This window comes from Gorilla gorilla, chromosome 1 (genome assembly GCF_029281585.2).
Source record: "Gorilla gorilla gorilla isolate KB3781 chromosome 1, NHGRI_mGorGor1-v2.1_pri, whole genome shotgun sequence".
NCBI lineage: Eukaryota > Metazoa > Chordata > Mammalia > Primates > Hominidae > Gorilla > Gorilla gorilla.
The window spans coordinates 205,685,790-206,525,109 of NC_073224.2; the positions used below are offsets into that span (position 1 = coordinate 205,685,790).

The window sequence follows — 839,320 nt, forward strand, 5'->3', positions numbered from 1 at the left end:
CTTCCAGGAGTCCTGTGCTCTGCCTGGAGTGTGGATGGCCATCTATCTGGAGTACAGAGCACTGATTGCCTGGAGTTCAGAGCACTTCAATCCTGAGCACTTGCTGACTGGGGAACTGAGCAGGGCCTGTGAGTGCCGACTGCTATATGCCTGGACTATAGGGTTGAGTGTGCTGAGGGTTTTGAGCACTCTCTTGGAGTTGTGATTCTATACCTGGCTGACAGAGAAGGATACCCCTTCACTACCACCAGCACCACTTCCTCATGAACCACTTGTTGTTGAATACTGTCTGAAGCCAGGATTATATTTTTCTTCCTGCCTATCTGACCTCCTGTTCGGCATCTTCCCCGGAATAAATCTACCCTACAACAATAGTAACATATTTATTGAATATCTATTTTATGCTGGACATGGTGGTAACCTTGACACCTACGTGTGCTGGGCATGCTGGCACCTCAATACCTACTGTGTGTTGTGTATAGTGGTAGCCTTGACATCTACTGTATGCTGGGCATGTTGGTATCTTGATACCTACTGGGTGCTGGGCATGCTGATACCTTGATACCTACTGTGTGCTGGGTATAGTGGTAGCCTTGACACCTACTGTGTGCTGGGCAGGTTGGTACCTTGATACCTACTATGTGTTGTGTATAGTGGTAACCTTGACATCTACTGTATGCTGGGCATGTTTGTACCTTGATACCTACTGGGTGCTGGGTATGCTCGTACCTTGATACCTACTGTGTGCCGGGTATAGTGGTAGTCTCATAGGATTGGCAGTAATAGAGAAGGACAGGACCTGCTTCCTTGCTCCATGTCTTGCTTAGACATACACAGGGTGGTCTGGCAGTTTTCTGAGCTGCTCAGAGTGAGTTTAGCAGTCAGCATATAGATCGTGGTTGGCCAAGCTCCCAGAAAGCCAAGGGCTAGAAAGATGGATTGACTTCATTTGAGGAAAGGCCAGAAGATCTGAGATTGGTTGTGAATGCTGATAACCCCACATGTGTGTCCCATGGGTCAGAGCCTAGACTAGGGGAGCCAAGGCTATGCCACAGTACCCAAGACTCCATCTACATTCTTCTGTCTTGGGCCCTGCACTCCTTCCACCAACATCAATTTAGGCCACAGTTATAATTAAACCTCTCCAGGTCTCGATATCAGATTCATTCTCCCCAGGTGCTCACTAGGAAAGGTATCAGCAGCTGTTTTGCCTCTGGGCTGCAAGCATGGGCGCGTGGTCAGTGGTTAGTGCCTGGTAAATTTAGCAGTCTCTCTCTGCCAGGGGTTACTTTCTCTCTCACTCTTTCTCCATGCTGTTCTATATCTCCAGTGCTGGCTCAGTCTTTCTGAAGAAAGATGGCTCCAGGCAGTCTCATACCTGCTTGAAATACATCACAAATTCTAATACCAATCCAAAAGATTCTGCAGCCACTGCTATTATGTGTGACAATCCCACTGCTATTGTGTGTGACAATCCCACTGCTATTGTGTGTGACAATCCGACGGTGCTGGATGTGAATAAGTGTGTGAGCATCAGGCTGCAAACCTTAATCACAGACAAGTTGCTCAACTTCTCCAAGCCTTAGTTTTTTTCTCTGACAACAGAGGATAAAACTTGAATCTATTTCATAGGGTTATTGTGAAGATTAAGTGAATTAATATATTTAAAAGCACTTGAAACTGTGCCTGGCACACACTGAGTGCTAAATAAATATAAACTAACATCACTACTAACAATGATATACTGAACATCAAACATTGTCCCTTATAAGTGTTATTTAATTTTCACGCAGTGCCCAGGGCAGGTACTATCATCCCTCCTTTGCTCATAAAGAAACTGAGTCAAAGAAAGACAAGGTAACTTTACATCTAGAAAGTGGTGGAGCTGAGATGGGAACCTAGGGGATCAGGCTCAGAGCCCATTTTGACTCTAACCACTATGCTACACTGCCCAGCACTAGAAGCCTCCTCAGATGGGTTTGTTAGAAGCATCATAGGACACTAGGTGTCTTCAGAAACAGGGAATCCTGCTGAGCTCTGCTTCACATACGGCAGGTACAATGTCTTGTAGCACAGAAGGTTACCTGGGCTAGGGCTGCCCCAGGGGTGGTTGTTGGTCCAGGTAAGCCAGCTCCAGCCAGTGTAGGGAAATCAGGATGGAAGCCAGCAGTCACAAGAGCTAAGACTTAGCTAGCTTTGAGTTAAACACTTTGCCTTCATTTGTGCCTCAAGCAGCCCTATGATTTAAATATTATTTTATCTCATTTTATAAATTATGAAGCTGAGGCACAGACAAGAAATCTGCCCAAGATCACACAGCTAGGAAGTGGCAGAACCAGGATTTGAACCCTAGACAGCCTGGCTCCAGGGGCCATGCTCTTAAACACTACCCCAAACTACATGAGGAATTGGCACACCTGACAAACTGCCAACCCAAATCCCACACACTGAGGGGTCAGGGTTGACCTCCAGGTCCTTCTACACTTCAGCAAAGCAGGGAGGACCCCAAGCCACTGTCAGAAAATCTGATGCTCCAAAGGGACACATACGTGGAGCCTATCAGGAGGTGCAGGACTTTGGTCACCCCCGAGTGTCATGCTGAGAACTGCAGGAAGGAGGCCACAGAGCACAGCGAGAGGGGCACCCAGCTGGGAGCCAGAGGAGTTGGGCTCCAGTTCCAGACACATGACCTGCAGAGCACCTTTTCCCTCTCTGGGCCTCAGTCTTCTCGTCCGTAAATTAAGGGGATCTGTTTATATCAGCTGTAAGGCTCTTTTGTTCTGTTACTCTTTGTTCTGTCAAGAGAATTATGGTCCACTCTGGGAACAGAAACTTGTAACGAGTTGATCTGTCTAAGGATGATGCTTCCCAGAGGGTGGGGGCTACTCCCCAACTTGTCTTGGGTGTATCTGACTGGAGACAGCAATGGCATTTGTGTTGGCAGATGCTGAGAAGGCGATGCCTGAACCTCTGATGTGGGTGGCCCTTTGAAGGGCCCAAGAGGTGCAGTGAATCCCAGGCAGCCTCCCAGGCCAAAGCTTGAGCCAGAGGGTAGAAGTTGAAGAAGGGCAGAACTCAGCTGTATATAGAAAAAACAGTGTAATAAGTTGTCTTACAAACAAAGGACCTTCCTGTTACTGGCAATGTCTGTGCAAAGGTGCATGTTTGTCTTCCAGGGGCCTTGGAGAGGAAGTTCTTTCCTTCCCCACTAGATTCAGGATGTACCATCTCTTAGTCCATTCATTCATTGATCATTTATTCACGCAATGAATATTTAATGAGTGCCTATGATGTGTCAGACACTGGGCTAAGAACAACTGATACAAAGGTGAACAAGACACGGGCCTGCCTTTGACCATAAAGGTGAATGTACAATCACCAGTATTGAGGACTGTCATCCGCAGGATTGTAACATTCTTGTAGGTCAAGGACCACTTGAAGACAGCGTTGGACATGCACACCTATACAATATTTTATATCCAAATCTAAAGTGTGCAGGGGAATGAGAGATGATATCCTAAAGTTCATGCTTCCAAACTATTAGCTCCCATGCCTGCACAGCTGAGCAGAGACTGGCTAGCTGCCAGCCCTTCTGGGAGATGGCAGACACATACAGGGACATGAGGATGGAGCTAGCAGGGATGCAGGGCAACTGCAAACAGAACAAGTGTCAAGGGAAGCCAGCCATGGTGACAGATTCCAAGCTCTAAGAGGGCAGAGGCAGACCTACTCCATCAGTTCATGGTCCGAGAGGAATCAGTGCTGCTGGCAGGTTGAGCAGAGAAGGATATTTCTAAAGTGCAGAGTAATGACTGGGGGAAGAGTTAGACCGAGAGCCAGGTCTTTTCTGGCATTCCAGGAGGGAGACAAAACTGAGCCCACTTAGGGGTGAGAAGAGTGGCCAAGCTGAGGACCCAGGCAGAAAACAGGGTACCCTGAGCACCTTGGAGGATTAGATGTGGGAAGCTGTGGGTAGAAAACATGACATGGACAAGGGATCTGGTGAGGAAAATGCCAGGCAGCCACCCCCGTCTCCAACAAGGATTTCTCTGCTTCTGTTCTGCAAAGAGCAGTCAAGACTATTCTAACCCGTTGCTGTTTCCAGGACAAAAACCTCTTGCTATTAAGCTCTGAGGGAGGTTAGGGCTGGCCACAGACCAGGAGTGCCCAGGGGATGGAACTTTGAATGGGTGAGCACTGCCAAGAACCCTCAAAAAGACAACTAGAATCCAAGCCCCACGGCCAATCCAGGTCATCTAGGGAGTGGGAATAGGGCCTCAGAGCAAGCCTCTCTCTGGGTTAATCCGGGAAAACAAAGGGGCTGGGACCTCCATGAGGAGGCCTTGGAGATGCTGAAAATGAGAGGAAAAGTCGGGATTAGAGGACTTGCCTCATTTCAGAAATGAAGCTGACCATTGATTCATCTTCCATCAAGGAGAGGTTCAAAGAGCTTCTCCCAGGGTGACATTTTTCCCAACTCTGGTCTTTCATCCCCAAAGCCTTGGGTACCTGCTCTGGTTGGCAGGAAGGCCCATAGGACAGAGGCAGCCTGTCTCTATCCACTTTTCCATTAACTTAAAAAAGATAGCGCTCACAATCTCCCTGCTACCGTGCATCAGACACTTCTGGTCACTTTGCATACACATTTCCTGTTATCCTCAAGGATCATCATTGTCTTCAGGAGTAAAGTACAGAGAGAGAGAGAGAGAGAGAGAGAGAGTGAGAAATCTGAAGAATTTCAGTAATTGTCCAAGATCACCAGTTAGTAATGGTAGAGATGGAATTTAGACCCAGGTCAGTTTGGAAGCTGCGTCATTGAACATCCCTGCCCCCTTGTCACCCGTCCTGACTTGGCTCCTCCAGTGACATCACAGGAGCATCTCATTTTATGGCCTTTCATGTGACATTTCGATAACCACACCAACCACACTCCTTGAGGAGGACCTGGACTCAGCTCTGGTTGGCCGTCTCTCTGGCTTTCTTCCTCAGATGGCTGCATTAACTCCATGCAGCAGGTACACATTTCCACCTTCACTCTGGCATAATCCATGTGGCAGCTGGTACCTTGATTTCTAATGCCCTTGATTTCTAATGCCAATGCTTCTCCTTGGTTGATATATTCCCCAAACTCTGCAATGGTGTTATCTCTCTGCCCACTTCTCACTGAAATGTCAGCCCACTCATAGCTCTGCCCAGTGAGACACTGTAGGCAGGCTGGCTGAACCTGATACCATGTGCTTTGCTTCTCCCTTACGATGATATCTCCCTTAGTATCTTCTGATGATGTCACAGGCTTTAAGCCTGAGTCTCATCCACGTTTAGTCCAGCTTTCCCCAGCCACAGAAAATAATCTTTCTCCAAAACAGGTCCTGCCAGCTGAGATTTTTTTATCCTCAAATGGTCTAACCCAAGAGGTCCAAAAGCCTGTCTCTAAGGTAACTGGTATCTGTTGTATTTCAGTCCAGGGTAGATCTGTAAGTTCAGCAAATTGGCCATCATGATTGACAGGAGAAGCCCCATCTGGTCATCTCTGAATAAACCCAGGCATTTGGCCCTTAAACAAATGCCATGGTGAGTCACGACTTAACTGTTTCTTGTCTTCTCTCTCCAACTAGGTTGTAGAGTCTTAAGGTTCCTCTTGTTCTACATGTCCAAATAACAAACTGAATCAATAATTGTAGGAAGAGAGGGGAACTTTCATTTACTGAACATCTACTTTGAAAAAGGCACTTAGAGTTTGCTATGACCAAATTGTGACCCTCTCCCAAATTCATATGTGGAAGCCCTAACCCCTAATGTGATAGTATTTGGAGATGGGGCCCTTGGGAGGTACTTAGGGTTAGATAAGGTCATCAGGGTGAAGGCCCTATGATAGCATTGGTATCCTTATAAGAAGAGACACCAGAGAGTGTCTCTTTCCCTCTCTCCTCCCCACACAAAGAAGTGGTCATGTGATCCCATTGCTAGATGCTGCCCATCTACCGGCCAAAAGAAGAGGTCTTTGAATGAAACCTACCCTGATAACATCTTGATCTTGGACTTCCCAGCCCTTAATAAATTAATTTCTGTTGTGTAAGCCACTCAATCTTTGGTATTTTTTCATGCAACCTAAACAGATGAAGATGGATATTCTGTCTTTTCACCCTCTAGCAATGTGGGAAGTAGCGGGGTAGACAACTCTGGTTTCTACCCCAAACCATTCCCCCTTCTGCCTCAGTTTATAGACCCCCAATTGATTTTCTTATTAGCTAAGTCTAATGTGCTCGGGAAAGTAGGTCACTTCGCCAGCCCTGGGGTCTCATCTTTTACCAGTCATGCTCTAAGGCTGAACAAGTGAACATACAACTGTCATTTAAATTCCAGTTACAGAACCTGAGCTTTATAGCCAAGCTTTCTGGGTCCAAATCTCAGCTCTGACAGTTACCTGTTGAGTAGCTTTGGGCAAGTTGTTTTAACCTCTCTCCATCTTAGAAATGGCACCTCTTTCTTGGGATTGCTGTATTAAGTTAATGCATGGAAAGTATATAAAAAGGCGCCTGTCATGTAGTAAGTACTCAATAAATGCTACTGTTGTTATTTCTACGAGCTATAAAGGGGAAGTCTCCTTGTTGTTTCTATGCAAAATTATGCTCTTTGATAAAAAGGGAGATGACATAGAAAGCTGCCTCCTTTTTCCTTCCTTGAATTTGATTGCAATATGATTTGATGCCTGAAGCTTCCATTTTGGGATTTTGAAGCCATAACCCAAGGACAAAAATATATATATAATATATATATTATATATATATATGACAAGATAGAAACTTGGAGGAGCCTATGTCAGAACTTTATGTGAGATAACAGTGAGCTATTATTAGCCCCGTTGTAGCAATGGGGAAACGGAGGCAGGGGAAGGGATAGGGAGTGGTTAAGTAATTTGCTTAGGATCACACAGCTAGATGGCAGATCTGGGATTCAAACCCATGCCTAAGCTCTTTTCTTGGAACCAACAAGGCTGGAGGCTTGGAGAGAAGAGAGCATCTCTTGGAGAGGGGTGAGGGAGGGGTGCACTCTCCCTGACTCCACGCTTCCTCTGGAAGAGGTGTACTGGAGCAGGTGCCTGCCTGCCTCCAGTGCCTCAGCTGTCAATAAAACCCCCAGCCTGGCTGTGGCAAGCTGCAGATTCATGCAAATTCAGGGCCTATATTTAGCAGTAATTTAGCTGTCATCAGTCAGAGGGAGAAGAAAAAGCCCTCCCCAATGTAATGGTTATTCATATCGACTACCTACTCCTGTGGTGCCTCATAAATCCAATGGAATCTGACTCTGATTGGCAGTGGCATGCAGGGGTCTGGCTGGCTTGGATTATTTGACCCCCCAGGGCAGAGATGATGGGGCAATGGCCTGAATACAAAGGGAAGGAGGGTGCATTTTTCATGGAGGGTGATGATAAGGAGAGAGATGGAGAAAGATGAGTCAGTCGTAGAAATCTAATAAAAAACCTGAAACAAGAAGGATGCCAATGAGTCAGAGGATGCTGGAGCTGGGAGGGCCCTCGGAAATCAAGCAGTCCAACCCCCAAGGAAACTGAGTCAGAGAGGAGAGCAATCATAATAACATCTATCCTAATTACCATTAATTGAATTCTTGTACTCTGTGCCAGATATTGTGCTGAGCATTTTCCTGGCTTGTAGTCATTTGGTTCTCTCAGTAACCTACTGGATCAGAATGATTTTCCCCATTTACACATAAGGGAACAGATACAGTCACTTGCCTTATTTCCAAAAATGGCAGTGCTAGGATTTGAGCCCAAGTCTGCCTGATGCCATAGATCATTGCTCATAACCACTAACAATACTGCGGGATTTGTGGACAATTTCATAGTTAGTAAATGTCAGAGTTGGACCAAACTTTGGCTTGACCAACTCTTGGTCCACTTGTTTTTTTTCGTGTATCCCCCAGGTGATGATTAGTGAGAAGACAGAAGGAAAGAGTGATGAGCAGAAGGGAGAATGAGTTTGTGCTTGAGACGGTTGGATGTTTGGGGAAACTGCAACCACAATGTACCGTTTTCTCCCTTTAGTGATATGTCCATTAGATTTATTTGAGGGTGGCCATGGGATACCTCCTGTAGGACTGGAAAGGAGGGAGAGAGGCATGTATAGATAGACATAGTGATGGGGGAGCTTAGGGCATCATGAGGGCATCCAGAGGGTGGAGAGACTGGACTCAAAAAGGGAGGATCGTGAAGTTAACTCTGCCTTCTTGTGCAGAAGGTCTGCTCTCCTGCCTAAAGTGGACCAGGAATCACTTTGGATGAGGAGACTTCAGTGAGAGAAACAACCCTAGAGAGACTGATATTCAGGCAACACCCTTGTCCTCATAATGACTGGACTGGGAAGCAGCCATGCCCCTGCTCCCAGCCCACAGAACCTAACCACAGATGTGGAATGAACTCAGGTTCCATGCCGGTGCCAGAATCTCTCACAATCAGCCCCTCCAGGACTAAAAACATGGCCTCTGGTACCAAAGTGACTGAGTTCAAATCCTTATTAGCTGTGTGACCTTGAGTAAGTCACTGAACTACTCTAAGCCTCGCTTTACTCGACTATACAATGGGAATAATAATATCCCTACCTCATAGGGTTGATGTGAGGATGAAATGAGTTAATGTAAATGATGCGCTTCGCACAGTGCCTGGCACCGAGTCAGTGCTACATCGTGTTAGCTATTACTATTGCTTTTGTTGTTGTTAATTCTGAGAAGCTTTTATCTGCCAAAGCAGAAGGTCTGTAGGACTGAGCGTTTTCCCTCTGTAAACTCAGGATGATTAAATTATCCGCTTTCCATGCCACAGAATGTACACGCCAGTCATTCAGATGATATGCAAAAATATTATATTTCTATCCCTATCCTTTCCCCGCAGTTCCCCACCCCCTACACACACCACCTCCTCATAACCACATTTATCCGGATAATAATAGAGAAAAAAATTCCTGCTTTGTCCTCAAATTGCTCAGGTATCTTAAGGCCAGTTGGCTTCATTTGGATATTTTGGTCCGGAGTGACTCTGGCCAGCCTCCTCTTCTACCCACAGCCTCCCCCTCCCCAGCTGCTACTACATCATGGTCCCCCACTCCTGCCTGGTGCTGCTCTGGTCACCTGAGTCAGAGACCATCAGATCCCTCCTTCTGTCCTGGAAGTTTCAGACATCATGTGTAGCTTCGCAGTCAGCACTTTGTATCCCAAGCAGCCAGTAAGAGGAATTGCCACAAATAACCGTGCTAATGGAGGTAATGGAAGGAGGGAGACTGATGTCTGCAGTTCACAGGAGGGCTGGTGGCACAGGCTCGCTGAGCCGATCCGAGCCGAGCCCCATCTGAGTGCTTCAGCTGGCTGCCAGCTTCTTAAAAAAAGGAGCTATGGAGCAAGCTGTACTTCTGAGACTCTGCCGACAGTGACAGCATCTCAGGAAAGAGCTCCGCAGTTCTCAGGTCTGAGGATGATCCTGAGAGGACATTCTATCCATCCTCCTGCCTCCACAAGGCTTGCTCCTATTTCCCCCTTGCAAAACCCTTCCCGGGAGGCAGGATGCACAAAGAGTGAATGGTGCCAGAGTGAATGGTGCCATCCGTCAGTGGCTCTCAGCATGTGGATCCTGCACTAGTGACAGTAGCACCACCAGGGAACTTGTCAGGAATGCAATTTGCTAGCAGGCTCCACCCCACAACTACTGAACACTGATTCAGAAACTCTGGAGGTGGGTTCCAGCATGCTGGGTTTTAACAAGCCCTCCAGGGAATTCTGCAACACTCTCAGGTTTGAGAACCACCGGTTTAGTCAACATTTCTCAAACTTTGCTGAATATTAGAATCACCTGGGGAGCTTTTAAAAATCCCAATGGCCAGGCTACACTCCAGCCCAATTAAAGCAGAATCCTCAGGGTGGGATTCAGACTTCAGTGTTTTTAAGTTCCCCTGGGTGACTCTGATACACATTGAGAGATGTGAACCACTGATCTAAATATTTAATAGACAAATCCACAAACATTCTCTTTCCAATATGACTGTGCTTAGCAAAAGCCATAAGGATATTTTGCCTCTGTGCAAGAGAAGAGATAACAAGTTTGTGTTATACCTATTGGATGCCAAGATATTACTGTATCTATTTTATCAAAGAATAAATGAAGACATGAAACTTAAGTACCCTGTCCAAAGCCAGAAGCAAAGCTATTGGAGGGAAAACTACACAAGTTCTAACCTGGGGCCTCAGGCTAGACTCTGGGTCTGAATCTAGACCATGACACCACATGCTGTATCAAATGTGCACACCATTACTGTCATAACAAATGTAGTTACTCCAACTCCGCTTCAGCTCTTGTGAATGACAGCACCAGGTGACACACCTGAAGTGCATTCAACCAATGAGAATTCAGCAGGGCCAAGATTGCACACCAGTCGGACACAGAGTAATGCCTACACTAGTGTCCCAAAGCTGAAATTGAACTGTATTTGTAGGTGGTGTAGCCTGATATAAAAAAGTAAAAATTCATTATCTCTGCTTAGCACCTAAAAATATAAACTAGAAATTTTTAACCACGGCAAGTACAACTTCTGGCCTTGGTTCCTCATTCAGTAAATTTGTTTTTTCTGTTAAGTAAGAATTGGAGTCTTCCTCTTCCTGACCCCAAAGCTTAGGCACTTAATAGTACTCGTGAGGATTCATCCTTAGGAAACAATTCAAAAGAAGCAAAAAACAAAAACATCTGCATGAGGATGTTCGTCAAGGTGCTACCTATAATAGGAAAAAGTTGAAAAAGCACAGTAACGAAAATAATAGTAATGATGCTAGTGTCTGCCCTTTACTGAGTGTTCCCTATATTCCTGGGAAGCCGAGCTAAGAAATTTACATGTATTATTTCATTTTGCTTATATGTTGTAGAAATAATTATAATAGCTTATAGTTCCACACTTCTTTGCTGTGGAAATTATCAAATAGTTCTAGTTTTCCCTTTCCAGAACACAAGGTAAAATTGTACTTCTGGTCCCCCTTGCTGGTGGGTGGGGCCATGTAATTCTGTCAAGTGAGTTATAAACAGAAGTGACCCATGTTTGCTTTGTCAGCCAGAGTCCCTAAGCAACTACAATGAGTAGAATCACACCACTCTCTCCCCATTCCCACCCTTTCCCCACTGCCACCCTCTCCCTACTCCCACCCTCTCCCCACCACCAGTCAACCCAAGATGTGCGTGTAACCAAAGGAAGGAAAAACCTTGTTTTTTTTAAGCCAATGAGACTTGCGGGTTGTTTGTTACCACAGCATAACGGCCTATCTTGGCTGATACACAATTGATACATACACTGATACACAGACTTACATACTGTTGACCCTTAAACAATGCAGAGGTTAGTGCATTGAATCCCCACGAAATAAAAAAATCCGAGTATTACTTTTGATTCCCCCAAAACTTAACTACTAACAGCTTACTGTTGACCAGAAGCCTTGCCAATAACATAAACAGTTGATACATATTTTATATGTTATACATATTATTACTGTGTTCTTACAATAAAGTAAGCTAGAGAAAAGAAAACGTTATTAGGACAATCACAAGGAAGAGAAAGTGTATTTACTATTCATTAAGTGGAAGTGGATTATCACAAAGGTCTTTGTGCTCATTGTCTTCACACTGAGTAGGCTGACGAAGAAGAGGAAGAGGAGGAAGAGGAAGAAAAAGAAGGGGTTGTCTTGCTGTCTCAGGGGTGGCTAGGCGGAAGAAAACCTGAGTCTAAGTAGATCTCCATAGTTGAAACCTGTGCTGTTCAAGGGTCAACCGTGTAATATCTCATTTTAACCCTGACATCTCTGTGAATTATTACTATTAATTCCATTTTATAGATGTAGACACTAAGACTCAGAGAGATTAAATTATTAACTTGCCCAAGTTCCCAGGGCTATTAGGTTTTGAATGAGGCTGGCTAACCCTAAGACCATGTTCTTAATCACTACATTAAGGAAATGGTATATCCCTTCCCAAGGCCTACTAGGAAGTCATTAAGATCAATAATTTTAAAGATAACGAGGGAGGGTACCTATGATGAAAGAAGCCAGTTACCAAGTGATGGCAATATTTTGTTTGCAATTATATTTCTATGTATCTAAGATGAACAAAACAAGAAAAAAAATATGCAAAAGTGGAAATGATTGTTGTATTAGAAGAGTGGGATTACTTGTGACTCATCAAGTTTCTCCAGTGTTATTTCATCACTTGCTCATTAATAAAACAAATCAGTCTTCCTTTCCACATGCCTACATCTGCACAATGTCAAACACATGTGTGGAAGGTAAAAATGTGCCATCCGTCAGCGGCATGCATCTCTTGCCCAACATCAGACATCTGGAAAGTCTGAATAAGCCAAATGACTGAATTTTTCATGCCTCACTCAGGATTTTGGGGAGTGGGGAGGACAGATCTCTCTGAATAACTTGTGAACTTCGTGGAGAAGCCAAGTTAGGTAAAGATGCTGCAGAGAGCAATGCCCTATGGAGGAAAAGTATGGGAGGGAGAGAACACAGTCTCCCCAGCAAATCGGGTGCAAGATACTTCCCTAATCAGCCACCTCTACCTCAGTTCCTGGTAAGAAACGTGGTCACTGGGGACCACGTGAGGTCATTTAGCTGAGGACAGATGCTGGGGCTTACAGGGCAGGTACTGTCTAGCCAGGACTCACCGACCTCCACCTCTGAATATGAGAAGAACTGAGGACTGTTTCAACCTGCCTGAAGGAGACAATACCCAGGTCAGTGCAGCTACCCCCATTGTGACCCCAGCTGAGGGACCACAGCAGAACACCTAAGACAACCGGCAGGAAGCTACAGGCTTGCCAGTGGCCTCTGACGTGGTCTAGCCAGGAAGCTCTACTCAAAGTGACAATATTATCTCACAAGACGACCACCAAACTCTCTCTAGTGGGGGTATTAACATGAGGCAGAGATTGTGCACTAGGTAGCAAGAACAGAAGCAGAAAGACACAGAGGAAGAAACTGAGATGAGAATGTGTCCTGGTCACCATCACGGCAGAGGACTGGACACTGTCTTTATTCCTGGGGTCAAGGATTAGTACTGAAATGACTTAGCAGTTAAGCAGTGTTAAACTCTGGATGGTCTTTCAGTTCCTAAGCTATCTTCCGGGCTCAAGGTCACCTGGCTGTGGGGCTGTTCTGAGGATGCCTTGTTTGGGGTTGTTTCCTTAGGGTCGTTCCTATAACCCAGAGTGTGCTAGAAGGACAAGAAGCTTTGCCCAGGGAGTAGGTCTATGACATGGATGCAAAACAGCAATGAAGGGAAGTGACAAGCCCTCTAGGCACACTTCTAGGTCTAACTGGGTGGACCAGAAGTTGGCAAACTTTTTTCCTGCCACATAACCCCTTTTCAGCTTTGAGGGCCAAACAGTTCCTACCATAATGACTCCACCCTCATGTTGTGGCTTGAAAGCAGTCACAGGCGAAGTGTAAATGAATGGGCATGGTTGCGGACTAGACACTTCACTTACAAAAACACGCGGCTTCGGTCCTCAGGCTGTGGTGTGCTGCTCCCTGAGGTGGGTCTGATGGTGAGTGTCCACATGCATCTCAGGGGCGATGTTCCTAGAGCTCACTGGATGCTCCTCCTACACATGAGCAGCTGATAATGGTAGCAGAGGGATGGAGCATAGGGAAGACATGGCGTAATTGCTAGCTAATGTCCCTTTCTCCCACTATGTGGCCTAGAGGTCTTACAGTTCCTGGATTTTGGGGACAGCCTGAAAATGAGGAGAGAGGATCCAGAGCCCTGCCTCCCATAATTCCTCCGCCTTCTGGGGGAAAACAACTTCCAAAGGTGTGGGAAGATGTCAATTATTTCAAGAAAAGACACCATCTGCCAAAAAATAAGAAACTTCTTTCTTGACTCCGCCCATCCCTAAACAAGTGTCCTTGCTTGGATTCTTAACAACACCCAGCCACTTTGGTGTCTATCGTTTCTCCCAGACATGCCACACTGCCTGATTGTGAAGCCTCTACTCTGAGCTCCAGGTACAGATAGACAACTGTCTCCACTTTGGTGTCCAGTCGACGTTTCTTGATTGATATTTCTTAATTTCCACTCCTCATGGAGCTTAGATCTGTTGTTGCCCTAGCTATTCCATGTCACCAAAATATCACCTTCAAATAGTCAACTGCTCAGAAGTTCAAGAAATCCTTGTCTCTTCTACCTCACACGTCTAATCCATTGCCTAGTCTGATCAGTTTCACCTCCCAAATGTATCTCAAATCTTTTCTCCTGCCTTCACCCCCACTGCCACTTCTGTAGCACAAGCCTGATCATCATCTCTCACAATAGCTTCCAAAGTCCTTTTTTTGTTTTTTTGTTCTTCTCCTGCGCTCTGCATTCTATTCTCCATTGATCATTGATCAGCCGGAGTGATCATTTTTAAAGCAGAAAGACTGGGTAGGCTCATGTTTCATGTTTCATCCTTCAACCTCCTGCTTAAAATCCTTCATTAGCTTCCCATAGCTCTTAGAATAAAGCCCAAGATGCTTATGTGGCATTCAAGGCCTGGAATAACCTGACTGCTGCTCACTTCTCCAACCCTTTGCTAGAACACTCTCCTTATTCGTAACACTTCCATGCATGTTTCCTTTCTCCTCTTCAAATACAACAAAGTCTCCAGGCCTTTGTGCTTGCTGTTCTCTCTGCCTGGGGTGGTCCCCCAAGTCCTCTGCAGGGTTGGCTTATTCTGATCCCTCAAGTCTCAGTTCAGATGCAATCATCTCATAGAGGTCACAATATCTACAGCCTGGCCCCAAGGTACTATCACAATACCCATCTGTTTGCTTCAGAGCCCTTGGCTTAGTCTAAACTAATTTTTTGAAGAGAGAGAGGGGAATTCTTGTTTACTTGTGTATAGTTGTCCCTTCTACTGGGATCTAATAACTATGAGGGCTTAAATCTTGTCTGCCTAATCTGCTTTTGCTTCCCAATGCCTAGAAGAGTGCCTGGCACAGAGTCTGTGTTCAGTAAATACTTGTTGATTGAGTGAGTGTGTAACCTCATCCTGCAACATATCAGGAAAAAATCCAGTGGCCCTCCCTCCTTCCTTTCTCCTTCTCCTTTTTCTTCTTCTCCCCAGTCACTCAGGATACTTGGTCCACATTTCCAGCCCACAGGAGAAAAGAAGGAACCCTTTTATTATTATTCTTATTGTAAGAACAGATCACATGACATCTACCCTCTTCACAAATTTTTAAGAGCAAAGTGCAGTAGCGTTAACTATGAGCGCAATGTTTTATGGGAGAACTCTAGAACTTACTCATCTTCTATACCTGAAACTAGACCAGTTGAACAGCAACTCCCCATTCCCCTCTTCCTCCAGCTCCTACCAACCAACCACCATTCTACTTTCCTTCTATGAATTTGACTATTTTAAATATCTCAAATAAATGGAATCATGTGGCATTTGTCCTTCTGTGATCAGTTTATTTCACTAACATAATGTTCTCAGAGTTCATGTTGTCTCATATGGCAGGATTTAAGAAGGGATCTTGAAGCGTGCTGGAAGCCCTATAGGCTTCCCTCCCAGCCCAGAGCAGAAGGAGTTAGACAAGCAAGGACGTGTACAGCCCAGGGGTCCAGGGCGGTACTGGTCCCTCACTGTTTCTTACCCCCTTACTCCAAGGAAATCCCTTGCCCCTGAGTTTCAGTGTCCTTTCTGAGATGAGACCAACAATAGCTACCTCATAGGGTTATTGTCAGGATCAAATGAGAGGACATGTATGAAGCTAATTTGGCAAAAGGAATTTGGCCCCAGAAGCCTGGGGCAGGAGTAAGGTTTTGAGACACTGCCTTGGTGGGCAGGTTGGCCAGTGCCTCTTCAGAGGAGGACATGCAAAGACTCTTTAGAAGAAGGTAGGCTTCATGAGGTAGAAACTGCTTCATCACTGTTGTCTCCCCATTGCCTAGAACAGTGCCTGGTAGACTGCAGATACTCAAAAGTCAAGAGAGTTAATTAGTGGAAGCCAAGTGTTCTTACTCATTGTTAGTCACGTATGAGAGAGGCAGGATTCAGATAAATGAGTCTGGGTTAACCCAGCAGCTCTTAGTTATAACTTTAAAAATAAAAATAAAGGCCAGGCGTGGTGGGGAGGCCAAGGAGGGTGGATGACTTGAGGTCAGGAGTTCGAGACCAGCCTGGCCAACATGGCAAAACCCCATTTCTACTAAAAACACAAAAAATTATCCAGGCGTGGTGGTGCGCACCTGTAATCACAGCTATTTGGAAGGCTGAGGCTCAAAAATTGCTTGAACCTGGGAGGTGGAGGTTGCAGTGAGCTGAGATCGCACCACTGCATTCCAGCCTGGGCAACAGAGCAAGACACTGTCTCAAAATTAAATAAATAAATAAATAAAATAAAAAGAAAGAGTAACTGGGTATGGTCAAGACTGTAATTAAATATCTCAAACCTGTTTGGGAGTTAAATACTGGATTTAGCACCGGGGAACCTTGTTATTCGGGGCTGTTATTTTATCCATTTCTCATCTCTTTTCTGTTTGGACTCAATATATTTCCCAGCAGCCAGCCTTCCGTATTACTTTTCTACCATGCTTCACTTACCCCAGACAGACTCTGGGATTAACTCGGGCAATCCATTCTGTTCAGTTGAGGGAATTCTTCGTTTGGTCTGATGGATGTGGAAACACAAGTAAATTATTCACTCAGAATCGGTCATTCTTTGTCAGATGTGGGGAGGATGTAGCGGCCTAGGCTTGAGCCTCTCTATGTCCTGGCCCTGGTGCCTGGGACTGATGCTAGCAGGGCCCGTCCAAAATTGTTTTGTCTCAAAAGCGCGAAAGCTGCCAATTCCCTGCTAGGCCAGTTCCCAAGGCAAAACAATTCACAGTCATTTGTGTGTGACTACTACCCACTTAGGATGTGAGTCTGAGCTTCTTGGCTAGGTTCAGAGTATGGATGGAATTGAGGAGAGAGGAAGCAGCATCTCACAGGCTATCTTGTCCCAGCCCTGTCCTAAGCAGCCCTCAGTTTGGATGTCATCTGAGCTTCCGCTCTTGCTATTTCCTATGCAAGAAAAATGTTCCCCCTTGTTTTTTTCCCCTGGCTTGTCCCTCAAGATTTAGCATGGATATTTCCTGGAAGTACCCATGCTAACGACTTCTAGGAAATCTTCGCTGATCTCGCTGACTGAATCAAGAGTCCTTCTTTCTGACCCTGCACTGGCTCCTAACACAGCCCTTAACTCACTATCTCTCCAACTGCACTATGCCGAGAGCTCCCCCAGGGCAGGAATCTGTCTTATTCCTCTTTGATCACCACTGTCTAAACAGAACTTATCACATAGTAAGCATCAGTGAATGCTGGAATTAAATAAATGAAGCAATTTTCTGACTATCACACAGCCCAGGAGCGACAAATCCAGTATATTAGTCAGCTTTGAAGTATAATAAACAACTCCCAAATCTCAAAGCTTAAAGCAACATGCCTTTACTTTGTCCTCATGTGGCATGTGGCTCTACACCATGTAACTTCTCATTCTAGGACCCAGGTAGAAGAAGCATCCGCTATGTAGAATATGTCCATTCTCAGAGAAGAGGGGAAGAACTAGAGGCAGACACAGAACATGCATTTAAAGCTTCTGCTCAGACACGGTGTATATCAAGTCCACTCACGTTCCATTGGCCAAAGGTAGTAACGTAGCAAAGCAAAAAGTCAGTGGAGTGGGGACATACACTCCTCCTTCATGGATCATTTAAGAAGAATTAAGCCGTCTACCACAGCAGTTGGTGTGACTCCAAAGTTGCCCATCTTTCCTTTGCACCTGGCTTCTAGCTTAGAAGCTCCCTCCCTGCAGTGCACGGTAGCTCATGCCTGTAATCCCAGCACTTTGGGAGGACGAGGTGGGCAGATCACCTAAGATCAGGAGTTCGAGACCAGCCTGGCCAACATGGTGAAACCCCGTCTCTACTAAAAATACAAAAATTAACCGGGTCTGGTGGCAGGCACCTGTAATCTCAGCTACTCGGGAGGCTGAGGCAGGAGAAATGCTTGAACCCAGGAGGTGGAGGTTGCAGTGAGCTGAGATCGAGATCGCACCACTGTACTCTAGCTTGGGCGACAGAGCCAGACTCTGTCCCAAAAAAATAAATAAATAAATAAAAGATAAAAAAGAGAAGCTCCTTCCCTTGGGCTTGAATAGGGCTTGAACCACAGGAGATAAGAGAGGGAGAAGGATCCAGATGTAGAGAGTGAGGCTGATGGTTAAGAATCACTGGGCCGCTTTCCTAAAAATTTTGCATTTATTTTCCATCTTGATGAAAAATTTGCAATGTTTACACCATCACAGCACAAGTAGATCCATGACTTAAGTTTTGAAACTTCCATAACTGATTCCATGCAGTTTTGGCAGTCTTATCGTGTTTCAAGGAATCATAAATTTTCTTTTTTGTCTGAGAATCGTGTCCTCAAAATACAATGCTTATAGAAATAACCATAGGAAACACATACAACATAAGGTAAATCCTCTTCCCAAGTCTACATGTGTGAGCCGCAAAATATTAGGTAATGTAAGAAAGCACTGTACCGAGCCAGCACCTGCAACTCAAGCCCAGATTACGACAATGACCCCAATTGAGAAATGACATGTCCCCTCAGGAACATGGGCCTGGCTTTCCCTCCTTCCTTAATGCTCTGCCTGTTGGTGGCCCATGTTTGACTCCCTTAGGAGCTGGAGAGGAGAAGATAGAGTAGGACTAATGCCTATTTGCAAACTAGATAGGAAACATGAAAACAATCTTGAGATATTACTCAAAAATTCAGATTTCCAGGCCCTAGAAAATTTGGAAGATGAAGCAAGGTTAGTCTGCCTTTCCACATGGCAAAAGTTGGCTAGAGCTGAGTGTGGAGCTGCGTGAGGACTGCCCCTGCTAACTGGGACACAGGCTCTGGTCTCTGGATGAACCCAACCACCCACTAGGGTCTGAATGTGCACCTACATCTAGCCTGCTTCACTCATTTATGGCATCATCTGGCTCCATAGGGTATCTGCTGTTTTCAACTCTTTATTTTTTATTTTTTATTTTTTTGAGAGCATTTTGTGCACAGAGAGCATGATCTCATTTATTATTAATTTTTTTAATTATTATACTTTAAGTTTTAGGGTACATGTGCACATTGTGCAGGTTAGTTACATATGTATACATGTGACATGCTGGTGCGCTGCACCCACTAACTCGTCATCTAGCATTAGGTATATCTCCTAATGCTATCCCTCCCCCCTCCCCCCACCCCACAACAGTCCCCAGAGTGTGATGTTCACCTTCCTGTGTCCATGTGATCTCACTGTTCAATTCCCACCTATGAGTGAGAATATGCGGTGTTTGGTTTTTTGTTCTTGCGATAGTTTACTGAGAATGATGATTTCCAATTTCATCCATGTCCCTACAAAGGACATGAACTCATCATTTTTTATGGCTGCATAGTATTACATGGTGTATATGTGCCACATTTTCTTAATCCAGTCTATCATTGTTGGACATTTGGGTTGGTTCCAAGTCTTTGCTATTGTGAATAATGCCGCAATAAACATACGTGTGCATGTGTCTTTATAGCAGCATGATTTATAGTCCTTTGGGTATATACCCAGTAATGGGATGGCTGGGTCAAATGGTATTTCTAGTTCTAGATCCCTGAGGAATTGCCACACTGACTTCCACAATGGTTGAACTAGTTTACAGTCCCACCAACAGTGTAAAAGTGTTCCTATTTCTCCACATCCTCTCCAGCACCTGTTGTTTCTTGACTTTTTAATGATTGCCATTCTAACTGGTGTGAGATGGTATCTCACTGTGGTTTTGATTCGCATTTCTCTGATGGCCAGTGATGATGAGCATTTTTTCATGTGTTTTTTGGCTGCATAAATGTCTTCTTTTGAGAAGTGTCTGTTCATGTCCTTTGCCCACTTTTTGATGGGGTTGTTTGTTTTTTTCTTGTAAATTTGTTTGAGTTCATTGTAGATTCTGGATATTAGCCCTTTGTCAGATGAGTAGGTTGTAAAAATTTTCTCCCATTTTGTAGGTTGCCTGTTCACTCTGATGTTCGTTTCTTTTGCTGTGCAGAAGCTCTTTAGTTTAATTAGATCCCATTTGTCAATTTTGGCTTTTGTTGCCATTGCTTTTGGTGTTTTAGACATGAAGTCCTTGCCCATGCCTATGTCCTGAATGGTAATGCCTAGGTTTTCTTCTAGGGCTTTTATGGTTTTAGGTCTAACGTTTAAGTCTTTAATCCATCTTGAATTGATTTTTGTATAAGGTGTAAGGAAGGGATCCAGTTTCTGCTTTCTACATATGGCTAGCCAGTTTTCCCAGCACCATTTATTAAATAGGGAATCCTTTCCCCATTGCTTGTTTTTCTCAGGTTTGTCAAAGATCAGATAGTTGTAGATATGCGGCGTTATTTCTGAGGGCTGTGTTCTGTTCCATTGATCTATATCTCTGTTTTGGTACCAGTACCATGCTGTTTTGGTTACTGTAGCCTTGTAGTATAGTTTGAAGTCAGATAGCGTGATGCCTCCAGCTTTGTTCTTTTGGCTTAGGATTGACTTGGCAATGCGGGCTCTTTTTTGGTTCCATATGAACTTTAAAGTAGTTTTTTCCAATTCTGTGAAGAAAGGCATTGGTAGCTTGATGGGGATGGCATTGAATCTGTAAATTACCTTGGGCAGTATGGCCATTTTCACGATATTCATTCTTCCTACCCATGAGCATGGAATGTTCTTCCATTTGTTTGTATCCTCTTTTATTTCCGTGAGCAGTGGTTTGTAGTTCTCCTTGAAGAGTTCCTTCACATCCCTCGTAAGTTGGATTCCTAGGTATTTTATTCTCTTTGAAGCAATTGTGAATGGGAGTTCACTCATGATTTGGCTCTCTGTTTGTCTGTTGTTGGTGTATAAGAATGCTTGTGATTTTTGTACATTGATTTTGTATCCTGAGACTTTGCTGAAGTTGCTTATCAGCTTAAGGAGATTTTGGGTTGAGACAATGGGGTTTTCTAGATATACAATCATGTCGTCTGCAAACAGGGACAATTTGACTTCCTCTTTTCCTAATTGAATACCCTTTATTTCCTTCTCCTGCCTAATTGCTGTGGCCAGAACTTCCAACACTATGTTGAATAGGAGTGGTGAGAGAGGGCATCCCTGTCTTGTGCCAGTTTTCAAAGGGAATGCTTCCAGTTTTTGCCCATTCAGTATGATATTGGCTGTGAGTTTGTCATAGATAGCTCTTATTATTTTGAAATACGTCCCATCAATACCTAATTTATTGAGAGTTTTTAGCATGAAGGGTTGTTGAATTTTGTCAAAGGCCTTTTCTGCATCTATTGAGATAATCATCTGGTTTTTGTCTTTGGTTCTGTTTATATGCTGGATTACATTTATTGATTTGCATATATTGAACCAGCCTTGCATCCCAGGGATGAAGCCCACTTGATCATGGTGGATAAGCTTTTTGATGTGCTGCTGGATTCGGTTTGCCAGTATTTTATTGTGGATTTTTGCATCAATGCTCATCAAGGATATTGGTCTAAAATTCTCTTTTTTGGTTGTGTCTCTGCCTGGCTTTGGTATCAGAATGATGTTGGCCTCATAAAATGAGTTAGGGAGGATTCCCTCTTTTTCTATTGATTAGAATAGTTTCAGAAGGAATGGTACCAGTTCCTCCTTGTACCTCTGGCAGAATTCGGCTGTGAATCCACCTGGTCCTGGACTCTTTTTGGTTGGTAAGCTATTGATTATTGCCACAATTTCAGATCCTGTTATTGGTCTATTCAGAGATTCAACTTCTTCCTGGTTTAGTCTTGGGAGAATGTATGTGTCGAGGAATTTATCCATTTCTTCTAGATTTTCCAGTTTATTTGCGTAGAGGTGTTTGTAGTATTCTCTGATGGTAGTTTGTATTTCTGTGGGATCGGTGGTGATATCCCCTTTATCATCTTTTATTGCGTCTATTTGATTCTTCTCTCTTTTTTTCTTTATTAGTCTTGCTAGCAGTCTATCTATTTTGTTGATCCTTTCAAAAAACCAGCTCCTGGATTCATTGATTTTTTGAAGGGTTTTTTGTGTCTCTATTTCCTACAGTTCTGCTCTGATTTTAGTTATTTCTTGCCTTCTGCTAGCTTTTGAATGTGTTTGCTCTTGCTTTTCTAGTTCTTTTAATTGTGATGTTAGGGTGTCAATTTTGGATCTTTCCTGCTTTCTCTTGTGGGCATTTAGTGCTATAAATTTCCCTCTACACACTGCTTTGAATGCGTCCCAGAGATTCTGGTATGTTGTGTTTTTGTTCTCGTTGGTTTCAAAGAACATCTTTATTTCTGCCTTCATTTCATTATGTACCCAGTAGTCATTCAGGAGCAGGTTGTTCAGTTTCCATGTAGTTGAGCGGTTTTGAGTGAGATTCTTAATCCTGAGTTCTAGTTTGATTGCACTGTGGTCTGAGAGATAGTTTGTTATAATTTCTGTTCTTTTACATTTGCTGAGGAGAGCTTTACTTCCAACTATGTGGTCAATAGGTGTGGTGTGGTGCTGAAAAAAATGTATATTCTGTTGATATGGGGTGGAGAGTTCTGTAGATGTCTATTAGGTCCACTTGGTGCAGAGCTGAGTTGAATTCCTGGGTATCCTTGTTGACTTTCTGTCTCGTTGATCTGTCTAATGTTGACAGTGGGGTGTTAAAGTCTCCCATTATTATTGTGTGGGAGTCTAAGTCTCTTTGTAGGTCACTCAGGACTTGCTTTATGAATCTGGGTGCTCCTGTATTGGGCGCATATATATTTAGGATAGTTAGCTCTTCTTGTTGAATTGATCCCTTTACCATTATGTAATGGCCTTCTTTGTCTCTTTTGATCTTTGTTGGTTTAAAGTCTGTATTATCAGAGACTAGGATTGCAACCCCTGCCTTTTTTTGTTTTCCATTTTCTTGGTAGATCTTCCTCCATCCTTTTATTTTGAGTCTATGTGTGTCTCTGCACGCGAGATGGGTTTCCTGAATACAGCACACTGATGGGTCTTGACTCTTTATCCAATTTGCCAGTCTGTGTCTTTTAATTGGAGCATTTAGTCCATTTACATTTAAAGTTAATATTGTTATGTGTGAATTTGATCCTGTCATGATGATGTTAGCTGGTTATTTTGCTCGTTAGTTGATGCAGTTTCTTCCTAGTCTCGATGGTCTTTACATTTTGGCATGATTTTGCAGCGGCTGGTACCGGTTGTTCCTTTCCATGTTTAGCACTTCCTTCAGGAGCTCTTTTAGGGCAGGCCTGGTGGTGACAAAATCTCTCAGCATTTGCTTCTCTGTAAAGTATTTTATTTCTCCTTCACTTATGAAGCTTAGTTTGGCTGGATATGAAATTCTGGGTTGAAAATTCTTTTCTTTAAGAATGTTGAATATTGGCCCTCACTCTCTTCTGGCTTGTAGGGTTTCTGCCGAGAGATCCACTGTTAGTCTGATGGGCTTCCCTTTGAGGGTAACCCGACCTTTCTCTCTGGCTGCCCTTAACATATTTTCCTTCATTTCAACTTTGGTGAATCTGACAATTATGTGTCTTGGAGTTGCTCTTCTCGAGGAGTATCTTTGTGGCGTTCTCTGTATTTCCTGAATCTGAACGTTGGCCTGCCTTGCTAGATTGCAGAAGTTCTCCTGGATAATATCCTGCAGAGTGTTTTCCAACTTGGTTCCATTCTCCCCATCACTTTCAGGTACACCAATTGGACGTAGATTTGGTCTTTTCACATAGTCCCATATTTCTTGGAGGCTTTGCTCATTTCTTTTTATTCTTTTTTCTCTAAACTTCCCTTCTCACTTCATTTCATTCATTTCATCTTCCATTGCTGATACCCTTTCTTCCAGTTGATCGCATCAGCTCCTGAGGCTTCTGCATTCTTCACGTAGTTCTCGAGCCTTGGTTTTCAGCTCCATCAGCTCCTTTAAACACTTCTCTGTATTGATTATTCTAGTTATACATTCTTCTAAATTTTTTTCAAAGTTTTCAACTTCTTTGCCTTTGGTTTGAATGTCCTCCCCTAGCTTGGAGTAATTTGATCGTCTGAAGCCTTCTTCTCTCAGCTCGTCAAAGTCATTCTCCATCCAGCTTTGTTCCGTTGCTGGTGAGGAACTGCATTCCTTTGGAGGAGGAGAGTCGCTCTGCTTTTTAGAGTTTCCAGTTTTTCTGTTCTGTTTTTTCCCCATCTTTGTGGTTTTATCTACTTTTGGTCTTTGATGATGATGATGTACAGATGGGTTTTTGGTGTGGGTGTCCTTTCTGTTTGTTAGTTTTCCTTCTAACAGACAGGACCCTCAGCTGCAGGTCTGTTGAAGTACCCTGCCGTGTGAGGTGTCAGTGTGCCCCTGCTGGAGGGTGCCTCCCAGTTAGGCTGCTCAGGGGTCAGAGGTCAGGGACCCACTTGAGAAGGCAGTCTGCCCGTTCTCAGATCTCCAGCTACGTACTGGGAGAACCACTGCTCTCTTCAAAGCTGTCAGACAGGGACATTTAAGTCTGCAGAGGTTACTGCTGTCTTTTTGTTTGTCTGTGCCCTGCCCCCAGAGGTGGAGCCTACAGAGGCAGGCAGGCCTCCTTGAGCTGTGGTGGGCTCCACCCAGTTCGAGCTTCCCGGCTGCTTTGTTTACCTAAGCAAGCCTGGGCAATGGTGGGCGCCCCTCCCCCAGCCTCGCTGCCGCCTTGCAGTTTGATCTCAGACTGCTGTGCTAGCAATCAGCGAGACTCCGTGGGCGCAGGACCCTCCGAGCCAGGTGCGGGATATAATCTCGTGGTGCTCCGTTTTTTAAGCCCGTCGGAAAAGCGCAGTATTCGGGTGGGAGTGACTCGATTTTCCAGGTGCCGTCCATCACCCCTTTCTTTGACTAGGAAAGGGAACTCCCTGACCCCTTGCGCTTCCCGAGTGAGGCAATGCCTCGCCCTGCTTCAGCGGGCGCACGGTGCGTGCACCCACTGACCTGTGCCCACTGTCTGGCACTCCCTAGTGAGATGAACCCGGTACCTCAGATGGAAATGCAGAAATCACCCCTCTTCTGCGTCGCTCATGCTGGGAGCCGCAGACAGGAGCTGTTCCTACTCGGCCATCTTGGCTCCTCCCCCTCAACTCTTTATTTATTAAGTGCTTACTGTATTCCGAAGCTGCTGTTCTCCTTATTCAGATACCTTATCCAAGATCAGTGTAAAAGACTGTCCTTTCCTTTCCAAACCTCCTACTTGATTCAGTGTTCTGCTGAGGGAGTCCCATAATGACTTTGGGCCCAGGGTTACAGGTAGCCCCTAAGGCCTAGTGAGTGGTATTGTTTAGGCCATTGACATCATCCCTTCTGGAGCATTCCCTAATGATGTGTTCATGTTAGCTCTCATTGTTCACATCTACGATGGTGATAAGATTGAAAGAAGATGAGTTTTTGGTCAAATTGGCGTGGGCTCAAATTCCAGCTTCAGTTCAACTCATTCATATCAGTTCTCTGAGCCTGAGTTAATTCCATATTGTATTGTAATGTGGATAGAGTAAGTGAGGACATGTATATAAAAAGCAGACCACACATTGTAAGATATTCAATATGTGTTAGCTCTCTTTCAAAATCCCATTTGCTTACAGTCTCACAAAATATGAATACTTGATACAGGCAATAATTACACAGAGAGAAAGTTAGCTAACATATAGGAGTGGGAGAGGAGATGAAAATTCTCTCAAAGGGACAATGGAAGGCTAGAAAGCTCCCTTTGTTTTAGAAAAGAAATATGCTATTGCCCATTAATGCCATGTCCTATGACAAGACTTCCTGTGGACAGGCTATCTCTGTTTGGGGCTAGGAAGGTGTTTTCTTACTTACTATTTGTACTTTTGTTTCTTACCATTGCATTTTGCTTTATGAATTTGGTTAGGCAGATGGCCCATCTTACAGATACAGAGAGTAAGTCCCAGGTATTCTAGTCAGGATTCTTGGTTGCAAAAGTTGAAAGCCACTCAGGCTATCTTTGGTTGGGCAATCTAGTGAACATGCAAGGCCTGGAGCACGAGGGCAGCTGAGCCTTGCAGGGACAGAAATTGGTGAGTCGGAGCCCAGGCTGCTTTTTCTCTCAACACCCTCACAGTCTCTCATCTCTTCTTCTCTCTGATTACTAGGCTTTCCATTGGCCTAATATGGCCACCAGCCTGACTCTATCCCCTGTCCTTTGAACTTAGAGCTAACCATTAACTATCGTTTTTCCATACCCTAAGGTTGAGATTCTCTCCTGGAGTCAGAAGTTCTTGTCCTGCTGCTGGGAATAAGATGCCAGGTGGAGGACCCTATATTAGATACTGCACCTATTTCCAGGGAAATTTTCCTGCCCTCTGGCCAGTCTTCATAATAGATAGAGTGGAGGAATGGTAATATTCAAAGAGAGAGTAACTTGGAATTTTCCAGAATTGATAAAGGATCATATTAATATGTGCGCAAGTCCAAATAAATATTGGCTGTACAAATGATAATAATAATAATGTCTAATTTGCGATATTAAAAAATACTGAACAACAACAGCCTTTAGTCAAAAAGAGGATAATTGTAGTTAAAGTTCTAAATTCCTTCAATTGTCTGGGTGGAAGGCATAACCATTTTATTTATTCTTTTAAATATATATAATGCAATTTCTAAGGTAATGCTAAAAGGACAAAAACATGATGTGTAATTTCCATATTATTTGATGGATAATGAATAAGTTTAGGAGCAAAATTAAACAATCCAAAAGAAAACAAAAAAAGTAGAACAGGGTGGGAAAAAATAAAAGGGCAAGACCAATAGAAAGCACAAAATAAAATGGTAGAATACAGTGCCAATCCACCAGTGATCTCAATAAATATAAAGTGACTAAATTCTCCAGTTAATATTAAAAGGTTACAAGAATTTTAAAAAGCCAATTCACTTCTATACTATATATAAGACAGAAAGTAATCAAAAGTAAACAAAAATATTATAGTGTAAAAGGTGGGAAAAGATGTGTCAGTTAGATACCAAACAAAAGAAAGCTGATACCTCTGTGTCATTATTGTCTGATTAAATAGATTTTGAAGCAAAAATCATTACCAGAGATAAGAAGAGTTAGTACATATTGATAAAAGTTCAATTCACTAGGAAAATTTAACGATTCTAAGCTTGCATGCACATAATGATATTGCTTCAAAATAAATAAAACAAGAATGCAGAGAGCCACAAAAGAAACTGATAAATCTGCCTCCATAAAGGGAGATTTTAAAACATTTTCACAGTGCAATAATAAATACATAAGCAAGAAAAAAGTCAGTAGAGATACAGAAGATCTGAATACAAAATTAAAATCTTGATTTAATTGAATTCTGTAGCAGCAGTTGGAGAATAACAATTTTTCCCATGTAAATAAGAAACATTAAACAAAGGCTAAACAAATTCCACGTAGTTTGTATTACACAGACTATGTTTAATGACCATAATGCAAAAATGTCAGATGATAGTAACAAATAAATAACTTAAAACTTTATTTGAAAATTAAAAATCTCGCATCTAAGTAACTCTTATGTTAAAAAGGAGAATATAATGGAAATTAGAAAATACTTAGAACTAAACAATATTGAAATACATAAAATTGTGGGATGAAGCTAAGATGATTCTTATAGGGAAATTTATAGAGAGAAATCCTTATTTTATAAAGCAAATTGCAAATTAATGAACTAAGCTTATTCCAACTTTAATTAGAAATGGATAACAATGGAATAAGGAATAAAAGGAAAAAATAACAGGAGCAAAGTTATTAAAATTAGGAATATGTATGATAAAGAGAATCTGCAAAGTCAAAAGTAAATACGTTTAAAAAGATCAAAATAATTGCCATATCATAGATAGGCACAGTTCATGACACCCAAAATAATTACAATAGCAACATCGAAGATCAATGACTACAGATTACTATAGAGATATAATAATAACAATAATAATAAAAGTTTAAAATATCAGCCAGGCACAGTGACTTACACCTATAATCCCAGCACTTTGGGATTGCTTGAGCTCAGGAGTTTGAGATCAGCCTGAAAAACATGGCAAAACCCCATCTCTACAAAAAATACAAAAATTAGCCGGGCATGGTGGTGTGCACTTGTAGTCCCAGCTACTTGGGAGGCTGAGGTGGGAGGACTGCTTGACCCTAGGAGGTCAAGGCTGCAGTGAGTCATGATCACACCACTGCAGCCTGGGTGACACAGTGAGATTCTCTCTCTCTCTCTCTGTTTCTCTCTCTCTCTCTCTGTTTCTCTCTCCCTCTCTCTGTTTCTCTCTGTCTCTCTGTTTCTCTCTCTCTATCTTTCTGTCTCTCTGTTTCTCTCTCCCTGTTTCTCTCTCTCCGTTTCTCTCTCTCTCTCTCTCTCTCTCTCTCTCTCTCTCACACACACACACACACACACACACACAGTTTAAAACATTGCAAGAGGCTGGGTGTGGTGGCTCATGTCCATAATCCCAGCACTTTGGGAGGCTGAGGCGGGCAGATTACCTGAGGTGTCAGGAGTTCTAGATCAGCCTGGCCAACAGGGTGAAACCCCATCACTACTAAAAATACAAAAATTACCTGGGCGTGGTGGTGAGAGCCTGTAATCCCAGCTACTCGGGAGGCTGAGGCAGGAGAATCACTTGAACCCGGGAGGTGGAGGTTGCAGTGAGCCAAGATCATGCTACTGTACTCCAGCCTGGGTGACAAGAGTATAATTCTGCCCCTCCCCTCCCGCCAAAAAAAGGCAAGAATTACCAAAATGTGGCTTAGAGACATGAAATAAGCACATGCTATTGGAAAAACGGCACCAATGGACTTGTTTTGACGCAGGGTTGCCACAAACCTTCAATTTGTAAAAAGTGTAATATCTGCAAAGCACAATAAAGCAAAGAGCAATGAAACAAGGTATGAGCCCGCAGTGTCCTGGATAACCACATCTCTCTGACTTCTGCTGAGGTGGTTGATTGGATACTTGAGTCACACACCTAATCTCTTTTGCAAATGGTTGTCCAGTCACACCCTTGTCCAGACCACACTATTTAGATAGGATGAGAATTCTCTAAATCACTAATTGCTGATTTCTTCTGGCTTAGCAATTCCTGCCTCAATTTATTTTTCTCCCCTCCCAGCAAGGAGACACCGGGCTCAACACTTTGCTTAGAAATCTTTTCAGTTAAACATCTAGGTTCAGCACTTACAAGTTCTACTTCCCATCCAACAGAACACAATTCAGCCAAATCCTTTGCCACATTATAACAAGTCTGCTCCAGTTTCCAATAACATGTCTCTCATTTCTGTCTGAAACCTCACTAGAAGCACCTTTAATATTTATATTTCTAGCAGCATTCTGTTCATGATGATTCATGTATTCTCTAAGACGACAGAAGCTTTCTCTACAGCTCTCCTCTTTTCTTTCAGAGACATCACCAGAATGTCCTTTCATATCCATATTCTGACTGTTAACTTCAAAATCACACAATTTATACATTTAGAAGGGAGACTTCCTTTCTTATACAGAGTTGTAGCCTGCAAGGTGGCCATCCTCAGGCTGGGAAGCATAGTCTTCAGCAGAAGCTAGAAACAGGCATTTCCAAGGAGGCGAAGGTGGAGCAGGGGCTTTATGATGAACCGGCTGGCTAAACATACATATTCAACAGGCTATAGGAAGAGCTATGAATATTCATGAAGGTGGTCCTAACACATGGGTACTGAATAAACATGCATGTTACATATGACCCCGTGTTCACCTTGGGGTGGAGAGTTAACAGTTCAGTGTATTACAGTTAGGCCCTGGACATCAAAAGGTGAAGCAGGGACACAAAGGCACTCAAGTGCAGCCTCTGTAAACCCACCAGAACTAGTCCCTGCTTGGTGGTCTTTTATCAGGAGAAAGCTACTGAAATCAGTCTCTTGTCCAATCAAAGATGTAGTCGTGGCTCATGGAACAGGGGACTGGGGGTGAAAGTCTGGTGGTAGATGAGCAGCAAACTGTTTTAACATTCCTAATTCGAATCCAGTGCTTTTTTAACTACTGCAGAAGAAGAAAAATCTTATGGCAATTAGAACATAGTTTATACTTTAAGTAGGGGCGGGGGGGGGGGGGGGTGTGTGATTTAACCCTTGCCTTGCATGCCTTAGGTCCCATTTATAATTCAGTATCTTATTGCCACCGAATCTGTTCTGTCAGTCTTATGATCTCTATTTTAACATTAATACCGGTCCGTTGTTGTGTCTACATCACAAAAGGGAGGGAATATAACAAGGTGTGTCTGACCTTCTTTCCCACCATAGCCAGGAACTCAGTTTTTAAGGTTTCTCTGGGGTCCCCTTGAACAAGAGAAGGTCCTTTCCGTGGTTGGGAGGCTTATGATTTTATTTCTAGTTTACACCACCAACAGCCCCTTCAAGGCATAGGCTCCAATTCAGTCTACAACACTACTGGGAGAGTCATACACTAAACATTATTTGAAACACCCTTAATAAATTTAAAAAACAGTGGGGGCTGGAAGGAGGGAGACCATCAGGAAGAATAGCTAATGGATGCTGGGCTTAATACCTGGGTGATGGGATGATCTGTGCAGCAAATGACCATGGCACACATTTACCTCTGTAACAAACCTGCACATCCTGCACATGTACCCCAGAACTTAAAATAAAAGTTGGAAATTTTAAAAAATATATGAAAAGCATATTGTAAATCCCAAGGCATACACTAAAAAAAATTTAAATATAGATGTATAGTTAATAAGATAACATGGAAATAAAAATTGAATTCTTAAAAAAAGAAGGCAAGGAAAGAAGAAAAAGAAATAAAGAACAGATGGGACAAACAGAAAACAAATTACAAGGTCGTAAATTTAAACCCTACCATATTGATAATTACATTAAGTGTAAATAAAAAAATCTAAGCACTCCAATTAAAAGGGATTATCATATTGGATTTATAAAGCAAGGCCCAACTATGTGTTGCCTGTAAGAAACACATTTTAAATATAAAGACACAGGTAAGTTAAAGAAAAATGACAGAAGAAGGTATACCATGCAAACACTAATTATAGAAATCCTGGTGTAATTATACAGATATCAAAGTAGGCCTCAATGCAAAAACATTACCAGGAAAAAAAACAGATTCCTTTTACAACAATAAACGGTTCATTCTTCAAAGAGATATCTCAATCTTAAATGCGTACACACAACGGAATTTCAAAATATGTGAAATAAAAACTGATAGAGCAGAGAAGAGAAATAGACAAATGTATGATTAGAGTTGGAGATTGCAGTGATTCTAAGTAATTGATGCAACAAGTAGAAAGTCAGTAAGGTTATAGAGTACTTGATCCATCAAAAAACTGGAAATAATTGACATTTATAGAACCCTCCTCTAACAACAACAGACTACACATTCTTTTCAAGTGAACGTGTAAGATAAACCATATACTGGATCATGAAACAAATGTTCACAAATTTAAAAGAACTGAGATCATATAGAGTATGTTCTCTGAATATAAGGGAATTAAATTAGATATAACAAAAATCTACCTGGAAAGTCTCTAGAGATTTAGAAACTGAACCAAACACTTCTAACTCATATCAAAGAAATAAATCACAAGGTAAATGAGAAAATATTTTGAATTGAATAAAAACAAAAGCAAGACATATTCAGATCTCTGGGTTGAAGCTAAAGGAATGCTTTGAGGAAAACGTAGAGCTTTATATGCTTATGTTAAGAAAGAAGAAAGGTCTAAAGTCAGTTATCTAAGATTCTACCTTAAGAAGACAGAAAAAGAAGAACATTTAAGACCAAAATAAGTGGAAAGAAAAATGTAATGAAGAGCAGGAATTAATTTAAAAAAAGAAATGGATAAAAGTGGGAAAGTTAATAAAATAAAAAAACCATTTTTGAAAAAAAAAAACACAACTTAATTGATAAACCTACAGTGAGTGAGCTTGATCAAGAAATAAAGAGAGAAGACACCAATTACCAATATCAGGAACGAAAGAGGGAACATCATGACATATTTTGTAGGGTATATTATGAACAACTTTATGCAATAAATGGGCAAATTTCTTGAAAGACAAAATCTACTACAGCTTACTTAAAAAGAAACAAGGAATCTGAATAGTCCATATCAATTAATAAATGTGAATTTTTAATTAAACACCTTCCCATGAAGAAAACATATGGTGTGGACGGCTTTGCTGATGAGTTCTAGAAGACATTTAAGGAAAAATAATACTACTACGGTTTTATACAAAATCTTTCAGAAATAGACATGGAGAAAACACTTCCCAAATGATAATATGAGACCAGAATTAGCATGATAACAAAACTACACAAAGATTGGGAAGACAACATTGGTTTAAAATATAAAATTAATCAACAAAATTTAGCATATTAGTAGAATAAAAAGATTTTTTAAAAACTGTGATTACCTTAGTAGACAGAGAAAAAGCATTTGAAAATTTTCAGACCTATTCATGACACAATCTCTCAGCAAACTAGGAAGAAAAAGAAACTTTCTTAATATGATAACAGATGTTTACAAATATATCTGCCGACAGCATCATACTTAGTGGTGAAAGACTAAATGCTTTGCACCATAAATTCGGAACAGGATAAAGATGTCTGTTCTCACCACTTTCAATCAGCTTTGTACTGAAGGTCCTAGGCAGTATAAAATGACAGGAAAAAGTGATAAAAAACCGAAATTGATATGATCTCTAAACAGAAAATCCTATGCAGTGTACAAAAGAGCCACTTTTACTAAGAAGTGAGTTTAGTAAGGTCAGTATACAAAATAGATTGTAGTTGTAAAAACTATCAACATTCAATGGGGATAAGAAAATCATGCCATTTATAGTAGCATCACAAAACATGAAATACTTAGGGATAAATTTAATGACATGTTACAGGTCTGCACACTAAAAACTACAAAAATAAAAAGTGAAGAACTAAAAAATGGAGTGATATATCATGTTCATGGATCAGAACACAATATTGTTATGACGTCTGTCAATTTTTCCCAAAACAATCCATAGATTCAATGTAATCCCAATGAAAAATAGAAGTTGGAAAAGTGATTCAAAAATTAATATGGAACTGCAAGGGGACTGGAACAACAAATACTGTTTTTAAAAAGAACAAAATAGGGGACTTACATTGTCTGATTTAAGGATTTATAATGAAGCTCCTTTTAAAGGTACAGTAACAAGACAACGCGGCATTGGCACACAGGCAAATAGGTAGATCAATGGAACAGTATGAAAATAGATCCACGTAGGTATGGTCAATTGATTTTTTAACAAAGGTGCTGTATTATTTTTCTATTGCTGCTGTAACAAATTACTACCAACTTAGTGGTTTAAAACAATACAAATGTTTTATTTTATAGTTACGTAAGGTAGAAGTCCAATACAGGTCTCACAGGACTCAAAGTCAATGTGTCAGCAAGGCTGTGTTCCTCCTAGGGGAGTATCTGTTTCTTTGCCTTTCCCAGCTTCTAGAGGTTGCCCACAGTCCTTGGCTCATGGCCCCTTCCTCTATTTCAGTTCAGTGACAGTGGGTCAAGTCCTTTTCACACTGCATTACACCCTTCTGCTTCCCTCTTCCTTTTTTTAAGGACCTTTATGATTCCCTTGGGTTGATGCAGACCTTCCAGGATAAACTCCCTATTTTAAGGTCAGGATATCAGCAACACGTTTCATTTGTAACCTTAGTTCCACTTTGTTATGTCATTTAACTTATTCATGTGTTAGGTTTGGACACGGACAACATTGGGCAAACAGGGACACTATGCTGCCTGGAACAGGCATCAAAGTCATTCCATAGGAAAAGGGTAGTCTTTTCAATAAATGATGCCAGCAACATTGGATATCCATATGGAAAAAATAAAGGGATCTTGACTGTTACTTTATCCCACCCACAAAATTATCTTGAAAAGGATCCTATACCTAAACATAAAACCATAAAACTTCTCAAAGAAAATCTTCATGACCTGAAAGAGGTATTAGGAGACAAGATATCTTAGGACACAAAAAGCATGATCTATAAAGAAAAAATCTGGTAAATTGGTCTACATCAACATTAAAAACTTTGATATTTGAAAGATTCTATTTAAGGAATAAAAAGGTGAGTCTCAGAGAAAATAGTCACATGCGTGTATCTGACAAGGAATCTGTATCCACAATATATAAAGAATTTTTGTCTCTCAATAATGGGAAGACAAAAATTCAATTAAAAATAAGCAAAAGAGGCCAGGTGTGGTGACTCACACCTGTAATCCCAGGACTTTGGGAGGCCAAGGCAGGCAGATCACTTGAGGTAAAGAGTTGAAGATCAGCCTGGGCAACATGACAAAACCCCATCGCTACTAAAAATACAAAAATTAGCAGGATGTGGTGGTGCACACCTGTAGTCCCAGCTACTCAGTAGACTGAGGCATGAGAATCACTTGAAACTGGGAGGCAGAGGTTGCAGTGAGTTGAGATTGTGCCACTGCACTCCAGCCTGGGCAATAGAGTGAGACTCTGTCTCCAACAAAAACAAAAACTTGTACTTAAATGTTCATAGCAGCATTATTCATATTAGCCATTAGTTAGAAACAACCCAAATATTCAACTTCAGGAAAATTGCAGCATATACATATAATGGGATATTATACAGTAGTGAAAATGGATGAATAACTATTGAACACATCAAAATGAATGAATCTCATACATGTAATGTTGATTGAAAAAGCAAGTCACAGAAGAACACACACAGGTTGAAGCCCATATATAAAGTTCATAAACATATTTTGTTTATGTGTTTATATATAAGAGAACTATAAAGAAAAGCAAAAGCATGACAAACATAAAATACAGGATAGCGGTTACCTCTGGGAGGATGGAGTATGGTTTGCCATGGGGCACACAGGAGGAGTACATGTTGTTGGCAATATTCCATCTCTTACGTTGAATCATGGTAACATAGGTTTCCATTCTTCTTGATGAGCACACATTCTAACCACTCTTTTGTACAAATGTTATATTTATATGTAAACATTTTAAATCACATAGCATTTCAATGGTTGAGCTGGAACTTGAACTCAACTTTCTTGACCTCCAAGACTCCTGAGTCTACAAACTCTGAGCACAGGGGGAGAAGCAAACTTTATGATGGTGCCTCCAGGTAGAAGTTGAATGTTTGGGGACACAGGCAGTGCGGCAGCTGGCTGGGGAGATAGCATTCATTCTGGGGGCTCTCTCATCCGTGGATCTAGTGGACCTCAGCTGCCTCTTCTCTCCATCAAATATCTCCTCTTAGTACTAGGACATTGGACAGCAGATGAGACCCTACACAGGTTAGATCTCCACCACAAAAGGGAGATTTTCTCCTTCCTAGTGAGAATCATAGACAGTGAGGGTGCTGGCTACCCGCACGTGTTCATTCTATCCTGAAGCAGTTGGGAGCACAAGATTAAGCACTCCATTAGCGGAGGAGCCATCTGCTGGGCTTCCTTCCCTAATCACAAGCAGAGTGGAAATCCACCTCTGATAGTCTCCCTGGAAAAGACTGTCTCCATGCCACCCACCCTCCTGGTGGGCATGAAGGACCCACCATTTGTTACTCCCCCAAGATGATATTAAAGTAAATACACATTCTTTACTTTGGACAGTCAGTTGGCCCTCTCCCATTAGCACATCTATACTGGCGAGATCAAATCTCTCTAGGGGTTGTTCCTTCATCTTCTCATTAGACTCAACATTTATTAAGCAACTACTAATGAGAATTAAGCAGAAGCTCTCATAGTGGGTGGGGCACAACGATGATGAAGCGGTCAATGTATCATTCCAGAAGGAGATTTTAAAGGGAGAAAAAATATAGACATATAATTGCAACACATTAATTTTGGTGCTAGTTGAGTTTTGTTACAGATGAAAAAGTGGCAAACTGTTGGGTTTATCAGAAAAAGTATTAAACTGCTGGGTTCATCAGAGGAGGTGACATTTGAGATGAGGCTCAAAAAAGGGGTAGGAATTCACCAGAGAGAAAGATGGGGGCAGAGACCCTCTGAAGGTGTGGAAGCTTCTGGTGCTCTCCGGAGAAACAAAAAAGATATCTCCACAGCTGGAGCTTGAATATATGTGGGAGGGTAGTGTTCACAGAGGCTCTTTACAAGTGCTGGGAGGAATAAGAAGCTTAGAGTTTAAGTTCTAGGCCAATTATTTCCAACTTGTAAGCCCCCAAAGACCTTCATAGGGCCATGAAGTTACTTGCAAGGATTCCTCAAATTCTTATGTGCACTGAGCCTTTTCCACTGAATGAATAAATGCTGCAAATATATATATATATACCATTTTAAAATGTAAATAAATATTGCAATAATTTTTAAAATTCAAATATATTTAAAAGTCAGAGCATTTGTTGGCATTATGCGTTTTCCCCACTGACAGTTACTAAAAGTACAGCTACTGTCATGGGTTGAGGTTTGAGGAAGTGTCTAGGAACATTTTCGATGTTAAAGATGGGGGTGTTAGTCATCTTAAGTGAAGTCTGGGCATTCTCTAGGGCTATGAGAAAACATGGAACAGTATTAAGAAGGGGCAGAACATTGTCAGGTTTCTCTTTTGGGAAGGTCCTATTGGCTGCCAGTGGGGCAGGATGGGTCACAGAAGTGATACCCCAATGGAGAAACAGCCAGCAGTCCGGGGACTTGGGCAGTGAGGGAAATGAGAGATAAGGGTGTCCTGAATCAGAAGTGGAGAGAGAGTCATGTTCAGGAAGTAGCAGAAAGGAAGAATTGGTGGAACTTGGTGATCATACAGATGTAGGAGGTGAAGGAGATGAAGGATTCAGGACATCAAGTTTCTTGTTTTGATGGTAGCTGAGACCATTTGTATTAGTCAGTTCTCACATTGCTAATAAAGACATACCCAAGACTGGGTAATTTATAAAGGAAAGCAGTTTACTGCACTCACAGTTCCACATGGCTGGGGAGGCCTCACAATCACAGCTGAAGACAAAGGAAGAGCAAAGGCATGTCTTACATGGCAGCAGGCAAAAGAGCTTGTGCAGGGGAACTCCCATTCATAAAACCATCAGATCTCATGAAACTTATTCGCTACCATGAAACTGTACAGGAAAGACCTGTCCCCATGATTCAATTGCTTCCCACAGGGTCCCTCCCACAACACCTAGGAATTATGGGAACTACAATTCAAGATAAGATTTGAGTGGGGACACAACCAAACCCTATCACTGCTCATCAAGGCTGTCTACATTACCCTCTGTCTTCCCCACAGCCATCCTGTGTGTTGTGTCCTGCAATTAGCTCCTTTCTGGAGATGGCCTGAGCCTTTATATTCAGAAGTCAGTAAGCTCTGCATTTAAAGAGAAAAGTCTTGAAACCTCCGTGTTTGAGGGATAAGGAGGCAGAAGGAATGAAGTAAAAAGGTGCAGCCATGGATGAATCCCCAAGGAAGAGAGGTGACTGAATGGCACAGGTTACTAAATGCAGGTGCATAGTCATTATCTGGGTTATGCCCAAAAAAAGAGAAAACACTCTGAGCCTATAGATCACAAAGCTTCTCTGCTAAGCATTCCTATTTGCTCATGGGAATGGATATGCTACTGCAGGGGGACTAGGAGGGTAGTTTTGAAGCTCCAGCTTAGATTAAGTCACTCACACAGTTTCACAGCTGGTAAATGGTAGGGAAAGGGTTCTAATAATAATAATATCTAACACTTATGGAGCACTTACTAGGTGTCACAAGCTGCTCTCAGTTCATAATATGTATGAATTTATTTAATAAACCTCCTAGCTCTGTGAGGCAAGTAGTATTATCATCCCCATTTTGCAGGTGAGAAAACTGAGGCTGACAGAGATTAAACAACCAATGTAAGATAGTACACATAGTAAGTAGGGAAGCCAGAAATTAGCCAGCAACCTTGCACCAAAGTCTGCTCCTTTAGCCACTACTCAATACCCGAGGTCTGGCTGTTCAGCCTGAGAATGATTGTGCTTAATTACTGAGCCATGCTACCCTGACATGGGAGGGAGTCCAGGTACAAAGGGAGGTGGTAAAGCCAGTCCAAGCTCAGGGCAGTGACAGGCCAGGAACAGTGGGTGTCACCCAGGAGGTGCATTTGCACAGTACAGTGGGTCTGGGTGAGCCTCTGGATCCGGAAAGCCTAGGAAAGAGTGGGGGCAGCAGGAGGATTGACAGCTATACCCTGCTCTGGACAGAGATAGGTGAGAGATTGAGGGACTGCAAAAATCCATTGAGGCTGGAGCAAAGGCACGGTGGTGGGAGGGCATAGAAGACGGGGGTGCTGAAGCTTGTTGAGATTCTACAGGGACACTTTACACGAAGAATCAGCCTTTCTGGGTCTTGTGAAATTGATTTTATTTTTATGTCTTAAGTTTGTGCCAGGATGTTATTTCTCAGTTGAATTCCTTAGACTACTTCTATCTCCAAATTACACTCTCATCTTCCTCCTGTAGCTGTGCATTCATTCCCACGTGCAAAGAGGGACGGTAAGCAGACGAACCTTGTTTCCTGCAGGCTAAACGTGTTGTCTGCCCATTGGCCATGACCCAGAAAAAGAGTGCTCTTCTGACTCTAGCAATCCGTATTAATTCAGACCTTCTCCCTTAACACTGGTTTTGCTTATTTATTTATTTTTAAATTCCATTTGCCTCATTAAATGTTCACTCCAGAGTCTGCTTTTTTTTAACTGTAGAAATTCAGTGATACCAAAGTTTAAAAGTTCCAAGAGCACTAATATTTGCTTCCTGCCTTTGTCCTTAGCTGGCAGGCTCCAGCTAAACTTCAGTGCCCTTGGGCAAGGCAACATCCTACTTAAGACTACTTTCCCAGAGGCTCTGAGAGGCTCCTTCTGATAGAAGCAACCTCAGGAACAAGCAGAAGAGAAGGGGGATGTGGATGCACATTTACTGAGCCCCAATTATGTATCCTGCCGACACTGGACATTCTCCAATTTAATACATTTACTAGGTGCTGGACTCCATGCTAAGTGCTTTATATACCACGGTGGTCTTTAAAAATAAGAATCTAGGCCTACCATCTTCCTGCTGACAAACCATTTAAAGGCTTCCCATTGCTGTTGGGATAGAGTTCCAAGTGGAGTTCTTACCACGGTCTACAAGGTCCTATTTTTACCAGTAGAGGGTCTTTCTTGACTGCAAGTTGTCCAGGTTCTTAGTGTTTTAAACAAAGAATTGGACAAAATGTACAGTAAAGCAAGGAAAGAATGAAGCAACAAAAAATGAAAGCAGGGATTTATTGAAAATGGTAGTACACTCCACAGTGTGGGAGCCAGCCAGAGCAGCGGCTCAAGGGCCCGGATACAGAATCTTCTCCCGTCCAAATGCCCCCTAGAGGTTTCCCATTGGCCACTTGGTGCTCACCTCATGTAAATGAACTGGTGGCCCCCAATCAGAGGCTGAAGTGAAGTTACAAAGGTGCAAACATCTGAATGTGAAGCTACAAAGTTGCACTTCTATGCAAACGAAGACTTGGCCCACAATCTATCTGAGTGGAGTGAAGTTACAAAGTTACACTCCTGTGCAACCAATCAGAGATACCTTCAATTTCCCATCTGCCGGGCAGAAAAGGTGGGGGTTTGCTAAGGGAGTAGCCTCTGGTCCATTTGTTACTTAGATGTGGAAAGTTAGGGTTTTCCTTTCAATTTAGTTCTAGGAAGTCAGCGTGAAATGGCCTTAGGTTCCCTGCCTCCAGACCCTATTCTCCTGCCTCACTATGTGGTCGGGGCCCTGACTACACCAGCAGCCTCATGGCATCATCATCTACTAATTTAATTCTGATATTCACCCTTCAGATCTCACCTCAAAGGACATAGCATACAGGAGGCAGGGGAACACAGTGGTTTGATATGGCCTCTAAAGCCAACTGCCTGGGCTGAAATCCAAGCTGCACTTGATTGGCCTAATTTGGGTCAGGTGCCCATGGATAAGCCAATCACTGGCTGGTGTGATGGCGTATGCTGATTAGCTTAGCCAAGCTTCCAGTGCTATGTCCTAGGGCCCCAGAGGAAAATCAGCTTTATTGGGAACCTATGGGCTGAGAGTTGGAGAGAGATGATTCACCGAAGCAGATTAGGAAATTTTGCCCCAAGAAGGAAGAGTGGATGCATGAATAACAAATGACCACTTCAGTGTCGTGCTATATTTTCCAGACTTTGACCGTATGACCTCCTCCATCATACTTGCCATATTCCTGTGCCAAGTGTACTATTATTTAAATAGTGTTTTTCACAACTCTCTTTTTGTACTTGGAGCTTCATTTTAAAATAGATTTATTTATTTATTTCACTGCTGTAAATGAAAAACCAATATCACTTGCCACGAATAGGAGGTAATGTTAAATTTTTTTTTACATTGAAAACAAAACCATATTATTAAATTCCAGCTAGAGACTGTGGCCTGCTAAAAATGCTCTGAGACTGTGGCCTTGTTCTTTCTTTGTTAAGAAGAGAGATTATCAAGTGTTACAGAGGTGTTAAGACATACTAACACCAAACTGAGCCTTTCTCCCTGATGTAATCAGAAGGCCCAAGAAAGAATTGAAAAGGAAATTACTTTCTCACTGTGTGATTCAATGTGATGTGATGCCATATCCATATAGCATCGAGAAGTCTTTTTCTATGCCACTTGCAATCATCTGGTAGACCACTAGTGCTACCTGCCCAACACTTTAAAGAACACTGTCTTGGAGTGTTTGAACTTGGTCAGAATTGTTCAATGCATGGCCAAAGACAGTGAGACTGAGGACTAGCTGGTTATTAGAGAGGATGAAAGCAAAATAGCCAGTACATTTTATAAATAGAAAATTACCACTTTGTCTAACTGTTCGTCACCTCTGGTGAGAGGTGAAAGGCAGTAGCTCAAGTCATCTTGTTTCTCACCCTGCCTTCCTGTGCAACTGCCAGTCCCCTACGTCATACCCTGTCCTTCTAAGCTGGTGCCTGCACAGTCTTCCCAATGAATGACCCGTCCTTCCACCCAGCTGTAAACCTGAGCTCCATCCTTGACACCTCCTTTTCGCTCATCCCCTTCACTGTGATAATTTTCCTGGTGTATTCAATCATTCCCATCTCCTATTTTCTCTAGTCTGTCTGTTTCTGTTCCTCTCCACTGCGATCATCGTAGTTCACACCACCATTTGGTCTATTCCAGACTACTACAACTGCCTCCTAACTATCACTCGGCTTCCCCTTTTGCTCCAATTCCCCAATCCACTTTCCAACTTCCATCCAGAGTGATCTGCCTAGAAAATGAATTGGAACACTCACTCCCCTCTATGAAGACTTCAATGTTTTATTGAGGTTAGAATAAAAGCTATAGCTAGGTCTACCTGATTGTCATCTGGACTTATCTCAATCTCACTCCTAACCTCATACCACCCACCTCCTGCATTCCTGTATTGGAGAGAGACCTCTCATTACTCTTTTTGGGGTCCTGGAATGGGTGACTCCCTGTCCCTGGAGCCCTCTTCCCTGAGGGCTCTGCACCTACTCCTCCTCTGGCTCAGTCCTTCTCATTCTTCATTTCAAATGTAACTCTTTCAGTAATGCCTTCCCTGGCTCCCAGTACATCCCCTCATCATAGGACTCCCATTCCTTGCCTTTATCATGCTTTTCATCATTCTAACTTTATATTTGTGTGTGTGTTTGCTTAATGTCATTCTCCCCAATCAGATAAAAAGCTCTTTGAAAGGAGGGGCTCTGTCTTTCTTTCTTATTCCTGATCTATCCCCCACCATTAGCCCAGAATGGACACTCATTCATCTTTGTTAAAAAGCATAAAGCAAATAAAGTCCTTAAGGTCTAAAACTGGCTTAGAGGGAAATGCTTTGCATTAGAAGGAGAGAATTTGTAAGTTAAGCATTAAGTGTATTTGGTAAGAGGTTTGATAGTGGATAAGGTATAATTATGTGGCTTAAATATGTTTAAGAGTGATTTGTGTTTATGCGTAGTTGGTGGAAATAAAAATCAGTTAAGTTGGGGAATTCAAGAAAACATAAAGAGTTCATTGCGTCATCGGAAGAAACAGACAAAATAACTGAGATGGTGTGAGTGTTCAGCTCCATGAGATCAAAGGAGGTGAGGTGAGGTGAGCAATGGATATGGCTGGATTCCATGTCCATAAAAGAGAACCCTGCAAAGGCTAACCTATGTGGCCACCACTCCACTTGTCTCTCCTCCCGTTAAATATACCAGAAATGGAAAAACCCCCTGCAAATGGGGCTAGTACAAAATGGAGTCAAGCTAGCTCCAACTCAGAGAGAAGTTGGGTGTAAATAGGAGGGGTTTGAGAAAAGGCTAAAATGTGACATAACATGGGGATGACACTGAGGGGCGATTGATTTTAGAAGAATACACTGAGACTGTGTGCTTGAGAATGTCTTGAGCAAGTTACCTTACTGCCTGTTTCTCCTGCAAGCATGTCGCAGCCAGTGTAAATCAATTAAAGGTTTCTGAATCCATATTTCCTCCCCTGTCCTGCTCACCACTACTGCTCCTTGAAAGAAAAATGGAGCAGGGTAAGGAAAAGTCAACAGTCTCCACCAGATGGTAAAAATCAGGTGCCTTCATCCAATAATACTACTAAGGCCAGTTGGGTGGGAGACACGCTGCATAGACAGGACAAACTCTCAGGGGATCAATGCATACACACTTTGTGTGTGTAGTTCATATACAATTCCCAGAACTCCAAAATAAGACAACTCCTTGAGAGCGAATTTGTCCAAATTGTCAACTAGAGAGTACGTTTGACCATCAGCACAAAGCCTCACTGCATAAACCAGTGATGTGTTAGAACCAGCTCATACTGGCTTGCAGGAGTTCATGGTTAAATTTGCAGAATTTTGTGAACCAGTTGTAAAGCACAAACATTATTGAAAGTTAAATTTTCTAAATCTGTAATTAAATGAATTGTATTAAAAACAAAGGTAATAAATACTCAGAATTCATCATTTCCAAATTATTGTACATCATTTTACTACTATCTACGCTCTGGGGATTATTTGCATCTATTATCTCCGTATGGTGGAAATATTACATCATGGTGTGTTACTGCACAGCTCTGCCCAACTCGGTGTTCAGTAACATCATGTTGGTAGCTTGAAGTCAGCCAAGGTGGGTGTATTTATACCATGGAAATGAAAAAAATGCTACAAATCAGGGCTTGCTTTATTGTTTTGTTGATTGTCTAGACTTAAGACAGTGATGGAGAAAATGGTAATAATGCAGATTAAACTTAAAAGCCTGTCATGTCTGGAAATGTTACATGGCAAATGGCATAAAAATTGAGAAAATATTCTTCCAGTATTTGAAAACTGTTATCTGGTTCAGCAAAGCAGTCGCTCATCTCATTCATGAACGAATGGAGTTCTGGCATGCCCTTGTTGCTTCACTTTCATCTTACTCGTTAATATAAAAGAAAATATCAGCCGACATTCATGTCAGAACTACACTCATTTCCCAGTTGCTTCCCTAGATTGGCTATAGATACAAGAGCTCAGCAAAAGTCAATTAAAGTGTTCTGTGAGAACCGATTGGCTATATGGAATTTAAAATAAAGTGTTGTTTATTTTATGATTTTATGAAATGGTATGCTACACATCCTTTGTATCAGTTAAATTTTAACAAACTTACATACATAAGTTCAATAGATGCATAATTTTTCAAAAGCTGGTTATTAAATACTGACCCACACACTGCCTGGTATCGCCCACACCAAAGCAGGGGACTGATCACAAGAGGATACTGGGTTCTAATGAATGACAGTAATAGTTTTGCAGGAAGAATGCCAGTGAAAGAGAGCTGGATTTCATGAAGCCCTAAGAGGATCTGACAAAGGGGAATTTCATTGCTTATGCGGCCCTAACCAGATGGGAGACACAGGGAGACTGGGAGTAATAGGCATTAAAGAGCTGTTTTTATGGTTGTTTTGGGGAGAACAAAGGTTTCACTGGGTTTCACTATTGCCTAGATCATGGTTTCTCAATCTTGGCACTATTTGGAACCAAATAATTCTTTGTAGTGAGGCTCTCCCCTGCGCATTGCAGGATGTTTAGCAGCATGCCTTACCTCCACCTACCACATGCTGCTATCTCCTTCCCAGTTGTCTGAAGACAGTCCCAAAATGTCTGAAGACATTGCCCCAGGGTGACAATATTGCCCCTGGTTGAAAATCACTGACCCAGATAAAATATCACTTATATTTATTCAACTCAAGAAATATTGTCATCTGCTATAGGCAAGACACTGTTCTAGGCACTTGGGATATAGATGAAGAAAGCAAAGAGGACTTCCCTCATGGAGCTGCAATTGTGATATTCTAATTCCATTGAGTTTTTTTTCCATCAGAATGTGAGCCCTTTGAGAGCAGAAATTGGGTCTTATTTATCTCTGGGACTCCAGCCTGTCAGGGCACAAGGCCTGGCACCAAGGTCCTCACTAAATGTCTGTTGAACTGCATCAGTCTGAACCCCCTTGCTGGTTGGACACCCTGCCTACCCCTACGCTCTAGTTTCTCATACTCTCACTCCTTGACCCACCCCTGTGCTTCAGCCATGCTGAATGTTCTCATGCTTTCTTTCGCTTGAAGATCTTTCTTAATGTTTTTCCCCGGGAGCGGCGGGGTTTTGTCTTCTATTGATGTGTTACAAACTGCTACAAACACAGCAGCTTAAAACAACATCTGTTTATTATCTCATGATTTCTGTAGGTCAGAAGTCTAGGCACAGTGTGGCTGGGTTCTCTGCTCAAGGTCTTGCAAGTCTGAAATCAAGGTGTCAGCTGACTCCATTCTCATCTGCAGCTCAGGGTCCTCTTCCAAGCTCATCCAGGTTGTTGGCAGAATTCGGTTTCTTGCTGGCTGTATTCTGGGGTTGCACACAGCTCTGAGAGGCTGTTCTCTTGTCTTTGTCACACGGGCAACTCCATGTTCAAAGACTAAAGTGGAGAATTTCTCATACATCAAATCCTCCTCATGCTTCAAATCTCTTTCTCCAGGGAGGAACTTGTCCCTTTCAAGGACTCATGTGATTAGGTCGTGTAATATGCCAGATAACATAACCTAACCATGGAAGTGATATCCTGTTATATTCACAGACTCCTTCACCTCATGATGCAGGGAATTAACAAGGGTGTGGATCCTTAGGGATCATCTTAGCATTTTGCCTCTGGCACTTGGACTCCCCCACTCCTCTTAAACTTCATTACCCCATTCTTCTTGCCTTTTATAATAGATCTTGGCTTTTACGTCACTATTTAATAGCAATAGTAGTTTACTTTCATTGAGTTATTTTTAAAAGCTGTGCCCCATGCTTTGCATGTAGTATTGTATTTACTTTTCATGGCAGCCATATGAAGTAAATATTATTTTTATTTTTGCACTTAGAGTTCCCTCTGCCTACCACTCTTCCCCTACATAATCTTCCCTGATGATTCTATCTAAAAATAGCTTTTAGTAGAATGCCAACTAATACATGCAGAAGGAATGATGATGGAATTAGAAAATCACCTCTTGGCAACCATTGTGCTAGTAATTGATTCAGGCAAGAATCATTAATGGATGTTAAAACCAGTGGGTAAAAGTTTGATGGGGAACAGGATAATTATATAAGCTCAAAGTATCTCCCTAAAATATTTTTAGATAATTTTAAAGGAAAAAGTAGTGTCTTTATGTTGGAGAAAGCTGGCAAACATCTCTTTAACTAAATTACCAGAGTTAATATCACCAGTAATGGGATAAAGCTATCCCAAATGCTCCCTAAGGTGAAGTGCTGAGAAGGACATCTCACTTCCAGGGTTTTCCCACCTATCAGATATGCCCAAATTGAGGGGTTACTCTGCAAAATAACTAGTCAGTACTTTCCAAAAATTTCAAGGTTATAAAAGGCAAAGAAAAGCTGAGCAACCATCCCAGATTAATGGAAATTAAAGAGACATGACAATTAAATGGGACGTGTGATCCTGGATTGAATCCTAGACCAGACAAAAAAAGGACCAGTGTTAAAATTTTAACAAGGTCTGTAGATGAGATAATAGTATCAGTGTTAATTTCTCAAGTTTTGTAATTATATTATGGCTATGTAAAGAAAACGTCTTTGCTCTTAGAAAATATACATTAAAGTATTTACAGGTAAAGGGATATCATATCAGTAACTTACTGTCAAATAGTTCAGAAAATAACAACATAAAAGAAAGAATGACAAAGCAAACATGGCAAAACGATAATAGGGAATCTGAGTGAACGGTATATAGGAGATCTTTGTATTATTTTTGCAACTTTTCTGTATGTGTATTTGAAATTATTTAAAAATAAAATTTACCAAAAGAAAATATAATAAGAGTAGCATCCAACTCTGCATCCCTTAACCTGCTTTACTTTTCTGCAGGGCCCTTCTCACCGCTGGCTATAGCATATGTTTTATTTAACTTTCACAGCAACCATACAAAGTAGGTACTATTATTGTTCTTTGCCTTTACAACTCTTTTTGCCTGAAAGGCTCTCCTCCCCAGGTATGTGATATAATTCCCTACGGTCTTTCTGGACTCCACTGAAATACCATTGATAATAGCGGCAACGTTAATTTCTTCCTTGACTAGGCTGCAAACTTCATGGGAGCAGACTTTGTTTCGTTCACTTCTGATTCCTCAGTGGCTTCAACAGTACCTGGCACAAAGTAGGCACTCAATAAATATGTGTTGAATGAAATATCTAGATGTTAGAGAAGGGTAAGCTTAAGAAGAACAGCAGGTGGTAGAATCAGACTTTGCATACAAGAAGAATGATTCTAGAACTACTAACTACTGTGCTCTTCTCGGGCTGCTTTTCCAGGCAACCCCCAGGGTTTTCCCAATTCAAGACAAGACCACTGTGGTAGTCAGCTTCCGATGTGGCTCCCAATAACTCTCACCTCCTGGATTCATGCCTTTGTGTGTTCCCCTCTCCTGGGGCTGGACCTTGTAACTCACTTACAGCAAATAAAATATGACAAAAATGGTGGGGTGCCACTTCCATGATTAGGTTATCTACAAAAAAGATTGTGCCTTCCATCTTGCTAGCAGACTCTTGCTGGCACGTTTTCTTGCCTTCTTGCTGCTATGTTGGGAGATGCTCCCTGGAGAGCAACAAGGAACCAGGTGAAGCCTGTAGCCAATAGCGTGAAAAGAACTGAATCCTGCCAACAAACACAAGAGTACTCACTTTAGAAGCAGATCCTCCCCAGTCAAGCCTTCTAATAAGACTGCAGCCCTAGAAGACCCTTGGACTGCATCCTGTGAGAGACCCTAAAGGAAAGAAGCCAGATAAGCAATGCCCAAGAAACTGTGAGATCATAAGTGTTATTGTTTTACACTGATATGTCTTGGAGTAATTTGGGACACCAAGCAGTAGATAATTAACACTACAACCCTCTGCATCTCCATGGCACCTGGAGAACTATGATAGTAGAAACATTTCATAGTATATTTGTATCTCTCACCCTCCCCATCACCCACACTGTAAACTTTTTGGGCACAGTCTATGATGTGTTTACCATTTAATCTATGGTTAATGCCTATCTCATAGTTAGAGTTCAACAAATGCTTGTTAAAAATTATTGAGGACCAGGCACAGTGGCTCACGCCTGTAATCCCAGCACTTTGGGAGACCGAGGTGGGTGGATAACGAGGTCAAGAGTTAGAGACCAGCCTGGCCAATATGGTCAAACCCTGTCTCTAATAAAAATACAAAAATTAGCCTGGTGTGGTGGTGTGTGCCTGTAGTCTCAGCTACTCAGGAGGCTGAGGCAGGAGAATTGCTTGAACCTGGGAGGCGGAGATTGCAGTGAGCCAAGATCATGCCACTCCACTCCAGCCTGGGCAACAGAGCGAGACTCCATCTCAAAAAAAAAAAAAATTATTGAGGAGTCTCTCATTAGAAATAAATTACAGTTGGGTTTATGCACTAACCTGTGAATTAGGTCAGTTCTGAGGATCTGATAAAGTTTTCAAATTTGCAAAACTCAGATGCAGAACCTGAACTGAGGGTACTTTACTGTGGCTCTGATCCTCTCAAGGCCCCATTTGGGTGGCCAGCTAGTCTCTACACAGTATCTCTATCTCACCTACTTCAACATCATAATTCTTGAAAATAGTATTTGTAACACTAAACCACGTGAGAGGACAAAGTGGCCTGCCCATCCACCTGTTCTAATTAATATACTTTTAAACCTTTCAAGGAAAACCATTTCTCCTCCTTTCTTTACACCACACAAAGATTTAGCCATAAAATTTCGGCTTAGAGTAATCACATCCTGAATCAATGGCTTCTTTTTTGAGTTAAAAAAATTCCTCTAACATGTTCATTTTAATTTTAAAAATGCTATTTTAAATGGTAGGGAGCCTTTTAATTCTCCACTCTGGATTATAAAAAAATAATAGATAGGGAGAAATGTGTTATTAAAGCTATTTTTCTTGGCGTTCTGGTAATTTAATAAACTGCTGAAGCTAAGCCTTAAGACTTCATGATGCAGCAAGAAGAGGACTTGTCTGTTGATTAATAGTTTTTGATCGTCCCCCACCCAACCTCCCTGCTTCCTGGGGTGATTCCTGAAGGACAACAGGCAATTTCTGAAGAATGAAGAGGATTTGGAGAAACATTGTACAAAAATGTTTTGTCTAGGGAATGTTAATATCCAGGAACATACACACACTCTTCTCTAAGGCTTGGTATGCTTGTGAACTGGTGGAGAGGAGTCTCAGAAGATAACTCTTGGAGAGAATTCACTTCCACATTTGATAACTTCAGAGCATTCCACAAACCTTCAAAAGTTCCCATGTCAAGGTTATTGGAGAATATCTTAGTCACAAAATAGTATAGACTGGGTGGCTTAAACGACGAGAATTTATTTCTCACAGTTCTGAAGGCTGGAAAGACCAAGATCAAGGTGCCAGCAAGTAGGTTTTATCCTGAGGCCTCTTTTCTTGGCATGTAGGTGGCTTGATCTCGCTCTGTGCTCACATGACCTCTTCTTTGGGAGAGAGAGTAAGCTTTCTGTTGGCTCTTCCTATAAGGACACTAAACCCATCTAATCTAATAGGACTTAACAGGACTTCGTCCAATCCTAATTACCTCCATGGGTCCCATCTCTAGATACCATCACACTATGGATGAAGACTTCAACTTGTGAGTTTTGGGAGGACACAAACCTTCAGTCTATAACTGAAGGTTTTCTAGTTATTAGGCCAGTTACTTGGCTTCAGACACATTCCCAATGCTCCTGAAACTCTGTAAGACATATTTTTGCTTTGCCTTCTGGTTCCCTGTCAGGCTCTGCCAATAAGGGGCACTAGAGGCTAGAGGAGGAAGAAGGGATTATTTGGTCCCATTTGGCTCCTATGCTGGTCAACATCAACCTAGCAATAGCAATTTTTTCCAATAGCAATAGTTACACCCAGTTTACCATTTTCCCAACACTTGCAAACTTGCAAAACCAGCCTCAATGTGCCTTCTCCTCAGAGAATGGGTCCCTACTCCGTAAAGCCCTCCTGTGTGCCCAGAGACACTAACATCAGCCAAAGAGCCCCTGCTTCCCAGATCCAGACATCAGCTCCTCGAGGCTCCTCCTCCAGCCTTTTAAGTTTTAATCATTACACCCTCTTCTCTTTGGGCAGCAGCTGCTTCCTGCAGTTGCTACTTCTGCAATACCCTTGGAATTCTTTTTATGCCTTTTCAGTTTTTCAATACAGACCTAACCATTATATATATTAAATTATTTCTATTGAAATAATTGAAGTCACTTCTGTCTCATGCCTGGGCCCTGACTGATAGTGGGGACTTGGCCCCATTTATTGGACAAAAAGATGCAATGCTGGAAAATATAGATAGGCCACCTTTGCATTCTCTAGGACTGTTTATCTCCTTGTAGAGTGAAGCAAATGACAAATATGTTTCATTTATGAGCTTGACCCCACCAAGTCAACATTATCTCTTTCTCCTTTTGGTAATGTCTGGACAATGTGTTTGTGGCAAGGAAAGCTTTCTTTGTTGAAGTCTTTCTTCTTTCTTGCAAGATGGTTAGCTCTGTGAGGGCAGAGCATATGACTGTTTACCTATGTAACTCAGCACCTAGACCAATGCCGGGTACAAGGGAGGCATTCAATAATTATCTACTAAATAATTGGATGAATAAATACAAAGATGGGTGAATGGAAGAATGGATGGATAAATGGATGGATGAACATTGCCTAATCTGAAGAACATCTGGTAGCAAAAAGAGGAAGGTCTTCTTGAAGGAATAGTGTTACTTCATTTTAAAATGTCAATTAGGGGTGGGACCCTGTGGCTCATGCCTATAATCCCAGCATTTTGGGAGGCCAAGGTGGGTGGGTCACAAGGTCAGGCAATCGAGACGATCCTGGCCAACATGGTGAAACCCCATCTCGACTAAAAATACAAAAATTAGCTGGGTGTGTGCCTGTAATCTCAGCTACTTGGGATGCTGAGGCAGGAGAATCGCTTGAACCAAGGAGTCGGAGGTTGCAGTGAGCGGTGAGCCGAGATTGTGCCACTGCACTCCAGCGTGGTGACAGAGACTCCATCTCAAAAAAAAAAAAAAAAGAAAGAAACCCAAAATTACAGTAGCTTTTAAAAAGCATTCACTTTCCTCTCATGTAAACAAAACCTAGGGATAGGCACTCCCTTGTGGGAGGGTTGGTTTGGCCATTCCACAGTCTCAAAGGTACTAAGAGGCCCAGTTCCTTCTTGAGGTTGGTTGCTCTACCAACCTCATCATGAGGCCTCCACCTCCAGAAACCACACAGAACACTTCTGCTTACATCCCATTTGGCCGTAAGTAAGTCACATATTCTGGAAGGCCATGTGTCACTCTGAAAGTGGGGTTCCTTTACTAAGGAGAAAGAGGAAATGCATATTTGGTACCAATTGACAATCTCTGTAGTATGGAGGAACGTATAACACAGGACTGAGGAAGTCCTCCCAAAGGAGGGAGGCTGGGAGAAGGATTTGAAGCCCTGGAGGAGGAGTTTGAAGGCTGAGAGCTGATTTCTCTGCTTCAGGTGACCTCTCCCTTTCTTATGGAGAATCCACCGCTGCTTCCCTGACCTCCTTGGCCCCTGCCTCCTACTTTCTTATGACACCGGCTCATACTGGAAAATGACTCAGAAGTCTTAGTTGTCTGAAAATTTAATAGCCATGAACCATATGGTATGAGTTCCAACAAAGTTCATTCACTGCGCGCTGTGTTACGAGAAACAGGGAAGGACCAGGAAAAGTGGGTAAGAATGTTGGCTCACTGTGTGACCTGAAACAAGATACTCACTGTGGACCTTAGTTTCTGCATCTGTAATAAATATATATCTCACAGGGTTATTATGAACATTAGATAATAAAGGTGATGTATATAGCACTGTGCCTGTTCCATTGTAAGTGCTTGATGATTAGTAGCTGGTATTGTTTTATGAAGTATTTCTAGAACTCCCACAAAATGCTACTCCTCAACTTGCTTAAACTATATAAAGACCACTGTTAGTGCTAAGGTTCACAAATAGGCTGGGCTCGGTGGCTCACACCTGTAATCCCAGCACTTTAGGAGGCCGAGATGGGTGGATCACCTGAGGTCAGGAGTTTGAGACCAGTCTGACCAATATGGGGAAACCCCATCTCTACTGAAAATACAAAAATTAACCAGGTGTGGTGGTGTGTGCTTATAGTCCTAGCTACTTGGCTGAGACAGGAGAATGGCTTGAACAAGAGAGGTGAAGGTTGCAGTGAGCTGAGATCATGCCACTGCACTCCAGCCTGGCGGACACAGCAAGACTCCTTCTAAAATAAAAAAGAGAGAGAGAAATTCACAAATAGAGTGTGTCCAGGAAGAAAACTGGAGGCTTACAACTTGAAAACATGTCACATGGGAATTCACTGCAAGGACCAGGAATGTTAAAAGAGCAGACATCACTTGGCCTGGCACAGTGGCTCACGCCTGTAATCCCAGCACTTTGGGAGGCTGAGGCGGGCAGATCACGAGGTCAAGAGATCGAGACCATCCTGGCCACCATGGTGAAAACCTGTCTGTACTAAAATTACAAAAATTAGCTGGGTGTGGTGGCACACGCCTGTAGTCCCAGCTACTCGAAAGGCTGAGGCAGGAGAATCACCTGAACCCGAACCCGGGAGGCAGAGGTTGCAGTGAGCTGAGATTGCACCACTGCACTCCAGCCCGGCAACAGAGCGAGACTCCATCTCAAAAAAAAAAAAAAAGAAGCAGACATCACTTATCTGACCCTCTGAACTGGATTGGGTGATCCTGATATGTGCTCTTATAGCTCCCAGTGTGTGCCTTTGGTAACCTCATCACCTTTCACGGTGACTATGATTGAGTATCTGTGCTTAAAAATTCACAGGGCCAGGCACTGTGTCTGTCTTGCCCACTGCTGTATCCCTAAGGATACGTTTTCAGTGACTGTGCGCTGAATGCATCGGGTGGGGGAAGGTGGGTTTGAAGGAACCCAGAGAAGAGCTGGGAAGAGCTGGGAGTTTTCAGTCCCATCCAGACTTCATGATGCTGGATCAGGAAAAGCACTGAGGGTCCCTGTTCCCATTATTCTTCAATTATAACTATTTCTGGAATTCCCTGAGAGGTGAGCAGAGTCAGGGGTGCAATGTGTTGGAAAAGCATTGGCCATTGGCTCCAGGCCCCCCCTTCAACTAAATTTTCTCCATAAGAATTTATTGAGAAAAAAGTTTCTAAGGACTTCTGAGAATCTGATTCTCAAACATCCTGGGATGAGAGCTGGGGCAGTGGGCTCTATCTGTGTCAGAAGGCAGTTTGAGGCCGGGCGCGGTGGCTCACACCTGTAATCCCAGCACTTTGGGAGGCCAAGGCGGGCAGATCACAAGGTCAGGAGATGGAGACCCTCCTGGCTAATATGGTGAAACCCCGTCTCTACTAAAAATACAAAAAAATTAGCCAGGCGTGGTGGCGTGCGCCTGTAGTCCCAGCTGCTGGGGAGGCTGAGGCAGGAGAATGGCGTGAACTCAGGAGGCAGAGCTTGCAGTGAGCCGAGATCGCGCCACTGCACTCCAGCCAGGGCAACAGAGCAAGGCTCTGTCTCAAAAAAAAAAAAAAGAAGGTAGCTTGATACAATTCAACAAGCATTTTTGATACCTACCATGTGCCAAGCATCATATTAGTGTTCTACATGCAACTTCTCTCTCTTTTAAATAAATCTTTATTTTTATTAAAATAATGCATACACATAGTTTAAAAGCCAAACAGTGCTAAAAAGACTTACAAACAAGGCAGTGATTCCTGCACCGTCTTCCCCCACAAATCAATCCCCCTAAATCTCTTGGCTGTTTATCTTGGTGTTTATCTCCAGATTTCTAGATAATTATATGAATTCCACTATCTCTGGTATCATCCATTTTAGATATCACCTCCTGCCTTTCTATTATGATAAATGAGGATTTTAGCTGTATTCACACCCTCTCTCCACCTTCATCCTCCCACCGTGGTTATAAGTTATCACCATTTTTTGTTAAATCTATATTTGAACTTTTTATTGTTGTGACCAGGTCAATACTGTTCACTGCTGAGTTAATAACAGTTGTTCCTTTTTTAATTTGAATTTATAGTTAAAGCTTCCCACCCCCACCAACTGCTATAAAACAACTCTTAATACAATTTTCCACAGAATCAACTCTGTCAGAATAATCTATCATTTTTTTTCTCCAGCCCTTCCCCAGCCCCCACTGATATGCCTCTCTTCTGGAGCTCACCAACTTCCTACTCACATCTGGACTGGTGGTGGTGGCTCTCAGAGGCTCTGTTTCATGGCTCCTGAGTGAAGGCATTCCTTTTCCGTCACCCCAGGAATCTCCTTAGCCTCCCTCCACATTGAATACCTGATTCCTGGATTCCATGTTTTCTTTCTTTCTTTACACCCTTGTCTTAGTGGAGTACATCTTCCCTTAGCTTCCTGACAGATGTGCAGGGTGGTCAATTTTTTGAGACTTTTCATATCTGAAAACATCTTATTCTACCTTCACAGGGCAGAGTTTGGATTTAGAATTCTCGGTCAAAAATTATTTCCACTCGAAGTTCTGTTGCCTTTGTTTCAGGATGTTCTAGGTGCCAATGTTACTGTTGAGAACTCTGATGCCATTCTGGTTCTTGAGCATTTGTATGTTGGTTTTTTGGGAAATTTTAGAATCTTGTATTTATCTTTGCTCTTCTGAAATTTTATAAGGATAGTCTTCAATGTACATCTTCTTCTTTCACTTTGCTGAGCACTTGTTTGGGCCTTTCAATCTGGGGGATTTTCTTTTATTTTTTTCGTTAGTATTTCCATCCCCTTGATTTTCACTCTGTTGCCTAGAATGTCCCTTAGCCAGATATTGGTTCTCCTGGGCTGGTCCTCTCATTTGCTTATCTTTTATCTCCTATAACCCACCCTTATGTCTTTATTCTCCATTCATGAGATCTCTCTGATGTTAACTTCCAGCCCTTTCACTTAAAAAATTACATCAGCTATCATTGTTTTAATTTCCAAAAACACTTTCTTGTTCTGATTTTTAAAAATAAGCATATGGCATATTGTCCTTATTTTTAAAATGTACTACCTTATCTCCCTTAGACTATTATGGTCTGTCTCTCCTTAGTTCCTTCTTATCTTTGCTTTGATTTATTTCCTTCTTGGTGGAGACTGTTCTAAAAAGTTTATTGGAAGCTCTTTGTAAAAGGACATTAATCATAGGGTAATTTTCACTGGTACCTCCAAATGCCTTGAGGAAATTCAGCTTCCCTAGAGGACCTTCCAAACCTCTGCTTCTTGGTTAAAGCCTAGCTGCTGGCATTGAGGAGTGTATGTGTATTTCACTTGATTCCGATTTTCCATCTGGGGCCTCATCTCCACAGTCCTTATGCATGGTCTGTACCTTTCTCCTGAGAAAATGCCTCCTGTCTCCTACAGAATTAGCCATGGCCTTTGGCTTTGTGGGGCCAGGTTGCTTTCACCTCTTCCTAGCCCCACCTTCCATGGAGTCTAGCACCTGGCACCTCCAATTCCAGGACCATCAGGGCTCTGCAGGAGAAATGGCTAGCTTCTTGTTGATATTTCCTTTAGCAGGCATTTCCATGTGATCTTCCTCTGTTCTGCTAAGTAATTTACCTTTCCTCCATCCCATTTCTGCCTTTGTATATGGGATGGGATTGCCAACTTCTCCGAGTTTTATTGAGGATAGAGTTCATACAGGTTTACTTGTTCTCCTTGTTATTTGGGGGTAAGTTTCAAGAGAAGAGGAAAAGAAACATCTTTACTCCACCATCTTAAAGCCACAAGTCTATGTTAAATAGACGAAGTTTATATTAAGTCTACATTATCTTTTAATCCTCAAAATTCAAAGTTTATATTAAGTCTGCATTATCTTTTAATCCTCACAACTCTTAATATGGCCAATCATGGAAAAGAGGTTCAGAGAAGTTAAGTTCTGTGCCCTAAGTCATAGTTGGAAAGCAGCTAAGAAGCCAAGTCTGGCCAAAGGCAAACCCATAATTTTTCTTTTACTGTCTCCTGTTTCCCAACATGCTGAGATCAAGGGAGGGTGGCAAATTATAGTCTAGCCTGGATCAATACCTAGAAGTACAATATAAGAAAGACCTTTGGGACAGACTGTTAACCAAGGCTATCAAGAAGAAACAAGAAATGCCCAAAGTAGGGTCCAGCATTGGGGAAGGGAGTTGAAGGACTTCCAGGGAATCCTAGACTTAGGCCATGAAGAATGTAAGAAGGGATAAGTCTTGAGGGAACTTGGGAGAGAAATTGGTTTCCAGGGACCCAGAAAGAAAGACCAGTGAGGCCGATGGGGTTACACTGTGAGAGCAAAAGAAATGCTCCTGTGGGCACTGGACTTAGGCCCACCCTGAGACACTGGTGACTTCCAGACCCCCAGTCTCTCATTGCTATCTTGATTAGGACTCCTAATGTTCCCCAGACTGTCTCTTGCTGACCTCAGCCAGGGTGGGGTTCAAATTCCAGGTGAATAACCAACCAGGTTGGTAATAGAGCAGGTCAGAACTGAGAATGCTGGTCCAACCTGGATGTGCATAGAGTATCTTTACATTGTGCATAGTGCAAACAGTATCCTTACATTAATTCCTGTTTACACATGCCACATGGGTTTCATTTCATAGACCAACTCTGATCAGCGACAGCTGCCTGGGGCACCACAGGAAGAATGACTCTGTGGCTTTGTCCAAGCTCAGGGGGATAGAATGACAGAGCTGATTAGCGATGTCTGCCAAGGGGGTGCAACAGAAGAGTTAAAGAATGTGTGCTGTCACAGATCCAGGCTGTCTCCTCTTCCCAGACTCATGTCCTCCATCAATGTGATCAAGTTGCTCTCAATGTCCTTATTCGAGTCATTGGTAAGAGTTGAACAAGACAGGTCTAAGGACGCCACCATTAGGTGCAGTTTTGACATTGACCTCTATCTTGGTACTGATGTACAATCATTGGATATAGTCTGCCACATTTAGCATCAATTTTGAAATTGTTTTCCAGGCTACATTTTCCAATCGTTTGTCCAAAAGAGACTTTTTATGGAAAACTTCCACTTGGGATAGGACAGAGTGCATTCCGTTTATGATGTCCCTTCCTGAGATGCATACACTGGGATGTTGAGAGGCGAGTGGATCACAGGGGAAAAGAGATAAGCCCTCTCACTTATGATCCCTGAGGTCCAATATTTAGATAGCAGCACTCTGAGGACTCCAGCCTGTGGTCTCCTTTCATGCCCTGAGTAAACGCTGAGTCTCGTGGGGAAAATGAGGGGTAAAGATTACGCAGAACACCACAAAAATAAACAGGCACACTCCATTTCAAGCAGCTCATACTTTTATCATAAAATACAAACTTTCTAAAATTAAGTGTCTTACTTCTAATTTACCAACAAAAACAAAAACAAAAATCACTCATGTTAGCTAAATACAGATGCATAAGTGGTTGAGCAAGCAAGTATGAATATGAGGGTCATGTGTGTGTGTGTGTGTGTGTGTGTGTAGCTTGTGCCATGTGTGAGGAGGGCTATTTTTGTGTCAGTGTTGGCCAATAGATGAATCTGGTCTTGCTGTTTTGTCTGTGACCTGGTCAGAACCTTGCTTTTCCAAACTTCATACCAAGCTTTTGCAGAATCCAAAAATCAGAGCCCCTAGTCCTGATCCAAGGGCTAAGGGAGGAGAAGGGAGAAGAGGAGATCTAAAAGTTTATGCCATTCCCACTGGAGGAAAAATAGGGGCTGTGCATCAAGGGCCCTCCGGATGTCGAGCCGAACCTGGAAGAGAGGGAGGGTGGATGCCATGATGAGATTCCTAATGTTATCGGAGAGAATTAGAAAAATATATATATTAATTTTATGGTTGTCAGAAACAGTGAAGACCATGACAGGCTTGGAGGGCAAAGGCTTTGGCATAAGAAAGGCTTTGGCCCTGGGAAAGTAAAATATTAAAATAATACAATTAGAGGACAATCAAGCGCTTCTCCTTATGCTTACTTGGATCAGGAAGTCCCTGGGAGCCTGTAAAGATTGTTTCAATGGAGCCTACACTCTCTCCCTGCCTGAGACCCATAGAACAGGGACCCTCTCTGGACCTAAGCATCTTACCTGTATTCCTGTGACCACTCTACCTGCCTTAGAGGACCAGACATGTCCCTCAGGAAAATCTACAACATCAGAGAACTTAGAGGCAAGTCCAGCATAAGGTCTTCGGGGCTGGACAATCCCAGAGTCCCTCCTCCCCTTCCAGCACTAAGCTAAATCAGGCCCTTCACTCCATCCCTGACTCAGAAATAAGCATTGAGACATCACTGAGTGCCTAGGGCTTTGCTAGACCCTCAGGGAAGGAAGAGTTAAGACGTGAGCCTCACCGTCTAAGAGCAGAAATGCACACGCCTCTCCTTTTCTCCCTGGCACACTCCTATCCATACTTCAAAATAGAGTTCAAAAGCCATCCCCTCTGTGAAGACTTCCCTGACCTCTCCAGATGGAATCATTTACTCATACTTCTGGAATCCTACTGTAATTTCTTCACCCATCTGCTCAGATACTTTGAATGAATGGGAACAGAACTCAATACAAATTACAGTAGAGCAAATGGCTAGATTTAATCTAATCCTGAGATTCTCAATCACTTTTCAGCTGGCCAGATGCATATTATAGAAGAGATTCACATTCATGGTACCCTTCTATGAATTGATGAAACAAAAAGCGGGGGCAGAGGAGGGAAGAAGCAATGGAAATAGACCACGGCATTCATTTGTAGTGCCTCAGCAGCTAACTCTGTCTCTTGCTCACTGAGTCTCCATGGGCAAGTTAGGCTGGGTTGTCTCACTAGCTTCTCACTAAAATAAGTGTCAAGAGAGCAGAGACTTTACCTATTTCATATCATGTGCCCAGGACCTGACACAATGTGGGTGCCTCATAAGCAATCCATGCCAGCGGTAACCCCACCTCTGTTTCTCTCTTTCAGAAATCATATTGGAAGATCATTCAGAAATTGTAATGATGTTATTATAGGGATACCCTGCATTCCACTCTGACTTACAAAATAAAGGCTGTAACCCATACTTCAGTATTTAACAATTATCAGTAATCAACAATGATCATGACACAGCTCATATCTGATTGGCACACATGCAGCTAGGTCCTCCAGGTTGAGAACTTCTGATCAGATCAACGGCCACCGGCATGATCTAGACAGTATGTAGGCTAGAGGGCCAGGAAGAGGAGCAATCTGTGTGGACGAGAGTTAACAAGTAATGCTTCCTGGAGGATGAGGAGCTTGAGTTGCCTGTTAAGTAGGATGAACATATGTCCTGGTTTGCCTGGGCCGGCCTCTATGTTGGTATTTCTGGTATAATTATTTTATAGTTTCATTTATTTGAAACAGAGTCTTACTCTGTCACCCAGGCTGGAGTGCAGTGGCATGATCTTGACTCACCACAATCTCTGCTTCCCAGGTCCAAGCGATTCCTGTGCCTCATTCTCCCCAGTAGTTGGGACTACATGTGTGCACCATCACACCCGGCTAATTTTTTGTATTTTTGGTAGAGATGGGGTTTCACTGTGTTGGCCAGGCTGGTCTCAAACTCCTGACCTCAGGTGATCCACCTGCCTTGGCCTCCCAAAGTGCTGGGAATACAGTTGTGAGCCACCGAGTCTGGCCTGATATAATTATTATCTGTACTCCTTTTAACTCTCAAATTTATTATTGCTTGGAAGATAAATTGTATGGTTATCCCACCCTGATGAATGTGTGCAAATTGACTTGGCAGAGGGGAGGGCTCTACTTCTCCTTCCCTGAGGACATGGAAGCCTCTCACTCCTTCCTCTCCCCTTCACACAGTTTTGTCTCTTGATTCCAACTTTTCTGCTGACCTTCCTTGTCTTCCACGCTGAACTCTCTGCTTAGGCCCATGCATCCTCCCCAGCCAGGTGCAGCCTCACCTTGATCTTGTTCCATCAGCACCTCGCGTCACCACCCCAACACCAGCACTTTGTTCAGGAAACACTTTCTTCACTTGGCTTCCTGCACTCCACTTTCCCATTTTTTTCCCCACCTCACTAGATAGTCCTACTTATTAACAGAATCTTTGCTGGTTCCTCCACATCTCCGCAGCCTCTACATGCTGGAAGTCTCAAGGCTCAGCCCTTGGATCTCTTCTCTTCTCTATACTTGTGTATTTTGGGCCATCTCATCCCATCCCATCCCATGCCTTGAAATATCATGTATATGCAAATGGATCCCAAATGTATTACCAGCCCCAACCTCTCCCCTGAGTTCCAGACTCCTATATGCACCTACCTATCCATAGCTCCACCCATCTGTATAATGACATTCTCAATTTTCACATGTCTAAGACTGACTCTTGGTAAACAGATCCTTGCTGTAGTCATCATGACCTTAGTCGTTTTTTGTTTTTTGTTTGTTTGTTTGTTTTGTTTTGTTTTTGAGATGGAGTCTTGCTCTGTCACCCAGGCTGGAGTACAAAGGCATGATCTCGGCTCACTGCAACCTCTGCCTCCCTGGCTCAAGCAATTCTCCTGCCTCAGCCTCGCGAGTAGCTGGGATTATAGGCACCCACGATTATGCCCAGCTAATTTGTGTATTTTTAGTAGAGATGGGGTTTTACCATCTTGGCCAGGCTGGTCTCGAACTCCTGACCTCAAGTGATCCACCCACCTCGGTCTCCCAAAGTGCTGGGATTACAGGCGTGAGCCACTGTGCCTGGCCCAATGACCTTAGTGTTTTGGCATTGCTGCTGCTCCAGTTGCACAAGTCAAAAACCAAGGAATTTGTTTGACTTTTCCCTTTCCCTCATCACACATTCAAACATCATCACATCCCACCAATTCTACCAAGAAAATAACACATCACAGATCTTTTCACCTGCCCCCTTTCCCAGGGTCACTGCCTTTATCCATCCCACCAATGCCTCTTGCTCAACTATAAAGCTCTAGCCTACTCCCCTGCCTCAGCTCTTACCCTTGTAGTCCATTCTTCAGACATTGACCAATGTGATCTGTTTTATATAGAAGATTAGAACATGTCCTCATCAATTTAAAAGCCTACATGGTTTTCCACTGCTCCTGAAACAAGACTTCTAGCCATGCCTACCAGGCCCTGTCTAGTCTGGCCCTGGCTACCTCTTATTTTAATTCCATGCACTCCCTCCCTCACTGTTTGTGCTGCAGCCACAGGTTCCCACCTCGGAGCCCTTGCACTTTCTATTATTTCTGCCCAGAGGCTCATCCCCGAAATGTATGTGTGGTTCATTCTCTCATCTCATTTAGATCTTGGCTCAAGAGGCTGCCCTTGATTCTTCTCCCCACCCCAACCCATATCCTGAGGACCTGGCCTTGCATACTTGCCTGTTTATCTCCTTATTGTCCATTTCTCCTAGAATGAAAGCTCCTTAAGAGAAGGAAAACCTTTTTCTCATTCACTTCATTATCCCTGGTGTCTACAACAGTGCCAGGCACATACAAGGTGCTGGATCAATATTTTTTGAATGAACAGATCATCCCCTCTGGGTACTCAGGCTTGCACCCCTTACATTATTTTTCTGACCTCATGGTCCTGGTCTCCCCAGCCTCTCAGAACGCCAATCCACCCTGCTCCTTCTCACCTTCCTCTTTGCCTCCACTGTCTCTGGCTTTCCCCAGGCTGTCTCTCACTTCTCAGGCTGCTCCTTCCTTGGGCTGCCTTCCCACTCCTCCAACCTCTGCAGACGTGTGGAGACCAGGTCTCAACCTTCTGGTCTCACAGCTCCCGGTCGGTGGTTCCGGAAAGCTGACTGAGGAGACATTGAGACCACCCTCCCTCCCAGACACAGCCAGGGCTATCTCCTACAGCAAGTCTATCTTCCCAGAGCCCAGAGTCACAGCACAGAATGTGGGAAGTTGGCCAACCTGTAGGGGGCTTGTCTGGGTCTCTATTCTCAACTCCAGGGGTTGATAATCTGTCCCATAGGCCCCTAGAGCCACCTCTAGACCACACCCTATCCTGCTTCCTCTTTCTCTTACTTCCAGCCCATCAATTCACTCTGATGTGCATAAATCTTCCCTGGATCCCCAGGCCTAGCAGCCCAAAGCCTTTCATAATCCAGTCTCAACCTCCCTTTTCCAATCCTATTTTCCACCTTTTTCAGACACAAATCTAATGCTTCAGCCAGACTCCTTTATTCCCCAGGCCTCAGCTTGCCACTTGCTTTCCCATCTGAGGGCGTTGCTCCTCCTGCCTGGAATGCCCTCCTCCCAGTGCTGCCCACTGGAACCTCCCCCGCTGCAGGGATTGTGCCTCTGTCCTCGGGCCACTTTGATGGTTTTCACTTTGCCAGGGCGCTAATATTGTTGTGCCCACATTTCATCTGCTCTCAGTTCTCTGAAGGGAAGAAGCATGTCCTATTCATCTATAGGTCCCCTGCAGGCTAAATTCAAATTAACCACCTGTGTTAACACAGCGTTTCCCAGGGTGTGTTAGGTAGAACACACCATGATATACTCTACAAGAGAAAGGAAGAGAAAGGGAGGGAGAGAGGAAAAGAGGGAGGGAGAGAGGAAAAGAGGGAAGGAGGGAGGAAAGAAGGAAGGAAGGAAGGAAGGATGGAAGGAAGGAAATATTTTTTTTAAAAGGATGTGGATGCTGGGCACGGTGGCTCATGGCTGTAATCCCAGCACTTTGGGAGGCCAAGGCAGGCACATGACCTGAGGTCAGGAGTTTAAGACCAGCCTGGCCAACATGGTGAAACCCCGTCTCTACTAAAAATACAAAAATTAGCTGGGTGTGGTGGTGGACGCCTGTAATCCCAGCTACTCGGAAGGCTGAGGTGAGATAATCGCTTGAACCTGGGAGGCGGAGATTGCAGTGAGCTGAGATCACGCCATTGCACTCCAGCCTGGGCAACAAGGGTGAAACTCCATCTCAAAAAAATAATATTAATAAAATAAAAAAATAAAAGGGTGTGGATTTCATGTTTAAATAATACTATCGACCACCTTCTTGAACATTCTCCATGCACCCTAGGAAATTAAATGATCTGAGAATTCCAACAGTTAAGAAATCTGTTTATCTCTGTTTCCCACAGCTTTTCCCAAACAGATCTGACTACTGAAACCACTTGCTGCATTTATCCCTTCCAACAAGCTATTTGGAGAAAATACTGATTGAAAGGATGAGAGTTTGGGGACATGGGTTGGCACTGCAGGGAAGGTTCTGTGATGGGGAGGTGGAAGGATGGGAATCACTGTCAGGCTGGGAAGGTTGGCCTTAATCCTATAAAGTGAGTTTCTCAAACCCAGGCACCCATTCCCCAGGGTGTGCCCGGGAGACCGGGATTCCCAGGAATGACAGGGCACCACCTGCCCCTTGGAGCATCCATATTAGTGGAAGATTTGGTGGGTGGGAATGAATGGCTATGTATTATTATATTAAAACAAACACAAATTTATGACTCAACAGCATGCACAATTTGAGTAGAATTTTCAGCCAGAATGTTGAGTTTGTGCTGGCTGTTTGCTGTTAAGCCTTCAGACTGTCCCAGGAAGTAGGAGCTCTTTGCCTCTGCAGTTTGGGGAACTTGGTGGAAAAGTGTGGGCAGCCCTGATAAGCAGTCGAAGGCTCTTCTGCAGGGCCCATCACAAAGTCAATGGGATGTTCGGGAGATTAGCCTGGCAAGGAGATCAGGGTGCGGACAGTGAGAGGTGAGAGCTCTAAGGAGATTAGCTGGCCATGTCCTGTTGTAACCAAGCACATGGGCAAAGGCAAATGCATCATTGCACCAACTGCCCCTGCCTATGGAGTAGGGTATCCATATGTTATGGACCGTGCAGTTGCATTTCTGCAACCAGACCTGAAATGCACCTACAAAAGGGGCCCACCAGGCCCCAGACCCTCTTCATCTCTGCACCAGGTCCCTCCAGGACCCACACAACCACCAGCCACAGGTACAGGGCCCATCCCACCCCACAGCCATGGAACACACATACCAAGAAAGTGCTGGTAAGCCCACCCAACTTGCCCCCATTCCCACCAGCTTTCTGGATACCCTTAGGCTCCCAGTGTGGGCTGACTCACCCATATCCTTGGGGAAAGAGGTACTGCGGTCCATCTCCTGCCATTGGGGGAGGGTCTCGGGGGTTGGCAGACATCTTTGGAGGTGTCCTCTGAGGGTAGGGATAATTGGGCTGGACAAAAGGGATGTAGCTCAGCAGTGGGGTGTAGGAAGAGTGGAAGATCTGCTGTCCCATCTGCTGTGGGTTGTATGGCGTCACCTGCACGTCACAGAGAAGAGAGGGGTGAGGTCACCATTTCCCAGCCCAACTCTAACCCCAGCCACCTGCCCCCAGTCTCAGCCCCTGTGCCCCTCAGTCACTGTTGGGTACACAGAAGGCAACATGTTGGAATGGAGAAAGCCTAGGGCTCAACTTATGTAGTGAGCCTGGCAAGTTACCTAATTTATCTGAGCCTCAGTTTCCCCATCTGCAAAATGGGAAAACACTATCTACGTTGTTAGTGGGGATAGAGTCAGGTGATACAAGTAGAGAGACAGGCATATAGTAAATAGCAAATCAATATTATTTCCATTCTCTTCCCTGTTTGCCTAGCTTTTCCCTCTGTCAATAACCATCTCAAAAGCTCCTTGTTTATTTTTAAGGCTTTCATTATCCCCAAAAAGCTGTTGTGATTTACACAGCTCTGGCTTCTATCTCTCTTGAGATCCTTTCAACAGATTCCAAGTCCGAGACAGCCCTACCCAGTGGAAAGTCCTGAGATGGCAGCAGTGTCCTACATCTGTGCCGTGTGACATGGAAGCCACCGGCCACACACAACAATTGAGCATTTGAAATGTGGCTCATGGGCATGAGGAACTGAGTTTTGAATTATACTTAATTTTAGCTAATTTAAATAGCTACACATAGCTGGTGGCTGCCATAGTAGACAGTGTGAGTCTAGGAGGAAGGGCAAAAAAAGGCAATGGAGTTGAGCACAAACTCTAGGGAAATACAGGAATTCAGTGGTGCTTCTGAGATTGCCCATGATGAACTCCGACCTAGAACTGGGGCTCCCACCATCTTGCTGTGACAAGGCAGAGACCTCATCCATCTTGTTGACCACTATCTCCCCAGCCCTAAGACAGTGCCTGGGACACAGTCACTGCTTAACAAATATATGTTAAATGAATGAATGCAAGAAAGGAAGAGAGAGGAAAGCAAAGACGGGCAGAAGGAAGGAGGGAGGAAAGAAAAGACCACTAAGGCATCTGCTTGAATACCTAAATGATGGGGGCTCGTTACCTTATGAGCACTACATTCCACTACTGACAGCTCCAAATATCAGAAAACCTTTTCTCATACGGAGCTGATGTCTATCCTCTTGTGTACTGAGGGGAGTATCAGTTAGAATTTGAAGAAACTTCTGGATTTCCACTTTAATAGCAAGTCTGGGGTCCAAGTGCTCAGGAATCAGGCACTCTGACAGCCATCTCTCACCCCATACACCCTTATCTAAAAAAAAATCCACAAAGGGGGCTGGGTGCATTGGCTCACGCCTGTAACCGAGCACTTTGGGAGGATGAGGTGGGCGGATCACAAGGTCAGGAGTTTGAGACCAGCCTGGCCAATATGGTGAAACCCTGTCTCTACCAAAAATACAACCATTAGTCAGGCGTGGTGGTACATGCCTGTAGTCCCAGCTACTCGGGAGGCTGAGGCAGGAGAATTGCTTGAACCTAGGAGGTGGAGGTTGCAGTGAGCCAAGATTGTGCCACTGCACTCCAGCCTGGGCAACAGAGCGAGACTCCATCAAAAAAAAAAAAAAAAAAATCCACAAAGGCTAGCACTCATTGACTGCTTAAAATGTGCCCGGCCCTTCATATGGATGCTGTCGTTAAAACTCCAGAAAGCCCTGTGAGGTAGGGCCATTATTATTTCCAGTTTGGAAGCAGGAAATCTGAGGTTCAGAGAAGTGAAGCAACTTTCTCAGTGTTTCCAGCGTCTGAGCTGTGGTCAGAACCCCAGCAGGGTAAGCCCGGAGCCCATACCTTGTTTCTCACTAGCCTCTCTATGCTGTGTCCTCTTTGGAAACCTGAGTCCTCCCTCCCGGTCCTCCCCAACGTTCTCCAGTGGAGATGTGGGGCCTGGTGATGCTGGGTGCAGGCACCAAATCCCAAGGTGATGAGCTAAAGGTCAGAACATGCCAAGAGCACCTCGCAGGTCAGATGGGAGTCATGACCCTATGGGTCAGCATGGCAGAAAGTACCCCTGTCCTCATGGGGGAGGAAGTGCCTGGACCTGGGAGGGGATTGAAGTGGAGGAGGCAGGTCCTAGAGTTCATACAGTGTTATAAAAAATGTGCCCCTGATTCCATGTATCTGATGAAACTATAAAGTAGAGCTTTGTATCCTGCTCTGGACCCATCTCCAAATATAATCCTCACTGACAAAAGCAATGGAACAGTGTGCCCAGAATGCCGCATTTATATAAAAATGTTTATATAAATAGATATCACCGGGAAAATATGTAAAAAACCATTAAACAGTGATTGCCTCCAAGTTTTAAAATTTTTTACCATGTTTTTATATTACTTTTTTCAAATACATGCACATGCATGCATGCATACACATACACATAATTATCTAAAAATATTCTCTCTGGAGCCAGGTGGACGATATTCCTGTTCAAGGGGTGGAGGCAATAGGGCTGAGGTTCCCTGACCCAGATCATCTCTCATCCCAGCTTCATCTCAGGATGCAAGGGTTCCTGCTGCTGAGAAATCAGTGCTGGCCCAGGTAACAAGGCTCCCTACCCCTGCAGGCTCTTCCCTACCCTCCTGAACATTCTAACACATTTCAGGCCAGAGGTGCAGTTTGCACGGAGGGTGGGGCTCCCTGGGGAGACAGGAGAGGCAGAGGCTGTATGAGTTGGAGTGTGGGGGTGTCCACATTTGTGTGGAGGAGCAAGGCCAGCCTGGGGCTATGGCAGGCTGGGTGTTGGTGCCCTCTGCTCCTCCATTCTAAGCTCCTTTCCTCACACCCCCATCCCTGCCCCAAGACTCAATACCCCTCAATGTGCTTCTGTATCTATTTGTGTCCCTGTGCCTGCACACAGGCTCCTGCAGCTTGGTGGCATGTGTACAACTATACCTGTGTTTGTATCTGCGTGTGTGTGTGTGTGTGTGTGTGTGTGTGTGTGTGTGTGTGTGTGTGTGTTTGCATTTCTCTTTCTGCTGCTTTATTTTCAGGCAGTATTATTGTGCATCTAGGTACAAGATGTAGTAAAGCGTGGTCATTGGAGCGCCAGCCTGCCAAAGGTCAAACCTCAATTATTGTCCCACAGATATTTATCCTGACCTACCCATGAAAGTAGTGTTGCCAGATTTAGCAAATAAAAATACAGGACACCCAGTTACATTCAAATTTCAGATAACTAATACATACTTTTAGCATAAGTATATCCTGTGCAATATTTGGGACATACTTACACTACACATTTTTTCCTTGTTTATCTGAAATTCAAATTTAACCAGGTGTCCTGGACTTTAACTGGCAACCCTACATGAGAAGAATATGACTCCTCAGTCTCACTGATGCTGAGCAAAGCCATGTCGTTTGCGTTGGCCAGTGGAAGGTGGGTGGAAGTTCCCACGGACAGGTCTGAGTTGAGGATTTCAGAGGCATCACGTGTTTCTGCTTGCCCTGTTGGGCTCTTGCCATCCACCGTGGAAAGAGCAAGAGGTACTGAATCTTCAGCAGAGGCCCAGGAGAGGCACGTGGAACCCACCTATACCTGATCCACAGCCCAGCTCAGCCAGCCCACAGACCCGAGCAAGAAATTAATATTCATTGTTGAAAGTCCCCGAGATGTGGAGGTTATGTATTGCTACAGCAACACCTAATTTGTATGTTCCCAAGTAACTTTATTACTTTGGGCAAGTTACTTACTTAATCTCTCTGTGCTTGGATTTCCTCATCTATAACCTACCTCACAGGGTAATTTTGAAGGCTAAATTAGTTAGTGCAGACACAGTCCTTACGGACAGGCCCAGCACACAGGAAGGGCTCCATTAAGTGCCCAGTGTTGTCACATACGGACATCGATTTGTGTTTTCCACACACATGCCGGTATGTGAGTCTGTACTCCAGAGCCAATGGTGGGCCAGGTGTCTGGTCACCAGCTGGAAAAGGAGGAGGGAGCAGATGCACCCTCTGACCCAAAGGCCTTCATGGACCCAGGACAGAGGAGGAGAGATCGTCTACTCACCTGTTGGGAGTAACAACCCAGCTGGGGGTGCAAAGCCTGCTGATAGGGCATCCTCGCTGCCTGCTGTGGGTACAGGCCCTGGGGAGAAACAGAGGCTCAGTATGGCCAGGCAAGGGGTTTCCTGCCAGAAGGCAGCAGCTACCCAGCTCAGTCCCCAGACAGGACTGAGTTTGTCCCATCACATTGCTGACCAGACCCATGGGCTGTCTGAGGCCAGCTGGAACCAGGCCAGGAGAAGCAGGACTCACACCACACAGGAAGCCCCTCTTAGGCAGCCTTCACGGCCTTTCTGATGAGTGTGGGAGACAGGAGCTTCAGGAGCCTGACTGCCTCCTGAGTCCCAGATCTGTGTTTTAGTGGCTGTGTGACCTTGGGCAAATCACATCTCTGAGCCTCTTTTTCCTTCTCTAAAAAATTGCATGTGCTCAGGCCTGCAAAGCCTATGAAGGTAGCCACATTATCTTTGTTGCTGTCCACACAGCTTTTCTAAATGCCTTCCCCTAATCCCATATCTGCCCCCTGAAGACACAAGGTGTCTATGCACATCTCTACGTGTGTGTGTTGGTTTGCATCCATGTTAAATACACCTGCATGTGTGTTTACATTTGTGTCTATGCAGCTGTGTATTTCTGTGTACAAATATACAACTGTGAACCCAGGTGTGTTAGTGTTGCTGTGTATCTATGTGCCCATCCATATACCTGTGTCTGTAGCTTACGGAGAGGGGCACTGTGAGGGTGAATGTGTTAATACATCTAAAGAGCTTAGAACAGTGCCCAGCACATAGTAAGGACTCAATGTTCAGTGTGTTTGTCATCCATGACTGCCTCCTCCCTTAAACAGCTTTCTGGCAGTTCAGCCAGATGGGAAATTGACATTTTACTCACAATTCTGTCTTGGGGTGCTCATGTGTCCACACACAGACGTAAGACACACACACACACACACACGCACACACCCCCCGCAGAACTGCTGCTGTGGCAGTGGTCGGTTCTAGTCTCAGACTCTGCCTCCACCTGTCAATCCCGAGTTTTCCCTTAAGATGAGGCTCAAAACCGAAAGTACCCCTCAGCCCAGGACATCTTCTCAGAAGATTTGCTGCCCGAGAGGCTGCCTCCATTCTCGGCTCAGCTTGTGCCAATGACCAAAGTGTTGATGATGGCTGACCCTACACCCTTGAGGGTTCCCTCATGGCCTGTGGACTTTCTGATATGGAGTCTGCAAGTAGGTCTCCCTGCTCTCCTCCTGCTCCATCTTCCAGGTCCCCAAGAGTGTACCTCCTCTCAGAGCCCCTCCTTGCTCTCTGCTCCCACGCAGGGGACACTCCTGACATTCCCGTGCTCAGGCCCCTCCCTCTTTTGTCCACTCCTTCACCTGAAACCACTCACCTGCTCCCCTTTACTCCAAGCCCTACAGCCCAGGGCAGCCTCTCTCTCCTGTTATGACCACTGCCTGGTCCCTGCAACCCCAGCCTCTGCCTGAACCTGGACAGAGCAGTCAGACTGATGGGGTTGCCTTACCTGTTCTTAGCCCCCCGTGAGCTCCAAGGCCACTAGGCAGGTTGCTAAGTGTCCCTCCTCTGTTTCGCCCCCTCCTCTGATCCCTGTTAGCACTCATCTCTGCTTTCTACAGGCAGTCGTGCGCCTGCCTGTTTCTGTTTCTATGTGTGTGCATCAAACATGCATGTATATCGTTTGTGTGCAACTGTGTGTGTGCACGGCATCATACACAAAGATCTCTGCTGGGAGCATTCCATGTCACCATTTTTGAGACTCATCGTGCCCTCTTAGAGGGTGACCAGAGCTATGCCCCCAGACTGCAGAGCCTAAGTTGCAGCAGCTGAGCTTCCCTATGGGAATCTTTCATCTTCCCTCTGCCTCTTTTTCATCATCTTCTCCCTCAGGTACAGCACTGAGCAGTCTCCAGAATGCCCAGCATGGGCCATGCCATCCACCCCTCACAGGAGCCCATACAGTAGGGACAGCAGAGGGCTTAAGCTGGTGGCTCTGGTCCTCCTGGGAGCACCAGGGAGGAAGGTGCCCCTTGCTTTCTACAGCCAACTTCCCCAGCCTCCACCATCCCACACCTGCTTGTGCCAGGCTGCCCTAGGCTCTGTGGATGGCAAACAGCTGCCCACCACTGCTCAGTCCCAGGGCGGATTCTCAGAAGATGGTGCCACACTCATGAGTTAGAAAACACTGCATGACTTCAACAACATTCCTAGTTGTTAGAATTGCAAGTTTGTAACATCACAGGCAAGGGTAAATAAACATTCACTGTTGTTTGCTTAAGCCATGGCCCCTTCCCACACACCCTCCCTCCTTAATTGGGAGCAGAGTTCCTTTATGCCAAGTAGCCCAGGAGCCTCTGAAGCTCCTCGGTGTTGGGGACTTTGTCTTCCACATCTCTGAGTCCTCCCACCACAGAGCTCTGAGTAAATTGGATTTGGGACCTTATCTTTATTCCCAATGCTAAGCAGGGAAAAGACCAGGCTAGACTGTTCCCCATTTCTCCTCTCTGTCCCCTCAAGGTCTGTGGAGCTCTCTGACCCCATTTCCTTGGAAGATTGAGGCTGAATAATAATAAAAACCAACATCTGTGTCACAGCTTAAATTTTACAGAGTCTTTACCCTTCCATGGACTCAATTAATCCTTACAACCATATCAGTAGCTGCTGCTGCTGCTGCTGCTGCAATTATTATGAACCCATTTCACAAATGAGGAACCATGGCTCTGAGCAGCTAACCAGCCTAAGGCCTAACTTGGAAGCAGCAGAACCTTTAAAGTCAAGTCTACTGATTTCAAAACCTGCCTGCTATTATCTCAGGCCCCTTGATCAGCTATTTTGAAGCTGGACAGCATTGTGAGATCACAGAAGCTGGGAGAAGGTAAATTATGCTGTCATTCCTTATTACCTGGGAGGACCAATGCCTTCCACAGCCAACTTCAGCTGGGCCCATTCAGTGCTTAAACTGTCTCAAAGAACCCAGCAGGCCTTACCAGCCAGGGTCCTTCTGCTGCTTCTGCTCAGAAGCCCAGGAACCTCATAGTCAGCCCTATGATGCTAAAGACAGAGGACTGTCATGCTCAGAAAATGATATGTCCAAATCTCACCCACTCCAAAAAGTCAGAAGAAATTAACATAGCAAAGAGATGCTATCTCCACTTAATAAAGCAAACCATTGCAAATTAGTTTTACATGGTGAGCTCTGTGAGGGCATTTTAGAGTGAATCGGCTTGTACTAAATGAATTATGCAGTTGTTTCCCCTTTAGAGGTGGAGATGCATAGAGCTGATCTCTGGTTTATTACTGAACTTGCATTAGACTCCAAGCTTTTCTTAGTCATCATTTTTTTTTTTTTAGAGACAGGGTTTCACTATATTGTTCAGGCTAGTCTTGAACTCCTGAGCTCAAGCAATTCTCCTATCTCAGCCTCTGGTGTAGGCTGGGACTCCAGGCACATGCCACCACACCTGACTTTAGTCATCTTTGAATCCCTCCACCTAGAACAATGCTCAGCCTCTAGTAGGCTTGTAGGGAGAAACGGTTTTCAAAATTACTTAAATTAATGAGTAAATAAATACATAGAAATGAGTAAATCGTGAGTAGGTGAGTAAATGAATAGTGAATAGGCACACAAAAATGAAAGGGTAGAATCATATTGGTAAAGGAGTCAGCAAATCAATGAACAGGACATTTCAAGACCTGTGTAAGGACAATAGACTACTGATATGAACAGGTCCGCGACAATAGACTACTAATATGAAACTGGTCCACTTCAGCTTCCTTCTTAGGTCACCTTTCATCACAACCTCTCACCTCCACAGTGGGGTGTGAGCTTTCCCTCCCTGGGGAGGGGACGGGTACTTGTTCTCTTTAGCAAACACACACACAAACAAAAAGCTTGAAAACAAAACAGAGAGAGACTTTGCTAAGTTCCTTTAAGATTCAGAAACTAAGCCTGGTGGACCAGCTTGAAGAGTCTTTATATGCAGAAGAGCCAATCCCCTTTCCCCATAGGACATAAGGTTTGTGCTGTTTTGAAAGGGAAAGAATGACATAGGGTTCCTAGGGGTGGAGAGGGGGGAAGGGACGTAGCAACAGGACAAGCCGAGTTGGAAGTATTTCCTTCTCTGCTTTCTCACTTCAGGCTGTGCTGGGCCAGGCTGGGGCAGCAAATTGCCAAGGTCCTGGGTGCACAAATTTGAGTTCCTGCCCTTCCGCATACAATGACATACAATTCTGGAGAGAAGCCAGTACGAGGAACAGAAGACAGAAATCTTAGGCATGGAGAATCTTTCCTGAAAAAATTGAGTTCTACCTAAAGGGACTATTTAAGTTATTGGATTGGGCTAAGGCTTAAACCAGAGTGGACATTTATTTAATTTTTCCCTCCTTCTACCCAGTGGGCGGCAGCTCTTAAGGGATATTAAGTTAAATCGACAAAATAAAGAAACTACATTTTCCCTGCATAAATAAGTTCTGTGAGTAGAATTTCCAGCCCTGCTACAGGTGCTTCACTGTCCCTTTGTGTCTGGCCATTGATTTTCTCCTTTAGCTATGAGCCCAAGAACAAGAATGTGTGCCAAGCCACCTTGGTTGGTACAAAGCTAAGACTGCTTGGTGTAGTTTAAGTAAGGTGGCCATATACACAAATTCCACGGTATCCTCAGAGGATTGGTTCCAAGGCCACCCCTGCCCTGTGGATACCAAAATCTGAGGATGCTCAAGTCCCTGATATAAAATGACATACAAAGATGCTCAAGTCTCTGATATAAAATGGCATTTGAGGGCCGGGTGCGGTGGCTCACCCCTGTACTCCCAGCTCTTTGGGAGGTGGAAGCAGGTGGATCACATGAGGCGGGGAGTTCAAGACCAGCCTGGCCAACATGGTGAAACCCAGTCTCTACTAAAAATACAAAAATTAGCCAGGTGTGGTGGCGCACATACCAGTAATCCCAGCTACTTGGGAGGCTGAGGTAGGAGAATCGCTTGAACCTGGGAGGCAGAAGTTGCAGTGAGCCAAGGTCGTGCCACTGCACTCCAGCCTGGGCGATAGAGTGAGACTCCGTCTCAAATAAAATAAAATGGCATATGAGGATGCTCTAGTCCCTGATATACAATGACATATAAAGATGTTCAAGTCCCTGATATAAAATGGCATATGAGGATGCTCAAGTCCCTAATATAAAATGGCATAGTATTTGCATGTAGCTTATGCACATGCTCCTGTATCCTTTAATCTCTAGATTACTAACAATGCCTAATAATGTACTATGTAAATAGTTATTATACTGTATTATCTTTTACTCGCATTATTTTTTGTTGTTGTATTTTGTTGTTGTTGTTGTTGTTGCTGTTTTCTTCTTCAAGTAGTTTCCATCCAAGATTGGTTGAATCTGTGGATTTGGAACCCATGGATACAGAGGGCTGACTGTAATTTGTTGTCCAAACCAGGACACTTGAGAGTGAAAAGGGATGCCATTCATATTATTCTGGAACAGAAGACCTAAATTGGGACTGTCCCAAATAATCTGGGATATATGTCATCCAACTTCAAAGGAAGTCACAGGAGAGAGGTGGGAAACAGGGACTGTGACATCATCTTCTCCTGGGAGCCCAAGCACTTAACCAGCCACAACTAGCAAAGAGACTCTGCAATAAAGAGCACAGTGTGAACTGGAATTCGGACAATGGAAAGTTAGGACTAAATATACATATGTGTGTGTGTGTGGAGGTGTGTGCACGCATGCACATGAACCAACGGGTAGATCTGATGTGACTACAGTGAAAAAAATAACCAACAAGCTGACAAGTTGACAGCGCCCTTCCATAGCCCCAGCGAAGCCTCTTGCATGTAGGGAAGGGATTCAGAGGAGTCTAAAGACTCTTTGTGAAATAGACCCCCTGCCAGCCACTCCTTCTCTGTGGCCAAAACCCCCATGGATGTCCACAGGAGAGCCAGGCCAGCTCACTGACCTGATACTGCAAGAAGGTAGAGTGATTCGTGAACACTGGTGGAGGTGGATAGTTCAGGTTGAGCCAGAGTGGCTGGTTCAGGGTTGCTGAGGTCATGGCTGTAGGAAAGTGTGGAGTGAAAACATTCCCTGTGTACTTCGGGTTGTTCTTGTCAGCAACCGTCACAGGTGCGTTAACTGCAAGTCACAGGAGAGGCAAAGCGGGTCAGTGATGGAGGCAGGGAGAGGCCAGGACACCTTCAGCATCGCAACTTCCCTAGGGATTCACAGTCTCACAAGTCAGGTCCTTTAAGCTCCAAGAGGGTTCTTCAAAGTTCTAGTACATTTCCAACTATAGGTAAACATCATTAGTTCACACCTTGCCAGTTTGGAAGGGATGAAAATCCCAGAAGGTCTGGCTTGGAGCTCTTCTTTCCATCATTCACTAGTAAAGAAGGCAGTTTAGCAAGGGAATACAATAAGCCAGATTGCTAGGCCTATATTTCACCTACTTACAAAATGAAATTCTTTCAACTGCTTTGGAAAAATCCAACTTTATGTGAACCATTGCTATGCCATTGGAATTCATCCTTATCAAATGATTAAAGCAGCCCCTCCCTAAGGACGTATATTTGGCAACACTAAGAAACTTTCACAGGTTGTTGTATCTATATGGGAATTTTAAAAAATATATTTTAAAACATTAAATAATTCAGCATGCAGTGACTCAAAATTGGTCTAAACAAATGAAGTTAGGTTGAGTTGTTTCAAGATAAGAGTCCTGGATTCTTCCTTTCTACAAGATGTTGTGGGGGCTTATAAAATCAGAAATGGGTCCTCAGTTTCCCCCTTACTGGCATCCTTTTGGGAAAAGAGGTTTGACTAGAACTCTTGTAGGAAAAGAAAGCGGGAACATAATCTCGATATAGAAATAATCTAAAGCAAGGATTTTTTGTTTTGGCTTGGGCAATTTGAGAGGATATAATACATGCTGGGTCAGGGCTATATTCAGAAGTGACCATTAATAATGCTGACATGACCCTTGAAAGCCAACTACACTTCTCTAGCAACTGTATTCCCAACAAGGGATATGGGGAGAAAGTCATTGCCCCCATTTTATGGGTTTAAAAACTGACACCTCTAGAAAGGCAGTAGATAAGACAGCCACTTGGTGACAGAGCCACCCTGAAGCCTGTGAGGGTCACTGCAACCCCCTCCCCTCCAATCCCTCCCTGGGTAGGTCAGCTCACATTTCAGCTCCGGCCCATCCACTTCCACTTTGTTTCGAAGTCTCGGCTGCCTGCTTGGGTTCTTGGTGGCCCCAAGGAACTCATAGAGCAAGTTCTTCTCGGCTGGACATGTAGGTTTCTTGGGCGGCAGGGTCAGTGATGCGGTGCCCACTGCGTCCCAGCAACCCTCCTCACCACAGGCGTCCTTCTGGCTCTGGGGCCACTGGCTGAGAAAGAGGCTCCCTTGACCCTTTTTTGGCTCCTTGGTGCCAGGGCTCCATTCTATAGCAGGAAAGAAACTGAGTCAATGCCTCTGGAAGGCCAACTGCTGGATGCTGGAAGCACCTTTTTGTGGACTAAATGATGAATCCTCTGTAGCACACACCTGAGGCTTGGACCACTTTGGGGGACTCTCTTTCAGCCAAATACAATCCCAATCTCTCCCTGAAACCCTCCCTGGCCCCTGCCCCCCGATCTCATGCATCCATCAATCCATCCATCTGTCCATCATCTTTGCCTTTCTTCCTTCTATCCGTCTACTTATCCATCCATCCATCTGTCCATCCATTTGTCTGACTATCCATCTTTATCTTCCTGCCTTCCTTCCATCCATCCACCCCTTCATCCTTCCTTCCATCATTCCTTTATTCGAATTACCTTTCTTTTCTTTCCTCTCCTTCCTTACTTTTCCTGATTCCTTCCACTATTCCTTCTCTCCAACCATCCATAGTGCCAGGCTGTGAAAACAAGGATGTTGTGGACACAGTTCCTGCCTTCAGTGAGCACGTGGCTTAGTGAAGGAGTCACACATTCTTACAGAACATGTGGTCTGAGCCACACACTTTGGTCTCTCATCCTGGATTCTACTTTCATTTTATTACTCACAGGTGATTCAGCTCACTTGTCAGTGCCAGGCCTTGACCTGAGTGCTGGGGACACAGTTGTGAGTCAGAGCTAGACTGTGCCCTGCAGGAGCTCATAACAAGAAAAAAAGAGAGACATGCCCAGAAATAGCCCCAGGACAAGGTAGATGAACACCATGAGGTGGCAGAGGGAAGAAATGGAGAACAGGGTGACTGAGACTGCTTCTGTCTGAGAAGGTTCCTCCCAGAAGGAAGTAGGGTTGCAGCGAGGCCTTACATCCAGGGGTATTGGGGAGGAAGGCATGGTAGGCAGGGATAACTGTGGGCAAAGGCCTGGAAGCATCAAGGAGACATTGTGAGTCACTGGATATGGCTAGAGTGTGGAGCAGGGACAAGATTGGTGGCAGACACAGGTCTTTCACTAAAGAGACTGAGCATTTATTCTCCCAATGCAGACATACTTTGGGGACCATCACAGGATCCTCCACAGCAGTGGTGGGAAACATGGCCACCCACCAGATGGCTGTGCACTGTGCTGCCCAATAGCAGGCACCGGGATCTGTCTGGATGCAGCCAAAAAGGACCTGTGCCTCAGTGTTACCTGTTGATAACAATAGACCAGATCCCACCAGCTTTTGGCCCCCTAGCCCAGCGGCTTGGGGGCTGAGCTTCGGGGCTAAGGCTGTCTTCCTAGCACTATTCCAGCAAAGGAAAGAGCTGCTCTAGCCTGAGCCAATTTAGAAGGAAACAACATTTTTAGCAAAACATCCCTAGAGTCTTTTCCAGGAGTTCCTCCGGTTGCCGAATTCAGCCCCTAGCCAGTGAGCTGAAATAACAGTACCCACTAATAATAGCCCTTTCCCCAGAGACACACACACCTGCAGCTTCCTACTCATATTTACAGATGCCTTAAACATCTACGAAGCTCCCTCGTCCCAGGTCTGGGCACACAGACATAGACACACTCCTATCTGTTGTTCCTTTGACTTAGTTACACGTACACAAGTACATACATGACAGACATATGCACAAATGTGTACACAGACATGCTTAGACGCACCACTCTTGCATTTTCTCTAACAAATACACTAAAACCTTCAAAACTCCTTTTGGCACACTTTTGCTCACACATTCGTACACACAGACATGCACCAATGGTGGGTGGGATGGGTGGGACCAGAACTGCCTCCAGTCCAGCAGCCCCATCCAACAGGGAAGTATCTATGGGTCCCTCCTGGAGAAGAGGTAGGAGGAAGGTCTCCTCTCTGGGAAGAGCTCAACCATCTCTCTCCTACAGCTCCCCATCCTAAAGCCCTCTGGCTCCTAGAAGCCTGTCCAGGACCCAGAGTTCAGCTTGCTATCCACAGCTCTGATTCCTTGGCCTTCCTGCAATGCTCCAGGACACAGAATGTTCAGGATGACTTTGCTCTTATTTTCTCAGGTAGATTAATTTGGACCCTCCCAATACGGGTGTCTCTCAGTTATCCATTCATGCTCATAGCCCAGAGGAAATTGTTCTTTCGGCTAACATGAGTATGATCACTCTCTTAGTGACTGCTGACTCTAGGCAATGGCCATGGCCATCAGCCTACCTTCTTGGAACCATATAGTCCGACTGGTTAGTTCAGAACAACACACAGAATCCTGGGCATAAAGTAGGAGAAGCTTGGGAGGTGGCTGGCTTTCCTGGGAAGAATGTGAGCTCCTCAATAAAGTAAGTCCCAGGAAACAGATCCCAGAGTCAACAGTCTGCACTATGCCTGGATAATTTACACATCTACCCAATACCCCAGAGAGGGAGGACCAGGCCTCGTGTCTAGAAAAGGTACCTCCATGAGATAGATGCCAAATGACCCCAGCTACCAACCAAATTTCTCTTCTATACATCTTGGCATCTCCATGCTGTAGTTTCACCCTGAACCCAGCTAGGGTAAACACTTCCTTCAATGTACTGTGGACACCCGTTTGATTCCAAAGTTAAGCCAATTACTACATGGCGCCTATTTCTCTTCTCAAAGTATGTTGAGATCAGGGCCTCTGGGTTTGCTTACAAAAGCTGTGCCCTGCACAGGGGCACCCAGCAAAATAAGCCTGTGGGGGCTGGAAACAGCCCGTCCCTCGGGGCTGTGCCCACCAGAGAGGCTGCTTTGTCTTGCTTTGCACGAAGATGCTTTATGTACATGCTGCAGCCCTGATTGGCTTCCTGGGAAGGACCTCCTCCTTGCAGGCCCACTCTACCCTGGTTCCAACCCCACTCACCCATCAAGTGGTGCCTCTCCACAGCAGGGTCAGCCTTGGGCTTGGAACAGATCTTGGAAAACACTGGGAGCTGCCTCTTCTGAGCAGGGAGCTCAGGGAGCTTGTCAGGACGTGCAGGAGGAGGTGGGGGAGGCAGCAGCAGAAATGGGCTCAGCCCTGTGGGCTCCTTGGGTCCAGGGCCACTGAACAGGTTGTCCTGTAGGAAGTCCTTGGTGACCCTTGTCTTGTCCAGCACATTCTTGTTGTCAGGGACCTTGGATGTCTCAGTGGACTTCAGTGGGAACTGGGACAGAAGCTTGCTGACTTCCAAGTTGGAGTCACCTAGGATGCGGCCCCTGTCCTCTGTCCCCTTGCAGCTCTTGACCTCGGCGGCACACAGAATGTCTGTGACAGTAGACATGGCAGAATCGCAGTCCTGCCTGCTGCTGATAACGGGCATGGCCACCTTCTGCTTCAGAAGCTTGTCTCCGACAATGATGGAGGCTCTGGGGCGCTCATTACTGCCTGCCACTAGAGGAGGGGCAAGAATGCAGGGAGCCAGCTCTCTGGTCCCCTCGGGAGAGCTGCCGGGTACCTCCAGCTCCCCAGAACTCTCTTCGACCAGGATCGAGTGCTCTTTGGTGAGGCTTAGGAACTCCTGTTCCACCAACAAGGAGATCTCATCTTTGCCACTGCTGAGCTCCAGAGCTCTGGAAATGGGTCAGAGAGACAGACGGTGTTAGTGCCAGCTCACCAAGGCGTGGCTTTGCAGAAGGACGTAGGCCCCAGAAAAGGGAGATGGATGCATAACATGACAAAAACACACTTCCAGGCAAGATAACCCAGCAGACACACTGGACCCGCAGAGGGTCCTATACCACAGCAGTAGGATGCAGCACCGAGAGCATGGTTTTGAAAAATGGGGAAACCTGGATCCTCCCCCAACAACCTTGCTGAGTGAGCTGGAGCAAGTCACAGCCTCACTGAGCCTTAATTCTAGTCCATTCCTCCTTGTTCTTCATGCTCAGAACCTGAAGCAATGAAAGACCAGAGAAGGGGTTCACTGGGGAATTTTGCCCAGCAGCAAAGGGGTCAGGAGCAAGCCAACAGCTCTAAGTGCAGAGTCTAGGGTGCTGGGGCTGAGCCCTGGGAAGCCCCCAGGAGCATAGCGCAGCCCCCATCACCTCACTGCAGAATGGTGGAGTGGACAGCCTCAGCTTACACCCTGCCCCAGTCAACTCCCATCGGTGTGACCCTGGGCAGGTTGTTCAGCATCTTGGTATTCTGTCTCCTCCTCTCATTACTAGGAGTATCATAGAGGTGCAAAGCACTTTGAATGGTGTCTGGCATAGAGTAAGGGTGATTCAAAGGTCAGCTCTCATGTTTACACCACTGTCAGCCTTGATTGGTCCCCGCCCCTGGATCTCATACAGTAGCCTCTTGGATACTCGTGTTCACTCTGGAATGGCCTCTGACCTGATCACAGCCTCTGGACTGGGCCTCACTTCATGTACAGCACCAGCAGTGGGGAGATCCCTGCACTGATTCACCGGGATCTTCCTGAACCTAAATAATGGCCTCAACCTGCACCTTGGACCCTGGGTCCTCCGCTGCACCCTTGCTGGTCTGCACCTGTCTGATAGCACCTGATGGTCTCCTGGCTTCTAGGCTCCTCGTTGCCACTTCTCTCCAGGTGTAGAGAGGATTGCAATCCTACTGGCCTGGCTGGTGGCCCCGCCCACCTCGCCAGCATTCTTGGCAAGCAGGCACCCAGGAGGACAAGAGCCACCAGCCTAGAACCATCTGCTGTGCCTACTCAAGGGGCTCCTATGAGAGGTGGAGGAGGTGGCCCACACCAAGCATTCTGGAAACTGCTCAGCCTTCTATCATGGGAGCGCTGAAGGAGAAGATGATGAAGAAGAACCAAGGGGAAAAATCAAGGAGTCCCGTAGGGGAGCTCAGCTGCTGTGGCTTAGGCTTTGCAGTCTGGAGGACCAGCACATGTTCCAGCTCTGGCCAGCCTCTCAGAGGGCATGATGAGTCTCCAAAACGGTGACCATGGAATGCTTCCAGCAGGGTCCATGCCTTCCTGGTAATGCTCATTGTGTACAAATGCACACACACACACACACACACACACACACACACACGAACAGAGACAGGCAGGCACACAATTCACATGTCACCATACACAGACCCAGGGGAGTAGTCACTGCATTTAACAGTCAATCAGAATGGACACAGTCTACAGTCTTAGAGGCTTCCTACTGTGCCAGACAGGAAACCTTTAGTTGCTGGGTTCCTGAGGCAAAGACTTGGTAGCCCAGGGTACTTGGGGACCCTGGGGAAGAGCTATGTACTAAAGACATGGGAATGTACCAATAGCCCAGCAGCCAAGACAGCCGTACGTCTTGAACATGAGCCTCTCTACCCCCACATGGAACATCACCAGGCTTGGAGGCAGAGAGTAAAGCCTGCAAAAAGCAGACTCCAGACAAACAGACCTGGGTTTGAATCCAGGCACCACTGCTCTTTTCATGTCGGACCCTGGAACCTCAGTGTCCTCCCCTGTAAAATGGGTGTGACACCTAACATCACCTGCCTCATGGGATGGTTGGGAGCATTGGGCGAGGTCACTGGTACGTGAGCTCAGCACAGTGCCCTGTGCACAGGAAACATTCAGTCAGTGTCAGCTGTGAGCATTAGCTAGTGTGGGCTGGTCCCAGCCAACTCCTGAAGGGCCATTGTGTGCAGCAAGATCACTTGCTGTTATTTTCTCTTTCCCTCCACTCTCTCTTCTGTCCCCTTTCCCTGACTTGTCACCTATTCCCTTCCTTTGCCTCCTTCCCATGTCTAGACTTAGGCCTATAAATAGGCCTCACTTTCCCAGCTGAGTCCCCTGAGAACAATCAGAATAAAGGGGCTGCCAATCTGCGGTCTCAAGTTTTAGATGCCCCTCCTCTTCTTCCTCTTCATCCACCTCAAAAGGAACAGGTGAGTCTCAAGTCACAGGAGTCAGACTAGTTTTTGCCTCCCCTCCCCAAATACTTTGCAAAGCAAGCCATACACCAATAGCTTCACTGAATTAGAAAGACACAGTACAATTAGGTCAATTTTTAAAAATTGTGATAATGGTATTGTGGTTATGCCTAACAACAACAAAGAGTCCTTATCTCTTAGCGATACATACTATTTACAGAGAAAATTATGCCGGGGAATGCCTTTAAAATTAATCCAGCAGGAGGAGGGAAAAGAAGAGAGAGGGAGTAATAGATGAAACAAGATTGGCCATATGTTAATCATTGCTAAAGCCAGGTAATGGTTACATAGGGTCATCACATACTAGTCATTCTATTTGTCTGTATTTGCTTTCTGCTTTATTTTATACAAATATTACATGCACATACTCAAAGTAGCTTCTAGAAGCCCCACAGGGCCCTGAGATCCCTGTACCAAAAATCACCCCATGATGGTCCCTTCTCAGCACCTGGGAGGTCACTCCTGCCCTCCCCAACCTGAAGCCAGGCTAGCAGACAGGAACTACCAGGGGCTGAGTGTGAATCCCTGCGCTGCCCCTCAAGAGCTGCCTTCTACACCTTGTATTCCTCATCTGTCAAGGTCAGACTGTGAGCATTCTATAAGTTGTACAAAACACTTAGCACAAGCTGGGTGCATAGTGGGCCCTCGAGAAATGCTCACAGCATAATTATTATAATGTAATTATCAATGTTTAGATCTTAGTTACGATGCACCCATATGTGCCTCTGCACAACTTCTCCTCACAGGCATCCAGACCAATGAAGAAAGCATCTTCCCCATTCATTCCCATACTGCAGCCTTTGTGGTGTTTAAGGAAACACTCATGTCCCCCCCAGCTGCAACCACCTCCTTGTCTCCATTCTGAACTCACGGTGGGTTTCAGGGGATATGGCCTCCAGAACCAACCCCTCCAGGCCATTCTCCTCTACATACCACAGGAATCAATGAGGCCCTTAGAAAGCTGGCATTGGTGTGCCAAGAACATAGGGGCCCGCCCCGGCTGTGAGCCCTGCCACGTGCCCTTGAAAGGTTGCCGCAGGATATCCATGCTTCTCTTGCCAGCCTCTACAATTAATATTTCCCTTGCATTTGCCGTGAGCCTACTATGGGCCACACAGGAAGCCAGTCATCCATATATGTGTTCATATTTAATCCTCCCCATATGCCTGGGCAGTAGCCTGGATCATCCCCACTTTACATATGGGAAGAATGACCCTGAAAGGCTAAGAGCCTTGCCACAGAGGGAAGAAGCTGATGTAGGGACTTGGCTGGGTCCAGCTGCCTCCACTAATTCCTCCCCACCCCCAGCCTGGGCTTCCTTTCAGGAGATTGTTATCCAGCAAGGTCTCCCTGATCCCTGGCCAGGCGTTGTTCCCCAATCTGAATGCAATCAGGAATATTGCTGGTTTCGTCCCATCACTCCAGCCTGTGGAGGATCATCACAGTGAATCTTGAGCCTGTCATCCGTGGCATTAGCTGTCCCCGACAGCTCCATGTCAGTTGCATGTCTGATGAGCACATCTTCTGAGTCTTCCGCCAATTTACAAATAGAAATGTTGAACAGGAGAGAGTCTGGGGCAGAGCCTCAGGGACACTACCGGAGACTCTCCTCCCAGCCTGACAGTAGTCCTGGATCAACATTTTGGGGGAATAAATCAACCCCATCACTGTCATCCCATCTCCATTCCCTCCCAAGAGCCTTTATCAAACACTTCGCTGCCATCGAGATTCGCCATATAGTTAAAAGTCCCTGATTCAGGGTCTCCTTCCACCATGCCCCTCCACTTCAAGAAAACAAGATCTGCTTGTTCTTATTTATTCTAGAAAACTACGTGCCTGCAGAGCTAGGACATTCTCAGAACTCAGATCAAACCGTTCCCCTGCTGAAAATCCTCCTGTGGATTCTGACTACACACAGGATAAAATCCAAACTCCTTTATGATGCCCGGAGCACTACACAAATTGGGCCCATCTCCTCCCTCTTCCAGTCATGTTGGGCTTTTATCTACCCCTTGAAATGCTAAGTTCATTCCAGCCCGAGGGCCTTTGCACTTCCTATGGAATGCTTCTCCCTGCAACCCCCCAGTGTCCCTTGACTGGCTCCTCCTCATCATTCAGGCCTCGGTTCCAGTGTCACAGTCTCAAAGTAGCCTTTCCTGCCTATTTTTAAAAGTGTCCCTCCCCCACCTTACTCTGTCAATCTGTTTATTTTCTTCACAGCGTTGATACCATCACCTAATTTAATAGTATCCTTTTTGTGTCCTTACTCCACAAGGGCAGGGACTTTATCTTGTTCACCACAGAGGCCTCCAAACCTAGAACAGTGTTTGGCACATAACTCCAGCTCAGTCGGGATGTATTGAATAAAGGACTGAACAAGTTCACTTGCCTTTACCCATGCCAAGACCTCTAAGAGCTGGTTGCAACCCGTCTGGCTTTGGTTCCATTTTCTGGCCTTTCATCTCACATCCCATCTCTGGCCTGGCATCCCTGTGAGCCGATCAGACGGCACTAATCATCCTGCTTGACCCAGTCCTAAGACTTCCCAAATTCTGCAAGGCGGTCCCATGGCAGACCCCACACAGAACCCGCATTGACCTTGAGTAATCACCTTGGGGCTCACAGAAAGATTTTGTGGGCACCCCACCACTTTGCTGGGTTCACGGTTAGGCCTGCTCACCCCCATTTCCTGTAATCTACCTTTTTCCCCCAAGTTTTGCCAGTCCTGGCATCTCTCCCGTGCTATTCGCTTTCTCTTTGGGGTTGGGAAAAACCACCTAATCTATCACAGACTCTATCACAGCGAATCATTCAGGGAGGTTAACCCAGCTCCTGGGCTCCTGACAAAAGAAGCAAGTCAGAATCAGTTCTGCGGCTCCAGCTCCACGCGGTGCCACCTCTGCTTTGCCCATCTCCAGAAATGATAGTTGTCCAATAGTAGCGCCATACTCGGATGCTGTGCATTATTTCTGCATTTGTGGTATACAGAGTCATACAAAAATAAAGGCTATTGACTGGTTGGCACCCCTTCTCAGAATAATGACTAAGCAAGCATGCTGTTAGCTCCCCAACAGCAGTTCTGTGTACATGATAACACAGAGCAAAGATGAAAACTGCTATTCATCTGAGCCAAACAACAGAAAAATGCAAGCAGAAAATTGTTAGTGCTGGAGGAGGATACCAAAACAAATATTTTCTTCCAGCTATGAAATTTTAGACCAATGACAAACACAATACCCAAGGCAACCTGGCAGATTAGAGTGAAGTGGAGGGCTCTGGGGTCAGGCACAGACCTGGGCTTGAATTGTGGTCCATCTGCAGACTGACCTCATGGCTCTGGGTGAGTTTCTGCCATTATGTGTCTATGTGGGTAGAGCAGCACAGCATACTAGTTAAGAGGTCAGTCCCTGGAGGGAGATGGAAACTAGATTCAAATCCCCACCGTTTAATGGGGGTGGGGGATGTCAGGGGGAGGGCTGTCCTAAAGGAAGCTACCTAATATGTCAAAGCCTCAGGTCCTTTTCACAAAATAATAAGAAGGGTTCATTATTTATTTAGTGCTAATTAACAAGCCAGGCACTGTGCTAAGCACTTTACAAGCAAAACTCTCATTTTAATCCCCCCAACAGCCCCAGTGGGGTAGTGTGTTAGACTAATTATAATAATGGCCCCCATTTTATCACAACCTCCTGTATCCATACTCTTTGGTAGTTCCCTCTCATCCTAATTTGTAACACGTGGAGACTTGAAAAGTGTTTGGGAATTAGGGCTTAGTTTCTTATTTCTCTTGGGATTTGCAACCTCCATGTGAGCAAGCCCAGGGTAACATGTCACACAGAGGAAAACTCCAAGTTGTGTCAGCCAACCCAGACCTAGCTAAGCGCAGATGCTTGGGTGAGCATGAGCCAAGTTCAGCCAAGCCCAGCCCACAGCGGAAGAACCCCCCAGCTGAACCCAACCCCAATTGCCAAACTATAGAAATGAGAGCTAAATAAGTCACAGTTTTCAGCCACTAAGCTTTGGGGTGGTTTGTTATATATCAAAAGCTTCCTGTCACAGATAGGTACAGTCACCCCAATTTTCAAAATGAAGAAGCCAAGGGACAGAGAAGTTAAGTAATTTTCCTGTGGTCACAGACTTACTAAGGGACAAAGCCAGTGATCTGAGGCAATCTTGTTCCAATGCCTCTCTCTTAACCACTAGCTATGTTGCTCTAAAAAACCAACAGTGAAATGCTGTGTGTGAGAATACTAGTGATGGATACCTAAGTTAGGAGAGCAGAAGAGGCTTCTTTGCACATTTGTCTTTTAAGCTGGGGCCTAAAGGAGAATAAGGACTTAGCCAGGTAATGAATGCAAGGAAGACCTTGTCAGACACAGGGAACAGCATGTGCAAAGACCATGAGGAGGGAAAGAGCTTGGTGCATCATTGGGAATAATGTTCAAGTGGATGGGGCACATGAATGGAGGTGGAGGGGAGAAGTTAGAGGTAAAGTAGGAGTCAGAATCTGCCAGGCCTTGGAGGCGATGCTAAGGAATTTTGTTCTAAAGGCACAGGGAAACCACTGGAGAGATTTAGGCAGGGAGGTGTCAGGCTCTGGTTTCCATGGGTGAGGGTTATTTCTCCCAGGATAATCTAGAGGAGTGACAGGAGGGGACTGGGGCCTGAACCAGTGTTTTTGAGGAGTTTGCTAGGTGCTGGGTTTTACAGGTGGCACTTGTCCCCACCACAACCATGAGGGATACAGAGCATCTTCCTTTCCAATTGAGAAAGAGGAAATTGAGGCTCAGGGAGGTTAAAAGATGTACTCAAATTGACCCTAGAGAATAAGTGTTGGGGTGGAATTGGGCCCCAGGCCCATGTGACTTCCAAATCTCCCCTCTTACCCCCTCCCTGTCCTCCACTTCCCCTAACAGTGGAAGAAGGAGAAAGAGCAAGGGCTTTGCAGTCAGGAGACCTGGATTCAAAGCCCAGCTCTGTCCTTTCTGACGGGTGACCTTCTACAATTCACTTCCCTTCTCTGAGCCTCAGTTTCAGGCAGGGCCAGAGGCCAGGAGCCAGCCAAGAGCCAGGAGGATGAGGCAGCAGAAGGCAGAACCCAGTGGACAGGCAGCTGTCCAGCATGGGGACTTGCAGGAGCTGTGGCAGTGAGTGGAAAGGGAGGTCACCAAAGGCCCCAGGCTAGGAGAGGCCCCTTATCATGTAAGCAGTGGCTCTGGCGTCCAACCTAGCATCTTCCCCAGTGGAGCCCCACCCTGGCTCAGGCCAAGGCCGGTGGGCACTTCTGAGTCTACCTGTCTGCATAGGGATCAGAGACCCATGTTCTCTGACAGATACCTATTTCTCTGGTGCATGTCACAGCATCCAGTGTGGCCCCTGCCCAGTGTGGAAGCAAGGGAGGTGGCCACCTCTGCCAAGCTGCCTGTGTCTTCCTCCATCTTCCTTCTCCTCCAGATCCAAGATTCACTGAATTGCCCAGGTACCTTCTCCCCACATACACACCATAGCCCCTCCCCTGCCACACACACACACACACACACTTGGGCACATATACACCCATGCACCATACACCACAGTCATGCACACACACTATGCACACATACACACATTCACACATGCACACACGTACCACAACCATGCCCACATACCACAGCCATGCACACAAATATACCACAGCCATGTACAAACACCCATGTGCACACACATACGTACACATGTACACACAAACAGCCGTGCACACACATCCATACACACACATCCTGCACACATGAACATACATCCATGCATACACATGCACACCTATGCACACACCCATGCACACATACACACCACACCCATGCACACACACACACAAACACACAAACCACTGTAGCCTTCCTGCTTGGAAAACCAGCAGGAAGGAAAGAAAACAGGGAAGGAAGGTGGATTCTACCTCTCTCACTATCTGGGGGGCCTAGGCTGACTTCCTTCAGCTTAGGGATAAGGGACAATTGAGAGAAATTGCAGATTCATTCAGTTGCGGTACCAGGGCTTGTGAACCCATGTCCCAAAGGTACCTGGAAAACCCTTAAGCTCTGTCTCCTGGGACTTTCCTGATAGGAGGCAGGGGACTGAGCTTAGGGCTGGAGAAAGCTTTGGCCTCCCCACCCCCAGCCCTCCTCCACCCTCCGGGCCGCAGTGAGGATTAAGTGAGATGATGAATGTGAAAGCACTCGGTAAATTGTAACGAGCGCTATGCAAATGTTAGCAGCTCTGACTGAGACAGCGTGGTGTGGGAGAGCCAAGCCTGGCTGCAGGCTTTGGAGTCCTGCTGGCCCAGATTCACAGCCATGAGCCTGGTTTACTAAAGCTATACAATTAGGGAAATCACGGAGACCTCGGTCTCTTCATCTGCAAAGTGGGGATGGTGATGCTCAGACTTAAAGAAGGCAACACCGTGAAATCTCTCAGCTCCCTGAATGCCAAGCCTGGACTTTATGTTCATCTAATTTCTTACCAAAGGTCTTCACACATAGTAGATTCAAATTTTTTTAATTATCCCTGGCATACACTTAGAACTCAATAAAGGTCAGTCTCCTTCCTTCCTTCCACACTTTTCTTTGAAACACCTCCTTCTCAAAGATGTGCCAGACAGTTATCTTTTAAGCCTAAGGTTTTGTCATCTTTGACCCCCTTCCAAAGTATCAGAGACCCTTTCACACACATGCATGAGTCACCTGTAGTGCTGGTTTCAAATACAGATTCCTGAGCACCCTTGGAGAAATAGCAATTCAGCTGATCTAGAATGGGGCCCAGGTGTCTGCATTTTGAGCAGCTATTCTTTCTCCACTTGTGGCATCCCCGTTTTCCCCAGAATCTCGCATCCCATTTCTTCACCCTGGTTTTGATGCAATGGTGCACTTGCAGACACCCAGCCAGGTGAGAATGTCCCTCTAGATGCTTTGCAATAATTTCCTGCTCATTAGGGCAGGTGAGACAGCCTTAGACGGCATATTGTCAGGTGGAAGTGAGATACCCTGCTCCCCACAATGTCCTCCACCTGATTCTCCCTCCAGGGAACAGGTGAGTTGGGCAAGAACTAGAAGTGTTGGGTGGTGGGGGGCGGGCGGGTGGGTGGATTCAGTGAGCTGGGGAATGAGACAGGAAATACCAGGGAATAAATACAGCAATAAAGAGTCTTCAGCTGGGAGCTACAGAGTGATTCTTATTGTTCAAATTATCTTTAAAACTTTTCATTTGAATCTGTTTAATAAGGGAAGGCTTACCCTAAGGAAGAGGTGTTTTTTTTTTTTTAATGTGACTTGGGAGCTGAATTGGAAATAACGTTGCAACAAAGATATTAAAAAGGGGATTAAACCAAACCACTGGTGGCCCATCTCTGCAGGCTCCCACAACCTGCGACACAGCTCCCGAAACCATAAAATTAAATTACAAAGGGGGACACGGGAAGTGGGACGTTAATCATGATTCATCTTTCTTCACCACTCATGGCTCCTGGTGCTAAGCAGACGTGGAAGGGCTATTCGGAAGGGCCCATGGTTCCGGGTAGAACTCAAGCCTTGAAGCCACATCAAACTCTTATCCGTGCTCTGCTTCCTCTGAGCTGGATGACCTTGGGCAAGTTGCTTAACCTCTCTGAGCCTCACCTTTCTCATCTATAAAATGGGAGTAATATTGACCATTTACTGGGAAGGGTTGCTAAGAAAGTGAAATAAAGCAGAAAATGAAAATATAGAGCCTGGCACCTAAAAAGTGCTCAAGAAAATGTTAGTTCTGTTTTCTGCAGCCTAAGACAGAAGGAGGAAAAAAACCTGCAATGTCTTGAGCTATTGATATTCTGTGCTTCCTCTGATGACCGTGACCCCTTGCTTCGACCCTGGCTACCTCTGGGTGGTGGCAGTTTTATGGCTCATTCACCATTCACTTCCTTATTTATTCATACCCACTGCATAGCCACCAAGTGCCAGGAACTCAGCTGGGCACTGGGGAGACAAAGATGAGTAAGACACAGACCTTGCCCTTAAGAAGCCCATAGTGCAGTAGCGGAAGAGGAATTGTTGCCACAAGGCAGCACACGATATGTGCCAGGTGCCCACCACCTCATCAGAATCCCACACTGGAACTGGGCTGATAGCCCCGATTAAGGGGCTGTGTCCTTCCATCTGGCCAATGGTCAAGAAGAGAGCTGATTTTAAACAGATTCTTCCATTCTATCGTCCTCAAAATATCTATCCCATGTAGCTCTCAGAGCTGGGGAAGCGTTTGTCTCTTATGATGACCCCTTCTGCTTTCTCTTAGAAGACAATATGAGTTATGAAAACCGAATGCTATGATCTCCCTTTATGCCCTGGCTGCCAAGAATCTCAAACCAGATGCTGTTATCAGTTGAGTAGTTTCCCTTCAGCCTAAGTTTCCTGGCATATAAATCTCCTTGTCCCATATCAATCATGTCCTGTTATTTTATGCATGATAATGACAATGATGATGGTGGAATGGTGATGATGATGATGAACATCGAGTCCTTCTCTTATTCCCAGTGCTGTGTGAGCTCTACATATATCATTTCATTTGCTTCCATAGTAATCCCTTGAAATAGTCGCTGTGACTTTTCCCATTTTTTCAGATGAGGAAAATAGGGCACAGAAAGTTTGGGGAACTTGCTTACAGCTAGAAAGTGTGCTGGAACTCTAATCCACCTGTCTCCTTATTTTTTGTTATCTGGGCCACCTTAAAACACTTAGGAAAGAGGTGGAACATAGTTGTTTATTTCAATTAAAAAGAGGAATGTGGGAAAAAGAGAAAGAAAAATGTTGAATGATGTGAGCAACAAAGAATTCAGAGGACAACACACTTATTCTAGGTCCTTAAGGATGGATAAGATTTAGATAGACAGAGATATGGGAGAAGGGCATTCCTGGTAGTGGAATAACATGAGCAAAGGCAAGGTGACATGCACCTGCTGGTAGCTCTTGTTGGTTTATAGAGCATGTGCAGGAGACCAGCAAGACGTGCATCTAGAGATGGAGGCAGGGCCACAACAGAGACCCCTGAAAACCAGGCCCAAGGGGCCAGAGGACAAGGGGAGCCATGAGATGTCTGAGCAGTGCTGTTAACCTGCTTCAGAAGATGAAATTGGTGAAGGGTGGAGGGCATCCTGGAGGGAAAGGCACCCAATGCAGTGAGAAGAGATGTGGTGAGGGTGGCAGAGGAGAGACAAGCAGGGAGGCAAGGCACCAAAGGTCACCATGAAGGGGGACTGCCAGGACGTGTGGCAGGCTGGAGGAGGGAAGAGCCAGTGTCTGCCAGCACTAGCTCACTTGACAAACAAGAACGGGGGTGCATCAGTGTCAATGGGACTGGGGTGCTGAGACCCAGCATTGGGAAGCTCAAGAGAGGGAAAAGCTGGGTGCAATGGCTCACGCCTATAATCCCAGCACTTTGAGAGGCCAAGCCAGGTGGATCACCTGAGATCAGGAGTCCGAGACCAGACTGACTAATATGGTGAAACCCTGTCTCTACTAAAAATACAAAAATTAGCCAGGCGTGGAGGTGCATGCCTGTAATCTCAGCTACTTGGGAGGCTGAGGCAGGAGAATTGCTTGAACCCGGGAGGTGGAGGTTGCAGTGAGCCAAGATCGCGCCACTGCACTCCAGCCTGGGTGACAGAGCGAGACTCCATCTAAAAAATAAAAATAAATTAAAAAATAAAGTAAAATAAAGAGAGAGGGAGACACTCGCTTAAGGGTTGTGTCTCAGAGCAAAGGGTTCCAGCTTGTGACCCACGGGGTCTCTGAAATCATTCCCAAATACTGAGAGATGTGAAGATGTGTTTCAGACAAAAGGCTGCACAGAAGCTTTTTTTCAGATTTTCAAAGAGGTATTGACCCCTCCAAGAGGAGAAAACACTAGCTGAGATTAGACTCCAAAGATCTTCAGAGCTGGCTTCTAGTCTGAGACATCAGCCTGAGTTTCCGTATCTGAGTCTTGTCTTTATCACTCCCATCACCAGGTTTCAAGCTTTTTAAAGAATAATGCTAAAAAAAAAAAACAAAAAAAAAAACACAAAAAAACAAAAGAGGCTATGTATTCCAAGCAACTTTTCCAGAGAAGTCGGGTTCACCTAATTGTTTAAATAACAGTAACACAAAGAGATGTTTGTTGGGAGAGCCATTCAAGCAAGGAAGCCGAGTGGATTCCCAAATATCACTTGCTCACCAGTGTGGAGAACTGGCCAATGGAAGCCAACAGTGAAAGTTTACCAAAATAAGTGCAAAAAAGCCTTCTTCCTTCTTGCAACAAATAGCCTCAGAAAGCTGCCAATCAATAAACCACTTCGGTTTTTCAAAAAATGCTTAAACAGATTTCTTTTATTTCAGTAGATTTATCTCCCTACCTGAGTCTGGCTTGGAATAATGCTTACTAAAGCCTTTCCACTCTGCAGACCAAGTTTGTTATGACAGGTAAATGGGAAAGTCTTGGGTGCTGACAGAGGGCCTGGAAGCATCCAGGGAAGCCAACCACACCGAGCAAGCTCGAGCCACCTTCTCCCGGTCACTAACACATGCTACACTTCACTCCCTTGGAACTTCTCATCTTTCCCTGCGCCTGCTGCTGGGCTCTTTCCATAGGCTGTTCTTTCTCTCTTCTCAAGACCTAGCTGGGGGACATAACTATGGAAACCTTTGCAGTTATTAATCATGACATCCCTGCTACCTGCGGACTACACCCGCATCTTTCATCACACAGTGCAGGGGTCTCATCTGTTGCTGCTTCAGATTGCTTCCCTCAGAGGAAGACTTCCCTAAGTACCAAGCCCAGTCCAGTAGTCAAGTACCATGTTCAGTCATGTGTCCCCTCAGTGCGCTTCCATGGCACTGGCACTTCATCACCAGAACACTTACTATAGTGTGTTGCGATCTGCCTTTTGCAAGATGTTGAAAGTTCATGAAGGAGGTCAGAGACTGTCCCCAGCTTTTCCACCATTGTATTTTTTTCAGACATTTCAGTAATAGGTGCATACTAATTTTTGTTGTTGTTGTTGAGACGGAGTTTTGCTCTTGTTACCCAGACTGGAGTGCAATGGCACAATCTCGGCTCACTGCAACCTCTGCCTCCTGGGTTCAATCAATTCTTCTGCCTCAGCCTCCTGAGTAGCTGGGATTATAGGCACCTGCCACCACGCCCAGCTGATTTTTGTATTTTTAGTAGAGACGGGGTTTTACCATGTTAGCCAGGCTGATCTCAAAACTCCTGACCTCAAGTGATCCACCCACCTTGGCCTCCCAAAGTGCTGGGATTACAGGCATGAGCCACCGCACCTGGCAATATTTGTTGAATGTCATTGTTGTCAGATGTATCTGTGTTCATGCCACCCACTAGACTGGGAGCTCTTTGAGGAAAGGCTTCTGTTCTGCTTATCTCTGTGTCCCTGGGACCCATCATATGGCCTGGTGCTGAGAAGGCAATTGTGTTTGTTGAATGAATTCATGAATGAAGAAATGAACAAATGTCATTCTGTAGTTAGGGCAACGGAGTCAACAGCAAATCCAAAGACCTCATTCTGAGGCTTTGAAGTTTTAGAGATTAGGGGAATGAATGAATAAGTAATCCTTGAATAAGTGGCTTGCCACAATTCTCTAAGCCCAAACTTAAGACTAATTAAAAGATAACTGAACCAGATTTTGGAGTTAAATCAGCACTAGACAGAACTATTGATTTCTCCCCCAAAACCCATTGCTCCCCATTTCTTCCCCACCTTTGTAAATGGCACACTGTCCAACCAGGGGCTCAAGCTTGGAATACATAGCCTCTCTTATTATCATTATTATTTTAAAAGCTTGAAACTTGGTGATGGGAGTGATAAAGACAAGACTCAGACATGGAACTCAGGCTGATGTCTTAGACTAGAAACCAGCTCTGGAGATCTTTGGAGTCTAATGCTCTTGGCTAGTGTTTTCTCCTCTTGGAGGGGTCAACACCTCTTTGAAAATCTGAGGAAAGCTTCTCTACACCCTTTTGCCTGAAAGACATCCTCACAGCTCTCAGCATTTGGGGAATTACTTCAGAGACCCCGTGGGCCACAGGTTGGAATCCTTTGCTCTGAGGCCCTACACTCCCCACCTTGAGTTTGCCAGTGTTCGGTCTCAACACCCCAGTCACGTTGATAGTGATGCATGCCCCCGTCCTTGTTTGTCAAGTGAACTCGTGCGTGAAGCAGAGCATGAGCCTCAATGTGTCTGTTTGTGTACCCAAATCATCAGTAGGTCCATTGGCTCATCTTAAAACACACAATTGAATCCTCCACTTTTTCCATCCCTACTGCAGTCACTCCTACCCAGCCACAGCCACCATTAGGCCTCCCCTAGACTCTGACGGTATCTTCCCAGAGGCCTCCCACTTCCTCTCCCACACACTTACAAACCGTCTCCACACAGAAGCTGGACGGAGATTCAAACATTAGTGAATCTGTTCATGTTACACCCCTTCCTAAAAACCTGCAAAAGTGTTCCATAACATGTGGAATAAAATCTGAACTCCCGGCAGTGATCCTCCAGGCCTCCTGAGGCCTTGCCTGCGTGTCTCTGTTATACTTATACCATGGCCGTGTCCCCATCCCTCCTGACTCTCCCGTCTCGCTGTCCCTCTCAAAGCTCACTCCCACCTCACAGTCTTTGCATTTGCTCTTCCTTTTGTTTTTGTTTTGAGACAGGGTCTCACTCTGTCGCCCAGGCTGGAGTGCAGTAGTGCAATCTTGGCTCATTGCAGCCCCGACTTTGCTGAGCTCAAGTGTTCCTTCCGCTTCACCCTCCCGAGTAGCTAGAACTACAGGTGTGTGCCACCATGCCCAGCTAAATTTTTGTATTTTTTGCAGAGATGAGGTCTTGCCATGTTGCCCAGGCTGGTCTCGAACTCCTGGGCTCAAGCATTCTGCCCGCCTCAGCCTCCCAAAGTGTTGGGATTGCAGGCCTTAGCCACCGTGCCTGGTCCTTGCTCTCCATTTTGCCCAAATGTTCTTTCCAGAACTTCCCTTGACTGGCTCCTTCTTAGAACCCAGGTCTCAGCCCAGATAATCACATCTCCTCAGAGAAGCCTTCCTTGACACCCAGACTAAAGAAGCTCTTCCTATCACTTCCCTCTGCTCTATTTCCATTATCACACTCGTCACCAAAATTATCTTGTTTATTTTTGTGTGTTTCTTATGGGTCTCCTCCACTGGGAATACCATTCTTTTCACATTCCGAAGATATCATAGTTTTTGTATTTACTTGCTTCTTTTTTCTCCTATACTAGAATGTGAGCTCTAGGAAGGCAGGGATTAATGGAGTTCACAGCTCCATCCCCCTAGTTTCTCACACAGTTCTAGCATATAGTAGATGTTTAATAAATATTTGTTGAATGAATAATTGAGTGAATGAATTAAGAAATTGAAAATGTGTCCACAGAGTGAAAGTCGACTTGGGGAAAAAAGTGAGTGTAGTATTGGTTGTTATTAACAGGAAACAGAATGCAGACAGGGAGGATCAAATCTGCATGGATTGGATCACCCCTGGATTATTGTACTTGGCTTTCAAAGTTACACTGCCACAAGGACCAACAGTGTGGACAGGAAACTAACCAAACTGGCACATGGGGAGAAACTTAGAAAACCAGAGGTGGTTAGCTTATAGACACAAAAACATTCTGGGAGGAATATTGTTGCTGTCTTGCTGTCTTTCACTATCTAAAGGGGTATCGAAAGAAAAAAGACATAGATTTGGCTTGGAGTACTAAGGGCAGAATCCAGATCAATGGGAATTAGTTTGATAGAGACATATTTCAGTGATAGAAAGCAAAAGGTCTTTTGAGGGGGTTCATAGCAAGGGAAGGGGCAGCAAAGGGAAGTGGTAAGCTCCCCATCTGAGAAACTGTACAAGTGGTACAAGTGCACCACTTGGCAGGGACACTAAGGAGGGGATTCAAGCAGTGGAAGGTGGCTTTAAAAATCTCTTTCAAATTTGAAATGTCTGGGTTCCTATGATAAATAGGTGTAGAGTCAAGAAAAACAAATTCTGGCCAAAAAGAATTGTAGAATGCACTTACCTCTCTACCGCAATACAAGAAAACACCACCAAAACCAGGTCTACAAATTAAGCAGCAGAAAGACCAGCTGAGAGATATCTTGTGCATCTGAAGGCATTCTAGAAACAGTAAGAACAGCTCCCTGGCTTTTCACTCTGTGTGTGATCATTCAGTATATGGGACTCCCAACTATTTTGACTGTTCAAAGATGCCCCAGATTCTAAGACAGGACAGCCGACATTATTGCCTCAGGGCCAAGGCGGTCTTGGGTTTCATTTCTGAAACTCTACTACTTCCTAACTACAGGAGCTTGGGCAAAGAAATTAACCCCTCCAAACCTCAGCCACGTCATCTGTAAAAGTAATTTCACTTATAAATGGAGGGGTGGGGGTAGCAATTGAAACCAGAATGGCACAATGTGATAATTATTGAAACTCAGTGATAGACACATAGCTATTCACCATATTATTATTCTATGTGTTTGAAAATTTGCATAATAAAAAGTAAAAAGAGATGGAAAGTTTAAAAGAGTACCTACCTCATGCAATAATTGTAGAGCTTAAAGAAATGATCACATCTGAATTGCAAGGAATTTTTACAAATCTGAATTATTACCATAAATGTTTAAATATCCCATTTAATAATTCCAACAACCCTACAAAATGTATAGTATTAATCTCCATTTGGCAGATGAGGAAACCAAAGTTTAGATAAATTAAACAGCAACAAATTCTTCAAATGGTATGGGGCTGAAATGGAATCTGAAACCAGAGTTATCTGACTCCACCAGCATGCTGCCTTTATTTTAAGAATAGCTCATTGTATTCTATTTGGTTGACAATTAGGATATCGTTTATTCATCTAAGTCATTGGTTTCCTATCTCTTTTCTCAATAGCAGAAACATGTTTTTCAAATTCAGCCCTACTCAGAACTCCAGTAAGTAAAACTGATAAAAGCTAAACAGCTCTGGCTGAAATGGATTTTGGGGCCCAGCAACCAGCCCGCTTGACTCCACAGTGACCCCTGAAGCACCTTGAGGTATATGGAGCATAGTGTGAACCCCAGATTGAAGCCAACAACAACAACAAAAACAACAACAACAACAACAAATCCCAACCTGAAGAAGGACATGTTAAGAGCAGCCTGATTTGTATAATGCATCTTTCATTTCCCTGTCTCCCATCACATTGGATCCTCATTATCAACTCTGAGGTGGACAAGGCAGCGCATATCACCCTCAATTTGCAAATGAGGAAGTAAAGGCCAAATGGAGTTAAGCAGCTGGCCAAAGGTGCACCAGTTCAATTTTCAGCCAAGTGCAGACTGGAAGTCGAGTCTGTCTCCATTAACTCTGTGTGACCTGGCAAAGAGGATGCCATCTACTGGAAATTGCTACTGACCCTTGGTCCACAAAGTGGACAATCAGCTGCTTGGCCATTGAGAGCAGAGCACAGCCCCATGGGCCCTCCTGCCAGGGCCCTGTCCCAGAGCAGATGGCAATGAGCAGGGGAGAAGGGCTCAGTGCCACTGAAGGGCCTGACAGCAGAATTTTAGCTGTAGATGGGCCATTCCTGTCTGAGCCCTGTCATGCTGAGCACAGGGCAGGGAGGCAGGACTAGCCAAAGTGCCTTCCACCTTCATCTGCAGTAAGTAAATGAGCCCACAGAGGGACAGCAGGTAGTGCAGAGCTGGGTGTCAGTTACACTTTGCTTTTCTTCTTAGCTCTTGCTTAGGCATCCCTGAAACCCGAGGCAGCTGATAAATGCCTGAATGGCTCCCCAACTCCAGAGCATCTCTGAACTGAGCTGTAGCATGTGTTGGAGCAGGCAACACTTAATTATCGGTTAGTCTTTAATTAGCTCTTAATTATTAACACTTAATCCATCTGTAAAATGGGGACACTAATACCTGCCTCATAGGGACTCTGGGAACATTAATTAAGTTTACAGTCCACTTTGAAGATGCAAAACGTGAAATAAGTGCTCAACGGTGGTATTAATAACCACAGCAGATTTACTTTCTTTTCCTAATTTCCCTCTTTCCTCTCTGCTCCTTCCTTTCCTTTCGAATAACCATCCTCAACAATATCTGCCCAACTTTGCCCTGATGGAGAAACACTTAGCTCTGTGTTTCCCAGACACAGGATTTCCCATCCCGGAAACGGGCTATTTACAGCCATCTTCCCGCACTTTAATTTTCTATTATGTCCTCTGAATATGTCAGTGCCTTCCCAGTAAATATTTTGATGTGTGCTCTTGCAGCAGCTTCTGTGGAGCCTGAATGGGACAGCTGCTCCCTGTATTAGGGAATTCCAGATGTGATTTAAAACCATCAGACTCATCCATGTGAATGCCTAGCCTTTAGGTGGGAGAGGGGAAGGATCTTCTAGTTGCTTCTGGGGAAAGCCACAAGCCATATAACCCTTAGCCTTAGCTAGGGTGGTTTTTCAAGGACCTCAGATTCACATGCGTTTAGGATGAGAAATGTCTGCTTAAAGGGCTGGTGAAGAGGCAGCCTGGAATATAGCCCTAATCTGACTCTTCACCCACGAAACTTCAGAACTTTGGTCAGCTCTTCCACAAAGCTTAGACAAAGGACCATGGAGGGGGCAATATACAGCCTTTAGGGTTTCACCAGCCTCAACGGTGGGCCAGAACATTCCCCCAGAAGGTCAGACTTCATCTCCTCCCTCCTCCCTTGCTGCCAATGGAGTAGGGGGGTACTTACTCTTCTTGAAAGCTGAGCTCATTGCCTCTTAGAGTTCCATCCACAGGGACAGAGAGCTGCTCCATGGAGGTCCAGGGCTGTGAGGCCTCAGGCAGGCCTTGAACTCTCTTCCAGATTTCATGGCAAGTCTTGTCTAGGCTGTCTTGGGGTGTGTCCTGGTGGATCCAGATGTATCTGGGGAATGGGCCCAGGGCGCAGGGGCCCTTGGCCACCAGGGCCGAGGATGAAGGAAGCCCATTCCCACTGGCCATCCTCCTCCTCTCTTTCTGGAAGCCCCTCTGTCCACCCAGGGCTAGAACACATCCACCACCACCCCTCATTCACCAGAAAGGGAGAGGAGGATGGGGCTTGGCAGAAGTGGGTCAGTTCTGTCTGGCTTTCGCTCCAGCAAGGTGGTTAGGTTCAGAGGCCTTCTATTTGTGTGGGAGGGGTGGGTGGAGGACAGCTTTCTTTTGGGGAGGGGAGGGCTTATTTTGATTTGTTTTTATTTGCTCTTTCCTGACTTTTGCCTCCCTCCCCCTCTCCCTTAGAAGAAAATATTTAAAAGTCAACAAAAACCAGTAGCTTAGGAACAGTGGAATGCTGCGGAGCTCAGGAACCAGGCGCCTGGACGGGCAGAATGACATCTGGGAACAGCTGGAAGGGGAGGGCTGGCTCTCCCCACAGTCCCTGGCACTGCCCCCTTGCGACGCCGCCGTGACAACTTTCGGCGCCTGGGCTCAGCCCATGCTGTCCCGCTAAGCCACGCGGAGGACTGGGTGCGGGCCTGGCACCATTGTAGGCACTCGGGGGGCGGGGCCCCGCAGGAGACGCTCGCCTGGGCGTTCCCAGGGAGCCCCTCGCAGAGCGAGCGTCAACGGCCCGACTCCCACCCCCGGCCCAGTTCCTGCTTTTCTCTCGCCCTACCCTTCCTGCTCCCGGTCTCCTGCTGCTGCTCTGCCGCCCCCGGAAAGAAGGGATGAGACGTGTGTGTATGGGCCCACAGCCCTTAGTCCCCGGCCCCCAGCAGACACCTGCCCCAGCCGCGCCGCGCTGCCAGGCGGGCACCGGGAAGGGCCCAGCGGCTCAAGAGCGCGCTGACTCGGCAAGGCAGGCTGGGCCGGGCGGCTCCCACCAGTTTGCCTGCCAGTAGCTCCCACACCCTCGCCGTCGTCGAGCGGGGGAATTCTTTCTGTGGGTTTCAAACGCAACGGCTCGGTGCGCGGGGCGCCCTGGGTTCGGAGCCCAAGACCCGCCGGTGGGGTGGGTGGGGGTGGGGTCCAAAGGACCCCAGAGCGCTTCGGGGGATCAGAAGTCAAAGCCAAACGCGCCGCCGCCCCACTTCGCCGCTCCACACAAATCTCAGCTCCTGCCTGGGGGCCCCCCCGGCAACCTCGATTTTAATCCTAACTGCCATTTTATGGGGCGCTTGCCCTGTGCCAAGCACTGGGCTCACATTCAATCCTATTAAAGCTCGTGAAATTAGTACCACTGTTTATTATCGTTCTACACGGGAGGAAAGCGAATCTCAAAGTCATAAGGGATTGCGTCCGAGGCCCACTGAGAAAAGGGAAGCTGAGACTCAGACCCCAGCACTCTAGGCCTGATCTAGCCCTTGACCACTGAGACAGCTTCAGTAGGTGGGTAGGAGCAGGAGTAGGAGGTCCGAGGTGCAGGGAGAAGGGCTAAGTTAGCTGTTTGCTGATCAACAGGCCCCTACCCTCACTGAAGCGGCTTCATTCAATTGGGCACTGACACAGTACCTCTGCTGAGGGAGACTTTCTGGTTCCGAGAGTCAGGGGGTTGCTTCTCTAGTAATTCCCCTGAAAAGGAAAAGCAAGAGGGTGGAGAAGGAAGAAAGAAGAATGGACACAAATAGACGAAGATGGCAGTCTATAAATGCAGGGCTGGGTTGAATCCTGACACTCATTTCCGAGCTGTGTGACCTTAAGAACTTTCTGAACTTCTCCCATCCCCATTCATAATTCCCCCAGTACTGATGCAACCCCTCCTCTGTGCCCGATGAGTTGCTGGGCACCGAAGAAGCATAAGGGTGGGCAAAAATGGCATGGTCCCTGCTCTCCTGGAGCCTGTATACTAGCGAGGAGAGATCGATGCAAACCAGCCAAGCGAGTAAAGCAGCAATAATTACAGATGCAATGGGACTCTGATGGAAAATAACTATTAGGTTGGTGCAAAAGTAAGTGCGGTTTTTGCCATCACTTGCAATGGCAAAAACCACAATTACTTTTGTACCAACCTAATAACAAAGTGAGGCATTGGGGAGAAGAGGGGAGGCAATATTCCATGGTGGTCCAGGCCGACTTCTTTGAGGAGAAAAATTTGAGAAGGATGAGAGGAATTCCTTTTCTGTAAAATGGTGTTAATAAATTATGAGGATCACATTTCTGGCACATAGTAGGCACTCAAAAAATATGTGTTGGATGAATTAATGGTATACTGTATGTAAAGTGCCTGGTATACAGTAGGTGCCCAATACGCAACCTTGCTCTTTACAGAGGGGCTGAGTTCCTGGAAATGTTTACTCTAAATTTTGAAATCTGAGCTTCATTCTCCTTTGATTTTCATTACAAAATTGAAGATGTGTTCCTTTGGGGAAAATTCCGAGGGCCTAGACTGAATAAAATTATAGTTAAGAATGTAGAAAACCTTTTAAAATAGTGTATTTAAAGGAAAAGTGATCATTTCTGATGAAATATTAATAGTTCTGAAAATGTCACTCAGTGTTTGTGCTGCTTGGCATTTGGTTGGCTAACACCTAAGCTTAGAGCAGAACGCCAACGACCCTGCACTGCCCAGGCCCCAGGATTCTGGAAAGTTAGCCAGCTCACTCACTCTTCCTGTTCCCTCTCCCCCTCAGCAGGAGACCAGGCAACGGGGGCTAAATCAGAAAGGACTGAAGAAAAAAAAAAAAAAATCAAATACAGCAGGGATAGGGAACAAAGATAGAGCATGTTTTTAGAGTGCACAGACGAGATTTCTAGAAAATTCTGCAAAAATCTTAAGTGATGTACTTAGAAATAGCATAAAGCTATGTCCATATGGTAGCCACTAGCCACATGGGGTTGTTTTAATTTTAACTTTATTTTTATATAAATTAAATGAAAAATTCAGCTCCTCATTTGCATTGGCCACATATTATGTGCTCAGTAGCCACATATGGCTAGTGGCTACCATATTGGACAGCACAGAGATTGGAAATTTAATGATTTCCTATCATTAAATACATATTCTCGGGAACCAGAGTCCCTGGGTTCAGATTCTGAGTTCACGTTTTCTGGCAACGTAAGCTTAGGCAATTTACTCTGTGCCTTGGTGTATTAGTTTGGTAGGGCTACCATAATGAAGTCCACAGACTGTGTGGCTTAAACAACAGAATTTTATTTCCTTGCCATTCTAGAGGTTAGAAGGCCAAGACCAAGATGTTGGCATTGTTAGTTTTACTCTGAGGTCTCTCTCACTGGCTTGCACTTGGCTGTGTTCTCCCTATGTCCTCACATGGTCTTCCCTGTATATGTGTCCCTGTCCTAATCACTCCTTTAAAGGACACCAGTCATATTAGATTAGGACACACCCTAATGGCTTTTTTCTTTTTTTTAATCTTAGCTACCTCTTTAAAGGACTCATCTCCAAATACAGTCACATCTGAGGTATTTGGTTTAGGATTGCAGCATATAATTCAGCCCACAACATTTGATTTCTTAGTCTGTAAAATGGGATGATAATAAAGAATACTTGCTTTGTAGAATTACTACAGATGTTCTATTACTAACCAATTGCTTAACACATGGAAAGTCCCTCGAACAACAACTGGCAGATAAACATGTTATACAGTCGTTTGCTTGTTGATTACACTGAAATGCATGCCTTTGGAGTTTCTGAATAGCAGCTTTTGTGTTTTGTGTAGAGGGGGAGAATTTTGTTGTACTGGGGAAGTTGTTCTGTGATGGAGAAACGAATTCACATAATCACTTACGCCTTTCCAGGCTTTGTTCATTTTCGAGCATCCATCATGGGTCAAAAATTGTGAAAGACACAGGGATTAGAGATGATGAAAAAGATGTCTACCCTAGACAGAATCACCTAGTGACAGAGGCGGGGCAAAGCATTCCATAAGTGCCTGGTGCAGAGCAGTGTGATATAAACTGACTTATTCCAGTTTCCATCCAACATGGAGTTATGTTCCTTCAACACATGTATCTATGCCCAGCACTGTTTGAGGTGCTGAAGATAGAGTAGTGAAGAAGACGAGTTTGGTCTCTGTCTTTTTTAGAGTTTAAAGTGAAGCATTTAATGGTCATGGACACCATTTAATCTGTAAATTATTTTTAGCTTGGAAAACTTCTTGAATTCCCCCTGACTACCTACATTACCCTGGGCAGGTTGGTTTAACCTCAATGTCTCCATTTGCTCATCTATGAAACAGAGACAATAAAATACTGGCCTCATAGACTTGTTTTATGATAATGAAATAATACATGTAAAGTGCTTATAATAGCTTGGCTAATGTATGTATCCAATGAATGTTGGCTATCATTATTTAGAATTCTGGGATTCTTAGCTTTTCTCTGTGGAACCACGAAGGCCTAAGAAGGAGGCAATTCTCCTTACCTCCCATCCAGTCAATGCCTCTTCTCATCTGGCTTTCATCTCTGACACGAACATGGCTAGGCTGGAAAACTCAGAAACGTGGGAATGGCCTGGGCTCTTTCACAATCATCATATAGCCCCCAAGGCTGCTTACTCTTGTAGGTCCTTTTAGGTTCCTCATCTAACATATTTTAAACACACCCACCTCTCACCATAAAAATAACTTTTTGGTTATAGAGGAAAATTGAAAGGATTTTTGCCATTTTGCTTTTGAAAGTTTTTGGCCATGAGTAATTTATTTAATTTGTGATGGGCTGTGATTTCTCACCAATCTTAGTGCCTACTCGAGAAATCTTGTGCAGTGAGAAAACTCCAACCTACAAATTGTTACCAAATGCAATGAAATTTTTATGACTACTAAATCCAACAGCTAATGAAGTTGACATAATGTTATACTCTGCATTTAATTAAATATTTACTGATTTCCATGTGGCAGTTTTCTTCTTTGTATTGTGGGACTAATCATAAAATATTCAGGACTCAAACACTTTTGTAGGTCCCTAAAACCCAGAGGGACCCCCATTCCCATGCGAATAATGCTCAATGGGTCAAACTGTCCAGAGGCAGGATCCATGCATAGGAGTATCCCAGGCAAATATCTTGGGGAATTAACCATCACAGCTAAAGGAAGAGGAGGTTGCAGCCATGTTTCATGGGAATGGGCCTCCCCCTCATGTTGTCTCAGCAACAGGACAGGGCTGCAGAGCAGCCAGCCATTTCTAGGACTTTGAAAAGGAACCTTGAATATTCTGCAAGCAAAGCTGTGACTCTGTGGCTTCTCTCTCCTGGGAACACCATCGGTGATCTCTGCCATTTCCTGGGGGTTTTTCCCTTACTATTGCCTTGTTCCTTGCCCACATGAGAGGAGGCAGTTAAGAGCTCGGGTGGTGGCAGCTGACATACTTGAATTGGAATTCCTACTCTACTACTTGATAAAGGTGGCTTTGTATATACTTAACTTCTCTGACATTTCTTCATCTGCAAAGTTGCAAAAACAATAGGTTTGGGGTAGGAAAAAGGTTTAAATATGGAAATGCACGTGAACTTCTCAACACAGTGCCTGGCTTATGGTAAACTCTCAATAAAAAGAAATGTGTAATTATGATTATCACTAGCTATTGTTATTGAGAGCCTAGCAATGTAAAAATGGCAGCCTATGAGATCTCCACTTAATGTTACGGAAAAGGAAGGTCCTAGATGACAGAAGAAAAGAATATGGTGGTGGCAGTAGTGGTCCAGTGAGGTAGCAACAAAGTCAGAATTCAGCTGGCTTTCCTCCTGCTTTGGTTTTTCTGCCAGACCCCAGTAGTGATAGGTATGCCAAGGATTCCTGGCGAGGCCCTTTATGGGAAACCCTTCAGCTAGAAGCTTTATATTTTGCCCTTCCTTCCATGGCTTCCATGCCGGAACATTGGTCACTAAAATGCATTCACTTAAGACTTCTTCTACCTTACTGCTGAGATGATTTGAGGCAGCTTTCAGATTAAAAAGTACAAACTACAGCATCAAAGAATAAAGGAAGAACTGACTCTAAGGAAAACAGAAACAGTTGCTACTTTCCAGCACCCGAACTGGTCAGGCCGCATGGAGGTAATAAGGCAATAAAACTGGGTATTCTTATTTGTCAGCTAAAGCAAAAATGGAAACACGTCGGGTGGCAGAGTTTTTGTTTTCTGACAGCAGAAAATACACATCTTCATCTGCAGAGACAAAATGTTTCCAGGAAATAACCCCAAGCATGAATTTATCATGAGTCCTTGTATAAAGGACACTAAGTGACATAGTGGGCAATATATGCAATTCTGTTTTCATAAAAGACAGAGATGCTGTTAGGTTCGTCAGTTTCTCGCATCAGGGTTCTCTGAAGACAGCATAACATTAAATCATAACTCAGTGAAGGCATTTCTTTAAGGAACTCAAATAATGAAGTCTAGAAGAGATACCTTTAGGTCCATTCCACAAACATTACTGAGCACCTACTTAACCATCCATCCATCCATCCATCCATCCATCCATCTATCCATCCGTTTATTCATTCATCCAGCAAAAAATCCCTGAATGTTCACCATGTACCAGGCACTCTGAATGGCACTGACAAATACTGCTTGTAAGAACTGTCACCTGGACTGAATTTTGAAGGGCAAATAAGAGAAGGCTAGTCACAGAAGGAGAAGGGAAGCTTTCTAGGCAGAGAGAACAAAACACAGAAGGATCCAGGGGAAAGGGGAGAGAAAGCATGGCTCATTGCAAGAGTGCAAGGGTGTCAGAATGGCTTACAGCTTAGGGATTTGGGAATAGGGAGATCTGAGGCTAGAGGGGCTGGCAGGGACAGATGATGGGGGCTCTTGTAGGGAGGGTCTAGCAGGGAGCTTGGATTTTACTCTGTAGGCCATAGGGGAAAGTCTGGGGAAGACAGAGGAGCTGTGAAATCAGGTGAGTGTTTTAAAAAGATAGCTGGTGGCAGAGAGGAAGATGCATTGAATAGGGCAAGAGCAGAGATGGGCACTTGTTACTCAGTTGTTGTAAGTAACCTGAAACATAGCCATTGCGGACTCTGGTTAGAATCTGGGAGGTGTCTAGGAGGCAGAATCTGGAGGGCTCAGTGATGGCTTGATGTGGGGACTGGGCAAGACGGGAGTCCAGGATAAATAGGTTTCTGGCTCAGGATCTGGGTGGATGTGGAAACTGTTCCCTGAATTGGGGAGCTGAGCAGAGAGGCAGGCTGGGGTGGAGAACTAGAAGTGGGTAAGCCCAGGTCTGAGCAGGCTGTGGTGGAAGGGGTGGGGTGGGGCTCCTATGAGACATCTGAGGAGAGAGAATGCCAGATACAATACAGACCCTGGGACTTGGGAGAAAAGAGGTTTCCATCCTAGAGTTGCCCATCCACCAGCAGGGACAAATAAGAAAGCCAGCAATTATGGAGAGACTGTTGAGTCAGAAGAGAGGTCTATTTCCACCCCACACCCTTCCTTGGTACCCTGTGAGTGCTGCAGATTTACACACTGTGTCCTCCCTCCCTGAGCTGGCCCACTCTGTGCTTTCTTCCTAGAAAGTGCTGGTTCTCACCTGCCCTTTCCCGTAGGCTGAGCTAGGAGCCCTTCTTATTTCCATCACATGCTATATCTCTTCTGGAGTAATCAATCATGCTTTGCTGTTCAATGCTCTTCTCAATAAACTCTCAACCCCCTGAGGACAGGGGCCATGGGAATGTCTTATTCTTCTTTATATTTATTTCCTCAGCACCTAGCACAGACTCTGACATGCAGCTCAGTGTGGCATGAACAAATGAATGAAAGAGTAAGTGAAGAGTAAGTGAATGACTACACAAGATACTATGCAAAAAATGAGCAAGCCTGCATAAAAGTATTGCTAGCTGCTGTAACAAACTCCAATATTTCAATGGCTTAACACCCTGTTTTGTCACTGGCATGAACTCTTTTTCCTTATACACAAATGAAGAATTTTCACCAAGAATGTCAGAATGTGGTGACCACAGCATGTGGTAGCACTAGACGAATGGCCTAGGCTGTGGGCCCCTTCTCACTTCTCTCTCCTGGTTTCAGAAGCCCACAGCCTCACCTTGGTGTGGTCTGGGCTTTTTCCTCATGAAGCCCCTCTGTCCCCACTCCTTGGGCAGCAGATCACTGCCACCTCTATGGTGACAGCCTCGCCCTTGGGAGATACTCGCTTTGGCCTGATCATGCTCATGATTTTAAAATCGTACCCCATTTGGGATGCTAAGCTTTTCCTCTGAGCCCATCTTTGTCCTGTAGCCCTTCTCTGCAGCCCTGCCTGCCCCTTGGCCTCTATTTCTGCCCTCGCATTGCTAGAATCTCCCATTTGCTCACTCTCTCTCTCTCTCTCTCTCTCTCTCGGCTTCAGAAGGCTTTTTGATCTTTTCCTGGGTCAGAATGAAAATTTCAGGGCATCAGGTCTACAGCTCCTCCTTGAATGAGGCAGAGTTCTCCAGAGCATCAGGCCTTGTATTCTTTCTAAATCAAACTCTGATTTTATCTGGATATTAGGCTTATCTTGGCTAGTCACTAGACTGCATTGGGCTTTTTTGCAATGTGATATTGTAAAGACACCTCAACCCACGGCTGCCTGTTGCTCATAGGGAGAATGGGAGGGGCAGGCAGGGAGCCAGCACTGGGGGCTGGGCTGAGACCCACACTCTCCTAGGCTAGATGGGGGTAGGCTGTTATGTCTTTGACTCCTGCCTCTCCATTGCCCTGCAGATGTTTCCAGGGTCCCCATCTCTGCCTTTGCCCCCATGTTTCCTGGCTCAGACTATTGCAGTAGTCTTCTAAGTGGTACCCTTTCCTCACAGAGCAGTTAGAGTATATGTCAGGCCACAACACTTGGCGTCTGTTTCCCAGAAATGAAAACCTACCTTTCATATTCAGAGCTGTCTACTTTTCACTAAAGGAGTCATGCTATACGCAGAAAATAAATGTAAACAGATATCTCTTTACATATATTTTCTGACTGTCAGCATCTCTCTCCTCCCTCCATCTGAAAAGTCATCTCCTCCTGTTATGGAATGAATTGTGTGCCCCCCCACCCAAATTCATAGGTTGAAGTCCGAACCCCTAGTACTTCAGGATGTGACCTCATTTGGAGGTAGAGTCTTTAAAAAGTCAGTTAAGTCAAAATGAGGTCATTGGGTTGGGCCTTAATCCAATATGACTGGTGTCCTGATTAGAAGAAGTTTGGACACAGATATGTACCGTGGGAACACATGTGAGGACACAGGGAGAAGAAGGCAGCCATCTACAAGCCAGAGAGAGAAGCCTCAGAGGGAACCAACTGTGTCGACATCTTGATCTTGGACTTCCAGCCTCCAGAATTGTGAGGCAATACAATTCTGTTGTTTAAGCCACAGGGTCTATGGTACTTTGTTGTGGCAGCAGCCCTAGCAAATTAATACACCTTCTATTTCTCACTGGCAAAGAATAAAATGCAAACTCCTCGCCATCCCCTAATAGACCCTATGTGATCTGCCCCACTCCCCATCTCCCATTGCTTACCTCGATCCAGCCCCATCCTCCTCCTCCTGGCCCCCTTTCCTTTTTACAGCCTTGCCTGTGCTCACTATACCAAAAGCTCTTTCCCCAACTTTGCATGGCTGCCTTGCTGAATTCTATTATTATATTAATTAATTAATTAATTCATAGACAGATAGTCTGGCTCTGTCACCCAGGCTGGAGTGCAGTGGTGTGATCATGGCTCACTGCAGCCTTGAACAGCTGGGCTCAAATGATCCTCTGGCTTTAGCCTCCTGAGCATCTTGCTTAATTTTAGATCCCATCTTCTACCGTTGCCATCTCAGAGAGGCCTTCTCAGACCATCTCCTTAAAGCACATCCCCATATTGTTTCTCCTAGCACCATAAACTTTCCTTTCGTAGCATCCTTAATTAGCAACTTTATGTGTATTTGTATACATATTTTCTGCCTTCATCAAGTCAGGGACTGTTCACTAGGTGTATATTCATTGTCTAGCACAGCACCCAGGCACATAATGATGCTCAATAAGTATTTGTTGAGTAAATGAATCTTCACCTTTTTAAGGTCTTTAGCCATGTCTCAGGTTCCAGACCAAATCCTACTTTCCTTCTTAAATTAGCCTTCTGGTCCCCCAAGTCCAAGAAAAGCTCACTGACTTGACATGCCTCTCGGTAGCATGCCGGTTCTTCAGTCATGGTGATTATCGCTGTCTGACGGTATCAGTTACGTGTGGGTTTCCACCTCTGGCCTGCATCCTCCCAAAGCAGGACCACACACTGTGCATCTCTGCAGGGCCCACAGCACAGCCTCGCTCAGGGCCCCCGAGCACAGGAGGCGCTCAGTGAACGCATGTGGACCCAAATAGATCAGAGAGCAGGAATGGTGGAGGATGTGAGTAACTGGGCCTTTTGCAGGGATAAAATAGGTGCCCCGCCCTCCACAGCCCCCAGGGAGAAGGATGACAAACGCTCCTTTTGCCCGGGAAAGTTCTGGGGGCAAATCTCATCTGCCCGTTGCAGCCACAGAGCAAAGTTCTGGAGCTGAGAAGAGGGTATGAGAAAGCCCATTGGCCTGCAGCCCCAGAATTACAGAGCAGCCCAGACTCTCTTCTGCCCAGCTGTGGGCTGCACAGGAGGCCTGGGCATCTCTGCCAGTTCCTTTCTCTGGAGGAGAACCCCGCCTCCAAGAGAGGGGTAAAGTCGGAGCTTAGAAGCCAGGAGCCCACCCCCAGGCAAGCCCAGCTAACAGCCCCCAAGGCCACCACCACCACTCACTCCCGGCGTAGTCAGTCCCTTCCTCCTCTCCAGGGCTGGTGGGAAGGCTGAGCCCTCTCTTTCGGGGGCTGAGTCTAGACAATGGGAAGGGAGAAGCCCCCTCCTCGCTGCCCCGGGGACATAAAGCAGGCCTTTCACTGAGGAGTTCTGGCTGCTTCGGTTGGTTCTTGGCACCCAGCAAGGCGGCGTCGGGAGGGGCGGGCATACAAGCGTGTTGGGGGTGGGGACCGGGCCCGCGATTCTGAGGAGGTTCGCCCGCCCAGGGCCACCGGGCTGGCTCCCCAGCTGTGGGATGAGCTCATGCAGGGAAACCGGAACAACTTGGGGTAGGGGGGAGGGAGGAAGAGTGGCATCTAGGAGGCTGCGAAAGCGTGGCTCTGGGGAGGAAGTTTTTCATGGGGAGTAGGGACAAGCCTCCACTCCTCCAGCCCTGCCCCCGCCCCCCAATTCATATCGTCAACTCCACAGCCCCTCTTCACACCCTTCCTTGGATGGAAATTCCTGGCCACGCTGACAGCCGGCCAACCTGGGTCGCCAGCCACCCCCAGCCTGGCTCGCCATCCCTACAGTCCCTCTCCACACCCTTCCCCGGAAATTCTCAGGCCCCACCGCCCGCCGGCCACTGCCCCCTTGGCCACACAGATGCCAACGCTCCGTTTTGGCCAAACCAGGCTGCCCTAAGCCCGGAGCACAGCTTCTCTGGGGTGTGTCGGCAAAGGGGGCGGGGGTGCCCATCGCAGGTGCCTTTCCACTGCACGCGCCAGCAGGAGCCTCCTCTCTGGACCTTGCCCCTCCCAGTTTCCTCCAGCCTCCCCCCATGAAGCGTCTCTTCCCTCTCGCCGAGAGTTTGGCGTAGACAGCGAAGGAGCCATCGTGACTGGCGGAGAAGCCTGGAGTAGACGAGACAGAGACGGCGACCGAGTCGGGTGGGGGATGGAGTGGGGACCGACACTAAGCCCTTGGGGCCTAGAGGCAGCCGCTACTGGGGAGAGGTGGGGAGCAGCTCACGCCCTTGGGAAGAACTCTCTTGGTTTGGGGCCTTGGCTGGGAGGAGGAAGGGGAGAGGAAGAAGTAGGATCCGATTATTTAAATTTGGGGATAAATTGTACTAGTAACTCTTGCACCGTCCTTCCACCAACCTCACTCCCCACCCCCAACTCGCGTGCACACAGGGACCGCCTCTGCCACCCTGAGATTTTTGTCTTAGGGTAGGAGTGGGACCGCACCGGGTCAAATGAACCGGTTCCCCCCGCTCCCCGCCCCACACAAAAACCCCCTCCACCGCCCTCCAATTCTTAACCCTGCCTCTGTCTACGCACACACGCCCCTCTCCTGGGATGGGGTAGGAGGCTACTGTGAATGAGGCCCATAAGCATCGCCCCCGGCCCCAGATGGCAAGTTCAAAGCCACCACCCAAGATCAGCTGGTAAGAGCCAAGACTTGGGGAACCGCGTCCTTCTTTGGTTACCTTTTCCCAGACAGGATTCCAATTTCCAAACGTGGAAGAGGCGTGCGTGTATGTGCCTGTGTGTGTGAGTGCGTGTGTCTCTGTCACTGTGTGTGTGTGTGTGGAGAGGGGGGTTTATTAATGGGTGATGTTATAAATGAAAACAGGAGGACTGAACTTAAAAGAAACTGGTCAATTGCAAAACAAACACGGATAAACAACCCTTTAGATGTAATTTGTGGTTTATCTGGAGGTGGAGGTGGCGCTGAAGAGGAACCCCCGCCCCCCAATATTTTTTCCTTAGCTGCGCCTCCACCCCCAGCATTTGGAGCGGCGGAGAAGCGGCTCCGGAGTGATTAATCCGGGGATAATTCACCCCCTCCCGCCCCCCGGCGCGAACCCCGCGAAGCGGGATTGGAGCGAGTCATTTCCGAGAGCGCAGCGCGCCTCTCCCCGGCCGGGCGGACACTTGGTTCATTCCAGCCGCAGAAGCTCAGGGCTCCCGCGTACCGGGATTTTTTCCGAGCAGAAAAAAGCTCCAGAGCTCTCCTGACCTCCTTTCTCCTCGGCGGCGAGCGGAGCCTCTCCCTCGGCGCTGCCGGCCGCGCCATGCCGCGCTCGCGGGGACGGGAGCTGGGGCGCTGCGGCTGCCCCGCGGGGAGGGCTCGCGGCGAAACCGGGATTTCGGCGCTTGTGCCGGGCGCCGGGAGCCGCTGGGGCCGCCCGCCGCCGCCAACGCCGCCGCCTCTGCTGCTGCTGCTGGGCTGGGGGCTTCTCAGCGTCTCGGCCGCCGCGGGTGAGTCCAGCCGCGCCGAGGAGCCAGCGGCCGCCGCGCGCCCCACCCGAGCCCCGAGCCCACCCATCCTCGACCCGGTCCCAGTCCCTCCCCCCGCCTCTATCCCTGCCTGAATCTCCCACCCTCCCAGTTGCCTACTCTCATTCTCATTCCTGCCTCCGTCTCCCACCCCACCCTCAGCTACGTCCTCACCTCCACCCTCACCCTCATTGCTGCCCCAACCCCAGCCGCAACTTGGCCGGATGTGGCCGGTGTGGGGGCCTGGGAGACAGACATCCCCGCCCGGGGTTGCGGGGCACCTGGTCTGTGGCTTCAGTTTCTCCAACCTCCCAGCCCCCAAGGTGCTAGGCTTTTTCCCGATAAACTTTCCGGGAGCCCTACTCCCCCGGCTCCTGATTCTGCCAGGCACGCTGGTCCTGGGGGCTGGAGAGGAACCGTGCGCCCCCTCCCCATTTCTGCGTCTGCAAGGTCTGCCCTTCCCTGCCCCCGCCCATTTTCTCCAATTGAAACCGGTGCCCCCTCTGGAGCCGACTGGAGACTGCGGCCGCCATCCCCCTCCCCAAATGCTACCCCTCCCTCGCCGCTCGGAGCTAGGAGGGGGTTCAGGTGGACGCGTGCCCACGGTGGGGGTCCCGCGCATTCCTTGCAGGAGGGTGCAGGTGGGGGCTGGAGGGTGTTGAGGGACGGGAAGGAGGGGGTGGGGGTTGTAGCCCGGGGCGGGGGAGGGAGTGCCGCCGCCAGGCTTCGCGCTGCCACATTCCCCTCGGTGCTCACTCCGCGCCAAAGTGCCCTTTCCCGCGCCCTGCTGCAGCCGAGCGCCTCGGCTGCGGTAGCGGCAGCGGCGGCGCGGGCGGCGGGACCAGCTCCCGACGACCGAGTCCGGGAAGGGGCAGACCTAGCGGGTGCGGAGAGTCCCGGAACTTCGCGGGTGTCTGGCTGCAGCTTGCAGCGCGCGGGGGAGGTACGCGAACCTTCGAGGGAACCCGGTCCCCTGTGGAGGCTACTGGCCGCGACTGGTGCCCTCCCGCTTTACCCACAGCACCCCTCCGAAGCTCAGTTCTAGCTACAAGCTAGAAAGTTCCGTGTGCCCGGGTGGAGACGGGTCCAAACCGGGATGCCTGGAACCGCATTTTCATTTAGCCCGCGAGGCTGACACCCACTGGGGGAGAAACCGAAACACCTGCTGCCCAGGCCTAGACCTAGGGCACCTTCGACCTGGAGCCGTGTTTTCTTTTTTGTTTTTGTTTTTGTTTTGTTTTGTTTTGTTTTGAAACCACCGATTGAACCTCTGAAGGCTTGGCCTGGACCACCCCAGTTCCCTTTCTTGGGAAAGTGCGCCTGTCCTCTGGCAGGTCAGTGAGTGGCGAGCTCTCTGGCCCACTCTGGCCTTCAGCGTCTTGTGAGTCTGACCTCGCAGACCGTGTCGCCCACCGCTTAACCGCGGCATGTTGGGGTTCTTGGTCAGGGAGGGCGCCCCGAGTCAGCTCTGGCTCTCTCATTCCTAGCTGACGGGACTTTCTTAGGTTCTGCTAAGAGTCATAGCCACCGACACCCAGAGAGGGGCGCCCGCGGTGCGCGCGCCTGGGAGCTCTGGCCTCTCGCACACCCACACCCACTGGGAGGCTGTGCATACCGACGCTGCTGGTCACCCAGACTTGCCACATGGGCGGTGGGGGAATCGCTGCTACCTCCCGCCAGGCCTCCCGGACGTAGGTTGAGGCGAGGCCGGTCTCTGGCTTAGCTGATTGGAGAATGTCTCGGCATCGGACTGAATTGTTTTTCTGGCTAGATTTGTCCCTGCCCCTTGGGCATATCCTGCCCCTAGGGGAGAGAAAAAGGCCGACTCACCGGCGCTTGCACCGCTCAGCGGTGCTGGAATCCTGCCCTGTAGAGATCCATTTGCTCGCAGCTCCTCGCTCAGTAGAGAAGTTGGGGGGAGGGGGCCTTGTGTTCATGGCTTGGGGTAGTTCCTCTCCGACAGGCCCTGCTCTGGCTTGCAAGCTTCCAGTACATTTCTTTTCTTTTCTTTTCTTCTCTTTCTTTTTAAATTTTTTTTAAGACGGAGTTTTGCTCTTGTCGCCCAGGCTGGTGTGCAATGGCGCGGTCTCAGCTCACTGCAACCTCCGCCTCCTGGGTTCAAGCGATTCTCCTGCCTCAGTCTTCCGAGTAGCTGGGATTACAGGCGACCGTCACCACGCCCGGTTAATTTTTGTATTTTTAGGAGAGACGGGGTTTCACCATGTTGGCCAGGCTGGTCTCGAACTCCTGACTTCAGGTGATCCGCCTGCCTCTGCCTCCCAAAGTGCTGGGATTACAGATGTGAGCCACCGCGCCCAGCCCAGTACATTTCTTTTTAAGCCTTTCCTGCATTTAGATGGGCTGTTTGGCCTTGCAGGCAGCAGAGATTTGGAAATGGACTTGGTGACAGAAGATCGGCAGGATTTGGTACATTAGAAGGGGAAACACATTCATTTTGTGTTCAGTTCACACTGTTGAATTTAAAAGATGCTCAGGACTGAACCGTCTCCCTTCCTCGGCTCACTGATCACTGGATAAATGAATAAAATGATTTGAAAAAGGGGAGTCTCCTCACCCACCCATACCTTCTCCCCTCAACCCCTTTAGTCCTTGTCCTGCCTTGCACTCCCCCTCCCCCTCCCCACCCCAGCCTCCCTGGAGACTTCCCACCAATTACCTGCTGTCCCTATCAATCATCCTCCTTTTTTTTTTTTTTTGAGAGGGAGTTTCACTCTTTTGTTGTCCAGGCTGAAGTGCAATGGCGCAATCTTGGCTTGCTGCAACCTCTCCCTCCCGGGTTCAAGTGATTCTCCTGCCTCAGCCTCCTGAGTAGCTGTGATTACAGGTGCATGCCACCATGCCCAGCTAATTTTGTATTTTTAATAGAGAAGGGGGTTTCTCCATGTTGGTCAGGCTGGTCTCGAACTCCTGACCTCATGATCTGCCCACCTTGCCCTCCCAAAGTGCTGGGATTACAGGCGTGATCCACCGCATCTGGCCACCCTCCCTTCTTAAAACACATTTCCCTTTGACCTGTAAACAGGCTCATCTTTAACACAAAACAAGCCAAGAAGCCTTCTTGGCCCTGTTGACCTATCTAAGCCACTGCTCCATCTCTCTTTGTCTTTTACAGTCACTTCTCTTCAAAGGGGTCTTCATGTCAGTTTTCTCTACTACCCGTCACTCCTTACTTCAGCCTCTGTCTCCAGGATGACACTGGAACACTCTAGAAGAGAGCACCAATGACCACCTCAATTGCCAAATACATTGTACTTTGTCTTTATTTTCTTTTATCTCTCTGTGGCCACTTTGGATGAATTTCTCTTCCTTGGGCTTCTGGGACACTATGTTTTACTGATTTTTCTCTTATCTCTTGCGTGTTCCTTCTCAGTCTCTAATACTAACACTTATTCCCCTCCCTGAAGTATGGTGTCCTGCAGCATTTAATTCTTTGTACTTTTTCCCATTCCTTTTCACCACTCCCTGGGTGAGCTCATCCTTGCCCAACCCTTTCACTACCACACTCTGAAGCTTCCAGACAGATCTCTTCTGCCAAGACGTCTCTCCTGAAATTCATCTATTGGCTTCCTGGTCCATGGGAACTCTGGGTCTAGGTAACCCATATATCCAGCTGATTCTTGGACATCTTCACTTAGATATTTCCCTTCCAAAGCAATCTTATTAGCTTCTTTCTTAAGCCTCCCGTATTTCCTATGTGAGCTGGTGGTTCCTGTAGCCTCCCAGTTATGGAGCCCAGAAACCTTTGGATTATCCTCAACTCCTTCCTTATCATATGGTCATCAAATTCTGTCAGTTTCATATCCTCAATTATTCTCAAACCTAGCTACTTTCCTTGAGGAGCTCTGAGCATTGAAAAAGCTATCATGCCTTCCACTCCCTTACTAACTAATTTTAAAAAAGCAATATTAAATTATAAGTAGATGGAATTCTGACAAAGTTCTGATTTTTCCCATGCCAATTACATCATGGCTTTAAAAAAATCAAATGCCAAATTAAAAAAATTTCCCCTGCTTTGTATGTTGTCTGAGTGCTTGCTTTTAGTCAGCCTCTTGTAGACTAGAGCACTGACTGTACTCAATGTTCTACTATAGTATAAACTGAATTGTATTAAAAAGCATTTATTTGTCTGCCTTACATATTAAAATGTGAGCTTACTGAAGGCAAGGATGGTGCTTTATTTCTCTTGGTATCCCCATATCCAGCTCAGGTTCTGGCATAGAATTGGTGCTTGATGTATGGCTGTTTGATCAGATAATTTTTACAGTTTTCTTTTTCTTGGAGAGTTTTCCAGGGACCGATAAGACTAAATCAGGGGTCAAGGAAGCCAGCTGGTTTGCAGAGGTAATAAGATGACAAGACATCTGGTCCCCTGTTCCTTTCCCCACAACTAAGTATCACCATTTGGTTACAGTTCCCTAGGTTCTAGAACCAATGCAACAATAAGCCCTTGGCATACCACTCTCCTTCAACCCTAAGCCAAGGAAAGGCATTTCACTACTCAGTCACCAGTGTGTGTATGAATTTGAATTTCCATTTGCAATCAAGCTGAGGGTTTATGGTTTTTAAAAAATGAGCTGACTGCAGCGGAGAGCACCTACCATATCTAGGGCTGGTGAGTGTGTGGCTTTGTTGAAGGTGAGATTAGAATCATGCACCAGGGACTGGAGGACCAAACTGCAGGGTCTTGGACACTGCCTGGTTTGGGTTTCTCCAGCAGAGCCCAGCAGGCAGCTTCAGCAGCACCCCCTTCACCCTCATTCATGTGCCTGACCTGCCTGTTTCACCCTCATCATCACGCCAGCAGGATTAAGGGAACCTGATTGCTCCGCAGAGCCTTGCTGGAGACCCAGCTGATCTTCAGGCCTCTCTAGGGCTCAGGCTCCCTGCTGTAAAAAGGACAAGTAATTCCTGAGTTTTTGGAAGGATTAGAAACCAGAGATGCAACAAGTCCAGTGCCATACCTCATCGAATGTGCCTATTAAGTAGAAGCTGGGGCCAAAGGAATGAGCCAGGAAGTCTGTGTGCCCTCACCATGTCCTTCCCCACCTACCATGCTCAGAGAGCTGTTCTGGACACCCAGGGGAGTTATAATAACAGCTCATATTCACTGAGTACTCACCGGCACTGTCTTAAGCACTTGCATGTATTAACTCAATCCTCTCAGCAACCCAGTGAAGCCTGCAGTATTATTATTCCCATGTCATAGATGAAGAAACAGGTTCAGAGAGGACACATAACTTATCCACGCACTAAGTAAATAGCCGAGCCACAGTTTGGATGCAGGCCTGGCTGACGCCATATCTTTTACTCATAACCTTATTGCCATTCAACTTCTTGGGGACCCAGCTGGTACCACGTCCCTGGAAGCGTCTGCCCAGGCTGCCTTCTTTGGCCTTACTCTTCCCACTGGGCTGTCCTCATCAGTTATACTGTGCTGCTTTTGAGGCCTGAATCCCACACTTCTAATCCTCAAGCAGCTGTTGTCCATTCCTTTCCACCACAAGCTCCTGGGGGGGCAGGCTGTAAAGTCATTCTTGGTTTCTGGCCCCAAACACCCATCTAGATGGAACTCTACTGTGGGTTCTTAACAACTCCTCACGTTTCCCTTGTTGTCAGAGTCATCAGGACATATTGGAATTTCTTGCTTAGTGAGGTGGTTATCTGTCTCATTTCCCTAAAGGACTGTGAACTGAGGCAGGGCAGTGTAGAGCACATAGTGGACACTCAGTAAGTGTGCTGATGAGACAGTCAGAGCTGATGAGACAATCAGAGGCAGGTTGTTTGGAGCCCAGGGCTCCCTTTCCTTTAGACCACCCTCTTGGGCATTCCCAAGGGCAGCTGGGGGCTGGGAAGACTGGAAACGGGTTAAGGGGCACCTTCAAGTGGGAGGCAGCCCCAGGCCCATCTGCACAATAATAATAGCTCTCCTTTACTGAGTGCTGGTTAAATGCTTTATAGACATTACCATTTAATTATCACTGTAATATTGTATTTGAAGATACTGAGGCTCAGAAAGTAAGCAGCTGGGCCAAGACTGTAGAGCAGGTAGGTAAAGAAGGCAGGATTAAACCTCAAGTCTACCTGACCCTAGGGCCCATCTTTTTGGAAAGCCCTTGTTACAGTGCTGGGCCCATTGTTAGCATTCAATACATGTTAGATACTATTACTATTACTACAACTACGGTCTACTTGCTTTCTGCACCAGCCTCTTAGAAATATAAGAGAAACAATTCATACACTCTGCCACTCTCTGGCACCACTCTATGCAGTAGGGGGAGTCTTTTCTCTTTGCTCCTCTGGCTGAAAGCACACACCTTAGAACCTGGTCCCCTCACTCAACCCATCAACCCAGCTCAATGCCCTTCATCCAGGAGGGTAGGGAGGGAGAACCCTCTACCTCGAGAATGCACTGCATTGCCCTCCCTGGATTTATCTCCTTGGGTGGCATATGGCCTCACACCCCTCTTCTCCGTCTGCTGCAGTGTCGTGAGAGCTTCCCCAACAACAGGGGAACATCAGGGTGAACCTGCAAATAGAGGATTATTTCAGAGTCTTTATCCTTACAAAGACTCTGTCTCAGGGTTCACTCGCTTTGAGAAGGGCTTGGTTTTCCCTTGGACCAACAGAAAGCAAAGAGTGGGCTATGCAACGTGGGAGTTTCTCAACTTGAAAATGATGGCGTGGCTCTCAGAGCTCTTTTCTTACTCTTGTAAGTTAAGAGAAACAAAGGAAACTCATATTTATTTTTCCCCTGGACTCTAGAGAGCTCAATCTCCTGGACTGTCTTTTCATACTCCTCTTCTAAAAATGAGATTCTTTATCTTCTTTTCTTCTCTCCCACCCAAACACACACTTAGTTCTTAGAGCTTTGGGAGAAGGTGAGACCCCTTTGGCCTTCTCAGGTAGCTTAATGTCACATGAAAGATAGTCATGACCCACTATACATCCACGAATGTGAACTTTAGCCAAACAGCAGATGAGAGGGAAAGAGATGGAGTGGAACATGATGGGGTGGGATTGGAGAAACAGCCTAATTTGAGGTAGACTGAGCTCAAGTAGGAAGGTGTAAGTTGGGTAGGATCAAAGGTGGGTTGGGATGTGTTGGCACAGGATAGATAGAGTGAGACAGGTGATGGAATGGAATGGGATAGGATTGAGTGAGATGTGATGTCGGGGATGGGATCGAGAGGGTGGGGTGTGCAGTATTCAGGGGATTGACTGGGATGGGGGGTGAGGTGGGGAGGGAATGTGTTAGAAGACACTGGGGTGGGATGGGATAAGATGGGGTGGGTGGAGCTGGGGTCGAGTAGAATGGAACAATTGGGATATGATGGAGGGGAGGTGAGATGTATTGTGGTAGAATGGCATGAGATAGAGGTGAGTCAGATTTATTGGGATGGTTTGGGTTGGTTGAGTTGGAACAAGAGACTGGGAGATAAGATAGGGTTATTATATAACCAATTGAATAGGCACCAATTGAGTGGACATGAGGAAATGGGAAGTGAGGGAGGGCACTGGAAATAGCTTGACTCGCCTCACATTGTTGTAGCATCTTCATCTTCCTGACCAGGACTTCGTGAACGTTGGTCAGTTTCTTTCTCACCTGAATTGTGAAATTTCCAGCAGACATAAAGTCTCCATTAGCCTTTGGTCCCATAAAGCATGAATCCTAAAATGCTGGAGGCTCCCTTTTCCTGCCATAAGGGATCATTCTTCAGGGAGACCCTGGGAGTCCCATGTGGCCACCACCAGGAAACCATCCGAAAAATATGCCTGGCACAAACCAGGAACACCAGGGCAGCTCCTATCAAGTCCACCATCAGAGAAAGACATTGTGCCTACCCTAGAGCTAGCACAGTGGCTCCACTCACAGAAAGGAAAGCCGAGGATGGAGTAGGGGTTTACCTCCATGGCCCCCTCTGCTGGGCGAGTCTCTCTCCTAGAGACTCTCTTACTTTCCACCTGTTTGTGTTTGTATTGTTGGAAAATTTTAAACTGAATTTGTCTTTCAAGGGATGTCAGTCCCACCCTTGAAAAATCATTATTATAGGGAACTTTTATGATGCTAAAAATAATGTATGTATAGTTAAATTACTGAGAGCACCAAATTACTCTGAGAAATTTACTTGAGAATCTCCTGTGCCATCTAGAACAGAAAATAAGGGCTTATATTGCAACACAAATAGCCTTCCTACCTGCCAATGTCTAATTTATACCAATTAAGTGCAATTATAATCCATAAACCTCAAAAAATTATGTGTCCATCTTCAAGGTTTTCAAATAGAAAACAGAATAAGTTCTATTATTAAGTAGGTACATCTATTTATTGATTGAAAGTAAGTGAGTGTGACAGATGTAACTGTAAAGGGAAAAAGCAGAGACTTTGAAATTTGAGATACAAGTATATTATGAGAGAATGTGCAGACATTTTGTGCAGAATGATTGATGGCCCTTTCTGAGATGAGCAAGTGTGGTAGAGTCGACTCAGGCCTCGGGAGGTTTGTCTTCAGGTTGCTGCCTGACCCCAACCCTTTCCCTACCCCAGCCTCAATCTGTCTACCTACCAACCTTCATTGCTTCCTCCATTGCCATTTCAGGAATGGAGAGAGTTCAGTGATGGGGTGGGACTTGGTGATGGTGTGTGGACTTGGCAGTAAGAAGGAGATGACAGTTTAATGGTTTATTTTCAATTAATGCTAAAATGTTCCTAGCATGAAAACAGACATCTCAATGTTGGCATCGCCTCCTGCCAGGGACCTATGTGGCCCTATCCTCTTGGCCTTATCATATGTACATTCCTAGAAGGGCTGACCCATAGCAGATCCTCAGCCAGGAGAAAGGCCTTGTTTGGCCTAGGAGTCAGGAATTCAGCCTTCCAGGCTTGGCTATGCCCCTAACCACCTATGTGACCAGAAGCCAATCGTTTCATCTTCCTAGGCCTCTATTTTCACACCTATAAAATGGGGATAATAATACACAGCGTGTCTATGCAATGATGGACTTGGAAGCTCTTTAAAAAAGAAGCGTCCAAAGAGAAGCCAGAGCTATTAGAATAAGACCAAAAAAGTTTCTAGTTTAAGCCCATCCAGTGGGAGATCCTGCCCAGGGCTCGGGCTGCTTGGCTTTCCAGGGATGGGGAGCTCACGACCTCTGCAGACAGCTTGCCAGGCTATTTTTCAGGTATCAGGGGTGAGAAGGAGGGTGGGCTTGCTGAGCTTCTTGGCCTTGATCCATTCTTACCCTCCAGTGGCCTGTGGGACTGCTCCTGAAAACTCAAAAGGGAAGAAACAAGCCATCTCCATCCAGAGCCCATCAGACATCCTGGTCACAGCCTTTTCCCCAACCACCACCCACCCCTGGGCAGCAGCACTGTGAGTTCAGTCTCGGAGAGTTGACTGCTTGGGCTTCACTCTCACTAACACATTCGTCCAGGGTACCAGATCTGAATGAGGCCTTTAACTATAGCAAGAGGAAAATTCCCTGCATTCGAGAACCTCTGGGACTCACATCTCCTATGATATTTTGTTCTAAGGAACATGGAAAGAAGACAATGTTACAGGGACAGTTTTCCTGAGTTACGTGGAAGGCACAGTTGACGTTTTCTGTTTTCTGCACCCCACCAAGTCTCAGGTGCATAACATTTGAATTAATCCTACCCTCAGTCCATTAGCACTTTATGATCACCTCTCTGTGCAAAACTTCTCTCTTATTTACAAAGTTTGCCTCCCTTCATCCCCAATCCTGAAGCTAAGCTATCCCAATCCCAATAAGTACTCATTCTGATGTGTTTGATATATGTCTTCAAATATGCATGGATCCAGGCAGGGCGCGGTGGCTCACGCCTGTAATCCCAGCACTTTGGGAGGCTGAGGCAGGCAGATCACGAGGTCAGGAGTTTGAGACCAGCCTGATCAAAATGGTGAAACCCCGTCTCTACTAAAAATACAAAAATTAGACAGGCGTGGTGGTGTGCACCTGTAATCCCAGCTTCTTAGGAGGCTGAGGCAGGAGAATCGCTTGAACCCAGGAGGTGGAGGTTACAGTGAGCTGAGATTGCATCACTACACTCCAGCCTGGGTGATAGAACAAGACTTCATCTCAAAAAAAAAAAAAAAGCCTGGATCCTTATAAAATATGTAGGGTTGTTTGTATGTATATGTATTTTTTATTTCTATAAATGATATTGAAGTCTAAATCTCATCTGGTTTCTTACTTTATTTACTCAACTCCATATTTTGCATATCTCACCATGCTCATTGAGTGTACCTAGTCAGTGGTTTCTAACTGCTTCATTGCATTATGAGTTATACATCCATCACATTTTATGTATCTGTTCCCCTGAGGATAGCCATCTAGCTTATCAGCAACTCCCCCTTACTCCACCACTAAAAGTTCTGAAGAACATCCTTGTACATTCCCATTTGGGACCCTGTGTGAGAATAGTTCTGGACTATATGATGGAAGATTTGGCCCCTGGGTTAGTGTGTTAATTTTTCATGTTCTGCCATGATGTTTTCCAGAGCACCATGGAAATGGTGTGCCAGGTCACATTTCCACTAAGAGTGCCCAAGAGTTTCTATCTTCCCACGTCCTCATGAGTACCTAATATTAGCCACCTGTCCAATTTTGCCATTTTTAGGAGTGTAAAGTGCCATCTCATTGTATTAATTTACACTTCTCTGATTACTAGCAAGTCTGTTAAGTCTAGTAAGCTTGTTAGCTGTTTGAACTTCTTTTCTTCTGAATTACCTATTTATATTCTTTGCCCATTTAAAAATTGGATCTCTTGCCTTAGAAGTCTTCTGGTTGATTTGTAGAAGTTTTGTTTATAGTCTAGGTGTTGCCCTTTGTTAATTTTAGAAGTTACAAATAGCTTCTTCTAGTCTTTAATCCATCTATTTGGCATATGGCAGCTTTCGTTGGACAGAAATGCTTCCTTTTGATACAGTCAGATCCATCAGTGTTTTTGGGGAGGTAGAAATTGAGATAGGAGGGCACTGATGAGCTAGAGAGCATGGTGGGGTCCCATGGGCCCACTCCCTTGCAGGGCTGGCTCTCTGTATAGAGGGCTCTGAGGAGTTCTAGAACCTTCCTGTCCATCCATCCTGGGCCCCCACATCCTACAGGAGGTTTCTGGCTCAAGGCCCTGTGTTTCCCGAAGGCCCCAGTTAAAGTACAATTTAATGGATGGATGCTATACCTAGAGAATGGGCAGGATTACTCCTTCAGCAGGCATTTATTGAGTGCCTCTGTGTGCCTGAGCTCTCAGCTGCATTGGGGACATGGGCAAGTTTCAGTGCTGAGTGTACATAAGAGAGGCAGCTACACACAGGCTCAGAGCAGCATTATTCACAACAGCCAAATGGCGGAAGCAACCCATGTGTCCATGTGCAGATGAGTGGATAAACAAAATGTGGTATATCCATATGATAATCTTTCAGCTTTAAAAAGCAAGGAAGTTCTGACACCTGCTACAGCATGGCTGAACCTTGAGGACATCATGCTAAGTGAAAGAAACCAGTTACAGGCCAGGTGCGCTGGCTCACACCTATAATCCCAGCACTTTGGGAGGCCTAGGCAGGTGGATTGCCTCAGGCCAGGAGTTCAAGACCAGCCTGGCCAACATGGTGTAACCCTGTCTCTACTAAAAATACAAAAATCAGCCGGGCATGTTGGTGCGCGCCTGTAGTCCCAGCTACTCAGGAGGCTGGGTCACAAGAATCGCTTGAACCCGGGAGGTGGAGGCTGCAGTGAGCCGAGATCGCGCCACTGCATTCCAGCCTGGGTGACAGAGCGAGAGTCTGTCTCCAAAAAAAATAAAAAAGAAAGGAGCCAGTTACAAAAGGGCAAATAAATACCTACCATTTGCTTTCACTGATGTGTGAGGTATTTAGCACAGGCAAATTCATAGAGACAGAAAATAGAATGGTGGTTGCCAGGGGGTGGGGAGGGAGAGATGGGGAGTTAATCATTTAATGGGCACTGACTTTCAGTTTTGCAAGATGGAGAGAGATCTGTGGATGGATGGTGGGTGATGTTAGCACAACAGTGTGAATGGACTTAATGCCACTACATTATATACTTCTAAGTGGTTCAGATAGCACACTTATATGTATTTTACCACAATTTTTATAAAAGAAGAGGGACAACTCTTTAGACACAAGGGATCAAGGAAAGCTCCCAGAGAAGGATGTTCAAGCTGAGACCTGCAGGATCAACAGGAGTGAGCAGGTGAAGAGGGGAGCAGGAAATGGCTTGCGACAGTGCAGGTTCATCTGCATGGGCTCCTGGTTGAGTGAGAGTGGGTTGTTCCAGGTCTGGAAGAAGATCTGCTCACCAAAGAAGGGCACTGAGGGGTCTGGAGGGTTTGGAGAAGGGGGGTGGCTGGCTGGCTTGGCTGGCAGCCACAGGTCTCTGAAAAAACACAATGAGGGTAGGGTGCTACTGGCGAAGGCAGGCCTTGGTGAGGGTGCCTGGAGCCCCACATCAGCAAGTTGGGGCTGAGGGGATCCTTTTTCTTCCACAAGTCCTCTACCTGGTGCCCTGGCCTCCCAGGGAGGGTAAACAGCTGAGTGAACAGTCAAAAGTACATGAAACCCATTCCATGAATCATGGATCATAAGTTATGGTTCTGTTCATCGTGCCTCCATGAGAACATCACAAAACTTCCATCTAGAAAGAAAATAGGCCAAGTGTGGTGGCTTGTGCCTCTCATCCCAGCAGTTTGGAAGGCCGAGGTGGGAGGATTGCTTGAGGCCAGGAGTTTGAGACCAGCCTAAGTGACAAAAAGTGAGGCCTCTTCTGTATAAAAATAAATAAATAAATAATTAGCTGGGTATAGTGGCATGTGCCTGTAGGCCTAGCTACTCGAGAGGCTGAGGCCGGGGGATGGCTTGAGCCCAGGACTTGGAGGCTGCAGTGAGCTATGATTGTGCCACTACACTCCAGCCTGGGTGACAGAATTAGAAGACCCTGTCTCTCTTAAAAATGTGACTGAAAGAAAGGAAGAGAGAAAGGTGGGGGGAGGGAGGGAGGGAGGAAGGAAGCAAGGGAGTGAGGGAGGGAAGAAGAAATAAAAGAAAAATAGAAAGTCTACCTACTTGGGCTGACTCAGCAAGTCCTTTCCAGGTGCTGTCTGTGGGGAGACCTGCTATCTTCTCCCTTGTCCAGGCCATGTGTGCCTGTCAACCTTTTGTTCCTTCCGCCTCTCTCCTTTCCTCTCCCTTCTCTGCCAGTCTCCTCCACTTATGTCTTTTCCTTTCTTTTCCTGTCCATCCTCTTCCCTAGTCCTGCTACTTCCCAAGAAACCAGGATTCTCCCTCATTGTAAGTCATCCTCCTCCCCATCCTCAGCCTTGCCATCTGTGAGAGCCTCTTCCTGACCTTTGACCTTGCTGCCTCCACCCTCACCCAGCCAGGACCCTTGCCTCCATGGCCTTTTCTTTAACCAGGCTTCAACCCCGTACCTCTGTCATCAAGGTGGCTTTTTAAGGCCTTTAGCTGCTCCCGTCTGCCTAGGAGCATTGGGACTGGCTCATGGAACACTCACTGAGTACCTAGTGCAGTGGCCCTGGGTTGGGGGTCATGGACACAAATACCTTTTAAAACCAAGTTCCTTCCCCCAAGGACAGTTATAAGCTACTAAAGGCCAAAGGAGCTCCAAGCACAGCAGAGGGGGAGAGGGGAAGAAGGAAGACTTCATTCAGAAGATGCCAGCAGGCTCTTCAAAAGTGAGCAGGGCTTCAGTTGAAGGAGAGCAATTTGCAGGTAGAATATCTTAGAGGGAGCAGCTAGACAAAGACTTAAAGCAGCAGGCTGTGCTTGGGAGATGTTAAGTTTGCATCCCCCGCCCTCCCTTTATCAGCATCATAGTCTTCCTTGTGGAAGCTGTCCCTTAATTTTTATTTTTATCTTTTTTATAGGCAGAGTCTTGATCTGTCACTCAGGCTGGAGTGCAGTGGTATGATCATGGCTCAATGTAACCTCGACCTCATGGGCTCAAGTGATCCTCCTGCTTCAGCCTCCTGAGTAGCTGGGGCTATAGGCACATGTCACCACCCTTGGCTATTTTTTTTTCTAAACTTTTTTGTAGAAATGGGGGTCTTGCTATGTTGCCCGGGCTAGTCTTGCACTCCTGACCTCAAGTAATCTTCCCCCTTCAGCCTCCCAAAGGGCCAGGATTACAAGCGTGAGCTGCAGTCCCTGGCTGGCTGTCCCTTGTTGAACACTCAGGCCCTATGCTTAGTGAGAGCTGCTCATTCCTCCCTTACCCCTTACAAAACTCCTAAGAATTCTGTCATTTTGCAGTTGAGGGAACTGAGGTTTAAGGAAATTAAATTACTTGCTAAGACCACACAAGTAGGGAGGGGGAGAGCCTGGATTTAAACCTAGTCTGATTCTAGAGCCCATAGGCTTAACCACTGTACAGGTTTCCCAGTTAAAAATGTAGATTCTGGCCAGGTGCAGTGGCTCACGTCTGTAATCCCAGCACTCTGAGAGACTAAGGTGGGAGACTTGCTTGAGGCCAGTAGTTCAAGACCAACCTGGGCAGCATAGTAATACCCTGTCTCTACAAAAAATAAAAATATTAGCTGGGTGTGGTGGCGGCACACTCCTGTAGTCCCAGCAAGTCAGGAGGCTGAGGCAAGAGGATTGCTTGAGCCCAGGAGGTCAAGGCTGCAGTGAGCCATGATTGCACCACTGCACTCTAGCCTGGGTCACAGAGCAAGACCCTGTCTCAAAAAAAAAAAAAAGAAAGAAAAAAGAAAAATGTAGATTTCCAGGTCTTCCTCTGATTTTCTGAATCAGAGGATCTGAGAGCAGGGTGCAGGGATCTGCGTCTTTAATGAGTTCTTCCTGCTCATCTTCTGATGACCCTGGTCTTAACCCCACTCAGGAATGACTAGAAGAAGGTCTCAGGTCCTGGGTGTCTTTGAGCAAAAGCTCTGCCTCCACAAGTCAGCCCACACCTGGGCTACCTTTGCAGCACCGCCTTCCCCTCCCTCTGTCCCTCCTTTACAATTAGCCCTGGCACTGGTGCCATCAGGACATGTTCCCAGGGAGTGCAGCAGCCCAGAGGTGGTCACCAGGGTGACCAGATTTGTGTTGATGAGATTAGGCAGCCCCCTGGAAGAGCCCGGGAAGGCACCAGCCCCAAAGGCAAGCATTAGCATTCCTAAACTGCTTAATACACTTCACAAAAGGGCTGTTGGTGAGGGTTGGCCTGACAGCTTGGAGCTCCTGAATCACTAAGTCTTTCCTCAGCCCTGGATTTGTTAGGTGAGAAATCAGGACACTCAGGGGAGTCTTATCCTCAACTTCTTCCGTGTACTAATTCCCATTATTCTAGATTTAATACTCTCTGAAGGGCAGACACACAGCACTGAAATGCCATTTTCTTTGGGCCTGTTGGTGGGGGGCAGCTGGCATTTCAGGATGAGGCATTGCAGGCAGGCTGAGGTGAGGCCAGCCAGCCGGGAGATGAGGAAGCTACAGAGGGTGGGGCTGAGGAGGCTAGGGTCCAGCCTTCGCTTTCTCCCTGGCTGGAACAGGACCTCGGACCCAGGGAGGGGAGCAGGCAGGGTAGAAGGACCCTAGCTCAGTGAAGGGGTATTTAGAGAGTCTGTGGTCCCAGTGAGGACCCAAGGGGCTCAGCAGGGAAACTGAGGCAAATGGCCAGTTATGCAAATAGGGCTGTGAAGGTGGGAAGCACAGTAACACTGGGAGGCCCAGAGATGGCATTCATTCATTTATTCAGCCATTCCTGGGGTTTCATTCATTCCTTGGGTTTGAGGAAGTGAAGTAGGGACTAGTAAATAAATGCTCGGGGAGGGCAAAGGTTTCATGACCAGATGAGTGTGGGAAACACTAGACCCTTGGCTTCTGAGGTATGGTTCAAGGCCTTGCCAGGAAGCTTTTTAGAAATGGAGCCTCTTGGACCCCATCCGCCACCTACTGAACCTAAATTTTAACAAGATCCCCAGGTCAATTCCTGTGCCTATGAGAGTCTGAGAAGCACTAGGTGGTGCATTCTCTGAGCACAAACTTTAGAATAAGGCCGACCCCGGGCAAACCCTCGTCCTAGTTCATTCTTGGCCTCAGTTTTCACATTAGTAAAATGGGGCAAAAATCCTGACTTCAAAGTCATGCTTGTAAAGGTCCATGCTTGCAGAGTGCCTGGCTCAGAGCATGCAGCTCTCCTGCCCCTTTGTCCTGATGAGTCTGTGCCCCACTGAAGGAGGGGTTTGGCCCTTTTTGTTCACTGCTGTGTCCGCAGATGTAGCACAGTACCTGCAGCATGGTGGATGCTCAGTAAATATTGTGAATGAATGAATGAATGAATGAATGAATGAATACTCATCAAGTGGTTGTCAGATCAAACTGAACATCCTGGAGACTGCTTCCGGGAGCAGCAAAGATGCAATTTTCCTTTTGTTTTCTGTTGCTGCACCAAATTACGGCAGATTTTTGAGTGAAGGATTTCTGAGAGACTGAACAAGGGGCCGGTGGAGGTTTTTGATGCAGAGCAATGAGATAGTTGCTCTGTGTCTGCCTGTGTTTCAGGAAAATTCTGTTATTACTGAAATCTTTGGTTTGAAAGCCACTGTTAAAACTAAATATTTTGGGAAATGTTAGCCATTAACACCTTAGTAAGAATGAGCTGATTAGTCCAGAAAGTAGGATCAGGTAGGTGGTAAGGGGGTAGACTTCTATGGATCTGGACCCTCCCAGTGTCCCTGGGCCTCAATGAGATTTTGAACCTAGAAGTTCATCTTACCCAATGCTGTGCCTCTCTTTACTCTTGCTCCAGCCCTTGTGGGCCCCTCCCTCTCAACTCAGTCCCTAGAGTGTCCTGCCTCTGGCTCTGGACCACTCTGGACCACAGGCTCTGTCCTGGGGCCATTCTCATCTCTGTGGCAGCCTCACCCGCTCACTCTCTTGAACAACCTTGTGTCCTACTTCACAGAAAAGTTGACACTAAAGGAAACAGCTGCGTGAGCCTTGCTGCTGAATTTGTGCAGGGAAGCGCTGAGGACACCATACCCTGTGTTACGCAGGGACGTCACTGCCATAATTGGCATCCCTGTGCCCCATTTCTCTAACTCCTCCCTCCCCTCTGTTTCCCTCCCATTAGCCCATGCACACACTTTCTTTGTGTCTTAATAATACACTAAAAAACAGCCCCTCCCTGACTCTGCACCCACTTTTGGCTGTCACCCCATCTCTCTCCTTTCCTCCCCAGCCATGCTTCCTGAGATGGTGTCTGCCAATTCATTTCTCAGCGCCTGTTACCTGGCTTACACCCTCCTCACTCCAGGGGAAGTGCTCCAGCCTAGGGCACCACATGACTTCCTGTTTACTAAATCCAAGCATCTCTCCTGGCTCCTAGACCTTCCACAGTCTGGCCACAGCCAAGCTTCTTGACCTTCTGACCATCTTCCTCCCTCCCCTCCCCCTCTTCAGCGTCTGACACTGCCCATCACTCCTTCCCACTTAACATTTGCTTTAATATTGGAGCTTCCAGTATTTGCCTTGACTTTCTCTTTTTATCCTTTATTTCTTTATTTTTTTATTTTTTTATTTTTTTATTTTTTTGAGATGGAGTGTTGCTCTGTCGCCCAGGCTGGAGTGCAGTGGCACGATCTCGGCTCACTGCAAGCTCTGCCTCCCGGGTTCATGCCATTCTCCTGCCTCAGCCTCCCGAGTAGCTGGGACTACAGGCGCCTGCCACCATGCCCAGCTAATTTTTTTGTATTTTTAGTAGAGATGGGGTTTCACCATGTTAGCCAGGATGGTCTTGATCTCTTTATCTCATGATCCGCCCGCCTCGGCCTCCCAAAGTGCTGGGATTACAGGCATGAGCCACCGCACCAGGCCTTGTCCTTTATTTCATTCGCTCCTGTGGCTTTCATGCCACTGTCCAAATGCTGAGACTCTCCATACTTAGGTCTCTAATGAAGACCTTGCTCCTGAACTCCGGACCCGCATAACTCCCCACTCCACACACTGAATTCTTCATTCCTGCTGTCACCTATATGACTCTCTCCCACCCCCAGAAACTTTACTATCCCAAACTTTTGTGGCCCACCTGTATGAATTGCTTCATGCATCTTCACAGTCATGCATCTTCCTAAGCCAGAAACCTGGGACTCATCCTGGAATTCCACCCCTCTCTGCTCCCTTTCACTAACCACATCTTATGGATTTTACTTCTCAAATAATTCTCAGGCATTTTTCTGCATCTTTGCTTGGCTTGGAACTCACCCCTTTTCTCCTGAACAGTAGAAACATAGCACTCTTACAACTGCAGTGGCAGGGCTATGGCCTCCCACATCTGTCCTAGCTTCTTCCAGTAGGTGGTTCCTGCTTCAGTCAGACAAAGGGAGTGACTTTACTCTTTAGAATGGAAGAGGAGGGACAAGACAAAGGTCAATGAGAAGTTGGTACCTCTTGAAGAACCGGCAAAGAGTTTGAAGCTTTTGGGTTAAGAGTGGCTTTGGAAGGTGCTTAAACTGATATGCCACTAACACCTGCTCCCTGCTGGGGCTCTGATGAGTAGGGTAAAGACCTAGAATAATGGTCAAAGGGAAAAGTACTGATTCATTTATTAATAGCCAGGTGTGTGCCTGATACCCCTCAGGACACAGGTCCTGAGCTGGGCTCTGGTGGTACATTCCTGTAATCCTGGTGACTCGGGAGGCTGAGGTGGGAGATTCACTTGAGCCCAGGAGTGATCATGCCATCGCACTCCAGCCTGGGTGACAGAGTGAGACCCTGACTCTAAACAAACACAAATTACTGGTCTTTGGTGTATCATGTTGAAGAACATGGCTTGGCCTGTTGAGGCTGAATGGAGCTTTCCACCTCCTTTCACCATGAATCTAACTCTTGAGAATGGAGCACTCAGGACATCTGCAGAGTTAGGGCTAGGATTGTGCCTCTCGAGAAGCCTCAGTGTCCACTTTCCCAGCCAGCTCTTGGCACGAGAATGATGGGGGGCTTGTTCTACTCATCAGTTTCAGGTAGAACAGGCGTCTGGTCCCTTGGAAGCCCTCCCTAGCCTGGGCAGAAAGGAGGTCCCCCCTCCTCTGTGTGCTGAGACTGCCATGGGGAGGGGAAAAGACTCCTAAATGCCTCCCCGTTCCTCGACACAACCTAACTTTGTTATGGCGCGGGATGTTCTCCCGTTCTCTGAGTTCCTCCCAAGAGTCTTGTGTTTCAAGGCATTATTTCTACCAGGCTGCACTCATTAAGAAGGACATGGATTCATTTCCCCATTTCTATTCCTGTGTTTTCAGGTCTGCTGGCACAGATCAGCTCTCCCCAGATCCCACCTACCCTACAAAAATTACACTGGGAGATGCTGCCAAGGGGCAGGGAGGAGGTTCATTAGCAGTCTCAGCTGCATTCAGAGCCACCCCTCCAGGCAGCAAGAGGGCAAAGCCATGGCCGAGTGAGGAGGTGCCACTCAAAGAAGCACGCATGCAGCCCTCCTGCCTTTCTGCTGTCCTGGTACAGAACCTCAGCCCCTCCCAACTTCTTATGGCCTCGACTTTCCTTTATCCCCCATATGTGGTCTGAGTTGAGGCCATGAGCTATACACTTTCCTAACTTGGGTGGTTCTGTTCTTTGGCCCTGGGAAAAGGCATCTTCTTAGGACCTCATTCTTATTCACTTTATCTAAGATTGAGGCTACCCTCATTCATCCCCCAAATGCACCTCATTTCAATTTCCTCTTTCAAAGAAGCAGGCAGCCTTGCCAAGGGGCTGAAGTTTCTCATGCAGTCAAGCGGAGGGGTTGGGGAACCACCATCCCTTAATTGGCAAGCCTCTGGTGTCCCCCAAGGGCCACAGCTCAGTCTCACCGATCAGAGTGGACAAAGGGCAGTGTGACCTCACTGATTGGGAATAGTTCCAGCCCAAAGCAGACACTTGGCATTTATTTGGCCTGTGCATTTTGATCGCGGTTAAATGCAGTTTCTGTTAGGCTCTTTGAAATATTGAAAATAGCTCACAAACTCTCATTACTGCCTTTGAAGACCCACAGGGGTCTGGGAACCCCAGGCAGGGAATGCCGTTCTTGTCCAATTTCTCCTCTACACCCTCAACACCCCCTCCCTTACTTCCCCTCTCAAGTTTGGAATGAACTGCCTAAAAAACACAAGAGGAGTCACATGGAGAGATCAAAATGTCAGCTTCATTACCTTACCGATAACGCTGATTGGAAGACGTGGCTTTGGATATGTGGCAAAATTGTCTTGTTAATACATCACTCTTGAATCGAAGAAGTTACCCACTCATTCACCAGCAAAGGAAACAGCCTCAGGCTTCCCTCACAGGAGCAAGGCTTGCTGGATAAGTTAAGGGGGTGCAAGGTGGGTTGGGGCTGAGCTAAGTATGCCAGGTTATTTCCCCACAAATGCCCTTTGGACAAGTCACTCTTCCTCCAAGATAGGGAGAGAGTTAAGGGTCAGAGAGAGACTGGAAAAATGTGTGCCACTGGTACTTGGTCCTCTGGAGCATGAACTGGGAATTCATTCCCCTCTGTGGAGACAAGAGTAGGATGAACATGTTCTCTCCTAACACTGCATGGTGAATCTGGACCTGAGCTGGTTGGCACCGCCTGCAGCTGGGGGTAACTGGGACAGGCAGGACCTGTCCCACCAAATCAAGAGGAATGGTAGGAGCCCCACCCACCTTGGACTCAGCTGTAGATACCAGACAGCCTTGGAGGTTTCTCAAAGCTGTTATCCAGACTGAGAGGAGATGTTGACTAAGACATTGATCATCTGGCCCGCTTATCTCTGTGGCATATTTAAATAAGAAAATAAATTGTTAATTTTTCTCTACCCTTCATTGTCCCCTGGAAGAGTAAATGGAGAATATATTTCAACTAGTTGGATTGTTAGGAAATGGGACAATGGTTTAAAATGCATCAGCTCTGGAGTCAGACCTGATTCTCCTTGGTTAACTCCTTGATAGAAACTGATGTCAGATTAGGGCCGGGCATCACACATTTGCTTTGCAGACAAGGGGCCAAAATTGACTGGAATAATAGGCCCAAGGCAAGAGGAGCAGGCTGGAGATGACAGAGACAGTTACTAGTATAAAGCAGTAGCAACGCCAAGACTTTTCCCCTCCTTCCTTCCTTCTTTTTTTCTTCCATCCGTGTATATGTTTAACCAAGTTGTATTGAGCTACCACCTTGTGCCAGATACCATGCTGGGTTCTGGGATATAGAGTTTGATGACATGCATGGGATCTGTCCTTTGGCCCGCATCCCCCTAAGCTTTCAGTCTTTCTAATATATCACCTGCGGAGTGGACAGATAATTACACAGATGATTTAAATGCAATGTGGTGAGCATCACAATCAAGTTTAACATGGGGCAAGGAGAGGGGTTATGGGAGCACACAGGAAGGTCAGGAGTCTAGCCAGCGGCTATCAGGGATGACTTCCTGAAGGAGGCAATGTTAAACTGAGACCTGGAGGTCTAGGGGGCAGTTAGTGTAGAAAAGACTGAGAAGAGTCAGTCGCAAGTTTTTCACCTGGTAAAGCTATTATTGTTAATGGCCTGGGAGGCTGCCGCTCTGGGTGGACAGGCACTGGGACCCGTGAGGTGTCAGTCTCATTCTGACTCTGATTATGTTGAACACGTTGCTGTACCCAGGCACTGTGCTAGATTTTTATATGATTATCATATTCAGTGGGCTCCAGACCCCACTGAAGGTAGGTAGTATAATGATGCTCATTTTATAGACATAGTCTGAGATTTGGTGGAATAAGATGACTTGCCCAAAGATCACACAGCAGGTAAAGGATGGAGCTGGGACTGTTGTTACCACGTAACAGCATCCACATGCAGTTTCTTAATCATGTTTTTACTGCTGTTTCCACACAGCACACAATGTGGCAGCCCTAGATAGAGTCCAGCAGTGGCACAAATCACAAACCATTTCAATAATAATAGCACTGATAATATCATCTTCATGTGTGGAGTCCCTACCATGAGCCTCTGTGCCAAGCATTTTATATACACCATCTAATATAAACCTTAAAACAGGTCCGTAAGAGAGATGGCATTATTATCCCCATCTTGCAGAGGGGCAGACCGAGGTTCAATCATGTTAAGTAATGTCACAAAAAGTCACACATGGTTGGTAAATGTTGGAGTTACATCCAGGGCTGCATGACTCCAAAGCCCATGCTGCTGAGTGGAACACTATTTCATTCCTGATACAATTTCATGCAAGAAGATGGAGAGAGGGGGCCGTTCTCTTCTTCCATCACCGCCTGCCACTTTCCAGGCCTTCGTTTTCTCATCTCTATAAAGGAGACAGCCTTCTGCCTGCCTTGAACAGAGATGGTGACGGGATCACCAGGGCTTTGCAAAGGCCAATTCCGCTGGGCTTGTAAGGTACTTGCAGCTGAATTTCAGGACTTGTGTCTCCTGGGGCACCAGGTGGCTTCTGAAAGGAGACTGAGGGGGCAGAGAAGAGCCGATCTTGGGCCTTGGCTCCAAGGACAAGTTGTCTGATTTGATCCTGCAGACCGTTCATCTCTGGATGAGTGTACCCCCATTTGCTCGTAGTTATTAGATGTGTAAAGATAACCTATTTGGAGACTGAGGGGGCCGCCAGGACAGGATGACCCATCTCTTCCCCAAAGGCCGTGGCAGCAAAAGAATGGCTCAGAGAAGCTGCTTAGGGACACTTCATGACTCACACACACAGCAAACATGTATGGGGTGGGCCCTGTACAGTGTCACAAAGAGGGAAGACAGCAGCCCTGCCTTAAGGAGCTCACATTTCTATGAGGGAGGCACATCAGAGCAGTCACCGTGCAACATGGTGCCCAGAAACCTGGTGGTCACCCTTGATACCTCTTTCTCGCTTTCCTTCTCTCCCCACATCAAGCCATGAGCAAATCCTGTTGGTTCCACCTTCAAAATAAATCCAGGATCCCAGCCCCTGGTGCCACCCACATCACACCCCAGGGTCTGAGCCATCTTCTTCTTTTGCCTGGACCCTTCCCTGGTTTCCCTCCTTGCATTCTCGCCTGTTTCCATTTTCCTCCAACCTGGCAGCTGGAGAGCTTTGAACATGGTTAGGCAGATCATTCATTCCCCTGGCATCATTCAGAAATAAGTCAAGGTCCTTTCCATGTGCCCACCCCTCATTTTCTTCCTGACCTCATCCCCCTAAGACTTGCTCCTGCTTACTCTGCTCCGGCCAGTGGCCAGTCTAAATCATTCTCATAGAATTGTGTGTCTTGCCCTTGGATAACTTATCTCAGTTGATCATGATACATTGATCAAAGCCATTAATTTATTATTATCAAGCTTGCTGTCTAGACTGGAAGCTTCAGGAGGTCAGGGACTTTGCCTGGCTTTGCTTATTATCCTACCTCTGGACCATGGATAGTCCCTGGCAAATAGTAGACCATTAGTTAATATGAAGAATGATTTAGGGACCATGGAAATGACATGCACAACTCTAGTAAAACATTGCCTTTGCCTGTTCCTTCCCACACAAGACTGGCAGGACAGGGGAGCCACTTTACCCATGAATCTCACAGCTTTAGGAGGGATGCCAGTTTGTCTTTTTAATTTATAACAACAACAACAATGAATAAGATGTACTCAGTGCTCCAGCCGCTGTGCTAAGTACTCTGTAGACATTGTTCCTTCACTTAATGGAAACATCATTATTACTGAGAGAAAAGAAAGATGCTGAGAAGTGTGTATAATGTGGTACAATTTTAAGGAAACAAACAATGGCAAACCCCTACTGTATATGTAAATGTGTATATGTGGGTATGTCAGTTTATGTTTGTGACTCTGTCTGCTTTCTGTAGCTTATAACAGAATTACCACAAAAATCTGAAGCCTATAACAAAATTGCCACAAACTTTCTGTTGCTTATAATAGAATAACCACAAAATTCTAAAGAACAAAATTACCTGAAGATGGATAATTTATAAAGCAAAGGAATTTATCTCTTACAATTCTGGAGCCTGAGAAGTCCAAGGTTGAGGGGCTGCATCTGGTGAGGGCCTTCTTGCTAGTGGGGACTCTCTGCAGAGTCCCACGGTGGCACAGGGCATCACATGGTGAGGGGGGCTGAGTGTGCCAGTCCAGGAGGTCTCTCTTCTTCTTCTTACAAAGCCACCACTTCCACTCCCATGATAACCCATTAATCCATTAACCCATTACCCCGTTAATCTATGAATGGATTAATCACTCCTGAGAGCAGAGGCCCTCACCTTTTAAAGGCCCTGCCTCTCAATACTGCCACTTTGGGGATTAAGTTTCAGCACAAGTTTTGGATGGGACAAACATTCAAATGGTAGTAGTATGCATGTGGTTTTATAAGAAGACATAGAGATTTGGGAAAATAAAAACTAGACTTCAATATGGGTTGCCTAGGAGTGAGTGTTGGTTAGTGGGTCATGGGGTTAGGTGAGGATGGGGGGGTGACGGAGAGGAAGTCGAATGTGAAAAGGAAAAATAAAAATAAAATTTCACTGAAATCCCGATATGATACACAAGAAGATCATATTTATGCATTCATGCAAGGTTATATATGAATGTGTATGTAAAAATATATAAAAATTGTTTCAAAAAAAGGAGTATATGCTGGCAAGGGTGCAGTGTGATGGGCACTTTAATAAACTGCCTGTAGGGGTGTAAATTGTTACAAACTTACTGGAAAGCAACTTGGCACTATATTATCAACAGCCTTTAAGATATTCATATATTTGGACTCGATATTTCATTTCAAAGAATTTACCCTAAAGAAATAATCAGACAGGTAGTCAACCATTTATGTAGAAGATGCATAGCATTACTTACAAAAGAGGGAAAAAATGAAAATGAAATAAGTGGCCAACCGTAAGAGAGAAGTTAAGCTGTTACATCAAAATCTTAATTGAAGTCTCTTGACAGTCCTGTAGATATGGTTACTCTTACCACCTCCGTTTTACAGATGGAGAAAACAGAGGCTCAGGGAGGTGAAGGAGGTTGGCTGCAGTAACACAGCAAGTGGTGTAGCAGGATTTGAACTTCTACATATTTGCAAACACATGAGATTCCTTACCTTAGTGACAAGCTTGTGATCAAGGTAAACATCTGTCATTCAAATCCCTCTCCTGGAGGAAATCGTACAGTTCCAAAATACAATGTACATGCCTCAAACCCTTAAAACCTTGATCTGGGACCTGCTTAACCATAGTATGTGGAGGGACCCCCCCCACCAGAAGGATCATAAAAGGGACTTCACTTTCTTTTAAATAAATTGAAAGCTTGTTTAGCCAGCACCTGACATAGACTTACCACTTAGTAAATACTACAACTTATGATTCACATGATTTTGTTTTCTTGGTTAGAGAATCAGTTCAGAAAATGGGATGTTTTCTTGCTTATCATTCTGGTTTCCCCTACTTGGTTTAGCTTGGAGATTGTCCTTTTAATAGCAGCTTGTTGGAGTGGCAAGGCTGAAGCTTTAGAGTCAGACTGGGGTTTGAATTCTGATACTGCTTCTCAGCAGCTGTGTGATTTTAGACAAATTACTTAACCTGCGTGAACGCAGTTTCTCCTCTGAGCCCCTTTACCTAACTCAGAGAATTGCAGGGAAGATGAAATTAGGTGTCAAATAGAAAGCACCTGACAAGTCCCTGTCTTGTATTAGGTGTCTATTACATGTTAGGTTCCTTGCCTTCCCAATTGGAAAGCACAGTCTTCAGTCGAAGCACTGGATTGTGAGTTGCTTTAGCCAGGTTGGGCCAGGTTGGGCCAGGCTGGAACAGGCTATACACTGGGCCAGGAGCACTGGTGTCATGGCTAGGGCTTCACCCCAGGCTAGAGTTCAAAGGCAGGAGGGTGAAGGAGGGAAGGGAGCATAGTTAGCTGGGCCCAGAATGGACACTGGAGGTTACAGGGTAGTTTTGAGCCTGATGTGTTTACTCTTACTGGTAGCTAGAAGTCCCAGCTGGTCAGAGACCAGAGGGGGAATCTGGGCATGAGAGGAAGAGGAGGGATATAAGTGTGGAAAAAGACTTGCTGCTAAGAGTGCTCAAAGATGTTCTGGAAAAGAGCTTAGTGGGCCTTGTCGAAAAAGTAATAAGGTTTCAGTCACTTTTTTTTTTCTTATACTCACTGGGCCTTGCTTGCCGCAGTCTCTTCGCCTCCAGAGATATAAGTAAGTCTAGGCTATGGGGTGGGATGAAGAGGTGCAATTGCTGAATGGGTGGGTGGATGGATGGATGGGATGGATAGAGATAGTGGGTGATGGATAGGTGGATGGGATGGATTGCTAGAGAGCATTGATGGGTATTTGGGATCAATGAATAAGTGGATGGGGTATTAGATGGGGGGATGGATAAATGCATGGATGACTAGGATGGAAGGATGTGTTTGATGAGTGGGTAAAGTGGAAGAATAGATGGGCTAGATGGGATCAATGGATGGAATGGATGAGTAAATGGAAAGATGAGTGGAAGGGTGAATGCATGGATGGCAGGATTGGCTTGATAGAGATTATAGCAATGAAATGAGATGGCTGAATGAAACAAATGATGGAATGGACAGCAAGTAGATTCATGGGATGAGTAGACATATAGACAGATGAATGTACAAGAGGAAAGACCCATGGTTGGTAGATGGAAGGATGATTGAATAATGGATGGATCAGAGTTTTCATAATTTATTGTTTAAGCAAACTCATTTGGGGATTGGCTGGACAAAAATGGTAATAAAAGCTGAACTGGATAATTTTATTAAAGGCATCATGGGAATTGACAAGCAAATGATGCAGAGAGGAGTCCAGAGTCCTATCCCAAGGAAGTTTCTCTAACAAGTGCCCTTAATGAAAAATCATGATATATCAGGCCTGTAACCCCAGCACAGACCATGTTCACATAGCTCTGTGAAAGACTGTGTCTGTTCTCATGCACAAACACTGTCTTCATGATCTCTGATCTGCAAATATGGGATATGTCCACACTGGCGTTCACACTCACATGTAATATTTAATAGATACCACTTGTTCACACTTTTTTTGGAACCAAAAGAAACTCAATGGCTAACATCCACAGCACATTCAACTGAGTGGGCTGAACCCACAGGAAGGAAAATCAAGTGGCTTAGGGGTTGCCTTGTTTAATGGATGTGAGGTTTTTTCGTAGTTAAATAAGTAATTTATTTTGAAAGTCACCAGTTCAGTGAAATAGTTTTTAAGTTTTCTTTACTAGAGCAACCTGTGTGACTGAAGATAAAGTATAGACCAGATCTCTGAGTTTCTCAGGCAGGGCCTGGATAGTCTCCAGGATGCAGTTACCCAAATGACCTAATTTTTCTCCCCTTCCAGCCATGCCTCTCTCTCCTGCTTGCTCTTTCTCTTCCCTTTAAGTTTAATTAGTTATAACTACTTTTTAATTACTATAGAAGTAATACATGCTCAGGGCAAAAATTCGAATGGCACAGAGGAGCATACGGTGAAAAAAGCCCTTCTCCCCACGGCAGAGCCCAGTCCCACTTATCAACAGTTTCTTCTGAATTACTTCAGAAATTTTCAAAACATGTAAGAAAATGTAAATGGAACACAAATTATATTTCACAAAAATGGGATCATTGTAGATATATCATATACATTACTCTGTAACATGCTTTTTTCTCTTAGAAATGTCTCTTATACCTCTTTCTGGGTAGGTGTACATAGATTTATCCCATTCCTCTTAGTGGCTACATGATATTTCATAAGTTACTGTAAATTAGTCAATCAGTTCTTTTTTTTTGTTTGTTTTTGAGATGGAGTCTTGCTTTGTTGCCAGGCTGGAGTGCAGTGGCTGATCTCTGCTCATGGCAACCTCCGCCTCCCGGGTTTAAGCGATTCTCCTGCCTTAGCCTCCCGAGTAGCTGGGACTACAGGCACGTGCCACCACACCAGCTAATTTTTGTATTTTTAGTAGAGATGGGGTTTCACCATGTTGGTCAGGATGGTCTCGATCTCTTGACCTCGTGATCCACCCGCCTCGGCCTCCCAAAGTGCTGGGATTACAGGAGTCAATCAGTTCTTTATTATTTAGGCTTTTTCTAGTTTTGGGCTACCCCAAACAATATCACAACAAAATAATTGTTTGTGTGTGTGTGTGTGTGTGTGTGTGTGTGTGTGTGTGTGAGAGTTCAACATGAGGGAAGATGTCTATAGAATGGATTTGTTGCCTCAAAGGATATATGCATTTGATAAACTTGCCAATTTGCATTAATTTAAATACTGCCAATAGTATTTGAAAGTTCTTTGTAACTCTACATTTTCGAGTACATCAGAATCACCTGGAGATCTTGTTAAACTACAGATTGCTTGGCCCAGGAGTTTCTGATTCAGTGAATCTGTGATCAAATAGGTCTGCAGTAGAGTAGATTTGGGATGAGATCTGAGTATTTGCATTTCTAATAAGTTCTCCGGTGATGCTGATGTGCTGGTCAAGGAACCACTGCTCCATCCTTTACCAACAACTTTTTAAAAACTTGCGAATCTGATGGAAATCAGAAAAGTAGCTCATTATTGCGTTCCTTTACTTATAACTGAAACTAAGCATCTTTTCATGTTTATCTCAGTCATCTGTATCTCTTCTCCTGAAAACTGTTTATGTACCTTGCTTGTTTTCTGTGGCATTGTTTCTATTTTTCTTACTGATTTATAAGAACTCTTTGCATATAAAAGACACTGGCTCTTTAATCTGTAGTAGCATGGCAAATCTTTTTTGCAATTTGGACCTGTGTTTACACTCTGTGGTATCTTTATTTTATTTTTTACATAGAGAGATTCTACATATTTATGCACTTAAATTTGTCAGTGTTTTGGCTTCTGGTTTTGTGTCATACTTAGAGAAAGACCTTTTTCCCTTTAAGATTATATACAATTTAACAATGAATGTGTCTTGATGCTTTCTTTTATAATAATTTCTAATCTAAAATAGGGCAGCAAATGTTACTATGGTAATGTAGTGACTACTTATTTGGAAATGAAAATATGAAGTTTTCACATTTCTGAATTAACCTAAAGGGATATTTGCGGCCTCTTTATCCCCTAGGCCTGTCAGAGAGAAAAGAAACTCCCATTTCATGGCTTTCCCTTCTCCAGGCTATTACTGTAATGGGTTGAGATTTAAAGAAGAGTTTGAAGATCGAGGGCAAAGAGTGGTGGCTGTTGTCAGGCAAACAGATGTTTCTAATGTGATGGAGGCACCAAGAGAACCATGGAGACCACAAGCATGAGGCAGCACAGCACACAAATGCTCCCTCCTCTTTCTGCCTGTTTGGCTGCCAGAGCTGCTCAGTATTTTTTTTTTTTTTTTTTTTTTGAGACAGAGTCTCACTCTGTCACCCAGGCTGGAGTGTAGTGGTGCAATCTCTGCCTCCCCGGTTCAAGCGATTCTCCTGCCTCAGCCTCCTGAGTAGCTGGGACTATTGGCACACACTACCACACCCGGCTAATTTTTGTATTTTTAGTAGAGACGGGATTTCACCATGTTGGCCAGGATGGTCTCGATCTCCTGACCTCGTGATCCGCCCACCTCGGCCTCCCAAAGTGCTGGGATTACAGGTGTGAGTCACCATACCCAGCCTGCCCGAGTTTTATATTCACACTCCCTACCCTTGGGCATGCTCTCTTTGACTAAGTAGCAAGATGTACCATGGGAAAGGAACACAAGGGATGGGAAAGTGTGAAACGTAGCCTTTTGCACAACCTGTAACTATGGGCTAACTGATTTTTTTTTTTCTTTTGGACAGAGTCTTGCTCTATCACCCAAGCTGGAGTGCAGTGGTGCAATATTGGCTCACTGCAACCTCCACCTCCTGGGTTCAAATGATTCTCCTGCCTCAGATTCCAGAGTAGCAGGGATTACAGGCACCCACCACCACGCCTGGCTAATTTTTGTATTTTTAGTAGAGACAGGGTTTTGCCATGTTGACCAGGCTGGTCTCGAACTCCTGACCTCAGGTGACCCACCCACCTGAGCCTCCCAGAGTGCTGGGATTACAGGCGTGAGCCACTAAACCCAGCCTGGGCTGACTGAATTAATGGAACCATCATTATTTTGCAAGGCTTGCTTTTCTATTATTCAGACAACTTCAAGTGCAGAGTTCAGTGCTAGATACTGGGACGATATAATTCACAAGCCACTGTACTGGCTTGGGAGGAACTGGCAGTCTAGTGGACAACTAGATACAGAAACAACTGGTATTGCAAAAGAGGGAGAGAGGTGGTAATAGAAGGTGCTAGACTTTACAAGGACAGAACTATGCCTTATCTGTCATTCTGTCCTAGGACGAAGAATGAGGCCTGACACTGAGGTGCCCAACCAATGTTTGGTGATTGAATGAATTAATTTGAAAGCTGTATTAGTAAAGGTTCATCAGAGAAATAGAACCAAAAAAAAAAAAAGGTGTGTGTGTGTGTTTGTGTGTGTGTGTGTATAAAATTTATTATGAGAATTGGCTCATGCAATTATGAAGGCTGAAAAGCCCCACAATCTGCCACCTGTAAGCTGCAGACCCAGGAAAACTGATGATGTAATTCAGTCTGAATCTGAAGGCCTGAAGAAAGGGATGTGGGATAGTGGGGGTGAACCCTGGTGTAAGTCCCAGAGTGTGAAAGCCCTAAAATTAGGAGCTCTGATGTCTTATGGCAGGGGAATATCTCAGCTCAAGGAGAGAGAATTTGCCTCTCCTCTGTCTATTTCTTCTTTCAGGGACCTCAATGAATTGGATGAGGCCCACCCACATTGGTGAGGGTTGATCTGTTTTATTTAGTCTACTGATTCCAATGCTAATATTTTCCTGAACACCTTCAGGAAACACCTTCACAAACACATCCAGAAATAATGTTTTCCCAGCTATCTGGGCATCCTTTAGCCCAGTCAAGTTGACACATAAAGTTAACTATCACAGGAACAGAGGGGAGGGAGCAAGTAACTACACCTGGGGGAGGTCCCAGAGGAGGGGATATTTGGGTCTTAATCAGAAGAAGAGGGGTGATAGAGAAGTGGGTAACAAGCAAGATGGTTCTCGGTGGGTGCCACCTGTTACCCACCAGGGCCTGGGATGAATTCCACAATATCACATGGTAAGAGTGAATCGGGGCTTTATTAGGGGAAGGGAAAGCTGACTAAGGGTCAGCAGGACGAGGTGCCACAGGTCTCCCATTCTCCCTTATGTCCATGGAGGGGTGTGCTGGGGCCATGATATTCTGCCTGACATCCATCCCGAGTCTGTTCCAGAGGTGAGTCCTCCCTCTCTCTTGCTCTTCCTCCTTACAGGTCAAGTGTGTGAGTCACCTCATCAGTGAAGGGACATGCAAGCTGCTTGGGTGTGTGCTGTTTTTAGGAATTGTCTATAAGGTTAGCTGTCCCATACTTGGGGGAATTTGTGGCCCATGAGAGGTTGGAGTCCCTCTTGTCTCTTGGGAAGCTGAATTTGGATGCCCCTGGCCCCAGCTAGCTCATGATTTAGGCAACCCCGAGTGAGCACTCAGAGGTATTTTCAGGGGATCCTGACCCTTGCATTGCAGTGGGAAAGGGTGTGTGGGCTGGGAGGTGAGCTTGTGCAAAGACAGAGCTGTGCCGCTGGATGGGAGGCAGAAGAACCCCCTGACTGGAGACTCTGGCCTGGGCTCATTTGAAAACAAGAAGGAAATTTTATGCCTGATCAGGAATGAGTAACTTGGTGATGGTGGCCTCAGGGATCCCCACTCTGTGCTGCCTCAGAGAGAGGCCTGGGCCTGGAGGCTGTGGATGGGTGTCAGCATGAGTCTGTGGCTTCAACCTGATCTCCACTTCCTGCAGTTCCTGAAGGTGAGTAAGCCCCCCTCAAGCTAGGTCCCTGGAGTGGAGTTGGGGAAGAAGGTGCAGGATGCCAAGATTGATATGATACCAGGGCCAAGTCAGTGGGCAGAGTCTGGTCTACACACTCTCCTAGAGAGTGTAAGACAGAGACATCCCCAGGCAGGCTGGCCTGTGTAAATAACTTGCAAGATATATTTCCCTGTTTGCTTATTGAAAAGAAAAATTAAGAACCCCCTCTCCTGCAGCTCCCAATAGAGCAGACAGAACTTTGACTTTGGGTCAAGTATAATTCATTCTTGTCTAGTACTTTCACTATTGGCTGGCTCTGCCAACCTCTCTTCACCTCAGTGTCCTCATCTGTAAAGTGGGGTTATAATAGCCCCTGCCTCATGGGATAGTCAGGAAGGAGAAATGAGAGCCTGCACTTGCAGGGACCTAGTGCATGGCAGGTACTTAATAATGTTTAACAAAAACGAAGCACTGCTTGGTGAGGTGGGAGCTGGAGAAACAGGAGCAGGGAAGGGTACGGAATGCTAGGCAGAAAGGAACAGGTACCACATTGAATGCAAGCATTTATTGAACACCTACTGTATGCTCTATCTGGTGGGGAGATACATAAAGGAGAATCAGATGCCATATTTTTTTCTTGATTCCTGGATAGGATGGTCTCGGTTTGTCCTTTAAACCAGGAACCAAGCTGTGGATGTGCGGAGATGGGGACCTGGGAGGGGTTTCTAGGAAGGAGGCCCTTGAAAACAGGCTCCAAGAGTTGGAAAATGGATGCTGTAGTCAGGAGTCATCAGAGAAGAAAGACATCCTGAGAGAGGAGCCTAAGGATGGGTGGAGGGCAGGGAAGGCATTGAGTGCAGGGCTGAGCAGGGTGAGTCTTTAAAGCCTTCTCTGTCTCTCCCTGGGACAATCAATCCCTGGCTGGTCCACCTGCTTCCCCTGTTCTCACCTGTGGTTCCTTCTTCACACAGCAGCTGGAGAAATCCTAAAACATGCAGATCTGATTCGGTCACCCCTCCCACTGCATACACACAGTTGAAACCATCCCGATTTGATCTGGCCTTGACTGCCAGTCTACCCACGTTTCCCCTCCCACCACTCCTGCACGCTTCTCCACACCCCAGGTGTACTTGCCTTTGTGCTTTTACTGGAAAACAACAAACTTTTTTTTTTTTGCCTCCAGACATTTCTTCCTGCTGTTTTTTTCTGCCTGGAATGCTCTCTCTCCCATCTTCAAACAGTTTGCTCTTACCCTGCAGATACCTGCTCAGGGATGGCACTGTCAGAGGTGACCACTGTAGATGAAGGACTACATCACCTTCTTCATAGCTCTGATCATGCTCATTATATGATCTGCTGTTGTTTACTTGTTTACTGTCTGTCTCCCCCACTAGACAACAAGCTGCATGAGGATGACTACAGGGACTCTGTACCCCCAGTGCCACACACAGCACTTGATAAATATTTATCAGTTGCATGAATGAAAGGCACAGGGTGGAGTGGAAGGGAGAGAATGAGTGGTAATTAATGTTTCTTGAGCTCCCCAGGGCCTGGAGTCTCATGTTCATAATCTTATTTAATTTTCCCAGCATGCCTGTGAGGGAGGTATTATTAATATTATGCTTTCCTTATAGATGAGGGAGCTGAGACTCAGAGAGGGTGAGCAGGGCACCCCAGGTCACACAGCCAGCAAGTGGCAGAAGGGACTGTGAATTCAGTTTTGTCTGACTCTGCAGGCCAGGCTTGTTCCTTCCTGCAGTGCTGCCGGATGCTGTGTGTGTGCAGGGAGCACTGAGCCAGTCAGAGCGGCGGAGGCCCTGGCACATGTGCATGTCTGCAGTAGAGGGCAGTGGTAAGGATTCAATCCCAGCTATCGTGGGCTATTTTATTTTATTTTATTTTATTTATTTTTTTGAGACAGAGTCTTGCTCTATCGCCTAGGCTGGAGTACAGTGGCGCAATCTCGGCTCACTGCAAGCTCCGCCTCCCGGGTTCATGCCATTCTCCTGCCTCAGCCTCCTGAGTAGCTGGGACTACAGGCGCCCGCCACCACGCCCGGCTAATTTTTTTGTATTTTTAGTAGAGATGGGGTTTCACCGTGTTAGCCAGGATGGTCTCGATCTCCTGACCTCGTGATCTGCCTGCCTCAGCCTCCCAAAGTGCTGGGATTACAGGCGTGAGCCACCGCGCCCAGCCTATCATGGACTCTTTTAAATTCCTCCCTATTTACACATATCCTTCCATGTATTGTAACTGATACATGTAAGCACATGTGCACACACACACGCTTCTACACACAGCATGTGTTCACATACACAGTTTCACAAGACAGGTACACTGCTTTACCACTCACAAACACAACATCAGGTGGAAGGGACACCCAGACCTTTACATAGATTCTTCCAGAAGGGCACTGATACCCTAGTGGAGGGAGGGGGTGGCAGCAGGACCCATGGAGCCTCCATCCAGGATGGGAGGGTGGGCATGCAGCCACGTACTAAAGAGCTGTATGCATGAGAACCGTGTGTGCAAAATGTATATGTGTGTGTGTGGGGGGGTACACATGTATGTAGTGGACGTGGACGTCTCTTTCTGTAGCTGTTGATGTGTGTGTGCACAGGTGTGAATTCTGCATGCCAGGACTTGGGCAGTTGTGAGCATCTTGCTTAGCCTGGGTTCCAGCTCCCAGCTCTCCAGCCCCAAGGGTGGGTCAGGCTTTGACCTTGAACCTCCCCCATCCCTAGTCACTGTCCTTCTGAGCTGGCAGAGTTTAGGGACGACGCCCCTCCTGACTACACTTCAGGCTCTGTGTGGAGTGGCTTTCCTGGGAACAAAAGCCTGTCTACTCACTCCCCGATGACCCAGGATATGAGTCTGCACTTGACAACCATGCCTGGCAACAGCCAGGGCTCAACAAGGCCAGCAGCTGCACAGAGCCTGCCAGGCTGTGTGGGTCCTTCAGGGAGGCGGGGGCCTGGTGCTCTGTGCTCAGCAAGACAGGTCTATGCCTCTGCCTGAACTTCAGGCTTCTTTGAACACCCAGGTCTTCTCTTTTGGTGGAGCTGCCACCACTTCGACAACGTGCTGGCTTGGAGCCCTCACTGTCTGTCTGTGCTTTCTCAGGGAGGAGGAAGGTTAGGAGACACACCCTCAGACCCGAGCGCAGCATCCCTTCCTGCGGGTACAGTCTTTGAAGGACATGGGATTCCGACAAATTTCTACCAAGAGTCACCACTGAGTTGAGCCGGAGAGGTTTTCCGCCTCAGTCTCTGCACTCAGTCCTTCAAGTGCTCTGGGGAGGAGCCTCAGAAGCTTCCAGTGCTGGGGGCTAAGTGGAGCAGGCAGGGGTCAGCTGCCTGGGTTTTGCTTGGAGAGAAGCCCTCAAAAAGGTCCAGATTGAGCTCAGAGTCCAGAGGGAATGTGGGAGGAAGGACACCCCTGGTCTTGGGTGTGGAGCAGAAGTGAGGTCAGGGAGTCGGTGAGGCTGATTGCTGAGAAGGTGGAGGAAGAGGCCACTTCCCACAAGGAAGAAATCAAGAACTGCAGCCAAGGGGCAAATGGAGGTCTTGCTGGCCTGAGAAGAGGGTGGGACGATGGGTGTGGTGGTGCCCAGCCATGCAAGGTCCCTTCAAAAGCTGGAGACCCTGAGACTCTCAACAACTCCTCTCAGAGCAGCCCCTTTCCTTGGTTACCAAGGCCGGCCAGTCTCCACTATGCATCCCTTGAACCACTGTCCCACTAGGACCCTCAGTCTCTACACGCTCCAGCCCTGGGTCAGTCCTGCAACTCAGCTCTGGGCCTGCCACCTGGACTATGAATCCTGCTGCCACTGCGAACTCACATCTCTAACCTACGCCCAGCACCCCTTAACTATCTTTCTATCGGCCACCTGGGCAGCTTCCTGTCCTAATCCTAAGAGTGGCCATTCCAAGGCACAAATCCCTGGTTCCATCACAGGATGACTACCCTGATACCTCCCTGAGAACAGGCAGACCATCAGAATGGACTTCCATATCCTCCTCCTACCTGTGGTTACCTGCTTCTGCAGCCACTCCTCCTCCCCTCACTCCTGGAGGAAGAGGTGGGGTCTCTCCCACAGTCCCCAGTTCCCAGAGCCCAGGACCCCTTTCTTCCATCTCTCTTCTTTGTGATATGCCCCTTCTCTCCCCTGTACCCTCCCATTTTATTTTTCGTCTCCACTGACTTCACTCCTTGAGTTTAAAACAGGTTCAAAATAGAAGGTAGAAGCTTTTTGGGCCCTGAACTCCTCTCTGGCTGCCGCCCTGTTCTTTGCCATTTAAAGCTAAGTTCCTCAAATAGTCCATACTCAGTCTCTGGTTTTTCCACTTAGCTCCCGTGGGGACCTGGGGGGTCGGATGCCGCTGACGGAGCCTTTGTTGTGAAGCTGTGCGTGGCTTCTTGGTGTCTCACTCTGGGTCATGCCCTGGTTGCCTTCCGCTATCCCTATCTGGTCTCTCTGTTCGTGTCTGCCTCTTTCCTGTGTCTCTGTCACTTTTCTGTCTCTCTGTTTCTTTTTCTGTCCTCTTGCATCTCCCTGGCTTGCGGTCTCACTCTCTATCTGCCGTTGTGTCTCTTTTTCTATCTGCCCATCTCTCTTACTGCCTGTTCTTTTCTTTGAGTCCCTGATTTTCTCTGCTCTGTCTTTCTTTCTACCTGGCTGTCTCTGTGGGTCCTGTCTCTGTGTCCCTATTCCCTCCCCTGCCCATCTCTCTCCCCATCTATGTCTCTCTCTCTCCCCGAGTCTCTCCTTGCCTCCGTTTCCTTCCTCCTGGCCACAAGGACAGCCTGCCTTGCTGGCTGTGATGCCCCTGACAGCGAGAATCAGCGTTCTTTCCCACTCCACTCCCTCCTGCAGTGTCTCCCAGCCCTCCCCGTCTCCCTCGTCTGGGTGTCTAACTGCTGCTACAAGGGAGCGAGGGCACAGGACTCTTAGAAACCCCAAAGGGTGAAGATTTTGAAGCAAAATGGGAGCACAGCACCTTTTGTGTCCCACACATAATACTTGGGGGATGGGCAGTGGCTGCAGGCTGGGCCCCCCATGAAATGCTACAGCTGTGCCACCTCCCATAACCGTGGCCTTAGAGGATCACAGAGCCTGTGCTCATGGGCAAGGATCCTTGGGTTCTGCCTAGCCCCATTACAGGGAGGTAGTTTAGTTCAGATCTCAACCAGCAGCAGGAGGTATGTGCTAGGTGGGCTCAGCCAGAGTCCAGGGCTGTGGGGAAGAGCTCGGCTTTATTTTCTAGGGAATGGATTGGGAGCTGCCGGAAGTGCCTTAGGTTGAGCTCCCTGGAGGCAGACCTGAGACAAGGATTAAGTGTAAGTAGTTTAAATTGGAGGTGGTCCAAGAAATACCAGTTGAGGAATGGTAAGGGAGAGTCATCAGTAAAGGGTTTGTCTCCAACCCACAGTGGGTCTGGATGAGGGCATGGGTGGAACGGACTCTTGGCCTTCCCATGCCCTCCAGTGATGTCTGTTGGATTTTATTTGGAGTTGAAGAAGTGAGGCTGGGGCTTCACAACCCTCTCCCTTCTGAATATCACTAGGATGTCAGGTCATGGATGGTGTCACTGAACAGACCCCCATTGGGTCCTGGAGATCTCCCCCTCAAAAGCCCTCCTGGGGCCTGGACTGGAGCAGCATGTCTGGCTCTTCTGGGGCCTGGCATGATGGCCTCACTTAAAGAAATTCCTTCCAGAAGACAGTGGGGCTGGGGGAGAGTCCACCTCTGTGTGGATCCGTGGAGCGCCTCCAGTTAGTGTAATTACATTCTTCCTGCTGACAGTTCCCACCATGGTCTCAATTGGATGTGACATTCTTATTAAATAACTTCAGTAACTAGTAATAATAACACAGTCCTTACTTCCTGACCTAAATTGCTCGATGCTATTTTGGTGAGCAACCACGGTGCTGCAGGGCTTCTGCAGAACGGCCTGCCAAATTGCTGCCAACACACACACACACACACACACACACACACACACACAGCCAAGGTTGATGGGAAGTGTGCTTGCACCATCTGTGCACGGCCTACCTGTGTGTGCCCTGGAGCACATGTGAGCGCCATACCTGCCGTCCAAATGAAGGAGCCCCAAATGCCCGATGGCAGGGCAAGTTTCCCTGGCAAGGGCTAACCTTCCCAGCCTGGTTGTTGCACAGAATGGAGATTTGACTTCCAAAGTACCTCTTATGCCATGTCCTTCCCTCTCTACCTGCCTCAGCTTCTATGCATTGATATCTGTCTTCCCCTGCTTCTGAAGTTTCCTTCCCTTCCTTTTCCACCTGTGAAATTTTATTCATCTTTTAAGACCCAATGCAGATGTTACCTCTGCCAGGAAGCCATCCCTGATTCCACTATAGAGGGATTTGTCACTCCCTGAGTTGGCCTCCTTTATTTGGTCTGGCCTGGCTCTATTCTAATTACGTTAGCTGGATATATGATGGTCAAGGGCAGGGACTGGGTCATAATCATTTCTGATGATTGACACACTCATTCCCATTGTAAGACTCCCTGAGTGTTTACTGAATTGAAGTCATGGAAGTAGATATAGATTTATGGGGAGGGGGCATTGATGGAAACTGAGATTTTCTGGTGGTGGGTTTCTCCACAGAGATGAAATGCTTGCAATGCCCCTAGTTGGTCTTTGTTTTTATTTTCCATCTTTACAAAAAAATGTGAGATGTTCACTCTTGCAGAACAAATAGAACTGTGACTTTTGTTTCACAATTTATGTGGCTGATTTTGTCTGCTTTTGACAGTTCTGTCGTGTTCCTGACAGTTACAATTTGGTTTCTTTCTAGGACCTTGGGATGATAAGTTGGGATGCCAACCTCGCATTGATCCACTGGGGGAGCACAGACCCCTTCTTGTTTCTCCCCATGCTGTGCTTATGAATGGGAAGTTCTGAGCAAGCCAGTGAGAAGACAAATGGGGAGAAAATAAGGCAACATGAAAGTGTGCAAGTGTGCACCAGGAGGCAGGGTGTCACCTGGATCATCTGACCCAGGTGACTAGCTGATGGCATGAGCAGTGGACACTTGGGTTTCTCCAGACCCTATCCCCATATCTGTCCAGTCTCCCAGAAGACAAGTGTAAATGGACTCCTCTGCACTCCTATGCCCTTCCCTTTCTCCTAGTCCACCCACCAGCCTGTGGCATGTCCCCCAAATTTTATGTATGTTCCAAGCAGACATAAATTCAAAATGGTTGAATTTTCTCTGGATCCTCAGCACACAGAACAAGCCTCACTGGCAGGAAGCATCAATATATGTGTGCTGAGTGCATGATGGATGGATGAATGAATGAATGAATGAATGAATGAATGGATAAATGGTGCCATCTTCTAAAGCTTATAATTTCCTTCCTTGGCCTAAGCATGGAATTTCCGTTTTGGATTTGAATCCCAGGACCATGAGTTACTAGCTGAGTGATTTTGGAAGATTGTTTTGCCTTTGAGAAACTGGATTCCGTCTTCAAAACCAAGGGCAGAATCCAAGCCTGCCTGGGTTATTGTCAATGTCAAGCACATAAGGGACTGTACAGTGTAGTGGTTAAACCCATGGGTTCTGGACCTAAGCTGCCTGTGTTCACAACCTTACTCTACTACTTCCTAGTTGTATGACCTTGGACAACTTACTTGGTCTCTTACTGTTTAGGGAAAAGCTCTCTTAAGCCATGTTTTTTTTTTTTTTTTCTGCTCTCACACCACCACCACCACCAACACAACAACAATCATCAATACAGAGGAAGACTTCTGTGACCAAAAGTGTGGGGTTTTTTTCTCCACACATTAAGCAGTGGACACCAGCCAGGCATCCTCCAATTCAACTCCTACCCTATCTACCTAATGATAGAGTCACATCCCATGGGTTGGGGGCTCAGTTCCCGAGACTCCCCCCCGCTTCAGACACCAGTCACATGTCCAAACCTCCAGAACTTCTGACCAATTGGCTTCAAGTTGGGGTTCCCACAACCCCCCCCTCCTTTAAGTTTGATTAATTTGCTGGAGTAGCTCACAGAAGTCAGGGAAACACATACGTTTACCAGTTTGTTATAAAGGATATACAAAGGATACAGATGAACGTTAGATGAAGAGGTGTGTAGGGCAAGGTGTAGGGGGAAGGGCTTGGAGCTTCCATGCCCTCCGTGGGCACACAAACCTCCAGGAATCTCCACGTGTTCCGCTCTCTGGACCCTGTCCTCTTGGGTTTTTAGGGAAGCTTCATTACGTAGGCATGATTAATTAAACCACTGGCCATTGGTGATCAGCTTAACCTTCAGCCCCTGTCCCTTTCCCGGAGGTTCAGGAGTGGAGCTGTTAAGTCCCAACCCCCTAATCCTGCCTTATTCTTTCCAGTGATCAGCCCCACTTTGAACCTATCACACAAAAGAAAGACAGCACTTGGGAGATCCCAAGGATTTTAGGAGTTAGGAACTACAGGAACTATAGATAAAAATAGCACCACTTAACCTCAGTCTGCTCATTACATATGGGGATGACCTTAGTACCTACCTGCCAGGACTCTTGGGAGAATTTCATGAGGCAAAGCACTTAAAGCAGGGCCTTCACCTAGCAAGTGCCCAGGACATATATGACAGGGTGTCCTGCCCGAGTTGCCATTGAGATGGGATTAGGAAGGCATTTGGGGATCAGGCTATCCTCCCTCTAGTGGGCCTCTCTGTTCCCTGGTAAGATGCCCTTCACCTCTCAAAGAACTTTCAGGATGACTGGCCCCAGCCCTGATTTGCATGGGTGTAGGAATTTCATGAGAAAGAACTTGAATCCTGAGCACAGATGGGGTATGGAAATAGGTCGACCTGTATAATAGGTGGGAGGAGGCTCTATGAAAATTAAAACTCTGGGGGAGATAAAGTAACACCAGAGAGGAAATAGGTAGACCTTTATAATGGGTGGGAGGAGGCGCTATGAAAATTAAAACACTGAGGGAGATAAATTAGCACCAGAGAGGAAATTCACCCACTTTGCATGAGGAAGAGGATTAGTGGAGTGGGCTGGATAGGGAGGGCCCTGCTGCTTGAGGGTAAGAAAAGACAGAGGTTCTGGATACAGCAGGAGGCTACTCTTGAACCCAGCCCATCCCATTTTGTCCCCTGCAGATCCTGGACCTCGGTGCCTGGAGGAGAGGGTAGCTTGGTAAAGATGAAAAAGGTGCCCCAAAGGCTCAGCTGTGGGTCTCCCTTCTCCTGCACGGTTTCTCAGCCTTGGGCATTTTGGGCTGGACACTGTTCTGGAGCACTGTCCTGTGCATCATGGGAAGTTTAGCAGCCTCTTCAGAATCCACCCACCAGCTGCCAGTAGCAGCCCCCTACTCTGAGTTGTGATAATTAGAAATGTCTCCAGACGTTGCCAGATATCCCCTGGGAACAAAATCGCCCCCAAATTTAGAACCGTTGTTCTGCTAGACTGGAAGAGGATATTTTCCTACCAGCTGGAAAGAGAGATGAAAAGTGGAAGTCAGGAGGTAGAAAAAAAAAAAACAGAAAAATTCCTTGCAGCTGCCTGAGAGTGTTAACTAACCCTATTGTATATCCAAGATCAAGGCGTGCCTGTGTTCACCTATGGCTCTCAGCACACGCTCAGCAGCAATAGTGAAGTCTCAGCAGTCCTGAGGTTGTGGAGAAAGGGGACAACAGCTGGAAAGAAGGCCTACAGGGTCCAAAACAATGGCTTCCATTAGAGTTAGCGCCCTTGGAAGAGCCCCTGGAGTGCTGGTTCTCAACCTCGGCCATACCATAGCCAGGGTCCCACTCCCAGAGGGCTAATTTTAATTAATTTAATTTAATTGGGACACTGTGATTTTACAAAGCTTCCCAGGTGCCACATGGTTGAGAACCAGACACTATAAGCAAGAATTTATATCAGTATCACCTGGAAGCTTATTAGAAATGCAGGTTTTCAAGCCCCACCCAGACCTACTGAATGCCAAGGTGATTTGTATGCACATTAAAGTTTGAGAAACACTGACCCACTGACCTAGGATATAAAAAGTGGGAACAATGAAGACTTTTTATTCTAACAGGTAGAGTCTCTTGATTCAGTAACAGCTACACCAAACTGGCAAGACCTAGTGGTCATAGCCTCCATCTTTTGCTTAAGCAGAAGAGACCCGGGACAGGGACTGTATAGTAGATGGATCTTCCTCATCCTTCGTACTTCTCAAGCTGATCTGGCTGCCCCCACAAGCCCAATGAAAAGACATCTGTCCTTCCTAGTCTGTTACGTGTCTTCCTCCCTCTCCTCTTTTCTATCTTCCCCAAGTAGATGGAAGAACATAGGAGAAAACCCCAGACTTCAGCTGCCCTTTGGCTCTCCTAACCTCCACATTCACTCATTCATTCAACAGCTATTCATTGTGCACCTCATGTAGGCACACACTCTTCTTGATTCTGAGGATTCAGTAATACACAAGAAAGAAAGAAATTCCTGTCTTCTGGGAGTCTGCATGTCTGGTTATTCAAAGATAATAAACAAATACGTTAGTAAATATGTAATATGTTGGGTGGTAAGAGCTCCTAAAAAAAATAAAGCAGAGAATGGGTGGTTGGAAATGCCTCGCTGGGCATATGGCAGGAGGCGGACCATGTTTTATTTTCTTCTAATGGAAAGATATGAAACTAAAGTTACCAGGCCAGGTGTGGTGCCTCACGCCTGTAATCCCAGCACTTTGGGAGGCTGAGGCGGGCAGATCACCTGAGATCAGGAGTTTGAAACCAGCCTGGCCAACATGGTGAAACACCGTCTCTTCTAAAAATACAAAAATTAGCTGGGCATGGTGGCAGGCACCTGTAATCCCAGCTACTTGGGAGGCTGAGGCAGGAGAATCGCTTGAACCTGGGAGGCGGAGGGTGCAGTGAGCCGAGATCGCGCCATTGTGCTCCAGCCTGGGCAACAAGAGCAAAACTCCATCTCAAAAAAAGAAATTACAGTTACCAATTAATTGTTGTCCTACTATACACCTCATATTGCTCTGTATAAATCTTACACACACTCCCATGCCCCTCGTTTCTTCACTGTAGTAAGGAACACATAATATAAAATTTACTGTCTTAACCACTAACTATACAGCACAGTAGTGTTAACTATATGTGCCTTATTGTGCACATAGAACTCTAGAACTTTTTCATTCTGCAAAACTGTAACAACACTACACCCATTGAGCAACAACTCTCCTTTCCCCCAGCCCATGACAATCACCATCTTAATTTCTGTTTCTGAGAGTCTATTTTAAATATCTCATATAAATGGAATCATGCAGTAATATCTTTTTGTGACTTATTTATAGGTTTAATGACTTATTTATTGTTGGTTTATTGCACTTCATATAATGTCTTCAAGGTTCATTCATGTTGTAGCATATGAAAAGATTTCCTTCTTTTTTTAAAGGCGGAGTAATATTCAATTGTATGTATGTACCACATACTCTTTATCCATTCATCCATGTAGGTACATTTAGGTTGTTTCTACCTCTTGTCCATTGTGAATAATTGCTGCAATGAACATTGGTGTACAAATATCTCTTAGAGATCCTGTTTTCAATTTCTTTTGGATATAGACCCAGAAATAGGTTGTTGAATCAGATGGTAATTCTATTTTTATATTTTTCAGGATCTTCCATGCTGTTTTTTTATAGCAGCTGTACCATTTTACACTCCCACCAACAATGCACAAGGATTCCAGTTTCTGCACATCCTCACCAACACTTGCCATTTTCTGTTTTGTGGATGGTGGCTATTGTAACAAGTGTGAGGTGATATCTCATGGTGGCTTAAATTTCATTTCCCTAATGGTTAGTAATGTTGAACATAATTTCATATGTTTGTCAGCCATTTGTCTATCTTCTTTGGGGAAATGTCTATTAAATTCCTTTGCTCATTTTAAAATCAGATTATTCATTCAGTTATTGTTGAGTTAGAGGAGTTCTGTATATATTCCGTATAGCCACTCACCAGATAATATGGTTTGCAAATATTTTCTCCCATTTCTTAGGTTGCCTTTCCATTCTGTTGACTATTTCCTTTGCTGCACAGAAGTTCTTAAGTTTGATGTAGTTTCGTTTGTCTATTTTTGCTTTTGTTGCCTGTGCTTGTGTTGTCATATCCAAGAAATCTTTGCCAAATCCAATGTCATAAAGCTTTCCTTTTATGTTTTCTTCTAGGAATTTTATAGTTTCAGGTCTTGCTTTTAGATCTTATTCCATTTTGAGTTAATTTTTATATATGGTATATGGTAAGGGTCCAACTTTATTCTTCTGCATGTAGATATCCAGTTTTCCCAACAACATTTGTTAAAGAGACCATTCTTTCCCCATTTTGTAGGTTTGACACCCTTGTCAAAGACCATTTGACAATATATTTATTTCTGAGGTTTCTATTCTGTTTCACTGGTCTATTTGTCTTTCTTTAGTCCAGTGCTATACTGTTTTGATTACTGTAGCTTTGCAATGTGTTTTGAAATTAGGAAGTGTGGGGCCTTCAGCTTTGTTTTTCTTTCTCAGATTTGTTTTGGCTATTTGGGGTCCTTTGATATTCCATATAAATATTAGAATGGCTTTTTCTATTTCTGCAAAATGTGCCATTGGGGTTTTGATAGGGATTGCATCGAATCTGAAGATCACTTTGGGAAAATATGAGCATTTTAACAACATTAAGTCTTCCAACTCACGGACATGGAATGTCTTTCCATTTATTTGTGTTTTCTTTAATATCTGTAAGCAATGTTCTATAGTTTTCAGTGTACAAGTCTTTTGCCTTCTCAGTAAAGCTTATTTCTAAGTATTTTATTCCTTTTGATGCCATTGTAAATGAAAGACGAGATGAGGAGAAAGATAAAAAACAAAACAAATCTCCTTTTTAGATTGTTCATTGTTCATGTTTAGAAATGCAACTTATTTTTGTGTGTTGATTTTATATCCAGCAACTTTGCTGAAATTGTTTATTAGTTCTAACAGTTTTGTATGTATGTGTGGAATCCTTAGGGTTTTCCACATACAAGATCAGGTTGTCTGCAAACAGAAATAATGTTAGTTTGGATGACTTTTGTTTCTTTCCCTTGTCCTCTGGCAAGGACTTCCAGTATTGTACTGAATAGACTGGTGAGAGAGAGCATGCATACCTTGTTCCTGATCTTAGAGGGAAAGCTTTCAGTTTTTCACCATTCAGCATAATGTTAGCTATGGGCCTTTTATATATGGTCTTTACTATATTGAGGTAATTTCTTTCTATTCCTAGTTTGTCGAGTGTTTCTTCTTTTTTATTTTGAGACAGTCTCACTCTGTCGACTGGGCTGAAGTGCAATGACATGATCTTGGCTCACTGCAACCTTCGCCTCCTGGGTTCAAGTGATTCTCTTGCCTCAGCCTCCCAAGTAGCTGGGATTACAGGTGCCTGCCACCATGCCCAGCTAATTTCTTTTTGTTTTTAGTAGAGATGGGGTTTCACCAAGTTGATTAGGCTGGTCTTGAACTCCTGACCTCAGGTGATCCACCTGCCTCAGCTTCCCAAAGTGCTGGAATTACAGGCATGAGCCACCACCACGCCTGGCCGAGTGTTTTTTCTTTTAATCATGAAAGGGTGCTGAATTTTTCAAATGCTTTTTCTGCATTGAGATGATCATGTGGTTAACATGGGATATTATATTGATGGATTTTCATATGCTGAATAAAATTTTTGCATTTCAAACATAAATTCCATTTGGTCATGCTGTACAATCCTTTTAATATATTGTTGAATTTCATTTGCTAGTATTTTGTTGAGGATTTTTGCACCTGTATTCATCAGGTATATATTGGTCTGCAGTTTTTGTTTGTTTTTCTTTTTTTTTTTTTTTGTAGTATCTTTGATTTTGGTATTAGGGTAATGCTAGGCTCATAAAATTATTTTGGAAGTGTTCTGTCCTCTTCAATTTTGGGGGAAAGTTTAAAAAGCATTGATGTTAGTTCTCCTTTAAATGTTTAGTAGAATTATCCAGTGAATCCATGTGGTCCTGGGCTTTTCTTTGTAGATAGGTTTTTTATTACTGATTCAATCTCCTCACTAGCTCTAATTCTGTTTAGAGTTTTTATTTCTTCATGATTCAGTCTTGGTAGGTTATATGTTTCTAGAAATGTATCAGTTTCTTCTAGGTTATCCAATTTGTTGGCATACAATTGTTCATTGTAATCTTTTATAATCCTTTTTACTTATGTGTCATCAATTGTAGGTCTTGTCTTTCATTTCTGATTTTTATTTGAGCTTCTCTATTTTTCTAAGCTAGTCTAACTAAGAAAAAAATTAGCTCTTAATATTATTTTTCCACATTTTAAAAATTATTTATTTCCTTTGTTTTTGCTCTAATCTTTATGATTTTGTTCCTTTTGATAACTCTAGGTTTAGTTTGTTCTTTCTCTAGTTCTTTTACATGTAAAGTTAGGTTATTGATTTGAGATCATTCTTTTTTTTAATGCATGTGCAATGTGCTGCTGTAAACTTCTGTCTTAGTAACACTTGCTGCATCCTGTAAGTTTTTGGCATGCTTTATCTTTATTTTCATTCGTCTCAAGATATTTTCTAATTCCCCTGTGATTTTTTCTTTGACCCATTGGTTCTTCAAGGGTATGGTGTTTAATTTTCATATATTTATGAATTTCCAGTTTTCCTTTTGCTGCTGCTTTTTAGTTCTATTCCTTTATAGTTGGAAAATGTAATTGGTATGATTTTAATCTTTTTGAATTTGTTAAGACTTGTTTTATGGCCTAGCATGTGATCTGTCTTGAAGAATGTTTCATACGCACTTGAGAAGAATGTATATTCTGTTGTTGGGTAGGGTATTCTAGATATGTCTATTTGGTCCAATTGGTCTATAGTCTTGTTCAGGTTTTCTGTTTCCTTACTGATTTTCTGTTTGATTAATTATCCATTATTGAAAGTGGGGTATGGAAATCTCTCCTCCTTATCATGTTACTGTCTATTTTTCTCTTTAATTCTGTCAATGTTTGCTTCATATATCTGGGTGCTCTTCTGTTAGGTATATATATGTTTATAATTGTTATATCTTCCTTGTTGAATTGACCCTTTTTTCATTATACAATGTCTTTCTTTGTCTCTTGTGACAGTTTTTGATTTAATGTATATTTTTTCTAATATAATTATATAATCACCTTGCTCTCTTTGGTTACCATTTGCATGAAAAATCTTTTTCTATTCTATCACTTTTAGCCTATTGCATGGAATATCTTTGTCCATTCTTTTACTTTTCATTTATGTATGTCCTTATGTCTAAAACGAGTCTCTTGTAGACAGCATATAGTTAGATCTTGTTTTTATAAGTCAGTTTAACTTCTTTATGTCTTTTGATTGCTGAGTTTAATCCATTTACATTGAAAGTAATTACTGATAGAGGACTTACTATTACCATTTTCTTATTGTTTTCTGTGTGCCTTATAGTTACTTTGTTCCTTTTTTCCTCTCTTGCTACATTCCTTTGTGTTTTGTTGATTGTTTTTGTAGTGACATTCTTTGATTTCTTATTTTCTTTGGTGCATCTTCTATAGGTATTTTCTTTGTGGCTACAATGGGGATTACATAAAACATTTTATAATTATAATACTATGTCTTAGACTGATAATAAGCCTCAGTTGCATATAAAAACTTCAGGCTATTACACCTTCTTTCTCCCTACACACTTTGTATTAGCAATATCACGAATTTCACCTTTTACAATTTTGTATTCATTATACTTATATTTTTATACTTTCATCTTTTAAGTTTTATACTAGAATTAAAATGATTTAGGCATCACTATTATAGTATTACAAGATTCTATTTGTCTATATATTTATTTTTACTAGAGAGTTATATATTTTTGTATGCTTTCATGTTGCTGTCTGGTGTGTCCTTTAATTATAATTTTCATAAGGCAGATCTAATGGCGATGAACTCCCTCACCCTGTTTACCTGGGAAGGTCTTTATTTCTCCTTTATTTTGAAGGACAATCTTGCTAGATAAAGGATTCTTGGTTGGCATGGTTTCTTTTTCCTTTCAGTACTTTGAATATATCACCTCTTTGGCCTCGGGGCTTGTAATGTTTATGCTGAGAAATCTGCTGATAATCTTATGAGAGCTCTTTTGTAGGTGATGAGTCATGTTTCCTTGCTGCTTTCAAGATTCTTTCCTTCCTTGTCTTTAACTTTTTCTTGTCTCAATATTGACTTTTTTCAGGTCATTGTAGTTGGAGTCTTTTAAGCTTCTTTACTTTGGATTTTGATTTTCTTCTTTAGATTTAGGAAGTTTTCAGCCGTTATTTTTTCAAATAAGCTTTCTGTTCCTTTTTTTCTCTTTTTTCCTTCTAAGACTTTCATAACACACATATTGGTCTATTTTATGGGGTACTGTAAGTCCCTTAGGCTTTATTCACTTTTGTTCATTCTTTTTTCTATTTGTTCCTCTGACTTAATAATTTCAAATGACCTGTTTTTGAGTTCACTGATTCTTTTTTCTGCTTAAGTCTGTTATTGAACCCCTCCAGTAAAATTTTAAATTCAGTTATTATAGTCTTCAGCTCTAGAATTTCTGTTTGATCTTGTATTATAGTTTCTTTTTGTTGATATTGTCATTTTGTTCATGCATCATTTTCCTGATTTTATTTAGTTTGTCTATTTGTGTCCTCTTGTAGCACATTGAGCTTCTTAAAGACAATGATTTTGAATTCTTTGTCAAATAATTAATAGATCTCCATTTCTTTAGAATTGGTTTCTGAAGATTTATTGTGTACACCACCCTTCCTTTTTTTTTGAGACAGGGTCTCATCCTGTTTCCCAGGCTGGAATGGAGTGATGTGATAATAGCTCATTGTAACCTCAACTTGTGGGCCTAAGTGATCCTCCTGCTTCAGCCTCCTGAGTAGCTAGGACTATAGGTGTACCACTATGCCCAGCTAATTAAAAAAAACTGTTTTTAGAGCTGGGGGTCTTGCTATCTTGCCCAGGCTGGTCTGGAACACCTGGCCTCAAATTATCCTTCAGCTTCGGCCTCCCAAAGCACTGGGATGACAGGTATGAACCACTGTGCTCAGCCTATTTTCTTCCTTTAATTGAGCCATGTTGCCTTGTTTTTCGTTTTTTTTTTTTTTTTTAAAGTGTGCTTTGTTATTTTTTGAGTGATTTCTGCATTTGAAAAACAACAACAACAACAAAGGAGTTCTCCCAGTCTTTACAGAGTAGTTTTACACAAGGGAAAGTCTTCAGCAGCTAGAGGTTCTGGGGGCTTTCCTTGGGATATATATTCTCTGAGCTTGCATGTGTACTTTCTTAATTAAAGAGGTTTACTGGGTCTTGTTTGTTTTTCCTTCAAGGGCTTGTAATTTCTTGCTCCCTCTGGTGTCTGATTATGGTACTCAGGTTCTCTGGTGTTGCAAAAAGCCAGTGAACTGTCTTTTGTTCTCCATGGCCCCCAGGCATTGAAAGTATGCTGGTTCCCCATCAGCACTCTGGTTTCTGTCGGGTGAGACAGAAACCGGTCCCTCTGCAGCCCACTGAAAAGTGGGAACACTGAATGTATGCTATGCTCTTCTCTTTCCTTTCCAAGGGGGAAGCTGCAAGTTGAACTTTTTCCTTCAGTCTCACTGAACTGTGACAGTTGGGAAAAGGGTTTTTATGGTTGACATGAAACAATTTTTCTTATGCATTTCAATATGGTGGTTTTTCACTTTGAGCTTGCCTGGGGTACTGTAACTTCTTAACTGGTTTCTAGAGTTCTCATAAAGGCTTTTTTGGACTGTGTATTGTTGTTAAGTCAGTGTTTCTGTGGGGCATAATGTCTGGGGCTTCCTATTCTGCCATCTACCTGATGTCACTCCCAAGCCCCTGGCACCTCCTCCAGGCACCTTTCCCCCACTGCCCCTCAGCAGAAGCCACAGGACTGTAAGGGCCATGAGGGGGCGCCAGGGATTTACACTTGTAAAGGTCTTGTTGGGCCATAATAAAGTCCCTCTCAGCTAACAGGTGACCATGGGGCATGTGATGGTCACATTTAAGTGTGTTCTTGCTTTGTTCACCCATGTGCGTCTTGCATATTATTCATGGTATGGATGAACATGTGCTCCTAGCCATTTCAAGGTTAGACATGTTTTGAGAGGATGTTGCATCTGTGACAACTGTCAGGAGTCACAGGTCCTGGGTCGCTGCTCTGCCACCCCTGTGTGACACCTCTGGCTCTCTCAACTCATGCGTTATAAGACCCACACTTTCTCTTGGAGGGCATGGGGAGATAAATACCTCTTGATCCTAAGAATTGAGTTGGGAAGTGTCACAAGGAGGGTATGAGGAAGCTCAGAGACACAACCATTTCCAAACCCAAGTTAAGAAGTCTGAGCCATGAGTGACTCAGCCAGGAGTAGAGCTTAGCTCACAATGGTGGGGTTGAAGCTGGGTCCTACCTTCCCATCCATGTCCCTCTTTTTCTCCTTTCTCCCGTCCAAGTACTAACAAGGCCTGAACCTGCTTAGCTTCCGAGATCAGACAAGATCAGGCGCGTTCAGGGTGGTATGGCCGTAGATCTCCTTTTCTCCTTTCTATAAATTCCTTGCTTTCCTATGTTACACACCCACACACCAGCTGCCCCTCAGCCATGAGCATTGTCAGGGAAGGGTCAGACTGTCTTTTAGGAGGCCCTAGTAAAAATCCATTGAATTGGCTTGAATCCTTTTCTTTCTATATCCCCATGCTACTCCCAAGCCTGTGAATTTCTTGCCAGAAATCTCTAGCATTGGACTAACTAGATTCTAGAGGCCTATATAGATTTTACTCTTTATAGATTATCTTATTGGAAGGCACATTCATTCATTCATTCAACATATACTTTTGATTTTTCTCAAGGCCGCCCATATGACCCAGAAATTCGTGCCCCAGTCTCTGGCATGGTGACAAAGCATAGTATGCCCACAGGAGAAGAAGGCTAGTATTGGAAGTATTTCTGGAGGCTTTGAAGGGTCTCCAGGACATTCATTCATATAACTCTGCAGAGCAGTCCACTGGGAAACCCTTTGAATTACCTCATGGCTGGAGTGCCTATAGATACAGCTGTCTGCTGCAGTGTGGAGGCGGTTGGACAGCAGGTAGTTATATAGGCTGGGGCTGCAGCTGACAAGACTGGGGAAGCCCAGGGTGAGCAAAGGCCATTAAGGGCAGAACTGGGCATCTGGGGAAATGGCCATGGCAATGTCTTCTAAACAGAAGTCTGAGGTCACTGGGCTGGGTTCTGAACACAGTGTCTCCACATGCCCAGCCTGATCATGTTTTTCACCTTGGTTTGCATGTGTATGGGCAAGGGTCAACAATAAGCTTGTTAGGGTTTCCTTTTATAGAGACTGTAAGAGGAAGTACATTTCTCTACTACTCCCTGACACAATTTTTAGATTATCTGTCCACCCACTCAGATATATTTTTCCCTCAGTTCATTCAAACTGTGAGAGAGAAAGAGAGAGAGAGAGAATTTGAAAGAATTTATTGAAATAAGGTCCCTTTCAGCCAAGACTGCCACCTCTGTCCTTCCTCTGGGGGCAGGGAGACAGAGACAGGGCTGTAATGGAGTCATGTCTAGTTGAGAAAAGCTTCTTAGCTCTGGTCAGCTCTTTTAGGCCTCCATGCTGTGTCTGGCATATGACCAGCCCAAATCTTTTTCTCTCTCCCTCCCTTCGTGTTTCATACCAGTGAGGTGGTAGAGCCTATATTTTAAGATCTCGGTCTCAGGAGTCAGAGAATCCTGTGTTTGAACCCCAGCTTTGCCAGATGTTATTGTATGTGTGAGCCTGGGCAAGCTACTTATTACCCTGATCCCCATTTGTTAAATGGGATGAAGAATAATACCTGCTTCTTTGGGATATTGGAAGGTTTAACAGAAATAACGCAAGGACCGAAGTCATGATTGTGTGGGGCACACACAGTCGGTGCCTGATAAATGATGGCTGAAATTCCTTCAACTTCCTGCTTACTGACACATGCATCCTGTGGCAGCCCTGTGCTGGATCCTCAATGATATAGTGGTAAAAAAGTCAGACCATGCTCTGTGTCCCCAAGGAACTCAGTCTGGTGGGGAGATGGTTATGGAAGTCATGGGCAAGTGGCATTCAGGATCCTTCCTTCCCAGATTTTCATTGTGGGCTGGGTTTCTGGGTCTGTGTGCTACGAGACAGAGCCACACCAACTGGTTTGGTTTCCTAGGCCTTTAGGGAGTTGGGTCCATATGAACTGTACTTTTGTAAAAGCACTGGATTGTAGTTTGTTCGTTCATTCAACCAATATTAACTGAGTGCTGACTATGTGCCAGTCACTGTTCTAGGCACTTGGGACGCATCAGTGAGTAAAACAAAGGCCTTTCTCTTGTGAAGTAAATATTCTAGCAGGAGGAAATAAACAATAAACAGTAAGTACAATATGTAAGTAAATTACATAGGGTGCTACAGAGTGATACATGCTATTGAAATAAGAAAACCTAGAGCAGGTAAGGGAGATTGGAGGTGCCAGCAATGGAAGTAGGGGGTTAGTTAATATTTTATTTCATTTTATTTTATTTTTTAACTTTTATTTTAGATTCAGGGGTACATGTGCAAGTTTGTTATATAGTCAACCCATGTCATGGGGGTTTGTTGTACAGATTATTTTGTCACCTAGATATTAAGCCTAGTACCTAATAGTTATTTTTTGGATCCTCTCCCTCCTCCTGTTCTCCACCCTCAGGTAGTCCCTCATGTATGTTGCTCGCCTCTTTGTGTCCATGTGTTCTTATCACTTAGCTCCCACTTATAAGTAAGAATATGTGGTATTTGGTTTTCTATTCCTGTGTTGGTTTGCTAAGGATAATGACTTCTAGCTTAAGATGGAGATCTTAATATATATGCTTCATTCATGTTCCTGCAAGAGACATGATCTTGGCTTTTTTTTTATGGCTGGATAGTATTCTATGGTGTTTATGTACCATATTTTCTTTATCCAGCCTACTATCGATGGACATTTAGGTTAATTCCATGTTTTTGCTCTTGTGAATAGTGCTTCAATGAACATAAACGTGTGTCTTTATGGTAGAATGATTTATGTTCCTTTGTGTATATACCCAGTAATGGGATTGCTGGGTTGAATGATAGTTCTGTTTCTAGGTCTTTGAGGAATCACCAAACTGCTTTCTACAATGGTTGAACTAATTTACACTCTCACCAACAGTGTATAAGCATTCTCTTTTCTCCATCACCTTGCCAGCATCTGTTATTTTTTGACTTTTTAATAGTAGCGATTCTGGGTGCTGTAAGATGGTATCTCATTGTGATATTGATTTGCATTTCTCTAATGATCAATGATATTGAGCTTTTTTTATATGCTTGTTAGTCTCATATATGTCTTTTTTTTTTTTTTTTTTTTTTTTTTGAGACAGAGTCTCGTTCTGTCACCTAGGCTGGAGTGCAGTGGTGCCATCTCGGTTCACTGCAACCTCCACCTCCTGGGTTCACCCGATTCTCCTGCCTCAGCCTTCCGAGTAGCTGGGATTACAGGCGGACACCACCACGCCCGGCTAATTTTTTGTGTATTTTTAGTAGAGATGGGGTTTCACTATGTTGGCCAGACTGTTGAACTCCTGACCTCGTGATCCGCCCGCCTTGGCCTCCCAAAGTGCTGAGATTATAGGCATGAGCCACCGTGCCTGGCTCATATATGTCTTCTTTTGGAAAGTGTCTGTTCATGTCCTTTGCCCGCTTTTTAATGGAGTTGTTTATTTTTTTCTTGTAAATTTGTTTAAGTTCCTTATAGACGCTGAATATTAGACCTTTGTCAGATGCATAGTTTGCAGATATTTTCTCCCCTTCTTTAGGTTGTCTGTTTACTCTGTTGATAGTTTCTTTTGCTGTGCAGAAGCTCTAAAAGACTTAAATGTAAAACCAAAAACTGTAAAAACTCTGGGGGACAACGTAGGCAATACCATTCTGGATTGGCAAAAGTTTCATGATGAAGATGCCAAATGTCCATTGAATGATGAGCCCCTGCTGGCATCTAGACTGGTCTGAGCTGAGCCAGGGCCATACTGACCCCATCACTAATTTGCTTGAGCAGAGGGAGCTGATTTGAGCTCTCCCTTTTGATAGGAACAACTTTCAAATCACCATCAGTGCTCATACAATTCAAACGTGCAGTTGGGGGCATCAAAACACAAAACCCTTTCCTTTGTATGTAAAATGAGCAACACGTCTGCTGAAGATTGGGAAAGCAAAGTGAAATTGCAGATGACCTTGGAATGCCTTAATTTAAAGAATGATCTGGATTGATCTTGCCCTGGATCTGCTGCCACTGTCTTCATGAGTGAACCTTCTGGATTCCCAGTAGATGTCCAGTCTGAAGCTGTCAGAGGAATGAGGGGATTGAGCTGCTATGGAGAAACAAGAGGATGCATCCAACAGCTGGTGACCACATGTCATGCCCTCCTTGATGCTGGCCCTCATGCTTTCTGATTTCAAGTCTTACCACCTCTCATCTCTAGAGAGTTAGCCTCCCACCTGTCCTCCTCTGTGTCATTGGCTACTGAAGAATAAGTGCCAGGAACATCTCGGGAGTACACCTTGCAAGGATTGCCCTCCCTATCCCAGGACTCCTGTGTCAAATCACCTCTACTGTGATTCCGTCTGGCCCAAGCAGGAAGACAGAGTCTCGGGCACTCAGGATTCTGAATGGAGCTGCAGTGCTCTCTCTTCTACCTTCACCCCTTTCTCTCTTCAGTCTCTTTCCCTCTTTCTATCCCTTCATTCCTTTATCTCACCAATTCTCTTTGTTACTTTCTTATCATTGTAGTTCCTTTTTCTTCTGGTGCAGAAATTATGGGAGAGGTTGGACAGGCATCCCCATTGGCTTAGGAGGAGAAGAAACAGCCTCCCCTGAGGACATTCACGGTTCCGGACCATGGACAGGGCTACTCTTGCTCCAGTCAGGCACCAACAACTCACTTGGGCTAGCTGCATCAGAGCATCTCTGTGAATGTGGTCTTGAGAACCTCATTCCATAGATAGAGGGGCAGGGGCCTTAAGTGACTAAGGGACTTGACCATACCCCTTGCTAGCAAGTGGCAAGGCTGAGTTAAGAACCCAGGCTTTCTGATTCCATGGCACTATGTTAGGTTTTTGGTTTCTTTTTTCTCTCTCTCTCTCATTAGGGTTTTGTTTTCTTTTTCTCTCTCTCATTTTTAAAATTAATTTTCAGATATGTCTCACATAAGGGCACAGGGCTTGAAGTTGCCTATTTTCTTTAGGGATGAGGCCAGTTCCACCAGATAAAACAGGAGCCATGTGTTTTTAATGGATAAAGAAACAAATGAAAAGAAAAAAGAAAGACACCATTGACAAGCAGACAAATTAATCCATTTACTTGACAAATATTAATGGAGTGTCTATGAAATGCCAAGCCTTGTGTTGGGATTTAACAGTGAGTCAGGCGCGGTCCTGCCCTCATGAGGTTCTCATGGTGAGAGAAACAGCAGCATAGGCTTGGTTTCACATATTTTGACAATTCACTCCTATTTCCCAAGTTATTATGATTCTTTTTCTTCTGGGAAGTTCAATGTGCTCAGGTGTCCCCATGTGGTCCCCTTTCTGCCGCTGTGCTGAACCTCACCATAGTGGACTCATTTCCCAAATGTCAGGCAATGGGACAGAAGCCTAGGAGTTCTAACTGACATGACTGACACTTGAGGAAAGGGCTACCTAAGGCGAAGTTCTTTGCTGTATGAGAGTGCTGTAGAAAGGGGTTTAGCTTACTACATTGGCCACCCTTCATCCATCCACCCACCCATCTATCCATCCATCATCTATGATAGAGTAGTGGTTAAGAAGACAGGATATGGCACCAGATTGCCTGGGGTTGATTCCTATTTCCATTTTTATCAGCTGTCTGACCTTGGGCAGATTACTTAACCTTCCTAGACCTCAGTTTCCTTACCTATGAAATGGGGAGAGTAATAGTACCTATCTCATATGGTTGTGAGGATGGAATGAATTATGATATGTACAGTGCGTAAGATAGTACTTGGCACAGAAAAAATGTTTAATAATATATTATTATTATTATACCGTAAGCTCCATGAGGGCAGGAAGCACTCACTGGGACACAGTGGGTGCTTAATACTATTTTCAAAATAAGTAAATGAATGAATCAAGCATTTGCTAAGCCCTCAACTTTATGAGTCTGTTCCTGTGCTTAGCCATTGTCCCGTGGACCAAAGCCATAGCTCAGGCATCTTCTCAGCTGGTGAGAACTCAATGGTAGTTCCTTGTTTTCACTCTGAAACACCCAGACAGGAGTAGAATCAGCCTGGCAGAGGCCCCTGGCCCCAGAGATACCTGGCCCTTTCTCTTGCTGCTGATCCAGGGCTGTGGCATAATGAGAATCAGTAAAGCAGAGATGCTTCTGCTAGTCCAGGATTCCCTGTCAAAATAATAAACAACCCTTGACTAGTGTTGGCTTAGGATGCTGGAAAATGAACTGCATCTGTATCACCATGCAGGGAAAATCATGTTTGGTCCGCAGTGGTGGCTTCTGTGTTAAACATCTCCAGGAGAATCAGAAAGCCTGGAGTTAGAATTAGGAAGCTGAGTGGCATGGGATTATTCCCACAGAGCAATTGGAGATGGTACAGGGACAGGCTTGCTGCTTCATCCCACCTGCCATGCATTGTTTTGTGCCTTTGTTGCATGCATCCCCAGCTTGAGAGGAAAAAGGAGACCCTGTTTTGTGTCCAGGTCCCTGAGGCACAGCAACTGTGCTAAGCTCTTTTCAATAAATCCCAGGCTCTGACCCCTGGTGCTGGGTGCAGAGTGGAACTAGGACTATAGCTTTGGGAGTATGTCCTGAGATGATGTGTGTGAAATATTTGCAGCCTGGCAGAGGGAAGGGTGGTAGGGTTGAGAGCCTGGGTTTTGCTTTTGTACAGATCTGAGTTTGAATCTCAGCTTTTCCATTGCTACTTGTTTGACCTTGAACATGTTTTAAACCTTGAAGAGCCTTAGTTTCTTCACCTGTAATATGATGGGGGTGGGGCTGTAACGGCCATTTCAAAAGGGTCATTGCAAATGTTAGAGAGATAATGTTAGTGAACCACAGAAATGTTGGCCCCTTCTCAGACTTGCATGAAAGCACCAGTCCTTCTAGGTTTGTCTGTGCTCCTTTCTGTTCCCCTAAGATTGAACAATGTGGTTTCCCTGAACCACTTGTCACGTGGAGATGGCTAGTAAGATGGGCCATGTCTGTCTCCTACAATCCACTGTGAACTCCTTGAGGGCATGGACCATATTATATGCAATCTGCCCCTCCCATCTCCCCCAACTCCCTACTGCCCATTAACACCCCCACCTATACACCCTGGAACTAAGCCAACCATTCCCCAGATTTGCTGAATGAAAGACTGAATTTGGTTTGGACCTCTGGGGTTCTTGATAGAATCCATGGGGTCCCTAACTTGGATGAGGACAGTTGCATTATTTTCACTAATCTCCTACTGAAACAACATTTCTACCAATCATGAAGATAGGCAACAAACACGGAAGTGGTATTAGCAGTACCTGTGAATTTGTCACTGGTAAGATCACAGATCTTTCCATAGAACATTACAGTTGTTACAATTATCTTGAAGTAGCATTTATGCTTCAAACTACAATATGGATCAGGCCCACTGCTAGATCTTATTAATAATGCATTAATAAAGGAGCACTTATTAGTATATGATCGATTTTCAGTATATTTTAAAAACTATATTTCAATCTAGCTGATTTCCTTTGCAATTCTATGTATTTTGTTTTACATATTTTAAGACACCATTTGAGATGGTGTCACGAGGCTCCAAGGAGGGCATGGCACGACAAAGATGAAGGACTTCAGGTCATGGGGGTCCAGGGATAGGCTTCTTTGGCCTGCTAATCCCCTGAAATGAATGAAAATGGCAGAAGGTTAGCTTCCTATGTATGTGATTCTAGAAAAAGTATTTCTAACTTTCGTTAGGAACTCCAATATGGCTAAGAATTAGACCAGTCGTTCTCAACTAGAGGTGATTTTCCCCCTAGGGGACATTTGGCAATGTCTGGAGAGATTTTGGTTGTCACATTGGGAGGTGCTACTGGCATTCAGTGGGTAGAGGTCAGGGATGCTGCTAAACATCCTATATGTACAGGACAGCCTCCCACGATGAAGAATTATCCCACCCAAAATGTTGATAGTGTTGAGGTTGAGAAACCCTGGATTAGACTACTGCACATTGACAGAAATCTCTCTGATTGTTAAGATCTGTAGTAAAAAAAAATAGTGCACATCTTCATTAAAAACATCTGTGAAATTGTGTCACCCAGCACTTAATGCACGAAATAGGAAGATGGGGGTAGCGGAGAGAGAAGAGTAACTGCCTGCAGACTAGAGGAGGCTCCTTAGAGGAGATGAACTGAGCCTGGGACCGTGAGTTAGATTCACTAGGTTGAGAAGGTTGCAGTGGAAGGGCATATGAGGCAAAGGGCCAAGCACTGCAGGTGACAAATTAGTGGTGTGACTGAGGCACATGCTGTGCAGGGGAGAGGGGCTAAAATGAGGCTCAGTGCCAGCATCCCTAATGACCTAGTTCTTGGTCCCTTCCTAAAGGATCATTGTAGAGAGCCAAAGATACTGTTTGACCCCTGCCTCTCTCATCAACAGACAAGGTGCCCCTGCCAGAAGGCATGCATAGTGATGGGCCAGAGGCTGATTGTAGACTTGAGGTGTCCAGCTGGCGTTCCGTGTGGCAGGTGAGACACCTTCAGCAGGCATGATGATTTATCCAGCATCTGCAGCTCCCCGCTGTGTTTCCTCTTAGGGCAGTTTCATTAATTGCATGGCTTCAACAAATCCATATCTCCAGTCCAGATTGCACTCCCAAACACCAGTCTACAGCCCTAATTGCCTTCTGGCCATCTCCATCTGGATGTCCCACTGGCATCTCCAACTAAATTTGTCCAAAATTGACCTTATCAGTCAATAAATATTTGCAGAATTGAATTGAATTTTCCTGCCAAACTTCTCAAAAGAGTTATCTCCTTAAAATTATCATTATTTGTAGACAACATGATTGTGTACCTAAAACACCCAAGGGAACCAACTGAGAAATTTTTAGAATTAATAAGTGTTCAGAAACCTAGCTGGATGTGAGATGAATGTATAAAAATCAATAGGTTTTCTGTATATCATAAAAACCTGTTAGAAAAAAATAGTGAGAAAAATGACATTCACTAGTGCGGCAAAAAGTGCATAAAATGTCTGTGAATAACCTTAACAAGATGTGACTGGGACTTACATAAAGAAAAGCATCTAATCTTTACTGAAAGATTAGGTGGTGTTTGCTGTGCCAGGTTCTGTACTGAACATTTAGCAACTCAGCAGATATCACATTAATCTGTACAACCATCCTAGAAGTGGGTGTTAATTTTAAAGATGTCAAAACTAAGGCTTAAAGAGTTTAAATAAGTTGCCCACACACAATATTAAGTGGCAAATCTGAAATTTGAACCCAAAGCTTTTGTTTCCAAAACCCATGCTTTTAACCTTTCCACTAAGCCACTTCCAAAATAAACCATAAATACACAGATAAATGAAGTTGGTGAGTATTTTCTGAATATTAGATTAGTGCAAAAGTAATTGTGTGTGTGTGTTTGCCATTACTGTTAATGGCAATAACTGCAATTACCTTTGCACCAACCTAATACAAAAGATTAATTCATTTCACTCACTCATTCATTTAAAAATGTGTACTGAGTGTCTACTATGGGCAAGTACTGGGCTAGGTGATGGAAATAAAATTGAAGAAAAGCTCAAGGAGGGTCGGACGCAGTGGCTCACACCTGTAATCCCAGCACTTTGGGAGGCCGAGGTGGGCGAATCACAAGGTCAGATCGAGACCATCCTGGCTAACACAGTGAAACCCCGTCTCTACTAAAAACACGAAAAATTAGCTGCGCGTGGTGGCGGGTGCCGGTAGTCCCAGCTACTCGGGAGGCTGAGGCAGGAGAATGGCGTGAACCCGGGAGGCGGAGATAGCAGTGAGCCGAGATCGCACCACTGCACTCCAGCCTGGGCAACAGAGCGAGAATCTGGCTCCAAAAAAAAAAAAAAAAAAAAAAAAAAAAGCTCAAGGAGTTTGCTGGTAGAGACAGCCACATAATAAACATATCATTATATCACCATTGATGAAGGCAATGACATTCATCATGAATGATGAACAAGGAGTGGACGAATACTTGATGGTGTCTTGAGGGTTCCCAGAAGGCTTTCTGGAGAAGGTAATGAGTTTGAAAATGCCTGGAGTTAGCCGAGTGAAGGAACAATCCAAGCACAGAATGCTAGGTGGGCAATTAATATTCATTTATTCATTCATTCAACCAACAACTATTCTGTGAGCATCTATTATGTGCCAGGTTCAGGTCTGCGAGCTGGAGATAGAGCAGAGAAAAAAATGGTGCCCCACTCTCATGGAGATTGTATTTTACTGGGGAGGGTGCATCAGAAAATTAACAAGAGGAAAATATATGGCAGAGGTGCTAAGTGCTATCGACAGAAATAAAGCAGGCACCTGGAACACCTGGCTTGAGAGGCAGGTGTGAATTGTACTTAGGGTAGTCTCCAAGGAGGTGATATTTGACTAGACACCGGAAATAAGTAAGGGTCCCATGGCTACTGGGGAAACATTTTCTGGGCTGAAGTCTTGGCAAATGCAAAGGTCCAGCATGGCCGGATTACAGGGATATGGCTGGATCACAGGGATATGGTTGGATCACAGGGATGAGGGGACAAGAGATAGGAGAAGAGGTGGACAGGCATCTGGGTACCAATTCGCTTAAAGCTTTGAGGACTATGGTGAGGACTTTGGCTTTTATGTTGAGTGAGATGAGAAGCCAACCAATCTTTAGTTGAGAGAAGTCTTTCTCAGTGTGAACAAGGGAAAAATATTACCAAGAAAAAAGAGATAAATGTGACTGCCTATAAAAAGTGAACATTTTGGCCAGGTGCGGTGGCTCACGCCTGTAATCCCAGCACTTTGGGAGGCCAAGGCAGGTGGATCATGAGGTCAGGAGATCGAGACCATCTTGGCTAACACAGTGAAACCCCATCTCTACAAAAAATACAAAAAATTAGCCAGGCGTGGTGGCAGGCGCCTGTAGTCCCAGCTAATTGGGAGGCTGAGGCAGGAGAATGGCATTAACCTGGGAAGCGGAGCTTGCAGTGAGCTGAGATGGGGCCACTGCACTCCAGTCTGGGTGACAGAGCAAGACTCTGTCTCAAAAAAAAAAGTGAACATTTTAATCTACATGGGAAATCTAAACAAAACAAAAAGCACACAACCAGGTAGAAAACAATATTTGCAACAAACATGACAAAAGATTAAAATTCTGACTCTATAAAGAGTTAGTACAAATTAACAAGAAAAATAGTAAGACCTAATAGAAGATTTAAGTATATAACATTTAGAAACTTCAGTATGTCAAACATGATAAAATTAAAAGGCCAAACAACTACAAAACACGTATTTAGCACATGCGATGCATAAAGGATTAATATATTACACATATATAAAATAGATAAGTAGGTAAGAAATCAGGGAAAAAAATACCACAGTGAAAAACGAGCTGAGGATTTCATCAGCTAGTTCCAAAAAGAAATTAAAATTATTAGAAAAAGTGAAAAAGATGTTGAATCTGAGTCATAAAACATCACTAAGTAAAATGAGATCACATTTTTTGCACCTATTAAGCAGGCAAAAAGTTTCCAAATAAGACAATACACAAGGTTGGCAAAGGTGCTGTGAGATAGCTATTCCTAGACATAACTATTGAGAGTTTAATGGGTGCACATTTCCTAGAAAGGATATTGTTAACCTAGAGTCAAAGCCTCAGAAATGTTCATACCATTTGACCCAGTCATCTGCTATTTGGAAGTCTGTCCTGGGGAAATCATCCAAAACAAATGAATGAGCAATGACTTGAGAAGTCTAGTTCTCTGGGATTGTTCTGGAGCCTGATGGGGGTAGCTGCATTGACCAGAGCCTCAAAGCACGGGTGGAAGAAGGCAGACCATCCTGGCTAGAGAGAAATGCAAGGTGCCATCAAAATGGAGGTCAGTAGCAGCATTCCCATCTACAGGGCAGAACATCAGTCACTAGAAGTGAAGAACGGGTAGCCTTTTTCTTGAAAGAAATTCAACGTTTCATGGGCATGAAAGGACAAAGCCATTTTGGCATGAGCTCCCATTCCATTCACATTTCAATCTGGAGTGGCTGCTCTGGGTTATAACTTCTTCAACTTACTAACATACATTGGTTTCGGGGAGGTTTCCAAATGAGTCAGGCTTCTAACCCTTTCTAGCCATCCCTGAGAGAGGTCAGCCAGCCTGATGTGGACAGTACCTTACCCGACCCCACCTGAAACCAAAGCTGGAGGCAGTTACTGTATAGGGGAACATTTATTCTGGGACTCTGGCTGTGGAAAGGCATTTTCCACTGCATTGACCAGCATTCTATCACCAGATCTAACTAAGGGTCCAGGTCTTATTTACAATGGAACAAAAAATCCAGAAGCAATTTAAATGTTTGACAATAGGAGAATGGCTAACTAAATTCTAGTATAACCATACATTGAAACATTGTGCATCCATTTAAAATGCTGTTTATGAACAGATTCAGTATCTTAGGGAATGCTCATGTTATAATGTTTACTGAATTGTTACAAAAGAAAACCAAGAAATGACCTGAATGGCCATCAACAGGGGAGTGGTTGAATAAATTGAGATACGTCCATGGCATGGAATATTACACATTCATATAAAAAATAAGTTAGATCTGTATCTACTGACCTGGAAGGTGTCCCCGGTGTATTGTTAAGTGAGAAAGCAAGTTGCAGAAAAATGAGCTAAACTACAGTTTTATTTTTTAAATGAAATAATCAAAATTCTCCCAGAATGTGTCTATATGGTTTGCATGAGAGAGAAGAGGGCGAGGGAGGGACACATACCTGGCTGTTAACTTCGGTAATTTTGGATTGGGTGGGGAGGAGGGAGACTGCATATTTATTTTTTATTCTTGCTTTGCGTATGTGCATATCTATGCATATTACAAGTCCACATTGCCTTTTTAAATTGAAGATTGAAGAATAACTTACTGAAAAAGTAGCACACAAAATTATACATATGGTGTTATCTCACCAATGTGAAATATGCATGGAAAAAATCTCAGAAAAATGAAAATATTGACAGCAGTTGCCTCTGGAAGGAAGAGATTATAATCAGTTTTCTCTTTTTAAATCTTGCCTGTATTTTTCAAAGTTTCTACAATGTAGAAGTTATTCTTTAGAATACAATGGCCTTCCACCTTCTCATCAGCCAATCTTGCCTATTACAATCTGCCCTCTTTCCACCTTGCCATCCTCCCACCTGCCTTTGCTGAAATTGATCTATCCATTCAGCAAATACTTATTGAATTCTAGGCACTAGGGATGCAGCAGGGACCAGGTCAAGGCTCCAGCTCTCGGCATTGCTTCCAGAGGGACTATTTAGGCACCAGACAGAGTGACCTCATTCAAGACCCTCATCTTAGTCTTTCTGTGCCGTTCACCACATTGAGTCACCCTCTCCCGCATGGAACTACCCTCTGGATCCTCTCCGACTATTCTACCTATTCCCTACTCTGTCACCTTTTCTGTCCCCTTACATGGGAGATGTTCCCAGAGGCTCTGTTCTGAACTCCTTCACTTCTTTCTCTATAGCAGAAGATGCAATTCACACACAGATTCTTAATCAGAATCTCCTGTCCTTGGCAGTTCTGAGCCAAGGCAGAGGTCTGGGATGCTGGAGATGGTGGTGAATGTTGATATTTCACTGGTTGTCCACCATACGAATGGGGGAGGCCCTTAAGATGTGGCCCCTGTGGCATCTATACTTCAGAACCACTCTGTGTACCCCTCTAGCATGGTATTGTCCAATGACATACTTTGATTTACTTGTTTCTAGTCTATGATCCAGGTCCCCATGGCTTATCACAGGGTCTATCCTAGAGGAATGAATGAATGAAGGAAGGAATTAATGGCATGATGCAGTGACATTACCAGGCAGGTTTTAGGGACATGAGCAAAGTAAATCTGGTACCTGTACCAGTGAGGGAAAGTTCAAGGAAGTGTACTCAGGGCTTCTCTGAAAGTTGTGGAGTTAGAGGCTTTATTTCATTATCACTGTGGTTGGCTATTTTTCTGGCTTCTGGGCCATTTATGTCTTCTTTTGTGAACTAATTTGTTCAGATCCTGTCCAATTATTACTAATAGTACTTTTCCCCCTAAGTATTAGTAATAGTTCTTTCTATATTCACCATATTACTTTTCTCCTAACATTTTGGTATGCTTTCTGATACTGTTTCTGTTGTTGAAAAATGCATACTTTTAATATCAATCTTGTAGTATCCTCCACAGCCATTATGCTACAAAATCACAGTCAGATAATTACCTAGGTTTTCTTCTAATTATTTTATGACTTTATTTTTTTACCATGTAACTCTTTGCTCCATCTGGAAGTTATTTTTGTATATGGTGAGATTCCAGGAGATAACTTAATTCTTTTCCCAAACAGTTTATTAGTTGATCCAGCAAAAGTCTTTTTCTTTTCTCAATTTTTTTAATACTGCCTGATACATATTTCCATTTTTATGTGCATTAAAGATATTCATGCAATACCATTTCATGTCCTACCTGTTTACTCCTGGACCACCCCCACACAATTTTCATAAGTGTCATTTATGATGCTGTTTAGTATCTTGTGGAATGAGACTGCTAAATTTACTATCTTCCCTAAAAAATGCATTGTGACAATCTATTTTTCCAGTTAAACTTAGGTATCATTTTGCCAAACTTAAAACAGGTCATTGGGCTTTTCATCCGAATTGCATTAAACTTATAAATTAACTTTTCTGTAACTTGTCAAGAGGTTAATATCATAAATTAACCTTTCTGTATCCACTCAAGATTATGCTACGTCTCTCCAGTTATTCAAATTTTTTATCCCTCTGTAAAAGTCATTTTCATATGGTGCCTGAACATTTCTTGTTAAGTTTATATGTACTATATGCATTTTGTAGTTACCATAAACAAGATCTTTTTTCTTTATATTTTTATCTGTCATTGACATATAGAAATGTTACTGATTTTTGTATATTATTTTGCATTTGGCTAGTTTATTAAAATTTCATATTATCTGTAATAGCTTTATAATGAATTCTCCTGGGTTTTCTAGGTATATTAATGTATCATCTACAAACCATAATTTTGCTTCCTCTTTTCTCATTTCTTTTTCTTGCGTCACATGGGTTAACTCTTCCAATAAGCCGTGAAATCCCAGAGGTGATGGTGGCACCTCTGTCTTGTTCCCAATCTTAATCAGGTGTTTCACCTTAAGTACAATGTAGAGTATTGTTCTAAAATTGAAGCTTTATCATAGTAAGGAAATATTCTTTTTCCTAGTTTTGAATGCTTATTTTAATCAGGGTTACATGCCTAATTTTATGAAATGCCTGTTTAGGATTTATTCAGAAGACCTTAACATTTTTTTTTCTCATTTAATGGGATACTTCGTGTTAAGAGATTTCTTAATATTAAAGTCCTTTAGAGATTAACTGTCCTTTGTCAGTTAATCCCTAAAATGGGCTTTAAAAAAATCAGTGTCGAGTCAATTTATCAGCATCATGGTGAAGAAAATGGATTCGAAGTGGAATGCTTATGTTTGAATCCACCTTTGTGTAACAGTGACTTGGGCCCCATTCCTTAATTTCTTTCTGCCTTAGTTCTTCTTCTGTAAAATGGAGATGATAGTAATAGTATCTACCATATAGGGCTGTTGTGAGGATTAGACAAATCAATATAGGTAAAGTTTTCAGGAGAGTGTCTAGCCAAACACTAAGTAAATACAAACAAAATATTAAATTATTGAGAATTTGCCATGTACCTGATACTGAGCTTGGGACACGGATTCAAAGATGGGCAAACTCACATGTGGTGTCTGCTCTCATGAAGCATTCCGCCTGGCGAGAAGACAGATACTTGTGAAACAATCACATGGAAGCATGGAGATTTACTTTTATAATAAGTACCACCAAGGAGAAGTTACGGTGTCATGACACTGTGTAGTAGTGGGCTTGACCTGACCAAGGAAGGACACTAGGCTGAGATCTGAAAGATGGATATGCTAAGAGTGTTGTAGGTAGAGAGAACCGCACACGCAAAGGTCCTGTGGCTCTGCAGTACGAGAGTGTGGCAGATACAAAGGACAGAAACAGGCAGGATTTGGCTGGAAAGCTGGTGGATATGAAGCTGGGAGGTCACTAAGGGCCAGGCCATGTGGAAACCCTTGTATACTTTAATTTTCCTTATTGAAGAGCAAGGAGGAGCCATTGAATGTTTGGGGCAGATGGGAGGTTGGCATGACCTCACCACCTTCTGCGTGCAGTGTGAAGAACAGATTGGCAAGGACCAGAGCAAATGTGGCTGACCAGTTAGGAGTTAATACGGCAGTTTAGGAATGAGCTTGGTGTGGGGTGGGGACAGATGGAGATAGAGATAGAGTGGTAGATTAGCCATGGGGTTGTGAAGAAGAGGAAGCTTCTAGGTGAGCCTTACTTAGATAAAGAGATGGAGGCATGATTCCATTCACTGAGTTGGGGGGTAGGCAACAGAAGAGGAGAGAGTGGGTGGGGGGACATCAAGAGCATCCCAAAGGGGTGATGGGCCTGGCGCACAGAGGGATGGCTGGCCTGGATCACCACGTTGTGAGTAACCAGTGCACAAGTGGGAAGTCCCCCAAATCGGAGAGAAGAGCAGAGGCCTTGGCACGGAGACTGAAAGGAGGCAGAGAAAGAGCAGGAGCAGGAAAGGAGTATGGTATTGTGGGAGGAAGCTCAGGGCATTGCTGCTCAAAGTGTGGTCCCATAGAGGGCATCATCACATCACCAGGGAGCAAGGTGGAAAGGCAGTCTCTCCAGCCCCACCCTGGTGTCGATCTGAATCTCCATTTGAGACAGATCCCCAGGTGATGCGTGTGCACAGTGAGGTCTGAGATGCTCTGGCTCAGAGGAGTGTTTCTGAAAGGAGGGTGAACAACAGCAGTCAGAGGCACTGAGCAGTAAATTAACAAGAAAACGGAAAAATAGCCACTGAGCCCATGGGTAGTAGATCTGTTTGGGTGGATCAATGGGACCAGAAGGCAGAATTGACAGGGTTGGAGAGTGAGTGGGAAGTAAGGAAATGGAGACAGAAAGTATAGACAGATTGTGTTTTCTATAAATTTAGCTGTGAAGGAGAGAGAGACAAGGCTGGAGGGAGACGAGGAGTGGGGTAGGGAATTGTTTTCTTAACGATAGAGTCTTGAGCACATTTAAAATGAGAAGATACTAGTGGAGAGGAAATGACTGAACACACGTTAGAGAGAAACAGGATCGTATACTGTTCTTGAAGAGTAGGGAAGAGTCGAGACTCTTGGCAAGAGTCCATTTCGATGGAGGAAGAGGTGGCTCCTCTGTAGCAGGAAAGAAGACAGCATGGGATAGGCTAGAAGGGTTTGGAATTGGGAAGACAAGGGAATCCTTAGGAATGGCTTTTATTTTCTGTGGAGAGTGAGGGAGAGGAATTAGCTGAGAGCCAGGAGGTTGCAGACAATGGAGAAGGTTTGAAATTGTGGTTCTGACATTCCATGTTGTAGAGGGGAAGTCTGAGTTCAGCCTGGTATTGGTGGCTATGTAGTTCAGATTCTCAAAGCCTTAATTTTCTACTGCATAGAGTTGTTGTAAGCCTTGATTAAATGATACACAATGTATCACCTGGTCAGTACACAGTACAGCACACAGCAAGCCGACAGTCAACGTTAGTCACCCTTTGTACCTCCCTCGGTGCCAAGCACAGGGCTGGCTCATGGGAAGCACTTGGAAAAGTGGGTTCATGATTTGCTAACACATTGCTCCTGACTCTCTAGAAGCTTCTAGGAGTTATTCTGGCTATTCTGAACTGCTCTGTTTCTCTTTCCCAGGCCAGAACTGCACGTTCCAACTGCACGGTCCCAATGGGACAGTTGAGAGCCCAGGGTTCCCATATGGCTACCCCAATTATGCCAACTGCACATGGACTATCACCGCGGAAGAGCAGCACAGAATCCAGCTTGTGTTCCAGTCCTTTGCCCTGGAAGAGGACTTTGATGTCCTGTCGGTGTTTGATGGTCCACCCCAGCCAGAGAATCTGCGTACGAGGTACCATGCTGCCCACCTTCCCTGTAGCAAACAGCTGGGCTCTGAGCCAAGCTCACTAGGAGGAAGATCTTTCTTGAGTGAAAAGTTTATGGTCATCAACAAAGACCACTGTTTTCATGATGCCCTCCCTCAACCCCTCTGGTTTTCCAATTCATGTCTCTTGCTTAGAGGTTTCCGGTTGGGAGGATTGATGAGTAGGACATTTGGGAAGACTAGAGAGAAAACACAAGAGGGTTCTAGACAAATTCAGCTCTTTCTTTTGAAACTGATTTTTCATGCACAGGGTGTATTATTTGTACACACAGAAATATAAGTTGGAACCAACAGATATGGGTGTTGAAGACTGATAGTGATGCAGTGAATACGTCTTGCATCACAGTATTTGAAACCATCAATACTTTTCTGGACTTTGCTTTGCATTTCCAAGGCCTTGGTTGTGGATGTAGACTCTGGAATTTGGGGGAGTTCTCACCCTCTTAACCCCCATCCCTGTGATGGAAGAGATCCCCATGGAGAGAGTAAGATGGCTTCCTGTACCCCTGAGCTGACTCCCAAGGGGAAGAGCTTACAGGAGGGAGATGGGAGGAAGGCTTCCAACCTCTGCAGAAAGGGCAGACTTTTCTGGGGCAAAGGTGAAGACCCCAGGGTCAAAACTCTCTAGGTGACCCAGAGGCCAGCCAGGGTCTGTCACAAGCCTTGTCCAGGTCAGGTCAGCGTGGCTTCCCGGCTCTACAGGAAGCCAAAGGGTTAATGGCTTACAAGCCAAGCCCTGGGGAGCCGGAGGTGCTAATTGCTTCTAATGACATGATGCACTAATGAGTGGTTCCCAGCCAAATGCTTAACCTCAAAGCTTTGTTTAAGATGCATCTCAGCCCTTGGCTTCCAAGCTCCTGCAGCAGGGTCACACACACATTTACTGCACAGTTTTCAGCCCTCTTCTCTTTCCCCTCTGGGCAGAAGTGAGTCTGGGAAGCCTGCAGCAGAGGCGGGGGGGCATCTGGGGCCCCCTGCACCCCTTCTGCAGCTTCTCCCAGAAAAGACTGGGCTAATCATCTTCCCTTGAGGTTCAGCAGGGTTGTGTGAAACATTGGTAAAGGGCTAGAGTCCTCTTCAATCATTCATTCCACAAATATTTCATGGGTACCTATTATGTCTTGACACTGGCCTGGATGCTGGGGAATAGCAGTGAGAAAAACAAAGCCACTGCCTTCATGGAGGTTACATGCTAATGGGGAGGCAGGCATGGAAATATCTAACATGTCTGGTCCTATGAAGACAAAGCACACAGGGTAAGAAAGTGATGGCAGCAGTGCTGGCTGCTTTATTATTATTATTATTATTATTATTATTATTATTATTATACTTTAAGTTCTGGAATACTTGTGCAGAACATGCAGGTTTGTTACATAGGTATACATGTGCCGTGGTGGTTTTCTGCACTCATCAACCAGTCATCTACATTACGTATTTCTCCTAATATCCCTCCCCTAGCCCACAACCCCCTGACAGGCCCCGGTGTGTGATGTTCCCCTCCCTTTGTCCATGTGTTCTCGTTGTTCAACTCCCACTTATGAGTGAGAACGTGCAGTGTTTGGTTTTCTGTTCCTGTGTTAGTTTGCTGAGAATGATGGTTTCCAGCTTCATCCATGTCCCTGCAAAGGACATTAACTCATCCTTTTTTATGGCTGTGATTGCTGGTTTTCATAGGGTGGTCAGGGATGGTCTTTCTGAGGGGAAAGAGAGCTATAAGCAGAGAGCTGAATCATGGAATATCATGTATGGTGTGGTATCCCTTGTAGGTATCTAGGGAAAGCTTCTAGGCTAAGGGCACAGGAAATGTAAAGGGTACAGGGCCACCGTTTGGAAGATGGTCTTGCTGTGGCACAGCCCACTCTGGCCAAGCCAGCCATGTTGACTAGGAAGACCTGCAGTTTTGGAATCCTCATTCTAGATCATCCCAGGTGTTGTCTTTATGCTCTGCTAGTTTGAATTCCTCTCACAAGCAAAGGAGGGTATGCAGGAGGTCAGTGGTTAGAGGCTAGAGCAGAGCCAGTGGGTAGGGGTTCTGGAAGGGAAAAAGTGAGGCTGGGAGGTGGCAGAAGGTGGTAGATCCGGCAGGGCCTCATAGGCCATGCAGGGACTTTGGCCTTGATCCTGAGGCACAGGAAACCCTTGGAGGGTTCTGAGCAGAACAGGGACCTGCTGTGACAGGCCTTTGCCATCATGGGGAAAATGGAGTGAAAGGGGTGAGGCTGGAGGCTGCTGTTCAGGGCAGAGAAGAAGGAGGCTTGGGTCTCCTGGAAGTGGGGACATGATGAGAAATGGCCAGCTCTGTGCTGTATTCCAAACACAGAGTGGACAGGATTTGTTGTTGCATTGGGTGTGGGTATGGGAGAAAGGAGATGAGGATGATTCCAGTCTCCTTGGCCTTAATGATTATAGAAAGAAGTAGCTGTTTCCTGAGATGGGGACAGCAACAGGAGGAGCTGGAAGTTAAGATTCAGTTTGGCCATATAAAATTTTAGATGTCTATTAGATATCCAGGTGGAGAAGGCATTTAACGTGCACTTGAATATGTGGTTTTTGAGTTCAAGGCCGTCAGGGCTAGAGATACAAAATTGGGAGACTAGGACTGGATAGTGCCTAAAACGTAAGACTGGATGTGGTCACAAGGGAGCCAGTCTTCTCCATCAGATTTTGAGCTCATGTGACACCATCTATGGGGCACCTGTGTAGACTTTTGATGAATGTTGAATGCATGTTTGAAAGATAGAAAGTCAGATCAAACCAATGGGGCACTGATTGAGGTGTGGACAGCTAGAGGCAAATTCTCCAATTCTGCCTGCTGGAGTTATTTAAGCTTGTCCTGCTCTTAAGGCAGAGTCCCCACATGTGTGGTCGAGTCTTTGTTTTCTGACACTTGGGTTTTCTTTCTTTCTTTTTTTTTTCCAGGAAACTTAGGATTTTATTTGCATAAGCCACAGTAATTAAGAAATTCACTTTGGTTTTGAAATGGAGATTGACATACAGAAAAACAACCCCATACACACATTCTCACACAGTCTGTGGGAAGTGTTTCCAGAGCAGTCTTGTTTGTGGTATTGTGTGGTCCTAGTGGGGAAGAAGTAAAGAGTCTTTGTTCACCTCAGACAAATTTATAAACTAACTGAATAGATGGCTGACCAAGAGATGGACTTTGTTTACAAGTCTGTTTATAAATAAAATGACATTCTAATTTTTATTAAATAATAGGCAGTTAAGCAGCAGTAAAAATAAGTATACCAGAATTAAACAAAGAAAGGGGTTCATATCTCACCTTAAAATGGTCAGCTCTTTTCCCCCTAAACCTCAAAAAATCTTCTGTCTCCTCTCACCATCTTGTTTTAGAACTGATACCAACTATTGCAGGAAATTGAACTGTTTTTGACCTACATTTGTGATGAGTCTGCCATAATGTAATTCTGATTGTGCTGTCAAAGAAAACCACATATTCCCCCCACCAAAAGAAAATAATTATGTATGATGCAAACGTGATTATCATTGTTAGTGTGGAAGGGTACAATTTATTTATTTATTTATTTATTTATTTATTTTTATTATTGTACTTTTAAGTTTTAGGGTACACGTGCACAACGTGCAGGTTTGTTACATATGTATGCATGTGCCATGTTGGTGTGCTGCACCCATTAACTCCTCATTTAGCATTAGGTGTATCTCCCAGTGCTATCCCTCCCCCCTCCCCCCACCCCACAACAGGCCCTGGTGTGTGATATTCCCCTTCCTGTGTCCAAGTGTTGTCATTGTTCAATTCCCACCTATGAGTGAGAACATGCGGTGTTTGGTTTTTTGTCCTTGTGATAGTTTGCTGAGAATGATGGTTTCCAGCTTCATCCATGTCCCTACAAAGGACATGAACTCATCATTTTTTATGGCTGCATAGTATTCCATGGTGTATATGTGCCACATTTTCTTAATCCAGTCTATCATTGTTGGACATTTGGGTTGGTTCCAAGTCCTTGCTATTATGAATAGTGCTGCAATAAACATATGTGTGCATGTGTCTTTACAGCAGCATGATTTATAATCCTTTGGGCATATACCCAGTAATGGGATGGCTGGGTCAAATGGTATTTCTAGTTCTAGATCCCTGAGGAATCGCCACCCTGACTTCCACAATGGTTGAACTAGTTTACAGTCCCACCAACAGTGTAAAAGTGTTTCTATTTCTCCACATCTTCTCCAGCACCTGTTGTTTCCTGACTTTTTAATGATTGCCATTCTAACTGGTGTGAGATGGTATCTCATTGTGGTTTTGATTTGCATTTCTCTGATGGCCAGTGATGATGAGCATTTTTTCATGTGTCTTTTGGCTGCATAAATGTCTTCTTTTGAGAAGTGTCTGTTCATATCCTTCACCCACTTTTTGATGGGGTTGTTTGTTTTTTTCTTGTAAATTTGTTTGAGTTCATTGTAGATTCTGGATATTAGCCCTTTGTCAGATGAGTAGGTTGCAAAAATTTTCTCCCATTCTGTAGGTTGCTGTTCACTCTGATGGTGGTTTCTTTTGCTGTGCAGAAGCTCTTTAGTTTAATTAGATCCCATTTGTCAATTTTTTCTTTTGTTGCCATTGCTTTTGGTGTTAGACACTTGGGTTTTCTGACTCTGAGAGGAAGTATGGAAGACTCAGCAGAGACTGGTCTGGCCTGTGTTCTAGCATGGAAGGGTGGGAGTTTCCATGACCTGGAGAAGTGGTTCTGGCAGGGAAGGCTTCCTCTTGTCCTTAGGATGCAGAAGAATCAGATGTGTCCCCAGCCACGGCACAGCATTCCTGGCCAACCAGCCATGAGGATGAGGCTCTGGGGTTGAAACTTCATTGGGTTTTCCCTGCTTGTGCTCCTGATCTCTGTCATCTTTATGATCTGCTTATTCTAATTCATTTCACACGGGCTTAGCAAAGGGGAAGGGCTAGAAGGAGACCACTGCCTTTTTTTTTTTGATTGATGATGACAACAATAGCCACAGCAACAGCTAATATTTATTGAGTCTTTAATGTGTGTCAGGCATTGTTCTACGTGCTTTACTAGTGAGGCTGGAGAGCAGTGGTGCAATCTCGGCTCACTGTAGTCTCTGTCTCCTGGACTCAAGCACTCCCCCCACTTCAGCCCCCAAAGTAGCTGGGACTACAGGCATGAGCCCCCACACCTGGCTAATTTTTGCACTCTTTCTGTAGAGACAGGGTTTCACCATGTTGCCCAGGCCAGTCTCAAACTCCTGAGCTTAAGTGATCCACTTTTCCTCCATCTCCCAAAGTGCTAGGATTACAGATATGAGCCACCATGCCCGGCCTACCAGTGTGTCATTTAAGTCTTAAAACAGTTTATGGTTAGGTGTTACTATTAAGCCTATTTTAATGAAACTGTAGCAAACTTAGTTATGTCACTTGCCCAAGCTCAGATCATTTTTAAGTAGGGCCAGAACTTTATCCCAGGGATAAATAATATTTCAGTGGACTGAGAAGTTGAATTAGGAAAAATGAACCTAATTTTGATTTTGAGAAATCTATTGAATGTTCCACTCATAATTAATTTACAACAATGAACAAAATAAGGGAAAAAATCATCACTTAAAAGACAGATATATAGGGTTGAACAGAGAGTGACAAAGAGCGAGAGCTAGAAGATTCTTTGGGGGCCCCTCTTTCCTACATCTCAGCCTCTCTGGTTCTATCAGATGAGTCCTAGCAGCATTTTCCATGCTGCACTTTTGTGTGTGTGTGATTTAACCACACATTCTTCATCAAATACCACCTCACTTCTCTGCTTCCTTTGCCAGACAATTCTCCAAAGAGCTACCTATGTTTTCTATATCTGCTTCCTTGATTTCTTTTTTTTTTAAATTTTTTTAGTATTTATTGATCATTCTTGGGTGTTTCTCGGAGAGGAGGATTTGACAGGGTCATAGGACAATAGTGAAGAGAAGGTCAGCAGATAAACAAGTGAACAAAGGTCTCTGGTTTTCCTAGGCAGAGGACCCTGCGGCCTTCCGCAGTGTTTGGGTCCCTGGGTACTTGAGATTAGGGAGTGGTGGTGACTCTTAACAAGCATGCTGCCTTCAAGCATCTGTTTAACAAAGCACATCTTGCACCGCCCTTAATCCATTTAACCCTGAGTGGACACAGCACATGTTTCAGAGAGCACGGGGTTGGGGGTAAGGTTATAGATTAACAGCATCCCAAGGCAGAAGAATTTTTGTTAGTACAGAACAAAATGGAGTCTCCTATGTCTACTTCTTTCTACACAGACACACTAACAATCTGATCTCTCTTTCTTTTCCCCACATTTCCCCCTTTTCTATTTGACAAAACTGCCATCGTCATCATGGCCCATTCTCAATGAGCTGTTGGGTACACCTCCCAGACGGGGTGGCCGCCGGGCAGAGGGGCTCCTCACTTCCCAGACGGGGCGGCTGGGCAGAGGCGCCCCCCACCCCCCAGACGTGGCAGCGAGGCAGAGGTGCCCCCCACCTCCCAGACGGGGCGGCTGCCGGGCGGGGGCGCTCCCCACCTCGCAGACTGGGTGGCGGGACGGAGACGCTCCTCACTTCCCAGACGGGGCAGCCGGGCGGAGGGGCTCCTCACTTCTCAGATGGGGCGGCTGGGCAGAGGCGCTCCTCAGTTCCCAGACGGGGTCGCTGCCGGGCAGAGGCGCTCGCCACATCCCAGATGATGGGCCGCCAGGCAGAAATGCTCATCACTTCCTAGACGGGATGACGGCCGGGAAGAGGCGCTCCTCACTTCCCAGACTGGGCGTCTGCGCAGAGGGGCTCCTCACATCCCAGATGATGGGCAGCCAGTTAGAGACGCTCCTCACTTCCTAGACAGGGTGGCGGCCGGGCAGAGGCTGAAATCTCAGCACTCTGGGAGGCCAAGGCAGGCAGCTGGGAGGTGGAGGTTGTAGCGAGCGGAGATCACGCTACTGCACTCCAGCCTGGGCAACATTGAGCACTGAGTGAGCGAGACTCCCTCTGCAATCCCGGCACCTCGGGAGGCCGAAGCGGGCAGATCACTCGAGGTCAGGAGCTGGAGACCAGCCCGGCCAACACGGCGAAACCCTGTCTCCACCAAAAAATACAAAAACCAGTCAGGCGTGGCGGCGCGCGCCTGCAATCCCAGGCACTTGGCAGGCCAAGGCAGGAGAATCAGGCAGGGAGGTTGCAGTGAGCCGAGATCGCAGCAGTACAGTCCAGCCTCGGCAACAGAGGGAGACCATGGAAAGCGGGAGAGGGAGACGAGGGGGAGGGAGGGGGAGGGGGAGGGGGAGGGACGACCACTGCCTTTTATTGACCTGGAACCAGAGGAGCTCACACCTGGGAGGATGATAGGAGGGGAAATGACCTTAGAGGACAGTCCAAGTAACATTGGAAGATGCTGTCCTTGATACTGGAATGGTGCTATTCTGGGGTTGTGGAGAGGCAGCAGCAAGCATGCTTGGTGGGGACCCTTGGGTCTTTGTGAATTTTTTTTTAATGTTCTTGCATGATTTTTAATCTACTCAGATTTTCTTCTTATTCATGAATCAGTTTTTGTGTGTGTGTTAGTCCAGGGAATCACCAATAAAATCACCTATTTTATTGAGAGTGTCAAGTCTATTATCCTAAGGTTGTACACAGTTTTCCCACTGAACCTTTCTTTCTCCATGGTGTCTGGGTCACACCCCTTTCTCACATCTGCTCCTGTGCATTTCTTTCTTTCTTTCTTTCCACTCAGTCTTGCCAGAAGTTTGCCTATTTTATTGGTCTTTTTAAAGTTCCAATGCTAGGGTGATCCATTTTATTCTCTTTTGTCTAAATTATTGATTTCTGCTTTTATCTTTATCTATTCTTTTCTCTCACTTTCCTTAGGCTAATATTGCTCTTTTGCCAATATTGTAAATTAAATTAGTTTTATTATTTCTTGTTTGATAATAAAAACATTAAGAGACATTTTCCCCTAAGTATAGCTTTGACCATATTTCATAAATTTTTATGGCTAGTTGTTATTTTAGAAAGAGTTTCTAATTGCAATTTTGTTCTTTCTTTGACTCTAGGGTTTTCCCCTTAAATTTTCTTTTTTTTTTTTTTTTTTTTTTTTTTTTTGAGACGGAGTCTCGCTCTGTCGCCCAGGCTGGAGTGCAGTGGCGTGATCTCAGCTCACTGCAAGCTCCGCCTCCTGGGTTCACGCCATTCTCCTGCCTCAGCCTCCCGAGTAGCTGGGACTACAGGCGCCCGCCACCACGCCCGGCTAATTTTTAGTATTTTTAGTAGAGACGGGGTTTCACCGTGTTAGCCAGGATGGTCTCGATCTCCTGACCTCGTGATCCACCCGCCTCGGCCTCCCAAAGTGCTGGGATTACAGGCGTGAGCCACCGCGCCCGGCCTCCCCTTAAATTTTCAAGTAATATTTGTTTATACTTTAGAAATTATTATCTAGCTTTATTTCATTATGACTAGATTATGATTTCTACTTTGGAGAATTTGTTGACTTGTTTCCCTCTGTATAAGATCATTTTTTGTCAGTATTCTATGAAGAAAGATATTCTGTGTATGAAAGGTGAAAAAATTATGTTATTAATATCATTCAGTTTTTCTAATTTCATATCTATTGCCTAACTGATATTTGCCGATAGGCAATATATTGCTCTCACATTCTTACTATAGTTTATATCAGCTCCTCCTTTTATTCCTAAGTTTTTATTTTATATACTGTGATCCTATACTCTTCAGCACATTCATATTTTCAAACATTAGATCTTCAGAGTGAATTATATATATATATATATATTTCCAATATGAAAATTGTAGTTATTCCCTATTCTCTCCTTTTTTTTTTTTTTTTGCTTTACATTCTACTTTGTACCAATATTACACACTTTTTTTCTTTCAGATATGCATTGATTGGGTCCATTTTTGCCAATTTCTCTATTTTTAATATATCTATATTATTGTTTTAGGAATAGTTCTTAGCACAATATACACAGTAGTTAAATTTTTTAAAAATCCTGGCTAAGAGTCACTATCCTTTAACAGGAAAATTTAGTTCACTCATATTTTTTGGTAACAACTGATATGTTTGCTCTTCTATTATACTTAATGCTTTCTATTACTTTTAAGCTTCCTTACTGTTACTTCCTTTTATCTGTCTTCTAGTGCAAGTTTTCTTTGTTTTTTCTGTGATTTTTATTCTATTAGTGCTTAAAGTTGCTTCTTTAGAACATGTTTTAAGCTGTATTTTTCTGTCAACATCCTGCCTAGCTAGCTTTTGTCTTAGGTAGGTCTTACTGACTCTATCTTGTAGAATTTTCTTCGTGTTTGTAGCATGTAGGTATCTATCTCTTTTCCTTGGTTTCCAAAGTTAATGTAGATATTCCATCTCTTTATATACTTTAGATCATTTTCATGAGAATTTAGGGGGTCAGGCAAGGCAGAGTTTAACATGTTATCGTTCCTTTTCATCTTGACATGGAAATTTTTTAAATAAAAGTTTTATTCTTTTTGATGCTATTGTGAATGGGTTTTTAAAAAAATTTGTTTTTGGACTAGCCATTGTTAGTATATAGAAATACAATTGATTTTTGTAAATTGATCTTGTATCTTGTGACCTTGCTGAATTTGTTGTTAGTTCAGTTCGTTTATCTCTGTGAATAAAAGTTTTAATTCTTCCTTTCCAATCGGGATACCCCTTATTTCTTTTTTTCCCTGATTGTGCTGTCTAGAACCTCCAGTATAATATTGAATAGAAGTGGTCGGAGTGGCTAGCCTTGACTTATTCCTGATGTTAGGGGAAAAACATTTCATCTTTTAGCATTAAGTATGATGTTATCTGTAGGTTTTTTGTGGATACCCTTCTAATAAAAATTTTTAAGCAGAGGATTTTGGCATGATTTGGTGGCAGTGTGGAAAATGCACTGGGGTGGAGGGCAGACTGGCGACTGTGGGGCAAGGAAAGAGACAGCAGTAGTCTGGACTAAAGCAATGAAGGGTAAAGATGGCATGGATGTGTATGATGCTATGGGAAAGAGTTATCCCCAGAGTTAGTAGTGGATGTATAGGGACAGTGGACTGGGAGTAAGAAAAAGAAAGGAATGGAAGATGACTCCGCAGTGTCTGCCTTGGAAACAGAAAACAAACCAAATTAGTCTGCAGTGAATTTCAGTCTCCAGTAAAATGTGTTCTTGGGGCCTACCAGGATATTTGCTGCACTGACATTTTTCTTCGCTTGTCTGGTAGATAGAGCAGGTAGGTCACCTCCTCTCTCAGTGTTTTCCTGTGAGACAGAAGGGTGCAGTGGGGACAGACCTAGATTTATACCTAGCCAGGCTCTACATTTATTAATGCTATGACCTCATGCAAGGTTTGGTTTCTCTGAGCCTCATCTATAAAATGGGGGTGACATTTACCCGCCTTACAGGGTTATTGTATGTGAGCCACCAGCTATAGATGCTTACGTGGTCCGGAAACATTGTTTACGTCCTTTCCTGCCCTTCTGTTCTTAGGACTCAGTAACTCAGACCTTTCCAGAGAGTTCTAGTGCCTGTGATGACACTTCATCTGTGGCCAACTCATCAGACATTTTAGACTGGGAATTTCAGGTGTGGTAGAAAGACACTGAGTCACTGAGCTCAGGAACAGTCATTAATTGTGCATGTATGTATCATGTGTGTGTATGTAATGTGTACGTATCATGGCATTACTGATCCCATGATAGCCTCCTCTCCTCTCCCTTCCCACACAGATAGTGGGGCCAGACCACCAAGAGGCCTGCAGCAGATTTTTCTCTGCCTGCATCACCTGGGGGATTTCCATGTTTATTGTCTAAAACTTAATGAGCTGGGCACAGTGGCATCCACCTGTAGTCCCAGCTACTACTCGGGAGGCTGAGGCAAGAGGATTGTTTGAACCTGGGAATTCAAGACTAGCACGGGCAACACAGTAAAACCTAGTCTCTGAAAAATAAAAAAAATTAAAACTTCATGAGCACAAGTTTTGCAATTACTGCTTTCACTACATTTTAAAAAATTATTTTATTTTAGATTAGGAGGTTACATGTGCTGGTTCTTTACATGGATACATTGCACAATGGAGGGGTTTGGGCTTCTAGTTGTATCCATCACCCAAATAGTGATCACTGTACACAATAGGCAGTTTTTCAACCCTCACTGCCTCCCAAACTCCTCCCTTTTGGAGTCTCCTCACAGCATTTTTTTTTTTTTTTTTTGAGATGGAGTCTTGTTCTGTTGCCCAGGCTGGAGTGCAGTGGCGCAATCTCAGCTCACTGCAAGCTCCGCCTCCTGGGTTCACACCATTCTCTTGCCTCAGCCTCCCAAGTAGCTGGGACTACAGGCACCCGCCACCACGCCCAACTAATTTTTTGTATTTTTTAATAGAGACGGGGTTTCACTGTGTTAGCCAGGATGGTCTCGATCTCTTGACCTCATGATTCGCCCGCCTCGGCCTCCCAAAGTGTCCTCACTGCATTTTTAAGGCATCTCTCTTTTCTCCTCTTCTCTCCAACACTCTGGTCTTCTTTCTTTATGGATGCATTCCAACAAAAGGCTGAAACGTTACCTCCCTACCCCAATCCTAGCCCCCTTTAACCTCACCTTTCTCCAGCTGCTTGCTCCTGGATTATGTTGTGAGAAATGAACTTTCCTCCTATTAGATTCTAAGCTCCTTAAGGCTGGGAGTCATGGGAGTCAAGCCTTCTATATATATATATATATATATATATATATATTTTTTTTTTTTTTTTTTTTTTTTTTTTTGCTTTGCTGTAACAGAGCCATACAGTGGAATATACACCAGTCTTGCCAGTAGATGACGTGAGTTTGAGCTCTAGCTCCTCCCTAGCTGCATAGCATTGGCAAGTCACTTTCACTGATATCCACAGTATGCTAACTGATAAACGGGGTGTATCAAGATCTACCTTATAGGTTAGTTGATCAAGATTAAATTAAAACAGTATGTAAACTGCTTTAATTATGATGAGATAGAAACAAAAGGAATACTCCTACATTTATAGGAAAAATTAGAAAGCACTATTTAGCAAAAAGACAAAATAATTAATTTGTGCATCATGAGGTAGAGCAGTGGTTCTCAACTGAAGACAGTTTTGTCCCCCAGGGGACATTTGGCCACATCTGGAGAAATTTGTGGTTGTCCCAACTGCAAGTGGAGAGGTGCTGATGACATCTTCTAGGTTGAGGCCAGGGATTCTGCTAAACATCATCCCACAATGCACAGCACAGCTGTCTACAGTAAATAATTATCTGTCCCCAAATGCCAGTAAAGCTGAGGTTGAAAAACCGTGAGGTGGATTGATTTGAGAGGTTCATACCTTTAGCATAAGACATACCTGGGTTTTACTCCTCTTTCTATGTCTGTGAACTTGGGCAAGTGAGTCAACCCATTCAAGCCTCAGTTTCCTTCTCAGCAAAATGGGAACTTCTCACTGATGCTATGTACTGGCAGCTGCACCTGGCATCATTGATGAGAAGGTGCCAATAGACACACTGCACACAGCTTGTTCTATATGCAGATGCTATTCATCTCCCAATGACTCCCTTTCTCTACCAGGAGTTCATAGCCATCTCCTTGAAAGCATCTCACATTTCATCTGGAGCTATTCACAAGCAACCACATCCCAGGGTGCCAGAAGGCAGCGTCTGGCTGCTTCAAATTAAATTTACAATAGAAGCTGATCAGATTCTTCTCATAATGGATCAGGGTGGGGAACGGGAGTAGGAGCTGGTCCTGAAGGCCGGGAGCCTATAGGAGTTTGGAAATTAGCAAGAAAAGAACAAAGAGCCTTCCAGATAATGCAGTGTCAGCCCTGCCTGGATGAATTACTGAAACAATCCCCACGTCTCTGCTTTTGCACAATTAGATGGCCTCTCCGTGCTGGCAGACATCCTATTGCATTGCAGTTTAATGTGGAATGAAGTTTTCTAATGGGACACGAGCAAACATAATCTATGAAGATGCTGCTAATAAACTGCATCCCATATATTGGAGGGTTTATACGGTGCTGGTGATGACTGCACCAGTTAAGCACAGCTAAGCATCTCTTAATTTAGACATTTGGGCTCAAGTTATGGGAAACACTACAACTCGTTCCCTCAATTATTGGCAATACACATTCTGTCATCAGCCTAAGGTGCAATGTAGTTTTAGTCATTTGGAGCTAGTTGCAGATTTCACTCAACTGGCGTCAGACACCTGTTTTGGAAGTTGTAAAAATCCACAAATTTGCCAGATTTACTGTCTTCTTATGAATATGTATCACAGCAGAGGCCCCCAAAGGACCTGTTTTTTGGATTCCTTAAAAGGTGTGCCTTGCACATCAATAGGGACGTCCTTGAAGGGTCTGCTCTCCAGAATGCCTCTGGGAATGTGCTCTTGTGGGCAGGAGGAGGCTGGGAGGACCCATGGGGATGAGGGAAAAGCCTTTGTTTAGGATTGAAACAGAGAGGGGACACTGGAAAAGAGAACAAAGGAATGAGGACACTGAACGGCTATTATGTTCCAGCCACCATGCTGGACACTTGTGTTCATGCTCTCATGGTAATTTATTCTACATTTATTGAATGCCTAACAGGAATGCCAGGTATCGGAGACACAACAGTTAACAAGACAGCTTCTGCCTTCAAGGAACTTAACGATATCTTTAGGGAGACAGTTAAATAATCAGGCTATAAGTGCTATGACTGGGGAACCTGACCTCGCCTTGGGGGAGATCTTTGTGGATGCTCATCTGGAGGCTTGGGATGAACCCCCTCCATCTGCCCCTTTGCTTAGTTGTCCCTTACTCATTCCTCAAGTAACTCAGATGTCCCTTCCTTGCCCAGGGACACCCTTTCCTCACAACCTGGTCAAACCCTCCTGTGATACCTGCTCAGATTACCATGCATTCACCCTTTGTGGTTTTACACACGTGTGTGTGTGTGTGTGTGTGTGTGTCTTCTTCATTTATGCCCATCTACCCCACAAGGCTGTAAGCTCCTTGATGACAAGAACTCTTTCTCTTTTACTTTTCATTGTAGCTCTCCAGGGCCTAACAGAGAGTCTGGCATATAGCAGATGCTAAACAAATACTTATGGAGTGAATGAATCAATGCTCTCTGGAGGAAGAGATCCCTATTAGAGTGTGGAAGGAGGGATGAGAGTGTTTCGAGCCAAGAAATAGTATGTGCATAGGTCTAGGCAAAAGTGAGAGAAAGGTGAGGTGCAGAATGACAATGGGTAGGTTCATTTTGGCTGGTGTATAGTGGGAAGGTGGAGCAGTGGCCCGGGCCAGCTCCACCGGGGACCCTGTATGCCCTGCTGAGAAGCTCGATACATTTCTAAAAAAGATGGTTCACACTGAAAGGTTTTAAATAGACATTGTTCACATTATCTAATAATTCAACAACACCCTTAGGAGGTGGGTAGTATTAATTCTCTTTGCAGAAGTTAAGCAAGCATGTAAGGCCTCTAAGCTGCCAAATAGCTGATATAGTTTGGCTCTGTATCCCTGCCCAAATCTCATGTTGAATTTCCAATGTGGGAGGTGGGGCCTGGTGGGTAGTAATTGGATCATAGGGCAGATTTCTCATGAATGGTTATCACCATCCTCTTGGTGCTGTCCTGACGTTAGTGAGTGAGTTCTCATGAGATCTGGTTATTTAAGTGTGGGGCACCTGCCCCATCTCTCTTGCTCCTGCTTTTGCCATGTGATGTGCTTATTCCCCCTTTGCCTTATGCCGTGATTGTAAGTTTCCTGAGGCCTCCCCAGGAGCCGGGCAAATGCCAGCATCATGCTTTCTGTACAGCCAGTGGGACTGTGAGCCAATTAAACCTCTTTCCTTTATAAATTGTCCCATCTCAGGTATTTCTTTACAGCAATGCAAGAATGGACTAACATAGTGGCTAAAGAGGGGTGGGCCAGGGGTCTCCTAGAGCCAGAAACAAGGCTTTCCCCCACTATACCAAAATGCCTTTTCATTGCTTTGGATTTATTTGCATTCATTCATTCAATTTCCTTTTAAAAATCCATTCCTTTTTCCTTTTTAAGCAGTTTCTCTAAAATAGTAAATGTAATAGGTATTTTCTGCTTTAAGAAGGTCAGCAGTGTATAGAGTGAGAAAAATGCAGCTGCCTCCTTTCCCAGGCCCTTGTCCCAGCCTCACTCCCTAGAGGTAACCGCTGTTAACAGTTTGGTGTGTGTCCAATTTCTTTTTAAATAAGGATTCATTAAACTGCCCATGAGGCTTATTGGGACATCCATCAGACCTTTAAAAATTGTTCTGATGAATTAAGTGTAAACTAATTAGAAACATGGATTCAATTACCCTTGAAACACACAAGGGTTTAATAATTAATAGGAAGTGGGTTTGAGGCCAAAGGCATTATGGATTTTATCAAACCCCTAACATCAGAAAAGTAAATATGTTTGATTCACCCTAAATGCTGGCAAATTTGCCATCCGGAGGCAAACCTGTTGGTAGGAGCTGTGTAGTTAATCAGGAATGTTAGCTCTGGTTAATAAGGAGGCAGAGGAAGAGGGGTGCAGAAGACAAAACCTGCTGGTCATTGCTGGGCAGGGCTTCTTGGGACAGGGAAGTGGCCTGTTTTGTGGGGTTACTGCAGTCTGCTTCCTTCACGATCCAAAGCAGGCTTTGGAGTGGGAGGCTGGATACCTGGGACCCTGGTGTCTGCTTGATATCCAAGTTCACACAGGTCAGCACCACCTGACCAGCACCGAAGGGGGTTATGGAAGGGGAGGAGTGGGGTCTGCCAGGGATGAGGCTCTGGAAACCAACTGCAGTGACCTCATGGGATAGCCATGTGCTCCATCCCTAATGCCAAAGGGAGGGTCTGGGCCGACGTGGTGGGGGAGGGGTTGGCAGCAGGTGATACACAAAGCCAGGTGGGCAGCAGTGTCGGGGTCCTGAGCAGTCTCTCCACTCACAGTAGGACCCTGTGGTTCAAGGTCAAAATCAATATTTGTGGCAAAGCCTCACCTTGCTCATTCACCAAGTCTGCTGTTTAATAGCAGCCAAAATTTAACACCCCCTGGAGCCAGAGGCTAAGTCCAAAAGGCTGTGCTGCCTGCATCACTTCTCACAATTGGTCCTGCCTGCAGTATCATGAGATATTGGTCAAAGATGCAACATTCCCCTAGAGCAGAGTTGGCCACCTCTAGATCCTCGTCGGCCCCTCTCTTCCAAGTGGCTGCTGACAGCACTGTTGCTGAGATAGGAAGTTTCCCCCTTCTGTATCCTCAGCTCTTATTCCCTGAACTTCTGGGGCCACAGAATTTGCTCTTCAAGGGACCCCGGTGTCTGCAGGGTGGAGGCAGGTTTGGACTTGTCATTCTAGTCTTCCCTCTGTTTCTTTTTCAGCAGACATGGTACCCAAATAAACACCTCCCAAGTATTCAGTCCCTCATTCTCTTGGAATTAAAGTAAATCTAAAACTAAATCAATTCTCGACTTTTAAGTGACAAAAGAGCCAAATTATTGTACCCTTAAGTGGGTCTACTGCCACAACTACCCATGAACAGTGAGGCCAGCCTTTTGCCACTGCGTCAATTTCTACTCTGTCACAAGATGTGGTGCCAAGAGCCAGACCAGGGGCATGGAGAGCTGGGTTCTGTCCCAGCTTGGCCACTGGTTTGCTTGTGATCTTCACTAAGTCCTATTCCTTCTCAGGGCCATCTGCGTTTTCCTGACTTACAATATGAGGATTTAAATCTAGAGGAACTCCAAAGCTTCTTCCAGCTCTGAAATTGTGTGATTGAATGATGCTGGAGATGCATATAGAAGGGCTATAAAATATCCCTGAGCTTCTGGGATTCTTTCTACTCTACGTAGGTACTGCTCTTGGCTGTTTCAGCAATTCCAGCAGTTGTCTTTGGCGAACAGTTTATTTTCCAATGGCACGTTAAGCAGTGTGGCAGAGAAGGCTAATTGCCCACCATCAATCTTGCTCCTTTTCCACCGTGTAGGTGTTAGTGGGAAGCAGCTGCCTAGCTAGGGACAATATTTTCCTAGGCCCCCTTGCATCTAGATGGAGCCATATGACTTAGTGGAAGGTAGATGGAAATGATGTGTGCCTCTTCCAGGTCTGGGCAGAAAGCGTCCTCTGCAATCCTCTCTTTCTGTCTTTCCCTGGGACAGGAGATGAGAGAAGCCTAGATGCCTGGATGACTGCATGGAGCAGAGCCCACCTCCTTCCCTATCTGCTGCTGATTGATTGAATTTTACATAAGTGAGAAATAAACTTTTATGTAAACTTAGACCTCACGTATTACTGCACCAGTTGCCCCAGGAGCTGCAGCTGACTGGGTTTGCCTAGATGACATGGTAAAGACACTGTAGACAGTATAGACTACTAGCCTGGCTGTTGAATTCATGGAAGCAGTTTCTGACCACGTGATGCCCCTAGCATCTTGCAGACTGGCAATGCAGCGTCTTCAATCCTGCCTGGAGGAGCAGATGTTTTCACGAAGTTTATAGTGGCTAGCTCCTCTGCACCTGGCAGTCTTTCACTGTGCCAGTTCAGTCTCTCCCATCATCACTGCCACCTTTGTCCCTCCATAAGCAATGGCTGCCTTATCAAGTCTCATAAGGAAGGAAGCCTGAACAATTGACTCCACCTTCCAATTTGATTATTTTAACCCAAAGGGCTCTTAACTAGGGATCTAGGGGCTTTTGTGATGCGCTGGCAAGCTGGTAGAGCTGCATACAACTTCTCCCTCCTCCAAAGTTCCACAGCTACATATCAAAGACAAGGCAAATCTTAAACTTACGTAAACCCTACAAAGTAAAGAGGAACGGGGACGGATCTTGGCTCTGATAGTTTAGCTGGATTTCAGTTATAAGAGGAATTCCTCACTATCCAGAGATAAAGAAATCTGGACAATAAAGAAGCTTTCTAGTTCTGCAAGAAGCCTTGCAGTAGTGGATATTTTCAAACCTGCCTTGGTCTGCAAGGGTGGGGGTGGGGGAATGCAGACACAAAGAGTTCTTGCAGACAGAGGCAGATTTGTATCCACTACCGCAAAGCTCCACCCTTGTAAGTGCCCAGTGTTACTCCTCTCGATTCCGTTTGATTGTTGTGGCTTCTCAGGCGCATTATGTTATTGACTTCTCCCAACAATCCAATTGAAGTGTCATATTCATCCCATTTTGCAGAGGAGAAAGCTGAGCTTCAGAATGGCTCATAAGCCCTATGCTAAGAAGATGTGGCTGAGTTCTTAGCATTTTCTCCCTGCTCTGAGCCAGTGCCCTCCAGCCACAGGGGCCTGTGGAGGGCGGGAGAAAGGGCTTGGGCAACAGTCAGCCAGAATAAGGACCCATCTACCCTAAAGGACAGTGATAGATGAGAGGAAACCTACCAGAGACACGATTCTACAGTCCTGTCTCCTTCCATGTTTGGAATTTGCCTGCACTTAGGCAAGAAGTAAAGGAAGAGGGAATGGCTGTCTTTTCTCTACTGCATTCTTCCTCCAGTGTAAGTTAGGTGAAGGCCTCAAAGTGGCAAATTATTTGTAGAACCCCAAAGGAGTGGGCTTCTTCTATTTTGGAGTATGTAGAAGAGTAAAGATTTTCTTTAATTAGATAGTGCCGGATAGATTTAATTAAAGCTTCAAACCTGCAATTTTCTTTGTTTGATTGATCAGTTGGTGCTGATTGCCTGGAGTAATTATGAAGGGGGAGGTGGAGTTTTCAAAGTCTGATGGTGATAAGAAGCAGACTGAGTCAATCCGTGGATACTTGGTTGTCAGAGTCATTCTGAAAAGATTTAAATTGCACAAATGTTTGTTGGCTGGTCAAACGAAAAATAAGGTATCTAAATCACACTTTTGTCTAAATCATGCTCCTGGTGGATGTGCTTCTGCAGAAAAGGTCCCTTTTCCCCTCCTTTCTCCAAATCTAATCACACCTCTGAGACCAGGCAGTATTCTGTTATTTTTGTCTTTCTTTTATGAAATAATTGAAGCACATTGTTGGGAGTGTCTCATAATGGCCTTCTAAAATTTCTAGAGCTTACTGGAGGGTCAGGAGAGAAACAGCATCTTATAGTCTCCATGTGAATTTAGGGAATTCAGAAAGAGCTTTAAAGTCAGGCACTCCTGGGGTTGAATCCTGCCTTTACCATTTACTACCTCTTTGACTTTGGACAAGTACCCTTGAACTGCTTTTTCCTCATCTGCAATGCAAAAGAGTTGTGAGGATTCTGTGAGCTGATGTATGCAAGCCAAGCACCCACGGTTAGCCTGTGATGGGTTCTTACTGGATTTCTGTCTCTTCCCCTTCCTGTGCTCTGTTGCTTTGCTGAGGTCACCACCATAAAAGTTCCGTGAACTCATGGGACCAGAGCTGTCTTGTTCACCACTGCAGACAGAGACCCCAGCACACTGCTTTGTACATGGGGGGTCTCAGCAAATTGTTGTCCAATGAATGAATAAATAGTTGAATACCCTGTATATTTAGGCCTCCCTAAAAGTAGATGACACCAGTACAGAGTAAAAGAAGGGGCTCCAAAGAGTTGCCACATTTATGAGGTCCTTGGGGGTGCAAGATGAACAATGTCATGCAGGCTGCCATGTGAAAGCATTGGTGGAGAAACTGTTCTCTTTTTCCTCTGAACTGGTCAAACCATCTTTATTAGTCCATTTTTCATGCTGCTGATAAAGACATACCTAAGACTGGGCAATTTACAAAAGAAAGAGGTTTAATGGACTTACAGATCCACATGGCTGAGGAGGCCTCACAATAATGGCAGACAGCAAGGAGGAGCAAGTCACATCTTACATGGATGGCAGCAGGCAAAGAGCAAGCTTGTGCAAGGGAACTCCCCTTTTAACTATCAGATCTCACAAGACTCATTCACTATTATGAGAACAACAGGGGAAAGACCTGCCCCCATGATTCAATTACCTCCCACTGGGTTCCTCCCACAACACGTGGGAATTCAAGATGAGATTTTGGTGGGGACACAGCCAAACCATTATTAACATCTTGGGGAACTGAGTTCAGTTCTCAGTTACACACTGGAATGGGAAGCTAATGATTGTCAAGACTGCTGCAGCATAAAAAATGTTTAAGTTAAAAAATAACAAAACAGGCTACAGAATTATCTGTTTATTATGTACATTACCATGTAAGCATGTATACACAGGTGAATAAGACTAGAAGGAAATATAGCAACATGCTAATAATAACATGGGTATGAGGATGGCTTGATTATGAATAATTTTTTAATCTTTTGTATTGAAAAGTTTTTTGCAACATAGTTACATTGTTTTTATAATAAGAATGCATGTTTTGATTAATGTAAGATTAAATGTAAAAGAAAAGAGAAAAGGTTAAGTATATCCCTTGCTACCCATACCCAAAGAGGGACATTGACAAACTCAAGTGGGACCACAGGAGAATGACCAGGATGAGGAAGGACTTTATGTTGCAAGATGGATCTTGAGGACTTCAGCCTGTTCACTTGAAGGAAGGAGACTCTTAGGGGAAATGACGACTGTTGTCAAAAGCTGACATAAGATGGTGGCACTCAGGCTGTGAAATGTACATTCCAGGGGAACAAACTTCAAGTCATTTCTAACACTTGCGTCTATCTAGAACTGAGGGTCCCTGTCTCAGGAAGCACCAGTGCAGAAGTTGGGGCTTCTAGGGAAGCACCTCTCTGGGCTACAGACATGCCATCTGCACAGTGGGGCTGTAGCTCTCTGTCAGTCATTCTTTACCTGGGGATGTGCCTCCCCAATCCTGACTTCCTGGAGTCATGGAGAGTGGTTCTTGCATCACATATTGTAAGTGGGAGCCAGAAGGGAGGTACATGTGCAGTTTGGAAAAGCATCTACAGAATGACCTTTACTTTGACTTGTTTTTATTCATTTTATTTTGAATTTTAAACCACATTGAAGAAGGAGGCAGTCATTTTATGTGAATCTTCATACGGGGTCCCTGATTTTAAAAGGTTGACAAACTGCTCTGGAAAGGTGCTTCTCAAACTTTCACACACATGCAAATCAGCTGGGAATTTGTGAATGTGCACAATCAGATTCAGTCTGAGATGCATTTCCAAGGAGCTCACAGGTGATGCTGGTGCTACTGGCTCATGGACTAGTCAGGATAATCCCTGAGGCTCTTCCTGGCAGCCCCTGGGGCTCCTGGCTCCCTAGAATGGCAGAATATTGGTTTCTTATGTACAAGCCGTTGGCCCATCCTTTGTAGAGTTTGTTGAATGGAGAGTAACCATGTAAGAATGCACCCCCCACCTAATCCAGGCAGCACATAAGAACTGCCTTCAGTACCAACAGAACTAAGCATTCCTTGCTCAGATTTACATCTTTTGTACATGTTTAAATCTGTGCCCATGTCTGTTTATCATTTGCAAATAATGCTCTGTTGTCTTAATCCTACTTTTATGGCTAATGATGTGTGTTTCATTCTCAAGTGTAGAACTGGAGTAAATATATATTTCTCAATAGTTTTCCCTCTAATCACTACCCAGAGCTGTGAGTCATTGGGATAACTCATGTATGAGGGAGCTTGTATCTGGAGTCCATCCCTCAGTGCCAGCCTTCTCTGGCTGCCTGTTACAGCCCTGGTGCGGGCATTCATCCTCGCCTGTGCCTTCCCTGCAGGCTGAGGGAGGCACCACAACTTTCTCCATGAATCTGCGAGGGCATGACAGGCTTGCCAATACCATCGAACCTGTCCCCTTCCAAGCAGAATTGCTTCACTATCATTTCCAGGAATTTGTGATGTTTCTAATTTGATGATTGAGTGTCGCTCTCCACCATTCCTGCTCAGCTGCAGATAGTGCTGTCTGTCCTGCAGACCCCAAGCCCATCCTGACTGTGGAGAAGCCCCATCTTTCCCAGAGAGCGGCACAGGACTGAGCATTCTAGGACCAGGACACTTAGATGCCTACTGTGCTGCAGTGTACCCAACCCCCTGGCTGGTCCACATCCTGCTGTGTCCAAGCCCACCAGACCCCTGCCTCCTTAGGCTAGGGCCAGACTCCACCTGCCTCTGTTGAGCCCACTTGTCTCTGCAGCTGGACTCAGACCCTGACTTATAACTCCACGTCAGAGCCAGCCCCCAGGGCCTTAGCAGCTCCCAAGACTTGCACCTCGAGCTTCATGGCATCCCCCCTCTACTAGGCTGGTTTCTGAGCCCCAAACTTTGATTATTTCCCCTCTTCCTTTCTCTGTCCATTATTTCTGCTGACTTTGTTGGTGTTTCAAGATGCAAAGGATCAGGGAACACTGAGAGAGAGGAAATTCCGAGGGAAAGGAAATTCCAAGGCAGAGAGGGGGATGCAGGAGGGAATGAGCAAGGAGTAGGGTGGGATGAATCAACTGCAGGCTTTGGAACAGCGCTTCCTGATCATAAAAATTAGCAGTTATACAGTATTTGTATATGCAGTGTATATATTAGTATGTGTGCTGTGTGTATGTGTCTGCATAAAAAACACTCGTACATATAACACATCCTTGCACCCAGCACTCTTCTCAGCTTGAAATGCTACATCTCACTGAGTGTTCTCAGCAGCCCTATGGGGAATGTATTATCATTAGCCCCATATTACAAATAGAAACTGAACTGAAGGAAGGGGAGGGATGAAGTGACTTCCTGTGGTCACACAGCTGGCTGATCCAGGTGGTCACACTTCAGAGTTGACCATTATGTCTTGACCATTCTGTAATACTGTCTCAAGTTCCTAATTGGGCAGGGTGGAGATATGGATCCCTCTGAACTTCTGATGACAGCCAGGGACTCTCTCCCATAATATACACACATTGAACTAAAATTTTGCATTTAATTTCTATGGGTGGACTCACAAACTACTTGAAACTCATCTTTGAGCCGCAGGGTAACAACTCATGATTTAGAGGTTGTGCATATAGATGGCAATAATGATAATAGGAATTTAAACTATTTTTGAGCATTTACTGTGTCCTGGGTACAGTGCTAAAGGCTTTCCATGAATTACCTTGCTTACAACATTTCCATAACATTTCCATTCACCCGCATTGCACAGATAAGAAAATTGAGGTTTATAGAGGTCAAGTCATTGTCTCAAGCTCAAGCAGCTAGTAAGCACCAGAGATGAACTAAAACCCAGCTCTGCTGGTTCCAAAGTCAGTGCTCTGTGCACTGTGCAGCCGGCCCTGCTTAGGGCTGGTGGTACCCTTGTAGACATAGGCCTGAGGGAGAGAAGGGGCAGTTTTGGGGATGGTTTAGAATGTGTGCTTCTGGACTGTTTTACTGCCTGAACCTTTGGAGATTTGGACCCCAGCCCATGCCTGATGGAGTCTGCAGTTTGGCATAATGAATTCTGTGCATACCCAACAATTCAGCCCTATCTTTGAGAGCAAAAAGGCAGAGTGGGGCGAAGAAGGAAAGTGTTGGTGCACCCAAAGGCAGAGCTGGACATGGGAGAGAAGAAGAAGTCTGTTTCAAGCTGTCTGTAAGACACTCTCAGAGTTAAGAGACCATCATGAGGTGGGGTTGGGGGAGGGGAGCAAAGAAAGGCCTAGGGGAAAGAAGAGCTTTCAGGAAGCCTCCTTGATATGGTTTGGCTCTGTGTCTCCACCCAAATTTCATCTTGAATTATACTCCCATAATTCCCACATATTGTGGGAGAAACCTGGTGGGAGGTAATTTGAATCATAGGGATGGTTTCCCTTATATCATTCTTGTGGTAGTGAATAAGTCTCATGAGATCTGATGGTTTTATCCGAGTTTTCCGCTTTTGCATCTTCCTCATTTTTCTCTTGTTGCCACCATGTAAGAAGTGCCTTTCGCCTCCTGCCATGATTCTGAGGCCTCCCCAGCCATGTGGAACTGTAAGTCCAATTAAACCTCTTTTTCTTCCCAATCTCGGGTATGTCTTTATCAGCAGCATGAAAATGGACTAATACAGTAAATTGGTACCAGTAGACTGAAGTGTTGCTGAAAAGATACCCGAAAATGTGGAAGCAACTTTGGAACAGTCAGAGGTTGAAATAATTTGGAGGGCTCAGAAGAAGACAAGAAAATCTGTGGAAGTTTGAAACTTTGGAACCTCCTAGAGGTTTGTTGAACGGCTTTGAAATGCTGACAGTGATATGAACAGTAGGGTCCAGACTGAGATGGTCTTGGATGGAGAGGAGGAACTTGTTGGAAACTGGAGGAGAGGTGACTCTTGTTGTGTTTCAGTAAAGAGACTGGTGACATTTTGCCCCCGCCCTAGAGATTTGTGGAACTTTGAACTTGAGAGAGATGATTTAGGGTATCTGGCAGAAGAAATTTCCAAGCAGCAAAGCATTCAAGAGGTGACTTGGGTGCTGTTAAAAACATTCCATTTCAAAAGGGAAACAGAGTATAAAAGTTCAGAAAATTTGCAGCCTGATGATGCAGTAGAAAAGAAAAACCCATTTTTCGAGGAGAAATTCAAACTGGCTGCAAAAATTTGCATAAGTAACAAGGAACCAAATGTTAATCCCAAAGACAATGGAAAAATGTCTCTAGGCCATGTCAGAGACCTTCACAGCCGCACCTCCCATTACAGCCCCAGAGGCCCGGGAGGAATAAGTGGTTTTGTGGGCTGGGCCCAGGATCCCCATGCTGTGTGCAGCCTAGGGACTTGGTGCCCTGTGTCCCAGCCACTCCAGCCATGGCTGAAAGGGGCCAACATAGGGCTCATGCTGTGGCTTCAGAGGGTGGAAGCCCCAAGCCTTGGCAGCTTCCATGTGGTGTTGAGTCTGCTGGTGTGCAGAAGTCAAGAATTGAGGTTTGGTAACCTCATTTCAGATGTATCCAAATGCCTGGATGCCCAGGCAAAAGTTTGCTCTAGGGGCAGGGCCCTCATGGAGAACCTCTGCTAGGGCAGTGCAGAAAGGAAATGTGGGATCGGAGCACCCATCGGAGCTCCATCTAGTGGAGCTGTGAGAAGAGGGCCACCATCTTCCAGACCCCAGAATGGTAGATCCACCAACAGCTTGCAGTGTGTGCCTGGAAAAGCAGCACTCAATGCCAGCCCATGAAAGCAGCCCAGAGTGGGGCTATACCCTGCAAAGCCACAGGCTGGAGCTGCCCAAGACTATGGGAATCTACCTCTTGCATCAGCATGACCTGGATGTGAGACATGGAGTCAAAGGAGATGATTTTGGAGCTTTAAAATTTGACTGCCCCATCTGGATTTCAGACTTGCATGGGCCCTGTAACCCCTTTGTTTTGGCCAGTTTCTCCCATTTGGAATGGCTGTATTTACCCAATACCTGTACCGCCATGTAGCTAGGAAATAACTAGCTTGCTTTTGATGTTACAGGCTCATAGGCAGAAAGGACTTGCCTTGTCTCAGATGAGACTTTGGACTGTGGACTTTCGTGTTAATGCTGAACTGAGTTAAGACTTTGGGGGACTGTTGGGAAGGCATGATTGGTTTTGAAATATGAGGACATGAGATTTGGAGGGGCCAGGGTCGGAATGATATGGTTTGGCTGTGTCCCCACCCAAATCTCAACTTGAATTGTACTCCCATAATTCCTACATGTTGTGGGAAGGATCCGGTGGGAGGTAATTTGAATCACGGGGGCGGTTTCCCCCATACTGTTCTTGTGGTAGTGAATAAGTCTCATGAGATCTGATGGTTTTATCAGGGGGTTCCGCTTTTGCATCTTCCTCACTTTTATCTTGTTGCCGCCATGTAAGAAGTGCCTTTCACCTCCCACCATGATTCTGAGGCCTCCCCAGACATGTGGAACTGTAAGTCCAATTAAACCTCTTTTTCTTCCCAGTCTCAGGTATGTCTTTATCAGCAGTGTGAAAATGGACTAGTACACTCCTCTTGCCCATAAGGGTTTGGCCATAGGTTTCTATAGCCAGTTTTGTTGCTTTGCTTCTCCAGGGACTGTCAGTTGTGGCATCAGAGAACAGAGTCTCAAACACCAGCAGAAGCAAGGGTGTGGCTGGAGGCCTTTCAGCAGAACAGGCCAAAGAAGAGCCAGGTTCAGCCACAGATGTTGGAGGCTCCCCCTGGCCGTCCTGTCCTCCCTTGCCTGGCCGTCCCACCCTCGGGATGGACCCTCACCTTGGGATCTCTTGCTCATGGTCTTGCCACCGGAGCCCCTCCCTCTGCCCTCTTCACCACCTTCCCTGTCCTCCATGTCCTTCCTGTGCCCCCTGTCTTCACTGCCAGCTCGAATGCATGTCCTGAAACATGGCCACAGTGGGACTTCCTGGCTTGTCCATTTTAAGGCATCCACATTAAAGTGACTGTCAGAATGTATAAGCTACTCTTTTGCTACCAGTCGTGTGTACCATGGACACCCCTGATGGATGTCAATGACATGTGTTACTTGGTAATAAAAATAGTTGAAGGCTTAAGGGTTTATTTTTAGGCTGGGTCCAAATGCTACCTCTGAATGCCTCTGCAGAGTCTCAGAGGGCCTGGTGGGTGCTTGCCTGGTTTTGCTTTGAGCTATTGCCAGCACCTGGGTCCCAGCAAGGTCAAGGGCTATGGTAAAATGTGCTCTTGCTGATTTTATATTCACCAAGTTCATAAAGAACTTAAGAGTCCAAAGAGCCACATGTATCCTGCTGGACTCCCCATCAGAGGGGAAGCCAGCACACTCATGACATTGGGGTCTTAGCCCATCCTGATGACCTGATCTGGGGATCCCATACACAGATCCCATACACAGATATGGAGAGGCTTGAAGCAATTACCCTAGCTGAGCTGACCCAACCATTGCCTCATTTGGAAAAGGAAGATAATGCTTTCAACCTCTAGGGCCATGTGCATAGATGGCAATAATGGTGTCAGGTTATAAGGCCTCCAGGAGGTTTTGTAGGAGCCAGCACGGAAGCCTGTGCCTTTGTGTGTGATGATGGGGATGCATTGCAGTCACGATGAGCTATGGTGCCCAGCAATCTCTTTCACTCATCTGAGTAATAATATTAATAATATTAATGGCTACTATTATTGAGCACTTACTATGTACCAGGCACTGCTGTAAGCACTTTGCATATATTAACCCTTTTAAGTCTTACAAGAACTCTATGAAATAGGTGTTGCCATTCTGCAGATGAGGAGCTGAGGCTCAGGGAGATTGAGTAACTCGTAAGTGGTGGTGCTGGGATTTGAGGCCCATGAGTCAGGTAGTTGAGCCCCTGAGCCCCACTCAGAACACAGATAGCAGAGAAGCAGTGAGTGGTGGCCCTGGGTGCTAGAGAGGAGCCAGGGGCATGGTCTTCCATGGTGAGGCAGCCTTGGTGCCCTGTGTCCCAGCCGCTCCAGCCGTTGCTAAACGGGGCCAATCCAAAGTCTGGATCAGCCAAGGATGGACAGCCATCAGAGTACAGTCTGCCTTATGGTCAGAGTGAGATGTGGCACACAAGGGCCTGGCACAGAGCCTGGCACACTGTCCAGCAGGCTTCTCACCATGGCACCCTCGATATTCAGGACTATGGAGTTTCTTCGTTGTAAGGAGAGGTCCTCCACCTTGTAGGATATTTAGCAGCAACCGTGGCCTGCCAGTAGCCCCCCTCTCCCCATTGCAGAGAAGAAAAATGTCCTCAGACATTGGCCAATGTCCCAGGCAGGGTTGGGGTGGAGCAAGCTTGCTGCAGGGGTTGGGAAGTGTGAGCTTCCCTTTGTGCCAAAGACTCTTCCATGGCTATGGATTATGGTCTCTTATGCAATAGCTGTCTCCAGTCGTGACAGAAAGCCAACTTTTCTGACCCGGGGGATACAGGTGGGTGGGGCCTTTGTGCATCTCAACCACCAGGCAGAAGCATGACTTGGGGAGGAACAGGGACCACGAAGATGAGGCCTGGCTGAGAGGGGACTGGACAGTGACTGCTTTCCAAGCCTTCACAGCCTTTTTATCCTTTTCCATTAAAGGGATTCATGACACTTTGGTTACTCCATTTCTGCAAAGAATCAATTGAAAAGATCAAAAATATGGCATCTGGAGAATTTAAAATTAGATTCTTACAAAATACAAAGTAGAAGAGAGAAGAAAAAAAAAAAAGGAAACAGGGAACCCCATGACTTGCACAAATCCTGCATTTGTTGCCTGGGAGCTGAGCAATCCTGGCTCTAGATGAGAAGGAATTCCAGGATGCCTGGGGGCGAGGTACGCTGGGGAGGGCAAGGCAGCCTCAGAGCTCCCCCCCAGGCTGCCGCAGTTGCCTGTCCTTCCCCAGGGGCCCTGCATCCTCCGCCTCCCGGTCTTTCTCCGTCCCATCCTTTGATATATATGTTTTCAGTATATAAATACATTCTAATTATAGAAAACTTGGAAAATGAAGACTGTCATAAAGAAGAATTTTTAAAAGTCAGCTGTCATGTTGGCACCCAGAAAGAACCACTGATAACACACCCTCACACACTTATGCATTGATTTTACCCAAACTGAATCCTACTGTCTGTTCCTTAGCTGCCTGCAGTCATGTTTCAGAGCCTCCTTTGCCTGCAGATCCTCTTCTTAGGATGTTCATTCCCCTGACCCAGGGGCCTGTTCTTGGCTGGTCCTCCTTTTCCTCTGTGGCATCCACTCCTGTTGACCTTTCCCGTTCCTGGTCCTCATCCTCAGCTCCTGGCACCCTGTGCCTTCCTGGCATTCTTCTTTCCCTCTCTTCTAGAGCTCACAAATGTGATGAAATCCAAGGAGCCAATCGCAGCCATGGCTGTGGCTTCTGTCAGGCCAGAGGTGACCCTATGATGACCTGATGGTCCAGCAGGGTGGGGGTGAAAGGGACATTTGAATGAACACAGATGAGATGGGACCAGCCAGGCAAGAGTCCAAGGGAGTGGTGGTTGACAGGGATTCAGCCCAGAGGGATCTGGGCAGGGGAATTAGGAAAGCAAGAGTTACCCACCAGGATCCAGGGTGTGCTACAGTACTGACAATGTCGACTTTTACTGCTTGTGTTCATTCATTCATTCATTCATTCATTCATTCATTCATTCACGTGTTCATTCCCCACATAGTTACTGAGCACCTGTTAGGGGCCAGCCACTGAAGGAGACCATATAATATGTTAATTATACTGGGCCATGTGGTCACTCTGCAGGGTTGAACAGGCATTGCAGAAACAGTGGGGGAACAAAATACACAGATTCCCATCTCTCCCAAACTTAGCCTCTAGTAAGGGAGATTAGTAAATAAACTAGGAAACAGACAGAATGATTACAGATTTGATAAGCTTCTGAAGGAAAGAAATAGGGTGCTAGAATTGTCATGGCCTGGGGGACCTACTTGGGTGGCTTGAGTATTCAGGAAGGACCCAGTTAGAATGAGGGGGCTGAGGGAAGAGGGTGTCAGATGAAGGCACATCTAGCAAAAAGCTGTGAGCCAGGAAGGTGGTGGCCTTTTGAGGCACAGAAGAAGGGCCCATGGGTCTCGCTCCACCCATCTCAGCCCTTGGGGTGTAGCTTTTGTTGGTCACTGGAAGCACCTTGACTTCTGATGATACTGATAGCTCCATCCTTTTGCATGTGTAGCAGTGACCTTAGGGTCATAATGTCACCAAATACTTGAGCTGTGACTTGGGGAACCCTTGAGCCTAGCAGGACCTTAGGGATATTACTGTCATTGCTCACTTACTTGTGTCCTGCCATGACCCCTCATGCTTCTGTCCTATGAGACATAGCAAGTGGCCCAGTCTCTAGATTTGCAAATAGGGACCAGGGCTGGGTTTCTTTGCCTAGGACATTCACTGACCGCCACCTAAGAAGCAGCGGGTCCTAAAGTTTGGTTTAGACAAGGGCCCCACCCAAGGTTCAAGGCTAGTTGAGATCTAAAAATATAGCATCCATGGCTTCCAGCTTGTAAAACGGCTTCATGTCTGGCAGGTGGTAGAGCAATCATGTAATTCAGGGCTGGGGTGTGGGGAGCAGGGTCCAGGCTTCTGGGGACCAGGGCTGACCAGCCCTAATAAAGTAGGGCGAACAGTGCTGAAGGCCAGGTGTGCAGTTTCAACCAGGGTGGGCAGCCCAGTGGGCACTCAGACCCTCAGAGCTGACACTCACTCCAAACCCAGATCCCCAGACAACAGGCATAGGTGGTGATTCCAGCTCTAAACCCTGCCTTCTCCCTGTCTCGTCTGCCTTGGTAGATATAGACTTCCTCTGCTACTGTGGGCCCTTCACATATTCCATTCTGATGCCACAGCCTTGCACGCTGTAGCTCAACAACTTCCCTCTCCTTGGGGTAGGTCTTGGTTTATTTATCTTCATAAATTTTGTTTGATAGCTATAGGAATGTAGAGGATTTGTTTTTATATCATCATCATCATCATCATCATTTCAAGCCCTTGCTCTAGGTCAGGCATCATGCTAAGTGCCTTCCCTATAGCACCCCATTGAATCATCACAAAGATCATCTGGGGTAGGTACTGTCATCTCCATTTTGCAGGTGCAGAAACAAGGATGAGAGAGGGGAAGTGACCTGCCCGGGGTGACACAGCAAGTAAATGGCACAGCTGGAGTCTGAAGTGCACCCGTGCTCTACCCAGCTCCTATGTGATGCAGGAGCCTGGGACCCTGTTTCTTCCAGCTCAGAAGCCATCCTTGGCAAATGGAGTTGTCACTCCCACTACAGCTGTGCTCATCCCTGTCCCAACTAGGTGACTATGACTGGCTTTCCCTCCTCCCACGCCCCTACTCCCAGGCTAGTTCTCTCTGCTTTCAGGCCAGGAGAAGCCAAGCCTGCCAGAAACAGCTCTGGCCAGTGTCACTGCCAGCCCAGAGCGTGCCTCACCTCCTCACCCCAACCCCCAGCTTGCCTGCCAGTGCTCAGATGTGTGGTGCTATAAAAAGCCAAGTAGTAATATGCAAATTGCCCTGATTATTTATGGCCAAGTTAGTAAATAAGCCAGAGAGACAAGGTGGGTAGTTGTTTTTATGATCTCTGCAGTCCTTGCAGGAAAATCTACAGTAGGCAGAGTCTGGGTGAGCAGAGCTGGAGCCCATGGTTTAACAAACACAGCCTAATTATCAGGCACTGGGGACAAACAAGCGAGGGGGCTTGTGGAAGGGAGTAATGGGAAGTGGTGGCCAAGAGGCGGAGGCAAGGGGCTGGAGGACTGAGTCTGGCAGCTGGACCCTCTCTGCCCACCTCTCTCTGGCTCAGCCTTTGAGCTGCCTGCCGGGAGGGGACGGGGACTGAGACACCAATCAGTGTAAGGTGCTGTAGTGTTGCTAGGAGGGGAGGGGTCCTGACAGTTTGCCAGGGCATCGCCTCCACCAGGAGCCTCCCACTCTAAAGCTGCAGGAAACAGCATAGAAACAGCGAGAGGCTCAGGGCTTAGGGGTCTAGGAGAAGGGAGAAGGGAGAAGGGAGAAGGGAGAAGGGAGAAGGGAAGCTTCCTGCCAGCCATCAGCCTATGCTGAGTTTGGCGTGGCATCCTGGGTGGGCACCTGAATTAGTTTTCAGCGCTGTTGCATATCTGTGATTCCAGCGCTTGGAAGGTTGTGGTCAGGATGGAATCAAGCAGAGAGACCAGGGCAGAGGCTGTGGTGCTCAAGGGACTTGAGGAGATCAAGACTCCAAGCAGCCACAGGGCACAGTCAGCAGTGCTGCTAGGCTTTCGCTCCCACTCTCTGCTCAGGTGTCACTGGGAGTGGAGGGGAGACGCAGCAGATCCAGTAGATGCCACATCCATAGTTCATTGGTTGAAGCTAACGACCCCAGGAGCAACCAGCAACCCAAAAGGAGGGAGTTAGTGGATTGATATCCCAGCCTCTTCTTCCCGTAATAGGATGACTTTGAGTTGCGTATTCTATGCTCACTCCCGGTGTTCCCCAGTGGGATTTAGCTCTATTGACTCCCAGTGGCACCTTATAGGACTAGGTCCACTTTCTCAGCTGCGTTCTCTTTCCTGTTTCATATCCCCTCCCCTCACTGTGCTCTTAGGGTCAACTCCCAAATAAGCTCACTTGTAGCCAAATCCTTAACACAGGTCCTGTTTTAGTGGAAATCCAACCCAGGTGATATAGCTAACAGGTGCTGAACATTTTGATAGAAATAATTGTAATAGCTGTGAGCGCTTATTCTGTGCTAAGCACCATTCAAAACATTTTGCCTGTATTAAGTTATTGAAACCTCTCAACACTCTGTAAGGTAGATACCATTGTTAACCGTACATTTGATGATGGGGAAAATGGAGCACAGACATGCTAAAGAACTTACCCAAGGTCACACAGCTGAGCCAGGATGCAAAACAAAGCACTACTAGCTTTAGAGACTATTTTCCTAATGATTATACTAAATTGCAGGCCTTTCAAATATTCCCCAAAGACCTCTTCATTCCAGGCCTTATGCTTAGCATTGGGATCCAGAGATGAAGCAGATATAGGCCTGACCTTGGAGAACTCAAAGTCTTGAGGCAGAAACATGAAGGAAATAGACAAGCCAGTGCAGCATGGAGGGATGTGTCCAGAGCTGGGAGAGATTAGAGGCAGAGCACCAGGAATCAGGGAAGGTGTTCCTGAGGAGATATCACTTGAACACAAGTCTTAAAGAAGAAATGGGAGTTGGGAGATAGCAGGGGATAAATGGGGTAGGAAGAATAGTCCAGGCAGGGGAACAGTGGTGTAAAGGAGCTGAAGCGAGTGTACCATGGTGATATTCAGGGAATTGCATGCCTTTCTATATGGCTGGTGTGGTATTGTGAAATATACATTGGGTCTTTGTCTATTGTCCTGACATACGGCTGCTGAAATCCTTGGAATCTCCAAAGTGATACACATCTTATGAATGCTAATGGGTTGACTGTTGGCTTGCCATCCCTAAATATCTTCAAGACGGGGTTGGTTACTGGGAAGACCAAGCCATGATTAAAGAGTTGGGATTTTCAGTGTCAACCCGCAAACTCTGGAGGAGAGAGGGGCTGAAGGTTGAGTTGATCACCACTGGCCTATGATTTAATTAATCATGCCTATGTAATGAAGATTCTATAAAAACTCAGAAAGACTGGGCTCAAGGAGCTTCCAGATAGCAGAACACATGGAGGTTCCTGGAGACTGATATGCTCAAAGAGGATGTGGAAACTCCATGCCTCTTCCTCCATACCTTGGCCTCTCCATCTCTTCATCTGGTGTTCATTGGTATCCTTTGTAATATTCTTTATAATAAACCAGTAAATGTAAGTAAGTATTTCCCTGAGTCCTATGAGCCACATTAACAAATTAATCAAATCTGGGGAGGGGGTCCTGGGAATCTTGCTTTACAGCCAATTGGTCAGAAGTAAAGGTAAAACAACCAGGGTCTTGTGATTGGCATCTGCGGTGGGAGGCAGTCTTGAGAGACTGAGCCCTCAACCTACGGGACCTGATGCTAACTCCAGGTAGATAATCAGAGTTGAATTGCACTGGAGGACATCCAGCCTGCATCCACTGCAGAAATGATTGCTTGTTTGGTTTGTGGGGAACCCCATCCCACCTCCATTTGGTTACAGAAGTATTCTGTGTTGATTGTCGTAGAGTGAGAGCAGAGGAAAAACAGTTTGTTTTTCTACAGCTGAAAAGTTGGGAGTAGACTGGCTATTTGCTTGTTTATTGTTATTGTTGTTTGGGGAGAGAGCGGATGACTGCTGGGAGAAGCAGCAGAGGCCAGATTACAAAGGGTCTTGTCACCATGCCAGGGGGAGGCAGAGCTACCCAGGGGCTCCAACTATGTTTACAATGTTTTATTTCCTTTGTGGGTGTTGTATATACAGGTGCTTATTATATTATTCTTCATCCTTGTGTCTCTAAAAGATTCTTATTTTTGAAAATGACTTAGAAAAAATAAAAGCATTTAGGAGGTAAACAAACCCAAAGAATAGACTGGAATCATCACCTCTCCTTACAGAGAGGTAGTTCTGGGAAGGTGCCCTAAAGTCTCAAGCTTTTTTCACACCAGCTCACACGATAAGAGACAATCACCAACTCCAATAATGTTTGACAGTGGCCTGGTTGGAAACCACTTTTTTTTAAAGAGACAGAGTCTCGCTCTGTCGCCCAGCCTAGAGTGCAGTGGCGGGATCTCGGCTCACTGCAAGCTCCGCCTCCCGGGTTCACACCATTCTCCTTCCTCAGCCTCCCGAGTAGCTGGGACTACAGGCGCCTGCCACCACGCCCAGCTAATTATTATTATTATTTTTATTTTTTGGTATTTTTAGTAGAGACAGGATTTCACCGTGTTAGCCAGGATGGTCTCGATCTCCTGACCTCGTGATCTGCCCACCTCGGCCTCCCAAAGTTCAGGGATTACAGGCATGAGCCACCGCGCCCGGCCAGAAACCACTTTTATAGTTTGGATCTCAGACCCAAGGACAAAAGTTCACTCATGCCTGTCTTTAGTGCAAGTTCTCTAGATTAAGCCTGAAGAAACTTTTTGGATTCTGGTCTTAATTATTATCTAGGACATTCCTGCTGGCTTTGTACTAGTCACAAATTGATCAGTATGCCATCTCTGTTCCCAGAGAAGATATTAAAAATTACAGGGCAAATGCAATGTAGTATCCTGGATTGGATCTCGGAAGAGAAGAAGGACATTTGTGGAAAAACAGGCAAAATCCAGATAAAGTCTACAGCTTAGTTAGTAGTAAAATACCTATGTTATCTCTTAGTCTTGACAAATGCGCCATGGTTATGTAAGCAGTTGACATTTAGGAATAGTTGGATAAAGAGTATATAGGAAGTTTCTGTGCCATTTTTGCAGCTTTTACATAAATCTGAAATTATTTCAAAATTGGGAGTCTATTTACAAATTCAGGTGGGCTGGGCAGGGCTAAGGATTTAGCTCTGCCGCAGGCCGCTAGAGCCCTATTCCCAGTTGACAACTGTGTACAGTTGTTGAGCCAGTAATCAATGAGTCTTATTGTGATAAAGTCTAGCTCATCTTTCCCTTTCTTGTGCATTTATAAGTGCCTTGTTGAAGCTAGTGCATTCCATATCTGTTGTATTTTCCCGCTTTCCCACCCGGTAACTCTTTTCAAAAGGAAATAAAGATGATAATAGCGCACTTTGCAGAGAAACTCAACTTGATCAAAAGATTTTCCGGAGGATGCCTGGAAATAGCATGGTTTCTTACTACATTTTAAGAAATTCATCACTAAAGTTGCATGTTCGTATGCCTTTTCAGACGCTGAAGCAATGCGGACTTGTTTTCCAGAGGAAACAAAGGGAGAAAGAGGGATTCTAGGGTAGTAGAGCACCGCAATCCTAATGGACCTGTATCGAAACTACACGCACCATTACATATTAACCTTCCTTGGAGCTTTCTTGTGTCCGCTTTGCTAGGAGGGACCCAAGAAGGTGGACTACAGAAGAGCCAGTCACCCATGGAAGCATCCCATTCTGACTTCGAGATCTGGTGACCTTTCAGTCTTTCCCAGACAGGCTACACAGCAAACTGTCCTCCACTTACATCATTCTAATTGTCCCTGCTGATTAATGAGGTCACTTATGGTATCAATTATTATCCTATCAAGAGAATGAATATGAGACTGAAACAAATGCCCATGAACTTGCTTATTCTATTAAAAAATAAAGTAATGAGAGATGATTGATGGTGTGTGCCCCAAGAGAAGGTGTGGGAAGGGATGGACAGGAGAGAGAGGTAGAAATGAGCATGTTCTGATTAGGGGTTAAAAGAGGCTTTTGTTTAAAAGTAGTTCGCCATTGACCCTCTTCTTTCCAAAGCCACTTATTGAGAGAGCTGTCCAAACTCCTTGTCTCACATGCTTCCTTCCCATCACCAGCTTGCCCTTTGTCCCCCAGTTTCAGCCTTGCCACTGACACTGCTTTCGAGCAGGTCACCACCACTGTCCTCATTGCCAAATCCACGGACCTTCTTAGTCGTCTCTTACCAAGCCCCTCAAAAGCGCTTGCTGCCAATGACCTAATTCTTCTCGAAACACTTATACCACCAATTCCTCATTCATTCATTCAATCTCGTGTATATTTACTGAGCATCCACTGTGTACCAGGCACTGAGCCAGGGACTGAGCATACTAGAGTAAGCATGATGGACACAGTCCTTCTTGTTCTAAATGGAGTTTGCATTCAGATAGAGGAAGATAGCCAATTAACAAGTACACACATATAAATGAGCTGTGTTAGTCTGGGTTCTCCAGAGAAATAGAACCTATAGGATACTCAATAGATCCTATAGGATACTCTCTCTCCTCTTTCTCTTTCTTACACACACACACACACAGACACACACACACAGTTGTCCCATAGGGGATTGATTTCTTGACCCCCCCATGGATATAAAAATCTGCAGATGCTTAAGTCCCTTATTTAAAATGGTGTAGTAATTGCATATAACCTCCCATATCCTCCCATATCCTTTAAATCGTCTCTAGATTACTGACAATACCTAACACAATGCAAACACTATGTAGTAATTGTACTGCATTGTTTTAAAATTTTTATTATTTTTATTAATATTATTTATTATTTAATATTTTCAATGCATGCTTGGTTGACTCTGCAGATGGGGAATGCTAGTGTGTGTATGTGTGATGTGTGTGTGTGTGTGTGTGTGTGTATACATATGCTTTATTATAAGGAATTGGCTCACATGGTTATGAAGACTGAGATCTGCAATTGGCAAGCTGGAGACCCAGGAAAGCTGATAATGTAAGTTTCAGTCTGAGTTCCCAGCAGAAGACAAGAGAGAAGACCAATACCCCCGGTTGAAGACAGTCAGAGAGAGTACCTTCTCCCTTACTCAGATTTTTGTACTATTTAGGCCCTTAATGGATTGGATGACCCCCACCACCATTAGTGAGGGCAGTCTACTGATTCAAATGTTAATCTCACCCAGAACCTCCCTCACAGACACACCCAGAATAATGTTTAACCAAATATCTGGGCATCCTGTGCCCTGTAAAGTTGGCACCTGATATTAACCATCACAAATCCACCCCTTGTCAACTCTGCACTATATACATCTTAAAACACACTTAACTGCCAAATAAAGACAAGAACAAACTTACAATTTTGCCTAATGTGACATTACTATCCTGCATTAACCCCTCACCCAGAGGAGGAGACAAAATCTTGGAATGGTGTTTACTCTTCCTGATATCCTGCAACTTAAATACTATGGTGTAAAAGTAACAATACTTAAATACCATAACATAAAGTTATTATATCTTATGCTATATGAAAAAGGAAAAAGAAAACAAATACATATTACTTAATATATATGTATGTGTGTATATTTATATATTTATATTTATGTATATTTATATACACACATATGAATAGATATATCCTTATATACACATGCAAACACTCAAAATAAAGAGGGATACTCATAACAATGACAGTCTTTATTTCTGTAACTGGCTATGTGGTCACAGCTGGTATTTATAACTAACTCTTTCACTACCCATTCTGTATTCCCTTTGTCTTCAGCAAGCATCACAGCTGATCATGGTTCTTTACCACGTGGGGTGACCTAAACTTAAAGTGCCTGAGCCATTAATAGTCCTGCCTGGATTGAGTTGTTCTGGTTTTTGATTGATCTTAATCATAGGCCATGATAATACTAAGAGATAACCTAAGGGATCTTCTTTATTCCAGACATAATCTTCCTTACCTCCATTGTGTAGTAGCAGTCCCATTTCTGTTTGGTAGTGAGAATCAATCACCCTGGCTAGCATAGTTACTCTTTTCTTTGCCTGTTGATTCAGAGGTATGAGGAGTGCAAAGTGCCCGGGTAGCAGTCTTAACTTTCAGCACAGTAGGATCATTGTTGTGACACCTGGAACTAAGACCTCTGGGCTAGCATAGCGTTAATTTTCAGCTCAGTAGGATCATTGTTGTGACACCTGGTGGGAGCATTCCTCCCTTTGGAACTAAGACCTCTGGGCTAGCATAGCATAAGGTCATAGAACAGGAAGGAAACACTTTGTCAGTTGGTCACTAGAGGTAATAGTAAGAGGAGCTACTCCTATTTCCATCCCTTGATTTCTAGACTTGTGAATCCTGGCTATGGGAGAAAGAGCACTATATATGGATGCTGATTCAGAGCATATACAGCCTTCTGGAGAACCTTGTCCCAGCCCTGCAAGGTATTGCCACCTAGCTGGCATTGTACTTGAGTCTTGAAAAGGCCATTTCATTGTTCTACCCAGCCAGCTGCTTCAGGTTGGAGGGTTCACATGGTAGGACCAGTGAATCCCATGAGCATGAGCCCACTGCCACACTTCTTTGGCTATAATGTGAGTTTATTGGTCAGAAGCAGCACATTGTGGAATACCATGACAGTGGATTAGGCATTATGTAAGTCCAAGGATGGTAGTTTTGGCAGAAGCACTGCATACAGGGAAAGCAAATCCATATCCAAAATAAGTGTCTGTTTCAGTAAGAACAAAACACTTCCCCTTCTACAATGGAAGCAGTCCAGTGTTATCTAACTGCCACCAGGGTAGTTGGCTTATCATGCCAGGGAAGGGTACCATTTTGGGAACCCCACTTTTGGTACCAAAATCTGTTTTGGTCTCTTTGGGCTGCCATCAGAAAATACTCATACACTGGGTGGCTTAAACAGTAGAAATTTATTTTCTAACTGTCCTGAAGGCTAAAATGCAAGATCAGGGTGCCAGAATGGCCTGATTCTGGTGAGAGGTTTCATCCTGGCTTGCAGATAGCTGCATTCTCACTGCATCTTCACATTGCAGACAGAGTCGGCAAGAGAGACAGAGAAAGGGGTCTTTTCTTATAAGGGCACTAATCTCATGATGGAAGTCCCATCCTTATGACCTCATCTAATCCTAATTACCTCCCAAAGATCCCACCTCCAAATACCAATTCAACATATAAACTTTGGGAGTTCACACTCAGTCCATTACCTAAGCCATCCAGGTAGTGGTAATTGTTATGAGAAAAATAAAGCAGAGCAACTGGCAGAGTATGACAAGGCGCAGTCAATGGAACCTTTTTGGGAAGTGATACCTCACTTGTTTTCACATGTCAGTCCCTTAAAGCTTGCCACTGTCTTCAGGGTTTCATGTTTTCTTTTGTGGCACCTCACTCTATACACTTGGATTGGAACTTAGGGGTGAGCAAGTCCCTGTTTTACAGTATGTCACTAAAAATGATTCAAAAGATGGCATCTGGGGTTGGGGGGCAAAACCCAGTTCCAAATTCCAGCTGACAATTATCCTAAGGGTCCAGGCAGAAAAGCAGAATTCAGGGATAAGGCAGCAGTTCAGAATCCAGGGTCATCTACCATAATATGAACGGTGCTCCTGAAAGATGTGCAACATAGTGGCCCTGAAAAATCCTAGAAGCTGGAGCAGAGTTACAGGTTCACAACAGCCACTGGGAAGTAAGGCCAGAGAAAGTCCCTGAACCACCTGCAAAAACTCTCCAGTGACCAAACTCTCTTACTGCCTCTGTGGCTCCTCCTCTCTTGTCTACAGATGAGGCCCACAGGTAAAGCCTCTTTACTATTAACTGCAAATATCGATGGTTTGGATGTAATTCAGGTTGACCCTCCACTGTTCACAACCTGTGACTTGGGCTTGGGGTAATCACGTTTCACACTTCACAGCTGTGGGCTCAGCATACCCTGCAGTGTCAGCCTGAGCAAAAACCCTGGAGCCCCTCTTACTGAGAAGGGTCTCTCCACATTTCCTTCTGGAGAAGGAACCATGGTTCTGGAGACCATGGTTCTGGAAGCTCCTGTTTCTCCTGGTTCCCTGGAGTATGGGAAACAGTAGGCATAGTGTCCTGGTGCCTGACCCTCACCTCCAAGTGGGCCAACAAGCATTTCTGTCCAGTTCACAAAGACAGGGCCTGATATTCTCCCACTTCATGGCCAACACCTTCTGGTGGTGGCTGTGCAGCAGCTGATAATAATGATGATGTTTAGTATGAACCTGTGCACAGGTGCTGCCTGTAGCACACTGTAAAGTGCTGTCTTTAAATGGAGACCTAATCTTTCAAACCAGGTGCAGTGCTCAAAACCAGCTCTGGCGGCCAACAGGAAGGGCATTGTGGTACAGAGCAGGTAAGGAGAAGACCCTCATTCTTTCTGTCCATCTTCTCCATCCTCTTGCAGGCATGTTCAGCATCTTTTGCCTTCTTAGAATTCTCAGAGGCTCCACCTGCTCCTTCCCCAGGTTGGCTTCAGCAGCTGTCCGAGGGGGTAGGTGAGTACAAAGCCTTCAGGATGCAGAGTCTGCTGACCATTCACTGATATTTTTATAATTGTTGTTTGTGTCTCTCTGGCACACAAGGAACAAATCCTAGCCTGGCACCATCTGAGGGCCTGGGTAAATCTCAGCTGTTCCGTCAAACCCCCTTGGGTGGTCCAAACTTTAAGGGCTGCCTTGACAGAGAGCAGTTTCCATTCCTAAATGGGTGATGTCACTAAGCCTGATTTAGGGGAGGTAGATATGGAAGGCGGCACCTGTGCACGGGTTAATAACAAACTTCATCATTATTATCAGCTGCTGCATAGCCACTGCCAGAAGGCATTGGCCATGAAGTGGGAGGCAGGCTTCTGGAACATGACGACCTCTCTTCCTCAAAGCTTCCTTCCCCATTTCCATCCTTGCCAACCTCCTGACACATGGTGCTGGATACTTCAGTCTCTGTCATGGAAGACCAAGTTGGCTCAGGGGTTTTCAGGCTTCTGTGGAAGTAAATGAAGTCTGCATCTGCTAGAAGGCTGAGCAGCCTCCAGAAAAATCCCCTCTCTTGAGGAGACTGGTAATTAAGCAGTCATGGCAAACAAGTGGAGGAGGAACATCTGGTTGTATCCATTTGTTCTCCTGTCATTAGTTGGGGAACAATTTTATAAATTACACGTAAAGTTGGGTTTTGTCTTTCCTCTGCTTGTGCCATCCTCTTTGAGATGACCTCCGTATCCTACCACAGCCCGCCATGCCCTTTGGATGATTGGCTAACAATTTATCTTTTTAGATCAGCTCAGGCTGCTGCATCAAGTTCCCTGGATGCGTCCTTATCACTGCACTTACTATATTGCATTATAATTGTGTCTTCAGTAATTACCTCCTATGGTGTATCTGGTGCTGTTCTCAATACTGGGGTTAGATAAGTGAACTAAATGGATAGAAATCCCTGCCCTCGTGGAATTCACACACTGGTGGGAAAAGGTAGACTTAATAAATAAGGAGTGATCAAATATATAGGAAATCAGATTATGATAAGTGTTAGGAGAAAATGCAGGACAAGGGGAATCAGGAAATGGGACAGGAGGAGTGGAGGGTTGCAATTTTAAGTAGAATAGTTATCAAAGCCTCGGTGTAAAGGGTGTGCGAACAAAGACCTGCAGAAGATGAAGGAACAAGCCATACATATCTGGGGGAAGAGATGAGGTAGCTGGAGGAAACTGAGAGAAGAGCAGGTGCAAAGGCCCTGAGGCAGAACTTGCCAGGTGTGTTTTAGGAACAGCAAGCGCCGTCATGGTTAGAGTGAGTGAGCAGGGGGAGGTAGTTGGTGATAAGGATGGTGGTGATGGAGTGGGAGTGGGTAGTGGCAGCAGAGGATTCCCTAGGGCCTTTAGACCATTATGAAGACTTTGGCTTTTATCCCAAATCGAGTGGGATGCTTTTGGAAGGGTTTCAAGCAGAGAAGTGACATGATCTGACTTAAGATGATCACAGAAGCTGCTGTGTTACAGAGAATCTGTAGGTGGACTAGGGGGAAAGTAGGAAGACTGGTTAGGAGGTTACTGCAGTAATTGAGGCAAGAGATGGAGGTGTCCTGTTCCAGGATGGTAGTAATGAAGGTGATGAGAACTGGCTGGATTTCTAGATAAATTAATGTAAATGCCTCCATTTGAGGGTAAATCCCTCGAGAGTGAGTCCACGTCTTAGGAATTTTTATCCTGAGAACCAAGCATAGTACATAGCGTTTAATAGGGCATACAATTAATATTTGTTGAATGAATGATTGATGAGAAAAATTTGTAATTGTTACCGGTGGGAATAAGCCAGCCTTAATCTCTTTTGTGAACCTATCAGATCATAGAGACAAATCATGGGTAACATCTATTTAGTTTCTCAAATGATGTCGTAAATAAAGCTATTCATGCATGTACTGAACCAAGAAGTGTGGGGTATGCTGGATCCAACTGTATTTGTCTATTATTCAGGACTTTCCAAAGCTTTTCATACAGTAATGCAAAGGTTCCCAAAGTTTCTTAGGTGCCATTAGTGTCTCAATAATGTTTCCACGGTGCTCCATGGGTAAAAGAAATACCTATTAGCTCCACTTATTAAGTAGTTAGGTCCAAATAACTGAATAAGTATTTATACCCCAACAACTCTGTATCTGTTTGAAAAGATAATATAAATTGAAAGAAAAATATTTTTATTTCATCCTTAAATAATTGTTAAATAACAATTGATTGCTAATGGTATGTGTTTCCTTGTTGGTCATTGCAAAGATTCTCAAACCTTGGACTCAGATTGGACACTACCACCTGCATATCCTGTTCCACACTGATTCACACATGGTCCCTAATTCCCATCACACCAACTACCAAAGCTTTGCAAAGATATGATGTCATCTAACAGAAGGTAGCTTTACACTGAAATTGTGAACCACCTTGAGCTAATAGTTTGTGTGTCCAGCAGATATTAAGTGCCACTATTTCCTTTGAAAGTTTAAAATAGTCCTTGGTTACCCTTGTAAACTCACTGCAATGCCCTGGGGCACCTTGGTGCACCGTTTGGGAACCATGGTGCATTTCCCAAAATTACTTATTTTTTTCAGGCAAACCTACTAACATCATATTGGATAGTATTCTGTGCAACATGATTTGGGAACTGTTGGGGTAGAGCACATCAAGAGGGCTCCCTGCTGCAGAAGGAGACGCTGCAGTCCAATGGGAAACACCCCTGAGTTTTGACGGAGCGAGTGTGCTTAGAGGATTTGCATTCTGAACATAGTGCTTCTCCCCTATTTTTAGACCTCAGCAGGTGGGTCTGCTGTGACTCCAGATCTTGCTTCTAAAGAGAGTCCACATCCTAGAAAGTGTACTGTATATGGGGATTTGGAGGTCTAGCTTTGCTCCCATCCAGTCATACTTAAGACAGGTATCCCGGCCTCCAAAAATAAACGCACATGTGCAGCTGAAAACAGAGGTTTGCAGAGCCAGTAGATGTTTTCTGGAGAGGCAGGGACATTCTAGACAAGATCCTTTGGACATAAGTTGGGTTTTTTCAGCAGATATCTAGCTAATACAAGATTGCCCTCTTAAATGGGAGTTTATTACAAGGATCTCCAGATCTTGAGACAGCACAAGAATAATCTCTTTAGACTTCCTCTCATTCTGGGTTTCAGGGTGTTGAAGACTGAGAGTGTCAGTGATCTCATAGCTAATGTAGCTATAGCCTCAGCTCCATGATCTACCTTCTCTGGGCATATCCTTTCCCAGAGAGATTTCCACAGAACCCCAGCCCACAAGATGCTTTAAGAATAAAGGAGTCTATGATGTATATATAGAAAGGCACAAAAAGCCTAGATTTTCCACATTTCCCAGTTTTAGAAGCTCTTGATGAAATGCAAAGGGGAATTACCAGTGAAAACCTGTGTTTGTAGGGGTGTGTGTGTGTGTGTGTGTATGGTGTGTGATTATGACTAATGTCCATCAATTACCTGCAAATTACTAGATGATGCCTGTAATGATAGTTCTGTTTTTAGCTTAATGGTTTATGTATCTAACTAGTGGCTGCTGTCTGGAGTAGGGCTGCTGGCAAATCAAAACACTATTTGCCAAGGCTGTCAGTGTGACAAATGTTGCTTACCTTTACTCTTTTATTCCCAAGGTCAATTGGTATGTCTTTTTTCATATCACTGTTTGATGTGCTAACGGCCTTAAATGAGAACCATTCAATAATAAAGGCCTAATTTGCTATATTACTATTTATTCCTGGGTAATTCTATATTAGTTTGGCTCTTTAAGATTGCAAAGAAGAGACATGCATAGATCACCCTTGGAAGTGGAGGCCTATCACATGGTTCTCCAGATCTTGGGGCAGCACAGAACCACATCTCAGACCTTTGGTCACTCTGGGTTTCAGAACTTTCAAGATAGGGAGTGTCAGCAGCCTCATGGCTGACATAGCAACAGCCTCATGATTGTTGTAGCAACAGCCTCAGCTTCATAATAACCTGCATTCTCTGGGCCTATTGTTTCCCAGAGAGGGTTCCACAGAACCCCAGCCCACAGGATGCTTTAAGAATAAAAGGGGCTATAATATAATGGGTTTGGGATCTGTTACCTAATCTATTCCAGCCTTGAAGGTTTATGTTAACTTAGCTTGTTAAAAGTCCTCCTACGCATTTTATTTTTTATTTGTTTTCTCAAAAATCCTTGCTTTGTTTAACCCAGCATTTCCCAATTCTGTTTAACCGGTGAACACTCTAGAAACATGCTTTGAAAAATAACCTAGTTTTGGTACTTTCCAGAAAAATCTGGTTGTATTAATTTGTCAGTCTCTGTGTTGGGGGGTCTGCATCACCACCCCCATGATTTATTAGGACTCATAGGATTCAGTATAAATTTGTACCCATGGCTATGATTTATTATAGTGAAAGGATACAGAGCAAAGTCAGCAAGGGGAAAAGGTGCATCCTGGGGCGATGGCTGGGAGAAGCCAGGCACAAGCTTCCAAGAGTTTTCTTCTGGCAAAGTCACACAGGTCGTGCTTCAAACCCCTGGCAACTAATTGTGACAACACATATGAAATATTGCCAACCAGGAAAGCTCAGCAGAGACTCATTGCCCAGGGTTTTCCCACAGAGATGATTACCTAGACCCCTCTTCCTGACACATACCAAAATTCTAGGCTCCCAGGTGGAAAGCAGGTGTTCAGCATAAACCATAATGTTTGTACAAATTGTTTAGACCTCTCTTGAAAGTACTAGAAATGGAGGGAACCCTCCTGAAATCCCGGTTCCCAGATGCCAGACAGGGATTATACTTGTAAGCTGGCCTTTCAAAGGATAGCAGTCAGGCCTTTTCTGCCTGCTTTCTTATAGTGAAACCTTCATTTATTGACTCTATATTGCATCTAATATGTGCTGTGCACTAGTGATATAGTGAAAAGGTTATAGATAGTCTTTGCCTCCAAGAGACTTACCATCAAGAAGGAAAGACAGATACATAACAATTCAGTAAGAAAATCAATTCATGATCATTGGGATGAATGTTACAAAGTAGAAGTACTCTATTCTCTGAGGACATTTATCAAGGATCCCTAAACTCTTTCCCAGAGGAACTGATGCTGAAAGTGAGCCCTGAAAAGCTAATGCAGGGTTGGGGGGAAGGTAAGGTGGAGGCCGCCTGGGTGGCAAAGGGAGACATCTGGGCACAGAGTCCTAGGGACAGCATCTGCAAAGGCCCTGAGTTGGGAAGAGATGTGGCACCTTCAAGGACAGTATAAGAAGCCAGCTTATGCCTGTAATCCCAGCACTTAGGGAGGCTGGGGCAGGTGGATCACGAGGTCAGGAGATCGAGACCATCCTGGCTAATACTGTGAAACCCTGTCTCTACTAAAAATACAAAAAAATTAGCTGGGCGTGGTGGCGGGCACCTGTAATCCCAGCACTTTGGGAGGCCAAGGCAGGCAGATCACGAGTTCAGAAGATCGAGACCATCCTGACTAACATGGTCAAACTCCATCTCTACTGAAAATACAAAAAAAATTAGCCGGGCGTGGTGGTGGCCTGTAATCCTAGCTACTCGGGAGGCTGAGGAAGGAGAATGGTGTGAAACCCCGGAGGCAGAGCTTGGAGAGAGCCGAGTTCACGCCACTGCACTCCAGCCTGGGCCACAAAGCGAGACTCCTTCTCAAAAAAAAGAAGCCAGTGTGGGTAGAGGGGGAAAGACCAAAGGGGAGAGAGCCATGAGCTGAGGTAGAAAGAAAGGCAGGCCAGGTCTTGCAAGGCAAAGCCTCGGGCCATGTCACCCAGAGAGCCATCCATCTCTGTCATTCCTGATCATTATGTCCTTCTAGCTGATCCAGATCTCTTACTTCACTTGAGGCCTAGGGAACCAGTCCCAGCAACACTCACTCAGGGACGACTCAGGGCTCTGCCTCCATCCTCAGAAAGTTGTGAAAAGTGGGGGTTTATCACATGGTTCTCCAGATCTTGGGGCAGCACAGAGACAATCTTAAAGAGCCCAACTAATATAGAATTATTCAGGAATAAGTGGTGATATAGCAAACTGGGCTTTTATTGAATGGTTCTCATTTAAGGCTGTTAGCACATCAAAGTGATATGAAAAATGACATGCCAATTTGACCTTGGGAATAAAAGAGTAAGTGTAAGCAACACTCGTCACACTGACAGTCTTGGCAGATAGTGTTTTGATTTGCCAGCCGCCCTACTCCAGACAGTTCCAGAAAGTTCCATGTGCCTGGAAGACATTTGGACAAAGCCTAATTCTTCCGTCTTTTCCTGTCTTCTATGTTTTTCTATCAAGCAGGAATCAAGACTTACATTTACTCCAGTAATGGGGTCAACCCGATGTACTAATAGACTCCATAATTCCAGGTTGGAGTTTGTTGAGATCAGAGTTTCATTATGGCCTTTCTCACTGGTTCTCTGACTGGCAAAAGCAAAGCTATGTCTCTGATGAGCTTGGCCCAAGATTCAACCTGGTATGTTCCTCCTCCTCTCTGAGGATCAGCATCTGAGACCTGTGGCCACTCAGTAAATATTTGAGGGATTAAAATTGGATTGAACTTGAGAGGTGGCACGCTCATACCTTTGGCAGATGTGAATGCCAGTGTTCTTCTGTGCGTGGAGCCCAAGTGTGTCTCTCTGGAGCCTCTGTCCTGTGGTCCTTCTTCCTTGCCAAGCATTTCATGAGGACATTGTTGTGTCAAGCATGGCCCTAAGGATGTGGAGACAGTTCTTATCCTTTGCCTTGCCAACTCTGTTGGACCCCAGACTATATGTGCCCACTTTCTTCAACTGTTCCTCACCCCACAGGGTGAGGGGTCTTTTAGGGTCTCTTTGCTTCAAGCCTGGCACGTCAAAGCCAAGAGACCCCAGCCTGAGGAAGTGAGTAGTTGGTCAACTTGAGAGCCTTGAAGTTCTCAAACATGGGCACAAACTCCTGGAGTAAGAAAATGAGCTTTCATTTCCATGGGTAGGAATTTGCAGACACTTCACTTGGGTGGAAGAAATGTCATATTCCTGCATTAAAAACAATTTGACTTTGAGTCCCATGCATAAAGGGGAAGAATTTAACTTCAGCCACTGTTGGGATTCTCCCAAGCAAGGTCTTACATAGACCTGGCATTCCAGGAAGACCCTCAGGTCTCAGTCCACACTGGGCATTGTTGATGTGCTCAAGGCCTCAGTGACACCTGAAGGCAGGAAGCTCAGTTGTATCCGAGCCAAATTCTGGTGGGGGAGTTCAAGTCCTTCTGCTTAGAATGGGAGTCCTTTTGTGTACAGTCCGGCACTTTCTTCTGTCCCCTCTTCCTTATTTAAATAAATAAATAAATGGCCCATTTATTTATTTTTGAGACAGGGTCTCATTCTGTCACCCAGGCTGGAATGCAGTGACATGATCATAGCTCACTGCAGCCTCAAACTCCTGGGCTCAAGCAATCCTTCTGCCTCAGACTCCTGAGTAGCTGGGACTACAGGCATGCACCACCATGCACAACTATTCTTGAAAGTTTTTGGAAAAACAGGATCTCACTGTATTGACCAGGGTGATCTCGAACTCCTGGCCTCAAGCGATCCTCCTGCCTCGGCCTCTCAAAATGTTGGGATTACAGGCACAAGCTACTGCACACAGCCTAATACCCTCTTTAAAATAAAAGCTCCCACCCTTTTATTTTTCCTGGAATGATTAGGAAGAAGTGGAGGTGTTTGAAGCAGTCTGCTTTTTCCTTATATCTCGCCTCATTTCATGGGTGTGAGGGGGATTTGCCATGTCGCTAAGTGTTACTTAGCCCAAGTCTGGATGTCTCTCCCTCCTGTTGTCTATACTGCCAGCATCAGAGTCACCTAAGACTCTGTGTGGCTGCTCCTCGAAACACCAAATAGTCTGCCATTCATTCATTTATCCATTCATTTAGAAATACACATGCAAGGTGAGCAACACAAACTCAGCCATGGCTCTTGTGGTGCTTTCATCTAGTCAGGGAGACCTTAATGAAAACTACTTACCCCAATAAACATCTAATTAGGAATTATGGTTAGTGCTAGTAAAGAAAAGAAAAGAAAAGGGATGTCAGTCAGGATAGGTCAGGTTATACTCTGTGTACTAATCATGGTTTTTTAATTGTCTGTATTTTCTGATACTTTGACATCTTGGGGCTTTGTTGACCTAAAATAGCAAACAGCTCTCCCGGAAGTATGCCTTTCATATGCAAACTGATGATCCCAATTGGGTAGAGCACAACTAAGCCTTTTATTATTTTTTTTTTAATTTAATTTTTTTTTTGAGTCAGGATCTCACTTTTTTGCCCAGGCTGGAGCACAGTGGTACGATCGTGGGTCACTGCAGCTTCGAACTCCTAGGCTCAAGTGATCCTCCCACTTCAGCCTCCTGAATAGCTGGGACCACTTAAGCCCCGTGAGTAGCTGGGACCACAAGTTTAGCTGAGTAACCACCACACTTAGACAAATTTTTAAAAACATTTTTATAGAGATGGGATTTCACCATGTTGCTCAGGCTGGTCTTGAACTCCTGAGCTCAAGTGATCCTCCCACCTTGGCCTCCCAAAGTGCTGGGATTACAGGTGTGAGCCACTATGCCTGGCCTCTACCTCTTTTATTGAGATCTCATTGTTTATCTACTATCCCCCTGCCCTAATTACCCAGGGCCAGACATCAGACAGCTAAGGGTGGTCCACATACCCTGGTGCCCTCTGAAATTATTCAAACTAGGCAATCCTAAACCTGCTCAGCTGCTTACGTGATCTTGCCCATTCCTTCTTGGGAAAACCACAATAAAGGCTCTTGCCCACATTTTCCCAGGCTCCTTCTGCCTTGTCACTGACGCTGGAGCTTCTGACATGCTTGTGGCCCTGCATGGCATAGTATGCCCCTTCCTCTAGGAAACTGTGTTATCTTTCCAGCGGCAGTGTCTTCTGATCTGTTGGCCTCACCATACCTGAGTGGTAGTAACAAAACCTACAATTGAAAACGTGGTGGTAGCAAACAACCCTCAAATTGAAATGGCTTAACTCACCAAAAGTTTATTTCTTGCTCATGCTGCAGATTCAAAAGAGGTTTGCAGGGGCTCTCTGCTTAGGGGAGTTGCTCAGAGACCGTGGCTGCGGAGGCCAAGGATCACTGACCTTGGATAAGGGGAAGGGAATTCAGCAAAAGGTACACAGGCTGTTCAAGCCTCCCTCCTGGCAACAGCGACCTTCACTGCTACCCAAATCTCCCTGGCCAAGCTGGTGTCATGGCCAGGCCTGACCTCCACAGGGATGGGAGGTGCTGCTCCACTCTGTCTAGAAGGAAAGCTGGAAATGCAAGGTGAACCATACCAGTGACTTCACTGGGACCTCTGAGCATGCAGAATAGGCTGGTCTGGGATGTCAGGAATGCACCTTTCTAGAAGTAACGTTGAGACACTCGTGATAAGATTTGAATGATGAGAAAGAGTTAATTAGACAAATCCCAAGGGTTAGAAAGTGTTCTAAATGGGAGACAGTGTGTGCAAAGACCCTGAAGATGGGGCATGGCAAATTGAAGGCACTGAAACCAGAGGTGTACGAAGGAAGGGAGTGGGAGAAAAGCAGGGGAAGAGTATTTAATCACTGACATTATTTAGAACATGGATGCGTGGTGATAAGAAGTGAACTTTTAAAGTCCATTTTATTATTGATTTCAAATTCCCTACAGGAAATTCATGCCCTTATTGCCTGCACTTTGGGCTGACCACTTCCTTTGCCCTTGGGATGGCCTTGACCAAAGAAGACTGGGGGGCTGTAGCCAGGCAGGAGACAGAGCAGAGACTCTGTCAGGACCAAGCCATGCAGGATTTGTGAACCTCGTTAGGGATTCTGGCTTTAATCCTAAGAACAGTGGGAGGCTGTGGATAGATTCTGAGCTGAGAAATGAGGAGTATATGGTGTCCTGGCCGTCCCATTTTCCAGACTCTGGGTTACTTTTGGCAGGAAGGCAAAAACAAAGAAAAGACACTGGAGAAAATGAGAAGACAACAAGGCTGATGGAAAGCAGAAGATGGGTATTGTTTTACACGTTTGGCTATGCCACCTGTTTGCAAAATGCTGTTCTCTGTGCATTTTAGAGTCTGCAAGGAGGATAACTCATAGCAACAGGGGACTCTCACCTGCCTTGCCATCATTTTACTGCATTTCTCTGCTAAGTCTGGATTTCACTATTGAAGGATACCTCACTCCTTTCAATATGGTATTTAATCTTGTCAGATAAAAGATGGGAAAGTCTGAAAGTTTTATTTGCTCATTCTGTCATGCAACACCATAGCTCCTCCTAACTGCGGGGTCTTCAGCGTGTCTAAAATCGATCTCAAAGATAAGTGGGTGGGTGAGCAATGATTCAGGTATCCAGCTGGGGAGATTCAATTTCCCATCCCCTCCCCCAGCCTTAGCTAGCGCCTTTGAGGAATCCTCCCTGCTGGAATTTATCTACCAACCCTGGGAAAGAGCAGAGCAGTGGTAAATATCTGATTAGAGAAAATGCCTAGCAAGCTGCAATTCCATATATTGTAAGTGATAAAACTGTAATTGTTTGTTGACAGTGTACATTAGCTATTCACAGCTTGCGTCAATATAGTACCGAGAAACTAGGGTCTAGGAATCTTTAATGGCAGTGCAAAAATATCCTGGAACTAAGTTGGGGAATAAAATCAACAATTTCTGCTTAGTGAGAGGAATGCCATTCTCAGAGAGGACTTCATAGGAGAAGCCCTGGTGAGGTTTGAGCTTCCTCCATGAGGCTGTATGTAGTTGAAGGAAAGGATGGTCCCTAGGCTGAGTGTCTGGGAGGGCACCCAAGGGCATAATTCTGGTAGACATGGGTGAGAGACAAGTTGCAGCTGCTGTGAATTGGGCCCACCTGGAGATAGAGACAACCAGAGCTTGCTAGGATGGGGCCTGGGGAACCAGATATAGGTCTGGCCTTGCTGGGGACAATTTACTATTTTAATCCATAGGGTCCAATGGGATGATGTCAGTCTGTCACTGAAGATATGAATATTTTGGGGGAGGGAAAGGGCAACTGGTGCATGGGCAAGTCAACAGGAAGCCAAGGAATAGGCTAACGGGGGCCCTATGGCCTTAGTTCTGGTACTGGTAGTCAGCAAGGCTGCAGTCAATGCTGCCGGTGGGGGCGGGGAGGGTGCAATACAGGCTGGAGTGGATAGGAGGCGGCTGGAGTGAGGGGCCTGGAAAAGACAAAGCTCAAAGCCCAATCCAGGGAGACTGAGTGTAAGTCTGATCTAATGGAGGACTAGAGTACTGTCCAATAGCAATATAATATGAGCCATAGATATAATTTTTTAAAACTTATTAAATTTAATTTTTTGTTGGTAAAGGGTATTTTATTGGGGAAATTCACAGACAGAAGCATGGTCTTGGGTAGACACAAGGCAGGTAGATCTCTGCAATGTTACTCCCCAGACCCAGGGTGTATGTACCATAGGGAAAGGGTGTATGTGTCCAGCAAGACAATGAAAAGCAGCCTCTAGAACAGGCAAGGGTACTGTATGTGTCATAGCCTGTAACTTGTATGATAAACATCAAGATTGACATATTCTTATGCTAGGAACAGTAAATAAAATAGGAATCAGGAGGCATTCTCAAGACTGGAGCTAATCAGAAGTCAATATGGTAGATTTGTATTCATGAAACTTTTTATTTTGAAATAATAATAGATTCACAGGAGAGGTTCCATGTACCCTTCTCCCAGTTTCCTCCAATAGTTACATCTTATGTAACTATAGCACACTCTCAAAACCAGGAAACTGCCTTTGGTGCAGTGTGTGTATACTTCTATGTCATTTTATCACATGCAGATTCCCATAACCATCACTGCAATCAAGACACAGAATGATTCCATCACCCAAAGATCTCCTCATACTACCTCTTTGTGGTCATATCCATTTCCCTTCCTCTTACCATTCCTAATCTCTAGCAAGCACTAATCTGTTTTCCATCTCTTTAATTTTATCATCTCTAGAATGTTATATAAATTGAATCGCATGGCATGTGATCTTTTGAGATTAGCTTTTTTTCCCTACTTGACTTAATGACCTTGAGGTCCACCCACGTTGCTACATGTATTCATAGTCCATTCCTTTTTATTGCTGAGTAGTATTCTATGGTATGGATGTACTCCAGTTTGTTTAGTCATTCACCTATTATTGTAGGACATTTTGGTTGTTTCCAGTTTGGGCTATTAGGAATAAAGCTGCTATGAACAATTATGCATAGGTTTTGGGGCATAATGGATATAAGTTTCCACTTCTCTGGAGTAAATTGCTGAGTTGTATAGTTATGTGGTTTTTTTTTTCTCTTAAAGAAACTGCGAAACTATTTACCAGAGTGGCTGCATGTTTTTGCATTTCTACCAGCATTGTATGAGGAATCCAGTTTTCCTGTATCATCACCAGCATTGGGTATCGTGACTATAGTGTTTTATTTTAGCTGTTCCAATGGGTATGTAGTAATATTTCTTCATGGTCTTAATTTGTATTTCCTTAAAGGCTAGTGATGTTGAACATCTTTTCATGTGCTTATTTGCCATGCATATGTCTTATTTGGTGAAATGTCTATTCCATGTCTTTTGCGGATTTTCTAACTGAGTTGTTGAATCCTTGCCTTTTTCTCAATCTTAAGGGAAAAGCATTCAGTCTTTCACCATGAAGTGTGATGTCAGCTACTGTTTTTTTTTTTTGTAGATGTTCTTTATCAAGTTCAGAAACTTACCCTCTATTTGTAGGTTTCTGAATTTTTTTTTTTCGTTTAACTACAAACGGGTGTTGAAATGTGTCAAATACTTTTTCTGCATTAGTTGATGTGGTCATGTGATTTTTCTACCTTTAACCTGTTAATATGGTAGATTACACTGATTGATTTTTCAAATGTTGAACCAGCCTTGCATCTTTAGACACAACCCCACTTGGTTATGGTGTAAAAATATTTTTATATATTGCTGAATTCTCCTTGCCAATATTTTGTTAAGGTTTTTGTGTTTGTATTCATGTGAAATATTGATCTTCATTTTTCTTTATTTGTATTGTCTTTGGCTTGGTACCAGGGTAATATTGGCCTCATAATATGAGTTTGGAAATGTTTGTTCTTCTTTTCTGGAAGAGATTAGAGTAGAATTCGTGTTAATTCTTCTTTATATGTTTGGTAGAATTCTCTAGTGAAATCATCCAGGCCTAGATATTTCTTTTTTGGGAGTTTTAAAATTACTAATTCAATTTCCTTAATAGTTATAGGGCTATTCAAGTGATCTGTTTCATATTGGGAAACTTACGGTAGTTTGTGCTTTTCAAGTTTGTGCCCATTTCATTTAATGTGTCAAATGCGTGTGTGTAATTTGTAGTATTTCCTTATTATCGTGTTGTTAAGTGCAGGATCTGTTTTCCTTAGCCCTTGCCAACTCTAGATAGGTGAAAAATGAGTCTTGGGGTTTCAGTTTTTCACATTTTTATATTAATTAGGTGGATCATTAATTTGTATTGTATATTTTGCTCTTTTCCTCCTGTTTACCGTTTTCTTACTGATTTGTAAGAACTTTTTCTAGGTTATAAATACGAATCCTCCTCCTGTCACATATTCGTAACCTTTCAGTTTGCACTTTTCTCATTATCTTTTACAGTTTTTTGTCACACATACATGCTTTTAATTTTCATGTAGTTATTAATCAATATTGTCCTTTAAGGCCTCTGGGGTTTTATGTTGTATCCATTAGCACTCAATTTCAAGAGATAGAAAACCAAGTCAAGCTAGTTTAAGAAAAAAAGAAAGTAAAGAAAGAATGTTAGCTTATGTAACTGGGCATTGAAGAGATGAATCTCGCTGCATGGATTAAGGATCTGAAAAATACATCATCAGGGTTCTGTTTCTCTTCTCTTGCCACTGCTCAGCTTTTATTTATATCTATCTGGCGATATCATTTTCTCTAAAGCAGATAGTCTCTGTGTGATGATGAAAAGGCTGCTGGGAGTCTCAAGCTTATATTGTAGTAGTTTAAGCTCCAAAAATAAAAGGCTTTCAGAGTCTGTATATTATATCCCATAGAAGGACTCAGAATGACTCTGCTTGGGTGGTATGGTCTCTTCCCTCTTCCCCATACCCTGAATCAGTCCATAAAAATGAGGGCTAGTATGTTGTGATTGATCATTTACCTAGCTCTGTGGCTAGTGGGTAGGTGGAGTACCATCAGAACTCCATGCCATGGACAGCTCCCATGGAAGACTGACAGGGCAAATAGGTGCAAAGAGAGTCCTCTGCATGTCTTGCTTAGGAGGCCTTTCCCCAGCATAAGATGATTAAACAAAGTTTGTTTCCTTATAATATGTATGATTTCATTATTTTATGTATACATTTTTGATGAGAGAGAGTATATGAATATGGGGTGAGGTAGGGATCTTTTGCTGGATGTGTTTATATTTGAAGAGAAGATGCCCTTGAAACTTATTTGGTTGCCTGCTGCATAATTTGATCATTTTTTTCTTTGCTTTTTCTTGAGTCTATTCTGAGTTAACATGAATCCCACAAGGTTAGGATGGTGGGAAGGACAAGGGCTTCATCTAGCATAAGGGTTTTCACAGTGTCTGTTAACAAATATCTGGTTTAACTCATCTGAGCCCAATACTCATGCCCTTCAGTGGATATCCTGGGCATCAAGATATTGTATAGCAGTAGGAGGTATACAGTGGCACCCAGGAGAACCACGGATATTTCAAATTACCTAAAAATGGGGACAAAGTTAAACCTTGAAATTCCTCCTAGATTCCTACCTGGGTGTGGTAAGGCAGGCTGAGGCTTAGAGGGGGTTAAGGACAAAGGTGTGTAGGAGACTGGCCACCTCACTATGACCTGTGTGCACAATCAGGTCCCTGTGAGGGTCACCAGGCATGGATGCCCAGCAGTGGACAAGGTCTTTCCTCAATGTATTTCCAAGTGTTCAGCGGTATCTTTTTCCCTTAGAGGAATCTTTAAAAATGATTATCTTGTGCTAACAGCGTATTATTTCAGGTTCAACAATTCCTTTAGCTTCACACCTGTTTCCTTTTATTCAGTTAAATTCCAGAAAGAAAATTTAAACATTTTCATTTTAATAGCACGCACAGTTTGATCCCATTTGTATGAAATTATTTCATTGAATATGATTCCATCTATTGATCCCACCATCTCTTTGTACGTCAACTGTCAGGAATAATTATTTCTAGATTGTGTTGGTTTTTTATTTTTTGCTTTCTTTAAAAACTAATAGGCACTTATTTCTATAAAAGCAGTAGACATTCCTTTGAAAGAATAAAGTCTATGATAAGAAGCATCCTCATTCTTCTACTTGGAGTTGGCTCTATTTCCCTTACTATGTGAATAAATATTGTCTACTGGCAATTGTTAGTTGTAAACTCATGGGGAATTATACCCAGAGCCTCACAGGACCTCAGCCAGAAAGAGAGGAGACAGGAAAAGAAATCAGAAAAGGAGAAGAGAGGAAACACAAAGGAAGCAGGCAAGCCTCTAGGTTGGGGATTAGACCATGGCTTTGGGGGAGTCACTTCCTCATGTTTCTGGGGCAGAAGCCTGCTGGTTTTCATCACCTCTGCTGAGAATCACTTTGTCTTTGAACACCCTCTGTGTGCCTAAATCAGCACTGTGTATCCAGCAGGCACTCAATAAATGCTTCGTGGATGTGTAGTTTCCCAAGGGGGTCATTCTCCCTAATCCACTTCTTTGTCTTTCAGGCTCACAGGCTTTCAGCTGCCAGCCACCATTGTTAGTGCAGCCACCACCCTCTCTCTGCGCCTCATCAGCGACTATGCAGTCAGTGCCCAAGGCTTCCACGCCACCTATGAAGGTAAGTGCCTCCCTCATCGGCCACAGGAGCCGGAGATGTGATGTCCTAATAGCCACAAGCAGGACTGCATTGCTCACAGATGCAGGGAAGTATTCTTCATACCCAGAGCTTGCGCCTGTCCTAACAAGGCTGGTTACTAACCAGTAACTCAGTTACTTAAATTGTCCCTCTTGGTTCCCAGGAAACTGAGAATTGAAATCAAAGCTCATGTGCGGTAGTTTATCCTGAGGGCCTGGTAACATCTACTTCTCTGTCCCCTTTAACTAGGTTTTGTTGTGTTTTTATTTTTTTAATTCTGTTTTATATTGGGCTTCATTGTATAAGGTACCTCAGGTTGTTTTTGAAAATAAAAGACATATAAACCCTAAGTAAAAGAAATAAAATAAGCAGCTGAAAACACCATACAGTGACTGCCAAGAGTCAGTTTTATATCATTCAGAGAAGAACAATCGATTTTTCCTTAATAGCATGGATTAGGGGCTTTTGGTTTGCGCTATGCAAATAATTTGTACTTCTCTCAGTCTGTTTAAATATGGTGTTAGAATTCAACTAACACTAATATCTTCAGATTATACACTATTATTATTATTAACTTTATTATGTTCAGAAGGTGGTACTTCTAGATCTCTGTCATTTCCCTGGGAAATTTACATCTCATTAATAGGTAATTATGCCACTCTTGGCTAAGACCTGCACTGTTATTTTGTGTTAAGATCATTAATAGGCATATTTTAAGACTGTTAATGATAATTAATAACAGTAATGACATAATACCCTAGTAAAGCATGCCAGATATCCAAAAGCTTTTTTTTTTTTTTTGCCTTTGCCTTTGTTTAAGAACTTAAAGAGTAAGCGATGCTTTCTTGAATGAAGCTATAGCAATACAGAAACAGATACTCCCTGTCTTGGCCAGGGGTGTAATGCATAAAGAGGACAAGTTCTGCCTCCTTAGCAAAAAACCACCCCTGGTGGCAGGGGGTATAGGGGAGATGGTTTGATGCTTTAACCTGAGCAACTGGGGGCTCCTGGGAAGGCTTCAATTATTTTTAACTAAAGGTTGCTGAGAAGGCTCCTGAGAAAGTTCCACCTGTCTTTTGCTGAGGGCTTCTGACATAACTCTATTTTACCTTAACTGAGGGCTCCTGACAAAGACTGACCTGTCCTTAAAGTGAGGATTCCTGAAATAGCCTAATTTCTTTTTAAAAAATGATCAGATCTCGGCCGGGTGTGGTGGCTAACACTTGTAATCCCAGCACTTTCGGAGGACGAGGCGAGTGAATCACTTGAGGCCAGGAGTTTGAGACCATCCTGGGCAACATGACAAAATCCCATCTCTACTGAAAATACAAAAATTAGCCGGGCATGGTGTTACACACCTGTAATCCCAGCTACTTGGGAGGCTGAGGCACGAAAACTGCTTGAACCTGGGAGATGGCACTGCACTCCAGCCTGGGTGACAGAATGAGACTCTGTCTCAAAAAAAAAAAAAAAGTTCCTACTAATATCAAGCCTGTGATTTTTGTCATCCTGTTTATTCCTTCAACCTGGCCCTGAATCCAAAGTAATTCTCTCCAAGTTTGAGCAACAAGCTCCTCACTAGGAGAAGCCTCTTCAGAAGCTTCCTAAAGTCTGTCTGGCCATTAGCTCCTTCCACAATAGGTTGGCCTTGGGGACATTGACTGCACTTGGGACCTGGGGCCAGGAAAAGGGAGACTGGGTCAGGGACACTAGAAGAGGTGCCAGCAAAGATGCTGGGAGTGACTGACACATGGGGGAACTGGCCGGGCCCTAGGCTCTCATGGTGCCCTCATTTCTCAGTCCTGGTCGATCTTTGAGGCCCTGGCTTCCCTGAGACTTGAGGAAAAAGGTGTCCCTGCCCACACTGCCCTGTTAGGGGCACAAGCACTTCTCATTAAGCAGAGCAGATCTGAGGGCACATTCAGAGTCCCGTGAAAACAGACACTGTCACCTGGAAATCATGAGCAGGGTCTGTAGTTGGGCAACAGGAGGTCTGTAAACTCCATGACATTAGAGACAAAAATTCTGAGGATGGGTGTATCTTTTTCTAGGGAGAATATACAGCAGGCATTAGAAAACTCAGATCCCCCTGGCCAAATCTAGCCAGAAGCTTGTTTTTGTAAATAAAGTTTTATTGGAACACAGCCATGCCCATTCGTTGACATGTGTTTGGTGGCTGTCTTCATGCACTACAACTGCAGAGTTGAGCTATTGTGACAGAGACCCTATGCAAAGCCAATGAGATCCTTACTTTTTGACCCTTTGCAGAAAAAATTTACTTACCCCTGGTCTACAGCTGTATTGTCCAATACAGTAGCCATTAGCCACATACGGCTATTTACATTTAAATTAACTAAAATTGAATAGAATTTAAAATTCAGTTTCTTAGTCACACTAGCCTTGTGTCAAATGTTCAGCAACCACATGTGGCTTGTCTGCCATGTAGAACAGCCCAGATACAGAATATTTCCACCACTGCAGAAAATTTTACTGGACAGAGCTGAGCTGGAGCTTTCATCGGATTCACAAAGAGGCCGGTGATTCAAAAGAGATTGCAAAACATTAGGGATACATTAGAGGCCAGTGGATCCCTCCTCTCACCTGCCTGGCACAGGTGAGGCAGTCCAGGCATGAGAATGCTCAACATTCCACAGCAAGACTCACAGGGCAGAAGGAACAGCCTATTTCACCTTAGCCACATAATGATGTCAGGTCTCTAAGTCATTGGCACTAAGGAAATAAAGCCTTGTAAGCAAGGCCCCTGCAAAGGCTAGACCAATGCTAACAGATTGCTGTAGCCAAGCGAGTCTCTATGCAGTCACCTGTTGCAGGGTTTCTGCAAACTTCGCAGGATGTGTGGCTGGCTGTTTTGTACTGCATGGTAAAGTGGGTCACAGGTGTCCGTGCTAACAAAGGAGTCAGACACCCATAAGCCAAGGCTGTGGCTATCACTGAAGCTCATTAATTTGATTTGGGACTGGGCTATGTGGCAATTCATGCATCTGGACAAATGTGAGTTGCACTTACTTTTGGAACACCCACAGTGGATGGACAAGGATGGAAGGTGGGAGGCATGAGTAGGGGCAGCCACTGCTGTGAGCATACCCACCTGATATATGCCCTGGGATCTCTATCGTTGAGCTTACTCAACAGGCAACTGAATCGTGTTGAACCTGTACCTGACTCACTAGGTGACCTTGGGCAGATTTTTAAGCTCTCTGAGCCTCATTGTGGGGTGGAGGAGGGGAGATTCACTAGTCAAAAGGAATTTATGAAGATTTGGCTCTCAGGGAAGGAGCTCAGCCCCCTTCCTCCATTGCAGAGTCCCCTTGGACATTTGTGCTGGGTGGCAAGCAGGGAGAATGACAGACAGGCTTCAAAGGAGAGGCCCCCACTTCCAGCCTAGGCTGCCTCCAGTCAGGATGGTTTCCTTATATTCGCTATTCATGATGTTGTTGTGTCCGTTTCAAAATGGCATCAGGGCCCTGCTCTTGGTAGCTCCTCTTGGCTGACATCCCCAAATGTCTGCTATCAAAGCGAGTTTGATTCTCCTCCACCCTCATCCAGAATGTGAAAAGTATAGATAAGGAACTGAACTGCTGCTAGGGATTTTGGAGAAAGGTGAAGTCAGGTGATGAGTGTCAGCCCACGGCTGCTGCCGCTGCAAGGAAGAGATCAAAAAGGCCGGTAGTCAAACCCTGAGATGACAGAAGGTGCTTGGTTTGTAATCCCTGGGGGCAAGAGCGTGGGCTGCAGCAGCTGGACGGGAGGGAAGGGGATCAACCTGTATTAAGCACTGACTGTATGCCAGGCACTTTACATACATTATCTCATTTAATCCCCCACCACAACCCTGTGGACAGACATTGCTATCCATCTTACAGAAGTACATGCTGAGCCTCAGGGAAGTTTTGTGTGCAGCTTAGGGCTTGATGGCCAGGAATTTTAACGTGGCTTTTCTGCAAAACTCTTTGAGTAAGGCAGAGGCTAGTGACTCCATTTCACAGGCAGGTAAACTGGAGATAAGCCAGAGGCAGGGGAGGATGTGGGAACTTCCAGGCTGGTGTGGGTCATCCATGGAGGCAACAAGAGATGTGTTCCTGAGCTTCTCAGCTAGGGTCGCCAGATAAAATACAGGGCACTCAGTTAATTTGAATTTTAAATTATTCAAATTTTTGAAGTGGGAATAATGTTTAGTGTAAGTATACCCCAAATATACTTATTTTATTTTATTTATTTATTTTTTTGAGATAGGGCCTCACGTTTTCCTCCAGGCTTCAGTCCAGTGGCACGATCTCAGCTCACTGCAGCCTCGACCTCCTGGGTTCAGCCTCCTGCCTCAGCCCCTGAAGGAGCTGGGACTGTAGACACGCGCCACCACAGCCGGCTAATTTCTTTGTATTTTTGGTAAAGATAGGGTTTCACCATGTTTCCCAGGCTGGTCTCGAATTCCAGAGCTGGAGCGATCTGCCTGCCTCGACCTCCCAAAGTGCTAGGATTACAAGCATGAGCCACCACACTGGGCCTGAAATTTAAATATAACTGAGCATCCTGCATTTTCAGTTGCTAGATCTGACAATCCCATTTTCAGCACAGAGTCTGAAAATAGGCCCCAGGAACCCTCGCCCCACTTACCTCCTCCTCCTCCTCCTGACTCCCACGTCTGCCCATGTTCTGCTCTACCCAGGTAGGGCTGTCTGCCCAGGTGTAGCCTCAGTTCTGCCATTCCAATGAATATACATTTAGACATCTCTCTGCGCACACACATATGCACACAGGTGTGGATCCGTGTGCACTTGGGATTATGCTATCTGTGCAATTCTGTAATCTGGTTAATGAAGCCAACGTTTTTCTGTGTTAATGAAAGTAGCCCTGATTTGTCTTTCTAATGAACATCACTGAGGAAGCCATTGTGGTTTGCATATACCATAGTTATCTAACCAGTCATCTTCTGTGGACATTTAGGTGAAGAACATCCTTGTACATACAATTTAAGCCCTCATCTATTTATCTTCTTAGAATAAATTCTTGGAAGTGCAATTGCTGGGTCAAAGAGTATGTAGATTTTCCATTTTATACATAATTCCATCGTGTCTTCAGAAAGGTTATACGAACGCACTCTTCTACCAACAGTACACAAGCAGGCCTGAGCCCATTCCTCCCACCTTGCCAGTGTTACATGTTGTTGAGTTTTAAGTCTGTTTCATGGATTAAAATGGGTGGAAAATGACATCCCATTTGTTGTGATAATTGGCATCTCTTTGATTGTAGGTAAGGTGAAGCACCTGTCATCACTTACTGGCCATGTACTGATAATTGTATAAATCCTCTCTCTTGGTCTCTGCCTACTCTTCCATGGGGGTGTTAGAATTTTTCTTATCTTCTTTGTAAGTGTTTTTGCATATTAAGGATATTAATGTAATGGGTTTCCTTTAGAGGTACAGCAGTTTTCATTTTTATGCCACTCATTTTACATTTTAATTTTTTAATATTTCCTTTATGCTATCTATTTTTGGTGCCATGCTTGGAGAGGCTTTTTGTGTGTGAAGATTAGATAAATGTTCATTTAAAGGCTCACCTTATTCTTTTAGCTTTATTTTACTGTTTATTTTTAAATCCTCCTGGAACCCAGATGTGTTGATCTTGGTTTCTGTGACTCCCTTTCTGTCTTTGGCTCTCTGATGCTCGCCATGTGTCACTCCGAGTTCATGGAAGCCTGCATCTTCCCCACTCTACCCCCAGTGTGTCCCTATCTGATGTTTCCAGTCTTCCTGCCATTTGGTCATTTTTTCTCACCCTAGCCCCAGACTTCCCACCTTCCCCACACACAACTCCCAACTCTTGCATGGGATTGTTTCCGATTATTCCAGACTGATCGCCAGGTAAGCGAGCGTGATGGGCAGATCAGAAATGCCAGTGAGGGAAGAGTCTCTGCAGGTTTTTAGTGCTTAATCCTGGTTGCACCTCTGCATTTTAGCAGCATGGATCTCGTGCACTCTGACACTTTTGTGAAGGAGAGCCCATCTCTGAGTGTCGGGTCTCAGTCTATTAGATCTACTTAATATTCTAGCTCTCAAAACAGGTATTTCTTTGTTTAGCTAAGTCTAACTGTGATCTGGACATCTCACTATCAAACTATAGGCTTCCTTAAAAATCAGACCAGTTCTATTCCACTAATTGTCTCTATGAAGAATCTTAGAAGGATGATGTACCCTTATTTTCCCTTATTTTTTGTGGACTCCTTGGTAACCATAAGGGGAAAGGTGGCATAGTACAAGAATTAAGATCTCAGGTTCTGAATTCAGACACCTGGAATCAAATCCTATCTTGCCACTCACTTGCTGGTTGACCTTGGGCAAGTTATGTCATTTCATTGAGCTCCAGCCTCTGTGCCTGTAAAATCGGGATAAGAATAATACCTTACTTCTTAGAGCTGTTGTGAGGATTAAGGAAGAGAATACACAAGTCACAAGATGTGCTCAGTATGGGACCTGGCAAATTGTCAGTGCTTGATAAATGTCAGCTAATTAATTAAGTCACTCTCATCCTAACCTTACTTGACTGGGATTATTTCAGGGGAGGGAAGGAATATGTCAGCTTCATAGCTCACAATCCCAGCCCCACCCCAGTACCCTGGCTCCAGAGTTTGCATAAAATCCTTAATCCAGCTGTTCGTGGTGTGTCTAGCTTTACAGCCAGACCGTGGCTTTTGGAGGGAAGAAGCAGAGTGTTCTTCATATTCATGAGCCTCTGGCACTGCTTGAGCCTGTGTCCATTGGATAGGGATGAAGTCTCAGGCTTTGTCACTTGGTGGATGGGAGCTAATGAGGCCAAACCAGGAACTTAGTCTGTTCATGGCCTCTTCTCTTTGTATCAGAGATGTTGGCTTTAGAGCTAAGGGTCCTAGTAAGAAGTCAAATAGGCCCTAGGCTTTTGAGGTCATGGATTTGAAAACTGTGACACACACGTACATGCGTGTACACGTACTCACACAAATACAACTCTTCCATAAGATTCACAGGGAGTTTACAGATGCCCTGTGGCCACCCCGATCCCCTAGTTCACCTAAAAAAACAGCCCAGAGAGGTTGACCTCACACATTAAGTTGATGGTAGAGATTTCTTCGTTCATTGAGCTAATATTTACTGGGCGCATATTGTGTGCAGTCCTTGACTTTCATCCAAGCTTCATTTTCATTGTCACGATTTGTGCTCTCTCCCTAGTCTATCTCCCCTCCCAAAGGGGAGCAGGGAGAAAGAAGACATGCTCCACTTAGTGTCACTTCTGGAAAAAAAAAAAAAAACAAAACCCTGGTATGCTTTTGCTACCAATGGAAGATCAGTAATATCGTCTCTGTATAAGGACCACAGCGTGTTGCAACAGGGTAGACAGACTCATTTGTGAGGGATGGGCAGATGGAGCCAGAGCTGCCCGTTTTGCTGTTCCAGGAGATGTAGAAGGTTAGGAGCAAGCCTCAGAACACAGTGTGCTTCTGTGATGTTTGGAGGTGGGAGTAGGGTTGGAGGTGATCATGCCACTGTGCATGCAGATAAATTGGGGTCCAGAGATGGAATTGGAAGCAAGTACATGGGAGAAATGGGCCTTTCCTGGTTTTGTTTTTTCCTGTAATTAGACCTGCTGATTCTCTCTCTCGGCCTCAGCCTCTCAGACAATTTCCTCATTCCAAAAGAGTTCCCCAATTCTGGGACATTATGCAGACATCTCAAAATTGGGCTAATGGAAGCCATTTGATCACATATATATAGATAGACATACACTGAATATGCAATTTGCAGCATTTAAGCCACTCCAGGCCAGAACAGCAGAACAGCAGGCCAATGCCCTCCTCCAGGGAGGGAGGTGATAGATGTCCATTTCCTCCGCTCAGGAGGGATGGTGTGTGCTTCCTGAGTGAACCTGTTCCATTTCCGATGGCTCTGCCTTGGGAGTTGGAGAACATTCATTTTAATCAGTACTGTGGAGTAGCAAATTAATACATAGAGATGTGACATTTGAGACAAATTGGGCAGCACTTCTCAATAAGTGGAGAATCAGGATGATTTTCATATCACGTCCTCAATAATCCCACAAATAGTTCATCATGCATAGTAATATTTTACCCCTTTGGGGAAGAGTATTAACATAGCTTTAAGATGATATTATGCCAAACTCTAGTGCCGTGACCCTCTTCCTGTCAGGGTGTCAGGAGAAACAGTGATGAGGAGGAAGGAGCATTCTCACGCAGCTGCCTGCTTGCAGATACGGTGTACCTCTGCTTCACTTCTCTGTCCCCATTCATTCATTCTTCATTCATTCAACAAATATTTACTGAAGGCCTGCTATATATCAGTCCCAAAGTAGGCTTTGAGGATACAAGAAAGAATAAGAAGTGGCCCCTACATTCAAGGAGCTCTGAAACCTAAAAATGTTGGGAGAGAAGTAAGGGCATAAGCCCAGGAGACAGGAGATGTGGATCCAAACCCTAGCTTTCCCTCAGGCTGGCTGTGAGACGTTGGGCAAGTCTCCCAACCTCCCTGAAATGATTTTTTTGCAAAACAGAAACTATAATGCCCGCTTTAATAGGTTGTAATGAGGATTAAAGGAGTCAGTGCGTGACAAGTGCCTGGCACAGAGATGCTATTCAAAAACAACCAATTTGTCTACCACGTGGAGAAAATCGCTCTCATGCCCGGTTAGGTTTCTGGAGATCAAGTTTGAGCTCTGCCATATCCCCAGTGTATGCGCTTAGATAAGGAACTACACCTCTCAGACTCCTCCTATGAAAAATGGGGTAATTTTCTCTCCATTTCAAGAGGACTGTGAGCATGAATGACAAGGTCTAGAAAGAATCTAGGGTGACATTTGGCACATAGTAGGCACTCAGTAAAAGGAAGCTAATATAACAAGCCATGGTGGGTTTTATGGGAGTGAAAAAAAAAACAGTTCTTTCCCCTGACAAAACCTTTGGTCAAATCTTGTGGCTCTCCGAGGGCAAGAACTATCACTTACTTTTTTGTTTTCTCTGCCACCATGATACCTTAGTCTAGGGCCTGCCACACAGTAGGAGTCCTGCAGTGGTAGCTATTGCTTGCATCTCCTGACCTGGATCCCTACTAGTCTATATAAGGCTTTTGTGCAACATGAAAGTGGCTACTCTGAGAAGACACTGTCCTGTGAGCATATGGCTCAGTGGATAGCGTATAGGCTGGGTTCTAATCCTGATCACCCCTCTGCCTGGGCATACTTTCGCAGTACTCAACTTGAACAACTTGAAGGTTCTGGAGCTTTACTTCAGAACCGTCCTCTTGGGAGTCTGTGGTCATTCACTATCCAACAAAAGATTCAGAGATTCATTGGATGCTTGGGAGCAAAGATCTCAGAGAGCTTTTACTTGAAACCCTTTAATTGGGTTAAAGGGTTTAGCCCTTTAAATCCTTCAAGTGTGGTGGCTTACACCTGTAATCCTAGCACTTTGGGAGGCCAAGGCCAGAGGATCATTTGAGGACAGGAGTTTGAGACCAGCCTGGGTAACATAGCAAAATTCCATCTCTACAAAATATTAAAAAGAAAATTAGCTAGGCATGGTGGTATGCACCCGTAGCCCTACCTGTTCAGGAGGCTCAGGCAGGAGGATCACTAGAGCCCAGGGGGTTGAGGCTGGAGTGAGCTGTGATTGCGCCACTGCACTCCAGCCTGGGCAACAGAACAAGATTCTGTCTCAAACAAACAAACCAAACCAACAACAACAACGGAAATCCCCGACCATTTAATTGCTTCCAGGATGGAGTCCAGACTCCTTACCTGGCCATCAAAACCTCTGGCATCAGCCCTACATCCATCCCCTTCCAGTTCTCAGATGCACCATACTCTGTCTTCCCACTTGTCTTTCAAACACACTGAGTCCCCTCTCCTGAGCCACCTCACCACTACCACCCAACTCTTCTCTTCTGTTCTCTGCCTAAACTAAATCCAAGAGGCTGCCCCTGTGCACAACAGCCCTATTCTATTACCTCTTGGCTCCCTGCACTTCTCCTTCTATCACGTGCATCACTCATGTATTTTCTGTTCCTTGTTTACCTTCTCTACTCTTGTGTGTGCTTCTGGACAGGAAGAACACTCAATAGAGCACCGAAGTCAGAGCTCAGGGTCTAAAGGAAGACTTGACTCCCAACTCGTCCAGGTAGTAGCCAGCTTGTGACTTTGAGCAAGTCACTTAACCTCCTCTGACCCCTTATCATAGGAGGACAATAAGAATAATAAACCCTACTCCATGGGATTGTTGTAGGGAAGAAATGGGGTAACACATCAAGTGCTCCTAATAATGCCTGGCATAGAATAAACACTCACTAAGTGGTTGTGTAAGCTATTAGGATCACTCTTCACAGTTGTGCCTAGCCCAGGGTCAGACACATAGTAGGTGCTCAACAAATACCGATTAAACAAGTGAATGGATAAATGATCGTCTTGCCCCATGTGAAAGGCCCAGGCAAGAAAAGAGATTTAGGCTCAAGGTACCTGATACCATATTTCTTTGACTCTAAGATGCCCCCAGTCGTAAGATCCAGCTTTAGTTGATGTACCATTAAGAAAGAAAAAAATGCTGCCAATTAAAGTGTGATATGCCATTGACTATAAGACACATCCTAATTTCAGAGATATTAAAATATGGAAAAGCTTGCACCCTAGAACCGATGAAATATGGTAACTGCTTAATTGCTCCTAACCACCCCTTAGCCTCAGTTGAGGTGTACTTATCATTCCGACCTGTTCTCTGACCCAGAGCTCTCTGATGGTCAGGACTCCTCCTTTTCAGCATTCAGGTGGAGACTCTTAACCATGTGATCACCTGTTAATTTATTCTCTCGGCTCCAAGTCTCATTACTTCTCAATTTTCTGCATTGAACTCTATTTAACACTTATTAGCACAGGTCTTTAGCTGATAAACGCCCTTTTCACGGGAAGCAGCAGGGTGCCCCAGGCTTGACCCTGCCTCCCATAACCGTGCTCAAGGCAGGGGGGCCCAGAGACCCCCAAACATGGCTAGCTCAGGACCACTGCCAGCCCACTCCCAGCCCCTCCCAGGATGGATCCCTTGGTACCGAAGAACCACTGGGTGGGGACCTGGATGTGATTTCTCCCGTGTAGATAGAAGGGGAGAGGGTTGTCCTTCAACTGCTGCTCTGGTAGGGACCGTAGCTGGACATGCATATCTGTCTCCTGCCTGTGCCCTTGGGTCAGGTGACCCTGTTGGAGCTTCCTCCACTGACCCCAGCCCTAGAGGTTTAGGGGATGCATGCCTTTCTGCCACCTCTTCCTTGGGGTGACTTATTTCCTAACCCATGAGTCCAGCATCAGTGGGGAGAGAACACTTCCAAACAGAAGTGTCAAATTGAATATTTCAGTCCCACCTCTTGCCATTAATGAATAACTCAGGAGTGATTAACCACTGTTTTGGATTATTCTTTCTACCTTTTCCTTCATTAATGTGAATAATTGAGAGTTGAACCCACTGATATTTCATTTTAACAGCAGGAGAGAAAAGCACTTACCGCATTAGGTAGGAGATTCTGATTTGGAGATTTGGCGGTGGACAGATGGCATCCCTGTCCTTCCCCTGTGGATGCCATTACATGATAGGAGTTGTTTCACAGTCCTTTATCCTCATACAAGCCGCAGGGTCCGTAGCCCAGGGCCTCTGAGATGAAGACAACGAAGGAACTGGCACTTGTCGAGCACCTTCAACATGCTCAGCAATGCAGGGGTGGGGGCTTTATAGACAACAACTGACACATAACCACCTCGTGAGCAAGGCCTTAGGATCCCCATTTTACAGATAAGGAAGTTGAGGCCTAGAGAGGTGAGTTACCTTGCCTGCGGTGAACCAGGACCTAAGGGTCATGCACAATTTAAAAATCAGTCTGGTTCCAAAGCCCACACTCTCTCCACTATGTTCCCGCTGAAAATAAGCCCTGCACAGTTCTCCAGGCCTGCCCCACTCGCCTATCCCTACCCCACAGCAGGAGAGGCCTGGGAGAGTCGGGTGGGCCAGCAGCATGATGCTGGGGCATCTCCTTGAGCCTGTGGTCCCCAGCCCTGGCCTTGCTTAGGGCGTTGTTGCTGCCTGAGACCCGTCTCATGGACAGTGGCTTTGCTTCCCAGCTCTGTCATCCTTCCTTCCAGCTCTCCGCTTCCTGTTATCCCTCAAGACCTTTATCCAGCTATATTTGCAGAGTAAACAGACTGGGCTTGGTAATGAATTACTTGACCAGGAGCTAATCTTGGGAAGTGGAGGGGACAGGGCAGGTGAAACACATTTGAGCCTCAGGGCCTCCATACATTCTGTTCCCCTTGCCTGTATCCAGTGGCCCCAAAGCCCTCTCCCTGGTTCCATTCAGCTCTGTGCTCATGTGTCTTCTTATTGAGAAGCTTTTTCTGACCACACTGTATATAATACAGCACCTGTTACCCATCACTCCCTATCACCTCCTGACATATGCTATGACTGTTTATTTATTTGCTTATTGTCCTTCTCTGCAAGAATGTGAACTTCCTGGGGTCAGGAGCTTTGTGTTGTTTTGCATTACTATTGTTCTGTGCTGATTCCTCAGCTCCTAGGACAGGTCTTGTCACATGTTAGGTACTCAGTAAATATTTGGTGAATGAATGGAATCAAAGACCAGAAGAAAGAGCAAAGGCATTTGAGCAACTGCAAGAAGGGCAGTTGTGGAGTATGAGGGCAGGGGTGTGGCTGGAGCTGAACTGGCTTGAGGGACAGGGAATAGCTCATGTAGGACCTAGGAGGCCACAGGAAGGAGTTCGGGCCTTACTCACAAGAAGGGGACAATCGCTGAAGGGTCTTAGGCAGGGAAGTGGCTCAGTGAGATTTATGCTTTAGAGACATTGGGGAGAGCAGGGGCAGACTGCGGGGAAGGAAACCAGTCACAGGAGGCAAAGCAGGGACCACTGTCGAGCATAGAATGTTTCTGAACCTTCACCAGCACTGAGGATGGTGCCAGGACAAGGGGAGACCAAGCCCAGGGCTCACTCCCCACATTGCCTTTATGGATGGACATTTACACTGCTGGAACAGAAGGAATGCCCTCTATATGGAGCAGCTTAGCCTTCACAATTGCTTACACAGAATGTTTGTGATATTTCTGTCTGTTCTGCTGACATTCAGATGTGACTGTAACTGATTGAACAAGCTCACCTGAAGAGTCTTGCTGAATAGATGAATGTTCAAGTGCTGGGGTCTCCAGTTGTGAGTGATGTGGGTGGAGCCCTAGAGATCATACTGGGAAATTATGCAGAGGAGTCAGGGCAGGGAGACATAGCAAATGCATTGGGTGATGATGATTGTCAGGATGATAATGAAAGTTAGCATTGCTGGGGCTCTTACCAGGTGCCAGGCACTCTTCTAAGTGCCTTACATTTTAACATTTAATTCTTAGGCAGTCCTTTGAGGTAGGCCCTATTATTATCTCCATTTTACAGATGAGGCACTGAAAGTTAAGTAACTTGCTTGAGGTCACACAGCTAGTAAGAGGTAAAGTGTGGGTTTGAATACAGACAGTTTGACTTCAGTCTACAAAAAGGAATAAAATAATTTCACATAGTTGCGACTATTGGATCCAAATTAAATATTCCACTATAATAGGGAGCAGTGTCAAGCTTTGTACTTTAAAAAATCTAACAAAAGGAAAAGATTAGTGATCAGACTATATTCAAATGTAAAAGTTCTGCACAATAAAAATCATGTAAAATGGGAAGAGAAACAACTGACTTGAATAATATTCTACCAAATGTGGCAGCAAAGGGTTAACCTCTGCGTTGTATAATGAACCCATACAAAGTGGTAAGAAAGGTATCAAGAAGTTCACACCAGAGGAAATAGAGTCAGCAAATAAATACACAGCAGCACTACCTGGTCCTGATAGTTATCAATGTAATGTCAATTAAGACAATGAAATGGCACTTTATCCCTATTAAGTTAGGCTGAAGAACTTCGGTGGGTATGATGCAGTGCTGGAGTGGTGGCATAGACACAGACACACTCGCACATGGCTGGTGCTGATGTAAATTAGTCCTTTGGAAATCCAGCTTGACAATATGTATCAAGAGTCATAAAATGCTCATGTCATTTGACCCAGTAATTCCCCTCCTGGGAATATATCCTAAGGAAATAATTCAACAGAAGAAGAAAGTTATATGCATGAAAGTGTTGATTTCAGCATTATTTATAGTGATGAAAAATTGGAAACTGTAAAAATGTCCAACAATAGGGGCATGGCCAGGCAAATTATGGTAGGTCTACCTAATAGATTTATGCAGCCATTTAAAAGTATAATAGCATTATTTAGCAATACAGAAAGATGTTTATGATATTATTTTCCATGAAAAAACCAGAATGCAAAATGGATTCTTCATATTTATTACAAACATGTAAAGTAGGTCTTATATGAACAGGGACTGGATGGAAATAAAAAAAGAAACAGTTGACATGGGCAGGCAGTGAGATGTGGGTGAATTTTTTTTTAAGTTCCTCTTTACGGCTACTCAAGTGTTGTTTGTGTGATAAATAGCAAATGGGAGAAAAACCAAAATCAGAGTAAACTAAAACTCAAACCAACATCAGTGAAGTCCTGGCTTGTGTGAAAGCTATGTGGAGGTGTCATTTGGCTATGAACATAACATGAATCAAATGTCACATGGCTCTATTAATGGAAATATAGACTGGATCTTGGAGGGTGGATGCATTCAGAAGAAGGAAATTCATGTAATAAAGCATTGATCAGTAGCAAGGTGTTTTGTTTTGTTTTACGGAGATAAGGCCTTACTCTGTCACCCAGGCTGGAGTGCTATAGTGTGATCATGGCTCACTGTAGCCTTGACCTCCTGGGTTTAAGTAATCCTCCTGCCTCAGCCTACTGAGTAGCTGGAACTACAGGTGAGCACCACTACACTTGGCTAAATATCTGTAGAGATGGTATCTTGCTATGTTGCTCAGGCTGGTCTCAAACTCCTGGGCTCAAATGATCCTTCCATCTCAGCCTCCCAAAATGCTGGGATTACAGGCATGAGCCACTGTGCCTGGCCACAAGATGTTTTTGAGGGTCATGGATTGTATCTCTAGCACAAGACCCAAAACTAAGTAGGTATTTGGGAGAAATTAATGAGACAAGTAACTATGAAACAAAGAATAGTTAAAGAGAAGATCTGGAAGTGACAGAGAGTTTCTCTCACAGAAGACAAATAACGATTCATTCTGCATTGCTGCAGGGAGTAGAACAATGTCCAATGGAAAGATGTTAAAAGTAGGTGAATTTCAGCCAAGAATCAAGAAGTTGTTTTATATAGCTTTAATTACCCTAAATTGGAGTAGGCTGCCTTGTGATGTAATGAGTTCCTCATTTCTGGAGGTGATCAAGCAAGGCTTTGATTGATCAAGCTCTGCCAAGGATTCTGTTAACATACTTTCCAAACTGGTATATATACTGGATTTTATCAAAGTTGACATTCTATTGACTGTAAGATGTACCATTATTTTATGCACCACTAAGAAAGAAAAAAGTGCCAATTAAACGATCACATACCCTTGGTTGTAATACTCATTCTAATTTCTGAATTGTTTATATGTGAAAAAAAACTGTGAAATACTATAGAGCTCTGAGGGTTGCATGATGGGAGCACCCAAGCCTACAAGCTAAATGTGGCACATTTTCTAATCTTATCGTAAAGCAAATATACATACAATCATTCTATCTGTCTATCTATCTATCTATCTATATCAAATAGTAAACTAAATACATATATTTCAACCAAATATATATTTTAAAAATATGTTTCTTTATGCAGTCTATCACTGATGGGCATTTGGGTTGGTTCCAAGTCTTTGCTATTGTAAATAGTGCTGCAATAAGCATACATGTCCATGTATCTTTATAGCAGAATGATTTATAATCCTTTGGGTATATACCCAGTAATGGGATTGCTGGGTCAAATGGTGTTTCTGGTTCTAGATCCTTGAGGAATCACCACACTGTCTTCCACATATACGTCATGGAATACTATGCAGCCATGAAAAAGAATGAGTTCATGTCCTTAGCAGGGACATGGATGAAGCTGGAATCCATCATCCTCAGCAAACTAACAGAGGAACAGAAAACCAACACCACATGTTCTCACTCATAAGTGGGAGTTGAACAGTGAGAATACATGGACACAGGGAGGCGAACATCACACTCTGGGGCCTATTGGGGATGGGGGGAAAGGGAAGGGAGAGCATTAGGACAAATACCTAATGCATGAGGGGCTTAAAACCTAGATGACGGGTTGATAGGTGCAGCAAACCACCATGGCACATGTATACCTGTGTAACAAACCTGCACATTCAGAACATGTATCCCAGAACTTAAAGTAAAATTTAAAAACATATATGTTTCTCTATAAATAAAATGATAAACTATAAATCTTAACTAAATATATGTATATAAATAAAATATTCATGCACATAAACTAAATACACACATACATACACACACACACACACACACAGAGCGAGGAGTCCAGTGTAAATGGGCATCTTTCAAAAGATAGAGGAGGAGATTTCGGAGATATCCTTCTGGTGGCTGGCCATTACTTTCTTGAGCCCCATGTCCCAGGTGCATGCACCCGCATTCTTTTCCTGCTGAAGATTTATTCGTGTGAGAAGCTTGGCTGAACTGCATAGGGGCTTGCTCTAGATGCTTTCTAAAATCCATGACAAATCTAGGAGTTGCTAATCCAATGGATCTATAATACTTTAAATCAGCAACTCCTTATCCACTCATTCCATTGACTTTGATTCCACAGTGCTTTCTAATCCCTAGTATTGGTCTAGGCCCTGTCTCTCAGGTGCCATCAACAATAAGACTGCAGGGATCCAGGCCTGTGGCCCTCCTGTTGTCCCAGAGCCCCAGCATCTCTGGAACCCCTACAGCCCTTTGTGATCCAGGAATCTGCAGAGCGCCTGGGAAGGGATGGGTGCTTTACCCAGGCATTAGCTTTCCCCAGGCCCAAGTAAGCCTAGACCCAGTGCCATGGTGGCTCCTCACGCCTCTCACCTAGCTAGTCTCCCACCCACTTCTGGAGGCAGGGAGGAGAAAGGACACTGCTGGGACAATAGGATAAGCCTACACTTTGGAATCATAGAGTTCTTGGGTTAATCTACCACTCACTGTGGAATGCTCTGTAATATCTCTGAGGCTCAGTTTTCTCAACTGTAAAATAGGGGTATGAGCATAATGAGATAACAGCAGAGCTCACATACAGCCATGCCCAGTGAGGTCGAGTGTGCTTCCCCTCCAAAATCCCATTTTGCCCTGGGAAGGAAAAGAATTTTCAGCAGGAAAAGAATGTGGGTACATGCACCTGGGTTCTGGGGGCTCCAGCTAGTATGGTCATGGGACACTTCTCCTAAAGCTTCTGTGTCCATCTCAAATGAGGGGTAAGATGCAGGAGGACTTCCTTCTTTTCTTGAGAAATACGTCTGGAAGACTGTAGTTTTAGCAGCTCCACCCTTCATAAGCCAGGGAGAATACATATTTTCTTTCCTGTGCTGCACACCCAGCTGTCTTGGGGAAAAGCACAGACCCTGCTTAGAGGCACACATGGACTGGTTGGCTTCTGGCTGAGGCTTCTTGGTATGGAGAGTATCTTTGTTTCTCATTATCCAACCAAGAACAAACAGGAGGAAATGCCCTCAAACACTATAAAGGTTATGCAAACCTAGGTGTTTTGTTGTTGCTGTTGTTCATCTATCCATCCATCCATTCATATGCCTTGAATACCTCTTCTGAACAAGGCCTGGAAAAACCCACATGGGTAGCACCAGCCCTTGCCCTTGGGCAATCATGGTCTAGTGGAGGAGACAGATAAAAAATCAGACAACTGTGAAAACTGCTGGAGAGCTGAGCGCTTAGGGCACAGTGGTCGCTTGCCTAGGCCCCAGGAAAAGATCACACTAGAGCGACTGTGGATTCCACACCGTGGCCTACTGGGGAATTCCCAGGCTCTGAGCCAGCAGCACTTCCGACCTCTCAAGGTGAGAGTTCCCCTGGCATATCTGGAGAACAGAGATGCAACCAGTGCTCCTGGAGCAGAGTGAGGGAGACGAGTGGTAGGAAGAGATAAAGTTGGAGACAAGGGACCAGGTCACACACAGCCTTTACATTATGGGAAGAACTTGGTTTCTACTGAGTTTATCAGGGCCCATGGGCAGGTTCTGAGCAGAAGCTGACCTGGTCTCACCTAGCTTTAACCAGCTGCTGTGCTGAGAATATGCTGAAGGAGTGCAGAGTGGGAACAGGGAGACTGGCCCGGAGTCTAATGCAGCAATGCAGGTGAGATGCCAGGGGGAGCTCTGGGTGAGAGCCGTAATGGTGAAGGCAGAGAGAAGTGGGCATCTTCCAGACAGAGTTTGAAGGTGGAGCTTAATAGAACTGGCTGGCAGATTAGAAGTGGGTGCTGGAGAGGAGGCAAGGTTAGCTCCCAGGGTTTGGGGGGATCAACGGGCAGTATGGAGCTGCCCCTAACTGAGGTGGCAAAGCCCATAGAAGAGCAGGTTTGGGGTGTGGAGATCAGGAGCTCAGTTCAGACTGTTAGGTGTGAGATGCCTGCCAGGAATATGGGAGGAACTGGTGGGTAGGCAGCTGGATGGAGAGAGCCTATCTGCCCATGTAAGTTGGAGCATCCTTAGCATGTAGATTGTATTGAAAGCCATGAGGTCAGATGAGATGACCTCGCAAGGGAGTAGAGATAGAAAAGAGGGATTCTCTTTACTCCCCAAGGCTGCCTTTGCCTGTGGTATTCAGAGAGTACCCTTTGCCCCTTTACTTCCCCAGGTGTGGACCTGGAAAACAGTTATGTCTGTTTCTGGTTCTTGCAGCAGTTGTAGTGTCAGCTCCTTCCAGAGGTCTAAGAAGGGGCAGATCAGGCTGCAGAGAGCTGGGAACCAAGAACAGTACCACCCCTGGCAAAGGAGACCTAGCCCCTGCCCCGAAGGGCTTCCCAGCTCCCTACTTATCTCCCTGAAGCAGGTGCCCAGCTCCCAGCAGGAGCTCAGCACACGTTGGCTGAGTGGAGGGATGTGGGGTCTCAGGAGAGCTGGTGGGTTCTACCCCACGGTCCTGAGAGAAGCAAGAAGGACTGTGTTGTCGAGAGGATGCCCCTCTGAGGGAGAGAGGCAGGTCGTGTGTGTGCATGGGTGCCAGGGAGCAGATGGCAGCGCAGACAAAGGCTCGCCCATGGCACAGGGCACAGAAGCTCATCTCTGCCTGGCAGGCACCTATTGCCCAGGGAACGATGGATTGAAAACTCCATAACAGCACGATGATGACTGATAATACTTGAAAGGAAACCGCAACGTCTGCTTTCAAAGCAGCCCTCCCCGGAAGGCTGAACTGCCCTCAGCTCCCATCTCAGTGCCTTTGTCGATGGCCATAACGCTCAGCCAGCTTGCTACCATTCACACCTAGAGAACAATTAATCAATCTGTGGCTTGGGCTTAGTGTTGGGCTTCTTCCTAAAGGCTAATCGTTGGTTCACAAAAAGGAAGCTTTGCTGGCCCATTGCAGATGGGAACCCCAGGAAAACAAAATGCAGACAAGCCTGGAGAGGCAAATGTATCCCCTTTGTGCCCAGGCCCTGGCAGCTATGTTGAAGGAAGCTGTATGGGACTTGGTTATATTTCACTGGCTTTGTTTATGTGACTGTGTGTGTTTGAAGGATAATCTTTTATTCATTCAACATATATTTATTGTGTACTTACTACTGTGTGCCAGGCATAATTTGAAATTCTAGGCTCAGAGCAGTGAATAAAACAGATAAAAATTCTCTGTCCTTATGGAGCTTACATTCTAGTATATGGAGCAGATAATAGACAAGCTACATGATGAAATCCTGTCTTTAATAAAATTGTAAACATTAGCCGGGCGTGGTGGTGCATGCCTGTAGTCACAGCTACTCAGGAGGTTGAGGCAGGAGAATCACTTGAACCTGGGAGGCAGAGGTCGCAGCGAGCCAAGATCACGCCATTGCACTCCAGCCTGGGTGACAAAGCAAGACTCTCAAAAAAGAAAAAAAAATAGACAAGTTAAATGAGAAAATTGTGTAGTATATACATGTTGATGTGCAAAGCAAATTAAGAAACAGAGGAGGATAAGATGGATCTGGGGTGGAGGGATGACCATTTTAGATGGGTAGTTGGGGAAGACCTTGAGAAGCTGGTATTTGTGTGAAGAGGTGAAAGAGATGAAGGACTAAAGCCTGGGAGAAGAGTGTCCCGGCAGTGGGAAGAGCAAGGGCAAGGCTCTGAGGTGGGCCTGATCTGCTGGAGGAGCAAGGAGTCCCGGGTGGCTCGTGGGGGGATGGGTGGGGAGAGAGGCATAGGTGGTGGAATCAGAGAGGCTGTGGGGCCACAAGACAGTTCATGATAGACTGTTTTAAAACTGGAAGAAAACTGTGAACCATTCAGCCCAAATTCCCAGTTTTTCAGATGAGGAGACTGCTTCTAGCCACGCAAAGCGATGTCTATAATCTCACTGTCAGTAGCAGACCTGGTTCTATCACTCAGGTGCCTTGATGTCCAAATTACTCCTTTTCATTTAACTCATCTCGTCACTCAGAACGTGCTTATGGGTTACCAGAGGCTGGGAAGGGTTGTGAGTGGGGAGGGAGGAGGGGAGGATGATTAATGGGTAGAAAAAATCATTATCATGAATAAGACCTACTATTTGATACCCCAACAGGGTAACTATAGTCAATAATCATTTAATTTATGCTTTAAAATAACTGAAACAGTATAATTGGATTGTTTGTAACACAAAGGATACATGCCTGAGGGGATGGATACCCCATTCTTCATGATGTGATTATCACCCATTGCATGCCAATATCAAAACATCTCATGTACCCTATGAATATATACACCTATGTACTCAACAAAAATTAAAAATTAAAAAAAAGAATACACTTATAGGCTTTTCACTCACTATTGGACATGAGCTATAAACAAAACTGGTGGAGAGGCCCCGGGAACTAGGGTGGGGAAAGAATGGACTCTCATAGGCACGTGCTCATAGCCTCTCTTCGTTTCTGTTTCCCATCTTGATGGAAACACTGCAACGTTTACCTCACCTCAGAGCAAATGGAAATGGGACTCCTTTGCCAGTTTACCAAACTGATTTCTGGACTTTTGACAGTTTTGATAACAGTCCACCCCAACCCACCTTTATATGTAGAAGTCATTAGAAAGAGTTATTAGACTGGGGCTCAGCCTCTGGTGGGAAAAAGAAGGGAAGCATGTAGTAATCTGATCAGGAATTACTAGCACAGTGCCAGGCAGTGGGGATTCACTCATGAGCACAGGCAGCCTCTCCCTGAGACCTCCTGGAGCCCCCAGCCCAGCTTGGGGCTAGACCAGTAGTCAAAACACAGTGACCAAGGCTGTGAAGGGGTTGACACGGGACCATGGGAGTGAAATGGAAGGGCATCCCAGCCAGACTTAAGGTGAATGGGTTAGGGAAGGCCTCCTAGAGGAAGTAAAGACCTAAAGGATGAAAAGAAGGTGGCTAGGCCTTCCCAAGGCAGAAGGAAGCTCAAAAACAAATCACTGGCCAGGCACGGTGGCTCATGCCTCTAATCCCAGCACTCTGGGAGGCTGAGGCGGGCAGATCACGAGGTCAGGAGATCGAGACCATCCTTCACCGAGGCTAACACGGTGAAACCTCGTCTCTACTAAAAATACAAAAAATTAGCCTAGCGTGGTGGCAGGCGCCTGTAGTCCCAGCTACTCAGGAGGCTGAGGCAGGAGAATGGCGTGAACCTGGGAGGCGGAGCTTGCAGTGAGCCGAGGTCATGCCACTGCACTCCAACCTGGGTTACAGAGCGAGACTCCGCCACAAAAAAAAAGAAAAAAAAGAAAAAAAAAATCAAGAGAGTCAGTGTGGCAGGCCCTGCTGACGATAAACCTGGATTCGGGTCCAGCTCCATTGGTTATACCCTTTGTGACCTCGGGCCAGTCACTGAACCTCTCTAAGCCTCAGCTTCCATGTTTATAAAATGAGACTAACAATAGAACTTACCTTACAGAGTTACTGTTAAAAGGAGATAACAGGAGAATGCAGGTAAACTATGTGGCACATTTTAAATGCTCGTAGATGATGGATTATCCTTATAATCCAGTATGGTAGAGGGTTGTGGATGATAACTCCCTTACAGGCCCTGCTTCCTGGAGGTGGCACCACTGTGGCTGAGTCTTACAGGAAGAGGGTCAGTGAACTAAGGGAAGGATGAAGAAGTGGAGAGGAAGGGATTCCAGACAGAAAGAGGAAAGACTGAGCAAAGACTGGAGGCCAAGGCCCACATGGAGTGGTGGAAAGCTGCATGTGATTCAGTCTCTGGGAATAATATCAGAAGGCAAGGAAGGCTCTACAGCAGACAGACCTGTATGAATATTAAGGATCTGAACATTGTCCTGTAGACAATGGAGAGCCACTGAAGGGCTCTTAGAAGCAAGGAGGTGACACAATTAGACATTTCAAAAGATCACTCTGGCTGCTGAAGGGAGAATGGATTGCAAGGATGCAAGACTGGAGGCTGGGAGCCCACTTAGGAAAACATTGCCTTGGTCCAGATAAGAGATGATGAGACGTGAGCTAGGATAATGGCCATGGGAATGGGATGTAGAGGAGAGACTAGGGTTGAGTCACATAGGAGTGAAATCAGCAGGAGTTAATATTTTATTAAATGTGGGGGAGTAGGGGTAGGAGGAAGCAATAAGGCAAAGGAATGTGCAGAATGTCCAAGAAATCAGCAGTTTTTGGAAAGAAACTCCTGATGGATTTAGGAGTTAAGCACTACTATATGCTAGTTAACCCTCCAGGAGGGTGTGAGATCACTCAGGGAGAGGCAGTTTCAGTGGGGAGGGCAGTGGTTAGCGAGGGAGTCTTGGGAGAGACCCAGGGCAGGCAGAGGAAGAGGCTTACATGGAGGGACCATCACTGAGGTCCCAGGAGAGCTGGGAGTAGATTGAGCAGATATTGGGGTCAGAGGCTCCAGGAGTGGTGTCAGCAGGGTAAAGGCCCAGAAAGATCGGGGCTGCACGGTGTCTCCTGGCTTCAGCTCTCAGATGCTACCCTGGAGTATGCAGAGTTCACTGTGGAAGGCCCTTCCACCTCTCCCCACCCCCGACCCTCAATTCAGGGGGCTGAGGCAAGAATTGGAGGTGAGCAAGTAGAGAAGGGTGTCTGGTCACCTCTTATGAGACATTAAAATGATAAGGGGAGATGTGGGGCCAGCTGGGGTTCTGGGTTTGTTTGGCTTTGTTTTTCTCATGGGAGAGACAAGGGTGAGTTTAAAAACCAACGGAGCTTGCTGGAAAAAAGAGAAAAGGATCACTAAGTCCTGAGAGAGAGAGGGTCCTGAGAAGGAGGAAGAGCCCCTTATTCTCTGCAGCTGGCTCCAAGTGGTTAAGGATGGGGAAGGATACCAATGAGTTTGTGTGGTATGTTGTGTGTTGTGTTGTGTGTGTGTCAGAGGGTGGATTGGGTAGGCAAAGTGGATGGGGTAGGCAAAGAAAGCTGGGGAGCTCACACCCAAATATCCTCAATTTCTTCCATAACAGGCTGAGGTGAGAAGGGTTGTGAAGATGTCAAATCACCATTCATTCATTCATTCAGCAAATAGTTATGGTGCACCCACTGTATGCAAAGCACTTGAGAGGCACTGGGAATATAGTCATGAACAACACACACCGTGTCCTCATGGAACTTACAGCCTAGTAGGGGAAGAGATGTTAAACAAACAACCACACAAATACATACAAAGATATTAATGAATAAATGAATATCGTAAGACTTCACTTATATTCCTACAAAGCTCCAACTTTATTAGAAGCTGCCCATCTGTGTGTTTAGGTGAGAAAGAGTTTTTGAACCTGAACCTATTGTTCTCCTTAGTTCTGTTGAACAGAACAGCATCATGATAGAGCCCTGAGGCAGAACACTAGAGACCACCTTCAGATGGGCGCAAGTCTACTGACTTAACCTACATCTTTTTATTAGTACTCAGACCTAGCAGTTCTTTGTATTGACTCACAGAAGCTTCTGCCCATCCATGGTACTTTGTATGAGAAGAAACAACATGGTACAACTAAAAGAGTTGGGATTTGGGGTTAGAAAACCCGATGTTAAAGTCCCAGCCATGCTGCTCACTAGGGGGACAAGATGAATGAGACATTTAACCTTTCAGGACCTTCATTTCTTCCTGCATTAAAATAGGCTGAATCCTGACACCTGCTCTGCCTTCTTCACAGGGTACTTTGGAAGGTGAAATGAAGGAACCTGTGGGGAGATGGGTGGTAAACATAAAGTATGGAGCACGTCTGTGGTTTTATTTTTCACCTGTGCCCACTTGGAGTTGGAGCCAGTGACAGATGAGTGCAGAGAATTGACAGCAAATTTCAGAATTCTGATTTGGTTTTGCACACTCCATAAAGCATAATCATTTGTTGGTTTAAGTGGGATCTCCAGGCTTTTTCAAAGAGTCAAACAATTTATACTCAAACTGCATTTTGACAGCCAGCCTTGGATATGCTCATCTTTTTTCAAGACCACATGTCTTGCTTTTACAGATTGTGTTACATGTTCATGGAAGAAAATGGGAGACATTCACAAGAGCACAAAGAAGAAAATTAAAATCAACTATTATCAGACCCCCTAGATATAACCACAATTAATATGTAATTTATTCTTCCAGGCATGTATGTGCATATTAGTGCATAAAATTCGAAATATATATATTTATGCTATTTATATTGCTATAATTATTCAGCCAATCCCCTGTGTTTAAATTTAGATTGTTTCTACTCTTCCCCTATGACAGATAATGCTGTCGTGAAACATTCCTATACATAAATCATTGGGATGCATCTGATTATTTCTTTAGAATAAATCTATAAGGGCATGGCCATTTCAAAGAGTTTTGGTATGTGGCTTCAAATTGCTTTCCAGGGCGGTTTATGTTCTTATCAGTAATGCATACCCGTTTCTTCACTCCCTCCCCAACACTGAATATTAACACTTTTAAACCAATTAGTTTAAAATTGGATGGGTAAAAGGTGGTTCAACAACAGGGGTCAGAGGAGGCCAATCTTGAGGGATTGCCCATATCCCAACAGCTGTAGGACTCTTAGCAGAACTCCTGTTTCTCAGAAGCTTGTTGTTCCATGGCCAGGGTCTGGCCTGCTTCCCATCCACAGAGGACCAAGTAAGTGCTCCCTGTATGCTTGCCCCAGAGTGGGCACTTCCATGAGGCTGAGGTCAGGCGTGATGCTCAGGGGTGTCTGAGTCCTGGAGAGAGAGAGGGAGCTTCAGGTCGTGGCGGGCCAGTCCTCTGCTTATCATCTTGGATGCAATTCTGGACTTCGACTTAAATAAAGGTCCTTTTTTAGGTTCCACCAGAACTGGGCACCAGGATGCTCTGGTCATTCACAGGGCATGCCTCTTTCCAGACTAGATGCAGAATCTCCAGAGGCAGTGAGCTAGCATTCTGCCCTGGGAGAGAACATTTTTTATGGCTAGATGGGAGCGTGTCAGAGTTTCCATGCCTGAGAGAGTCTGGCAGTGGACTCCCTGGGGGACACTCACCTTCCTCACCAGCACTTGCATACTCCTTGGGGGCTTTTACTGTCTTGGACCTGGGGAACCTTGGGGTAGTTACGACTCCACACTGGACATGGCTGGTGGCTTATAGGTGATGAGAAGGCAGAGAGCATGAACTTCCTGAGCCTAGTACCCAAGAATGAACTGTGGCTCATTTGCTTATTCATCCCACCTTGCATTGTGCTAGTTATTAGGTGGAAAAAAAATGAAGATAAACAGGACCAAGTCTTTTGGTGACTTGTAGGAGCTCACAAGTAAGACAGACAAACCTGTCAACCAGCAATTGCAAAACAATGAAGTGTTTGATAAGCCTTAGAATAATTTCTTTCTGAGGCTCTGGAAACCCAGGCTACTCACCTATCTTTATCTGTTATTTATACTCTAGAAAAGTTCCTCTGGAAACAGTGTGGAGGTGAACTGGTGGTGAGAGGGTCAGGTAATGAGATCTGGGGTGGGATGGGGTGGAATAGGAGCAGTTGATTTATTGGTGGCTCTAGGTTGAAGCTCCTGGAATAATAGAAGCAGGTGTAGGTGGGGTCTTGGGGCCACAGAATTCTCCAGGTGCAACGTACAGCATCCCCATCCTCTAGGCAAGATATTAATCTCTGAGTTAAGGACTAAGGGACTCTGGTGAGGTCTGGGAGGACTGTCTCAAAGGTTCTCTAGACTGAGGCACCTTGGCTTTGTATTTGGCTGGGATTCAGGATGGAGTGAGTGATGAACAAAGATGGGCTGGAGTTCTAAGAGGGCCAAGTATATACTGATAGAAGGATATGGTAGTGAGGGCAAATGGACTTTGTCTTGTATTGCCAATATCAGTCAATTGGTTGTGGTTGACAAAAACCATGTGTTCAGGCCACATCTAGGTTCACTGAGAAGAGGGCAGAGATCAATTAGTGATGTCTGCATGGGGGTGGATGAGCAAAATAGTGGCACATGTGCTATTTGTGTCATTTCTGACCTCAGGCATCACAGAGCATATTGCTGGATGGCAGAGAGGATAGCATCATGACAGTATGCATGATTGATGTTTATACCTGGGAAGCGGGCGGCATAGGCTCTGCTAGAATACAAATCTGAGGTATCAGAGGATTAGGAGCCATCCATGGAAGAAAGACTCTTGGGCTCAGCAGGGTCCCAAACCTTGGTGACCAGAATCTGACAAGGTTCCAGTGCTAGGAGAGCTATAGCGTGAGTCAAGGAAACTGAGGCAGAAACTCAGTCATAGACACTATACCAAACCGGTGAGTGCAAGGAAGGTTCAAGTTTGATGGGCTCCTCTTGACTCATAATATTGGGCCTGTGGCCACATGGCTAATTTGGACTCCACCTTCTAATGATGTCCTTGCCCTAGTCAGGACCACATTCAAGGCCTGGGTGTGGTAGAGCCTGCAGTAGCCATATGGGTTACACCTAATCATAAATAAATCACAGATTGGTTCTACAAAGGGGAAGTGGAGGATTCCTGGCAAGTGAGATATTAGGAGCATTTAAAAGTTCTCTTTTCTCTCCCCACCTAATCCTCTCCCATAGCCTAAGCACTGTCTGTATTTTCATTATCACAGATGCACCCATAAAATGCCTAAGCCAGAAATGAGCACATGACCCGTCATTGCCCAGGAAGTGGGTCTTTCACTCTCCCTCTGCCTCTTGGCCAAGGCAGAGAGGGTCTCCCCAGCTGAATGTGCTTGGGTTTGGGAGCCCTTCCTATTACTCTGGGAAGATTTCTCTCTCTCGTATCTAATTAGCTTTCTTATTGAGAGGTCACTTGCTTTAAATGGGAACTCTGTTCATGGGTTTCCCATGTCAGCATGAAGAGCCACTGATGGAAAGTGGTGGGGGATTCTACAGCTGCTGAGCCATCCATGCCCATTGTCTTCAGGGGTAATTGACGAATGACCCACAGGTCAGGGCTCAGCCCAGCCCAGAAAGGATTGAGAAGAGGTAATTGCTGAGGAAGAAGGAGAGCGAGTGAGGATTGGCAAGTCCAGAGCCAGATGGGGAACACTCTCAGAACAACATCAAGCTCCTACATGTAGGAGAGAGTTGGAAATAATAGATCAGGTGGAATTAAGATGCTATTTGACCAGGCCATAGGAATACTTGGACCCTACTTCAGGCCATCTCTTTCTAAAAAGCCCCCTAGGGAGATTTCATATATCCTCAATTGCAAGATGTACTCCCTCCCCTCCTGCACCCTAACCAATAGTTTAACCTTTTGGAAATCAAAACAAATCTTACTATCAACAAATGCAGTTTATGCTGTGTTTTTCTTTCTCTCTTTTTCCCAAAAAGCCCTAATTAAATTGACGGCACATGTTATTATTGATGGCGTGCTTGAATCAAGAAAATATAGTATACGTACAAAGAATGGTGCTGGCAAAAAACAAAAACAAACAAAAAAAAAAACCTTGATTACTAGGTAAAGCTGTGGCTCCAAATGCTCTAGCAAGCTGGCTGGATTCCAATGAGAATGTCTTTAGCCTACTTCCATGATTTTTCTGTATGAGAGAAGGCCTACTCAAATAAATTTTAACACAAAAGGGAATCTATTGGCTTAAGTTCCAGGGAAATCCAAAGGGTGGTGGGTGTGGCCTCAGGAACAGCTGGATCCAGTGTCACTGGGACCTCATTCATCTCTCAGTCCTGTTTTTTCTCTTTTATGTGGCAACAAGATGGCTTCTGGGAGCTTTGGATTCACATGATCCTAGAGAAAGAGAGAGATTATATTTCCCCCGACATCTGCAGATCTAAAGTCATGGAAGAAGTGTTTTTGGCCGTACTCAGGTTGTGTGCCACACCTCAAGAGAAATCCCAGCGGACTAAGGGATGGGGTGTCATATTGGCTGGTCTCCTGGGGCTAGAGGGCAGGTAGGCATTGTGATTTGATTGAGAGTCTGCACAGAGCCACATGGGATGGGGGCAGGGCGGTTCTCCAATGGGAAGAGAAATGCTGGACAAATAAAAGCAACAGCTGTCCACTCTTGGATCAGCCTGAAAGGCCTCGGACCAAGACTTCTTCCATCTAAAGCTCAATCTGAGACTTGACTTTTACCACTTCTGTTTGAGGAAAGGCCAGTCGAGACTAGACCATTGGAATGACAGAGGACAAGGAGAGGAAGAGGCAGGGTGTGGTGCCTGGATGGTGCAGTAGAGTCCCTCCAGGGTGTTGGCCTCCGGACATGTCCCCACCAAGGGGATATGAGAAGAAGCAAAACAGCCAGAGAGGCTTAGAGCAACCTAATCCATGCCAGCAAAGAAGGAAGAAGCCAGAGAGAGACTGCATCCTCCTGTGAAGATAATGCATGGGAATGCTTAGCCCATTGCCTGGCACCCAGCGTCCAATCAATAAATGGTAGCTATTATTATTACCCATTAGGGATCATCCCTCAGCGCCTGCAGTCTGGGCATGATGGATGCAGGCTGTGCTTGTGTAATGGGGATTATTTATTAGTCACCTTGTAAAAAGCAATGACAGAAAGGCGCAAAACTATGTTACCACAGAGGGATCTTATCTCATGGAAATCAAAAGCTTCTCCGTTTTTCCACTAAGAAACAAGAGCACTTGTTCTCAGAGATTAATCCAATTCCACTGTAAAGACCTCAAGGGGAAGGAGGAGATGTAATTCAAACAGATTTCAGCACTGCTTTTGGGATAATACTCCTCCAGCTCCTAAGTACCTGGGACTTGGGCATGGATGGGAGGGAGGGACGGGAATGGGAGTTGGAGAAGGAAGGAGGGAGTTGGTGTGAAGAGGCAGGAGAGTACCCTTGGAGCTCGCTTAGACCTTGCCTGGCCTTCTCTACTGGCTCAGGGCAAAGCCCCAGAGGTACTGTTTATGCAAATCGGTTGCTATCCAATGAGGGAGCCTGACCCACTTTGACCACTCCCTGCAGCTGCACCTGCTTTCGGCTTCCTCTCCTGGCCCACTGCAGATCCAGGGCTCATTTTACAAAACTTGGGCCCATTACCCATTGCCATTTAATTACAAATACTGTTTGCAAACCACTTTAAATTTTTTTTTAATTTATCTTTTCCATTAACAGATGTAGCAAGAGTATATTTATGTGGCAATGCTTATACAACAATTCAGAGTGGCCACTAAATCCCCATGTGTGGGCTTAGGCCTTTTGTTAATTATTTGTTTCACAACAGCTCTGCCTGACAACAATCAGCAATGGCTCCCCAAAGAACATGGGAAAATTTAAAATTTATGTGGTTAATAGGAGGCAGCATACAAATCACTTCTAATTAGCATGCAACGAGACTTTGTGGCCACCCTGAATATTAATATTGATTAAGCACTTAAGTCGCCCCAACCCCTCATAATAATTTTTTTGCATATATCCCACAACTATCCTCAGAGGTAGCTGTTATTAACTATTATGTGCCCATTTTACAGGTGAGAAACTGAGGCACCAGGAGAGTAATAGTCTGGGGGAGTGTTGAACCCAGAACTTCAGAACTAGGCCCTGCCATTACCACAAGACAAGGCCTCCTGGTAGAAGCCATCTAGTTAGTTTGTAAACAGGAATTATGATTTAATTTTTTAAAATGACCCATGTCTATTTTAAGCATTCAAGCAATACAGTAAGAATATAAATATGAGCTATTTTATAATCACTACTCACAATTCAACATTCCAGAAGTAGAGCATTGTTAAGGTTTTCAGGGCATCACCCTTGACATCTAGCTATCTAGAGGGATAACAAACTGATGCTAATGCTGGAAAGACAGATTTTTCAAGAAAACAAAGTGAGATTGCTACATACCCACCATTTTATTTTTACTTTTCAAAATTTTACTTAAATTCGACAGATGGAAAAAAAAACAAAGGTTGAAGGAATCATTAAACATTAACTTAACATTAAGGATTAACATTAAGGATTAACATTAACATTAAGGATCATTAGACATTAACTCCTCAAATATACCTCTGAAGCTAAGACCAAGTTCAAACAGCATGTTAAGAAGTTGCGGTCATTATTATCCTTTTTATTATTATTATTTTTGCAGCATTTATTAACCACCCCTGCATTGAAGAGGAGGAGGTTAGCGCATGTTTATTTGTTCTTATTTCCATAAACTCCCTTTCCTGGTTTAAATTCTTTTTAATTTGGCAAGATCTATAACATTTATATTCCATTCTGTACAATCCTCAGGGTTGTGCAATCTTAGTTCCATATTTAATAGGATTTAACACTCACCACCAATTTTCTTGCCGTACATTTTACATTCCAAGTGTTGTATTTTGATTGATTTCTTCATTTGCTGGAGTCCACTGTTAGATACTTCTTACAAGAAAGGTTCATGGGTGTTGTATTCCCTGAATTCATGCTCTTGAATGTCCACCTGTTGTCTAAATATGTAAATGACAACTTCAATGAGTATACACCTCTTAAGCTGCAGTTCTCCTCGGAGCTCGAATGGCTTCATTGGAGGGCAACCGGACTTATTTCTCTCTTGTTTAGCTTGGTGTTTCTGCCTAGATGTCCATATGATTCATTCTTTTCCCTTGAAATGTAGTATCTTCACCAGAATACATCTTTAAGGTGATTGCTATATATAAAATTTTTGGAGACCTCATGTACTCTTTTGATCTTGAAATTCAACTTTCACTATTTCAGGGATGTTTTTGTCGATTATATCTTTGTATGTTTTTCTCTATGGATATGTTGAATTTCTTTTGTCGATATTCCCTATCTATGATCTTCCAAATAATCATGTTTATATATTTGATCTTTTCCATGTATTTATTTAATTTTCCCAAGTTTGCTTGCCAAGTTCATGAGTTGGGTTTTCAGATATGTTTAATTCATTCCTCCTTCTCCTTTTCCTCCTCTTTTCTCTCCCTCCTCTTCCTCCTCCTCCTCTCCCTCCTCTTTTTCCTCCTCCCCTTCTTCCTCCTTTCCCTTTCTCCTTCTCCCCTCCTTCCTCCTCCTCTTTCTACTCGCTTTCCTCCTCCACCTCCCCTTCTACCTCCTCTCTCTTCTCTTCCTGTTTCAGCTGTTTTCAGTGTGGTACTTCTTTTTCTTTCCCAGCTCATCTTTCATGGTTTTCACTTATCTTACAATTTTTCTTTTAGGTCCTTGAAACTTTTCTTTGAATTCCTTTTTAAAAACTCTGTAATTTCTTTGAGATTAGACAACAGTGGTTTTCTGAATTCATCTTGCTTCCTTTGACAATTCCCTCTGAGGTCTATGTTTTCCATAGCCTTTTACTTTATTCATTTCTTCCTTTCTTATTTTGTTTGTTTATTTTGTAATTTCTATGACACTTCTCTGGCTAGTTCCCTACTAATTATCTCTCCCTTTTTTTGAGTTGGACCAAATATTTGCCAAAGAATAGTGTGCAGAACTCTGGGGCCTGGGAAAGGGGATTATGAACTGAGCAGTTCTGCATTGCCAGTATGGTTTTGTGGTCCATTTGTCCTCTCTCACCAGATCCGGCATTTCTCTTTGCTCTGTGCCAAAGCTGCTGTGTGTGGTGGTTTGGGGATGGATGTCTCATTTGTCCACTGCCTTACTCTGCAGCCTCTCTAGACAGAGACAGGGCCGTCCATCATTCGGGTGAAAAGGCACATGGTCTCTCCTTCAGTCTCCTCACATTCCTTCCTGCTTGAAATGCTGAAGAGGTTTCTGCGGGACACTCCCATGGCTGGTCCACATTCCCGCATCTTGTCACTTTCATCAAAAAGTTTATTGAAGTCCTTTTGAGGACTGAGATACTTTGTTTTAAGAAAATTTCGCTGAAGGTCTGAGGATTACTGTGTAGACTGTCAACACTTCTTGTTTAGATTCACATTTCTCAGTATTTGGCAAATATGCCTAATGGTTTGTGGTCAAGACCCATTTCCTTGTTTCCCTAAAGATACGGTTTCTACTCCTCTATATTTTTGGTCTTGTTGTCAGTGGATTTCAAGAGAGATTTAAAAATGTAAATACCTTCACTGGACATCTTTAAAAAGAAATCTCCCTTTTCAGTGTTGTTTAATAGTTATACAGAATTCCACTATGCAAATATAGTAACATTTACTAAAATTCTCTCATGAAGGACATTAATGCTATTTCCTTTTCTTCTTCTTTTTTTTGAGTATAAACAAGGCTATGATGAATATCTTGGAGTGTATGTCCAGTTATCCTCATCATATTTTAAAGAACTGGGGAAAAGCCTTAGAGAAGTTCAAGGATTTGCCCAGGGCCAAGAATCTAGTTTCTGGTTAGGCATGGCAGCTTATGTTTCTATAATCCTAGCACTTTGAATGACTAAGGCAAGAGGATCACTTGGGCCCAGGAGTTTGAGACCAGACTGGGCAATATAATGAGACCCCGTCTACCAAAAAAAAAATTAGCTGGGTGAGGTGGTGCGTGCATGCGGTCCCAACTACTCAGGAGGCTGAGGCAAGAGGATCCCTTGAGCCTAGGAGTTAAAGGGTGCAGTGAGTGAGCTATGATCTCGCTACTGCACTTCAGCCTGGGTGGCAGAATGAGACCCTATCTCAAAAAAATAGCAAAATAAAAAAAAATTTTAAAAACTATCTAGTTACAATACACCTGGATGCAAGCTCAACCTTGAGACACCCGTTTCAAAGCTGTCCAGCCTGCCACAGCCCTGCCTCTCTGTTCATCTCAGGGAAGACCCTTCCCACTGCCCGTCCTCTCCAATTTTATTGCCTCCTCCTCTGGCATTGCAGTCTTGTAGATTTAGCCCCTATTCTCAAAGGGATTAACTGTTAAGAGGATTTCTATGCAGCTTTTCTCCTGGATTCACACAAAAGGACTTAGATAAGTCTTGGCTTATGGGACCTTAATGGGCTGTTAGGGAAAAGTGGAACATCTGGGACCACTCAAACCAGAGGGAGGCATCAGAGAGGCTGGCCATACCTGGGGAGGACCTTCCAAAGCCTCTTCTTCAATGTCCTTATTAAGGACAGAATCCGGGAGCCTGGGCTGTTTATGCAACCCAGATATTTAGACTTCCTAAGTTGAGGATCAACTCTCTGGGGGCATCCACACATCAACTACAAATAATTAAGTGTCTAACAGGTAGCCAGAGCCAGCTTCATAGATATCTGACCTATGCAGTCATACAGGGCCCTGCTCAGGGAAGAACCCTGAGCTTGGTTTAATGCTCTTCTGTTGACCTCTTGAAATTAATAATCATATTTTAACCAGGGGCCCTGCCTTTTCATTGTGTACTAGATGCTGATTACGTAGCTGGTCCTCCATGTACCAGACACAACACCAGGCTCTTTCACCTGTGCCAGCTGAGGCTGCCACAGGGAGAAGCAGAGAACTGGATCTGAGGGCTGCCAGGCTAGGAGTCTACAGATCTGCAGGCTGCAGTCTGAGCAGCGTTGTGTGAGAAAAGCAGCAAAGTTAAGGAAGCTGGGCAGACAGAAGGACACCTGGACAAGGTGACTGTCCTCTGGGCCTATAGCCACAACTGGTCCTACTACAGACTGGTCATTTTGCATGTACGTGAGCTGGAGATCTTAGTCTGTTTTCTGTTGTTTACAACAGAGTACCTGAAACTGGGAAATTTATTTAAAAAGGAATGGAGGCTGAGTTATGGAGGCTGAGAAATCCAAGGACTAGGGGCCACATCTGATGAGGACTTTTTTGCTGGTGGCGACTCTGCAGAGTCCAGAGGAGATGCAGGGCACCATCCAGCACAGAGCAAGAGACCTGAGCATTCTAATGTGCTAGCTGAGGTCTCTCTTAATTTTCTTATAAAGCCACCAGTTCCTTTCCCATGCTTGCTTATTAATCCATTAACCCATTAGCCCATTAATCCATGAATGGATTAATCCATTCATGAGGACAGAGCCTTGTGACCTAATCGCCTTTTGAAGGCCACACCTCTCAATACTGCCACATTGGGGATTAAATTTCAACGTGAATTGTAAAGGGAACAAATATTCAAAATCATAACAGGGTCCTTGGTCTGCACCTCAGGGGCAGAGGAGATGCCTGTCCTATCTTGCTAGACTGCACCCTGATGACAGAGGCTTCGAGAAAAGAAGGCATTCCTTAGATTGCCACTACATTTTTCTCCCATCACTAGTCACATCACTGAAGCAAAGGAGCCCAGTTCCAACAAATATGCAGACAGATCCTCGCATTTCACCCTAGCTAACTGTGGTGGGAAGATGGCCTCCTTCTTTCTCCCCTCCAACTCTCTTTCTCTCTTTTCTTTCTTCTGTTTTATTAGCTGCACACACAAAAAAGATTTTTATTACTCAAATGAGCTCTCAGCACATTTGTTAATATACTCCTAATGGGTTTTAAGACCTAAAAGCAACAGCATGGATCACCATTTGCCTGCTCAGCAAGAATTTGCCTGGTGGGAGGGCGGGACTGAGAGAGGGGAGGAAGACAGGGAACAGGAGCTACCTCTGTTGGCCAGGCCCACCATGCAAATGAGCTGGGATGCGGTCCCAACATATTAAATGGATCAGAGCAGCTTCTCATTCACATGTGCAAATTAGATTAATCAGACCAGACACAGAAAGAGGAGAATAATAATGCCGTTACTAAGGACATGCAGGCACCCGCAGGGACCCGCAGGAGCCATACCTGGACTGAGAATCATATTTGGACACCGAGTCATGACCTGGCTTCTCTCACTGAGCCATTCCACTGGGGCCAAATCTGCCACATGATCCCAGCCTCTGCAGCTCTCCAAGTCCTTCCTGTTGGGCCCAGCCTGCCCAGGCAGCTTCCAAGGCATCGATGAGCAGGGAAACCGACTCTCGTTTCTTCACAGCCCCTTTGGTGCCTAGGTCTGAGCCCTGCAGAGAGGCTGGGTGTCAGAGTGATTCAGTGTGGCCTGAGGGTTGAGAACACAAAACCCAGTATGTGATGAACTGACATGGTCCTTACCCATTGTATGACCTTGAGAAAGTGACTTGAACTTCAGTTTCTGCATGTGCAGAATAATTCTCTCAAGGGATTATTCTGCAGGTTAAATGAGATAATATGTGCAAAGAACTGTGCCAGATGCAATAAATATTATCTATTATTGTCTTTCTCCTTCCGGTCCCTTTTTTCTCCTTTCTGCTTACCTTCCTGCCTTTCTCTCTGCTTTCCCCTCTCCCTCCCTCCCCTTCCTCTTCCTCCCGCCCTTTTCTCCTTCCTTTCCTCCCTTCCTTCCTTTTTCTTTTCTGCTTCGTAGAATCGGTTCCAGTTTTCTATAAGTTGATTCATAGAACTGATTCCATGATTTATCTAATTTGATCTTCCAGGAGAGGCACACAAGTCCAGAGATGGTGGTGTCCTTTGGATGCCCCAGCTGCCTGCCTAGAGGGGTGGCCCCTTGAGTGAGCAACCCTTTCCTTCCAGTCCATGCAAGCTCCTGGGTCTCCTTCCTCAGGGCTTGGCTCAGTCCTCTTGTCTGCCCAGCTTTCAGTAGCTCCAGGATGAGTAGGACTTGCTGCCAAGACATTCTGTTTGTTCCCTGCATGTTGTGCCCTGACAGCTGATATATGCAGACTCCACACACCTGTGCCAAGGCTGGTAGGCAAAGAGGTTTTCGTGGAAAAGCCAGGGCGGAGGGATTCAAAGCTTGACCGAGTGTGGCTTGTCATCATCCTCTGACACTTTTTCATCCCTCTCTGAGTTTTATTTTGGTGGACACTGTGTGTCCAGGATTGGGGCAGAAGAAAAGGGTGGCAGATCCAGCCAGAGGGCATGGTGATTGCATATTGCTCTGATTACCAGTGAGGTTGAGCATCTTTTCATGTTTACTGGCCATTTGTATTTCCTTTGCTGTGAATTTTCTGTCCATATCCTTTGCCCATTTTCTTAGGTCATTTGAATTTCTTTTCCTTTTTTCAGTAATTTGCAGGAGGTCTGAATAATATTAGGACATTTGTTCTTTGTTTGTTATGTCTATTGTGCAAATTTTCTTTTAGTTGGCTGCTTGTCCCTACCTTGTCAATTGTATTTCCCACAAACTGACCTCAACGAGGGATGCATCAGCACCAGGGTGTGCACATCAGTAAAGATAGTTGGAGTCATACCTGGGAATAATATCCATCAGGTGCATATCAACAGAAAAATCTAGATGAACCACTGCTCCCGGTTACTGAATATGAACACAACTGGACTTTGGAATTTTAAAAGCATTGCTTTTCCTATTCGCGATAAGTCCATTTCTTTCCTGGGTGAAAAGAGAGCAGAGATATGGTAAACTCTCATAGCTCTGCTGTAGCTGGAAGCTGAATTTGAACAAACTCATGAGGGGGTGGTTCAGAAGTGGGGACTGGTGAGATAGCTGCCATGTTTTTCTGTCTCCTGAGAGCTGAGCAGGATCTCAGACCTTTGGAGGAATTGAAGTTTTGCACAAGCCCTGGGTCTTGACCCAGAGGCCGATTGCAGAGACCATATCCCACAAGCAGGAGGCCAGACTGGCTTTTGATCCTAGATTGCTGGGCTGGTAACAAGTGGAGTCCAAAAAGACAAGGTCCGATGTCCCAGAGCATAGCCCTGAAGCCACTAGGCCCTGTTGAATCATCTACTTGGCAGCCTCTGATGGTGACAGTGTAGTAGTCCTGCAGCTGAGGGCTTAACTTGGGTGAGTCCAACTTTGGTAAAGCCAAAGACCCCACGTGCATATACAACTTGGACTTGTCATTTTGTGAGAAGCGAAGACAGCAGAGTCGTCCAAGTGTGGACTTTGTTGGGTCTTGCTGGATCCACTTGTGGAGAATTTACACTCTTGGAGAACCTTTCTTCTCTTTCTCTTCATCACTGGAAATATTTGCAAAGAACCCATTGGGTTCAGGACTGATGAGAGCTCATGAAAACACTTCTTTTTTTTTTTCTTTTTTTTTTTTTTTTTTGAGACGGAGTCTTGCTCTGTCGCCAGGCTGGAGTGCAGTGGGGCAATCTTGGCTCACTGCAACATCTGACTTCCTGGTTCAAGCGATTCTTCTGCCTCAGTCTCCTGCGTAGCTGAGATTACAGGCATGCACCACCACACCCAGCTAATTTTTGTATTTTTAGTAGAGATGGGGTTTCACTGTGTTGGCCAGGCTGGTATCGATCTCCTGACCTCGTGATCCACCCACCTCGGCCTCCCAAAGTGCTGGGATTACAGGCGTGAGCCACCGTGCCTGGTGGAAATACTGCTTAGCTACGTAAACCAACTGATCTATGAATGAGGCCAATGAGATTAGATTCCTGGGCCCATCAGTGTTTGAGAAGTAGAAGTGGGTTTAGGGAAGTGGTTCTAGGGTGAAGGGCATTTTAACTAAGAACTAACTAAATTCCTTTTTTTTAAGATGAATATTTATGGAATATCTACCATGTGCTGGGTACTGAGTTGGGCTCTGGAAATATAATGAAAAACAAAAATAAGTGCAATCCTTCCTTTCATGGATCTTAAAGGAGAGAGTAGGAGACAGACATTAATCAAGGAGCCCCTAAACATATGTAAAAGACAACTGTGAAAACGGCCATCCATGGTGCTGTGAGCATGGGATTGGGAGAGCTGGCCTAGTGGGAGGCAGTGGTCACTCAGCTAGCTCTGGAGGAAGAGGGGACTCATCAGGGGGAAGACAGACCTTCCCAGCTCAATGAAGTTTGCCTGCCTGTCACTCATTCTCCCTTCTTCCTCTCGCTCACCTACCCCACTCCCATAACCCAAAGCATACCCCCCTGGATCCAATGGATTATTATGTCCTATTTATTCTACCTCTGAAAAATCCCTCAAATTTAACCCCCCTTTTCAGATCCCCCTACTGGCTCTGCCTCAATTATCTTTTTATCTCTCCCCTAGATTCTTTTAAGGGTATCCTCACTGTTATATTGCCCTCCAGTGTCTCCCTTCACTAATTCACACATCCTGGAGTCAAACAATTGTCTCCACCCATGGGCAAAAGCCTTCTTAACAGAACATGACCTTTTTCATTTAACCCATTCACATTGAGAAGTGGTTATAAGCTAGACACATTGGACTTACTAGAAAGAAAGGGCTAGATTTATTGGAAGCGGTAGCCTTTGAGCCGTACAAAGAAGAATGGATATGGATATAAGGTGCGGGCAGGGGAGGCCACTGCAAACAAGCAAAAGAGTGGTGGTAAATATTTCCAAGGGGGTCTAGGAGTGTGAGTTTTGAGAGAAAGCAACTGGGTGGGGCAGCCAGGAGGGGGACTTCCAAGGAAGTGTTTCCTTAATGTGATAGGAATAGATAGAAACTAGATAGTATAGAGTTATGAATTATGAGAGACATAGACAAAGGAATGCATTTCTCTTTCAATATTATTGGTCATAAGAGCAAAGCAAGATGGTGGCTGGAGGTAGAAGTAGCAAAGGAAAAAAGAAGTGACGAGAGAGAGAGGGAGAGGCTGGCTGAGGGTGTAGAAGTGTGGACTTGCTGATAGAGAAGGGCCCAGGAGACACAGAGTGGGCAGAGGTGGCTGAGATGGGGTCGAGAACACAAGTCCGAGGACTCCCAAAGAGAGAAGCCCTTCTTGAGAGAAGAGGCAAGTGGAAATCAGTGGCATTAGTGGAATGAGATGGACAGAAGCAAGGTGAGGGAGGGAGCCAGTGTGACCTGTTGTGGTTCTGTAAACCAAGTTTTTAAATAATAAAAATAAATGTTAATAGTATATTTTGCTATAACATTTTCAGACAATGCAAACTACAAACTGAGGGTCCCCCTTCACCAGCCCTCTCCTGCCTTCTCCTCTCAGAGGTTTATAGGGTTCATGGATTGATGCGTAACCTTCCAGGTTCTTTTCTGTACATTCACAGCACTGTAAATATATCTAGATAGAGATATATACGTAGACACAGACATATACATATATAGAGACACATACATGTGCACACAATACACATATACATATGCAGACATAGTCATACTTTTTTACATAAGTGGGACAATACAAGATGTACTATTCTGAAACTTGCTTTTTTTCATGTCATATGTCTTTAGAGCTCTTTCTCTTCATATTCATTCTTCCTGGTGGATCTATGGATCTCTGTGCCATGAATTATCTAACTTTTTTTTTTTTTTTTTTGAGACGGAGTCTCACTCTGTCGCCCAGGCTGGAGTGCAGTGGCACGATCACGGCTCACTGCAAGCTCTGCCTCCCAGGTTCACACCATTCTCCTGCCTCAGCCTCCTCAGCAGCCGGAACCACAGGTGCCCGCCACCAAGCCTGGCTGATTTTTTTTTTTTTTTTTGTATTTTTAGTAGAGACAGGGTTTCACCATGCTAGCCAGGATGGTCTCGATCTCCTGACCTCGTGATCTGCCCGCCTCAGCCTCCCAAAGTGCTGGCATTACAGGCGTGAGTCACCACACCCGGCCGAGTTATCTAACATTTTATTGATGGACATTGAAGTTGCTTCCAGTGATCTCTGTTAAAAAAGCCAGCTAGGGCTGGGTGCAGTGACTCACGCCTGTAATCCCAACACTTTGGGAGGCTGAGGTGCTGAAGTGGGTGCATTGCTTGAGCCCAGGAGTTCAAGAACAGCCTGGGCAACATGGCAAAACCTCATCTCTACTAAAAATACAAAAAAGTAGCGGGGCATGGTGAGCCTGGTGAACGTGGTGGCGCACGCCTATAGTCCCAGCTACCCGGGAGGCTGAGGTGGGAGGTCGAGGCTTCAGTGAGCCATACTGTCATGAGTACCATCATCAATGCACTTTTATGAGCTTATATACGAATGTCTGTCAGATGGAAAGTGAGGAGTGGAATTTTTGCGTCAAAGACTATGTGGGCTGTAATTTTGTTATTGTGAGACTGTCCTCTCCAAAGCTTGTTTACACTCCCACTAACCACCTGGGTTGATTCCCCTACCCTCTCCCAACATTAGATTTTATCGGGCTTTTTCATTTCTGCCAATCTGATTGTCAAATAATGCTATCTCATTGTTTTGATTTGCATTTTCCTGATTAGCAACACGGTGCCTCTTTTCATATACTTATCCTCCATTTGTGTTTGTGATTTTTTTTTCAAGTGGATTACCTGTTCATATCTCCTGCCCATTTTTTTTTCTGTTGGGTATTTGCTTTCTTTTTATTGACTTGGACCACTTAATATATTCTTGGTATCACTGTGTTGTCCATTATATATGTTATGGCTGTCTTTTCCTACTCTGTAATTTGTATTTTAAGTTTGTTTTGAGGCCTATTTTATTGAGTCAGAGACAGATAGCTTAAATGACTTGCCCAAGGTCCCTCTGCCTAGAGCTGTTTTCTGACTCCCCATGGTGTTTCACCAGATCCAGTATTCCTCTGCAGAACAGCAAGACCGTGTCTTCCTTTGGCTCCCTTTCGGGGGGATTTTTTAATTGCATGCACTCCTGGAGTAAGCTGACTTTGATCCTGTTGCAAAGCTGGCTGAGGCAGGGAAACCTATGACTATGGCTGTTGCTGGGTTCTACTCCACCTGTTCCATTTCTCTTCTCAATTTCGATGGAAGAATTTCCAAGATTTTCTAGCCCACACTTTCAAGTTCATGTAGGATGTACAGTGGTAAACTAAAAGGTTTCAGTGTTCTCTGGCACCCTAAGGATTCAAGGACTGTGTATCAGGAACCACCTGGAATCAGGTTGCCAGATGTTCCAATTAGAAATACAGGACACAGCCAGGGGAGGTGGCTGATGCCTGTAATCCCAGTACTTTGGGAGGCTGAGGCAGGAGGATTGCTTGAGGCCAGGAGTTCCATGCCAGCTGGGAAAACATAGCAAGACCCTGTCTCTACAAAAAATGAAAAATATCAGCCAGACATGGTGGGGAGTGCCTGTAGTCCTAGCTACTTGGGAGGATCGCTTAAGCCCAGGAGTTCTAGGCTGCAGTGATCTAAGATTATGCCTCTGTACTCCAGTCTGGGCAACAGACAGAGGCCCTGTCTCTAAAAAAGAGAGAAAAAAAAAAACCCAAAACACCCAGTTAAGTTTGATTTTCACATAAATAACAAATATTATTTTACCATAAATATGTCCCATACAATATTCTAGTATAAGTATGACCCATGCAATATTTACTTACACTAAAACATTATTCATTTTTATCCAAAATCAGGTTTAGCTGGGATTGTATATTTTATTTGGCAACCCTAATCTGGAGGAGATAGGAAAGGGTAGGAGGCAACTGGGTGAGCTCAGTAGGCTCACCCCTGGCCTCAACCTAAGGCTGGCGCTGTTAAATGTCTTAGATTTTTAGATTTAAGAATGTAAGGTACGAAGAGATCAAGTGACTTGGCAGAGCTGAAGTTTGGATCAAGATAGGTCTGATAGAAGAGCCCATTGTTTTTCCCAAGTCCCTTGAGTTTGGAGTGACTGATTCTCCTCTTCATAGCCTCTCCCCAGGATGTAGAAGAGACAGCCCCAGAGCAGCAAAGAGTGTGAGGAGATAGGCCTATCAGAACCGGGCTTTCCATGTGCAGAAAGTGTGGGGTGAGGGGAGAGTAATGTGTTTCCTGCAACACTGTCATCACCTTAAATGGGGTGAATCCTCATTAATTCCAATTAAATAACTGTTTAATTGGTTCTAACTCCATTTCCAGGAGTGAGCTCACAGCCCATGAATAGATCTTTGGACTTCTGACTACTACATATCTTACATTACTACTACATCCTATCACTTTTTTTGATACCTAGTCTAAATTTTTTTTTGAAATGGAATTTCACTCTTGTCGTCCAGGCTGGAGTGCAGTGGCACAATCTCAGCTCACTGCAACATCCGCCTCCCAGGTTCAAGTGATTCTCCTGCCTCAGCCTCCTGAGTAGTTGAGATTACAGGCGCACACCACCATGCCAGGCTAATTTTTTGTATTTGTAGTAGAGATGGGGTTTCGCCACGTTGGCCAGGCTGGTCTCGAACGCCGGACCTCAGGTGATCCGCCAGCCTCAGCCTCCCAAAGTCTTTTTTAAATCACTCTTATTGATATGTAATTAATATACAATAAAATACACCATTTTGGAGTGTACAGTTTGGTGCGTTTTCACAAGTTCATGCATCCATCTAGCTACCACCACAATCAAGACATAAACATCTCCATCGCCCCCAAAAGTTTCTTTGTGCCGGTTCTTAGTCATTCTCCTCCCATCCCTGACCACAGGTAACTGATCTACTTTCTGTCACGTCAGATTAGATTTGTCTTTCCTAGAGTTTCACATAGCAAAATCGTACAGTGTAATCATACAATATATACTCTTGTGTCTGACTTTTTTCAGTATCACAGTGATGAGATTTGTTCATGTGTTGTTGTGTGTATCAGGAGTTCATTCATTTTTTTTTACTGCTGAAAACTATTCAGTTTTATTAATATACCATAATTTCTTTATCCATCCGAATATCCTTTTGGTGAAAATTTGGGTCATTGGTTTGGGGTCATTATAAGTAAACCTGCTGTGAATGAACATTCGAATATAAGTCTTTGTGTGATTATATGTTTCATTTCCTCTGGGTAAATTCTTAGGAATGAAATTACCAGGTTGTGTGGTAAGTGTATGTTTACATAAAATACTGCTCAACTGTTTTCCAAAGTAGTTATACCATTTTGCATTCCCATCAGCCATGTATGGTGGACATGCCCTTGCTGAAACTTGGTATCTTTATTCTTTTACGTTGTAACCATTCTAATGGGTGTGTGGTGGTATCTCATTGTGGTTTTAATTTTCATTTCCCTGATGGCTAATGAGGATAAACATTTTTTCACCTGTTTATTGACCATTTGGAAATCATCTATTCAAGTTTCTGCCCATTTTTAAATTGAATTATTTGTCTTATTAGTGAGTTATAAGATTACATATATGTGTGTGTTTTATTTCTATATAATTCATATATATTAATATACTATAATTTGTTTATGCATATATATATATATATATATATGGAGAGAGAGAGAGATTTTTACCTGTCCCAAAGCCATGAAGGTTTTCTCTTGTTTTCTTCTGGAAGTGTTATAGTTTTAGCTTGTATATACACTCAGTTGTATGATTCCTTTTGTGTTAATATTTGTGTATGGCGTGAAGTGAGAGTTGAGGTTCATTTTTTCCCCGTGTGAATATTCAGTTGTTCTAGCATCATTGGTTAAAAAGGCTATTAGCAGATCGTATTTTGAATAAGATGCCGATACAACATGATTGATTCCCTGTCAGCATCCCCTCCTTGTTTTAGTATTTTTTTTTTCCATCAACAAGTATTGTTGATTTTCTGTGACATGTCAGGTATTGTTTTAATTGCTGGGCATCAGTCCTGAATAAAGTGGAACAAGTCCCTGCTCTCATGGAGACCATGGCTTAGCCACAGGAGACAACAACTTAACCCAAAATAATAATAGCAGACCTGGCCCTAGAAAGATAACTAAAATAGGGTTAGGAAACAGAGAGTGGCAGGACATTCCAGAGTGAAACAGAGAGGGCAACATTTCTAAGAACACAGCATTTGAACAGAGACCTGCAGGATGGGGGATATGAGGGCCTGGCTCTCTGCAGATGGGCTGTTGAGGGGAAAGACTGATTGCCAGAGCCTCTCATTCCCAGCCCAGCTTCTCAGACACTCCCTTAGGGGTCTACAGTTGTGACAAGGGCCCTCTGCAGAGCTCTTGTGCCATCACATGTCACTCGGGTCTCCTCCATGTCCTGGCTACTCCAGCCACTGCTCACAAAGCTGCATCTGACAGCAGGGAGTGACTTTAGCAGATTTCACTCCTTCATTCATTTCTTTAATTAAAAGGTATGTATTAAGCCCAGTAAGTGTGCTTGGCACTGCGCTAGACTCTGGGGAGACAGAGATGAACAAATGAATGGACCTGAGTTACGGCTTCAGCAGGAGCCAGCTCAAGAAAAGTCTTAAATGCACTTGGTACATGAAGTGTTTGCTCTGCAGACAGGAGAGCTCCATGAATGGCTAAAGCTACTGGATTTGGGGGAGTGAGGAATGGGAGACAAGGAGAGTTTATCCTAGGAGACTGTTGCAATAGGTTCAGGTAAGTTATGATGCAGGTGTGAATTAAAGCAGTGGAGATGTGGGGGCTGGGAGAAAGAATGTTGGATAATCCACGTTTCTAACTTGAACACAGGGGCATGGTGGTGCTACTGATTTTAGGGGACACAGGAGGAAGACCAGGTCTGGAATAGGTGAGTGCATGGGTAAAGTGATGAGGAGTCCGTCTGGAGGCACGGCAAGGGTGAGGTGCTCCTGGTAGAAATGTCTAGGACTTAACTGCACTTGAAGGTCTGAAGCTCATGAAGGAGATCTGGGTGGGAGGTCAAGCCTTGCAGTTTATCCACAGAGGAATTATAATTGACAACAGAGATGGAAGAGATGCTCCTGGGAGGTATCTAAACAAATACTTGCTCTGTGTCAGACTTTTGCCTGGAGTGCTACTAAATGTTTAATATACTGGTTAGGACATTGAGTTCTGATGCCCAACTCCCTGGGTTAAAACTTTAGCAGTAGCACTTACGAGCAGGGTGACCTTGGGCAAGTCAACTCAACTCTATATTCCTCTGCTAAATGTTGATAGTAATAAATTTACCTTCTGGGGTATTATGAGGATTAAATTATCTGGTATGTGTATAGCACATAGAATAGTGTAATACCATGTGATTGGTAAATGTTAGTTGATCCTAATATCCTTTAACACACCTATAGCATAGGGGGTATCATTACTTGTTTTATAGATAAGGGAATTGTCCAAGGTTATGGAATTAGGTAGTGGAAGAACAAGGACTTGAATGCAGGCCTGTGTGTCTCCAGAGTCTACCATTCAAGGCTGTCTTCTATTGGGGGATAAAGGTCTGTGCATTCATTGGCTACTTGATGAACTTAGCCCCTCTGGGCAGAGGGGTTCCAATGCCTGGCTAAGCCCCCATCCCTGCTGCGCCATCGGCCATGGCTAGTATCTTCTACCTGCAACCTGGAGCCAGCAGACCCTGCAGCCCCTCCTGCAAGCCTTACACACACACACGAGAAGGATGCTGCCTTTCTCACCTCCTCCAGATGCTTGCACCTACTGTGCCACATTGCAATCAGGGGCTGCATGTCTGTGCCTTGGTCCCAGAACAGAGGAGGAAAGGAGCCCTGGAGTCCATGCTGACAGAGGTCTGTTTACCGTCATGCCCAGTGCCCTGAGTTACGCTCCAGGTGTCCCATTTGGAGAAGAGAGCTAGTCAGGAGCCCTGTCTGAGATACTGTGGCAGCTTGGGGTTGAAGCCAGGAGAGCAGACTTGGAAGGACTTTACACTATTAGCAAATACAGCACAGAGAGAGGCCAGAAGTTCTGAGAGGAACTGGGATTAGGGAACAGTCTGAGTCATGGCCCGGCAGGGAAGCAGGAAGGCAGCCAGCTCTGGGGAGGGCACTGAGAACAAGCAGGCCCAGGCTGGATGCCTGGCTCTACCTACCCGCTCTGTCACAAGATGTCATGCTTCTCTGAGCCTCAGTTTCTTCAGCTGTAAAATGGGCATGGCAAGGATACATCCCTTCTAGGGGCAATGTGAGGACTCCTTGCTATGCCAAGGATGTTACGTGTTAGCTTCCCTTCCCTTGCCCCTGCCTACCCAAGGAGGGAGGATTTCCTGCAGAAGGCAAGCTTTCAGCAGCGTTGGGGAGGTACAGAAAGACATGGATTGAGAGAGTAGAGGTAGGAGGGTGTTGCTGCAAGGGCATGAGCCTTGTATTCCCGGAAGCCGGAGCTGAGTGGAGAGCTTCAAGGTGAAGGGATTATTGGGCATAAATATGTAAAGAGGAAAGGAACTGGCTGCTGTCATTCTAGTAATCCTGGCTGCTGCCAGCTCTGTAGCAGGCATTGGGCTGGACTGGGGTGGTGCCAAGGTGAATGAGGTGCCACCTCTGCCCTCAAGGAGCTCCCTGGGTTGGGGCAGTCAGACTTATTAATGGAGCATCTCCATCCAGGGTGCTAACTGATGCTCAGGGGTTGGACAAGGGAAACAGTTCAGAGCAGAGAGTGACTGCTCCTTCCACCAGAACATGAGTCGCTGTGCCCTGGCAGCCTGCGAGTGGACTGAGGCCCCATGCATTCCTCTAAGGGTGGGGTGATCAAAGAGATTCCAGGCCTCCGCTCTATAGACTGGAGGCTTGAAAGGGAGCACAGGTTTGTACCAGCAGGACTAAGCTTGGCAGTGCACCAAGGACCTTGACCTCCAGCCAGGGAAAACAAAGGCACAAGATCTACTGGGGAGCAGGGACTTTCACATACATTATCCTACTTAACCTCCTTAAAGTATTGAGTGTCCCTTTTTTATCCAAAGCCAAGAGAGGTTAAACAACTTACCTAGAGACACACAGTGAGCAAGTAGCAGCACCAGGATTCACACTTGGGTACGTTTCGACTCCACTGGCTTGATCTTTCCTGCAAGCACCCTCCAGCCAGCCCCATGCCTTCCCAACAGATGGACCGCTTCCACCTCTCTGCCAAGCCCTGCAGACGTGGCTACGTCCTGCCTTCCTCCAGAGGAGCCTGGGCAGCCTCAGGGCCTGGCCCACCGCAGTCCCTCCTGTCCTCCCCAGCTGCCAAACCACTAATTAGTGTGCCTGGCATTGTTCCTCACAGTTTCCCTCTCACTCTCGCCTCCCCTAGAAAGCCTAGCTCCCAGCTAAATTTAGCTGTGACTACTTCCCAGGGAGGGGTGGGATGGATGGGGAAGGAAGGCTAAGTCCTGAGTTTTGAGTCTCCATAGTGAAAGGGAGACAGCCCAGGGCTCCATCCCTCCAGGACAGCTTCCCCTCCATCGACCTGCTGGTGAAGCCTTGAAGCTGTGGCGTTGCGTTACTGCACACACTTGGCTTGAATATGATGGATTCTGAGGTCCATGTACGATAGCAATGGGAACCTTTAACACCACGCTTCTGCCTTCATCAAAGCTGCCTTGTTTTCATTGAGAGGTTTTATAATAAGCAATCATTACCCATTTGTGCAATACTTTTATATTAACATCACCTCTCTTATACATTGGGGTTCTGGGGTTCTATGTGAGATTTCCTTCCTTCCTTCCTTGCTCCTTCCCTCCCTCCTTCCCTCCCTTCTCCCTTTCCCTTCCTTTCCTTTTTCTTTTGACAGCGTCTCACTCTGTCACCCAAGCTTGAATGCAGTGGAAAAATCTCAGCTCACTGAAGCCTTCAACTTCTGGACCCAAGGGATCCTCTCACCTCAACCTCCCGAGTAGTTGGGACTAAAGATGCATGCCACCATATCTGGGTAATGTTTTTACTTTTTGTAAAGACAGAGTCTCGCTCTGTTGCCCAGGCTGGTCTGGAACTCCTGCAATCCTTCTTCCTCCACCTCCCAAAGCGCAGGTGTGAGCCACTGCACCCAGACCAAGATTTCTTTTGGGAGGGATTTGATTTCTTAAAAAGCAAGTTTGGAAACCAGAGCTTCACACTTGAGTGTCTTGCTGCTTTGAGTGTGATCTGAGAAGCAGCTGCATGGGCACCCCCTGAGAGCTTGTTAGAAATGCAGAACTCAGCCGCCACCCCACACCGAGTGAAATAGAACCTGTTGCACTTTCAAGATCCACAGGTGATCTCTACACTGTTGAAGAAGCACTGCCTTAGTCTAAATCAGGATCACTGAGGAGCTTGTCAAAATGCAGATTCCCTGGCTTCCTCCATGAGATTCTGACTCAGGAGTAAGGGAAGGCCCAAGCTATGTCCATTTTGTCCTTTTTTTTTGGTGGGGGGAGACAGAGTCTCGCTCTGTCACCCAGGCTGGAGTGCAGTGGCGCGATCTCGGCTCACTGCAAGCTCCGCCTCCAGGGTTCACGCCATTCTCCTGCCTCAGCCTCCTGAGTAGCTGGGACTACAGGCACGCGACACCGCGCCCAGCTAATTTTTTGTATTTTTAGTAGAGACAGGGTTTCACCATGTTGGTCAGGCTGGTCTTGAACTCCTGACCTTAGGTGATCCACCTGCCTTGGCCTCCCTTGGTGCTGGGATTACAGGCATGAGCCACTGCACCCGGCCTATGTCCATTTTTCATAACACCCCTGGTTATGGTGCAAGTCTTTCGTCTGCCCTGAGATGTTAATGTTCACTCTCTGCTAACAGCTTCAGGGAGGCAGGCTACCCAATAAATGCACAGAAACAAGCTTCCTCAAAACGTCTTTCTCTCCTTTACAGAGATCCTGTCCTCTGATGTCCCTGACCTCAGAGGTAGTAGGATGGGTGATGGGCTGGGGAGAAAGCATGCCTGTGACCTGCAGCTTCACAAGTTCTCACTTTAGCCTTGACCACCGAGACATCCTTCTGCTACAGGGAGAGATAGACTAAGACAGCAGACGTTCTGTGAGAACCAGGTCTGTCCCCAAGAAGAGGAAGTCTTGCAGATTACAGACCAAATCTGCAAATATTCCTGCAGACTCCTTGAAATTACTTGCTACATAACCAGTCTCCAAGGATTTGATGTCAGTTCTTTCCTCCCTTCTTGCCTGCTAGAACTTCCCACAGGGAAAAATGTTCCCAAGTAGAGAGATTTCCCAAGATAGGTGGCAAGGAGGGGAGAGGCAGGTGATTAGACCTGCTGCATTGCCCACATCCTTGAGCATGAGGCCATAAATAAGTTCTTGGCATCTGCTAAGTGCTCAAAAAATAATCATTGGGTATTTTTTTAAAGAGCCATCTCCCACCTGGATTGTTGCACTGCCTTCTAAGCAGCTCCCTGCCTCCAGTCTCCCTCTGCAGAGGGCCCTTGTCATAACTGTAGACCCCTAAGGGGGTGTCTGAGAAGCTGGGCTGGCAATGGGAGGCTCTGGCAATCAGGCTGTTCCTGTAACAGCCCATCTGTAGACAGCTGGGTCCCCACTCTCCCGATCCTGCAGGTCTCTGCTCACACCCTGCCTTCTTAGAAGTGTTGCCCTCCTCATCTCACTCCCCTTTAATTCATCCCTCTTGGGCTCCTAGCCCTGCCATCCCTTGTTCTGAGTCCCTCAAGACTCCCTTGGACTCCCAGGGTCTGGTCCAAATGTCTTGGATGTACAAAGCCTTCATGAGCTGGGTTCTGCCTACCCCTTCACCCACATCTTTGCCAGCCCTCCCTGTGCCCTATGCTCCACCAAGGCCGCAGTAGGTCCAGTGCCTTGAGGGTGCCACGCCCTTGCGGGCATCTCTGCCTGTGCACCTGCTGCTCCCTCTGCCAGGGATATCCTTTCCTGCACCCACTGGCAGGTCTCCTATAACCTATCCCAGGAGTCTCTTCACAGGTCCGTCATTCATTCAGTCATTCAACATGAACTGAGTGAGTTCCTACCATGCGCCACATACTAAGCTAGAGTCTGGGGACGTACAGTGCCTGTGATAGATTCATCAACGCATTTAAAATACTCCCAGACCAAGAAGCTTCAGGATAACCTCTCTCCTCCCTTCCACAGTTTGCTAATGAGGAAACTGAAGCACGGTGTGGTTAAATGGCTTTCTCAAGGACAAACTACTAGAAGGTAGAGGGTCAGGACTGGAGCACAGAGTCTGGCTTCAGAGCCCAGGGCTTTGGCACTGTGGCAATGTGCCACTGTGCAGCCCCTTTGCAAAGGTCTGTTTCTCAATGTCTCCTGTGATCTTGCTCCTCCTTCCTCCCGCCCTGGTTCTCCTCTGTTGCTCCCAGCTCAGAGGATGGAACGTCTGTTCATCCAGTAGCCTCCCAAGAAAACTGGTAGTCATTTTGGCCACTGATCTCTCCATCACCCAGTTCTGTTTGCCTTCTGAATGTCTCTGACATCTGTCCACTTTCCACTTTTCTTCACCGTCCCGTCACCCACTAGCCTGAGGTTCCATCTTGTCTCACCTGGACAGCTGTGGTAACTCTAAATTGCCTTCTCTACCTTCACCCATGCCCTCGGCACAAATCAGCAGACTTACAGCCACTCTGATCAGGGCACCCAGCCTGATTTCCACAGGCCTCCCATACTGCCCTCTCTGCCCTTTCTCAGCCCTCCCTCTGAAGCATCTGCACAGGGGACCCCCTCCGCCTGGGGGTGCTTCTTATCCTGCAGCCCCATCCCAGCAGAACCTCACTGTGCCCATTCCTCAGCTCTCAGCTCCAGACTCATTGTCGCAGGGGTTCTCCTCTGATGGCCTGTCCAGCCCAAATGCCTTTGCTTCCCTCATGGGCCAGTCTGGCTCTATGATTACATACTTGGCAGTGTCATTGCTGTATGAGCACCTGTCTCCTTCATGAGACTGAAAGCTCCAGGAGAGTGGCAACATATCTAGTTCTGGTCTCTACTGTATACTCAGTTCGTGGCCCAGGGCCAGATATAGAGTAGGACGGAAATACGTGATGAACAAATGAAGGGGTTGTTATGACGATCAAATGAGAAAGTATAGGTAAAAGTACTCAAAACAACCCCTAGCACAAGTCAGATACTCAATTATAAGCTACTAGTAATGAGTCTTGTTGTTAGAACCAATCTTGAGCAAGCCTTACCTGATGCCCAAAGGGGGATGAAAATTGCAAATAACGAGAATGGCAACTGCACACAGCTGGAAGGGACTATACAGAGCTGAGGGTGGAAGCTGCAAACAGCTGAGAAGGTGCTTATGAACAGCTGGGGTTGTGACTGCACACTCCTGAGGATAAGGCCTGCAAATAAGTGGGAAGTGAGTGCAAATAGCTGGAATGTTGAACTGCAAACAACCGGGAGTAAGGATTGCAAAACAACCAGAGCAGAGGCTGCATCTGGGGAGCAGAAGAGCCTCGGAGCACTCACATCACCCACTGCCTCTGCAATACTGGGTCCCTGCACTTTCTCCTCTCTCCCAACAGAAGTGTGCCCAAGAGACCCCAGGGGTATCTCTCACGGGCCCACAAATAAGACTGGTTCGCCTGGTCTATTCTGATCACCTAAGTAACTTTTTCCCTCCCCTCCCATGCTCCACCATGTTACTTTCTCTCAGTTCTTCAGATAGGCTTGTATCCTCCCACTACCTGACCTTTGCACATGCCAGGCCCTCCTTCTGGAAGTTCCGCACCCCATCCTTCAGATCTGAGTTCCAATACCGCTTTATCAGAGAGACAAGATCAGATTATCCTTCTCCATTTTCCTTCGTTTCATCATCTTCAGTGAGAACAATGATTAGCATTTGCATATACTTGTTGGGCTTTCTGATGACTGCCTACCACCCCTACTAGACTATAATCTTCTAGAGAGCAGGGACTTAGCACCTAGTCCACGGTCTGACACGTAGTAGGTGCTCATAAATATGAGATGGGTGGAAGGATGAATGGAGGAACTGGAGCAATGGTTGAGTGAACAGAGAGTTCCTCAAAGGCACAAGCGAAGAAAATAAAACGACTGTCTTAATTGAGTGGCTACTGTGTACCTGGCCCTGGAACAAGTCATCTCTTTCTTGTTAGTGCTTGGGATGTATATGAATGAATCATTCTTTGTCTCTCCAGGGAGTCAGAAGATCTTGATTCTTTCCTTCGTTCAGCCAGTGTTTCACTGTGAGACCTGACCTACTAGGAAACCTGTTAGGAAAAGACAAAATATTCCTGCCAGTGCTTTGCACTGACAGCTACCCTTCCTGCAACCTACCTCAGATAACAGCAAGGAAGGAGCCAGTGGTCCTGAGGCTCCAGTTTACCCATTTATGAGAGAGGGATTTGGGTTCTAAGATGATCCCTAAGGACCATGCCAGGTGGGATAGTCTGAGTCTGTGAAACTTCTCAGGAGGTTCCTTATATCTTTATTTTGTAACTGGCCAGGTTCCAGAGTCCCAGCCCCAGATAAGAGTCGAGGGTTCTGGCCACTGGTGCCCACTGCCTTGGCCAGGAAAGGGTCCACAGTGAAGGCTCTCCCCTGGTTCCAGGACACTTGTTCTATCTACCAAGTTGCCTACAAGAATCTCACAGATCTCTAAAGCGGGCACAGAACCCAGACTCACACAGACACAGAAACCCACTAAAACCCCCAAAAATGACAATAGTCAATCTTTATAAAGCACTGGCTAGATGCCTGGCATTGCTCTAAACTGAAGCTCAGAGAGGTTAAAGAACTTGCCCAAGGTCACAAAGCTAGTAAGTCAGAGCTGGGCTTTGGACCCAGGCAGCTGGGCTCTGGGGTCCCTGCTCTTAACCCCTGCATCATAGTCTGAGACATCCAGTCACACTCACCACCAGACACACAGGCTCACAAAAGTACACACACACATAAAACACACACAAGCTTTTCCCGTGAAGGCAACAAAATGGCTGCTGTCTCCCTTCTCTTTCCTTTCTTGTAGTGATTTAGGCTCTGTGGGCTAAGAACTCTGCACAAAGCCAGAAAGGGTCTCTTGTTACCAGTCCATTTCTCAAATGGATTGGCATTCACAGTCGCTCTGCCAGCCAGTCTGGAAAAGAGGCTTGGGAAGCACTGAGCCTGTAGTGCCCTTGGATACTGGTACCCACAGTAGGAGGAAGGGGCAGGGCTATTTCTCAGCAGGTTGATGACGCTTTGGATGGTAGCCGAAATGCCTCCTTTATCTCTGTCCCATTAATTCAAAGATGCCACAGGAAACCTGCTAGGAAAACACAAAATAGGCTTGTCTGGCTCTCTGCACTGACAACCACCCCTACTCCACCCTGCTTCAGACACAACGAGGAAGGGAACCTGGGCAGCTGTGACGGGGCCAGGTCCTACTGGGCACAGCCACCCTGGGCATCTCACTGGCAGGGGATCTGGCATGGGGTGGGCAAGGAGAACCTCAGAAAGACAGAGAAGGGCAAAGTAAACCAGCAGGTGAGACAGGAGCATGTCAGATGGGCACACAAAGCAACAGAAACGTGGATTTCAAGTCCAGGAGCTTCCAGAAAGGTATATGTACCTGCAATGATGGGAGGGTGGAGATGGCTGTGGTTGATCCTGACTCTGATTCTTATTGACTATGTGATGTGGCTTTGGGCAAGTTACTTAACTCTCTGTGCGTCAGTTTCCTCTTCTGTAAAATGAGGTGGCAATAGTACTCACTTCTGAGGGTTGTTAAGAGGATTTAATGAGATAATTTTGCAAAGAGCTTAGTATGATGCCTGGAATATCATAGACATGCAATAAATGTTAGCTCTCATTCCTGGAAACAATGAGGATGATGAAGATGCAGCGGGATCAGGAGAGACAGAAGGGTCTTTGCCAGGGCTAGGTGGCTCATAAGCATCCTTGCATCATCCCAGCCACTCTGAGTTTCTAGGGTTCTTAGGTACGGTGTCCTCTCCTGGCCTTTGCATCTGCTGTTCTCTCCACCTAGAGCACTCTTCCCTCTCTTCTCTGGATTAACTCTTGCGTATCCTTCAGGTGTCAAACTTAGACCTCACTCTGCCCGGGAAGCCCTTCCTGACACTGACCCTGTAGGTCTGGCTGAAAAGCCTCCTCTCAGAGTTCCCACGGCTGTCTATACAGCTCATCATGATCGTTCTCGCCCTGGAGTGGGTTGCGGGTCTACCTGTCTGCCCTCTGTGATGTGTCATGCTCAGCACCGAATCCCCAGAGATTCACAGAGCCTGGAACACGGTGCTAAATAATAAGTTGGGAATGAATGAAATAACGACTTGTATGTTGAATAATAGAATATTGTCCCATTACACCCAGCTGCTTCTCAAAGACAAAATTTGAAGCACCAGACATAATGAGATGCTCAATGTGATGGGGCCAAGAGTACAGGCTCTGGAGTCAGACTTCCTGTGTTGTAATCTCATCTCCTTCCCCAGTACCTGCATGACCTTGGGAAAATTGCTTAACCTTTTTCTTCCTCAAGTTCCTCATCCATGTAATGGGAATAATAAAGTCTCCACCTTGCTGAGTTGCTGCAAGGATAAACAACACACTTAAAGTTTTTAGACGGGGCTGGCCCAGATGAGCTCTCAGCAAGCCTTAGTCCTCCTTAGAGGTGATGCTCCACCTCACACCTGCCCTTCCCACATTGTGAATCTTGTCAGCCCCTACCGGGACCCCTGCCCGCTTCTGTTGCCTCTTTCAGTAGTTTATAGAAGCTGTTGCGATTTTTTTCTAATTTAATGTTTATATCCTTTTATGTCCTGACCAAAAAACAAATGGCCCGAGAGGAAGGCTGGGGAGAGGGGACATCTGAGTTGAGGCTTCCAGTCCCACCACTGTAGATTCTGTTTCTTGGTCTCTTATTCCACAGGGTCAGCATGTGGAAGGGTTGGGTCGGGGAAGGACATCTCAGGCAGAGGCAGCAGCAGGAGCACTGAGCTGGCAAGAGCACAGCTCAGTGCTTCTGCTGCAGCAAAGGATGGGGAGGTGCAGTGAGTGGTTGGCAGGGGATTGGTCATGGGGTGTCCTGAGGGTCCCTGGAAGTTGCTTGGAATCTAGGCTGCAGGCAACAGAGCACCACTGAGGGCTTTGAGCAGGTGAGACCTAAGAGAGAGTGCCCTGATGGAAGGATGGACAGAGATTTGTTGGGTAATAGGGAGGGTGTCTAAACATTGATGGGGTTGAATCTCCTGCTCCCACAGGGTCCTGTTCTGCCCTGATGGAGGGATGGACCGAGGAGAGTTTGCTGGGTAATAGGGAGGGTATCTGAACATTCATGTGGTTGAATCTCCTGTTCCCACAGGGTCCTATTCTTGCCCACTCACCTCCCTCACTACCAACATTCACTGGGCCTGTTTGCCCATCTGCCCACTCCCCATCCAGCCCTACTGCCAGGCTGGGAGTTCTATGGGAAGGTAGTCATTCCCAGCCAGCTGTTTACCTCCAGCACCCTGGACAGGATCTGGCTCAGAGTAGGTGGAATTGTTTCCCTCCATCCTTTCTTGCTAACTTCCTACCCCTCTCCTCCTAACTTGAACTTTCTTACCTACTTTTGTCCCTCTCTGCCTCTTTGCTTGAATAACAGCCTGTGCTGTGAATTAATTTCTGTCCTCTGTTTCCCCTACACCCTCCCCCATATCCCATAAACTGCCACTTCTTTTCTGGAAAAGCTCTGAACTCCACGACACTTGAAGAACCTAAAGGGAAGGGGTAAAGAACCAATACCAGTCAAACACCTTTCATATGCCAAGAACGATGCTGGGAACTCTATATGGATTCCTTCATTTAACTTTTCAAACAGCCCAAAGAGGAATGTATTAGTGTCCCACCTTATAAATGAGGGTCAGAGCAGTTCAAAGTTGCCCAGTGTCACATTGTGGCAGAGCCAGAGGCCTCATCAAAAGAGTGGTTCCCTAATGGTGGAACCTCAGGCATTTTGAGGGGACAGTGGGAAAGATTTGGAATAAGGAGACTCCTGGACCACTCGCATCATGCCCTGGTGATGTTGCCTCCATTTCTTCTGCCTTGGGTCAGGGATTCCTGATCCACAGCCCTGCTCTGAGCTGGAGTAGATTCCGTGAACCTCCCTGGGTCAGATGGTGCTCTAGGAAGGCAGAGAGGGCATCCCACATCCTGCTGAGATAGTGCTGTAATGGTGGGTTGGAGCCAGCGGAGAAATGAAGCCAGAGGCCAGATCCCCAGGGCTAAAGTTACACCCTAGGCTGGGAATCCCCAGGTGGGTTCTGAGATTTTGTTTCGTTATCCCCGACCACCCCCTTTTGGATCCATCAGCCTTTGTTTAAACCCATTTTACCAAGTCCTCAATCATCTGCTGCCCCTGATCCTGTGCATGACTCTGGCCCTGGTCACAGCCCTTGGGCAAGACAGATGAGCTCCCCTTCTGTGTCTCACCGTGGCAATGGAAACCTGCAGCCATCCACATCCTGAGCTAGCTCTGAAAGTCAAACCAGCACATTCTACTCAGGTGAGACAGCAACCCGGGTCCCTTGGCTCAGCATCAAAGGGTTGGGAATGATCAGCAAGTTGCTGTTGAGAATAGAGAAATGAAATATGTGAGGATATAACTTTTAACTTAAAATGCGGTGCCCCCTGCATTTGGATGTCAGGAGGGATCTTGAGTGACGTTTGTGGAGCTGCTGGGGTGAGCATGTGAGGTCAAATATATTCATTAGCCATGCTTAGAGGCAATGGTGGAGGGAGCGAGGAATACACTGGTTCCACCTGCTGGGTTTCTCCCTATCAAGAGGGAAGCAGAGCTCAGATTCAGTTCGACATCCCCAAAGCAGGCCCACAGCCATGCACACAGAGAGCATCCGCAGAGGCCACTGGAGCGTCAGTGGAGTCCAACCAGGCTGCACCAGCTTCCAGATGCCCTTCACCTGCTACAGAGGGGAGGCCCTCCCCTCCCCGCTGGTGGTTCCTTTCGATGGCACCTGTGTAGCGTCATCTCTGCTTGGAATAAACCAGGTTTTGGCTGTCAGGAATCTTATTACAGAAGGAATCTGGGTGGATGGCCAGACTTTGTGTGAGATTCCCTAATCGGTGGACTTGGGAAATTTATGCACTCGTGTGTGTGTGTGTTTGTGTGTGTGTGTGTGTGTGTATACACTTGGGAGAGGGAGGATCTGTGGATCTACTGAATGTCTTCTAAAAGGGATCTATTCATTTAGTTAAATAATACCATGTATTATGTCCCTGATACTGTTCCAGGCACTGGGGATATAGCAGTGAACAAGACAAAGTCTGTTTGTACTCTAACCCAGGAGACAGAAAATAAATACATGACTCTAAAACTGTCAGGAGCCCTTGTGACTACAGTAAGTGGACTCCAGTCTAAGTGAGGGGTACCCCTGGATCCACTGCACCTTGCAGAGGGAGGTCTGAGTGTAGGCTGGATGCCCTCAGAAGCCAGGCCCTCTGGTGCTGGGCATGTACCCTGGAGAGTGACACAGTGATTCTTCCCAGCCTTCCTTCCTACACCTAGCCTGGGACCAGCCTCCCGAAGGAAAGGGTGGGAGCTTGCCCAGCCAGGGGCAGTCTGAGCAGAGCTTTGTGCAGTGGAAAGTGCCTGGCTTCAGAGTGTTGTGAGGTGAACTGGGTGGAGGCATTAAGCATCTGGCATCATGGCTGACTCAGGGTGGCTGTTCCGTCCATAGAGTACCCTCTTCATTTGCCTTATTAGGGACACTCAAAGATGAAAAGTGTGCAGTCATCTGAGTTTGCTCTTGTAGAAGGTGCCAGGAAGCTCCAGTCCTAAGAAGGTCATTCCTTGGAGATACTCCTTCCATTCTGTGGGACTTGGAGGCTTTAATGTGCAATGTAGGAATTGGATCCTGAGATGGGCCTTATCTGACTTTCAAGCTCATGCTCAAACACTTGCCAGTATTCTCCTGCGGTGTGCTTTGTGTCGAGCCCTGTGCTGAGATGAGTAACTCTCAGCCTCTGACTTTGGGACACTCACAGTTCCATGCAAGCAAAGCACCTCTGCCACTGACTAGCCCCGGGACATCAAGCAAGTTACTTAAATTTCTCTAGGTCTCTGTTTGTTTCCTCATCTGTAAAATGGGGATTGTTGGAGTACCTTCTGGGACTTTTGCAATATATAAAGCACTTAACACAGCATTCAGTAAAACTTGCTCCTTGGGGACAGACAGCCTGACTGGCTCATGTCTGTGTCCCTAGTGCTTGGCCCCATGCCTGGCTCAGAGGAGCATTTCCAGAAGAAAGGCAGAATGAGCACGCAGTGGGAGGAATCTCCTCTGTATGCTGCTGGGTTATCAGCTTCTGGAACCGTGTGAGATTTGTGTGAGCCCATGTGACCAACAGACAGTTCTTCAGGCTGCTATAAAGCTATCGCCAACACCTGTCCCTGTGAGCCGCTGCATTGTGTATTTGAGCCTTTGATATACCGGGGATGTTTGCCAAGGGAGAGAAATGTTATTGGACATTTTTCGTGGTTGTAAAGATTACTTCTTGATGAAAACACACACAAAGAAAGACTTACAAGCTGCCCTTAAGGTAGGCAAATGAATGATGTGTGTTTACAGCATCCAAGCCATTGCTCAGGGCTGTCAGCTCTGCAGACTCCTTGCAGGGGCTGCAGCAGAAGAAGGGAAGTGGCCAGCACATCCATGTGGCTGAGCAGAGGGCAGTTCTGCTCAAACTGCAGCAGCCCATTATTCTGATTCATCCGTTGACTCTTTCTACCCCTCTCAGTGTGTTGACGTCTTTCCTATAAAGACTGAGGCTTTTACCTGAGCTCTGCCCTGGTCACTCCCCATTCCCCAAACTAGAAGGCACCTTCTCCTGAGTGCATCTGCCTAGAGAGCCTGTCCCTGCTCAGGCACCCTGGGGGCTCTTCCTTCTCGTGTAGGAGTCCTGTCTCCCCAGCCAGCTCTTACGTGCTAAAGGGCAGGGTGCATGGCCATTCCTGTTAGGCTCCTTCTACCCTCAAGTGCATTTTCCTGCACTAACAGGCAGGCAAGAAAGAGAAGAGAAGAATCATCTCACCAGGTGCACTTCACCTTCTCAATGCAGTTATCACACCCAGCTACCTTGTACCCTGACCTGGGAGGCCCCTGGGGCAGGAAGCTTTTCTGATTCAACCCAGGACCCCCTCAGGGTCTGCAAAGCCTGGGGCAATTCATGGGGTCAATGAATACCTGAATGAATGAGTGAATAATGAAACCCAGCTTTACCTTCTATGCTGACCCTTCTCCCATTCCATTTCAGACCCCATCTCTTGTGCAGGAAGCCCCTTGGCCTCCCCAGTGGGTAGCAGTGTCCCCTCTCAGCTGTCTGTACTGCCTCCTCCGAGTCTGCTTACTGGCATTGAGTGTTCTTCCTGCTGTCAACACAGCTTGGGGACATGCCAGCATGCTGGGCCTATTGCCCAGCACATCCTAAGGCAGATAGTGTGGGCAGGGGAGGATCCTAGCAGGGCTGGATTCTGGCACGGCTAGGCCTGGGATCTGGTTGAGGAGAGGGTTAAAGAAAGACAGGGCCTGGGTCTGGAGGGGTGGCTGGGAGCTGAGTCTTGGGGTCAGAGGCTGAGGCCTACTTGCAACTGGGCAACCTTGGATGGATGGCTTACCCTCTCTGAACCTCAGCTGTCTCTCAGTCTGCAAGGGAGAAGCCTGAATGGAGACTCATAGTCTTTTAGCTGTGAGGCTCATCCTGCTGCTTTGGGTCCTGTGCAGAGTCTTGGAGAAACATCAGTAGATGAGTCACTTGCGCTCGTGCAGGTCGTGGTCTGTGTGTTGGTTTCCTATGGCCTTTGTAACAAATCTCTACAAGCGTGATGGTTTAAGACAGCACAGATTTATTCTATTACAGTTCCGGAGGCCAGAAGTCCACAATCAGACTCACTGAGCTACAGTCAAGGTGTTGGCAGGGCCGATTCCTTCTGGAGGCTCTAGGGGAGTATATGTTTCCTTCCTTTTCCCAGCTTCGGAGAAGCCACCTGCTTGGCTTATGGCCCCGTCCTCCCATCACTCTGATCTCCTACTTCCACGGTCACAGCTCCTATTACTGACTCCAATCCTCCTGCCCCCCTCTTATAAGGATACTTGTGATTACATTGGATACATCAGGATAATCCAGGATGACCTCCCCATCTCATCCTTAACTTAATGACGTCTGTAGTCTCTTTTGCCATGTAAGGCAGCATATTTCCATGTTCTGGAAATCAGGGCATGGACATCTTTGGGTGGGGGTGAGGAGTATTATTAAGCCTGCCACAGTGTGGTTGAATCTAAAACTATGAATCAATTAATCATCAAATAAATGAATTACTATGAACTCTAATGGCACTAGCCACAAAGCAGCACTGTGCTGTCAAAGTATCACAGGGACCTGGCTTAGCCTCGAGGACAGCAAGGGCTGGGCCACATTCCCCTTTTTCTTTTTTCTGTTCTCTCAAGCCCTGTTCATCCCACTGCCCCCTCTGCTGTCCAGAAGTCCCCAGGGAATCCGTTTCTGCAGTCGCCCACCACCCACTCCCGCGGTCCCTGCCCCAGCCTGGGACATCCTTAAGGGGTGGCTGTCGTGAATGTTAGCAATGTTTTCACCTCCTACACAACAGTCCTTTGAGGACTAGCTTCCCTAGGGAGTACCAGTGATGGAAATATCAATATTATAAGTATTTGTCTCCTGGGCTGGAAGAAGTATCGAGCTGTGATTTAGTCAGTTGTGCTGCCTCTCTCTAACCACCCAAATTCTCCTTTGCCTCTTTGGAAGACTTACAGGAATAGATCTCATCAACTCTCCATGGCTCCCAGGGCACTCTGAGGAACCAAGCTGGGAGGGTGAAGTCAGGTAGAATTTGGGTTCCTTGGAGGCACCCCCTCTCACCCACCTCCCAAAACAGGCACCCTCCCAACCTGCCGAAGGCACTTGAACCAATCCCACATGACCCTCCCAAGCTTGCAGAGAAGGCAAAGAAGTAATCAGCTGCTTGCCACTGGGCTCCATGGGGAAAACCCAGCTCTGTCCTTTCACGAGGATGTGACTCCAAGAGCTGCTCGGAAGCTGCTGGCTCTGCTCTCACCCACGCACAGCACAGAAAAGACATTGGAATGTGCCTGGCTTTGCACAAAAGCTGAAGCAACCAGGTTCAGGGGAAAGACCTGAGCCAGGCATGATGTTTCCCGAGGCCCTGCAGATCTCCCAGCCTGTGAGCAGTGTCAGGGCTGGACCCAATGGCTGCCCCACCATAAGGCCGGAGGAAGATTGGTCGCGGGCATGCATTTCCATGAAGCCGCCACACTGGCTCACCCATGCACATGAGACACTTTTGCCGGCCTCAGGGAGTCTAGAGGTCACAGCTAATGTGGCCCAGGTGGGGCCTCAAGGGAGGACAAAGGCTGGTGTTCATCTGCAGCATGTTAATGGTGAGTCCTGCTCTCTGGGAAGGTGTCCTTGGCCGTGCCAGAAGCGTTGAAGGAGATCCTGTTAACTGCTAGTGACTTCCCACCAGTCCCAGCAGACACCGCAAGGGCTGCCATAATGATAATGATAATGGTTCTAGTAATGATCATTGCTCTCATTTGCTGAGTGTTTATGTTGTGCCAGGCACTGTGCTAAGCTCTTTATATGCATTACCCCAATTAATCCTCCCAGCAACCTGATTGTTATCATCCTGATTTTACTGATGAGGAAACTGAGGCAGAGGGAATTAAGCAACAATGCAGATGGTTGGTTGAGGAGAGAGGCAGCATGGGTTACGGTAAACAGAGCACACATTCAGGGGTTACACAGAATTGGATTCAAATCCAGAGTTTGCCACTTACCAGTTAAGTGACCTGGAAAATCACCTGCCTGCTCTGAGGCTCAGGGAAGCAGGAGGGAGCAAGTGGACACATATGGACATAGGGGCCCCTCCCCAGGGGTCCAGCCCTGTCCCTGCACACACCTGGACTCAGGTAGGCCCTGAAGGCTGGGGATGAGCCTCAGAGGAAGCCATCTCCCTTCTGGGGAAGGCCCGGGCTGGGAAGGAGAGCTGCCCTGTTGAGTGGGCATCTGATCTTTCCTGCCAGGAAGGGCGGGGGGCAGGAATGTGCCAGGAGAGCACCTGTAGTATCATCTGCTCCTGGGTGCCCAGGCCTGAGCTCAGGCTTGGGTGCCATTGGATGTCACTTTGAGATCCCACAAGCTGGCCTCACTTTACGGGAGCAGAGAAAATGGGCAAGATCTGGAATGAGGGTGGGATTAGCGATTGCGGACACAGGGATTCCTGAGGGAGGGAGAAAAAGAGGGAGGGGATTGCGTCTTGGGCACCATCACCACATGGGGCCTGCTATTGCCTAGAGGTCTGGTGTGTAAGAGCTGAAACTGTTCCACCTTTCTTCACCATCTGAAGCATACACACTCACTCACTCATTCATTCGTTCATTCATCTAAGGAGCCAGCCAGCACAGTGGCTTTGGAGTCAGATGGGACTGCCTTTGAATTTCTGCCTTTTCTTTTCTTTTTTTTTTTTTTTTGAGATGGAGTTTTGCTCTTGTTGCCCAGGCTGGAGTGCAATGGCGTGATCTCGGCTTACTGCAACCTCCGCCTCCCAGGTTCAAGCAATTGTCCTGCCTCAGCCTCCCGAGTAGCTGGGATTACAGGCAGGCACCACCACGCCCGGTTGAATCTTTTTTTAGTAGAGATGGGGTTTCTCCATGTTGAGGCTGATCTCGAACTCCTGACCTCAGGTGATCCGCCCGCCTGGCCTCCCAAAGTGCTGGGATTACAGGCGTGAGCCACCACGCCCGGCTGAATTTCTGCCTTTTCATGGATTCTTAGTGTGATCTGAGGAAAGCCACTTACAATCTGAAGCATACACACTCACTCACTCATTCATTCATTCATCTAAGGAGCCAGCCAGCACAGTGGCTAAGAGCACAGTCTTTGCAGTCAGATGGGACTGACTGAATTTCTGCCTTTTCATTAATTCTTAGTGTGATCTCAGGAAAGTCACTTAACTCTCAAAACCTTAACTTTCACATGTGTAAAATGGAAATAATAATACCTAATTCACAAGGCTGCAGGTAGGGTCCAATGAGATAGTATTATAAATCACTTAGCATAGTGCATGGCATCTGTAACTACTCAATAAATAATTTCAAAATCTCTATATCTATCTATCTGTCTATCTATCCATCCATCCATCGCACTGTCTAGTAGAAATGTGATCTAAACCTCAAATGTGAGCCATGCGTATAATTTTAAATTTCTAGTAGCCATGTTAAAAGACTGAAAAAGAAACAGGTGAATCAAATCCAGTAGTATACTTTAACCCCATCTGTTCAATATATTACTATTTAAAAATGTAACCAATGTAAAATGCAATATTTTACATTGTTCCTTTCACACTGTCTTTGAAATTGGTTGTGTATGTTATGCTTAAAGCACATTTCAATTCAGAGCAGCTGCCTTGAACAGTGTGGCCATTCCCCAGGATTTGGTCCTTGTTTTGTTCTTCTCTGACCATGTTCTTTCTCCTATGATCTCACTGACTCCCACCGTTTCAATGATCACCTCTAAGTGAACAACGCTGGGAGTGACTTACAGGACCTACTCCTGGGAGCTAGAGAACAGACAGGATGTATCCAGAACATGCCAAGGGGGACATGTGACTGACAAGGTTGAAGGCTAGCAGAGGCCTGAAAAAGTAGCATCAAGGTGGTAAAGTCCCAGAACAAGCTGGGTGTATGAGTTTCCTATTGTTCCCGATAAATTATCAAAATTACCAACGATCACAGTTATAGTTAATCACAATTATAAAATTGTCACCAACTCAGTAGGCTAAAATAACACATGTACTTTCTCAGTTTCTCTGGGTCAGGATTCTGGGTATGGCCTTGTGGGTCCTCAGTGCAGGGTTTCCAAAGGCTGCTGTCAAGTGATGGTGGGGCTGCATTTTCTTCTAGAGGAGGAGTTCAATTCCAAGCTCATTCAGGTGTCTGACAGGTGGATGTCAGGTGGAGGCCACTCTGAGGTTCTAGAGGCAGCCCTTTCATCCCAGAGGCCAACTTCAATTCCTTGCCATATGGCATCTCCAACATGGACCCTTCCTTCATCAAGCCTGCAAGCAGATCTTATCTCTAATCTGCTAAGACAGAGTCTTACACAATGTAGCATAATCATGGGGGTGACATCCCATCCCCTTTTTCATGTTCTGTTGGCAAGAGGCAAATCACAGGCCTCACTCATACCAAAGGGGATGGGAATACATGAAGGCATGAATACCAGATGCTAGAGGATTGTTGGGAGTCACCTTGGGGGCCATCTGCCACCTGGAATTTGTAAAACACTCTAAAGATGGACAGCAAGAGGTTAGCGGGCTTAAGACTCACCCCAGCTCCCATGTGAGTTCTAAGTTAAGGAAGCATGAGATGCAAAGATAACTCACCTAACATGACTCAAAGAACCAGCTTGATTCATTTCTAGACAGGCTCCCCGAAGTGTGGGACTATGACAGGGCCAGGCTGGAAAATGGGTGGGGCTTCTCATCTTCCTCCCAAAGAGGAGACCACTAGGCTCATGGCGCAAGGCTGACCAGATTGAGCCAGCTGGCCACACAGGGAAAAGGTGGGCCACCCCTAGAAGGCAGATTCAGTCAGAACAAAATGCAAGAGTCAGCCCCTTTTACTGTTGCTGTAGTGACCCTGTTCCTAATAAGAAGCACTTGATAGATAGCAGGTTCTTGATAACCAGTTACTACTCTTTTCTTGAGGAACAAATCAGGGCAGGGACAGGGAGGAGAGAAAGAAGCCAGAAGTGTCCTCTCTCTCGTGGATGGATGGGAGATAAGGACTTCTCTCAATGCGCATAAAGGGAATTTTCAATTATGTTGGAGTAGGAAGAAGTGCCAGGCCCACTGCTAGGCAATAAATAACCCCTCACCCATGCACTGGAATTTATAGGCTGCTGAATGCTTTTGTGTCTACTGACCCATTGGGTCTGCATACCAGCAGCAGTCGCAGCAGGAGTTTAGAAGTGAGAAAGCTGAAGCTCAGGCTGTCACGTGGCCTTGCTGTCAGGTCGTGGGTCTGGACCTTGAATCCAAGTCTCCCAGTTCCCCAGCTAGTTCTCCTCCTACTCTATATTTTGCTGGTCATAGAATAAAGAGAGAACCCAACCTCTCTCTCACTTACATCTGCTCTTATTTTTTATGTCAGCATCGGGGAAAGTTTAGCAAAGACCTTTAAATTAGTAGCTGGAAAGCATCTAGGGTCAGCTCAACATAGACACACTAAGACCATGACCCATCAAATTTTCCTTGCTTGTGATAGTTAGCCAGGGGTTGAAAATAGTCGCAGAGATGGGCAGCTTCCATGCTTTAGCATCTAAGAATACTCCTGCAGTGATGGGATCTCATCTGTGGTTTCTGACCACCTTGCAGAAAACCATGTAAGGAAGACATGGCATCCTTCTGACTCTCTGTTACCCTAGAGGATGGGGCTCTTCAGACAAGCCCTCCTTCCTTCATCTCAAGGTTTATCCTGCCCCGTGGAGGTTCTTCTTCACAGACTGGAGGTCAGAAAGTGCAAATAAAACTGAAGCAAAGAATGTGATCTGGGCTCTTCTCAGAGACCCATTGCCCCGAGTGAGGCATTGACACTGGGGCACCCCAAACCTATTGGCCCTACTCTCATCGGGAAGGCCCCATGAGGCATTCCCTCCCAGATGGAAGCCCTGACTTCCTGGTTACAAAGAGTTAATGTATTGTTTTTCATGATACCTCTAGAACACCTGTTGGGTGACCATCATGGACATTTGGCTGGGATTTGATGTGGGGAGTGCAGAAGGGGAAGTGGATCACTACGGAGAGAAAGAAATCAATAGAGATACCTTTATGGTGTAGGGAAAGAGGGTGTGCACACTTGTGCCTGGGTTCACTTGTGGGTGCAGGTGTGCTGGGCGATTAAACAGGAGTATACATGCATTTGTTCACGCTGGGGTGTGGATGTCTACCTGTGTGTGTAGAGCCTTGAAATTCAAGCCAGGCATATCCTGAGAACCTGACATTCCCAGATCCTCAAATATCTTTATAGACTAGCCCCCCCTCCTTTTAAAAAAAACAGTCTGTGAAGTGTGTACTTAAGAAAAAATGTTTTGGTGACCTCTTCAGACCTTTAATGATTCCATAAATATGAGATCAAAGCCATTTATAAAATATTAAAATCAATTCTCCACTAAAATATACTCTCCTCTACCTCGCCCCACATCATTATGACCAACACATTCACATGGAGTTTAACTAAAGCTTCTAAGATGAAATAGAATCGTGATGAATAATAATGCCACGCCCCTATTAACTTCTCCCGTGGCAAGGGAAAATGTTTGCGAAATGTTTAAACCTTTTCTCGTACTTAAAGGTCAGCTCAGCAGCCACAAGACTGCCTCCACCACCTGGTGCTTTATGGAAATGTTGACGTGGCTCCCAGCTGTTGTCTAAGCGCATTTCCACAGAGAGTCATGGGTTTCCTGGGCATATACTCACAACATTCTCAACTGCCTTTTTAGCTGTCACAAAAGTATTCATTCCCACTCAATAAGCAATTTTTGCCCTGGCTGAAGCACTTGCTGAAATGATTTCATAAATCATCTTTTTCTTGTTTTCAAACACTCGCAAATCAGAGCCACCATCAAACTCAACATCCACTCCTTAATTCACCCGCAGCTTCTATTTTCTTGCTAAAAACCATTACTTCCTTAGACTCCCTCGCTTACTTTTCAGTTTCATCACCACCTGGGCAGTTGGCTCTATTTTGGGAAATGATTTTTCACAATAAAATGAAGATTCTTATCACTTTACAGGAGTTGCCACGTAAGCCCCAACAACAAACCCCCTAGAACCCAAGATCCTGAGAGGTCAACAAGGTTTCTTCACTAGCTGAGTGTCTCCCTCACATGCCAGCTTCCTGGCTCATGTGATTCCCATTTAAGCCTCAGCATAATTGGGAATTACGTCCTGGATCAAAGATCTACTTTATGTAGACCAGGCCTTCAAGGATTTGCAACCATCAGGGCAGAAAATTTCCATGGTTGCTTCTAGGGATGGGCAGGTGAGATCAAGGTTGGTCTAGAATTGCAGTCAAGAAGGCCTCACTGCTGGTGGGCTGGCAGAATCTGGAGTCAAGACCAGAGGCTCAAGGCTGGACTCCTTGGATTAGGAAACTCCCTGGAAGTTCAGGGAGCCATGTAGGTTTCCTGTCCTGTAAGATTTGGGTCTTGCATCATTTCTTACGGAAAGTGATCTCTGACCTCTCCCTTGTCTCCCCAGAGCAGGTGAGCTACTTCCACTAAGCTCATGCCATTCCACCTCGTTCCTTGGCCACTGGACTTATTCCCTGTGCTGTGCTTACTGCTGGTTTTTCCCCTCTCTGCATCCTGCATTAGACTGTGATTCCCTGAGAAGGGACTCTTTGCCTGCTCATTCATTCTGTTGCCAGTCATATGGCTTATGGAAAGGATGTGCTTCTAATGTGGCTATCCGCATTCAGGGCCAGCTTCATGGGTTCACAAACAGTGAGGTCACACAGGCCACCGAGGAACCTATCCATGGCATTATGCTCTGCTATGACCATCTTGAAATCCTGAACCATTTTTTGAACAAGAGGCCCTGCATTTTTATCCAGCACTGTGCCCTGAAAATTAGGTAGCCATTCTTACCTGTATTTAATAAACTGGTAGACAGGAAGTATTTTTAGAGGGTTGTTGTGCCTAGATGTCTAATATCAATGTAGCATTAGATGAGAATCCCAGAAGGCAAGGACCCCAGTTATGGAGCACTTCCTGATAGCACCCAGCATCAAGCCGAGGCACAAGGGCATCCTTCACCATCACACTTACCCCGTGGTCTTGGCTGGAGCAACTTGAAAGTATGGAGAGGGTCACCAGCACCCAAGAGGACTCTTCAACAAGAACCTGGAGATTGTGTGTTTATGGCACTAAGTGTGGCATGCATTTGTTCTCTTGCATAATTTCAGAGCCAGACAGTGAAATTATAAAGCTAGGAATGACAAGAATGATGAGGCCCTGCAAATCAGGGAAGACACATCACCATAAGCTCTTTATCAGGCCTTCACCCAAGAGGCCCTCTGTGGAAAGTGGGAAGCAGGAGGGCCTTCTTCACTCCACGGTCGAGGGGAAGAGGATGAATGGAGAGAAGAATTCTAACCCCATCCTGGGTGACTTTGATTCAAGCTCCATAAGGTTTACCAAGGGGAAGCTTGATGATTTGAGGCAACCTAGAAGGACAGAGTCAGTCCAGGTGCCTGGGCCAAGCAGCCCTCTGCCTCTGCACCTTTGAGGTGTGAAGAAGAATAGTAAATTCCTGAGTTTCCTGAGTGCTTTCCATGTGCTACTTGTCACAGTGCTAAATGCAGGTTCTCATCTGATCCTCCACAGTCTTGCTAGAGAGGTGTTGTGAGCACTACCATTTTATAAACGAGGACACAGAGCACAGACAGGTCCAGTGATGTGTCCCCAGTCACTCAGCTGATAGTTAAGGGGAGAGCCAGGATATAAAGCCAGATATATCTGGTGCTGAAACCTGAACTCCCAGTGCTGCAGCGCCCTACCCCTCAACCATCTAGGGCCAGGAAGGCCTCGCTTCTGGGGTCTGGGAGCAGGGGCTTTCATATGATGGGAGGGGTTGTGCATCCATCTGCCTGGACAGATCAGAAGGAGAGAAGAGGCTTGGGGTCCCCATCCTCAGAAATAAAAACAAAAAAGCAGAAGTCTTGGTGGGAGTGGGAGGATGAGTCCTAAAATTATCTCAAAACAAGCCAGAAACCTGGAATATACAAAACTTAAGGCTTCTAGAACCTCTGCCCTTGTCCTATTTCAGTTGCTTATTTCTTCATTCATCCAGCAATTACCTCCAAAGAGCCTAACATGTGCCAAGCACATTTTACTGGGGACTAGGAGTGCAGAGATTCAAAGAGAATTACAGATATGGATGAGATGCTGATCATGTGCCAGGCACTGGTTTAAGTACATTCTGTGTACTTCTTTCTTCACAATAGCCCTGTGAGGCAGGCACTGTTATTATCAACTCCGTGTTATAGCTGAACACATTGAGACATAGAGAGGGTAAGTCCCACATCTGGGAAGTGGTAGAGCCAGGATTTGAAACCGGACAGTCTTGCTGCAGAGCCTTCTCTCCACCACTCCATGGCACCACTTCAATCTCAAAGATCTTACTGTTTAGAGCAGTTGTTCTAATCCCCAACCCCACATTAGAACCACCCAAGGATCTTTTAAAAATCTGCACCCTCAGGGAGACTCTCGTACACTGTAGGTGAGAAGACAAAATGGCACAACCACTTTGGACAAACACCTTGGCAGCTTGGCAATTTCTTGAAAAGTTAAAGACACATCTGTCATCTGACACAGCCATTCTACTTCCAGGCTTTACCGCAAGGAAAATTAACACATATGTCCACACAAAGACTTGTACCCAAATGTTTATAGCGGTTTTATTTGTAAGAACAGAAAACTAGAAATAATGCAAATGTCCATCAACAGATGAATGAATAAATAAATAGTAGTATATCCCTTCAGTGGAATACTATGCAGCAATAAACAAGAAGGAACTGATACAAGCAACAGCATGGATGGATATCAAGTGAACTATCCTGAGTGAAAGAAGTCAGACCAAAATGAGTCCTGTATGATTACATTTATATGAAATTCTGGACATTTTAAACTAGTTGAGAGTGAGGGAAAGCAGATCAGTTGTTGCCTGGGGAGAGAGGATAGAGAGGAGAGGAGAAAGGGACTGCAGGGGGTGGGTCCAGAGGAAAATCTCGGGAATGATTGATACCTTCATTATCCTGATTGTGGTGATGGTTTAAGAGGAGTATGCATACTTTAAAATGTAACAAAGTGTACATTTTAAATATTTGTTGTTAAAATAAAGTGTGTACACTTTAAATATATGCCAATTATAACCTCAACAAGGCTGTAAGAGAGCCCATGCTGAGACCTCATCCAAGACCAAATAAATCGGAATCTTTGGGAGTAGAACCCAGACATCTGTATTTTAAAGTTCCTCAGAGATTCCAATGGGCTGTCAAGGTGCAGAAGAGCAGATGCAGTGAGGAGACTGTTGCATAAGCCAGGGGTAGGTATTCAGGTTAGGTGAGGGGCCCCATAAGGGGCTTTGAGAGGAGAATGGTGTGGCTGGGGTTGCATTTAAGACACTGTTGTTGGATCCGGGTGAGGAAGACAGGCTTTAGACTCTCAATCTTTTGACAGCAAGATCTGCACTCTCAGGCAGGTGACACCTGCTCTTCATTCTTCCTTTCCCTTATTCATTCATTCACAGATATTTACTGAGGGCCAACTACATACCAGACATTGCTCTAAGCTCTAAGGACAAGAATGAAGGAAACAGAAATCTCTTCCTTCATGAGTTTGCATTCCAGAGAAAATAAACAGTGTGGTTACAGGTTCTGCATGATATGTTAGATGCTATGAATAAAAAGGAAGCAGGGAATAGAGGTGGGGAGAGATGGGTCTGGATGCAATTTTAAAGAGGATCTCACCGAGCAGCAGACATTTGCGGAAACACCTGAAGGAAATGAGGGAGTGAATCTTGCTGATTTTGGGGGAGGAAGATTATTCCAGGCAGAGGGAGCTGCAAGTACAAAGGTCCAGAGGCTGGAGCAAGGGAGGGAGTAGAGAGGAAGGCAGAGAAGAAGCAACTCACCTGGGGCCCTGCAGGCCACTGGAAGGACCTGGCATTTCCTCTGAGTAAGAGGGGAAGCTGTTGGGGCATTGGAGTAGAGAAGCAGTAATAAATTTTTTCCCTCAAGGTTCCTTGTAAATCAGATGTTTGTCAAGTGAATCCTGCTTCAAATCCCCTATGAGAACCTGGGCTGACCTTGCTTGAAAGTGGCTGGATTCCACAGAGCATGTGTGTTTGCACAGATGCTGCACATGCTTTACTCAAATGAAGTCTTTCTGTGGCCCCCTAAACCCCAAACTCTTTTGGGTAAGAGCAAGCCCCCTAAGTAGCAACACTGCCCACGTATAGAACTCACTCCCCCTCCCCAGGGACCGCTTTCAGGCAGACCTGCTCCTCATCATTAAAAGTGGATGAAGCCTGAACAGAGGGAGGGAAGCATGCAAGGAAGATGTCAACTGTGAGTGAGGCTGCTGGCCCTGCAGTATGAGTCCTGAGCAAAGGAGCCTGAGCATCCTCTCTCTTGCCCAGACCGCATGAATTTGCTGGAATGTTTTCCACTCCATCCATCCCAAACAGCTAGTGTACCATTTATTGAGTCCTTACTAGGTGCCAGTGTCTGTGACATGTGTTTTTCACATGATCTATCTCATTTAATCTTCTGAACATCCCTGAGTCTTAATAACTCCCTGTATTCTTCCATTTGTGTTGCTATAAAGGAATATGTGAGGCTGGGCAATTTATAAGGAAAAGAGGTTGATTTGATTCATGGTTCTGCAGGCTGTACATGAAGCATAGTGCCAGCATCTGCTTCCGGTGAGGCCTCAGGAAGCTTACAGTCATGGGGGAAGGTGAAGGGAAGCCAGCGTGTCCCATGGCAAGAGAGGGAGAAAGAGAGAAAAGGAGGGGATTTCAGGCTCCTTTAAACGATCAACTATGTGAACTCATGGAGTGAGAACTCACTCATTACTGCCAGGACAGCACCAAAGCCTTCATGAGCGATCCACTCCCATGACCCAAACACCTCTCACTAGGCTCGCATTCAAACCATCTCACTCTCATCTCACTGATGAGGCCCCTGAAGATCAGATAGGTACAGTGTAGTTCTCACAGTCACACAGCTAAGGTAGATGCCCAGGCCTATCTGATTCCAGAACCGTGCTTGGAACCACACCATGACATTGCCACTCCCTCCCAGATGTCACTGAGACACTGGCGTCCTTTGCCTTCCAAGCAGGACAGGGCATGCAAGGCCAGAAGACTCCTGTCCCAGTGAGCACAGCTCCTCAGTCTTACACATGCCTAATGGGATTTTAGAGGCAGAGGCAGGCTGTGAGAAAGAGGTGGGGTTTGGGATCAGGCTGGTCTTGAACTGGGGGAAGCACAGGCCCTTGTTAGGATGCCCAGTGACATCAGCTGCAAAGCCTTCGACACCCGCTGATGCACCTGCAGGGGGCTCTGGGGCAATGGTGAGACCAGGCAGGGAGGCTGCCAAGCCGTGAGTTGTGGGTGCTCCTCCTTGGAAAGTGTGATTACAGCTGGCGAGTAGGGGATTGGCAGGGGAGGGGGCTGATGCGCTGTAGCGCATTGATGGCCTGGATTTCATATAAGGCCCAGTAAACCGGAAACAATAGAGAAGGGTAGGAGATGGAGTCAGAAATTGTGGCCTGGGGTTGTCTGTGCCCACACAGGGATCAGGAAAAGGATGGGAGATGTGGCCCACTTCAGACCCCACCTGCCATGGACATGCTTCCTGAATTACTGCCTCCCAATAACTCACTAATTCCAGAGTCGCCCTCAAACCAGATAAGTCCCTAGTCAGTGGGCGCTTTCTAAAGACATCTCATACATAGACTTCTGCTAAGTACTGAGACTGAAATGCAAAACTCTCATCCCCCAGAGAGATCCTGTTAGCTGGGAGAGGAGGCGTCTGATTCCTGAGCTCAGAAAGGTTGGCAAATGAGAGTCTCTGTTTCCATGGGAAATGCGTGCGATGCCCCTGGGCTTCCATGGTGCCTGGCACAGGCTTCCACTGCAGCACCCCCTTATCTCTCTGTAATTGTTTGGCTACACATCTGTCTCCCCCACAACACCATGAGCCCCTTGAAGGCAGGACCTATGTCTGATCAATGTCCCTGTCCCCGATGGCTGGCCCAGACTGCTCCACAGAGTTATAAAATAAATTATTGAATAATTAGGAAGAAACTGCTTCCAGAGAGCATCAGGGTTCCAAGTCAGTGGTCTGATAATGTCTGTGTGAGCGAATCTACCTCCCGTGGATTTTGTGTGTTGAATAATTGAGTGAGGTATGCCAGAGGCACAGCAGATGTGAGATTGCTCAAACCTCTGACAAATGAAAGACAGTTTCCAGCACAGAGGAGGTGGTCTGAGGCCGAGACCCATCCCAGGGGGGTGTGCCTCTGGGGATTCCCAGGAGGTCCACCTGAGGAAGAATATAGGGTGGGGCAAGAGGCCAGCTTGAGTTGGAAGATGACAGTCAGCACAGCCCTGGAGACACCAGGGATGGTAAGAGTGGGCTGGGAGCAGGAGCAGGGTAGGGTCCTCACTGTGGACCATTGTGACCCCCTGAGACCCAGAGGGCTTCTGTCACGTGGGGATCAGGATTTGGAAAGGGGCCGAAAGTCAAGTTGCCAGACAAAGCTTTATTCATTCATTCATTTGACCTATGCCCACGCTGCTAGGATCCAGCAGGAATGCAACAAAGCCGCTGCCCTTGTAGAGGTTGACTTCTGGTGTGGAGACAGCCAGGGGGCAAGCCAATCAAAAAATAATTTCAGATTGGGATAAATGGCATGCAGAACAAAAGCAGCGTCAGGGAAAGAGAGTGGTGAGCTGCATTACATGGGACAGGGCAGTCTGGGAGGGCTTCCTGGAGGAGCTGACCCTTGAAAAGAGACCTGAAAGATGTGAAGCCAGGAGTTTTTGCAAACACCGCAAAGGGCTTTGAGTTTGGCAGGTGTGAGGAGCCACCTGAAGGCCCCTATGGAAGGAGTCAAGGGCAGCAGGAGGGAGAGGGGGCAGGGTGAGCAACTGTGCTGCTTTGCTTTGACAGAGGATTTTCCGGGACACGGGACTTTCAGTACTAAACCTGGATATGTCCCAGGCAAACTGGGACTAAATTGGTCACCTAGAGGTAGGGCCTGAGGACAGAGAGGCTGCTGGGGCGAGAACACGCAGGCCCACCTCTGAGGTCACGGGGAAGACTTTGGGTTTTATTCTACATTGAATGGAAATGGAAGGCAAAAACTCGTTTCTGACTTAAATATCTGTGTGTGTCTGGCACTGTGCTGGGCAATTGATAAGGATGAGGCATACACGATCCCTGCCTTTGCAGAGTTTCAGGCTTTTGTGTTTTCTCACATTGGCAATTAAGCCAGCGGTGACACACGTGTCACCACACGCCTTCTCTGTGGCATTTTTTATCTAGGCTCAGAATAAACAAAGAGAAGCATCCATAGTGTTCAGAGCAGGCGCTTTTCCTCTCCACCTAGATCAGCAGGTCGCTATTTCCAGACATCATCTCATTGTGACCATGAGGGAAGCACATGTTATCTGATCTGGAAAATTGAGCAGGGGCTCACCTTTACTGGGCACCTGTGTGGGAAGGTCACAGGTCAGCAGGGAGTCGAGATAAATAGGCAGCTACAACACAGCATGGCGAGGGCCTTGTGTGGGCAGAGGGGTATCATATCCACAAGCATGAACATCTCTTAAACACTAACTGTTTCAGCTTTCTTTCTGCTGCATAAAAAAATCACCACACACATAGCAGCTTAAACCACATTTACTACTGCACAGTTTCCATGGGTCAGAAGTCCAGGCATGGCTGAGCTAAGTTCTCTCCTAAGGGTCTCACAAAGCTGTCATCCAGGGGCAGCTAAGGCTGAGGTTTTATCAGAGACCTGAGGGCCTCTCTCAGGTTCACATGATTGGTGGCAGAATGGTTTCCTTACAGCTGTAAAATCAGGATGGCTTCCTTCTTCAAGGTCAGCAGAAAAGTCTCTACTGCTTCAAGTCTCTAACCTCCAAACCCTCAGGGCTTACCTGATTTGACCAGGCTCACCCAGGAGAATTTCTTTTTGGATTAACTCAAAGTCAACTCATCAGGGACCTCAGTTATGTCTGCAAAAAAAAAAATCCCTTCACCTTTGCCATATAACTTTACCTAGTCATGGGTGTGACAGCCCATCATCTCTATGGGTCCTATTCACACCCAAAGGGAGGGGATTGTGGAGATGGGACCAAGGGGTGGGATGCTGAGGGGCATTTCAGAATTCTGCTTATCACACTAACCATGGAAGAGGTGCTTTACACTTACAAACTCATTTCATTCTCAGAACAATCCTATGTGATAGATACTATCATTGTCCTCATTTACAAGTGAGGAAAGTGAGGCAGAGAGGGGGTAAGTAATCAAGTCAAGGTCCCACAGCCAAGAGGACCCAGTGCTTTGGAAAAACACAGCCTCATGGAACGAGGATCCCTGTGGCAGTCAGGGAAAGGCGTGGGGGTGGGGGCGAGCCTACCAAAGTTCGCCTTGCTGTTTCATAAAGCGTTGCCATGGAAACCCTGCATGAAGCATCCCTTAAAGAGCTGTTTGATTATTTTTTCAGGGTGGCATCTGCAGTCACCTAGCAGCAGCACCAACACACACACACACACACACACACACACACAGTGACTTGAGTTAATGGGTCTAGTACAGGCACATGGCAGGAGATCTGGAAGGTCTATTGATAAAAGAATTGCTTATTGGCAGGATCAGGGTTCTGGTCGGTGTCTCTACTGCAGGGAATCCAGATCTGGGAACCTTTCAGGTCCTGATGGTCATGGTGCTGTCGGTCTTCAGTCACTGTGGGTCCAGAGAGACTCTCTCAGCTGCCCCTTCTGTCTCCTCCCACTTATCCTTCCAGCTCCAGCCCTGCCTGCCCTTCCTAGACCTTCTCATGTCAGCAATCTTAGTGTCTTTGGCCAACCTGGGAGTGGGATAGGATTGTGTAGAACTCATTGACATTAAGCCTTAACACACAGACCTATAAGGCATAAAACTTGTTCACTCACAGCCCCTTTGATGAATTCCAGCTCCTTTGATGACACAGAAAGTCCTGGACACTTATTGATCTTGTCCCAAATCTTAAAGTGAGGTCTAGCCTTGCAGATCGATGAGGCAGGAGGCCCAGGGTAATCATTATGATGACAATGATGATAATAATAATGACTGCCATCTAGTACAACGTCTTGCCAGGCAGCATGCAAAGTGCTCTGTATACATTGTTTCATTGCTCATTTGTCAGTTCATTCAACAAGTATTTATTGAGCAACGGCTGTCTGCCAGGTTCTGGGTCTATACTAATGAATGGGTCAGAGAGGCTCCCTGCTTGCATGGAGCATACCTTCTAGTAGGGAAGATAGACAGTAAACAAAGGGGGGAAAGACAGCCAGTTGTGATAAGTGTCATGCAAAGACTTAAAATAAGACAGCCTTGGAGAGAGGACCTGTGGGCTTCTGCCTCTTTGATTTGTGTGGTGAGGGGAGGCCTCTCGGAGGAGGTGACAGGTGAATGCAAGAGCCCTGAGGTAGGAACTTGGTAAGCCTGAGGACCAGAAAGTTGGGCCACAGTGGCTGGAGCATGGTGAGGAAGGAATCAAGGGCACCAGCAGAGATTGGCCACGGAGACTCTGCAGGTCCAGGACAGGAGGGTGAGTCTTATTTAAAGGGAGATGAGAAGATTTTGGGGGGTGTTAAGCAGGGGAGAGACATGCTCTAATTTATATTTTAACAGATCCCTCTAGCTGCTGTGTGAAGAATGGCTGTGGGGGCAAGAGTGGAATCAGGGAGCTCAGTTAGACCTTTGGAGACACCGGGTGAAGGAGACTGGGGCTTGGGCCATGGAGGTAGCACAGGAGCCAAAGAGGAGTGTTTGGATTAAGGTGTGCTCAGCAGGGCTGACTGATGGTGTGGATGTGGGGGTGGAAAATAGAGAGGATTCTGGAATATTCCTAAGATTTTGGTCAGAGCAAGAGGGTAGATAGAGATTCCATCTTCAGAGCAACTCTAAGCTGTGATGTTTTCTGCACTGCATAACTTAAAAAGCAGACACACAATGGCCTGACACCTGCTACAGCATGGATGACTCTCAAGGACATTATGCGAAGTGAAGGATGCCAGTCACAAAAGGATAAAAATGATATGATTCCACTTATATGCAGTGCTTGGACTAGTCAAACTCATAGAGACAGAAAGTAGAATGGTGGTTGCCAGGGCCTGGGAGGAGGGGGAAATGGAGTGTTATTGCGTAGTGGGTACAGTTTCAGTTTTGCAAGATGAAAATAGTTTTGTGGATGGATAGTGGTGATGGTTACACAACAGTGTGAATATTCTTTTTTTTTTTTATACTTTAAGTTCTAGGGTACATGTGCACAATGTGAATATTCTTAATGCCACTAAACTACACTTAAAAATGGTTAAGATGCTACATTTTATGTATATTTTACTATAATTAAAAAGAACAGAGCCAGGATCTCATAGTTGGTAAAAGGCCAAGCCAGGTTTGAACTCAGATCTGGTGTGTTAATTGCCGCATCACCCTGCTTCCGGGAACACAGGCCCCAGCCTGGATGTGAGCTCCCGCATGGTACTAGTGTCGAGGTGGAGATCAGCCTACATCATGCACTGGTGTGGCCACCATAGGAGGACACCAACCCCCAGGTGTGGCTGGTTTGGCACCTGTAAGTGGGATGTTTGAATGGAGAGATGAACAATAGAAAGTAGACTGAACGCCGGCACTTTATTTTGTCTAATAGTGTCAGCATATACAAAGCAACCCGATGGAAATGATGATAGTGATGATGATGATGGTGATGGTGGTGATGATCAGGGTGACACAAAGTCAGCTTCCACACACTGGCATATCAGTGCCAAGCCCTTCACACATGACATTTTATCAATCCTCACCACAACCCTACAGTATAGGTACTTTCATTATTCTACATTTCATTCTACAGATGAGAAGACTGAGGCTGAGTGACTTTCATTAAGGTTGCCCATGAGTAAGCGGGAGTAAAAGATCAAAACGTGGTCTGTCTCCAGAGCCTGAATGCCTTTCTAGTAATGACCCGGGTTAAACGAGGAAACTAATTAAGAAGGTATAACAGCACTCACTCCTGAGTGTTCTATTTTTTGGGCCAACTTGAAGGGACACGCGGGTAATTATTTCCTAGAATAAGCATCCTCTGCACAGGCCCCAGGATGCTCCATGCTCAGCCTCCTGCGTGGAAGCTGACACCGCGTTTGCTTGGCGACAAGTCACAACAAAGCTCGGCCCACTCCCACCCCGCCCCACTCAGGCGGCGCCTCGTGGGGGAAAATAAGATAAAACAAAATCAAGCTGAGCTCCTAATTCACATTCCATCTCCGGCAGCTTCTTGATGATGAATAATTCTGGAATTGGAAATGAGGCAGGAGAAAGGCAGATGGGGATCCGGGCAGTGTGGCCCAGCAGCCCGTTCTACTTGGGATCGTCCTCTCTTCCTCCTTGGGATGGCAAGACAGGGTCCACGGGTGATAAATGAACACCTTGACCTCCTCCTCCTTTTAAAAGAATTATTATTTTCAATCGTGGTGAAATACACATAACACCACTCATTATCTTAACCATTTTTAAGTGTGGAGTTAGTTCACTGGCATTAAGTACATTCACATTGTTGTATAACCATCCCCGCCATCCATCTCCAGAACCTTTTCATTTTCCCAAGCTGAAACTCTGACCCTTTAGTCTGTACTAACTCCTCTTTTCCCTCTCCCCCAGCCCCTAGTAACCTCTATTCTGCTTTCTTTCTCAATGAGTTTGACTACTCTAGATGTCTCATATAAGTGGAATCATACAGTATTTGTTCTTTTTGTGACTGGCTCATTTCACTTACCATGATGTCCTCACAGTTCATCCATGCTGTAGTATGTGTCAGAATTCCCGTCTTTTGTCAGGCTGAATAACATTCCGTTGTTCGCATGTACCATGTTTTGTTTAGCCATTCACCCATCATGGACACTGGAGTTGCTTCTCCCGCTTGGCTGTTGTGATAGTGCTGCTATGAACATACCTCCTTCTCCTTTACCGGAGGCTGACTTAACCCTGGCTACCCTCAATTGTATAATTGTGGGTATTTGGATGGCCAGAGTTAAGTCAGCGTTCCCTCCCCCCACCGCCAACAGAACTGCCACCCACATACCCCTCACTTGGCCTCCACTAGATCTTACCCTGGGCCCTACAGGTTTCCATAGCAACCCAGTACCAATCAGCTGTGGAAGGCAGTCAAGTTTAGGGGTTTGAGTCCAGGCTTGTTACTTACAAGGTTTACGACCTAGGGCAAGTTAGTTCATTTCTCTGGTCTTCGTTTCCTCATTTGTAGAAACAAGATCATGATAGTACTATACCTACTTCGACTCTCAGGGGAGGGGATTGAAGGAGATAATACTAGCACTAGGTCTGTGCCAGGAATTGTGCTGTGCCAGGTGCCTTGCATGGATTATCTGCCTGGGTCCACATAACAACCCTAAGAGGTAGTTATATTATTATCGTCTTTATAGATGAGGAAACTGAGTCTTGGGGAGGGAAAGGACTTGCTCGAGGTCCCATGATAGCATAGGGGATTGGAGAAGGGAGTGAGCATGGCAGGGAACCAGCATCACTGGGCAGTGGTACTGGGATTCTGAGCACTGGGCTTGTACCCTTATCCATGGGAATTGCCCTGCAAATGAAGGCTAGTCTGATAAATTTTGGACATGCTCATAGCTGGCTCCTGAGTCAATAAAATCAATCCATATCTCTCAGGGAGCAGGGTCAGCTTGAACAGGCAAGGCCCTTTTCTGGCAGGGACATTTTAAGCTTGGAATGGGGCTGTCAGGTGAGCCATGCTGGGCAAAAGCACTAGGAATCCATGCCTGAACTCGGGGGCCTGTGGCTCCTTTCTTCCTGGGAGGAGGGTCCATGTGTTTTATCTTCTCTCAAAAGATCCCTGACTCCAAACTGGTAAAGACCCACTTGGATTCTAGCCCATGCATCTCAGAAAAAGCTACAGACTCTATAAGGACTATGAGCTACAGAGATTGGGTTCTACTGAAAACTTAGAGAGGGCAGGTTCCTGGGTCAGCTGGGCTGTAGGCATCATGGAAACGTTGCAAGTTGGCACAGGTTGAGGCTGCAGGACAGACAGACTGTGCGAGGATTCAGGGGCATGTGAGAGAAGCTGGTCCTGGCTGTGTAGCAGAGAATGGGTAGGCCATGGCTCTGCAAATTTAAATTCATTTATTGCTCATGTATCTGTCCTGGGCAGGTGTTTAATATGGTGGGGAGCTCTACTCCACCTGGAAATTCAGGGATAAAGCCTCCTTCCACCTCGAAGACACACATCCCCTTGGGTCTGATCAACAACATCCAGCCAATGTAGGAAGAACATGCAGGAGGCTGCATGGAGGTTTTTATGGGCTAAGCCTGGCCATGGCCTGTATCACTTTTGCCCATGGTCCACCTAACTGCAGGGAGGTCTAGGAAAGGTTGTCTAGCTGTGTGCCCCAAGAAGGGAAGATGGAATTTTGGTGGAGCTAGACTTTTTTGCCACGTGCAGCCATCCAGCAAACATTTGCTGGTGCCCAATGCCTTAGGGAATGTTTAAGGAACAGAAGCCCTGTGACGTGATTTCAGTAAACATATGGCTGACAATCTCACAGAAAGCTAAGTACATTGAGATTGTCATCCATCCACTCATTTATACATCCATTCATTCATAGAGTCGTTGATTCAAGAAATAGTTTTTGCGTGTCTACTGTGTGCTGGCCACTGTGCTATATGCTGGGATACAAAAGTGAAAAAAGTCAGACAAGGTCTCTGTTTGCATGGAGCTTACATGTTTGTGTGTGTGCGCATGTGTGTGTGTGTGTGTGTGTAAACAACAAAAACAAGAACCACATAAAATGATTACTCATGACTGTAAATGCTCTGAAGGTATAATAAAGGGTGGTGAGGCAGAATAGCTGAGGTTGGATTAAACGTCAGGGTAGGCTTCTCTGAGGAGGTGACATTTGAGCTGAGTGCTGAAAGACGATCATGAATGAGCAATGCAGAGTGGAAGACAGAGAACTTCTGGGCCAGGGAATATTGTGTAAAGGCCCTGGGGCAGAGAAGAACTTCATGTACTTAAAGATTATCCACCATCACTACTGTTATTCTTATTCAGACCTCTACCTCTTTGCTCTATTAGTTTTCCTCTGCTTAATACCACTGGTTCTATAACTGGACCATCAAATTCAACAGCTCTGTTCAGTCCTGTTCTGGCTTTAGCTATCTTGGTGGCATTTCACACATTGCCAGCCAAGTTTTCATTCTCAAGATACTTGGGGTCATCACAGCCTCTTGGCCAGAGTTTCCTAGGACTCAGCCCTTAACTGCTCTTCTCCTTCCCTCTACCTTGGCTCCTGTGGCCTCCCTACCATGCTGAGTGTCCATGGAGGTGTGTACAAAGCACACTGGACCACTTGGCTCCACGGAGGAGAAGGGGATGTCTTCCCAGAGGTGACATTTGAACTGAGTCTTGAAAGGTTGAGAGGGATGTGCCAGATGATGAAAAGCACAAGAGTACTTCAGAGGTGGGGCCAGCAACTGCAGAGGCCAAGGGGCGTGAAAGGGCACAAAGGAGAGATCACAGAAGGAGAGGTGACAAAGGAGCAGGAGTGTGCGTGGTTGAGGATGTGGTAGGGATGGAAGTAGCAGGAGGAAAACCTGGACAGATGGCTGAGTCCAGATCGTGTAGGACTTTAAATGTCTTGCTAAGAAGTAGACAGTTTCTTCTGCCAGCATCAAAGAGTCACAAGAAGCTTAAGGGATGGTGCCTGGGTTTGTTTTATAGGCAGGTGAGTGTTGGAGCAGGAGGATTGGAGAAGGAAGTGAGCCTGGCAGGGAACCTGAAGTGGAGGATGGGCGAGGGGGTAGGTGGGAGAAAGCCAGGGAAGAGATTGACTTTTCTTGGCAATCAACAATGTAAATGGCTGGCATAATTGCTTGACACAGAGCCTATCCTTAAAGGTCATTTGGCCTCACCTCTTCTTAGAGGTTGCAGCCTGGGATGAGCTCTGATAGTTTTTTAAATACAAGAGCACCTTTTGTAGAGTGTAAGCATAATGAGGGCAGGGAGGACATTCATCATCAGATCCCAGCAAACCACCAAGGTGTGAAGACACCAGTTGAATGAGTTAATGAATGAGCAGCTCCAGTAAGCCATGTGCCTCTTGAACAGATGACAGAATGGAGTGCAGTGTCCCTAACATTTAGACAAATTCTTGTCTCGTTGCTCAAGGGAGGGAAGAGAGAACCAGGGTGGCTTCCACAGCCTCCCTCCAGCCCTGGAGATGTGTGCTAACAGACTGGCCTGGGAAAAGAGGGTGGAAGCTTGGAGACTTGGCCAATGTCAGTCAGGAATGACTGTGGGTCAGATTGTCAGATAGAGGACCAAGGGGAAAGAGAAATTGGGGTTCTCAGGTGTCTAGAAAAACACCCAAGGTTCTGGATGATGCCTGACTCAATGCTGTAATCAGTTAGGAGCTGGAATTAACAGCTTTCTATCTTTGGTGAACAATCACCATGGTGGAACAATGAGGTCAACAGCAGCTCTTCAGAGACATGAAGACAGACGCATCCCAATCCTTGGCTGAATAGGAAGGAGGGAGACAAGATACCCAGGGACATGGCATAAGGCTTCTTCTATGCATATGACCCGTGCCCCAGGACAGTTGCAGCCCAGGTCTAGAGAGTGTGGAGTGCAGCTCCCTCTTTTTCACCTGGGGAGATTTAGGGCCTGGTAACACCTAACTCCCAGGCCTTGAGTTCCTGGGCCTGTCAGTAGCCTAGCCTTTGCTGTAAATGTCATCTTGCCCAACTATGCCAACCACTGGCTTCTCAACCACGTTTCCCTCAATGCCCATCCTCAACAGGCTCTCCTACCTGAATACCCACATGCCACATGCCATGTCCCTGCACATACCCACATACCCACACATTTCATAGTTATGCAGTTTACATGCATATATAGACACACACATGCTCATGTAACACCAACACACCAGCATGACTATAGACACACACTCTCCTCTCTGTCTCTCTCTCTCTCTCTCTGCTGGAGGAGAAATAAGGAGAGCCATTGTTGCTGGAACATTGGGTGTGAGGAGGAGACGGGTACGTACAGTTGGAGACATGGGTGGGGCTAGCTCATGGAGGACCTTGAGTGATATTCTAGAGCTTGACACCAACTGAAGCGCTTTTAGGAGGGAAGAGCCATGATCCTACTAGTTGTTTAGAGAATGGGTTGGATTGGGGCAAGTCTGAAGACAGAACAATGAGGAGGCTATCTCCAAGTCCAAGAGAAGAAACTGAGATAGGGTAGGGGCTGGTCCTGGAACCTGAGCAATGGGGTGGGGGCAGATATGAGAGATGGAAGGAAGGTAATTCAAGAGACTGGGTGTGAGACCAGATGAGGTCTCAGCTTGGATGGCTGGCTGGATGATGGGCCAGTCCCAGATGCAAGGAACCCAGGGGAGAGATGGGTTTGGGGCAAGGGCAGGAGAGTACTTTGGGCCATGTGCAGTTGGAGGCATTTCTGAGATTTTCACTTAGAGAAGCCAGAAAGTAGCAAGACTTGGGGTCTGGAGTCAGGAGGAAGGTCTGGGCTGGGATTTTGCACACAGGAAGTTAGGAGTCACTAACCCTGGGAACAAGAGCCTGGAAAGCAAGAAGTGGGGGCTTCTGTACTCTTGGCCATGTGCCACTTCTTGTCTCTGGAACGTCCTTCCTTCTCTGTCAAGACCATACCAAATGCCTCTTCCAGGAAACTTCTCCAAATTATTCCTTCCCCTCATCCCTGAAGTTGTGAGCCACTGGCTGGTGAGCCAGGGCAGCACAGGGCAGCTGAGGAGAGGGTCAGAGAGGGGACAAGGTCTGAGTCCAGTGATACACAGGGTCTCCTCTTGCATTTCAGTTTGCAGCTGGGTAGGACTATTCATGAATGATTCTTATTAGGCTGTAAGGGAGGTCTTTAGAATTCAAAGCAACAGACCCCTCCCTGGCTCAACAAGAGCCGTGTAGGTCTAAGGGATGCTGCCTACCTGGCAGAGCCAGGGTGCATCCCATGTTCTGGCTCCTGGGGCCACCTGCCCTCCCCAGCCACTGTACCCGGCTTCTCTCTTTTTCAGCTCCAGCCTCTCCCACACTGCCCTGGCATCTTCTCCCAGGGAATCCAGGGGCTTTTATGTAATCACATCCTAAACTTATTGAGCACTTCCTGTGTGCCAGACACTGAGATAAGCACTTTGCCTGGTTTATTGGACTTAATCCTCTCAACAGCTCTCTAAGCTGGGTGCGATTATTACCCCCATTCTATTGCTGAGGAAGCTGAGATGCAGGAAGGTGAAGTAGCTTACTATTTAAGTAACAGTGCTGGGATTTGACCATGAACCCAGAGTACACCTCCAGAGTCCACTCTCCTAATCCATACCTGTTATACAACCAGTAACCCACAGCCAGGAGAGGCACAGATGGAATTCACACCCAGGTCTATGGGACACCAGAGACATTTTCTGGACCATGATGCCCTGTGTCTCCCTGACCCTGACAGCCCTTGATCCCTACCTCTGAAATCACAGACTGAGCCAGCAGATGCTTGAGGCATCTCTAGGGTTAGATCTACCTCCGTGCCTCTATCCCTGCATTCTGTACTGTGTCTGGGAAAACAGGAGCTTAAACACAAGTGTCAGGCAGGCCCCATGAGTGTGTGATATAACACTGGCTTCTGAGGGCTGTTCTGGTTGTATAAAGAGATACCTGTGCAAAAGTTTATTAATCCAAAGAGGCTATATGGAAATGGATCGGTATCTTGAGATGGACGTGGCTTGTACATAAACATGAGTGGTTTATTCAAATGTGTGGGAGAGTAAGTGTGTTGTATCCATTGTCATGTGTGTGAATGTAAGAGCTGTGTTCAGATGCATCCTGAATTTACCTGTTTTTATATATGCATGTTTATGTGTATGAGAATGTACATGTGTGCATGTCTCTTGTAAAGGGGAATACGTAAAGGGGATGTGAATGGATGGATTTGTGCATGTTGAGTGTGAGTGTGTGTTAGTATGCCTGTGTTTCTGTGTAAGACATTTTTGGGTCTTCCAATTAAGGAGCTTGTCCAGGGCAGAAGGCAGAGGGCAGAGCCCATTCTACCACCTGCCTCTATGACTTCAGAGGACCTGAACAGATGGCCTCCCCCTGCACAGGGTCCTCCACGAAGCCTTTGGAGAAGTAGTTGGACTCCAGAGATGAGTGAAAATTAATGGATGAGGCAGGGGGGCTCTCCTTTCCTACTGTTCCTGATCCTCAAACTGCAAAATGTTCACCAAGTACCATCTTTGGCCCAGTTAGGGAGACCTGTAGGAAACAAAGCCTCAAAGCAGACTCCGTAGCCAGCAAGATAGTCTTATGACTCACCAACTCTTCCTTCACTTCTACAGCAGCTAAGAAAGAAGGTGCCAAAGTCAGGCTGACTAGGTGTACACCCCAGTTCCCCTGGTTCCATGCTGTGTGAATGTGAGCAAGTGACTCACCCTCTCTGAGCCTCAGTTTCCTCTCCTGTCCAATGGGCACGGTATCCACCTCAGTGCTATTATAAGCATTAAATGAGAAAGGATTAAGTGTGAAGTTTGTCATAGAAGTGGTCCGTAAGCGATGGTGCTTATGCTGAAGGAGGAAGTGAGGAGGATGAGGATTCACAGGACACCCTACAGGAACTCCAGTGCACCACACGTTGAATCCCTGTCTTTTGTAGTCGCCCTGTTCACCATCATTTGCAGAAGGTGGATGATGGTGGTCAGACGCCTCTTCCTCAGTTCCTCTTTGGGCCCCTCTGTCTAACTCTTCTTGGAAGGAGAGAGGCCGTGGGTCTGGAGCCTTGGGAACATGGTGCTTCTTCCAGTAAAATACAAGTTCAGCTGTCTCTTGCCTTAAGAAGAGAGATGGCTGTGAGGTGTGCTGGGGCTTCAGGGCCGTGGACGGGGAGCCATGTGGAGGAAATAGGGGCTCTGGAGTTCTGTTGTCTAAGGGATTAGTTGATGTGTGGGACATCATTATGGGCATCCCAAGTAATGCGGGTCCTCAAGGCAATACTTCCCTACCAGCCAGCAGGATATAGGGGACTAAGACTCAGCCTTGGGCAGGGGCAGCAGAGCCTGGCCCAGAGCAGGGCTCCCACCCTGGGGGAGGTTAAGGAGATAACAAAGCTAGTTATGCAGTCTGTTGGGACAGCCCTGGCAAGGAATAGAGTAACCTTCCACGTGGGCAGCCTCACTGATAGTTATAAACCCCAGCCTCAAGGCAGGACCCTCCAGCCAGGTTCAGAGCCTCCTCCTCTTTGAGCTCCTTTGCCAGGATTGGTTCAGGGCTGAGGCCATAGGAGATGACATTCTATCTGCAGCTGGACAGGGATGTGGGCCAAACATGGCAGCCCTGGCCATAAACCTCCCAAAGCCTGAGGGTCATTCTGACCCAGACAAACAGAAAACCTATCCTGCTATAAAAATTGTCAGGTGGCCGGGCGGGGTGGCTCATGCCTATAATCCCAGCACTTTGGGAGGCTAAGGCAGGTGGATCACTTGAGGTCAGGAGTTGGAGACCAGCCTAGCTAACACGGTAAAAACCCCATCTCTACTAAAAATACAAAAAAAAAAAAAAAAAGTTAGCTGGACATGGTGGTACACGCCTGTAATCCCAGTTACTCAGGAGGCTGAGGCAGGAGACTCGCTTGAACCCGGGAGGTGAAGGTTGCAGTGAGTCAAGATTATGCCACTGCACTCCACCCTGGGCGACAGAGTAAGACTCCGTCTCAAAAAAAAAAAAAAAAAAAAAAAAAAGTTGTCAGATGAAAAGAAAGAAGGTATCTCTTTGTCCTCTTTGTCCTTCCTTAACATGCTACATTCGTCTGGAAGTGATAAGTTTACTTCTTTTGTAAGAATTGATTTTACCACCACAAGTTACTAGCCAATGGGTCATAGAAGACCTTAGGCCAATCCTGCCCCCAGAACAAACAGTTGTTTGCATGTTCCGGTGGGAGACATGTTTGTCAAGAAAAACATTTTCACATTAACCTGGAAAGTTCTATGTAAACGTCAAGTACCCTTGCTATTGTTGTTTTATTTTCATAATGACTAGTACAGAAAGTAAAGCAACTCAGGTTTATCTTATCCCAGAATCCAACACCTCCCAAAATGTGTTTCGCAGAACAATTCAGAGGTTATTAGGCATTACTGAGAGTAAAGTTCCAAAGTCAGGGCAGTGATTATGTAGTCAAATTTTTGGAAATTCTGGATTAAGCAAGCTTAAGCAGGTTTCTCCTGCAGAAACTCTCAGATAAACTTGTGAGCACTGGTTTCTTCAAGAGGAGGGAGTTTCTGTTGTATTTTTTAAAATTACCTGAATTTTTTTCTGAATGTTTTTCTTATTAAGTTTATTTCTCAGCCAGTGTATCATAGAACACACCGGAAAATAATTTTCTACCCCACTATGCAATTAATCAAATTTAGCCCCAAATTGCATATTTAGCTATTCTAAGCCTAATACTAACAGTATTTAGCCATGTTTCACCATAGGGTACCACTGATTTTCTATGTGTTTTTCTGTCTAGATATGTTTGATCATCCCTGGGCTAGGGTGCTGTCGGGGCAGGTCGGGCTGAGCAGGGGGCAGCAGGGCAGGTGCTGGAGAGGTTCACATAGGCCGCAGGATGAAGGACCTGGTGCCAGCCTAATGCTCTTCCTCCAAGGGACCAAGGCTTGCCACAGTCTTCTGAAACAGGGGCAGCACGTGTTACTGGTTTGGAAAAACTGAACTTCCCTTAGAGAGTGACAGAAGCAGGAAGGAGGCAATGTGGCTCCCTGCTCCCCTGCAATCTTGCTGTATCCCAAACCTTCTCAGGTCCTACCCTAGGAGGCCCTGAAACATCCCCCTCTGCATCCACTCTTCCAGCTCAATATTAAATTCCTTAAAGGCAGGGTCTAGCTCTTCCCCTTTTCCTCTGCCCCATTTCCCCAGAGAAATGGCCCCAACTTTTTAAGAGGTTGAAGTCTTTGATGCAGAAGAGATACCTCTTCCCTCTGGATCAGGGTTGCCGAAATTGGCAAATTAAAATACAAGAAACCCAGTTAAATTTGAATTTCAAATAACAAAGTCTTTTTAGTATAAGCATATTCCAAATATCCCAAGGGATATCCTTATACTATAGAAGGGTTTGTGTTTTTCTGAACTTCAAATCGAACTGGGAGTCCTATATTTTACTTGGCAGCTCTGTTCTGGGGCCTATGATGTTTCCTTCTTGGTGGTGCTTCTTTAAAGAATCCCAGGTGGAAGAGAGGAAGCCATGGGTTCTGTGGTTAGGAAGCAGCAAGGAGAGTTCTGTTCTGACAGCCTCTCTGTGGCCCCTCTGGTGCAATGATGGATGTCTTTGCAGCCCCAGCTAGTCTAGGTTGGAGGAAAGGGGCCAAGGAGAGCTCTGACTGGGTGTGGGTTGGGAATGCTCTAGGCCTGGCAAGGAGAGGAACTCCGAAGTTACCAAGAGCATGGACTCCACACTGGGGAAGCAGTGAAACAAACAAGGGTCTTGAATCCTGGGAGATCAAGATTACAACATGGTAAAAGGAACAGCCCTTAGATCAAGCAGCTTGGGTTTTAACCCCAGCTTTGATCCCAACCTGCATTGTAGCCCTGGGTAAGAGTTAGCCTGGCTGTTCCTCAGTTTCCTCCCTGTAAAAAGGAGACAGTTGTAGTACCTCCGTCTGCATAAGATGAAATAGAAGAATGCTAAGCAATGTGCCCAGCTCATAGTAAACACTCAGGCTGTGACTATTATTGCTTTCACTGCTCCTACTAGCTGTGTGACCCTTCGGGTCTCTAAATTCAACTCTCTCTTTGGTAAAATGAGGTCATCTTTACCAACCTAAAGATTAGCTATAAAGACTAAAAATGAATCCTATTTTAATGGGGAAGGGTGGAGGCTATAAATACACAAGCCATTCCCTGCAGTCAGCACAATGCCCACCTGTCCCCAGGGCCAAATGGTAGGGAAAAGGAAATTTGATGTAGGTCTCAATCTTCAAGTGCCACCTGCCTGTCTCTTCCAGTACCTGCTAGTCACCTCTGTCCAGCACCTTCCCTGGTGCAGCCCACTCACCCCACAGTCCCTTCCCATCATTGACTCCCATCAAAACTGAGCTTTCCTCACTTGCTTTTATCACAGGAGGGGGGGTGGTTCCTGAGATATGAATCATGTGCCTCACATAAGTACATAACTGAATAAACACTAGTTCAGGGTCAGCAAACTATGGTCTGTGGGTCAGCTGGCTATTTTTATAACTAAAGTTTGGTTAGAACACATATTGCCTGTGGCTGCTTTCACACTGCATGGAAAAAATCAGGTCCCTGTGACAGAGACCATATAGCCTGCAAGGCCAACAAATATTTACTATCTCGCCCTGTATGGAAAATGTTTGCCAATTCTTACACTATTTATTGCTTCGTGTGTGTGTGTGTGTGTGTGTGTGTATAATTCTGATTAATATATAATATATATTTTATTATGTATACATATATATTTAATTCACTCAACACATTCCGGCTTCAACTGAGCACTCTCTTCCTGCCAGACATGAAATCAAATGCTAGATATATAAAGAACACAGCACTGTTCCTGCCCCTCAAGGAGTCCAGAGATGAAAATAGACACCTAAAGAAACAATTACAACAAGCAGGCTCAGCTCCTGTTTGGAAGCCAGGGTGTTATAAATGGATGAATGAATGAATTACAATGTACAACAAAGTGCAGGAATTGAAGCGCAGGGAAACCCCCACGTAACTCCTTAGATGGGGTCCAAAAAAACCCAGTCATGTAAAATGTGGGCTTGTGAGATTGCAACATTAACAAAATCAACAGAGGGAGCCTGCCTATTTCATGGGCCAGGAGATTCAGGATTCTAACAGCCAATTGCCAATGACATTGTGACAGTATTTATAGTCAATCAAGATGTGTTCTTGTGGGATCTTATGGGTTATACAAGACACTTAGGGTATCAAGGAGGGCTTTACGGAGGAGGTGACATTTAAATGTGGCTTTGATGGAGTTTGCCAGATGAAGAATTTGAGAGAAAAGGTAGAGAGGACAAGATGAGAGAAGGCAGAAAAAACATCAGCAACAGTCAGATCACAAGGATGGGGGCAGCCTAGGCCTAAGCTTTAATTCATACTGATGGCAACAGAGAGGTTCTTAAGGTTTTCTTTTTATTTCCTTTTTTTTAAATTAATCTTTCAAATTATTATGTATTCTCATGAGAGTCACCCAGAAGACCATAGGTTCTGTGTTTGCCTGTGCCTTGGTGGTAAGGAACTTACTTTTATAATGCGGGCTCCTGGCAGGGTCAATAGGGAAGGGCCATGGTGAATTTGTCATTCGAGAATGCTGGCTCCAGCATTGCTGGGGACAATGCATTGGAGAGGGCAAGGCCAGCAGTGAGAAGATCAGAGTTGGGTACAGAAGTCCAGGGAAGAGACCATGAGGGTCTTCAAATGAGAAGGAAGTTATAGGGCTAGTGTGGTTTATGGAGGACAGGAAACTCCAGGAGAGAGGCCACGTTTGCTGCTGTCAGAAGTAAAAACCTAAAAACAAGAAAGGCCCTGGAGATTGAGCAGTTAAAGCTCAGAGAGATAAACCCAGCTGGGCCAGTGGAATAACTTACATGAATAGGTTAGTGGGAGTTGTTCTCAATCTCAGCTTTTCAGTCTCCTGGAGCAGCCGAGGCTCTGTTTCTCACGTTATGATTCAGCAGGTTTAGGGACAGGGTCTAAGCATCAGTATCTTTATAAAACTTTCCACATAACCATGATGCTGAAGGTTGCAGAATCACAAACATGAGTTGAGAGAATAGGCTTATGGCGGAGGGCTTCTGCCTGACAATGGTTAGGGCAAAGCCCAGCAGGGCGGGGCCCACTGACTAGTTGTGGGTGGCATCCTCCATCTGATGCCCTGGCACCCCTGCCTCTGTTTGATTGACAGGTAGCAGGAAATATACAGGACCAACCTAGAGGTCAGCTTGCCTGGTTGTCACCCCAAATCCTCTCCCTCAGGAGAATGCATGTGAATTCCTTGTGAGAATGTTTCAAGGTACAGTAGTCACCATGGACTTCCTGTGGAATGGTCCGTGCAAGAATGGCCTAGTGCAGGCAGAAATGTGGAATCCCAGACAGTGATGTGAAAACCCGCCTCTGCCCCTGCAGTGAGCTATGTGGCCTTGGATAAATGCTCCAACATCTCTGACAACTATGCTTATCTCAACAAGTGATGGTAATAATAGCACCTCTCTCGATAGGTTGTTGGGAGGATTAAATAAGATCATTAAGTCTCTCAGTAAGCTTTTATGAAGTTATTATTATACATCAGGCACTGTTCTTGGAACTGAGAAACAGCGTTGAACAAAAAAGACCAAAAAATGCCTGTCCTTATGGAGCTTACACTGTAGCAAGGTGAGACTAACAATAAACAGATGGATGTATCAAGCAAAAATACATATCAGTTGTAGTATATGAAGTATATTAACTTTATATATGACATATATAAAATGTATAATTATATATCTCATGTATAATAAAATATAAATATATATCAGTTGAGTGGAGAGGAAATGGAGACAGCAAGTATAGAAAACTCTTTGGGGATGGAAATATATGAAAAGCACTTGACATTAAGGATAGCACAGAGTAAGTATGCTATGAATTATGTTTAAAAGGCCAAACCGCTAAAAATAAGGGAGTCGTAAAGATTAAGTAAGCTAATATATGATGCAGAAGTACCTAGCACAGATCTGGGACTCAAAAAAGAGTAGTTTTTATTCCTCCCTCCCTGATCCTGCCCACTGCCCCCAGATCACACACATATGGACGCACGTACACAGGCATCACCTTCTCTTCTTTCCATGCTGAGGATTGTGGGAAGACTAAATCCTTCTCCCTGAATTCTTCTTCCCAACTAGCCTACCACTTGGTATCAATCGTATGGCCATGGAGATGAAACAAGTTACTTGATGGAAGAGAAGAAATCAAAACATATGGAGGGTGCTTGTCCAGAGAGCATAAATGACTCTTCATTATAATATGGGAACCAAAGTCTCAAATTAAAAATAAAAGAAGGCATGATGTAGCTTTTGCTGCACTTCAGCCACAGAGGAGATTCATTGTCATACAATCACTGAGAATATTACGTTGATTGGCAAGAGTCGGGCTTTGTAGAAGAGACAAAAATTCCCCACAGCTAATCTACAATGGAATTGTTCAATGTCAGGCACCGCTTTAATAATATTGTTCTGGGCTGCGTTGGATGTAAATATCCCCCTCTTCATTTGGTAAGCAATCAAAGGGAAGCTTTATAGATGGGAGAGCATGAACGGTTATAGTATCTGTGCTAAAAAATACACGGACATTCTAAAAAAAAAATCAAAGAACACGGTGCCTTAGAAAGGATTCGCTTTGTAGCTTATCTCCAATCTCCTATGTCTGTCCAGCAAGTTGCACATTAGACACATAACAGAAGACCACACTTTAAATGTTGCCCTTGACATTATTAAAAAGCACAGGACTGGCAAATCAGACTGGGAAAAAAATCAGACTGTTAAATCTGGACAGTCGGGTAATCTCTCTTCATCTTATTGCAGTGCCTAGAATGATGAAAGGAGTAAGGGAACTCTTGTTTATTAAGCACCCACTATGTGCTTGGACGCTTTGCCTCTGTCAGAAGCAGTCTCACATTCCAGAGTGCTGAACAGTGGAGGCAGAAAGACCAAGGTCCTCAACCTAGCTCTGCCATTTTCTAGTTGTGTGGCCTTGGGCAAGCAAGTGAATGAAGCTCTCTGTGCCTGTTTTTTTTCACCTGTAAAATGAGGATACTCTATATCCCACAAGATAAAGTGCCTAGTATGTTTCAGGTCCTGGGCTAAAAGTAAAATAAGCTTTTAGTCCAGGACCTGAAACGTACTAGGCACTCAGGGGTAGGTATTATAAGTTGAATTTTAATCTGCGCAACAGCCCTGTGATGAGTTGAATTGTGTCTCCCTAAAAGCTATGTTGAAGACTTAACCCCCAGTACCTGTGAGTATGACCTCATTTGGAACAGGGTCTTTGCAGATGATTAAGTTAGGATGAGGTCATTAGGATGTGTACCCTATCCAATATAAGTGGTGTCCTTATAAAAAAGGGGCATTCAGACACAGAAACAAAGCAAGAGAACACCATGTGAAGACAGAGGATTGGAATGACACATCTGCAAGCCAAGGAACAACAAAAATTGCCAGCAAACCACCAGAAGCTAGGAAGAGAAAAGGAAGGATTCACCTACAGGTTTCAAAGAGATCATGGCTCTGCTAAAACCTTGATTTTAAACTTCTAGCCTTCATAACTGTGAGAAAATAAGTTTCTGTTGTTTTCAGCCACCTAGTTTGTGTTGCTGTTACAGGAGTCCTAGCAAATGAAAACACCCTTACAGGATGAAAAAGTATCCCCAGTTTCTGAAGAATTGAAGGCCAGTGAGGGAAAGTTTACAGCTCAAGATTGTGCAGCCAGATCTGGGATTTGAACCCATGTCTCTCTGAGCCTAAAGTCTGGCCTTTCTCCATCCACTGTGGGACCTCTCAGGAGTGGAGCTTGGCATAAAAAAGCAGGTGGGGTTGGAAATGAGCCCCATTCATTACACCCAGGTCCCAATGGAAGCATCAGGTCAGAGTGGTCTGATTGTGAACAGCTCATTAAGTAAAGAGCAGTGAGCGTTTGAGAGTGACTTTTTAAGAAGAATCGACTTTTATTTATAGTGATGTTCCAGTCATTAATTTCGAAGGAAGAAAGCCCAAAGCAGAAGCAGGTTCATTAAAAATTTGACATTAGTAATTTAATTAAATTGGGTCTTTGCGTCTCATTGCGGAAAATGAAACGTTAGTTCTACACCAGTTCTCAGCTCATTTCCCCTAGTTGGCTCCCTCCCTTCACCTTAGCTTGCTTTTTTCTCCAAATGTTTACCTGACCTGCCCTTCCCACCCCCAACACTCATAAGCACACACACATCACAGTCATTGCCTCTGCTGTAAGACACCTGCATAGGATTATGGGAAACGCCAAGTGAGCCAGCAGCAGGGCATCATGGGAAATGCCAAGTGAACCAGCAGCAGGGGACTGATCATAGAAGATGCTAAATAAGCCAGGAGCATGGGATCTCATGGGATACACCAAATAAGCAAGCTGCAGGGGATCATGGGAAGTACCAAGTAAGCCAGTAGTGTGGGATCATGGGAAATGTTAAGTAAGCCAGCAGCAGTACAGGATCATGGGAAACACCAAGTAAGTCAGCGGCAGATCATGGGAAGTATCAAGTAAGCCAGCAGCATGGGATCATGGGAAATGCCAAGTAAACCAGCAGCAGGGGATCATGGGAAATGCCAAGTAAGCCAAGAGCAAAAGATGGGAAGTACCAACTAAGCCAGCAGCATGGGATGATGGGAAATGCCAAGTAAGTCAGCAGCAAGGGATCATGGGAAATGCCAAGTAAGCCAGCAACATGGGATTATGGGAAATGCCAAGTAAGCCAGCAGTGTGGGATCATGGGAAATGCCAAGTAAGCCAGCAGCAGGGGATCATGGGAAATGCCAAGTAAGCCAGCAGTGTGGGATCATAGGAAATACCAAGTAAGCCAGCAGCAGTACAGGATCATGGGAAACACCAGGTAAGTCAGCAGCAGGAGACCATGGGAAGTACCAAGTAAGCCAACAGCAGGGGATCATGGGAAATGCCAAGTAAGCCAGCAACATGGGATCATGGGAAATGCTAAGTAAACCAGCAACATGGGATCATAGGGAATGCCAAGTAAACCAGCAGCAGGGGATCATGGGAAATGCCAAATAAGCCAGCAGTGTGAGATCATGGGAAATGCCAAGTAAGCCAGCAACATGGGATCATGGGAAATGCCAAGTAAGCCAGCAGCAGGAGATCACGGGAAATGCCAAGTAAGCCAGCAGCAGGGGATCATGGGAAATGCCAAGTAAGCCAGCAGCAGTACAGGATCATGGGAAACACCAGGCAAGCCAGCAGCAGGGGAATGTGATAAATGCTAAGTAAGCCAGCAGCACAGGATCATGGGAAATGCTAAGTAAACTAGCAGTGTGGGATCATGGGAAATGCTAAGCTGGGCCAATGGACAGGGCAATAGAGGTAAATCTTTTCATCTAGGTCATCTCACTTGGCACAGGTAAAGAATGGGCAAGGAAGAGCTCTTCAGTCTTTAAGATTCACTCTCACAAAAATATAAGCCTCCGAGGGCTGGCCCCACTGTGCCAAGCACAGTAAGCCCACAATGAATTTTTGTTGCATGAAGGAATTAATACATGAATGAGTAACTCTCCAAATAACTAATTAATGAACATGCACATACGTCCCTACAAGTGCCAGGCACTGTGCTAGTCTCCCAAGATATACCTATGAACCAGACTAGGCCCACGCCCTCATGGCCCTGTGGCCCAATGGAATGAGAACATTTGCCATTTTGTGAGCACCTACTATGTTCTGGGCATTGTGCCAGGCATGCAGCATTTATATTGGTAACTCCCTCAACTGCTAAATATTATTGGCCTCACTCCTTTCTCAGTTGAAGAAACTAAGGCTCAGAGAGTTCATGTGACTCAAGGTCACACAGAATAAGACATGATGGCACCTGGTTTCACACCCAGATCAGGCTGGTTCCAAAGTCTACCATTATCCTCTACACTGAGCTGTTTCCTCTCAGAGGAGGAAGAGAGGAAGGGGGAGGGAATACCTTTTTTCAGAGGGTTCTGAGATCATCAGAGCTGGTAGAGGGTTCTGGAAGGCAGATACTAACAGCAACATTGTCAGGAAGAGGGTATTGCAAGGACTAGGGGGGCCATTTAGAGTCCAGGCCTGCCCACTTCCACTTCCCCATCACTGCCACCCCACTCTTTTACCCCAGGCTCCCTCAGCTCCTGGGTTATCTCTGGCCTCAGGGCCTTTGCACATGCTGTTTGCTCTTTTTTGCTTAGCTGAGTCTTACTAATCTCCCAGGGTTCTGCAGAGATGTCAACTCCTCCAGGAAGTGATCTCTGACCTCTCCCCCAGCTGGGTTTGGTTTCCTACCTGTTCCTGTCCCATCATAACTCTTAGTGTGCCATTAATTGTGCACAGCACCCACTGGACCGAGAGTTAGATTCATTTGCGTTGTACTCACTGTACATCAGGCTCTGTCCTAAGCACTTTGCATACCTGAACTGGCTTAATTCTTGCAACAATTATTTTGATATAAGGAAGGTGCTGTTGAGCTCCCTATCTTACAAATGAGGAAACTAAAGTGCAAAAAGGTTAAAAGACTTGCTCACGGTCCCACAGGTGGTAAGATTTCAGGCTGGGAAGTGAACTCAAGCACGGTGGCTTCCAAGTCTGCACTTACCACCATCCGGCTGCATGGCCTCTCAGAGACAACCTCAATAAGTCATTGCCAGGTGGATTAATGGAGAGGTACTTAAACGGTAGTCTGGGCATGACTAAGACCCCTACTCCTCACCCCATGGGGGTATCCTAGAATGATAGGAGGTGTTGACCTTTAAGGCACAGGCAGTTCTAACTCTGGGGGACAAGGCAGAGGGCAGGGGGAAGCTGGGTCAGTTGGAACAGGTGACTGACTTATGGGCACAGAGAATCTGTGTCCTCCCTCCCTCCTTATTGCCAGGTCATGGTGCTCTTGCACCTTCCCCAAGACCATTTCCTCTGCCTCATGAGAGCACACTTGCAGGTGACCATGATTGCTTGGCTCTGGCCACACACTGTGCATGGTGTTTCCTGGCTCCCAATTTTCCCCCTTTAAACCAGTCAGGCTGATGAGAACCCGGGTTCTTGTTTTCCCACTTCACTGCCTATTCTGCCTAATCCAACCCTTTCAACTCCCCTGAACCTGCAGGGCCAAAGTGCCCCTCTGGCTGCCAGGGTGGATCACACGTGAAAGAAAGGACACTGGATTTAATGAGCACCTACTCTTATGCCATGGCTTATGTCCCTTCCATGGTATTTAGTGAGGAGTGTGGAGTCTGAAATCAGGCCAGCCATGCCCAAGAGATTAAAGTAATATTCCTGGAATTGCGTCTCTAGTGATCAGGATGAACATAATTCACATCCATGGCTGCGCATTAGAAAAGGCAAGAAACCTGGACATCCAGTTGTAAACTCACATGTGAGATTTTGAGTAACCCTTGACTCTTATGAGTAACCCATTCTCAGGTAATCTACAGCCTTGAGAAGCAGGCAGATCAGCAGTGGGCAATGCTGTTCACAGAAGGAGAAATGAGTTCCAGGAAGCCCGAGTGGCCTAGGGAGATGCTACTAGGAAGCCCGGTGTCAGGGCTCCAGCCCAGCTCACGGGGTACCTGTCTCTTTCTCTGTTTCTCCTCACAGTTCTCCCCAGCCACACATGTGGGAACCCAGGGAGGCTGCCCAATGGCATCCAGCAGGGTTCAACCTTCAACCTCGGTGACAAGGTCCGCTACAGCTGCAACCCTGGCTTCTTCCTGGAGGGCCACGCCGTGCTCACCTGCCACGCTGGCTCTGAGAACAGCGCCACGTGGGACTTCCCCCTGCCTTCCTGCAGAGGTAGGTGGCCAGCAAGGGGTCTGACAGAGTGGGGCAGTGGCTGGGAGGTGATGCTGGAGCTTCCAGTGACATCCAGTCTCAAAGGGCAAAGCTACACCCCAGCAGGGAGGGGGGTACCCAAGTCTGGACAGCACAGAGGGTTTTCAGGGTCCTCAAGTGTTCTAGGGGTATTTCAACCTCACCTGACCTCCTAACCCTCGGGTGTGCACTCCCTCATTTTTTCCCCTGCATCAACAAACTTATATGTAGCCAGTCTTCCCTTACCTCTAGCCCTCCTGTCTCAGAAGAAACATCATTTCTCTTCCTATTGCAGACCCTCTCTCCTCTTGTGGAAGCCAGATCACTTTCCCAACAGCTTTCGTACTGACCTCACTGTAGGAATTATTCTTTTCTCTTTCCTATAAATTCAGCCTCTCTCTCTATCTAATAGTTTCTTCCTCTCAGCCTCCAAATATGCTCAAAATCTCTTTACTCCAACAACCCCCTCCTCCAGAAAAACACCTCTCTTCTATGCTGTGTCGGCCTCAGCCTCCCAGCTAGGTTGACCAACTTGTTCATATTTGCCCAAGACCTTCCCAATTTTAGTCCTGAAAGTTCCACATCCTGGAAACCCACTCAGTTTCAGGCAACAGAGACATTTGTCACCCTACTCCCAGCCTATTTCTTACACAATCTTCTTTTTTTTTCCTTTCTTCCTTTCTTTTTCTTTCATTCTTTTTCTTTTTTCTTTTTTTTTTTTTTAAATTTTATTTGAGACAGGATCTTCCTCTGTCCTCCGTGCTGGAGTGCAGTGACATAATCATGGCTCACTGCAGCCTCAAACTCCTGGGATCAAGCGATCCTCCTGCCTCAGCCTCTGGAGTTGCAGGGACCGCAGGCATGTGTCACCATGCCTGGCTAATTTTTTTTTTTTTTTTTTTTTTTCATGGAGACAGAGTCTCTCTATGTTGCCCAGGCTGGTCTTGAACTCCTGAGCTCGAATGATCCTCCGGCCTTGGCATCCCAAAGTGCTGAGATTACAGGCATAAGCCACCATACCCGGCACACGATCATTTTTAAAAGCTTAGAAAATACAGAAGGGAATAAAGAAGAAAGAAAATTTACCTGTTTTAACTGTGATTTTAATGTATGTCCTTTCCATCTCCTTCCAATACATATTGCACATATGCATATATTACAAATATGTACATAAATTGAGATTATGATGCATGCAGACAATTTTTAACCACCTTTGAAAAACAATCAATCACATCACACTGTAAGATTTCCCATGCCATCAACATAGCCCAGCATCTTGAAAGCTCCATCCAGCCTTGTCCCTCCTTTTCCCTTCTCATTTACTCCTCTGCAGACTGGCCTTTGCCCTCAATATTTGCATCATTTTGCCAAATCAGATGGGAATTGTTTTGGCTCTTGTATTTCTTGACCTCTTAAGAAACCTTTGCACTATTGACCACTCTTTTCTTCTAGTAACGCTCATCTCTAAATTCCATGGATCCTGAACATCCATATATCAGTCTGGGAGGAACATTTCCAGGAGTTGAGAAGTCATTGGAATAACTAGCTCCTCCTTTAGTTCAAATTTTATTTTTCTTTTGGAGGAAGATTTTCTGTAATTACTGTAAAAGACTAGCTCCAGGGATAAGCAACTCCTTCTTCCTGCCACATGCACACACTTTTTGTTATTGACACCAAGGATAAAAATTACATGGCATATATACCTATTTCCCTTCTTCCCACTCCCATGGCAGACATAATTAATTGTTCATTGCACCCTTTCTGCTTGGGTCCAGACACAGCTGTGAATTCCCTCCCAATAGGCAAGCCACAGCCAATCAATCTGAGTTGTCACTTGACTTCACCTTTGTTTACCTCTCCTCAACCAACAGAATGGGCCTTGGCCATGTTGAGCCTTCTTGATGGAGCACAAGGGAACTAGAGTTCCCTTTCCTGCTTTCCTAAGTCCCATCTTCCCAGGCCCCGTTCCTAACTCAGGAACTGCCTCTTTCCATGATGGACTTCAGGAATTACCAAACCAATCAGGTGAGACCTTGGCCCCTACACAGGTGTGTGGCCTAACCACAGCCTGAAAGCTGCTGTATCTGCCCTTCCTTATAGCATCCTTACCCACCCCCTGCCTTAAGGATGTTACCATTAACATTCTGATCTTCCAAGGATGGTGTCAGAGTTGTGACACGATGATAGAATATGAAATATGATAGTAAATAAAATCAAGTGTCTAAGTTATGAAATATAAACTGCAGTTCTTTTTCTTTTTGCAGCACTATAAATGCCATGCTATTTTGTTCAAGATAAAAACCAGAAACAAATGTAATCCAATTACTGGATGCAGCGGGGGTATCACTCTGCTTGGGGAAGTAAAATACTCAGCAATATCCAATGCTAATATGGCGGAAATCCACTAACCCTCCTAATATCTCCAGGAATCTGTCAGCTTTAGCTTCCTCTGAATCTTGAACTCAATGCCATGTCTCCCTACCCCTGCTTCTGCTCTGCCAACTTAGGTTGGGAACTGGGTCCATTTTTCTTGGATCCCCTACTTCTCCAAAAGACAAAATACAAGCCAACAAACAAAAACATCAGAGAAGGCGTCTGCATGTAGTTCAGGCTTTATGGAAGGTGTGGCAATGCAAGGAGCTTACATCTTAGCAATGCAAATGACTTAAAATGAAAGTATGAGCAACCAGGAGCTTCACAGTCTTTTGGCCCCTCCTCCCGGGAAGCTTCTCCCTGGCTTCTGTCTTGGCAGGCTCCAGGTTCCCCTGTGATGTGCATTGTACCCTCTCTTCTTTCTCCAGCCTCTTCCACCTTGGTGCTGCCTGCACCTTGAGCCCATTTCAGAATTTCCATCAACTTCTTAGGCACAAGAGCCTGGTTTCTTCTTGGTTTTGTCATCTCCTTGCAGTCTAATGTCTCCCCTCCTCCTCCAAGCTATTTAGGTATAGGGTAGTATTTTCCTGAACAAAGAGAACTCTCATTCTATAAGACACTCTGGGGCTGGATGTTAACGTATCTTTTTGTTACCCCACCAGCCAGAGATAAGTGATGAGGGGCACCTCATGGAGGTCTTCTACCTCTTGGATGTCTTCATGTCCAATCAAGGCTCACAACCCAGTGTCTTTGTGTCCAGGCACAGCAGGCAGCAAGGGCTGGCCCTTCCGAGGGAAGGAGCAGGGTGGAGAGATACCACTCTTCTAGCATTCACACCACACAGTAATTCATGGGCCTGGGCGGGGGTGGCATGTCTTTTGGTGGCACGACTCTCTGAAGTCTTCCAATTCTTTTTTCGTCTTCTGAAATGATGATGATTCTTTCCCTCCTTCTCCTTCACTGACTTTCCACCCTCATTCCCCTTAAATACTGGAGGGCCCAGCTCGGCCTCTTCTCTGGGGACTTCTTCCATCTCTTGGAATTTCTCATCTACTGTGTTGCTGTAATTGTTACTAGGGGGCAACTCTCCAATCCCCACCTCCAACCCCATTCTCTGTCCTGAGCTTCAGGCCCCTGTGGATAGTGAACTATGCTAAAGTTCTCCTCAGCTTGTTTCAAACTTGGCCCATGAAAACCTCACTCTTCCTCCTTTCCCCAAACCTGCTCTTTTTGCTGCCTTCCCCAGCTCAGTGAAGAGTGTCCCCACCAACAGTGGCCAAGCTGAACCCCTCAGGGCATCTTACATTCTTGCTTTTCTTGCTGTTCACATCGCATCATCGGCCCCCATGTCCCTCTGCACCAGCCTACCCCCTCCACATCTCTGTTGCTCTTCAGATGATGGTCCAGGCTCTCTCGTCTCTCACTTGCCTCACTGAAGGTTGACCCTCTGTAGGCAGGTGTGCCCCAGTTCTCTGCTGCTCACACCAGCCCATTCCTACCTGTACTGCTAGGGAGAACTTGCCAAGGCACAGATCTGACAAAACTAAGTGGCTCAGTCATTTAGTGGCTCTTCATCACTGACGGGGTCTAGTTCAGATTCCTTAGCATGGAGCAGAAGGCTCTTCCAGAAAGAGCCCCACCCCAATCTTTCTAGTCTGTCTCTTAGACTTATTTTAAGTAGCTTCCACTTTAGCCACACCAGAGAATGCTCCCTTCCAAACGCCCTAGGGAAGCCAGCTGAGGATGTCAAATCCTGCTTCCAGAAGGGCTTCCAGCCCCCTGCTGCCTGAGGGGTCTGAGATATGGTTCTGCTCAAAGGCTGGGAGAGAATAAAATGACTTTCCAACTCTCAGACCCCCTAGGGCTTCCCCCCACCCCCAGTCACCTCCCTACCTTCAGGTTCATCTCTATTCTAATCCCCACAAGCTACAAGAATATCCTAAGAAACATCCTCAATAATGTCAGTGATTTTATAAAAGTGATTTCCCAAACTGTTCTTCCTTAGGAGGCCAAGCTAAACAGGAACAAAGGGTACCCACCATACACCCATCCTGTGCCAGGAGTGGTGGTCATGCCAGAGTGAACAGGTTCATACTCGGGAAGCATTAAAAGCCTTTTGGCCTTTCTTCCTCTCATGTAGAACTCTCAAGAGCTGGCATCTGCGAGTGGGTAAACCTCATCCACTGGGCAGTGGTCCGTAAATATTTGCTGAATGAACGGCTGTCTGGATGGGTCTAATTCACCATCAGAATCATGCTAGCATACAAGCCTGAAAGGGAAATTACTAGCCTGGGTTACCCCACCTTCCCAGTAGCTCTGAGTGACAATCTCTTTAAGTCCAAAGCTTCCCGGAGCAGACTGGAAAGCCGTGTGTGTCTGTTTTATCTAGGAAATGTCATGTGCCCAGCTGGAGGGTGGACTTGGTCTGGGGACACAGCACAGACTAGGAGTGGGGGAATAGGGAACAGCTGGGAATAGGGGGGAGCCAGGTGTAAGGCTGACCCCCAAGGAGGCCCATCCCAAAGATCCTGACCCATCAAGGCTTGGTCCAGCTGACAGAGGGAAGGAGATGGGGCCTGTGACCTCCCTTCACTTTGTGTCACACTGGGCACATTTTCAAAAGCAGAGGTCCCTGGGAGGTGCTGAGCTTTGTGTCATCTCTTTGATCCACAAGAGGGAAGACCATGTGGATTTCAGCAACAGGCCTCTGACTTATGAGGGCCATTGGCCCTGGATCAAAGAAGGCTGCATGGGGAAGCGACGGAATTCATATGCACTGGGGACTGAGAGGCAGGTGGTAGGGAGAAAGCTGGCCAGAGCAAGAAGTGCTTGGCCTCTGAGGTTCAAGCCAAACACGGCAGGCTGTCACCATACCTGGGGAAGAGGGAATACGGTCTGCAGAAGCTTGGACTGCAAGTGCTGAGCTGTATTCCAAATTTTCTGGCCCCAGGGGAAGAAACCTGCAGAATGTGAAAAAGAAGCAGTGGTGTCAGGTATGGACAATGCATAGAGTCAGACTGGCCTGGGTTCAACCCTAGGTAAGCCAGCCCCTAGCTGTGTGGTTGCCAGGGGTGCTGCTAAACCCCTGTGAGTTTTAAAGGTGGGACACAAGTAGCACCCTTACAGGGCTGATTGCGTCCTCATTGTATTCACTTGGCTACTCAACAACTTTCTCTTGAGTGCCTGTTATGAGCCAGCCAGTCATTAATTCAATTATCATTTATTGACTGCCTATACAGTGCCAAATATTGTTCTAAACTCAGAGAATTGCAATGATGAGCAAGTCAGACCAAATTCCGTGATCTCTTGGAGTTTACATTCTAGCAGCCAGGAGGCAGAAAACAGATACACACACCAAATAAACAGGTGGTGGTAGGAGCTACGAGGAAGTAAAGTCTTAGCCAGTGATGGGGAAGGCTACTTTAGACAGAGCAGTCAGGGGAGGCCTCTGTGGGGAGGTGGCCTCTGAAATGAGTCCTGAGCGACAAGGAGGAGCCTGTTGTGTGAAGACCTGGAAAACGGCATTCCTGGCAAAAGAAGCAGCAAGTGCAAAGGCCCTGAGGTGGGGGAAAGTACTGGACACGCTAGAGGAACAGAAAACAAGCCCCTGTGGCAAAAGTAGAGTGAGGGGTGGGTGGAGAGGGCAGGGATGGGGTGAAGCAAGGTAAGAAGGCGGAGGCTGAGGCGGGCAGATCGCGAGATCAAGAGTTTGAGACCAGCCTGACCAACATGGTGAAACTCCATCTCTACTAAAAATACAAAAATAGCTGGACGTGGTGGCACATGCCTGTAATCCCAGCTACTCAGGAGGCTGAATCAGGAGAATCTCTTGAACCCGGGAGGTGGAGGTTGCAATGAGCTGAGATCATGCCACTGCACTCCAACCTGAGTGACAGAGCAAGACTCTATCTCAAAAAAAAAAAAAAAAAAAAGTATAGGCTTGGTTCTGAGTTCAGGAGGCAACCAGGGGAGAGTTTTAAGCAGAAGTATAGTCCAATTTAACTTAATTTTTTTAAAAGATCACTCTGGATACTAGCTGAGCAAGAGCCACAATAAGAAGACCAGTTAGGAGGCAGCTATTACGGGCAACCAGGCTGGAGTTGCTGCATCTTGGTCGAGGGTGGCCGGAGTAGAGGTGGAGGGACAGGCGTAGATTGGGGCTGTGCTTTGGGGATACAGCCAACAGACCTTATAGATGGGTTGGATGGCTGATAGAATAAAGGGTCAAAGTTGACTCCTAGGCTTTTTCTGGAGGGCTGGTGGGTGGGGATGCCGATGACCAAGATGGAGATGACTGGCACAGAGGGCAGGAAGCATGTGCCCTAAAGGGAAGCAAGACAGCTCACTTTGTCCAGGTAAAGTTTGAGACGCCTGTGAGACATCCAAATGGGGGCATTGATTCTGCAGCTGGAAGGAGTCCTAAGCTAGAAAGAGATCTGGGAGAGGCATAAGAGGGCAACACTGTAGATAGCAAAGAGGGTCTGGGCACTGCATGCTGGGCACCATTGTGTTGATCAAATTTAACAACACGGAGAAGGCACTAAACACTATGCTGGGTGCAGTGTGCGCCTTGAGTGATACTGAGCACTGGGGCCTCAGCAGCAACCACAGCTACCCAAGGCCACTCTTTACGATAGGGTAACTCTGCTGCTACTGGGATAACTAGCCTTCCATCACTTTTGCAATTACTGTTACTATACCAGAACGTTTCACAATATGGGCTCTGGAGGCCAGTCACCTGGATTCAAATCCTGGCCTTGCCACTTACACCCACTGGCTGAGTGGCTTTGGACCAGTTACTCAACCTCTCTATGCCCCAGTTTTCTCATTTGTAAATGGGAATAATAATGGTACTTAACTCATAAGTTGGCAGTGAGGTTCACATTGATAAATGCTAAGCACATAGCAGAGGGCCTTGTTCATAGTTATGACTCGGTGAGGGGTATCTATCATTGTCATTCTCACTGCCACAGCCTCACTGGCCACCATATTGAGCCCTAACTAAGTACCAGGTCCTGCATTACCTGTTTTAATCCTCACAACTCCCAAGGAGGTTAAGGTAATGTTATCTCCTCTTACAAGTGAGGGAACTGAGGCCCAGAGAGGTGCAGTGCTTTACCTGTGATTACACAGCTTGAGAGCGGTGGAGCCAGGATTCAGCCCAAGTCCATGTGCCTAACAGCCATGATCTTGACCACCACCCTCCACTGCAGGCAAGGATGGTGGTCTCTGGCCCACAGCAGGAGACTCACAATGATGCTGTGATTTCCAGAGCTTCTCCAGCCTGATGGTTCAGGGCCTGAGAGCTTGGCCTGCAGGTGCAGGCATCCCCTGCATGGCTCCACCAGTCAGGGACTGGCAGTCTCTTGCGGTTTCCCCTTGACCTTCCATGCATTCCTGAGGAGAGAAACCTCTGGGAAAGGGCCTGAGGTCATTCTGTTGGACAGATGCTGCTTCAGGGTGGGGGCTGGAAACTACTTTTCCATCCTATGAAGAAAGCCAGACCCAAGGTTCACCCGCCTCCACCTAAGCACTGGTAGCTGGACCAGCACTTTTGAGGCAGCACAAAGGCCCCCAGGCAGAAGAGAAGGGAGCAGGAGGAAGCGTCTCATGCCTGGAAAACCCCATCTCCAGGGTCTGGTGCTTCCAGGAGCCTGCTCCTAGCTCATGTCAGGAACAGGATTATAGTGACTGAGGCCCAGGAGGCAGAGAAATAGGTGGGTAATGGTGTGGGCCTGGAGTCACAAGGTCTCAGGTTCAAACCCTAGCTCCAACATTTAGTAGCTATGTGACCACAAGGAAGTCTTAAAAACTCACCGAGCCTCTGTTTCCTCATCTGTAAAATGTGCACGATAATACCTATGCTCTTGAGGGTTTGAGGATTAAAGGGGAAAATGCAGGTGAAGCATTTTGCACAATGCCTGGCCCATAATGAAAGCTCACTAAGGAGTGTCATGTAATCAAATACCATGTCCTGTCTACATTCTTCCCCTCAGAAGGATACCTTAGGTGGCTGTAACTATAGGAGTCTGGGAGCAATAGTGATGTTCTCAGAATTGGTCATTTCTTCATTTTAAGGAGTGTCATTGATAAAGCCAAGGATAAATGGGCAGAGTCCAAAGCCCCCAGGAAGAGGGGACTGAAGAAGTTGAGCAAGTTCTGGGGGCCCCAGCATGTTTAGGCACACGGAACCATTCACCACAAGAAAAGGGGGTGGGCCGCAACTTTGGGGCACTCCTGCTCTGGTGCTGTCAGTCTTGCACTGGAATTGCAAGATGGTGGCTTCTCCTTTGGGGCCTGTTGGCATCTTCATTTCCACAGAGGCTGAGGGATCCTGGGGAAGATGATATGAACAGAAGCCAATTCCAAGGACCCCAAATCTTCTAGGCATGCAAGATGGTACCCTAGAGCTGGCCTGAAGTAGAGAGGATAATGTCCTGTTTTCTCCATTTCCTGCCTGAAATTTGTCAGTCATTGTAGAGTTAACAGAAATCAAAGAGGACTGAGGGAGAGTTCTCTAAAATGATGGCTAATTGAAGAGATTTCCGCAGAACTTAAAGTCGATCATAAATAAAGTCATAAACTTGGAAAGGCAACTATCAGCATAACACACCTGCACCTGAGAATATGCATGACTTAATGGTGGTGCAAAATGCCCATTGCCAGAGAAGGAGAAAGTGTAAATGAATATTTTAGGACTATGGTGTCAGCTGAAGGTTATATTTTATGACTCTGGAGTTGTAACCATGAAATATGATGCCTTGTCTAAAGTGGGAGAAAACCTCCAAACAGCTTTTGCAGGATCTTCAATCAAAACAGGATGATGCAAGGGCCAGGGTGTCAGATGAGCCCAAGAGGCAGGGATGGCTAAAATGGTAAAGGTGCCACCTTCAGAGGAGACTGGTAGCTCTGGCCAGAGGATCTCAAGTTCTCAAGTCCTCAGTTCTAGCACAAGTCCAGAAATCATTGCCTTCAAAGTTGGGAAGTTTGAAAATCTCAGGATGGCTTACCAAACCACTATCAAGCAGGGATGTGGAGGAGACTACCATCTTGGTACCAGAGACACTCAACTGAAATCTTGACTCAGCCACTCCCTATGTGACCTTGGGAACATTACTTAACCTCTCTGAGCTTCAGTTTTCTGTTACATTTATTTGTTCAGCAGATATTAGTCAAGTCCCTGGTATATGCCAGGAAATCTGCTAGGTGCTAGGGACAGAACAGACATGGCCTCTGTTCTCATGGAGTTTCCTATCTACACGTTAACTAAGTAATGACATAATTGATCAATTAATTATGGAAAATCATTAATTATGGCAAAATATGTGGTGCTCAGAAAGTATATGATGGGGGATGGATTATTCTATTTCTGTAATGATCCTCGAGGAAGCAGCACTTGGATCGGGACCTAAAGGCTGAGGGCGGGGGGCAGTCAGGCCCAACGAGATAGGGAAGAAGTTTCCAGAAAGAGAAAATAACACTTTCAAAGGCCCTGGAGCAAGGCAATGCTTAGTGAATCGGAAGAGCTGGGAGGAGGCCAGGGTGGCTGCAGATAGTAGGGACAGAGAGACTGGCATGAGGCAAGGCCCTGTAAGGTCCTTGTGAGTCATCAGGTATTCCACTTTATCCTGAGTGACATTGGGGGTTATTGATGGTTCCAACAGAGAGAGTGGTGTAATCAGGCCCATGGTTTCCAGTATTACTCTGGCCTCTGTGAAGAATGGACAGAGGCTGCAAAGCAACCTACAGATTCAATGTAATCTGTATCAAAATACCAGTGTCATTTTTCACAGAAATAGAAAAAACAATCCTAAAATTCATAAGGAACAACAAAGAAGCCTGAATAGTCAAAGCAATCTTGAGCAAAAAGAACAAAGCTGGAAGCATCATTCTACCTGGCTTCAAAATATATTACGAGGCTATAATAACCAAAATAGGATGGTATTGGTATAAAAACAGACACAGACCAATGAAACAGAATAGAGAGTCCAGAAATAAATTCATATACTTACAGCCAACTGATTTTCAGCAAAGGCACCAAGAACATGCATTAGGGGAAGGACACTTGCTTCAATAGTGCTGGGAAAACTGGATAACCATATGCAGAAAAATGAAACTAAACACCCATCTCTCACCATATACAAAAATCAACTTAAAATGAATTAGAGACCTAAACTTAAGACCCCAAACTATAAAACTACTGGAAGAAAACTTAGGGGAGTTATTCCAGGATATGGGTCTAGGCAAAGATTTTATGGCTAAGATCTCAAAAGCACAGGCAACAAAAACACAAACAGACAAATGGGACTATATTAAACTAAAAAGCTTCTACACAGAAAAAGAAACTATCAACAAAGTGAAAAGACAACCTGTTAAAGATGAGAAAATATTTGCAAACTATTCATCTGAGAAGGGACTAATGTCCAGAATGTACAAGTAACTCAAACAACTCAACAGCAAAAAAATAATAATAATAACAATCCCATTAAAAAGTGAGCTAAGGACATGAATAGACATTTTTCAAAAGAAGACATTAAAATGGCAAACAGGTATATGAAAAAATGTTCAACATCTCTAATCATCAGGGAGGTGCAAGTCAAAATCACAATGAGATATCATTTTACCCTAGTTAGAATGGCTATTATTAAAAAAGCAAAAAACAACAGATGTTGGCAAAGATAGGGAGAAAAGGGAGCTCTTATACTTTGTTGGTGGCAATGTAAATTAGTACAGCCATTATAGAAAACAGTATGGAGATTTCTCAAAAGACTAAAAATAGAACTACCATATGATCAAGCAATTCCACTACTGAGTATTTATCCAAAGGAAAGGAAATCAATGTATCAAAGGGATACCTGCACCCCATGTTTACTGAAACACAATTCATAACAGCAAAGATATGGAATCAACACAAGTGCACATCATTAGATAAATGTATAAAGAAAATATGGTATATATAATATATATGTGTGTATGTGGTATACACATACATGGTGGAATACTACTCAGATGTTAAAAAATGAAATTAGCTAGGTGCGGTGGCATGCGCCCATAGTCCCAGTTAATTGGGAGGCTGAGGCGAGGGATCTCTTGAGCCCAGGAGTTCAAGTCCAGCCTGGGCAATGTCCAGCACAACTCCATCTCTATTTTTTTTTTAGAAGAGTGAAATCCTGTCATTTGCAGGAACATGGGTGGAACTGGAGGTCATTATGCTAAGTAAAATAAGCCAGGCAGAGAAAGACAAATATCACCTAACACTCATACGAGGAGTTAAAAAAGTGGATCTCATAGAGGTTGAGAGTAGAATGATTGATAGTTACCAGAGGCTGGGAAGGCTGTGTGTGTCCAGGATTGGAGGATGTAGGGCATGAAGAGAGGTTGGTTAACAGGTACAAATACACAGTTAAGTCAGTGGTCTCCAACCTTTTTGGCACCAGGAACCAATTTCATGGAAGACAATGTTTCCATGGACAGGAGGTGGGGGATGGTTTCAGGATGAAACTGTTCCACCTCAGATCATCAGGCATTAGATAACTTGCTCAACACTCACCTCCTGCTGTGCAGCCCAGGTTCTAACAGGTCCCGGTCCATGGCCTAGGGGCTGGGGACCCCTGAGTTAGGTAGAAGGAAGAATAAATTCTAATGTTCAATAGCAGACTAGGGTGACTATAGTTAAAACAACAATGTATTGTATATTTCAAAATAGCTAGAAGAGAGAACTTGAAATGTTCCCAACACATAAAAGTGATAAACTCTTGAGGTGAAGGATGCCCTAAATACCCTGAATGGATCATTACACCTACTGTGTTAGGCTTTTCTTGTATTGCTGTAGAGAAATGCCTGAGACTAGGTAATTTATCAAGAAAAGAGGTTTAATTGGCTCATGGTTCCACAGGCTGTACAGGAGGCATGGCATTGGCATCTGCTCAGCTTCTGGGGAGGCCTCAGGGAGCTTTTACTCATGGCGGAAGGTGAAGTGGGAGCAGGCACTTCATGTGACCAGAGCAAGAGCAAGAGAGGGAATGAGGGAGAGGTGCCATACAATTTTAAACAATCAGCTCTCGAGATGACTCACTCACTATCACAAGGACAGCACCAAGCCATGAGGCATCCATCCCCATGACCCACACACCTCCCACCAGGCCCCACCTCCAGTATTGGAGGTTACATTTCAACATGAGATTTGGGAGGGACATTCAAACTATATCACCTACTATGCATGTCAAAAAATAACACGCATACCCCATAAAAATGTACAAATATTTTATAACAATAAATTTTTTAAGGGAGTGCTCCAAGATAAAGTTCTCAATGCAAAAAAAAAGTATGTGAGGTGATTGATATGCTAATTAGCTTGATTTAGTCATTCCACAGTACATACATATATCAAAACATCACAGTGTATTCCATAAGGACATACAATTATTGTCAATTAAAAATAAAATTAAAAAAACTGAAAAACCAAAAGAATGGATGGGCTGGAGGAGGAAGGAGGCTTGGAGACCAGGAGGGGGCTTCATGGCTGTGGTTAACTTGGAGTGTGACATGGCTTGGGGTATAGCAATGGCAGTGATGGCGAGGGACAGGATTGACAGCCACCTAGATGGACTGCCAGCTGAGTCCCTGACTGGATGTGGGGGTGTGGGAGGAGTTGAGGATGTCCCCTGAGCCTCTGCCATGAGGAAGTGGGTGAATAGTGCTGACCCTCCAAGATGGGAAAGTCTGGAAGAAGGCTAGGCTTCTGGGAGGAAAGGATGAGAGTGATTTTGGTTGGGTAGGGTTTGAGAGCAATGTGGACTATCTAGTTGGGTTTCTAAGACTGGAAGTAGGCAGAAGGCTCTGGAGTCATTGTCTTTCCCCCAAGATCTCCTTTTCTTCTGGAAGTCTGTTGTCCACCTGGATGTGCAGGCCAGATTAAATGAGACTATGTGGACCAAGGGCCTGATTGGAGACTTGGCCACACAGAGTGGCTGTGCCTGCTCCTGAGCCACTCCCTCCCCGTCTAATGTTTCTCTTTGGCCCCTGCTTACTTTCCACCTGAGTGCCCCTCCCTTCCCACCTTCTCTTCTTTCAGGTGTCTTTGCTTCTGCCTGCTCCATACATGTCTGTTCAGTCCCTAGCCTTCTCCACTCCTGTGGTGGGAGCTTCCTTCTTTGTCCTGCTGATTCCCTGCCTCACAGTCTCTGGGATCCCAGGCCCATAGGTATCCCCATCTGTTTATTCCCCAGGATCTCACACTCAGCATGGGAGTGGGGAAGAGCAGGGAGGAAGGGCCGTCGCTTCCTGCAGAGCTGCGTCTCCTCTAGCGTCCCTGTCTCTGCTCTCTCCTTCACCATCCATTTTCTGTTGGAGACTTCACCCTCTCATTCCTCCACAGTCTGCCTCCTAAATCCCTTCCTGCTGCTTCTCTTTCCTCCCTGCCTAGTTGCAGCTTTGATGATGGGAAAACCTCTTCTCCATTCTCTGTCTCTGATCTCCCCACCGGCAACCTTCCCTGGCCACCAAACCATATCTTTCATCCATTACTATGGGACCAAATCATCTTTCTAAAGTAGGTCTGGACTTGTACTTCCTGCTGAAAACCCTCTTCTCCACACCTGCCATGACTCCCCTGCACCTGCAGAGGAAAGTCCAAACACCTCGGCAGTGCTGTCAAGGCCTTCCCCCAAGCAGCATGCCCTTCCAGGCCTTCTTGCCTCTGAGGGCCTGTTTGCTCTGCCTGGAACCCCTCTATTTCTTCCCCTTCCAACACACTCCTATGCTTTTTTGAAGGTTCGGGCTAAATGTCCCTTTCTTCACCATGATCCCTTTCCCCAGTACAGTCAAGACTCAGCCATTGTGCCCAGGGCGAAGACAGTTCCACCTGGTGTAGTGAGGGCCAGTGACAGGACTGTTGGGGACCAGTGGGCCCAGTGCTTGCTCGGAACAATATTGGCAAATCTCCCGCTTGTTGGCTGGCTCCTGTGGCTTATCTCCCTGGTAATGTTCATGGTGAATTTATTTACATCAGAAGGAGACAAACTCTGCCGCAGATGTCAGACATCATAGCCTCCTGCCAGAGAGATACTCAAGGCAGGAAATACTGTGCAACTTGATAAAACAAATCAACAGCACCACTGAACTGGATTAAAAGCCAAGCAAGGCCAATCTTGCCTACCTTCCCTCCCTTCCTGCTTTCTGGGGCCTGGGCAGCTGGGTTGGGGGTAGCAAAGGAGGAAGAGGGGAGGAGAACAGAACCTCAGCTCCTCTACTCGGCATTCAAGGACCTTCGCAGTCCAGCTCTTGCCTTCCTGTCCAGCCCAGCTCTGTCATCTCTGCATGCCCCTTTCAGTTCAGACGGTCCTGCCTAATAAGTCCCTAAACATGCCACACTCCCCAACTTGAACTGTCCTTGCTGTTTTTCTGCCTAAAACACCCTCTCCCCTGAGGCCTACCAGGCAGGCACCCTCAGCTGATGTATGCTGCCAGCTCAGTGTTGGAAATGAAGCCAGACTCTGACTATGTCTCACTGTTACCACCTGGTCTTAGCCACCATCACCTCTCACTGGATTATTGGGGTAGCTTCAAGAGGCCCCCACCTTCTTCCCTTGCCCTCTTTGGTCTGCTGTCTACGTGGCATCCCAAGGGATGCTGTTAATACACAAATGACATCATATCATCCTCAGCTCAGAACCCTCCACTGGCTTCTCAACTCATTCCGAGTAAAAGTCCACATCCTTACAGCGGCCTCTCAGGCCCTCGGAAGCCCTGCCTCCCCTGCCACTTTCCTTCTTCTTCCTGCATTCCAGCCCCTTGGGTCTCTTTTTTTTTTTGAGACAGATTGTCGCTCTTATTGCCCTGGCTGGAGTGCAATAGCACAATCTCGGCTCACTGCAAACTCCACCTCCTGGGTTCAAGCGATTCTTCTGCCTTGGCCTCCCGGGTAGCTGGGACTACAGATGTGCGCCACCACGCCCAGCCAATTTTTTTTTTTTTTTTTTTTTTTGTATTTTTAGTAGAGACAGGGTTTCATCATGTTGGCCAAGCTGGTCTTGAACTCCTGACCTCAGTTGATCCGCCCACCTCGGCCTCCCAAAGTGCTGGGATTACAGGCATGAGCCACTGCGCCCAGTCCTTGGTCTCCTGATGCTCTTCAATGGTACCAGGCCTCTGCACCCTGGTGACCTTTGCATTTGCTGTTCTATCTTCCGTGAATGCTCTTCCCCCAGATAACCATGTGACTTCCTCTCTCATTCCTTCAAGTCTTGGCTCAAATGTCAACTTCTCAGTGGGGTCTTCCCTGACCACCCTTTCTGAAATATCCACACCCCCACTCCCAACACCAGATAGCCCATTTTGCTCTGCACTTACCAGCTCATTTACCATAGAGCTAGTTAATTTTCTTGGAGTTGTCTTTATCCTTCTGATCAGAACATAAGCTCTGGGAGGATAGGAATTTTTGTTTTATTCACAGCTGAATCCCCAGCACCTAGAACAGTGGCTGACACATAGTAGGTGCTCAGTTAGCATTTGTTAAATGAATGAATGAATAAGTGAATGAATATATTAATACAAATTCTGTCTCTTCCATAAAGCCCTTCCTAACTATGTGCTATCACTGCGCCTTGAGCATCCCCATCATAACTATTCTGTGTTGCCATTGCTGGCTTGCCTGCCCACCTCCTCCCTCAGAAGCATTTGAAGGCAGAGAGGAAATCAAGCTTTTCACATTGTAGTGCTGGCCTACCCAGTATTTGGCCCACAGTAGGTGCTCAGTTAATGGGTATAGGAGGGAAACCTTCATAAGCACCTACTCTGGGAGAGTAGGTGTATATCTTACATTTCTGCACTCATAGAAACTTAGAAGTTAGCATTGAGAAATGCTATGAGTTGACTCATGATTCTCTTGACCCTGTAAAGAACATTAGTAAGAATAGTTCAGAGCTGCTAAACAAGATCACTTTTATCTCTAGCCCAGATGACTCCTATCTGATCTCACCATTGGAGGCCCCACAGACATACCCACTTCTGCGTGTCCAAAACTGAACTCCTGGTTGCCTTCCATACCACAAGGAGCTCCCTTCCTGGGTTTTCTGCCTCAGGAAATAGCACCTTTCATCCATCCAGATGCTTATACCAGCAACCTGGATTTTATACCTCCTAGTTGCTGAGTTCTGGAGATTCTGCTTCCTAAATATCTCTCAAATAAGTCCTCTCCCACCCTCCACACGACCTTAGCTCGATCTCATCCAGCCTCACCTGGACTGTGGTGACTTTGGTGATACCAAGAGCATCCCATGCGCTTCCCTGACTCAGACCTCCTTTATACCATAGCCAGTGTTCTTTCTAAAATGCAAGTTTAATCACATTTCTTCACTGCCTTTGATCCTTAAGATGAAGTAGAAGGAAAAAGGAGAATCCAGCATTAGCATCTACCCACATGTCAGTCACTGGCTAATGCTAGTTACTGTCACATTAACTATCTAATTCGGTTATCACAACAGAGAAGCAAACTGAGGCTTAAAAAAATAAATTTCCCAAAGTTATGCAGGTGGCTGGGAAATTGTGGAGTCTAAATTCAAATCTAGACCTTCCTTACCCTAAAATCCATTTCCTTTCCAATGCACTCCCCTGTCCCCATATCTTTTTGGCTCAGTGTTCTCTGCCATGTGATTTCTCCTACATGCCATTACTATCTTATATTATTCCTCTTTTTCACCCTGTGATGAGTCATCTAGAGCTGTTTATCTTAGACATGCCTTGCACATTCATATGTCTCTGCTTAGGACCATTTGGTTCCTTCTTCCCTGAAATGTCCTTCCCCCTCTTCTCCATCTAGTGAACTCCTACTCATTCATCAAAACCCAGCTCTAATGACACTTCCTCTGTTAGGCTTCTCAGATGGACTTGTCCAAACAAAGTCATTTGCTGCTTTATCTATGTCCACAAACTGTGAATTGTACTCTCAGGAGACAGAAGGATGTATTGCAGGTATAGCCCATGGTGAGTGCTAGGGCTTGAAAACCAGACTACTCATGTAAGCCTCTTGTCTCTGTGCCCACAGCTGATGATGCCTGTGGTGGGACCCTGCGGGGCCAGAGTGGCATCATCTCCAGCCCCCACTTCCCCTCGGAGTACCATAACAATGCCGACTGCACATGGACCATCCTGGCTGAGCTGGGGGACACCATCGCCCTGGTCTTTATTGACTTCCAGCTGGAGGATGGTTACGACTTTCTGGAAGTCACTGGGACAGAAGGCTCCTCCCTCTGGTAAGCACAACATCACCTTCCTTTCCTACCCTATTCTCTGCAACTGTGAATTACTGGGATGCTTACAGTCTCCTCAGTGCCTGGACCTGCAGCCAGAGGCCTCTTAGCCACTTCCTTATACCTACTGTTAGAGTCCTTTCATCTCATCCTAATGAAAAAGCACTGCATATTTTTAGAGCTGGGTAATTTTTATAGTGATTTTGATATCTGATTTGAAACATGTTCTTGCTGAAGAATTTTATGATGGGTCTTGGTTGAATAACTTGCATTAAGACTAAAAATGTTCTGGTCTCAGGATGTGGACAGGGTCTAGTAAAATGATTCAAAATATTGTTCCATTTCTGGAAGACATATGCATAGCATCCAAAAAGGGACTAGAACCATAAGTGACCATTGCTGAGACTAGAACATTTTTAGTCTTAATTCTTCCCACTCCAAGGGTCCTGACACATCAGAAAGGCATTATGTCCCGGTGTCTGAAGGGTAGGACTTACTTTCTCCCTCTTGTTCTGGCTTTGCTAAAAAAGTGCAGGCTCTTCTGTAGTGTGCTTCATGGAGAGTCTCAGTTGTTGATGGGTTAGGGAGGATATGAGTTATTGAAGATTTACAGCCATCGTTGCTTATCCCAGACTTGGGCTTGCAGGATGTGCTCAAATTGAGGATGGCTTAAGGAAGTATCTGGCTTTCTGTTTGGGTGAGAAGCATCACAAGTGGTATTGTGGAATTTGGAACACTCTCTTGTATTCTCATTGTGGCTGTGTTATCAGGAGGACTTTCGTTAGCACATGAGGAGCCAATAGAAGGATATGTCCAGGTGTACTTCAAGCAAGGATGGGGCATCGTTGGAGCCTTAGTTGCTGCATAGTGTCAGGTGAAGGTGGGGATTCCACTTCCTGATGTCAGGCAGGAGTCGCGGCGTTGGCTACCAGGGGGTGCCGCAGTGGGAATAGCGTTCTGGTGGAGGCCCTGGGTGCGGGGCTGGGCCCGGCCGGGTCTGGCGGGGCTGTGCTCCAGGAGTGGATGGACGGAGGGGATAGGGGTGAGAGGAGGTGTCACTGAGGATTCTGAGCGGAGCAGAAAGTGGGTGTCTGCAAGAGTCAGAGAAGACAGAGATGTGGCAGTCAGTGGGAGTAGGGAGGAGGAAGATGGGAAGGAGAGGAGAAAAGGAGGGGAATGGGGCACGTTTATTGCACACCTTCCCTGTGCCAGGTTTCATGGCGGTAGGAACACCAGTTGAGTGAGACATGGTTTTTTAAGGAGCTCATTGTCTATCTATTAGGTAAGAAAATCAGACAAACCCATGGTAGAAGCCAAGTGTGACTATTAAATATTTAAGAGGGATAAAGGGGGAATGGATTCTTCCCAAGTATAGGCTCAGATTTGGGAACTAGCATAAGCAGAAAACTCAAGTTTCCTGGTGCAGTGGAAGGTGAGCCGACATGGGAGTCAGAAGACCCTGGTGTCACCATGAGCTTGTCACAGGAAGCTGGCCAGGTCATTTCCTACCCTGGTCAGAGGGCTGAGAGAAGCACAGGTGAGCGAGGACAACCTGCTCTGTGGAGGATGACATTCTATAAACTAGTCCAAGAGCAAAAGCTGGTGATTTTAAGCGAGGAGTTGGGTTGAAGGTTAAGGTAAGTCTTCACTCAACTGGAATCCTGATGACCTGCCCAGTGTCAAGACCCTTGGACCTCTGCCTCTTTTGTAAAATACCTATGTACTGACTGTAAGTGTAATGCATATGCTCCTTGTAGAAAACATGGAAAATCTACAAAGGTATGGAAAAATTAAAATTATTAAAATTTTGATGTACTCCCCTTTGACCTTTTTTCTTGGCCTAGATCAAGCTAGCTGGCTATTTATATATATTTAATATGACCAAATTAGGATCTAAAAATATCTGTAGTTATATATTTTTAGCTAATTATTATGTCATGAAATTTTTTCCTGTACCATCACAGATGCCTCCAAAATATACAAGGTCTGATAATAATATCATTTGTTGACCCTTTACTACCAATATGTGCCAGACAGGTTATAAGCTCTTTAGAGCTATAATTTCATTTCATCTTCATAAAAATTCTATGAAGTAAGTAGCATAGTTTTCCTCCTTTTACAGAAGAGGAAAATGAGGCCCAGAGAGGTTATACTACCTGCTTGAGATCACACCGGCGAGTAAGGAGCAGAGCTGGGATTCAACCCCAGGTTAATCTGATACTAAAGCCTGTCTTCCAAGCCATGACAGCATGCTATTATGACATGTGATATCTGTGATGAGTTTTCCGGGCTATGTAGCATTCCCTTGTAAGACTGTAGCATAGTTTACTCATCAGACCTCTTGTTAGGTGGTTCCCAAGTTTTCACTTCTATAAACAGGTGCCAAGACGAATATCCTTGCCAGTTCCCTGTCTTCCAGTCCCAAGGCCTTTTCGACTCACTTGTTTATCCATGGGCCAAATGGTCTCCTACAGCTTCTGCCCTCCAGGTGTGAGTCTACATGTTGTCCAAACTTTTGGAGTGAAACAAATCTGAAAGAGTTCCTTTTCCTATTAAGTCACTCAGTGGGGAAGGAATTAAGTAGAGGAAATTGTCAGGGGAGTCACTCAGAACTCTTTGCTATAAGATTACATTATAATTATTTACAGGGTTGGTGTCACCACTGCCAGGATGGATGCATTTGTTGTTCTAATTTATACTTGCATAGCAATTATGGATAAACAAACTTGGAGACTCAGGACGTATGTGTGGGAAGAATCAGCTCTCTCCCTTGCCCCTCTCCTTTATGGATCCCTGGATTCCTGTAAAAATTTGATGCTGCTGGTTTATGAGTGTACAGCTTTTGTAAGCATACATTAAGATTTCAGGATGTTCTCTTGCATTCTGTGCCAAGGCATAGAAAAACAACAGATCCTGTTAGCAAAGATGGATTTGGACAACTGGGCATCCCCTTCACCTATCAAGAAGACAAGAATTCCTTTGAGAGAAAAAAAAAATCCACTACCTCCCTTACCAGATAACAAGTTCCCGCTGATTCAGAAGGGAGAGTGGCATGCAATGTCCCTGACTCAGTTTCCACACTCTTCCCCTCCCCCTAAATGGGATAGCAACAAATTAGGGCTTCTGGACTAGTAAAATTTCCAAACAATTGGAGAAACATAGGATTGGTCATTTTTTATTTTGCCAAGTAAGGATGTTAGAAGAAAACCTGCCAACTCCTCAGAATATTATTCATAAAACAAAGGACAATTCAAAGCCAAAACTGTGGCAGGAAATAATCAATTGGAAGTGTTGTGCTGACACCATGAAAGATAAGGTGCGGGGAGCACACATAAATAATAGTATGTGCCCATCACTGGAGTGGCCAACAATATACATGCAGCAATCAGTGGACCAGTTCTCCCTGTTTTGCTGGTCCCGGTCCAGCCTTTGGGAATCCAACAATACATGTTTTGAACAGGAAAAAGCTGTTACTATGGTGAGCACTGAACCCTGTAGCTCTGACATGTTGAGCTATTCCCTAGTATTTTAGACTTACTCCCCCTAAAAGTTAATTGCATTTTTGTGTGTGTGACCATGAGCAAAAGCTGGGCTTGGACTGACTGAGGGTTACAACCCACAGAGAAGAATTGGTATTACACCCTGACTACACATACATGTGTGCAACCCTCACCCAACATACACACAAACACACACACGCACACACATACTGCCAAATCATCTCTGACACATACCTTTCCAAGTCACTGCCAAATTCACATCACCAAGTCATCCCTCACCCCCAGACCACCTTAAGCACATGTACACACCTGTCCCCCCTTACACACAGTTCCATTTCCAGTTCAATATAGGAGCCAGACTTTCTCTCACCGACCCTGCTGGAGTGTGGGGGTGGTGGGTTTTCTTTCTCTGCTCTGCTCTGACCCAGTCACTTGGCTCTGACCATCATGGAGCTCCATTCCTTTCCATCACGTTCTAAGAAAAACACTCTCACCTTTGATAAGCTTCCTCATGAAGACCCAGGACTTTTTCAAAGGACTGGGACTGGGGATACAGAAGACCCTTTTAACAATATGGGGATATAGGTCCCTGAAGGATATCAGGATCACGTTATACTGAGTAGAAGTGATCTCCAGCCCATCACAGAACTGACCTCTCCATTGGTTGAGAAAATCAGCAAAGTGAAGCCCCCTGAGAAGCCGCTAGATCCAGAATCTGTCTCCTCTTTCCTCTGTCTCATACCCAACACTCTCCATCTGAGTCTCTCCAGAACCATCCCCAGATTAAAAGAGAGGAGGGAAAGCCAGACATCCTCTCCTAGAATATAGGAGAGGAAGTTTGTGCAGTTTCTCTGGAATTAGATATCGAGCCTGCACCATGGCATCGAACTGGGAAGGGGGTAGGCTTGGGAATCAGCAGAGACACTTGGGCTCAAAACCAGCCACCTCTCAGTAGTTGTGTCATCTTAGGATATTTACCAGCTTTTCTGAGCCTGTTTCCACATCTGAAAAATGGGTCTCGGTATACCAACCTACAAAACACTTTGAGAGGGCGAAACGTGGCAACTGCTGCCTGGCTCACCATAAGTACAATACTCCTGGAATGAGGCTTTGAGAGGAAAAGAGTAAGATGGAGCAACTCCAGCAATTCAGAGCCTCGTTGGCCCTATTTTTGGTGGTCCCACTGAAGCCAACATATGAGCTTTCCAGCCCAGTGGCATCTCACCAGCAGAAAGGCACAGCCTGGCTGCCCTGACTCTATCTAGCCTCAAGGGGAATTGCCTGGAAACTCAGATAAGGTTAGTGTGGGGAGAGTCTCTGGGTGAGACTGGAGGATGTCCTTGCAAAAGTCAGAAGAGGGGACAGTGATTTTGTTGGAACTATCTTCCCAGAGCTGCACTTGGCTAGCACATTATGGATAGCATCACTTCTGTTCCTGGATCTAGCCCCACACTGGCCAGTTAGCTGCTTTGTTAAGCAGAAGAGGGCCGGATGCAGTGACTCACACCTGTAATCCCAAGACTTTGGGAGGCTGAGGTGGGTGAATCACTTGAGTCTAGGAGTTCAAGATGAGCCTGGGCAACATGGAGACACCTGTCTCTACAAAAAATACAAAAATTAGACGGATGTGGTGGCACACACCTGTAGTCGCTGCTATTCAGGAGGCTGAGGTGGGAGGATCACCTGAGCCCTGGAGGTAGAGGCTGCAGTGAGCTGAGATTGTGCCACTGTACTCCAGCCCAGGAGACAAAGTAAGAAAGACTCTGTCTAAAAAGCAAAAAGAAAGAAAGAAAAGCAGAAGAGGATTCTACCAATTCAGCTACCACTAAGAGCTCTGTGCAGGACTAGGAAAGCAGAGGTACTCCACAGTGAGTCAGGCACAGCCCCTGTACTGGGGTGCTCACAGAGTAGGGGGGCGGGGACCGTAAGTATGGAGAAGGCATTCAGGAGACAACTACCAGAGACGGGAGGGGCATCTCTGCTTGTGCCCCCTCGCTCTCTCTGGACCATGTGGTTGGAGGGTTCTATTGGGCCTTCTTCTCTCCTTCTTTCCTCTACCCCTCCCCAAGGGGCAAATTCTTCCTACAACAGGGAAGGCAGACAGAGTCTGACCTGCACTCAGAATTGAAGCCACCCTTGTCTTGGGGGCCAGTGGAAGTGCCAGCCTCAGGAGTGTGTGTGTGGGGTGTACGATGGGGGGGATGTCCGAAGCTCCTTTCCACCCATGGGATTTCTGTGTAGATCCTGGAACAAACCTCTGCCCCTCCAATTTCCTTGGCTGTGACTCTGTGGGTTAGTTTTGGCTAGTGGTTCCCAGTCTCTCTTCCTTGCCCTGGCCACTGTATATTGATTTTCTTTTTTTATCTATTTCACTTGGATCACCCTGGATGGGCTCTGCCTGCCCATTCTCTATGTCCCCACACTCCCAGGCCCAGTCCCCACAGAACTGTGTGCTAATAAACTCCACCAAACATTCAAAGTAGGAAGAGAAAGGAGAGCACCTTCCAGGGCTCAGAGGAGGACACTGTCCTGGGGCAGGAGACCAAGGCCTCAAGGCAGAGGCTGCACTTGAGACAGGTCGAGAAGGATGCATACCATTTTAATATAGGAGATGAGGTGGTGGGAAGGGCATTCTTCTAGGGCTTCTGCCTAGTCCTCCTGGCCAAAGTGTGGGAGTTCCTTGATCCCTGGGACATAGTCCAAGAAGAAATAGTCCCAGAAATTCTCTAAGGAAGATGCTGTCCAGCATGCACCCACCCCGGGGCTCCGGCATCTACCTTTGAGCCTAGGCATCTCCCTCCACCTGCAGAAGAATAGGATGCCTGCTCTATCTGTCTGGACTTCCCAGATCCTGGCCCTGTGGCCACTGGGTAGACTTTGGCTGTTTTTGGAAAGAGAATTTCCCTGGGAAGCAGCCTCAACCTACTCTCTAGGTCCAGCAAGTAACCCTTTTGAGTTTCAACATTAAATTTCCTTAATTTCATCCCTCCTTTTCATGTCCTTAGAGCTTTGACGGATTTGCTTCACTTCATTCCCTTCATTCATTTGCTTTTGTTTTTGTAGGTGGCGATACAAAAACTCCTGTCTACTCTGCAAACGTTCACTTTGAAAATTTTGCTAGCAACACTCTTTCTCCTCTTGAATGATCTTGCTTTAATTATTAGGCATTTTACCCATGGAATTTGAGCCAACTAGAACCATTTGATCTCAGCGACGTTTAACTAGATATCTCATTTAAAAGCCATTAGATCCAGATATAGTTAGAATGAGAATTGCACGCCAATGGAGATTTGTTAATAATAACTATGCACTTATTTATTTATTCACATATGCTTTATCAAACCATTGGTTTAGCTCATTCATGTTCTTTGTTACTTTTCCCCTATTTATTTTCTGTAATCATTTATTGAGACTCTTCTATGAATGAGGCTCTCCTAGGTGCTAGAGGGACAAAGCCACAGTCTGGGTTCCTAAGGAGTTATTTATTCCTTCCACAAATGTTTATGTAATAGCCAAGCACTGTGCTGGACCCTGAAGCTCACAGTCGGGGCAAAGAGGCAGAATATAATTAAATGCTTTGCAATATCATGTGTTAGGTGCTTTTCTAAGAGGTATAAAGAAGTTCCCCTAGGAAATAAGGAGAAATGTAATAGCCAGGATTCTTTGGGTTTAAGAAATAGAAACCCACCTCCAGCTAACTCACGCTACAAAGGGAATGTGCTGGCCTCTTTAACTGAAAAGTCTAGAATTTGACTTCAGGCGGTGCTGGATCAAGGTATGCAAATAATGTTTCTCCCCGTCCCAAGGCTTTGCTCTCTTGTGTGTTAGTTTCATTCTCAGGCAGGCTTTCCCAAGAGGTGGCAAAGGGGACCACCCTCAGCTCCCTATAACCTACCTGTCTTGGCAATCCCAGCAGAAAGGGAGCATATCTTTCCTAATGGGTCCTACAAAAGCCCTCAGATAAACCTTGGTGGACCAGCCTGAGTCATGTGCCCACCCCTCAATACCAGTGTAGCCAAGGGATGTCCTCATTGGCTGGATACAGATCATGTGACTGTCTGCCCTCCCCAAAACTCAGGCTGGGAGTGGAAGCCCTGGCAAGACAAAAACTAAGACTGTCCTTCAAACAAGTCATCAACCTTCCTGTAAGAGGGCGGTGATGCTGGAAGGGCTCGGAAAAATTAGTCCCACAGGATGATTTTTGAGTTGAACTGAGGGGTAAGATTTTGCCATTGGCATGGAGCCGAAAAGAGCCCTGGTGCATTTGGGGCATTGCAAGTCAGGTGCAGGGAGCAAGAGAAGAAGAGCAGGATATGAGGCCCAAAATGAACACAGGAGGAGCATGGACCGGGAGCAAGAACCCTGCCCCTTGTTCATAAGCCAGAGAGGATTCCATGAGCTATGGAAAGCTATTAAGAGACTTTAAGCAGGGAAGTAAAATAATCATTCTGAATTTTAAGTGGGTTAAACAGGAAGGCCCAGAAATCAGCTATAAAACTTTTTTTGTGACTCTGCAGGCAAGAGAATCCAGCCTTGAACTGAGGCAGCTATGAAGGGGTAGAGAGGAGGAGGGGCTGATGATTACCAAGTTTCTGGCTGAATGACTATGGTGGGGCCATGTATTGAAGAGAGGAACACAGGAGAAGAAGTGGGCTGGGGTGGAGTGGGGAATGGCAATGCCCATTGGTCTCTCCAGCACAAAATGAGCACCAATAGGGAAGTCAAGGCTGCAAGAAGGAAGAAGATAAGGCTGGATGTGCTGGGACACAGCTGCCCTTGGTTACGAATTCACAGTCATTGGGATAAGACTGGTGAAGGTGGTCAGATAAAATCAACAGCTACACCTGAAAGCTTGGTGTTCGATACCCTGGCAGGACCATGAGCAGTCTTCTTCACAATGAGCACCAGCATCGTCTTTCATAGGGAAAATCTCCTTCATTATGGTCACTGTCATCTTACCATTTCATCTTCATTACCAGCATCTCTCCATCATCATACAATCATTCAAACAAATTACTCAGGCCCTTCTCCTGCTTGACATTGAACTTGGCACTGGGAATGCAATGGTGGAGAAGACAAGGCCTCTGCCTTTGTGGAACTTACGGTCTATTTGGGGGAGACTGAAGTTAGTAAAATATTCAAACATAAATGTAGAAAGTATGACACATGTCATAAAGGAAATGAACAGGATGGGGAATAACAGCAGTGGGGACCCTATTCTAAATCTGACCTCTCTGAGGAGGGTAGGATTTAAGCTGAGACCTGACTTTTGAGAAGGAGCCACAGGGGAAGAACTCAGGTGGCAGCCTTCCAGGCAGAGGGAGCTGCACATGTAAAGGCTTATCATCTCAATGTCCTATTTGCTCCTGAACTTCGTACATGGAGGTAGCATAGGCCTGGTACCTGTCCTCTGAGGTTTCCTCTTTGAATGTCAGGAGCAAGGCAGAGTCAAGGTCTCAAGCTAGCAGAGACACTCAGAAAACAGCTCGGATGGTGCATGACTAAGGATGCTGAACCCATGTTGGCTGAGCTGGTAAGCGAATAAGGCCCGTTCTAACTGAGCCTCAGACCTCCTGCCTTCCTGTGGGCTTGTGACGCCTTTGCTTCTCTCTCCTTCCTTGACACATCACAACTCTTTAAGTCACACTAAGTAACTGTCCTTTTTTGATGGAGCCCATGAAATTGCATCTGCTGTATCCATCAGGAGCCAAGCCATAAATAACCAGCCCTTTAAAATCTCGTCTCCCGTATCTCTTGGAGTTGGAAATAGCATTACAAGCTCTGCCGCGGAGCAGTAGGAAAGGATTAGTGCCTTAGCATGCTGCTGGCACAAATGTGTCCGGAGGAGTGAAGGCCAGGGCTCCGGCACTCTCCATGGAGTATCAATGTGACTTCCTTGCTTCCATTAGTGAGAACTTGCTCTCAAAAAGAGAACAAAAGCCACAGCTGGGAGGAGCAGGAAGTGAGCTGGTGTTGTCGCAGTGGGCACAGTGGCTCTGCTAAAGCTTGTGACTTGGCAAAGTTCTGTGCATGGGAAGCTGAGGTCGGGCAGCTGGCCTGCCCCCCGTGGGTCTGACTGCATGCAACAGGTTTGTACTAAGTGCCTCATCTGCGAGGAGGCCTGTGCCAGGACTGTGAAGGGCACCAGACAACAAAATACTGTCCTCGACCTCTCTTGAGGAGCTGCCAGATGCCTGATGGTGCCGCTAAGACAGATGGAAGGAGTTGTTCTGGGCCCTCCAGAGCCCCTTGTTCTGGCAAGACCTGTCTTCTGGAATGATGTTGCTTCATTCTGCATGTTCAAGGCCCCCTCCTGGTCTCTGTTTTCATGTTTGGCCATGAATGTTTGTTCCCCTCACTCTCAACTTAACCTACATGTTGTTTCACGTTGGTTTGCGTCTCTCCTGCTACTGCAACCACTTCCCAGGTTCCCAAGACTGACTTAAGTCTTCAGTTCTATCCCTTAGTCTGTACATTTTTACTTTTCTTTTTTTTTTTTTTTTTGAGATGGAGTCTTGCTCTATCACCCAGGCTGGAGTGCAATGGCACAATCTCGGCTCACTGCAGCCTCCACCTCCCAGGTTCAAGTGATTCTCTTGTCTCGGCCTCCCGAATAGCTAGGACTACAGGCACATGCCACCATGCCCAGCTAATTTTTGTATTTTTAGTAGAGACGGTGTTTCACCATATTGGTCAGGTTGGTCTCAAACTCCTGACCTCAGGTGAGCCACCACGCCCAGCCCGGTCTGTACTTCTTTTCATCCTAGTTTCTCTTTATCCAGTGGCTGATGGGTGACATCCATAGACTCACCAGAGAGGCAGGATTCACACAGAAAACTAGCAATGACAGTCCGATGAAATGGCAAAATCACCATTTCACATATGGTGAAACTCAACAGTTCAAATTCACATATGGTGGATCTCAACAGTTTGGGTCATTTGGGGAGGGAGAGGGCAGAGTTTCTTTGAACAAAATGAGGTGGCTTCATGGACGAGGTAGACCTCTAGCATCCCTGGGAATTTCTCGCCCAAGCTTCTTGAAGAGTGGTCTACACTGGCTACCCTCAAGTCTTCTCTCCCCATTCATTCCTTACCTACTTCACTCCCACTCTTCAACCCTCCAGCCTCCTCCTGAAATCACTCACATTAAGATGATCATCAAAGGGCCGGGTGTGGTGGCTCTCACCTGTAATCCCAGCACTTTGGGAGGCCGAGGCGGGCGAATCACGAGGTCAGGAGATCGAGACCATCCTGGCTAACAGGGTGAAACCCCGTCTGTACTAAAAATACAAAAAAAAAAAGAAAAAATTAGCTGGGCGTGGTGGCAGACGCCTGTGGTCCCAGCTACTCGGGAGGCTGAGGCAGGAGAATGCCGCAGAGGCAGGAGAATGCCGCAAATCCAGGAGGCAGAGTTTGCAGTGAGCCGAGTTCACGCCACTGCACTCCAGCCTGGGCGACAGAGCCAGACTCCGTCTCAAAAAAAAAAAGATAATCATCAAATAACCAACCCCACCCGTACCCCATTCCAAAGACTACCACTTCCAATTACCAATGCCAGAAGGCGTTTTTCAGGTCTCACCTTCTGGACATTTCTGCATTACTTTACACTGTCAGTCATTTTCTCCTCTGGGGGCTCTGCTTTCTGCTCGCCTTCATGCCACTCTTTCTGATTCTTCTTGGATCTCTCTGGCCATTCCTTCCGTGTCTCCTTTGATGTCCATTCCTTCTTGCTGTACTGCTCTGCTCACTCCACACATCTCCCAGGGTAGTCTTACCTGCTCTCAAGGTTTCAGGTACTACCTATTTCCTCCCAAATATGGCTCCCTAGCCCAGCCTACCCACTGAGCCAGTCAAACTGTAGAGCCAGCTACCTGATGGACATCTCCACTTTGATGGACCACCAATATTTCCAACTTAACTTGTCTCAATTTTGCTCATAATTGACCCATAAAATCATCAGTCTGTGTCCTTTCCTAGTTTATGGTACCATTCCCCACCTAGTTATCCAGAAATCTGGGAATATCCCTATTTAATCCCTCTCTCTCACCAGCCACATTCAATTAATTGCTAAGTTCTCCCAATATACTGCATCTTTCCATCCTTTCTACCACTGCCTGAATTCAGCCCATCATCTTTTCTTCTTTGAGGGATGTAATAGCCTCCTTACTGATCTCCCAGCATCTTGGCACTGTCCAATTCATCCTCCTCACTGCTATGAGAATGGCTTAATTAAAATGCAGATCTGACATGCTAAGCCCCAGGCAAAAGCTTTCAATCATCTTCTGTTGTCTACAGATTAAAATTCAATCCCTTGATAGGGCACACAAGGCCCATCTGGATCTAACCCTTGCCTAAGTAACCACCCCAGGCTCACATCTTGCCACTTCCTTTTTTAAATTTTATTAACCCTAAAACTCAGTGGTATAACACCACAAAGATTTCCTTCTTGCTCATGTTACAGATTTGTGATGGACCAGTGGGAGTGGCTCTGATCCACATCATCACACATGTGGGTACCCAGGCTCGAGGGGGTTGCACCATATTCTAACCACACCATCTGAAATATGTGGCCGTGTTTAATACCATGACAGGGAAAATGAGTGGAGAATCCAGCATGGCTTTCCACCACTCTAGCTCAGATATGCTATACATAATTTCCAACTCATATTTCATTGGCCACAAACAGTCACACGGTCCAGCTTTGCTGCAAGGGAGCCAGGAAACGGGGATGAGCAGATGAGATGCTTGGTGAGCCGAGTTGTCTGCCACACCTCATGCTTCTGTAGACAAGATGCCGTGGTTCCTGTCAAAGGCCAGCCCTCTCCTGTACTCCAGAGCTATCTTCCTGCAAAATTTCCCTACTATATGTATCTCCTTTCCCTTGCATTCCACAATTGTTCTCTCTATTGAGCACTTCTAACACCATAAAGGCATGTTCCAATATCTACCACCTAAAATCAAAATAAAAACAGCACCCATCAAACCCCTATTACTCCATCCCACTCAGCTACCACGGAATGGCTCAGCCACTGCCAATTGCTGAGACAGTTCTTTCTCAGTTTCTGCCCTGCTTTGTCACTAAAACTGACCTTGCTAAAATTGACAGCAACCTCCAGGTTGCCCATTCCAGTGTCGTTTCTCCATCTTCATCTGACTCAGCCTCTTGGCAACACATGACACTGATCACCTGTCCTTCTTGAACTATTTCCTTCTCTTGGCTCCTATGAAACCATGTAGCTGGTTACCCTATGGCCATTCCTTCTTAGTCTGTTTTGCTGTTTCTTCCAACGTCCACTCTCTGTCCAGCCTTTATGCTTGGACTACCCAGAGGGTCCTGGGACTCTCCTCTCTTTTATTCTCTTTCCCAGCTAGCCCCAACAAATCACACAGGGGCTTTCAATATCATCTAGATGCCAGTGGCTCTTGATTTAAATTTTCAGTCCTCAAGGGTCTTCTGGGCTTCATGCATATTAACAGGAATCTTAAAATGAACATATCGCTGGGCACAGTGGCATGTGCCTCTAGTTTCAGCTACTTAGGAGACTGAGGTGGGAGGACTGCTTGAGCTCAGGAGTTCAAGACCAGCTTGAGCAACATAGGGAGACCCTGTCTCTTAAAAAAAAAAAACGGAAAAATATATATAACATAAAACCTATCAGCCGGACACGGTGGCTCATGCCTGTAATCCCAGCACTTTGGGAGGCCGAGGCGGGCAGATGACGAGGTCAGGAGGTTGAGACCATCCTGGCTAACACGGTGAAACCCCATGTCTATTAAAAATACAAAATATTAGCTGGGTATGGTGGTGGGCGACTGTAGTCCCAGCTACTCAGGAGAATGGCATGAACCCAGGAGGTGGAGCTTGCAGTGAGATTGTGCCACTGCACTCCAGCCTGGGCGGCAGAGCAAGACTCCATCTCAAAAAACAAAACAAAACAAACAAAAAAACCTATCATTCCATTTTTAAGTGTACAATTTAGTAGCATTAAGCACATTGGCTATTTAGTGGTGGATAACACCACTATCTATCTCTAGTACCTTTTTTGCCTTCCCAAGTGGAACTCCATGCCCATTAAAGAAGAATACCCAGAATAGTCAGATTCATAGACAGAAAATGGAACAGTAGTGACAAGGAGATGGGCCGTCATTTCTTTTTAAGGCTGAATAATATTCCCTTGTATGTCTAAACCACATTTTGTTTATCCATTGATCTGTTGATGGACATTTGGGTTGTTTCCATCCAATTTGGACTTCTCATCCCCTCCCCACTCATAATCTGTTCTCTTAGCCTTCTCCACGACCTTCCACATCTGTTTTCCTAAGAGGAAGCTGCTTCTGCCCATTTGGTTCCGCCAGCACCTTTGGGCTGCTCGGGGGCCTTGTCTCCCTGCTTCTACCCCTCTGTAATCCATTCTGCAGATGGCACCTAGAGTGACTTGGGTTTATTAATCAAATCATGTCTCCCTTGTTTAAAGCCTCCCAATGGCTTACTATCACATTTAGAATAAAATCCTACAAGACCCTACATTGTCCAGCCACTGCCTACCTGTCTGACTTCCCTCCTATCCCTCACTCACACCCATTCTCTGTGCTCTTCATCCTGTCCCTAGGGTGGGCTAAGCAGGTTCCCTCCTCGGGCTTCTGCACTAGCTGTTCCCAGGGCTTAGGATCCTCCTCCTTCACAGTCTTCAAATCTTCCTTCCAATTTAAAAAACAAACAAACAAACAAAAAACACTGTTTTTTTTTTTGAAATATAGAGTTCAATGTAAATTTCCTATCTTTAGAAAAGACTTTCCCGTCCATGCAGCCTAAAGTAACCCTTGCTATCTATCAGAGGATCTTGTTTTATTTTAAACATTCGTCAATACCTGATATTTTCTTGCTTACTTACGTATTTCTTTTTCTTCTGTGCCCTTCCCCTCCCCTGCCATTGCCAGCAGAACCGTGACAAGCCCCTAATGTGCATCTTGGCACTTAGTAGGTATCCAAGGTTGGTTTGTTTGGAGGAGAGATCTGCTTCTGCCTTGCCAGTTACAATGTCCTGTGGCTAATTGCAAAGGTTAACATGGAGCCTCTCCACCAAGTATTTTAAGTAACAACCTTCCTGGGGGACATTTGCAAATTAGCACTGACTCTTGCTGATTACTCATCCTAAACTCAGTCTGATTAATAATTAATCAGCAAACTGCTTGGCCAGAGCGGGCTGATCAGTGCTAGAAAGGATCTTAAATTATGCAAGTCACTTGGCCAGTCTTTAAAAAAAAAAAAAAAAAAAAGCTCAGCAGTCGACAACAGAACTGGAGAGGTTTGATTGCAATGTGAGATCTCTCTCAGTTGTTTGTTTTTTCCTTTTTGGCTTTTTTTTCTTTTGACTAAGAAATCAATTAGGCTCAAACTTGCAACCTCAGAGAGAGACTGTGTAGCACAGAAATAGAAATGTGTTAAATATCACTTTCTTTTTGTTTCTTTCCTTCCAAAGAGTTTTGGTCTGTGAGGCAGAGGTTAAAATTAGCCAATTTGCTAAGCAAATGCCTGTCTGGCACTTGATGTCAATTTCTGCAGCCACGTCAGTTTCAGCTATTCACTCACTTCCTCTGAGCTGCAGTGCACTCTGTCTGGCAGGAAGGAGATGAGAGATTTGATGGGTACTGTCTGTTTGCCCACCCTGGGGTTGGGGTGAAATCAATTTGCCAGCAACCTGTCCCACCAGGAGTCCATATAGTGCTCTATGTCTCTTGCCTACAAAACCCAGAGAGATAGGAGGAAAGGCAATCAGAGGGTGATGAACAGGCTTCCCACTCTCAGGAGTGAACTTGGGGACCGCCAGGGACCCTTCTTAAGCCTTATCTGTAGCCTCCAGCCTCCAGAGCCAGTCCTGCATGTGGCTTTATCTTTCTTCTCTAGATACCTCTTCTGGTCACCGGAGATATGGCTGAGGGGGATACTTAGCAAAAGCTGAGGGGTCTGTGGACATTAATCTCCGGGCCAGAAAAAAAGGTGCAGGGATAAAGGGTTTAGTGCAGTCCATGCACCTCGGATCCTGATTAGAACCAGCAGGGTGACAAGGTGATTCCCCAGACCAAATAAGTCAGCAAGCCCAGGGAGGGACCAGGCATCGGTGATTTTTACAGCTCCCTGTGGATTCGTGTGCACCAAAGAGGAGAAACATGATGTGATAGAGCATGAGAGGCTTTTGGGAAAGAGATTATGAAGGACATCAAAGAGTGAAGTAGAAAATGGGCTTTTCAGGAGTTGATTGTCTTTCTGGAAATAGAGGGACATCTCTCTATGTTGTGTCAGGCAGGGTAAGGGAAGAAGAAGCAGCCAGATGGGGCGGTTTCCAGGAGCCCTGCAGTTTCTGATCCATCTCAGTTACACCCCCCCACTTTAAAAAAAAATACCCTGTGTTTCCTTTTAAAAATGCCCTCTAGGACCTATCCTGTGTTTCTCAAACTGGGTTGCACTGACCAACTCCCTGCTTCAGAAGACTTGCTTGAATGCTCTTTGGAAGAATGCAGATTCCTGAGCCCCACCTCTGTAAAATCATGGATTCCTGAGAATAGAACTCAACTAATTCAGTATTTTTAACCATTTTCCTGGGTGTTCTGAAATAGATTTAAGTTTAAGAGCTACCCTGGGCCTAAATAGAATACTTTCCAGAGTGATAATATAAAGGAAGTAGATTCTGCCCATTATGAAATGATTCGTCTTTTTATGAATTGATTCATTATTGAATTTCTCCCCAGTTATGTTTGACGTATAGGTTTGGTTATGGCTTATGCGTGAGTTTGGGCAAGCACATCTATTCCATAAAATGAAGATTGAGTCCTAGTAAACTTTATTTATTTATTTCACAAATATTTTTCCTTGTCTACTCTGTGCCAGTTTCTGTGATAAGCTTTGTGATTACAATGCTGAACTAGGAAGTCTCAACCTTTCAAGGAGCAGCTGAAGTTTAGCCTTGAAGTCTAGTCTCACCTCCTTGTCTATCTGGTATAAGCCTGTGCAAGGGTCTCCCTCCTGAAACCTTTAAATGCATTGGTACCTGTGCCCTCCCTCAGCCCCACCCACACTGGGCAACCCCAGGCTCCTACGATGCACTGGCACAAGCCAAACTTTTCTAGAATACAGAATCCTCCTCCCAACACGAACTCTTTCAGAGCATGGACTTGGCCCATCATCTCTGAATCCTCAGGGCTCAGTAGAGTCCTGGCACAGACAGGTGTAAAGATTTTCTGACAATTTGTTGAATAAATATAGCCTCTGAGATCTTAGAGTCTCAGCACCTTCTCACAGCCAACCGCATCTCACCAGCATCAAAGGGAAAAGCATATGGCACTTGGCTCACCTCGCCTGGTGTCAGAGCCCTTTGGCAACAGGACCAATGTCAAGATAAATAAACGGCAAATATTCATTGTTTGCCTCTATGATTGAATTGAGGCCATCACATGTGTGGAATGCCATCTTGTCCCATTGGGTCTTCACCCCCAAGTTTGAGTTAGGTATTGGCATACCCATCTTGCAGATAAAGAAACTGAGCCTCAGAGACTTAGCTTCCTCCTAACCTACACGTGGTCCTCCCCAGCTGGGTTTTCCCATTTTGTTCCCTCTGCAGATCCTAGGCCAGCCACTCCTAGGATCATTTCTCACCCTTAAAGTAGGCTTTTTTTCCCATTTTGTTCCCTCTGCAGATCCTAGGCCAGCCACTCCTAGGATCATTTCTCACCCTTAAAGTAGGCTTTGATGCAATCTGTCCTCTTTGAGTCTCTATCTGCCTTCCTCCTGCCTTAATATACCTTCAACAGTATAATCACTTTAAGAGCTACCATGTTTCAGGCACTGTACTAAGGTTTTTATATGCATGGTCTCATTTAATGTTTACAAAACTCTTTTTTTTTTTTTTGAGACAGAGTTTTGCCCTTGTTGCCCAGGCTGGAGTGCAATGACGTGATCTCAGCTCACTGCAACCTCTGCCTCCCGGGTTCAAGCAATTCTCCTCACCTCAGCCTCCCCAGTTGCTGGGATTACAAGTGCCTGCCACCACGCCTGGCTAATTTATTTGTATTTTTAGTAGAGACAAGGTTTCACCATGTTGGCCAGGCTGGTCTTGAACTCCTAACCTCGGGTGATCCACCTACCATGGCCTCCCAAAGTGTTGGGATTACAGGCGTGAGCCATTGCGCCCAGCCACAAAACTCTTGTAAAATAATAATATTATCATAAAGAGATTAAGAAACCTGATGTAATATAGCTAGTAAGTGTCCGAGCCAGAAATTGGATCCCCATCATCTGGACTCTAAATCCTGATCTACCCCTCTTTCTCTTCCGCTCCTCTGGGATCTAATTCATTTTCTTTCCTGACACCAAGGAGGGCACCATGGAGCATAGATAGCATTTGGACTCAATGTTGGGTTCAAATACCAATTCTGCTACCAACTAATCGTGTGACCTCAGTTAACTTTCTGACCCTCTCAAGGCCTTTCATACAGTTATAAGAAATAATTGGGCACAGAAGACTTTGAACAGCCCCAGATTCCCAGCTTGTAAATCCAGCTTGTGTCCTTCTTCTGACCTTTCATGGTTACAGCACCTGGAAGGGCTTTCCTCCCCTCCTCCCCTGCCCCTCTCACCCTGCTCCCAGAGCCTCCCAGCATATGCTCCGTGCAGACAGCTACACGCAGCTTCTTTCAGAGGTTTAAGGTCCTGTGGGTCTTGGCCCCTGCAGTTGATAAGTCAGGGAGGCAGCTTCAGGCTGACCGAGGCAGAGGCCACAGCAAGAGGTTGTCATGTCTCCTTGGGCCAGGCAGCTCTGAGGTCCCAGGGCCATTTGGCAGTACCCTGAAGGGCACATGGGGAAAGTCGGGGTTGAACAATAATGGCTTTTACTCTTCTCTCACAGCAAGTCACTTAGCTTTCTGAACTTCAGTTACCCTAGTTTTATAAGGCAGGTGATGGGTCCTCACCACCCTCACTGTAACCTGCTGGGAACATGCAGATTGGTGTACAGAGACCTCCTAATTTTTCACATATAAATCCAACCCCACAGATTCCCTTCCAGTGGGATCTGCCTCCTAAGGTGATTTTTCTGGAACTGAGAGGGTTTTAAGGAAGAAAATACAATTATTATGTGTAGGCTACCAACGACATGCCAGGAATCTACACTGATTTTTCCTTTGTGCCTTTAAGCAACTCTGAGAACCCAAGACTCAGTGAGGTCATTTACCCAAGGTCACAGAGCTAGGAAGTTGCAGCCTGAAGCCAGGGCCCTTTGCCTCCCAACCTCTGCTCTTTCTGCCCCTCTGGATTTTGGAGGTTGGAAAGAGACCTTGGGTATCCTGGAGAGATGGCCCTGGGCCTATGCCATTGGCTTCAGCTTCTTCCCCCTGGGGCTGCTTTTGTGCCTTGGGCTGTGGTTCGTTGATGTGGGCTGGCTTCACAGATAGCCAGGCTCATCGAGGCCTTGGCTCCCACATCCTGCCAGCTCCCTAGATGCCAGCCCTGGTGAGCGTGGGACAGACTGCCATCAGCCTTCCCCTTTCAAGAGAGCCCCGTCAATGCAGATAAATGGCCCGTGTCATTTAGCCACATCCGTCGCGTCCTTCTCATTGCTGGTCTGTGGCCTGAGTTGTCCAGATAACCCTTTTCATTTAGTGTTGTCTTTATGGATGCCACAGAGGTCTCCAGGCAATGACAGCCCAGCCTTTGCACCGACCAGGAAGAGTCACAGGCAGGCCTGCTTCCTGACTTCTGTTTGCTGTCTGTTTGGCTCTCACAATTATTGGAATCTGTCAAGCTCCATCAAGAGACATTTTTCACATGAGGGCAAGTGTCCTTTAGGCCTCACTCTGAGCTGGGAATAACATCCTGGACGCTGACGTGGCCTCCATCTTTCCACCAGCGGTTTCCTTCACAGTTGCCAAGCTTCCTTCAGCCCTGGCTCAACAGTGCCCTCCTAAGCTTCCCCCTCAATCCCCCCAATCCCTCTTTTTGTAATTACCCTTTCCCCAGCCCCACATTCCCCTGGTGTCTTAGCAAGTAATTACCTTCATAGGGAAGTTGACAAGTCTCTGGCGACTCCTAGCCCCGGCTGGAAAAGATTCATTATTCTGTATCTGGAAATAACCAGCCCCATCAGCACAGGGGCTGAGATAACACCAGTGTAAAAGTTCTCTATTCAGGGGGATTAATTAGGATTCCTTATTAAAGATCCAATTAGGCAAAAGGGCATTTTTATCTGTGATAGTCAGCTGCTCCTATTTTTCTAAAGCTATAACTCTAAGTTTTTTTAAAAAAGGAAAAAGCAGGGGGTTGTGTTTTTGTCTAAAACAATTCACTCTTTCATTGTCAGCTATGTCTTCATCAGGATGTGAAAATAGATTTTCTCATTCAATTTGCAATGCTTTATCTCTTCGGAGTCTGGTAATGACTCCACAATATCCCTTCAACAAGAACCGCAACTCAGATGGGCTGTTGGGGAGTGGGATGTTTGGTTATCATGACTGCAAGAGAAATAGTAATAGCATTTTTTAGCAACCTGACTCCATGAGCTGGCAGGAAATGCCATCTCTGCCATGTAATGTCTGTGTGACCTTAGGCAAGTCTCTTCACCTCTCTGAACCTCAATGTCCTCCTCTCTCAATCTAACTCCAAGGATCAGGATAAGGGTTTAATTGGGGCAATATTACAAAGTGACTAGGAACCCAGGGTCTTGACTGAGACCACCTTACACCCACACTCACAAGCCATGTTGACTTCTGAACCTTGGTTTCCTCATCTGCAAAATGGGAGGGAAATACCTCCTCCATCGGGTCTCTGGGAGAATTGAGGGAGATAACATTTGTGGAACCACCTTGCCCATGGAGGGCCCTTGATACATGTTTATCAAACCTGAATCAACTCATTTTGTATTTCCCTCAAAGACGCTCAGTGAGGTTCCCTGGAGTGAGCTGTTGCCGCTCCCCATCTCAGGTGAATTGAGCTCATTTTGTCCCTGGTAGTGCCTGGGTGATTCCACAGTACAGTGAGGCTGAGACTCCTGGCTCTGTTGTCACCCGGCTGTGTCCTCAGTTGCTCCCCACGGAAGCAGTACTGGCTGCAGGAGGGGTGACCTCTTGACCTCAGTCATGATGTGGACATACACAGTGTGAACCCACAGGTTTTTACTTGCATTGTTAAAGACAGCAGCAGCAGCTTGTTTACCCCAGGAAAGAAAGCCCTGGAGAAATAAAATAATCTGGCTTCCAGAAAGTTCAATAGAAAGTGTTTTGTCCAGTTGCCAGATTCCACAGATGAGGAAATTGAGTCCCAGCGTCACTCAGCAAACATGTGGCAGAGCCAGAGCAGAATCCAAGCTCTTCATGTCTGATCCAGATCTGTTTCCACCACCTTCAATGTTTGCTGGCCACCTAGCACTGAGCTGGCGTTTGTAGACTTCACATGAGAGGGTCACAGCAGCACCTGGCTCCAGCAGGATCTGAATCCACATAAACCCTACTTCACGTGGTGTTCCTCACCTGTCTGCCTGTCCTGGCTCCTCATTGCTTGTGCCTCAGTGCCTCAGTTTACCCCATAGAGGGGCCACTTTAGCTTCTGGTTCATCTTCTCACCTTTCCACAATATTGTTTTGGCCTGAATACCCTCTTTTAGAGGCCTGCCCCCTGTAACCCTGTCCCCTCCACCACGGCCTCTCTGACCTTACCTTCTCCTACCCTCCCTCTTATTCACTTCCCCAGCCACAGTGGCTTCCTTGCTGGTCCTTAGATGCCACGCGTGCTCTTCCCACCTCAGGGCCTTTGCACGTGCTTTCCCCTCTGGTTGGAATCCTCTCCCCCTGAGATATCCACACATCTGACTCCCTCCCCTCTTTCAGGTGCCACCTTTAAGATCACATTCACAGTGAGGCCTTCCCCAACCACCTATTTAAAATGGCAGATGCCTCCTCCCAGTCAGTAGAGTGTCTGCCCATGTTTGCTCCTTCTCAGCCAGATCCTCACACTTCAAAGTGTGCCTAGCTTATAGGGAGCCTGGAAGTTGGGAGTTCAACCCCTCTTCTTGGTTCCAGTCCTGAAAGCTCTGTTGCTCGACAGCCATCATTCTCCTTCGCCAGATGAAGAAACTGAGGCACAGGTGGGTGGCATGTGACTTGCCAAAGTCACCCAGGGAGTTAGTATCACAGGAGGGACTGCTGGGGTAATCTTAAAACAATGGTAAAAATAGTTGTACTTGTGGGGTTATTTATATCTCTCTACCTGGTTTGCCCTGAATCTTGGTGTGACCTCACCAGGTGATGTCCTCAAGCTTCACCGAGGCCTCCAGTATGTGGCCATGTGTAAGACCCATGTCACAGAAACAAATGGTCCTACTGCAAAAATGTGCTGCTGGAAGAGAACACAGTCTGTGCTGAGAACCAAGAAATCCTCTCCCCCTCGCTACTCCCTTCCTTACCCTCCTACCCCCTCTGCCAATTCCCCCATCAAATAATTCCTGATAATGAAGTTAGGATGATTCATTGGTTTTCTGATGAGCATGAATTCATCATCAAAATCTACATATTTCAATCCCCTGATATGTGCTCTCATATTCCTGACCTGATTAATATGTAAAGTGCTTTATCCTGTGACTTAACAAAAGAAAACTCAGCTTGGATTTAGGACCTGCAAGCCTCCCAGACTCTAGGGTTCTGGGAAGCGTGGGGAGATGCCACTGCCTCCGTCTTGGAGGAGATGACAGTATCTCATCAGGGACTGGGTCAAGGTGCCAGCAGGTGCTACAGTTGAGAGGGGAGTTGGTTGCTCAGGACCAGGCCCTGGGATGCCTGAGCACTGCGGCTTCAGACCCCTCATCCCATAACCCAGAAAGACCTGGCTGCAAAGTTGTTCAATATTCACAACCCCACAAACTCATGGGGGCTGGGAACAGCCTGCATCCCATGCCTAGGGACCTAGATGAGATGCAGCATCCCCCTCTCAGCCTTTCTGGAGGACGGCCAGTGTAGCCTGCCACCTTTCTGCCAAGACCACTTAAGCCACATCCCTGCACCAAGTCCCCCTGCCTCTCCAGAGGGCGGGCTCAAGCTCTGCATGAATGCCTCAAGCCGCCCTTCCCCAGCCACCACCTGTGGGGTGGCCCTGCTGCTGCTAACCTTTTTTCTTATCCATGATTCCCTCAATATAAATCCAGCCTCCCAAACCTCTGTCACTTCATCCACCATACATCCCCATCTGCTCTACTACCAGTTTTGGCCCACACCTCCTTGGACTCAGACCATTTCCCAGTACCCCCATGTAGGGCCAATCCCTGCCTCTTTCACCCCTGACCCACAAACCCATACACCCTGCAGGCATTCCCACCAGGTGCTCTGTGCCTGTATCATGAGAAGCTGTTTGCCTAGAGGGCTCTAAGGTCAGATGTGGATTCAAAGCTCTGCTCCAGGATTTGGGGAAGCTATTTAACCTCTCTGAGCCTCAGTTTCTTTAGCTTTAAAACAATGCTATCAGGAATAATAATTTATATTTATTAGGGCTGCTGTCAATTTCAAATTAGCATTAAGCAGAGAATCTAACATACAACATGTAGGTAACACTCAATAATGTAGCGATTATTGATATTCATCCTCATGGCCACTGACTGAGGTGGGCAAGAATTACTTCCATTTTTCTGATGTGGAAGTGGAAGCTCAAAGATGTTGGGGTTGGATGTGGTTGACAGGAGCAAAGCAGCACCTCTTCTCCACAGAAGTACCTGGGGCATCTTGGAGGAAAAGGATTTGGGACCCTGTGGAAGACAGGATACCTGAGAGGAGACTTGCCCTGCAGGAGATGGGGACCCAGTCAGTGACCCGGATGCCCCAACAAGACAGAGGTCCCAGAAGAGGGCTGCTCCTAGGCATATTATGTGTCTGATGCTGGAGTTCTTGCCCCTCTGGAACCAGGGTATTTTCCAAGTTTGGGTTCCCCAAAAGCAGGCCTGAGACAAGGGTTCAAGCACAAGTGTTCTATTAGGAAGTACAGGTGACACTAGCAGATAAGAGGGATATAATACAGGGAAGAGACAGTAGCTAATAAAGGGTGGTCATACCAGCTACCACAATGGGGGCCTGGGCCGTAATCCCACAGGGACATTCTGGGAAACCCAGGTCTGCAGAACCCAGATCTTAGAATTATCCCACCCAAGGAATGAGGGAGCTGAGATATTTATACACCAATTCCTGAAAGTCATTGAATGAGGGCTGCTCCTGAGAGGTTATTAATTCTCTAGCCCTTCCAGCCTGCTGTGCACATGGGCAAAGTGGCCTAGCATTGGGGGAAAAAAGCCTTCGAGCACAGGGATGCAGACACTGGGAGCTTGCAGTCAGCTGGCCCACTCTGAAAGATCGAGTATTACAGGAAGGACACTGGCAGCACCTGCTACAGGTGTACATGTATGAAAAGGCAGTGTTACTGACAGAGCTGTAACACTGGGGGCCTAGGCAGCTCTGGAGTGAGACCCAGCTCACTAAAAGTGACCCTCGGAAGGACCACCTTCCCTTCAGCCTTGGGGAGCCACTGAAATTTGGGTGAATCCACAGAAACCTGTGGTGTAGGCAGTGGTCCTAGCGAGCAGGCACAGAAAAAAAGAAGAATCCATTATCCAGGTAGCCCGATTAACAGTAATCCCCCTGTCCCTGTCACCACTGTCAGACAACAGCTGTAGACCCCACATCAGGATGTTTGATCTCCTGCCCTTGTAGCAGGCTGCAGCCAGTGAGCAAGAGGACTGCCTCAAAGCCCGGTATCACCCACCCCAGCATCCTGGAAAAAGGCATGGCTGCCTGCTAGCTTGGCAATTAACCATTGAGATTTGGAAAATCAGGGCTATGAAACTTACTTTGTATAGCCACAGAATGGTAAGTTCTGTGGATTTAGGTCACACACACTCATACAAACCAATTATTCACTGGAATGCAAGACAGTCTGCTGTCAACATTCAAATATTTTTGGAAAGTTTGTATGTTTCTGGCTGTGCTCTGAGTGAAGTCGTGCTTATTTCACAAGTTGTAGGCTGGGAGATGAAGTCACAAAGAGCTCATGCATAGCTGAGCAGGAACTCCCACTTGGGGGCTTTATTTAGATGTGCCCCAGCATTCCCTCCATCGCTCTCTTGAACTGCCAGGAGAAGTTTCAGAGCTCAGCCTGGGGAGGAAGAAAAGGGCTCAGAGTTCAGATACATTCTTCTCTATGTAGGTGAAAGCTGCTTTGTGCTTCACTTCCCCATCCTTTCCCCTCTCCTATCCTCTGCCTGGAAGGCCCATGGGAAGAGGCCAGGATCTGGACTCAGATAAACCAAGTTCCACTGGGCAATCTTAGGCAAGTGACTAATCTTTCAGTGCTCCTAGCTGCAAAATAGATAGAATAGTGCCAAAAATTGTGCTTACGAGGTAAGTAGCACAGAGCAAGTGCTCAATGATAGCCACTCCCCCTCCTTTCTTATAAGTAATTTTAGCTCCCTTTCTGTTTTAATTTCTTTCCCCTCCTCTTCCATTCAGATTGTACCAGGCAGAGCTGTGACCCAGATGTTTCTAGTGATGTGGGAACTGGATGGATGCAAAGCATGATGATCCATTCACAGTCATAATCAAGCATCATCAATTTATTATACACATACTATTATGCTAGGAAATCCCATTAATCATTTTTGATAGGATAACATAAACCCTTTCACCAGACCTGTTTGCTCTTGAGCCTGTCTGCATTTGGTCATTCACCTCCTACGAATGCACTCAAGTTGGTGCTGAGGGCCCAGGGATGCCCAGCCTCACTTTCTACTTCAAAGTCACCCAACCAGACTCAGAGGGAAAGAGAAATTATTTTACTGAATTTGCTTATAGCAAAAAGTAAGCAGAACTTTAAAAGAATAAAGAGTATTAGTAGCACAATTTGCAATTGCAAAAATAAGAAACCAACCTAAGTGCCCATCAACCAACGAGTGGATAAAGAAAACGTGGTATATATACCCCATGGAATACTACTCAGCCATAAAAAGGAATGAAATAGTGTCTTTTGCAGCAACTTGGATGGAGCTGGAGGCCATTATTCTAAGAGAAGTAGCTCAGGAGTGGAAAACCAAATGCCGTATGTTCTCACTTATAAGTGGGAGCTAAGCTATGAGGGTGCAAAGGCATAAGAGTGATATAATGGACTTTGGGGACTTGGAGGAGAAGATTGAGAGGGGGTTGAGGGGTGAAAGACTACATATTGGGTACAGTATACACTGCTCAGGTGATGGGTGCACTAAAATCTCAGAAATCACCACTAAAGAACATGTTCATGTAACCAAAAACCACCTGTACACCCAAAAACTATTGAAATGAAAAATAAATCAATAATCTTTTTTTAAGATTAAAATTTTTAATCCTATTTTTATTTTCAATTTAAAATATCCCCCCATATGAAATTAAATATGTCTGACATGGTGTCCTCCAGTTTGCCAAAAGCTAAATGACTTTAAATGCAAATTATATTTTATTGAAAAACTCACTAGTGTATATACTATAGTTGTCACAAATATACATATTTGTGACAAAAAATAAATTTCCCTTTTTTTTGATGGTGTCTTTAGGGTTTTCTTTTTATTATTATTATACTTTAAGTTTTAGGGTACATGTGCACAATGTGCAGGTTAGTTACATATGTATACATGTGCCGTGCTAGTGTGCTGCACCCATTAACTCGTCATTTACATTAGGTATATCTCCTAATGCTATCCCTCCCCCCTCCCCCCACCCCACAACAGTCCCCAGAGTGTGATGTTCCCCTTCCTGTGTCCATGTGTTCTCAGTGTTCAATTCCCACCTATGAGTGAGAACATGCAGTGTTTGGTTTTTTGTCCTTGCGATGGTTTACTGGGAATGATGATTTCCAATTTCATCCATGTCCCTACAAAGGACATGAACTCATCATTTTTTATGGCTGCATAGTATTCCATGGTGTATATGTGCCACATTTTCTTAATCCAGTCTATCATTGTTGGACATTTGGGTTGGTTCCAAGTCTTTGCTATTGTGAATAATGCCGCAATAAACATACTTGTGCATGTGTCTTTATAGCAGCATGATTTATAGTCCTTTGGGTATATACCCAATAATGGGATGGCTGGGTCAAACGGTATTTCTAGTTCTAGATCCCTGAGGAATCACCACACTGACTTCCACAATGGTTGAACTACTTTACAGTCCCACCAACAGTGTAAAAGTGTTCCTATTTCTCCACATCCTCTCCAGCACCTGTTGTTTCCTGACTTTTTAATGATTGCCATTCTAACTGGTGTGAGATGGTATCTCATTGTGGTTTTGATTTGCATTTCTCTGATGGCCAGTGATGGTGAGCATTTTTTCATGTGTCTTTTGGCTGCATAAATGTCTTCTTTGATAAATGTCTGTTCATGTCCTTCGCCCACTTTTTGATGAGGTTGTTTTTTTTTTTCTTGTAAATTTGTTTGAGTTCATTGTAGATTCTGGATATTAGCCTTTTGTCAGATGAGTAGGTTGTGAAAATTTTCTCCCATTTTGTAGGTTGCTGTTCACTCTGATGGTAGTTTCTTTTGCTGTACAGAAGCTCTTTAGTTTAATTAGATCCCATTTGTCAATTCTGGCTTTTGTTGCCATTGCTTTTGGTGTTTTAGACATGAAGTCCTTGCCCATGCCTATGTCCTGAATGATAATGCCTAGGTTTTCTTCTAGGGTTTTTATGGTTTTAGGTCTAACGTTTAAGTCTTTAATCCATCTTGAATTAATTTTTGTATAAGGTGTAAGGAAGGGATCCAGTTTCAGCTTTCTGCGTATGGCTAGCCAGTTTTCCCAGCACCATTTATTAAATAGGGAATCCTTTCCCCATTGCTTGTTTTTGTCAGGTTTGTCAAAGATCAGATAGTTGTAGATATGTGGCGTTATTTCTGAGGGCTCTGTTCTGTTCCATTGATCTATATCTCTGTTTTGGTACGAGTACCATGCTGTTTTGGTTACTGTAGTCTTGTAGTATAGTTTGAAGTCAGGTAGCATGATGCCTCCAGCTTTGTTCTTTTGGCTTAGGATTGACTTGGCGATGCGGGCTGAAAAAAAGAGCCCACAAAACAAAAATTTAATTTTAAAAGAATAGGCCAGGCACGGTGTCTCATGCCTGTAATCCCAGCACTTTGGGAGACCAAGGCAGGCAGATCACGAGGTCAGGAGATCGAGGCCATCCTGGCTAACATGGTGAAACCCCGTCTCTACTAAAAATACAAAAAATTAGCCAGGCATGGTGGCGGATGCCTTTACTCCCAGCTACTTGGGAGGCTGAGGCAGGAGAATGGTGTGAACCCAGGAGGCGGAGCTTGCAGTGAGCAACGATCGCTCCACTGCACTCCAGCCTGGGTGACAGAGCCAGACTCCATCTCAAAAAAAAAAAAAAAAGAAAGAAAGAAAGAGAATATGTATATTCTTTTATATATATTTAGATCCCCACAAAAGCAGACGAGTATTATATTTTTTATTTCCATTGTAAACATAAAGCATGGTCATTAAAGAAAATTTAGAAAATCAAGAAAAACTGAATAAAGAAACTCTATGCATGAACATTTTGATTCATTTCTTTCTTTTTTTTTATAGGTATGGCTTTGTTTTTAAAGAGCTGTGTTCATAGAGTATTGTGTGAGTGTGTGTGTATGTGTTTAAGTATATACCCACTTTTTATTATAAGAGCAATTTATACTCTTTGTGAAAAATTCAAAGCATACCTGAGAGTACAGAATAAAACGTTAAAGTCGTCTATGTGTTAAATCCCTACCCTAATTCCACTGTCTTCCCTAAGCATTATTAAGTTGGTCTATTAGCCTAGGCATTACACACACACGCGCCGGCGCATGCACACACACACACACACACACACACACACACACACACACACACACAGGATAGGAGGTGAAACATAAACATATTATTCTACAGCTTGTTTTTATTCTCTTAAATGTCTATGTTAAATATGTTTCAATGTCAGTATATATATATATGTCAGCCTCATTTTTTTAACAATTTCCCTAATAATTGCATTTTTCACTATTTCAAATGATGTTATAGTTAACATCATCATGAATATATCTCAGTGCACATTGGAGCATTAATAGGATAGCTTTCTTTAAGATAGAATTTCTGGGTCAAAGTATACGTTATTTTTAAATTTAGACTCTGCTAAAGTGTACTCCAGAAAGGCTGTGCCAATTTCATGTTTCCATCAACCATGTATAACAGTGGCTATTTCCCTAACTCTTTTCCAAATTAAAGTTTTGTTTTTATCCATCTCAGTGGGTGAAAAACATTCCTCAAATTATTAGTGTAGTTAGTAATCTCTTCATATGTCCATGGTCACTTTTATTTTCTGGATTGCCTGTTCATATTCTCTACCCATTTTTCTATCAGGTCATGTTTGTTTTTCCTATTCATTTATAGGAGCTCTTTGTATATTTTTAACATGTATTAAAATCAATATATGTTGTAAAAAGGTTTTATCAATCAGTAGCATGTCTTTTAGCCTTACTTTGTTGTCTCTCACAGCATAAGTTTTATTTTGTGTGTGTGTGTTGAAATCAGTTGATCTTGGCCGGGCGCGGTGGCTCACACCTGTAATCCCAGCACTTTGGGAGGCTAAGGCGGGCAGATCACAAGGTCAGGAGATCGAGACTGTCCTGGCTAACATGGTGAAACTCCATCTCTACTAAAAATACAAAACAAAATTAGCCGGGCGTGGTGGCGGGCGCCTATAGTCCCAGCTACTAGGGAGGCTGAGGCAGGAGAATGGCATGAACCTGGGAGGCGGAGCTTGCAGTGAGCCGATATTGCGCCACTGCACTCCAGCCTGGGCGACAGAGGGAGACTCCATCTCAACAACAACAACAACAACAACAACAACAACAACAACAATCAGTTGATCTCCTGATTTGATCACGTAAAACTTCTCAGTTTTGTGTCTTGGTTAGGAATACCTTCCTGCTTGGAAATTATAAAAATAGTCTTCTCTATTTATTCTGGAACTCTCAGAATTTTTATATTTTACATTTAGCTATTTAATCTGTGTGAATTATATTTTTCTACCAGGTTTGAGCTATAGATCTAGCTTTATTTTAGTTATAAATGAATAATGAATTAACTCCAAACCTGTCCTTTCTGATTTGAAATAGTCCTTTCATCATAAACTGAGTTCGGCTCTATTCATGGTTCTACGACTGGACTTTTTCTTCTATTTTATTTCTCTATTATTCTATTTCTGTGTCATAATTGTATCATTTGAATTTTGTCATAGCTTTATAATAATTTTTGTTTTCTACCCAGAAAAGACCTCCTTCATTATTATTACTTTGAAAATATCTGTTGACAATTCTTGTGCATTTACTTTTCCAGATGAATTTTAGAGTAAATTTTTCAGATTTCCCCCAAAGAAATTTCACTGTGACTTTCGTTGGAATTTCACTGAATTTGTAGATTGATTTGGAGAGAATTAACATTTTTACAGTAGTGAATATTCCTATCCTGGACGATGGTATACCTCTTATTTTCCAGGCCTTTTTTAATGATCTTGAATAAAATTTTATAGTTTTCATCACATAAGTCTAGTGAATTTCTTGTTAGGTTTTTTTCCTAGGTCCTTTTATAGTTTTTATTGTTATAGTGAATAGGGCCATTTGTCACTGCATTTTTTTTCTAGTTGCTTATTGCTGGTAAATAAGAAAGCTATTGATTTCTGTACATTTCTTCTGTAACCAGCCATCTTACTGAACTCTCTCATCAGCCCTAATAGTTTTAAAGTTGATTATTTTAGATTTTCTAGATTAGACAATCATATTAGCTGCAAGTAATGTAATTTTATTTCTTCTTTCCCACATGGATGCTTTTTTTTTGGCTTCTTATATGACTACTGCCTCCAGAATTATTATATTAAAGAGGAGTGATAGGTTTGGCAGCTCTAGAATTTCTGAATAAGAGGGACTTATAGGCAAGCATAGTTTTTACTAAATTCTATATTACAGATCAATAAAAACAGCAAAATTAGTTCTAGAGTTTTTTTCTCCCATTATATAACATTGAGAAATTATGTGTTCTTCTTATTAAGTAGTGTTATTTTTTAAAAACTCTAGAGTGATTTGGAAGGAGCTGATAGAGGTTGGAGAGGAAAGTTCTCTAAATGGAAACCCCAGTGGCTCTGTAACACCATCGCTTGATGAGGCTAAGTACAATTTTGTATCCTGATTATTCTGCACTTATAACATTAGCATTTTCTCTGTTATTATAAACCCTTGACCTCAAAATATTCATTAAGTGGATATATCACAGCTTACTTAACCATTCCTCTTTCTGTGAACATTTAGGCTGTTCCTAGTTGTTTATGTTATAAATATTGCTGCAAGGAACATTTTTGTGTGCAAAGCTTTTTTTTTCTGAATTTATGATTATTTCTTTAGGAGCAATTCCCAGAATGAATATTTTTTAAGATACTTGATTCTTATTGCCAAATTGTTTTCTAAAAGCATTTGATCATTTTACACTGCCACAGTATGTGAATGTCCGAGGAAACAGACCTTTTAAAATTAAGGATTATAAAATATGTCATAGAAGAAAGAGAATGGACTTTGGAGTCAAAGAGATGGGTTTGAATTCTGATTCCTCCACTGAAAAATGGTCGTATTTAAATAAATTAAAAAAAAAACAACTCTGAGTCTCAGTGTCCCCTTCTGTAAAATGTGCAGCTAATTCTTCTTCAGTCATGCTGAAGGCTGAGTGAGAACAAACTAGTGATGGCACTCCGCACAAAGTAGCTCTAAACAAATAGGAGTCACTTTCCCTTTATTTGGACTGTTTTCAGAGGTTTTATTTTCTAAACAGCTTTGGAGACTTCCCCTGAAAAACATGCTGCAATTAGGAATGACTTCTGTCCCTTAGCCGAGGCCTGTCTGCCAAGGGGAAACCCTTTCCTGCGGCTGGCTGCTGGCCCCAGCTGTAAGCTCTGAGATCTGTTATGCAGAAGAATTTCCCATCGGCTGCCCACTGTGCCCCCACGCTGTGTGCAGGCCACACATGAACCTCTGCTCTGTGCTGGGGCAGAGGAACGAGCAGCACTCAGCATTCCCGGTGAAAACAGTGGCTGGGGGCTTCTAGAGAGGCCATCAGCTTCTCCCCTGATTCCCTAACTGGATTCTTCTTTTCTGACATTGCACAGAGCAGGGTGGTTGTCATCTGCTCCCATCTCTTGGTTGCCAACTCCTGCCAATTCTGCCTCGTAAGTATCTTTCCAATTTTTCCCTTTCTCTGCAACACCAGTACGCCCGACTTTGTTCAGGTGCTCTCACACCTGGAACACTGAAGCAGCCTCCTGCTTGTCTCCAGAATTTCTCCCTCCTGCCCATCCTCTATTCTGGTCCAGTGTGACCTTTCTAAACCAAATCTGGCTGTGCTGTTTCCTTGCTGAAAACCCTTCGATGGCTCCTTTCACCCATGGAATATAGTCCAGAGCCTTAGCTCAGCATCCAGTATCCTCTAGCTATCTGTCTCTCCTAAGTTGTACATTCCACTCATGCATTCTTTTATTCAGGAGACATTTATTAAGTATCAGCGACCATAAGAATTGTATTCACTAACACTTTTTGCGCCCTTTCTAGGCACTTTGGGGCCAGGCTAAGCACTCGATATGCATAATCTCTCTTAACCCTTTTAATAACCCTATGAGGCTGGTATTATTTTCATTCCCCTTTGATACATGAGGAAATTGAGCCCAGAAAGTTAACCTAGCCTGCCCAAGATGGCTCAGCTAGGAAGTAATAGAGCCAAGACTGTCTCCCAAGCCCATGCTCTTAACCACTCACCAATCCCAATTTCTTTCATATATATTAGGCCTGAGAATACCTATTAGACTAAACTGGTGGTATCTTTCTCCATACACATATTTTGTAAGAAATATGGGCACAGAATTCATACTACTTAAAAATTACAGAGCTTGCTGCCAACCAGACACTGGCATAGGAATTTGGCAGATTCTTCTCCTAAGTGCTCCAGGGCTGACCACAAGATTCCTGCCTTGAACCCCAGATCCCAGAACCCCCATTCCTGCTTCCTCATGTGGTGCCCATGCTTGGGTTAGTTATAATTTCCCGGGAGGGACCCCTGCATTTCTCTCTGGACCAGCCCTGTGGGGTATGTGGTGGGCGCTCAATAACTGCACTGAATTAAATCGGATTGAATTGAACCAAATTGAATTCACAGGCAGATATTCTCCAGCAGTGGCTGGGACTTAAGTTCATTGTTGTCTTAATCATCTTGTGGTAGATTGCATTGCCTCCTCCATAAACCAGGCTAAGCACTTAGGTTTTCGAGAATAGTATATCTTAAGGGGTTTCCATTCAAGCAGGGTAGCTCTTCTGCATAGGCCACTGGAAATAGGTCTGAGTTGTGCGTGTTCTTTGACGTAGTTTTCTGATATGTCTCGGAAGTCAAACAATGTGGGCTTAAGAATCATCCGTACTGCTTACACTGCTGCGTGACCTTTGGCAAGCTACTTAACCTCTCTGGGTCTCTGGTTCTTCATCTGTCTGTCCCAACAGGATACTGTGAGAATTAAAATGAGGAATTTAATGTGAACTCTTACTATGCACAATGCATAGTAACAGAACACAGCTTTTGGCAATAATTATAACAGTTGTTTTTCTTTCCATGTCTCTCCTGTCCATGCTGAATTGGACAGTGAGCTGGATTGGGAGCAGGGAGAATAAGGAAATGACAGAGGCAGAAATCAGAAAGCATGGTCTTAAGTGGGGCTTGGTCAGCCTAGGGCTCTGGACAAAGGGGGAATTCTTAGCTTCTATGCCTGGGAAAGTACCTGAAGGATATGGAAAATTGAGAGAGGATGAGCCTGGAGAGATAGATGGAGGCCAGACGATTTGTATTTTATTCTGAAGGCAATAGGAAACCGCTGGAAGGTTTACAGCAGGGGAGTAACATTATCAGCTTTGCATTTTTGAAAGACCACCCTGGCTGCTGCTGGAGAACAGGATGGAAGGATGGATGCAGGCACAGACACAAGCTGCTCATTGTTGCAGTTGCCCAGGTGAGAGATGATGAGGCCTGAATTAACACAGACAGTATTAGTGGAGACTGAGAGGGGGGAGAGGTTTAACACACTTAAAAACAGCATCATTTGGTTAGCAATGCAATTAACCTGAGGGACAAAGCAGGAGGAGGAATAAGATGGCTGTCAGCCCTTGGTTTGAGTGGCCAGTGTGTGGGATGGCAGGAAGTGGCAAAGGGGGTGATGGCATCTTAAGTTTGAGATGCCCCTGGGATGCCAGAGGTAGAAGGATGTAAGGATCTAAAGTTTTGGGGAGGAGTAAAGGTTGAAAATAGATGTCTAGGAGCCATCAGCTTAGGTGTGAGGAGAGAGCTTACAACTGGGACACAACAGGGAAAAAGGGAGGATGAGAGGACAAGAGGACAAGCAGAATAAATTAGATTATTAGGACTTCCTAGGAGCCTAGACTCATCCACTAGAGAGGGTGGGCATGGAGTTGATTGCGCTGACATCCAGCATGTCAGGGAAAGCCCTGGGAATTCCACTGTGTGTCCACTGTGTGTCTGCTATGGTCATGGGAGGCCCTCTAGCTTCCTGCCTGGCCTAGAGAGTCCCCTGAATTCCAGTCTGTTGCACTGGCCCATGAACCCCAGCCCCGCCCTGCCCAGCTTCTCCTCCTTCTAGGGCTGACCCTCTCCTTCTAACTCCTTCTAAGTTATATTGAAGAGCCCTGGTCTTCATTGGCCTTTCCCAATCTCTTCCAAGTCCAAATTCCATAATAAGAGGGAAGGCTTCTATCTGAGAGTGAGCAAAAGAAACACCTTGAAAGTGGGGCCTTGTTTCCCAATTCAAGGCATGTGTCCCAGGGATCATATGGGTCTTTGACTGTAGACTCCCTGAGAAGGCTTGGAGAGTTCCCATATGTGTTAAGGACTTCTAACTTCTTGGCTCCATGGATACTTCTCTGAACTAAACAAATAAAAGTGTCTAGATTTCACACTCACAGACTATAACTCGGTTGATTAGGAGTTGATCCAGAAATCTACATTTTCAATACTCACCCTAGGCTATCTCGATACAACTAGTCAGAGACCACCTTGGAGAAATACTGACTTAAAAGAAAAGGCAACTGTGAGGGGACTTAACATCTAACAACCATCCACAATTTGCCCTACTATTGACATTTCATTTAGTCCTAACTAAATGAAGTGAGGTAAATGTGTCATTGTTTATTCTAGAGGAAATCATCTGAGGCTTGGAGATATTTAGCAACTTGCCCAACTACACACAGCTGGTTGCTGGCAGATTCAAAATTGGAAGCCCAGGTCTTTTTTACTCCACAGCCTAAGACATATACCAATATCTCACCTACTGAGAGGAAAATGGCACCTGTTTTTGGGTAGCTAAATGTCCATTCTATGGAAGAAAGTTTAAATAACTGACAGAAACTGAACCAATGGGTAGTTTCAGGAGTCAAACCTTGACTCAGTGCAAAGATCTTTGTAATAAAATGGAATAGCTTCCTTGGGGAGACCACTGGAAGAGTCAAGGAGGGGCTGGACAAACACCAGCCTCCAGCTGGTGTGGTAGAGAGAATTTATGAAGTAGGCTGGAGTACATGACTCTGAATCCCTTTCAAGCCTGTGATGAGTAAGATATGGAGCTTTGATAACTTGATTGCCTGAATTTGGTGCTCCTGTTGGCTCTAGACTGCATCTGTAGCCGCGAAGGGAAGAAAAAGAGGAAGAGAAGGGAAGGAAAGAAGGAAGAATGGAAGGAAGAAAGGAAAGGGGGGGGAAGTTAGCTAGTAAATTCAAGGTATGAGGATTGAGAAAACTATGGATCCTGAATCTTCCATTCTTTACTGAGTAATTTCTTTACTAGGAAACAACTGAGAAAGCATGCTGTGACCTCAAAGAGATAGGTACCTCCATTTTCCTTTATGGATGATTGAAGTGTATGCCCAGTGTTGACCTCTGCAGTGAACTCATGGCATTAATGGGGAATCCTCCTTGAACCAAATTTTAGAGAAACAGGCAAGTTTTCACATGTGCCTTTATCACTAATGCCAGCCTAATGCCTGATGCTACAAAGGATTAACAGTCAATAGAAAGGTAGATATGTTTCATTTCTCTTTGGTCTGAACATTCTCAAGTGGGAAGAGTCGTGACATAGGCAGCTTTCGAGAAAGTATGAAATTACAAATGTTGTCCATTGACAGCCTGTCCTTTGAAGCTGTCTCATTAGACCATCAGTCTTCACCTAAGTCACTTTCAGTCCTCCAGACTCAATTACCTCTGGCCACCTCACTCCCATCTCCCCACTGAAGTTCTGCCATTGCCCCGTGGATACCAGTACTCACATTTGCCTCCAGTTCTCCATTCATAGCTGTTTAATCTTAGACAAGTCACTGAACCTCTTAGAACTTCATGTCCTGTTGGTGGGATTATAAATGGCACAACTTTTTTGGAAGGTAATTTTCACGGTGGGAATTAAAACGTGAAATGTGGATACCACTTTTAGGGGTTTATACCAAGGAACTACGGAATCGTGAGAGGCTGGTGCAAAATGATATGTGCAAGGATGTTCACTGCAGCATTATTTATTATAATGGGGAAAAGGAAACAGTATATGTCCAGTATTAATGGTTCTATAAACTGTGGCACCTGTGGCTGATACAACACATGGGGATTAAAATTATAATTTCAAAAACTTTCGAATAAATTTGAAAATGCTTAATATAGGATATTAAGTAAAAAAATCAATATGCAAAACTGAATATGTACTTTAAATACACAGTACTAATGCATTTTATTATTTATGTTCTTTTGTATTTCTAAGTTTTATAATAAGCTTATATTACTTTCTGCATACAGAAAAATAAGTAAAAGTTAGAATATATTTTGAGAGCTCCCACCACCTACAGGGTTAGGAACAAATTTTCTAACAGAAGATTTTATAATCCGACTCCATCCCAACTCAGCTCCTTCATTTTCTGTCACTTCCTCCCCATCATCTTCAGTTCCCCACACCATTCCCTCCCTTGCACCTTGCTTTAGCTACCCCATGCTGCTTGGCATTCTATAAACACACCATAACCATGCAGACTGCCATGCCTTCATGCTTCCTGCTTTCCCTAGCCAAAACGACCTTCCCCACATTTTTCAAGAACTAATTCAGGCATCTCCACTTCTTCCTTGACAGTTAATTATTTCCTGCCCCTTTCTCCTACAGAACAGTTTTTATATACTTAATAATTACTTATTTAGTAGCTGTTATTCTCATTTTACTTTTCTTCAACATTTGTGGGAACCCCAAGGAGGGAAGACTGACTGTCTCAGAGGATCAGGAAAGGATTCACAGAGGAGGGTTGCAGGAAAATGAATAGGAGTTTGTCCACTAGACAGAAAGACAATAAATGCCCTGACAGAACTCCAGAATGAGTTCCCAGCTTGTATCTATTTCTCTCATAACTCTTTTCTCCCTGCGTAGTGTGTTGCTTATGGGTACATGTCTCTTCCCTACCAGCGAGGTCATTAAGAGCAGAAAATGTGCGTTGTTTGCCTTGTGGTGTTTAGCATAGTGCCTGGCACATACTGGGCATCATAAATATATTTTTGTCCCAGAGCATGAAGGTCTGAAAATAACAATACAGTAATTACCTTTCTCCTTGTTTCAGGGTGAATGGGGGAAAAATCATATTCTTATTGTCACTTATCACTGGTTTCAAGTATGAGCCCAGAGATGCTGAAAATGCTTTATATTTTGCTAATTTGAACCAAATTGAAGAAGTTGTTCCCTTGGTAGGCCTTAAGAGGATATTCTGCAGAATTTGTACTTTATTTGAGTATAAGAATTGTACCAATATGAGCTTTGCTTCCCCTTTAAACAGCATGCCACAAGAATGATGCCTTTGAAATAAATCCTGTTTGAGTAATGTTTCTCTTGGACTCATAAAATCTTTATGGAAATCTTTTCTCATCTCATAGACTATGAGAAGAAAGAGAGAGCCAAAACCACTGAGCTAGAAGTGAAGAGCGCAGTCTTTTCTCATATGTGGGTCACACTTTAACGTAAATAGTTTTTAAATGCAAATCCCATACCGACTACACATTAGCTCAAAAATCCTAGCTCTGTCCAAGTGCTGAATCTGTGAGTTAAGATCTCTTAATCTCTGATTAAAGAGTAGGTGGTATGGAAATGTATCCATTCAGATAGAAAGTTTGAATGTATTAAAAGATCCAGTAATAGCCATACTAAGGATAAGAACACAAATGCTGGCAGAAATAAAAACAGCTTTATGTCCTCCCTCAAAAAGAGAGAGAGAGAGAAGCAGTAAGTTGGCAGAGCTGAGCTCTCAACCCAGCTATGCAAAGGGGCACTGACTTGGGAGCCATACACTCATTCAGCATACATTTTTGGGGTGCCTGGTATATCATAGGCATTATACAATGACATTAAATTAGATAAATCATCATTTTTGGTCTCCATGAGGTCACAATCAGTGTTTGCTCATCCACTGACTAGCTGTTAACTTTGAGCAATTTACTTAACCTTTCAAGCTTCAGGTTTTTCATTTTAAAATTTTGGATAATAGGATCTTACTAGATTACTGTGCAGATTAAATAAGGTTATGTTTACAAAGCACTTTGCATAGAACTTAACATATTATAAACTCTCAATGAGTGTTACATATTAGTATCAGGTGTGATGTGCTATGCTAAATTCTTTATATTCATGGTCTCATTTGTTCTCTCATTTGCTCTACACCTGTCACCTTGAGTAGGTTTTAATTCACCCTTTACACGGACAAGGAGGAGGAGGATCAGAAGAATGTGGTTTGCTAACTTGCCAAGTTCATACAGTTAGTAGTGGGAACAGCATTCAAAGCCAGTTCTTTCTTCGTCTAAAACCAATGCTCATGATTATAGTGGTGGTGGTGGTTAGAGCAGGAATGGGGGACAGACACCAATGCTTGCTATCAGCCACCCAATATTGTAAGACAAAATCTCCTACCCTCATCAGGACTGGCATTTTTGGGAAGGCAAAGTCTAAGGGAATGAGGTGGTCACATGACTCAGGTATTTGTGTGACTTTCAGGTCAGGGACATTTGTGGGTTAATAGATATGGGGAATATAAATCCCAACCCTTGGGAGAGTAGGCCCAAAGTCCATCCATCCAGAAACAGTTTCACAAAACTGCTAGCCCCTGGGGGAGCAAGAAATGGGACCAGAGATTGAAGCAGACCAACCAGACAGATGGGCCACACTTAAGTGGAGTGGTTAATGATCAAGGCTGCAGGGATTCCAGGGACTAAATCCCTGGCTCCTGGAATCTTAGTGGGAGGTGGTGGGGAGGACAGCAGACTATTTCCAGAATCCACTTGACAAGTGGAAAAGGGGCTCATGATGAATTTCCTGCTGGAGACAGTTGTCACTGGGACAGGGCAGGTTGACCCTGAATATGTGACCAAGCAAAGGCTGAGCAAAAGCTGGCACCATAGAAGCCACCAACTCACACAGTCCAGTTGGAACCTCCAGCCGAGAGAACTCTTTGATTGTGTTGGTCTGCATCCTGTGGCTTAGGGACAGTGGGAGTTCTGAACTAGTGACCACACATTGTTACCTCGGTAAGAAGAATGTGCTTTTTCTTTTCGTTCAAGAGCTTATGATGCAGTCCTATGGATTCACATAAATAGATATTCTCTTTGCTTTACTACCTGTGGCAAACAGGACTACAAAGCACAATAGCACCCCGTCCCCCTCCCCAGGGCTGTCCCATAAACAGTGGGAGTCATCTGAGTTCCCTTGATTGAAATTGGAAAGGTCATATCTCAATAGTATCTTTAGGGCTTGCTTTTCCCATTTGTGACCATCTTGGACTGTCCTCAGGCCTCCCTAAGGTGTCCTTCCAGCTCTGACCTTCCAAGGGTATCTTTCGGACACAGAGAGTTTGGCCAGCCATCAAGCAGGTAAATGGATCAATGAGGGCTGTTCACTGAATTGTGCTCCTGGGCCTCTACTGCTGCTTTCAGCCCCTGCTGCCACTGTCAGATCAATGGGGGGAGCAGATGGCTGTGCTGTGTCACAATAATGGCTCCTTTGAAGAGACTTTGCTCAGTCCTTCTCCTGTAAGCTAGGGAGGTGAGGGGCAGCTGCACCCAACACCTGGCAGCTCAAGGGAGGCCCATGTTGGCTTCTAATAAAAGCAGCGGGGGTGTCTGGAATGGACCACATGTGGGTCTCCCACTCACCTGTGATGCTGTCTGTCCCCGTCAGAGGGGAAGTGTGGTTGCTCACATCTCATGTACATCTAGCCCATGTGGTGCTGGCCTCATCGTCTACTGAAGCTGAAGGAAAGCATGTTGTGTCCAAAAGAAACAAAGCAGGATTTTCAGCTTGTTTGCAGTAACGGCCTCACGGGATGGCTCCTGGCTTAGGAATCAGAGAATTTGCTGAACAAATACATGGGGTAGAAAGTGCTGAAAAGCAACTCTCAGATATTACATGGTCTATTCCCCTTCTCTCTGCTTGGTCCCAAATGGTCACTCCAGCCCCTGAGTCTGCCTGACCTTCAAATCCAGGAACCCAACTCCCAGTTTCCACATCTCTTAATTCAAACTATCAAGAGAGAGAATCTGATTGGCTCCACTCATCAGTCGAGTGTCCACTCCTTGTCCAATCAGCTGCAGCTAGAAAGGGGCAAGCTCAGCTTGTACCAGTATAGCTGCAGGAGCCCCTCCCTTCAGCAGCGCAATCCTGAAAAGAGGGCAGGGGCTTGGCAGCAACCCTGGGCATATCTTCTACATTAACTTAACATCTCTCTCTTCCCTGTGGTCTCTCTCAGAAAGTAATAGGGAAAAGTATTCTTTTTCAATTTGCCCCCTTGAGCTACACAAAATAATACAGACTAAGGGCCTGGCATTCAGTGAAGAGAACTTGAGAGCAATTTCGGGGTGTCTTCACCACTACAGTATTGTCTATCTGCCTTTCACAGTCTGCAAAAGGGAGCTCTGTAAATACCAGGGATTTTGTGATTATTACGAATTCTCTAAGCAGCTAAATTTCCCAAATTCTCAGAGTTGTAATGCCTTGGGATTTAGAGATATAATTAAGAACAGATGAGCCTCACAAAGGTTGATGGTGAGGATCTGGGATTGCATCAAGCCACAGAGAGAATTTTGCTGTGAGTTCCAGGCCCTCATCTCCCCCAGTGCGACAAGGGGGACAAGTCCAGTGGGACAAGGACTGGAGGGGGTCATGGCACACAGGACCTCTGTTAACAGAGCCATTGGGCCCAGGAATCCTGACCTCTCATTCTCCCAGAACTTCTGACACAATCTATAAACCCACTCAACAGGTTAGGAAGAGGCAATGCTGAGTCAGCCCTGGGCTGTGCACCATAGCCATCCTGAACAGCTTTCTGCCATTACAGGATAGAATAAGACCAGCCAGGTCTGGCCCATTTCCTCTCAGCAGCCATTTGCCTTCTGCCCACACATCGATCTTGCCAAAAGAGGGCTTGTGCTGCAGCATTGAGTCATTCTCCTATCCTCTTTAGTTTATACTCATTTTTCAGGGTTTTCTCTGACTCTACTACTTACTGAAAGGTGTAGAAATACTAATAAGGCAATACTATGTTTTATTTGATCTATAGACTGCAGCAACCTGAATCTATATTATCTGGCATGCCAAGAATGTTTTGACCTTCTAAAAGGAAATGAATGCTCTCCGGACCAGAGCCAAGCAAGCAGCTTAGACCCATTCACAAGCAAAAGTCTGGGGCCTTGAGAGTTCCAGGGCATTAAATCACCATCAGAATATGACTAGGGTCTTGAAGCTCATGATCTGGAGCACTTAGAGTGGGCAAGGAGCAATGACCCCACAGCTACTATGACACATGGTAGAGTGTGGGTGCTGCAGCCAGGATGCCTGAGTTCTGCTACTTGATAGCTGTGTGACCTCAAGCAAGTCGCCTAACCTCTCTGTGTCTCCATCTTCTCACCTGCAAGCCACAGGTTATAAAGGGTTGCTGTAATAGATGAGTAAATACATGCAAGGGACTTAGAACAGTGCCTGGCGTGCAGTAAATACTCAGGGCAGCATCTGTGTCCCAAGTGGTACGTAAGTTCTTTATGCCATGTCTTTTCATTCTATTCCCATATGACCCTGAGAAACAGCTTTTGGTGTTGCCATTATACATAAGAATAAAGTGAATTTCTCATGTTCGACAAATTGCCCAGGGCCACATGGCTAGTAAGTAGCAATGACAGATTCCCAAGGTGGACACCTCTGACTACAAATCCTGTGTTCTATCTCTTGACCAGTTCCCCTCATGGTCAGGCTGGCTTCCCATAATTACAAACTCTCCCCTTTAGTTCCCTCTGTTGTCTCTTGATGCTCACTTGACTTTCAGGGACTCTGGAATCTCTGCTGCTTCCCAGCTGTCAGACAACTAAGACCAGGCAATCTGTCTTTGCCTCAGTTTCTTTATTTCTGTAAACTGGCATAGTAACAGGGCCTGCTGAGAAGGAGAACAGCAGCCCCTGATGGCTGCAAGCTGGCCTGGCACTATCAGTAAGGCCTTTTGCTGCCGAGAGCTGGCCTGGCACCTACACCTAGACCTTGGGGTTCTCCTGTTGACCATAAACAATTTCACTGAATGTCAATGCCGGACAAGACCACTCTAGGACCCTGATAGATGAAGACAAAAACAAGACCATTTCAACATGGTGAATTCAGACAAAAACAAGAACATTATTCAAAATACAAAGATGACTTAACAGCCCCCGTCCCTCCACCTCTTGGCTGATGTGAGTGATGGCTGCTTCTTTACCAATTACAACTCTTATCTTCCTTCATTCCTCCTGCCTTGTAAATAAAATTTATGAAGTACCCAACCAGAGAATTACACCTACCTCCAGTCTCCAATCCAGGGCAAAGCTCTGCTTCCTTGACCCCTCCCCCAATTAACTAACACAAGCCCGAATCCTACAGTGAATTATTTCTTACCTTCTTACTGAGACACTGCACAGCTCCCTGTGGTGTGCATTCTCCCTCACTGCCACCAGTCAGCAAACCCAACTTTGTTCAACCAGAGGGAGGTCCATGGTGGTCATTGGCCGGGGGCTGACACTGCCTCTAGAATTATACGTGATGATATCTGGAGAACACTTAGAAATAGGGCTTAGTCCATAGTAAACGCCCAAGACATGTCAGTCATGAGCATGACATTTATTATAAGAAATACCCTTCCTCTTTGGACAGAGCTAAGGAGCATACATTTGCTCTCACTAACCAGCCCCCTTCTTTTCTGAAGTCCATGCAGTTCCCCCGCCGCTTATGTTTGCCCTGGGCACTGAAGCATTCTCTGTTTGCATTTCCCAGATCTTCACACTGCAGACCTCAAACCTAGAAAAATCTGTTTTGCCCATGACATTGGAGGCTGTTGTCTGCCCTGTCTTTGGGATCCCAATGAAGGACATCCTCTCAGGGTATTTAGACAGCATAGAGGGGTGGGAGCGGGGGCTAGATGAGCAGTGGACTGATGATCAGGCCTTGGCGGCCCTTTCCCACTTCCTGGCAGAGTGGATACTTTGCACATGGAAGTTCCCTCACCCACTTGCCAGGGCTGTGCAGGCCAGAGGAGCCTGGCCAGATTCTTCATCGCAAATGTACTCACAGCTGCATCAGTGAGGGACAGCCCCAGGGACCACAGAGTTCGTCCATGCCCACTGCTGCTAATTACAGATAATACATTAAAAATACAGAGCCGCATCTGTTCATTGTAACATGGGTATCGAGGAATTTACGTGGTTTATAATGACAGAGTGTGTGGAGAGGAAAATGCTGATTCTGTCTGGGAGCCAGAGGCACAGCTGTGGGCAAAGAGCTGGAGGTGTGGTTTCTGGTGCCCATCAAACTCTCTGGGTGCTGACCAAGCCCTCCCTTTGAGACACCCAGGGATAGATCCAGGTACTTATCTGGAAATACCAAGCTAGGTAACATAACCAGTCAAGCACAGAGTGGATGTCCAGATGCCCAGGAGGCCTTCTGGCCCACATGCAAAATACATGTCCCTTCCACACACAAAATACAAATACTCTGGTATTTGCAAAGAATTCTTGAGAGAAGGGAGACACAGGACAGAAGAAAAAAACATGCTTCTCATGATTCAATTGTTCATTTTCCATCAAACATGAACTGAGCACCTAACCTGCTGTTCAAGTTGTCTGTAAAATGGGGTGTTTAAAGTACCGCTCTCATTGAATGTTTTTCTTAAGTAAAATAATTGCATTAAATGGCTTCAAACAGTACCCAAATCATCTAATACAAGCCCAAATCCTGCAATGAATTATTTCTTACCAGGTATGATGTAGGCATTCAATAAAAGTGTGCTATTATCATTCTACTCCATGTGACGCATTGTGTTACATTTTAGAGCACTGTGATGAATAAGGCAAGATCCCTTCCCTTCTCTACCAGTTGCAGGGACAAACAGTTGCTATAATGTGCTGTGCATTGGGATGGCATTGTATGAACTTACATAAGCTATTATGGGAACACACAAGGGAGTTGGAGCATCAAAGACAGCTTCCTAGAGGAAGGGATACCTGACCTAAGTCTGTAGAACAGGTTGAAGTCTACCAGACCTACAAGGTAGGAGAGATTGAGAAGTATGTGCAAAGGCCCTGGGGAGGAGAGAGTGTGATGTTTCTGGGGAAAATGCAGTGTAGCCCGACCTTAGGGCAGGTGCGTTAAGTGTCTGTTACTGTGTCACATATTACTCCAAAGCTTAGTGGTTTGAAACAACATTTATTAGCTCATATTTTCTCTGTGTTAGGAATGTAAGCGTAGCTTAATTGGGTTCTCTGGCTTAGGGTTTCTCATAAGGCTTCAATCAAGGTGTCCACTAGGGCGGCAGTCATCTCAAAGCTCAACTAGAGGGGAGGACAAGCTTCCAAGTTTCTTCACATAATTGTTTGCTGGATTCAGTTCCTCAGTGCTATTGACCAGAGACAGCCCTCAGTTCTTCTCCAAAGGGAAGCTTTCAACCCAGCTGCTTCATCAGAGCAAGCCAGAGAGTAGAGCCAGAGAGAGAGGATAAGACAGAAGTGACAGTCTTTTATAACCTGATATGAGAAGTGACATTCTATCACTTTTTCTGTATTCTATTCTTTAGAAGCAAATCACTAGGTCCAGCCCACACACAAAGGGAGGGGACTGCACAAGGACATGAATACCAGAAGAGAAAGAAATTTAGAGTCATTTCTGAAGCTGCCTATCACAATCTACCCTCTGGCTCTCCAATGATTCTTGTCCCTTCCACATGCAGAATACATGTCCCTTCCACACAAAATGCAATCATCCTTCCCAAGGTCTCTAACATCTCCTCCCGTGGGAGCACCAACTGAAAGTCCAGGATCTCATCATCTTAAATCAGATGCAGGTGTGGATGAGGCTCTTGGGTATACTTCCTTAAGTACAAGTTCTAGAATACTGTTACTACAGATTTGGTAATTTGAAAAGCTAAGGAGATAAATTATCTGCCCCCCATATGCCCAACATACAATGGCAGGTTAGGTATAGAGGAATGGCTATAAACACTGCTACTCAAAGGGAGGAAAATGTGAGGAACAAAGGCGTCACTGGTCCATAACAATTTTGAAATCCAGCCAGGAAAAGACTGCAAGTTTCTTGGTTAGGTTTAAAAGCCGGGGGATAATTCTCCATGACTCTTAGCTCCACCTTCTAAGCTCTTGGTTCTTCCCTCTGAGTAATCCTTCCTTTTTCATGAAAGGAAACCTGTGTTTAAAGCTGACTTGTTTTCTCAGCCTGTTTCCTGCTGAGAATTTTAGGGGTCCAATGGCCTCATTTTATTTTGTACTGTCTCTGTTCCTTTCTGTCCCAGCTGTGTTTCTTCTCATAGGTTTTCTCAGAAACTTTCTGGGTCTTCTGTAAATTGCACTGAGATTCCCTCTATTACACAAAAAACAAACCCACAAATTTCTTTGAGAACTAAACACTTTTCAACCTGAGCCTCTTGAAAAGATGGCCAAGGGACAGCCCCTTTGCTTCCTAGAGTCCCTATTGTTTGATCTGGAGGATCTATGAGGCCTGCCCTAATCTCTTTAAAGGGCCTTTGTATGACTGAATAATACCATGATCTTTTGATCTTTCTGAAGTCTTAACCAAAGGCCCACAGTCACACCCACAGCTTTATCTCAGACCACCATTTCTTGCTCAAATGCCATTTCTTAATTTTAGCACCTTTTGCTGACTTGGGAGACTGAGAATTTTCAAAACTATCAGGTCCTGGCTCACTTTAACTTTTTTTTTTCTCTCTTCTCACATAAGCAGTAAGAAGAAATTATTTTCAACACTTTGCTTGGACATCTCCGTAGCTAGATCACTAAGTTTATTAGGTACATATTTTGCTTTCCATGTAACTGCAGACAATAGTGGCACTAAGCTTTCTACCACTACCTAACAAGGATGTCCGTCCTCCATGATATGGTTTGCATGGGTCCCCCAAATGTCATGTGCTGGAAAGTTAATCCCCAATATGGTAGTGTTGAAAGGTGGGGACTTAAAGAGGTGATTGGATCATGAGAACCCTGTCTTCATGAATGGGTTAATCCATCCATGGATTAATGGGTTATCACAAGAGTGGGACTGGTGGCTTTATAAGAACAGGAAGAGGCCAGGCATGGTGGCTCGTGCCGTAATCCCAGCACTTTGGGAGGCTGAGGCAGGTAGATCAGGAGTTCGAGCCCAGCCTGGCAAACATGGTGAAACCCCATCTCTATGAAAAATACGAAAATTAGCCAGGTGTGGTGGCACACACCTGTAGTCCCAGCTACTTGTGAGGCTGAGACAGGAAAATCACTTGAACCCAGGAGGTGAGGGCTGTAGTGAGCCAAGATCACGCTACTACACTCCAGCCTGGGCAACAGAGCGAGACTCCATCTCAAAAACAAAACAAAAGAAGAGAGACCTGAGCAGGCACATCAACATGCTCAGTCCTCTCTGCAGACAGTCCTCACCAATAAGAAGGCTCTCACCAGATGCAGCCCTTTGACCTTGGACTCCTCAGCCTCTGTAACTGGTAACTGTCAAATAAATTTCTTTTCTTTACAAATTACCCAGCTTTAGATATTGTGTTACAGGCAATAGAAAATGGACAAAGACATTCTAGTTTCCAATAACATGTTCATCACTTCTTTTAAGCCCCCACCAGCTGTATCCTCAAAGTCCAGATTTCTACAGTGTCTTCAATTGTCTTTGAGGCAATTGAAGATTTCTCTAACAAGCTTCTCAGAATACTTCTCACCTCTGCCCACTGCCTGGTTCCAAAGCTATCTCATGTTTTTAGGTATATGTCATGACACTATCCTTCTCTTGATGCCAAAATCTGTACTCATCATTTCAGTTTGTAACAAATTATCTGAAGCCTTAGTGCCATGAAACACCTATTAGTTTCTATGGATCAGGAATCAGGTACAGTTTAGCTGAGTCCGTCACAAGGCTGCAGTAAAGGTGTCCACTGGGGCTGCAGGCATCTCAAAGGGGAGTGATCCACTTCCAGGCTTACTTACGGTTATTGGCAGGGTTCAGTTCCTTGCAGGCTGTTTGACTGAGGGCCTGAGTTCCTCACTGGGTGTTGGCCAGAAGCTACCCTCTGTTCCTTGCCACATGAGCCTCTCCATAGGGCAGCTTTCAGCATGTCAGTTTGCTTCAAGTGAGAGAGAAGAGGCAGAGAGAGCGGTCACAGCCTTTCATAGCCTAACATCAGAAGTGAAATCCTATCACTTTGGCCACCAGGTCTAGCCCACACTCAAAGGGAGGGGATTACACAGAGTGTGAATTTCAGGAGTTGGGGATCACTGGGAGCCATTTCAGAAACTGCCTACCACAGTGAATATCAGGGACAGCACAACTAGCAATGCCCCAGTAGCCTGATTATGCCATGTCAGACTCCCATAGGTGATGGACAACCACTGAAATATTTCACCGTTGAAGGGGAGACATAGAAATGTCACCCAGCAGCCTGAACAGAGAAAGCACTGGAAATGCAGCACTGGGTAGGGAGAGCTGTTGCAATGCAACTACCTCAAGGGATGGCCTCATAATGAAATGTTCATTGTGTCACTGGTAATCCAACCCAGAGGTCAGGGCCAACCTGAAGGGTCGTATCCCCTTTGGGCCCTTGGCCAAGCTTTTTCTCCTGCTTGAAGCTATCTTCTTGTATGTTGCTCTTGCCTTTTGAACCCATCCTTTAGAGACCAAGGCAGGCAACCCCGTTCCTAGGGCACTGCTTATGCATCAGATGCCACTTAACGATGATGTCCCAGGCATTTCATTTATTTCCTAGCACACCTAAGGGGCAGGTACTGTTTGATGGAAGTGTGACAAGTGGTCACATGATAGGACAAAGGGGCATCAATACCTTTGTGACCTCATCCTGGTGACCTCACCCCATCCACAGACCTGACTTCCTATCTTAAAGGCCCAGGAATTGGACATTTTTTGCCCTCAAATAATTGATGTTTTAGTGAAGGCTAAAACCAAGATTCCTGTGCTGCTGTGTGGCCCGGGTGCCAGTTGATTGTTTTGCAACTGATATCAACTTCTCTGTTGGAATTTGAGGGAAACCCAATAAATAAATATACTTATTCCCCTCTCAAGTGCAGAATCAATTGGCAGATGCAAGAGAAAAACAGATGAGGATCAGCATGTCACCTTTATTACTGATGAACTGATTGGAGAGCTGTCTGAATATGCTCTGCAGCTAGGGAGATGGGGAGAGAGAGAAAGGGAGAGTGGGGAGGGCTAACTGAGCATGGTCTGCTCCTCCTCCCAAACCCACCAGCCAGATGAGCCATGCCTCCTACACAGAGTGAATGAGGGGCTACAAGAAGGAGAATTTGTCTGTGGTCCTGGGACCAGGAGCATCAGTATCACCTGGGAAGTTTCAGAAATGCAAAGTATAGATCCAACTCCCAGAAATACTAAATCAAACTCTGGGGGTAAGGCCCGGCAATCTGTGTTTTAATAAGCCCTGCAGGTGATTCTAACACAGGCTTAAAGCTGAGAACCACTGGCCTTTCGGGAGTTGTTCTCCACAAGGCCCAGGAAGAAGTATTCCCCTGGAATATTTTGCCACCCATGCCCACCCATTTCCTCCATTTCCTGAGAAAACATATCCCAGAGAGAGGATTCACAGTTCCCACATTTGGTTTTTAGCTTCCAGCTGCTCCAAGGAATACCAAGTGGAGGCTTCTCATTATCTCCCTTCTTTCCTAAGGGAAAAAATGCCATGGATTTGGCATTTTTCTTCTTTCTTGCAATCCTTTAGAGGGGCAGGGGGGTAATCCCCTTGTTGGCACTTGATAGTCTCTGAAGACCCTAGAATGATGAGTAACACAAAGTCAAAGATGGAAGCACGTGGTTCTCCATTACTGAAATCTCTGTGACTCTCAGTTGCACTGAGATTTCCACATAAACCCCTTGCCAAGGCCTTCACCCTTCCAAACATGTCTCGCCCATTTGTTCACACCTCCAGTCGCTCTGGCCTCCCTCTGTCCCTCTAATATGCCAAGCTCGCTTCTGCAAGGACCTTTGCACTTGCTTCCCTGCTGCTTGGAGGACTCTTCTCTTACACCTTGGCTTGTCTGGCTCCTTCTTGCCCTTTAAATCCAAACCCAAATGCCAGCTCTGCAGAAAACTTCTGACCATCCAAGTGCCCTCTATCCTATGTATCATCATTTATCTCATTACCCACGTTTATTTTCTAGTGAGTACTTTACCCTATCAAAAACTGATTCAATATATGTATTTGTGTTGTTTATTAGTTTGTTTGTTTGTTAAGATGGAGTCTCACTCTGTCACCCAGGCTGGAGTGCAATGGTGCAATCTGGGCTCGCTGCAACCTCCACCTCCTGGGTTCAAGCAGTTCTCCTGCCTCAGCCTCCTGAGTAGCTGAGATTACAGGCACGTGCCACCACACCTGGCTAATTTTTGTATTTTTAGTAGACATGGTGTTTCACCATGTTGATCAGGCTGGTCTCAAATTCCTGACCGCATGATCCACCCACCTCGGCCTCACAAAGTGCTGGGATTACAGGTATGAGCCACCGCTCCTGGCCTACTTGTTGTTTTTTTAATTGTCTGTCTCTCCTCACCGAAACGTGAGAGATGAGGAACCTTGTTGTATTCCCAGCACCAGAATAGTTGCTGTTATATTGCAGGCATAAGATTTATGTAAATATCTGTTGAATGAATGAGTAAATTAATGACTACATGAACACAGAAAAACGGTTGAGGAGAGAAGGATCAGAGTTGAGTAATTCAGTCATCAAGACGGTGATGGGCCTGCCTTCCTCTTCTCAAGGACAGGAGCACCTGAGGCCAGCTGAGTGGGCCTGGAATGCTGGCACCACACCAGATTGTCCATCTACTTTTTCTCTCGCCCATTATCTTAGGTCCAGGCTCCCCCAACTTCGCCTCCTCCTTCCTTCCCTCTCTCTCCATTGTCATTACATTACAGTCATTAGAAGCCAGCAGATTCAGACCCTCCTATTGTCTTTTTCATAAAGGACTGTTAATGGAGTTAGTTTTCAGCAGGGGAACTGCAAACTCTTGTCAAAACTCTGACTTGGCCACCCACATTCACATAATTAATCACACAGGAAACCAGAAAGGGGTGGCATGAGAGCTGGGGCCTAGCTGTGTGGGGGCCCTCTTTCCAGAGAGGAGTGTGGTACATCACACAGCTGCTGCCCACCAAGAGCTCACATTTCAGGTTGGAAACAAGACAACCCAACTGGAACTACTACTGGGTAATACAAGTCAGGATCTAATTAGCACTGGATGGTGGGAGGTGGCCCTCCACCTTCAAGATGTTGGTAACAAGAGATTGGTAACAAAGGAAAGGAAATTAAATGGGGAAGGTAGAGGCTGGAGATAGAAACAAGATTAAAGACAGTCTCTTCTAGAATTATAAGGAAGAGGGCATTTATTGAGTAATGTATTCTCTATTGCTGTGTAACAAATTACCACAGACTTAGTGGCTTAAAACAAAATACACCCATATGGTTTAAACATTTATAGTTTTAAACTTACATTTATACAGTTTCTGTGGGGTCAGGAGTCCAGTAACAGCTTAGCTGTGTGCATTGCTTGAGGCCTTGCTCAGCCAGGGCCAAGTTCTCATCTGCTGGCTTGACTGGGGAAGGATTCACCTCCCCACTTGTGTGGCTGCTGCAGTATTAAGTTCCTTGTGGTTGGTGGACTGAGAACTTCTGTTTCTCACTGGCTAATGGTCTGAGGCCACCCTCAGCTTCTAGACATTTCCCACAGTTCCTTGTCATTCCTTGCCACATGGGCTTCTCAAACTTGACCACTTACTTCATCAAGCAGCAAGGAGAATCCCTAGAGCAAAGTGGCTAGCAATATATAGTATTATTTATCATTACATAATCACAGAAGTGACATCCCATCTCCTTTGCCACATTCTATGGGTTAGAAGAAAGTCACCTGTCCAGCCCACACTTAATAGGAGGGGATTATATAAGGGTGTGAACACCAGAAAAGGAGGAAAGGATTATGGAACAGCCACCCTAGAGTATATCCGCTATATTACCTATTAGATTTAGGACTGTGCCAAATACTTTTACATGTATTACCTCAGTTAATTGCTAAAACAACCTGTAAGGCAGGCATTATCCTCCTTGCACAGATAAGAACATGAGGCTCAGAGGAATGAGAACTTGCCCTAAGTTCTGCCAACATTAAGGTGGGGACCACCATATCATGGCATCAAGTGAACTTGTATGAGTGTACAGGCTGGAGGGCCAGCACCCTTATAGTAAGGAGCAAGGGCCCCAGGGAGGCACGGAGGGGGCAGAAAGAGCAGGAGGGGGATAGCTCTCCGTGAGGGGTGAGACCAGGAGGAAAGGATTCGTATGGATTACATTTCAAGAATGAAGGAAACTGAGAGCACTTATATCTGAGGATCTCTATATTCTCAATGAAGCAGAAAATGCGGGCGTCTCCTGAGAGGGTGGAGGTTGGGGTGGAAGAGAAGCAGAGCCAAGTTGGAATAGCAGCTGTGGGGAATGGGGAATGGGAATTTTGCCAGCATGCCTACAAAGTTGTCAAGTGGAATAAGGCTGCTTCCTTCATGAAGACTGCAGCACAGGCTTGCTGGGTGGTCCCCAGTCCCTCCCCCATTACTTTCTGCATTCACTTTCATCATCTTGCTTTGCAGTGCTGCAATTTATGCCCAAGTCCATCTCTCCTGTCAGAAGGAAATTTTTTGTAGGGCAGGAACTTAGCAGTAGTGCGTAATGTGTCTCCCTGTACCCAGAAAATGGCCTGGCACATGAAAATCCTCCACAAATGACCTGTTTGATTCCAGACATTATTATACATGTCTGGAAACTCCCTTCCCCAGTGGATATTATACATCTATCCACTGAAAAACGATTGATCTGGTCCCCCAGCCCCCTGCTTTTTTTTTTTTTTTTTTTTTTGGTAAAATCTGCCCTTTGCCTCCTCCTGATTAGGGAACACCCCTGGGAGTTCACCCTGGCCCCACTGAGCGTATCTAAGTGTTGCTGGAAATCCTGGGTTCCCTCAGGCCTATCTCAACTCAGATGCCATGTTTCTCCTGGGGCCTGAAGTGTGAGCTTGAACTCTAGGCCTTCTAGCCCTGGCAGTCTTCCCAGTCCTGCCACTGCTTAGCAGAGTCAGACCTCATGTTCCTGAACCTGACACTGAGTAGGGTCCTCTAACCTGGATCACCACTCAGAACCACGGTGCTTCTACCTCCATGACTGCTGCTACTTTACACCTGGAGGCTCCCACCCGGTGGCCCAAGTCACACCTTTTGTTTACTGCTGACACTTCTCTCAAAGCTAGCCCTTCCCTCCGTTTCCCTCCCCTCCATTCCCCTCCTTTCCCTTCCGTTCCCCTCTCTTCCCTTCCCCTCCCTCCTCTCCCTCCCTCCCCTTCCTCTCCCTCCCTCCCCCTCCTCTCCCTCCCTTCCGCTCCTCTCCCTCCCCTCCCCTCCTCTCTCTCCCCATCCTCTCCCTCCCCCTCCTCCCCCTTCTCTCCCTCCATCCCACTCCTTCTCCCTCCCTTCCCCTCCCTTCCCTTCTCCTCCCTTCCCCTCTCCTCCCTTCCCCTTCTTTCCCTTCCCCTCCTCTCCATTCCCCTCCTCAGGATTAGTCTCTCCTCTACCAAGCCACTCCCTCCTCCACAAAGCATCAGTCACAGCTACTCTAATGCCACACATGAGACCAGGAACAGGAAATACGGTTGAATGGCATTTTGTTTTTTCGAACTGGATCCATCAGCTCTGCCTGACTCTTTTCCCTCTGCACCGGTTTCTAGCTGACATTCAGTACTTCTTCCTGGCATTACATTGTTTACGGTAGAGTTCAAGTTCCTCGAAGTACTTAGCTCTCAGGAGAGCCACTCTTTGCTCATAAGGGTGTTTCTCCAGGTCTGTCGCTGTTGACCACATCTTCCCTGTGGCCTTGGCCACCTGCACCACCGACCAGTTCGGGTTCTCCCTCTTCAGCTGAGCATAGTGGTCTTGGCAGAAGAGTAGGAAGGATGATGGAGGCCGTCTGGGTGCCTGGGGATCCCGCTTTCTCCGTTTCTTCCTCTTGCCAACATAATTCATCATTTCTTCCTGGTATCGGGCTTTGTCGAGTTTGGCCAGGGCTTCATATTTGGCCTTTTCGTGCTTTGAGATGGATCTCCATTTTTCCGAACACTTTCTAGAGAACTCTTTAAAGCCAATGTAGGTATTTGGCTGCTGCTCCTTGAATTTGTTTCTGTAATTCAGCAAAAAGTGAACGTAAGAAGAGACATTTGCCTTAGGCTTTAGCTGGATTTCTTTTCCCATGTTCGTAAGTTCACCTTTTTTCTGGATTCAGTAACGTGGACAGGAGAGACTGTTGTTCCCACACTCTAGGAGCAATCTAGAAAGTGCTCTACTTGCAGTGAATTTTTCTGTCTGCAAGAGCTGTAGTCAGGGCTCAGCCTTTTCAGTGCTGATGGCATTGTTGAGTCAGAGGAGGGAAACTGTGACATCATCCACAAGCCAGCCAATCCCAGCCAACACCTGTGGGCATTTGTGTACAGGTGCTCGTATTGGTTGGTTACTTGAGGGTCAATGTTTGCCTTTCATGAAAGATGATGGTTCATTCATAGTAGGCTATGAGGCAGCTATGTCCCCCGGAAATAATTCTCCTTGGCTTCCTGGAGGCAGTGGGTTTTGCTGCACTTTAGGGGCTTAAAATCCCTAGGCTGTAGTGACAGGCCATGGGGTCTGCCTTCCTCACTATAGGATTTTCAGGATGCCTCATCATCCCTTCCAAAGACAGGCTGAGCATAATGAACATGGGGAGGTGGATAGCTCCAGGGCTGTCATGATAAAATGTGAAGTGTTTCTGTTTGCCTTGCACAGTGGCAGCTCATGCCATACAAAGGGTTTAGTAGTAACTCTAAAAGTAATCAGGTATGACAGCTGTGACTTGGTTCCTGTCAGGACAAAGTTGTCTAATTTAAAACCTGAGCACTTGGGCTATGAGTTTGAACTCTTCATTTCTCTGAAGAAATGTGAGGCGAAAGAGGGGGGAGAACCTTGAGATTTTATTAATTAACACTTGAGTTCATGAAAATGAAATGGAATTTGTAGCACATCCAGAAGCCTCCCCACTCTCATATGAGGGGTCCCCATTTCTTAGGTTTAGAACACAAAGCTGTAACAGCTACACTCAAACTGGCCGGCTTCTGGCTTTTGGTCACAGTAATTGCGGATATTCCACTAGTCTTTCAATTGGAGGGAAGAGAAAAGATGAAAAAGTGTCATTCTGGGGGCCTTTGGACACTGCTAGGTACTTGCCTGTGTGGCACTGGGTTTAATATCACTTAATGGTTGATGATAGCCCCAAATTTATAGGACTAGAAAACTGAGTTTCATTAACATAAAAAGTAACATGTTCAAGGTTGAACAGTCACTCACAGGTGAGAGTGTGGATTTTGACTGCTGATTGCTTGACCTAAGCCTGTGCTTCATCCTGCCTGCACAGAGCTGTTGCCAGGGCACTGAGGGTCCAGATATGTGGTGTCAGCAGCTGAGCCGGACAAGGAAACTTGCCTAAGACTAGACCATATTTTGAATTTTTCCAGGTTAATTCCCAGGGTTCCAAGACTTCAATGTTCATCTTCTGTAAAAGAAAGATGGAAACTAATAAGAGTCTCCAATCCTGAATTCTTGCCCAGCTCTGCTGCAAGGTGGCTGGCCTACCTAAGCCATCCCCTTCCTCCCTGTGAGCCAATGATCTCTCATAAATTGAGCATTCTGGACTGGCCAGGGAAGCCCCTCCAGGGGACAAGCTGTAGTTGTGTGGCAGGATTTGGGGGCCTATAAGATATCAGGTGCCATCAAGGAAGTCTGGGCTAGTAGGGGGTCTGGCAAAGGAACAGATTACTCTGGGGACACTTCTCAGCCTAGGTAGCCTTTTTCCCCCTGGCTCTTTCTCCCAAGGGGCCAGAGGTTGACTCACACATTTTTTGGACATGAGCAGGGCTGCATAGATGAATGGGACACAGCTCCTTTCTGAGATCAAAAGATGGGACATGAGGAAGAACTTTAATGAAAGTCCACATATTCATCAGACTCTGCTCAGGCTCAGACACACACACACACACACACACACACACACACACACACACACACACACACACACACACACACACACACACAGAGTAGCTTATCTGTACCTCTTAACCTTCCATCCCTCTCATGATAAGATCCAGGAAGATTAACCCACAATAGCTATCGGGAAGCTAGCAGATTTAAGAAGAAGAGGCAGTAAAAGGGAAAAGCTATGTCAACCTTTTGATGTTGTCAAAGTTCCAACTTGGAGGATGAAGCAGGGGAAGTCCTTGTTTAGGGGAGCTTAGGAAAGGTAAATAAATCTGGCTTCCTAAATCAATGCTGTGTGCTGGGTATCTAAGAGTTGCCCTTCCCGAACCCCTTTCCAGCCTTCTCCAACCTTCTCTTTTCAACCTTCTCTGGCCTGGGAAGCTGGTCTGTATGAACCACATCAATGGATCCCATACCCTCTGGTTTCCATCTCACTTTGGTCAATGGGGCCCTCCACAGGAGATCAGAGATGGAGGAAAGTTAAGTCAAGGCATTTATTCTCCTGGATCCCCACCCCAGGGTCACTTGGAGCTGGTTCTGTGTCCCTGGACTGAAGGTCACTGGTCCTCATAAGGTGTCCTCTCTAAATGACTCTCTCCTTCCAGTACAGGCATTGCCCCCTTTCTTTATCTCCTCCTGCCTAGGGTGGTAAAACTCTACTTTTATGAGCCTCTGAGGTCTCTGCTACTTTCCCACGCTCTGCCCTCACCAATCATTGTAATTTGAGTGGCCATCTGTTTCCTGCTGGGACCCTGACCAAAGTACCATGGTTTTAGCCTTTCACCATGTAGGCATCAGTTTAACAGAGAAGAGTAATGAGCTTCTGGAGATCCAAGTGCCTGGCAGTCACACAGCCTAGAGCAAGCATGCCTGCAAGGACAGTAGCATGACCAGACCACATGCCCAGGAAGAGGTGTCCAATATTCCCTAGATTATGAGATGACCTCCAGGCAGGAGCATTGGTCTAGAGGGCCAGATAGTAAATATGATAGGCTTGGTGAACCACAGGGTTTCTGTTGCAAGTACCCAGCTCTGCCACTATACCTCGAAAGTATAGTGTTTAGGTATAGAAAATACCTAAACCAACGAGTGTGGCTATGTTCCAACAAAACCTTATTTTTAAAAAATAGGCTGCAAGCTGGGGGTCATAAATCTGCCAACTCCTCGTCTACAGATGTGAGTTCAGTATTTTCAAACATCTTGATTGCAGTCTGCAATAAGAAATACATTTTACATCATGACTCATTTACATACATACATACTTAATATTTATATAATGCTTAATATGAGCCAGTCTCTCTTCTAAGCACTTTATGTACATCATTCCATTCAGTCCTCATAACAAGCCTATGGGAGGGCTATTTTTATCTCCATACAAGGATAAGTGAATTCAGATGAAGGTAGCAAAGCACAGAGAAGATATAGAGATAAAAAATTTCTACTTGTGTGACATACTCTTATTTTCTACTCTGTTATAGTCACCTTTACTTTATGTTGTTATTTAAAATGCCACCCACAGACTGACCTCATGACCCACTGATGGGTCACACTCCAAGAATGGATTTGAAAAACACTGTCCAGACAAGCTGAGAGGGAGCTTCCACCTCGGAGACTGTGAGATCCTCTTTACTTGGTGGCAGTAACATGAAGTGGAAAGAACATGGCCTTTTAAGCCAGACACATATAAGTTCAAATTCTAGCTTTGCCATTTACTAGCTGAGTAACTTTGAGCAAGTCTAGCTCATTACAACCATATCTCTAAAAAGTAGTGAGGTGATAATAAAGCCATGAGGATTAAACAAATTGAAATGATAGGAATAAAAACAGATGGCACTCCCCCTCTCCAGTGTGGGCTGGACTTAGCCACCCACTACTAATGAATAGAACATGGAAAGGGACAAATAGTAACTTTACAGTGGGGAAATCTGGCAGACACCACTTTAACCAAGTGATCAAAGTAAGCATCATCAATAACAGGTCATGTTGAGATCACAGAATCCCTTTCTGTGTTGCCATAATAACAGCATCTCACCCCCATGATATTCTTCCCAAAAATCCATAGCCAAGGTCTATGAAAAAACATTAGACAAACTGAAATAAAGAACATTCTACCAAATACCTGATCAGTACCCTTCAATAATGTCAAGATTTTAAAAAACCAGGGCAAGGCTAAGAAACTGATGCAGATTGGAAGAAACCAAGAAGACAGGACAAATGCAATGAGAGATGCTAGACTGAATCCTGTGACAGACAAAAAGTGGGCCACTGGTGGAAATCTGGGGAAATCTGAATAAAATGTTTCATTTAGTTAATAGTACTGTACCATTGCTGATTTCTTAGTTTTTATGCATGACCCAGGGTTATGTAAGATGCCAACATTAGGGGATCGGGGTGAAGGGTATACAGGACATTTCTGTACGATCTTTGCACTCTTATTTCAAAATAACATTTTTTTAAAGAAAAATCTTTCCAGTTGATAGCAATGTTCAGCCAGGGTAAAGACACCCTGCTCTTGATCCATCATCTCCAGGAATCACAGGGCCAGATTTTACCCTCAATTACAGCAGCATATGCTCTTAGCATATCTCTGTCAAAGTATCTCTCAAATTTTGCAGCATGGTGGAATCACCTAAGCTTTCCAAAACCCTCAGTGCTCAGGCCACAGCAACAACAGCAAACATACCTGGCATAAGCATGTATATGTCAAATGCTTTGAAACTTCCTTCATCCCCCTCCTGCCCCTGCCTCTGTGGAGTGGGACTCACTGGTTGCATTTACCCTCTGAACAAGGCATCTGCAAGCGGCAGAAGAATGCCTCTCCAAAGATGCCGGCGTCCTAAGCCCTGAAACCTGTGAATTTGTTCCTTACTTGGCAAAAGGGACTTTGTAGATAAGATTACTCTAAGGATTTAGAGCTAGGGAGATGATCCTGGATTATCAGGTGGGCCTGATAGAATCACATGGCCTTTGTAAGAGGAAGGCAGGAGGGTCACAGTCAGAGGAGATGTGATGAGAGAAGCAGACGATCAGAGGTGGAGAGAGATTTGAAGATGCTACACTGCTGGTATTGAAGACAAGGGAAAGAGGCCACAAGCCAAGAAATGCAGGTGGCTACTAGCAGCTGGAAAAGGCAAGCAAAAGGATTGTCCCCTAGTGCCACCAGAGGGGCTCAGCCCTCCCCACACCTTGATCTTGGCCTGCTGAAACCCATTTTGGACTTCTAACCTCCAGAATTATAACACAATAAATTTGTGTTCTTTAAGCCCCTAAATGTACAGTTATTTGTTAAGGCAGCAATAGGAAACTAGCACAGTATCTTTCTCCTCTGGCTGCTGGTCTGTAACTTTTCTTCTGCCATTCTTAACCCCTGCTTGTGTTAATGAAGAAGACACATTTGAGGGTGAAGGTTTTATACCACGGCATATTCAATTTGTTGAGGGAAAAGAACATGATATATTCAATCCTGCACACTCTTCTTCACTCGCTCGCTGACTCATTAAGTCACTAATTCACTCATTCACTTACCAGTTAATTCACTGTTACGTTCTTTCAGTTCATTCACTCACTCATGTACTCACACACCCATCTCAATAAATAGCTGTTGAGTTGCTGGAGCAGTGTGGCTGCTGCTTTGATGGCCAGTGATGAACAGTGTTTGAGGGATGGATGTGTCCCAGAAAGGAGGGTGGTAGTCCAGGGAATCATCTGAATTCACTTGGATCGCTACATAGTAAGAAACCAGATAGGGAGGCCAGGCCATAAGCAGTCAGTCCAAGGCTCTCTGGCACTGACCTCGTGCCAGGAACTGTTAATCAATCAGATGTGAGCACAATATTTTAATAAAAATGATGATCATACTTTGGGTACATCATCTCTGGAAGCCTGGAAGCGTGAAAAGAGAGATTAATTTATCCAAGGCCACACAGCAATAAGTGGCAGAGCCAGGCTTCAAACTCAAGCTTGTTTGACCCCTTGGCTCATATGTTTAGCCTCTACTGGTAGTCTAGGAACTCCCTTGGCTGGGGCTAGGGTAAGGAAGCAACTGGGAAGGAACAAGGCCAAGTATTTCAGGAGGAGGGAAGAAGGAAGGAGAAAAAGTTATCTAAATCTCAATGTTTAAAAGATTCAGGTGAGTCTTTTCTAATCTGGGTTGATAGGGAACTTTTCTAATTTGGGTTGATCCTCATTCTGGATAGATCTAGTCAACTTATCTCTAGGTCATGGGATGTTCTAAGTCCAGGAGGTCAACTGACTTGGATGACCCATAGAACTTCACCAGCATCTGAAGATAAGCACGGAGCCTGCATCTACTCCCAAGGGCAGAGGCTTGCCAAAGCCAGGCGAGGTGTCAGCACCCAGCCCAATGGACTAGTGGGCAGGTGGGCAGGCAGTGGTCAGATGATTAGACACAGAATGGGATCAGCCTGGTTGAGGGATGCCTGACTACCTGTGAAAGGATACGGGACAGATCTAGAACAAGACCAACTCTGGGTTGATAACTCACACAGTGATCTATGGATACTCCTCACAGGTCTTTAAAAACCTACTCCTTTATAGCATAGGAGAGTGGCCCTGATTATTCAGTCCACCTACTTCTCTTTCATCCACAGTAGACATCTTTTGTTTTGTCTGCCTAGCACTCCTCCCTTCTTTTGAGCACATTCTTTCTTTTGGAGAATTGTCCCCAAACTAGTCATGGGGTTCTAGTGGAGGCTACCTCCTTGGCCCCAGGAATGGGTACATTCCCCAGCTAAACTAATCAGAGGCCTCTGATAGGCTTTTTCTAATTAGAGTCATGGGGAGAGATTGTCATCTTCTCTCTAGTGGTGAAGGTGAGAGAGTGAATCACAGAGCTACTAAGGGTGGTCATGGCTCCAGCCTCAAGCAGCCGCCATTTGCAATAGAGAGAATGATGCCAGCAGGCAGAGCACAACAGAGATGGGGCACCGAGAGAGGGCCTTTGTAGCATCTCAGTTCTTGGTTCTGGCCATCCCTGGGGCCAGCTACAACTCTACTCTTCCTGTGGTTTAGCTACAATCCATAGCAGCCAATCATTTCTTCTGTAGGTGGATGTGATCTGGATTTCTCCCATCTGAAAGCCAAAGTATAAGGCATTAATCCAGGTGGACGGCAGCAAGCAATACAAGAAGAGAGGAATTCTCCTCTCCCCCATTTTTGATGCTTTTTGGGCACATGCTATGTGCCAGGCACCTTTTATATGCATCACCTCACTTAAACCTTTTAACAACTCAATGAAGCGGGTGCTGTTATTATCCTTACTATATAGATGGGGAAACTGAGGCCTAAAGCAGGTCAGTTACTTGCCCAAAGTGAGACAGGAAGTTTAGAGCTGATGATACTTGAACCCAGGCAGTCTCCTTCTAGGGCCAGTGTGCTAAGTCTCTACCCCAAATTAGTTTCTACTCAGTAAATATTATTCCCTTTGCCTACGAGTCTACCTTGCTGTACAGAGATATGGCAGGGCCAAGAATTGTAGATGTCGTGTCTTGAGGCCTTAGAGGGAACTTTGTGAGCGTCACTCACAATCGCACTATGAGATATAAACTGGGGAAAGAAGGGCTCAGAGAAGTGAGCCACCTCTCCAAGGTCACATGGCCAGCAGACAATGAAGGCAGGATTAGAACTCAGCTCCATGGGACTCTAGGACCACTTGCTCACTAGCCTTAGTGTGCGTGAGATGTTTAGCCCACCCATCCTCCAGCTGTTGGGCAGCTCACTCATTCTTCTGGACATCAGAGCTGCTGATCTCTGGCAGGGCCCACTAGCTGCCTCCTAACAGGGGAAGGGACATCCATGATGCTCAAACTCAGAGTGGCAGTTAAGTGGCAGGCACACACTGATGTGGGCAGCTCCTCAAGAAGCCATTTACAACAGTCCCTCTGGGTGAGAAATAGTACTAATTACAAGCAGCGGAGGCTTCTGCAAGGCAAGCGGTGCCACCCTCTATGGCAGGAAGCAGGTTCCTTCTCCAAGTCATGTCTGCCAGTGACAGGTGGAAAGTGGGCAAGGCTGGGAAAGCAGGAGCCAGTGGAGGCCAGGCTGGGGTTCCCCAGAGAAAGAGGGAAGGTGATGGCCAGGTATACTGGCTGGTCTGGGTACCACAGAGTGCCCTGTCCTTCTACCCCTGCACTGCTCTATCACCAGAGTAGATGCAGGTGCCTCATTTCCCTGGAGAAAACTAAGCCAGGCTGCTCTGCGGTCTACTCTGAAGGGTAGGGTTCAAGGCATTGGTAAGATCCCACCCCCTCTTCTCAAACCCCAGCAAGGCAGGGGGAAAATAGCTCACATTTGTGAGGCACCTATTGTATGCCAGGCACAGACTTGGACACATTATACACATGAGCACTGCTGCTCAGAGGAATCCCATTGCACAGATGAGGAAACTGAGGCTCAGAGAAGTTACGTTGCATGCCCATGTTCACACAACTAGGAAACAGTAGAACGCAGATTCAAATATAGCACTGTCTGGTTCCGAAGGCCTGGCCCTTAACCCTTAACCTTTTTAAACCTATTGCCTCTGTGAGGAACAAGACACGTGATGAGCCAGATAGGTGTCATCTTCACTTAGGCAGAGACTCCAGTCAGGAAGAAGAAGAGGGTTGAGTAGAGTTGAGTGTGAATATGCTGTAGTCACCACACTCTTGAGGCCTGCACCCTGTTTCTGGGCCAAGCCTGATGGGGATAGGCTTTAACATCCTAGAGCATGGAGGCTGCCAGTCCTCAGGACTGCCTTCCCGGATCTCAGATCTGACATATAATAGAGACTTGGGCTGGGGACAGGAGACAGCCAGCTAAAGCCTCAGCAGCTGGTCAGAGTGGAGACTGCTCTTAGATTCTGTCCAGTCAGACTGACTCCTGGAGGATAAATGTACAAGGTTCAGGACATCATATAAAAGTAATAAGGGCAAGTTGGGGAGGCAGCAACAGAAGTGGAAGAAATGATGCTAGGACACCATTTCCCAAATCTCCCCTGGGAAAGCCAAGCCTATGGGGTCTTCTCCTCATTAAAGTGAGTACTCAGCCCTTCTCTCCATCCAAACCTCAAATGGGGGCCATAGGGACCTACCTTCCTGATAGAAGTTCCATCAGCTCATTGGCCCAGCTTGGGACACATGACCACCAGGATCCAATCAGCTGTAGCCTATGGGTCATATGATGTACATGGCTACCCCTGTCAGGAGCTGTGGGTTGAGGGAAGGAGACTGATCTTCAAACGCTTCTAGTCTTCATAAGAGAGTAGAACTGCCTGATTTAGACCTGGAGACAGTAAAGGATGGAGTGGGCAACTCAGAAAAGCTGCTGGGGATCCACCCACAAGCCTCTTCACCCAGAGCTTGGCATCAGCACCAGTTCTGATCTTCAGACCCAACCCTGTTCTGTCACTTCAGCACGATGGGAAGATCCTCTCTATAGAGGCAGGAAACACCTTACCCGTCAGCTCTGCCAGCTGAGCAGCTGAGCTAGCAATGGAAGGAAACTGACACACCAAGCCACCCCTAGACCTTCGCAATATGCCACCACCCAATACACAAGACCCAGCTTGTTGGTGAGGAAGCCCTCATCCCGGCAACAGCCAGGGTCCCTGTTCCTCAGCACTCCAAGCCTCAGACATATGTCCTCCAGAGAGCCGTGCATCTGGAGGAAAAACATTTACCTGATGTGGTTTCTGTGGGTTCCCTGGAGCTAACAATTAGCCGAGCAAGAAAGAGTTCTGATAATTTGTTGAGTTTATTGAGTTTCTTCTGGGGAAAGGGGAACATTTGCCCACATTGATTAGCAGACCCCACTGTTGCTGCTTTGGGGATAGGTCAGCATGAGAAGAATCCCCAGGAAGGTACCAGCAGCTGCTAAGTGAAGCAGGTAGTGGGGCACAGCCAGAGCTGAGGAACTAGGACTGGGGAAGCATGTCTTGACAGGAGTGGGCAGTGCCATGGGAAACCCGGGTGAAGCCCGCGTGGCATTGGAGGCCCTCCCTCCTATTCCCTGGCTCACCTGCTCACTGCCTCTTTCTCTGCTTTTCCCCACATGTAACCTCTGCTTTCACCAGCAGGCTCTCATTCATTCATTCATTCGGCCAATCATCCCTTCTTCCACTGAGTGATATTTACTGAGCCCTTTCTTTATGTCAAGCACTCTCCAAGGTACCAAAGAAAGGACTGAGAACAAGAAAGAAACAGCTCCTGTCTTCAGGGAGCTCATAGTTCAGCAATGCATGGTGAGAGAAGCACTATGGTGGAGAAAGTGCAGGGTGCCCAGAGGGGACAAAGGAGAAGTAAACCAGACCTAGCAACAAAGGACAGGTTTCCTGAGCCAGGGGCTGATACACCTGCACGATGAGTAGGAAGTAGCTAAGAAAAGAATGGGGATGGATCAAGATTGGGAGAGAGAATTTGGCAAGAAGGTAAATTCTTAATTGTTGGGAACATTCAAAATAGATCATAATTGACCGTTTTTCAAGAATGCTGTGGTTGAGATTCAAATATAGCTGGGCATTAGACCTAGAAGACCTTTGAAGTCCTTCTCAAATCTCAGATTTTAAGATTAGCTGGTTCCCACTCTCCTGATAGCAGAGGGGATGTAATTCGATATCCCACCACTGAAAGTAAGCTACTGCTGTTTGTTCATTTATTCATTCATTCACAAAGCATGTCCAATAAAAGTGTTCTTAACCCACCCTGCCTCCCCCAAAGAAGCCAGCTGGACTACCCAGCACTCCCATGGCCTCAGTAGATCTTCCTGACTGGTGCGCATGGCACCCCCAGCACCTGCTGCCAACAGGCCGTCTCCCACCCCCACCCTCAATGCCTGTGCACTTGTGCTCCTATCAGCTGAGTCTTGCACTTTCCGAGAATCAGTTGGGTTTGTTGCCAAGTCGCTCAGTGCCAGTCATACTTGTTATTGTAATTATGTGATTTAAATTAAACATCACATAAACTGATGAAATATGAGTGTGAAAGGAAATATAGTTGCATCTATGGAAACTAAATTGAATGCTTTGGAATGATTCCATGAAGGAGAGTCTCTTAAAAGAATTGCTTACTAAATATTAGGTGTGAGTGAATGAGACAACTGTACCCCACTGGGTAAATTACATGAGGGGAGGGGGATGGGACAAAGCATCCTTAGCCCCTTGATGAGAATGGATGTCAATTTCTGGCACATAGTAGGTGCTCAAGAAATATTTGTTGGCTGGACGATCTGTAGCAACATTTGAAATGGTGAATGATGCATTGTGGTTGTAGTTTATATAAGATAGACAATGTGGAGAACAAACCCATGATCAAAGGGAAGGCCTCGGTCCTGCATTAAACTGATTGGCAAATAAATGTATGCTTAAGTGTTTTACATTATAATGAAATGTTGAAGCTACATCTGTGTCCTTTTTTATGATTCCCTACTTAGAAATTAAATTTTTATTTACCAACGAACTACATCATCTGTGAGGCTTCTATGATAGGAATTAGCAAACTTTTTTTTCTGTAAGAAGCCAGAAAATAAATATTTTGGGCTTTGCAAGTCATCATCTTGCACAGCTCCTTAACTCTGTCATTGCAATGTGGAAGCAGCCACAGACAATGTGTAAATGAATGAATGGGCATGGTTGCAATCTGGTAAAACTATATTTACAAAGACAGGCAGCAAGCTATAGTTTGCCAACCCCTGTTCTATGAAATGTATTTGTTCTGTGTGCCAGGCACTGTGCTGTGCACCAGAGATACTGAGACACAAAAAGAAGATTTTATTCCAGCTCCCATGGAGCTTGCCTGCTAGTTGAAGAGATGGTCAACTCAAAAGATGAGTACAATTTGGTATGCCCAGGATCATGGCAGGGCCATGTCCACTGGGGGGCAGGGAGAGGGAGAGATAGAGGAAAGGAAATATTTAGTTAGGTTTGTAGGATCAGTGATATTTTCCCAAGTAGCCAGGTGGGGCAACAGGAAAAGGGCATTACAGGTAGAGGGAATAGCATGTGCAAAGGTCTGGAGACACGAAAGTACTAGTCGCATTCCAGGATGTACAAGCCATTCTGTGTAGCTGGATCTCAAAGTGTGTGTCATTGAAGAGGAAAGACATTAAAAAGCTTGGACTTTATTCTGGAGCCAGTGGGTTCAACCATTGCTGCTGGCTTTCCAGCAATGCAGGGATTTGATCAAAATTCCCCACAAAGTATGGAAGATTGATCAGAGGCAGAGGGCAAATCAGAAGCCCATCTCTGTAGTCCAGGTGAGAAACGATGAGGACATGAAATGGAGAAGACTTGGCCACAATTGGCAATAGGGGTGAAGGAGAGGGGGGCGTTGAGGATGCTGCCTGGGTTGGGTGACCAGGAGGATGGTGTAGATTAGGGGGAGCAGTTGCACTAAGGAGCAGAAATGACTGGGGGAAAGCTTTGGTTTGTTCAGAGCATAGTAACCAACCCCAAACACATACTAGGTAGCCGGGAATTGAATCTTTAAAGGCTGGCTCCGATCTTTCAGAGCTGTCCACACAACCAGGGTGGGCAGGCACTGCTGGTACAAAAAAGCCTTGGGAGGCTGAGGGGCCTCTTTTCAAAGATAAGGCCCAGCAGCTCATATTCAAAAGAAACTTCCATTTGTCCCAGGCATTCACTCAGTTCCTGGAAAATATATAACATCATGGGATTGTCTTGGGGAAAGAATTTATCTTGACATAGCAAGTCCTAGGAGTTTAGCTAAAGGAAAACTGATTTTGGAAAGCATTTTGATGAGAATGGGTGTCAAGGCTGAGTCATTAAAGGTTTGCTTCAGGAATGAGAGGTGGCTTAGGTTTGGCAGAGGAGGGATCAGCCTCAAACAAGGGCCTTGGGACTATTTGCCCACCACTGACAAAGACATTTGCAAAAGGGTTTCTCTGATTGTATCCTGGTATCCTCTCCATTCATCAGGGAGGAAAGCAGGTGACAGGTGGGAAGGGAAGAGGGCTTGGGAGTGGGGTAAGGTGGTGAGGACCTCCTATATTTCACATTCTCCTAGGCCAGCCTTGGGGATGGGGAGGGATGGTTTATGCTTAGTACTGGGATGCAGAAGTGCTTCAACTCTGAATCAGACCAGGGCCATGCACATAGCTTACTTAACAGATAATGCCCACAGGAGATGCTCTGGGAGGACAGAAGCCAGATGCTATTGATGGAGAAGGAATGGAGGCTGAACAGAAAAGAAGGCATTGCAGCTGAATCGTGTACATTACAGGCTTTTCAGGGACTCCCTATATCTAGGGAACCACAGTGGGAGTGGCCCTCACTTGCAAGCACAGTGCCTTTTACACAATACGTGCTTGGTGATTGCATGAATGAATGTTCTCCTGAAGATGTCAGTTTTCAGGGATGCTAAGATTTAAACTAAGATCTCCTAACACTCCTCCCCCTCGACTTACAATTAGGCAGCAATTCCTTGCACAGTCACTGTTGTCATCTTGGTGGGGGTATCTCTCAGCTCCCCAACATCCCGACTGCATGAGAAGCTTCTTAAGAAGAAATGCTTCCCACAAAATCTGCTCTGAGCTCTTCTTCATGAAGGGAAGGGCTCAGAGCTTTCTGCAGAGGAGCTCAAAGCCACTTTTCTATAATCAACTACATGCATTACAGGGAGTGATTTTTTTTTAATTCTCCCCAAGCCAGATTCCATTAATGAAGCCCCATTTAACAGAAGTCAATTTACCAAAAAGAAAAAAAAATTGAGTGTAATTGCTTAAATACATTTTATGTTGTACTGCAATAGCAATTTTCTGGGTGAACTTGGAATTCCCCAAGCCCCCCGTAGTGAAGTTAATGTGGACAGAAAGGTTTGAAAGGGAGAATCTCTCTTTGTGTTTCTCTCCTTTAATTATGATTCTAAGAGGGAGCAAAATTAAAGAGGATCCTGGGGGAAGTCAGGAGGGGGAGAAGAGGAACAGAATGGAATTCAGCCTAAATGATTCCACTGCCTTCCTTCATGCTTGCATGTACATGTCAGTGTAATGCAGTGGCTGAATACATAGGCTCTGGATGGGATGGCTGGATTTAAATCCCACCTCTGCCACTTAATAGCTGTGTGACCATGAACAAGTTTCTTTACCTCTCTGTGCAGCCAGGTGGTACAGTGAGAAAAGGCATAAAGAGCATCAAGGGCAAAGACAGAGAAGCACAAAAGAACAACGTGTGTTCCTGAATACATGAACTCTTCTTTCTGGAGAACTGTGTGTGTGTGTGTGTGTGTGTGTGTGTGCGCGTGCGCGCACGCACTCAGGGTGAAAGGCAGGCAGGAGTCAAACCGGGAAGGCTTCACTAAGAAGGTGACATTTGTTCAAAGCCTTGGAGGAAGCGAGGGGCTAAGCCAGGTGGAGTTCTGGGAGAAGTGCCAGTGTAGCAGGCAGAAGGGATGTCAACTGCAAAGACCCTGAGGCAGGAGCAGGCCTAGCCGGTTTTGAACAGTGAGGAGATATCTGTGGCTGGGGCATAAAGGGTAAAGAGGAGGAGGCAGGAAAAGTAAAGGAAGAGTGGCTTTTTCAAGGCCTTATAGGCTATAATAAGGTCTTTTACCCTGATGATTAGAGCCATTGAAGGTTTGTTTTGTTTTGATTTATTTTTCACTAACTCTATTATAATATAGTTTACATAAAATAAAATTACCATTTAATTTATTTACCTATTTACTTATATTTTGGAGATGCTATCCAAAATATAAGTAAATAGGTAAATAAAATGGGGTCTCACTGTCTTGCCCAGGCTGGTCTCCAACTGCTAGGCTCAAGCAATCCTCCCCGCTTGGCCTCTCAAAACCCTGGGAATACAAGCGTGAGCCACTGTGACTGGCTGTAAATTACCTATTTTAAATGTACAGTTCCTTGGAGCTTTGCCCAATGTGTACATCTCATCTAATCAACATCTCATTTGAGATGTAAGACATTTCCATCACCCCCAAATGTTCCTTGCACTCTTTCCCAGCCAGGCAGTCCCCAACCTTTATCTCTCACCCCCAGCTCTGACAACCACTAATCTGCTTTCTCTCAATAACTCTTTTGCAGAGTTTCATATGAATGAGTCACTCAGTATATACTCTCAGTATATCCTCTTTGATGGCCCAACATAATGCTTTTAAGAGTCATCCATGTTGCAGGTATTGGTAGCTGGTTCCTTTCATTGGAGAGTTTCGAGCAAGGCATGACACCATCTCAATGGCAGAGTCTGATGTGATGATTCTGCCATGTAAGCCCCCAATTCTTTGACAGATGCCAAGAAAACTCTCAACTGCCCAACATTTATGTCCAGGGAGGTAGGAGCAGAACAGAGTAAAGCTGCATGGGCAACACAGGGCCCTGAGAGTTTAAGCCTTGGAAATTAACAATTAACAGGATTTCTAGGAGTGGGTAAAGGTGTGGGAGAAATGGGAGGTGGGAGATGCCTCTTAGGGCTTCTCCTGATCTCACAGGCCGGGGAAGTCTCACTGACTTCCTGCTGCAATCTTGATCATTAATCTCATCCTGCTCTTGAGACCTCAGCACCCTCCCCTCATTCCATTTTGCAATAAAGAGCTTTTGGTCCTGAATTATTCAGGTAAATTCTCCCTACTTCTACTTCCCTTATATAAATAGCCTCCAAGCTTTGTCATTGGGATAGAATTGAATTTGGCCTGGAGAAAAAAAAAAAACCCCACAATACGTTTGTGGCTCCTTAGAAAACTTAAATGACTCAGTCTGTAATAAACTATTTTAAATGGGATCTGGTGAAATACAGTAATTGGTTTTTATAATAGTTTTTACCATAGCAGTATGGGTTATATTCCTGAAGTTTGGTGTGTGTCAGCATTTTCATTTAGTAAGAATTCAGTTTTGCAGTGCATGAAGCTCCTTGGTTAGTTCTTTTGTTTAATGCATATTTATGAAGACCCACTATGCTGGATGTCTTCCATTTGCACCTCCAGTTCCTCTCCCTTGCCTTCTCCTTGCTCCATGCCTGAGAAGACTTACCTAAGGGGCTGCATCAGTATGCTCTCTTGCTCTCTGGCTTCCAGTTGGGCTACATCAACAGGAGAATTGGTGGGAGACTGGAGGAGGGGAAGGAAGAGAGTGAGTTCTGGGTATTCATTCTTTGCCTCCTCTTGATGGGCTTTTCACAAATTGGCTATAGCCCCAGATTGTGAAAGAAGATCTGGGTCCTATATGGTGTCTTCTTACATGCAGCCCCCTGTTTGGAGATAACTATTTTCTCTCTGCTCCAGGATTGGGAGTGGTAACAAGTCCCTCAGTTGCCAGCCCCAGGATACTGCCCCTCCCTGGTGGTTCCCCCATAGTCGGCCCTCACCTTTATAGGTCCAAGAGTTTGATGAATGACTGTCTCACATAGGATATAAGGACCTATGTGAAAGAGTATAGAGAAAGGGTATAAGGACCTATGCAAAAGAGTCACTCATCAAACTCCTGGGACTCTTCTTATATGACTGTGACACCTGTTTTCTGCTGGAACCCTGAAATGCCTACTTTGTGTCCAGTATTGTGTTAGAAGTTGGAAATCAAGATGAAGAATGGAACAGCAGCTGCCATTACTGACAGCTTGTTATTGCCAGGGACTGTGCTGAGATCTTCTTTTGTGTATTATCTCATTTAATCCTTGCAATCTTTTGAGGGAGGGGTCATTATGATCCCCATGTTTTAGATAAGGTCACTAAGTCTCAGAGGGTTTCTGTAGTTTTCCTGAGCTCACACAGCTGATCCCTCCAGAGCTCAAGTTTCTTCACTACTAGGCCACATTGCCCCCTTTGAGGAGTTATCTTAAGGAAACCACACACTTCTATAACTGAATTATAATTTGAATAAAATGTTGTGGCATCACAGAGGAAGACAAAGGAAAATTATATTTATTAAGCTAATATGTGCCAGATACTGACCTCGATTCTTTGTGCGTAAGATTTCTTACTTATTCCTACAAATTCTTAGGGCTGGTATTACTCCTGTTCTCCAAAAGGTTAAGTAACAGGTCCAAGGTCACACTGGTGAAACCTGGATAAGAACCCAAATCTGTGCTTCAAAGCCAAGGAGAGTAGGGAATGCTTTACTGCAGATGTGATACTTAAGGGGCTTCCCAAAGTCATCTTGGGGGACATGGATGGGCAGGAGAAAGGGTTACAGGTGAATATATTCCAAGCAGAAAAGGCAAAGAACTAGAACAAAGAAAAAGGATGGAATGCTTAGGGAATTTAAGCAGGAGGTGCTGTGGTCTGAAGGATCAGTTGCCTCCTCCCAGCAGCTGAGGGAAACCCAGCAGTAGGATGAGGCCCTGGAGGAGCCATCTCAAGCTACTCAGGCCTAGGGTACTGGAGGGGCCTGGGGCAACACCGCCTTCCCTTCCTGCTCCAGAGCTGGGCTGAGGCCCTGGCACTCAAGGGAAGTGGGGGAACTCCTGAATGCTCATACACCTATACCACTCAGCTCTGGTCCCTGAGCCCATCTGCTTCCTGTTCCCACAGGTTCACCGGAGCCAGCCTCCCAGCCCCCGTTATCAGCAGCAAGAACTGGCTGCGACTGCACTTCACATCAGATGGCAACCACCGGCAGCGCGGATTCAGTGCCCAATACCAAGGTAGGCAGGTCCCAGGACTGTCTGGCTTCCTCAGTGAGCAGCAGAGATGACACCTGGAGGGCTCATCGCCTCCCCCTACTGGGTCCGGTGTGGCTTCAGGCATCCTTGCCTTCTTTGTACGTTTCTATTTGCAGACCACAGGTCTGCAGATTTGCATCTCTGCATCTGCCCTTGTCTTTTGCCCCAGGGAGGGATGTTTCCCAAATTATGTAGCTGGAGCTGCCCCTCACATGCCAGGCTAATCATAATAGTTAATACCAGGTGCCTGCTAAGAGCCAGGCACAGTGCTAGGCACTTGGCAAGTACCATCTCCTTTAATCTTCATCATTATCCTGCAAAGGAAACACGGTCGTCACCTCACTTTATGGACAAGGAAGCTAAGGCTCAGAGAGGTTAAGCCAATTTCCCAAGGCCATCCGAACTCCTGCCTTTTGAGTCCAGAGCCCACCCTCTTAACCACCAGCCTTTGCTGACCTCTGCAGCCTACATTTCTACTCTTTTTCATTTTATCTAAAACATGAATATATTCCACAATCACTTTAGGGAGCATGATAGCTTTGATGCTCAAATCTGTGAAGAACTGTCTAGTGGCAGCAGATCAGACCAGGAATGGCAGGTGGAGATCGCAGCTAAGCAGATTTCTGCTGCAATAATGAAGAATTTCCTAACCCAAGAACCACCTATAAAAAGGAGTGGGTTAACCCAGAAGCAAGGAGCTGTCTGTAACTGGAAGAGATCCAAAAATCCAGCTGATAGATGGGAGCGGATGAGCACATTCCTTTTCGACATTGCGTTTATTCAAAGTACTCAAAATTTATAGAGATAAACACCAAGGGTTGGCCTCATAACATGCTCATTAAGCCTTTAGCTATTACCACTCTCAAATTGTTATTGGTTTTAATAGAATAGACAGCAAGCTTATATTGTGTACCTATTAAGTATAAGGACCTGTGTGAAGCCCTGGGCTCCAAGGCCAAATGCCTGCTGGCTCACCCTCAAGGTAGCGTAGGGCAGAGTAGTGCCCCCTCCACAAGGCTCCTAGGGCCAGGCTTTCTGGCTGGAAACTGGGATAAAAGCAGCTCTGAAGGAAGAAGCGTTACGTTCAAAATCTGAACCTTTTAGGAACGGCCTAATTTACTTAGCCTTGGGTGGTGTACCCATTTGAAATATCTAGAAAGTAAACAAGAAACCAACTTGGTTCAGTAGCTTAGCAAAGGCTTACCCTGAGAGCTTTCTTGGAGATGTTTTTTCCGCTGCTGAGGCTGGGTCTTTGTGTGAGTGGAATAGCTGTCTGTATCTTTCTGCTGTGTTTCTCAAAAGACAAAAGCAGACATGAATGCTATAATTTTATCTGATTAAGTAAGTGCTGGGTGTTTCTAATATTTCAGGTTACTGAGGGCCCATTTGTCAGTTTTTAAGGTTAAGGTTTGATGCCAGCAATGGGCAACAAGAACCCAAGCCTGGCAGTCTCCAGATCACACATCGATTCCACATCTGTGCACACCAGGCCCCGTGCTAGGCACTGTATGTACATTGCCCCACTCAGTACTCCCCACAGTAAAGTGATACATTTGTTTTTATTTCTGTTTATTTTTTCTCCAGCTGAGGAAGCTGGGGCTCAGAGAGGTTGTAACTAGCCCAAGATCACACAGCCTGTGAGCTGTAAAGCTCTAATTCATTCTGTATTTGCAGAATTACAGGGCCTCCTCTGATGGTGCTTTGGGTGTCTTCCGTTTCCTATTAATCGTAGCTTTCAAACTTTGTTTTGTTCATCCCACCCCACTGTAAAAAAAAAAATCACAACCCAGTATAAGCATATATCTGTAGAGCTAAAAGGAAAATATGACCAAGTGGTATTTACTCTGTACAATGTAGTCTGAAAATGTCATTTTTATTTTTAAATGCTAGTTGCAGCCTCTAAATTAATTTTACAAATCTGCAGCAGGGAACAACTCACAATCTAAAAAGCACTGTTTTAGTTGCAAACTTCTTGAAAGCAGGCCCTGTTCTCTGTTCCCTCTATCATCCTTAGCATAGCCCAGAATGAAGTTTTGCATGTTAGTATGTGCCAGTGGATAAAGAGGACTTGCTAGATTTTAAGCACTTGGCATTTATTACTTTGTTCAATCCTAACAGCAACTGCGTGAAGGAGATACTATTACTCGTCCCATTTTACAGTTGAGGAACGAGAGTCATAGAGAGGGTAACTAGCTGGCTCAGGTCTCATTAATAGTATGGAGGAGCCAGGATTTGAAGCCCAGCAGTGTTAATTTGGGTCTGGCATGCTCAATTATTGTGATTCTGTTAATAAATGATTCTTCCTTGAAACCTGCTTTTTCTAGTGTTTTCCTGACTGAAACTGCATACTGCAAGGATATACAGTGATCGTTTAGTAACTCCATTGTTGACTTTCTAAAGCAAGGTTTCTCAGGCTCTGCACTATTGACATTGTGAGCTGGATAATTCTTTGTTGTGAGGAAGTGTCCTGTGCATAGCAGGATGTTTAGCAGCGTGCTTGGCCTCTGCCCGTTAGATGCTAGACACGGTGCAGTAGGAGGGAGCCACAGGGACCAGCAGCCATTAGCAGCGCCCCCCCACACACACAGTCATGACAACCAAAAAAGTCTCCAGACATTGCCAGATGTCCCTATGTGCACAAGCACCTCCAGTTGACAACTACTACTCTAAAGGAATAAAAACTCTGGAGCCAGTAAAGACCAAGCTAAGCTTTATTATGGCAAATACATCCTAAAACAGTGGCAGAAATAGATTTCAGTCAGGGGTCCAGCGGGAGACAGAAGGAATACTGCACAGCTTTAACGGTAGAGGGTTTAGTGAAGGCACAATGTACAGAGGTGAGGGTGGAGTCAAAGGAGGCCGCAAGAGATGGTGAGGCCCCTGAGGACTAAGCAGCAGGTGGCCTACACCACCACTAGGTGTGCAAAGGGACCAGGGAAGAAGGTGGCAAGAGCTGGAGCCATAGAAGAGAGGTCTGCCCCTTGGCAGACCTGGAAAGCTATTCCCTACCCGCAGTGCAGGAGGAGGGGACCACAGGGATCCATAGTAGCCAGTGCATGAGGAGGGGATCAGGGGATCAGTAGCTTGACCTCTCTCCTCTCTCTCTCCCATCCACTGTGCTCCCCATCTGCCAATCCAACAGGAAGCCAAGAGCAAGGAAACAGAGGCCCTGCTCTGTCCTGCTCCCTGCCCTGGGATCCTGGCTGGCATTACCACCAGGCTCCCTTGCTCTCTAGCAGTCCACAGAGGTCAGCTTCTTGGGGCATAGAACAGGGCAGAGAGGTTTAAAGAATGGACCTGGAAGGGCAGGGGAAGAATCACTGGCATTGGATCAGTTTCACCCACAGTCAGCTTTGTGGCACTATAGTCTTAAGTGATTTATGGCACTTCAGAGCTAATGATTACCAATTTCTAATGGTATTGACAGATATTTTTTCCCAGATAAACAAAAAGAAGTAAACTTAAAATAAAAGATAACCTACAACATAGTACATTATATTCTTGTCTCAGTCCAATCAGAATTTAGGATGTCTGTGGCCAGACACAGTTTTACCTAATACCACAGGGTATCAGAAGGCCTGAATCCTAGTCGGGCTCTGCTTCGGACTGGTTATCAGGAGGTAGGCAACTGTGTTCAGTTTAACAAGCATTTTGGGGTGACATTACTATGTGACAGCAAAAAAGATGAATGCGCCTAGGCCAATCTCTGCTCTTAAGGAGAACAGGTTAAAGAGAGGCACAGACATAAATCTATAACTTCTGTACAGCATGATAAGAGCTGTAATTGAGGCCTGATTAATCAGGCTAGAGATAAAAGGCAATTAGTTTTGCCAGAAGGATTTAAGGAAAGCCGAAAAAGAGGCAGTGACTTAAATGTGGGTCTCAGAAAGATGCCAGACAGACCATGGGAAGGTATGTTCCAGGTCAAGCAAAGGCAAGAAAGCATGAAACTACCACATCTAATGAACCACAACTACTTCCATGCGTCTAAAGCAGCAGTCACAGACCAAATACGGCCCTCCACCTGCCTTTGTATGGCCCTCCATCAAAGAATGGGTTTTACATTTTTGAACAGTTGAAGAAAAGAAAATTGAAAAAAATAATATTTCATGACACATGAAAACTGCATGAAATTCACATTTCAGCGTCCATAAAGGTTTATTGAAACACAGCTACGCTCATTCATTTACACCTGGTCTATGGCTGCTTTAGCACTACCAGGGCAGAGCTGAGCAGTTTATGACTGACACAAGAGGCCCACAGGCCTAATATATTTACTACCAGGCCCTTTACAGAAAAAGTTCGCCAACCTAGAGGCAAGTCTGCCACCTAGAGAAAAGCAAGCAGGATACGTAGCGAGCACTGAGAATGGAAAGTGTGGTAGTGGTCAAGTTGTGAAAGTCTCAGTAGAGTTGGGCTTGATTCCATGAGTCATAGATGAGAAGTGATCAGAAGTTGTAAATGAAAGGGGAGACGTGATCACATTTTTGTTTTAGGAAGATCTTTGCTCTAGAATCCAAATTGAGAAAATCGTTAAGAATCTTGGGGAATTGGTAACGAGGGCCAGAGTTTAAACAGGAGTGAAGATGAAAAGGAAGGAACAGACCAAATGTATTTCTGGTAAACCCCACTGGGCTCATGACTAGTTAGATTTGGTGGGAGTGGGAGGGGATGGGGTTGAAGGAGATGAAGGAGTCAGGGATGAATCTAGCTTAAGTGGTTTTAGAAAAATGATATTAACAAAGATGGTCTGGGGCAGAAACAGATGGGGGATGAAGTTTGCTTGGGACCATTGATTCTGGGTAATGTTGGGATGTCAGGGATTGGGAGACTATCTAGTGAGCAGTTGACTATTCTGTGGGTCTGTAGCTCAGGGAAGAAGGGTCTGGGCTAGAGATAATGATGTGAAAAGTTCAAACCAAAGTAGAGGCTGAGACCGCCATTCCCCTCCCCATGTATAACATGAGAGGATAGGGCCAAGAAAGTGGTTTTCAAATTGGGTTCCTCGGAGACTAACAGGTCCTCCAGCATGGTTTGATAGTGGCTGAGTGGGTGGGACTTCAGGTTTCCACCCCTACTTCAACCTGAGCAGTTTCTCTTTGAAGTATTTTATGTAGTGGGTATTTACCTAAGAGTATGTTAAAATGATAAGTTCCTGTAGCCAAAGTGTTTGGCAACCACAAGACTTTAAAGTTCCTTAAGGTTTTTTTTTTCAGTTCTGGTAGGCCTATTGAAGTTGTGTAATCAATCCGTCTGCCTCCAGGCCAGGAATGTTTCAAGTCTATGGAAATGATGATGAGAAGAGCCTTTCTTAATGCACTCAATGCCTGCTAATCACAACTGGTGAGGGGCTTCCCTGGCTGGGAGGACAGCACCCTCATTATCTCCCTCCTCATCTGTAGAGAGGGGCTCTTGTTAACCCTACAGGGCTATTGGAAATGAAAGAAGATCCCAGTATAAAATACCTGGCACTTGGTAGGTTCTGAGGAAGTGGAACCCTCAATCCTCATATTCATCAATCACTTTGACTCACTTGTTAAATGGTGAAACCCTTGCACAGTGAGAAAGAGCTGGTGCCTCTGGCTCTTCCTTAGACACCTGCTCTTTGCTTTCCACTCTGACCTAATGATCGTCATTTGGCCCCTCCCTTCAGTCAGATCCCAGCCTGCCTTTCCTATACCTGTCACTGCCTCTCTTGCCAAGTCAACCCTGCTGACTGAGAGATGGAAGATATTCCACAGTGAAAACCATTGGCTCCTTTGCCTTCTAGAAGTCCTGCACTGAGTTCCAATTGTCTGCAGAATAAACTTATTCATTTGAAAACATTTGCATTTACTGAGATGGTTGAGGCTTTTTATAATAACAAGCTGAAGCTTCTGTTTTCCATTGAACATGTTGGGTTCTTGCCTGTGACTTATCTTCAGTCTGAGGCCAGAATGAAAGTGCTTCAGGCATCCTGTGGTCCATGTTCTGACTCTTTTGTCCTATTCTTGGCCTGCTGATCTGCTAAACTTTCCAGCCTAATTTCCAGGTTCTGCACCTCCAAAGGTCTCTGCAAAAATTGCAGGCTTGTTGCTGCTTGGCTCAGGAGCCCAGGGTCCACAAAACTGAGCTCGTGAGTTCAGTCCAGAGTGAGCCTGTTACTGATGTAGGCACACAAAATATGGCACCCATGACCTCACCAGGTTTCAAGCGTAACCCACTCCTTTTGACAGGAAATGAATTTAAAGTACATATTCTTATAACAGTCATTCATTCACTCAGTCATCAAACTGTCATTGGGAAACTTCTGTGTGCCTGGTTCAGCGTCATCACAGAATATAGATGCACAAGCTCATGGGCAACAGCTAGAAGAACAGGACATGATTTTGCAGTGCGTTGGGGTTTCAACAGAGGTCTGAAGGAAGTCTTGAGGAGGGCAATGACTTCTACCTGAGAGATGTAGACACCCATAGGGAGGCAATAACATTTGAGTGAGGTCCTGGGTACCTACAAATAAGAGGTAGCCAGGCAGAGAAGGGGAGGAAAGAATGTCCCAGGTAGAGAAAACAGTATTGCTTAGGCCGCATAGGCTATCAAAACCAATAACCAATGGCTAGAGTGATTTCTTAAACATCTCTCTTTCCTCTCGTCATTGTCTCCAGCTGAATTCACCGAAGTTAGTGAATAACCCCACATGGCTTATTAATAATGACAAAGCACTATTCTGGGAACTAGAACATGCTACTCCCAACACTGCTTCCCATTTACCATGCCAGATCCTTCTCTTCTTTAGGAATTCCAGTGGTCTCAGTTTTGCTGTGGTTAACTGAGAATCCACGGAAGCAGCATCCAACAAAGCACTTTTTACAACCTTAGTTGAGTTGATGATTATTTTTTCTACCATTTTCAAAAAATCTCTGAGCGTAGTGCATAACCAGCTTCTGGGGAGCTTTGCATAATTTTCTCGACTGTCGGTGGGTGATCCTTCAACACCTGAATTCTTAGCAATAGCTATTGCCAGAATTTTGAGTGTTCTTTTAATTATTTCTATACTAACTTTTTACTCTTCATTAGCTGGAGCAGTGAATCTAAGGATGAAATGTACCAAGGCAAAGCACCCAAATGATATCTTTTTCAATTGTAACTCCTGTAACATTCAGTGTATCTGACTCTGTTTTTTTCCTTCTCTGCCACATCATTTTTCCCATCAACCTTCAGCACAGCTATTGCATCCAAAATTTTGCCGGATGTTCTTCTAGTTTTCCTTTTTCATAGACACTAATAGTAACATCTAACTGCTCAATTATTTCTTGCATATTTTTCTCAGTTTGAGTTTTGTCACCTTTTCCTTCCAAGAACATGGCATCATCTTTGGTCACAATGACTGCTCCAACTTTTCATAAGTCATGAAACTGAACATCTTCAAGCTTTAGGGTCAAGCTCTCTTTTCCAAACACCATGCCATTATAGCAATAGCTTTGTTTGGTCTTTCTGTGTCACCAAAGCCTGGAGTTTTGACTCCTGTAGCCCAAATGCCAACTTTTATCCTATTTTAAATGATCATACTGAGAGCATCTTCAGCAATTATGACCAAAGACTTTCAGTGGACATTGGCAATTTTAAGGTGGGTACAATTAACTGCTTACTGGAAATCCCAAGCATCCTAGAATTCTCCTTTCTGGACTTCTCATATGTTATTCAAGTAGGAAGAGATGTAATCTTGGTCAATCTCTCTTGTCTAATTCATTCAGTATTTTTCTGTCCTTTACTGTGATGACACCCTTCCAACATTTGTGATTACATCAGAAATGATGTTGCTGATTTGTTTGTCTCCATTTGCAGACATTGTGTAAATGGAGAAATCTCTTCAGGAGTTGTCACAGGTTTAGGCTGCTTCTTAAGTTTGGTAATTACAGTATCAGCACATAACATCACACCTTTCCTGGTTTCCACTGGATTAACACCTTTGCTAATCCCTACCAAGCCTTCCATGGTGACGGAGCATGCCAATACAGTAGCAGTGGTGGTGCCACCCCACCCTCTTCTTTTGTGTGTTGGCAACATCCTGATCAAATCTGGTGCCAACATTTATCTTGTAAGTCAATTGACCCGCAACAGACACATCATCTTCTGTTACTTTGAGGCTTCCCTATCTCTGTTCAGGAATCACTGTTCTTCCCTTTGGCATCATAGTAATGGCTACAGCACCTGCTAGAAGGTCTGTACCTTGAAGCATTAGGTCTCAAGCATGTGCACTGGATTTTCCATCTTTGGGATAATTCTGAATGAAGTGAGGAACCAGTGTGCCAAACCCTGGCTTCATCTGGCAAAGGACTGTGGGTAATGAAAGCATTTCTGCAGGGTAGGTGGCTAAATGGTGAGGCAGCCCTCAGCTACAAGGGAGGGGCAGAATGCAGGATGTATACCCAACAATTTTTCAAGTAGGAAAAAGGCAAGGTCAGATTTCAGTTTTTGAAAGATCACCCCCTGCAACTTTTTAAAAGATGGGCTGGAGGGGATGAATCTGCCAAGAAAACTCTAGCAAAAGAGGATGAGTATAGGTAGGAGTGTCTTAGAACGTTGAAAGAAGGATACACATTGGAGAAATTGTATAAGGCTGAGCAAATTGGATTTGGAGAAGGAGTAGTGGCAGGAAAGGAAAAGATGGTTCAGCCAGCAAGACTGCCAAGTGGCAGGGCAAGGGGAATGATCAAGTTTATTGGAGGGGCTCACCCTCATAGAGGGAAGTCTGAATCCACTGGGAAGAAAAGAAGATGCAGATTCCCTCCACTTCTTGACTCCCAGAGCCTTGGAGACAGGTTAGGCCTCCCTTTGCTCTCTCCTCTCCTAACAGGTCCTTGTCTCCCACTAGCTCAGCCCAGTAAGTCATGCTGCAGACTAGAGAGACATTTGTATTGCCAGATTCTTCTAGCTAAATGTGTACCATGTGTCCCGCTAACCTTTACAACAGCGGGAAAATGTCTTGTAATTAACCAGAATATAAAGGATGAATGGAGCAGCCTGGCAGTCTCCTGTAGTCATTATCATTCGGAGGAGATGAATGTACCTAGTAAGATTTCCATCAACCAGTTACAGCCAGCACTTTTCCCTTGGGAGTCCTGACTTTGTTCACATACAGTGAAAACCATGCACAGAATATATGTATGATGTGTATGACTTCTTTTTTGTATGTGAATATTTGTATCCATGTGTTTACATGTGCTTGAATATGTACTTGTGAGTGTGCTTGTTATATGCAGAAATGTGCGTGTATGCATGGGCAAGTGCACAGTATGAGAAGCAGCCCAGTGAATATTAAGCATACTATCGGGGGTGCATTAAATTGTAGCCAGACCATGGAGCCAGCCCCAGGTTCCATTTTACCTCCACTGCATTGATAGTTACAGAATCTTCTTTTTACAGACAAGTGGTTCAGTATAATATCATTGGGACAAGGCTAGTGGGTGCTCCATGAAAAAAAATCCATGTACAAACAACATGAATGAGTATATCCCAGAAATTCTCTATGTTCTTTCTATGTTGTTCATCTTCTTGTTTTGACCTTCTTTTCTGACTGGGTCTGCTGGTAGTGCACTCTGGAGTTTTGGAGACCTGCCTTTGTTCTCTGACTCTCACAACCTGGTCTGTCCCAGTTTGTTGAGTTAGCTCTTCAATGAGCTTATTTCATGGCTGATTTCCCATGGTGCTGCACATTCCATGATCACTCATCACCCCACCCACCTGAGCAGACTGTTAAAAAAACAAGATGGCTATATATAACTCAGGGTGTGACTGCTTCCCTGGGATTGCTCAAAAACTGAGACCCCAGCATCTGGAAGTGATGTCTTAATGCTAATATTCTGGAGGTGGAGCCAAGATGGCCGAATAGGAACAGCTCCAGTCTACAGCTCCCAGCATGAGCAACGCAGAAGATGAATGATTTCTGCATTTCCAACTGAGATACTGGATGCATCTCACTGGGGATTGTCGGAGAGTGGGTGCAGGACAGTGGATGCAGTGCACTGAGCCTGAGCCGCAGCAGGGCGAGGCATGGCCTCACCCAGGAAGCGCAAGGGGTTGGGGAATTCGCTTTCCTAGCCAAGGAAAGGGGTGACGCATGGCACCTGGAAAATTGGGTCACTCCCACCCTAATACTGTGCTTTTCCGACAGTCTTAGCAAATGGCACACCAGGAGATTATATCCCACGCATGGCTCAGAGGGTCCTACACCCACGGAGCCTCGCTCATTGCTAGCACAGCAGTCTGAGATCAAACTGCAAGGTGGCAGTGAGGCTAGGGGAGGGGTGCCCACCATTGCTGAGGCTTGAGTAGGTAAACAAAGCAGCTGGGAAGCTCGAACTGGGTGAAGCTCACCACAACTCCAGGATGCCTGCCTGCCTCTGTAGACTCCACCTTTGGGGACAGGGCATAGCCAAACAAAAGGCAGCAGAAACTTCTGCGGACTTAAATGTCCCTGTCTGACAGCTTTGAAGAGAGTAGTGGTTCTCTCAGCACGCAGCTCAAGATCTGAGAGCAGGCAGACTGCCTCCTCAAGTGGGACCCTGACCCCCGAGTAGCCTAACTGGGAGGCACCCCCCAGTAGGGGCAGACTGACACCTCACACAGCCGGGTACTCCTCTGAGACAAAACTTCCAGAGGAACGATCAGGCAGCAACATTTGCTGTTCACCAATATCTGCTGTTCTGCAACCTCCTCTGCTGATACCCAGGCAAACAGCGTCTGGAGTGGACCTCCGGCAAACACCAACACACCTGCAGCTGAGGGTCCTGACTGTTAGAAGGAAAACTAACAAACAGAAAGGACATCCACACCAAAAACCCATCTGTACGTCACCATCGTCAAAGACCAAAGGTAGATAAAACCACAAAGATGGGGAAAAAACAGAGCAGAAAAACTGAAAATTCTAAAATCAGAGCTCCTCTCCTCCTCCAAAGGAACACAGCTCCTCACCAGCAACAGAACTAAGCTGGATAGAGAAGGACTTTGATGAGTTGAGAGAAGAAGGCTTCAGATGATTAAAGTACTATGAGCTAAAGGATGAAGTTTGAACACATGACAAAGAAGTTAAAAACCTTGAAAAAAGATTAGACAAATGGCTAACTAGAATAACCAATGCAGAGAAGTCATTAAAGGACCTGATGGACCTGAAAACCACGGCACGAGAACTATGTGATGAATGCACAAGCCTCGGTAGCCGATTCGATCAACTGGAAGAAAGGGTATCAGTGATGGAAGATCAAATGAATGAAATGAAGCGAGAAGAGAAGTTTAGAGAAAAAAGAATAAAAAGAAATGAATAAAGCCTCCAAGAAATATGGGACTATGTGAGAAGACCAAATCTACATCTGCTTCGTGTACCTGACAGTGACGGGGAGAATGGAACCAAGTTGGAAAACACTCTGCAGGATATTATCCAGGAGAACTTCCCCAATCTAGCAAGGCGGGTGAACATTCAAATTCAGGAAATACAGAGAACGCCACAAAGATACTCCTCCAGAAGAGCAACTCCAAGACACATAATTCTCAGATTCACCAAACTTGAAATGAAGGAAAAAATGTTAAGGGCAGCCAGAGAGAAAGGTCGGGTTACCCACAAAGGGAAGCCCATCAGACTAACAGCAGATTTCTCGGCAGAAACTCTGCAAGCCAGAAGAGAGTGGGGACCGATATTGAACATTGTTAAAGAAAAGAATTTTCAACCCAGAATTTCATATCCAGCCAAACTAAGCTTCATAAGTGAAAGAGAAATAAAATCCCTTACAAACAAGCAAATGCTGAGAGATTTTGTCACCACCAGGCCTGCCCTAAAAGAGCTCCTGAAGGAAGCACTAAACATGGAAAGGAACAAATGGTATCAGCCGCTGCAAATACATGCCAAATTGTAAAAACCATCAAGGCTAGGAAGAAACTGCATCAACTAACGAGCAAAATAACCAGCTAACATCATAATGACAGGGTCAAATTCACACATAATAATATTAACCTTAAATGTACATGGACTAAATGCTCCAATTAAAAGACACAGACTGGCAAATTGGATAAAGAGTCAAGACCCATCAGTGTGCTGTATTCAGGAAACCCATCTCACATGCAAAGACACACATAGGCTGAAAATAAAGAGATGGAGGAAGATCTACCAAGCAAATGGAAAACAAAAAAGGCAGGGGTTGCAATCCTAGTCTCCGATAATACAGACTTTAAACCAATAAAGATCAAAAGAGACAAAGAAGGCCATTACAAAATGGTAAAGGGATCAATTCAACAAGAAGAGCTAACTATCCTAAATATATATGCACCCAATACACGAGCACCCAGATTCATAAAGCAAGTCCTGACTGACGTACAAAGAGACTTAGACTCCCACACAATAATAATGGGAGACTTTAACACCCCACTGTCAACATTAGACAGATCAACGAGACAGAAAGTTAACAAGGATATCCAGGAATTGAACTCAGCTCTGCACCAAGCAGACCTAATAGACATCTACAGAACTCTCCACCCCAAATCAACAGATTATACATTGTTTTCAGCACCACACCACACCTATTCCAAAATTGACCACATAGTTGGAAGTAAAGCGCTCCTCAGCAAATGTAAAAGAACAGAAATTATAACAAACTGTCTCTCAGAACACAGTGCAATCAAACTAGAACTCAGGATTGAGAAACTGACTCAAAACCGCTCAACTACATGGAAACTGAACAACCTGCTCCTGAATGACTACTGGGTACATAACGAAATGAAGGCAGAAATAAAGATGTTCTTTGAAACCGAGGAGAACAAAGACACAACATACCAGAATCTCTGGGACACATTCAAAGCAGTGTGTAGAGGGAAATTTATAGCACTAAATGCCCACAAGAGAAAGCAGGAAAGATCCAAAATTGACACCCTAACATCACAATTAAAAGAACTAGAGAAGCAAGAGCAAACACATTCAAAAGCTAGCAGAAGGCAAGAAATAACTAAAATCAGAGCAGAACTGTAGGAAATAGAGACACAAAAAACCCTTCAAAAAATCAATGAATCCAGGAGCTGGTTTTTTGAAAGGATCAACAAAATTGATAGAACACTAGCAAGACTAATAAAGAAGAAAAGAGAGAAGAATCAAATAGATGCAATAAAAAATGATAAAGGGTATATCACCACCGATCCCACAGAAATACAAACTACCATCAGAGAATACTATAAACACCTCTATGCAAATAAACTAGAAAATCTGGAAGAAATGGATAAATTCCTCGACACATACACTCTCCCAAGACTAAACCAGGAAGAAGTTGAATCTCTGAATAGACCAATAACAGGCTCTGAAATTGTGGCAATAATTAATAGCTTACCAACCAAAAAACGTCCAGGACCAGACAGATTCACAGCCGAATTCTACCAGAGGTACAAGGAGGAGCTGGTACCATTCCTTCTGAAACTATTCCAATCAATAGAAAAAGAAGGAATCCTCCCTAACTCATTTTATGACGCCAGTATCATCGTGATACCAAAGCCTGACAGAGACATAACAAAAAAAGAGAATTTTAGACCAATATCCCTGATGAACATCAATGCAAAAATCCCCAATAAAATATTGGCAAACAGAATCCAGCAGCACATCAAAAAGCTTATCCACCATGATCAAGTGGGCTTCATACCTGGGATGCAAGGCTGGTTCAACATATGCAAATCAATAAATGTAATCCAGCATATAAACAGAGCCAACGACAAAAACCACATGATTATCTCAATAGGTGCAGAAAAGGCCTTTGACAAAATTCAACAGCCCTTCATGCGAAAAACTCTCAATAAATTAGGTATTGACGGGACGTATCTCAAAATAATAAGAGCTATTTATGACACACCCACAGCCAATATCATACTGAATGGGCAAAAACTGGAAGCATTCTTTTTGAAAACTGGCACAAGGCAGGGATGCCCTCTCTCACCACTCCTATTCAACATACTGGTGGAAGTTCTGGCCAGGACAATCAGGCAGGAGAAGGAAATAAAGGGTATTCAATTAGGAAAAGAGGAAGTCAAATTGTCCCTGTTTGCAGACGACATGATTGTATATCTAGAAAACCCCATTGTCTCAGCCCAAAATCTCCTTAAGCTGATAAGCAACTTCAGCAGTCTCAGGATACAAAATCAATGTACAAAAATCAAAGCATTCTTATACACCAATAACAGACAAACAGAGAGCCAAATCATGAGTGAACTCCCATTCACAATTGCTTCAAAGAGAATAAAATACCTAGGAATCCAACTTACAAGGGACGTGAAGGAACTCTTCAAGGAGAACTACAAACCACTGCTCAATGAAATAAAAGAGGATACAAACAAATGGAAGAACATTCCATGCTCATGGGTAGGAAGAATCAATATCGTGAAAATGGCCATACTGCCCAAGGTAATTTATAGATTCAATGCCACCCCCATCAAGCTACCAAGGACTTTCTTCACAGAATTGGAAAAAACTACTTTAAAGTTCATATGGAACCAAAAAAGAGCCCACATCGCCAAGTCAATCCTAAGCTAAAAGAACAAAGCTGGAGGCATCACGCTATCTGACTTCAAACTATACTACAAGGCTACAGTAACCAAAACAGCATGGTACTCGTACCAAAACAGAGATATAGACCAATGGAACAGAACAGAGCCCTCAGAAATAATGCCACATATCTACAACTATCTGATCTTTGACAAACCTGAGAAAAACAAGCAATGGGGAAAGGATTCCCTATTTAATAAATGGTGCTGGGAAAACTTGCTAGCCATATATAGAAAGCTGAAACTGGATCCCTTCCTTACACCTTATACTAAAATTAATTCAAGATGGATTAAAGGTTTAAATGTTAGACTTAAAATCATAAAAACCCTAGAAGGAAACCTAGGCAATACCATTCAGGACATAGGCATGGACAAGGACTTCATGTCTAAAACACCAAAAGCAATGGCAACAAAAGCCAAAATTGACAAATGGGATCTAATTAAACGAAAGAGCTTCTGCACAGCAAAAGAAACTGCCATCAGAGTGAACAGGCAACCTACAGAATGGGAGAAAATTTTTGCAATCTACTCATCTGACAAAGGGCTAATATCCAGAATCTACAATGAACTCAAACAAATTTACAAGAAAAAAACAACCCCATCAACAAGTGGGTGAAGGATATGAACAGACACTTCTCAAAAGAAGACATTTATGCAGCCAAAAGATGCATGAAAAAATGCTCATCATCACTGGCCATCAGAGAAATGCAAATCAAAACCACAATGAGATACCATCTCACACCAGTTAGAATGGCGATCACTAAAAAGTCAGGAAACAACAGGTGCTGGAGAGGATGTGGAGAAATAGGAACACTTTTACACTGTTGCTGGGACTGTAAACTAATTCAACCATTGTGGAAGTCAGTGTGGTGATTCCTCAGGGATCTAGAACTAGAAATACTATTTGACCCAGCCATCTCATTACTGGGTATATACCCAAAGGATTATAAATCGTGCAGCTATAAAGATACATGCACATGTATGTCTGTTGCGGCACTACTCACAATAGCAAAGACTTGGAACCAACCCAAAGGTCCAACAATGATAGACTGGATTAAGAAAATGTGGCACATATACACCATGGAATACTATGCAGCCATAAAAAATGAATAGTTCATGTCCTTTGTAGGGACATGGATGAAGCTGGAAACCATCATTCTCAGCAAACTATCGCATGGAAAGAAAACCAAACACCGCATGTTCTCACTCATAGGTGGGAATTGAACACTGAGAACACATGGTCACAGGAAGGGGAACATCACACATCGGGGCCTGTTGTGGGGTGGGGGGAGGGGGGAGGGATAGCATTAGGAGATATACCTAATTTTTTTTTAATTATTATTATACTTTAAGTTTTAGGGTACATGTGCACAATGTGCAGGTTAGTTACATGTGTATACATGTGCCATGCTAGTGTGCTGCACCCAATAACTCGTCATTGAGCATTAGGTATATCTCCTAATGCTATCCCTCCCCCCTCCCCCCACCCCACAACAGTCCCCAGAGTGTGATGTTCCGCTTCCTGTGTCCATGTGTTCTCATTGTTCAGTTCCCATCTATGAGTGAGAACATGCAGTGTTTGGTTTTTAGTCCTTGAAATAGTTTACTGAGAATGATGATTTCCAATTTCATCCATGTTCCTACAAAGGACATGAACTCATCATTTTTTATGGCTGCATAGTATTCCATGGTGTGTATGTGACACATTTTCTTAATCCAGTCTATCATTGTTGGACATTTGGGTTGGTTCCAAGTCTTTGCTATTGTGAATAGTGCCGCAATAAACATACGTGTGCATGTGTCTTTATAGCAGCATGATTTATAGTCCTTTGGGTATATACCCAGTAATGGGATGGCTGGGTCAAATGGTATTTCTAGTTCTAGATCCCTGAGGAATCGCCACACTGACTTCCACAATGGTTGAACTAGTTTACAGTCCCAGCAACAGTGTAAAAGTGTTCCTATTTCTCCACATCCTCTCCAGCACCTGTTGTTTCCTGACTTTTTAGTGATTGCCATTCTAACTGGTGTGAGATGGTATCTCATTGTGGTTTTGATTTGCATTTCTCTGATGGCCAGTGATGATGAGCATTTTTTCATGTGTCTTTTGGCTGTATAAATGCCTTCTTTTGAGAAGTGTCTGTTCATTTCCTTTGCCCACTTGTTGATGGGGTTGTTTGTTTTTTTCTTGTAAATTTGTTTGAGTTCATTGTAGATTCTGGATATTAGCCCTTTGTCAGATGAGTAGGTTGTGAAAATTTTCTCCCATTCTGTAGGTTGCCTGTTCACTCTGCTGATAGTTTATTTTGCTGTGCAGAAGCTCTTTCGTTTAATTAGATCCCATTTGTCAATTTTGGCTTTCGTTGCCAATGCTTTTGGTGTTTTAGACATGAAGTCCTTGCCCATGCCTATGTCCTGAATGGTAATGCCTAGGTTTTCTTCTAGGGTTTTTATGGTTTTAGGTCTAATGTTTAAGTCTTTAATCCATCTTGAATTAATTTTAGTGTAAGGTGTAAGGAAGGGATCCAGTTTCAGCTTTCTACATATGGCTAGCAAGTTTTCCCAGCACCATTTATTAAATAGGGAATCCTTTCTCCATTGCTTGTTTTTCTCAGGTTTGTCAAAGATCAGATAGTTGTAGATATGTGGCATTATTTCTGAGGGCTCTGTTCTGTTCCATTGATCTATATCTCTGTTTTGGTACGAGTACCATGCTGTTTTGGTTACTGTAGCCTTGTAGTATAGTTTGAAGTCAGATAGCGTGATGCCTCCAGCTTTGTTCTTTTGGCTTAGGATTGATTTGGCGATGCGGGCTCTTTTTTGGTTCCATATGAACTTTAAAGTAGTTTTTTCCAATTCTGTGAAGAAAGTCCTTGGTAGCTTGATGGGGGTGGCATTGAATCTATAAATTACCTTGGGCAGTATGGCCATTTTCACGATATTGATTCTTCCTACCCATGAGCATGGAATGTTCTTCCATTTGTTTGTATCCTCTTTTATTTCATTGAGCAGTGGTTTGTAGTTCTCCTTGAAGAGTTCCTTCACGTCCCTTGTAAGTTGGATTCCTAGGTATTTTATTCTCTTTGAAGCAATTGTGAATGGGAGTTCACTCATGATTTGGCTCTCTGTTTGTCTGTTATTGGTGTATAAGAATGCTTTGATTTTTGTACATTGATTTTGTATCCTGAGACTGCTGAAGTTGCTTATCAGCTTAAGGAGATTTTGGGCTGAGACAATGGGGTTTTCTAGATATACAATCATGTCGTCTGCAAACAGGGACAATTTGACTTCCTCTTTTCCTAATTGAATACCCTTTATTTCCTTCTCCTGCCTGATTGTCCTGGCCAGAACTTCCACCAGTATGTTGAATAGGAGTGGTGAGAGAGGGCATCGCTGTCTTTTGCCAGTTTTCAAAGGGAATGCTTCCAGTTTTTGCCCATTCAGTATGATATTGGCTGTGGGTTCGTCATAGATAGCTCTTATTATTTTGAGATACATCCCATCAATACCTAATTTATTGAGAGTTTTTAGCATGAAGTGTTGTTGAATTTTGTCAAAGGCCTTTTCTGCCCCTATTGAGGTAATCATCTGGTTTTTGTCTTTGGTTCTGTTTATATGCTGGATTACATTTATTGATTTGTGTATATTGAACCAGCCTTGCATCCCAGGGATGAAGCCCACTTGATCATGGTGGATAAGCTTTTTGATGTGCTGCTGGATTCTGTTTGCCAGTATTTTATTGAGGATTTTTGCACCAATGTTCATCAAGGATATTGGTCTAAAATTCTCTTTTTTGATTGTGTCTCTGCCTGGCTTTGGTATCAGGATGATGCTGGCCTCATAAAATGAGTTAGGGAGGATTCCCTCTTTTTCTATTGATTGGAATAGTTTCAGAAGGAATGGTACCAGCTCCTCCTTGTACCTCTGGTAGAATTCGGCTGTGAATCTGTCTGGTCCTGGACTCTTTTTGGTTGGTAAGCTATTGATTATTGCCTCAATTTCAGAGCCTATTATTGGTCTATTCAGAGGTTCAACTTCTTCCCGGTTTAGTCTTGGGAGAGTGTATGTGTCAAGGAATTTATCCATTTCTTCTAGATTTTCTAGTTTATTTGCATAGAAATGTTTGTAGTATTCTCTGATGGTAGTTTGTATTTCTGTGGGATCGGTGATGATATACCCTTTATCATTTTTTATTACGTCTATTTGATTCTTCTCTCTTTTCTTCTTTATTAGTCTTGCTAGCGGTCTATCAATTTTGTTGATCCTTTCAAAAAACCAGCTCCTGGATTCATTGATTTTTTGAAGGGTTTTTTGTGTCTCTATTTCCTACAGTTCTGCTCTGATTTTAGTTATTTCTTGCCTTCTGCTAGCTTTTGAATGTGTTTGCTCTTGCTTCTCTAGTTCTTTTAATTGTGATGTTAGGGTGTCAATTTTGGATCTTTCCTGCTTTCTCTTGTGGGCATTTAGTGCTATAAATTTCCCTCTACACACTGCTTTGAATGTGTCCCAGAGATTCTGGTATGTTGTGTCTTTGTTCTCCTCGGTTTCAAAGAACATCTTTATTTCTGCCTTCATTTCGTTATGTACCCAGTAGTCATTCAGGAGCAGGTTGTTCAGTTTCCATGTAGTTGAGCGGTTTTGAGTCAGTTTCTCAATCCTGAGTTCTAGTTTGATTGCACTGTGTTCTGAGAGACAGTTTGTTATAATTTCTGTTCTTTTACATTTGCTGAGGAGTGCTTTACTTCCAACTATGTGGTCAATTTTGGAATAGGTGTGGTGTAGTGCTGAAAAAGATGTATATTCTGTTGATTTGGGGTGGAGAGTTCTGTAGATGTCTATTAGGTCTGCTTGGTGCAGAGCTGAGTTCAATTCCTGGATATCCTTGTTAACTTTCTGTCTCGTTGATCTGTCTAATGTTGACAGTGGGGTGTTAAAGTCTCCCATTATTATTGTGTGGGAGTCTAAGTCTCTTTGTACGTCAGTCAGGACTTGCTTTATGAATCTGGGTGCTCGTGTATTGGGTGCATATATATTTAGGATAGTTAGCTCTTCTTGTTGAATTGATCCCTTTACCATTTTGTAATGGCCTTCTTTGTCTCTTTTGATCTTTATTGGTTTAAAGTCTGTATTATCGGAGACTAGGATTGCAATCCATGCCTTTTTTTGTTTTCCATTTGCTTGGTAGATCTTCCTCCATCCTTTTATTTTGAGCCTATGTGTGTCTCTGCACGTGAGATGGGTTTCCTGAATACAGCACACTGATGGGTCTTGACTCTTTATCCAATTTACCAGCCGATGTCTTTTAATTGGAGCATTTAGTCCATTTACATTTAAAGTTAATATTGTTATGTGTGAATTTGATCCTGTCATGATGATGTTAGCTGGTTATTTTGCTCGTTAGTTGATTCACTTTCTTCCTAGTCTCGATGGTCTTTACATTTTGGCATGATTTTGCAGCGGCTGATACCATTTGTTCCTTTCCATGTTTAGTGCTTCCTTCAGGAGCTCTTTTAGGGCAGGCCTGGTGGTGACAAAATCTCTCAGCATTTGCTTGTTTGTAAGGGATTTTATTTCTCCTTCACTTATGAAGCTTAGTTTGGCTGGATATGAAATTCTGGGTTGAAAATTATTTTCTTTAAGAATGTTGAATATTGGCCCCCACTTTCTTCTGACTTGTGGAGTTTCTGACAAGAAATCCGCTGTTAGTCTGATGGGCTTCCCTTTGTGGGCAACCCGACCTTTCTCTCTGGCTGCCCTTAACATTTTTTCCTTCATTTCAAGTTTGGTGAATCTGACAATTATGTGTCTTAGAGTTGCTCTTCTCGAGGAGTATCTTTGTGGCGTTCTCTGTATTTCCTGAATCTGAATGTTGGCCTGTCTTGCTAGATTGGGGAAGTTCTCCTGGATAGTATCCTGCAGAGTGTTTTCCAACTTGGTTCCATTCTCCCCATCACTTTCAGGTACACCAATCAGACGTAGATTTGGTCTTTTCACATAGTCCCATATTTCTTGGAAGCTTTTTTCGTTTCTTTTTATTCTTTTTTCTCTAAACTTCCCTTCTCGCTTCATTTCATTCATTTCATCTTCCATCACTGATTACCCTTTCTTCCAGTTGATCGCATCAGCTCCTGAGGCTTCTGCACTCTTCACGTAGTTCTCAAGCCTTGGCTTTCAGCTCCATCAGCTCCTTTAAGCACTTCTCTGTATTGATTATTCCAGTTATACATTCTTCTAAATTTTTTTCAAAGTTTTCAACTTCTTTGCCTTTGGTTTGAACTTCCTCTTGTAGCTCAGAGTAGTTTGATTGTGTGAAGCCTTCTTCTCTCAATTTGTCAAAGTCATTCTCCATCCAGCTTTGTTCCGTTGCTGGTGAGGAACTGCGTTCCCTTGGAGGAGGAGAGGTGCTCTGCTGTTTAGAATTTCTGGTTTTTCTGCTTTGTTGTTTCCCCATCTTTGTGGTTTTAGCTACTTTTGGTCTTTGATGATGGTGATGTACAGATGGGTTTTTGGTGTGGATGTCCTTTCTGTTTGTTAGTTTTCCTTCTAACTGACAGGACCCTCAGCTGCAAGTCTGTTGGATTTTGCTAGAGGTCCACTCCAGACCCCGTTTGCCTGGGTATCAGCAGCGGTGTCTGCAGAACAGCAGATTTTCGTGAACTGCAAATGCTGCTGTCTGATTGTTCCTCTGGAAGTTTTGTCTCAGAGAAGTACCCGGCTGTGTGAGGTGTCAGTCTGCCCCTACTGGGGGTTGCCTCCCAGTTAGGCTGCTCGGGGGTCAGGGGTCAGGGACCCACTTGAGGAGGCAGTCTCCCCATTCTCAGATCTCCAGCTGCGTGCTGCGAGAACCACTGCTCTCTTCAAAGCTGTCAGATGGGGGCATTTAAGTCTGCAGAGGTTACTGCTGTCTTTTTGTTTGTCTGTGCCCTGCTCCCAGAGGTGGAGCCTACAGAGGCAGGCAGGCCTCCTTGAGCAGTGGTGGGCTCCACCCAGTTCGAGCTTCCTGGCTGCTTTGTTAACCTACTCAAGCCTGGGCAATGGCGAGCGCCCCTCCCCCCGCCTTGCTACCGCCTTGCAGTTTGATCTCAGACTGCTGTGCTAGCAATCAGCGAGACTCCATGGGCGTAGGACCCTCCGAGCCATGTGCGGAATATAATCTCTTGGTGTGCCATTTCCTAAGCCCGTTGGAAAAGCGCAGTATTCGGATGGGAGTGACCCGATTTTCCAGGTGCCGTCTGTCACCCCTTTCCTTGACCACGAAAGGGAACTCCCTGATCCCTTGTACTTCCTGAGTGAGGCAATGCCTCGCCCTGCTTTGGCTCACGCACGGTGCGCTGCACCCACTGTCCTGCGCCCACTGTCTGGCACTCCCTAGTGAGATGAACCCAGTACCTCAGATGGAAATGCAGAAATCACCCATCTTCTGCGTTGCTGACGCTGGTAGCTGTAGACTGGAGCTGTTCCTATTCGGCCACCTTGGCTCCTCCAGATATACCTAATGTTAAATGACGAGTTAATGGGTGCAGCACACCGACATGGCACATGTATATATATGTAACAAAACTGCACGTTGTGCACATGTACCCTGAAACTTTAAGTATGATAATTTAAAAAAGAAAGTTATTTGAAGAGACTGTAAATAAAACTAAATTTAATCTAAAAAAATGCTAATGTTCCTGGTGATGTGGATCTTGCCTAGAGCTTACCCCTCAGTGAAGGATCTTACGTGACCCGTCAATCAGCTCCCATATGGTGTGTGCCAACTGTAGGTTCTACCATCAGTCAGCTGGGCCTGAATATACATTTTGTAGAGTTTGTGTTGTTGGTATGCAGAACCCTTGCCCAAAGAGCTGTGACCCCTGTATTTCCCTGGGCTAACATGATGAGGACAAAGACTCTATCTGTGGATTCTAACATGCATCCGATGACCATGTGGTGGCTACAGGCAACACTGGTGATATAACCTCTCAGACCCAGCTCAAAGCGGTAATCACCAAGTTCATATGTACATTATGGAGCTCCCTGCAGCTTTTCAGGTTCCTTCTCACTCAGTTCTCATCACCTTGACAAACTCCATCCTATGCTAAGTAGCAGGAAGTAAAAGAGGAAGAACAGAAGTTAGCTCAAGCTTGCGTTGCATGATGACATCATCCATTACTAGAAGCAGCCCAGTGAATATTAAGCACAGATCCATTAGGTTAGGCAGTCTTTCCTTGGGGAGGAATGAGTGGAGAGGGTGGACACAGAAATCAGAAGGATTCTTTCTGGGCCCTTGAGAGAGGCAAGGAGCAGGAGACTTTTCCTCAATGCAACCGTGAGAAGAGAGGAAGGAGAGGCTCCCTCTTAGCATCGCCTCCCCTCATGGCCACCCATATCTCACAGTGCCCACATCAGCCCCTACATGGAAAAGCCAAGCAGCTTTGCCCCTGGGAATGGCCTCTCTGGTGCTCTGGTCCCCTTCCTCATTCCCCTTCCTTTAGCAACACTAGAGCCAGGGACAAGGAGATGATGAAGACTCTTTCTTCACCTCCCACTTGGCCAGGTGCCCTGAGCCATCTCCACAGACCTGACCACAAATGGGCTTCACCAGGTCATAGAGACCCCTCACCCACTGCTGCCCTGATGCTGGGGTACCAGGGCTATCAGGCTCAAATTGTTGTTGCGGTGCTGGAACTGCTCCTTTTCTGCCAGGGACAGTGAATCTGAGGGCTATCCCCCTGCCGCACTGTATTAGCTAGGCTTGAATAATGTATGTTTCCCTACTAATGCCCTCTGTTTGATCATGTGTCCACGTTAGTGTTCATTGGAAATTTTCCTGCTGGATACACATGGAGAGTAATGCACATTTATAAAAATGGTTTGAATGCATGTTGGGAGGCTATGACTCCGTGGTAATAACTGAATTTTATCAGGCATTCAGATTACACAGTGACTTGCCTGCCAGGGAACAAACCCTTGGGGAACTTTTTCATGTAGCCAGAGTTGGGGGACTGGGAGGCAGCCTTCCTTGCATATCTGATTACTATGAGCTTTGATTTGGGGATTGGCCTGTTACCTCAAGTCCAGAGCAAATACCTGAGTTTTCAGAGCCTGAGCTTGGGAGCAGATCCTGGAGAAGGTTGACAGTTTCCCTGAGATTGCTTTGGGTGCAGATCACAAGAAAAAAGGCTGAGGCTCAGTGAAGAACACAGCTGTTTCCTGGCTGTGTGACTTACAGCAAGTCACCTAAACCACTTTGAACCCTGATTTGATTATCTATTGAGTAGGTATAATAACTACCAGTCAAGGTTGTTGAAAGTATAAGGACCAAATGAAATGATTCTAGGCATTGAGGATACACCCATGAATAAAAATCCCTGCCTTTGTAGAGCTTACATTGCAATGCGGAGTGACAAAAATAACTACATAAATGGTACAGTATGTTAGAAAATTGGGAAGATAACGTTGGGAAGGAGGCAGGGAGAGCTGGGGTTGCAGGTGTCATTTTAATGGAGTGGTCAGGGAAGGCCTCAGTGAAGAAATGGTGTTTGCACAAACACTTAAGGGAAAAGGGGAGCAAGTCGTAGAGATACCTGAGGGAAAGCCTTTTGGGGAATTGGCAGACTGAAGCAGAAGCATGCCTGGCATATTGTAGGCACATCAGAGAGGCCCATGAGGCTGGAGAAGAGCAATCGAGGCCAAATACAGAGTCAGAGAGGTCATGGGGAGAACAGATTGGTCTTGCAGGCCATCTTAAGGACTTTTACTCTAGAAGAGATGGGTTGCCACTGATGAGTTTTGAGCAGAGATATAATATGGTTTGACTTATGTTTTAATAGGATCCCTCTGGTTCTTGTGCTAAGGACAGACTATATAGGGAGAAGGGTGGAAAATGGGAGGCCACAGTCATGAGGGGAAAGGTATCTTGGACTTGAATCAGGATGATAGACACTTGAATCAGGATGATAGACAATGGGAGTTGTGAGAAGTGGTTGCCTTTGGGATATATTTGGAAGGATTTTCTGATGGATAGTGTGTGGGTTTGAGAAAGAGGAGTCAAGGATGGTGATTTAAGTGAAGAACTTGTAAAGCACCCTGGACCTGGCACGTATGAAGTGCCCAGTTACAGTTGTTGTCACCACTGCTGGGTATCAATCTGAGCAGGGCTAAGTCAGCAGGCGGGGCCAGCTGGAAGATGGCACCGTGGGTAGCTGGGATTAAACAGCTGCTCCAAGGCATATAACCAGAGACAGGGTGAAGCTGTTAGAGGCCAAGAGAATGCCTTGGGTAACAGGGGTGGTCAGACCAAAGGCGGCTGATGGGTACAGAGGAATGGCCTTTGGAATTATGGAGTTCTGGCTCTGGCACCTTTTGTGTGCTATTTGGCAAAGTTCTGATGAACTGAGGACTAGGCTGGACTTAGTGACAGGGTCAAAGCCAGATCTGATCCATCAGGCACCCACTTGAGTCAGGCCCCATCTCCCAGTGACCTCCAGGATTCAGCTTCCCCTGCCTGTAAGAGGTTGGCTTATGTAGGCTGGGCTTGGCTTGGCTAATTCCCTCTTTCCCCATGTGTCTCTTATCCTCCTGGGAGCAGCTATGTTGTCTCACAATGACGGCAGAGATGCAAGAGGCCAAGCCTAATCTGGCAAGTGCTTTTATGCCTTTGAACACATCAAGGCCTCCAAATTTCCCATGGCCAAAGCAAGTCACAAGGCCAAACCCAAAGTCAAGGAGTGGGAGAATGTACTCCACCTCTGTAATGGAGGGAGCTAAAAAATCACATTGCAAATGGTGAGAATACAATGAGTAGCGACAATTTGGGCCCATATTCTGATCTACCATACCCTGTCAGGGCTGACTCAGAATTGAGGTAGAGAAAAAGCTGTAGAGAAGCAGAGGTGGGCTGCAAGGCTGCACACGTCGACGCTCATGAAAAGTTTGCTGAGGAGCAGGTTGAATTCAGTAGTTCTAGTGAAATCTCAGACATCTGTGAGAGGCCACTAGGGGAGTCCCAGAGCCTCTCAGAGCCCACCCAGTAGGAGACCACATTTTTGGCCTCCCTCAGAGGGCCAGCCTTGATAGTAACTTTTCCTTCATGTCTGAGGTCCTATTGCCCTTGACCACTACCCTTGGAATGTCCCAGCCCAGAAGTTCCTGGCTTTGACCCACCATGGAATGTTCCAAGGCACAAGAGGGGATCCTTCTAGAGGGACACTTATCCCTGGTCACAGGCAACAACTCACATTGTTTTTCCTCTTACCTCCTCTCTAGTCAAGAAGCAAATTGAGTTGAAGTCTCGAGGTGTGAAGCTGATGCCCAGCAAAGACAACAGCCAGAAGACGTCTGTGTGTAAGTGTCCGCCCGCCAGCCCGCCTGCCGGGCCTCTTGCTTGAGCTCACACGTGCAGGCACTAAACCGTGGGGAAGCCAGATGATGCTGGAATGACTTTCCTTCAACCCTGCTTCCTCCATCCTGGGCTCTGCGCTTGGACACACTGACCCAACGGCCAGAGAGCAGCCCTGGGGCCTGCCCTTTGCCTTCTCCTCCTCCTCGTCCCATTTTCCTCCTTGTCCTCTTTCTCCCTCACTTCCCATTTGAACTGCAGTCCAGGGAGTCATTACTGCTACATTTCTCTCTTTATTTTCCTTTTGAATCACTTCCACCTGCTAAGACAGTCCTCCTTCGGCTCCTCTTTTAGGAGTCAGTAACCTTGGGCTGGGATCTTGGGGGCTGCAGGGCCCCAGTTCCAGCTCCCAAGGCCAGATTGGAAAAGGGAGGCAGGGGAATGCCTAGTAACCTCCTCCAAGGGCCCCTGGACCTGGCTGGGCAAAGAGAGGACTGGGGAAGTGTGGGGGTGGTTCCTGCCTCGGGTTGATGGGGAGGCACTGGGGGCTCTCTTCTTGGGCAGGGGGAGGATGATATCTTTCAGAACATGTTCCTGCTACCAGTGTTTGTAAGGTTAATAGGGGTCTAGTTCTGGGGAATGGTCTGGAATGTGGGTCCCAGAAACACCTGATCAGGGCCTGTGCTAAGGGGCTTTTGAGCTGAAGCCCAGGAAGAGCTGGGGAAGGTTCTGGGCACCTCCACAAGACTGGGCTTAAAAGCAGGGGAGGTTTTTCCAGAAACCTTCCACTTTCCTTCTGGGCCGAGTGGTAGGGAGCCTTCCTTGGTCCTCCAAATGACTGACCTGGTTTTCCTTCTCCTTCCCTCCCTTTGCCCTTCTCCTGCATCTCTGGTCCTCTCTCCCTCCACTTTTTCTCCTCTTGCCACTTTCTGCTCCATCGTTCTTCTCATCCTTCTGCTCCCGCCTCTTCTCTCCCTGCTTGTCTTCCTGTCCCTGACTTGCTCCTCCCACCCTCCCCATTGCTCCCCTTCCATCTCACCTCCATGTGCTCACTTTCCTGGAGATGCTAGAAGTACTTATTGAGGAGAGAAGGGCATAGAGTGGCACCGGTGGTTTCCGAGCTCTGTGCCGATGTGTGTGGCCGGGAGAACATCAGGGGAAGAGGCACTTTGGTCTCAGGCTCCGACTGAACTGAGCCTGGGTTGGGGATTGTCTGTGGTCTTTGAAGTTGTCTGAGTGGAGACAGTTGCCACAGGCTGTTGGGTACAGCCAGGAACTGGCATCTCCAGTCACCACCCTCAGGGACTGGATGGCAGAGGGCACCAGAAGAGCCTTCTTCTGTGCTTGACTGGGGGTTTAGGGGAAAGGACAGGGTGCTAGGAGAGCCCAGGGTCAGGCCAGGAATCTGCAGAGGGCTCAAGCCATAGCCCTGACCCTCACAGGCTTTTTCTTTCTTAGTCACAGGAGACCCAATGAACTGAGGCAGGCACAGTTTAATTTCACAGTTTGCCCTGGAGCCACTGGCAAACTTAAGGAAATGGCCCTGACTTGGAGATCAAATATTTATCCCAATTGTGTCCTCAGGGAGCATGTTACTCCAGACACTAATGTTTCAGTTTTCACATCTGTAGAATGGGGATGCAAAATCCTACCCTGCCTTCCTCCCAAGAGTGTTGCCAGATCTAAGATGGGTCTTGTTGACCTAGGACTTCAGGAGGCCCATGGACTAGCCAAAAAAGTACATATGATGCTCTGGGTGCATTTTTCTGGAGACAGGATGCAGGGTTTTCATTAAGCCAACTAAGAAGATGCCAAAAACTCCCTCAGGAAGATAAAGAGAAACCCTGTTCTAATGAAAGAATGCAAATACTCTTTGCAAAATAAATATATATATATATATCTATTGAGAAGATATTAGCCCCCATTCTAAGAGTTCCTCAGAAAGAATGGGTGTGTGACTCCAGCTGCCTCAGACCCAGGTAGCCACATGTCTGCAGGTGGCTGGCCTCCTGTGTTCTGCCCAAATTCCCTTTGGACAGCTGTCCTGAAGTTCACGGAGAGAGTGGACCCAACTCTCTACCTTGCCATCAGTTCTGACCACCCACCCACCTGTGACTCCCTGCGTTGGGTAGAAGGTGGTGCCTTCCTGAGCACACTGCGGCTTCTCCCTCACCATAGTGGCCCTCCCAGAGTAGAGTAAGGATTACTCCCCATTCCTGTCCCTCAGTAGCCAACAGGAAAGCAATGCTGTAAACACAAGCAGCTGGTTTTGAGTAGGCAGAGAAGGCTGGAATTAAAAAAAAAGAAAGAAAGGGAGAAACACTTCTTGCCTCCATAATTCAGACAGTAAACTGATCGCTGAGATTTAAGTTTGCTTGTTTCCTGGGGAAGCTTGAAGATCCTCGTGGGACCACCGTCCCCTGCTCAGTCCTCCCTGGAAGGGGGCACTGTCTGGGTATGAGCTGCGTCACCGTTGGGTTTGTGACTTTCTGGATGGTGCCTGGGTTTCACCTGGGGCTGGCTGAGGAACGGGGAGGCGGTAGGGTCTGCTCTGTCTGTCAGGGGCTTGTGGCTTGGCGGGTGGGCTTTGCCATGGTCTCGCCTCTTGAGTCCAGCCCCGTCCTGATGGGGCAGACTTCTGTTCGTTCTGCTTCCTGGGTGATGTCAATACTGAATGAGAGGGCAAGAGAAGGGGAAAGGGAACTGCTATATGTTCTTCACGTGCTGCAGGGGGGCTGTGTGGTTCCCATGAAATGGTCAGCAGAGACTTTGGGATGGGTATGACTCATGGGTCACAGGGTTGACTAGACAGAATCTAGAGAAGGTGGGTGCTTAGCTGGGAAGTCTGCAGTAGGGACGGATCGCTGTGAAGCTCTAGGGGGACCTGGCTTACCACAGATAAGGCAGCAAATACAGCTCAGGCTTCCTCCTCCTTCCCACCTTCTGGGTGCCTTAGAGGACTCCCTAGTTATCTCCGTTCCACTACTTGCAAAAAACTGAGGCTTCCAGGAAGCAGGAGCTTCCTCTGCTTCGGGAATGGCACTTCCATCTTACTTTCCCAGCCTGAGGCGTCTGGACTGGTGGGAACGGCTCAGGATGTGAAAGCTTTGGAGGTAGAGGCTTGGCAAGGAAGGGGATGGGGGTAAGAGACAAGTAGGGGTAGGGGTAACTGGCTTGAACGTGCACTGCACACAACCAAGAGGATACCTGTGTCTGGCTTGAGCACACAGTCTGTCCAAATCCTCAGGTTCCATGGCCAGCCATAGCCTGGGCTACCTGGAGGTTTAAACACGGTCTACTTCAGGCCTCTAACTGTAGACTCCCTCAGTGAGTCTAAAACGAGCTCCCTACCTTCCTTACTTCTATGAAACCACCTGCATCCTCACAGCTACTCAGGCCCTGGAAATCCTGGAAATGCCCTGCTCCTTCTCCTCATGCCCTAGGTCCCCTGTGAGTCCCAGGGATTCTTTCTTTGCCACATCCATTCCTGCTGTCTCATGTCTAGCCTCACTCCAGGCTCTTGTTGTCCTCAGCCTGAATAATCACAGAATTTCCTAACTCATCTCTAGGTAACTGGCCCACCCTTGAGCCAGCGGGTCTCACCACGCCTTCTCCCCACCAGAACTCTCCAGCAGCTCCCCATCATTTTCAGGATCAGACTCGAACCCCGTAAAAGTCTGATCTCTGAAACCTCACCATCCACTCTTCCTTGTCACTCTTCACCTTCCCTCCTACTCTGGTCACACTGCATAACACGCATTCTCTTTCCAGGTTTCCACCTCACTCCTCGTGCCTGTCTATCTTTGTCATCTCTGTTGCCGTGTGTCTAAATCCTATTAGCTCAGAAGGTCCATGTTCGATGCCACCTCTTCCAGGCAGCCTCACATGCGGGTGCATCCTTCATCCCTCCCCACTGTGGTCCCACAGTCCGCTTCCATGGTTTATGTCCTCACTCAACTGGAAACTCCTTGAGGACAGTGGTCTTATCTGACTACCTTTCGCATTTCCATGGTATCCAAATAAAGCCTTGTACACAGTAGGTGCTCAATGAATGCTTGTTGTGTACCTATGTGAGCAAGTGGGTGAGTGAGTAATGGAGTGCTTTGTTCACCTTATGGGACATTGAATGGGATGGGAGGGACATGCGCAAAGTTGGAAAATGCCGAATGCTGTCCAGATGCCCTGGAACCCTTGTCTAGAGGTTGCTGTTGGGGTCATGGGATTGGTGAGGCTTTGAGTGGAACTCCTCCAACCAGGCTGTGTGCCTGGCTCCAGCTCCTGGTCATCCTCAAAGCCAGGAATCCAGCCTCCTCAGTACCAGCATCCTGACGAAAAGGAACAGGCAGGGGCCAAAGGGTTGCCTACCCTCCCTACTGTGTGTGTATCCGCTGCCCCCTGACCAAGCTTCTCCTCTAGCCAAGACAACTGTGCATATGGTTTTTGTAAATAGGACTCTGGCGCTGGCAAGTGTCAGAGCATTGCACCACCTACCAGAACCATCACAGGTGCCATCTCTGCCCGGTGCCCTTCATGGGTGGCACTGGGTAGGGGATGCTCTGGTGACTGCTTACTCTGGCTCGAGAAGTATCTGATGGGAAGAGGTTTCTCAGAAGAAATGTCTGTGTTTGAGCTAAAGTCCCAGCTTTGAACTTTGACTGCAGCTTTCTCTTACATTCTTTACCGTTTCTGATCATGCACCCACCTTTTATTTAACTTTCTTTGAGTCATTTCTCCATCTGGGGCTGAGGTGGGGGGCTCATTTCATCTAGAGTCTCCACCCCAGATCTGAAGCATAGGCGTGGTGGGGGGAGGTCACCAGGGGCTGTGGATGGTCCACCTCTGGCTGCTGGTGTGGGACGAGGGAAGCAGGTGGTGGTTGGCATGGAGGGCCTGTCTCTGAGCCCACACACTCGTGATGACTTTGCTCACAAAGGAATTTGTCAAAAGCAGCCTCCTATCTTGCACATCCAAGAAACCCCAGGCCAGTAGACTCTGGCCACCCCACACAGCCCCAACAAAGCAGGGCCTCATTCTGTCTCTGCCTCCACCTCCCACCCTGAGACATTGCCCCAGCTGGTGCCTCCCTGTGACTGTCCATCTCTGTGTGTGCTGTTTTTTTGTTTGTTTGTTTTTTTGCCTTGTAGTAACTCAGGTTGGTGTGTCCCAAGGACATAATATGTGTCCAGACCCTGGCATACCCGAAAGGGGCAAAAGACTAGGCTCGGATTTCAGGTAAGATCTATTTGGGAATTTTCTGATTGCAAGAAGGGTGGGGTGGCCTGGCTGGGAGGAAGACAGGGGCTGGCCTTCCTGCAGGTGGAAATGGAGAGGATGGCATGGATATAGGAACAGACACTTCCTGGAGAAGAGCTATGGCTTTGACATTCTCTCCTGGTTCAGTCCTCGGCATAGTGCCCATGCTTTAGTGGGGGGAGAGAACTGTAGACTGCCAATGTTTTCCAGAAAACCTATATACCCAGGGTACAAAGGGCTGCCATCTCAGTAATGACACGCCAGAAGGCAACTCGTGCCTGCAATAATCTAGGAGATCATTTTCCTTAAAGTTTATGGGTATCATCCACCCACGCTTAGCTGCCCTAACTGGTGCTTATCTCAGAGGATCGCTGTTTTGCTCACAAAGTCACCTTTTAACTCAATCCTAAAACCATTAAACGGTCCGAAAAAAGAAGATGAAGAGCAGATGTTCCTTCCAATGGAGATTTTTAGTGATAAAACAGTGGAGCGGAGATTAAGGGCCAGAAGGAAAAAATAACATGTGCGGCTTCTTTGTGGAACCAGGAAGGACGTGGGGCGGGGCTTGGCAGGCCCAGGGATGGAGCTCACAGACACACTTTGTCTCCCAGGTTAGGATCCAGCGTCCAGTTCACCTGCAACGAGGGCTATGACCTGCAAGGGTCCAAGCGGATCACCTGTATGAAAGTGAGCGACATGTTTGCCGCCTGGAGCGACCACAGGCCAGTCTGCCGAGGTGAGGGTGCCCTGGGGAAGGGAGGCTGGCCAGAGAGTTGGGCTGAGCCTGGAGGCTGAAGCCCAGCTCCCAGCACCTGAGGCCCAGGCTCTCAAGCAGACTGGCTCCCCTCCCCCCGCACTCCCTGCACTTATTTACCAATAAGCATACTTATCCAGCCCTTTCTCTGTATCGAGGCCTGCGCTAGGATCAGGAGATACAGAGATGGGGAAGATAAGCATTATGGTGCTTGCCCTGCATGCACCTTACAGTCTAATGGGTGAGGCACATAAGAAACAGCTTGCTACCTCATTGAACGGATACTGAACCACACCTAGGTAGGAAAGGAAGTCACCTTTTATACAGTCACCTTGAATCCCTCTGTTACAACACACATGCATCTTGAACCCTGTTTCTTTCCCCATATTGCAACAGACAGACTTGTCACTTCTGCAAGAGTGTTTTTACCTATGTAGTGATGACATGCTTCTAACCCCCTATCTGGGTGTTTTGTTCCCCAGGGCCCTGCCACCACATCCCCAGGTATCACATGAGCCAAGCCTGGGCTGGCCTAGCCCCTACCCCCCAAATAATCTTAAAATAACAGAGCCAAGTGTATTCCTGCTTTGGGGCAGGGCTACAGCTGCTTCTGTGGTAGAGAAGCCCCTGACCTCATCCCCCCAGGGAACCAGCAGAGAGAGCCCCTGTGCGCTAGGCTGTTAGGTGGTCTTTAAAAGCCAACAGGTGCTCTTTTGAGTGCCCCTTTAGAAGAGAAGATATGTTGCCCACTACAAAGTTACATGCTGGATCCTTCTGACCTAAGAAAGAGATTCTTTGCCTCTCTTTGGCATATGCATCAAGATAAAATTCATGCAGAGTAAGAGGATCCAGGAAAAATAATATCTCATTATTATACTGAGAAAGGGGCAGAGTTGGAGCTGAAACCCATATCCTGTTTTTTAACTGAGTCCATAAGTAATCTAGAAGAGTGTCACTATAACATCTTTCAAATAAGCCTTACATCCTCATTCAACTTTGAGGTGGCCATGTTCTACAGTTTATAATGTTCTTTGCATTTTCACTGATTTTAGCTATATTATCTCAAGGATTCTACATAGCTACTATGTTTTTAAAAAATCAAACAACAAAAAAGAATTCACGTCATAACTCTCAGCAATTGGACAAATCACCCATTTTCCCTAAGCCTTTCTTACCTCTAAATGTTGCTAATAGTATGTATCCTACCCTTCTTCTGTTTAATGTGGAGATTGAATGGAGTTGTGAATGTGTAAGCACTTTATGAATTGAAAAGTGCTAGAAGAAAAATAAAAATATCCTTATGCCAGTAGAACATGAGCTATATAGGGCAAGGACTTGTGTTTTGTTCACTGCCTAAAATGGGGCGTGGCATGTAGCAGGTACTCAGTAACAGGTGTTGAATGGATGATGGAATGAATGACTCATTGAATAGCATACCACTCCAATGCCAGGGAGCCCAGATACCAGCTGGGCAGAGAGGCATAGAATTATCAAGTCTGAGGACCAAGGGACCCTGCCCATCTGTCGTTTCAGAATTCCTTTTAAGAAGCCAGGATGACAATGCCTTTAGGCAGTGGTGGGATCTGGTCCCTCCTCAAGACCTTTTCACTAGAGGAAGGTTGTTCTCTTAGTTCTCAAGAGATGATGATTGTTTACATGAACATGCCAAGGGTGGAGAAGGGCTGGTTTTGACCTGAAGGAAGTTTGTAGCTGAAAAAGTGTGTTCATCCTTTTCTCCAGTGATTTGGACCCACTGAAGTCTGAGTTCTCTGCTGCATTGTAACTAAGCATTGGGCTGGGCTTTTTCACGTGGTCATCTCATTCCATCACCTGCTACTGTAAAACAACAGGAAATCATGGTACAAATCCAACCATCATCATTTTTAGCTGGGGCCCTTGGGCCAGTTTCTTCACCTCTCTGAATCTCTTTTTTCCTGCCAAAAAGTGGTGATAAAAGTGGGGTTACTTTGAGGACTAGATGAGGCAGTCCTTGTTTAGAAGTGATGCCAGTACGTCTGTGAGACTTACGTGCACACGTGTTCAGCTTAACCTGCTGGGCGCTGTCCACATAAGCTTCCTCAAGCCCTGGAGCAAACCTCAGCCTCTAGTTGCTGCAGGTTCTTTTAGAAGCTGTCTCATCTAATCCTATTGCAATCATACGGTTTGGGAGTCACATGGACTTTGATCTAGATCACAACTCTGACACCTTTTAGCTTGCTGGCCCTGGGCGGGTTCCTTCATCTTTTTTAGCCACAGGCCCTCATTTGTGAACAAGGAAAACAAAATCTTCCCCGCCTACTGATTATGAAATTTAAACAAGGCATTTTCTAGAAAGTGACCAGCCCTGACAGTGGTGGAGGGTACATTCTCAACACAGGTTAATGTTCCTGCCTTCTTCTCTCTTTTTTTTCCCCTCCTATAGGCCATTGTGAAGGAGAAAGAGAGACTGCTAAGTCTCTTGGGTGTGAACTTGGATGATCTGTCCTGGGCTTCCCTGAAGGCCCAGGGCTGAGATAGATATTAGAGTAAAGAGTCTTTTTATTTTGGCAGTTGTAAGGTTTTTATTTTAAAATCTTTTGTTTTCAATTAATTGCAATTACTATTCTATGATTTTTAGGAGAGTTTAGGTGAACCCCACCTTAAGAATGAAAACGAACAAAACTCTTTCCATTCCAAGAAGTTCCACTAACAAGCAGGTTACCAAAAGATCACATTCTAAAAAGGATTTTACCATAATAATGGTATTATTTTTTCTTTAATGCAGTTAAAATATGATTTGATTAGAAATACTCATTTTCCCACACAATTAATTCTACTAAAACACGGGGCCTGGCAAATAATAGGTTCTCAGCTAATGTTTGAGGACCACCTGAATGAATCAGTGATTGAAATGAATGAACAATATGGGACTGTGCCCTCATTTTGAGATATGAAATTACGCATTCACAGGCCTTTCTTTTCTTTCCCTCCCATCAGAAGAAATAAGCTTCTAATTTGACTCCTGGAAAATTTTCATCACACAAAGGAGATTGAGGGCAATGTGAAACACTGTTAAACTAATTCTGTTCAGCCCCAGATACAGGCAGGGTCCATAGATATAGAGCTTTTCAGACTTATTTTACATATGGAGCCCAATATTTAAAAATAAGTTTTTACAGAACCCTAATAAATAAAACAGATACAAGTGGAGCATCTCTGATTAAAGTTGGGTCAGGGGATTTCTAGTCTCCCCTCCATCACCATTTTCAGTAGCCTTTGAGTCCTGGTACCCCTGGGGCTCCAGGTAAACCACTGGTGTAGTGAGAGGACCAAATTAACAACCAGCTCTGATTTCTTGTGATCACAAATTGGTGTTGATAGAGTTTAGGGACTGAGTACCAGGCCCAGATGAAACTCTTACAGTTACTGATTCACAAAGTAAATAATTAACAGAAACTTATATATATTATTTTTCCTTTGTGGCTAAACTCATATATATGTATATGCCTTTGGGTGGCTAGAATACCAAGCTTGAGACTTAGAGACCTAAGTTAAAGTTCCGACTTTGTTATTAACCATGTGGCACAGGGAAAATCACTGAAACACTATGGATCTTTTTCCTTATCTGCAAAGGGCAGTAAAACAGGAGAAATATGGCACAAACCAGGGTGAATTAAATGCCATGATAATTACAGGTGGCTGTCTTCTTGGTGGATTTCATTAGATCAGCTTTCTGGTTTTACTCCTTAAACATAATTGTTATCCAGAGTTCTATTTTCAAATCTCTTCTCTTCTTTCCTCTCTTCTCCTCTCCACTTATTTTCCCTGGATGACACATACTGATTGTACTAGAGTACGTGCCCCATTGCTCCAGCCCTGAGAATGTCCCTCAGTCCCTTACCTGTATGTGCTGATGATAAAGCTCTTATTTATTAAATTATGTATACTTGTATATAGCATTGCACTAGGCATTTTTCATAATTTCTTTATGAGTAAAGTGGCAATAACCATATTTTATGTTTAGCTGAAGCTTAGAGTGGGCAGCCAACTTGCCCAAGGGCACAAAGCTACATCTGTTGAGTTGAATTTCAAACCCTGACTCCAAAGGCTGAATCCTACTTCTACTTGAAAATTGTACCTGGACATCCTTCGGAGTCAATAGATTGGGTGGAACCATGCAGAACAACTCCCCCTCCACTCCCCACTTTTTTGGGGTAACTTTTTATTTTGATATGATTTTAAACTTGCAGAAAAGTTGCAATTAATGTGCAAAAAGCTCCCATGTACCCTTTCCTAGATTTAAACAACTGCTTTTAAAAAGTTAGTGGAGAAGAAGAAAGCTAAGAAGAAATTCGGTCAGAAACGTAGGAGAAAAGCCAAAAAGCATCACTGAAGCCAAAGAATATGAGTTTCACAAAGAGAAAGATCAGTAGTGTCAGATACTCTAGAGAGGTCAAGTGTAATCACAGCTGAAAAGGAAACATTGGGGTTAGTGACTCAACCAAGTGTTGAATGTTTGAACTTGTTTCTGCAAGGAGTTGGTGAAGGAAGACATGGGAAATGATAGACTTGGGCTGAAGTTTCTATTGTGGTGGCAAACCATGAATCTGTCGTGATACCACAGTTCTCCTGGTAGCCCCGCAGCCCCCGGGATTAGAGATGGAAAAGGTGAGTGGTAGAATTGATGGAAAGCAGGCATTTCACCAAGCAGATATGAGAGCGATGAGGAAGATGTAGGTATTGGTGAGTGGTCTTGAGGTCCAGACTGGATAGTGAGGGAAGAGGGGTCAGGCGAGGATCAATAGATGGGATGAAATGTGGGAGCCAGAAGGCTAGAGGGGCCTATGATGTAGGACAATGGTGCATTGAGACCAAAGTCATTCTGCTGGGAACACAGGTAGTGGGGGAAGGAATGGAATGACTGGGTTTAAAATCTGTGAGTTGGACTTTCCTGGCTCCCAGGATAGCAAGGCCCTGGGTGTGGCTATAAACATGGTTGATCATGAGTTGGAGGAAGAGCAGGGTGTCAGATCTCATAAGAGGGCAATGCCCTCCAAAACAAGGGGCATCTCTCCATTGAAACAGGAGGGAAAAAGGAATTGAGTAAACGTGCAGATAGGATTGCATTCTTAGAGTGTAGGACAAAGGACCCGCCTGCTATATGGCTTCTGTTCCCTCCAAAGAGAAAGCCAAAGTCATCGGCTAAGAGTAAGGGGAGATAAGAGGAAGAGGAAGAGGAAGAGGAAGATGTTCAAGGGATGTCTAGAACATGTGAAAAAGTCTTTGAGCAGAATGAGAGAGTGAGCTAATAGAGATAAATGGTAGGGTCACTGGGCAATAGCTAGGATTTTTTTGAGATGAGTAATCAGGAGTTTATAATAGGCATTCATCTTCCTACTAGTGATTTTTTTCACAGCAAAGCTCAACTGTATGGTGGCAGGTATGGAGAAGACAGGTAGAGGGATTCATTCCAAACTGATGTCTTCTAGGCAACTGATGAAAGGAGGAAGAAGAAAGGGACTTGGAACAAGCAAGAAAATGAGCCTAATGGTGGCCCATGGGATCAAAGTTGCATAAGGACAGAAGACAAGACAGAAGGAGCTGATGGGTAGAGAGGAGATATTGCTGTCAACAGAGTGGAGGTCTCAGTAGGGAAAGATGAACTCTACTGGAGGTTCAGAAAACAACTGTGAAAGAAATACTTGAGGGTGGGAGCAAGATCTTGACTACAGAGGGCTGCATAGGAGGCAGTGGCATAGGAGGGGAAGATGGGCTTCAGTCAGGGCAGTAGTGGGAGTAGGAGGTTCCGAAAGATGTTGCAGCTACAAGCAGGATTTGTTTTCCTTAGAACTGGTAGTGGGAGGTGGTTCCAGAGGACTGTGGAAAGGGTTGGGAGGGAGGTCAATAGGAGAAGCAAGGGAAGGCAGCATGGAACAGGATGGGAATCAGATTTGGAGAGAAGATATGAGACCAGAGGCACTTGCACCCGGAGCAGTTCTCTTCTTTGGCACCAAGTTGTTTCAGTGTCAGAACTGGCTGTGGGTCCAGGTGGTAGCTCCCTATGGTCCCCTGGGATACTGTTCCCATTATATGATAATGTCCAGAGGAAAAATGGGAGTAGCTGCAGAGCTCGGGCATGGAAGATCTCAGAGAAGTCTCTCCTGAAAGCGATCCAGAAGAGCATTTCAGGGAAAAAGGCAAATAGAGAAACAAAATGATATGTTCATTCATTAAGTGAGATACTGAGCACCTACCATTCTGCCAGCCCATCTGGGTCACTGTGATGAACTTTCTATCTGTTGATGGGATCCCATGGAGCTGGCTGCTCAGGGTGATGTCTGTCTGTCTGTCCACAGAGCCCCTGACTTTGCCCAGATAGCAGAGGAAAAAAGTAGCTAATGCTTCATTTTGAACCTAGTTTAAGGTGCTCTATGCTATCTGCAGGCTGTAATATTTTAATTAAACCCCTCTAAGCCCTTAAAGTGGTAACTGCCTTTTTGGCCTGTTCTCTCTCATTACCTTCAGCATGTTTCAACAGACTGCAAATATACCATCTAATTCTTGGAAACAAGTACAAGATAAATTGATTCTGAAGCTGAGGGCTTTTGGCAGCAAAATCTGACTTTCCGGAAGAGGTGTAAGATGGTGCTGGTGGAGCTTTGTAAGGATTCTCTGCAGGGCTAGAGTTCTGAGTCCACAGGTCCTCTTTGCAAAGGTGGGATGGAATCAGGGCTTTGATTGTCTTATTTTAATTTGTTTAGTAATGTTGCCAGTCTCAAGTGTACTTGTGGGGGAAAAAAAACCTATGTCCAGAAACTTCAGGAAAGGCAGAAAAAGGATCCTTAGCCTTGAGAGAAATCCTGGGCATAGAGAAACAGAATAGACATGGCATTGGGAGTCTGATTATCTCTTGTCCCAAAGGTTGAATATTGACCACATCCCAGGCCCTGGGCTGAACCTTCACATCCATCATCTCATATAATTTCATCCTCACCATATCTCAATGAGGTGGTATCATTTGTCCCATTTTACAGATGAGGAAACAAAATCAGAGAGATTTTCTAACTCATCCAGACTTAAGCGACCAGCAAATGGATTTAGATCCAGAAGGCTAAGTTCATAAATTTTAAAGCCTGACCTCACTTTAACCATGCCACATTGCCATAGGGCCCAGTTATATCAAGTGCAATCTAGGAATCTAAGTGTTTCTCAGTACAGAATGAAAGGAGCAATCAGATATACATGGGGGAATGGAGTGGGGGTTCCCCCAGGACTTGTTCAAACTTGATTGAACAGATTCTTGAGCTCAGGATGAGGGAGGAGGAGATCCTTCCAGTGCAGGACTACAGTGAGAAGAAATCTCCTCCCAGGAGGTGATGAGCTAACAAAAAGGAGGTAACAGACCTGTCCCAAAAGCCCCTTGCAAATAACCCTCTGACAACACCTGCTCTGCTTGATGGTGAATGTTTTTCCACCTGCTCCCTCCACTTGCTGTGGCCCTTCAGAGAGGAAGGGCTATGTCAGACACTTTTTTCTCCCCACACTTTTCCTGGCCCATAGTAGGCACTCAATAAATGTTGGAATGAATGAGCTGAGCACAGGAATGAGTGCATGAAAGGAGAAGAGATTCATTATGTCTAGGAGCTGCAGAACCTGCTTCCCAGACCCTCCTAGGAAGGGTGTCCTGGGAAAGGTTTATCATGGCCCTTTCCACACATGGCAAGGAGCTCTAGGATATTTGGCCCCATCAGAGGAAACTAGGTTTGACACCACTTTCATTTTATATAGTTAAGCTTGTTGAGTTTGCTCACTATTTCTTTACTGTTAGGCACTTTGCCTACAATTAGGATAAATTGCCATGTGGGCAGCATGAGAACAGGCTCTTAGAACCTTTTATTAAAATAGCTGAACACTAACGTTAAAGAATGAAGTGGCTAGAACTAAGCACACATTTTTAAAGAAAGCAAATACCTAGGTACAATGTAGTACCTTAACTGTTATAAATCACTACTTAATCTAATTAGTTTAGAAGCTATTTTAAAGAGCTTAATTAGATTAAGCTGTGATTGATAACACTTTATATCTACTTGAGTAGAGCACTTCTAATTCACCTTGAATCTTTATGCTTCCAGTCAAAAGCCGGTTTCAGGGATAAGCTGAGTGTGGAGACGGATTTGGGAAGCAGTGAAATCGCTCTGGGTGCCTGGCACTGAGCTGAGTCAGGGGCCTTGGCAGAGCTCTTGGGCATAGACATTCTGAGACCTAATGGAGTGGCCTTGACAAGGATATCCTGAAATTCCTCTTCAGGAGGACCGAGGGGGTCACGGAGGAAGGAACTGAGGGGCAGGCAGAACCTGGAATGAGGTCAGACTCCTAGTTAAGCAGCATTAGGTCCACAGCAGCACTCAGCTGGTTTGGTGAATTGGAGTGCAAATTGGGAAACAGACAGGTCAGCAGAGTAAGGCGTGGGCTGGTTAGGTGTCCATAGGTGCCTGCGATCCACCTAGCTTTATGTCAACCTGACAGGTTCTAGCCCACACCCTCTTGACAAAGAGGAATTGCATGATCATAGTGGAGTCGGGGTGTGGGGGTAAGTGGGGCATGCAGAGGGGTCGCTTAGCCTGCCTTAGAAGTTCAACATTGCCTACAGAACAGCAGTCACAGTGCTCCAGGCACTGCGGCTTCCCTTCAAGCCTCCCAAGAACTGTAGAGGAAGGACCCAGGAAGCAGAAGGTTGTGTCCAGGGTGGGAACTGTACAGATGCAGTGTCTTCTGGGTGGGGAATGGGAGGCAAGAAGGGGAACTGGACCTAGTCTTAATTCAAAGGCTTGTCTTTCATCTCCTCTGCAGCCCGCATGTGTGATGCCCACCTTCGAGGCCCCTCGGGCATCATCACCTCCCCCAATTTCCCCATTCAGTATGACAACAATGCACACTGTGTGTGGATCATCACAGCACTCAACCCCGCCAAGGTAAGCCTCTTGGGGAGCGGGGTGGTGTTCTGTGGGCAGGGCTAGGTTGGGGACAGTTGGCCTACAGGGTTTTTCAAACCCAGAACTTACTGGTGGTAGATTCTCTGCAGACAGTTCTTTTACTTTTTTTTTTATTAATATCGAGTGGATAAAAAGCAGATTATAAAATATAAGCAAAATATAAAGAACACCAATACAACAAACACCTCTGCAGCCATTGTTCAGCTTAAGGGGAAAAGAAAATCGTTACCTTAGTGATGCAGGTTCCTCACCAATCCTGTTTCATTCCCTACACCCTCAGAGGTAACCATTACCTCACTTGTGTGTTTATTATTCCTTTGCTTTTCTTTATACTTAGCACTTAAGTGTGTATCCCTAAAAATACATTGCTTAGTATGCTAACATTTGAACTTCATATAAATGTAATCATGTATGTATTCTTAATCAACCTCACTCAAAATTGTGTTCCTAAGATTTATCTAAGTTATTGTATGTAGTTTGTACTTCTACATACATTTTTTCATGTTTATTTCCTGTTTAGTTTTTTTTTTTCCTGTGCCCTTTGTTCTCTCTTATAAATTTTACAAGTATGTTGCCAAGATCCACAAAATAACCTGTTGGAATCTTTATTTTAATTTTATCAAAACTACAGATTAATTGGAGAAGAACTGATATCTTTTTGATACTGAGTCTTCCAGTTCATGAGTATGGTATATCTCTCTATTTGTTTAGGGTTTCTTTAATGGCTTGCAATAAACTTGTATAATTTTTTCCATTACAGATCTTATGTATTTCTTAATATATTTACTCCTAAATATCTTATATTTATTGTTGCTATTATAAATCAAATCTTTTAAAATTGCACATTCTACTTGTTTCTTGCTGGTGTTTAGAAATGCAATTGATTTTGTACTTTGATTTTTATATTAGCAACTATCTTGTAAAAATGTATCTGAATTCTTTGGGCTTTTCTACATGGATAGTCATCATCTGCAAAAAAATGATGGTTTTGTTTCTACTTTCCATTTCTTATACCTTTTCTTTTTTATTTTCTTGCCTCAGAGTTCTGGTTGGAACCTCCCAGTATAACATCAAATCATTATTATGATGGTGACCCCTATGGTTATTGTTTGATATTTAATAGAATGTTTTTATTTCTTCACCATCAAACATCATCAAGTATGATGTTTGCTGAAGCTTATTTTTCATTTGTAGATACTCCTTTTATTAGAATTAGGGAATTTACTTCCTAATCGTAGTTTGCTAAGAGCTTTTATCAAGAATGGTTATTGAATTTTATGAAGCATCTTCCTATATCTATTGATACAATCATATAATTTTCTCCTTTATTCTCTTAGTATAGCAAATATTGCCTTTTCTCATGTCAAACCAACCTTGCATTCTTAAGTTTAACATAACTTGGTCATTTAGTATTGTCATTTTTATACATGCCTATATTTGATTTTGTTTAGTAATTTGTTTCTATTTTGTTAGTGAGCTTGGCCTCTTATTTGTTTTTTCATATTGCCTTTGCCAATTTTTGTGTCAATATATTGCTAGCCTCAGAAAATGATTTGAAGAGTATTTCCTCTCTTTCTATCCTTCGGGGTTATTAGTGGAAGATTGGCATAACTTTTGCCTTGAAAGTTTGGTAGAATTTTTCAGCAAAACTATCTGGGTGTGGTGTCTCCTTTGTTTGAAGATTTTAGACTATAGACTTAATACATGTAATGGCTAGAGAATTATTTGGGTCATCTGTTTTTTTTTTTCTTGACTCCATTTTAGTAAATATTAAAATTTATTGGATATAAAGTTATACATACTATCTCTTACTATAGTTATGATACCTGCCATTGTTGTGTTTCAATTCCCTTTTTCATTTCTAATATGTATCATTTTTTAATTGGTATTGGCAGTGGTTTAACATTTGTTAGTCTTTCCAGAAAATGAATTTTTGTTTTCTTACTATTCCTTTTAATATATTTATCTGCTAATTTATCAGTTTCTGCTCTCATCTTTATTACTTTCTTCCTTCTAATGCACTTGAGTTTATTCTGTTGTTCTTTTTCTAGCATCTTAATTTTGATGCTTTGTTCATTATTTTTCAATCTGATTTAAGCATCAAAGGCTACAAATTTCCCTCTGAGGACTACTTTGGCTACATTCCTACAGGTTTTTACAGTTATTTATTTTCTGTTATAGTTTAGTTCTGAATATTTTTTAATTTACATTATTGTTTCATCTTTTAAGCATGAACTATTTACAAGTATTTTTTAATTTTCAAAGGATTTTTCTAACTGTCTCTTTCCTACTGTTTCTAAATCTTGTGGTCAGGGAACATTGATCTGTATTTGAATCATTTGAAATTTGTGCTTTTAGGACCAGAAATGGTCATTTTTCACATAGATTCTGTGTAGGCTTGAAAAAAGCCCTGCATTTTGCAGTTTTTGTTTTCTAATATGTCCATTACATTAAGTTTGTTAATTGTGTTTGTCTCTTTTATATCTTCATTGATTTTTCTTGTCTTCTTCATCAATCAACGGCAGAGGGAGGAATATTAAAATCTTCCATTATGATGGTGGATTTGCCTATTATTCTTTAAAGTTCTGTCAATTTTTGCTTCATGTATTTTGAGACTGTGTTATTAGAGCATCAAAGTTGAAACTCAGAATTATATATCTTCCTGGTAAATTGAACTGTTTCAAAAATAGTTATGTAGTAACTCTCTTTATCTGTAGTAATGTTTTTAACCTTAAAGGCTTTTTCCCTCCATCCATTGCATCAGTTTTCTCTTGGTCTTTGTCTAATAAATATTTTCTATTCTCTTACTGTTAACTTTTCGACTTCCTTGTGCTTTATATGTGTTTTGTGTATAGCTGGATTTTCAAAAATCCCCTCTGTCCATTTGTCTTTTAACTAAAGAATTTAGACCTTGTGAATTATACAATCATTTCTATTCTTTGAAATTTGTCCTAAAATACTCTAGAAATAGCAATATGCCTACTTATTAAAGCCTAGCATTAAACAATAATTTTGTGTTCTTCCTGAAAAGCCAAGGATCTTGGGACACTATGACTTTAATCATTCCTTCCAATTCATACTCTATGGTGTGTGTATATTATGTTACCTTAATTTTTTCTCAAGTTATTATTGTTATTGTTTAATAAAGCCACTGTCTACTTAGATTTACTCATATATTGACCACTTATTTGTTTACCACTCCTTCTTGTATATCAGTCCTTCTCTTTGGAATATCTTTCAGTGCAAATACATGCTTTAAAATTTATTTTCTTGTCGATGATAAACTCTATTAGTTCTTGTTTGTCTTTTTAAAAAACAATTTCAATTTTTATTTTAGATTCAGGGGGTACATGTGCAGGTTTGTTACATGGGTATATTGCATGATGCTGAGGTTGGGGTATGGATCCTGTCACCCAGTCTGTAAGCATAGAACCTAATGTGTAGTTTTTTCTTTGTCTTAAAATGTCTGCTTACCCTTGTTCTTGAAAGAACGCTAGTATTCACTGGACATTTGATTATCAGTTGATAGTTCCATTCTCTCTGCACATGGAAATATTGTTCTGGTGTCTTCTGGGTTTCACTGTTGCTGTCAGTTTATTGTCATTGCTTTGTATAGCATCCTTCTGGCTGCTCTTACTGTCTTTTCTTGTTCTTTAATGTTATGTAGTTTCACCCTTATGTGTCTAGGTGTGAATATTTTTTGTATTCATCCTGTTTAATTAAGTTTCTTGAATCTATGGATTGTATCTTTCATCAGCTTGGGAAAATGTTTACCCATTATCTTTTCAAGTGCTTCTTTTTTCTTCTTCTAGAAGCCTGACAAGATATGTTCATCTTTCTCACTCCATCATCAGTATTTCTTAACCTCTCTCATACTTTCTCTCTTTCATTCTGTTCATTAATTCTCTGTTCAGCTGTGTCCAGCCTCTGTTAAATCCATTCACTGAAGATTTATTTTAATTTCAAATATAGTTTGCACTTTATGAAGCCCTATTTGATTCTTTTTCAAACGTTCTTAGTCATATTGTCATATTTTATAAACTCTTGCTCCATACTCTTATGTTTAGATCATTCTTGAATTCTTTCAATAATTAAACATACTTATTTTATATTTTGTGTCTGTTAGTGTCAATATCTGAAGTTTTTGCAAATTTGATTGTGTTTTTTCTCACCTCTTGCACTCAGAACCATGTTTCCTTCTTTGTTTTATATTGTTTGACTATGTGGTTAGAAGGGTAAATTTTCTCTCTGGTAATTCTTTGAGACCTGGGTGGATGGTGGTTTCTTCCAGAGAGGGTTTGCATCTGCTTCTGCCTAGTGCTGGGGGCATTACCAGCCAGAAACCTCTCCACACAAAATTCTCAATATGGAGGTTTCAAACCACCCAAGTAATATGAAGGCTGCAAACCCATGTGAAAACTGACTTATGGTTGTGAATTCTCAGTGGAAACATTTTTCTTGTCTACTCAGTGTCAAGGTCTAAGATAAACAGTCAGCCTCCAGATCCTCCCAGAGGGTGGTAGTGACAGGGGAGAAGGAAGATAGGCTCATTTCTAATTCACCCTCACACTATGGGTGTGGATTTAACTAACCCAACTCTTTCAGAAGTATCATATTACAGTCGCCATTGTTCTGGGCCCTGAATTTTGTCTCCTGTTCCCTCTTTTCTATGAGTTGCTGAAAAGTGAAGCTATATTGACCGAATTTTTAAAAGGTACTCAAGACCAAAGCCGTCTTCATGTTCTGAATCACATTTTAGATTCCTCCATTCACTGTGTTGAGTATTCCTTATTACACTAATGTAGTCTACTCAGGCTACTGTAACAAAATACTGCCCACTAGATAGCTTAGACAACAGACATTTATTTTCTCACCATTCTGGAGGCTAGAAGTCCATGATCAAAGTGCAACTAAATTCGGTTTCTGATGAGGGCTCTCATCCTGGCTCGTAAATGGCCACCTTCTCACTGTGTCCTCACATGGCTTTTCCTCTGTGCACACACCAAGAGAGTGCTCTTTGATGCCTCCTCCCCTTCCCATAAGGACACCACTACCATCGGATTACAGCCCCATCCTTATGACCTTATTTAACCTTAATTACTTCCCTAGAAGCCCCATCTTCAAATATATTCACATTGGGGATTCAACATATGAATTCAGGGGGATATATTATAATTCAATCCTTAACACTAACTTGGAAAAAGCTGCTTTTTTTTATTTTTATTTTTTTTTTGTCCTTTTAAAATTTTACCTAACACTTTAAAATTGTTTGGTCCGGGTGCCTGGAACCACAGTGCTGGGAATACTGGAAGCAGATTTCCTCTGCACAACATTTTACAAAGAAAGATTCACATTTAATTAAATTATTTCATGATGTACCTAGTTAATGGGAAAGGACACTTCAGCCACATGGGGTGAGGATGGAGGCTAGGCCAGAAGGACTTAATACCATGAAATCATATTAAGTTGTTGACTAGAGGGCTCTTCCTTGGGCACTGTTACAATCCTTATCTCTATTTTCTTTTGAACCTGAAGGTGAGGTGTCGGGGGAAGTCTAAGTAAAGTCTGAGGATTTTCTAAGAAACAATTAGATTCACCCCCAGAAGGCCTAGCCTTGGTCAGTGTGTGGAGACCGGTGACCTCCATATGGTCACTCCCCTACATGCCTTGCAAGAGATCCCACCAGCCTGAGTTTCTAAAGATAGCGCCTCTGCAGAGCACCGCTTAGAGTGTGCAGAGCAATGTTTCTAGTATCTCTGTGGGGCCTTGGTGGGCTTCAGGTAGGGCTGAGGGAGCCCAGAAAGGCTGAAGAGAACCCTATCCTGATCCAGATGGGAGGAGACCCAGGGAACATACAATGCAACAAGGAGGGTCTAAGTGTGGAAACTCAAAGTCTAAGACTGAGGAATAGAAGTTGTCTTCTGGGAAACAGCAAGGACAATGGATGCTGTGTTCCTAACCCTGTTCATGGAACTGGCCTACAGGTGAGATACAGGTGTGTCCAAGGACTGCCTATCCACTCACCTTCAGACATCTCCTTCAGCAAAAAGCATAGTCTCTAAGCTCACAGTATGTTTTATGAGATGAGCATTCATTCATTCATTGATGTAGATATGGCCTCTGCCCTTGAGGAGTGTGCACGTAAGAGTGAAGAACAGGTCTGAAAAAAAAAAAAAGAGTGCAGATAAGTCCTGATGGAGGCATGTCCAGAGCGCTATGGGAAAACTCAGGGAAGAGCTGCTAACTGGGAGATAAGGGAAGTTTTCACAAAGGAAGTGACATGTCAACAGGGTCTTGAAGGATGAGTAGGCTTGGAAATCAGTATCTCAGGGAGGACACATGTGCAAAGGCACTGAGGTTTGGAACAGCCCCTTAGAACTGGAAGTAATTCAACATGCCTGGATGCAGGTAAGGACAGAAAGGTAAGCAGGATTCAGATCATGGTGAGCCCACATGCTTGGCCCAGAAGTTTGGGTTTTATCTCAAAACACAGATTGCTAAGGCTAGCAGTGTTAGGCTGTTGTTAACAACAATAATAGCTCTTATTGTATGCCTGTCCCATTACAAGCTCTAAGCTAAGCTGTCTATATGAATGATTTTATTTCATTCTCGTAATAGGACAATGAATTTTATTTTAATATACCTATTTTGTAGATAAAGAAACTGAATCATGGAAAGGTTAAAGGTTAGGAAACAGCTGAAGCACAGAGCCAGTAAGTGGCAGAACTGGGATTTAAACCCCGTCTTTCTAGCTCCAAAGCCCATGCACTTACATAGCTGGGCTGTGCTGCTGGATGGAACAAGATCTCAGAGTAGATTAAAGGGGCTGGGCTTCACCTCAGTGGGATGAGCCTGGAAGGACGAGGATCACTCTATCTCCTGAACTAAAGCAATAGCAGGAAGATCTGAGTTTTTGGAAAATTACTCTAGCAGCAATGGAGAAGTTTAGAGGTGGATACTGGAAGGAGAAAGACCAGTTAGGAGGATGAAGCAGTTACCTAAGTAGGAAAAATGGGGACATCCACCAAGGCTTTGGAAATGTGGAGGGGAAAACAGATGAGAGAGATTTAGGCGATAGCGTGGGACTTGGTAGCTGATTGGATGTGGGAGCTCAGGGAGGAAGAGAGGTCTTATTCAATATTGTATCCCAAGTGACCAACGTGGTTCCAGGCACATAGTAGGTACTCGGCCTATATTTATTCCATGAACAGATGAATGATGACTTAGTGCTTTCTGGCTTGGTCCAGTGGTAGAGTTAAAAAGGAAATACAGATGGAGGAACATGCTTTGCAGGGATCAGGAGAGAAACAGTGCATTTGGAATGTCTGTGTTCATTCAATGTCATTTGGATATACTGGATGGAAACTCTGGGTAAATCTGAGTTTAAGAGAGAGGTTTGGGTGTTATCTCAGCACGTGGGTGAGAATAGAAGCTTAAGGAATGGACAACATTTCTTGGAAAGACTGAAGAGAATAAGAAAATTCAGAATGGATCTGAGAATACCATCGTGACAGGAGAAAGAGCAAAATCCAGTGAAAGAACAGAGAAGGAGCAATCTGAGAGGCGGGAGGAGAATCGTGATGCAAACACAGGAAGAGTTTCCAACTAGGGCATGTCTGATCATGGCAACGATGACAAATGTCTTGCTGGAAAAGTGCTTGAAGGAGACCATTGGCTTTGGCCTTGGAAGAAGACTTTGCAGTGAAGCTCTAGGGGCAGCAACAGACAGCAGTAGGGTGGGAAGCAAATGGATGGGAGGTGAGGCTGTGGAGGCCAGGACGGGCAGTAGCCTACAAGGAACATAAGATAGAGAGAAAGTTTGGGGTTACTTTGGGGCATGTGTTTAAAATATTGGAACTGGAGTATGTTAGTAGGCTTAGGAAAAAATATGCACAGAGGGAGAGAGTGAAGGTACAGGAGAAGAGGGATGGTGACAGAAGGGAGATTCTGGAGTGAGAGGGCCACGGGATTGAGAATGCAGGGCTCCCTTTGCGAGGAGCAGGGGGAGAAAGATGCTGTTGTTAGAAGGGGCTGAAAGGTTTGCTTGTGGGAGTGTAAGAGGGACATGTGTCCCCTTGCTGTCCTCATAGTCATGGAATGATTATGATGCATCCCCGGCACCTACACAGGAGGATCCTTCCTGTAATTCCATCTCCCTTGTAGGACCTCTGCTACCTGGGCTTGGCAAGGAGCTAGGAATGTCACAGGGACTGGGGCCCTCCAAGGGCAATGAGAAGGCCCAAAGAGAGAAGCAGGGATGCTGTGGTGTGGGAATGGCTAAGAACCTACATCAAGACACCAGCATTAACTGAGCATCTATGGGCTGTGTCCCTCTGCACTGTGGGAACAGGAAGAACTTACAGTCTTATTGGAGAGGCAAGTTAAGGATATGTCTGTACTCAATAAACTAGGAGTAAGGGAAATAAAAACACCCCAGTGCATCCTCCTGGAAACTTCATAGATTCAAGGAACAGAGGAAAGAAGGCTCAGAGCAAGTGATGCAGGCCTACTCCACATGCAGCCTCCATGCCCTCCCTTCGACTGGGATGTCCTCGGGCAATGTTGACCTCACCTTGGGCATTTGGGTTATCTCAGTCCTTGTAATATTAATCTAACATTAATTAACATCTGCCTACAATAATTTTTCCCAAATTTCCTCAGAAATGCCTTGGAGACACTTTAAAACCACAGATTCCCAAGCTCTTTTCCCCAAAGATCTGATTCAGTGGGTCTAGGGTAGGTACCAGAACTTATTTTTAAAGACAACCCTGGTGGTTCTGACCAGCTAAACGTCTGTCAACAATGCAATTCCTTCTTCCAGCAAAGCACACAGTGGTCTCTCTGCCCCATCTCTCCCTTTGGGCAGCCCCAGCTTCAGCCACACTGAACTCAGGTTCACAGACACACCTGGCCCTTTAAGACCTGTCTGGGCACATCTGGTCCCAGTGTGCCTTCCCTTCTCCTCCAGGCAAATTCCTATCCCCCTTTGAGAGACAGTCCAAACAACCCCTCTTCTGAGAAGCCTTCCTAACTTCATCATGTGTTGCTCCTTCCTGTTCCTACAGCACTTTTTGTTTTCTTGCATTTAGAATCTATTTTCCCCATAGCTCGTGAGCATCCTGAAAGCAGGAATAGCACTTTGTTTATTTCTTCCACAGTTAGCACAGTGCTGGGCATAGAGAAGCAGCTCAGCGATATTTGAACATGTGAGTGACTGTTGAAGGAGGAGCTCCTCTGGGATGGTTCTGCCCATCCCAGAGGCTTGAGATTCAGGCCTTCTTCCTCCAGGGCCTCCTCCTGTTAGGTCCCTTCAGCTCAGCCTCATGGAAAAACAAAGATGTAGACAGGACTGAAACCCAGACCTGCCTTGATGCCCCCTACCTACACACATCTGTCTTTCTTTTGCAGCTTCTCAGTATGAACACAAAACATTTGATCCAATTTGCACATGAGCCTCACTTGATTTGATCAGGATAGTTAATCCACCTTTGCTAGAAAAGAATGAAAAGCGAGACAGGAGAGAGATTGAGAGTGAGGATGGGAGGGAGAGGGAGGAGGCATGGAAGGAAGAGGGAAAGGAAAGCTCATTATATGAACTTCAAAGCAAAGATAACAGCGTTTTGATTATTCACTCCTTGGGGATTATCACTGTCACTCTTTCCTTCGTAGACCTGAAGAACTGAGAATTAATTTTCCAGGCAGGTGATCGGCAGCTAGTGCAAATGTCAGGGACGTACTCGTTGGCCCATTTGTTCACTCACTTATTCATTCAGCAAACATTTACTCACACCCTCTCTGTGCCAGGCCCTGTGCAAGACGCCTGCGATCAGAGGTTTGCCGTGTGCCTCCACAGCCCCTCCTCACATCTGGGGGACCCTTTAATAGCCTCCTCAAGTCCAAAGCCTCATTCCTTTCCCTTTTACAGCTATCTCGAAATCATGTGCTGGCATTTCCGCTCCCCCAGATCTGGCTGTGGCCGTGTGGTATCCCCACACACCTTCTCTGTTGCTGAAGACAAACCCTGCCCCCTTGCTAGCCAGGATTTTGTGCTCCTCCTGTCTCCCATCCATGCTTCCCTGGTTTGAGCCCTCATCCCACTGTATTGTAGTCTATGTACTCAGGGTCTTCTGTGAAGCTTTCTAGAAACTTAGAGGTCTCTATTGGCAGCAGCCATGTTATCTTGCCTGCCAATGCCCCTCCAAAGCCCGGCACTTGGCAGGTGTGTAACTGTTGAATGAATCAGTGAATAAATGAATCAGTCAATCCATAAGTGAATGAGTCAAAGGACTTACTGCTCTCAGAACCACCAAAATGAAACCTCAGGTAGTGACCAAAGTTCCAGAACCTCTACCCTTCTTAGTCCCTGCTGGAGGCCTCTGTCCTTGAACTCCTGGGAGTTCAGGTCTTCAGCCTTCCCACTGGCCTCCCCTCCTCCTCACCCCAGGAGTTAATTCTCTAGCTCTTCCCTAGGGCCTCAGCAAGACCCTGGAGGGAATCATGTTCAAGCTGTGCCCAGGAAAAGTGAGTTCCCTTCCTTTCATGGAGCTAATAGTTACACTGGCAGCAACATTGTAAACTGAGGCTGGGTGGGCCAAGGTCAGCCCTCAGGAGCTCAAAGAAATGCTCTGAGGAGAAATATGGGAGGTAAGGCTGGAGCACAGCATTGTGGCAGGGCCTCTAGCTAACCAGGAAGTGGCAGGGGCAGGCCTTGCAAAGCCCACACTTTCCAAGCCAAGATGCTGAACTCTTTCCTGCAGTTTCAAGAGTTGGCAAACTCTTCTGCGGTGACAAACACCTGTCTTCAGAACCTGTAGCCATTAGGTCATAATTGACTGGGAGGTGCAGAAAATTCCTCTGCAGACGCTTAAAGAACACACCGTTTATTTTCTCCACATACCAAAAGTCCAGAGGCAGAAAGTCCAGGGCTGGCTTGGTGGTTCCCTCCAGGTCACATGCTCCTTGTATTTTTCCCTCTGCTGCTTTTCATATGACTCTCATCCTCATGATCACAAGAAGGCTGCTCCCTCTCTGTCCTCACATCTGTATTCCAGGAAAAGCAAGGAGAAAGATGAGGAAATGGTCTGAGGACTCCTCAACCCATGTTTCATTGCCCAGAGCTCTGTCACATAGACATCTTTAGCTCTGAGATTGGCAAGATACATACATTGCCACACTCCCAATAAAGTTGGGGTTCTGTTAGGGAGAAATAAATGGAGGAAGGGACATTAAGTAACCCACTATCCATGGTGTTCACAGCATCCCAAATTATGAACTAGATCAAAATGGAGCTGTTTTGGTTTAAGCAGAGGCTTCCCTCCTCTGGCTCCTCTTCCACCCTTGTGGGTTGGCCCTGGAGTACCTTTGTGGAACCCTGGGGTACCTGGGAGCCCAGTTTGAAAACCATTGCTCTAGGGAAGCCATCAGCAAACTTCTTCTGTAAAGAGCTAGACAATAAATATTTTAGGCTTTAAAGTCCATGTAAGGTCTCTGTTGCATATTCTTCTATGTTGTAGGTTTTGTTTTTTCACTCATTGAAAGTGTAAAAAATCATTCTTAACTCCAAAGGCCACAGGTCCACATATAAAAATAGGCTATAGGACAGATTTGGTCTGAGAGCTAGTTTTCCAACCCCTGCTGTAGGAGATAGGGAGGCGCTAAGAGCATTTGGTACAGAGTGAAGGATGGGCTGCAGAGACAGACAGCCCAGTTAGGAGAGTGTTGTAGCAAAGCAGTCCTTAAACAAAACAGCCTCAGTCTACATCTCCCGGGACTCTAGCTTCCCAGAAGACTGCCCTGAGCTGGCAGATCCTCTGCAGCCTTGTGCAGGCTTTGGGCACAGGCTGGCAGCACCCGGAGTCCTGTCTTTTGGCTGATCCTGGACAGCACGTGGCAAGGGGAGAATGTTCTCCAGGGCCTCCAGTGGGTGTCCTCCAGGGTCCCACTCCATCCCCCATGATTCTCAGGACAAGGTGGCTGTGACACCCCCTAGTTTCTCGTCATGCGCTTGGACCCTGCATCAGCCTCCCACTGGTCTCTCTGCCTCCAATCCTCCCTTCACACTGAATTATAGCTTCCCATCGACTTGACCATGAAGTCCAGACTGCCTGCTCTGGCTGTGGGTAAAATCCCCTGCAGACTCAGCCAGGCTCTTCTTCCTGTCCCACTCTCCTTGGCCCTTCACTGCTCACAGTGTAGCCTGGGCTGAGCCCACACACACCCTTCTCCATCCCGCCAGGCCCAGACCCACCTCCTCTATGGACCCCCTTCCATCTCTCTCCTCTTTGCACTCCTCCAGCACTCACCATCAGCACCATGTCCTGGGCATTTAGATTCTGCTCTAAATTGTCAGGCAAGCAAGATAACTTATGGGAAGCAGCTAGCTCTGGGCTTGGCACATGGCAGGTGCTCAGTAATTATGTCCTAGATGATGGGTTTGTTTATTCATTTATCTAATGGGTTTAAATTGGGTGTCTGAGCTGTATACAAATGTGCCTCTTTGATCATGCCTGTTTCATGTGCTGCCATTTCTCCTGCCTCCGAAAGGCGCTTTGTGAGCTTGATTGATCTGCATGTTAGTTAATGAGTCATTATAGGAGCCTGTCTTTAAACAAAGGCCAAAGCAGAGAAGGAAAAAAAGAAAAGAAAAAAAGAGAGTGCTAGTACATTGTGCACTAGAGGCTCGTCCTGAAACTGCAGCATTGTGTATGTTGAACAGTCTTCTTGTGTAATTAGCTCCTGCATCAGGGTCGGCACTCTGAAATGTGGTTCACATCAATGGCAGCTCTAACCAGTGATGTGAATCATTTTATAGCTCTGGGTTCTGGCCTTCAAAGCAATATTTTCCCATTATAGGCGTAATAATCATACACTCCCTTTTTGGAGGTGGCTGGGTGAGCAGTGTCCTCTGCCCCAGGGCTGGCTGGAAGGGGCTGATATGGTGAGAATATGCAGCCGGACCCCTCAGTCCCTGCAGAACCCAGGCCCTTCCTCCAGCAGAAGACACTACCTGCCTTGTGGTGTTTTATATGCAGCAGCTGTTTCCTGACCCCCTGCTGGGACCCAGAAAAAAGAACTCAAGGAAAGTGTGAGAGAAAACAGAGGCTTAAGTCATGCTTCCTACCTCGTGGGCCTGTAACCTTGTTGGAACACCATGAGGCAGTAGAGCAGAGTGACAAAGAGCCTGGCCTCTGACTGCCTGCCTGGTGGGAGTCCCAGCTCTACCACTTGCCTGTATGACCCCAGGCAAGTTGCCTAAATTCTGTGCCTAGCCTGTCCCATTTGTGAAATGGAGGTACTCAAAATAGCTATTGTGCTGTATTGGGGGAACCTGCCCCTAATATTTCAACATCGATTCTTTCTATTTTCCATAAGTGTCAGCTGGCTGAGAAATAAAGAGAAAGAGTACAAAGAGAGGAATTTTACAGCTGGGCCTCCAGGGATGACATCACATAACAGTAGGACCGTGCTGTCCACCTGAACCTTAAAGCCAGCAAGTTTTATTAAGGATTTCAAAAGGGGAGGGGGTGCAAGAACAGGGAGTAGGTCACAGGATCACATGCTTCAAAGGGCAAAAAGGAGAACAAAGATCACATGCTTCTGAGGAAACAGGACAAGGACAAATTCAGAACTACTGATAAGGGTCTATGTTCAGCTGTGCAGGTATTGTCTTGATAAACATCTTAAACAACAGAAAACAGGTTTCGAGAGCAGAGAACCGGTCTGACCTCAGATTTACCAGGGTGGGTTTTTTTCCCCACCCTAATAAGCCTGAGGGTACTGCAGGAGACCAGGGCTTATTTCAGTCCTTATCTCAACCACATAAGACAGACACTCCCAGAGCGGCCGTTTATAGACCTCCCCCCAGGAATGCATTCCTTTCCCTGGGTCTTAATTATTAATATTCCTTGTTAGGAAAAGAATTTAGCAATATCTTCCCTACTTGCACATCCATTTGTAGGCTCTCTGCAACAAGAAAAATATGGCTCTATTCTGCCCAACCCTGCAGGCAGTCAGACCTTATGGTTGTCTTCCCTTGTTCCATGAAAATTGCTGTTATTCTTTTCTTTTTCAAGGTGCACTGATTTCATATTGTTCAAACACTCATGTTTTACAATCAGTTTGTACAGTTAACACAATAGTGGTCCTGAGGTGATGTATACTCTCAGCTTACAAAGATAACAGGATTAAGAGATTAAAGTAAAGACAGGCATAAGAAATTATAAAAGTATTAATTTTGGGAACTGATAAATGTCCATATTAAAATGAAATCTTCACAATTTACATTCAGAGATTGAAGTAAAGACAGGCATAAGAAATTATAAAAGTATTATTTGGGAACTGATATATGTCCATATTAAAATGAAATCTTCACAGTTTATGCTCCTCTGCCACAGCTCCAGCTGGTCCCTCCATTCAGTGTCCCTGACTTCCCACAACAGTGCTGCATTTCTCGTGAGTTGATATGTGTAAAGTGTTCAGAACAGAATTGAGCACATTGTAGGTCTCAGCTCTTGGAGTGATGAAATCGCATAAGAGAAGATGATCAAAGACTATGATTGTCTTGAAGAATCTCCTAGACCAGGGATCAGCAAACTATAGCCTACAGGCCAAATACAGCTCTTTGCTTGTTTTGTAAATAAAGTTTTGTTGGAACACAGCCACACCCATTCATGTACACGTTGTGTATGGCTATGTTCATGCTACATCAATAGAGCTGAATATCTGTGACACAGATCACATGACACACAAAGGGGGAAATATTTACTATCTGTCCCTTTACAGAAAAAGTTTGCCAACTTTTGTTCTAGATGGTAACCACTGTGAGGGGTCTGAGAGCCTAGCAATCCATCCATGCTAGAGAAGCAGGAAAGGTTTGGAAATTGTTCTCCCAGTCTACATTTTGTCAGCCCCTGGCACGGGCCTGGCCCACTGACAGGAACTGGTACAGAGGCAGTGAGGCCTGACCCCTGCCCTCCAGGAGTTCATGGTGTAGTGGAGGAATAAGTAAACAGACCCGTCACAGTCCAGCAGGTAAGTGCTAAAACAGACGAGAGGAAGGGGCTGAGCAGGGGCTGCTCCCCTTGTCAAGGTTAGTCAGAGAGAACTGAGACAAGTCAGGCTCACGGATGAGAAGAAATATGCTAGGGCAGTGACAGGGAGCAGGAAGAGCCTGCATAAGTCAGGGTCATGAACAGGCTGCCCTGGTGTGAATGCCCAGGACTTCAAGTGGCCACACAGGCTGTGCAGTGGAGGGCAGTCAGCAGGGAGCAGGTGCAGAGATGCCCTTCTTGTGTTTCATGCTAGGAAATGAGACTCCAGGAAATGTTCTGTAAAGCAGGAGTGTGGAGTGTGAGAGATGGGTGGGAGATCTCAGCCTGAGGATATGATCCCATGATGATGCCATTAGCCAACAGGGAACATTCTGGATAGGAAACCCAGAAGGGCCAGGAATCTCCACTCACTATTGACGAATCCCATCTCCTCTTTAATAACTTGCTCCAAACACTGATTGCTACAGGCTCACACCCCGCCTCACCTAGACCTTGCTGCAGGCCCACATCCCACTTCACCTAGACCTTGCTACAGGTCCACATCCCACCTCACCTAGACCTTGCTACAGGCTCACATCCCGCCTCACCTTGACCTTGCTCCAGGTCCACATCCCGCCTCACCTAGACCTTGCTATAGGTCCACACCCTGCCTCACCTAGACATTGCTACAGGCCCACATCCCACTTCATCTAGACCTTGCTACAGGTCCACATCCCGCCTCACCTAGACCTTGCTACAGGCTCACATCCTACCTCACCTAGACCTTGCTACAGGGCCACATCCCACCTCACCTAGACCTTGCTGCGAATTGGACTCCGGGCTTTCAACTCTCCCTCAATGCTCCTGCTCCTAGAACAAAAATCTCATGTCATGCCTTTACTGCCAATCCTTCCATAACTCCCTGTTGACTTTAGGACAAAGCCCAAAATTCTTAACATTACCGGCAGCCTCTCATAATCTGACTGCTCCTATTTCTCTCCTATCGCCACCCTCCACCACCTCCTCACTTAAACAACTACTCAGTAGTTAGACCTCTCTGGACAAGTCATCCTGTTCCACACCGCTGCCCTTCCCTCTGCCTGGGTTGCTTTCCCTTCCATATCCATTGGTTGAACTCTAGTTCATCTTCCAAACTCAGGCTCAGTTTCATTTCCTCCAAGAAGCCTCCTTTAACCTTTCTCCCAGTCAAAAGCAATCACTTCCTTCCTCTTCTGTGTCTATCTGTAGACCCACTGACATGCTCACAGATACTATTATCCAGAGATGCATCTTTCTGTGACTCTCAGGCCACTGCAGAGGGGCCCTGCATAGACACTACCCAGGCTTATGAATGAGGGCAGTGTCAGTTTGCCTCTGGGATACCTGAGAAAGCACCTTGGCGTAAGGCTTTGCAGGGTCCCTGGCAGGATGTGGGTGCTGAACTGTTTGATTTGGATGGAGGAAACCTGCAGAAGGTGTCAGCCACAACTAGGAAAAAATATCCACGGAAATTATATACTCCTTGAGTAGTAGAACAGAAAGCAAAGGAGCAACTTCAGTCTCCCTGTTGGGGGAATGAAGATCATCATCAGATTGAAACCAGACTGAAACAGACAAAAAGAGATACAGATTAGACATCAGGAGTGGGTGCCTATGTGTGTCCTGTCCTTATGAATGGCACCATCCCCCACCCAAACAATTGCACAAGCCAGAAACCTGCAACTTATCCTGGATCTTTCCCTCCCCTCAGCACCACATGCATCCTGTCGCAAAGCCCTAAATATCACTAGGACCCTCCCTCTTCTCCGTCCACACTGCTACTCTTCCATCATTCACCTGCACTACCACAAAAGCCTGCAACCATCCTCACCACCAGCCTCACTCCTGCCAATGAGTTCCACACATACTGCCACACTGACATTTTCTCAAACACCTATGCGTCCCTGTCACCCACTATTTAAAACTCTACTGCTCCTCCCCTGGCATAAATTCTAATTTTGGAGGGTAGAGGTATGAGACCTTTTGAACCAAACTCCAGGGAAACTTTTCAAATTCCAGACCTTCCCAAGTCACCTTCTTGCACTGAAGGCCCAGTCACATTATCCCCGAGAGCCAGGCAGCTAGCAGGTATGTTCAGTTTGTAGATCTGCTAGCAACAGACACTGAATAATTTCTTCTGGAATGTTCCATCTCTGCCATAGCTCAGGCCCTGTGCACCTGACTCCTTCCCAGAGCATCCCCCTCCCTCCCTCTCCAAGCATCCCCCTTTGGCCTGATGGGGTCATCAGTAGCCTTCAGAATTTCCTCAGACACCCCCATCTCCAGTAGCACCTGCCCCTGACTCCAGCTGGGTGAGCCATAGGCTCCTCTTCGCTCCCACAGCCCCCTGTAGCATCCATCCCACCCCAGCGCTGTGGTTATCAGTTTGCATTTCTATCTCCCCTTCTTAGCGAGGGCAGGGACCATGTCGTGCTCACTGTGGAAACCCACCGCCCAGCCTGGCATATGGGGAGTGCTTAGTAAATATTTGTGGAAGGCAGGATTAAAACAAGAGGGAGGAATCTTGTTGAAATCTCTTTCTGAGAACATTCATTTATTCAACAAATAAAAAGGATGGAGAAAAGCAGTTAGAGGAGAAGACGAGAGAAACTTCTGCAGGTCCCTGGGGGCAAGAGAGCTGAGATTCCACATGTGGCCTGAAAAATTGCCAACAAGCCCATGGGGATTTCTGTGCATTAAGGCATGAAGAAAGAGTCTAATCATCTCGCTGTCGGCCAGATGTGCCCGGTTGCTGTGACAGCCACCAGAATTGGCCAGATGTGCCATGAACATCTTCAGAAACATCAGGGGGCCCTGGAGACTGCATGGCCCGGAGAGAAATAGTTCACACTCATTAAAGTGGGACAGAAATGGTCAGTTTGTTTAGGATGGTGTCACCAGTGACTCTGAGCATTGGGACATAACACAGAAAATCCTTCCTCCCCTCAAGGCTTTGGAAGGCTTCCTCACAGCCCCTGCCTGCTCCTAACCCTGTGTTCCCTCCCCAGGTGATCAAGCTCGCCTTTGAGGAGTTTGATTTGGAGAGGGGCTATGACACCCTGACGGTCGGTGATGGTGGTCAGGATGGGGACCAGAAGACAGTTCTCTACATGTAAGTGCAGTGGGGCATGTTGTTTGGAAGGTGGGACGGTGGCTGCGGTTGGTGGGGTGGAGTTTGTGGAGTCCTGCCTGGTCCCTAGACCATACTACAACAAAGACAGTATCCTGCAATGTTCCTAGTTTCAGCAATAATCCTTCCACCTCTCTACTCTGACCAAGGGGAAAAGAGCACTGGGCACCTTCTCACTGAATTCATATGAAATGTGAACAGAATGAGCAGTCTGTCAGGGGGCAGGGGAGATCGAGGTTTTGTGGATGAACCTGGAGCCTTCCACTGGCTGGCTGCTTCTATGCAGACCTTGATTCTGCCACCCTGACAGTTTTTACTCCAGGCCACATCCAGCCATGGCAGCCTGACCTCAGACAGAAATAATGGAAATGAGTTGCTAACCTTTCTGCATGCTCAGAGCTCCCTGGGAAATGGATGGTTTCAGAGAATCAGGACCATATAGACATAGTGGCCACACTTCCTGAGCCAAAAAAGACCAGTATGACATGTTCCAGACAAGGGAGAGCATATCAAGCTGTCCTGGGATTCTACTATGTTGAGTCTGTGCTCTTGGGGGCCATTTAGCTTCTCTTTTGCCCACCACCAATAGCCTGACTTGAAAACCAGGAAAAAGGCCAAGCGTGGTGGTGTACTGATGTAATCCCAGCACTTCGGGAGGCCAAGGCGGACAGATTGCTTGAGCTCAGGAGGTCGAAACCAGCCTGGGCAACATGGTGAAAACCCATCTCTACAAAAAATACAAAAATTAGCTGGATGTGGTGGTGCACACCTGTATAGTCCCAGCTACTCAGGAGGCTGAGGCAGGAGGATAGCTTGAGCCTGGGAGGTTGAGGCTGCAGTGAGCTGAGAGCATAGCCACTACACTCTAGCCTGGGTGACAGAGTGAGATCCTGTCTAGAAAAAGAAAAAAAAAGTCAGGAAATGCTTCTGCTCAGGACATGTGGCTTAGCTTCAGAGACAAACACCCTGACCACGTCCATCTCCCTTCCAGGAAGGAGGTGGAGTGTCACCAACATTAAACACCTACCATGCTCCCAGGCACTGGGATGGAAACTTTTGCATCAATTATCTCGCTTAAGCCCTGGTGTTATTATTGTCTTTTAACAGATGGGGAGATGAGGCCCAAAGGTTTCAGAGAAGGTTGATAGCAGAACCAGCACTCAAGTTCATGTCTTTTGATTTCAGCCAAGGACAATGTCCCATGCCACACTCCTTCCCAGCAAGGCTAGCTCCAGGATATTTCCTTCTGGTTCTAATGCTGAATGAGAAATGGCCATTTAGTAACAGCTGGCTTGTCCTGAGGCTGTTCTTTTCTGTGTGTGTTTCACAACTTCCCTACACCTACCTGGAGATGATGCTATACAGGCAGTTACATGACTCATCTTATCCAATGGTACCCACTGAATCAGGTGACATGGCTGGGACTTGGGATTTCTCCAGACAAAGGAATGGAATGTGAGCCCACAGGGCATTCTCCCCCATGCCTAATTAACTGTATTAGTGAGGGTTCTCCAGAGAAACAGAACAATAGGAGATAGAGATAGATAGATAGATGATAGGTAGATAGATAGATAGATAGATAGATAGATAGATAGATAATTAAATAGATGATAGATGATTGATTGATAGATGATAGATGATACACAGATAGATGATAAATAGATGATAGATGATTGATAGATGATAGATGATAGATAGATAGATTAGATAGATACATAGATAGATAGATAGACAGACAAATAACAAATAGATAGATAATTTGTTGTAAAGAATTGTCTCATGTGATTTTGGGAGACTGACAGGTCCCAAGATCTTCCAGGTGAGTTAAGAAGCTAGAAACCCAGGATAGTCAATAATGGAGTTGCAGTCCAAATGCCAGTAGGTTCAAGATCCAGGAAGAGCTGATGTTACAGTTCAAGTTCAAAAGCCAGAAATAAGCTGATGTCTCAGTTTAAAGCCAATTGGACAGGAGGAATTCTCTTATTCAGGGGAGGGTCCATCTTTTTGTTCTGTTTGGCCCTTCAACTGATTGGATGAGTTCCACCCACCTTGGAGAGGGCAATCTACTTTACTCAGTCTGTCGATTTCAGTGTTCATCTCATTCAAACACACTCTCACAGAAACACCCAGAATAATGTTTGACCAAATAGCTGGGTACCCTGTGGCCTAGTCAAGTTGACACATAAAATTCACCATCACACTTACCTCTCCCTCTCACTTGGTGCATCCCCATCACTCATTTTCTGCCCTAGTTTACTGACCCATATGGTGCCTCAGCTCTTTGTGCCCAAGAGACTAGGATCCTAGCTCTCTTTCCTCCCACAATCCCAATGTGCCTTGACATAGAGAGAACCTTAGAATAGCAGAACTTTTGAAAAGGCTATTGAGGATCATACCATACAATCCCCTCATTTAACATAGAGTGAAAAAGCCCAGAGAGGCTCAACCACTTGCCCAAGGTCCCACAGCAAATGAATGGTGGACTCAGAGCCTGGTGCTGTAATTGGGTCAAACAGAGGAAAAGCAGGGGTCCCAGCCTTTTCCCTTGCTCATCAGCACCCCAGAGTCAGGAGCCAGCACTGGCCTGGCCACAATCCTTACTCAGCTTGTCAGAGCCCAGGCTCAGGGATGTCACACAGGCCAGGCTGTTGGATCCCATGTGCTCTATCCCAGCTCCACTTCCATATCCCCCATGGTGTGATGACCTCTCTGCAGCTGACTCGACAGCCTCCCAAGCTCTGAGACCCTGGGTGAAGCAGAGATTAGGACTCATTAGTTCAGTTGCCCACTCCACAACCCCCTGCCTCCATCTGTGCTGGTAATTTGTCTGATCTCAACAAAAGAATGAGGTTGGATTTCTTCTGGAAATCCCAGCCTGCACAGGGGACCCCTGGCTCTGCCACTGTATCAGGTTGACCTTGGGAAAGCCACTGCCCATTCTGCACTTCCATATTCTCATCTGTACTATGGGCTGACAACCCCTACCTTCCTGGCAACAGGGCCATTAAATGAGATAATGGGTAGGAAATTGATAAGCGCAGTATCTTACATGGATAGGTGCTTGGGGTTGGGATTCTGAATTGAATCCCCCACCGCCCCCACACCCATGCTTAAACCCTCTTCTTCAATAAGAATGTGGCCCTCAGATAATGACTATACTGTAAGCCTTGTTCCTTATCCTGGAATGGAAGGAGATGTCTCATTGAAAGAATGGCTTGGGTTCCAACTGGAGAAATGGGTTTCTGTGAGGGGAAACCCACATACAGACAGCAAGGAGGTGGGGGTGGGGGCGGTCTTTTCTACGATACAGGTCACACAAGAGATCAAAAGTTGCAAGAATGTAGACACCCCCTTGATTGGATTTGGCTCCAACTATCCCTGTCCCCTGATCAAGTAAGGACACAGATCTCCCTTGTGAGCCCAAGGGTCAGGGCTAGAGAGTCAACGTTGAGATTCAACCCATGAGATTCTACCCACAGCCAAGGGGAAGACAGGATGAGTCTTCCCAGCACAGGGAGAGCATGCTGCTGGGCTCCAATGTCAGAAACACAGTGGGGCCCAGAATTTGCCCGAGCGGGCCTGGATCCTGGATAGTCCTTTAAATATCATTGGTCAGGCAATCATTCTATTCGGGTGTCATGGTGGAGAGCACACCTCTAAATATCTCTCTCCTGCCAGCCTGACAGGTACATCGGTCCCGGATCTCATTGTCAGCACCAATCATCAAATGTGGCTCCTCTTCCAGACTGATGGCAGTGGCAGTTCCCTGGGATTCAAGGCTTCTTATGAAGGTAACTGCTTTTGGCAAGCCAGATGAACTGTGTCCTGGGAGTCAGAGACTTGGGGTCTGGATTTGCAGTTAGATTTTTTTTTTTTTTTTTTTTTTGAGACGGAGTCTCACTCTGTTGCCCAGGCTGGAGTGCCATGGCACGATCTTGGCTCACTACAGCCTCCGCCTCCCAGGTTCAAGTGATTCTCCTGCCTCAGCCTCCCGAGTAGCTGGGACTACAGGCGCACACCAACATGCCTGGCTAATTTTTGTATTTTTAGTAGAGACGGGGTCTCACCATGTTGGCCAAGCTGATCTCGAACTCCTGACCTCAAATGACCCACCTGCCTCAGCCTCCCAACGTGCTGGGGTTACAGGCGTGAGCCACCATGCCCGGCCACGGGATCCTGGTTCTCCCCTGCACTAGCTTCCTCCCCCTTAGGCACGTTATTCCACTTCTCTGAGCCCCAGCCACCTCTTTGTTCTGAGGGCCTTCTGGTTGTTTTGAGGATTATCTGGGATAAAACACTTAAAATGCTAGGCACCCAGCATCAGATGCACACCTCAGTTCCATCCCCGATTCATACCTGGTTCATGGAGACTTTTAAGAGGCCTCACTTATTTTTAAAATCTTTAGAGAGGACAATAGCTTCCCAAGACACCCTATTTGGTTGCATGTGATGAATGAGTGACTCTGTGCATAGGGCTAGGAACAGATAAACACCACTGTTGGTGGCCTGAGAAAGATGCAGACAAGAGTCTTCATCTCTTGCTTAGAATAGGCATTAAGGGAACTGCAAACCCTGGGGCCCAGGAGATACCCTCAACATCACCCTTCTGAGCACTTCCAAACCCCCTTTGGCCAATAACAGCTAACGCCAGTCCCTACAAAGATGGAAGGAGAAGCCATCCACAAGTTACTGTTAAGCCCCTCTTAGGTACTAGACGCTAGACCAGCACAAGGGGGACAGACACATCAAGTCTAGGCATCGTCTCAACTGACTTGTGCTCTAGTGGCAAGATGGAGGGGAAAGCAAACAAAGTGGCATGCAAAAGAGCTGCCTGGACAGTGCCAGTGGGAGCACAGAGAAGGGAGCAGACATCTTTTCAGAAACATCTGAAAGGGGATCAGGAAAGCGCTTTGTCATAAAAGTGAGCCTAAAGTCCTCAAAATGACTAGGTGGCTACTAGGGAGGCAGGGGCCCAGGGAGCGGGGAGAAGGTGTCCCTTCAGTGTGGCTCACACCGCATACCCCCAGTGTACCATAGGTTCCTCCTGCTCCAGGACCTGTACTCTGTTTCGAAACTGGGTACAGGTACACAGGAGGTGTATTCGTGTTCTTGGGCTGGCTGGCTTCACACAATGGACATTTATTCTCTCACATTCTGGAGCCTGGAAGTCTGACATCAAGGCTCAGCAGGGCCATGCCCCCACTATGGGTAGAATCCTCCCCTGCTTCTCCCTACTTCTGGTGGTGGCTGTGAGTCCTTGCTGTTCCTTGGCTGTAGCTGCATCACTCCAATCTCTGCCTTTGTCATCACACAACCTTCCTGTGTGTCTCTCTGTCCTCTTCTTATAAGAACACCAGCATATTAGACTAAGGGCCCTCCCTACTCCAGTATGGCTCCATCTTAACTTGATTACATTTGCAGCAACTCTGTTTCCAAATAAGATCACATTTATAAGTACCAGAAGTCAGAACTTCAGCACGTCTTTTTGGGGAACACAGTTCACCCCGTAACAGGAGGCTAGCCCATACTACACTAACAATGTCATACAATGATGTCTCCTGGGGTAAAGATGACAGCTATACTGAGATTTTTTAAGAATAGGAGGCCATGTGTCTAGGGAAGACAGAACAACAGACAGAAAATACTTATGGGGTGACAGACTCTGAGTGCAGATCCTGGTTCTGTCACTTTCTAGCTCCATGGCAGGTCATGGAACCTTTCTCAAGATCTGTGTCTTCATCTGTGAAACAGAGATAATAACACAACCTGGGTCACAAGGGTCCTGTGAAGATGGTTAGATTAAGAAATGTGAACATAAGAAATGTTGCAAATTGCAAAGCAATTAGTGAGTAACTAATGAGCCAGTACACAGGTAGTTCAATGAGTGGGCTGTTCTGGTGCATAAAGTTACACATAAGCAGCTGTGGGGCTATGAGAGGAGCACCAGACAAAACTATCAGGAGACCTTGATTCAGGTCCAAGCCCTGTCACTCACTACTTTGAAAAGGGGAATGGAGATGGATGCAAAGTTTCTAAGTTTTCACCCATTTCAGAAATTCTATGGATGTTCAGCAGTGAATGTTCCCAATAGCAGGGAGAAATGATTCCATGTCATTCTCATGCCCTTAATCTGTCCATATTTTGCCAGTGGTTTGAATAAGATGTAAATAGCGGGAACTTGAAAGGGATGACAATACTAGTCAGCAAACAGAGTGCAGAAAGATCTGGGTGGGGTAGAGCCATTGACTAAATTAGTAGGAAAAGATAAAGTGGGAATAAATATCAAGTCATGATTTAAGACTTAAAAAAAATTAGCTACTGGAATTTATCCCAGGAAGTTAGTTGTGCTTTATCCTGCCCTGAGCAGGCACCAGAGAATTGAGCTTAGATGTGGGACCTCAGCTTGGGATAGATAAGGAGAGGATTTAAGGCAATTCCTGTAAGAAATGTTGATGGCCCCCGAATGTTTATGCAGGAGAAGAAGTGGACTTGGGAGATTTGAGAGCTGTGTCCAGATATCTGAAGGGCTTTCATGTGGGAAAGAGGAATTAGATGCATTTGGTGTGATTTTGTTGGAAAAGAAAGGGACATACCACTTGTTGAAAGCCTGCTATGTGCCATAGCTTTATGTTCGTTATCTCAGGGTTTTCACAGTGTCTTGCAAATACCTGGGGTACCCTCCGGGGACCTCCATGGTAGGATAGGGCATGCCCAGGATGGAGGGTTCTGACCACCCTGCCTCTGTTTCTTCTCCTTTCTTCTCTTTTGCTCTTTGTAAGCCTTCTTTTAAGAGAGGATTCATAGCTAACCACTGGCTTGAAAGACATTACTTCATCTCATTCATTGCTTACAATGATAAAATGGCTGCTATTTTATGGATGAAGAATCTGAGACTCAGAGGGGTGAAGTAATCTGCCTGAGGTCACACGCAAGTGTGGAAAGTAGCAGAGCTGGGATTTGAGCCCATGTCTCCCTGGCTTCAGAAGCCCATGGATTTTCCCCTTGCACCAGAAGCCTCCCAAGGTTACATAATTTCAATTCCTTATAAAATCTTTATAGAAGCCAAAGCTTTGCCCCAGTCAAATAGACCAAGTATCATGAGCCTGGATTCCATGTCACCAGAGGTTGGGGAGTTAGTTCACAAGTTCATTTGTCCATTTCACTCAGCCAGTATTGGCTGAGCTTTTGTTATGTGACCAACATTTTGCTGGGTGCTGTGATTATAATAGCTAGCAGCCTGGATGTGGTATGAAGCATATGCTATGTGAATGCTGCTCATGGACCAGGTGTCAGCAGGACTTCTCCTTGGAGCTGTGACAAATTAGGAAGGACAGTCTGGGTGTTTAGAGACATGGCAAACCCACAGGGACTACGTCAGGTTCTGTGCACAGAGGCAGTGGATTCTAGAAAATAGCACAGACTCTGAAATTGCACCAGACCTAGTAAATCCCAGTGTGGTCCCAGCTGTGTAAGCTTGAGTCTTGTGGTCTCTCTGAGCCTCAGTTCCCCGACTTGTACAATGGAAATAATGATGCCAATCTGAGAGCATTGTTAGGAGAGTGAAATGAGATCTCAAAGCTCCTTGCACATTGCCTGGCATAGAGATGGTGCCTTCCCTGGGGGTGTCACCAAAGTTTCTCTCCAGCCAAACCTTCCACATTTCTTGTTCTCCAGGCCAGGCACCTGGATCTGCCTCCAGGTGCTCTGATAGGCCCTGGGTTTAGGTCCCTGCCTTACACCAGCACTGCCTACCTAGGGCCCTCCCTCCCCATACTGGCAGAGAAATGAGGTGGCTCTGTAAGGCCTCAGTGCAGGCCGTGGAGCTAGAAGTGGCAGGAGGCAGAATCAGGCTCACAGGAGCCTGGAGGCCTCACAGTGCGTTGGAACCTGGCTCAGTGAAAATTCAAGGGGCTAAGTTGGGTGGGCCACTTTTTTGTTTTTGTCCCTTCCACCTTTGACTTTTTATTTGAGGGGTGAAGCCCATCATTCTCATACCCTCCTGGTGAGGAGCCCCCTCTACTATAAAAAGGTGGGTGGGTTGAGTCCCCGGCACCCCGATGTGACTCCCTGTCCTTGCCCATCCTGCTCCTTGGGCTCCTCTCACCTCCACCTCCTGGTTTTCTTTTACCTCTCTGGCTGCTCCTTCACAGCTCCTCCATGGCTCCCCACTGCCCCTCAGAGTCTATCCTCAGCCTTCGGTCCTCTTATTCTAGAACCTTCTGCAGTTGATCACGTGTACTTCCATGGTTTCAGCCTCAACCCAAACTCTGGTGACTTCCACATCTGTTCTCCACTTGCATTTCAGTCTTCCTGTTACACATTTTGATATGGCTTCCCTCTCAGCTGTCTCAAACCCACCCACCTGTATAGTCTGCTGACAACAAAATGCCCTGGGATAGGGAGTCACCTGAGGGGGGGCCGGGGACTCAACCCACCCATGTTTTTATAGTAGAGGGAGCTCTTCACCAGGAGGGTGTGAGAATGATGGGCTTCGCCCCTCAAATAAAAAGTCAAAGGTGGAAGGGACAAAAACAAAAAAGACTGGGTGGTTTACATTTGCAACAACTCTGTTTTCAAATAAGATCACATTTATAGGTACCGGAGTCAGAACTTCAACACGTCTTTTTGCGGGGCACAGATCACCCCATAACAGAAGGCCAGCCTATCTTTCCTACACTAACACTGTCATACCACAATGTCCCCTGGGGTAAAGATAACGGTTGTACTGTTTTAATAGGAGGCCATGTGTCTAGAGAAGGCAGAACAGCACCCCGTTTTCTCCCAGTTCTAGAGGCTGGAAATCCAAGGTTAAGGATTTGGCCAATTTGGTTTCTGATGAGGGCTTTCTTCCTGGCTTGTAGACAGCTACCTTCTCACCATGGCCTTGCATGGGCTTTCCTGGGTGCATGCACACACAGGAGAGAGAGAGAGAGAGAGAGAAAATGAGAGAATGAGAGAATGAGCCTTGTGTTGTTTCTTCTTAGACATCCATCCTCTCAGATCGGGGCCGTGCCCTTATGACCTCATTTAACCTTAATTACTTCCCTAGAGGCCCCATCTTCAAATACAGTCACACTGGGGGCTAAGAGCCTCAATACAGGAATTTGGGGGAGTTGGGGGAACACACAAGTTCAGTCCGTAATACCATCCAAAACCAAGCTCGCTATCTCTGCCCCCACACCCATGACCTGCACCTGCGTACCCCATCTTCATGAACAGCACCACCATCTATGCCATCCCTAGGCCTCATCTCTGCCTCCTCCTATTCCCTCTCCCCACCTCTGACTCCATTCCCAGATTCTGTCAGTTTTCCGCATCCCACTTCTGTTTCACTGCTGAGCTGAGTCCCTCCCTCATCACCTCTCACTTGAATAGCAGCAGAGTCTTCCCAACCAGCATCGCTGGCTCTAGTCCTCTCACTCCCATCTACCCATCTGCCACATGGAGCAGTGATCTTCCCAGAATCCAAATCTGGCACAATTCTCTCCTAGTTGAAAAAAAAAATGACAACTTCTCATTGATTTTAGGATAAAGTATAACGTTTTCTACATGACATCCAAAGTTCTCCATAATAATAATTCCACCAAGTTCTGGTTTCTATGAATCCATTCAAGACAAAAATCTCTGCAGTCCTATAGAGCCTAATTCAGTGCCTGGCACAGGACACATGCTCAGAAAAGCTTGTAGAATTAAATTGTAATGAGGATCTACTCAGTCATAATCAGGTACCCTCCTCAACACCCTCTCAATTCCCTTTTGGTCCACTTTACCACCTTCCTAGTGCACAGATGCCAACAGCCCATGCATTCTCTATTGTCCCCGTAGGATTTGGGGTTGGGCAAACCCAGCTTATCATCAGGATCTTCCTTTGACTCCCTGTGTGCCAGTCTCTCCTCATCAATGAGCCTGAATTTCCTAATCTGTGAAGAGGGGCTGATGAATGGTTATCTTTCCAGGGTCTCATGAGGACTCAGTATAGTCAAGCGCCCAGCATAGGGCCTGGCATTTAGTAAATGCTCAGTTGGAAGCTTACTCCCTTCTCTGCTCTCCAAGGCCTACAGCTCTTCTTCCAACCTACATCATTACCCGAAGCTTCAGAATTACCTCTGCCTCCATTTTAGCCCCCCTGTTATTCCAGCTCCTGGGGAGTTCCACACAGGATAGACATCTCGACTCAGGGATGAGCAGGGGTTGGGGGGCGGGTAGCTATGATGCAGGTTTCTTGTAGGATGGCATAAGGCATCCAAGGGCAGAGACCTCCCATATCCATCATTTCCGCTCATCCCTTAGGCACATCTGGCTGCATCATCATCATCAATACCCACTCTGTCCCAATTTGAGCAGAGAGATACAACCTTAGGGGCAGGCAGGTGGCACTCCAGTATCATCCTTTCTTCCTCATTGAAAGCATGAACCTGGTGGGAAAGTTGGGGCATTTGCTTCCCAGAAATCCCTCCAGTTCTGCTTGTCACAATCCCAGGTCAGGGGGCGGGGGAGGGGACTCCTGATCTGTCAATATCTGAGCACTCTGAGCCAGTCTCCCTCCATGGGGGCGACCAGCTGTGGGAAATGCATTCATAGTTGCAATTTCTTTGCTTCCCAGTAGAACAAGAAATATTTAAGGAACAGGCAATTAGCACTTACCAGAAACATTATAAAATTACATACAACTTGCTAACAAGTTTTAGCATCAATCTGGAAGTCTCCTTGCTTCCTTGCTGGAGTCTGGAATCTGGCAGCTTAATGCTGACTCTGGGAGGCTGGCCCAGGGGAGGAAGAAGCTGGGACCTGGACCCTACAGACATGAAGGAGCAGGACAGTAGAGATTATGCAGAGGGGGTGCCCAACAGTCCAGGGCACTCATGTTAGAAATGAGCTCATCTGTTTGTTCAACATTTTCTAAGGCCCTATGATGTGTTGCAGACAATGTTCAGGACACTGAGGCTACAAGGACAGCAAGACAATCTCTGCCTTCACCTAATTCATAGTCCATTTTCAGTAGCATAGAACAAGTGCTAGAAGACAGGGAAATACAAAGGAGGGGCAGCGAATCTTGCTCAAGGGCATCAGGGGAGTCTCCCTGGAGGAGGTGATGTCTGAAACTGAGACTTGCTTGAAGGATGAAAAAGAGTTTGTCAGACTCCCTTGAGAGAGGGAACAGGTGGGCTTAGAAAGCTGACATGCAGATAAGATTGAGGCTAAAACCTCAGTAAAAATAAAGTCTGAGAGCAAGTTGGGGAGAAGAGGGCCAAGACTTGCTCTCTGCAGGCAGTGCCACATCCCCTTCTTCAGAACTTCACTCCAGTGGTGGGCACTGCTGAGCCCCCAGAAGAGGTGGTTTTAGAAGCAGACTTCAAAGGAGGCCAAGGGCAGCCGACCAGCATCACTCACCACTCCCTCTAGGACACCGCCTTTCCTCTTCTCAGATGCCAAGCACATGGCTATTTTCAGCCTCTCTTCTGTTATTTTCAGTACGCCTCTACTTCTTGTCTTTTCCCCATAAACTGGAAGGCCCAAACATTCCAACTTTGGCCAAGAATGTCACTAACATGTTCCTAAGATGCTCACTGAGTTTCTATGATACCTCTGAAGGTTTTTCAGGCACTGGGAGCCAAAGTTGAGCTAGATACAAGCAGCAGCTGCCTCTTCGCAAAAAGTCCCAGTGGGATCCAGCCTGTTCTAGCCCCTGGAGGCTGGGCTGGCAAACAGCAGAGGATTCTGCCGCATTAAAATTTGGTAGAAAGTAATTTGTCAGTGAGATGTACTCTCTAAATACATAGCTTTTGCAAACGGTAAGCTTTAGTTTGGGGCTAATGCAGACAGCTTGGAGGCTACCTCCATGTCATTTGTTTCCAGCCTCCTTTGGCTGGTGACAAACCCATGACAGTGTTATAGAGGAAGGAGATGGGGAAGGAAGAATGTCACCCACTTCATCCAGCCATACCTCCATTCCACTTGTGGCAATCGTGTGCAGAAAAACACATCAGTCCCCATAGGTGCACATATAGATGTGGGGTCTCTCACCTCCTGGTGCCTTTCGCATAATCAGAAGTAGAAAAGCAGAGTGGAGTGTGGTTCTGAGGCAATCCACGTGGTCTGGGCATGCCCACAGGGTGTTCCTAATGCACCGAAGATGTCCTGGCCACTCACTAGGAGTTTGTGCTGATTCAACAACGGGTCTGAGCACTTAGTATGCATAAGGCACTGGGCTTGGTTCTGGAGATACAAAGAGTGGAAGGGATGCGACCCCTGGCTCTGAGGGAGCTGACAACCCACAGGATGGAGCTTAAATGACTTATTACTCATCGAACCAAGCCCTTCAGGGTCTCCCTCCAACCATCTCTCTGGCCTCTTCTCTCTTCATCACTTGAGCTTCCCACTACACTGAGCTTCTAACTCTTCTCTAGACTCTACGCTCTTGTCCTCCATTTCTCCTTTCCTGCTGCTTTCCTTCCATCCTCTCCTCCATCCTCCCCCATCATGCCTCAAAAGTTTATTGAATCCCCTCTCTGTGCCTTGCACTTCACTAGAAAAGCTGGGATATAGACATTTCAAAAAACATTGGCTCGGTCCTCAAGGAACTTACCAATTAACAGTGGGAAACACACGCCCAAAATTGCAGCACCCGTTGCTATAACAACAGAAATGTCCAAGGGGGCTGGGAGCGAGAGAGAAAGAGCTCCTAAGGCTGCCTGGGCGATTCAAAAGAAGGTCCCACATGGGAATGCACTTGCACCAACACTGAAAGATGATTCTTTGTCTGGTAGACAAAGCAAAGGGTGTTCATTTCGGGAAGAGAGGATGGCAGGTGCCACATTACAGCTGTCTGAGGGGCGGCTGGGCTCTGCAAACAGCAGCGACAATAACACTGAGGAAATATGGCTAGTCATTTGTTACACACTGCATACTGGACATTTTGACAATTATCTTGTGTACAGAAGCTCATTTAATCCTCACAACAACCTTGTTATTACCATTTCCATTTTACAGATGACAAAACTAAGGCTCAGAGAAAATAAGTCACATGCCCAAGGTCTGTTCCTTAGCATCAGAGCCAGGATTTAGATCCTGGGCTTTGTGATCCCAGAGCTCTTGCCACTGCACTATTCCATCTCCCTACAGATCACTCATTGCTGTGCCGTGTAAATCTCAAGGTCGCTGATGGCCAAAGAGCAGGCTGGGGTGGGAGGGGTAGGCAAGGGTCCTGCCATGCTGAGGAGTTAGGATTTTAGTCTGTGGATTTCAGGAAGCTGTAAAAGGATCAATGAGCAGGGGATGGTAATCATTATATTTTTATTTCTGAGTGATCTTGTGCTCCTTTGTAGAGTATGAAATAGAAGGAAGAGCCAGGGGAACCATAGGCTGCTACTGGCACCCAGATGAGGAGTCGCAAGGGCTGAACTCAGGCAGGGAGAGACGGGGTGGATAGCAGAGGGTTCTGGGTATGTGGGAGGAGGAGTCAACAGGAGGAGACTAAGGAGAGCTGAGGGAGAAGGACAGGGCAATCCAGGCTGACTCCCAGATTTGAACAACCTCTAAGAAACCTGTCCAGCGCTCCCAGCCAGAGGCTTGAACTGCCCCTTCTGCTATCAACCAAGTCATGTGGTCAGGTCTACATCCTCTCCATTGCCCTGGTCATTTGTATTGGAATTATCTCCATACCCACCTGACCCTGAGTTCTCCAGGGGCAGGGGCCATGGGGCAGGCAACGCTATACCTTTAGTGCTTAGTGTGGCATTTGGCACGGTTTCCATGCAAAATATTTGGTAAGCTCAGAGTATTCTGTGTGTTCCAGGGACTGTGCTAAGTGCCGGGTACACAGTGATCAAAAATACATAATGGATGCCTGCCTTCATGGGGCTTACATTCTAGGGGGTGGGAGTGAGGGGGGCTGGGTGGTGAATCATCTTGTGCCCAATGCCCAACCAGAGCTCCAGAAGAACAAATTTTCATCCTTTTATTCGCTGTTATACCCCCAATGTCTAGAACAGTAACCAATAAAATACTTGTTGAATGAACAGATGGGTAGTTACAAGGGGCATCATTGCTATAAAGGGAAAGAATGTGGTGCCAAAATGGGAGGATTGCTTGAGCCCAGGAGTTCAAGGCTGCAGTAAGCTGTGATAGCACCACTGCACTCCAGTTTGGGCAACAGAGCAAGACCCTGTCTCAAAAGAAAAAATAAAAAGAATGGGGTGCAAAGAAAGAAAACTAAAAGGGAAATGTCTAAGATCTAAGATGTGTGGTCAAGGAAAATGTCTTGGAGGAGGTAACATTGTAAACCAAAGTCTGTTAATGCAAGGCGTTAGTCATGCCAAAGGAAGAGGAGAGGAAGCTCAAGCTAGGGGAACAATGAGTTAGTGAAGGAGCCAGTGAAGCCTCCCAGCCTCATGTGAAAGGCAGCAAATCCTCGTCTTCCTCCAAGCAGTGCCTCCCCTCTTGGAGCACATCAAATATTCAGTGAATTTATAGAACCGCATGATACAGTCCCTTCTGTACAGACATTTTCATAAAAGACGATTCCAATTTGGTATTAGAAATGGAAAAACCTGGGGAGAAGAGTGAGATTGATCACAGATGATGGGGATAAAACAGCTGAGAAAGGGGAAGCAAATATGCTGAGTGGCAGAGCTCAGTCATGATGGACTTCTGAGGCATCTTAGAAGCAATCATCTCATGTTTTCCAGTTTGCTTTTGGTAGGCAAAAGGAGAGAGACAGGAGAAACACTTATAAAACAGAATTATATTAAACCAGATAACAGGAAATTGCATGTGTGATTTTTCTGCAAGTCAAAATCCATTTATCTATTTGCAATTCTGGGTCCTGACGTCAGACTTGGTCAGCACCTGACCAGAAGTGCCAAGATCAAACACCTTTCAGGCAGGGCAGTAGAGCACAGGGAGCCCTTTGCGGGAAGGCAGTGGCCTTGGTCTCTGTGTTTCCAGCAGGAGTTGACTCTGAGCTTGGAGAGAAGGCTTAGGCCAGGACAGGAGGTGTCAAAGGGACAGAAGCCAGCCAGCAGCCCCCTCTGCCTTCCTGGAAGGAGCTCCCAAACTCTCACCCCACCCTGCTCTGTTCTTCCTCTTCCTTCCACCCAATCTTGATTCTCTGAGCAACACATCCCCCAGTGCCTTGGAACTCTTTGCCAAATGCTTCCTTGAATCTGAGTTCCCATGAGGTCACCACGACCCTGTAGCCCTCTGCAGTGCTAGCAGCTCACTTCCCCACACCCAATGAACTTCACCTTGAGAGGGGCTCGTATGCTTGCTCGCCGATGCCATTCCACCCATGTGCAAACCCCTTCCCCTTTGACCTTATGCTGTCTCCAGCTCTGACACTTTCTACCCCTCCTCATCACTGTCACTGATCTCCTCCTCCCTACTTGCCATCACCTTGCCTCTCAGGCCTTGACCTTCTCACTTCCTTTCAGTGTACTTCACCCTGGCTGCAGCTGGACCTCATCATCAAGCACCTCTGAAATCTCAATTCCACATACTTCAGCTTTTTCACATGACACTCCCTTTACTCCTGCCCATAATCCCTTCCCATCCTCTATTTCCCCCATCGCCCCCTGCTCCTTTCACCTCTTTCCTTCTTCATCCTAAGCCTCTTGGATAACACTTTGGCCATTCTTTTCAACAACATCTTCTGCTCCTTTGCCCCATTGTCTTCCATTTCTCCAAGCCCAATCCCCCCTCACTCAGTCAATCCTCCTACCCCTTTCTCTACTTCTACAGGAACTGAGTGGCCAAGGGCTGCTGGGACAAGTCATATAGCCCTGCTGGATGGTATCCCTACAAACGAGTCATCTGCATCCTCGGCGGGCCCCAGAGGTGCATGGGAATCCATCTAGGCATGATTTCCTCTTCTCCAGAGTGACAGCTTTAGACATTCTCTTCAAGTCGTTTTCCCATGACTTGTCCCTCACCTTCAGCAAAGACTGTGACCTCCTCCACTTGGAAAATAGAGCCTGTGTCATCACAGGCTCTCCCTCAGTCTCCTGCCATCCTACCTGAAAACTCACTGCCACCACTTCTTCCCTATTTACTGCAGTCTTGAGGGAAGGACATCCCTCACGGTCTCTAAGGCTGGGCCTCTAGTGTGCTCTCAGTCCCATGCCTCTCTCCTTCTCTGGAGCCCCTGTAGGGGGCCCCTTTCTCCTCCACATCTTCAGCTAACCATTCAATACATCTTTCCTCCCACCCCTTCATTCTTCTCTAGCATTTCAATATGGTCAAGTTTCTCCTGTACTAAACTAACCACTCCCACCCAGGCCATATGCCTCATGAGCTGCTACCTAATTTCTCTAGATAGAGTGATATCACCTTCTCTTCTCCTGTTGGGTATTGGCCCCATCAGTACACACAATCCTGGCGGTATCAATGTGACCTCTTTTTGCTAACCTGTTTTTCAATCCTATGTAAACTTCCCTGCAGCATTCAAGGCTGTTGATCTCCTTCTTGAAACTCATTCTTCTTTAAGCTCCTGTGACCCCACTCTCCCAGTCTAGCATTCTGCTGGTCCCTACATTGTCCCTAACTGTCCTGTCCTAGACCAACATCGCTTCTCACTCTCCTTGGGTCATTTCATCCTTGTCATGGCTTCTTTTACAATCTATGAGCTGAATTTCTAGATCAGGCTTCTCTCTTGAACTTAAGACCCATGTAGCCACTTCCTGCTAGATATTTCCACTTGGAGGTCCCACTAGTACCTTAAAACTCAGCATCCCCTACTGATGACCCTCCATTCAGACCTATACCTCCTTCTGCATTCTTGTCTCAGTGAGGGTACACCCAAGTGCTCAGGCCAGGCACTTAGTTATATAACTAAAGTTAGCTGTGACAATAACTATTGGGTTATTGGAGGACCACATCCTCCAAGAAGCCTTTCCTGACCCAGGTCTGGGACTAGGGTCGGGTGAGCAGGGCACTCATGGGCATGAAATTTAAGTGATGGGGGAGAAAAAACTCAGCAATTAAGATAAATAACACTTAATGCAAATTTTTTTTAAAAAATTAATATTAATGCAAAATATCCACGTTAAAACACATCAACATTTGAATCAAAGACAGGCTCTGACAGTGCTGGGACTGTGGTGAGACCAGTGAGGTGAGTGGCCTGAGCATAGGGTTGGATCCAGGCTTTATTTTAAATGTTGGCATTTCTCTTCATTGTGAATTGGATTTATGGCATTAATTGTAATTTTCTAGAAAAAAATATCGCACTAAGATATTATTTGTCATGATACCTGAGATTTTGGCGCCCCTTGAAATTTTGTAGATGAGGTTAGTACTTCCACTCTCCACAGCCTATTTCCAGACTGATCCTCCACATTTCAGTTAGGTGCTTCTCCTATGTGCATCCGCAGCATGAATCCCCTGTATCATAAACACCTGTTTCCTTGTCTGTTCATTTCTTGAGGGCAGAGACCATATTCAGATGTCAAGGGTCTAGCACAGCAACTGGCACACAGTAGGTGCTCATTGCGTTGTTCGTAAGTGGGTGCCTGTGATTGCATGATGGTAGGAGGAAGTGATGGGTGGGTGGATGTGGGCATGTGCGCAGGGCTGTTCCTACACAATGGGAAGGCTGGGCAGATTCCTTCATCCCCCTTAGGATCCTCTTTTTCTTAAGCCAATCACAGCCTCAGACTAGCTGCTGTGGGCAGGAACACAGGCACATGTACCCCACATGCGTATCTCCTGCAGCAATGGTGGGGCCTCACTAGGAAACCTTATATCTGGGTTCTGCCCCTGGCAGCAGGAAGGATCCAGCTCTGTCTTGAAATGCTGTGTAACTTTCACCAGGTCTCAAAATGCCTGCAGTGACAGCCCTCACACCCCAGGCTCTCGCATCCCAGAGAGCATGTCTGGGGACATCTGGAGGCAGGTGGGTCCTGCTGCTTGCTTCTCCACGTTGACTTATCACAGGGGCCCCTTCTTTCCTTCAGATTCCCTGGAGCTCTGGGACCTGGAGCAAAGGGACCATGTTCCTGGAATGCCTCAGTGTATCCCCTCCCCCATCCCTGAGCCTGAGCAAAGCCAGCTTCAGAGGGGTTTCAGCTATGTTTTCAGCAGATGTACTTGTAGAGGGTGAGGCCAGGGGGACATGTGAGGTGAGAGGCAAGTGGGTTGACTTACATTTGATTTGAGATGCCTCACACCTGGCACATGGGTCACACAGACTCCCCTGCACAAAGGGGAGGACCCTTGTTGTTCAGCTTAGATGATCACACACACACACACACACACACACACACACACACACACAATCCCAGTCATAGAATGCCTTGTCCTGCCTGCTCTCAGCACAAAGCTGGCAGCCTTCGTTTTGGGTTAACATGAATGCAACAGTCAAGAGCCCGCCCATAAAAGGCAGTGCCTGGAGCTGCCCAGCCCACAGAAGCCCCCAGTGTGGTAGGAAAGCCTTTGCAGAATCATCCCTGTCAGGATCACACACACCAACTTCAGGGACTGTGGCTCTGACAGCCCGTGATGGTGTCTACCGAACAGGCAGGGTCCCTTTGTCCTGAGAATCCTAGGTGGTGTCCAAAAAACTCCCCTGATGACTTTGGGCCCCTCTCTCCCAAATCTCAGCTCATACAGTCCTCACCTCACCATCTGGCACTGGCTTCATGACTTCCTATCTATCCTGCAGGACACCCTTCTCCCCGGAAACAGAGCTCCCCTCCTTCCCTCTTCTTCCTCCTCCCCTCCACCACCCCCTCCTCCTCGTCCATCTCTCACAGCATTAAGCACAGCATGAGTGGAAGTGGAGGTGACTCCAGAGGAAGCTCCAGAGGCTTGGCCAGGACATACTCCTTTCCAGAAGCATCTGGATCCTGACTGCCTCTCCGGTGAGGTAGCCAGCCCATCATGCCCACTGGGTTCAGGGCCCCCAGAGCTGTCTCAGGGAACCCACTCCATGTCTGTCTCACCACTGTTGACTCAAGTGAACTTTCAAAGCATACTCAATGAGTCATTTGTTTCATTTTACCTGCTACCATTGCAAATTGAGTTAAGGAAACATCTCCATGAAGGTTCTTCCACATCAGCAGGCAGTGAACATTTATTCTCAATTAATCTCTGGTTTGGGAAAAAGACAGGGAGCAAAGCCTCAACTGCTGTGTCATCTTGACTTGCCTTTGCTGCTCAGAAATGGACTGTACTTGAGATCTGTCATGTGACATTAGCAGTTCAGATGCAAGGTCAGGTTCAGTGAGGAAGTCTCCAAAGACTTCTAATGCTGTGGAACTTGTTGCTCCTGGGACAGGTAACCTGTGAAGAATGTAGACCCACCTTCTCCCTAAAATTGCTTCATCTCATATTGGATTTAGGGAGGGGTAAGGGGTCAAAACATCCAAGCATCTAGAACACTTTATGTGGACACAGAGTCTCAGGCACTTGATAGCTGGAAGCCCATTCATCCTAGGATGCTGCGATGAAACAGGACATTGCAGGATTTCTCACAAACCTCATTCCTTATAAGAACGTTGAATCCTACCTGTGTCACTCTGAGCACTGACTTATGGCAGAAGAGCAGTAGAGCTTGTCATGTGGACCTTCAGCTCCAAAAGAGGTATAAAGTCACCTTTTGTCTCTGTTTTCTCATCTTCCTGTCTTTCAGAGATCGAGCAGGGCAGTTGCGGTGACCCTGGCATACCTGCATATGGCCGGAGGGAAGGCTCCCGGTTTCGCCACGGTGACACACTCAAGTTTGAGTGCCAGCCCGCCTTTGAGCTGGTGGGACAGAAGGCAATCACATGCCAAAAGAATAACCAATGGTCGGCTAAGAAGCCAGGCTGCGTGTGTAAGTGAGCAGGGAGGAGGCCACGCCAGGGTCTTCACTGAGAGGCAGGGGCCCATTTCCTAGCTAATCCAGGGGCCCTGTCCCTGGGAACCTTGCAGGTTGTAACAACAGCTGCACTCTGGTTGGTTTATTCTACTCCTCGGAACGTTGCTGGTGGGGTCCTTATTTCTGGCAGGAATGTCGACTGTAGCACTGAGAACAAGTGCTCCTGACATTTGGGGATGCTCTTCAACACCGTCTTACCCTTCTTGGTGATCCTTAAGAGCAAGGAGACACCACTGGGACAAAGCCCACCAGGCTCAGACCCAGACATTTCCTGCTCACCCTCATTGCCACCCCTGACACCATCTAATCCAGCAGGGTGGAAGGGACTGTCAAGTTTGTAAGACTGTAGACACCACCAGCCTCCAGTAACTGTGGGAAACTGGCCTTGCCAGGATATAAACAGTTTCCTAAAATTGCTTTATCTCATATTGGATTTAGGGAGGGATAAGGGATCAAGCTATCTTTGGACTGTTGATCTTTTGGGGAAGGGGTTGGAGTTGAGTGCTCTGTTCTGTGGAGATAACAAAGAAGCCCTTCTTCCTTCCTCTTGGATGACCTGACCATACTTTGCAGCACAAATGATATCTTAAATCTTCAGTCGCGGTGGGATTGGCAAGGATGAGGGGCTGTGTGTAGCCAAGGGAGGCCCAGACATGGTCTCTGTGGGAAATCAAAATTTCCAGCTTCTCTGGGCTGTTACGTCTTCTCCCATCCCTTGTCACTCCACCTTCTCCATCTCTTTCCATGTGCTTCTCTCAGGGAAAGGCAGGCAGCCTGACCCTCAGATCCTTCACCTGGCTCAGTGGGTTACTTGGGGCCTCGAGTTCTGCACACTAGAGATCGGTGATCCCTCAGGGCTGGGAGAGGAATAGCCTGGGAGACTGTCAGGGTCTCTGTGATGACTGAGAGCTTGGTGTATGAGTTGATGAGTTGGGGTGTACCATGGTGATGATACTTTTTAAATGAAAAAAAATCACTTTGTCCAACAAAGCATTTTGATGACTTTTGAGTGTATTTATGTAAAAAGTCTTGAGAGGTTTAAAGATCAAGTCACCCTCAAATACACATTGAACAACTCACCCTTATTGAAAAAAAATAAATTGCATGATATCTGCCCATCCCTGCTCCCCACTGTGGTTAGAATATAAAGCCCAACAGCATTAGCCACGTAGCATGCTGGGAGCCACAAAGACCTGGAGGAGCAGGGAGCAGCTCGGGGCAGGCAAACACAAAGGCTTTGCCCATTGCAGAGACCAAGCCCAGGGACAGGTGCACGGGGCAGGGCTCTGCAGAAGCAGGGCCTGAGAAGATAAAGGTACACACAGTGGGAGCCCCAGGTGCCATGGGGGCTTAATCTCTGAAATCCATCTAGATAAAACAAGGCAGGGAGAAATGGAGGAGGGTCTAGCTTCTGCGACAAAGAGCTGGGAGGATTCACATGGGAAGCAAAACCAGCCAGCCTCTTAGGACCAGGATAAGATTCACTTGTCCCCCAAGCTGAAAGAGGCAGGTAGCAGATTGCCAGCTTAGGGACTGTTGCTTGACCCCTCCAAGAGTTTACTTGGCCCTTTGGCTCTTAGAAGCATGTTTATAACATCCTTGTAAAACCTTCACCAAGGGCAGAAGACCTTGAAGTGCTGCCCAGCAGGCCCTTGGTGTCCACAAGCAGGGCCGGCAGCCTCCAGTGAGCTGGGCACTGCTTGCAAACAGCTGAGAAGGAAAGAGAATAGGTCTGTCCCAACAAGTATGTGTCAGTGCTCCCTGTGGTTTGAAACAAGGATGAGGGGTCTGAGGCTTATGGATGAAAGCTAAGCAGGTACTCTGGGGAGCTGACATGGCATTTCTTCTTCTAGACAATTCTGGGATAGAGCAGGATGACATCCCCAGGCCCTTCCATCACTCAAGTGTGTCTGGACATTGGAGAGTAAGAGGACACAGCTTGAATCTCAGGGATGCTGGCTTCCATGGAGGAAGCCAGAGGGAGCCAACCGGCCCCATGCCTTTGCAGCATATAGCCAGGTCACCCTTGCATTTCAACAAAGTGAGGGACTTCCATCTGCCCACTCCCTACTGAGTACCCAGCAGGTAAGCTGATGCTTTTATAGGTCCTGGGCATTGCCCTCAGGGAGCTCATAGTCCAATTGGTGATAAGAAAGTATGGTGATAAGAAAGGCCTGGTAACTGAGATGACTTTGGTTTCAAAATCTGAAGACCAGGTTCTTAGTTCTAGCTCAGCTTTGTGGCTAAAGCCAAGCATCTTCTCTCTGGATTTTCATGTACTGACCTATCCAATAGGGTAGCACTCCACTGTGGCTCCAAATATTCTAAGCCTCTATGATCATATTTATAGAAAAAGATGACTATGACATGAATAGTCCTCACATTTCCCACAATAAATACCTGGAAGCTACTTTGAAAGTGGATCATTACAGAGCAGGTCATACTTTGATTGAGAGACAATGTTAAACTTTGGAGTTCTGCTCTTAACTCTAGATCAAATATAATGTTATCAATAGAAAAGGGACAATACCTATAAACATCTATAAAAATATAAAATATAAGGTTGGTCTCTGTGTTTTACAAAGCACTCATAAATGTACATACAAAAGCTCCTCTAGCAAAAGTCAGCATAAGTGCCCTAAATTTTCCAATACATTAGCCACAATAAATATTAATACAATACTTGGCAAATAACATTGCCCTTTCCTTATTGAGAGCTATAAGGGGATTGGGTATATTATTTCAATGGCTCAAATTTCTTTGAGAAGTTGTCTGAAGAGGTGCAAAGTATTGTATTGTTCTTCTCTTGAAACATTTTCTTCAAAACAACTCTTTATTAGGGAATTACCCTGCCAAGAATACACAAATACACTCTTCCTTCATGTTCCAAAACATTTTCTGTAGCAAGCAGAGACTTCAGAATCATTTTGTTGGCTTTTGAGCTGCCCTCACAGTAGTAGATGCTCAATAGATAGTCTTTTTTTAATTTAGGTTTTTAAGAAGATGATTTATCTCACAGTGAAAAACGTTTTGAAAGAAAAGGTGGAGCTAGCTTCTTTGCTCTTACTCTCTAGTCCTCAGTTAATTCACATCTCCCGGGACCCCTGCTCAAAATCAATGGGAAGTAATACCACTTTCCATCCATTCAAGCTATTGACTGCCTGTCTTCCCTGTGCTGAGCGCCATGCACTGGATTCAGAGTTGTGCAGTCTCTGCCTAGGAAATTGCTCATCCTGGCTGTCATGGTGGAAAAGCTTTGGCCTGGCTGCATATATTCTTTACCTTCCAGAAGCTTCGCCATTTTACCTCCTTCCTTACAAAAGAATAGAGAGCATTTCCCATACAATCTTGTCCAGCTATTCTTCCACCACAAGAGATACAATGGGAAGGAAGATACAAATAACTCTGATGGTGGTTTGCACAATACTTGATGCTTTGACGACAGGCTGGCAGAATGCTTCACACTTCTTAAGGAAGCCAGGAAACCAATTATCAATCCATTAGCAGTCACTTTCAAAAGAAGCTTCAAAACAGCCTTTACCAGAGATATGCCAAGAGTGCATGAATGCACACTTTCCTTTGCCATTTTGTAAACCACCTTAAGAAGATGTGAATCCTAATTGCTCAGTTCTTAACTCTAGTATATGTGTGAAATGTGAAGGCAGGAACTTCTTGGATGTATACGATTTAAGTTACAAATCAGCAATCTAATCTTGAGAGGTCAAGGGAGGGAAAATTGGATCCTTGGGTGCTCAGGGAAAATGTCCCAGAAGATACAAGACTTGAGCTGGGCTTTTGGAGAGTTGGAAGGGAAAGTAGGATTTTCTAAACAGAGATGCTGTGGGAAATGGCCCTCTGCTAGTATCTTCCTGTCCTTTACTCTGACTTCCTCCTTACTTCTCCCACCTTCTGTTCTGGTGACACACACACACACACACGCACGCACACATTCTGAGATGAATTGGGTAATGGGATCTGCAAGAATCTGGTCTCTCCCATGGACCATTACTCCAGAGTAGAGTTTCTCAAACTTAGCACTATTGATATTTTGGCCTAGATAATTCTTTTTGTGTGGGGCAGTATTGTGTATTATAGGATATTTAACGCATCTCTGTCATCTACCAGTAGCACCCGCCCCACACACCAGCTGTGACAGCCAAAAATATCTCTAGACATTGCCAAATATTCCCTGGGGGAAAAAAATCACAGATTAAGAACGACTAGTCTAGGATAACTTAGTTTTGTCAAATTCCAAATACGAAGAATCCTATGGGTTTGTGTTTTAAGTGAGGCTATGATTAAAGTCTGTAGCATTATGACAGTGGGAAGGCATGGGTTAGAGGAGAATGCCAATTTTATTAAATGTTCTACATTATTGGGAAGACATGAGTCCTCCCTACTGTGTTATGGGGTATTTATTCTCTCAATTTATAGATTGAAACAAGGTTCAAAGAAATATAACTAACACAATGGTCATAGAATCACTAAATAATAGGCTGGAATTTGAGCTGTTAATTAACAGAGCAGCAATTTGCACCCAGGTTCTTGCTGCAAGTCTTGCCCTCTCTCCATTGCACTAGATTTCTAGAAGTTTAGGGATCATCTGCAAATGTAAGGACAAGGAAGCCTTAGGATAAAAATACTAGGCCAGAGTACAGAAGCAAACTGCTGGCCGAGTTACCTTTATGAAGCAACAAAAGTTGACAAGAGTTAGACAAATCCAAGAAAGATAGATTTGTGACCCTTATTGGAAATCTATCAATATTGTATACCCCCACCATACAATATACTGGGGTTGAAACCTCTTCCTAATCTTTACATTCTCTCTGTTCCTTCTACCCGTTCATTTATTTATCCATCTTGATTTATTGAGTACCTGCTATGTACAAAGTTAGCTGCATAAGAGGGTATGGCTGTTCCTGGTCAAATTCTAAACTGAAGGGCCTTTGGGGATGATCCTGCTCAGGTTAAAGGGACAATCTCATGGTGTCATGCCCTATATAATGTGCTGTAACTCTATCTCTAGATGTATCTCTGGAGCTCAAGGGCCAATACTTGACAGAGACTTTTGGTATGTTCTCGTATTTTTCAAGTTTAAGCTAATTTAATGGTTTAAATAAATCTAGAAGTTTAAATAAAGGAAATATTCATATTCTCTCTCCCTTAAACCAAACTGATTTCAAATTTGACCAGTCTTTTTTTATTCTTACCCATCTATACACATACGTTATGTGGTCTTCATCAGAGTGAGCATACCATTTTGCATTCTATGTTTTAAAGCCCATATTCTGTTGTGAATCTTACCATGTTGCTACATAGTTATCATTCTTAAAAATCTGTGGGTTCTTCTGTCAAGTGAATAAACCATGACTTATTCAACCAATTATATTTAATTATTTTATATAAGGCTATAATGAGTATCTTCAGGCCTATGGCTTTTTCTTCTCTTGAATTATTTCCTTAGAATAAATTTCTAGAATTGACATTATCCAATCAGGACATGAATATTTTTATGACTCTTGATGCATACTGTTGTATGGTTTCCCCCAAAATATTGTGTCGGTTCATAATGCCAGTAGCAAAAGCTATAAGATTAAGAACAAGACTCATAAAACGTGTGGTCTTCCCATCCAGAAACATGGCATGCCTCTCTTTCATGTTTATCTACTTTCACTTTTCTAAAGATAACAACTTTGTGGTTTTCTTCGTTTAGGTCACATATATATTGCTTGTAAACTTTGTTAGCTTCACTAAACTTCAAATATTTGTGTGGCCATTTAAAAGTTGCTAATTTAATAGCTATAAGTTGAATCTATTTCTGTAGCACACCTTTGTTTACTACTGTGAAGTGCCCAATGTTAAGTGCCGCGAATTCAGAGATGAATTGGGCACAGTCCGTGTCCTCAAGGAGCTCTTCTCATGTGGAGATAGACACCATTATATAAATGAAGTGGGCCCTTGTGGCTTATAATTTAGTTTTTCAATGAGAAAACATTGATGCTATGAATATTAGGTTCATTCTTTTATTTAACACATATTTATTGAGTGCCTGCAATGTGGCGGGCATCATAGTGGGTGCTGAACAGAAGAGCAACCGCCCCTCTTCTCATGGGGCATAGACTTGACATCTTCTCTGTTAGAATGGTTGGGCCCGAAAGATGAGAGGCCATGCTGGAAAAGGAGCCATCCAAGAGGCAGCAGTGGGTTCTGGGAGAAGCCACTGGGTTTGTGCCTATGCAAAAGGGACATGTTCCATAGATACATTGACGCACACATAAACACCCACACACACACACGCACGCCCACGCTGCAGGACTGGGTACTTGGGTTTGTAATGGTTCCTATAGGGGTTGGCTGCTGCCTGATGGATATGAATGAAGAAGGGAGGTGGGTTTATGGGAGCACAGTCTGGAGACAGACTGCTGGGTAGCCATGGGCCAGAGACATGTCCCTGTTGGGGTAAGAGGTATAAAAGAGGTGTCTGGAGGACTGCCAAGATTGCCATCACAGGGCACTGGATAGAGACTTCAGTCTTGGCCTTTCTTCAGCCGACCTGGTTCCAGCCCTGTCTAGGAGGGACATGGGGCGTTTGCTGTTTCCATGTATAGTGACTACTGGTACTGACATGTGGCTACTGGGGTGTTGGTATTCCTTCCCAATTTGAAGGCATTCTTTCTACATTGTGTATAGAAATTCTTTGTGGTATTTGATATATGTATTTTCCCAATCTCATTTTCCCTATTTGTTTTCTATTTTTCATTGTATAGTTGTCTTACATTTCTATATAAACAAATCTCTCAGTATTTGTGATTTATTTTCAAAGCTGACAAAGTTATTCTGCCATGGATCTGAGAAACAGTTCGTTCTATTTTTGGTTATTTGTCAGTAATTTGATTTTTTAAAATATAATTTGTTAATCCATCTGGAGTTTACTTAGATGAATGTATAATATTGTCCTAACTATTATGCAGTTTTCCAACACAATTTATTAAGTAATTCATTTCCCTTTTGATTTGAGGGAAATGAATTGTTTTATTACATACTGAATCCTCAAATGTAGTTAAGTCTATTTCTTGAGTCACCACTTTGTTCTGCTGCTCTATTTCTATCTTAGCACTGGTATTGAATAATTTTAATTGTTGTTTTATAATGTGTTCTAATATCTGGCAGAGCTAGAAACAACTCCTTCCTCCCTTAATTATTTTCTCTTTCAGAATATTCATTGTTATTCTCATCTGTTTGTTGTTCAAGATTAATTTTAGAATCATTTTGTCAGAGTAAAAAAAACATCCTATTGGGATTTTGTATGTGCACTCCTGTTAAAATATAAATTAACTTGAAGAAAATAGGCATTTTTATAATACACAGCCCTCATATCCAGACACATGTTTTTGTTCGCCTACTTCCGTCTTTCTAAATATAGCAGCTCCATGGTTTTCTTCAAATAGGTCACATGCATTGCTTCGCACACATTGCTTGTCACCTTTATTCTTAAATAGGCAGGTACTTTTTTCATTTCTCCTCCCACCCTGACCTCAATGCCACACGCACAGGTGAAGCATGCTCTATTTTCCCTCCCCTCTATGGCTGAAACCTAGTGTTCCCTGTAAACATACAATCCCAGATTTTCCAGGACAAATGCAGTTTCAAACATCATTTCCCTTGGCCCAGAAAATATGATCACAATAGCTAGAGTCCTTGGAAATTGCCTTTTTCAAATGATCAGAGCCAGAGTTGGGATCAGCAAAGATTTAAATGCATCGGCCTCAGCATGAGGGGTAATATTCCTGGGAACTGTTTGTGATTAGGCCAGGGACCGTGATCAGTGTGAGCTTCCTCTGCTTAATGTAACATTCCCCTCATTTCTCTAGACTTCTTTCAAGGTTTTGTTGACCTACAGATGGCCCCAGAAAATAAACAGGGAACTTAGGGAGTCCCAGGGCTCCCTCCCTCTGTTATCCAGTCCTCAAGAACCTGAACACTGAAGACCTGTGGTTTCCCTTTGCTAGTGGCAGGCAGAGTAGGGGGTGCCCGCTCTGCAGAATTCTCCCAGTGATCTGAAGGGGACGTCGCCTTGAGTGGAAAGTCAGGGGTGGTAGCAGGATGGGGGAGGGTCTGTATCTGCTACTATACTGGAGAATGGGCACTAGTCATAGCTACGAAGTGTCCCAGGGCCATGGGGCAGCCTGGGAAGTGTATGCCAGAGTTGAGGGAGTCCAGGGCTGAAAGAGCTGACCCTGGATGAAGGAATGGGTCACAAAGGAGGCTGCTGGTGTTGCCTCTAAGAATGTACAAGGAGGTGGAGTCAATTCTTGTCCTACCAGGCCAGTATGGGTCACATCATTGCCTGTTACCTTTGTTTTCAAATAGGCAGATACTTTATGGGGGAAGGAAGATTCTGGATTGACTCATGTCCTCACCCAAGGGAATAGGGTGTATCCCGGCAGAGTATATCCTTGACCCAGCCAGAGGCTTCAGTCTCCAAAAAGAGACTTCAATCTCACAGCAGAGACTAGAGAGGAAACCATGAACCAGAATAGAAGCCCAGTCCTTGGACTGGGGCATACATATTGAAGAAGGGTTAGCAGGAGAGGGAGATCCTAAAACTGAGTGGGCCTATAGTATGCTGGGCTTCTCACAAGCCCACCAGTTACTGGCTCTGTGCAGCCACACACATCTCACCCCAACAGTTTGTAGGACTAGAACTTCCCAATGTACCATCATGCTTAGCTGGGTTTGGCTTAGAATCTGGCTGTAAGAACCAAGCCCGTGGGATCCAGGTCTTCAGTGTACCTGGCCAGGGTGAAATGAAGCAGACTGAAGGGATGGCTCACGAAGGAGGCTCCCAGCATTTCCTATCAGGATGTCCAAGGAAGTAGTCAACACTTTCCCTGCCAGGCCAGTGTGAGTCACATACATCACTTGTTTCGTTTATGTCTAAACAGTCAGGTACTTTATAGGAGAAGGAAGTGTCTTTGGTGGCCCTGCCTGGTCTAAAGTAGACCCAAACCCAGCTAACCATTAGAATCACTCATAGGCCTTTTAAAATACAAAATTCTTGGCCTTGTCCCCCAAAATTCCGATTCAGTAGGTCCAAAATGGGGCCTAGGAATTGTAGTTCTAAAAAACTCCTAGATGATCTAGACATTAGGTCATATTTCTGAACAACTAGTATGGAACACATACTGTATGCCAGTTGCTTGGGGAAAGTTTTGTGTCAGTTCCGTGAGGTTTGGTCCCTTGAATTTGTCTCTTGAATTCCTTTCTTGAATTCCTCTGGGCTAATGGGAAGGCTTGAGCTCTTGGATTACATCATGCCAAGAGACTTTTTTCCTAGCTAATACTTGTGTCATGCCAAGATACATGGGGTTGTGATACATGTGGTGATATGTTGTGTTCATATGCTGTTGCTATTAAGTTGGCCAGGCTGAGCTGCCATAACTCAGTTATTAGGATGATTGTAGTCTCCCAGGGTCCGTGGGATGTTGACCTCCATGTTGGTATCCCATCAAGGAATGAGATGCATGGTCCAGTACTCCCACATTACAACTTGATATTTTTCATTTAATTTAAATGCAGCAAAATGTGGAAGGGAGTGGGTACTATGTACTGGCCATTACACTCAGCACCGGGCAAGTGATGAAGATGATTCAAACATGGTTCTTGCCCTCCAAGAGCTCATAGTCTAGTGAGTAAGATAAGCGTGTGCTTTTATTTTAAAGCAGTCTCTGAATTATTGCAATCATAGATGTGGTCACAAAGTGCTACCAGAATGTAGAGGAAGAAAAATTCATTCCAACTGGCAGATTTTCAGAAGTCTTCTTGGAAGATTGTAGCACAGGCAAAAATTTCAGTCCAATCCAACCCAGGAATCTGTCCAAAACCAAACTGTGAACACAGTTTAATCCAAGGCCCAGTTCAAAGGCCTTATTCCAGCTAAAAGTCCTGGTCCAAAGTATATTAGGACCACAGCTACCTACGTGGAAGAGGAACTGGGAAAACTGGTCAAGCTTTAGGAGTCTAATCCTGGGCTGTGACCTCTACTTGTAGGGGAATGAGGTATCTCTGTCATTCTCATTTCAGCTTTCACCTTTGGGATCAAGCCAACAGGCTCTGTTTTCTCTGTAAAATATCCAAAGTTGTGTGTATGCATTCTCCACTGTTCTCTGCCATGCCTGACTCAGAGAGCTGTGGAGGCCAACAGAGTTTCCCCAGCCAGGGTCTGTTTTCACAGCTGCTGGCTCAAAAGCTGGAGCTTGAAGTTCTGTCAATACCCCAACCCTGTTCTTTGAGCCTCTTGGTGAATTTGTCATCTTACTTGAACATACGTGCATTACTATCAGCCCTCAGTGATGTGGGTGTCCTCAGACTCTGTGGTCCTCGGGGAAGGCACTACATATCTTTTCTAGGGCTTGGCTTTCTAACAGGGCCTTGGGTTACCCCCTCTTGTGTTGATTGGCCCTTCCTCTAGGCCTTATGTACAAAAGCAATCTTTTGGGGGACTCAGGGGAGGTGGGTTCAGAGAAAAGGCTCCTGGCCCTAGGCTACCTGATCAACTCTCATCTTGCTCTGGGACTTAGATCAGACTCCCCCATGGTCTTGCAGGGAGCTCTCCCAGGCTACCTGTAAACTCCCTTGGATTATCGTGTTTCCCCTGGAAGAAAATCCAAATGTACTTCCTTGTGTTCATGGAGAACAACCAGCATGTATTGTTTTCCAGTCTTCAGTGGGTGGTGGTCTGAGGCATGAATGGACCGTGGCAGTTCTAGACTCCGTGAGTGAGGATGCTCTGACGAACAGGCTTAGAATGCATGATGGAGCTCTCTAACAGAGCTCAGGGGCTCAAGTGAAGAGGACAGGCCCTGAGTGCCTCAAAGACCCAGGGACCTGGGCCTACAGTCCTGAGAACATCCCCTGAGTTGTTGAAGATGTGATCCACACCCTTCCTTGAATTCCTCTGGGCTAATGGGAAGGCTTGAGCTCTTGGATTACATCATGCCAAGATACTTTTTTCCTAGCTAATACCTGTGTCTGGCTGACCAGATTAATAAGAGCAGCTGAAGCTAACCTTAGCTGGGCATAGAGACCAGCTGGAATCTGCCCATGTAGGAAGAATAGGACGCTACGAGTATCACTCATAGGATCCTGGGGGCTGGGTGCAGGCAGCTGTGGGATCTCACAGGAGAGAAGCACTTTTGAGTAGCCTTTGCTTGGGACATGGAAAGACTGGGTCATCAGGACTTCCATCTGTTCCCCAACATGTCACAGTTCCTCAGAATCTCACAGTGAGACTCAAGACTGACAGAATATCCAACACTCAAGTGAAGGGCTGTTCAGTACCAGGTACCCCCATGCAGCTGACAGTGCCTCTCCTTTCTAAGGTTATCTGCCCACAGATCTGCTCACAGAAGGTGCCTCACCAGGTCACAGTTGGCAGTCGAGCAGTCAGTCATTCCTGCAAATGGGGAGTTTTGTCAGAATCTTCTGGACTTGGAGTTACCTGTTCATTCCTTGAGGAGAGGAGGGACTGAGGACCAAAGAGCAAACCTTTTGGCCTGGGGTCTTGCTGGATTGAGGGTGTGGTAAGGGAGAAGTGGGGAGACACCACTTTTGCTGCCTTAGTAGGCTGATTAAGACTAGGAGATACACCAAGCAGAAGCATGCGTGGAGACAGCCATCAGCAGCAGAGTGGGGATGTCCCTCTTGTTTCAAATTCAGCCAAAATTGAATGTATACCTTCCCTGAGCCCAGCACAGTGCTGTGTTCCATGCCTTCACAAACTTCATTGCGTTGAGTCTTCACAACAAAGCTGTAATTCAGAAGTTATTAATCCCATTTTTATATATGAGGGGAAAGACTCAATGATGTAAAGTACCTGCCCTCTTCCTCCCTCCCAAATGCGTACAGCTAATAAGTGAAAAATACATGCAAACCCCCAATTTTTAGAAGGATTCATATTTGCTCCAACTTTGGCATGGTGGCTTGGTCTGGCTACGTATATTTTCCAAAGAACTTATGGTCTGTTTTCAAGGTAAAAGCTGAGCCCCAAGAGTGTGGACTCAGCTACTTCCCAGTAGCATAGGGCAGGGGGCCTTTTTTGTGCTTTGTTCCGTAAGGTATCAGAATCTTTCCTGTGAGCTGGGGATATGAGTTCCTCAGCCAGCCACTGAGGAATGCATGAAAATCCCAGTGCAGAGCCTGGCCTTGGGAAAGACCTCTAAACATCTCAATGAAGAGGGCCTAAAGGCCGGGGTAAGCACCTGGAATGGTTTGGTGGGGGCAATGCATTATTCCAGAGGTGTGGCAAGAATCAGTCTTGGCCACAGGATAATTCCAGGCAGTGGGTAATTTCCAAAGGTTATGCTGATGAACAGTCATGTAATTTATACCAAGAACCTAGCCAGCGTCTATGGGATACAGGTAACAGGGTCCAGCCATAGAGGGCAAGAACTTAGCAATCATCAGACCCCTACCAATGAGCTTCAGTTTAGGATTCCAGTTCCAGAGGGGATTGAGTTGTGAATGAGGAACTTGAAGCAAAAGCTAGTTTCATGAATAGCTGCTACCATGAGTAGGGTGACAATATATCCCTATTTGCTTGGGACAATCCCAGTTTACATCTTTTGTTCTAGGTAATTATCCATAGTGCCATCTTTCATTCTCAAAACCAGTTTGGGCAATATGTTACGTGGGTACCCTAACATGCCAAAGACCTCATGCCAAGAAAGGAATTGGGCCTCAGTGATTGATTTGAATGCCATGCCAAGAGGGATCTGAGTCAGAGGTCTATGAGGCTATATATAGTGGTTTGTCTTTTTTTTCTTACTTGTCACTGACTTGAAACTTGAGCTCTGGGCTGGGCACAGTCGCTCATGCCTGTAATCCCAGCACTTTGGGAGGGCGAGGCAGGCGGATCACGAGGTCAGGAGATCGAGACCATCCTGGCTAACACCGTGAAACCCCGTCTCCACTAAAAATACAAAAAATTAGCCGGGCGTGGTGGCGGGCGCCTGTAGTCCCAGGTACTCGTGAGGCTGAGGCAGGAGAATGGCGTGAACCCAGGAGGCAGAGCTTGCAGTGAGCTGAGATCGCGCCACTGCACTCTAGCCTGGGTGACAGAGAGAAACTCTGTCTCAAAAAAAAAAAAAGAAAAGAAACTCAAGCTCTGTATGATCAACCCCTTCCTACCTCTCTCCCCCTCATCCCATGCCACTCTTCCATCAAAACTCTTGCCTACCTCAATGCCTTTCCACTTACAGTTCACCATGTTGGAGTGTCCCTCACAAGACTGGCTCCATCTCATCATTCCTTAACTGTCACATTTCCAGAGAGACCATCTCTAACCACCTTATCCAGAAGAGCGATGTCACTTTTTATTTCCTTCCTACCCTTTTTTATAAGTGTATTAGTCAACTTTTGCTGTGGCATCAACAGCCCGAAACTCTCAATGACTTGAAACAATAAATATTTATTTATTACTCATATCTCAAGAGGGTTGTAAGTCAGCTGCAGCTCTGCAGGGCTCTCCTGGGCTCCACATAACATCTCGTTCTGGGACACAGGCTGAAGGACCACGTTGTGCCTAGAGCGTGTTGTTCTCATGCCAGAAGGCAGAAGCTTCAGGGAACAGAGCCAAACTACTCAAGTACATTTAAAGCCTCTGCTTGGAAATGCCTATGTCATGTCCACTCACAATTCCGTGGGCTAAAGTAAATTGCAAGACTAAGCCCAAAGTCAATGGGAATAGGGAAGAGAGCACCACCTCAAGAGATGTATAGCAAGGGCAAGGAGAGAACAAATGATTGTCAACAATTAGTATGATCTACCATAATAAGTGATGCTTATTTTATTTGTTGATTATCTGGCACCCTCACTAAACTATAAACTCCCTGAGGGCGGACCTGTATATGTCTAGTTCATTGTTGTACCAATCATACAGCAAATTCTTTGTAGTAGTTTCCTATTTTTGTTACAATTATTATTAGTAGTGTTATATTGCTGCTATTATATAAACAAAGCCAACACAGCTGGAGTGAGAGAGCATTTGGTTTGGAAGATGCTTGGCCACCCAGGGTCTGTTGGCAGCAGGATTTTATTCCACAGCCCTCAAGCTAGTGTAGTTATAGCCAAGAGTGGCTGAGGCCCTGAGTGCAATGAGCCTGTCATACAGACTCTATCACTGCAGCTAGGAAGGATAAGTGGAGGAGGAGCGAACATTCTAGAAAAAGAAAATCACTGGGGCAAAAATACAAACATGGATTAGCCTTGCACATTTGGAGAGCTGCAAGTAGTTTAATCTGACTGGAGTGTAGGGTGCAGTAGGGGAGGGTGGGGAGAGTGGAAAAATAAAAAAGATGGGCAAGGGCCTTAGGTCACTGAGAGTCTTTTGCGCCCCTACGAGGAGTCTAGACTTTATCTTCTGTGCAGCAGGGAGTCTTTAAGTAAAGTCCCAAGCAAGGATGTAACAGCAAAAGAATTTGTGATTTTCAAAATTGACCCTGGAGCCAATATGGAGGATGGATTCAAAATGAGTGAAATTTAAAATAGGACACCAGGTAGACTCTGGCAGTAGAAAGAGGGCCTCCACTTAATAGGGATGTGATGAAGATGTGACAAGTACAAGAGATACTGAAGAGATAGAATCAACAGAAGTTAGTTACTGATTGAATATGAGAGCGAGGGAGAAGGAGTTGACATATTTTGCTTAGGCAACTGGGTGTTGTCATTCATGGAGATAAGGAATGAAGGAGGCTTAGGAAAATAGATAAAGAGTTCAATTTTGGACATGCATTTGAGGTGCCGGTGGGATCTTCAGGAGGGATGTACATCAGACAGTTTTGCATCAAGTCTGGAGTGTGGTAGGAGGGTTTGGGTTACTAGAATTTATTTTGGAGGCAGGGGCATAAAGGAAGCAAGAGTGGGGAGTGAGAAGAGCGCCTAGGGCAAACCTATACCTGGGTGATGGAAGGGCTGAGTCATTTGTTAATGCCAGGGAACATTCCAGGTCCCAGAGAACCTTGGTTCCCTTGAGAACCAAGTTTGGGGAACCTTAGGCCCTGAGAATCAATTTGGGGAAGAAGACAAAAAGTTCAATTGTGGACATGTTTTAAGTTGCTGTGACAAAATCCAAACTGACTCTCATGATTTTTTTTTTTTTATTATTATACTTTAAGTTTTAGGGTACATGTGCATAATGTGCAGGTTAGTTACATATGTATACATGTGCCATGCTGGTGTGCTGCACCCATTAACTCATCATTTAGCTTTAGGTATATCTCCTAATGCTATCCCTCCCCCCTCCCCCCACCCCACAACAGTCCCCAGAGTGTGATGTTCCCCTTCCTGTGTCCACGTGTTCTCATTGTTCAGTTCCCACCTATGAGTGAGAACATGTGGTGTTTGGTTTTTTGTCCTTGCGATAGTTTACTGAGAATGATGATTTCCAATTTCATGCATGTCCCTACAAAGGACATGAACTCATCACTTTTTATGGCTGCATAGTATTCCATGGTGTATATGTGCCACATTTTCTTAATCCAGTCTATCATTGTTGGACATTGGGTTGGTTCCAAGTCTTTGCTATTGTGAATAATGTCGCAATAAACATACGTGTGCATGTGTTTTTATAGCAGCATGATTTATAATCCTTTGGGTATATACCCAGTAATGGGATGGCTGGGTCAAATGGTATTTCTAGTTCTAGATCCCTGGACTCTCATGATTTTTAAAAGACCTTGTCATCCAACTCTCATAATTTTTAAAAGACCTTGTCATCCTCTTTAGCTCGTCTTGGGTTCCTTGCTCCATCTATCACCCTGCTTCTACCTACCATGCTGGCCTCCCTTCTGTCCCTCACATGCACCAAGCTCATTCCCACCCCAGGGCCTTTGCCCTTGTAATTCTTTCCCCCTGCAGTGAACCTTCCTTAGAATGATTGGTTCCTTATCATCAGGCCACAGTCCAAAGGCCACCTCCTCAGACAGGCCATTCCTGCTGCCTTATTAAAAGCAGCCCACCTCTATGCCCTTCATTCTTTTTTTCGTCACCTCTTAGAATGTAAACTTCAGAGGGGCTAAGGACTTGCTTATCCATCTTGGTGGCTGCTGATCCCATACCTAGAATAGGGACAGACACACAGCAGGTGCTCCATCACTCCATCAATACTTGAGCTAGGTGGAGACATTTCAAAGACCACTGGATACACAGGTCTGGCGTTCAGAAGAAATGTCTTTCCTGCAGGCATACACTTAGGAGTTATGTGAGGATGAGGTGCCCTAAAGAGGACAAGCAAGTGAGAAGATGACCCTGAAATGGATCTGTTCATATTTCAAAAGGTAAAAGTCAGGTAGAGAGGAAAGCTTTCAAATGACTGCCAAGGGACGGTCAGAGCTAGAGATGGAAAACCTGGAGAAGGTATTATGGAAGAACCAAAGTGTCTTAGGAATGAGAGAGGGCTCGCTCTGTTGAATGCCTTTCTAATTTGTCTCAGAACACCGATGCTCAAGTTCTACCTGTCCAAGAGGTGGAAACTGGGCAGAAAAAAAAGAAACACAAAAACTTGAGTACAAGCCAGGTGTCTAAGACCAGAGTGAGCAACATAGTGAGACCCCCCCCGCCGCCCCCGCACACACACATCTCTTAAAAAAAAATAAAAATAATTAGTCAGACATAGTGGCACACACCTATAGTCCCAGCTACTTGGGAAGCTGAGGTGGGAGGATCACTTTTAGCCCAGGAGTTCAGGACTACAGTGAGCTAGGATTGCACCACTGCACTGCAGCCTAGAGTTAGTGAGACCCCTTTCTCTAAAAAATTTTTTAAAGAAAAAATAACTTGGGCACAATTTATGGTTTTTGGACTGGATTATATCAAATATGAATCTAGGAGGACATACATGTGCTCAGGAAATGTGCAGCCAGTATTGCCCATTTATCCTTCATACTCCTTTTGGAATGTGTGTGAGTTTCTAGACTGCATCCTCAGTATTCTCCTTAGAGAGAACGGAGCCTAAAGTTAACTTAATCTTGTTTATGATAAGGATAAACCCTGCCCAGTAACTAGCTTTGCCCTGATGCAGGTGACCTTGAGAAACTCACACAATGTCTTTGGGACTAACACAGTTAAATGATAACTTTCACCAGGCTCTAGTGCCAGAGATGACATTAAGATAACTGAGACACAACTTTACATACACTGAGCTTCTGAGCAGAAAGAGGTGAAAGAAATTTAAGGTTGGGTTTGTGAAGCCTCTGCTTCCAGCTCAACAATAGCTGAATCAGCAAAGCTGCCTCAGTTTACTTACCTAGATTCATACACTGAAGCAAGAACAATCTGATTGGGCCACTTCTGCTTGGGTGAGCATTGCTGGATAAAATCACCCAACCAGACAAATTGGCACTGCTATAAATTCATGAACACCAATCTCAGTCAGGCTTACAACAGTGCCTAGCAATCCATCTGTGTTTCTCAAGTCATTCTCTTCTCCATTTCTCCATGGAAACTACCCCAAACATTCACTACCCTGCTCGAACCCATGAACAGCCCCTTCTCCTCAACTTACTCCTACCTCACAGGCAACACTCTCAATTTTCAAATACTAAAGACACCAAGCCTACAGAACAACACCCATCCTCACCCTTCCTCTATTCTTCCCACCTTTTATAATAGATGATCAACCCTTTCTCCCATCAAAAAACAATTTCCCTATAAATTACCCATCAAAAAAATTTTAGCATAACTCCATTTATGCTTTAGATAAGGAACATTTAAAAACTTTTAACATAACAGTGAGAAATGTATTTTTACCTTGTAACTTTGTACACACTTGCACATAATTGAAACATACATTTCACAAGCAGTACTTACCTTTACTACTTACATTGAACTCAGATATTTCCTGTGCTCTTCCTTTATTAGCCCATTCTTGCATTGTTATAAAGAAATGTCTGAGGCTGGGTAATTTATAAAGAAAAGAGTTTGAATTTGGCTCATAGTTCTGCAGGCTGTACAGGCATGGCACCAAGATCTGTTCAGCTCCTGATGAGGGCCTCAGGAGGCTTACAATTATGGCAGAAGGCAAAGGAGAGCCAGTGTATCACACGGCAAGAGTGGGAGCAAGATGGGGGTGGGGTAGGTGATAGGTACCACATTCTTTTAAACAACCAGATCTTGCATGAACTACCAGAGCAAGGATTCACTTGTAACCAAGGGGATGATGCTAAGCCACTCATGAAGAATCTAACCCCATTATCCAAATACCTCCCCCCAGGCCCATGTCCAACATTAAGGATTACATTTCAATGTGCTATTCGGAGGAGACAAATATCCAAACCATATCATTCTGCCCCTGGCTCCCCAAATCTCATGTCCTTTTCACATTGTAAAATAAAATTATCCCTTCCCAATAGTCCCCCAAAGTCTTAACTTATTCCAGCATGAACCCAAAAGTCCTAAGTCTAAAGGCTCATCTGAAGATGAATTCCTTCCACCTATGAGCTGGTGAGATCAAAAGCAAGTTATTTACTTCCCAGATACAGTGGTGTACAGACATTTGGCAAACATTCTCATTCCAAAAGGGAGAAATTGGCCAAAAGAAAGGGGTAACAGGCCCCACACAATTCTAAAACCCAGCAAGGCAGAGATTAAATCTTAAAGATCCAACATAACCCTCGACTCCATATCCCACATCCTGGGCACATTGGTGCATGGGGTGAACTCCCAAGCCTTGGACAGCTGTGCCTCTGTAGCTTTGCAGAGTGCAGTCCTTGTGGCTGCTCTCATGAGTTGGACTTGAACACCTGTTGCTTTTCCAGGCTCAGGATGCAAGCTTGCCATGACTCTACCATTTTGGAGTCTGGAGGGTGGCAGCCCCCTTCCCACAGCTCCACCAGGCACTTCATTGGTGGGACTCTGTGTGGGGGTTCCAACCCCACATTGCCACTCCACATCATCCTCTGAAATCTATGGAGAAATTGCCAAGCCTTCTTCATACTTGCATGCTGTGCACCCACAGGCTTAACATCGCATGAAAGCTGCTAAGGCTTATGGCAGCTTACACTCTCCAGAGCAGCAGCCTAAGCTATATCTGGAGCCCTTTGAGCTGTGGTTGCAGCTGGAGCAGCCGGGATGCAGGGAGCGATGTTCTGAGGCTGCACAGGACTGCAGTGCCCCAGGCCTGGTCCCTGAAATCATTCTTTCCTCCTGGGCCTCTGGGCCTATGATGCGAGAGGCTGCTGCAAAGATTGCTGAAATGCCTTCAAGGCCTTTTTTCCATTGTCTTGGATGTTAGCACTTGGCTCCCTTTCAGTAATGCTAATCTCTCTAGCAAGTGGTTGCTCTACAGACTGCTTAGATTCTTTCTTTACCACAGGGCCAGGCTGCAAATTTTCCAAACTTTTGTGCTTTTCTTCTCTTTCAAATGTAAGTCCCAACTTTAAGTCATCTCTTTGCTCCTGTTCTGATCATGAGCTGTTAGAAGCAGCCATGCTAATTCTTGAATGCTTTGCTGCTTAGAAATTTTTTCCATCAGATACCCTAGGTCGTCACTCTTAAGTTCAAACTTGCAAAAAGCCCTAGGATATGGACTTAATGCAGCCAAGTTATTTGCTAGGGAGTAGCAAAGGTGACCTCTACACCAATTCCCCATAAGTTCCTCATTTCCATCTGAGACCTGTTAGCCTGGCCTTCACTGTCCATATTTCTATCAGCATTTTGGTGACAACCTTTTAAACAGTCTCTAAGAAATTACAAACTTTCCCTCATTTTCTTATCTTCTGAGACCTTCAAACTCTTCCAACCTATCCCTGTTACCCAGTTCCAAAGCTGCTTCCACATCATCAGGTATCTTATAGTAACATCCCACACCCCTGGTACCAATTTTCTGTGTTAGCCCATTCTTGTATTTCTATAAATACTTGAAGCTGGGTAATTTATAAAGAAAAGAGGTTTGATTTGGCTCGTGGTTCTGCAGGCTGTACAGGCATGGCACCAACATCTGCTCAGCTCCTGGTGAGGGTCTCAGGAGGCTTACAATCATGGCAGAAGGCAAAATGGAGCCAGCGTATCCTATGGTAAAAGTGGGAGCAAGGTAGGGTAGGGGCACCACACTCTTAAGAAACCAGATTTCATGTGAACTACCAGAATAAAAATTCACTCATCACCAAGGGGATGGTGCTAAGCCATTCAAGAGGGATCTGCCCCCATGAGTCCCACCAGGCCCAACCTCGAACATTGGGGATTACATTTCAACCTGAGATTTGGAGGAGACAAAAAACCAAACTATATTTTTTTTTGTTTGTTGTTTGTTTTGTTTCTTAACATGAAATTTATGACCAGCTAATAATGGGTTGCAATCCACTGTTTAATACATTTAGCTATAAATCCTTCCTCACCTTTCACCTTTTCATGAATCTTATGCTTCAAATAATTCTTCCTCCTTCTGCTAACCCTTCAGCCACTTCCCTTCTGCCAGTTGCATTCCATCAACACTGAAATTTTCTCAGGCTGCTCTCATCAAAACAAAACAAAACAAAACAAAACAAAACAAAAAACAACCATCTTGGCTGGGCACAGTGGCTCATGCCTGTAATCCCAGCACTTTGGGAGGCCAAGGCAGGCAGATCATGAGGTCAAAAGATCAAGACCATCCTGGCCAACATGGTGAAACCCTATCTCTACTAAAAATACAAAAAAAAAAAAAAATTAGCTGGGCGTGGTGGCGCACACCTGTATTCCCAGCTACTCAGGAGGCTGACACAGGAGTGCATGAACCCAGGAGGCAGAGGTTACGGTGAGCCGAGATTGCGCCACTGCACTCCAGCCTGGCAACAAAGTGAGACTCCGTCTCAATAATAATAATTTTAAAAAGCATCTTTCTTCACACCCTCATCTCCTTGCAGGTTCTCTAAGTCTCATTCATACCCAAACTTCTGTAGCAGGATGTCTATGTACCCTTGCTGTGTTCATTTCTCACCTCCCAGTACCCTGTTACCCCACTCCATTCTGATATCTGAGTCCACCACGTCTCTGAAATTGCTCTCACAAAATTCACCAATGAGTCTCATGTTGCTGAAACCCAGTGGATCATTTTCAGCCTAGATGATACATGGCGCTCAGCAGTCTTTCAAAACAGATGTCTCTTCCTCCTTCTGGAAACTCTCTTTCCTTGTCTGTATGACACCACTCTCCTGTGTTTTCTCCTACCTCTTGACTGCTTGGTCCCTGTCTGCCCTGCCAGTCCCCTTTCTCTCAAAAAGTTCAATGCCATCTTTTTTTTTTTTCCAACTCAATAGCTCTGTTGTTTTAAGTTTTTGTTTTCTAATAATATTATATGTTTTTTCACCTCTTTATTAACCAACTTTATTTATTCTTTGTTGGTTGCCTCTTAATTTCCTTGGCCAATATTTCTTTGTTGAGTGTACATCTTTCTATCAAATTCCAATTCTTCATAGATGAAGGATAGTAAATATTTAAATGTAGTAACTTGCACATATTTTCTCTCCATTTGTCTCTCATTATTCAGCTTTTGTTTATGGTGATTTTTGAAATCTAAAATCTTCCATTTCTGTAGTTTAAAATTTCCCTTATGATTTCTAATTTTGGTGTAATACTAATAAAGTCCTTCCTTGCCTCCAACATTATACAAATATTCCTTATATTTTCTTCTAGGACTTCTCTGGTACATGGAATGAAGTGTGGACCTAATTTTGTCATTAACTGGCTAGCCATTTGTTCTAGCATCAGGTATTGATCAATCAACCCTCTCTCTGCTAATTTGAAAAGCCCCCTTTATCATATATTTTTGGTTCCTTTTCTGGACTTTCTTTTCCAGCTCTGTTGATCTCTCTTTTGAAGTCAATATAGTATAAATTATATTATTACAGCTTTATAATATGTTTTAGTATTTAATATCTGGGTTGGCAAGCCTTTCCTCCTCTGGGAGGAAGTAGGTGTCGTGGTCAAGAGCTTGGGCTCTGGTACTGGCCTGACTGGTTCGTCTTCCCAGCTCTATCATCTACAGTGACTGTATGACTGTGGGCAGATTAATTTAACATTTGGACTCAGCGTCTCTCTCTGTAAAGTAGGTTAATAATAGTACCTATCTCACAGGGTTGCTGTGAGAGTTAATGAGTTGAGATACAGGAAGCTCTCAGAATGCCAACTAGCACCTTATATGCTATTATTCCTTATCTGTCTCAAGGAGAGCTTGGCTGTTTTTACCTGTTTACCAACAGATGGATCTTGCAATGGTTTTAAGTTCCAGAAAAAAAAAAAAGATCTGGCCTGGAATTGTGTTAAATTTTTACCATGATTTAGGACACTTTTCATCTTAGTAATATGAATTATTTTCAACCAGGAACATAGTTTGCCTCTCCATTAAAAATTTTGTTTCTTCCTATCAGTACAGTTTTGTTGTTTTTGTTGTGTAGGTCATGTTGGCTTATTGTTGTAGGGCTGAATTTGATTTTCTAGCACTTTGCATGAAGGATTTTCCATACTGTAGATGTGTCATTGTGTTGGTGGATATGATTGTGTGTGTATCATACATATCATTGTTATGGGAGTATTGTATCAAAATCAATTTAAATAGCATGGCTATTACAAGTTTGTTTATAGTTTTGAAGCACTGGCCATGAAACCACCTACCCACTAAGTATTTTCCAGTTTCCTCAGGTTTTTCCCTTCATGCTAATTTTGGTAATTCGCATTTCTCTAGGAAATGCTCCATCTTATCCATATTTCATACGTTATGTATACTATTCTTTTATAGTTGGATTATCACCTTAGTGTTATCCCTATCCCTATGTATATTTATCTTTTCTATCCCTATGTATATTTATCTTTTCTATTTCTACTTATTGAGCAAACCAATCAGAAATTTTTATTGATCTCTTCAGAAGCCAATTTTTTTTTCTGTTTTCGTCTTTTCTAAGTTTATTCTCTCTTCTCTCCTTAATCATGTTCAGTTATTCTTTTGGTAACTTTTTAAGTATAAACACTAATTGCACTTATTTTATTTCTTTATTGTTTAATCATGAATAAAGCTATGAATTTTCTCCTTACTACAGCTTTGGTCTAGTATCATCATCATTATAAGAAGTCTGTATTGGCCGGGCGCAGTGGCTCACGCCTGTAATCCCAGCACTTTGGGAGGCCGAGGTGGGTGGATCATGAGGTCCGGAGATCGAGACCATCCTGGCTAACAAGGCGAAACCCTGTCTCTACTAAAAATACAAAAAATTAGCCGGGCGAGGTGGCAGGCGCCTGTAGTCCCAGCTACTCGGGAGGCTGAGGCAGGAGAATGGCGTGAACCTGGGGGGGCGGAGCCTGCAGTGAGCCGAGATCAGGCCACTGCACTCCAGCCTGGGTGACAGTGAGACTCCGTCTCAAAAAAAAAAAAAAAAAAAAAGAAGTCTGTATTGATAGCTTTGTTTCCTCATTGAACTCAGGAACTTATTTGGAAAGAGTTTTATGAATTTTTAAGTGATTATGGATTTTTCGTTGTTCTTTTCTTATGGATGTCTAGTTTATTTGTACCGTGAACAGAAAATGTGGCCCAACAGTTTTTGCATTGTGGTAGAATTTATGGGGATTTTCTTATAGCCTAATGTAAGGTCAATTTTGTAATAGTCCATGGGCACCTGTAAAGAAGTTTGCATCCCTTGTTTGAAGACTACAGAGTTTCATATAATATACACACTCATAATATTTTCAGATCCTTTTTATCTTGATCTTGATTTCAGGGTAGTATATTTTATTTTGTCTCTTTCATGCTTTTGGACATAAAGTATTATAACTGTCATGTCTTTATTTTGTAATGGGCTCATTATCCATGTTTTAAATATGATATTTGGATTTTGTATTAGGTCTCTATAAGGACTACTGAAAACTCTCTTTGTTTGGTGACAACACCAAAAGAAAAACATAATAAAACAGGGGCCTTCAACAAGCCCCTTTTATTTTCTACTCAAGCTCATGTTAAGTAATAACCTAATATAATGCACAGTAATTACACATCTACCTGTTAATGTTTCCCACCTTTATTATTTGTCAACAATCTGACACTTCTGACTTAAAAGTTTAGTCAACATCAAGATCCATGAGCACAGCGTAGTCACTACTCTGAAGGAGGAAGGTGCCTGATCTCCTTCTTTTAACCTGGGTGATTGAGGGTGATGAGATCCAATTACAACTTTTTAAAAATCCCTCATTTGCGACACTGAGAAGTAGGCTCTTCCTATTCTCTTACAGAAATATTACAATACAACATGCATACATAATTTTCCAGAGCAAGAAAGATTAGATCTTTGTAAGACAACGCACACTTCCTCTTCCTGCCCTTGTTGCAACAAGTCTGAGTACTCTTTTGAGATGGAAGACAGAGCTTTATAAGCCCACATTCTTGTTCTAAGAGTGTCAGTTTATCAGCCCTGTCTCCTTCCAGGTATAATAAGAAATGCCTCTTGGTAGCTGTCCAGAAAACTCTTGGCATAAGAAAAGGATCATCCAAGAGTCAGGTGTAATATAATATCCAAGTATCAGATATTAATATTAAAATTCCTTTTTTGTTGTTCACATTTGCCTCCACCAGTAGTTCTCAAACCCTGGCTGCAATTTGGGATCACCTGGGGAACTTTTTAAAATCGGTGATTCCCTGAGCCCAGTCCACCAATTAAATGGGAATATTTGAGACTTATATTGATAAATTACAACACTCTTCTAATGTAAAGCCTGAGCTATCTTGGCCCATTCCTTTACTTTTGAGTATTCAGAGTCACTTTGTCTTAGCTGTGTGTTTTGTCCCAAAGAGAGGGTTATACATTACTAGGAGATTAACCTGTATACATTTATTGTCATAACTGATGTTTTATCTTTTTAAAATCATCTTACGTTACAACTCCCCTACCCCATGCTTCCTTGTTGTTTCCTTTGAATTTCTTTTTTCCTCCCTGAACTACTTTGCTTTTTCCCCTTTGGTAATTTTGAAGATAAGCTATTTCATATTCTATTACTAATTACACCTAACATCTTTAAAAGCATGCTCCAACCTATATTTCTCTAATTAACCACAGAAACTACAAAACAGGATTTCTTGCAAGATGAGCAAATTAGCATATCTCCTTGCTCCAGCTTTACTCTTTGTGTCAGTAGAATCTGGAATATTCTACCCTAGAGTTTGGGCGGGAATAACGCCTTATATTTTCTGTTCCAAGGAATATTTGTTACACTTGCATTTCATTTTATAACTATGTTTACATAAATTATTTAAATTCATTACCATATTGGTTTATTTGCTCATTGTCAATCTTTTTTTATGCTTTTTGTTAACCTCAACTTTATCCTACTTGAGTTTGTTGTTTAAATTCATCTCTTGGTTGGATAGGAGACATCTTTGAGTGGATGTGAGTAGGACATGTTTTGAGGCCTTTGATATTTAAGAGCAGCTTTCTGTTGCCTTTGCTGTTTAACAACTTGGCTCATTCATACCCTTTTCCACTGTAAATTATCTAGGGACACATCTGTACTATGTCTAAGATAAATACATGGAGGGTTACAGCACAGTATGTTTCTCTGTTTTCCAGAGTTGACACAGGTATCCATCTATTAATATTTGTACAGACTTTGGTCAATCTTTTGGTCGAGGTTTGGAGTGGGATGGGGTTATGAGACCTACATGTTCATGTCACCTTCTTTCAGAATGGTTTCAACCATTAGGTACTCATTGATTCATTCAGCAAATATTGGTTGAGCACCTACAATGTGTCAGGCATTGTGGGAGCCACTAGGGATTCAGCAGAATCAGATGAGATTTCTGCTGTCATGGAAGATCTGTGTATGTGTTGGGGAGAGGGAAGGACTGACCATCAACAGCTAAACATGTAAACAAGATAATTTTAGAGAATGATAAGCAGAGCTATCATATATAGGTGCTCAAATTCCAAAATGGTGCCCCTGGAGCTTTGCAACAGGACAATCCTGGTTAAAGGTTCTAGAGAAAAAATAATACACTGATAAGAGTGATGGAGGTGGGGAGAGGGTCTCAGGCCTTATTAATTAAATAGTCCTCTGCAGCAAATTTATTTGCTCACATACTCACAGTGCCCCTGACCATCTTACCTCTGAAACTTTAGCACCTTTCTTTGTCTTCATCTGCCTTGGACTTGCTCAGCAGGCCCTGTGACTTGTCCCCTCTGCCTTCAAGGTCTTTGCCTTTGGGTTTTGATTCCTCATTATTTGCATTATGTTCCCAACTGAACTCCCACAAAGCTGGAGACAAGATGGCTGTGTGTGGGCATCCATGTCCAGCCTAGAGACTCCCAATTCAGTGCTAATGTAATATTTCAAGTCGACAGATGAATCTTCAGCAGATTTGAGGAACGCCTTCTAAGACTCCACGGTCACATAGGCCCAGGGGGAAGTGTTATTCTCGTACTGAGAGACATGGTGGGGGGTTAGTAAGAGCTTGGTCTCTAGAATCAGGCTGCATTGATTTGGCTTTGGCGCTACCATTTGCTGGCCCTGCATTACTTAACCTCTGTGTGCCTCAGTGTCTTCATCTTTAAATGGGGTTAATAACAATACCTACCTCGTAGCGTTATAGTGACAGTTAAATTGAGCAATTGATGGAAGTGCTTAGAATGGTGTCTACTCTTAGTAAACCCTCAATAATATATAATAATAATTGCCATTAACTATATATTGCATTACCTAAAAGCTTTTTCATGTCCTTCTCTCCCCTTGGCTCAAATTCTTTCTATACTTAAAATATACATGGATTACAGGGATGAGACTGAATGTGTCTTAAGAACCAGGCTTACTTTGCTGAATTGCATGGGAGGGCTTTTACAGGTGCAGACTGGAAAAGAAATACTTAATGCAGAAAACAGGGAGCTGGGCAGAGTCAGGGAGAATCAAGACTAAACTCATCACAAGGAGTCACCAATTTTTTTGTTTTAATGTTTTTCCCCCCTTTGGCAAACATGATTTTATTATTTTTCATCTTAGCATCATTACCTTTAGTAAGTCAAATATTTTACTCACTTAAATATCAATTTAATTAACACCAAACATCTATATAAATGTTATAAATGGACTTAAATGTTTATCCATATTTGGAACTACCTTTTTTATGCTTGTATATATTAAAAGATGTTTAGAATGAACCTACAGCATTTTTGCAATCAGAAAAATTAAATGTTGTTTCATTTTGAACACCTACGACCCTGATATAGTTTTTATTTGGGGGCTTATGTCCAGTCTTTGTCCATATATGAACAAATATTTAATAGCTATAATCAAAAGCACGCATATAATTTTATGATCTACTGCTTTATTTAAAATTATGTTTAACATTCTTTCTACAGGGTCATATTTATCACTTTAATGATTGCAGTCAAACTGTATCACATTAAAGGCTATAATTTACCTCACATTATTGGGCTGACATATAGTTTGTTCGCATTTTTCCTCTATAATAAAATTATGTCATTGTAAACATCTTTGGCTAGGTGGCTCTTTTTCTTTTGAATTAATTCCTAGAGATTACTGAGTCAGTCTTTGAGTAGTTTTGTGGCTCTGGATACAAACTTACATACTCCCTTCAAAAAGGATCATATCAGTTTTGCTCTGCAATTGGCAATAAATGCATGTATGAGATTCCATGAAACCTCAACAATATTGGATTCTATATTTTTTCTTTATTTTTTCTATTGAAATGGACTGTGTTGTCATATTAATTCTATTTTCTTTCAAATGAATCCTCTAAGCACTCTCTTTACTCATCTTGGTGATGCTCTTAGATAATTATAAAGGTTCCAATTCAATATTGATATTTTTCCTGTGTCATAAGCGTTGTGATTATTTTTTTCATTTTATTATTTTCTTTTATAATTTTGTTTTAGTATTTATTTGTTTTCTCATTTACAGCACTTTCTTTGCCTATTCTTATTCCAGGGTCTGCTACTAGTTGGCATGAAAATAGCTTAAAATAAGGGTTTTTGGAAGGGTGGATCCTTAGGGTGAAATAGGGGAGAGAGAACAGGACGTGGACAGGGATCACAATGGACGCTGTCACCTCCCTCCCCCAGTTTCTTCAGAAGCTTTGGTCTCTGAAAGATGGTGCTCCTGGCACCTCTTCAGCATAGTGTGGCATCTTGGGGTTGTCAGAATCCCATGGCACACCTATCATTTTTCCATCAAAAATGTTTGAAGGAGACAAATGGTCCTGGGCTGTCTCCACCCGGTTACCTCCTGGGGAATTAGCACTGCTGTGTCATTAAGCAATGTCCTTTCCTACTGCTGTAAACCCAGCTGAGAGGGGTCAGGGACTGTGACTCTACACTTAGGCTTGAGTTGTGGCTTTGCCCCACCCAAGGGACCCAAAGCACGAAGACACAGTGTTTCACATCCAGACACATCCAATCTGTAAATACTCAAAAAATGGGAGAGGTCAAAGGAGAGATGTTAACCACTACCCAAAATCCCCCAGCCAGAAATGATCCTTGCCAACAATTGGTGGACACTATTACAGATATCACATAGTTTTCTATGCATTTATACAAATAGTTGGATGGATTGATAGAAATAATTTTTAAAAATCTGGGCCGCATCCTAGGTGAGCGTGCTGACCAGGGGAGAGGGGCCAAGAGAAGACCAGTTCTGCCATGTCTGCCTTTTGCCAAAGGGGCCCTACCCATTGCTAAGTCCAGCATGGAGCCCAGCATGTCTCCCCACCTGGAGCTCAGAGCCCAGCCAGTCCAGCCCAACCCTTGTGCCACTCTTTCTTTCTATTGCTTTTTAGACTAAGAAGATGTTCCCCCTGCCAGCCCTCAGTGGTGCAGGCAGAATGTTGGGGATGCTTACTGACCTCCACTGCTTTTCTCTTGCAGTCTCCTGCTTCTTCAACTTCACCAGCCCGTCTGGGGTTGTCCTGTCTCCCAACTACCCAGAGGACTATGGCAACCACCTGCACTGTGTCTGGCTCATCCTGGCCAGGCCTGAGAGCCGCATCCACCTGGCCTTCAACGACATTGACGTGGAGCCTCAGTTTGATTTCCTGGTCATCAAGGATGGGGCCACCGCCGAGGCGCCTGTCCTGGGCACCTTCTCAGGAAACCAGCTTCCCTCCTCCATCACAAGCAGTGGCCACGTGGCCCGTCTCGAGTTCCAGACTGACCACTCCACAGGGAAGAGGGGCTTCAACATCACTTTTACCAGTGAGTCCTCCCTCTGTCACCAGCTGGCCCTCCATCTGAGTGTCTGCCTCTGAGGATGATTGAAGGTGCTCCCATGGAGGGAGGAGGAGGTGTGGATGGGGCAGTTCCCAGGGCATTGCAGGGCTGCAGTGCCCAGTCATGGAGCTCCCAGCATGACCAAGAAAGGGCATAAAGCACTGGCTGCCAGGCAGGGTGCTCTTTTCTGGAAGTCCCTCTCTGAAGGGCATTTATCTCCCATAGTTGTGATATATAATGTAAAAGGAACCTGGAACCTCATTTTTGCCCCAACCTTCCCCATCCTACAAGACCCAACCAGAACTAGGGAGGGCCCAAGAGAAAGAAAGCCTCTATCATTCTCATTGGTTTCTGATGCCCTCTCTGAGGTGCTCTCCGAAATCCCTGAATGCCTGCCTGCTGCTGACCTCTGAGTTCGTGGCGGGCCTGCTCACTTTGCTTTGCCCAGTTCCCATTCCCATAGTCAAATCAGAATCAAAGCTTTGGAGCAACACTTCTGTTGGGCTCCCAGACTTATTGGGGACAACTCTTAGGGAATTTCCTCATAGCCCCTCTGAGGGCCACCATCTGAAAGTTGCCACCTCCAGTTTCAATCCTGGGCCCCTTCTCTAGAAGCAGCCTAAACTCAGCAGTGATTATTTTTATTTCTGTATCTCGTGGTTACAGAGGGGGTGCGGGGGGGGGCAGAAGCTTGGAGACTAGAAATAGCAAGCCACCAAAGATAGCAAGAAGTGGTTATCAGGTCGTAAGAAGCTATAAATCCAGTGGACTTTGCTGATGACAAACAGTCAAGTGAGGTTGGAGGTGGGTCCATCTGAGCAATTAACTAGATCCTTTCCCAGAGGCTGCTTGTGAAGGGCAAGTCCCCAGTGCAAGCTCTGCTCCATGCCCACAAACACTGATCTCCCAACCCCCATTCCCACCCTTGGCATAAAGGCCTTGCCTCCATTTTCCACCTATCTCTGGAGTCCAGTTGGACTGAAGACATTAGATGCTACCTGGTGGGCCATTTGGGACCCCCGATTCCAAGAGACCAGCCAGGTAAAGCCCATTCCATTCCCCTCACCACTCTTCTTTAGGACACAATCAACCTTCTCAGGGCATGTCTCCTCCAGGGGATTCCTGTTTCATCTGCTGTGGGCAGGAAGAAGCAGGGGGAGATCCTAGTTCTGTCTTTCCTAACCCTAGCCTAGCACTGACCATGCTGCTTCATACTAGAAAGGAGCGAGTATGCTTTCCTTATCTTTATATCCCTTGGCCCCGCACAGGGCCTGGTGTGTGCTAGGGATCAGCAAATGTTTATGGAATGGAAGGATCCATGAATGAGTAAATGCTTTCTCTTGCCCTGGCGGAGTAGGAAGAACAAGGATAAAAGGTATCCTGGGGAGCACACTTATCCAGGATGGTGAGGGCCAAGAAGTCTTGTGGGTTTGCAGCATGTGTGGACACTGAGTGGGAACTTGGGAGGAGGAGGCAGCTGACGGCCCAGGGGCTGAGCTTCATCGTGAGGGCAGCAGACTAACCTGAGGATAGCTCTTACTCATATTTCTTTCCAAGGTTCCTCTACCATTGTAAAAATGATACACATCCAATCTGTAAATACTCAAAAAATGGGAGAGGTCAAAGGAGAGATGTTAACCACTACCCAAAATCCCCCAGCCAGAAATGATCCTTGCCAACAATTGGTGGACACTATTACAGATATCACATAGTTTTCTATGCATTTATACAAATAGACAGTTGGATGGATTGATAGAAATAATTTTTAAAAATCTGGGCCGCATCCTAGACCTGCTGAATTAGAATCACTAAAGGGATGGGGCCCCAGAATCTACGTTTTTGGTAGGCTTCTGAGGCGATCGGATGCAGTCAGTGAAACAGTTGTCCATGGCCAAGTGTCAGGGAATTAGCGTAGTTTCTCCCGTAGGACTTTAATCTCCTCCTACATCCCAACTGATGATCACTGAGGTTGAGCTTGAATTTGCCCAGTGTCAGGGAGCTCGCCTCCCCAGACAGCTCTCTCCATAGCTAGCAGGCACTCTAGATTTCAAGTCAACTTATGTTGACGTGAATTCTGTGTCCCTGTAACAAGGATCAGTGGTCCCACTTCCACCCCTAGAACTTCTGGTAACAAGGCTAATTCCTCTTCCACATGGAACATAATGAACAACAAAGACAGTAGCTACCATCCATTAAGCACCTCCTGTGGGCTGAACCTGGTGCTGAGCACTCAACAGTCATCACTGGAAGCCTCACAACAAAAACTCCATAAAGCAAGATCTACCCCTTTCACATGCCAGAAAACTGAGGTTTGGAAAGGTACACAGGGAGAAGTGGGTCCTTGACTCAGAGCTTTTGCTCCCAGATGTTGGAAATAGCTCCATATTCCTGCTATGTGCATTTGCGCGTGTGTGTGTGTGTGCGCACGTGTATGTGTGTGTTCATATGTGGGTGTGTGTATCTGTGCCTACATGTGTATGACTGATGCGTTTGAAAGAAAAATGCCTGGACTTCTGGGCCCCAAGCATCATTTTTTTTCCCACACCATATTTCTAAATGTCGGGGTGACTTCATGGTCATAGTTTCCAACGAAGAAAGGTTGGGAGACCCAAGTCTGGGCTGACCTAAGCGTTCAAATGGAAGGGTGTTGGGCACTCAACTGAAGCCCTGCGTGGGATCATCACAGTCATCTCCACATCAGAGGCTCCCTTACCTCATCTGCAATGGGAAGGGTCAGGTTTGCAGGCCTCTTGCCTCTAGCAAGATCCAGCAGCCTCTAGGGCCACTGCTGTTTCTGAATGTGCAGATGTTTCTATCACTAGGGAATTTCAGAGGCCAAGAAATTTTTTTTCAAGTGGCCCATACCCATGCAGCCATGGATCCTGGTCTCCACTGGAAAGTTGCCATCCTCAGAACAACAGGGGTGAAAATAGAGCCTGGCTTCAGAGACATTTAGTAAGAGAACTGTGACACCCCTGCTGGAGGAAGGCAGGGAACATGCTTGGTAGAGACTGAGCAGGAAAGAGTATCTTCCCATGCAGAGGAGGGAAGAAGGAAGGGAACTCATCTTCAGTGAGCACTTACCGTCTGTCACGTGCTGCACCGAACAATCGCCACTCTCATATTCACATCAACTTTCATTTTATTTCTATCTCAGAATGACCCTGCAAGTGAAGGATGATCTCCATATTATCAGTCAGGAAACTAAGGCTCATCAGAATTGCATAAGTTGTCCAGGACCATGTAACGAATAAAAGGCAAAGCATGATTAAATCTACAGCGTTCTGACTCTGTCCTCTCCCCACTCTGCATTATCAATTGCCTAGGTAGAGTGAGAGGCAGCCCTGACAATAGGCAAGGAAATAAAGGAAATAGCTTCAGACAGGGTTAATTCTAGGGCACCTCCTTTATGATGCTTAGAGTCTATTAGCGTCACAGAATTTAGAGTCCAGCTCACCTCAAGCAGAAATGATCCCATAACTGTCTGAAGTTAGGGAATCTTGGAATGGATTTGACATTGAGGAGACAGATCAGCTCATTAACCACACTGAGCCTCAGTTTCCTCATTTGTAAAGTAGGGTAACAAGAGCTACTTCATAGAATCATTATATGGTATAAACGAGCTAACAGCAGAAACACTTAGCTTATTGCCTGATCTATAAATGTCCATTAGAATGCAGTGGGATTAGGTGCTTGGGAAGGCAGAAAATCAAGTTTAATGAGCACCTGCTTAATGCCGAGGTCCTAGAATGCCTAGCTCTCCCTCCAACATGGCAAGTTCTTGGGGAGGTGGTGGAGTTCTAGGGTTTACCATCCCAAGGAAGCTAATTTTCTTTAGGGATTCTTCTCTACTCCAGCAATGTCTGATCATGTCCTTGAACTCCATCTACACAGCCTTCCGACACAACGAGTGCCCGGATCCTGGCGTTCCAGTAAATGGCAAACGGTTTGGGGACAGCCTCCAGCTGGGCAGCTCCATCTCCTTCCTCTGTGATGAAGGCTTCCTTGGGACTCAGGGCTCAGAGACCATCACCTGCGTCCTGAAGGAGGGCAGCGTGGTCTGGAACAGCGCTGTGCTGCGGTGTGAAGGTACGAGCCTGCAGGCTGGGAGCAGTGGCCATTGTCAGCCAGAGAGGCTGGGGAGGGGGAGCAAGCAGCCCAGGCCACGGTGGTTCCTTTCTGTGTTGGTCCTTCCTCTTCTCCCAGAACGAAGGGCCACTCTCTCACCCTCATGCTGGAATAGCAGGGGCTTCATAAGGCCACTGTGCATAGGAATTTAAATTATAACCAGAGATTAAAGTAGAGAAACGGCTCTGGATTGTCAGGCATCAAAAGCACCTCTTCTTTCAAATGAGAACTCTCTCAATATCACAGCCATTAAGATCCCTGTTTCCAGCTCCTGCCCAGGGGAGCTCCGGCAGCCCAAAGTAGCATTGGCAACGCTGCGAGTTTTCGGGTCTTTCAAGCTGCCTGTCACTCTTTCCTTCTCCACATGTTTATTTTCCCCAATTCCCTGGGATGTCTCCCAGTCTCGGCCTTTGTGCCCTGTTAAATGCTGACTTGATATCCTTGTGGTCAATCTCCAGGAGACTCAGGGCCAACCAGCCAGAAGAAACACAGCTTGCAGCAGGCACACGGCTTATGATGGCAGCTCTTCAGTCCTGCCTCGCCACACAAGACAGTTTTTGACTCAATTTTCAAGACCAGCCATCTGTTCCACCAAACTACAGACATTTAAAATACAGATAAAGCTTCTTGAGGCAGGAGTCAGGTTAAATTTGTGTACCAAGCATGGTGTACCAAGCATTGGTGCACCAGGCAAATTTGTGTACCAAGCATTGTGTACCAACCATGGTACCTGGCACAGAATAGGTGCTTAATAAATATTTGTGAATAATGGATGAATAGTGAGTATCCCAAGGGCCCCTTGGGGAAACTGACAGTATCCAAGGAGACGAAGGCTGTGATTCTCTCCTTTTAGGAGGCAGAAATCTTCTTCCTCACATTTCATGTGATAGAAAGAGGATAGAGACTTAAGAGACCTCTTGACTTAACCCAATTCCTAAACTCAAATCTGGGCATAGTGGCCATGAACAAGAAGGACAGGAGAATGAAAAAGGGAGCGTGCCTGAGAGAGAGTATTACCCAGAGCTTACAAATGGGTCGATGGGAGACAAGGGACCACTGAGAACACTGGAGGTGGCAAGCAGTCCAGGTGGGCATTTGAGTGAGAGGGGCCCAAGCTGGGATCCTGGCAATTCACTTTTCCCCTTGAGCCTTTGTATTTTCCAGCTGGAAAAAAAAGGAGGGATAATGATAATTATCAGATGTGTATGGAGTAGGCAGTCCTGGTATAAAGTAAGTCCTCATAAGCTGCACCTTCACTGTCACATAAACTCCATGAGGTTAGGGAATCTTCCTTGGCCTCATATTCCCACAGCTGGTGTGTTGTTTGATACTTGGTAGATGCTCAGTCAATACTGGTTGATGAGTCACCGAATAAATGAATGAATGAATGGCCTTTTAACTAGGCTAGAGCCTCCCTAATGAGACGCATATCAATGAAAGGCCTCCAGAGCCCCGACTCTCACCAGACTGCCTGCTGTCTCCACCCTGCAACTTATCATCCAAGCCACCCTGGGGAAGTAACTTGACCTCTCTGTGCCTCATTTGCCCCACTGTAAAATGCAGGTTGATAATGGGAACCCGCTTGAAGAGTTGTCTTGAGCATGCACAGTTCTTGGAGCAGTGCCTGGTGAGAGGTAACACTCAATAAGTGTTGGCCATTAGCGTTAACTTGATTTTAACTATTTCTTCATTGGACCAACCAGATCAATATTTGCTCCACTTTGGGGGATCAAGTGGTGCGTTTCCATCCTTCCAGGAACTTGCCCCAACTGTGACATGAATAGACATTTTTTTCTGACTTCCAAGCTTCCCACAGTGTGGTCTGTACAACCTCATCTGCCATTCTTCCTCAGTGCAGTCAGCACTTTTGGAAAGAACAGAAGCTTTGGAGTTAGAGAAACAACACGAAACTCAGTCTCCATGCTTCCCAGCTGTAGAATTAATAGGCTTAGGTTAAGTAACTAGACCTAGACCTCAGGTCCCTCACTGGCAACAGGGGAATAAGTATGCATATCTGATGGAGTTATTTGCTGGTGAAACAGGTCACCGTACAAAGCATCCATGCAGAACCCAGTCTGGAGGGTTGTGAATCGGTGGTCTTTCACCTTCCTACAGACCAGCCCCCTCATTTTCCCTTGCACTCATTGACCACTTCTAATTTCTTTAGTTTTCGTTGTGTTGGTTCATATCTCTGAGATCTTCCCTGCTGTCTCTAGCTCACCTGATCACTTCCTTCTCCTAATTTCTATTATTTTTCGTGGGCCACCACCACTGGACCACTTTCTTGGATACTGGTTCTTACCATTATTACATTTACCAGTTCCACAGGCCTGTCTCCCCACCAAGATTGTGAGTGGTCTCAGGGCAGAAGGCCGGATTCCCATTGCCCCTGAGCCTGCAGGGGCTTAGTCCCAAATTAGTTGACTGCTCTGAGGAACCCTCAGGAATTAGTAACTGCACAATCCTCCTCTCCACCCCCCACCCTCCTGAATCAAGTGCTCCTAGACTTTAGCTCTGTGATGCATTGAAACCCTCAAGGCCATGTATGAACACATGAGATAATTTGACCTTTGTTAATGGATCTTCAAGTGGCTCACTATTTTTTTTTTTTTTTTTGAGACGGAGTCTCGCTGTCGCCCAGGCTGGAGTGCAGTGGCGTGATCTTGGCTCACTGCAAGCTCCACCTCCCAGGTTCATGCCATTCTCCTGCCTCAGCCTCCCAAGTAGCTGGGACTACAGGCGCCCACCACCACACCCAGCTAATTTTTTGTATTTTCAGTAGAGACAGGGTTTCACCGTGTTAGCCAGGATGGTCTTGATCTCCTGACCTCGTGATCCACCCACCTCAGCCTCCCGTGGCTCACTATTTCATAAGCAAGGTCTTCATTTTAAAGTTAAAAAGGTCTTTTTCATTCTGTCCCTGGAGGGGGAAATGCTGTAGGGTTGGGGCAGTAGGCACTAGAAGTAAGGGACAGTCTATTGGAGACCCTGACCCCAGGGAGAGCCCACTCGGTTTTCTCAGAGCAATGGGCATTTGATGCCAGCCTGGTTTTCAGGGATCTGGAAAGTAGCATGTCAGGCAGAGTGTGAGAGCCTGATGCCACTTAGGGTGGCTGAATCCCAGCCTTAAAACCTTAGACAGAGCTGGCTAAAGAAGCCCCTGGGAACCTGTCCCTTCTTGGCTCCTCTCCCTCCTTTTGTCTGAGCCTTGGTAGAGCTCTGCTTTGCAATCAGCATCTTTGTCTTTTCCGTTTTTTTCTAGTTTTGTTTTTGATTAAGTGTCCCCACCTTGTGGACAATTAAATGCAGAAGCTAATGGTCTTTTAGAAAATCTTTTAATATATGCTAAGAGCCACTTAGCTTTTGAGAGGTTATAATAGGACAAGAGAGACGATGGCTTCTCCTAAATTTAGAAAGAAGGATGATTATCTGGAGGATCTAAAGCAGGGGTCGGCAAACTTTTTCTTAAAGGGCCAGAGAGGAAGTATTTTCGACTGTGTGGGCTATAACTCTGCTGTCCTAATGCAACAGCAGCCTTAGACAATACGGAAGTGAATGGGCTAGATTGACCAAGTCTGTGATCTTGAGTTCACAGGACACAGGAGTCCCTTAGGTGTAAAATCAGAAATTTCCCAAGAAAGACTTCCGGGTAGTGAAGGCAGCTACACCAGCGTACCTGCCTGACTTTCTCTTCCCTACACTTACCTCTTCCTTGTCTCTTTAAAGGAAAAATAATCATACCCCACTAGGATAAGTGTCTTACAGTGTCACCTCATTTCAACCTTGCACCAGTCCTAGGAAATAGATGTCGTTATTGTCCCTGCTAGGACACAGACAGGTTAAGTCACCTGCATAGGATCTTCCCAGCTTGTAAGTGATGGAGCCAGAATTCAAATCCAGACTCTTGGCTACCCTGTTACTGTATTTTTCTTGAATTATATCACTGAAGAGAATATAGTTTCCAACACATCTGTGAAAGACTTAAAAGCATCTCCAAATAGAACGAAAAGCAGGATTTCTACTTTCGACATCCCCGTAGAAAATTAAAAGGAAATACATTGCCTAATGCATAAGACAAAGAAGACAGGACATCACATGGAAACATCAGAAATTGACAGCATGAAACAAAATGACAGCAGAAGACAAACATATCAGTTATGATAATAAAAGTAATTAAACTCCCTATTAAAAGACAAAGAGCTGAGCTTTAAGAATATTCTGCTTACAAGAAATACACACAATAAAAGATAAATTATCTACAGTGAGTGTGTATTTTCTTTTTTCTTTTTCTTTTTTTTTTTTTTTTTTTTTTTTTGAGATGGAGTCTTGCTCTGTCATCCAGGCTGGAGTGCAGTGGTGTGATCTCAGCTCACTGCAGCCTCTGCCTCCCAAGTTCAAGCGATTCTCCTGCCTCAGCCTCCTGAGTAGCTGGGACTACAGGTGTATGCAACCATACCTGGCTAATTTTTGTATTCTTAGTAGAGACGGGGTTTCACTATGTTGGCCAGACTGGTCTCAAACTCCTGACCTCATGATCTTCCAGCCTCAACCTCCCAAAATGCGGGGATTACAGGCTTGAGCCACCACACCTGGCCCCTGTATTTTCATTTTTTAAATTTTAAAGAAATACTCGGAGGGTTGCTTGAGCCTAGGAATTAGAGGCTGCAGTGAGCTATGATTGTACTACTGCTCTCCAGTCTGGGCGACAGAGCTAGACTCTGTCAAATAAACAAATAAAGGAATACTTGGTGGTTGTAAAAATTTCAAATGATGCACAAGTGCAATACAGCTCAAAGTGGAAATGCTCATTTCCCAATCCCACTCCCCAGAGGAAAATGGTTTAACAGTTTGGTATAAACACATCCACATTTATTCTCTGTCTACACCAAATGTGTTACTTTTAAAATCAGGAAAAAAGCAAGTACTGTAATAAGGAAAGGTCAGTTCTCCTCATGACCACAAAGAAATCTAAGTGGTGGTGGTAGCTCATTTCGGCATTAAGGAAGAACTATAAGGGCAGTTACTGCGTTTCTAGCAATCTCTCATTTAATCTTCTTGCCACTCTTGCAAGAAAGATGTAATTGTGCTTTATCCATGAGAATCCGCAAAAACAGTGAGGTGAGTTGACGTTCCCAAAATCACCCAGCTGGTAATCATTGAGCACATACTATGTGCTAAATACCAGGCCAATTGCTTTACATCTGTATTAGTCCATTCTCACATTGCTATGAAGAAATGCCCAAGACTGGGTAATTTCTAAAGGAAAGGTTTAATTGACTCACAGTTTCACATTGCTGGGGAGGCCTCAGGAAACTTACAGTCATGGTGAAAGGCAAAAGAGAAGCAGGCACCTTCTTCACAGGGCGTCAGGACAGAGTGAGTGCAAGCAAGGGAAATGCCAGATGCAAACCATCAAATCTCCTGCGACTCACTATCATGACAGCAGCATGGGGGAAACTGCCCCCATGATCCGATTACCTCCACCTGGTCCTGCCCTTGACACGCAGGGATTATGGGGATTATAATTCGAGGTGAGATTTGGGTGGGGACACAGAGCCCAACCATATCAACATCCACTGCCCCATTGACTCTTCATGAGGAGGTATTGTTATCCTCACTTCACAGATGAAGAAACTGAAGCTCAAAATGGTTACATAACTTGCTTAAGACCATAGCTAAGTGAATGAGAGAGTCAAGGTTCAAATCCAGATATTCTGATTCCAGAATCATCACTTTTAACCTCCAAGTGAGGTCTGAGTCCCAAGTTCATTCTGCTTATATTCTACCACAAAACAGTGGAAGACAGGTGGTAAGGGGCACAGGTGGGTAGTGGGGAGGCAGAGCTAGAGAGTAGGAGGCCACACTTCCAGCCGCAGGGCTGAGTAACTCCAGAGTCACTCTGGTCAGAGGAAAGGACTTCCACTACTTCTGGTCACTCACACTGGACAGCTAGTCAACAAAACCCCTTTAGCAGCAGCCTACATCCCATTACAGAAGCAGTGGTTGAGGTGGGCATTCCCACGTCCACCCAGAGTGGTTAAAAATGCAGGCTCTGGAGCTGGACTGCCCAGGTTTAAATCCTGACCCTGCGACTTCCTAGTGTGTGTTCCTGGCCAGTCGCCTAAGCTCTTTGTACCTCAAGTATGTTCCCTCAGCTATGAAATGAGGTTAATGTCTGTGCCCGCCTTATAGGTGGCTGTGAAGACTAACACACAGGGGAAGCAAAAGCATACATGAAGGTCAGAGCCTGGCATGTTGTAGAGCTCAGTGCTCAATGAGTATTTGTTCTTTGTATTCTATTCTGTCACCATTCCCTATTCCTCTTTGCCTTGCACAACTTTAGCATCAGGGTCAGGAGAAGTGGCTCATCCCTCACAGGGGACAGCAACCCCTCATCAGAAGCTCAGTGTATCAGTCAGCCTGGGCTGCCGTAACACAGTGCCACAGACTTGGTGCCTTAAACAACATAAATTTATTTTCTCACAGGTCTGAAAGCTGGAAGTTCAAGATCAAGGTACTGGCAGGGCTGGTTTCTCCTGAAGCATCTCTCCTTGGCTTGCAGATGCCCACTTCCTCTCTGTGTTCTCACGTGGCCTGTTTTCCTGTGCACATGCACCCCTGGTGTCTTCCTCTTATAATGAGGACACCAGTCCTACTGGACTAGGGCTCTATCCTCATGACCTCATTTAACCTTATTTACCTCCGGAAAGGCTCTCTCTCCAAATGCAGTCACATTGGTGGCTAGGGTTTCAACCTCTACATTTTGGGAGGACACAATTCCATCCATAACACCCAGTATCCCTGCCTATCAACCAGTATTTCATTCCTTCAACAAATATTGAACATGTAGTGAGTACCAGGTGCTGGGACAGTCACAGGGTCCCTCTTTTGTCTTATTGCTGAGCTCTTCTCCCTGTTCAAGAGAGGATCATTCCTTCTTTTTCCTTCTTTTCTTTGTGTGTGTGTGTGTGCATGTGCACGCACACAGACATGTGTGTGCGCATGTGCACGCACACAGACATGTGTGTGCTTCCCTGTTTTTGCCTTCACCTTGTTTAAATGAAAAATTTCAAACCTATACCAAAACAGAGAGAATAGTATAATGAACCCCCATGTACCTATCAGTCAACCTCAACAATTATAAACTCATGGCCTATTTTGTTTTCATTTATATCCCCACCCATTCCCCCACAACCACCCTGCTGGTTCTGGGATTATTTCGCAGCAAATTTCAGTCATCACACTTCATCTATAACATTTTAGTAATGTGTCTCCAACAGATAAAACTAGCTCTTTAAAGCATGACCACATTGCTATCATTTTAAAAAATTAAAAACAATTACTCAATATAATCAAATTTCCATGATTGGCTAATACGTTCTTTGATAGTATTTTTAAGTCAGTATCCTTGTTAGCTTCATACATTATAATTGGCTGATATGTCTCAAGTCTTTTCTAATCTATAGGTGTCTACTCCCCACCCCCTTGAGATTTTTTTGTTGTTGCAGAAGTCGGATCATTTATCTGGAGATAAATGAGAATTATTCAGAATGAGGAGTCTCCTGCATTCGGAATTTTGCCAGTTGCTTCCCTGGGAGGTTGTTTAACACGATTGTCTCTCTTTTATGTTCCCTTTAATTGGCAGTAAGATCTAGAAACTTAATCAGATTGAGCTTCCATTTTTTTAGCGAGAATATCTTGTAGGCAATGTCTTCAACAGAATCATATGATATTTGGGTATCTCTCTTTTGGGGTCATTAGGAACCATTAATTATCATACGCTAGGAATTACAAAATGGTAACATGCTATAATTTATTTTTTCATAAGCTGAAATGCTATACTTAAAGAAAACTTGTCCTCATCAACTATTTGGTTACTCCGAGATATAGTTTGTAAAGGAAAAGCAAGGAAATAATTATTTGCATTTGCCAGTTTTTGTATTAATGAGTTGATTCCCTAACACCTTCCAAAGTTGCACATTTTTAAATATCATTACAATCCAAACATATTTTATGTATTTAAATCTACTGCAGTTTGTTCTAATTAATGCTCAAATTGTGTCATTGGCTAGTGGGAGCCTTTTGAAGTTGGCCTAACATCATCTTGTACATTTTCTGTCTCTGACCCAGAATCAGTTATTTCTCCTAGAAACCCTGGTTCCTTTTAGTGGAAACTGATATTTAAAATTTGGGCACTAGGGGTACTTTTTATTATTGACTTCGTTCCTGTTTCTAAGCCTTTTCAATGAACACAGCTAGGAAACAGTTTTTAAAAGAAAATTCATCATGGGTTTATTTCATTTCCAATGTAAAAACACTTTTTCTTTTTTACTTAACTTCTTTAATATCATATCCATATCTCCTTTCACTCTTGCTGAAAATCCCAGTTCCCAACACCATTAATATAATTTCCCAATTCATGGGACATGCCTAAGAGTCCCAAAGTAGTAATACCAATAGCTACCAACAATAATATAATTACAGAGAATAGTTTAAGGGTTTTTTTTTTTCATTTCTTTTTGTATCCTATTAAGGTAGGCTATCAAATTATTGTGTTTTAAAATCTCTTTTACTAGTTTCTTCATGTGGGATTATGCTACCAACTAATCTAGCATTGCATTCATTTATTTCACTCTGCTTCTGAGTTTTTAGAAATTGCTTATCAGTTTACTGATTTGCTTAATCTTTCATTTTAATTATTTAAAATATTTACATAGTTCCAAAGTTAAATATATAAACAAGGTATATTCTGAGAAAGCCTAGCTTCTATCCCTATCTTCTCTACCCTGTTCCCTCCATCCTTCTGTGAATAATCTTTTAGTTTTTGGTTTATCCTTTCATTGATTGTTATTATGAGTGAATATGTGTGTATGTCTCTACCCCTTTCTTAGATAAAGAGAATCATACTATACCTACTATTCTCTACCATGCTTTTATTCACTTAACAATATAGTCTGGGAACCACTCCATGATATTACATAGAATATCCCTCATTCTTGTTTTATAGCTGCATAAATAGTCCATTTTGTTGATTACCCTAGTTTATTCAGTTAGATCTCTACCACTGAACATTTGGGCTGTTTCCATACATTTGCTATCACAAATAGTGCTACCTTGCATAACCTTGTACGTATATGTCATTTCATATTTTTGCCAGTGTATCTTTGGGAGAGTTCTAGAAATAGAATTGCTGGGTCAGAGAGTAAATGCATATGCATTTTGTTGGATATTACCAAATTCCTCTGTGCAGCAGTTGTACCATATTGCACGTTCACCAGCAAGGTCCTAGAATCCTTGGTTTCTCACGGCCTCATGTGTCATTAAACTTTGGATTTTGCCTATCTGATGGATGAGAAATAATATTTCACTGTGCTTTTACTATGTATTTTTATGTTTAAGAGTGAGGTCGATCATCTTTTCAAATGTGAAAGAGACATTGCATTTAAGAATCCTCCCCTCCAACATCACACTCTGGGGACTGTTGTGGGGTGGGGGGAGGGGGGAGGGATAGCTTTAGGAGATATACCTAATGCTAAATGACGAGTTAATGGGTGCAGCACACCAGCATGGCACATGTATACATATGTAACTAACCTGCACATTGTGCACATGTACTCTAAAACTTAAAGTATAATAATAAAATAAAATTAAATTAAAAAAAAAAAGAATCCTCCCCTCCAAATCCCTGCCGGGCAACTACTACTCTGCAATATGAAGATGAACAACAGAGAAAGTGGAGGACAGAATGATTAAATAGGTCACTGGACAATCACAGGTGCACAGGAAGAGATTAACTAGCCAAACTAATGAAGCAACACAGCAGAGAAAGAAAGCAAAGTGGTGACCGCCAAAGGAAGGGATTGAATTTCCCTCTCTGGAAATTGTAGATGGGGTTTCGTTCATATGTATGCACTGAGTGGAGAGTGGCCTAGACAGGCAATGGAGACTGCATGATCTATAGCTCCCCGGGAAGTAAATGGGGAGATCACAGTCCAACAACCAGAGAGGCTGGGCCTGTGCTGAGATGGAGCCAAGAAAGAGTCCCTCCTCACTGCTGAGATGCAAACCTGTATTGTAACAATGGGATGTAGCAATAGGCACGCCCCTCCCCACCTCCAAGGTCTCATGTGTCCACCAGAGAAATGGAGGAAAGCATTAGTAGTTGCAGTGAGATGGATGGATGGGTTTTGAAAACTGGGGTTACCCAGGAAGTGACAATACACATATACAATTTACTCTCCCAATGTTTGATATAGCTCTATGTAATTATTTAGTTTCTCTAAGCCTCAATTTACTGAAAATGGGATAATAATCCCCGCCTATAAAACGAGGATAATAATAGTACGTGCCATTTAGTGTTGCCATTGTCACAAGGATAATCCACATTAAGCCCTGACACATAGTAAGTTATCGGTACACATGAGCTTATTACTGTTGGCTGTGGTTGTAGCACTATTATGTGTCACGGGGGATTTAGAGACAGAAGTCTTGAGATTCAATCTCAGCTCTAATTTCATTAGCTCTGTATCCTTGATCTAGTCTCTTAACCTACTTAGCCTTAGTTTTCTTCTCTATAAAATAGGGATAATAACTTCATAAATGTATGCATTTAAATGAGATAACACATGTGTAGCAATTAGCATAGTAAGTCATCAGTAAGAGTTGACGACTACTACCCTTATTATAATCTTCTTTGTTAATTAAACTTCCTAATATAAGTTTCTGTTAAGAATACTTGACAACTATTTTAGATAATTCTTGAAGGTTATAGCATTTAAAAAAAAAGAGGATTGGGTATATTAGACTATCTTTTATGAAACTGATTACCTGGAGAAATCTACAAAACTTTGCAGAGAGAGAAGTGCTATGTAGCTCTTTATTCCTCCCCAGTCTTGTTCAGGGAATATTTGGCTTCTGATAGCTCCATAGTAAGGGAGTACAAAGGAGCAGAGGTTCCTTTGACATGGGAGGCGGCTTAGCTTAAGATCTCTGGATTTACGCTGTCTTGCCTAGGTCTGAATCCAAGCTCTGCAACTTGCTAACCCAAGGCTAGTTATTCAACCTCCGTAAGCCTCAGCTTTCCTAGGAGGTAATAATAGCACCAACCTCACAGGGGATTTTGTTTTGCAAAGAGTGAACATGATTACGTATGTAAGCTCAGTGCCTGACTGAGGTGGAGTCAACCCCCAGTCAATGGCAGTGGTGATGGCAGTGACAGAGCAGTAGTAGTGGATGTCATCATCATCCTCATCATCAGCCTTGGGGAGGTGTGCTAGTCTGAGTGGGCTAGGCTACACGGTGTTAACTTACAACCTCCAAATCCCAGCAGCTTAAAAATCCGGAGCTTATATCTCACACAGACCACTGAAGCTACATATTTAACATGGGTCATCGGGGATGTCTGCTCCTTAGAGTCACTTAGGGGCCCAGATTGATGAGACTTCCCTCTTGACACTTGCTTCCACAATTACTGAGGCAGGAAAAGGAAACTGTGTGCAGATCACACACAGGCTTATAAAGTTTCCACAGAGACATGATGTACAGCACTTCTGCTCTCATTTTATTGGTCACAGCAGTCACATGACCTTGCATAACTTCAAAAGGGGTGGGCAATGAAATCCAATCATGTGCCCTTGAAAGAGGAATAGCTCTAATGACTACCTTAGGGGCTGAGGGTCTGGTTGCAGGAAGAGACAGGGGTGGTGGGAAAGAGGCAGCTGAGAATGGGGAAGCCCAGGATGGGACATGTGGACAGAGGCGTAAATAACAGACTTTGCAAGACCAGAGACAGCCAGCAGCTGTGCCTAGGCCTCCCAGTGTCCTGTGGAGTTCCCTGCCTTGGACTGTATTCATCCATCCTGTCATTAACTCATTTATTCATCCAACCAGCAATCATTGAGGAACAACTGTGTGCCAAGCACCATGCTCAATACTGGGGATACCCAGTTGTGTAACACAATTAACACATCCCATGCCCTCCTGGAGTTTACAGTGAAGCAGGGAGTACCGGCACCCTGAGCTGAACATCTGAGTTGTAGGGTCCTGGGGTTCTGACCTTCTCCAGGGCCAGATGTGAGGAGGTTGGCTGGGTCCATGCCCCTGCCTCAGGCCTGACAATTGAGTGAGGAACGAAGGAAAAACACCATGTGGCCCAAATATTAGTTGTACTTCAGCCCTTCTAGAATGACAAAGGGACTTTGCTTAAAGGATTCTTTTCATTTCTCCCCTCTGGCCTTTAATAACACTCCACATGATATAACTGGACCTACCCATAAAGGTCCCAGTAGACAAAACTCACAGTTTATAGTTTATGTAATTTTCCGTAAAAACAAAAACTATACTTATTGCCTGACACATTTTATAGAGAGATTTTCTGTTTGTTTACTCATTTGTCCCTGAAGAAAGCTGCCTCTCTTCCTTCTGTCCCCCCAGCTCCCTGTGGTGGTCACCTGACTTCGCCCAGCGGCACCATCCTTTCTCCGGGCTGGCCTGGCTTCTACAAGGATGCCTTGAGCTGTGCCTGGGTGATTGAGGCCCAGCCAGGCTACCCCATCAAAATCACCTTCGACAGGTGCTTGTGACCACAGCCTTGGGGGAGAGGGCAAGGGGGAGATTTTTACAGAGCCATGTGGGAGGGAATGCAGGGTGGATAGGGGACCAGTACCAATGCTGAAATGTCAGCAAGGTTGGAGAACACTGGACCAGATTGCCCTGGGTGGGGCAGACCTCACTGGCTCTGCCCTTGGGCTTGGTTTGTGCTGTTTAGGGGACTATGGCAGGAGGGGTGAAGAGAAGGCTTGGGTACCATTTGGGATGTTAGAGCTCCCCCCTCCCCAGCCCCCAAGGAGGGGGAGTGGGCAGATAGACACCATCAGATATTAAAGCATGACTCTGGTATCTGACGAACATTCTCCTGGAAATGTCCAACGTGGGAAGGCAGCCCCCCACCTCTGCCCCAAATCCCGCTCATGTGCCCCACTTCTAGCTCCCACCCTGGCTATGCCCCTTGGGTGGAGAACGTAGCCACCTAAATGTGAAAACAAACTTCTTCCGGACAAAGTGTTCCTGGCCTGGAATAGCAGTCTGCAAACTTTTGTGTGAAGAGCCAGATGGTAAATATTTTAGGCTTTGTGGGCCACTTGCCTACTTGCATATCTCTGATGCATGCTCTGCTTTGCCTTTTTTTTTTTTTTTTTTTTTTTAAGATCTCTTTACAAATGTAAAAAGCATCCTTAGCTCTCCAGGCTATAGACCAGATCTGGCCCTGAGGCTTTAGTGTGCTGACCCCTAGCCTAGAATGTTCTGACCTCTATGAGGCTAGTCATTGTGCCTCTAGGTCTTAAGCTGGCTCACAGATCAGGCCACAGAGAGGATGAGAGCAGTTTCCAGCCATGGAAGGAGGAGGAGGGATGTTAAATAGAGTGGAGAAGGTCCTTCTGCATCGCTAGTGAATGTGTGCAAATTATATTAAAAGATCCCAGCCTGCCAAAATCTGGTTATTCGGAAGCCCTGGGTCAGGCAGGGCTTTTGTCATTTGCAAATTAATAAGCTTGGATTTCTCAAGAAGGCTTCATTTCTGTCATTTGGCAGATTCAAAACTGAGGTCAACTATGACACCCTGGAAGTACGTGATGGGCGGACTTACTCAGCGCCCTTGATCGGGGTTTACCACGGGACCCAGGTTCCCCAGTTCCTCATCAGCACCAGCAACTACCTCTACCTCCTCTTCTCTACCGACAAGAGTCACTCGGACATCGGCTTCCAGCTCCGCTATGAGAGTGAGTCTCAGTGGGCTCAGGAAAAGGGATGACAAGGTCAGCCCAGGTGGGTCAAAGGCCTCAGGACTGTGCTCTACCACAGGCCCCTGCTTGGCCCCATCCCCATGGTGTTCTTGGCTAGGCTGTGCCCTTCAGAAGGCCCTGGGAAAGGCACTCTGTTGCTCTCAGCATCCCTCAGGTCATGGGAGCTTAGAGTTGTTCACAACCTTCACGCCAGGCCCTTGCTTGCAGACCTCATGGCAGGTGATTGGGTGCCACCACGCTGGGCACTCTGGGATCAGAACATTTGACTGACCATGAAGTTAACCCAAGATGGCATCTCGCACCGACACTTGTCCTTCCTCATCACCTTCCACATTGATCCCCTCGATTTAAAGGATCATTGTCACTTCAGTTCTCTGTAGACCAATATAGAAAGCTGGAGCTGCAAGCACCATGAGGACAAGGTCATTTTCTTACTCCTAAGCCTTAGCGTAGCACCTAAGCCACTCTCATCAAATTCTGACGGCCGCATTTCATGAGTCAGTAATTGGCAACTTCTGCCTTTAATAAACCAGGGCTCTCTTCTTCCTCTTTGGAGTCAACTGGGGTCCCTCTGTAGTGACAGTAAGCTGTCTGTCCCAGCTGTGGCCTCTCTCTTTCAGCTATAACACTGCAGTCAGACCACTGTCTGGATCCAGGAATCCCAGTAAATGGACAGCGTCATGGGAATGACTTCTACGTGGGCGCGCTGGTGACCTTCAGCTGTGACTCGGGCTACACATTAAGTGACGGGGAGCCTCTGGAGTGTGAGCCCAACTTCCAGTGGAGCCGGGCCCTGCCCAGTTGTGAAGGTGAGGGACACCATGAGGGGGCGCTGAAGTAGCAGACTCCTCTCCTGCCACAGAAACACAGGTGCTCAAAAGGCCACTGACTCCCTCACCCCATCAGCGAAGGTTGGGCTTTCGAGAGATGGGGGATGGGGTCCCAGGAGGATGACGGGGGTGCTCCCTGAGGCCCTCTGGTCTTTCACTGCCCTCTTCGCTCCTTCTGTAGCTCTCTGTGGTGGCTTCATTCAAGGCTCCAGTGGGACCATCTTGTCGCCAGGGTTCCCTGACTTCTACCCCAACAACTTGAACTGCACCTGGATTATCGAAACATCTCATGGCAAGGGTGAGTGTTTCAGCCCATAGCAGGCATTGGGATGTGACGAGGTCAGGGACCCAAGTTCCTCAGGTCAAGTTGACCTCAGTGGGGATCTCCCTAGATAGTGACCTCTGGGCTTCGTCTGAACTTTTCTCGCCAACAAGAAAACTTCCAGAGTCTTCTCATCCCTTTGAATGGTAGAACTTGTTCAATAAGTATTGTTGAGATTCTAAAATCTCCCTGCTGGAAGAGCTCTTAGAGGTTACCAGTTATCCAATCTCACTCGGTACAGGAACCTTCTCTAAATCACTCCCTGCAAGATGGCAACACACCAGCTCAGCTCACCCTCTGCCTAAACATGCCTGATGTGAGGAGGCCACCAACCCGTTCAACAAATGGGCACCTACTATTATTTTTGCACAGATGCTTTCTTCTAATAGTCTATTAGGTGTCTCTGAAAATGTTTTTCTTGTGTTGCATCCTGGAGGAGCATCAGATACACCTGCTCCCTCTTCCTCACATTCACCCTTCAGATACTGAACACAGCGATCCCCTTCTTGCATAACTCAGCTCCTCCCCTGATGCCATCTTTCATATGGGTCACCAGCCTGCACTGCTGCCTCAGCTCCCCTAACGTGAGTGACCTTTGGGAGTCCAAGTTCAAAGTAAAAGTGCTGGTTATAAATAAATGTTAATTAATATATTAACACTCTTTTCTCAACAAATATGTATTCGGTGCCACCCATGTGGCTGACACTGGGGCTGGGCATCAGCAGTAACCAGGCAGATTTGGCTTCTAGCCTCAGAAGCTTATTGCCAAGTTCATCCAAAGTCATGGTTCTTGCAGTTTGGCAAATACACTAATGCTTAGGCCCAAGGCTAGAGGTTTTGATTTTCTACGTTGGCGGTGGAAACCAGGCATCTATGTTTTCAGAACACTTTGCCAGTAATTTTGATGCATGCTTTTAATTAAGAACCTCTGATCTAGAAGAATTAACATGCAGAAGAGCCAAAAAACTAATTTTAAAGGAAGATTAATCCTTCCGGATATTAAAATGTTGTTATGGGCTAAATTAATGTTAACAATGTGGTATGAGTACAAGAGTGGACATACAAATAAGACGTGGAGAATAATTGTCCAGAAATAGATCCCTCCGTGTGTGCACACACATGCCGGTGTACGTGTGAGAAAGAGACAGACTTTAGTATATAAGTAAAGTGTCATTTCAGATCCATTGAAGAAAGGATGGATTATGTAATAAATGGTGTTAAAACAGTGGGTTGAACCATTGGAACAAAAGAAAAAAAACCATCTATACCTCAAGCATTCTCAAGCATTTAATCACATAAACTCCAGCACTAGAGGAACATGAATCTCTAACCTCAGGTGGGCACGTACTTTAAAGAGTAATAACAAAGGTAGAATCCATAAAGGCAAAGACTGCTAGATTCAATTAAAAAAAACTTTGAAAGGATTTAGGTTAAAAAAAAAAGTTCCATAAAAATTTCAAGTCAAATACTAAATAGAAAAAAAAAATCGCAACATGTGATCGACTAAGGATTAGCAACCAGACACACAAAGAGTTCTTTAAAATTTTTAGGAGACATATGCCTAGCCAAACCAGCCCGCAAAATGAGCAAAGCTATAAAGTAACACTTTGTAACAGAGGAAATACAAATGGAAAATCATCGACCTCATTAATAATGAAACAAGTGTAATTTTAAAAGGGAAATACCATTTCCCTTTTTAAGTCATCAAAGAAAATTGTAACAGTCTGGGGGATAATGTGGACACTTGCATACTATTGACTGCTGACATTGTGTGAAATGGTTCAGGCATTCCAGAGGGTGACTTGGTGATGTGAATCAAAAGTCTCGAAAATATATTGTAAGGGACTTAGGAATCTGCAGATTTTGGTATCCAAGGGTGGTCCTGGAACAAATCCTCTGCAGATACAGAGGGACAACTGTACCTGCCTTTGCATCTAGCAATTCCACTTACTGGAATTTATCTGAAGAAAATAAGTAAAACTCTACATCAAGATTTAGCTTCAAAGATTTCCCCTAAGATATTATGTATTATACTGAAAAATTAAGAACTATTAAAATGTCCATCAATAAGGAAATGTTAAATAAACATAGGGTATGGCCATAGAATAAAATACTAGGCAGCTACTAAAAGGAATAACATGAAAGAATATTTAAAGACCTACAGGGGTGGTTGCAATACTTTGTTAAGTAAAAAAAATAAGTTTGCCAAAAGAATATATTTAGTTTAAAAGACATCCTTGTTTGCATAGAAAACAGCCTGAAAAAAATATACCCCAAGATGTTGTCTCTTATTTTCATCTTTTGGCTTTTTTCTAATTTTGAGCAGTAAACACATTACATCTAAAATATACTATTTGTATAACAAAGAAGATTTGAAAGAAAAGTCATTTATAGTCCCACCACATGTACTTAAGTGTGTCACTTGGCCTTTACTAGGCCTGCCCTACCCAGGGCTAGGGTGGCCTGGAGCTTACTGCATCAAGGCAAGACTAGCCAGGTGGTCAGGGTGAGGCCCAGGATTGTCCCCTTCACACAACATTGTTCCTAAGGAGGGGAGGGCTGGAACAGTGTCCTTGTTCATCCTGCAGAGCTGTTTCCACCAAGCCTGGTCAGAGGAGACCATTGGAAAGAAAAGCAGCCCCTCACGATCCCTAGAGAAACAACCCCTGTCATTGTGGTTTTCTCTGTGTCTGGGCATCTGTGATTACAAAGTTGTATGTTTTTCTACGAGTTTCTATGTGTGTGTTTTTTCCTGGAAGTCAATCAAGCTCACCAACTATTTAACAAATGCTTATTTGATACTTGCACTACCCAAATTGCTAGGAAAACAACTGAACAAGCCACTCTGCCAGTGCCTGCCTTCAGGAAGTTTATGCTTTAGTGGTAGTAGACAGCCTAAACCAAGATCTCAGTATAGCATGACCAATGTGTGATAGAGCAGACAGAGATGTGAAAACATCCCAAGCACAGCCCAGGGCTTAGGAAGGTGTCCTGGAGTTGAGACTTCAGCTGGTCTTCAAAGATGAACAGGACATAGCCCGGTTGAAAGGTGCTCAGCAGAGAATCAACAAGAAATCATGGATGAATGACCAGATCACTTCTTCCTTAGAACCACTTAAAGGCATCACCTAATTCTTAGTGTAAATCCCCAAATTATAAAATCGCTAGGCCAGGCACGGTGGCTCATGCCTGTAATCCCAGCACTTTGGGTGTCAAGGCAGGCAGATCACCTGAGGTTGGGAGTTCGAGGCCAGCCTGACCAACATGGAGAAACCCCGTGTCTACTAAAAATACAAAAAAAATTATTTGGCGGGGGTGGCACATGCCTGTAATCCCAGCTACTCAGGAGGCTGAGGCAGGAGAATTGCTTAAACCCGGGAGGCGGAGGTTGCGGTGAGCCGAGATCGCGCCATTGCACTCCAGCCTGGGCAACAAGAGCAAAACTTCATCTCAAAAAATAAGAAATAAAATAAAATAAAATAGCTGGCACAACCTCATAGTCCTTACCTGTCTCAGCCTCATTCTGAGCCCTCTAAACTAAGTTCTAGCTACACAAAACTTCCTTCAGTTTCTAGAACTTGCCAGGCTTCCCTTCTCCTCTAGAGCTTTGCACATTTGTACAATGTTCTTCTCTCTGGAACACTTCGCCTCCCCAAGCAAGGGGAATGGGAATCTCTGCCATCACCCTTGCCGGGCCAGCCCTTCATCCTTCTGAACCCCCTTCCTCTAATGAGCCTTCCCTGACCCCCTCTCCCCAGCTCTGCATCTAGGTTGGGCTCTTCTCCCCTGGGCTCCCATAGCATGCATTCTATACCTCCACAATTTCAGACTTTGCTCCACTGTAGAGAACTTGCATTTTCATCATCAGCCTCCCTGACAGACTAGGAGCTCTGTGAGAGAGAGGTCTGTCTTGTTTCCTGTAGTTTCCTTGGCTTCTGGCTCTATGCCCGGCACATAAGGAACTCGAGAAGCATTTGGTGATATGAATCGAATTGAACTGAGCCCAGGCCCTTCTCCAGAGGGCATTCTTCGTTCTCTGTTTCTAAGAGTATCTCGGGTTAACAGACCTATTAAGCTGCTGTCTGTGATTGCTCCCTAAGAGGCAGCAGTATGGCTCAGGAAACTCAAAACTCTGAAATTTGAAATAGTTCAACTTGCCACCTGCCCAGTCCAAGGGAGCAGCCAATTCAGGAGTCCTGAGAATGTGCCCTTGCTGAGACCCCAGAGCTGACACCTTTTAACCCGTGAGGCTGTCCGGGAGTTAGATGAGTTGAGCAAAGGGAATGCCTTCTGTTGCACCCCTACTGTGTGCCAGCCACTGTGCTGTGTGCTTTGCATATGCTTTCCCAGTTATGACTCACTTCAGGGGTAAATGTCACCTGTAAGAGAGAGATTATCGCCTACATATTACAGTTGAAGAACCTGGAACTTGAGGTGTTAAGCAACCTTAGCCAAGACCTTTGAGCAGGTAAATGGGCTTTTGATCCAGGTGTTTCTTACCCCCAAGTCCATGCCTTTTCCACTGCCCTGCTCTTTCTGCTCCTATGTGGTATTGATGTCATTGGTACGATTCTGCATGGTTCATTCAAGTGAAGTATTTGTGTGTGCATCTGTCACATCAAATCTGGATTCAAACTCCAACATGGGGCCTCTCTATTTCTGCAACAATGTCTTTATTTTCACACAATGGCCCAAAAAGCCCCAAGCAGTCAGCACAGCTGGGAAACCCAGAGGTTTCAGCTCAGATGTTTGCTCATCCTTAGAATCCCAGCCAAATGTTTACCCCTTTGGAAGGGCTCTATTTGCATGCTAGAAGAATAGAGTGCAAAGCGCTATGCTTAATCAACTTGTTTCCACTTGTGACTGGGTCTCACCCACTCTCCACCCAACTCCATGTCCTAGGTAGGAGGGAAAGGACGTATATTTCCTAAGCTGTATAGACTGAGAACAGTTTTCTCATTTGCAGACGTGTTTATGTGTCAGGAGTATAGCATGCACGTGGGCACATGCACCCACAAGCCTTTTCACATCAAGGATTTTGACCCCCATGAAGCCTTCCCAACCCTTGAGGCATAGTTCCCCATTCTTCCTCCATGCCCCACTCTGAATTCTCACTAGTAGTGATGTGTCTGTCTTCTCCACTAAACTGGGAGATCTTTCTCAGTGCTTAGCGCAAGGCCTGGCACTTGGTAGGTGCTTAGGCCTTGATGCTTCTCAGTTGCCTGGGAACAGGGTATTTACAAGCTGCATCTTTGGTCCCATCGCTTCTGTTGGGTTCTGTCTCCTCCACCTCTATCTATAGAAGCCCAAACCGTCCAGGATCACCAGCCTCTATCAACAGAGATGCAAGGATATAAAAACCTTTAAAATGCTTTAGCATTAGAGGCTTGGCTCCAACCATCACTTATAAAAAATGTAGCAGTAATTATCTAGAGAAGTATTTCTCAAATTTTAAGTGCGTATAAATCATTTGGGATCTGAAGAGCATGCAGATTCTGATTCAGTAGGTCTTCAGTGGAGGCCAAAGATTCTGCAATTCTAGTAAGTCCCCCAGTGCTGACCACACTGCTGGTTCATGGACCATACTTTTAGTAGAAAGTGGAATCACACTTGGAGTAGCAGGTGGGTCCTAGTCTAACATGAGTTCCTGTCCTGGCACCATCCACAACACATAGTCCCAATAGGATACTCACTTGGTGTGATTCTGCATGGTTCATTCAAGTTAAGTATTTGTGTGTGCATCTGTCACATCAAATCTGGACTCAAGCTCCGACATGGGGCATGGCCCATGTGCATGGCCACGCACTTACACACATGCCAACCAAACACAACTGCCATCTGGACAAGTTCTAGAATTGCTTTGGGTGTTAAGACCATGCTGCTCTATAACTTCCCTCACTACCTGATCTCTTACCCTACCTGGCTATTCTTACTACCTGCTCTCTTTCTGTAGCCTGAGGGGCCGCACCCTGGAGTAGCTGAGAGCACAGCCTCTGCAGTCGGATTGCCTTAGTTCAGATCCTTGCTCTACCGCATACTAGCTGGGCGACCTTAGACAGATGACTTCATCTCTTTGTGCCTCCGTTTCCTTGGATGTAAACTGGAGATGATAATAATGTACCCATGCCACAGCGTTCCTGGCAGAATTAGATGAGTTTTTCTGTCTCCCTTCCAAGGGAGAGGGGCTGACTATAGTGCAAGTAAAAGCAGTTAGGACAGTAAATATTTAGTGCTTGAAATGTTAATGAATATCATTACTTTGATTTTATTTTATGCTCTTAACCTTCCCCCTTACTGGAGCTCCCTCCTCCCTCTTTCCAGCTCTCTGATTGCTCTTTGACTATCTCCCCCATCGCTCCAACTTCACCTGGTCTCCTACTCCCTGTCACTTCTGCCCATGCTTCCAATCACCCCTTCTCTGATTCTCACTCTGCCCTCTTCTCTCCTAGCCCTCTTCTCCATGCTTGTGGCTTCAGATATCAACTATTTGCTGGTGACTCAAATCTACCTCTGTAGTCCCCCTTTAATCCTGAACTTCCAAATCTGTCCTTCCAGTGGCCCACTAGCTCTCACTGCTTGCACGCAGAAAAGGCTAAGTCCATTACTCTTCTACAACCCACACCTCCCTCCTGCGTGCCCTTCCCCAGGTAACAGAAGACATCACCATCCTTCAGGTGGACGTGCCACTGGATGTCATGTTATTTCTCCTTTGCATTAAGTGCCTGCTGTCTTGGCTACCCTACCCTGACCCCTGAAGGCTCATGGCCATCTCCTGCTCTTGCTCCTTCTGCCAAGCCCCATCCTCTCCCAGTGCAGAGCAGCCACCAATATAACTGATCTCCCTCCCTGCTCTCCCTCCACTTCATCCTCCTTACAGCCACCAACATCTTGCTAAAACTGAGATCTGGTCCACTCTGGATAGGATGGCTTCTCATTGCCTCCAGAAAAATATTGGGTCTGGCCTCCATCTACCTATCCAGCTTCAATTCCAGGAGTAGCCACACCCAGCTGCTGCTTAACAAACCTGGAATCGACAGTCCCTTTACACATATGGGTCTCCTGCCTGGGACACTCTTCCTTCCCTTACCTGGTTAATTCCTGTGCATCCTTTTAAGATCCATGTCAAATGTTTACTCCTTGGTGAAGCCATCCTCCACCTGCCTCTTCCTGCTGTCAACTGCTTTCTGTTCCAGCCGCCATGGCATGCTGTCTACATTCATTCCAGCACTCAGCACTCTGTATTGCAGCTATTCGTTTAATGTCTGGTATATCCTCTTGCACCTAACCCTGGATCCTAGCCCATAGTAAAGACTCAACAAATACACAAATGCTTGTTGGATGAATTAATGAATGTCTCTAAAGCATTCTCATAGGTCAAGCCATAAATCTCTCTTTTAAATTTTGAGAACTGTAAAATTCTCCCTGTAATTTTAGAACTGTAAAAGAAGAACTGTAAAATTCTTCTCCCTGACTGAATCTTTGGGCACTTGTGTGTTCAGGTTCCTTCATTCAGATTCACCTGTATGATTTGTCAATGCATGCTTGTAGTCACACACGCAGATAGACATTTGCAAACTGGAAATGTTTGTGTAGATCCTGTCTTGCAGCTGAGGTTCTCCAGCCATCTCGCCATCACCAACCTGACCCTCTGGTCTCTTGGCAGGTGTGTTCTTTACTTTCCACACCTTCCACCTGGAAAGTGGCCATGACTACCTCCTCATCACTGAGAACGGCAGCTTCACCCAGCCCCTGAGGCAGCTAACTGGATCTCGGCTGCCAGCTCCCATCAGCGCTGGGCTCTATGGCAACTTCACTGCCCAGGTCCGCTTCATCTCTGATTTCTCCATGTCATATGAAGGATTCAACATCACCTTCTCAGGTAAAGAGTATGAGGGTCCCTGAGGGGAAGAGACCATGGCGCTATTTGCTCTCTCCTTCTGCTACCAGTCTCTGGTTTTCCTAGCAGATAGATATTAATCCACTCTCCAGTCCCTGGGAAGTTGACCTTAGTGCTTCAGCAAAAGATGCCTGGGTTAGACCCAAGTAAGAACTTACCTATAATGGTCTTGGAAGGAGTTAGCATAATCACTGAGGATTCTCCTTCTATGAAGGTGTTTAGGATTTGCTCTGAACACGGCCCAGCTGGCTGGATGAACTAGAGGACTTCACAAAAGTCCCTTCCTACCTTAGTTATTCGAGATTTTTCTTCTAATTCCACTTCCACATTCCCAACCCCAGCAATATGAAAAAAAAAAAATTTGAAATTAACATATTGGAGTGGTTTAGTCTCATTTGGGATCTTTTTCATCAATGCTAATTTTGTAGTAATAGATATTTATCTCTCTGTTTAGGGATTTGGAAAAGAAAGTGCTTTTATTTGGCATTCAGGGAGAAAAGAGGACCCTTGGCTCCTCTCATATCGAGCCCTTCACCATTCTTGTCCCGTAGCACCCCAGAGTACCTCCCTCCACCTTTCTCAGCCACGGCCAGGAGTATCAGATGGATTCCTCCTGGGATGGACAAGAGGTATCCAGCTTCTAGGAACTGGGGTGTGGCCCAGCTTAGTCCCCTGCCAGGCCTCCAATGCAGAAGTCACCTGTCACATCCCTGGATTCACTTGGCCAGTGGGACATATCCAGCCAGTGAGACTCAACCCTTATGAGAGAGACCCTCTTTCTCATCACACAGCCCTGGAGGACTGCATCCTGAAGGGAGAAGCCCTTGCAGACGAGGGACTAGTCACTTCTATGCTGTCACTAGTGGCCCCAGGCAGGGCTTTGGCCCATAAATGCCCCCGGTCATGCTTGCCGTCTGCCTCAAGTGCCAATGTAGCTGAGACATGGCTTCTCATCAGGCATTTGGAGTGTCTTCACCAGTGGGAGTTGCCTGAGGCTAAGTCATGTATTCTGACCTTCTAGAACCCGCTGGTTGAATGTATCTAGTTTGTTGCCCAGAGACAAGGAAGCAGGAGAGCCTGTGAGCCCCAAGGCACAGGTTTAAAATGGAGATAAAAGGATAGCACAGAGAAGAGCTGAGTCCTGAGGATCCTCAGAAATCCTCCTGGGAAGCCTGTCTGGGAAAGGCTGTGCCCTTTCCCACTGCTCACAGGAGTGGGTGCAGACCGCCCGTCCTGGCCTCCCCGTGCTTCTCTCTGCCTCTGCCTCCCCGTGCTTCCCCATGCTTCTCTCTGCCTCTGCTCCCCTCGGGCTCTCACTTCTTCTCTTTTTGGGCCAGTGTCACCTTTTGTGGGCCAGTGTGCGCATGCCCTCTTCTCTGTCTTTCGTTGTCCCTGGCCCTTTCCCCCTGGTGTTTTGCCTGTGTGTTCCCATCTTTTTGCTCTGTGTCTCCCCGCAATGTCTCTGAGCCCGGATCTCCTGCTACCTTTCCAGAGTACGACTTGGAGCCCTGTGAGGAGCCCGAGGTCCCAGCCTACAGCATCCGGAAGGGCTTGCAGTTTGGCGTGGGCGACACCTTGACCTTCTCCTGCTTCCCCGGGTACCGTCTGGAGGGCACCGCCCACATCACGTGCCTGGGGGGCAGACGGCGCCTGTGGAGCTCGCCTCTGCCAAGGTGTGTTGGTAGGTGGTCACGTGCTTTCATTTTGCTTCACTAATGGGGTGGGACAGATTATAGTCAATTGATGTGAGGTGGTGGACGGCACACAGGCCAAGAGGCTGACTTAGCCCACACTTACCACACTTACCTGCAGTGGGACCCGGGGCAGGTAACCTAACCTCCTTCTGCTCCATCCTCCTTATCTGCAAAATAGGGATGGCAATCCCTGCTTCATCAGGCAGTTCTGTATAAACTAAAGTGACCTTTACAAATTAGGTCCACAGTGGGCACTCACATGAAGTTGATTTCAGTACTCTCACCTCCCCACCCTCAGCACACAGACCCATGGCTTAAGGATGCTCTTACCGAGGAATCTGGATGGGCACTAGGTGGGCCTGTAGGAGGGGTGTATGACCTGCCCAGGGGGAGTCCCCATCTGGAGGAGTAGATGGGTGCTTTTACTAATCCCATGGTGGTGCTCACTCTTAGAGACGCCTTAGGAAGGCTTCATCCATTCAGCAGGGGAGGACAAAAGGAACAGGGGCGGGGTCATTTATAGAGGACCCACTACATGTCAGGCATCTGCTAGGTTCTGAAGATACAAAAGCGAACAAAACAGAGAAATTCTTCACTCGTGGTCCACATTCTGGTGGTGGGGACACAAGCTGTGAATATATAGATATGTGATGTGTCAGGCAGTGTTGAGGCATACAGAGAAAAATTAAGTCAGCTTAGAAAGTGCTGGAGCTAGGGTTGCTCTTTTATCATGGTCAGAAAAGGCCTCTCTGATGAGCTGACATTTGGCCAGAGATAGATGTCTGGGAGAAGAGGGAACAGAGGACCAAGACCCAAACCATGAGCATGCTCAGCATTTGAGGAACAGCTCAGAGACCAAGCTGGAGCAAGCAGCAGGGAGAACAGGAGATGTGGAGGTTAGAGGCAGCTGTTGGAAGTTGGAAGTGGGCCCTGCCAGCCTCCTTGCAAGAGCTTTAAAGAAGTTTGTTCAGAGCGCTGTGCCCAGGTAGTAGGGGAAGCAAGTATTTTCCCCAGGGCGGAGTGATTGCTGTCTATCCCTAATGTATGAGGCTCCTGGGTACCTGTTTGCTCAATCCTTATAATGTAGGGCTGGATAAAACACTAGCTGCATTCATGGAGTATTTTCCATGCTCACTGTTAGCCATGGACCTCACGTAAAGTGAAATAGTATATAAAACCCCATAAAAATATACAAAACAGATCAAAGCAGCACTGCACTGACTGAAACAGGGACCAGCATCTCAAATGCCAATGAGGTCAGCTGTGCCTGAGACAAGTCCATGGAGCCCTCAGGCTATGCAGAGGACAGCTTAGACAGGCTGGCAAGATGAGCCGGGCCCAGGCTGTGCACTCATGCAGGCCAAGGTGGGGTCACTGCTCTGCCACTTACCAACGCTTAGATCTCAGGCAGGCCAGCAAACCCCCTTAACCTCAGCTTCCTGGTTTATAAAACAGAGATAACAGCATCCAACTCACAGGCTTTACTCTACCTTAGATGACATCATTTACATAAACCAAGAGGTGGCATATAATTATCAGCATTTTGCCAATAACATTTTTATCTGTATTTATCAATAACCAATTATCGTTATTTTGCCAATAACCTTTTACAATCTCAGAAAGGAAACATTAAAACAAAGAGCTGCAGAATTCCATTTCTGAGCAATTAAATAACCCCAGGGTTTACTCCATCTCCTATAACCATCCCCAAAGGCATCCACCCACCCTGATCTGGCCACACACACTCAGAAACACACAGAACCCCGCCACCCACCCCAGGAAGGTTCAGTTCATGTCTGGCTGCTAGCAGCTCCTTTAGTCTCTGGGAAAACATCCTCAGCTAAATGGTTCTGGGGGAAATTCTTCTTGAATGGAATTAACCAGGAGCACAGATGCACACAGCCCTTAAGCTCTTGCCTCATTGATCTCATTACATAAACTCATTCTTTAACTTATTATTCCAATTACTGTTTGTTCATGACACCTCACAATATTTTCATTATTACATTTGTCTTCTGTTTCACATGTTATTAATAAGGCACAGTAATTATAATCACCTCTAATTACCACCAGCCCTGCTGCCGAGGCTCAGGCTGGAGGCATCTCGGGAATGCCCACCGGGGGCTGCTCCCAGTCGCCATGCAAATTGGATGATTTAGTCCACATAGTGCTACCAGGAACATTTCCAGCCGAGAAGGAGATGAACAGCCCTGGGCTTTAATTCATGGTGTGACGTGGGTGGCGGGGAGGGAGGTGACATAGCCCCTGACATCAGGGGCCCCTGAATTGGATGTAGAAGAGACAGCCCTGACCCCAGGGGACCCCAGTCTGCAGCAAGAGACATGGCCCTGTCCTTGGGAATCCTGGTGTGATGGAGAAGACCTAACCCTCTGCCTCAGAAGCCCCAGGCTGATGGATAAGGTACAACCTCTGCCCTTAACGAGACCCCTTCTGATGGGGGAGACAGAAGTCACAGATGCCAGAATCAGCCACAGCACTTTCCTGTGGATGTGACTGTTTGTTTCTCTGGAGCATTTATTTGTTTCCATTTGTGCCCGTGTTTGGCTTCTAAGTTCATCTGTTCACCTCCCCTGTTACCTTGGAAACTCTCCCGGAAGCAAGTGCCCCGTCCCTCTATCCCTCCTGTCCCCTCCCTGGTGCCCAGGACAAAGGCCTGACAAGGAGTCAGGACCTGGGGATTGGCCAAGGACTGGCCGCATCTAAAGCTATCAGCCCCGCCTTGTAAAGGTATCAGGCGTGTGGGAAGGAGGAGAGGCTCGTGCTGGGGCAGAGGTGGGGCACATAGCTCTTATGCAGGAAGCGGGGCCAGGAAGGAGGTCCAAAAACACACCCAAGCCCATGTTTAAGGGAAGCCAGCTGTCGAGAATTAGGCAGAGGGCAAGAGGCATCAGGAACCATGAGGGTGCTGTGAGCCTCGGGCAGCTAACGCACGCTTCCCATATGCTTCTCAGGCTTTCTGCCAGTCCCAGAATCCAGGCAGTTAGGGTTCCAAATGGAAGCAGGTAAGCACGTAGATTCACCTGGGACATTGGTGGAGAGGCTACTATGTGCTAACCATTCCCCTATGTTTACCTATCTTATATATAAAATCTCATGCGTTGATTCTACAGTCTTATGAGAATGCTATTATTGTCCAGATGAAGGCAGATGAAGAGACTGAATTTCAGTGAGCTGACACAATGTGTCTAACAACTCCAAAGTCCATGATCATCCCACTGCACCACAGGCCTCTGCCTAGATGGAGGGGAAAGGTAGTAATCTCAGAGAAAATGGAGAGATGCTTCAGAAGGCTGCCCATGTGATATGACTGAGTAATAAATGTTTACATATGCATGGCCCTAAGCAACTCCCCCTTCCCCCGACAAATCCTCGCCCTCACCCTCATCTGAGATCATCAAAGAAATGTACACATGCTGGAAACGTCTATGTAAATTATCAGCAGCCACTGCCCCCAGGGAGCCTGCCCACCACTGTCCCTTGAGTTTTATGAGCCATCTCAGCACATTCATCATGATATTTGGAAGTTTTGCAAACAGACTAAGTTTAAAAGTACTGTAAAGTTAGATTTCTCCTCCAAGAGAAATAAATGAGGCCGTATATAAAGTCTTAGGAAACTGAAGCTGGTCCTGAATTGAGCAGGACACAGGGAGGAGGGTCCATTCAGAAAAGTAGGGACTTGGTGGTGGGACATGTGGCCCCCATCTTCAAAGGACTAATGAGGAGCCTTAGGACAAGAGAAAACACAAGATGTATAACTAAGCCCATGAGCAGTTCAGCTCTGAAGGTTTCCATGTGCTCCATCTATGCTGCCTCAGCCTAGTACGCTCCTGGCTTAGGGTAATTAGGGTTAACTATAAGGTCCAAGCAATGGCCCTTTGGTCAACCCCAGGGCTTTTCTAGCCACAGACTGTGCCCGAACTGAAGGATACTGAGGGATGGTTTAGAGAAAGCAGATTTGCTACCAGCCGCCTGAAAGATTCAAGGCATGCTCCAAATTCCCCATATGTCCACACGAATAACAGGCCTGCCATCTGGACTTGTATTTACATCCTTCCGGAACCTAATTATTATTTTTAGGACTGTACATCTTCTGAGGTCAGTGTACTCTATATCCATTCATTCATTCATTCATTCATTCATTCATTCATTCAGTAAATATTTATTTTACAGACAATCCAGGCTAAGCCTTGGAAATTCATAGATTCATCCAGCATGACCCTAGCCCTCAAGTTACTGACAGTTTAGGTGGGGGACACAGGACAGGCAGCAAGCAATCAAGGTGTAATATGGGAGGTGCTCAGATACAGGAAGGAACAGGGAGGGGCCCCCCAATTATTAAAGATCCCATTCCTCTGTGCATGCCCTGAGCCTGCCCTGCCCACGCACTGTGTGGGTGTTAAGGAGACAGTAACACGACCAAGCCCCAAAGGATCCACAGTGCAGTAGAGGACATAGAAATGTTAACAAATAAGTGAAGTAAAATGGGATGACTGCTATAAATAAAGGTATGAGAACAATGGGGAAAGAATGACTAATTCTGGAGGAGGAGAAGTAGTTTCCAGAGGAGGGTGTGATTTCATTAGCTGTTGAATGAAACAGGCTGCAATGAGACTATGCTAAAAACTTTCCCCAGGACCCAGGAGGTTGAGTTCTCAGCCCCCTCCTCCTCGTGAATCCACAGAGAGGCTTGGTCTCAGTGGTTGAGTACCTGGTTCCTTATCTTTAAACCAGAAATGATAATTGTGCCTACATTATGGGGCTGGCTGTTGCGACTAATGACTGAAATGGCCCTTGTAAGGTGTCACTCGTGCTGTTTTGTACATAAGGGTTAGCGATTATGATGTGATCTTGCCCCCTCTTAGTTTCTATTCTGTGATACTGAAAGGTTTCATCTCTCCTCACTTAACTGCCCCCCTCTTCCCCGGACCTCCTCCTCGGTCATTTCTGTTGCTACGCTACTGTATGAATAGGTATGTGGCATGGCTGCTTTATAGCACTGAGAAATTGTAAAGGGTGCCTGGTGGGTTAGCGTCTGTTTCTGTAGGAGAGAGACAGACAAACAGCACAAGAGACAGAAACAAAGCAGGCAGCACCATAGGTAGGGAAGTATTTTTTTGTTTAAGTTTGAGAGGCATTTCTGTAGACAGTCCAACAACTGGACAGACACACAGGCACCTTGGCAGGTACACAGGCAAACGACTTGTCATCTTTGTCAGGTTCTTCAGAGCTGTGAGTTGCTTTCTGGATGCAGCTGATGGGGGTTAATCTATGGTTATTGTGATTCTCTTTCCAGCTGAGTGTGGGAATTCAGTCACAGGCACTCAGGGTACTTTGCTGTCCCCCAACTTTCCTGTGAACTACAATAACAATCATGAATGCATCTACTCCATCCAGACCCAGCCAGGGAAGGGAATTCAGCTGAAAGCCAGGGCATTCGAACTCTCTGAAGGAGATGTCCTCAAGGTAAAATTGATCGATTTCAGAGTATGTGTGTTATAGTATGCAATAGTCTGGTCAATACTCACTCCTTTGTCTCTGTGTGAATGATCCAAACTTTCTCCTTCCTTCCTGAGTCCGAAAATACTGTCCTCACTCATCTGGGAGAAAGAGAGGACCAAAAGAGAGGGGTATATGGGTATCTAAGAATATGGTTTTAGAGTTTGTTTAGAAGCTGCCTGCTATCAAATGCATGTGTAATTGAGTATGGGTTGACTGCATAATAAAAGATAATAATTCAGCTTATGGAACATGGCAAAGCCCCATCTCTACAAAAAATACAAAAATTAGCTGGGTGTGGTGGTGCATGCCTGTAGTCCCAGCTACTGGGGAGGCTGAGGTGGGAGGGTCACTTGAGCCAGGGAGGTTGAGGTTACACTGAGCCATGATCATGCCACTGCACTCCAGACTGGGTGACAGAGTCAGACCCTGTCTCAAAATAATAATAATAATAATAATAAGTTCGGTTGGAGCAGCCAATGGATCCAGTTTTCCATTTTGAGTCCTGACCATCAACCTGGATAATGAAGAACTCATAGAACATGTATATATATGCATGTGTGTGTTCATTTGTGTAGCTATGTATTTATGGATATAGATGCTTTTTTAAATATGTTTCCACCTGTGTGTGAATCGGTGTCCATGTATTTATTTGGTTTTGGGGATCTGTGTCTGTGCACACCTGTGTCAGCATATTGTGTGTATGTGCACTTGTGCATTGTGTATGTTTTGGTTGAATAACAGGCTATTGCAGTAGCTTCAGTGTACTACGATGATGGCCTGGTGTGGCAGTGGGGTTAAAGAAAGTGAGTTTGAGACATATGTAAGGGAAAGAAATGATAGGACTTGGATTACAGAGAAGGTCATAGAGAGGGATTTGTTAAGACACTAAGCATATATGTCTTATGTTTCTTTGCATAAATACAAAGAATATGTGATTGAGTACCTCCAATAATGTGTGGTGTGTGTCTGTGTAATCACAGAGTTGAGCGTGGAGAATGTATTAAAGAGCTGCCTTAATAAAATGAATGATAAGGAAAGCCTCATACAAAGCATGTTCATTTTCATCCTAGGCCAAGGAATTTTTTTAGCTTTTTCTAGTATAGTTTTATTCCTTGTAGCCAGAGAAGTCCTTACATTGGAAAAAGTTGAACCAGAGCCCACTACTCTGGAAAATCCAAAGATAAACCACTAAATTTCCAAGCTTTCAGATTATCTCCAGATATGATAAATGTGCTGTCCTTTTTATGTACAGATGATGGATACTCTTGGCCAACCCCCTGGGGCATATGTCCTCTGGGGTGTATGGTGTGTGTGTGTGTGTGTGTGTGTGTGCACGCGTGCGTGTTTGAAATGCATTTCTCACTCTTACCTAATCCTTTTTGAACCCAAGAAGATTCACTCATGAGATCACTGGCTGGGACTGGATGTGCCTGAAATGAGATAGAACAATCCCATTGGCTTCTTAAACTCTGCTTTCCAACCCCACATAAAAACAGTGTATGTCTCCCGACAAGAGAATACAAGACAAGGATTTTATGCCCTTCCAATAACCATATCTTTAGGCATCACCCTTGACCTTCACTTCCCTCCATCCATTTGAGTCTCAGAGGGTGCAATCAGTACAGCAGCACCAGAGGGACCTCCTCTCTGTAGAGGTACAGATGGAGTAACGCAAGCTGGGCAATGCAGAGGCTTTTTGGATGAAGGCCATTAGCACAAAAAGCCAGCTTTGAGGCATAGTTTACAGCTTTCAGGTTTTGAAGGGAGTATAAGCAGTGGTTCTGTGCAAGTGACCTGATAGAGCCAGCAGAAATGGCTCCCAGGTTGCTGGAGGTCATATGGAGTATGGCCAGTGCCCATGCTTCCTCGCTAAGGGGGTCTAGATTCAGAATAGCACCTAAGACATAGTAAGCAGGTGTGCACACTCAACGGCACCGTCAGAGTTCTGGCTTCAGGCTCAGGTGGGCAGCTCAGTAGATAAGCAGAGAGAGTCTTTCTGAGGTGGTCAGGGTAAGAAAGGAGGAGGGACATGGGGCATAAAACCTAGGTCAGAGTTCAGGGAGGACTAACAGAGGATGCAGAAGCCCAGGTAGTGCACACACATACGTGCACACACACGCATACACAAACACATGCACACGCACACAATGCACACACGCACACACACGTACACGCGCACACACACGTACACACGCACGCACACATGCACACACAAACACATGCACACACACACACACATACATGCACACACACACACACTCTTTAGCACCAGGGTAGGAAATGCTCCTGCTACGGCCTCTTTGAGTTTAGCTCCTCTGCTCTCCCTTAGAGACTGCTGAGTGTTTCCATTCCCAATTTCCATTTTCCCTCTGTTGTGGTGTGCCAACAAGAAAATTAACTGGATATGTGTAAATATTCAGTAGATCAGAAGAAGAAGACATGTCTGCGGAATCAGAGCTAATTGCCCCTCTGTAGGCAACAAAGAACAGAAACATACTTTAAAAGCTCCTAATTTGTATTCTTAAGAGAATTTGAGAGAATATTATATTTATGACACAAAAATAGGCAATAATGAAAACAGAGCAATCTGAGATGGGAAGAGATTGAATAGAGATGAAAAACATGATCACCCAATTAAAAAATGGAATGGAGGCAATGAACGGAAGATGGTAAACCACAGAAAAATGAAATCAGTTTATTAAAAGATAAATTTGAGAATTTCTCCCACATCTCATAAGGAAATGAAAAAGAGGATTATTTTATATTAATAAAATGGATAATCAATCCACAGTAAAACTTTATGTGCCAAATAACATAGCACGAATAAATTAAATAAAAACCGCTGGAAATGTAAAAAAATGTAATAAAGTTACAGCCATCATGGAAGATTTTAATATACCTCTGTAAGTCTGTGACATATCACCTAACTTAACAATAAATAAAGATTTGGGTAGCTTGAATAATGTAACATCATAAATCAGAAGAAAGTAGGAGAAAGATACTTTTAAAGATAAAGGCAGAAATGACTAGAGAAACAAAACTAAAAAGCAATAGCAATTGTCAACCAAACCAACTGTTTTTTTTGAAAAATAATAAAGTAGACATACTAGCAGAACTGATCAAGGAATAAGGAAGCCACAAATATGTAATATTAGGAATTGAAAAGGGACATAATCAAAGATATAGGAGAGATTATGGAAATAAGAAAATGTTTAGGGATCACGCCACTGCACTCCAGCCTGGGCGACAAAGTGAGACCCTTTTTCAAAAAAGAGAAGCAAAATGTTTAGGAACAACTGTAAGCCAAGAAATCTGAAAGCTCAGATGAAATGGAAATTTTTATAGATAAAAAGTACTAATATTAAAAAAAATCTGAAAAAAACCAATGACCATTAAAAAATTATGATTCCCCCGTATCCTCTCTCAAAAGCCCCAGGCCTTAACTATTTTACAGGTAAGCTTAACAAAACTTCAAGAAGCAATTAATCCCTGCAATAAACTCTTCAGAAGAGAGAAAAATAAAGAACCATCTCCCAACTCATTTTTTCTTAATGAGGCAAGTAGAAACTTTGGTATCAACGAGTAAAATTATGGTTACCAGGGGATTGAGGGAATGGGGAGATAATGGTCAAAGTATAGAAAGCATCAATTAGACAGAAGAAGTAAAGGTTTCTTTTTCCTTTGAGATGTATTGCACGTTACACTGAATATAGCAAATAATAATGTATCATACATTTCAAAATCACTAAAAGAGTAAATTTCAAATGTTCTCACCACAGAAAAAGATAAGTATTTGAGGTGATGGTTATGTTAGTTTGATTTACTAATTCCACATTGTATTCATAAATCATAACATACTTTCTACTGCATGAATATATTCAGCTATAATTTATCAATTTATAATTTAAAATAAAAATTTTAAAAAGAACAGAAATCAGAAACTATTAGGGCAGTCTCACTTTTGATCATAGATCTAAAAATTCTGAGTATAAATCTGATTGAATTTGGCTGTGTATTAAAACAAAGATGAGACCATCCTGGCTAATACAGTGAAACCCTGTCTCTAGTAAAAATACAAAAAAAAAAAAAAATTAGCGGGACGTGATGGCGGGTGCCTGTAGTCCCAGCTACTTGGGAAGCTGGGGCAGGAGAATGGCGTGAACCTGGGAGGTGGAGCTTGCAGTGAGCCAAGATTGCAGCCACTGCACTCCAGCCTGGGTGACAGAGAGAGACTCCGTCCCAAAAAACAAACAAACAAGCAAACAAAGACGACCAAGTAGGTTTGATTCCAGGAATGTGAGGATGTGTCAAAATTAGAAAAGCTCATAATGTTTTTTGTTAGACAAACCATATGAAATTGCTATTTTTGTAGGTCAAAACTGTTAAAATATTGGCAATTTCATGGCTCAACCTCATAGCCTATAAACAGATTAGCAAAGAAAAAGACATTATCCTGCTAATACACCCCAAAACATCATGTGATTAAGTTCAACACCCACTCATGATTTTTGAAAACATCTCATAAAACTACAAATAGAACTTTCCTAACTTGATAAAAATATTTCTACCAAATGCCTATAGCAAACATTATACTTAATGGCAAAACTTCCTAAAGATTTTCAGTAAAGTCAAGAACAAGATCAATAGTTCTACTATCACCAATAGAACGCAGCATTGTGCTGAAGAGACAAACCATTACATTTATACCAGAAAAAGAAAAAAAGGAACTATAAAAATTAGAAAGGAATATAGAAAATTGTGACTTTTGTTTCAAAAATACAAAACAATCAACTAATATACTCAAAATCAATAAGAAAATTCACAAAGCTTCTGGTGTTCCTATAACCAAATAAAACTTGCAATCAGGAGGGCAAGTCTCATTTATAATAGAAAGAAAAACTGTAAGACACCTAGAAATAAGCCCTCCAAAATGTGCATGATCTTAACTAAGAGAAGATAAAATTTTATTTTGATATTGATGTAACTAAAATAAATGCAGGGAGATTTCATTCTCATGGATGCACAGAGGGTATGAAAAGGCAGGCAATTCACAGAAAAGGAAGTAAGAACTGTTGATAAACATAAAAAGATGCTCAACTTCAATGGCGATCAAGGATTTACATATTAAAGTGAGATACCACTTTACACTCATCAAATTGGAAAACATCATAATGCCCTAAAATACCAAGTATCAGCAAGGATATAAAGCAATGAAAGCTGTCAGACGTTGCTGGTGAGAGAGCAAATTGCTATTCCTTTTCAAAGAGCAATCTGGTAATATCTAACCAAACTGAAGATGTGTCATCCCCACAACCAGCTTTTCCATGCTAGATGTGTGCTCTAGAGAAACTCAAGCACACGTGTGCAAGCGGACATGCAGGAATATTCATAGAAATTATGCTTACATTGTTTGTAATTGTGTATAGAAAGCTTTCTGCTTAGCATATTCATTTTGAAACCAGCCATCTTGCTGACCTGCTTTATTGGATGTAATGGATGTGCATAGATTCTCTTGGATTTCTCAATCACCTGTACATATGATGAATTGGACCATCAAGCAATATTCTGTTAGGAAATAAATGTATACAAAGGCCCAATTCCCAATAGCAATCAAAAATATAAAAATACCCAGGAATAAGAACAGAATGGTAGTGAGAGACATAAAAGACATTTTGATTAAATGGAGCTAGACACCATGTATATGAATTGGAAGACTCAATATCACATAGATAGATTTTTCTCAAATCCGTCTATACATTTAATGTAGCTCAGTCAGAATTACACAAGTTTTGTTTGGGAGTTTTTTGTTTTACTTTTTATAATTCAGGAAAATTCTTCTTGAGTTTAATAGAGTACATCTGGGAGAATTTTGTTTAAGTTAAAAGAAGACAAATGAGGACTTTTCCTACTAATTATTTAAATATATTGTAAAGCTACAGTAGCTAAAACAGTGTGGGTCATGCACAGGAATAGACAAATAGACAAATGCAATAGAATAGAAAGATGACAAACAAAACCAAATGTATATAATTATATGTTAATTATATATGTGATAAAGACTGATTTAAGATTGGTAGTGTGTGGAATATTTACAAACAGAGTTTGGTTAAATGACTAATCTATCAGGGAGTTAAGGTAGAATTGTATATCATATCCCAAAATAAATTCCAGGTAGATTTAAGGACATGAATTCTAGAGGAAAATATTGGTTTATTTAGCATACATTTACTGAGTGAGCCTTATGTGCCAGAGCATATATTTTGGACACTGATATGTAAATAATTATCTTGCAGATTGGGTTAATTTTTATTATAGAAATTCCTGCCACCATTTAAATGCTGTTATGGAAAAAATATTTAATGACTTTAAAAATATACACATTATATTAAGTGAAAGAGCAGGTTGCCCTATAGTATCTATAATTCGATCTTATTGTTATAAAAAATTATAAAAACATAAATTTATGCAAGGAAATAAATGCATAGAATAAAGCCTAGAAGGACACTTACCAACATGTTGTAAGTTCTGAAAGTTATTTGCACATTTCTGTTTTATAAGTTTTTCTGCAATTAATATTTTATTGTAATGATGCAAGTAACATTTTTGTTCTTGATGAATTAGGATGAATTATGCTTGGAAATTAAGGAAAATATCCTGTTCCCATCAAACTTTTTATTAATTAACCATAATTTCTTAATAACATCATATATCCAGTGAGGGTTTAAATTTCCAATTATCTCATAGATGTCATAATATTTTTTAAATTTATAGTTTATTTGAATCAGGATTCAATAAGGTCCACACATTAGATTCATTGTCTCATGTGTTTTTTAATCTGTAGGTTTCTCCCTCCATCTCTTTTCTTTTCCCCCTTGTAACTTATTTGTTGAGGAAATCAGATCATTTGTTCAGTGGAACTTTCCACTCTGGATTTTGCTGAATGCACTCACAGGGTATCATTTCGTATGTTCCTCCGTCCTCGGTATTTATTGCCGGTAAGTTGGAAATTGGATCCAGTGGCTTGATCTGATCAGGTCTGATTTTTTGGGCAAGATAACTCCGTGGGTGATGGTATATCTTTTATTAAAGAAACACATGGTGTCTGACTGTCTTTCTTACTGCAATTGATGATTATTATTTCTTATTGCAATTGATGATTCCTAGTCCATTGATGATAAATGCCTTGGTCCATTGATTTCCATATGTTTCGGTGATTAAAAATATTTTTGTAACAATTTAAGCTAAACTCTTTGAACTTGTATTATCTTGATGTCTGTTGGAACCCCAGAATTCACTCAGTCTATCAGTGATATACAGCAATTACACAAGTATCTGGAAACAGACTTCAGGCTACCAGGAGCCTAAACAAATCTCTGTAATATACAACACTGTTAGTTTGAAGGATGGCTTCTTTTAGAAAGCTTTGCTTCATAAATAGTACAATGGAAATATTGTGCCAATTTGCTGGCAGCTGGCATCACATTGTGTGCCATGCACAAATATTCATCACCCACTCAGAGATCCCATCTTTGATATTTACAAAAGCACCAGGGGGTCTTTCACTCAATCACAACTTCTGTTGTTATTTGTACAATTATCTGGAAAGGAGCAGCAACCTCAAAACCTGGGGAGCCAGTTCATTATTCTGATGATTGTTGTCTTTGCTGGTACTAAGAAGTTCAGGGGACAGGTGGGAGTGAGGGAAGCCAGATGCCTGTACGATTCCACCCTTGGCAAGCCCAGCAGGCCCTAGCTGGAGCCCTCATTTTAGGAGGGAAGGGGCAGAGGCTGAGCTTGGGGAAGAAAAAGTCACCATGACACGCTGGTGTCTGGATCCCAGGGATGATGTCCAGCAGAGTGCTCAAGACAGGCTACTGCCACAGTGGGGTGGGATCAGGTGAGAGGATGGCTGTCTTATCTACTGGAAGGACAGGATTGAGGGTTTAGCAACGTAGAGATGAATGCTTTCAGCCTGTCTCTCTGAAGAAACATAGTTTGACAAGCAGGCAACCCAAACCTGGCCTCCCCAGGCTGCTAAAGAGTAAGCTGGTGCTATATGGGCATTGCGGGAACAAGAACAAATCTCCACTGGAAAGATTAGAATAGCAATGAGTTCCCAAAGACTAGATTCACACTAAAGATGGGCTGAGCATAGAACTGACATCAAGGGAAAATGAGATAACTTGCTCGGTTGATAGCTTCCCTCTGCCATCTTCCTTGCATCTGATAACTCACTGTGCCTCTGATGGTTGTTACCAGTGCTAAACTCCAGGAGTGTGGGTTGTGGGGTAAGGAGGTGTTGTTCAACATGAGGCCATGCTGACGACATTGGGTTGGGGGTCTCTCCTGTGTCCAGGTTTATGACGGCAACAACAACTCCGCCCGTTTGCTGGGAGTTTTCAGCCATTCTGAGATGATGGGGGTGACTTTGAACAGCACATCCAGCAGTCTGTGGCTTGATTTCATCACTGATGCTGAAAACACCAGCAAGGGCTTTGAACTGCACTTTTCCAGTAAGTCTTTCTTGCATCTGTGTGGACAAGGAAGTCAGGGTTTCCCATTTTATTCATTTATTTGAGCTTCTGCTTGCTCACGAGATACAAAGAATGTGCTCTTAAGACTGTTTTAAAATCCAATATGTATACATCAGTGCATGCATGGGTAAACAAAATGTGATATGTTCATACAATGGAATAGCATTTGTCCATAAAAAGGAGTGAAGTGGCCGGGCACAGTGGCTCATGCCTATAATCCCAGCACTTTGGGAGGCCAAGGCGGGTGGATCACGAGGTCAGGAGTTCAAGACCAGCCTGGCCAAGATGGTGAAACCCCATCTCTACTAAAACTACAAAAATTAGCTGGGCGTGGTGGCGGGTGCCTGTAATCCCAGCTACTTGGGAGGCTGAGGCAGGAGAATTGCTTGAACCCAGAAGGCAGAGGTTGCAGTGAGCCGAGATTGCGCCACTGCACTCTAGCCTGGGTGACAGAGCAAGACTGTCTAAAAAAAAAAAAAAAAAGGAGTAAAGTATACATGCTTTGACATGGATGACCCTTGAAAAGATTGCAGTAAGTGAAAGAATCCAGTCTCAAAGGCCACATATTGTTTGAGCTCCATCATATGAACTGTCCAGAACAGGCAAATCCATAGAGCCAGAAAGTAAAGGGCAGTTGCCTAGGGCTGAGGGAGTTGGGGGAAAAATGTGTATGGAACTTCTTTTTGAGGTGATAAAACTAGAACTGATTCTAGAACTGTTCTAGAACTGATTATGGCAATAGCTGTACAACTCTGTGAATCTACTAAAAGACATTGGATTGTACACATTAGGTGGGAGAATGTATGGTATGTGAATTGTATCTCAATAAAGAAAGCTATTGGGGAAAATCATGCAGGGAGTATAGTCAGGTTTCCCCTCGTCTGGGCTCAAGGCTGCCTGGCAGAGGATCCTTGCCTGTTACAGCAAGAGGTTCAGTGGAAGAGGATTAGAGACACCTTTGAATTCCATTTCTATCATGTGAAAATTGTGTAAGTTTGGAACAATTTATTTAACCTTCCCAAATCAATGCTCTCCGTTGTAAAATGCAGATAATTATACCCACCTGTAAGACTCCTGTAAATAACAAATGAGAACACATGTATAGTGCCATACAGTGGGAACTCTGCATAAATCTGTTTCCTTTTCCAGCCCGTTTCAACAGCGTATGTTTAAGCAGGTCATAACTCAGCTTTTAAACATACATTTAAGGTGTCTTCTCCATATTACACCATCTTATCAGAATGTCTCAATAAGCAAAATGAAAAGAACGCTCCTGCTAGCAAAAATGCTACGGGGTCAAACAAAAGAAATAGAAAATGCAGACCTTAGGCCTGAAAACTATTAAAAGCAGAAATCATTTACATATAGCAACAGAGAAATGAATGTTCCTTAATATACCCTCAACTGAGCATAGAAATGAGGAAATCCTGACTGGTGAATCCATCAGAACCCAGGGTCCATGGCTGAGACAGCTTCCTTGAGGACGTGGGCTTTGAGGGAAGAGAGGAAGCATGGTTTCTGCCACAATAGGTCTTACTCACTCTACCTCTTCTCTCCTCACCAGGCTTTGAACTCATCAAATGTGAGGACCCAGGAACCCCCCAGTTTGGCTACAAGGTTCATGATGAAGGTCATTTTGCAGGGAGCTCCGTGTCCTTCAGCTGTGACCCTGGATACAGCCTGCGGGGTAGTGAGGAGCTGCTGTGTCTGAGTGGAGAGCGCCGGACCTGGGACCGGCCTCTGCCCACCTGTGTCGGTAGGAGGGCTCTTCCTCTGCAGGGAACCCTTGGGTCTCCCATAATACCAAGCTCTAGCCCTGGTCTCATTCCAGTTAGACCCCATGCTCCAGGGCCTGGGGGCCATCTACTTGGACTGAATCCTCTTGTTAACAGGCATCATGGTTCACCTGCACCCCTTCTCCACTTGCTCACTTTCACACCTCATTACACCCATGCAGCAGTGCAGTCAGGCGGGTGGCTTGCCTTTGTCGCACGTTTAGCAAGTGGGACCACAGCCAAGTCATGCCCTCAAAATTGTAACGCGGGTGATAGCGATGAGGTGGGAGAGTCCATTAGAAAGGGAGAGATGGGGCTTTTGCCTGAGTTCCAGGGCTTATTGTAACGCCAAGACTCAAATGAGTCTCCCACCCGCTTTAGGTCTCAGTTTCCCTGTAGGTAAAATGGGGCTCATTCTCCCTTTTCTGGAGGAATGTCAGAAGAAATAGTAAGATAAAGAACATCCATTGCTCTCACTGATAAAGAATGCAATAATGAACTTGTATCTTTTTAAACCTGTGGTTCTTCCAGAATGTCATCAGAGGTTCTCTAGAATCTTTACACATGTGTCACAGGACAAGAGACAGTGATCTGAGGCAGAAGTGCAAAATAGGCAAAATTAGTCATTCTGTTTGGCCTTTTCATCTCTTACCACCCATCTCCCTGCTAATGTGAGCTCCCCCATACTTCTTCGTCCTGCCTCCTACCTTTCCAAAACCAGATCTTTCTCTCTCTCCACCCCCTTCCCCATGTCCCACAACCTCAACGTGTCTGTGCCAGCACTGGCTAATCTTGTAAGAACAAAACCTCCACTGGAAAAACACGTACATGCCTACCAAGCCCCACATGCCAAAATTGGTGCACATGTATGTCTGGGTATTTGTGGAGGCAGAGAAATAAATGAAGAATAAAACCTGTTCACTGCCCTTGTCAGGGACCATACTCCAGCATGGAGAATAGACACATAAACAGATAAGTATAATGTAAGAGAAGCACTGTAAAAAGAGTTAAGTGCAAAATGTTGGGAGGATATGAGAATGTTTTGCATGGGGGGTGATATTTCAATTGAGACTTGGAAGAATGGATTAGAATTCACCAACAGGAGGGAGAGGAAGGGGGGTTGACATTCTAGACTGAGCACGTGCAAGGGTGAAAGTGTGAACCAGCATGGTGGGAAGTGTTAATGGCCACAGATGCTTCTTTTCCCCTAGACGACTACATTTTCACAGGATCTTTAACACTGTTATACAATGGAGGGTCTAAGTGGACCCTCTGCAAGTGGATAGACCGAAACAGTAGCCTTTATGGAACCTCTAGGGTCTTCCTCTCCCTTTGCCTTTGACCTGGTCTTCAGGCATATCTTCCCTTTCGCCCTCCATCTCTTTTTATATCTCCCCTCATTCATGTGCCAGGAACTATGCTAGGCACTAGGAATACAGAGAAGAGCAGATCTCAGGCCAGGAAGGGTGATGCTTGCATAAACACACAACCGTATAATGCCACAGACAAGCAAGCCAGAGCACACAAAATGAAAAGGAGGGATGATGACTCACATTACAAGATAATTATTTGCTTTGCAGAAAGGATTCACTGTAAGATTACTTTGAATATCAAATATGCCAGTTGGACTGGACTTATTGGGTTCACTCAAGCAGTATAAGAGCATTTAAACTTAGACTTACACTAGAACCTTGGAGGCCTTCCCCATTGAGTCTGCCTCTAGCCTGCTAGGGGTGCGAGGCTGTGTATTTGAGATTATGTGCATATTTTTGTATATGTCATGTTGTGGTCGACTTCATCATGGTCTACCACAAACGACTGCTATAGCTTAAAACATCCAAATGTTTTATTCTCCGGTGAGTGGACTCTGCAGCCCAAACAAAGCAGCCAAGACTCTAGGGTGGGAAGAAGGGAGAAGACCAGAAAGAGTAGACTTATATGTTCTCAATGTTGTTGAATCTGCTACATGCTGGCCCACTCAGCCCCCTCCTGCCCACCTGCCAGGCCCCAGGTAAGGTATCTGGTTGTCCATGATGACATGTTCCCAGTGCTGCTGCCTCCAAATCCTCACTTCCCAGGAAGCAGGAGGTCCTTCTCTGTCTGGAATATGGAAGGAAGCTCTAACCAAGGACATGGATAATGCCCTCCCACCTTTCTAGCTACTTCCTCTATTTGTGGAACCAGTCAAGCCTCCTCCCCACAATTGTAGTCCATCCTCTCACCAGCACCCTACTCCCTGCCATGGGTCCATTCAGCCTGGCATCTTTCAATCAGGTTGGCACCTCCCACCCCAACAGCACCTTGGAGAGAAGAGTGAAGCTTGAGCAGAGGGTCTTGTAGAGGGCCTCTCCTGCAACCCTTCCTTAGTGGTCCTGTGTGAAACCAATGGGTCCATGAAATGTTTGATGTGTCCTTTATAGCAACAGGTAGGGGTCAGTCTTCCATCTGTGACCCTGATCCCTTCTTCTCCTATTTCTAGCATCTTGCCTAATCAACTATTCCTTTTCCTAAATAGCTCTGCAATGAATATCCTCCTCTTCATTTGTACTCATTCTCCCTTGATTCAGACGCTTATAGTAATTTGCATGGAAAGCAATAATCTGCTTCCATTCATTTGATTGTCCAGCCATCCATTAATTCAATAAACGTTAAGCATCTATAATGTGCCAAACAGTATACTAGGTACTTGATGTGCAGATATAAGACAAGGTCCCTGCTGCCAAGGAGCTCATAGTCTTGTGGAGGAAATAGACATGATTTTAATAACATGTTACACATGCTATAATAGAAATCTATTCACATTGTAATGGAGACACAGAGGAGGGCAGTGTCAGTTCTACCTGGGGAGGGGAGGTACGTCACAAAAGATGTCACAGCGAGGATGTTTATTCAGGTCCTCCATCCAAAAAGAGCTTGTGGACTTCATCAGCCTAGACCAAAGAGTTCAGGGAGGCCAAAGGGAGCCACTCTGGTGGGCTCAGTGGGCTCTACTGAAAAGTTTAGACTTCATTTGGGGAGTGAATGTAAGCAGTGACTTGTTTGCATTTGATAAAGATCCGTTGATGGCACTGCCTAGAGCGTGGGCAACTGTGCCAGCCTAGAGATTGTGAGGACCTGAGTCAAGACTCCAGCAATGTGGGCAAAGTAGAGTCAAACATGAATAATATCACACAGGTTTAGCAACTGGGTCTCAGAGGCAGATTAGATGTCGGGGAGGAAGGAGGAGAACACCAGCAGGAACCCCCAGCTTCTGACTTCAGTGACTGCTCCAATGGGGAATGTAGACCTCTTCACCTGCCTCCCTGCCTCCAGTTTCACCCCTGCTGTACCCCATCATACTGCCACCACAGTGACTCCTCCTAACATGCAAAGTTCACTGATGTGTCATGCAGTCAATTAACTCACGTGTATAAACACTGCAATTCTTTCCTGGAACAGTGAATATATGACAGCCTGGTATCCAAGGTCCTTCAACCTGTGATGCTTCCTCACCTTTCCAGTCCCATCTCCCCCGTCTCCCTGTCTCATACCCCAGCTTCCAGCCTGCCATGCTGTTCCTCACCTCCAGGAACTTTGCAGTTACTCTTCTGTCTCTCTCTGCAGTGCCCTCCTTCCCATCCTACCCTTGCCACCCAACCGACCTGGTCAACCCTTGCTTCTCCTTCAAGGTTCATTTAAGACCAGCACCCTCCCTGACCCTCACTGTCCTTTGCTCAGGGAGATTGGTCACTTCTGCTGCTACTTGCTGTTAGGATACATAGCACACAGTGTGGCTGTCTTCTCTACTAGACAGTAAACTCTTCCAGGGGAGGGCAGTATCCTGTTGATCTCTGCTGTCCTGGCAGCCAGCAGAGGTCCTGTTGCTATCAAGAAGCAGGTTGAAGTACTTGCATGTTCCTCCCTAGGAGGCTTCGAGGAGGTTGGTCACAGAATAGGCAATCAGCCCTACACTCAGGGACCGTTTTTATTTACCAGTGTACAATTCAGTTGTTTGTAGTTATATTAGTCTGTTCTCACACTGCTGTAAAGATACTACCTGAGACTAGGTAATTTGTAAAGAAAAGAGGCTTAATTGACTCACAGTTCCTCATGGCTGGGGAAGCCTCAGGAAACATACAATCATGGCGGAAGGGGAAGCAGGCACCTTCTTTACAAGGCAGCAGGAGAGAGAAAAGTGAGAGAAGGAGGAACTTTATAAGTTCTGATGGAACTTATAAAACCATCAGATCTCGTGAGAGCTCACTCACTATCATGAGAACAGTATGGGGAAAACTGGCCCCATGATCCAGTCACCTCCCACCAGGTTCCTCCCTCAATATCTGGGGATTACAATTCAAGACGAAATTTGGGTAGGGACACAAAGCCTAACCATGTGAGTAGTATACTCACAGGGTTGTACAGCCATCACCACAATCTAATTTTTGAACATTTTGTCCCCCACAAGAGAAAACCCATGCCCATTAACAGCCACTCCCCGTTGTCCCCTTCCCCAGTTCCTGGCAACCACTAATGTACCTTCTGTCTCCAAGATTTGCCTATTCTAGGTATTTCACATAAGTGGAATCGCATAATGTGTCTGACTTCCTTCACTTAACTAATGTTTTCAGAGTTCATCTATATTGTAGCATGTAGCAAGCCTTGATTCCTTGTTGTTGTTGTTGTTGTTATTGTTTTGAGATGGAGTTTCGCATTTGTTGCCCAGGCTGGAGTGCAATGGTGCGATCTCAGTTCACCACAACCTCCACCTCCTGGGTTCAAGTGATTCTCCTACCTCAGCCTCCTGAGTAGCTGGGATTACAGGCATGCACCACCACGCCTGGCGAATTTTTTGTATTTTTAGTAGAGATGGGGTTTCTCCATGTTGGTCAGGCTGATCTGAAACTCCCGACCACAGGTAAGCCACCCACCTCAGCCCCACAAAATGCTGGGATTACAGGGATGAGCCACCATGCCCGGCCGCCTTGATTCCTTTTTATGGTTGAATACTATTCCATTGTATGGCTATGCCACATTTTGTTTATTCATTCATCAGTTGATAGACATTTGGGTTGTTTCCACTTTTTGATAACTATGAATAATGTTGCTATGAACATTCATGTTCAAGTTTTTATGTGAACATGTTTTCATTTATCTTGGGTATATGCCTAAGAGCAGAATTGCTAGGTCATATGGTGACTATGTTTAACATTTTGAGGAACCACCAACTTGTTTTTGAAAGCAGCTGCACCATTTTACATTTCCATCAATAATGATGAGAGTTCCAGTTTCTCCACTCCCCACCTGCGCTTGTATAGTCTTTTTGACTATAGACATCCCAGTGGGTGTGAAGTGTTATCTCATTGTGGGTTTGATTTGTATTTTCCTAATGACTAACAATGTTAAACATCTTTTCATGTATGTATTGGCTATTTATATATCCTCTTTGGAGGAATGTTTATTCGAATCCTTTGCCTTTTATAAATTGGGTTATTTGTCTTTTTATTGTTGATTTGTAGGGGTTCTTTATAGGTTCTGGATATAAGTCTCATCCAGAGACCTTTTAATATGCGGTGCTCAATCACTTGGAATGAATGAGAGGGAAGGGACTCAAGAGCAAACAGGCAAAAGGAGCCGCTGAGTGACTGCTGGCAGCTCAGGCCACCCCATGAAGCTCACTCTTTTGGGATTTCTTTCAGCCGAGTGTGGAGGGACAGTGAGAGGAGAGGTGTCGGGGCAGGTGCTGTCACCCGGGTATCCAGCTCCCTATGAACACAATCTCAACTGCATCTGGACCATCGAAGCAGAGGCCGGCTGCACCATTGGGTAAGTGTCAGGGCTGACAAAGTAACTATCGCCAGTTGTTCAGGGGAGCCATCATCAGCATCATCACCAGGCCATCCAGCTAGTGCCTGGCCTGCCTGCCTCACCTGGAGAACCTTGTGATCAATAGTGGTTGCTATACTGGATGCCTTAGAAAATCTAGAAAGGTCAGTCTCAGCCTCTCAGGTCTTCATGCCAAGTCCATACACCTCACTGGCCCAGATAGCATAGTTATAGCAGAGTAGCCGAGGGCATGGATTGAAGGCATGCAGACCCCCATTTGAATCCAACCCTTCCATGTACTGTTTGCAGGACTTTGGGAAAGTTCCTTATCCTCTCTGCATCTCACTGTCCTCTTCTGTAGAGTGTGGATCTCAGGATAAAACACTTGAATGAGATATTGCACGTAATATGCTCAGTATAGTATTTGGAACATAGTGAAATATTTAATAACAGTTGCTGTGGTTATTTCTGACAGTTAGCAAGCACTAACTCAGCTTTAGCTGTATGGCCCCTGGCAGATTGCTTCCCTTTTTTAGGCTGTTTCCTCATCTTTAAAATGAGGACAGAAATGCTTGTATTTTAGAGTTGTGGAGGAAGTAAATAGCAAAAGACCAGCAGTGGTATGTACTTCTTCAAAAGATAAATTCCTTCAAAATAGGTATGCCATCAAAATGTAACTTCCTTCCAGGCATTCCTTATTGGAATTTCAAGGAGTCAGAGGAGAAAGAACCATCACCATTTACTGAGCACAGAGCCTACCTTATTAACTCCCTGCAATAGCCCTATTGATAATAATAATAAGCCCTAATAACAAATAGGCATTATTGTAATTCCCATTTTATAGATGAGAAAACTCAGATTCCAAGAGGATGCATAGCATTTCTAAGTTTGCACAGGGAATCAAAACTCTGAGATCCGAACCCAGGTCTTTCTGAATCTTCACACTATTGCACTGCTGGCAAAACGGGGCCTTGAGCCATGGCTCAGGTGAGTTAGGAGGAAAAGAGCAGGTTGGGGTAGCAGTAGGAGCGGAGGTATGAAAGGAGGATAGAACAAGGGAACTGGGGAGGAAACAGTCTGGCTGGAGTAGGGGAAACACATGGGTAAGGAATGGGAGATAGATAGGAGTAAAGTATAGCCTGGTTATGGACCATCTTAAATGCCAATAACTAAGAGGGAGCCGTGGAAGGTTCTTGAGCAGGGTCGGTCCACCAGGGTTATTTGCAGTGTAGAGAGCTCATGGGGAGGCACCATCAGGAGTCTGTTACAATGATCCAGGAAGTAAGTGCTAAGGATTTGGAATAGTGAGGAGCCAAGAAAAGGAATAGAAGTATAGCTACGAGAAGATTCCTGCATGTAAGAGTTTCCAATTAAGAAGAACTGGCTGAATGGGTGTTTTGCTGCAAGAAATATAGATATTCACTTATGTACACAGTTCAATTAATGTTAAGGAAATGTATTAAGTATTTAATATGTACAAATTTTTTAGCTAAACTCTGAGGAAAATAAGGTCAGCAGTGTACATAGGGACTTTGCATTGTTAGGGGGACAAGTTAAATATGCACATTCATCCTGCACAGCACTGCTGGGATAACCTTCTGAAAGCATACCTGATCAATTCACCCTCTGATCAGAAACCGGATTCCATGGCCACCCCACGCTCACAGAATAAAAGCTAAACATTTTATTCTGGCCTTTGAGGCTACAGCGACTTCAGCCTCCCTCCCCAATCTTATTTTCCACTTCTCTTCAATGACATTCTGGCAAAGCAAAATTATTGGTGACCCCTGTACATGGCCTAGCTCAGGGCCTAGCTCAGGGCCTTTGTTTCTACTCTGCCCTTCCTCTGGAACGCCCTCCTCCCTCCAAAGGCTTACATCTAAAATCATCCATCCCTCAAAGTCAAGTGCAAATGTCAGCTCACCCGGGAGGTCATCCCTCACCCCCTCTCTTGCGGGGCTCCTAGGAGTCCTTTCTGCCTCTTTTGAACTTCCATTGCCTGTTGCATATATTTTCCTGATGACACTGACCACTTTTCTCCTTTATTTATGCTCATGCCTTACTTCCCCTCCTGGAGCTGTGGTCTCTGCCTGATTCATCTTTGCAAGTCTCCCAGCTCTTAGCACAGTGCCCCGGGCTCAACAAGTGTCAAGTATTTGATGAATGAAAGAATGAATGAAGCAAGACCCAAGTATAAAGGTAGTTATATGCCTAGTGGATCTATGATAGTTCCTCAGTGACTAGTGGTTGAACAATGAGTGGATCAAGAACATAATGACTATTTCACTTTAGTATACACATGTGCAAATCAAGAGGTTTTCCCACTTTCTTCACTTGGAGCATCATTCATTGATGCATTCATTCCCTCATATTCACAAATATCTGTTTGTTTACTACCTGGCTGTGCCTGTGCCAGATGCTGGCATTATATAAATGAATGAGATGTGGCCATGGTTCACAAAGAGCAGACGCACATGTCTGTCCAGAACAAGGTGGTGGCACAATGAGGAAGGGGAATGAAAAAGCAGGACAGGAGGAGATGGGAGAAGTTATTCTGGAAAAGGTGACCCTAGAGCTGAGTCCTGAAGGAAGGAGAGGAGGTTGCCAGGTAGCCAAGGAGGAAGGTGAGTGGGAGGGTAATGGGCCTCCAGGCAGAGTGAAGCAGTGTGGTCAGCCTCAAGGAGCTGGAAATGGTTCCCGCAGCTGGATGATCACCTGCGATTTGGTGGGTGGCGGCATTCATGGGAGATGAAGCTGGTGGTGGAGGCTGTGGGGAGCACAGAGGGCGTTGGGGCTATGAGGCTGCATTTTGACAGCTCCTGGCAGTTTTGTGGAGAATGGGCGGAGTGGGACGGGCTGGGCCGGTAAGCCCAGTGAGGAAGCTGTCTCCAGGGTGTGGCTGGGGACCAGGAGGCCAGAAGCCAGGCAGTGGCAGTGGAGATGGAGAAGAAGAGAAAATTCAGGGGACATTCAAGTGATCACACCAACTTTTCTCAACTACTGTTTGTGACAACAATACACCAAGTACCTGCGTACCTACCGCCTACACCCAAATGGCGTTACTATTTTGCCATATGTGCTTATGTGCTTTCTTTGTTCTTCTCTTTCCATCCTTTTGTTTTCCTTTTTGCTGAGCTGCTGGAAAGTACACTGTCAACATCATGATACTTCATTTCTAGATGCTTTGGCACACATCCTCTAAAGAGAAGGATGTGTTCATCCATAGCATAGCGGCCGTAACGTACCTAAAAGGCACAGCATTAATTCTCTGGGAATTAAGGAGAGCAGAGCAGATCTAGGTGTGGTTGGCACAAGGAAATTACAATAAACTGATGAATGGATTTCTGGGCAGTAGTGAGGACCATTTTCACTGATGAGAATGGTGGCTATGGGGGTGGAGGGGAGACAGGAGGCGCCCTTTCTAGCCCTCAGGAAGACAAGATCAAACCCAATACAGGAAACGTCCTCTCCAGAGTAACATAGCAAGAAATATGAAGTCATGGGGGGCATGCTGAGGATCCCAAAATGGGAAGAAGAAAGTAAAGGTCCAAAGAAGATAAAGATAACATCAGTCCTTAGTCTGGATGGCTTCTTGGAGCCACGGCAACCTCAAAGGAGCTAATGTGAAGTAAGAAGATGTCTTCCCAGTTTCATTGACAGCTGCAGAAAGATGGAGATAGAGTGGCAAGACACTGTCCCTTCCTCATTCTCCCACCCCAGCCTGCCATCCCAGCCAGTATGCATAGCATGCACACGTACAGCTGTACTTACGTGTGCTCACTCAGTCTTCCCCCTTTCTCTCCCCTTCCCTTCTTCTTTCCCATTCCCTCTCTCCCTCTCCTCCTCTCCTTCCCTCCTTCTTTCCCACTCCCTCTCTTCCTCTCCTTCCCTCCCTCTCTCTCTTTTTCTCCTCTCCCTCCCTCTCCCTCAACCCCCAACACACACACACACCTGTCTTGAATAACCAGCAGCAAAGTTAGGATAACTCACACTCATAATTAGACAAACACAAAAAAGCCCCTTTGTGTTTGAGTCCTTATTTAGTTATTATCTTTTTTATTAGAAATATCTTTATAGAATTTGTCTATATACAAATTAGGTACTCTTTTTTTTGGAGGAGGGTTGGACAGTCTTGTTCTATTGCCCAGACTGGAATACAGTGGCACTGTCTCAGCTCACTGCAACCTCTACCTTCCAGGTTCAGGCAGTTCTCATGCCTCAGCCTCGCAAATAGCTGAGATTACAGGCAAGCACCATCACGCCTGGCTAATTTTTGTAGAGACAGGGTTTCACCATGTTAGCCAGGCTGGTCTCGAACTCCTGGCCTCAAGTGATTCTCCTGCCTCAGCCTCCCAAAGTGCTGGGATTACAGGTGTGAGCCACTGTGCCCAGCCAGATAATCATTTTTTTTAATTCAAAATTTAAACAAATTTATAAACTCGAAATGAAACGTTTCCACAATCTTACTCTGTAATCTTACTCCTCCTCACACCCCACATAAAATAACGATTAATGTCTGTTTGCTCTACTTATTCTTTTGGATATTTTGTGTGCCAATATGTACATAAAGCAAATGTAATGCACATGTTTCTAAACCAAGTTCATCCACATGCATGGCTTAGTAGCTTGTTTTTTGTTTTACTTCTTAATCATGTGTCACCATCTCATCATGTCAATGTCTATAGACCTACCTCATCCTGTTTGATGGGTACAGAGAATTCTATTGTATGTACCACCATAATTTATTTAACTATTCCCCTGTTGAATAAGTGAATCTTTTCAGCTTTTCACTCCAACATTCTTATTCCTGAATCTTCAAACAGTTGTTCATTTATTTCCTGAGGATATATTTTTAGGAGGTAAATTTTGATACATGACCTCAAATTTTCCTCTAGATATTATAGCAATTTACAAGTCTACCAGAAGTCTATGGGAAGGCCTGCTACCCCACGCAGTATCACCAGACATTGTCAATACTTTCAGTCTTCACCACTTAGATGGACAATAGGATATTTCATTGTCTTTGCTGTTTCTGGTTCTTTGTGTGTTTTTTGTTTGGACAATTTGTCTTTTTCATATAGAGTGTTCAACTGGGCTAATCTCTAGTCTATAACTCATTTAGGTTTCTCTTAAATCCAATAATATTTAAGAATTTTTTCAGTTACTAAGTGGTTTATAGATTTTGTATGCTTTTCATTTTTATTTTGACTGCATTGTGCCTTTTTTTACTTTTCAAACTTTTTGTTTTATTTATGTTCCATGTGCATTGAAGAATATGAAACGAGTACAAGGGGCTATATTTCTTTTACATAAAATGTATTATGCTTTCTTTCAAACCAAATACATTATGCTTCTGTATTGCTTTTTTTATTGTTAACTCTTCCTGTTGTTAGCTGATCTGCTTTAATTGGCTTTTTGTTCTAGTGATTTCAGAGTTCTATATCCTGTTTTTATTTTGCCAGTGATCTTGTATTTTCATTAATTCAGTTCTCAACAGTAATTATCCTGTTCTTTACCCTCTTTTTGTTTTGGAAATCTTGCTTTTGTTTTTATTTCAAGGAAACTACTTTTTCTGTTTCTAGACTGCTCTTGACAGCCTACTTTTGTTTTTATCAATATGTTATCATCTTATATCTCTGAGAATACTATTTGTGTTTTGTTTTACAATGGTTGTCAGTTTTTCCCTGTGTCAACTGCATTTTGCACTTGAGCCATTTGGTTTGATTGTTCAGCTGGATTCTTTATGTCCCATGAGTTTTATTGTTTATTCACTATCAAGTCATAGCTAAGAGCTGGACTCTGGTACCAGCCTACCTGAACTCTTATTTGCTGTGTTGCTCAGGGAGCGCTTTAAGCCCTCTGTGCCTCAGTTCTCTTATCTTTAAGATGGTAATTAAAGAGGGTACCCTCCTTAAGGTTGCTATGAAGATTGAGTGAACATATATAAAGCACCTAGAATGTGGCTGGCTTGTAATTCCCAAATGATAAGAACTCCCACCTGGAGCTAGGTGGATAGTTGTTCATTTTACCCAAACAGAGTATTCCTAAGCACAGCAGGCTGTAAGTCACCCCTAAAGGATCTCAGGTGGTGGGTGCTGTAGTGTGGGTGGGAGCATGTGTGCTAGGTGGGAAGGGACATGGGCTAGGCAGCAGGCTAGCCGATGAGGCTATTTCCAGGGGCACAGACAGGAGAAGGCTTTCAGATGCATCTCCCTACCCTGCTTCAGCCCTGATCCAGCACTGAGGGTGACCAGAGGGATCTGTAGCCAGGTTTGCTGCAGCAAGCTGGGCAAGGATGGTCCCTTCCCAGGAGTGCCCAAGAGGCGAAGTGGTTGGCTGCAGGAATCTATAGTCAGGCTTACCCTTGGGTGTGGTCCAAGCTGGAAAATGGGTCCTGCCTGGATGTGTGTGACAAGAGTGGAATGGAAGGCAGCCCCTTTCCTTGAACCCTGGTGATACCTACAGCATCTGGCAAGTGCTTCTTCCTAAGTGCCAAGAATGGGGTGGATGAGCCAATGCACTCCATCCAGGCCTGGCAGCTGACAGCAGGAGGGCAGACCCATGAGCTGCTCCCTCCCTGTCACCCTTGCCTGTGTCATCAGTACATAGAACACAGAAGTTTCATCCTATAGGAGTGGAACCTCTTCTCAGCTTCTGGTGTTGAGCTGGAGGGTTTTGTTTTGTTTTGTTTTTAATAATCAGTGGGCGAGCTCAGATGAAAATTGGAAAAGAAAGGGAGGGAAAGCCCTTTGCTCTTGGTTCTGCCCCTCTAAAACATTTATCAAATACCTATAGCACACCAGGTTCTGAATCAGTTATTACTGTCCCCATTTTATAGATGAGATCATCGAGGCCCAGAAAGGATGAATGACCTTCCTTGAGATCTGACAATTACCCAGTAATGTGGGTTTGGAACATGTTCCGTCTAACGTCAGTCTTTGCTCTTTCCCGTCTGCCATTCAGGCTGTGGTCTGATTCCATCTAACAAAATATGCAATGATTACCTGCTCTGTGCCAGAGACTGTGTGATGCTGTGCAGTCGGAAACACAAAGTCCAGACCAAGGCCAGGCCTTGTCTGCCAAGAGTTCACATTCTAGTGGGGAAATAGTCAAACAGACAGGTACCTCCAAGATAAAATAGATGCTATAAGTGCAAGCCAAGTGATGGAGTTCAGTAACAGAGAAGAGAGAGAGGAGTTCTGCCTGGGACTGTAGAGGCAATCTTTCCAGCTAGGGGTAAGAGAGCAAAGGTATGAACATAGGGGAAAATACAGGATCTGGCCACGAAAGGGCACTCACTTGACGTGGCTGGAGCTGCATGCATGTGGGCAAATAAGGCTGTGTGGGTAAGGAGGAGTCTTTACACACTGAAGGCCAAGACAAGAACTCTGAATGGATTTCTCAGTATAATAAGGAGCTGTTGGAACACTTTAAAGACAGTAACAACATTCAGTTCAATTTAAAAACTTGGAGCATTTACTCAGTGCTGGGCATTCTGCCAGGCACGGGGGTATAAATATAAATAAGAAACAGCTTTTCCCCTTGAAGGTCTCAGTATTATAGACAGAAATTATATCAGTTAGGAATGAAAATAGAAAAACGGACTAAAGCTGGCTTCAACAGATGGGCATTCATTTTTCTCCTGGAACAAGAATCTGAAGGTCCCATCCAGACTTGGTACCGCTGCTCAGGAAGCCATAACCTTCCTTCTTGGTCTGCCATCCTGAGGCTTTCATCCTCGTGGCTACCTAGTTGGCTGCCGCAGCTCCAGACATTATGTCTGTGTTCCAGTCTAAAAGAAGAGAGAAGAGGAAAGGGCACGGAGCTCTCTCCTGATGAAAGTTTGCTTGTGTATTTGGGAAGAACCACTATCCTTAGAGATACTGTCCTACATCTCATTAGTCAGAACTTGCCATGCCTGGCAGGGAAAAAGTGGGAAATCAATTTTGCTTTGCTTTTAGAGCCTCAATAGTAGAGAGATGAGAGGTTTGGAAATGAAGCACAGATCATCCAACCCACAGTTCTGCTATAGATTCTAAGATAATGTGATGAATGCTATAGTAGAAGTATGCACGAAACACAATAGAAAAGTGTCTGCGAGGACAGATCATAATTCTGTATGGCAGTTGGGGGTGGACTACAGGGAGGAAGCACCTTTCCAGCTGCACTTTAAAGAACAGTAGGAGCTCACCATGCAGGGTGGAGGTGAGGCCCTCCCAGGCATGTGAAAGGAAGGAAGATATGAATGTACACAGCTGCTTCTGGAAGAGCTCATTGTCTAGGGGGGATATGAGGACTTCAGGAAGATCTGTGGCAGCAGTGCAGAGGATAAATTGGCTGGGAAGCCAGGGAGGAGCCTAGGAGCACTGTTGAGGGATCCTGGTTATATTCAAAAGAACTGGGTCATTTCTTATGTGCAAATGTGGTTCGGGTTGAAGCTACAGTTGTCTGGCTTCGTGGAGGGGGAAGGAAGAAGGGAGAGGAGACAGTCCTCTGCTGATGTGCTTTCCCTGCAGAGATCTGGGACCCATGGAAGGTGGAGAACTTCTCACTCTGGACACTCGGATTTCTGCTATGCCCATAAAGCTCATATTTGGCTAATAGTCCTTGTTTTTTAACTTCAGGGATACTTCTTAATGATTAACATACAGGGAAAACTGAAAACTCCATTCTTGGATTTTGGTCACCATGCAGCAGACATTGGCGGGCATGGTTTTGATTAACCAGGACCCCTGCCCAGTGGAGCTTATCTTCCTGGGAGGATGCTGGGCTAGAAAAACATCTGGTTGTGCCTGAAGCCTGGATTCCCTTGCTGTCGTTTCAGATCAGTCACAGGGCAGCAATTCCCCACAGTGGTCAGTGTTGCCTCCCTCCAGCCAGCAAGTGGGCAGCTGGCCCAGAGGAGGCAGAAGGCACCAGAAGTGAAGCTTGCATTCACAGCTCTTGCCAGGAATCATGGCCACAGGTTCAGCAGCTTCCAGAGGGTTTATTTCTGAGCAACTATAGCAAGTTAAACCTTAAACAGAGAAGGTTCGTGTACTTACACTGCAAGAGCTGATCTCCTAAAGGAACTGAACAGAGAAGCACACACACAGTGGGGTATTCCTTTGTCAGATTTAAGGCTTCAACAAATTGGGAATAGCCAAAAGGAATGTACACATTTTTTGAAGGAGTGGATGTGGATAGCCTGGAAGGTATAAATGAAGCTTTGAGAATGGTGGCACTCTCTGGCCATGCAGTTTTTCATAGAACACCTCTAGAGAATGAAACACAAACTACTTCAAATTATCTTCATACGATAATCTAACCGAGCTACACTGAGTAGTTGAATTGGCCAGAATGCATCAACTTGACTGCCAGTTTAAGATCCCAAAACTGAATTCCAACATCTCTTAGGAGGAAAATAAACTATTCAACCAAAGAAATGCACATTCCCTGTGGGTTGACCACACTGAACCAGTATAGATCTCTCCCTTTCCAAAAATAAGTAAAGAAAGAAGCAAAAAATACATAAAATAAACTTGTATGATGCCACTTAAAACATACCATTCATTAAAAGAGAACCATTTCCCTAAAAAAATACAAAATTTTTTTCTAAACATGTTTTACTATAATAGACAAGAAAATTTAAATGGATATAGACATAATAATCTCATTTAAATATAAGAAATATGCATGATCAATAGAAGATGGATGATGAAATGCAGGAGGAGAGATTCTGAAGTTGACAGACAGTGATGAAGGTAAGAAAGGAATGCGAAGAAATTAAACACACAGTAACAACTAAAATCCACAATAGCAGCATTTGCCTTGTAAGAAATAAAAGCATTGAAGTAGTAGACAAGCTAGACTCTAAGTAATGAAAAGTAGACAAACATGGAAGACAAAGTACCAATCCAGGAAGCACAAATGCAGAAGAGCAATGAAACTGAGCAGAAGGAATAATAAAATACAAAAGGCCATCACCTCCCCTGGGGAAAAGGTGGGGAGTGGGGTGACCAAGGCTAAAATGTCCTCAGTGAAGTGAAAGGAGTCATTGAATTTCCAGGCAAAAAATAAGTTAGATACAATGTGATGAAAAATGAAATCGTTCCAAGGGGTGGGAGTGCTTACTCCACAAAGTAATTCAGGGCTCTAGACCTTGGGTGAGGTAGAAGGGAAAGGGGGAGGCAGAGGCAACCTCTAGAGCAGACCAAGGGTATAGGAGCTTAGGATGAATTATAAAAAATCCCTACAAGCATTTGGCAAAACCGACTCACACAGGCAAGTACACAGTCATCCCTCATTCTATAAAATATTCATTTACAAAACCACCACAACTAATCCAACCCTCCTAAGACTCCTTTTCTTTTCCATAATACCAAAGTCCAAAGTCAGTGGTGTTATTGGCCTCAAGAATTGTTGATTCAGCCAGGAAATATGATTCACTTACAAAGGTAACATATTATCCTCAGATATGCACAAAAGCCACATAAAATTGGCTCTTATCGGCTTCCTGAGGAACTTACAAAAACATTGTAGTAGGTTGAATGGTGGCCTCCAAAAATGTGAGGTTCTAATGGGTGGAACCTGTAAATATTGCTTATTTGGATAAAGGGTCTCTGCAGGTGTGATTAAATTAAGGATTTTGAAATGAAGGGGTTATCCTGGATTATCTGGGTGAACCCTAGATGCAACCACATGCAACTTTGTAAGAAGAAGACAGAGGGAGATTTTATACACGTAGAGGAGAAGGTGATTCAAAGACAGAGGTAGAGGTTAGAGTGATATAGCCATAAGCCAACGAATGCCAACAGCATCAGAAATTGGAAGAGGCAGGAACAGAGTCTATTCTGGAGCTTCCAGAGGGAGCATAGCCCTACTGACACATTGATTGAAGCACAGCAATACTGATTTCAGACATCTGGCCTCCAGAACTATGAAAGAATAAATTTCTGGTTTTGTTTATGTTTGTTTGTTTGTTTGATTTGGAGTCTTGCTCTGTTGCCCAGGCTGGAGTGCAGTGGTGCGATCTCAGCTCACTGCAACCTCCACCTCCCGGGTTCAAGTGATTCTCCGGCCTCAGCCTCCCGAGTACCTGGGGTTAAAGGCACCTGCCACCACACCCGGCTAATTTTTGTACTTTTAGTAGAGACAGGGTTTCATCATGTTTGCCAGGCTGGTCTAGAACTCCTGACCTCAGGTGATCCACCTGCCTCGGCCTCCCAAAGTGCTGGGATTACAGGCATGAGCCACCATGCCTGGCCAAATTTCTAGTGTTTTAAGCCACCAAGTTTGTTGTAATATGTTACAGCATCCACAGGAAGCTAATACAGACATATAATTTTTAGCCAACTGAGATGTTTAGAAAAACTACACGGTACTAAGAATTGGTGACTATGAAAGATTGTGTGTAACTTGGGCCTCTAGTCCCTACTTATATTGTCAGTGGTTTGATGGTTGGGAGAGGGCATAGGGAAAGGTAAAACCTTTTTAAGATTTACTGTCTTACATAAGAAGAAGTAAAATGGTATAATATATTATTTTTCTTAAATTTGATGATTAGAGAAAATACAAGTTTAGGAGTACTTTTGAAAATGCTTAAAGAAAACCACCCATAGAATTTAAAATAAAATGTGTACTTTGCAAATCACTAAAGAAAACTTACAAACTAAGGAATATTACCCAAAAAAGCAAGAAAATATAATAAACAAAAGCATAAAACACAGCCAGGCGTGGTGTCTCATGCCTGTAATCCCAGCACTTTGGGAGGCTGAGGGAGGTGAATCACTTGAGGCCAGGAGTTCGAGACCAGCATGGTCAACCCAGCTAAACCCCATCTTACTAAAAATAGAAAAATTAGCCAGGCATGGTGGCATGCACCTGTAGTCCCAGCTACTCAGGAGGCTGAGGCATGAGAATCACTTGAACACAGGAGGCAGAGCTTATAGTGGGCTTAGATCATGCCACTGCACTGCAGCCTGGGTGCCAGAGTGAGATTCTGTCTCAAAAAAAAAAAAAAAAAAAGCATAAAACAGGATGATGGAAATAAGCTTGTATTATTAGTCAACAGTAATGGCTAACTGATATAACAGATAACCCCCAAATCTCAGTGGTTTAACACAATAAAGGTTAATTTTTCACACACTTCACAGTCCAGTGCTAGTCTGCAGTGGGGAACAGGGTCCTGGGTGGGGCTGGAGGTGTCTGTTCCACAAAGTAATTCAAGGCTCCAGGCCTCATGTAGGGAAAAGAGAATGTGGGGAGAGGAGGCAGCCTCTGGAGCAGATCAAGGTTACAGGAGCTCAGGGTGGGCAGGAGACTGAGAGGCTGACCGGATATAAGGCCCAGAGCACAGAAGTGCTACCGTCTGAGGCTTCTCTGAAGGATCGGCAAAGAGCTAAAGTCAGGTACCTGAGCGGAGTGCAAGACTCAGATGCTGAGCAAAGGGTCTGCAAAGGGAGCAAACACAGGATCCCAGAGAGAGGCCCCAAGACGACGGTGCACAGGGAAAGGAAGCCTCTACCATGACGTGTAGAGCAACTACTGACTGACCTGTGGCAGGGAAAGCAGGAGCCATAAGGAGCTATGAGCTGGTGCCCACATGGGAAACATTCATATTGCAAGGCAAAGATTCTTGGGTTGGTTTAAAATTTAAAAGAATGCTGCTAAACAGAAGAACAACAAAATATTAAAAATAAAAGTTGGGACAAAAGAATAGCATGAGAACACACGGAAGTAAAAAGCAGGGATCAAAATATTGCTTTTCTGTTAAAAAAAAAAAAAAAAAAAAAAAAGGCGAGGCCATCCTGGCTAACAGGGTGAAACCCCGTCTCTACTAAAAATTTAAAAAAAAATTAGCCGGGTGTGGTGGCGGGCACCTGTAGCCCCAGCTTCTCGGGAGGCTGAGACAGGAGAATGGCTTGAACCCGGGAGGCAGAGCTTGCAGTGAGCTGAGATTGCGCCACTGCACTCCAGCCTGGGTGACAGAGCAAGACTCCATCTCAAAAAGAAAAAAAAAAAGTAAAATTCAAGGTTAAATAACATTAGAAGAGACACAGGGGATGCTTTCATATGATAAAATGCATAGTCCACAATAATGCTAACAGTCATGAATCTGCACTAAGTAACCTAATGAGAAAACATAAAGCAAAATCTGTCAGAAATATGAGGAGAAATTGACAATCCTTATAGGAGACTTTAGCACATCTCTCTTAGTCAAGTAAAAAATAAAATAAATTGAACAAAAATGGAATTATTTTAGGTGATTTTACCATTTGATGATTATTTAATACTATGTGCTAGATGCTTTATATGTGGTTTCATTTATGATAATACTCTTAGCAACGCTGCTTGATACATTGAAATTACAGCCATTTTACGCAGGGTAAACTGAGGCTCTGCAAGGTCACCAAGTTAGCTCTCTCAGAACTAGTATTTGAGGCCAGGCGCAGTGGCTCACGTCTGTAATCCCAACACTTTGGGAGGCCGAGGTGGGTGGATCACGAGGTCAGGAGATTGAGACCATCCTGGCCAACATGGTGAAACCCCATCTCTACTACAAATACAAAAATTAGCTGGATGTGGTGGCATGAGCCTGTAATCCCAGCTACTCGGAAGGCTGAGGCAGGAGAATCGCTTGAACCCAGGGGGCGGAGATTGCAGTGAGCCAAGATGGCACCACTGCGCTCCAACCTGGTGACAGAGCAAGACTCCATCTCAAAAAAAAAAAAAACAAAACAAAACTGCAATTTGAACCCAGGTCTTTGGCTCCACAGCCAGTGTTTTGACTTTATGGAAACATTTCTTCCAAGGACAAAGATACATTGGCCCCTCACAGAATCCCTGACACCTACAGGGCAGATTCTGGACTCTGTCTAGTGATAGGCAGTCTCAGAGCCTCCGGTGACAGGGTGATGAGGAAGAGAGGGCAGCTGGCCGGAGGTCACCCAGCACGTTAGAGGGAAGCACAAGGTCACAGCCTAAGTCCAAGACAGCAGTCACTACCCTGGAACATTCTGCAACGTTTTCAGTGAACTAAAGCCCAGTTTTATTTTTCCACTTTAGAAAATAACCAAAGAATCTTTTATTTCTTTTGCATGCCAGCTGGTCCCTGAAGAGAAGAGCCTTTTATTTTGCTATAGACACCAATGCTGGATTTGGGCTTTGGTCTGTCTTCTCAGTTTTTGCTCTTTGGATAGCGTGATACTTAATTATTATTGTCTGCTATTATGATTATGGTTTAATTGTTGGTTTGCAGCTCAGGCAGCTTAGAGGGGGGCATTTGATAAAACAAGTATTATTTTCTTATTGCCCTTTCCAATGTCACCAAGGATAATTTCAGCTGCATTCTCATGTGGGGACCGGAGTGATTTCTGACCCCCTTCCCCCTGCAGCAGCTGTTCATTCACATGCCATTTTCCCCTAATGTAAAGATCCACCATCATGACTCACATCAGCGATGGGTTTATTGTGTTCCTGCAATGGTGACTGTTTGTTGGGAACATCCAAAGCCCTTTCATATTCTGGAGCCCAGTCAGAAGGCAAGTGAAATCAACATGTCAAGGTGCCATGAATTTTTTTTCTTTTCTCATTTTTGCATGTCTTTCTTTTTTTTTTTTTTTAATTTATAAAGAAAAGAGGTTTATTTGGCTCATGGTTCTACAAGCTGTACAAGAAGCATGGTGCCAGCATCTCCTTTTGGTGAGGGCCTCAGTAAGCTTCTACTCATGGTGGATAGAGAAGGGGGAGCGAGCATGTCACATGGCAAGAGAATGAGCAAGAGAAGTGGGGGAGGAGCCATGCTCCTTTTTTTTAAATTTTATTATTATTATACTTTAAGTTTTAGGGTACATGTGCAGAACGTGCAGGTTTGTTACATATGTATACATGTGCCATGTTGGTGTGCTGCACGCATTAACTCGTCATTTAGCATTAGGTATATCTCCTAATGCTATCCCTCCCCCCTCCCCCCACCCCACAACAGTCCCCAGTGTGTGATGTTCCCCTTCCTGTGTCCACGTGTTCTCATTGTTCAATTCCCACCTATGAGTGAGAACATGCGGTGTTTGGTTTTTTGTCCTTGCGATAGTTTGCTGAGAATGATGGTTCCCAGCTTCATCCATGTCCCTACAAAGGACATGAACTCACCATTTTTTATGGCTGCATAGTATTCCATGGTGTATATGTGCCACATTTTCTTAATCCAGTCTATCATTGTTGGACATCTGGGTTGGTTCCAAGTCTTTGCTATTGTGAATAGTGCCGCCATAAACATACATGTGCATGTGTCTTTATAGCTGCATGATTTATAATCCTTTGGGCATATACCCAGTAATGGAATGGCTGAGTCAAATGGTATTTCTAGTTCTAGATCCCTGAGGAATCGCCACCCTGACTTCCACAGTGGTTGAACTAGTTTACAGTCGCACCAACAGTGTAAAAGTGTTCCTATTTCTCCACATCCTCTCCAGCACCTGTTGTTTCCTGACTTTTTAGTGATTGCCATTCTAACTGGTGTGAGATGGTATCTCATTGTGGTTTTGATTTGCATTTCTCTGATGGCCAATGATGATGAGCATTTTTTCAAGTGTTTTTTGACTGCATGAATGTCTTCTTTTGAGAAGTATCTGTTCATATCCTTTGCCCACTTTTTGATGGGGTTGTTTGTTTTTTTCTTGTAAATTTGTTTGGGTTCACTGTAGATTCTGGATATTAGCCCTTTGTCAGATGAGTAGGTTGCGAAAATTTTCTCCCATTCTGTAGGTTGCCTGTTCACTCTGATGTTCGTTTCTTTTGCTGTGCAGAAGCTCTTTAGTTTAATTAGATCCCATTTGTCAATTGTGGCTTTTGTTCCCGTTGCTTTTGGTGTTTTAGACATGAAGTCCTTGCCCATGCCTATGTCCTGCATGGTATTGCCTAGGTTTTCTTCTAGGGTTTTTATGGTTTTAGGTCTAACATGTAAGTCTTTAATCCATCTTGAATTCATTTTTGTATAAGGTGTAAGGAAGTGATCCAGTTTCAGCTTTCTACATATGGCTAGCCAGTTTTCCCAGCACCATTTATTAAATAGCGAATCCTTTCCCCATTGCTTGTTTTTCTCAGGTTTGTCAAAGATCAGACGGTTGTAAATATGCGGCATTATTTCTGAGGGCTCTGTTCTGTTCTATTGGTCTATATCTCTGTTTTGGTACCAGTACCATGCTGTTTTGGTTACTGTAGCCTTGTAGTATAGTTTGAAGTCAGGTAGCGTGATGCCTCCAGCTTTGTTCTTTTGGCTTAGGATTGACTTGGTGATGCGGGCTCTTTTTTGATGCCATATGAACTTTAAAGTAGTTTTTTCCAGTTCTGTGAAGAAAGTCATTGGTAGCTTAATGGGGATGGCATTGAATCTATAAATTACATTGGGCAGTGTGGCCATTTTCACAATATTGATTCTTCCTACCCATGAGCATGGAATGTTCTTTCTTTTCTTTGTATCCTCTTTTATTTCATTGAGCAGTGGTTTGTAGTTCTCCTTGAAGAGGTCCTTCACATCCCTTGTAAGTTGGATTCCTAGATATTTTACTCTCTTTGAAGCAATTGTGAATGGGAGTTCACTCATGATTTGGCTCTCTGTTTGTCTGTTATTGGTGTATAGGAATGCTTGTGATTTTTGCACATTGATTTTGTATCCTGAGACTTTGCTGAAGTTGCTTATCAGCTTAAGGAGATTTTGGGCTGAGACGATGGGGTTTTCTAGATATACAATCATGTCGTCTGCAAACAGGGACAATTTTATTTCCTCTTTTCCTAATTGAATACCCTTTATTTCCTTCTCCTGCCTGATTGCCCAGGCCAGAACTTCCAACACTATGTTGAATAGGAGTGGTGAGAGAGGGCATCCCTGTCTTTTGCCAGTTTTCAAAGGGAATGCTTCCAGTTTTTATCCATTCAGTATGACATTGGCTTTGGGTTTGTCATAAATAGCTCTTATTATTTTGAGATATGTCCCATCAACACCTAATTTATTGAGAGTTTTTAGCATGAAGAGTTGTTGAATTTTGTCAAAGGCCTTTTCTGCATCTATTGAGATAATCATCTGGTTTTTGTCTTTGGTTCTGTTTATATGCTGGATTATGTTTATTGATTTGCATATGTTGAACCAGTCTTGCATCCCAGGGATGAAGCCCACTTGATCATGGTGGATAAGCTTTTCGATGTGCTGCTGGATTCGGTTTGCCAGTATTTTATTGAGGATTTTTGCATCAATGTTCATCAAGGATATTGGTCTAAAATTCTCTTTTTTTGTTGTGTCTCTGCCAGGCTTTGGTATCAGAATGATGCTGGCCTCATAAAATGAGTTAGGGAGGATTCCCTCTTTTTCTATTGATTGGAATAGTTTCAGAAGTAATGGTACCAGCTTCTCCTTGTACCTCTGGTAGAATTCGGCTGTGAATCCATCTGGTCCTGGACTTTTTTTGGTTGGTAAGCTATTAATTATTGCCTCAATTTCAGATCCTGTTATTGGTCTATTCAGAGATTCAACTTCTTCCTGGTTTAGTCTTGGGAGGGTGTATGTGTCTAGGAATTTATCCATTTTTTCTACATTTTCTAGTTTATTTGCATAGAGGTGTTTGTAGTATTCTCTGATGGTAGTTTGTATTTCTATGGGATCAGTGGTGATATCCCCTTTATCATTTTTTATTGCATCTATTTGATTCTTCTCTCTTTTATTCTTTATTAGTCTTGCTAGCAGTCTATCAATTTTGTTGATCTTTTCAAAAAACTAGCTCCCGAATTCATTGATTTTTTGAAGGGTTTTTTGTGTCTCTATTTCCTTCAGTTCTGCTCTGATCTTGGTTATTTCTTGCCTTCTGCTAGCTTTTGAATGTGTTTGCTCTTGCTTCTCTAGTTCTTTTAATTGTGATGTTAGGGTGTCAATTTTGGATCTTTCCTGCTTTCTCTTGTGGGCATTTAGTGCTATAAATTTCCCTCTATGCACTGCTTTGAATGTGTCCCAGAGATTCTGGTATGTTGTGTCTTTGTTCTCATTGGTTTCAAAGAACATCTTTTTTTCTGTCTTCATTTCGTTATGTACCCAGTAGTCATTCAGGAGCAGGTTGTTCAGTTTCCATGTAGTTGGGCGGTTTTGAGTGAGTTTCTTAACCCTGAGTTCTAGTTTGATTGCACTGTGGTCTGAGAGATAGTTTGTTATAATTTCTGTTCTTTTACATTTGCTGAGGAGTTCTTTACTTCCAACTATGTGATCAATTTTGGAATAGGTGTGGTGTGGTGCTGAAAAGAATGTATATTCTGTTGATTTGAGGTGGAGAGTTCTGTCGATGTCTATTAGGTCCGCTTGGTGCAGAGCTGAGTTCAATTCCTGGATATCCTTGTTAACTTTCTGTCTTGTTGATCTGTCTAATGTTGACAGTGGGGTGTTAAAGTCTCCCATTATTATTGTGTGGGAGTCTAAGTCTCTTTGTAGGTCAGTCAGGACTTGCTTTATGAATCTGGGTGCTCCTGTATTGGGTGCATATATATTTAGGATAGTTAGCTCTTCTTGTTGAATTGATCCCTTTACCATTATGTAATGGCCTTCTTTGTCTCTTTTGTTCTTTGTTGGTTTAAAGTCTGTTTTATCAGAGACTAGGATTGCAACCCCTGCCTTTTTTTGTTTTCCATTTGCTTGGTAGATCTTCCTTCATCCCTTTATTTTGAGCTTATGTGTGTCTCTGCACGTGAGATAGGTTTCCTGAATACAGCACACTGATGGGTCTTGACTCTTTATCCAATTTGCCAGTCTGTGTCTTTTAATTGGAGCATTTATCCCATTTACATTTAAGGTTAATATTGTTATGTGTGAATTTGACCCTGTCATTATGATGTTAGCTGGTTATTTTGCTCGTTAGTTGATGCAGTTTCTTCCTAGCCTTGATGGTCTTTACAATTTGGCATGTTTTTGCAGCGGCTGTTACCAGTTGTTCCTTTCCATGTTTAGTGCTTCCTTCAGGAGCTCTTTTAGGGCAGGCCTGGTGGTGACAAAATCTCTCAGCATTTGCTTGTCTGTATAGGATTTTATTTCTCCTTCACTTATGAAGCTAGTTTGGCTGGATATGAAATTCTGGGTTGAAAATTCCTTTCTTTAAGAATGTTGAATATTGGTCCCCACTCTCTTCTGGCTTGCAGAGTTTCTGCCGAGAGGTCAGCTGTTAGTCTGATGGGCTTCCCTTTGTGGGTAACCCGACCTTTCTCTCTGGCTGCCCTTAACATTTTTTCCTTCATTTCAACTTTGATGAATCTGACAATTATGTGTCTTGGAGTTGCTCTTCTTGAGGAGTATCTTTGTGGTGTTCTCTGTATTTCCTGAATTTGAATGTTGGCCTGCCTTGCTAGATTGGGGAAGTTCTCCTGGATCATATCCTGCAGAGTGTTTTCCAACTTGGTTCCATTCTCCCTGTCACTTTCAGGTAGATTACACCAATCAGACGTAGATTTGGTCTTTTCACATAGTCCCATATTTCTCGGAAGCTTTGTTCGTTTCTTTTTATTCTTTTTTCTCTAAACTTCTCTTCTCGCTTCATTTCATTCATTTCGTCTTCCATCGCTGATATCCTTTCTTACAGTTGAACGCATCAGCTACTGAGACTTGTGCATTCGTCACGTAGTTCTCGTGCCGTGGTTTTCAGCACCATCAGGTCCTTTAAGGACGTCTCTGAATTGGTTATTCTAGTTAGCCATTCGTCTAATTTTTTTCAAGGTTTTTAACTTCTTTGCCATTGGTTCAACCTTCCTCCTTTAGCTTGGAGTAGTTTGATCTTCTGAAGCCTTCTTCTCTCAACTCGTCAAAGTCATTCTCCATCCAGCTTTGTTCCATTGCTGGTGAGGAGCTGCATTCCTTTGGAGGAGGAGAGGCACTCTGATTTTTAGAGCTTCTGGTTTTTCTGCTCTGTTTTTTCCCCATCTTTGTGGTTTTATCTACCTTTGGTCTTTGATGATGGTGACGTACAGATGGGTTTTTGGTGTGGATGTCCTTTCTGTTTGTTAGTTTTCCTTCTAACAGTCAGGACCCTCAGCTGCAGGTCTGTTGGAGTTTGCTGGAGGTCCACTCCAGACCCTGTTTGCCTGGGTATCAGCAGCAGTGGCTGCAGAACAGCAGATATTGGTGAACCGCAAATGCTGCTGCCTGATCGTTCCTCTGGAAGTTTTGTCTCAGAGGAGTACCCAGCCGTGTGAGGTGTCAGTCCGCCCCTACTGGGGGTTGCCTCCCAGTTAGGCTACTCGGGGGTCAGGGACCCACTTGAGGCGGCAGTCTGCTCATTCTCAGATCTCCAGCTGCGTGCTGGGAGAACCACTACTCTCTTCATAGCTGTCAGACAGGGACATTTAAGTCTCCAGAGGTTACTGCCGCCTTTTGTTTGTCTGTGCCCTGCCTCCAGAGGTGGAGCCTATAGAGGCAGGCAGGCCTCCTTGAGCTGTGGTGGGCTCCACCCAGTTTGAGCTTCCCAGCCGCTTTGTTTACCTGCTCAAGCCTGGGCAATGGCGGGCGCCCCTCCCCCAGCCTCGCTGCCACCTTGCAGTTTGATCTCAGACTGCTGTGCTAGCAAGGCTCCGTGGGCGTAGGACCCTCCAAGCCATGTGTGGAATATAATCTCCTGGTGTGCCGTTTGTTAAGCCCATTGGAAAAGCGCAGTATTAGGATGGGAGTGGCCCGATTTTCCAGGTGCCGTCTGTCACCCCTTTCTTTGACTAGGAAAGGGAATTTCCTGACCCCTTGTGCTTCCCAGGTGAGGCGATGCCTCGCCCTGCTTCGGCTCACACACGGTGCGCTGCACCCACTGTCCCGCACCCACTGTCCGGCACTCCCCAGTGAGATGAACCCAGTACCTCAGTTGGAAATGCAGAAATCACCTGTCTTCTGTGTCACTCATGCTGGGAGCTGTAGACTGGGGCTGTTCCTATTTGGCCATCTTGGCTCCACCCCCCTTTGCATGTCTTTCCAATTTGCAATGGGATAGAGATAAGCTGCCTATAAGCAGGGAGGTGGGAATCATTTGTTTGTTTTTGTTTTTGTTTTTGTTTTTAAAAAATACCTAGTGTGTCCAAGTTTCCTTCAGACTAAAAGAACTGAGGACCATAATCTCAGAAGCAAGTTTTGCCTGTGGACAGCACTTGAGAGGGACGGGCCCCTGCAGTGAAAATCCACTGTCCTCCCAGCTTCTTAGATTTAGGCTCTGGTAGAAAATCTCCTGTTGCTGAAGCTGAGTGTCGTGAACCTTACACTAGCCTCAGCAAAGCACAGTGGAGTCTCAGAGGGGGCTGGTGTGAAGAGGTAAGGGAGTGAGGGCCAGGTGGATCCAGCCTTAGCTAGGGCCTGCTATTGGTTGGTGGGGGCGTGGGTGTGGCAGTGGGAGGTGGAACTCTGAAAACACTGTGAGGAAAGGCATGTGGAGATCTCAGACTTGAACAGGGATATCTGCACATCCCAGGGTGTCCCTGCAGCCAGCAATGAAGTCAAGATCCAGCCCCTGCAGAGCAAGCAGAATTTCAGGGCAGCCCCACCAAGGAATGGGAGGGAGAACCAGGGGCCCAGTGAGACCCAGTTACCTGAGCTGGCATACTTGCTGGAGTTAGACTGCAGATTATCATGAGTGCCCAAGATGCAACCCAGGCAAACCAGATACCAGACTTAGGATGATGAGACCAACTCAAAAGCCCTCCTTTGGTGGAACCCCTCCCTCACTGCCCTCAGCCCTGCCCCAGCACCAAGGAAACTGCTCTCACTAGGAGAATGGGGACCATGAATTCCTCACTCCTCTGCAGCTTGGACATTTATCACCATTCCCTGAGCCACGGCTTCAGGTCTCAGCCACCCGCATTTCATGCTTTGTCTTCCTGAAGAGCTTGTCATTTCCTGGGTGGGCCAGCCTCTACATCCCCTCTGTGTCTTTGCATACCCTATTTTCTCTGCCTGCATTCCGTCCCCTTCTCACCCTCCTCACCCACCCGCTTCATCTGGACTCATCCTGTTAATCTCTCATCTCTCTTTTCTCTTATAAAGATATCAAGACTCAGCTCAGTAGTTACCTCTCCCAGGAGGCCTGGTCTCATACCCTTGGCCTAAGTTAGGGGGCTTCTCCGTACATACCTTTACTGTAGACTGTACCACATGCAAGGGTGGAAGCATGCCATATTCTTATCTGAATCACCAGTGCCTAGTATGCTATCTGAACCTAGTACTTACTATTTATAGATTTAAAGTATGACTATCAGTATCACTGTAGGCTCAGGGAACCTACAGGGCTGGATTTAAAAAGTGTGAGACCATGGTTGCAGTATCCCAGTTTCTCCCAGATTTAGATTCAGCAGTGAGCTCTGGCCCAGGTTCTGTGTGGCTAGATTCTATGTCTTTGGTAGTGTAGAGCACCAAAGATACAGCTGTAAGATCTGAGGGGCTAGATGTGGATGGTAAAGGAAGAGCTCAGAACTTCAGAGAAATAGGAAGTATCCTCCTTAGTATATAGGATTTGTTTAAGTTGCCTCTTGTAGAGTGACAGATGCTTGGCAAGGACAGTGGGTGAGTTTGGATGAACCACAGGGGTCCCTGAAAGCTGGTGAGCCATTCGTTCATTCATCAATTCAATCAGAGAACATTCACCAAGGGACTAGTACAGGTCAGGCCTCATGCTGGGTACCAGAGATATAGAAGTGAATGAGACACTGGCACAAGAGCTAAGGGATTCAGCAAGACAGGGAAGTCAATGGATGACTCTGATAGAGCAGGAGCCTGTAGAGGGAGCATCTCACTAGACTGAGGGGGTGGGGAGGACAAGGAGAAGCCTGTGGAAAAGCTCCCCACTGGATGTGAGGCACCTACCAGTACACATCAGTCAGGGGGTAGAAGAATTTACTAGGGCTGCTGTAACAAACTGAATAGCTTAATATAACAGAAATGTGTTTTGTTCACAGTTCTAGAGGGTTGAAGTCCAAAATCATGTTCTCAATGGGCCAAGATCCCTCTGGAAATACTGGGGAAGAATCTGTCTCATGTGTCTCATAGCTTCTGGTGGTTGCCAGGAACCCTCGGCATTCCTTGTGTTGCAGACACATTACTTCTATCTGTGCCTCCATCACATGGTCTCCTTCCCTGTGTCTCCCCTGTGTCTCTGTATCCAAATCTCCCTCTCTTTTCTCTTATGATATCAGTCATTGGATTTAGGGCCCACCCTAATCCAGTATGCCCTTTTTGTCATAACTTGATTACATCTGATTCTATTTCCAAATAAGGTCACAGTCACACAGGTACCAGGGGTAAGGACTTGAGCATATCCTTTTGGGGGACACAAGTCAACCCTCTACAGGTGGCATGGGGGCATGTGCAGGGGGAACTTCCGGGCAGAGAGAAGGCTCTGAAGCAAGAGAATAAGAAGGAAATCAGTAAAGGGTTAGAAGAATGGGAGAAGGCAACTGGGGCAGCCCACGGGGGACTTGGTGTGTCCCCTCGGAAGTCTGACTTTATCCTGTAGAGAAGGAGGAGAGACTGGGTCAGAGGAGTGGTTCAGAAAGATAGACGTGGTCCTGATGGAAAAGGTGGATTGAAAGGATGGGAGGGGAACTGGATCCAGGAAGGCCAGTTACTCCTTCGATTCCTCTGAATTTGCTTTTCCCTCTTTTGCCGTCTTTCTCTCCCTCAATTTCTCCACACTTCCCTTTCTTCAAAACTGTTTCAAAGACACTGCCTCCTTGAAGCTTTCCTTGCCTCTTCAAATTAAAAGAAAAAGAAGATGGTGTAAAAGAAAAGCCTTTGGTACCGGACAGACATGGTTTGAATACCGGCTCTGACCCTTGCTAGTTGCCTCTGTTAATCCCTTGGAACTTCAGTTCCTCCACAGCAAAATAGTGAGAATACACTCTCAACTGCAGGGTTTTATGAGGATATTCAGCAATGTACATAAAGCAGTTGGCACATGGGAGATTTTATACAAACGTTTAGCTCTTTTTCTCCTCCGGTTATTTTGATAGCATCTTATTTATTCCACTCTTTAGCACCTATTGCACATATTATTATGTTTTGGGTGTCTCCTTCAGTAAGTTTCCTCCAGGGCAAACACAGAGCCTTGCACATTTCTGCAGCTCTCAACACAGAGCTTGACATGCAACATGCTTCATTCCTCTTCCCTGGAAATGGCCTGTTTTGTGTTTGTGGTCCAAAGAAACGCACACACAGACAAGCAAGTCATCAATAGGAAGGAAGATCTTTTCACCTCTTTCCTCCACTTCAGTTTCTCCTACCTAGGGGCACAGTGCAATGGGGAGGGGAGCTGCAAACTGTTCTCAGGATATCAAAAGCCAGAAGAAGACCCAGTGTTCACCTGCAGGGGAGCTGCTCACACAAACCCCAATGGCTGTTTTGGCCTGGAATTATCTGTATCGATCAGAACTGCTCATTAGCATTTATAGACTCTGATTTCTATAAGATAAGTATTCAATAAGAGTCTTAATAAATGTTGTTGGGTTGGCAAACCAAGTCTTTACTGGCCATCATCAAAGGTTTATAATAAAAGGGGTCACTGGCACCCTGTGGCAGCCCCTAGCTAATTTCCCTGCATCCACTCTTGCCCTTGTCAATCTTTTCTTACCCAGGCACCAAGAGTGATCTCAAAATGTAAATCGGAACTTGTCAGAGCTCAGCTTAAAATATACCAATGACTTCCCTCAGCTCCTATAGTACACACCAAACATCTTCCCCCATCCACGGAGTCCTGCCAGCCCTGCCCCTGCCTGCCTCTCCTGGCCCAGTGTCAGCCTCCATGGCCTTTCCATTGTGACCTTTGCACATGCTGTCCTTTATTCACTGCAGGCTTCCTCCCACCTCTCACCCCTCCTGCTCTCCATGTGGCTTGGCATCTTGCTTAAATGCCACCTCCTTAGAAGGTCTTCTCCAGCCACTCTGTCTAAAGTGGATGCTCTGCCTCAGCACTCTGCCATGTCCTGCCCTGTGCTAGACACAGCTGATAATTTTTTAGTGAGTTTGTGTCTGGGGGGGTTATTGCCCATCTCCAGAAGCTCCCGGAGAATGGCACCCTGTCTATCATCTTCACTGTTATACAGCAGCACCCCACATATGGGAGGGGCTTAAGTGAATGAGTGCCGAAAGGGGCTTGAACTTTAGCCTCTGTCCTTTCCGTTGCCAACTTGTATTGTTCGTGCACACAGAGAACCCCGCCTCCTCCTCCCTTCTTCTGCACTCCTCTCCGCAACATCAATGCCAAGCCTTTGACTTTGTCTGTTTATCAGATCAGCTAAGCCGAATGCAATCAACTGGCATTTTTAATTCATATCAGCTTATGTATGACTCACATGTAAACTGTTGATGATTGGTAGAGCCTCTCCAGCCCCTGCCTAGCTCTCAACCACAGCCTCTTCCTCCTAGAGATGTGGGCAGCATTGTTAGGAGAGAGTAGAAGCACTAAGGTCTGACCTGGATTAGTATTAAATAATAGCAATTCCAGCTTACTGTCTAACCAGCCCATGACCTTGTGCAAGTTACCTACCCTCTCAGAGCCTCGGTATTCTCATTGTTAAAGATGAGACTAGTCCTAGCTACAAAATAAAGATGCTTGCATGGACTCCATGGGCTAATGTGAAAGTGCCTTATACACAGTGGTTGTTATGGAAACACATTTTCTTTCATGTCTATTTAGTCCCCATATTCTTGCTTTTCTCAGCTTCCTGTCAGACTGGGGTTTCATTCGTTCATTCATTGATTCACTCACTCATTCATTCAGTTGTTCACCCTCAGGATTTCACATGGCCTCTAGAGTCAGTCTCTAACTAGAATACGGTAAAGCCCAAACTCCCATAGCTAATTTTGAGACTCATTCTCTTCCCTCTCTCAATCAGCTGTATTCTCTATGGCATCCTAATACCACCTGAACTCAAGTATGGAGTTGCCTTTCTTCCCGGACAGCTTCACCTCCTCTCTGCCTCCAGGTCTTATCTCATGTTATTAAATCCAAAGAAAGCACTCTCCTTTCACGCCACCTAAACTTCGGGTCTCATTTCCTTTTGCCCTCCCTGATGAGTGTGGCCCACACCGACGTCTTTTCTGAGAGCATGTACAGCCACACCACACGGCTGGCACTCGGTCTCCTCTTGGCTGCTGATTTCACAGTGCATTGATCACCACAGAGAAAGCAGAGAAGGCAGGGGGCAGCCTGGCACAGCAGTGAGTATGTGTGTTTGTGCTCTGTCCTAGGGATCTCCTTCTCCCTCTTTTCAAATCAAATGTGGGGCCCCAGCCTCACACAGGTCCTGGTTTTAAGGAATCCCCTCCTACATCTATAAAAGATTCTACCTAGGAAATCCAAGAGATTCTGTTGGTTTCTAATAGTACTAACTAGTGACTGAAAGTAAGAAACACACACACACACACACATATATACAAACACACACACACATATATATATCTGACAATAAATAACTAGAAAATGTAACTAAACATTAAATCTCATTCACAATAGAACCAAAACCATAAACTTATGGACTGCCAAAGAGGAAATTTAACAAGAGGTGTGCAAAGAAGAAAACCATAACAAAGATGAAAAACATAAAACTTTGCAAAGTACATAAACTAAGTTATCTATAATGTTCCTGGCTGGGGAAAATTAGTGACATAAAGATATCAATTATGTCCAAATTAATCAATGTGTATATAATTCCAATCAAAATCTCAATCACTTTTTTTTGGGACTTGGTAACAATAAAGTTCGTCTAAAAGAGTACATTTGGGAAATTAGTAAGTTTTAGGGAAAAAAATCAAAATTTGAGAATATGGAAACCCAAGTAAGGTGAGTAGCTATGTTCCTGGTACCACAAGTAGATTCTAGTATAGGGAAAGAAGAGATCACTGGACTTGAGAGAAGAGTCCAGAAACAGCCTGCAACTAAGGGGACATTTCAAATCAAATCAGGATTCTTCAGCTATGAGCGTGTCATCATCCATGGGTATCATGAGCACCATCCAAAATGTAACATACATCTTAGGCAAACAAGGCCTGGTTCCACACTCATGAAAATTATGATCTAGTTAGGGAGAAGCATAGTCTACAAATAGGTACACTAAAGATAGACTGGTAGATGCTACGGAGGGAGTAAACAGATGTTTTGGTAGGCAAAGTGTGGAAGAGGCTACTTTAGATAGGTGTTGGGAGAATTGAGTGTCAATTTGGAAGAGTAATGAACTTGTTAGCCTCAAAAAATGAAACTAGCCAGGTGCAGTGGCTCACACCTGTAATCCCAGGAATTTTGGAGGCTGAGGCAGGAGGATTGCTTGAATCCCAGCATTCAAGACCAGCCTGAGCAACACAGAAAAACCCCATCCCTACAAAAAATAAAATTAGTCAAACATGGTGGCATGTAACTGTGGTCCCAGCTACTCAGGAGGTTGTAGTGAGTTATGATTGCACCACTGAACTCCAACCTGGGCAACCAGATAGGCCCTGTCTCAAAAAAAAAAAAAAAAAAGAAGAAAGAAACTATACAAGTCCCAGGAAAGTATTAAAGTTTTGATTAAAGTTTTGTTTTGTTTTTTAATCATTGGGTCGGGGAGAGGTCTGCCCAAGCATAACATGACATCCAGTATCCTTAAAGGAAAATATTAACGTATTTGGTTACATAAAATTAATCACTTCTTACCAAAATGAATACCACAAACCAAAGTTAAGTGAGAAAAAGTCACCAGACACTAGGAGAAAAGATTAGCAACAAATATATCATATAAAAGAGAAATCAAAATATATAAGGTAAATAAAAGTCATAATATATAAGTAGAATTTCAAAAGTTTGCATCCATCAATTAAGATGGATAAAGAATTTGAAAGCTACAAATGCCCAGTAAATATGTGCAGAGATACCCAACCTTACTAAATCATCTAAACTCAAAACTGCCAGAGAGATTCCACTGTGGTCTAGCAGATGGGGGAGTATTTTCATAAAGAATATATTTACAACATTATAATATCTAATGCTGATGAGGTGAACTTCAGAGAGAATATTAACATCAATACTGATTAGTGCAAATATAAATTGAAACAATCACTTGAGAGGATAATTTAGCAAGATTTATTTTAAAATTTTTATTTATTTTATTTTATTTTTATTTATTTATTTATTTATTTTTGAGACGGAGTCTCGCTGTGTCGCCCAGGCTGGAGTGCAGTGGTGCGATCTTGGCTCACTGCAAGCTCCACCTCCCGGGTTCATGCCATTCTCCTGCCTCAGCCTCCCAAGTAGCAGGGACTACAGGCGCCCGCCACCTCGCCCGGCTAATTTTTTGTATTTTTAGTAAAGATGGGGTTTCACTGTGTTAGGATGATCTTGATCTCCTGACCTCGTGATCCTGACCTCCTGACCTCAGCCTCCCAAAGTGCTGGGATTACAGGCGTGAGCCACCGCTCCTGGCCTAAAATTTTTAAATAGATGCCCTTCTCCCCCTAGAATTACTTTGGCAAGTCAACTGAAATATTAGTAGAAATGCACAAAGCTACATAAAGATGCAAATGTTCCTTGCAATTTCATGTGAAATTGTGTTATATAACAATGTCCATTTCTGCAGAAAAATGAGGGTGATGTTTTTGTCCATGATATAGTATTAAATGAAGAAAGAAAGTTATAGAAAACTACATAAAATATGTCTCATTTTGAGGGAACAATATATTTGCGTGCTCATTGAAAAAAACTCTGGAAGCATATGTACCAAACCTACTATTAATTGAATAGCTCTGGAGAACAGGTTGGCTGTGTGAAAGAGAGACTTTTTTAAAATTCAGTACATCTGTATATTGTTTGCCTTTTCTCTGCCTTGAGTATGTCTTATTTTTAAAATTTAAAAAGATATTTTTAAAAAGAGATAGTGATAAATGGATTGGATCCTGGAACACAAAAAAAGACATCAGTGGAGAAACTGGTGAAATTCAAATAAAGTCTGGAGTGTAGTTCATAGTAAGTATGCCAACATTGCTTTCTTAGGCGTGACAAATGCACTGTGGAAATGTAAGATGTTAGCAATAGAAGAAATGGTGAAGGGTCTATGGGAACACTGTATTATCTTTGCAACTTTTCTGTAAGTCTAAAATTATTCCACAATAATAAAAAAAATTAATTAACAGAGAGAGTCACACAGGCTTGTAGCCAAGGTATCTTTGGCTGTTGGAATCTTTGGTTCCAGAAAAATTCAGGTTACTACTTGAGCTCCCTTGCTCTGAGAGCTCTATCTCTGTCCTGCAGACCCCCACACAGGGAGACTCCCACCTGGCCTCCTGAGGTCTGCAGAGATTATCTAAGCCAGGCCTACATATAGCTAATATCCCCAGAATTCTGCTCTGGGAAACCAAGGTATGAGGTCACCCCTACCTGCACCATGGCTGGGCCAGCTTCTCAGAGACTCCACAGTTCCCCCTGCCCTCTAGCCCCAATTATTATTATTTTTTTTTACCTATATCCTTTGTCCAAGCCAGATCCTGCCTTCTCAGTATTCCCCTTCCAACCTAGAATGGTAACAATATGGGCTCAGGGAGAGGTCTGCGGGCTATGTAAGGTTGAGGAGAGGGATGCAGTCTGACAATGGCAACATGGAGCTCATAATAAGAAAAGCATGCACAAAAGCTACACCTCGCACCCTTGTCCCTATTGCTGGAGGCCCCAGTGGGAGGAGCTGGCCTGGTGAAATGAGGATGCTGCCAGACGCTGCCTTCTCTCCCCTCCTGCTGGGCTCCGGAGGTTTAGGGCTTTGTAGGTTTAGGGCCAGTCTTCGTAGGTTTAGGACCTTCTGACCAGAAGCCCCTGGAAAGAAGGGCTGAGTCCAGATGACCACTGCCTCTTCTCTCCGTGCAGGCTACACTTCCTGGTGTTTGACACAGAGGAGGTTCACGACGTGCTGCGCATCTGGGATGGGCCTGTGGAGAGCGGGGTTCTGCTGAAGGAGCTGAGTGGCCCGGCCCTGCCCAAGGACCTGCATAGCACCTTCAACTCGGTCGTCCTGCAGTTCAGCACTGACTTCTTCACCAGCAAGCAGGGCTTTGCCATTCAATTCTCAGGTCTGTGCGTGCCCTCTGCCAGCCCCACTCCACATGTCCTGACACATGGCACCCACCTTCCTCTGGCCCTCACTTTCCTTCATCCCTCAGTCCATGTAAAGATAGTTATTGAACATCTGCTATGTGCCTGGTACATGGTTAGCACCTGTTCAAATGTCTGTGCTGAGCTCACTCTGGTAGGGAAGACAGGTGGGTTAATAGACACATACAAATAGGTAAGCATCTGGATGGAGACATACAGGCCATAATGGTCACCTTGGAGCATCAAGGAAGATGTTCCAGAAAAGATGATGTCCAAGCTCAGACCCAACGGACAAGTAGAAGTTACTCAAGAAAAGAAAGTGTTTCAAGGGGCAAGTAGTCATCTATGACAAGGAAAGGTGCCACTGAAATGGACTTTGGAGGACTTGTGCACCCCTATTAGATGGAAAAGAGAGAAAAGGGCATCCTAGGTGCAAAGGACACATGAACAAGTGTAGATGCAGGAATGTGGGCTTCGGAAGTGGAGGGCTACCCCATGTGGCTGAAGCACAGGGAGCAAGGAGGGATGTGGGAGGTACAAGTAGACGGTGCCTTGGGGCATGGTTATGAATAAGCTGATGGGACATGCTGCACGCTCAGGTTCTTAGCTGAGTGCAGATCTCAGCAAAGACTGGAAGTCAACATGAGTCATCTAAATTTAATTAATTAGGCACTGCAATAGCCAATTATGGAGGAGCATGACAAAGAGCTACCCAAAATGGCCAATGCTCAAACATCCAAATCCCAGTATGAGATAATTTATATGATTGGTCCTGCCTCTCCCTGGAATGCATCATCTCATCTCCTCTGAAGTGCCTCTTCCATCATTCCTCTCCCTGAACAAGTGACTCTGCCTCGGTTTCTGCTCGTGTTTATTATACAGCAGCTGTCTTCATTACCATCTCCTTACTCCACTGTGTGTGTGGTGGGAGGGAGGGGGGAGTTTCCATGGTGATTCCAGAGCAATTTCTTGTGGCACCTGTGCCGTGGCTTTGCCCCCGAGCTCTTTCCCAGTTGGTGTATCAGCTAAGGGTGGTTGGGGTATATCCCTGGCACCACTGAGATTGTTACAGAGTTGCAAATCCTGCTTCTAGCTCTTTTCTGCTACGTCTGTCATCTCTGTGGAAATGAGCATTTAGCAGCGTGGGGAGCAGATGAGAGTCTCCAGGATCACATTGCTTTATACTTATTAATTTGTCCATTTAACACTCATGCATGCTTCCAGTCTAGCATTTTCCATCTATTCCTAAGAGTTCCATGGAATACTAATTGATATTGCAAGAAAAAAGAAGTTTGCATGATCAAGTGATGCTGGGGAGGTGCTCAGGCTGATGCAGACCTAAGGAAATGATCTGCAATATGGGGCCTCTGAGAACGTTTGCTATGCTAATGCACTTAAATTCAAAAGATGTCTGGTGGGTCACAATTTCCAAACATATTCCATCATGGATGACTTTTTTCAAGGCCATCTCAAGAGACTAACATTTCGTGGAACAAACTTGGGAAATTGCTGGAATAAGCAATGGAAGGATCTCCCAGCAGTAAGGAGGGTAGAATGCTAAAGAGACGGCTCGATCCACTCTCTGGGGAAAGGAGTATTATGAATAATTAAAGCCAGACATATTTTCTCCAACTGCACCCAAGCTGATGGGTACGGCTTAAAAGAAAAAAAAAAAGCCCATAATTATGCTGACAAATTCACCCACAGATTTGCATTATCTGACCTCGACTGCGTACTCAGTGTAGCCACGCGGGACAGAGTCCCTGGGTGCTCTCCTATGCTGTATGCAGGCTGCTTTCTCATGCATTGCCCAGCTCACGGAAGTCCTATTCATCCTTCAAGGTTCATCTCAGATGCCACTGCCTCCTAATCTCCCCATTCAGAGTAAAACTGCTATAGCCCACGGCACCCCGGCACTTTACTTCTATTTATTCAGCACATTGTCAATACCAGGCATTCTGTCTCGTCTTGAAGCTGGGCACCTACTTGACATCCCACTAAAAGCTCTTAGAAGACAGGGTCATGCCATGCCTCCCGACTCTCTCATAGTGTATGTATGCAGCAGGTGCTCACTCACTGCTTAGTGAGCAAATGGGCACATGAAGATATGAACACATGAATGGATGGTTTTCTCTAACAGAAGGGTTTCCTTGGGCAAGCTGCCCTTAGCATTGCTTAGGCAGAGTAGCATGGTCAAAGCTACCTAGCCTGGGCTCCAGAAAGGTCATGACAGCCTGGCCCAGTGTTATGGGCATAACCAAGGTTTGGGAAAGGTCACCTTCCCTGTTGCTGTCATCAGTTAGCAAATACCAGGACTACTCTAGGGAAGAGAGAACGGCTCACCCCATGTTAACTTTATAGTGTGTATTTGACAGGGGATTGTACAGAAATGCCAGGGACGATTAGTGCAGGCTTGGCTTTATTAAGTAAACATGACTGTGTAACATCTAACATCCTGTCTGTACCACGTGGATCCAGCCTTTCCCCGGGTGCTTTGCCAAGCAGCTCCAATTCAGGAGCATTAAAGAGAGAAAGTGAGAACAAAAAAAAAGGTGAGCGGGAAGCATAATCACAGCCATCTATTGAGTGGCTGCCACACTAAGCTCTCCACTACATCAGCTCTTATAATTTTCACAAAACCCTTACAGTATGGGCACCATTATTACTCCATGTTGCAGATGTGGGCTCTGAGGCTTCTCATACAAGGTCCTCTAGCTAATAGCAAAAGCCATGTGTCTGAGTCTTAAACCTAAGCTGTTAATCATTGTACTCTATTGCCTCCCATATAAATAATCCTTCCAAGTATGGCCAGAACAATGAGCTATTTTTCTTCTAGGGGAACATTTACATGTGTACAGTGCGCTATAAAGCTAGAGATGAAAGCTAAGTCTGATTTTAACTGGGAAGGAAAAAGATTGATGCATATTTGACTTTATAAATAAGTTCAGTAGCTGTCAAATGTTGATATGTAAACAAATGAGTGTGCCTGTGTTCCAGTAAAACTTTATTTACAAAAATAGGCATAGGCCCAGATATGGCTGTGGGCCATAGTTTGCTGTATGCTTCCTTAGGTGTTATTGAGTAGAAGGTATCAGATTGTGTAACTCAAGACTCATATACAATCCTAGAGGTTATACTTAGTGACATCAGCGTATACAGTTGCCCTAGGCTGCCGCTTCTCAAACTTTTCCGCTGATGTCCTCCTGATAGCAGAAGAGAATGGGTGTGCATCCTCAGGATGTCTGGTGGCTGTAGCAAGCACAAAATATCTTTAAGGCTTCACATTTTTGCTTAAAAACTAATATGAATTTTACCTTGTAATCCAGAATAAATTCTTTTGTTTTAGTATAAAAGTAGTTTTTCCTTAAATTGTTGAGAAAACTGATATTCCAATCAAATCACTATTATTTATCCTGTGGTTTCAAGAACCTCCTTGCCCTAGAGTGCCCTGAGCACAGGCTATGAGGGATGACATAGCTGGGGACTGGGACCGGGCCCCGCTGTCAGCTCTGGGCTGTGGAGGCAGCCAGGGTTGTTCCAGCTCTTGAGATTCCTTTCTCTGGACTAACTCTTGCACCCATTCCTCCGGTGTGTTTTCTCATGCCACATTTGTTCATTTATTCACCCACTCATTCTCCTATTTATGTATTCCTTCCATCTAGCATTCATTCAGTATTCACTTATAAAACACCTGCTCTATGTTAAACTAGGTTAGGTAATAGACACGAAGATCTCGCAAATTCCTGAGTATTTTGAATTTTTAATATATCTCAGCTATTTTTGAATTCCTCTCTGCCCACTTGCTACAAATATCTGACTTTTCTTCAAATATGGTTTCAGTCTAATGGATCCTTGGTTGTCTGCCACTGCAAGAGAGAGCATGATCTTGACCTAACTTCAGTAACTCCCGGTAACCTCACAACCACTGCTTAGCATTTAGGCAGGCCAACTCGCAAAGTCCTTTGCAAACCCTTCCAATTGAATACATGGAGTTTATTTGTTTGTTTGTTTTAGAGATGAGCTCTTACTCTGTCACCCACACTCGAGTGCAGTGACACGATCATGGCTCACTGCAGCCTTAACCTCCTGGGCTTAAAGGATCCTCCCACCTCAGCCTCCAGAGTAGCTAGAATAACAGGCAACTACCACCACACCCAGCTAATCTTTTTTATTTTTTTGTAGAGTCAGGGTCTTGCTGTGTTGCTCAGGCTGGTCTCGAGCTCCTGACCTCAAGTGACCTTCCTGCCTTGACCTCCCAAAGTGCTGGAATTACAGGCGTGAGCCACCATACCTGGCAACATGGAGTTTAGACTTAATTATCTTGTCACTTCCTCCTTCTGATCATGTTAGTTACATTATACAAAATTGCAATGCTTTGTTTATGTAACAATGCTTGTATTCTTAAGCTGAATTCAGTTCTATAATTATAACAGTATAATCATGCTTAACTCATAGCATCTCATGACAGGCAGATGACAGTACTGGTGAAGGTACTGGAAGAATGGTAGTGGTGATATCAGTGAGAGTGACAAGAGTGATCACAATTGGTGGTGGAGGCAGTGATAGTAATGGGAGTGAGAATAGTGGCACTGTGGCTACAGCTGATGATGATGATGGGGAGGTTCTGGTGGTTGTGGCAATGCACAGATGATGGCAGTCAGTGAGGGTGATGAGCTGGGAGCCTCCTGAGTGGCAGACACCCAGGCAACCTTACCCTCTCTTCTATTTCCTTGCCCCAGTGTCCACAGCAACGTCCTGCAATGACCCTGGGATCCCGCAGAATGGGAGTCGGAGTGGTGACAGTTGGGAAGCCGGCGACTCCACAGTGTTCCAGTGTGACCCTGGCTACACGCTGCAGGGAAGTGCAGAGATCAGCTGTGTGAAGATCGAGAACAGGTTCTTCTGGCAGCCCAGCCCGCCAACATGCATCGGTACAAAGCAGCTGCACGGTGCACTCTGCTCTTGGGGCTCACAGTTGTGTGCTCCAGAACCTTCCATGCACAGCAGCTGCATCTTGGGCCTGGGGCCAAGAGAACTGAAACAGACAAAAGTTGCAGAAAACCCATTGTTTACCCTGCTTTGCATGCATGTGTCCCCACACGCACTCACTCACGTTCACACTCTATACACAGAGCACTACAAATTCCTCACTTGCTAAAATTGTCCCAGAGATTTCCAAGTCAGACAGGTCTGTCCCTTTCTCTCTGGCCCAGGCTGTACAGGTCAGAAGGAGGACAGTGGGTCGTCTTGGGTAGTAAAGGCTAACAGGTTCCGAAATGACCCTTCTATTACCTGAAGCAATAGAAGGACACCCACAGCCTCAGAATGTAAAGAAAAGAATCTTGCTTTTGCTGTTCTCAAGGAAATTATTGGTTACCTGGGTTTTGGTTCTTTTAGGTTTTAGAGATAGGGTCTCACTCTGTCGCCCAGACTGGAGTGCAGTGGCACCATCACAACTCACTGCAGCCTTGACCTCCTGAGCTCAAGTGATACTCCTACCTCAGCCTCCCAAGTAGCTGGGCTTGCAGGCCTGTGCCACCACACCCAGCAAATTTTTGTATTTTTTTTGTTGTTGAGATGGAGTCTCACTATGTTGCTCAGGCTGGTCTGGAACTCCTGGGCTCAAGTGATCCTCATGCCTTAACCTCCCAAAATGCTGGGATTACAGGTTTTGTTTCTTTAGATCTGTCCTCAGTCTTAAAACCTTCCTGTATGAGAGATGAAGACATGAAGGACCTGAGACTTGTCTAAGGTCCCATCACTTAAAAAGGGTGGGGCCTGAAAAATCCTGCCTCTAACTACTTGAGACTGAGAGGAGGAGGGAACTTGAAGGGAGGCTGGGATGGGAAAGAAAGGTAAATAGATAGAGACAAACACTCCAGGTGCCCGCTTCCACATGGCTATTTTGCTCAGGTGAAATAATGAGTGTTTATCTCCCCTGTCAATGCTGGCTGTTAGAAGAGAAGAGAACCCGTGGTCACTGAGTCCTTACTGTGTACTTGCCCCATACTGGACATTTACTTAGATAACCTCATTTAACTTTCCCAACAGCTCTCTGAAATTAGCACCATTTCCTCATTTACACTTGAAACTGAAACTTAGACAAATTTGGATATCTTGTCCCAAATCACAGAGCTAGGATATGGAAGAGCCAAGACTTACACCCACACCAGTCTGAATGCAAAGCCTCTCATTTTCCTACCTCCCACACTGCCTCCCCTGCTGGAGATGGGTGTAAGGGGCTTCCTGAGACAGCTCCTGCAGAAGCGTCTGCCCTGGCCTGCACCTCTCTCACGCAGGCTTAATGGGAGGCAGTACGCTGCCCAGGCCTCTGAGGACTGGCCTATGACAGTCATGGCTCTGAGGCCTGGCCCTGAAGTTGACACACTAAATCCTGCTCCTCAGTGGGAATTAGGAGCCGCATAGGTATGTGGGGCAGGAGGTTGAGACCTGGGTTTCAGATCCAGCTGAGTTCTTGACTACGTATTCTGCTGTGTAGGGAACAGTATGGGATACTGAAGTAGACACATCCAGATTTAGTTTCTAGCTCTGCCATTTACTACTTTGGTGACCTTGGGAAATTACTTCAACTCTCTGAGCCTGAGTTTCCTTATCTGTGAGGGTAAATACACTTCCCTTATGGCATTGTGGGGTGAGGACACACCTAACCCCAATCTCAAGAAATACTAATTTCCTTCCTTTCTATCTTCCTTCCTTCCTTCTTTTCATCCTTCCCTTCTTCGATTCCTTCTTTCAAGTCTTCAGACTCACTTCCCTTCCCTAAGCCAGAATTCCATCTGCTCAAGGGAATTCTGTTGAGGCCCAGGAGAGAATCTGGGAACCTCTGAGGCTCCTTCCAAATTCAGCCTTCTACAAGGCTGTGATTCCTTAGACTTATTTTACAGAAAAGCAGGTCCTGAGAAGAGATTGTCCCAAGTGGAGGAGGATTGTGCTAAGCTGAGGAGAGCAATAAATGTGCAGTGGGTAGGGTGGAGAGGTTAATTCAGTTTTCATCACCCGTTCTTCTACACTCGGCTTTGGGAAATGTTCCTCAGGCAACAGAATAAATGCCTTTGCCTCTTCTCTCAAATGAACTGGAAATCCCAGTGACATGCTTCTGATTTCCAGCTCCCTGGGCGTTCTGCCATGAGCGGGTCTAGCTGGCCCTGATAACCCTTCATTACAGGGAGGAAGGAAGAAAACAAATACTCATTGGATGCTGTCCCCGTGATAGGCACCGGGCTAAACATTTTAGCTACATTATTGCAGCTGAAATCACTCTGTGGTGAGGTTAGAGCTCGGGATTCCACTCCCTGGCTCAGGTCTGCCTTCACCACAGCAAGCTGTGTGGCCTTAGACAAATTGCCCAACTTCCCTGTGCCTTAATTTCCTCGCCAGTAAAATAGTGAAAATGGTAGTACTTACCATCTAGCATTGTTTTGAGGATTAAAAAAGAAAATACTATAAAGCAATAAGAACTGTGCCTGGCTCATAGTTAGCACTGCGTATGTTAGAAGCCATTATCATCATTATTCTTTTACTTTCGAGATGAGGAAATAGAGGCTCAGAGGGGTGGACAGCTGGCCCAAACTCACACAGCCAGTGAGTGGCATTGTCAGAATTTGAGCTCAGGATTGTATGACTTCCAAATCAATGCCCTTTCCACAACTCTCACCCTCAGTCCAACCTGCCCACTTCTTGGCTGTCTAGAAGGATCTGCAGCTTGCACCCACTCCCATCTGGGCAACCGTGGTTTAGTAAGCTCAATAGGACCCCTCGACTAACCCTGAGCAGTAGGAGCCTTCCTGTTGGCAAGGCAGCCCAGGGATCCAAGCAAGGCCTTGGGGCACAACTGGCAGCAGCCAGGGAAGCCCATGCTGGGGTTCTGAGTGGGAAGCACATGCCCGATGCCATGGAACCATCTAGAAGAGATCTGTGCCCAGACAGCAGCCTAGAACCCAGAGACAGTGATAGTACTTTGGGGGTTGGTGGGAAAGTAACAGGGGCAGTTTCAGAAACACAGAGACTCACCCCATCTGTGGCAAACTTAAGGGAAGAAGCCCCTGAGCTGGCAAAGGGACGTGGAGGCTGGGAACCAGAATGGAGGCCTCGTTGTGCCCCCTTGGGAAGATTTCCCCAGAGTTGGGACTTCTGATATGACACTGGCTTTCCACTCTCACTGGCCACATCAGACTCTGTTTCTAGGCTGGCCTGGGCAAGGCCACGCTCCATGGGCTGGACATTACAGTCTTGCTTTGTTAAGCTCAAGGGTCTAGCCTGATTGTACTGGCCTCTGCTTGGCCCCACTTATCTAGCCCTCTGCTCCTGAAGGATTCAGTGGTGGAGACACAAGTGAGACATAAGCAGACCCAACTTAAGGCACCATCCTCGCTCAGAAGCTCCTGCAACAACTGTGCTCTCCCTGCTGGCCAGCAAGGAGAAGCACGCCTCCTCTACTCTGGCTACTGCTACCGACTGTATGGAAGTAGAAAGGGGGAAAACAACAGACTTTGGAGCCAGTCCCATGTGAGTTTGAGTCTCAGAGTGACTCTGGGCAAGTTACTTAGGCTTTCTGAGACTCACTTTCCTCCTTTATAAATCAGGAAGAATAATCCATTGCTCATTGAGTTGTTAATGAGACATAAATGAGATAGTGTATCTAAAATGTGATTTGTTAAGTCTAATACATAATAGATGCCTATTTGAGTGTTTCTGATACTCAGGATGGTTCTTGGGATATATTTTCCCATGGAACAAAAAGCAGACTACTCATGACCACTCAGATTTTATGTTCAGCCACATTAGGGCTCTTATGGCCTGACCTGAAGACCTACCATTTGTTTGAGACCCTGTTAGGGATTGACCCAGCCCTTTAAGCCTCACCCTGAGTAAAAGCCACAGCCAGAGGTGGCTCCATGACACAGCTAAAGTACCAGTGCTCAGCTCTATGACAAGCCAATGGCTGCTCCTAACTTTGGAGTCAGGTATACCCTTTTGCTCCCCCCACAAAGACTCATCTTGGATTTTCTAGCCAGCCCTTAAATGGCTCTCTGTGTTCCTGTGGGCTCAGTGTTGACAACCTCTGATGGTGCCCTGTGGTTTCCAGACCAAACCATATCTATAATCTTGGCCATCCTGCTAATGACCCCACACGCTTCCCAGCTTGTACTCTATCCAGTCCTCATGCCACGGTACAGCAGCCCCAGCCATGGAGGAAGAGACCTGATCCAGGCTCTGGGGAAGCTGCCCCAGAAGGTCCCTAGGTAAATAGGTTGCTGTGTCACCTGGCCACTTTCTCCCTCCCCACCTGCTTGAGAGACCTGTCATCTCAGGGGAAGGCGACCACGTAGACTGATTGGGGATTAATAATAGCTCCATACAACTGAGGTACACACATACTCTTGGACAAGGCCTTTTGGAAAGTTGGAAAGTATCTGCAGCCGCGAGCAGATGCCAGGAGCACTGGCAGCGTAGGAGACCAGCTGCGCTTGGCAGGCGAATGTGAGCCTGTTTCCCACTCCTCCTGACATTGAGTGCACGGGAACTCACAGTCAGTACCCACAAAGCTCGCCTGGAAGCCAATGTGAGGCAGTGAAGGAAGGCCACGTTCTTCATAGGTGTACAGACAGTGCCGGCTCCGTCTATCAACCGTTCACTCTCTACCAAATACTTCAGCAGACATCTCCAATAATCTTTACAACCACCCCACAGAGAAGATATTGTCTCTTTTTATGATACGGGAAAGACGTCGAGGGCTAGAGAGGCTAGATGAGTTCCCTGAGTTCACACAGCTAGGAAGTAGCAGGGTCAGGTATTTTAAAAAAATAATTTATTAGGCCGGGCGCCGTGGCTCACGCCTGAAATCCTGTGACTTTGGGAGGCTGAGATGGGTGGATCACAAGGTCAGGAGATCAAGACCATCCTGGCTAATACAGTGAAACCCTGTATCTACTAAAAATACAAAAAAAAAATTAGCTGGGCGTGGTGGCGGGCGCCTGTAGTCCCAGCTACTTGGGAGGCTGAGGCAGGAGAATGGTGTGAACCCGGGAGGCGGAGCTTGCAGTGAGCCGAGATCGCGCTACTGCAATCCAGCCTGGGGCTGGGGGACAGAGCGAGACTCCGTCTCAAAAAATAATAATAATAATAATAATTTATTGAGGTGAAATGCACCTAACATAAAATTACCCATTTTTCAATGAACAGTTCAGTGGCATCTGGTACTTTCGAAATGTTGCGCAACCACCACCGCTATCTCTGAAATATTCCCACCCTCCAAAGTAGAAGTCCATCATTTCACCTTCTCCTGAGTCCCTAAGCCAGGTTCAACTTCAGCCTGTCAGCCTCAGCCCCTCCTCTCTCGATAGTGCATTAGCAACGCCCATGAAAATGAGCCCAGGGTGAAGAGGCAGCCTCACCCTCGTCTTCTTCTCTCCTCAGCTCCCTGCGGGGGAGACCTGACAGGACCATCTGGAGTCATCCTGTCACCAAATTACCCAGAACCCTACCCGCCAGGCAAGGAGTGTGACTGGAAAGTGACCGTCTCGCCAGACTACGTCATCGCCCTGGTATTTAACATGTATGTACCTTTCCCCCGGGTGGGAGACGAAGGGTTCAGAGTGGCTAGGGGCTCTGGGACCTGGGTCTCCAGGTGAGTATTCACAGGTCTGTAGCAGAGTTCTCAGCTCCAGGGAGGTGAAGAAGCCGAGAGAGAGAAACTAGCATTTATTGAACATCTACGTGCCAAGCACTGTGCTCAGTGGTCTCATGCATATCATCACATCTAATCCTTGTAGTAATTTGTGAGGAAGCAATTATTATTTCCTCTCTACCTCTGAAGATACTGGGACCTGGAAAGGAGGCCTTTGTTGGATGCCCTTGCCCTGCCCTCTGCACTCCCAGTCTGCTTCCCCGGCCCCTTCCACCCCACTCCAGAGGTATAAATGGGTGGGCTTGGGTCCCAGGCACCCCCCCATCTAGCTCCTGCACTTGCTTTTCCATTCCTGCTACAGAAAAGCTCTTCAAAAGAACTGCCTCTGCCTTTCTCTACTTCCTCACCTCCCGTTCACTCTCAACCCCCTGGAACCTGGTTTCTGCCTCCATGGTTCTACTGGAAACTCCTCTGATAAAAGCCACCCACGAACTCCTGGTTCCAAACAAAATGGGCCTTTCTGTGTTTTATCCACTCCACCTCTTGATCACCCTTTCCATCCTTAGGCTGCTTTTTCCCTTGGTTTGTGTGAAGTTACTCTTCCCAGTTCTCCAAGCTCTTCTGTGACTTCACGTGGACCTCTTGTTAAACCATCTTCTTTTGCCGGGCTTTGTCAAAACCTCCTCTTCTTCCCCTACTCCCCTTTGCTGGACAAGTTCAGTCATTCCTGTCTCCACTCTCCTCTTATAAGTGGAAGACTCCATTCTGCTGCCCACCCTGGCTTTATTCTGAGCGTCAGCATCACTATCCAGATGTTGGACATCTCTGTCTGGGGCCTGCAGACACTGCAAATGAGCATGTACAAAATCAAGCATATTTTTTCTCCCCTAGAAGAGCTCTGTTCTGAGCCTTGGGGCTGGCATTGACACCTGCACTCACGGCTTCTTCCACTAGCAGCAACCAAGGCATGCAGCCTCTATCGCCTTCACTCTCCTCATGTATTTCCTCTTCTCCATCCTCCTAGCTCCTGTCCTGGTTTAAGTCCTATCATTTCCCATCTAAATTACTGCCCTCATCTCCTAGCTGGTTCCTCTGCCCCATCTTGCCTCCCATGCGGATCTCTCCCTTAGCTAGCTGTCAGAGTGATCGTGTCACTCAAAAATGCTGAAATAACCACCCTACTTTCCATTTTAACATCCTCTAATGACAGTGCTCAGCAATAAAAAAGAATGAACTACTGATACATGCAACAACGTGGATGAGTCCCAAAAATATTATGCTGAGTGAAAGAAGACAGACATAAAAAAGTACATAATGTATGATTCAACTCCTATAAAATTGTAGGATCAGCAAAACTAATCCCTGGTGAAGAATTCTAATCAGTGTTGGCATCTGAGGGTAGGGAAGGTTGAATGGGAAGGGGCATTTGGAACTCTCTGGGGTGGTGGGACAGTTCTGGGTCTTGATATGCATGTGTCAAAACTGATAGAGTGGCACACCTTAGGGCTGATCATTTCACACGGTGTAAATCATACCTCAATTCAAAAACAAAGAAACAAACAAATAGATCCTTTATTTTTAAATCCTGTCATGGCCCTCTATTGCTTATAATAAAGGCCCAAACTTTGGAGTTTCATTCCGAACAATCTGGTGCTTGCCTACCTCTCCAGTCAGCCCCCCACCCCATCCTAAGCCCACCCCATCCTAAGCCCTAAGCTCCAGCCAGATGGAACTCCTTGCAGTTTCAGGGCCTCACGGATTCTTTCATGCCCTTATGACTTTGCCTCTGTTTCTGCCTTCACAGCAACTTCCTGTTCCCTCCTTGTCCTATCTGTAAGGGTCTTCTCATCTCCCAAGACTCAGTTCAGGCTTGATTTCCTCCATAAATGTTTGATTTTTCATCCTCCCCAAGGAACCTTGCTTTGTGTTTCTGCTCTGCCTCGGGCTGACTTTATACATTATTTTGTTGTTGATATATCTGTCACTTCCTACAGCACCATCAATTTTTGAAGGCAGAAGTGGTGTCTTACATGTCCCCATGTCCTTGGCACCTTGCACAGTGCCTGGAATGTCGAGGGTGCTCAAAATTTGATGATGGAAGGGAGAGACAGAAAGAAGGCAGTTAGTTAGGAAGTGGTGATGCCATCATTTGTGACCAAGACTCACTCCCTCCGAAACCCTTCGCCGGTGACTTTCAAAAGAGCAGATGTCAAGAAGCTGAATTACAGGGGCAAGAAGACCGTGTCACCCAGCCATGGTGTGTTGACCCCGCAACTGACACCAGTGTGACAAGGTGCCAGGTGGGAAGGAGGCCAGTGCACATCTGGCTCTGTGCCCCGTGCCTCCCAGTCCCCCATCCTGTCTCTTAGCCAGCCTTATCTCCTTTGTCCTAGAGATGCATGGCCTCCTCCCCCTGCTATATATCTTAACCAAAAGGTAGAACAGTCATTTTACTCTCAATCTCAAATAGAGTACAGTAAGTCCTCAGTATCATCAACAGGTTCTTGGAAACTGTTGACTTTAAGTAAAACAAAGTATAGCAGGTCTTCAAATGTTTCCTTCAATGTCATTTCATTATATTGTTTTTGTTTTGTTTTGTTTCTGAGACAAAGTTTCATTCTGTCACCCAGGCTGGAGTACAGTGGCACAATCTTGGCTCAGTGCAACCTCTCCCTCCAGAGTTTAAGCAATTCTCATGCCTCAGCCTCCCGAGTAGCTGGGATTACAGGTGCATGCCACCACACCCAGCTAATTTTTGTATTTTTAGTAGAGACAGGGTTTCGCCATTTTGGCCAGGCTGGTCTCAAACTCCTGGCCTCAAGTGACCTGCCCACCTTGGCCTCCCAAAGTGCTGAGATTACAGACATGAGCCACTGTGCCCAGCCTGTATGTTGATGAGAAACAAACAATTGGTTTTGTTATATGTCATTTCACTTAAAGTCATGGTTTCTGAGAGCCTGTGGACAATGCTGAGGACTTGCTGTATCTGAGTATCCCAGACCATGGCTGGGCATGAGCAAATTTGCATCTGAAATCTATTCTCTGCAAGCTCATTTACTTTTCTATTGTTTTCATCTTTGCACACTTGATTGGTATCAATTGCCTTTGTTAGATATATACTTAAGAGTGGAATTGCTGCACCAGAGCACAGGCATACAGGGGGGACTTCAAAAAGTTTATGGAAAAATTGAATTTAAGATGAAAATAAAAAATATAAACTTTATTACTCAACATAAACTCCATCAAGTTCAAGACACTTTTGTAACCAACTATTCCAGTCATTTCGTCCATCCCTAAAGAACAGAGGGTCCTGGTAATTTAACCATGTCAGTGTAGTCTTTTTTACTTTATTAACTGAAGAAAAAATGGGTGCCCTTTAAAGATTTTTTTAAGATTAGAAAACAAAAAGCAATAAGAAGGAGCCAAATCAGGACTGTAAAGTGGATGCCTAATGATTTCCCATTGAAACTCTTGAAAAATTACCCTTGTTTGATGAGAGAAATGATCAGGAGCATTGTTGTCAGGCAGAAGGAGTCTCTCTTGAAGCTTTCCAGGCACTTTACTGCTAAAGCTTTAGCTAACTTTCTCAAAACAAACTCCTAAGAAGCAGATGTTATCATTCTTTGGCCCTTCAGAAAATCAACCACAAAATGTCTGGAGCATCCATAAAAAAGAAAAAAACCCATTACCTTGACCTTTGCTCCACTTTTGCTTTGACTGTACACTTCCATTCCCTGGTAGCCATTGCTTTGATTGTGCTTTGTCTTCTGGATTGTACTGGTAAATCCATGTTCCATCTCCTGTTCTTGGGAGAAATGTTTCAGGATCTTGATCCCACATTTTTTTAAATTTCCTCTGAAAGCTCTGCTTTTTTTTTTTTTTTTTTTTTTTTTTTTTTTTTGAGACAGAGTCTCACTCTGTCACCCAGACTGGAGTACAGTGGCACAATCTCTGCTGACTGCAAACTCCACCTCCCGGGTTCACGCCATTCTCCTGCCTCAGCTTCCTGAGTAGTTGGGACTACAGGCGCCCACTACCACGCCCTGCTAATTTTTTGTATTTTTAGTAGAGACAGGGTTTCACCGTGTTAGTCAGGATGGTCTCGATCTCCGGACCTTGTGATCCACCCACCTCAGCCTCCCAAAGTGCTGGGATTACAGGCATGAGCCACCACACCCGGCCAAAAGCTCTGCTTTTGTCTGCAGCTGATCTAGGCACAATGGTTTTGACACCCATCAAGTAGAAAGTTTGATCAACCTTAATTTTTTAGTCAAAATTGTGTAATCTGAACCAGTCGAGATGTCTATGGTGTTGGCTCTTGTTAATGCTATTAATCATTGGTCCTATTCAATTAGGACACAAACAAGATTAATTTTTTTCCTCTCCAACTGATGTGGAGGTCCGCCTTGGCAGGCTTCATCTTCATTATCATCCCCTCCCTTCGTGAAACAAGTTATCCATTTGTAAACTGCTGATTTCTTTGGGTCATTGTCCCCATAAACTTTTTGTAAAGTATCAGTGATGTCACCGTTCTTCTACCCAAGCTTCACCATAAATTTAATGTTTTTCCTTGCTTCAATTTTAGCAGAATTCATGTTGCTCTGATAGAGGCTTTTTTCAAGCTGATATCTTGTCCTTCTTAATGCCTCACATTAGATCCTGTGCAGACATGTTATAACAAGTTAGTGTGACTTTATTTTGGTGCAAAAAACTTTTGAACTCCATGCATAATTTTTTTTTTTTTTTTTTGAGACGGAGTCTCGCTCTGTCGCCCAGGCTGGAGTGCAGTGGCGCGATCTCGGCTCACTGCAAGCTCCGCCTCCTGGGTTCACGCCATTCTCCTGCCTCAGCCTCCTGAGTAGCTGGGACTACAGGCGCCCGCCACCACGCCCGGCTAATTTTTAGTATTTTTAGTAGAGACGGGGTTTCACCGTGTTAGCCAGGATGGTCTCGATCTCCTGACCTTGTGATCCACCCGCCTCGGCCTCCCAAAGTGCTGGGATTACAGGCGTGAGCCACCGCGCCCGGCCGCATAATTTTTTCATAATAAGCATTTTCCATCATTTTCACTCGAGCCATTCCAGTGGGATAAATTACATTCATGAACTCTAATATTCAATTTGTTCAACTAAGTTTTTAAAATGGATTTTTCTCTCATACCAGGGTCAGAATAGCTAAGGGTTAGGACATTTGTGGGTGCTAGGAGTGGGGCAATAGCAGACCCTGAGGAGAGCTGGAGCACTGGCTTGGGATGAAGGCACAAAGCTAGGGTCCTTCATGGTAACAGGTCCCTTCCTCCCTGAGAATGGCACCATAGTTGGCTCATTCTCTCTTAGAAAATGAGGTTCAGAACAGCACAGTATAAGGACATTAGTGTCAGGTAAGAGAGTTGGGTTTTGGACCTACTTTGGCTGACAGCTTGGTGTCCAGAGTTGGCAACTCATTTTCCCTTCTGTATAAGGAGGACATTAGGTTTTCAACTCCAGATTTTTAGACACTGACTGGAATCTGACTCCTCTGCCCCTGAGCCTGCCTCTTCCATCTTCTCACCTGACTGAGGTCATCAGGGCCTCATCTTCTCCCTTCCCACCAGCCAGTCTTCAGGGGTTGGGTACCAGTGGGATGGTGGGCTTGCTCCCTGGGAGGCCCTATGCTTTGGTTGAGCCTAAGACCCCGGCAAAAGCCTTTATTTGACCTTAGTGGGGTGGGGGTGGGATGTTTTTGTTCCCCAGCTTTAACTTGGAGCCTGGCTATGACTTCCTCCATATCTACGACGGACGGGACTCTCTCAGCCCTCTCATAGGAAGCTTCTATGGCTCCCAGCTCCCAGGCCGCATTGAAAGCAGCAGCAACAGCCTCTTCCTCGCCTTCCGCAGCGATGCATCTGTGAGCAATGCTGGCTTCGTCATTGACTATACAGGTAAGGGCCCTGGTGCCAGAGAGTACTAAGGACAGGTCCAGCTAACAAGGCAGAGGGCAAGTAGTGTAGCATAGTGAGGAGAGCCCTGGGCTGGACCACAGCAAGCCCACACCAACCCTAGCACTGCTGCCGCCTGCAGAAACCTGCCTTTCCTGTGGCCCCCATCTGGGCTTAGTCTTTCACCCCTATATTCTCCAGGGGTGGGAAAAAAGGGAACCAGCATTCTTTTTGCACCTCATCTATTTCCAACCACTACTCCTCTTCTCTTTTTCTATGAGGGTCATTCCTAACTCTATTTCAACCTCATAGCTATCAGCTGGTATCTTCCTTCACTCCACTTCACTAAAGAGGATTCTGATATGAGGCACAATCTTCCTCTCCACTCAGAGCTTCTCACCATCCTGGGTAACTTCAACATCCCTATGGACAGCCCATCTAATCCTAGGGTCATGGTGCTTAGACCTCTGTCCCAAGGACACTCCTTGGCCACACTCTGACACCTCGTCATAGACTGGTCACTTTCTGATACCTCCTGATCACATTTGCTCATCCTTCCAGCTGTGCTAATTAAGGCAAGTTCAGTAGTGTTGTGGTAGAGAGCAAGAGTCAACAATTTTTCCCCTAAAAATAGTAAATATTGTAGGTTTACCTATCACAACTACTCAGCCCTACTACTGTAGTGCTAAAGCAGCCACAGACAAAACATAAAGAAATGGGCGTGGCTGCATTTGAAGAAAAATTCACTTACAAAAACAGGCTATCCCTGCCCAGTTAAGAGCGTTGACTGTCAAATTAATTGGATTGAGAGTTCACGTTTATGACTTAACATTTGCGTGACCTTGGATAAAGCATTGAACCTCTTGAAGCCTCCATTTCTTCCTTTATAAAACGATGGTAGGAAAACTCCTGCTTCATAGAAAAGTAAAGATCAGTGAGTCCACACATGAAAGTCCTTGGTACAGTGCCTGGCACATATCGTGCATTCTATAATGTTCAAGTATTAGTAGTAGTAGTAAGAGGAGTTCCAGGCTCTCGAGCACTCCACTGTCTTGTACGCTATTATCTCTTTTTGACCTTTTAGTCTTCCCTAATTATCCCAAATCCCATGATCTAAATCTCAGCTCCCTTCCTTGCTTGATTTGTGAGCTTGGCAAGTATTATCTCTTGGAACATCATCTACAAATTGTTGCTAGTAATAATTATGTTGCAGGAGGTTAAGATTAAAAGATATTTTATACATGCATATTTTATATATATATATATATGTATAATGCTCCATATGTACTAAACATTCTACAGATGCTCTGGGAATGATAGATTTTGTTATTGTTACTATAACCCAGGTTCACCCAGGCCTCATCAGCCTGAGCATACAAATGGGGTCACATTACCAGTTAAAATTAAAAATTTTCTGGCTCATGTTCCCCACTTGCATAACATAAGACCTCAGATACCTTTTAAAGTGTCCCCTAATTAAATATTTCTGGCCACCCCTGGGAATATCTCACATGAGCTCACACATAACACTAATTAGAACAATGGCAAACTTAGTGTTTTCCCACTGCCAGCACCATCCTAAGTGCTCTATATCCATCAACTCATTGAACTCCTCATAGTTCTTGATTATCTCCTGTTTGTCGGGTACAGTTCTAGAAGACTGGTGTGCAAAATGGAGAATGTTTTACTTGTAGTCTTCTTGCCTCACGGGGCTGGCCTAGGGAATGGGTATTCTGCCATCCTTTCTTCCTCCAGGCACCTGCCATTTGGTAAACCTCCTGGACCCAAACCCTCTTCCACACACTGATATCAGCACAGTCAGACACTTTGGAATTCTAACAAACAGAAGCCACAACTTAGACCCAGTCTGGGACCTCCATTGCTCCCACCACCACCATCCCCACTGCCATATCATCACCATTTCTTATTATTCATCTCTTCCTTCATATTCTCATCAGTACCCTCAATTGTCCTGCCTGCTAGTCCTCCAAGTACATACATCTTGCAAAACTGTACCCTTTGTTGAACCCACACCCACACGGCTGAGGACACCCAGACAAAGCTGCACAAACATGATACTTAGAGTCACTACGAGTGATGTCCTTTCCCCCAGCCAAGCCTTAGCAACCACCAGAGCTGCCTCTGACTTGACCCAACTGAGTTCTTCTTGGCAGAGATTCCAAAATTCACCCCAAATGTCACCCCGTCAGCCTCATTTTTTATAAGATGATTTCATTTCAGCTTCCCTGGATACAGTAAGCTATTGGGTAGAAACCCCCTCAGCTTCCTCTCCAGTCACCTTGTTCATGGCTACCTGCCTGTGGCCATCTCTCCCCCAGGTCTTCTCCAAGGAAATTCATGGTCCGAGAGCCATACTTTCAAAACCTCTTTCCCAGTGAAGTTCTTTCCACTTTTGCCTATTGACCCAAGGTGGTATCTAGAGGGGTCTTTAGGTCTAAACCATAACGCACGGAATAAGACCTCCCCAGCTGCCATCGGAGCCAGCCAAGCAGCCAATTACTGGAGAGAGGGGAGAAGAGAAGCACATCCTACAGACGTATCCCCCATCACCCTATTAGGATCTGTAGTGCAAGTACCAAGATAAAGACAACTATGTGTGTTTGAGGGGTAGGGGGTGCCTGTTGGAAGCCTCAAGCATCCTTCATTATTTCATTCGTTCCTTCCTTCCTTCCTTCATTCCCAGACTACACACCTCCTAATATTAGTCACCCTCTACTATCTCCCTGGCCTCTGGTCTAGTAGCCCATTTGGTGGAACCTAGGGACCCCTACCTTACCCTCTGGTCTGCTTCTGCCTATGCCAGGATCCCTGGATTCCTGGAATGGGTCTACTTTGGTATCAGGTCCCATGGCTTTGAGGATATTTTCCCATGTACACTATCTTTCTTTATAGGGTAGGCTCCATCACTTCATAACTGTATGCCCTGAAACAAGTTGCCTAACTCCTCTGAGCATTGCTTCCTCATCCATGAAAAAGGGACAGTGACACTAAACGAAGGAGTTGTTGTGAGGGTTAGCACATAGGCACAGCATCCAGCAGAGTGCCCAGTGCCAATAAGTACTTGACATGTACTTTGATCCACCCACTTTCATCCCACCTGCTTTTTCCTATGTCACTGGTATTGCATTTGTTGTGCCGTTGTTTGGAAGGGAGAATGGGGCTAACCCAGGGGAACACAGTACATGTTCTTTTCTGTTTACTGAAGATGTAAAGTGTGAGCATAATGTTTTGCACATGTAATAAGTATGGGATATTTATAACATGAATATTTGTGATAGATGTATGTGTCCCATATGCTTTGCCAGCCCATAGCAAAGAATTTAGACATTCCACACCCTGTAAGTCTGGAGAGAACCATAGATGGAGAGGCAGCCCACTGAGGACCTCCACAGGGAGGCAGGGCTGGGTCCTCAGGAAAAGCAGAATTGGCCTCTGCATCCAGGAAGCATCTGTGTCCATGTCTTTTAGAGAGATCCAGGGCTCTGCTAAAACTGAGAGTCTGGGTATCCTGGGAGCTGTGGCTTCAGGGGTCTTGCTTAGGGAGGTGAAAGGGGCCTACGAGAGCCCCACATGGAGAGATGTTGCTGGACTCAGTTGGGCTTAGCACAGGGGAAATTACTCTCTGAGATTAACACTTCCCCTGACCCAAGGCAGAGAGACCAGGAGCCTTTCTCCACACACAGCTTCCCAAGTGAGAAGCAGAAACAGTTTGGTAGAATCTTAGGAAATATAAAAAAACCACTCAGAGCAACTTAAGCAAACAAAGGGGTAACTTATTATAAAAACATAAGAAACAGAAACGCACTCAAAACAATCTGACACAAAAAGGAGACATGATTATAAGAAAACAACTAACAGCCTAAGTAACTTAAGCTAAAAGGTTTCTATATTTTAACAATACAGATAACAATAACTCTGACACAAAAAAGCAAAATATTTTTAGAATACAAGAGCCCAAGGGCAGAAAGCATAAACTCCCAAAGGACTGGAATCAGGATGGCAGAGGCACAGACTGAGACCATCATCCACACTCCAGAATCGTTCTCTCTCCTCCTTGCCTCCTTCTGAGCACTTGCTACATTCTCCCCTCCCTGCAGATCAATTTTTCTTGCTTTTCCATTCTCCTGGGATAAATGTGGCTGTCTCACTCCTGACTTTTTCTGTTTGTTTGTTGTTGTTGTTTTCTTTCTTTCTTTCTTTCTTTTTTTTTTTTTTTGAGACAGAGTGTCACTCTGTCACCCAGGCTGGAGTGCAGTGACGCAATCTCAGCTCACTGCAACCTCCACCTCCCAGGTTCAAGTGATTCGCTTGCCTTAGCCTCCTGAGTAGCTGGGATTACAGGCATGCATCACCACACCCGGCTAGTTTTTGTATTTTTAGTAGAGATGGGGTTTCGCCATGTTGGCCAAGCTGGTTTTGAACTCCTGACCTCCAGTGATCCACCCACCTTGGCCTCCCAAAGTGCTGGGAATACAGGTATGAGCCACCGTGCCCAGATCACTCTTGGCTTTGAATCACTTCCCAGTTTATATTCCAGTTTCAGATCCCAAAGGATCATCTGAGGGAACAGGCTTAATTCAAGTATCCACTGAGCAGCATCATGGGATTAGGCTTTTGCAGAAGGGGCAAGAGCAGATCAGGCATTTTTATTTATTTATTCATTCGGTAAATATGAATTGAGCAGCTACCATATGCCAGACCTTCTTACAGGGGCTGAGAACAGACCAGGAAACCAAACAAAGTCTCTGCCTCCATGGAGTTCACATCCTCGTGACAACTAGACTGACGGACCCTTCTGTAGATGAGATGTTGGAAGCCCACCTGGTTCTAAGGCAAAGAGGGGTGGGTTTTTAGATGTCTCTGTTCAGTTGCTTCTGAAGGGTGACTGCAGTGTCTTAGTCATCTCTGGGCAGACTTTCTAGGAGATGATTCTGAATGCAGTCATGTCATCTGTGGATTTCTATTAGACCATTGATCAGAGGCACTTCTATTCTGAATTCATCCTCCTGGGTGGCTTTACCCTTTGCTAAAAGGAAACAAAGAACAGCAGGGATCCTGTGTTTTGGATACAGTTACTAAAATGGAGTCACAGGGAGGTTTATGTCTTTCTCCAGGCCACGGATATCAACAGAACCAGTGGGGTGGAAGGACCTTTATTCTCATATACCAGCATGTGTGGCAGCCTTTTCCTAGGCAGGAATGTGCTGAAACATCCACGCACATGCAAGACATATTCATTCATTCAACAAATGCTTGATGACTCCTACTTCATGCCATGCCCTGTGCTGGGTGTTGAGAATACAGCAGGGAGCAAAGTAATCATCGTCCCTACCCTAATGTAACTTACAGGTGAGTGAGGGAAACAGCAAGAAGTAAGAAGCATAAGAAGTTAGGAAAGAAAACAACAGGCTCCTCTGAGAAACAAATCAGAAGGGTTGCTGTGAAGGCCTCTCTGAGCAGGATCCATTTAGACAGAGCCCTAAAGGATAAGTAGAAGCCCTCTGTGCCAGAGTGGGGGCCAGGGGCGTTTCAGAGGGAAGAGTTTGAAGTGTGTGTTAGAGAATCTGAAAGAACACAAGAAAGACCAAAGTGAATCGATTTTTAATGGAAGGTCCTAAAAAGTGTGTATTTTCTCTTTCAAGCCCTTGGAAGTAATACTGTGGGCCTGGAAGCTACGGCCACACCTGCTACCACCCCTATTCCCACCACCTGCTGCTGTTATGGGTCATTCTTCTTAAATGCAAATTAGAACTATCTTCCATTCTGCCTCCTTTTAAAGGAATGCATGTTTGTTGGAAAAATTCAAACAATATATAAGCATGTAAGATATACTCTTAAAGACTTAGCATGCCCCCAAATACCATCATCCCGTGCAATACCATTATTAACAGCTTGGTATCTCATTTCGGATACTTTCTATAAATATAAAGTAATGTAAAGTCTGTATCAGGAGTTGGCAAACTTTTTCTGGAAAGGGCCAGAGAGTAAGTATTTTTACTCCAGATGGTCTCTGTTGCCACTGCTCAGCTCTGCTTCGTAATGCTAAAGGCAGCCACAGACAATATGTAAACAAATGGCTGTGTTCCAGTAAAACTTTATTTACAAAACCAGGCAGCCACCAACCTGTGGGCTGTAGTTTGCTGATCCCTGTTCTATATGAATGAGATTGCACCATATGTACTCATCTGTAATCTGATTTTTTTGTATGTGAGCCCAAGAATAGATCTTGGACTCCTTCCCATATCAGTATTCAAAGAATAGTGCTATTCTTTTAAAAGGCTGCTAGTGTTTCAGTAGATGGCCCTAATCCACCCTTTGTAACCAGTTCCTTACTGGTTGAATGTTTGGGTTATATTCAGATTTTTGCAGTTATAAGGTTTGGAAGTAAGCCTCATCTATTAGGACCAGAGAGAAGCTGGCTCTTCTCATTTTCCCATTTTGAAGGGCTTGGGTTTTATTTATTATAATCACCATGATGTTTTAGTCATTTAGTGTTATCATTCACAGCTGAGCTTTGGTTTGGCTGACTAAAGACCTGATTTTGGTCTTAATTCTACCTCTAAATAGCTGAAAGGCTTGGAAGACTCATTTGGCCTCTCTGATCACCATATTCCTCATCTATAAACTGAACATGAGCATAACCGGCCCTGCCTTCTGCAGAGGGTATTGTGAGACACAAATGAGATAACGGCTTGGAAAGTGCCTTGAAAATTATGAAGTGATATTCCTATGTAAGGGGCTATCATCACTGTCATTATCCATGTCATTACTATTAATGTGGTAATGCTTGGGATGATGAGCTCATCTTTCTCTTACGTGTGAGTAAATATAGAATAGAGCCTATAGTTGGAATCGTTGATGTGGTTGTTGATTTTCCAAGCCTCAAAGTATTCAGCCAAACAATTCAGCAGCCATTTATTAAGCCTCTATTATGTGCCAAATAGGGCCAGCCTTGGTGCCAAGTTCTGTGCTAGTTGCCAGGGTTATGAGAAGATCAGGTGATGAACCTTCTCCTCCAGGAGTTCAGAACCTACTGGAAAGAAATACCCTTACGCAAGTTACCAAAATAGTGTGATACGTGTTATAACCAGGGAAAGAAAAACAGAATTCTGCCAGAGAGAAGGTGGCATTAAAAGTGTAGGATTTTGCCACACAAATAAGGAAAGAAAGGACATTCTGACATCTGTAAAGTTCTGGGCCAGTCATACCCAGCTGTCATACCCAGCTGTCATACCCAGTCATACCCAGTCATACCAATGCTGGTGCAGCAGTTACCCAAAAACACAGTTGCCTGAACAAGGTAGACATTTATCAGACTTCCTATAAAAGAAATCTGGAGGACAGCGCCCAGGATTGATGAGGGAGCTCCACCTTGGCTGCTTTTGTCTCCCTACTCTACCATGCTAGTCCATGGATCCCATTTCAAGGTTATCTCCGATCCAAGATGGCAACTGAGGTTCCAGCCATCATGTCTGAGTTCCAGACTGAGAGAAGGAGGAAAGATGCAAGGAAGGAAAGGCCAATAAGCATTTCCCTCAGCTGAGTTAACTTCTCTTAAACAGTCTTTTTAAAAGTTCCACAATAATCCAATGAAGATATTTATTAAGTGCCCACCATGTGACAGACCCTGGAATATGGCCGTGAACAAAACTGAACAGCTGCCCTTCTGAAATCTATATTCTAGTGGAGGAAGACAGAAAAAAAATAAGGTCAATATAGAGTCGATGAGAGAGTATTAACTGCAGTGGAGAGAAATATAGCAGAGGAGGGTGTTGGGGGCATTGGGGAGAGGAGTATTGCAATTTTAAGTAGCTGCTCAAAGAGTGTCACTGAAGGAGAAATTGAGCTAAGTCCTGAAAGAGTAAGACAGGGAGCCACAAAGACCAGAGGCCAGTGTCGTTGGAGCAAAGCTAGCATAGAGACGACAGGAGCTGAGGTCACAGAGGGGACTATTGGGGCCACATGTGCAGGGCCTTGAAGGCCTGTAAGGATTTTGGTTTTACCCCAAGTGACACAGGAGGCTATTGGATTGTTTTCAGCAGACATGATCTAACTCGTGTTTACACAAGGAGGCTGGGAAATGTAGAATTTAGCTGATGCCTTCAAGCTCTGGATAAAATTGGAGTTCTGTTATTGATGGATGAAGATGGGGAAAGTGGTTATTGGGGACTACAGCTAGTTTTGCCTCTTATGAGCTGTGTGAACTTTGATTCCAAGTTACTTAATTTTTCTGAACTTTAGTAAGATTTAACCCACTTTGAATTTATAAAAAGGATAGATGAAACAAAAGACATGATGACAGGTCCCTGGATCTCTATGACTCACATATGGGTCACCCGGTGGCCAGTTCTATTCTGGCCAGAGATACTAGGCATATGGAGAAGACAGATTTGATAAAGGAGGTCAAGGCAATGCATCACGGGGCACATGAGGAAACCACTGAGGAGTGCCCTGTGACGAGTGGCCATGTTCTCGGTCCCACTTGGGTTTAAATGCAGTGGTGCATCCAGAGCTGCTCCACTCTCAGCTGCGGGCAACGACTTAAGGTGCAGGATCTTCTCACATGCTCCTGTGCAATAGTGAGACTCTCAGAGTTCCATCCCATCAGTCAACCAGATGATTGGCAGCTGAGTGACAGCCTCAAGCAGTGGCCGCCTCCTGTGTAGGTAATCTAAAAGGTACCCAGGTGACAAGGACGGCCCTCAGCAAAATTCCTCCTGAGCCATTCATCTCTGATGAATGAACACTGATCCCTTCTATTCTGGTTCTTCCCTCCTTAACTCCACTCTTTGAATTTCTGAGTCCTTCTGCAAGGACTGTCAGCACCCTTTTGTGAGTCCCCATCTCTAGACCTCTCTGTTGCCCCCCAATAATGTATCCTCCAAAATGCTCATCAGTCAACCTGATACTCAGTTGCATCTCCCTGGTACTGACTGGCCTCAGCTGTATCCTGTTACTGCCCAGCCCTGGTGACAACCCTCTTGACCATCAGTTATCTTAGAACAAGGAGGACGGAGGAAAGGCAATCATGCATAGAAGCATGAGCATGGGCTCCCAGGAGCTGCTCAGGATTTCCAGCTGATGGTGAGGGATGCTGGAGAGTGTCCTACTCCAGAGATTTGGGACTTGGACTGGTACTCTCAAGCCACAGGCAATGTCAAGAGTGGTCTTGTTTGATGCAGAGGGACAGAGTAGAGGACTGTTTATTCATAAACTGTATGACTGATAGGGAAGACATGTAAGGGTCAATAGCCACATGAAAAAAATACTGTGGTTTTCATAAACTGGCAAGCACCCAATACCCAGTGCAAAGCCCTGGAAAACTGCACTGGAGACATCAACTTATCCCACCGGTCGGGTAACCCAACCCAGAGGTGGAAGTGAGTTTCGTACTTCCTCCCTGAATCTAAGTATTGGTACCCATGCACTCAGAAGTACCTGCAACAGATGGGTATGACTGGGCCTGCAGAACAGATGCCAGCTCCACTCCCCAGCCAATGGTACAGATGGGGCAGAAGAGAGAGGAAGAGAAAGAGCATCTCCAAAAGCAGACTGTCTGCCCTGCTTCTCAGGTGAACACAAAAGGCCAGGAGGCTGCTGAGTGTGGGGGGTCAAAGATGAGCAAAGTGGTGGGCTGTACCTAAGCACTGACCTTTACCACAATGACCCTGCCGGCAGCTGAGATGTGGGCCAGGGACTGTCAGCCCCCACCAGCCAGAGAAACACATGCTTCCCTTGGGGAGGAGCAAGCAGGGGATGAGAGAGGGCCTCAGGGATTTTGCTGGGGCTCCTTCCTCTGTGGGTCAAGGCAAGAACATGGGGGGAGGAGGGGAAATTGCCCTCTTCAATGTGATTTCCATCCTTCAATTTCTACCCAAATTTAGAGACGTTTCTAGACCTGAGGGGAATAGGAGCCACAGTCACGTATCCCCGTGTGCTCTGTGGCTAATTAAAGTCGGGTTCTCCTCATGGGCACTGGAGCCCAAGAATAGCCTCCTCATGAGCCCTCTGCATGTGTGCACGTGTTTGTATTTCTTTTTCCCAGAAAACCCGCGGGAGTCATGTTTTGATCCTGGTTCCATCAAGAACGGCACGCGGGTGGGGTCCGACCTGAAGCTGGGCTCCTCCGTCACCTACTACTGCCACGGGGGCTATGAAGTTGAGGGCACCTCGACCCTGAGCTGCATCCTGGGGCCTGATGGGAAGCCCGTGTGGAACAATCCCCGGCCAGTCTGCACAGGTGGTGGAAGCCTGGGGATGGCAGGGGTCTGAGGAACTGAGGGCATGCCAGGGGCAGAGGGTGCTGTGGGCTGGGGAAGGGAGGGGGGCAAGGTCCTCAAGCCCGGCTCCTCCAAGCCTGGCAAACCTGGGTTTGCCGTGGATGTGTATAGAAGTGGCTTATAATTCACTAGGTGTGCAGTTCCTGTCAAGGTATCATCTCAGAACACATGGCGTCCCCACCCCCATTCACATAGATGCTCATGGCCTCAACAGAGGCCCCCAGACATGCCACATCAGGGAGCTCACACCAGGGAGAAGTCATTTAGAGGTGGCTCCTGGACTAGTTCCTAGGCCTAGGGAAAATCACTGAGAGATCAGATATGTTGAAGTAAGGCCCGCAGGGTGTGCTGATTCCAGGTGGGTCTGGGTGAGCCATGGGGGTCCTGACAAGAGAGATAGGAATGAGTATCAGGGCTTTAAGAGCTTGGTGACCACCCATTGAAAAGCCAAGCATACCCCCTTTGTCATGGTAAGAGAGACAGGCTCAGACCCGCCCCTTGTGGAAATTGGGCACCATGGAGAGGAACAGAAGGTGGCTGGGTCACATGGGCTGGCCACTCCCCATGGGGTTAGTCCGGGGAAGCTTCAGCTCCCTATTCACACTGACACTCACTGTCCAGGTTAGATGTCAGCCAGGGCAGCAGATCATTTCTAGACTCCACGTGTAAGCAGAAGAGGTTCCTAATGTGCTCCCTAAGGCTGTGACTTCAGGGACCAATGCCAGGGTTAATAGGTAGAGGGCAAGAACTGACACCTGCCCAAGAGGGCCCTCGGTAGCTTCAGGGCAAGTTTCAGGCCACATGCCAGGCCAGGGGTGCATGTCCTTGGGCAGGGCAGGGTCCACAGGACTTCCCTTCTCCAAGCTAGGGGCTGCCCACCTCAGGGCAGCCCTACTGGGGCCAGAAGCTCAGGCTGGGGCAGAACAGAGGATGGTCACTGGTAAGAGGCCCACAAGGTCACCTGACTCTCTATCTGGTTTCTCTTTCAGCCCCCTGTGGGGGACAGTATGTGGGTTCGGATGGAGTGGTCTTGTCCCCCAACTACCCCCAGAACTACACCAGTGGACAGATCTGCTTGTATTTTGTTACTGTGCCCAAGGACTATGGTATGGGTTTTGGTTGTTGTTGTTCATATGTTTTCTGACTCCTCACCCGCATTCCAAAATAAGCAATTCCTCAGACGCCTCCCAATTATATACAGCCCCATTGTGGGAATCGCAGAACAGTCTCCCCAAAAGGACGGCCGAGTGCTGACGTTTCTCAAACGGGCTGCAGAATACATTCCGGACACAAGAGGGCAGAAGGGCACAAGTGAGCCCCGCCAGAACCAAGGGGACAGAGTTGGTGAGAAACTGGCCAAGACAGAGGGAAGGCAAGGTGCCCCAGGGGACTACCCAGTATGGCCCAAGTCCTAAGGGAGGTGCCGCAGACCTAGACCCGTTAGGAACCCAGGGTGAATGGCCAAGGAGCAGGAGGGAGGAAAGGAATGGGATGGAGCTGGGCTTGAAAGTGCAGGTGAGGGAGACCAGGAGCCACATCATTCTGGTGTCCCATCTGAGAACCAAAGCCTGGTCCAGAAGCTATAGGTAGGACAAGCAAGAAAAAAGTGAAAAGCAGACCAGTGCCCTGGGAAGACAGAGAAACTTCCAGATTCCAAGAGATGTGGGCAGAAAAACCAACCCAGGCTCATTACCTGGTTGGCAGTGGGGACATTCAAGAGTCCTGCCAGCCTTGGAGGCATTCAGAAAGATGAAGGGCAACCAGGTGACCAGGCTGGCTTCTTTCTTCCTGGATCTCCTCTTTGTAGGAGGACTAACAACCATATCTAAACACAATTGATGTTGGATGTGGCAAAGGACATCAACATGTCCCGACCACCCAGGGGAGGAGCAGGACGGAGGGAGCAGCCTGCAGAGAGCCAGCTCCTTATTCCCCAAGACAGGATGGGCAAGCACAGAGCAAGGCCTGATGCTTGAGGCGTTCACCAAACATTTAGTAAGCACCCATTGGGGGCCATGCACTTCACTGGGTCCTGGAGTTGCAGAGATGAGAGAGACATGTTCTCTGTCCTCTATAAATTCCCAGTCTCATCTCTACCCATAGCTCCAGCCATCAGCACACCCACCCCTGCCCCAGAACCAGGACACCTATGTACATGTACACACACTCCCCAATATACTGAGGTGGCAGGGGCCTCAGACCTGCAGGATCGCAGTTAGAAAAGTCCTGAAAGGCTGTCCAATCTGATCTGCTACCCAGAGCAGAATCCTTGATAGGTGGGCATGCAGTTTGTGCTTGGATCCCTCCAGTGATAAGGAGCTCACAGCACTGACTACAGAGCTCTGTATACAGTTTTCAACTCAATGACACTGACTAACTGACGTTGGGACGCCTGAATGTGGGGTCCTGACATCGCATGGAGAATGAGGGATGGTACCCAAAACCCTCTGATGGCCTCCAGATAGCTGCTGCAGCTGCTATCTGGGAAAGAAACAAAGTTGGCTCCGTTTTGCCTCTACCCGCCTGACCTTTGGGTGCAGCCCTCCATGTTGTCTTGACCCTTGGGAAGGCCAGCCCGGCCTTCCCAGCTCCCCGCCTCCCCGTGCCGGGTGTCTGGCCACTGCCAGACTGTGCCACTGCACTAACCAGTGCAGCAAACCACAGCCCAGGAACCAACAACTTCCCCAGGGCTGCCCTCCTCCTGGCTTGGGCCCCTAGACCCCTAGATCCCCTCTCCTGCCCCCAGCGTGCCTGCCCAGTCCCCACACTGTGTCTCCTCCACAGTGGTGTTTGGCCAGTTCGCCTTCTTTCACACGGCCCTCAACGACGTGGTGGAGGTTCACGACGGCCACAGCCAGCACTCGCGGCTCCTCAGCTCCCTCTCGGGCTCCCATACAGGTATCCGGGGCTCGGCCAGGGTGGGGATGGTTGTGGGCCGGGGGCATCACGTCCGGCTAAAGGAAGGAGGCTCTAGAAGCACCCCATGGCCGCAGGTGGAACCCTACGGCTCTGCGTGCCTGTCGTGCTCTGGTGCTTGTCTACAACGCAGCAGCCAGCTCCTGAGAGCTCCAACTAGCGGGGCCTTCAGCAGCTGCCCTCACCCAGGCTGTGTCTACACCGCCCCCTTGTGGTGTAGCCTTCTCCTGTTGGTTCGTATTCAGATGCAAATTTTTTTCTTACTATAAATGTATTGCATTTTCATTATAGAAAACTTAGTGACAAAACAAAATAATTGCATACAGAATCAAAATAAAGACTACCCCGAAAGAGCCACTGACAAGATGTAGTGGATTTCCTTCCAGTCTTTGTATCTACTTCGACGTTTACATATTTTATTCAACAAACCAATATACATGTTTTATTGAAATATTCGCTACGAGCTTTTCTCTGTCATTTTTTTCTTCTAGGCTAGGATTTTTAAGTGCCACATAGTAGTCTCTCATATAGTTAGTTAAAATTTATGTAACGAACTCCCTATTATTGAACATTTAGATTGTAATGTTTTGTGCTTATGAATAGTAATGCAATGTATTGTACATACATCTTTATATACATTTCTGTTACTTTAGAATATCTAGAAGTGGAATTGTCAAGTTAAAGCATATGTGAGATCTTTAAGGCTTTTTATGCAGATTATCAAATATCCCTCTAGAAAGATCTTGTCAGTTTGATCACCAACGAGAAAGAGGGCATGTTTTATTCTCACAAAAACCAGGTAATTAAAAAAACAAAAGCGTCATCAGTTTGAAAAGTGAAAATGGTATCTCATTTTCTAATTTGCCTTGTTTTATTACTAGTTAGGTTAAGTTTTTATAATGTGTTTATTGACCTGTGCATTTTTTATTTGTGAATTTATTGTGAATTTGTGTCGATTTTTCTACAAGCACTTATTTTCTTATTTATTGAGTAGAGCTCCATATTTTATAAGCTACATAAATATATATAATATGCTATAAAAAGCCCTCCTCTCCAGCTTGTCTTTTGCTATATAATTTTCTTCAGGGTGCTTTAATGTCAGAATATGTAAATTTCCCATGCTATGAAGTCTATCAATGTTTTCTTATGTAGTTTTCTCCTTTGCTTTTATGCTGGTCAAATAAATATTCCTCTGTGTTTTCTTTCACTTCTTAGTTTCATCACACTGCTTTAATACCTTTGGAATTTATTTTGATTTATTATTTGATATAGGGAATCTAACCATATTCTTTCAAATATAGTTAATCAGTTGTCCTAGCAGAATTTTCAAAATGCCAAATTTACATATACTAAATTTTTATGAAGGGTCTGTTCTTAGACTTTTTATCCATTTCTTCCGAGTGTCTATTTGTTCCTTTTTTAGTTTTAATTATTATAACACTATAATAGTGTTTACTATATGATAATTTTAAATACATGGTACTATAAGTCCCCAGAGCCATTCTTTGTTTTGAATTCTTATTGGCTGTTGTTGCTTACTTTTGCCTCCAAATTATATTTAGAAATATTTTGTTAAGTTTAAAACATTGCATCAAAATCTTGACTTGGATTTAATAAAAACTTACACGTTAAATTAGGGTGAACTCACGTTTATATTAACTCTTCTTCCCATCCAGGAATACAATATGTCTCTCCATTTGTTTATCTTCTGTAGCCCTTGGGAGGGTGCTATAATTTTTATTTAGGCAGTATTCATTTTTTGTTAACCTTATTCCCAGATATTTCATGGAGATTTTTGTTGCTGTTGTAAATGGGTCTTTTTTCCCCCGTTATGTTTTCTAGCTGGTCTTTACTAGTATATTCAAAGACTGTTGTTTTTGGCATATTTGCTTTGTAAAGTCATTGGACTCTTCATAATACTGCTTACACTGCCAACTAATTCTCCTGGCTCCTCTAGGCAAGAAGTAATATCATCTGCAAATAAATTTGTCTCATTATTTTATCTCCTCCTTTTCAGTGGCTTTTCTTTTATTTTCTTCCATGGTTATTGGTCTATTCAGGTATATTACTCTAATATCAATGTTGATATTTTAGCTTTTAGAAAAAAATCCATTTCATCATTTCATTTACATGTACTACCACAATGTATATAATGTACTATGGTGATGTTTACCCTGCTTTGTATTAGTGGTGATAGTCCTGCCTTTGTTATCCTGCATCGTGCATTCATCATCCCCTTTTTACTCGGCTGTACCAGGTGTTTTGTGTTTTTGTGGGTTTTTTTAAATTTTTATTGCTGCAATTTATCAGTTATTCTTCAGAGTTCGTTGTTGCTATTTTTTTATTAATCTCTGCCTTTATTTCATCGTTTCCTTCCTCATATTTTTCTTCTGATTATTTTGTTCTTGTTCTAACATCTTGAATTGAGAGCTCTGTTCATTATTTTCTCTGTGTAATAAAGAACATGTTTACAGCGATGTATTCACCTCCAAGTATAGTTTTGGCTTCATGCCATAAATTTTGATATGTACTATGTTCATCATCATTACTTTTTAGATAGCTTATCATGGTGTTGTTTACTCTTTTTGCCCAAGTGTTGGCTAAGAATGTCTTTTCTTTTCCCCTAAGAATATGGATTTTGTTCTTGTTGCATTAAACTTTTGTGTTAATTTATATTTTTATTTCCATGTAGTGAAAGAATGTGGCCTGTACCGTTTCTTCTTTGGGGATTAATTGAAGTCCTTTCAGTAGCCAAGGATCTTTTTTTTAGTTTTCTAAATATTTAAGAAGGATGTGTGTTCTCTGTAAGGTAGAGAAGCAAGACGAATGAGCTCAGGCTCTACAATCACACTCTTTTCTTAGCTCTCCTATTTGTTTTCTAGGTGACTTAGGGCACAATACTTGACCTCTCTGAGCTTCAGTTTTCTCCTCTGTAAAATGCAAAGAAAAAGAGTCCTACCTCCTAAAGTTAGTGTTAGGAGTAAATGAGTTTTGTAATTGCCATTAAATCAATCTTACTCAATTTTGTTATTCAAATCTATTGTACCAGTGATTCTAAACCAAATGAATTTTTTGTAACCACCACCTCACATATACACACCCAACCAAGAGTGTAAATCAGGAACTCCTGGAGTAGGATGCCTTTTCAAAACAGATAGATAGATAATGTATAGCTATAGATTTAGGGTTATAGTAAGGATTTTCAAGTAAAGAGCTATAGAGAGGTCTACATTTAAGACCTATAGATGTAAATATGGATGTAGATATAGGTGTATAGGACCAATAGAAACAGGAAGTAAGGAAGGAAGGAAGCAAGGAAGGAAGGAAGGAAGAAGATGGGGGAGGAAGATGAGAGAGTGAGAGAGAAAGAGAGAAAGATGTAGAAGACCTGTAGATATCAAACTCCTGACCTCAAGTGATTCTCCTGCCTCAGCCTCCCAAAGTGCTGGGATTACAGTGAAACCCCATCGCTACTAAAAATACAAAAATTCACTGGGCATGGTGGTGGGTGCCTGTAATCCCAGCCACTCGGGAGGCTGAGGCAGGAGAATCATTTGAACCCGGGAGGCGGAGGTAGCAGTGAGCCAAGATCGCGCCATTGCACTCCAGCCTGGGCGACAGAGAGAGACTCCGTCTCAAAAGAAAAAAAAAAAACCTGTAGATATCAATATCAGTATATTCAGAGAGTCCCTTATTCCTCATCTGGAGAAACACTGATAACGAGCCATTGGTACTGATGGGAGTGCACTATGTCCCTGTCCCTGAGTTGTGTTGGGGGAGAAAAAGCTTAAGGACTGCTACTCAACAGTCTTCATTTTGTTTTTCTATTTGATGTATCAATGATTGTGAATGTTGCATGAAAGTATTTCCCATTACAATTATGATATTTTGTTGTCCCCTTGTATATCTAGCAATTTTTGCATCTGTTTTCCTGACATATCTTCTCTCATTTTCTCCAAGTCTTTCTCTTTTAAGAGGAAGTTGACTCATTTATTTTACAAGTGAATTATTTGGTCTGATATCTGTCATCTTGTATTGTTCTTTCTGCACTTTTGTGTTGTTTTGATTTTGCTTCCTCGCTTTTCCATATATACCTGACCCATCTCTAATTTTCAAGTTTTTCTTGATATATTTGGACTTTTATATTAATGTTATAGTAGTTTTTTTTAATTGTGGACTTCTTCCCCAAGAGCAAATTTTTGAATTTGCATTTGCATTTTGTTTTGTTAGCTCATTGACAATAGTTATTATACTTTTCTGGTTGTATTTATCCCTGCTGATGTCTGAATTCCCTACTTTAGTTTTGGGTGTTTTTTTTTTTTTCAGTAGGGCTTATAACTGCAGTACTTTCTGTACCATGCATATATGAGAATGCTTTCCTTTTGACATGGGATATAAATGACAACTTGATTGTAAATCAAATTACGGGTCAAACTTTATCTTTCAAAACTGCAGTAATTATTCCACTCTATTCCAACATTTACTGTTACAGACAAATTGGGGTCCAACGTGATTCTTTGTCCTTGTAAGTAACCTGTGCTTTTCTGTCTATATGATTTTCTTTTTTTGTTGTTGTTAATTAAAAAGCCCACTGGGAGGTGTTGTGGTGGAGGTCTCTTCTCACTAATTCTACCTTGCACTTGGCAAATATTTCAATCTGTACCTCACATCTTAGGAAAAGTGTCTTCTTTCTTAAATGATTTATTTTATTTTATTTTATTTTTTTTTGAGACAGAGTCTCACTCTGTCACCCAGGCTGGAGTGTAGTGGTGCAATCTCAGCTCACTGCAACCTCTGCCTCCCAGGCTCAAGAGATTCTCCTGCCTCAGCCTTCCGAGTAGCTGAGACTCCAGGTGTGCTCCACCATACCCGGCTAATTTTTGTATGTTTAGTAGAGATGGATTTTCACCATGTTGGTCAGGCTGGTCACAAACTCCTGACCTCAGGTGATCCGCCCGCCTCAGCCTCCCAAAGTGTTGGGATCACAGATGTGAGCTACTTCACCCTGCCTTAAATGATTTTTTTTCTCCTTCAATTTCTCTGTCTTCTCTTTCTGGAATTCCTGATACATGCATATGGATTTTTTTTTCATCTTTCATGTCACTTGTCATTTCTCTCGTTATTTTAATCTCTTTATCCTTTTTCTGTGGATTCTGAGAGAATTTCCCAAATTTCATCTCCGCTTCACTGTTCAGTTTTTGTGGAATCCAGCTGCTTGCACTAGCATTTCTCATCTCTTTGCAGCCTTTATTGATCTCAGATCCTTCTTCCTCTGACTTCACAGATGCAATGCTAGATTTAGTCTCATGACAACCACGACTGAACATCTGCTGAGAGTTTTGCCTGTTCTTTGTTGTGGTTCACATAAAGTATTTGCTTTGACTTCTCAGAGTGATCTCCTTCCTCAAAACTTTAACATTTTTTCTTATGTCCAGTGATTTTACTATTTGCTCTCCCTTGAAGATGGAGGCCCGTGTGCCTTCATGGCTGCAGTTGACATGGGTTCTGTGAGAGCTCACTAGGGTCGTTATCCACATCTGTCAGGCCAAATAGAAAAGTTGAATTTCACTCTGCTCACATCCATCTGGAGGAGGAGTTGGAGATGGCAGTGATATCAAAGGGATGCTTTGTCTTCATGAGTTTCTTTCTGCTTTGGCAGCTACATGTTAGCTGGGGGCAATAACTGTTAGCTGGGACAATGACTCCTAGCCAGGCTCAGCCTTCTGCGTCACATATACATCTAAGCCTGCCTTCCAAAAGCTCTCTGCTCCCATGTTGGTGGCATCACATGAGCTTCCTGGAAGTGCAGGTGGACCTCCCAGTAGTTCCGTTGTGGGTCCCAACTCTAGCCCTCACTGTAGTGGAGATAGAGCCTGGTTCTCTGTAATCCCTGCTTCGTCCTGAGAATGGGGTCTGGGGTCAGCAGCGCTTCTCAGGGGTCCCTGAGGCTGCAGGGGGGCAGCAGGCAGAGTGGCCATGCTGCTGCCTCTGCCCATGTTCTCCCTGCTCTTCCCCAGAATGGTGACTACACTAATTGGCTGCAGGTCCAGTTGGTGCTGTCTCTCCCCTGGCCCATCTGTACTGCACCAAGCAGAAGATGTACCTTTGTCTTCTGCTACAAAGGCTGTCAGTCTACCCTGGTTTCCTGTGCCCATGCAGGTTCCCCCCAGTTTGTGTGTTATTGGCCGGCAATAGTACATGCTGGTTTGCCTGGGACAGTCCCACCATAACTATTGATAGCACTTTCTTTGACTCTCAAAAATGTTCTAGTATGAACAATAAATTACACCATCGCTCTGGTTATCGATCATTTCACAGGATGGTGGGAGAGTGTCTGGGAAAGACCAGTTGCTCCTAGATGATCACATCATCCTCCTTCCTAGAGGCCAATGCTATTTTTAAAAACTCAGATTGATGTCAGTTTTCCAAGTAAACCACCAGTCAGTCGGCTTGGTAACAGCTACTGTCTCCATCCCTGTCGCTCCACACATCCCTAGCAGCCTTCTCCTTTCCGGCACAGGTCATTTAATCTTTCTGGACCTCTCTTTCCTTCTTTATTAAATGAGGGTACTGAACTCTGTCATGCCAACCTCACAGTGACCACAGGTCAAGTTAAGACCGTGAATGAAAAAGCTTTCTATAAACTTTAAATTGTAAAGTGCAGTAAAAAATGTGAGATTTTATTTCAGGAAGGCCTGGAATGTGGAAGGAATTGCTGCATGGGGTACTGGCAGCCCCTCCTTCCTGGCCAGGATTTTATCTTCTGGGCCCACCTGCTGGACTCACTGTTCTCTCCTCCTTGCCCCTTATCTCGGCAGGAGAATCACTGCCCTTGGCCACCTCCAATCAAGTTCTCATTAAGTTCAGCGCCAAAGGCCTCGCACCAGCCAGAGGCTTCCACTTTGTCTACCAAGGTATGGAGGACATGGACACCGGAGGTAGGAAGGTGATCTCGGTTCTTAAGGGACTCGTGATCAAAGGGACAGGGATCTTTGACCTCTAGTCTGAATCCCTTTCTCAGGGTGTTTGGGGGCAGTTACTAGTTTGTAGGGCAATTCCCTGAAATCCAGTTAATTTTATGCATTCACTTACTCAGCAGACATTTCTTAGACAAGTTCTGTGTTTAATGAGGAAGGAAATCAGACAAAGGCAGCTAATTTTTTCCCCTTCCCCACTCCACCCATTGTCTGGCATGGTCCAGATGGCACTGAAGAGACCAGCCCAGGCATCTTACCTGGACTCCCCTGGAGCTTGGTTTTGTCTGCCAGGCACAGTAAAGGTGCGGGGAAAACATAGGCTTTGAAGTGCCGTGGACATCGATTTGAATCCCACCTCCCCACCTTCGAGCTAGGCTCCAGCTACGCCAGGCCTCAGAGCCTGTTTGCTCACCTGTAAGGAGCTGGCAATCGCACTGCCTCACTGATAGGATGCAAAGAGGCTTCGGGAAGTAGCTGGTACCAACCAGCCAGTTGGTGTTAGTTCCCTTCCTTACTGGCCCAGAAAGGTAGTTTGGAGCATCCTGGTTTTCACTCCCAGGTCCCAACCTCTGCTTGCCCAGGAGAACATCCACTTTTGTAGGGCCCAGGTTCTAAGCGTGGTCCTGTTCATTCGACTCTGCCCAGGATGAGCTGTGTTTCTCTATGCAGGAGTGATCCTACCACAGGGGAGGCCATCCCGGGCCCATCAGCCATTCTGGGCGGCAGGAGGGAGAGGAGACTGGGGTCATGGAGGGCAGGGCCCCAGGCAGGATCTTAAGGCACATGGGGAAAACAGGACAGAGGCAGGGCAAAGGCCCTGAAGGTAGAGGAGGAAGGCCCATTCTCCTTGCTAGGGAACGTGGGACCCTGATGAGTGAGGGGCGTCGTTGGGAAGGCAAAGAACAAAACTGGGCCTAAGGTCTGTGGGAGGTCCACGGCTGTACCTCCTGTGCTTTCCAGGAGCTGTGCTGTAGGGCTGTGTGTCCAACTATAATTCGGTATAACAGGCATCCTCCTAGTTAGCCCTCGAGCCCTTCCCTACGGGAGAGCATCCAGAGCCTCCCAGAGTTTCATCCAGACGGTCTTTGTTCCAGACCCGTTGTATGTCCGTCCCTGGGCCAGTTTCTGGGGGGTGAGGCCTCCCCTCAGTGCCCTTGTCCCCCACAGCGGTTCCTCGAACCAGCGCCACGCAGTGCAGCTCTGTGCCGGAACCCCGCTATGGCAAGAGGCTGGGCAGTGACTTCTCGGTGGGGGCTATCGTCCGCTTCGAATGCAACTCCGGCTATGCCCTGCAGGGGTCGCCAGAGATCGAGTGCCTCCCTGTGCCTGGGGCCTTGGCCCAATGGAATGTCTCAGCGCCCACGTGTGTGGGTGAGTAACCAGGAACCCGGCGTTGGGGGTGCGGGGGGCGGCACGTAGTCCTTTCTCTCTAGGGGAGGCAGTCAGCCCCAGTGATGCCCCACGACAAACAGCGGCCGCTTCCCACCGCATGGCTGAGGTGGGGTGTCCCAGTCAACCCCAGTCCCCGGCGCTGTGGGCTGTGTGAAGACAGCCCGTGTACGGGGGACGGGACGCACGTGGAGAGAGGAGCTGGGCCCAGGGCCCCGAAGAGAGTTGCATGGGGAGAGGCCGTGGAGAAGGCAGCACTGGGGACATTAGGGAGACACCCCCATGGGGAGGAGGACAAACAGAGGCTGGGGGCCCTGAGGGAGGAGTCAGCTTGGGAAGGCTCCCACGGGAGGCCACAAAGCCTCTGACCCGACGGCCTCTCCTCCCAGTGCCGTGTGGAGGCAACCTCACGGAGCGCAGGGGCACCATCCTGTCCCCCGGCTTCCCAGAGCCGTACCTCAACAGCCTCAACTGTGTGTGGAAGATCGTGGTCCCCGAAGGCGCTGGCATCCAGGTAGGGACAAGGAGGCGCCTCGGTCGGGCAGGTGGCCGTCTGCTCCCAGGTAACAGCTCACAGGTGACAACCACAGGTGCTGGCTGGTGCCAAGGTCTGAGTCAGGGTGAGCCAGGAAGAGACATATCAGCCCTGTACCTGCCCCTGCGGCTAAGGAGGCTCAGTCCAAGTGTGGAGATGTGGCTCCCATGCAGAAAACACAGCAGGTTCCAGGCCCCAAGAGCTTCAGGGACATGCGGTGGGAGTTGGGTAACCCAGGAAGGAGGAGAGGTGGGCATTGATTGGCCATGGCCAGGAGGGGAGGCTAAAAGAAGGAATCGGCCTGGAGCTGGAATCTGAAGTGTGGGAAGGATTCATAGAAGTTGTTTCTCAAATGGCTAAAGATTTTCTTAAGATTGTGAGGGTTAGAAGGGGAGGCAGTACTAATGAGAAGAAAGAGCAAAGCACCCAGCACAGCTGAAGCACAGAGAACCTAGGCGTTCCCTAGGTGTTCCCAGGCACACACCTAGGGAACCATGCACAGCATGAGCTGTAGAAGCTGAACTGGGGGCATAACTGGTACCCAGGGGTAAGAGCCAGGCAGAGGGAGGCCCCAGCATTGGCGTCAAGGCAGGGAAGAGGGTCAGGAGCCTGCTAGGCCAACAGAGAGGCAGCAAACTGGGAGTCCAGCAGACAGATCCGGGCAGGAGTGGGTTACGGGCTCATTGCTGCAGGACGTCTGATGCAATCAAGGCAGGAAAGTGGGGAAACCCAAGGAACATTCCAGAGATGAGGAGACAGTCAGTGAGACTGTCTTCCCACTTCCTGGAACTTCTTTTCCTCATTCTCTGCCTTGCAAAATATCCACTGTCTTCTCATCATTTTTTTCCACATCTGTCTTCCCCACTGGACAACAAGCTCCTTGGAGTCGGGGCTGCATCTTACTTTTATTGAAAAGGACTAGCACAGTGTTAGGCCCAGAGTAGATTCTCAACAAATTGAATTAACTACGGGAAGGGCAGAAAGGGAAAGCAGAGGAGGGAGGGACGCAGGCTGCCTAACCAACAATTCACTCTTCTCCCTTCCCAGATCCAAGTCGTCAGTTTTGTGACAGAGCAGAACTGGGACTCGCTGGAAGTATTTGATGGTGCAGATAACACTGTAACCATGCTGGGGAGTTTCTCAGGTAAGCTGGATTTCCAGGGGCTTCAATTTGGAGGGTAGTACTAGAGCTCATCATCATGAACATTGTTATTATCATTGTTATTATTGAGATATCACTTATATTCCATGAAATTCACCATTTTCAAGTGGACACATCAGTGGTTTTCAGGAGATTCGAAAGGTCCTACAACCATCACTACTATCTAATCCCAGAACATTTTGACCACCCCAAAATAAACCAGGTACCCATTTGCACTCCCCTCCCCAGCCCACACCGAGCCTCTAGTAACCAGTAATCTACTTTCTATCTCTCTGGATTTGCCTATTACAGGCATTTCATATAAATGGAAGTCTTCTGTGTTTGGCTTCTTTCACTTAACGTGATGTTTTCAAAGTTCCCCAGGTCACAGTATGGTTCAGCACTTCACTGTAAGGACAGAGCATATTTTGTGTGTCCGTTCATCAGTCAATGGCTTGTTTCCACTTTTGTGCCGTTATGAATAATGCTCATGCACAAGTCTTGGTGTGAACACACCTTGTCACTTCTCTTGAGTATATACCTAGGAGTGGAATTGCTGGGTCATGTGGGAACTCTATGTTTAACTTTCGGAGGAACTTCCTGTTTTCCAAAGTGGCAACACCATTTTGCCATTCTAGTAATGGACTTCTGACTGAGTGTGGTGTATAGGTGTGCCCAGTGGCCAGGGCAATTATCTGAATCTTTTAGGCCCAGAACTCTAGGTGGCCAAGAGATAAAGAGGAGTCACATGCTTCAGATAAACTGTCCACACTGCAGGACTGCCCAGAGAATAATACAGGTCAGAGTTATCCTGAAGATGGCTATGAGGAGACCCAACTCATCCCTCACCCTCCTGCGGGCACATGGCTCTGCCACTGCTCATCTTACAGGAAGCAGATTGGAGTTTCCCCTCCCTCAGCCACTAGAGACCTAGCCCTCTGAGGAGTGCTAATTTGTCATTTAGTGAGTTTCATAACTGGGGACATCTGGGGGCCTTGGGAGCAGAATGTCAGCAGGTAGCAAAATCCAGAGGAATGGGGAGGAATGCAAGGGCCTGGAGGAGCCAAACTTAAATGGTTTTCCCTGGTGTCCTTGCCCTAGGAACAACCGTGCCTGCCCTTCTGAACAGCACCTCCAACCAGCTCTACCTTCATTTCTACTCAGATATCAGCGTATCTGCAGCTGGCTTCCACTTGGAGTACAAAAGTGAGAATCCGGGGTCTTGGCTGGTACAGGGTTCAGGGTGGGACCTAACAGTTACTGAGCCCCTTCTGAGCAAGGATTAAACTGGAGCTGCATATTGTCCATCCCACTTAAGCCTTCCCACAAACCTAGGTGAAGATGCTAAAGCCCAGAGAAGGTCTGAAACCTCCTCAAGGCTGTGTTCTTGTCCAAGTGTCTGTTACTCGAAAACCTGTATGCCTGCTCAGTATCCACACCAGGAATGGGAAGGGGACTTGCATTGGCCAAGGTCCCAGTATATAATTGGGATGTAAGAAAATTGTGCTTTCCTCCCCCAGGTCTAAAACCTGGCCTTTCTAACCCCTAGTTCTATGATGCGATTATTTTTGAAGTTCCTCCTTTCATTGGCTACCTCACTCATCTTCTACCAGATTTCTCACTGCAGGCTCAAACCCTTATATCCTGGCTTCTGGCATCCCTAAGTGGTCACTACCAAATACTCTTCACAGAAAAAGATTTGTGGATGTGCCTTCTGGGGAACAAAGAAAGAGGTTTCTAGGGAAACTGCTTGCATACTGGGACTGCCTGCCCTACCCCCTTTCTCCACTGGGTACAGGAAAGAATAGGTAGGCAGCAGCATTTTTTACACTATTATTCAGCAAATATTTATTGAGCATTTACAACATGCCAGGCACTGTGCTGGGTTTTGCCACGATTGGGGAAGATTAAGATGGGTCAGTCAAAGTCCACTAGAGAGAGGTAGACACATAGACAGAAAGGTGCATGACAGCATTACAGGTGCTCTCATGGATGGCTCTAGATGGTAGAGAAGTGGTTCAAGGGAGAGAATGGTTGTGGGCGGGTGGAGATGCAAATGTTGTGAAGAAACATTGAGCACTTGCAATGTGCCCCGCCCTGTGTTAGGTCCCCACAGTATAAAGGTCAATAAGACAAGGCCCCTGCCTTCAAAAGCACAAAATCTAGAAGGAGAGATGGACATGGACACAGTCATTTTAATGAAACCTAAGAAAGTGCAGAGGAAAGGAGAGATGCTAAGAAAGTACAAAGGAAAGGAGCTAAAGCTAGCCATGTAAGGCCTTGCAGAAGGGGATGCCTGAGTTAAGTTTGCAATGAGAAGTGAAAAATGCAGGAAGGCATGGTTGGCTTGACCATCTGTGACAGCATGGGCCTGTGCAGAAAGAAGGCCCACTTGGTGCTAGATGTCTGATTGGGTCAGAACTGTGTTACGCACATGCCCATCTGAGTCTGTGAAACAAATGAACTTCATCCAGCTGCTTCAGAAAGAATTAAACAGATCCCAGGATGCTCATCACCTGAAAGAACTGAAGCATGCACCTGGAAAAAAAAAAAAAAAAAAAAAAAAAGATCCAGGACAGCTAGAAGCAGACCCTGCAGGGTAAAAGGTAGGACAGGGACCTCTGAGACTCCTTCCAGCAGATATGTAAGGCTCCACTCCCCTGGTGGAGTGAAATATCCTGGGTTTCTTGACTAAATCACATTTTTTCCTTTTATCCCTTCTTCTCTGTTCTCTCCAGTTTTGTTTCTCTATCCAATATTTTGAGCTCTTAAATGTTCCCTAGAATCTTCTCTGTTCTTTCTTCTTCCAAAGATACATTTTCTTTGTAAATCACTTTGCCATTCTACTGCCTCATTCCCAGGAAAAAAATCCACCTCTTCTCAATTTTCTTTGTCCAAGGGGACTGGCAGTTTTCCCAGTAGCTGACATTTCATGTGTTGTCCCCTCATGATGGGAAGAGCTATGGAGAAACAGAGCTTCCCACTGGTATTTGGAGACTGGAATTCCTAGGAGCCAGGGCCCTGTAGTTATATTTTATTTTGTAGGATAATCTACAAAGAGCTCACAGACAATAGAGAATTAACTGCTATTGTAGAGGCAAATGGTTTTGAAGGGTACTGATAAGTCACATCCACTGCTGTGATTCATAATTAATGTTTATTTAATTTAAATGGAAATGGAGCAATATGCTTTCAAAAGTAATAAATCACATATGATAAAAAATAATTTTTCCTTTGTTGTAAGCATGGCTTAAATAAAATCAATCTGTGTAGCATAAGATAAGTTAGAATGGACTTTTCTATATCCCCTCCATTTTTCTCTTCAGCCTCATCTTTCTCCCATTCCATTTTTCTTCCTACCACGCTTTTTTGTTCTCATTCTGCTCTTCTCTCCATCACTGGACAGTAAGTAGGTCTTTCCAATAAGTAGGTCTAGTTAGTTGCAACCACTGCACTAAATAGTGAGTTTTGTTCTACTTAGAGTGTGGAGAGGAATGGGGAGAAATAGACAAGATGACAAATGAAACACTTCAAACTCAGTTTGATGGGTTTTTTTTAATGCTTGTCCTTGGGGTCTTTTGTCTCAGCTGCTGAGAGTTTTGGACAAGGCTCAAAGAGTTTTCATTTCCAAATATCACACTCACATCTTAAAAGCACATGTGGGGCAGGAATTGCCTGGGAAAAGTATGAGGAATTTCCAGAGTGATAGCAACGTTCTGTGGTTTTGACAGGTGTTTGGGTTACAAAGGTACAGGCATTTGTCAAAACTCAGCACATGTACACTCAAGATTATGACGTTTACTTGATTATTACCATGTTCATGCACAGTTTTTGCATTTTGTTATATGTGAGTTTCCCTCAGAAGGAAAAAAAGCACATGTAGTTATCAGAGTCTCATCTCTGAATGTGGCATGAGGACTCATTAGCTGCTGCCTGGGAAGATGGGTTGGTGGCTGATGGTCTAGGCTGATTGGTCCTTCCCTGTTTCTTTTCCATGAGCTCCTAGCTGCCTGTGGGCACTGGATACACGTGGGCTCCTCAGGGAGCCTGTATCCCCCAAAGGAGCCTGTAATCCCCCAAGGGAGCCTCCAGAAGGGCCAAGGCTGCCATCTCCCACATTCTCTGGGCCATGCCACCCAGATACAGTCTGCCATCCTTCCATTTCTGCCGCCTTGGTTAGGAAGACCACTTTAGAGTTTACAGCTACCTCTCCGCCTCCTCATGAGTCTTCTGGCCCTTGCCCCTGGAGAAGTGCCCTCCAAGTCCAGTCCAGCAAGACACAGAAACTTTTTAGTGCATCTGAAGTGCCTGCACCTGTACATGGACTCCTGCAGAGCACACGAGAGGCAGGAAGCCCCCTGTCTGGAAATGCTACACTCCCATTTGCTGTGTGGGAGGCAGCCAGGGAGGGATTCAAAGCAGGATGAGGACCGTTTTAGGAGGGGAGGCAGGGAGAGCAGGGGACAGGGTCAGACATGGGCTCATGTGGCCTCAGGGCTTGGCTTCTGCTTGGCCGACCTGGGGTCAGACTGGGCTTGGTCTGAATCCTGGGTCTGTGGCTTACTAAGGAAATGTTTCAGTGCCTCCTATGGCCTGTGTCCTCATCTGTGAAATGGGATGTGAAGACCTGCTTGAAGGGTATGAGGGGATACCCTCACCAATGGGCCCCAGCCTTGCTCATGGAAGTGCTCAGTGAGCACTTCTCTTGGGATGATGGTATGGACAGGCAGAAAGGAGGAGGAGGAAGATTAAGCTGGGTGCTCTAGCAAAACATTGTGTGCAATGCCAGGCATGTAATGAGGAATAAATGAGTGCAGGTTGAATTTGAAAAGTCAAGAAAGGAGACTGAAGGAGGAGCATTTGAGATCCTGTGGAGGTGATCTTGAAAGAGGACTAGGCCAAGATCATGAAAGTCCTTAGAACATCAGGATGAGAAAGTTGGATTGCATATGATAGGCCATGAGGACCTGCTTCAAATCACTGAGCAAGGAGGTCCCACGATTCAAGGAGAGATTTTAAGCAATACGAGTTGCCTGTGAGTGCAGGGTGGACTGGACTAGCAGTGGCTTGGGGTAGGGGATGAAGGAGGGTTTTAGCGGGGCCAGTGCTCAGTGAGGCCAGAGCTGAACATGGGAGGTGAAGTGTGAGAGGCCACCAGTGCTGCTCCCAGAAAGGGGCTGGCCTGACCTTGAAAACACAACAGGAGAAATAAGGCAGTGGAGAGTCTTATCTGCTAGCACACTTTTCTCAGAGTCTTGGAAAGTCAGACTCTAACTGAGCCCCTGAGCATCGCTGATGTGTCCCTCCCTGCTCTCCTTCCTTCTTGACTTCCTTTTCCCTCTCTCTCTAACTCTCTCTCTCTCTGTCTCTCTGTCTCTGTCTCTCTGTCTTAGCCCACAGGATCTGTTTTCTTAGGATAAGGAAGACAGAGGGGAGTTAAGAGTAAGAAGCAGGAGGGATGTGGGAGGAGAGCATGCAGAGAAGTCTCCCTAGCTAAGCCCCCTAGCTAAGAGCTCAGTGAGTGGACAGGACAGCCAGCATCCCCTGGGATCACACCCACCTTCTCCAAGGAGCTTTGGTCTATTGAGCCTCCGTGCCATGTAAATATTCTCTTTTTCTCTGTGTGCTGCAAGGTGAAGAGAGTTGGGAAGAACTAGCCTACAGGATGAGAGAAAGCACAAATTAGAAGCACCCCTTCTCCCTGCCGCCAGCATCACCCCAGCCTACCGCCACATTGACCTGCTGGGCTAGTCCATTCTCCTTTCCTTCTGTCTCTGTCTTGTCTAGCGGTGGGCCTGAGCAGTTGTCCGGAACCTGCTGTGCCCAGTAACGGGGTGAAGACTGGCGAGCGCTACTTGGTGAATGATGTGGTGTCTTTCCAGTGTGAGCCGGGATATGCCCTCCAGGTACCTCCCCTGACACCCTAGAGCAGGAAACAGGTGTCCCCTGAGATGTGGTTGGCCAGCCTTACACCAGCAGAGCTACAGTCACCAAAGAACAGGGAGCAGCCCCCAGGTCCCCCGGGTACCATTATCCTCTCCTGGAGCTGTTCATGCAAAAGATAAACTCTGCTGACTTTAACAATTTGGCACAAGCCAACCTCCAATGTGTTCCTGCAAAGTTGGGTTTGATTCGGCTTTAGGGAAATCTAATTTCCCTTTGAAGGCCATCAGGGAATTTAGTAATTAAAGGAATCACACAAGGAAACCTCTAATAATGAGAATTCTTTAGTAATCGTTTTTAATAATTGTCCTTCCCCAAATTCTCTCTCCCTCTACCTCACTCCCATCCCACAGTGGATCTGTGTGTCTTTGTGTATCTTGTTCCTTAACATGAGGCCCCTGAACCAGACCCCTGTACAGCCCCTGGTTGTACATACAATTGTGCCCACGGGGACAGCTAGCCCATCCCTGTTCCTGATTCCTCCAGGGCCACGCCCACATCTCCTGCATGCCCGGAACCGTGCGGCGATGGAACTACCCTCCTCCACTCTGTATTGGTAAGACAGCCCAGACTTTACAATTCATTCCAACCCATTTTCTCTCAGGGATCTTAGCTCAGTAGTGTATCATTGAGTTCAAGTTCAAACCACAAGAAAGTTTGATATTCTGGATTTGTTCCAAGTCAGTCGTTTTAAACTGATGTTTTTATAATCTCTAACTCCCATTTAATGCAGTCATCACTTTTGGAAACTCTGCCCCACCAAATGAAAAGTTACAGGAGGTTTGCCCATTTGAAAACATGATGATGACCGTTCTGGCTCTAGTTAATCAACCAGATCCCAGATGGAATTTCTAGGCACTTTGGGCTTCCCCCATGACTTCTTGTGGGACAGACAGACAAATCTAATAAAGAAATGATGAGCGTGGCCGGGCGCAGTGGCTCATGCCTGTAATCCCAGCACTTTGGGAGGCCGAGTTGGGTGGATCACTTGAAGTCAGGAGTTCGAGACCAGCCTGGCCAACATGGTGAAACCCCATCTCTACTAAAAATACAAAAATTAGGCAGATGCGGTGGCACACACTTGTAATCTCAGCTACTCAGGAGGCTGAGGCAGGAGAATCACTTGAACCCAGGAGGCGGAGGTTGCAGTGAGCTGAGACTGCACCACTGTACTCCAGCCTGGGTGATAGAGCACAACTCCGTCTCAAAAAAAAAACAAAAGAAAAGAAAAAAGAAAAAGAAATGCTGAGGGCTACGTGCGAAACAAGGAGTTGGCTTCGTCCCTTACCCTGTGCTGCGGCAGTGATGAGCAGATCAGCAGACACAAGAAAAGACAGCGTCTCCCCTTCAGAAGCTTCTGGTCCAGTTAGGCAAAGAAGAAAGGCACATTTATTTAATACCTACTATATGCTAGGCATGCAGCTTCATATTTCCTCAGATCAGCCCTGCAGGGGAGGTACCATTACCCTCAATTTGCAAACAGGAAATCTCAGTCTTTTAGGATTAAAAAGGAAGTGGCAGAGTCAGGAACGGAAACCTAAGGTTCTCTGGTGCCCAGTCAATTGTGAGGTGCCCCTCAAGGCTGACCTTGAGGCAGGGAGGTAAGGGAGCGACACTCAAGCACGATGGCATTTCTCTTCTGTGGTTTCACCACGGTGTAGGGCATAGGCATCTGTGGAGCAGGTCAGAAATGTGAATGGTCAGCCCAAGGCACTTTCCCCCATTAGAGACTACAAAGACCTTGCTATGGAAACCATTCATTTAATGGCAGCTGCTGTTCATTAGGGGTTTACAACATGTGCCAGCCTTGTCCCAAGTAAATGCAGTCCTTTCTGATGTGACCTCATAACAACCCCGTTAGAAGGGTGCTGTCACTAGTTCCATTTTACTGTTGTGGGAAACCGAGTTCTGGAGGGTTTTGAACTTGCCCACGGTCCCATCAGAAGTGAAGGTGGGATTGTGACACAGGCAGTCGAGGCTGGAGCCTACTCTGCACTGTTCTCGGGCCTGTTTGCCAAGCTGCCCTCTCCCCAGAAAGCACTTGCCTGGACCTGCCAATCCCTGTTCTAAAATCCTTTCCCTGGGTCTCTAAGACTGGCTAGCCCCTTTCTGTTCACACAACCTTTTCCTAATAAGATGCAAAAGAAAAGAACTGATGTCAACTGACCAGACTGCAGGGGTGCCCCAGCCCTGCATCCTCAGATGACTCGGAATTCACCTTGATTGGCATATCAGATGTCCCTAAGCCCCTGGGTCACTCAGACAGCCTGGTGGTTGGCTCCTGTGGGATGCTGATCACAGTCACTTTTCTGAGGATGGGCTCATGGTGAGCCTCCCCTGCCTCCCACCCTGCCCCCTGAAATATATATTTGAGAAGAGCCTGGCATGGTGCCGGGCACAGAGTGGGGACTTGATGCATGCCAGTCCCCTTCCTTCATCCTTTTCCTGCAGTCTTGAAAGAGTAGATTGGGCAGTGAGGAGAGGGAGATTTGGGGGATACGGTAAGAAATGGTTGGACTTCTTTTGGCACAGAACTTCCTCACTTTTCCTGGACATCCTCACCAGGGAACTGACCTGTGAAGGGCATGTTCAAGGTCAAGAGTCCATAACTTGGGTTTGTGGACTTTTAGGCTGTCCTAGAATGCACCTCCCTTCCTGAATGTACATACTGAATGTTGCCCGTGGGCATAGTCTTTTAAGAAGATTCCTTTGGATTCTCAAGGGGCTATATGACTCATGAAAGCTTAAAAACTGCTGCTTGAAAGGAGCTTCCAAACATTGGCAGGGCCCTGTACACCACTTGATGTTGTCCTGACCCTCTGTCTCATCTCATTGTCACAGCACAGTGTGGGGGAACAGTGGAGGAGATGGAGGGGGTGATCCTGAGCCCCGGCTTCCCAGGCAACTACCCCAGTAACATGGACTGCTCCTGGAAAATAGCACTGCCTGTGGGCTTTGGTAAGTCTCTGCAGCCCCCAGAGGAGACAGACTCATGCCCAGACCCTTGAGCTTAAAACCACTGTCCGCCAAAATCTCTTAGCACAACCTTGGGCCAAGTCTGTTTAGTACTCTGCCTCTCTGTTTTCTCATCTGTTGACCTCTTGTACAGTTGTGAAGACCAGTTAAGAATGGCAGAGATTAACATATAGGGCGGAGAAAAATCTTAGGGGTTGCCATTATTATTATTTGAGCCATAAACTAAAATCCAGGAATGTGGAATGAGAAATTACTCGGATTATACCTAACTAACACTGTATCACTTGATATTAAAAATAAAAAATAAAAATAAATTACTCAGGGACTTAAAAAAAAAGGCGGGGTGGGGGGGGGGGGCGGAAATCTGTCATACAGAGACTGGACCTCAAGTTGTACTTTTAACCCCAGTGTCTGATTTATCATCCTAATTAAATTGAGCCAAATCAATGAGAAATCGAGTTTGCATTCTTCTTCGTATGCACATTCTAGCTGGCCTAGAGACTGGGAAGGTTGTTTTTTTGATTTTGGGGGGTTATTTTTGTTTTGTTTTTGGAGCTGGAGTATGCCAGGCATGGGAGGTTGTCAGGGTGTGGAGGACATCAGTGTGGGTACAAAATGTAATTGCTGGTGATCCACATATTATGCACTGGGAATATCATTTAACCCAAATGTCTCTGTTGAAGGGATGAGGGCTTTGTGCTGACATGGAACTGATGGGCCGTACGCACGGGTCATCTTGCCCAAGCCATTGCACTGCTTCTAGGAATGAAATGTCCCAAGGGGATTATGCCTGCACAGCCCTGAATGCCAGTCTGTGAGCCTCAGAAATGAAGATCTCCCATTTTATCCTTCATTATTCAGCCTGGAGTGTGATTAGAGATTAGGGAAGGGGCTTTTGGGAGAAAGCAGCCTAACTGGCCTTCTCTAAATCCGGTTGGAGGGGAGGAGAGAGCTTGGTGGCCCTCTGAAAGATGTTATTTTCTGTTCAATACCATCTTCTGAAGGAAACTGGGTGTTCAGTACCATCTTCTGAAGGAAACTGGGAGCAAAGCGATGACGCCCTCGGCAGTCTTAGGAGACTCCAGACTTTGAGACATTAAGAGGATCTGGGAGACCCTGTACCTCTGCGTCCAGTCTTGAGGCAGAACCAAGATGATAGAAGGTGGGGAGGGCAACATCCAAAGGCAAACAGAAGTTTGAATGAGGTGGCTTTCCCTGTAAGTCCTTATGTTCAGCCACCATTTTCATCTCTAAATTCTGGGTGCTAATTCAGGTTTCAGGGAAGAAGCTACTGCTGGGTCCAGTTGCAAAGGCCCGGGATCCCTTGCTTTCAAGTTAATGTTGGATTCTGCCGAGGTCCCTAACTTGGTACCTGGTCTCAGCGTGTAAAGAGCTGCGGCAGCTACATGCTGCTCCACTAGATGGCGGTCACAGTCCAGTTCTTTCCGTGGAGTTCAAGTCAGAAATTCCGCCATCCTTAAAGAGCCCGTTCTGTGGGCATGCAGCCCGCAGTGCTCGTATATGAGGGGACGATGCCTGGGCGGTGGAATGGAAAGCACAGGCTCCTCAGATAATGTATACAAAGATGTCATCACAGGCTAACACGGTGAAACCCCATCTCTACTAAAAATACAAAAAATTAGCTGGGCGTGGTGGCGGGTGCCTGTAGTCCCAGCTACTCGGGAGGCTGAGGCAGGAGAATGGTGTGAACCCGGGAGGCGGAGCTTGCAGTGAGCCAAGATCGTGCCACTGCACTCCAGCCCGGGCGACAGAACAAGACTCTGTCTCAAAAAAAAAAAAAAAAAAAAAACCCATCACAAAATTATCTGCAACTTGGAAACAATCTGCATGTTCATGAGTTGGGGAGTGAACTGTATGGTTGGATAATTCATAAAATGAAATTAACATGCAGTTAAAATGAATGAACTATATTTTTGTATATTAACATGGATAGACCTTGAAAAACACAATATTATGTAAAAAGCTGTATGTACAGTATAATATCATTTATGTAAATCTTGAAAACACATAAACCCAGATACATATTTAAGAATCCAAAACCATGAACTGGAAGGATAGCTTCCAAATTCATGTGATTGCTTCTGTGGAGGGCAGGAAGGGAATGGAACAGGGCAGGAGATGAAAGATCTTCAACATTAAGTGTCAAGTCTTTATTTTATTCTTTAAATGATCAGATGCAAAAAGAATTATACTCGTGCTTATTCTGAGCTTATTTGATAGCACAGATAAGCCAATTTTAAAAATGAAAATCCATCTATAATCTCATCGTGCAGCGATAATCACTAATGGCTTAGTCTCCCACCGTTACCATGTAAGTCTCATGAAGACAAGGACCTTCTTGATCTTGCTCATCCTGTACAATGCCTAGCACAGCCCTGATGTACAGCAAATGCCCAGCAAATATTCCTAGCAGGCGAATTAATATTCTTCCATGTTTTATAATGCAAAAATTAGAATTGTATACAGCATACTATTTGTCATCTGATTTTTACAATTATCAATGCAATATGGGCTTTTTCCTATGCTCAGTAAATATATTTCTTCAATAACATTTTCCATAATGATCTAATTTTGAAAAATCTTATCGGTAAACAAACATAAATGTTCCCACCTTCATTCTTGAAAGAGTATATTACTATGTACATTAAGAACTTAATTAGATTTATTTAACCTGTCAGGTTGCTAGAATGTCTTGATTAACTCACTAAGATCCCAAAGTATAAACTTTATTTGGATTCTTTATGGAACAGAGGGGACAATGTATACTTCTAAGCCCTACATTTCTGAATTATCATAAGGGTTCTAGAAAACAGCAGTATTGAAGGTCTTGTCTTTTGATTAAGTATTGGGGGTGTTATTTTTAAATGAAAAGTTTATTCTAGCAAAACTATCTTTATGCTGATATTGGACATACGAATCATAAATTTAAACAAGTGTTGACCCTGAACTTTGTTTTCAACAAAATAAAATGAGCTCCAGTGGAGCTCTGAAATGACTGATGCCTTTATTTTTGAATGAATAATACACTTTTAAGTTCAGCCCTGTCAAAGACAAGAGACTTGGCTGGATGGGCAATTCCCAAAGCCTGTTCTAGGAGCCTTGGCTGGGTGGGAAATCAGTAGCAGGGACTCATGGCTCTGGCAGGAGCTGCTTTCATGAGGCAGCACACTTGAGGCAGGACTGTGTTGCTTTGGGCACTGTCTGCCTCTGTCTTGCTCCCAGGAGCTCACATCCAGTTCTTGAACTTCTCCACCGAGCCCAACCACGACTACATAGAAATCCGGAATGGCCCCTATGAGACCAGCCGCATGATGGGAAGATTCAGTGGAAGCGAGCTTCCAAGCTCCCTCCTCTCCACGTCCCACGAGACCACCGTGTATTTCCACAGCGACCACTCCCAGAATCGGCCAGGATTCAAGCTGGAATATCAGGGTAAGGACAAGGAGCACCGCCTTTGCTTCTATGTCTGTCTCCATCTCTTGCCCCAGCCACCCACCTTCCCAGCCTTCCATGTGGGGGAAAACAGAACACCATAAGGGGTGGGTTGCGGTGGCAGGCCCAGTCAGGGAAGCTTCCTTTTGGTGGCAGATCTCTCCGGACCCCATTTGTCAGCTTAAGTTCTCCCACAGCCTTTTCAAGAGTGGCAGGCCCAACAGCACCCTCTGAGGCTCCCACTCTGTACAGCTGTCCCTGGGCAAGTGGCCCATCTGTGCCTTCTCAGGTGTCCCAAACTGTCCAGCCAGTCACTTCCCCTCGGGCTTGATAAACTGAATTACTTCCCCAGGGTCCTTCCCTGCACATCAAGCCCAATTACTCTCAGCAAAGCTCTTCCTATGACAGGATGGAGGATTCTAGTAACAGTCTCAAGGGCACCTCTAAGCCTTGCACAGGGAGCAGGTTTTCCTGTGAGGCCCAACCACACTCACCACTGCTCTACCTCTCTGAGGTGGGATCCCGTGACAGGCCCCACTCCTTCTGGGACATTCCCTGGAAAGAGCCCCATCTACACTCAGGTTCCCCTGTGTTGTAGACCATCCATCACCTGTGGATGTGGAGATTGTGCCCAACCTGTGCAGCTGTACATGGTCCTGAGTAAGCCCAACCTCTCCCTTGGATGCTTCCCTTATTGTGACTGACTGAAGCATTTGTTCTAATCCCTTTCCCAGATTCTTCCACTGAATTTTTAAAAATATTTTTAGATTTTTTTCCAATACTAATTCATGTTTGTAAAAAAAAAAAAATCTAAACACTGTAGATAATTTTGTGAGCACATTGTGTTAGCTCAGGCTGCTGTAACAAAATACCATAAGCCAAGTGCCTTATAAACAGCAGAAATTTATTTCTCACAGTTCTGAGGGCTGGGAAGTCCAAGATCACAGTGCCAGCAGATTCCGTGTCTGGTGAAGACCCACTTTCTAGTTCATAGACAGTATCTTCTCACTGCGTCCTCACATGGTGGAAGGGGCAAAAGAGCTCTCTCAGGCCTCTTTTATAAGGGAACTAATCCCATTTAGGAGGGTGGGCCACCAAATGCCCTGCCTCCAAATACCCTCACATGAGGGATTAGGTTTCAACATAGGGATTTGATGGGACAGAAATATTCAGGCCCTAACACCCATCACAGGAAGTCAAAATCCTCCCATAATCCCACCCTGTCACTACCCTATGCAGAGATACACACTTTCAACAATTCAATATGTATTCCCCGCTTTTCTCCGTATATATATTGCTGTAGCTATATTTTTAGCCAAAATTGGATCGTACTATAGTTTTCCAATTTTGTTTTTTAAAGTTAATTTTTAATTACACAAACAATTTACAAACATATTTATCTTTTAAAAAAAGAAAAATACAAGAAAGAAATTAAAACCTTACAAGTAAGGCCAAAGCTCTCTTTGTCTATAGCCTCCAAACCCAGGATTATTCTCCAGAAATGGCTACTATTGTTTAGTTGTGACCTTTCCAGGCCTGGATATATGTATGCTACATGTACCTGTGAAAAATATGTAACATTTTATAAAATTTTTTGACCATGTTTTCTATATAAATAGTACCATCCTATATGCAGCTTTCTGAGAGTTGACTTCTTTATTCTGGAAATAATATGGTGGGGATGGAGCTCCTCCCTTGCCAGAGAAGAATACTGAGGGGGTACTGGGCTTCTCATTTAGGGAAAGCCTTAAAGGGCATCCCACGAGGTGGGTGCAACTGAATCAGTTCTGCAGGAGACTTCAGGGTTCCGGGGTCCATCTCAGGGAAAGCTTTGGTAAGTGCGGCTGGGCTTGTCATCTAGAGGGAGCCTCAGGAGAAGCTGGGCCTTGCACCCAGACAGGGCCACTTCACTGGTGTTAGCACAGCTGCCACACCCAGGGAAGGTGTGTGCAGGCTCATCACAGAGGCCAGCCTTGCCCAAGGATGTCTGTGCCTATTATCTGGGAGGTATATACCTGTCAAACAGGTCATGACGCGTCGGATGGCCGTGATGTCACAGGAGGGACTTGGTCCCAAATATGTCCTCTCAGAGACAGATGCAATGCCTTCCCCCAAGGCTTTCCCTGTGTCTTAGTTTGTTAGGGCTGCCATAAGAAAGTGCCACAAACTGGGTGGCTTAAACAACGGAAACTTACTGTCCAATGGCTCTGGGGCTGGATGTTCAAGATCAAGGTGTCAGTAGAGTTGGTTCCTTCTGAGGCCCATGAGGGAGACTCTGTCCAGGCCCCTCCCCTGGCTTCTGGTAGTTCATGACAATCTTGGCATTCTCAGCTCTTAGAAGTATCACCCCGACCTCTGGCTTCATCTTCACATGGTGCTCTTCATGTGCCTCTGTCTCCAAATTCCCACCTTCTATAAAGACACCAGTCATATTGGATCAGAGCTCACCCTAGTGACCTCATTTTAATTTCCATAAGTTTGGTAAAGATCCTGTCTATTTCCCATAAGGTCATATTCACAAGGAGTGAAGTCTTCAGCATATGAATTTTGGGAGACATATTTCAGCCCCTTGCACCCCTCCCAGGCCCAAGTGCTCTCTCCCTGAGACCTTCCCTCTCGGATAAATATAAGGAATGGCAGTGCCACCATTGTGCCAGGGACAGCTGCCCTGGGCCCACCCCGTGCACTGTGCCTTCACCCTAGACAATAGGCATGGTCCTGCCACCGAATCCCTGTGATGGGACCAGCCACTCGCTGTGCTCCCCGTGGGATGAGCCCACTTGTCCTTGTAACGGTTATGCCTGTGTGACCACCTCAGATTCTCCATTGACTCCCCCGACAGAAGAAGTCTAACTACCCCCACAGAGCCCTGGCCTTGGGCTCACTCGCCCCTGATTCCCCAGCCCCCATCTTTGGAAATGCTCCCACTATGGCCACCCTGCACAAGGGGCCCCGCTGTCCCCCTGAGGTTTCCTGGACGACAAGCCAACATTCGGGGCTAGTGTCCCTCCCTGGGATGGGCCTGTCTCTCCCACTGAGGTTTGCAGCCTCCACAGGCCCAGTCCTCCTCTGATGACTTTCCCTGTGTAGGGAGGCCAGGGGGCAGCGAGTTGCCTTCAGACACCCAGCTCCTCCGCCAGGAGTTGGCCTAACATGTGTGAGGCACAGCGACGTCCAATGGGGCTTCCACCCTATAATGGACCCCTCCCACAAGCATGTGGCCTTCAGGACTTGCCTGGATGTTCCCCTTCAGTCCCAGGCACAGCCACTCCCTCAGCGTTCACCTGTCTGCCACAGTCCCAAGGACTCCTGTGGAGCCACACATGGTGCCGGGGGACCTGCTCCCCTCAGACTTGGGCTCCACCCCTATTAAGGCTTCTCGTTTGAGGCGATCCCAACCTCTTGGGCTAGGTTGCCTCTAGGGCCAGAGGCCTAAGTATTCCCACAGAGGCCTCATCATTTGTGATAGGCCCAATAATTCTCCCTGACCATAAGCCCACACTCTCTGTTTACACCTTCCTCCGCCATATGGAGCTGCACCTCGTAAGCAAGCTCTGACCACTCTCCCCAGGTTTTTCCTCTGGGGAAAGACCCAGCTTCAATGAACGAGCCATTTGTCCCCACTGAGGCTGTTTCTGTCAGACAGACCCAGCTCTCTATGGCCGCTCGACTTTCCTTAGAAGTCCAACTCTTTACTCTTTCTCAAAATTCCTCCAACTGATACTCTGCACTTCCCATGCTAGGGTCTTCTTTTCTCTTCTTTGAGTAAAGACTCTCATCAAGTTCTTAGTAGCAGCATAAGGAACTCCTAGCCAGGCCTCCCGGTCCGACATGCTTAATGTGTTCTATGACAATTTCTCAGGAGGGCTCTGTTTTTAAAGAACTTAGCAAAATGGCTAAGATGTACAATTGTCCCCAAATGCTAGGCATCATCATTATTAATGTTTTAAAATAATGGCATTTTGGTTGAAATTGTGTCTACCTGATTATGGCACTTTGTTTGGAAGTGTGTTCCCACTGTCACCAGGTGTGTCCCTTTAGAACAAACCCACCTGCTCCCCTGAGGAGTCCTTCTTTGGGGAAGTTCATGCTTCCTCCTCTTAGGGTTTATTTCTGCCTTACATGGCCAACCTCTCCCTCTGAAGCTTCTTGCAGGGGAACAGGCTCTGAGGTTTCTCTCAGTGTCGAGGTACTCTCACTGAAGTTTCTGTCTTTTTGAAGAGCCTAGATCCTTCCACTGGAGATGATTCCTGTAGGAGAGGCCCAGCTGCTCTCATCAAGGCTGCTCCTGGCTTCTCACACACAGCCACTCCCTTCCTTCTCTCCCCATCTCTGAGTCCACGTGGCTACCCTGAGCCTTTCTGTAAAGACCCAACCCATCCCATTGGGTTGCCTCCCTGGGCAAAAGGCCTCCCGCTTCCGCTAAGACTTTCATTGCCAAATGGCCCAAACCCCCGTGCTGCAGGGCCAGGCCTGTCCTGGGGCTGAGCAGCCGCCCCACCCATGTGGTTGCTTAGTTTTTGCCACACCCAATTACCTCGATGATTTCCCAGGGAAACCTGCGCAGTTCCTCCCCCTGAGACTTCCCTGTGAGGTACTGAATGGAAACATAACACAGCCATGTGAGTGCTCAGGAAACGTTATCTTCAAGATCCGCGTTATTGATGTTGTTATTACGTATGAGAAACACATGTACTTCCAAGAAGCATCTATCCAGTCCCAACTACTTCCACTGAGGATTCCCACTGTAGGAACGTTCTGTCTCCTCCCACTGCCAATTTCCTGAGTGGAGTGGGCCCAATTACTGCCACGAAGGCTGTTCTGTGTCCTGTGGACCCAATTCATCAAAGGCCTTGCTCAGGAATCCCTCAGCGGCCTCTCCCCAATGGACTGGCCTCAGCTGCTTCCATGGAGGCATCTCCTGTAGAGTCAGGCCACCCACTCTCGTGGAAACAGCTTCCCTGCCCTTTGGAGGGACTTGCTTTATGACAGCCACATGTCCCTTAGCCCAGCTACTCCCTCTGAAAAGCTTCTCTCCTTGCCACAGATTTGACTTACTCCCACCAGATTCCTTCCTTCCTGAGAGGTTTTGATCTCTCAGAGTTGGAAAGAACCAACTGAACTCCTCCCGTCGCCGCTTCCTATGTCTGGGATCTTGATCGTGGTTGTGAAGGTTCAATGAGATAAGCAATATGAAAGGAGTTAGGCTGGTGCCTGGCCCCCAGTGGCACTCAGTGAATAGAGGTTCAATTGAGCAATGTCTTCCTTGAGCCTCCTTTTCCTACGGAATTAGTAATAATAGATACTATTTACTGAGCTTTTACCATGTGCCAGTACCGTGGAAAGAGCTATGTATGTGTTATCCTACTTAGTCCTCAAAATAATCATTCTATACACAGGAAAACTGAGGCGTACACAAGTTGAATTACTTACCCAAAGCCAACGACTTGTACATGACAAAGGTCCATCTGAGTCCAAATCTTGAGGCTTCACCACTATGCTTTCTGCCGCTCCTATTTTCTGGTCAGAGAGAATAAAGTGACCTTTTCTCCGGATCTTTTCCAGCCTATGAACTTCAAGAGTGCCCAGACCCAGAGCCCTTTGCCAATGGCATTGTGAGGGGAGCTGGCTACAACGTGGGACAATCAGTGACCTTCGAGTGCTTCCCGGGGTATCAATTGACTGGCCACCCTGTCCTCACGTGTCAACATGGCACCAACCGGAACTGGGACCACCCCCTGCCCAAGTGTGAAGGTATATCACTCCCTTATCCCCAGCAGTTCTTCCTGGGGTGCTCGTGGAGACTGGTCCAGAGCAATCCCATGTTCCACCTACCTGCTCCATGGGATCTCCAGGGCTGGAGGTCCAGGCAAACTGTGGTCCATCCTGTTTTCACATGGTGTGGCCCAGCCTCTCCAGGGAGAGGGTCCTGGTGACAGGGCTCCGGGCCAGCACTAGGGAGGACCTGGAAGAGATGTGGGCCACAGCCAAGAGGAAGACACACCCAGCCCTTGGGAAGATCCACCCTGACAGGCTGGAGGACTCCCATTGGAAGGGAAGGCTCCATGTGAGGGAGTGGGAGCCCAGTGGTATGCTGAGAGCTAGAGAGGTAGAGTTAATCCAGGCACCTGCCCAAAGGGAGAAGAGAATGAAGCCTCTTTATAAGAACTCTCTTGCTCCCCTCTTCATCTTCCCCCTCCCTGCTCCATTATACTCTCCTTCTACACAGGGCTGGAGAGACCTGAGTTGATCTATCAGGGAGCTGGAGGTGGCACTTTCTTGGGTCTTCTTCCTTACCTAGAACCGGGATGGAAGGTGACCAAGAGCTTGTGCTGCCTCTACCCTCATCTGCACACTTCAGTTCCATTTGCCTTCCCTCTTCATTCTGGCATCCCATCATTTTCCTGGAGGAGTGGCAGGAATTTGTCTTGAAAAAGGAAGCCTTAGCAAGGGCAATAGTCCAGGAAAGAGTGCCCCAGCTCTAGGATCAGATCACCCCAGGCTCCAACTCAAACCCCTTTGCCTCTCTAAGCTTCAGGTTCTTCCTCAGTAAAATGTGACTTCTCATCTTTATTTCACAAGAGCTGGAGGACTTCACAGATGGCTCACTCTCAGACTCAAACTCTCAGTTTAACTCTCGATGGAAAGAGGGACCTTGTTTGCGAAACTGAACCGTTCTAGTGTTGGAATGTAAAACTGTGATTTCTAAAACTATTATGGCCTCAGTTCATTTTTCAGATTTTCAGAGCTTTGCTCTGCGTAACCAGTTGGTCATTCCGCAATTGTTGGCCCATCACGTGCTGTGCAACAAGCCTCATCGTGGGCTTTCTTCCCTTCTCACACCTTGTTTGTCTTTCTATGGCATCATGGGAGAGAGAAAAGAGCAGTGCTTTCTCAGTCTGCTAGCTTGAGCCAGAAGCTCTTCTTCCTCCTCAGAAGCCTTCTTCCCTTGGCTTCTCTGACACTATACTCTCTTGCTTTCTCCCATGTCCCTAATGGCAAATTTTAAGCCCCTTAATATAGCACACATGACCCTTAGGTTAGGGCCTAGTCCCTGCTGACCTCCCATATTCTCCACTCTTGCAGATTTTATGTTCCAGCTAAGCTGAAATACTTTGTTTTCCAATGTGCCATGTTTTCTTGACTCTGGGTCTTAGCATATGTTGTTCCTTTCCCATACAGCATTCCTCTCTCTTACCTTGCCTGCTTAGCCCTAGTCATCCCTTAGGTCTGAGTATAAATATGAATTCTAGAAGGAATCCTTTCTTACTCTCACAAAACCAGACGCAGGGCTCCCCCAAACACCCCTGTGGCATTCACGATGATGACATGGTCCAGCCTGTGCTACAGATGCTGGTGTATTTGGCTGTGTCCCAGTGGTGTGCGTGCCTGGGACAGAACTAGAGTACCTTGCTCCCCACTGTCTCCCAGGCCATGCCTGGCACCCAGGAGATATTCAGCTTATGTAGCAGGGATGGCGTGTACCTGTGCACCACTTTCAGGATGTACGTGCATTCACAGGACCCCTGGCCTCTGCTTGGAATCTGTTGGGATTCTCTCTCCTCAGTCTGGTCTGCCCCAACCACATGTCTGCTTGATGCCCCATGTCAGCTACAACACTCATTATTCTGGACCATGGTGTTTGGGGATTTTTGTCCACCATCCCCATCTATTTTCCTCCGTGGTGACTGATTCTGAATACCATGAAGATGTCAAAGTCTTTTCATCCTCCTGCCTGAGGCCTAAATCAGTGAGACTAAAATTGAGTATTGCTTTTGGGGAACAGGAAGATAAGGAGAGAGGATCTTATCTACATAGCAAATGCGTCCTCTTCCAGGGCCTGGGCTGAACATTTTGCCTGCATCGTTTCACCTCATCACCACCACAATCCTATGGGGGAGGTATTCTTAGTCCCATTTTACAGGTGAGGAAATGGAGACTCAGGGAGGCTAAACTACTTATCTAAGAGTATCTGCTCAATAAATGGTTCAGCTATGGTTTGAACCCAACCTTAGCCTCACCCCAGGAACCCTCAACTCGAAGTCTAGACCACAAGTACCACTCTAGAAAGAGCAGATCAAAGAGGAAGAAAGAAAGATTTTCCTAATTTCTTAGCTCTTCCCAGCAAAAGCACTGCAGCTCTGACCCTAACATCTGCTCCCTCCCATTCCTGGGAAGGGAGAGGGGACAGCTTCAGGGCATCCTTTCTTCTTGGCAGTTCTCTTCATAAGAAAGACAAAGAGGGAGGCTGAGGCAGACCCACAGAGGGGCCTGCAGTGATGATTGAGAGCCAGCCAGGGTGTTCTGTGTGGGAACTGGTGGGTAGAACCAGGTGCAGCCATCCTCAGCTTGGCCTCCCCTTCCGCATCCCACCCAACCTCCCTGACAGGATGATTAGTTCTGGGAGCTGGGATTTCCTCAGGAAGGCATCTGAATTCTCAGGTGGGTACCGAGGCCCTGCACTTACGTTTGTGTTCCCTCCCTGGCAGTCCCTTGTGGCGGGAACATCACTTCTTCCAACGGCACTGTGTACTCCCCGGGGTTCCCTAGCCCGTACTCCAGCTCCCAGGACTGTGTCTGGCTGATCACCGTGCCCATTGGCCATGGCGTCCACCTCAACCTCAGCCTGCTGCAGACAGAGCCCTCCGGAGATTTCATCACCATCTGGTAGGCCAGGTGCCATGTCAACAGCCAATTAGAAAGGAGCATTAGTGGGGTTCTACACTGGGTTACCAGTCAGTTACCTATTGGTTTAGAAAAACCAAGAGGTGAATGGTTTTTAAAGGCTGTCAGCCTCCTGGGTTTCAAATAAACATAGTGAAATGGGGCTCAGCTCCAACTGGCCATTATGGCTCCTTAAAGGGAGAGGAATGGGGAGAGCAGTGGCTCCCAGCCTGCAGCCCTGCCAGGGCCAGGGAAAGTACCAGTGGGTGTGTTAATGGGAGTAGGTGTGGGTACACAGACTTTCCTCGGTATTTCCAGAGTTCAAACCAACATTCTACATGTACCTGGGCTAAGCCACCCAGACTAATGGAAGAGATTTGAGGTGGAATTTTGTGATGTCCCGTTGGTCATCTGGTGCTGAGCCAGCACTTTCCAGCAGAACTTTCTGCAGTGATGGAACTGTTCTATGTCTATGCTGCCCAATATGGTAGCCACTGGCTACAGAGTACTTGGATATGACTGAGGATCTGATTTTTAAATGTTATTTAATCTTGATAATTTAAATGTAAATAGCCATGTGTGGCTGGCAGTGGCTGAATTGGACAGCTCAGCTCTGAGTTATGTAGTTATATACAAAAAGAGTTAATTTTACATTGGGAATACAAATTAGCATTTGATATGTGCAGTTTCCTGGACAGTTTCTTCCCAAACCACTGGATCTTTGGAAGAGCACATAATTTTAAGATTCCTTTGTTTGGTGGTTACTGCCATTCTGGGAATCATCGGGGTTAGGGGAATTCTCTTCCAAAATTCCCAGGGCTTGGATAACTGTAACCAGACTGCCCTGGGTTAATTTCCAGCATGATTTCTAAGCAATGGCTAGGAACAGACAGGAGGGGTTAGATAAGGTTTCAGGGAAGAAATCTTTTGCCCCAAAAGGCATTGTGGGTATACTCTTTGCTTGGAAGACAAGGCAATGGAGCATGGAGCCGATATGCATAGCAGCAGGTTTTCACACCAGCTCCTCAGCCCTGTCCTAGTGCTGCCCCAGACTGAGAGGACCTGTGGTAAGACCCACACCCCTGCTCCATGGAGCCTGAATTTTCCCAGGAGCCCATTGGGCTGGTGAAGAATCAGGTGAATGAGGAATCAGTGTGAGCTTCACCGATTCTATCAACTATGTTGGGAGACCAAGTTGGGAATGGTTGGGAGAGGTATTTAGGGCATGGTGTGGGGAAGTGTTGGTACAAAAAGAATCATAGCCTCCCACTCCAGGTCTGTCTTAAGGCCACTGATGGCACCAAGTGGAGCAGGCAGCCATGGTGACTAGTGACATGCCAGGACCTTGTTTCCTGTGTACAGGGATGGACCACAGCAAACAGCACCACGGCTTGGCGTCTTCACCCGGAGCATGGCCAAGAAAACAGTGCAGAGTTCATCCAACCAGGTCCTGCTCAAGTTCCACCACGATGCAGCCACAGGGGGGATCTTCGCCATAGCTTTCTCTGGTCAGTATGGAAGCCTGGCCTGGTGGGAAGGGCCAGGCTTTCAAGTCAAGGCTGAGCTTGACTCCCGGTTCCACCATTTGCAGATCATGTGACCTTGAGTGAGTTGTATAACCTCTTGGAGCCTCAGTGTCTTCAGAGTTATGAGAATTAAATGTATTAGCCTATGTGAGAGCTCTCAGTGCAGGGTTCTGTAAATGCAAGTTTTCCTCCTATTCCACACTGCCAGGGCAGAGAGGCACAGAAGCCCAATCCTTGGTGCCAAGTCCACTCATTCACATCAACTCACTGGCTGGATCATCCCTATACCTGTGCCCCAGCTTATCCCTTAGCACTTTCTAGCGGGTTCTCCTTCTCCAAAGGGATCTAGGGCTTCTGCTGACCTCTCAAGGAGCACTGTGTTTTTGTGCACAAATGAAGGCATTGTGATTTTGAGTAGGAAGAGTATGAACAATTCAGAGTAGGTATGTCTTTATTCGCAGCTTGTTTTCTTCTACGAGTCCCAAGTTAGGGATCTGGATATTTCCTCATTTTTATTATAGTGGAATTGCCTAGAGAAACTTATAGAATGTTCTCTGTGGACTTGTGCCTATCTATGGAATGATGCACATATTTGCAATTTACAGATCACTGCAGATATTTTAACCAGAAATCAGGAAAGCTGGATTTTACTCCCAGCTCCACCTTGGGCCAGCTGTGTAAAACCTTGCACAGGTCCCTTCCCCACTTGAGACTTCAGTTTCTTCACCTGTAGAATTACCGGCTTGGAGTTTGTGACCTGTAAGAATTCTGTGAGGTAGTAAGGCAAATATTCTAACCCCCACTTTACAAATGAAGAAATAGGGCAAAGGAAGGCTCAAGTACTTGCCCAAAACCATGTGGATAGAACTGGAAACAGAACCCAGCCTCCGCAGTATCTGCTGCAGTATCTGCTACAGTATCTGCTCTGGTGTGACTATACAGTGTTATTACATCATGCGTGCACTTGCAGAAACACACTAAGACTGTGAAAGAGGTAGCGAAAGAAACAGAAAGCAACAGAGAGAATCAAGGATGTAAAGAACCTAAGCAGCTGTGACTGCCATTCCCAGGAGCTATCGTCCAGGGTGAGTGCAATGTGGGAATGAGACTCCGCCCTCTCCATCTGCTCAGTTCCCATGCCCCTCTCATTGGGCACACCTGTCGCTCCACTAATGAAATCCAGGCTTTAAGGCTCTGTCATTTTGACTTGTGACTTTCCCATAGAGTGATAAGAGTATGGACTTCAGAGTCACAGACGGGTTCAAACCTTGGCTCTGACACGTGCAAGCTATGTAACCTTGTCAGTCATTTCACCTTTCTGAGCCTCAATGTTATTATGCACAAAATAGGAATAATATAAGTACCTAACCTCCTAAAGTTAAATGAAACAATGCTTGGAAATCCTTAGCTCCAGGCACAGAGGTATAAAAGGTGATCAATAAATTATAGTTCTAATAGTCATCATTGTCATGATTATTTTTATTATATCTAGATATTGACAGGCTTGGTGTAAAGTTACCTTGGTGGTAGGCCAGGTCTCTTATTCCTGTTCCTGAGCCTTCACCTGTACCAGAACCAGGCAAAGGAGGCTTAGCACAGCCCCAGGCCATCCTTATTTCCAAGTTCTTCTCAGCAAGGTCTTTCAGTGAGAGTGCTTGCCTAAGGGCACAATGCTCCTTCTGCCTCTCAGATGAGACATAAGGCCCTTGCTATGGTGTAAATGCTTAGGCCCCCCCCTAGAATTCATATGCTGACATCCTAACCCCCAAAGTGATGGTATTAGGAGGTGGGGCCTTGGGAGGCAATTAGGTCAGACAACAGAGCCCTCATGAATGGGATTAGTGCCTTTATAAAAGAGACCCACAGAATCACCACACTGAAGCCTTCTCAGTGGAAAGAGCTAAGAAACACAGGAAACACAGAGGCCAAGGTGGGCGGATCGCCTGAGGTGAGGAGTTCAAGACCAGCCTGACCAACATGGAGAAACCCTGTCTCTACTAAAAATACAAAATTAGATGGGCATGGTGGCACATGCCTGTAATCCCAGCTACTCAGGAGGCTGAGGCAGAAGAATCGCTTGAACCTGGGAGGCGGAGGTTGCGGTGAGCCAAGATCATGCCATTGCACTCCAGCCTGAGCAACAAGAGTGAAACTCCATCTCAAAAAACAAGAAACACAGGAGCCGCTTTTACCACATGAGGACACAGCATAAAGACAGCTGTCCATGAACCAGTAAGAAGGCCCATACCAGACATCAAAATTGCCAGTCCCTTGAACTTGGACTTCCCAGCCTCTAGAACTGTGATAAATACATTTCTGTTGTTTAGAAGTCACCTAGTCTATGGTAATTTGTTACAGCAGCCTGAATGGATTAAGACAGCCATTCAGTCCCAGCTCAGACCAGAGCCCAAGGCTTCACTGACCACAGGAGCAGGCAAGGGTCTGGGGCAAGAGAGGAGGAACTGCTGTGCCCAGATCGGCAGGCTCAAGTGGGAGAGGCACTGGACTAGGGGATGAGTGAGCAAGAGAGGCACATTCCATGCCTCATAGAACTTTTGGTAAGTTGTGGAATATATCCTACATATAAAAATGTATGTAACATGTATGTGCAGTTTAAAGAGTAATAAAATGAACACCATCATTGAGCCTAAGAAAAAGAACACCTAAGCCTTTGAAGCTCTGTTCCTTCCTCAACACATTCCCCTACCCTACCCTGAGAGTTAACCATGATCCTGTACTTTTGGTTAATAATTCATTGCTTTTCTTTTCATTTTACTCCATATGTGAGTCTCCAAAAATATGTTGTTTAATTTTGCATGTTATTTCTGTTATGTAAAGACAGTCATTCTATAAATGTTCTTCTGTGACCTGCTCTTCTCACTCAAAATTAAGTTTTTGAAATTCATGTTGATGCATGTGACTGTACTTAACTCATTTTTCAATGCTGTATGATTTCATTGCATGAAAATATAGCAATTTATTTAGTCTACTGTTAACACTTAATTTGTTTCATTTCAAGCAATAAGAACATTGTTGCTTATTCCTTATTGTGAACACGTACAAGGGTTTCTCTTGAGTGCATGTCTGTGTGGAGTTGTGAGGTTGTAAATATCCACATATTTAGTTTCACTAGGTAATGCTCAATTTATCTTAGAAGCAGTTATAACCATTTGCACTCTTCCCAGCAAGTGAAGTAGAGTTCCTATTGCTGTACATCCTTGCAAACACTGGGTTTTAGCAGACTTTACATTTCTACCAATCTGGTAGGTGCATGAGATGGTGTTTCACCTGTATGCTTGTGATGAGGCAGAGCATCCTTTCCTGTGTTACTGAGTGTTCATGCTTCCTGCTCTGTGAAATGTCTGCTCCCCAGACAGCTTTCCTGCTCCAAGGAGAAAGAGATAATGAGTAACTAAGAGGACAAAATTTTTGCAAATTGTAACAAATGCTTCGAAAGACATAAAAGGATAAGATAGCAAACAAAAAGTTGGAGAATTCCATGCAAAGTAATTGTGGAAAACCTAAGACAGGATATTCAAGATAAGAACTAAAGAAAAAAAAGGAGCTAGACTTGCAAAAAGTGGACAGTGGAAGGGAGTGGGGGAAAGAATTTTTGCCTTTCTCCAGGCAAGCAGCCCTAAGGAACTTTCTTTTCATATGAGGATCAATAAGAAAAAGGAAAAATACCTTAAGGAGACCTGTGAAAGATTTTATAACATTAAAAATTAGAACATGAAGTTTGAATTACAGAGAAAAATGCCCTTGAAAAAAAACATGGTTTAGGAACTAGAAGTAATAGAAATAAATTTTGGGAAGCATCTTCTTCTAATATAAGTCTAGATAACATGGACTCCAAATAACAGGTGAAATGTTCAGACAGCACACAAATGAAAAGAAAGATCTGGCCAAGAGATAAATAAAACGAAAGCTAAATCTCTTCCCTTCCCCACTTGAATAATTCAGTCCTAAAGCTGTGAGATGGGACAAAGCAAAGACATCTGATATGGTTTGGCTGTGTCCCCACCCAAATCTCATCTTGAATTGTAGTTCCCATAATCCCCATATGTCATGGGAGGGACCAGGTGGAGATAATTGAATCATGGGGGCCAGTTTCCTCCATCCTGTTCTCATGATAGTGAGTTAGTTCTCATGAGATCTGGTGGTTTTATAAGGGGCTTCCCTCTTTACTGGGCTCTCATTCTTCTCCTTCTTGCTGCCATGTGAAGAAAGATGTGTTTGCTTCCCCTTCTCCCATGATTGTAAATTTCCTAAGGCCTCCCCAGCCATGCTGAACTGTGAGTCAACTAAACCTCTTTCCTTTATAAAATACCCAATCTCAGGTATGTTTTTATTAGCAGTGTGAGAACAGACTAATACAGCATCCATACCTGTCAGGCAAGAGGGAGTGTGAACCATTGTAGCCCAGGCTGGGGTGTCAGGGGGAGCCACACTGATGGGCTGCCTGGCATGGGTAGCTGGAGCTTAGGTATCTGTACAGGGATGGAGCTGGCACAGGGTGTCAGAGCTCTGCGCAGGATGAGCAGACACCCATGTAGGGTATTGGAGCCCAAGCAGAGGAAGGCGGACATCCACACAGAGAAGGATCAGCCCAGCAAAGGAAGTCAGAGCCCAAGTAGGGTGAGGAGGGAGGGGTCAGCAGAAATGAAACCTTGGTTCCAGATGGGTGACTGATCAAATATGTTAATACGTTAAGGACAATAGAAGGCAGGTGTCTCACTGTCAGAGAAGAGGGTTAGAACTACGGATAGAGCAAAAATTATAATATACCCAGTGGTGTTAAATTTGAATTGAATGTATCAGTGTGAGCTTATGGTTTTCAATATGTAGAGATATGGAAGAAAATATCAGTGTGTGAGTGGGGCATGTTTGAGTACATGTGTGTTTGCACATACATTTCTTAGCTCTTTCTACTGAGAAGGCTTCAGAGCAGTGATTCTTCAATAGTAATGAGCACATCTAGCACCAGATATTGGTTCCTAAATAACATTTTCCACTAAAATGGACCAGGGCTCCTTGAAGAAATGGCTAATCCCAAGCCTGGGGCAGAGAAAGTAGAAGACAAGCCAGGAATATCTTATGGCAGAAACTAAGGAAATGCCCAAGGCATGATGGAGACATGTCAAAGGGACATAGAATCTGGCTTGGAGGGGTTCTCACTGACCATATTGGGGATAATTTGAGAATCAAAGTTGTTTAAAATAGTAACAAATGGTGGTAACCTATTGAATCAAACAGAACACTATGTATATCCACGCAGACATTAAATAATTACAAGTTTTTATAAGGAAGGGGATATTTACGTAACTTCAAACTACCCCCTCCCCCACCCCACTCCACACACAATAATAACAAAGGGAAAAAGAAGTGGAGAAGACTGGAAGACACGCCCACATCATCAATAATGGGACAAATTGAAATCATACTCCGGCTGAGAGGATGCAGTGAGAAGAAGCCAGCATCACTTCCATGATTATCCAGTTGCAGAAGACAAGCTGAACATAATCAGGAGGAAACACCAGGCAAACCTAACTTGAGGGACGGACTGTCAACTCCCCGGCAGGCAGTCTTCAAAAATATAAAAGTTCTGAAGGTCAAGTAAAGACACTGGAACCATTCCAGACTAAAGGAGACCAAAGAGACATGACAATGAAATGCAACATGTGATTCTGAACTGGATCAATAAATTATCAAGGAATTTATAGGAAAAACAGGTGAAACTTGAATGAGATGTGAAGATTCGATGGCAGTAATGTGTCAGTATTAATTTCCCAGTGTTGGTGGTTGCTTTGTGGTTATGTGAGAGAATGTGCTAGTTTGTAGGAAATACACTAAGATATTCTGGGGTTACAGGGCAACATGTTGGCGACTGACTTGCAGACGGTTCATGGAAAAAGATTTTTGTACTATACTTCCAACTTCTCCTATACCTTTGTGGCTGCTCCAAATTAAAACTTTTATTTCCAAGGGAAGCTAGATACTAAAAAATAGCAAGACTGAAAAGAAACAAAATAGTGTAATTTTCATCAGCACAAGAATCAGCAGAGAGCAGAAGCAACACTGTAGAAAAACAATGCAAAGATGAGGAGGACAAACCTGAAAATCTCAACCCAAATAGGGAGAAGGGCAGAGGCGTGAAAATGGTAGAGAGAAGATAAAAGATAAGAAATAAGGAGACCCAGTGGACAAAGAGCCAAGACACTGATAACAAACATTCAGGAAGAAAGGAACCAAATGGAAATGATAAAACTTTTCTGAGATGAAAGAAAACCTGTGTATATAAAGGAGCTCTCTGGATACCAAGAGAAATAAAAAAGAGGCTGGCAATTTTTTCAACTTGTAAGGGTGAGAAGTAGGGGAAATCTACAAGAATCCAGGCTGAGAAAGTTACCTTAAATGAACCAAAATCAGACAATTCTCAGGCTAATTTTTGACATTAGATTACAGAAAATGAAGGAGGTGATGTTTAAGGAGGAGAAAAAGCTGGGGGCTTCACGTGTGAATGCAAGAAATTGTTATTTGCAGGGATTCAAGAATTTACAATTATTGCCACTCTATCTCAAGCGGGGCTGTAACTCCAGGTGGCTGTAACTCCAGATGAACTCCAGATAAACCAGTAACTCAAAATAGAGAAGATGTATGAAAGAAAAGATAAAAATGGAGTGTTGATACTAGCTAAGCACAGACTTAAAGCTAAATAATAATGGAACATATGGATTCAAAGCAGTGCAAATACAATAATTCTTAAAAGACTAAAAATAATTATTTTATATTAATAAATGTGCAAGAAGGTGGAAAAGGGATAAGAGAATGTCCTTATCTTTTGTGATGGTGGAATCAATATATATTATCCAATTGTTGACTTTGATCACTAGAGAAATAAGGATTTTGAACATATACTTTAGTCACTAATATATTTAAAATGAAGTGTAATACTTCTAAATCACTAAAAGAAAAAACATGTAAAACATAATCCAAATATAAAAGGCAGAGAACAAAGGAAACTATTTAGGGACAAAGATACAGCAAGCACAAAATAAGATAAAGCAGTAGAATAAAATCATTCAATTGTAATGAAAAATGCAAATTTACTAAAATTCAATTTCCTGTTAAAAAACAAAGACTCTTAATGATCTGGTTTGGCTGTATCTCCACCCAAATCTCATCTTGAATTGTAACTCCCACAATTCCCATGTTGTGGGAAGAACCTGAATTATGGGGGTGGGTCTTTCCTGTGCTAGTCTCATGATAGTAAGTCTCACAAGATCTGATGGTTTTAAAAAATGGGAGTTTCCCTGCACAAGCTCTGTCTTGTCTTGTCTGCCACCATGTGAGACATGCCTTTCAACTTCCACCATGATTATGAGGCCTCCCCAGCCACGTGGAATTGTAAGTCCAATAAACCTCTTTCTTTTGTAAATTGCCCAGTCTCAGGTTTGTTTTTATCAGCAGCATGAAAATGGACTAATATATTTAGATTAACCTAAATAATATTCAACTATATTTTCTATACCAGGAACATAACTAAGACAATGTGACACAGTTTAAAGATAAAAGGGTGGCCAGAGATTATATTGGGCAAACATAAACAACAACAGTAACAATCAAAGAAAAATGCAGAATTCATAATGTCTTCAAGGTTCCATGTTATAGCATGTGTCAGAGTTTCCTTCCTTTTTAAGGCTGAATAACATTCCACACATGGTATATATTTATTAATAACGTTAGTACAGACCACATTTTGTTTATCTGTTCATCCCTCTATGGACATTTGTGTGGCTTCTACCTTTTAGCTTTTGTGAATAATGCTGCTAAGAGCATGAGTGTACACATATGTCATGATAATTTTTTTTTTTTTTTGAGACAGAGTCTTGCTCTGTCGCCCAGGCTGGGTGGGCGCCATTCTCCTGCCTCAGCCTCCCGAGTAGCTGGGACTACAGGCACCCACCACCTCGCCCGGCTAATTTTTTGTACATTTAGTAGAGACGGGGTTTCACCATGTTAGCCAGGATGGTCTCGATCTCCTGACCTTGTGATCCGCCCGCCTCGGCCTCCAAAACTGCTGGGATTATAGGTGTGAGCCACCGCGCCCGGCCGTCATGATAATTTTTAAAGTGATTATCCAATTAGGAAGGTTGCAGAAAGATGCCCACTTAGTGATAGGTAGTTTGAGAATTGCAGATCAAAAACCTTAACACAATATGATTAGCTACACATTCCAATCACTTTGTGGTGCTTGTGCTACTCATAATGTTCTCTTTAACTGCTCCTCTCCTCGGGGCACTTGGCAGCTGTTTGTACATTGTGACACCCCTCCACGCACACATCTGCCCCCCAGCCACAGAAGCTTGGACCAGAGGTGGACACCTGAGCTGAATGCAGCAGGGGCAATCAGATGTTCTGTCTCGGGAAGTTGAAATAGGACCCAAGAGATTCTACTTTTGCCTGGACCCATCTCCTGAAAAGATAAAAATCCAAGTGCAATGAATGGATTGCTGCTCTTCTACTTTCCATGTGGACCAAAAAGTAGAACAATCCTATGTGCAGAAAGAGAATGATTGAGAAGTGGAAAAATTTCCTTGGTTTCTGATGGCCCTTCAGTTCCTCGTCCTCTACCTTTGTGAAGTCTGGCTGCAAATCCACCCTTGGGTTCTCTCTTCTCTGAGAGGCTTTTTTGCTTATTCTAGCCTGAATTGATTTATTTACATCCAAAGGTTCCCAAGGAATACAACAACCTAGGACCCAGCAATCCTACTTCTGGGAATTATGCAAAGATATGTGCATGAAGATATTGCTTGATATGTTATAACAGGGAAATTAGAAATAATCTAAATGTAAAAATAGTAAGAGATTAGGTATTATAAATTTAAAGTGTATACTCAGAGAGAGAGAGATAGGGAAAGACACAGTCATTACAAATCATTCATGTATGAACCTGGGCAACATAGTGAGACTCTGCCTCTACCAAAAAAAAAAAAAAAAATTAGCTGGGTGTGGTGGTGCATGCCTGTAGTCCCAGATACTCAGAAGGTTAATGTGGGAGGATCGCTTGAGCCCAAGAGTTTGAGGTTACAGTGAGAGCTATGATTGTGGTACTGCACTCCAGCCTGGGTGACAGAATGAGAAGCTGTCTCTAAAAAGAAAATAAAAAGAATCATTCATGTAGAATAAATTCACTGATTTAGGAAAATGTTTATTTTATATTGTTCAGTGCAAAACAAGCAGGTGATTTTAAAAACTCAGGTGATGGTATCACAAGAAAATGCAGTGATTATGGACTCCCACCCTAGACCACACTCACCACTCCTTGTGATGTTCTGAAAAAGAGATACAGATGAGAAACAAAGGCAAAGGAAGGCATTTCAATATTAGCTGGGCATGGACCCCAGATTCAAAAGCAGAGCCTGAGTCCTTTGGTAAGCTCAAATGAACCATGTGAGCTCACATTTTTTTCTAAGCTAATTTGGTTTTAAAGGCTGCAAATGAGGCCGAGCATGGTGGCTCACGCCTATAATCCCAGCATTTTGGGAGGCCAAGGTGGGCGGATCACCTGAGGTTGGCAGTTCTAGACCAGCCTGACCAACATGGAGAAACCCCGTCTCTACTAAAAATACAAAATTAGCCAGACGTGGTGGCGCATGCCTGTAATCCCAGCTACTCGGGAGGGTGAGGCAGGAGAATCACTTGAAACCAGGAGGTGGAGGTTGCCATGAGCCGAGATCGCACCATTGTGATCCAGCCTGGGCAACAAGAGCAAAACTCCATCTCAAAAAAAAAAAAAAAGATAAATAAAAGCTTCAAATGAAAGGCCAATTCAGCACACCCAGCAGCTTGAGGAATAATGTTCTCAGGAAGACGACAGGGACCATTGCTCACAATGGCTGCTGCTGAGCCAACTGCTGCTTAACATTAATAAAGCAATTGCCCCCACCGTTCACGAGTTAACATGTTCACACACACCAGAATCTGGCTATGCTCTCTCAACACCTCACCCTCTTCCCCTCAGGGGAAGAAGGAGGGTATTGACAAAATGAAATGGAAGAGTCTGCCTTGAATGTCCCCTGCCCTAGAGTTCTGTAGCAATAACATGGTGGATACAGTGGGATACCATCAATGTGGAAAGAGTGTGTGTGTGTGAGTGTGTGTGTGTGTGTGTGTGTGTGTGTGTGTGTGTGTGTGTGTGTGTGTGTGTGATGGGAAATAGGGAGGGCATGTCTGTAAAAGACCCAAGATCCTACAGCAAAATCTTCACAGTGCTTATGCCTAGATGGTGAGATTTGGGAAATTTTTGTTTTGTTGCTTTTTAGTATCCCATGAGCTTCCCGCATTAAACAGAAATTTGTAATTTTATGGCCAGGCACAGTGACTCACACCTGTAATCCCAGCACTTTGGGAGGTCAAGGTGGGAGGATCACTTGAGCCCAGGAGTTTGAGACCAGCCTGAGCAATATCTTGAAACCCGATCTCTACAAAAAAAAAAAAAAAAAAAAAATTGTAATTAGCCAGGTGTGGTGGCATGAGCCTGTAGTCCCAGCTACTTGGGAGGCAGAGGTGAGAGGATAGCTTAAGCCCAGGAGGTCAAGGCTGCAGTGAACCATGATTGTGCCACTGTACTCCAGTCTGGGTGACAGAGCAAGACCCTGAAAAAAAAAAAAAAAACTAGTTTTAAAATGTAATGGAAAATCACCCCAATCAAAACAGTAATCACAAAATATAAAGTACCCAGGCTGTATTTAAGTGGGGATTTGTTTTTATTCATTTTTTTTCCTGGAAAAGTTTAGTATGCCTTAGAAGTTTTGAAGATAAGTATGACACTGAGAATGGAAGGCACCAATTTTTTTAACTTATTAAGAAAAATTATAATTGGCTACATAAAAACTTAATACTTCTACAAATCAAAAGTGCCATAAATAAAACTAAGCAAATGATAAACTGGGAAAATATAATTAACGGCTAAGGTCAACCTTGAATATTCAGAGTTCTTCAAATTTATAAGAAAAATAGGGGCAAAGAAAGTCTTTCATAGCTAGACCTTCTTTCTGCCTAGAGTTTTATAACGTGTCAAGCTGCGGGGTTTTGCCGTGCACTGGATATGGATGGTACAGTATGCAATGCACAGAGGCACTGTTTTGTCACGCCATATTGTTGGGTGATCATGAAGTGATGTTTTAAGTATTTAAACTTCTAACATATTGGTTTATCACAACTCTTTCAATAGACAGTTAAAAAGAGAAATGCAAATAGGCCATTAACATGTGAAAAATGCTTAGCCTAATTAGTTATCAAATGCCAATTAAAATAAAATAAATGCTGCTTTTTTGTTTAGCAAGTTAACAAAGATTAAAACAGACGACTATCTCTCCCAGTGGGGCCTAAGTTCTGTGAGGGCAAGGGATGTATTTGTTTTGGTTGTTCTTGTAACCTCATCACCTGACACAGTGCCTGACCCAGGGTGAGCCCTCCATAGACAATCATTACATGAACTGGGTGAAAGAAGAATGATGGCACCCAGTGCTGGAGGAACAGTCGCTCTGTTGACAGTATCAATGGGAACCATTTTCCTGGAGGGCAAAGTGGAAGCATGCAGCGAGTGCGGACGTGGCCTTCCCAGGCTTATGTTAAATCAAAGGTAAACCCACTTGATTACCTCAAGAGTGCCTCTTAGTCTTAACACCCACATTTCATAGAGCTTACGTATCTCTCAGTATGATACATTTCAGCGAGTGCGTCTATAGAAAACATTTACAGTTAGATCCCCCAAAACATAATACACCATTTTCAATAAATCTATATGCAGGGAAAGTCTCAAGTTGCATTCCAACTACAGTTGGTAAAATGTCAGAATCCCATGCGGACTTTTGGAAAGGGGCTCCAATTCCATGGCGGGGATGTGTGTCTCAGAGGCTGCTGGCTCTGAGGTGTCACTCCATGCTGTTCATTGTGAACTGTACTCTACCACCTAGTGCCAGTCCTGAATGCATTCCCACTGAGTCTTTCATAGCTAGACCTTCTTTCTGCCTAGAGTTTTATAATGTCTCAAGCTGCAAGATTTCACGGCGCACTGGATGTGGATGGTACAGTATGCAATGCACAGAGGCACTGTTTTGTCACGCCATGTTGTTGGGTGATCGTGATGTTTTAAGTATTTAACTTCTCTAACATAATGGTTTGTTGCATATATTTAGGTATTTTATTTTGTCTCAATTACTTTTTGGATTTTGGGTTGAAGTACAACACAGTATAATTTTTTCCCACTTAAAATAATGGGATATAGGCTCCTAGTTAATATCTTTACACAGAACATTTGATTTCCAGGAAAGGATTACTGACATTCAGCAGGAGATATCTGTACTTTCAAAAGGGTCATGTACTTGAATCTTCCTAGTTAAAAAATAAAAATAAAAAAACCATAAAAGATGCATATATAAAAAAAGATTTCATTGCAGCTTTATTTTAAATTGCAAAACTTTGGAAACCTAAATGGTTAACAGAGTATCTGTTAAATACATTCTAGTAAATCTGTACGATTAAATCCTATGAAGTTATTTCAATCATATTTTCTAAGAAATGTAATTATATGGGAAATTCTTGCAATATAATAGTAAGTGTGCAAGGATCAACACAAGCTGTATAACATATAATGCAAGTTGTATAAAACAAAAATATTTATATATGCAGAGAATAAACACTCCAGGAACGTACTGTAATTGGTTAACAGTCGTTATCTCTGAGAGGGCAATGGATAAGTTTGATTTCTTCCTACTGTTCCATAGAATACCTCAAATTTTCTTTAATGATAATGTACTATATTTGGATTTATTAAAGAACACTTTTTTAATATAGCAAAGATTGGGGTGATTGGAAATAGTAACGATAACAGCAGCAGTGGCAGCAGGAGCAGCTAACACTTGTATAGCACTTGACTCTGTGCCAGTAATAAAAGCCAGGTTATGAGCCCACACTGAACTTAGCCTCAGTAAATAGCATCCTGCCTCTAGCATCATCCAGTCTCTGCCCATAGGGATGAATTCCAGCCTAGAAAATTTGTGAAGCCAGAAGTATCTGGTCAAAGATCAGAAGGGTCAGCTTGTCAGCTGACTTCAGTGGGTACTCGGAGAAGCCACATGCAGCATGTAGATGCTCAGTGGTGGGAAGAATACAGGGTTTGGGAACAGCCAGACCTGGATTCAAATCCTACCTGTGCCACCTAATTCCTGTGTGACCTTGAGGAACTTACTTCACCTTTCTGAATCTCACTTGCTCACGAGTAGAGTAAGAGCACCTCACAGCATGGTCAGATGTTGTGAGGGTTAGAGTGGCAGCCTATAAAACGCCTAATATCCACGAGGCACTCAGAAAACGCTCCTCTCCCACCCTTCAGTGCTGGTGATGGTGTCACTGACTCCTTAGATTGCCCCTCTTTTGTTATTATTAATTTCAATAAGGATGACAGAAGATAAGCAAAAAGGACTTGGCTAAACTTGCCCTGTTTACAGATAAGTACTCATGAATATGTGTGTGTGAATAAATGAGGGATGAGAAAGTAAAGAATTGAACAAATGAATGACGGTGTACCTGGAGAATGATGATCTTACCCTGACTTGCCTGCTTTTATCTTTTCAGCTTATCCACTCACCAAATGCCCTCCTCCCACCATCCTCCCCAACGCCGAAGTCGTCACAGAGAATGAAGAATTCAATATAGGTACCACCTCCCAAGCCAGCAAGGACTGTGAGCCCAGGACTGGGGAAGGAAGGGAAGGTGGCGGGGGTAGCTGTCGGGCCAGTGGACCTTATCCCCTGCTCCTGTCTGTGGAGAGAGAAACAGTAGGCCCTGTGCCAGAGGGTTTTGCCCACTGAGTTTACACCCAAAATAAAATCAAAAGGGGAGGCAGAAAAACAGTTTTCTTTTTTTGGTTCAAGTTAGCATCTTTTTGAGAAATAAATCCATGCAAGACAGTATAAAATGTCCTGGAATATGAAACATTCCGAGGCTCAGACAAGGCTGAGTTGTGAGAGGGGAGCAGTTGTCTGGGCCATTTGATGGGAGCTGAGCTAGTTATTTAAGTCTGAACAGAACATGACTCGCCTCTGATTATCTCACCTGGAAGTGGGTTCAAGGCACTAATGACTGGACTTCTTAAGAGAGTCTACATGTTGGTCTTTCTTTGACAGGTGACATCGTACGCTACAGATGCCTCCCTGGCTTTACCTTAGTGGGGAATGAAATTCTGACCTGCAAACTTGGAACCTACCTGCAGTTTGAAGGGCCACCCCCAATATGTGAAGGTAATTGCATGGAGCCGCATCTGTATGGGGCCTAGAAGTTCCTCCTGAACAAAGCTCTTGTTTTGCTCCTCTTTCTATTCCCAGTTCTCAGCTCAGTCACTGCCCCATAACATGAAAGGTCACTTGGTAAATGTTGTCTGATGGATGAGTAAGTGCATGAGGAATGAGTGAGTGATCACTCTAGATAGGTTCTCTGCCCTGTTCTGATGTCTGAACTTGTGAATTGGCCACAGTGGCCACATTTATTTCCATCTGCCTTTTTTTCATTCCTGGGAATTTCTTGGAATTGCATACTGAGTACTGGAAGGAGGAAGTCCCTCCCTGGTGTGGGCGTGGGCTCACACACCATCCCTGCTTTACTGGTGCGCGGATGCACTCAAGGTGCTGTGTGCCAAACCAGGCAACTGAGAGACCACAGCAGTCTTTATTCCAGTGTACCATGCCTTGACAGAAATGAATTCGCTTCAGCGAGTCACCCCAATTAAGATCAAAAAATAGTCTCCACTCATCAGGCATCTGACCTAAGGCAAGGTACCTGATTGTCCTGCCCTCAGCCTTCCCTTCTATAAACTGAGGATAATGATAGTACTTATGCCATGGGGGTATTAAATGGGTTAATAACATAAACCAGTTTAGAATGATGCCTGGCATGCAGTAATTGCTCCATGTTTGTGTTAATATTATCATTAGTGCAACTACTGTTTCTAGAACTACTGCTACCTGCAAATATTCAGTAGCCTATGGGGAAACAGGTCAGCCTTTCCCCCACTTCTGGGAAAGCAAGAGTAGGAAGAACCTGCAATATGGACTGTCAGTGAGGAACAGCAGACCTGGTAGAGGCAGGAGAGGACCACGAGGCCTGAGAGAACTTAAGTATCACCACATATCAGTGCCCTGTGCTGGTCATCGGATTAGTGAAATCAGGAACATGTCAAAGCTAAGCGAGTTTCCTCTTAGAAGACATTAGTTTTCCTTCTCCTCTTAAAATGAAAAAGGAAGCTCTATTGGGAAAAGTCAGTGAGTACCTTTCAAAGCTACTCAGGCAGAATCCTGGATGAGTCCTGTGAAATTCTGGGCCACAGCAAGACTCTAGGAGCCCAGCCCCCGTGCTGATTACCAAGCACCACTTCTCTGAAGGCAGAGGTGAGATGGGTGAACAGCCCATGGCAAAGTCTTGTACCCAAAATAGCATTACCTGAAATTGTAATCCTGGGATTAATTTTTGGCCTTGCAGTTCCAGAACCTCCCTTTTACCAGTGTCCCAGAATCCAGCAGACCCAGGAAGCCTGTCTAAAGGCACATCTACTGCAAAATACTGATTTCTCCGTGTGCAGTGATAAGAATACTTACAACTATTGTCAATGCACACCTTTGTACTGAAAGAACAATGTACTGAAGAAGTTGATTTAGTCCTCAGAACTTTGCTTTGGCGTCCGCAACCCAAACAAATGGAGGTGGATGGTCCTGAAATTGCTTTCATGCTGTGATGCTTGCCTGTGCCCCAGGACACAGCACCTCCTCAGTGCTGGGGAAGGGCCTCTCTCAACCAGCAGCTTCCCTCCCACTCATGGTGATGATGAAATAACCAATCCTGCTCCTCCAGCTCCTCCTTTTCTAAGTTCCAAGTTCAGTGTCTTCCTTAGAATGACATTTTTTTCTTTAGCTATATAAATAGTACTAATTACGCCACAGCCAAGTTCTGAGACCTTTCTGTTCAAGATGCAGTTATCATCATTCCCTCTACAATTTATTGAAGCACTATGTTGCATGCTTTACATATATTATTTCATTATATATATATACATATATGTGTGTGTATATATATATATATATATTTTTTTTGAGATGGAGTCTCACTCTGTCGCCAGGCTGGAGGGCAGTGGTGCAATCTCAGCTCACTGCAACCTCCGCCTCCTGGGAAGCAATTCTCCTGCCTCAGCCTCCTGAGTAGCTGGGACTACAGGCACATGCCACCACACCCAGCTACTTTTTGTATTTTTAGTAGAAATGGGGCTTCACCATGTTGGCCAGGATGGTCTCGAGTTCTTGACCTCATGATTCACCCGCCCCGGCCTCCCAAAGCGCTGGGATTACAGGCATGAGCCTCCGCACCCAGCATGTAATATTTTATATAATGCTCACAACAGCCCTGTAAGGTCTGTGTTATCTCTGTGTTGGAGATAGAGAAGCCATCACACAGAGAGGAGATAACTTGTTCAAGACCACACCATTAGTAAGTGGCAGAGGTGGGCTATGAATCCAGGTGTATTTGACTCAAAATCCCATGTACTTACCTCTGCCCTATACAGTACAATCTTTGTTCAAATAAAACCCATTTTATAGATTATCTCCTTTGGATCTGGGGAAGCCTTACTGTTGTCTGTATGTATGTTCCATCCTCCCCTACTCAAAGCCAGGTAGTAGAACCCACAACTTATCTAGGAAGTGATTCCAACCAACTGGCAAAGCTCAAGTCTCAGAAATACTGCAATATTGACACAGGATCTAAGCCCACCTCATGTCATGGAGCAGCACAGTGATGGATGTGGGATCTTATCTGAATGTGCTCAAATACTGATTTTCTAGTGGTTGTCTTTAGTATTGGCAAAAGCAAATGTATTGGCCGTAGTTCCATCTCCACTCCCACGTACTTGGTGTTTCTCTTTCTTTCTCCAAGTGCACTGTCCAACAAATGAGCTTCTGACAGACTCCACAGGCGTGATCCTGAGCCAGAGCTACCCTGGAAGCTATCCCCAGTTCCAGACCTGCTCTTGGCTGGTGAGAGTGGAGCCCGACTATAACATCTCCCTCACAGTGGAGTACTTCCTCAGCGAGAAGCAATATGATGAGTTTGAGATTTTTGATGGTAAGTCAGTCAAATGCCTCACAGTTCTCTGCTGCAGAAGACATGGACTTGCTCCAGAACCCGAGGAGTCTGTGCTGCAGTTTTCCTATCAGGGCTTGCCAGAAGCTCCACAGGATGTCCTTCCCTACCACAGCAACCCCAAGGCCATGGGACCTGAGGGGTGGCATGGCCCAAGCAGCAGAGCTGCTTGTACTGTAACTTGAACCTGTTACCGAACCTTTTCTTACTCTAGCTCCCACTCAAAGCCATTCCTGTTCATGTCAGCAGATAAATGGGTCAAGCAGTATTCCCAAGTGAAGAGTGTGCTTCCTCCAAAACCCAGAGATCTACCAAACATTGTGCTGCCTCTTTGGCTTTAAGAGGGAAAATGTGCAATAATTTGCTCTTTAATTTGGAGGGCATGTCTCAGCATGCTTCAGACCACTGGACCCTAAAAATTCATAGCAGAACTTTGTAGGATTTATCTCTTACCCTCTGGAGCACATGCATCTTGAAAAGGCATCTTGCCAAAGCACTAATTGTCCCTTCTCACTCATCAGGTCTAATTAATATGATGTCCTCAATAGAGTGAACCAATATGTTATATTCTGCAAGATGTCCAGATGGTCCACATCCCTTTATACTCTGTTATGACAGAGAGCAGGAGAAGTAACATAGCTCTGGGGGAAACCATGAATGTATACTGTTGTCTACCTCATGTGAATGCAAAGTGCTTCTGATCCTCATTTCTGAAGGGTATGGAAAAGACTACATGGCCAGATCAACAGCTACATTCTATGTAACCAAGGCTGTGTTAATCTGTTCTAATAAAGATATGCGCCTCACACAGCTGCTACAATTGAGGCTCCTACTTTGTTAAGTGTGTACTGTGAGACGGACCTGGGCCAGGACTCCATTTATTCCCAAAACCAACCTTCATACACCACTCCTCTGGCAGAGTAGCTATGATAGTGCTTTGGACCCCCCAGGCATCAGCATCAATTAACATCCTGTATCCAGAAGTCTTTGATATATCTGAACATTCCATTTTCTATAATATTCTGTTTTCTGAGTAAACAGTAGTAGGTCTTTTGGGGGAAGAACGGTAGAAACAACTACTATATACAATTATTGTCATTGTGCGGGGTCTTTTTTCATAGGGACCCAGCCTCTTGGGAAATGAAACCTGGCTCAAGTCTGCAAACTGGGCAAAGGATTGCACCTTTCTGCTGGGGGCAGCTTTTCTCATCCTGCAGTTAGCTACTAATGATCTATTTTGTTCATGTAGTTATACTTGTTTTGGCTGCTCTTCTTGGCTTCCTATTTACCTTGCCCTCAGGAACATCATGTTCTATGAGCCATCTTCGTAGATCCCGTAGGCCAGGCTCTCCCAGCTGCCATTCCAGCCTTGCTTCCCATTTTAGTAATTATGCCATCTTTGCTTCTGACTGTTAAGTAATTCCACCTGGCCTCTGTGTTCTAGGACCTTCTCATCCCCATTACTGCTAGGGAGCCCAGTGTCTCTCCCCATCAGTTTTGACCTACAGAGGATAGCCATCAGTTACTCAGGTTTTCAGCAATGCTGGTGCTCACCCGCTCCAGGAAGGCTGGAGCTCCTCACCTCCTGATTGCTTTAGTAAATGGAGTGTCCTCCAGGTCTTCCTGAGAACTATGGTCAACTTTTACACAGCAGACCTAGCCCAGCATGCCACTTCTCCCAGCCTTTCCCTGCACAGTTTGCATGGCAGTTCTGGTGACTCTACTTTGTTTAATATGATCCATTAATTTTTCCAAGCTTCTAAGAGCTGTCTCAGTGGCATAGTAGAGCCATCATTCAGGGCCTTTTCCAGAGTGATAAATCCTGTGTTATGGGTTATCCAGCTTTATATTCTGCGCCCCTTCAACCAGCCCCCTCGGGATGCAATCTCAGACATTTAAGGTAGGACAAAAGAAGAGGGAGGTCTTTCTCAAAGAGCTTTCAAAAGCAGTATTAGGGAGCTCTGTTACTTATGACCCCAAGACATGACATTTTCCTCTAGCTTTATTGCTATGTATTCATTCCATAAATATTTTTTTCTATATGGCAGGCACTGAGCTTTTTTTCTTTTTTTTTTTTTTTGAGGCTGAGTCTTTCTCTGTCACCCAGGCTGGAGCATAGTGGTGCGATCTTGGCTCACCGCCTCCTGGGTTCAAGCGATTCTCGTGCCTTAGCCTCCCCAGTAGCTGGGACTACAGGCATGCACCACCATGACCAGATAATTTTTGTATTTTTTTTTTTTCTTTTTTTTTTTAGTAAAGATGGGGTCTTGCTTGCCAAGCTGGTCTCAAACTCCTGGGCTCAAGTGATCCACCTGCCTCACCTTCCCAAAATGCTGGGATTACAGACATGAGCTTAAATACACACAAGAGAAGTAGGGTGGCCAAGTGGAAGAAGTTCCCAGTTTGAAAACCAGCTCTTCCATTAACCAGCTACTTGACCTTGTCAAGTCTCAAAATGCAAATCAATTTCATCTTACCTGCCAGCCCCTAGAGGTAGGCAGGGACTTCCTAGAGCACTGCTTTAGAGCTGGGCTTAGGAGAAAAGAGCACCTTGAGCAATGCCTGTGGATGCAGAGAGAGGAGTGCAAGTACAAATGATTTTGCTGACTCTGAACAAGTCACCCCACCCTCTGAGCCCTGAGGTCTTCCCTGGAGGCTCCCTGTGATGGCTCCCATGGTCTGTAATCCTGTGTCCTTCTCACCCCAGGTCCATCAGGACAGAGTCCTCTGCTGAAAGCCCTCAGTGGGAATTACTCAGCTCCCCTGATTGTCACCAGCTCAAGCAACTCTGTGTACCTGCGTTGGTCATCTGATCACGCCTACAATCGGAAGGGCTTCAAGATCCGCTATTCAGGTGAGTGAAAAAAACACAAATAAGCCACAGGCCCTCTCCTCATCGAAGCCTCAAGCTCCTCTGTGGAGACCGGGCAGCCATTCCCCTCCTCTAAATCTGCCTCACCTGAAGCTAAGTGGTCTTTGCCATTCCCCTACCTCCTATTTTTCTATTCCATTCCCCTCTTGAACCTCTTCCCTCTTTTCTCATACTGCCAGCCTTTGTCTTCAGGATAAGTTTAACAATTTTATATGATCTGATAATGCCTAACAGTGATCCTGTCCCTTTAGGAAAGTTAGGAAATGCTAATAAAAGTTTCTTAAAACTAAAAAGCCCTAAGGCATGGATCTCTGACTGGCAGATGTTAAGCATGCAGCAAAGGATGGGCTATATTTCAAGGCCAGGTGCCTTTCTTCTGCTCTGCAAGCCATATCTTATAAACAGAGTCAGATCAAAAGGCCAAAGACTGACCCAGGCAACAATCTATAAGGACTGAAAAAAATAATCCTGGGAATATAATGAGATGGAGAAAATTGAATTTATCTGATCTCTCGTCATGGGGATTACTGTCTGTGGTTGGAAGAAAACTTCACAAGCTGCTTGATGCCCACTTTGAAGAGAGGTGGGTTCAGTGAGCTGCTGACTGGGCTCCGCAAGCTTGGAGGCAGAAATGAATTACTTAAGACCATGGGGGGTTCCATCACACACCAGTTCCCTTTCAGCACTCTTTCCCCTGGCTACCTTTGGCCTACATTCCAGGCAAACAATGAACAAATTTCTAAAGAATATTGGTTGGGGGCTAGGTGCAGTGGCTCACGCCTGTAATCTCAGCACTTTGGGATGCCAAGGCGGGCAGATCACCTGAGGTCAGGAGTTTGAGACCAGCCTGACCAACATAGTGAAACCCCATCTCTACTAAAAATACAAAAATTAGCCAGGCATGGTGGCATGCACCTGTAATTTCAGCTACTTGGGAGGCTGAGGCAGGAGAATCACTTGAACCCGGGAGGTGGAGGTTGCAGTGAGCCGAGATCACGCTACTGCACTCCAGCCTGGGCAACAAGAGTGAAACTCTGTCTCAAAAAAAAAAAAGAAAAAAAAAAGAATCTTGGTTGGAAGGAATGTCAAATTCAGTGCCTGAAGTCCCACTTGCCACAGTCCATCTCTTCTCATGGGTCTCCTACTTGCAAGACCAGCCCATACTCAGTGGGTGGACAGTCTTAAAGAATCCCTGGGTGTAGCTTTCAGGGAAGAGCCAACCAGAGGAAGCTGAGGGCCCCTGGGAGAAGGTGGGTCTTGACTGTCTCAGAGCCCATATCCTCTGCAAAGTCCATCCAACCTCTCCTTTCCCTGGTGCACACAGAGAGGGGTCTGGGTGGCTGCAATGACTGAGTGCCCCGATGTCAGTGACCAGCTCTCTCACCTACTAGCTGTGGGATTATTAGGCAAGGTACTTAACCACTTCAGGCTTCAGTGTCCACATGATGGAAAAGAAACTTTAAGGTGCCTCTTAGGGCTGAGTTCCTGGCAGCTGCTCACTCAAACAGGAAATATAGCAGTTTGGTAGCATTTCACTATGCTGGTTGCTAAATTAGGAACTGAACGTTATTAAGGAGTTACCCTTTCCTTGATGTTCTAACGTGTTTTGGGATAATGAGTCAGTTGTAATTACAATACATATGCCACGTAGAAAGTGAGTTAATTACATGGCGCAACAATTAGTACTTAATAATTCAGATCGAGTAGATGAGTGTAATTTGCACCTGCATCTGTCACTGTGACTAAGTATATTTTACAACCGAGATTCTTGTTCCTGAGGGAGGTAACCATGTGGATACAGCACACATAGGACACAGGGGGCAAAGCAGGAGTAGGGAAACAAATTCAGCTTGGAAGGCAGCTATTTAAAACAACAATTTCACCGGCAGAGGGATATGATCACCAAGAAAGAGGCCGGGGACCTCACCAGGGGTGGCTGTAAGGGCCCCACGCCCGCATCCTGCCTTATCCGTCTCTGCCTGGAAGACCCCACCAGGGACTCCTAGGGCAAACAAAGAGAATTATCTGCCTGCTCCTTTGGTCATCCCTCTTTCCTGGCCTCACAGAACTCCCCCTGAGGATCCCTGGCAGGCTTTATAATGTGAGTCCTTTCGGGCTGGGATTTTTTGTTTTGTTTTTTTTGTTTGCTTGTTTTTTGAGACAGAGTCTCACTCTGTCACCCACGCTGGAGTGCAATGGCATGAGCTCATCTCCCTGCAGCCTCCACCTCCTGGGTTCAAGTGATTCTCCTGCCTTAGCCTCCCGAGTAGCTCGGACTACGGGCACGCACCACCACGCCTGGCCAATTTTTATATTGTTAGTAGAGATGAGGTTTCACCATTTTGGCCAGGTTGGTCTTGAATTCCTGGCCTCAAGTGATCCACTGGCCTCAGCCTCACAAAGTGCTGGGATTACTGGCGTGAGCCACTGCGCCCAGCCCAGGCCAGGGTTTTGGTCTGTTTTCTTCATTGTTGTATTGCAAGCACTTAGAACAATATCTGGAAGATAATAGATACTTGATATCTATTTGTTGAATAAATGAATGAAATAAGTTGAAGCCATATGCGGAGGAGAAATGAGCACTGTAGGGAAATGTGTGTCCCGGGTTGCCACAGGTCCGTCTCAGCACATTCCCCCACACAGCACAAAGAAGGACAATGACCACTTACTGAGCATTGAACAGTGAGTGCCCCATGCTGTGCTGGGGGCTTTATGTACACAATCTACATATACAGCTTAAATTGCCCAAAAATCTGTGAGGTGGGTATTACCAGTCCCAATTTACAGGCGAGGAAATTGGAGCTGAAGTGATTTGCCCCAAGTTACAGAAACTGGTCAGATCAGAAACGGGACTGGAGCCCAGCCCTCACTAAGGTCAAAGTCCACACCCCCGCAGTCGCAGCTTTCTGGAACCAACCCCGTTGGGTTCTACTTTCTAAGTCTGTTTGGGAGCTGAAGGGATTTGAGAGCCTGAACTTAGCCATACAACCAGATCTACCTTTGGACCGCAAAAGGGACCCAGTGCTTCATGAAGCTGTTTTTTTTTTTGTTTTGTTTTGTTTTGTTTCCGTTGTTTTGTTTCGGCTTTACCAACCTGACTGGGTGTTTTTCAATATCCACCATTCAGACTTTCCTCAATAGCAGAGGATGTGGCAGTGGCAAAGACAAGGGGATGGGGGGAGACGAAAGGGAAAGGGGCCTGCATGAAAGACCATGTCTGTCTTTCTGCTGGTGCCAGTTCCCTGAACCTCATCTTGTTGTTCAGCCCCTTACTGCAGCCTGCCCAGGGCTCCACTCCATGGCTTCATCCTAGGCCAGACCAGCACCCAGCCCGGGGGCTCCATCCACTTTGGCTGCAACGCCGGCTACCGCCTGGTGGGACACAGCATGGCCATCTGTACCCGGCACCCCCAGGGCTACCACCTGTGGAGCGAAGCCATCCCTCTCTGTCAAGGTGAGAAGCAGGTGGAAAGGGGGTCACAAGGTAGCTCGGATCCAACTCATATCTTGGGTTTGTCCCAGGACTAGTCACTTCCAAATGTGGGTTTCCTCTTTGGTAATTATTTCATTCTTTCCACAAGCATTTACAAGATCTGTAGTGCGTAGCAATCTCAGTGTTTTGAGATCCATGGGGGAGATGGGTATGTGAGCACATCAATGCAAAGTGGCAGAGGAAGGAAGTGTCGTGTCAGGAGCATAATCAGTGTTGTGGGAGCCCAGAGGTGAGAAAGGATCTGCTTCCTCCTGGCCAGCTGGGGAGGGCTCCCAGCAAAGGGGATGCTTGGGTTCCGGCTCATAGAGCAAGTGGGTTGATCAAACACTTGAAATGTGTCAGTCAATTTGCATGCATTACCTTTTATGATTTATGATTTTATGATTTATGACAGTTTTTTCCCTTCAAGTAATATACATTCAAACTAAAAATCTGAAGAAGAAAAAAAACGGTAGATAATGCAAAAGAAAAAAAGTGAAAATGAACAATAAACCTGAGATCACCACTGTTAACATTTCAGCACATTTCCTTTGGTCTTTTATGTATTGATTATAAAAATAGGTTCATCCGTGTACAAAGCTCTTATAGATTTTGTTTCCCATAATGCTGTGCAACCACTGAAAATCATGGTGAGGAAGTATATTTAACTATATACTATTTTTTGAGACAGAGTCTTCCTCTGTCGCCCAGGCTGGAGTCCAGTGGCATGATCTCAGCTCACTGCAACCTCTGCCTCCTGGGTTCAAGCAATTCTCCTGTCTCAGCCTCCCGAGTAGCTGGGATTACAGTCACCCGCCACCATGCCTGGCTAATTTTTGTACTTTTAGTAGAGACAGGGTTTCACCATATTGGTCCGGCTGGTCTCAAACTCCTGACCTCAGGTGATCCGCCCACCTCGGTCTCCCAGAGTGCTGTGATTACAGGTGTGAGCCACCGCGCCTGGCCTCTATTGTTAATATTATACTTCCTCACCATTATTTTCAATAGTTGCACAGCATTATGAGAAAATTGTCATTCATTTAAGTATCATTCTCTTGTTGGTCATTTGGATTTCTATATTCTTTGTGACGATAAACTTATAATTCCATCTTTATGAATATTACATATTTCCTTAAGGCAAATTCTCAGAAATGAGATTCTTGCATCATAACGTATGCGATTGACAGCTGTCGATACTGATTGCCTCCCAGAAAGTTTGTCCTCATGTATAGCAGCATGTGAGAACTGTCTTTTCTCCCACAGTCTCAACGTTAGGCACTGCATTTAAAAAAAGAAGAAAACATTGCCAACTACATAGACAAAAACAGGAAATCACATTGCTATTTGATTTTTCCTTTGGTTCCCAGTAGTGGTGAAGTACTTTTTAATGACATCTCTCATCTCTAATCCTCACAACCTTCTCGCCTGTGCCTGTGCTTTCTCAAAGAACAAAAACAATGTGCTATTAATAATCGACTCTACCCCTAAGCAAAGGTCACAGTGAACTGGCTGTCCACAAATGGCAAATGGCATTTGGCTTTGGTCTCTGCGTCTCTAACTGCATTAACAAGGACAAGTCTTTTTTCCGGAGCGCCAGTTGGAACCTACTAATCCTCTCATTTCTGTTACCTTACATCACCACCCAAAATTAAGCCTCCACCAGACTTCAGTTGACCCATCCCCATACTACTGTGCATGTCTTCTCCCCAATCCACCCCTTGCCTCCCACTGATGCCCTTCCTCTAAGCCTCCCACTGCGTTCTCTGGAATCCTAGTTCCATGGCCAGCAAGCGTACACCCTCAGTCCCTACCCAGCTGGCTGTCTTCACTTCCTCCCTCCGTGGAGACCATGGCTGTCCTCTGAGAGCACGTATGCTGTGGCCCTTTCAAGTGGAGTGTTAATCCCCCTCCACCCACCTCCTACTTCCCACAGAATTCTGGGCCAGGAAGGGCCTGGCATTCTTCCACTTCTCTACTGCTGTTTCCAAACCATGACTTTTCCACTCTTCCTTTAGAGACTCTGTGCCTCCTAATGCCTTCTCTCTCCTTCCCCAGCCCACTCTCTCACTCTGTCTCTCTCCCTCAGAGATCTCATTCCACCACAAGCCTCAAATACTTTGTGATTGTATCCCCTTCCCCTCCGACCCACAGGAAGTATCCCTCTTACCACCGGGTTTTGGGGACTGCATTTTGGCATGGAGATCATGAGACACAGGCTTTTAGTATCTCAGGCTGGAGTATTATCTTCTGTCTCCTTAGTTATCTACAAGAGCAAGGCCAGGCCAGGGCCTGTGAGAAGTGGCTGCCGCCCACTTCCTTCACTGCCCTCCCTGGATTGACTCTCCATGCAAGACACCAGTGGAGATCCAAGTATTTCTTCCCAAAGGATTCAAGGAAGCTGGGCAGGTAGTTGATGTAATATGACAGCTTAGCTAACCTAGTTCCACTGAAGGAGCTCATAGCCTTTCTGATTAGTCATTAAGAGTCTCATGTTTAAACACTCTCTTATTTCTCATTCCTTCTGTGTTCCTGATCCTCCTCTTCTGGAAAGTCCCACACCTAGATCCTTCTTCCATCTTGGTATTCCAACTTCTCTCCCTCTGAACAGTCTACCCTCCTCCATTCATAATGGAGCCCCAGCCTGATGCCTCTTATTGGTTCTGGAAATTCTTATAGCATCAAGCATCTTGTTAGGCAATCTCAATGGGACTCTGCCCAAGCTTATTCTGGCTCTAAGCGAAAAAGTTCTGAGCTCTAGACTAGTAGCCAGAGAGGATAGTGGATGGAGGCAGTAGTGGGTACTTTGACGGATTAATCTTTCCATCTGTAATACCCCCTGAGCTGTCAAAGGGCAAGGATGATTTATAAGTATTACTTTCTTTCAAAGACCAAACAGTCTACTCTTGCCTAAGTAATTCCTATTCCTCCTATAAACATAATGTCGACCCTACTCCTTATAAAATAATAATCCTGGCCATGTTGCTGCAAACATTTCTCTCCTGAGTTGTCCCTTTGAGATTCCTTTTCTTTGTATTCTTGAGTTAGTTCTGTCATTTTTCATATCTCATATCTTGTCCTTTCCTGGTTTTCACCCTCTTTTTCATGGGGTATATCCTTAAGTAAATTCCTCAGAAAGGGTTCACAAGAGGTGCATTTTCTGAGACTTTACATTGTCTGAAAGTGTCTATCTTTTTGCCCTCACACATGCTTGGTCAGTTGACTGGGTAAAATTCTAGTTTATAAATCATTTTCTTCAGAGGTTTAAAGCTTTGTTCCATTATCTTTGAACACTCACTGCTGATGGGAAGTCTTATGCCAGTTTGATTCTCATTCCTTCACAGTTGTGTCATTTTTTTTCTCCTCTTTCTAGTAATTTGGAGGAATGCCTGTGTGTCTCTGGACTTCTTAGATACACAAAATTCCATGATGGTGAATCTAAGAGTGATTCTCTTTGCATTCCTTTGGCTCCCTTTCCATCTGAAGACTTGTGTCTCTCTTCAGCTCTGAGAAATTTTCATCTATGATAATTCCATCCCATCCACTTTTTGTGTTCTCTCTTTTTGGAGCTCTGAACAGTTGGATGCTGGACCTTCTGTATTGAGGATTGATCTGTGTTTTCTGTCATTTTCTCTCATTTTCGGTCTCTTTTTTTTCTATATTCTGAGAAATTTACTTTTCATCTCTAATCCTTTAATGCTTCTTTCGGCAATCATATTTTTCATTTCAAAGAGTTTGTCCTTGTTTTTTTTGTTTGTTTTTTTTTCCTTCAGAGCACACTGATTTTATTTTATGAGTACCGTAGGTCACCTTGACTTTCTCAAGATACTACTGATCAGAAGTTTAAAGATTGTGTATCTTCCATTTTCTAAATTAGCTCTGTTTCCTAAGGGGACATTTGTTTTAAACTTTATCTTGGTTTGTCTTGTTCACACTGCTGATTTTCTTCACGTGTATAATGATCCTTGATCGTATTTTAAAAGTAAGGGCCAGGTTGACTTTTCCAGGTATGAGATGTGGATTACCTTTGTTATTTTTATATACAGATATCTTGGTCCACAAAGTCTCTCCTATCAATGAGAGGTTGAGTTGAGTATGTGGCAGACCTGAGTAGGCAATGGGGCAGCCTTTAGGCCAAGAGACCATAAATCCTAGAATTAAAAGAGCTTTCCTCTGGGATGCCAACTCCCACCATAGCAGCCCTAATTCATCCTAAGAGAGTTCCCCCTCAGTGGAAAAGAAAATTCTCTCTTTTGTTTGGAGAGTAGATACTTGAATGTGTCTACACTGTGTTTGTGGGAACAGATGGCGGAGAACTGGTTTCACCCTGAGGCTCCCTCCCATATATTTTGAGCTACAGCTTCTTTGCACTTCTATCTTTATTCCTTCTTCCAAACTTAAAAAAAAAAGAAAAAAAACTCTTCTGCTGATGATCCTCTGATTTTCTTTTTTATTATGAGACTTTACCCTTTAATTAGTTTTTACTAATAAAAGGACCTTGGGAGGGGAGGAAGGATAAAAACAGTTTCTCAGAATACCATCTTAAATGCTCATGACATTGTTTTCCTTTTGCTAGCTCTTTCCTGTGGGCTTCCTGAGGCCCCCAAGAATGGAATGGTGTTTGGCAAGGAGTACACAGTGGGAACCAAGGCCGTGTACAGCTGCAGTGAAGGCTACCACCTCCAGGCAGGCGCTGAGGCCACTGCAGAGTGTCTGGACACAGGCCTATGGAGCAACCGCAATGTCCCACCACAGTGTGTCCGTGAGTCCTCGGGCAATGGAGGCGGGTGTAAGGAAGGGCTAGGTAGTCAGCTGGAAAGATTCCTGCAAGGAGTGAGCTAAAAGCACAGTAATGAGGGGGAAAAAAAAAAAACATGGACATGGAGGTTGGGGGATTTCAGAAGAGGAGGCAGGTGCTGAAACTGCTCTCAGCATTGATAACCATTGTGTCCTAAGATGTTTCCACAAACCACCATGGAACTTAGGAATGGCCTGGTCCACTCCCTTTTAGATGGAAAACCTGTCAGAAAGTTTGCATGAATGTCCCTTGATTCCAAAGCTCTAAAAATAACAACTTTTAGGCCAGATCACAAAATGGCAACCTCCTCGGCTATGTCCCATCCAAAGACAGAGGTTTTTGTTTTGTTTTGTTTTTTGGCCTACACGGTGCTTTATAACAAATTTTGAATTACTCTGCAATCTTTTAAAATCAAGAAATTTTACATTAAAATCCAGATTTCTGTCTTCTCTTGAAAAATGAAAATCTAATCAAATGCAACTCAAACATTCAATAATCAACCTTGACTGAGTACTATTTCCCTTTTTTAATTTTTAATTTTTTAGCAGAACTGTACTCCCCAGTTTGCCACATCCCCCACCCAACCCACCTGTTCATTTACCAAACCTGCCCGAGAACTGAAGATTCCTGGATTCTTCATTATTGCATTAAGGTCTCCAAGTCCCTAGATCTGGGCTCTTACAAGGTCTTCCAGAATTAATCAAGTAATTAATCCTCCTCTCTTTTCCTCATTTCCCCAGCTGTGACTTGTCCTGATGTCAGTAGCATCAGCGTGGAGCATGGCCGATGGAGGCTTATCCTTGAGACACAGTATCAGTTCCAGGCCCAGCTGATGCTCATCTGTGACCCTGGCTACTACTATACTGGCCAAAGGGTCATCCGCTGTCAGGCCAATGGCAAATGGAGCCTCGGGGACTCTACGCCCACCTGCCGAAGTAAGCCCAGGAAGGGAGGGTGGGCAAGTTTGGCAGGGTCCCTCCTACCTAAGCTGTCTCATGCATGGAGTGAACTGGGGTGGGGGAAAAAGGGGTATCACCAGGGATTGCAGTGTACTGCTTTTTAAACTCTCATCTAGTAGAATCAGTAGCTGGGAAAATGCCTACTCCTTTACTCCTTTAAGGAAGTATTTCTTAGCATCTTCTCATCTTATCAAAAGCTGCTTTTGTCCAGATGAGCATGCACTAATTCATTTCTTTAATATTCTTAGGCTCTTACTATATGCCAGACACTGTAGAGGTTTGAAGATAAAAGATTTTGGTTCCTGCCCACAAGGACTTTATAGTCTACTGGAGAGGCAGACACATAAAGAAGTGATGATAATGTGGTGCGATAAGACCTGAAATGGGAGTGTATATAGGAGGAATGAGGGTAGCACAGGGGACAGGTCACCTAAACCTGCCTGCCTTCTCCATTGTCAATTGTTTTTCTTTGGTTCTTTAATACACTTTCAAAGGTCGGAATCTCTGGGAAGACACTCTGAGACAGAGGCTTATTAGGGGGTGCTCTTGAGAACACCACCTACAGAAGGGAAAGGAGGGAAGGAAGCAGGACTGGGCAGAAGGAGAATTGAGCTCTGATGCAGTATCCATGAAAGCCTTAGCTCACCCCCCAGGGAGCTCTGGATGGCCCTTCAGAATTGTCACAAGTTGGAGCAAGGGAACTGTTATACTGCCACACTGACCAGCCACTGGATGCAGGCTGGCCTAGGAATGGGACATGACCTTCCTAGGTGGGAGGACTCCTCAACCACAGCAATCTGAAAAGGGCTGCCAGCCAAGGGTTGTTTTCCAGCAGCTGGGGAAATAAGTCCCTCGGTCCTAACAGGGGCTCTGAGTAGCTCATCGCAGCATGCACTACGCTAGGGATATGCTCATCATATTTATGTGACCAATGCAGATGTCACAGAGGAAGCAAGTGATTGTAAAGAGGTAGAAGGAAGTGATCAGTGAGAAGTGGGAGTTTGAAACTGGGAAGGAGGAGAAATGGTGTCTTCCAATGCCTGTGATCCAGGTTGGGCATAGATCCCAGCATTTGAGAGGCTGAAGTGGGTGGATCACTTGAGGTCAGGAGTTCGAGACCAGCCTGGCCGACATGGTGAAACCCTGTCTCTACTAAAAAAAAAAAAATTAGCCATCATGGTGGTGCCCACCTGTAATCCCAGCTACTTGGGAGGCTGAGGCAAAAGAATTGTTTGAACCTAGGAGGCAGAGGTTGCAGGGAGCCAAGACTGTGCCACTGCACTCCAGCCTGGACGACTGTGCAAGACTCCGTCTCAAAAAAAAAAAAAAAGCCAATGTCCGTGATTCATGACACTGTTGTCTTTGCACACTGTGGTGCAGACCACACAGTGGGATGTAACCACATATGTGGCAGAGTAGTCCCAAGCGTTTGGCAGCCTCACTACAATGCAGCCACTCACATTTCAGTGCAGCCTTGGCGATTAGGCCTCACCTCGTACATCAGCCAGAGGCTCTCAGCAGTGCTCTGTTGACAAAGCGTGTGAGGCTGCTGCTGGGCTCAGAAAAGAAGGGCAAGGAAATTGATTAGCAGTGTCTGCCCAGGGCACTAAGGAGCATACCACAGGATCACCATCTCTTCCTAACCACAGTGCACATCTCAGCCACCTGAGGAGGATTAAAAAAATACACAGGCCAGGGCCCTATCTGCAAAGCTGGTGAGTCAGGCACCTGCAGTGGAGCCGGGCATTTTAAACAACCTTCAGGGGCTTCTGGAGACACCTCCAGTTGAGGTGTCACATCACACAAGTCAGCAACACAACCCATATTCTGGTCAGGAATTCAAGCAGAGTAAGGTTAAACAGGTCTTATTTTTGTCACAGTTCTTGCTAAGCAGAAGCAGCCATGTCCCTCCTCTTGGGGCTGGCTTACTGAGCATCTTGTGATCATTTTAGTCATCTCCTGTGGAGAGCTCCCGATTCCCCCCAATGGCCACCGCATCGGAACACTGTCTGTCTACGGGGCAACAGCCATCTTCTCCTGCAATTCCGGATACACACTGGTGGGCTCCAGGGTGCGTGAGTGCATGGCCAATGGGCTCTGGAGTGGCTCTGAAGTCCGCTGCCTTGGTAAGTGACCTCTGCAGGCCTATCCTGCCCAGTTTTTCTCCTTGAGATAGATTAGATCTTTCCAAAGCTGAGATCCAGTCTTTAAACAGTATCATTTCACCTATTGACATAAAATGCTTAATCCAAACACCAACTATTGGCCATCAGGCATGACTAAAACCCTGGAACAGCTTCTCCTGGGCCACCCAAAAGAAGGAGAAGAACCTCAGATCTAAAGAGACAAGCTTTTGAGGGGTTCTCATTCTGGTTAGAAAGACAATCCCTTCCTACTGGCCTTTGTATAATGAGTGAAGCCCCAGTCTCCATTTTTGGCAAATTTGCAGACACATTCCTGTAACACACCTAAAATACCTTTTATATTATCTATTAGCAAATTTTACACACAACATATAGATCTATACATATATACTAATCAAATTACAGAAACATAAAACAACCTGGCTTCCAAAGGACAAAGTTATCGTTTCCTCCATGGCTAGTCCACTCCCTGGTTCTATGGTTCTGTCACCTCTCACACCTTTCTTGGACCCCTGGAGTCTAAAAGCGGGCCCCAGCCACATAAACCTAATAGGATAGATTGAATGGTCTGTCCTGGGGTGAACAGTACTGTCTTGCCACTGTCTCAGGCCCATTAAGGACACAGTCACAGGTTATTTCCACAGAGAGCCAAAGGAAGCTGGTAGAAATGCCAGGAATATATTCTACCCAAATCCCATATAATAAAAAGAATTCACCTAGGTGCTACTCAAGGAGAAGGAAGGAAAGATGAATTTAGCCAAACCATCTGTTTTTACATAGTTGTTTCAACACAGCCAGGTTTTGACTGCCTTAATGTAGACAGTGGTGCCCTCCATGCAGCAGATGCTCGGTGAAAAACAAGATGCCCAGACTAGGTGTGGTGGCTCACGCCTGTAATCCCAGCACTTTGGGAAGCAAAGGTGGGTGGATCATTTGAGGCCAGGAGTTCGAGACCAGCCTGGCCAACATGGTGAAACCCATCTGTACTAAAAATACAAAAATTAGCTGGGTATGGTGGTGGATGCCTGTAGTCCCAGCTACTTGGGAGGCTAAGGCGGGAGAATCCCTTGAACCTAGGAGGTGGACATTGCAGTGAGCCAAGATCGTGCCGCTGCAGTCCAGCCTTGCAGACAGAGCAAGATCTTGTCTCAAAAAAAAAAAAAAAAAGGTGCTCCTGAGTTTGAGTTTTTGGGGGCGTTTTTTGTTTGTTTGTTTGTTTGTTTATAGAAGGCTTTTTTGTATCTGGTTGGTAAGAAAAAGTGGGGGATGATCCTGGGGACAGTGAGGTAACTGATCATTTTGGACACATCTGTGTAGAGACACAGAAACTGAAGCTCAGAAGTGAGTGGCCATTTGGGGTACAACCTTGGGATTTGGGGTGCCAAGTCCTCAACACTATTTTTGTCATGTTGAGGGTTCCTGAAGTCACTCCTAGATTGCTACTCTCAGGGAGAGGTGGGAAAAGTAATGAGTTGTGGGATAGTTGGTCCTTTTCCCCACCATCCCTGTCTCTAGCCACTCAGACCAAGCTCCACTCCATTTTCTATAAGCTCCTCTTCGATGTACTCTCTTCCCCATCCCTCACCAAAGCTGGACACTGTGGGACTCCTGAGCCCATTGTCAACGGACACATCAATGGGGAGAACTACAGCTACCGGGGCAGTGTGGTGTACCAATGCAATGCTGGCTTCCGCCTGATCGGCATGTCTGTGCGCATCTGCCAGCAGGATCATCACTGGTCGGGCAAGACCCCTTTCTGTGTGCGTAAGTATGTCATCCACTCTCCCTAGTCATGGGGCTCAGATTCAACATGGACTTTCTCCCTGTCTCTTAATTAGATTAGCTAGAGGTTTGTTTTAAATATATATATATATATGATTGCTAATTTTTTTTTCAAAACTGAAAGCATTGTTGATCTAATGTTTTCAGTTCTCTGCATCATTAATCACTGTTTTCACCTTTATTATTTCCTTCCTTGTGATTTCTTTTGGTTTACATTTTTGTTCATTTTCTAGCTTTTGAGTAGGAATTTAATTCATTTATTTTCATTCTTTCATTTCTATTGAGTTTTATTGCTATAAGTGCTTAAGACTATGAAATTTCCTCTGATCACTCTTTAATTGTATCCTATAGAGTCTAATAATAAATGTTTATTATTTATTAGAAATTCTGTAATTTTGGTATTGATTTCCCCTTTTACATAGAAAATTTTTAATAGAAGGATTTGTTTCTAGGTGGAAGGCCCTTTTTTTTCATTATGTTATTCATTTCTAATTTTATTGCATTGTATGTAATATTTCTACTTCATGGAATTGACTGAAGCTTTCTTTGTGACCTAATAGTTGGTCAGTTGTTATGAATGTCCCATGTGCACTTGAGAAGAAAGGATATTAGGATGTCATGTTTTATTTATATATTCATGAGATATATCTGATTGATTATGTTGTCTATGTCCTTTACATTCTTACTTTTCACCTACTCAATCTGTTTTATTCTGAGAGATGTGTTTAAAGTTTTCTATTATTAGTGTGTTTCTATTTTTCCTTGCACTTCCTGTAGTTTCTGTTCTATAAAGATGGTTGCTGTCTTATTTGGTGCATAGATATTCATAACTAGTATCTCCATTGCACATTGTGGTTTTTAGCCTTTAAAGATTACTTTTTTGTCACTTTTAACATTTTTTAGCTAGAATTGTACTTTGCTTGATATTAGGCTTACAACCCCTGCTTTAATTCTTTTGCCTGATGCACCTTTGACCATTCTATTTTAGCCTTCTGATTCTCTTAGGTGTGATTCTTGTATGCAGTATAAATTGCCTTATAAGCTAACTTAACCATCTTTTTCTTTTAGTTGGTTAGTTAAACTCATTCACATATATTAATATGACTGATATGTTCGGTCTTAATTTTGCCGTCTCCCATTTCCCCCACTTCTCCACCCGTGGTAACCACCATTCTACTCTCTGTTTCTACGTATTTGACTTTTGGAATTATAATATTAGTTTAATTCTATTTTTCTTATAGGTTATTTGGTTGTTTTTTTGAGGTTCCTGATTATTTTTCCCTTTATCCTAAAGTCTAATATTTTTACTAGGACATGCTTCAGAGTTAATTATTCCAAGACAATTTCCCTAGGTATTCTATGGGTCTTTGAATATATAGATTCAGGTCTTTCTTTATTTCCAAAGACTTTTCTTGGATTATGGTTTTAAACACTGATATTGCTTTGTTTCCCACTGTTTTTTTTTTCTTCTTCATCAGCTCTGATTATGTGTACGTTGAATCTTCTTTGCCTATCTTCTCTCTCAGCCTCTCTCTCATTATTTTCACCTCTTTATCTCATTTTAATTCCCTTGGTTTTTTGCCTGACTTTCTTGAGTAACTCTTATTAAATTATCATTTGAGAATATTCTTTCTTGGGCCTCTTATACTTTAGCCTTCATTTCTCAGATGGTTTTGTCTTTTTCTTTTATCTCTTTAAAGCATACAATCAGTTATCTTTTATATTCTTCCACCTTTTGTCCATTTGTGCTGTTTAGTTTTTGATTTTCTGATTTTCATGGTGGTTTTTAAAATATCTCCAGATGCTTATTTGAGAATATTTAGTTCAGTTTAGAATGCTGCTACATTTTTCTTATGCTTCACATGTTTTGTTTTTGGTGAGGAGGTTTTCATCAGATGAAATGCTTGAATTCTTTTCTATTTTTTTCTTAAAGTAGCTTCGTATACATTTAGGTTGATGTCTTCTATTCATTTTATGGCTTTAGTGTGGTTTAGTAGTACCCTCTTCTGTCAGTGTTACAAAGTCTTTCTCTCTGATCGTTTTTACTTCTTTATCTCATTTTGATTATCTTGGATGTTTGCCTTTGTTTTGTTTATTTATTTTTTTTAATATAAGGTTTTGTGTGTGGTAAGGAAGAGGTTGTGTGTCATTCATTTTTGTTTGTTTGCGTGTTTTTCTTTTGTCTTGCAGAACCCCAGGTTTTCCCATCATTGCTTCTTATTCCCTTTATCACTCAGAGGATGTCACTTTCTTTTCTTCCAGAAGCAATGAGGGAGAATCACACACACTTTTATGTCCCTTTTCTGTGGTTGTACATTGACATACAAAGATTTGTTTTCAATATATTCATATATGAGATGGACTTTCTCCTTCTGGCAGTGATTTTAGATCAGTGTTAAGCCCTTCACCTGCTCCTCTCTTCTCTTTCTCATGAAGTCTTGCTCTCCACAAAAGCTTGAAACAGAACCATGAGAAGTAACTCTGCCTGGGCTTAGTGTATATTTCTCTTACATGTAATTTAAAGTTTGTAGCACTCTCTGGCTTCTAGTTAGGCTGCAGGCCTGGGTTTTCTATTATTTATTCTTCTGGTTAATCTGCATTTTTTAGATTTAGGCAACCACTGTTATGCTTAGCTGCCTGGAAGTAATTTGGATAATTCTTCACTTTTTAAATTTCCCTAAAGTGAACCTTTATGTAAAGTGCAAGTTTTCCTTCTTAATTTTTGTAAGGCAGGTTTTTTATTTTAATTCTTCTTCTTTTGGCTTTTTATATATGGGATGGGGCCATAAAATAATGAGAACTTCTCAAAAAACAATGCATGAAATTAGTCTTGATAACTTCTTAAGGGTTACAGAAAGCAAGACCCAAGCCAGATATTGTAGCTTGTGCTTGTAGTCCCAGCTATTCAGGAGGCTGAGGTCGGAGGATCCATTGAGCCTGGGAATTTGAAACAAGCCTGGGCAACATAATGAGATCCCATCTCAAAAATAATAAAAAATAAAGATCCATCTATATTCAGTCACTCTTTCAGATGTATCTAAATAAAACATGTTTAGTTTCACCCAGAAGAACATGTAGATGCCCTCAGGAAATTGGTGCACGATGTATACAAAGAGATTTAGGTGGTAAATAATAGAGACTGTCGGGGTCTGGGTGGAGAATGTCTGCCTGGCCTAAAGACATTGAAAGTTAGACTGGACCATATTCAAAGGCAGTGAGTGAAGTAGTTAGGCACTCAGGTGTGGACCCAGATTGCCTGGGTTTACATCTCAGCTCTACCATCAGATCTGCTGTGGCTATGTAACTCTAGGTAGGTCGATTTACCTCATTAGGTCTCAGTCTTGTCACCTGTAAAAAGCAGGCACCTCAAAGACTACTGGGAGCATTAAATAAATTAATACACATAAGATAGATCGGTGTCTGATCCAGATGTTAAGCAGCAGTTGCTGCTGCTGCTGCTGCTGCTGCTGTTGTGTGATGATGATGATGATGAAGATGATGGTAGTGGTGGTAGTAATGCTGCCACCATCACATTACAGAATCCAGGATCTCTTACACTAAGGCCCATTCTCTCTTGGAGCACAGAGGTTTGGGAATTATCTGGAGGAGGAAAGCAAGAATAAAAGAACAAATATTTGTAAGTGTTTACTCTGTGCTAGACACTGTGTTAGCTGCCAGTACATACGAAGTCAAGGTTTCCAATGTCAACCAGACTCTCAAAATTTTTCAGCTGTCCTCTTCATTTCCTCAGTCAGTTCCCTTGCCCTTTCTCCACACAGCTGTTTGACAATTCTGCCTCCTTTCTGAAGACTTATATTCCATCGCCCCTACCTACATTCTCAGCAAATAACTAAGTTAAACAGTTAAGATGGCCTGGAATCAGAGAAGCTGGGTTCAAAATTCAGATGAGACATTTAGAAACTGTGACCCTTGAACAAATCTCTTGAGTCCTCTGAAATTCTGTTTTCTGTGGGTATAGTGGTGGTGCCTACCTCATAGGGTTGTGAGGATTAAGTGAGACAATGACTGCGAGCCCCAACAATTGTTAGCTAATCATATAATATCACTTTCTATTCTGCAGAGATGATAGAAGCCATCAGACAATAGCTTCTCCTACTTTCAGCTTCCCCACCCACACATCTACTCTGTGTACATCCATCCTTGCCCCTTCTCTCCCACCTCAGTAGAAGAATCTCTCTCCCAGCCCATGGTTAATCCCTCCACCAGTCTCTGGATCTCCTTCCCTCCTGCCTCCTTAGTGAGCTTAGTCTATTCTTAATCCTCTCCTATGTTACCATGGACCTTCCCTTTCTGTTTCCCTCAGCTTCTAAGACCATATTCAATAAAGATTCCCTTAGCATCTACTATATGCCAGACCCTGTGTTAGGTGCTGAGGATCAACATGAATTGAATGTGTCATACATCATCTCTGCCCTTAGGAAACTAGGTCTAGTTGTCCTGAAATGTGCTCAAAAGCCCATTAAGTGCTCAAGCCTCATCAGGACCTCTACTTTTCTCCTAATGATGCCTTATTCTTCTGCCCATGGCAGCCTGTATTAGTTCAGAGTCCTCCAGAGAAACAGAACAAATAGGAGGTGTGTATAGAGAGAGAGTGCAATTTATTTTAAGGAACTGGCTCACACAATTGTGGAGGCTGGCAAGTCCAAAATCACCAGCATAGGCTGGCAGGGTGGAGACCCAGGAAAGAATCACAGTTCAAGTCTGAAGGCAGGCTGCTAGCCGAATTCCGTCTTCTTCCAGGGATAGCAGGCTGCCTTTTCTCTCAAGGCCTTCAACTGATTGGATGAGGCCCACCCACATTATGGAGGGCCTCATAATCTATTTCACTCAAAGCCTCCTGATTGAAATGTTATCTCATCTAAAACATACCCCTTCACAGAAACATCTAGAATAATGTGGACTAATGTTTGGCCATATGTCTAGGTATCACGGCCTAACCAAGCTGACACGTGAAGTTAACCATTACATGGCCATGCTGCTTGAGAGGGTTGCCTACACTAATTGCCTCCACCTCTCCCCTCTCATTAGCAGCAAAGGCCACTTCTCTGCTCTAGCCAGAAAGAACTTCCATCCCAGTCAACAGTACCTCTGGTCCTAGGCCATGTTCTAGAATGCTCAGAGCCTCTGCTACCCAAGAGCTGCAGAGCAGGAATCTGAGAAGTGCCAGCCAAAGCTTCCAAGCAGCCAGAAAGCCTGGGACCTAAAGAGAGCAAGAAGAACTTATATGGGGGCGCCAGAGATGACACCTGGTCACAGCAGCTTCTCCTCCTGCTGATCCTGGTCCAGGGCCTGTGGCTTGGGAATATGTGGGAAGCAGTGGGTAAGAGCCTGAACCAGGCAGGGGACACTTGCAAGTCACCAGTGGTCCTATTGATGAATCCGATGAACACATTTTCATCTTTATCTTATTTGATCTATCAGGGATATCTGACAATTCTTGAGGCTCTTGGCTCTGTGACAACTACCCCCTCCTGTAGAGCTTTTTGCTTTACTACTTTTTTGATCACTCCTCAGTTTCCTATAGGTTTTTTCTTTTTTAACATCTGCCCTTCAAAAAGTGGTATTCCCAAGGGTTTTAATCCTCAACATTCTTCTCTCTCTTTATATGAGTGATTTCCACCTTCAGGGAAGGGGCATCACGGCCTTTTCCAAATCCGGTGAAAGTAATGGACCCTCTCCCGAGCTGGCTGCAAACACCCAGTGCCTTGCATATAATTTCAGGGGTTTACAGATGCTGCAATGCTTATCCCTGCTCTCCCACCACCTTCTTGACCTGGCGAAGCCCTACTCACCCTTGAGACCTAGATCAGACCTCATGCCACTCCCTGTGGGACCCTCTTTGACCCACTCTCTCCCCAGAGGAGGGTAAAAGCCACGGTCCTCTGCGCTGGGCTCTATCTCAGCACCAGCCCACTGGGTTTAACAGCCGCTTCCCTGCCTGCCCGCCTACAAGTCTGTAAAATGAGCTTCCTGAGGTCAGAGAACGTTTCATGTTCTTCTTTGTATATTCCACTCCAAAGCAGAGTACCTAGCTCATAAAAGGCACTCAGTAGACATTTGATTATAAATAATTATGTGAATTGAATCTATTTTCAAAGCAACCCTGTGAAATGCATATCAAAATTCTTACTTTGCAGCTATAGAAACCAAGGCTCAAAGTGAATTATCCTTAGACCCAAAGTCAGGAAGGGGCAGAGCTGAGCCGAAATCCTGGTCTGCTGGCCTTCATAGCTCATTCTCATCTCACTATGCCAGGCTGCTTTGAACCCCTGTGGTCCACTAACAGCATGTCCCCTGCTCTTCCTGGCTCCCTCCACTGGAGTCAGGGTTGCTACTACTGAGATTTACAGAAGAGAACTAGCCCAGAAAACACCAGATCTGGCCACAGCAAAGACTGGGTGCTTCCTCATCTTACACCCCCGTCCCCATTATCACCGTTTGGGTCTTAGGTGGGATCCTCATGGATTTAAGTATTGGGCAAAGAGAACATCCCTTATAGTTCCTAATCTTCCCACAAATTAAAACCCAGAACAAAGCGAGAGGCCTGGCAAAAGCATCACGTGGGAGTTCAACTCCATGAGACCAGGGTGCCAGGCCGGGATGAAATAGAACTAAGGACTAAGGATCAAAGCAGAAGCCTAGGCATCCATCCATTCATGCACTTACTCATTCGCTGATTCACTCAGCAAATATTTATCACACTCCTGCTGAATGTCAGGCACTGGTACATACACCAAGGATGCAGCAATAACCAAAACCAAGTCCCTGACCTCAAGGAGCTTGCATTCAGCTGAAGGGTGATAAGCAATAAACAAATACAGAAGTGCTGTGGTGTGTTGGTTGCTGACAGTGCTATGGAGAGAGGTTGAGCAGAGCAAGGGACCTGGCAGTACTGGCCATGCTGGCCAACTAGGGACTAAGGGAAGGCCTCACTGACATGGTTAATTTGAGGAGAGACCTGAGAAGAAGAGGGCAGGAGTTAAGGGATCTCTGCAGGAACAATGTCCTAAGTAGAGAAAAAAGCAAGTGCAAAGGCCCTGGGGCAGGAACTTGCTTTGTATATTCATGAAACCTCCAAGAGGCCAGTGCAGCCAAATGGAGTGAGCTATACCACTGGGAGAAAGGAGGAATCAGAGGGATGCAGGGATAAGCATGGTGGCCTGCAAATACCACATCCCTTTTCTCTTCCCTGCTCATGTCTGAACAAAATAGTAAAACAGACTGGTAGGTGGAGGCCCAAATATTACCTCGCTTACTAATAAAGGCTAAGTTGGAAAATGGAGCTTAATGTGACAGTCAGATGGAGGCTGCTACATGAACCCAGAATGAAATGGATTCACCCACCCAGAGAGGCAACACTGCAGTGGGGCATGCAGCCCTGCAATGTTGGGGATAGCCTCCCTCCTCAACAGCTGAGAGCAGCCGAGAACATTGCTCCCTGCAGACAACTAGGTCCCTAGAAAAAGAAGGGATGCTGAGCCAAACATGCCAGCTCATTATTCCCAAGTTGCACAGATCAAAGTGCACTAACTGAACTCCCTTGCCATGGAAGGAATTGGAGGTAGTGGGTTCTCTCCAAACAGCAGCTCTGCTTCCCCAGTTTACCTGGGCTATTGATCTAGCAGAGTGACTGAACTCTGCACCAGTCTTGGTTAGTATTCACTCTGGTTCTACAAGGTTGGCTCAGGAATGAGGATGGGCCTAAACCAGCTGGCAGTTGGCCATCAGTATACCCAGCAATTAAGAATGGATCTGGGGAGCCGAGGGCATCAGAGGCAAGGAAAATAAGAAGCACTGACTGCTCAGACCACAGAGAACCACAGTCCAGCCCTAACACCCTATGGGAAGTCATAGAATGATTGATCTCAAGTTGTCCAAGCTACAGACATATCTTCAAGGCAGACAGAATGTTCCCCTGACAATTTCAGTTTATAAAGGTTTTACAGCAAAAGAGATTGAAGTTAGACTTAGGGCTGAACTTCACTGATGGCATAAGAGATGCCAGGTGAGAGGTGGATAAATTCTGAGGGGTGTGGAATAGTGGGAGGGCTTACCTATCTTCTGTTTTGGTTACAGCAATTACCTGTGGACACCCAGGCAACCCTATCAACGGCCTCACTCAGGGTAACCAGTTTAACCTCAACGATGTGGTCAAGTTTGTTTGCAACCCTGGGTATATGGCTGAGGGGGCTGCTAGGTCCCAATGCCTGGCCAGCGGGCAATGGAGTGACATGCTGCCCACCTGCAGAAGTGAGTCACCCTTTCTCTCCCACTCCAGTCCCCACCATCTCTGCTATATGTGGTTCTGTAGCTCAGAAAAAGAAGCCAGTGAATTCGTTCTGGCATCATTCTGATCCAGATAGGGAAGATGGAGCAGAGAAGGGTCATAAATGAGGACTTTCTCAACCATTAGATAAAGAGCCACATAAAATTTCATCATCATGGGTTATATAAGGAAAGCAAAACTTAGTTTTATCTTTCAAGTCGTCTTTTTTACCTTTCATTGAACAAATAATGTATCATTATCTTATAAAGCCCTGTTATTTTTTAACAGAGGTTTATTTTTCTCACATAAACAAGAAACCTAGAAGTAATATTATTTCTGCAGCTGCTCCACGAGATCAGGAGCAATATCTTGGTCTTTCCTTGTGGTTGCAAAATGGCTGCTGCAGCTCCTTTGGAACCACACTTAAGAGATCCCCATTCTTGATGAAAAAGCAGAGGGTTAAAAAGCAGAGAGCCTAAGAGTTGAGATAAAGGGGGTGAGGGCTGGCGGAAAACACACAGAGAGGAAGCCAAAGACTCAAAAGGCAGAGAGAATACAGAATGTCCTGGCTCCATTTGGAGTATTTAGGAAATAGCTTCTAACGCTTTTAGAGGCTTTTGACAGCAGTGAAGCCTCAGAGAGCCTCATCAAAAGTAAAAATCCTTAAAGGCTTATCAAAGATTTTTAAAAAATACCTTCCTGCCCACTTCATATGATAAGTTTGAGACTCAGGTAAGATAATGGATTTGAAGATGTTTGGAAAGAAAAGTATAGTCATGGGTTATGAATAATGTTGTCATTATTCTAAAATCTTATCCTGATTTTGAGTTAAGCTGCTTTGGAAACACTTTTAAGATTTTAAAGTCAAATATATCCCCCAGGATATTAATGTGTCCCTGAAATACTCATAAAAGTGATTAATACCATGTTCAAAAGAGCCCAACCCTGTTCAAGTCAGTTCAAATGCGTCAGTTTTACAATTGACAAGCTTTGCTATGGGAGGCACACTGTGCTATGATCAGACATATGGAGACTAGACATTCATGCCCTCAAGGGACTCGTGTGTTCAAACGAGTCATAGCACAGGCTGGTAAAGTCAGCAATAGCGATTTGTGCAAGGGAGTACCAGAAAGGGAGTAATCAATCTGGGAAGAGGTAGGAGGGGTTCTCTAAGGAGGTGATGTCTAGCTGGACATGGAAGGATGACTCTTCTGACCAGGTAACCAAGGTGAGGGGAGAAGTCCAGCAACCTCGGGACCAGCTCACCCTTCCGACAGGGTCTGCTTCATTGCCTAGTTTTGCTCGGAAGATTTTACTATACTGGGAATCCATGCCTGTTTGGACTTCTGTTCAATTGCAGTCATCAACTGTACAGATCCTGGACACCAAGAAAATAGTGTTCGTCAGGTCCACGCCAGCGGCCCGCACAGGTTCAGCTTCGGCACCACTGTGTCTTACCGGTGCAACCACGGCTTCTACCTCCTGGGCACCCCAGTGCTCAGCTGCCAGGGAGATGGCACATGGGACCGTCCCCGCCCCCAGTGTCTCTGTAAGTAGATGTCACCTGCTCAAAATGACTGATGGGGTGGCCCATGTCAAAGAACAGTCCTCCCCTCTGTGCATGTGTGTGTGTGTGTGTGTGTGTGTGTGTGTGTCTGCACATGTATGAGTTGCCTTATGGTGACAGTCCCTCTGGCTACTCCTGGGATTTCAGATTCCTTCTTGAGCCTCTGTTGGGTGACTTCCATACCATTTTTTGTGTTCTCACTTTCCTAGCTAGAGGCCTGGTCCCTTTCCTCTCTAGTTACCCCCCTCTTCAGCTTACAGAGTTCCCTTTTTTCAGAACTGGCTGCCTCGCGGGACATCATCTCCCAACTTTACCCTTTCCTTGCCCTTCCAGAAAGACAGCACATGAACCCCTTCCCTTTAAAGGACTGAAGCAGAGAGGTCACAGACTCTGGAGGCAGACCAACTTGGACTGGAATTCTGGCTTTGCTACTGAACAAGTAGTGTGGTTTGGGAAAAATTCACTAACCTCTCAGAGCGTCAGTTTCTTCATCTATAAAAATGATGCCAGTACCTATTCCATAGGGTTATTAGAGGACTAAAGGGAAAAAAAAAAATCTATTAAAAGTCCCAGCATAGTATCTGGTACATAGTAGCTACTCAATAAACAATGACCACATTAATTATTGTTAGTAAAAGAATTGGGGACAACAGATTTTTTAAAAGGGGTTGGGGAGGTGCTCAGAATCCTGATGTATTAGTCTGTTCTCCCACTGCTATAAGGAACTGCCCAAGACTGGATAATTTATAAAGGAAAGAGGTTTAATTGACTCACAGTTTCACAGGGCTGGGGAGGCCTCAGGAAACTTACAATCATGGTGGAAGGAGAAGCAAACATGTCCTTCTTCACATGGTGGCAGGGGAGAGAAGAATGAGCAAAGTTGGGGAAAAGCCCCTTATAAAACCATCAGATCTTATGAAAACTCACTCACTATCATGAGAACAGCATGAAGGTAACTGCCCCCATGATTCAATTACCTCCCACAGGGTCTGTCCCACAACACGTGGAGATTATGGGTACTACAATTCAAGATGTGGTTTGGGTGGGGACACAGCCAAACCATATCACCTGACATCTGGTCCCTGGCCTTACACGTCCTTAAGAGAAGAGCATCCCCTTGGTTTCCTGCTCTCCCCTCTGTTTCCTAAAGGTGAATCCACATAGATTTCTCTCTCCCCCATCTTCCAAGAAGCAAAGGTGAAGATGCACTCAAGAGGGAGTAACAGATATGCAGTTAAGGCCATGCAGCAGTCCACCTACCTTTGGCAGATTATATACATTTTGTAGGTCCTCCAGTCTGGACAACTGCATTTTTTTATGCCTTCATGGCTGTAGGTCTAACAGGAGCCTGCTATAGCTGCTCACTGCTTGTATTTTCCTTGCTTGAGAACTCTGGCCTGGCCATCCCAATCCCATTTATGACCAGCAAATTGTTTGGGGTCAGAAATGGACACCACCTGTGTACAGTGGTGCCAGCTGAGAGTCACAGCCCCTAGCGGACTCAAATTGTTTTTTCTTCTAGTAAAATGCAGCTTTTATCATAATAAAGTGACCCTATCCATATTAACTTTTTGTCCCAATGCTTGTTTTCTCTAAAGTTAATTCAGTCACATATTCAGGCTCCTCTTCTAATTCTGGTTCTCTTGCTGCTGTAATTCTAGTTCTCTTGATGCTGCTTCAGTGGAGGAGTGAGATCCTCCAATGAAGTCTTGAACCCATCAAAGTCATGCATGAGGGTTAGAATCAGCTTACTCCAAACTTCTGTTAATGTTGCTGTTGATATAACTAATAGGTATATATATTAATATAGAGGCATACATTGGAGATATTGCAAGTCCAGTCCCAGACTACTGCAATAAAGCAAATATCGCAATAAAATAAGTCACACAAATTTTTTAGTTTTCCAGTATAATCTAAGTGTGCAGTAGAATCATGTCAAAAAATATGCATACCTTAATTAAAAATACTTTATTGCTAAAAAATACTAACAATCATCTGAGCCCTTAGCAAGTCATACTCTTCGCTGGTGGAGACTTTGCCTCAATGTTGATGACTGAAAACTGATCCGGGGTGGTGAAGGCTGGTGTGGCTGTGACAATTTCTTGAAATAAGACAACAGTGAAGTCTGCCACATGGATTGACTCTTCCTTTCATGAAAGGTTTCTCTGTAGCATATGCTGCTGTTTGATAGCATTTTACCTACACAGTATAATGCCTTTCAAAATTGCAGTCAGTCTTCTCAAATCCTGCTGCCACTTCATCAACTAACTTCATGTGAAGTTCTAAATCCTTTGTTGCTGTTTCAACAATGTTCACAGCATTTTCACCAAAAGTAGTTTCCTGATTCTTCTCAGGAAACCACTTTCTTTGCTCATCCACAAGAAGCAGCTTCTCATCTGTTTGAGATTGATCATGAGATTTCAGTAATTCAGTCACACCTTCAGGCTCCACTTCTAATTCTAGTTCTCTTGCTACTTTTACCACATCTGCAGTGACCTCCTCACTGAAGTCTTGAACCCCTCCAAGTCATGTGTGAGGGGTGCAATCAGCTTTTTCCAAACTCCTGTTAATGTTGATATTTAGACCTCCTCCCATGAATCACAAATCTTCTTAATGGCATCTAGAATGATTAATCCTTTCCAGAAGTTTTCAATATACTCTGCCCAGATCCATCAGAGGAATACACTATCTGTGGAAGCTATAGCCTTATGAAATGTATTTCTTACATAATAAGACTTGAAAGTCAAAATTATTTCTTGATCCATGGGCTGCAGAATGGATGTTGTGTTAGCAGGCATGAAAACAACATTCAATTCCTGTACATCTCCAGTTCTGATGTACAGGAGCTCTCCATCATTTAGCACTTGGCTGGCCAGGTGCATTGTCAATGAGCAGTACTATTTTGAAAGGAATCTCTTTTTTCTGAGCAGTAGGTCTCAACAGCGGGCTTAAAATGTTCAATAAACCATGCTATAAACAGATGCGCTGTCATCCAGGCTTTGTTGTTCCATTTATAGGGCACAAGCAGAGTAGATTTAGAATAAATCTTAAGGGCCCTAGGATTTTCAGAATGGTAAATGAGCATTGGCTCCCAGTTAAAATCACCAGCTGCATTCATCCCTAACAAGAGAGTCATTCAGTCTTTTGAAATTTTGAAGCCAGGCATTGACTTCTCTCTGGCTATGAAAGTCCTAGATGGCATCTTCTTCAAATAGAAGGCTGTCGGTGGCTCATGCGTGTAATCCCAGCACTTTGGGAGGCCGAGGCAGGCGGATCACAAGGTCAGGAGATTCAGACCATCCTGGCCAACATGGTGAAACCCCATCTCTACTAAAATACAAAAAAAATTAGCCAGGCGTGGTGGTGCGCACCTGTAGTCCCAGCTACTCGGGAGGTTGAGGCAGGGGAATTGCTTGAACCTGGGAGGTGGAGGAGGTTGCAGTGAGCTGAGATGGTGCCACTGTACTCCAGCCTGGTGACAGAGCAAGACTCTGTCTCAAAAAACAAAAAAAAAAAAAAAAAAGGCTGTTTTTTCTACCTTTAAAATCTGTTGTTTAGTGTAGCCACCTTCATCAATTAGCTTAGCTAGATCTTCTGGATAACTTGCTATAGCTTCCACATCAGCACTTGCTGCTTCACCTTGTACTTTTATGTTATAGAAATGGCCTCTTTCCTTAAACGTCATAAGCCAACCTCTGCTTGCTTGTACTTTTCTTCTGCAGCTTCCTCAACTTTCTCAGCCTTCATAGAATTGAAGAGGGTCAGGGCCTTGCTCTGGATTAGGCTTTGGCTTAAGGGAATGTTGTGGCTGGTTTGATCTTCTGTCCAGATCTACCTACTTCCATGGTAGGTGGATGCCAAGGACGATGCTAAACATCCTACAATGCACACGACGGCCCCCTACAATAAAGACTTACTCAAACTTTCTCCATGTCGGCAATAAGGCTGTTTCATTTTCTTATTCATGTATTCACGGAAGCATCCCTTCTAATTTCCTGCAGGAACTTTTCCTTTGCATTCACAATTTCACTAATTGTTTGATTCAAGAGGCTTAGCTTTAGGGCTGTCTCAGCTTCCGACATGCCTTCCTCACTAAGCTTTTAATCATTCCTAGCTTTTGATTTAAAGTGAGAGACACAACTCTTCATTTCACTTGAACACTTAGAGGACATCATAGGGCTATTAACTGGCCTAATTTCAATATTGGTGGGTCTCAGGGAATAGGGGCACTCAAGGAGAGGGAGATAGACAAGGAATGGCCAGTTGGTGTAGCAGTCAGAACACACGACATTTATCAATTAAGTTCTCCATTTTATGTGTGCATGGTTCATGGTGCCCCAAAACAATTACAATAGTGACATCAAAGATCACTGATCACAGATCACCATAACAGATGTAACAATAATGAAAACGTTTGAAATATTGTGAGAATTACCAAAATGTGACGCAGAGACATGAAGTGAGCACGTGTTATTAGGAAAATGGTGCTATTAGGCTTGCTCAACACAGGGTTACCAAAAACCTTTCATTTGTAAAAAAAAAAACAACATCTGTAAAGCACACTAAAGCAAGACACAATAAAACTAGGTGTACCTGTAACTTATAACCAGCTTCCTTTTAGTATTGGCATGATTTTTTTATCATTTTATTTTTAACTGCTCTCTATGTAAAAAGCATGTAATTGTGATTTTTAAACCCTATCTGACAATCTTTTCTTTCAAGTGGAGGATTGAATCCATTTGCATTTTTTCTTTCTTTTTCTTAGTGAAATATAATTCACACACCATAAAATGCATTCTTTTAATGTATACAATTCAGTGATTTTAGTGTATGCACAAAGTTGTACAAGTATCATCGCTGTCTAATTCCAGAACACTTCCATCATTCCCAAGCAGCCCTTAAAAGTCACTCCCCATTGCCCACCCCACCCCAGCTTCTGGCAACCTCTAATGTACTTTTCTGTCTCTGTGGATTTACCTATTCTGGACATTTCATATAAATGGAATTATATGTGTGTCTTTTGTGTCTGGCTACTTCCACTGAACATAAAATTTTCAAAGTTCATCCATGTTTTAGCATACATCAATACTTTATTCCTTTTGGCCAAATACTATTTCATGGTATGAATATACCGCATCTTGTTTATCCATTCAACAATTGATAGATGAACTGGGACTATTATGAACATTTCCACTTTGGGACTATTATGTTTCCATTTTTTAGCTATTATGAATTATGCTGCTTTGAACATTTGTGTATAAGTTTTTGTGTGAACACGTTGTCAATTCTCTTGGGCATATACCTTGGAGAGAAATTGCCAAGTCACGTAGGAACTCTATGTTTAACTTTTTGAGGAACTGCCAAACTGTTTTCCAAAGTGGTTGCACCATTTTCCGTTTCTACCAGCAGTCTATGAGGATTACAATTTCTCCATATTCTTTCCTATGCTTGTTATTGTTCATCATTTTTATTATAACCATCCTAGTGGATGCTAAGTGCTATCTCATTGTAGTTTACATTTGCACTTCTCTAATGACGAATCGTGTTAAGCATATTTTTATGTGTTTACTGTGTAACAAATCATAGTGACTTAATGCAACAGCCATTTTCTTGCTTATGATTGGCAATTCTGGCAGGGTTTAGTAGAGACAGCTCATCTCTGCCCCACATGTTATTGGCTGTTGTGGCTCAGGTGGGCCTAGAAGATCCGAGATGGCCTCACTCACATCTTGGCGCTGGCTGTCAGCTGGGGCGTTGTGATTGTCCATGGTCCCTCCCCTCATATGAGTTCTTGTCATTCCGTAGTCTCTGCCAAACTTGGTGGCATAGTACTCCAAACAGCAAAGGTAGAAGCTGCCAAGCCTCTTAGGATGTAACCTGGCTCAACATCACTTCCACCATGTTTTGTTATTCAAAGCAAGTCACAAGGCCAGCCTGATTCAAGGGGAGGGGAAAGGGGAAAAAGACTCCACTCCTTGATGGGAGGAATTGTTAGTAGCAGCAGTCTTTGCAGATAATCTACCATAAGCATTTAGAACAATGTTTGACCCATATTAAGACCACATTGAGAAGTGAAGATACCTAAGACCCATTCTTACCATCCCAGTACCTACCAAAATTCATCATCAGGGTCAGCACTGGCCCAACCCAGGTTTTACCACTTGGTCACCTGTTGTGGTCTGCCTCTATGCTATGCCCTGTGGGCTTTCTGGGTATGATGTCTACAGGGATCTCCTACCAGACTCCAAGACATTATCATCTCTCCTTGAACTACTGCAACAGCTCCCTCTTTCTTGTATCACCTGGTCCTTTCTCTACACAGTAGCCAGTATAATCTTGTTAAAATGTAAATCCGATCATATAACTCCAGTGGCTTCCCAAGATGCTCATAATAAAATCCAAATTTCATGCCATGATCTGCCTCATAGTGACCTCTCCACCCTTGTCTTCTTCCATTCTGTCCTGGCTCATTCCAGTCCCAGCATCCTTGGCTTCCTTGCTGTCTCTCAAACACAGCAAACTCACTCTGGCCTCTGGCCCGTTATACCTCATGTTCCATCCCCAACAATACTCTTCTCCAAAATTTTGCATGGCTGGCCTCTTCACATCATTCAAGTCACTTCTCAAAGTCACTTGATCTTCCCAAACACACGGAGTGTCTAACACATGACAGGGACTCAATAAATGTGTGTTGAGTAAATGAGAGAATCTTAGGATCAACCTGTGATCCTGTGACAAGATCAATGGGAAGACCAGCCCCAGTGGTGTTGAAAGCATTGCCCTTGCCTAGACATCTCAGTTCTGGTGTTCTATCTTCTCACTTGTTTTCACAGCTATACTTCAGTATTTTAGTAAAGGGAACTTGCATACTGAGAGGGACAGGTTGGGGACAACTGATGAGGCAACTGTAAGATGCAGATGGAAAAGGGCTATAATTGGCTCTCATTCTGGAATCCGGGGCCAATGAAGACAATCTGAGGGTGACAGAGCTCCCATTTTTGTCTTGTGTATACTCTGTGTACCACCTTCCTGCCCAGAGACATCATGAGTATGAGGAAATAGGGAGAGGTAAGCATAAGAGGCAAGAGAGAAAACAATCTAATGTTATTGTATATCTGCTACATGCTGAGAAGGTATTATCCCTCATTTCATAGATATGGAAACTGTCCCCTGAGTGGACATTGTCTGCCAATGCCAGGTGGGCATGCCAGCAGGAAGTTTGCTTCAACAGATACCCTTGGGTTTCTCTTCTTCCCAGCCTCTTGCTTCAAGAAGCCTAGCATGGATTGTATGATGGTGATCCATCCCTGTGCAGAGTCATTGAGATGTTTGCTTTTCCCCCACAGTGGTGTCCTGTGGCCATCCGGGCTCCCCGCCTCACTCCCAGATGTCTGGAGACAGTTATGCTGTGGGAGCAGTGGTGCGGTACAGCTGCATCGGCAAGCGTACTCTGGTGGGAAACAGCACCCGCATGTGTGGGCTGGATGGACACTGGACTGGCTCCCTCCCTCACTGCTCAGGTATGGTGCATGGCATTGAGGAAAGAGCTCCAGTGGAATGCTTGACTGATGGGAGGTAGACGAGCCCCCAAAGTGTGAGTGTGATTGATGGATGGGAGGGAATCAGACCTCGGAACCCTTATATCTACCCTAACAGGTAGAAAGCATAGCAAGACAAGGTCCCAGTGGAGCTTCAGCTTCTGGTGGGCTGAGCCCCACCTTATCCCCTCAGTCAGCCCTGACCATGCCCAGGGATTGCAAAACTAGGAAGGGCACAACTTTTTAGGTCAACCTATGGCCAGAGTCCTGTCCAGACACTTGATTTTATGAGTTCCTGGGGACAGTTCAAGTCTTCCTGTTGATCAGCTCAGGTCCAAGCCCACTCCTGTGTTCTTTTCTTCTCTGTTTCAGACTCATAGGCCCCAGCCTCCTTCCCTTTCTTATCACTGCCCCTCAACTTGTCCTATGTCCTGGCTACCTAGTGGGGTACAGTCTTCTTCTCTACTGCCTTGAAACACCAGTCCCCAGACTTTTCCTGTTAAGTTCCTTTTACTGCTAATGAGGACACTGACAGATGCTATCAAAATCGCAAATGTAGAGAACTGCCAAAGGTCCTATGTCCACAGTATCCAAACCAGAAATGAATGTGTAATGCCATGTAGCAGAACAAAATTTTGCAAGTGAATTGTCCTGCCAATAGCAGAAACCACCAAGCTAAAATATTAGCACCTTGCAGCTTTGTCTTCTTTGAGGGGGACCTGCCTGGCCCTAGGAAGGGATTCCATGTTGCCTGCAAGAGGGAGCTGCTTGTGCAGCTTGATGTTCCTCGGAGGGCCCACCTTGGCATTGAAATTAACCCGTAACCCTTCCCATGCCAGATCCCTTCAGAGGAAAGGATCATGACCTCCTCCTAATACAGAAGCCTTCTGCTTGATGTGGGACCTTACCCATAAGATGTGCCACTGTTCTTGCAGTTTGACATTCCCAGATGAGCCTGCCTCCCAAAAGTTAGGTCACTGCCAGAATATTTAATGAGATATTCATTAGATCTCTCCAGAAAGAAAAGAGTCCCAAAGTCACTATTTCAAAGGGCTGTTGGTTGCCCAGGAAATCCAAGACACATCACTCTATATGACCACCCAGGACTTTGGCCTTTCACCCCTATTAATCTCATTAAACACCTAATTAAGGAACTGGGCAGGACTATATAGGAGCCATGATGACTCATTTAGCTGGGCTAGAGGAAGGCCTATTAACTGTGCCCTGGCTTCTTTCTGTTTGGACATCTGGTAGAAGTGATAGGCAATACAGCAAGAGAGGACAAGGGTCATGTACATTGCCTCTCCAGCCTCCCTGGAGCTCTCTGAAAACAGAATTAGAAGGAATTCAATGTACACAAAGGCTAGACAATGAGTGAACCTTAAATCCCTTGGATGAGAACATAAGGGATGAGAAGAATAGGCAATTAGGAAGTAACATTAGGTATATACCACAAATATAGAGATAGTTCCTCCCTTCCTGAAACAATGTCGTCTTTTGCGGTGGCATCTCCTGCCAGTCCTATGAAATACACATTCATGAATTCCAGGTCAAAGTTTTTAGTCTCATTGTGTGCAAGCAGTGGACCCAACTGTTGCACAACAAAACCTCTTAAGTCCTTGAGTCATACACCACTGGGCCACCAAGGCTATGGAGAGATTTCTGGAGTTTGAGACCTACTTCAAGAAGTTCACCACCCACATCTCCACGGTCATTCTCTTTACCTCTTCGGTAAATAGTTGCCATCTATCTACTCTGCCCCCATGGTGCAATATCCTGTCCAGACTCCCTTCTATCACTGAACTAGAAGCCTCCAATACTGTAGTGGGGGCCATTCTTTCAGAAAAAGCCCCTAGGACTGAACACCATTGTATTAGTCTGTTCTCATACTGCCAAAAGACATACCTGAGACTGGTAATTTATAAACAACAGAGGTTTGATCAGCTCACGGTTCTGCAGGCTGTACAGGCTTCTGCCTCTGGGAAGGTCTCAGGAAACTTACAATCATGGCAGAAGGGGAAGCAGGCACATCTTCATACGGCTGGCAGGAGAGGGAGAGCAAAGTGCAACACACTTTCAAACAACCAGATCTCATGAGAATTCACTCACTATCACTAGAACAGCAAGGGGGAAATCCACCCCATGATCCAATCACCTCTCACCAGGTCTCTTCCCCAACTTGGGGATTACAATTCAACATGAGATTTGAGTGGGGACACAGAGCCAAACCACGTCAACCATCTTGTGCCTATTTTACAATAGTGCTAGCTCCAGCTGAGGTCAGCTAGCCAGTGTGTGGGTTAGAGCTGCTCACCATCAAGATTGTTTCCAGGGAGACCCAGTTCTGCCTGTTGTGTGAATGACATCCTGGCAACCTTCAAAAGATAAGAAAACCTAGCCAAATGCGATGAGCTCTCTTTTATTAATGTTTACATTGAAGGTTGAAAATGAATCCCTCTTCCACGGTGGGAAACAGAATGGAGAACATGTGGTTAGGTAGTGTCTCACAGTCTGAGTCGAGACTAGGAAAGGGAATAATCCCAAGGTTGAGAAGTGGAAAAGACATAAATGGCAAGTGGTGGGGTACACATGACTTAAACATTTATTGGCTCCAGCCAACTAGATGTGGTCACTCAGATGTTACCATTTGATGCCCACACATGGTTACATGAGGAGATAGATTCCATGATAGTTGTAACTTTATCTTTTCATGCAGTTGTCATTTATTCGGTAATTGTTCTCTTTCCTCATGTTTACCATGGCCTGGTCTGATCTAAGGACATCTCCTACACATTTCTGTATCATGAAATGTGTTGGCCCTGCAGGGGACCATAGATCTTGTGGCTTTGTCGCCTGTTCTCTACCCTTCTTCGCCCCTTGGGTCCTTGGAGGTCTCTTGAGTGGGTTTGCACAGTACCAGAAGCCAGAGAAATGTAGGAATGTAGCAAGAGGAAGGGGGTAAAGCAAAAATGAAATGAGAAGGTCTGAGATGTTTATTCTAGAGCTCACTCGTATGGCATAATTTGTGAGTAGGGAATCCTTAATGAAAGGCCCAGCATCAATCACCTTGAATATTTATCATTTCTTTGTGGTGAGAACATTTAAAATTCTCTCCTACAGCTACTTGGAAATATACAATACATGCATCAAAACATCACCTCCTACCCTATAAATATGTACAATGATTATTTGTCAATTAAAGATAAAATGAAACTTTTTAAAAAGTAATAAATAAATAAATAAATGCCCAAGATCAAGGTTCAAGCTAGGCGGTTAAGAAATGAAGCTATGCTAAGCAGTTTGGACTCTATCCTATGGCATTGGGGAGCCAGTAAAGATGTTTCTGCAGGAAAAAATTTTTTGAAAAAAAAAAAGGTCAGATGGTTAGTGATTGTTAAGATTAGAGGACAAAGTAGAAGATGGATTAGAGGGAGAGTTTACAAGGAGGGGACATTAGTCGGGAGGCTCTTGCAAGAGTTCAGGCAAAAGAATGTTGAATGTCTAAGCTAAGACAGTGGCACAGGAGAGGAGATGGGACTACAGAATCAGCAGGTATTTGTAGAGAAGAGGGGATGGGGAGAAGGAGGACCTGTGGCCAGTTTGGATCACTGAAATTCCAGACTGGCACGGGCCACAGAGCCTTTCCTCTGCCTTCTTGCTTCCCCTCCCTGTGTGGTTCCCAGGGACTTACCCATGGCCTCAGATCTTTGTGTTCTTCCACCATTGCATATGGAGGCAGGAGCATGTGCAGGTAACTTGTGCTAGGCCTCATTCGTGGGACCCACTGCATCCCCTTAGTCACATCCCAGTATCTTTCTCCCCTGCTTCTCCACTCCCTTTTCTTCCCTGAAAAACAATGGGATTTGTGTGGTTCTGGTCCATAGGAACCAGCGTGGGAGTTTGCGGTGACCCTGGGATCCCGGCTCATGGCATCCGTTTGGGGGACAGCTTTGATCCAGGCACTGTGATGCGCTTCAGCTGTGAAGCTGGCCACATGCTCCGGGGATCGTCAGAGCGCACCTGTCAAGCCAATGGCTCGTGGAGCGGCTCGCAGCCTGAGTGTGGAGGTAATGTATGTGACCATTCTGCTTCTCCCCTTTGCCCAGCCCCAGAGCTCGCCCCTGCTCCTGCTCTTATTCCCAGGCACCTGCGCTCACAGAAAAAAACTGTGGCCCCATTTGAACCCTCAGCCTGGCTGATAGGACTGCAACAGATAATTCATGTGCATTTTCATTAGTAATCAAAAGACAAACATATTCCCACTCTCACCTCGAAAGGGAAGAAATCAAAAAAGACTGAATTTGACCCACTATTTCATTCATTTCCCACATAGTTTCATTCCGCATCTATGTGCCAAGTGCTGTGGAATGTGCTGGGGACACAATGGTGACCAAGACGGACACTGCCATGGTCTGGATATTTGTGACCTCCCAAAAATCATATGTTGAAACCTGGTCACGCAGTGATAGTATTAGGAAGTGGGGTCTTGGGAAGTTGTTAGTTCATGGAATGGGATTAATGCTCTTATTGAGAAAAGAAAATACCTTAGAACGCTCCCTTTCCCTTGTGCCATGTGAAGACACAGCAAGAAGGCACCATGTCCAAGCCTGAACAGACGGAGACATACATCTTGATCTCCTGGGGCTTACAGTCTAAGGGAAGAGACTACGTGAAACAAATATTCAATGTGCCAAAAGATATACAAATCCAATTTTAGAAAACTCTCAAAGTAATCTAGGCCCTCAGTGATGTTGCCTGAGGTAGCACCAATGGGAGAAATTATCATTTTTCCATATATTCCTAAGTTTCTGGGGAAAAAGTATATTTTTTAAATCTCTCTCTCCTCTTGCAGCTGGTCCCCAAATCTCTCTGTCTCTCTCTTTCTAAAATACAGCCTGCATAGTACTCTCCTAGGCAGGAAGCAGGCTTAACAGATGAGAGTAAGGTTGAGTGAGAAGATCTGGAAGAGGAAGGAGATAATCATTTAGCAAGATACGAGTGGAATGGAATTGGGAAGTGTGTAATGGCCAGGTAGCACTGAGCGCTCACTTAAGGTGGGGGGATCATTAATTTAAAGTGAGAGCAGTCAGCATGGGACCATGTTTTTGTTCAAGCTCATTTTGCTACCTAGTTGTGGGCACAGAGCAGACAGTGCATTGGGTACAGAGCTGGAGATTTGACAGGCAACTAAGACATTGGCAGAAGCGGCAAGGGAAAAGAGGGTGAATGTGAGGCAGAGATCATATATATACATATATATATATAAATGCACAGTGGTCAAGTCAGGGCATTTACAGTGTCCATCACCCAAGTACAATACATTTTTGACTATAGTCTCCCTACTCTGCTATCAAGCATTGAACTTATTTTTTCTTTCTAACTGCATGTCCATGCCCTTTAACCCACTTCTCTTCATCCTCCCCATGCCCTGACTCACCCTTCCCAGGCTCTATTATCTGTTTTTCCACTCTCTACCTCCACATGATCCCAGTGTATTTTCAATTTAAGAAGTTATTTTCCCAGCTCTAACTCTAAAAGTCTAGAATCAATGACCAGATCAGTGGCAATGAGTACTCTTAGTGCCTGGATTGTGGTCCATTCTCCATTAAAAGAAACTAGACTCTTTGGAGAAATGGCTAATTCCCGGGCTGGTGCAGGAAATATACAAGACAAATATGGAACATCTTGTCACTCCAGCGAGGATTCCACCAAAGATAACTGAGGTCATGTTAACGGGACTCAGGAGCCAACTAGAAGAGGCTCCTATTGGCTAAAGATGGAGAATCTGACCATCAATAAGAATAATAATGGCAATGGATGGGAACATAAAAAATATCTTTAGATCCATGAGTTCAAAATGATTCTTAAATAAACATACTGGTCACCTTTGGAGTTTGCTAGGAAACCAACTCATTATTCTGACATTTGATTTAAAATAAAAACCACACACAAAAAATCAAGCATTATCTGGCGTTCCTATATGAACAGTATTTCAGGGTAAGCAAATATTTGATGATAGAAAATGTCTTTCTTAAAGAACTCTAGCTAATGCAGAAAGAATGATAGAATTAGAATATCACCACTTTCCAATCCCTAATGAAATAATGAATCTGGTCAATGACTGCTAAAACTATTAAATGAAAAACTTCATAATGGAAACTTCATAATGCCACATTAGGTAGGCATGCCCGAAATCACTGATGAGCCTCAACATCATGAACAAGAAAACACCCAGACATTCTTTGCTTCTTATCCAATGCAATAGGAGGGGCCCAAAACCACCTATGAATACCATTGGCAAAAGGCGGAACTTGATTACAAGAAGGAACTACAGGGGATAGAGGAATATGTTAAACTATATCTCATTGATGCAGTTAGCAAAATCCAGAAAGTGTGAAGTTCTATAGGACAGATGTTCTGGTTTCTGTAACAAATAAATTATAGAAGCAGAAATAATCATCTCTGGGTTCAAAGTCTTAGAGACGTGTCAACCAAATGTCATGTGTGGACCCTATTTGGATCCTGATTCAAACAAATCAACTTAAAAAAAGAGAAAAACAACTGAGGAAAATCAAGCACTGATTGGATATTTGGTGATATTAAGCAATTGTGTTTAAAATTTTAAGGACGATAATAGAATAGATCATCTTTTTTCTTTAAAAAACTGGAATTTGCTCAGAAATTTCAAAAGATTCATAGGGGTCTCTCCTTCCTGTCTAGGGGCGAGATAATTCGATACAAAAGCAGCATGAGAGGCATTTCTATCCACGGGGTCCCGAGGTAGCATGTGGCTTCCACTCTGGGCAGTTATCAGTCCCCCAGGTGATACCCACCATTGTTCTGGTGAATAATGTGTATTTTTGTCTTCCTAGTGATCTCTTGTGGGAACCCTGGGACTCCAAGTAATGCCCGAGTTGTGTTCAGTGATGGCCTGGTTTTCTCCAGCTCTATCGTCTATGAGTGTCGGGAAGGATACTACGCCACAGGCCTGCTCAGCCGTCACTGCTCGGTCAATGGTACCTGGACAGGCAGTGACCCTGAGTGCCTCGGTGAGAGCTCAGGCCCTACGGGCTCCATGGCCAACAGTGGCCCAGATCCTGCATGCCAGAGGAGAAGGCTATCCATGGAAGATGGTGCAGAATGGTTGGGATGGTGGGACTTGAACCTGAACGAGAATCATATGAATAGCCTCTGTTGAGCATATGCTGTGTGGCAGCCACTGAGCGAAGTACTTTATTTCAGATGCACATGTCATTTGATCTTCACCATGACTCCATAACTCCATGAAGTAGCTACTATTATCCCCATTTTGTATATGAGATGGCTGAGGCTCAGAGGCAGAGAATATATGTTGGCCATTTCTCAGGCTCTAGCCAATTCCTTGGGCTTTCCCTTTTCTCTCTTAGAATCAAACCCCAGAGCTCAACCTGATTCTCTTTTCACTTCAAAGATGCAGCTATCTGCCATCTTTGTTGCTTCGTTCTGTCCTTGTACCCGACCCCACCCAGTACGGGTTCCTGAGCATGGTGTAGCCTCACAGCTCCAATTTCTTGCTTCTCTCAAGGGTAGTCCCAGTCCTTGTCTGGGAAAAGTGAGTCACTGTGGGATCCAGATGGAGGGAAGAGATAGGATGAGGAAATGTGACAAGATTCTCCCTGTCAAAGTCCTAGTCTGTAATTTCAACTCCCTCTGAAATCCCGTGTCAAGTTCACTTTGGTTTTGAGACCAGAGCTCACCAAGCCCCACCCTCAATGATATGATGACATAGGCATGACCCTTTCATGGGCCATAAGACCCTGCTTCCAGGCTGTTGTCCCTAGGAGTCCTGTGTAGGTGCTGTTGGGCCTACAGAGGCCTCCTAGGTACAACAGCAGGTGATAAGATGTACCCCTCAGCAGACAAATCAATTGTCTTATCTGGTTCATTAATATGCCTTAGGTTCTTCAAACAGAAAATTCCCTTTCCCTGGGTCCCAGCCTCATTTAGGAACTGAGCCCTCTGGATACTTCCTCTTAGAGGGGGCACTTTGAATAAGGTGAATCTTCATAGCCCAAGTTGCAGTGGTGCATAAGGACAGTGTGGGCAAGGACAGGGCTGATGCCAGGGATTTGACCAAACAAAATTTAAAATGGGCAAGCTGGGTGTGGTGGCTCATGCCTGTAGTCCCAGCTACTCAGAAGGCTGAGGTGGGAGGATTGCATGAGCTCAGGAGTTCGAGGCTGCAGTGAGCCATGACTGTGCCTCTGCACTCCAGCCTGGGTGACAGAGTGAGACCCTGACTTAAAGAAAAAGAAATTTAGAATGGGTAATGTGCAACTGGGATCCTGTGAGGAGACAGGGCATCCCTGATCTGACAGTTTCCCTTCTTGGATGCATGCAGGGAGTGATAGGGATGGTATTGGAGGAGAAGTGGGGTCCTGGCCAGGAGTGAACAATGCTATATCTCTCTTATCCTAGTCATAAACTGTGGTGACCCTGGGATTCCAGCCAATGGCCTTCGGCTGGGCAATGACTTCAGGTACAACAAAACTGTGACATATCAGTGTGTCCCTGGCTATATGATGGAGTCACATAGAGTATCTGTGCTGAGCTGCACCAAGGACCGGACATGGAATGGAACCAAGCCCGTCTGCAAAGGTGTGTCTGGGGCTGCAAATGTGGACAGAGAGCCAAAGAAGATACAAAAGTGAGATGTAGGCCCTGAGCATCTCTCTAGAAGGGAGAGGGGTGAAAGGCCAGCCCTAACATCTTATCAGGGGATGTGCAAGGTGAGAAAACTGGCCCGTGAACATCTGCCAGGAGTGAATCAGAAGTACCAAAATAAGGCCTGGGCCATGAACATTGAGGGGAGGGTCCTGCAAACAGAGGACTGGGTTGTCACACTTGAGAGAGGGCATTGTAAGGTGCAAAAAGATCAGAACTCCCACAGTAAGAGGGCCCCATTCTGGTTCTTCCTGTTTAGCCCAGGCTCTAGGTGGTTGCAGGGTAGTCGGTGATATCAATGATGGTGATGGGGGCTGGTTTCCCAGGACAGCATCAGAACTCAGCCTGCTTTGGTCTCCCTCCAGCTCTCATGTGCAAGCCGCCTCCGCTCATCCCCAATGGGAAGGTGGTGGGGTCTGACTTCATGTGGGGCTCAAGTGTGACTTACGCCTGCCTGGAGGGGTACCAGCTCTCCCTGCCCGCGGTGTTCACCTGTGAGGGAAATGGGTCGTGGACCGGAGAGCTGCCTCAGTGTTTCCGTAAGTTGCTTACAAGGGCCTTTGGTGCATCCTATTCAATAGCTCCTTCCCCTTGCCTCCTCGGAGCTTTGTGGCTGGAAGGCCCAGAATAGGTAGTCCCCTCCCCAAAACCAGGGAGGAGCTTCATCAAAGACACTATTAAAGAGGGAAGGAAGTGGAAAGGAAGAAAATGAGGATCCCTTAATTGAGCCCTGGTGTCAGATACTGTCTAGAGTAACAGAAGGAAATTAAGCTAGAGATATTGGGGGTGTTTTTTTTTTTTACCTGAAGGGTTGTTGACTGTATGGAATAGTACTCAAAGATCTGGGGGTTCCCAGTGCTATATACATGTCTGTTTTCATGAAAAATGACCTGCACAGAAAAGACTTCTGGGAAACCTGTGATTTTCTGGTGAGTTGCTTTATTTTTTATCCACCTGGCCCAGTTGTATCCTGAGGAGCCCCAAATCTATTCCAGGGCTTATTCTTTACTGAGATCCCCAGTAAGCAGGTTCCGGGTCACTTATTCTTGTCACACCCTGTGAATGGGCTCTGGAAAGTTTTCTCCATGCCCGTGCTTTGGACAAACAGTAGGATGTATTTTTCTAATTGCCATTTATCTAATTCTGCAGAAAACTATCCACATACTCATGATACTGTTTTGGGTTCCTCTGAAAATTTGCTTCCATCTGGGGATTTCCTCAGAGATTAGGGCCAGCAGCTCAAAACTGGACACAGGTATTTGGTGCAATGTTACCCTTTCCAACCTTCACATACTACCAGGGTCAAGTCTGGACTCAGCAACCTTGCTTTTCCTCTGGAGAAATAGCTGAAGTGCCTTTTAACAATGAATTATGGTCATCATGAAAAAAATTTTACCCATTAGAAAATACAGAAAAGAAAGTAAAAGTCATCTGGGCTCACACTTTCCAATGATAACCACAGTTCAGCTTTTGATGGTGTCCCATGTGAATCACTGTGCATTTTTGAATAGTTAGTGATATGTATACATTTTCTAGAACTGGTATTGGCTCATGCTGTACGTACTGTTTCATAGCTTGTATTCACTGATAGGCCACCAAAACCTTTCCATCAATACCTTTCTACCTTTCTTTATCAATATTTACTGATCTATGCATCATCATTTTTAATGGCTTTAAAGAATTTCCTTGTAGATACAAGTTATTTAATCTTTTTGCACTGGTGATGAATTTAGATTATCTCCAACTTAATCATGTTAGAAGCAGTTCTGCAATATGTATTCCTGAAAATTGCCTTTCTTGGCCGGGTGAGGTGGCTCATGCCCGTAATCTCAGCACTTTGGGAGGCCGAGGCGGGTGGATCACGAGGTCAGGAGATTGAGACCATCCTGGCTAACAAGGTGAAACCCTGTCTGTACTAAAAATACAAAAATTAGCTGGGCGTGGTGGCGGGTGCCTGTAGTCCCAGCTACTCGGGAGGTTGAGGCAGGAGAATGGCGTGAACCCAGGAGGCGGAGCTTGCAGTGAGCTGAGATCACACCACTGCACTCCAGCCTGGGCGACAGAGCGAGACTCCATCTCAAAAAAAAAAATGCCTTTCTTTAATCCTGCAGCAAAGCCCTAGGCATGAGAATGCTGGGCCGAGGGCAGTCATGCCTCCCTTCTTGACATATGTTGTCAAACTGTCTTCTAGAAACTGTCCCAATTTACATTCCCCACAGCAGTTAATGAGAATGTTTCTGGATGCACACGCTCATCAATAATGGATTGTGCCAGTGTTTTTAAATATTTACCAGCCTGAGGAGCTTTAAAAGATCGCTCATTACTTTAATTGGCATCACATTGCTTATGAGAAAGGCCACGCCGGTTGCTCTTCACTTGTCAGCCGTTTGTGTTTCTGGTTCTTTCAGTTGCCTCCTTCTGGATACAGTAACTTCCCATCAATCGATTCTTAAACTGACTTCTAATTGGTCAGCATAGACACCCCAACCTTCAGGGCAGAGGATGCAGGTCCAGCTTCATTTTATTTTGCATGTGGTTATGTACCTCATGACTCCATATACACATACACACACACACACACACACACACACACGCACACACATTTGCATCATAGCATAAAGCAATGCTTGAAGTGACATCGTGGTGAGCTTTGCCTTTGGTAGTCAATTTTTAAAGGCACTCCCTGATGTTAACATGGTGTGAATGAAATGGGTACACCCATACACTACCCACCGCAGTGTAAATGTGTATCCTTTGGGGAAAGACATTTGACACTACACATCAAGAGCTGTGAACGTGTTCAACCCTTTAAAAATAATAAGTTCACTCCTAGAGGATTCTCCTAAGAAAGTAATACATATGAAAAGAAAAAACAAAAAAGAAAACAATACATGTGAAAGAAGAGTTATATATAACTGTATAATAGAAAATGCCCAATATAAGGATTATGATAAAATATAATTATGGTACAACCACCTGTTGCTAATTGTATAGCCAATAAGCGATGATGATGTCATAAACATAGAAAATATTTACAAGATAATGCTAAGTGAATGAAACAAGATTTATGATCACATAGACTTGGGTTTGCCGCTCCGCACAAGTTTCCATACAACTGAACAAAGATTGGAAAAGAATGTGCGTGAAAATGGAAAAAAAGTTTTGAATAGTGGGATTGTTGTTTATTTTTCTTTCATGTTCTAAACTTCCTGTAATGTTACTCCATTACTTGGATCATTATTAATAGGCACTTTGAATGTAGAAGGGAGAGGAAGCCCCCATCAGCAGCAGCACCACAGCAGGTGGAAGCACCTACCTGGGGCTGCCCCGGTTCCCAGAGTTCAAGCTCAACCAGGAAGGGAACAGTGCAAAGAACAAAGATGGGGGTGTGGGACTGGAAGATTGGGTTCTGGAAAGCAACTTAGACCTGCCTTTCTCCCTTCGTCTTCCCAGCTGTGTTCTGCGGGGATCCTGGTGTCCCGCCCCGTGGAAGGAGAGAGGACCGAGGCTTCTCCTACAGGTCATCTGTCTCCTTCTCCTGCCATCCCCCTCTGGTGCTGGTGGGCTCTCCACGCAGGTTTTGCCAGTCAGATGGGACGTGGAGTGGCACCCAGCCCAGCTGCATAGGTGAGAGGTCATCTGGGGCAGGGAGCATCTTGGCTGGGGTTGGGGGAGACCTTCTTTTGGGCCTGAGATGATTACTTTCCTTCCCTGTCTTCAGTGGTCTCATCTGCAAAAGGGAACATCTCCTCCTCTGAGCTTCTGCAGCAGGATGTAAAATAGCCAGAGCTAGTGTGCTTCGAGGAGTCAAATAGGCAGCCAGGGCCAAGGCTCAGGTGGGGATCTCAGTGGGCAGGGAAGTCAGGATGCGGCCGCATTTTCTTTTCTACACCTATTTCCCAGAGTGAGATGAGGCCGTGAAGGCTTCCATGACCATGTGATCTGTGTCTTTGTTTTGGCCATCCAGATCCGACCCTGACCACGTGTGCAGACCCTGGTGTGCCACAGTTTGGGATACAGAACAATTCTCAGGGCTACCAGGTAAGGAGGTCAGCCAAGATAGGGTCTTCCTACATCCTATCCCTTCCTGTCACTGTCAACATAAGAGGACCCAGAGACCTTCCTCAGGACAGCACTCGGGGAGGACAAGAGCTTGGAAAGCGCAGAAAGAAAGCCTTCTGCCTCTTTGAACAGTGCTCCATGGGAGCACCCTGCAGAGACAGAAGGACCCTAACATCCGTCAGAGAAACTGATGAGGAAGGACAGATGGCGTGCAGTTCCATGAACACTTCCCGGCAACCCCGGGCAGGGTGGTTGTGGAAATATGGAAATGAGTGAGACAGACAGACCTCTGTCCTCACGGTGCCCACCCCACCCACAGACACTGGGCTCATGCACAGTGGCAACGAGCATGTGCCACACAGGAGGCAGGCCCGTTGGCATGCCTGGCCCATCAGGACACAGGCCCTGTGGACACACCTCAGATGAGCTTTGGGAGGAGAGAACCTGGACAGTCTGGGTTGGGTCACATTGAACAGAGAAAAGGATGGCCGGGTGCGGTGGCTCACGCCTGTAATCCCAGCACTTTGGGAAGCCAAGGCGGGTGGATCACGAGGTCAGGAGACCAAGACCATCCTGGCTAATATGGTGAAACCCCGTCTCTACTAAAAATACAAAACATTAGCCGGGCATGGTGGCGGGCGCCTGTAGTCCCAGCTACTCGGGAGGCTGAGGCAGGAGAATGGCATGGACCCAGGAGGCGGAGCTTGCAGTGAGCCAAGATCGCACCACTGCACTCCAGCCTGGGCGACAGAGCGAGACTCGGTCTCAGAAAAAAAAGAAGAGAAAAGAAAAGGAAGCATGGGTGTGTTCAAGGCAGGACAATTAGCTGGAGTCCAGGACTTGCCCAGGAAAATATCGGACTCACCTGGACATGACAGGCTGGGATCTACTCAAGTAATGTGACTTATTCACTTAGTCTGTACTCACTGGGCACATGCTTATGGCCCTGAACTGTTCTAGGAGCTAGGAATACAGTGGGAACAGGACAGACTGGGTGCCTGTTTGAAGGGAGCTGCCTGGCTGAAGATGATAAACAAATAAATAAACGAGCTAGCTTCTGAGAGCAGTAGACACTACACAGTGATATAAAGGGGTGTGAACAGGGTGGGTTACCGTTTTAGGAAAGGTGGTTAGGGAAGGGTGACATTTGAACTATGGCCTCCATGATGAGAAGGGCTAACCCTGTGCAGAGCAGGGTGACATTCCTGGCTGAACGAAGGGCTGGTGCAAAGGAGTGCTGAGGGAAGTGCTTAGCAGCCTGGGGGCCTGGAAAACAGGCCAGCTAGCAAGTCTGCAGCCCCGTGAGAGAGGATAAGGAAATGTAGTCAAGAGTGAGGCTAGGTTGGAAAACAGCTTGGTCCTGGTGTGTAAAGTTAAACATTCACACACTCTATGACCCAAAAGTTCCACCTCTGCAAACATATCCCAGAGACACTCTTGCACATGTCACCAAGAAACAGGAAATTTGTGGGTATAGTCACGTGATGGATTATTATACAGCAAAGAAAATGAATGAATTACAGCTCTGCATGACATGGATGAATCTTAGAAACATACTATCAAGTGACAAAGGTGGCATGACACTACTTTTATAAATATTAAAACCAGCAAAAACTTACTAAATTGTTTAGAGGTACGTATGCACATATGTGATAGGATTGTTTTTTAACAAGGCAAGGAAATTAACACAAATTTCAAGACAGCCATTACTACGGAGGGGTGTTGAGGAACACAGCAGGGAAAGAGCCCCTAGAACATTACAACCATGTCCATAGCTCTTAAGTTGCATGGTGGATTCAATCTCAAATATCCATTTTATTATTATACTTTATATGTGTTCCATATATTATTTTGTGTATGTCAGATATCACGTAATTTTTGCAAAGGCAGCAGCATGGGACAGGTCATGCAGGGCCTTGAAGCCATGATAAGTATTTTGGATTTTATCCAAAATGCCATTTGAAGGTGAAACAATCTGATTCTTCATTGGAAATATTACTCAGGCTGCTGAGTAGAGAATGAATATCAGGGAGTTGAGAATAGAAGCACTTAGACAAGGAGGACACTGTTGTCTTGACTCCAGGGAAAAAGAAGGTGAGAAGTGATCCTGAATGCTTGTTCAGGATACATTTTGTAGGCAGAACCAAGAGGACTCATTGATGGGATGGATTGTGGGGTCGAAGCGATCAAAGATGACTTGAGGTTTTTTATTTGCACAACTGCATGGATAAAGGTGCCATTTGCTAAGTCAAATAATGAAATCCAAGGCAAAAAAGCGTTCAGCATGGAAGAAGGGAGTGGAATTTAAGAGTTACACATTGCATTTGCACATGCTCCAGTAGGTAATAGGGACACATAAGTGTTTGAGCTGGGAAGTAGTATAATCCGAGTTGCAGTGTAGGAAACAGATCTAGCCGCATTACACCAAGTGGATTGGGTAGGGAGAGATGGAGCCCGTGGTTGCGGGGTGTCGAGTTGTACAGTGAGGGGCTGGTGGAGGGTTAAGGTGGGGAACATAACTGAGCAGAGCAGGGAGGGAGGGTGGCAGTTCGTTCAACAGATTCTATGGGGGCCATATCTGTAAAGACAAGTCTCCCATCCTTAAAGAATTTGCAGTTTCATTGAGGAAAGGAACACACACACAATATTTAATTTGCACTCTTCTTCACACTTTGTAAAATGCTGTCAAATCTGCCATGACATTTGAGTGTCACAACATTCCAGTGTGATTGTGGCAAGGATGGTCATCCCCACTGTATCCTTAGGAAGACTAAGGTTTACAGAGTTCCATGCAGCCTGTCCTGAGTAAATGCAGAAGCCAGAACTCGGATCCAGGGTCTTCTGACTCTGAATCAGGCACTGTGTCCACAACAGAGTATAATATTACAACTTTGTTCAGGGTATTAGATGAGGCCTTGTGGAGGAGGCATCATATCAACTGCCTCAAAGGAGGAAGAAAATTTAACCAGGCGGAGAATCAGAAAAAGAGTTTTGCAGGCAACAGTGCGGGAGGAGTCGGGCCATGCGAAAGTGGTCAAGGGACAGATGTAGGAAGCACCGCTGAAAGGAAGGGGCTGATGGGACTTTGTATCTTGCCGCAGGTTGGAAGCACAGTCCTCTTCCGTTGTCAAAAAGGCTACCTGCTTCAGGGCTCCACCACCAGGACCTGCCTCCCAAACCTGACCTGGAGTGGAACCCCACCTGACTGTGTCCGTGAGTGCAGACTTCACCCACATCCCAAGAAAATTCCTCTTGCCCCAGCTGGGCATCTGGGTCATGCTTGAATGCTCTGAATGACAGGGAGTTCACAACTCCCCATGTGAACCGACATCGGTCTCTTTGTAGTCCTTACACTTTGGGGCCTCACAGAAGACTTCCACACAAAAGCCTTTCTGATATTGGAAGGGAATCCCTATGCCTTAGCAAAGAAAAAACTATCCAGTGGTAGCAGCAAAAACTAACAACTACAAGGCCAGGCCTCAGGATGGAGATATCAAGCTTTTGACCCAGTTACTCCTTTACCCCTCAGGAAGTGCTGCAGGCTTAGGTTCCCCCAACCCAGAGTCAACCAAGCCGATATCCACATGATCTCCATCTTGGCCATTCCTCTAGACACAGAGCTTGGGTTAGGGTGGAGGATTAGGGAGGGGGATGCTTGGCATGAAAGGGACTGGAAGGGAAAGGAAGAGGATATTCTACCTAGGAACAGGGGAATGGTCGAAAGGGCCCCTGAAGCCCCTAATCTCCTCCAGTCCAACAGGGTCTTTCCTCTCATCCAGCCCACCACTGCAGGCAGCCAGAGACGCCAACTCATGCCAATGTCGGGGCCCTGGATTTGCCCTCCATGGGCTACACGCTCATCTACTCCTGCCAGGAGGGCTTCTCCCTCAAGGGTGGCTCCGAGCACCGCACCTGCAAGGCGGATGGCAGCTGGACAGGCAAGCCGCCTATCTGCCTGGGTGAGTGTGCCTGCTCGGGGAAGCTCTCCAGGGCGGGAGGCTGAAAGTGCTGGCTGAACTTGAGCTGAAAGAGGGCAAAAGAGAAGGAAGGAATTGTGTTTCAAGGAGCTGGATCCTGCTTCTGATTTTCTAAGGTTTTGAGTCTAGAAGAGCAAAAGCAGAGCAGTCTAAAAAGGTGCATACTCAACCCACCCCAAGGGTTGCCCCTTTTGCTGGGCTGAAACACTCACAGGATCACATTTCATCATCAGGCAGAGGAAAGTGCTTTCTTCCACCAAACTGGAGTGACGCATTACACATATTGCACCCTTGATAAAACAGCACCCGCCTGTAGGTCCCTTGGGGTTACCAGGATGTCCCAGACCTCCCTTCCCCTCTTCTTCATTCACTCGTTCTCTATTTATTGAGAGTTCATGTGGCCCCATGCCTGCGCTAGGCATGAGGGATTCAGAGGGGAAAGACACAACCCTGCCATGTGGAAGACAGATACGTTATCAGATTTTATATTTGGAGTACTCGGAGGAACATGGAGATGTGCCAAATGCTGTAGGAATGAGGAGGAAGGGCACTAAAGTGGGGGAAAGGAGAAGTCAGGGAGGACTTCCTGGAGAAGGTGATGTCTGAGTCCAGTCTTGAGGGAAAGGATTAAGGTTAAAGGATTAATTCAGTGCTGGAATAGCATTAAACTCTCTGATAGGCACTCACCTTACCAGATACCAGGCATTGTGCTAAGTGCTTTGTATGTTTCAACTCATTTAATCTTCACAAGATCCTATGAGGCTATTTAATATATGAGGAAACTAGGGCATAGAGAAGTTAATTAATGTGTCCAAGGTCCCCAGCTGAGAAAGGTTAAGTGCTGAAGATCCATACCCTGATGGTCTAACTTTAGGATCTATGACTATTTTGCTATCCTGCCACTCAGAGGGAAGCCTTCAGGGTCAGAGACTATATCAGAGCTAGAACTTACTAACGGTGTTTTATTTTCATGGTATCACTTGGAAATTTCTTTTGTTTTCCACATACAGTAGTGATATAAAGTACATTTATTAAAGTACATTTAAGTTTTTATTGTGATAGAATATACATAATATACAATTTTAAGTGTACAATTCAGTGGCATCAGTTATGTTTATGATATTGCACAGCCATCACCACTATCCATTTCCAGAATTTTTTCATTATCTCGAACAGAAACTCCATACCCATTAAACAATAACTGCCCATTTCCCCCTTCTCTTAGCCCATAGTAACGCTATCATACTTTCTGCTTCTGTAAATTTGCCTATTCTAAGTACCTCATGTTAGTGGAATCATACAATATTTGTTCTTTTGTGTCTGGCTTATTTCCCTTAGCATAATGTTTTCAAGATTTAACCATGTTGTGGCATCTGTCGGAATTTCTTTCCTTCTTATGCGTGAATCATATCTCATCATATGGACATCACTTTTTGTTTATCCATTCACCTGTTGATGGCTGTTTAGGCTGTTTCCACTTTTTGGCTATTACAAATAATACTTCTGTGAACATACATGTACATGTTTTGTTTTAATGTTTTCAGTTCTCCTGGGGACATATCTAGGAAAACAGTAACTCTATGTGTAATATTTTGAGGAATTGCCAAAGTTTTCCAAAACTCCTGCACCATGTTATTCCCACCAGCAATGCATCAGGGTCCAATTTCTCGACATCCTTCCCAACACTTGTCCATCCTGTTTTAGTGTATCCATCATCAGTGGATATAAAGTGGTATCTCATTGTGGTGTTTTTTATTGTTTGTTTGAATTTTCATCCAATTATTTTTTAATTGACAAATAAAAGTTGTATGTATGTAGAGTGTACAGCATGATGTTTTGATATATGTATACATTGTGGAGTGGCAAAGTCATGTTAATTAACATATCCATTAACTTCATATACTTGCCATTTTTTGTGTTAAGAACACAAAATCTACTCTCAGTAATTTTCAAGTACACAGTGCATTGTTATTAACTATGGTCACCATGATGTACAAGAGATCTTGAACTTATTCCCTGTCTAAGTGAAATTCTGTACCCTTTGGCCAACATCTTTCCAATTCCAACCCCCCAGTACCACCCCACCCTAGCCCCTGGTATCCACTATTCTACTCTCTGCTTCTATTAATTAGTTCAATTATTTTAGATTCCACAGATAAGTGAGATTGTGCAGTATTTGTCTTACCGTACCTGGCTTATTTCACTTAACATAATGTCCTCCAGGTTATCCCTGTGGTCACAAATGGCAGAATTTCTTTCTTTTTTAAGGCTGCATAGTATTCCATTGTGTGTATATTCCATGTTTTCTTTATCCATTCATCCACTGATGGACACTTAGGTTGTTTCCGTATCTTGGCTATTATGAATAATGCCTCAATAAACATGAGAGTGCAGATATCTCTTTGACTTACTGATTTGGTTTCCTTTGGATATATACTCCATAATGGTATTGCTGTATCATATGGTAGTTCTATTTTTAATTTTTTGAGGAACCTTCATACGTTTTCCATAATGGTTATATTAACTTAAATTCCCACTAACAATGTGCAAGAGTTTCCTTTTCTCCACCTCCTTACCAACACTTGTTATCTTTAATCTTATTTATGATAGTCCTTCTAACAGGTAGGAGGTGATATCTCATTGTGGGTTTCACTTGCATTTCCCTGATGGTTAGTGATGTTGAGCATTTTTCATATACCTGTTGGCCATTCGTATGTCTTCTTTTCAGAAATGTCTATTCAGGTCCTTTGCCTGTTTTTAAATCAGGTTATTTATTTTCTTGCTATCGAGTTGTTTTAGTTCCTTCTATATGTTCCTTAGATGTTAATCTCTTACCAGACGTGTGGTTTGCAAACAATTTCTCCCATTCCATAGGTTGCCTCTTCATGCTGTTGATTGTTTCCTTTGCTGTGCAGAAGATTTTCAGTTTGATGTAATCTCATTTGTCTACTTTTGCTTTTGTTGCCTGTATCATTGTGCAAAAATGATTTATATTTCCTTAATGGCTAATGGTGCTCAGCACTTTTTTATGTGTATGTCTTCCTTAGAGAAATGTCTATTCAAATCCTTTGTCCATTTTTTACTGACTTATCTTTTTATTGTTGAGTTGAAAGAGTTCTTTATCTAAAATACAAGGCCTTTATAAAGTACATGATTTGCAAATTTTTTCCCATTTCACGGGGTGTCTTTTCGCTCTCTTGTTGTTGTTCTCTGAAGCACCAGTGTTTTTAATTTTGATAAAATCTAACTTTTCTATTTTGGGGGTTGCATATGCTTTTGTTGTCATATCTAAGAAACTGTGATACATCCAAGGTCACAAAGATTTATGCCTATGTTTTATTCTTAGAGTTTTATAGTTTTACTTCTTATATTTATGTCTTTGATCCATTTTGAATTAATTTTTTATGATATTAGGTTAGAATCCAAACTCATTCTTTTTTATGTGGCTATCCAGTTGTTCCAGCACCATTTGTTGGCAAGACTATTCTTTCCCTATTGAATTGTCTTGACACTCCTGTCAAAAATCATTTGACCATAAATGTATGAGTTTATATCTGGATTCTCTATTCTATTCCATTGATCTCTATGACTATCTTTATGCCATTACCACCCAGCACTGATTACTTTAGCTTTGTAGTAGGTTTTCAAATTGGCAAGTGTCCCAGTCTGGGCACCCTAGGGAGACTACATGTCTACAAAAAAATAAAAGTAAAGAAATTAGCCAGGAGTGGTGGTGTATGCCTGTAGTCTTAGCTATTCAGAAGGCTGAGGTAGGAGGATCACTTGAGCCCAGGATTTGGAGGTTACAGTGAGCTATGATTATACCACTGCACTCCAGCCTGGATAACAGAGCAAGACTTTGTCTCTAAATAAAAATAAATTTTTTTAAATGAAAGAAAACAAAAAATATCGGGATGTATCAATTATCCAACTTTGTTCTTTTTTAAGATTGTTTGCCTATTGTTTTGCCTTTTGTTTCTATACAGATTTTAAGATTGGCTTGTCAATTTCTGCAAACTAGAGAGCTGGAATTTTGGCAGAAATTGCATTGAACCTGTAGATCAATTTGGGGAGTATTGCCATCTGAACAATATTAAGGTTTCCAAACCATGAACATGTGATGTCTTTCCATTTATTTAGATAATTAATTTCTTTCAATGATGCTTTATATTTTTCAGTGTACAAGTCTTGCATTTCTTTGGTTACATTTATTCTTAAATATTTTTATCTGTTATTATAGCTACTTTTATTTAAAAATACGTAATGTTTTAGAGGCAGCTGAATTCCACCCCTTACTGTATGATCTTGAGCAAGCCCTTTCATTTCTCTGCCTCTCAAAAAGTTTCTCTGCTGTAAAATGGGGACAATAATCTCTACTTCAGAGTTTCAAGAGCAGGAGGAAATGAAGAAGTGCCTATCACAGTACCTCACACATAAGATGCTTTCTCCTTCTTTGCTCCATTCATCTTATGAAACCTAAGACGATAAAGCATTTTGTTCAGAAGTACACTTGCATTGAGTCACTGCAGAAACTTTCTCCACAGCATTGTGTATACTGAGGCATAGGCTGACCTCCAGAGTTGAAGGAGATTTGCTAAAGCTGTGCTCCCCACCAAGGCAGACAGTGGGGAGTCTGCCCTTAATGGCGACAAGGCAGATTTTCTATTGTTTCTCTGCAAAAGAAGAAAAGACATTAATACTTACTGGTCATGACTTTCCTGTTCATAACCTCATTTATTCAGCATAGACCTGTGAGGTATGTTTCAGTTTTTTCCATGTTTCAAATGAGGAGGCAAAGACTCTGAGTGGTGAAGTTACTAGTCAAGGTCACGCAGTCATTAAGTGGCACTGCTGGGACCTGAACCTTGGCCGTCTGGCCCAGGCCCAAAGCTTTTGCCTTTGCTTTGCCTGTGAGGGCTTCTTGGTCTTAATCTCATCATTCCAAGGGAGGAAGGCACTCCTCTGCAACCCCCACCAGGGCTCACAGAGCTCACTGTTGATGGGTAGAAGTTCTTCCTTCATGCGAGGCATCTGGAAGGAAAGCAAAGTCGAGGGCAGGACTTTTTTTTTTTTTTTTTTTTTTTTTTTTGAGACAGAGTCTCACTCCGTCACCCAGGCTGGAGTGCAGTGGCGTGATCTTGGCTCACTGCAAGCTCCGCCTCCCAGGTTCACACCATTCTCCTGCCTCAGCCTCCCCAAAGTTTTCAATGAGGGCATTCAGGGAGTCTGTGCACTTGGATGGGAAAATATACACCTTTTATTCCTTTACTTCTTACTGAAATGTAGCCTCTCCTTTAATTTGGAATGTAGACAACAACCCTTAGGAGTGTTAGCACCTGTGACTTTGTCACCAGTAGAAATTGAAAAGACTTTTGTATATATTCCAGTTGCTACCAATATCATGAATATTGTTCATGTTCCTGACTACTTCAAGATTATGGTTATTTCTTGACTCACTGCTAGATCCTGTTATTTAATGCAGTAATAAAGAATCATATATACCACTATATCCTAATGTCTTGTCTAATATTGTAAGAACTCCAACTAATAAAATGGACTTCCTCTGTAATTCTTTGTATTTTTTATTCTGAGAGGGATCCATAGCATCATTAGAGCATCGAAGCAGTCTACCTCCTGGTCTAAAAAAAATAAGTGGAAAGCAAGATCTCAAAGAACCCATTGACCTAAGGTCAGACAGGTGGTCATTATTTTTCCAACAGAGTGTGAACCAGAAGCTGAACCTGTTTTCTTCCACTCTTTTTCCCCAGCAGAGGTCCGGCCCAGTGGGAGACCCATCAACACTGCCCGGGAGCCACCGCTCACCCAAGCCTTGAGTATGTATGGTCCAGATCATTGGCTCAAGAAACTGGTGTTACTTTTTTCACACAGTTAGCCAGAAAACACGAGTTGCTGAGAGTTGCTGAGTGCCTAGAGGAAGGGCATGAAAACTATCTATAAATCTGGATGGCTTTCCCTACCCACCTCCCCAGCCCAGGCAGACTTCAGAAGAAAGTGAGCGTGAAGGAAGCAGAAACTTCATCTGGAAGAAAAAGCCAGCACCTTCCAACTGGAAGCTCTGGAACTGTTGATTACTACAGCCCCTCCTGGCATAGGACTGGCCAGTGTGTGGTCATACAAACACACTGACCCAGGCCATACCCAGGGAGCTTCCTGGAAATGGTTACAGTTTAAGATAGGTCTGGGGTCTTTCCAAGTATCACATCCAGAACTGGACACAGACTGCAGATGTGGCCTGACCAATACCAAATTCTTAGAGACTATCACATCCTTTTATGAACCTTCTACTTTTATTTACCACATTAGCATGTGTATTATGCAGGAAACGAGGCTAGATTTGGCATCAGAAACTCAATTTGAGTACCATTTTGGTCACTGACCAGCTGTGTGCTTGGACAAATGAGCTTCGCCTCTTAAGCTTCAGTAACATAGAGATCATAATAATTACCATAGAGAATGATTACCAGGATAAATGACAATTTTAGTAGCTATCACTGATTAGGTGCTTTTACACATGCAACATCATGTAACATACAATTTACAACATTAGTCATTTAACCCCTAGAATAAGCCTGATAAGGTAGATGGGATGGCCACTATTTATAGGAATACAGGCATAGCCTATACAGGGGGAAAGTTAAGGCTTTTGCACGTGATCAGACAACTGATAAGTGACAGAGCTAAGATTAGACTCTGGGTCTGTCTGACTTCATTTGCCCATGTTCCAATTCACCATGCTATACTGACATGTCAGTTTTCTCTCTCTTCTCCCCTCTTCCGTTTCTCCATCTTTTAAACACCTTTCGTTTTCTCCTCCCTTCTTCTCTCACTCCTTTCTAGTTCCCTCTCTATATCTTTTTAAATATTTTAATTTTAATTGACAAATAATAAACATATATTTATAGGGTACAATGTGATGTTATTCTATATGTATACATTATGGAATAAATAAATCAAGCTAATTAACATACCCATCATCTCACCTAATTATCATTTTTTTGTGATGAGAACATTTAAAATCTACTCTTTTGGCCGGGTGTGGTGGCTCACACCTGTAATCCCAGCGCTTTGGGAGGCCAAGGTGGGCGGATCACCTGAGGTCAGGAGTTCGAGACCAGCCTGACCAACATGGTGAAACCTCATCTCTACTAAAAATACAAAATTAGCCGGGCATGGTGGCGCATGCCTGTAATCCCAGCTACTTGGGAGGCTGAGGCAGGAGAACTGCTTGAACCTGGGAGGCAGAGGTTGCAGTGAGCCGAGATCACACCATTGCACTCCAGCCTGGACAACAATAGCAAAACTCCATCTCAACAAAAAAACTACTCTTTCAGCAATTTTGAAATGTACAATACATTCTTATTAACTATAGTCACTATGCCATGCAGTAGATCACCAAAACTCATATCTCCAGTCTAATGGAAACTTTGTACCCTTTGACCATCTCCCCATCACCCTCCACTCTGCCCCAGCCTCTATAACCATCATTCTACTCTCTACTCCAATGAGTTCAACTTTTTTAGATTCCATATATAAGTGAGATCATATGATATTTATCTTTGTGTGCCTGGCTTATTCCACTTAACATAATGTCCTCCAGTTCATACATGTTGCTGCAAATGAAAGAATTTCCTTCTTTTTAAAAGATGTCTAGTATTCCATAGTGTATGTATATATACCCTTTTCTTTATTTGTTCATTCATTCACGGACACTTGGGTTGTTTCCCTATCTTGGCCATTGTGAATGATGCTGCGATGAACATGGGAGTGGATATTTATCAGTTCCCTCTCTCCATCCACTCTGAGACACAAGACGAGAAGAGACCAGAGCATTCTACCACCCTCCTCACATGGTAGACATTGGGGAAAGGAAACAATCCCAGTGAGTGGGCTGGGATCAGTCATCAGGCTACCCCAATTCTGGCAGCACACACAAAGTCCCTCTCACATCTATTTCTCAATTCCTCTAGTTCCTGGGGATGTTTTTGCCAAGAATTCCCTGTGGAAAGGGGCCTATGAATACCAGGGGAAGAAGCAGCCAGCCATGCTCAGAGTGACTGGCTTCCAAGTTGCCAACAGCAAGGTCAATGCCACCATGATCGACCACAGTGGCGTGGAGCTGCACTTGGCTGGTAAGGAGCAGGCCCCTCTATGAAAGCCAGGAGGATGGATGGGCACACACCCTTGGCAAAGATGAGCCTAATGGCATTGCATCATACTGTCATGCAAGGCTCAGACTTGTCTGGTGGTCAGGGAAGAGGAAGTGTCTATTCATCTTTACATGATAAAGCACCGTGGACTAAAGGGAAATGTTTAAATGGCAAATATTAATCACCTGAATATATAAAGAACTCTTATAAACAAAGAGAAAAGACTGATATCCCTAAACTAACCAAAAATAGGGTCAGAGACTTCCCAGGATCCAAAGTACAATCAGTCAACAAACAAAAAAAAAAATTTTTTTTCAGCAATCATCAAAAAAAAAGTAAACTCAAAATGTCATTTTCCACTTACACCATCAACTCAGAGTGTTTTTAAACAATAACACTTAGTGCAGGTCGGGTTCAGCCATGAACGCCAAATTCTAAAATGGTACCATTCTGGGAAAACAATTTGGCGATTTGTATCAAGATCCTTGAAAATGATTGGACCCATTAATTACATTTCTAACAATTTTTATCATAAGAAGATACGGAGGGAGTCAAACATTTATGAATAAAGGCTGTTCCCATTACAAGGCCATTTGTAGTATATAAAAACTGGAACTAGAAAATTTCCCTAAAATAGAGAAATGGATATTTTAATGATAGTATATCTACTAGATGAAATATTATGCCAGTGTTGAGGGAAATGCATTCATTATAATGTATTGAAAATATGACTCCAGTGTTTTAAAGGAAAATATTACATTCATAAGACAGAAAACTGGAATAATTTACAGTAACATGGTTATTTCTTAGTAAGATCAGGAGAGATCATTTTTTCTTCATGCATCTCAGCATTTTCTAAAATTTTCCCAATTTTCAATCTTTCTATAATCAGAAAAAGTAAGTACCTTAGAAAATAAGTGTTTATTGAATAGATGGATAGATAAGCAAATGTGTGAGTGAATGAACATATTAATGCACAACCCCACATAAAATCCTATCTACGCATTCATACGTGCACACACCTACGCAACTGCAGGATGACATTTGCTCATTTCACACATGATAATAGACATGTTCACATGCTCCCATGCCCAGGACCTCATGAACTGTTGCACCCATTGAACTATCTGTGCATTAGTGGACAGATTAAAAGACAAAATCATATTCTCACACATGCCTGTGTCAATAGGATCACAACCTCAACCCGGTAATCCAATTATTAACATACATATGCATATATTAATAAGTCTTGCATATAACCACGTTCAGCCTACACAAACCCACACTCAACACTACACTTACAACTTAAAGGGATGTGGAGAATGTTTATATCAACATTTACACATGAAATTCTGTCCAGAAACTTAACACCCACAAACCCACAAATTTGAGTTTTGAAATTTTCCCAGAACTTTCATGTGTAACCCCTGAAATTTATTTCCCAGGAACTTACAAGAAAGAAGATTTTCATCTCCTACTCCAGGTGTACCAGATTACAGGGCCTGTGGAGATCTTTATGAATAAGTTCAAAGATGATCACTGGGCTTTAGATGGCCATGTAAGTTCAGCAAACTCACCTCCTCCCCTGACTCCCAGATCACTGGCAGGGAAGGGGAGGACAAAAGGGTGTGCAAACCCCTAGGATCAATCTGGAAACTTGGGAGGAGGTTTTCTGTGGGGCCCTGCCTAGGAGCAGCAAGAGGATCCTCATCTGCTAATGAAATAGGCAAAGGAAAAGATTTTAAAAGACAGAAGATTCAGAGTCCAGAGGTTCACCACATTCAAGAGAGTTGGAGTAAGTTCTGTTGTTTGAACAGAAAGCAAGGGATGGAGGTTGGGGGCAGAGGGAATTCAGGCTAGTTGAAGGTATTGATGTGGTGGGTGGGAGCTGGAAGAAGGCAGTGAGTCTCACATGACTACATTGAACTTCTCCTCACACTTGAGGATGCAGATTGTGAGTGATGAACACAGCTTGAGAGGCCAGGACGCGGCAGAGGGATAGGACTTTCTTGCATTCCCTTGTGGGAAAGACATTCTATTCTGGGGCTTTCTTGAGGTGGAAGCTGGATCTCCAGTGACACTTCTCTGGCCATACCTTCCTATTTCACACATAGTGGAGTTGAGCATAGCATCCCCTACCACGTCCTCCACTTCTCTGTCTTGGATTGCTGGAGCTAGAAGAGAAAGGACAGAATGAAGCGAGAGGTCATGGTAGACCAGAGTAGCAGAGAGCTAGAGAGTCACAGTGCATTCTCATGGACAGGACCAGCTGGTGGAGGACTGTGGCATAGTTGACTTTGCTTTATAAACACATCAGGAGAACCAAGTGGCTTCTCCAGGGGCTGGCACATACAGGTAGTTCCTTGGTAGGCCCAAGGGTATCTGTAGGTCCCCTTCGTAATCCAAGTATGGGCCAGCTTCAATCATCGTGGCCCAAAAGCTGTGCAGGAACAATAGACTCCAACATCCAGGAGGGTCAAAGTTGGGACATGGAGCTAGCAGTGCAGGCCAGGGGAAGATGAGGATGGGGATCCAGAGGGCCAGGAACAGCTGGAGCTACTGCCTAGGACGCCAGACAAGCATGGAGCCTTTCAATAGCCAGCGAGGTGTGTTTGCGGGGACAGCTGGGGAGGGCAGACAGAGGCTGCTCCTAGCCATGGAGCACAGGTTGGGAGTACCCAGGAGCGCAGGCATCCTCACAGCATGTCATCAGCTGCTGCGGCCCCAGACTGCACATTTGGGGGTCTACATCTGTCACATGAGCATCAGTGGCAGGAGTTATGTCCCCAGCTACGCCCCCTAAAAAATTAATAGCTCTTAGAACTGTGACGAACTCTCCAATACCTTTAATCTGCAAGGGACATTTTCACTGTGGTTCTGTGTGTTCCATAATGCTTCAAAAGGCAGTTTTTCATCACAGTAATAACAGCTACCATGCATGTAAGGCCTATAAATTAAGTGTTCTGAAGTATTTCATCTTTACTAACTCATTTAATCTTTACAGCCACCCTATGACATAGGTACTGTTACTATTCTCATTTTGCACATGACAAACTGAGGCACAGACAGATTAAGTGATGTGACCAGTAGAAAATAAAATCTTCCTCCTACCTCATACATGTAGCTGGTGCCCCTGCCCCACCCTGGGCTCCCCGGTCACACCCACCCTTGCCTAGGTGTGGGCAGAGAACAAACCCTGTGTGTCAGAGCAGCAGGTCAGTGGGTGACCTGCTGGGCAGCGTGTGCGATGAGAGAGGAGTTCTAGATCCTTCCAGCAGCCTCCCACCTGCTCTCTGTGCTCCCCACCATCACAGGTCTCGTCAGAGTCCTCCGGAGCCACCTTCATCTACCAAGGCTCTGTCAAGGGCCAAGGCTTTGGGCAGTTCGGCTTTCAAAGACTGGGTAACTAGTGCTTGTCCCCCGGAAGTGTGGGCCCGGGTGGGTGGGGAGAAACCGTGTGTGCCGCGGTCAGGTAGAGGACTGGGGAAGTTGAACAGTCTGAGGTGGGGGTGCTTTGGCCTCTTTGGGATCAGGGATGCCTCTTGAGATTCTGACAAAAGCCGGAATATCTCTCCAAAAGCAAACACATGTGCATAACCCACTCGACCTTTGACAAAGTTTCCTGCTCAGACCTGGAGAGGACAGCCCCCAACTCCAGGGACATTGGCTCTTAGATACAGCCCCCAGCCACACCCTCCAGCCAGCCCTGGGTGTCACCCCTGCCTCAACAAACAACGACACTGTGGAGTGTCTTAGAGCTCTCAGGGTGCCTTAACTGTGATGTCATTTCTGCCCTAGCCCAGCCCTAGAAGACTGGTTTTGTGCCCATTTTACAGATAAGAAAACTGAGCGTCAAGGCCACTTCCCTCCCTGGTCCTTCCCTGGCCTCTTTACCTAGCATGCTTCCTGTCATCCATGTCAAACATCCACACCTTGGAGCCTTTCCTGGCCCAGAGCCTCCGGGTGCCCAGCCTCAGACTCTGGTGGGGGGAGGGGTCTGATTTCTCAGAAGCAGGGGAGGAGGAAACAGGAGGCAGCCGCGGGTGTGTGAGAGCCTCTCTGTACCCCAGGCACTGACACCTCCCATCGCCAGGGCCCTTGCCTGCCAAGGCAGTCCACTGCACGTCCTCTGGCTCCGAGCTCCCGAAAGCTTCTCTGGACTGAGCCACGGTCTGCCCCCACCTTTCCCACCCACACTGCTCCTCCCCCGGAGTTGTCCCAGCTCTGCCCTCATGAGCTGCATGGACTGAGACCACTGTCTTCCACACAGCACCCTTCACCTACTGCAAGACAGCCAGGCACGCTGCAAAGGCCTTAGAAAATCACAGTTTTTGTTCTGGCTCCACAGCAGACATCCTGTCCCCTCTCAGAGCCCCAGCCCCTCAGTTAGCAGGGTGCCTACTGGGGCCACAGTGTCTACTTGTGTTCTTCTGACCCTTCCCAGTCTGCAGGGGAGGGGGAGGAAGGAGGAGAGGCAGCCTTTCAGAAGGAGATGCTTCAGCTTCAACCAGAACAGTTTCACCTTCATCTGTCTTATATTTTGTTGTGCCTGTAAGGTTTCATCTGATAAAAGGCTGCTACAGCCAAACGAACTTTAGAGATTTCTAAAGGGCTGCACCCTTGTAAGAGTTTCTGTTGATCAATGGTTTCAGGCTCCTCTGCGGATGGTCCTCTGGGTGCCATCTGAGCAGCACAAGGCAGATGCATGCAGGACCCTGCCCCCAAAGACTGAGTGTGCACGTGGAGGCAGGCGGGCAGCCCTGGGCACACCTGCCTCCTGTGCTGAGCAGGAGTGAGGAGCACCCTGAGTGGCAGCCCTGCTTCCCAAGAGCGTATAGTCGGGGAGGGTAGCCAACAGAGCCTCAGACTGTGTCTCGTGACTTGACTTTTCTGCTTTGGGACTTTACAGACCTCAGGCTGCTGGAGTCAGACCCCGAGTCCATTGGCCGCCACTTTGCTTCCAACAGCAGCTCAGTGGCAGCCGCGATCCTGGTGCCTTTCATCGCCCTCATTATTGCGGGCTTCGTGCTCTATCTCTACAAGCACAGGTACCGTGCAGGAAGGAGGCAGGGTGGGCATCAGGCAGGCCTCCCTCTCTCCCTCCAGCGCCCCCCGCACCAGACCCCTAAGCCTCTCTGTGTCGCTCTTTTCATGCCGTGGTCACTTCCTCTTTTATCGCCAGGAGAAGACCCAAAGTTCCTTTCAATGGCTACGCTGGCCACGAGAACACCAATGTTCGGGCCACGTTTGAGAACCCAATGTACGACCGCAACATCCAGCCCACAGACATCATGGCCAGCGAGGCGGAGTTCACAGTCAGCACAGTGTGTACAGCAGTATAGCCACCCGGCCTGGCCGCCACCACCGCCACCGAGAGCCCAGCCTCCAGCAGCCGGTGAGCAGGGGTGTGGGAGGAAGACAGGCCATGACAAGCACAGACAGGGACCTATGCGTGCCAGGGGCTCCACCCAACGGAGTCGCACACACCACACAGACACGCCCAGTAAGAGGAGAGCTGTGCACTGAGCATCATTGTGTATCAGGCACTGAACCAGGCCCTTTGTGGATCTAATATATTGAATCCCTGCACCCCCTGTGAGGTAGAAGCTAGTGGGAGCCCCATTACAGATGAGAAAACTGAGCTGCATAGAAACTAACTTGAGCAAGGTCACACAGCTCAGAAGGGGTGGGGTCGAAATCCAATCCCAGGCTGACTGGCTCCAGAAACTGTGCTCCTCACCCCTGGGCTTGGCAGAACATCGGCACGTACTAGTCTGTTTCTCTCTAGAGAAACAGAACCAACTGGATATATACATCCTCTGGGTCGAAGTCAAGCCCTGGAGATCTGTAGAGCTATACAGAGATGCACATATATCTGTGTATATAGGTATATTGTGTATATATATACATTCATACACTATAAACGCAATACATATACCCCTATATCAAGATATATCCATACCTATCCATCTATATATAGATACGTATCTCCATAGAGCTATATGTAAATGTTATATAGAGATAGAAATATAAATAAATATATATTTAGAGAGAGAGAGACTCATCTAAGGAATTGGCTGGCAAGGTGGAAATCTAAAGGGCAGGCCAGCAGGCTAGAAATTCCAGCAGGAGTTGATGCTGTCATCTTGAGTCCAAAAGCAGTCAGAGACGGAATTCCTTCCTCTTTGGAGCACCTCAGTCTTTTTCTTAAGGCCTTCAGCTGATTGAACGAGGCCCACACACATTATGGAGACTCAAAGTCTACTGATTTCAAAGTTAATTTTATCTAAAAAGATACCTTCACAGCAATAACCAGATTGGTGTTTGACCCATCAACTGAGCACCATAGCCTAGGCAGGTTTACTTACAAAATTCCCCATCACATTGAGCACAACAGAGGGGAGGAGCTCCCGGAAATATGGACGGGGGCAGACACACCCACATGTGTACACGGTCATGCACACACACACACACACACACACACACACATACGCACACAGGCATGCATCTGACAGGCCCACTGGGAAGGAACTAATGAATCTAAAAGGCACTGCCTCTTCCTCACTGTGTCCTCCTTCAATGACACCCTCACCTCTGGGACCTATGACCCTTCAGGAGTTGCCCCAACACGATGTCCAAGCTGCACCCCTCTGAGAACTGTCTTCTCCCACACATCCCGCTTTCTGGGGATAGGCAGGTGCCCCCTCTCAGGTCCTGTGCTGAAGGACTCTGGGGAGAAGAGTCACAGAGCCAGCCAGGTAGGGATTCCCAGTGAGGGCGGTGGAAAATCCGCCAAGTGGGCCACCAGCCAAACCCAGGGCTAGTGTTGCGCTCCCTCCCCACGCTCCTGTGCATGGCCGCTCACGTGGCAGATACTCCCAGCCACACACAAATGGCAGTGCAGCGAGGAAACAGGCTTTTATGAGGGTGCCTGCAAAGGCCACCAACGGGGATGGTGGGGACAGTTCCTGTGGAGGGGGTTACAAGAGCAGCAAATGTCATTATCACTGCCCAGCCCCTGACGTGCTTTACTCCCTTTCTGCCTCACAACTCCTGGAGGATTTCACAGTTTCAGCCTGAGTCCCAGATGGTGAGCGAGTCAGGGATGCAGCAGATGCAGCTCCTGAATACAAACAATTTATGGAAAGAGCTTTTCCCCATCTTTTTACGTCTCTCCAAAACAAACATTTAAATAAGGGTTCCCCCTTATTCCAGTGGGATTGTTTTAGCATGCCAAAATTACTCCTCAAGTTTCATCTGTATGCCCAATCTTTATTTTTTCCTTCTCAGAACTCTTATCAATAGAAGGCAAAAGAGAAAAAGAAAAATCCCCTCTGATGATGTAAATTGGGGCTTGGAGATGATCAGTGATGAATCTGATTCACTGCATGAATTATTGAACAGTGTAAGAAAGAAACAAGAATGCCACTGACCTCCACACAGTCACTCTTGCTCCACACCTGGGTTCCGCTGGGTTCCAGGTGCTGGTGTGCGCCATGTTGTCACCTCCGGGTCGGCTGGGGTTGGTGGCTCCACATCTGGCCAGCCCTCAGCATTGGCCCCTTGCCAGCAGGCTCTGAACCCACTGCCCAGCCCACAGGTCTCCAGCAGGGCCCCTCTGACCACTTCTGCCCACAGCTGGAGCACAAAGAAAGCAAGAGCCACCCTGAACAGACACACACACATTGCAAATGAGTGACTAGATAGTAATTTTTTTTTAAATAATGCCAAGGAGAAAAGCTGAAATTAAAATAAACACCCTACTAAGGAAGCAACGAGGCCTGTGCGGTCAGCGAGTAACAGGGCGGGGGAACAGGGCTGTGTGATGATGTCTGCCAACCCTTCCTCCATTAAAAAAAGTATCAAAAATGAGATTTCACAACTGTGTCACTACAAAAATGAATATAATCCAGCCTGGATTCTTTATTACAGAGCCATTATTATCCTAGTCATTTTTTTTCATCTGATTTTGAAAGAAACTAAAATTAGAATGTTTTCCTGGGTTCCTAAAAGTATGGTGGCCCCCAAGCACTGGGCCTCCAGGTCTAATGGTGAAGTTGGCCCTGCAAGGGAAAAAGACAGAAAAATACATGTTCTGCTGCACGTATTCCCTACCTACCCCCATCCCCAACCTGGGAAGATTAAAAATCAAAGTGAAGATTGAGGTGATTCATCTCTTTCCCTCTTGTGCCTTCTTTTCTTTGCCGCTTTGCTTTTCCTCCTCTGCCCCGGCCCCTCCCCTCCCACTGCCTCTTTTTTCTTTGCAAACTCAGGTGTGATCTGTTTGTTCCCAGTTCCCCAGGGGGCAGGAAGTAGGCTCCCCTGAGCACGGTGCCCAGTGCCCAGTGCCCATCTTCGTTCGTCTCCCTGCCTGTGTCTGCTACTGCTGGGACTCAGGCCCTCGCCCTGCCACCATCTATGCCAGTCACCCTGGAGAGGACTCCTGCCGTGTCCTGAAAAGGCAGAAAAGGAAGAGGGGCTGCAGACAGAGGAAGAAAGTTTATGGATTTAAAATAGCAAAGCAACTTGTGGATCTGTGTGTGTGTGTGTGTGTGTGTGTATGGGCCTGATCACACACAAACACACACACCTCTCCTTCATTCACGTCCTATGGAAGAGACCATAAAGGCTTCAAAACTAGAAGTGCGCATGAAGGATGCTTCATGCCCTGTTCCCCACACAGAGAAGAGATGAAGAGGGGGAGGTACGGTCAGCTTTCAAAACAATATGCCCCCCGCCCATCCCATGTGTGAGGACATGGTGACTCGGTGACTGTAACAGTAGGACACATCCCATCGTGTGGTCAGAGTGCAGAAACCCGGTCAGCGTGCAGAAACCAGCTGTCTGCTGATGAACGGCCCATCTGCACAGCGGCAGCAAGGATTATCCCAAGGGCAGGAAAAAGGTCTTTGGAAATAGATTGAAAATCAGTTTCTTTATTTTTTTCAAACACTATTTTATTGAGTTCTAAACCCAGTGGATTAAAAAGTCATTTGGGTCCTGGGAAGCACTGGGAAAGAAGGGAGAGCCGGGGAGGATAGGGCAGGAGTCTGGCCAGGAGCCCAAGGTCAAGTCTGGCTGTCAACTGACAAAGAGAAGAGAAGACAAGTCTGTGGCCCAGACAGGATGCCAAGTCTGGGGGCAGCAGCAGGGTCCTTGAGAGAACAGGGGAGCAAGCCTGCCCCAGTACCCAAAAAACAATGGCTATCATGTACTGGGGTTATTCTCTGTGCCTGACACTTTACCTATAGTATTTCTAGTCTGCACAATAACACCAAAATGTAGGATTTGTTATTCCCCTTTGACAGATGAGAAAACAGAAGCCTGCAAAGGTAAAGACAGAGTTAGGAAGTGTGGAGTCAGAATGCAAACCCAGATCAGTCTGCCCCAAAGTCCACTACACCAGCTGCCAGAAACCCTGTTCTAGAAGGGGCAGCTAAGAAGGGAGGAGCCGATGAATCTCTACAGTAGCACTGTGGCCAGGTCTGGAAAGCCAGGCAAGACACCTGTGTGTCCTATCTGGGTTCTGCTGTCTCTGCGTAGGCAGCTTCGGGGCAAGGATTCAACTCCCCAGGCCTCCTGCGGTTGGTGCTGGCTCCTTGGCTCCCAGCAGCCGCTGACCATAGCCAGCAAAAGACCTGGCAGGTCCTGAATCAAAACAACAGAGTGGCTGAAAGTCACACCCTCTCCAGCTCCTTGCAAGTGGGTTTGATTTATTTTGACAGCTATATTATGCTTGGGTCATTCATGAATTCCATGAGAATTGCTGGGAAGTTCATGAGTTTAGGAATCAAAGTATAGCATTTAGGGCCACTTTCTCTGTCCTCGGGAAGGCCCCCACAAGCTTAAGCCCCTGTATACGTGTGACATGCTGGCCTCAGAGATTCATGTCACATATTGAAATAACAAATAGAAATGTGCAGGAGCGGAGGGACAGCGACACCTGGTTCTTAAGCAAATTCTAGATTGGAACAATTAGAAGATCTGACTGATGTTAAGAGTGGCCAGAGGAAAGTGAGAGGCGTCCATTTCCAGCAGACACAATGGAGGCTGACAGAGGCAGGAGCCTACCCCTGGCCACACCACCTCTGGGACACGGCACCCCTGGGCCTGGAGGGAGAGGGCCAATCCAGACACACTCACACTCTCATCTCTTTCCTTGGCTGGAAACAAGTGCAGGAAGCGCCCCTCCCAATTTCTTATGCTCCCTTCCCCCTTACACTCCTCTCCTTCGACTGCTCCCTTCCCCCTTCTTATGGCCCTCTCAGACCACCCAGCGGACGCCTATTCCCGCCCCCCACCCCTCCCCTGCGTCTCCTTGTAAAGTTCCATGAGATGCTCGAGGAGCACCTGCTGGTGGGGCACCCAGCACTCTGCTGGGCATCACCCTCCACACCCCTGGCATTTCTCTCCACCTCCAGAGGCTTGGAAGGGAACAGGGCAGATGAGGCCCTTCACCCACCATCTACGCCATATACCCATCACCATCCCATGAGGAAAAAAAAAAAGTAAAACAAAAACAAAAAAAATCTTTTGTACAGAGATATATTTTTATTATACAAAGTTTGTACAGTACCAAAAAAGAAAAAAAAGGTGTAAATTTTTTTTCATTATTGTAGGTAAATGGTAGTGGAAGCCTTTTTTGTAAATGTAATAAAATGTATAAATATGGTTTTCAGAAAACATCAAGTGCTGTAAATATGTAATCTACACACCTTCTTGGCTTGTCTGCAGTATATACATTTAATTTATCTGTCTCTGTATATGAGGCTTCCCCCTGGGGTCCTGCATTATGGTACTTTCCTGAATTTGAAAGCAATTTTAAATTTTTTGAATTCAAATAAAATATAAATTTTTGCATTGGTTTTCTTACATTTTTATGGCCTCTTTCATGACTAGGGGCAAGTGTTTGTTGGGAAAGGGAAAGAAGAACATATTTTTGCCTAAAATCCAAAGGTAGAAATATGGGAGTCCATTTCTTAACTGCATTGTGTTATCACTGCTACATGTTGGAAACTCCGAGCAAAAATGATAGTGCGTTCCCCACATAAAAAAAGTTAACTCAAAATGGATCAAAGACCTAAACATAAGCCCTAAAATTATAAAATGCTTACAAGAAAACGTACGTGGAAAGCTTCATGACATTAGATTTGGCAGTGATCTCCTGCATATGACATCAAACGTATAGGCAACAAAAGAAAAAACAGATAAACTGGACTACATCAAAATTCACAACTTCTGTATATCAAAAGATACAATCAACAGAGTGAAAAGGCAAGCTATAGAATGGGAGAAAATATTTGCACATCATATATCTGATAAGGGGTTAATATTGAGAATCTATAAAGAACTCTTATGAAAGACTTGAACAGTCATTTCTCCAAAGAAAATATACAAATGGCCAACAAGCACATGAAAAAATGCTCAACATTACTAATCATTAGGGAAATAATCAAAGCCACAATGAGATGCCATCTCACACCCATTAGAATGGCTACTATCAAAAAATAATAAGTGTTGGTGAGGATGTGGAGAAATTGGAACCCTTGTGCCCCATTGGTGGGAATGTAAAAAGGTGCAGTCACTATGGAAAACAGTATGGTGATTTCTCAAAACATCAAAAATAGAATTACCATATTGTCTAGCAGTTCTACTTCTGAGTATATACCCAAAAGAGTTGAAAGCAGGGTCACAAAAAGATATGTTAATAGCGGCATTTATTAACAAATGCCAAAAAGTAGAAGGAACCCAAATGTCCATCAACAGATGAATGGATAAACAAAATGTGGTACATATGTACAATGGAATATTATTCAGCCTTAAAAAAGAAGGAAACTCTGACCCATACTGCAACATGGATGAACCTTGAGGATGTTATGCTAAGTGAAATAAGCCAGTCACAAAAAAAAAAAAAAAAAAAAAAAAAAAAAAACCCAGATACTATGTGATTCTATTTATACAAGCTACCTCGAGTCATCAAATTCATACAGAATGTAGAATGGTGGTTGCCAGGGACTAGGGAGAGGAAAGGATGGGGAGTTACTGTTTAATTAGTATAAAGTTTCAGTTTTATAAGATGAAAAGTTTCTGGAGGCCTGGAAGCCCTACGCGTTCTACTGGTTTTAAAACAAAGAGCTCAATTGACACCAGGTATGACTTGTCAGTCTCTACATTCTCTCCTGATGGAAGAGTTTTTTGAGTTGAATATGCTATGAAGGCTGTGGAAAATCGTACAGCCACTGGACTCAGATGTGAAGATGGTGGTGGCTTTGGGGTAGAAAAGGGAGTCTTCCTAAACTTTATGAAGAAGGCTCCAACAAAAGACTTTTTAATATTGATTGGCATGTTGGAATGGTGGTAGCAGGTTTGTTGACAGATGTCCCTTCTTTGGCAGATGTAACAAGAGAAGAAGCTTCCAACTTTAGATCTAGCTTTGGCTATACCATTCCACAAAAACATCTTGCAGACACAGTTGCCATGCATATACACTCTGCAGTGCTGTCAGACCTTTTGGCTGTAGTTTTACAGTAGGGTCTTACAGCGTGAACAACAGGGCACAATTCTGCAAGATGTTTCGTATGGTTATTGGGGCTGTACCCTTGCCAAAGCCAGGCACGCTGCAAAGATAGAAAATAGAAAAGCTTCAGGTGAAAGAAATGACCTGCCATGTTATTGTTAAGAAGTTGCAAAAATATTTACATAGTATATGATGAAGTTAAGAAGAAATCTTTTAAATTAGAACTCAGCAGGGTTGGTGAATTAACTAAAGGAAGAAGACATGAAATTATTCCAAAAGATATAAGGGAAGAAGAGAAACATGCCAAGGAATCTTTGAAGGAAGAAGATGAATCAGATGATGACAATATATAACATTTACTCCAGCATCTATTCTATTTTAAATTTCTGCTACAGTCCCAGGTAACATTTAGCCCCCTGTGGATTATACACACTCACTAATCAATTTTCATTAAATGTTTGTATTGTGAAAAAGGAGAAAGAAAAGTTCTGGGGATTGCACAATTACGTGAATATACTTAATGTACTTGATGCCACTTAACAATGGTTAAGATGATCAATTTTATGTTACACATATTTTACCACAATACAATTTTTTTTAATTTATAGTGGAGGCCCCATCAGCTCAGATCAAGAACCTGGGGACAAAGAAGTTGCTCCGCTCAGGGTTGGAGTTTGGCTTGGACTGAGGAGCTCAGGATCTGAGGACTGCAGTCTAAGGGCAGGTGGGCTTAGGCAGTAGAAACTCCATAGCAGAGAAAAGCCAAATCAAGGAGGGTCATCCAGGCAAGACAGTCATGAGAGGCGTGGTGAGGAAGAAGAGGAAAGAACTGGCAAGAGCTAGTAGGAGCCTATCCTTTCTTAAATGTACAATGCATTTGTTAGCAGTCATCATTTTAGGTGGAAAATTCATCCAGACTACCTTCAGTTTTCTGACTCCCACTACCCTTCACTTTTGCACTGTACCTCGGCTCCAACTGCCCCCCTTGTCACCTCAATAACCTGATTTACACCAACATTCCTAGTTTTTTGTTTTTGTTTTTTTTTTTTTTGAGACACAGTCTCACTCTGTCGCCCAGGCTAGAGTGCAGTGGCACAATCTCGGCCCACTGCAACCTCCGCCTCCCAGGTTCAAGTGATTTTCCTGCCTCAGCCACCGGAGTAGGTGGGATTACAGGCACGTGCCACCATGCCTGGCTAATTTTTGTATTTTTTTTGTAGAGACGGGGTTTCACCATGTTGGCCAGGCTGGTCTCGAACTCCTAACCTCAGGTGATCCACCCGCCTCAGCCTCCCAAAGTGCTGGGATTACAGGCGTGAGCCACCGCGCCTGGCCCCCAGTTTTAATAAAGGCATTCCATCTTGGACACGCTGCCTGGTATTTCTCTCCTGGACACAGGGAATCAGCAGGGTGGGTGCAGTCCTCCCACTGGAACCTCAGGTAGCTTGGCAGGGATTCAGGGTCAGGAACTGGACTGTTGTCCAACACAAGGTCCTGTTGGATTGGGAATCAAGAGAGCAAGGGAGCAAATATTAAGTCTAAGTTCAGAATACAAGTTCATACCAGCATGCAAATATGCAAACACTTTATAAGAAAATAGCAGATGGGCTGGGCACAGTGGCTCATGCCTGTAATCCCAGCACTTTGGGAGGCCAAGGCTGGTGGATCACTTGAGGCCAGGAGTTCGAGACCATCCTGGCCAACATGGCAAAACTCTGTCCCTACTAAAAATAAAGGAGAAAAAAGAAAGGAAGAAAAGAGCAGACAATTGCTGGACACCACATAGAGTGGGGAAAGACTTCCAAACATCAGGCCAGGACAAGTTTTCATAAGCCATAAGGCATAGATAGAGGGGGCAAGCCCAAACTACAATGCCTGTGAGACAAGCTGCACCCCACAAGATCTACCTATACCAAGAGAACAGAGTGTCCCTGAACTAAGAAATCAAATAAACACTAACACCACTCCATTCCCTCACTCCAGCAGAAGCACCTGTTATTGCTGGTCTAGGAAAATCCTACACATTTATTTTCTCACGGACAAAAAAGGTTCATGGACATATCTTCAAAGCTTCTATAAAAATAAAACAGAAAATGAGTAGTAAAGACATTGTAACTTGGGTATATATCTAAGAGTGGAAAAGAGAAAAAAAGCAAAGAAAAGAAAACATTGTAACTAATTAAAATACTCCCCTAAAAAATAAAGGAAAGGAAAACTTTTTTTAAAGCATCCCAACATTAATTAAATATAATCAAGCAATTGTAAATATTAACGTGTAATACAAACCAGAAGCTTGAAAACTCAGGATACAAATAGACATAAAACAGGAAGAAATAAATGACAGCTTACAATAAAAGATCAAGCATATCTCAGAAATGAAGAGCAAAGTGCAAAGTGTTCAATGGGTAACATACAGAAAGAAAGTATAATAAAGCACATACAGGAAGAAAACTTAAATATCTAAGAAAACAGAAGTTATGTAAAGAGCTAAAAAATATGAGATTGAAAGTGATAAAAGGGCACTTTGGGAGGCCAAGGTAGGCGGGCGGATCACTTGAGGCCAGAAGTTCAAGACCAGCCTGGCCAAAATGGCAAAACCCCAGTTCTACCAAAAAATACAAAAATTAGCCAAGCATGGTGGCATGTGCCTGTAGTCCCAGCTACTGGGAGAGTGAGGCAGGAGAATCGCTTGAACTCGAGAGGTGGAGGTTGCACTGAGCTGAGATTGTGCCACTGCACTCCAGCCTGGGCAACAAAGCGAGACCCCCATCTCAAAAAAAAAGAAAAATAAAAATAAAGAAAGAAGGAAGGAAGGAAGGAAAGAAAGAGAAAAAGAGGAAAGAAAGAGAAAGAAAGAAAAGAAAGAAAAAGAAAGAAAGAAAGAGATAAAAGGCAAAGCAAGCCAATTTATGCACAATAGGAGTCCCTAAAGAAGAAAACCTAAATAAATTAGACAGAATTAATATTTAAAATTATACTCTAGGAAAACTATTTAGAACTAAAAGAAAAACTTAACATATATATTGAAAGGTCCACCAGGTTCCTGGGAAAATTATCCTGCAATGCTCAGCTCCAAGACAAACCCCAGTAAAACTGTAAGATTTTAAAGAAAAATAAAACATTCTCTGAGCCTCCAGATTAAATTAGGTTGTTATCAGATTTCTTAATAGCCACACACAAAGCAAAACTGAAGGAAAGAAAGTACAAACCAAGAATTTTATATGCAGTGATTTTTATGCATCAAGACAATAAGAACACAGTAATGAATATTCAAGAATTCAGGAATATTTTCCTCAGGAGCCCTTCCTGAAGAATCTAGTGGGAGGACAAGTTTTAACCAACCAAATGATAGTTAAGGAATTTCAGCAACAGGACTGATGTTAAGAATTGAAAACTGCATATTGAAATCTACAATGATGAAAATAAAGACCGAAGAATAGTATGTAAATGTCCTAGGTTCTGACAAAGCGGAGATAACATGATTTTTTAATGGGAAGAGAAAGAACAGAGAAAGGGGAAAGTAAAATGAGCCCACTGGTTGCCACACAGATAACAGGTGGGAGTCAAAGACCATCTAAAGGTTTCCCAAATTTGGCAGTATGGACATTTTGGGCCAGATGATTTTTTTTGTTGTAGGGCCTGGCTGTCCTGTGTGTTATAGGATGTTTAGCGGCATCCCTGGCCTCTGCCCAATAGATGCACACCTCTCCCAGTTGTGACAACCAAAAATACTTCCAGACATTGCCTAGTGTCTTCTGGGGAATAAAATGGATACACTCCCCCCACCTCTGTTGAAAGTCATTGATCAACAGATGCACTGGTTGAGAACCAGTTAATAAAACAGTAAGAACCTAAGTAGAAAAAAGAGGACTAAGGACATTTGTAAATATATTAATATAAAAGTAATTACTAGAAGAAAATATAAATTTTGCCAAATACTAATACATATATTTTTAAGTACTCCAAAAAAACACACTGTGAAAGAACCAGTAAATATGACAAATGCACCAAGTAAATACAATACAAAATAATATGACAGACCTGAAAACAAACGGAGCCACTATATTATTAAATATAATTAGGTTTAATTATAAAGATGTTCAGATTATCTCACAAAATAAAACTTGACTCTGTGCTATCACAAGAGGCATACCTAAACAAAGTGATTCAAAATGGCTTAAATACCATGTATTGAAATCTAAAGCAAAGCAAAGGAATAACAGGCATACGCAAACAAGAAAACAGGAATCACCATCCTCACACCAGATAAGTTAGAATTCAGGGCCAAAGGCATGAAAGAGGACAAGGAAGGACACTTTACAGCACTAAAGGAGATTATTCACAATGAAGATATAACAGATATCGATAACTATGCACCCAATAAGAAAGCAGATGTGTCATAAAGCAGAAACCAGGAGGTGCAAAGACAAATCGGAGCATGCCAATAACAGCAGTTTTAACTCACCACTCTCAGTCCATAACAAATCAAGGAAACAAAAGTAAGGCTGTAGAAGACCTAACCAAAATAATCATAAGGAAGTTTTTATGAATATGAATATCTGTCAAACTCTGCAACCCAATATTAGAGAATATGCTTTCTTTTGAAGCATACATGGAACATTCATGCAAATACCCCTTATACATAGAGAACTCTTAAAAATTGAGAAAAATAAGTCTAAAAGTACCATAAGCAAACATTCAAAGACTGTGAAAGAAAAGACATGCAAAAACCTTGAAATATATGAAAAGGTACTCAGTTTAACTCCATTATTCCTTACGTATTAGATCAGCGAAAATCCAAAAGCTAGACAACACACTGTTGACAAAACTGTGGGAGAAACTGGCACTGTCACTGCTGGTCCAACTCACAGAGGAGAATTTGACGACATACACTATTTGAACAATGAATACACTAAAAGCCCAGACTCTATCACCACACACTATATCCATGTAACATGACTGCACTTGTACCCCTAAATCTAGAAAAATAAAATAATAATAATAAAGGCAATGGATGAAAAATAGTAACTGTGTTTGAATCTATGAGTTCATAATAATATTTTTAAAACAAATAATCCTATTTAAAAGTGGGCAAAGGGCATGAATAGACATTTCTCAAAAGAAAATATACAGATGGCCAGCAAACATATGAAAAAATACTCAACATCACCATTCGTCAGGGAAATGCAAATTAAAACCACAATGAGGCCGGGCACGGTGGCTCACACCTGTAATCCCAGCACTTTGGGAGGCCGAGGCAGGTGGACACCTGAGGTAAGGAGTTCAAGACCAGCCTGACCACCATGGTGAAACCCCGTCTCTACCAAAATATACAAAAATTAGCGAGGCATGATGGCAGGCACCTGTAATCCCAGCCACTCGGGAGGCTGAGGCAAGAGAATCGATTGAACCCAGGAGGCAGAGGTTGCAGTGAGCTGAGATGGTGCCACTGCACTCCAGTGTAGATGACAGAGCAAGACTCTGCCTCAAAAAAGAAAAAAAAGAAAAAAAAAATACACAATGAAATACCACCTTACTCCTGCGAGAATGGCCATTATGGATAAGTGAAAAAACAATAGATGTTGACATGGATGTGGGGAAACGAGAACACTTAGACACTGCTGGAGGGAATGTAAATTAGTACAACCTCTATGGAAAGCAGTATGGAGATTCTTTAAAGAGCTTAAAGTAGATCTGCCATTTGATCCAGCAGTCTCACTACTGGGTATCTACCCAAAGGAAAATAAGTCATTAAATGAAAAAGACACTTGCGCATGTATGTTTAGAGCAGCACAGTTCACAACTGCAAAGATGTGGAACCACCCTAACTGTCCCTCAGCTAATGAGTGGGTAAAGAAAATGTGGTGTACGTACACCATGAAATACTATTCAGCCATTAAAATCAATGAAATAATGTCTTTTGCAGCAACTTGGATGGAGCTGGAGGCTGTTATTCTAAGTGAAGTAACACAGGAGTGGAAAAACCAAAAACTGTATGATCTCACTTATAAGCGGGAGCTAAGCTATGAGTATCCAAAGGCATACAGAGTGATATAATGGACTTCAGAGATTCAGACAGCAGAGGCTGGGAGGGGGCCTAGAGATAAAAACTACACACTAGGTACAATGTACACTAACTCACACAGGTGCACTGAAATCTCAGAATTCGCCTCTATATAGTTCCTCCATGTAACAAAAACCACTTGTACCCCAAAAGCTATTGAAATAATCATAAATAATAAATAACATTTTTTTAAAAACTCATTAGTCACTTATGGAAAACATTAAGAAACCAGCTATATTTTGATAACCAGTAAGTAAAAGGAGGGAAGAGCAAGCATTCATCCTGCTTTTTGTATGCAATGTATTTCAGGGTAACTAAATATTAAGAAGCGGAGTCTCTTTATAAAAGTATTGCAGCCAGTAAATGAAGAATAGAATTTATCACCATTTTGAAACCTTTATTAAAATAAATTCTGGCAATGATCATCAATGACTGCTAATATCACAAAAAGCGAGGCAACCAGACATTATAGGCCTTCTGATGGAAGTACACAACAACCACCTATGAAGTATTCTTGCCAAAAAAAAAATCAAATTTGAATCTGTTTAAACCTTTGGATCTAAATACCAGTTACAGGAAATACAGATGACAGGGAAACAAGTTCAATGATACCATAAGGATGTAATTGACAACATACAGCTTCTGGAAAACTCCTCAGTGAAAATGACCTCATCTTAAATCCAGTTGCGATGTATGACATTAACTGAATTCAAATTCAAACAAGGTGTTCTTAAAAATTTTGAGACAATATATGAAGTAGGAACATCATATATTGTTGGTTCCATTCATATATTTGAGACAATATATGAAGTAGCAAGTTATTAACCTGAGCCTCTGAGGCTCTGTGGTAAAATGGGGATAGCAACAACAATATTTCATTGAGTTGTGCTGAGGCTGAAATGATGTCATCCACCCAAGGTCCTTACCAGCATGCCTGGCCCCTAGGCTCTTTATAGCTATTGGCTGTCAATTACTGGTCAAATGAATAGGGAGGAAAGAAGCTATGATCTGGAGGCAGCCTCAAGGAGTGAGGAGAAAGAACAGCAACCCCGCCTCCCACCAGGAGGAACTTGGGCTGTATGCAAATAAACAGCCTCCATTTGAAAGGGCTGCAGGGAGGTGGGATCCTCTGGATTTATTTATTTATTTAGTAGAGACGAGGTCTCACTATGTTGCCCAGGCTGGTCTCCAACTCCTGGCTTCTAGTGATCCATCTTCTTCAGCCTCCCGAAGTGCTGGGATTACAGGTGGGAGTCACTGCACCCAGCCCCAGCAGCTTCTTGACATGGGGCCAACAGATGGCCAGCCCCAGCCATGAGGCATCTCCCTCAGGTAGGGCTTTTTCCTAGTATTACATTCTCAGTTGTACTGGCCTTGGCCAGCTCTCTGGCTACCTATGTTGGACCCCTTCAGGTAACAGTTCTTGTTCCTGCCTGAATTGGCTGGCCAGCCTGAGTGGACCCTGACATTTATAACTGACCTGTATGCCTTACTGGCATTTGTGGTCAAACTACAGCTAACAGCAAGAGCATGGACTATGAGGAGTCTGTGATGTCTGTCCTGTCTTCCAGGAAGGTAAGCCCTGTGGGTCTGGTCAGTATTGGAGTAACTGCTAGAAAGAAGTTACATGAAAACATGTAAGCAAGACCCAGAGCTTGCTCCTCAGGGAGACCATGACTCATTTCCTCCAGATCTCATCTTTGTCCCAAGACATGCAGAATATTAGTACATGCCAACCACTAGTAACACCTATACTTGAGATCTGACCCCTACAAGAAAAAACAAGTTCTCAGTGGATTCCGAGCAAAACGAATTCACAATCAAAATTCAATGATAACAGAGCTGTATTAGTCCGTTTCTACGCTGCTATAAAGAACTGCCCAAGACTGGGTAATTTATAAAGGAAAGAGGTTTAATTGACTCACAGTTCCACATGGCTGGGGAGGCCTCAGGAAACTTATAATCATGGCGGAAGGGGAAGCAAACACGTCCTTCTTCACATAGTGGCAGGAGAAAGAAGTGCAGAGCAAAGTGGGGAAAAATCACTTATATCAGATCTCATGAGAACTCACTCACTATCACAAGATCAGCATAGGGGTAACTGCCCCCATGATTCAGGTACCTCCCACCAGGTCCCTTCCACAACACATGGAGATTATAGGAACTACAATTCAAGATGAGATTTGGGTGGAGACACAGCCAAACCATATCAAGGGCCTAAAAGGCAAAGTTGCCTATATCTCATTCAATAAGGACAAAAGAGTGAGCGTGTATTAGGAAACTTCAGCCTTGAGCTACAGTCTTTTGAATGTCGTCAGTAGGACAATGGGTGGAGGAAGGCGAGAAAAGAATATAAAGACCCTCCAGCTCTCCCCTCTTTCTCAAGTATGAAGTATGATCAGTTCTGTTCCTGAACCAGGAAGCAAATGAGAGGAATCAGGTAAGTTTCAGCCCTCTGGGAACTCTTTCCTATGTTTTCATCCATAATTATCCTTGTGTTATTTGGATTTCAGACACCTCTGGTTTCCTAGCACAGGGATCCTGAGGGACATATCAAAGTAGATGCATAGGGACCAGCAGACTGAGATGCCACTGGTATAGGCAAGAGGCCATGGCTCCTGGGGTTGTGGACATGCCTGAAGAGCCACCCATGTCTGAAGGACCACAGGGAACAATGAAAAGAAGACACCTGCCCAGCACAAGGGGCTTGAGACCTTGGCCCCAATCTCCCTGACAACCTGTGTCTCGACGACTTCCCTTCCTTTTCTCCCCCATGCTTTTGGTGTAACCAGGAAGAAGCCAGAAGAATCGAAAACACATTCCTTTTTTGGCAGTTTAATATAATTTATTAACTTATCAGGCCATTCCATCCCAAAATATGATTTGACCAGCTTTAAGAGACGTACATAACAGCACAAAAAAAAATAAAATAACAGAAAATGGGGAAGTGAAAGCAAAGCCAAATAAAATGAAGCCAGGGATTGGTCCACAAATTGCAAAACAAAAGGGCCTGTTCAGGTTTTAGAATTGGACATTAAATCCCTGAGGCTCCTGATGGACAAAATTTAATCCATTTTAATTTCACAGTTCCTAAGAGGGAATTAAAATCAATCACAAATGTCTCATTTCCATAAATTAGTTGGTTGAGAAAGGTCCCTGGAGATGACACCTGTGCTTCTCCAGGACACACCAACCGGGTTTAGCGTGAGCTCCTGCCCCTACTACTGATGCTGGCGCTCCAGCCTAGCTGGCCTTACCTCTCCATCTATTTCTGGGAAACTTCAGGAACAGGGTTGGGTTGGCGACCTCATACGCGGTCATGAACAAGCCCTTTCCTCTCAAGTGCTGTCCACAGAGGGATTCTCTCCTGCCCTGCCCCCTGGGTGAAGTCTGCAGTGGAGGGTTTCAAAGTGTCTCACCACCACTTCCTGCTGGTCCCCAGTGCCTATAAATATGCGGAAGCTTCTCCGTGGTCCATGAATCCCCCCAAAGCACTGAAGCCAAGTGTGTTCTATGTGGAAGGAGAAGACTCCTTTCTCCTTTGTGCCACATTTGTCACCTGCCACCAAGTTAGGGCTCCCTGAGCCCCAGTGACTCGAGATTCTAGTAGTCACAACTCTGCCAGCCTGGGCCTGTGGCTCCTCTCCTGCTTGGGCTCAGATGCATCTGTCATGCTGCTCCAGGACCAGCTTAGAGACTGATTCTTGTTTTCCTGATCCCCCTTCCCGTGGCCCTCGCCCTCTAGGTGGCACAATTTTTATGGGATATTTTTCTACAATGAAAATGTAAAAAAAAAAAAAAAAAAAAAAAAAAAGTGACTTTAGAAATAAGTATCATGTAATGGCAGGCATGATCAGAAGCATCTTTACACACAGACAGAATCACCAACAGCGCCCTCATTAGAAAATCAATGTCTATGTGAATCCCTAGTCGACTATAGCATGTTTAGGTAAAATTATCTAATTGGATTCTTCTTTTTACTCTTCTAATGCTCTTGACTTAACCAAGTGGCTCTTAAAACACAGAAGCTCTCAGCTTTGAGAAGTGGGGGAACCAAACACACACTGAAAAGAACTGGGACCTCTCAAACTCTCTGTCTCTTCCTCCAAGCAGCATAAAATGGGGTTACTGGGGTGCAGGCTCCTGTAGGGTTCCTAACAGAGACTAGGTGAGAGATGCGGCACACGGAGGTGAGGAGAAAGGTCACCCACTCAGCCGCAGCATGGGGTGGGGGAAGCAACAATAAGGTAAGGAAGGAACCTGCCTTTGCCCCCCAAAAACATGCATTTATTTGGAGGTAAGTGCAGGCTTGCTGAAAGTCAGAGGGAGGGCAAAATGATGCTAAAGACATGCTAGCAGTAATAGTGATGCTGGGAGTGTGAAGAAATAGCCAGGAGCTGTGGGGGAAAAGGCTCCAGTGTCTACCATCCCAGGCCTCCAGGCCCATTTCAAATCCCTCCTCTCCTATAAAGCCTTCCCTGCACTCCCACTGCATGGAGCACTAACCCCTTGTAGCAGATTGGGGCAGGGGCTTGAGATTGGTGTTTGCTATTAACAGGTGGGGGAGCTGAGCAATGCCCAAATGGAGGATGGGATCAAAACTGAGGTTAAGGGGAGCTTTGGGAGGCTGAGGTGGGAGGATCGCTTGAGGCCAGGAGTTCAAGACCAGCCTGGGCAGCACATTTTTTCTCTCCAAAAAAAAAAAAAATGAGGTAAGGGAATATTTTGAATGATTAATTTTGACTTTAGATATTGACTCCATTCAGAAAGAGACCTCTCAGGCAGCTGGGTAACTCCAGCCCAACTGGAAATGCTCTTAGAAGGGAGAAAGTATTGGCAGAACTGAGTCCAGGATGAGTCCAATGGGCAGGTCTCTCCAGGCACGTGCAGGGGAGGCTTGGATGGGAGCCACTGAGTGTGTACATCAATGCATGTGCTGAACGGGCAGGCCAAGAGCCCCATGATGGGTGATGGTAGACACGGGGGCTTTGAGATGCCCAGGAGTCACCCAAACACAGCTGGTTGGCAGGCAGCTGGGCTCCTAAGAGGACAGGACACAGATCTGGAAGTCATTAGCATCTACACAGAAGAAAAGAGAGAAAGAAAAGAAAAGAAAAAAAGAAGAGAAAGGGAAACAGAGTGAATGAAGAAGCAAGCCTAGGACAGAACTCTGGAGTACAAAGACCCAGAAGAGCCTGGGTGAGGCAAGTTCACCTGCAACACCCACGCCCACTCCAGACATCACTGCCTTCATTACTTCAAAACTGCATCCCTGTCCCCAAAGGGTGTTACTCCCCTTCCGAAAGTGACTCAATTCTTTTCTGCAGCCCGAAAGCAGAGAGCTATCCCCACTGGGGGCCCCAGAACAAGATGAGGCAGGACGGACTACCCAGAGCACCTGACTACATTATTTAGCATGGAGGGACCCTAGCTGCTTTACTCGGCTTCTGGGAGGAGGCTACAGGGGACAATAAGGCCAAGGCAGCCATGACCATGAGTTCAGCTGCTGAGGTCAAGGCCTTAGAAAAAACCGAGCATCTGAAAAAGTCTTGGCCCCTCCTTTCCCTGCCCCTACCTTTGGGTCTGCTGCCTCTGGGGGTCTGAGGAATGGGAGGCCTAAGGTCCTTTAGGTACCTTTTTGTCCCTTCAGAGGAGCCAATGCCCTTCTTGAGGTGGAGGGTGAAGAAATCAAGGGGAGGCAGCCATCTGGGGAGACGATCCTGCCTTTAGCAGCTCACATGATGTAACACCCTCCCAGGGCAGCATTTGCTGGTTTGGTTTTCCATAACCAGGGTCTGACCTGTGGCCAGGAAGGCTGAGAAACTGTCCACCCATTCTGCAGAGTGAATCTACTTCCCAAGAGCAGAATCATGCTAGCAAAGCTCAGTGTGTAAAACCAGATGTCAGTTTACCTGAGCAGCACAGACCTACTGGAGGGCGCCTGGGTGCCCAGCAAGCTCGTGGGTAGACAGCAAGCCTGGAACACTGAAGCCCCCTGAAAGAGTGCTTCTTCCAAAGGAAGTCAGGTAGACAAGGAGGAGGGGACCACCTGGGCCATTTTCTCACCTGGCCCACACTGGCCTTGCTTTCATGACTGAACCTCTATTAAGATTCATGAGACAAGAATGGCAGATAATAAACATCAAGACTTCACTAAAGATATGAGACACTAACACACTACCAAACCCAGGGGAAAGGGTGACCAAGTGGAGAGAGGACTACCACCTCACATCCACACAGAGCTCAGCTTGACTTCCACAGTGAGGGCTCCAGAAAACTCAGAGCTACATGAAGAATTCAGCGGTCAGTAACAAGGAAGACAGGGTCCAGAACATGATGGTAGGGGGTGGGAGTGGGGAATGGTCTAGATCTCCTTTGAGGGCCATCTTCCTCTCCATTCAGCACTATCAAGTAGCTCTGTCCTAGGCCCAATACTTGAATCTGAAATTCTTCCTTTCTCATTAGTTTAACTACTTTGCATACACAGATCTCTAGTCCTAGCCTCTCCCCTAGCTGCTAGCCGACATCCAAATGCATAGCATCACCATGATTTCCCTTAAGCACCCCAAGTTCTAGACATACCAAACTAAACTTCTCATCTTCTGCCCTCCTGCTCTATCAGCTCCCAATTCTGAATGAGGACGTGCTCTACCCAGTCACCAAAGGCATTCTAGCTTTCCTCTGATGTCCTCCCATCTGCCTCTGAGACCTTTCCCATTCATTCCCTCCTCCTCAGTGTCACCACTGCTCTAGTTCAGACCCTAGCCTTTAGCTGAAATACCACAACAGTGTCCCAACAGGCCATCCTAATTGCAGCATGTCCAAGTTCCATTCAGCTGTCACATTTCAACCATGCACATCTGAACATTGCCCCGGGCCTGGTGTTGACACTCCATTCACACGTGAGGTCCTCAGTGACCTTGCTCCAGCACTCCTCTAATATCAGCTCCCTGTTCCCAACCTCCCATCATACAACCCCACCCTGAATCCATGCTATTCCATACAACAGTGCCTTTCCCTGGAACTCCCTCCCTCTCCCTCACCTCAGGATCCTTCCTCTCAGCTCACATTACTAGACAATATCACTGTATTACTGCAGTTACTGACATCTGCTGACTTCTATCCAGGGTTCATCCCATGACCCCTGCCCCGCAGAGATAACGTGGGCCAGAAAAGGTAAACTGGGAGGGAGTTGACGGTGATCCTAGTGGGGCTGGTTCTTGGGAAAGGAGGTTCTGAAGCAGGGGAAGGGGTTAAGAAGGGATATCACTCTGTGGGAGTAGCAAATCTCTCCACTGGCTTCCTCGCATGTTAATAAAAGTTCCATTCTTCAAGGCTGCTTCACATCCACTATCTGATAGGTACTTCCCCAGCCCATGAACCAAGCAGGTTATGAATACATCCTAGTGTCATAAGAGGATGGCAGGAGGGGGATTTTCCTTTAAAGTCCTATGGAAACCGAAGTCCTTGGTCAACAGTTTTAAACCCTTCTAAGGAGAAACTCTGGAGGCCAAAGTGCTGCAAATGTTAAAACCATCCTATGTGAACCTTTCTAACTTAGCCTGTCCATGTGGGAGGTGAGTCTTAAGGGTCAACATACAGAAAGACCTGGGCAGGCCTGGGACAGGATGGCTCAGGGTAAAATTGTGCCAAGAACCTGGTACGCAGAACAGTGGTCAAGGCCCTCTCAGTAGATGACAATATACACCAGCACCTCCCACCTCAGTCTTGGCATGGGGACCAAGAACAAAGCTTCTGCTTGCCAAAAGGAAAAGCCAGACAGACAAAAATGTAGGGACCCCAGGCTTCTGTTAGGGTTAACCTATGATCAGCCAAGCATGGCAAGAAGTAGGACTGTCCCCTGAGGAAAAGAGAACTCTTAGATCCCATTTCCTTAGCCAAAGCAGTATCTTATTGGAAGAAAAATTACTTAGGCCGCATATTTTTCCCAATCTCAACCCACCTATATCTCTCACCCATATTATTGCGAAGATGGAAACTCACATCAAGTATTTTGATAATAGCTCATCCTTGCTCAAATCACTTCACCAATTCTGGATATCCCAAGTCCTTTAATCCTTAGGGATTCTCAGTTTCCATATTTGTTTTAAAAATTCAAAATGTGGAAATTTCATAACAGGAAATGTGGTCTACAAAGTGCATGGAGATTCTGGCCCCTAAGTTACCTAACATGAATGGGAATTCAGTATAGCAATAAGAGCACGACAGACTCAAGACAGACAGATCTGTTGAATCCTATCTCTCCCACTTACAGATGTGTGACCAGTGCAAGTTACTTAATTTCCCAAGCCTCTAGGAAATGGGGAGAAAGTTAGTACTTATCTCCTGGGGCTGTTGTGAAGATTAAATGAGATGATGTATACAAAGTTCTTAGCACAGAGCTTGCCAAAGAGCAACAGCTCAATAAACACCAGCTATTGCTGCTATTGATGATTTTGTAATGATGTCACTGTTCTTCCTACTCTGTGCTGAGCTCACAGTGGCCTGCTCTAGGCCAACTCCTCTCTCACCAGAGTCACAACATCTTCCCTTGAGGATATGCCCCCACTGAGAAAGTAGGAGAACCACTGCTGATGGGGTGGATTACACATGGATGGTGTGAAGGCACAGTGAGAGTTTGGAATCACTGCTCAGGACCACTGATTTAACTCTAATCTCCTAAGTTGCCAGTTTGGCTCAAATACTGACACAGCTCTTACATGATAGCAAATACAAGGACAGTCAGGATTCTGTGTGGGTCTTTACAGAAGAAAAACAAATTACACTTAAAAGTGCCTTCAAATCTGGATCCTTAGTATTTGTAATTCACTTCCAAATTACCTGGTTTATACCAAGATAACTTCCCTGGGTACACACCAAGCTTAAAAATTGGAAAGTTTCTCTCTAGCATACATCTTATGATATAAGATATATACATTGAGTCCTCTTTTGTTGTTGAGGAAACTGTCCCCTACGATGCCTTCCCTCCTGCATGGGTTCTCCGGTGAGCACTGAAGTGGGAACTGTTGTTGAAGTCTTTGCCACACTCTGTGCACTTGTAGGGTTTCTCCCCTGTATGGATTCTCTGGTGAATAATAAGACTGGAGCTCTGGTTAAAGCATTTCCCACACTCTCTGCACTTATACGGCTTCTCTCCTGTATGAATCCTCTGGTGAGTAATGAGGTTAGAACGGTCACGGAAGAATTTTCCACACTCAAGGCATTTGTAGGGCTTCTCTCCTGTGTGCACTCTCTGGTGTGTGATGAGCTTGGAGCGCTCACTGAAGCACTTCCCACAGTCCACACATTTATACGGCTTCTCTCCAGTGTGGGTGCGCTGGTGGTTGGCCAGGGTGGAACTCTTACTGAAGCTTTTCCCACATTCGGCACATTCATATGGTTTCTCTCCCGTATGGATTCTTTGGTGACTAATGAGGGCAGAGCTCTTAGAGAAGCTTCTTCCACATTCAGAACACTCATAGAGTTTATCCCCTGAGTTTGTGCTGTGTGGTCCAGGAGAATTCAAGTCCTTACTGATACTTTGAGGTTGTTCGGGAGCTGTCTCTTCTGTAGAATTCCTCCAGTGAGCACTAAAAGATGGGCTTTGGGCAAAGTTTCCCCCACGCTCACTACACTGGTCAGGATTTCCTCCCAAGTGGATTCTCTGATGTTTCAGAAGGTTTGAGCTCTGGTTGAAGCTTTTCCAACATTCTCCACATTTATAGGGCTTTTCCCCCGTGTGAATTCTCTGGTGAGTGATGAGATTAGAATGGTCACTAAAGCTTTTCCCACATTCAAGGCATTTATAGGGCTTCTCTCCAGTGTGGATTCTCTGATGGGTATTGAGGTTAGAGCGGTCACTAAAGTTTTTTCCACATTCAAGGCATTTGTAGGGCTTCTCACCTGTGTGGATTCGCTGGTGGGCAATGAAGTGGGAGCTCCGACTGAAGCTCTTCATGCATGTGTCACACTTGTAGGGTTTCTCTGCAAGGTACAGGCCTTGATGGTCAATAAGTTTTTCTAAGTCCTCTTCAGAAGAACTTTCTTGCCACTGTTCCTGTGAGGGATTTCCCCACTGCCCTTCATCTTCATTTTCATTTTCACTGTCTTCTCCCCAGTCAAGAGGTTGGCAAACAGCTTCTGTAGGACATTTTGATAAGGCTCCAGGCAAACCCTCAAAAATGTCCTGCTCTGAAATCTGGTCTTCATCCTCATGCCTCATTTCAAAACCTGAAAAAATGGACAGAAATGCAGTTTTTCTTCACTCATTAGCGTGCGCACGCCTGTGTGTGTGTGTCTGTATTGTACATCTGTGAATTTGGCTAACATGAATTTGATTCTTCTATCTTCTATCGCACATCTTATAAATGTGACTAACAAGAAATTGATCAAGCTTTGGTACATACAAGTGTTTGTGACCTGCAAAGCTGAGGAATGGACTCAGGGACATGGTGACCCCACCAAGTGAGCCATGGGGCTCAGCCCAGCAGCCACAGCCAATCTGTTTCCCCAGCAAACTCCTCTATCTTAGTACTCAATCATGAACACCTCCTTCTTCTAGTACATTCCATATATCCTGTGTCATACTGGATTGAATAAAGTCTCTAACTGCCCAGATATACCTAGTAAAAGATAGAATGACTGACTGACTGACTGATTCGGGGGATCACACAAAGCTAGAGACTGGATAATCTGAGCAAAGCAGAAATACTTTTTCCCATTCAATCCCATTCTCTCTTTTAGTTAAGAGACAAAAGATAATGAGACTGGCTTCCTCATTCTCTCCACATGCCCACGGATTTTGAGAACATCCAATTACTCCAGGCTTACCCATGTCTGGGGCTTTAGGACACAAGGTTGAAGGTTTGACAGCATCTTCATTGGCCACTTCACCCCAGGCCTCCTGGGCATCAGTCTCAGCACTACTCTGCCCACACCTAGGGAGACCTGCAGCCTCCCGGACAGTCCCCATGGCCCTGACTGCAGTCCGAGCCCTCATCAGCGAGTCCAGTTCCTCATAGAAAGGGCATGTCCCTGGTGGGTGGCTGCTCTTGGCTTTCCGGTAGCTTCGAAGGAGGTTTTTGAATCTGTAGCGACACTGCTCCAGTGTCCGCAGGAAGCCCAGAGCACACAGCCGCTCTGCAATGGCCCGGTACACCTGGCTGTTCTGGTGACAGGTGCGAAGCTTTTCCGAGAATGGGGACTCACTGAGAATTGCCAGGAAGGCCTTGGTCTCCTCATAGCCCCAGTGCACACCTGCTGTCAGGAGTGAAGAGTTGAGAACTGTGAGACTTAATGAGATGTGCCTAGGTCATCAGAGAATAGAGTCACCTGCCCTTCAAAATACCTAGAACATAGGCATGTCAGAAACTATCCAGGTACCTGGAGAATATCCCTTTGCTTCTCAGGGGCATGCTAGGACAGCCAGCCAGAGCTTCCCACCCTCACCCTCTTCTAAGAGATTCTATTAACACTTCAAGTCTTGGCTGAAGGTGAGGACTTAAGTAGCCATGTTATATCAATTATATCAGGTGATCCCATGTCCCTGGCTTTAGCTGATTAGTTCAGGGAAAGGCCTGTAATCGGGATGCATGTGATTTTCCCCATATTCACTCAATACCTGTACTCTATTTATTTTATAAATTCTCCTTTTTTTTTTTTTTTTTTGAGACGGAGTCTTGCTTTGCCACCAGGCTGGAGTGCAGTGATGCAATCCTGGCTCACTGCAATCTCTGCCTCCTGGGTTCAAGCAATTCTCCTGCCTCAGCCTCCTGAGTAGCTGGGATTACAGGTGCGTGCCACCACACCCAGCTAATTTTTGTATTTTTTTTAGTAGAGACAGGGTTTCACCATGTTGGCCAGGATAGTCTTGATCTCCTGACCTCGTGATCTGCCCACCTCAGCCTCCCAAAGTGTTGGGATTACAGGCGTGAGCCACCGCACCTGGCCATAAATTCTCCTTTTAACAAAACATGAAAGCTGAGAATTCCTAAAGATTAGAGACGTAAATGAGTTTCAAATAGTCCTGCAAGAAAGGCCAAATGAGGACACACTTTCCTCCTTTGCAGGTGAATGAAAAGGAGGTGGTCTAGTCTCAGCTCCTCTGCAGGAAAGTGATGTAGCCCAGGAAGGCAATATGGTGGAGGGAAAACCATGTGAAACAGGCAGGCAGGAGCCACAGGCTCTGATCCGGGCTCTGCTCCTACCTGTGCGTCTACAAGATGCCTCATCTCATGGACTTCCATGTTTGCACCTTTACAATGATTGGGTGTTTCCCAGACATTGATTATTCAAGTCTACACTGTTGTGATTTCTGCCTTTATCTTCAATATTTCACTCGCCATCACTCTTTACCTAAATTTGTTATCTGTGAAATCACAGGTTGATGCACTCATACAAATTAAGAGAAATATATAAATACAAGAATTTAAAGTTCATTCATGTAACGTCGATGATCATCCCATACTACCAGTGACACACTTTTGGAAATACTGGATTCACTCTTTGAGGCCCCTTAAGGCTTTAAAAATGTTTGCTTCTATAACTAAGAAGACTTTTGCAAAGAGACTTGGTCATGGGAAAAGAAAGCTGGAGTTTGAGGATGACCTAAGGAATGTAGCTCTTCACTCTAGTGGCTTCAATCCAGACTTGCAGCCTGTGCCCTGACCTCAGGGAATAGCAGTCTAGCTGGTAGGAGGGTTGGAAATCTGAATCTGACTAAAGCCCCATGTTCTTACCAATACGACTCTGGAACAGAGCTGGGGCCCCTGCAATCCTGGGCCCCTGGGTAGACTCATCATTGACCAGGCCGGCACCTTTACAGTCTTCTGCCATTTCTTCAGGCTCCCAGCCCCCTTCCTCCTGCTCATCCATCTCTGCATCACTATCCCCGAGCCTGGGAAGTGCCACGGCCTCTCCTGGGCCATCTGTGGCTCTGATGGCTGTCCGAGCCCTGACCAGGGCCTCCAGCTCCTCATAGAAGGGGCAGGTACCTGGTGGGTGGCTGCTCTTGGCTTTCCGGTAATTCCGTAGGAGGTTTTTGACCCTATAGCGACATTGCTCCAGTGTCCGCAGGAAGCCCCTTGCCCTTAGCCGCTCTGCAATGGCCCGATATACCTGGCGGTTCTGGTGACAAGTCCGGAGCTTTTCAGAGAAAGGAGATTCACTCAAAATTGCCAGGAAAGTCTTGGTCTCCTCATAGCCCCAGTGAACACCTGACACCTTCATGTCCTCCACATCCCACTGGTATTGTTCCTCCCAGGCTCTTGAATCCCTCCAGGTCAATGCCTGAGCTGGCTCATTATCCAGGCTGTAATCTGCAGTGCTCCTTTTCCCAGAATTTATAAGACTTAGACCCCAAAACTCTGGTCCTTGTTCTTTCTCGGAGGTATTACTTGGTTTTGAAACTGGAACTCCTACAAAATGAAGAGAAATGACAGAATAGAAATGGTCTGTTGAGCGGCATGTTTGTCCAAAATCTCCCTGAAACTTCTATCTTTTCCTTGCAAGAGGCTGACGAGAAATTCCCACGTTGATCCCATAAAATGTCTACAGGAATAGGGAGAGAGAAGAGGTAACACGACCACTATATGAGAAATGTTAAGTGACCTGTTTACTTTGTTCATTTGTTTGTTGTTGTTGTTGTTGTTGTTGTTGTTGTTATGAAACATGAAACATCATATAAGAGTAATTCATTGGTCCACAGATGGGCACATGGCCTAAATTGGCCCAATTAGACTGAACTCCATGGCTGGAGGAAAAGGGTGTGTGTGTGCATGTGTGTTTGTGTGTGTGTAGTGAGTCTCTGTCCTGCTAGGCATCCATTGCCACCATTGGCATCTATCTTTTGACCATGAAACAAAACAGCTTTAATATGAAGCTAACACTGAAGATGGCAGACAGAAATAAAGAATACAGACCCATTAGGACATTGCTCAGCTAGTCTGTACTGTGGCTGGGGCATGTCCTCCTCTGGACTTCTAATAATGTGAGAAAATAAATTTCCTTATTTTTAAAAGTTAGCTATGTTTAATGGACTGCTATCCCAACAGCTCCCCAGCCCTAACAAAATAGGAAGCCTTTAATTGAAATAAATATTTGAAGAAAACTAGATGAAAAGGGCTTAAAGAGGTATAAGGATAATTTAATTCAGCGTTTCCCAAAATCTGTTCCTTTGAACACTATTTCCCCCAGATATCATGTGTAAAAAGGGGTTCCACTGTCAAGCAAGTAGCCAGCGAGCTTCTGGTATCTAAACTTACCATGAGTCAGGCCTATCAGAGTCTTTTCTATTTCAGCTATTCACGTGTCTAACTCCCCACACAGTGATCCCGGGCTCCACAGGGAAACGGCTCCCTATTATTTGGCTTGCCACATAGGAGTGCCCACAGAGAAAGGAGTCTGTGCTGCTTATATGGGCTTCAGGTATTTGGGGCTCTGTGATATTTATTCCTATTGGGTTTAATTCATTGGTCTCATGGGTTTAGTTCACTTAAGTCTGCCTGAGAGAGAGATCCTGTTTACAGTGCTAAAAAAAATTAGATTTCTGAGATGGCAGTCCAGGCCTGGCCCCTGGACTGTGGTGAATGGACTGAGGTAAGGAAGGTAATGTGCCCAGAGAGGGCAGGCTCTTGGAAGCCATCCTGCCACCCCGTCTCCAGGCAGACTCCATCCCTGCCATGAGAGTGCTGGCTACAAAGGGCAAGTCTTCTTCCTATGTCTGAAATTCCAGAGACTGCAGAGCCATGATTCTTAAAGGAGCGGCAAAACCCTCTTTGGGAACTGAGTGTATCAGAAGCATGACAACATCACCTTCAGAGGGTACGTCTCCTTACCCAGGCACACGCTGTTCCCACAGTCGTCTCCTGGGGGGTCTTTACAGAGCTCCTTCTCAGCATGTTTGCCAGGGCCCAGGGCTTCCTGCGAGATGCACAAGACAAGGACCCCAAACATCACTGACCTTTGACAACAGCCTAGGAACCCTAGCAGGCTCCCAGGAAAGATGATGGGAACAGAGGGATACCATGTGTGAAGCTGGCATCATAAGGAGCAGGATGGCCATTTGGTACATACATGTGTTTGGGGATGTTTGGGGCCCAGCAGGCTGGGGGTGAAGGGCAAAGGCTAACACCCTGGGCATCATGCCCTTTTGCTGAGCAGAGGTCATGGAGAGAGAGGAGGAACACTGTGGGGGCAAGAGCACAGGAGCAGCAATGACAGGAAAGGAAAAACGAGTAACAGCTTACCTGGGACTCAGCTGTCACCTCCCAATCTCCAACGCTCCCCATCTTTGGGAGAGTAGGGACTCGGGGAGTGAGGACAGCTGAGGAAAAGAAAAAGTCACTGAAACCCAAGCTCTGGTTCCCAAAAAATCACCTCCCTTTGAGATTGGCTTTCCAAAAGTCACACTTGGATCAAGCTAGGGCTATCCCTATGGCCAGTGCAGACTTCCCCTTTACTTCCCTTCTAGAGTGTGTAGCTCCTAAGCTGCTGTGAGTGGTGTGCCATGTGGGAGATGCCAGCCCTGACCTCCTGTGATCACCACCCACCCCTGTCCCAGCCTGCACCCGCTGCAGGACTCCAGCTATAGCAGGGCATGATGACGTCATCGATAGCCACAGCCTCTTTACGAGGCTTGCTTACTTCTCAGTAAGTGTGCCCATCACACTGCAGCCTATCCCTTGCCTTGAATTCTGCACATCCTTCTTCCCCATACACCCTTCCTCACCTCCCATCCCTCTCCCCTGCAGAAGGCCTCATTCCCTAATGTTCTCAGATTCTTGTACTCACCACTCTCTTTCAAAGGCTGTGGTGCCATCTTGGCATTTAGGTGATTGGGAAGGTCAGGGCATGTATTCTTCACCCCCTTCTTCTGGGACTGTCCCTCAGGCCAGGGATCCACTGGCTGCAGCTGGAAGCTCTGAGCTTCTTCCCCTGTCTTTAAGGGCCTGGTCTCTTCTGTATACAAGTCCAGTTCCTACACACAAATAGTCAAAATTCCCAATCATCAATTCAGTAAGACCCACTTTGGTATTTTGAGTACAACTGCAGTCCAAAGGCTAACAGGCTCTTTTAAGATCCAAAATGGCTTGAAATAGGATGAGAAAGCCATCAGAGTGAGTTTGGTAGGTAGACCAGCATTTATACCACCAAATGAGTACCATCTGTTGAACACAGGGTGGCGATCCAAGTGTTTCAATGAGAGTCCCACTGTTCAAAACATTTTTGATTCATAAAGAGATAAATTATGTAAAATTTGTGTAACATTAAAAAATAACCCATAAGCATCAAAAATAGGTTGCTTACTTTTTAAATGATCAAAAAAAGATAAAAGTTATCAAGTTGTATATTAAAAGGCAAAGGGAGGCATAAAAACAGGAAAAAAATATAAAATTATAACCCCAAATGCAATTGCTCTAAATATCTCTGCTGAAAGAGAAAGATATTTTTAAAATAAAATTTTTAAAAAGGACAAAGAATTACAGATGGAGGCTGGGTGCAGTGGCTCGTGCCTGTAATTCTAGCATTTTGGGAGGCTGAGGCAGGGGAATCACTTGATGCCAAGGGTTCAAGACCAGCCTGGGCAACATAGCAGACCCTCACCTCTATAATAAATAAATAAATAAATAAATAAAATTAACCAGGCATGGTGGCACATGCCTGTACCCCCAGCTACTCAACAGGCTGAGGCAGAAGGATCACTTGAGCCCAGAAGTTTGAAGTACCAGTGAGCTATGATTATGCCACTGTACTCCAGCCTGGACAATGGAGTGAGAACTTGTCTCAAAAAAAGAAATTAGATGGAATTTTAAAATGAGATAAAAGTACGTGTTGTTAATCTTACAACAGAAGGACACGCAAAAGACAAGGCACTCTAACTCAAAAGGAAAAAGGAAGTGGCAATTTTCATTTCAATGTTGGATTTCAGGCAAAAAAAAAACGGTACTCAGAGATATAGAGAAGATATTTAAAATAAAAGGGAGTAATCAACTAAAATAACATTACCCAATCAACTTCATCAATCACACAGCTAATTTCTTATCTCTATTTCTCAGCTGGTTCCAAGTTCAGAGGTAGAGAGGCCAAGGTGTTACCCAGGCTATAAAACCTCCAAAATATAACAATCTCAATACTTTATAGAAACACCTAACTTTTAAAAACGTATTTCAATTTTTTTAATAGATAATAGACTCACATGGTTTAAAAACAGAAAACACATACATGGGTATATTCAGTGAAAATGCCCCACCTCCATCCATCTTCATCCCATCGACCCCGTTCTTTTCCCCTCTCCTCATTCACAGGTAACTATGTTCTTCTGCATTCTTTTAGAGTTTCTTTCTACATACAAGCAAATGTAAATGTGTATTCTTAGCTTCCCTCTTTTTTATACAAAAACTTATGACTAGATATACTGCTCTGAGTCTTATTTTTTTGAACCAAAATAATAACAACTATCTTCATTAACTTACTGAGTTTGCCAAACTTAGCTCCAAAACTTTTTTGGCTGGCCTGAAAATTCAGATCCACTCACAGAGAAGGATTTTTACCATTGAGAAGACATACAGGAATGGGCCATGAGCATCCAGGGCCATTCCAAATAAGAAGATCCACCAGTGTCCTGTGTGACTTCACAGGGAGAAAACATCTGCTTATCAATCTTCTTATATGGTCATGTTAAAAAAAATTCACTTTGTTATCATTATAATCTACAGAGGAACTGTGTGACTAAATTCAACAACAATCTTTACTCTCAACCCCAGTGCCTCCAACTATTACCATCCCTAAGCAAAGATTCTGATTCCATGGATGGTAATTTTGGACACAGAAAGAAGTAGATGCAAGTGACAACCAGGAGACAAAAAATTAGTAGGTCAGACTTCTAGTTTCCAAGAAGTCTGTAGAGTCTAGAAGTTGCCCCTCTAGACTCTATAGTAACAAGTAAAAAGCTGAACAAACTGAAAAATCAACAAGTCTCCTTAGATCTGTCAGAGAAGTGAGGTCACAGGGCAAACCATTCTCCCCAAAATTGGAGAGACAAACAGGTAGAATCAGAGAATCACAACTTAGTGGAGCAGAAGCCTCTGTGGGAACCAGTTCCAGGGCAGAAAAACCTAAACTGTAATTGATGAACTGCTGGAAGGTCAGTGCGGACAACTCTGAGAGGTAAAAACTCCAGGGCACTTAATCACTGAGCAGGGGCACATTTTTGTAAGTTTTATCTCCAGGAGCTCAACCAGACCCTCACAGTGAATATCAGAGAAAAATCTCTTCATGCTTATGGCAGATGGCAGGAAAAAAGAACCATTTTGAAATATGCCAGGGCATTCTGCTCTTCTTAATAAGTCCTGTCCTCAGCAGAAACTATTTTACCAAAGCCTAACCTAACTGTCAGAAGAGAAATATGCAATTCTAGCTCCCTCTGCTCTTCCACATGGAAGATAAGAAATAGCCAGTGCAGCCCCCTCTAGGCATCCTGTCCCACCTAAGATGGGAAAAAATTGAGAAGCACTGGCAAAGGTCAGAGTCCAGGGACACAGGTACACCAATATAAGACCTAGAAAAAAGAAGAGCAAATTAAATCCAAAGTAAGCAGAAGAAAAGAAATAAAAATTAGAGCAGACATAAATGAAATTTAAAATGGGAAATCAATAGAGAAAATCAACAAAACCAAAAGCTAGTTCTTTGAAAAGATTAATAACATCAATAAGCCTCTCGTCAGACTAAGAAAAAAGACAGTCCAGGCACGATGGCTCACACATGTAACCCCAGCACTCTGGAAGGCCAAGGCGGTGGATCATTTGAAGCCAGGAGTTCAAGACCAGCTTGGGAAACGTGGTGAAATCCCATCTCAATAAAAAAAATATATACAAAAATTAGCTGGGCATGGTGGTGTGGTCCTGTAGTCCCAGCTACTTGGGGGGCTGAGGCAGGAGGGTTGCTTAAGTCCAGGAGGCAGAGGGTGCAGTGAGCCAAGGTCCCACCACTGCACTCCAGCCTGAGTAACAGAGAAAGAACCCGTCTCAAAAATAAAAAAGAAGACAAAAGACAAATTATTAATATCAGAAATGAAAACAGAGACATCACTACAGATCCCATAGACACTGAAAGTATAATAAAGGAATATTATGAACTACATAAAGGTTAATAAAGGAATATCTATGGCCACACACTTGATAACCTAGATGAAAAAGACCAATTCCTTTACCCAACCCATCTGCCAAAACTCACACAAAAATAAACAATCTGAATAGGCCCATATCTATTAAGGAAATTGACTGAATAATTAATAACCTTCAAAACACAAAGCACCAAGCTCAGATGGGTCCACTGGTGAATTCCACCAAACATTTAAGGAAGAAATTATAACAATTCTCTACTATCTCTTCCAGAAGACAGAAGCAGAGGGAATATTTCCTTATTTATTCTATAAAGCCAGCATTTACCCTAATACCAAAACCAAAGAAATTACTTACAAGACAAGAAAGCTACAAACCAATATTCCTCATGAACAAAGATGCAAAAATCGGCTGGGTGTGGTGGCTCAGACCTGTAATACCAGCACTTTGAGAGGCCAAGGCAGGCAGATCACGAAGTCAGGAGTTTGAGACCAGCCTGGCCAATATGGTGAAACCCCATCTCCACTAAAAATACAAAAATCAGCTGGGTGTGGTTGCGGATGCCTGTAGTCCCAGCTACTCGGGAGGCTGAGGCAGGAGACTCACTTGAACCCAGGAGGCAGAGGTTGCAGTGAGCTGAGATCATGCCACTGCACTCCAGCCTGGGCGACAGAACCAACAAGACTCCATCTAAAAAAAAAAAAAAAAAGATGCAAAATCCTCAACAAAATATTAGCAAATCAAATCCAACAATGTATAAAAAAGAAATTACACACCACAACCAAGTGGGATTTATCCCAGGTATGCAAGCCTGGTCCAACATTTGAAAATCAATTAACGTAACCCATCACATCAACGGGCAAAAAAAGAAAAATCACATGATCATATATTATATCAACAGATGCAGAAAAAGCATTTGACAAAATCCAACACACATGATAAAAACTTGGCAAACTAGGAATAGAGGGGAACTTCCTCAACTTGATAAAGGACATCTACAAAAAACCTACAGCTAACATCCTACTTAATGGTAAGAAACACAGTGCTTTTGCACTAAGATCAGGAAAAAGGCAAGGATGTTCTCTCTCACTATTCTTTCATACTGGAAGTCCAGACTAATACAAGATAAGAAAGGAAACAAAAGGTACATAGATTGGGAAGAAAGAAAAAGACTCTTTGTTCACAAATGACATGATTGTCTATGGAGAAAATCTAAAAGAATCAACAAAAAAAACTTCTGGGAACTAATAAGCAGTTATAGCAAGGCTGCAGGGTACAAATATGCAAATATGCAAAAGTCAATCGCCTTCCTATATACCAACAATGAACAAGTAGAATTTGAAATTAAAGGCATAATAACATTTACATTCTCATCCAAAAAAATGAAATATTTAGGCATAAATCTAAGAAAATATGTAGAAGATTTACATGGGGAAAACTACCAAAGAAAGGCATCAAAGAAGAACTAAATAAATGGAACAATATTCCATGTTCACAGATAGAAAGGCTCACTGTAGTCAAGATGTCAGCTTTTCCCAATTTGATCTACAGATTCAACACCCAATCAAAATCACAGAAATTTATCTTGTGGATATCAACAAACTGACTGTAAAGTCTTTTTTTGTTCGTTTGTTTTTCTTTTCTTTTCTTTTTTTTTTTTCAATAGCAATGGGGTTTCATCATGTTACCTAGGCTGTTCTCAAACTCCTGGGCTCAAGCAATCCACCCATTTCGTCCTCTCAAAGTGCTGCGATTACAGGCGTGAGCCACTGCACCTGGCCATGTGCAGTTTATATGAAGAAGCAAAGACCTGGAATAACCAACTCAATATTGAAGGAGAAGGAAAAAAATCAAAGGAATGACACACCTGACTTCAAGAATTACTATAAACTACAGTAATCAAGACAGTGTGGTATTGGCAAAAGAATAAAGCGATCAATGGAACAGAATAGAGACCCCAGAAATAGTCCCACATAAAGACAGTCGACTGAACTTTGATAAAGGAGCAAAGGTAACACAGTGAAGCAAATATATTTTCAACAAATTATACTAAAACTGGACATCCACATGAAAAAAAAAAAGCTTATATCCTATCCTTCACAAAAATCAACTCAAAATGGATCACAGACCTTAACGTTAAAATGAAAAACTATAAAATTCCTAAAATATAGGAGAAAACTGAGATAATGTCAGGTATAGCAATGACTTTTCAGATACAAAATCAAAGGCACAATCCATGAAAGAAATAATTGATAAGCTAGACTTCGTTAAAATTAAAAAATTCTGCTCTATGAAAGATACTGTCAAGAGAATGAGAAGACAAGCCACAGACTGGGAGAATATATTTGCAAAACACATATCTGATAAAGGACTGTTACCCCGAACATACAAAGAACTCTTAAAACTCAACAGTAAGAAGACAAACAACCCAATTTAAGAATGGGCAAGACTTGAACAGTCACCTCACCAAAGAAAATATACAGATGGCAAGTAAACATATGAAAACATGTATAACATGGTAGGTTATTGGTGAATTGCAAATTCGAACAACAATAAAATACCACTATCTACCTATTAGAATGGCCAAAATCCAAAACACCAAATGCTGGCAAGGATGTGGGGCAACAAGAACTCCCATTCATTGCTAGTAAAAATGCAAAATGGTACAGCCACTTTGGATGACAGTTTGGCAATTTCTTACAAAGGTAAACATACTCTTACCATATGATCCAGCAATCATGTCCCTTGGTATTTACCCAAATGAACTGAAAACTAGGTCCACACAAAAACCTGCATATGAATATTTACAGCAGCTTCATACATAACTGCCAAAACTTTGATGGAACCAAGATGTCCTTCAGTAGGTGAGTAGATAAATAAACTGTGGTACATCCACACAACGGAATATTGTTAAGCATTAAAGAGAAATGAGCTAACAAGCCATGAAAAGACGTGGAGGAAACTTAAATGTATACTACTAAGTAAAAGAAGCCAATCTGAAAAGGCTATATACCGTATGATTCCAACTATGTAACATTTTTTAAAAGGCAAAACTATGGAGACAGTATAAAGATCAGTGTTGCCAGGGGTTGGGGGAAAGGAAGAATAAACAGGTAGAACACAGAGGGTTTTTACAGCAGTGAAGCTACTCTGTATGTCACTACAATGGTAGATACATGTTACTATGTCACTATAATGGTAGATACAGTTTATAATAGGGCTCTTAATGTCATACATTACAGAATGAATAACATTAAGAGCCCTAACATAAACTGCTACTTTGAGTGATGATAATGATGTATCACTGTAGGTTCATTAATGGTAATAAACATATTGTTCTGGTGCAGGGATGTTGATAGTTAGGGAGGCTTGTCGGGGAGGGATGGGAACTCTCTGTACCTTCTGCTCAATTTTGCTGTGAGCCTAAAATTGCTCTAAAAAATAAAGCCTGTTTTGTAAAAATCCCTGTGCACCTGATGGAGAGGGGGCATCTGACAGAGAGGGGGATTCAACAAGATGGTGATGACAGAAGAAACAAGTAACAATCACAAAATAGCAGAGCTGAAAGATCCCTTTTAGGAAACTACCTTAGGGGCCATTTAGTCCTGTAGGCACCAACCTTTTTCAGGTTCACTTTGAGGAATATTATAACTATATTTCATCCCATTATTAAGACTTGAAAAATTTTACTTGCAGAGAATGCAACTAAGTTATATATCTTGCAATGTAAGATCACAAGCTACACTTGCACCTGAAAAAAACAAGCTCCTCTGCTACTTGTCCATTTGTTTTGAAATTTGTGACCACTCAGGAGCAGGTAGGAAAGTTTAAAAATAAAAAAAGTCACAGTAAAAACGAAAATACAAAATAGACAAGATTCCATTACCTTATTTTTTTCTCAATTTTAGAAGCAGTTCAACTTTTGGTCAGCTCACAGGGGCATAATTTGAGAACCTTTGGTCTAATCCAACCCTCTCATTTTACAGATGAAGAATCATAAAGACCTTGATTTAAATCAGTTTTCATCTCTGGGTCTCAAGTTCTTTATCTCCCAACTCTGAAGCCCTAAAACTTCCATTTGTTTCTTCACTGCCACTTAAGACAAACAGCTGGTTTCTTTAAAAGAAATAATATAGGGGAGTGGGGAGGTACATTAAAATAAGGCACACTCTCTCATACTTAGTTCTGTAACTTTATGTATTAGTCTCCCTGTATCTTCAATCAGTTTGTAAAGGAATCCAAAGAGCAAAGCCACCGGTCTAAAACCTTTGCTCCCCCAACCTCACACTGTATAGAACTTTACAGTTTAAATGTACAGAAAACCCCTGCCATTTGCAAGGGATATGTTCCCAAACCTGTAATTTCCCCCAGCAAAATGTGGGTAAGTAAAATATCACAAGAATTACTAACTATAACAAGTAGAGAAAAAGTCATGTTTAGAGGAAGGTTCTGGATCCAGCTAAAGGATCTGTTCTACATATACCAGCTTTGAAACAGGATTCAAAATGTGTGTCATAGCAAAATTATGCATTATATCATGGGCTTTCAGGGGTCACTTGCAAATTGTTGAAACTGCGAATGTTAAATCCATACTTTCATTTCCCTTACCTCAGCCCTATCACGTAGTTATATAAAGTTAGATAAGTTACTTACCTCTCCATCTCTGTTTACCCATTTGGCAAATGGCAATGATAATAGCACCTACCTGATTGGATTGCTGGGTTGATTAGATGAGGACTATATATATAAGCTTACACCAGTATCTGACACACAGTGAGTGCTCACAAAATGTCAACTAATATCTCATTTGAGCCTCATGGCTCAGAGGTATTTTAATTCCCATGGTTTGCAGAGGAGGCATCTGACATGCAGTAGAAAGAACAATGACCTTGGAACCTAAGGATTTGGCTTTAGGCTCTGGTCTATTCACTGATGACCTTTGTGGGCTACTTGGCATTTTGTTTTGTTTCGTTTGTATTTTTTGTAGAGACAGGGTTTCACCATGTTGCCCAGGCTGGTCTTGAACTCCTGAGCTCAAGCAATCCGCCTGCCTCAACCTCCCAAAGTGCTAGGATTACAGGCGTGAGCCACCACTCCCGGCCAACTTTTTGGCTCTTAGTTTAATCTATAAAATGGGGACAACAGTACTATTTCTGTCTACCTACATTACTGCTATAAGCACTCAGAGACATCACATATGCAGAAAGATTTTGTTAGGTATAAAACACGAGTTAATCATATTGTGAACATGGTAGTGGGAGGCAGTTTGGAGTAGTGGTTAGGCATACCAGCTTTAGAGTTAGAATGCCTGAGTTCAAATCCTGACTCTACCATCTAGCAGCTGTTGAGACCCTGGGCAACTTACCTATCTTTTCTCTGTCTCCGTTTTCTCACTGGTAAAATTAGGATAATAGCACCTATCTCATTAAATTGTTGACAGGACTAAGTGGGTTAATACATGTAAAGCACTTAGAACACTTCCTGGTATATAGTAGTGGTCAATAAGTGTCAGTTCTCAATAACTATTGTTATTTTTATTGTGAATTTGGCAGTTATTAATGTAGTCACAACCCCGCTGCCTTGCCTGACCCACTCCTCTGCAGGAGAAGACTGTTTGTCTCACCGACTGTCCTGCAGTCCTGGTCTCTCGGTGCCAATCCTCCACCAAGGCCACAGCCTCCTCACCACTCTCAGGGTGGCGTGCCTGCACCCAGGTCTGGACCTCCCTAGGCAAGATAGTCAGGAACTGCTCCAGCACGAGCAGCTCCAGGATCTGCTCTTTGAGACGGATCTCCGGCCTCAGCCAACGACAGCAGAGAGCCCAGAGCTGGCTGAAGGCCTCGTGGGGTCCAGCTGCATCCCTGTATTGGAATTGCCTGAAGCGCTGGCGGGAGGCCTCTGGGCCAGAGACAGAGTCACGGTCCTTCTCCCAGAGTTTGGATTCTGATCCCCAAGAGTCCTCTTCCAGTTTCACAATAAGGAGTTCTTCAGGCTCTGGCTGCGGAGATGCCTGGGCTTGCAATTCCAGGGCCATAGCCATTGTCTACCCCAGACACCTCACTTCAGCTACTTTGACCTCATCCAATGTCTTCCTGCATCTACGGTGAGTCCTTCAAGAGGCTCCTAGAAAAGGGACTGCTCCCCAAGGCTCTAAGGCAGAAAGACAAAGGATAGAGTGTGAGCAAAAGGATGCAGAAGCTTCATTCTCCCCCTTCCCCCATATCTTCCGCCACCTTTGCATGGGGGCAGAGGTGCTAAGAGATGCCCCTTTCCCATAGGCAGGAAGTAAGGCCACAATCTGGCACCAAAGCCAGCAGCACCTACCTTACTTGACTGCTGGGTTGATTAGATGAGGGATATATATAAAAAGCTTAGACCAGTGTCTGACACACAGTGAGTGCTCACAAAATGTCAATTAATATCTCATTTGAGCCTCACACTTTGGAGGAAGACAGCACAGTATTCAATCCTCTAGGTCATGCCTGAACACCTTAGCCTGGCATCCCACACCTCCAGGATCTGCTCCAGTGTAGACTTCCTCCCTCCTACACATGTCCAAAGTCCAACCTTCCCTCAAGTTGGGTTCCAAATGTCACCCCCTTCATAAGGCCTTTCTTCCCTAATCTTAAAGCTTGGCTGGCATTCCTCTAAGGATGTTCTCCTTGCAAAATCCAACAACTCTATGCTATCCCCTGGTCATCCCACCCATTTGGCATTATTCATCATCCCTATACATGACTCCTAAAACTCCAGCAAGGACCTGTTTCCAGACCTCCAGACCCCAAAATCCAAACCCCTTCATGACACTTCTACTTGACTGTCCCTTAGGCACCTCAAACTCAATGAGTCAAAAACTGGATTTGTTATTTTCTCCTGCAATCATGTCTGCCTTCTGAAGCTCCCCCTTCTGAAGGCACTGCCATCAAGTTCTCCACACCAGAAACCTGGTCGTCATCATTCTCTAAGATCCCCCAAATCCAATTCATCACCACACTGTGTCCACTTGGCATCTCCATCTCCAATGCTACCACTTCAGTGCAGAGAATCATCATGTCTTCCACCTGATCAGTCTCCTAACACGTCCCTGCCTCCACTCACCTCACCCCAACCTCTGCTCTATTGTTTGCACAACAACCAAACTAGATCAAAGCCTGACTACACCACCTCCCTGCTAAACACCCTCCAGTGATCTACCATTTCCCTCAGGACAAAGCACAAGCCTTACCCAAGTCTCCAACTCATCTCTTTACCATGCTCCACTAGTCATGGTGCTCCAGAAGCACAGCTTCCAGATCTTACACCACGCTGCCCTCTGAACCTTCCCCTCTTTGGGAAGGTCTCCTTTGGGAATGGTCTCCTCCCTTCCTTCAGCTAGCAAGGTCTCAGCTTAAATTGCTCTTTTTCCGTAAGGCCTTCCCTGCACCCTGAAACAAGATTCAGTCCTCGACCACAAGCTCCCATAGCATCTTACATTTTCTCTACCATAGCCCAGATCATGCTTTACTGTAATTTTCTTACCCACTAGATCATTAGCTTCCCAAGAGACCTAGCACAGTGCTCAGCACATATAGGAAGTACTCAATAAATAATAAAGTCATGAATGATCGACTAGTGATGATGGTGTGTCATTAAGCAAGGATTGCAATTAATCCCTTTCTGTGCACACTAGATAAAAAATAAATGACCTTCACGCTCATGCCAAAAGGAATTCCTTTCTCTTTTATTTCCATGTCTCTGTGACACTTACCACTTTCTACACTGTATGAGACATTGCATGAGAAGGATGTGCGTATCTATGTGTGTCCCAGAGGAGATTACAGCCTATCTGATGGCACCCATGCTGGGTTATTTGAAAAAATGAGCTCTCTGTGTCATCCCAACAAGTCTGGGTGACGTAAAAAATGCCCACTCAAAGGAGATCATTAGCTGCTTCCAAGTGGGAATGACACAACTGAATTGAGAATGGAGAGATGGTGGTATTTTTCATTTTGGGCAATCTGACTGGACTGAAGAGAAACAAGGCAAGGGTAATAAAAATTAAAGTCTTGCCCTAAAGGCCTCCATATGCTTAGGAAGAGGCTTAAAGCACAACTCATGGCTACCTGGCAGCTTCCTACTCATCCTTCAACCACCAGCTCAAATGTCACCTCCTTTGATAGGAGTTCCTTGACATGCCCTTTTCATGTCCTGCCCTCCAAGAATTGCCTCCCTGATCCTATATCCCCAAAGCAATTGGTACATACCTCTAATATAGGTATTATCCTACACTATTGTAGTTACCTGTTACTATATCTGACACCCACATTATACTATATTACTAGAATCAGTATTATATGTTACTAATTTCTGTATCCACAGTGCTCAACCCAGTATCTGATAAATAGCAGGGCCATTAAAAAGTTTTATTACTGTGTATTAAAATGATAAACCTGGCGTATCAAAAGGCTAATGGGATATGGATATTCCATAATTTATATTAAACTAAACTATTTCTGTCTACCTATATTACTGCTATAAGCACTCAGAGAGATCACATATGTAGAAAGATTTTGCCTTTCATGAAATTTCTTTTTGAACCTAAAGAATTCGCCTTTCATGAAATTTCTTTTTGAACCACAACCTTACTGATGCATGAGTTCAAACACATTTCTGTCACCCTCTCACACAAGGAGCAATTCATCAATCATTTATAGAGTACCTGCTATACCCTGTTTGGAAGCTACAGATCTACCAGTAGCTGGGACTGACAGTCCCTACCTTCAATAAAATTACAGTCTAGTGAGACAGTCAATAAGCAAGCAAAGACATTTGCATTCCTGCATAAACAGGACACTACAACAAAATAGGCAATTAGCAGTCACACCAGGCCCAAAGCTCAGAGTCTCAGATAATAGGTATTTTCTCCTGGAAAGACTTGAAAGTCCCAAAGGTTTGTTTCAAATAGAAATCGGAAAGCCCCAGGGACCACATATCACCATAACCTTTTCTTTCTAAGGAACCATAACCGTAACTTTCTAAGGAAGTTAGACCGAAGTATGGATAGCAGGCTATTGTGGGGAGAGGGAGGCCAACAGAGTCGGCCAACAGCCAGGTGACTTCACACAGAAGTGAACAAGGGAAAATGGACCGGGGCATTCCTCAGTTCCGAGATGACCAGGAATATCGAGCCTCATTAGGACCAGCAATTTCTAAGAGTACCCCTTTACTGAGTGCCCACAAGGTGCCAGGCACAGTGCTGTGTTCCACATTCATAATCTCACTGAAGCCTCCAGGCAGCAACTGGAGTCTCATTAGGTGCTGAGCTGCATTTCACTGACCTGTAACTTCCACTACAAAGATCAGAAAGAGAGAAAGAGGGCCAGGCGCGGTGGCTCACGCCTGTAATCCCAGCACTTTGGGAGGCCGAGGCAGGCGGATCACAAGGTCAGGAGTTCGAGACCAGCCTGGCCAACATGGTGAAACCCTGTCTCTACTAAAAATACAAAAAAAAAAAAAAAAATAGCCAAGCGTGGTGGCTCGTACCTGTAATCCCAGCTACTCGGGAGGCTGAGGCAGGAGAATTGCTTAAACCCAGGAGGCGGAGGTTGCAGTGAGCTGAGATCACGCCACTGCACTCCAGCCTGGGCAACAGAGCACGACTCTGTCTCAGAAAAAGAAAAAAAAAAAAGAGAGAAAGAGCATGATTTAAATAGTGCAGCCAGTTGCGTTCACTATCTGTTTGAGAATAAGCATGTGGTGGTGGCACCTAGGACTTCACTATTCACCAGGTTGGTCTTGATTCCCTCATGCCTCTCTTTCCACTAAGTATGAGTAAAGTGTCTTTCATACCACACAGTCCCTAATACAAGCGAATTCTCATCTAATGTTCAAACAAGAAAGCCCAGCTGTGCTGATTAGTTTATTTATTGAAAGGCAGCGTGTTAGTTTCTGAAATGGCTCCTTGCCAAAGGATTTTCAAACTAACTGTGATTTTTGGCTAAAGTGATTTTCACCCTTATAATATTATTATCTGATAAGGTATGACTGCACTATATCCTCATTTACCTAAAGGGAAACTGAGTGTTTATGAAGATTCACTTAAGGTTACACAACTAGCAAGTGGTAGAGTTAGGGTCTAAGCCCAGATCCCTTTTCTCCAATCATTTTTCTTAACCATGTCTTATAGCCTCCTCTATGTGTGCTAGTCATCCAAACTCTTAAGATGACAGTACGGGAGAATGGAAAGAACATTAAGGCAGGAGTGAGCAGACTGGGGTTCTAGTTCCACTCCTGCCACTAATCAGCTGTGTTACTTTGGACAAGTTATGTAGCCCCTGTGGCTGCCTAGCTAGGCTGCAGCTTACAGCCTGATCTTACTCAGCAGTTGCCCTAGGTTCCCCAATTAGTATGATGGGGTAGAGCAAGGGAGAAGGGAGACTAGAGTCAGTGGCTACAAGTTTAAATGGGTATAAGGACCTAGCAATGTAAATGAGTCAATGACTGAAATGAACTGGGTGGGCACTACAGCCAACTATAGAGTGCCAGGGGAACATATGCCCAGAATATTCCTAAGCCTGCTGATTTTTCCAAAAGAAACTAGCACTCTGGATTTTTAAATGTTGGCAACCAACTCAAAATTGTTTCACACACTGTGAGATTAAATAAAGCATGATAGTGGACTTCATTCAGCATGGGCTGTCGCTTTGCCACTTAGATTCAGCTAAGTGATCTCAAAGCTCTCTTCCAATATCCAGAAAGACCTAGAAAGAGTACAGAGCCTCCCAGGTCATGAGGGATAAGTGCTGACTGCCATCAAAATCAAGATGTCTTTACAAACACAGGGAAGCTGAGGGGCATCTTGACTCCTAGCGCAGTAAGTATGAACGTGGTCATGAGGAGCCCACTCAGTGAAAAGGGAAGAGAAGATGCTCTCCAGTTCCACAGGAAAGGCCAAGACTGGTCTGTGACCTCCAAAGAGAAAAAACTGGGAACTCTTAAAGGCTGTCAGGCCCATTTGGCTGACAGTCCAAGCTATGGCTTAAAGCAGGCTGACCTGACCTCACACATAAGGGCTTAAGCCAGGGAGAGCAAATAGGTTTCATTTAAAGCGAAACTTCAATCAACTGGAAGTGGCTGCCTAGAGTAGTGTGCTGAGGGCTCTGAGTACTGTGTGAATATGTGCTGTGAACCAACCAATTAGCCATGACTGCCAGGGACACAGGAAGGGGCACTGGAAGCACACATTCCATGTATTTGTCACCCCTGGCTTAAACTCCCATTGGCAATGAATCAGCTTCAGCTTCCAGCAGCAGAGGAAGACTAAAGCTCCTGCCCTGGAAATCCACTGGCAATAGAAGTCTTCAAGGCTGGTATAGCAAAGCTTACCCTGCATGGTCTTCATTCACACATACATACATCAAGTATTTACTGCTTTACATCAAGTGTTTACTGCTCTAGACTGGGCAATGGGGAAACAGAGGTGATTGAGACACTGTTCCTGTCCTGGAGATGTTCACAGTCTAATGGAAGAGACACACACTTCACAGATAATTATGATCAAATGTGGTAATAGGAGAAGTTATGGGAGCTGAGAGTTGGGGGTGACTTAATTTGCTTAACGGAATTGAGCAAAGTAAGAGTTGAAATTTTTTTAAGTTAAAGTAGTTCTCTTGGCAAAGAAGGTGAAGGGCAAGGAGAGAATATTCTAAGCTGAGAGAACAGCATATATAATGATGGAAAACCAAATGGCCTACCCAGGAAACGAGGAAAACCTTGACAGCCCTGGAGTGTGAGGTGCATGAAGATTAGGCTGCAAAAGGAGTTTATGAAGGACGAGGTGTTTGGACTTTACAGGTGATGGGAGCCAATGAGGGTTTTCAAGCAGAAGGCATAATCAGATTTGTAGGTGAAACAGATCACACTAGGTGCAATGTGTGTGTTCATGCTGGGAAACTGAAAAGGCTTCTGCAAAAACCCTACAAGAAAGAGGCCGACTGAAAAGATATTAAAGAAATTAAAGATCGGAAGATCCTTGGACGTGGAAGAATGCAAGAGGAATCAGTGGGTAAGTAGGTAGGTAGGTAGGTAAATGGGATGATCGTGCCACTGACTTCCATAAGACATAAGGAAAGAAGTGCAGGTTTGGGGCAGAACACAATAGCCAGTCCCATCCACTGGGTTCCAGAGGTAACAATCATTAGGGAGGTAACAAATTAGATATGCTTGTTCTAGACGGGAAGGTAGAGATTGAAACACTATTTTTAAGGTCGGGCTTCAAGCTCAGGCCCTCTTCACTTCTTGCCAGCGCCCCAGACCCTCTATGCTTTCCTCTGTGGTCTCCAGACCTTTCTATGACTCTCCCACCTCCAAAACCTCCCTCAACCCCCTCACCTTCAGACCCTTCTAAGGCCCTCCTCATTCCCAGGGCCCTCTATCGCCTCCTCATCCCCGACCCCTGTATGACCCTTCCCATCTCCGGCCTCTACATCCTTTGACCGTCCCTCACCCTCCACCCCCACATATAAGCTTCTTTCTCCCCTCTCACCTTCCCCAGCCCCCTGTGTCACCACCACCTCCTAAGTCTCCAGCCCAGAGCCTGCGTCTCAGCTGCCCCCGCCCCGCCACCCGGACTCACCCACCGAGACACCCACTTCACAACAGGGCGGAAGTGCTCCCGGGCTCGTGCAGGGAATGCTGGGACGCGGAGTCCGAGCGGCGCCACCCTGGGAATGGAACGTCTGAGACCACAATTCCCAGAAGGAACCGCGCGAGCGCCGGGGGCGGCCCCCTCCGTTTGCTGCCTTTCAGACGTCTTCAGCCAATAGATATGTCATCTTCTAACGGACCCTGGCACTGGAACAAATCGGAACGGGCGCGACACATGGGGGCGGGACCTGTTGCGATCCTGGTCTTTTCCATAGGCTCCCGGATAACAGCACCGCCCAATGGGAGGGCACTCGAGCAGAAGGGGCCCAGTTCTATTGAGGGGTCGAAGTGAGAGCCTCAGACCCTGAAAGATCAAAGCAGACGCAATAAGAAATAAGAAGAGAGAATGACTAGAGGTGACCAGCCCGATAGGCAGGAGAGAACTGGACAGTTGTAGCTTTAATTTCCAGCTCACAGCTAAGCTGTGTGACTGGAAGAATTCTGAACCTCGTTCTCTTCACCCATAAAATGAGGGTAGTAATGGCATCCATGTCACAGAGTTTTGTGAACTTTCAATGAGATAATACACCTAAAACGATTAGCTCAGGGCCTGGCTCCTAATAATGCACAGCGATTGTTAGCTATTATTATGTAAATCAGTTAGTACAGAGCTTGGCACTTCCTAGGTGTTGGAAGAATGTTAATCATTATTACAAAATAATCCTCATATAAATGCGGGTGCTCTGTACCACTGTGAATACTTTGGGGCATGAACAATCTAATATGGTGTTGAGAATGTGGGCTTTGTAGTCAGACATGGATCCAAATCCCAACTCAACTACTTCGCAGCTGTGTGGCCTTGAACAAATTACTGCCATCTATTTTGTCTTTGGAATTTTCATCTATAAAATGCAAGTAATGTAAGAGAACTTACATCACAGGGTGTTATGAAGGTTAAATGAGACTATTTAGGTAAAAGTCTCTGAAGTCAAGCTGCTTGTGTCTGAAAGTTCTTACTTTCAAATGAAGGATGCAGGTCATACCACCCGCGTTGTGAAACCTTGGGCAAATAACTTAGTTTCTTTATGCCTGCATTTTCCCAACCGTAAAATGGGAACGATAATACTTGCCTCTTCCTGAGACGGTTGTTGAGAGGAATAAATGGGAGAAGGTATGTAAAGAGCGTGACACATGTCTGACACACAGAAAGTGTTTAATAATCATTAGCTAGTCCAGGCACGGAGGCTCATGCCCGTAATCCCAGCCCTCTGGGAGGCTGAGACGGAAGGATCGCTTTAGTCCAGGAGTTTGAGACCAGCCTGGGCAGCGAAGTGAGACCTCATCTCTATTTTAAAAAATAGAAAATACAATAAAATACATAATCATTAGCTATTATTATTATTACCAATGGTTATGCGGCTTAGGGAAAATTGACAATACCTAGCATCTGGTAAGAGCTCAATGCATGTTGGCTAGTGTTAAAATAGGAGAATTCTTAGCTTTAACGACCCAGTTTAAATTCCTTCTCGGTGAAACATGTTCCAACTTATTTGTAGTAATAACTCATGTGGTTTTACTCAGTAAACATAATAACAACCCATAAATACTCCTTGGTGTTGAAGTCTCACAGTAGCCCTATGAGATTGGTATTGTTTGCTCCACTTTACAAAGAGGGAATGAGACTTAGAGAAACGAAGTGACCTGCTCAAGATCACAGAGCCAATAAGAACCAGGGCTGGGATTTGTCACCCCCTAGGCGTGTGACTCCAAAGGTCCTACACTGCATGAGGAAGAGACCATATGTGGAAGTAGGAGGGTTTGAGATGGGGAGGGACAGTGCAACAGTGTGGGGTGCCAAGGGAGCCGGAAACATTTGAGAGCGTGTCAGGATCTGAAGCTGGAGAGGCAGCTTTGCAGGGTCAGGTAAGGACGTGTCCACTTCAGCATCATCTGCCCTAAGAGGAAGAAGGGAGGCTAGTGTGCAGAGAGGAGAGGACATCATTAGGACACAAGAGGGCGCGCCTCGCCCTCAATACAGTCTCTAATTATTCTATGGTTTCCCTTAGCCTTTGTCTAATTAAAGCCTGGCATTCTACAGAAGAGAAAAAACTAAGGAAGGCCTCAAGAGGCCAACTGCCCTTTAGTGCCATGTAGAAATAAGCAACAGAGCCTGAACCTGTTCCAGGTTCTCTCTCGTTCAGCACCCATCAGGATTTGGTTTGCAAGCATTCTGTCTGCATTTGTCTACCAGGACTGTCTCTGATTTGGGCAGACACTAGGCTCTAAGGATGCAGAGATGAAGCAAACCTGGTCTCTGACCCCAGGGCCTGATCTCTAAACTTTCCCAATAGAGCGCTCCCATGAGTGAAGGCTTTTTGAGTTTTTGAGTTGAGCACACACTCCCAACATATGTGTATTTATTTACTTATAAATGATGTGCCTGTAATAGCTAACTTTCCTTGAACATTTGCAATGCATTATTAGGTCCTTCTCTCAGTGCTTTATATGTGTTAACTCATTTAATACATCCAAAACCCTTTGAGGGAGAGTCTAATACTATCCCATATCACAGAAAAGGAAACTATGGTATAGAGAGGTTAAATAACATGCTAACGGCACGTGGCTAAAAAAGCAGGCAGTCTAGCTTCAGAATAAGGTAAGATTTTTAAAAAATAGAAATAGAAGTTATAACAGTTTCTTTGCAACCATAGTGTGATTATCTTGTGCACTCAGCTTTGGAGACCACTATTTCTGTTGCTTTCAGACCTGTGATCAGTCCTTTGAGAAAGGGAGGTGCAGGAAATTGTGGGAACCCAGAGGCAACAGTTATCTAGGCTGGGAGATCAGGAAAGGCTTCTGAAGAAAGTGATGGCTGAACTGCATCTTAAATAATACTTAAGAGTTCTCCAGGGAAAAGGTATTTTTCAGTGCAAGAACAGCATATGCAATGGCCCAGAGACAAAAGGTGTGATGATGTCCTGGGACCCACAGGTAGTCTAGCATAGTCAGAGTACAGAGTGATAAGGGGGTAGGCTTCTCCTCCCAGTGTTGCTATGAGGCTTAACTGGAGATAGATGGGAACAGGCCTTCATGTTTTTTATTGAGGGAACAGGCAATCAGTCTGCTGTCTCCTGGGCAGCATCCCAGCTTTTTGATCCTTAGCTGCCAATCCCTCTATAACCCAGATGGCAAAAGGGGTCCCTTGGCCCCTTGAAGATCTGGTTGAACTTGACCTGGACCCCATTCCACAGCTTAGGACTGGCCAAAGGCCTCTCTCTTTTTGCCCTCTCTCTCCATGAATTTCCAACCTTATTTCCTCTGGACTACAGTTTCTGTGAATCCAACCCTTTCACCTTCTGCCTCATTGCACTCCAGCCTGGACAACAAGAGCAAAACTGCATCTCAAAAAAAAAAAAAAAAATTCAATCAAGCCAAGCATTCATGGATTTAGTACATTTATTGAGGATTTGGAGATCTTGAGATTACATTACATACCACATGGCCACCTGCCATCTCCCAGATTTTCTTATTCAGCCTCCAGAGCCTTCCCAAAGCCTGTGTTCCCATTTGATTCTCCCTTGCACACACAGTAGCCCCACCTTCTACTAAAAACTGAGTTCAGTCTCACAGCCCACACATACTCACTATCTCCCTGCCAAGCTGGCTTGCTTTTCTTACCCCCACCTTCCAACACACATGCACCCATTCTACCCTATCCCAGGCTGCTCCAGCCTGCTCCCTAACCAAGCCCAGAAGTCATTCTTTCTTTCCTCTTCCTTGGGTCACATGCAATAGTCTCTTCAGCGGAGCAACCAGGCCAATCTGTGGCAGCAAGGGAGCTAGTGGCATAAGATGGGCTCCAGGAAGACCAGCAGTAGCCCTTGGTGGGTGGGGGGCAGCCAGCAGAAAGGAGGTGGCCAGGAGGAGCTCCAGGCATCAGCAGGGGGTGTGCAGGGCCTGGTGACTCAGCACACAGAGCGTGACCCAGCTGCCCACCATGCTGTCTGCTGCATTGTCAGCCACATCCTTGCCTGGCTCAAAATCCCACTCATGGAGGCAGAGTGGCAGCCCCCGGCCAGCTGGAGGGCAGCCCTCTAGAGCAGGCAGCAGCTCCTGCACCATTCAGCCCTGGTCTTGCCTGCAGTGGGACACAAACACGTCGTAGAGGAACCTCTTGCCTTTACCCTTCTGACTCCTCAGACTCTGGAACCAAACCCTGAGCAAGGCCTGGAGTTAGAGGATCCAGGAATTCCTGGCTTCCTTTAGGAAGGGCAAGGAGACCAGCAGAAGCAGCAGGGCAGAGCTGCTCAAAAAAGAGCTCCAACCCCAAAGTCTTGGGGCAGTGGCTCCAGAGAAAAGGGAAAAAGAGATTCTTTGAGTGGCCCCCAGCTTCTGAATGGCACAGCTGCTATGATACTATGTGCATGTATGTTCTGGGGGACTGCTAAAGCCAGGGCCCCACCCACGCATTGGCACACTGGCAGGCCAAGGATGAAGTCAGAATATAGATGTACTGGGGCATCCGAGGACTGTGCTCCTGGAGGCTGTCATCCAGCATGAGGTCTTTCTCCCTGTCTAGTACTAAGACCTGGAGACTGCCTAGGCCCCCAAAAGCAGCAGCAGACAGTGTCTCCAACCCTGTTTGGGACAGCTGCAGCATATCAAGCCTGGGCAACTCACCCACCAGCTCCTCAAGCCGCACTGGGCAGGGGCGTGCTTGAGACTGCAGTGCCTGCAGCTTCAGCTCCTATAGCCTGGGCAGTCCCGTGATGCAGTAGGGCCTAGGGCTATGCCTGTTTCCCCATCCTTCAAGGACTTGAGCCTCGGGAGCTGCCAGAGGAAGAAGCTGGAGGTGTCCTGGGAACAGAGGGGCTCCAACCTACTGCCAAGCAGAGAGAGTTGATGAAGGGCAGGGAAGATCTTGGAGATATTCTGGGTCTCTAGCTGCAGTCCCCAGCCCTTTAAAGTCAGGATCTGCAAGACTGGAAAGACATTAGGAGACAACCTCCAATGCTTCATGCCTGAAACTGCATGGAGCTCCAAGCTAGTCAGTCTTGTGAGCAGGGAAAATGCTACTCCCGCAGGGCCAAAGGGAAACTGTATTCTCAAGCTGTGCAGACTTTCTGGGCCCCGGAAGCCCCAGGTTGGGCTCAGCACCATGTGAGTACCTACCAGGTTTTGGGTGGTCAGTGTAGGCAGAGGAGCCAGCCAGCCCTCACCCAGGGTTACCAGTGGATTACTGCCCAAGTTCAAGGTCTGTAGCCTCTGTAGGCCCTGGAATACCTGGCCTTTCAAGCAAACCAGTTGGTTCCCTTGAAGTAGCAGCTCCCGCAGGTGAGGCAAACAGGAGAAGATGACTGGGGACACGGTATACAGCCTATTCTTGGACAGATCCAGGGCCCACAATCCTGACACAAACCCTGTCTCATTCATACACAACATGGCGCTCCTCAGTTGGTTGTTGGCCAGGTTCAGTCTCTGAAGCCTGGGCATGGCAGCCAGGAAACCTCGTGGTAACTCAATCAGGCCATTGCTCTGAAGACCCAAGCTCTTCAGGCTGTGACAGGAAGCCAGGCCTTCCAGGGCTATGTGCCTTGTCCGATTAATCCCCAAATTCAGCTCCTGAAGCTCAAAATGGGCAACCGTCCTGGCAGGCAGCTCAGCCATGTCAGTGAGTGTCACAGGGCATCCAATCTCTGCAGCCCCAGTCCCACCAGTGCATCTGCCTTCATCTTTGTGTGGTCCAGATTCAGAGTCCCCAGCATGAGGACCTGGAAGGCTCCAGGACTGGCCAGCTTCAGCCTACTATTGAATGACAGGTCCAACATGTCCAAGGCCCAGGCATCCCCAGAGGAGGGGCCATGCACCAGATCTGGGAAGATATCAGCCAGCACCCCCACATTCCGAAGGAAATTACACCTGATCGACAGCCATCACAGACTGGGAGGCAACCGGACACCCAAGCTCCCATCCAGGCAGGAACCCAAGAAAGCAAGGTCCTGGAGGGATCTCAGGTCACCAAAGGCATCAGCGGTAGGAAGATTAATCCTCCCACGGTGGGAGCTATGAAAGACATAATGCAGCTGCCCCAACCCCCAGAGAGCTCCTGGCAGGAGCTGGGTGAGATGCAGATTCAGCCCCAGGACCTTGAGGCCAGGAAAGCCGGAGAAGGCATCCTGAGGCAGAGCAGAAGTGGAAACAGATTGACAGAGACCCTCCACGTTCTGCAGCACAGTTTCCAAGGCCCGCACCAAGTTGATCACTGAGAGGCATGCGGTGAGGAAGGGCAGGCTGGAGTCCAAGAGGCAAATCAGGAAGAAGCGGAAGACCAGAGGCAGCCAGGAGCCTTCAGTCACTAGGCTATTGGAGATGGTCCAGCCTGCGGTCAGAGGAAGGGACAGGAGCAGACCAGGCAACAGCAAGTGCCTGTCCATCTCAGCACCAAGTCTAGTCCACAGAGAAGCAGAATCAGAATCCCACTCTATCCCCTTCCCTTTTCCGGACCCTATCCTCCCCCTCCATAATACACATACACAATACTCACAACAGTGAAAAGATACACAGCCCCCAGTGTGCCACGGTCAAAGGACCAACAGTAGAACTGCTAGGGAGTTGAATGGAAGAGTAGGACAAGGAGATACTTATAGCTGAGGTTCCAAGGGTCAGGAAAAAGAAGAAGCAGACTAATGGTGAGATGGGGTCCCGGTCTCACTTCTGTGTTTTAAGGAAGCAAGCAGGCTGGGCGAGGTGGCTCACGCCTATAATCCCAGCACTTTGGGAGGCCAAGGCGGGCAGATCACCTGATGTCAGGAGTTCGACACCAGCCTGGCCAACATGGTGAAACCCCATCACTACTAAAAATACAAAAATTAGCCAGGTGTGGTGGCAGGCTCCTGTAGTCCCAGCTACTCGGGAGGCTGAGGCAGGAGAATCGCTTGAACCCAGGAGGCGGAGGCTGCAGTGAGCAGAGACCGTGTCACTGCACTCCAGCCTGGTCAACAGAGTGAAACTCCATCTAAAAAAAAAAAAAAAAGGAAGCAAGCACTGTTTCTGAGCACAAGACTTGGGATCACAGGTCTAAGAACCACTCTGTCATTATTCTGGGCAGGGTACTTCACCTCTCTAAACTTCAGTTTCCTCATCTGTAAAATAAACATACTACTGCCTGCTTCATAAGATTGCTGCAAATGATATATGGATGGCAGAATGGGCTTTCACTCCTCATCATCCCTCATTACTACTTGCTCTCTTTACTCCTAATAGAAAGTAGGAAGAAATCAGGGTTTTCTAAAAAGCAGAAGTCTTGTAAGCAAAATAATACATCGAAATGTTGTTCTCTTGGATATCTTGCAGTGTTCCAAATGGAAGATTCCAAAAAGCCCAAACTTCAGAAGACTATAAGGCTCCATTCCTGCTCTTCCAGGCTGCAGCAAGGAAGGCAGGGCCCTGCATTGGGCCATTATTTGCGTTAGTATAAAGGAATACCGAAGACTAGGTAATTTATAAAGAGGATTTATTGGCTCATGGCTGTGCGGGCTGTATAAGAAGCATGGCACCAGCATCTGTTCAGCTTCTGGTGAGGCCTCAGGAAGCTACATTTTCACAGGCAAAGGGAAAGCAAGAGTGTCACATGGCAACAGTGGGAGCAAGAGAGAGAAGGGAGAGATGGCACATGCTTTTTTTTTTTTTAACTTTTATTTTAAGTTCAGGAATACTTGTGCAGGTTTGTCATATAGGCGAACTGGTGTCATGGGGGTTTGACGTACAGATTATTTCATCCCCCGGGTATTAAGCCTAGCACCCATTAGTTATTTTTCCTGATTCTCTCCCTCCTCCCACCACCAACCCCCCACTCAACCCGCCAACCCTCAGGTAAGCCCCAGTGTCTGTTGTTTCCCTCTATGACCACACACTTGTAAAGAACTAGATCTCAGTCAACTTAGAGCGAGAATTCACTCATCACCCAGGGGATGATGCTAAACCATTCATGAGGGGCCTGCTCCCACAATTCAATCACCTCCCAGGGGTGAAAAAAAAACAACTTGAGATTCTTCAGCCACAGTTATAAAAGCTCCTTAGCTTTTAGGTAAACACTTGAGTTGAGGAGTTATGATATGAACCTATACAGTATAACTAGAAGCAACCATCCTGCCTCATGGCCCCTTGAAATCTTTGTGGCCCTCAGATTACCTTACAGCGATGGCCACTCTGCCTCTTAGAGGCTTGCTTTCAAGGGGCACTTTCATTCCAGGTGACTAGAAATTTTAACTTGATTCTTTCACCAGTGTATGCTCAATATGTCAGAATCCCACTGTCTGACGCTGGATTTTCACTGCCCTCAGTCCCAACAGGCCCAAATAACCAATCCTCAGATTCCCCCTCTTTTCCTGAGGGTCTCTTGTCCACAACCATTTCTTGTACAAATTTCTACATCAGTAAGGGTTTTGTTATATGCAACAGAAACTGATTCTAACTGATTAAAGCAGAAAAGGAACTTGTGAAAAGGATTTTGGGGTATCTCACGGAATCGTGAGATGCAGGGCAGCCAAAGTGATGGTAAACACCCACTAGTCTGTATGAAACTTACTGAGTTTATGATACATGTCTAGAACTGTGTGGTTAGGGGAGAATGCGTCTTACCCACTTCTGATGTTTTCTTCCATGTGAAGGGACATCCGTTAGTATAACCCTCTGGTTTGTCTTCACCCCTTCACAACTCCTCTGGGAGGAAGTGGGACTTATATTCTTGATGAGTTTATGAAAGAAGATGGGCATATGTAGCTCCTTTCCCTTTGGGAGTACCTTTTATTCTATTTTATTTTATTTTATTTTATTTTATTTTATTTTTGAGACAGGGTCTTGCTCCGCTGAAGTGCAGTAGTGCAGTCATAGCTCACTACAGCCTCAAACTCCTGGGCTTAAGCCATCCTTCTGCCTCAGCCTCCAGAGTAGCTGGGATTACAGGCCTGCACCACCATGCCTGGCTAATTTTTGTATTTTTAGTAGAGACGGGGTTTCACCTTGTTGGCCAGGCTGGTCTCGAACTCCTGACCTCAGATGATTCACCTGCCTCAGCCAAAGTGCTGGGATTACAGGAGTGAGCTACCGTGCCCAGCCTGGCTTTTACTTATTTTAAAGTGAGAAGAGTGGAATTTGCAGTCAAGCAGAAAGGAAGGAAATACTTGAATGGGACTGCCTCATTCTCCTTGTAATAGTAGCCGGGAGATTGATTTGCTTTACCCTAATTTCCCAAGTGAGAGGTGTAGGGGAATGCAGTGTTTGATGGGAAATCCTTTGGGACTCCTGTTCATGTTTCTTTCCTTTCCCCAGTCATACCCTTCAGAGATCTGAGACTTACAGACGGCCTGAGCCATAAAAGCCACTGAGTTCATCTAGTCCAACGCCTTCCTTTTCATATGGGAAAACTGAGGCCCAGACAGAAGAAGGGGATTTTCCAGGGCCAAGCAGAAGGCAGGTGGCACAGCTGGGATGAGAACCCAGGGTCATGGTCAGGCTGGGTGGGGATGGAGTGTCAGCATAGCAGCAAATAGATCCACCCTCAAACTTGAGAGGCAAAATGTAGCCCTCAGAGCCCAGAAGACCCACCCATAGCTCCCTTGCCCATCGCTCCCCACACACACCCAGAGGACTAGGTTTGCACCATCCCCACCCGAGGCTAGCGTGAGAAGTTTACAGAAGGAGGCTGAGGTCAGATCAATTCTCATGCTGCAGTCTGGCCAGGGCTGCCCAGAGAGAACTGGTCTGGAAAGAAAGAGAACTGAGAAACCAGCATTGCAAATAAACAAAATAATAAATTGAATGAAATGAAAACAGACATCTTTGCTTTGGTCCAGGCCACCTTCTGGAGGGGCCTTTCTCTTTCTGTCTCCATCCACCTGTCTCCGCTCCCTCCAAGCTCAGCAGCTCCTTTCTCCTCACACAGGCTCCGGACCCCCTGTCTCCACCACCCCCTTTTCCATACACTCAGTGCTCCCCAGCCCCACCTAGGCACTCCTGTCCTCCTGGAGGACAGACTTGTGACCAACCCAAGTGATCACACTTGCTGGGAGTGGTTAACTGGTCAGCAGATGTAATCCCTACTCATAACAAGTGTTTAGCAATGTCATCGCATACCCATATTAGGATTCTAAATAAAAAGAAGAAACTGTTCATCCACACCTCCACCACCAATTCAAATGGTTTTCATGGGCCTGAGTTCACTTCAGTCCTTGTCCCACCACTAAATATTTTTCATAAAACTACCATTTTTTGCACCTTCCTATGTGCCAGACAGCCTGATAAGCACTTTTTTTTCTTTTTTCTTTTTTTTCTTTTTGAAATGGAGTCTCTCTCTGTCACCTAGGCTCTGGAGTGCAGTGGCACGATCTCAGGTCACTGCAAGTTCCACCTCCCGGGTTCACACCATTCTGCCTCAGCCTCCCAAGTAGCTGGGACTACAGGCGCCCACCACCATGCCTGGCTAATTTTTTTGTATTTTTAGTAGAGACGGGGTTTCACCTTGTTAGCCAGGATGGTCTTGATCTCCTGACCTCGTGATCTGCCTGCCTCGGCCTCCCATGCACTTTTTTATGTATTTATTTTTATTTTGAAACAGAGTCTCACTCTGTTGCCCAGGCTGGAGTGCAGGGGTGAGATCTCAGCTCACTGCAGCCTCTGCTTCCCAGGTTCAAGTGATTCTCCTGCCTCAGTCTCCCGAGTAGCTGGGACTACAGGTGTGCACCACCCGATCTGGCTAATTTTTGTATTTTTGGGTAGAGATGGGGTTTCAACATGTTCAACATGTTGGCCAGGCTGGTCTCGAACTCTTGATCTCAAGTGATACACCCACTTGGCCTCCCAAAATGCTGGGATTACAGATGTGGGCCACCATGCCCAGTCTGATAAGCACTTTAAACAACATAACCAGAAATGTTTTATTTCCCAGAATTCCCTTTTTTGGCTACCCAGAATTCCTTTTACTAATAAAAATAACTAGCACTTGTTGAGAAGATAGTGTCTGCCCCCACTACGTTCTCTCCTAATCCTAACCACCCAGTTTTTGTGTGCATGTTCCCCCTGACCCCAGTTCTCCAGATGAAGAACTGCAGCCCAAGGAAGACCAATGACTGGCCAAAGTCCTTGAGACAGTTTCTTCCTCTGCAAAAAGTGAGAAAATCTCAGTTATGACTTCCCCATTTGGGCATCCAGGGGTCAGTTGGGGTTTGACTGCAAATTCCTTTGTTGTCATTGCCTTTGTGACTTTGGTGTTTTCAGATGTAATTCCCAAAGAGCCTTGAGGAAAGGGTGTCCTTGTTTCCTGTTATTCCAAACATCATGAGAATAGGCAGAGAAGTCTCAACAAGAGCTGTAGAACAAGGAGATATTTTTATTCATCCGCAGAACAAATGGGAATGCAGCCAGGGGCAGCTGGGCAGAACTTTCAGAGATTTCCCTATATATAGACCTGCAGGGAGGCAGCAGCATCAGCCCTTTTGGGGAAGTGAAAGAGGCCAGGCTGAGAGTAACCCGATTACTCTCTTGTCTGAGTTGGGGTTCCTTTTCTGTCCAGAAATAGAAATTCAGACTACCCAGGCAGAATTTGTTGGGAGGGTGTGTGGGTGTTCACGGAACCCTAAATCAGCTGAGCCTGGAGAAGGACTGAAGCCAGAGTGGAGCCATCAGCCAGGCCATAGTTTCACTGTCTCATCTCCGCTTCAACCTTCTCTTCTCTCCATAGAAGAGGAACAACAGGTTGAACTAAAGCCAAAAGCCAGCTGAGGTGGGTGCAGAAGCTCCTCTCCTTCCTGATCTAGTCCTACTCATCCCCCACCCCCCATCACCCCCTAGACCTGCCTGACCTCCCTTCCCATGTTGATGCTCTCCCCACTCCCAGCCCCCTTGGGATCCACTGTGGGAGCTCAGAGGGAAGGAGAAGCCAGCTAGGAAATCTCTCTCCATGTGATTCCTGCTCTATCCTGTGAGCTTGCTGAGATGCTCTGCCTGGGAATGACGGGGTTCTCGACGGTCCTGGGAAAAGAAGCAAAATATTCTCTCACTCAAGGGAGCAGCAAAGCACACCACTCTCCCATCCCCAAAAAGGGCTCGTAGGTTGGACTCTTAGGAGTCATCTTGTCCTGGATTCTCAAGATCTTTTGTCCTTTTGGCCTGCAGACTTTATTATTTAGAGTCCCCTCTTTAGATCATGTGAACAAGGCCTGTTAGACATTCACTCTGTTCATTTATTCAGGCCACAGCTATTCTGAGCTGGGCACTTCTCAGGCAAAGGCGGCAGAGTCCCTGCTCCTGGTGGATGGGGATGACAAACCTGTAACAAGAGCAGTGACTCAGATGTCTTTTTGTTTCCTCTGCCAGCAGGCCACACTTCCTTTTAACAGGTAAGCAGCTACCATCTGAGCTCTTCACCTGCAAGACTTCAGGAAAGCCTACCACGTTCTCATTCCCGAGGATCTCCAAGAATTCTTACAAGTTCCACCAATTCACTGTGGTGTCACTTGTCACCTCTGTCTGCCCCACTAGACCCTGGTCTGGTCTCTGGCAGAGCCTGCCTCTGGACCTTAACTCCCTCATCTGCTGCTTCTAATTCAACTTTGCCCAAACATGAGCATATTTCCAGGGAACACTAGGCTCCCTTCTCGCCTCTGCATTCTCTCCCTAGGTGATCTCATCCAGTCTCATGGCTTTTAAATACCATCTATTTGCCAATAACTTTCAAGTCACTGTCATCAGCACTGACTTTTCCCTGAGCTCCAGACTCATACCCAACTGCCTATTTGTCATCTTCACTTAGAGGTCAAACAAGCAATTCAAAGTTAACTTAGTCAAAGCAAAGTCCTGATTTCCAGCCCTGCCGTGTCCATCCCAACCTGCTCCCCTCCAAGTGTCTCCGTATCAGGGGATGTTTCAGCACACAGCATGACACCATCCACTTAGTTGCTCCATCCACAAACCTGAAACTCATTCCCGATTCCTCTCTTTGCTCATCCCCAGCAGCTAGCCCTGTTGCTGACACCACATCAGGACCTACCCTGAATCTGCCCACATCTGTCCATCTCCATGGCTAGGCTCCTAGGTCACAGGGACATTATCTCTTGCCTGGATGATGGCAATGGTCTCTTGACTTGTCTCTCTGCTTTCATTCTTGCCCCCTGCAACCCATCCTCCACACAGAATCTCGAGTGAGTTTTTAAAAATATACCATGTCTGGGCGCAGTGGTTCATGCTGGTAATCCCAGCACTTTGGGAGGCCAAGGTGGGAAGATCACTTGAGGTCAGGAGTTTGAGACCAGCCTGGCCAACATGGTAAAACCCCGTCTCTACTAAAAACACACACAAAAAAATTAACCGGGTGTGCTGGCAGGCACCTGTAATCCCAGCTACTCGGGAGGTTGAGACATGAGAATTGCTTGAACCCGGGAAGCAGAGGTTGAAGTGAGCCAAGATCGCACCATTGCACTCCAGCCTGGGAGACAAAGCGAGACTCTGTCTCAATAAATAAATAAATAAATAAATAAATAAATAAATAAATAAATATATAAACCATATCACAGCACTCTCTTGCTTAAGCCTTTCAATGGCTTCCCATCACATATATAATTTTTTTTTGTCTGACCTACAATGCCTTACCTGAGCTGGTTCTCACCCACCATTGAATACCAACCATGCAACTCCCCCCATCTCTCTCTCTCTCTCTCTCTTTCCCAACACACTTGGCCTTCTCTCTGCTGATCAGAAGGGCCACGCCCACCTCCACCTAAGGGCTTTTGCAGTAGCTGTTCTCTTTCCCTGGTAAGCTCTGCCCACCTGTGATGGGTTTTTGCTTTTGTATTCTGGAAGGTTTGTTGTTTGTAGATGTGTCTGTGTGTATGCATGTGTGTGTGTGTGTGTGTGTGTCTGTTTTTACTAACCATGAGTTAATGCTACAAGACTGATGGTTTTAAATATGAGTCACCACGTTAGGAACTTTTGCCTGAGACAAAACAATACTCCCAGGACATTGAGAGGCTCTGTTCTCCCACCCTATTTTCTTAGCAGATAGCATGACTTTGAACCTAAAACAAAATAAAACTCTTTGAAGTCTTTCCAACAATGAAAAGACATAATTTGGTAATAATAACAATAATATGAAAACAAAATAGAATTTAAGACAAATCATTAAGTGATTAAAGAGGATCATGTGGAAATAATAAAAGCTCTATTACTAGAGCCACAAAACACACACATCAAAGCTTTTAGAACTATAAGGAGAAGGTGACAGAAGCACAATTGTAGTTTTTATTTATTCACCCAACAATGTGCCAGGCACTGCGCTAGGTGGTGGGGAATAAGCAGTGAACAAAATATCTAAAATTCCTGAGACTGTGGAGCTTACTTTTAATGGGAGAAAACAGACAATTTTTAAAGTAAATATACAATATATTATATAATCATGAGTTATATGGTGAAAAATAAAGCAATGGGCTGGGCACGGTGGCTCACGCCTATAATCCCAGCACTTTGGGAGGCTGAGGCAGGCGGATCATGAGGTCAGGAGATTGAGACCATCCTGGCTAACACAGCGAAGCCCCGTCTCTTCTAATAATACAAAAAAATAGCTGGGCGTGGTGGCGGGTGTCTGTAGTCCCAGCTACTCGGGAGGCTGAGGCAGGAGAATGGCGTGAACCTGGGCGGCGGAGCTTGCAGTGAGCCGAGATTGCACCACTGCACTCCAGCCTGGGTGATAGAGCGAGACTCCATCTCAAAAAAAAAAAAAGAAAGAAAGAAAAATAAAGCAATTAAGGTGGATGGGGAGAAACAAGGGTAGGAATCAAGGTAGAATTTTAAGTAATGTGTCTAAGAAGACCTCTCTAGTGAGGTGACATTTGAACAGAAGCTTGAAGAATGGAGAGGGAACCACCCAGCTCTCTGGCAGAGGAAGCAGCAAGTGCAAAGGCCCTAAGGTGGGAGGTGGAAGCCAGGAGGCCAGGGCGGCCAAAGTGGAATGAGCCAGAAGAGGGATAGCGGATGAAATCAGAGACATCTGCAGGGCATAGCCGCTCAGGGTGGGGCCTGTAGACTGTTGTCAGGACTCTGGCTTTTATTCTGTATGAGATATGGGGTCATTAGAGGGTTTTCATCAGAGGAGTGACACAAGCCTGTTTATACTATCAAAGAATCATTCGGGCTGCTATGATAAGAGCAGAATTGCTGGGGATAGTGGTGGTTGCATGAGGACAGACACAGAGGGATAAGTGAGGAGTTGTTGCAATAATTCAGGTGTGAGATAATGTGGGCTTGAACCCTGGTGATAGACTTGGGATTAAGAGGTTAAGACATGGTTAAATTCTGGATGTATTTTGAAGATGGAACTGACAGCATTGGCTGATGAGTTGGACGTGGGATGTGAGGAAAGAGAAGTCAAGGATGATGCCAAGACTGTGGGAGAACAGATTTAGAAGAATTAGTTCAACTTTTAAAGTACTCAGTTTAAAATGACTGTTATAGGCCAGGGGTGGTGCCTCATGCCTATAATCCCAGCATCTTGTGAGGCCAAGGCAGGTAAATTGCTTGAGCCCAGGAGTTTGAGACTAGCCTGAGTAACATGGTGAAGTCCCATCTCTACAAAAACATACAAAAATTTTCTGGGCGTGGTGGCACATGCCTGTAGTCCCAGCTACTCAGGAGGCTGAGGTGGGAGAATCACTTGAGCCCAGGAGATAGACCCTGCAGTGAGCTGTGATTGCACCATTGCCCTCCAGCCTGGGTGACAGAGTGAGACCCTGTCTCAAAATAAATAAATAAAACAAAACAAAACAAAATGACTATTATATACCAAGTGGCTGTGTCAAATGATGCAAAGTGCTAGGCATAGGAGGCACTTGATACCTGTGTGCACATGTGTGTATGTGTATACATGTATGTGGCACATTTCATATGTGCAGGTATGTATGTATGTTGTGGTTAGAACTACGTCCACCTCTTGGTGGCTGTGTGATCTTGGTGAGTCACCCAGCCTCTCTGGAATACAGAGATAACAGAGCCTACTTCACAGGGCATGGCGATTTTAAAACATGTCCACAATTTTTTGATTTTCCCCTTAAAAAGCGGTGATGTCCAATTCCTCTCCCTTTGCATACGAGCAGGCCTTAGTGACTGGCTGCTAATGAGTGGAATGCGGCAGAGGTGGTACAAAAAGACTTCCAAGGCCAACTTACAAAAACTTCCTCCTGGCTCTCACTCTGAGGACACTCGCCCCGGGAACCCAGCCACTATGTTGTGAAAAAGCCCAGGCCACAAGGAGAGGCCACATGGAGGTGTTCTATCTCACAGCACCAGCTAAGGTTCCAGCATCCACTGCCAGACTTGTGAGTGACAGCCCTCAGGTGATTCCAGTTGTCCCAGCAAATGCCAAATGGAGCAGACATGAAATGTTCCTGCCAAGTCCTGCCCAGGTTACAGGTCTGAGGGCAAATGGATGCTGCTCTTTTGGGTTGTGTGTTATACAGCAGTAGGGAGTTGGAACACTGGGAAATTGCTAAAGCATTTTCTACACTGGAAAGCCAGCTACAGAAATGGATCATTAGTTGGTAGGCATCCTGAGCTACTCACTAGTGACTCCAGTTAAGTCTTCCAGAGCAGAATGTCATCTCAGGCCAGGCTCTGACTCCTTCCAGCACCAGGTGGCACTACAGTCATATCTGGACCCTTATTTCCTCCTGCCCATCTTATGTCAGATCCTCACGCTCTCTCTCTCTCTCTCTACCACAGCATTGAACTTCTTCAACATGCTGCACCCAGCTACACCTCTGTGTCTTTTCTCATACTGTTCCTTCTGTCTAAACCACTTTTTCCTCCCTGGCCCCCCAGACGTCAATTCCCAGCCACCTCCTTCCCTCTCCTCTGGGCCTCACTTCACCCAGTCTCATCTAAAACAGGATCCAAAACCTTCTTGTAGGAAGAGCTTCTTTCCACTTCCCTAAAGGCTTGAGATCTAGGGGGAGGGGAGAGCACTTCCCAGAAATATGCAGGGCACAGTGACTTTTAGCACTGAAGTCCCAGAAGATGGGAGAAGGCAGAGGAGAGGTGGTACCTCCAGTGGCTGATGGAGAGGGAGGAGAGGAGGAGAGGGGAGGAGGGGTCGGGACAATCTGTGGGAGTTTGTGAAAGCAATTTTCAGTAATCAGATCATCTCCAGCCCCCTGGAAAGTGTTCCCACCAAGTTTTATTTTTTGTTTTGTGTGTGTGTGTGTGTTTTTGTTTTTGTTTTTGTTTTTGTTTTTGTTTTGAGATGGAGTCTCGCTCTATCACCCAGACTCGAGTGCAGTGGCACTCTGCACTTGGCTCACTGCAACCTCTGCCTCCTGTGTTCAAGTGATTCTCATGTCTCAGCCTCCCAAGTAGTTGGGATTACAGGTACCTGCCACCACGCCCGGCTAATTTTTGTATTTTTTTTTTATTTTGTTTGGTAGAGATGTGGTTTCATCATGTTGGTCAGGCCGGTCTCGAACTCCTGACCTCAACTGATCTGCCCACCTCGGTCTCCCAAAGTGCTGCAATTATAGGTGTGAGTCACCCGCCAAGTTTATCCCAGGGCATGTCTCACTTATGCTAAAAGCAAGTCCATTCCCACAGTAGCCCCGCTGCCTTGCTGACCCCCAGGGTCTCTCCACACTCCTCTGTGGAGCTTATCCACCCTTCTGAGCCTGATTTCACACAGCTGCTCCTGCAAGGCACAGCTGATCTCTGCAGATGCCTGCAGCCATGCTGCCAGGGAGCCCAGGCAGTATGCTGCTCCCACTCTGCTGCTGGGCAGGGCATGCACAGCTGCTGCTTCCTGCTGCTCCATGGGGTGCCTGGTCCTTCACCTGCCAGACCTCACAGCTCTCCGAGCCCCCAAGATGGTGCGTAGTGCCAGGAAGCAGAACAGGGGAGAATGGCTCTGCATTTGTTTTCCAGGGCTGCGGTAACAAAGTTCCACTCCCTGGGTGGCTTAAACAACAGAAATGTATTCTCTCACAGTTTGGAAGGCTGGAAGTCTGAGATTAGGGTGTCAGAAGGCTCTGTTCCTTCTGGGGGCTGTGCGGAAAGGCTCCGTTCCAGGCCTCTCTCCTTAGCTTGTCAATGTTCATCTTCTCCCTGCGTCCCTTCACATGGTCTTCCCTCCATGTGGCCTAGCTTTGGGTTCAAATTGACCCTTTTTATAAGGACACTGATCATAATGGATTAGGGTCCACCCTAATGACTTCATTTTAATTGCCTCTGCAAAGACTACCTCCAAATAAGGTCACATTTTGAGGTGCTGGAGTCAGGACTCCAACACATCTTTTTACAATATGATCTGTAACATGCTCCTTCCCTTTGTGTTACAGCGTTGATCTCGAGGCCATAGACTTCATTCATTCGAACGAGGCCACAATAGCATGTGGACACACATCATGCTAGCTCAGTATTGCCCCACGCACAAACCAGGTAACTGCAGGGCTCAGAACCATCACGAGGTTGCTTTGCCCCTCAGTGTCTTCGGGAATTCCTGCACTGTCTAGGCCAGGCAGGGCCACTGCTCACGCCACCTCTTCCATGCTGGCCTTTGACTTCACTCTGGTGCTCCACGTGGTGGATGTTCATATGGCACCGCTTGCTCTAAGGTGCCTCTTCAAGTTCTGTACAACTGCTGCCTGACACCCCTCGCGAATCAATTCCTGGGACCCTGATCCTGGGCCTTGCCTTTTTATTCCAAAAAGGATAGAGAAACTGATCTACCTCCCCTTAGAGGAGAACCACAGCAGAATTGCTCAAGTCCTGAGGTGGTACATTATCTAGAAAGATGGCTGTTTTTCCCCACATCTACAGATACATACAGATATTGGACCCAGAGCCACAACCCACCTCCATTCCTCAGATCCTCTGCTGAGTTCTGTTGTTCATTCCAGACTCCTTCATTCATTCAGCTACTATTTACTGAGTCCCTAATATGTTTGAGAGACCTAATAATAACTAAATGTATTAGTTTCCTATTGCTGCTATAACAAATTACGACAAATGTAATGGTTAAAGGCAATATAAATGTATTCTCTCCCAGCCCTGGAGGTCAAAAGTCCAAAATGGGCATTCTTCTGGAGGCTTGAGGGGAGAATCCACTTCCTTGGCTTTTTCAGCTTCTAGAGGCCTCACATTCCTCGGCTTGCGGCCCCATTCTGTCCTCTACTTTTTTTCTTTTTCTGTTTTTTTTTTTTGTTATTTTAATGTTTTTGAGTACATAGTAGGCGTATATATTTATGGGGTACATGAGATGTTTTGATACAGGCATGCAATGTGTAATCACATCTTGTAAAACGGGGTATCCATCCCCTCAAGTATTTATCCATTGTGTTACAAACAATCCAAGTATACTCTTTTGTTGTTTGTTTGTTTGTTTTTGAGACAGAGTCTCACTCTGTCACCCAGACTGGAGTACAATGGCGCAATCTCGGCTCACTGTAACCTCTGCCTCCCAGGGTCAAGCACTTCTCCTGCCTCAGTCTCCCACATAGCTGGGATTACAGGTGCCTGCCACCACGCCCAGCTAATTTTTGTATTTTTAGTAGAGACGGGGTTTTACCACGTTGGCCAGGCTGGTCTCAAACTCCTGACCTCAAGTGATCCACCTGCCTCAGCCTCCCAAAGTGCTAGAATTACAGGCATGAGCCACTGTGCCTGGCCAAGTATACTCTTTTAGTTATTTTAAAGTATACAATTAAATTATCATTGACTATAGTCACCTGTTGTGCTATCAAATACTAGGTCTTATTCATTCCTCCTATAACCACCCCAACCTCCTCCACAACCCCCCACTACCCTTCCTGACCTCTGGTAACCGTCCTTCTATTCTCTCTCCCCATGAGTTCAATCGTTTTGATTTTTAGACCTCAAAAGTAAGTGTGAACATGTAATGTTTATCTTTCTGTGCCTGGCTTATCTCACTTAGCATAATGACCTCCAGTTACATCTGTGTCATTGTAAATGACTGGATCTCATTCTATTTCATGGCTGAGTGGCACTTCATTGTGTATAAGTACCACATTTTTTTTATTCATTCATCTGCTGATGGACACTTAAGTTGCTTCCAAATCTTGGCTACTGTGAACAGTGTTGCGACAAACACAGGAATGCAGATATCTCTTCAATACACTGATTTCCTTTCTTTTGGGTATAGACCCAGCGGTGGGATTGCTGAGTCGTATGGTAGCTCAATTTTTAGTTTTTTGAAGAACCTCCAACTGTTTCTCCATAGTGATTGTACTAATTTACATTCCCACCAACAGTGTATGAGGGTTCCTTTATCTCCACATCCTCATCAGCATTTGTTACTGCCTGTCCTTTGAATATAAGCCATTTTAACTGGGTTGAGAGGATATCTCATTGTAGTTTTGATTTGCATTCCTCTGATGACCAATAATGTTGGGCACTTTTTATATGCCTGTTTGCCATTTGTATGTCTTCTTTTGAGAAATGTCTATCCAAACCATTTGCCCATGTTTTAACTGGATTATTAGATTTTTTTTCTTGTAAAGTCGTTTGAGCTCCTCCTATATTCTGGTTATTAATCCCTTATCAGATGGGTAGTTTGCAAATATTTTCTCCCATTCTCTGGGTTGTCTCTTCTCTTTGTTGATGATTTCCTTTGCTGTGCAGAAACTTTATTTTTTTGTTGTTGTTTATGGTTTTTCTTTCTTTTTTGTAATCCAAATTTTATTTCAAAATTTGGGAAACTTGATTTTCTTTTATATTTTATTTGTTTTTATTTCAACAGTTTTTGGGGAACAGATGGTGTTTGGTTACATGGATAAGTTCTTCGGTGGTGATTTCTGAGATTTTAGTGCGCCCATCAGCCAGATGAAAAATGCTCAGCATCACTAATTAACGAGGAAATGCAAATCAAAACTGCAATGTAATACCACTTTACTGCTATAAGAATGACTATAATCAAAAAACCAAAAAATAATAGATGTTGGCATGGATATGGTGAAAAGGGAATGAACTAATGGCATTCGCAGTAACCTGGATGGAATTGGAGAACATTATTCCAAGTGAAGAACTCAGAAATGGAAAACCAAATATTGTATGTTCTCACTCATAAGTGGGAGCTAAGCTATGAGGATGCAAAGCCATACAAATGATACAACGGACTTTGGGGACTCAGGGTAAAGGGTGGAGGGTGAAGGATAAAAGACTACACAATGAGTACAGTGTTTCTGTACAGGTGTACAGTGTGTAAGTATCTTTTTCATATAATGGCTTCTTTTCCCCTGGGTAGAAACCCAGTAGCAGGATTGCTGGATCAAATAGTAGATCTGCTTTTAGTTCTTTAAGGGATCTCCACACTGTTTTCCACAGTGGTTGTACTAGTTTACATTCCCACCAGCCATGTAAATGTGTTCCCTTTTCACCACATCCACAGCAACATCTATTATTTTTTTATTTTTTGATTATGGCCATTCTTGCAGGAGTAAGGTGGTATCGCATGGTGGTTTTGATTTGCATTTCCCTGATCATTAGTGATGTTGAGCATTTTTTCATATGTTTGTTGGCCATTTGTATATCTTCTTTGGAGAATTGACTATTCATGTCCTAAGCCCACTTTTTGATGGGATTGTTTGGTTTTTTTTTCTTGCCGATTTGTTTGAGTTTCTTGTAGATTCTAGATATTAGTCTTTTGTCAGATGCATAGTTTGCAAAGATTTTCTCTCACTCTGTGGGTTGTCTGTTTACTCTGCTGATTATTTGTTTGGCTGTGCAGAAGCTTTTCAGTTTAATTAAGTCCCATCTATTTATCTTTGTTTTCATTGCATTTGCTTTTGGGTTCTTGGTCCTGAAGTCTTTGCCTAAGCCAAAACGTCTAGAAGATTTCTCCAATGTTATCTTCTAGAATTTTTATGGTTTCAGGTCTTAAATTTAAGTCTTTGATGCACTTCGAGTTGATTTTTGTATAAGGTGAGAGATGAGGATCCAGCTTCATTCTTCTACATGTGACTTGCCAATTATCCCAGCACTGTTTGTTGAATAGGCTGTCCTTTCCTCACTTTATGCTTTTGTTTGCTTTGTCGAAGCTGTTGGCTGTAAGTATTTGGCTTTATTTCTGGGTTTATTTCTTTGTGCCTATTTTTATACCAGTACGATGCTGTTTTGGTGACTATGGCCTTATAATATAGTTTGAAGTTTAGTAATGTGATGCCTCCAGATTTGTTCTTTTTGCTTAGTCTTGCTTTGGCTATGTGGGCTCTTTTTTGGTTCTATATGAATTTTGGGGTTGTTTTTTCTAATTCTGTGAAGAATGATGGTGATATTTTTATGGGAATTGCATTGAATTTGTAGATTGCTTTTGGCAATATGGTCATTTTCAGAATATTGATTCTACCCATCCATGTGCATGGGATGTGTTTCCATTTGTTTGTGTTGTCTATGATTTCTTTCAGCAGTGTTTTGTAGTTTTCCTTGTAGTGGTCTTTCATTTCCTTGGTTAGTCATATTCCTAAGTATTTATTTATTTATTTATTTTGCAGCTATTGTAAAAGGGGTTGAGTTCTTGATTTAATTCTCAGCTTGGTCACTGTTGGTGTATAGCAGTGCTACTGATTTGTGTACATTAATTTTGTATCCTAAAACTTTGCTGAATTCACTTATCAGTTCCAGGAGCTTTTGGATAAGTCTTTAGGGTTTTCTAGGTATACAATCATATCAATGGTGAACAGCGACAGTTTGACTTCCTCTTTACAGATTTTTATTCCCTTTATTTCTTTCTCTTTTCTGATTGCTCTGGCTAGGACTTCCAGTACTATGTTGAATAGAAGTAGTGAAAGTGGGCATCATTGTCTTATTCCAGTTCTCAGGGGGAATACTTTCAACTTTTTGCCATTTGGTATAATGTTGGCTGTGGGTTTGTTACAGATGGCTTTTATTACCTTCTATGCCGATTTTGCTGAGGGTTTTAATCATAAAGAGATGCTGGATTTTGTCAAATGCTTTTCTGCATCTATTGAGATGATCATGTGATTTTTGTTTTTAATTGTGCTTACTGTTTATGTGGTGTGTCACATTTATTGCCTTGCGGATGTTAAACCATCCCTGCATCCCTGGTATGAAACCCACTTGATCATAGTGGATTATCTTTTTGATATGCTACTGGATTCGGTTAGCTCGTATTTTGTTGAGGATTTTTACATCTATGTTTATCAGGGATATTTGTCTGTAGTTTTCTTTGTTTGTTATATCCATTCCTAGTTTTGGTATTAGGGTAATACTGGCTTCATAGAATGATTTAGGGAGGATTTCCCTCTTTCTCTCTTTTGGAAGGGTGTCAATAGGATTGGTACCAATTCTTCATTGAATGTCTGATAAAATTCAGCTGTAAATCCATCTGGTCCTGGACTTTTTTTTGTTGGTAACTTTTTAATTACCATTTCAATCTTGTTATTGGTCTTTCAGAGTTTCTATTTCTTTCAGGTTTAATCTAGGAGGGTTGTATATTTCCAGGAATTTATCCATCTTCTCTAGGTTTCCTAGTTTATGCTCTTAAAGATGTTCATAGTAGCCTTGAATGATCTTTTGTATTTCTGTGGCATTGGTTGTAATAGCTCCCGTTTCATTTCTAATTGAGCTTATTTGGATCTTCTCTCTTCTTTTCTTTGTTACTCTCGCAAATGGTCTATCAATTTGATTTATCTTTTCAAGGGACACACCTTTTGTTTCATTTATCTTTTGTATTGTTTTTGTTGTTGTTTCAATTTCATTTAGTTCTGCTCTGATTTTGGTTATTTCTGTTCTTCTGCTGGGTTTGGGTTTGGTTTGTTCTTATTTCTCCAGTTCCTTGAGGTGTGACCTTAAATTGTCTATTTGTGCTCTTTCAGACTTTTTGATGTAGGCATTTAATGCTATTAACTTTCTTCTTAGCACTGCTTTTGCTGTAACCCAGAGGATTTGATAGATTGTGCCACTACTATCGTTCAGTCTCTACTTTTTCTTCTCATATTGCTTTCTGTGACTGTCCCTCCTGCCTTCTTCTACTTCTTTTTTTTTTTTTTTTTTTTTTTTTTTGAGACAGAGTCTCGCTCTGTCGCCCAGGCTGCTGCCTTCTTCTTATAAGGCCCCTTGTGATTACACTGGGCCTACCTGGGTAATCCAGGGTAATCTTTCCATTAAAAAATCCTAAGTTAATTATACCTGCAAAGTCCCTTTTGCTGTGTAAAGTCATGTATTCACGGGTTTCAGGGATGAGGAAGTGAACATCTTTGGGGGGCTGTTATTCGGCCAACCACACTGCATATCCAGTTGAATGGATTCTACCTCATAGTTTTTTCCTCTCATTTGCCCTCCGTCACTGCCTCCTTCTCTCCCAGGTGGCCCAACATACTTGTTCATAACTAACCCCTAGTCATGGACAAAGTTTAAGTTCTTTTCTCAGAAGCTTTCTCTTATGCTCCCTTGTAAATCAGGGCCAGAACCCTTCCCTTACTGGAGAGCCCTTCACCCTCAGAGGCAAGGCCTCTAGCTCTCCTGTTAGTGTCACAAACCGTAGTCAGGTATTTGGACAAGGATAATGCATCTATGGTGTGTGTGTGCAGAGTACAACCATGAATAAGCCTCCTGTGCTCTTCCATTTGCCCCTCCAGACCCACTCTCCACCTTTTTCCACCTTGCTTTGGATGCCAAGCACATAAACTCTAGGAACCAACCACATCAGTGAGCTCTCTTGTCCTCTGGCTTCCTGCTGGGCTTAGCCAATGACAGCACTGGCAGGAGTTGGAGGGTGGGAGGAGGATAGGGGTAAGATATGGACTCCTCTGACGCCCCTGCGAGGCTGCCATGGGCTGCCGCTTCCCTTAGTGGAAGATCTCAGCTCCTGCAGGATGGCCCTCTCCACAGAGGCCTCTCTGAGTTCAAGCAACTTCTCTTTCCTCTCACACTTTCAGGTCTAGTTTTGCTGTCGCCGGCCCCAGGTTCTGCACCGTCTCTTGTGCTTTGGCTAAATCCTGCTCACACATTTGTAAAGACTCCTTATTAAACTTTTCTCAGGTTACCCGTTGTGAGGGTGTCAACTGTTATCTGCTGGAATCCTGACTGTTACACTCCCCAAAATGTAATTTAGATGTCCTCCAAGCTGCCCTAGCTTATGGCTACAAATGAAACTATACTGTAATTTAGATCCAGATGTTGGTATTTCAACCCCACACCTGAATCAGGGCAGGAACCCAGTTCCCTTTCAAGGTTCTAGAACTCCTGCATCCCCAGGGATATCTCAAGCTTGGCTGCTCCTCACATTTCCTCCTTGCCCTGTATGCCATGGACCCCCCACTGAGAGCGTAGAGCTATTCAGTTCCTTGGATCCAGGCTCTTCCTGAAGCCCAGAGGCCCTCCTGCCTTTGGTATTAAGATATTCCAGGCTGGGTGCGATGGCTTACGCCTGTAATCCCAACCCTTTGGGAGGTCGAGGCAGGCGGATCACCTGAGGTCGGGAGTTCGAGACCAGCCTGACCAACATGGAGAAACCCCGTCTCTACTAAAAATACAAAATTAGCCGGGCATGGTGGCACATGTCTGTAATCCCAGCCACTCGGGAGGATGAGGCAGAATTGCTTGAACCCGGGAGGAGGAGGTTGCAGTGAGCTGAGATCGCTCCACTGCACTTCAGCGTGGGCAACAACAGTGAAACTCCGTCAAAAAAAAAAAAAAATCATACTTTTTCTCTAAGCTAGATTGAGCTGGCTTTGGTAGACTATGGATATGTGAGTCAAAGTCACGTGACCCTGAACCCGACTGAATCTAGGCCTGGCTGCACAGATCCCTTCATTGCTGATAAACCCTCTGCCCCTTCTGTGCCAGGAATCCCCTCCCTCCTGGTTTACTCAGAAAAAAGAGCTATAGGGCAGGGATTGTTTGACTCACCTCCCCACCCCATATCCACAAATGTAACCACTTCCCCACCTGTCCTCACTGCCTTCCTCTCATCTCAGAAGAAATGTTTCTGTCTCTCCATCTTTGTGCTTGATTCCTTCCTGCCTGCTCTGAGAACTGCCTCGATGGGGTACTGACTCCTCTCTTTCCCACATCTTCAAACTCCTTCTACTAAAATAATTCTGTTTGCCTGCAAACATTCTCAAAGTTCTCCCAAATGGTTTTTAAAAGCCCTCCTTTGTTCTTTTGTTCTAGATTTGGCTATTTCTGTCTCTCTTTCCTTCCCTGCTCTTCCAAATGACTCAAAAGAATTGTCTAATTCTTCCAGCTCCATATCTTCACTTCTCATCCTCAACCCTGCAGACTGGCTCCTGCCCTTTGAGGCCATAGAAACTCTTAAATGCCAAGCCCAGTGGGCTCCTTTTGTCCACATCCTACTGGGCCTCCCTACTGCATCTAACTATTCCAAAGCCCTTGAGCTCTTCATCTCCTCCCCCAAGGGCAGGGTACCCATAGCAGAGGCTTGGGATTGCCCTCAATGAGCCTCCATCCCTTCCTTTTGTTCAACACCCCCCACAGAGTTTTACTGGAGAATACAAATGCCCAGCAGTACTCTACCTTCCCCATCCTCCCCTGCAGCTGGACGTGGCACTCTGAGCTCTTGTCACTAGGATGTGAGCATTCTTGGTGCTGCGGAGCAAGAGGTGGGAGCCTCATGTTAAGGGTAGTAGCATCAACTCACCAACCTCGTCCCCAGAAGACACCCTGGATCAGAGCTAGCCCTGCAGCCATGGACTGCTCCTCTCTGGACTATAAAATAAACTCATATCTCATTTAAGCTATTATATTTTGGGGACTTTTTTGTTATAGCAGCTTGGCCCATACTCTAAGTAACAGAGTATTGGCTGGAAGGAAGGCAATCTATAGGCCTTATGAAACCTCCTCCCTGACACCCAATATAATTTAGGTCCTCCTGTTACCCACTCTTTTAGCACCCTGTACCTCTTCCAAGTGTTTATCACAATTTGTGATTCAATAATGATTTGTGTAATGTAGTGGTCACTGTTGATTGCCTTCCCAGCAACTATCCTCCACCCCTTACTTTCTTTTTACTCCACAGAAGCCTGATTTTGTTCAGGTATGCATGCCTCCTTCATTCAGATTCGTGCTGCATAAAATGGTGAGCTTAGACCAATTAGGTTCTCTCTTGTAGATTCTGAATTAAAGAAACAAATAATGAGCCACTTACCGAAAGGATCTAAGACTGAAGAGTCTTAGATTTATAATGTAATGGACCATGTGCATGCCCAAGTGCTAGGGAAACCAAAACTAAGTGCTAGGGAAACCAAAACTTCCTGCAGGGTCCAGCACGAAGGACAGAAGCAGGATGTGATGTGCGCCATGATGACCCATGCATCCAGCCTGCAGAGGACCCATGGCCACCTTGGATCCAGTCATAGATAGTGTATTAGTCTGTTCTCACCATGCTAATAAAGACATACCTGAGACTGGGTAATTTATAAAGGAAAGCAGTTTAATTGACTCACAGTTCCACATGGCTGAGGAGGCCTCACAGTCATGGTGAAAGGTGAATGGGGAGCAAAGTCACGTCTTACATGGCAGCAAGCAAGACAGCATGTGCAGGGGAACTCTCATTTATAAAGCCATCAGGTCTTGTGAAACTTATTCACTGTCACGAGAACAGTATGGGGGAACCACCCCCATGATTCAATTATCTCCACCTGACCCTGCATTTGACACATGGGGATTATTAAAATTCAAGGTGAGATTTGGGTGGGGACACAGCCAAACCATATCAGATAGGATCCACAATTATCCCTAAAATACACCACCTTTCCCTGGTGGTGAAAGAAAGTGCACCCCTCTTTCTCATAATCAAGTAAGGCTGGATTCAGCTCTCCAAAAATGCTGCCTCTCTCATGCTTGCAGGCTTTGCATGCACTCTGCCATCTACTTGAACATGGTGAGCAAAGATGACAGGCAAGAATAAGGATGGTGATGGCGATAGTAACATTACCATTTATCAAGCATTCATATACATCTTATATACATTATTCTTAATCTTTATAACAATGTTGCCAGCTAGGTTCTGCCCTCCCTACTTCACAGATGAAAAAAACTGAGGCTTCAGAAGGACATTGACTTGCTTCAGATCACAAAGTTAGAAAATGGCAAAGCCAGGATTTGAATCCAAACCTATTTGACTCCAAAAAACAGGTTGCCTAGGCCTGCTGTCTCTTTGTCATTTTTTAAACTCAGCCTCTGGAGGCAGACAGACATGGGTTTGAATTTGGGCCTCCAACACTTCCTAAGTGGGTAGCTTTGGGCAAATCACTCCACCTCACTGAGCCTGTTTATTCATCTGTAAAATGAGTTCAGCAATAAAACCCACTTCAGAAGTTTACTGAGTTTAAAATGAAATTAATGTAAAGTGTTTGGCATGTACCTGGCCCATCACATCAACGAAAGCAGACATCGTTGTTTCATCATCATTTTTACCCTTTTCACTTAGGCAAATAGCTCTGTCTCCTTTGCCCTGCCCAAGTTAGAGCTCTGTATCTTGTCACAGACACAGTCTAAGAGCTGCTTCTCCACAGGGCCTCCTGGGGCCAGGCCTGCATAGCTCTGTGGAAGTAAGCTCGGGTTGGCCGAGGAATGGCCTGTAATTGATCCCAGTTAGGGCGGGGCAGGTCCTGTCCTCCTTGGCTGGGGCCACAGGAAGCAGGACGTTGCCTGATTTATGTCCCTGTTGCACCGAGGATGACCTGGTGCCCTCTCTACGTGTTCCAGCATCAGACAAGGCCATAAAACAGAATTGGTGCTGCACGTTTGTTCCTTCAGGGCCAACTTGTACACTGTTGCACCCAGCTTAGGTCAATCCCTTTCAGGGCCCTCCCTGGGAAATGCTGGTGTGTGTGGCCACCTTGTGAGGTCAGGCCGCTGGGAATTCAGGGCTCTGCTCTTGGTCCAACATCTGGGGATAATGTATGGAAGGAAAATCACAATCTCCTGTGCTATTGTGACTTCAGTGACCATCTATTTGCAAATGACCCCCAATCCACATCCTGAACCTACACCTTCTTCCAGCCTCAGCCTCAGCTATCCACTGGCCTGCCAGGCACCTCCTCCCTTATGTCCCCCAGTTGCCAGCCTGAACTCATCATCTTCATCCCTCTACCTGCTGTTCTCCCTGTGTCTTCCCTCAGTGGTTAGCATCACATCCAGCCCGAGAAAGCCACTTCCTCCTAGTCTCATACAGCATCTTGTACATCTTCTTTATAGTTCTGATCACTCTGTTTTGTAATTAAGATATGTATCTCAGGCTTACCATTATCCATATCCTCGTCTCTCTCCTCCAACAGATTATGAATTCCTGGAAGCAAAAGACCAGGTCTGACTCATTCCTCTACCCCCAGTGCCTAGAGCAGAGCCTGGCACAGACTGTACGCTATCAACTTTTGATAGAACAGCTAAAATGAATGAGCAGATGACCAGAAATTGGCAGTTTATCAAGATTATCTTTCAAGGTAGTTTTTAAATAAAGAATTCACTTGGAATGGTGAAATTAGATACTAGCATCTTAGAGCCAGGAAAGACCTTATTAATTGCATGCTCTGAGCCCTTCCATGTATAAACAATGAGATCAGAGAGGTTAAACAACTTTCTAAGTTTGAACAGGGATATAGTGGCAGAGCCCCTGAACCAGCCCCCAAGCACCCTAACTTCATATTCTGTGGCCTTTTCCTCTCTTTCTACATGCTGAGCTGAAGTAAGCTCTTTACAGACCCCTGAGTTTGGCTTCCAAACATGAACTTTAGAAGGCAGAGGGTATTCTAGACTCTCTACAAGGGTCTTTTTTTTTTTTTAATAACAATTGGATCCATTGCAGAAAACTGAGGTGAACCTCTCAGAAACATCCTGTTCTAAAAGCAAGTATAAAACTATATAACTGTGGGGCCCTTATCCTCTCTAAGCCTCAGTTTCCTCATCTGTAAAATGGCAACAATAAAAGCACCTGCCCTAACATATGATGTCTGACTTTCATTTTAGACTGTTGTGGTAAATAGTATTATTATTCCCAATTATTCGTTGGACTTTCAGAAAAGGGATTACCCATCCCTGCCTACCACAATAAGATGTGCAGTGTCTCTCTATGGGGGCTGTATAATTCTCTGGCCCCAAAGAAGCTTTAAAAGCCATTGCAAGATTCAATTATTGCATTTTTCCTGCTGTCTTCAGACTGACATAGGAGCTGCTCCTTCAGTCTAAGACCTAGAATGTGAGGACGCGTACAGCAGAAGCGTAAATAACCTGCAGCTGTTATTAACATAAGTGGGAAGAAAATCTTTGTGGTTGTCAGTCATTGAGATTTAGGGGTGGTTTCTGTAGCACAGATTAGCAAATGCTGACTAATAACCCTTGGTTATAATATAAACAGAATCGTTTGGGACACTTTAAAAGAGGAGGTGGGGTTTGTGGTGAAGATATCCATAAAATGCATGAAACCCCAGGTAGCTCTAGGGCTAAGTACTAGTTGGTGTTCAGGGTAAGCTGCGATAATAAACAGGCTCCAAAATATTAGGTTGGTGCAAAAGTCCTCGCAGTTTTTGTCATTACTTGCAATGGCAAAACTCACAATTACTTTTGCACCAATCTGATACAAGTCTTAGTAAGGCACACAATTACCTCTCTCTCATGAAATGGTACAGAGGTTGTTAGGAAGCTCTGCCCCATGAGGTTGCCCAAAAACCCAGGTTCTCTCTAACTTACTGCTCCTGCTGTCCGCTCCGGGTCTGTCCTCTCTTAAGCCATGTCTGCATTCCACCCTCAGGAAGGGGGAAAGGAAGTAAATAGGGCCCCCAGTGATCCTTTGAAGGATGTGACAGAGAAGTTGCCCATATCACTTCTGCTCACAGCTCATTCCCCAAATCATACTTACATGGCCATATATATAATATAAGCAGGCTGGGAAATGTAGTTTCTAGCCAGGTAGCCAGGTGGCCACATCCCCTGATGAAACTGGAGGAAGGCTTCCCGTTAGAAAAAGAAGAAAGTGACAGAGCGAGACTCCGTCTCAAAAAAAAAAAAAAAAGAAAAAGAAGAAAGAAGGAAGAAGAAGGAGAAAGATAGGAGGAGAACGGAGGAGGAAGAAAGAGGAGAAAAGAGGAGGAGGGAGGAGGAAGGAGAAGAAGGAGGAGAAAGAGGAAGAAGGGGAGGAGGAGGAGGAAGAAGGGGAAGAAAGAAAGAAAAGAAGGAGGAGGAGAAGGAGAAGGAGGAGGAAGAGGAGAAGGAGGAGGAGGAGGAAATTCAATGGTATCTTCTGTCCTGAAGCTGGCTGACATAGGCTCATGAAAGGCAATGGCATGCGTTTTCCCCCATTTCTGCGTTCATTGTCATGACTTGAAATCAACCTTGATAGGAGTACTTACACCACAGAAATTGGCAAACACTACAGATTTGGACTCTGCCCCTGCCACACCCTCCACACACCAAGGGCCCATTGTTAAACACTGGTCAGCACTGAGGATAATGGATACTGGGAGGCAATCAGCAGTGTCTGCCAAAAGTCGGGCCATGTTTCCTTGGTGCCTCCGCTGGCTTCTCCTCTCCCTCCTGCTCCACGTCCTCACTTTCTGCTTTGCAAGCAGTCTTCCTTTGGTTCAAATTTGTGAGGGCAGCTCATCTGTTCTTGCTTCTTCCTTGCCTGTAGATTGTCTGCCCTGGGGCCAGGTACCCACACTTGGGCTACTCAACTCTGCCCAGGGGTGGAGAAGGTGGATCAGGATCACGCATAAAACTGCTTTCAGAGGAGCTGTGGGCAGAACTGGTGCCAGAGCAGGTACTATGTGGGGGAGTGAAAGCTCCTTCTCCCACCTCCACCAGCGTTTAGCTTTGTAGACAGCTGTCCTTGTGTAACTTTTCTAATATTCTTTTGTACCTCTGGAGATTGGATGGCTCAATTAGGTGAAATATGTACTTGCTGAGGTAGCAGGAGGCCTCTGGCTGAGGCACGGCTGTGCTATATATTACAAGGGTAGTTTTTGTTGTTGTTGTTTGTTTGTTTGTTTGTTTGTTTGACAGAGTCTAACTTTGTCGCCCGGGCTGGAGTTCAGTGGTGCAATCTCAGCTCACTGCAACCTCTGCCTCCCAGGTTCAAGTGATTCTCCTGCCTCAGCCTCCAGAGTAGCTGGGATTACAGGCATGCACCACCATGCCTGGCTAATTTTTGTATTTTTAGTAGAGATGGAGTTTCACCTTATTGGTCAGGCTGGTCTCGAACTCCTGACGTCAGATGATCCTCCCACCTCAGCCTCCCAAAGTGCTGGGATTACAGGCATGAGTCACTGCACCTGGCCAATGGTAGCTTTTTATGGTATAGGTAGTACAGTAGTGATTTGCAGATCTGAGGTCCACACCCAAGGATTGAGGAAACGGGGCTGAATGAGCAGAGGCAAAAAAATCCAGGAGGACAGAAAGCACAGACTTCAGAGCCAGGCAGACCAGGACCCAGAACCAAGCCCTATCCCTTTTCTGCCAGGTAATCTTGGGCAAGTTCACCTAACACCATATTCTTCGTGTCTGCTGTGCCCTCTGTGCCTGAACAGCTCTGCCCTTTGTTTGTCTGGTTAATTTCTAAAGTCCTTCAAAGGCCTCTCATCTAAAAGCGAGTCTCTACATTATTCTGTCCATGCTTTCTCTTTGGAGCATGAGTCAGTTTGTTAGTACATGTTTATCTACTTAGCTCCTAATTTTTCATCTGTCTCTGCACCAAGCTGGACTCTTCCATGTCAGTTTGGTTCAGCATTGTATCCTCAGCACTTAGCTCAGGGCTGGCAGAAAGCTGTCACTCAATAACAATGTGATGAATGAATGAATGACCATGTGAATGAATGAATGAAGTTAACTTCTCTAAACCTTGTCTGTAAACAAGGATATTTAAAATATCTGACAAATAAGGCAGGACAGGAATGAATCAGAAAGCATGCCAAGTGTCCAAAACAAAGTTGTAGAGATCCTGGTGGTCCCTGCTGTGCCAGTTATTAACCCTTTAGTTGCTGGAAGCTGCAAAAGTCTGAGGGATCCTAGGGGAGGAACTGGGAGTGTCGAGGAAGGTTGGAGTTGGGCACTTAGGGGGCTTGGAGCAGCAATCAATAGAAAAATATTTTGCTACTAACAAGCACTTGAGGCTGTACTGGTGCAAACTAGCTAAATGTTAGCCTTGCCTGGAAAACGGAGGAACTGATACGTAACTAATCAAAAGAGGTGCTGGAGGAGATAACATAAATCAGCTCCATGACATGCTAGGAGAGGCAGGCCTAAAACAAGGAAAACACCAGAAGCTTATGTAATAGTAGGATGGAAACAGCTGTACTTCACCTTCCTGCTCCCCATCTTAGCCCCCAACTACAAGAGAGATAGATACATCCTAAGCACCAATTCCAGGTGTGTATGGGAAATCCAGCTCGATCTGGAAAGAGTATCAGTGTCTGAGGAATTGTGAGTATGAAGAAACAGAAGAGGCCCTGGGCATGACAGGCAGCAGAAGAGACTATGGCTCTCCAGAAGATTCTTCTTTCGCCGGGGAATGTTAGAAATAAGAATCCCTTCCATGAAAGCCTGGCCAGGCACCCAACTAGTATTCAAGACCTCAGGCAGGCCCTTTCCTCCTCTCTCTGCTTAAAGATCCCTGACCCAAAAGCTTATTAAAGTAGCAACAGAGACTCCAGAGCCGGGCTAGGGCTTTTTGGTTTCAAGACTCCAGACCAGGATCCCTGAATTTATTTCTCCCTTGAGCAACCCTTGGGAAACAGACATCTTGAGCACGGGAGGACCAGCTGTTGGGGATAAAGCCTGACTTCCAAGCATAAGGTAAAAACAAGTTATGTCCCCTACATCAGACTTAAGCACAAAGAGGAACTGCTATAAGGGCAATGGATGAGTTATAGAATCCAAGGCTGGAGATGGTGCTGGGCCCCGGGTTAGGGAAGCAATCTGGACTCTTAGTACCCTGAAAAACCCAAGCATTGACTTTTCTTTCTCACTGAAGACTGACTGGCTCTATTTTCTGGTATGCATGGTGGAAAATGTCCACAGCCAACGGCTCCTGCATTTATACCACCTCCTTTCCAGAGAGCAACCAGAGTCAGGCAGAATAGCTTCAAGGGCCTGGAGATGGGATATGATTGGTTTAGTTTGGGTCAGGTGTCCACTTTGACCAATCATGTGTGGCCTGGGATGAGGGGTGGAAGCACAGGTATATTTGACTGTTCTCCCAGCCTTCTAGATGCAAGAGGAGCAAGGCCATTTCTAGAACAGGGATTCAGGGAAGGCAGGAGACAGAAGGTCTTTTGCATGTGATTTGTCCAGTGCCACGTAACTAGAAAATGCAACACCAAGTCCAATAGATTCCTATGTTTTTTCCATTTTGCTCTATTTCAAAGTTATAAAATGAAGGTCATTGTGCCTAAGGGACACCAGAGGTGAAGCCCAGAGCCTCAGAATCCAATAAGGGTTTGGAGAGCTAAAGGCAACGAGTAAAACAGTGCTTCCCAATACTAGCTTCCCAGGTAGGCCATAAACTGGGGAGAGGCTGGACGTGATGGCTCACCCAGTAATCCCAGCACTTTGGGAGGCTGAGACAGGCAGGTGGCTTAAGCCCAGGAGTTCGACACCAGTCTGGGCAATATGGTGAAACCCCATCTCTACTAAAAATACAAAACATGAGCCAGACATGATGGTGCGCACCTGTAGTCCCAGCTACTCAGGTGGCTGAGGCGGGAGGATCACCTAAGCGCGGAAAGTCGAGGCTGCAGTGAGCTGAGATTGTGCCACTGCACTCCAGCCTGGGTGACAGAGCAAGACTTTATCTCCAAAAATAAAATAAAACCAAAAACTGGGGAGAATTATGTGTATCTAGCCTGGGTCCTGGCAGGTAGGAGTACTCAATATTTAGTTCTAGAACAAATGAACAAGTGAATGAATGAGTGAAGGAAGGACTATGCTGCTAAGTCACTTGTAGAGCCTGGTAAAAAAGAAAGATAACAATAGTAAGCATTATTTATTGAGCACTTAGTATTCCAAAACTTTGCAGGTATTAAATCATTAATCTTCACATCAAACCAATGAGCTGAATATTATTATTCCCTTTTATAGATAAGATACTGAGGCACCAAAACATTAAGAAATTCACTCAAGTTCACTGGGCTAGTGAGAAAAACATCAAAAACCTAAGCAGCCAGGCCTGAGTGTCCACACTCAGCCACTGTATCACTGCCTCTCAAGATGTGAGCAGCTCGTCCCAGATTTAGGGAATCAGAATCTCTGGGGGTGGAACCTGAAAATCCGTATTTTAACAAATTTCACAGGTGATTCTGATGCACAGCCAGAATCAGACCTAAAACTGTGCGTCTAAAAACTAGCAGTAAGCCTGGAGCCATATGGCGAGAATAAACAAGGTTGTTTCCAGGTTTTCAAAGTTTATCTGATTATGTGAACATAAGGTCTGCGGAATAATGTTGACTGATTATATCCCCCTTGTGAGGGGGAACTTCAAACCCAGATCAATTACAAAGAACCCTCTGGGGACCTTCAAACAGAAAGCCTGCTCAGAGGATCTGCTTATGAGCTGCTTTCCCAAGGAGCTGCGCAGCGGCTAGCAGGCCCCCATCCTTGGGAGAGTCAGGACTGACTGTACCTGCCCTAGTTCCTGGACTTTGATCACCAGTCTGACCTCCTTCTCACCCCTGCTCTGATCTGACAACTCCTGCTGGGTTGACCCCATCTCTGACCCTGGCCTGCCCCAGTTTTCAGGCTCACTGCTCCAGACTGATATCTCACATCATGACAGCTCGAGGCAGGACGATATTTGTATCAGCCAATATTGGAATCAAAATACCATCTCTTCTAATGATGTAGTGGTAAATGGAAATTCCCGTCAAAACAGCTGTGACTTTGAGAGTGGAATTCAGGTATCTTAAACCAACTCAGCACTGCCACTGAGCATGGGATATAGAAACAGTAAGATATAAATAGCCCTTGGTACTAACTGGAGCAATGCTCTTTCATTCACTGAACAAATGGTTATTGAGGGCTGATTCCACCATGGTTTCTGTATTAGCACTGGGGACAAAAAAAGATGAACAAGATGTTGTCTCTGCCCCAAGGAGTTCCATTACGCCCAATTTTGCTGTTGCACCCAGAGATGATGTTTCAAAGATTAGGCAATTAATTACAGCAATAAGAAGAATGGCTACAGGATTGCACTTTTAGAGAGGGCGTGTTTCTAACTTTGCCCAAGGCTTCAAAGACCCTCAAATACTGGACCAACCTATGGAAGCTCGGGGAAGTTGGTAATGCGCCTCAGAACACAAACGTTTTTCAAAAACTTACATCTGTCTATGCACCAAAGGTTCAGGTCCAGGGGGATTGATAACCTTCCTAGTAGTCATCAAAAGGGCTCAGGTCTGGACTTCGACATACCTTGTTTGACATACCTTGTTCTGTTCCTGGCTGTATTCTAACTTGATGTGTGATCTTAGACAACCCACATCCACCCTCTGGGCCACAGTTTCTTCAGACCTCATCTTTTCTCTCTGCCCAACTCTTCAAAGAATATTTGATAAATGTTTGTCGAGTGAATGAATGACTCCCCAGCGTCCCTTCCAGCACTGGTATTGTAAGTCTGTGAGCTAGACACTTCTTTGGGAAAGAATGGAATTGGCCTAGAAGAAAAAGTTTGGCCCATTCTTGAGGAACCCTTGGTCACACTTCATTCTGTCCATGTGATCCGCCCCTCATGAACAACCTCCCCTTTCTCTTCATTCCCTCCCTTCATTTTCCATCTCCTCTCCACTCTACCCCAAACATATTATTGTGGTTGTGTCCCCCAAAAGGATATGTTCAAATCCTAGCCCCCAGTCCCTGTGAATGTGACCTATCCAGAAATAGGGTCTTTGCAAATGTAATCAAGTTAAGACAAAATCATACTGGATTGGTGTGGGCCCTAATCCCGTGACTGGTGTCCTTATAAGAAGAGGTAAATTTGGATACAGATACACAGAGAGAACGCCATGTGGCAACAGAGGCAGAGATTGGAGTGACACATCCACAAACCAAGTGATGCCAAGGATTGCTGGCAGCCACCAGAAACTGGGAGAGAGGCATGGAACAGATTTTCCCCCTAATGCCCCAAGAAGGAACCAACCCTGATGACACTTCGATTTCAGACTTACAGCCTCCTAAACTGTATGAGATTAAACTTGGGCTGTTTTAAGCCACCCGGTTTGTGATATTTTGTTAGGGCACCCCCAGCAAATACATCTATCCAAGGCCATTATTTGGAAATCACCCTACTGATGCATATTAACAGAGCCCTAAAAAGCTCCAAGGGTCCTGACATCTCTCCAAATGCACACTGAAGATGAGTCATCACCGTGTCTATTGTGGATCTCTGACACCAAGAAGCCTAACTCTCCCATGGGGAAAGGAGGGAGGCCTCCCACATTATTGTTTATCAGAAAGAGGATACTAGGGGGTGGGGAGGAGAGTCACCAGCTGCTTTTATTCCCACCAGGGACAGCTCAAGAAAAAATGGACTTTTATCGCTATAAAAGGATGTCATAGTCACTTATTTTCACTCGTTCAGTAAATGTGTATGGAGCACCTACTATGCCCAGTGCTGGTGGATGACCGGAAAGAGTGTATATATGGATGGGGGAAGGATGCTAAAGAAATGTAACACACATTCCCTGGGTCCTATGAGCCAAGCTGGAGTAGGAGGCATGCATGTAGCATGGTGGGTTAATAGCATGGACTTGGGAATCAGATAGTCCCGGCATAGATCCTGGCTTGGCCACTGACTTCCAGTGTGATCTTCTTGAACATGTTACTTAATCTCCCAGAGGCTTAGGTTTATTTTGAGGATTAAATAAAATGATGTATATAGCACAAGGCCAGGCTAAGTGCTCCATAAATGTTAGTAATTCTCATTAATGTAGAGCAAAGATGTTTACCAGAAACAACTCAGGAAAAGAACAAGGTGATTTTGATGAGGTATGACCTCTGTCCAGTTCAGGCCCTCATCACCTCTTGCCAGACACTATCTGATTGAATGCTCAGAACAACTCTGGGAGGAAATTAGTCTCATTTCACAAATAATGAAACTATGGCTCAGAGATGTAAAATAACTTGGCCAAGTTCACAGAGCAAGGAATGTGGCAGAGCCAGGTGCAAACCAAAGTTCCCAAGCACATGTCTTCCTACTCCTGGGCAACATTTATATGCCAGTCAGAAGGGGGTTGGAGGGCAGGTAGCACATCAGAGAGGGCCTAGGGAACTTCACTTAAGCTGCAGTGTCTTCTATAGAAAGTACGTTGCTTGTACTGGATTTATACATTTATTCTTGTTTAATTAGCAAATACATCTCTAGTGTATACTATGGGGTGTTCTAAGCAGTTTACGTTAGTAACTCATTTCATCCTAACAAGAGTCTATAAAATGGACACTGTTATTATTTCCATTTTACAGATGTGGAAATTGATATGCAGGTAGGTTAAGCAAGTTTCCTAACATCACACAGATAGTTGAGTAGTAGAAGCAGGATTCAAATCTGGATCTTTGATTCCAGAGACAATGCTCTTAACCAGTGTTCTATTCTGCGGTATCTTTTTGTCAGGGGGTAATAGGTTGGCTGTTGGAGTGTGCACATATGGGGAAGTGGGGAGGATTAACACCACACACACACACACATACACATGCCACCCTTTGGTGCTATTGCTGCAATAAGACCATGAGTCATTTGACCCTCTAGGGTGAATGGCAGGATGGGGGCTGTTTAGCCCTGGGATTCTCTGAGTCAACAACTTCTCATCCCTGGCCCACTTCCTGAAAACTCTTTGCGCCTCAGCTTTGGAAACCTTTTGAGCACAAAAAGCTCATTTCCTGTGGTCAGGAAGGATGGGATGAGTTCCTGATGACAGCTCATCTCCCTCATTAAGGCGCTCATAAAAGTGTTTCAAGGAGCCTGACTTATGGCTCCACTGTTTGTCAAGATCCCCTTCTGCAAGGAGCAACTCCAGTAATTTGGTGCTAGGAGATGTGCAAGAGAAACCAGTTCCTTTGAGTGCAGGAATTATTTATGATCCCAAGAAGAGAGAATGTCATTTGGAGAGATAACAAGCCTTCAGCAGCACAACAGGCTGTTTAATATGCCACGAGGGAAGGAAGGCAGCTTCAGAATTCCAAAGCTAGCTAGGAAGCCTTGAGATATTGTGTACATGTGGGTTGTCTGTTCCTAGGAAAACTCCTGGGATAATAACAAAAATGACAATAGCTATCAATTAGGGAGGGTTTATCCTTGGGCCAGGGCCTATATATGAAATGTTTATATATATATATGAAACCGAGACTTTGGGAAGTTAAGTATATATATATATACATACACATACAGTAAGTCATTAAATTCTCACAACATTTCTATCCTATTTTACAAATGAGGAAATTGAGGCACAGAGAGTTTAAGTAACTTTCCCAAGGTCATACAGTCAATGAGTGGCCAAGTCAGGATTTTTAACCCAAGCAGGTCTGCTTCTATGTTTGTGCTCTTAAGCACCAGTCATGTTTTAGGAGGAAATTGGGTTTTAAAGCAGTCTAGGAAGGTGAAATGTACGTATATTCAAAATTACCTTTGATGATCCCTTTAAATGCCTATAAAGTTTAGTACATTTAGTTTGAGGCATAGAGCCCTGTCCAGTAATCCATAAATATATTAAAGTTAGAGAACCATGGCCAGATGTGGTAGCTCACACCTCTGAATCCCAGAGTTATGGGAAGCCCAAGTAGGAAGATTGCTTGAGGCCAGAAGTTCGAGACAAACCTGGGCAACATAACAATTACCCGGGTGTTGGGGTGCATGCCTGTAGTCACAGCTACTCCTTGGGAGGCTGAGGCAGGAGGATCACTTGAACCCAGGAGTTCAATGTTATAGTGAGCTATGATCACACCACTGCACTCCAGCCTGGATGATAGAGCATAATTCTGTCTCTAAAAAATAAATAAATAAATAAAATTAGAGAATCACTGAGCTAAACAAGTCTGTACACAGATGTTTGTGTTTTTAAACTACTGTGCCTTTAGCTAAACTATCAAATCCCTAAGGTAAAAATGGAAAGACAGGCATAAGCCGGACGCGGTGGCTTATGCCTGTAATCCCAGCACTTTGGGACGCCAAGGCGGGCGGATCACCTGAGGTCAGGAGTTCGAGACCAGCCTGGCCAACATGGCGAAACCCTGTCTCTACTAAAAGTACAAAAATTAGCCGGGTGTGGTGGCAGATGCCTGTAATCCCAGCTACTCAGGAGGCTGAGTCAGGAGAATAGCTTGAATCCAGCAGGCAGAGGTTGCAGTGAGCCAAGATCGCAGAGGTTGCAGTGAGCCAAGATCGCACGCACCATTGCACTCCAGTCTGGGTGACAAGAGCGAGATCGGACTCAAAAAAAAAAAAAAAACAGACAAACAAACAAAAAAAAAAACAAAGGAAAGACAGAGAATTCTACAGTGCCCCTACCTACCTGGTGACTCTATTCTCTTAATATATAGCCTCTGTGACCTTAACACATGTCACTTGTCACAAGGTATATTTGCTGTGGGATTAAGACGTAACACCATCATATCTTGAGAGGAGACAAAATTCTATTAGAGAAGGGATTCTAAGTCCAATCCTAAATTAAATAAATCTGATACAATGAGACTAGCTTTGGGGGCCAGATAAACCTGGATTTGAACCCTAAATCTGCTACTTACTAGCTGTATAACGTTGGGCAATTTGCTTAACTTCCCAAAGTCTCGGTTTCTTAATCCATAGAATGGTCACACTAATTCCACCATGTTGAGAAGACTGAATTTAAAAGTTTCTAAAGTAATGAGCTTCAGGATAAACCAGTGTAACTCAGCATTAGCTCTTAATAGCTGTTTGACCTAAATTATGTCACATGGCCTCTCTGAGCCTCATTTTCTCTCCTTTGTAATACGGGCATAACTATTCTACCTATTAATCTCCAAGGTCACTGTAAGGAAACAGTAAAACTCTGTACAAATTATGTACAAGGATTTTCTCAACTGCTCAGCACACCTGAAATTGTGAGGAGGTG

The 839,320-nt window shown here is 45.0% G+C and overlaps 4 protein-coding genes, 3 long non-coding RNA genes and 1 pseudogene across 22 annotated transcripts; 2 read left to right on the plus strand and 6 right to left on the minus strand.

The window, feature by feature from the left end:
* Positions 1-56,996: 56,996 nt before the first annotated feature.
* Positions 56,997-99,256, minus strand: C1H1orf94 (chromosome 1 C1orf94 homolog). Of its 2 annotated transcripts, XM_055355368.2 has the most exons (8): positions 98,053-99,254; positions 78,249-78,937; positions 75,148-75,408; positions 73,920-74,095; positions 67,940-68,017; positions 63,756-63,952; positions 61,309-61,404; positions 56,997-57,454 (listed from the first exon to the last, which is right to left on the minus strand). In XM_055355368.2, the coding sequence occupies exons 1-8, from the start codon at positions 98,370-98,372 to the stop codon at positions 57,379-57,381; spliced, it is 1,893 nt and encodes a 630-aa protein (XP_055211343.2). In that variant the 5' UTR covers positions 98,373-99,254; the 3' UTR covers positions 56,997-57,378. The 2 variants fall into 2 exon arrangements, with proteins under 2 accessions (XP_055211343.2, XP_004025462.5); XM_004025413.5 differs by lacking the exon at positions 61,309-61,404 and having other exon boundaries at positions 98,053-99,256.
* Positions 99,257-110,806: 11,550 nt separating this feature from the next.
* On the plus strand, positions 110,807-758,767 carry CSMD2 (CUB and Sushi multiple domains 2). Of its 2 annotated transcripts, XM_055391224.2 has the most exons (71): positions 110,807-111,227; positions 179,226-179,442; positions 235,412-235,524; positions 332,758-332,952; positions 350,387-350,594; positions 421,364-421,476; positions 447,292-447,369; positions 452,509-452,596; positions 453,229-453,353; positions 462,201-462,322; positions 480,420-480,523; positions 484,220-484,332; positions 500,169-500,351; positions 529,283-529,609; positions 533,519-533,713; positions 546,185-546,323; positions 547,343-547,530; positions 548,175-548,363; positions 548,566-548,682; positions 556,370-556,585; positions 558,096-558,284; positions 563,612-563,781; positions 572,174-572,330; positions 573,916-574,107; positions 579,802-579,928; positions 609,781-609,983; positions 614,745-614,936; positions 620,443-620,581; positions 626,386-626,573; positions 636,637-636,831; positions 637,861-637,977; positions 639,656-639,769; positions 646,606-646,701; positions 647,932-648,135; positions 648,543-648,667; positions 649,736-649,832; positions 650,931-651,035; positions 655,617-655,735; positions 656,259-656,328; positions 658,614-658,730; positions 661,992-662,201; positions 667,767-667,955; positions 670,691-670,868; positions 672,228-672,373; positions 686,033-686,113; positions 686,584-686,697; positions 689,375-689,563; positions 692,289-692,435; positions 695,719-695,907; positions 700,499-700,684; positions 701,461-701,655; positions 703,632-703,805; positions 705,339-705,587; positions 713,703-713,876; positions 715,253-715,441; positions 722,806-722,979; positions 726,882-727,064; positions 729,870-730,046; positions 731,455-731,634; positions 732,066-732,239; positions 735,154-735,327; positions 735,668-735,741; positions 738,864-738,975; positions 739,542-739,721; positions 745,511-745,573; positions 747,728-747,889; positions 749,353-749,465; positions 751,222-751,309; positions 752,817-752,955; positions 753,090-753,302; positions 756,202-758,767. In XM_055391224.2, exons 1-70 carry the CDS (start codon positions 111,041-111,043, stop codon positions 753,247-753,249), a joined length of 10,896 nt encoding a protein of 3,631 aa, XP_055247199.1. In that variant the 5' UTR covers positions 110,807-111,040; the 3' UTR covers positions 753,250-753,302; positions 756,202-758,767. The 2 variants fall into 2 exon arrangements, with proteins under 2 accessions (XP_055247199.1, XP_063556583.1); XM_063700513.1 differs by lacking the exons at positions 452,509-452,596; positions 453,229-453,353; positions 462,201-462,322; ... (1 more) ...; positions 484,220-484,332; positions 500,169-500,351 and having other exon boundaries at positions 705,414-705,587; positions 745,508-745,573.
* On the minus strand, positions 255,514-287,689 carry LOC129534404 (uncharacterized). Its single transcript, XR_008681001.2, has 3 exons — positions 287,544-287,689; positions 286,648-286,803; positions 255,514-255,626 (listed from the first exon to the last, which is right to left on the minus strand). It is a non-coding gene; the product is annotated as an uncharacterized lncRNA (long non-coding RNA).
* On the minus strand, positions 312,981-352,838 carry LOC129534403 (uncharacterized). Its single transcript, XR_008681000.2, has 6 exons — positions 352,748-352,838; positions 351,089-351,682; positions 349,582-349,710; positions 348,694-348,823; positions 314,120-314,267; positions 312,981-313,787 (listed from the first exon to the last, which is right to left on the minus strand). It is a non-coding gene; the product is annotated as an uncharacterized lncRNA (long non-coding RNA).
* LOC109024126 (uncharacterized) lies at positions 383,321-398,566 on the minus strand. 2 transcript variants are annotated; one of them, XR_008680999.2, is made up of 7 exons: positions 398,337-398,566; positions 397,753-397,889; positions 393,167-393,295; positions 390,409-390,589; positions 386,517-386,588; positions 383,966-384,210; positions 383,321-383,694 (listed from the first exon to the last, which is right to left on the minus strand). It is a non-coding gene; the product is annotated as an uncharacterized lncRNA (long non-coding RNA). The 2 variants fall into 2 exon arrangements; XR_002003573.4 differs by having other exon boundaries at positions 398,267-398,566.
* On the minus strand, positions 403,473-404,240 carry HMGB4 (high mobility group box 4). 2 transcript variants are annotated; one of them, XM_031003030.3, is made up of 2 exons: positions 404,087-404,240; positions 403,473-404,001 (listed from the first exon to the last, which is right to left on the minus strand). In XM_031003030.3, exon 2 carries the CDS (start codon positions 403,848-403,850, stop codon positions 403,560-403,562), a length of 291 nt encoding a protein of 96 aa, XP_030858890.1. In that variant the 5' UTR covers positions 403,851-404,001; positions 404,087-404,240; the 3' UTR covers positions 403,473-403,559. The 2 variants fall into 2 exon arrangements, with proteins under 2 accessions (XP_030858890.1, XP_063562294.1); XM_063706224.1 differs by having other exon boundaries at positions 403,473-404,207.
* Positions 754,539-760,777, plus strand: LOC101145245 (proteasome subunit alpha type-3-like; annotated as a pseudogene).
* Positions 760,778-774,540: 13,763 nt separating this feature from the next.
* ZSCAN20 (zinc finger and SCAN domain containing 20) lies at positions 774,541-798,443 on the minus strand. 12 transcript variants are annotated; one of them, XM_004025412.4, is made up of 8 exons: positions 798,224-798,443; positions 791,230-791,756; positions 782,278-782,464; positions 781,734-781,810; positions 781,323-781,407; positions 779,226-779,903; positions 777,319-777,747; positions 774,541-776,718 (listed from the first exon to the last, which is right to left on the minus strand). In XM_004025412.4, the coding sequence occupies exons 2-8, from the start codon at positions 791,644-791,646 to the stop codon at positions 775,460-775,462; spliced, it is 3,132 nt and encodes a 1,043-aa protein (XP_004025461.2). In that variant the 5' UTR covers positions 791,647-791,756; positions 798,224-798,443; the 3' UTR covers positions 774,541-775,459. The 12 variants fall into 12 exon arrangements, with proteins under 12 accessions (XP_004025461.2, XP_055247223.1, XP_055247220.1 ...); XM_055391248.2 differs by having other exon boundaries at positions 777,319-777,744; positions 798,224-798,372; XM_055391245.2 differs by having other exon boundaries at positions 777,319-777,744; positions 798,220-798,372.
* Positions 798,444-839,320: the final 40,877 nt, after the last annotated feature.

Excerpts from the sequence above, each read along its gene's own strand:
- ZSCAN20 (XM_004025412.4), bottom strand. The coding sequence starts at position 791,646 with ATGGCTATGGCCCTGGAATTGCAAGCCCAGGCATCTCCGCAGCCAGAG. Across the intron at positions 781,811-782,277 it reads ACAGCCTTTGAAAGAGAGTG|CTGTCCTCACTCCCCGAGTC; the intron begins GTGAGTACAAGA and ends TCTTTTCCTCAG. Across the intron at positions 776,719-777,318 it reads TCCTAAAGCCCCAGACATGG|GTTTTGAAATGAGGCATGAG; the intron begins GTAAGCCTGGAG and ends CCATTTTTTCAG.
- C1H1orf94 (XM_055355368.2), bottom strand. The coding sequence starts at position 98,372 with ATGAGGGGTGGTGGTGGATGTGTTCTAGCCCTGGGTGGACAGAGGGGC. Across the intron at positions 74,096-75,147 it reads GGATGGGCCGGAGCTGAAAT|TTAACGCACCTGTGACGGTT; the intron begins GTGAGCTGACCT and ends TGTGACTTGCAG. Across the intron at positions 63,953-67,939 it reads TGGGTTGTTACTCCCAACAG|GTGACGCCATACAACCCACA; the intron begins GTGAGTAGACGA and ends TGTGACGTGCAG.
- HMGB4 (XM_063706224.1), bottom strand. The coding sequence starts at position 404,072 with ATGGGAAAAGAAATCCAGCTAAAGCCTAAGGCAAATGTCTCTTCTTAC.
- CSMD2 (XM_055391224.2), top strand. The coding sequence starts at position 111,041 with ATGCCGCGCTCGCGGGGACGGGAGCTGGGGCGCTGCGGCTGCCCCGCG. Across the intron at positions 453,354-462,200 it reads CCACAGGCCAGTCTGCCGAG|CCCGCATGTGTGATGCCCAC; the intron begins GTGAGGGTGCCC and ends TCTCCTCTGCAG. Across the intron at positions 639,770-646,605 it reads CCTCTCGGGCTCCCATACAG|GAGAATCACTGCCCTTGGCC; the intron begins GTATCCGGGGCT and ends TTATCTCGGCAG.